At 42.5% G+C, this 1,056,955-nt stretch overlaps 10 protein-coding genes across 28 annotated transcripts; 8 read left to right on the top strand and 2 right to left on the bottom strand.

Annotated features, from left to right (window-relative positions):
• Positions 1-1,279: 1,279 nt before the first annotated feature.
• HACD4 (3-hydroxyacyl-CoA dehydratase 4) lies at positions 1,280-15,251 on the bottom strand. Its single transcript, XM_069964312.1, has 8 exons — positions 15,023-15,251; positions 13,678-13,775; positions 10,189-10,316; positions 8,396-8,508; positions 6,886-6,992; positions 4,964-5,089; positions 4,794-4,886; positions 1,280-2,135 (listed from the first exon to the last, which is right to left on the bottom strand). The coding sequence occupies exons 2-7, from the start codon at positions 13,772-13,774 to the stop codon at positions 4,804-4,806; spliced, it is 654 nt and encodes a 217-aa protein (XP_069820413.1). The 5' UTR covers position 13,775; positions 15,023-15,251; the 3' UTR covers positions 1,280-2,135; positions 4,794-4,803.
• A 73,969-nt stretch (positions 15,252-89,220) lies between these two features.
• On the top strand, positions 89,221-100,648 carry LOC138787151 (E3 ubiquitin-protein ligase TRIM32-like). The gene is made up of 3 exons (XM_069964311.1): positions 89,221-89,239; positions 93,406-93,945; positions 98,855-100,648. Exons 2-3 carry the CDS (start codon positions 93,412-93,414, stop codon positions 99,215-99,217), a joined length of 897 nt encoding a protein of 298 aa, XP_069820412.1. The 5' UTR covers positions 89,221-89,239; positions 93,406-93,411; the 3' UTR covers positions 99,218-100,648.
• Positions 100,649-118,489: 17,841 nt separating this feature from the next.
• On the top strand, positions 118,490-143,369 carry NIPSNAP3A (nipsnap homolog 3A). Of its 2 annotated transcripts, XM_069964310.1 has the most exons (7): positions 118,490-118,565; positions 118,650-118,783; positions 121,583-121,790; positions 132,824-132,982; positions 134,707-134,856; positions 140,157-140,243; positions 141,810-143,369. In XM_069964310.1, the coding sequence occupies exons 2-7, from the start codon at positions 118,700-118,702 to the stop codon at positions 141,884-141,886; spliced, it is 765 nt and encodes a 254-aa protein (XP_069820411.1). In that variant the 5' UTR covers positions 118,490-118,565; positions 118,650-118,699; the 3' UTR covers positions 141,887-143,369. The 2 variants fall into 2 exon arrangements, with proteins under 2 accessions (XP_069820411.1, XP_069820410.1); XM_069964309.1 differs by having other exon boundaries at positions 118,495-118,783.
• Positions 143,370-151,541: 8,172 nt separating this feature from the next.
• Positions 151,542-466,494, bottom strand: ABCA1 (ATP binding cassette subfamily A member 1). Of its 5 annotated transcripts, none has more exons than XM_069962027.1 (51): positions 237,586-237,821; positions 217,919-218,069; positions 213,393-213,486; positions 209,151-209,292; positions 208,087-208,199; positions 195,384-195,505; positions 194,694-194,885; positions 189,730-189,813; positions 187,612-187,867; positions 186,901-187,040; positions 185,962-186,078; positions 184,748-184,945; positions 183,789-183,994; positions 182,861-183,037; positions 182,207-182,429; positions 181,853-182,074; positions 180,596-180,800; positions 179,399-179,512; positions 179,130-179,301; positions 178,805-178,936; positions 176,758-176,897; positions 175,346-175,483; positions 174,946-175,166; positions 173,530-173,670; positions 173,085-173,157; positions 172,407-172,609; positions 171,907-171,955; positions 171,707-171,820; positions 171,404-171,552; positions 171,046-171,170; positions 169,821-169,919; positions 169,536-169,725; positions 168,642-168,736; positions 168,206-168,238; positions 167,354-167,459; positions 166,118-166,192; positions 165,464-165,633; positions 165,188-165,365; positions 164,965-165,080; positions 164,591-164,735; positions 164,359-164,482; positions 162,558-162,687; positions 162,226-162,346; positions 161,508-161,570; positions 161,191-161,297; positions 160,284-160,425; positions 158,741-158,875; positions 158,504-158,607; positions 157,317-157,409; positions 156,970-157,213; positions 151,542-154,867 (listed from the first exon to the last, which is right to left on the bottom strand). In XM_069962027.1, exons 2-51 carry the CDS (start codon positions 217,982-217,984, stop codon positions 154,727-154,729), a joined length of 6,939 nt encoding a protein of 2,312 aa, XP_069818128.1. In that variant the 5' UTR covers positions 217,985-218,069; positions 237,586-237,821; the 3' UTR covers positions 151,542-154,726. The 5 variants fall into 5 exon arrangements, with proteins under 5 accessions (XP_069818128.1, XP_069818126.1, XP_069818131.1 ...); XM_069962025.1 differs by having other exon boundaries at positions 172,407-172,619; positions 173,086-173,157; XM_069962030.1 differs by lacking the exons at positions 217,919-218,069; positions 237,586-237,821 and adding an exon at positions 466,480-466,494 and having other exon boundaries at positions 172,407-172,619; positions 173,086-173,157; positions 213,393-213,476.
• Positions 416,460-521,235, top strand: SLC44A1 (solute carrier family 44 member 1). The gene is made up of 16 exons (XM_069962031.1): positions 416,460-417,043; positions 434,207-434,296; positions 459,514-459,656; positions 461,392-461,528; positions 465,987-466,080; positions 474,761-474,930; positions 480,541-480,630; positions 490,361-490,500; positions 491,756-491,942; positions 492,614-492,779; positions 495,534-495,690; positions 498,858-498,941; positions 500,970-501,107; positions 510,080-510,316; positions 515,832-515,906; positions 519,745-521,235. Exons 1-16 carry the CDS (start codon positions 417,020-417,022, stop codon positions 519,766-519,768), a joined length of 1,956 nt encoding a protein of 651 aa, XP_069818132.1. The 5' UTR covers positions 416,460-417,019; the 3' UTR covers positions 519,769-521,235.
• A 27,752-nt stretch (positions 521,236-548,987) lies between these two features.
• Positions 548,988-615,724, top strand: FSD1L (fibronectin type III and SPRY domain containing 1 like). Of its 4 annotated transcripts, none has more exons than XM_069962021.1 (14): positions 548,988-549,113; positions 566,242-566,337; positions 575,855-575,986; positions 580,239-580,340; positions 583,951-583,973; positions 584,934-585,055; positions 586,492-586,701; positions 589,609-589,707; positions 592,573-592,702; positions 593,604-593,633; positions 604,823-604,923; positions 605,482-605,733; positions 606,016-606,104; positions 612,275-615,724. In XM_069962021.1, the coding sequence occupies exons 1-14, from the start codon at positions 549,099-549,101 to the stop codon at positions 612,395-612,397; spliced, it is 1,524 nt and encodes a 507-aa protein (XP_069818122.1). In that variant the 5' UTR covers positions 548,988-549,098; the 3' UTR covers positions 612,398-615,724. The 4 variants fall into 4 exon arrangements, with proteins under 4 accessions (XP_069818122.1, XP_069818123.1, XP_069818125.1 ...); XM_069962024.1 differs by lacking the exon at positions 548,988-549,113 and adding an exon at positions 558,737-558,864; XM_069962023.1 differs by lacking the exon at positions 548,988-549,113 and adding an exon at positions 564,514-564,598.
• A 7,109-nt stretch (positions 615,725-622,833) lies between these two features.
• FKTN (fukutin) lies at positions 622,834-645,294 on the top strand. 4 transcript variants are annotated; one of them, XM_069962018.1, is made up of 10 exons: positions 622,834-622,958; positions 624,449-624,603; positions 624,862-624,921; positions 627,235-627,438; positions 629,100-629,377; positions 632,616-632,748; positions 634,622-634,751; positions 635,875-636,008; positions 638,626-638,753; positions 643,832-645,294. In XM_069962018.1, the coding sequence occupies exons 2-10, from the start codon at positions 624,499-624,501 to the stop codon at positions 644,043-644,045; spliced, it is 1,386 nt and encodes a 461-aa protein (XP_069818119.1). In that variant the 5' UTR covers positions 622,834-622,958; positions 624,449-624,498; the 3' UTR covers positions 644,046-645,294. The 4 variants fall into 4 exon arrangements, with proteins under 4 accessions (XP_069818119.1, XP_069818118.1, XP_069818121.1 ...); XM_069962017.1 differs by having other exon boundaries at positions 624,424-624,603; XM_069962020.1 differs by having other exon boundaries at positions 624,424-624,603; positions 638,699-638,753; positions 643,832-644,003.
• A 15,640-nt stretch (positions 645,295-660,934) lies between these two features.
• TAL2 (TAL bHLH transcription factor 2) lies at positions 660,935-661,288 on the top strand. Its single transcript, XM_069963491.1, has one exon. The coding sequence runs from the start codon at positions 660,935-660,937 to the stop codon at positions 661,286-661,288; it is 354 nt and encodes a 117-aa protein (XP_069819592.1).
• A 56,772-nt stretch (positions 661,289-718,060) lies between these two features.
• LOC138787149 (uncharacterized) lies at positions 718,061-777,998 on the top strand. 7 transcript variants are annotated; one of them, XM_069964303.1, is made up of 7 exons: positions 718,061-718,147; positions 728,009-728,118; positions 750,870-750,948; positions 767,519-767,653; positions 769,460-769,664; positions 772,773-772,828; positions 776,258-777,998. In XM_069964303.1, the coding sequence occupies exon 7, from the start codon at positions 776,278-776,280 to the stop codon at positions 777,535-777,537; it is 1,260 nt and encodes a 419-aa protein (XP_069820404.1). In that variant the 5' UTR covers positions 718,061-718,147; positions 728,009-728,118; positions 750,870-750,948; positions 767,519-767,653; positions 769,460-769,664; positions 772,773-772,828; positions 776,258-776,277; the 3' UTR covers positions 777,538-777,998. The 7 variants fall into 7 exon arrangements, with proteins under 7 accessions (XP_069820404.1, XP_069820407.1, XP_069820403.1 ...); XM_069964306.1 differs by lacking the exon at positions 767,519-767,653 and having other exon boundaries at positions 769,463-769,664; XM_069964302.1 differs by lacking the exon at positions 767,519-767,653.
• Positions 777,999-790,763: 12,765 nt separating this feature from the next.
• TMEM38B (transmembrane protein 38B) lies at positions 790,764-815,675 on the top strand. Of its 2 annotated transcripts, none has more exons than XM_069964300.1 (6): positions 790,764-790,845; positions 801,268-801,424; positions 805,832-806,016; positions 808,992-809,079; positions 812,187-812,304; positions 814,533-815,675. In XM_069964300.1, exons 1-6 carry the CDS (start codon positions 790,818-790,820, stop codon positions 814,761-814,763), a joined length of 807 nt encoding a protein of 268 aa, XP_069820401.1. In that variant the 5' UTR covers positions 790,764-790,817; the 3' UTR covers positions 814,764-815,675. The 2 variants fall into 2 exon arrangements, with proteins under 2 accessions (XP_069820401.1, XP_069820400.1); XM_069964299.1 differs by lacking the exon at positions 790,764-790,845 and adding an exon at positions 791,329-791,506.
• Positions 815,676-1,056,955: the final 241,280 nt, after the last annotated feature.

Raw genomic sequence — 1,056,955 nt, 5'->3', positions numbered from 1 at the left:
AGCGAAGATTAGAAAAGTACTGTGTATCGTATAGCCAGTCCATTGTGTGTTTCATTAAGGCTGCTAAATTGTAAGCCCTCAGGTGAGGCAATTGTAATCCCCCATGAAATTTAGGTAAGACCAGCTTAGCATATGCTATTCTTAGGTGTTTCTTGTGCCATAAGAATTTGATAAAGGCAGATTGCAACTTCTGATGATCTACATGCTTCAACAAAAGAGGAATTGTCTGTAAGGGTTATAACAAACAAGCAAAGCTCACCATCAAGAGATGAGCCCTGCCCAAGAGACAGGGGAAGGTCCGACCATCGGGACAGCTTGGATGTAATCTTGGAATGCTCTGAAACTAGGAAGGTGTGGACATAGAGCATTGAACAAAGGCAGATACAGTAGCAAAAGAGAGAAAAAGCGAGTCAAGGAAGAGAAGAGGTAAAAGGAGGGAAAGAGAGAAAAACCAAAAAAGAGAGAGGGGGTATGGGGTCAGTTGGGAAAATGTGCGGGGCTGAATGTTCTAGCAGACTCCAGGGGGGCTACTCTGCATCTCAGTGACATGGCAGGGGGTCAGACTGAAGCAGGGACCTATACTAGTGAAAAGAGAGTTATTATTGTGTAGAGAAGAGGTCAAGCCTGCCATTCTCATAAGCTCATTTATTTTAGCAACTCACAAAGAGATTAGAAGTGGGACCGTACGTTTCCAGTAGAGAGTTATATATGCCCATGCCGCCATTACCAGAAAGCGGAGCTGAGCGTCTGTATTTCTTATTTGAGATCTCGCTGTGTTCAAGAAAGAAAAGAGCTGGAGTGAGCTCAACACTGAGATCAGTAACCTAATGTGTAACCTCCTTCACCTTATCCCAGAAGGTTTAGAGCACTGGGCAAGACCAGAAGATGTGCAGAAAGGAACCTTCTTCAGTCCCACACTTCCAGCAACGCGACTTAACCCCAGGCCATATCACATGTAACCTGACTGGCACCTGGTACCATCGAGACAAGATTTTGTATCCTGCCATCTGGAATCTTGAGCTCACCAAAGTTTTGTGCGCAAGTAAAATAATATCCGTCCTCTGGGACGGGGTCAGAGAGAGGTGGACATCTTCCTCCCACTTCAGCAAAAAAGGAGGAGGTCAGACGGAGACACAGAGTCAGAGTAGAGAACAGACAAAAAATGGAGTAGATGACCAACACCACCACACAATGCCCATGCTATGTTTATATCTGTATAAATTCCTTAATTTGAGACTTTCCAGCAAGATATAGCTTTATTGCAAATTATGTTGTACAATGTAAGGATGGCAGAAGTCTAGTCATACTATATTATCTCCGTAAAGGGACATTCCAATCAACAACATTTTTGTTGGTGGTGGGAAATGCAAAAAAAAAAAATAATTTAGCAAATTTTGAGTGTCGGTTTAGAGCAGCCTGTGCTCACCCTCTACGAAGGGAGCTCAGTAAAGGTATGCTGTACATGGCTAGCACCCATCTATAAATACCAGGAGGTTGTGCTGCATATGTTTTGCATGTGTCACCAAGGGGTTAAAAATAAAACGTAAAACTTTTATTTTATTTTAAATTTATAGTTGTTTACAACATGTAATTCTTTTCTGGCATTGATTATATACATATTCTTTATACATCATCTATATACATAACACCTGCCAAAGCATATCCACTTTTCAGCTTTAGGCTGCATTCACGCATCCACAATTGCGAACAGCACTTTGTGCCTCTATAGTGGTCTGCAATTCACAGACCAGTACATTCTACCAAAGTGATCTGTGCTGCAGTTTCGGATCCGCACTATGAAATGTTTTTTTTTTTTTGTTTTTTTTTTGCAGCACGGGTCACTGCCTATTCACCGATCTTAAAAATTGCGGATGTGTGAATAGGTACATAGAAACCTATAGGTTTTAGATTTCTCTGTAATTGCAGATTCACAATTATGGACACATTTTGCAGACGTGTGAATGAGGCCTTAAATTCAATATCGTTTGACCTTTTTGTTTTATTATACTGCCTGTTAAATGTGAAAAAATACCAGTTTATCTGAATTATATAAACAGATGAAACATTAGCTCTTCTCTGGTTTGAATTAGATTTTCAGTGATAACAGCATCAACACTTTTTGTCCAACTCCATTACTGCAAAATAAAAACAGTACAAATATTTTCACATTAACTTCCTTTTATGGTCCCCTGTTGACATCGGGGAGACCAGCTGATCATTTTAAGTGTTCAAAGAGAAAAACCACCACTAGTGCTCTCTGGGACCTTCTGTCTCCATTAAGAACACATAAACATTTAGCTTTGCTGAATGTTGACATATATGGGAAAATTGGGAGAGATTGTATTGTATGGTCTCTTTTAGGCTTTTTTCACATACTGTTTGAACATGCCATCAATGGTACATGGACATTAGTATTTCCCAATGTATATCTTCAAGAAAGGTTGCAATGATACTGAATTGGCATATGATACTGTATTGGCATACAGTGCCAAAAAAGGGAAGCTAATGTGTGTCCCTCTGCCAAAAAAGTCAATGCCAATATTATAAGTGAAACATGGTAGCTAGGGGTCCTAGCTGGCATAGAAACTTAATTTTCTGTTCTTGTGCAAAAATCTATCACTATGAATGAAAAAGGTATATCAGAAGATTCGTGGTTTAGAAATCTAAATAGTGAAGTAAAAGATATAATATAGGAAGTATTTGTTTGCAGTAATTGTTGTTGCCACAGTTAGGGGAAGAGTGGAATGGATATTGCCTTGTAAATCAAACAAAGAGTGTGTTTACATGCACTTAAAGGAGAAGTCACGTGAAAATGATAGAATCGCAGGCAGACTGGTACGGGAACATAACAAAGAAAGTATACTTACCCGCCCCTATAGCATCTCTCTCACTGCTCTCTTACAGCCACCAGGTGTAATTTTCTCCTGGTACGTCACAGCCCCAGCTGCTGCAACTGTATGGCCTCATGTGACTGCAGAGGTGCCCTGTCCCAATCACTGATTGGCTGAGCCGTCAATCAGTGAAGTATGTGATGTTGCAGGAGGCTGGCAGCTGTCGGATAGCATTACAGGGGCACAGGGATGGGTAAGTATACTTTTTTATGTTCCCGCACCCACCTGCCTGCCTGTATTTTTTTTATTTTTGTGGGACTTTTTGAATCCGCTGCAGATTGCATGCTGTCGTTTTTCTGCTGCTGCATGAAATCCTTAGAGGTATGTGGGAACAAACACATATAGGTTTTTTTTTCTCTTAAAATAAGAATGTTTTGAATTTATATTTTTTTATTAAACTAAACAATTAACCTTTTATCTTTAAATCATTAAAGAGGAATTTAGCCCAAACCTTAAATCGAACGTACCAGTTCACTTAGTGATTTTTTTTTTACCTCCACTTCCTGGTCGGTTCTAGTACGGAGATCCCAGTTTCTTCATGGGCACCCCGACACCCCCAGTGTACCAATATCTCCATTGTACCAGCCAGACTTCATTCTGATGAAGGCATATCATGGAGGGGATATTGTTACACTGGGGGACACAGGGCCCTCCCCCATTGTATGAAGCAGGCCAAAGTGCACATGAAGGAACTGGGCAACATTTTGGAAAATAGACTGCCCCACTGGGATCCCTGTGCCAGCGCCGACCAGGTAGTGGGGGGGATAAATTCACCAAGCGAACTGGTACATTCGCTTTAAAGGGAACCAGTCATGACACTTCATGCTGTCTGATCCAAGAGTTATTGGGGGAGTCCCCAGATTCTGCCCCCCCCCCCCTCACCACCAGCAGCCATAATTGATAGATCTTATACCAAAACAATTAGAGATCTATCAATTAAGGCTGGTGGAGTTGGGTGACTCATTGCTCAGGAAGCACAAAGGTGATGAGTGGAAAATTGGTCAAGCATTAGACAAATAAAGAGAGCAGTAGGTACCTGCTCTTTCTGTTTTGTTGCAGTAGCCATTTTTTAAAAACTGACATCAGCCATTGCAGCCGCATTTGTTTGTGTTCACTATTGATTTGGCTATTTTGGAATTCTTTTTAAAGCCAATGTACTGTCGGGTACATTGCTGCTTTCTTTCTTTTTTTTTTTTTTTGTTAACCATAATCATTTGCTGCGGGGATTCCCATGGCGCGGCCCTTTCTTGGAAATGCTATCTGGTTCTCGTCTTTTCCCGAGCACCGGCCCGCCCAGGAGCACTGGGGGCAGGCGCGCTGCCCCTCAATGTTACGAAACCCCTCTCATCTATGACACGGCTCCATTTGAATCAATGGAGCCACGTCACAGAGGTGAGATCGCTCACTGAGGAGCGGCAGGCCTGCCCCCAGTGATCCAGGGTTGGTTCGGTGATTGGAAAAAGACCAGCAATGAGTGCGGGAACCAGGCAGCATTTTAAAAAAAGGACCTGTCACGGGCATCCCAGCGCTGATCAATTAAGGTGAAAAGAGAACAGTGATGCACCTGATGCTTCATTCGCTTTAACACATTGATTCCTTAACACAAAGCTTGTCATCAGTTTGATAAGCCAATTCAGATGTGACAACCAATTTAGATGCACATCTTCAGTTACTAAATAAAACGAAGTTAAAAAAAAAAAAACATTGAGCAAAACTTTAGCTGCTGCTGCTATGTTACTAATTTACATTTCTTTTAGCAATTTTATATTTTGGGTATAAATATATTAAATATGAAATAATAAATGTCACACTTCCCTATTCATTATTTTATGAGGATTTGCTGAGTATGTCACCACTTGATCTGTGGAATGTATCTATACATTATTAATATTTGTTGCTTACCTGACTTCTGTCACTTCACTTTTAGTTTTAACTCTTGTTGCCTCAGATACAGTTTTCTTTTATGGTAAAGGTGGCTGCATGTGTACAAAACACCTAAGCAAGAACATGTTTGTTAGCCAAGTAGTAATGCAGAGGTTAACAGCATGCATTTTTTTCTAACAGAACCTTACCTGCAGGTAAAAGAACCAGATATGCTTTCAAAATATAAGGGAAGTGAATGGAAACTGCAAATGGCAATGTATAAGAAAATGTACCCAGGGCTTCAAAATAAGGCAGTGATGCATAGACTGTGTACACTGCAAATAGAAAATAGGAAGTAAAATGCAGTAGACATCACTTCATGTTTAGAATTGATCATAATTGTGCAGCTAGACAAAATAGTTACAAACAAAACAGCTCTGACTCTTAAAGAAATGGTTGCCACAGGACCTGTGGTACCTGGCAGCAAGATATTAGCAGCAGCTTCAGTAATTGTGAAGTATGATCTCCGTGGATCTCTAGATCATAGAACATCCCACAAATGCTTTACAACCCTAAAAGCAGCAAGCACTCAAATATATATATATATATATATATATATATATATATATATATATATAAAATATTTCCCATAGCAACCAATCACAATTCATGTGTTCTCATATCCGTCTGTCGGGTCTAACCCATAACAACTTGGCCTGTTAAAGTTGTTCAGATCTTTTGAAGACCCATTTTTCATGTTTCTAACATATTAACTTCAAGAAATGAGTAACTGCTTCTTAGTAATGTTAGTGGTTATTTCAACAAACTTTAAATAAATCAAAAGTACAGACAATTGTACAAAACTTTATAATATATCTTATCAGAGAAAAAATATTCTTTCTGCTCTTAAAGCTTTTCCCCTCCATGTGTATGGGTAAAATATATTATAGCACAAAAAGTAGAACTGACTGCCTGGCCTAAATGTGCTACATATTGCCATTAATGTTTTTTTTTTTTTGCAAAAAGAAAAAATGATGCAAAGTGTGGACATAATAAAGGTACCATGGGCATCAGTGTCACAAGCGCTAGTAACATACCAGCAGGGTAATATGGGGTAAAGGCTGTATTCGATGTCCCCACCCGATGAGCATTTTAGCATGTTGAATAACAGTAATCAGCCAACAAGTGAGTGTTTGCTCGCCCATCTGCTGATCACTGACCCTATTACATGGGGGACTCCTTTTGCAGATAATCTCTCTGTGTAATAGGACTTCAAAGGGGTTTTCCGGTGTTGAAACTTTTTATATATTGCTGCAAGTATATAAAAAATAAGGAGCTTATGCTTACCTTTCCGCGTTCCCCCAGTGTTCTCATCTCTGGGTATCAACTCATCTCAGGAGTGACACCCGCTCAGCAAGTCACTGACTGAGATGACCATGGTGGCCGGATTGTTCAGTGAGAAGTACAAAACAAGAAAAAGCGTATGCACTCAAAAGGTTGCACGTCAACACATGCATTATTGAAAAATTAGTTTCTATACACAAAATACTAACAGAAGCAGTAAAACGAGACAAACCCTAATTACTACCAGTCGTTAAAAGCACTAAAAATGTCACATGCTAATCCTACGTGCATCAAAGTTGGGATACCCCAAACAACCTGACCCTGGTCAACATCAAATGGAATCACATAGAATAAAGCAAAGAAAATAATGCAGTTTATAACGCAAATGAAATATTGAATAATGGACAAAGTTCACAATGTGTGGTGGATATCAGAGGGTCAGATGGGGACAGCACCACCCCGCGTGTTCTGCTGTCCTAACGACCTCCTCAGGAGTGTTCAGATGGGCCATCCGTAGAAAGCCTGACGTGGAGCCCCCTACTCCCGCATGGCATTATATGTCAATATCCTGCTGGGAACGGGGAAAGGCTTTGAATATTCGTGGCACTGTAATGAAGCAACCAGGCGGCTGTTTCATTAAAGTGCTGCGAATATTCAAAAAGTTTCCCCGCTGCCAGTAGCTTTTTGACATATGATGCGGTCATGGGGGGAGGGGGCACCTTAAAATGTACATGTAACTTTTTTTTTTTTTTTTTGGTACCCTGAAATCACTTAGTAGGTGGTTTACCTTCAGCTAGCAGAGACAAAGGGTGGACTGGAATCCATAATGAATAGTAAAGCCACGTTAGAGCTGGATATTCTATTCCTACTGCAGATAACAAAAGGTATGGGTATCTGAAAAGGAATAATAAGTCATGTACAACAAAATCATCTCTAAGTAAAGAATAAATGTCTGATAGATCCCGGTGGATATAGTGACCCATGTTTTGCATCAACAATAGCTAGCGATTGACAGGGTATAACATAATGTATTTTTGTTTTTTCTTATGTGAGGTGGGACCTTTTACAGCTGTAGTGAAGATGGTCCAAATTGTGCAGATATTGGGAATTATATTTAGAGTTCACACAGGATGGATTCCTTGTGGATTCTACTTGCAGATTTGTACAGGTAATAAAAGAACAAATTCAATGGTTATAAATTGATGGAGCGATAGATATCTTAGGTGAATAATGCCATGCTTATATGTACATGGGAAGTGGTAGTCTATTGGCATGTCATCAATTACTTTTGACTTCTTTCTGACATACAGGCTAAAGAGTGCTATAAAGCCCATTCACAGTGCAAGACTTGTGTTCCTTTGTGATATAAGTAGTAGTTAGCGTTGAGCGGAACTGTTAGGGTTCTGCAACTTTTTTCGAACCCAAGTGCTCAGCATTTGACTTGCAGCGGCCGGAGATGTTGGATGATGCGCAAGGGAGTCCTGGAGAACATGGATACAGCCATATGCTTAAAAACTTAACAAAACACCCCAACACAATGTTCAGTGTGATTTTCTTATTGGCTGGCAGTGTGGTCTAGGTTGTACAGCCATTAATGCATAAACTATATGTCCTTAGGACTTTGCAGGTAAATAGTTTTCACAACCATGCATCTATTCAAAATAAATAGAAAACTATCACCATGTTTTAAACCGCATCACAGCATTGCTAGAAATCAGAAACTATGGCCCAGATTTCTCAATCTGTGTGAAACAGCAAGCAAGCATGGCTCAGCTTTCATTTTACCAGAGCTGAAGATGAGCGACGATTGGTTACTATGTTTGTTTCACACAGATTGATAAAACTGTGTCTATTTCTTTTTACCTAGAATGTCTGGATAGAAAGTTGTTTGAATTTTATAATACTTTGACATGATCATGTGCAATTCTGGTAACATACCCTGTTTCCCCAAAAATAAGACATCCTCCGCAAATAAGGCATAGCAGAGGATTTACATGATAGCTTAAAATAAGGCATCCCCCTGAAAATAAGGCATCCCCCGAGTGTAAGACCCACGCCGCCACCAGGGTTATGTCTGGATATGCTGGTTTGTGATGACAACTACTGTACAGTATATAATAAATTATATTAAAAATTTTGTTCAACAGTAAGTGTGAATTCTTCTTCATGGAAAAGTAAGACTTCCCCTGAAAATAAGACATAGCGCATCTTTGGGAGCAAAAATTAATATAAGACACTGTCTTATTTTCGGGGAAACATGGTAAATGGTTAGTTTTCTGACTGGTAAATCTTATTACCTTATAACATCCCACAGATTCCAGAGGAAGAAGAGAAGGCACACTATACATTTACTCTGTACTTCTTCTTGGCTTGTGATCACCAGAAACAAGATGATTAGTCTTTCTGTCACCTGTAATAAAAAAAAATGGGAGTAAAATGTAAGGAGGCTGACCAGTGACACACAAATTCCATTTCCTACCATATGCTATCAGTTATGGCTATGTCCACACAGCGATTTTTTAAGTAAAATAACGGTCGCTAAATTGATTTAAAATAACGGCTGTTGTTTATAGATTTCAATTATCCTCACTAAAGTTTATGCAAACAATGTCCGTCAGTTCACATAATGTATTAACTAGCAGCTGTTTTTCCCAGTGGCCATCAAATTAATGTTCAGGACATTTATTTGCTTTATGTTGCAAACAACAACCGTTTTTTTGCATTTTTTTTTTACACAGGACGTCATTTCACCGTCATTTCAAGTCCGGCAACATAAAAAATAGAAAAGCAAACACTGTTTCTGTCCTTACCCTCACTCCATCTTCATGTGAATTTCCCGCCAATCATGGAGCTCCAGTTGGCACAATCTATTCTCTTTTCCTCTACGTCTTCTGCTTGTAGCGTCAGATGACTGGCAGCTTGCTCAGCCAATCGGAGCTGAGCAAGCTGTGACTCATCTGATAATGTAGCAGAGGAGGGCTGGCCAAACTAGTTAGGCCACTGTGAGAAGTCACCAACACAAGATGGCGCCGGTTGTGGTCTACAGGGAATCACGTAAGTATGCGTTTTGATACTTTCTGTCCCCCTTGTGCCCTATGCTCCCTCCCCCCCACTGTGCCCCACTTTACCTGTACTACTACACCCCTCATCTGTTCCTGTACTACTACTACTACACCCCTCATCTTTACCTGTACTATTACACCCCTTATCCACTATACCTCCACAAAACACTTGTCTCAAACATTAAAATAGTATCTGATGCAGCAAATAGAAAAATGTTGTTTATTTAGGAAAAAAAAAATCAAAATTTAAATCAAGAATCATCCCAAAATTTTTTATATTAAAGATTTTTATTTTTTGTCCATATTGCCCAGCCCTACTTGCTGAGTGTGGGGGGGGGGGGTATAGAGAAGGGTGACAGAAGGCTTATTTAAACACATTACAATGTTAAATAACATTGTGATGTTGTCCTTTAAGCAAATTCTATTTAACTCGAAAAAACATCCACACCCCAAAGGGTGTTAAGAAGCAGCAATCTCTAACCTGAACCTGAATAATGAACTGTTTATTCATAGCCAATGTATGCTAAATAGAGATGAGCGAACCGGGTTTGGGATCAAGTCGATTCGAGCCCGAACGTTCGGTATTTGATTAGCGGGGGCTGCTGAACTTGGATAAAGCTCTAAGGTTGTCTGGAAAACATGGATACAGCCAATGACTATATCCATGATTTCCACATAGCCTTAGGGCTTTATCCAACTTCAGCAGCCACCACTAATCAAATGCCTAAAGTTCGGGTTCGGATCGACTCGAGCATGCTCGAGGTTCGCTCATCTCTAATGCTAAACAGCCGTTATTTTAGACTTTGTTTTGAGTCTAAAATAACGGCCGTTAAAAAAACATTGTGTGAACATAGCCTACTAAAGCAAAAACACCTTTGTTATACAGTATCTGACTAGACAAACAAAAGTGCTTTGTACGTGAGGTTCAACAGGTTAAAATATTCAGAATTACAGCATATAAGCAGGCAAACACAAATGTATGAAACTGTTAAAAAATATGTGTTTGTGTGTGTAATTGCTTTGTATACCTGAGAACATTTTGGCAGAAATGATTGTTGCTCTACACCCATTGGAATATGTAGTAGCTCCAGGGCTGAAAGTAGCTGGCAGACTTGCATTACTAGGCCAATTGCGTAGAATGTATCTGCAAAAGAATCTGTTCAAAGTAGATTTTACACTTCATGCACAATAAAATATGCTGGAAAGAAGAAAAAGAAGTCACAATTAAATGCTATAGATGCAGAGACTCCTAATGTTATGTTAAACAACTAACTAATCAACCTAATATATTTAACTAATGGTAGTGTTATCTGTAACAGTACTGGCTTCAGCATGCTTTTCTATGCTTCACCACTGAGTAACTGGAAAATAGAAGAACCACAAAATGTGTATCGTCTCTGTCTCCTCCCTCTCTCCCAAGACAACACATATTCCTCTGCTATTACAAAAGGCTTGGCTGGATCTTGCCTCCAAGCTTTAGCCCCCCCCCCCCCCCCCCTTCAACTAGTGATGTCACCAGCTCTGACAAGCCCATCCAGCTAAAATCACCATCTCCCTGTTATATATACATGTATACCTTTATTGGGACATTTAGGGAAAATAAGGTATGTTTACAGCACACTGCTGTGTTCTGAGCATTTCCAAGGTAGAAAGCAGACAGGGAGCAAAATCAGTATGTGCTGCGACTAGGGATGGTCCGAACCTGGTTCAGGTCGGGTTCGTACGAACCCGAAACCTCGGAAATGATTCCCGCTGTAGGGTGGATACAGCGGGAGAACCGCCTGGAAAACTGGATGCCGAGCGTTCGGCAGATTCGGACCATCCCTAGCTGCGACTTCACCAATAGTCTGCGCTGAAAAGATATGTTCTTGTTGTTCCAGAACTGGGGCAGACAGGTGCTTTGGATCATTGTAATGGTAAAAATCCTTCTTCATCTTCCGCATTTTCATAGAGGCCTGAAGGTTTTGAACCAAAATTGACTGATATTTGGAACTGTTCATAATACTCTCCCCCTTCACTAAAGCCCCAGTTCCAGCTGCGAAAAAAAGGTCCCCAACCATAATGCTGCCCGCACCATGCTTCACTATGGGTATGGTGTACTTTTGGTGTTGTGCAGCTGTGCAGTGTTGGCTTTGCACCAAACATACCTTTTGGAATTATGGACAAAAAGTTGACCTTAGTTGCATCATATCATAACACTTTTTCCTACATGCCTTTGGCAGACGTGATGTAGTTTTTAGCAAAACATAGCCGGGTTTTACTGGGTTTTTTTTTTTCAGTTGTTTGTTTTTTAAGAAAAAGCATCCGTCTTGCCACCCTACCTCCACATCCCATTCTTATGAAGCATACGGGAGACTGTTGTCACATGCAGTAAACAACCTGCACTTGACAGAAATTCTTGCAGCTCCTATATTGTTGCTTTAGGCCTTTTGACAGCCTCCTGGATTAATTTTCTACTACTACTGCTATTTTCTACTCTTTTTCGTAAGTTTTTGAGAGACATTCAGCTCTTGGTCATTGTTGTGGCAATTTTTATCCACTTCTTGATGACCCTTCCCCTAAATGATACCTTACAATGAGACCTCTTTGATGCGTTCTAAGTTGTTTACAGCCATGACTTCCTGGGAAATGCAACTAAGAAATTGTCAGGTAGATTCTACTAGGACAGTTAAAATTATATGGGATAAATTAGAATTAGAGATGAGTGAATTTACAGTATAAACGGAGCAAATTGCTTTGTTAGCTCGGCAATCTGCCTCTCCACCCGGAAAAGTTGAATCCAGGACTGGATTAACCTTTTCCAGACACCCGGGGTGGAGCCGTACAGACTTTAAAAGCAGCAGGCTGATAAGCAAATTGCCGAGCTAATGAAGTGATTCATTTATTTTATACTGTAAATTCACTCATGTCTATTTATAATCACAGTAAATGATGGCAGCTACGAACTGACTAGTATTTAAAGTGATTAATTCTGAACACATCCCCAATTATATGAAGGAGTTTATACTTCTGCAACTATGTTATTTTAGTTGTGTTATTTTTATTTCCCCTCTAAATGATTTCAGTTTGTTTTTCAATGCAATTGTACTGTTTAGGGGTTACTTAGTAGGTGGAAATGAACTCATTCATGACAAATGACCCTGCAGCTGTGTCTGCCAAGAGGCATCACAAGCCTGTAGGAATGCACTTCCAGGGTTACAGAGTATATATCTCAAAGCTCAAAATCTTTTCCTGTATCCTATACTTCCCTAAATTAATAAAAGAAAAATAGAACCCCTTACAATCATTCGAGTTCACGCTGCATTTTTGCAGTCCATTTAATGTTTGTTTAATGGAAAAAAACAGACGCAAAAACGCATGCATTTCTGTGCATCCGTTTCAATCCATTTTTCCCTTTTTTTTTTAGCGTACACAAAAACGTGTACGTTAAAAGTAACCATTTAAAACAGATCTGTTAAATAGACAGCAAAAATACAGTGTGAATCCAGCCTTAAAGGGGTTATCCAGTTAGGTTAAATATATGTTGAATCATCCCCCCCTGCTGGAGACTAACAATTTATTACCTTATCTGTCTCCTTCTCTCAGTTTTGAGCTGTTGCTTTCTGCTGAAGACACAAAGATCCTCTCCGCTCTCAACCACCTCCTACCCCCTCCCTTCTGAGATGGCTCATGTAAATAACATCACTGGCTGGTTGTTTATACATTGTGTAAAGCCGGGAGAGTAATCTGAGGTCAAGGTACTTGTGATCTTACTGTGATTAACCCTTCCTGCTGTACAGAGAGTTGCTTACATCAGCTGTATCAGAAGAAAGGGGGTTAATAGCAGAGAAGAGGTTTGTGTCTTTCTCAGAAAGCAGCAGCTCAAAAATGAGGGAAGGGGCATATAAGGTAATGACATGTATGGAATGAATTGTTGGTCTCCAGGAGGAGGATGAAAAAACATGTTTTTTACCTAACCTAATAACATAACTCTTTAACTAAAAGATGTTGTTCAGCCTAAAGGTGTTCATGGCCCATCCACAGTACACAGTTCAATGGGAGTTGCTCTGTAATATTCCAGTGCCACCACTACAAAGTAAGGAGCCACAGCTTCCAGCTCCCGTACATTGTTTATTTGTGCCGAATAGTCCTGCCAACTATTAATGGCATATCATGTGTAGGCTAGAATACCTCTGGAACGCTAAGTAACTGTAGAATGAATTAGTGAATGACAAATATGTACATAAAATCCTGTGAGGTTATTTCTCATTTATTGATGTGCAGTATATTATGGAAGCAGCCATTCCACCTAGTGTTTGGTTTTATAGAGATCGCCCTAGGTCTTGCATTTTACACTGTTTTATCATTTTGCTTTGGTAGAAAGTAGAAACAAAATATACAGTCAGATCTCACCGATATGCCTTCATTTGGTAGAATAGCGTAATATCAGCTGTTATTATTCTACACAAAAAGATGTAAAACCATACAAGATATTCCAGGGCAGTGAGTCATGATATAATTAGAACTTTACTTTATACCTTTTCCAAAGAAAAGCAGCCTGGCTGTCATATTGGTGAAGATCCATGAATGGCCACAGAATTGTATAAGGTAATACACAGAGAGATAAGCCTTCATCCTGGAATTACAAAACCAGAAAACAACTGTTATGGTTTCATGATTTGGGTGTCAATGGCGAAAACAATTTTTCTTTTGTTGTTTTGTTCATTTCTATTGCTTGTTTTTTCCTTATTTGACTGTCTTACAATGGGATTTGACTGCGTGATTGTCTGATCACTCACATAATACACTGCAGTGCCAATCTACATTGCACTATATTATGTCTGTCAGTAATACACTAACAGGCATACAGTAGCTAATCAGAACTTGATCGGCTTCCATAGACAGGACACCGAAGGCCTCTGGTATCCATAGCTACCATCGGAACTCTGCGATCACTCTGCAAGAATCCTGATGGTTAATAGAGGGAGGTTTCTCCCTCTGCTATCCCTGTTAGATGCTGCGGTCTAACTGACTACAGAATCTATAGGGTTTACTGTCTGGATCAGAATGCGATTCCAGTCCCAAGAGTTGCGGTGGGTGTCCGGCTATGATTGACGGCCTCTGTGTCCGTTTCATCCATAGACGTGCAGGCACGTCCAAGTGTGCGAACAGGGGCTAGGCCATATGCAGGGTAAAGTGAAGCTACAGTAACAATTCTGAACCACCCTGGGAAACCTGGTTAGAGGTTCTCCAAAGACAACAGCAAGAGATGTCACCATTAGGCCCCTTACACACTTCAGTTTATTCTGTACACATTTGCGAACAGAATAAGGACCCATTCCTTTTTCATGGCCCCATACACACCCGTAGATGTTACAGTCCCATGTTGGGACTGTGATGCATGCCACAAAAAACAATGTGCAAGCTATTGGCTGCAGACAGCTCTATGGCTGTGTTGATTGGGCTTTAAAATACAGTAGAGATAGCTGTATGGGTTTTTCTCTGTAAAAAAAAAAAAAAAAAAGGGATGGGAATGACTGCCTACATGTAGCACTAATAGCTTTGTATGCATAGGTTGCAAAGGCAAAAATGATAACACTTGCAATATTCAATAATTTACTAATTGTTACAGTTTCCCATGTATATAAAGAGAATGCCTCTTCTAGGAAGAGATTGAGTGCATTGCTTTCCAGGCTTGCCAATGTGCCTGTGGGTAAAAACTGAAGCAGCAGCAGCTTTTTATTGTTTTCAAGATCCATTAATCTAGGCCACATTTGTTAGAAGCCTTCAACTCCTTTGATCACACTTATAAATGTGAAGCTTTAGCAATAATCCTTTTCAATCAGCATTTACAACAATAAAGAGACTGTTACACAGACCTACCTATCAGGAGGATGCCAAACCGTTCTTAGTGTTTTCCTGTGCAGAGGTGCCCTGTTCTCGGAGATCCCACTTCCAGGTTAAACCAAGTACAGATATGACTTCTTTATGAGTCTGTGCTTTACATCCTAGGAGTAGGCGCCCCCACCAACATTGCTTCCTAATGTAAAAGGATTTCAGAAATGTACACAGTGAAGAGTAACACACAAGTCTCTGCAAACTTACACTGTAATACCAGCGACTGGGAGGAGAAGGAGACGCCCATCAAGTATGCTGAGCTCCCTCTACTTCCCTCCTACTTTACTTTCCCTTTTTTTGTACTAGTAGTCAGATCTTATTGAGTTTACTGTTATGGAACACAGATCTATCTAACGGTTACTGTCTCTTCTTCTAAGAAGCAGCATTGGGCAGAAAATATACTTACCTCTAGTGTTGTAGGATGCAAGTATCTAGGAGTATGAGAAAGTGACACATTTTCATGGTGAATGCAGTGTCAGGTCTGATGCAACTCATTTCTGTTCTTTACATTATTTCATAACTAACATACAATTATTGCAATATTTTGTTCCAAAATGGCCATCATCATGTATTTTTTCTGTGGTGGTGTTCCAATTTTTTAAGAGCTAAAGTGTTTCACTATTTCCAGGGCTTTTGTTTTGTGGGATGCTGTTTTTTCTCATTTGTAACATTTCTGAGTCATTGATAAATTTTTTGTCATTTTGTTTTATTTTTATGTTTTATGCTATTTGTCACATGGTTCTTTATGCTGTGGGTTGTTAACAGGGATGAGCAAATTTACAGTAGGAATGAAGCAAATTGCTTCATTAGGATTGAACAGCAACTTGTCAGACTGTGGGCTTTGAAGTCTGTGCCGCTCCGCTCCAGGTGCCAGGAAAAGCTGGATCCAGGCTTGGGAAACTGGAAGAAGCCAGCTTTTCCTGGCACCTAGAGAGGAGCAACTCAAAGCGACTTCAAAGCCAGCAGTGTGACAAGCTGCCGGCCGATTCTAACAAAGCATTTCACTTTATTCCTACTGTTAACACGCTCATCCCTAGTTGTTCCACTTACAATATGTGTAACTTTCATTATCTTTTACTGCTTTTCCATGTGTCAAATAGTTTTTATAGAAAAAAAAAACATGTAGCAACTAATCTTTAAAGCAACCCACAATCTGTACCCACAATCTGCCCCCCCCCCCCCCCAAACCACTTGTACCTTCAGATAGCTGCTTTTTATCCAAGATCTGTCCTGGGGTCCGTTCGGCAGGTGATGCAGTTATTGTCCTAAAAAACAACTTTTTTTTTTGTATGTTTTGGTTTTTGTGTTGACCCACCTATTGTAGCCCCCGAATAGGGTGAATTGTATATTTATTATGTTGTTTGTCACCATGGCCGGTTAGGTTATAAATAAGGCAATAAGTTGGTTGAGAAGGATCAAAGGAAGTTGGACTCCTTTATTTATTTAAGCATTTGTGTAATGCATTCTGTACCTGTCTATGATTGTATGTCTTGGAAAATAAATAAAAATAATTATTAAAAAAACAAAAAAAAAACAAAAACAACTTTTAAACTTGCAGCCCCGGGCCCAACGGCCGGGGCTTACAATATCTGTGCCCTAACTTTGCACCACCCCTCCGTCCCTCCTCCCCATCCTCTTCATCATAGGAATGCCACTGGAACATTTTCTCCTGTCTGAACATTGCACAGGTGTCTTAACGATCCAGCCCATGTTCAGTACTCACACAGCTGAGGAATAGGAAACAATCTGCCTGGAGCATTCCAAATGATGAGGAGGGCAGGGAGGATGGACAGAGAGGTTGTGCCAGCCTAATGCATAGACATTCTAAGCCCCGGCTGTTGGACACGGGGCTGCAAGTTTAAAAGTTGTTTTTTTTGGACAATAACTGCATCACCTGCTGAACGGACCTCAGGACAGATCTTGTATTAAAAGCAGCTATCCAAAGGTACAAGCGGTTGGGGGGGGGGGGGGTGGTTCAGATTGTGGGTACAGAGTCGCTTTAACATAAATCAGCTGTTCAGAGTTTTGACGACAATTTAGCATTTTTTGTGCAGCCAAATGTTACATTAAAGTCTAAAACCAAGTATACAATTCACTACATATGGTTTGGTTTGTGGCATTTCTGTCATTATTTGAATGGCCATTTTTCTCAATATGTATTATGTTCTCGTTATAGTGTATTTTTCATTTTTTTCTTGTTTTGTTTTTGTTCTCATTGGGTCTGGGATATTTTTTGTGCCTATTTTGTATCTGGTATATATAAAAGTTATCCTTTGTTGAGGGGGAAACAAAATATAGTATAACTTGTTTTTAACCCCAGACAACCAAGGACGTACCTAAACGCCTTGGATGCCTGTTCCCAGACGACTCTGGGCGTACAGGTAAGTCCTGTGTTATGAAGCGCACTCCGGAGCTCCAGTCACTTATCGATCAGGACCCCCGCAATTCTGATCGTTGTGTTTGACCGTGGACTATGGGTAGGACTACAGATGTGCACCGCAAGCTGTCCACACATACATGGACCCCTCAAGGATTACGGTCCGAACCAACACATCTGTAACACGTATGGATGTGTGTATAAGCCATAAAATGAATGGGTTAGCATTTTGTCCACATTTGCAGGTCGCAAATATCAGATGTGTAAAAGGGGCCTATGGGGTAATTTATATGTGCCATGCATGCTGTGTCAGTACAATAGCGCAAAGATTTAAACTGTTTTGGAGCTCACAGCATCATAATGAAAAATGATGGCCGGAGTTCCGACGTCCGGTCCGTAGCACATACGGACCGTGCATGGAAAAAGTGAACGACCCAAGCTGTGTTTGTACATTTGCGTATTTGTTGCGTCTCTTAGTTTATGAAATGAGAAGCTAAACTGTCTTTCTAGGCTCTGTAATATAATCAGTATTATCAGGTGTGTCTGATTGTTCTAATGCTGAAAGACTGGTACTAAATCATGATTTGTCAGCTGGTGCTTATCAAGATTGATCTAAAAACTGCATGGTGAGATGAGCACAACTCAAGCATGATTGAGTCTGATTGTTCATCATTTGATTACCAGTGGCTGAAGAAATTGGATGCAGCCCTAAGACTGCCTGAAAAACACAGAATGGCCGCTGTTCTTAAAGTTAACCCTGGCCACTACTGCAGTACCGGCTGGATGAATATCACTTCTTTCAAATTGGAATGCGGGCGCATTCGGGTGTCCCCGCGTTCCAATTAACCATAGGAGAAGCACTTTACAGTCAATTTCGTGTGGCTGCTATTCAGTGAATATCAGCCACACAAAATTGACATGTCAGTTTTCAGTGCAGCCGCATAAAATCCCGGCCAGAGTGTATATGCTCCAGCCGGGATTCCATAGAACACAATGTAATTTCACAATTTCAATAAATAGCGCCCAGTGTTGCAAATTGCAACAACCGCTTTTCTTTTTTGGAAAAATAGTGTGTGAACAGGGCCATAGGCTGTATCATACAAGTATATTGAGTAATGGGGAAAGCCATCAAGAGCAGAGTGAGGATGGTCTTACACTGCCCAAACAAGTCTGTAGAAAGAGGAGGGGGTGGGGGGGATGCTTGAGCAGGGTTTCTGGCCATAGAAATGTCTGTAATGAGAGGTTAGACTGCTTAGTGCTGGTCTGGGAACTCCTGAAGGTTTGCTACAGTGAGGTAGGATTAGTTTAGTGTGTATATAACATATAGAAGGTTGGCATATACTAGTAATAGAACGGCCAGATGTAGTCTGCTCCATCTTGTACACACGCAGGACAGCTGATGATAAACACTAGAAAATAGGCAAAATGCCTTGAATTGTGTTTATATGTTTAAATTATTTTATTAACTGGTTAAAGGGAATATCTTTAAGTTTTTCTTTGAAAACTAACATGAAATATATTCTATTTATACAGATGACCAACCAAGACTTAGAAGTTTTCATCTATCAGGAAGGAATGTACAGGGTCTGATAAGAATTTAGAATATGCACAACCCAAGATAAGATGCATGTGAATTATTTCAGGAGTTTAAAATTACTTGGCTTAAAGGAATAGTACACTGTGTGCTTGCATTTTACTATAAACCATCAGAGATACATTCATACATACAGGGTTCACAGCATGCTTCAGCTTAGTGTTTTGGCTTTACTTTTGCTTGTTTTTGGGCTTCACAAACATAAGACATAAAAGAAAACACATAACTGGAAACATGGTGCTTGTAAATGTACCCTAAAACTTCAGCAATCTCTTAGTTCTCTATTATGTTGTACTGCTATACAACAAACTTTAGTGGAATAGAAAACAATGGTCAGCCTTGTTTTTTATATTGTTTTTGTTTTGAAGAATAAAAAAGTTCAGACATGCATGCTTTATAAATGGTATACATTGGCTTCAACAATTTGGGTCAGTTGGGCAAGCTTCAAGAAATCCATTATTAAAATGAGGCATATACATATTATTGGGGTTCCCTCATAAACCTATCTGTGAGTCACATGTGAATGTGTAATATGTGCTTGCCCAGCCATGGAATTGGCCGAGTTTGGTTCTAGGAATTGGCCGAGTGTTTTGGACCCAACGTAAAATCACTATTATATACTATTACTATCACTATTGTATATAATCACTATTATATCACTATTGTATATCTCTGCAACCACATACCTCCCATTACCACTTAGAAGAGTGGATCATTCCCAAGATGGTGAACCCACATTTTGGCATTTTGCATTCTGCAATTCGGAATACTTTATTGTAGTTCAGTGTGCAACAGCATTTTAGCATTTGTCACCTACAGACTGTCACCATAAAAAATCATTTTTGGTGTTTGGCAACTATTAGATGGGCACAATATGGACACTTTTTGCACCAGTATTATGGACATGATACCCAGACTTCTCATGATTTATCAGAACTAGCGTTATAGTGCTCTAACTCTATCACTATTTCGCCCATAATTAGAGATGAGCGGACCTGGAGCATGCCCGAGTTCATCCGAACCCGAACGTTCTCCATTTGATTAGCGGTGGCTGCTGAAGTTGGATAAAGCCCTAAGGCTATTTGGAAAGCATAGATATAGTCATTGGCTGTATCCATGTTTTCCAGGCAACCATAGAGCTTTATCCAACTTCAGCAGCCACCACTAATCAAATGCCGAACGATCGGGTTCGGATGAACTCGAGCATGCTCAAGGTTCGCTCATCTCTACCCATGATATGTCTGCCAGATAGCTGAACTGGAGACGAGAGTGGTGCTGTCTCTGAAGAAAGTGGCCCTGTTTTTTAGCGTTGGATAACTTTCCAAAAATTGCTAAATTTCAAAAAGCAATTGGGTTAATGCTTAGTATGATAACTGGAAGTAGGTGGGGATGGTTCAGTGGCAATCCTTTTCCTTTCTTTGGAGGCCTACAGGGTGTCTCTCTACACTAAGATAGCAGTTGTAAGTTTTACATTTTTATTGCCTATCTGTATACATTTAAAGATTTGTGCAAGAATACAATTGCCTAGTTACACAATATTACTTTGTGCATAGTCCTAATATCCAAAAAGTAAACCGATATGAAAGGGAATTTGTCATCAGCAATTCATGTCCCAAACTAGATAGCTGTTAGGTTAAGGAGACACTTGTTAACTTTCATATATCTGTCTGTACTGTTAAAAGTTTGGAATATGAATTAGAGCTGACAAATTCACTTTAAGAAACCAGGTGGAAAAAAATACTAAAATGTTCCTTCTTCCACAACCATGAAGAGAGTAAAATGCACAAGATTATCAAGTGTGCCTGTTTTTTTTTAATGTGCCCAGCTAAAATGCATGAAGTTTTACTTGTATATTGAATTGCCACTATTTTGCAGTATGCTTTTTGGATCTGGGGCTTATATTAGATCTGGGGCTTAGATATTGAAGAGAATCAGATCCAGATTAAATTTGGAAATAGATGTAGTACAGGGCTTCAGCTCAGTTATCAGAAGATTTTGACTGAACCGATAGTGAAGAGTGACGGTCCTGCAGGGGTGATGGAGCTGGTACTGCCTTGTCACTGGTGGTCCTGAGGACTTCTGCAGGGTGGGGCTATCTGCTCTTTGGCGCTTCCCTTTAAACTCTATCCCCTTGAGGTCTGCTGTAGAGGTTGTAGAAGAGCTGCACCTAGGTCTTTGGGTGGTAGTGGAGGTTGGTGTAGTGGATCTGGTAGTTTCCCTGGGGCAAACTCCCTGATACTGCTGTCTGGCTGGTGGTAAGATGGTTGATGTGGTGCAGATGAGAAAACAAACAACACCAAGATGAAGACGGGGGTGGTGCAACAGTAACTTTTACTAACAAAACAGTTCTCAAAGAATGTTATCTTACAATCCAGTTTCCTCACAGTTCTTGTTATATAACTGGTGTACTTACTGTAGATTGGTCTATGATGGGTTACTGTGTGTGAAATTGTTGTTTAAGGGTATGTTCACACTGAGCAAAAGAGGCGGAAATTCTGAGCAGAACCCGCAGACCATTTCTCTGTTCTCATCCCTTTTGGCTGTTGTTTTGGTCACTTTTGCATTTTGTCATTGTTCTCACCCATAGACGTAGTATGAAGCAGTGTCTACAACCCACACAAGTGGCTCAGGCAGTGCAGCTCATCCAGGATGGCACATCAATCCGAGCTGTGGCAAGAAGGTTTGCTGTGTCTGTCAGCTTAGTGTCCAGAACATGGAGCAGATACCAGGAGATACCACGCCAGTACACCAGGAGACATGGAGGAGGCTGTAGGAGGGCAACAACCCAGCAGCAGGACCGTTACCTCCTCCATTGTGCAAGGAGGAACAGGAGGAACACTGCGAGAGCCCTGTAATGTCCTTTTGTCTGCTTAAACTGTCAGAAACAGACTCCATAAGGGTGGAATAAGGGCCCGACTTCCACAAATTGGTGTGTTTACAGCCCAACACTGTGCAGGACGCTTGGCATTTACCAGAGAACACCAAGATTGGCAGATTCGACATTGGCGCCCTGTGCTGTTCACAGATGAAAGCAGGTTCACACTGAGTACATGTGACACAGTCTGGAGACACCGTGGAATGCGATCTGCTGTCCGCAACATCCTTTAGCATGACCGGTTTGGCAGTGGGTCAGTAATGGTGTAAGGTGGCCTTTCTTTTGAGGGCCGCACAGCCCTCCATGTGCTCGCCAGAGGTAGCCTGACTGCCATTAGGTACCGAGATGAGATCCTCAGACCCCTTGTGAGACCATATGCTGATGCGGTTGGCCCTGGGTTCCTCCTAATGCAGGACAATGCTAGACCTCATGTGGCTGGAGTCTGTTATGAGGCATTGAATCTACAGACTGTCCTGCCCGTTCCCCAGACCATGAATCTGATGGAGCGCATCTGGGACATCATGTCTTGCTTCATCCACCAACCTCACGTTACATCACAGACTGTCCAGCAGTTGGCGGATGCTTTAGTCCAGGTCTGGGAGGAAATCCCTCAGGAGACCATCCGCCACCTCATCAGGAGCATTCCCAGGCATTGTAGGGAGGTCACACAGGCACATAGAGGCCACACACAACCTCATTTTGATTTGTTTTAAGGACGTTACATCAAAGTTGGATCAGCCTGTAGTGTGTTTTTCCACTTTAATTTTGTGGGTAACTCCAAATCCAGGCCTCCATTAGTTAATAAATTTGATTTCCAGTGATGATTTTTGTGTGATATTGTTGTCAGCACTTTCAACTTTGTACAGAACAAAGTATTCAGTGAGAATATTTCATTCATTCAGATCTAGGATGTGTTGTTTGAGTGTTCCTTTTTTTGAGCAGTGTACATATATTAATAGATATTCGGAGGGCAGGAAAGATCCTACCTTTTCTGCTCTCTGGCACTCCACTTCCTCCATCTTCACATCCATGCAGGTATTCCTGCAGATGTGAGGGGTGGGAGCATATTGCGGGCGTTGCAGGCATTGTGTATGAGCGAAACTACGCCTGCACGCTATGTCCAATAGCTGCCCGATGTTGCCAATGTTACTGCGACATTGGGCAGCTTGGTAACCAAGAGCCTCATTATTCTTGTAAAGATTTTTTCCCTATTCGCCCTATGACAGCACCCCTGGAGAGCGTCCTTCCCCTTCCCAAAAGACAGGAAACAGCCGCCAAGGATGAAAGCTTTAAAAGGGGCAGGACCGACCCCAAACTCCAGTTCTGTTTCCTGTCTTCTAGGAAGAGGGAGAGTGAGACTGCAGTCTCACTCTCCCAGGAAGGATCGCCGAGGAATGAGAACTGAGGCGCCCGGTCCCTATGATTAGTCCTCAGGACAACGGGTTACCTGTGCCTGGCGTAACTCTTCTGGGGGAAGCCGCCGGCCAGTCTGGATTGTCCCGGTCCGTCGGGCCTCCTGTTCACCCTCACCTCTCGCGCGGATGTCAGCAGGGAGACGCGGTGAGTGCCGGTCTGTCCGGGCGTCCTTTCCTGGGCCTCCCAGAGTGGCAGCCGGGTGTCAGGTACGAGCGCTCCTATAGGAGCGCTTCCGGGGTCTGTCGTGCGTCCCGGCTGGCGTGTGACGTCACTTCCGCGGGACGTCTGACGACTTCCGGTGCGGCCTAGACGCGAACGGCGGCCTTTCCTGGAGGGGACAGGGAGGCGGCGGATCAGCCAGGTACGATCCCGAAACCTCCGGGCGGGCTCCGTTAGTGGGAGGGGTAGGCGAGGGGCCGTGCTCCGAACCTCCACCGGAAGTGGAGAGGGAGGGGGCAAAAAAGCTCCCTTTAAAAGGAACAGGAGGCCTAGACAGAGGTGTGTGCTCCTCGGACGGGACGCCAGCCAGTTCCAGGACCAGGCAGAGTGGAAGGTTTTCCCGTGTATACTGCCCCTTCTGCTGATTCTGCAGCATGGAAGAACCAGAGCACACTGAATCCCAAGAGACCGGGTCGGAGGTGACTGTGATGGTCGGGTGAGAGGGGTTGTACCCCAACATGGTTTATTCCCCCTATAATGGTTTTCATATGTATTTTAGGAAGGTTCCAAAAGACCTAAAGCTAAAAAAGAATGTGCCATGTGTAGGAAGAAATTACAATCATCCTATTCCAAGAACCTCTGTAATACATGCATTACTAAAGTCATGCAGGAAGAAGCTCCATCTTTCATGGCTACTGTTAAGTAAGAATGTATTTTTTAGGGGGTTCTTTTTCGGAGTTTTTTATTACCCCGAATGGTTTTTTTCTGACAAATTCTTAATTCCTGGCAGAACCCTCATTAAGAATGAGATCAGATCCTCCATTTCATCTGACAAGCCTTCTACCTCTACCTCTCAGCTAGAGGTTTCTGCACTATCTCCCTCTGTTCCTATGTCTCCTCAGGAGCCTATCCAGATTGAGGATGAGGAGGAGGGGGAATACAGGGAGTCTTCTGATTCTGAGGAGGATTCTGCTGGAAAAGCGTTGTTCCCTATCGACAGTGTGGACGCTTTAGTCAAGGCTGTTAGAAATACTATGAAAGTGGAGGAATTCAAGGAACAACATGGACAAAATGTTTGAGGGTCTGGCTCCTAGGAAAAAGAAAGTATTTCCATTACATAAGAATATTAAGGACTTAATCCAGAGAGAGTGGAATAAGCCAGACCGGAAGTTCTTTGTTCCCAGAACCCTCAAACGAAAGTATCCGTTTGATGAGATAGAAACGGAATATTGGGACAGGCCCCCTATGGTGGATCCAGCAGTAGCAAGAATTTGTAAAGGGGCCTTCCTTCCATTTGAGGATACTGAAGTGTTGAGAGACCCAATGGATAAAAAGGCTGATGGGTTTCTTAGAAAGAGTTGGGAGGCGACAGCGGCTTTATTTAAGCCTGTTGCAGCTACTACTTCGGTTGCTAGGTCAGTAAAGATGTGGTTAACTGACCTTGAGTCTAGTATTAAAGATGGTACTCCTAGAGATGAATTAATTAAGTCTCTCCCATCTCTTGCTAATGCCTTAGACTTTATGTCAGATGCATCTGATGACGCACTCAGACTTATAGCAAAATCCACGGCTTTCTCTAATTCAGCCCGTAGGGCTTTATGGATTAAGGACTGGAAAGGGGACATGGCCTCCAAATCACGCCTCTGTGCTATGCCATGTCAAGGTCAATTTCTCTTTGGCCCAGCCCTGGACACTGTCTTAGAGAAGGCATCTGACAGGAAGAAGGGGTTCCCTTCAGTTGGGCCTCCTCCGGCTAAACGGCCCTTTCGTGGCAAGGGTAGGGGGGGAGCCCAATCTTCCTCATCTAGGGGGAAAAACTGGAAAGCACAGGGGAAAAGCAAAAATTTTTTGTTTCCCAAAAATGCGACAAGTAAAAAAGATGACAAGCAATGACGCCAGGCCACCTGTGGGGGGACGCTTGACCCTATTTCACCCAGAATGGGAAAAGATAAGCAGCAGCAGATGGGTGTTAGATTCAATAAATGTTGGTCTAAAACTAAAGATGTCGTCTCTCCCAGGTGGTCGTTTTGTCATTACAGATCTCAACAGGGATCCTCAAAAACAGTCAGCTCTAGAATTAGAGATCCAGTCTCTTCTCCTAAAAAAGGTATTAGTCCCAGTCCCTCAGTCAGAGATAGGGAAGGGTTTCTACTCAACCCTATTTCTAGTAAAAAAACCCAATGGAACGTTCCGAACTATTATAAATCTGAAAGACCTAAATCAGCATTTATGCTACGAGAGGTTCAGGATGGAAACGATTCAATCGACCATCCTGAATCTCTCGAAGGACTGTTTTATGATGACACTGGACCTGAGAGATGCATATTATCATGTTCCAATTTTTCAGAGTCATCAGAAATACTTAAGAGTGGCAGTCCGAATCCAAAAGGAGATACGTCACTATCAGTTCCAGGCTCTCCCTTTCGGGCTTTGTCAGGCTCCCAGAGCCTTTACAAAGATTATTTCAGAGGTAATGGCCCACATAAGGGAGAGGGATGTGCTGATAGTCCCGTATCTGGACGATTTTTTGATCATAGGCCCTTCAGTAGAGATACTGACACAACAGGGACTACTGGTACAAGAAATTTTAGCCAAACTAGGTCTAGAAGTAAATCTAGAGAAATCTTGTCTAGTACCAAGTCAGATATGTTCCTTCCTAGGGATCAGCCTCAATTCAATAGTCCAGACGTCTTTTCTCCCCCCGCAGAAAGTCTCAAACCTAGTATCAAGGGTGATGGAATTAAAGAGAAGGGGCTCCTGCACCATCAGACAAGCAATGTCGGTTCTAGGGTTAATGACCTCAGCCATTCCAGGGGTTTGTTGGGCCCAATACCACTCCAGGAGGCTCCAGGCTCAGATTCTGGAGGTTTGGGACAAACACAGGTCTTCCCTGGAGATGCAGTTCTCCCTATCTCCACAGGTTTTGAGGTCGCTGGAGTGGTGGTTGGATCCCCAGAATCTATCCAGAGGTGTCCTCTGGGAAAAGGAGGAGATCTTCCAGATCACGACAGATGCCAGCCCAGGAGGGTGGGGAGCCCATGCGGAGGCCCTTCTGTTGCAGGGAAAATGGAATCCCAGGGAGGCAGAAGATCCACAAAATGTCAGGGAACTAAGAGCAGTGTTTTTTGCCCTGTTAGGCAGTTTAGGAAAGATAGAAGGGAAACATGTAAGAATACTGACGGACAACTCCACAGTAGTGGCTTACCTCAACCATCAGGGGGGGACGAGATCAGACAAGCTCATGAAAGTGTCTCACTTCATTTTCAGGTTGGTAGAACAGAAGATTCTTTCCCTATCGGCCCTCCACCTGAAGGGTTCAGAGAACGTGACCGCAGACTATCTGAGCAGAGTCTCTCTGAATCAGTCAGAATGGTGCCTCAGTCGGACAGTGTTCAGACAGATCACGGAATTATGGGGGAATCCAGTGATAGACCTGTTTGCCAACAGAGCCAATCGTCAAGTTCAGAGATTCTACTCTCTGAATCCAGTAGAGATGCCGTCAGGAGTGGACGCATTTGCTCAGGATTGGAGCAGAGATCTACTATATGCCTTTCCCCCCATACGTATGCTTCCCAGAATGCTAAGAAAGGTGAGGACAGACAGGGCCCTTATAATAGTCATTGCTCCCTTTTGGCCCAGAAGGGTATGGTTTTCCTGGCTGAGGAAACTCTCAATAGCCAGGCCATGGGTTCTTCCAGAGACCCAGGATCTCCTATTCCAGGGCCCAGTTCTGCATCCCACATCGCAGCATCTTCATCTGACGGCCTGGCTGTTGAGAGGCAACTAATGATGGATAGAGGTCTTTCCCCATCAGTTATTGATACACTCTTAGCTAGCAGAAAGAAAGTTACTTCACAGATCTACCTAAGGACGTGGAAAGTTTTTTGTAGGTTTATGGGATCTCCGATTAATGTCCTCAATCCACCTGACATAACCAAGATTCTAGAATTTCTACAAAAGGGTCTAGAATTAGGGCTAAGCACCAGTACCCTAAAGGTACAAATTTCAGCTTTAAGCGCTCTGTTTGACTTTCGTATTGCAGACCACCAATGGATAAAAAGATTTATAAAAGCATCAGACAGACTCAGACCCACAGTAAGATCAAACATCCCTCCATGGGATCTAAATATAGTGTTGTCGGCCCTGGCCCTCCCTCCTTTTGAACCTTTAGAGGAGCTTTCAGAGAAAAATCTATCCCTCAAACTTGCCTTTTTATTAGCTATAACTACGGCTAGGAGGGTAGGAGAGATTTCAGCCCTGTCTATTATCCATCCTTATATGACGGTACTAGAGGATAGAATCATTTTATCTCCTGATCCAGCTTTTTTACCCAAGGTGGTTACAGATTTCCACCGATCGCAGCAGGTAATTCTACCCTCCTTCTGTCCCGATCCAAAGAATGAGGGAGAACGTAGATTCCACAATTTGGATGTAAGACGTTGTCTCTTATTCTACCTGGAAAAAACTAAGGATTGGAGGAAATCTCAGAGGTTACTCCTTCTATTTCAGGGAAAGAATAGAGGTCAGGCTGCCTCCTCTAGATCGGTCGCTAGATGGATTAAGGAGGCCATTAGCTTAGCATACTCCTCGTCAGGATTAGCCCCTCCAAGGGCTTTTGGGGCTCATTCAACCAGGGCAATCTCGACATCTTGGGCAGAAAGAGCAGCAGCATCAATATCTCAGATCTGTAGAGCAGCCACCTGGAGCTCACCACACACCTTTTTTAAGCATTATAGACTGCAGCTTCCAGGGTCAGAAGACCTTTCCTTTGGGAGAAAGGTGCTTCAGGCTGTAGTCCCTCCCTAATAAGAAAGCCTATTCTAGTCTCCAGGGGTGCTGTCATAGGGCGAATAGGGAAAACGTAAATTACTCACCGGTAATTGTTTTTCTGTGAGCCCATGACAGCACCCCTCATAATACCCACCCAGAAAGAGAGATATATAATGTATTATAAATTGAAATCGTACAAATTGGAATGAGGGAATAAGAGTTATAAGAAGTAAGGAGAAATGAAGATAAAATTAAACCTTAGCTTCTTTTTTCATTTTTTTCATTTTTTTAGCCCAAACAAGGGCAGATGGAAAAAGATTTTTCTCCGTGGAGGGGAAAGTGTTTTCTCTGCTGGAGAGCAGAGCTCTGTTTTATTCTAGATTCCTGAAAACTTGTTGTGAACTGGAGTTTGGGGTCGGTCCTGCCCCTTTTAAAGCTTTCATCCTTGGCGGCTGTTTCCTGTCTTTTGGGAAGGGGAAGGACGCTCTCCAGGGGTGCTGTCATGGGCTCACAGAAAAACAATTACCGGTGAGTAATTTACGTTTTTTTTAAAGGGACTGTACCATCAGGCTTGGGCTGAAGCACTGGAGGCGGGGTGACCCACCCCCAGTGGGAGGAAACCTCCGCCCCTCTATGACACTGCTCCCTTAGAATCAATGGAGCGGTATCATAGAGGAACGGGGGTTTCCTCCCATTGGGGGTGGGTCAGCCCGCCTCCAGTGCTTCAGCCCAGGCCTGATGATACAGTCCTTTTAAAGTTGGGCTGCTTTTAATAATTGCAGTGGGTCTGTATCTTGCCATTGCAGTGAGCTGTTGCATTTTTCTGTGTTTTTGCAATTCCAGTCATAGCAACATGCTCCTGCCTAATGTAAATGGTGTTCTAAGAGAACTGCCCAAATTGTCTTTTTTTCTGTGTTCCAGATGGGGGAGTGGCTGCCTTTACTTGGTCGTGCACTCCACCCATCCCACCCAGGTGGTTATTATTTTTACCAGTATAAGATGGATCCTGCATGCCCAGAGCATACTTATTACTTGCCATAGAGAGGCTAAAGTACAGTGTAGGTCCATACAGGCATGAGGCCACCTTATCGTTGGTAGGGTGGTTTACACTATTTGCAAATGGTAACCAACAGCCTCATTATTCTTGTGAAGATTTTATTTTTGGCAGTTGGGGGGCTGCTTTTATTGATTTTCATATGTGTATTGGGTCTGTATCTTGCCATTGCAGTGAGCTGTCGCATTTGTCTGCGTTTTTGAGCTATTGATCACTGCCCTCCAAATGTTTCCACCCTCCTCTCTTCAGTGGAAGTATCAGCATGGACAGACAGGGGAATTGTAGTGGGACCATTCCTGCTCTCTGGATATACCCTGTAATAATCAAATCGCATTGAAAAAGCAGCACACCTTAAAGGGAAACTAATAGAGATGAGTGAACCTCGAGCACACTCGGGTCTGTCCGAACCCGAACACTCTGCAATCTATTACCAGTGGCTGAAGAAGTTGGAAGCAGTCCTGAAAAATATGGTTACAGCCTATTGCTGTATCCATGTTTTGCAGGCAGCCTTAGAGCTACATCCAACTTCTTCAACCACTGCTAATCAAATGCTGCACCCTCGCATTCACTCATCTCTAAAAACTACCACCATTTCTCATCAAATTAAACAGCTGAATAGTTGAAGTTATTGTGTATTCCATTATACCTTTATTATACCGTAGTGCTGAGTCCGGGCAGCCATAGTGGTGTTACAAAGGCACCACCCCCAGTGACCCAAGTGGCTAATTTGCATATTGAATAAAAGAGTGGAAATCGAGGCAGTTCTCATGGATTACTTAGTAACCCTATCTACTCAGTAACACATGTTTCCCTTTCACACTAATTTTAAAAACATATACAAATTTTATAAAGGACAAAAAAGAATGGTATGCTAGACTCTTTCATTCCACAAAGAACATTTACAGATGTAAACAAGGCAAAACATAGTCATAATAAGTATGAATTTTTGCACTACATTTTATTTTTGTCCTTTTAAATGTATATGCTTAACAGATAGCAAAACTGCCATGTGAATTAGAGTGGTCTTTTTAAAGCCACTCTGTACCCACAATCTGACCCCTCAAACCGCTTGTACCTTCGGATAGCTGGTTTTAATCCAAGATCTGTCCTGGGGTCCGTTTGGCAGGGGATGCAGTTATAGTCCTAAAAAACAACTTTTAAACTTGCAGCCCTGTGCCCAACGGGCGTGGCTTAGATTGTGTATGCATTAGGCTGGCACCCCCTCTCTGTCCCTCCTCCCTGCCCTCCTCATCTTTAGGAATGCTCCGGGCAGATTGCCTCCTATTCATCAGTTGTGTAACGACGGCACAGGGGCTGGATCGTTAAGCACCTGTGCAATGTTCAGACAGGAGTAAATGTTCCAGTGGCATTCCTAACGATAAAGAGGGTGGGAAGGAGGGACAGAGGGATGGTGCAAAGTTAGAGCACAGATACTCCCTTTGGGCACAAGGCTGCAAGTTTAAAAGTTGTTTTTTAGGACAATAACTGCATAACCTGTCGAACGGACCCCAGGACAGATCTTGGATTAAAAGCAGCTATCCGAAGGTACAAGCGGTTTGGGGGGGTCAGATTGTGGGTACAGAGTCGCTTTAAAAAATGCTTTCCAAGAAACAAGAAGTGCTGCCACAAATAGTAACTTATGTTAGATTAATATAATTACTATGTAACCGAAGCTGAGGGCTGGGGTATCGCTTACCTGCTCATCAAGAAACTAGAAGCACACCCCTCTGCACTCTAACCAACAGTCTCAACACTATATAGTACGACAATGCCCAGCATGTAGAATGATAGCTGCCGGACTGGAGACTATAAGTGAAGGAGTCCGAATAAGAAGAATCACTATAGATTATGCAACAACAGTCATTCCTGTTTTTCCATGTAGTGCTTGGATAGTCCCTCAAATCTTGTCTTTATATTGTACATGTGGCGCTCGACCAGTCACCTGCTAAGCTGTCCCTGGTGACACCACTTCTGTGGTGGTTGGTTGGTAGTGTAGTACAGCTTAGCCAGTAATGGAAAGGTTGTGATGCCAGTGCTCATTCAGCACACAGGTGTCATGGTATACCTGCTTTGTTGTTAGGGCTGGCTGTACTATTCCTCAATAAACAGTGACCTGCCGAGCTGTGATGGCTCCCTTGGGTTCTTAGTGGTCCAAAGTGGAGATATGACCCAAGGATGGTGTAGCCTGTGTAAACAGGTGCTGGTGCAATTATTACTGAGTCACAGTTGAATAAATAAACTCATCTTTACTGCCAAGTCTCTGGTGACTGATTCAGACTTTCTCTCACTGGATCTGTACTGAGCGTTACCAAAATGCTGAGGTAGAACAGTAGTGCTAGTTTGGTTGAGTAGAGTAGAGAGTCCAGAAGCGTAGAGAGGAGTGTGTCGGGAGAGTCTCAACCCAGTTTAATAGTGTGCTCTGCTGGAACTTTAGTAGAAGAGATACTTGAAGAAGAAATACTTGAAAGAAGAAGAATGCTTGGGGACGTGTTTTGACCTTTGTCGCTATAACCACCTTATGCCCTGCAGTGTCGGGGTACCTGTCCTACATGGGTGACAAAAGACTCAGTCCTGGTTACCTGAGTTGAGCAAAGTGTCTGAGTGTGTCCCAGTATCACCGATGCTGCGAGATAGAGTACGTAGGACTTTGGCTGCTTTGCTCTATCCAGATCAGTTTCTCTGCATAGCATACTGTCCTGCACTGTATAAAGATGTTCACTGCCTGGGTTGAGGTGTTCTTTGGCTCATCCTCCCTTTAGTGTTTAGCACTGCATCTTGAGTATAAGTGTTGTTTTAGGAAAGAAAGTCGGAGTGCTCCATATGTGTCCTAACTAGAGATGAGCGAAGCTGGTTCGGGTTTGAGTCGATCCAAACCCGAATGTTCGGTATTTGATTAGCGGGGGCTGCAGAACTTGGATAAAGCTCTAAGTTTGTCTGGAAAACATGGATACAGCCAATGACTATATCCATGTTTTCCACATAGCCTTAGGGCTTTATCCAAGTTCAGCAGCCACCGCTAATCAAATGCCGAAAGTTCGGGTTTGGATCGACTCGAGCATGCTCGAGGTTCACTCATCTCTAGTCCTAACCTAATAGGTGTCCTAACACCACAGCTGGTCTGTCCCAGACGGAGAACCTGGCAGAGTGAGGCTCCTGGCTAAGTTCAGCAGGGATGCCTGATCTGTGTGTCTTGCTCCACTGAGAATCAGAAAAGAACTACCTAAAAAGAACCTACACTTATGCAACAGCTCCTGTGAGTGGTGGTGAAGAGAGTGTACAGAAGAAAAGAGAATAGAGATAGGTAGAAAAAAGAACAGCATCTCTTATTGATGTACAGAATCAAAAAAAGGCAACAATAATTCTCGACTTACTACAGTTGTGCAACATACCTAAATATATATAATGACATCTTGTGGTAAAACCTGAGAATGCACCTTCATTACCACTTTGCTCTACAGTACAGGACTTTTACGACAGGTGTCCATACTAGAAACACCAGTGGTAGGATACCACATACATATGTTCATTGATCCACATGCACGTGGATGTGCAATGAACATATGCACAATATGAGGAGAAGATTTGAGGGACATCCACTATCCAAGCACTATATGGAAAAGCATAACAGAGAGGTGGTAATTATCTAAATAGAATGTATGTAAATTATATACATAAAAAGTAGAGAGTAAGTACATTTTTGAGTTCAACTCCTTACAGCCGGCGGGTTTAAACTCGGAGATTGAGCTGTTTGCGTTTTTATAGCCGTTTTCAGGAAATCAGTTAGGGAGCCGGTCTGTGGATAAAAGACTACACTTAGGGCCCTATTACACCAACAGATTATCTGACAGATTTTTTTAAGCCAAAGCCAGGAATCGATTTGAAAATAGGAGAAATCTCAGTCTTTCCTTTATTACATGTTCTCTGTTTACAGTGCATTCCTGGCTTTGGCTCAAAAAAATCTGTTAGATAATCTGTTGGTGTAATAGGGCCCTTACAGTACTGAAGCACCAGATTCTTGAGAATCTGAAACAAAAGGTATTCTGGTCCTCACAGGCATCCGTACACAATGTGATGTCACACAGAACCCCCGTTTTTGAAACAGTGGACTCTAGCTCCAAAATAGACCATGCCATAGGCTGGGCACGCTCCTTTGCATCCACTGTGTAGACTGCTTAATTGAGTGGAATTCTGGACTGTCTACTATACAGAAAACTACACCAGCTTTCCCCAATCTACAGTAATCTATCCTGGACAACGAAAACTCACCTGAATTCCAGTAATCAGTGGTTATTTTAATCTATGCTGGGCCTTGCAGTACTACAGCATTGTGATCAGTGTGTAGAGTGTGATAAAATTAGGCATAAGCTATAGTGATTGTTCATATCTGGACAACGACTCCTTCACTTATAGTCTCCATTCCAGCAGCTATCATTTTACATGCTGGTATTAAATAGTGTTGAGATTGTGCAGGATGTGCTTCAAATGAATTGTGCTTTTTTAAGGTTGCATTCCCGCGCTTATGAATACAGTCTTAATTACAGATGCTGTCCGGGCGCGGGGGGACTCCGGTACATGCATTCCACGTCCGTGATCCATCAGGATCACGGAACGTGGGAATGCAGCCTAAGATTGTTTTTAATTGCTCAAAGTGATCTGTTCTTAATGCTGTCCATTTATTTGTTATGCTACATCTATGTTGTACACGTGCTTATACATCCACCAGATGGCGCAGCAGTACACTAGATGCAGCCTTATGAGTAAGAATTGATTCCATAAACATTGTTTCTTTTAAAGCATTTTATAGAAAACAATAACCTTAATATATGTTTGTGTATATTTTTGTTTTACCACACACGCATCTGAAATTTTGCAGTTTTAAATCTGCTCATTAACCCCCATGATAACCAACTAAATTTTAGACCTTTACCACTACTAAGGCCAATTTTTCAAATCTACAAGGTGATGCTTAAGGACCTGTTACATGGAGCGATTATCATTTTAAAATTCGCCATAACTATCGGAAATGGTTGATTATGACAAAGATAAACACTCAAAGATTAAACGATGAAAGAAAAATTGTTAATCATTGTCTGCCTGACCCCCTTGTTTTGGGAGCAATAAGCCACAGTGAGAGTTCTCTTGCTGTGGCTTACTGTTCCCCTTCTCATAGTGAGCAGGAACACTTAGCTGTGCTGGACTTTCCTATGTATGGGGAGTACAGGGGCTGGTTGGGTGATCATGACAACAAGCGGGGAGAGGACTGATATAAATCTTTATTGGGGGAGGGGTTTGCCATGTTTTATAAGCCCCCTTATGGGAATTATATATTTAATCAAATAAACTGCATATACAGATCAATGGTATGCCATTGCATAGCATTGATCAGTATTTTTTCTGCAATCTGCACATAGAGTCTACCCTCACGCAGACTCTATCAGAAGATCTCTGATTCGAAAGGAAGGAGGTAAGTATTTTACTTCTCCTGTTACTGACTCCCGTAAAAGCTGCAATCGTTATAGATAAGGGGGAGGTGGGACTCGCTATGGTCACTAACTGGCTGAGATGGCACCTCACATCCTACGTCCCCAGACCAAGAAATGGCCGAGACTGGGGGACTAGAGCTGCAGGATAACGGCACCATCATGGAGCGGGGGAGGTGAGAGCGTGTTAATTTTTTTTATTCCCCCCCCAGCACTCTGCCAAAAATCACCCCAGTCCGGAGTTCTCATTTAATGACAGGCAGCTGCATGATCGCGGCTGCACTGTCCCAGAGCGGGTGCGGCTCCTGCTATATTTCTTATTTAAACCTGTGTTTCCTATATAGGGCCCTCTGGGTGAAGGGTATCTGCACTCTACCAATATTTTCTATTTATACCTGTGTTTCCTATTTCTGCCTGCACTTCTTATTTTATGCCACTAGATGTCACTGTATTGTATGTACTGTATGCACAGCTGAAGGACAATGTTCATGAACGGTTAACTAACCAACTGCTACTGTGGTATGAGGTGATATTCCCCTGACCAATCAATGAGCTGGGTACCTGAAGTCATCTCACCAATCCCTGTCCAGTGTTAGGGCCTTCCAGTTGTTTTATGCCCAGTCAGGGAGTAGTTTATTCACTGAGGGAGATCTAGTAAGTGGCAGTGAGGATTTCTGTGAGGGAGCTGCTGCTATGGCTCCCCTGTGCAAGACTCCAAACCAAGGATTTCTTTATTTCTTTTCAAGCAACCCCATCTTGGCCATGTCTGACTATAGACATACTGAGGAGACTGATGTGAACAGGGACTAAAGGGAACACCTCTACCTACTCTGGGTGGCTGCTCTTTATTATAGTGCTTGAAAAGCACTATATTGTAATCCGTATTCTTCTTCCGTTTCTTCTTCTTCAAACCATTTTTCTGCGCATAATACAGCCCGAACTGCTTTGCGCACAGACTCCATTCAAACTGCGTTTCTAAGCCCTCGGCCATGTGAGGTGTGCTATCTATTTTTCGTTTCGATCGGATTTGTCGTTTTTGAGAAATTTACGTTTAAAGACCCCTAATTTCCCATAGAAAATAATGGCCCATTGCAAATAATGGCCAAACTCTAACCGCTAACAGCCAATCACAGCACATATGCAAATAGCTGAAATATAGCAGCCAATAGGAACTCTAAGGTCTCGTCAGGCAATGTATCACAACATCCATAGTCACATGTCCACTATTAGCCAATAGAAGATGTAATATATGGAAGGTCCTTAACGATTTTGTCTCACTGACATGAGTTAGATTGTCATGGTAACTGAGCAATGATCTTTACCATTATAAGTAACCAGATCGCTCTTAAAGGGACCCAGGTCACCCTTAAAGGAACGCAAGTCGCTCTTAAAGGGATCCAAGTCGCTCTTAAAGGGACGGGAGCCATGTCGCTCTTAAAGGGACCCAAGTCGTTCTTAAAAGGAGCCAAGTCGCTTTTAAAGGGACGGGACCCAAGTCGCTCTTAAAGGGACGGGACCCAAGTCACTCTTAAAGGGTCCCATGTAGCTCTTAAAGGGATCCAAAATGCTCTTAAAGGGACGGGACCCAAGTTGCTCTTAAACGGACGGGACACATGTTGCTGTTAAAGGGACCCAAGTCACTCCAAAAGGTATGCGACCCATGTCGCTCTTAAAGTGACCCATGTCGCTAGAGCGACCTGGGTCCCTTTAAGAGCGACCCGGGTCCCTTTAAAAGCGACCTGGGTCCCTTTAAGAGTGACCCGGGTCCTTTTAAGAATGAAATATGTCCCTTCAAGAGCGAAATATGTCCCTTTAAGAGCAACCTGGGTCCCTTTAAGAGCAAAATGGGTCCCTTTAAGAGTGAAATTGGTCCCTTTAAGAGCGACCTGGGTCCCTTTAAGAGCGACCTGGGTCCCTTTAAGAGCGAAATAGGTCCCTTTAAGAGTGAAATTGGTCCCTTTAATAGCAACCTAGGTCCCTTTAAGAGCAACCTAGGTCCCTTTAAGAGCAACCTAGGTCCCTTTAAGAGCGATCTGGGTCCCTTTAAGAGTAATCTGGGTCCCTTTAAGAGTGAAATGGGTCCCTTTAATAGCAACCTGGGTCCATTTAAGAGCGATCTGGGTCCCTTTAAGAGCGACCTGGGTCCCTTTAACAGCGAAATGGGTCCCTTTAAGAGCGAAATGGGTCCCTTTAAGAGCAAAATATGTCCCTTTAACCCTTTGAGGACCAGGCCCAAAATGACCCAGTGGACCGCGCAAATTTTGATCTTAGTGTTTTCGTTTTTCCCTCCTCCCTTTCTAAGAGCTCTAGCACTTTCAGTTTTCTATCTACAGAGCCATGTAATGGCTTATTTGTTACAGGAATAGTTGTACTTTGTAATGGCGTCTTTCATTTTACCATAACATGTATGATGGAATTCCAAATATATTATTTATAAAGATATAAATAGGTGAAATCGTAAAAAAGAATGCAATATGGTAACGTTTGGGGGGTTCCTGTGTCTACATAATGCACTATATGGTAAAAGCGACATGATACTATTACTCTATAGGTCAGCCCGAACACAACCATATGCAGGTTACACAGATTCTCTAATGTTATATATTTTTTTTAAATGAAATCCTTTTTTTTGGCAATTAATTATAAATAAAATGGGCCTATTGTGACGCTTATAACAAATTATTTTTTTTTTTTCACCTACGGGGCTGTATGGGATGTCATTTTTTCCGCCATGATCTCTAGTTTTTATTAATACCATATTTGTGAAGATCGGACGTTTTGATCACTTTTTAATTTTTTTTTATATATAATGTAACATAAAATCGGTAATCCGCACACTTTTTTCCCTCTTTTCGTGTACGCCGTTCACCGTTCGCAATGACGCTTGTTATATTTTAATAGACTGGACAATTACGCACGCTACAGTATATTATGTGTTAATTTGTTTATTTATTTTTATATGTTTTATTTATATAATGGGAAAGGGGGTGATTTCAACTTTTATTGGGGGAGGGGTTTTGGGGTTGTGTGTTAGTGTTTTTAACTTTTTTTTTTTTACACATTTGAAGTCCCTTTGGGGGACTTCTACATACAGTACTTTGATTTCTACACTGATCATTGCTATGCCATAGGCATAGCATTGATCAGTGTTATCGGCGCTCTGCTCATTGAGTGTGCCTGTGCAGGGAGGCAGGTAAGAGACCTCCGGCGTTGCTTTTTAACCATCGGGACCCCCGCAGTTACACTGCGGTGGTCCCAATCGGTAAGTGACAGGGGACTCCCCCTGTCACTTACACTTAAACGCCGCGGTCGCGCCGCGATAGCGCCACGATGGCGGCGTTTAAGGAGTTAATGACACGCGGCAGCGCGATCGCTGCAGCGTGTCATTACCGGTGAGGTCCCGGCTGCTAATTGCAGCCGGCCCCCACCTGCTATGAAGCGCGCTCCGGAGAAACACCCGGAGAAACACCCAGGACGTATAGTTACGCCCTGGGTCGTCTGGGGACAGACTTCCATGGCGTAACTATACGCCCTGGGTCGTCTAAGGGTTAAGAGCGAAATATGTCCCTTTAAGAGCAAAATGGGTCTTTTTAGAGCGACCTGGGTCCCTTTAAGAGCGAAATGGGTCCCTTTAAGCGTGAAATTGGTCCCTTTAAGAGCGAAATATGTCCCTCTAAGAGCAAAATGGGTCCCTTTAAGAGCGACCTGGGGCCCTTTAAGAGCGAAATGGGTCCCTTTAAGAGCGAAATTGGTCCCTTTAAGAGCGGAATTGGTCCCTTTAAGAGCGAACTGGGTCCATTTAAGAGCGAATTGGGTCCCTTTAAGTGCGATCTGGGTCCCTTTAAGATCAACCTGGGTCCCTTTAAGAGCCACCTGGGTCCCTTTAAGAGCCACCTGGGTCCCTTTAAGAGCTACCTGGGTCCCTTTAAGAGCTACCTGGGTCCCTTTAAGAGCGAAATATGTCCCTTTAAGAGCAAAATGCGTCCCTTTAAGAGCAACCTGGGTCCCTTTAAGAGCAACCTGGGTCCCCTTAAGAGCGAAATAGGTCCCTTTAAGAGCAAAATGGGTCCCTTTAAGAGCGAAATGGGTCCCTTTAAGAGCGATCTGGATCCCTGTAAGAGTGAAATAGGTCCCTTTAAGAGCGACCTGGGTCCCTTTAAGAGCAAAATGGGTCCCTTTAAGAGCGAAATTGGTCCCTTTAAGAGCGGAATTGGTCCCTTTAAGTGCGATCTGGGTCCCTTTAAGATCAACCTGGGTCCCTTTAAGAGCCACCTGGGTCCCTTTAAGAGCTACCTGGGTCCCTTTAAGAGCTACCTGGGTCCCTTTAAGAGCGAAATATGTCCCTTTAAGAGCAAAATGGGTCCCTTTAAGAGCAACCTGGGTTCCCTTAAGAGCGAAATAGGTCCCTTTAAGAGCAAAATGGGTCCCTTTAAGAGCGAAATGGGTCCCTATAAGAGTGAAATGGGTCCCTTTAAGAGCGATCTGGATCCCTGTAAGAGTGAAATGGGTCCCTTTAAGAGCAAAATGGGTCCCTTTAAGTGCGACCTGGGTCCCTTTAAGAGTGACCTTGGTCCCTTTAAGAGCTACCTGGGTCCCTTTAAGAGCAAAATCGGTCCCTCTAAGATGGACCTGGGGCTCTTCAAGAGCTAAATATGTACCTTTAAGAGCAAAATGGGTCCCTTTAGGTGCGACCTGGGTCCCTTTAAGAGCGAAATGGGTCCTTTTAAGAGCGACCAGGGTCCCATTGAGAGCAACCTGGGTCTCTTTAAGAGCGAAATAGGTCCCTTTAAGAGCGACCTTGGTCCCTTTAAGAGCGAAATGGGTCCCTTTAAGAGCGATCTGGGTCTCTGTAAGAGTGAAATGGGTCCCTTTAAGAGCGATCTGGGTCCCTTTAAGAGCGAAATAGGTCCCTTTAAAAGGGAAATGGGTCCCTTTAAAAGCGACCTGGGTCTCTTTAAGAGCAAAATGGGTCCCTCTAGGAGCAACTTGGGGCCCTTTAAGAGCGACCTGGGTCCCTTTAAGAATGAAATTGGTCCCTTTAAGAGCGACCTGGGTCCCTTTAGGAGCGAAATGGGTCCCTTTAAGAATGAAATTGGTCCTTTTAAGAGCGATCTGGGTCCCATTAAGAGCGACCTGGGTCCCTTTTAACCCTTTAAGGACATGGCCCATTTTCGTTTTTACGTTTTCGGTTTTTCCTCCTTGTGTTTAAAAGGTCATAGCACTTGCATTTTTCCACCTAGAAACCCACATGACCCCTTATTTCTTGCGTCACTAATTGTACTTTGCAATTACAGGCTGAATTTTTGCATAAAGTACACTGCGAAACCAGAAAAAAATTCAAAGTGTGGTGAAATTGAAAAAAAAAACGCATTTCTTTTATTTGGGGGAAATGTGTTTTTACGCCATTCGCCCTGGGGTAAAACTGACTTGTTATGCATGTTCCTCAAGTTGTTACGATTAAAACGATATATAACATGTATAACTTATATTGTATCTGATGGCCTGTAAAAAATTCAAACCGTTGTTAACCAATATACGTTCCTTAAAATCGCTCCATTCCCAGGATCTTTCTATCGGTACCTTGATTGCCCATATACGTCTTTTTGATCGCTTTTTATTACATTTTTTCTGGATTTGATGCGACCAAAAATGCGCAATTTTGCACTTTGGGATTTTTTTGCGCTGACGCCGTTTACCGTACGAGATCAGGAATGTGATTAATTAATAGTTCGGGCGATTACGCACGCGGTGATACCAAACATGTTTATTTATTTATTTATTTGTTTACTTTTATTTAAAACCTGGGAAAAGGGGGGTGATTCAGACTTTTATTAGGGGAGGGGGCTTTTTACTATTAACAACACTTTATTTTTTTTTTTTTACACATATACTAGAAGCCCCCCTAGGGGACTTCTAGTATATACACTGTGATCTCTCATTGAGATCTCTGCAGCATAGATATGCTGCAGAGATCCATGAGATCGGCACTCGTTTGCTTTCGGCTGCTGCAGCCGAAAACGAACGAGTGCCGAGCCGAGGACGGCGCCATCTTGGACGCGTCCCCGGCCGGCATCAGTAACGGAGATCGCTCCTCCGGGACAAGGTCCCAGAGGAGCGATCTCCCCCACTAGACACCAGGGAAACGTTGCCTCCGGTAATCGGAGGCAGCTGTCAACTTTGACAGCTGCCTCCGATTAGCTAATTAGCGGGCACGGCGATCAGACCGTGTCCGCTAATAGCAGCGGTCCCGGGCTACTGGCGGCACCCAGGATCGCGGCACTTCAAAGCGGGGACGCCGCGCGGCCCCGCTTTGAAGTGCAAGTGCGGACATATGACGTACCGGTACGTCATATGTCCTTAAGAGGTTAAGAGCGACCTGGGTCCCTTTAAAAGCGAAATGGGTCCCTTTAAGAGCAAAATGGGTCTCTTTAAGAGCGACCTGGGTTCCGTTAAGAGCGAACTGGGTCCCTTTAAGAGCGAAGGGACCCATGTTGCTCTTAAAGTGACCCAGGTCGCTCCTAAAGGGACCCATGTCGCTCTTAAAGGGACGGGAGCCAAGTTGCTCTGGGATGGGACCCAAGTCGCTCTTAAAGGGACGGCACCCAGGTTTAAAGTTAAAAGGAAGTCACTGGTAAAGGGGCGCTCTTTTCAAGCACTATGTATTTCCCTGGAAATGCAAATCTAGCTCATCCTGATAACCAAGGCAGGATTACAAGTCAGTGGCTAGGTAATCGGATAAAGCCCAAAAGACTCCACTGCAATTGCTAGGTTTCCTTAGGGGTCCTCCCGACAGCTTCACCCACAAAGTTGGGGCCTACGTTCCTGTTTTATGTCACTATGGGGGAGATTTATCAAACTGTTGTAAAGTAGAATTGTCTTAGTTGCCCCTAGCAACCAATCAGATTCCACCTTTTATTTTTTAAAGAATCTTTGAGGAATGAAAGGTGGAATCTGATTGGTTGCTAGGGGCAACTAAGACAATTCTACTTTACACCAGTTTGATAAATCTCCCCCAATGTGCCCATAGACAGCAAAGAGGTGGAAGTTCAAACCCATGGAAGTAGGTACTCTTTCTCAAAGCCCACAGCTGAGCACCTTAGGGTCTAGGTAGAGCCCCCTTAAGTAGCCCTCAGTCCACTCCTCTCCTAAAGACGATAATCGTCCCATGGAATAGAGGGGAACGATCAGCCGACATTGTTTTACTACTGTGTACTGCGTTTAAAGAACTACAGGAAATTGGTTTCCTGTTCAAATTCGACCAAGACTCTGATTTTCTTCACACCTTCACCTTTACATGAAAGTGTGAAGTGTGTATTGATGGACGCATACCACTCCTGGCCACCATGACCAGTGCCTCAGGTACACCACCTAGCAACCCCTGGTCACCACATTCCTGTACCAGGACACAGGGCCGGCATCAGCACAGGGCTTAGCCGGGCAAGTGCCAGGGCCCACAGTGCTTCTAGGGGCCCAGAGAGGGAGAGGAACTTGGTGTTTCTATGCTTAGCCTACTCACTGTAGTACATGGAGAGCTGGCTGAACATCAGAAGACACAGGAGACAGAGCAGGACCTGCAGAGAAAAAAGGGTGAAGGACCTGATCACATGACCTGAAGGTCCTCAACCTTACAGTGTGGAGAGCACCCGACAAAGAGAAAAAGGGAGAAGACTGAGCTGTAATGCTGTGTCAGTCAGTATCAGTCCGTCGGTATCTGTGTCAATAATGTGTGTTTGTGTATGTTAGTGGTGTCTCAAGTGATTATGCATTGTGTGTGGATGATGGGTGCATAGTGGATGTATGAGGGGCCCGCTGAGGCTCTGTCGACCAGGGCCGTTTTAATACATTGGTGGGCCCGGTGCACAGCCCTCAAGAGTGGGCCCCCCCCTCCCTTTCGGTACATTGTATAATGTACTGAATTTGCCCCCACACTGTATCAAGAGCCCCAATACATACAGTAGTTACCTTATAACACTATTTCCACCATACAGTGATTACATATTACATAAAAACTGCACTAAACAAAACAGAAAGATATCACCAATGATACCATTACATAATACCGCTACATCATGACCCCTAACACTACAACCCTATAACAGAGTGCAGTTACATCCAGTGACTCACCGGGGGCGTCTTCTCCGATCAGAGTCTGTCACCTTTTCTTTTTCTCTCCATCCAGCCTGGGCCACCTTGAAGTCTTCTCCTGGCTGTGAATCTTCTCTCCAGAATCTTCCAGACAAATATTTTAGGCTCCAACACATACAGTAGTTAGGTCCCTTGTACCCCTATACAGTAGTTACACCCCTCTGTACCCCTACATAGTTACACCCCTCTGTGCCTCCATAGTTTTAAGGTGTCCCTGTAGTATATAGACCCTCATGTGCTCCTCCAGTTATATACAGCCCTCCTGTGCGCTCCCCCATTAGTATATAGCCCCCCTGTGCTCTCCCCCAATAGTATATAGCCCCCCTGTGCACTGTCCCCAGTAGTATATAGCCCCCCTGTGCTCTCCCACAATAGTATATAGCCCCCCTGTGCTCTCCCCCAATAGTATATAGCCCCCCGATGATCTCCCACAATAGTATATAGCCCCCCTATGCTCTCCCACAATAGTATATAGCCCCCTGTGCTCTCTCACAATAGTATATAGCCCCCCTGTGCTCTCCCACAATAGTATATAGCCCCCCTGTGCTCTGCCCCAATAGTATATAGCCCCCCTGTGCTCTCCCACAATAGTATATAGCCCCCCGTGCTCTCCCCCAATAGTATATAGCCCCCCTGTGCTCTCCCCCAATAGTATATAGCCCCCCTATGCTCTCCCCAATAGTATATAGCCCCCCTGTGCTCTCCCCCATAGTATATAGCTCCCCTGTGCTCCCCCATAGTATATAGCTCCCCTGTGCTCCCCCATAGTATATAGCCCCCTGTGCTCCCCCATAGTATATAGCCCCCCTAAGCTCCCCCATAGTATATAGCCCCCCCTGCTCCCCCATAGTATATAGCCCCCTGTGCTCCCCCATAGTATATAGCTCCCCTGTGCTCCCCCATAGTATATAGCCCCCTGTGCTCCCCCATAGTATGTAGCCCCCTGTGCTCCCCCATATTATATAGCTCCCCTGTGCTCCCCCATAGTATATAGCCCCCTGTGCTCCCCAATAGCATATAGCCCCCTGTGCTCCCCCATTGTATATAGCCCCCTGTGCTTCCCAATAGCATATAGCCCCCTGTGCTCTCCCCAATAGTATATAGCCCCCTGTGCTCCCCCATAGTATATAGCCCCCCTGTGCTCCCCCATAGTATATAGCCCCCCTGTGCTCCCCCATAGTATATAGCCCCCTGTGCTACCCCATTGTATATAGCCCCCTGTGCTCCCCAATAGCATATAGCCCCCTGTGCTCTCCCCAATAGTATATAGCCCCCTGTGCTCTCCCCAATAGTATATAGCCCCCCTTTGCTCCCCCATAGTATATAGCCCCCTGTGCTCCCCCATAGTATATAGCCCCCTGTGCTCCACCATAGTATATAGCTCCCTGTGCTCCCCCATAGTATATAGCTCCCCTGTGCTCCCCCATAGTATATAGCCCCCTGTGCTCCCCAATAGCATATACGCTCCCCCTCCCATATAACATTGAAAAAAAAAACACTTTTACTCACCTAGGTCCACGCGTTCCTCTCCTCTTCCCTCTTGTGGCCGCACTTCCTGCGGTCACAAGAGGCTGCATTCCCCTTACCCTCGCGCCGACGCTCCAGTGATGTCGGGCGCTAGAGGGAAAGTGCGGCCTCTTGTGACCGCAGGTGCGGCCACAAGAGTGACTGTCAGGGAGGGAGCCAATGGCTCTCTCTCTGTCAGTATCACTGCTGCTGAAGCGCTGAAGCGCCGCAGCAGCGGGCGGGGGCAGTGGCGGACGGGGGGGCCCTGCAGGGGGGGCCATGGAGGGGTAAGTAGATTACCCATCCATGGTGCTCCCCCCTGACAGGCTGGTGGCGGGAGCCCTGTGCAACCGCACTGGTCGCACATAGCAACAGCCGGCCTGCTCGGGGGAGCCCCTTTAACCAGTGGGCCCGGTGCACGTGCACCATGTGCCCTCTGGTTAAAGCGGCCCTGGCCGGCTCTGCCAGGACACCATACGGCTGCTTGTCATTATGCCTGACTCCAAGGACACTAAAGTGTGCAGGGCTGCACACAATAAATCCCATTCATAGTCAGGAACATATATACACGTTCTTACTGCACAAGGCGTTGGCAGTTGGAACGTATATATGCAAATTGTGAACGTGAAAAGGTTAATGAAAGTTATGTGCCATCCCTTAAAGAGGCAACTCATTGAGCAATGTTAACAGATATGGTTCCCTGAACATGACTTAAGGTATTGCTGAGTTCCTTCGTCTACCCTTAACTCCCACTACACCTACTTCACCCTTACTCCAACACAACCCCTCCCCCTTTAACCCATGAAACTGAGGACACCTCTTTTAACGTTGGAAAAATTGGCCATAACAGCCTATTTTTAAAATTCTTCCAAAAATTTACAAACAAATAATAAATAACAATAATAAATAACAATAACATTGCAGTTAACCCATCATGTCTAGGGAGGTCTGGCAGAGCACCCTGCAGCAGCACCAGTATTACTAGCTATCCCCCCAGCCGCACCGCGCCGACTCAGGGGCTGACAAATCTGTCACCTGGCACTGCACCACCTTCTCTCCACAATCCACCAAAACAAGCGGGGAGTATCATCCCTCTTATGGGTCCCTGTCAGAATTACCACATTGACGTGCCCTGCAAGACCTCCCTACCGCAGGTGTCATGACAAAGGAAAGAAACCAAAGCTCACACCTGAACACCAAAAGGCCTGCAATATGGTGGGCAGGCGGGCTGAACGGGTCCCGCAAGAACTGAAGCTCCACCTCTTCTTCCTCTTCTTATAACTCTGCATCTGTTGGTAAGTGACTCACCTAGCAACTCATGCACTTTTTCCCCTCAGCCCCTCCCCCCCTCCCAACTGGCTCACACTTAAAGAGTCACTGTCGTATTTTTTTTTTTTTTTTTTTGCAGAAATCAATAGTCCAGGCGATTTTAAGAAACTTTGTAATTGGGTTTATTAGCCAAATCTGCCATTATCTGCATGTAAAAAGCCTTTTCCCAGGTCCCCCCCTCCTTCCTCTTTTTCATCCACTCTGAAAAATCTGAAAATTGTGACTTGTTGCAGGAGACGTACCCTGTCTGTTCTAGGGAGAGGGGAGGGGGGAGGAGGAAGGAGGGAGTTAGCCGGCAGCAGAAAGCAGATAACCGAGGATTACAGGCACAGAGCTGGGTGACAGCTGTAATCCGAGCTCAGACAGGTCACTGGTGACTGTCACAGGAGATATCCCGTGAGGGATTTGTAGATTAACTCTTTGTTGTCCTGTTTTGGTCTTTTCTTTAGCTCTCTCCATAGGAGAACAATGAAGACAGGGGGGAGAGCTTCAAACTGCTTTTTCATGATAAAAATGCATTTTTCGGATAATAAACCCAATTACAAAGTTTCTTAAAATCGCCTGGACTATTGATTTCTGCAAAAAAAAAATTTCACGACAGTGACACTTTAACCTCTTACTGCCCCACTTAACCCCCTTAAACTACACTCCCAGCTAACCTAGTCATGCTGGGCCTCCGCTAAGTCTGCGCCCCCGCTCCGTGCCCTTCCTTTCTGACAATTTTTTTTTTTACGCTTTCAAAACAGCGGTGATTTGGGCTTTGTTCACATGTTTTTTTGCAGTCTGATGGAAAAAAATTAATGCAGTGCTATGCCATCCTGCAGTGTCAGTTTTTCATTGAATTACATCATAAAATAAATACCTGATGGAAATGCATCTGGGTTTTTTAAAGAAAACTTTAAAACATATACAAATACGTACTGTACGTCTCTGTACTTTAAAATTAAACATTCTATAACGGATACAATGACGCGTTTGTGGTCAGCTTCTGATATACTCCATTTTAACGGTTGTTTTGTCTACACCAGATGTTTTTGTTTCTTCTTTTTTTTGCGAGGCACATTGGGCTTTCTCATTATTTAAAATTGAAGCAGATGTCAATTAATTTTTTTAGGTTTTTTTAAGGGGAGAATGGTCAGAAATTGTAAAAAAGTTCAAGGTAATTTACCTGTGGATAACAATGCCAAATATGTTTACATTGTATAACATATGACTTTATCAAATGGTCATTAACAGAGGCTTTATTTTATCTCCATTAGTGCTGAGTGGTGAGGCTAAACTGTTCGGGTTCTGCAACATTCTCCGAACACAATCGCTCCTCATTTGACTCCCTGAGGCTGCAAAAGTTGGATGCAGTCCTAGGGAGTCCTGGAAAACATGGATACAGCCTTATGGCCCTATTCCACGGAACGATTATCGTTCGTTTTCGGACGATATCGACCGCTACGGACGATAATCGTTCCGTGGAATAGAGTGCAACGATCAGCCGACATCGTTCATGTCGGCTGATCGTTGCAGTCGCTTGTTTTTCAACATGTTGAAAAACAAGCGACTGATATAGCAGCGATCTGCTGCCGTCGCTCCGTTGAATAGGAGCATCGGCAGCAGACGCTGCTATATCCTATGGGCTGCCCGGACGATCAGCGATCCTCCGAGCAGCCCCCCCGCAGCTCCCCGCCGCCCCTCCCGCACTCACCCGCTCGCTGCAGCCGCGTTGAATAGCGGCGGCAGCGAGCGGCGAAAGAGGAGCAAACGAGCGCTAATAGCGCTCGTTTGCTCCTCTAAAACGACCCGTGGAATAGGGCCATTAGGCCATAGGCTGTATTTATATTTTCTCTGACTCCCTCCCAAGTCAACTTCTTCAGCCACTGGTATTCAAATGCTGAATGATTGGACGTGAGCATGCTGGAGTTGCGGTCATCCCTAATCACAACTTCTCTGCATGCCTCCAGCCCCACTCTTCACTCTTCCAAGGGATGTCATTACTGATGTCACAGGCTTTCCCAGAAACTCTGTGCTGGTGGGTTTTAGACAGGTTTGACAGAGAACTGACTGTTATCAGTACCCTCTCATAGAAAAAAAACAACGGTTCTGCATGTAGAAGTGCAGAAGAAGAGCAATCAAACAAAACCTGTAAATTCATAGCTCTGCAGCCTGTTTATTTACTGTAGTATAAAATAGAAAATAACATTAATTCAGTCTGTAATACATATTTGGTATCATTGTAACTGAAAATAAAAAACATGTGTTCCATTAGAATAAAGATAAAAAAAACCCAGGGCCAATAATGAGAAGGTACAAAGTGCAGATCAATTCAGTACTTCTTTTTTTTTTGTATGTATATCCATGTATATCCATTTCCCGCCACCCCCCTTAGCCAACCTTAGTTCCCCCCTTTTTTCCCCCTTTTCTCCCCCCACCTTCCCCCTTGCCCCATCCCTTTCCTTGAACCACCCTATCCCCAACCCATTCCCATCCCACCCATTAGGAGAGAGAGAGAGAGAGAGAGAGAGAGAGAGAGGAAAGTCGGATGGGAAAGTAAGAGAAAAAAACAAAACAAAAAAAAAACGCCATAAACGAGTTTTTAATTCCATCTTCCCCATCTTTTTTGGAATTTCTGTGCACCCTCCTTTTTACCCTGGAACCAGGCAGCTTCATGACTCTTAATATTACTCAGGAGGTTTAACCATTCATTTTTACCTGGAGCGTTAGGGGAGAACCATTTGTTCAAAATTTTAAGCCTTGCATAAAACAGGACCTTCAAGACCAGACTACTATGTTCCAATATACCCTCTAAGTCCCCAAGAATTGCAACCAAGATATTTCTGGGCACTGTACACGGTTTACGGTTTACGGTTACGGTTTATTTAATCAAATACATCATTCCAGAAGGTCTGAATCTTATTACATGTCCAGAGCAGGTGGATCACATCAGCCTTGTCTGCTCCACATCTGGGACATAGCGAAGACTCCCTCATGCCCATTTTATACAAATGCAGAGGAGAATGATAGCAAAGGTGGAAAATACGGAATCAATCAATACGGAGTCAATTTATGATTCTAGTTAAGTTATACCTTATTTATGTTATGCTGCGTATACACGAAACGATAATTGGCCCGATCATACGATTAACGATGTCGGAGTAACGATTTTTTTTTCATAACGGTCAGCGTTTAAACGGTACAGTACATCGTACCGAAATTAGTTTTGCGATCATTTTGCGATCGCTTAAGCCTATCTCACACATTGGTTAAATCGGCGAACGACTGTTTACACTGAACGATCTGTGAATTTTTTTGCGAACGACTATTTTAGAACATGTTGTAAGATCAAAATGAACGATTTCTCATTCGTCGTTTGATCGTTCGCAGCGTTTACACGTTCGATTATCGTTCGCATTCGATCGTTGTCGTGCGAATTCGCACAATAATCGTTCCGTTTAAACACAGCATTAAACAGAATATTTTCCCTGTGCGTCGTGTCAATGGGACCTATTAGGCTCTCCCATCTGGACCAGCATGTCCGAACCCTATCTGGGTAAACAATCCCGGAGAGTCTTTTATAAATAAATGAAATTAGTTTTTTTTTTTTTTTATTTCCATGTCTAGGAACGTTGTGAAAGAAGAAAGAGAATTGGAAAGGTGAAATTCCGTGCTGTCTATAGATTTAGACCTTGCGCGAGAAACCTGATTATATAAAAAAAAAGTGCTTATTTGTTAACCCATATGCATCACAGCGTTCCTAGAAAGGATACATTTTTCCGTCGTTAAACACCCGATTCACCCTCGTGATTCCCTGACTAGCCCAGGCTGCAGAATTACATATCTTAGCTAATTCAGGAAAATGGTGATTATTCCATAAAGGCGTACAGGGCAAACTGCCCACTATTCCACACCAGGACCTAACTGTCCACCATACCTTATCTAACAGTGTACATAGTGAAAACCCTCTAAAATTGCCATCTCTGAAAATCCCAGATTCTAATAATTCATACCAGTGAGTAAATGTAGATAAATTCAGTAAATACTTGTGAAGGAGCGCATCATCCCCTTTTATTATATTAGCAAAGTGTGTTGCGAGAAAATATAAACGTAAATTGGGAAGAGAAAACCCTCCCCTGTTTTTGGGTGCTGAAAAAACTGTGTACTTTAATCTTACCCTCTTCCGTCCCCAAATTAATCCACCTAACAGTGTTTAAATTTTCCTTAGCCATTTACTGCTTATCCAGATGGGAGAGGCCGCAAATAAGAAAAGGAGCTGAGGTAGGACAATCATCCTTACTACCAAGGCTCTATCCGCCATGGAGATAGGGAGAGACCTCCACACTAATATCCTCTTTCTAAGTTTGTTAGTAAAGGGAGTTAGATTAGTGTTCACGTACAGTTTGGGATCTTTTGTAACCTTAACCCCTAGATAATCAAGTTGGTCCGAGGTACCCAAGATCTTGAGATTACCTATTGGCGACAAAGTCTCTTCATCAAATGGGAGCAGACAAGATATTTCCCAGTTAATGGAGAGGCCAGAAACTGCGCCAAACTGCTCCAGGGATTCCATGATACCCGGGATCGCCTTCTCGGGCTGCCTGATGAACAACAGAATTTCATCCGCATAAAGCAGAATTTTTGTTGAGTCACCATTGAGCCCAAAACCAGCGAACCCCGGGTACCATCTGACCCAGGCCGCTAGAGGTTCCACATAAAGCGCAAATAATAGAGGGGATAAGGGGCACCCCTGGCGTGTCCCTCTGGTGAGCGCAAATGTCTCTGAGGGGAGACCGTTAAGGAACAGTCTAGCCACTGGAGAATTATAAAGTGTTTTAATCCACCCTAGGAAGTTCCCCTTCAGGCCCATATACTCCAGTGTATACCATAAGAAGTCCCACTCCATCCTGTCAAATGCTTTGGATGCATTGAGGGACAGGATGGAGTGGGACCCTGCGTCACTAAACTGTATACTGGCAAACAATCTTGAGATGTCATAAATAGACTTGCCAGGGATGAAGTCAGATTGCTCCTCGCCTATCAGTGATGTAACTACCTTCCCCAATTCTGATGCCAGGATCTTAGCAAATATCTTGGCATCAGTATTGAGAAGAGATATCGGTCAGTATGAGCCGATATCCAGGGGGTCCTTATCTTTTTTAAGGATCAGAGCTATATGGGCTTCCATCATGGATTGAGGAAGGGTGCCCCTTTTACAGGATTCTTGAAAAACTTCTAGCATTATAGGCAAAATAACTCCCGAGACTCTTTTATAAAATGCAAAGGGTAGCCCATCCGATCCCGGAGATAATGAACCGGAGAAAGAGCGTAGGGACTCCATCTCCAACAATGTTAACCTACTTAAAGGGGTAGTGCACCAAAAAATTTTTTCTTTCAAATCAACTGCTGCCATGAAGTGCCAGAGATTTGTAATTTACTTCTATTAAAAAATCTCAAGCCTTCCAGTACTTATTAGCTGCTGTACGCCCAACAGGAAGTGGTATTATTTCCAGTCTGGAGAGCAGGAGAGGTTTTCTATGGGGATTTTCTCCTTCTCTGGACAGTTCCTGACATGGACAGAGGAGGCAACAGAGAGCACTGTGTCAGACAGGAAAGAAAACACCACTTCCTGCTGGACACACAGCAGCTGATAAGTACTGGAAGGCTTGAGATTTTTTAATAGAAGTAAATTACAAATCTCTGGCACTTCATGGCAGCAGTTGATTTGGAAGAAATTTTTTTTGGGTGCACTACCCCTTTAAAGTAGGTAGTGTAATGTTAGAGAAAAAATTATGGAATCCACCCAAATCCACCGGACATTCCGAGGTGTACAAATTAGTAAAATAATTTACAAACTCCTTTTCTATCTCCTCCTTATCATGTAACGTCTGGCCTTTATGGTCCCGCAAAGCTGTAATACTGTATCTTCGCGCTCCTGTTGGTTTTTCAGTAGATTGATCAGAAATTTATTTGGTTTTCCTCCTGACAAAAACCTCTGTTGCCCAAGGAAAAGTAATTTATGCTGCGCCTTCTGCTTCATCCAATCCCCGTACTCATACTGCACTTTTTTTAAGTTAACTGCCACCTTCTGTGAGCCAACCTCTTCAAATTTCTCTAAAGAGTTAACAGTCTATGGGTGTAGTTGGCTCAGCACCACGAGGCTTACTGCTCCGCACGAGCCCCCACTCCAACTGCGTGTGGATGTCAAATCAAGAAATTCACCTGGGCTCAGTGATGCAGTGTTCAAAATCCTTGCTTTTTTAGTGATCCATAAAAGCAACGGAGACAATCAGTAGGCTCTCTCAGACTCACACCAACGGGTGTTGGTACCAATGTACCCTTAATCATGGCTAAGGTAAGGCCATGCAGGTGGGTATAAATAGGTGGCCCGATTCCACCCTGAAGCGTGATGGCGTCAGATCTTCACAAATGTACACACCCATTAACCCCTTAACGACTTAGGGTGTATCCAAAAAGTGAGAGGATATGATAGTCCTCTCACTACATCAGGACATCACAAAAACATATCTTTCCTCATGGTCAAACAATATGAAAATAGAGACTCTAATCTTATTGTGCAGTATAGTAAAATACACAGACTGGCGTTCAAAATAATGCAATAAGATAAATACAGAAAATTCTACCTATAAATATACCCAAATATGAAAAATCTACATCTAAATGTCCTCCAATAATGAATCAATAATTATCACAAAATCCTGATACAACCTAGTGTATAAAAAGTGCTGTAATATAAAGTGCTGTAAGTGCTTCAAACAAAAAGATAGTATAAATACACAAATAGAATAGAACACCAGAAAGGTAAGCACAAATCACAGAATAATATGTCTGATCACCCTATGACCATGGGACCCGATGTCCACCCGATGCGTGTCGTCACCGCAGTGACTTAATCAGGGATATTTAGATGTAGATTTTTCATATTTGGGTATATTTATAGGTAGAATTTTCTGTATTTATCTGATTGTATTATTTTAAACGCCAGTCTATGTATTTTACTATACTGCACAATAAGATAAGAGTCTCTATTTTCATATTGTTTGACCATGAGGAAAGATATGTTTTTGTGATGTCCTGATGTAGTGAGAGGACTATCATATCCTCTCACTCTCTGGATTGTCTATACACCTTCAGGCTGGGTTCACACTACGTATATTTCAGTCAGTATTGTGGTCCTCATATTGCAACCAAAACCAGGAGTGGATTAAAAACAGAAAGGCTCTGTTCACACAATGTTGAAATTGAGTGGATGGCCGCCATTTAATGGCAAATATTTGCTGTTATTTTAAAACAACGGCTGTTATATTGAAATAATGGCAGTTATTTACTGTTATATGGCGGCCATCCACTCAATTTCAACATTGTGTGAACAGATCCTTTCTGTGTTTTTAATCCACTCCTGGTTTTGGTTGCAATATGAGGACCAGGGCAGTTTTAATACATTGGTGGGCCCAGTGCACAGGCCTCAAGAGTGGGCCCCCCCAACCCAGCGTTATCAGAATCGGAGCTCCACACACAGTATAATCCCCTGAAAATGTCCCCACACTGTATTAAGAGCCCCAATACATATGGTAGTTACCTCATAAAGATATCACCAATAATACCATTATATAATACCGCCACACCATGACCACTATCACTACAGCCCTACATCCAGTTACATCCAGTCACTCACAGGGGGCGTCTTCTCTCATCAGAGTCTTTCACCTTTTCTTTCACTCCATCCAGCCTGGGCCACCTTGAAGTCTTCCCCGGCTGTGAATCTTCTCTCCAGAATCTCTGCCAGAGAACCAATTTAGGCTCCAACACATACAGTAGTAAGGTCCCCTGTACACCTATACAGTAGTTACCCCCCTATGTACCCCTATATAGAAGTTGCCCCCAGTACTATAGACCACTAGATGTTGCTCCCAATAGTATATATATCCCCTGTGCACCCCCCAGTAGTATATAGACCCGAATTGTGCTGCCCCCAGTAGTATATAGACCCCTTGTGTGCTGCCCCAGTAGTATATAGCCCCATCCGTGCTCCCCCAGTTATATATACCCCCCATGCATCCCCCAGTAGTATATATCCCCTGTGCTCCCCCAGTAGTATATACTCCCCCTGTGCACCCACAGTAGTATGTATATCCCCTGTGCTCCCCCAGTAGTATATAGTCCCCCTGTGCATTCCCCAGTAGTATATATACCCCCTGTGCACCCTCCAGTAGTATATATATCCCCTGTGCTCCCCCAGTAGTATATAGTCCCCCTGTGCATTCCCCAGGGGTATATATACCCCCCTGTGCACCCTCCAGTAGTATATATATCTCCTGTGCTCCCCCCAGTAGTATATGGTCCCCCTGTGCACCCCTAGTAGTATATATATCCCCTGTGCTCCCCCCAGTACGCTTTCCCAGTTCTATATAACCCCTGGGCACCCCCCCCATTTATATATATATATATATATATATATACCCTGTGCATCCCCCAGTTATATATATATATATATATATATATATATATATATATATATATATATACACTGTGCACCCCCGAGTAGTATATATCCGCCATGTGCGCTCCCTGTTATATATACCAGTTATATATACCCCCTGTGCGCCTCCCAGTTATATATACCCCCGTGCACCTCCTAGTTGTATATATATCCCCTGTGCGCCACAGTAGTGTATAGCCCCCTCTGCACTCCCCCAGTTATATATACCTCCCTGTGCGCCCCCCCAGTTATATATACCCCCTGTGCACCCCCCCAGTAGTATATAGCCCCCCTCTATGCTCCCTGTTATATATACCCCCTGTGCGGCCCCCAGTTATATATACCCACCTGTGCACCCCCCAGTAGTATATAGCCCCCCTCTGTGCTCCGTTATATATACCCCCCAGTTATATATACCCCTGTGCACTCCCTGTTATATATATAACCCCTGTGCGCTCCCCCAGTTATATATATCTCCATGTGCACTCCCCCCAGTTATATATACCCCACTGTGCACCCCCCAGTAGTATATAGCCCCCCTGTGCACTCCCCAAGTTATATATACCCCCTTTGCACCCCCAGTAGTATATAGCCCCCCTGTGCCCTCCCAGAGTTATATATACCCCCTGTGTGCCCCCCCCTGTGGCACCCCTAGTAGTATACACCCCCGCTGTGTGCTGCCCCCCCCCCGTTATATAGCCCCCCTTTGTGCTCGCCCCTCCCATACAGCAAATAAAAAAAAAAAACACTTTATACTCACCTGGGTCCGCGCGTTCCTCTTCTCATCACTTCATCCCTGTGGCCGCAGGCAGTGCTTAGCCTGCGGTCACAAGAGGCCGCTCTCCCCTCTCGCGGTGTCGGTGCTGAGTGACGTCACTCAGCGCCGATACCACTACGGAAGAGCGGCCTCTTGTGACCGCAGGCAAAGCACTGCCTGCGGCCACAGGGATGACCGACAGGGAGGGGGCCCATGGCTCCCGACCTGTCAGTGCCGCTGCTGCTGCCTGTACCTATGAGCGCTTGTTACGAGCGCTCATAGCTACAGTGCAGGGCGCAGCAGCAGGCGGTGGGGCCCTGCAGAGGGCGCCATGGATGGGTAACTTACCCATCCCGATGGCTCCCTCTTGGCAGACTGGTGACAGGAGCCCTGTGCGACCCCACTGGTCGCACAGAGCAAAAGTCGGCCCTGCGCAGGGTGGGCCCCTTTAACCAGTGGGCCCGGTGCACGTGCACCATGTGCCATCTGGATAAAGCGGCCCTGATGAGGACCACAATACTGACTGAAATATACATAGTGTGAACCCAGCCATATGGTTTTTTTAATTGTTTTAATCATGTTTGATATGGTGATTTCTTTGTTCTGTCGTTTCTCTTGGATTATGTATAAACAAAATTTGATTATATATTCTATTTGGAGGTGTTTAGCTTGTTTCTTTTGGTTTCACTCATTTGGGCACCAAGCTGCACCCCCATAAAACATTAAATTGTCAGGTGAGCTCCCTCTTTTTCTTTTGTGTTTCAATGAGGTGTCATTTTTTGCACCATGATGTTTACTTTCTATCGGTACCTTGATTGCACATATGAGACTTTTTGATCGCTTTTTATTGCAATTTTTCTGGATTTGATGCGACCAAAAATGCGCAATTTTGCACTTTGGGATTTTTTTGCACTTACGCCGTTTACTGTGCAAGATCAGGAGTGTGATAAACTAATAGTTCGGGCGATTACGCACGCAGCGATACCAAACATGTTTGTTTATTTATTAATTTATTTTGATTTAAAACATGGCAAAAAGGGGGGTGATTCAAACTTATATTAGGGGAGGTTTTTTTTACTAATATTAACACTTTTTTTTTTACTTTTACACATATACTAGAAGCCCCCCTAGGGGACTTCTAGTATATGCACTCTGATCTCTCATTGAGCTATGCTGTATATAGTAATACAGCATAGATCGATGAGATAGGCATTCGATTGCTTTCGGCTGCTGCAGCTGGAAGCAACTGAGTGCCTAGTCGGGATCAGTGCCATTATGGGGCTGACGGCGCGGACCGCAGGCCGCACCGAGACCGCTGCGGTTCAGAGCGGGGTCGCCGGGCGGCCCCCCTCTGAATTCTCCGAGGGGGCCACAGGGCGTAAATATACGCCCTGTGTCATTAAGGGGTTAATGGGTGTGTACATTTGTGAAGATCTGACACCATCACGCTTCAGGGCGGAGTCGGGCCACCTATTTATACCCACCTGCATGGCCTAACCTTAGCCATGATTAAGGGTACGTGACGTACCAGAAACGCGTTGGCGTGAGTCTGAGAGAGCCTACTGATTACCTCCGTTGCTTTTATGGTTCACTAAATAAAGCAAGAATTTTGAGCACTGCATCGCTGAGCCCAGGTGAATTTCTTGATTCTCAAGAGTTATGTCGCGTTTTCAATTCAGTTTCTCTAACTCTAAATTGTCTCCTCTTCACTGCTATTAATTTTATTAAAATTCCCCTGAAGAAAGCCTTTAAAGCATCCCAGACTACCAAGATACTTCTTTATTTTATTTTTACTGTACACAGCCTAATGTCACCTAAAGATCTGGTGCTACAGAGATTCTTTGGAATAATCTAACTCCACCCTTTTGCTGTTTTATCAGATAAGTCTCAGCACGCGACAGCTTTGTATCATCCTCAGTATACAGGTCAGACATGACTTTTGAGCTTAGCCTCTAAGTGTGTCCGGTAATGAGCTGATGGTAAATTATTAAATTTAGAGGCAGCTATATTATTCTCCTCCATGGGTGTTTTGCACATACAGATAATAGGCATAATAGGCAGTAAATTATAGCTATAAAATACATATCAGTACTAGTAGTCATAGTAGCTTCTATTTCATAGGACATGATAATTATCTGTCATATAAAGTATTTAGTATAATGATAATGTAAAGTTTAAGCACACAACAAAAACTAAACTTCGGTGCATTTAAAAAAAATGTATCACATAGTAAGGATAACCCATACACAATACCTAATTATAGTGCTTGAAAAAGCATTATATTGTAATCCATATTCTTCTTCCTCTTCTTCTTCTTCTAGTTATTCTTCCGCAATTAATACAACCCAAATCGCTTTGCACACAGACTCCGTTTGAACTGCGTTTCGAAGCCCTCGGTGGTGACAGGTGTGCTATCTATTTTTGGTTTTGAAATTTACATTTAAAGACCCCTAATTTCCCATAGGAAATAATAGCCACACTGTACAGCATTAACAGCCAATCACAGCACATATGCAAATAGCTGAAATATAGCAGCCAATGGAAAGATAGAAGATGGAAGGTGCTTGACGATTTTGTCTCACTGACATGAGAAAGATTTCATGGTAATTGAGTAATGTTCTTTACCATTATAAGTAGCAGAGGTCAGTCAGTAATGAAGCAGAGCTGATACCTGCATGCGTCAGCAGAGCTGAGTCGGTGTTGTAGCAGAGCTGATACCCGCATGACACAGCAAAGCTGATTCGGTGTTGTAGCAGAGATGATACCCGCATGACACAGCAGAGCTGAGTCAGTGACGTAGCAGAGGTAAGTCAAATTAGCTCTTAACTCTTAAGTGCCGGGGCACTCTCAAACTCACTAGGCCGGGCAACATTTGCTTATAAAGGGACAGTACCAAAGTTGCTCTTAAAAGGGCTGTACCAAAGTTGCTCTTAAATATATATATATAGGTATATACTGTATATATATTCATCAAGACTGGACACAGAGGGTACTGTCCCAATTTTTTTCCAGACAGCATACATGGTATTCTATAGGACTGTGACCATACAGGTTCTGTCATCACAACTCCCATCATACCTGGACAGTTAAAGCTTTGGCTGTCCAGGCATGATGGGAATTAAAGATTTGAAACAGCTGGAGAGCCAAGGTTTCCTTCCCCTGCCATAGCCATTGATAAGTGATGGTGTTTTAATTTTTTTTTAATATTATGTGTCTCGTGAAGTGCTGCAGTAAAGGATTTATTTGTTAAGTATCATTTCATTATGAGGTGCAGTCCATTTCTGCCATCTTAAGCAGTGTTTTTTTGCTATGCATTGGTGTGTGAGCTGTGCGAATTACTATTACTATTTCATTGGTGGTGCCAGGTCACTTACAATGAATATGGCCAAACTTCTTTTATCCTTGACATGTGACCAAAATAGTAGTGGCAAATGAAAATCAATGTTCATCCCTGTACATCTATAATACTTCAGTGTATGCAGCACTAGCAGTGTTTAGCAGTGACAAGGATAAGGCCATTGTACACATGAACATAAAATACCCAAGCAATTTAGGACACATTGCCAGGGATTCCCCAGCCACAGAACTCTAGACTTTCATATTGGAGATACAGGTACTCAGACACAAGTAGTCATATGAGTTTCAGCAACCAAGTCAGAACCAAAGGCCCTGACATAATTCCGTACCACTCACTAGCATATTGAACACTCTACTGCCTCCTGATTGTGATCCAAGGGCATGGTTGTATTGGTTGTACATTCCTATAAAGGCCAAACAGACATTCCAAGTGCGGCCTGGTTTGCTCAATAAGGTTGCAATCTGAAAAATTTGGAGACCATATTGCAATGCTCTGACCCGTGAGGGTCACTTCGCAGTGCAGGTGTTGTGAGCGGGCAGGAACCGGGTCAGCTGCAGGGTATAGGATTGTCACAGTATAGGGCCTGAGGATGGCACAGCTGAGGGACCGGTCTGCAGATACTGCGATAGAATTGCTACTGGGCATGCGATTCTTTGCTGTACCTAGTCAGGGCACCAGTAAACGGACACCAATGCCAGGGTCCAGTAACAGCGGTGGTTACACTTTTATTGTAACTGAGGTAACTGGTAGCAACAGTCTCGTCCGGATGCAACCGGGTATATAGCAGACTTGTAAAGACAGAGCTAAGGTGGTGCTGCATAGGCTGAGGTGAAACGTGCCGGATAATAGGAGTAGTAGTGAGCGAGGAATAGAGAAGCTGGGTGGATTTAGAGTACTTGCGGTATTAATCTTGACTTGATGAGGAGATGAATAACAGGAACGACACCCAGATGAGAAGATACTCCAGGCACTTGAGCAGACGGACAGCCAGGATCTGTTACAGCAGAGCACCGGGTCCACTCTTCTGAAGGTGAAGAGAGAGACACACACACGACCTCCTTGCTTGGGAGCAGGGGCCCAAACTCAACAGCAAGGGGAAGTCACATGGTACTCCTGGCCAAAGCTCGACGGCTATTGGAGGAACCATGGTTACAGGGCACGGTCACGTGATCCTCAGCCTTTGCATACCACTGCACAGAGTTAAACACATATACAATATACATGAACCTGAGAGTAATAGGGACTACATAGTCACAGTTGCAGTGCAAATAGTTTCCAGAACAGGCATGGCTGTAGCAGCAAAAGTAAACTGACAGTGAGAAACAGACAGCGAGTTTTTGGAACACTGCAATATCAATATCTTAAACTCTGCAACAATGTTAAAGTGATACTATCACCCCCTTTTTGCATTATGACTCCGTTTTCACACCTTATTTTGTATCATACTTCATGGTGCTTGTTTAAGTAAAAAGTGATCTTTTATCATCTGCAGATTGTGCTAAGTGGGCGGGGATTCATGGCAACAGCGCCACTTAGCCCCGCCCACAGCACCACAGTTGGACCCACCCCTCAGTGGCATCATTGGCACATAGGCCCCGCCCCCTCAACGATCATTGGTATGGGCTCACCTAGAGGGGGTGGGGCCTAGACCTTTAGGTCAGCCTATTCCAACAGTGGCGCTGTGGGTGGGGCTAAGTGGCGCTGTTGCTGTAAAGCCCCGCCCAGATAGCACAATTTGCAGATGATAAAAGATCACTTTTTACTTGAACAAGCAGCATGACGTATGATATAAAATAGGGTATTAAAACTGCAAAATTTACCTTTTACGGCTATGTTCACACTATGTATCTGTGCGGCTGTATTGCGGGCTGTAAATAATTGGCCGTATTTTTCCGGTTCATGCGTACGCTGGAAAGTATACCATATACGGCTGCACAGTGCACACTATGTATGAGCCTACGGCCCGATCGTAAACGGACCCGTAAAAAATTAACAAGACCATTGTTTGCGGCTTGAACTGTGCAGATTCACGGCCGTGGATTGACAGGCGGTCCGTACGGAGTACTTCAAAAATAGCTGGCAATAATGCTGAATGCCGATGCCTCTAATAGTTAATATATTAAATTAATAAAACACATTTTCATTGTAATAAAGTCCCTTTCGTTGTTCAATAATTAAATTCTAACGAATCCATCATTGTGCAATTACATATACTGTTAAAATAAATATATATATAAATAAATGTATATTTATATATATATATATATATATTTATTTTTTGACAGTATATTTAATTGCACAATGATGGATTCGTTAGAATTAAATTATTGAACAACGAAACTGATTTAATTACAACAAAAATGTGTTTTATTAATTAAATATTAATTAGTACAGGAAGCTCCATTAAGCCGTTAATTCATATTCCCGGTAATAGAGCATTCTGTACTAATCAACACTTTAATTAAAACATCAAATGTTTCTTCTAATTATGTTATCACAATAGCATTATTAGAAGAAACATTTTGAATTATATGTGCGCTCAGCGGATTGGCTGATCGGCTGAGCGCACATATAAAGAGTAAGTCCGCAGTACAGTGACTTCATTGTGCTGCGGACCAGCGAAGAGGACACATTGGGGTGAGTATACAGCTCTCCCCACTCCCTCCCCTGCACTGCACGCATCCCAGCAAGGAAGGGGGGTCACTTAACCCCTTCCTTGCTGGGATGGGTGCAGTCTGACATGAGTCTGGCCCCCAAGGGGTTAAGGGGGATGCAATACCCTAACCCTTAACCCCTTGGGGGCCAGACTGTAAGCAGCGATCTACATACTGTAAGGTGCACAACACCGCTCACAATGATGGGTGTTGTGCTCCTGTTTGTGTGTTTTTTGTGTGTTTCTCCCTTTTTGTTTTTCAGATATCGGTATCCTGTGGGTTCCGTCGGATTCGGTGGACTACGTCGATGACCAGCGGTTGTTTGGTGTTTTTTTTAATAAAATGGTCAATGAGGGGTGTGGGGGTGTTTTTATTTGAATAAAAAAATTTTTTCCACTTGTGTCTTGTCTTTATTTCTTTACTTTATAGACTTAGTAGTGGAAGCCGTCTAATAGACGGAATCCATTACTAAGTCGGGGCCTAGAGTTAGCCGGTATAAATTGGCTAACACTAACCCCCTATTATTACCCCAGTACCCAATGCCACCAGGGGTACTGGGAAGAGCCGGGTGCCATCAAAATTAGCGCTCCTGGACTGGGGCGGCAGCAGGCTGGTAAGATTTAGGCTGAGGAGGGCATAAACGAATGGCTCTTCCCACCCTGGTGTTACCAGGCTGCTGTCGCTTGGTTTATAACCCGGCTGGTTATAAAAATAGGGGGGACCCTATGCTTTATTTATTTATTTATTTTAAAAACAGCATAGGGTCCCCCCTATTTTTTTAACCAGCCGGGTTAAAAACCAAGCGACAGCAACCTGGTAACACCAGGGTGGGAAGAGCCATTGGTTTAGGCCCTCCCCAGCCTAAATCTTACCAGTCCAGGAGCGCCAATTTTGACGCTCTGGGACCACTGGCACCCAGCTCTTCCCAGTACCCCTGGTGGCATTGGGTACTGGGGTAATAATGGGGGGTTAGTGTTAGCCATTTTATACCGGCTAACACTAGGCCCCGACTTAGTAATGGATTCCGTCTATTAGACGGCTTCCACTACTAAGTCTATAGACTAAGTCTAAGTCTAGAAATTTTTTTTTTATTCAAATAAAAACACCCCCACACCGCTCATTGACCATTTTCTTAAAAAAAACACACCAAACAACTGCTGGTCATCGACGTAGTCTACCGAATCCGACGTAATCCACAGGATACCGATATCTGAAAAACAAAAAGGGAGAAACACACAAAAAACACACAAATAGGAGCACAACACCCATCATTGTGAGCGGTGTTGTGCACCTTACAGTATGCAGCATCTTTACAGATCGCTGCTTACAGTCTGGCCCCCAAGGGGTTAAGGGAGGATGCATTGCATCCCCCTTAACCCCTTGGGGGCCAGACTGATGTCAGACTGCACCCATCCCAGCAAGGAAGGGGTTAAGTGACCCCCCTTCCTTGCTGGGATGGGTGCAGTGCAGGGGAGGGGGTGGGGAGAGCTGTATACTCACCCCGATGTTGTCTCTTCGCTGGTCCGCAGCACAATGAAGTGACTGTACTGCGGACCCGCTAATTATATGTGCGCTCAGCCGATCAGCCAATCCGCTGAGCGAACATATAATTCAAAATGTTTCTTCTAATAATGCTATTGTGATAACATAATTAGAAGAAACATTTGATGTTTTAATTAAAGTAAAGTGTTGATTAGTACAGAATGCTCTATTTACCGGGAATATGAATTAACGGCTTAATGGAGCTTCCTGTACTAATTAATATTTAATTAATAAAACACATTTTTGTTGTAATAAAATCAGTTTTGTTGTTCAATAATTTAATTTATTGTGCCATCATTGTGCAATTAAATATACTGTCAAAAAATAAATATATATATAAATATACATTTATTTATACAATGGTGCCTTGGATTATGAGCATAATTCGTTCCGGGACCGTGCTTGTAATCCAAATTCACTCTTAAACCAAAGCAAATTTTCCCATAAGAAATCATAGAAATGCAGACAATTGGTTCCACACCCCAAAAATAGGGATTTTATAATCTGAACAACATGTAAAACTAATAAAACAAACATTCAGAAACAGCAGAATATGTGATATTATAAGTTACTGTACAGTAAAGGGATCAGCATGTGGAGTATAATGTATAGTAAGTGCAGAAACATGAAAAACAGCCGCAATTTGTAGATACAGGATGGAATTGCAGATCCCCATAATGCAGTAGCGTAGTACAACAGGCTAGAATAGAGAAGCAGGGCTGCTGTCAGAGGTCTGTGTGGTCACATGACAGCAATGGGAAAGGGGCTGTGTTCAGCATGGACCAATCAGGACTGACGGAGACTGCAGGGAGCATGAAGGAATGAGCAGGACATATGTATATAGCAGCGCTCTCTGTCCAGGGAGAGAGAGGTACCGCAATGAGGAGATTACCTCCACAGTCCTGTCCCCTGATGTAAGCCCCAGCCTGAAGTGGATTTGCTATGATTTGGAAGGTGAAGGAGACTTCCTGGGTCAGAGTACAGTGCTGTAGATCCCGCTATGCAGACCATGCCCCTCCCCACTCGCGCTCCCGACCAGTACAGGGGGCTCTTACACCAAAGCAATGCTCTTAAACCAAGTTACAATTTTAAAAACCTGTGAGCTCTTAAACCAAAACGCTCTTAAACCAAGTTACTCTTAAACCAAGGTACCACTGTATATATATTTATTTTAACAGTATATTTAATTGCAAAATGATGGATTTGTTTAAATTTAATTATTGAACAACGAAAGGAACTTTGTTACAAGGAAAATGTGTTTTATTAATTAAATATATTAACCATGAGAGGCATCGGCATCGGCATACTGCAGAGGATCGCAAACCCCGGTAATAGCAATTCATGTAAACTGTTTCCCTGCTTTCCCAGATGCATCCAGAGGTGTTTGCATCACTTTCTAAAGATTTTATTTGTTATTTTTAGTTGAACCAGGTTTCCAAGTAAATGACCGTATGTTTTCGGCCGCATGTCTATTTTTTTCCACGGCCGTAGTTTCAGCCGCACATTTCCAGCCGCGTAAAAAATACAGCCGCACAGATACATAGTGTGAACATAGCCTACACCTGTGTAGAGAAGTCAGAATGCAAAATAAGGGGGTGACAGTGTCCCTTTAAGGTAGTTGGTACGTGTCAAAGTAACATCCACATGAATGTCAGGATAAAAGGTTAGCTCCGCAGTTGGCTTATCAGCCTGCTGCTTTTTTACTCGGTGCTGCTCCCCCCTGGGTGGCGTCAGAACTAATTTTGCATACTTCTACACATATAGGTGTCAATCTCTGCGTACTGCTGCCCACTGATTAATTAGTCTTTAAGCTTGCCTATTTTTCTGACTTATCCAACATACAGATGTAGCCTGTGTTAACTTGATCACAATGACACATTTAAGGGTGCGTTTACACGGAGAGATTTATCTGACAGATTTTTGAAGCCAAAACCAGGAACAGACTATAAACAGAGAACAGATCATAAAGAAAAGACTGGGATTTCTTCTCTTCTCAAATCCATTCCTGGCTTTTGGCCTCCAAAATCTGTCAGATAAATCTGTCTGTGTAAACGCACCATAACTCGACACTCTAACTGACTTAACATGCCTCCCTGACACAATTGTTGCGTCAGGGATCATGTTAACCCTGGCTACATCTGTATCAACTCCAAGAACTGTTCATTTGTTGCCTAAAATATCCCACCTCCATTAGTAGGTGTCACAAGAGTGTCTGGAGATAGCACGTTATTTTTTTTAACCTGTATTCACGGTTTAAAATTTTTCAACATTTCTGATTTTGGCAAAATCATTGCAAAAATGATTTTTACTCTTACTGTGATTTGCAGCAAAATAGCTCAATTTGTACCACGATTTTGGCAAATTTGTGAAAAACCTGTTAGTGCTTTTAAGATTATTGTTACATGGCATACATGGATACAACTTACCTCCAGGAATCAACATGTCTAGGGTACATTATTCACGTGCCAAAACAAACGATCTTTGAATGGCACTATACAAAATGATCTACCCACCCTCTGTTTTTTGTGTTTGTATAAACCAGTTATACCAGTTGTCACTTAGAATAATTGTTTATTTTTCCTAGAAACAACTTCACCCACCCCTAGTATGCAAGGAAAATAAGCAAAGGTTATGCCCAGAATAAGTCCAGTTCGCTGCAGGCAAGTCTCTTACTACAGTGTCTAATTTTCCCAGATTAAACTGCAGACATGTATGTACATTTGTAAGGAAAATGAATGGCACACATGTATGACTTTGAAAGCTTAAATGCCTGATTTAATGTAATAATTTGCAGTGTCCCAGAACCCCTGTGCTACTGCTGGTTCTGTGTATGTATAGGCTGGCACTGAGGGAAGACATATATCGGGTATTCTGTGGATAAAGTTTTGTTGTACTGCATTTTGTCTCTAGGTGTATTTCTGTTTTGTTTTTTTCTCTCTTCTTTATTGCAAAGTACAGCTGAAGGGTAACGTATAAAGGGTTAATGGTTTACATGCTCAGGCACATTTTCTCCTGTCTGCCACCAGCTGAGTTGGCTTGTTGGCCTATCCCTGTCGAGTTTACTTCACAAAAGGGCCCACCCCTGTTGTTCAGCCTATCAGAGGCCAGTCTCCCTTTCTCTCCATGCACTCTCCACCAATAGTAAACCTTCCTAAAGCCTATAAGTACAGGTGGAGAGTGGGTCATGTGTTCTGTTCAGGGTGGTCTAGTCCAGTCTGGTCAGTGTAGACTAGGGATGGTCCGAACCCTCGGTAATGATTCCCGCTGTCTGCCCGCTCCGTGGTGCCGGCGGATCCAGCGGGAGGACCGCCTGGAAAACTGGGATACAGCCATAGCCATAGGCTGTATCCCAGTTTTCCAGGCATTACTCCCGCTGGATCCGCCTGCTCCACGGAGCTGGCAGACAGCGGGAATCTGCTGCCGAGCGTTCGGGTTCATACGAACCCGAACCTCGGCAGGTTCGGACCATCCCTAGTGTAGACAGAGAACACAACAGCTCACCTCTAAAGAGACTTTGCCAAACTTCTATTATAAGGGTAGGTTCACACTACAGAATCTGCGCGGATAAATTCTAGTGTATTCCGCCGCTACTACGCGCTCACTGCCGCATGCCTTTCTGCCGGCTCCATAAACACCATTCTATGGGCGGGCCGATTCCGCTATCCGCCGAAAGAATTGACATGTCAATTCTTTCGGCAGAATGTGGAATCTGCCTGTGCATATAATGGTGTCTATGGCACGGGCGGAGAGGCACGCTGCCGTGAGTGTGTACTAGCAACAGAATCCTCCAGAATTTATCAGTGCGGATTCCGTAGTGTGAACCCACCCTCAGTATTCCTGCTGGAAGCAGTGACCTTAGGGTTAAGAAGCTATTGCCAGCCAACACTCAAGCGACTGTATTTTTTCACCTTGTGTACAAGGGCTCTGTATACTTGTTCTAATGCACCTTTAGGAAAACTTCAAAGTTTCATCCTGTTTAAAGCGACTGTGTTCTGGCATGTAGCTGCCCCCAAACTGCTGGTACCATGTTGTAGAGGGCCTCACACAGTGTCTGGTTCGGAGGTGGGCCTTTCTCCCAATGTTGGTATTTTGAAGAAAAACTACTTTTATTGCTGCGGGGTGGGGAGTCAATCTCAAGTGGCCTACAGCACCTGTGCCCTAGGCCAGTGGCACCTCTCTCCCTGCCTCCATCCTAGGGCATGGCAGATTTGACTCCCCACCCCATCACGCCACAGCAATAAAACTTCTTTTTCTTCAAAATACTGCCACCAGGAGAAAGACTGACTCCTGAACCGGACACTGCATGAGGACCTCTACAACGCAGACCAGCGGTTTGGAGGTGGCTATATGCTGGTACAGAGTCGCTAATAGTTACCTAATAGAATATCTAGTATTTTTACATCTACAGCCAGTTCCAGGATTATGTGGTCCCCTGGGCAACAGAGCTATAGTGGGCCCCTTTGTAGTGCACCTAATACAGTGTCAGCATAATACAGTAAAACAGCAGAAAATATTGACAGTGAATGTGATTGCTGGGAATCTGCTGTAATAAAATCAGGTCCCATGCGGCTTTCAACCTTTGCATTAAAGTGACGAGCTCTCCTTAAGGAGAGTAACTACCCCTTTAACCTTTGCATTATAAAGGTTAAAATCAGTGGGGTAGTGCTGCAGATAGACTGGAAATGCTGGGGTATAAAATGTGCAGTGCAGTCATCTTGCACCGTGAATTTTAGTTGCAGCTGCTACTGTAGATTACAGCAGGTTAGTGGCTGGCAAATTGAGAATTTTAAGACCAATATTACCTATAATAGAGATGAGTGAACCTCGAGCATGCTCGAGTTGATGCGAACCTGAACTTTCGGCATTTGATTAGCGGTGGCTGCTGAAGTTGGATAAAGCCCTAAGGCTATGTGGAAATCATGGATATAGTCATTGGCTGTATCCATATTTTCCAGACAAGCTTAGAGCTTTATCCAAGTTCGGCAGCCCCAGCTAATCACATGCCGATCAATCGGGTTCGGATGGACTCGGACCCGAACCCGGTTCGCTCATCTCTACCTATAATACCAGTATACAAGGGATAAAAAAATACCATGATCACTGCCATTATCACCATACTGTTACTGAATAAAATCATATGCTAAGACCAATATTCCCCTATACAGTGATCATTTATTAGTAGATACCAGTTCTACAGAGGCTGTCTTTTTCTTTTCCATCCAGCCCAAATCACAACTCTTGTCTGCAGAATCTGCCAGTGAAACATTTTAGGTTCCATTCTCCAGTAGATATATTGTTTAGTGATGAGCGAATAGTGAAATATTCGAATATTCAATATTGGTACGAATATCTCCCAGAAATTCAAATGTTCGATCGAATATTAGATCCCATTAAAGTCTATGGGAACAAGTATTCGATTATTGAAAAACATCTATTCGACCACTTGGAGGTTCACCAAGTCCACAATGACACCTCAGGAAATGGGAAGGGGGATTTGAAGGCTTATCGAATATTCTGCGTACTATTCGATAATATTCGATACTATCGAATACCTTATTATTCGATCGAATATCTATTCGATCAAACAGTATTCGCTCATCACTAATATTGCTGAGTCTTTCTAAACTCTATGTAGTAATTAGGCCCCTCTCTGTAGCCATATAGTAGTTAAGTCTCTCTGTGCCCAACATTTAACAGTTAGGCCTCTCTGTGCCCAATATTTAGTAGTTAGGCCCCTCTGTGCATCATATAGTTGTTAGATGCCTTTGTTTCCCTGTATAGTGTTAGGCCTCTCTGTGCCTCGCAAGTAGTAGTTAGGTCCTCTCTGTAGGTAGTCTCCCTGGTGGGTAAGCATCCTCCTGTTAGTTGTTCCCCTGGTAGTTAAAGGGGTATTCCCCTAAAAATTATTTTTGCATTAATATGTTGCCCACCGGTAGCTTTCCATCTTTCCAATATCAATGTATTTTAAGGATTCTGCACAGTTTTGCTGTTATCCAGCTGCATTCACCCCCACGGATTGCAGAGAATCATCAGACCTCAGTCCACTCCGACACGCTCCCTGCTCCTGGCCCCGACCCTCCGTGTCGGCATCACGTGTCCTCAGTCCCAGCACAGTGAAGTGACTGAGAACACTGATGGGGTGGTTGCTGTTAGAGAGGGAGACAGTGATCAGCGCAGCTAACAGCAGCCACCCGGTCACCCCCAGCCCAGAGCTCACCCCCTGTGTCCAGAGCCTCCCGGTGCACCGTCCGCAGCACACAGCCCCGCCGCCCCACAACCAACCGCCCCCCGCCATCACCCGTAGCATCCCTCACTCACCTGCGGCACCCCCGCAAGCTCCGCCCCCCGCAATCTCGTCCCCCCCCGCAATTGCCCGCGGCAAGCTGCGCCCCCCCCCCCCCGCGATCGCCTGCGGCAATCTCCGCCCCCCGCGATCGCCCGCGACAAGCTCCGCCCCTCGCAATTGTCTGCGGCAAGCTCCGCCCCCTATCACCAGCGGCACCCAACCCCTCCACCGCACGATCACCAAGTGGCCCCCCCCTTTGTGAACAGCCATGGGGCACAACATTCACCCGCAGCACTCACCATCTCAGCTCTGCTACTCGGTCAGTGCCATCTTAGCTCTGCTACACCTTCCCCCCAACTCCACTCTGCTACACCGTCCCCCCAACTCATCTCTGCTACACTGTCCCCCCAACTCAGTTCTGCCACACCGTCCCCCCCAACTCATCTCTGCTACACCGTCCCCACCAACTCATCTCTGCTACACCGTCCCCCCAACTCAGCTCTGCCACACCGTCCCCCCCAACTCAGCTCTGCTACACCGTCCCCACCAACTCAGCTCTGCTACACTGTCCCCCCAACTCAGCTCTGCTACACAGCCCCCACCATCTCAGCTCTGCTTCACCGTCCCCCCCAACTCAGCTCTGCTACACAGTCATCCCCAATTCAGCTCTGCTACACCGTCATCCCCAACTCAGCACTGCTACACCGTCCCCCCAACTCAGCTCTGCTACACCGTCCCCACCAACTCAGCTCTGCTACACCGTCACCACCAACTCAGCTCTGCTACATTGTCCCCCCAACTCATCTCTGCTACATTGCTACAACTCATCTCTGCTCTATTACATTGAAAAACTGTTTTTCATGGTGTTTTAACAGTATTACTTTTAAATCTTTAGTGAAATACACACTACATAGAAAATGTTTTGGACTGCGATATTTTTTGGCTCAGAACAGATCCAAGACAAAGCGACACTGTGTACAGTATCTCATAAAAGAATGGTTTCCCATATTTCAGATGGTTGCCAATGTCTACAAGTAATCCAAAAATAATGCAAGATCAATTGGCACTCCAAATAAAGAAGTAAATAATCAATCCCTAGTTTATTCCCTTATATGTGAAAACTACGTTTTGGCTTAAAGGGGTTGGCAACTGTATAGTAAAATTGTTCAGTTTACAGTATTAGTAAGTGTACTCACAGCCCTTAGGGCCAGTTCAGACGGAGTAAAGCTGGCGCAATTCTGCAGCGGAGAGTTCCATGTGAATCCCACCAGCCTCCGTGTCATACATGCAGTCTATGGGAGGGCTTCTGCTTCCTCTCTCCGCGCAGAAGAATTGACATGTCTATTCTACCGAGCGGAGTTAGGAGGCGAGCCAGCCCTCCCATAGACTGCATGTATGACAAGGAGGCTGGTGGGATTCAGGGGTGAAATTCCGCCAGTTTAACTCTGTGTGAACTGGCCCTTGCTGACAGCAGCTACCTGTATACCGCATAGAGCTAAAATCAGACTCCCCTCCTCCAGGCTGTGTGTCCTGCTCTTGGGTTTTTGTAACCATAAAGGCAACATGGAATGACCATGCCCCACTTCCTAGTGTCCTCCATAGGCATAATTAGGCTCAGTGATTAACATTGTGGGCGGGGCATGGTCACAGGTCTCCATGTCAGCTATTTTATGGACAGACTCACCACAGAGCAGGACAGCAAAGCGTGGAGGAGAAGAATCTGATTTTAACTCTATGAGGTACACAGGGAGCTTCTGTCAGTGAGTGCACTTACTAATGCCATCTCTTACGAAGTCTGAACATAGCCTAATACTGTACACTGAACAGTTTCACTATTAAGTGGCCAACCCCTTTAACAAAGTCTTTAATAAAGTCTTGAAAAAGAAACAGGATTCGAAAAATGGCAGTAAAAATGCATGTACAAAAGGACACTATATAAAAAAGCCAAATAAAACACCTTAATGGTCTGTTCACACGTACAGACTCGCAGCTGAAATCTCGCTGTGAGTTTTGCAGGGAGATTAGCAACGAGTCAAGGTCCTGGCAGGTCCCAGTACTAAATACTCGCAGCAGTCAGCCACCCCCTTAACCCCTTCTGCTGCCGCTCGGCTCTCGCTCCGCTCTCTGTATACATTACCTCTCTCCTGCACGGGTCCCGGCGTCCTGCTCTCCCTCCCAGCCAATCAGTGGCTGTGGCTGGGCAACACACTAATTGGCTGGGCGGGAGAGCAGGACGCCGGGATCCCGTGCAGCAAGGAGAAGTAATGTATATACAAACAGCGGAGCGGGAGCCGGACGGGAGCAGAAGGGGTTAAGGGGGTGGCTGCATTACATACTCGCAGCGGTCTTTCAGACTTCTGAGAGTATGTAGTACTGGGACCTGCCAGGACCTTGACTCGCAGCTGATCTTGCTGCAAAACTCGCAGCGAGATTTCAGTTGCGAGTCTGTACGTGTGAACAGACCCTAAAAAAGAAACGTTAAATTTATAGGAACACTGTGGTTTTAAAATATGTTTTTTAATGCATTTTAAAAATACAAAAAGAAACTAATGCCTGTATGTGAAGGAGCCCTAAGCACTACATTGGCCACCTTTAACCATACTAACATCATGTCCAGTAAATTATACATGAAGGGACATTTATTAGGACCAGCATACTCATATGCTGGTTCTAAAACAAGCCCCGTCCTAATTCACCCGGCCGGATTTACTAAGAGGTGTACTAAGGGGCTTACACCTGGGCAGACCTGCATCTTTCCCGTGGTGTACGCCATCTGCACACATTAATAAATGTGTCCCATAGTATACTTGGTTGTATTAGTTTTGTTGCTACACCATTATAAGAATTGCTCTTATATAGGACCTGACCTATGTAGTAGTCTCCTGAATATGTCATTTCACAGAGGAAACTTTTTATGATTGACTCTTTGGGGGAGATTTATCAAACATGGTGCAAAGTGAAACTGGCTCAGTTGCCCCTAGCAACCAATCAGATTCCTTCCACCTTTCATTTTCAAAAGAGTCTGTGAGGAATGAAAGATGGAATCTGATTGGTTGCTAGGGGCAACTGAGCCAGTTTCACTTTACACCATGCTTGATAAATCTCCCCAGCACCACAGGTGGGGTATATGTGACAGTAATGGGTAGACTGTGTTCTGTTCAAAATATTTCTCACTTCCTCACCACGTCAAATTGATGCCACATATATAAATGAACCTTTGCCTTTTGGATGGCATACATGACCCTTATACTGTGCGTCAGCCAGTCAATATAAAGAAGCCTGAAACAAATATGACCTATGACTGTACATGTAAGTCTCCCTGCTTTCATCTCAGACAGGATTATAAATTATCTGTTGTGGTAAAATGGATCAAAAGACTTTTTATTTTTTTATTTTTGCACTTAAATATCAAACTATATATACATATGTACAAATGTTACAAAAATAATACATAGTACATCAAATACAGCTCTATCTGTCTTAATATAATACAATAAATTCAGTGCAGACTTAAAAAAAAAAACCCAAGAACAATTACATGCTCAACGTTTCAAAATATGATACATCATAATGAATGAACAAAAAAGACTAATTAGGAATTAATACTACATTCATTTAAAGTGTCCCTGTCGCTACAAAATACTTTGGACACAGCACTAGAATGAAGAGGAAGAAACACAAGGCTGAGTGCTTCTCTTCCTTCTTTCTGTGTGCCTGACAAGAGATGGTCCTACAGATTTTCTATGTAAGGGTGCGTGCACACTATGGAATTCTCGCATATAACCCGCGGTGCATTTCGTCGCTCCTACCCGCACGCGGCGGCGCGCATCTCCGCCCGTGCCTTAGACACTATTCTATGCACAGGGTGGATTCCGCATTCCGCCGTAAGAAGTGACATGTCAATTCTTTCGGCGGAATGCGGAATCTGCTCGTGCATAGAATAATGTCTATGGCACGGGCGGAGATGCGCGCCGCCGCGTGCGGATACAAGTGACGGAATACGCTGTGGGTTATATGCGGGAATTCCGTAGTGTGCATGCACCCTAAGTCCATCTTGGCGGTGCAGCCAAAGATTGCAGAGAATCCATTTAGTGCACAGTTTTCTTGGCTATATCTATTTCTGTGGGGGTCTCAGTACTATGACATGTGAAAAGTTTTTAAGTGAAGTGACCATGTATATTTAGAGGGAATCTGTCACAATGCAATTTAATCTGCAGACACCATGTTACAGAATTATAGAGCAGGAGTAGCTAAGCAGATTGATATTAGTGACAGACAAACTGTATAAAAATATTTTCTCACATAAACTGACAGTGAATAGGATAATTTAATCATCAAGTAAATGTAAAACGCAACATGTTATGGTATATAAGTAATACTGCTAGATTATATATAATCTATAAACACTAAGGCTATGTTCACACGGCGTATGAGACCGCCCGTTCCATGACCCCGCCGGGTCACGGAGCGGCCGGTCTCTGAAAAGATCATCCCTGTAGTGCCGGCCAGATGATCTTTCCAGCTGCAGGGTTCTGATGCGGGCGAATCAGTGCGCACCCGCATCAGAGCTTCCCATAGCACACAATGAAGCAAGTGGCCGGAGCCGCTCGCTTCATTGTGTGAACTGACAGGTCTTTTTATGTCCGCAATTCACTGAATTGCGGCCGCAGAAAACTGACTTGTCAGTTCTTTGCGGCGCCGCATGGGATCCTGGCCGGAGCATATACTAAGTGTATCCGTTCTGACTGGGATCCCATAGAAGATGGCAACAACGGCTGTACTTTTACGCTGTGTTAAAATAGCCTTAAGGCTATATTTACACATAGGGAGGCATTTATTAAGTCCGGCGTTTTTTACGCCGGACTTAAAAATGCCCCCGCAGCTCCGGCGGTACGGAGATTTATGTAGAGGCGGACTGCCTGTACATAAATCCTGTGCGCGCCGGTGCGCACCGCCGAAAACCTACGCCAGCTGAGTACTGGAGTAGGTTTTCGGCGTAGAATTGGGCGGAACGGATGATAAATCGCGCGGACTCTGAGTCCGCGCCCTCCGTTCCGCCCACTTCCCGCCTACTTTCTGCCCCCTTTCCGCCCCCTGGCGTACTCGGCGGAAAGTGCCGATTTGCGATTATTTTATTCGCAAATCGGCCATTTGAGTATAAAATAATACGCAAATCGGCACTTTCCGCCAAAAATCATCCGTCCGCCGGATGATACATGTGGCCCATAGTATTTCGGTCAGTCTTTTGGTCAGTATTTTTCAGCCAAAATCAGGAGTGGAACTGACAGGGCAAAATTATGATGGAAAGATTTGCACAGCTTCTGTGTTTTCAACCCACTCCTGTTTTTTGTTGAAAAAAGACTGACGGAAATACTATGTGTGAACATAGCCTAAGATATGAAATGTCCACGTATAAAATAATTCATATCTTCACTTCTCAATAGGCGAAGATGCAGATCTTGAGATTGGTAAATATAATAAATTTACCTTAATGAACCTTTTTTTCTGAGAAAAATTATGTGTCATCTTTGGTTAATGTATTCCACAAAATGAAGTCAAAATGAAGACCTTACAGATTAGCAAATCCAGAGGTCATATGCACAACATGTGGAAGGCGTACCTGTAAAAGCATGCCATATACACCTAAACTAGAATGATGTTGGGAACTTGGAAAACTGTAAGGCCATTCCCTGGGTATGTGGAGATGGTTCTTCTGGAACAAGTTCATTCATTCTTTTGATCTCTTCTGAGGAACAGATTGATTTTGATTAGTTTGTTCTTTCTTACTTTGCAATAATTTTTTTGCACTTAGTGGAGAAGAGGTAGGTGAAGATAAGGCATCACTGGATTGTGAAGATGGTTGACTATGCCTTTTATGTTGCTCATCTTTCCTATTACTAGATGATGCTACCACACTTGTTACAAGTGTGTGTTTATGTCTTTGCATTTTAGTGGAAAGATCAGGACTTTTTTGGCGTGTCCTTTGTGGTGATGATGATGTGGAAGATGGGACATCGCTTGATTGTGAAGATGGTAAAGAATGACGACTGGAATGAAAGGTTGTTGTTCTTGAAGTGTGATCTCCATTCCTTGGCAGTCTAGGAGATTTATTTGGACTGCTATGACGGTGCCGTGAAGGTGATGAAGAAGAGGATGATGATGGTGGTAAATCACTTGACTGTGAAGATGGTGAAGAGTGGAGGATTTTTTTCTTCTGTATTTCTTCCCTCCTTCCGCTAGATGAAACCGTTTGTATAGTTGTAGATTGTTCCTGAGTCCTTTCGGCTTTAGAGAAATGATCAGGCTTTTTTTTATGATGCCTTGTGGGTGATGATGAAGCATCAACTTTTCTATTTATCGGTGGAGAATTTGGGACCGCATTGTCTTTTCTAATTTTTCGCGCCCTGTCTGGTGATTGTGTCTTTTGAGCACGTGTGGGTGATACATCTGAAGATCTTGGATTTTTTGTGCGATGTTTAGGTGATGTCACGGCTTGTTTCTCATGCCTGGGGTTGTTATTTTGTGGTAACATATTCTTGCCAATCTTCAAAAGAGAAGTTGTTTGTGACTTTTCTTGAACAGATTCCAAAGCATGATCAGAGTTTGTGGCATTATCTTTCTGAACCTTCAACAGTTTTCTGTGACTTATAGGTGAAGCTGTTGGTGCAGAGTCCTTTTGTACTGGGTTGGCAGGTTTAGATGCATGGCTTTCAAGTTCTGCAGTCTTGCTGACAGCAATAGGTGATGCAGAGTTAGTGGGTATTACATTTCTCACCAGTTGTGAACTGTCCTGTTTTTCAGCAATTCGTTTTCTTGCATCGGCTGTGAGTTCAGTATTAGAGAGGTTTGATGACTCCTGTTTAATGTCTTTATCAGCTGGCTTTGCTCTTTGGTGGAGGTGGGTGTCTTTTGTATGAGACAGGTCATTTACACTGCTTGGCACCTCTTTTTGCTTATCCATAGCAGTGGCGTTTGATGTAGCGGTGGATTTAGATGCATTCCCCTTTTCAATAGGACTGTTGATGTGTTGAGAATTAGCTTTAAGGTTGGATTTCTTGAGAATAGGTTTCTTGTCTTGAGATTGGTCTTTCTTATTGGTTAGAGAAATAGAGCTGTCAGAAGAAGGGTAGTCTTCAAAAGGAACCTCTATGTGATGGGTCTTAAGTTTTACTTTTCTTTCCCTTTCTGGACTGGAAGATACATTATTATTATTATTTTCACTCTGGTTATGTTGAACACCCCAGGTCACCCCATGTGTCTTCGCAGCACCCTCACTAAATGTGTTCTGTTCTGGTTGAGAGTTTGGTTTTTCCTCCATTCCAGTAGCATTAATTAAATTGTCTCTTTTCTCCTCATTCATAGTTACATTGTCATTATTTGTCAGTTCCTGAAGTCTAATATTAGAGCTGTTACCTTCACCAATGCCACCATTATAGTCCCCTTCTGGCAAAACATCCAGAGCTGTAGATTGGATTGTAGAATTTCTGTCACGGTCTTGTGAGGATCCATGATTAGGAGGGTTATTATCATTTTTCTCCAGGGATTTATCCTTTGGTGTGGAAGGAATCTTTTCCGTTTTTCCTGCCCCATTATTGAATCCTGGTATTTGACCAGGTATTTCATTATGCATCGTATAAGCTGGTGTGGTATCAGCTGGCATTTGGCCACTCATGTGAGGATTAGTAAATGTTGTAGGAGGCATTCTGTTTGGCTTTCTGGAATATATTTTGAAGGATAGAGGCTGCATCCCAGGGTATTTTCTTTCTACCCATAAACATGACAGCACTAAAAAAAGTATTGCTCCAAAGTAAACAACTGCACCAACACCTAATATAGCCAGACCAACTGTCCCGAAAGGATTAAGATATCCTACCGTCAGCATGATTGCAGCCCCGATGAAAAGTAAACAGGTGATGATGCCAATAGACCAAAGAATAATAGGTGGCGGCTTCCTGCTTCTGACATATCTTCTTGCTGCTGGATAATTTCCTGGGGTCAGGCATGGTCCCTGCTGACCTCTCATGCTCAGTCAGTTGTTCTTCTGTGACAGCTCTCTCTGCACTGGTGTCTACATAGTGATTTCATGTGTCGTCTAATCACCAACAATAAAGCATTCTGCCCTTCCCACTATGTATGACTAACAGGAAAAACTGGCTCTTAGACCAGGCTTGTCTATTGCTTTGGGATTACTGTATTGCTTTCATGCTAACATAAACTGTAGTTATCCTGTTTAAAGTGTCCTATACTCATACAGGTATACCGGTGTTCTGTATACAATGGCAGCATAATAAGGGGTATTCTGAAAAATACTTTATTAAGAAAAAGGGTGTAAAAACAAGACAAAAAAACCCTGTTGGCAAACCCCCACCAGTTCCCTCCGTCAGCGGTCTTGTTATCCGTGATGGTGTCAAAAGGAGCCAGCTCGGCCAATCCTGACAACAGGGATCAGGATAGTTGAAATGGCACTGGTGGGGGATTAGATAAGTATGATTTTATAACTGTTTCTGATACAAATCTTAACAATAAAAATAAAAATACAGAACATCACTTTAAGGCTATGTTTACACAACAATTTTCAGCAACTGTTATTTAAAGGGAACCTGTCACCCCCCGTGCCGGGTGACAGGCTCCCGACCCCCCGTTAGAGCCCCCTATACTCACCTAATCCCGCCGGGTCCCGCTTCTGGAGGTGGTCGGGTGATGAAGATCTCAGCCGCTGCAGCCCGGCGCGCACGCTGAGAGATGAGTCCAACACCCATAGAGAATGACAGGCGAGTCCAGCGCTCCGTCATTCTCTATAAGCGTTGGACTCATCTCTCAGCACGCACGCCGGGCTGCAGCGGCTGAGATCTTCATCACCCGACCACCTCCAGAAGCGGGACCCGGCGGGATTAGGTGAGTATAGGGGGCTCTAACGGGGGGTCGGGAGCCTGTCACCCCGGCACGGGGGGTGACAGGTTCCCTTTAACCCTTTGAGGACCAAGCTCAAAATGACCCAGTGGACCGCGCAAATTTTCATTTTTGTGTTTTCGCCTTTTTCCTCCTCCCCTTCTAAGAGCTCTAGCACTTTCAGATTTCTATCTACAGAGCCATGTAAGGGCTTTTTTTTAACAGGAGTAGTTGTACTTTGTAATGGCGTCTTTCATTCTACCATAACATGTATGATGGAACCCCAAAAATATTATTTATGAAGATATAAATTGGGGAAATCATAAAAAAGAATGCAATATGGTAACTTTTGGGGGGTTCCTGTGTCTACGTAATGCACTATATGGTAAAAGCGACATGATACCATTACTCTATAGGTCAGTCCGAACACAACCATATGCAGGTTTACACAGATTTTATAATGTTATATATATTTTTTTTTATGAAATCCTTTTTTTGCAATTAATTTTTAATAAAATGGACCTATTGTGACAACTATAACGGTCTTAGTTTTTCACCTAAGGAGCTATGTGGGGTGTTATTTTTTTCCGCCATGATCTCTAGTTATTAATTAGTAATAATACCATACTATATTTGTGAAGATCAGATGTTTGATCCTGAACATTAATTTGATGGCTGCTGTTAACAATTGACATTGTTCTATGCACTGTGTGAACTGACGTTGTTTCTATAGACTTCAATAGACGGCCGTTATTTTACAGAAAAAGACAGTGTGTGAACATGGCCTAATACTAAAGTAATAATAATGCTCATGAGCTCATAATGCTCTATTATATGTCACAAGATGTTATCATTTTGCAACTTTTGTGCCCCCCCCCCAAATAGTAATAATGTTCAATGTTGGCTGTCTACAATAAAATAATATGCCCATCGCTGCCTCAACATAGCAATAATAATCCCATATGTGCCCACTACAAAGTGTAAATGTGCAACTTTGTGCCCTCTTTAAAGAAATATTGCCTTCTTTATGCTTCCTATAGAATAATAAAGGTTGACATTTTTATTGTGTTGGGCACAAAATTGGTTGTTATAATTTAGAGGCACAAAAGTGGTCTTAACCTTTAACCTATAACCTTTTTCCTCCCCCAAAACAGCAATAACAACCTGCTTTGTGTCCCACACAAACAAATACCCATCTATGCTCACTAAAAGGAAATAGTGTCCCCTTATATTAAATAGTACTTCTTACTAGTAATTAATACAGGAAATAATAAAGATTATGCTCATGTCACCCCACACCCATTAAGAGTGGATAGACTGAGATCTCTTCTAGTCTGAGCAGTCCGCAGTCCAGTACAGATGGCATGATGTGATGGACACCTAAAGGGATCTGGTCACTAGAGAAGGTCAGATGGCCTATGGCTCACTGCTCTACTATAGGTTTCAAATACTAAGGACGAGGATAGAGTTGGAAGTGGTTTCCCCCCCTAACACCAGCCCTGCACCTAATAAAGGAGAATGGTCATTCTGTAACATTACAGTAAATGTGGGTCAATGAAACATAGTGGACTTAATAGCTTGAAACCAATGATTCACTGTCATGCACATGAAGTGGCTGTAATTATAGAGTTCATCTATGTCACAAAGAAGTAGATACTGATAGAAGGAAAATAACTTGAATGTAGTAACATGTCAGGACTGATGAGTAACGACAAGCCTTGCCCTTATCACTCTGGATTTCCTTTCTGAATTCCCACAACACATTGCAAAAGTAAAGTTGATGAACAAGACAAACATACATATACACATGCCTTTGTGACTTGGTCACCTTATGCACCTGTACTGCTTTACACAAGAGAATATTCATGCACCATAAGGAATATGCAGTCATAATACCCAGTTCCTTATTTGCCCTTTAGTTTGCTGACAAATAGATTTGTATCTTTGAGTGTTGGTGCCAGAAATCAGCAAAAGTAAAGCCGCTCAAAGCACCACGAATCTTCTAAAATGTAGCTGTTTTTTCCAGGCATAAAAGATTGTAATGGGGATGAACTGTGTATACTCCCTTACAGGAACTGTATACTTTTTGAATACTGCAATAGCCTGTCACTTTTTGGGTGGGTTCACACGTAACGGATCACAGTGGATTTTACACTGCAAGTTCCACATCGAAATCCGCTGTGATTACCAATACTGAAATTTTGTATGGGTTTGCATACTGGCAGTGGAATTTTCATTCTGCTGCGAGTATGTAAAGCCCCATCCCTCATAGCCCCCCGCGGTCCAGTAAATACTTTACCAGTCCGCACTCCAGCCTGCTTCTGTGGCTCCCGGCTCCCTAACATCCTGCTCAGCCAATTAGTGGCTGCGAGGGACAGCGCACTGATTGGATGAGTGAAACGCCAGGGAGCCAGGAGGGACAGGGCTTTACATACTCGCAGCAGAATTTAAAATCCGCTGCCCATACAAAATGACAGGACACAGGATCGCAATGGATTTCGATGCAGAGCTTGCAGCGTGAAATCCGCTGCGATCTTGTACATGTGAAGCTAGCCTAAATAAACATTTTGCATCTGATGCTTTTCTGCTTGTTGACACTGTACTTGTATAAATGTGAATGTGTTTGGTGTATACACTGCATATATATTAAAGAGATTATCCGAATATATAAAATTGTGATATTTTGCTAGGGCCACTAATAAAAAATAATTTAAAAAAAGCTCCTAGTGTTATATCATCCTGTGCCCTGCTCATACTACTGAGATGGACTCATCTCCGCAGTATCGGCGCACTCAACCAATCACAGACTGATAGACGACAGAGCTGTGGCCAGTGATTGGCTGAGCAGGCTGTCACTGCTGAGACAAGTCCATATCAGAAATAGAAGGTAGTCAAACAAGCAAGGGACTGGATTATGTCACACTGGAAGATAATAGGGAGTATGCATTTTTTTTATTTTATAGTGGCCCAAGCAAAATATTAAACATTTTATATATCCGGATAACACTTTTAACTATGTTTTTGCAGGAACCACTGAATGGCCCCTGAGGAAAAATACACATGGCTGCTGGGCTCAGAAAGGAAGAAAAGAATGAATCAATCAATCAATCAATCAATCAGATATTCTTTTCTTTTAGGAACAAAATAAAGAAGCCATGTAGCTATGGAGTTTTCCTTTAATGTCTCCTACACAGTGACACTTAGAGATAAAACAGCAGACTTAAGCCCCTATTACACAGGGCGACTGGAGGAGCAAATAATCGCTTTCAGCACTCGTTTGCTCCTCGTTCCCCGCTCTCTGCTGCTGCTATTACACGTGGCGGCAGTGAAAGGGTAAGTGCAGGGGAGTCCGCGGGGAGCTGAGGGGGGGCTGCCTAGGTCATCTCTAGATTGTCCAGGGCAGCTCATAGAGGATATCGGCAGTCTGCTGCTGCTGCTCCTATTCCGCGGAGCAACGGCAGCGAATCGCTGCTATCACGGTCGTTTGTCTTTCAACATGTTGAAAGACAAACAACAGCAACAATCAGTCAACATTGTTCATGTCGGCTGCATGTTGCTATTATCGGGACAATTATTGGACGTAACGGCATATAACGGACGTTTACGGACGATAATCGTTCCGTGAAATAGGGCCCCTTACATGCATCAGGAAAATCTATCTGGATTTCTTATCAGGAAATATGGATAGATTTCCTGACCTATACGGTTCTTTTTATTGGGCATAAATACCCTTCAGGATTTTTCAGTGCTGGAAAATAGGTCCAGTTATTATCCAGTCCTAATTTTGTCCCATTCCGGCTGATAGAGCCCTATGGGAGCTTTCAAAATTCTAGATAGCTCAGAATCTGGTATTCTGAATGTGCTGCCTGCCAGACCAAGCCAGAGCCAGCACCCAAGTGCCACCAGGTTCTGCGCCTGGCCCTTTAATTGTACACGCTTTTAATCAAGAGCGCATACAGTTAAATGCAGCACTGTGTTTGATAGAGCAAGGAGCTAATGGCTCCCAGCCCTGTCAACCACTCCTTTGACTGGATAGCCACCAGAGGCCACTCTTTCTCTCCCAGCGCTGAAGCGTTCAAGTGACGTCACTCGTGTGCTTGCAGAGAAGGGAGGGAAGCCGGAGGAGGGCATCACTGCAGCTTGCAGCAAGAAAGTCAGTTTTATGGTCAGGAAATACTGATGGTTCCTGATCAGTATTTCCTGACTCTAAAAATGGCCACGGACATGTGCAGGAGGCCTTAGACTTTCCCCCTTTAACTTAGGGCAACATGTATGGCCTTGGTGCAGGGGTCCACAACTGACAGACCACGGTCCGAACCAGGACCGCGGAGGCCAGCTGTCTGGGCCCCGGCTGCAGCTCAGTATACCTGTATACTGAGCTGGGACGGTCCCTTTTACCGTGCAGGAGCACTGACAGAGAGGGAGCTCCTCCCCTGTCAGTCATTCCTCAGTCACAAGAGGACGCTCTCTGCCTCTGGTTTCGGCGCTCGAGTGACTCGAGTGCTGACGCCAGGACAAGGGGAGAGAGGCCTCTTGTGACCGCTGCAGTGCGGCCATAGGGGGGCTATATGGGAGGGGGAGAGCACACAGGGGGGCTATATACTACAGGGGGAGAGTGCACAGGGGGGCTATATACTAGTACTACAGGGGTAGAGTGCACAGGGGGCTATAGCCAGGAACAGACTATAAACAGAGATCAGGTCATAAAGGAAAGCCTGAGATTTCTCCTCTTTTAAGATCCATTCCTGGCTTTGGCTTCAAATCTTTGGCAGATAATCTGTCAGATAATCTTTCTGTGTAAATGGACCCTTACTACTGATGTTCAGCTCAGACCTTCACCTGACAAAAGTCCCCGGTAAGTGGACCTTCACTAAAATTTTTGAGTACCCGTGGCCTGGTGCATGCTAATGATGTATAAGGGCACATTGGTGTGCATGGCATATGCAAAGAGCCTAGAGCTGTGTTCTGTACTCTATAATAGCCGACTTTAACATGCTGTGTTAACATGGCTATGTTAATATGTGCTACAGCTATCCAATTCTAAAAGTATATAAAAGTATGTCAGCAGCACAAAATTCTGGTGAGGTGGGTGCCTGTTGCAGTTCCAACCACGAACTCTTTAATTATTGAAGTAAATTCAACGGCACTCCAGTATGTAGTGAAATCAAAAAATGTGATTTATTCCAGTGTGCAAATCGTACACAGCACAGCAATCATAGAGGCAACGTTTCTGTGGCCTCACGCCACCATTTTGGCTTGAAAATGGTGGCGTGAGGCCACAGAAACGTTGCCAAAATAATGTGTACTCTGTGTTTACCAAATAATGCTGACACAGAGTAGACACATTGTAAATGTGAATTATTATCTCATTTGTGTTGCGTGATTATCTTTGATACAAGCAGAAAATTTTAAGTCTGGAAAAATGCAGATGTTTTAAATTTTTTGATTACATTTTGGAGTTATTTTTACGAGAGTTAAAGTATTAACTACTAACATGAAGTACATTTTGTCATAAAACCATCTCAGAAGTTTAAAGGGGTATTCCAGGGAAAATTGATAAATTGGTAATGGAAAGGGTTAACCAAGGTTAACCCTTTCCTAATATACTTACCTGTCCTTTATTGCTCCCCCAAGGAGATCTGCGGTCCGGCCACGTGATCTTCCAGATTACGACTCGTGGATCCTCTTCTTCCGGTTCGGTGACGTCACCATACCCGGCCGGCGTGTGGCTCTCTGTCTTATTAGCGGCAGAGCACTGAACCCTGACTGGCTTGGTAGCGTGTAGCCAATCAGGGTTTAGTGTTCTGCCTCTCCACACACACCAGTTACATCTGCAGGGTCGGCGTCAGCACGTCATTGTGAGGGGTCCCTGCGGGGTGCCATCCGACATCACTCTGCAGGACACCCCTCCCCCCCCCGTGTCAGCGATGCCGACCTGAGTCCCAGGAGGGGAAGGGATACGGCGGGCGGCATCGCTGACACGGAGGGGGGGGGGGAGGTCCTGCAGAGTGATGTCGGATGTCACACAACAGCACCCTGCAGGGACCCCTCACAGTGACCGGCCCCCCTCCCTGAGTAATCATTGTGATCCCCCCGGCCCCCCTCCCTGAGTAATCATTGTGATCCCCCCGGCCCCCCTCCCTGTGTTATCATTGTGATCCCCCCGGCCCCCCTCCCTGTGTAATCATTCATATACACAGATCACTCACCCCCGGTGTAAGCAGGCTGCAGCGGCGCGGGACCCGATCTCGGCGCCTTTTTCAAGCAGCTATCCTGAGCTGACAGGCGCTGTGTGTGAGGCAGGAGAGATTTCTTCCTTGCTCTGTACACAGCGCCTGTCAGCTCAGGATAGCTGCTTGAAAAAGGCGCCGAGATCGGGTCCCGCGCCGCTGCAGCCTGCTTACACCGGGGGTGAGTGATCTGTGTATATGAATGATTACACAGGGAGGGGGGCCGGGGGGATCACAATGATAACACAGGGAGGGGGGCCGGGGGGATCACAATGATTACTCAGGGAGGGGGGCCGGGGGGATCACAATGATTACTCAGGGAGGGGGGCCGGTCACTGTGAGGGGTCCCTGCAGGGTGCTGTTGTGTGACATCCGACATCACTCTGCAGGACCTCCCCCCCCCCCTCCGTGTCAGCGATGCCGCCCGCCGTATCCCTTCCCCTCCTGGGACTCAGGTCGGCATCGCTGACACGGGGGGGGGAGGGGTGTCCTGCAGAGTGATGGCGGATGGCACCCCGCAGGGACCCCTCACAATGACGTGCTGACGCCGACCCTGCAGATGTAACTGGTGTGTGTGGAGAGGCAGAACACTAAACCCTGATTGGCTACACGCTACCAAGCCAGTCAGGGTTCAGTGCTCTGCCGCTAATAAGACAGAGAGCCACACGCCGGCCGGGTATGGTGACGTCACCGAACCGGAAGAAGAGGATCCACGAGTCGTAATCTGGAAGATCACGTGGCCGGACCGCAGATCTCCTTGGGGGAGCAATAAAGGACAGGTAAGTATATTAGGAAAGGGTTAACCTTGGTTAACCCTTTCCATTACCAATTTATCAATTTTCCCTGGAATACCCCTTTAAGTTTAAGTTATTAGCACATTAAATAAGTCAGGATTGAAAAATAGGCTTTGGTCCTTTATACCAAAAGTGGCTGTGAAATTAACAGGTTATATCGCCAAAATTGTACTCTACTAAACTTACAAATAAATTGCTTGCTAAGTCTATCCTCAAAGCACACCATCCATCACCAGTCTCAGCTATGTAAACTATTTCAAAGTATAGGGTGGGGCTGGGATAATAAATGTCAACTTCCTACACGTGCAGCTTTTTAACAAGGGAAAAGTCTGTAGGAATACGGAAGTTGACCTACTTCTGATGAATCACGCAGATTAATTGTAATCTCAGAATATAAAACAATGAGAAACATCTAGCTGAATACCAAATGTATCTTTAATCTGCCAACTAGTATCTGCTCGAAGATTTCTCACATTATAAGACAAGGGTTACACATTGATTCCTGGTCACGTGATGTCCTCACTCATACAACTGTGGGGTCATGGTCACTTGTGTGTTGTCACTTGTATGAGTGATAGAGTTGTGCAACCAAGAAGCATAATGGCAGTGGCAGTGTGACATGGTGGTTTCTGGTTGTATGACTGGAAATAACCATATTGCCCTTCCCGAATTACACACCCCATGGAATAAAACCAGCAGCATGGAATTTAAATCTACAATAAAAGTGATTGATTAATCATTCCAGTGAAGCTTTTAACTTTTATTTGAACTTCAGGTTAAAATGCAGACTTTACACCATTTCGCAGGCATGCATGCTCTTGATCACAAGCTGGCTGCTTTTAAAGGAGAAGTCCTGCGAAAATTTTCATTAAAGTATTGTATGGCCCCCCAAAAGTTATACAAATCACCAATATACACTTATTACAGGAAATGCTTATAAAGTGCTTTTTTCCCTGCACTTACTACTGCATCAAGGCTTCACTTCCTGGATAACATGGTGATGTCACGACCCGACTCCCAGAGCTGTGTGGGCTGTGGCTGCTGGAGAGGATGATGGCAGAGGGATGCTCAGTGTCCCTCCACTACCCTGTGTCCCTCAGTGTCCCTCTGCCATCATTCTATCTAGTTTCTCTAGTTTTTATTAAAAAAAATTTCTAGATCAGACTTTTTATTAACTTTTTTTATACATAAAATGTCATTTAAAAAAAGCAATCTCTGCATTTTTGTTACCGCTTTTTGTTCACACCGTTCACCGTGCAGGAATAATATTGTATTATTTTAATAGATCGAACTATTGTGCACGCTACGGTATATTATATGTTAATTAACTTTATTATTTTTATGTGTTTTATGTATAAAATGGGAAGGGGGGTGATTTTCACTTTTATTGGGGGAGGGACTTAGGGACATTTTTTAAAACTTGTATTGATTTTTCTTTACACTTCTTAAGTCCCCTTAGGGGACTTTTACATTAATACATTGGATTCCATATACTGATCACTGCTATACCATAGCATAGCAGGGATCAGTGTTGTCTGCGATCTTCTGATAGAGCTTGCCTGAAGAGTGACGACTGCACGGAGGAATGTAAGGGACCTCCGTCAGTCAGGCCATGTGATCGGGACCCCTGCAGACATGCTGCGGGGGTCCTGATCGGTAAGTGATAGGAGATGCTCCTGTCACTTAAACGCGGCGTTAAAGGGGTTAATGACAGATGGTTGCACGATTGCGGCGGCCCACCATTGAGGGTGAGGGCCTGGCTGCAGATAGCAGACGGTCCTCACTGACTATGGAGCGAGCTCAGGCATTTGATTAGCGATGGCTGCTGAAGTTGGATAAAGCCCTAAGGCTATGTGGAAAACATGGATATAGTCATTGGCTGTATCCATGTTTTCCAGACAACCTTAGAGCTTTATCCAAGTTCAGCAGCCCCCGCTAATTAAATGCCGAACGTTCGGGTTCGGATGGACTCGAACCCGAACCCGGTTCGCTCATCTCTAGTCCCATGTTTAAAAAAAAAAAAAACAGACTAAACACAGGAATTCCGACTAGTACAGAAAGTCACAACTCAATATGTCTGTCAGTCACATGACTGCCTTCTCTCTGTGAGCGCTCAGAAGGCCTGGGATACATAGGACTCAGAAAAAGAGTCAGAACACAGGAAGTGCTGTGTTTTCCATGATAACTAAAAAAAAAATGATGATGTATATTGCAAACTTGCTTTATATCACATCTACTGCTGATTTACATTTTGAAAGTTGTAATGATAGGTACACTTCTCTAACATTATAGCTGAGATCACCCATACATTTACACTGTAATGTTTGGTAGATAGATTGATAAAATGTAGACACTATGGCCCAGATTTACTAAAGATTAGCGTAGACAATCTTCATTTGTGCCAGATTTATCAGTATGGTGCAGGCTGTTTGATAAAAATTGCGCATCTGAAGACTGACTGTGTCATGAATATGCCTGTGCCAAACTCCGTGTGCCCCTTGGCTCGTGCTGCGCGCCTGAGATGGCGCTGATATTCAGTGTTTTTGTATGTTGGTGCAGTGTCCTGAACCTTGTCTGAACACTGCTCTATTTCCTTCTGTGTTTGTTCAGCCACACCCGCTTTGCCTGAGATACTCCTGGCCACTCCGGAGTTAACTCTGATGCTGGTTAGCTAGTCTGACAGACTGTTCTCCCTGCCAGTCAGGTTGCTCTTGCCCCAGGTGTTCTGAGGAGATTAGGGGTCTGGTCCAATCAGCTCCTGCACTGGACCTCTGGTCTCCTATATAGTGTCTGCCAGCCTGCCTCTCACTGCCAGATATTGAGCTTGTCTCTGCCTGGTTCTGGGTCTCTTGCTCTGTTTATTCTGACGCTTCTGCTTTGTATTTGTGACCATCCCTGCTAGCTGCCTGCCCTGACCATACTGCCTGTTTATTGACCTTGCTTCTTGGATTGTGATTTTGTACTTTTCTGCCCGATTGTTGTGACCTGGACTGTCGACTATTCTTTATTGTGTTTTCTCTGTCTCGTCTTTGTGTCCCACCAAGCCAGGACAGGGACCGCCTCCCAGTTGCTGTCCTAGGATTTAGCCTAGGGGGGCAAGTAGGTAGAGTCAGTGGGCGGGGCTGAGCTTAGGGTGCACTGTCTGTGTCCGCCATTTTGTCTCTCTTAGCGACTAGCCCTGACAGATTGCTTGAAGTTCACACCAGCTATTTGTTTGCTTTGCTTGTGTGCTAGATTTCTCTGTCAGATTTTGGCACAGTGTTGTGCCATAGTCTCTTTTTACCTACGTTGCATCTCTCTTTTCAGACCTGGCAAAAAAAATTCTGTAAAGAGTCTGAAATATATAATAAATGTGGAGAAATCTCCCCCATGCCACAGGATTCTGCTGCAGACACATTAGTAGATTTTATTTCTGGCAGCGTGGTGGTTCAGCGGTTAGCACTGTAGCCTTGCCGCATTCAAATCACACCATCTGCAAGGAGTTTTTACTCCTTGCAAACTCTGTAAAGTGCTGTGGAATCAGTTGGTGCTATAGAAATAAATAAAATATTTTAATAGGAAATTAATAGGAATTATGTAGAAACAGAATGTGTAATTTCAATGAACTCTCCTTATAGTCAGGTATCAAGAGTCATACATTAAATCTTTATAGTTTCTAGGAACTATCACCTGTCATTATTTATGTAAGGTCACAATGTCAGATGATCTCACTAGTAGAAACTCGATTACTGGAGGGAAGTGCCACCAGATACCTAGAGTAGCTTTTCAAAGAGGATCCATGTAAGTAGTGGCTACTTATCTACCTCTTATCTATCCAGACATGTGTAACCTCCTCTTTTACTTTAGTTAATGGACCAAATCAGCACTTGCCATATGCCACCCATTGTCATGGAGAATGATTTAAAGCCTTTGCTTGCTACAAAAAGTCTTGCCTCCTGCACATTGTACCTTGCTATGTTCTGAACCTAAATGATTTATTATGTATCTATGCTTTGTGTTACTTGAATGGAAGTGACATAATGCAGGCTTGTATATCACTACCATTGTTGGCAATTTTGCATATGATCAATCAAAACAGACTATAAAATAAATTTTTTAAACAGGCTCAAGTAACGTACTGGGTGTCCCTTTCCAAACAAAGTGCAATCCTTTTGAAAATGTGTGAGGGAGATCCTTATGAAAACACATTCCTATCCATCCTAAGGCCCCGTTCCCACTGAGCAAAGCTAGCGGAATTCCGCGACGGAATTGTCCGCCGCGGAATGCCGTTAGCCTCCCGCTCATAATGGGACTCTATGGGAGGCGCGCGCTGCTGCTCTATACGCGCTGAAGAATGAACATGTTCATTCTTCAGCGCGGACAGGGCAGGAGCGCGCGCCTCCCATAGAGTCCCATTATGAGCGGGAGGCTAACGGCATTCCGCGGCGGACAATTCCGTCGCGGAATTCCGCTAGCTTTGCTCAGTGGGAACGGGGCCTTAGGGATTTCTCCACCAGTCCACGGAGGTAAGTGTGTCTGAGGGCTATATAAATACTCGGGAGTGAGTTCTGTCTAGTGGACTGACCTATAAAATTTTTTAGTATGCTATCTATCATAGCATACTTCAAGTTGGCTCATCTCTACTTATGGACTAGTGATTTGAAAAAAAAATCTTGTATTTTGAGACATTACCAGTATTGTTGCTGTGGTAATTTGAATGTATATGGCAGTTTCCCAAAAGAGAGAAAGCTACCTATGTTGTTATGCAGTCCCCAAAAGTTAAAAAAAAAAAAAAAAAAAATTTAAAACAACATTACTAGAATTACCCAAAAGGAGGGGGAATGCCATAGCAGGGAGTATTCAGAGAGGTTGAAATAGTAATAAGTGGACCATATCCAACCCCTGGCATGGTGATACATCGCTGCCAAGTTATAAAGTTTAATATCAGCTTAAGGCTATGTTCACACAATGTAAAAATAAGTGCAAAATAATGGCTGTTCTTAATGTTCAAGTACATTAATTACTTGCACTTATTTTTACATTGCGTGAACGTAGCCTAAGGTAGACTAGACTAGAATACATCATAGACAAGTGTTAGGCTATGTTCACACTACGTAAAACTACGGGTGTTGTTGTTGATGACAACAACGGCCGTAGTTTTTGTGGGGTGGAACAATGCCTTAGTTTTAATGGGATCCCAGCCGGAGAGTACACACATCGTATACGCTCCAGCCAGGATCCCGTGCGGCCCTGCAAATAACTGACATGTCAGTTTTCTGCGGCCGCAATTCAATGAATTGCGGCCGTAGGAAACCCTGTCAGTTCACACTATGAAGCGAGCGGCTCCGGCCGCTTGTTTCATTGTGTGCAGGGGGAAGCTCTGATGTGGGTGCGCGCTGATGCGTCCGCATCAGAGCTCTGCGGCCGGACAGATCATCCGGCCGGTACTTAAGTACCGGCCGCGATGATCCGGGCAGAGACCGGCCGTTCCGTGACCTGGCCAGGGTCACGGAACGGCCGGATGTTCACATCGTGTGAACATAGCCTTACATCTGTGCGGTAAAGGACAAGCAGATTATTCTGCATTGGGTAAAGTAGTTGAAACATAAGCAGATATATTCTGCCGAGAAGAAAGGAAGGTTTAACCATTGGTTCAATTCTTGTTCCATATGTTTGATAAGAGAGAAATAATTAGGGTTATAAAGACAAGTTTTTATACTTGGGTTTATGATGTGGGAAGTTAAAATCATTGTAGGACGTGGTGGGTGTTTTAACGATAGGGACCCCCGCAGTCACACTGCGGGGGTCCCAATCGGTAAGTGACAGGGTTCCCCCCCCCTATCACTTACACTTAAACGCTGTGGCGCTGCAGCCTGTCATTACCGGTGAGGTGCCGGCTGCTCACTGCAGCCGGCCCCTACCTGCTATGAAGCGCGCTCCACTCTGGAGCACGCTTCATAGCTCAGGATGTACCAGTACGTCCTTGGTCATCTGGGCACAGACTTCCAGGATGTACCGGTACGTCCTAAGTCGTCTAGGGGTTAAAGGAGAAGTCCGGTGACAAAGAAAATATGTAGTATAGACACAGGGTGGGGGAAACAAAATAAAGAAAGAATACTTACCATTCCCTGTGTCCCACGCATCTGTGCTGCATCCCACTCCTAGACCTCTGATGGTATCCTCCATCTCTCCCTCCTGCAACATCACGACCCAGCTGCTGGATGCCCTGCTCAACCAGTAAGTGACAGGGCAGGACACCGTCTGAGTGGGCTATTTCCCACCCTTTCCCACAGATAGAAAATAACATCTAGCAGGTGTCCAGGAGCCTGTTGATGCAGCACTGCGGGGAGCACAGGGACTGGTAAGTATACTTTCTTTATTACCACATATATTGCCAGCTATCATCTATTGGACCAGCTGGGAAGCCAGCTTTGGTAACCTACCAGTGTGCAGGACATACAGGCCCAGTTAGGACATCTGTGGTCAAATGGACGCAGGATGCCATGCAGAACTTGTATGTCTTATGACTAACCATATCATGCATTCAGGCTAGAGGTGGCACAACAGGGTACTACAGCATCTTTTCAGTTCTACAGTTTTTCCCAATAAACGTATCCTTTTGCTCTAAGGCTTTGTGCACACATAGAATTTCCATCAGTCTTTTGGTCAGTCTTTTTTTTTTTTTTTTTTTTTTAACCAAAACCAGGAATGGATTGAAAACACAGGAGCTGTGCAAATTTTTCAATTATAAGGGTATGTGCACACTGAGGAATTCTCGAGGAATTGAAGCAGAAAGTTTTGAGGCAGAATTCAAGCAGAATTTAAGCCCCCCATTGACTTCTATAGGATTCCTCTAGCAGATCTACAGCAGAAAATTCTGCTCGGAAATTCTGCAGTGTGAACAACAGAGCAGAAAACCCATTGAACACAATGGGACTTTGCTCTGTACATATTTTACGGGAGGAATTTCAAGCTGAATTCCTCGCCTTTTCCTCAGTGTGCACATAGCCTAATTCTGCTCTGTCAGTTCCCATCCTGGCTTTGGTTGAAAAAATACTGGCCAAAACACTGGCAGAAATACTGTGTGACAACATAGCCTAACACTGTAAATACTTACAGTATTACATCAATGTTTTAGACTCAACAAGCACAAAGTGATCACAAAAGAAACTAATTCTCATTCATTAAAACCTTACTGAAAGCAACTGGCTAAATCCTATAGATATTTAATATCTTACAAAGACGTATAATCCAGAAATTAATAAGATCTTCTGTAACCTGTAATCCCACTAGTTGTAATATCCTTGAATAGAGGAAATAACCATGCAATAAAATGTGAAGACAATACTATATTGTATCCTTGCAGCATTTATAAAGCCGGCACATGGTAACAAGCCAACACCCCATCTGCCTGTGGTTTATTACTGTTTATTGAAACGTCACCCAGAAAGAGCAGCATTTTGTACAAATGATTCCATATTGACATTACTGTCAGTAAATACTACATTGTGAGTTTCCAAGGAACCACGACCTAAACATAACACAAGTTGACTCTGTCAGTGGGGAGTGTGAAATATACCTGAGCTGAATGAATTGGATATTCTGATGTACCAGCACTGTGCACAGCCCTTCTCTTAGGTATTGCTCCATGGTAACTGCCTAGCTATAAGACTGAGATACTGCAGGAGCCTGCTCAGTCACCACTGTTCTTCTAGCCTCTGTCTTTGGGGATGGTAACAGCAGAATAGGTAAGAAAGTAATTGTTTGTAGCAAAAAAATATTACAATGTTATAAAAATTCGTAGAAAATATGGTAAACATATAGTAAATTTCATTACATTGAAACATTCACAATGTACCTTAAGGCTATGTTTATTGTCATATTTAGGTTTTATTTTACTTTGTTTGAACATAGCCTAAGGCCTGTAATATTTGTTTAAGGTGACATGGCAGCAAAAAATAGAGGAAATCCTATGGGTTTTTGGCTTCTTTTTGTTCTTTTTGATTTTTGGTCCATGTCACATGATCTGACCATTTATACAAAGCTCTCAATAATTCTAGCATTATACTAGGCTTGATACTGATACATGTGAATTCTATATGCACTGCCTTATTATTGAGTATAAACTGTGAATTATCATGCAATTACTTCAGTATTTATTTCGAGACATTATGTTTTATTAAGTAGAACAAGCTGCTAACTATACGCACATGTAATGGATCCGCTGCAGATTACTCGCTGCAAATTTGCAGCAAAATCCACTGGTGATCCCTTGCCTGTTAGTTTCTATTAAAAGACATCAATTTCGGCGATTAGTTTTTTACACATCATGAGGTGCATATCACAGAGGAAGAAGTGCCCTGTCTCAATAAGAGGATGGATAAATGTATATTATCTCTTTATATTGTCTTTTATCTACTAATTTTTGCCTTCTTTTGTGTCCATTTATGCTTTCCCTAAGGAAGCTGAGCTTAAACCATGTTAGATTCTTACTATTTGCAGGAGCTGGATGAAGAAGAGGTATTGAATGTTTCTTATGCATGTGTGTTTCGATTTTTTTAATAGTCTGTTAGATCTGAATACATTACTCTTTTATTGACACCATATTCTTTATAAAGCATGCAAGAGAAGAATAAGCAACCTGAATTTACTCATTTCATGTTTATTTCAAGTAAATTGTTTTTTATTCTAGAAAGCCATGCACCAATTTAACAAGGATTGGAAGCTTTCAGGCATACAAAGGATTTACTACAATAGTCTTGTTGAGGAGCTAGGAAGTTACGGAACTGAGGATGGAAAATTTATTTGGCCAACCAGTTTGACAGTTACTTTAGATGGTGATCTTGCTATTAAAGACAGCGGCAATCATAAAATTCAGATCTTCTCGCTTGACGGTCAACACAAGCAAACATTTCCATATGGACCTGAAAGTAGCAACTGCCTTGGTGATATAGTTTGTACAGAAGAAGGTCTTCTGCTGGTGTCCAATGGATATAAGGGTATTAAAGTCTTTTCTAGAGAAGGAGAAATGATCCATCTCTTAAAATCCCCCAAGGCAGATTGGAAACATTCCTATGGGCTGGCTATAATAAACTCCAGCAGTATTGCGGTAACAGATTGGACTGATGGGGGTAAAGTACACATTGTCGGAGTGGATTGGAGAATGAATGCTGTTGTAAAAACCAATGTTGTGGATGGTCTTCAAAGACCAGAGTATATTGCAGTTACTAAGGTATGGTATCCCATCCTTATTAATGGTTCATTATTCATTTTAAAGTAATATTTTAGATTTACATAAATCAGACTTAGGGTGCATGCACACTACGGCATTCCCGCATATGACCTGCGGCGTATTCCGTCGCTCATACCCGCACGCGGCGGTGAGCATCTCCTCCTGTGCCATAGACACTATTCTATGCACGGGTGGTTTTCACATTCCGCCGAAAGAAGTGACATGTCAATTCCCGTGCATAGAGATGCGCGCCACCACGTGCGGGTAGGAGCGATGGAATCCGCCGCGGGTCATACGCGGGAATTCCGTAGTGTGCGCGCACCGTAAGGGTACATTCACACCTATCAGATCTGCAGCAGATTTAATCTAAATAACTAAACACAGCCGCAGCAGATTTGATGGTGCAGATTTGAGGATCTGCTGCGGATCCTGTACGTGTGAACGCACCCATAGGCTATGTTCACACAACGTATATTTTTAATTAATCACGCCTGTTGTTGCAAATGGCAACACCGTCCGTGATTAATCCAAAGAATATGTTGCATTGATTTTAATAGAATCCCGGCCAGAGTGTATACATATAGTTGAATAGCGGCTGCACAACACTGACAGTTCACACAATGTAAAGTGCAGCTCTGGCCGGACTTTGCATGGTGTGCAATTGTGAATTTGGATGTTGGCACACCCGATTGCGCCCACATGCCAAATCAACAGAAATGAAGTTCAACTAGCCAGTACTACAGTACCAGCCAGATGAACTTCACTGATACCAGCCGGTCTGGGACATGGCTGGGTCACAGAATGGCCTAAAAGTACAGAAAAATATTAAAGATAAGGAAAAGTGGAAAGACAGATCAATGAAAAGTAATAATACACTGTACTGCTTTCCATCAGTTGATGATCTTCAGTAACACCGGCTGTTCTGTGACCGGGCCAGTGTCTTACGTAATTGCCTCAGATAGCTGTTAGATCAAGGAGGTACTTTTAATATGTCCATCTGTGCTTCCAGACAGGGCCGTATTAACAGCTGCTGCTGCCCTAGACACTAAACTTGAAGATGCGCCACCACTGGATTGGTAGGTAATAGCGCAAGGCGTCACATTTAACACCGCCATACCGACCTGACCAATACCACCATACTGTGACTGGATAACACTACCATACTGTGACTGGATGATAATACCATCATAACAATCTCCCTCACTCTACTCTACAATCACGCCTGTGCTCACAGCGCCCCCCCCCCCCCCCCCCCCTGCGTAGAACTTTACACATTTACTAGCAAGTCTGAACAGGAGGTGGAAGACTACAAAAAACATAAGAAATAAAAAAAAGTTTTTCTTTCCCCTGCTCCCTGGTGCTGCCCCCGACACCGGACCACGAGTGCCTAGTGGTAAATATAGCCCTGCTTCTAGAACCTAGAAAAATATTTGTTAGTATAAAGAGTCAAACAGGCTTTCCTGAGCTCCTGAAGTGCAGCAATCTGTAACACCTGCATACTCCCCCCCCCCCCATACCTGAGAATACCATTAACCAGAGAATAAAGGCATTTCTCTATAGCCTGGAAGCACACATGGCTATATGACAGGTACCGTGTGTCTACTTGTCCTAACAGCTATCTAACAGGGTCAGCAGTTTGGAAGGTGAATTACAGCTGACAGATACCCTGTAATGTGTATGATACAGGGTGTGTGATAAAAGCCATATGTTTGTCAGGTCCTGTCCGAACTTGTTTGTTCAGCTTCTACTGAGCTTTGCTACTGATCAGAGAAAAACTAGGCATAGCCCTGCAAGGAACATTTGCTTCACTGACTTCCCTATAGCATTGTGATTTCTTACCTCCCTTGTGTATGAGCATGTCCATGTGTGCGCAGTATGTGCTCTTCCTTTCTCTTTTCTAGCTTGCTTTACAGAATAGGAAATATATGAGCATGGTATTTGCAGGCCTCTTTACAGCCCATACTGACCTAGGAAGTTAAGGCCCTATTACACGGGCCGATATTGCCCGTTACAGCCGATAACTGTCCCGTGTAATAGAACGCAACGATCAGCTGACATGAACGATGTTGGCTGATCGTTGCTGTTGACAACCTGCTGAAAGACAAACGACTGTCATAGCAGCGATCTGCTGCCGTCACTCCGTGGAATAGGAGCAGCAGCAGAAGACCGCCGCCATCCTCTATGGACTGCCCGGACCATCTAGCGATCACCCGGGCAGCCCCCCCCCCTGCAGCTCATTGTGGCCCCCCCTGTTCTCGCTGCTCATTTGCTCCACTAGTTGCCCCGTGTAATCAGGGCTTTAGAATAAACTCCTTTTATACTGGCCATAGTAAAAATTGCCATAAATAAAGATGAAGATCATTAATAAAAGATAAAATTATTATTTACCTTCTTCAATTGAGCTGCCATAAAACCTTACACCTTACAATGACAGAATACCACCATACAGTAAATGACCAATATCACTTATATCACCACCATAAGGAAACTGAATACCCTGATACAGTGACTAAAATCACTAAATAATACCAAACCACCATGATTAAATGATAGCATGAAGAAAATAATGAAGCAGGCCCTAATAATCACACTAAGCCCCCTAACCTGGGCATACCTTGTAAATATCCATTGATTTGCGTTTGCACTTCCTCTGCAATTCAACTGAACACATTTTATGCCATTGTTGTATATTTGAGATGTTTTGATGGAAAGTGCTTGATTTTCTAGTCACACATATGATCCATGGCACCTATCCTCGTATTTCCTGCATATCTTCTGCATGATCTTTCTTGGGTGTTGTCAAACTGATATGTTTAAAGCGTCTGCAGTTTCCTGTTGTTTTAACCAGTTCCTACATGATACGAAATAGGCTTGATACAACATGTTGTGTACCATCTGCTCTGGGTGGCATTTTATGCTGTCAGAGAAAAAAGTATAAGGCATAGATCATTCTTGGGATGGGCAAAACACTTGTGGGTATTGTGTTCTCCTACAGAATGAGACATGTTTCCCTAATGATAATGTACTTGATAATGTAATGATAATGTGCTTATGCTAGTTTTCAAACTGAAATTCCTAAAACAAGCAAGATACACATAATACTAATACTAAAAATAATACTGACCAGACTGCAGCCATAGAGGCGGTTTACATGGGCACTGACATTCTAGAAGAAATCCTGATGACCACGGAGGCCCAAAGGCCCACACCTAAAGACATCAATATTTCAAATAGCAAATGGTACTGTAGGCAAGAGGATATGTCATATATTTTCCAGTGGGACCCAGCAGCTTGCACTTACTCCCCTGGGCACAGGTTACCTGCTTTCTGAGGACACAGTTCACCGCTCAACACCTCAGCTCATTACAAATCATGTACCAAACACACAAAGACTGCAATTACATCAATGAATTAATAAAAAACAAAACACTTTTTTTTGTTTATGTATACCCATAGTAAGCATTTATTATATAACCATAGGTCCATAGGTTATACCATAAATCATTAAAGTGTTCATTAATAATTTGATCAAACCATATTGCCTCATGTACCACGTGTAGGTCTGCTGGCCCACATGAGTCCCTACACTACAAAACAGCACTGTGCCAGTCAGTGACCCTGCCAAGCAAGTGACAACAGGGGTGGGGGGCCACAGAATGGCTCTGCAACCCCACTGCCACAGGACCAAACCCCATGGCCCCCACCACACCCCGCAGGCGCGGCCGAAGAAGGCCGCCGCCAAGAGACACAAGTGTGAACAAGGTGTTACTAATCACCAATGCACCAGCAGGTAGAATGGGAGAAAGAGGAGGTACATACCATATGTGCACAGGTGCTTCCTGCTGATTGGGGTCACATGGTTTTTACAAGGGAGGAGTGCAAGTGTTTTTTCTTTTTCCTCTTGGTTTGTTGTTAGATTTAGAATACAGTCACTTATACTGTATCTATTTTACTGTATTTTGCTTTCTCTTTTAGGCTATGTTCACGCAACTAATTTTTTGTATTTATCACGGCTGTGATTAATAAAAAAAAAAACAATGCATAGAAGTCAGAGGGAATCCCGGCCGGTATGTATACACATAGTATACACTCTGGCCGGGATTCTAATCGGCCGCATAGAAAACTGACATGTCAGTTTTGTGTGACCAATAGTCATTGAATAGCGGCCGCACAAGCCTGACAGGTTACACAATGGAGAGTACGGCTCTACCCAAATTGGGATGCGGACGCACATGGATGCAACTCCATCCCAATTCAATAGAATTGAAGTTTATCCAGCGATACTGCAGTACTGACCGGGATAAACTTCGCTGACACCGGCCAGGTCACAGAACTGCCAGTGACTTAATTAGTGTGAACCTGGCCTTACTATGTAAGGGCCCGTTCACACTGTGTAATTCTGGCAGTATTTCAATCGAAGCCCACTCTGCTTAAAGTTCTGCCTGTCCTGTTCATTGAATTCAATTCTTTTTCGGTGGAGAGTGGAGGGCGCACAAGGCATCCTATTCAATAAAAAAGGACAGGCAGAACTTCAAGTGGAGTTCACAGCGCAGGTTCCTCTTAGAATTCCGCCAGAACTGGCCCTAATATTTCTGCTGATTAGCAGAATAGTGTAGTTTGCTGCACTTTGTAAGCCAATGGGATCAGTCATGTTCTCATGCAAAAAAAAGATATATCATGGCTCCTTTCAAAAACAGAAGTAATGAGGTGTGCTTAAACAGCTTTATATAAAAGTGTAAACTGCTAGTAAAGAAGCAATAACTATTCAGGATGAGCATAGGAATTCTTCAATAAGTCAATAGCCTTTTATTTATTTTATGTGGAAATGTTCTTTAACATGTCCTGCTAAGTCTGTAGATTATAATAGTTCTGATGCTGCAATAACTTGTACTTCTACTCTGTCTTGTAGGATGAAGACTTGCTGGTGACAGAAGGACAACTCTTCGGACAACACACAGGTTGTTGCCTCAAGATTATAGACAGTGAACATAAAATAAAAAAAACTATTGGACCGACGTATGGCAACCATTTCAATTTTCTAAATCCTTCTGGAGTTTGTGTGGATATAAACGGTAATTTTCTGGTGGCAGATAAAGGGAAGAACAATATCGCCATGTTTAATCCGGACTCATCTTTGGTTGCTCGAGTTGTGACACATGACCTGGAGGGTCCCTGTGGGATCACAGTAACAGAGAATGGTCTTCTAGTTGTTACAGATTGTTACCATCACAGTGTGAAAATGTACAGATATAAACAGGGGATAGCATTATAAATGTGCTGTGTTACTGCCACTGAAAATAGTAATCCTAGAAAGAAATAAAAACAGAAAAAGAAAAAAAGTATGTAGTGGAGTTGGCTGAGCAAAACCTACTCCTCCTAATACAGGGGTTCCTGAGAGGATATAATAGGGCTTGTTTTATTGAGAACACCTCAATAAGGCCCCATGACGTTATTTGTACACCACAGCACTAGGTGAGGGGTGGGAGAGAGCAGCTTCTTGTGGCCGCAGATATAATGCTGCCTCCGGTCACAAGAGTGGTTGATGATAGGCCAATGTCAAACACAGCACCACATTTAACTGTATGCACTCCTGATTAGGAGCGAATACAGTTACAGTCGCAGCACTTGGCAGTCGCAGAACCCAGCAGTACTTGCTGGCCCGAGCTGGCTAGCAGCACATCCGTAATCCTGGAAGTTTCTGAATGCGCATCTGGAGCTGTCCGAATTCTGGATGCCCCCATAGACTACTATGGAGCATTTATGCTGGAATTACAGCCCAAAATAGGACCAGTTTATGTTTCACAGGCTTATTTTCTGGGACAGACATAATTCAGGAAAAATCCCAAAGGATGTTTGTGCCCAATATAAGCCTATGGGTCAGAAAATTTATCCGGATTTCCTGATAAATTTTCCTGACGTGTGCATGAGGTCTAAAAAAATAAATATGGGTCTCTTCCTATTAGTTAACCATTTGTGGCACAGTGCTACTTCCCAACCAGCTCTGCACAAAGAGGTAGGGGCTTCCTAGTATTGAGCAAACCAACCAGATAAGCAAAGTAGAAAAAGGAAGCACTGTGTAATTTTAGCCGACTAATAACCGACTGACGCCTGAAAAGAAATCGTCCCTGTTTTAAATTTTGGGCTGACAGTCTGGCAAAAGATCTTTGGTTCAGGTGAAATCCTTTGTTCATGCATAATATTTTGGGAGCAGTTGTTCCCAGATTATTCTCCAATTGTTCCCAGAATGTTGCCAAAAAGATTGTTCGTCCTTTTCCTGGTGTCATTATTTATGTTTTCCCAGCTGCAGCTTTACCAATCAGTAAGGATGGCCCAGTGTTCTAAATGAGGAGATGGGAGGTAAGGTGCTGCCAGACTTCCCTGCCAGTGGCTTATTTCCCTGACAACAAAAGGAGCAGAGAGTTGAACTCTATAATGCCTTGTTTTCCCTTCATTAGTTAGGGAAGGGTCAGGAGACCTTTATATACATTAGAAAGTAGGTCCAGACGAGTTTTCTGCAGTGTGTATGGGTGTTTTAATGTAGGCACATCATTACATGTACATAGATCTACACAGCTAGATTGCATGTAGATTGCAAGCCCTCGTGGATAGGGTCCTCTGTTACTATGTACCAATCTATCTTTATCCATGAAGTTTTTCCTTTATTTTCTGCATGTGTAAACTCTGTATGTTAACCTTGATCATTTGTACAGCGCTTGAAGATTAAAGCAGCGATGTCCGCAGGAACTGGGCAGCGGTTCAAAAAAAAAAAAAAAAGGGCTGTGGCACCGGCTTCTCTGCATCGTCGCTGTTCTATCGATGTGCAACACTTAAAGTGAATGTACTGATGGTACATTCGCTTTAAGGGTGTTTCTAAAAATTTATGATAATAATAGTAATAAACCTGTTTTACTACAAGTCTCAGAGAAACAGCAGCCTGTAGGAGCCTGCTACTGAATCGAAAGTGGAATTTTTAAATTTCATGGCACATATCCATTTGGAGTGTATCTATACAAGATGGACTATTCTTATACTGTTCATATAAACCTTTGCATAAGTCATGGTCAAAGATCACCAGCTTTGTTGCAATTGTATGAATACTAAATGAATGCTATATTTTAAAAAAAAATCTCCCTGAGGATCTGAAAAATGAAGCTATTTATGTAGTTGTATACTCAGCAGCTGCAAACCCTCCTGCGGCATAGATCTTACCCTAAGTCACCTATCAACGGTGATGATACAATGCTTGATACAGTGATGATACAATGCTTGAAGTCAAAGCAGCTAAAGTCAGTAGCATAAACACATAAAACTAAAACTGGGATTTAGGCACAGACTCATGAGCAAGGGAACTTTTTTTTATCGAGTGAATTCACATCATAGGGAAGATCCTATCTGACATTATATTGTGTTTATATAGATGTACAAACCATTTAGCTGTGCAATTTCTGTGCCTTATTTGAATTGCATATAGTATAGTTTATCTTTAGCATATTATATACTCATAGCTAGCAGCAACAAAGTATTAAAAATACATATAGCTATTCTTTTTTTTTTTTCTTTCAGAAGGCCAATAAAAGACCATAAATGTGTGCTACCTTCCAGATGAGAACTAGAGGATTTCACATAAATCCAAACGCTATAAGGGGGATTTATTAAAGTGACTCTGTACCCACAATCTGACCCCCCCAAACAGCTTGTACCTTCTGATAGCTGCTTTTAATCCAAGAACTGTCCTGCGGTCTGTTCGGCAGGTGATGCAGTTATTGTCCTAAAAACAACTTTTAAACTTACAGCCCCGTGCCCTTTGGGAGTATCTGTGCCCTAACTTTGCACCACCCCTCCATCCCTCATCCCCACCCTCTTCATCATTAGGAATGCCACTGAAACCTTTTCTCCATGCTGAACATTTGCACAGGTGTTTAAACGATCCAGCCCATGTGCCAGGCTGACACACCTGGTGAATAGTAGGCAATCTGCCTGAAGCATTCCTAATGATGAGGAGGATGGGGAGGAGGGATGGAGAGGGTGTGCCAGCCTAATGCATACACAATCTAGGCCACTCCCGTAGGGCATGGGGCTGCCAGTTTAAAAGTTGTTTCTTAGGACAATAACTGCATCACCTGCAGAACGGAACACAGGACAGATCTTGGATTAAAAGCAGCTATCTGAAGGTACAAGCAGTTTGGGGGGGTCAGATTGTGGGTACAGAGTCGTTTTAAGATTGGTATCTTGTATGCTTTAGTAAATGAAATCTGTCAGGACTCTACCAGGTACAAGGCTGCAAACACGAGACGGAACGCGTGGGACTCATTGGACCCCGACATGGATCCCTTCACTTTGGTGATACTTATTTTGACTATTACGGCTGTTTGATCGTGTCGGCATTAACCTCTATGGGTATACTTTCCAGCTACCATTGATTATTCATTTATTATTATTTTTTAGTGTTATTATTTTGGTCATTACTGTTAGCACTGGACGATGGCAAGGGCAGTAAGACAGATACAGACAGTGAGCCCTGGCTGTCCTTGCCTATTTGCCTCAGACAACACTAGGCGGCTGCGGACAACCACGAAGGCGGTCCCTGCTCTGTAACAAGTGAAAACACAAAACAAGGACAGACAAACACAATGATCCTGGGTACAATATCGTCAGGCAAAGGAAGGGTCAAAAGTCAAGCAGAAAGGTCAAGGCAGGCAGCAGATAGGGAAGTCAAAGAACGAGCAAAAGAGTCAGGAGACCGCAAGAATACGCTTGCCCTAGCAGGAACACTAATAGCCAGCATAGTCTGCTGGGCTTACTCACTATTTAAGCAGGATCAGGAACTCAGTCCAGCAGCTGATTGGACCAGCCCCTGATCCTCAACACAGCTTACCTGCACAGCAGCAGGTTAACCCTGAAGCTGCCAAGGCATAACAAGAAAAAGAGATGGGGCTGAACAAACCTAAAATAGACCTGTGTTCAGACGGGGGTTCTGGAACTGCACAGAAACAGAAACTTTCTTCTTGGCCACACAGCCCGAACTGAGGAGCGCCAGTGCACAGTCCTGACAATTACTACTAGTGCTCTAACGGATCATTATACTATATGCATGTCGGGGTACCCGGCTTATCACACTCGGCCTCTTGTATGTGGTTTTGTATTTTTTTCCAATTCAAAAAGGTTTTTGTTATAGATTTTATAGAGGTAATACAAAGATAAAGAATCGAGAACAGAGGATACACCAATGTCATAAACAGTGTCCAGGTATATAGTCTCATCAAATAGAAGAGCAGAAACAATGTTAACATATGGGTTCCTGAAACTAAGAAGACAACCTCCAAAGCAACCCAAGGTATTAGCCAACGTGTCATCTATGAGGTGCAGTAATATACTTTTAGGCAGTGTGGATAAAGTCAACGGGCTCAACACAACGGTAAATAACATATGTGAACGGCAAACCTTAAGTCACTAATGGTAACAAAGGGGTTAAACATATCATGACAAAAGGAAAATAGGTGTAGCAAGAATAGAGAGAAAAGGGAAAGAAGGGCGTGTGACAAACATAAACTCACCTCCGGCAGGTGAGGCAAAAGGGAACGGTCCGAGTGCTCTGGAGACTCCATGAGGCCTTAAAGCCTTAAAGGGGGTCATGGTGCATCGTTAGTTTACCTGAGATGTGCCCGGGGGCAGCATAGGTCCTGATGTCAAGACCGGAGAGGTGACCAAACGGTATCTAGGGGAGGCTAGAAATTCTAGCCAGGGAAACCAAGATTTAGAGCATTTAGTGGAAGCCTGTGGAGTGGAGGCCAGCAATTCTTCCATATGGTAGGTATGAGAGACCTCTATGAACCATTGTTCTATGGATGATGAGTCTGGGGACCGCCAGTGTCGTGGGATTACTGTTTTGGCCGCCTGTAGTAGGTGACGCAGCAAGGATTTTTTAAATTTTTGTTGAGGTATGGGCAGTAGTGGATTATAATAGGGGCGTTTTGGGCAGCGGCCCGGGGCCCTGAGCTCCTGGGGGGCCCATGACCAGCCAAAAAGACTTATACTTTTAATGGTGTACTGTCTCCTGGCTACACTTCTGCCATGATTTGCAAAAAATCACAGTTTTTTTTATGGCAATTTTGCACAAATCAGGACATCATGACATTATCTATCCTGTACTATGAACACTTCCATAGTTACAGTGGTGTGGGGGGGGCCCAGGCTTGGTGAACAGCCCAGGGCCTATGGTAAAGTTAATCCGCCCCTGGGTATGGGGAACATAAAGAGAAGGGCAGCTTCTAGAGTTCTGGGGACGCAGAATCCCGTTATTTCCAGTATAAGCTGTAGCACTAGCTGCCAAAACGGTTGCAATCTGGGACAAGCCCACCAGATATGCGACATCGTATCTACATCGGTGTCACATCTCCAGCATTCCTCCGGAACCCCTGGGTACCATCTATGGAGTGCCTCAGGGACCCTATTAAGCCCATTGTTCTTCAGTGAATTTCATGTTCAGTTCCTGTTCTCACTTATCGCAATAAGGAGGAAGAGACTGGGACCTGGAGGCCAATAGTAGTCCATAGATGGTGGATATGGAGTGAGGGGGCAGGAAGGGGCCAAACAAAGCTACTCGAAGTCAGTGAGAGAGTGCTGCAGGTGTTTTCCTCTATGGACTGAAGAATAGAAATGGCAGAGTTTGAGGTAGGTAAAAGGGGCCCGGGGGACGGGTTCGTCCACAGGTACAATGTCAGATAGTGGTCGGAGGGCGGTGGCAGACAGTGTAGCACAGAAAGGAGGAGGTGGAGGCACAGGGCGGGAACTCTGGATGGTCTGTGACAGGGAGCAAAGGGCCTGTGCGGTCAACCAGGGAATCCTCGGCATCTGCATGATTGAGACTAGCTACCGTGTGACGGGTAGAGAATGACATGGAGGAGGTGTCTGAGAGGAAGGGAGTCTTGGTCCAGGGTATAGTCTTGAGGGCTTTAGAGGACAGATCTTGAGCAATGCGGACCCATATTTTGCTGTTCTCGTTATGGAACATGTCCAGGATCGGGGCATGGACACAGGAAAGGTAGTATAGTCTGCAATCGGGTAGCCCAGCTCCCCCTAGCAACTTGGGGCGGGTTAAGATCTTCCTATTAAGGCGGGGACGTCTCGATGCCCACACGAAGGTCCCAAAGCATCTCTGAACTTGCCGGAAATAGGAGGAGGGGATGGATATGGGAATGGTCTGGAGGAGATACAACAGATGGGGTAAAAGAGTCATCTTTATAATGCTGATCCGCCCAAACCAGGAGAATTCAGCGCAATCCCAGCTCTCCAAGTCCTTCTGAAACCTGGCCAATAGAGGGGTAAAGTTTGCAGAAAACAAGGAGGCTAGATCAGGGGGAATCCTAATTCCCAAATAGGTGATGCCTCGTGAGGACCAAGAAAATGGGAAAGAAGATTGCCAAGTGTGGACTGTCCGTGTGGGCAGGGAGACGTCAAGAGCCTTTGATTTTGACAAGTTAATCTTGAAGTTTGAGCATAAGCCGAACTCCGATAGGTGAGCCATCAGGTAGGGGAGAGAGATTTGGGGATTGGTAAGGTAAACGCAGAGCATTTATATTCCTTGCCCTTTATAGAAATGCCCTGTATGTCTAGATCCCTGTGGATTGCCGCTAATAAATGCTTCATAACGAGGACATATAAGAGGGGGGATAGGGGACAGCCCTGTCTGGTGCCATTTAAAATTGGGAAGGGGTCTGAGAGTGCACCGTTGATTTTCAAGTGTGCAGTAGGGGATGAATATAGGGCAAGAATTTTAGATGTGAATGTGGGGCCAAGTTCAACATGTCGTAGTGTCTGTGCCAGGAAGGGCCAAGAGATCCTATTGAAAGCCTCCTCGGCATCAAGTGAGAGGATCATAAGCGGTGTCTTGCGAGACCTGGCATGATGTATAATGTCCAGAGTCTTAATGGTATTGTCCCTGGCTTCCCTCCCCGGCACAAACCCCACCTGGTCAGGGTGTATAAGGGAGGGCAAAATGGTATTTAGTCTGTTGGCCAATAATTTGGAGTATAGTTTCAAATCAACATTTAAGAGGGAAATGGGCTTGTAGCTACCGCATTGTTGGGGGTCTTTTCCTGGCTTTGGTATGACTACAACATGGGCGGTGGTGGTGTGCCTCGGCAAGGGGGAGTCAGGGGCAACATTGTTGAAAGCAGAGAGCATGATAGGAAGAAGTGTTGAAAGCTCTTTGTAAAACTTAAAGCCATCGGGCCCAGGGCTCTTCCCTCCTGGTAGGTCCCCAATTGCCGAGGCCAACTCCACCGAAGAGAATGGTTCCTCCAGGGAAGCTAGAATGTCGTCGGGAGGGGGAGGGGAAGGGGGAAGGGGGAGGGCAGGGAAACCGAGGTCACAATACAGGGTATATGGGAATGAGCTATGCGGTATCTAAGTGCTCTGGCTAACATGCGGACGCTCTTGTTACCATACTCAAAGAATCTGCTCCTGCAGACCTGGAGTATACGACCCCAGGATAATTCCAGGAGATGCTTTACCTCCAGTCTGGCCAGTTGGAGGTCTCTCAACACTGAGATCAAGAGGGCCTGCTTGTGAGCCAGCTCAAGGCTAGTTACTTTCTGAAGTGCTACTGAAAGGAATTGGGCCTTCGCTCGCTTAAGCCGGGAACCGTGTTTGATTAGCACTCCCCGTAAAGTGCATTTCAATGCCTCCCATTTCAGGAAGGGGGCAGTGGAATCGTTGGCATGGTCCTGCACTAAGTCCGTAATTGATTGTTTTAGGTCGGCCATGCAAACCGTATCCTGTATCAGGGACTCATTAAGTCTCCAGCACCAGGTCGGTTTAGTGAGGTGAGGTAGACGAAGTGAGCAAAATTTGGGGGCGCGGTCTGACCATAGGATATTACCAATATGCGTGGAGACCAGCCATGGGAGTGCGTTGTGCTGCAACAGAATGTAGTCTATACGACTATAGGTGCTGTGCGGGGGGGGGGGGGGGGAATAGAAACTATAGTCACGGTCTGAAGGGTGGAGTAACCTCCAGGAGTCGCATAGTTGTAATTGAGAAAAGGATCGTTTCACCTTCTAAATGGAGGAGTAAGAGATACTCGAGTTGTCCAGAGTGGGGTCGAGAGTGAGATTAAAGTTCCCGCACAGCATCACAGTCCCCCTTAGATGTGGAAAGGATAGATCTATTAAGTGTGTGAGGAAGACAGCCTGATTATTATTCGGGCATAAGCATTGATAAGGGTGAACTCCTGCCCTTCAATAGAGAGACTCAGAATAATATATCGGGCTGAAGGGTCAATTATAGCATGCAAGACTTGATGGGGCAGGGATTTATGGATTGCAATAGCAACCTCTTTGGAACTGGAATCGGGGTTGTTAGCGAACATCCAAGTGGTGTAGTGCTTGTGCTTGATGTGGGGGGCATGACCAGTTTTGAAGTGGGTGTAGGTGGTGTAATACCTGGGCACGTTTCTCAGGGGTGTTCAGGCCTTTGGCATTGAAGGAGGCGATGTTGAGGTCTGCCATACGTCAAAAGAAATGTGGGGGGGAAGGAACGTCCAGAGCACTCAGAGTCTCAAAAGCCGAAGGAGGGAAGAGATCAGTCCTGTAAAGAGGAGAAAGAAAAAGGAAAGAACACGTGAGGCAACACAAAGGGAAAACTAACAAAACAAGCAGTGGTAAAGCAGCTGCAGCTATACCTAGAGGCAAGAACAAAGACACAGGGTGTATAGATAAAGAGAGAATCTAGACTAGCTCCCACCTACTGGGGGGGATCGCGGTAGGAAGGAAGTAACTAAACAACAGGTACTCCGGAGTCTGCTCCCAATGAAACATATAAAAGATAATAAAGTGCATAATGGATAGGCATGTAGAAGAGGGCTGTCAGAAAGGCCCAATTCCTAAATAGTAGAGCCTGGCAAGGGGGAAATAAAGGTTAACAGCAGATCCATGCAGTAAAAACTATACAGTATGAGATCTAAGGCATCGGACACAAAGCAGGTCAGTTCCCAGGTGGCGGAGGGTGACGTCCCTGCAGGTGAGTATGCTGGGAGGGCTCCGATCGACGGACGGTCCTTCTTCGGGATGACCTAGGGGACAGGCCGGTCTCTGCGGGTGAGGACCAGGTCGATCCTTGTTGGGGACTTTGGTCTGGGACGCTTCCCTGATAGGGGGATTAAAGTGGGCCATTCCGGCAGAGTCACATGGGGCAGATCCAGGTCCTGAAGAAATTCTGGCAAGTCATCAGGGGTGCGTAGAGTGAAGACCCAACCCTCGCCGCACCGTCAGGGCAAATTGAAATCCCCATCTATAGGGTATGTTGCGGTCCTGGAGCGCCAACAGCAGCGGGTTTAGGGCCGACCTTTGGGCCAGGGTGTGGTGGGACAGGTCAGAGAACAGGTAGATTTGTGTATTTTTGTAGAGCAATTGGCGTCTGCGCCTGGCTTTCTGCAGGATCTCCTCTTTGGTCGCATAAAAGTGTACCCTTCAGATCACGTCTCTAGGTCGTTGGTCATCAGAACTGGGGGGGCGGAGGGCCCTGTGGGCTCTGTCCAATTCGATGTGAGAACCAGGAGGTCTCTCTAAGATGTCATTGAAAAGGGAAGTCAACAACGCAAAAAGATCTCCAGGAGAAACACTTTCAGGAAGGCCGTGGATACGGAGGTTGTTCCTCCGGTTTCTGTTCTCCACGTCGTCAAGGTGTTGCTGTAAAGTGAACGACTGATCGGAGTGCTGTTTCACTTGGTTTTGGAGAGCCTGTAATGTAGTCTCAGAAGAATCTTGGGTCGACTCGACCCAGGTCAGTCTGTCAGACAATGAAGATATTTCAGAGCGCACAAGGGCAATCTCACGTTTGCACTCCGCTACTAGTTGCTTAGTTAAATCAGAAAAGTCCGCCTTGGTAGGTAGAGAAAGAGCCAGTTGTTGGAGGTCGGTGACTGTGACCAATTTTGCTTGAACAGACAGGGGCCCAGTATGGAATGGTGAATCAGTCAGCAAAGTCATATCATGAAGACCACCTGGCACTAGGGTAGGAGGGTGTGGTCGGAATATTGGTGGGGTGGGATCCAGGCTATTGTGGAGTGCGGAGCCGGAGGAAGATGGGGAAATGTCACGCTGTGGCAGAGGTGATGTAGTAGTCAAGCCTATTGTGGCATGAGTGGGCATGAGGTGGGGGGAACCCCAATCCCATGAGGAGCCCGTGGGCCAGTGCGGGGAGGTCTGGGCCCCTAGATATGGGAGGGAAGTAGGGGCTAGTTGTTGGGGGGGATTGTCAAGCCTCCTGTGGAGATGGCATGCAGGCAATAGAGGCCCTCCTGGGCTGCTGAGGAGGGGGCTCTGAGGGGGAAAGAGCTGCATTACTCACATCACCATGGAAGTCCAGAAGCTGGGCTGCTGCATGGCCAGAGGAGGATGAGCCGTCCATGCTGCGGGCTGGGGCTTGCTGGGAAGCTTTCCTGTGAGAGCCGGAGCCGGGGGCGCAGACCTCGGGATGCGGGCGGCCATCTTGGTTGTCACCTGGTGCCCTCTCCGCCAGCAGGTTCTGGGAGGGAGGCAGGGAGTCCCGCTATCCCCGTGTGACCCGCGGTGAGTAATGGGGACAGGGGGGAGAGATCCCAGGCGAGGTGCTGTAATGGCGGGGCCCCGCGGAAGCCGCGTTCGGCTTGGAGTCGCAGCGGGAGGGATGCGGCTGCGGGGTGCCCGTCGGGGAGCTGGCGGGCAGTGTGTGCTCTGAGTCCGGGGCTGAAGATGGAGCGGGTGGTGGGGGTAAGGCGGTCAGGCCTACCGCATCTTGCATGGGTGGGAATAGCGGCCTCCGGCATACCGCGGTCCTGGTGAGTTTGCTGGGATTGGGTAAAATAGTTTTCGATGTCCCCAGCAGGGGATGCAGGACTTTTCTTTTTAGCTGTTTTCTCCATTTGTAGCAGCTTTTCCAAGGCAGATGGGAGCAGATTGAGACCGGAGCTGAGGAGCGGTACGTCCTCACACTTCCATGGCTAGCCACGCCCCCGTGTTTTTGTATTTTTAAATGGTGTTATTATGTATGTAACCTAGTGATGAGCGAATATGCTCGACCGAGCTTGGTACTCGTTCGAGTATTAGGGTACTCGATGGTACTCGTTACTCAGACAAGCATCTCACGATACTCGAGAAAATCTCATCATCTGTTTGGGCCCTATTTTTCAGTCAATAAACATGCAGGAGACTCTTTGGTACATTCTGCAATCACGTGGGACCCATACATGTCGATAGCAGAGATTGGTTGGCCAGATCAGATGACTCAGCCATATAAAAAGCGCGGCCGGCAAGGCAAGGCTTACATGTATGCTGGAAGAGATTAGGGACAGAGTTGCTGCTGGTCAGGGAGAGCGTTAGGGAGGGAATTAGCATTCCAGTAGGCAGGGAATACTAGTGAAACAACCAAACAGCCCTTGTTAGGGCTTCAAATTGTTTTTAAATTGTATTACTACAGACTGCTGGCTGGGACTTGCAGTGCAGCTACCACGATTTCAGCAGCACACTGTGGTGATCGGCTGCTGGCAGAAAGGGGACATTAGGTGTTGCAAACAGACCCCTAAGAAGTGCTCAGTACTCTTTTATGATTTTGTGGCTGGTGGTGCTGGTGTAGTACATTGTATTGCTGTGATTTGTAGTACACCTGCATAGAACTTCACTGCTCATTGTAAGAGGGTGTCACAGAGTGTATAGGTGCAGCCACCAACAGATTGTATCCCACAGCCCCCCAAAAAACTAGTGGGACCACTAGTATATTTCCAGATTTCTGTCTTTCTTACTCAAGGCATATCGAAGCTCTATACTGTGCAGTGTCCATAAAATGGTGAACTCCAGGGGTAAGGGTCGATGGGTGTGGGCGTGGGGTTCCAAGCGATGCAGTGGGCAGAGACCGTGATTCTGGGCAGGGTGACACAGCAGCACCCGTTGAGGAGGGAGCAGTGGCACACCGCAGACTTACGGGGTCTCATGGTAGACCGATATTGAAACCACAGCAGTGTGAACAGGTGATAACGTGGATAATGTGTCCAGTAACTTATCCACCACCCAGTCTTCCACGCAGTCCACCCACGCTACCCAAGGGAGTGGAAACCTTGCTCCATCACCTCAGCCTCCCTCCCCACAGCCTGGCCCCTCCAGGGAAAGAAGGGATTCAGATGATCCACCACCACCATACTCCTAGGAACTCTTTTCTGGACCCTTTCCTGAGTCTGAGCACATTTATTACAAATTTATTACAAAATCATTACAAAGACTGCACAGTGTTTTGCTCATTCTGGAAAAATGAAGCTCAGTGATACACAACTCACACACACACACCGTATACGCAGCAGATATGCAGCTGATCTGCAGCAGATTTGATGCTGTGTTCAGTTATTTAGATCTAATCTGCTGCGTATTTGTTGCGTATTTGCTGCGTATCGCGTATACGGTGTGTGTGTTTATACCCTAAGGCTATGTTCACACTGCGTATCAATCACTGGTATGCCTTTGCTTTGTTGTGTAACAGACTCAATACGGTGAAGTCATATGGACTAAATGACTATATCTCCTATATGTGCTTTAAATATAAATGAACTAATATGTGAGGACCGATACTTACTGTTCAATATTTACTGATGGTCTATACTTCACAATAGCCAAAATGTTTGCAGAATGGAGATGGAGTCCAGAATGAGGCGTGACAAACAGGAGCGAAGAGAGTTACGTTGGAATGCATCTAAGTCACATGAGCACTACATCGGACCTTGAATGGAGCTGTCATTTGCTGTGAATGAAGGACTGGTCTTTCAATTAAGAAAAGGTGGTCTCACAGGACGTATATAACGGGGCATGCTGAGGAGAGGAGGAAACAAATGTTCCAGAGTTGTAAAACATGCCTAAAGGCCCCTGAAGATTTTTTGGCAAAAGAAACGTGTAGGGCCATAACGCAACGTGTGAACAGTCATCAGATCAACATTGTCAAAAGGAAAAGGGAAGTTAAAAAAAGTTTTTTCTGTTTGATTCATTTGCTGCTATTTATACGTTTACATTAACATGCCAGGATGAAAGAAGCAATAATGACATAGTATAAGACGGCGACAATCTGAGTGGTGGATGAAGGTGCATATTAAACTAAGTGCAATAAAAAAAGAGCAATAAATTGTTATGTGCAATAAATAATAATCCACACTGAAGATAAAAACGGACTATAACATAATCTATGAATTGCAAAAGGGACGAGTTTAGCAGATGATGGCTGCTAGTTAGGCGGTTTATACTTACCTTGTGTTTTTGTTTTTTGTTTTTGGTTATTGATTCTGCTTTTTAGTAGATATTCTATAAAATTATGTGTGCCACTAGAGGGAGCCCAATCACACAGGAAGATGGCTCAGCACAGAGCAGTATGCTTAAGGCGGTGAGAAGAAGGAGAAAGAAGAACACTGTGAGAGGGGCGGAGGAGCTGACATATGCCCGGACTGCAGTGGGACCCGCAGCATTGGGTAATGGGTACAACCGCGGAGCAGAAATAGAGCATATTTGTTTTTTTTACCTGATGTCAGATAACTCCTTTAACCCCTTGCTGCAATATGACGTTCCGGAAACATAATGTAAAGCAAGTAGTTCCTGCAATATGAAGTTCCTGGAACGTCATGCTGTCCCTGCCTCCCACCGCTGTTCCTAGCGGCGATCGGGCAGCCGCAGTTGGCTTCCTCACACTACCTCCTCCCGCTGCCACTGCTCAGAGAGGACATCCGCTCCCTCCGACCACCCTCCCCGCTCCCCAGAGCCGTGCAAGCGATTGCACCGCTCCGGGGGTTAACCATAGCAACCCAGATGCTGCCCAGTGCATCTAGGCTGCTTTGGTATATAAACAACAGGTAAAATAAATTAAATAAATAAATAAATATAAATGTATAAATATACACATTCCTCACCCCCCTTTATAAATGATCCCTTATAAATAAAATACACATACAGTGGTGCCTTGGATTACTAGCATAATTCGTTCCGGGGCTGTGCTTGTAATCCAAATCCACTCAAACTAAAACAAATTGTGTTTGTATAGTTGAGTGTAAGTGCAGGCACATTATAGCAGGAATGGAGAGGATGGAAAACACAAGGGCTGACAGAGACTGCAGGGAGCATGAAGGAATTAGCAGGGCGTATGTGGATACATAAATGCAGCCCTCTCTGACCGGGGCGAGAGGGGTTAAAGCTATGAAGGAATTACCTCCACAGTCCTGTCCCCTGATGCAAACCCCAGCCTGAAGTGGATCTGCCATGATTTGGAAGGGGAGAGAGACTTCCTGAGTTAGAGTACAGTACTGTAGACCACACTATGCAGACCATGCCCCTCCCCCACTCCCCCCTCTCTACCAGTACAGGGAGCTCTTAAACCAAAGCAATGCTCTTAATCCAAGTTACAATTTTGAAAAACTGTGAGCTCTTCTTGCAAAACGCTCTCAATCCAAATTACACTTAAACCAAGGTACCACTGTATTTGGTGTCACAGCATCCGTAATGACTCCATCTATTAACCCATTACATTTATTATCCCACCCGAATAACGCTGCAAAAAAAAATAACCAAAATCAAACATTTTTGTTAATATATATGAAAACGTCACATGTACCCAAAAGGTGTACCACTAAAAACGTCAGCTTATGCCACAAAAAAAGCCCTCACATAACATGCAAGACCCAAACAGTTTTTATAGTATAAATGTCATAAACTAACAAAAGCTATATAAAATGGATATCACTGTCCCGACCTGACCAATAAATATAACATGTCATATGTAACGTATAGTAAATGGCGTACAAAAAATGATGAAAAACAGCTGCTAAATTGTGTTTTTTATTCATACCAAAAATCTAATAAAAAAGATCAGGGTGTCACATGTCCCCCAAAATTGTACCAATGGAAACGTCAACTTGTCTTACACAAATATTTTGGCACCGCAAGGCCTCTGTGACATGGTATAATGGCTAAAAAATTTTTTAAAAAGGCCCCGAAATTTATCAGGCCTCTATTATGTCTGAGGACTGTGGCCTCTATTATTTTATGGGGAATTTCTAGATTGGAATAAGTACAATAAATATTGAGTTCCATTTCTCAGTTAGTATTTGCTGTGTTAGAGGAAAAAAATGGATTAAAATGGAATATCTGCCAAAAAAACTTGCTTAAATTTCTGCGAAATGCCTAAAGGGTTAATAAACTTAAAATGCTACTTTGAATACTTTGAGGGGTGCAGTTTTTACAGTGGAGAGATTTATGAGGGTAACTAACATGCAGGCCCCACAAATCAACTTCAGAGCTCAACTGGTCCCTAATAAAATCAGAATTTTAAATTTTCACGAAAATTTTAAAAATCGCTGCAAAATTTCGAAGTCCACTAACATCCTAAAAAGTAAAAGTAAAAGGAAGTCATGGAATGTCAAGGAATGACATCACCATAGGGCAGACATGTTGTAGATGATGCAGTATTAATAAGCTTATGTAGCATGACTATCTTTCTTAGGAAAAGAAATTTTGAATATGAAGAGACATACATTTTTCAAATTTTTTGCGCAAATGTTGCGTTTATTTAAAAAAACAAACTTCTGAGTGTTTTAACCAAAGTATACCACAAACAAAGAGGAATATATCACTAAAAAACAATCTCAGAATAACTGCGATAGTTAAAAGCATCGCAGAGTTATCACTACATAAAGAGAGACAGGTCAGATTTGAAAAATAGGCCCTGGGCATTAAGGCCAAAACAGGCTGCGGAAGCAAGGGGTTAATGCTGATGGATGGGGGATGATTATACAAAGCCAAATAGGTTCATATGCTACCCTTGACAAAGGGACAAAATAAGGTCCTTTAGTGTTGGGGTAAAACCTGTTGTGTGGCTTTATGTGCTACGATCTTTGTATAGCTATAAATGGATATTAAGGATTAAGGGAATTAAGATATTATCATTTATGACTAGTTTGCTTGTTATTCTATTGTTCTTTGATGAGATTAATTGATACTTTATCTGCACTCATACTATTCTAATATCCCATGTATGCTATATAACCCATATGCCTCCCCCATACACAAATATGGTGCATACTGTAATGTACCAATAATAGATGTATATAGCCGCATACACAGCAATACTGACTGGTTTTATCTCAGCAACACATTATCATGTAGTTTACTGGATGATTTTTTAATGATGTATTTATGTCATGTATGGATCATTTTTGTGTGTGTAAGCTCAACATGTTTTGATAATTGTGTTTGCTGTTGCTGTCCTTTGTTGGCTTATATATTGACTGTGTGTACAAACAGATTTCACACTCCACAGGACTTACAGTAAAACCTGAGCTTTATGTGATAATACAGCATTATAACACAATTGGATTACATTATGAACCAGGAATAATCCTGGCCCAACCCTCGTAAAGACTATTAACAATAAATTAACATTAGAATTACATTGTCTTTCTTTTACATTACAGTATCTTGCATCTTATAGTTATTGTCAGCCCATTGCCTAGGTTCCCAACCACCGCTCTCCCTTCTGACACACTCATATATGACACACTCAGGTGGCTGGGGTCCTCAGGAGCTGTGAGTATAGTTTCACGCCTCTCCACCGTCTCCCACTTAGCTTACACACATGTTCAGGATCTGGACTGTCCCTGGAGACATGTGTAAGTTTAGTGGCAGACACAGAGATGCCAAGCTGATTCAGCTCAGCACTGCTGCATCTCATCCTTGCAAGGAGCCCTGGGTCCTTCTGCCTTCTGCTGCCACAGTAACAAACCAGGAAAAAGCAGGGTCCCATTTAACATAAGAAAAATCACAGGGTCCCAAGAAAAAGTGGCCACACTCATGGCCTGCCCACTGCTTCTGCTCCTTCTTCTCCCCCCCCCCCACTTGCTATGAGGCCCCATGTGTCTGTATCTGTTTGATGTGGCAGTGGTTAGCTAGTTTCCTGGATTCAAATCCCACCAAAAACATCTGCAAGGAGTTTGTATGTTCTCCCAGTGTTTGTGTGGGTTTTCTCCTATACCCCAAAATATACAGATAGGTTATTTTAAATTGTGAACCCTAATGGGGACAGGAACCGATTTGAATGATGACAAGCTAGGTAAAGTGCTGCAGTATTAGTTCGCGCTATATAAATTAAGGAATTAAATGTATTAAATATAAAGAAAATTGGTCAGCATTTGGACCCAACTTGAGGTGCTGACAGTGTGATGTAGGTGGCAGGGCCCTATTGGTCATGCTATCTTTGTTTTAGCCATCAGTAAAGGTGTTTACATTCTGTCTTTACTTTCTTACAGTAAAGAAGAGTCAAAGAGGAGTTGTGGCTCAGCATTTGTACAGCGCTCTAGTTTAGTGCTGTGTTTTCAGAGTCAGCCTGTAGCCTCAACGTAAATTCAGTGTGTATGCATCGCTCCTTTAGATCAGCACGGCATGCACACATTTTACCTTACGGGCCGGGCTGGAATTATTATTGAAAGAGTGCTAGGAAGCAGAAATGAGGTGTGCCAGAGCGTTGTATGAACGCTGAGCCACAACTCTTCTTTGACTCTTCTTTACTATAAGAAAATAAAGATTGCACTGAATCTCCTCCACAGATGACTAAAACAAAGGTTGCATTATCACTAGGATACTGTTACCTACATTATACTGTCAGCACCTCACGTCGGGCCCAGGATTTAGTTTAATTCTTCATGCTACTGTACTGACACAGCTGCAGGGCTCACAGTATTATAATGAATCATGATGCCAGGCAGTGTTAGATCACAATGTGGACAGTTAGACCCAAACAGCCACCTGAACATCAGATCTTGTCTTGCAGCTACTCATCACTAGGGGTCCATTGGAGGATCCTAGTTAGGTGCAGCTGCAGGGCCTTCCCTGAGTTCAACTGAGAGCACTATTCAATTGTGCATGAGCCAAACACTGACAGCTGGCTGGGACCTACATAGGGTGCTATCTATAGGAGAACTTACACAGGGGACAATCTACTATAGGGGGGACTACACAGAGGGACATCTACTATATGGGGACTTAAACAGGGCACCATCTACTGTGGGAGAATCTACACAGGGGGCTATCTACTATAGGGGATGTGAGCAAGCTTATCGCTCTAGGCTCTCGCATCTGCGCAATGGAGGGGGGCTCAGGATGGGTGAACAGCCCGAGGCCTAGGGTACATTTACAGATGATACTGTAGAACATCTTCTGTGCACTGACTGTAATCACACAATGTGTGAATGTCCCCTAACAGTGTCAGGAGTTTAAAACGTGAATTGCAGCTGATAGATTCACTTTAAGGCTATGTTCACACACAGTATTTTTGCACTTTATTTTGGTCCTCATATTGCAAACAAAACCAGGAGTGGACTAAAAACACAGGAAGACTCTGTTAACACTGTTGAAATTTTATGACAAATAATGGCTGTTATTCCATAACAGCCGTTGTTTTAAAATAATGCCAATTATTTGCCATTAAATGATGTCCATCCACTAAATTTCAACATTGTCTGAACAGATCCTTTCTGTGTTTTCAATCCACTCCTGGTTTTGGTTGCAATATGAGGACCACAATACTGACTGAAATATACTGTGTGGGAACACGAAACGATTATTGGCCCGATTGTACGATTAACGATGTTGGAGTAACGATTTTTTTTTCATAACGATCAGCGTTTAGACGGTACGTTATATCGTACGGAAAATCGTTTTGCGATCGTTTTGCGATCGCATAAGCTTATCTCACACATTTGTTAAATCGGCAAACGACTGTTTACACGCAGCTATCTGCGAATTTTTTGTGAACGACGAATGACGATTTGAGAACATGTTGAAAGATCAAAATGAACGATTTCTTGTTTGTCGTTTGATCGTTCGCTGTGTCTACACGTACGATTATCGTTCGAATTCTATCGTTATCGCGCAAATTTGCACGATAATCGTTACATGTAAACGCACCTTAACCTAAATTAGCATGTTTTTGAAGCATAGGAGGAACCTCATATAAACATGAAGAAAATGTACAACCTCCTTGCAGTTATAGCTGTCATTCCTATCCTGATGATCAGTTGAGGAGTAGTCAATGGATGCATTTATTTCTCAGGAGCAGGGATAAAACTGAAATATGAAATATGAAAAGGTGTGCTGAGGGCATCTAGTGGAAACAGGTTGTCATTACAGCTTTAGGTCGCTTTAAAATGCTCGAAGCGTACAATTCTAAACCTTTTTTGCTTTTTGGAATTTGAAGGAAGCAATATGTTAAATTTTATACGCGTACAAATATGCAAAATGAAGGAATGAAAATAAATATCTATGAGATATATCGCAGATTAAACGCATTGTAAATAAATGATAACCTATTTACACTTCTTTAATATAGCTATATTTATGAGCTAGTTCTGATGTAACTAACATGTATTTTCAGCATGTCAATGAGCAGCACTGCTATTATAACGGTTTTCTGCTAGAGCTCAGTTTGGTATAGTCCATACTCCCTATATCTTGGCATGAATGGCACAGGCCAGGGGGTGTGTCTTGCCCAGGATACAGTTTCAGGAAGATCATGCAGGGCTGCACGGCTGCAGAGTTGGTGCTGTCGGTGACCTAGAGCCTTGTTACATAGTATATAGCACCACAGTGTCACTATTATTAACAGTCAGTGTGCCATCAGTAGCAGACGTGTCTTACACTTTTCTGTATCCTCAGGGAAATAAGAAATTGCTGGATAGAACCTGATCATTAAGGGTGCTGACAAGATGATGTGCACACTACGGGCCTTGCTCTTAAAGGGGAAACTACCTGTTGCATCTGCACGGAGTGACATAGGGAGAATTGTACAGGTGAGGTACTATGAATACACTTTACTGCATTGATCTTACTTATTAAAACCAGTGCAAGTCAAAACCAGCGGCGGCATCTGTAGCAGCCAATCAGATTCCAGCTCTTGGTATTTACTGTCTCTTTTGAGAATTAAACGGGTTTCCAGAATTAGAAAAAACATAGCCGCTTTCTTCCAGAAATGGTGCCACTCTTGTCCTCAGACTGTGTGTGGCATTGCAGCTCAGTTCCAGTTAAAGTGAGTGGAGCTGAGTTGTAATACCACACACAATCTGAGGACAGGTGTGGTGCTGTTTATGGAAGAAAGGGAAACTGCACCATGTTGATTTGCATTTATAAGGAAAAATTATGTAAGGCATCTTATTTGGATATTTTTCACAGTATTGTACAAGTCTTAATAGACTCTACATAGTGAGTAGTGAATTTGTACTGTTATTATTTAACTTTATTAACTGTAACACTGCTTCCTAGCTGTATATACAAAGCCAGGTCAGAGATCTGTGAAAACACAGTGCATAGGTTATGTCTATTCACATACTGTATGACTTGATGGGGTTATCCTGGAATAGAAAAAACATAGACGCTTTCTTCCAGAAAAAGCCCCACTCTTGTTCTCAGTTTTTGTGTGGAATTACAGCTCAGTTCTGTTGAAGTGATTTGAGGTATAGTGTTTTAGAAGAAAGCAGCTTTGCTTTTTTATATCTGGGTATATAAGTGCCACATGCTTAATACAGGCAATAAAATACAGCTGTATTATAGCCTTGTGAAAACCCAGATAATAAGAAGAAGGTAGCAGCAGTTATAAGGTAGCAGAGTTATGATTTTTTATTCCTGAGTGTACACTATACAAATGGCTTGCTGATGGTAAATTACCTAAATGTAACCTGCTAGTTGTTTCATGCTCTCCAAACCATGGGCAACATGAAAAAGGGGATGGTTTCTCAATGCAATAACCTGGGGTGTTTCCGAAAACCCATATTTTAAAGAAGAATAGTGTACAAACTCAAAAGTAGTGTTGAGCGTATGTCAAGATGTTTGGGTTCTGCAACTTAATTCAACCCGAACATTCAACATTTGATACCCCGCAGGTGCAAGAGTTGGATGTTCCCCTAGGGAGCCCTGAAAAACATGGATACAGTCATAGGCTATGTTCACACACTGTTAAAACAACAGCCACTGTTTAACGTGTTCCTCTGTTAAGCACTGACTTTAATGTTAAGAATGGCCGTTGTAAAAGAAATCAGTGTGTGAACTATTTCAGCAATAGTGGTGGGACAGGTCAATTATTTCCACTGCTGTATTAAACAACAGCCATTGTTTAATACACTGTGTGAACAATGGCCGATGTTTGCATTGATTTCAAAGCAGTCCATTTTTTATTGACAAGAACGGCCGTTGTTTTAATCGGCAACAGCGGCCATTCTTGTCATTGAAAATACATTGTGTGACCATAGCCATAGGGTGTAACCTTGTTTTCCTGGCAGCCTCAGGGCTGCATCCATCTTCTGCAACTGTGGGGAATCAATCGTCAAGCGTTAGGGTTCAGATAATGTTTCCAAACCTGAACATCTTGACAGATCTGCTCAATGCTACTCAAGAGGAGCTGATCTCTGTTGACTTCTCCTTGCCCTGCTGGGGTTGATTCACAGGTGAGGACCTCTAAGGGGCCCCCAGCTTTAGAACCTGCACTAACAATGGCTGACATGTCGTTTGGAATGTCAATGGAATACAAGGGTTGTCTGGGTCTTGCTCCCTCTCGATGGCTAACAGTTGTGTAGTAACATAATATGATCTGTGCCCTTTATTTATCTGCTGGGGGGTTCACTTCTAGGTTACCTTCATGGATCTGGGCCAGTGACTTCAGTGTTCTTCACCTTAGGTCAGGAACAGCTAGTTGTTTTATGAATTCAGTTGAAGCTTATCAGTGAGCATGACCTTTCCCTGCTGATCCTTAGAGACTGGAAGCCTCTCACTCTGCTCACAGTATTGGTGTCAGCAGTGGGCTGCACGCTTCTGTAATAACACCCAATATAATGTGTGTCCCAAGGCAAATTATAGAGAAGCAGAATATGGTTGGAGGACTGGAGATCTAGAAAATGCAATTCTTCAATGTTGTTACCAGAAAAGGGTTCTCAAAAGTAAAAGGAGCCATTCAAGAGAACCAGTTTCATACTGCCCAATCCATTGGCTGCATGAAACAGGGACATAATCTCTTATTGATGTATAGTTTACAATTAGAGGTGAGCGAATTTACAGTAGGAACAAAGCGATGCATGTTGTACTTATTTGCATTGCGCTCATCAGGCTGCAGGCTTTGAAGTCTGCTCCTCCCTGGGTGCTGGGAAAAGTTGGATCCAGTACTGGGAACTGGGAGAAATTTCCCAGGACTGGATCCAGCTGTTTCCCTATTTGCACATAAGGGGAGATCTCTCCAACAAGGCCAGCAGGTAGAAGCTGGAGCCCCATTTCCAGTTTGTCTTATGACTTTGGGTCAGCTGAAATGCCACAGTGTTTCATAGTGAATGATGCATTATTGCCATAAAGGAGTCTGCCCCTGTTCTATGCTGCCCGTGGTTCAGGCAGAACGTAACTAACGACAAATTTCCGCCAATGTTTGTTTTTCTACTATCTCTAAGAATGTGTCTGTCCTATTACTGTGTGAAAATGGGTTTAAACTATCAGGTTGGTACCAAAAACATCACTTTGGATGCTATTGACTATTCTGAATATTAGGCCAGTGTTGGCAATTGTCCTCAAGATTTTCTTAAGATCGGATTTACAAATAATATATTCTCCTTTAGGCAAAAGCTACATTTGCAACAGGCCCCCGCCAACATGACACTACTTTCTATGAATTCCGCACCTATGACATCAAGCCCTCAAAGATGAGTGAATTCATGCAGCTTGCAAAGGAGCATTTCCATCTGCGTACTGCACATTCGGAGTTGATTGGCTTCTGGACATATGAATTTGGTGGAATGAATAAGGTTTTCCACATATGGAAATATGGTATGATGCTAACTACTTTGGAAGAAATATAAAAGTTTTAGGATATTTGACAATTTGAGCCTGATATTTTTAATCTTCTAATGTCATTTGTGTTCAAAAACGCCAAAACTATTTTCCGCCAGTACAGATCAGCTTTCAGGTTTGGAAAGGTGAATAACTATGAAGCCTTTTCATATATATATATATATATATATATATATATATATATATATATATATATACCAATCAACCATTATCACTGTGGGAGCTGTAACTGTTTTTTGTTGTTTTTTTTCTTGAATGATTGTGATGATACTAATCGTTCTGTTGGAGCGGCCCCAGCTCATCGAGTGGTGTCCTGGCCAAGAAACCTCCTGTATGAGCCGACCCCTCCTAAAATTAATTGCCGACACATATTTTTTGGGATAAATGAAGCATTACTGTACAGAGCTCCAAACTGACCCTCAAAAATAAACTCTCTGGCTGAGATTTACCAGTCTGCCTGAAACCAAAACTGTCCAGTTTTGTACACAGCAACCAATCACAGCTCAGCTTTTTTTTTTTTTATTATAAAAGCTGAATTGTGATTGGTTGCTATGGGCAAAACCAGTCAGTTTTGGTTTGGCCGACTTATAAATCTGGGCCCATGTATTATGTAGCCAGAAACATGGTAGCTCAATTCACTGAAAGGGTTTTTGTGGGTTTTCTAAACCGGACAGCTCCATTAAAGCACCATTTCAGAAGATCCTTTAACAATGTATTATTCTAACCAACACTATATTAGCCTATGTGCAGCAGATGCCAAATTATGGAATCTGTCACAGGCAGCTCATTAATAGATACCTAGGGGAGCTCTATTTTCATTGTCTATTTTTAGAGCTTTTCAAGGCAGAGCTAAGGTTACATTTACACATCCATAGTGTGGACCACACTATGAATGTGCATCACTAGTTCTCCGTGCTTCTCAGAGCACTACACTGAAGATCTGTGATCCGTGCTGGAAATGCAGGTCTGCACTACAACCTGTGTTTTTTGGGGTTTTTTTTGCGACACAGATCTGCGACATATGAATATGTGGACGGGGCTATTGAAATGTATTGGTCCTATGTTCTGGCCCCTATTGTGGACATGTGAATAGGCCCTTATTGCTGACAACCACATGTCTGGAGGGAGCTCAGGAGGAGAAGACTGACATAATAGTCCGTATAGAGACAATTCACCATGAGAGCTTCTCTTAGGCTTCCTTAACTAAGTGGGCACCTGTTCTATACAGTAGGCATGTATAACAGTCTTCTATTGGAGGTATATTTTGGGAGACCTTCATTATTTGGATCTATAAAAAGAACCTTCATTTAAAAGACATAAGGAGTATAAATGGTGATAGTGTTAGCTGTTGTTCTGGACAGGGATAGCTCTTCTATTAAATCTGCCAGCATGGTGAGCTGAAAATATTTATGTGCAGCAAGCCAGGGTGTGGAAGAGAGTGAGTGGGTGTGAGGAGTGGATGATGGTGGTAGTAGTAGTAAGCCTGGGGGTGACTAGGCCTTTCTTGTTTGTAGTGCTGAGCTCACTGAGAGCTGCACAGTGAGAGTATTCTATTAGCTGCAGGATGGCTGGGCCTTGTGGTGCACCTCAGCCTTAATCGCGGACTTGTCACTGTCTCAGATGGGCACGAGGGCTTCCACAGGAACAGGTTACTCTCTGGCACTTCCATGTGCTCACTCTCCCTTCTGTGGGTTGCTGTAGATGTTTTAGGGGGGGTGGGGGCTGTTTGTAAGGTGGTTGGGTGTGTGGTCCTGTAATTCCCCTGGGGATAACCCCAAATACCACTGTCTGTCAATATGGCCCTTGGTGATGGTGTGGTGCAAGTAGATCACACAACAGGGAGACAAGGAGGGAGACGGTGTAACAATAACTCCTTCACTGAAGAACAGTCCAGTTGCATGCAGTTGTGGGGTGGACCACCGTGAGAATGTTGTACTAGTGGTTGTGATACAGCTCAGCCAGTGATGGTACTGTAGTATACCAGAGCATAATTCCTGCGGCTGGGCTGAGGATGGCACCTGTCCACAAGTGTTTTATTGAATATTCTAGGAGGTAATATGTTTTATATTAAATTGTTATGTGTATTTCTCTGTAGCAGTGTAACTGGCCGGCAGAGAATGGGTTACTTGCTTTACACTGCACACCACACAAAACAGCGACACCTACTGTCCTTAGTGGGAACTGCTTCAGCCAATGTTGTAAGCCTAGAAAGTCCTAGCAAGTGGGCGGAGTATGCAAATAGGCCCCCTATAAAAGGTTGTCAGTTGCAGTGTTTAGCTGAGACAAGTAACTAGCTGCTGAGGGAACAACATCACCTCAGGAGAGACCATCACCACAGAGCAAAGCTGCTGAGGGGAACAAGAAAGATTACTAACAGAGCAGCCTAAGAAAACAGGCGGAGGTGAGAGAAAAAGAGAGAGACCTTGAGAGACAGTTTGTCAGGTGCCCCCTCAGGAAAGGGCCAGCACACATACAGTCAGTGGGAATCCTAAAGCCAGACACCCAAGTGGAAAGACTTGACTGTAAAAGGGAGCAGAGTTAACGTAGGCCTCTGCACCCATCTTTCTGAATTTGGGGGGTAGGATTTACTAGAACCCCTGGATACCTCTGGGACCCAAAAGTTGTGGCCTTAGGCCCGGTCCAGTAACCAAAGCAGAAAGCTCCCTAGCTGACAGGAAGGGTAAACAGAAGCACCATTGGGGAAGAGGACCACAGGATCACAGTGTCCACCAGCGTCCCACACGTACTGACAGACCAGGATCTGAGGCAGATCGTCTCTCCACACACCACCAGACTCTCCATAAGCACAATAACCCAGTCAAAGCCGCCAATACTAACAGCTGTATGCCACCGGACTGTAAAACACCTGCAAGTCTATCAGTAAAGGAGTTACTGTTATACCGCCTCCCTCCTTGTCTCCCTGTTGTTCTGGTCCACCTGCACCACACCACCATCAAGGGCCACACTACCGGACAGCAGTATTTGGGGTTGTCCCCGGGGGAACTACAGGTCCACACCCAGGGGCGGGCTGGGCCGGGGGGCAGGGTGGCATCTGCCCCCCGGGCCGGTCTTCCCCAGTACATTAGAGGGCCGCACTGAGGCTGCTTACCGCCCCAGCGCTCTCCTCTCTGCCACACAAAGAAGCTGCGCTGCTGCAGGGCCGGTCTGTGATGCGATGGGCTGAAGCTGCTCCCTTCCCTAGTTAAGCCCCGCCTCCTAGTCCCATGTTCCTCCTGGTCCCGGGCTTCCTGCCGCTACTGAAGGGGGAGAGGACAGCAGGGCCGACAGTGCAGGCAGCACAGCTTATTATACACATTCAGTTACACTCATTGACTGTCGGCTGTGAGGTAACATAGGTGCCTAACGCTCCAGCTGCCCCCAGCAGGTCCTGTGTGTGTCCTCACAGCAGCTGCCTGTGCTGCCAGAGCGGAGATCAGCTGTCTGCAGATACAACTATTGTGCAGACTGCCCAGCTCCCTGTATGTGTGGTGAGGAGGAGGCTACAGGCTGCTAACCTCCAGCCACACAGCGTCCCCCAGCTACAGGATCCTGCTTCCTGCCCATCCCCCCCTGTCCTGCTCTGGGCGCAGCTGCTGTATATGTCAGGTACTTCGGGCTGTACATAGGAGGGAGGTCGGGACAGAGAAGGGGGGGGAGTCTGCTGAGCTGGGCTGAGAGAAGCAATCACATTAGCACTTGTCCCCCCAACCCCTTGTAGCTGCTGCTCTGTTCCCCCTATAGCTGCCCCCTCTCCCATAGGCTTAGCCCCTCTCCACCTGTACCTGCTATGTACCTCCTAAGGCTGAAGTGTGCCCCCCCCCACACACACACACACTACTGTGTTCTCCCCCATTCAGGCTGCTGTGCCCCCACACACTTCTGGCTGCTGTTCCCCATAGCATTAGGATTCCTAATTGTACTAGAAGACGTCCAGTTATACTGCACAAAAGTAAGTGTGACTGTATGTATGACTGAACTATGTATGTGTATTTGCAATGTATGGCCAGGTTCACACTATGCATTTTTTTTAGCCCAACTACGGCCATTGTTATAAAATATGGCTGTTGTCTTTACATAGAGTGAACCTGGCCTATGTGAATAATATCCACACACACACACACACACACTTATGGTTTTTTTTTCCTGCTCCTGATCATTGAAGGAGAAGAATGAAAAAAAAATGCAGATGCTGCAAAACTGCTCCCGATAGAATAATATACACCCATACAGAACCATACAGTGCAATATGCACCCATACAGAACAATACGCACTCATACAGAACCATACAGTGCAATATACACCCATACAGAACCATACAGTGCAATATACACCCATACAGAACCATACAGTGCAATATGCACCCATACAGAACCATACAGTGCAATATACACCCATACAGAACCATACAGTACAATACACACCCATACAGAGCAATATACACCCATACAGAGCAATATACACCCATACAGAACCATACAGTGCAATATGCACCCATACAGAACCATACAGTGCAATATGCACCCATACAGAACAATACGCACTCATACAGAACCATACAGTGCAATATACACTCATACAGAACAATATGCAATCATAAAGAACCATACGGAACAATGCACACCTATACGGAACAATATGTACTCAGAAATACATACATAATACATAATACAGAACCATACAGTACAATATACACCCAAACAGTGCAATATACACCCATACAGAACAATATGCATCCATACAGTACAATATACACCCATACAGTGCAATATACACCCATACAGAACAATATGCACCCATACAGAACCATACAAAACAATATGCACCCATACAGAACCATACAGTACAATATACACCCAAACAGAACCATACAGAACAATATACACCCATACAATGCAATATACACCCATACAGAACCATACAGAACAATATGCACCCATACAGAACCATACAGAACAATATGCATCCATACAGTGCAATATACACCCATACAGTACAATATACACCCATACAGAACCATATGCACCCATACAGAACCATACAGAACAATATACACCCATACAGAACAATATGCATCCATACAGTACAATATACACTCATACAGAACCATACCGAACAATATGCAGCCATACCGAACAATATGCAGCCATACAGAACCATACAGAACAATATGCACTCATGCAGAACTATAGGATATTAATTATTGATATTAATTAGGCACATCTGGTTTCTGGCATGGTGTCATTTGAACAAATAACAATAGTTCTGCATGCTGCACTATTTTGGGTATTTTGGACATGAACTGCCAAAGCCTCACTCCCCACTCATTCATTTTAACAAGATGTCCCCAAAGACTTTCAATATGTGACCGTCACAGTCATGTGGCACAGAGCTGAGGGAACATACGGAGCATGGACCTCTCCCAGTTTGTTCTGATTGGTTGCTGTCTGAACATTCACACTCTGACCAATACAATTTTTTAATATGTTTTTATGACATATGAAACATTTTTTTCTGGTGACATTGACCATTTAAATGAGAACTCCAGTGATAATATAATTTTAGACTTCCAGCAAAAGCGATAACAACTATAGTCAAAATACAGAAACCCCAGTTTCCCAGCATATTGTATTGTAGTCAGTATGATGGCGGTCACCCAGCTTTCCCAGCAACTTATACTCAGTATGATGGCGGTCACCCAGCTTTTCCACAATCTTATACTCAGTATACTGGAGGTCACCCAGCTTTCCAGCATCTTATACTCAGTATGATGTGGTCACCCAGCTTTCCAGCATCTTATACTCAGTATGATGTGGTCACCCAGCTTTCCAGCATCTTATACTCAGTATGATGTGGTCACCCAGCTTTCCAGCATCTTATACTCAGTATGATGTGGTCACCCAGCTTTCCCAGCATCTTATACTCAGTATGATGTGGTCACCCAGCTTTCCCAGTATCTTATACTCAGTATGATGGAGGTCACCCAGCTTTCTACGCATCTTATACTCAGTATTATGTGGTCACCCAGCTTTACCAGCATCTTGTCAGTATGATGGAGGTCACCCAGCTTTCCCAGTATCTTATACTCAGTATGATGTGGTCACCCAGCTTTCCCACCATCTTATACTCAGTATTATGGAGGTCACCCAGCTTTTCCACCATCTTATACTCAGTATTATGGAGGTCGTCCAGCTTTCCCACCATCTTATACTCAGTATGATGTGGTCACCCAGCTTTCCCACCATCTTATACTCAGTATGATGGAGGTCACCCAGCTTTCCCATCATCTTATACTCAAAATGATTGCGGTCACCCAGCTTTCCCAGCATCTTAGAATGATAGAGGTCACCCAGCTTTACCATCATCTTGTGCTCAGAATGATGGAGGTCACCCAACTTTCTACCTATCTTATACTCAGTATGATGTGGTCACCCGGCTTTCCCACCATCTTATACTCAGTATGATGGAGGTCGACCAGCTTTCCCAGCATATTGTGCTCAGAATGATGGAGGTCACCCAGCTTTCCCACCATCTTGTACTCAGTATAATATGGTCACCCAGCTTTCCCAGCATGTTATACTCTGTATGATGGAGGTTGTCCAACTTTCCCACCATCATATACTCAGTGGTTGATAGCCTCGGGGAGCTGGATAGTAGATCTATACTGTGCAGCTGAAAACCATATCATCACAACTGTGGTAATTGGTTCCCTATAAAGGAGCACTCCAGCCCTTACTACTCTCCTCACATCAGTGCAGGGACGGTCGATGGCACTCCGGGCCTGTACTTCAGCCAGCAGCGATGTTCCAACAGTTCGGGTAACGTCTCCAGCCCTTCTGGTAATTTGTGACCAGCGAATTCCTACTGCTCTGTGTGAAGGGGCCAGAAGTCACCTTGTCAATGTAAGTCTATGGGATGGTTCTGTGTCAGCGATGAGCCGCCCCATATACTTATACAGGAAGGAGATCTCCGACCCCTTCACAGCGAGCAGTAGGAATTCCTTGTTTACAAATGACTGGAAGGGTCGGATGTGTTATCCGAAGTGTCAGAGCATTGCCGCTGGAGGAAGTAGAGGTCCGGGTGGCATCTACCTTCCCTGCACTGATGTGGGGAGCGTAATAATAGGTAAGGGCCAGAGTGGTCCTTGAAGGATGGGCCGCTAGCCGGCTACTCATGGGCCACTGCTGTGTGCTTGCCCCCCAGGCTAAAATTTGCCAGCCAGCCCCTGTCCACACCATAGACAACCTTACGCACAGGTGCAGCCCCCCTACAGGAACCTCTGCAGTAGCCCACAGAAGAGAGAGAGAGAGAACTCGGGGAAGTACCAGAGAGTCCCCTGTACCTGTGGAAGCCTTCAAGCTCACCTGTGACCGTGACAAGATCAAGCCATCATGCAGGTACAGTACACTCTCACTCTGCAGCCCTCAGTGCATCCCCTCACTTAGGAGCTCAGCGCGACACTCAGGAGAGGCATAACCCCCTAACAGTCAAAGACTACTACCACCATCATCCTCTCCTCATTCCCCTCACTCTCTTCCACAAGCACCCTGGCTCGCTTCAGTATTGTTGTGGCGCCAGTGCTAGTTCAGCACACAGGTCGGGTGTTACATCCCCCTTTTATGTTATGGCTGGCTATATTGTTCCCCAATGGTCGGTGACCTGCCGGGTTGTGATGGTTCCCTTGGGCTCTTGTCACAGTGGTCCGAAGTGAGAAGATGACCCAGCCAGACTGTCGGTACCGCCAACCACAGAAAGGGGAAAATAACCCAAGGAGTGTGGAGCTGGTATGTGTAAGTGCTGGTGCAATGATCACCGAGTCCCAGTAGAATAAATAAAGTGGTTTTATTGATAGTCTCTGATAATACAAGATAACTTGGCAATAGATGACTTCTATAATACAGACTTGAGCTCACTGAATCTGTGCTGGGAGATACCTTAAGTGCTTAGGTAGAGTAGCAGTGTTTGTGGAGTTTAGCATTGAGGAGAGGAGTTTGTCGGGGGAGCCCCAACCCAGGGTAGTAGTGTGCTCTGTCGGAACTTGAGAGAAAAGTATTGAAGAGAAGAAGACTTGAGAAGAGAATACTTGTGCCTGTGTTTTACTAGACCACCTTCTGCCCTGCAGTGTTAGGGTACCCATCCTACGAGGGTGACACAAGCCCCAGACTATGACACCTGGGCGAAGCTAAGTGTCCGAGGGTGTCCCGGTTTCACCTGCGCTGCGAGATAGACTACGTAGACCTTGGTTATGGTTGCTTTGTTCTATCTGGGTCAGTTCCTCATTCCTAGGATACTGCCCTGCACTGTTAAGAGAGGCTCATGGCATGGGCTGGAGTGGTCTCTGACTTAACACTGCATAGTGTCTGTAGTTATAGCTTGGAAGTGAAAAGTCTCTGGGTTCTCCATACACGTGTGTCTGACTACTGACACAGCTGGTCTGTCCTGGACAGGTACCCTAGCAGAGCCAGCCCCTGGCTAAGTTCAGCAGGGATGCCTGTTCTGTGTGTGTTCTACTCCTCAGAGAATCAGAGGGAAACTAACACTATACTTCCTCTCCCCTGTACACCCTGTAGGAAGTGACTACTTCCTTCAGGGTTTGTAAGGGTCCCTGTGAGTGGTAGAGAAGAGAGTATGCAGAGAAAGGAGAACAGCGATAGGTAGAAAAAAAAGAAGCATGTCCACTGGTCCACAAAATCACATAACTAAACAGTAACCCTTTAGTGACTACAGCTGTGCAATACTTACATACAAAATTATACATAGAAAACTGACATCTGGTGGCGAAACTCATATACAGCCTCATGACCACCCTACTTTAAAGTACAAGGCCTTTGCGACAGGTGCCAGACTAGAAACAACCATGGTGGAACGCTGCAGTTGTTAAAACTGACAGCCTTGGGTTACTACGGCCTTGATGGGCTTAATGTGAAGGGTAGTGGTGTGTGGAGTGATGGTCTGCCTCAGACCTTGGTTTGTCACTATATTACTGGTGGGCACTATGTTCCTTTTTCCATAATGGTGCTTAAAGGGGTTATTCAGCGCTACAAAAACATGGCCACTTTTCCCCCTACTATTGTCTCCAGTTCTGGTGCGGTTTGCAATTAAGTTCCATTTACTTCAATGGAACTGAGTTTCAAAACCCCGAGTAACTAGAGACAAGAGAGGGGCTGTTTCTGGAAGAAAGTGGCCATTTGGAGAAAAGAGAGGGGGAAAAGTGCCATGTTTTTGTAGCGCTGGATAACCCTTTTAAGTCTTTCCCTCCCTGTCAGCTAGGGAGCTTTCTGCTTTATTATCTAGGCCGGGCCATAAGCCACTACTTTCGGTTCCTAGAAATATTCAAAGGTCCTTGGTCATCCTGCCCTTTGAATCCCAGAAAAATTGTTCAGAGGCCTAAGTTAGCTCTGTTACCCAATATACTCAAGTCCACTTGCTTAGAATTCCTTTCCTTAGGATTCCCACTAACACTCTCTCGTACTTCAAGCTTTTCAGTTTCAGGTTAAGTTTTTCCTTCTTCTCCTTTATCTTTTTCCCCTTCTTCAGCACCAGACAGGCTTGTCTGGCTGACCAGGCCTTGACACACAGAACCCAGGCTCACAGAACAGCCACTAGTTGCACTGAACACTGAACTGAACAGACAGAACACTACTTCCAGCAAGGGCTTTGTGTGGAGCATGCTCCACCTACCTTCTAGCAGGTTCTAGAACAAGCTGGAAACTTTTTACACTACCTAAACAGTTCCCACTTAAGACTGCAGGTGTCACTGTTGCCTGACAGTTTGTGTAGTGTGAGTATTGAAGCAACCTGACCTACTCTCTTCCTGCCAATTACACTGGAACAAAGAATACAAAGCATAGTTTTGCACAATAACATGTTACCTTATAAAACATAATATATCATTTTGAGACAGGTGCCATCCACAGGAAAGCTCTGGTATACTACTAATGCTTTCTATCCTGTTCAAAAAATGATCTTTGTTAATATACAGCCCCTGAGATGGCATTAGCAAGTGAGCCACACATCTTTTACTAGCTATGGTTAGGTTCACACCATGTTTTTGTTGTTCATTTAACGTATCTGTTCTATCGGAAAAAAAGTATGGTAAAAACTAACGCCGTCCATTAGGATACATTTTTTATTGACCTACATTAATTTAAAAAAAAAGGTTGAAGTGGATCAGTTTTTTCCTAATTTTTTTTGGTGTGAGCAAAAACATGTTTGACCTCGTTTTCTGTACATTAAAATCAAACATTTGTGTTTTTTTTTGTTTTTTTTTCTTTTTCGGAGGGAACCCATACGTGCATGGACTGGGGTTGGAATAGGGGGCGGGAGGGAATGTGGTGGGTTTATAGAGATTGTAATGCTTTGTATATTTCTACTTATATGGTTCATATGTCTTTTGAAATTGCAATAAAATAAATTATAAATTTAAAAAAAATCAAACATTCAAAAACTGATACAGTGAAATGGATACAAAAAACGCAGTATGAACCTAGCCTAATGGAAAAAAAACTTCCTCCAAGACCCTGTTCCATTAATTTTTTTTTTTTTGTTCTTTTATGATAAAATGATGTTAAGGACATTATATTAATGTCAATCCAGCAAAAGAAGGCTTGCTGTATGTTAGTAGTGTTTAAACAGAGACAAACAATGTGATGTGATCAGGCCCTTATTAGATTGATTTCTACCTTGTTGGATAACAGCACTTCAATTCAACAGAACTTCAACTGTAGACAGATCTTTTTTTCTGGCATTATAACAGAGACATAAGAGAAGAATGATTCTCTCCTACTTGTCAGCGCCCTATGCCTTCCTAACACCCTTGTTATTTTATATGTGTGTTTTATAGACCTAAGATGGGCAATATTTGATGGTGCGGTCCCTGCTGTTACAGTAAATCCAAGTGCTGGTTAATGTGTTTTCCTGTTATTTACAGTGTAATCTCATACATACCAATCAGGTTAATGGTGTGTTAATGCTTAATCTGGTATAGTAACTATCCTTCCTTCTTCCACAGACAGCTTTGCGCATAGAGTAGCTGTACGTGCCAAGCTAGCTCAAGACAAATTATGGCAGGAAAATTTCTTAGCTAAAGCACTGCCCATGATGGACAAACAAGACAATGAGATTGCTTACTTAGTACCATGGTGCAAACTTCAGAGACCTGAAAAAGAAGGTTAGTTTCATGCATTTTATACTTTCTGTTATCATCAGTTATAACATAAATCTTTTTTAATGCCCAAGTGCTAAATTATTAAAGGGGAACTCCAGATAAGAAAAACTTGTTTTCTATTAAAAGTACATTAAAAGTTATATAGATGTGTCTATATAACGTATTTCTGTATGTGTACAGTTCTGCCACACTGATAGCTGATAGAAATCCAGGAAGTGGAAAAAAATGGCCCCTGTGCCAATTCACATTGTCTCCTGCTCCTTCTGCTATCCCCCCTTAAGAGACAAATCTTACATGCCCCTGTCTCACATTGTGTGTGTTTGCTGGTGATGCAGACAGGGGGCAGGGTGTGATGTCACAGAAGGCTTGGCTGGATAACCCAATTCCCTGACTGATTCACCATCTCTGACCGGCCAGAAGCAGCTGCTGCACTAATTTTACTGATTGTGTGGGTGGGGGACTGAGATGATCAGCTGACAGAAAGCATTGCATTCTGGGAAATGCTAAACCAGAAAGGACAGAAACACAATCCAGAGCAAACCCCCCTCAAACAAATGGATTTTTGGTAGTTTAGAAACTGGGATAGACAGGTAAGTAATGCGTTATGCTTCTGCAGAAGTTTCATTTTTTTTTAACATCTACCTGGAGTTCCCCTTTTAAATCTGTTTGTTCCCTTCTGTGTGTAAGGAAATATTTAGCTGCCTTAAAATGGAATAAAATCTGGAATGCAAAGAGACTTGAGTGCTTCATTTCTATCCTGTCCAGTGAGTGATCCTATCATTGGGTGACATTGTTCACTGGACTCTTTATCACAGAACGATCAGGGAATTAAATCACCAAAGGTCCATATTATACTAAATTTTACCCCTTAAAGATATATATCTTTCTGCTCGGTCCTCCCTCCTCTATAACATCATGGCAATAGAGTAGATAGCATTGTCTTGGTGACAGGTTCCCTTTAAGGTACACAGTATACTGTATATGATTACATGTTAACAGAGACAGTGTTATCTTCACCTTCCAGAAGCCCCTTGTAGTCCATTTTCCCTATCTGTAAACATTCAGAAACCCCTACAGTCAGATAAAAATATATATATCTTCTTTAGGCTTTGTTTACATCTGCATAATGGATTCTCTTGGATAACTTGGATTCATGGACAACAGAAGGCATTATGCACTCTGAGATCTATCATAGGATGGGTACCACCAGCATGAAATCGACTATATTGACTTTTAACGGAATCTGATGTGTTCAGTCAAAGTTTCTGTTAGAAATGTGTTTGCTTGCAATGCTTTTCTTGACAGAATTTGCTTCTGCATCTGTAACGCAACAGGATTGGCTGTCAGTAGAGTTGAGCAAACTTTGAGCATGCTCGGCCATTATGAATGTTTCTGTGTATGAGGAGGATGGGAGAGAGAACTGTTTGGACAGTAGTTATTAAAAGTGTCTGGCCTCCACCTATCATAAGAATGGGATAAATAGGAAATCTGGCCTTTAAAGTGCCAGCCACACATGTGCAGTATGTGCTATTTATTTAGAGGATAGTTTGCTTCCATTCTCATAATCATCAGGGGTCCTACTGGTCAGACCAACCAGCATGTTATTACCTTTCCTATTTTCCGAGTTGGAAACGCCCATTTAACAATGGGTTCAATAGTGCAAAAAAATAAATGTGTACAATGTATGTAAAAGGATAAATTATATGGTTCTGCTTTCTTTATGCCAGGGGTCTATGAGATGGTATCCTTTAAGTTCAAGCCTGGAGGACCAGCAGTTTGGGGTGCATCATTTCAGGCTGCCATCTCTACTCATGTCAATACTGGCTACACAACTCTTGTTGGTGTTTTTAACACTGAATATGGATTACTTAATCAAGGTAACATACTGAAGATACTGTTAACAGTTGCCAGTTTTTATTTTTTTTTAATTGTTCATTTAAACTTTCTATAGACAGGTGACAGGTATTACATGGCACATGGAGGGCACAGCCCCTCACAAAGCATTAAACATAATCAGCAAATACAGTGGAACAGGTCTGAAAGCATACCTCCCAACCGTTCCGGATCCGGCGGGACAGTCCCGGTTTTGGGGTGATGTCCCACTGTCCCAGAACGGACCCCATGTGTCCCGCTGTCCCCCACCCCGGCCGGGCCCGGCGTTTGCTGCCGGGTGCAGACTGCGGTCCTTTTACTGTGAGTGCCATGGACAACTGGAAATATGATAAGTATAATGGGTGACATATACTTACCATATTTCCAGTTGTCCATGGTGTCTCTCCTCCTCTGGCCCTGTATACTCTGCTGGTTAGTTAGCCCCGCGGTGGGGCGCCGGGGGCGGGGCTTACCGAGTTATGTCCGGGACTGTTGGCAATTATGGAAGCCTGCACCAGCAGCTCTACGAGATTGAGTACTAAGAGGCATACTAAGGGGGTACTAAAGGGCATACTAAGGGGGTACTAGGGGGTACTAAAGGGCATTCTAAGAAGGTACTAAGGGGCATACTATGGGGTACTAAAGGGCATACTAAGAAGATACTATGGGGGTACTAAAGGGCATACTAAGAAGGTACTAAAGGGCATACTAAGGAGCACACTAAGTGGGTACTAAAAGGGTACTAAAGGGCATTCTAAGAAGGTACTAAGGGGGTACTAAGAGGATACTAAGGGGGTACTACGAGGGTACTAAGGGGGGTACTAAGGGGATACTAAGAGGCATACAACATAGGGGCATGCTATATACCATGTGGGGGCTAAAAAGGAGGGGTTATATTATGTGAAGGCTACAAAGAGGGCTATACTATGTGCTTTTGGGGGCTCCTGCACAGGAATGGGTTCTATACTATATAGGGGCTTCTACGGGGGAGGGCTATACTCTATGGGAACTGCTACACAGGGGGAGGAGAAAGATGGCAAGAAACACAAAACTGAAGCAGAGAAGACGTCCCATGTGAGTCGCTGAATACCTGCAATATAATTACCTATAAGGTCTGCAGAGCCTGTGTACAGGCTATATGGTCACTGCTGAACTGCTGAGGGAGAGTATTGCTCTGTGATTAGTGGATGTTATGTAGCAATGTTATAAGGGGGGGATAAGTCACTATGTGGTGAAGATCTGGTGATAATATTTATTTCTTATGAAATGGTAACAGGTGATACGGTTATGAGGGGCGTGGCTACGGGGGGGGGGGGGCGTCGCACATTGCCATGACACATTACCGTGACTGTCCCTCTTTCCTCCGTGCAAAAGTTGGGAGGTATGCTGAAAGTTCAAACATGAATAACATCCTTTATGACATAAACATTGGTGGTGATCTAGTGAAGCACTCATCTCAGACATACAAAAGAACCACACTTTTTACTTATATATAACAAATCTTTGTACACAAAAGGCATTTTGTACATTTACCATTTTCTTAATGTTCCAATATATCCCTTTCTGCAGCCACCCCATGGGTCAGAGGGGAAAAGAAAGAAAAAAATAAACATAAATAAATGCATGAATAAAGTAAAAAATAAATATATAAAATATATATATTTAAAACTCCATGAATATGTTGCCCCTGGTTAGAATTGAAACCAGGACCCAAGCAATACAAGACAGTAGTGCTAACCACTGTAGTCATTGTAATACTACACTTATGTCACTGCATTGTCCCCCATGTCACAACAGTGGCCTGCACTTCTGAATTAAGAGAGGAAATCACTGCTGATATGGTATTGGCCATGCTGACAGGTACACTTTAAGGGCCGTATTACACTGGGCGATTATCGTTCAAATTTTTTTTAGATAGTTCGGATTTAAATGATAATTGTTTCATGTAATAGGCAACGATTACGAGAATCGTTTGATAGAATCTGGACCTACAGTATTTTCATCGTTGATCATTCACAAATCGTTCGAACATCATTCAGTGTAACACGTTGTTCGTCGTTCCGTGGTCTATCAGCCTGGAAAGGACCAGCGCAAAAACAACCATAAGTAGCGATCATCGTCCTGTGTAATAGGGTGAACACTTAAATATCATTCGTCATAGCGGTTGTTTGAGATTATCGTTAATTGTTAATCGCAGAAGAATCGTCCAGTGTAATACCACCCTAAGTGTTAACAGTAGCATAACTTGAACATCCACAGCATTTCCTGTCCCTGCATAGAGAATACAGAAGAATCTAAATATGAAGATCCATCAGGCCTGGTCTTTGCCGGCTAGGAATAGGATTTATTAGAGTCCTACTTCATTCCGAAGTGTCCTCGAGTGCTAGTGCTCAGGTCCTCTTTAATGTTAAGCCTGAGCTAAGTGAATGGTTTTCAAATGATAATCCTGCTAATGAATGTAAATACTACTTTAATTCCGCAGGCATGGAGTATCCTATCAAATCTATCAGAGAGGTAATAAAAAATGTAAAACAGAGGGCACAGTCATTTCAGGATAAAATATTTGGGGGTCTTAGTGCAAAGAAAAAGAATGTCTTGCCCATGAATCTTAATCTGAAGGATTTGGTTTTAGATGATTGAGAACAAAAAAGGAAAGAAACTCTGTTCTTAAGGAGCTAAAAAATGAGTTATTGTTTGACACTTAAGATTGTAAACCATGGGATACTATCCCCATGATTTGCAAATGTGGTGAAACGTCCATCTTAGGACTCTTTCTGACTTCATGACCCAGGCTGCTGCCTCACTAAGGAGATATAGACTCACTAATCCCCCCATGCGCTGTTTACTTTTATAATCTGCTGCCCTTGGTTACGATTTGCCAGGCACCCACTTTCTTGGACCACTCACGCTCAGTTCAATAGCAGTCACATGATCTGTCTCATTAGTACTGGCAGTTGGCTTTCACTTCACATGCAGCAAGGGGGACTGTGGGAAAGTGTCTGCAGTGTTGCATGGCAGCAACAGGGTCACAAGAGGAAACCAAGATGGAACCAAAGGAACCTTAAAGAGGAAACCAAGAACCCTTTAAGGACTCTATCCCTTTACTGAATATGGCCACTGGGTCCCTGGCTAAATCCATCAGGGACAAGTCTGCAGTGCCCTCTAATTCTGTAAATAGGGCCTTATGGCTCAGGTTCTGTTCTGGGGACAATCAATCTAAAAGTAAGTTAGGTTCTATGCTAAGGGTAAATATGTTTTTGGTCTTGGGCTTGAAAAAATCCTTGAAAGTGCAGTGGATAAAAATGAAGGATTTCCAAAGAAAAAAATTTTTTAAGCCCCAGTCCTCTTGGTAAAATTTATAGCATAAGGGAAAGGGGAAATGTGCCCCTATAAAGGGGATAGAGGAAGGAATTCCCTTCTTAATGCATCTTCCAGCTCCTGCGGAGCCTCTAAACCAAGGGTGTCAAACTCAATTAGACAGTTGGCCGAAATAAAAAAAAATGACAACCTTGCTGGCCAACCTTGATACTTATTGAAGTGACTCTGTACCCACAAATTGACCCCCCCCCAAACCGCTTGTACCTTCGGATAGCTGCTTTTAATCCAAGATCTGTCGTGGGGTCCGTTTGCCAGGTGATGCAGTTATTATTCTAAAAAACTACTTCTAAACTGGCAGCCCCGTGCCCTACGGGAGTGGCCTAGATTGTGTATGCATTAGGCTAGCACAACCTCTCTGTCCCTCCTCCTCTCCCTCCTCATTATTAGGAATGCTCCCGGCACATGGGCTAGATCGTTAGGACACCTGTGCAAATGTTCAGCATAAAGATAATGTTCCAGTGACATTTCTAATGATAAAGAGGGTGGGGAGGAGGGACGGAGGGGTGGTGCAAAGTTAGGGCACAGATACTCCCGCAGGGCACGGGGCTGTAAGTTTAAAAGTTGTTTTTTAGGACAATAACTGCATCACCTGCCGAACTAACCCCAGGACAGATCTTGGATTAAAAGCAGCTATCTGAAGGCACAAGTGGTTTGGGGGGTCAGATTGTGGGTACAGAGTCGCTTTAAAGTGTGCATGTGACATTCTTGACACTGTCAGGGAAACATCCACATCACTGCTGCATGTACCGTTCCTGATGCACGTACTGGTGTCTGATGGGGATGGCTGGGTTGCGGCCTAGTATGCTGGCTCCTCTATGGCAGGAAGCATCCAGCATCATGGGCAGTATATACAAAGTGACATGGGTGACAGTGATGTGGACACTAGTGGCGGATTAACTATACCATGGGCTGCACTTTTACAGCACCACCAACCCACCTAAACAACCTTCCTACCCATAGAGCCCAAAATGGTAAAACTGCCTACCTCCTTCTGTAGACCAGGCATTATTAGCTCCCTTAATAGTACCCCCTAATACTACCCCCACATAGTAGTTACCCCATTATTTCCCACATGCAGTAGGTAATGCCATACTGGGGTCTGTAAGGTCTATACAATAAGGACAAACTGCAAACCACACCCACAGACCTCACCCACAATAATCCACACCCTCTCCCAATGAGGTCACTAGAGATGAGTGAATTTACAGTACAAACAAAGGGAATGGTTTCGTTAGCTCGGCAATCTGCTTCTCAACTGGCTGCACGGAGCGGCATGGACTTCAAAAGAAGCAGCAGATTGCTGAGCTAACAAAGTAATTTGCTTAGTTTGCACTGGAAATTCGCTCATCTCTAGAGGTCACCATACAGATTGAATAAACAACAATATCTCCGGGTATGGGTCATACAGATAGTGATGTCACAGTACAGGGTTGGGTTTAACAAAGTAAATTAACAATGCAGCAACAACAGCCACAGTGATGTCACAGTGCAAGAATGGTGCAGAGTCATCGTGCTCATAGGGCGTGACTTTACAGTCATAGGAAATTATATATTCATAAAGTGATGACACATTATTCAAATGATTCACACATGATGTCACAGTACGAGGATAAGGGAAGGGATCATCATAATACAATTATTTACAGATAATTATATTACAGATGTAAGACAGTGATTTTGAAGTAATGAAATAATAATGTTACAGTAGAGGAGGTAAGGGTCCTTTTACATGTAACAATCCTCAGCCATCTGTGGCCACAAATGAGCATCGATCAGCGAGATGTGCTGTGGAATGGTCACTATTGTTCGATCAATTCTGATTTATTTTTGAACTGTATTGTCGTATTTATTTTTTCTTTATAAATAATGGATAATTTATTTTGTTACTATACGATTCAACGAGTGTTTTTTTAATTTTTGTATCTAGTTCATGTGTTGTGGTGGAATGAGAGTCCGGACAGACGGGCTGCAGGAAGGCATTTGGCCCATGAAGATGCCAGGGTAGTGGCAGCAGGTAAACTAATGCTTTTTAGAGGATCTATGAACAGCAGTAATGTAGAGAAGGCTGTCTGTGACACTTGTATTGTTTATGAAATAATGACCAAGGGTGGTGGGCAGCAGGAGGTTCTGTCTCAGGGACCCCAAAGGGCCTACAAATGACAGCAGAGGGTGGAGGGCAGCAGGAGGAGTGATCTCAGGGACCCCACAGGGTTTATAAACCACAGCAGAGGGTGAAAAGCAGGAGTGATCTCAGGGACCCCACGGGGCTTATAAACCACAGCAGAGGGTGGTGGGCAACAGGAGGAGTGATCTCAGGGACCCCACAGGGCTTATAAACCACAGCAGAGGGTGAAAAGCAGGAGTGATCTCAGGGACCCCACAGGGCTTATAAACCACAGCAGAGGGTGAAAAGCAGGAGTGATCTCAGGGACCCCACAGGGCTTATAAACCACAGCAGAGGGTGGTGGGCAACAGGAGGAGTGATCTCAGGGACCCCACAGGGCTTATAAACCACAGCAGAGGGTGAAAAGCAGGAGTGATCTCAGGGACCCCACGGGGCTTATAAACCACAGCAGAGGGTGGTGGGCAACAGGAGGAGTGATCTCAGGGACCCCACAGGGCTTATAAACCACAGCAGAGGGTGAAAAGCAGGAGTGATCTCAGGTACCCCACGGGGCTTATAAACCACAGCAGAGGGTGGTGGGCAACAGGAGGAGTGATCTCAGGGACCCCACAGGGCTTATAAACCACAGCAGAGGGTGGTGGGTAGGATAAGTGCTCTCGCGGACCACACATAATACAAGGCCTTATCACACATGTATGGAATGATTACTTGTGCACAGGCCATCATCTTCTTTCAGAGTCATAAAACAGAAAAGTGGCTTTACCAAGAAATGACTAGTTATGGGCATGTGGTGGCACTGCTAAGTGAAGAACTAACCATGACAGAGCAAGCCATTCATTGATGCTCAAGTGTTCATGACACTTGCTGAGCCTTACAACGTTTGGGAGCCCCATGGTGAACTAATTTCATTTGAGGGGCAATTTCCCTCAAATGGGAAATATATATGCCCTGCCATCACTTAGTCTGTACTTGCAAACAGGTTGCCCATTGGACCCCAAAGAAGGATGACATACTGAGGTCAGAGGCTGTAATTGTGTTTGTAAGTTATTTATCAAGGGCTGGAAACGCCTATATCGTATATTTATTACTAACATGATCATTAAAGTGTCACTGTCGTTAATTTTTTTTTTTTTTGTAGAAATCAATAGTACATGCGATTTTAGGAAACGTTGTAATTGGGTTTATTAGCTTTTAGAATTAATCTGTTAGAATACTTCTTGTTGATAAAGAAAAAAAAAAAGGCAACTTTAGTACCTAAACTCCAGAGAAGCTGCCCTTGTCTAAACATACAAAGTGCAGAGCATACCATTGACCTAAAGCATCTGAGGAACTAGGCTTGGAGGATGTGGCCATGTATGAATCCTATTTATATACTGAACCCAGTTGTGATCAATATTATGCAGCTGCTGTTTGGCTCCGCACATGCTGACAAACTTATTCTGTCTTCTTTTTCAGTAAGAGAAAGTGTGAGATTTCTTGAATCACAGAGGAACATGCTTCTGATTCCAGCTTCCTTCTCCCCATTAAAGTAATACCTGCCAGTTCTCATGGACACATTGAAGCAGACTGCCATAACACACAATTACTCTTCACGTGGATACAGTTACAGGGGTACTCCTGGAAAAAATGTTTAAAAAAAAAATCATCTGGTGCCAGAAAGTAATATGGATTTGTAAACTACTTCTATTTAAAAATCTCAAGTCTTCCAGTACTTATCAGCTGCTGTGTGTCCTGCAGAAAGTGGTGTATTCTCTCCAGTCTCACACAGAGCTCTCTGCTGCCACCTTTGCCCCTGTCAGGAACTATACATTGTAGTAGTCAATTCCCATAGAAAACCTCAACCTCCCTGAAGGAACACTAGAGCTAGCCTCCTGCTTTGACAATGATGGTACGACCATAACCTAACCTACCATGTGTAGGAATATTGATGTGATATAATTAGGGAACTGTATGATTCTTTTTTTTTTTTCTCTTTTTCCCTTCTTTCTTTCCCTTTTTGGGTATTGTTTTATTGTTGTTTGTTTTATAGAGCCAGTTTGTCTTCTGGCTTTTAGTGTATGATTGTTAAAAACCTTTCTGGAAAAAGTCTCAATAAAATATTTGTCATAAAAAAAAAAACTCAGCAGAGAGCACAATGTCAGACTGGAAAGAATACACCACTTCCTGCAGAGCATACAGCAGTTAATAAGTAGTGATAGACTTGAGATTTTTAAATATTAGTAATTGAAGTAAATCTGTATACCTTTTGGACAGCACTGGATTTAAAACAGTTTCTCCAGAGCATACCCTTTAAATTTATTTTTAAGCTATGAATAAAAGAAATGTAATTGCTTTATAAATATTTAAAATACGCTTTTGTTGTGTTGAAATTTCTACAAGTAGTTAACTGTGCCACAGCACTTCTGCCTAAAAAAGATTAGGCAAATAGGAGGAGGGGGGGGGGGGAATTTATCCAGGCAAGTGTATCTGTAAACCAGTCTTGCCTAAATCCCTGCCCCCATGTCCTATGTACTCATATGCGCCGTGCTATAATCAATCACCCATGAAGCTCTGTCATTACAGTGCAGCACATATCTGTACAGTTCCTCCGCTCCCATCTTATCACAGATGCTGCCCGGGCAGTGGAGAAGTCCGCTATAGGCATTCCTCGTCCGTGTGAATGCAGCGTTTTATAGTCTGGGTTAATGTTCTATTGGTGACGTTTAGGGCGCCTCTTTCTCTAATGTGCTGTGTGTAAAATAATTTTAGTGAAGATAAATTTAAATGCAGTTTTACAAGTAAAGGCCTAAACAATAAAACACACATGGGTAGTTTTAGGGGGTGGAGCATTGTACTTTTAGCATGATCCCAAAGAATTTTGTGTTACTGGGTATGTTTCTGTATGGTACAACCAAGAAAAAAAGACAATAAGAACTTATTAACACTTAAATGATTTGTTCATTTTTGAAAAACTGTAATGGTGATTGGTCAGTAATAATAATGAAAAGTAATAATAAAATTATTGTGTATGGTCAATGGTGATGCCATAAAAGTAATGATTTTTGGCAGGGCTAATGAAAATATATATGGGGCAAAAATATTTATATTAGGCGTTGCTGTCTAGTACACACCGCTGGACAGGACCGCTGCCCCGCTCGCTGCTGCCATCTGAACTGTAACTATGAGCACTCGTAATGAGCGCTCACAGTTACATGAGGCAGCAGCACTGACCATTGGCTCCCTTCCTGTCAGTCACTCTTGTGGCTGCAGAAAGTGTTTTCCCTGCGGCCACAAGTGGCCGCTTTGTCCCTGTGGTGCCGTCGCTCCAGTGACATCACTGGAGCATCGGCGCCAGGACAAGGGGAGTGCGGCCTCTTGTGATCGCAGGGAAAACCCTTCCTGCGGCCACAAGAGTGAAGAGAAGAGGAGACGCCCGGACCCAGGTGAATATAAGTGTTTGTTTTATTGTGTTATATACTATATGGGAGGGGGAGCGCACATCGGGGGTCTATATAAATGGGGGGAGCACACAGGGGGGCTATATAACAGGTGGAGCACACAGGGGGGGCTATATATAACTGGGAGAGCACACAGGGGGGCTATAGACTACTGGGGCTTCACAGAGGGGTCTATATACTACTGGTGAGGCACACAGGTGGTCTATATACTGCTGGGGGCAGCCCACAGGCGGTCTATATATAACTGGGGGAGCAAACAGGGGTCTGTATACTACTGGGGCATCACACAAGGGGTCTATATAATACTGGTGGGGCACACAGGGGGTCTATATACTACTGGGGGAACCACACAGAGGGTTTATATACAACTGGAGGAGCACACAGGGGTCTATATCCAAGTGGGGGAGCACACAGGAGGTCTATATCCAAGTGGGGAAGCACACAGGGGGGCTAAATACCCCTGAGGGAGCACACAGAGGGGCTATATACTAGTGGGGGAGCACACAGGGGGTATATACAACTGGGGGCAGCACACAGGGGGTCTATATACAACTGTGGCAGCACACAGGAGGTCTATATACTTCTGGGGGAGCACACGGGGGGGGCTATATATAACTGGGGGAACACACAGGGGTCTATATACTACTGGGGGCAGCACACTAGGAGTATATATTACTGGCGGTAGTGCACAAGGGGTATATACTACTGGGGGCAGCACACAGTGGTCTATTGTTGTGGAGCGCGCGTTGAGGGGGGGGGCAGACATAACTTCGCCTGGGGCCCCAGAAATACCAAGACCGCCCCCTGTATTGTAGCTGACAAAATAAGAACAGTGGCTAATGTTGGGTATACACTATTTAGAAATGAGGGACATACTAGATTACATTGGGGAACACAGGCTCACATTGGTACCACTGTAACTGCCTATAGGTAATACAGTATTGGGCCATGTTCACACGTTGTATGACACTAGCCGCGTCAAGGAATGGCCGGTGTCAGAAAAGATCATCCTGGCAGCTACCGCAGTACCGGCCAGATGATCTTTACTGCCGCTGAATTCGGATGCGGGCGCATCCGAATTACCCACTGCACACAATGCACACTACATTGTGTGGCCGCATGCACCATTGCGTGAACTGACAGGGTTTTCTGTGGCCGCTTTTCATTGAATAGCGGCTGCAGAAAACTGACATGTCAGTTTCTTGCGGCGCCCTAGGGATCATGGCCGGATTTTATACTATGTGTATACACTCTGGCCGGGATTCCCTCAGGTGCAGCACTACGTAAGTACTGTAGAAATCACGGCTGCTGTAAAAACGGCCGTAATTACTACGGTACTTACGTAGTGTGAACATGGCCATGTGATAGACGCTTGTGTACATTTATGACAGTCACCTTCTGTTGGTTGCTGCACTGTTAAGCACAGCCTACTCATCAGACAATACACATAAATATATATAAAAATCATATCTGGTAATGAATGATCCACTAACGTTTAGTGGCCTTCACCAGAGTTTTATTTCTTATCGGTTTTTCTTTCACATGGAATCTTTCATTTACCATAGCTGTGTGTTCACACACTGGAGTAGCTGACACTCCTTCCCCTGCCGTGACATTTCGGGTGCCGGGGCTCTCTTAATCATGCGCCATGATTAAGGGAGCCCCGCCTCCCGAAAAGTTGCGGCAGGGAAAGGAGCGCCAGCTACTCCAGTGTGTGAACACACAGCTATGGTGAATGGAAGATTCCATGTGAAAGAAAAAATAAGAAATAAAACTCTTTGGTGAAGACAACTAAACGTGAGTGGATCATTCATTACTAGAGATGATCGGACATCGGGATTTTGAGAATGTTCAAATACAATCGAACCTGCAAAATCCCAATGTTCGATCATCTCTATTCATTACAAAAGCTCACATAAAATGTTGTTTGTTGGTATCAGTATCTCTTTGATGAAGAGTGAATGCACACTTAAACAACACCATATAATTCCAAGTGAATCCGACTTCCGTGAAATCAGACTGCCCACTTAGGGAGCCTTTACATAGAGAGATTTATCTGACAGATTTTTGAAGCCAAAGCCAGGAATTGACTATAAACAGAGAACAGGTCATAAAGGAAAGATTAAGATTCTTCTCTTTTCAAATTCATTCCTGGCTTTGGCTTCAGAAATCTATCAGATAAATCTCTGTGAGTAAAGGCACCCTTATGCTGTGTTTACACAGAGCGATAATTCACCCAATCGATCATTTAACGATTTTGAAGCAACGATTTGGTTTTTATAACGATCAGCCTTAAGACAAATAAATCGTTAGAAAATTTGTAAGAAAAATCGTTAGTGCGATCGTTTTTAAGATCATCTTCTTAAGCCCATCTTTCACAATAGGGTGAATATTTGAAAGACTGTTTACACAAAGCGATCTGCAAATTTTTAGCGAAAGATCAAAATGAACGATTTTTTGCTCGTCGCTTGATCATTTGCGGTGTTTATCGCTCAAATGCAATCGTTATTGCAAAAATTCGGATGATAATCGTTCCATATAAACGCAGTATTAGGAAGTAGGGATGGTCCAAATCTGCCAAGGTTCAGGTTCGTATGAACCCGAACGCTCGGCATCAGATTCCCGCTGTCTGCCCGCTCCCTGCAGCGGGTGGATACAGCGGGAGGACCACCTGGGAAACAGCCTATGGTTATGGCTGTATCTGTTTTCCAGGCGGTCCTCCCACTGTATCCACCCGCTGCACAGAGCAGGCAGACAGCGGGAATCATTTCCGGGGGTTCGGGTTCGTACGAGCCCGACCCGAACCAGGTTCGGACCATCCCTATTAGGAAGCAATACTGATTGACAATCTATTCCATTTGCACAATAGCATATGAAATTGACAACAGGTGGAAATTTCAGTACCTATGCTTTCTGGCTGATGTTTTGGTCACTTCTGAATGTTGGTGGTGCTTTCACACTCGTAGTAGCATGAGATGGACAAGTGGCACAGGTAGTGCAGCTCATCTGGAATGGCACATCAATGTGAGCTGTGGCAAGAAGGTTTGCTGTGTCAGCCTAGTGGCCAGAGGCGCTTTAAGGAGACAGGCCAGTACACCAGGGGACGCAGAGAAGACCAACAACCCAGCGGCAGGACCGCTCCACCTTTGTGCAAGGAGGAACAGGAGGAGCACTGCCAGAGCATGTGTCTGCACAAACAGTTCGAAACAGACTCCATTAGGATGGTATGAGGGCCGGATGTCCACAGATGGGGGCTGTGATGTTCAAAAAAAAAATTTTTTTTTTTTAAATCCTCCAATAGTTATTTCTCCAAATAAGAGGAAGAGATCAACCCCTACCATAGAATATGTACAACTGCTTAGACAGTAATTTCACAAATTAGTCACATTACCGATATGTCATCTTTATTCTGGCTTCATTTCATAAACATATTTTACTTTTTTAGGCTGGGTTCACACTACGTATATTTCAGTCAGTATTGTGGTCCTCATATTGCAACCAAAACCAGGAGTGGATTAAAAACACAAAGGATCTGTTCACACAATGTTGAAATTGAGTGGATGGCCGCCATTTAATGGCAAATATTTGCTGTTATTTTAAAACAACGGCTGTTGTATTGAAATAATGGCAGTTATTTACGGTTATATGGCGGCCATCCACTCAATTTCAACATTGTGTGGACAGATCCTTTCTGTGTTCTGTGCAATATGAGGACCACAATACTGACGGAAATATACGTAGTGTGAACCCAGCCTCAGGGTGTTACGGGGCTTAGAAATTTATCAGCAAATTACCACATAAGTGACATTTTGGAAACTAGACACCTTAAAGAATTAATCTAGGGGTATAATGAGCATTTTAACCCTACAGGGGCTGGTGGAAAGTATGCACCATTAGGCTGGCTTCACACTACATATATTTCAGGCAGTATTTGGTACTCATGTCTGGTTCTCATAGCAACCAAACCCAGAAGTGGATTGCAAAACACAGAAAGACTCTGTCCACACAATGTTGTAATTGAGTGGATGGCTGTAATTTAATGGCAAATTTTTGCTGTTATATTGAAATAATGGCAGTTATTTACCGTTATATGGTGGCCATCCACTCAATTTCAACAGTGTGTGAACATAGCCTTTCTGTGTTTTTAATCCACTCCTGGTTTTGGTTGCTATGAGGACCTGACATGAGGTTCAAATACTGCCTGAAATATACGTAGTGTGAACCCAGCCTTAAGCTGTAAAAAAAAAATGAAAAATTAAAATTTTCCAATAATATATATACGTTTAGATTAAAGTTTCTCATTTTCAAAAGGAACATAAGAGAAAAAGCACCACAAAATTTGTAACGCAGGTTTTCTTGAGTACTACGGTACCCCATATGTGGGCGTAAACCACTGTATGGGCACACAGCAGGGCTCAGAAGGAAGAGAGCACCAATTAGCTTTTCCATTGCAGATTTTGCTGAAGAAGTTTCCGAGCGCCAGGTGCATTTGCAGAGCCCCTGTAGTGTCAGCAGAGAGAAAAAACCCCATAAGTCACCCTATTTTGGAAAGTGCACCCCTCAAAGAATTCATTTTGGGGTGGGGTGAGCATTTTGACCCCACAGGGATTAGAGGAAAGTATTCAAAAGTAGACAGTAAAAATGAAAAACTCGAATTTTTCCAATAATATATTCCGTTAGTTTGAAATTTTTCAATTTCACAAGGAACAAAAGAAAAAAAGTACCCCAAAATTTGTAACGCAGGTTCTCCTGAGTAAAAAGGTACCTCATATGTGGGCATAAGCCACTGCATGGGCACACAGCAGGGCTCAGAAGGAAGGGAGCGCCAATTAGCATTTTCCGTGCAGACTTTCTGAGCGCCAGGTGCGTTTGCAGCGCCCCTGTAATGTCTACAGAATAGAACCCCCCCAAAAGTCACCCCATTTTGGAAAGTACACCCCTCAAAGAATTCATCTTGTGGTAGGATGAGCATTTTGGCCCCACAGGTATTAGAGGAAAGTATTGAAAATTGGCCAGTAAAAATGAAAAACTTGAATTTTTCCAATAATATGTTGGTTTAGTTTGAAATTTCAAAATTTCACAAGGAACAGGAGAAAAAATGTCCCCCAAAATCTGTAATGCAGGTTCTCCTGAGTACAACGGTACCCCATATGTGGGCATAAACCACTGTATGGGCACACAGCAGGGCTCAGAAGCGAAGGAGCGCCAATTTGCTGGAGCAAAATCACAGCTAGTAACAGTTATCAGAATAGCGCAGTTACTAAAATAAAATAAAAAAAATGAGATTACAGGTAATCTGGAGGTGGTTACGGACAGTCTGGGGTGGTTCCGGGTAATCTGGAGGTGGTTACAGGCAGTCTGAGGTGGTTCCGGGTAATCTGGAGGTGGTTTCCGGGTAATCTGGAGGTGGTTACGGGCAACCTGGGGTGGTTACGGGTAATCTGGGGTGGATACGGTCAACATGGGGTGGTCACAAGCAACCTGCTGTGGTTACGGCAACCTGGGGTGGTTAGAGGCAACCTGGGGTGGTTAGAGGCAACGTGGGGTGGTTACGAGTAATCTGGGGTGGATACGGTCAACATGGGGTGGTCACGGGCAACCTGGGGGGGGGGGTTAGAGGCAACCTGGGGTGGATACGGACAACCTGCTGTGGTTACGGACAATCTGGGGTGGTTACGGACAATCTGGGGTGGTTACGGACAATCTGGGGGGGTTACAGACAATCTGGGGTGGTTACAGACAATCTGGGGTGGTTACGGATAAACTGAAGTGTTTATAGGTAATCTGAGGTGGGTACCTGTAATCTGGCGTGGTTACGGCAATCTGGAGGGGGTCATTGGCAATTTGGGGTGGTTAGAGGCAAGGCGCGGTGGTCAGAGGCAAGGCGCGGTGGTCAGAGGCAAGGCGCGGTGGTCAGAGGCAACGTGCAGTGGTCAGAGGCAACCTACAGTAGTTGTGTGCAATCTGGGGGGTTACATGTAATCTGGCATGATTACGGGCAACCTGGGGTGGTTATGCGCAACCTGCGGTGGTTACGGGCAATCTAGAGGGGTTACAGACAATCTAGAATTGTTACAGATAGACTGAAGTGCCTATAGGTAATCTGGGGTGGGTACATGTAATTTGGTGTGGTTACAGGCAATCTGGGGTGATTACAGACAATCTGGAGGGGGTCACTGGCAACGTGCGGTGGTTACGGGCAATGTGCGGTTGTTACGTGTAATCTGGGGGGTTACGTGCAATCTGACATGATTACGGACAACCTGGGGTGGTTACGGGCAACCTGCGGTGGATACGGGCAACATGCGATTGTTACGGACAACCTGGGGTAGTTACGGGTAATCTGGAGGGTTAGGGGTAATTTGGGAGTAAACTGCAATTATTACTATAATAAAAAGTGTGTGTTTTATTTTTTTTGTATGCTTGTCACTTTTTTCACTTTTACACATTTATTTTTACTGTATTACTATGATTACTGTGATATTTTCTATCACAGTAATCATAGTTCAGTGACAGAGAACAAATTGGTCTCTGTCACTTAAAATTTTCAGAGTTGGCTGCTTCTGGAGCGCATGCACACTTCAGAAGCAGCCTGGACGTCTAGGAGGAAGGAGCTCCAGGATCAGGGGAGTATATGGAGTAGGGGAGGGTGACTGGGGGACGGGGGTTACGACTTGGGGGGTGGGGGCACAGTATCACTTTTTATCCCCTGTCACCAATCATTCATGGTGACAGGGAATAAAAAGTGCTGGGGAGCAAATGGTACAAGCGATCAGCGGTATATAGTATATACTGCTGATCGCTTGTACCGGGACCCTACAGGGGGGTTCCCGATCACTGCCCCATGCTCTCCGCTACCTCCGGTGGCGGAGAGCATGGGTGTTTCATTCATTTTACTGTTAGATCACTGTGAACAGACATTAGTCTGTTCACAGTGATGGCAGCGGCCATCTTGGATCTGATGGCCGCTGCGGGGAAGGGGGGGGGTTATTTACCGGGGCACTAGGGGGGCTGATTTTACTTATTTCATCTCCCCCCACCGTGGATTCACAGTGGGGGGAGATGAAATAAAGCGGCGGCACCGGCCCATTAATGACCGGTCACTAATGGTCACTAAGGGGTTAATGGGGGTCAGCTGCGGGATCACAGCTGATTCTCATTATCTCCGGTGCTTCACTCAGATGAGAGCGGGATCGCTATCTCTGCAGCGATCCCGCTCTCATCATAAAGCCCCGTCAGAGCAGGAACGTATATATACATTCCTACTGCACGGGGTATGTGCAATAGGAACGTATATATACAGACTGCTGATGTGAAGGGCTTAAAATCTACTAAGTCTACTTAACCCTTTCACGACCTGGGGTCATTAATGCATCAATGCCCAGGTTGTTTTTGGACATTAGCTTATGAGATCATAATGACTGCAGTATCTATAGGGTTAACTCTCAGCACCGAAGTGCAGCTCTGGTGCTGAGATTTGTGGCGGGTCCCCGGCTAGCCGGAACCCTCCGCAGATGACACAGGCGCAGCTTCTGCGCCTGTGTTATCCTCGATCGTAAATTAACGTTGCTGCAGCCTCAGGCATAGGCTGCAGCGATGTTAATTTACTGTGCAGCAGCGGAAGAGGGTTAATCTGAATGTAGCCTAAATAATTCACTTAACCACAAAAGTAAACACATTACTAAGGCCTCCCCCATATTAGATTGCAGGAGAAGCTGCAGAACGTGAACAAAAAGGCAAAACATACCACTTAGGTGTCACTTTATTTTTTATTTTATTTTACTTTATGTGACATAATACAAGGCAATTAACAAAGATCTAAGTGTATACCTTTTAATACTTAAACAGTTAACAATACAAATATTTCAGTCAATTTCAATGAAAGGATTTAACTTAGAAACTAATATATATTGTAAAACCTTTACTTATTTTTATTTTATTTTTTTTATTTTTTTTTGCAATGTTAATGGGTATTCCAGTGCAAAAACAGATCCCATTAAAAAACAGCTTAAAGTGCTTGGAATGAAGGACCAAAAACAATGAAACACAATGTATGTAAAACATCACATCACGTGGGAGAAATGTTTATGATCAGGAGCTACACTAATAAGCGTACACATGTAAAGCTCCCACACCACCCACCCAGAACAACTAACTTGGTGGCACATGATTTCTGGAGAACAAGGTAATTCACAAAATGAGCAAAATGAATGTCTATGACTTGTTACCCATTAAAAAAAAAGTTATTTTTATTTTAAGAAAAAGTTAAAGAAACTTACTCAGACTGTTAGACCGGAGTCCTATTCTTACCAGGAATTGGCTAAATATTCCACAAAATGCAAACCACAGGCACAGATGATGTAATACATATCCACTGTCGTATTGACATGAACACGTTTATGTGCAGAATATGTCGCAGTAATCTGGTACAGTGAATCAGTATGGTACAGATATCGCTAAGTTGGCACTATACCCATGACATAACACAAGCTGCAACTTCTTAGCCACTTATCACTTAATGTATTCTGACATTTTCTCCAATGTCAGTGCCATCTGGTAAGGCAGTGTTGAAAAAGAATAAAATATATCACACTTTGTGTAACACGAAAGGTCAAGGAATAAAGCTTCTTGCATAGACTGAGGTAAAAAAACACAAAAATTGCATTGATCAGTACGATAACCTTGTTCTAGCACTTTCAATGTATTTGGGAAGGATTATTAACAGTATACGTGCTACAACAAAACTGTGCGTGTACAAATTGTGTTTCATTGTCACGTTCTCATGTAGTTTTTTTTTTATTTATTATTATTATCAGCAATAAAAAAGCAGCTATCACTGTTGTAGGGATTTAGTGGCATTTCTCCTTAATTGCTGGGGCTTTAACTAATTCGACATCATGTCATTTAGCAATTGAAGGTCACCAGTGACCATTTGTTTCCTAAAACTATTCTACAAGAAGCATTGTAACTTTTTCTAAAGAGTTCTGGCTGTATAAACCCTTTTTTCAAAGATACTTCTTTTACTAATGCCCTTTGGGTAAGGGACCTGTAAACCATACATCCAGCACCCTCTACACAGGTCAGGTTTAGGTCACTCACTTTTAATCTATCATGGTTACTTATCTGAAGACTACTGGTGGACAGGACTTGAACTTGGGTGTAGTGAGGGCTATAATGGCAGTGCAGTGGGGAGACTTTCCATTAACTTCGTAGCTACGTGTTTTTGTTCTTTTTTATGATGTCTACAGCTCCTCTCATCCGCTGATTCTTCTAAGTGCAACAAGTGGCACCTGCCCACCCTGCACAGCTCTGTATACCCTGCTGTCCTGCACAGATGTAGCAGAGCTTTGGAGTTGAACTCTTTTAGACTGCATTGTTTGTACATTGTGATCCCTCACTGCATAGGTTACCTGCAGTCCTATGTAAAATCTCTAATAGCTCTTGGCTCTGTTCCATCTGTATTCCATAGCGTTGTTTTAAGATCTCTATTGCACTTTATTTTACCTGAAGAGAAGATGTTATGTGGCAGTGGAACAGGGTGACAATACAAAGATGTTGCAGGCTTGTTTTGGCAAGGTTTTATGTTTTGCTTTTCTCTGAAATAAAGTAAGTGGAAAACCTCTTGCATAAGGGTTAACGGACAGAGTACTATGGCTAACACAGAAAGTAATGAAAATATAAGTAAAGAAAAGGGGCATGCCAATATAAACAGTAGTATGCTTGTATAGAACATTTGACTTTTGAGATGTATTTGTATCTCTTCCATCTTATAACCACCTTCCCTCTAGCTATGTGTTGCTAGAAGGAAATACAACTGCACAGTGGCCCAACTAACTTGGCTTGTTACTATAATCAGAATGCACTGGAGTCCCATTATCCTGGAGTGCATTGGTTTAGTACATGAAAGAATATGAGACAAGACTTCAGGACTACAGAATTATCCAAAAACAAAAGGCTCTGCAGTCTGAGAAAAAAAAAGTAAGACAAAAAAGGAAAGCAAAATGATACTCGAGGTTCAAAAATATTACAAAAAAACCCTAAAGACAATATAAAATGCAAAACTAACACCACAGGACACATGTAACAATGCTACCAATAACAAATGTAAAGCTGGACAGTCTGCAGTAGAAACAGAAAGTAATATATTGTACTCTGCCTTGCATCCACACATGATACTTTGTGACCTATGATCCTCTTCTACTAATATAAAATTCCAACAGGACTTCTGGCACATGTATACATGCTGGATGCAATGGCTTTTCAGATTAGGATATTACACTGGCCTGGTTCGAACCGCCGCTTGTTTTTGTCTTCCTTATGGCTAATATTTGCACACTGCTAGGAGTCAATACAAATGGTAGGCTGTGCTTCAAGGCACATACAGAATGCACCCATGGCAGCTTACATGGTAACATCAAGATCACCTGAACCACTTAGAATATTACAAGGTATTAAAGCTAGTCCTTCTGGGCAAACCATGTTTGCATCTGCTGACACACATGTACAAGCCCTAACCATTAATAAATAGTTACTAGTCATGATTTGTCAGTGGTAAGATTGTTGCAATCCTGTAAAAGAATACAATAAAACAATACAAAATTTACATTGTACATAATCGCTATTGTTTCCAACCCACTTTCGAGAAGGATCCAGTGGGTCCAACACTACAGATTCACATTGTCATACTGTTGGCCTCTACGTTCAAGTCTTCTACTTGCGTACAGTACAACAAGGCAACACTAGAGGCACTGCCTCTGTTATGGAATTGTGTCTGTCATTGCATTGATTTGCATTGCATTGAGTGGTAGCTCTAGCTGTCCAGTATATGATGCCTCCCTGCTCTGGTCCTAGAGACCGGACTCTGGCATTTATGTCCCAACTGCTGCCAAGGGAGGCATTTCATACATATCCTCCAGATTTCTCCAGTTTGGCTTGTCACACGTAGCTTTCTTTTACCTTCTCATCCTCAAGGAAAGATGTAAGGGCGGACATATCTACTACAGTCTGGTTTTTGTGTAATGACAAGTCTTTCAAAAGATCATCGTCACTTTGGTCCTTGGCAAAGTTAACAAACACCTAGACAAGATGAAGAAATCTTTATGTTAAGTCAAGAACTATATGGACTTATGGAATTATCATTATGTATATAAATAAATGTATATACATAAATTAATATATGTATAAATAAATATATATATATATATATTTTTATTTTTTATTATTTTTTTTTCACCAGGGCTAAGAAATAACAAAATTCATCATAATAACCTAGTACTGGTCCAGCATCAGTGCTCCAGTACACCCGAGTACTTGTGTTTGCTTATGCTGATCATACTGTTACAGTATGTTTTCTCCATTGTTGCGGTGGTTTGCTGTTATCTACAGGACACATACATCCTCATCCAGGAAGTGTGTCAGATGCATTTCAATTAATCTGCCCTACACAAGTATCAGTCAGAAGGCAAAGTCATGTGACATCAAGTACCACCCATGGTAAAAAAATAAAATAAAATAAAAAGTTGAACTATCATACGAATAACGGAGCATAATTTTTTAATTTTTTTTTTTTAATACAGAATTTATATATGCTCATTCTACATGTTTTAAGCCTGATCACCATTGGTGTACTTTTAGCTTAAAGTGAATCAGGTACATTTGCTTTAAGTGTAGCATATCAATAGAATGGTGTCGGTGCGGAAAAGCCGGTGCCACGATCCTTTATTTGAACTGCGACCCGGTTCTCGCACCCAGTGCCGGTCTGTTAGCGGGCACCAGCCTGGGCTGAAGCACTAGAGACTGGTCGTCCCACCCCTTTGTGATGCAACTCCATTAGAATCAATGGAGCTGCATCACAGAGGGCAGGGGTTTCATCCCACTGAGGGCGGGCCGGCCACCTCCAGTGCTTCAGCCCAGGCCAGTGCCCGGTAATAGACCGGTGCTGTGCACGGGAACCAAGTCACGATTAAAAAAAAAAAAAAGATTGCTGTACCTGCGTCATTTTATTGATATGCTACAATGTACTACCAGGTACATTCGCTTTAAAGCATACCTAGCACTTGGAGACCGCAACACAATACTTGAAAAAAATCCTGCAGGTACACCTGTCATCTTCTGACGTAAGCGATGGATGAGATTGCATTATAATATACTAACAATGTTGTCTATGGTGCTTCCGGGAATTCCATCCATTCCATTAGATGAGAACAATGTACCTGCAGGATTTTCTCAACGTATGCTCCAAGTGATTTAACTGAAGAAAAAAAAAAAACACTCCTGGAATGTCTCCATGACTGAGTGCTTCTGCATTGTGGTACCTAAACTCACAAATTTTTAAATTTCTTAATTGTCTCTATAATATGACATTGCTCCCTTTCAGAAATATTTCTGTAATACTAAAATAACCTAAAGGGGTATTCTGTTTAAACATAACTTAATATGTTGCTGCCCATAATGAGACTAACAATTCATTCCATACCTATTATCTATTCAGTCTCCTTTCCCCAGTTCTCAGCTGCTGCTTTCTGCTGAAAACTCAAAAAGCCTTCTAAGACGGCTGATGTAAACAAGTCCCTGTCTGGCTTTATCTGCAACATTGTAGCTTCTTTGTAATGCTGGGAGGGTTAGTCACAGTGAGTTCATTAGCAACTTGACCTCAGAATAACCCTCACAGCATTACAAAGAGGTTACAATGTTGCAGACGCAGCCTGCCAGGGACTTGATTACATCAGCTATCTCAGAAGGGAGGGGAGAGGAGGGGGATACAGACAGAAAAGCTCACACACAGATTTTTTTTGAGATTTCAGCAGAAAGCAGAAGCTCAGAACTGGGAGAAGGAGAATAAATAGATAATAACAAGAATGGAAGAAATTATTATTCTCACGGTGGACAGTTACATATCAAAAGTTATGTTTGAGTGGAATACCCCTTTAAAGGCAATACTCCTGGATTTATTTTAATTGAATAATTAATATAGTCTAAATCAGGAAGAAAAAATAAGATCATGAGTAAACAACCTCTACAAGTCCACCATACAGGCCTTAATAGAGGAACAGAACCAAAACATTGTGAATGCAAGTCAGAGACCGATAACTTCAATCTGTTAAATTATGTCGCCATGGATAAACGGCAGTGTCTTGTTAATAATCAAAAGAAACATTATATATCTTGTAAGTACATACTTGGTCAAGAGTGGTCTGTGAGACTGAATAATCTTCAATGTGAAGTTTTTTCTTGTTCTTGGAAAGGATGCTGAAGATCCTGGCCAAGGAGGATTGTGAAGAGCGCAGCTGGTACTGCAGCATTCCTCTGTGTTTCTCTTTTAGTACACTTCCTGGGAAAGCGTGGCTGAAAAAGTCCTCAACCGGCTTTAAATCTGGGTCTGTCCCTGCTATCCTTACTATAATGGTATATCCATCACCAAACCTGTTGAGCAGAAGAAAACAATTACTATCCTGCCATGTGACATGCAAAAATCTAAGTGAAATAATGCAATGCAGTTAAGGCAGAGAAAAGAAAAATGAATTACTTATTCTTTAGATGCTGAACACTCCCCAGACATCTGAATCTGCCATTCACCATGATGGCCATTCTTGTGCAGAGAGCTTCACATTCTTCCATACTGTACAAGGAAGAATTAAAGAGAATGTACACTTTACACTGTTACTTACTAATACAACATATCAACACAAACTCTAACATTCCTTTTCATTCAAAATCTAACTGTTCCTTTTCTAGTTTCAGTGTTTCTGCGCTTGATTATTTTATTTAGAGCAGCTACATGGACACAGGAGATGTACGGTTTACATGGTGGGGGCGAGGGGAGCTGTGACCATTACCTATTGTAAGTGGTGGGTCCAATGTTATCCAATGCCTCAGCTCCAAGCTGGAGTAAGATAATGTACTTTCCTATGTGGGGCTACTGTGATGGGCGGTATGGAAGATGAGAGCAGAAGAGCGTCACTGGCAGAGAGGTTTACGTCAACTCACGTTATGCTCCTATTTAAATGTATGGTGTTTTCTCCCCTTAAGGGTAGCTTCACACGTACCGTATCGCAATGGATTTTCTGCTGCGGATCTGCAGATTTGACTAAATGAATGGACATAGCATCAAATCCGCACTGTAAAATATTCTGCGGATCCACAGCAGAAAATCCTTTTCGATACGGTACGTGTGGAGCTACCCAAAGGGTGCGTTCACACATACAGGATCTGCAGCAGATTTGATGGCGCAGATTTGAATCTGCAGCAGATTTGATGGCGCAGATTTGAATCTGCAGCAGATTTGATGGCCAAGAATTGATTTGCTTTGAATCTGCGGCATCAAATCTTCTGCAGATCCTGTACGTGTGAACGCACCCTAAAGGGGTATTCCCATCTCAACCAACATTGTTAAACATGTAGGACACAACAAGTTGAATATATTTGCACATAAAATAAAGTAGCATACGTTTTCTCCTTCTTTTGATATTGCTGCTCTTTTCATTTGTTGACAACTTATCTAGGCTTTACTAAAACCAGTGATTTGGTTGGTAAAAACATAGTTATATATATATAGGACGAAAACATCCAGCACAAGAAAAGTACTGTGTATATTTTCTGCTACCTTTCTTTTTAAAAAGAGAAAGGCTTGTTTTAGAAAATGTTCAGGACTCCAAGATGTAACACTTTCTGACAACACTTTAGTAAAAATGTATTTTTGGAAGCAGCTCTAACCTGTGTGAAGTTAGAACAACGGATCTTCCTTCTTTAATAACACTGAGGGCGCAGTTCCATAAGAAGCGCCTTGCTTTAGGATCCATTCCAGTGGTTGGTTCATCCTGTTATTTAGAAGATGAAATATTTCTGAAACTCCAGCATAAAACCATAAAAATATAGCAGCCATTGAGGAGGCAAGCGATACAAGAAGATATATAACAGATCAATTACAATAGTGATGTATGAGTAACTTACAAGAAATACTACTGGTGGTCCTCCTATTAAGGCAATAGCTGTAGACAATTTACGCCTGTTTCCTCCACTGTAGCCTCCTGCGCATCTGTCGGAGTATTTCACCAAGCCCAGTTTCCGCACAGCCCATTCAGCAACCTGACACAAAGACCAAAAACACTGTAAACCTTTCACTGCTGACAGTGGTGGGCACATTCATGACCACATAGTCATAATAATGATTAACCTAAATAAAAATACCCACAAATCAAACTTAAACTGGAGCTACTCCTCATCATACCCAGCAAAAGACTGCACGCTTTTTAATCCCATTTTATCATCATAAGTAAAATTATATAATTTCTAGTCTCACTTAACTGCAGTGAGGTAAGAAAGCAATGTTGCCAGGGATTTTCTGTAAAGGTGATAACATTTGCAGTGACAGCATGCCACCAGAGATTACAGATATTGTAAGGAATATGCAGCCAGGCAGCGGCTGCCAGTATCTTTTAGGAAGGTACTTGGGTTCTAACAGGTAATGGGCTGCAAGTGCAGAGGGTGAAAAACCTGCTAAAAACATGCAAATCTGGACTTCACATTTAGGTGATGTTCACATACTGTTTCTTTAGGCTAATTCTGAGCTTTAAAAAGGCTGATTATACAAGTAAAAAAAAAAATTCTAATTTCAAGATTCTAGTGTAATTTCAGTCCTTTTCAGCGCATTTTTTGACAGTTTATTTTTTGGCCATATTTTTATTGGGGATTTTTTTATGTGCTTAAATCTCCATAAAAGGCTCCAGAACATCCATAATTATAACGGACATTAAATGAAACGGTTTGTGCAAAAAGAGCCATGTTCCAATTAATTCAGGAGATTACAATGGGAAAAATACTGGGAGGTGTAGCTGTTGTGGCCCAGAAACTGTGTGTGGGTACATACAGCCAGGGGCGGATTAACTTCACCATAGGCCCTGGGCTGGTGACCAAGCCTGGGCCCCCCAACTCGACTGTAACTATGGCAACATTAGTGTGGTGTTCATAGTACAGGATAGATAATCTCATGATGCCCTGATTTGTGCAAAACTATAGTAAAAAAGCAATATACATTCAAGTATTACAGAAGCAGGAAACACTAGAAGGAAAGTAGAGGAATGCCAGAAGTAACCAGTATTAAAATATTTACTGCCAATTTTGTGGGTATCACAGTGTTATATACAGAGAGCTTAAAGTGACACTGTCACCCCCTTTGTGCATTCTGACATCTCTACACAGGTGTAAAGGGTAAATTTAGCATTTTTCATACCTTATTTCATATCATACGTCATGGTGCTTGTTCAAGTAAGCTAAGTGGCGCTAATGTAGCGAGGCCCCGCCCACTTAACACAATCTGCAGTTGATAAAAGATGAGTTTTTAACAAGCACCATGACGTATGATATAAAATAAGGTATAAAAACCGCTAAATTTACCCTTTACACCTGTGTAAAGAAGTCAGAATGCACAAAGGGGGTGACAGTGTCAATTTAAGTAAATACTTAAGTTTCAAACACAGAGCACAAGAAATCTTACCTTGCAAACTTCCTTTTCTGGCACCCCACGTAAAAGGGCATATAACTCCAGATGCTCCCGGCCTGTCAGCAGTTCGTTGATGGCATCAAACTGAGGACAGTATCCCATATTCTGATGGACTTCTTGAATTTTAGATAGAATACTGAAAAATAATACTTAATCATTACTTAAAGGTCTGCAATTATTGTGCCTTATAATCAAACCTAAAACTACAGAAATATTTCTTAAACATATTTTCAAGCTATGATATTACATAGAAAACACATATCACACAAAGTAACACTATTTGGGGCCAGTGCCTCTTTGTTACAGGGGTTGGCCACTTTATAGTAAAATTGCTCAGAACAGTATTAGTAAGTGCACTCGCTGTATATACTGACAGCAGCTCCCTGTGTACCTCAGAGCTAAAATCAGATTCCCCTCCTCCAGGCTGTATTTCCTGCTCTGTTTTGTTTCTGTTCATAAAATGGCCGACATGGGGGAGCATGTGACCATGCTTCACCCCTCAGTGTCCACCACTGAGCCTGTATATGTCTATGGAGGACACAGGGGGTGGGACATGGTCACATGCTGCTCAGTGTCAGCCATTTTATGGACAGAAACAAAACAGAGCAGGGCAGCCCAGCCTGGAGGAGGGGAGTCTGATTTTAGGTCTCCATGAGGTACACAGGGAGCTGCTGTCAGTATATACAGTGAGTAAAATTACTAATACTGTACACTGACCTGTTTTACTATAAAGTGGCCAACCCCTTTAAGGACATTGATGGGAAGGGGGGGGGGGGTCCTTAGGTGACCAAAGCTGATTGTTGTTATTATCTCACAAAATGCTATTGGTAGAAAGCTCTTGCCGTTAACCTATTACCACTGTGAATGACTAGTACACACAATGACTGTGTAACAAGCTCACCTGTGTCCCTTCAGAAAGGCTTCTCCAGCAGTCACATCAGTATCTCCAGTAAGCATCTTGAATGTGGTAGTTTTACCAGCACCATTAACCCCCAGAAGGCCAAAGCACTGCAAGAAACATAGTGTCTGATAAATTTAGTGCACATAATCCTGGTAGTATTAATGATAATGATATTTTAACATAGGTGTATGTTGTATGGATTGAAAAATTTAATATTAAAATAAAAGCAAGAAAAAAAAAGTGTTTAGTAGAAGCAGAATTGTAGAATGTATTGCAGCTACATAGGTGCATTAATCATTCATGGGGTTGTACACTACCTCTCCTGGGGGTATTCCCACACACAGTCTATCAACAGCTGGCTTTCTTTTCATTCTGTAGATCTGAAAACAAGGGCATTAATTAATTGAAAATATAAACCATGTTACAGTATATTAATTCTGTACTGTACAGTAGATACTAGATACACAAGGGGAAGAATTACTGTAAAAAGTTTGTCTGGACAAAACATTCTCTACAGATGGCTTCCCTGAAAGTTCCAGGTTTAGCGGTCACTCCTAGCAGCTCCCTGCTCTGGCCTACAAATGTAGGTCCCCAATAGGACATGTGGACAGGGATCATCCAACAGAACAATCCTTTTTGGTGCTGTATTTCCTTATGTAGCAATGATACTGCACAACACTACAATGAGTGACACTACTGCCTTTACAAACAAATCAAAATCAGAAACATTTCCTTGGCCATCATTCAAGGACAATACATATGGCTTAGTAAAGCAACCCTCTAAACTACAGATAAACAGGAACATATATTAGACTAGAATTATAGAATCTTACATTTTTAGCTGTAAATGCCAACTTGAACCCTTAGTGAAATATTTCAGAAATGTATGAAGCATGGCCTTGCTGCCTCCAAGACTTAAATTCATAGTAAGCTGTGAAGCAGGTGTGATGCTTGCCTGTGCCTGAGGAAAAATACTGACGACGAGTCAGCCAAAGGCAGCATCGCCATACTAAACAGGTGGGAGCATGTCCATACCTTTGTCAGTCCTTTGACTTCTAAGATGTCACTCCGACCCCCTTCATTCATTATCCGCTGCCGCTCCCTTGCCACGTCGTCATCCTCATCAATTACTGGAGGAAGCTTTGCAGTCACCGGCCTGGAGAGAAACAGACTCTTGTCATGTGATCAGACATTTGTATCAGCTTTTGAGCCACATTCACGAGTCTTTATTATAATGCAGGGAACGTATCTAGTTTCTAATGCCTCTTATTCCCTTTAGCATTTCCTGGAATAGTGTATGCACTAAAATCATATTTCACATTTATGATACAGGACTAAGTACAGAGTTTAGTAAAATTGTCACCTACCTTGGTTTAATAAAAAAGCGATACTGAATCAGCAAAGTTATAGCAAAGAACACCACTCCTTCTACAGCCATGGCAAAGAGATTTCTCCCTACCAAATCCCAGGACATCGGAGAGACAAAACGATTTTCTCCTGCAAAAATAGAATACATTCATAATACATATCCGGTGTTTGCACCTCATTATGGATGCAAGTCTAAGCTTGACTGTAGGGCTAGAGACCTAAAGCATCATATATCACTCTACCAGTTTTTATCTGTGGGTTGGGCAGGGACTTAGATCCATAATAGTATTGACATGAGAATGGAGCCTTAAGTATGACTTATTTGTTATTTTTTCTTTATGCCCAAAATAAATACCCTTCAACTCAATATCTATATACCTGCAGTAACAGATACATCTGCAGCCAAATGTATCAACTGATCGGTGGGGATGCTGGGAACTGAAGACCCAATTATCTGATATTGAAGACCTACCCTGAAGATCGACTGTCAATGTAAGGCTATGCTCACACTACATTTAGAGACCGGCCATTCCGTGACTTAAAGAGAACCAATCACGGAAGAAATTTAAATTTTTTTTATTTTCTAATTCAATGTAATTATTTATTTAATTACATTTGTAAATACTTTTATTTATTTTTTCGGCCGCGTTTTTGTTTTATTAACTTTTCAATTCACTGTCTCGCGCCGGCTCTTTTCAAAAGAGCCGGCTCGAGACAGGAAGCTCCCGTCATCCACAGCGGCAGCAAGGCCGGCCGCCGCCATCTTGATTACGTCATTTGCGTTCCAGTGGTGGAACGCAAGTAACGTAATCAAGATGGCGGCGGCCGGGCCGAACAAGAGGAACAGGTATAGTATAAGATACAGACTGCAACAGCAGTCTGTATCTTCATTTTGTCTATTTATGAAGATACAGACTGCCTTTGCAGTCTGTATCTTATACTTTACCTGATCCTCTTGTCCGTTGCAGTCTGATGCCGGGCGCCGCCATCTTGAATACGTCACTTGCGTTCCAGCGGTGGAACGCAAGCGACGTAATCAAGATGGCGGTGCCGGCCTTGCTGCAGCAAACAAGAGGAACAGGTAAAGTATAAGATACAGACTGCAAAGGCAGTCTGTATCTTCATAAATAGACTGCCTTTACAGTCTGTAGCTTATACTTTACCTGATGCTCTTGTTCGGTGCTGGAAGGCCGGGTGACGCCATCTTGAATACGTCACTTGCGTTCCAGCGGTGAAACGCAAAGTGACGTCATCAAGATGGCGGCGCCCGGCCTTCGTTCAGCTATCAAGAGAATTGGGTAAAGGGATAAGATACAGACTGCACAGGCAGTCTGTATCTTCATAGATAGACTTAGGGAGAGATTTCCTTTGATAATAGGGACAGTGATTTTTAGGTGATTGGTCCTCTTTAAGTACCAGCCGGATGATCTTCCTGGCCGCAGAGCTCTGATGCGGGCGCATCAGCGTGCGCCCGCATCAGAGCTTCCCATAGCACACAGTGAAGACGCTCGCTTCACTGTGTGAACTGACAGGGTTTCCTACGGCCACTATTCATTGAATTGTGGCCGCAGAAAACTGACATGTCAGTTATTTTCGGCCCCGCATGGGATCCCGGCAAGAGTGTATACGATGTGTATACGATCCGGCCGGGATCCCATTGAAAATAAGGCATTGTTCCACTCCGCATAAAGTACGGCCGTTGTTGCCGATGGCAACAACAGACGTACTTTTACGTAGTGTGAACATAGCCTAAAAGTCCAAGAAAACCCCTCTAAAGGCAGTATAAAAAGGACTACTCACCAAATCTTTCTAGAGCATCGGCCATGGCTTGATTCTTCACCATATCAATGAGTCCTCTTCCCAAGCAGAAATGAGGGAATATAAGCAGCACTGACTTTAAAATGTCGTTTATATTGTTCAGTTTCTACAAAGATAGAAGAGGTTTTATGTAATTGCCATATCAGCAGTCATATTATGATCCTATTTGTATTTAATCAAGTATATAATATACATGTATGAATGATATACTTACATTATTTGTAAAAAGTTCAAGCACAAAAGTGGCCACACTGCCATTGATCCCAATGAAAAGATTGACACTAGTTAACACCACATAGGCTGTGCTGGGGATCTTAAAAATGAAGGAAGCGGGGTACATCAGAGGAGTTATGGACCACCTATGAGATAAACAGATTATTAGTCATCTATTTAAAGACAATGACTGCCAGACTATATCATATGATAAATAATATATAGCTCATGCTGAAAAGAAAATGCTCCCCGAGTAGAAATGTTGGGATCTGTGCCTACATACAATATGGCTGTTAACATCTACATCACTGTAGTAACTAGAACAATCTACAAACACAAATTACTATTAAATGTACAAGAAATAAGATCTCTTACCCGTATAACAAAAGTAAAAGTGCCAACACTGGTAAATTGGAGGAAGATACATAGGAGTCCTGCTGGAAGCAGACGAATATTATAATGACCAACGTTGCTGGAACAATGTAGTTACACTGGAAGGATAAATAAGGTATAAAACAATTAGTTCTGAACTTGTATGCGGCACCAATGTCATATCCTTTGAAGAAAAGTGGAGGGCAAAAGTGACGTCTTTTCTTACCATATCCCAAACAAAGTTGGCCAGCCAGTAGATCACAGGCTTCACTCCACTAATACACTGCAAATGTTTGGCTTTGCTCACTCTTTCCTGGATGAGGAAAACTACAAAGCTGGCTGGCACAAATGACATGGCAAAAATAACACAGATGGATACCAAGACATCCACCGATGTTGTCATCCTGGAAATACAGAGAAGAGGAAATGTAAGTCATGTATCAATAAACATTAAAATTCTAAACTTTGTGTAATACTTAGGATTATCAAGGGTAAAACTTACAGTGCAACCTCGGATAGCTGTTCTTTGGTGAGGTTTAAAGGATGATTGAAAGCTGTGATCCCATATTTAGCAGGATCTTTTCCCTCAGGTAGTCTGGCGCGTAGAATGCCATTGTTCATCACATTTAGGAAAGCACCAACAGCATGCCAGCCTTTGTTATTAAACCATACCTGAAAACATAGTCCTGAACTGTAAGCACTGCAGCACACTCAGAACAGCACATGGTTAACATGCAGTAGAAGACAGTAGTTGTTCCCATCACTGGGGGCCGCCCAGGTAATGCCATACAAAGTCAGGGTCTGCTATAGGTTGGATAGTGCCCTATGCAGCAACTTCCATCTACAGTGTGCCACACAGTGCCCAAATAACACACTTGTCAGTGGCTTGTGCAAGTAACCATAATAATAAGTATCCACATGATACTGCTATAAAGTGTTCAAATAATATCAATATGATGCCAAATCCATAAACTAGGGAATGTTCCTGGATTTAGGTATCGAATTTTAGTGGTGCTACACTGTAGACAACTATACAGGTTTCCCATCACTAGGGCCAGCCATGCACAGATGAATAAGGTACATTACACAGAATTGTAAGGAGTATAATAAGTGAAGCGGGGTCCTAGCAGTTAACCTGTTAGAGATAAACATTTACCTTTACATTATCTTTTGCATCGAGCCCTTTCATAAATGTTCCAAAGCTGTCAAGAAAACGGTTAGCAGCCCCATTCTGGGAAAGAAAAACAAGACATGGCTATTGATAGATATGTTCAGTGAAAATGATGGGTGTGTTTGAATATTAATTTAGATACTCACATCATTAGGGTTATTGGGGTTATTATTAAACATTTAGAAGCTTCTCTTCTGTAGTCTTTGTTTTTATATGTAGTAAACATTGCAGTGGCCAGCTCCCTGTGAAATTCATCAGAGAACCTGCCAGTCTAGTTTAAAGTCCCCATACACTTTATACTATCGTCAGCCAAACCACTTGTGGCGGGACTGGCCGTCAGTATAAAGTGTATGGGGCTCTCCTGACACTCTGACAGATGATGATGGTGGAGATAGGGGTTGGGCGTGACGGAAAAGCACTACCCAGCTCCTTTGTTCTATGAGAGATAAGCCACCATGCTGAACGTTCCCGTGTATATGAAGAACAGGAGAGATAACTTTTTTTTTTTTTTTCCTCAACAGTATTCTAGATTGACCTTTCACCAAGTCAGAAATCTGCTTAGCCTGGAAGCTTCTTTGTGCACTATATATTCTGTGGGTGAAAAAAGAAGCTACATTTTTAATAAAGATCTATGGAAAAACTATTTTCGTACCATAATAAGTACAAAGGAAGAAGGGTAATAACCCTTACAAATATATCTTCATGTAACATGGCATTAAAATTGGAGCACCGCAGCTGTTGCTTCGCTCCCAGCCTTTTAATAATCATTAATATAATCTGAATTCAAAGGGAAACTCTGGGAGCACTCCAAATATCTTAAGCTTTTCCCTTTCTCTGTTAAAGACAATTCTCTCCATTCTATTGGTAGCATATTTGAATATCTGACATCTATACCATGTTTTAAGGTGATATTATAAATTACTGTTTTTCTACTTATGTTTTTGGTAAGACAGGCAATCCTTTGTTGCCTGTGAGCGACTTTCTTTTTGAATATGTAATGAATTTTCAATATGTATGTTCAAATATTACATAAGCCACTAATAAAATATCGTTTAAAAAAAATATATAATCTGAATTTCATTATGGATTACATTGCGTACAAATTCCAATGCACTGCTGGACTATGCTGTTAAACTACCTGAGCAGGCAAGATAAAAGTGGCGCAATACATACGCAAGGTTTGTTTGTTTTTTTTAATGGAAAATCTTTAGGATGAAGTACCTTTGCTAAGTCCAGTTGTTTCTTGATGTGTTTAATGGAAGCCAAAATTTCCTCACTTGGTGGTAAAGCTGGGGTGCTGCTTCCACCCAAGGAGAAACCACCATACCTAAGGAACAAAGCAATGAAAGTGTAAAAATTACAATTTAAGGAACCTCTTTAATGTTCTAATGGACCTAGTACTTAGCATAGACACCTTAAGGCTATGTTCACACAGCTTAAAAGTACGACCATTGTTGCCATCGGCAACAACGGCCGTACTTTGTACAGTGTGGAACACTGCCTATTCTCCTATGGTAGATGTATACACATCGTATATGCTCCGGCCGGGATCCCATGCGGCACTGCAAAGAACCGACATGTCAGTTTTCTGCGGCCGCAATTAAGTGAATTGCGGCCGCAGAAAGACCTGTCAGTTTAAACAATTAAGCGACCGGCTGCGGCCGCTTGCTTCACCAGCCGGGATGATCTTTGCAGAGACCAGCTGTTCCATGTCCCGGCCGGGTCACGGAACGGCCGGTCTCTTACAGCGTAAGAACATAGCCTAAATTTGAATTACCAGTGCAGAATGTTCCTGTGTATGGGAAGGTCAGGAGAGATAGACCAATAATAAAAGCATATCGCTACCATAAGACTTTGCTCACATTAGCATTACTGACACCACCAGATCACAATTACATAAAATGGGGTCCAATGGGTTCTGCTAAATTGTCATTTTTAGTGGAAAAAAAGAGCTTTGCGCAGAACTATGTTTATAAAAAATAATGGATGCTCCAAAACAGGCCCTGAGATGGGTGAGACAATTACAATCAAACAGAACAAGGGCACAAAGTATATGCAAGACCAATGACATACCTAAACTCGTTCACCCAGATCTTGTTCTTTAAGCTAAAGAACAGAAAAGCACATTACAAATGGTTTCATCCATATAACATATAGCAGAACAATGCAAATATTGTAACATAACTTTATTCATTGTAATTCATTCAAATCCATATGACCGGAATTAGAAGATTATTAAACCTTATTGTTATATATGACTTTCTATGACAGTCCAACAAGCAATATGTACAAAACAGAAAATGTAGACACTGTAAAACAATAACTATGCTACTCTTGTTTCTATTCTGAATCAAAGGCAGCTGAGTATTAGTTCTCTCTGCTTGTGGGTGGGTCCAGATTATCTCAGATTGCTGGGATGGATACATGTACAGTACTAGTAAAACATCTGGACTAGAGGGAATCTGATAAAAGGAAATTTTGCTGTAATTACAGTTACAATATGTCTTACCTTTTCCCAATAATCTGAGCATACGTCTTCACCAGATAATCTGATATGTTCCTTCCTGTCAGATTTTGTAGGATGTCGGTAGTATTTTGTATTTTCTATTTGGAAAAAGTGAAAAAAAAATTTGAATTATTACTGCATACCAGATACTATGGCACACATGGGCACAAACACACACCTTCTTCCTTTTAGAGACTGACATTCACTAGCAGCACGCACAGTTATATTCAGCATACATTTCATGACATTTCATTTATAACTTTCCGTACACTACTACAACTAGCAGAACGATAGCATGATCAAATGTATTGTCTGCCTAAGGATTGCTTCAGAACATTAATAATATATGCCTGCTCGCTGTGCCGAAATGTTCAGGGAATAGTCTGTGCGCTACATAATGTACTCCACAACAGGATATGATGTAATGCATTTCCAGCATATTATCTGTCTGCCTGGAACTTCCAGGGAACAGAAATACAAGAATATTTGCTTGCTTGTGCTCAATCCAGAGTAAACAGGAGCTTATGCAGGTCAAAGGCAGAACAACATTGCATGCAACTATATGCAATCCTTTTCTCTCAATATAAAGTACAAAAGCGGGATCCATATGCGGCGTATTGAAGTGGGTTCTCCTAAGGCTGGGCAGAGAATAGAGCCTAAATTATAATTGTATATGTTTATTAGGATGTAAAGTATCCATTTTAACATAGATTATAGAGTTAGAGTCCAGTCTGCTTCACATACATTTGAGTGTCCCACTGAATTTTATTTAATTGTAGCATTTAAAAGAAAGTATTACCTGAATTTGTTTTATTGATTTGAGCCAAATGCTTAAACATTCTTTTTTTTACTAATTTGTTTCTATTTTCTGATTGTAATTTATTTTATTTGAAGTACCTGAAAAGGTGGTAGGCCACCAGCCCCAGGGGGACATACTGGAAGCATCTTCTTTACATTTTCATTGCTGCACTCACAGGCAGGAGAAGGGTTTTCCATTGACCAATTACCATTAAGAAAAAGGTCTTCCACGGCCTGTGAGACAAACTGAGTTCTCCAGACTTCATCCTCTCCTGAGCAAGGAACACCCCTGTAAAATAAATTTCAGAACATAAGGTATTAAAGCCACAGCTTAATTCCAGTAAAACTAAAAGCAGCAAGTGAAATACAAAAGCTAATACTCACTTAATAGAATATCCATCCATGCATGCCGTTCCAAAGCCAGGCTTTACAATCAAAGCTTTTAAAAGAGCTTGAGTGTCAGAGTCTTCTGGGGCATCATTGCTATGAGAAACACATAGACAGTCAGTATGTCACAGGCACTTCAAGTACCAAGTTCAAGTTCCTGTAAGTCATTCATAAATATAATTACTAAATAAACATACAACATTTCTGTCTCCCAGGCTCATTGTCGACTAATTATATAACGCATACCAGAAATCAGAGCTTGAAAGAAATCAGATCCCTTGATAAGCTTAATAGTATATAATAAACATTACTCATGTAGAAGTGAAATAAACTAGAAATGTGAGGGTAGCAGGTGGTTATTTTTAGCAAAGCTTTTAGTGAACCAATTTTCTTTCATCTCAATTTCAAGTTACAAAGTTCCATTCAATAGACAATAATTATTTAATTCAATTATCTCAACTTCTTGATCCTATCTTGACATTGCCCACTATGCCAATCACTGGTCGCAGCAGTGACCTGCCTCAACTAGTGTTTGGCTGCGCAGGCATTTTAAGTCATTTACTGTGTGTCGATCAGGAAGTGCTGGTCACTGGAGACCTCCTGACTGATGGAATGATGGTGGTGCAGACATTGGCCTTTGGACTTTGGAAAAAAAAAAGCTGGACCTCTTTAATCTTAAAGGAGAAGTCTAGCAAAAAACTAAATTAAAATAGTTTATTGTCCCCCAAAAGCCATACAAATCACCAATATACACTTATTATGGGAAATGCACATAAAGTGCTTTTTTTCCCTGCACTTACTACTGCATCAAGGTTTCACTTCCTAGATAAAATGGTGATGTCACGACCCGACTCCCAGAGCTGTGCGGGCTGTGGCTGCTGGAGAGGATGATGGCAGGGGGATGCTCAGTGTTTCTCCAGTGCCCTGTGTCCCTCAGTGTCCCTCTGCCATCATCCTCTCCAGCAGCCACAGCCCGCACAGCTCTGGGAGTTGGGTCGTGACATCATGTTATCAAGAAGTGAAGCTTTGATGCAGTAGTAAGTGCAGGGAAAAAAGCACTTTATAAGCATTTCACGTAACAGGTGTATATTAGTGATTTGTATACCTTTTGGGGGGCAATACAATACTTTGATAAAAATTTTCGCCAGACTTCTCCTTATGTTTACATGTCATGAAGATCCAAAGAACGAGCAAACAAATATTCATATTAAAAGAGACCTACCTAAAAAAGGTATACTGTTCATCATACATCCAGGGCTGAAGCTCCAGGCTGGGGTATTTTCCAAATGGTGGCACAATAAGACTAAACATCAGTGCAATGAGTACAAAAACAGCTGGCAACACAATCTGGAGGTGGAAGGATACACAGTTACTTTACAGTAAATGGTGTGAAGCCTCACACTATACTTAAAAAATTCCAAACAAGCTTTAAATGTCTGCATGCTCATTTGTAGGCAAGCAGTGTGTTTTTTTCTAATGGTGTTCTAGAATTTATAGATACATTCCTAGTCAAAGACAAATTTATTTATGAAATTCCCCCCAGCAAACAGAATGGTCATCATTTTTCATTTCTAACTCACTTGTGCAAAGAAGCCCTTTCTACTGCGCTTGGCATAGAGTAACCTCTTCCACAGTAAGGCTGTAAACTGCTGTCTCATCAGACTCCAGCTTTTCATTTGGTAGGACCCTTTACCATCTACACCACTGAGAAAATCTGTCTCCCTTGATTCTACAAAGAGAAAAGCATAGTGTCACATATAAATGGAACGCACAGTAAAATATCATGTCCGTACAATTCTCTCACAGTCAACTCCATTAATCTGAAAGAGCCAAAAGTCATACTTTACTTAATAGAGCGTGAGTAAATATGTTTCTTTAAATACCTGGATCTAAATCAGAGTCATTGGTTTCTAAATTGTCATCTTCTGTGAAAGGTCGTAGGCAGCTCTGATGGTCTCCAAAAGCATATCTTTTCCTTCGAGCAGGTAGCGTTCCATCTAACATAAAAAAAAAAAAAAAACTATAAAGCAACCAAATATGATTAACTATACATCAAACAATTATACTGCAAATTGCTTATTACCTGATGTCTCTGCATCCACACCCGTGTCATTAGCAACCTTTAGGAATATCTGTAACAGACAAATCAGAAAAGAAAAAAAATCACAATTTGTTGTCCCTTAATACTGCCACATAATGCAAAAGTTATTTAAGTGTCACTGTGATTTAAAAAAAGAGAGGCGCAAGTTAAAAGTTTTGACCGGTCTAGGTCTGAGTGTTCAGAGCCTGGCCAATCATGAGAACGAGCTGGGAGAAGTCCGCACTCAGCATGGTTCTCTCCCATCTTGGATACCAAGGTTATGAGGCCGAATTTTACCACTGACACAGAGTGGGGAGTGGACCACGCGGCAGTGCAGTCCTCTCTTGGCTCATTCCCACAACCATCTGAACACTCGGACCCGGACCAATTAAAACTTTTCACGTCTCTCTGATATCTGCCAAAAGTTTTTTGAAAGTGACAATTTAAAGAAATGTAAATTAAAGGTATATTTTTTCCATGGAATACCCCTTTAACTATCTTACCTCTTCAAGAGTGGTATCTGAGATGCCATAACTGGAGATGCCAAGGTCAATTAAACGATCATCTATTTCATGAAAAAGCTCAACAAATGCTCCTTCTTTAGCAGCCTCATAAGGCAACACATAGGTAAGTTCATGTCCGATATCTTCTACAAATCGGGCTTCTGGCACATGTTTGTTGATAAGGTTGGAAATGGCAGAGACATCTGTGAGACCCATACAAGACAAGACGAGAAAGGCTTGTTGTAAGAATTTTATGTTTGGTTCATGTACATGTTACTAGATACTACACGGAGTACATGTTACCAGAGGTTGTATGTACCAAAATACATTTACATTCATGTTTATATGTATGGACAGGCACAGAAATCATTGACTAATGTCTAATGGCTAATGTCATCTAGTGCCAGGTTCTGGTAATTTTCCAAAGATGTGTTGTAAGTCCAAACATGTACATTTTGAAAATTATCATTCAGGCCAATAAAGCCAAGGGTGCCAGTGCTTATCCATGCACGTATAGAACAGCATCCCACTTTGACATTTATCCAATGTATATGTATGACAGAAAAAAAAAGTGATGTGAACAGTATTAATATTGTATAATATAGCAATTTTTTTGGTACTTTTCTATATAAAACCCATGGTTTATTTGGCTTATTTTGAAAAATCAATTCTTTTTACCTATTGTCAAAGTATCACTTTCATGGTCACTGCCCAGTCCAGCATCAGAACTGCTCTGAGACACACTATCTTCCTGCAAAATAAATACCAATATAAATGATAAACAGACATGCCACGAGTCTACTGGCTATTGTGAATAATGTCAAAGCAGCATAGACAAACAGTTTCCTTACAGAAGCAAACACAGTGGCTAAGGTTGTTGTATAGTAGAAGCAACGGGAGAATGTTAGTTTTCAGAGATGTGTACTGTGCAAAAACGTTAAAATCCAGCAGCATATCAATCAATAGCCACTATGTTAACAAGTGGTTGCCTTTTGATTCTGACCCTATCATCATCAGGTTCAGGGGCAACAGTGGCGGTGATTACAACATTGTTACATTTCTGATTGGATAGAATGGAGGGTTAGGTGTAGGATTAGAAAAGGAGCTATTTTATAATAATTACCCTATTCTTGGTTTCTCTCTTCCGATCCGGGGTATGTTTGCTATTTTTAATAATCACCGCTCCTGTGGTCCCCGCTCCTGTTGGCGTTGCCAGCATCGAGCTCCTATTCTGTTTGCAAGCAAGAGCTGATCTGCTGCTTTCCTGCCCATAAATGACGGGGTACCGTCATCCCAGAAGTTAAATGATGTAGGTCCTTTATGAGGCTTTACACTAACTAATGGTAAGGCTCCTTTCACGTCATGTTTGAGGTGTCTCAGACCATAGACTCCCAATCACCCAGCACCATTCAAAAAGTATAATTCTGACCTCCAGTCAGGGAGTTTATGTTGGGGTTTTTGTTTTTTTGCTGGATAGAGTAGCACAAACCTGTGTACTATTTTTTTTACATTAATGTCTATGTGCTACTAAGTTGCATCAGTAATAGCCACACAGCAGAAGTATACATTGGGGAGTCCCCCTACATATACACCTGCCAGACACTACAAAACAGCATTGTGAAAAGAGCCTAATTCCCAGGTATTTTAGGCATTAGTTCTTCTCTAAGAATGATGCATTAATAACGTATAACCTGGCCACATATGTACTGTTATATGCTTTAAAGTATACCTTTTAGGTCATAAAAAATATAGAATTGTTGTTATATGTCAAACACATTTGGCATTTAGTGGGTCAAATTGCATTAGAGAACAACTTGGGTGACATGAATGTGGTTATTAAAATTATATGCTTATCAATCTGAATTTTCTATATAAGAAGTTTATTAATAATGAACTCATTGCATATCCTAGTAATAATCCAACTTCTACATGTGGAAACCCCTTTAACGAAGCCAGACATTTTTCTAGTCTTTGGTTTAACAACCACTTGAACAGTACAGTGCATGAAAAAATTGTTCTAAAAACTCATAGAAAGGGAAAAAAAAAAAATCTTTGTACCATCAGCAGTTGATACCTTTTGGCTACATAAAAAAAGGAGATGAACTGAATGCTTTCAAAACTACCTAGGTCTCATCAATAGAAATGAGTGAACCTCGAGCATGCTCGAGTCCATCCGAACCAGATCACTCGGCATTTGATTTGCGGTGGCTGCTGAAGTTAGATAAAGCTGTAAGGTTGTCTGGAAAACATGGATACAGCCAATGACTATATCCATGTTTTCCACATAGCCTTGGGACTTTATCTAACTTCAGCAGCCTCCGCTAATCAAATGCCGAACGATCGGGTTCGGATGGACTCAAGCATGTTCGAGGTTCGCTCATCTCTACTCATCAACAAAAAAAAGACCTAGGTGGTCTTAAAGGCTTGCCATTTGATACCATCTTAGGTTTTAACTGAGAGCTCTCAATTTTTTTTATTATTATTCCTGGAAACAGATTTGCTAGTCTCCTTGAAGTAAATGTAAAAGAACTAAATGTACCTTTTTCAAGTAAGACATTGTACTGCTGCTGTTTCTGCAGGAGCTAAGAGAGGAGTCGGTGTCTCTCTTCACTAAGGTAAGGTAGTAGCCAGTCCCTAGTTGGTTCTTCAGAAAGAGAGAAGATCCTACACAGCACAGTTTGCCTTGTGAGATTATAGCAATTCGGTCTCCGAGGATGTCAGCCTCATCCATGTGATGTGTGGACAGGATAATTGTCCTTCCTGGATTAAAAACCAAACACAAGAAAAAAAAATCACCACAATTCCTACACATTACAACAAATACAAATTAGAAGTTTGACATTTTCCATCTAAGATGTTTGTTTGCAAAGAATAAATTACCATTCTTCTTAAAAGTTTTTAAGCTTACTAAAAAAACTCATAGCATATTTTATATTTACCTTGTCTATATTTAAGTAGCAGCTCCCAAATGCCTCTCCTTGAATATGGGTCAACCCCAGCTGTGGGCTCATCAAGAATGACAACCTTTGATCCGCCAACAAAAGCCAAGGCTACAGAAAGCTTTCTCTGCATACCACCTATAATGCAAAAGTCATACATTACCAGAGAGTATACAACAAAGTCCTGGAGTCTCGATGCTTCATTCAATAAATAATACAGATGCTGGTAACATTTAAGACAACAAGTCTTGGCCAATAATCCTTTTGTGTAATAGGTCATGTTTTATATCAGACGTGTCAAACTCAGGCCCTCCAGCTGTTTTTAAACTACAATTCCCATCAAGCCTGGACAGCCAAAGCTCACTATTGTTGTAGGGAGTTTAGGTCATGCTTCAAATGAACGGTCTCCCATATGGGCCACCCACTACTCCCCGCTTGATGTTAGCACGTGTAATAATACAGACAGCAAGTGGGGAACAAGGAGCAAGCGAGCGCTGCCCTGACAGATCGTTGCTCGCTTGCTCTGAAATATCAGCCAATGTAATACGGCCCTTAGAATTGAGGACCACCAATCACATTAATCCCTTTTTGATCCATTTACACAGTAGCTGAACAGTATTATGTACCTGTCACAGACTAACTGCTAGGTTAGGATCTAACTCAGATCCAGGCCATTTAACATCTTAGATGCCGTGATCAATCCTTTAACATCTAAAGCGTTTATAAGTATACCATGGGAATAAAGAAATAGGTAATACTTCAGAAGCTCATGTTCTCAAACTAATACATGGCAACAGAAAAGAAAAGAAACGTATAATGGCTTGAACTCCTCATGAATTAAAACCCAGTTCTAGAGATGAGCGAACCTGGAGCATGCTCGAGTCGATCCGAACCCGAACTTTCGGCATTTGATTAGCGGTGGCTGCTGAAGTTGGATAAAGCTCTAAGTCTATCTGGAAAACATGGATATAGTCATTGGCTGTATCCATGTTTTCCAGACAAACTTAGAGCTTTATCCAAGTTCAGCAGCCCCCGCTAATCAAATACCAAACGTTCTGGTTCGGACCGACTCGAACCTGAACCCGGTTCGCTCATCTCTACCCAGTTCTTTACTATAATGCATTCAAAGTACGACAACCAAGGAGTAGATGAATTAAAACAGGTTTCAGTAACAATTATTTGTTAAAGAAGCAAGCCCTCACTCGTGGTGCCATGTAAACATATTTCAACAATTCAACAACAACAAAAAAAACTCAGGTATAAAAAGGTACCCTTTTTTTTTATTTTTTTTTTAAATGAACACAGTTTTTGTTGGTCACAAGATGCCCCAACATTTTTCTAATAGACCCTATAATGAAGTCACTTCTTCAGTCATACAATTTTCATAGAAAATCTAGATAACTGTGCATTACCTGACAGCTGACTTGTCTTGGATTTTTTCTTATTGGGGAGGCCAACATCATTTATCATCTGTTCCATCTCTGCTTTTACCTTCTCCTCCGAAAGCCCTTTCAGTCGTGCATAAAACCAGATGTGTTCTTCTACAGTGAGCCTGGAGGGAAATCGTAGAGAGGCACAGATGAGGAAGCATATCTGCATGCCTCAGTAAAGCTCCACAGACAGTTTTGCACGGTAAAAAAAAATTAACTATACCCTTTGAATTTCAATTCACTAATGAAGAAACTATATTTCTACAAACTCTGGACAGTGTTTTATTTCCCATTTCTTTTATTAAACTAGCACATTGTAATTACTCATATTAAGCAGTCTGGATGTATTTGCATGAATGCTTGTTGAAAAGTAGTCTACAAGATTATTAAAGTTATTATGGGGATCCTCAACATTTATATGGAGAACATCCATATATTATGCAACATTATTAGGTCTCCTCACAGTAGTGTTATTTCAGGCTATGTTGCCTAAATGACTTTTTTAGGCCAAATAACATTTGATAATGATGGTAATAAATAATAATAATAACCGACAGCTGTCACAGTAAAACCACGGCCATTATTTTTAAAAACGGACACTATTTTGCATAAAAAGACGTTGTGGGAACACAGCCTAAGGGTATATCCAATGTACTGCGTTCATTGCCTCATATCTGACATGAGCCAGTATGCAAGAACTCTAAATAAACATATTATCAGAAACTGCAAAAGTTATAAACTAATATAGATAAACCTAGAGCTTTTTCCGCTGATTCATCACGTTCTGTACAAATTCACCTTAAAAGAGGCCAAGCAAGTGATCAGCTATGGAGACGTTAAAAAAAATGCAGGTATTTAATGCACATTTTTGTTTCAAGCTTTTCAGTCTCCATTAGACATGATTTAACAGGATGAGTAAGTATAAGCTGCATTCTTTAGATATCTATAATGGTAACTAAAATGCTTTATGACTGTTACAGTAAAGTTACAGTGTAGTATTAGTAAATGAGTAAAATAGAAAATTAAATATGGAAAAGTGTTGTGTGTGTATATATATATATATAGGATTTGAATTCAAACTTAAAATTGTATCACATATTTGTTTAAAGGGTACCTGTCACACCGGGTGCTTCCGGATTAGCGGTTTAATTCACTGCTAATATGGAAGTTTCTCCGAGCAAACATAGTTGTAATCCGTTGATAATGTGCACAACCCCAATTAGATCTAATGGGGTTGCGCACATTATCAACTGATTGCATCTCCATTACAGATGAGAGAACCTCGAGCATGCTCGAGTCCATCCGAACCCGATTGTTCAGCATTTGATTAGCGGTGGCTGCTGAAGTTGGATAAAGGCTAAGGCTATGTGGCAATCATGGATATAGTCACTGGCTGTATCCATGTTTTCCATCCAACTTCAGCAGCCACCGCTAATCAAATGCCGAACGATCAGGTTCGGATGAACTCGAGCATGTTCGAGGTTTGCTCATCTCTAGTCTCCATATGCATGGAGACCTGAACTTCCTGATTAGTGGATTTCACTGCTAATCCAGAAGCGCCCAACGTGACCGTTACAATCAAACAGACAACTTCACTAACATGCCATAGGATTACTGCAGGCATGTCCAAAGTCCGGCCGGAGGGCCATTTGCGGCCCACGTTCCGAACTTTTACGGCCCCCCCAGGTATCCAGCTTGCTATTATCTGCCTGTGTTATAAAGCATATAGCATGTAGCATGTAAAATGGTCGGCCCTCGCACATGTTCACTTCATCAAATTTGGCACTCTTCGAAAAAAGTTTGGACATGCCTGGATTACTGCATGAGAGAAGTAAAATAATACACTGACAATGGTGGTACCCGATACTGGTACTTGTAAGTTAAGATTTACAAGGTGAATGTGCAGTACCAGTGATAGAGTTCCTGTTTAGAAAAGATTTTACTTTGAAAACTTAACTTTTTCCAGGCTTATAGAAGGCTTAACAGATCCACATGGATTTATTGTGTTAATCTATTTGATCGTACTTACATGTCAAAAAGGACATTATGTTGAGGACAAACTCCCAAATTTTGTCTGATAGAGTTAAGCTCGGAGCGGATGTCTTTTCCCATGATGTAGGCAGTTCCAGAGGTTGGTGGGAACAAGCCTGTTAATATAGACCTTTAAGAAAGGAATACAAATTGTATTTTATCTGAGACTTATTGTATATGTATAGTACTAAAGGCAAAAACCATAACTACAGTATTTATATAACAAATAGTTGTTTATTTTAAGATATCTAGAAAATGGCCAACGGCAGGGATGTTTTTTAAAATCATGATATTTTTATAATAGGACATATAAAGTTTCTTACATAGTTGTTGTTTTTCCAGCTCCGTTATGTCCCAGAAATGAAGTGATCTGTCCTTCATAGAAGCTCAGTGACAAACCATCCACTGCCACCTTCTTACCATTTCGGTAAATTTTTACTAGATTCTGAATAGAGACTCCTAGCGGAAGATGGTTAGGTTCTGCCTCCATGCACACTAAAGGAAGAAGTACCAAATTAAAGAAGCCCTTTAAATGGAAGACATTATATTGTAGACTGTTAATTGGCTCAGAATCACAAAGTCAACCATTTACCTTCAGACGATTCCCTCTGTAAAGAACTGGGGTGATGTATTAGTCTTGGTTCCCTTCCACACCAATATGACTTTGTAAATGGAAAATACCAAGGCCTAGGAATTCCATACTGGCCTGAAATGTAGATAAATAATCACATTTTTTTTTTTTACGAATCCTTGAGTAAGTGAACTGCTCTTTACTGTTAATGGGTTTTCTGAGATCTTTACAAAAATGAGTATAGGCTGGAACAAACATAAAACACCTCTTTACTCAACCCTAAAGTCCTCACCTCTCCACTGATGCCCATGCCCCCCACTGAGCTTGGTGCAATGATGTCATGTACATTGTTTTAGTGACAGTAAAGCTCATGACTGGCCTCAGCAGTCTCTTCCTGCAGACTGCAGTAAACCTGGCAAAGGACAACTCAGTGGTAGCAATGCTGAAATGGCTGACAATTTAGGGGTGAGTAAAATTTATGTTTTCTTCTTTTTCAGGCTCTTTTTCAAGCATGTAAAGATTAGGGCTATGTTCACACAACGTCAAAAATAGAGAAAAGGTGGACAATTTTTATATAAAAAAAACAAAACGGCCTTTATTGCCGCGATTTATCTGACTGCAATGGCAATGCACTGAAGTCAATGGGAAGACGGACGTCCAATGCACACAATGTATTGAATAACAGACGTTTTTACCGTGGACGTCAAAATAATGAACATGATCATTATTTTCGGACGTCTTTTGCAAACAGCGGACTTTTTTTATTAGTTGTTTACACGGTTTTTCTTTTGTCACCATTCTTTCTCCGTTTTTACTATTAAAATAAATGGACTTTTCAATTAAGCCGCATCCAAAGGCCAATTAGTAATCCCAAACTAGAATAATGGATGAACAGCCATTATTGCATCATTGTTGTATTTTGCTTTTATTTCACTGTGTGTAAACGTAGCCTTAGAGTCAAGTATTCTCAAAGAGAGTGGTGACATTCCTGACTGGCTCAATTAATTCAAATCACTGGCTAAAATATAGAAAGTGCTGGAATAACAAATCCTATTGTATTATATATCAGTACCAACAACTGCAGAAAACAAGGCGTCATACAGCATTTGATCAACTATTTATTAAACCTCTAAGTTAATTTGCTGAATCTAACTATAGGAAATCTCTGTTCTTCTGGTGTATCTGGTTATAATGATTACGTTATGCAAAATAGATTACCTGGAAAAACAGCTTCGATATACCAAGTCATCACTCCATACAAAAGAGTATCAAATAGCATCATGAAGCCAGAGGTAGTAAGACTGTACCCATCTTCTTGTAGAGGGCTATCTAAGAGATTGCTCCACTGTACGCCAACTCCTTGCTCCTCAAAAAGTGCAAAAACTTCACAACCAAATCCAAATGCAACGGGTGACAAGAAGCTCTACAAGGAAAACATGGAGACAAGACTGTTTAAAATGGGATCAAAATTCTAAATCCTTGTCAGTTATCAATCGAAGATGGGTATTGCAATCTTATCTATTGTACTTAAACATGTAGGGCCTGTCAAGTTAGCATTTTGCAAATACACAATTAAGCAAACTTCCCTCCTCCTCCTCCTGATATGCCGCCCTTTCTCTCCCATTGTTGAAACCTCGTTGCCTAGTTCACCAACTGTATAGTGTAGATATATAGCAATATGGAGTATATACACTATATAATATATCTATATATGTATACCCTAGCTATATATACACACCAGCCAGACCATTGCTTTTAGAGGTCAGGGGTCAGTAACCTAGACAACAAGCTGTTAATGGGAGAGAAAGAAAGCAGAATATTAGGAGGAGGAGGCAATTTGCTAAATGAATGTATTTTTAAAAATGTTTAACTTGACGAGCCCTAAGAGACTAACTATATTACTTGAGATGGAAAATACCCCTTTAACACAAACAGTATACATGTAGCAAATGTACCTGAATTTTCCAAACATATGCTTATCAGGTATTTAAAATCGAGATTTTTATCGAGAAAAAGCGCCTGTCTATTAATAATGGCGGAAAAAAATAATGATCGTCATTTGCAGCCGTCATTATCAATAGACAACACCTTTTACTATTAAAGGGCGGCCCGTTGCAGTAGCGAGAACATGAATTTTTATTAAGAATTAGAGATGAGCGAACCTCGAGCATGCTCGAGTCAATCCGAACTTTCGGCATTTGATTAGCGGTGGCTGCTGAAGTTGGATAAAGCCCTAAGGCTATGTGGAAATCATAGATATAGTCATTGGCTGTATCCATGTTTTCCAGACAACCTTAGAGCTTTATCCAAGTTCAGCAGCCTCAGCTAATCAAATACCGAACGTTCGGGTTCAGATTGACTCGAACCCGAACACGGTTCGCTCATCTCTATTAAGAATCTTTTTTTTTTTTTTAGAGTGTAGAAAAATAAAACACTTTAGGTCTATAAAGAATTAGAAGAAAAAAATAAACTTACAGCAAATATCTTGAGACTGAAGCCCACATAGTCTTGCCAGGCAACACAAAGTACATAGGGTAGGTAAAGGGTAAAATAAATGATGCCGCCGCAGGCTGCTGCTAAATTGGCCCGAGAGAAAATGGTGCTTATCAGGAAACACTGGGAGATGGTCACCACTCCAAAGACAGATAAGAAGACAAATACCACACTTGGATCACTGTATGGCAAAAGGTTTCCAGTCTGAAAATGAGAAACAAAGGTTTAACATGGCAGATAACTCCGAAACAAGGTCATATTGCATAACTTCATAATTATGAGTAAATTAATGCACATGGGCGATATTAGGAGTAAAAAAAATTATATATGTTTTACCTTAAGAATCAACACTAGCAGACCAGCACTCATTAAAAGTGGGATGAGGCTGCTAATAAACCAACTCAACCACAGAATGCCATTGTCCAGTCCCATGATCCTCATGGTCTCTTTTAGACGAGCCTCTTTTTCATAGACAATTCCTTTAATGATTACAGCAACAGAATAGATCCAAGCTAGCGTCATAAACAAGGGCAGGGATCGACTCATGACACGTAGAAATCTGAATAAAAAAAAAAAAATATATGGTAGAATTGATGAGGCTAAGGTTAGTAGCACAGAGAAAACAGAACTCTGTATTGATCAACAAAATGTATAAAAACATTTAATAGAAACAATAAATGTGAAAGTAATTGTTTGCAAATGCCACAGACAATTTCAGACACATTCTGTTTCATTTAATATCCACCAGCCCCTGTGGGAAAGAACTAACACAATGCTGGTGCTTGCTTACGAACAAAAGGAAGGCTACAGCCCAATAGCAAACGCTATACCCCAGAAACACAACTTTTGCTATATAAAACTTCTGTGCAGTCTTTTAGTGAGCCTGTTACCATGTATTTATCTTATACTTTCAAATAAACGGTCTATAGATTGGTTTGCAGCACAATGTATTATTTTTTTATTATGCCAGGAAGATCTAGATATACTTACATGTCATCTACATAACAAGGATAGGGCATCTGCTGAACATATACTCCAGTCCTCTTCTCGGTGCCAGTCTGTATTCGAATAATTGCCTGTTCAACAACATCTTGTAGATAAGCAAATCCACCCCAGATATAGCGCATGTCTTCAAATGGATCAGCACGAGGACCAGGATCCCAGTAACTATACAGAAGTAAGTAGATGCAGGATTCAACTTGCAACTTAAATAAAACAGCATCCTATAGTACCCAAAGGAAATATTTAAGAAATAAAATGTGGGGTTCCATGTAATATATTGTATTCTTTTTTTTTTTTTTCTGCTCAGTACCCAGTGTAAGGAACAATTAGGTTCATGTCGCATTGAGAGCAACAGTGAGTACCCCATTGAAAGTCTATAGACTGAAAAGATGTCCACAAAACATGAACCTGAGCTTTCCCCACCTTCAGATGTTAGTGGTGGTCTTAGTACTAATTATTAGAATATACATGCCAAAAGTAATGCTTCATATACCTAGTGAACTAAATGTGTTAGAAAAAAAAATAAAAATAGATGAGGTGATCCAAAAAAACATAAGCAAGGAAATAGCACAAGTCAGTAAAATTTTTGGCTAGTTGTGTTGTGCCAGTGCATTAAACAATGAACTCTACGAGTCTGGGTTATTTCAAGTAACTGCCAGGGAAAATACCCTATGATATGGGGCCAGAGACAACAATCTACAAGTACAAGTGGCCGGCTTTAGTCTTTGAACACCCACGCTACTTTTTCTGAGCATAAAAAACAACAGCACAAATTCCTTTCAAGGTCAAAGTTGTTCTTTTGTATCTATTTGCTATAAACGTCCTTGTAAATGAAACAAAGAAAACACTGATAGGGTGAACTCTGGACTTGTAGATGGGGCGGTATACAAAAATAGAGATAGACAACACAACTCACCCGTCCTTAATCTTGTTGGTTCTCTCCACATTATCAATGTCCATTCGAATTTTATACTTTATGTGATGAGGTAATACAGTATCATCTTCTGGCAAGTCCACGAAGACTACTCCTGCCCAGAACTTTCTTTCATGTAGAAGCTCCATGGACTTATCAATCAGAATTTCTTCATTGTCCACTGGTTCTATCTTGTCCAGATTGACACACTGGAAATAAGTAAAGATATGTGTAGCAGTTCAGACAGTAAAGATTGTTTTCTTGACAGAGATCTCTCCCAGATAAACAAAAAAAACTTGGTGGGATGTTACACACTATTTTAACAAATGGTATGCTAAGCACATCTTTTTTCTATAGCAGTTTTACAATTCTATCTATAGTAACCACGTCTTAGCATTTGCTGCTTCACTTTTTTGTTTTAGATATTGCTCCTGTCCTCCCCATACACAGGAGAATTTGGGGTGGCCGAACATTCACGTGTTCTCTATGAGGAAGGTTTAGCTGAGCCCGACAGCTCTTGTGGTGGCTTATCTCTCTGAGAAAAAAAGGGTCAGGTAATAAAATCCTATCACGCTTTACCCCTTTCATCTGTCTAAAACTGGAAAACAGATTAACATATAACATAGTTCACAAGAAAACAAGTCAGTTTGTCCTCTGTGCGTACACAACGTTTTTTATAGCATTCTCTTCTTCTATTTTTCTGATGAAAACCAGTGACGTAGTGCATCTAAAAGATGTGAACACGGCCTAAAGGAGGCCAAGAGGAAATCATTTGTGCAACATAACTTGGTGTAGTTTTGGACTGAGATTGTGCAGCTAGTTTTACAATAAGGATAAAGAAATATACAGATGCTTTGTGTGGCTGATAAAGAACCTATTATTACTGAATTATAAACTAGGCGAAGAAAGATAAACCAACTGAACAACATTGACTCTATTTTCAGAAGGACTCTGCAACTCACCTCCATGAAGCGAGACATGGTCATCACGACACGGTCCGTCTCATTGAGCGCATCTCTCCAGGTATACAAGGGTTTACCCTCAGCCTGTTCTTCTTCTAATTCTTTAGCCAAGAACCTTGCAATGTCTTCTGATGTCCACCCTGTTGAATTTAGTTGGCGGTCCAGGAAATGTTTGCTGCCCTTATTGGTCAGCAGAGTCTGCAAAAGGATTGTTAAAATACATGCATTGATTAAACTTGAAAAAAAAACAGAACCAAGGATCTGCTTCATTTTTTGCAGACACATGAGACATATTCTAATTAAAATATACTCATTATAACGGAGTTTTGAAATTGGATTTACCGTACTACATACAAAAGAAGTTTGTAGTTTATCAATGTGGGAAACTAGCGGGGATGAAAATATAGGGAAGAGTGTATTACTTTATTCAGATTATGTACTGCTAAGATACAACTTCTCAAACGCTATATGGTAAAGAGAAAGACACAAACTGTACCATGCTGGGGTGTGTAAAGAGGGACTGCAGGTTGTTTTTCTCTAATTTGTTACCTATAAGGATGTGAACCAAACTCTTTATCATGCTACTTATTACAAATGCTTAACAATCAAGTCATCCAGAGGCTAAAATGTTCTGCCCAGGGTGGGGTTCTGTGTCACACAATGTGAGTACTATGCAGACATTGCCTGTGTTTGGAATGTGCTACATCACTTCAATATCATCTTGGTCACACGTGTTTATCACTTGCTCAACTACCATAGTGAGCAAGCAAATAAAACTACATGCGTGCTGGTCCTGAAGAATGCTGTTCCTAGATAATAGGGAACAGCTGTGAAAACTAAACCCATGGAGAAGGTTAAGAGAGCTTTCACATGAAGGCAATCCATCATGATGGGCAGTCCCCCTCTTGGAACTACCACTATGCGTTAGAATGGAGACGTTTTTCCGCTAATTTTCAGCTGTTTATTAGGCGATCAGCTGATTTTTTTTAATGTTGCATTTTGAAAAGCAAAGTTTCTGGTAACAAACCCTTTAAAGCACAGAGATGCGTCTCAATTTTTGTTAAGATGGATATCTTCAAAGGATCAATGGAAATGATTAGGTTTTTTTCTTTCCATAAAATATTAAAATGGCATTAGGGAAAACATATTTCTTAGATGAGGAAACTTCTATCACACTTCACAACCTGAGCATACATATTGCAGAATAAACTAACCCTAACAAGATCCATCTCTTTGCTGCCTTCCAGGAATGTTTTTATCTGTGGCCGAACTTCTTCCCACATTGCTCCAAGATCTCGAAACACTCCCAGCTCTTGGAAAGTTTTATTGACCTAAAAATTAAAGAAATGGTAAATATTGATAGCTTTGTAAAATGTATGAGCTTACAGAAAAAATTATCGATCTATTCTTTTGAATGGCCCTCTTCACACACCAGTAGGTGTAATGGGACCATGGTCACCAGGAAAGGGTCAGTGCATTATGGACGTCACATCCGTAGTGCTGTCCTTACCTGCAAGTCTATGGTTATGAACAGCCCTATGGACGTGTGAAAGTAGCCATATACACACACACACACACACACACACACACACACACACACAATTTTACATGTAGAAATGGATAAAATCACGTGTAACACAAATACACCATACATGAATGGTTATATTACTATGTCAATGTAGAGTTACAAATACACCATACATGAATGGTTATATTACTATGTCAATGTAGATGTAACACACCTTATAGGAAAAGTCCAGCCATCTCAAAAATCTCATAGGCAGCAGGGACGAACAGAAAATCAATCATTGCTTACCTCTAGCCGTGCCCGCTCAGGCGATTGATTGCACACTCAGCCAATCAGTGACTGCAGCGTTGCCCTGCCCCAGTGAGCGGGCAGTCTATCACTTGGTTCATACTGGAGGGGAGAGTTGGGAAAGTTTTCCATTCCCCCCCCCCCCCCTGCGGTATGAATAATTTTTTACATGGCCAAACTTTAACGAGGTATGATAAGCAAAGTAAGGGAATAAGGGAGCAAAAAACTAGTTGGCCGACATTGTAGTAAGCACATCATACACACAGTTCACAAATGGGGTACTTAGCCACCCATTGGATGAAATAAATTGACTTGGTTCTTTCAGTTTGATCCTTACCTCAGACATTAACATACGTGTGGCTGGTGTACTTGGCGTATACAGGATTTTTCCAACAAGTAAGGGCTTCAGTGCTCTCCAGATCATCCTGTACAGAGGGCTGGACTCCAGGGTCATCATCAATTCATTGCAATAAGGAGCTAATGGTACAGGCTTAGCATCAGTATTGTATAAACATCTGAACACCAATAATAATACAGATATTAAAAAGGCATATAAACCAAAACATTCTTTGTAAAGGTTTTCTAAAAATGTCAATTTACGTTATTCTTCAGTGTCTAGGGAAATGCTCACAACTGTTCCTACAAACAGCATAAGGGCATAGACAAAAATCACATAGAAAATTCCACACAAAATTCTGAGCAGAATCCGCTGGTTGGATTTTGGTGCCAATTTTGACGTGGCTTTCCAATGGCTTTCATCAAATGCCCAATAGATTTTAATGAGAACTCAAAGTCATGTCACTTTTTCCACAAATGCAATGCCCTTTTTGAAAACCCACCCCATGTTCCCCAATAAATTAAAAACCCAAAAACTCATGGGGTTTACCTTAGTGAGCTAGCCTAGTATGCTTACAGGTGTTTAAATAAAAACAGATGAGCTTTATTATAGTACACTTTATACAGAAAGTTTTTTCATGATTTCCTTTTCTCTCTTTATATACTCCAGTGCTATCCTCATACTGGCTACATAAGTGGAATGTACACATACTTGTAGAATTATCGTATGCAGCTGATGACTCTTCCTCCGTGCCATTCTCCCCTCCTTCATTTCCTCCAAAGAGTGCCTTATAGTTGTTATCCTCATACCAGTTTAAGGACTTGATCTTAAGACCCCCTCCCTCAGGATGACCACAAACAATTCGGGACACTGCTTGATACAAGGAGGTTGGTGAAGATGTAGAGTTCTCGCTGGTCAGGAACATAACCTCTTGCCTCATGTCTGACCAACTCTTCATACCAATAACCTGCGAATGTCAAAAAGAGCTTGCCATTAAGCCGTGTCCCAAAAACACAATCATAGTGAGATGAGTATAAATCAATGCTATAAATATAATTGCATTTTGGTGCCTCTGCATTTGTAATTCAGCATGTTCAACAGTGCAAAGCTTGTACATTACTATCAGTCACTGTTACACATAGTATTATTGTGTAGAGGGGAGAGTGGAAAAAGGATGGAATCATAAAAATGTATGTAAACTACGGGTACAACTGTATCAGACATTAGCAATTTTATTTCTTCCAGTAAGACAACAAAACACAAGTTGTGTGGGGGTCAGGTCAGAAAACACTTAGAAGAGGAGTATGACTCCAGACGCAAAGAGCACAGATTGTTCTGTACAATGGAAAGAAACGTCTGAAGTTCCCTCTAGAGCCTGAGAATGTCAGTGCCGCCCACACTAGGACAGCTGCCAACTATATTTTACTAAAGTTTCATTTAGCCACATCAGCAAGATGGGAACCGCATGCTCTGTTCATCATTTTTTATACTTCTTGCCCCAGACCTGGGGGCCGCCTAGTAAAGGGAGCAGCAGAAGAAGAATCACAGAAGACAAGTTTATACTGGTTTGTGGTTTAGGGCTGTTACCTAAGATGCTGTACATTACACATATATATGATTCACTGTTAAAATTGTAACAGAAAAAAATGGTTGGAATAGTAATCTTCATTCACATATATAAAGCCTAGCATTTATATGCCACAAAATCCAACCTGGCAGCCCTGTGTTTCTCATGCTGTGGATTCCTTTAATAGGTTTTCTTTTCATCCTTCCACTTGCTTTTTACTTCTATCTATGTAGTAAGTATTTGATCAGCTTTTTCTTTAATGTATTTTTTATTCATTTGTTGTGTTACGTTAGGTTATTGAAATAAATACTTAATATTAGAGTGTAAATGCTGTGGAAAAAGACTAAAAAACGTTATTCAATAAGAGCTAAATTGGTGATGGGGATAAACCACAGCTAAGAAATGTCCATCACTTATCATTGAAAGAAACATTAACGGGAATGCTCACTCATAAACACCATTTACTACACTGAGTTAAAAGGCACAATTCTGGCTGTCTGGAGACACCATTAGGGGGGAACCGAGGAACTTACTGCATTTGTACTTATTATGAACTCAATAAAACGTCTACCACTCATCTGGTTGTAGCTACAGGCAACAATTTTTTAAACTTTTTTTTATTTTTTATCAGTTAAATCTATGCAAGGAATGTAGTGCCTTATGTCAGAACGTCAGAGCTCCCAATACTATACAGAAAACGAAATCACAGAATGTTGTGCTGTGACTGACATTCACTTTAAAAAAAAGACACAACTCTGTTCTCCACATGATTATAAAAGTGCAATATAAAGCTTGGTGACTATTCCTCGTGTGTTAAATGTCCCAGAACTCTATGCTGACTTTCTTTGCAACAACAATCTTATCCAGTCAGAGAAAAGGAAAATCAATTCAGAGTAAAAGAAAAGCCATGATAAGCTAGCTTAATAGTTTTTAAGTGTTTGGTATTCCCATCTGGGACACTCATGGTATATGAAGAGGATATTCTATGAATATTCCATAGATGTGGAACCAGGAGCATTAGTGAGGCAACTGTGGGGGAATGGAGAAGTGTGTATAGTATATTATTTTTATACCACCCCCAGCTCTGGAGCTATTTTTTTCATCATTGCAACTCCATTTTACATTAAATTGGTAACAAGTAAAAAAAAAGAAAGAACTTTGTGTACCACAGGCCACAATAGTTGGTTTGGGCCTTTGGATAATGAATGCTACCACAGTCATGACATCTAACATCCCATACAAAATCAGTGCCCTATACTTACCTCTTTGGCAAGCTGTCCCATGCTGTGCAGCAGGTTTTCAGTAACCTCTCTCAGCAGCGGGAAAGACTTTGATGACATTTCTTTCTGTAATTACCAGAAGGAGAAAACACTGGTTACTTAAAAAACAGCCCATCATCTTCACCAAAATAAATGTCTACAATCACAAGCGATTATTATTCAGGAGAGCTTTTTTAGAAAACAAAGTAAGAAATGTATACCCACAAAGTCTTTTCCGCTATATACAATGAGGAAGATTTATCAAACTGGTGTAAAAGTAGAATTGTCTTAGTTGCCCCTAGCAACCAATCAGATTCTACCTTTTATTTTTTAAAGAAAGAGTGAAAAATGGAATCTGATTGGTTGCTAGGGGCAACTAAGACAATTCTATTTTACACTGGTTTGGTACATCTCCCCCAATATGTATAAAAATTTTATCTATGAAATACTATTTCCATCATGAAGATTTTTACCATAGTTTAAAGAGTTGATTTGACATCACCCATACATGTTAAGATCTACTTCTGTCTGATCACAAACGAGACTGCTTTTTTGCCTGCTTTCTCATAACTCCCTTAGGGCTTATTCCAACGTCCTGTATATTACGGATGCTAAGGATGGGGAGTGTTTTCCCACCCAGCATGATGTATCAATATCATCCAGGGGATGGGGAAACTGTTTGAATCTCTGTGGCACTGTAGTGACAGTCGTGCAGCTCATTACAGTGCTACAGAGATTCAAACAGTTTCCCAGCTCCTGGGATAATATTGATACATCACGCAGCTCCACTACAGGCCTTCCCTGTCCGTAGCATCCGTTAAATACGGGGCATGAAAATAAAGCCTAAAGCATGCATATTCAGACCGGCCAAGTGCACGTTTATTTCATTACAGTGATGAGGAAGATGATTAGTTGCTGCTAGAAACCACAGGTAGCACTTAACTTCTAGGGGAACAAAGGATTAGCACAATGACCTTTAACTCCATCCTTGTTTCCCTCAGCCAAGTAGAAGGGTACTATCGGCTCACCATGATTTGCATTTAAATGATGGCAGATCCCGAAATTGTTTGGTGTAGCTGACATTTATATAATATATAGACACTGCTAGGTCACCAAGGAGTGTACCAAAGTACTTTTGAGCTGTTTTTAGATTAAGATCAAAGTTACAGCAACATACAGTATATAGCTATGGGTAAATTGATGGTACATGGTGATAATGTTTTAAAGGGAACCTGTCACCCCCCGTGCCGGGGTGACAGGCTCCCGACCCCCCGTTAGAGCCCCCTATACTCACCTGATCCCGCCGGGTCCCGCTTCTGGAGGTGGTCGGGTGATGAAGATCTCAGCCGCTGCAGGCCGGCGTGCGCGCTGAGAGATAAGTCCAACACCCATAGAGAATGACAGGAGAGTCCAGCGATCCGTCATTCTCTATGAGCGTTGGACTCATCTCTCAGTGCGCGCGTCGGGCTGCAGCGGCTGAGATCTCCGTCACCCGACCACCTTCAGAAGCGGGACCCGGCGGGATCAGGTGAGTATAGGGGGCTCTAACGGGGGGTCGGGAGCCTGTCACCCCGGCACGGGGGGTGACAGGTTCCCTTTAAGTTTAAAAATTATTTTGGGCCGCATCCATATGCATCCTGAGCTGCATGCAACATCTGGCCACAGGTTGGATAACCCTGCTCTACACACACACTGCTTTTTCCCAACAATTTGTGTACCACGAATAAAAAACCGACACTCAAATTTGCAATTAGTGAGCAAAAGTGGCACAAACCCTCTATGTACTGCTTTTACACAACAAATAGTGTACCACAAAATAACTGGCACACTTAACTTGCGATGAAACAGATTTTAAACGGTCAGAATAGATGCAGAATGCTCTCTAAAGTGCTGCCTTAAAGGAGAAGTCCCACTAAACTAAAAAATGTCAGATACTAGCTGTAACTACACTTACCCGGATGAGCGATTGCCCGATCAGTCAGCCAATCAGAGACCCCCCCCCCCCCTCAATACCTGATATTTTCCAGTTTCATTAGACTTTCTTTTTAACTATAGATATTGAGCTTGTGTTGTCCTATCCCATTAATTTAGGGGATAGTTCTCTTCTTTTGTTCTCTGGATGGACCCTAACTTATCAGTTTCTTATCCTCTATCCTTAAGTATTTGTGAGTTGGGAGTACCGTTTTATTGCTGTAAAGGTCACACCAAATCACAAGCCAAGTGTGAAGCAAAGATTGCCTATTACGAGAACTGGCCTGTCTTGCCAGTTTTCATAAGAAGCATGACATTATTCAATAGCCATTACATCAGTTCAGGGAGAACAATGGCAGTCACTCACATTATTGACTAAAACAGAGCACAGCGACTTAATAGATTCTTGGAACTCCCCACACTGAACTCTGGGTAATGTGTAAAAGAATTCTACAGATCACAGTTCACACAAGTCAAAGCACACACTGTGACACAACCACAAGTTTACAACGTTTGCAAAGCAAATGGATGGTTCTGTGGGTCCTACCAAGGGTTTTCTTACACTGAATAGGAAGCTATGTACTTCTATCACTGGTCTAGTATTCCTTACATTCCAACCTCATTATATAGACTTTATATTATATCAAGGAGTGAAACTAGCAAGAAAAAAGTAAATCTATCAACAGTGAAAAGCCATATGGCTGTGAACTCTGGTTTAGGCCCCATAACTTTAGGTATTTAATAGATTTGTATATTATAAATTACCTTAAAAAGGTAATTCTATTCACAGTTGTGATGGGCAGGTGCTTTTTTTTCCAGAACACTTAAAGCATATAGCAGGTGTTAAGCAGACATCTGATCGTAGCCAGAACCAGAATCCTTGTGTCTTCTATTTGGATTAAAATGGGGTCATCTAAGAAAAATAAAAGAGATCACAATGCTGAAGCCAGATCTTAAAGAGCATGGCCTAGTCCTGGTGCACTTACTCTGGGCCATGCTGTTTGAGAGCTTGCTTTAGTGTTGTGATGTCTTTAAAAATGGTCATCTATGAAAAATAAAAGAAGACACAAGGCTTCTGGCTATGCAGCCTTCTGCGAGTTATGGGTCTACACGTTTGTAAGAAGTCTGCACCCTCCTACTGTTCTTATGATTACGTTTGTGGAGTTTAGAAGAACTATGGTATGTTGGTGCTATATATCCACTGTGATGCACAGTGTGGGACTTAATATTGTGAAGCAGACATCTGCTATGTGAGGATCACAACTGAGTTTAGCAGAGTAAATGCCCCTGCTTGACACATTCAGCCCTCAATTATCTCTGTAATAAGTGCGGCTTTATCTGAAACCTTTATTTACTACCAGGGTTTTTTATCCTACACTTACTTGGCTTGATTACCATGTAGATAAGGCTGCATAAACAATCACAGGATGGTTCATGAGGCCCTTTGTTGCCATTATTTAAAAAGTGATCAGCTAATGTACGAGCATTTTCTTGTTGGCCGTGTGATTGTTGAACCTATTACACAAGGCAGTACTAGTGTGATCAGCTGATAAGGCCCTTACAGTATCTTACTGTAGTCAGCAAGTCAGCAAAGAGGGCATGGATCTCTGCTACTGACACATGTCATTGGATTATGTTATATGGGTGCAAGGTTTTTTTTATACTTCTTGTCTGTTGCTCAGTGTCTGTACATTTGTATTACTCATTTCCAACTTACTGCAGGGTGTAAGAAAATTTGTGTCATACTATATAATCCAGTGTAACAGAAATGTACTTATAAATGTAAGCTGCTCAATAGAGCTGCAATGCTTTACATTTGTAGCCTATGCATCACTCCAACTATGGTTAAAAGGACATTTAAAATGCATTACAAATATGCACTGGAAGAAATACTGTTCAAAATGTGTCAGTTCTGTAAAGGTTAGACCCTCGTAAAGAAATTTTACCAGGCTAATTCCCAGAAATGCTTAATATTTCCTAAAGACCTCAGTATATCTCACTGGGACAATTTCCAGAGCAGGCATGTGGAAACAAAAGCTAGCCGCTAAGCTTCCAACCATTGAAATATGATGAAAATAATATAGTTAGTAGGTCAATGTGCTGCTGTCTGGTAATCCAATGGAAAGAGGCCACGTCACCAGGCACAGCTACGCTATGCAGCTGTCACTGGGGAGAAAACACAGTCACATGCTTCACAGTGGACGCCAGAATTGTATGAACAGGCAGAATTCACATGTTAATATATTCTCATCTGTTTTGTCCATGTCCCTTGAATGCTGTGCATTGTTCCGGTTTAACCTGAACAAGAAAGGCAGTAGTAACATAATAAACATAATGCTACAAGATCTGCCATCACAGGATGAGCTGCTGGGATCATTCCATGCACCTGGTGCCTGCATATCTGGGCCTGTCACTCCAGCTTATCTTACACTCGGATACCACATGTCCAGTGAAGGACATGAGCTCTGCATTTTTCTTATCAGGCTGCTAAGCATTGCTAAACTACATGACCTTAGAAACATGTTCACTTCTTTTCAGTGTCTCTCCACGCCACACAGTAACCTCTGACAGTCTAGAAAATATTGCTGGGAAGGGCTATTTATGGTATTAGTCACATTACCTTGCCTTTATCATGGTAATTCTACACATATTCACTTCAGAAACAATTATGCAATACGTGTTATGTACTATGTTGACATTAAAGGGGATGGCTGTCATATTGAACCAAATGGATGGCATAGAGGCATGGTCCAGTGCATGGAAACAATAGCTTTGATGGACTCAGGTTAACTACATATTACATGCTCACTTTTGAGAACCCACTGAAACAGAAAACAGCTGGGAGTTTCAGCTACATGCGGCACTACTAGATAGCCAAGAAAGTGGATAGGTTTGCCGAGTGCTATGATTTACTGCATACCATGCCATATTCTGCAATACATGATTGTGAAGAACTGTCAGGTTGAACATTCTTATATTGAGTTTAGTTAGCTTACAGTGATCGGCTTTAGAAGGTCAATGTTTGAACGGAACTGGTGCTCTAAAAGATTTAGCTTGTCTTCAGGAAGCGCACATATCACCGACTGACTGAGTTTTGCAACGTCTTCATTGTGAATGGTCACATATTCCTCCAATCTAGAGGTATTGCACAGATCTTTCAAGCGTATTTGAAATCCAGATATCAGGACCTGCAGTGACAAATACATGCATTAACAAGAACAGCGATTGATCAACAAAATATACTCCTATGATACTCTATATAGGCTTTATACGAGTACATGCTCTAATATCATGCATACATTCTCTAGCTTCAATAAGGTTTGCTACATGCTATTATGCCAGCTGGAGCAAAGATCCTAACTACAAGCAGTCACTCACAACTCATAGTGAGAAATTGATAGTCTGCAGCATGGTTCTGAGTTCTGGCAAAACTCTGCAAAGGTAGACCTGACAGTCAAATACTGCAAATACATATGAAATATCACATTCCCATCTCACAGCATAGCTAAACAGCATAGCATGGTTAAACTTGTTGACAGACTTGGACTAGACTAGGAGCCTAGTGTCTGCTCACCAAGACCTTGAATAAATTATTGTGTCTCTGCAATGGTCTCCATGAACCCTAGGCACCAAATACTAGATTGTAAGATGTACTGCTTACTATAATATGACTGACAGATTATTACCTGCTCCACTTTCAGGTCAGCATTCAGTATTTCCTCCACCACTATGGGAGGCATGCTTATATTCTGCTGTAGGAAGGTGGTGAATTTCTCATTATCCATCAAGCAGTCCCTAAGTTTCATACCTGTTAATACAAATGATGTTATGATATAAAACCCAATGTTACAACAGTATGGTAATAATTCTAGTGGAACTTATTCTAATGTAAAAGCTACTATTCCACAGACAGATAGTTAGTGCAAGAACTTGGTGAATTATTGGAGTAGGTTAAAGAGATAGTTCCACCTACAGTATATGAAATAAATGCCCCATAACAGTGCAACCCCTGCGACCCTCACCTGGGAAAATAGTGTACCACTATCTCTGTCAAAAGTCAATGAAATCAATGGAGAGGCGGCTGTGCTTGCGCTCTCCACTGACTTCTATGGGAGTTACAGAAAAAAGCAGGAGCATTCTCATTGTTTTATTTCTTAGATACAAACATTATCTTTCCTTCTATTAGTGCAGACGCCTTATGTAATGTATAGGTACATAAAAGGTCCTAATATTATATTTCTACACAATATTTCTACCATGTAGAGCAGGATAACCTCACTATTCAAACTGATAATGGAAAAAATTATGTCTTAAATAGTTTTAATACAAATAATAAGCTACATGCAACATAAGACATTAAAAGGAATGTTTAACATATTTTTAAAGAATTTAGGTGTCAATCCCCCCCAATTTTCCATTTTACTAACTATGTTTAAAAAAAAAACGCTGAAATCTTGTAGTAAGTAAAAGCCACAATAGGTAATGTTCACAGCTCAGCCTCCCCCCTTCCTTTGGAATGACCTCTTCAAAGGTTATGGAGTATTCCCAGTAACTGTTACCATTCATGTCTACAGGACAGCTTCTTTCTATTGTTTACAGGCTTACCATAAAGCAGCTCTTCAAATATTCCTACAACTCAGGCAAGATGGCTGCCCCCATAATAATAACATACAAAATACATTAAAAAAAAATAAAGTAAAAAATGACATAGCAAAAAAAAGGCTTTTCAATGACTTCATTAAAAAAGTGTTTTTGAAAACAGGTGAATAAATACTATCTCTTCACTGGAAAGAGAAGATAATACCTAGGTCAAGGTACATAGTTAATCTTGTCAATCAGATCATTATGTAGCCTATCTAGTATGTAAGATTGTGAATTTGTTGATAACGCGAGCAGATATATACTGGTCTTCCCTTCCCAGCCGTATGCGCTAGTTATGCCACTGATGTCATCTTGTACCTTAGAGGACAAACTTTGAGCCACCTCATGCACTGCAGCCTACACGTGACTGCAGCCTCTGTATGTGTGGATCAAAGTTTCAGAAAAGCACAGACATTGACAGTTTAGCCATCTAAAGCATACATACGTTCTGACACTGTTAGATAGCTATATGTAGGAATACTGGTGTATGTGAAGTTTCCATGCCAATGCTGTCCTTGATAGAAAATCAAGGGGGCATGTTGTCACAAGAACTACTCAGTAAATCAGCTCAGGTTTTGGGCCTGTATATTCATGCTATCAAATGTCAGTATGGAATTAAAAGGGTTTTCCAGGTTTCATTTATTGATGACCTATCAATAGATCAGTTCAGGTCCTTCTGAAGTAAATGAGAGCTGCAGTAAACCAGCATGACCACCACACAATGTACAGAGCCTCCTGCTTTCTGCTCTGTTCCTGGCACCCCAATCATCGAATATTAAGAAAACTAAAATATTCACACTGTCATTTTTTTTTAAAAGCTCTGCTGCAGTAACATGGCTCCAGCACTGCAACAATGAACAGAGCCGAGGCTTCTGGTCATTTATTGTGTATATGTGCTGGAGCCACAGCCCAACAGCTTATTGGAAAAGGTGCTTGATGCTGGCACCCCACCAGTCAGACACAATGACTTCAATGGGAGTGGGCAGTAATACATGCCATTTTGGATAGGAAAAATCACTACATATTACACACCAAAGCAGTGTTTTTAACTCCAGTGTAAACATACCCTGAAAGGGGTTATCCATTGCTCCAGTGTCCCCTGATGTCTCTAATGGCGACTACAGACAGCATGGGGCACCACCGACTGCATAGGAACACAGAGTTATGGTAACTAATATAGCAGCAACATGTTAAACCTTTTGGAATGCTGGATAACCCCTTTAAGCCATAACCTACTAGGTAATACAGATGTCACAAAATGAGCGTTCATTGTTGCCCAATGTTGTAGAGAAGAGTACCCTTTCTTATGAACACTATAATAAAGATTCCTAGAAGCAACATACTTGCCATTGAGATGACAATATTCTAAAGCTATATGACATGCCTGTCAGACTGGAAGCAAAGGCATTTTTTAATGCTATGTCTCTGACTAGATCTATCAAGCTTCAGTGTCAACAAGCCTGTGTGCCATTTTCATGAATAGCAGTTGACACGAATGACCTGGTTTTACCCTGTATGCAGATAAGCAAGTTACCACAGAGATTATATGCTAAAAACAAGGAGTTTACAAGGATTTGCTAACAAGATTAGCAATTTGACTTGCTTAGTGTGGCAAGTATGAGGCATGTAACACCCAAGTATCATTGCTCAATTGTTTAGGAAAACAAAAAAAAACTAAAATTATATATATATTTCTGAACCACTGTTGGGCTATGTTCCCACAATGTAGAAATGGGGACAAATAACAGCCGTTATTACTGATCATCATCATTAATAACAGCTGTTATTTTGCAACAACGGCCATTATTTGCCCTTATTTTTACATTGTGGAACATAAGCTCAGGCTGCTACTAAGAAACATATTTGCAATCCTTATGAATATTTACTTTTAATAGGATTGATCTAGGACATGTGCACATTGTAATGTGTACACAGTGATGATTTCTTATCCATACAACACCCCAGTCTAACACCTAACACAAACCCTTTAACTGGCAATATTCTAAAGTGACCTTCGTATGGACACTCCATTGTCAGTGAGAATAATCTGCAGGGAGTCTCTTATGGCAGATTTCTCCTACGGCTTTACCTGTTATTTTTAGCTTTGACAATGTAAGGACATTGACAATATACTTGAACAAGCCTGAGGGCCAATAACACTGCCACTGCTGCTTACAATATACCAGTTCATTTCCCTCTATACTGGAAGAAGAAAACAGCTATTTTTACACAGTACTCCGTATGTCCATCCCTCCCTTTGGCACTAGAGAAATGTCTTACATAATCCCCTTGTTGTAGAAGCACACAGGCAGGGTCTCATAGTGAAAGAGAACATATGCGCCCATCAGGGTGAACAGTTATAACATGAGTGGCAGGGAAAGTAAATGAATACACAGCTTCTGGCTTATAGCCAGTTTGGCCATGTACCAGGGCTGCCACACACATCTATAAAACACAGGAATATTATTTTCTTGCTGGGTGAGATCATGGGTTACTAGCAGTTACTGCTCACTCAGCATATAAATCATATCAATGCTAAATGGGAACTATTACACAGGGGGGGCAAAAAAGGGGATTGTGAGAAGATATATGTAATGAAAGATGAAACAAAGGATGACAAGAAATGCATTTATTTCCTAGGGTGGTGCAGTTCAAGGACTGCGGCTGTGGGAGAAGAGTGATGGCATTGCTGACAGACATTCTAACGCTGGAATCACAAAGCAGTTTTTTGGAAAAAATTCCACTAGAGTTTGAGCCAATACCAGAAGTGGATTCAGCAAGAAGAAGTATTAGTCCTTCCATTCTATTTCTCATTCCTTTTGAATCCACTTCTGGCTTTGGCTCAAAAACTGCAGTGGCACTTTTAAAAATTACGTTAGCTTCCCTTTGACATACTGTGAAGCTACGCTGGCCCAGAACGTTTGATGAATGCGTCATATTTTATTAAGGGGTATTAAAACCAAAGCATGGCATATAGGAACAGTACTCCAAATGTCCTACACGTTTTGGGTTATATACTCTAGCACAGCATGCAATGACTAAGGGTGCATAACACCTAACGTACAAGACATTTGAAGTACTGTTCCTGTATGCCATGTTTGGATTTTGTGTTTACAGTGTAGTTATTTTCTTTATCTTTAAATTTATTATTTTAGTTAACCTTACATTTCTGCAGTACTTCTTATTAAGCTTGTGGGGACATTTCAATGAATGCAATAAGTGAGAAGTCGCAAACTTTGTTCTTAAACTATTACTTGACTCGTAAGTTTTTAGGCCTAGGAGGCAAGGGAACCCAAGGGATTTTTATATCCTAGGAGCCTCCTGCATAGTTCTATTTATAAAACCTAACCACCACTAGAGCAAGCACTGGAGGTTACTGCACACTAGGATTGAGTTCAGTGTATGAAATTATGAAGTAAACTCCTACACTACCCCCACCGGCAGCCAAAACAAAGAGAATGTATATGGGGCTAGGGAATTCTCAGGCTTTTGGAAACAATTTCATTTTCCAAGTAATACCCTCAATTTTAAAATTTGCAACAAAAAGAAAATCTTCTACATTTTTTGAGATAGGAGCCAAAAGATATTGATGCAATTTCTTTCAACTTCTAGCCCTGTAATGTAATTACCCGTCAATATAAGAAATCCAAAACAAGAGGCTATCTTTACCTATTCATTGAGTAATGGATGGGATGCATGTAGATAATTATGATATACAAAGAAAATATTTACTGTGATAGTGATAATGTTTTTCCAATAGATAAATGTGTCTGTGGAATGGATTCAGTGTTGGACGCCACCTGTCATACAATGTTGCAGGGAGCTGTACTACAGACCTTGTACTCTTTTCTATGTAACAGAAAACCAGTCCATGTTTGCTGTGCTAGTCAGATTCTTCTTTAACTCATCAGAAAGGTCATCACAGGAGACTAGGTGGTGCAGACTAAATAACTGACCTGTCATATATACACCCTACTGCAAACATGGTGTTAAAGGAGAAGTCCCACAAAAATAAACAAATGACAGACAGGCAGTGGGGTGCGGGAACATCCCCATGCCACCCTAGCGCTGATCTTACCAATCTCTGAAAGCCGTTAGATGTAATTTTCTTGGTACGACACAGCCCAGCTACTGCAACGTCATGGCCCTGCTGATTGATTGTCTGCTCAGACAGTCAGTGACTCCAGCGATGTCATGCCCCAGTCACCGATTGGCTGAGCGGGCGATCCATCAATCGGGTATGTGATGCAGCAGCAAAAGCTGCAAGAGGCCAGCAGTAAGGCAGCGCTGTGGGGACACAGGGATGGATAAGTATACTTTCTTTATTATTTTCCCGCTTCCCTTTTCTGTCTGTGATTTTTTATTTTTGTAAGAATTCTACTTTACCTTAAATGCTGCTTTTGACCCACAACTAAAATACATCCAATAAGAACGACAGGCAACTTCTTGGCTACACCCAAGATCAATCTATTTCCTTTTACTACGAGGGCATTGATATTTCCACTGTTCTCTAAAAGAGATTGGAAAGATTACACAACAAAACAAAAATAAGCTATGTTGACTTTCTCAGTATAGAAGACATACAAGCTAAATAGACTTTGATAATAGCTAGGTTTTAGTTTTTTAAATGCCTCTAATAGTGCTCCATCATCTAGACTCATATATATATATATATATATATATATATATATATATATATATATACACACACCAGCAACAGTGATAGCGAGTCACAAAGATGCAGCCAAACTAATGTACTCATATTGAGTTTCCATCAACCTAGAATTTGTTTTTCAGTGACAATGTTGTATGGTATATATTGAGCAAATATCGGACAATCTACACAACATCATGTGTTCTTGGTGTTGGCTGGTACGTCATATTCAAATGTCAGACTTTTCTAATGTCTATGGGCAGTCGTTAAGGTAAGAGATGAGTGTTTAAAATGTATTCCTATGCAACACCTATAGCATATACAGTACTGTGCAAAGCTTTAAAGGCAGGTGTGGGAAAACACTGCAAAGTTAGAATGCTTTTAAAAAGGATGTTTAGGAGTTTAGGTTTATCAATTACCAAAAAGCAAGATAAATGAACAAAGGAGAAATCTTTCAAGATTTCAAGCGCTGTTTAGTCTTTTTTGAGAACGCACAAAGAAACAGGAAACTTTGAGAACCATAGATGCAGTAGTCCACCAAAGAAACAGTGCAGCAGATGAAATATATGAAAGAAGATATCCGGCAATGCCATTGTTATGGATGCACATAAAGAGTGCTGTCATATTGACTGTCTGTTCCAAATTACAAGTTTATAGTGCGCACTGAGAATCAAACACCCTGACACAGTGATGGTTAAGGTGGACCTCCTTTATTCAAAGATGGCAGCCAGTTTATATACCCTGGGGGCATGTATACTTCTACTAAGTCTCGTGTCAGTACTTCATTGGCTGAGGTACAAGAGGAGTTAGTTGAGTAGCACTAGTGTTTACTTATGTAAGCTGTAAGGAATGTAAATTTCTCTACTTGTTTAGAAGGTTAGCACCATATTGTAATGGCTGCACTAAATATACAAAATATCACATCCCTAACACCATCAGCTCAGAACCGAGAGAAACTAGGGGGAAGAACTGAGGCCAAAGGGCCATATGTTTGACATAAAATGGCCAGGTGACTTATGTATGAAAACATAGGAACTGGAGAGCAGAATAATGGCAGCAGGTGTTCTGGACTAATGAATCAGAATTTTAAATATGGCCGCCGGTCAGTGCAGTAACAGCTGTTGGTACATTATTCTGGTTTGGGGTAACTAATTGCCCTTTGGGTCTGTTTTTAATTCAAAAGTCTATTGAATTTAATAGTACAAACAGGGAAAAGTCGGTGAAAAAAGAAAAAATTGTGTAAACAACTAAAGAAATAACGTTCACTGTTTGTTATAGACATCTGAAAATAACTGACATGATCATTATTTTGAAGACCATGCAGACAACATCCGTCATTTTATACACTGTGTACATTGGACGTCCGTCATTTCATTGACTTCGATACATTGCATTGAAGTTAATTAAATCGAGTGAGAAACGGATGTCATTTTAAATAGAAAAGGCAGACGCTTTTTCTCTTTTTTTTTGACGTTGTGTGAACATAGCCTAAAGAAGAACAAGGAGTCCTGGAAGTAATGATATGGCCCCAATACAGCCCTGATCTCAACATCAGTGACAGTGCCTACATCCATGGAAGATATGTGACTAGTCCCCCAAGATGTCTAGAACAAGTTCCCTGCCAAGTTTTCTTTATAAATTGTGCAGAAGTATACCTAGAAGAACTGACCCTGTTTGGAAGGCAAAGGGCGATCACACCAAATATGTGATTTAGATTTCTCATCTGTTCATTTACTTTGCATTTTGTGAATTGATATAAAAAACGCTTAACAGTTCTATTTATAAAACCCTTATTACTGTCCAGCAATTTCTCCATACCGGCCTAAAATGTTTGCACAGTCCTTTTTATCACAAATATAACCCTCATTACCCTTTGGTAACATATAGTATGGGCTGAAACAACTCCCAGTTAATTCATTTGTAAAAAATAATAGTCTTTTTTTTTTAAAGGAGATTTAACTGGACCACAGGTAGACCAGGGATAAGGAAACAAGGTAACATGAGAATTATAGACTTGCAGCTGTGAATATACCTTAAGGTCTTAAATCCACAAATTCACACATTTACTAGAAAGCTACATTTCATTACTTTGACGCTATAACCAAGAAATCCAGGCTTTGAAGCTGGGAGGCAAACCAGCCTCAGTACCACCTTTGGCTTCAAGGGAGATCTCAAATGTTAAAAAGAAAGTAGAGATAAACCACATATTCACCCAAAATCAAACTGTGTGGTCTCACAAACCACTGCTCACTTTCATGGAATCTTTATCATCCTTTTTGCCTCACTACCATGGATAGCTTCAAGATAGAATAGAATATAGCAGTGTACTGTGAAAATGAATGACCTCAGACAACTATTTGTTCCAGAAAAACCCAAGTTATATGTGTGAAAGGAGAATGTTGAGCAATACTATTCAACTCAGCCCCAAGCCTGACCATGAAAAAAACATTAGGTAAACATCCAAAAATGTGAAGCCGAAATGTAGAATGGAGGAAAGAGGAACATGCTGATCGTGTTCAGTCCTAACTAAATAAGTCACAGGTCTCATTTCTGCTGTGTCTGTCATTTGTCTTATCTTGTCTTTGTCATCAGTTCCACATCTGACACTATGTACAGGAAAAGAATACTTTTTATCTGATTGGAATTATCTATCCATTGAGGATTCTTGAACCCTGTAAAAGTTTCTTGTAAGGTTGGCAATCGAGACCTCATTTATGGAGTTAACAAAACCTCCACTGGATTTCTATGAAATATACTGTAGATATTGTGTCCCTTCACCACAGCAGTTCAGCTAGTTTAGGTACTTGGAGAACTGGATCGCTTCATAAGTGTTGGATCTGCAGTATATAAAAAGTATACACTTTGTAACCACACAGGTTATAGGCAACCAAATAGCTTGCTTAAATGTGTATTTTAAGATACTAAAATGTCAATCATTTAGGCTAGGTTCACACTGTACTCAAAAATAAAAAGGTCTTTCTATTGAGTGTCAAACAACAACTGTTGTTGCATTGAAAATTACCTTAAAAGCAATACATTAGAATCAATAGAGCCATGCCACAGAGGGGAGAGGGTTCCATCTGGATGGGTGGCTGGGCTGCCCACAGTGCTCCAAGGTGGGCTGCTGCTCAGGAAAAGACTGACGCAGAGTGCAGGAACGGGCAGCGTCCAAAAAAAAAAAAAAAAAAAAAAAGGACTGCGCTACCAGCATCCCCGCGCTAGCACCAATCAACTAAGGTGGGAAAAAAAGCAGCGATGTACCGGATGGTACATTTGCTTTGAAATTAGGTCTTTCATATGGAGGAAGTACATCATTTATTAACTAGGTTGCCAATGTAGTCTTGTTAAGACCATGGTGTTTTTTGTGGCTGGTCTCTGACCTGGCGTTTTTGTAAAGGCCCTCATAACACCCTAAGGCTATGTTAAAAACACAGAAGCGACACACATCTTTCCATTATAATTTTGTATTGTCAGTATCACTCCTGATTTTGGTTGAAAAAAATACTGACCAAAAGACTGATGTAAATACTATGTATGAACATGGCCTAAAAGTGTATTTATAAGTTTTCTAAACCAAAATTCTACTTTAATCTGATGTAGCAATTACACAACAGTTACCTCTGGTCTAAAGAAAATACATTTCCTAATACCATACCCAAAGCAGAAGAGAAACTGATCTCATGCTGCTGAATCATCATGTGATAGATGAATTTAGAGTAAGCAAGCTGATTCTAAGAAAATATTAGGAAAGTTGCTGTGTATTTTTTCCTCACTCGTGTATAGTATATCTCACTAGTTATAACACGGCTATCTGAATGGGTAGCTGTATATAGTATGTTCACTATTCTCACTATGGACACTTACAATTAATTTATTATAACTGTATTATATTCATTTTAATATGTTATTTCTCTTGTATAACATGTAAGCTTATCAACTAATTTTATACAATATTCTGCAACTTATCCCCAAACCTAAATGGACTTGTAGGGGTTCTTATTTTAAAACGATATACAAATGCAATTGTTAGGCAATAGCCCTTTGCCCTGTACTGATTGTACATTGCACTATATGCACATTTCAGTAAACTGTTTATCAATGACTGATAAAAGGAAGACATTCCGCTAGGCTGACCTTAAAGGGAACCATTCACCCCGTGGCCCCCGGCAGAAACTGACATACAGTGACATAAAGGTCAATATACTTACCACATCGCTCCCGGTCCCGTCGTTAACACGGAGAAATCGACGATTCTTCTTCTCGCGCCCATTATGGTAATGAGCGCCGCCGGGTCCGAAATCCAGCCTTCTCCCCGCCTCCGACACTTGATTGACGCCAGGTCCTCTTCCTCCTCGTCTTCTTTCTTCTCGCCGGATCCCGCGCAGGCGCCGTGACAGTCGTTTTCGGCTCATGCGCAGTTCACAATTGAAGCCGCTCCGCAGCTTCACTGTTTACTGCGCGTGCGCCGATTGGCTCGAACACGTATCCTGTTTACCGCGCAGGCGCAGAAGAGGTGACGAGACCATCGCAGCGGCGCCTGCGCGGGAATTCGGCAGAAGACTGAAGACGTCAATCAAGTTCCAGGAGGCGTGGATGGGCGGCGACGAGAAGAGGACCTCATGAATAAGTTGGACTCGTCCGTCGTTTCCTATGGACGTTGGACTCATCTCAGCTCATTACCATAATGGGCGGGAGAAGAAGAATCGGCGATTTCTCCGTGTCAACAACGGGATCCGGGACGGGACCGGGAGCGATGTGGTAAGTATATTGACCTTTATGTCACTGTATGTCAGTTTCTGCCGGGGGCCACGGGGTGAATGGTTCCCTTTAAGCCACAAACTACTACTCAGCAGTGTTGGTAGAAACCAATGAGATGAAGGTTCTACTACTAACAGATACATGTAGGATACACAGCTAGTAAAGTATTTAATAGTTTCTTCTTTCCTTATATGAAACAACAAAAACATTACATTTTTTAAAGTAGCCATTTACCTAAAGTGGTATGCACATCTGATTCAGTTTTTTTTGTTCTACTTTAAAAAAGAAATGTCAATGTTAATACAGCTGCTCCCTTTACTGGTGAGAGTGCCCTGACAAAACTGATGGCAAGGAGCAGTAACTATTTCATTGACAGCCAAAACAAGGTGGCACCATTGTATGTATGCCTAGGGAATGGATCAACAACCACATAACGAAAGTTAATCTAACCAGACTATTCACTTGGGGTAAAGATAGCTGAAAATGGTTTTACAAGACTTTACATTAATGTTGACTGACCAAACAATTGCGGCAGGACTGGCTGATCATCTAATGTGTAAAGTGGTGTCTCAACTTTTAACCGGTGGTAGATGTCTCAGGAAAAAAGGATCAGGCTGTTGGATTTCCACATGCTCCATCCTTTTGTTTCCAGGTTATAGAAGCCACTATCTGAGGTGTCTGGCAGCAGCTTGATCCCATCGCTGGAGGGGTCAGGTCGGCCTCCTGAAGATGACGTCGTTTGACCCAAGATGGCGGCCAGGGTCAACAGTATTCTGGTGAGTATACTGCACCACACTTCCGGGGGTGGGGGGACACGGGAAAGGGGGCCATTGACTTACATAACACACATTACAAAGTTGTATTACTCTGTAATGTGGGTTATTTAGTGAATAATTTTTAAACGCCGCACTACCCCTTTAATGTCTTTCCTAAAAAAACAGTTATGTATACGTGGGAAATGGGCTACTGATCTATGGGTTTATTTTCCTATATTAATGTTCTCACTATAGGAATGTGCCATCATTTAAGAGCAAAAGGTGACCATCTTTTTATAATGATGGCCATGATTAAAGGACAACTCCCGCGGGACCCCAAAAAAAAAAAAAACACAGACACACACAGACACCATACTCACCATCTCTCCGGTGACGATCGCCACTCGATTCGCCCGCCGTCCGCCTCTCCGTCGCCGCCTTCCGCCATCCAGCGATGTCTCCAACTTCCGGGTCCAGGGGATGGAAAAGGCTGCCAGTGCGCTTGCGCACCGGCAGCCTTTTCATTGGCTGGAGCGCATCACATGGCTTCCAGCAAGCTCAGCCAATCAGGGCTGAGCAAGCTGGAAGCCATGTGATGCGCTCCAGCCAATGAAAAGGCTGCTGGTGCGCATGTGCACCAGCAGCCTTTTCATCCCCATTCACTTTGCATGAAGACGCCGAGGAGGAAGAAGACCCGGACCGCCCCTCGGCTCTGACGTCGTCGTCACCAGATGCCGCCCCGGAGAAGAGGACCGTGACGATCGTAATAGGTAATGTATACATTCCTTAACTTCCGGGGTGGGGGGTCGGGGGTCCGAAAGTGGGGGAAGGGGGCCAGGCCGGGTATTTAACCACATTACAAAGTTATATAACTTTGTAATGTGTGTTAAATGAGCAAAAAAAAATTTTTGTGGGAGTTGTCCTTTAATGAATGTTTGTGGCCATCATTATCAATAGATGGCTGTCATTTTGCTCTAAAATCCCATTGTGGGAACATAACCTAAAAGTCGAGGATCAACACCGTAGTATTACAGATTGAACTTGATGGATCCGCACTTGAATATACAGTAATGCATTTCTTTTTAGAATTACCATTTTTTTTTAGCTATGTACTCAGCCCATTACTTTTAGTAATCTTTTTAGGTTTTCAGGATCCCCATCTACTCATCCTTCTACTAACAATTGTTTTACCATCACTGCAGATCATAGAATAGATATGTCTCAGCAACTCATTCACATGTTTAGTAGTTTTTCAGGGAGTATATTATGTCTGTAATCCACAAAATAAAAATAAAAAAGAGAAGAATTGTCCGTAGTACATCCGCAATCTTTGCAAAAATAGGGAAGATGATGAGGTGATCTGCATTGTTGATTCCATATACTTCTATTGGCCAACTAGGACATGTGCAGAACAGATTGTGGATCCAGAAATTGTGTATAGCCAAATAGAAATAAATCAGGCATAAATTTGTCCATAACTGCAGATCCGAAATTATGGACAAATTTACAGAACACGTGAATAAGTACACAAGGAATCTTTTGCATATCTCATAAGAGTCATACATTTAAATGATAACTTACCTGTACCCCGAAATCTATGCAGACTTGCCAGAAACTTATGCAAATCCTTCCCACTTGTGTCTTTTTGACTGTATAGCAACAACTTCCTTGCATCAGAAAACAACCGGGAAACTCTAAAATTATGCAAAAAGCAATACTTAGAAATATATACCTCATAATTTTGTATTGCACTATGATACATCTTAAAGGGGTACTCCAGCGGGGGGGGCACTTTTTTGCTGGGACCGGGGAGGAGGTAGCCGGGGGAAAAGATGTCCACTCACCTCCCCGGTTCCAGTGGCGGGTCCCGCATCACGGCACTCCGGTGCCCGGTTTCCGGGGAGGTGAGTGGACGTCTTTTCCCTCAGCCACCTCCTCCCCGGTCCCAGCAAAAAAGTGCCCCCCCCCCCGCTGGAGTACCCCTTTAACTGTTTAACTTTGTTGCCTAAATGTACTTTCAGCAGGACTGGCATCCTTTGTAGGAGTGGCAGGGAGCAGAGCAGCATTGAAAAACAGTTGAGCTTTATGAGCGGTGCACTGATCAAACAAAGCGCTTTGCTTCGTTTAGAAGAGCGATTCGCTCATCTCTACAAAGCACAGTATACACCCTTCAAATTTTAGTTTTGGAAGATATATGGTGGATGTGTCAAGGAAATTAATTAAAAGGGTTGTCTGGTGTATACATTTTTTTTTTTAAAGCCTCAGGCAGTAAAAAAATAAACAGCTTCTACTCTCCTGCCCTGATCCCCTGCTGCTTACTGCTTCCCTCTTCAACATGCTAGAAATGCTGCTCAGCCAATTATTGGCCAGAGCAGTGATTCTCCTCAGCCTGTTATTGGTTGAGCAGGTATTTCCTACAGCAGCAAGGAATTCTTGAGCATCAGTGGTGTGGGATAAGGGAAGGTGGTATAAATTTTTATGCACCAAATAATCCCTTCAAAACAATAGGTGAATACTTGCCCTTTCTTAATGTCACATAAACTTACAATAAAGCAATACAATATAAGTACAAACCGGCTCAATTTAGGACATAAGGTAGCAAGGTAACAATAATATAATGAAATACAGCAAGTACATTCACTTACATTGACCTATTGAAATTTCCAACAACTCCTGGTGACTCTCCTGGTGTTGGGTATCGAAAACATGGGTTATTAGCATTGCAAATAATTCCTTGTACCCATGGCAATGTTCCCGCAGATGGCATAGCTTTGTTTGGAAAATGGCCTGTTGAAGAACAAAACAATTAAAAAAAAACATCAACTTTGTACACAAAGATTCTAGTTAGGAAAATAATTGAATAACCCCTCCAGAGAGCAGGTGTACAGGAGAAACGGCAAGCTACAGCACTCAATGGTAACACAGCTAGAAGGGCCAACATCTCACTACAATGACGTCTGCTGTTAGGGTGTCACAAGATGAAAATGTCTGCACATAAGAAAGAGTTCTAAAAAGGTTGTGCATTAGCTAATATTACAAGACAGTAAATCAAACTTCCAAAATGAAATTATCCTACTTAATTCTCTCGATGCTATGCATGTCAACTTCTAAGAAGTAAGTAAAATGATATTTATTTTGCAGATTGCTGAAAACTAACTATGCACAGTGAGATAAATTCTATGGGAGATGCAACTATGGCACTAAGCAAGCATTTTCCAAGAACACGTCTTCATTGCTATGAATAAACGGTACGAAATGTCAGTGATCACATAATAATCCATTGGATACTATATGCATACTTTGTTATTGTTATCAATTTAAGCCCCCACGCACCCAAATGTTTTAGAGCTCCATACAAAACCAAATTTCCATGTGGTATGGAGTTCAAATGACTTGTGGTCCTGCTGTGTGCATTAAGTATCATGTGTCAGGGCCTATTACATGGAATATCGGTCATTATCTTGCTGAGATCAGAAGGAGTAAATGATCATAGTAATGATTGTAACTAACAACTATCGTTCTGTCTGTTATGGTGAACAATTTCAGGTCATTCTCAAAAGGTCTAGTTTGCAAGCGTTCATTATTAATTGTTATAAATTGCTTCATTGCTTCTCTATGGAGAAAAATCATTGAATTAATTCTACTGACTAATCTTATGTGTATGGATACCATAAGAACACTAAAGCTTACTTGTCATTTCAGAAAAAGCTGTCATGTGTCCTAGGAGCAACGCTCCTAACCATTATATAACTTGCATATAGCTTTTTTTAACCAGATTTCTGCTCTGCAAGCTTATTTTTTCAGTTGGACCTGAGCTAGAGGATGGAACATAACCTCTATGGCGGTTCCCATATGCTGGACACACAGAAGTTGGGATCCTGCTCTCCTGTCTCTCTATACTTTAAGAAGCACCAGCAGCATGGATGGCATTAAAGAGTAGTTGTAACGCCTGGAGTAGTGGATCCACTGGACCGTCACCAGCGATGGCACTAACCTCACCAGGGAGCGGAGTCTAAGGGGCCGCTGGTATTCACCAGAGCCCGCCGCAAGGTGGGATGGACTTGCTGCGGCAGGCGACCCCCAGGTCGCTACCCCTGGCTTGGTTGCTAGTGACGGTGGGCGAGGCGTGGCAGGAGCAGTAGGCAGGAGATGGTACTGGCAGAGGCCTGTAGGCGTAACCGCAGGAGTCAGGCTGAACACAGGAGCAATGGTGTGACAGGGGAGCAGGAACCAGGAACAAGGACTAGGGACCAGGTAGCGGATAGGAATCAGGAACAACAGGGAGCTGGGCCAAACGCTATGGGAAGCATGTAGAGGCTCCAACACCTGTAGTGGGGCAGGGTTGGAATTTATAGGGAGTGATTGTGTGCAACACCAATTAGGGGCGGACTGGCCCTTTAAATCTGAGACAGCCGGCGCGCGCGCGCCCTAGGAGGCGGGGACGCGCGCGCCGGCCGGCACAGACGGAGACAGGAGCGGAGGAGAGGTGAGGCGCCCCCAGGGGCCGAACTAGCAGCAGCGTCGGGTCCCTGCACAAGGACCCCGGCGGCTGCATGGGGCAGGAGGAGGTCGCGGCGGTGGCCCGGAACACGGGACGCCGCCGCGGCCGTGACAGTAGTCATGAGCAGTCTAAGCTGTAAATCAAGCCTTAGAGGCTCTCATACTTAAAGCAAGTCCTATATTCGCTTGTACTATTAAACTATGCAAAGTTTGTTGAAACTAAAGGGACTAATTAAAGTTGACAAAAATGGACAACAACAGATACAGCCCATAGAAATGCTAGCAACATTGGGAAGAATAGAAAGTTGTGAACAAGTTGTCGTCAAACCAGCTACTAGTTAAGATGCAATAGGTGTACTTTATTGCATGGGCTGTTAGCATAAACCATGCTGATAGACCTTGAGCAAGATTTTTTTTTTCCTTTACAAACAGCAGATACGTACTGATTACACAGGTCAGAGTGACTAAAAAACTGATAAAGCCCACATCTGAACAAACAGAGTAAACTCAAATAAAATTAAGCAATTTTGTGATCTAGTAAAGCAGTACTCTTTGCCCTGCTTGCATTGACCTGTCCTAACATAAGAAGCACACTCCATGAAAGCTCTTTTTGGTGAATGTTGGACCTATCCGTATTTTCAGGAACCAAAAGTGCAATAATTCATAGACTGAGTAAATAATTAGCATGTATCTCTGTAATAACTGATCATCTGTTAGCACCATAAAATTAATTATTATTATTACTATTGCTGGTGTTACTATTATTGTTATTACTATTATACCACTGATAAATCTGGGGTATACTATGACCATTATATCTTCCTATGGCTCTATACTTCTATAACTATTGTGACACTGCTCTACGGTATGTAGCATACTAGGACCACAGGCCGCAATAAATAAATAAAAAGTATAGTTTATTACGCAGATTTATCAATCTGTCCAAAACAAATAAATGTGCCAGACAGATAGCAACCAATAACAGCCCATTGTGAGAAAGGAAAGTAGAGCTGTGATTGGTTGCTGCCTGTCCAAGACGAAAATCAGGCACATATTGGTCTCAGACAGATGAATAAGTCTGGCTTTGCGTTTAAAAGGCAAAATGGCCGAAAATGATGGGGATAGAACAGATCTGATCATTGAGCCTTGAACGTGGCACGCTGGAGGTGGTAATACAAGATAAAGGCTCTTTCACTGTGTCACTGTTACAGAGAGAAGTGCTTTTTGGTTCTCTTTTCATGTTTACTGTCCTAAACCCCTTTGTCCTGTGACAGAGTCAACAGGAAATACCAATCTGTGTACAGTGTAAAGATGGCAAAAAAAGGTTACAGTCCAAAGAAAGAACTTTGCAAGATTTGTACTCCTTTATAGGACTGACATAATGCATTAAAAAGTCTCAGATTTAAAAAAAAATAATACTTATTTATGGAAAAGCCTGCATTGCCAACAGCATAAAATCATGTAGTGATACCGCTCTAAAAACTTGTTTTGTCGGGCTGGGGCTGTTGTCCTTTTCCACTAGCATTTAAAATTTGTTACCTTATCCCCAGGCTTCCTTACTTCAAAGCAATCCTGAACTAATGTGAACAAAGCCTAAGGGTAGATGTGGCAGAACATATGGAACCCCCAAGAATTACCGGAACAGACTAGAGGACAGGTAAAATCAGACATTATTGTTTGCATGCCACTTTTTGGGGGCCAAAAAAACAACATATACTATTACACACTATTTAGAGCGGAACCCTACTTGCACAAAAAGGGCTTGAAAATATAAGTGAATCTAAAACTGATGTAGAAGAACTGAAACTACGGAGGCTTTATATCACTACTTTAGTTAATATGTTTGATGCTAATAGGTAGATATTTGATCACAGACAGATAGGAAGAATAAGAATAAGTCTTAAAGTAAACCCTTCATATAGAAATATGAAATTGAATTTGCAGTCATGTCATAGAGCAGGACAAAACTTTGACGATATATATATATATATATATATATATATATATATATATATATATATATATATATAGTTTAGGAGAAAAATATTTAGTATAACCTATAATATTTTCATTTTAATTCCTGCTCAATCTGGAGATAGGAGTCCAGTGGGTGGTCCCATTTACTGATTGGCAGCTACTTCTGTATGCAGTCTTATACAAGAAAGCTGTCAATGAGACCACCCACTGGTGAACTAGAGTTTAAATAAGAATTGCAATTTATAATATCAGTCTGTTCATCTCTTCCTGCTTTATAATATGCTACTCAGATTGGACAACATGTTAAGTCAGATGCGTTCTTTTAAACTTCTAGTATGCAAAATTCCATGTATGTCCAAGTCTTGTACGATTCCAGAGATGCAAAGTATTTGCTTTGTCTTAATACTTACATTCATGTTGTTCATAAGGTGGATAAGAAAGTCGTACAGAGATTAGAATGAAGAAGATGAAGAGAGGCCAAGCTATTTCCACCAGAAGCTGCAACTGTACAAAAAAAAACAAAAAACGTGCACATTAACTTTGTATTACATACATGACTTGAGGTAATCCCAGCTATAATATGCACTGGGTAGGAACATGTTAAACTACATTGTAAAAGAGTTACATAAAGCATTAAGTACAGAGGGGCCTCACTTTAATTCAATTCCAAGAACTGCATCCCGTCAACTGTGTGAAGGTTAACTGAGATGGTCTGATCTCTCTGGGGAACCTTTTCAGGAAAAATAAAAGCACTCTGCATATGCAGGGCTCCTGCCAATTTCATTTCAGTCCTTTTCTTGTGCTCTGCATTAACTCCACTATAGTCTCCTAGAAACCGAGTTGGGCCCATAAAGTATGTCTTACACAGGATAGCTCAGAAGTAAGGGATTGTCCAGGAAGTACACACAAATGGTAGGTGGGCTCCTAAATACATGTTAATAAACCTGGTTGTATAACCAAGTTCTTTTTATTTAGTCTACATTTCTACCTTTACAGTTTCTCTTTACCTGTTCCTTCAGCTCCCTGAATCCAGATAAAAGTTGGTATATCCTGAAAAGAATTTACAATTCTACAAAAGTACTGTAATGTTGCCAAGAATGGAAGAATTATATATCTTTTTCATTCTTCTTTACACAGGACAAACATTCGGAATAGTTCACCCTGGCCTTCTATCCCATTCAACAAAATGTCATATGAACAACCTGGCATAAATCAGTGCCATGGCAAGTGAAGATAAAAGGAGTTGTGGGTATTGTAGTTCAATGACATTTGTAGATAATAAAAATAATTCGTTTTTTTTCATAATACCTAATATAATTTTCTACATATGACCATAACATATCCAATTAAAGGGGTTTTCCCAGGACTTAATTAACTGATGATCTAGAGCATGTGATCAGTGGGGTGCCCCCTCAATCAGATGAGCTAATGCTGGGTTTACACGGAGCGATAATTCGCCTGATCGTACAATTAACGATTTCGAAGTAACTATTTTTTTTTAGAACGATCAGCGTTTAGACAGAACGATATATCGTATGGAAAAATTGTTTTGTGATCGTTATGCGATCGCTTAAGCCTATCTTGCACATAGGTTAAATCGGTAAACGACTGTTTACACGGACAATCTGCGATTTTTTTGCGAGCAACCAACGACACTTTGAGAACATGTTCAAAGATCAAAATGATCGATTTCTCGCTCGTCGCTTGATCGTTCGCTGCGTTTGCAAATTCGCAAGATAATCGTTCCGTGTAAACGCAGCATTAGCTGCAGTAACTAAGCACGTCCACTACAAAATGTTTGAAGCCATTTGTTTCTGGCTCGGTTCGCCGTGTGTTGCAGGCATTGAGGTTCTAGCAAACAATAGTCATCAGGAGTGCCGGAGCTCAAAATCCCAAAAATTGAATAGGTCATCAACACAAAAATCCTTAAAAAACCCTTTAAGGGCTAGTGCACAGTGAGTAATTTAAAGATACATTTCAAGCTCAAAATCAATGTGAATTCCACCTGGAATAAGTCTCCTTTTGAGTTCAATGGGGTTGTCTTGACTCTCAGAATAATTTCTGCATGAAACTTTCTGACGAAGATCTGAGTTATTTTTGTCATGTCAATTCCTGAGGCAGAATCGGCTAGCAGGAATTCACAGAAGTCAATGGGAGTTTGTGCTTCCATTCCAAAATCCCCTTTTTTCCACATCAATCCTGCTTAATTTCTGCATGAAGCAGAATAAATCTTAATCAACATCAATGGTTTAAAGGTTATTCTAGCACAATATGGATACTATAGAACACAATGTGACTCACTTGCATTGTTGGACCTATCTGTTATCTGCTGTGAACTTTGAGCACTATTAAAAAATAAACACTCAGTCTATTGATTTATACTAGAAATTCCTTAATACAAAAATCTGAAGGCTATCTAAGGAGTAATACCAAGTAACACTATGATCACATCTGCGCCGGAGGCTCTGTTTGGAGCCTCAAATCGCAGAACTGGCCAAAAAAATGTACAAAGAACCCCCAGAAAAAAACGCAGCGTGCAGTCAAATGACAGACACTATGCTGGAAACATGATGGACCCCACTAAAATCCATGGGATCTACCTCATTTACATCTATCCCCCCCATTCTGCTTTCAGATGGAGAAGATGAATGAAAAAAAAATATAAAGCCCTAAAGATTGGTAATGTTTTCTTCCTTTGCCTTCTCTTGCTTTCATCTCTTGCATATAACATGTTAATGGCCTGTATGTATATAAATAGGTTCATGTTTTGATACCAGAAAATAGCAGAGTTGGGTTTATTCTTGTTACCAGAAATAAGCAAATGTACAGTAAGTTTTGGTTTCAAAAGTCCTGAATGCTCGGCATTTCACTCCTAGTTTACTTCCAGCCATCGGGAATCAAATGCGGAGTGTTCAGGGTTTTTTGCAAACCTTAACCTACTGTAAATTCGCTCATATTATTATTATTATTATTATTATTATTATTATTCAGAGGATGGTGCACTGGATCATTTAAAGGCCATATTACACAATCCAAGCAGCACAATCAGTGTTGGACTGGCCCATCAGAGGACTGGAGGATCCTCCGGTGGGCCCCCAGCTTAAGAACCTGCAGTAACACTGATTGACATGTTGTTTCTCACCGGTTCTTCATTGGTGGGCCCCCAGGATCATTTCCTCTAATGGGCCCCTGATACCCCTGTCCGAGACAGTGCACAATAAACCAGCAGCGGCCTCCAAGTAGTGCCGAGAGGGCTGCATGAACAATCCCTGGATCAGTTGTGTGGTCCTATGCTACAATCAGTCAGCTGCACATCCCCTATTACATGGAGAGATATGCAGCTAAGAGCTAATCATTTTTTGACAGGTGAAAATAATAGATGATCTGATTGCTGGCCCTATTCCACAGAGTGACAATGGCCTGTTCAGTCAATTTAATAGGGCTCTTACATGCATCATTAAATCACTATTGTATATTGAAAATTTCATATTCCCCTGCTGACTACAAGTAAACTGATAACGTAGACCACATATACCTGACCTAATCGCTGTGTGTGAATATAGCCTAAAAACAACTGCATTATAGACTGCAATAACAAATACAATATTGCTTACTTGGACAGTCATGTGGTGACCTCTGACCCGCTATATCCTTGTTATATAGTCAACAATGATAAAAAGGCAAAGGAAGGCTGGAGACTTTGGCTGCTGATGTGTCCTATCTCTACATACTATATTGATACCAAATATAAAGAGATCAGTTGTTTAAACTACTAATTGTGCAAAGCCATACTTCATTTACTAGTATTTAGCCTTATTTCTATCTAATCTTGGAAGCAGATGGCATATTGACCAAATCAGACATGTCTTAATGACACCAAATCCTTCTATGCTGATATTACATGTGCTTGACACACACAAACACATGGGCATATATCCATGATATGATTAAATTTACACGGGCATCAGTATTATTTCATTATTGCATCCCTAATTCTGTCCAGTAAATGCTGATGGCCATCTTCTAGGAAGGAAGATAAATTACACATGGATGCAAAAAAAAAAAAAAAAAATACACATGCAGTTCATATTTTATACCTCCCTCTCTAAGCTTCTATGGGTGTATTCCATCAGCAAAAAAAAAAAAAAATCAACATAGCCTTTTAAAAATGCATGAATACTTTACACAAGCATGTTTTGCTTCCATACTACACCTGTATTTTACAAACCATAATATAGGGGATAATGTTAATCTATGGGGCTATTGACATGGTTTGTAAAAAAAAAACAAGTATAATATGGATGCAAAGCATGCTTAGGTAGGTGAAGTATATTTCACTTTGGCTATAAGGCCAGTAAAAGAGAAGGGGTGAGCATCTAAATGTTAAAGAAATAAACAAGTGTTGCCATAATAATATAATGGTTATACCCAAGGAGACCAAGTCTGAAATCCTTTCACGGTTCCAGAATTCCATGTAGTATAAACTGACAGTTCCATTGGGTTTTTAGACATACATAAATTGACTATGCACGGTAAGAGTATGCTTGGGCTTGGTTGTAGGTATAGAGCTATGTGAATGGCTATTTCACATAGCTAGGGGGACTACATCTCTAAGCACACTATGCTTCTGCCAGTAGTAGCATTACTGTTCCAGGCATAGTTGGAAAATTACTAAGCACTATAGAGTCAGCGGTTCATATCATAACTGGAGATTCAACCATTTGCAGATGTGCAAGTCCACTGACAGATCTATGGAAAGGCTATGAAGTTATGGGAATGACAAACATAAGGACACAATACATCAATTCCATTTCTAGCACGAGTTATATCTGTTTCTGTTGGCATAGATGACACGTAAATGAGAGATGCACGGTAATCAGACAGGAAACCTGGAAAAGTTAGCTTCAAGTGAAATAAGAGAAGGTATAAAACTTACAGTTTGCCTCCGCCGGTAGGTGAAGTTCTTCCAGAGGAGCAGTCCTAGCTGTGTACAGTAAGACATCTTCTCCCTGAGAGTCCACACTGCCTCACCTCTGCAGCTCGGGCAGAAGTTCTCGCAGTAGCAGAGACTTTAGGTTGCTCATTAACTGGAAGAGAAAAGGAAATGATTGTAAGCTTCCTGAGGTAAGCAAGGCTCTAATCTGTGTGCAGGACAGATACGTGACAGTGACAGCAGCCAATGTAGACAATGCCCTCAACAGCTTGATAACCACCAGAAACTGCTCAGCTTGTGAGTGGGGAATGATGGTATCTCTCGCTTCACCGAGGGCTCTTCTCAGGTAAACAAGGGACATATTGTTGGCTGGATACAGGTCGATCACTGGTGCTCAGATAAATGGCACCTTGGCAGGCACAGATTCTAATTGGGACACACATCATCACGTGCCATCAATAAAAAAAGCTCTAGTGAACCCCTTTAAAGGAAACTTGAGGTGGACCACAGTGAAGTGCAAGGTGCATATGCTTTCTTATTATTTTACACTGTAGCAAGGTATCACTAATTTTTCTTTTTTCTTTTTTTTTTTAAAGAGTACAGTACCCGACATGCCAAATATTTGATCATCATATTCACAACGCAACCAATCAGGAGAATGATCTGGGAGAAGCCCACACACCACACAGTGTCTCCCGGCTCTATGTTCTCAACCTAAATTTATGCAGTCAGAAAATGACACCGAGCCAGGAGTAGGCGCCCATTCCCCATTCTCCTGTAGCAGTCTGAACACTCAGACCAAAACCAGTCAACGAAAACAGTTTTTTTTAATGAAAAAAAAAAAAAAAGTATCTTTATCCTTTTTTTTTAAAGGTTCAGACTTTATCTATAAGGTCATGTTCACACAGTTCTTAGTCCCATATTTTTACCCACAAAAAACAGCTGTTTTATTGTAGCTGCCTTTTGCTCTAAAAATTACCCCCTCCCCCTTTTTTTCCCAAAAATAACTGCCTGTAAATATTACAATGTGCATTTAATTTAAAGGAATTATGCATGATTAGTAAGTCATTATGGTAAATGCTTTCCTCTAAAAACAGCAGCACACCTGTATAGTATTACAACTCGGATCCATTTGCTTCAATGGAAATGAGCTGCAACACCTCACACAAACTGAGAACAAGAGTGGCACTGTATCTAGAACTATTTTTTTCATTCCTGTATAAAGAACGAAAAAATGATTGATCTTTTGCCTGTCTTTCGAAGTGTAAAATGGGCAAATGATATTTTTTTAAAAAATTTTTTAAGAAAATGAAGTCTGAACGTAGCCTGAAGTTGCTCCATGAAAAAAGTGCAAGTAATAAACTGCTGTTATAGGAGATCTTAATAGGTGTCTCATGTCTTCCTTCCTGCTGTTTTAGTCTGTAAGTATGCTACACATTTTTCACATTTCTAAAATATCATATATGGCCCAACATGGTATCGGCATGGTGAAACTTGAAAAGGTCACAACACTTTAACCCAATCAGACAACCTGCTGTATAGCCCTATTAAAATGCATATATAATAAACACAGCGTCCATGCTACACAAAACATGTAGTTAGGTATTAGATAAAGAGACTTATGTAGCTTTTTCATACAAGCTGTAAATAGCTTATTTAAATGCAGTAAAGTGTACAAGAGGTGGTCATACGTTTTTCACCCAATGTAGATACTAACAACCCACCGTGAATAATTTCATCTGAATCTAATGTATTGTAATGAATCTGTGAGTTCATTATGCAGCTTGTAAAAAATAAGCAGATTTCATTTCTGCCATTTCGCCACCATCTGCTCTCAAGAACAATTAAAGGGACCTTTGTTCAGATCAAACTAACCCTAAGCTTTAGACAAGCAGCACACAGCACTCTTGTAGACTTGGTAGAGCTGCACAAACACTGAGTGCTTCCAACCATCTGCACATACCTTACCTATGTTCTATTGTTATGATTGTTAAACATGAGAAGGTTCATATTTCATTCAAGACAGTGATCAAACCATTACTGCTGATTTAGGTCTGCTCTGTAAGTCACACTGTGCAGGTAGCCTATCCACATTGTTCAGGACAGGAATGGCACTTTAACGAAAATGAGAGAGTGCAATAAGTGGTCAAATCGTATTATCAAACAAAAGCGCTGAGTGAGAGGCGTTGTGCGTCACCATCGTACATTTTCACTGCTGCCCATTGGCCAAATTCATCCAGTAATTTATCACACCGAGACAGTGAAATAGGATAACATGCTATTCTTGGCCCTGAGATGCTATTGGCAAATTGAACAAACCTAAAAAAAGAAATTTTCCCATATTCCATCAATACTCTGAAGGAGTCATCTGACACTGGAGAAGCTTTTGTTCTTACGTGTATTCTTTATTTTCCATTGACCTTATTATTAAAACACACAGATCAGATAGAAAATATAAAAATGTACAGAGCATCTAGTACTCTGAAAAGACACTCAGGTCAAGTACGATTTCCATGGTGTAGAGAGTCCTATTTGGGCCAAAAATGCATTCCATTTTATCATATAATGTATTACAGCATAGCAGAACCTTTATCTGGACAGAAGCCATACCATCTCAGGCACTATTCCTTGGCATACTGTATGTATGATACACATAACTAGGTCCTTCTTTACATGGGGGAAATATTCTATATTCAATATTTTTTATACATCCTTGCCAAGGCAGAGAAGCTTATTGACAACCCCTTGACACACACTGCTAGTCCATAGAGGTCTTTTACAGTATAGATGAAAAGGATGTACAGTACTTCATAGGGTTAAACCCCAAATATCTGGAAAAACACCAAAGGGAAACTAAAGCCAGGACTAATCCCACTGTTGTCAATGGGGTTGTTCCTGACATCCAGTCTGTCAGCTGTAACAGGTCTTCATGTCAGGAGGAAATATTGTGAAAGGGCTGAAAGGCAGTGGGTGCATTTCTGAATCAATTGCGTATCAATTTTGGTCAGCAGTGGAATAAAAAAAAAAAAAACATCCTGATATACCAGATATATGTGGACCCAACCTTACAATAGTAAACCAGGAGGACAAGACGGACGGTACACGTACCACTGGAGAGAGAGGCAATGAGATTCTTGTTTGACTCTGTAAACATTGGTATGCTGGTTTGACCAACAGCTGAAGTGGAAACATTATGGATTCCAAAGTAAAATTAGTAACTTTTTGCTTTTTTATTTTATCACCCAATAGCTGAGAAGGATGAAAATGTCATTATAATTATGTTGTACTAGTGCCAACAATTCCAGAACTAAAGCCTCAGCTCAATAACTACAGTAGTGACAATTCCCTGTCCATTCATGGGTAGTCCAGTAATGGAGTATCCGCAGAAAAGCTTCAGTGCTGAAGGAAGTATACTCAGCCCTTGGAATATGGGGCGACACAGAGAATGCTTAACCGGAGACACAGAAGTTACCAATAACAGGATTACCAATGGCTTCTGTCAGTCACGTGTAAGATGGTATATCTAGAACACTCCTCACAAGCCTTTCTATTAATGTAACGCATTCTTTTGCAAGTCCCCTTAGGTGATGTACTGTACAGACATGCTTTTTCTATAGAAAAGGTATATGATGGTAAACGATATAGACTGCATAACTCCTTGGTGAATTAATATATCAGGGGTGAGCGAGTTAACGCCGAACAAAGAAAGTCAGAGAGAGTTTTGTTCAATGGGAGCCCTCTTCTGTAGTAAGCGCAAACTACCACCAGCAAAGCTACGTACTTATAGATACCACACAAACACATATATTACACACAAACACACACAGCCCAGAAACAACACGTACCCATCACAATCGTATCTCTACCATACTTTCCATACACAACACATTGCCTTTGCATTTTCCTCACACTGGATAAGTTTAGCATGTTATTGGACCTTAACCTTTTCAATTACCGATTTTTTGGAATAATCTGAAAGTTAGAATGTTGCCAGACATATTTTAGCATGTTACCATAGTAACTGTGAGGATATATGATATGGATTTTTGTGTTGTTTTTTTTTGCAGTGGGTGACAGGACTTATTTTATAGCCTACTGCACAGGAGCCTAAAAGAAGCCCTAACCAGCCTGCTAGGAGAAAGAACTATACTTGTATGGAGGATATGACCTGTACAAAAACAAATTAAACTGTCACCAAATGATTCCAGGTACCATATCCACATCCTAGAAAAGTTCCCTTCACTATCACTAGAATTTAGGACAGTAGCATGATCCTCTTCCTAAACCTATAGTTCCTAGCAAGGAAAGTCTATGTCTACCATGCCACCCCCTACTTAGGGCCCTATTCCACCGGACGATTATAGTTCAGATTATCGTTAAATCTAAACGATAATCGTTCGGTTGAAATGTAGTTAACGATCGAACGAGAAATCGTTGATAGCTTTATAAGACCTGGACCTATTTTTATCGTTGCTCGTTCGCAAAACGTTCGCAAATCTTTCGCATTGAATAAGACATCGTTCGGTCGTTTGCAATAGATACGAACGCAATAGCGAATAAATAGCGAAGAAAAACGATTGCAATTACGATCATAAGTAACGATTATTGTTCCATGGAAATGAGTGAACGTTTTCAGGTCTTTCGCAATAGCGCTCGTTTGAGATTGTTAATTGTCTCTGCATCGAGTGGCTACTTTGTATGGATGTTAACCTCCACCTGCTATTAGTCTGTCAGGAAAGCATACTGGGCACCTTATACTTCCATGCTAGAATCCCTTCCATTTTATACTTTCTTTACCTTTTCTAAATATCCCAAATCCTGCAAAGCTGAAAGGTCAGAGTAGATGTTATTCATCAGATGCTCAGTCATCATTCACATTTACTGTAATCCTCAGGAGTAAACAACAAGCCGGCATTTCTCAGATTAATATCCCATGTCTCATCTCATAGGTTTAGTCATTTTGTCTTGACCATCACCCACATGACAACATTCAGTATTGTGCAGCCCTTTTTCATCATCTGACTTGCTCACCGGGTATTTCAGGTAAGAGCAGTATTAACAAGGATTGGATCACAATATATATTTAAGTCATGACTGCTGCAAGAAACATCTGGACACGGAATGTCAAGGAATGCTAACTGTATTCTGTTAAAGAGTGATTTGTTTCAGCCAGTCATTATATTGTCATTTACTCTATACCGTATACTAGCACTGTACAGGCAATCCAATGAATTGCTCTATTACTAAACATATAGGGGACATTATAAGGGGGGAAATCATGGCAGAAATGTACAGCTGCTCAGGAGTACAGCAGGCGCATGTTCATGTTATGAACTCGTACACTAGTAAGCTACACTAGTACTAAAACTGGTAGGCCTCACTCACATGTCTGTAGTGCAGCCCGTAATGGAGGACTGCACTATGAATGTGCATCAGTAGTACTCCGCAATTCAAAGATCATTACATTGAAGATATCAATGCTTTTTATTGTAGCGCGGATCACAGCCCCGTACACACAATGTGTACGGACATGTGAACAGGGTGATTGAAATCCATTGGTCTTATGTTCTGTCCTGGGTCCCAATTGTGGACAGAACAACTGACGTGTGAGTAGGGCCTTAAGCTATATTCACACATTCTGTAGTTTTGTCCGTAATTTCAGATACGCAATTATGGACAATTTTAGGGCCCACTGATTTCAATTGGACAATTCATATTGTCTGTATATTTATGCACCTGCAATCTGCAGAAAATACTGACAAGCTCTAGTATGGACCGTAATTGTGGCACACATCGTCCTATAGAAGTCTTTACATATAAAACATCTGTTAGGTCTTCTCATTGGTAAAGAATATGGACCATTTTAATCCATTACCACTTATTTATTACCTTCACCTTTTTTGCTGATCCACTAAAAAGAAAAACTATTACAAATGCTTTACTCATTAATTTTTTTGCGGCTTGCAGACGAAGACCGCAGACATCATATATGGGCCTGAAAAACTGCTGAATATATGTTCCCACACAGTATTTTTGCTCAGCATTTTTGCACCTAAATCAGGAGTGGATTGAAAACACAGAAAGGCTATGTTCACACACTGTTGAAATTGAGTGGATGGCCGTCATTTAATGGCAAATAATTGCAGTTACTTGAAAACAATGGCTGTTTTGAAATAATGAGTACTATGACCAGCCACTGAACGACTATAGGGCAAAGGACTCATCTTCTCTTTTGTTTCTTGTCAAAGAAAAAAAAACTAAAAACTCCATCCCTGTAATATGCTTCTCTGGGTTTCATTTTTTTAAGAATACTATTACATTACCTAAACATATAAAACAATACACTTCAACTAAAAAAAAAAAAAAAAAAAAAAGAAATACACCTAACTACAATAGAAGAGATGACAAAAATGGACAACCTTTCGTATTTAGCTTAATTCTGTACAAGATGATATCGCCTAGAGGACTTTTTACTAACATTATAGAAATGTTTCTATTAGTTTGCTTCATTGCCATAAACAAAATTCCTATTACGCTAGCAAGTCTGTATCTTCGTGGTACAGCTTGTCTGGCAGAGTGCATGGGTGTGAAAGGTTGTCTGCGGTAAACAGTATATGGGAAAAAGGCTCCAGCTCAAGAATGTAAAGTTGGTAACATGAATCAGGTGTCATAAATAGATACATTCTGTGAATGCCTAATATACACATTCCCTGCCAGACATATTACCTAACAAAAGTCTACAGACGTGTAAAACGTTGTGGCATAAAGCAGTCTTCTGGCATCTTCAACCCTCTGTCTAATGTTCACGGGCCCGGACAGTTACTCACTCCTCTATCTACACTGCAGAAACGGAGGGGGGTGTTAAAAATTATCATTATTAATTTATTTATAGAGCGCCCTTAATTCCAGAGCGCTATACAAGAGGTGGGGGGTAACAGACAGGAAAAATACAAGTTTAAAAACACATTACATGAAGGCAAATGGCAGACTGGCACATGGCGGAAGAGGACCCTGGCTGCGAGGACTTACAATCTATAAGATGTGTCTAACACATTGTGGGTGTGTTCACACATACCGCATTTGCAGTGAATTTCACACTGCGAGTTTTACATTGAAATCCACTACTATGCCCAGTACAAATACAGTCTATGGCCCTAATTATCTGCTGCGGGAATTCAGGGGGCTATTTGTACCAAGCATACAAGCGGATTTCACTGCAAAACTCGCAATGTGAACACCCCTCTACTTAGCCTGGGTTCACATCAGCATTTCATGAAAGGATCTGTCTATATTAAATGATTAGTTTGCTACTAACTAGGAGCAAACTGATTGCAAAATTATATATATATTTTTTTTTTACTTTTTTTTTTTTTTTAATGGATCGTTTGCATTTTGGCTTAAAAAAAACTAACAAAACTGACTTTGTACATCCTTTCGCTTCAGTCATCATCCATTTGCATATCAGTTTATTTTCCTTTCTGTTTTTTTTTCTTCTGCACATGCTTAGTGGGGAAAAAAAAAACTAATGATGATGATGGATAACTTGCAAACGGACATGAACAGAAATACCTTTTGTTTAGATCTGTCATCAAGGACAATAATGAAGTAAAAAAAAAAAAAAAAAGTTCACTTCTCATTTGAGATCCATTTCTGGACAGCCATAAAAATGGTGCATGAACAAATTTCATGTTGGTCCAAAAAAAAAACCCCAAATCATTGATGGATTTGAATAAAACAGAAGACAACCCTTGATTGGTAATTTTCTTCAATTTACATTAATCTGGGTACAGATACAGTGTTCTGAGCTAGTAATGCTTCTGCACTTAGTTATCTGATCATGCAATACACTGATGTATACACTCCTTTTTGCTGATTATATTACTATCAAGTCTTTAACATGTGCAGTAAAACTGCACAGAATGTTATTTCATGCGCCGACATAAATTGTAAATCGCTATTGCACAGCGTATCCTGGACGCTTTCTGTGACTTGTGGTTCCTCCACCTATTTTAACTGATTTTATACATCATGATACGTAAAAAAAAGTAATTTCAGCTTTAAGTAAAACTTTGTATTTTTCAATGCTATAATCTTTGTAGAATATCCATTGCTTATACTGAGTAATAACCCAAACATTCCAATCCTGATCCCAATCTATTTTGCTCTTTGTGCCTTTTGGGGCGTTCTATGTCACTAAGCAGTTATATTTATAATAAAATCTGATCTCACATAAAACCTTGGGTAGATGTAGCTGTTCTACAAGATACAAATATTACTGAATTCATGAATGGGCCAAATTGCTGAAAATTTTTCTTTTCATGATTTGTCTCACATTGTCGCAGTGGTAGAGTGATCATTTATGTTATCGGCAAACATCTCTATGTCACACAGAAAAATCAATGGCAGACCACTCTCACACATGATACACTCACTGTTCTATTTTGAATTCCTTTCCGAGCAGCAATCATCCTGCTGATCAATAGCACAGTATACTTAGCCTTTTCTGTGGCCTTGGTCTATATTCTGCATATATATTAACATACATACGGTACACATAGTAAAATGAAGCAAATATATAAAGATGAAGTGAAATATTAATGAAAAAAATATGTCATGACAATGGCCAAATCAATGGATGGGATATGTTAGGCTGCAAGTAAACCATCAATTCTTGACCTTGGAAGCAGGAAAAACAGACAAATATAAGCATCTAAGTGGCTTTGATGGAGGCCAAATTATGATTAGACAACTGGGTCTCAGCTACTCCAAAATGGCAGGTCTTAAAGGGTGTTCCCAGTGTGTGGTGTTAGTTACCACACAAAAAGCATTGGTGCTTGTTGCCTTGGGACTGCGCAGCCATGGACTGATCAGAACTTAGTGGTCATTTGGACTATGCGGTCTGGACTATGGAGCAATAGAAGGCGGCTGGTCTGATAAATGTGTTTTTCTTTTACATTATGTGGATAGCTGAGTGCATATGCCTCACTGAACCAGGGAAGAGATGACACCAAGATTACATTTTGGATAGAAGGCGATATGGTAGAGGCAGCATAATTTTATCGGCAATGTTCTGCTGTGTAACCTTGGGGCCAGACATTTATGTGGTTGTTACTCCAACATGTACCACCTATCTGAACATCGCTGCAGAGCAAGTATACCTCTTCATGGCATCAATGTTTCCTAAAAGCAGTGGTCTCCTTCAGTAGCATAATGTGCCCTGCCAGACTGAAAAAAAATGTTGGGAATGGTTTGTGGAAGTTGTTAAGGTGTTGCCTTAGGTATCAAATTTCTCAATCCGGGATCCGTTTAGGCTAGGTTCACACTACGTTTTGAAAATGGATGCATTTGTGTGCATCAGTTTTGATCCGTTTTTCCATTGACTTTCATTGTAAAAAAAAATGGATCAAAAAGGATCCCTTTTTTTTAACGGACGCAAAAGTAGTGTCAGCTACGTTTTTGCGTCCGTCAAAAAAAACGGATCCGTTTTGATCCGGGTTTTTTTACAATGGAAGTCAATGGAAAAACGGATCAAAACTGATGCACACAAATGCATCCGTTTTTTGCAAAAACGCAGTGTGAACCCAGCCTGACTAACCAAGTCCAATACACAGAGACTCCACTCTGCAACTTACAGGGCTTGCTGCTTCGGGTCTTTGTGCCAGATACCATAAAACTGCTACAGAGGTCTAATGTAGTCCATACCTTGATGCACGAGAGCTATTTTGGCAGCAAAACGGGACTCACACACTATTAGGCAGGTGGTTTGAATGTTATGGCTGGTGTATAGTCTTATTTGTACAACCTTGAATAATTCATTATGCAGGCAACTGCTTGCTGTGTCTTCTTCCAAATTTTTGTATGTTGACTAAAAAAGAAAATCATGGGGTAAGTCACTAAGCATGTACGAGCTGCAACAAAAACTCATGCTCACGATGTTCCGATATTCAGTTTGGCCAGGGGGTGGGGTGAACAAAATAAAGAACGCATATTTACTGTACCCAGTGCCTGTGCTGCGCCGTGTCCCACTCCAGGGCACCGTCAGCATTTTCATGCTCTCAGCTCTTTAACGTTAGATAAGTCTCAGTGCTGCACCTGTCTATATTGTGTGTTTGATGATGAATACACAGCTGTGCATGTGACCTTTGCTTTGCTGAATATCTAAGCAGCACAATAACCACCAATACTGCTGACCACCTGTCATGGAAGGCCATATCTGACCACCTTACTAAACACAAAGCAGTTCAACCGTATCCAACAAGCTACTAAAGCTTTAATAGATATAAGCCCTCCCCATCCCTCTACTAACATTTTGGCCAAACATGCAGTTCTTTGGGGGTAAAAATGAGTAAGGGAGAATTTAACAAAGAGGTAATCATGGGTTTCTGTTTTAAAAAGTTGCACATTTTCGTGCAATCTTTGCTCAAAATTTTGGTCTGGGACTTGGGTACTGGTCTGCCAAGTGAAAAACGTGTGCCGCAGCATGAAATCTTATACAGTATTTATGGCAAATTTCATTTATTGTGCGTGACTTTATATATCTGGCCACATCTACACAAGCGCTGATAAGTCTTATTTGAATGTTTGCAGTTTAACTTTGCACAAATTTATCACATGGTGCTCAAGGCTTTGTATATTATGTATACAGTCATATTGTTCTCAGAATTGACCGAACAATAAGCTATAAGCTAGCAAGAATAAAAAATGAACAATAATCTTCTTCACTGGAGATTCAAACAGTTAATAGGCACTACTACTAGGACACAAATGTCTTCTTCCTCCCAGACGTCTCTTTTTTAGCAGCCAGTCGTAGGACCAGTGTTTCATACCTAAATTTTAACAAACTGTTGGAACATGTCTAGTGTGGTCTCTGGCCAGGCAGTACAGCATAGAATAGTAAAGGTATTGTGCTACATCCAACTATTGGCCACTGACTATGAACAATTAATATTGGTAAGGCTCCTATGTATTTATAGCACTTTCTTACAGTGTTGTTGGTGTTATGTAATAAAAGTATATAAGAAGACGTAATGTTTCCTTGGTGGTCTCACTCCCAAGCTTTTTCATGTCTGTGACTGTCAATCACTAGCCAATAAATGTCCAATAAATGTCTGACACAGCAAGGGGTGAATGCCATTTGCTTGTGTATCTAACTGTAAAAGCAATAGAAATAATAGCTAAGTGGAGGGTAGCAATTGTTAATCTAAGCCCCTCTCCCCAAAATGTTATTATATATTTTATATGTAGCTGACCTAATCCCACTGATACAATGTTATATAGTAAAAACAAAGATAGACTTACACAGCATGGTACTACTAGTGAGAATTCTTTTCTGTCTGCATCCCAAGGACAAAGAATATATATTACACTACTAGAGATAAATATTCCCCTCAAGCACATGTAGTTGACATATTACATATGAGGCATTTATCTAGAGATCACATTTTCCACAGTGGATGCTACCTATTGGTTTATAAGTAAATCATTGTCATTGATACTAAGCAGTATCTCATATTAGGCCACGTCATCAGCCCCAGCACTGGACGCAATAGGCTTGTATACACATATTTAGAGTATAAACTATCTTTGCAGTTCAAGACTTAAAAATGTAACTACGACTATAACAATGTGATATGAGTATGGCATAACTAATACAAAGATATGACTTAATGCTAACAATACTGGCACGCGGACAGCTTTATTCATTTGTATCCAGTAGAGTATACATAGAAGTAATAACTGGGCCCTCATGGACCTCACTGGGGAGGAAGCAGCCATCCCCTAGGGAGCAGCACACTGACGGCTTACAACGTTCCAGTACACACAGGCTAAATGGGCTAGAACAGGACAGAAAAGCATTATTCATCACTCTGCTCTGTACCGATGAGGGGCATTAACCCCAAAACAGCTGTCTGCAGATGGGTATTCTTTCTTTTTTAAGATATTTTTGGCTTGGCATCTATCCGTAGTAAATGTTCTAAAATTCCTGGTGAGAGGGAAGCACTGACTTGAAGGGAAAGTCACCTTTTCAAGTTGGTATGACAGAGAAATGATCTCTAGTTTTTATTAGTACCATAGTTGTGTAGATCAGACGTTATATATTAAATACATAAAAAAAAAGCAATTCTGGCGCTTTTATCCCTCTTTTTGTTTGAACTGTTCACCTTACAAGGACAATATTGTCATATTTGCACGCATGCTTTGATATATAATATGTTTAATTTTTTTTACACGTTTTATTTGTGTAATGGGTAAGAGGGGGATTTTAAACTTGTATTGGGGGAGAAGCTTTGAGATATTTTCAAAAACATTTTTACCGTTTACATTTTTTTAAGTGTCCCTGGGGGACTATTACATTTATTTATTAACTTCGTAATACTGGTCAATGCTATACCATAGCATAACACTAAATAGTGTTATCTGCGATCTTCTCATAGAGCTTGTCTGTAGCAGGCTCTATGAGAAGATCGCTCAATGGACCGCGCAGAGGTGAGCAGAACTCCTCCAGCGGTCAGGCTAAATGATTGGGACCTCCACAGGCACGCTGGGGGGTCCCGATGGGTACGTGACAGAAGCTTCTGCTGCCACACTTAGGTTAATGACAGGCTGCAGGGCGATCACTGCAGCCTGTCATTAAGGGTGAGGGCCTGGCAGCTGATAGCTGAGCGCACTTCATAGCTCCATAGGTAGTAAGAACGTACCGGAACATCCAGGGTCGTCTAGTGACAGGCGACCATGGTATACCGTTACGTCCCGAGTCATCTAGGGGTTATTCTTCCTCTGAGGCTCCATGAAAGATCTCACCTCTTGGGGTAAGGGTGATTCTGGAAAAGAATCGGCCCAGAACTACACAGGAGGACCTGGTCAATGACCTGAAGAGGGCTGGGACCACATTATCAAGATTACCATTAGAAGCACGCTACAGCATCATGGATTGAAATCTTGCAGGGCACCCCTGCGTACTCCAACACATGTCCATGCACGTCTGAAGTTCACCAATGACTAGAGATGTATCGTAAGATTTTGGCCAACAACCTTCTTCCCTAAGCAAGAGCATTATAGATGGTTTGTAGCTGGGTCATCCAGCATGACAATGACCCGAAACACATGACATTTCAAGGTTTTGGAGTGGCCTAGAAAATCTTTGGAGAAAGCCGAAACTCAATGTTTTCCAGCGACAGCTCCTAAACCTGAAAGATCTGGAGAAGATCTGTATGGAGGGGTAGAGTAAAATCCCTGCTGCAGTGTGTGCAAACTTGGTCAAGAACTATCGGAAATGTCTGACCTTTGTAACTGCAAACAAAGGTTTCTGAACCAAATAGTAAGCTGTGTTTTTTTATTGTATCACATACTTATTTAAGTACGATTTTCTGGAAATTTTTTAAAGATTCTGTCTCTCACAGTTGAAGGTTAACTATGATATAAATTACAGACCTCTTCATTCGTTGTAGGTGGGCAAACTTGCTAAATCGTCAGCATATCAAATACTTATTTTCCACACTGTATAGGAAGCTTCTGACCTATTGACATGGCAGACAAGGTTATTTTCTTGTTATGTTGTTCATAGCTTTGTGTAGGCTTCCCATAACATAGGACACAAGTACTGCTGGAGGCATCCTGCTGTGCTTGTTCACGTGTACCTACATAGGGTGCATGCTAGCCTACAGCGCGACTGTACCGCTGAAGGCATCCTGTGCTTGTTCATGTGTACCTACATAGGGCGCATTCTGACATACAGCTTAACTGTACTGCTGAGTCGCAGAGAGGGAAATACAAAATAAAAATCACTCTTGATGACCAATATACTGTAAAGGACTACTAATTTCTGTGTCTATCCCATGACCATTCAAATTTTTACATTGGAAAAGTATTTCAATCACTTGTAATTGTGAGTCTTTAAACACAATAGACTGAGTTTTGGCACAAGCTCCCTTACTCCTGGCAGGCAATCTCTGTGTGATGTCATAGGGTCTAAGAAAAGATACTGTAGCGAGCCTCTAATTGAGACAGGACAAGGCAGGGACAGATTATAGGGAGGCCACCCAGGTTGGATGCCATAGGGCCTCCCGTACCTAGGGGGAAGCAGAGAGCCTCCACTAATATCAACCCAGGTGTCAGGGGCATTACTATAACACGGCATGTCAATTCTTTAAACAGAGAGGTGCGGAGAGCAGAGGTGCGCAAGCCCTCCCATAGACAGACTGACACTGAGGCAGGCGGGATTCCGTGGCGGAGAGTTCCGCCGCTTTTACACTGTGTAAACTGGCCCTAAGGTGGCACTATTACTTTGTTAGGAAACTAAAGGGCGCCACCACTGAGTGAGGTCACTATTACTGCATGGGCCTAACTGCGGCACTATTACTGTGTGCTGCACAAAGAAGACACTTAAGGCCCTAACAGTGTGAGGGAACTAAAGGCCCTTTTACATGGAATGATTATCGGCCGTATTTGACAGAGATCGGCTGATAATCGTCCCGTGTAATAGAAAGCAACGATCAACTGACATGAACGATGTTGGCTGATCGTTGCAGTCGTTTGTCTTTCAACATGTTGAACGATCTGATGCTATCGCTCCGCGGAATAGGAGAGGCGGCAGGAGACATCACTATTCCCTATGGGCTGCCCGGACGATCCAGCAATAACCCGGGCAGCCCCCCCGCACCTCCTCGCGGCCGCCTCCGGACTCACCTGCTCGCTGCCGCCATGTGTGATAGCAGTGGCAGCAAGCAGGGAACGAGGAGCTGACAGCGCCAGGGTGCATTCTGACATACAGCTTAACTGTACTGCTGAGCCGCTGTGTGTAATAGGGGCTTAAGGCTGTGGGCGTTAAAGGGAGCAGCAGGATGGGAAGTTTGTGTAGCAGGTAGAAAGACGCTGATAAAGTGGAGAGTGGAGAGACTACTGGGCAGCAAACTGTGCAGAACAGAGTCTTGTTCAGGAGATGTTATCATGACATTCTTGGTCAGACAAATGATGGAAAGTGAATGACTCTGGTCAGAGGCACTATCATCCATGAGTCACTATACGTAGTCAATGTGCATTATGCATATAACTGCATCTGAAAAATGTGCTATTCGCTTTTGCAGACCAGCTGTATAGAATTTGTGGTATATTGGTATGGTATCATATTTGGTTACATTGGTCTTTGCATAGCGATGTAGTATATGTTATACAAAAAGAAGTAGTTACCAGTTTCAGTAGGGATATTCCACCATTTTACATTGTATACAGCTTAGCACATGTACTAGTCTCTACATGCAGTTCTCCAGAAGTTTGCAAAACTTCAATTTCCAACATGGGAACTTAAAAGTTATAATTCTTTATGGGCATAATGACTTAACATAGGGATCCTATTTCACCCTGCCCGGACCCATCTTACTAGTCACAAGGGCCATGTTATTCACACCTAAAACAAGAATTTGGCTCTATACTGCCACCTGTTACCCACAGGTAATAGTGCAGCCAGTTAATTTGGTATCTCTGAAATGTCTAACTTGATCATGGGAAAGACACGCAAAGATACCGACCTCTTTCCCATTCTAGCTTCCAATATAACTGTATTCCTAAACACACAAAATAAAACAAAATGGCAGCATGTTAGAGGCCTTGTAGAGGAAATGAAAGCGCTGAGAAATCAAGCTGGAATGGGAACCTGTATTATACTCCTTCTGAAAAGCATCTCAAGAACACAAGAAAAAACTGATCAATACATATGAAACGTCTGGGTGACCTGTCAAACGTTTTTCTATAGCAGTAAAGTTTGTGTATACAAAGATACCTTACAACATGTTTTCTATTACAACGATAGAATTACCATGAGTAACATACAGAGACATGTGCTTAGCAAACTGCCATGATGAATCACATGCCTCTATTTTTATATGCAAAAAACACACACAATGTTGTTTGTACAGGAGTGACGCACACATGTTCGGCAAACGTAAGACTTCTGTAAGCATCACTTAAGTACTATCAGGTCTATTCCCACCATTGTATAGAAACTGGTAAGCCCATGAAGGAAAGCGACCCCAGATAATGGCTGAAAAGCTGTAATAAATCATAGAAATATCCAGCATTCCAGCAACCTGCAGGGCTTCCTCTTGTTCTGGAAAACATCCTCTTTTCTTGTTATTAAGCAGACAAAGAGCTTCATGTTGTTTGCAGGCCCTGTAGTTCAATGCTGAGCCTTCCACTGGCCTTTACTTAGCCATCCTGACCCCCTTATTTAGCCATCCTGACCCCCTTATTTAGCCATCCTGACTCCCCCTTTACTTAGCCATTCTGACTCCCCCTTTACTTAGCCATCCTGACTCCCCCCTTTACTTAGCCATCCTGACTCCCCCCTTTACTTAGCCATCCTGACTCCCCCCTTTACTTAGCCATCCTGACTCCCCCCTTTACTTAGCCATCCTGACTCCCCCTTTACTTAGCCATCCTGACTCCCCCCTTTACTTAGCCATCCTGACTCCCCCCTTTACTTAGCCATCCTGACCCCCTCCCTTTACTTAGCCATCCTGACTCCCCCTTTACTTAGCCATCCTGACTCCCCCTTTACTTAGCCATCCTGACCCCCCTTTATTTAGCCATCCTGACCCCCCTTTATTTAGCCATCCTGACCCCCCTTTATTTAGCCATCCTGACCCCCCTTTATTTAGCCATCCTGACTCCCCCTTGTCTGCTTACCCCATGAAGAGAACTATATAAACACACAATATATGTACAGGCTGGAGATGGAGAAAAGACTGGAGAGCCAATAACACCAGTAAGGAGACTATTACATTATAATGGACCAATAAGAACTTTTATATGCAGTGGAAGCTATGGAAAGCTAGCCAAAAAGCATTAGTAAAAGATTTCTAGGTGCTCTGACTACCTGGCTCCTGGGATTTGTTTAGTCTATTATTTAGCATATTACTAATGTACATGAGCCCAGATTTATTATCCCTGCCCATGGTTGCTAGGGTCAGTATAGACCAGACTCTATTTTACACCCTTTAATAAATCTGGACCTTAGATTTGGGGCTGTAACTAGGACTATTTTATAGTTCAAGTTTATATTAGTATCAGATGGTGAACAGGTTAAACACTGAAAATTGTCCTGTGGGACACAATGCTATGGTGTTTAGGCCGATGCATTGCGAATGTCTGTCAAACACAATAACATACATATAACATAGTATATTAGTCTGGTAGGTCACGGACTGAGGTGGCAGCAGAGAGCAGACTGGAAAGAATACACGACTTCCTGCAGGGCATACAGCAGCTGTTAGGTACTGGAAGACTGGAAATTTTTATGTAAAAGTAAATAACAATTCTGTATAACTTTCTGACATCAGCTAAAAGATTTTTTTTTCACTTGGGAACCCCTTTAGGGTCCAGCGATATTAGTGTGTATGAAGCTGTGTGGTATACATCATGCCAACACACTGTGATAGATAAGAGATGTTGCAATTTTGTTGCCTAAGATCTTCTCCCTGATAGGTACAATACACACCTATCTGCTCCTGCCTAGAACAGATCACACACTGAGATTACATCATGCTGTCTAGAAAAGGAGAAACCCATACAAATCAATTTTTCTTTACTTATGATACAGTAGTATTGGGGGGGGGGGGGGGGGATCTTCAAATAACAAGATCTGGGATCCACTATGCATATGGACTGTATTACTAGAACAATGAAGAGTCTCCCATCAAGCAAGGTGATAAATAAGGAGAGGACAGGCACATCTATCTAGGGTTTGTCTAGTATATTCCGCCTGGCTGTTCCACATCTTTCCTGTGCACTTTATCTCAGCTATGACTACACAGAAGAGGTTACTGGCGGTCATTCCTCTCCACAGCTCCAACGCCTGGCTATAATGGTGAGCAGCCCAGATGGCAGATCTGTGATCACACCTAACACAGGAGATCAGATAGAACAGCACAAATCTCAGGATACAAGACCATTCTGGACCTAGTACCACTAAACATGACACTAACATGAATATCCATAGAGAAATGAGCAGACGCAGTGATGTGTATACACACCTACACTACACAAGTGCTTGTTTTGTACATTCCAGGCAGATGCAGCACAACAGGCTGCTCTATAGTACACTCATCCTGGTAGGACAATCGCTATAGGAATACATAAGGCTACAATACATGGAAACAGAAGTTAGTTGTGGGGTCCCATCAAGGGCAACATCTGTATGGGGTCTGTATGTTCTCCATTGTTCCCTCTGGCTACAGCCCACACTACACAAACATCGTGTAAAGTCAGGATGGGGGGGGGGTCTGCTAAGAGATTGGGATCACAATGATGTCACCTAATCGATTACTGATCACTAGAAATGATCATCATAACAGAAGAGACACAGTCCTCCTCCTCCAGATCCATGACATCCAGGGCTGAGAGTCCAAGGCAAACAGCACAAGGCTGCAAGTAAACAAAGAGCACTATAGGAAAACACAGCCAGACTGTGTACATACACAATGCCTCTCCTCTGAGATATATATATATACATACATATATGAGCACTATAGGAAAACACAGCCAGACTGTGTACATACACAATGCCTCTCCTCTGAGATATATATATATACATACATATATGAGCACTATAGGAAAACACAGCCAGACTGTGTACATACACAATGACTCTCCTCTGAGATAAATATATACACATACATATATATGAGCACTATAGGAAAACAACAGCCAGACTGTGTACATACACAATGCCTCTCCTCTTAGATATATATATATACATACATATATGAGCACTATAGGAAAACACAGCCAGACTGTGTACATACACAATGCCTCTCCTCTGAGATATATATATATACATACATATATGAGCACTATAGGAAAACACACAGCCAGACTGTGTACATACACAATGACTCTCCTCTGAGATATATATATACACATACATATATATATGAGCACTATAGGAAAACACACAGCCAGACTGTGTACATACTGTACACAATGCCTCTATTCTGAGATATATATATATATATATATACACATATATGAGCACTATAGGAAAACACAGCCAGACTGTGTACATACACAATGCCTCTCCTCTGAGATATATATATATATATATATATACATACATATATGAGCACTATAGGAAAACACACAGCCAGACTGTGTACATACTGTACACAATGCCTCTATTCTGAGATATATATATATATATATATATATATATATATATATATATATATATATATACACATACATACATACATACATATATGAGCACTATAGGAAAACACACAGCCAGACTGTGTACATACTGTACACAATGCCTCTATTCTGAGATATATATATATATATATATATATATATATATATATATATATATATATATATATATATACACATACATACATACATACATATATGAGCACTATAGGAAAACAACAGCCAGACTGTACATACACAATGCCTCTCCTCTGAGAGATATATATATATATATACACACACAAGCTCCAGGTATAGGCGATCTGACCTTGCTGATGACCCTCATCCATTACAATAACAATAACACACAAGGTGATTCTCACTGTCTATCAGAAATTACTAACAAATAAGTCAGCAAAGGGTTAACAGCCAAGTTGTCACAATAACCCTGTAAGTAGCCCGGTCAGAATAGCTGAGGCATTGTCCTTTACCTTGTCTCCAGTCCTGGTGGCCGTCAGCTGGAAGCCCCTCACTCAGCTGGAAGCCCCTCACTCAGCTGGAAGCCCCTCACTCAGCAGCAGCCCCTCATAGATGGGACTAGTGTAGACTCCAGCCCGGACAGAACAGATGTGCTGCTTCCCCTGGCTGCACTGGCTGGATATGTCCTGTCAGCATCCCCTGCCGACACACTATCTCCCCCTCTCTGTCTTAGAGAGAAAAGAAAAAAAAAGCAGCAGCAATGTAAGGTTTATATGGAGGAGTTCCTTTTATAGCCGGAGCGGCGCAGTACAGCGGGGTTACTAGCGGTCAGGGAGCTGCGCTCTGTTTATGTGGCTGGCCCGTCCTCCCAGCAGCACGTGGACTCAGGCCCCGCCCCTTAAGAGGGCGACACAGCCGGCACGGGGCTCTGCCTGTCTCCTCCTGTGTGTGAGGACGGTAACCTGACGGGGTCCGGGTCACGGACATGTCTTGTGTCATAGACTTCCAGTATGGCGGCCACCGCTGTACTATGCCAGAGAAGAGGACGCGTCACTCCGTGTAGCAGCTTTACCATTCAGGGCTCTGGGAAAGCTGAGTGACAACTAATAGGACTGTGCTTGAAGTACACTGATACATTCTTCACTTCAATATCCTATCTATATCATAGGACACCTGAGAGCAGAGGCCATGTATTCTGCCTGGTGACCCCCATTGTGTGGCCACCATTACCTCTCCCCTGTGCTTGTTAGTTTTCATACATAAATACCCATATAGAGGATCTGCCACTACAGTAGATTGTCCATTCAGGGTTCTTGGAAAGTAGAATTAGTCTGATGAGTGAGGACGCATAGGACTGTACTTTGGACCCACATTGATACCTTCTTTATTTCTATATCTATAGCATAACTATTAGAGATGAGCGAACCTGGAGCATGCTGGAGTCCATCCGAACCCGAGCGTTCGGCATTTGATTAGCGGTGGCTGCTGAAGTTGGATAAAGCCCTAAGCCTATGTGGAAATCATGGATATAGTCATTGGCTGTATACATGTTTTCCAGACAACCTTAGAGCTTTATCCAAGTTCAGCAGCCCCAGCTAATCAAATACTGAACGTTCGGGTTCGGATCGACTCGAACCCGAACCCGGTTTACTCATCTCTAATAACTATAGAAGATGAAACCTGAAAGCTACGGCCTCACACATTTCCTATACTTCTAGATGGGAATTGTGGCACATTGCAGACACTGGTGATGTATGCGGTCAGCTTTACCATTCACACGTCCAGGGCCGGACTGGGACTGAAAATAAGCCCTGGCATTTCAGAGCATATAGGCCCACTCGACGTGTGGTGATAAGTTATGAGAGGATGTTGTGAGTGCAGCATGGCTACATGTTGTATCATCACAGCCATGACTGGAATTACAGATAATAACACAGTAAATGGGGTCCGAAGCTTCTGTCTCTGTACTGTGTAGCTGAGCTGCAGTTACAGGTCGTCACCACTACACAGTGTACAGAGACAGAAGCTTCCGGCCCCGGTCACCGTGCTGAGTTTAACACCACCACCGCATACTGACTAATACCACTGCATACTAATGTCACCACATACCGACTAATACCACCACATACCGACTAATACCACCACATACTGACTAAAACCACCGCATACTGACTAAAACCACCGCATTCTGACTAATACCACCGCATTCTGACTAATACCACCACATACTGACTAATGTCACCACATTTTGACTACTACCACCACATACTGACTACTACCACCACATACTGACTAATACCACCGCATGCTGACTACTACCACCACATAATGACTAATACCACCACATACTGACTACCACCGTATTCTGACTAATACCACCACATACTGACTTATAACACCGCATACTGACTAATACCACCGCATACTGACAAATACCCCTCATACTGACTGATACCACCGCATACTGACTGATACCACCGCATGCTGACTAATACCACCGCATGCTGACTAATACCACCACATGCTGACTAATGTCATCACTGCTACTGAATAAAATCCACTTTAAAAAGACCAATATCACCTTATACAGTTATATAGAGGTAGACCCAGCTCCCATACATTACAGTGCAGTTACATCAGGTGACTCACAGGGGACGTCTTCTCTGATCGGAGTTCTTCCCTTTTCATTTTCTTCTTCTGTCCTGGGCCGTTATGAGAACTTCGACGAGGATAGGACGCCACAACCCTGGCAGCCGCGCATCATACGGGGGCCTGACGGAGCAATGTGGGGCCGGTCCAGTCTTCCTCATGGCCCGGTGACTCCTTTTCCCTACGGCAGTCACCGGGTCAGTTGGAACCCGGAGGCCATCGGCCCTTCTGGCATTTGCCAGAAGTGCCCTATGGCCAGTCCAGCCCTGCACACGTCTATAGAAGTTGGTTGATAACCCATTACTTTGTAGTGATACAAGTGATACATCCCCAGTAACCCTATGGTGTGTAGGAAAGGACTAGTACTATTGTGTCAGCGACCAGATTTGCTGCTTAGGAAAGCTCGGTGGCCACGGCGGTCTTACAGGCTGGAGAGAAGAGCACGACACAAGGATCGGGTGTACTCTCTTTCCTTAGAATTGTGGCCAGTGAGTGCAGCCAGGCAGGCAGCAGCAACAACTGTTGCTGAGAGAGATAAAGTAATGGTGGTCATACTGGGGCCCCAAGGTGATCATGCCATGTCCCAATAGTCCAGCGGTGCATAGCTATAGTAACCGCAATGTCGCCACTTGGGGACCCCCATCCTAGAGATTGCTACACAACTATTAGTTGATCTCCCGCATTCATACATAGAGTTAGAGAATAAATGCTGTTCATGAACAAACCCTTCCAAATCTACACATTGTGGAGAGCAGACAGATAGTTTACACAGCCTCAGGAATGAAGGGCTTTAAATTGCATTTGGGGGTGTGGCCTATTTTAAGGCATATGGCATGTGTCTGCAAACATTTGGAGCTGGCTGTAGTTTTTGGCTCAGTTGTCCAGAAAAAAATTGTAGTAGGTTGGCAGCTAGTTTGTTAAGCATGGAGAGCACTTTTAGTGCACTTTTTACTTATTAAGACAATGGTGAGCATGGCATGACTAGTGAATGACTGGCTGTCACGGCCACCTGCAGGACTAGTGAGTAGTGTTGTCTTCCTCTCGTAGCACGCTTCCTTCCACCTCGTAGCACGCTTCCTGGAGCTGGTGTCTATAAGATTGCTCCGCTCATGGATATAGCCCAATTTAGTGCATAATTTCAGGATAAATAACAAAATAGAAGAAAGCTCCCTGACTGTCCATGAATTCATGGAAGGTTGGCAAACATGAGCTCTGGTAAACAGATGACGTCTTCTCTTTGGCTGCTTCTGAATAATGCATATTGCAGGGCTGGCCTAATGATTTTACTGTGACACATAAAACATTTTCTTCAGTAAAACAGGTTAGAAAGCACATAATATACACAATATAACTACGCTGGCTTATGGCAGGACAAAATGTTGTGTGCCAGAAAATGTTCCCTCTAAAGGCCCTGTTACACCAAACGTATATCGGCCTTACTTCAGGCTGCTCAGGCCAATAATCGATGTCGGCTGATCGTGGTCTTCCAACATGTTGAAAAATCCAGATTTGTGCAGATCTGTCTGCTGGGCATAGCTCTGTGTAATAGCAGAGGCAGCAGACTGCCACTGACTTCAATGGTTCCCTTCCGCTGCTTCCTACTCAATGTCTGTACAGTGCGACATGTGGGGAACAGAGCTCATAAATTGGTGCTCGCTTCCCCCGAATTATCGGGCCTTGTAATTTGACCTTTAGCCTTAGTGGTTAGTGAGTGGGCAGTTAGGGACCAGTGTACTGTTGCGCTGCCACATTATATGCTACAATTAGCTAGAGTAGTTGTTGTGTTTATAGTAACATCCCTGGAGCAGAGTTTATTGTCTGGATCACTGGTGGTCTATAGCAGCAAGAGGGTGCACGTACAGTGTCCCAGAGCAGGTGTCCACTGTTATCCTAGCAGCATGTATAGGTCGTACTGTGTTTTATGGGCTCTGGGGCTAAAGACCATAGAATGCTGCTCCCACCACCAGACGTCACTGTCTGTTATTGGATTGTCTGCACGGCTGAAGGTGCACTACAGTAAGGGTTAACTGATTTCCTCTATAAGTTGTATGAGTTATACCACTGTACATGTGCACTACACTTTATCCAATCCCTAAGCTAGCTACCTCAGGAGCTATTGCCCTATCACAGAGGGTTATTCCATCCTTCTACCCATCAAATTCCCCCTGAAAGCCTAAGGTTATATTTAGTGGAGTGAGGACTGAGTTGGGGAGTGCAGTTCTAGTTTAAAGTCAGTACTGAGTGTGTATGCGACAACACTACAGAGAACCTGCTGAGATACTTTCCTTGTCTCTCGCATAAGTTTTTCCTCATGTTGCTTCTTCCTTACGCTAAAAAATGATGCGAGATAAGATATGCATAGTATGGGTCTCCTTATAACGTCGATGATAGTATAGAAGCCTATTCTTCTGATCATTCTATCTAATACCTAAAACTCTAATCCCAAATCCAGAAGTCCTTCCCCCCTCCCACCCATCCCTCTCTTCTCCACTCGTCCACACCCTTGGCTGTTCATGAAGAACGATCTGGTAGCTGCAATTTCCCTAGTGACCCTTTAAGGGCTTCCTTGTTGTACCATTCTGTGTATTGTGTCTTGTCAGGACTAAAATGATATTCAATAAACTTTCTCCATTTGTGAAATAACTTTTCCGTCTCCTTTATCTTGTGCCGTTCAGTTTCTATAAGGTCTAAGTGTAATATATGATTCATGGTGTCCGTGATTTCAGACAACAAAGGGACAGAGGGTTTTAGCCAGTGTCTATCCATTTTTTAACCACTAATTAAAGAGTATGGACTATCTGTATAGGAGTTTTGTTGATTTCTAGACCTGCTTTGTCAGTAGAGATAGCCTGTAAAATAGCCGTCTCTGGTGAAAAGGGCAGTGTCAAGCCCCAAACTCTTTTGGCATATCCATAAACCACCTCCCATACTTTCGTGATTTCAGGGCATGACCAAAGACCATGGAGTAAGTTTGCCTTCTCTAATCGGCACGATGGGCATGCTCTTAAATAGTGTGCAGGAGCGTCCGTGTATGAGCGTCCCTGTATGGTAAGCTTTGGCGAGAAGTCTAACCCTGGAAAGACAAAAGTCTTTTATTTGCGCAAATGCTAGAAAATGTTGGGATCCTAGCCCAAATTTTGAAGATATGACTTCCCACCTCTCAAATTGTCCCGTATCCTTTTGTAGTAAGTCCCCCAATATTAGTATTCCCTTTTGTCTCCATTGGAGAAACAGTTTGTTTCGACCATGCTGAGGCAATAAGTGATTTTCCCAAAGTGGCATGAATTTAGATAGACTATAAGGCAACTCATAAAGTCCCCTCACACCTTTCCACGTTTGGATAGTATCCCTCAATAGAACACTGAATTTTACATGGGCGGCTAATTCAGAGTATTTATTGTGTAGAAGTGCTCCAAGATTGTGGCCCTTCACCAGAGCTTTTTCTAGAGGTTAAGTTAGAGAAATGGCAAGTGTCATAAAGCCAATCCGTGGCATGTCTCAGGAGAGCTGCTAAATTATAACCCCTTAGAAGAGGCAGTTGTAGTCCACCCTGAAATTTGGGTAGGGACAATTTTGTATAAGCAATCCTGGGACGTTTTTTTCCTTCAAAGAAATTGTATAAAGGCAGATTGTAACCTTAATAAAAGGGGCATCGTTTGTAGCGGGTATAATAGACGAGCGAAGCTCACCATATTCAAGAAATTAGCTCTTCCCGAAGAGAAAGAGGCAAATCAGACTAACAAGTTAATTCTGATATTATTTTAGTAATCAGTGGGCCATAATTCAGGGTATATAGCTGCAAGGTAGTTTTACCTATTTTAATTCCCAGGTACGTGATTACTTTCTTTTCTACTTGTACTGTGGGATTAAAATTGTCAGGGGTATTGCCTAAAAGAAGTTGGCTTTTTGAGGCATTTATCCTGTAACCCGTATAGTAGCTAATTTCAGTCAGGAGTGAGAGAACCCCTTCCAAGTGATCCTGTGGGGATTGTAAGTATAATAAAGGATCATCCGCAAAACAAGATACCTTAACTTCCTTGTTTCCCACTCGGATGCCTCTAAAAATGTTGGAGGTTATGAGGTACAGGTATCTCACTACTGGCTCGAGTGCTAAATCAAAAAGCAATGGCGACAAAGGGCATCCTTGTCTGGTTCCCTTGTATAGAGGAAAGGAGCCCGACAAATGTCCCAAGAGATGCACTCTCATTTGTAGGTTACTATTAATAGCTGACATGCCCGTAATGCCCATTTTGGATAATACCATGCCAAGCCATTGCCAGTTGACATTGTCAAAGGCTTTTTCTGCGTCCAGTGTTAGCAGTGCCGAGGATCCCCCCCTTCTCTATTTCTTTATAACTTCTGAGACTAAAGCACCGTGAACAAAGGGCTCCGGACTTAATCCTATCCATGCTGGGCTGTTGTCTTTTTCTTCTTCTTCTCTAACTCTAAAAGCAAAGCCCAAGTAACCAAGGTACAGTAAGAGTCAGTAGTTTAGCTAAGTGAATAAGCTGAGTCTCTACTGCAAACACGCTAGGTCCTAAGGGGTCCCCCCCCCCCCCGACAGCTAGCTCTATCTACACAGTGGGGCCTACATCACTTGATCTGTGTCACAGGGCTCCTCTTGCTCCTCTTCTCCCCGAGTCCCGCATGCTGCAGCTTCAGAGCGGCCTATCTTAGCTGACAGGCCGCTCAGCCAATCACAGGCCAGGACCGCCGCGGCCAGTGATTGGCTGAGCGGCCTGTCAGTTCAGCCAGGTCACTCTGAAGCTGCAGCACCCGGGACCCGGGGATAAGCGGACAGCAAGAGGAGCCCTGGACCCAGGATAGCAAGGGCTGCAAGGACATCAGTAACGATGTCCATGCAGCCCTTGTTAAACGATTATCAGGCTGTGTAATATGCTCTAGCTCGTGTGTAATAGGCCCAGATCAGTGCTCGTTTACTGTTATTTTCGGGCCCCCATCGGCCCGTGTAATAGTACCCTATCTCTTTTACAACAACCCCAGCTGAGCGCAAAAGTATGCCTGAATAGCATCTCTTGCGCTAAGTAGTCCTCTCTATGCATCAACATGCCTAGTTTGTAGGCTTACAACGGGGAAATACAAAGGAGTAGAAAGCTACAAATTACAGATCTGGAATCAGCATCCTTTATCCTACTTAAAGATTATTTTAGTTTAGGGTTTTGAGGAGGGTGGGTTAGAGGTTAAAGGAGTCCCTTTAACTCTTTAAGTGCCCGGAGTCTGTCTTCAATAGCCAACAGCTCACACAACTCCTTGCAACTATAACAGTAGCTTCAGCCCGAACCTTCATGTGGTCTCTGTGGTGACATCACTCTGGCACTCATCTCTGCAGAGCTATGCTCAATATTCATTAGGAGTCAGCAGGCAGATGGGGCAGATTGGTGCACTGGGGGTGAAAGTGCACTCTGCTCATCTTCCTCACCTTCTCCCAGATTGAGTCACAGACAGGGCGCGGCTTACTTTTGTCCTGTTAAAATTTTGTGCATGCACTGTACTTCTAGGTTGCAGCATATGCATTAAGAGCCAGTGAGGCTTCTGCCGAAGCTTTCCAATTGTCTACACAGGAGCCAGATCCAAAAGCACTTAAGCATTTGAGATTTCAACAGGGTTTGTTACTGGAAGCTGAGCCCTCTCAGTCACTGAAACCAGGAGAGGGTGGGAAAGGACAGCAGCAGGGATTCTAGCCTAGGGCATTTCAGAGGCTGAAACATGCCTCTTTGACACTTTATTTTACACAAAAGAGCACTTTCTACCTGTTTGGCCCAAGGGACATCTATAAAAAAAACTATGGCCTTTACTATGCCTGATGTGCCAGGTTTCACATACATCAAAAAATTTGGAACATTGACTGTATGAAACATTTATTATGAAGTTTGCACCAGAAAAAAATTGGAAATTGCCCAACACTTGATTCTTATTTTCACACGCCAGAAGGGGTGTGGCTAAGGATGGTATATATTAAAGCCACATTTACAAAGCCCACTAAAGACCTTTTTTTTAATTAAAAGTGTGAACTACATGCAACTATACAGCATATGTAAAAAGCACCAAAAGTAATCTAGACACTGAGATTGGTGCCCATTCTTTGCGGCAAAACGGTTGTGAAGTCAGATAGGTTGCATTGATGTACAACAATCTTTAAGTCATGAAAGCAATCTATCCTCAAGTGCTCAGGGACTAGACCAAAATTTATCTCAAAACACATAAGGAGTTTGGGAACTGGTGGTTGCTGTGACTTTATAGTAATAATCATGTTCCAGCAGTAATTAGAGTATAAATACTATAATATTGTACAATAAAACCATGTTCTGGTATTAACCAGGGCACATTATTATAATGTCAGGGAAATATGTTGTGGTTTAATGTCATGGGTGCATGCATTATAAATCATAATTATAATAGATGTAGTAAATTATACTCTTTTAGAATAGGTACTGTATTATTTTATGGTGTATGTAAACATTCTTCATTAGGAATCACACTAAATGAGTGTGCAGTATATTCACATTTTATTTTTTCTTCTTTCAATCCCAGTGTGAAAGATTTGGGTTTTGGAGGAATGGTATCAGGCTGCTGACTGACTGTTACTATGGGATAATTTTCCAATCATTGGAAAGGTAAAGGTAGTAGAACGTACTTCCACTCCCTCTAAGGGCTCAAACTTCCCGGCTTTGTGACCCAATGGCTAGTAATGGAAATGGATTTGCATATATCACTGCTGTCAGTTTCCTGTTACCTATTAAATGGAATCCAATGCAGCCGAAGAGAAGCCGACTGTCAACCATTTTCAGAGGAGACGTGGGAGTCCTGGAGAGGTCCAAGAGAGGGGCAGGCACAAACAGTGTCACAAGCCTGTGACACTAGAATTAAAGATTTTTTTTTTGTACAAACATGCCGGATCAGACACCCAAGATAAAGGAACCTACTGTAAATTATGGTCTCATAATGTTAACCCCCTCCCGCCGCTGCACTGTAAATTTTAGTCGCTGCAGCCTATGCCTGGTGCTGCAGCGACGTGAATTTACTGCAGAGGATGGCACAGGCATAGGAGCTGCGCCTGCGACATTCGCGGCGGGTCCCGGCTATCACCACCGCAACTCTCAGCACCAGAGCCGCGCTCCGCAGAGACAATTCTTCCTCTACTGAGGGAGAATTCTCTCTCCGGTGTCCATCAGGGTCTGCAAACTGATCGCAGAGCCCCGATGGTAGCCATAGAAAGCCTCCGGCTTCCGGTTTCTATCTATGGAGGCCGGGCATTGAGGCTTCAATGATCCCAGGTCGTGAATGGGTTAAACTGGAAACTGGCAGCACTGACATATTCATAACCATGCTGTCAGTTTCCTTTAAAAGAATTTGGGAGACCACTGCTAATACAGTAAAATGTAATTTAACAGCAAGCTCAGGGGATCATTGAGTATATTTCTGGCTTACACAGTTAGGCCCCTTTGACACACTTGCATATTCTGTCACAACAGATTGCTGACCTGTTGATTTCTATGACCCCATACACACATCAAATCAATTGGTCTGTGCAAATGTGAATGGTAACAGATACACACCTGTGTAGTTGTGGATCGGCAGTTGGAAAGGGGCCTCAAAAATCTATGCTAGCACTGATCTGGAGTAGATTTTTACTACAATTTAGGCCTGTGCAAAGGAGTAGAGGAGAATAGGGCTTGTGCACAGAACTCAAAGACACAAAAGAACGTCTTCACAACAACCAGAACTTCCGCTGGCAGCTGTGCCTATACACAGGTTAAAAGAATGAATGGTGACAGGTATGCTTTCAGCAAATAATCAATAAATGAAAGTGAAGTATACCTCCTAGCTGCTGAGCAGGTTAGCCAAGTAGAATTACTATGTAAATGTGTTTGTAAATGCTCCTATATACTTTCCATATCTATATAAAGAAAACAGGTTGTTGACAATGAATATATATTTAATTGTTACTAATGTCCCAGAATCCAGAGCACAGTATATAATGCCAGGTCAAGATAACCCGGCTACATTGTTTTGCTTTCCATTGTGAAACAGGATGTGAGTCACATGATGTGAATAAAAAACACTTATGTCTGGTAATGGTGTAACTAGGGACAAATCCATAGACCAACAAGTTTGTTTGGCCATGTAGAATAGGTAAGTTTGCCATTTTCCTTGACGGGCTTTAATATTACACTACATTTTATGTGATTTTCTGTTTATTACATCCACAAAAACAGTCACATAAAAAATTAAAGGGGTTTTCCAACACTACAAAACATGGCCACTTTCTTCTACAGACAGCACCACTCTTGTCTCTAGCTCAGATGTGGTTTGCGATTAAGCTCTATTTACTTCAATGAAACCAAGTTACAAAACCTGCACCCAAACTGGAGACAAGAGTGGGGCTGTCTCTGGAAGAAAGTGGCCATGTTTTTGTAGCACTGGATAACCCCTTTAAGCTCTATGCATCTGTATATAATGCTTGGCCACTTTAGGTTTTACAACCCAGGGGTTAAAAGGGGTTTTCTAGAGCCAATACCAGTCCTGGTTTCCCTACCAATCAGCTTTTTCCTTGTGTATGCAGATGCTGCACTTTGGCAAACAGCTGATCGATGGGAATGGCGTATTTCATTAAAGGGGTACTCCAGCGGGGGGGGGGCACTTTTTTGCTCGGACCGGGGAGGAGGTGGCTGAGGGAAAAGACGTCCACTCACCTCCCTGGTTCCAGCGGCGGGTCCCGCATCGCTGCGCTCCGGTGCTGGTTCCCGGCCGCTTCCGGGTGTCTGGCGCGGGCCAGAGACATGACATCTCAGGTTTCTTGAAACGGATCCCGCCACCTTCACTCAGTGGCTGAGCGGACCTGAGACGTCACGTCTCGGGCCCGCGTCAGACACCCGGAAGCGGCCGATGCGGGACCCGCCGCTGGAACCGGGGAGGTGGGTGGACGTCTTTACCCTCGGCCACCTCCTCCCCGGTCCCAGCAAAAAAGTGCCCCCCCCGCTGGAGTACCCCTTTAATGGCCCTACCTAAGGGCCCTATTACATGGAGCCATAATCTGCAAAATCAGGCCAATTCAGCAGATCATTGCTCCTTGTAATAAAGACAATGATCAGCAGATGACAGCGATTATCGGTTGATCATGTCTTTAGGTCCAGACAGGTGATAGGGAAGCCCGGCTGACGACTGATGATTGTGCCCTTGCTGCACCATGGTCGAGACGTGTAAGAGGCTCAGTAAATGAGCGTGGTTCTAGCAGGTTGGTACTCATTTACATTATTAATCGAGCCATGTAATACAGACCTAGGAATAGCTGGTTATACATTTTAGATAGTTGTTGGATGAGATAATCTTCCTATACACAGCCACTCTCAGCTCAGCCAAGTGTGTGTATTCTTAATAGGCGCAGGGCAGAAAGCCATTGTCAGACACCCTTGGTGGTGGCTTATCATTTAATCACGTCTAGCTGTTCTCTCTCCCAGGATCTGCCATTGGAAGAGAGTCGAGGTCCCATACAGCTTTAGACTCAGATGTGTTTCTGGAATGTGTGAAAACAAATAAGTCAGTAATATACAAGACAACGTGCATACTGTCTAACAACAAAGCAAACAAATTGAGTGAGCCTCATTTCACAGAGAAGCGTCGCCCTGTTTTCCCACTACAAACCTAACAGGATTGACAAGTACAGCTTTGTACTGTTGGGGGGGGGCTTAGCTTTTTCTTTTCCTATCTTAATTTCCATTGCACAAAACTCTTATCATATATTGACCTTTGCAGACATAACTACACAACCAAAAAGGCTGCTGACCTGTACAGCATTAAACTGCACATTGATTTTGTTGAGTGGGATTGTGGCCCTTTCAGTATGGCTGAGCTCCAGGTCATCGCGCACACAGCCCGGTCTCAAATGACCTGTAACCGTTGGGCAGAGACTGCTTACAAAGCAGAAGCAAAACATAGCTCACATGACAAAAGGACATGACGGCCGCAGCTAGAGCAGGAAGTGTATTCAGCCAATATTTGTCTACACGTCTCAGCATATACAAGACCATACATGCATATCACATTCAGTATTCATAAGAGTCTAAGTGCTGCGTCCATTCAGAGTTGATTTAAAGGGGTTCTCTGGTTTCCACGATATATGTTTATTTCACTGAGAACCAACATTGTTGAACCTGCTCCCCCAAAAATGAGTTGAGATCTCATGGGTGGCTATGGTAGGTAAGGGCTTCCTTTAAGTGGTAACTCAAAGGAGCATTGTAAAACTAGTGGAACAGTTGGCAAGAAGGTGTGTGACTTTACACTACGTGTGGGATGTATGGTTCGCATAATCTTATACTGAGTCCTATAATCCCTTGTTGAAGCAGATATATCTCTTGTTAGTGGGGATACTATCATCCCTGCTTCTATAACATTTGTAAACCCGATGATTTCTTACCTACAGTATATTCTGACAGTGCCTATCTTGTTTTTTGTTAGTCAAACATACGGACGTATATTTGTGGGGGAGCTGAGCACCAATAGCATCCCTGTATCCGGAAAGGCTTCCTAGCTGTTAGCAGGGATGCTAACAAGAAATGACTGTTCTAATCTCCTTGCTGCCACTACTTGTTGTTTCTGAGTCAACATGAATATTAGGGTCACTGGAGCTAAATGAAGAGAACTAATGCAGTCATGACCTGACCTATACATATAACCTGATTCAATGCTTGCAGTGCTCACCTCTGATACATATGTACATTATGCAATCGTATCTAACAAAATCACAACTAAAATATAGTGTCTCTTTCAGGATCATCAGTATGTATGGAGAAAACTAGGGTATTACTACATGTTGTTACAGAGGGTTCACTAGATTGGTTATGCATTGTTTTACCTTTTATAATCTAGAAGATTAGAAAATGATTGGTGTTAAACTAATATGTGGAGAAATTACAATGTGGACTGCGGACACTGTTAGATAGTTGTTAGATCGAGGAGACACATAGTACCCTTCATGTATCCAGCTGGGCTTCCTGAACAAAGAAAAATGATTTTATTCTATTGTACAAAAAGGCGAAGAAGCTTTTCTGAGCCACTGATCTGCAGCACGCTGTAACATCTCCTTACTCCCCCTCCTATACCCGAGCCTGAGACTAAGGGGCCTATTCCACGGAGCGATAATCTGCCAAATCGGCCCGATTCGGACCATTATCGCTGCATGGAATAAATACAACGATTTCGTTGTCATCGGCTGATCGTTGATATAGGTTTGAACCTATACTTGTTGGGCGCCAACCGCACATTGATACGTGTAATAGCGGTGCGCGGCCGGCGAATGATGATTTACATTACCTATCCAGGCTGCAGGGCTCCTCTTGAAGTCTTCTCACCGGGTCCTGCGCGCTTCATCTTCAAAGTGGCCTGTCTGAGCTGACAGGCCCTTCAGCCAATCACTGGCCGGGACCGTCGCGGCCAGTGATTGGCTGAGCGGCCTGTCAGCTGAGACAGGCCACTTTGAAGATGAAGCGTGCGGGACCTGAGGAGAAGAAGACTTCAAGAGGAGCCCCCATCGCCCCGTGTAATTACACCCTAAGCTTTCAGGTGTCAGGCAGGGAGGAGGAGCGAGAGAGAGGAGGCGCTATAAATTTCAGCACAGAAGGAGCTTGGGAAAGCCTCTCTGACTACTTTTACCAGAGAATAAAAGCATTTTTCTACATTCTGGAAACACAGCTAAATATATAAAAGGAACTATGTGTCTCCTTTTCCTAACAGCTATCTAACAGTGTCAGCAGTTTGGAAGGTGAATTAAAGCTGATAGATTAACTTTTATCATATGCCTGCAAGTTTTACAAGGATACAAGGTAATGAAGTTATCCCCTTACTATATATTTTACAATGATTAATAATTCCTTTAATGCCACAGCTGTTCTATATTTGGGACCATCTTTATACTGTCTCTTTACACCCTACCTCAGTACCTCCTGAGAAAGATCTGGGCAAAATGACCATTGGGTTGTTAGATGGAGGTCTTTGCATTTCAAAACTTAATTGTGCTCTGTGTCCATAACTGTTATGGCCATAAACCTTTAATAACTGACAGCTGAATGATTGTTTGGCCGTCAGTTATCTCTTCCATCTTCTTCCCGCCCTCTTCATACAAAGAAACATGCAGCACAACCATTCCTGTGTCCATTCTGGCTATGTCTTATCTCTCTGAGAACCAGACAGTGATTTCCCATCTTGCCTTATCCTTATCTCCTCTGACATCATCTGCCAGTGGACGATCGGGAAAACCGCATTTACCTTACACTGGTGGCCGAACCTGCTGCAAGCGGGGATAAGGCCAGCGGAGGAGTAAAGTGTATGGAGGGTAAAGTGTAAAGTGTATTAGTCCCTTCAGTGCCTTAGGCTGTGTTCACACTATGTAAGCTACATATTAATCACGGCCGTTGTTGTCGATTTGCAACAACGGCTGTGATTACTACGTAGCTTGCATAGTGCTGCTTTCAATGGTATACACTCTGGCCAGGATCGCTAGCGGCGCAGCGAGAAACTGACATGTCAGTTTTCTGTGGCCTCTATGTATTGAATAGCCGCCACAGAAAACCCTGTCGGTGTACATACACAATGGAGGGTGCAGCTCCGGCCTCATGCTCCATTGTGAGCAGTGGGGAATTTGGATGCAGAATTCAGCGGCACCCGAATTCAGCAGCACTAAAGATTATTACTGCAGTACCGGCCGGGTCACGGAACGGCCAGTGTCATACAAAGTGTGAACATGGCCTTATATTGTAGGGTTGGTATTTCCTTACTGAAGGTCCATTTGTACCACACAATTTAATTATTTGACCTTGCTGATGGTTTTAAAATATGTACACTTATTTATTTTGATATATGTGTGGTACTGCAGCTAATACATGTTCTTATTTTCTTTTATACATAGGCATACAACCTGCGGTACACTGTTAGGTATCCACACTGCAAGTTCCACCTTAGCCTGTTAATGGAGGACCTCCAACATCTACTGATGTTCAACATAGAAATGTTTTTAGATGTGTGTTGGATGGTTATTGAGTAATGAAAAAATAGTTTTGTGTTGTGCATTCTGTAATTCTGTACTATAAGAGATTTCTATGTGGGTGTATACTATTATTAGAGTATTGCACTTTTGCTTTTTCCACTTTATGTTTAAAAGGCCATAGCGCTTGCATTTTTCCATCGAGAGACCCATATGAGCCCTTATTTTTTGCGAAACCAATTGTACTTTGCAATGACAGGCTTTATTTTTCCATAAAATATGCTTCTAAACCGGAAAAAAGTAATTTGTGCTGTCAAATTGAAAAAAAAAGGAATTTGTTTGGATTTCGGGGAGTTTTGCATTGACGTCGTTCGCCCTATGCTAAAACTGACTTGCCATGCATGTTCCTCAAGTCGTTACAATTACAGCGATATGTAACATGTATAACTTTTCTTTTATCTGATGGCTTTAAAAAAATTCAAACCATTGTTAACAAATATATGTTCCTTAAAATCGCTCCATTCCCAGGCTTATAGCACTTTTATCCTTTGGTCTATGGGGCTGTGTGAGGTGTCATTTTTTGCACCATGATGTGATCTTTCTATCGGTACCTTGATTGCGCATATACGACTTTTTGATCGCTTTTTATTACATTTTTCTGGATTTGATGCGACCAAAAATGCGCAATTTTGCATTTTGGAATTTTTTTGCGCTGACGCTGTTTACCGTGCGCGATCAGGAATGTGATTAATTAATAGCTTGGGCGATTACACACGCGGCGATACCAAACATGTTTATTTATTTGTTTATTTATTAATTTATATTTATAAAATAGGAAAAGGGGGGCGATTTTTTTACTGTAACTAATAGTCCCCCTGGGGGATTTGTATATACACAGCATTGATCTTTCATAGAGATCAATGCTGTGTATATACACAGCAAAGATCCATTAGATCGGTGATAGATTGCTGTGGCCTGCTGCAGGCCACAGCAATCTATTGCCGAACCAGGATCAGCGTCATTGCGATGCTGAGGCCCCGCATGGGCAGAAGAACGGATCTGACCCACTAGACACCAGGGATGTGAAGTGAAAAGCACTTCAATGCAGCTGTCATGTTTGACAGCTGTATCGACGTGCTTAATAAGCCGGCGCGGCAACGGGACCCGCGCCGGCTAATAGAGGCACTGCCCGGCTGCAGATTGCAGCCGGGAGCGGTGCCATTCAGAGCGGGGTCCCGGCGGGACCCCTCTCTGAACTCCCCCAGCGTCACCATGACGTACCAGGTACGTCATGGGTCGCTAAGGGGTTAATTTGCTGTGCAATTTTTGGTGCTACAGTAATCTTAAGGCTATGTTCACACTGCGTAAAATAACGGCCTTATTTTCAACGGCCGTTATTTTGAGGCCAAAATGTTTAATTTTGATTCCTAGCATGATTATAAGCAGGATGAAACAGGTCATTTACTTTAAATACTGCGCCCAGCCCGAGAAACCACTCAGAATTTTTTTTACATCAAAATCAAGTTTAATTCGGCAGATATAAGTTTTACGTTCACGGCCACATTGAAATCCACGGCCGTTGTTGCAGTATTACCGGCCGGAAATAATTGACATGTTCATTTTTCACGGGGCCGAAGGCTGTATTCCACGGCCCGACTCTGAGGAGCAAACGAGCGATTTGCTCCTCATTCCCTGCTGCTGTATAAGTCGTTTGTCTTTCAACATGTTGAAAGATAAACAACTTCAATGATCAGCCAACATGAACGATGTCGGCTGATCATTGCCTCCTATTCCACGGTACGATTATTGGCCGTAACGCGGAATAGGGCCTTTAGGGTGTTATTTTATTTTAATATGAGTTTTCAAATAAACATGAGGCATTTATTTGAGATATTCCTCTTTGAAGTCAATGGGGGATAGAGAACAAGCATTTTTATACCCACATGGAGCTCTGAGCGGTGCTGTGATGGTTTGTGGTATTTTAACCAGCAGTATTACTCCATCTTTGGGATCTGCAGATGCAACTTGGGTCCCTAGCAGCCAAGTCTGGCAGATGTTGTGGAAGGCTCAGGTGAAGTCACAGGGTAGACTTAGACTCTGATACCCATAGAGGAATGGAGTATGGGCAGCTAGTTGAGGTAATCTGGGTGTCATACAGCATTATGTCGGCACACCATTTTCATTTATAGATGCTTATGAACAAATAGAAATTCAATTCGATTTTAGGCCCCGTTCACACAGAGCAAGAGGGGCGGAATTCCGCGGCGTACATGCTGTTAGCCTCTGTGTCATAATGACACTCTATGGGAGGCGCTGGTGCCGCATCGCTCAGCGTCTCGCAGCGCTGAAGAATGAACATGTTTATTCTTCAGCACTGAGAGATGCAACGCGCGGCCTCCCAAAGGTGTCATTATGACACGGAGGCTAATAGCATGTAATTCCGCCCCTCTTGCTCTGTGTGAACGTGGCCTTACAGAATCATATTTCTCAGTTTTATTTTTACTGATAAGGTTTAGATCAAATATTTAAGCTAAAAGATTATTTAAATTTTCTTCCACATATACAATGATAAAAATGTTCAAAGGGTCCCAAAATAGATAAAATAAACTAACAGTAACTTGTGTTGCTGATCCCACCCCGTTTCCTTGTCCAGGCACTGGTCGGCACCTCAGTCCTTCTTTTGGAGTGGATTTTATGTGACACACTAGAGCCAGTGGCCTCAGCAGTGCTGTGCTATACTCCTGGCATTATGGCTCCCATCGTGGCATGTGACTGCTGAGTATGGCATGTGATTGGCTGCAGCGGTCATATGCCATCCACTCTAACAGGAAGGCTGGGTGCTGAAGGGAAACGTAAGAAGGGATCAGTGCGGGATCTCATTGGTGTTTATTTGTTATAGGTAGGGATGATCCGAACCTGCCGAGGTTCGGGTTCGTATGAACCCGAACGCTCGGCAGCAGATTCCCGCTGTCTGCCCGCTCCGTGAAGCGGGCAGATCCAGCGGGAGTAACGCCCTGAAAACTGGGATACAGCCTATGGCTATGGCTGTATCCCAGTTTTCCAGGCGGTCCTCCCGCTGTATCCACCCTCTCCACGGAGCGGGCAGACAGCGGGAATCATTACCGAGGGTTCGGGCTCGTACGAACCCAAACCGAACTCGGTTCGGACCATCCCTAGTTATAGGTAAGTTATAGAATACAAAAAAAAAAAAAAATCGGAATGTGTCTAGCTTTCCAATTTTTTGTTAGTAAACTTTGTTCCGCACTCTGCATTACATAGAATAATATTGTTCTTTTAGAACAGGGATAGGGAACCTTCGGCCCTCTTGCTGTTGCAAAACTACATTTCCTCTCATGCCTAGACAGTCGAAGCTTAAGCTTTGGCTGTCTAGGCATGATGGGAATTGTAGTCTTGCAACAGCTGGAGGTCCGAAGGTTTCCCATCCCTGTTTTAGAACATCAAGATCACCTCTGAAAAGCCGCATAAAGTTAAACACCACTGACCAGTGTAGTAATTTATCATTAGGCCATGTTCTTACAGTGTTCAAACAACAACCCTTTCAAGTGAATGGCCGTTGTTTAACGCTAACTATGGCCAAAAATAATCATGTTTCTTTAATTTCATCCGCAAGTAGTGTTATGCAGTGGCTGTTCATGTGGAATGGCCATTGTTTTTACACTGTGGGAACATAGCCTTAGGCCATATTCACACAACGTATATTTTCGTAAAAGTACGGCCGATGTTGCCGATTGCAACAATGGCCGTGATTAATACGAAAATATATGTTATCTTTCCATCTGCTATTGACATCTCCATCTCTGTCTGTGGTGCGACCATAACCCCTACACAGCAAGCCCGCTGCCTTGGGATTATATTTGACTCTGATCTCTCTTTCACTCCTCATATTAAATCTCTTTCACGTTCCTGTAATCTGCATCTAAAAAACATCTCTAAAATCCGTCCCTTCCTTCCTGTCGAATCTGCTAAAACTCTCATTGTCGCTCTGATCCATTCCCGTCTTGACTTCTGCAATTCCTTACTAATCGTCCTTCCTTCCTCTAAACTCTCCTCTCTCCAGTCCATTCTCAATGCAGCGGCCAGGCTCGTCTCCCTGTCCAGCCACTATACAGATGCCTCCCCCCTGTGCCAGTCATTACATTGGCTCCCTATTAAACACAGGATTCAATATAAACTCCTCCTGCTCACCCACAAGGCTCTCCACAGTGCTGCACCTCCCTATATCTCCTCCTCTCATCTCTGTTTACCGTCCTACCCGTGCCTTACGCTCCTCTAATGACTTAAGACTAACATCCACCTTAATCCGCACCTCTCACTTCCGTCTCCAGGACTTCACCCGAGCTGCACCAGTTCTATGGAATGCATTACCTAAGACTGTCAGACTCACCTTCAATACACAAAGTTTCAAACGTGCCCTCAAAACTCATCTATTCAAGCAGGCTTACCAAGTTCCCTAATTTTGACTGCTACCCCCCCCCCCCCCCCACACACACACACACCTACCTACCTCCACCACGCACACATACATACATACATACATACATACATACATACATGCACACACACACCAAGCATTTAAGCACTTAGACCTGTGCATGCAGGCATTGGCTGGTGACAGGTTCACCCACCCTTACCTGCACTGCCTTATTTATAATGATGGCTGGACCATAAGAACAATAAAGCACTTTGCCCCTCTGCCATTTTGTCTCGCACGCCCTCCTGATAGTGTGTAAGCTCATGCATGCGAGCAGGGACCTCACTCCTCATGTATGGATAATTACATGTTTCTCTCTGTAATGTCTATTTTTTGTCTATGTATGTACCCCCAGAATTGTAAAGTGCTGCGGAATCTGTTTGCGCTATATAAATAAAAATTATTATTATTATTATTATTATCTATGGAATCCCAGCCGGAGCCTATACTATGTTCCGGGATCTCTAGCGGCGCCGCAAACAACTGACATGTCAGTTTTCTGCGGCCGCTATTCAATGAATAAAAACCCTGATAGTGCACACTATGGAGCGAGTGGCTACATGCAATCAGGTAAAGTATATGCTCGCTCCAGTGCCCGCCCGCAGCCCCGGCCGTCTGATCACCCCCCCGCAGCCCCGGCCGTCTAATCACCCCCCCGCAGCCCCGATCGCCCGCAGCCCCGGCCGTCTGATCACCCCCCCCGCAGCCCCGATTGCCCACCCGCAGCCCCGGCCGTCTGATCACCCCCCCCCCCCCCCGCAGCCCCGATCGCCCGTCCGTAGCCCCAGTCGTCTGATCACCCCCTTGAAGCACCGATCTGCGGGGGAGCGATAGGGGCTGTGGGGGGGTTTGATCAGATGGCTGGGGCTGCGGGTGGGCGATCGGGGCTGCGGGGGGGAAGGATCAGACGGCCGGGGCTGCGGGCGGGCACTGGAGCGAGCATATACTTTACCTGATCCCGGCTCCGGCTTGCTGAAGACTCCAGGAACCGCCGAAGCAAGCCGGAGCCGGGATCAGGTAAAGTATATGCTCCGGCGGACGGGAGGTTAACGGGGCGGGCTGGGGACAAACTCGCAGCAGGGATGTACATCCCTGCTGCGATTTTGTCTAACATTGAAAGTATAGGGCCGGGATCTGCAGCGAGTCTCGCTGCAAATACGCAGCAAGGAGACTCGCTGCAGACCCGCCAAGTGTGTTTGTAACCTTAAAAAAAATACCAAAAAACATATTTGACTTTTAATTAAGCTACAAAGCAAAAAAAAATACCCTCCACCAATCTATTGCGTCAATGCTTCTATATAACTTATTTTAGCCTATTGTTACATTGCAAATACATACTGTATACCAGAAAATTGTAAGGAAAGGAATTATTCTCAGTGCTCTCCTGATCTTTCACAGCTAACTGCCATGCTGCAGTGTGTGATTTATTATTGTATACATGCAAGCCACGTCACTGAATTGCCCCTTTAAGAATAATCATCTGCAGCATGGCATGGGGAGGAGTCAAGGCATTTGCTTCTGGGAAATGAAGTTCTTTAACCAAAGCCTTCCATTCTTTTATAACACATTAGAACTACAAGTACCAGATCTTGGATCATTGTATTTGCCTTATACAACCAGTATATAGTATTACAGCTGTCAGCTTTTCAGGAGCAGACTGTGATAGTGTGTGTGTGTGCGTGTGTGTGTGTGTGTGTGTGTGTGTGTGCGTGTGTGTGTGTGTGCGTGTGCGCTTATGTGTGTGTGTAAATGAAAAGCAGACACTGTGACTGCAAAGCCTCAAGTATGATCAATATAAGCAGCACCATACAGTTCATCAACAGCAGTTCTTTCTCCTCCTGTTGTCTCAAGATGTAAGATAAGACAGAATATAATTCAGCATCACTATTTCATACTTTGAATTTGTACTTAATTCTCATTTTTCTATATTTTTCTTTTATATATTTTTCTATCATTATCATATTGCCCTATGAAAGAGTTTTATAGGCTAAAGGTCCTCCTTGTACATATTTCTTTTGCTCTCTCCCAATCCCCCTGTACATATGAAGGATCAAATTATTAAAATGTATTATGAGTGGTCAGAGTGTGTGTGTGTGTGTGTGTGTATTTGGGGGGGGAATAAACCGCTGCCAGACTCCTCTGATGGTGGCTTATCTCTGCAAGAACATAATGGTAGGGCAGTTGAAAGCCAACATGCCCAAGCCTTCTCTCCTCCGACATAATTTGTGAGGAGTCTTAATCTACCCTGTTGCTGAAAATTTTGCAACTTCACTTGTTCTACATTTTTTAAGGGATCTCATGAAAAAAGTTCAGCATGCAAACTGCTATCATTCCTTCCTGATCATTCTTTGGACTAATGAAAGAATCTGCACGTGAATAGAATGGAGTCTGTCACACTGGCGGAGACGCGACACGCCCACCGCAATCCGTGAGCGGGCACGAGCTGAAAATTCTGCAACGGACGTTCCATCAAAATTACTCAGTGTGCACATACCCTTAGAGTGAACACACCCTCTACCACTAACCCAACAGTCCTACCTAATATAGTGTATATCTGATAAACCCTGTTTGAAGGCTTATCCTCTGAAGCTTCTTCCAAACAAATTCTTCTGCTGTCACAAGGTTCTGTTACTATTTAAAAGAAATAGGAGTCTGTTATTGTGCTACAGTCTTAGGTGCTAAGATCTTTGAACTTGAGGCTACTGGGTGCTAATGGGTGAGAAATCATTAATTCATGACAGACAGAATTACAGACACTCCAATTATAGAGTATATCTACACACATACTACAACACTATCTGTTTTCAGACTGTGTGTTACAGTTTTTGGACCATATCTGCATCAATTTACCACCAAATCCTTATCATGGTTTTATGTAACTAGGAAAATTACCCGGCCTTGCATGGGTTTATTTCATTTACTGTAACTGTCTGTTCATTGTGTGCGGTTAAAAACTTTGTTACTGATATAAAGTCTACATATTTAGTAAAGTAAACCTTCTGCAAAATACAAAGAAAAATATTCTAAGGGATATCCCTACAAATATAGATTTCCCTGTAGGTTTCAGTGGTACAGTGATGCCTTGGATTACGAGCATAATTCGTTCCGGGACTGTGCTTGTAATCCAAATCCACTCTTAAACCAAAGCAAATTTTCCCATAAGAAATCATTCAAATGCAAACAATTGGTTCCACACCCCAAAAATAATGATTTATTATTCTGAATAACATGTAAAACAAATGAAACAAACATTCAGAAACAGCAGAATATGTGATATTATAAATTATTGTACAGTAATGGAGAGGATGGGAAACACAAGGGCTGACAGAGACTGCAGGGAGCATAAAGGAATGAGCAGGGCAGATGTGGGCACAGTATAGCAGCACTCACTGTCCGGGGAGAGAGGGGTTACAGCTATGGAGAGGTTACTTCCAGAGTCCTGTCCCCTGATGCAAGCCCCAGCCTGAAGTTAATCTGCTTTGATTTGGAAGGTGAGGGAGACTTCCTGGGTCAGAGTACAGGGCTGTAGACCCCGCTATGCAGACCATGTCCCTCCCCCACTTGCGCTCCCACCCAGTACAGGGAGCTCTTAAACCAAAGCAATGCTCTTAAACCAAGTCACAATTTTGAAAAACTGTGAGCTCTTAAACCAAAACGCTCTTAAACCAAGGTACCACTGTATATACATATATATATATATATATATATATATATATATATATATATATATATATATATATTCATACCCCCCCCCCCCCCTCCTAGACTAAATAGGGATGTGGCAGAAAATGTATAATGAAAAGGATCTTATGTCCCAAACAAACAGCTCTACAGTCGGCCCTCAAAATAGGACTCATTGCCACTAAAAATATGTGACTGCTGCCTGTGAGACAGGCCCTATACCTCTGATAATGGCACTACAGCCTATGAGACATACCCTGTAGCTCTAATAATGAGACTGAAGCCAGTGTGACAGACCCTACACCTCCAAAAAGGTGACGGCAGCCTGTAACAAAGACCCTATACATCTAGGGAGAAAGGATATGCAAATCTCACACCTCTTGGGCAAAGAGATGTCCCTTTAAGTGAAGTCTCACTCTATCAAGGAGCCTTATAACATTCACTGGGAATTGTATGCCAAGCCAAACAATCTCTTTAAAAGGAAAGACTTCCTATCTGCAGACAGCTGTTTCAGGGTAGTTGCCCCTCTTCAGTGCAGAGCAGGGTGTTGGCTGGCTAGTGAGAGGCCTATAGAAGCATAGAAGCTTGTCGTCAAAAAAAGACCACTTAGTCCATGTTGTCTGCCCTTTTAGTATTTCCCTTCTTATTATCTTAGGATAGATACATGTTTGTCCCAGGCATGTTTAAATTATCTTATTGTAGATTTACCAACCACATCTGTGGTAATTTACCACTGCGAGTAGTAGTTACACGTTATATGCCGCTGTCAAGGCCTCCGATCGGTTCAGTGCTGACATAGTCTACACAACAGTACAGTAAAAAAAAGTTTGCACTAAAACATATAAAAATAAATCCCCCCAGCCCTCCCCAATAATAAAAATGCATTACATATCCTGTATATATCCGACATGGAGAGAGATTAGCGGCTGCACATCACACCCATGGCTGATACTAATGCTGCTAAGCCTATTTTAAAAAAACAACTTCAGGATGTTGGAATATGAATTGATCAAGCCATATCGCCCCGTGTACCAACGTGCAGGTCTCCTGGTTCACACGGGTCCCTACGCTAACTCCACACTGTCGGTCAGCGACCGCCACCCCCGTAAAGCATGCACATGCAGGGAAGGGAGGCCAAGGAATGGCCCTGCAACCCCCATGTAGCAGGACCAAACCCAAAATGCCCCCCGAAAGTCCCAGCCAGCACCACCGGTGGGGAAGGCTGCCCCCAAACAACACAAGTATGGATATGGTATTACACTCACCAAAACTGCTGCAGACAGAATGGGAAAAACATGGAGGTACTGTCATGTGAGCACAGGTATATGCTCTGCTGACTTAGGTCACACGGGTCTTTTAAAGGGGAGTGCCAGCTGCCCAGAAAGGGGAGAGAAATGCAAAATCCGACATGGAGAGAGAGGAGCGGCTGCACATCACACCTATGGCTGATACTAATGCTGCTAAGGCTATTTTAAAAAAACAACTTCAGGATGTTGGAATATGAATTGATCAAGCCATATCACCCTGACACGCCCCTGACCGACACGGTGTGGAGTTAGCGTAGGGACCCGTGTGAACCAGGAGACCTGCACGTTGTTACACGGGGCGATATGGCTTGATCAATTCATATTCCAACATCCTGAAGTTGGTTGTTTAAAATAGGCTTAGCAGCATTAGTGTCAGCCATGGGTGTGATGTGCAGCCGCTCCTCTCTCTCCATGTCGGATTTTGCATTTCTCTCCTCTTTCTGGGCAGCTGGCACTCCCCTTTAGAAGACCCATGTGACCTAAGTCAGCAGAGCATATGCCTGTGCTCACATGGCAGTGCCTCCATGTTTTTCCCATTCTGTCTGCAGCAGTTTTGGTGAGTGTAATACCATATCCATACTTGTGTTGTTTTGGGGCAGCCTTCCCCGCCGGTGGTGCTGGCTGGGACTTTGGGGGGGCACCTTGGGTTTGGTCCTGTGACATGGGGGTTGCAGGGCCATTCCATGGCCTCCCTTCCCTGCATGTGCACGCTTTGCGGGGGTGGCGGTCGCTGACAGACACGGTGTAAAGTTAGCGTAGGGACCCGTGTGAACCAGGAGACCTGCACGTTGGTACACAGGGTGATATGGCTTGATCAATTCATATTCCAACATCCTGAAGTTGGTTGTTTAAAATAGGCTTAGCAGCATTAGTGTCAGCCATGGGTGTGATGTGCAGCCGCTCCTCTCTCTCCATGTCGGATTTTGCATTTCTCTCCTCTTTCTGGGCAGCTGGCACTCCCCTTTAGAAGACCCATGTGACCTAAGTCAGCAGAGCATATGCCTGTGCTCACATGGCAGTGCCTCCATGTTTTTCCCATTCTGTCTGCAGCAGTTTTGGTGAGTGTAATACCATATCCATACTTGTGTTGTTTTGGGGCAGCCTTCCCCGCCGGTGGTGCTGGCTGGGACTTTGGGGGGGCACCTTGGGTTTGGTCCTGTGACATGGGGGTTGCAGGGCCATTCCATGGCCTCCCTTCCCTGCATGTGCACGCTTTGCGGGGGTGGCGGTTGCTGACAGACACGGTGTAAAGTTAGCGTAGGGACCCGTGTGAACCAGGAGACCTGCACGTTGGTACACAGGGCGATATGGCTTGATCAATTCATATTCCAACATCCTGAAGTTGGTTGTTTAAAATAGGCTTAGCAGCATTAGTGTCAGCCATGGGTGTGATGTGCAGCCGCTCCTCTCTCTCCATGTCGGATTTTGCATTTCTCTCCCCTTTCTGGGCAGCTGGCACTCCCCTTTAGAAGACCCATGTGACCTAAGTCAGCAGAGCATATGCCTGTGCTCATATGGCGGTGCCTCCATGTTTTTCCCATTCTGTCTGCAGCAGTTTTGGTGAGTGTAATACCATATCCATACTTGTGTTGTTTGGGGGCAGCCTTCTCTGCCGGTGGTGCTGGCTGGGACTTTGGGGGGCACTTTGGGTTTGGTCCTGTGACATGGGGGTTGCAGGGCCATTCCATGGCCTCCCTTCCCTGCATGTGCACGCTTTGCAGGGGTGGCGGTCACTGATCGACACGGTGTGGAGTTTGCATAGGGACCCGTGTGAACCAGGAGACCTGCACGTTGGTACACGAAGCAATATGGCTTGATCAATTCATATTCCAACATCCTGAAGTTGTTTTTTTAAAATAGGCTTAGCAGCATTAGTGTCAGCCATGTGTGTGATGTGCAGCCACTCCTCTCTCTATGTCGGATTTTGCATTCCCTGTATATAATATAGAACACAGGAAACCATTAAAACAGAGGAAGCATATGAACCACCCCAAAATTTTGCCTGACACAGCATGGGAGTGAGAACACAGGGAACAATTAAAACAGAGGTAGCATATGAACCACCCAAGAACTTAGTCTGACACAGCATGGTGGTGAGAACACAGGGAACCATTAAAACAGAGGTAGCATATGAACCACCCTAACATTTAGTCTGACACAGCATGGCAGTGAGTACACAGGGAACCATTAAACAGAGGTAGCATATGAAGCACCCAAAAATTTAGCCTGACACAGCATGGCAGTGGTAGATGAAGTGTCGGATCCTCGGGGTAGGCGGGGACCACAGGAGCCAGAAGTAAAACAATGAATTTTAATGGTCTCATAAACAACGCGTTTCGAGGCATAAATTGCCCCTTTGTCAAGTAGGAGAGACATGTCTCTCCTCCCCCCTACTCTGTCTAGACTGGGGACGGTTGACATAGTTTTGCTGGGGTGCCATGAAACTGTCAAAGGCCTTGGAGAGTGTTCCTCTGCCCCTTGTCAAGCTGTCTGCTCCACCCCTCCTCTCCCCCGCTTTTTGGCCTACAGAACTTCATCCTCTGGCGCTAGTGGTGTCAGATGGAAAGTAAATTTTTAGCTTCTGCACCAGGGCCTGTTGATATTGATTCACTCTCACACTGCGTTCCTCGGCAGGAATAAGAGTGGAAAAGTTCTGCTTGTACTGAGGGTTCAGGAGGGTAAACACCCAGTAATCTGTGTTGTCAAAAAAAATTTTAACCCGAGGGTCACGGGGAAGACAGCCTAAGATAAAGTCAGCTATTTTCGCTAGGGTCCCAACACAAAAGAATTCCCTCTCTTCAATAGTCTGACTCTCAATTTCCTCCTCCTCCACCAATTCCTCCTCTTCAGGCCATAAACGCTCAACAGCTAAGGATTGAGCATGGGCACCCTCTTCAGTCGCGGCAGCAGTCTGCTCCTCTTCTTCCTATTCCTCCTCCTCTACTTCGTGCTGAGAAACAGACGTGAGGGTGGGCTGGCTATCTAGCGGCGGATGTTCTTCCCCCGTCTTCTGAGACTAAGGCAAAGTCTCAGACTTCAGTCTGAGCAGGGAGGTTTGAAGCAGACACAGCAGCGGGATGGTGAGGCTGATAATGGCGGCATCGTCGCTAATCATCTGTGTTGACTTCTCAATGGGGCCCAGTACCTGACAGATAGCAGACATCCACGTCCACTCCTCATTTTAGATTTGAGGAAGCTGACTGACCTGACTACCGCTTCTTGCCGAGGTTGACATCTGGCATTCCACAATAGCTCTCCGTTACTGGTAAACCCTGGCTACCATGTGGGAGGTGGAATTCCACCACATAGGCACGTCGCACAGCAGTCGGTGATCTGGAAGTTGCAAGCCACTTTGCATTGCCCTAAGGGTGGCAGCATCTGTGGATGACTCGCGGAAATGCGCACAAGTGCGATGCGCCTTGGTGTTCAAGTCAGCCAAATTTGGGTAGGTTTTAATTAACTGCTGCACCACTAGGTTGAACACGTTGGCCAGGCATGGCACATGTATGAGGCTGCCGAGTTGCAGAACCGCCACCAGGTTCTGCCCATTGTCAGATATAACCATGCCTGGTTTGAGGTTCCGCGGCGCGAACCAAAGATCAGTCTGTGCCGTGATGCCCTGCAACAGCTCCTGGGCGGTGTGCCTCTTGTCACCTAAGCTCAGCAATTTCAACACAGTCTGTTGGCGCTTAACCACCGCTGTGCTAATGCACCTAGCGCTAACAAATGGAGGTGCATGCTCATGGAGGGTAATAGAGAGGAGGAGGAAGAAGAGGAGAAGGAGAAAGAGGTATACAAATCATGAGAGACCGTGACCGAGATAGGTCCCGCAATCCTTGGTGTGGGCAGCACATGAGCGGAACCAGGGTCACTCTCTGTCCCAGCCTCCACCAAATTAACCCAATTTGCAGTCAGGGAGATACAGTGTCCCTGCCCGTCAGCACTTGCCTACCTAGTAGTAAGCACAACCATGTAAAGCTTTTAGCTGTACAAACATTAATACATACATTTTCCCTAGGGCCAGGAATGCAGAGGAAAAAGGTTGTCTTCTTCTTCCTCAGCATCTTCACCCCTATGAAACACAATACCAGGTTTGATTCTTCAAACCAAAAGGACGCTGGTTGACCTCAGGGAGATCAACCAAAACACCGCAGAGACACCATCACGTGTCTCAACGTCAGTGTATTCTAGAACATTGCCCCCTGGGAAATCGAATATGCAAAAGAACACTGCAGAGACACCATCACATGTCTCGACGTCAGTGAACTAGCCAGACCTTCCCTCCGGGAAGGAACAACCAAGCCAAAGCGTTCTCCAGTCAAGGAAACCACCTCAGCAAGGTATCCATCCACAGACAGCTGTTTCGGGGTTTTTGCCCCTCATCAGTGTGGAGTAGGTTTCTGGCTAGTGGGAGCAATGACTAGTAAGTGCATGCAAAAGGACGCTGGTTGACCTCAGGGAGATCAACCAAAACACCGCAGAGACACCATCACGTGTCTCAACGTCAGTGTATTCTAGAACATTGCCCCCTGTCTGTGGATGGATACCTTGCTGAGGTGGTTTCCTTGACTGGAGAACGCTTTGGCTTGGTTGTTCCTTCCCGGAGGGAAGGTCTGGCTAGTTCACTGACGTCGAGACATGTGATGGTGTCTCTGCAGTGTTCTTTTGCATGATTCTTCAAACCTGCTGTTAGTTTTCCTTCGAATGCTTACAGAATTCCTGTAGAAATGACTATTTATAGATAACACAACTGTATAGCAGGCTCACTCAACAGACCAAAGTGATGCCTTACCAGACAGGAGCAGGACCTGCATTTGCTATTTTGAGATGGCTATGATTTGTTTTGCCAGGAATTCAATGTCACATGACATTAGCCTGTCTATAGGTATCTTTTCTGGAACAAAAATGTCATTTTATTAACTAAGAGCCATGAAGTAGTGGCCTGTCTACTTTGTTCGCAACCAGAGTGTAGGTGTCATCTTTCATTTATATCATAAAAATGAAAGTCTGTCTGTCTATCTGTCCTTTATAGTCTTCCAAACGCCTGAACCGTTTGACTCCAGATTTGGCACACAGATACATTGGGTGCCCGGGAAAGTTAGAGTGAAGGTCCCGTCCTTGCCAGATGTACAGGAGGGGAGGGGGAGGGGGAAGACCGCCCCTTAGAAATGAATGGGAGACTCTCCACACTGCACACACAGGTGATATAATTAGTTCTGCAGCTCTGCCCAGCAGAAATGGCAGTTGGAAGCCTCAGCAACCAATAGGATTACTACTTTCATTTTCAAAGGGAACTTGAATCTGATTGGTTGCTAGGGCCAACTGCCTCACAACAGATCCACAGTAATAAATACAGTTACAGTGCACAGTGTATATACAGTGTATACAATAAGGGGCTTACCTGCCGGGTGGTGGTGTTGGGGAATGTATACAGTAAGGGGGTGTAAGGGAATGTATACAGAGCATGTAGGCTAACTGCGGGGGGGAAGGGGGGAGTGCATACAGCATGGGGGCTACCTGAAGGGGGGAGTGTATACAGTATGGTGGCTACCTGAAGGGGGGAGTGTGTACAGTATGCTGGCTATCGGCAAGGGGGAAGTGTATACAGTATGGGGGATATCTGCAGGGGGGAGTGTATACAATATGGGGGCTACCTGCAGGGGGGGAGTGTATACAGTATGGGGGCAAGCTGCGGGGGTGAAATGTATACAGTATGGGGGCAACCTGCGGGGTTGAAATGTATACAGTATGGGGGCAACCTGCTAGAAGGGGGGGAGTGTATACAGTATTGGGGCTACCTGCAAGGAGGGAGTGTATACAGTATGGCGGCTATTGGCAAGGCTGGCAGTGTATACAGTATGGGAAATACCTGCAGGGTGGAGTGTATACAGTATATGGGCTACCTGCAGGGGGGAGTGTATACAGTATGGCGGTAACCTGCGGGGGTGAAATGTATACAGTATGGCAGCTACCTGCAGGGGTGGATTGTTTACATTATGGGGGCAACCTGCAAGAAGGGGGGACTGTATACAGTATGGGGGCTACCTGCAAGGGGGGGAGTGTATACAGTATGGGGGTTACCTGCGGGGTGGAATGTATACAGTATAGGGACTACGTGCAAGAGGGGGTGTATAGAGTATGGGGGCTACCTGCAAGTGGGGGGAATATATAGAGTATGGTGGCTACCTGCAAGGGGGGGGAGTGTATACAGTATGGGGGTTACCTGCGGGGGTGGAGTGTATACAGTATAGGGACTACGTGCAGGGGGGGTGTATACAGTATGGGGGCTACCTGTGGGGGGAGTGTATACAGTATGGGGGCAACCTGCAAGAAGGGGGGAGTGTATTGAGTATGGGGGCTACTTGCGGGGGGTGGAGTGTATACAGTATTGGGACTACCTGCAAGGGGGGGTTCATAGAGTATGGGGGCTACCTGCAAGTGGGGGGAGTGTATAGAGTATGGGGGCTACCTGCGGGGGGAGTGTATACAGTATGGGGACTACCTGCTGGTAGGGAGTGTGTACAGTATAGGAGTACCTGCAAGGGGGGAGTGTATACAGTATGAGGGCTACCTGCAAGGGAGAGTGTATACAGTATGGGGGCTACCTGCAGAGAGGGAGTGTATAGAGTATAAGAGTACCTGCAAAGGGGGGTAATGTATACAGTGCAGGGGCTACCTGCAGAAGGGAGTGTATACAGTATTAGAAACTTTGAAACCTCTTCTGTGTTGTCCTCACCAAGGATTAAAGGTAGTGCCTAAGAGGGCCAGATTATGATGATGCAGGATTGTGTATGCACTTATTATTATAAGCTGCAGTTTTTCTGCACACACACCTTACTTATGGTCTGCAGGCGGGGGGCATTTCAGGTTTCGCCTCAGGCAGCAGAAGGCCTAGAATTGCCCCTGCTATATACTACAGGTTTACAGGACCCCCAAACTATACACTACAGTTATACAGGAACTCCACCAACTCTATACTACAGGTACACAGGACCCCCAAACTATACTCTACAGGTATACAGGACCATTACCAACTATATACTACAGGTATACACTGTCAATGTTGTATATAACCAGGCTCAGCATAACACTACCAATGTTGTACATAACCAGGCTGTATATAACCAGGTTCAGTATAACATTGTTAATGATAAATACCAGGCTGTATACTGTATAACACTGCCAATGTTGTATATAACCAGGCTTAGTGTAACACTGCCAATGTTGCATATAACCAGGCTGTATATTACACTGCCAATGTTACATATAACCAGGCTGTATATAACACTGCCAATGTTGCATATAATGAGGCTGTATATAACACTGAAAATGTTGTATATAACCAGGCTCTGTATAAAGTCTGATCACATGACATCTCAGTTTGGCTATTAGGTATTTAAGATGTTTAAAGTTTTTAGTTCATTTCTAATGTGCATTAGCTACAATTTACATAAAGAGTGCAGAACTGTCTGGGTATATAGTGTATAAAGGGTTATATAGGGCTCCTGGTGATTTCCCCTTAAAAAAAAAACAAAAAAACAAGGGCATAGACTTGCCTCCAGGGTGACCTTGGAACAAATGTAATTAACACACTGGTACTTTATACCCGGGCAGCGCCGGGTACATTTTCTAGTACCTCATAAAAAGGGTCTCTGTTTGCTTTGGACAGCAGAATGTCTGTTAGCTTAGGTGTGAGATGCCTTACCTTTGTAACAATACTTGTAGAAAATACATTTCTTGAAAATGAGTTTTGAATAAAATGGAGAATATGTAATGGTAAAAGCACTGTAACTTATGTTGGCTAAGTACTAAGCACACATTCTATTTTAACACTGTCAGACTGGTTTAGGTTTACCCCTTAAGGACTGTGCCTGAAATGGCCTTATAGACCGAGGCAAATTTTTTTTTAATATGACCTGTGTCACTTCATTCATTAATAACTTGGGAGTGCTTTTACATATCCGGCTGATTCTGAGATTGTTTTCTTGTTACATATTGTACTTTACATTTCTGGAAAATTGAAGTCGATACTTATAACGAATCTTTATCTTTCATAATTATAAACCTATTACCAGAGAAATGCACCCCAATATTTATTGCCCCGTTTCTGCAGTTTTCCCATATGTGGCCCTAATGTGCTATTTGATGCAGCCACAAGCCTCAGATATAAAGGAGCGCCTAGTGAATTTCAACGCCTCCGTTTTATTTGGTTGTTTTTGACTGTACCACTTCAGGTTGGCAGAGGCTTTGCGGTGCCAAAATATATATAAAAAAAAAAAAAACCTAAAGGGACACCATTTAGAAAACTACACCCCTCAAGGAATGTAACAAGGGGTGCAGTGAGCATTTGGACCCCACAGGTGTTTCACAGATTTTAAAAACAATGTTTTTTCACAGTATACTAATGTCGATTGGTGCTGTCTCGGACAGCACCAATCGCCATTGATTTCGGGTCACCGATGACCCGGAAAGCTGTTCTTCACTGTATTTGGCTGATCTGAATTGATCAGCCAATTACAGCGATCGTTGGCACGGGGGTGTAAATCACCCCCCATGCCGACAAGCTATGATAACCTGCTATACATTATAGCAGCCATCATTACAAATGTACGCCCGTTTGCGTTAAGGCCCAACCTGCGGGGGCGTACGTATACACCCGTGGTCGTTAAGGGGTTAAACACCTTTAGGTTTCAAGTTCACACTATGTCCGATATTTGCCAATGACGGCCATCTATAATGATCATGATCATTATAGCTGACTGTCATTAGCAAATATTAAACTATCCATCTTTTTGAGGGCAGACGGCAGTAAACTTCAGGTAGAGTTTAAAAAAAATTGAACCTTCTGCAGAATCATATAGCATTGCTTACCTGTCTATCCCAGTTTTGAAACTACCAAAAATCCATTTGCTTTGTTTGTTTGTTTTTTTGTTCTGTATTGTGTTTCTGTTATTCCTGGTTGAGCAGTCGTACACAGTACTACAGGTTCCAGAATGCAATACTTTCCCTCAGCTGTTCATCACAGTCCCCCACCCTGCCTATTCCCTGCCCAAATCTGTTGCAGAACTTCAACGCTGTGTTCACACGTTGCAGTTTCATTGTGTTACTGAATTATTTGCAGTACTTTATCATTTCATTGTGGTCCTACCCACACAACACACTGTATTTCCTGTAACGCTGATATGGGAATAACGTAAAGAACTTTTTAAATTTAATTTTACATTTTTTTCTTTTCATCCCAATGCACATATTATGATCAAGCATCTTTTATTTTTGAATTTGAGCCCCTACAATAAGGACTTTATCCGATATTATCTTACATGGGATATACTGTTTATGCCTCTTTTTTTGTGCAGGTGGGATTGACAGTGCCGGCTCTGATGCTCTGGGCCGTTTAGCATCATTTATTTGTGTTACCGCATAATTTTTGTGAAGACGCTGCAGTACTGCAATGACACTCCAACAAGTGTGAACACAGCCCTAGGTTCACTGCAGAGTTGCAACAGGTGCTGCAGTGAAGTTGCAGCACCTGTTTCTGGCCGGTCAGAGATGGTGAATCACTCAGGGGATTGGGGGATCCAGCAAAGCCTCCTGTGACATCACACCCTGCCCCTGTCTGTCATCAGCTTGTGCTCAGCAAACACACACAATATGAGACAAAGGCATGTAATCGGTACAGGGAGCTCTTAAACCAAGCAATGCTCTTACACCAAGTTACAATTTTGAAAAACTGTGAGCTCTTCTTGCAAAACGCTCTTAATCCAAATTACTCTTAAACCAAGGTACCACTATATATAGGTTTTTCATACCGCCATAAGAGATGGAGGCTTGAAATGTGATGTGAATAGAGCCTTGCTTTTGTTTTCAGATGATCTCATAAATATCAGACTTTTCTTGACATTTTCAGGAAACACTAACTTCTGTCTGAAGTTAAAGCAGGAAATTAAAAATACTTCTTGTTTCTCATCCCAAAAATTGGTGGGGCTCTTAAAGGAAAATTATCAGCAGGTAGTAGAATCTTTTCCATGCTATTAGGAGTTTAATCGCTATGCTAATTAGGAGTTTTTGGTGCACTGGAGGTGGGACTAATAACCCCAGGGCACTCATCCACCCCAGCCGGCCGCGCCGATAATATTCATAAGAAGTAATGGGCCGGTATCAGTAGTAGGTGCTAGGAAGACACACCTCAGCCTTCGCCACTCACCTTTATCTGTGTATTCACACGAATTGCTAATATAGTCAATAGTCATCCATATAGCCATCCAGAGAAAAACATGTAGTACCAAACTAAGACAAAGTAGCACACCACTTGTCCATTGGCCTTCTAGAGATCAGTGAGGGAGTCACATAGCTCTGACCAAGCCAATCGGACATTAGGGCATATTTTAGAACTTTGTATCTAAAGTTTGGTGCAATTGCACAAGAAACCATTGTATATGACTTCTACCACAATTACTATACATTTTTTAAACTTTTGTTAACATTTTTTTGACTGGTATGAAAAAGGTAAGAAAGGGGCTTGATAGTGGGTGTGCCAAAAATTGCACCAAATTCTGGTGCACATTTAAGCCAACTTAGGTTGTGTTCCCACAGTGCATTCCCAGCATGAGACCAAAATTATGCCACCATTCGGTTACCAATAGCTGCTTGATTTTGCCAATAATCCTGGCAACATTGGCTATTGGTAAAGAGATGGCGGTGTGGTTTTCGGTCGCATTTAGAATCGCAAATGTGGGAACACTGCCTAATAATTCATCTAAACTTAAACTAAAACCTAAAACCCCTTGATGATTTAGGCTTGAGAATAATATAACATTGGATAGATGCTGAAAAACTATTTCGATTTTGTGCAATTCATGAAATCATCTATGTAAATATGTGATTACCTTAACCTGTGTACACTCAAAGGCTATACATACAAGTATCCTTCTTTTACAACCATTGGTATTAGGTGAATGTCAGCACACTGAAAGGCAGGAAGGGCAGGCAAACATTAGATAACAATAGCTAAGCATTTCTGTCTCATCACATGTCCAGGACGCATGTGACTTCTTGTGGAGCAAAAGAAAAAAAAAGGTCAGATATTGTCTATAGCCAAATAAGTAATTCACCTTAGGATTACTGGATTATCATCACCTTACATGCTAAAATGAAAGTGTCTAGATTCAAAGTGGCAATGCAATGAATGACTTTTTAGCTTGATATACATGGCCTGATATAGAAATATATTAATGCTTTAGTATATGTCCAGCTGCTAGAAGGAATGTCCATGGCATTGAACATTTTGAACACTGGCACACATTGTCCTCACTGGCTTAACCTGTTTGGTGCTGAATTGGACATAAGGCATATGTGGGGATATAGAGTAAAAAGAGGCTGCATAGAGGTTTGGGCTTGCACCTGAATAAACCTTACTAGATCTTTCTGTCTGTGCAGGGCTCAGTGACATCCTAGTTCTTTGCACTAGAGTAACCTCAGAGAGGAGGGGCAAGTCTTTGCATAAAACAATGATTTTGTTCCTACTCCTACAGAACTTGATGACTAACTTGGCTGCAGTGTTTGACTAATGTAGGCATTTGTAAAACTGGTTGGATTTAGGATTACTTAATAACAAAAACCGTACTGGGTTATCCTAAACCTTGATTCTTTTCCATATTTCTCCATATGTATACGAGTCTGTTCACATAGGTCTATGTCAGAGATCTGTTTATTTTAAACATACACCCATCTAGTTTGCCCTTTTAGTATTTCCCTTCCTATTACCTTAGGATAGATACAGTGAAGGAGATTTATCAAACATTGTGTAAAGTGAAACTGGCTCAGTTTCCCCTAAGAACCCATTAGATTCCACCTTTAATTTTCCAAAGAGTCTGTAAGGAATGAAAGGTGGAATCTAATGGGTTCTTAAGGGCAACTGAGCCAGTTTCACTTTACGCCATGTTTAATAAATCTTCCCCAGTAAATCTCCCCCAATAAAAGTGTAAATCACCCCCCCTTCCCATATGATACATTAAACACATAAAAAGTAATAAAGTTAATTAACATATTATATACCGTAGTGTGTGTAATCGCCCGATCTATTAAAATAAAACAATACAATTTCTGAACGATGAACAGCGTGAACAAAAAGCGGTAAAAAACCGCAGAGATTGCTTTTTTTAAATGACATTTTATGAATAAAAAAAAATAATAAAAAGCGATCAATATGTTTGATCTAGAAAAAAAATTTACTAATAAAAACTAGAGATCATGACGCAAAAAATGACAACCCATATGACCCCGTAGGTGAAAAAATAAAAGCGCTTTAGGAGTTACAATAGGGCCATTTTAAATATGCCTATTTGCAAAAAAAAAAGGTTTTACTGCTAATAAAAATGGTAAAATGATAGAAAACCAAGTAAACATGCATATCACTCTGTTCAGACTGACCTATAGAATAAAGGAAAAATGCCAGTTTTACCATAAAATGCATTACGTAAACATGGAACCCCTCAAAATTTGCTGAATCGCATTCTTTGACCCGAATTCACACCATAAATGATATTTTGGGGGTTCCGTCATTCATTTTTGTGGCTGATTGAAAGATGCCATTACAAACTTACATGGCCCTGTAGGTGGAAAAATGAAAGAGTTATGGGTCTTAGAGAGCGAGGAGGAAAAAACTAAAATGTAAAAGTGACAATTGGCCCGGTCCTTAAGGCCATTTCAGGCCCGGTCCTTAAGGGGTTAAATTCTGTTATTGTAAATTTACCTACCACATCTGCTGGAAGGTTTTTCCAAGCATCTACTACTCTTTCAGTAAAGTAATATTTTCTCATGTAACTTCTGATCTTTCCCCCAACTAACCTCTCACTGTGTCCTCTTGTTCTTAAGTTCAGTATTTTTTCTGAAAACACTTCCCTCCTGAACCTTATTTAGTTTAACATATTTAATTATTTCAATCAAATCACACCCCCTTTCCCTTCTTTCCTCCAGACTATACAGATTAAGATGCTTAAAGCGACTCTGTACCCACAATCTGACCCCCCCAAACCACTTGTACCTTCGGATAGCTGCTTTTAATCCAAGATCTGTCCTGGGGTCCGCTCGGCAGGTGATGCAGTTATTGTCTTAAAAAACAACTTTTAAACTTGCAGCCTTGTGCCAAACTGGCGTGGCTTGTAGTATCTGTGCCCTAACTTTGCACCACCCCTCTGTCTCTCCTCCCCACCCTCCTCATCATTAGGAATGCCACTGGCAAGATTTTTCCTATTCGTCTTAAGTGCAAACTGCACAGGTGCCTTAACGATCCAGCCCATGTGCAGTATTCACACAGCTGATGAATAGGAGAATACCTGCCTGGAGCATTCCTTATGATGAAGAGGGTGGGGAGAAGGGACAGAGAGGTTGTGCCAGCCTAATGCATATTCACTCTAGGCCACACCAGTTTGGCACAGGGCTGCAAGTTTGAAAGTTGTTTTTTTAGGACAATAACTGCATCACCTGCAGAACAGACCCCTGGACAGATCTTGGATTAAAAGCAGCTATCCAAAGGTACAAGTGGTTCGGGGGATCAGATTGTGGGTACAGAGTCACTTTAAGTGTTTCCTGATATGTTTTATGCCTGACACCTTTTACCCATTCTATTTTATCAATATCCTTTTGTAGGTGAGGTCTCTAGAACTGAATACAGTATTCCAGATGTGATCTCACCAGAGCTCTATACAGCGGGATCATAATCTCCCTTTTCCCTACTGGTTATACCTCTAGCTATACAGCCCAGCATAAAACTAACTTTCCCCACCGCCTGGTTGTACTGGTGCATCATTTTAAGGCCATCAGAAATCACTACCCCTAAATCCTTCTCCTCTGAAGTCTTTGCCAACACAGAACTGCCAATATGACACCCGGATAGAGGATTCCTCCTCCCCAAGTGCATTATTTTACATTTGAAAACATTGCTCTTCAGTTTCCATTGTTTGGACCACTTATCTAGCAAAGCTAAATTATTCCATATTAATGACACCTCCAGAAATATCAACTCTATTGCACACTTTTGTGTCATCAGCAAACAGACAAACTTTACCTACCAATCCTTCTCCTATGTCACTTACAAACATACTAAAAATAATAGGACGCAGAACAGGCCCTTAGAGCCACCACTTGTAACCAGTCTCTGCTCGGAATATATACCATTAACCACAACCCTCTGATATCTATCCTTCAGCCAACCACAAATCCTCTCACTTAAAGGGGTAGTGCGGCACAAAAAAATTATTCACAGAATAACACACATTACAAAGTTATACAACTTTGTAATGTATGTTATGTCTGTGAATCGCCCCCTTCCCGTGTCCCACCACCCCCGCCCGTGTACCCGTAAGTGTGTGGTGCATTATATGCATCGCGGCTGAGCACAGTTGTGAGGCGGTGGAGGGGGGACGGCGGCAAGGATTCGGCCGTCTGTCTGAAGATGACGTTTGGCACAAAATGGCGGACGGCCCTCGACACGGATCAGGTAATGTATAATGCACCACACACTTCCGGGTACACTGGCGGGGGTGGTGGGACACGGGAAGGGGGCAATTCACAGACATAACATACATTACAAAGTTGTATAACTTTGTAATGTGTGTTATTCTGTGAATAATTTTTTAGCGCCACACTACCCCTTTAAGTCTAATTTTCTCAAATTTTCTATCAGCTCTTTATGGGGAACTGCATCTAAAGCTCTGTTGAAGTCCAGATAGGCAATATCCATGGCTCCACCTTCATCCAGCACTGATGGGACATAATCAAAGAACACACAACAGACAAATCCCCAAAAATGTAAGAATTGTAAATAAAATAAAATAAAAATCTCACTCTATAGTAGGTGATTTATTCACCCATACCTGCTGATCATGCATCTTAATGATGGGATCTGTTATAGGATTAAAGGAAAAGTCCGGCCAAAAGTATTTTTTAATATGTTATTACATAAGGAAAGTTAGACAAATTCCTAATATACACTTATTATGGGAAATGCAAATATACTGCTTTTTTTCCTCAATTTAGTAGATCATGCAGACTTCAATTTTTCTAAAAAAAATGTGACGTCACGAACCGAACCAGAGCAGGGCTGGGTGTAATTTCTATGAAACTACCAGCAGGCGGCACAGTATATGGAGAATTTACATTGTAATTGGGTTGCAGTTATCCATAGCAGCTTGTGCACTCACTGGGTGGCAGAAAAAGGCTCCCCTGCACCAGTCCAACCTGCATCGGCTCCCCTAGCCCCCCAAAGGATCCCCCACACCCGTCCATCACACTGGCCACCCTCCCCTAGCCCTCCCGCACCCATCCATGCTGCTGGCCACCCTCCCCTAGCCCCATCCATGCTGCTGGCCGCCCTCCCCTAGCCACATCCATGATGCTGGCCAAACCCGACCATGTCACCGGCCGCCCCCCCGCACCCGACCATGTCACCGGCCGCCACCCCCGCACCCGTCCATGCCTCCGGCCTCCCTCCCCGCTGCAATCACTCACCCCGCTGCCTGGTCCTATGTCCAGCGTCTCTCTCCCGCAGCAGTGAATGGTTATGTGCGGCTGAAGACCGACAGCGGGGACAACAGTATAGCAGCGCTATCCCCGCTGCACACAGGAATGTAAATTCTCCATATACTGCGCCCCCTGCTGGTAGCTTCATAGGAATTACACCCAGCCCTGCTCTGGTTTCGGTTCGTGACGTCACATTTTTTTTAGAGAAATTGAAGTCTGCATGATCTACTAAATTGAGGAAAAAATCAGTATATGTGCATTTCCCATAATAAGTGTATATTAGGAATTTGTCTAACTTTCCTTATGTAATAACATATTAAAAAATACTTTTGGCCGGACTTGTCCTTTAAGAAATGCATAAGCATTGTATTGTATTGTGACCTCTTGAAATGCAAATAATCTTTGATTACTTCTGTAAGGCCAGATTCACATATTTCATTTCTGTGTTTGTATTACAACTGTGACTACTAAGTCCTATGATGCTGTCAGTTTGGATCATCAGACTTGCAGTTGGGCCATACTGGGCCAACTGTAATATGAAAATAGGAATCTGCCCATTTTACCTCTTAGGATGTTTTTAATTAAATTTGAAATATGTGAATTTCTTTTTGTTTAACCAAAGTAAGCAGTGAATTAAAAAGTATTGGAAAATATAAGAGAAGGATGTATACTTAAAAAGTATGGATCCACTCCTGGGTTTGGCTTAAAAACCTGTAGTGATGTTTTTTGCAAAATGTTACTTGTTATTTTTCATGCTGTCTTCTTGGCAAAAAGCTGTGGCCAGATGTGCACTGAAAGTCGGCGGTGAAGTAGTAAAACACACAACATACAATTCCTTTCTGCTTGTGGAATTTTTCTTCAGCCTTGGTACATTTTGTGGGTCTGCAGTTTTCCAATCTCTATAAAACATGAAAAGCAGGAGAAAAAAGTCCATGTTAATTATATGTATAAACAATTATAATTTTCTATTAATAGCATTTTTTACATGACAAGAAATAAAAAAAAAACAAACAAAAAAAAAAACTATAACTGAAGGAAGAGATGACAGAATACTGTTGTATGTCTTCATATAAATTTGGGAGCACATAAAGGTACAATGTGAGTCCATAGAAGGCCACTGATTTGAGGTACACTTTTGTGCTTACCATTGAACATTGAATATAAGAGTAAATATTTATTTTTTACTTAAAAGGGGTTGCCCCACCATTAGAGCTTGGATAGGGAACAAGTGCATGATTGCTGTGGGGTCCAACTGTAGACCTTCCCCCACAATCTTGAGAATGGGGTCCTGTATCCTCCTGATGAATAAAGCAGTTGCCACTTCTATTCCTTTGTCTATAGAAACTTCTAGAGATCACTGCGGATAGGTACAGGGTCGCTTCTTCCATGAGGGCACTTGAAGTTGGACCTAAGGCAGCTCTGATAAAAGGGGAGTGGCAGGGCAGGTGGCAGCACCCCTTGAACCACGGCCTACCTGGCCACCAGATGCTGCGCCTCGCTGTTTAGCCATATCTATATATGTATACAAAGGACTACCTACATTGAGGATATTATTTACTTACCTTAGGTACCTACATGGTGACTAACTACCAGGGGAAACTAACTATTGGGGGGCAGTGAGTTAGGTTGCTACATGGGGGACATTATCTACTGGGGGCCTACCTGCACAGAAAGGCTTAACTACTATAGGGGAGCACAGGGGGGCCTTAATACTATATGTGCTGGAGTATGGAATCTAAATTGTGCATCTGGCAGACTCTGAAAAAGTAAACAACTCTCATCAGAGAAAACGTCAACAGGATAGAGCCCCCCATACTTACCCCCTCCTGCCAGTCCGGCTCCTGATGAGAAATCGCCCGCTCATCTGTGCACCCAATATGCAAATTAGAAGAGATGAGTCTGATATCCATAGGAAATCACTGCTCCGGTGATGGTCATATTGAACAGCCAAAGAATGCGGTCTTTGTATCAGTGAACAGTAATACCTTGAAAACTGTGCTTTGTAACATAACCAATAGCTAGAATTAGTACCCTTCATTTAGCCTATTTTCATTATTCATTAAGAAACACAAATAAAGAATATTGCTTGGAGTTTGTTTCTTCATATAGAGAGTTTTCAGGCATTGTAGGTTTTCTCAATGTTCTTACTTCTTCAGGGCAAAACTAACATCTCATATTAAAAATATAGAAAAGTTGAGTAGGGCAAATGCTCAGAGAAGTAGAGTTTTGCCTTTTACCTTTGCACATGTAACAAGGGATTTTCAAAAACATTTGACCACAATGATTCATTGACACGTGCAGTTAGTATGTACAGAGGGCAAATGCTGATGAAAGAAGGTTTTTTAAGGTAAATATAAATGGACACTCTATCTTTATCTTATGCCAATATTCATTAAGTTACACTGCAATATAACTCACGCATATGCCCATATTAGAGCTCCGTACAACTCTGCATCACTGCATCATTGTATGCCTCTAATTTCTGCAACTTTTTATGCCATTTGGTACATATTTTAAAACTTTTTCCAAGACTTTTTGTCCACTTTTTTGAGCTGTAAGCACTTATTTTTACAGCTATAAAATGACAACTATAAAATTAGCAGAGAATTAGGGTGCCTTCACACACACTGGATCCGCAGCAGATTTGAAGGTGCAGATTTAATGCTGTGTTCAGTTATTTAGATCTAATCTGCTGCGGATCAGCTGCGGATTTGTTGCAATACGGTGTGTGTGAAGCTACCCTTATAGACTTATTGAGTGGTAAAACAACATTTTACAATTTAAAAAAAAAGGCCCAAAGTGTGCCATGTTTCATCAGATCACTATATGTTAAAGAGTATTCCGGTATCAGAAAATATTGTATGTAAATAACACCAAAACATAAAAATTTCTAATAAAGTGTTATTACTAACAGTCCTTCAGTATGCTTCATCCTTACCAAGAGATAGGAAATAGAAAAACTACAAAATGTGTATTGTCTCCAGCTTTCTGGCTCCTCCCTCTTTCCCATATCTTTCTGTATCTGCAGCATATTTATCTTCTTACCTGATGTCAGCATACACCTTTATGGTAGCTTCACACTTCCAGATCCGAAGCGGATTTCACTATGCAAGTTTGCAGCGAAATCCGCTGGGGATCTTGTACTGTAAAGCTGAATGGGTCCCATACACGCAGCAGATCCGCTGTGTGTATGGGACCCGGCTCCTTTAAACACCCCCCCCCCCCCCAGCCGGCCGCCCACCTGCCAGCAGCTCCGGCCCCAAGCATACATTACCTGCTCGGCGCCGCGGCTGTGTGTGAGGCTCCCAGCTTCCCTCTCTCCTCATCAGCCAATCAGGCAGCACTGAGGACAGAGGGAATCCGGGAGCGCCACACACAGCCGCGGGGCCGAGCAGGTAATGTATGCTCGGGACGGCGAGGGGGGTTAAAGGGGCCGGGCCCTATACACGCAGCGGATCTGCTGCATATATGGGACCCATTCAGCTTCACAGTACAGGATCCACAGCGGAATTCGCTGCAAACTTGCAGCGTGATATCCGCTGCGCATCCGGTACATGTGAAGCTACCCTAAGGGTCCTATTCCACGGGCCGAGCAGGGCCCGATCAACAAGCTCGTTTACTGGGCCTACTGGGCCCGACAATCGTTAGCGAGGGCTGCAGGGACATCGTTACCAATGTTCTTGCAGCCCTTTTTTTTATACATTACCTGTCCAGGCGCAGGTCTTCTCCTTCTCCCGGTCCCGCACGGCAGCATCAGCTTCGGAGCGGCCTGACTGGCTGAGCGTTCTGTCTGTTCAATCACTGGCCACGGCTGTCCTGGCCAGTGATTGGCTGAGCGCTCTGTCAGCTTAGACAGGCCGCTCTGAAGCTAATGCTGCTGCGCGGGACCGGGAGAAGGAGAAGACCTGTGCCTGGACAGGTAATGTATGATGTTTGTGAAATAGTCGGTCACCCTCCGCACCCGCTATTCCACGTAGCGATGCGCATGTGGCGACAGATGATTTTGGGTTTGAACCTAAATAAACGATAAGCCGATGACACCATCATCGGCTGATCGTTCTCTCTATTCCACGGAGCGATAATCGGCCGAATCGGCCCCTAAGGCTATGTTCCCACACAATAGGAATAGGCTCCTAAGGCTATGTTCCCCCACAATTTTGCTCAGTATTTTAGTCAGTATTTCTCCAAAACCAGGAATGGATTGAAAACACTAAAAGGCTATGTTCACACACTGTTAAAATGTAGCGAATGGTCGCCATTTCTTGGTAAATAATTGCCGTTATTATTTTCTCGCACCCCCCTGCCTGCCTGATGTTTTTTAATCATAATAAAAAAAACACCTGCCTAATATTGTCTAGGCTTTTTTTACATCAAGCCCTCTAAGCCACCAGGCATTGACCTCACAAGACCTCTTAAGGTGGCCTGTGGTACCTGGACATTAGCAGTAGATCCTTTATGGGGTTAATTGGGAGCAGAAAAGGTATAATCTTTTCTTGTTTCCCGTCCCTCCACTTGTGCAGTAATATTGTCCTGGAAGCGCAACTTCCAAAGTGATGGTGGCGGTGGGGGGGGGGGGGGGGGGGCAGGTACTGTAGTGCGATCATCGCATGTGACCATCACATGTAAAAAAAATCTACCCTTACACTTGCCTATTTTCTTTTTGCTCCGAACATGTACCATCAGGTACATTCGTTTTAAATATTACCCATATATAGAACAGCACAGGAAAGCCGATGCCGCAGCCTGCCCCCAGTGAGAGGAAACCCCTTGCCCCTCAATGACGCGGCTAGCTGATTTGCTTTAAGAACTGAAGGGGAGATTTATTAAACATGGTGCAATGTGAAACTGTCTCAGTTGCCCCTAGCAATCAATCAGATTCCACCTTTCATTCCTCACAGACTCTTCGGAAAATGAAAGGTGGAATCTGATTGGTTGAATCTGATAGGGGCAACTGAGCCAGTTTCTTTTTACACCAGTTTGATAAATCTCCCCCTGAGTGTTTACCAGCTGCTTAATATACATCCCACCCATATACAGTTGCCACTGCAATGGCAATGGATAATCGAGTGTATTTACTTTAGCTGTCTTTATTGTGATTGTGGTGAAAGTCCCAGTTGTCAGGGGAGAGAGATAGACATAGAGATAGAAGTTTTTCAGTCCCCCAGCTGTAAATCGTGGCTAAGTAGGACTCCCATATTCATTTGTAAAGAGAGAAGGGGGGGGGCTTATAAAGTATCAGCTAATGCATACATTGGTATATAAAGATGTAAGTTATTTTACTTGTCTTTTTTACAGCCACAGCCAAGGAAATGAAGTATTCTTTCATATTACATATTTTCCTTTTGCTTGGAATCACTATACTGCTATTACATGAGAAGCAAGTAAGTTGAGCAAGCAATGGGTTGTACAGTATTCAGCACTAACAGACATCATTCAGTCAGAAAACATCAAAAGTAATTATTTAGTGCTGTCACCTATTTATCGCTATGGCCAGTCTGGGGATGAAGCCCAGAGTGTGTTCAGTTACACAGAGCATCCTACACATCTTATGGCAGCTTGCACTAAAATGCACAGAGCTGATGGACTGTTTTCATGCATTTGCATAGCACAATAATCTCTTGAGACTCTATTGTAATGTCACCTTTATCGTTCACTCTCTTTAGAACTAATGTAAAGCAATGGGAAAATGAGAAGTGCACAGGCGCAGTACAGCAGCCTGGGAGTGAACGCTAGTAACCTCTCGATCAGCTGGAGAAGTAGGTGAAAGGTAACTTGATGTCAGCAGCAGCTGTGAGCTCAGGCAGAACAGGCTGTTACACAAGTCTCTGGCTGCAGCACAACGCTACATTCTGGAGACCAATGCATCTCTTTGTTCAAGCTCAAGGGGTTTAGGCTCGATGAACTTCTGTCTGCTTTTGCCTCTTTGTTTCACGAACAAACACATTGGATGTCTAAAATTCTGCTCTATTTAGAGTGCTTCAGCCTGGGACGGTGCCCAATAACAGACACGAGCCGTGCGCGGGAACCAGGCCATGGTTCAAAAAAAGGACCGTGGCACCAGCTCCCCTCCGCCGCCACTGATATTAGAAGAAAAAAAAGGCACAGAGCCTCTTCTGGTAGTAGGCCAAAGAAGGTATTACAGCTACAAGGCTTAATGGGTTCTGCTCACCTGAGTGGGTTGCGTCAAGCCACAACCACCGATATGCACATGTAGTCACAAACAAGAGAGCCACAACAGTGAGGCCAATACCGCAACACCAGGTCCCGGGAAAATCACAGAATATGAATGGAAAAAAGTATACCTCTGCGCAGGCTGTCAGTGTGATTAGATTTATTGGTCAACAGGACATCTCAGGTCACTAAGCCAATCACAGGCCATGGCAGTCCCAGATCAGGAAGCTGCAGAGCACAGGAGAGAAGACCGGGAGCGGGGAGAGGTAAGGTATCAGGTGTTTGGGCAAGGGCTGCATTGCTAATGATGTCCATACGGCCCTTACTGCCCAATTATCAGGCCATAGGTCCAGTAGCAGATTGGCGCTCATTTACTAAAATGATCGGGCTTGTGTAATAGGACCCTGAGTCTACAGACCTGAGCTGAAAGATTATAGATTACTAGGAAGCTGTCAGTTTGAATAACAAGTTCTCTGGTCGGGAGAGGACTATACTACTACTGATGGCTCAGGCTCAGCTATTGCAGAAGTGGAGTGAAATGGACCCATGACTTTTGTATGGCCATGATTTAAAAACATTTATAAAAATTAAAAAAAACTGCAGGCAGACCTTGACATAAAAAAGTGCCATCATTTTCATTAATTAACCCTCTCCCGCCGCTGCACAGTAAATTAACGTCGCTGCAGCCTATGCCTGGTGCTGCAGCGATGTTAACTGCATCTGATTTAACTGCAACTGATTTACTGCATCAATGATCCCAGGTCATGAAAGGGTTAATCTGGCCTTCAACTTTTGCTACTTTGGTGAAACCAAATATTCCTACATGTAATAACCTGGCGTGTGTGTCTTTTGTCATCTGCTAACAAGGACAAGCAAATTCTGATGAGTAAGGGTTAAGCAGGGAAGTAAGGCAGCCAGAGAATGAAAACAGTGTGGTACAGGCTTGCCTCTGCATACTGTTAGACTGCCCATTTTTTTCTTCTGCCTGAATGCATAGTGATACCCTAGTTCCTTGACCGAAAGTAACCTCAGCAAGAGAGGAAGGAAGAGAATGTGAACGGAACTGAAAATTACACATTAATGTTAAACCAGACTCAACTGCTCAACAGTGTATGTGGAAATATTAACATCTATACATGGTTTAACTATTTCAACACCAGTGTATATATATGTGTGTGTGTGTGTATATATTCTAATTTCCAGTCTATGCAGCATGTAATCAGTAAACTGGGTTTATTTCTGCTTTATGCTGTGCAGAGAAAGTCCATGTAGATAGGTTGCTCTGTTGCCTTGGTTCCTGTCTGCTATACATTTTTAATGTTTCCTGGGAGAATAATTGCATAGATTAGTAAGTGTAATTCCTAAGTATTTATTCATAAGCTATTTTGTTGTTTGGGACAAAAATATGAATTTAAGCAGTAAAATTAATACATTTCCTTAAAATAAACTTGGCATAAGAATATGAAATGCGGCCCTAGTAGCTGTCATCAGTGGTAGCGTCTATGTTGTTTATATTTCATTGAGAGAGGAGGTAAGCAAACATTTAGCAAGGCTTTGGTTGAGTTGTGTGCTATTTTTACATTAGTCTTGTTCCAAACAGAAAAAGGAAAGATAGGTACACCTCATAAACACCTGCTTATTTTGTGACATTTTCTATTTTTCTAAACCTTAGGCGACCCTGGACGTACCCGTACGTCCAGGGCAGCCTCCAAGCTTTCAGAGCGGGGCCGTGCGGCGGCCGCGCTCTGAACCGCCGCGGTCCCGGGTGCCGCTCGTAGCCCGGGACCGCGGCTATTAGCGGGCACGGTCCGATCTGCATCCGATTACTGGATGCAGCCGTTGCCTGGTGTCTAGTGGGGAGGATCGCTCCTCTGGGACGTTGTCCCGGAGGAGCGATCCACACATCTTACCCCGTCCGGGGTCAGCGCCGTAATGGCGCTGATCCCGGATCGGCACTGCAGCCGGAAGCAATCGAAGTGCCTATCTCATCGATCTATGCTGCATATCTATGCAGCATAGGGCTATGTTCACACTGCGTATGAGTCCGGCCGTAGTATGAACCGCAAATATACACACGTAGTTTTGAGGTTGATGCGTTCGCTTGAAAGTATACGATATACGCCCGCACAGTGCACACTACGTATGAGCTTACGGCCGGATCGTATGCGGCCCCGTAAAAAATGAACAAGACCATTGTTTGAGGACAGAAATGTTCCAACTCACGGCCGTGGATTGCCATGCGGTCCCGTACGGAGTAGTTATTTCAGCCAAATTGAACTTGATTTTTAGATCCAAAAGGTTCTGTGTGTTTTATTGGACTGGGCGAAGATTTCCAAGTAAATGACCTGTTTCAGATCGCTTCGAAACAAGCTAGGGAAGCATAACTCTACTATGGGCGTAAGTTCGCGGTTCGCCCTTATGTTCGCAATTTTTCCCACGCCCGTAGTTTCAGCCGCACATGTACGGCGGCGTACGAAATGCAGCCCGACTCATACGCAGTGTGAACATAGCCTAGATCTGTATGAGAGATCAGTGTACTTATACTAGAAGTCCTCCAGGGGGGCTTCCAGTATAAGTGTAAAAGTAAAAATAAAAGTGTTGTTTTTAATTTTAAAAAAAAGCCCCCTCCCCTAATAAAAGTCTGAATCACCCCCCTTTTCCCATGTTATAAATAAAAATAAATAAATAAACACGTTTGCTATCGCCGCGTGCGTAATCGCCCCAACTCGCACGGTAAATGGCGTAAGCGCAAAAAAATCCCAAAGTGCAAAATTGCACATTTTTGTTCACATCAAATCCAAAAAAATTGTAATAGAAAGCGATTAAAAAGTCGCATATGCGCATTTAAGGTACCGATAGAAAGAACACATCATGGCGCAAAAAATGACACCTCACACAGCCCCATGGACCAAAGGATAAAAGTGCTATAAGCCTGGGAATAGAACGATTTTAAGGAACAAATATTTGTTAACAATGGTTTGAATTTTTTACAGGCCATCAGATACAATAAAAGTTATTAATGTTACATATCGTTGTAATCATAACGACTCGAGGAACATATATAACAAGTCAGTTTTACCTTAGGGCAAACAGCGTAAAAACGAAAAAAAAAAAAAAATAAAAGAAATGCGTTTTTTTTTCTATTTCACCACACTTTGAATTTTTTCTGGTTTCGCAGTGTACTTTATGAAAAGATTCAGCCTGTCATTGCAAAGGACAATTGGTGGCGCAAAAAATAAGGGTTCATGTGGGTTTCTAGGTGAAAAAATGCAAGTGCTATGGCCTTTTAAGCACAAGGAGGGAAAAACGAAAACTCAAAAATTGAAATTAGCCCGGTCCTCTAAGGGTTAAAGTACTTGAAGATGGGTCAGCTTAAAAGTGAAGCACAACCTCTATAAAGAGCTATTTTTAGAGGCGTAAAACACTAATTGCTTCTTTGCTCAAAATAGTTGACCCTCTCTAGTCCAGGCAGTGGGCTAAAGTAAGATGATACTCATCTCAAAAAGTTATATAACTTGGGGTACTGCCAGAGCTGAACGTTAGCTTACATGACTTAGATAATTACAATAATATGAAAGAGTACTCGGCTCCTTTTGGGGGCAGTTTATTATTGCATATGTTCCAAAAGGCCTCCTGCGCATGGCCATATTGGTTTTTACAGTCTGCAAAACCATGGATCCCATGGGGAATGGACAGCCCAGAGTGTCATCCTTACACCATCCACAATCATACACCATACAATACACAGTCATGTGCATTGGCCCATAGAATACAATGGGTGTAATACTAACAGTATGTCATATTACAGTCATGTTCAAGAGGCTGTTTTTTTCCCCAGTTATTACTGTGTTAATGTAAGACACAAAGTTAGGCTGGTTTCACATATTTGGACCTATGTTATAATTGACCTTATTTTATTGGCTTGACCACATGTCTAATGCTCTGAACTAATATAAAGACCCATCAACCAAAATACCAAATGTATACACATTGTAAAATCTACCTGCTTCAGGGACCTTCCTTAGTTGATAGATATTATTTTACTAAATTTGCATGCGAATAGACATGTTTTTGAAAGTCTTTACTTAAGTAAAGCCTGATAAATTATATTTCTATAATTATATATGGTGTATGCATGTAGTCACCAAATCCTGTCTATAAGATAAATTTCTTTCAATGTATATGTCTAGTAGGTCTTTGGTTTTTGTTTTCAGAGCATTTACAATCACATCTTTGTGGACCAGCTAGATTTTGACAATGATTTGCTACTAATGTTTTATTATTATATAGATAAAAATTCACAGGCAAGAGTCAGAGAAAAATGTATGTACAGGATGTATAGAATTTATTTGTAATTCATTTTTTCTGATGTACATGTGATGTTAACTGAAATTGTGCCTAATAAAATTTTGTTAAAAAAAACAACAAATGTAGTTCATAAAACATATTCAAACTTTAATGGGCAAAAATATTTGACGTGTCCATAGAACCAGGAGAAAGTAAGCCAGTTCTTGTACCTCTATGGAGACTGTCTTTTGCAGTGAGACAGTATCACAGTGGAGAAGTGTGCCCAGTAAAGTGCATCTCCCAGCTATATCTAATGGTGGGCATCTGAACACCTAGACCCTGAATGATCAAAACTTTTGACATGTCACATGGCTCTGTTGATGCTAAACCATATTATAGGTACATCCACACAGACTGTTAGTAGTATGACAGCTGTGTTAAAACCATTAAAAATTTTCAAGCTGACATCCTGTTGAAAATAAAATGAGCAGAATGAGATTTATAATTCCTTTAGGCTACACACACACGGGAAAATAAAAAGCAGAATAGAAAAATAGGTATAGAACATTGCCGTATTTTGAATCTAATAAGGTCTATGTAAAAATTTATGTGTGCACAGACAGCTGTTTTTATGGACTTAATATCACATTATTAGATTCAGATTAAAGTTATACCTATTGGGGGAGATTTATCAAAGGGTGTAAAATTTAGACTGGTGCAAACTGCCCACAGCAACCAATCACATCTCCTCTTTCCTTTCACCAGAGCTGGAAGCTGAGCTGTGATTGGTTGCTGTGGGCAGTTTGCACCAGTCTAAATTTTACACCCTTTGATAAATCTCCCCCATTGTGTACAAAAATAGCCTAAGTGCCCTATTACACTAAGACTACAATTAGACGAAGAAACAATCATCAGCCTATTGTTCTCTTTTAACATGTTTACAAATCATTGGCTGTCACACGCACATTGCTACATGTAATAGTGATACGCGGTCAATGATTGCCTGAGCCCATGTCGGACTGGGGTATCTGGGGCCCACCAGAGGAAATGATCCTGGGGGCCAACAAATTAAGAACCAGTGAGAAACGACATGTCAGTCAGTGTTAGTGCAGATTCTAAAGCTGGGGGTCCACCGGAGGATCCTCTGGTCCTCTGGTGGGCCAGTCCGACACTGGGCTGAGCAGCCTGTCACTTCAGAGACAGGATCAGAAGTCCCTGAGGCAGCTGCAGTGTCCGGGGAACACAGGAACTAGGCTGGAAGACACCAAAGGAGCCTGTACAGGTGAGTATAATCCTTATTTTGTTTTACATCTGTTATTATTATTTTTTGCAAAAGTGTAATTTTATTATTATCTTTTATTATTTTTACATCAAAGCAAGGGCTGCACGATAACAGACTGTGTATGGGCTCAGTAAGCGACCACTGATCCAGTAGATCGTCAGTCTCAGGCCGTGTAATACGCCACTAGATGTTAAAACATGTAAAAAGCCTCAAAACATCCCAGAACTCAAAAAAACAAAAAAAAAACAAAAAAAAACAGCGGGACCCCTACCCTAGGAGCTGTACATTAAGAAGTGAGGCATGCACTGTATGTGATGTTGAATAGACACTGTCGTTTCAGCAAACTTTGAAAACCAATTTTTTTTTTATATTTTATAGGACAAACATGCTTCCTTCAAATATTTTCAAGTAAGCCCCCCCCCCATCAGGAGGAAAGATTTTAAGTAGTTGGTGGGGGTCCAACCACTGTGACCATGCATACACTATGGGACTGCACAAGATATCCAGGAGCTGAATTCCATCTTTGTCAGACCTCTAGAGTTTGAATAGAGTGATGGAGCTGCAGTGTGCATACATGTCCACTGCTGCACTCAGACAGGGGTACTTTTTCATGTCAATGGTGGGATTCCAGCATTGTTTCTTCCACCAGTTGCATAGTAGCTATTATGTGGATAAGTGATAAGTTGTAGTCTTTAGATAACCCCATAAGCCATACGTTAGTATTTACTTGAGCTATCTTCGTTATCTAATATTAGAGGTAGTCTGATGATCTGGAACATTTCAGTGTAGGTAATGCCAACTGTGGTTAGGTACAATTGTGTGAATAGTAGTGGTCTACGTTACTTTACACATTTAGGATGGCTAGCCTCAGCCAAGGCAAAGTAGATGCAAAATTTGAGTAGCGTAATGTGGACTGTTTATAGATGTTCTCATTTCAACTTCCATTCACTTATCTGAAACTCCTTACAAAGCACTCCTATGGAGTTAGGTTTTCAGGGTGTGGGTTACAGTTTACAGACTTGCATTTATGTCAGCAGTTTGCAGAACCTTAAGCTTCTAAACATATTGCAAGAAGATACTTTTTACTCATGACACTTCCACCGCAACACTACTGCAATGAAACAGATGGACTGTGCTTTGCAATTTACAATAAACTGAAATGTGGTACCACATGGCTCTCTCAAAAATGGTGCATACTATGTATTAATTCACTTTCCAAATCCTTATCTTGGTTTACAATACATAGACCAATAAAAGATAAGCATACTAGACAAATGGTATAAAGCTGTTGCAGCTTTAGTTTAACCCTTTCTCCCATTCTGGCCCTTAACCATTTTCCCGTCACACATTCTGGGCCTTAATGCCTAAGTCTTTTTTTTTTAGTTTTTCCATGGTCGCCTCTCAAGTGGTATAGCTTCTATATTTTCTCATCACCGTAGCCATATGAGGGCTTATTTTTTTGCAGGACAATTTGTACTTTTGGCACTGTGCATGATAAAGATTAAAATAATGTTATTGTTCATGTTGCAACTGATGTGGCGATACTTAATATGTGTATTTTTTTTACGTTTTCTGTAGAAAAAGGGAGAAGAAAGGGATTTTTTTTATTTTATTGGGGAATGGAGGTGATTTTTTTTTCTATTACTTTTTAATTTATGTACTTTTTTTTTTTTACTTGCCCCACAGGAGGACTTTTACAGTAATTAGCAGATCACTACTATAATAGACTGCACTAGCCATTCAGTGCAGTGGCAATGTACCTGGCCATGCTGCAGACACAGCCTGGTACTGAGGCATCCATAGTAGCCCGGGGGGCCTGGGACCATGGAGAGCCATCTGGATTGTAGATTGCGTCATCCAGATGCAGATAGGTAAGTATACTTCAGCTAACGCTGTACATGTTGTGGTCACAATTTGACCGGGGCATGTAAAGTGTTAAACTACCAGGAACTTTCCTGGTAAATACAGCTGCATGGTATACTTGCAGCACCTTTTTCTAGGTCTGCTGTGAGAAGGCATATCGGCAGCCATTAAATGATTAACTTTTTAGTTTTAATTTTAGTATTAGACTAACCTTGTATATAATTGAAAAGTTACAAAATACCACACACATCCTACTAATAAGCTCTCAAAGGTTACATTTCAGTGGTAGTGTACCGCTTGGTGACAGATTACTGAATGTTATGCTGCGTTTACACGGAGCCATAATTCGCCCAATCGATCGTTTAACGATTTTAAAGCAACAATTTGGTTTTTATAGCGATCAGCGTTATTGCGATCATTTTTAAGATCGCTTAAGCCCATCTTTTACATTGGGTGAATTTTTGAAAGACTGTTTACAGGAAGCGATCTGCGAATTTTTAGTGAACGACAAACAACGATTTGAGAACATGTTGAAAGATCTAAATTAACAATTTCTCACTTGTCGCTTGATCGTTTGCTGTGTTTACATGGAACAATTATCGATCAAATGGGATTGTTATAGTGAAAATTCGAATGATAATCGTTCCGTGTAAACGCAGCACTAGACATGCCTCTACAATGCACTCAAAAACTTTTTGCCTAGTGGACAGACTTTGAGAGAGGGTGTAGGGTCTCTGAACTGTAAGTAGCGGGATAGTCATTTCAACAATCTACCTGCCGTCAAGGCCATTCTGACCAAGCTGTTAAAAGGTGTTGTGAGTAGTGGTTACTTACAGTACCTTTTGGAAACCTGCGCTGCTACGGACTGGAACCATATCGTTTTTTAAGTCAAGGCTCTGTTTGGAAGTTGTTGATGGTCAGGTTAGAATATGGAGACCTCCTGCCCTTTACCAGCTGCCGGTGTGATGATCTGGAAAGCCATCGCACTGGACATACTATAAGACCCCTTTTAGTTACACAAGGGATATTAACAGTTCAACAATATGAGCAAGACATTCTACTGCAACATGTGTTGCTGCCTAATAGCAGGGATTCCAACAGACATTGTTTAGCAGCATAATGCTTACCCACAAAAAGCAAGGGTTGTGCCATGGAAAACAAACATGTGAACAGTCCACAGCTCCAAAATAAAAAGTTCAAGCTTTATTCACATCTTTTAAAATGTGTGAGTTTAGCCCCTTTAGCCATGGTAAAGGGGCTAGACCCTGAAATGCATCAGGATGATTTTATTCCTGTTTGTCAATTTTAAGAAGATGTGAATAAAGCTTGAACATTTTATTTTGTCACTGTGGACTGTTCACGTTTGATTTGAATTGTCCAGAGAACAACCTAAGATTACTTCTTGCTTCTCACCTGGGGAACCAGCAGCTACATTGGGACAATATTCAAATGGTGAACTAACACTCTGTCTGTTTGTGCCATGCAACCTGTATGCCCCCTATGCGCAACCATATTTTATGTTGTTTCCAGGTCAGAGGTAACCCACTGTTCAGTTTTACCCAATAAAGTTTCCCCTCTAAGGCTATGTTCACACTACGTAAAAGTACAGCCGTTGTTGCCAATGGAAACAACGGCCGTACTTTTAACGCGGTGGAACATATGGGGCAGCAAATAACTGATATGTCAGTTTTCTGCGGCCGGAATTCACAGAAAGCCCTGTCTGTTCACACAGTGAAGCAAGCGGCTCCGGACGCTCGCTTCACTGTGCGCTATGGGAAGCTCTGATGCGGGCGCACGCTGATGCTTACTTAAGTACCGGCCGCGATGATCCAGGCACAGACCGGCCGTTCTGTGACCTGGCCGGGGTCACGGAACAGCCGGTCTGATACGTAGTGTGAACATAGCCTAATATTGTAACAGTTTACATATATCATCATTACATTCACACATAAAGTTTTATCCATGTCCAGTATTTCCTTATTTTTTATCAATTAGTGTAATAACTACTTTAAATACTGTAAATATTAGGACATCATATAAATCAGTGCTCCTCAGATTGTGAGGTGGAAAGTAGAGATGAGAGAACTGAATTCAGCGATTCGTTAACAAATTCGCTAAACATGGCAGCTGTGATGGCGGACACACATGTTTAGTTACTAAGGATGGTCCGAACCTGCCGAACGCTCGGCATCAGATTCCCGCTGTGTGGCCGCTCCGTGCAGCGGGTGGATACAGCAGGAGGACCGCCTGGAAAACTGGGATACAGCCTATGGCTATGGCTGTATCCCAGTTTTCCAGGCGGTCTTCCCGCTGTATCCACCCTCTCCACGGAGCGGGCAGACAGAGGGAATCATTGCAGAGAGTTTGTACGAACGCGAACCTCGGCAGGTTCGGACCATCCCTATTAGTTACAGTACTGTTGCTTGGCAGGAGTAAGGGATAATCCATAAGTCCTTGCAGACGTCCAATCACCTGCAAGCCCCACTGCGATGTCAGCACCTCCCTCTCTAGAGTACAGTAAGAGTACAGTAAGAACCCTTCAGATGATTGCTTGCTCCAGCACTGACTACTGACATGGAGATGGAACTTTGAAGGATCCATCCTACAATACTAGCCTGGCTAGAATTCACCTGACCAATGGGTCTTTCTGGGAGCTGCAACCTTTATCCAAGCCTGTTAGGATCTCCACTACCACAACCCCATGTTCCACCACTTCCACTACCCTTGACTGCTACCTCTCCCACTGCTACTGGCCAAACCCTGAAAAGGGCCAGACTTCTTAAGATGCCCCAACATCCTTGTAGAGGATATTTTTTATGAATAAAAATTAAATAAATTGAAATTACATTGACACTTATATTGGTGCCACTTAAACTAACAGGGAATACAAAGGGTGCCACACAAGGGGAGGTAAAAGGGTACTTGAAGAGTGATTGAAACGTGTTAAATGGTTTATTAAACAGTTAATAGATACTGTGGTACTCGGCCAGTAGTTGAGCTAACCGTGACTAGCCAGTTCTGTGGTGTACGGCTAGGGATGTTAGTTGTCGTAACGCCAGAGTTAGTCCAGCACACAGGTGAGATATTGGTACGTGTTTTGTATATGGCCGGTTGTTTCCCCAAATGGTCGGTAGCCGGCTGGGTTGTTGCAGGTCCTTGGGCTCTTGTCACAGCAGTAATGAGTGGCAACTGTCTCACCCGGACTATCAGTACTGCCACCCACAGAAAGGGGAAAAATAACACCAGGTGTACGGTTTGTGTGTATGGGTTCTGGTGTGTACAGAATATGACAGAGTCCCAGTGATGTAAAAAAAAAATAGAACAACTTTACTGTCAAGTTCTTCAGCAATACAATACACTTTTGTAGAATAGATAAATCTTTAACACAGACTCTTAAGGCCCTATTCCACGAAACGATTATCGGCCGTTAATGCCAATATCGTCCGTTAAGGCCGATAATCGTCCCGTGGAATTAACAGCAACGATCAGCCGACATCGTTTATGTTGACTGATCGTTGCAGTCGTTTGTTTTTCAACATGTTGAAAAACAAACGACTGATACAGCAACGATCTGCTGCTGTCGCTCCGTGGAATAGGTGCTGCTGTATCCTATGGGCTGCCCAGACGATCAGCGATCCCCGGGCAGTCCCCCCGCAGCTACCCGCGACCCCCCCCCCCCAGACTCACCCGCTCGCTGCAGCCGCGTGGAATAGCAGCAGCAGCGAGCGTGGAACAAGGAGCAAACAAGCGCTAATAACGCTTGTTCGCTCCTGTCAGTCGGCCCGTGTAATAGGGCCATTAGGGGAAGATTTATCAAAGGGTGTTTTACACCCTTTGATAAATCTCTCCCTTAGTGCTTAAACTCATTGGGAGGCATTTATTAAGTCCGGCGTTTTTTACGCCGGACGTAAAAATGCCCCCGCAGCTCCGGTGCTACGGAGATTTATGTAGAGGCGGACTGCCTCTACATAAATCCCGTGTGCGCAGTTGCGCACCGCCGAAAACCTACGCCAGCTGAGGACTGGAGTAGGTTTTCGGCGTACATTTTGGCGGAACGGATGATAAATCGCGCGGACTCTGAGTCCGCGCCCTCCGTTCCGCCTACTTTCCGCCCCTTTTCCGCCCCCTTTCCGCCCCCTGGCGTACTCGGCGGAAAGTGCCGATTTGCAAATATTTTATTCGCAAATCGGCCATTTGCGTATAAAAAAATACGTAAATCGGCACTTTCCGCCGAAAATCATCCGTTCACCGGATGATACATGTGGCCCATTGTGCTTAAGGAGGTGCTTGAGAAGTAGAACAGACGAGAGGTAGTTGTAGCGGTGCTTGGAGAGTTGAATAGAGGAGTGGAGTTTGTCAGAGGAGCCCCAATACAATGTAGCTGTGTACTTTGCCTGAACTTGAAGAGATACTTTATAGTGAGAAGTTTACTTATAGTTGTGTTTAGACTGTGTCTGACCACCTTTCATCCTACAGTGTCTAGCTTACCCATCCTGTCAGGGTACTACAAGCCCCAACCGTGGTTATCTGGGCATAGCTAAGTGTCCGGGGGTGTCCCAGTTACCTGCACTGTGAGATAGGAAACGTAGACCTTCTTTACGGTAGCTTTGTCCTATGCAGGCTAGTTCCTCTTGTACTCAGGAAACTGCCCTGCTCTGTCTAGACATGTTCTCGGCGTGGGTTAGGGTGTTCTTTGATTCCTCTCCCTTTAAAAGTGTTTAGCGCTACATAGTAGATATAGTAGAAGAACAGATAGAACTTGTTGTCTCCAGCTGCATCTGTACACTTGAGATGTCTAGACTAGACTGCACTAAACTGACTTGTCTCTGTCAGAGGTCCTGGCAGCAGCCAGGCCCTGGTTTAGCTACTGCAGGAACAACTATTTTTGCGTCTACCCTCTCTGAGAATCTGGTAAGAACTAACTGTGCACTTCATTCACCATGTAACTCCTCCTACAGGAGCCTAAAGTGAGCAGATACAGATAGCAAGGCTGAATTACTGGTATATTGGCACTAATATCTGACTGGGACTATATCATGGGAATTGTATAGAATTAACATTTAATAGCACTATTATAACTGAAACATGTTTCTGTTAGGTCAAAAGATGGCATCATGTTAGTGTTCCACACAAAAACAGTGGACAAGGAAAAATGGACCACATAAGTTGCATGCTTATCAAACAGAGGACAAGGAAAAAGGGACCACATAAGTTGCATGCTTATTTCATGCCAAATGTATCATGCATTTTAGATAACGTTTGCTCCTTCACAAAGTGTTTTAAAAAGTGGCTAGGCAAAGTAAGAAAATGTGCCAAACTTAATGCAGTGTGCCCTTTTTGGTGCAACATTTTGGTGTAAAATACTTGCTAAAATAGGGTTAGCAATCACTTTTTATAGCTAACATGCACAAGCCTGGAGGACAGGATTAGCTGCACATCGCACCCATGGTTGATACAAAAGCTTGTTCAGCTACATTAAAACATCAACATCAGAAGTTAGTATATAATTTGATCAAACCATATTGCCTCATGTACCACGTGAAGGTCTTCTAAATACACGAGTCCCTACGCTAAACAACAATGTGCCGGTCAGTGAACGCCAACCCCGCAATGCAAGTGACAACAGGAGAGGGGGGGCCATAGAATGGCCCTGCAACCCCACTGTCACAGGACCAAACCTCATGGGGCCCCCCCAAACCCTGCAGGCACTGCCGGCACCCTGCAGGCACATGCAGGTTAGAAGACCTGCACGTGGTACATGAGGCAATATTGTTTGATCAAATTATATACTAACTTCTGATCTTGGTTTTTAATGTAGCTGATAGGCTTTCGTATCAACCATGGGTGCGATGTGCAGCCATTTCTGTCCTCCAGTGCATTTTTTGTATTCTGTCCCCTTTCTTTGTGGCTAGCACTCCTCCCTTGTAAGACCCATGTGATCCAAATTAGCAGGAAACACCTGTGTACATATAGTAAGTACCTCCTCTTTTTCCTATTCTACCTGCTGGTGCAATAGTGAGTAGTAACACCTTGTTCACACTTGTGTTGCTTGGCGGCCGCCTTCTCCGCTGGCGGCGCCTTCGGGGTTTGGGGAGTTTGGTCCTGTGACACTGGGGTTGCAGGGCCATTCTGTGGTCCCCCTTCCCTGCTTGCGCACACTTTGCGGGGTTGGCGTTCGCTGACCGGCACAGTGCCGTTTAGCGTAGGGACTGTATCAGGGACCTGAACATGGTACATGAGGCAATATGGTTTGATCAAATTATATTCTAACTTCTGATGTTGGTTTTTAATGTAGCTGAACAGGCTTTTGTATCAACCATGGGTCCTATGTGCAGCACTTTCTGTCCTCCAGGCTTGTGCACTTTTTATAGCTAAGCCGGCCCACAGATACGGAGGTAACGTATCCTTCGCTTCGGAGAAGTGGGGGAAGAGAGCAGGAAAATAAGGAGGGCTCAGTTCAGGGGATTTTACACTTCTAGAGGGGGTGAGTCAGCACCAAAACAAAGGAAATGACACAATAAAGAAAATACATATATATGGCAAACAGAGAAGCTATTAGAAAGGGGAGTTAGATAAGATTAGGAATTTCATGGCCAGAATACCCCTTTAATAAATTTGCTCCTACATCTTTCTTATTGCTCACCCAAGTTTGACAAATATAATTTATTAAAACATATTATTTTCATTAACAAGATGTTATCTCCTTCCAGTTTTAATTCTCCAAGGAATGGGCAGTCAGTGACAATTGCCCCTTCTTTTATACTGAAAGATAAATTAGAAGATAAATATGCAGCATTACATCTTTCTACCATTTGCAAGAGACAGTGCTAGTTTTCCATAGACACATGGAGATCTTAATATATCATCAGCTTTTTGCAGCCTCTGATACTAAGCAATGATTCCAACACACGCTACAGTATATGATATCAAACATATCAAAACCCCTTAAGGGCAGGGCCACTTTTTTATCCTTGCCTTCCAAGAGCCACAACATTTTTTTGGCTATCAACATAGCCCATTTGAGGCTTTTTTTTGTAAGGTAAGTTATTTTTTAAATACTACAAAATATTTTGCAAATAACATTATGTGAAAAAAAATATATATTGGTGGTGTGAAATGGAAAATGAAAATGTGTAATTCCCCCATTTACTTATTTACAACATTTACTTATTATTTATTTTAGGAGCTGTACATGTAATTTCTAAGCAGGAAAATGATGTTACCTTCATTTTGATGGTCATTATAGTTATATGAAATGTACATGATTTTTATGTTTTACTATGTTAAAAGAATAAAACTGTAAAAGAACTAATTAGTTTGCATCCCTATACTCTCATTCTTAACTTTTTCTACAGAGCTATTGCAGCCCCTAAAGTATCTAAGGGGTAAACTGGCTGGTCAAACTGCATTGTTGGCAGGTGTCAGGTTTTAGGGGAGGAATCTTCCAAACCCAATAGATCTTGGAGGCAGCCAATGGCGTTTCCAGCACTGGGTAAGATTTGGAACCACCTTGGGTGCAAAACAACTGCAGGGTGTAGGGGGCACTAGGGTCACTTTTGCCATCAAGCTAGTTGCCAGAGGACATCTGGTAACTAACTAGTAGCAGAAACTGGCTACTGGGAACACTACCTACAGCGGCCACCTGGCTTCTGGGGATACTAATAGTCCAACACAATCCAGCACTCTTAATAGAAATCCCACAAGCTGAACTCCACCATGTTCAGATTCAACAAATCAATCATTAACATTCAGTGTAAGGCTATGTTCACACATTGTATAGAGACCGGACGTTTTGTGACCCGGCCGGGTCACGGAATGGCCGGTCTCTGCCCGGATCATCCCGGCCGGTACTTAAGATGATCTTTAGGCCACAGGACTCTGATGCGGGTGTATGAGCGCGCACCCGCATCAGAACCTCCCCTAGCACACAGCAAAGCGAGCGGCCGGAGCCGCTCGCTTCACTGTGTGAATTGACAGGGTTTCCTATGGCCGCAATTCATTGAATTCAATTCATTGTTTACCCGGACAAAGTACGGCCGTTGTTGCAGATGGCAACAACGGCCGTACTTTTACGTAGTCTGAACATAGCCTTAAAGTGAAAATAACACATACAATATGTGGTAACCCAGGGCCGCCAGGTGGAATTACCTAGGGATAGTTGTGGTACCTTTGCGGCACTTGTCACAGAGCCTGAGTGATATCTGCCCACCCTAGGTCCTAAACACACGCCTGGTAAGGTTGTAGGTAGTTCCTGTAGTTTGTGGTACTTTTCTGCAACTGTTCCTAAAGCGACTCTGTACCCACAATCTGAACCCCCCCCAAACCACTTGTACCATCAAAAACCTGCTTTTAATCCAAGATCTGTCCTGCGGTCCGTTCGGCAGGTGATGCAGTTATTGTTCTAAAATAATACTTTTAAACTTGCAGCCCGTCCCAAACAGTAGTATCTGTGCCCTATTTTTGCACCACCCTTCCGTCCCTCCTCCCCACCCTCTTCATCATTAGAAATGCCACTGAAACATTTTCTCCTTGCTGAACATTGCACAGGCCCTTAACAATCCAGCCTATGTGCCTGGTTTACACAGGTGGGAAATAGGAGGCAATCTGCCTGGAGCATTCCTAATGATGAAGAGGGTGGGGAGGAGGGACAGAGAGGTTGTGCAAAGTTAGGGTACAGATACTCCCGTTTGGCACAGGCCTCAAGTTCAAAAGTATTTTTTTAGGACAATAACTGCATCATCTGCCAAACGGACCACAGGACAGATCTTGGATTAAAAGCAGCTATCTGAAGGTACAAGTGGTTTGGGGGGGTCAAATTGTGGGTACAGAGTCGCTTTAAAGTAACAGTACAGTTCAATAGTTTTACACAAGTTAAGAGTAAGTGGTTTGCACTTGAGTTTCATTGTCAGCAATAGCAGTGCAGATCTCTAAAGCTCTAAGGTTGTTTGGAAAACATGGATACAGCCAATGACTATATCCATGTTTTCCACATAGCCTTAGGGCTTTATCCAACTTCAGCAGCCACTGCTAATCAAATGCCGAAAGTTCAAGTTCGGATGGACTCGAGCATGCTTGAGATTTACTCATCTCTAGTGACGTTCTAATGGCCTCCCAGATTTAAAAAAAACTTCTATTAAATACTATGGTGAGATAGATATGCCACGATCCATTCGCACATCTAAAAGTTAAACAAATAAACAAATACTATTTAGTAACAATTAGATAATGGCCACAGTATAAAGTGATACATGCAATGTGTGACAGTGTATAAGTGTGACAAATTATTAGTGTAAAATAGTCCATCAAATAAGGAACTAATACACAGTATCTGGGATAAAGTCAGGTGCATTCTGGTGGCCCCGGACATGGTTTACATAAAGGCTCCCAAAGAGAAATCAATATTTAAGCCATTCGGGTGGAACAAATCTAATTTCGCTATCCATTGAGCCTCCCTTCTTTTTAGCATGTTCTGCCGCTCCTCCCCCTTACGTGGAGGTGATATATGGTCAACTATACAGAATTTCATCTGTTATACTGAATGTCTACACTCTTTGAAGTGACATGAGACAGGTAGTTCGCATTTTTCAGTCCATATGGAGGATTAGTGATTATTTAATCCCACTCTACATTCTGTAGTTGTCTCCCCAACATAGATTAACCTTTAGACGACCCTGGACGTACAGTTACGTCATGAGTGTATGTCACCAGACGAGCATGGATGTAATTTTACGCCCTTGGTCACCAAGGAGCTATGAAGAGCGTTCCAGAGCGGAGCGCGCTTTATAGCAGGTGGGGGCCGGCTGCAGTTAGCAGCCGGGCCCTCACTGTTAAGGTCATTAACCCCTCGAATACAGCAATTGCGGCATTTAAGTGTAAATGACAGGAGCAGCTCCTGTCTCTTACCGATCTGTACCTAGTCCTGATCAGTTTCACAGACCACCGGAGGTCTCTTACCTTCCTCTGTGCAGTCCGATCGGCACTCTGCTGATTGAGTCTGCCACAGGCAGGTTCAATCAGCAGAGCGCCCATAACACTGATCAATACTATGCCTATTGCATAGCAATGATCAGTGTATGCAATCTGATGATTGCATGTAAAAGTCCCCCAGTAAAAAAAAAAAGTAAATGTTTTTAAAAATACCCCAAAGCCCTTCTCGCAATAAAAGTTAAAATCACCCCAACACATTTTATAAATAAAACATATCAAAATCATTAAATAAATATCGTCATCGCGAACGGCGTAAACAAAAAGAGGGAAAAAAGTGTCAGGACTGCGGATTCTTTGTTACATTATATATATATAAAAAAAGCTAATAAAAAGTGATCAAAATGTCCAAGCTACACAAATATGGTATTAATAAAAACTAGAGATCATGGTGCAAAAAATGACCCCCATACAGCCCCATAGGTGAGAAACTAAAACAGTTATAAGCGTCACAATTAGGCCGTTTTATTAATAATTATTGGGGGGGGGGAAATTTCATTGAAAAAATGTAACGTTAGAAAATCTGTGTGGAACTGCATATGGTTGTCTTCTGACTGACCTATAGAATAATGGTATCATGTCGCTTTTACCATATAGTGCATTATGTAGACACAGGAACCCTCCAAAAGTTACCATATTGCATTCTTTTTTCCAATTTCACCAATTTATATTTTCATAAATAATATTTTGGGGGATACATCATACATGTTATGGTAGAATGAAAGACTCCATTATAAAGTTTACCTATTCCTGAAAAAAACAAGCCCTTACATGGCCCTGTAGATAGAAAAATGAAAGTGCTTGAACTCTTAGAAGGGGAGGAGGAAAAAACGCAAAACTGAAAATTGTTGTGGTCATTTGAGCCATTTTGGGCTTGGTCCTTAAAGGGTTAAAGGACAAGGACATTGCAACAGTTATAGATTGTACTCAGATTTGCATGTTAGGTGATATTTTAGTCTATACTGCTTTTGAGTGACAGGTGAAACCATCCCCTTTTAGCATCAAAGCACAGTTATCACAATTCATACAGGGATAGCTGCCTGATTTCAAAGTAGATGACAAGTCCAATTTGGCACGCACACAATCAGCATGAGCAAGTCTGTCACGCAGGCTAGGGGCTCCTCAGTAGGAAAAAAAGAGGAGGGGACTTCAACAATAGTACATTCGGATAGAAACGTGATAACACATTCCAGTGTTTCCTAATAATGGCTGCAATTGTAGGGCTCTGTTGACTATATACAGATACAAAAGGTATTTTTTCTCGCTCACATTTTTTTTTTACTATCCTGTTTACACTCCAATTTCTATATTTTAACCCTATTGGTGAATGTATTCCCCGTCCCCTCTAACCATTTTTTCATACAGTATCGAGTCATCAACTACGCATGTACTGAGTAATAGTTGGCTATGTTGGAGGGATTGTACCATTTTCCGTTGTGGTACCGTTCAGCAAATAGAAGTTACTCATATGTCACCATATACTTGTAACGCCTGGAGTAGTGGATCCACTGGACCGTCACCAGCGATGGCACTAACCTCACCAGGGAGCGGAGTCTAAGGGGCCGCTGGTTTTCACCAGAGCCCGCCGCAAGGCGGGATGGACTTGCTGCGGCAGGCGACCCCCAGGTCGCTACCCCTGGCTTGGTTGCTGGTGATGGCAGGCGAGGCGTGGCAGGAGCAGTAGGCAGGAGATGGTAGTGGCAGAGGTCTGTAGTCGTGACCGCAGGAGACAGGCTGAAGACAGGAGCAATAGAGTAACGGGGAAGCAGGAACCAGGAACAAGGACTAGGGACCAGGTAGCGGGCAGGAATCAGGAACAAGGACTGGGGACCAGGTAGCGGACAGGAATCAGGAGCAAGGACTGGGGACCAGGTAGCGGACAGGAATCAGGAACAACAGGGAGCTGGGCCAAACGCTATGGGAAGCATGTAGAGGCTCCACCACAAGGGACAGGGCATGCTGGGATTTATAGGGGAGTGATTGGTGCAACTAACCAATTAGGGACGCACTGCCCCTTTAAATCTGAGACAGCCGGCGCGCGCGCGCCCTAGGAGGCGGGGACGCGCGCGCCGGCCGGCACAGCGACGGACAGGAGCGTGGAGAGGTAAGGCGCCCCCCGGGGCCGAAGTGACAGCAGCGCCGGGTCCCTGCCTACGGACACCGGCTGCTGCATGGGGCAGTGGGGAGTCGCGGCGGCGGCCCGGAGCACGGGCCGCCCCCGCGGCCGTAACAGTACCCCCCCCCTTTGGCCTCCCCCTCTTTCTGGCCTGTAGGAACCTCTTGATGAGGTCTTGGTCCAGGATGTTAGCCTCGGGTTCCCAGGACCTCTCCTCAGGACCAAATCCTTTCCAGTCCACTAGGAAGGATCGTCTCCCTCTGACAGTTTTCATAGCCAGAATGTCTTTGACAATGTAAACGTCATCAGAGACGGCTTGTGGAGCAGAGAGCGAAGCCTTATCGGAGAACCGGTTGAGGACCACTGGCTTTAAGAGGGAGACATGGAAGGCGTTTGGAATCCGCATCGTAGGGGGTAGGCGGAGTTTGTAGGTGACAGGGTTGAGGCGTTTTAGCACCGAGAAAGGACCGAGGAATCGAGGACCCAACTTGTAGCTGGGAATCTTGAGTCGGACATATTTGGCCGAGAGCCAGACTTTGTCACCAGGGAGAAAATTCATGGCGGGTCTTCTTCTCTTATCCGCCTGGTCCTTCATGTGGACAGATGCCTTGAGCAGAGATTGTCGAGTCTGTTCCCAGATTGACTGCAGGTCAGATAACAACTCCTCCACGGCTGGGACCTCAGAGGATGGAGAGAGAGGCAGAGGAGGACGAGGGTGACGTCCATAGACCACATAGAAGGGTGACTTGCCTGTGGAGCTTGAGTCCAGATGATTGTAGGAAAACTCTGCCCAAGGAAGCAGACTGGACCAGTTGTTCTGGCGAGCGGAGACGAAATGTCGAAGATAATTGCCAAGGACCTGATTGACCCTCTCCACTTGCCCATTGGTCTGGGGATGATAGGCCGAAGAGAAGTCCAGCTTCACTTGGAGTTGAGAGCAGAGAGCACGCCAGAATCTGGAGACAAATTGTGAGCCTCGGTCAGAGACTATATGAAGAGGAAGACCATGGAGGCGGAAGATATGCTGAAAGAACAGCTGGGCCAGGCGAGGGGCTGATGGTAATCCAGGAAGAGCCACGAAGTGGGACATCTTGGAGAAGCGGTCCGTGACAACCCAGATGACTGTGTTACCCGCAGATGGAGGTAAGTCTGTGACAAAGTCCATGCCTATATGGCACCAGGGGCGGTCTGGGACTGGCAAGGGCTGAAGTAGGCCGGCAGGTCTTTGATGAGAGGACTTGTTTCTGGCACAGATGGTACAGGACGCCACAAAGTCTTTGACATCCAGGAGTAGGCTAGGCCACCAGTAGTGGCGGGAGATCAGTTGCCCGGTCTTTAGAACTCCCGGATGCCCGGCCACCATAGAGGAATGACCCCATTTCAAGATGCGTTTACGGAGTGCGGGGCGCACATAAGTCTTACCGGGAGGCAACTGCTGCAGAGTAGAAGTGGCAACTGGTACTAGGCGATCAGGAGGTATTATATGTCGAGGAGATTCCTCTTGCCCCATAACATCGGATGCTCGGGATAACGCATCGGCCTTGATATTCCTCTCGGCTGGACGGAAATGAATGGTGAAGTTGAACCGAGAGAAGAAGAGGGACCACCTGGCCTGCCGGGGATTGAGGCGTTGAGCCGATTGGAGGTAGAGGAGGTTCTTGTGGTCCGTGTATATGTTAACGGGATGTTTAGCCCCCTCTAGGAGATGACGCCACTCCTCCAGTGCCAGCTTAATAGCCAGGAGTTCCCGATCTCCTATCGTATAGTTCCTCTCGGCAGGGGAAAAAGTCTTAGAAAAGAACCCGCAGGTTCTGGTCTTGCCTGATGTGTCCCTTTGCGAGAGGACTGCTCCGGCGCCCACAGAGGAAGCATCAACTTCAAGAGAAAACGGCTTGGAGATATCCGGGCGAACTAGAGCAGGAGCGGAGGCAAAGGCAGACTTTAGGCTATTGAAGGCATGTTCGGCCTCGGGAGGCCAGCGTCTAGGATCAGCCTTCTTCTTTGTGAGAGCCACTATGGGTGCAACCAGGGTAGAGAAGTGAGGGATGAATTGCCGATAGTAGTTGGCAAATCCAAGGAATCGTTGGATAGCTCTAAGTCCCTCAGGACGAGGCCACTGGAGAACAGCTGAGAGCTTGGCAGGATCCATCTGTAGGCCCTGGTCGGAGACAATGTATCCAAGAAACGGCAGGCTGCGCTGATGGAAAACGCACTTCTCCAGCTTGGCATACAAACGGTTGGCCAGTAGTCTCCGTAGAACCTGTCGTACATGGGACACGTGGGTCTGCTGGTCGTGGGAGAAGACCAGGATGTCGTCAAGATAGACTATGACGCAGACATAGAGGAGATCGCGGAATAAATCATTCACGAATTCCTGGAAGACCGCTGGGGCGTTGCATAGGCCGAATGGCATGACCAGATATTCGTAGTGCCCATCTCTGGTGTTGAAAGCGGTCTTCCATTCGTCTCCTTCACGAATACGGATCAGGTTATACGCTCCCCTGAGATCCAACTTGGAGAAGATCCTAGCTCCACGGAGACGGTCGAATAGTTCTGGGATTAGCGGAAGAGGATAGCGGTTCTTGACAGTCACCTTATTTAAGCCCCGGTAGTCTATGCATGGGCGGAGGGAACCGTCCTTCTTCTGCACAAAGAAAAATCCAGCGCCAGCGGGAGACGTGGATTTACGGATGAAGCCCTTCTGTAAGTTCTCCCGGATGTAGGAGGACATGGCTTCCGTCTCGGGCACAGAGAGAGGGTATACTCGACCTCGTGGGGGAGAAGTTCCAGGAAGAAGGTCTATAGGGCAATCATAGGACCGATGAGGTGGTAGAGAGTCTGCCTCCTTGGCCGAGAAGACATCCATAAAGTCTTGGTATTCGTGCGGTAGACCAGACAAAGGCTTGGCATTAGCAGGTGACCTCGTAGAGCACTTGGGTTGAGGAGGTCTCAGACACCTATTTGGACAGTCCTGGCCCCAGCTGAGAACCTCCCCAGTTCTCCAGTCCAGCTTAGGGGTATGTAATTGCAGCCAAGGAAGACCCAGCAAGATGGCGGAAGAGGAATGGCGCAAGACGTAGAAGGAGAACCTCTCCTGATGTAAGGCGCCCACCTGGAGGACTAGGGGTTCAGTCTGGCAGTGCACAGCTTCGGTAAGAATCTCGCCCGTGATCGAAGAGATAGACCGGGGTTGGGCTAGCTGTATCACGGGTAGCCGCCATCTTTGGACCAACGAAGCAGAAATGAAACTGCCAGCAGCGCCAGAGTCGATGAGGGCAGTAGTCTGGAGAACTTGCCCTGAGGGTGTCTGGATGGAGACTGGCATAGTCAATCTTGGAGAGGTGGCATTCACACCTAGGGAGACCTCTCCCACTGGACCTAGGTGCGAGCGTTTCCCGGACGCTGAGGACGTTGGGGACATCTCTGCCGAAAGTGATCAGCGCCACCGCAGTATAGGCAGAGATTCAGCTCTAGTCGACGGGCCCTTTCTTCAGTCGTCAAGCGAGCTCGATCCACCTGCATAGGAACTTCTGAAGACGACTGGGGCATAGGAGCAACGGGATTTTGGAATACCGGTGCCAACCGAGGATGGCGACGGGGCAGGCTCAGACGCCGTTCTTGTCGGACCTCCTCCTCTCTCTCGGAAAACCTGGTGTCGACTCTGGTAGCCAGTAGAATGAGTTCGTTCAAGGAGGTAGGAAGGTCTCGGGCGGCGAGCACATCTTTCACTCGAGTAGAAAGGCCCTTCTTGAAGGTGGCTAATAGGGCGGCCTCGTTCCAGTCCAATTCAGCTGCCAGGGTGCGGAACTGGATGGCATAGTCACCAACAGAGGAGCTCCCTTGAGAGAGGTTGAGGAGAGCTGTCTCAGCTGAAGTAGCACGGGCAGGTTCCTCAAAGACGGAGCAAAACTCGGCCAGGAAGGTTCGGAGATTGGCAGCAACAGGGTCATCTCGGTCCCACAGCGGCGTGGCCCAGGCCAGAGCTCTACCCTCCAATAGGCTAATGATGAAAGCCACTTTAGAGCGCTCGGTGGGAAACTGACTACTTAAAAGTTCAATATGCATGGTGCACTGAGCCAGGAATCCCCTGCACAACTTGGGATCGCCTCCATATTTAGTCGGGAGGGCCAGTCGAAGTCTCGAGGTGGCTGCTGGTGGTGGTGAGCGCTGGGCTGTAGCATGCTGCTGTAGGGCGGCAGTCAATTGCTGGATTTGCTGCGACTGTTGCTGGATTTGTTGAGCCTGTTGCGCGACCACTCTGGCGACGTCACAGAGATCAGGCACCTCGCCGGGATCCATGGTTGGAGCCTACTGTAACGCCTGGAGTAGTGGATCCACTGGACCGTCACCAGCGATGGCACTAACCTCACCAGGGAGCGGAGTCTAAGGGGCCGCTGGTTTTCACCAGAGCCCGCCGCAAGGCGGGATGGACTTGCTGCGGCAGGCGACCCCCAGGTCGCTACCCCTGGCTTGGTTGCTGGTGATGGCAGGCGAGGCGTGGCAGGAGCAGTAGGCAGGAGATGGTAGTGGCAGAGGTCTGTAGTCGTGACCGCAGGAGACAGGCTGAAGACAGGAGCAATAGAGTAACGGGGAAGCAGGAACCAGGAACAAGGACTAGGGACCAGGTAGCGGGCAGGAATCAGGAACAAGGACTGGGGACCAGGTAGCGGACAGGAATCAGGAACAAGGACTGGGGACCAGGTAGCGGACAGGAATCAGGAACAACAGGGAGCTGGGCCAAACGCTATGGGAAGCATGTAGAGGCTCCACCACAAGGGACAGGGCATGCTGGGATTTATAGGGGAGTGATTGGTGCAACTAACCAATTAGGGACGCACTGCCCCTTTAAATCAGAGACAGCCGGCGCGCGCGCGCCCTAGGAGGCGGGGACGCGCGCGCCGGCCGGCACAGCGACGGACAGGAGCGTGGAGAGGTAAGGCGCCCCCCGGGGCCGAAGTGACAGCAGCGCCGGGTCCCTGCCTACGGACACCGGCTGCTGCATGGGGCAGTGGGGAGTCGCGGCGGCGGCCCGGAGCACGGGACGCCGCCGCGGCCGTAACAATACTGTTGTTTGTACACACAGCAGGGCTTAGAAGAGGGCTTAGAAAAATACATATTTGCAGTGCACCCCATTCCCAACTATAACTATATTTGCACCAATCAGACCACTGCTTTTATAGCAGAGTGGTGGTCGGTAAGTTAGGCCCTCAAGAATAATATGCTCCGGTGGACCAGATACACGTATGGCCAGCAGATACTACAGATAAGATGTAATTGAACGGAAATAATTGTACCACAGAGATTAAGCACTTCCTGTATTATCCTCTTAATGACCTTAATGCCTTTTTTACAGCGATCATTAAAGCGACTCTGTACCCACAATCTGTCCCCCCCCCCCCAAACCACTTGTACCTTCGGATAGCTGCTTTTAATCTAATGTGTCTAACGGCCGGGGCTTACATTTGTATATGCATTAGGCTGGCACCACCTCTCCGTCCTTCCTCCCCACCCTCCTCATCATTTGGAATGATCCAGGAACATTTACTGCTGTTTGAGCTTTGCACAGGTGTATTAACGATCCAGCCCATGTTCATTATACACACAGGTTGGGAATAAGAAGCAATCTGCCTTGAGCATTCCTAATGATGAGGAGGGTGGGGAGGAAGAACAGAGAGGGTGTGCCAGCCTAATGCATATACAAATGTAAGCCCCGACCGTTAGACACAGCGCTGCCGGAATAAAAGTTGTTTTTATGACAATAACTGCATCACCTGCCGAACGGACCCCAGGACAGATCTTGGATTGAAAGCAGCTATCTAAAGGTACAAGTGGTTTGGAGGGGACAGATTGTGGGTACAGAGTCACTTTTAGGGTCCTTATTCTAGGTCGCCACCTTTTCATGGTGGGCTTAGAATAAGGAATTGTGGGTCCCCCATGCAAGGATAGATGGAGCTCAGTATGACAGCCAGGCCCCCGCTGTATTTATCAGGAACGTACAAAATAAATAAAAATACATATATTAGGTATCGCTGTGTCTGTTATGACCTGAAAAATAACATTTTATTATTCATCTTGCACAGTAAATGTGCTGAAAAAGATGAAAAAACACTATGTTTCCACCATTTTCTTAATTTGCCCCCCCCCCCCCCCCCATAAATAATGACTTGGTCATTAAATAATGACTTGGTCATTAAGGCTCAGAATACAAGGGGTTAAAGAGGATAATAACAATGAAACAATAATAATAATAATAAATTATTATTGTTATTATTATTATTATTATTATTATTATTATTATTATTATTTATACAGCGCACTTTACAAGTCTAAAAAAAATCTGGAAAAAAAAAAGGATTCCCAAGTAATTTAGTTCCTGTATTTCTTAATGCATTTGACTGTTCAAAGCTGCAGTAAATTACGTACATCTATAATCATCATGACCAACATGATACAACATAATCAGATTAAAAAAAGACTATGAACATTTTTAATATGGAAGAGAAAATTAAAGTCACAATGTTTGCACACTTTTAAGCGTTTTGTTAAAGTAGGTGTGATATACTTACTTTTCTAGATTGTATTTGCATTTAAATTTAGCAAAGTATTGCCGTTTTGAAGAGCAGATGAATGCAGATATAACTCTGTAAAGTTCATCCAAAAATAAACCAGATGAGGTACAGTACAACTTTTATTTTTACTACTGCATATAACAATTTGGCAATGTTCATATTGGGAAAAGGAAGCAGTCTCTTATTGACAACCGCATACAGACAGTGGCCATGTTTTTCTAAACCTGTATAACCCCTTTAACAAACTACATTACACAGAGTATGCACAATGGCCTGTCTGTTCTATAATATTCTGCTTTAGCCAATCTAAAGTTTATCAGCTAGGTTTATTATAAGTTAACGTCTCCAGTCAGGAACCTACTATCTTGTTCTTTTAAAACAAAGTGCATGCACACAAGCAAAAAAGAAAGGTCAAACGCATGAATCTGTTTGCAGAGACTGCAGAACTTGATATATTACCTAGTTAAGTATTTCAGTATTATCTGCTTACAGTCAATATAATGTCCTCATCTGGAGTTTGTCAAGTGTCAGCGCAGGGTTGCTGTGCATTTTGGTTGTAATAACCTGTCCAACCTGGCCATGTGTAAAGCTGGCTATAAGCAATGTTTCCATTATAACGAAAAAAGTATTGCCTCACACACTCGACTCTGACATCCATAACATAAATAACTCTACTACAGACAGGGGAGTTAAGACATCCCCCTTAAGTGGCATTATTCACAAACCTCAAATGCAGGATATCTTTTTAGCTAGTGGACAAAATGGGCATCTGTGGTGTCCCATCACGGGTGTTGCTATTGAATAAACCCTTCATAAAAGCCTGTACTTATTGTTAGTCAGTGGTGATGAAGGTAGTGATAAAGTTTCACCACTAGATGTTGTTGTATTTGGTATGTGTACTCAGATGCTGCACAGCTGAAGTATGTAAAGGGTTATTGTATTATTTGTGTATCATACAGATCTGTGAACCTATGGGAATCGTTCTTCTGTCCTATCTTCTCTCTCTACTTCTTCTACCGAACTCTTCACCCACTCACAGCGCACTTTAGATACACTGGGGAAGGAAGTCACATGGTTAGAGAAAGTGCATAGGTCTTTCGAGCTAGACATTGTCGAGGAAGGACGCAAGCTAGACAGCTCTCTACAGTGGTCCCCGCTGGCCCTGTCCCTCTGCCAGGTCCCCCTACTCTCAAAGTTCAGTCTTAGTCAGAACCCCATATGGGTAGGAAGCAAGACAGGACACAGCTAACAGTTTATTACTCAGTAAAGCTACACAACACTATGCAGTGATAAAAACCTCACATGTCGGAGACAACCTCAACCCACACCGTGGACTAGGAAAGTCACAGAGCAGGGCAGTATCCACAGACAGCAGTAAGCTAGGAACTCATCCGGATAGAGCAAAGTTGCTAAGGCCTATGAACTCTATTTCGCAGTGCGGTTGTCAGCAGGGAACCCTTAGCATTCCGCTCATCCCAGGTAACAAGGTCTGGGACCTTGTGTCACCCTCATAGGACGGTTCAGCTGACACTGGTGGGCAATAGGTGGTGTAAAGACCCAAAGGTCAATATACGGGAACAAGTATTCTCTTCTTATTCTTCTAAGTAATCTTTTTACCTTATCCTCCAACATCCCAGCATAGCACAGTACTACTTGAGTTATGACTCTCATGACATCCTCCTCTCTTCTACTCAGATTCTTTGTATCTCTCAACACGCTACTCAGTCAGCATGACTGTACCCTCTACTACATTCCTATTACAGATCTGGTTGTTGTATTGTCAAGTATTCGTCTACAAGTATTGTGAAGTGTAATATCAAGTGCTTTCTCAAGAGAAACCTATACTGTCAAAGCAAAGCTGTATAACTTGCTGCACATAAGTACCTTTCAAGTAAAAATGTATTTTATGCTAAAGAGACTTTCTGCCACTGGGTGGCAGTTCCGATAGTCCGGGAAAGACTTTGGGCTTTTAGTAGGTCCCTGACTGCCATGCCACCCACTCAGCACCCTCTGATTGCATTGCTGGGGGAAAGAGAGGGTGATTTGGTGAATAAAGTCTACTGACTTAGATGCCACAGTTGCACATAGCATTTAAGTACTTAAAGCGACTCTGTACACACAATCTGACCCCCCCCCCCCCCCCCCCCCAAAAAAAAAAAACTACGTGTACCTTCGGATAGCTGATTTTAATCCAAGATCTGACCTGGGGTCCTTTTGGCAGGTGATGTAGTTATTGTCCTAAAAAACAACTTTTAGACTTGCAGCCCCATGCCCAATGGGCGTGGCTTAGAATATCTGTGCCCTAACTTTGCACCACCCCTCCATCCCTCCTCCCCACCCTCCTCATCATTAGGAATGCCGCTGGAACATTTTCTCTTGGCTGAACATTGCACAGGTGTCTTAACGATCCAGCCCTTGTGCCAGGCTGACACAGGTGGGGAATAGAAGACAATCTGCCTTGAGCATTCCTAATGATGAAGAGGGTGGGGAGGAGGGACAGAGAGGGTGTGCCAGCCTAATGCATACACAATCTAAGCCACGCCCATTGGGCACAGGGCTACAAGTTTAAAAGTTGTTTTTAAGGATAATAACTGCATCACCTGCCGAATGGGCCACAGGACAGATCTTGGATTAAAAGCTATCCGAAGGTACAAGTGGTTTGGGGGGGTCAGATTGTGGGTACAGAGTCGCTTTAAAGGGGTACTTCAGAGAATTTGTTTTTAATTAAGCGGTGCCAGAAAGGTCTATAGATTCATAAATCACCTCTATAAAAAAAATTAAAAAAAAGTCAACTCAACTCAAACTCAAACTCAAGTCATCCAGTAGTTAACAACTGCTGCATGCCCTGCAGGTGTCTTCTTCTCAGTCTAATATGGTGCTCCCTGTTGTCTTTGTCAAGAACTGTTCTAAGCAGCAGAAAATCCCCATAAAAACCTCTTCTGGTCTAGACAATTCCTGACATGGACAGAGGTGGCAGCAGAGAGTGTTGTGTCAGACTGCAAAGAATACACCACTTGCCGCTTCCTCCTTCCTGCTTCCTACTTGAAAGTTTATGTTGTTTAAGTAGAAGTTATTTACAAATCTGTATTTTTTTCCTCTGGAGTGCCCTTTTAAGCATCTGTGATAATTATTATTTCCAATCCTGCCAATGCTAGCGGGTAAATGAAGTAGGCTCAGCTCTTACTATCTGCTGGACAAATAGTCATACAAAAAGTCAGAATGGAATTAATATTTAGCTACTTTGACTTTTAGTTGAAATGTACATTTAAGACATATGAAAGTAATTTGTACAGAGTAACAGTATTAGCAGTGACCTTGTCTTTATCTGGCCTTTCCATCTATTTGATGATGGGCTGTACGTGATGAAGAACAGTGGGAAGAATGGGCTTGGAATGCAAGAGAAACATTTTACCCATTAGTTGCTTGCAAAAGAAATGTCTGTTAGAAAGATTTTGGTAAGCGAAACCCGAGACAGGGCGTTCAAAATAACATCTTGAGTTCCGAGTCATTATTATGTGTTGTTAATGTACCTCGTAAAGTTGTACTCAAGTCTAAAATTTAAAAAATTTCACCCCCATCTTCTTACCTATGGCTAGCTTCACATTTGTGCCACTGCAGTACATAGACAGCTGAAAATAACAGCAGTGCTGATCCCTTACATGCTGAATACCAGCACGTAAGTTCTGGTGGGTTTCCATCATGGTGTCCAGCATTTAACTGCATGCTGCACTATTTGTCAAAATCTGTATTTCAAGCTCCCTAAAGAAGTTATCCAGGATTAGAAAAACATTGCTGCTTTCGTCCAGAAACAATACCACTCTTGTCATCAGGTTGTGTGGGGTATTGCAGCTCAGTTCCATTGATGTGAATAGAGGCGAGTTATAATACCACAAATACCCTGAGGACAGGGTTGGTGCTGCTGTTTTTGGAAGAAAGCAGCCATGTTTTTCTTTAACCCTGGATAAGCCCATGAGGCTAGTTTCCCACTATGGGATTAAAGCGGAGGAAGGCAAATAATGATCATCCAGGCCTGACTGCAGGTCTAAAGATCCAACTTGAATGCATCATAAGGATCTCCATTACATTAACATAACAGTTATACGTGTTGCAGATGTCTTGAATGCTAATTCAATATTTCATTACTCATTTTCCGATGCCATAAACAATTTTAGTGCAAAAGATTTCCATGGTCTAAAAATGTAGTTTGTGTGTTACTATTGAGTGATGAAACATTGCAGTTATCTAGACTACAATAAAAATAAAATGTCAAGCAACTCTGGTAACCTCATGCTTTTTGCCCCAGTTGTGAAATAGGAATCACAAGGAACTGACACATTACTGTATTGTAATTTCTTTTTGAGTACAGAAAAGCTTTTGCAATGATTTGTCATATGTATGATCACATCCTGTAAAGTTTGCCTTGGTATGGCGGAAACACAGAACAAGGAGGAATCCTTTGACAAACTGTAACAGATGTTCTATTATGCTACCATAGTACAGAAATCATAACCACATTGGCTACTGGGCCTCCCTTACTGACAGTGCTAGAGTGTTCCTCCAAACTGCTTAGACATAAAGCACTCCTCCTTGATAGTACCTCAATGATATGTCTATCCAGAGAGTGCTCCTATTCACAGTATTCCAGCCAGAGTCCTCCATTCAGGCAATGCCTAGGCAGTTCTCAAATAACAACCAACACCGCACTTAAAGGGAATCCGTCAGCTCCCGGGCACTACCTAAAGTGCTGACAGTGTGCTGTAGCTGGCAGCCCCCAGTAAGCATGGTGCCTTTTTGGTAATTTTCCGTGCAGCTAATTATGTACAATCTTATGTCTCCTACTGTCACAGAGCTGTTGTTCGTGCCACACTTGTCATGCATCCTACTCCCTCTTCATGAATAATCAATGGTGCCCGGCCTCCTGCTCGCTCAGCTGTTAGATTGCAGATCAATCCTCTGTAGGCAGGTTATGTCTGAAAGAATCTATCATCTGTAATGTGTTGGAGCTGTGGTCTAGGGGTAACTCACCTGTCTAGAGACCTGACAGCAGTTCATTCTCTGGTTTGAATCCCCTGATGGAAATAGATGTCTTTTTTTCCCCTCATTATTGTTTCATTTTTAAGGCTATGTTCACACACACAGTATTTTTGCTCAGTATTTTGCAACCAAAACCAGTAGTTGATTGAAAACACTGAAAGGCTATGTTCACACACTGTTGAAATTGAGTGGATGGCTGTCATTTAACGGCAAAAAATTACTGTTCTTTTTAAAACAACGTCCAATATTTGCCGTTAAATGACGGCCATCTGCTCAATTTCAACAGTGTGAGAACATAGCCTTTCTGTGCTCTCAATCCACTCCTGATTTTGGTTGCAAAATACTGAGCAAAAATACTGTGTGTGAACATAGCCTTAAAAATGATACAATAATGAGAAAAAAAGACATCTATTTAATTTCCATCAGGGGATTCAAACCAGAGAATAAAAAAAAGTTACCCCTAGACAACAGCTCCAACACATTAGGGGGGAGAGATTCTTTCAGAGAAAACCTGCCTACAGAGGAATGATCTGCAATCTGACAGCTGAGCGAGCAGGAGGCCGGGCAGCATTGATTATTTATGAAGAGGGAGGAGAATGCATGACAAGTGTGGCACGAACAACAGCTCTGTGACAGTAGGAGACATAAGATTGTACATAATTCACTGCACGAAAAATTACCAAAAAGGCACCATGCTCACTGGGGGACTGGCAGCTACAGCACACTGTTAACACCTTAGGTAGTGCCCGGGAGCTGACGGATTCCCTTTACGTAGGGATTCTATGCCACACTATCCAGACTCCACTTGATCTGTAATATCCACAATTATATCACGAAAGAAGTGTGGCTACAACCAATGGTTATAACATCATACAGTGTGAGCCCTCTCTGCAACGTGCGGTCCCCGGTTGCTATGTGCAGTTGGGGACCGCATGTATGAGCCGGCTGACAGCTGCATTTAAATAGTAATTGTGCCCCTGTCCTGGGTGTGTAGTAGGGGGATCTCCCCCCACGACACGATCGTGGAGGGGAGATCCCTTCTACTGAGTCGGCAGAGGCTCAGCGTCAGAATAACGCTGATCTCGGCTCGGCAATCAGTCTATCTGGTCTGCTGCAGACCAGATTAACCCCTTAAGGACAGAGCCTGAAATGTCCTTAAAGTGACTGTACCACCAGGCCCAAGCTGAAGCACTTAAGGCGGGCCGACCCACCCTTAGTGGGAGGAAACCCTAGCCCCTCTATGATAGCATTCCATTGATTCTAATGGAGCCACGTCATGGAGGGGCTGGAGTTTCTTCCCACTAAGGGTGGGTTGGCCCTCCTCCAGTGCTTCAGCCTGGGCCTGGTGGTACAGTCACTTTAAGGACAGAGACAAATTTTATGAATATGACCTGTGTCACTTTATTCATTAATAACTTGGGAATGCTTTTACCTATCCGGCTGATTCTGAGATTGTTTTCTCGTGACATATGGTACTTCACATTTCTCATAAATTAGAGTCGATACTTATAACAAATCTTTATGAAAAACCCAAAATAACGTGAAAAATTGTGAAAAAATGCATTTTTCCAACTTTGAAACTTTTCTGCTTATACAGAAAATGGTTATGCCACTGAAATTATATATTAAATAGCATTAGCAACATGTCTACTTTATGTTGGTGGCATTTATTAAACTAGCTTTCATTTTTTTTTAGACAATAGGAAGCTTAAAACATTAGCAGCAATTTTCCAAAATTTCAGTAAAATTTCAAAATCAGAAAAGTGTATTTGAGGGGACTGTATGTTAGAAAGCCCCACAAAGCACCCCATTTCAGAAACTGCACTCCCCTAACTCTGCAAAAACACATACAGAAAGTTTTTTTTAACCCTTTAGGAGAGTCACAGAAATAAAAGCTAATTGTGTAAGAAATTTGAAAATTTTAATTTTCTGTGCAGAGATTTTATTGTCATCCAGAAATGCACCCAAATATTGATTACCCCGTTTCTGCAGTTTATAGAAATACCCCATATGTGGCCCTATTGCGCTATTTGACGCAAGCACAAGCCTCAGATATAAAGGAGCACTTAGTGAATTTCAACGCCTCTGTTATATTTGGTCATTTTTGACTGTACCACTTCAGGTTGGCAGAGGCTCTGGGGTGCCAAAACCTAAAAACACCCCTAAAGGGACACCATTTAGAAAACTACACCCCTCAAGGAATGGAACAAGGGGTGCTGTGGGCATTTGGACCCCACAGGTGCTTCACAGATTTTCAGAACAATGTGGCGTAAAAAGGAAAAATTCAATTTTTTACACTAAAACGTTGTTCTAGCCTTCATTTTTCATTTTTACAAGGTGATAAAAGAAAAAAAAACAAAAAATGTGTAGCGCAGTTTCTCCCGAGTATGGAAATACCCCACTTGTGGACATAAAGTGCCAAGCGGGCGCAGGACGAGCCTCCAAAGGGACCAATTGACCTTTGGAAGCTGTATTTCACTGGAATGGATTTCAAGGGCCATGTCGCATTTACAGAGCCCTCGTGCTGCCAAAACGCAGGACACCCCCCACAAGTGACCACATTCTGGAAACTACACCCCTCAAGGAATCTAACAAGGGGTGCAATGAGGATATGGACCCCACTGGTGATGGGCACAAATGTCGAACAATGTGACGTCAAAGGGAAAATTTTCATTTTTTTACTTTCACGGCACAATTGTGCCCTTAATAAAGGGGTCCATATACTCACTGTACCCCTTGTTAGATTCCTTGAGGGGTGTAGTTTCCATAATGGGGTCATTTGTGGGGGGGTTCAACTGTCTTGGCAACACAGGGGCCTTTAAAATGCAACAAGGCCCTCGAAATCCATTCCAGCCAAATCCAGCCTCCAAAAGCCAAATGGCACTCCTTCCCTTTGGAGGCTTACCCTGCACCCGCCTGGCACTTTATTTCCACATGTGGGGTGTTTCCGTACTCAGGGGAAATTTCTCTACACATTTTGTGTTTTTTTAATCTTTTAACCCCTTGTGAAAATGAAAAAATCAAGACAAGATCAATGATTTAGTGTAAACATTAAACATTTTTAACACTAAATGTTGGTCTAGCCTTGATTTTTTCTATTTCCACAAGGGGTTAAAAAATAAAATGAAAGCAAAACGTGTAGGGTAATTTCCCCTGAGTACGAAAATACCCCACATGTGGACATAATGTGCCATATGTGCACAGGGCAAGCCACCAAAGGGACAGAGCGCCATTTAGAGGCTGGAATGGAGGATGGAGGCCATGTCGCATTTAGAAAGCTCCTGTGCTGCCAGGACAGTGGGAACCCCCCACAAGTGACCCCCATTCTGAAAACTACACCCCTCAAGGAATCTAACAAGGGGTGCAGTGAGCATATGGACCCCACTGGTGACTGGTACATATGTAGAACATGTGGTGGGAAAATAAAAAATGCCATTTTTTTTTTTCATTTTCAAAAAATTAAAAAAAAAAAATAAAAAAAAAACTTTTTTTTTTTAACCTAAAGCAACTGATCAGTGAATGATATTCACTGATCAGCTGCTAGGGGGCAGTAGAGCGAAGCTGCCGAAGACTGCCAAAGATAGGGGCGACGGAAAAGCCCAAAGAGCCTGAAATTGCCGACGGGACCTGTCCGAAAACGACCGAACCCGGATGTGAACCAAAGAGGACGCGCGGACTGCGGATCTTCACTCCGGACGCCCAGATCAGGTGAGTATAGTGCACCTACACTATACACACCTGTTCTGCACCCCTCAGCTACCTAGCTGAGGGGTGCAGAACCCGGGTACACCGTTTTTTACCGCTTTGATCGCTGTGATGGGGTGGCATCGGCGCCATCTTTTCCCCGGACACTAATGGCGATTGGTGCTGTCTCGGACAGCACCAATCGCCATTGCTTTAATGGTCACTGGGTCACCGATAACCCGGAAAGCTGTATTCAGCTGCTATCGGCTGATCTGAATTGATCAGCCTATAGCAGCGATCGTCGGCATGGGTGGGGGGGGGGTTTAATCACCCCCCGTGCCGACGAGCAGAGATGGCCTGCTATACATTATAGCAGGCCATCTTCCCCGCACGCTGCGGGGGCGGACACTTATGCCCGATGTTGTTAAGGGGTTAATAGAGCACTGATCTGATGGATCAGTGTCCTATTATATACACAGCATTGATCTCAATGGGAGGGGGACTTCTAATTGCTGTATGTAAAAAAAATTAAAATAAAGTTTTTTTACTTAAAAAAAAAAATCCCCCCCTACCCCAATAAAAGTTTAAATCACCCCCTTTTCTCATTGTCCAAAACGGGACAACAAAAGTTAATTTACAGCTATATCACTGGGCTATCTCCTCTGAGGTCAGCACTTGACCTCTCTGACCTCTGAATACCGGCTTTTACACAGCTCCCACTGTGCAATCCTTTGTTCTCTGCTGGTGATTAATCTCCCTCCCCCCCCCCTCCATAGGTTACGGAACGGGCGGATTTTCACGTAGTGTGAACATAGCCTTAAGGGTTAAACGAACATAAAGCCGATATGAGAAAGTTTAGTGAAGGAAGCAAAGAAAGAAAAAGTTTGATGAGACGTCGGTAGCACAGCATTTTCTAGAAAGCAGACATAACATTTGTGATTTAAAGTAGCAGGTGATAGAACAGTTAGAGGAGTGTACAGAAAGAGAGGAGAATCGCAAGCGGTTACAGTGCAAAGAGACTTTTTGGATTACGAAGCTGGTCATGCTAAGTCCTAATGGACTTAATGAGGTGTGCAGCTTTAGGCTGGGTTCACACTATGTATATTTCAGGCTGTATTTGGTCCTCATGTCAGGTCCTCATAGCAACCAAAACCAGGAGTGGATTGAAAACCCAGAAAGGATCTGTTCACACAATGTTGAAATTGAGTGGATGGCCGCCATATAACGGTAAATAACTTCCATTATTTCAATATAACAGCCGTTGTTTTAAAATAACAGCAAATATTTGCCATTAAATGACGGCCATCCACTCAATTACAACATTATGTGAACAGATCCTTTCTGTGTTTTCAATCCACTCCTTGTTTTGGTTGCTATACAGCCTCAAACATACAGCCTCAAATATACGTAGTGTGAACCCAGCCTTAAAGTGCTTCGGTAAATAGCCTATGCGTGTTTTGAGCGTATGATATATGAATGGAAGTAATAAGTATTGTATTCACTGGCTGTTATTCCCTTCCTTTTACTGATCATGCGTCTTGGTCAATTTAATATGTTAAAAATGTAATGTTTAATAATAATTTGAATCTGAAAGTTACCTGGCTCACTATGGGTGAATAGTTTCATGATGTTGGACATGAAGTTCCTATCCCTCATGTTCTCACACATGAAAAAGGACGTTGTGGCGGGAGGTTGGAGTGTTCGGAGCATGGTTTGATCACATGTCAGCCTGTTAGCATTGTGATACAAAATACCTAGGCAGGGAATGCAAAATTCATTCCATATGAAAACAATGTCTAGATACAGACATTTTACCATCATACACAATGCTATATTACAGAATGAGTACGCCCTCCCCTATATCTAGTGTCCCACAAAGTATTCCCTCATGTGTCCTTCACAGACAGTGCCCACACAGAGCCACAGGTAGTGTCCCCATACACAGTTCCATAGGCAGATAATGTAGTGTCCCAGTGCAGATGTGCCATTAGGTTTCTTTGTCATCTGTCAAAAGGTAACTCTGTCAGGTATTACACTGGAATGATGGGTGTTATGTTGCACCATCACCACTTGGTGTCTCACTCTCCCCTGTTCTATGCACAGCTGAAGGAGGTAAATACTTACTGTGTGTTCTTTATTGTGTTGTGAAGCCCAATCAGGTGCCTCACACACTCTCCTCCTATCACACTCTTCCCTTCCTTCCCTTCGAGCACTTTCCCCACCAATAGGAGTTTTGACCTGGTCACCCGTATATAAGGGAGTTAGTTCCTGGTGGGCGGGTCACTTCCAGTCAGTTGTTGGAGAGAGACTAAAGTTTTTTTGAAATTTGTTAAAGAAAATTACTATGCAGGGCTAAACCCAAAGATGGGGTAATGGTCACCTGGCTTCAACCTGGCCTACACCAGGCATTCTAAGGATTAGTCTGTGATGGAGCAAATAGCATAGGCTGAAGTACTCCATTGGATCTTGCTCGGCCTACTCGGGTAGTCTTGAGAGGTTAGCTTACTACCAAACCTGACTCTCTGTGGATTTCTTTTGCAAAAGGTGGTCTTCTTCTTCTTCTTCTCTTCCCTTCTTCACCTACACAAAGTCACTACAAGTCATCCGGGCAGAGTACTGTACTACTAAGGCAAGGTCCCCAAGACAGCCCCTAAAGTCAAGTAACACTTACCCTTCTACTACTTCCTTCTATTCCACATTGTGTGAAGTTTAACTGGCTCAGTTGCCCCTATCAACCAGATTCCACCTTTCATTCCTCACAGACTCTTTGGAGAATGAAAAGTGGAATCTGATTGGTTGCTAGGGGCTTTATACCATGTTTGATAAAACTTCCCCATTGTCTTTTGTGATTATTTTTCGCACACTTTCACCTTGCAACTGTTTACTACTGTATTGCACTGAAGACCTCAAGTAAAAGTTTAATCCTTTTCATAGTGCCAGTGTGTCCAGGGGTAGATATCACCGCTCCTGGCCATTGTAACAAGTGCCCAACTAGAACACCAGAAAACCCACTGCTGTGGGACCCTGAGCCATGGCAATAATGGCAACGCCAATTGTGCTTGCCTCAGGTTACTTTTCTGTGCCATAGCAAACCCCCAAAAATAGAGCAGCACCATATTAGCTGTGACAAACGTCCACAGTGTATAATAATCACAGACCATTTTCTCTATTGGAATAAATCAAATATACCTATTTCCATGTAAGGGTAAAGCACTATAGACATTTATAATGCTCCCAGTATGCCCTAGCCAGTTTTACCCATCATCATCACTAATCTCCGCGGTATTCCACTGTCTGTTCGCACGCACGGCCGCGCGCCTTTCCGCGGGCTCCATAGACAGCATTCTATTGGCCGGTGTATTCCGCTATCCGCCGAAAGAAGTGACATGTCACTTCTTTCGGCGGATAGCAGAATACGCCGGCCCATAGAATGGTGTCTGTGGAGCTGGTGGAAAGGCGCGCGGCCGTGCGCGCGGACAGCCGACAGAATTCCGCGTACTTTATCCGCGAGAATTCCGTAGTGTGAACCCACCCTTAGGCAGAACACACAATGATATCAGAGACTCACAGTTGACATCTTATCTATAATCTTTCCTTTTCTTTTTCATCTAGTCCACACAGTCATGACTCCCAACTACATAACTCTTCCGCCTCCAGATATGATTGGTTTCTCACTTTGTCAGCAGATTCCCCTCCACTAAATGAAGAGAATAATGAATACAATACTTCCACACACTGTACCATCTGAACATAATAGTGCCAAACACCATACCATGTAAATTTAACCCTGCCACACATTGTGCCCACTGAATACAACCCCGCCAGACACAGGCTTTTAGTAGTAAAAATACATCACCATTATCTGGCACAAGGGCACAGATTATGTGATTGTGGATAAACATAGATGTTACTTTATAACCAAGGGCATACAGACCATGTAATTGTTATGGGACTGATATAACGACACAATTGGCTATACAGTCATGTCCCTAATCTATCCTAAAATGATAGAGTGTTGTGACATGAAATAGCAAAGGGACTGTTTATAACACTGTCATTTATCACAGAAGAGAATCATTTTACAAAATATGGTAAATGATAAATGTACTGCACTGCAGCTATATTTAGATTTAGCAGACTCATATTGTGCATTTGCACAGGAAAGGTGGCTGGTACATTTTTAATATAAACCAAGAACCATGTTTAAAAACATCTCGGTAACAATCTAGGTAAGAGCTCAGCCACACTAGTGTTTTTCTTTGTTTCTAACGGATCCGTCTATATTAATTAAACGGATAAGCATAAACTGATCAGCAGACTGATGCAAACTGATTGCAAAATGTTCATCTTTTTTAATGGTCCGTTTGTATTTTGGCTTATAAAAACTGACTTTTGTCGATCAGTTTGCATCCGTTTGCATCAGTCAGCATCCGTTTTTCTATCCGTTTATTTTTCTTCTTTAGTTTCTTGCTGCTTCTGCGCATGCTCAGTGCAAAAACGGATGAAAAAAACGGATGTGAACGGAAATACCTTCCGTTTTAGATCCGGCCTCATTGACTACAATGTAAAAAAAAAACGGAAGTGCACTTTCCGTTCGTAATCCGTTTTTTTAAGCGGAAAGAAAAATACTGCAAAAACAATTTTTTCTTCCGTTCAAAAAAACGGATCTTGAACGGATTGCATGCAAACGGAGCACAATTAGGGCAAACGGAGCACACTAAAATAGCATGGGAATCTATGGGGATTTTACCGGATCCGACAGTTTCCGTTTTGCTTACTCTAAAACGGAAAAGGTAGACGGAATGGTGCCGGATGGTCAAACGCTAATGTGAACGTAGCCTAACACAACTTCTTGGTTTTAGTATTTGTAAGTGTTTGTGTCTTTTTTTTACTTTGTGATCCACAAATTTGCTGATAAATATTTAATTTTTAAGTTTAAATTTTATCCTGTGGATTACGTCGGATTCCGTGGACTACGTCGATGACCAGCGGTTGTTTTTTTGTTTTTTTTTTATAAAATGGTCAGTGAGGGGTGTGGGGGTGTTTTTATTTGAATAAAAAAATTTTTTAACTTGTGTCTTGTCTTTATTTCTTTACTTTATAGACTTAGTAGTGGAAGCCGTCTAATAGACGGAATCCATTACTAAGTCGGGGCCTAGTGTTAGCCGGTATAAAATGGCTAACACTAACCCCCCATTATTACCCCAGTACCCAATGCCACCAGGGGTACTGTGAAGAGGCGGGTGCCAGTGGTCCCGGAGCGTCAAAATTGGCGCTCCTGGACCGGGCGGCAGCAGGCTGGTAAGATTTAGGCTGGGGAGGGCCTAAACCAATGGCTCTTCCCACCCTGGTGTTACCAGGCTGCTGTCGTTTGGTTTTTAACCCAGCTGGTTAAAAAATAGGGGGGACCCTATGCGTTGTTTTTTTTAAATAAATAAATAATTATTGATGATTAGTACAGAATGCTCTATTGCCGGCAATATGAATTAACGGCTTACTGGAGCTTCCTGTACTAATTAATATTTAATTAATAAAACACATTTTCGTTGAAATAAAATCAGTTTCGTTGTTCAATAATTTAATTTAAACGAATCCATTATTGTGCAATTAAATATACTGTCAAAAAATAAATATATATAAATATACATTTATTTATATATATATATTTATTTTAACAGTATATTTAATTGCACAATGATGGATTCGTTAGAATTAAATTATTGAACAACGAAAGGGACTTTATTACAAAGAAAATGTGTTTTATTAATTTAATATATTAACTATTAGAGGCATCGGCATTCGGCATCATTGCCGGCTATTTTTGAAGTACTCCGTACTAACTGCCTGTCAATCCACGGCCGCATTTCCAGCCGCAAACAATGGTCTTGTTCATTTTTTATGGGTCCGTTTACGATCGGGCCGTAGATTCATACATAGTGTGCACTGTGCAGCCGTATATTGTATACTTTCCAGCGTACGCATGAACCGGAAAAATCCGGCCGATGATTTACCGCCCGCAATACAGCCGCACAGATACAGAGTGTGAACCTAGTCTAAATTGGCACTGTTTAGTGGTGGTTTCTACATGTCTGCAATAAGGGCTAAATAAAAAGCAGAGGCAGAGAAATTGCCTATGTTGAGCCACACAGCAGGGAGTCGGAATCCAGTGTTATTTTCTCACTGCTAACGGTGTCAGATTACTGTATTTGCTGGGAAAACCGCTTATGGTAAGCATAGCCCTAGATCCTCAGTACCCATTGAAGTCCAAGATAGTATACATTAGGCACTTGACAAATGGGTGAGTCCCAAAATTTCATAAAGTATGTGCCCTCACACGTCATCTTCCTCCTGTAGAATAACTTTGCAGCCGATCTGACTTCTAGGATTGTGAATGGTGGAATTGTCATTTGTATGGAGGGAGTGTATATTGTCAGCTTTTCCTTGAAACTTGCAACTTCCTTTCAACTAGACATGTCAATAAAGAACATAAAGGATTATTCAGCTCACCACACCCGCAGCAGTTCACCTGCCCAGTGCACGGCAGTGCAAGCTTCACCAACAAACGATAGGATAAGAGCCGGCAATCCTGGGATACGTCCAAAATTCGGTCTTTATTAAATCTTTATATGGAAAATAACAAACTCAGCGACAGAAGCTGACGCATTTCGGTCTCTCGACCTTACTCATAGCTCAGCTACTTTCAATGTATGTTGAAAGTAAACAGGCTAATCCTGCGTATACACGGAACGATTATCGTGTGAATTTGCACGATAACGATCGAATTCGAACAATAATCGTACGTGTAAACACAGCGAACGATCAGACGATGAACGAGAATTCGTTTATTTTGATCTTACAACATGTTCTAAAATCGTCGTTCGCAAAAAATTCGCATATCGTTCCGTGTAAGCAGTCGTTCACTGATTTTTCCTATGTGCGAGATAGGCTTAAGCGATCGCAAAACGAATTTTCCATACGATATACCGTACCGTGTAAACGCTGATCATTATGAAAAAAAAATTGTTAATCGTATGTTCGGGCCAATTATCGTTTTGTGTAAACACAGCATTAGTATATATTGTTACTAGGCCAATTGGCATCACATTAATGGTCAGTGAGTGTAGGGGGGGGGGGGGGAGTTCTATCACCTATCCACATGATGAGGATAACAAGCTGGTCCGTTTGGGGCAAACCATTGGATCCACCATCGATCCCAAAAACAGGGGTTCTCCTGCGAAAATCTTTTTCTTTCCAATCAACTGGTTTCAGAAATTATATAGATTTGTAATTTACTTCTTTTTAAAAATGTCAAGTGTTCTCGTACTCATCAGCTGCTGTCTGTCCTGTAGGAAATTTTTTTTTTTCAGTCGGACACAGTGCTCTCTGCTGACATCTCTGTCTGCGACAGGAACTGTTCCGAGCAGTAACAAATTCCCATAGAAAACCTCTCCTGTTCTGGACAGAGAGCACTGTGTCAGACTGAAAAGAAAACAACATTTCCTGTAGGACATAAATTTTGAGCAAAAAAAGAAAATTTATTGTAGCAGTTGAAAAGTGCGCAAGCACAAACATTATTGCACAAATTATACATACCCCCTTAGACTCTTACTCCAGCGCCATCCTAAACTTTATGCAAACTCCCCATCTGTATTGCTTTACACAGTAGCAGTGCCCACCTTATGTCCCATGTAGTATTTAGGCCTAATTTTGGCCTTCATATAACAGAGAGTCTCCCTCCGTGCTTTCCTAGTAAAAAGGCCACCATCTGTGCCCTCATGTCGTAGTTAATGCACCTATATGCCCATATAGAATTTAGGCCCTCTCTGTGCCACCCTATAGTAAGTAGGTCCCTCTATGCCGTCATATAATAGTTAGGCCCCTGTCGTGTCTGCGCCTGTTCAGAGCTCCGCTCCTGGTAGACAGAATATAGACTGCGCCTATAGTCATGTTTTGTGTTAGAATTTAATGTTTTATTTGCATTTGCCTCAACTCTGTCTGAACACTGTTCTACTCCATCTGCTCTGCTGATTGATTTATCTGCCACACCTATCTCTTCCCTGATGAAGTTTCCTTTGGCCACTTCACAGTTAACCTCTGTTTTACCGGAGTGTTTGATATCTCGTCTTTCCATTTTCTCTTGCTTGGTTCTGAATCTCTGGTTCAATCACATGCTGGACCGGACCTCTGACCTCCTATATATGCTTCTTTAGCCTGCTTACCCTTTGCCAGCTATTGGTCTACATTTGTGAAGCATGCTAACGTACCTTGTGTTCTTCTCTATGTATTCTTTTTTTGTTTCTCTGACTTTTGTTTGCTGTACCTTGACCTTGCTTCTTGGATTCTGATTTTGTACTGCGTTGCTTGTTTGGTTTCGACCTCAGCCTGTTTGACCATCCTTGTGTTTGTTTGCCTTGTCTTTTTTTCACATTGTCGCAGATAAGGGACCGTCTGCGTGGCTCTCTGTAGTTAGTTGGGATTGTTTAAGGTAAGTAGGCAGGAGCAGAGGGTGGGGACAAGTCCAGGGTTCATTGTCTGTGTCCACCCTGTCCTATCCCTTGCCGAACTCTACTTGTGCTTGTGACAGACCCTCTGTATTACCATATAGTAAACCCCTCGTGCAGCCCCCTCACCTCAATACAAGCTACCCATCTGTATTGCTCCACACAATAACAGAGCCCATCATGTGCCCCCATGCAATATTTAGGCATAATTTGAACCCTCATATAATAGAGGGGGCACCTCTGTGCTCTCATTGTAGAAATAGACAGCGCTCCATAGCGAGGATCAATCAGTACAGCGTGGTAACACAGGTAACTCTCACCTTAGGGACAGAAGCACAACTCTCGTTATAGTGTGCAAAACAAAAGCAGGTCAGAGGGCAGTTAAACATAGAAAACAACGTCCAATAAAAAGTTATATAATTTTTTAGTTACAGTATACCCGTGATGTGGTGGAAGAAGCTATTTCTGTGCTCATTGTAGAAAGGCCACAATCTGTGTCCTCATATTGTAGCTAAGCCCTAAGTGTTCCCATATAGAAGTTGGCCCTCTCTGTGCCCACTTATAGTAGATAGGCCCACCATCTCTCCACCTAATAGTTAGGCCCCATTGTGCCCCATATAGTAGCTAGGCGCCCTGTGTGGCAAAAAAAAAATATTAGGCCCCCTCTTTTAGCCATATAGTTTTGAGGCCTCTATGAGCAGGTTAGTCTCCAGTAGGCAGTATCCCCCAGGTATTTATTCCCCTCCACCATAGATAACATTCCCAGTAGATATGCATCCATACTTACTTAGCTCTTGTGCAGTCCACCAGCATCTCCTTTTCCTCCCTGCTCTGCAAGCAGCAATCAAGTGGTGTCACTCAAGCGCTGGGGGAGAAAACAAGCTCTTGTGAATGCAGGCATAATGCTGCCTGCGGCCACAGTGGTGCCTGGCAGTTTTGGGAGCCAATGGCTCTTTGCTCTGTCAGAGCAATGCATTGAACTGTAAATGCTCTTTACACTCTTACAACTCGGAGCCCACCAGCCCACCAGTCTGAGCTTGAATAGGAACAATTGTCATGGGATGTTGTTAGTATCTGACCTTGTATTGTTATTATTGTTTGTTTGTTTTTTTTTGCATAGTGGCATTTTGTATAGTATACAGTACATGACTTTTGTTGATATGATATTTCATGATACTGGGGGCATCACTTTTAATTTTGTTCTTGGCCACACATATTCTAAAACTGGCTCTGTTTGTACCCAAACTATATGTTTGTGCCTATGCAGCCACAGGCACTCATGAGGTAAATCCAATAAAGTGTAGTGGTTGCAGAGCCCTGTAGTGACGTCTCTTATGGTGCGTTTCCACAGACAGATTTATCTGACAGATCTTTGAAGCCAAAACCAGGAACAGACTATAAACAGGGATCAGGTCATAAAGGAAAGACTGAGATTTCTCCTCTTTTCAAATCCATTCCTGACTTTGGCTTCAAAAATCTGTCAGATAAATCTCTCTGTGTAAACGCACCATTAGAGAGCTGTCTCTTAGCTGTCTGTCTCTCTGCCCCTGTAACCTGATCCCTAAGCTAGCTACAAGAAAATACAAATATGATTTTTTTTAGCGTGAGTTCTGATATGATATATTTTAATTATTCAATTATTTTGTACCTTGTCATGTAAATTCTAGGCCTGCAAAGTAGTCATGGCTGGCGGGACAGCCCCTCTGTGATGCTGCAGGCTTTTATGCTAAGAAGGGGCATGATTACACAGGATGTTTCCCGCCAGCCGTGACTACTTAGCAGGCAGACGACTGCTACATACGGCGCAGGAGATTTACAAAGTACTTTTTCTGGCCATATGAGTAACGTTGATAGCGATTACTTATATGGTTGGAAACAGTGCTGTGGGCTATATTGCACTGTTTAGCTGCAGGCACATGATTTTCTAGTAAGGGGTTCACTTTAAGTTTAATATCAATGATCTTCACATTTTTATTATGTTGTTTACCACTTTCACATGACAAATTATGGGTGTGGGCTAAAATTATCACCTAGTTTGTAGTCAGGCTAAAATGGGTGTGATTTAAAAAAAAAAAAAAGGTTTTTACTTTGCTAAAATTGAGCATGACAGATTGGGTTTAGATTAAGGAAATTAGAAATTTTGAACAAGGTTCCTTTTTCCATCCCTAGCAACACCTATGCAAACTTCCTTTATGCTGTTGTGTTTCCAGGCAGGAGACAAGGATTTCCCCCACAGATACACAGCGACACCCTAGATGTTTTGCTCTTTCCAAATAGCAATGTTGTGGCTGAGGAAGAATGCAGCAAAGACTAATTTTATTACAGAAGACTAATGAAGACATGCAAGCAAAACAAGTATGTAAATCACACAGTTCACACTATCTCCCTCTTTTTCTATAGCTGATAATGAAACCATTCAATGCGGAGTCTGCATACAGCCGCTTGTCTCCCAGCTTCCGGCATGGAATCACCTTTCACCTAGTTTCTCTGCTAGTGAGGTTACCACAGTGCATTTCATCAATAACTTGTAGTCCATGGAGCTGCATTTCTACATAGCTGAGTGACAGCCCTGTTTACCAGCAAATATAGCTTTTCACTTAGTATTCTATTTTTCCTATTTTTACTTAGAAAAACATGGCTTTACATTAAATACTCAAATCTACAGCATCTATCATTTTCACATCAAAGGGAACAGGATATTTACATACAGCATATTCATTTCATCTTAAATTATTATTTAAATTTTTTCCAGCCCTATTTTTTATTGTTTATTCAATGATATTTTAAATTGCAAATTTAACCCCTTTGCGTCCCATGACATACCTCGTACATCATGGTGGCACGAGGGGAGTTCAGAGAGGGGTCCAGCCGGGACTCCATTCTGAAAGGCGCCTCTCTATTAGCCAACGTGGGTCCCGTTGCTGCACCGGCTAATTGATGCAATCACGGGGGGGGGGGGGGAGATACGTTCTTTTGCCGGCCCCGGGGCTCATCGACACAATGACACTGACCCTGGCTCGGTAATACATTACATTGCAAGCGACAACAGGGGAGGGGGAGCCCCAGAATAGCCCTGCAACCCCAATGTCACAGGACCAAACTCACAGGGCCCCGCTGGCGGAGAAGGTGGCCGCCAATAACACAAGTGTGAGCAAGGAGTTACTACTCATCATTGCACCCAGTGGTAGAATGGGAGAAAGAGGAGGCACTAATGTGTGCACAGGTGCTTATTGTTTCGCAGGAACATAATACATAAAGTACCTGCCCCAGTCACTGACTGAATAAGTGGGCAATCCATCAGTGAGGCAATGACGTTGCAGATGAATGAACTGTGTCATGACATATCCAGATGCCGGCTGAAAATGATAGCGAGACCCAGGAGTGGCGCTACATGGCCAAGGGGATGGGTAAGTATACTTTGTTTATTATGTTCACGCACCCCTCTGCATTCTTGTCATTTTTTAGTTTCATTGAACTTCTGTTTTAAAGGGAATGTATTACAAGAAATGACCTGCTGTCCTATTGTTTAACCCCTTAAGGACAGAGCCAATTTCGATTTTTGTGTTTTCGCTTTTTCCTCCTTGTGCTTAAAAGGCCATAGCACTTGCATTTTTCCACCTAGAAACCCACATGAGCCCTTATTTTTTGCGTCACTAATTGTACTTTGCAATGACAGGCTGAATTTTTGCATAAAGTACACTGCGAAACCAGAAAGAAAATTCAAAGTGTGGTGAAATTGAAAAAAAAAACGCATTTTGTTTATTTGGGGGAAATGTGTTTTTACGCCATTCGCCCTGGGGTAAAACTGACTTGTTATATATGTTCCTCAAGTCGTTACGATTAAAACGATATATAACATGTATAACTTATATTGTATCTGATGGCCTGTAAAAAATTTAAACCATTGTCAACAAATATACGTCACTTAAAACAGCTCCATTCCCAGGCTTATAACGCTTTTATCCTTTGGTCTATGGGGCTGTGTGAGGTGTGATTTTTTGCGCCATGATGTGTTCTTTCTATCGGTACCTTGATTGCGCATATACGACTTTTTGATTGCTTTTTATTACAATTTTTCTGGATTTGATGCGACCAAAAATGCGCAATTTTGCACTTTGGGATTTTTTTGCGCTGACGCCATTTACCATGCGAGATCAGGAATGTGATTAATTAATAGTTCGGGCGATTACGCACGCGGCGATAGCAAACATGTTTATTTATTTATTTATTTATTTACTTTTATTTATAACCTGGGAAAAAGGGGGGTGATTCAGACTTTTATTAGGGGAGGGGGCTTTTTACTAATAATGACACATTTTTTTTACTTTTACACTTATACTAGAAGCCCCCTGGGGGACTTCTAGTATAAGTGCTTTGATCTCTCATTGAGATCTCTGCAGCATAGATATGCTGCAGAGATCCATGAGATCGGCACTCGTTTGCTTTCGGCTGCTGCAGCCGGAAACAAACGAGTGCCGAGTCGGGGACGGCGCCATCTTGGAGCGGTCCCCGGCCGGCATCAGTAACGGAGATCGCTCCTCCGGGATAACATTCCGGAGGAGCGATCTCCTCCACTAGACACCAGGGAAGTGCTGTGTCCGGTAATCGGATGCAGCTGTCATGTTTGACAGCTGCATCTGATTACTGTATTAGCGGGCACGGCGATCGGACCGTGCCCGCTAATACCAGCGGTCCCGGGCTACAAGTGGCACCCAGAACCGCCGCGGTTCAAAGCGCGGCCCCGCTCTGAACTCCCTTACCGGCATCAGGGCGTAAATTTACGCCCGATGTCGTTAAGGGGTTAAATTAAGTTTTTATGTTAAATAGTTTTTAATAATTTTTGGTGTTTTTTTCCCTAATTTTCCATTTTACTATCTACAGTATATTAAGCAATAATCCTGAAATCTTGTAGTTCTCACCACTAGATTTAAAACTGAGCTAAGACTTTCTGTTCTGTTGGTGGTAATAAAGAGGCTGCTGAAAAGTGATCTGTACAGCATTACAATGAAAGGTGACAACAATAGATAGATAACCTAAAACAATAGCAGCTCCCTGTGGAATGACCTCCCTAACGGTCACAAAGTACGATAAGTAATGTATTACATTAATCTCAAAGGGACGGGTCCTGTTTATTGTTGTCTATGTCCATGAGGCTTGCTGTAAAGCATGTCACTAATTGCTGTTATAAACAGCTCAGGCAAACTGGCAGACAACAATGCTAAAAGCAGATAACAATGTTAAAAAAATAAAATCAAGTAAAAAAATACAGTTGGAAAATAGAAAACGATTAGAAAAAAGAACATATTTCCTAAGCAGCATCAGGGTTGAGCTTCTGTGGGCACTTTGGGGGGAATGTATCATCTGCACAATTTTTTTTTTTATAACATAGTACTTTTTATGGGCTGTGCTAAATTTTAGGGTTGTGCAAAAATTATCATTATTCACAAGTGCCTTGATAATGCTTTCTAATGCTTGTTTTTTTCCACAAGTTTTGTTCAAAACAACTAGGCTAAAAACTATGCTAGAGTAACAGTGGAGTGCTACGCAATTTTTTTTAACTTAAAAATAAAAAATACACATAAGAAGGGTAGCTTATCTGAAACTACACGCCATCTTGGTACAAATACTGAGAAATGGCAAGTGTGGCGTAAATTACAGAAATCTAGCAATCTAATTTACTTTGATAAAATGTTGAACAAAAAAAATACACTGTTATTCATTGGAATAAGGCCATGCGGAATATTGCTTGTGCAGCACTGGTACCTCTTGGGGATAGAACAAGATCCTGTATATATTATATAGTGCAGCGGCATTATGTGATAGCGACACCCTTCATGAGCTTTGCTTACAGTAGTTAGAGCATTGTGTATTGGGGTTTTCCTTGCATTCGTATGATCCTAAGGTTGATGTAACTTTTTAACAATATTTATTAATAAACAATATATTTTTAAGGGAACGTTATGCCAATGTGTCCTCTTTGGCTTATGATGGTCTAGTGTGGAAATAAAAGCTATGGCAGCAATGTGAGGATTATGTTCACCGCTTGAAAAATCTGTAGCAGCCCAAATGGCCCACTACTGAAAATAGTCTGTATGAAATATCAGGATAACAGAGGTACTGCATTGACTTCTATGAGTGCCATATTATTGCTCAGTGAAGCTCAGAAGTTGTACCAAGCCATAATATTCTCTTGTGTATGAGGCTTTATAGTGGTGAATTTGTTGAAAGTTAAAAAAGTTTAAAAAAAAGTCTATATCACCCTTTGACATAATTTTGAGAGGTTTTATATTTATAAACAATTGAAAAGTAGGTGAGAGGTGAAGCTGCTCTTTCACTGGGTACATGAATGTGGTTTTAGCCATAAATCCTACATTGTTAGAACAGATGTCTCATCCTTTGGTCTTCAGTTTGAAAACAACATAAAAGAACAAGCAGTTATCCCACTCACCAAAACCTCAATTATTGCAGTGTTGAATTGTTACTCTCTACTTTTTTTGCAGTAACATATCTTACAGCACTCCACAATTAAAACGGCTCTGCATCCCCTTTATTCTCTTAAGTGGTGGAGGTTTCATAGTAGTCGACCTGGCAATATGCCAGATGGAAAACCCCTTTAGGTAATGTTTACACAGTCATTTTACCGCTATATTTTTGGACAGACGTAATTTTTATGTGAAAATACGACTGTATTTTCACCTCAAAATGATGGCCATCCAGAAATATGAGCGTAGACATAATTGAATGTATCACCTAGTGTTTTTTTTTTGTTTTTTTTGTAAAATATATCTGTACAGAACGGGAAGCATCAGGTGGTCAAAATGGAAACTGAGAATTATTCTATAAATGTCATATTTTATGAATAGTAAGATGAATAAATGAATAATAATTGAAAAACATCACCAAAAGTCTTAAAATATATATGTTTAACCCCTTTAAGAATAGAAAAGTTTAGTTTTTTTTCACTTTTAGTTTTTTCCCCCTCAAGTTCTAAAAGTCACAGAGCCATATTATTGGTACCAACAATTGGGATAGATAGGATTTTTTAAACATTTTTAATGACATATTATGGGATGTAATGTCACTAATGGTGGCCATATTAGGGGGAGTGACTACTATGTGGGACACTATTGCATTATTGGGAGGATTAACTAGTATATGGGGCAGTATTGGGATGGATTAGTTGCTATATGGGACACTATTGGGAGACTAATATATTGGGGCTAACTACTATAAGGGGCACTATTGGGGAATTAACTACTATGTGAGACACTATCATAGGATTACCTACTGCACTGGGGAAATAGTGGGGTAACTAATCTGTGGAGGCACGATTATGGGGTGATGGAGCAGTATTAAAGGGTACTAATAAAGGAAATAATACTGCATGGGCATTATTACTAGAGATGAGCGAACCTGCCGGATTTCTGGTTCGTACGAACCAGAAATCTTGGCATCTGACTCCCGCTGTCTGCCGGCTCCGTGCAGCAGGTGGATACAGAGTAAGGAACGCCTAGAAAACTGGGATACAGCCTATGCCATAGGCTGTATCCCAGTTTTCTAGGCGTTCCTTACGCTGTATCCACCCGCTGCACGGAGCCGGCAGACAGCGGGAGTCAGATGCCGAGATTTCTGGTTCGTACAAACCAGAAATCCGTCAGGTTCGCTCATCTCTAATTATTACCATCTGGGACACTATAGATAGAAAGCTTATATATAAGTGAGTAGGAGGTATGAGGTATCATGAGGGTCTGGGCCACGTAGGGAAGATGACGGAAAAGGAAGACTACGATCATAGAAGACATTATCTGAGGGTCACGGGATGTAGTAAGTGTGCTGTAATATGCTCACTGGAGAGAGGTAAAAATGGTCTGCATATATAGGGTTTTGTAAACAGTATAAGGTCATGTTCAGACCTTGTAAGAGACCGGCCGTTCCGTGACCCGGCCAGGTCATGGAACAGCCAGTCTCAGAAAAGATCATCCCGGCCAATACTGCAGTAGCGGCTGGATGATTTTTAGCACTGCTATGTTCTGATGCTGGTGCATCCGTGCTCGCTCCATAGTGTGCACTGACAGGGTTTTCTGCAGCCGCTATTCAATGAATAATGGCTTTAGAAAATGGACGTGTATACACGTTCAGGGATTTGGATAACCATACAAATGGACATGTTTATGATTGGCAATATACAATTGATTCTTCACAGGATATGAGATGGAGAGGCAAAGGACGTCGTGGACCACGTGGACGCAATTTTAAACAACGAAGGGACAATTTTGGCTTCACTTCAGGTGATTCTGATTCCACCGATGATACACCTCAAAGCTCTCATGTGTCCGATACGGGGCCTTTTTTAGACAAAGGACCTCCCGCTGGCCGAGGAAGAGGACACGCCGCGGGGGGCGGAAACATTGGAAGGGACGCAAAAGACAACAGAGTGACCACACGGAAGTTACAGAAACGCAATCAGGACTGACGAGTAACCAAGAGTTGGTGGTAAATATCTCTTCTTTGATACTTTCCGACGAACAAATTAATGTGTTGGCAAAGGGACTCTCATTTTGTCCAACTACTAATGTAGACTGGTTTAGATTGGATCTCGACCTCCATAGTTTTTTTAGAAAACTTAAATTGAAAGTGTTTTTTTCTGAGCACACTAACCCTAATTTCAACAAGGAATCAAATACTGACATGTTTTGTTTAAAAGATTATGGTTTATCTGTTGCCAGTACATTTCAACCGCCTGTACACAATTCTTGTGTTGATGCATATATACAGATTGTACAGAGGGAAATTGAGGCCTTGAGAAGGTCTGAACAGAAGGGCAATATACAGCATAACTTGACAAGGGAGGAAAGGGCCATCTTGGATGATTTAGCCAAGACTCCATCTATCACTGTAAAGCCTGCCGATAAAGGCGGGGCTTTAGTAGTGATGGATACAGCGGCATATAAAAATGAGATCTATAGACAGGTGTACGATGAGGATGTATATGTCAAATTATCTAATAATCCTACGGTTGTTTTTCAGAAGGAGCTGGTAGGTTTGGTGTCTCGAGCCAAAGAGGCGGGACTGATAGATGAGAAATTAGCTGATTTTCTTATCATAGACTATCCCATTGTTCCTGTGATATATACACTTCCGAAAATTCATAAATGCCTTACCTCCCCCCCGGGACGCCCCATAGTGTCGGGCCGAGGTTCCATTTTTGCTAACACTTCGATCTTTTTGGATCGTGTGTTACGCCCCTTTGCTGTGGGAGCCCGATCCTATGTAAAGGACACTTCTGATTTCCTTACAAAAATATCTGGTGTTACACTGACTGATACATGTATACTTGCGTCTTTTGACGTAGTTTCACTGTACACTTCAATTTCTCATGACAGGGGTCTGGATGCGGTAAAGAAGAAATTGGCCAGCTCAGACGTGTCTCCTGAACGAGCCGACCTCCTCCTGACGCTGCTGGAATTCATCCTGCGTAAGAATTATTTTGCGTTTGGTGATGAGTTTTTTTTTTGCAGCGCCGGTACTCGAGGAGGAGGTTGTTTATACATCTACGTGCTGGAGACACGTCTTGAGCTGGCTGACGTATATAGATGATGTTTTTTTGATTTGGGACGGGACTGTCCCTGAACTGGAATTGTTTTTGGGAGAATTGAATGAGGCACATGAGGACCTTAAGTTTACTATGGTTTGGTCGAATAAACAGATACAGTTTCTAGATACGTGCATCATTATTAAGGATGGGAAGCTGGAGTTGGATTTATATGTTAAACCAACAGATCGGAATAATATCTTACACTACCAAAGTAACCACCTGAGAAAAATGGTTGACTCGCTGCCTTGGAGTCAGTTGTTGCGAGTACGACGAGTAGTAGCTGATGAGTCAGTTGCTGATCATAGATTGGAGGAGATGTGTAATAAATTTGTGGCACGTAGTTATCCAATGGAATTGGTAGAGATACATCGGGAAAGAGTGAAAAATGTTGATAGGGATACCTTATCTCATAGACAAACACGTACATGTGCACAACGTATACCCTTTGTTTCCACCTATGGTCCTTTGAGTGGACGCATTGGTAATGTATTGAGAAGTAACTGGAGTATTTTGAGTAAGGGTTGTCCTAAGGTATTGGAATTTGCTAACCCTCCTATCATGTCATATAAGCGTACTAAGAACATTAAGGATTTGATTGTACGATCCGACATTGGTGTGTCTAGGGGCTCGAGACAGACCACATTGAGTGTTGCAAAGATGGGCTGTTTTCCCTGCCTAAGCTGTTCTTGTTGTAACAATCTATTAAAAGGAGATACATTTGTTCATCCGCATACCAGTGAGCAGATAAAGATAAAACAGAGGTTTACTTGCAGATCGAGTTTTGTTGTATATATGATTGTCTGCCCTTGTGGTCTATGTTACATCGGTGAGACTACACAAGAGATTAGACATAGAATTCAACAGCATAAAAGTACAATTAGGACACAACAAACCGAGTTGCCGATTCCGAAACATTTCTGTGGAGTGGGTCATACAGTGAGCCAGCTAAGATACAGGGTGATAGACTGTGTACCACCGCTAGTCAGGGGTGGGAATAGGGAACTGAAACTGAAGAAGTTGGAACTAAGGTGGTTCTTTGTGCTCGACACATTGAGCCCTAAGGGACTCAATCTCGAGTACAAGGTCCTTCCAGGTATGTGATAGCTCCTGTCTGTATTTTTACGATGTACATATGCCTACTATGTTTTTAAATTGTTTAGAGTATTTTATGATGGTTGTCTAATTGTTTGTTTATTTGTTTTTTCAGACACCTGGATCACTTGCACCCAGCCCTCCATTGGTTGGATTTAATACTTTTGCAGGATCTGAATTTTTGTCCAGTAAAGGCTGGCATGATGAGATTTTGGTATGGTAGATACATTGATTTTTCAATGGGTCTCTTCAAGAATTTTGTGTTTTTGTTTTTTGTGTTTTTTTATATTGGGGCAACCACAGGTTTTTGATTTTTTTTTCTTTTTCTACATCTGTTGCTGTTTTCACCTCCAATGGAAGTCCCACAAGCCCTTTGCGTGATGTTGAAGCGACATGACATCTACAAGTAATATCAGAGTAGGCACAACTAGCACCTGTTCACACTGATTTGTGTTATACCGCTTGCTTTATATCGCTTGCCGTAAAGAAGGTCTGGAGTGGATCCTGCAGGCTGAGCTCTACTTAGCGGGTTGTTTCGTATCTGCAGCGATGTGAGGTCCGGATGGGACACTAGCGACTGCATTCTGTCACAAAATCTGGAGTGGACTGACGGGGATGCTACATGGAGCTAGTAATGAGCAATTCTTGTGCTACTACCATAATGCCGCATGCGATAATGGCTATACGGTACCCGAATGGCCTCCGATTATGGATTGAGGATCCTGTAATGAATACTCTTTGGGACATAAGGACGATCCAGATGACTGACGTGTTTGTGAAGTCAAAACAGCACTGTGGGTTGCCGATGATAAAGTGATAATGAAGATTCAAGTTTTGTTTATATGAACTTTGTTTTTTGCAAATTGTTTTTTTTATTTTTCATTTTTTTATCATCATGCCTGCACGTACTGTGTATAGAAGAGCGTCATGGTAGTCATGGCAGCGGTCAGCTGACCGCTGTGATGTCACCTTTCGCTCGGTGATTGGTCTGATCCCTGATGCGCAGTATCATCGGCAGGACGCCGATGCTCGCGTGGTATGGTTGTACCGTGGAGTCGGCTGGATGCAAGTCCTGGGAATGTCTGTCATTTTAATATGTAAGTTCACTTTACACTGTTGGTGGTGTTGAGGGTTAATAAAAATAATGAGTTTCATGTTGTAACCTGTTAGCTCGACATGTGATTGGCTATATGTTGTATATATACTTTGTTCATCTGTATATTGTATCAGCTTGAGAAAGACCCCATAGGTCGAAACGTTGCTGCTATGTTACTGCCATGATGGAATAAAGCACTTTATTTTTTTGCACTTTACAACGCCTGGATGCTGTTACCTTTTGTGTATTTTTACGTGTATACACTCTGGCCGGGATTCCCTCAGCTTGCAGCACAAAAATCACGGCCGTTGCAACGGCTGTAATTACCGCAGAACTTACATTGTGTGAACATACCCAGTCACTAGGTGGTGGTAATACAGTATGTTGTCATTGTGAGGCGGTATTATTTGCTCCCTGTATAGTGTTGATTTTGGTAATACAGTGGTGCCTTGGATTACAAGCATAATTGGTTCTGGGACGGCGCTTGTAATCCAAATCCACTCTTAAACCAAAGCAAATTTTCCCATAAGAAATCACTGAAATGCAGACAATTGGTTCCACACCCCAAAAATAATGATTTATTATTCTGAATAACATTGTAGATACAGGATGGAACTGGAGATCCCCCAATGCAGTAGCGTAGCACCACAGGCTAGAATAGAGAGAATAGAGAGAATAGAGCAGGGCTGCTGTCAGAGATCCGTGTGGTCACATGACAGCAATGGAGAAGGGGGGTGTGTTCAGCATGGACCAATCAGGACTGACAGAGACTGCAGGGAGCATGAAGGAATGAGCAGGACAGATGTGGGCACAGTATAGCAGTACTATATGTCCGGGGAGAGAGGGGTTACAGCGATGAAGAGATTACCTCCACGCTCCTGTCCCCTGATGCAACCCCCAGCCTGAAGTGGATCTCCTATGATTTGGAAGGTGAGGGAGACTTCCTGGGTCAGAGTACAGTGCTGTAGACCCCGCTATGCAGACCATGTCCCTCCTCCACTCACCCTCCCACCTAGTACAGGGAGCTCTTAAACCAAAGCAATGCTCTTAAACCAAGTCACAATTTTGAAAAACTGTGAGCTCTTAAACCAAGTTACTCTTAAACCAAGGTACCACTGTATTGCCTATAGTTTACTTTAGTAATAGTATAGTGGTAACATGCATTTATTATGTGGTGGTAATACCTAGTCATAAAGTGCTGGCATCGTTTGACCTTCATATAGAGGTGGTCTCGGTGTACTGGATATGGCCATTAACAGTATGACGGTACTATGTATGGAATAATACATGTTTCCAGTATATTGATATTTAGTAACAGCCTGGCTATAAGGGTATACAGTAGTCTATTTTGCCAGTACTGTTATACACTGGGATTTTCTGCATGATAGCCTGTTTCAGAAAATCTTAAAGGGATGGGCCAGGGAAAATCTTTTTCTTTCAAATCAACTGGTGTCAAAAAGTTATATAGATTTGTAATTTATTTTTGTTAAAAAAATCTCCAGTCTTCCCATACTTATTAGCTGCTGTATTTCATGCAAGAAATGTTTTATTTTCAGTCTGACACAGTGCTCTCTGCTGACATCTCTGGCTGAGACAGGAACTGTCCAGAGCAGGAGAGGTTTTCTATGGGGATTTGCTGCTGCTCTGGACAGTTCCTGTCTCGGCCACAGATGTCAGCAGAGAGCACTGTGTCAGACTGAAGGTAAAACAACATTTCCTGCAGGACATACAGTGGCTGATAAGTATGGGAAGACTTGAGAATTTTTTTTAGAAAAGTAAATTACAAATCTATATAACTTTATGACAAACGTTGATTTGAAAGAAAAAGATTTTTGCTGGACAACCCCTTTAAGCATGCCTCCCCCTGTGTGGACTATAGATATGGCATGTATGGGGGAGGGGGTTAAGTTTTTTGAACAGCCTGTGGTCCATGATACAGTTAATCCACCACTGCCTGTGAGGTCAAACACCAGCTTTTGTACGTCTACTTCATTTTAAAGCCAAGAGTCATTGAGGAAGGAGGTAACTGCATGTCCATTTTGGCGATGCATTCCAGCTCAGGAGCGTACGGTTATGTCCTCGGATGAAACAGGCATGTCGGATGGTCCAGACTGTCAGTAATAGCCAGGCTACCTCTGCAACTGCTGACTCCTGAGCCAAGCTTGGATTGCAGCAGTTAACCCTATAGATGCTGCAATCAGTGCGATAGCAGCATCTATATGGCAGAACAGAGGGAGAATTCTTTCTTTGTTCACCATTGGGCTGTGCTAAGCAATGACAACCAGAGGCCTCCCTAAGGCCTCCAGTTACATAGCTACGGAAGCTGATCAGGCTTAGCCCTAAGGCGAAGAATCACTAGGTTTAGAATGGCTAGAATGAGTTATAGCATCACATAGCTATAAACACAAAGTGAGACAGGTCAGATTTTTTAAAAATGCGCTCTGGTCCTTAAGGCACTTTCTGGACCAGTCCTGAAGGGGTTAAATATTCTTCTACTTTTTACAGTGAATCCACTTGAAAAGGTTCAATTTTATTACCATATTTTGATGGCACTCTGGCTTTAAGCTGTAACATGCCAAGAATTTGGTGCATATATTTTGCTTTTATTCAGTATTCTCTATTGTCTAAATGTCACTACAACAATGGTATTCCTTTTACTGATTGCACATTAGGGACGCAAGGGAAATATTAGATCTTCTCTAGACCCGCCAGCATGTCCAGACATGACTACATTCCTTAGCTAGGCTGCCTGCGATTGTTAAATTATGAGTTTCCTTCTGTACAAAATGGAAGATGTAATGTATTATCAATGCTTTGTGTTTTTTCCATTGAACCTGCCTATTGATAAACGTATTTCCATTGCTTGTCTTCACCTCAGTTATGCAGTGCAGTAATTTGTGTGTAATACGATGCCTGGGCAAAATATTTTTCACTCAGAAGAAATTTAGCGCAATTTTTTTAATGCAATCTATAAACAATTATGTGATGTTTTGGTCTAAGATAGCCCCACAAATACTGACCAAAATACTGAGCAAAAATATTGTGTGTTAACATAGCTTTGATTGTCTACTCATTGTTTACACTAGCATTTTTGGCGCAACATAGGCCACACCCCTTTCTCACATAACCATTTTTGTACAAGTTGTTAAAGTGTCTAAAAGGGACAGAAAAGCATAATGCATAATAAATGTGGAGAAAAGTCCCCTGCACCACTTTTTCAGCCATAGATGTAGAAGAATATCTATTGTAAAAGTCAAGGACCAAATGGGGAAACATAATAGAGACATCCTAGGGGAGAAAAAAGTACAATAACCTATTCAATTGCATAGTGGGATGTTAGTGGGAGGTTAGTAACCTCAGCTGAGAACGCCCCCATCCGGGGCGCCCAGCAGTGAGGTCCTGGCCACACTGATTGTTATTAGGGATGCCGTCGGCCGTCCTGTGTCTTCTGGGTCACATACCAGAGACGCCATCTGGGGACATGGTTTATGTATATAATGGACACCAGCTACATATGTCGTCAAAGAACATATCCTAATCACTAATGGGGCCAGCTAAGGACTGAATCGGTATGTTCATGCAGAGGAAGGTATTCACATACCTGAACACCTAACAGCTGGCATCAAAAGACAACTGTTCACTGGCAACCAATGTTGACAACTACCATCGGACACCCATATTTCCTGATGAACCCTCCCCAAAGACAGTAGGGGAGGGGGAAACGTGTTGGAAATAAGGGTGCAGACTATCTTATGCCTTAATTTAGCTAATGCTAAGAGATGACACCGTCTTAAGCAACATGAGATGACACAGTTCAGACAAAATAAAAACAAAACATAGCTTGTATCTCTTTCTACGTGCTATCCATCGCTGTGGACAGTATTGTAAAGTACACTATTGGAAATAAGCAGTGGCGTAGCTACCATAGAGGCAGGGTAGGCAGTCGCTATGGGGCCCATGCAGGGGGGGGGCCTGGGGGAGAAGGTAAGAGTGTGTGTCCTTCTGCTTAACCCCTTATGTACTGCAGTGTTTAAGTGACCCAATGTTTACTTACATGCTGCAACCCAAAAAAGGGTTAACAAACAGAAGACAGAGATCTCTGCTTCACTGCACTGATAACCTCTGACCTCTGTTCTCTAGCTGCAATTAAGTTGGAAAGGGAAATGTGCAGAGCTCCGTGCAGAGGTCAGGGCTTATCAGTGCAATAGCACCAAAGCAGATATATGTGCAGTGCTTTGTGTTGTGTGTAGGGGAGGGGGGGCCCCTTAAAAATATTTGCTATGGGGCCCCGTGAATCCTAGCTACGCCCCTGGCAATAAGTGTTATTATCAGTTTCTACTGTTATTGTAATTTGTGAATTAGTCCTATCTAATTGTCTAGACTAGGGACAGCCACCTGCCTGTTGGATCTGGGGACTCATCCTAGTGAGGCAGGGCATAATAGGGCACACTGTGTGCCCACACTCAATAAATTTGTATATAAATCTTACTCATGTAATAAATGCTTCAGTACACCAATGATTGTTATACCGTGGTTATTTCTACCTATGTTTTTCTGATGTTTAAACTATGCACATTACTTGTGATATATCCCTCAGGATCACATGGACCACATTAACGACAACAATATCAGTAAGATAGACAGCCTAGATAGAGGGACATTTAGGAGTGCAGGGATAGGTTCCAGAGTGGGGCTGCTCTTATAAGGGTGATACTCCGCCTAGGCTAGGAGTAGATGGGACATATAACAGGGCCACTATAGGCTCCACACATTGCATTACCTCGTGTGCAATCTCCCTTTCTGTACTACTACTTACTACTCCTGCTTCCCATTTCTTACCGAGACCCCAATCTTCCTCAGGGACCACCCTTAGTCCCAGGTATACCTACCTTATCCCACATCACTAGAGATCTGATTCTTGGGAGTTTATACTAGAAATATCTCATGGCTGTGTGTATTTGTCTTTAGGTTTTGTCTGCAGCAATTTTGTAATATACCTATACAAGTTACGTTTTAGTTCCCTTTTGGCAGTGTCACATGTGCAGAGATCCAGGATCAGGTTATGCAGCTGCGTGTGTGCTTGTAAGGATGGGGCTACTTAATTAGAATTTAGTTTAGGTAACCCTAACCTTACATGCCACCAGATTTTTGAACAGTTTTAAAAACCATGTATTATTTTCTATATACTTCACAATCAATTGTGACTTTGTGTTGGTCTATTACATAGAATCCAAATAAAATTTTGTGAGAGCAATGTGAAAAATTGTGGAAAAGTTTAGGGGGTAGAAATATTTGTCAAGGCACTGTATCTAGACTCTTCCACTATTAGTTCTCAGCTTACCCTGCATGGGTTTGCAGTAAGCCACTATCCCCTAGTGGTCATTGCTAACAGCCAGAACTTTTACTATTCAGTTGTGGATATAGAGCTCTAGATTAGAAGTGACCATTCAAAGACGGGCTTCAAAAATGGTGGAGGGTGCCAGGCATAAAACATATGAGGAAAGACTTAAGGATTCAAATCTATATAGTCTGGACGAAAGAAGAGAAAGGGGGGACATAATTGAAACCTTTAAAAAGGTTAAAGGACTAAATGAGGTTCAGGAGGATTTTTTTTTTTTTTTTTAACTGAACTCAAGAACAAGAGGACACAGGGAGAGGTTAGTTGGGGGAAAAGATCAGAAGCAACATGAGAAAATATTACTTTACTGAAAGAATAGTAGATGCTTTGAACAAACTTCTACTAGATGTGGTAGAAAAATCTACAATAACAGAATGTAAATCTGCCTGGGATAAACATACATCTATCCTAAGATAATAAGAAGGGAAATACTAAAATGGCAGACTACATGGACCAAGTGATCTTTTTCTGTCGACAATCTTCTATGTTTCTATATGTTTCTAAATGAGCAAGGGGGGGGCAAATTTACTAAGCATTGTAGGTTTGTCAAATTGTCACAATTTCATGTCAGCACTGTTGCACAATAGTAAAAATACTAAAAAAATAATCATTTATATAGAATGGTGCATGCGATCCGCATGTTACACAGATGCCCATACACTTTATACTAAAGTATAAGGTGGCCTCCAGACTCTCCACCATTCCTTCTGTATAAAACTGGTATCCTCCAGCTTGATTCATTCCCTTTTATGAACCATGTGGCTCTGATATGTTTTCTCTGTGGAGATATTGAAATGGGCAGACCTGAACAGACCTGTCTCATTTGATCTTCATTCCAGTAAAATAAACTACAATACCCATGATCCCTGACAAGTTCCTTGTGGCCCTGTTTGTGCACTTCAGTGAGATCAGTTACAGAAGGAGACTAGGTTTCTCAAGAAAAGTGACATGCAATGTCAACCTGTAGTACACATGCTCCTCATTTTTCCTTTTGATTGACGTCTAAATTCCTGCAACTACACTGTTCATCAACAGCATGTGTTGGGATTTAGGGAGGGCATATACCACTCCGAGCCCTGTGACAAGTGCCGCAGTGGTACCGCAACACCTGCTCTTGCAAATATCAGCTAGCATCCCCTGGGTCACCACACCGCTTGGCATGGTGTTACAACAGTAATTCTTCCTGATGATGCAGAAAAGATGTTGCTGGACCATTTCATTGAGGGCTTAGATTCCCTTGAGAAACCTCCACCGTGTTGTAGTTCAAAACCCTAGTATCTTCTTTGACCAAATTAAGACTGCCATTTACTGTGTTGGGAATGGATTCATAGGGAAAAAAATTGGTCAGCTCTCCTAGGAAACTGATTCATCCCATGAGGATGAGGCCACAAATCTTGGCCCCCAAGTCCTGATGGGAGCGGCTTTCCCTGGTCTTACCCCTAGTGCCCCCAGCTCTTGTTGACCCTCCGTAGAAGGGGCTGGAATTTAGTTAGGACTTAAGGCCCTATTCCACGGAATGGTTATCGGCCGCTACGGACGATAATCATCCCGTGGAATAGTGTGCAACGTTCAGCCGACATCGTTCATGTCGGCTGATCGTTGCAGTCGCTTGTTTTTCAACATGTTGAAAACCAAGCGACTGATATAGCAGCGATCTTCTGCAGTCGCTCCGTTGAATAGGAGCGTCAGCAGCAGACCGCTGCTATATCCTATGTGCTGCCCGGACGATCAGCGATCACCCGGGCAGCCCCCCCGCAGCTCCCCGCCGCCCCTCCCACACTCACCCGCTCGCTGCTGCTGCATTGAATAGTGGTGGCAGCGAGCGGGGAACGAGGAGCAAATGAGCGCTGACAGCGCTCGTTTGCTCCTCTATGACGACCCGTGGAATAGGGCCATTAAGTATGGTTACAAAGACTCGTAGAGAACTAGCTATGTAGGTAACCCCCCCCCCCCAGTTAAGGAACTGTCTCATTGTAGGGCCCCATCACCTGAGCCGCACTAAAGACATCCTAGTCCCAGACAACCCCCTCCAAGGAGAGATCACCAAACTGCCATGTCCAAAGAGGTCGTCTAGGTCGGAATCCAAATTCTTATTGCCCTGATCTGTAAGACTCAACGGCATTCCTTTTGATGCACTAGTGGGCACTGGGTCACAAGTAACCACAATTGACAGGCGAGCCTGTTTTGATTAAGCTGAAAGTGATTGTAATAAGTTAAAACGTACCTGTAGTTATAACTTTTAAAATCTAAATCAGCAGTAAATATAATTAAAAAAAGAAAAGCTTGCAATTTATAATCCTTTTTTTTTTTAGTTATTATCATGGAAAACACAGCACTTCCTGTGTGCTGCCTTCAGGAGACTGGACCTGGATACAAGTAATAATAGCTTTGTTTTACAGCATGATAACAAAATAAATGTAAATTGCAAACCTGCTTTATATCACATCTACTGTTGATTTAGATTTTGAAAGTTACAATGACAGGTACACTTTAAATTTGTTTGCAGGTAATGGTGAGCCTATCACACAACTGGGTTACTAGGAACACACTATACAATTTTTCAGAGACAAAGGGTTGCTGTAACTGAGACATATTGTAGCACAGATTCTGATGTTGTCTTAGGCATCAATATAGGTGACCATCAAGGAGCGCCATCGCCCTCTGGTCCTAGCCATGTACCATTCTGACAAGAAGCTGATCCAGAAGATAAAAGATGCAGATGTCATTCGTAAAAGCCAAAGTCCTTCGGATGCACCTATTGTCCTTGTGTAGAAAGAGGTTGGGACTATTAATTTCTATATCGATTACAGGACGCTTAACCCCTTAACGACCGCGGGCGTATATTTACGTCCTGCAGTCGCTAAGGGTGTTCAGAGCGGGGCCACATGGCGACCACGTTCTGAACCGCCGCGGCCCAGGACCGCGGCTATTAGCAGGCACGGTCCAATCGCAGTGCCCGCTAATAAGGTAATCAGATGCAGCTGTCAAAGATGACAGCTGCATCCGATTACCTGATGCAGCCGTTCCCTGCTGTCTAGTGGCGGAGATCGCCCCCCGCGATGTTGTCCCAGAGGAGCAATCCCGGTGTCTGCTGCCGGCCGGGGTCTGCGCCGTAATGGTGCTGATCCCGGCTCAACATTCGGTTGCTTCCGGCGGCAGCAGCTGGAAGCAATCGAGTGCCTATCTTATCAATCTATGCTGTATATCCTATACAGCAAAGATCTCAATGAGAGATTAGTGTGCTTATACTAAAAGTACCCCAGGGGGGCTTCTATTGTTTTTATTAATAAAAAGCCCCCTCCCCTAATAAAAGTTTGAATCACCCCCCCTTTTCCCATGTTATAAATAAAAATAAATAAATAAATAAATAAATAAACAAACAAACATGTTTGGTATCGCCGTGTGCGTAATCGCCCAAACTATTAACTTATCACATTCCTGATCTCGCACGGTAAACGGCATAAGCAAAACAAAATCCCAAAGTGCAAAATTGCGCATTTTCGGTCGCATCAAATCCAGAAAAATTGTAATTAAAAGCGATCAAAAAGTCGCATATGCGCAATCAAGGTACCAATAGAAAGAACACATCATGGCACAAAAAATTACACCTAACACAGCCCCATAAACCAAAGGATAAAATGCGCTATAAGCATGGGACGGAGCAATTTTAAGGAACATATTTTTGTTAACAATGGTTTGAATTCTTTACAAGCCATCACATATATATGTTATACATGTTACATATCGTTTTAATTGTAACAACTTGATGGACATATATAAAAAGTCAGTTTTACCCCAGGGCGAATGGTGTAAAAACAAATACCCCCCAAATAAACAAAATGCTTTTTTTTTTTCTATTTCACCACACATTGAATTTTTTTCTGGTTTCGCAGTGTACTTTATGAAAAAATTCAGCCTGTCATTGCAAAGTACAATTAGTGGCGCAAAAAATAAGGGCTCATGTTGGTTTCTAGGTGAAAAATTGCAAGTGCTATGGCCTTTTAAGCACAAGGAGGAAAAAACGAAAACGCAAAAAACGAAATCGGCCCGGTCCTTAAGGAGTTAACAGCATAACCCATAAATATGCATATTCACTCCCACGCACAGAAGAATCTCTCACTGCATTGGGCTCAGCTTCCAACTTTTCTACCCTTCACCTGACCAGCGGATACTGGCAAGTTTCTGCAACGCAGATGGAAAGATGTCTGGGTCATGTCAACTTCAAGAGTGCCCTCCTGTACTTTGACTATGTGATTTTGTACCAATGTGAATTCCGATGCACTGTCCTGGTTTCCAGCAGGCAAAAGGCCTCCTTGTGAGGATATCTGGGAAAAGGTTGAGAGTCCGCCCTTCTACAAGTGCTCCCAAAAGAGCCAGGTCTCGGTTCTAGAGGCTAAAGAACCTCAAAAGTCTCACCTTTTGCAGGACCTGTCCAGGTGGAAAGCTCTTAGGCCCCGTTCACACTATGGAAAGGCTCCGAGATTCCGGGTGGAACTTCTCTGCGCCGAATCCTGCCTTCTTTCAGTTACAATGGGAGGGCGTGCGTGCCTCCACTCTCCGTGCCTCTCTGCTCAAAGAATTGTCGTGTTGGCGCCGATTCTGTAGTGTGAACGGGGCCTTAAAGACAAGAGCCGTGTTGACCTCCAAGAATACATCCTGACTGGAAAGATCCCTATCAGACTGTGCAAAGCGTACCAGATATGGAACTCCACCACTTATAGCGTGAGCAGAAGAGACTCTTCCTTCAGAGAGGGCTGTTCCTCAAAAACACCCTGGACCCTGTCTCCAGCAAGAGACAGCACCAAATCCTCATCCCAAGGCATGACACAAAATTCATCTTGGATGCGTATCATGACTAGTCTTCACACTCCAGTGTTTACAAAACAGAAGCTACTATCAGAAGGCGCTTCTACAGCACTGGAATGAGAGGTGGTATAGAGAACAGATGTACCAGCTCTCAAGGGTGCAACCTAGCCAAGTCTGGTAAGAAGGATGCAAGAGCACCACTTCATCCTATCTGCACTTACAAGCATAGCAAGATTGTGGCCTTAGATAACAAAGTGTGCTCCTATTCCCTCTGGTTACACATATGGCCTCACCATGGTGGTGTAATATTAGGACTAAATAGTAACTATTTAAGGTATATCAGTCTCCATTTTGTGTGTCAGGTATAGGGTAAACAAACCAAAAATAAAGTGCCCTAAAGGTAGGTAATCTGGATGGTTCAAATACCAAAACAAATTTATAAGGGCCAAAAGCCCACATCACATCCACTAAGAAAAACGTAACTTTTTATAACTTTCAAATAGAAATAATAAGTATAAAGTTGTGCTCATTAAAATCACAGAGCTTCCATAACCTTCTACAGTGAATCAACCTATATCTGTATAGTCATAGTAGCTGCAGACTACTGACTACCTCGTAGTATATTACTATCTAACTGGGCTATGAAAGCAATGAATTTAAAATCAACCGCACAGCCCCTCAACTAGTTTCACCCACACATGGGCTTCATCAGGAGGAGGGCGTATGTGAGGGCGGCGCCCACTAAAGGGCCTTATTTATAGTACTCCCCATTGACATCATCAAGAAGCGACGTATCTATTCAATATAAACACTGCTATAGGACCTTTGTAATCATGTGGTCATCAATAGCCTATCAACTAATGCCATGTCAGACGCCGTGTGTCCATTTCCTATACAAGTAGTCACGCCCCTCTGGCGCTCACATGACGTCCTAACCTATACCCCCAATTATATGGACATCATTGAGCTGGATGTATCTAGGGATGCCATATGTCAGTTTAATTAGGACATAATGTCGGAATCGCACATTTATCTATATATTTGGTATATACTTTATTGTTTCGTATAATATAATATGTATGCTTCTAAAATAAAATATATAGACCTTCCTCTAATAGTACGTGTTACCTATATGTACCTACCTTGGATAGAGGGACCTGAGTGTTACTTACCTGGCACTCTACATATGTTATTAGTACTGTATATTTAGATTATTTTGTAATCACTGTTTTTACATTATTTATTAGTTATTAGTACTGTATATCTATATTTATTAGTACTGTATATTTACTGTTATTAGTACTGTTATAGTACTGTATATTTTGATTATTTTGTAATCACTGTTTTTACATTATTTATTTGGATTATGGCACCTCTAATCTGTATAGATTGATATGTGAATTTTTAATAGTGGGTTTGTGTATATATAGTTAATATAATTAATATAATTTATAAATTATTTATAATAAATGGTTATTTATTTATATGAATGATCTACACTTTATTGTATGGGGTTGTAGTACATTTAGTAGTTTGATTTATTACAGATATTTGAAATATATTGAAGCTAAGAAGACTGGGTTGTCTAGGTTACATGTAAACAAGTTTCTAGAGTGTTAGAAGGGAGCACGTCACATTTTGGGGGGCGGTCTTAGATGATGTATGCGATCATGTGATCGGATGAGGTACTGGTGATGATGTAGGTATCACATGATCGGATGTGTGCGATCACATAACCGCATTATGGCTGACTGTGATGATGCTGTTGGTCAGGTGACCTAGTCATGTGACCCGAGTCTTTAGTGGACCCGGAAGTGATGTGGACTAGGTTAGGACGTCATGTGAGCGCCAGAGGGGCGTGACTACTTGTATAGGAAATGGACACACGGCGTCTGACATGGCATTAGTTGATAGGCTATTGATGACCACATGATTACAAAGGTCCTATAGCAGTGTTTATATTGAATAGATACGTCGCTTCTTGATGATGTCAATGGGGAGTACTATAAATAAGGCCCTTTAGTGGGCGCTGCCCTCACATAAGCCCTCCTCCTGATGAAGCCCATGTGTGGGTGAAACTAGTTGAGGGGCTGTGCAGTTGATTTTAAATTCATTGCTTTCATAGCCCAGTTAGATAGTAATATACTACGAGGTAGTCAGTAGTCTGCAGCTACTATGACTATACAGATATAGGTTGATTCACTGTAGAAGGTTATGGAAGCTCTGTGATTTTAATGAGCACAACTTTATACTTATTATTTCTATTTGAAAGTTATTAAAAGGTATAGGGTAGTCTCAGTTTTACATCTTTAACCCCTTAGCGACCAATGACGTACCTGGTACCTGGTGCGATCGTGTGGGGGAGATCCGTTCTTCTGCACCTGCCGGGCCTCAGCGTCGCAATGACACTGATCCCGGCTCGGCAATAGATTGCTGTGGCCTGCAGCAGGCCACAGCAATCTATGACCGATTTAATGGATCTTTGCTGTGTATATACACAGCATTGATCTCTATGAGAGATCAGTGCTGTGTATATACAAGTCCCCCAGGGGGGCTTCTAGTTAATGTAAAAATAAAAGTAAAAATGTTTTTTATTAATAAAAAATCCCCTCCCCTAATAAAAGTCCAAATCACCCCCCTTTTCTCATTTTATAAATATAAATAAATAAACAAATAAATAAACATGTTTGCTATCGCCGCGCGCGTAATCGCCTGAACTATTAATTAATCACATTCCTGATCTCGCACGGTAAATGGCGTCAGCACCAAAAAATCCCAGTGCAAAATTGCGCATTTTTGACCGCATCAAATCCAGGAAAAAATTAATAAAAAGTCGCATATGCGCAATCAAGGTACCGATAGAATGACACCTCACACAGCCCCATAGACCAAAGGATAAAAGCGCTATAAGCCTGGGATTGGAGCGATTTTAAGGAACGTATATTTGTTAACAATGGTTTGAATTTTTTACAGGCCATCACATAATATAAAAGTTATATGTTATACATCGTTTTAATTGTAACAACTTGAGGAACATGCATAACATATCAGTTTTACCCCAGGGTGAACGGCGTAAAAACAAATACCCTCCAAATAAAAGAAATTTTTTTTAATTTCACCATTTCTGGTTTCACAGTGTACTTTATGCCTGACATTGCAAAGTAAAATTAGTGACGTAAAAAATAAGGGCTCATGTGGGTTTCTAGGTGGAAAAATGCATGTGCTATGGCCTTTTAAACATAAAGTGGAAAAAGCAAAAGCTCAAAAATGAAAATTGGCATTGACCTTAAGGGGTTAAAAGTCCCTCACTAATGGATGACCTGGATGACCTTATACATGAAGCTTACAATAGTATAACTGTATAACAGAACGTTTAAATAGCCTCCCTGATTCAATAGAACATACTATAGGGCAATGTATTATCTAAACTAGATTTGCATTTCCAGGGAAATACATAGTGCTTGAAAAGAGCGCCCCTTTACCAGTGACTTCCATTTAACTTTAATCCTGGGTACCGTCCCTTTAAGAGCGACTTGGTTCCCATCCCTTTAAGAGCAACTTGGCTCCCGTCCCTTTAAGAGCGACATGGGTCCCTTTAGGAGCGACCTGGGTCACTTTAAGAGCGACGTGGGTCCCTTCGCTCTTGAAGGGACCCAGGTCACTCTTAACGGAACCCAGGTCGCTCTTAAAGGGACCCAGGTCGCTCTTAAAGGTATCCAGGTCGCTCTTAAAGGGACCCAGGTCTCTCTTAATGGAACCCATTTCGCTCTTAAAGGGACCCAGATCACTCTAAAAGGGACCAATTTCACTCTAAAAGGGCCCCAGGTCGCTCTTAAAGGGCCCCCGTTGCACTTAAAGGGACCCAAATGGCTTTTAAAGGGACCCAGGTCGCTCTTAAAGGGACCCATTTCGCTCTTAAAGGGACCCATTTCGCTCTTAAAGGGACCCAGATCGCTCTTAAAGGGACCAATTTTACGCTTAAAGGGACCCATTTCACTCTTAAAGGGACCCATTTCACTCTTAAAGGGACCCATTTTGCTCTTAAAGGGACATATTTCGCTCTTAAAGGGACCCAGATCGCTCTTAAAGGGACCAATTTCACTCTTAAAGGGACCAATTTCCCTCTTAAAGGGACCAATTTCGCTCTTATAGCGACCCAGGTCGCTCTTAAAGGCACCCAGGTCGCTCTTAAAGAGACCCTGGTCGCTCTTAAAAGGACCCATTTTGCTCTTAAAGCGACATATTTCGCTCTTAAAGGGACCCAGGTTGCTCTTAAAGGAACATATTTCGCTCTTAAAGGGACATATTTCGCTCTTAAAGGGACATATTTCGCTCTTAAAGGGACATATTTTGCTCTTAAAGGGACCCAGGTCGCTCTTAAAGGGACCAATTTCCCTCTTAAAGGGACCAATTTCACGCTTAAAGGGACCAATTTCGCTCTTAAAGGGACCCAGGTCGCTCTTAAAGGGACCCATTTTGCTCTTAAAGGGACCCATTTTGCTCTTAAAGGGACCCAGATTGCTCTTAAAGGGACCCAGGTCGCTCTTAAAGGGACCCAGGTCACTCTTAAAGAGACCCAGGTCGCTCTTAAAGGGACCCAGGTCGCTCTTAAAGGGACTAATTTCACTCTTAAAGGGACCAATTTCACCCTTAAAGGGACCAATTTCGCTCTTAAAGGGACCCAGGTCGCTCTTAAAGGGACCCATTTTGCTCTTAAAGGGACATATTTTGCTCTTAAAGGGACATATTTCGCTCTTAAAGGGACATATTTTGCTCTTAAAGGGACCCAGGTCGCTCTTAAAGGGACCCATTTCGCTCTTAAAGGGACCCATTTCGCTCTTAAAGGGACCCATTTCGCGCTTAAAGGGACCCATTTCACTCTTAAAGGGACCCAGGTCGCTCTTAAAAGGGACATATTTCACTCTTAAAGGGACATATTTTGCTCTTATAGGGACATATTTCGCTCTTAAAGGGACATATTTCGCTCTTAAAGGGACCCAGGTCGCTCTTAAAGGGACATATTTCGCTCTTAAAGGGACATATTTAGCTCTTAAAGGGACCCAGGTCGCTCTTAAAGGAACATATTTTGCTCTTAAAGGGACCCAGGTTGCTCTTAAAGGGACCAATTTCGCTCTTAAAGGGACCTTGGTCGCTCTTGAAGGGACATATTTCGCTCTTAAAAGGACCCAGGTCGATCTTAAAAGGGACCCGGGCCGCTCGTAAAGGGACCTTGGTCGCTCTTGAAGGGACATATTTCGCTCTTAAAAGGACCCAGGTCGCTCTTAAAAGGGACCCGGGCCGCTCTTAAAGGGACCCAGGTCGCTCTAGCGACATGGGTCTCTTTAAGAGCGACATGGGTCCCATACCTTTTGGAGTGTCCCGTCCGTTTAAGAGCAACTTGGGTCCCGTCCCTTTAAGAGCGACTTGGATCCCTTTAAGAGCTACATGGGACCCTTTAAGAGCGACTTGGGTCCCGCCACTTTAAGAGCGACTTGGGTACCTTTAAGAACGACTTGGGTCCCTTTAAGAGCGACATGGCTCCCGTCCCTTTAAGAGCAACTTGGGTCCCTTTAAGAGCGACATGGCTCCCGTCCCTTTAAGAGAGACTTGGGTCCCTTTAAGAGCGACTTGCGGTCCTTTAAGGGTGACCTGGGTCCCTTTAAGAGCGATCTGAGTACTTATAATGGTAAAGATCATTGCTCGGTTACCATAACAATCTTACTCATGTCGGGGAGACAAAATCGTTAAGGACCTTCCATATATTACATCTTCTATTGGCCAATAGTGGACATGTGACTGTGGATGGTGTGATACATTGCATGACGAGACCTTAGAGTTCCTATTGGCTGCTATATTTCAGCTATTTGCATATGTGCTATGATTGGCTGTCAGCGGTTAGAGTGTGGCCATTATTTGCAATGGGCCATTATTTTCTATGGGAAATTTGGGGTCGTTTAACGTAAATTTCTTAAAAACGACAAATCCGATCGAAACGAAAAATAGATAGCACACCACACACCGCCGAGGGCTTCGAAACGCAGTTTGAACGGAGTGTGTGCGCAAAGCGGTTTCGGGCTGTATTACGAGAAGAAAGAAGAAAGAAGAAAGAAGAAAGAAGAAAGAAGAAAGAAGAAGAAGAAGAGAGAAGATTCAAGCAAGCAAACAAGACTAAGATCTGTGTATGCTCAACTTAATACAATATTGGTTGTAGTTACCCCTAGACGACCCATGATGTACCGGTACTGCATAGGCGCCTGTTCCCAAATGACCCATCCCTAACGGTACGACATTAGGTACACCATTACAGAGGGCTAGCTCAGGAGCTGAGCTCGCTTTATAGAGGATGAGGACTGGCTGCTATTGCCGGTGGTATACTGCTTACCTCTGTGCAGTTGGATCGCTAATCTCCTCATAGATCATAGATAACACTGATCAGTGCCATGCAATGGCATAGCTTTTACCAGTGTATGCAATCTAATGATTGCATGTAATAGTTCCCTACGTTTTTTCCTCTCCGTTTTGAAAAGAAAAAATGACGTCGGTCATTTTGCTGTCTGGCTGCCCAGCTGTTGGTACATTATTCTAGTTTAGGTGGACTAATTCGCCTTTGGGTGTGTCAGTCCATTTATTTCAATATTAACCCCTTAAGGTCAAAGCCTATTTTCGTTTTTGCGCTTTTGCTTATTCCATTTTAAGTTTAAAAGTCCATAGCGCTTGCATTTTTTCACCTAGAGACGTATATGAGCGCTTATTTTTTGGGAAACCAATTGTACTTTGCAATGACAGGCATTATTTTTCCATAACATATGCTGCGAAACCGGAAAAAAATCATTTGCGCTGTCAAATTGAAAAAAAAACGAATTTGTTTTGATTTCGGGGAGTTTTGCATTTACGCCGTCCGTCCTATGGTAAAACTGACTTGTTATATAGGTTCCTCAAGTCGTTAGGATTACAATGATATATAACATGTATAACTTATATTGTATCGGATGGCCTGTAAAAAATTCAAACCATTGTTAACAAATATACGTTCCTTAAAATCGCTCCATTCCCAGGCTTATAGCGCTTTTATCCTTTGGTCTATGGGGCTGTGTGAGGTGTCAGTTTTTGCGCCATGATGTGATCTTTCTATCGGTACCTTGATTGCGCATATACGACTTTTTGATCGTTTTTTATTAAATTTTTTCTGGATTTGATGCGACCAAAAATGCGCAATTTTGCACTTTGGAATTTTTTTGCGCTGACGCCGTTTACCGTGCGAGATCAGGAATGTGATTAATTAATAGTTCGGGCGATTACGCGCGCGGCGATACTAAATATGTTTATTTATTTATTTATTAATTTATATTTATAAAATGGGAAAAGGGGGGTGATTTGGACTTTTATTAGGGGAGGGGATTTTTTATTAATAAAAACACTTTTTTAAGGCCCCATTCACACGTCCGTGTCAGTTTTTACTGTCAGGAAATCCTGATCAGGAGACCTCAAAAGTCATCAGGAAAGTATCAGGATTTCCTGACAGTAATCCGTTTTTACCATCAGGAAATCATCAGGAAAAACCTTCAGGATTTCCTGATGTGTAAAAAAAAAGTGTTTCCAACAGGGGCATGATGAGAGTTGTACTTCTGCAACCTAGATGGCCACAGGCTGCAGAAGTACAACTCCCATCATGACCTGTCAACCGGGACATGGTGAGAGTTGTACTTCTGCAACCTGGATGGCCACAGGCTGCAGAAGTACAACTCCCATCATGGCCTGTTAGCAGGACATGGTGGGAGTTTTAGTATTGGGGGGGAAGAGGGCTGTGTATCTCACCTGTCGGCGGCGGAAGAACAGCGGCAGCAGCTGGTGGGAGTCCCGGGCGGGCGGGTGCAACCTGCTGCGGACTCGGGGTGATGCGATGCGGCGCGGTCATCGGCGGGGTGATGCGATGCGGCGGCGGGGTCATCGGGCGGCAGCGGCGGGGTGATGCGATACGGCGGCAGGGTGATGCGATACGGCGGCGCGGTCATCGGGCGGCGGGGTGATGCGATGCGGCGGGGTCATCGGCAGGGTGATGCGATGCGGGGTCAGCGGGCGACGGGGTGATGAGATGCGGCGCGGCGGGGTCATCGGCAGGGTGATGCGATGCGGGGTCAGCGGGCGGCGGGGTGATGCGATGCGGCGCGGCGGGGTCATCAGCGGGGTGATGCGATGCGGCGGCGGGGTCAGCGGGCGGCGGCGTGATGCGATACGGCGCGGGGTCATCGGGCGGCGGCGGCGGGGTGATGCGATGCGGCGCTGCGGGGCCACCGGGCAGCGGCAGCTGATGTCCGGGTGCAGGGATCCCTTGGGTGGTGGCGGCGCGGCGTTCGGGCAGCGGGGGTGCCGGCAGGCTGTCAATCATCCGGAATCCGGATTCCGGCGCCCCCATAGCCTTCTATGGGGGCGTCCGGGACGGAATTCCGGACAAAAATAGGACATGTCCTATTTTTTCCGGATATATTTTCCGGAACAGACACCCTTTCGGAAAAATCCGGAAGGGTGTCCGTGACCAATTAAAGTCTATGGGTCCGGAAATCCGTCCGGATTTCCTGATAGGAAATCCGGATGGTTTTTCCGGACGTGTGAAGGGGGCCTTACTTTTTTTTTTACTGTAACTAGAAGCCCCCCTGGGGGACTTGTATATAGACAGCACTGATCTCTCATAGAGATCAATGCTGTGTATATACACAGCAAAGATCGATTAGATCGGTCATAGATTACTATGGCCTGCTGCAGGCCATAGCAATCTATTGCCGAGCCGGGATCAGCGTCATTCCGACGCTGAGGCCCGGCACGGGCAGAAGAACGGATCTCCCCCCCGCGATCGCATCGCGGGGGGAGATCCGTCCCACTAGACACCAGGGACGTGAGGTCTGAAGCCTCTAAGTGCAGCTGTCAGGTTTGACAGCTGCACTTAGAGGCTTAATTAGCCGGCGCGGCAACGGGACCCGCGCCGGCTAATAGAGGCACTGCCCGGCTGCACGTGTCAGCCGGGATCAGCGCCGTTCAGAGCGGGGTCCCGGCGGGACCCCGCTCTGAACACCCCGAGCGGCACCATGACGTATCAGATACGTCATGGGTCGCTAAGGGGTTAAAAAGTGTCAAAGGACTGTGAAAAAAAACTGTGCACGGAAAAACTAAAGAATAACATCCATTGTTTGCAGAAAAGACGTCATTATTGTGACTAGAGATGAGCGAACCGGGTTCGGGTTCGAGTCCATCCGAACCCAACCATTCGGCATTTGAATTGTGGCGGCTGCTGAACTTGGATAAAATTCTAAGGTTGTCTGCAAAACATGGATACAGCCAATGACTATATCCATGTTTTCCACATAGCCTTAGGGCTTTATCCAACTTCAGCAGCCACCGCTTATCAATTGCCGTACGATCAGGTTCGGATGGACTCGAGCATGCTCGAGGTTCGCTAATCTCCAATTGTTACGTCTGCGCATACAACGTCCGTTATTTTATACACTGCGTACATTGGACGGCGGTCACTCCATTGACTTCAATACATTACACTGAAATCAGTTAAAACATGTCAATGACAGACGTCTTTTAAATAGAAAAAGTGGACGCCTTTTCTGGTTTTTTAAACGTAGTGTAAACATGGCCAAAAGGTGTAAAAAAAAAAATAATGTTTTTAAAAATATGCCATATCCCCTTCCCCAAAAACTGGTTAAATTGTCCCCCTTTCCCTGTATACAAAAAAGTAAAAATAATTAAATAAATAAACAAACATATATGTTGTTGCATGCACAACTGTCCAATCTATTAAAATATAACAATATTATTTCTGTACGGTGAATAGCGTCAACGAAAAGAGAGGGAAAAAAACGACAGGACTGCAGATATTTTTGTTACATTATATATAAAAAAAATTAATACAAGGTTTCACAACCAGCACAGAAGCGGATTCTTTACTGTAAGAGCAGTGAGACTATGGAACTCTCTGCCACATGATGTTGTCATGGCTGATTCATTAAAGCGAATGTACATTGGTACAGGGGTAAAATGCTTTTGTGTCTTTAACATGAATACACCAGCGCAGGCATGGGGATGACGATGCTCGGTCCTTTTTTGAACTGTGGCCCAGTTCCTGTGCATGGCGGCGATCTGTTAACGAACACCCGCCTGGCCTCAAGCACTGGAGAATCAATTGGAATTAATGGAGCTGCGTCATATAAGGGAGGGGGGCAGCCAGTGCATCAGGCCGGCCGCGGTTCAAAAAAGGACCACGGCACTGGCATCCCTGTGCTTGGCACTGTTATATTCATGTTAAAAACCTGGTACATTCGCTTTAAAAAAAAGTTCAAGGGAGGCTTTACTATCATATTACAAGTTATGGGCACTAGATTTCATGTGATAGGACATCTACCCAGAGATTAATCTGATTTTGGAGTCGGGAAGGAATTTTTCTCCATGTGATGGGAAAATTGGCATCTACTTCATAAAGGTTTTTGCCTTCCTCTGGATCAACACAGTAGGGTTTCTGTAGGTTGGACTTAATGGACTCTTGTCTTTTTTCAACCTTATTAACTATGTTACAAAGTGATAAAAATGTTCCATCTACACAAATTTGTACCAATAAAAACTAGAGAAAAGGGCCAATATAAAGTACACTTGTTCCTGAATAAAAAAATAAAAAAAGGCCTTACATGGCAATGTAGATAGAAAAATAAAAGTGCTATAGCTCTCAGAAGGCAAAACTAAAATGCAAAAATAAATATTGGTTGGGTCATTTCGGCCTGTGCTTCTCAAACTTTTTCTACTGTAGCCTCACCCAACAGACCAAGGCAATGCCTGGGCCTCACCAGACTGACCAAGAGGATGCCTGGGCCTCACTATCTGTGATGAAAGTCCCTTTAAAAGCTGAAAATAATGCTAGGACTACCTTTCATCCATCTCCTAAGCTCTATATACTAATAACGCAAGTACAAAATAAATTAATAATGTTGCTAAAATCGAGATTTCTGCAAACAGCAAAAGGACTGTGCAGATCAGTTACTTTGTGAAAACTGGCTCCTCAGCTGGGCCTCACCAACAACTAGGGGGCGCCCCACTGGTGAGGCCCGCCTCACAGTTTGAGAGGCACTGATTTAGGCCATTTTGGGCTAAATGGATAAAGAGATTATCCAGCATTTACATTTTTCCATATATTGCTGCCCCGTTGGTAAACATAATAAACATGTTAAGCTTGCCTGTATCCCTGTAACTGCAGCTCCACTACTTCCAAGATGCACAATATACAACTGGATTTGGAGGACAGAACTACAAACCACAGCAAAACAGCTTGTATGAGCCTAGAGGATTTGGGAGAAGTTTTTGCCACTATCTTTCCTCTGATATATCATCTAGAAGAACCCTTTGCCATCTAACCAAAGCGTTAGGCTGGGTGTTTTTGCTGTCCATATTTTTCATCCATTTTATGCAAAAAAAAGATGAAAAAAATGGATAAAGAAAACTGATGTATTTGTGTGCATGCGTTTGTCCACTGACTTCCATTATATAAAAAATATCAAAATGTACCAACCAAGTATTCGTGTACACTAAAAATAGGATGGGTTTTGATCCGGTTTTTTTTTTATAAATGAAGTCAATGGAAAAACGGATCAAAACCAATACACACAAATACATCTGTCTTTTTCACACTTTTTTTTGTTGTTGCATGAAATGGATGGAAAAACGATGTGAACCCAGCCTTGGAACAGCGGTATTTGACCTATATCTTTATCTGCACTTTGTGCAATACAGAAAATCTAGGAGCGCAGACAGGTTACATTTTATTACATTTGTCTGTTGGTATTTAGAAATCTTGTGATAAAGAAACAATAGAGAGGTTGTAGCTCACCTTATTTTCATAGTAGTTGATAGATGACAAGCAATATGTATCTCTGCTGCTGTGGAAAAGTATTTGTGTTTTCTGTTTGTAAACCAGTCAGATAAACAATAACCTGATAGTATATGGTGACTTCAAAGGATTGTATATCTTATCCTGAAAAATAATGTGTCTGTGTTTTCTCCACAGGTTCTTGGAGGAGTATTGCTATACATATAGTAAGTGTTTAAAGCCTCTATTACTGCCATCACTCTGTGGAATATGAGCGACGGCTAGCAGACTGTTGTTATCATTGAAAAATCTTTCAACATGTTGAAAGACAAGGATCAGCCACCATCGTGCATGTCAGCTGATCATTGCCTTTTAACAGAAACTATAACACCAAGTGATTATGGGCCGTAAAGGCCAATAATCGGCCGAATATGGACAATAATTGCTTGATGTAAAAGGCCCTTTACCTGTATTTTAATGGGTGCATTTAAATTGGTAAATGTAATTTGGGGTACAGAAAAAGAAAAATCCATGTGGTATGGGTTGTACCTTATTTAGGCTATGATCACACACCATAGTTTTTATGAAGAAAACGTCCATTCTTTTCATAATTCAATGATTTGATTTGAAGTCAATGCAAACAACAACCACTGTTTCACACAATCTATTTAACAATGAACATTGTTTTTCTATGGCTGTCGAAATAATGTTCTTATCATTTATTTCTGTCTGTTGTCCATAGACTTCAATGTTTTGAGTGTCAAATAGCGGAAGTTGTTTATATGTAGTGGGAACATAGCCTAAACTTTTAAATGATGTTTTAGTGATAAATAGTAATGAATAATGAGGCGTTACATTGAATAAATTTATTCTGAATGTTAAAGAGTGTTTACAAACAAATCAAATGGTCAAAGATCAGATTGATGAATTGGTGAATTGTGATTATATTATTGGTTGACAACTTGGATAATTGCAAGTACGTATAGATAACTATTACTGGGAAACTGCTTGCATTGAATATATCTATGTGTATGCAATACAGGATGAGGTAATTGCTGTACATGGGATACTTACTGAGTGGAGAACAGTGGAAGCAAAGCACACAAGCCAACCCGTTGACACACAGATTTTGCGGCGGGGAGCTACGCCACCAAATTCCACCTGTTTTACTCAGTGTGAATATATCCTTAGGGTACTATTACACGGAACGATAATCGGACGAATTGGCCCGATTTGGCTGATTATCGCTCCGTGTAATAAATGCAACGATCAGCCGATGACAACGATCATCGGCTGATCGTTGATATAGGTTAGACCCTATTTTCGTCGGGCACCGACCACGCACCGCTGCGTGTAATAGTGGTGCGTGGCCGGCGACTAACAATATACATTACCCATCCACGTTCCAGGGCTGCTCCTGTCCCGGCCTGTGATTGGCTGAGCGGCCTATCAGCTGACAGGCCTCTGTGAAGCTAGAGCGCGCGCGGGACCCCGGGAGAAGCGGACGGCAAAAGCAGCTCTGGAACGTGGATGGGTAATGTATGCCAGTTTAGCAAGGGCTGCAAGGACATCGGTAACAATGTCCTTGCAGCTCTTGTCAAACGATTATCGGGCCGTGTAATAGGCCCAGTAAACGAGCAACGATCTAGCAGATCGCTGCTCGTTTACAGGTATTGTCGGACCCTGCTCGGCCCGTGTAATACCACCCTAAGTGTACGTGGCACACAAAACACAGACAAGATAGACACACACAATAACGGAGGGTTAAAAAGCCAAGGTCAAAACTAGAATCCAGCAGAGGTACCAAACAGTATAGTCATGTCACAAAAGCCAGATAATCAGGGAAGCCAGGTACAGAAAGCCAGCGTCAGATAAAGCCAATGAAAACAAAGGAAATAATCGCAGGGGAGGTGAGCAAGTTAGATAACAAGACTCAATAGCCAGCGAGGGGTTAACACACTGGAGATGTTAAACAGGAGGTCAGGTCAAGAACATGATTGGCTCATCCCCCTGATCTCCAACCACAGACACCTGGCAACATTGCACACTGACTGCCAGGGAGACCTGCCCCTCACAGACCAAGGCAAAACAAAGTTAACTGTGAAGTGACCAGAAAGAACTAAACAGGGAGATACAGGTGTGTTCGAGGAATCAGGGGTTAACATTTTCATATAAGGAAGCATATAAGGCGAAACATGACAATCTGCTTAAAAATCAGGGTTCGTCTTATACGCTGGAAAATACTGTAGTTTCTGCTCACAGAGCTGTATTACCATATCTGCCGTTCCAAGTTGTTGTTTTGTTTTGTTTATTAATAATACATTTGTATTGCATTTCTAAATTATACAAATAACACTAGAAAGTATGTAAAGATGTAAACAACCAATAAACCTAAAGGGAAAAAAATCTAAAAATTAGGGATCAACGGGGGTGGGGGTAACATAATAAAGAATTTTTACTTATTCGTCCCTTGCCCCCACAGTGCAGCATCACCAGCTCAGCCAGTAAGTGACTGCATGACTGATTGGCTAAACAGGCACTGCACAGCCGGGAAGTGATGTTGCAGGAGGCTGGCGGGGGTCTTGGAGTGGTGACGCTGTGGGGGTATGGGGCAGGTATGTATAGATTCTTTATTATGTTCCCCTACCCCCTGTTGTGGGGGTATGGGGCAGGTAAGTATAGATTCTTTATTATGTTCCCCCACCCCCTGTTGTGGGGGTATGGGGCAGGTAAGTATAGATTCTTTATTATGTTCCCCCACCCCCTGTTGTGGGGGTATGGGGCAGGTAAGTATAGATTCTTTATTATGTTCCCCCACCTCCTGATTTTGCCTTTAAAATAACAATAATAACAATATTAATTCATTACAAGTACGGAGAGGTCACTTAAATTATTTTGATAATTGAGGTCCATAAATTCCAGTGTTTCGTCTTGCTATGACTTTAGAGGGTCTTGGAAGAAAGCATAGGTTCATTATAACATCGACACATCTAATAATAGGCCAATAGTATCTCATCCCTGGGGGGGCTGACAACCACCTGATTAACTGTTTCACAGAGCCACTGTGCCTGAATGTATACAGTGACCAGAGCCTGAAGCCCTCCCCTGGTGGCTCAAATAGGGTAGTGTAAAAGGGCTCTTACAGTGAGCTACCATAAACTTAGGGGAATATTATTTTATGCAGAAGTTACAAATACATTTATTTTCTAACCCCTTCCTGAGTGCCCCACCTAAATTAATGTGACAGGCAAGATAAGGGGAATATGGATCAGGTTCAAAAAGGCCATGCAGTGGGTGTCTACTGCTATCTGCAGCAGTCACCCACCACTAAATGACTGACATGAGCAATCCCATTGATGCCAGTCACTGAACCAAAATGCTGTTGGGTGTGGCATTTAGGTGGTTACATGAGGGGTGCCTACCCTGTAAGACCTCCAATCGGGTTAACATGGCAGGGGTTATCAGGATAGAGAATAAATAAATCATAGCAGTGCCACTCTTGTTTTCAGTTTGTCTGTGGTAATGCAGCTCACTACCAATAACATGAATAATACCAAAATGTAATGCCACATAACCTGGAGGACAGATGTAGCAATGTTTTTGGAAGCGGCTGTTTGTTAATTCCTAAATGATAATACTGATGAAACTTGCAGATATATTTTACCTTGTACGCACTTTTCTATATAGTAACTGTGATTATATCCTGGTGTGAGTAGACTACAGAATACACCAATACAGTTTTCATCTACAGTGTTTCACCAAAATTCTTGTTCCCACCATCTAATATTTCATGAAGCAGATGTTTCCCTAATTTTTGGCTTAGACCCTTGACACCACAAATTTGTGCTGAGTCCATGAGACATTGCATAATTTGGGAGGAAAAACATATTTATTCACCTCATCACGTACAGTAAATTCTAAGACATTACAAGCTGCAACAAATAGTTTATATTATGTATTCTTATGTCCAACAATATTGTCTGTAACAAATGATAACGAGTATAAAGAAGAGATTCAGTTTTGTAAAAGGCCAAGTAAATTACTGAGACTGGATAAGCCATAGACTGGTCGGAATCATTCTTAGCCAGTACAGACTTTTTATATACTGTACTTCTGTACGAGTTAATAATATTGTTTCCTCACCAAATTATATGTCATTATAAAAAAAACAGTGTCATGCATAATATAGTTCTTTTCTCACTTTACTCCCTTCCTGAATCTGCAAGGACTTTTCTACAGTCACTATAGTCGGTTTCCTAGAAGCCAAGAAAATTTATATATATATATATATATATATATATATATATATATATATATATATATATATATATACACACACACACACACACACACACACACACACTACCGTTCAAAAGTTTGGGGTCACCCAAACAATGGTGTTTTCCATGAAAAGTGACACTTATTCACCATTATACGTTAAGAAATGAATAGAAAATAGAGTCAAGACATTGACAAGGTTAGAAATAATGATTTGTATTTGAAATAACATTGTTTTTACATCAAACTTTGCTTTCGGCAAAGAATCCTCCTTTTGCAGCAATTACAGCATTGCACACCTTTGGCATTCTAGCTATTAATCTGTTGAGGTAAGCTGGAGAAATTGCCCCCCTCGCTTCTAGAAGCAGCTCCCACAAGTTGGATTGGTTGGATGGGCACTTCTGGCGTACCATACGGTCAAGCTGCTCCCACAACAGCTCAATGGGGTTCAGATCTGGTGACTGCGCTGGCCACTCCATTACCGATAGAATACCAGCTGCCGGCTTCTGCTGTAAATAGTTCTTGCACAATTTGGAGGTGTGTTTAGGGTCATTGTCCTGTTGTAGGATGAAATTGGCTCCAATCAAGCGCTGTCCACTGGGTATGGCATGGCGTTGCAAAATTGAGTGATAGCCTTCCTTATTCAGAATCCCTTTTACACTGTACAAATCTCCCACCTTACCAGCACCAAAGCAACCCCAGACCATCACATTACCTCCACCATGCTTAACAGATGGCGTCAGGCATTCTTCCAGCATCTTTTCATTTGTTCTGCGTCTCACAAACGTTCTCCTTTGTGATCCAAACACCTCAAACTTGGATTCATCCGTCCACAACACTTTTTCCAGTCTTCCTCTGTCCAATGTCTGTGTTATTTTGCCCATCTTAATCTTTTTCTTTTATTGGCCAGTCTCAAAATTTTTCTTTGCCACTCTGCCCTGAAGCCCAAAATCCCGCAGCCGCCTCTTCACTGTAGATGTTGACACTGGTGTTTTGCGGGTACTATTTAATGAAGATGCCAGTTGGGGACCTGTGAGGCGTCTGTTTCTCAAACTGGAGACTCTAATGTGCTTATCTTCTTGCTTAGTTGTGCAACGTGGCCTGCAACTTCTTTTTCTACTCTGATTAGAGCCTGTTTGTGCTGTCCTCTGAAGGGAGTAGTACACACAGTTGTATGAAATCTTCAATTTCTTAGAAATTTCTCGCATGGAATAGCCTTCATTTCTAATAACAAGAATACACTGTCGAGTTTCAGATGAAAGTTTTCTGGCCATTTTGAGCGTTTAATTGACCCCACAAATGTGATGCTCCAGAAACACAATCTGCTCAAAGGAAGGTCAGTTTTGTAGCTTCTGTAATGAGCTAGACTGTTTTCAGATGTGTGAACATAATTGCACAAGGGTTTTCTAATCATCAATTAGCTTTCTGAGCCAATGAGCAAACACATTGTACCATTAGAACACTGGAGTGATAGTTGCTGGAAATGGGCCTCTATACACCTAAGTAGATATTGCACCAAAAATCAGACATTTGCAGCTAGAATAGTCATTTACCACATTAGCAATGTATAGAGTGTATTTCTTTAAAGTTAGGACTAGTTTAAAGTTATCTTAATTGAAAAGTACAGTGCTTTTCCTTCAAAAATAAGGACATTTCAATGTGACCCCAAACTTTTGAACGGTAGTGTATGTGTGTGTGTGTGTATGTATATATATATGTATATATTCATTTTGTGCACATAACATTGATACAATCATTAGGAATAATGGATTATTTTTAAATAACCCAGTAGTGCCATATAGTTTGATGTGGTTTCTGGGTATATTGTTTTCATAAAACATAGTGATAACGACTGTTGTGTTTTCTGATCACCAATGTTTACATGCTTGTGACTGTGATTTTTCATTCAGTTCACACCAGGGGTGTAGCTAGGGGTTTAACCTAGGGGGAGCGAGTGAGTCTCAGTGGGCCCCCAACTGATTATGTTACCCATAGGGACCCTCAGTAGATGACAATGCTTTCAGAATAATAAAGGGTATTTTCTATCACATTATTCTTAGTGACCAGGGACTGAGAACAGTGGAAAAGACTCTCTACATTTCACATATATAACCATGTAAAAATTTAAGGGGTTATCCAGCATTGCAAAAACATAGCTGCCTTTTTCCAGAAACAGCGCCACTATCCTCCAAAGCTTGGATGTGGTAGTGCAACTCAGTTGCACTAAAAGAGATTGGAACCAAGTTTTAATACCCCAAACAACATAGAGGAAGCTATGGTGTTGTTTCTGTTTTCTAATTAGCCATCCATCCATTCTTCTATCTCCTTATCTCATATCTATCTGTCTAATATCTATTGGGCAGCATGAGGACTACACCTTAGCTGATGGTCAATGACCAAATTAGCAACCAATAGTCCCATGCAGTTCAAGGCAACTATACTGAATAACCTATATACAAAACAGCCAAACTACTGCAACATAACTAAATGGAATAATTACATTACTAATTCATAGAAACAATGCATGACATTACATGAAAAATGTAGGAGAAATCAGCCCCGATAATCGTGATGTACAGGGTATATGAGAGCGGCCAATTTATGCCTCCAGGTATTATTTAGACCCAATTTTAGCCCCCATATAGTTCACAGGGACCCTCTATTCTCTCATATAGTAAAAAGGCCACCATCTATACCCTAACATAGTAGAATACCCCCCTTGTTGCTCCATATAGAAGATAGACCCTCCCTGTGCACCCCCATATAGTAGTGAGGTAGTTCAGCTCCTCTATGGATCCACATAGTAGTAAGTGCCCTCTGTGCCCTCATATAGAAGTTAGACTCCCCTCTGTGCATCTATCTAGTATTTAGACCTCTCTTTGCAGGCAATTCCCCCCCCCCTCCCCCAAAAAAAGAAAATAAATAAAAGGTCGTATTCTCCGCGTAGGCATCCCCTCCAGCACCATCTCATGTAGGTAATTTCCCCGGTATGTATTCCCCATGAAGCCACCCCCTTCCCCAGTAGTAATCTCCCTGGTATTCCTCCTGGTGGTTAGACACCACCACCACTGTGAGTAGACTGTATCTCCAAATTAGGTACCCCCTTTTCAGTTAGCCAGCACATTCTGTACCCAAACTCCCATAGATAACATCCTTGCCAGGAGTTAGCCCCACCCACTCACATAGGTCTCCTCCTGTTTAACTAAGGGGGGGGAGCCATACTTGTGAGCATACAAATGACATCACTCATGTCCCACAGCTCTAAGGGAGGGAACGGCCTCTTGTGGCCGCAAAAGTGATTGGCAGGGTGGAGAACCAATGCTCTCCTTACCTTGTCAACAGGGGCGTAGCTAGGATTCATGGGGCCCCATAGCAAAAAGTTGTATGGGGCCCGCCCTCCCCAACACACAACACAAAATACTGCATATATACTTGATTGCAGCAGCCAGAGAACAGAGGTCAGGGGTTATCAAAGGAGTGAAGCAGAGATCTCCTTGTACTCTGCATTTTAACCCTTTTTTATGTTGCATCATGTTAGTGAACACTGGGTCACTTACACACTGCAGTACATAAGGAGTTAAGCAGAAAGACGCGGCTCTTATCTTCCCTTTGCATTCCCGGGCCCCTCTCCTGCATAGGCCCCATAGCACCTGCCTACCCTGCCTCTATGGTAGCTACGCCACTGCTTGTCAATCACCGTGCTGCATTCAACTGTATATTCTCCTCGCACACAAGCACATACAGCTACATGGTCAGACACAACATTCGGTAGCCGTGTGGGCCCTCAGAAGCACTGGTTGCTGGCCAGGGGCCATCTACAGTCAATACACATTTGTTAAGTTTGCAATAGCTTTTGCGGACAGCATTAACTGGCAAAATCTTCAGTGGGCCCCCTGCCTGTGTAAGCCCAGGAGGGGCCGCCCCCTCTGCCCCCACCAAATTACGCTACTTGTTCACACAAAGGCATGAAAGGGTGTTGTTCATATTTCCACAAATGTACTATTTCTAAAAAGCAAACTCATTGCAGAATTGTGATGGTACTCTGGTGCCCTCTCTGGTGACTGACTGGTACTTCAGATTTTACTTTTTCATGTATACTGTACATGGGTGATCGATCATTGTTCATAATAAGAAAAAAAATGTCTGTTAATGTTTTTGTATGTCCCCAAACCTTTAATCATATTATGATAGTAGAGAAATACTAACAATTGCTTAAAAGTTTAGGCAACAGCTCATTAGTTCATTTAGAAAAATTATTGTACCTTGCAAAAGCTTTTTATCATCTGGTTTATCATCTACACTAGATCTAGGGTTGTTAGATGTTAACATTTCTTCTCTGAATCTGACATTATAATCTAAGCCTATGTATTATAGAATTGTTTATATTGAAAAAAAAAATCCCTAATTTATCTCTAATACCAGAGAGGCTTTGTCAGGACCGTGCCTGTACGTCCGAGAAGGCACTTATTTTCTTGGTTGTGTATTCATTTTGCAGTGTTTATAGCCCTGTCTGAACACTGGCTTGTTATAGCCTGGGTTGTTCAGGCCTACCCGCTCAGCTTATGCTCTGGCAATCATGGAGTTAAAGTTTACCTGTCATCATAACTTTATATAAATTTAGATTTACATAAATCTAAATCAACCGTAGATGTAAAATAAAGCAAGTTTGCAATTTACATTCATCAGTTTTTTTGTTGTTATCATGCTGTAAAACAAAGTTGAACTTACCGGAAATCCAGGTACAGTTTCTTGAATGCAGATTTTAATATTTGTGCTGGAATTCTGGCCAGTGCAGAGTCACAGCTCAAAATGTCCTTCAATCACATTACTGCAGTCTTTCTGTGAGCGCTCAGATGACCTGGGATCAGGGCCGGCTCCAGGTTTTTGTGGGCCCTTGGGCGAGAGAGCCTCAGCGGGCCCCTTTGTATAGCACACCTCGGGGCACACCTACCAAATAAAGTTTGACAAAATATCGAAAAAAAAACGTAATTCAGTAACTCACAGGTGACGTCTTCTTTGATCTGAGGCGATCGCTGTCCGTTTCCTCTCCATCTGGCCCAGACCTCCATGATGATTTCTTCCAGCTACAATTCATCTCTTCGGGACCTGTCAGACAAACATGTTAGGCTCCGCACATTTCCAGCAACTTCCTTCCCTTTTTCCCACCCATAGGCTCCTATACAGTAGTAACTCCACTGTTTGGTGTCATGTGCAGTAAAGTAAGGAGGTTTGTGGGTCCCGTGCTGTGCTCCCCATATAGTAATAATGCCCTCTGTCCCCATAGTAATGCCCCCTGCTTTGTCCCCATAGTAATGCCCCCTGCTCTGCCCCATAGAAATGCCCCCTGATCTCCCTCAGCACAAGAAAATAAAAAAATAAAATCATACTCACTAATCCGGGGGACGGGTCCTCTTCTCCCTTGTGTGCGCCTTGTGGATCCACCAGCAGGCGTGATGACGTCATTGCTCTGTGCCTGTTGGTGAGATCGGATCCATGCTAGAATGGACTAGAATGGAGGTGCTAGAAGGAGGTCGTCCCCCTGGAGTCTGTATTCTAGCTTCTTCACCATAGAGCAGGCTAGAATGGAGTTACAATAAGAGACATGAGGTATACCAGGGGGAACTACAACTCCCAGCATGTCCAGACTGCAGGGGTGATTCTAGCCTCTCTGCTGCCCGAGGCGAACTATAGAATGACGCCCCCCCCCCCGTCAATCCGCCCACATTATAATCCACTACTGCCCCCCCCCCCCCCCCCCCACTGCTGTCCCCAATAAACATAATGTTTGGTCCCTTGCTGCACAGAGGATGTCAGGAGAGGAGGAGGCTGACTTTATAGGAGAGGTCCCAGCAGCACAGAGGATGTCAGGAGATGAGGGTGCTAATCCTATAGGAGAGGTCCCAGCAGCACAGAGGATGTCAGGAGAGGAGGGTGCTAATCCTATAGGAGAAGTCCCAGCAGCACAGAGGATGTCAGGAGAGGAGGGTGCTGATCTTTTAGGAGATGGTCCCCCTCTTCCCCCCTTATAGATGGTCCCCCTCTTCCCCCCTTATAGATGGTCCCCCTCTTCCCCCCCTTATAGATGGTCTCCTCTCCCTTATAGATGGTCCCCCTCTCCCCCCCTTATAGATGGTCCCCCTCTCCCCCCTCCCTTATAGATGGTCCCCCTCTTTCCCCCCCCTTATAGATGGTCCCCCTCTTCCCCCCTTATAGATGGTCCCCCTCTTCCCCCCCCCCTTATAGTTGGTCCCCCTCTTCCCTCTCTCCCCCCCTTATAGATGGTCCCCCTCTCCCCCCCCCTTATAGATGGTCCCCCTCTTTCCCCCCCCTTATAGATGGTCCCCCTCTTCCCTCTCTCCCCCTCCCTTATAGATGGTCCCCTTTCCCTTATAGATGGTCCCCCTCCCCCCCTTATACATGGTCCCCCTCTCCCCCCTGCCTTATAGATGCCCCCTTATAGATGGTCCCCCTCTTTCCCTCTCCCTTATAGATGGTCCCCCTCTCCCCCTTATACATGGTCCCCCTCTTCCCCCCCCTTATAGACGGTCCCCCTCCCGCCCCTCCCTTATAGATGGTCCCCCAATTATAGATGGTCCCCCTCTTTCCCCCCTCCCTTATAGATGGCCCCCCCCTTATAGATGGTCCCCCTCTTTCCCCCCTCCCTTATAGATGGCCCCCCCCTATAGATGGTCCCCCTCTTCCCTCTCCCCCTCCCTTATAGATGGTCCCCCCCCCTTATAGATCGTCCCCCTCTTTCCCCCCTCCCTTATAGATCGCCCCCCTCTTTCCCCCCTCCCTTATAGATGGCCCCCTTCCCCCCCCCTACCTTATAGATGGTCCCCCTCTCCCCCCCCCCCCCCCCCTGCACAGCAGATAAAACAAAAACAAAAAACAGCACACAACTCACCTGCCCTCCGTTCCCCCGTCGAGCCTCTCTGGTCTGGTCCCGGCTGATGTGCGGCTGCCCGGGGTGTCCCGTCCTGTCCCCGGCAGCGCGCGCATCACAGAGCTCCCCGTGCGCCTGTGCCTGTGACTTCCGGCGCACGGGGAGCTCTCTGATGCGCGCGCTGCCGGGGACAGGACGGGACACCCCGGGCAGCCGCACATCAGCCGGGGGACTAAGGCTGCATTCCCACGTTCCGTGATCCTGACGGATCACGGACGTGGAATGCATGTACTGGAGCCCCCCCGCCCCCGGGAAGTATCTGTAATGAGATGCTGTGAGCGGGGGAGACTGTATTCATAAGCGCGGCGCTGTAGTATCAGCACCGCGCGGCTGATTTAGTACAGCGCGGCGCTTATGAATACAGTCTCCCCCGCTCACAGCATCTCATTACAGATACTGCCCGGGGGCGGGGGGGCTCCAGTACATGGTACAGTCAGGGCCGTTTTAATACATTGGTGGGCCCAGTGCACAGCCCTCAAGAGTGGGCCCCCCCTTACCTTTCTGCACATTGTATAATGTACTGAATTTGCCCCCACACTGTATCAAGAGCCCCAATACATACAGTAGTTACCTTATAACACTATTTCCACCATTCAGTGATTACATATTACATAAAAACTGCACTAAACAAAACAGAAAGATATCACCATTGATACCATTACATAATACCGCCATACCATGACCCCTATCAGTACAAGCCTATAACAGAGTGAAGTTACATCCAGTGACTCACCGGAGGCGTCTTCTCCGATCAGAGTCTGTCACCTTTTCTTTTTCTCTCCATCCAGCGTGGGCCACCTTGAAGTCTTCTCCTGGCTGTGAATCTTCTCTCCAGAATCTGCCAGACAAATATTTTAGGCTCCAACACATACAGTAGTTAGGTCCCTTGTACCCCTATACAGTAGTTACACCCCTCTGTACTCCTACATAGTTACACCCCTCTATGCCTCCATAGTTTTAAGGTGTCCCTGTAGTATATAGACCCTCATGTGCTCCTCCAGTTATATACAGCCCTCCTGTGCGCTCCCCCATTAGTATATAGCCCCCCTGTGCACTCTCCCCAGTAGTATATAGCCCCCTGTGCTCACCCACAATAGTATATAGCCCCCCTGTGCTCTCCCCCAATAGTATATAGCCCCCCTATGCTCTCCCACAATAGTATATAGCCCCCCTGTGCTCTCCCACAATAGTATATAGCCCCCCTGTGCTCTCCCACAATAGTATATAGCCCCCTGTGCTCTCCCCCAATAGTATATAGCCCCCCTGTGCTCTCCCACAATAGTATATAGCCCCCCTGTGCTCTCCCCCAATAGTATATAGCCCCCCTGTGCTCCCCCTCAATAGTATATAGCCCCCCTGTGCTCTCCATAATATATAGCCCCCTGTGCTCTCCCCCATAGTATATAGACCCCTGTGCTCCCCAATAGTATATAGCTCCCCTGTGCTCCCCAATAGTATATAGCCCCTGTGCTCCCCAATAGTATATAGCTAACCTGTGCTCCCCAATAGTATATAACCCCCTGTGCTCCCCCATAGTATATAGCCCCCTGTGCTCCCCCATAGTATATAGCCCCCTGTGCTCCCCAGTAGTATATAGCCCCCTGTGCTCCCCATAGTATATAGCTCCCCTGTGCTCCCCCATAGTATATAGCTCCCCTGTGCTCCCCCATAGTATATAGCCCCCTGTGCTCCCCCAAAGTATATAGCTCCCCTGTGCTCCCCCATAGTATATAGCTCCCCTGTGCTCCCCAATAGTATATAGCCCCCTGTGCTTCCCAATAGTATATAGCTCCCCTGTGCTCCCCAATAGTATATAGCTCCCCTGTGCTCCCCCATAGTGTATAGCCCCCTGTGCTCCCCCATAGTATATAGCTCCCCTGTGCTCCCCCATAGTATATAGCCCCCTGTGCTCCCCCATAGTATATAGCCCCCTGTGCTCCCCAATAGTATATAGCCCCCGTTCTCCCCCATAGTGTATAGCCCCCTGTGCTCCCCCATAGTATATAGCTCCCCTGTGCTCCCCCATAGTATATAGCCCCCTGTGCTCCCCCATAGTATATAGCCCCCTGTGCTCCCCAATAGTATATAGCCCCCGTTCTCCCCCATAGTATATAGCCCCCCTGTGCTCCCCAATAGTATATAGCCCCCGTTCTCCCCCATAGTATATAGCCCCCCTGTGCTCCCCAATAGTATATAGCCCCCGTTCTCCCCCATAGTATATAGCCCCCTGTTCTCCCCCATAGTATATAGCCCCCTGTGCTCCCCAATAGTATATAGCCCCCGTTCTCCCCCATAGTATATAGCCCCCTGTGCTCCCCAATAGTATATAGCCCCCGTTCTCCCCCATAGTATATAGTCCCCCTGTGCTCCCCAATAGTATATAGCCCCCGTTCTCCCCCATAGTATATAGCCCCCCTGTGCTCCCCAATAGTATATAGCCCCCGTTCTCCCCCATAGTATATAGCCCCCTGTTCTCCCCCATAGTATATAGCCCCCTGTGCTCCCCAATAGTATATAGCTCCCCCTCCCATATAACATTGAAAAAAACAAACACTTTTACTCACCTGGGTCCACGCGTTCCTCTTCTCTTCCCTCCTGTGGCCGCACTTCCTGCAGTCACAAGAGGCTGCACTCCCCTTACCCTCGCGCCGACGCTTCAGTGACGTCGGCCGCTAGAGGGAGAGTGCGGCCTCTTGTGACCGCAGGAAGTGCGGCCACAAGAGTGACTGACAGGGAGGGAGCCAATGGCTCTCTCTCTGTCAGTGTCGCTGCTGCTGCAGCGCTGAAGCGCCGCAGCAGCAGCGGACGGGGGCAGCGGCGGACGGGGGGGCCCTGCAGGGGGCGCCATGGAGGGGTAAGTAGATTACCCATCCATGGCGCTCCCCCATGACAGGCTGGTGGCCGGAGCCCTGTGCGACCGCACTGGTCGCACATAGCAACGGCCGGCCTGCTCGGGGGGGCCCCTTTAACCAGTGGGCCCGGTGCACGTGCACCATGTGCCCTCTGGTTAAAGCGGCCCTGGGTACAGTCAGTGGCGGATTATAATGTGGGCGGCCGCCCGAACCGCTCATATTATAATCTGCCACTGAATGCCGTCCCCATGAAGATAGCTGGTGGCGCCGCCTGAGGCAGACGATTCAGGTCGCCTCATCATTGCGGCGCCCCTGCCAGACTGTTATTATGGGATATAAGAGGACATTACAGGAGGAGAGATAATAGGACTACAACTCCCAGCGTGTCCAGCCTGTTATTATGGGATATCAAAGGACATTACAGGAGGAGATTTAAGAGGAGTACTACAACTCCCAGCATGGACAGCCTGTTATTATGGGAGATCAGAGGCCATTACAGGAGGAGATATGAGGAGAACTACAACTCCCAGCATGGACAGCCTGTTATTATGGGAGATCAGAGGCCATTACAGAAGGAGATATAAGAGAAGGACTAAAACTCACAGCATACAGAGGGAAGGTATTAGTGAGCCCCGCCTCCTCATGTCACATGACAATGATCACAGGTCCTTCATCCATATACAGCCTCTCCCGTTCTCAGCCCCGCCCCCTTATGACGTCACCACAGGTCCTTCCCTAGTGCAGCAAACACTGCAGGTCCTTCCCCAGCCCCTCCAGCCCTCCCCCGGACTTGGTGTCGGCAGCACCCGCTCCCCCGGGGGTCGGTCATGCGGCGGGCGTCTGTCTCACTGCTTGGGCAAGTGTCGGGGGCCCCTTGGGCGGCCGTGGGCCCCGGCACTTGCCCGAGTATGCCAGGTGCTGACGCTGGCCCTGCCTGGGATACATAGGACTTCCTGTTTTCTGACTCTTTGAAAGTCAGAAAACAGGAAGTGTCATGTTTTACATGATAACAAAAAAAAAAATGTATATTGCAAACTTGCTTTATATCACATCTACTAGTGATTTAGATTTTGAAAGTAATAATGACAGGTACACTTTAAGGCCATGTTCACACTACGTATATTTCAGTCAGTATTGTGGTCCTCATATTGCAACCAAAACCAGGAGTGGATTGAAAACACAGAAAGGATCTGTTCACACAATGTTGAAATTAAGTGGATGGCCGCCATTTAATGGCAAATATTTGCTGTTATTTTAAAACAACGGCTGTTATATTGAAATAATGGCAGTTATTTACTGTTATTTGGCGGCCATCCACTCAATTTCAACATTGTGTGGACAGAGCCTTTGTGTTTTTAATCCACTCCTGGTTTTGGTTGCAATATGAGGACCACAATACTGACTGAAATATACGTAGTGTGAACCCAGCCTAACACTGCTGCTATTACCTGGGGTTCATTGGGAGGTGATCCTGCCATTCAGCTCCAGGCTGCTCATGTCGTGTCCCAGTACAAGGGTCACTAACTTGTTTACCGCCCATAAGAAAGTGACTCTGTCAGGTGTCACACCAAGAGCTGTGAGCTGTGATTTTCCTCTCCAACCACTAGGTGTCTCACTCTCCCCTACACACAGCTGCAGTAAAAACTTTGAATGTCCACCGCTCACATAAAACTAAATTTTATTATAGTCTTCTTAAAACATAATAACAAAATATAAAATCACATTTTATATATATATATATATATATATATATATATATATATATATATATATATATATTGTAGGGATCTTCCCGGGGGATGGTGTGTTTGGACACAATTCACAGCAGACTTGGACTTGTAAAATAAAAGCTTGGCGTTTATTTGCAGCATAAACAGTCCAGCAAACATAAATACAGCAACACAGTGCTTTTAAGAACAAAACAAACAAAAAGGTCTTGCCCGTCTGGGCGCTTACTAACAGGTCTTCTTTGCCTATCTGACACTAGATAACACAGCGTCTTTCACCTGGATCTCGCAGGGTGAATGTAAGCTCCAGCAGCGGATGTATTCACAGATCCCACCATACACACAGGCTGATCACTCCTGGCTGAGAGCAAACATTAGCACCTCTGCAGGGCTTTTACCTTGTCAGGCTGATTAGGGTCAGAACTCACCTGACCTGGATCGGGGGGAGGGAATGGCAAGTCCCACTACCAAAACCTACCTGCCATTCCATGTAAATCCAGGCCCGGCAATAATAAATAGTCGCTCAGCAGCATAACACTGCTGAGCACAGATCCCTCCTGGACTCACCATCTCATGCTATGTAGTAACCTAGGTGAGATGTACACCCCCTCGAGCACTTCTCCCGTGACATGTCTACAATATATATATATATATATATATATATATATATATATATATATATGAGAGAGAGAGAGAGAGAGAGTGAGAAATACAAAAGAAAAGAGGGAGCTTACCTAAAAATTTTATATTTATGGGGGTGCAGCTTGGTGCCCAAGTAAGTCAAACCAAACCAAAAAGAAGCAAGCTAAACACCATGATAGCACACACCTCCAAAGTAGAGTAAGTAATCAATTTTTATTTATACATAATTAAAAAAAAAAAAAAAAAAAAAGAAAGCAAAAAGAAGCACCATAACAAACAATTAAAAACAATTAAAAAACCATATAGGTGTATAGACAATCCAGAGAGTGAGAGGATATGATAGTCCTCTCACTATATCAGGGCATCACCAAAAACATATCTTTGCTCATGGTCCAAAAAGGTACATATATAATAAATATAAGAAGACTATCTTATTGTGCAGTATAGTAAAATGCACAGACTGGCGTTCAAAGTAATACAATCAAACGAATACCAAAAAAAAACTAAATATAAATATACACAAATATCAAAATTTTACCTCTAAATATATTTTTTTAGAGTAAGTAATTGTCTGGATTGTCTATACACCTATATGTTTTTTTAATTGTTTTTAATTATGTTTGTTATGGTGCTTCTTTTTGCTATGTTTTTTTTTGTTTTGTTTTTTAATTATGTCTAAATAAAAATTGATTACTTACTCTACTTTGGAGGTGTGTGCTATCATGGTGTTTAGCTTGCTTCTTTTTGGTTTAGAGAGAGAGAGAGTTATCATGTTTTAATTTTGTTATTTTACGTGAGCGGTGGACATCCAAAGTTTTTCCTGATTGCATCCTTCACCTGAGGGCTCCAGGTGCATCGTACTACCTGCTCTACTCATGGGATCCAACACTAAAGTATTCTTCTCTTCTTCCTGTCACATGATCCTATATAGGATAGGGGTTTCCGGTTCTGTTCAGTTGAGTTGGAGTCTAGGTTCTGACCTAGTTGAGTTCTGTTCAGTGTGGCGTCCAAAACCACTAGTATGTAGTGCTGAGCTTCAGAAGTGGGGTAACCGTGGGTTGGGACACCCTTGTCTATGCCATGGATCTTCTTAAAACGTCAGGACAGTCACGCCTTAGAACAAAGGAAGAGGGACTGATCCCCAGTTAGATAAAGCTGCCAAGTGCTGATGCATCTTACTGACAACAGAGACAGAGACCTAGGACTCGTACAGCCCTACCTAGGCGGTCTCTGAGCTGGTGGGGCAGAAGGTGGTCATATATGCAAAGCCTATATATCCGTGAGTACGAGGAGTTCTTCTTTCAAATATCTACACTACAATCCTGGCAGAGTACTGCACTAATTAGACAAGGGCCCCTGCACAGCCCCTACACTACCCTGGCTACACCAAGTCTTTCTCGATTTCTTCTCCTCTACCTAAAGGCTACCTCAAAAGTTATATTGTTTTTCTGCACTGAGAGCAGTTTTTCCCTACTGTATACCTTTTATATTGCACTGAAGTATTTAAAAGTAAAATATCAACTGCTGGTTGCTAGACTCTGTCACTTTCTTTGTGGCACACCTGCACCCTCACACCTCACTACCGTTCTACTAAAGGACCTTTGCACTTGTGTCGAGGGGTGGGTACTGCTGCTCTTGGCCACTGCAACAAAACCAACCCAAAACACCAGAAGCCCACCAGCAGCCACAACACCAGTGTGCAGCATCCCCAGCCACGGCACTCGTGTATTACTGTAAATCAGAGAGGCTGGTCCAATGAAGCCTTGTGCTGGGCCTCTGGTTCACTATATAGTGTGTGCCAGCCCTCACTAGGTTGCCGGGTATTAAGCTAGTCTGCTAGTCTCTTGCCTGCTCTCTATAGCTCACTATTACCTTTTTTTCTCTGACCTTGCTTTGTTACTTGACCTTCCGTGCTTGCTGCGCGCCCTGACTTTGCTAGACCTTGACCTTGCTACTTTGATCATGTCAGGATAAATAGCTGTTGGCTGAACGAGTACTTGGTCCATAGCTTTCTAAGATGTGTAGTCACTTTTAGTTGGAGATTATATACATAAATTCACCAAGAAGCATAATATAGGGTAGTGTGACAAGTTATGACCCAGTTATCCTGTGACATAACTAGAATAACATTTCAGAAAGCAGGACATAAAGAAGTCCAATGTGCAATATTGTATATTTTCTCTGTTATCTGGAGGAATAAATCTCCTTCTCCCTGTAGACATAAAACTGGGTCATTTACCTCCCCTTGTCTGTGTTAACTAAACTAGAAAAATTCAAACATTTCTGCCATAATGACAATGGATTATTTCTGCTATAAAAGATTGTGTATTTATACCATATATTAAAGGGGTATTCCAAGTCTGAACACTTATCTGCACATCCAGTCGCTGTCTATGGAGCTGCTGGAGACAGCCGGTTGCAATGCTCCATTACCTTTGGCAGCTTCATAGACAATAAACAACTATTCAGGGTGCCATACTCAACACATCCTCTATCCCGAGCATTCTTTGGATGGCTGTTGGTTATATGGGCACCCTATAGATGCTTATATTTTAAACAGCCACTGTCTCATCAAAGTGACCCTCATACAAAAGGTGGAAACAAGGTAGACTTTAACTGCTCACCCGTGGACCCTGCCTCAAGACTGGTTACTTGTCTACTGGACTCTTTATGGCCTGGTTCTTTTGTCCTGCCTTGTCCATTGGATACCGTGCCTGGAATTTGTAGTCCTACTGGTCCTGGTTTCTGGCCTTTCTTGACCATGTTCCTGCCTTGTCACAAGGGCCGAACTGGGACTAAAATTAAGGTCTATCATTAGAGAGCACAAAATGTCAGATCGCTACCTGGATTATGTTAAACATGTTAAATTTTTTTTACAATTTTTTTGGGCTCCTGTTCCCGTAAAGAGGATGTACCATCATGTGTCACTTTAATCTGACCCAGGGATAGAACAGTGCCGTCAAGGGCAAGCTAGTGCCACGGTCCATTTTTTTTAACCACGGCCCGATTCCCGTGTATGGCGCGGTTCTATCCACATGTACGTGGCCGGGGCTAAAGCACAGGAGGCGGGCCGGCCTGCCCCCAATGGGAGGGAATTCCCTCCCCTCTATGACGCGTCATATAGGGGCTAAAAACGATCCTGCGGCCTACAGTATATTATGCTAATGTAAAAGTGACAGCGCATATCTTCCTGTGTAAACAGGGTTATTTGTGGCCGATAACCATGAAGGGAACCTGACAGCACAGATATGCATACATCTGTCAGTTTCCAGATCACAAGCAGTACATACTTACTAGCCATGCTGCTTGTAATCAGGCATCTGGCTCTCCAGTCCTCTGGCCGCTGCTGTAATTCACATACAGCTGGTGGCGAGAGGACTGGAGACCTGGAGGCCGGATCACAAGGAGCCTGGCCCCTTGATTTGCCAATCTGTTATGTGGCAGCTGACAAATCATGAAATGTAAAAGGACCCTTACGATGCTGCTTAGATGTTAATGTAAATTGAGTGCTGTACAGCTTCAAGATAATAACCATGTTGCTGAGTTTCTCATGGTATATACATAGGTGATGAATATTGGGCATGTCTTTAAGAAATTCCACTAAAAGGGGTACTCTGAAGACAAAAAATGTTTTAAATGAACTGATGTCATAAAGTTATACAAATCAAATTACGTCTATTCAAAAATCTCAAGACTTCCGTAGGAAGTGGTGTGTTCTTTCCAGTCTGACACAGTGCTCTTTGCTGCGACCTCTGTCTGTGGCAGAAACTGTGCAAAGCAGGAGAGGTTTTCTATGGGGATTTGCTACTGCTCTGGACAGTTCCTGACTAGAGATGATCGAACATCCGAAAATCTTAGGTTCTATCGAACCTGGTCCGTCGGGAAGGAGGAGACAGCCCGGGTACCGTCTGGAATTCCGGGATTCAGTCTATTAAATAGAAACATAGAAGATTGTCGGCAGAAAAAGACCACTGGGTCCATCTAGTCTGCCCTTTTAGTATTTTCTTTCTTATTATCTTAGGATAGATGTATGTTTATCCCAGGCGTGTTTAAATTCTGTTATTGTAGATTTACCAACCACCTCTGCTGGAAGTTTGTTCCAGGTATCTACTACTCTTTCAGTAAAATAATATTTTCTCACATTGCTTCTGATCTTTCCCCCAACTTCTCTTCTGAAGTCTTTTTCAACACAGTACTGCTGATGTGGTACTCGGATAGAGGATTCCTCCTCCCCAAGTGCATTATTTTACATTTGGAAATGTTGTACTTCAATTTCCACTGTTTGGACCACTTATCTAGCAAAGCTAAATCATTTTCCATATTACTGACACCTCCAGGAATATCGACCCTATTGCACACTTTTATGTCGTCAGCTAAATAGGCTAAATCCTGGAATTCCAGGCAGTACTCGGGCTGTCTCCTCCTTCCCCACAGACCGTGTAGGAAGGTTCAACAAGGTTCGAGTTCCATAAAACCTAAGATTTTCCGATGTTCGATATCTCTATTCCTGACACGGACAGAGGTGGCAGCAGCGAGTGCTGTGTCAGACTGGAAAGAATACACCACTTCCTGTAGGGCATATGTGGTGTTCGTGGCGTAGCTGGTGGGATAGTACGCTGCCCCGCCAGTGTACGGTGGCAGACAGCCGATCACTAGTTAGATGGAACAGTGTGACTCCACAGGTGTAGTGGTTGGCCGAGGTACAGCCCTGGCCATTGATGGTTTGTCGTGATGCCAGTGCCGGTTCGGCACACAGGTATGCTGGCACACCTGCTTTTAGTTTAGGTGGGCTAGCTACGCCTTGTCCCCTGTGAACAGTGACCTGCCGGGCTGTTTGGGAGTCCCTTGGGCAATTATCACGGTGGTCCAGAATGGAGTAGTGAACCACCCGGACTATTGGCACTGCCACCCACAGAAAGGGGAGATGACCCAAGGAAAGCGTGATTGCTGTGTCGGTGCTTGGTGAAGAGCCACAGAGTCCCAGTAGCATAAATATAATCTTTTTTACTTTGAAGATACTTGATACAGGTAGCAGATAATACAGCTTTGCCTTGTTACAAGATTTTATACTTGATAGACCAGATCTGCACTGAGAGTTGAAGAGGAGATACAGCCTAGCTGGCTGGGTTGCGTGCTGCGAGGTAGAAAGTTCAGAAGAATAGAGAGGAGGATGTTGAGAGTCCCAACCCAAGTAGTACTGTGCTCTGCCGGAACTTCAGAGGTAGAATAAGTAGAATACTTGAAAGTAGAGAGAATACTTGTGCCCGTGGTTTGACTCTTTGGTCTTTGCACCACCTATTGCCCACCTGTGTTCAGCGACCCATCCTAGAGGGTGACACAAGCCCCAGACCTTGTTACCTGGGAAGAGTGGTATGCTGAGGGTTCCCTGCTTACACCCGCGCTGCGAGATAGAGTGCCTAGGCTTCTAGCTGCTTTGTTCTATCTGGATCAGTTCCTTTACTTCCTATGGATACTGTTCCTTCTGGTTCTCGATGTGGGTTGAGATGGTCCCTGACTTGTCCTCTCTAGTAGCGACTTAACACTGCATAGTGTTTGGTAGTGTTGCTTGAGGGGAAACTGTGTCCAGGTCTAGCATGTGCATGTGCTCTGCGCAAAATCTGGACCACAACTAACTTGACTGGGGGATCTGGCAGGAGCCAGGGCCCAACTTGCCTGCTGTAGGGAGTGTCCTAGCTTTCATTATTCCTTTACAGAATCCAAAGTAAGAAGACCCCACACTTCCTCTACCCATGTGATTAACTCTTTGGTGTACAGATCCATGTGATACATAAGAAAAACCCTTTAGCTTCTACAGCTGTGCAATATCTAGACCACGAACACGGTCTGCGGAGGCCAGCTGTCTGGACCCCTGCTTCTGGCTGCGCGCTGCACAGTAACTATTAGTGTTCGTAAGGAGCACTCATAGATACCATAGAGCTACACTGGCAGAGAGGGAGCCATTGGACTCCTCCCTGTCAGTCACTCTTGTGGCCGCAGAGGTCACAAGAGGCCGCTTTCTGCCCCTGGATTCCAGGACAAGGGGAGAGTGGCCTCTTGTGACTGCTGCAGTGCAGGTGAGTATAAGCGTTTGTTTTTTTAGGCTATATGGGAGGCGAAGAGCATACAGGGGGGCTATATGGGAGGGGGAGAGCGCACATGGTGATCTATTTGGGAGAGGGAGAGCGCACAGGGGGGCTATATGTGAGGGGGAGAGCGCACAGTGGGGGGTATATGGAGGGGGAGAGCGCACAGGGCGGCTATACGGAAGGGGGAGAGTGCACGGGGGGGTTATATGAAAGGGGGAGAGCACACTGGGGGTCTATATACTACTGGGGGAGAGTGCACAGGGGGGCAATATACTACTGGGGGGAGTGCACTGGGGGCTATATACTACTGGGGGAGCAACAGGGGTCTATATACTACTGAGGGAGAGTGCATAGGGGGGCTATATACTACTGGGGGATATATACTACAGGGAAGTTATATACTACTGGGGGAACAACAGGGGGGTTATATACTACTGGGGGCAGTCACCCCATTTGTACCTGATTTGAAAGGGCCAGTGAGAGAGAAAAAATGGCAGTTTTCCCAATAATAAGCATCAATTCTTTATGTAAATAGTTTAACAATGTTTGTTTGTGAAAAGTAACAAAACAGGTTTCCTACTGATGTTCAGCTCGGACCTTCTCCTGACAAAAGACTCCAGTAAGTGGACCTTTACTAAAAGTTGTTGAGTACCCCTGATCTAGACATACATACCTGCAATAACGACATCTAGTGGTAAAACTTTGGTACTGCTACATTACCACTTACACACGAGTACAGACTTTTGCAAAGAGTGTAACCAATAGCAACACCCGTGGTGGGACACCACACATACCTTAGCTGATAAGTACTGGAAGACTTGAGATTTTTATTAAGAAGTAATTTACAAATCTGTATAACTTTCTGACACCAGTTGATTTAAAAGCTCCACTGTACCCCTTTAATATTACATTTTATTATATTAAAATATAAGGAATAGCGCATTCTCTACAAATTATATACCCCTTAACAGGACAACTGCCGAAGGACATTGTCACTTCAGCAGTCCATTTCACCCTCAGTTGCATGGTAGTGTTACATGGTTATTGTGTGGTTTCTGGCTGATGGAGGGAATGCCAAGCAGAGGCCCCACCTTCATGACATCCATATACCATAATAGGGCAAATAGACAGGAACTGTCCTGGTGGAAGCACCAATTCAACATCTATTTCAACTACACTTACCGGCCACTTTATTAGGTGCGCCATGCTAGTAACGGGTTGGACCCTCTTTTGCCTTCAGAACTGCCTCAATTCTTCATGGCATAGATTTAACAAGGTGCTGGAAGCATTCCTCAGAGATTTTTCTCCATATTGACATGATGGCATCACACAGTTGCCGCAGATTTGTCGGCTGCACATCCATGATGCGAATCTCCCGTTCCACCACATCCCAAAGATGCTCTATTGGATTGAGATCTGGTGACTGTGGAGGCCATTTGAGTACAGTGAACTCATTGTCATGTTCAAGCAGAAATCGAGACTCATCAGACCAGGCAACGTTTTTCCAATCTTCTACTGTCCAATTTCAATGAGCTTGTGCAAATTGTAGCCTCAGTTTCCTGTTCTTAGCTGAAAGGAGTGGCACCCGGTGTGGTCTTCTGCTGCTGTAGCCCATCTGCCTCAAAGTTCGACGTACTGTGCGTTCAGAGATGCTCTTCTGCCTACCTTGGTTGTAACGGTTGGCTATTTGAGTCACTGTTGCCTTTCTATCAGCTCGAACCAGTCTGCCTATTCTCCTCTGACCTCTAGCATGAACAAGGCCTTTCCGTCCACAGAACTGCCGCTCACTGGATGTTTTTTCTTTTTCGGACTATTCTCTGTAAACCCTAGAGATGGTTGTGCGTGAAAATCCCAGTAGATCAGCAGTTTCTGAAATACTCAGACCAGCCCTTCTGGCACCAACAACCATGCCACGTTCAAAGGCACTCAAATCACCTTTCTTCCCCATACTGATGCTCGGTTTGAACTGCAGGAGATTGTCTTGACCATGTCTACATGCCTAAATGCACTGAGTTGCCGCCATGTGATTGGCTGATTAGAAATTAAGTGGTAACGTGCAGTTGGACAGGTGTACCTAATAAAGTGGCCGGTTAGTGTATATAGAACTTTGCCTATATCCCATTAGGCTCATGAACAAAACAAAGTGTATATACCCTGTTTCTCCAAAAATAAGCCCTACCCTATAAATAAGCCCTAGCTTGGTTTTGCAGGGTTTTTGGAATAGGCTTAAATTAAAAGCAATACTCCAAAAATATTGGACGCTGTCTTAATTTCAGAGGAACGCGGTAATACCGGCCGGACGGGCCGGATGATCTTTTGGCCGCAGTGTGCTAATGCGGGCGCATCAGCGCGCGTCCGCATCAGAACTCCCCATAGCACACAATGAAGCGAGCGGCCGGAGCCGCTTGCTTCATTGTGTGTACTGACAAGGTTTCCTTTGGCCGCAATTCACTGAATTACGGCCGCAGAAAACTGACATGTCAGTTCTTTGCGGAGCTGCATGGGATCCCGGCCGGAGCGTATACGATATGTAAACGCTTCGGCCAGGATCCCATAGAAATGTAGGCAATGTTCCACACTGCATAAAGTACGGCCGTTGTTGCCGATGGCAACAACGGCCGTACTTTTACGTAGTGTGACCATAGCCTAGGGCTGGGTTCACACTACGTATATTGCAGTCAGTATTGTGGTCCTCATATTGCAACCAAAACCAGGAGTGGATTAAAAACACAGAAAGGCTCTGTTCACATTTAATGGCAAATATTTGCTGTTATTTTAAAACAACGGCTGTTATATTGAAATAATGGCAGTTATTTACTGTTATATGGCAGCCATCCACTCAATTTCAACATTGTGTGGACAGAGCCTTTCTGTGTTTTTAATCCACTCCTGGTTTTGGTTGCAATATGAGGACCACAATACTGACTGAAATATACGTAGTGTGAACCCAGCCTTAAAGTGACTGTACCACCAGGCCCAGGCAGAAGCACTGGAGGCGGGCCGACCCACCCTTAGTGGGAGGAAACCCCAGTCCCTCTATGATAGGGTTCCATTGATTCTAATGGAGTCACGTCATGAAGGGGCTGGAGTTTTTTCCCACTAAGGGTAGGTGGGCGGCCTCAAGTGCTTCAGCCTGGGCCTGGTGGTACAGTAACTTTAAGCTGGAAAAGAAAAAGATGCATTTAAGTGGGATTTTCCAGGCATTGTGTACTGATGAACTATCGACAGGGTAGCTCATTAATACCAGATTGGCAGGTGACGGTATGTGGCACCCACGCCCCTCCCATTTGAAGCCACACTACACAGTGAACGGAATATAACAGCTCAGCTCCTATTCACTTGAACAGGACCAGAGCTGCAGTTACACATCACCACCGCTACACAATGAACAAACACAAACTCTGCTCTCTGTGTAGTGTAACACCAGACAGCTAAATGGCTGGGGTGTCATCACCTACCAAACGGTTACTAAGGAGCTATCCTGTGAATACCCCTTCAATAGTAACTAGAGAACAATATTACACATTATGGTTAAAAGGCCAATATGCCTTTTAACAAGCCCATTAATTGGCCTTTATCTAGCACACCATTAGAATGGTCATTAAAATAAAATGAAATCCACTGTAATTACAAATGCTAGATTCCTATGTATAAACACATGTACCTCTACATTAATCTTACAGAGGATAAAATCTGTCTACCACTAGATGGCAACAGGACAGCATTGTTAAAGGCACTAAAAGGACAATTTGTCTCTGGCAATGCTGGTATCATTGTCATGCATATTACCCAATGTATACCCACTGTTCCTAAAGAAGTAACCTTACCTATCTAGAGATTAGGCCAGCAAGAGATATTCCTCTGAGGCACAACATATTTGATATCAGGAGGATTTACTGACATATACCTCCAACAGAAAGCCATAAGGTATGCCACAGTGTGTGTAAATATATATATATATATATATATATATATATATATATATATATATATAGTGACAATCTGGGGGTTACACACTCACTGGGATCGCCATCTCCTGGGTCTGAGACGGTTGGCAGATCACAAATTGCAGTCCAGTCAGTGCTGTATGCTTTATACTGACCTTCAGCTTTATTTGTCCGTTCAAAACATAAGACAACAGCAATGTTTTGCAAATAAAACAAAACCTAGGCTGTCTAGCCACTGACTAACACATTACAGCTTCCCTAGCTGACTTTCTGAGCCTACTGCTCAACTTTACCAGGTGCACTGGTCTCACCAAGACTTCTTGTCTGCAGCTCCCACAGGCCTAGCACTGCCTGTGTTCTCCCACCCTGGGAGTCTCGGGAGTCTCTAATAGAGCTCCACCAGGTGGTTTCAGAGCCTCATTAGCTCTAAGGCTGGAGTGGAGTATACGGACCAGGAGCTCCATCTGAACTCCAATTCCCACTCCAGAGGCATAGAACTGCCTCTTACAGTCCCACCATGCCACAATATATATTTCCCTGACGTTCCACAGCGGCACAATAACGGGGTTTATTGCCCCTGTGTACTGGGCAGGACAAAAAGGAATATTTAATAGTACAGCCAATTAAATGAAAAGGCTCCTCCCCTCCGGGGTATAAAGACAACCCTCACCCAGTGCACCATGCGTTTTTATTTTTGTCCTGGTGTAAGGGCAGGTCTGGATCTCCCCTCCTCCCACCCTAAAATGTCTTTTTCTATACCTTTTCCTCTCTTCATTCAGGTCCTGCTGAAGTCTCCTCAGGCCGGAGATTACTTGTAGTCAGGTCTGTCCCTGCCGGTGTGAGATACAGGAGGCCGCGGCAGGGTGGAGCGCCGCTTGTGTTCCACTTCGTTCGGCCGGGCCGGAGGTGACGTGGTTCGCGTCATTTCCGGTGACTGGCGCATGCGCCGTTTGCAGGCGATGACGTGGTCCGCGTCGCAGCGTTCCGGACCGGAGTTGGGCCCTGTGGGCCCAGAGCGGGCTGCAGCTGGTTTCCTGCAGGTATCCAGGTTTTTTGTCTTTTCCTTACTCCCTATTTAGGCGCGCTAATCCAGAGGCTGCTGTCTGTCCACTCGTGGCTGACAGCGGTGTGCATAGTTGCAAGACTCTGCTACTTTTGTTGCCATATTACCTTACTTACTGCATTGGAGATCTTCAGGTGGGTCTGCTGTCTCAGGGTCTCTTGGCAGCTGTAAGGAGGTCTAGACTTATATATCCTCCTATTTTAGTATGTCCTCCAGGGAATCCTCAGGGAGGAAATCCTCGGCTAAAAGACACCATCTACAATGCAGAGAGGGCGGTATGTACCTCCACTGCACTGCACTTAGACTCTGGAGCTGCATAAATTCTAAGGATTTTATTTTTATTTCAGAGACTCCTCTACCTGATGACAGTGATTATACCACCTGTCTCTCCTGTCGTCCAAGAATTCAAGCCAAGAATGAGCCCAACATCCAGGATGTAGTGATCTGGGTCAAGGATCTTATGCAGTAAGCCTACAGGAATGAGGTTTGAAATTTTATATTATTTTACTAGAGACTTATAAAGATGTCTCTTAGGTCTTCTATGAAGGATATGTGTAATTCCCTTAAGGAAGAGATGGCTACTATCGTCCCTAAGAAAAGACCCAGGAGAGCTCATACTTCTCCTTCTGTATCTATGTAGGATTATACTGTGCTGGATGAAGTTTACTCTTCACCTTCCCATAAGGAGGAGGAACAAAAGGAGGAAAAAATTATCTTCAGTCCAGAGAAGATTGCTAAACTGCTTAAAGCTATACAAACTGATAATCCTGAGGACTATTCTGATACTCCTGGTTCTTCTAAGGGCTCTAAGGGTTTTAATATTGATGTATTTCTCTCTGATCTTATTAAGAAGGAGTGGGAGAAGCTTGATAAAGCTCCGCCCATAAGTAAAAGGTTCTGGTCTTTGTTTCCCTTAAATGAGGAGCAGTCCAGGTCCTGGGTGTCTCCTCCTAAGGTAGACAGAGCTATATCCAAGCTTTCTAAAAATATTTTAGTACCCTCTGAGGATGGGTCTAGCCTTAAGGACCCCATGGACCGTAGGATTGAAGACACTGTTAAAAGATCATACACTACTGCTGCTGGTCAGACTGCCATCGGAGTAGCAAATCATGAGGTTACAAAAACATTAAAGAAATGGTTGTCTAAAGTCCAGGATGATATAGATTCTGGGATAAATAGAGATACTATTTTAGCCTCGTTCAAAAACAAAACTTTAGCGGTAGACAATTTGTTTGATTCAGCCTTTCATCTGACCAGACTTGGGGCCAGAGCTATGGCTCTATCTTCTGCATCCCGTAGGGCTCTTTGGATACGTCCTTGGTCTGGGGATAACCCCTCTAAGTACAATGTTTGTAACTTGGAATATTCACCTGGTAAGCTGTTCGGTGCGGAACTAGATACTCTCATGGAGGAGTTATCCGATAAAAAGGGTAAATCTTTACCCAGTACACGGTCTTCCTTTCGTAGGAGACAAGCTCATTTCCCTCAAAGGAGCAGGCAGTATTGCTACAGGGGCAGAGGATATGGAAACTATAGGAGAGGTGGCCAGTCCAAGGGAGCCAAGTCCCCTAATAGAAAGAAGGAGTTCTGACGCCATCCTAGAGGTAGGGCGTCGTTAAACGCATTTTCTCCCAGCTTGGGAAAAATTTGTGTCAGATCTATGGGTCATTAATATAATAAGGAGAGGCTATGTTCTACCTCTTCACCCCCTGCCTCCAGAACGTTTTCTTGTTTCTTCCCGTCTTTCTCCCACAAAGCAGGTCATCTTGGAGGAATCCATCCTCGACTTAATCAGGATCAAGGCATTAGAGACTGTTCCCCTCGAAGAAAGAGGTTCGGGAGTCTATTCTCCGTTTTTTCTGGTACCAAAACCGTCGGGGAAATGGAGATTAATAATAGACTTAAGATACCTAAACAGATTCATCCCGAAGAACAAGTTCAGGATGGAGATTATAAGATCAGTGAAGGCTCTTCTGAACAAAGGAGACTACATGGCATCGTTGGACCTCAAGGATGCTTACCTGCATATTCCAATCTACAGACAGCACAGAAGATTCCTCAGAGTAGCAATTTATATCAAAGGTCAGTTACATCACCTTCAATTCAAGGTTCTGCCATTCGGGATTACCTCTGCCCCCTTTGTTTTTACGAAGGTAGTAGCCGCTGTTGTTGCAACACTCAGACTACAAGGGATAAATGTCATCCCTTACTTAGACGATTGGCTTCTCCTTGCTGGATCAAGCGAACGTCTTCACCAGAACGTGTCAGACACATTGACTCTCCTTTCCACATTAGGATGGATTGTCAATTGGGACAAGTCAGACTTAACTCCCTCATTGACAAAGAAATTTCTGGGATTTCTCATAAATTCAGAGACTATGAAAATTTTTCTCACTCCAGAGAGGAAACACAGAATTCAAGAAGGGTGCCATTTTCTGAGACTTCCTCGACAGGTATCTCTCAGGACTCTAATGAGGTTTCTGGGTCTTCTCTCCTCAGCAGCGGAAGCAGTCCCCTGGGACTTATGGCACATGAGAGTTCTTCAGACGGAGGTCCTTCAAGTTTGGAACAGGAACCCTTCAGATTTGGACAGGAAGATCAGCTTATCCCTAAGGTCAAGAGCTTCTCTTCAATGGTGGTCCCAGGTAAAAGATGGTTACAGCATAGAGGAACCCATTTGGGAGGTTCTAACAACAGACGCCTCAGGCTCAGGCTGGGGAGCACACCTCAGAGACCTAAACATTCAGGGAACATGGTCATCCTTAGAAAGAACCCTCTCTTCCAACGAAAGGGAACTAAGGGATATTCACAGAGCCCTGCTACATTTTTCACCACAACTTCAGGGGTTAGCGGTGAAGATAAAGACGGACAACATGGCGTCCGTCTTTTACATAAACAAGCAGGGAGGCACCCGATCGAAACCTTTTGTGGCGGAGAAGAACATACCTTGCATCATGGCGGTACACATCAGGGGAACTCACAACGCGTTAGCCGATCGCTTGAGCCGGCAGATGGCCATTCCAGGGGAATGGTCATTAAACACGTCCATCTTCAGTCAGATTACCAGAAGATGGGGGCAACCAGAAATAGATCTGATGGCGAAATGAGTAAACACGAAAGTTCCAAGATTTTGTTTCCTTTACCAGGCGGACTGCCCAGAAGCCATGGATGCGATGTCAATACGGTGGAACTTCAACCTAGCTTATATTTTTCCGCCCACTGCCATGATTCCCAGAGTCCTGAAGAAGATCAGGCAGGACCAGGTCTCAGTGATTGCGGTCATACCCTTTTGGCCGAAGAGGTCGTGGTTTTCCCAGCTCATAACCATGAGCAAGGGACAGTTTTAGAAATTACCGACAATACACAACCTAGTGTCTCAGGGCACCCACTTGTGTCAGGATCTAGAGTATCTCCACCTAACAGCTTGGAGATTGAACAGGCCATATTGAGAGAGAAAGGTTTTTCCAATAGGGTGGTGAATACACTGTCTCATATGAGAAACGATGCTACCAACAGATCTTATTCTAGAATCAGAAGAGTGTTCCAGACCTGGTGCTCTTACAGACAGAAGGAACATACTGATCCCTCTATTCCGGACATACTGGAATTTCTACAGGATGGATTTGATAAAGGACTCGCACCCAGCACTCTTAAAGAGGACCTGTCACCCCCCGTGCCGGGGTGACAGGCTCCCGACCCCGTTAGATCCCCCTATACTCACGTGATCCCGCCGGGTCCCGCTTCCTGAGCCGGTCGGGTCACGGAGATATCAGCGCCCGAAGCCCAGCGCGCGCGCTGACAGAAGAGTCCGATGCCCATAGAGAATGACGGAGCATCGGACTCCCCATTCATTCTCTATTGGCGTCTGACTCTGCTGTCAGCACGCGCGCCGGGCTTCGGGCGCTGATATCTCCGTGACCCGACCGGCTCAGGCGGCTCAAGGGCTGTTTTGCGTCTAAGTCCTAGAATCGCTAGACCAGTATGTCCTTGGGATCTATCTTTGGTTCTTAAGGTTTTGGCCCTCCAGCCTTTCGAGCCGATAGCAGAAATTTCTCTCAAGCTTCTAACTTTGAAGACGGTCCTCCTTCTAGCCATAACATCAGCTAAAAGAATAGGAGAACTCCAGGCTCTGTCTTCTTCTGAGCCTTATACCACGTTCTTGGCAGATAGGGTACTTTTATGGTACTTACCTATGTTTGCTCCCAAGGTACCTTCCTTTTCTAACCTTAACCAGTTAATTTCTATTCCTGTTCTTTCACAAGAAGCTATTGCTGAAGACCAGACTTTGGAGAAGCTGGACATAGTAAGAAGCTTAGAAGAATAAAGGACAGAAGGCTTCTAAGCCTACAATATCCAGATGGATCACGGAGTGCATAAATATGTGCTACTCACTCAGCAATCTGGAACCTCCAGAATTTACAAAGGCACACTCCACTCGTTCGGTGGCCTCTTCTTGGGCCGAAAAGGCATTAATACCGCTGGATCAGATTTGCCTGTCGGCATCTTGGTCTTCTCCTAAAACTTTCTTTAAGTACTATAGAATCAGTTCTTTGTCTGCTCCAGTGTTTTCCTCTTCGGTCTTACAATCTGCTGTACAAGGGACCCTCCCATAATGGGTTGTACGTGCTAAATCCCCGTTAGTCCCATCAGCGGCACAAGCTTCCCTTCCATATGTACTGTATAGATCTATCTTGTTTTTTGATTGTTCTGTTAATTGGTCTTTATAATAAACGCATGGTGCACTGGGTGAGGGTTGTCTTTATACCCCGGAGGGGAGGAGCCTTTTCATTTGATTGGCTGTACTATTAAATAATCCTTTTTATCCTGCCCAGTACACAGGGGCAATAAACCGCGTTATTGAGCCACTGATGGGACTTAGGGAAAACACATTAACATGCAGAATGTTAACATATATCTCAATAAACACAACATTTTTGTACTTGCAGGCAGCCTCAGATATTATTTTAACCCCTTCAGGACCGGGGCAAATTTTTGTTTTTGCGCTTTCATTTTTTCTTCCTTGCATTTAAAAGGCTGTAGCACTTTTTTCCACCTGGGCTGTGTGAGATGTCATTTTTTGCGCCATGATATGTACTTTCCATCGGCAATTTGATTGCATATATGAGACTTTTTGATCACTTTTTATTACAACTTTTCTGCATTTGATGTGACAAAAAATGCGCAATTTTGCACTTTGGCAGGTTTTTGCGCTTACACCGTTTACCGTGCGAGATCAGGAATGTGATAATTTTATGGTTCAGGCAATTATGCACGCGGCAATACCAAATATGTTTATTTTTTTTTTTTATTTATAAATGGGAAAAGGGGGGATTTGAATTTTTATTAGGGGAGAGGGTTTCCTATTATTGAAAAAACTTAATTTTTTATACAGTTATATAAAGTCACCTGGGGCGATTAGACCGTGTCCGCTAACTGCTGTACTCCCGGGCTATTAATAGCAGCTGGGATGTCGGGGTCGCCCCCAACCCAGAACGTACAGTTACCTCCTGGGTCGTGAAGGGGGTTAATGGCGTTTGAGGCTGCAACAGTATTGCAAACAGTAGCAGTTCCCTGCAAGCAGTTATGCTCAATATGTGCCTTCAGATAGAAGCCAGGCCACTGTGTGCTCCCATATTGTAGACAAGCCCACTATGTGTTCCTCCACATGATGCCCGCAGTGCTCCAAACTGGCTACAAAGTACACGAAAAGGGCACAGAGGATGATTGTAACAAACTTACATACATCCTAAACGCCCCATGCGTTATAGGGACATATTAGCAGGTTAGATGATTAGTTTTCCTTGAACAAGTTAACTGGCTGATAGTTTACCAAGATGGGTGCTCTGCTAACAGCTGAGCCGGCCTTCTCCACCCCTTAATCGCCAGACAATCTTAACCTTATTTCCCCATCGCCAATGACAGTACCATTTGATGTCATAGAGGAGAGGGCAATGTAAAATTATACTCACTGGTAGTCACCGGTAAATGTAATTGCACCAGGAATGAGCGAATTTACAGTAATAATGAAGCGAAGCGCTTTGTTATCATTGCAATCAGCCTGCTGCCTTTTAACTCACTGCTGCTCCATACTGCCCCTCCATGAGTGCATGGAAAAGCTGGATCCAGTCCTGGGAAACTGGGAGAAGTTTACTGTAAACGTGCTAATCTCTAAATTGCAGTATTGTTAAGGCAGTATAAAATATATATGTATATACATAGTGTAAAAATAGTGTATATATATATATATTATCGTTCATTATATGTTCTCAAATGTTGTGTGCCTAGTATACCTTGGCACATCCTAATACCATGCATTCACGATTTTAAAGAAAAAAGAAAAAAAGGAACACCTGCCTCCTCCCTTTCAGCCAGCCATTCCTTGCCTTTCCCCCATCACCTATGACAATATCACTATTTAATGTCATAGAAGAGGTTAAAAAATATAATTACAGTCACTGTGAACAATTAAGTGACTGTGGGAGAGATTTATCACACTTGTGTAAAGTTGAACTGGCTCAGTTGCCCCTAGTAACCAGATTCCACCTTTCATTCCTCACAGATTCTAGGGGCAACTAAAACAATTCTACTTTACACCAGTTTGATAAATCTCCCCATGTATGTTTATTTTAGTTTTAGATTAACCCCTTCCCGCATGAGGGCGTAACTGTACATCCTCATGCGGGTGGGGGAGTTCAGAGGGGGGCCACACGGCTACCCCGCTCTGAACTGCCGCGATCCCGGGTGCTATCTGCAGCCCGGGACTGCGGCAATTACCGCAATTACCGCTAATTAACCTTTTAAATGCAGAGCCAATTTTCGTTTTTGCATTTTTACCTCCTTGCGTTTAAAAGGCCATAGCACTTGCATTTTTTTTTACCTAGAAACCCACATGAGCCCTTATTTTTTGCGTCTCTAATTGTACTTTGCAATGGCAGACTTAATTTTTGCATAAAATATGCTGCAAAACCAGAAAAAAATTATATGTATTAATAATATACGCAATTCTTTTTCTTTTTTTTTTCTTTTTTTTACGCTGTTCATCCTATGGAAAAACTGACATGTTATATATGTTCCTCAAGTCGGTACAAATTAAATGATATGCCACTTGCTTACCTTTTTATTATTCGATTGCTTTTAAAAAAATAAAACCTTCAACAAAAAAAAAAACGTTCCTTAAAATCGCTCTATTCCCATGCTTATAACAGTTTTATCCTTTGGTCTATGGAGCTGTGTGAGGTGTCACTTTTTGTGCCATGATGTGTTCTTTCTATCAACACCTTAATTGCAGGCTCGGACTGGCCTACAGGGGAACAGGGGAATCCCCCGGTGGGCCCTACCCCTTGGTGGGCCCCTGGCAGGAGGTGGGCCTCCCTGTCTGACTCTTTCTACCAGAGAATAAAAACAATTTCTATGCTATAGAAGCACAGGCAGATATATGTAAGGTACCATGTGTCTTCTTGACCTAACAGCATCTAACAGTGTCAGCAGTTTGAAACGCAAATTACAGCTGAAAGAAGTCTCGTAACAAATGATAGTCAGGCAGTGGAGTGTGGGAAGATAATAAAAAAACTATACTCACCAGTCCCTGTGCCCCTGGATCGCGCTCTCTCCCACAGCTGCTGGAAGTTTTTCAGTCATTTTCGAACAGATTCTGTGTATGTCACGGCCCTGATGGATTGCCTGCTCAGCCAGTCAATAACTGCAGCGGTGTCCATCCCCAGTCAGTGATTGGCTGAGCGGGCACATTAAGGAAGAGCTTCAGGGGCACAGGGATGGGTAAGTATACTTTCTTTATTATGTTCCTGCACCCCCCTGCCTACCTGAAATTTGTTAGTTTCATGGGACTTCTCCTTTCAAGAAACTTACAGTATTTGGCACCCTATACTGTTCGCATAGACTCACTGAAGAGTTACTAGTAGTGAGCCAGCATCGCTGGTCACATACACAGCTCTGTCCAAGGTCGCTATAGTAATGTGAAAGGTTTGGTGCTTATTATATCTGGTGTAAGGTATAGTGGGCCCCAAGAATCAAATTCCCAGGTGGGCCCAAGGTGGTGCTCCCCCTAAAATCCATAGGATAGGGGATGTCAAGCTAATTAAAAAATCTTTCAAATCAACTGGTGTCACAAAGTTATATAGATTTTTTATTTATTTCTACTAAAAACCTTCAAGCCTTCCAGTACTTATCAGCTGCTGTATGTCCTGCAGGAAGTGGTGTATTCTTTCCAGTCTGACACATTGCTCTCTGCTTCCACCTTTGTCCATGCCAGGAACTTACTTTGGACAGTTACTTACTTTGGCAGCAGATATTAATGTGTCAGACTGGAAAGAATAACCACTTCCTGCTGAACATACAGCAGCTGATAAGTACTGGAAGACTGGAGATTTTTTTTTGATAGAAGTAAAGTACAAATTAAAGAAGTAAAGTGAAATAATTTTTTTGCTGGAGTACCCCTTTAATACTGTGGACTATTTTACTTTTAAACAACTTGACAGCCCCTTTTGTACAGTCAGTACAGTTTCTCCATTGATCAACTAATCGGGTGATCACCGATTTCCTATGACAGCCTGGGAAATGTAGTAATACTCTTTGGCTGCCCTTTCCACATACAACGAAATCAGATTGTCAGCTGTCTCATTCATGTTAACAAATCCGCCGTATATAACTGTATACTAGTGGATTCTAAACTGTGTATAGAGATGTCTGTGAACCACAAGTGTCCCTCCAAAAGGTTGGGAGATATGGAGGAAGGGCTAACTGCAAAGCATTATGTGAAAGCTTGATGTCCTGTGTTTTCAGTCATCATCATCATCATCATCATCATCAGCATAAGATTTTACAGCAATGGAGCAGCTTTATCAACCTGCCAGAGACAAAACACAATCTGATTAGCCTATAGCAACCAATCACAGCTCACCTTTCATATATTAACAAGCTCTTATAAAATTGAAGCTGAGCTTTGATTGGTTGCTATGGGCAGATTAAACTGTCTAAATTGTGCATGGCAACCAATGACAGTTCAGCTTTTATTTTACCAGAGTAATTTGAGAAACGAAAGCTGAGCTGTGATTGGTTGCTATGGGCCACATCAACCCATATTATTTAGTGTTCTTAGTGTGGCCTAACCATAAGCTGTTTTCTTGGTCACAAGTGTGTTTAGTGACCTCTGCAGTAAAGCACATCGCCAGTCATTAATGGGTTAATGCTTCAGATGTGTTTACCTGCAGTAACCATGGCAACCATGCACTATGATGACAAGCGCTTATGTCATAAAGAAGGTTCCATAAAGCCATGCACCGCACCCTGATCAGTGCCATCTTGGATGCGCCAGAGGACCTTGAGCTTGACTAATTTACTGCCCCCGACCCTTGATGAAATTTGGAGGTTCTAGCAGGGGACCTGGATCTGTGAAGGAGAAGAGATACAGCCGCCTAGCCATCAATAAGGTGACAGATATTGCAGCCTCATCTCTCTCACATCCAGTTTATTATACTTATAGTATGTTATTACCCTCTAAGCCCAGGGGAGGGGCAGCTCTCCAGCCATGGCTTCCTCGAGGTTTCCCCCACAGGGGTTTTTTCCTCGCCTGAGTGCTGGAGGGTGACTCTTCGTGAGTCGGGGGTCTGCCATTTTCAGTGTCATGTAATTTTAAATAAAATTGGCACCCTTTGACACCTGATTACAATGTGTTGTGTCTTTATTTTGCGTTCTTTGGTTTAACTTGGGGGAGTTGGGGGTCCATCACACATTGCAGAGTCGTAAAGATGGACATCTGCCTGCTACACAGATCTATCACCTGCACTATGCGCAAAAGTTGTATAGAGCGGTGGCTGGTGGAACTCCTGCTTGTATGTACATATCCCTGGATTAAAGGAACACTCAAATCTTGAAAAAAAAACATGTATCACAAGGCTTATACCTACATCTACAAGGCTTGGCAAAAGGTTTTATCAAGTGACAGGGTCACACCAATCATAGCAACACGGACACCACCATAAATATACATCATATATACATAACCCAGTGGCTTTTGTGTGTGTGGGCAGGATCAGGGTCAAGGCAGAGTATTGTGCCCCCACACCCATACATGCAGGTGTGGGCTAGGTAGCTGCCCCCCCCTGCAAAATCCACAGGATAGGGGATATCAAGCTGATTGGTTGGAGTCCCAGTGGTTATGAGAATGTGGGAAACATATCCCACTCAAATAAACAGTAAGGACAGTGCTCCATTAATTCTCTATAGGTCTTGCTATCCTTAACTTGTGAATAACTAGGAGAGGGCCATGTTCTCATGTACTATATGGCTGGACTCAGACTAGGCGTTTTTCAGAAATATGGCATATGGCATTTTTGGGGTTCAAAAACACAGAGACCAGATGTTAGTCAGTGGGGAAAATCGAAACACACCACCCATAGGACATTTTTCTGCTATGGTGTTTTTTTTGTGTGTTTTGCCACAAGCTTCTATAGGGGGGAATATTGTCATGTCTATATGGAAATTAGTGTTTTTTCCCCAGTTTTTCAACATAAAACCTGGAATCAGATGATAAAGAATCACATGATTTGTACCGAAAAAGCCCCACAGGGGATAAAATGAGAACTAAACTTTACACTAAAATGAGAACATGGCAGAAAAAGTGCCAGAAAAAACACCAAAAAGCAGGAAGAACAGTCTTAATCTTGGTTCACGTTTGTAGTGAATTTAGTAGAATTGGTACTTTTTTTTTTCTTTCAAATCAACTGGTGTATAAAGATTTGCACTTAACGCTTATTTTTTTTTTCTAAAAAAAAAAAACAGTACTTATCAGCTGCTGTATGTCCTGCAGGAAGTGGTGTATTCTCTCCAGTCTGACTCAGTGTTCTCTGCTGCCACCTCTGTTAATGACACAAACTGTCCAGAGTAGAAGAGGTTTTTTATGGGGATTTGCTACTGCCCTGGAGAGTTCCTGTCATGGACAGAGGTGGCAGCAGAGACTGTGCACTATGTGAGCCTGGAAAGAACACAGCACTTCCTGCAGGACAGTGGAAGACAGTGGACAGTGGAAGTACTGGAAGACTTTTAAATAGAAGTAATTTACAAATCTATATAACTTTCAGACACAAGTTGGTTTGAGAAGAAAAAAGTTTTTGCCAGAGTACCTCTTTAAATTAAATAAAAAAGCCAATTAGCTTGACAGTGGAAACTTAAATTAGACAGTGTAAAAATGCACCATATTAAGGTCTCGTTCACACCACGTTTTTATTCTTTTTGCTTCATGACCTCCATACCTTCCCATATAGTTATGATGGAGGCCACTTTATACCATCTGTTCTACATAGACTCCCAAAATCCATACTGAAATACCTCCCATTCTTGCTTTTTTTTTAAATCACCCCCCTTTTCCTATTTTATGAATACAAATAAATAAGTAAACATATTTGGTATCGCCGCTTGCATATTCTCCCAAACTATTAAATGATCACATTCCTGATCATGCACAGTAAACAGCGTAAGTGCAAAAAAATACGAGGGCATGGGTACAGGTAAGTATACTTTCGTTATTATGTTCTTGCCTGCCTGAGATCTGTCAGTTTAAAAGGGAACTCCGGATAAGAAAAACTTGTTTTCTATTAAAAATACATTAAAAGTTAAATATATGTGTCTATACAATGTATTACTGTATCTGTATGGTTCTGCCACACTGGTAGCTGATAGAAATCCAGGAAGTGAAAAAAATGGCCCCTGTGCCAATCCACATTGTCTCCTGCTCCTTCTGCTCTCCCCCCTTAGGAGACAAATCTTCCATGCCTCTGTCTCACATTGTGTGTGTTTGCTGAGATCAGGCTGATGATGCAGACAGGGGGCAGGGTGTGATCTCCTAGGAGGCTTGGCTGGATCCCCCAATCCCCTGAGTGATTCACCATCTCTGACCAGCCAGAAGCAGGTGTTGCACTGATTTCTCTAATTGTGCAGAAGTGTGCAGTGAAATTAGGGCTGTGTTCACACATGTTGGAGTGTCATTGCAGTACTGCATCGTATTCACAAAAATGATGCAGTGACACATGTAAATGATGTTAAACGGCAGAGAGGATCAGAGCCTTACTGTGGGGCTCAACTTCAAAGATAAAAGATGCTTGATCATATTGATCATAATATGTGCATGAAAGTGAAAAGAAAAAAAAAATTCAAAAAGTTCTTTACTTTATTCCAATATCAGCGTTACAGGTAGAGAATACAGCGTGCTGTGTGGTGTTACAGGTAGAGAATACAGCGTGCTGTGTGGAGTAACAGGTAGAGAATACAGTGTGCTGTGTGGTGTTACAGGTAGAGAATACAGCGTACTGTGTGGTGTTACAGGTAGAGAATACAGCGTGCTGTGTGGAGTAACAGGTAGAGAATACAGTGTGCTGTGGTGGTGTTACAGGTAGAGAATACAGCGTGCTGTGTGGTGTTACAGGTAGAGAATACAGCATGCTGTGTGGTGTTACAGGTAGAGAATACAGCGTACTGTGTGGTGTTACAGGTAGAGAATACAGCGTGCTGTGTGGTGTTACAGGTAGAGAATACAGCGTGCAGTGTGGTGTTACAGGTAGAGAATACAGTGTGCTGTGTGGTGTTACAGGTAGAGAATACAGTGTGCTGTGTGGTGTTATAGGTAGAGAATACAGTGTGCTGTGTGGTGTTACAGGTAGAGAATACAGAGTGCTGTGTGGTGTTACAGGTAGAGAATACAGCGTGCTGTGTGGTGTTACAGGTAGAGAATACAGCTTGCTGTGTGGTGTTACAGGTAGAGAATACAGTGTGCTGTGTGGTGTTATAGGTAGAGAATACAGCGTGCAGTGTGGTGTTACAGGTAGAGAATACAGCATGCTGTGTGGTGTTACAGGTAGAGAATACAGCGTGCTGTGTGGTGTTACAGGTAGAGAATACAGTGTGCTGTGTGGTGTTACAGGTAGAGAATACAGCGTGCTGTGTGGTGTTACAGGTAGAGAATACAGCTTGCTGTGTGGTGTTACAGGTAGAGAGTACAGTGTGCTGTGTGGTGTTATAGGTAGAGAATACAGCGTGCAGTGTGGTGTTACAGGTAGAGAATACAGCATGCTGTGCGGTGTTACAGGTAGAGAATACAGCGTGCTGTGTGGTGTTACAGGTAGAGAATACAGAGTGCTGTGTGGCGTTACAGGTAGAGAATTATTTATTTTTAATTATAAAATGGGAAAAGGGGGGTGATTCAGACTTTTATTAGGGGGGGGGGGGTTATTAATAAAAACACTTTTTCTTTACACTTATACAGTAATTAGAAGTCCCACTGGGGGACATCTAATACAACTACACTGATCTTCCATAGAGATCAGTGTACTTGTATTACAAAGCACCGATCCATGAGATGAGTACTCTATTGCTTTGGCCTGCTGCAGACCATTGCAATAGAATACCAAACCGGGATCAGTTTCATTCTGATGCATCGCAGGGGGGATCCCGCCACTAGACACCAGGAATGGGCTTCATTTAATGCATCTAACCGTCTTAATTAGCCGCGGTCCCGTGCTGCAGATAGCAGTCGGGATCGCGGCAGTTTAGAGCGGGGTCGCGGTGCGGCCCCCCTCTGAACTCCTCTTGCGGACGTATGCCGTACCCGTACGGCATATGTCCTTAAGAGGTTAAACATCGACACACTACGCTAGGTAGCTGAGGGGTCCGGAGCAGGTATTTGTACATTACTCACCTGTCCCGGGGTCCTGATCGGCGTCTTCCGGGTTCCCGGCGTCCTCTTCATCTTGTCGGGACTTCGGCTTCTTCCGTGAGTCCCGATCGGCTTTTTCCGGCTCCAGCGTCGTCTATTTTCGTATTTTTCCGGCTCCAGCGTCGTCTATTTTCGTATTTTTCCGGCTCCAGCGTCGTCTATTTTCGGATCTTGCGCTCTGCTGCCCCCTAGCGGCTGATAAGTGTAATACACGTATCAGCCACTACAGGGATGTTCAGAATGTAGTAAAAAAAAAATTTTTTTTCCCAATTTTTTTTTTTCCTATTTTCCGCATCCTATCGCCGCTGAGTGTTGATCAGCATCGCACGAAAGTGCGCTGCTAATCAGCAACTCCTCCTTTTTGGCGTAGGGTGGTTTTTTTTTATATTCTACTGCCACGGTCTGCTGATAAGTGCCGAACATAAGTGCGGCATTCATCAGCAACACCATTTTTGGCGTAGGTTTTTTTTGTATACTTACTGTAAAAAACACGTAAAAAAACACTACATTACACCACACTACATTGAATAAAGTTTTACACTACACCACTACATACCCCATATACCAATCCCCATATAAAGATGGCCCCCAGGGTGTTTTCGGTATCGGACGCATACATTATTATTGCCTCCGACACCGAAACAGCCAGTGAGGATGAATGGGGGGTCCTTTGTTCCTCCATTCATCCTCATCCTCCTCATCATCCAGTGACGTGTCTGGGAGTAGCGTAGCGTACGCTGCCCCCCAGACACGTCTTTTCCGCCAGTACCGTCCCAATAAGAGATGACGGTATGGCGTGAAATTCTACAAACTCTGTGAGAGTACCTCAGGGTACACTTACAGATTTAGGGTACGTGCACACTGCGAAATGGCGAAGGATAACCCTTCGTGCATTCCGCAGCTGGCACCCGCCGGCGGACTGATGCAGGGGCGCGTCTCCGCCCGTGTCATAGACTCTATCCTATGCATGGGCGGATTCCATCATCCGTCATTCCATCAACACGTTGGACGCAGAGCGGAATCCGCCCGTGCATAGAATGGAGTCTACGACACGGACGGAGACGTGCGCCTGCATCACTCCGCCGGCGGGTGCCAACTGCGGAATGCACAAAGGGTTATCCTTCGCGATTCCGCAGTGTGCACGTACCCTTAGAGTGTATGAAGGAAGGGACACTCAAATCCAGCCCCCAGATGCCCCCTCCCCCCCATCCTCGGAGTTAGTGGGGACATCGTCCGGGAACTGATCTTCCCACTGCTGGATAAAGGTCACCACCTGGACGGGGATAACTTTTATACCAGCACCCCCTCTTCCGGTCCCTCGCTGCCCGAGCTACTGTAGCTTGCGGCACGATCCGAACATATCAGAAGTAGTAATAGCGCCCTAATATTTAGCAGCCATGGAGCGGACCCAGCGCTTCTGGATATGAGGGACCCCATATTGCACCAGGACAACATTTTCCAGGTGACGTCCCCCACACTGGAGAAAGGGAGACCCCAGAAGAAGTGCAGAGTGTGGGGTAACAGGGGGATCAGGAAGGACAACATTTTCCAGTGTGACACCTGTCCTGATCACCCCGGCCTCTGTATACTGGATCGCTCCAAGGCGCACCACACGTCACTGGGGTTCTACATTATCTAAATTCTTTCCCTTATTCCTATTTCAGGGGTCACGTTGATCCAGGGATTATTCTGATCGCCAATATGGAGTCGGGAAGGAATTTTTCCCCTGTGATGAGGCTACTGTCGTCTGCCTCACGAGGGGTTTTTGCCTTCCCCTGGATCAACACAGGTTGAGTTTGATGGACACCTGTCATTTTCAACCTTATAAACTAATAATTGGCCTAATACCCCCAAATAAATTAGAATTGTCCCTTTTCCCCAGCTAAATAGGTATGGCCGCCATTCCCATTAGATGATGCCATGATGCAATTACAAAGCCTCTGTGCGGCCAGGACAGTAGAAACCCCCCACAAGTGACCCCATTCTGGAAACTACACCCCATAAGGAATCTAACAAGCGGGGCAGCGGGTATATGGCCCCCTGGTGACGGCCACATTTGGGACGTGAAAATGAAAAAAATGGTATTTTTTATTTTCACGGCACATGTTCTACACATGTGCCCATCACTAGTGGGGTCCATATGCTCACTGCACCCCTTGTTAGATTCCTTATGGGGTGTAGTTTCCAGAATTGGGTCACTTGTCGGGGGTTTCTACTGTTCTGGCAGCACAGGAGCTTTGTAATTGCGACATGGCCTCCATCCCCCATTCCAGCCTCTAAATGGCGCTCTGTCCTTTTGGTGACTTGCCCTGTGCCCATATGGCAAATTATGTCCACATGTGGGGTATTTTCGTACTCAGGGGAAACTACCCTACACGTTTTGTGTTCATTTTCTTTTTTAACCCCTTGTGGAAATGGAAAAAAATCAAGGCTAGACCAACATTTAGTGTAATTTTTTTTTTAATTTTTACTCTAAATCATTGATCTTGTCTTGATTTTTTCATTTTCACAAGGGGTTAAAAGATAAAAAAAAAAACACAATGTGTAGAGCAATTTCCCCTGAGTACGGAAATACCCCACATGTGGACATAAAGCGCCATGCGGGTGCAGGGTAAGCCTTCAAAGGGAAGGAGCGCCATTTGGTTTTTGAAGGCTGGATTTGGATGGAATGGATTTCGAGGGGCCATGTTGCATTCAAAAGGCCCCTGTGTTGCCAAGACAGTTAAACCCCCCACAAGTGACCCTATTATGGAAACTACACCCCTCAAGGAATGTAACAAGGGGTGTAGTCAGCATATGGACCCCACTGGTGACGGGCACAAATGTGGAACAATGTGGCGTGAAAATGAAATATTAAATTTTTTACACTATAATGTTGGTCTAGCCTTGAATTTATCATTTTCACAAGGGGTTAAAAGAGAAAAAAAAACACAAAATGTGTAGAGCAATTTCCCCCGAGTCCGTAAATACCCCACATCTGGACATAAAGCGCCATGTGGGTGCAGGGCAAGCCTCCGAAGGGAAGGAGCGCCATTTGGATTTGGCTAGAATGGATGATGAACGCCATGTCGCATTTACAGAGCCCTTGTGCTGCCAAAACACTGTAAACCCCCCACAAGTGACCCCATTCTGGAAACTACACCCCTCAAGGAATCTAACAAGGGGTGCAGTGAGGATATGGACCCCTGGATGACGGGCACATTTGTGCCATGAAAGTGAAAAAATGAAAATTTTCACTTTTACGTCACATTTTTCCACATTTGTGCCCGTCACCAGTGGGGTCCATATGCTCACTGCACCCCTTGTTAGATTCCTTGAGGGGTGTAGTTTCCAGAATGGGGTCACTTGTGGGGTGTTTCCAGTGTCTTGGCAGCACGAGGGCTCTGTAAATGCGACATGGCCCTTGAAATCCATTCCAGTGAAATCCAGCTTCCAAAAGCCAATTGGCGCTCCTTCCCTTTGGAGGCTCGTCCTGCGCCCCCTTGGCACTTTATGTCCACATGTGGGGTATTTCCGTACTCGGGAGAAACTGCGCTACATGTTTTGTGTTTTTTTTTTCCTTTTATCCCTTTGTGAAAATGAAAAATTGAAGGCTAGAACAACATTTTAGTGTAAAAAATACTTTAGTCTTTTTTCAAGCCATATTGTTTGGAAAATCTGTGAAGCACCTGTGGGGTCCAGATGCTCACCGCACCCCTTGTTACATTCCTTGAGGGGTGTAGTTTTCTAAATGGTGTCCCTTTAGGGGTGTTTTTTAGGTTTTGGCACCCCAGAGCCTCTGCCAACCTGAAGTGGTACAGTCAAAAATGACCAAAAATAACGGAGCCATTGAAATTCACTAGGCGCTCCCTTATATCTGAGGCTTGTGGTTGCGTCAAATAGCGCAATAGGGCCACATATGGGGTATTTCTATAAACTGCAGAAACGGGGCAATCAATATTGGGGTGCATTTCTCTGGTAATAGGTTTATAATTATGAAAAATATTGGATTACAATAAAATCTCTGCACAGAAAATTAAAATTTTCAAATTTCTTACACACTTAGCTTTTATTTCTGTGACTCCCCTAAAGGGTTAAAAAACTTTCTGGATGTGCTTTTGCAGAGTTTAGGGGGTGCAGTTTCTGAAATGGGGTGCTTCCTGAGGCTTTCTAACACACAGTCCCCTCAAATACACTTTAAACCTGAACAGTTCCCTAAAAATATCTGATTTTGAAATTTTACTGAAAATTTGGAAATTTGCTGCTAATGTTTTAAGCTTCCTATTGTCTAAAAATAATGAAATATAGTTTAATAAATGCCGCCAACATAAAGTAGACATGTTGCTAATGCTATTTAATATATAATTTATGTGGTATAACCATTTTCTGTATAAGCAGAAAAGTTTTAAAGTTGGAAAAATGCATTTTTTCACAATTTTTCACGCTATTTTGAGTTTTTTCATAAAGATTCGTTATAAGTATCGACTCCAATTTACAAGAAATGTGAAGTACAATATGTCACGAGAAAACAATCTCAGAATCAGCCGGATAGGTAAAAGCATCCCGAAGTTATTAATGAATAAAGTGACACTGGTCAAATTCATAAAATTTGCTCCGGTCCTTAAGGCCATTTCAGGCCCGGTCCTTAAGGGGTTAAACATGGTCTTAAGTGCAAGTTGAAATCTTTGATCTTGATATGGCCCATCTAATGGTGCGTTTACACAGAGAGACTTATCTGACAGATTTTGGAAGCCAAAGCGAGGAATAAATCTCAGTCTTACCTTTATGACCTGTTCTCTGCTTATAGTCTGTTCCTGGCTTTGGCTTCAAAGATCTGTCAGATAAATTTCTCTGTGTCTATGTACCATAAACCACCAGGATGTTTTCCCACTGAAATGGATTTGAAGGTTTGAATGGTGATGCTTACATCAGTTTTCAAAATAACAGATTTTGATTTTATTTTTAGGTTGTTTGATTTGTTGTAATTGATACTTATATCAGTGCATAATATATAGCAAACAGTATGATTTCACGCAACATCTACCATGGTGCTTGCATTTATCATTATTGGACAGGCTGCATTCATATAATATAATACTTATAAATAACTACCTGCCTACCCCATATGTCCGCTTCACATTCTGAACCATAGTATCATGTGATATGACGATTTCTGATGTGTTAAACCATGATTGGATGTTCCTTGTTTTTAACTTGTATGTGCGTATGTGTAATTTAGAGTAGACCATGATTAGGTGCACCTACCTGTGCGAAACAATTTGGTCCGTCTCATACCAACATGTACTTATAACTTTTTTATGATAGGAAATTAAGCTTTTGTTTTTTAGCGATTATGGTATGCTGTAATTGTCATTGTTACAAGGGAGTGGTATATACTGTATCTATCACTGTTATAGGGGAGTGGTATAAACTATATCACTGTCATAGGAGAGTGGTCTATTCTGTAGCTGTCAATATTATAGGGGAGTGGTCTATACTGTAGCTGTCCCTGTCATAGGGGAGTGGTATATACCGTAACTGTCTCTGTTATAGAGGAATGGTCTATACTCTTGCTAATCATTGTCATAGGGGAGTGGTATATACTGTATCTATAATAATCTTTTATAAGGAAGTGGTATATACTGTTGTTGTCACTGTTATAGGTAGTAGTACATACTATAACTATCACTGTTATAGGGGCAGTCAAATGCTGATAGCACATCTCTTCCAACTAGAATGAATGACTTTACCTCCCCTAATTCAATATTGAGAGCCATGGCAAAGAGTGGCTCCGCTCAGGAGGACTCATCATTAATAGGTGCCAAACTGCTAAAAATTGGATTTTATTTTTTTTTAGAATTATCGGGGGAGCTGTAACTAGTAAGACAGTTACAGCACTTTAATGAAACCGTTTCTTTAAAAAAGAATTTTTAACTGTAGTCACATAAATCTGTGTTCCTTGAGTCCAGCCCTCAAGAACCCCCGGTACATGCCATTTTAGGGGTACTTAAAGGAACAGGGATAAGAAAAGTATTTGAAAACCTCTAAGTAAAATAACATTTGCTGGAGAAAAACAGGAACAGCATGCTGTTTATTGGTCCTGCTTCATTTTACTATTGCTAAGCTGTAAGATTCTTTGGATTTCATCAGTAAGAATAAATGGGATCATGTTCACAGTTTTATTACAGCAATCTGTAACTACACTCTGCTTCTATGCACATATTCACATTGTGATACAAATCATTTGCATACACCTTGGGGGAGATTTATCAAAGGGTGTAAAATTTAGACTGGTGCAAACTGCCCACAGCAACCAATCACAGCTCAGCTTTCCTTTCAGCACTGCCTAAAGCTGAGCTGTGATTGGTTGCTGTGGGCAGTTTGCACCAGTCTAAATTTTACACCCTTTGATAAATCTCCCCCTTAAGTTTTTGTGCAAATTTGTCTAACATTTCAGTGTTGTGGCTGCATTTAGCTTTATCAAAGATAAGAGAACCTGGTAGAGATAGCCACAACATGCGATCAGCCAACGCACAGCATAATCCTTCATTAAACTGGAACCTGGGGCGTTTTATGTTTGGGAACGGATATAAACTGCACAGGCGGAGGCCTAGACTTCCATCATTAAAGAGAAGCATATATATATGGTTTAGTCCTCTTTTCCATAAATGAATTCATTTCTGCTTTTCATTATTGAATACTGTCAGATGCTACTCTTTGAGTTGCTGAAGACGTCTAATGAGTTCAAGTCAAGCAAACTGCAGTAATAGGATATGTTACAACTAATGGGAAAATTATGCAATTCAGGCAAAACGCATAACAGCCTCATTACATGAGTACTTTATATAGTACTTTTTCTCATTTATGCCTCACACCTAAAGGAGCACTCACAGAATAGACTGGTCAGAGCCCCACCGATCATTGAATGGGCCACGAAAACAGTGCGACTGATTGCTTCTCTCCCCATCTAACTGGAGGAGACGGGCTCCATAGAGAGTGTAAGGGGCCCATCTCCTGCACAATACTCAGCGAGTCAGGAATAGGAGAGGTCAGCTGTACACTTCCCCCATCTACACCTAGAGATTGGTGGGGGTCTAAACACCTTAGGCCGACCATGACAGGGACACTTTTATTTCATATAGTTGATCTACATCAATCGCCATTTGTGGCAGTATATGTAAATGTCAGTCATAAATAAATTTACATTTATAAAACGTATGTACATGTTGCAGAATTAATACTCTCCTACCAGATTTTCAAACTACCAATCATTAGGCTTTAAAGTGTAACTATCGCTCCTTGCTGAATCCAGTCTGTTTGGGCGTGCGTCGAGGATGGAATTCATCCGTCAGTGTCGTTGACTGCACTGTTAGTGTAAAAAGTCAATGGAAGGATTTTAACAGCATATCCTGCAAATATTTGCTGATATTTTAAAACAACGGCTGTTATATTGAAATAATGGCAGTTATTTACTGTTATATGGCGGCCATCCACTCAATGTCAACATTGTGTGAACAGATCCTTTCTGTGTTTTTAATCCACTCCTGGTTTTGGTTGCAATATGAGGACCACAATACTGACTGAAATATACGTAGTGTGAACCCAGCCTAATAGAGCAGGGGACAAACTGTACAACCATACCTTTATTTAGATGGGTCTGCTGCACTACTATTGATAAATGTTGCCTCTTCTGAATATGTAAATGAAGTGGTTTGGTGCCCTGGGGGCTGTCCTGTAGATTTCAGTGCACTGCTCCGCCCAGGCTACGCTTCCTTAGGCTGGGTTCACACTGCGTTTTTGCAATCCATTTTTGCAATCAGTTTTTGCAAAAAACGGATGAAAAACAGATTGCAAAAAACGGATGCTCTTGTGTGCATCCGTTTTTCCATTGACTTCCATTATAAAAAAAAACGGATCCGTTTTTTTTTGGCGGACACAAAAACGTCGCTGACACTATTTTTTTGTCTGTTAAAAAAAAAGATCCGTTAAACGTATGCTGAAAACGCAGTGTGAACCCAGCCTTATAAATGTTCATAATGGCATTTTGTGGTGAGCAGTGGTGAGAGTGACATCACTGTACAGGGCTGTTATGAATATTCATAAGTAGCTGCAGGATTCTGTGGAAGGGCAGATTGGTGCACTGAGGCCTTCAGGACCGCCCCCAGTGCTCCAGACTGCCTCATTTAAATATTCAGAAAACATTTATCATTAATGGTGGACCTTCTAAATAAAGGTATGTTTTTTTAAAAGGTTATAACTTTACTTTTAGCTATACCATATCAAAAATACTGTAGTTTTCCACTTAAACTTGAAGTCTCTCTTATTTTCCCTGCAACACTTGTTGGTATCAATAATTTATAATGTGTATGCATTGCTTTGGCTTTACAAGTCCCCCATGCAGACGACATTTTTCTAAAAAGACAGCGAATTAATAACCCATCTTATGAATGCATGCTTTATTCTACTAGGAATTTAATGCTACACATAGCTGTTTTAGTACATATTTCAGTTTCTTACTATGAGAATGTTGATAAAACTTGCTCGCCTGCTGGCTTAATGTTCTAGTTGCCCACAGTGCCAAGCCATCTGATGCTGAATAAAATCTGCATTTACAAAGTAATCATTTAAGTCATCTGGCTGGTGCAGAATGTGTGATAAACATGTCATGCTCTACAATTTATGGAGCTCGCATCGAATGGGGTATTTTAGAAGTAGATTTGAATGGAACAGCTGAAGAGTCAGATGATGGAAGGATGTATTAGAATATGTTAATTAATGCTGCAAGAGCGCAGCTCTGGAGGCATACAAAGGAGGATTATGAAAAGCAATCTAAAAAAGTCATACATTGTTTTAAAAGGGACTCTGTTCTTATGTTCTTTCCTACACAATGGGAAGGCAGGGCTAAGACTTAGGTTTTACAGCACTCATAGGGTTTGCAATATCAAAAACAGCAAGCCATAGAATAAAGGAAATTGTAGATATTTCATATTTTTCATATAGTAGTATAGTTATTGTATGGCTCAGACACACTCCAACATGTCCTTTTTTTCTTAAACCCTATTTAAGAGACATGACAGCCTTACTGTTTTGCATATTCTACAGCCATCCAAAGGTTCCCATAGCTCTATATTACAATACAGACGCCTTATGAACAAGCAGGATTACCCGCGAAACAGCTGTTGTCAAGCTGCGGCTCTCTGAAGCATATTTTCTCTTCTGTATCTGCAAACTGCATTTTTATGGATTCCCAATAATGTTCAGATCCTAACAGGGCTGGTGAGTGCTGCAATTTTCTATCTATTAACTGTTGTTTAGCACATGGCTGAACCAGAGGATATTGGCAGGATTGGCTATTCAACTAATGTATATGAAGAAGTCCTGATTCTCTCCTAATGGCAGATATTGGGGGGAAGAAGTATCAGACATGCTGGATTTCACAATGCCCAATCCTTTGTTCTCAAGAAAATAAGTTGCCACCAGAGACGCCTGAGGATTTAGCTGAATGCTTTCTGAGGTGTATGGCCACTTTAGGGTGCTCCTACACCCAGCACTTGCGGCTGCAGCCATCACTTGTGATCCTTATAATGGCTGTGTGGTACCTGTACTACCCAACAATTTTTACAATCACAAGAACTAGCTGCGTATGTCGGCATTGTGTGTAACTGCATATGACAAAAAAAATCTGCATTTGACTATGTGAATTTCCGTAGTGTGCACATTCCCTTATTCAGACAGCAGTCTGGATTCTAGAGAGATGATGACTATGTTGCAGACATAAACTACATCCTTTCAGAGATGTTTCATAGGGCAACCTTCAAGAGCTATAAAGGCTGCAGAAGACATTAATGTGTTGTCATGGTTCACTGACAATTTAATGGTGAAATGACTTATATATGGTAATTTCTTGCTAGTCTCAGTCTTCACACTTAGCCCCTGAATGAAGAAAAGAACTTACTGCAGCAACATACCCAGATCACAGACCCTTTATAGTAATGGATTGGTGGCAGTAGAGCTCAAAAAGTAGTAGAAAGGAGACAGGAGCATAGTCGTGAACAAAGCCAAGGGTCAGGGCAAGGAATCAGTCAGGAACATGGACAGAGTCAGGAACATAGACCAAAGCCGGATGAAAAAAAAATAAACAACAGGTACCAATAAACCAGTAAAGGGTGAGGCAGAAGTGTTCTCCAAAACAAACAACAGGTGGGGTTATACTAGCATTATTTCTCGAATATCTGCTAAAATGAGAATAAAATAAGTTTAAACAATGTTTATTATTTGGGGCTGGATTTAAAGGGATACTCCAAAGATTTTTTAATCAACTTGATTTAGAAAGTTAAAAAGATTAGTAAATTACTACTATAAAATAAACTCAAGTCTACCAGTACTTATCAACTGCTGTGTGTCCTGCAGGAAGTACTGTATTCTTCCCAGTCTGACACAGTGCTCTCTGCTGCCACCTCTGTCCTGTCAGATTTTTTGTGGGGATTTGTTACTGCTCTGGCCAGTTCCAGACACAGACAGAGGTGGCAACAGAGAGCAGATTGGAAGAATACGCCACTTCCTAAAGAAGTAATTAACACATCTGTATAACTTTTTGGTACCAGTTGATATGTTTTTTCTTTCCCTCCAGAGTACCCCTTTACCATTTAACCATATAAACAGTATTCTTTGTGGTACAACCCCTTTAAGTAACTTTAGAGGCGTCATCAGTATATTCAGGTGGCACACTGATTCTAATAGTTTTCTGCAGAGTTCTTCTCCTGATACTAGTTGGCAGCCTATTTTATTTACCCAGCAGCTTAAAGTTCAGGGTTCGGACAACTGTGAAAGAGCAAAATAAGGTGTTATTAATGGCCCAGAAGTTCTCTGGATAGCCCTGCATTAGTTTGTATAGAGGATGCCTGAACACACACTGCCATTAGTTGCCCGTTTACAGAGCCAAGTTTAGTTTTCCGTTATTAAAGACAGGAAACACAACCACCTCTCTACTTCTGTGCTATGCTAATGCCTCACTGCCAATTAGAACACAACTGGAGTCCGAAATTCCCAACTTATTTTGAACAATGTATATCTGGGTTTGTTATCTAAAGGAGAAAAGACTGCGCCATTAAAAATGCATAGGTTGCAGAGGTGACTCTGCCGTTATAATAGACCTTTCAGAAAATCTCACTAGTGGTCCAAACAAAAACTGTTTAGGTATGGATGAAAGAAGAACGTCAACACACAAAGGAAAAAGCAATTTCACCAACTAATGTTTACTTTATAGACGCAGCTTTATATTGTTTATTGGCTTCTTTGTCCCTTGCATAGTAACAAAACAACCCATCTGTCCCTTTAGCAGATATAAAGTGTCTCTTGTCCCTTGGGTCTATATTAACCTGTGTTTTATAGGAAAGGATTGTCTCCTGAGACACGCTGCCGGAGTTAAGATGTTTTAGTATTTCAAACAGAAACCTACATGCACATGTGAATAAGCTCTTGTCCTTTCCATCATAGTAGAAGCACTTTTTTGGTGACACAATGGAGTACTTAGCCGATTATTACACAAGAAAAGAGAGGGCATAGAAACATCTGTACACGGATCCAAGGTAAAAGAAATGAGACAATTACATTAAAAGCCAGTGAAACCTATGTTGCTATAGTCGCCTATGTTTCATTCTTATGATGACAGCAATAATAACTTATTCTTGGCACATGTTGGAAGCGAAAAAAATAATTTAGTCCAGACCTGAATCAATATTGACACTGGACGTGAGTGGAAGTTAAACATATTTCTCAAAGCGGTGGCATCTCTTCACAGTTCAGCCGCCCAAGTGAAAACTGCTAATCTTTCCTGAGAAGAAATGTATGTAGAAAGGAGAATTTCATTAAAAAATAAAAAATAAATAGCTAATATTAGCATATAATCACTATAAAAGTCCCCTTTGTGTGGTAAGAAATAGGTTTTTAAAAAAAGTACATAAAAATCCCACATCCTTAAGGCTATGTTCACACAACGTGAACACCTGGCCGTTCCGTGACCCCGGCCAGGTCACGGAACAGCCGGTCTCAGCCCGGATCATTCCGGCCGGTATATAAGTACTGCCCGGGTGATCTTTCCGGCCGCGGAGCTCTGATACGGGCGCGCACTGATGCTTCCCATAGCACACAGTGAAGCAGGCGGCCGGAGCCGCTTGCTTCACTGTGTGAACTGACAGGGCTTTTTGCAGCCGGAATTCAGTGAATGTGTCATGACAGTTATTTGCGGCCCCGTATGGGATCCCGCCTGGAGCGTATACGATGCGCCAGGATCCCATTAAAAATGTTCCACCCCCCAAAACTACGGCCGTAGTGCTGCGGCAAGAACTACGGCCGTAGTTTTACGTAGTGTGAACATAGCCTAAAGGTGTATTCTGCCAGTGGCGTATAATTTTTCATTTATTTTTTTCAAACCCCCCTGGTTTTAATCTCTGGCCCCCTGAGCACTTTCATACCTGTCCGGCTCTCCTCAGTGCCTCCATACCTCCTTCTGATGTTTTTGTCTAGCTAGGACTATGGCACCGGCCAGGAAACTACATCCTACCTCCTGCGCTGGTGCAAGGGCACAGAGCACTGGACAGATGGAGGGAGAGGACAGCCAAGGTATCGCACAGATGGAGGAAGAGGTGAGATGGGGATGCGGACAACTGGGGGAGCACACGGATAGGGGAGAGGTGAGCCAGGGGAGCGCACAGCTGTGGAGAGCTGGGACCCCAGAGACGGAGGACAGGACAGCTGGGGGGGGGGGGCAATGAAACATTAAGGCCCCAGGATTGTGGAAAAGCACTCTGGTCTCTGCCCCCCCTTCCACCAGAGATGTGGATCATCTGTCTTCCTTCGCTGCAGTGGTATCCTGGCCCACTGACCAATCCAGAGCAGCGGGTTAGCAGTAGTAACCCAGCCCACTGCTTAGACACATGATCCCCTTCTCTGATGGTAGGGGGTAGGGCGAAGGAGCAATACGGAGTGGACTCCATTTAGCTGATTTTCTGTGCCTAGAGGGGGCAAGTCCACATAAAATGCATAAAAACAGTACAGAACTCATATTTACATCATATTACAAATATTTAAAGTTATGAGCCGGCCATTTATTAATGTAATAATAATTTTGGATGGAATACCCCTTTAATTATATGAACAATAAAATTATTTATTATTTACTGTAACCCCTTCCCTCCGAGGCCAATTTTGGTTTTGAATTAATTCTTGCATAAAATATGCTGCAAAACCAGAACAAAATTAAATGCTCAGTGAAATAAAAAAAAATGCAATATTTTTTATTAGGGGTGTTTACGCCATTTGCCCTATAGTAAAACTGACTTGTTAAGTTAGTACGATTACAATAGACAACTAGCATAACTTTTATTAGATGGCTTCTAAAAAATTAAAACCTTAAAAAAAAAAGTTCTGTATAATCGCTCTATTCCCATCCTTATAGCGCTTTTATCCTTTGGTCTATGGGGCTGTATGAGGTGTCATTTTTTGCGCCATGATCTGTACTGTCTATCAGTACCTTATTTGCCTATATGTGACTTTTTGATCACTTTTTGTCACAATTTTTCTGGATTTGATGTGACCAAAAATGCACAATTTTTCACTTTGGATTTTTTTTGGCGCTTACACCGTTTACTGTACGAGATCAGAAATGTGATAATTTAATAGATGGGGCAATTACGCAGGCGGCAATACCAAATATGTTTCTCTTTTTATTTTTATTTATAAAATGGGAAAGGGGTGATTTTAATAGCTGCATTTAACTGTCCTAATTAGCAATCGGCCCCACCAGGTAATATGGGGATTTGCTACTGCTAAATTATAAATCTCTGGCACTTTCTGTCACCAGGCAAAAGAACTGTCTTGTCTATGTAAAACCCAATCAACATCAGTCACTTTTCCAAAGACTATAGTAATGCTATGGTGCAAATTCCCAATAAAACCAATAGACCATGTATTCTACACAGATTCCCTTGTGGACTATGCTGTATAAGAGAGTGGTGACGTTTCGTCCACAAACCCTGTCAGCCAATGGCTGCTCACCGGAGCCGACTACAGGTCATGTGCCGGACCCCAGTAGTGATGCCAATACACTCAGAGCCCGCTCGCTCCCATTAGACTTCAGAGCAGCAATCATCTGCAGCTTCCCGCCAGCAGCGGCCACTCCACCACCCTGTACGGCCAAGGCTGTCACCGGCAGGCCGCCCCCTGACTGAGAAGGCAGAAGCAAATCACATGACCAGCTTGCAGCACGTGACTCTTACGTCAGCACTCCCACCAGGAGCAACTCCATTCTAGACACAACCGTTCTAGACGCGACCGTGCCGGGCAGAGAGGAGCGGAGGAGGAGAGCGCCCAGCGGCCCCTTCTTCCTGCCTGTACCCTGGCTTCTCGTGTGCCCCCCGGCAGCATGCCAGCCTGTGACAGGCGCAGCCGATGGGACTCGTCTTCCCCCTAGAAGCCGGCAGCGTTGTGGTCAGACAGCGGCTGCCCGTGTGCACTGCGGTTCTCGTCACTCCTCCGCTGCCGCTGCTGCTGCTGCGTCTCTTTCACTTTTGAGTGTTTCCTGTTTTTCCTGTGTGTCTCATCCCCCTCCCCCACCATTCCTTCATCCCACACCCTGCCAGCAGCCCCTGCAGCCCTAGACGAGTCCTCCCTGCCTCCACCACCCCTGGGAATCCCCGGAGAGCGGGAGCCGCGGCCACTGCTGCACCATGGGATGCTGCGGGAGTACTCAGGTGAGTGCCGCCCCTCACCCCTCAGGAGGGCTGCCCCTCACCCCTGGCTCATGCCCCTCACCCCCGTCTCATGCCCTGCAGGGGGGGACTGCCCCTCACCCCCGGCTCATGCCCTGCAGGGGGGCTGCCCCTCACCCCTGGTTCATGCCCCTCACCCCTGGCTCATGCCCTGCAGGGGGGGACTGCCCCTGACCCCCGTCTCATGCCCTGCAGGAGGGGGCTGCACCAGGCCACAGTGTCACCCACAGGGATTCCCCAGCCCGGGAGAGCTGCTGGCCTGGAGCAGTCCCCATGCTGTACACTGGTCCCAGTTGCTGGGGCTGATCTCTCCCATAGATGTCCATGTGCAGCAGCTGATGGACTGCGCCCCATAGATGTGCCTAATATACTGGACAGGTGTGGGGCATGCTCTGTACCCAGTGTAGTCCCCTCCAGGTGTTCTGTATACTATGTCCTGTGTGCACAGGATCCTAATCCAGGCTGTTACATGATGTATGCTGTGATCTATATACCTGTGTATGTCCCCATTGTGATGGCTGTTATACCATAGGGTGTATGTTATTTTATATATATATATATATATATATATATATATATATATATATATATACCAATGTATGTCCCCATTGTGATGTCTGTTATACCATAGGGGGATGTTGTAACTATACCCACTGTATTCTTCCTCCAGGTGTTCTGTATAATATGGCCTGTGTGCACAGAATCCTAATCCAGGCTATTACATGATATCTGCTATGGTCTATACCATTGTGATGGCTGTTATACCATAGGGTGTTTGTTATGATCTATACAGTCTTCATTCAGACATCAATGCTGTGTCGTCCCCATTATAATATAACTATATCCACCTTAGTCCGCACCCAGATGACCTGTTATGCTCTATACCCTACACCTACATGGTCCTGATCCAGACCTCTGTGTTATGCATTATATCCGCCATAAACCCCATCCAGACATGTGATATATTACGCTCTCTATCAGCCACAGTTCTTATCCAGATTATACATGTTATGCTCTGCAGCCACCATAGTTCTCGTCCTACCATCTATGTTATAGCTCTCCGTGAGACCTGTCTTTATAGAGCAGCAGGAGAATTCCCCCCCCCCCCCCCCCCCCCCCACGACAACACTGACTGATTTAGTCCCATGCTTGTCTTCTTGTGAAGCTACAGTATGACTGTCTGAGTGAGGACCTATATTAAGGACAGATGCCGTTGCTCTCTGCCTCCATGGAGGGCACCTGAGGATGTAACTTCCATGTGAATTAGGATCAGAAGATTGTGGTCAGAAAAAGCCCCCCTTATATTACCTGTACTATTATCCTAGGTAGATATTTATCCCAGGCACGTTTACATTGAGTTACTGTAGATTCCCCTACCACATTTGCTGGACAGTTATACATTATACTCAGTAACGGGTGGTGGAAGCTTAATATGCCATATTTATGATGTTTATGCAGCCTTTTAGCATAATATTTTAACCCATTAGGCACAAGGTTATACAGTGAACGTGTGCCATGTTCTTTTAGAAAAGAAAACTGGAATGGCCCCATGCTTACATATAATATGAATGTGAACTTCACCATAGCTGGTACATTTGGCACCGCTCCCAGTTTTCGCTACCATTTGCACTACATCCTCTTTGGGAATACACTTGCCCCCCTTTGCGTAGGCTGATGACAGTCTACAGATCTGTGTGCTGACTGTAGTTCAGTCTCTGCCATCATCACGTTTCCTGATGTACTGTTAGATGCCAGTGTCTGTACCCTTTACATGCCAGGCTGTGCAGCATTGTAACCCATGCCCTGCAGCCTTTCATCAATGTGCAATTAAGGTTTGAACAACTGCAAGGACAATGTATTTGCCCTGTAATGCTTTACCCCCTGTGTGGCTGTCCTTTTCCTGACAGTGCTTTTATATAGAGATCTGCTACACACAGTGGTGGCTGAGATGCCAGGCTGCGTTCTGCCATGCCTAGATCTTGTATTGGCAACATATAGGTTGATCTTGATTTTCCTCTTGTGTGTTCCTGGGCTCTTATATGTGACAGGATCAGCTGATGTGTTCCGAGTTGAGGTCACCCCTTCGAAATCCAGGTCAGGTAGGATTTATTGTAAGCCTGCTGAGCATTCCCATCCTGTACTGCCAGGCTGAATACCATGACACATGCCTTCTCCTGTGGGAGTCTTCCTGCTGCCCTGGTTATTTGGAGCTCTTAGGTAGAGTGACTGTCATGGGGAGAAGCAGAACATCCATCATGTCTCGCCTGTCACCATGACTGATAGAGACCCCTCTGCAAAGTGAAAACACCACTTCAGCATCGAGCTGCGATCACCATTGTTTTTCTCTCCCGGGGGGATGCTATCCTGTTTTTAGTTGTTGCACTAAATATGTTATGGTGATTAACAGTGTAATGATGGTGGCACTGTGCACCCTCAACAATATTTTCATCATGTATTAAACTCTTTTAGATATCTCATCTGTTTGCACTAGCATTATAATAAAGCCATGGCTAGTATGAAGAGTATTCTGATAGATCCTGACCAACCCCCATTCACTCATAATGAATGTCAGTTTTCTACAGAGACTGAGAGGGTGGAATCTTGTAACTGCACTTACAAAGAGTGATAAATCTGTGACCTAGAACTACTAGACTAGTTCTTCTCAAACAGTCTGGTGGGGTGCGAGGCAGGGCTATGGAGTCAGGAAGCCGCAGGTCCAAATCCTTAATTTTATCAGGTACCGACTCAGACTCCAGCTCCTTCATAAATGGCCAGTCAGACACCAGGGGACTTATTTATCATGCACAAGCCTGGAGGACAGAAATGGCTGCACATCGCACTCATGGTTGATACAAAAGCCTATCAGCTACATTAAAAGCCAACATCAGAAGTTAGTATATAATTTGATTAGGGATGGTTCGATATAGCCATAGGCTGTATCCCAGTTTTCCAGGCAGTCCTCCGGCTGTATCCACCCTCTCCACGGAGGTGGAAGACAGCGGGAATCATTGCCGAGAGTTCAGGTTCGTACGAACCCGAACCTCGGCAGGTTCGGACCATTCCTAAATTTGATCAAACCATATTGCCTCATGTACCACGTGCAGGTCTCTGATACACATGAGTCCCTAACTAAACAACACTGTGCTGGTCAGTGGACGCCAACCCCGCAAAGCGTGCACAATCCGGGAAAGGGGGTCACGGAATAGCCCTGCAACCCCACTGTCACAGGACCAAACCCCAAAGGGCCCCCCCAAAACCCTGCAGCGGAGGAAGCGGCCACCAAGCAACACAAGTGTGAGTTATTTATCACACTGGTGTAAAGTAGAACTGACTTAGCAGCTTCTTTCTAATGTCCTACATGATCCTGGAGCGACTTCTGTGTAATGTACTAGATGATGGGGTGACTTCTGAGTGAGTAAGGCAAAGATATAAAAGGGATTCTCTTCTTTGTGTGTGTGCTGTAGATGCAGCCAGTCTTTAGCCACCTTGTTCTGAACAACTCAAAACTAGACTGGATGGAGCAGGTGGTCTTTTTCTACTGACAATCTTCCATATTTTTTAAATAATTATCATAGTCCCAGATTTATCAGTTCTCTGTCAGCATCCACTCTGCTCAATCATTGTGGCCCCACAGGAACTACCCGCTCAGACAGACAGACTGAAGCTCTGTCCCTCCTCACTCACTGAGTGGGCATTTCTGAGCAGGGCGGCGGGGGACAATGAGCCGGCTAAATAGGTCTTCTTTATTATGATCCCACCATCCCCTGTTCACCCTGGATTTTCCACTGTTGCCTAGAGTAATTTCTGCTTCTCTCTCTCTCTATCTCTCAGACACACACAGCCTACTTCAGCCTTAGGCTATGTTCACACGTAACAAAAGTGCATGCTGATTCTTCAGCACGGAGAGAGAAGGCTTGCGAGCCTCCCATAGACATTATGATGGAAGCTGGCGGCATTCCGCGGCAGAGAATTACGCCACTTCTGCTACGTGTGCACGTTGCCTTAGAGCACAAACACACACACAGCCTGCTGCAGCCATAGCGCACACACAGCCTGCTGCAGTCATAGCACACACACAGCCTGCTGCAGCCATAGCACACACACAGCCTGCTGCAGCCATAGCGCACACACAGCCTGCTGCAGTCATAGCACACACACAGCCTGCTGCAGCCATAGCACACACACAGCCTGCTGCAGTCATAGCACACACACAGCCTGCTGCAGCCATAGCACACTGAAGAAAAACACCACATTGAGGACAAAGGTTACTGCTGCACTACTTATGGCTTCTCCTCCTCCTTCCCTATATTACACAGGATATCTCCATATTACACTGCTGCTCTTATACAATCATCCAGCATCCAGGAAAAAAAGTCACATATCTCCCCCCCACACACAATGGATTATTCCAGCTCAGAAACAAACTTCCAAATAGTGACCCCCAACTTTTCCCTGACCCCCCTTGTCTAATAGGGACAGAGCTTTATTACTGATATAGGGAGGAAATGTTTCACTCTCTGTAACTAAATGTATGTGAGAGAGTGTTTTTCTGGCTTTATTCAATAAGGGTCTTAGATTAGATTGATAGAGCATAAAATATATTGATTAGGAACATTTATAGTATTCATATGAAATCCCAGTTATAAAATTTTGAGAGATTTTTTCTAAAGCTAGAGTAAGTACATTTTTTTCTGACTCCAGCCAAAATTAGGATGCCCCCCCCCCCCCTGCGACGCGTTCATGGAGGGGCGATCTCTGCTTCTGACCTGGGCCGGGGTCTGCGCCATAATGGCAGCCGAAAGCAATAGAGAGCCTATCTCATTGATCTATGCAGTATTACTATACTGCATAGATCTCAATAAAAGATCAGTGTGCTTATACTAGAAGTCCCCCAGGGGGAATAACTCTAACCTCAGGGGGGAATAACTCTAACCCCAGGGGGGAATAACCTTAACCCCAGGAGGGCTTCTAGTATAAGTGTAAAAAAAAAAGTGCTATTATTAATTAAAAAAAATCCTCCCCTAATAAAAGTTTGAATCACCCCTCTTTTCCCATGTTATATATAAAAATAAATAAATAAATTTTCACAGTTTTATATCGCAGGGTGCGTAATCGCCCAAAATATTAATTTATCACATTCCTGATCATGGTAAACGGCGTAAGCACAAAACAATCCCAAAGTGCAAAATTGCGCATTTTTGCTCGCATCAAATCCAGAAAAATTGCAATACAGTGATCAAAAAGTCGCATATGCGCAATCAAGCCCCATAGACCAAAGGATAAAAGCGCTATAAGGGTAGCTTCACACGTACCGACTCGTAGCGTTAATAACGCTCCGAGTCGGCTAGGTCCTGGCAGATCACTTTCACTACATACAGCGGTCTGAACGACCGCTGCATGTATGTAATTCTGCCGGCCACTTAACCCCTTCAGCTGCCGCCTGGCTCCCGCTCTGTATACATTACCTGTCCTCGCTGCACGGGGTCCCGGTGGACTGCTCTCCCGCCCGGCCAATCAGTGTCTGCGGCAGGGCAACATACTGATTGGCCGGGCGGGAGAGCAGTACGCCGGGACCCCGCACAGCGAGGACAGGTAATACAGAGCGGGAACCGGGGGCGGCAACAGAAGGGGTTAAGCTGTGTGTATGTAGTGAAAGTGATCTGCCAGGACCTAGCCGACTCACATCGTTATTGACGATGTGAGTCAGTACGTGTGAAGCTACCCTGAGCCTGGGAATAGATAGAAAGATCACATCATGGTGCAAAAAATGACACCTCACACAGCCCCATAGACCAAAGGATAAAAGCACTATAAACCTGGGAATAGAGCGATTTTAAGGAACATATATTTGTTAACAATGGTTTGAAATTTTTTAAAGCCATCAAATAAAATAAAAGTTATACATGTTACATATCGTTGTAATTGTAACAACTTGAGGAACATATATAACAAGACAGTTTTACCCCTGGGGCGAATGGCGTAAAAAAAAAAATGTTTGTGTTTTTTTCAATTTCACCACATGTTGAATTTTTTTTCTGGTTTCACAGTGTACTTTATGCATAAATTCAGTCTGTCACTGCAAAGTACAATTAGTGGCGCAAAAAATAAGGGCTCATGTGGGTTTCTAGGTGAAAAAATGCCGAGTGCTACACTACAAGGTATTCCCGTACATCATTATACACATCTTGTTATATGAATTTGCATAGTTGAAGCTGACTTAGTGGAGTGCGGTGTTGGTTATTGTTTAGTAAAGAGTCCCTTTAAACACAGTAGGGCAGTGTCAGGCTGCATCATATAGGGTATGCTACAGCATTTGTGCAGGAAAGAGTCAGACAATGTGATGAGGGGAGGTGTATAACTCTACAGCTAATAACTGTATGGACTCCGTGAGTATTCCGTAGTGTGCACATACCCTTAACTGTCAATCTGGTGCTTTGTGTCAGGAAAACATAACAGACTGCTATAAGAGGGAGTTTTGTGTATTTGCCGCAATCTGTGCAAAAAAAAAAAAAAGCACAGGTCCTAGTGCAAACCTAATTTTGCGGCACGGATTGCTATCTTTAATGTAGTGCTCTGTGAAGCACGGAGGAATCCTGATGCACAATCCATAGGTCACAGATACACAATCACAGGCTGCACTACGGAGGTGTGAGTAGTCACTAAAACACTGTGGTCAAATGGCAGTACAGATTTTATCAAAGTACTACTTTTTTATTTTTATTTGTATCTATGACCATTTTATTGGAATAAACACTTTTGCATTTACTGGATGAGTGCCGCAGCGTCTCTTCACCTCCTCGTAAGAAGCAACTAGTTAAAGATTTAGTTTTTTTTATATGTATTTCTCCATAATTATTTTCAGTGAATCTTAAAAGTGCTTGCAAAAAAACACTAGTTAGAACTGCTTTCTCTTACCTCCTAAGTAAGGAACAGATGGTGACTGAATTTCTTGTTCATGCACTATATACTGTATATCATAGTCCCTGCTGCATACTGAATCAGAATCATGTTTGATCTGTGTTTAATATTTAATATAGATAATAGAGAACGTACTGATCACTACGAGGGAAGCTGGAGATATGAGCCGTTTCTGTCACTTGTGTTTCTTATGGGTGTTGTCCTGTTACAGTATCAGCTTTTTTTCTCCATTAAAATAAGTATATTTAAAAGGGTGGAGAACTGGTGCATAGGAAGTTTTTTTTTACAATTTTCTCACAATCATAAGCCCTTCACATTTCTGACTAAAGTCACTCTCAGATTGGATGATTTCTGTCTCATGTAGAAGGTGCTGCAATGAACAGGTTAGGTTCTATGACTGTTCATATCCCAGCAACTTCATGCGGCTATTGGAGAGCAAATAGGCATCTGATTTTGATTGTTTAAAAAGTACTACAAATGTGGAAACACAGCATAGAAATTTAGGCCTGTCCTACTTGGCAATAAAGTAATGTGACAGCCAGTATAGTTTCCTATACCATCCAAAGGCAAATGGAAACTTTCCTTACCAGAAGCCCTCAGTGTATTGATTATGGATTCATGAATCAGAATACTTTGCAATGGCAGGCTGAATTTTTGCATAAAGTACACTGCGAAACCAGGAAAAATTCAATGTGTGGTAAAATTGAACAAAAAAACGCATTTCTTTTATTTGGGGGGTATTTGTTTTTACGCCATTCGCCCTAGGGTAAAACTGACTTGTTATACATGTTCCTCAAGTCGTTACGATTACAACGATATATAACATGTATTACTTTTCTTTTATCTGATGGCTTGTAAAAAATTCTAACCATTGTTAATAAATATGTTTTTTAACCCCTTAAGGTCAAAGCCAATTTTTGTTTTTGCGCTTTTGCTTTTTCCATTTTATGTTTAAAAGGCCATAGGGCTTGCATGTTTTCGCCTAGAGACTTATATGAGCGCTTATTTTTTGCTAAACCAATTGTACTTTGCAATGACAGGCATTATTTTTGCATAAAATATGCTGCGAAACCGGAAAAAAATCATTTGCGCTGTCAAATTGAAAAAAAAAACAAATTTGTTTTGATTTCGGGGAGTTTTGCATTTACGCCGTGTGTCCTATGGTAAAACTGACTTGTTATGCATGTTCCTCAAGTTGTTACGATTACAATGATATGTAACATGTATAACTTTTATTGTATCTGATGGCTTTTAAAAAATTCAAACCATTGTTAACAAATATATGTTCCTTAAAATCGCTCTATTCCCATACTTATAACGCTTTTATCCTTTGGTCTATGGGGCTGTGTCAGGTGTCATTTTTTGCACCATGATGTGTTCTTTCTATCGGTACCTTGATTGCGCATATACAACTTTTTGATCACTTTTTATTACATTTTTTCTGGATTTGCACTATTTATTGGCGCTGACACCGTTTACCGTGCGAGATCAGGAATGTCATAATTTAATAGTTTGGGCGATTACGTGCGCGGCGATACCAATATGTCTATTTATTTGTTTATTTATTAATTTATATTTATAAAATGGGAAAAGGGGGGTGATTTGGACTTTTATTAGGGAAGGGGATTTTTTATTAATAAAAACACTTTTTTACTTTTTTTTTTACATAAACTTGAAGTCCCCCTGGGGGACTTGTATATACACAGCACTGATCTCTCATAGAGATCAACTCTGTGTATATATATATATATATATACACAGCAAATATCGATTACATCGGTCATAGATTGCTTTGGCCTGCTGCAGGCCAGTGCAATCTATTGCCAAGTCGGGAACAGCGTCATTGCGACGCTGAGGCCCGACATGGGCAGAAGAACGGATCTGGAGATCCGTCCCACTAGACACCAGGGATGTGAAGTGTAAAGCACTTCAATGCAGCTGTCAGGTTTGACAGCTGCATTGAAATGCTTAATTAGCCGGTGCGGCAACGGGACCCGCGCCGGCTAATAGAGGCACTGCCCTGCTGCAGATTGCAGCCGGGAGCAGTGCCGTTCAGAGCGGGGTCCCGGCGGCACCATGACGTACCAGGTACGTCATGGGTCGCTAAGGGGTTAAAATCGCACCATTCCCATACTTATAAAGCTTTTATCCTTTGGTCTATGGGGCTGTGTGAGGTGTCATTTTTTGCACCATGATGTTTACTTTCTATCGGTACCTTGATTGAGCATATACGACTTTTTGATCGCTTTTTATTACATTTTTTCTGGATTTCATGCGACCAAAAATGTGCAATTTTGCACTGTGATTTTTTGGCACTTACGCCATTTACCGTGCAAGATCAGGAATGTGATTAATTAATAGTTCGGGCGATTATGCACGCGGCGATACCAAACATGTTTATTTATTTATTTACTTTTATTTAAAACATGGGAAAAGGGGGGTGATTCAAACTGTTATTAGGGGAGGGGGCTTTTTTTTTAACCGCCACTAGACACCAGGGAAGAGCTGCAGAAGGTAATCGGATGCAGCTGTCAAATTTGACAACTTTGGCTATTAGCAGGCACGGTCCGATAGCTGTGCTCGCTAATAGCCGCGGTCCTGGGCTACACGCGGCACCCGAGATCACGGCGGTTCAGAGCGGGGTCGCCACGCACAGCCCCGCTCTGAACGCCTCTTGCGGACGCATGAGGTACGGGTACGTCATGCGTCCTTAAGAGGTTAAAAGGAGGCTGGTGCTTGGCATCATTGTTTCTCTTCTGTTAACCATGGTTATCTCTAAAGAAACACGTGCAGTCATCATTGCACTGTACAAAAATGGCCTAACAGGGAAGAGTATCGCAGCTAGAAAGATTGCACCTCAGTCAACAATCTATCGCATCATCAAGAACTTCAAGGAGAAAAGTTCATTTGTTGCCAAAAAAGCTCTAGGGCATCCAAGAAAGACCAGCAAGCACCATGGCCGTCTCCTAAAAGTGTTTCAGCTGCGGGATCAGGCTACCAGCAGTGCAGATCTTGCTCAGGAATGGCAGCAGGCAGGTGTGATTGCATCTGCATGCACTGTGAGGCGGAGACTCTTGGAGCAAGGCCTGGTCTCAAGGAGGGTAGCAAAGAAGCCACTTCTTTCCAGAAAAAACATCAGGGACAGACTGATATTCTGCAAAAGGTACAGGGAGTGGACTGCTGAGGACTGGGGTAAAGTCATTTTCTCTGATGAATCCCCTTTCCGATTGTTTGGGACATCTGGAAAACAGCTGGAGAAGAAGAGGTGAGCGCTACCACCAGTCTTGTCTCATGCCAACTGTAAAGCATCCTGAAACCATTCATGTGTGGGGTTGCTTCTCAGCCAAGGGAATCGGCTCTCTCACAGTCTTGCCTAAAAACACAGCCATGAATAAAGAATAATACCAGAATGTCCTTCAAGAGCAACTTCTCTTAACCGTCCTAGAGCAGTTTGGCGATCAACAATGCCTTTTCCAGCATGATGGAGCACCTTGCCATAAAGCAAAGGTGATAACTAAATGGCTCAGCAGGGCTCCAGACTAAAAAATTTACCTAGGAGCCATTGGCTCCTAACCTGAAAAATTTAGGCGCCAAATAGAATATTTGGTCGCCAACATTTTAAAACATGTAAAATTAATGTTATGTTAAATGGGACTTACTGTGTGCAGAGGCCACGGCAGCATCCTCCTTTAGATTCTCTCTTTTCTTAGTTTGAAAACGTTCAACATGGAAACTTGCAACTTGACAACCATATACAGTCTGACTCAGTACTTCAGCTTCACTTGGCTAGCCTTTTAATGAGGCTTACTCTTCTGAACTTGAACTTAAAAGCTTGCAACTTGACAACAATATACAGTCCACTAGAATGTGTGAGGTGGTCTACAAGTCAGGTTCTGAGTCAGTGTATATACATACAGACACTGAGGGAAGTGGTACTGTGCAGTGTATATACATACAGACACTGAGGGAAGTGGTACTGTGCATTCTATACATACTGACACTGAGGGAAGTGGTACTGTGCAGTCTATACATACTGACACTGAGGGAAATGGTACTGTGCAGTGTATATACACACACACACATTGAGGGAAGTGGTACTGTGCAGTCTATACATACTGACACTGAGGGAAGTGGTACTGTGCAGTCTATACATACCCCCCCCCCCCGCACCCCACCTGCACTGACTACCGCACCTGGCCGCCATCACAACAGACACTACCAATCAGCCGCCCAGGCCGCGGTCCCCCCACACAGATTAGTGGCCGGCCGCCACCCCTGCCGTCCCTCCGGTTGTACTCACACACACTATCCACAAATTGGTGCCGCTGGGGTGCACTTGAAGAACCGCCGGGTGAGGAGAGGTGGGAGAGAGGCGCTGGAGGAGCGTGGCGCCTCTGCGTCCGTCCGTCCAATGAATGACGGACGTGTTGGATGACGTCACTGGAGAAGCGTGTCCCCGCACACGTCATCCAGCACGTCCGTCATTCATTGGACGGACGGCCGCAGAGGCGCCACGTGCTTCGGTGCAGCGTACGGAAGTCCTTAAAGAGACAGCCGCCGCCGGGGCCAGTCGCAAATGGCTCCCAGATTAATAAATCTGGGCGCCATTTGCAAGATATCAGTCGCATTGGCGACCATTTTGGTCGCCATCTGGAGCCCTGCTCAGGGAACAAAACATAGAGATTTTGGGTCCATGGCCTGGAAACTCCCCAGATCTTAATCCCATTGAGAACTTGTGGTCAATCATCAAGAGACGGGTGGACAAACGAAAACCAACAAATTGTGACAAAATGCAAGCATTGATTGTGCAAGAATGGACTGCTATCAGTCAGGATTTGGTCCAGAAGTTGATTGAGAGCATGCCAGGGAGATTTGCAGAGGTCCTGAAGAAGAAGGGTCAACACTGCAAATATAGACTTGCTGCATTAACTCATTCTGTCAATATAAGCTTTTGTTACTCATAATATGATTGCAATTATATTTCTGTATGACAAAACATCTGACAAACACACATAAAAACCAGAGGGCAGCAGATCATGTGAAAATATAATATTTGTGTCATTCTCAAAACTTTTGGCCATGACTGTATAAAAGCAGGGCTTTTATAGCACAAATGAATTTGTTCAAAGAGCCAGCAGTTGTCTTAGAGCAGGCAGCGTAACACTATTACTGCTCCTGGATGGAGCTCATCAGTCTGGCCCAGGGAGGCTCCCTGGCTCATGGCAGGTCATTATTTTCACAGTGGTTTAACATTTACAAGAGTACTGTGATTTTATTGAGGTTTACCTTCCTTATTGGTTTCCGCTGTCTAAAGAAAATAAATGCTTTGGCACAGTTTCTTGTTATATCACTTTATTTGTTTTACCTGCAAAGCCTTATGTTTTAAATGTAGAACATATTCAGTCAGTTATATAGCTGACTCATGTAGCAGATAGCTACACTAAAAGATGTACAATAATTAAGTTGTCAGTACATTTTGTGATCATTTGTAATGATCACCCATTCTGGTAGTATGTGCTACTGAAAGTATAACTTTTCAGGATACCATGTACACGTACACACAGAACTAGAGTAACCCTATTTTAGCTGTTAAAGGGGTTATCCAGCATTTAAACGATTTTTTTGCTACCTCTGATGTTACGATGTGGCCTCTCTGGTGTCCCCTGCTGACTGCAGCTACTTCTGAGCTGAGTTTGTCTCGGGAGTGACAGCCTGCTCAGCGAATCATTGCCTGAGATGGGACTGCACCGTGGCCAGTGATTGACTGAGTAGGCTATCACCCCCGAGACAAGTGCGCCTTGGAAGTAGGGGAGCTGCAGTCAGCAGGGGACACAGGGGGAGCATAGAGGGATAAGCCTAAACCTTTTAAAGCGACTCTGTACCCACAATCTGACCTTCCCAAACCACTTTTACCTTCGGATAGCTGCTTTTAATCCAAGATCTGTCCTGGGGTCCGTTCGGCAGGTGATGCAGTTATTGTGCTAAAAATCAACTTTTAAACTTGCAGCCCTGTGCCCAACGGGAGTATCTCTGCCCTAACTTTGCACCACCCCTCCTCCCCTCCCTCTCCATCATTAGGAATGCCACTGAAACATTTTCTCCTGTCTGAACATTGCACAGGTGTCTTAACGATCCAGCCCATGTTCAGTATTCACACAGCTGATGAATAGGAGACAATCTGCCTGGAGCATTTCTAATGATGAGGAGGGCGGGTAGGAGAGACAGAGAGGGTGTGCCAGCCTAATGCACACACAATCTAGGCCACGGCCGTTGGGCACAGGGCTGCAAGTTTAAAAGTTGTTTTTTAGGACAATAACTGCATCACCTGCCAAACAGACACCAGGATTGTGGGTACAGAGTCGCTTTAAACACTGGATAACACCTTAAATTGTATTTGACATTTTACTTGGTTACTGCTTTGCAGGTTCTATCTCTTTCCCTGAGCTCGGCTTAAAGAGGATGTACCATCAGGTACACTCTCTTTAAAATTATGTATGAATTGAACAGCGCCGACACGGGGAAGCTGGTGCCGTGGCCCACTTCCTGCATACAACGCCGTTCTATTCATGGTTACCGGGCCAGGTTGAAGCACTGGAGGTGGGCCGGCCTGCCCCCAGTCGGAGGAAACCCCCGCCTCTCCATGACACAGCTCCATTAGAATAAGTGAAGTCGGGTCATAGAGGGGCTTCCCCGTGCCTGCGCGTTTGATTCATGTGTAATTTTAAAGACAGTGTACCTTATGGTACATCTTCTTTAAAAGTGGATGGAGATTTGCTTTCTGTGAAAGCTCTCTTACACTACATACACACAAAAGAGAGAGGATCCTGCTCTACAACCCCTGTGTTGCAAACACAGAAGTAGCAGAAGTCTGGAAGACATTATAGAGCAGTACTTCAGATTGTTTGTAGCCCTCTCTTCCTGCCTAATCCATCAATCCCTCCCCTCTTTACAGACTTTCACAGTGTAACCTGATTTCTCTATTAAGTTTAAACCAATTCTCACATAATGGTTCAGCTGCCCCCAAAATGTATAGTTTCATAAGTCACTTTGCATAGTTATTCTGCTGGGAAGATCACATTACAATGAATAGGAGCTTGCGAAAACATCTAAATCAGCATCTTAACTCAGCATCAGAACATGGAGAAATCTGTTAAAGCTGGTGGGTAAGGATCATATTGCATGGCCCAATGAGTAATGTAAGCGAAGGCTGGTCATTAGTGATGTGCGTGCAGCCCTTGCTTTCACATAGAAAATAATAATGTTTATACTTACCTATGGTCCCCTGGTGCCTTTTGCCTGCGTTTCCTGCGCAGCCGCCTCTGACATGTCTGGCACCATCTCTTCAGTGACTGGTCACTCAGCAAATCACTGGTCGAGACGGGACAGCCTCATGTCCAATGATTGACTGAGTGGCCTGTCAGTACAGATACGTGTCCAGAAATGTCAAAGGCGGCTTCTGGGAGCAGGCAACGCAGGGTAAAGGCTGCAGGCCACCAGAGGGACCCTGGACATAACCTTTATTATTTTCCTAACTGTGTCATCAGCCATCGGCCGTGCATAGCTATTATACCAAGCTAGGCACGGCCAGTGGTTGAGGATTTTTCAACATGTTGAAAGACAATGATCAGCCGATGATCAGCTCTTTGGCTTATCGTTGTCTTCATTACACAGAGCGAAAATCTGCTGAATCAGCCTGATTCGGAAAATTATTGTTCTGTTTAATAGGACCCTAAGGGAGAAGATGACACGGCCCATCCCAATGACTTTGTGCTTCAGCCAGCATAAAAATTTCAACATACGATGATAGGACATCAAGACTAAAAACTGCTGTTGCATTTTATTCACCCTTTAACAACAAATTGTGATATGGCATATTTTTTTAGAAGTTGTTGAAAACCTCCAGATTCTTCTATCACACTTACACTGATCTTCTAAGAATATGTTCTCAGAGGCATTAAAAGCCGTCGTAGAAGAATTCATTCTAGAACTATTCTAACAGAAATAGAACCTTTTATAGCCCATATTTATCAAAGGGTGTAAAATATGAACCGGTGGAAACTGCCGACAGCAACCCATCACAGCTTAGCTTTCCGGTTTGGTAGAATGAAAGCTGAGCTGTGATTGGTTGCTGCAGGCAGTTTACACTATTTTCTATTTTAAACCCATCAATCTGAGCCTATACGTCATTGGGATCCGTCAGTCACTGCTTGCATGCATAAGACAACATATCTGACATGGTGACATGACTTCTGTCAATTGTACCACTCGAAATATTGACTACTTGGTACATACATTGTATTAAGAATAATCTCATTGTAGTGTCATGAAAACTGCTTTTCTTTTTTAATGATCTTCTGATTCAACATGAAAAAAGGAATTCCACATCAAAAGCAATTCCCTTATGCCTGCAGCCAAGCTGATAAATCTCAATGATACAAGGCCACCATAATGATGGCACAGTGTAGCCTGTCAGGCTTGGGATGGATGAGTGCTGTAGATACACAATTATTAGAAGGGTGACCAGCCTTGTGTAGGTTTAGAAACCTGTACAATATTTTATTCAAGAACTAGTGATAGGGGGCAGGCATTTATTTGATATATATACAGACGGCTATAAATTGTTTGTGAATAGCCTTATTTTCAGCTTGCAGAACATTACGCAGGAGGGGGGGGGGTCATGTCTAATTTTGTTCTAATAAAAGTTGCAGATTTATCAAAAGTGTTCACCTTACAGGTATAGTATTGTTATAACCTAATAGATCAGACAATTTGCAACACTACCATGTATAATATATTTATTTTTACGTGTTTTATTTGTAAAAGAGGATTTAACCCTTTGAGGACCAGGCCCAAAATGACCCAGGGGACCGCGCAAATTTTGATCTTAGTGTTTTCGTTTTTCCCTCCTCCCCTTCTAGGAGCTCTAGCACTTTCAGTTTTCTATCTACAGGCCATGTAAGGTCTTGTTTTTTACAGGAATAGTTGTACTGTGTAATGGCGTCATTCATTTTACCATAACATGTATGATGGAATTCCAAAATTATTATTTATGAAGATATAAATAGGTGAAATCGTAAAAAAGAATGCAATATGGTAACGTTTGGGGAGTTCCTGTGTCTACGTAATGCACTATATGGTAAAAACGACATGATACTATTATTCTATAGGTCAGCCCGAACACAACCATATGCAGGTTACACAGATTCTCTAATGTTATATATTTTTTTTTAATGAAATCCTTTTTTTTTGGCAATTAATTATAAATAAAATGGGCCTATTGTGACGCTTATAACAGTTTTATTTTTTCACCTACGCGGCTGTATGGGGTGTCATTTTTTCCGCCATGCTCTCTAGTTTTTATTATTACCATATTTGTGAAGATCGGACGTTTTGATCACTTTTTATTAATTTTTTATATATATATATATATATATATATATAATGTAACATAAAATCGGTAATCCGCACACTTTTTTCCCTCTTTTCGTGTACGCCGTTCACCGTTCGCAATGACGCTTGTTATATTTTTATAGATTGGGCAATTACGCACGCTACGGTATATTATATGTTTATTTGTTTATTTTTATATGTTTTATTTATATAATGGGAAAGGGGCGTGATTTCAACTTTTATTGGGGGAGGGGCTTTGGGGTAGTGTGTTAGTGTTTTTACCTTTTTTTTTTTACACATTTGAAGTCCCTTTGGGGGACTTTTACATACAGTACTTGGCTTTCTACACTGATGAATGCTATGCCATAGGCATAGCATTGATCAGGGTTATCGGCGATCTGCTCATTGAGCCTGCTGTGCAGGCTTAGTGCAGCAGATCGCTGATCGGACCGCACGGAGGCAGGTGAGAGACCTCCGGCGGTCTGTTTTACCGATCAGGACCCCCACAGTCACACTGCGGGGGTCCCGATCGGTAAGTGACAGGGGACTCCCCGTGTCACTTACACTTAAAGGGGTTAATGACACGCGGCAGCGCGATCGCTGCAGCGTGTCATTACCGGTGAGGTCCCGGCTGCTAATTGCTGAAAGGTCTATTTAGACAAATGAGACAGTCACAGGAGCAGCTGCGTGTCTGTAAACAATAGAAATGTGGACTAGACAGCCCCACTCAGCAGGCCAGATGTAATAGTACATGTTAATGTCTATTTTCTCCTTTTGTGTGTTTGCAATGATTTTACAAAACAGTAATGTTGTGTTTTTTGTGTTTTTTGCTCTCAGAACTCTAAGCGGGACTGGAGGCCGTTGGAGGAGCACAGTTGTACCGATATTCCTTGGCTGCTGCTGTTCATCTTGTTCTGTGTTGGAATGGTGAGTAGCTCAGGGCTGTCTTCTTTATCTCATCACCTGGATAAATTCTTTATTGTTGTGACTTACACCATTAAGCTATATTCACACAGCGTAAGTTCGGTACTAATCACGGCCGTTGTTGTAACAGCCGTGATTAGTACCGAACTTACGTTGTGCTGAAGGCTGAGGGAATCACGGCCGGTGAGTATGCACATAGTATACACTCCGGCCGGGATCCCTAGCGGCGCCCCTATCAGAACTCAGCAGCGCTAAAGATCATCCGGCCTGGATGATCTTTTCTGAGACTTGCCGTTCCGTGTCCCGTGACCAAGGTGTGAACATAGCCTTAACCCCTTCAGGACCAGGCTAATTTTAGTTTTTGCGTTTTCATTTTTTTTCCTCCTTGTGTTTAAAAGGCCATAGCAGTTGCATTTTCACACCTACAGACCCACATGAGCCCTTATTTTTTGCGTCACTAATTGTACTTTGCAATGACAGGCTGAATTTTTGCATAAAATATGCTGCGAAACCAGAAAAAAATTATATGTGCGGTAATATTGAAAAAAAAACACAATTATTTTTCTTTGAGGGGGGCTTCGTTTTTACGCCGTGTGCCCTATGGAAAAACTGACTTGTTATATAGGTTCCTCAAGTCGTTAGGATTACAATGATATTTAACATGTATAACTTTTATTGTATCTGATGGCCTGTAAAAAATTTAAACCATTGTTAACAAATATATGTTCCTTAAAATCGCTCTATTCCCATACTTATAGCGCTTTTATCCTTTGGTCAATGGGGCTGTGTGAGGTGTCATTTTTTGCGCCATGATGTGTTCTTTCTATCGATACCTTGATTGTGCATATGCGACTTTTTGATCGCTTTTTATTACATTGTTTCTGTATTTGATGCAACCAAAAATGCGCAATTTTGCACTTTAGGATTTTTTACGCTTGCGCTGTTTACTGTACAAGATCTGGAATGTGATAAATTAATTTTTTGGGCGATAACGCACGCGGCGATACCAAACATGTTTGTTTATTTATTTTTATTTGTAACATGGAAAAAGGGGGGTGATTCTGACTTTTATTAGGGGAGGGGGCTTTTTATTAATAATGACACTTTTTTTTTTCTTTTACACTTATACTAGAAGCCCTCCTTGGGGACTTCTAGTATAAGCACACTAATCTCTGATTCAGATCTATGCTGCATAGATATGCAGCATAGATCGATGATATCGGCACTCGATTGCTTCCGGCTGCTGCAGCCAGAAGCAACCGAATGCCGAGCTGTGATCAGCGCCATTACGGCGCAAACCCTGGCCGGCACTAGTCACGGAGATCGCTCCTCCGAGACAACGTCTCAGGGGAGCGATCTCCCCACTAGACACCAGGGATAAGCTGCTCTGAAGTCTTCAGATGCAGCTGTCAACTTGACAGCTGCATCTGAAGACTTTATTAGCGGGCACGGCGACCGGACCTAACAGCCGTGGCCCCGGGCTACATGCGGCACCCGGGACCGCGGCGGTTCAGAGCGGGGTCGCCGCGCGGCCCAGCTCTGAACGCCCCCACCCGTTCAAGGACGTACAGTTACACCCTCGTGCGGAAAGGGGTTAAAATGTTACAGTTGTGCTCAAAAGTTTACATACCTCGGCAGAATTTTTGCTCTCTTGTCCTTTTTTCAGAGAATATGATTGATAACACAAACTTTTTTCCACTCATGGTTAGTGGTTGGGTGAAGCCATTTATTGTCAGACTACTGTGTTTTCTATTTTTTTAATCACAATGACAACTAAAAACATCCAAATGACCCTGATAAAAAGTTTACATACCCCAGTTCTTAATACCATGTATTCCCCCGTCTAACATCAATGACAGACAATGAAGTCTTTTGTGGTAGTTGTGGATGAGGCTCTTTATTTTCTCAGATGGTAAAGCTGCCCCTTCTTCTTGGCAAAATGCCTCCAGTTCCCCTGTCTACCTGGTTATATAATGTGGGGCAGTTGGGAAAGGATTAAAAGGGTTACCAGGCTGACAAGAAGGTGGCCACTTTCTTCCAGAAAACAGCACAACTCTTGTCCTCTGTTTGCGTGTGGTTTTGCAGCTCATTTGTTTTTAAATGAATTGGCTGAAATGTAATACCACACACAATCTGTGGACAGTGGTGCTAATCCTGGATAATATCTTTAATATGAAACTTGGAAAGGCCCTTTAAAATGTAGCTGGCACAAGTTCTGTGAAACACATGCAATATGAGGACTTAAAGGGGTTATCAGGGTTTAGAAAAACATGGCCTCTTAGTTCCTGAAAAGGCACCACTCTTGTGTTTAGTTTGCAACTCAGTTCCATTGAGGTGAATAGAGCCTAAAGGGGTTATTTAGGATTATAAAAAACACAGCTACTTTAATGGTAGTGAACTGCAAAACCACACCCAAATGGAGGACAAGAGTGATTTGGTTTCTGAAAGGATGTTTTTCTAAGCTTGGATAACCCCTTTCATAAAAGTGTGATGGTTTTCAGTTTCTGCTCTATGGTAAATTCAGCATCGTGTAGCAGGTTAGCTGTGTCTGAACCCATGTATGTCTGTGTCAAATGGTGACCTCAGTTTACTTGTAGTAGCAGCTAGCACAGACTCAATGCATGCTTTTTTCCTACATTGCTAAGTAAGCCCATCCGCCTGCCCATGCTATGTGTATGTCCCTGTATTTGTAGTGATGATGAAGGTATAATTACCATGCCAATTACTGCAGGGCGGCATGCAGCGCATTCACATTCTGCTTCTGTTTGCTGCTCAGAAGACAAATAATTAGCCTCCTCTGTGATATTCCTTTCATTTACAAGTTGGCATGTTAACGTGTTTTGACAACAACAAAAACTCATCTAGGATGGCTGCAACCCCGTTTTGTGCAAGCTAAAAAATAAGTCTATGGCTGATTTACAAGATAGTTTTACATATCTACTCAGCAAATAACCTTTTGCCATTGTTGAATGTTCTTAGAAGATTACTATAATGGTTTGCGGTCAAGTTGGTGTAGAGTAGGTAGTCCTACAGAAATGTGACCAACTACTATTAATAAATATAATCTATCACACAAACATATTAAGAAGCCAACATAGCAACAAATTCTAGGTTATAACAACCACAGGATGTAAAGAAGAACGAGGAAAAATTTTAGTCCATCTAGCTCTAAGACTTAATGGGGCAGCATTAGACACTTAAAGCGACTTTGTACCCACAATTTGACCCCCCCCCCCCCCCAACCCGCTTGTATCTTCAGATAGCTGCTTTTAATCCAAGATCTGTCCTGGGGTCAGTTTGGCAGGTGATGCAGTTATTGTGCTAAAAACAATCCAGGCCACTCCTATAGGGCACGAGGCAGCCTGTTTCAAAGTTGTTTTTTAGAAATATAATTGCATCACCTGCCGAACGGACCGCAGGACAGATCTTGGATTAAAAGCAGCTATCCGAAGGTACAAGTGGTTTGGGGGGGTCAGATTGAGGGTACAGAGTCGCTTTAAAGGGAACCTGTGACTCCGGCTGCCAGGGTGAAGCCCGCCCAATCCCCCGGTGGAACCCCTTATACTTACCCCTTCCTCGAAATCCCGGTCCCAGACCCTGTCCCATTGCCGAGAAATCCCAGTCTGAAGCCATAGGCGCGCTCAACAGAGATGAGTCCGACGCCCATAGAGAATGGAGCAGTCATTCCCTATAGGCGTCGGACTAATCTCTGGTAAATGCGTGCACGGCTTCCGACAGGGATTTCCCGGCAACGGGATGGGGACCAGGACTTCGAGGAAGGGGTAAGTATAAGGGGCTCCACTGGGCGGTCAGGCGGGCTTTATCCCAGCAGCCGGGGTCACAGGTCTCCTTTCAAGGGGTATTCCAGTGAATAGAAAAATAATTTTTAACTTTTTTATAAAGGGTTTATCCAGCGCTACAAAAACATGGCCACTTTCTTCCAGAGACAGCATGACTCTTGTGTCCAGTTCAGGTGTGGTTTGCAATTAAGCTACATTCATGTCAATTGAAATGAGTTACAAAACCCCGAGCAAACTGGAGACAAGAGTGGGGCTGTTTCTGGAGGAAAGTGGCCTTTTTTGTGTAGCACTGGATAACTCCTTTAGTGTAGCTATTATCTTTTGCTGGCGGCAAAATCCTGCCATTGCACTCCCTGTTCAGGTGCACACTGAATTGGAATTCTTCCAGCAGCGCTGCTGTATAAAATGCATTCAATGGCCTTGCCAGAAGAGTTCCGTCTCCAGCGCGCGCCTGAACCAAAGAAGCCTGCACATGCAGAATGGCCCTTGCCAGTAGTACACACCCACTTCATGTTTGTCTGCCTGCACACTGGCATTCCAGTTAAGTTAAAGGAACAAACCTGTGTTTATGGTGAGTTGTTGCTGTGTCTTCTCTTAATTTCTGTAAACTGTCTCCTATTCCTTGTTGCTGTACATGGTAATCTACCCTGTCCCCTTTTGCCGAGTCTCCACTGTGCTCCATTACTGTACCTTTAGTCGTCACTGTTACTGTAGCTTCGTCCCTTTTCCTTGTTGCTATACGTGCTCTTTGCTCCTGTAAGTGTAACTGGGAACATACTCCTGATCCTGTATTTCCTGATCATGAGCCGTCACATACCCACTCGGCCAGCCAGTCAGTGACTGAAGCGGTACACCTCTGTAGTCACAGAGGAAGTGGGGAGTGTCTGTCGGATGGTGACAAAACAGGTATGTAGGAGACCAGAACCTGACAGTGAGTACTGGCACTGTGGTTGCAGGGCCACAGGAGTATTGCTACAAATGCTCCTGCGGCTGATAATTGACCTGTATAAAAGTGACAACGATCAGCTGAGGAACAGGCAAATGTGGCCTATAACTATAAAAGGAGACTGACAGCACAGATATGTATATATCTGTGCTGTCAGTTTCCAGATCACATGCAGTGTATACTTACCATTCATGCTGCTTGTGATCTGGCATCTCTCTCCAGTCCTGCTGTTTCTTCAGGCAGCCGCCTCCTCCAGAATAATTGACAGCCAGAGGAGGCAGGGCCTGAAGATACAGCCTGTGGCCAGAGAACTGAGCTATATATACATATCTGTGCTGTCAGTTACATAGTTAATACGGTTGAAAAAAGACACATGTCCATCAAGTTCAACCAAGTTTCCAGGGCTGCATGAATGATATAGGGATCGTTTGTGCAGCCCAGCAGTTTGAATTGTTGTGCCTTGTCAAGGTACTGCAACCAAGCGCTGATCTCGCTAATTGACTCTTGTTTGCAGCCCCTGTGGCCGAAAAATCTTTTAGTTTAATAGGACCTCAAGGAGTTGATTCTTCTTGACTGTCGAAGTAAATCTTTCTGGGTATACAAGATGTTTTTTACTTTCATTACAGAATGTTTTTTTTTCTTATGTTTTTGATTTTTCTTTTTCATAATCATTTTCTAAAAAAAGTAAATTAAATAGAAAAAGATGAGCGGACACAACTGGAAAAAGCCTTGTTCTAATAGATTGCTGTTTGGCTGCGTATGTTTGAGTTTTAATGGATGTGATCTGGGAAAGAGCTGTGTGCCTTGTGTATTTTCTATTGCTAGAAGACAGGGTTTAGCAACACATTCCCAGTAAACACAGTTGGCCTTCATTTGAAGACAAGATCAGCAAGTCATTGATGTCGCTTAGCATCTGTAAGGCTGGTTGTTCCTGATAAGTTTCAACAGCAAAAAAAGCTTTCTCCCTGCCGTTTCCATATAACCCTAAAGGTTAATGAGGGAAATCACATTTTAAGGATTTCAGAATCCTTGTTTATTTCCTTGAGACATTTGCCTGTGTGTGATATGCAGTAGTATCTCTGCATCCCAGAATCAATACATATGACAAGCATAAGAATGCTGCTAAAATTTATATTTGCTCCATGCATTCCCGTCTAGTTCTTGAAATAACCATGCCCATTTTAGATTGATGATTTTATAAGCACTAGCAGATTGCAATATTTCCCACTGCTGACACCTCACTGATCAGTTGCTATTGTGGGGGACACTTACAATGTTAATTTAGACTCCCCATAATCCAGGTGTCTTAAAGGGGTTATCCAGCGCTACAAAAACATGGCCACTTTCCCCCTACTGTTGTCTCCAGTTTGGGTGGGGTTTTGAAACTCAGTTCCATTGAAGTAAATGGAGCTTAATTGCAAACCGCACCTGAACTGGGGACAACAGTAGGGGGAAAAGTGGCCATGTTTTTGTAGCGCTGGATAACCTCTTTAATGCAGATCAGCCAAATATGTGTGGGTTTACAAACATAAGACTTGTATGTATTCTCATTTCTAAAAATATCTTATAAAAGAAAACATGTTTAAAGGGAACCAATCAACCCAATCGGGCTGACATGGTTCCCTGAACCGCTGTATACAGCTCCTGCAGCAGCCGCGGCACGGGGAGTCCTACAGCAGATTACCCATAACAACCAATCAGAATGCTTCTTTCATTTTTAACCCCTTAACGACCGCGGGCGTACATTTACGCCCCCGAATTCGATGCCTTAACGCAAATGGACGTAAATGTACGCCCGCGGTTTCCCCGATCGCTGTGTGTACACACACACGTTACACACGCAGTGATTGGGGAAGATGGCCTGCTATAATGTATAGCAGGCCCTCTTAGCTTGTCGGCACCCATCCCCCCCCCCCCCACCCGTGCTGACGATCGCTGCTATTGGGTGATCAATTCAGATGGGGGTCGGTGCTATCCGAGGACTTCATTCCGCAGCTGGCACCTGCCGGCGGACTGATGCAGGTGCGCGTCTCCGCTCGTGTCAAACTCCATTCTATGCACGGGCGGATTCTGTCGTCCCTCCAAAGAATGAACAAGTTCATTCTTGGGACAGAGGGAGGAATCCGCCCGTGCATAGAATGGAGTCTGACACGAGCGGAAACGCGCACCTGCCTCAGTCCGCCGGCAGGTGCCAGCTGCGGAATGCACAAAGGGTTATCCTTCGCCATTCCGCATTGTGCACGTACCTTACAGTGTATGAGGGAAGGGACAGCCGAATCCAGCCCCCAGATGCCCCCCCATCCTCCGAGTTAGTGGGAACTGATCTTCCCACTGCTGGATAAAGGTTACCACCCGTACGGGGATAACTTTTATACCAGCACCCCCTCTTCCGGTCCCTCGCTGCCCGAGCTACTGTAGTCTGCGGCACGATCTGAAAATATCAGAAGCAGTAATAGAGCCCTAATATTTAGCAGCCATGGAGCGGACCCAGCGCTTCTGGATATGAAGGACCCCGTATCGCACCAGGGCAACATTTTCCAGGTGACGTCCCCCACACTTGAAAACAGTAGACCCCAGAAGAAGTGCAGAGTGTGGCGTAACAGGGGGATCAGGAAGGACGCCATTTTCCAGTGTGACACCTGTCCTGATCACCCCGGCCTCTGCATACTGGATCGCTTCAAGGCGTACAAAACGTCATCGGAGTTCTACATTATCTAAATTCTGTCCCTTATTCCTATTTCAGGGGTCACGTTGATCCGGGGATTATTCTGATTGCCATTATGGAGTCGGGAAGGAATTTTTCCCCTGTGATGAGGCTACTGTCGTCTGACTTATGAGGATTTTTTGCCTTCCTCTGGATCAACACAGGTTGAGTTTGATGGACACCTGTCATTTTCAACCTTATAAACTAATAATTGGCCTAATACCCCCAAATAAATTAGAATTGTCCCTTTTCCCCAGCTAAGTAGGTATGGCCACCGTTCCCATTAGAGAATGCCATGATGCAATTACAAAGCCTCTGTGCGGCCAGGACAGTAGAAACCCCCCACAAGTGACCCCATTCTGGAAACTACACCCCATAAGGAATCTAACAAGGGGGGCAGTGGGGATATGGCCCCCTGGTGACGGGCATTTGTGCTGTGAAAATGGAAAAAAAAGGGTATTTTTAATTTTCACAGCACATGTTCTACATATGTGCCCGTCACCAGTGGGGTCCATATGCTCACTGCACCCCTTGTTAGATTCCTTATGGGGTGTACTTTCCAGAATGGGGTCACTTGTGGGGGGTTTCTATTGTCCTGGCAGCACAGGAGCTTTGTAATTGCGACATGGCCTCCATCCTCCATTCCAGCCTCTAAATGGCGCTCTGTCCCTTTGGTGGCTTGCCCTGTGCCCATATGGCACATTATGTCCACATGTGGGGAATTTTCGTACTCAGGGGAAATTACTCTACACGTTTTGCATTAATTTTCTTTTTAACCCCTTGTGGAAATTGAAAAAAATCAAGACTAGACCAACATTTAGTGTAAACATTTTTTCATTTTTAAACTAAATCATTGATCTTGCCTTGATTTTTTTTTTCATTTTCACAAGGGGTTAAAAGATAAAAAAACCAACGACAAAATGTATAGAGCAATTTCCCCTGAGTACATAAATACCACACATGTGGACATAAAGCGCCATGTGAGTGCAGGGTAAGCCTTCAAAGGGACATAGCGCCATTTGGCTTTTGGAGGCTGGATTTGGCTGGAATAGATTTCGAGGGCCATGTTGCATTTAAAAGGCCTCTGTGTTGCCAAGACAGTTGAACCCCCCACAAGTGACCCCATTATGGAAACTACACCCCTCAGGCAATGTAACAAGGGGTTTAGTGAGCATATAGACCCCACTGGTGACGGGCACAAATGTGGAACAATGTGGCGTGAAAATAAAATAATAAATTTGTTACACTATAATGTTGGTTTAGCCTTGAATTTTTCACAAGGGGTTAAAAGAGAAAAAAACACACAATGTGTAGAGCAATTTCCCCCGAGTCCGTAAATACCCCACATGTGGACATAAAGCGCCATGTGGGTGCAGGGCAAGCCTCCGAAGGGAAGGAGCGCCATTTGGATTTTGGAGGCTGGATTTGGCTAGAATGGATGATGAATGCCATGTCGCATTTACAGAGCCCTCGTGCTGCCAAAACACTGGAAACCCCCCACAAGTGACCCCATTCTGGAAACTACACCCCTCAAGGAATCTAACAAGGGGTGCAGTGAGGATATGGACCCCTTGATGACGGGCACATTTGTGCCGTGAAAGTGAAAAAATGCACCCCTTGTTAGATTCCTTGAGGGGTGTAGTTTCCAGAATGGGGTCACTTGTGGGGGGTTTCCAGTGTCTTGGCAGCACGAGGGCTCTGTAAATGCGACATGGCCCTTAAAATCCATTCCAGTGAAATTCAGTTTCCAAAAGCCAATTGGCGCTCCTTCCCTTTGGAGGCTCGTCCTGCGCCCGCTTGGCACTTTATGTCCACATGTGGGGTATTTCTGTACTCAGAAGAAACTGCGCTACACGTTTTGTGTTTTTTTTCTTTTTTATCCCTTTAAGAAAATGAAAAATTGAAGGCTAGAACAACGTTTGGCGTGAAAAAAGAAAAATGTATTTTTTACACTAACATTGTTCTGAAAATCTGTGAAGCACCTGTGGGGTCCAAATGCTCACTATACCCCTTGTTACATTCCTCAAGGGGTGTAGTTTTCTAAATGGTGTCCCCTTAGGGGTGCTTTTTATGTTTTGGCACCCCAGAGCCTCTGCCAACATGAAGTGGTACAGTCAGAAATGACCAAATATAACGGAGGCGTTGAAATTCACTAGGCGCTCCTTTATATCTGAGGCTTGTGGTTGCGTCAAATAGCGCAATAGGGCCACATTTGGGGTATTTCTATAAACTGCAGAAACGGAGCAATCAATATTGGAGTGCATTTCTCTGGTAATAAGTTTATAATTATGAAAAATATTGGGTTACAATAAAATCTCTGCACAGAAAATTAAAATTTTCAAATTTCTTACACACTTAGCTTTTATTTCTGTGACTCCCCTAAAGGGTTAAAAAACTGGATGTGCTTTTGCAGAGTTTAGGGGGTGCAGTTTCTGAAATGGGGTGCTTTGTAGGGCTTTCTAACATACAGGTACCTCAAATACACTTTGAGGCTAGGTTCACACTCTGTATCTGTGCGGCTGTATTGCGGGCGGTAAATCATCGGCCGGATTTTTCCGGTTCGTGCGTACGCTGGAAAGTATACGATATACGGCTGCACAGTGCACACTATGTATGAATCTACGGCCCGATCGTAAACGGACCCGTAAAAAATGAACAAGACCATTGTAATTGCACAATGATGGATTCGTTAGAATTAAATTATTGAACAATGAAACTGATTTTATTACATCAAAAATGTGTTTTATTAATTAAATATTAATTAGTACAGGAAGCTCCAGTAAGCCGTTAATTCATATCGCCGGCAATAGAGCATTCTGTACTGATCATCACTTTAATTTAATTAAAACATCAAATGTTTCTTCTAATTATGTTATCACAATAGCATTATTAGAAGAAACATTTAGAATTATATGTGCGCTCAGCTGATTGGCTGATCGGCTGAGCGCATGTATAATTAGCGAGTCCGCAGCACAGTGACTTCATTGTGCTGTGGACCAGCGAAGAGGACACATCGGGGTGAGTATAGAGCTCTCCCCACCCCCTCCCCAGCACTGCACCCCTCCCAGCAAGGAAGGGGGGTCACTTAACCCCTTCCTTGCTGGGATGGGTGCAGTCTGACATCAGTGGCCCCCAAGGGGTTAAGGGGGATACAATACATCCTCCCTTAACCCCTTGGGGGCCAGACTGTAAGCACCCATTTGTAAAGATGCTGCATACTGTAAGGAGCACAACACCGCTCACCATGATGGGTGTTGTGCTCCTGTTTGTGTGTTTTTTGTGTGTTTCTCCCTTTTTGTTTTTCAGATATCGGTATCCTGTGGATTACGTCGGATTCCGTGGACTACGTCGATGACCAGCGGTTGTTTGTTGTTGTTTTTTAATAAAATGGTCAATGAGGGGTGTGGGGGTGTTTTTATTTGAATAAAAACATTTTTTAACTTGTGTCTTGTCTTTATTTCTTTACTTTATAGACTTAGTAGTGGAAGCCGTCTAATAGACCGAATCCATTACTACGTCGGGGCCTAGTGTTAGCCGGTATAAAATGGCTAACACTAACCCCCCATTATTACCCCAGTACCCAATGCCACCAGGGGTACTGGGAAGAGCCGGGTGCCAGTGGTCCCGGAGCGTCAAAATTGCGCTCCTGGACCCGGCGGCAGCAGGCTGGTAAGATTTAGGCTGGGGAGGGCCTAAACCAATGTCTCTTCCCACCCTGGTGTTACCAGGCTGCTGTTGCTTGGTTTTTAACCCGGCTGGTTATAAAAATAGGGGGGACCCTATGCGGGTTTTTTTTTATTTTTTTATTTAAAAAAAAAAACGCATAGGGTCCCCCCTATTTTTATAACCAGCCGGGTTAAAAACCAAACAACAGCAGCCTGGTAACACCAGGGTGGGAAGAGCCATTGGTTTAGGCCCTCCCCAGCCTAAATCTTACCAGCCTGCTGCCGCCCGGTCCAGGAGCGCCAATTTTGATGCTCCGGGACCACTGGCACCCGGCTCTTCCCAGTACCCCTGGTGGCATTGGGTACTGGGGTAATAATGGGGGGTTAGTGTTAACCATTTTATACCGGCTAACACTAGGCCCCGACTTAGTAATGGATTCTGTCTATTAGACGGCTTCCACTACTAAGTCTATAAAGTAAAGAAATAAAGACAAGACACAAGTTAAAAAAATTTTTTATTCAAATAAAAACACCCCCACACCCCTCATTGACCATTTTATAAAAAAACAACAACAAACAACCGCTGGTCATCGACGTAGTCCACGGAATCCGACGTAATCCCCAGGATACCGATATCTGAAAAACAAAAAGGGAGAAACACACAAAAAACACACAAACAGGAGCACAACACCCATCATTGTGAGCGGTGTTGTGCTCCTTACAGTATGCAGCATCTTTACAGATCGCTGCTTACAGTCTGGCCCCCAAGGGGTTAAGGGAGGATGTTTTGCATCCCCCTTAACCCCTTGGGGGCCAGACTGATGTCAGACTGCACCCATCCCAGCAAGGAAGGGGTTAAGTGACCCCCCTTCCTTGCTGGGAGGGTGCAGTGCTGGGGAGGGGGTGGGGAGAGCTCTATACTCACCCCGATGTGTCCTCTTCGCTGGTCCGCAGCACAATGAAGTCACTGTGCTGCGGACCCGCTAATTATATGTGCGCTCAGCCGATCAGCCAATCAGCTGAGCGCACATATAATTCTAAATGTTTCTTCTAATAATGCTATTGTGATAACATAATTAGAAGAAACATTTGATGTTTTAATTAAAGTAAAGTGATGATTAGTACAGAATGCTCTCTTACCGGCAATATGAATTAACGGCTTACTGGAGCTTCCTGTACTAATTAATATTTAATTAATAAAACACATTTTCGTTGAAATAAAATCAGTTGTGCAAAATGATGGATTCGTTTAAATGTAATTATTGAATAATGAAAGGGACTTTATTACAACGAAAATGTGCTTTATTAATTCAATATATTAACCATGAGAGGCATCGGCATACTGCAGAGGATCGCAAACCCCGGTAATAGCAATTCATGTAAACCGTTTCCCTGCTTTCCCAGATGCATCCAGAGGTGTTTGCATCACTTTCTTAAGATTTTATTTGTTGTTTTTAGTTGAACCAGATTTCCAAGTAAATGACCGTATGTTTTCAGCCGCATGTCTATTTTTTCCCACGGCCGTAGTTTCAGCCGCACATTTACAGCCGCATAAAAAATACAGCCGCACACATATATAGTGTGAACATAGCCTGAACCTGAACAGGTCCCTAAAAAAATCTGATTTACTTAAAATTTGGAAATTTGCTGCTAATGTTTTAAGCTTCCTATTGTCTAAAAAAAAATGAAAGATAGTTTAATAAATGCCGCCAACATAAAATAGACATGTTGCTTATGCTATTTAATATATAATTTATGTGGCATAACCATTTTCTGTATAAGCAGAAAAGTTTCAAAGGTGGAAAAATGCAATTTTTCAAAAATTTTCACGTTATTTTGGATTTTTTCATAAAGATTCATTATAAGTATCGACTCCAATTTACCAGAAATGAAAAGTACAATATATCTCGCGAAAACATTCTCAGAATCAGCCGGATAGGTAAAAGCATGCCGAAGTTATTAATGACTAAAGTGACACAGGTCATATTCATAAAATTTGCCTCGGCCCTTAAAGAGAACCAATCACCTAAAATTAACTGTCCCTATAATAAAAGTTTCTCTCTCCCTAAGTCTATTCCTGAAGATACAGACTGCATTTACAGTCTGTATCTTATACTGTACCCAATCCTGTATAGTAGTAAAAGTATTGCTGGGCGCCGCCATCTTGATGACGTCACTTGCGTTCCAGCGGTGCGTTCCAGCAGTGGAACGCAACTGACGTCATGAAGATGGCGGTGCCCGGGAATACTGCACCGCTATACAGGATTAGGTAAAGTATAAGATACAGACTGCAAAGGCAGTCTGTATCTCCATAAGGTCTACTTATAAAGATACAGACTGCCTGTGCAGTCTGTATCTTATACTTTACCTAATCCTATGTAGCAGTGTAGTGAGCCGGGCGCCATCTTGATGACTGGAACGCACCGCTGGAACGCAAATGACGTCATCAAGATGGTGCCCGGCATTACTGCACCGCTACAAAGGAGTAGGTAAAGTATAAGATACAGACTGCAAAGGCAGTCTGTATCTTTATAAGTAGACCTTATGGAGATACAGACTGCCTTTGCAGTCTGTATCTTATACTTTACCTACTCCTATGTAGCGGTGCAGTAATGCCGGGCGCCATCTTGATGACGTCATTTGCGTTCCAGCGGTGCGTTCCAGTCATCAAGATGGCGCCCGGCTTACTACACTGCTACATAGGATTAGGTAAAGTATAAGATACAGACTGCAAATGCAGTCTGTATCTTCATGAGAAAACTAATAGGTTTAATTAGGACAGATATACACAGCGATCTCGCGCTGTATAGCGCGAGATCGCTGTGTATTTACAGAGCGGCGGGCAAAGGCTCATGGGAGCTCTTCCTGCCCCTCTGCATGCCGGGAGCTTCCTGTCACGCGCCGGCTCTTTTGAAAAGAGCCGGCGCGTGACAGTGAAGAGAGACATGAATAAATTAAAAACACGGACAGAAAATTCCTTAATTCTATTTACAAATATTAATAAAAAAGTAATTTAAATAGAATTAAGGAATAAAAAAAAAAAAAAATCTTCTGTGATTGGTTCTCTTTAAGGCCATTTTAGGCCGGGTTTTTAGGCACCCTTCTGGCCTGCCTCTCCCAATGAATAGTGATGCTCATCACTGCAGAGCAATGAATGAATTTTTGTTAGGAGAGGTGGTGCAGATCCATTCACTGAGACCTGCCCCCAGTGCACCGCATGGTCTTATTTGCAGATGGAATCAAGTTTTACCAAAAAGCAGCACAGAGGATCAATACAAGATAATTTCCTTTTATCCTGTGTGCAATGGGAACACAAGTCAGTGCACATTCAGCAACTGAATTGATTTTCTCTAGCTTTGAAAATACACACCATGAGTCATATTCTGCACTGAAAGTTTCTGCAGTATAAAGATGTGATTTGGTAAAAAAAAAAAAAAAACACCTACTATCCTTGTACTGTACTGAGCCGGGAATTCTCATCTGCTGCTTTTGTATGCAGAACTCACAGTGAATTCATGATTGCTAGAGGAACAGCTGAATTGCAGCTGAAATCCACAATGACACCAAGAAGAAGAATCCTTTATTATTAGTAAGTCCCCCATTATTTGAGGTAATCATTGCTAACCCTGTGATGCGGTGTTTAACTTTTATTCACTAAATAACACACATAACAAAGTTATACAACTTTGTAATGTGTGTTATTTAAGTGAATGGCCCCCTTTCCCGTGTTCCCCCCACTCCGGAAGTGTTGGTGCATTATACTTACGTGTTGGCTGTCGACTCCGGCCGCCATCTTGTGTCAACGACGTCATCTTCGGGAGGCCGGCTTAACCGCTCCAGCCGTCCCTCATGCCGGCCCTCCTCTGCCACGTTATCAGCTGCTCAGCCGCAATTTGCTGAGCATAAGGGGCGGCTGGAGCGGTTCGGCCGGCCTCCCAAAGATTACGTTGACACAAGATGGGGGCCGGGGTCGACAGCGAACACGTAAGTATAATGCACCAACACTTTCGGGGTGGGGGGAACACGTGGAAGGGGGCCATTCACTTAAATAACACACATTACAAAGTTGTATATACTTTGTAATGTGTGTTGTTTAGTGAGTAAAAGTTAAACGCCGCACTACCCCTTTAAATAGCAGACCTTCAGCTACATATTTGGTCTTAGTAGGACCTATTTATCTGCATGTTTTGTGGTATGCCAGACTTCAGGTTCTGCTAAATGAAATGATATAGGCATTTAGACTGAAATACCACTTTTCATAGAGTTGAGATGTGCCGCAGATCAATAACAAATTAACATACTTGAAAGCAGCACAGCTCTTTCTTTTAGTGCAATGCCATCAGAATATTAAACGTCATCAGAGGACACTTCAAAGTGTTAAGGTATAAAACTGCAAACTTTCAGAAGCCGTGGGACCAGACAATACGCAGGCACGGCAGCTTGGAAACTTTTTTTATCAGTAGTTGTAAAGGTATTCAAGGACGGCTTTAGGTCCATTCTTAAGCAGAATTGGAAATTTCCTTAACCCTTAGACGACCCAGGGCGTATAGTTACGCCATGGAAGTCTGTCCCCAGACGACCTAGGGCGTAACTGTACGCCCTGGGTGTTTCTCCCGCTATGAAGCGTGCTCCGGAGCGGAGCGCGCTTCATAGCAGGTGGGGGCCGGCTGCAATCAGCAGCCGGGACCTCACAGTAATGACACGCTGCAGCGATCGCGCTGCCGCGTGTCATTAACTCCTTAAACGCCGCGATCGCGGCGCGACCGCGGCGTTTCAGTGTAAGTGACAGGGGGAGTCCCCTGTCACTTACCGATCGGGACCCCCGCAGTGTGACTGCGGGGGTCCCGATCGGTAAAACGGGCCGCCGGAGGTCTCTCACCTGCCTCCGTGCGGTCCGATCGGCGATCTGCTGCACTAAGCCTGCACAGACAGGCTCAATGAGCAGATCGCCGATAACACTGATCAATGCTGTGCCTATGGCATAGCATTCATCAGTGTAAAAATCCAAGTAGTGTATGTAAAAGTCCCCCAAAGGGACTTCAAATGTGTAAAAAAAAAAAAGTTAAAAACACTAACACACTACCCCAAAACCCCTCCCCCAATAAAAGTTGAAATCACCCCCCTTTCCCATTATATAAATAAAACATATAAAAATAAATAAATAGATAAACATATAATATACCGTAGCGTGCGTAATTGTCCGATCTATTAAAATATAACAAGCGTCATTGCGAACGGTAAACGGCGTACACGAAAAGAGGGAAAAAAGTGCGCGGATTACCGATTTTATGTTACATTATATATATAAAAAAATTAATAAAAAGTGATCAAAACGTCCGATCTTCACAAATATGGTATTAATAAAAACTAGAGATCATGGCGGAAAAAATGACACCCCATACAGCCCCGTAGGTGAAAAAATAAAACCGTTATAAGCGTCACAATAGGCCCATTTTATTTATAATTAATTGCCAAAAAAAAGGATTTCATTTAAAAAAAAATATATAACATTAGAGAATCTGCGTAAACCTGCATATGGTTGTGTTCGTACTGACCTATAGAGTAATGGTATCATGTCGCTTTTACCATATAGTGCATTACGTAGACACAGGAACCCCCCAAACGTTACCATATTGCATTCTTTTTTGCGATTTCACCAATTTATATCTTCAAAAATAATATATTTGGAATTCTCTCATACATGTTATGGTAAAATGAATGACGCCATTACAAAGTACAACTATTCCTGTAACAAACAAGCACTTACATGGCCTGTAGATAAAAAACTGAAAGTGCTGGAGCTCTTAGAAGGGGAGGAGGGAAAAACGGAAACACTAAGATCAAAATGTGCGCGGTCCACTGGGTCATTTTGGGCCTGGTCCTCAAAGGGTTAAAGGGGTTATCCAGGATTTAAAAATTTATAGTCTATATATCTTCCACAACAGCATCACACCTGTCCTCAGGTTGTGTATACTATTACATCTGGTCTTCGTTCACTTTAATGTAATTGAGCTGCAGTACCACACACAAACTGAGGAAAAGAGTGGTGCTGTTTCTAGAAGAAAGAAACAGTTTTTCTAATCCTGGATAACCCCCTTTAAAGGGGTCTTACACACACACACACACACACATACACACATATATATATATATATATATATATATATTATATATATACTTGCCCTTCTTGCTCTCTTGCCACCACTGGTACACTGGTATTTCTGAGCTCTGGTTTCTGCTGTGTTTTGTGCATTTGGATTCGGGAGGCCCACTCAGCCAATCAGTGGGTGAGGCAGTCTTTTTTTAAATGGTGACAGGGTAAATTAGGGCTTGTTGTGGTTGAGGCACTAAAAGTCCCCTCTATGGTGCACAGCTATTTCACAGTCTCTCAATTTCAGGGTGTAGGAGCAGAGCTGAATAGGGAGGTTACTTTTAGTATCTGGAAAAGGATTTCCTTTCTTTTTATTTGTCTGGCCAATTATTACTGCTCCTGCTCCTTACTGCTATGCTATAACACAGCGCTGGTGAAGGTGCACTGGACCCTACAAGCTGGGACTGTGTTGGGGAATGATTTACAGTACACCACCATGTATGACATGGTGGAAGAAGGGGTTAATGATGCACAGGGTTTTCAAGGTGCTATGTCATCAGAAATAAAAAAGGAAACTACAGCACATTAAGGAAGGGGTTACAATCACTAAGCACAGACCTGCTGCTGCTAATAACCTAAAGGAAGTTATATTCAGGAGGCAGCACTGTGTACATACAGTGGTATGAACATAAGGCACAGATGCTAATAAGTTTATGGGATGTGAGGGAAGTCTCACATAGGTTATCACATGAAAGGACATTGTTTGTAATGAAACTGAGCAATTAATGTCATGCTACAGTTATTGGTTTGAAAATTGTTTTTTAAGAAGTGATCTGTTAAGAATCTATTTCCAGCATTCTGTGAAAACAGTGCATGACGACCAGGTAGAGATATTTTACTCTCTTCTACATCTCTGCATTCAAGCAACGAACAGTAACTACTTGGTGGTCCAGTGGGGGATATTTCTAAAACCTTGGGCAGAGAAACAGTGGAGCAGTTGGCCATAGCAACCAATCAGATTTTCGCTTTCGTTTTTAAAAATGCCTTTGAAAAATGAAAACTTTACTTAGATTGGTTGATATGGGCAACTGCTCCACTGGTTCTTCTCCACATAATGACATAATGTATAATAACTGTTGTCCCAAAAGAAAAGATACACTTTACAAATTGGCGCACTTACCACCAGATAATAAAAATATATGTAAATTTTTATAATCTTTGAAGAAAGAAGGATGCATCGGGCACTTCACCAAATACGTGCTGTATCTTTATTTTAGTGTTGCTTCAATACATGGTTAAAAGGCATGCAGCAGGGAGGACGCCATACACCCTTAGCAGACAGCTGTTTCGCGTTTCCACGCTTCGTCAGTCACTGACGAAGCGTGTAAACGCGAAACAGCTGTCTGCTGAGGGTGTATGGCGTCCTCCCTGCTGCATGCCTTTTAACCATGTATTGAAGCAACACTAAAATAAAGATACAGCACGTATTTGGTGAAGTGCCCGGTGCATCCTTCTTTCTTCAAAGATTATAGCTCCGCATTACTGCAATTCGCACGAGTGATCACCACCTAGCTGTGAATCTAATCCACCTGTGTAACTCCTATCCTCGCTTGCTTGAACTATACCACATGGAGGTGGTAGTGCTGGTTCTGTTTCTCTACTAGACATTGTTAATTTTTAAAAATACATAAGAAAAATCCAAAGCCCCACAAAAACTCTTTAAAAACAATTAAAAAAAACCACACACCATCATCAATCTGTGAGGCCAAACAAGGTTACCCCCCCCCCCCCCCCCCCCCGTAAATTCATAAGTTAGCAAATATAATATCCAATGAAACTGGTCGTGATACAAACACAGATCACAAAAATCAGTAGTGCACAAAGAGAACAATAACACTTATGAATCCATAATTTTGAAGTGCTATAGTATGGCAGTGAAAACATTAACTTGTGCAAAAACAATATCCCTGTAAAATGCCGATAAAATAGCGCAGAATCAAGGCTAGATACAGTTAATAAGTGAGTAAAGGTTACTCTTGGACCATGGGAAGGAAAGACCCAGTTCAGACCCAACGTGTGCCGTCAGCAGTTTGTTTAATAACTCACCAATTCCATTTGGAGTATAGTTCTGCTGACATTACTCTCAGCTCACACAGTTGGATGGGACCCCTGCATCCAGACACTGCAGGTTTAGGTAGTGGTCGGCAGTAGAGATAGACGTGCAGAAATAGTCTAGAGGCAGCTACAAAGGATGGGGGAGTGACACTGGAGTTTCTTCTTTATTAACAGTATATGATAACTATTAATAATACATTTTGGTACACTATTTCAATAATGCAGGAAAACTGATAACGGATAGCACTGAATCTGTTGCCTGGCAGGCTGTAGGGACTTCCTGTATAGGAGGGACTTTAGGCCTACAGCGTAAACAACTAAGCTTTGAAGGTAAAAGGTTTTGCAATGCTGCTGCACAAGAGGCTCTTTTCTGCTAGGAGAATGGAATACCTTTCTGCTCTAAACAGTAATACAGTGGAGAAATTCAGCCTCATCTGGGACCCCTGAGACACCTCTACCTGACCCCCCCCCCCCCCCATCATATGTCCTGTTACCGTCTATGTTTTATGTTGTTTCTATGTTATATTGCAGACCCCTTTGTTTTATTCTGGGTTTTTTCTTTCTTAGCTTTGTTTTTGATAAAAGTTTCATAGAATATATTTGTAACTCTTGACGACTGCACTAGTTTCTGCCATAAGGAGCTGAACATGTTTTGCTTTTGAACCTGGTTATGCCTTCCACTTACTGCATAATGTCTGTTGTCTTACATAAATGGAAAACTTTCTTAAATAAACAGTTTATTAAAAAAAAAAATGGATTTCACCATCCATGCTATGCCGGGTGAGCTATAAAGAAGAAGCAGCCGCACATTCAACAGCATGCTCAAGCACAGCGTGTGTGTGCATATATATGAGGGTCAGTGGCGGATTAAATGTACCCTGGGCCCCGGGCTGTCCACCCAACCTGTCCCCCCCCCCCCCTGGTCAATCCGCCCACATTATACTCCGCTACTGCCCCCGCCCCCCCCACGCTGTCCCCAATAAACACTGCCTGCCTCCCCTCCCTGCTGACCCCAATAAACATAAGATTTGGTCCCTAGCTGCTCCCAGTAAGCATTGTCCACCCCACCTCCACTGCCCCTAATAAACATACTGCCACCTGGTTTCAGAAGAGGAGGGAGCTGATCTTATAGGGGAGGTCGCAGGGTCACAGCAGCACAGAGGATGTCAGGAGTGGAGGGTGCTGATCTTATAGGGGAGGTCATAGCAGCACAGAGGAAGTCAGGAGAGGAGGGTGCTAATCCTATAGGAGAGGTTCCAGCAGCACAGAGGATGTCAGGAGAGGAGGGTGCTGATCTATAGGAGAGGTCCGAGCAGCACAGAGGATGTCAGGAGAGGAGGGTGCTGATCTAATAGGGGAGGGTCACAGCAGCACAGAGGATGTCAGGAGAGGAGGGGGCTGATCTTTTAGGGGAGGTCACAGTGTCCCAGCAGCACAGAGGATGTCAGGAGAGGAGGGCGCTGATCTTATAGGGGAGGTCACAGCAGCACAGAGGATGTGAGGAGAGGAGGCTGCTAATCCTATAGGAGATGGTCCCCCTCTTCCCCCCTTATAGATGGTCACCCTCTTCCCTCTTTATAGATGCTCTTCCTCTTCCCCCCTTATAGATGGTACCCCTCTTCCCCCCCCTTTATAGATGGTACCCCTCTTCCTCCCCCTTATAGATGGTCCCCCTCTTCCCCCCCCTTATACCCTTATTGATGGTCCCCCTCTTATAGATGGTCCCCCTCTCCCCCTCCTCTTATCGATGGTCCCCCTCTTTCCCCCCCCCCCCTCTTATAGATGGTTCCCCCCTCTTTCCCCCCCTCTTATAGATGGTCCCCCCTCTTTTCCCCCCCTCTTATAGATGGTCCCCCCTCTCCCCCCCCCCCCTCCATGCAGGCAGATTTAAAAAAAAAACAAAAAAAAACCCTCACCTTACAACCCGTTCCCCCGTCGATCCTCTCCTGTCCTGCAGGCTCCGTCTGTCCCCCGGCTGTTGCGCAGCTGCTGGAGGTGTCCCGTCCTATCCCCCGGCAGCGCACGCATCACAGAGCTCCCCGTGCGCCGGAAGTCACAGCCACAAGCGCACGGGAAGCTCTCTGATGCGCGCGCTGCCGGGGGATAGGACGGGACACCTCCGGCAGCTGCGCAACAGCCGGGGGACAGTAGGAGCAAGTTAGCAAGTTTGACAGCTACCAAGTCAAACAATCCATAGATAAGTAATATCACTAACAACTGCTATCACTAGACAACTGCTTATATCACAGTACAATATAGATAAAAACATATTTTTAATGAATAGCTGGTTTGCTGACAAGTTCAGCCTATAACCCTACTGTGTTCATCCAGGAAAAGGCAAAGAAAACATGAGGCAGATGCCAATTGCCCCATAGCCGGGACAAAAAATTATCCCTTCTCCAAATATGACAATCAAGGTAGATCAATGTCCTGTCACAAGAAATCTAGTACCCATAACTTTAAATAATAAAAAATACCTTTATAATAAAATATATGGTACAGTGATGTAAGCTTTATTACTAAAAACAGCACATGTGTACTCCTTTACTCTATCTATATGTCTGACTTTACCTCCTTTGCTTTGTGACACCACCCCTTTAAGGTACCAGGTAGATTACCTGCAGGGCTACACACAGGGGTGGATCTGCTTAGTGGAGAAGTGGGTCAGCAAGAATGTCCTCTGTTTCTGGAAGAACTACTTGGCATGCATCCATTTATTTATTTATACATGTATTGCGATCCGCCTCCAGTCTGTCAGCCGCCAGGAATAATTTCATATCCGCTACCGCCCCCAGCACAGTTGGTACAGAGGGGTTTAGCTATCCATGAAGTAAGACATGTTTAGCTATCAGCAAGATAACATATACCAAAGCGGGCACGCACTTATTTCAGACCAGAGGCTTCCGCCACAGAGACATCAGTAGACTGGAAGATCAGTTGGAGGGGCTTCATATGGAGCTTAATCTTCCAGTGATCCACCACATAAGGGTATGTGCACACCATAGAACTTGGGCACGTGGCCACGAGCAGGGGACAAGCTGCGGAATCTGTGGCCGGTGATCCACCCGGGTCCCATAGTGTGCACATACCCTAAGACTGCACCTCTTGTCAGAAACAGTGAATACGAGGACAGGACCCCATGCCTTGCCAAAAGTCTGTGTCTGGAACATGACACTTAGGACAATACAATTTCCTTTCTGGTAACAAAAGAGAGCTGTAAATTAAAATCTGTCATCTTCTTTGTACCTCTAGCACTCTAGATTTGCCTTATTCTAGGTTCAAAGTAATAAGGCAGCAGCCTAGAATGACCACAATGAAAAGGCATATTGGTAGTCATTAAGAAGTTAATGTATCTGTTAAATTGAAAGGCTTAAGGCCTGTCAGCTCAGCACTTGCTTCCCCCTCCTTCCCTGCTTGCTGCCTGTGCTATTACATGCGCAGACAGCGACCAGAGAGGAGCGCGAGGCACCACCACAAGGATCCTTTGATCTTTTGTACTGCTCATTGAAGTCAGTGGCAGTCTGATGCTGCCGCTCCTATTACACAGAGCAACGCACAGCAGACCATAGCTGCACACATTGTGATCTTTCAGCACGTTGAAAGACCACAATCAGCCAACATCATGCATCATGTAGGGTCATCGTTGCGTTTCAGCATGCGCCATTACACATAGTTTCTTAGAATTCACCTTGATGTCTCTAGTTAGTACTAGAGGCACACTGATTGTACATTTCAGCCGGGATGCCATAGACACTTGTGGAGTGGGTAAACATCCTTTTTGATTATTATTGACCACTTTGACACTGTTCATTGTAATATATGATATTGGGGAACACTGTATTGTTGATAGGAGGATCGGACTTGGTATTACCAACATACATATGGTTTACAATGTGAAGATACCTCACTGTATGAGATATGTGATACACTTTGTATTGATACTTGAGAGAGGCTACTGTGTATAGCCGAAACTTTGCAGGGGTGTGAATAAAGCCACATATTTTTTGCACTTTCATGTGCTGTCTCCTTCTTCTATTTTTGGATCATCCGACGTAGAGCCCAGTCTGGGGAGACATGCACTATCCTAACTTGTATAACTGTGCTGTTATATTATATACAGATTTATTTGAGCACTAGAGCCACAGGCTGTGTTTTCCAGGCAGTCCTAGGGCTACAATCACCTTCTCCAGCCATCGTGAGTCAAATGCAGAGTGTTAAGAATTTATCGTACTCAAACTTACTGTAGTTTTGCTCATCTTTAGTTAGCACTGCTGCCTTGCAGCGCTAAGGGGCTTGGGGTCAAGTCCTGCCAGGTCAACATCTTCACATACATTTATAATAGGTCAGTAGGAGCATATGACTGTATGTAAATATCATAAGCTGTTAAAGTAATATTACTAAATTTAGTCAAGTTTGCCAATCCTAAGGAGCTAAAAAATATAAATGTAAAAAACAATTCTATTATTCATATCTGGACCCTAGCAGTTGCCAAAAACTTCCAATTATTTCAATAATTTTAAAGATGTTTTTTTATTTAAACAAAAGATGTCAAACAACATACCCAACTAGTAGCAAGAATCGTAACTATTTAACTTTGGAGTATAAGGATGGGTTTACACTGTGTTTATACAGGGTTTTTTTTTTTTTTTTCATCCGTTTAAGCAAAAACAGATGGAAAAAACTGATGTATTTCTGTGCATCCATTTTGATCAGTTTTTCCATTGACTTTCATTATAAAAATGGAGTAAAATGCATTCTTTTTTTTAGTGTACACAAAAACGTGGTCAACCACAATTTTATGTACACTATAAAAAATGTGTTTTGATCCTCTTTTTTTATTTTAAATAATGGATGTCAGTGGAATTGATCAAAACAGATGCATCTGTTTGTGCTGCAGGAGGTGTACAGTGGTATTGGAGTGCTGGCCATTATTTATTTATTTTTGTGTTATATGTGGGGTGTGTGGTATCTCCTTTTGGCTTGTACTCCACTCATCTCCAGTTATATAGGTTTTGTATTACAGTGATTTTCAACCAGTGTGCCGCGGCACACTAGTGTGCCACGACACATGATCGGGTGTGCCGCGGGGAAAGTTCCCCAAACTATGGTGCCCCTGCAAAGTTTGGTGGAGAGAAGCAGGGGGGAGAGAAGTATGGTGGAGAGAAGCACAGGAGAGAAGCATGGGGGAGAGAAGCACAGGAGAAAAGCATGGGGGAGAGCAGCACAGGAGAGAAGCAGGGGGGAGAAGTATGATGGAGAGAAGCATAGGAGAGAAGTAGGGGGGAGAAGTATGGTCGAGAGAAGCATGGGGGAGAAGAAAACAGGCCCAGGTTTCACACTGAGTGAGTATAAATACATTTAGAATCTATATTATTAACTATATTTATAATATGTACTGTTTTAGTGTCATTTTGTGCCATTTTGGTTGATGGTGTGCCCTGGGATTTTTTAAGTTTAAAAAGTGTGCCGCGGCTCAAAAAAGGTTGAAAATCACTGTTGTATTAGCCAAAGGGAGGCCATTGTTAGTGTATAACCATGTCTCTGAGGTTCACCTTAACGTGATGAGAAGGTACAAATGATTGATAATATGGTTTGATAAGAGCTACATTTTTTTTCAAAAAAGTTAAAGCAGTTTTTCTATTTCATATATCTATCTTGTGTATTTGATAAGTCCTAGCACTTGCAGGTTGTTGAATTTGTCTAAATTTTAGCTACAGCAGTGTGCACCTGCATAGTGTGAACAGTGGTATTGAAGTGCTTGCTGTTTTTTGTTTTTCGTCCCATTGATGGTAATAGAAGTTGTGCAAACAGCACAAGTTTCTTGTTGCTAAATATATGTGTTTTTTTTTTTTTTACTTTAATCATGATGATGATGTAATCTATTTTATTCTTTAACATAGGGCTTTATCTGTGGATTTTCCATTGCCACTGGAGCTGCCTCCCGGTTAGTTTATGGTTATGACAGCTATGGAAACATTTGTGGGATGAAAAACGCTAAGGTCGAAGGCTTTGAAAATAGTGGTCTTGACCACACCAACCGCAAGTAAGTACAATTATGGTTTATGCCTGCAAACAGGCAGAAATGTATACCTACTCTGGATTTCAGTGCAAGTCTGCATGGACTGGGCTTTACTTAAGGGTAGTGTATAAGTACTCCAGTCTAACTATATATACGTATACTGTGTGTTGTCAACAATGGGATGAACAGAAGAAGTAGGCAAGTTTGCTATGTAGTTGCAAAAATATTTAACTAGTAGAGCCCTATATGTTTTAATTATGTTTGATTGATACAGGATGATAGGGGTGAAGGAGGGGACTAGATGTCTGGCTGAGTACACTACATAAGCTCAGAGTTACATTCTCTGTCACAGCTGTCTCTGTCTTTTGCGTTGAAACTACAGTCCAGCAGGGCTAAGCAAATGTACCTGCTGTCGTCGGCCAAGAGAGACACTGTTTCACAAGACCTATGAGAACAGGCACATTCCAACTGTTCCATTAAATAAAAGTTTTCACTCCGTAGTCAGAGGCCAATGGTTGGCTGAGCTGTCAGTTTCTGCTCAAATAAAATGTTACAGGAGCCAGGAAGAAGAGGACTATATCAGGGACTGGGTGATGTAAAAGCATCAGAGATTGGGATCAGGGCTGCTGAGTATAAATATTTATATTGCCTCTGGAAGCAATATAACCCCCTGCCTGGAAAACTCCTTTAAAAAAAAAAAACTTTAATACAGTTCATTCTGTTTTTAGTGTGAGCTGGCTCATGATCTACTTATATAGTATACCCCTAACCTACGTAACTAAGTGCAAAGACATTTTACCAGTATAAAATACAAGAGTTAAAGCTTACCCGTACAAAAGAATTTTATAAACCTGCATTTTTTATTTTTATTTTCTGTTACGTTAAGGAAAATCTGTCACCTCCTGATCACCTACCGAGCTGGTGGCATTGTAGGATAGATATAAATGAAAGGATTAAGAACTAACCTTTGTTTCCTGTGTCTGTGTTTTTATTTTAATTGAAAATTACTTTATTTAGGCCTTGGGTAGTGTCAAGGAGGCTAGGCCTGTTGTCTATGGGCACCTAGCACTGGGCTGCATGCACAGTGCACATTGCTGATTAGGTGAGGGAAAAGGTATAAAGCACATTGAGGCATAGCAGTGCTAGGGCCCAGGGAACAATAGGCCCAGCCTCTTTGACACCATTAATTGCCTGAATAAGGCCTTTTTTGTAAAGAAAATAAAAACAGACCCTAGAAACAAAAGTATGTTTGGAATTATTTTATTGATTCTGTCCCGCAGTGCCATCAGCTTGGTAGATGGTCAGGGGGAGACAGATTCTCTTTTACCCTTCAGAAAGGTGGCTATGTTATTTTAGTGCTCTTACTGTGTTTATTGAGAGTCCCCTCCCCCATGGTGCATAGCTGTTCCACATTCTTTTTTGTGGTCAGAACCAGTGCTTTTCCAGCTGTACTCACCCATAGACTGCCTCCTTTCCTTTATTGCTCCAGCCATCCACAGGCCAGCACGTTTCTGCTATGATATAGTGCTAGAGAAAGTACACGGTTTAGATAGCACAGGCTGGCCCTGGGGGTAAGATACTATACATAAAAAGGTGGTAAATAAAATAAAAGGGGAAAAAGTACAATAAGTAAAACTAAAATGATTGTGATACTAGTACGGAGGGACAGAAGACCCTACCCATAAGGGCTTGCAGTCTACTAGAGAGACTATACCCTATATAAATGTAACATGCCTTCTATCTCTCATGTTACCATTAGGTACGTTTTCTTCCTGGACCCTTGCAATTTGAATATAGTAGAGAGAAAAATAAAGTCCATGGCTTTATGTGTTTCTGAGTGTCCCCAACAGGAGCTGAAATCACTAAGCGATGTAAAGAACTTTGCTGAAACAAATGGTAAGTGTGAATATTAAAACATTGGTTTTAACAAGTGCTCCCTAAAAAAATTGACGTACTCTGTGGGGTAAGGACAGGTTTACATTTATTCAGCGATCCACTGGCATTTACCAGCTCTTCAAATTGATTCCATTCATTTGAATGGGACAGTTCAAAGCACCCAGCGATTTAATCCTGCTGCTGGACAGCCCATACAGCAGAATGCAGCATCCTACCGTACGACCTGATAGTGAATGAGAAAAAAATGCATAGGACAACTGGTGACGACTGATGCGTTTTTGTGGTCAAATAGCCAGTGATCTTAAAAAGGATGAAGATGTTAAACATCTGGTGGTCTACAATACTTCGATTTATGTCACAGCAGCCATCTAAGGTCCTCGTTCCTCTTAGTATGTGCCACTACTGATGTCTCCCCCCAGCGCTTATTCAGTGATTTCTGACACCACTGTGTCCGTTTCTGGGTATGTGATTACAGGGTTTGCTGTATAGTTTTATTTCTTAAAGGGGTAGTGCGGCGGTAAACAATTATTCACAGAATAACACACATTACAAAGTTATACAACTTTGTAATGTATGTTATGTCTGTGAATGGCCCCCTTCCCTGTGTCCCCCCACCCCCACCCGTGTACCCGGAAGTGTGGTGCGCTATACATACCTGTCACGTGCCGACTCGTCTCCGATCTTCAGTCAGCGATATCGTCTTCGGCCGAATCCCTCCGTCCGTCCTGAGTGCCGCCCGCCCTCTGCCGCGTCATCGGCTGTGCTCAGCCAATAGCCAATCAGCCAATAACTGTGCTCAGCCAATCGCGGCTGAGCAGCCGATGACACGGCCGCGTCATCAGCTGCCCAGTCGCGATTGGCTGAGCCAAACTGTGCTCAGCCAATCGCGGCTGAGCATCTGATGACGCTGAAGAGGGCGGCCGGCCGGCACTCAGGATGCTCTGAGGGATTCGGCCCGGCCGTCCGAAGACGACATTGCTGACTGAAGATCGGAGACGAGTCGGCACGTGACAGGTATGTATAGCGCACCACACTTCCGGGTACACGGGAACACTTCCGGGTACACGGGGGGGTGGGACACAGGGAAGGGGGCCATTCACAGACATAACATACATTACAAAGTTGTATAACTTTGTAATGTGCGTTATTCTGTGAATAATTGTTTACCGCCGCACTACCCCTTTAACAAACTTCTGCCTCCTTCACTCTCATGTAAGCTAGTAATGCAGAAAGATAGTTTGAAGAAAAAAGATTATTATAAAAGATTAAAAAAAAAACGTCTAGCATTGTCTTGGATGAGGAGGAACCCAGGGCTGAGATCTCATCTCGGTACCTAATGGCAGTCAGGATACCTCTGGCGAGCACATGAAGGGCTGTGCGACCCTCCAAAGAAATGCCACCCTACACCATTACTGACCCACTGCCAAACCGGTCATGCTGAAGGATTTTGCAGGCAGCAGTTGCTCTTCATGGCGTCTCCAGACTCTGTCACGTCTGTCACATCTGTCACATGTGCTCAGTGTGAACCTGCTTTCATCAGTGAAGAGTAGAGGGCGCCAGTGGCAAATTTTCCAATCCTGGTGTTTTCCTGCAAATGCCAAGCGTCCTGCACGGTGTTGGGCTGTAAGCACAACCCCCATCTGTGGACATCGGGCCCTCATACCATCCTCATGGAGTCGGTTTCTAACTGTTTGTGCAGACACATATGTTAGTGGCAGTGTTCCTGTTCCTCCTTGCACAAAGGCGGAGGTAGCGGTCCTGCTGCTGGGTTGTTGCCCTCCTACCGCATCCTCTACGTCTTTTGGTGTACAGGCCTATCTCCTGGTAGTGACTTCAGCCTCTGGACACTACACTGACAGGCACAGCAATTCTTCTTGCCACAGCTCGCATTGATGTGCCATCCTGGATGAGCTTCACTACCTGAACCATTTGTGTGGGTTGTAGAGTCCGTCTCATGCTACCATGAGTGTGAAAGCACCACCAACATTCAAAAGGGATCAAAACATATTCCAGAAAGCATAGGTCTGTGGTCTGTGGTCTCCACCTGCAGAACAACTCCTTTATTGAGTGTGTCTTACTAATTGCATGTGAAATTGATTGTCAATCAGTGTTGCTTCCTAATAGGACAGTTTGATTTCACAGAAGTTCCGGGACTGTGCTTGTAATCTAAATCCATTCTTAAACCAAAGCAAACTTTCCCATAAGAAATCATTGAAATGTAGACAATTGGTTCCACACCCAAAAATGTTTTTTTTTTATTTTATTCTATTCTGTATAACATGTAAAACAAATGAAACAAACATTTAGAAACAACTGAAAGTGTCATATTATTTTTTTGGCGCATCAAATCAAGAAAAATTGTAATAAAAAGCGATCAAAAAGTCTCCTATGCGCAATCAAGGTACCGGTAGAAAGAACAAATATCCCCTAAATAAACAAAATGCAGTTTTTGGTTTTTTTCAATTTCACCACACATTTATTTTTTTTCTGGTTTCGCAAGTGTACTTTATAAAAAAAAAATCAGCCTGTCATTGCAAAGTACAATTAGTGGCGCAAAAAATAAGGGCTCATGTGGGTTTCTAGGTGAAAAATTGCAAGTGCTATGGCCTTTTAAGCACAAGGAGGAAAAAACGAAAACGCAAAAAACGAAATTGGCAGGGTCCTCTAAGGGGTTAAACTAAGTCACAATTTTGAAAAACTGTGTGCTTTTCTTGCAAAGAACTCTCAATCCAAGTTACTTTTTAAATGAGGTACCATTTATTTTTTATGGTACACATCAGATTTTCCCAAATTTGATGAGGACACAGCCTCTTAAAGCGTAACCGTCATTTCAGGGTCATTTTTTGGAAAACATTAAATATCAACAGTACAAGCGATTTTAAGAAACTCTAATAGGTTTTATGTACTAAAAGAGTTTCCTTCTGTAGAGAAAAAGCAATCCCCCAGCCTCCCCCCTCACATCAAATGAAGCAGGATTTCTGTCTCCATTATGTGGCTATGGAGAGGGGAGGGGCTGTTAGGAGTGACTGAGCACGGAGCAGTCCTGCACAGCACAACACCCTGCAATCTTCTCTCAGTAAGTTCATAGATAAGCACTGACCTTTCTGACACCTGAATTTAGCGTTTTAGCTGCCCAGAGAGTCTACAAACAGCTGACCTTCATGTCACCTCTTCCTGCTCCCTCATCTCCCTCGGCCCCTCCCCCCTTCATAGGCTTAAAATGGAGAGAGCAGAGCCCGTCTTCACTGGCTTCTCTGTAATGAAGACGGATTTGCCTGATAATGCACAGATAAGAAGTCAGGGGGGAGGCTGGGAAATTGCTTCTTGAGTACAGAAGGAGGCTTTTTTGGCTGATAAAACCTATTACAGAGTTTCTTAAAAACGCTTATACTACTGATTTCTGCAATAAAAAAAAACATGACAGTTACGCTTTAAGGCTGGGTTCACACTATGTATATTTGAGGCTGTATTTGTGAGGCTGTATAGCAACCAAAACCAGGAGTGGATTGAAAACACAGAAAGGATCTGTTCACATAATGTTGTAATTGAGTGGATGGCCGTCATTTAATGGCAAATTTTTGCTGTTATTTTAAAACAACGGTTGTTATATTGAAATAATGGCAGTTATTTACCGTTATATGACGGCCATCCACTCAATTTCAACATTGTGTGAACAGAGCCTTTCTGTGTTTTCAATCCACTCCTGGTTTTGGTTGCTATGAGGACCTGACTTGAGGACCAAATACTGCCTGAAGTATACAGTGTGTGAACCCAGCCTAAAGCTTGAAGCACAGTAGATTGGACAATAAGAATATTTATTTTTGTATCTGCAGAATTGACAACTACAAGGAAATGATAGCTTTGTGCAGTCGCACACACAAGATGGTCTAGAGGTCAACTGTTCTCCTGAGGGTTTTCTATATCTTGAAGACAAGATTTACATTTATTGCTGCAATAAAAAGATTTATGTATTAATCTCTAACCAGGGGATAATAAAAGAGAGCTTTCTGCATTTAACGTGTCTATAAAATATCTTGTTGGATCCTTTTGTGGCCTTAAATGAAGTCCAGTCAATGAGGAGAAAAAGAAGTCAAATAGAAAATCGAGGATGTTATCGTGTTAAAGGGGGTTTTAAATTAAAATTCTGCATACTTATTATTTTCTTGTTTTAAAATGAAAAAGCTGAGTTTTTTTTTATTATGCAGTGACTAGGCTTGTATACTGTGAATATAAAACCTCTGCGTAACAGAGCCGCAGCTTTAAAAAAATCCTTCTAGTGTACCACCTTCTGTATCTAGACCCTTTCTGAGTCCGGTCGCTGGTCCAGTGGCTGTAGTGACTTCATTTAATGCATTACCATGGACCATGGAGTCATGGGATGCTGGGTGCCAAACTACTTAACGTTCAGTGCTGTTCATCAATTTTATTTACAACATGTTTTTATTTTTTCCCCAACAGGGTCCCATTTATGTGATTATGCACTAACCCCTAGCCAGTATACTACAGATAACAGACGAAACTCCTTATGCCCAAAGCTTCCAGTGCCACCAAGGTAAGTAATGGGAAGTATCTCTTCCAAATTACAGTCCAAGGTACTTGTTTGGCAGTGATTCATGCAGACACCTCCACAGGCAATTGTCAGTCTCAGAATTGAACACAGTACTTAGCTATTTTTTTTCTTGTAATCGGTCTTTGAAAATTTGTCATAGCCCACACCAGCCAAAATAAAGTTGATATTTAAAAGAATTTAGTACCAAGTTTATTAAAGGGACACACCTCTTAATAAATTTGCCACATTTTAACCTATCCAGTAGAAAACAAACCTTATACATGCTTAAATTTGCACAAAAGTGTGCAGCACTCCACATTTTCTACCGAATAAATATGGCTAACATTACATTTCCATAGAGACATTGCCCACTCTTATTGTAATTTTTCAAATTTAACGAGAAAAGCTGCAAAGTTTGCCGCTAAGATGTTGCACATTACTTTTTGCGGTATTAATTTAGCGGTGAAGTTTACACCAAATAATGTGTCTCCAGACTATGGGAATATTTTTGTTGTAATATCATAGATGCAGAATATGAAATCAATGCACCTATAGCATACTTTTGTGGCATTATCTAATACGTGGCCAATTGCCATATATATGTAAACACATATATTGTCATCTGATCCCTTGCAAACCTCTGGTTGTATAGGTGAAGAACAGCTGATTCACAATCTGTAATTGTTACCTTTGTGTTTACTTGCATTCCCATGCAGTAGAAGTGCAAGCTCATGTGCAGCATGCTGATGAAGCTGCTAAGAGCACTGCTGTGTTATGTTTTTGAGTCTCATAATCCATTAGCATGCAGAACACGGACAGCTTGCAGGCCACCAACTGGGAAATGCAAGCGAGTACAAAGATAAACATTCAGGAAAAAAGAGAGAAGATGGAGGGATCTCAATGATAGTGGGTACTATATGGTTAAAATGTGCGGCAAGTAAAACATTTAATCTGAGTAGTAACAAAAATAAAATCAAATAAAATTAAATAAGTAGTAAAACAATCTGTTAAAACTCATTCAACTAATATTATGCTCTATAAGTAATAATAATAAGTCATTTAGATGAGCCTAACAGTTCTGAAAAATGAAACAGTAGTAATCTGTTTTGTTTGCGTATCAGTTCAGACCACAGTAGCTGGTTGAGGTTCTTGTAACAGCGCTTGGCTGTGTGGTAAACTGTGTCTGTAGTACAACAAAAACTGATAGCGATTACTTATCTGCTGGGTAGCATCTAGCGGGTCTGCTATAGATAATACTCACTACTATGCACTGCCCGTCCCAAGCCTATCCAGCTCGCTCGCCTGCGTAGTAGTGAGTATTATCTATAGCCGACGCCTGGACGCTACCCAGCAGATCGGTAAGCTGGCTATCAGTTTTTGTTGGACTACGGACACAGTTTACCACACAGGCCAAGCATTGTTACAAGCACCTCAACCTGCTGCTGTGGTCTGAACTGAAACTCAAACAAGACCCATTACTACTGTTTCATTTTTCAGAATTTTTACACTCCTCTTAATGACTTTTCATTTAACTGCTTATGTTGCTCCTATTATTACTTGTTGTTTTACTACTTATTTAATTTGTTTAATTTTATTTTTGTTACTACTGATTTTACTTGCAACACATTTTAACCATATAGTATTCACTATCATTGAGCTCTCTCCATCTTCTCTCTTTTTTCCTGCTAGCTTCTCCCTAGTGTGCTTAGGTGCACACATTGGAGGTTGACTCTGCTCGTGAGCAGCCACATAGGTGGGACATTTTTCTTCGTTTTATGCCACAAAGATAAACATTACAGATGCTGGATCTTCTAGCTGAACCAGCCATCCCAGTAGGTCTGGGGAATTTCCATGGTGATGGAATCACTTTAAGGGTGCCTTCACACACACCGGATCTGAAGCAGATTTTACGCTGCAAAATCCACTGCAGATCCAGTGCCCGTTCATCCTAATAAGAATACATACTCGCAGCGGGATTTACATCGCTGCGTGTATGTAAGTTAACCCCCCACCTGCCGAAGCATACATCCCCTCCTCCCCACTCTGGCTTGGGGGGGTTCTCGGCAGGACATCCCGCTCAGCCGATCAGTGGCTGTGGCGGGGCAGCACACTGATTGGCTGAGCGGTTCGGCAACCCCGAAGCAAACCGGGTCGGGGAGAAGGTGATGTATGCTCCGGCCAGTGGGGCCGCTGCGAGTATGTGTTCTCTGTTCACACAACAGAATTAACGCATGGAATGTTCCTTCCCGGATCCGCTTTGCGCTTAAAGGGGTTGTACACCCAAAAAAAAAATCTTTCAAATCAACTGCTGCCATAAAGTGCCAGAGATTTGTAATTTACTTCTATTAAAAAATCTCAAGCCTTCCAGTACTTATCAGCTGCTGTCTGCCCAACAGGAAGTTGTATTATTTCCAGTCTGAAGAGCAGGAGAGGTTTTCTATGGGGATTTGCTGCTGCTCTGGACAGTTCCTGACTAGTACCAGGATTTCGGTACCAGGTACCAGGATTTCCTGGTATCGACTTTATTTTGAGCTGCCTAATAGCGCAGCTTAAAATAAAGTACAGTGCAGAGAACACGGCCGGCGGCTAGCTGAGTGCTGGCGGTGTTCTCTGTGTGCCGCCCCCTCCTCAGCCTGCGCACCCTCTGCTCACAGCCGCGCGAACTTCAAATAGCCGACACTCAGCGGTGGCTAGTGCCGGCTAGTTTACTGAGTGCATACCGCTGTCACAACTGACAGCGGCATATGACAACTCCTGAGCAGCTCCAGGGGTGAGAAGCGTACGGAGAGGGTTAACTTGGACTGAGGAGGAGGCACGGACAGAAGGTGAGAGAGACAGCAGCTGCACGGGGGAGGGCAGACACACAGGAAGCGCTGCAGGAGAGGCGGCCCTCCCGGAACAACAGCAAGTGATAGATGTGGTGCCGAACACTTAATCACCAGCACTGAGGCACCCTCCGCTGACCCTGCCTGAGTAGAAGGGCTGTCACCCTGGGAATGCTTGTCTTATCCGGGGAGAAAGGTGAGCGCTGTGCTTGCTGAACATTTAGAATGACTGCAGCTGTACAGTCTGTGCAGTCTGCGGTACCGCTCTCCACACGCTACAGGGGTGGCCTGGGTGGCCTGCTCTCTGTGTTATTGACAGACTGAGACACCCCTGGTGGGCATACACCTTCCTCATAGCTCCTCCACCTGTCCTTGTTGCAGGGCAGCATTATAATAATGACAGGGCCTTATTGGAGCCCCCTACACACTGGAAGCTGCCATAGTGATTTATATGGAGCCCCTTACACACTGGGGGCTGCCATAGTGTATGATCAGCATCCCCCAACACACTGGGGGCTGCCATAATATGTGGTCAGCAGTCCTCTATAAACTGGTGGCTGCCATGGTGTACTTAAGAAACTGCTAGTGTGCATCTATCCCCCTCCAGGAGCCATTGCAGTGGCCATTCATGTCCCCCTGGGGGCCCACTGATACAGTGGCAGTAGATCTGGTCCAGGACTTGGGGTGAAGGGTTGGGGGTCTGCTGCACAACTGCAACTCCCAGCATACCTCCTTGTGCACAACTCCCAGCAGGTATGTTGGGATTTGTTGTGCACAATGAGGTATGCTGGGAGTATGCTGGGAGCTGCATCCCAGCATCATAGCCGCAGTTTGGTCGGGGGGGGGGGGGGGAGAAATGTCATTACATTTGTATTTTTTTTAGCATTTTTTTTTCCCAAACTTTATTAAGTATCGAACTGGTATCGAGTATTGAAATAAAAAATCTGGTATTGGTATCGAACTCAAAATTCTGGTATCGTGACATCCCTATTCCTGACATGGACAGAGGAGGCAACAGAGAGCACTGTGTCAGACAGGAAAGAAAACACCACTTCTTGCAGGATTTTTTAATAGAAGTGAATTAGAAATCTCTGGCACTTTATGGCACCAGTTGATTTGAAAGAAAAAAAATTGGTGAACAACCCCTTTAAAGAATTCCGCCAGAGAAATCCCATAGAAGTCATTGCGGCTTTGAATTTCTACTCGACTTGAATTTGAATTTCTTCCGCGCCTATTCCTCTAGAGCTGAAGAGGAAATTTCAAGCAGAAAACCTTCCCATTCCTCATGAACAGTTAACATACCCTAAATGTATGTGAGAAAGTGCTTTTCTGTTTTTTTTTTATAAATAAGGTTCATAGATTCATAGAACATAAAATATATAGATGAGTTAAATTTTATAAAATTCATATGAAAATTCAATAACAACATTTTGAGCTAGATTTGGTACATTTTTTCCGATTCCAATCAAAAATAGCTTTGACTCCAACTCCACAGCCCTGTTTTAGACAGACATAAAATTAGTTCATGTACAATGGAACATAAACAAAAAGTGCACATCCATGTTTTTCTTTTACATTATAGTCAATTGGATGGATTTAAATGGAAACTATTTCCATTCTCGTTTATTTATAAGTTATCATTTTTTTCGCTGAGCATAAGCAGAAGAAGTGGGAAACCAGAAAGGTAGATGAGATGAGCGAACCTGGAGCATGCTCGAGTCGATCCGAACCCGAACTTTCGGCATTTGATTAGCGGTGGCTGCTGAAGTTGGATAAAGCCCTAAGGCTTTGTGGAAAACATGGATATAGTCATTGGCTGTATCCATGTTTTCCAGACAACCTTAGAGCTTTATCCAAGTTCAGCAGCCCCCGCTAATCAAATACCGAATGTTCGGGTTCAGATCGACCCGAACCCGGTTCGCTCATCTCTAAATATAAACTGATACACACATGGAGGCCGACTGAAGCAAACTGATGTACAAAAGTCAGTGAGACGAATGCAGATGTGAACCCAGCCTTAATTGATGGCTCTTGGAAAGCAGAAATCATGTCTCTCAATTGTCTGCTGGATTAGTGTAAAACTCAACAACATTGGAGTTGTTTATAGTCGGTTCCTAGCTTTGGCTTCAATAATCTGTCCGATAAATCAGGTCTCTGTATAGGTGCCCTGTAGCTTGAAAAAATAATTTATTTTCTCCAATAAAATAGGTTTTCATCCTCTAGCCATTTTGGCAAAACCTTTTAATATGAGACGGTGAGACCATAATAAAATAGGTCAACAGACAAATGTAACCCCAGCTGTCTTCAAGCACAAAATGAAATGAGAAACTGCACACAGCACTCAGCCAATGGTGTATGCCATTTAAGCTTTGGATGACTGAACTGATTTTTGATGCTGGTATCACGGGGGAGAAACAGAGCAGTATTCTACTAATGTTCATCTATACAACTATATTTCCTTTGCACATTAGTTCCTTTTTGGTTGTATTTAAATTATATAGGGCATAATGCAGTAACAATAGTCTTTGACAGCCTGAAGCCTTTCACCTGTTACTGGACTTAAATTCCCATTGTACCAGTTATCAGTATGTACTCTATGAAGTTTTTTAAGGGGTTTTCCCATTAGTATACGTGGTGGCAAAGTACTTGGTTATGACATATCTTATTTGTGAAGGGCCCAGTCCAGGGACTTGCAACCTCCAATCACAACTCAGCTTTCATTTTACTAAAATTGGTTGCTGCAGTTTATCTCTCCATATTACACATTTTGATAAATCCTGTAATTGGTTTTTAAATTCTATACAGTGCAAAAAAAATATGTGAACCACAGGTGTGGCCCATTTTGCTTTCTGTCTAGCTGCTTTTCTTTATTTCTTTTTTTCCCCCCAGATAGTTACTACTGCAGCTAGTACTCTTCTATATATTTTGTCTGTGAACCTATATTTCCCTTACTGTACTTTATGCTGATTGCTGTGGCATGTATGGTAGTTGCTTTGTTACAAAAAGAAAAGAAAATTGTTAAACGGAACCTGTCACCCTAGCACATGGGGCAAAACCCACCCGACCTCCCGATAGAGCCCCCAATATTTACCTCTTTCTGCCCTCCTACTGCTCCAGTGATTTCCTAAGGACATCAGACTCATCTCTTCTCATTTGCATATTGAGTGCACAGAAGAGCAGGCGGCAATTTCTCTGTGGCGGGTCCGGCAGGAGGGGGTAAGTATCGGGGGTCCGGTGGGTTCTGCCCCGGGTGCCAGGGTGACAGGTTCACTTTAAAGTTGAACTCCATGGAAAGGCTAGGGAGCAGGGTGGGGCACAGCAGCTCAAAGTGTGGACAATGGGGAGAGCATGCAAGGAGGACAGCTTACAATGGCTGTAGATAGTAGGGAAGCCACACGGGAAGTTTGCAGAGCAGAATCACATGAGCTTTGTTCATTTGTATATAGAGAAGGCAAAGTGGCCACAGCGAAGTCTTGTCTCTTTGTTGACAGGACACACGTGGGAAGAATCTGAGAGAGAAGCTGGCTGCAAACTTTATCAGGGAGGTCTGAAAATGAATAGCAAAATGAAGGTTGTAGACTCACTCATTTTTAACTCAAGACAAAGCCTAACATACAATATGTAGTCATTTTTTTCTATGTTAAAGCTATGTTCACACCGTCCAATTTATTTAAACATTTCGATGGTGTGTAACCATAGCCTTTAAAGGGGTGTCCCAATCCAAGCCAGGGGGCATTTAAAAAAAATTATTATTATTATTGTCCTTCTTTAATGATTTTTTGATAGCAATCGCAGATTTGAGGTTTTGGGTTGAACTCGGCTTTCATTATTCAGCAAATCCTGTTTTTGTTTTATACGGTATGTGAAATCTTACATTATTGTGTACATTTTGGCAATTAGTAAAGAATATGCATGACATTGTATATTCAGTCACGCTGTGCAATCTGGAGTTTTGTCACAGACAAATAAAACCTATCTATACATGCAGATGGTAGTTTACTATAGTTATGCTAGGCATACAGCTATACAGTGCCCCATACACTGAATTATTCATGATTTTGGCATATGTAGAAGCCATATTTTCCTTGCTAGTCTTAAGCAGCTTTTCTATACAATGTAAGGTAAGTCTGGAACACTGTAGGAAAACCTAAACAACATATTTACATGTATATTCTGTATTTACTCCTTATTATACATACTTGTGTAAATGCTGTTACCTATTTTACTTTTCAGAAATGTAGCTCAATACGTTGTAAGTGGAAAGGAATGGTTTTCTATTGCAGTAATGTAAATATTGCTTACGTTACTGCTTGCCCTGACATTACCATGGTAGCATCAGACTGTGGTCTCATTCACTTGGCACTAAAAGAAAAAATCCTTTTAAAGGGGTAGTTCAGCAAAAAGGTTTTTCTTTCAAATCAACTGGTTCCAGAGATTTGTAATTTACTTCATTTAAAAAATCTCTTTAAGGGTGCCTTCACACATACCATATCGCTGCGTATTTATTGCACGAAACTCGCATGACACTCACACAAAAGTAGCTGCGTTTTTTGTGGTGTTAAACTCTCCTGTGAAAATCAAAACTCGCACCTAAAAATCGCACCAAACACGCAGCGAGAATACACATACATTGACTTTATAGCAATCAGTATCACTGTGGATTTATGTGCGAGAAACTCGCAGCAATAAATACGCAGCGATATGGTACGCGTGAAGGCACCCTAAAAGTTTTTCAGTACTTATCACAGCTGTTTTATGTCCTGCAGGAAGTACTGTATTCTTTCCAGTCTGACACAGTGCTCTCTGCTGACACCTCTGTCCATGTCAGAAACTGTTGAGGGCAGTAGCAAATCCCCATAGAAAACCTTTCCTGTTCTCCAGATTGGAAAGAATCCAACTTCCTGTAGGGCATACAGCAGCTGATAAGTACTGGAAGACTTGACATTTTTAATAGGAGTAAATTACAAATCTCCGACACTTATTCTTACACCGGTTGATTTGAAAAGTTTAAAGTGAATGTACCATCAGGCCTGGGCTGAAGCACTGGAGGCAGGACAACCCACCCACAGTGGGAGGAAACCCCCACCCCTCTATGACGCGGATTTATTAGAATCAATGGAGCCATGTCATAGAGGGGTGGGCATTTCCTCCCACTGTGGGTGGTTTGGCCTGCCTCCAGTGCTTCAGCCCGGGCCAGATGGTACATTCACTTTAAGCATGAGTTTAGGATGGGTTCCCTTGTTTCTTCTTGCCCAGTATTCACATGGACACATGAATGAAGCACCTCTGCATGGATATCCTGTATCCTATATCCTTTAATGTGGTTATTTATAAGACTAAAGGATGGCAGGATTAGCCTGTTGATGCTACCATACTAATCCCAGAGTCAGCAGTAAGGTGAATAGCATTCATAGTACAAATGTAAAATAACTTTAATTAATAATAACTGAAAGTCTATTGCGCTAGATTTTCGAAAACTACTTTACCACTTAAAGGTATAATACAAGAAAAAAATATTTTATGCATGTAAATACTGGCAAGCAAGTCTCATTTATCATGAGTATTTTTATTTCTACCGCTCATGCCACTTCTTATTGGTTCACATTAATTACTTTATATTGTGCTCCTCCTCTTTCTGGCAGACTGTCTTTGCTTTCACATTCATTGGTTTCCATTGACAGAATTTCCAGCCATCACCCGCCACATCTCTCTCCCGCCCCCCCCCCCCCCAACTCAAAAAAATCAACACTTCCATTCACCTTTCCATTTCTATGTTGATGTGACATTTTTTTCATTTTATATTTCGGTAGGAGTAATTTTTTTTTCTATTTTGTTTTTTTTTCTCCTTGTGTCACCAGTGCACCTATTCCATTCTTCCATCGCTGTGCTCCTGTGAACATTTCCTGCTATGCCAAGTTTGCAGAGGCCCTGATCACTTTTGTCAGTGACAATAGTGTCCTACACAGGCTGATTAGTGGAGTAATGACCAGCAAAGAAATTATTATTGGACTTTGCTTTTTGTCACTAGGTAATGGTTTTTCTAATTTTTAGACTTGATGTATAGCATTGTTTTAGGTGACATTTTCACAGCTTTACTTCGTGAGCTATACTAAAGAAGGTTTTATGGTAATATGAAAAATGTTTTGGCAATAATGCTTACAAATCACTGCATGATCATAGTGGGTCTCCAATAGTAATGCTTTGCTTTAGCAAATTAGGTCTATTTTCAGTCTATTCTATTTGAATAAGAAAATAAGGAATATAAGAAACTAAAGTAATGCACCTCTCCCTGTGCCTCTCCAGCGCTGGATCACCACTCTGGGATCTCCAGCAGAGTTGACGTCACAACCTTGTTGATGGGCAGACATCTCAGTCAGTCAGTCACTGGGCTGAGACACCGCTCCGGTCACTGATTGTCTGAGTGGGCTATCCATCAGCCGAGACGGGCATTTTCCCCCGAGCCGTGATGTCATCACAACCCTGGAAAAAATGCCTTTCATTTGGGGTACCAGCACTGTCAGACAGAGCATTGCATGCATCGGGGGAGGTAAGCAATTCTTTATTTTTATGTTCTCCCCTGCCGCCTATCACATTGTGAAAATGGCCGGAATTCTCCTTTAATTATTATTTTTTAGTTATCATGTTGTAAAACAAAGCTATACTTACTTATCCCCAGGCACAGTCCCTTGAAGGCAGCTTTTTAGTCTTGTGCTGGTTAAAAAAAAAAAAAAACTAAATGCAGGAAGTCCCGTCCAGTACAGAGTGTCACGGCTCAATGTGTCTGTCAATCAAGTGACTGCCTTCTTTGTGAGCACAGATGACCGGGGCTTCCTGTATTTAGACTAAAAGGCTGCATTCAGGAGACTGGACCTGGATTTCTGGTAAGTATAACTTTGTTTTACAGCATAACAATAAAATAATGTAAATTGCAAACTTGCTTTATATCACATCTGTTTTAGATTCTGAAGGTTATAACGACAGTGAGACTTTAAATTATATGCCCACTTTTTGTTCGGTTTCTATGTTTGAGAACCACAGTAATAACACATAACAGCAACTTGTGAATTGTATTAATCACAATGCAATTGTTTTGGAAATATGTCTTTCATAAACTTAATCTCTGCAGGGGTTATAATAAAACTCCTGCATAACAGTCTTTCTCTGCTAGCCATACTACCTTTAAGTAACTCATAGGTATGTTACTGCCTAAACAGAATGTAAATGTGTACCCCATGTTTCTGCAATAAAAAATTAACCTATGTAGATAATTCATTGCCGTTTTCCAATTGACTTCAGCTTGCTTGTTAATGGCTGCATGGTTTTGCAGCAAAACAGCAATTTACGCTTGGCCATTAACAAGCAAACTGATGTTAGTTGAAGTTAAAGGCTGTGGGCACCTTTTTGTTATAGTTTGTGTGTGTTGATTTGTTTTCTGAATGCAAAATGAAGTAACTTTCCAAAAAGTCTTCATTACAAATTTCCTACCATTTATCTGTTGTTCAGAGAAAGATTAAAGGGAACCTGGCATTTGGGGCAGAACCCACCCTATCCCTGGATCCAGCCTTTCTGCCAGTCCCCCTCACGATGCTAGTCCCAGCACAGGGAAATTGCTGCCCACTCGTCTGCATGCTCAATATGAGCCTGATGTCCATAGGAAATCACTGGAGCAAGCAGTGTTTTAATATGGACATTGGACTGATCTATTCTCATTTGCATATTAAGCATGCAGACGAGCGGGCAGCAATTTCTCCGCACTGGGAGCAGCATCTAACGCCTCACGTCTTCCAGTACTTATCATCAGCTGTATGTCCTGCAGGATGTGGTTTATTCTTTCCAATCTGAGGCAGTGCTCTCTGCTGTGTGGTTATGTTCCCACTGCAGAATGTGCCGCCATTTAGCAGGTAAAGGCGACAGTCTGTTAATGATCTTGATCATTGTTTGTGGTCTTCATTATCAATAGACTGCCACCCTGTTAAATGATGGAAGGTTCCCATAGTGGGAACATAGCCTGTAGATATACAGATAGCTGGGACAAAAAAACTACAATTCTCACCATGCCTGGACAGCTAAAGCTTTAGGTTTGTCCAGGCATGATACGAATTGTAGTTTTGTAACAGCTGGAGGGCCTGTGTTTGACACCTATGTTGTAGTCCATCCATATTTCTGAGCTGCCCTTCTTCATCCGCGGATCCGCAGCAGATTTCATTTAAATAACTGAACACAGCATCAAATCTGCACCATCGAATCTGCTGCGGATCTGCTATGGATCCTGTAGGTGTGAACGCACCCTAAGGCTATGTTCCCACTATAAGAGACTGGCCGTTTCGTGACCCCGGCCGGGCCACGGAACGGCCGGTCTCTGGCCGGATCATCTCGGCCGGTACCTAAGTACCGGCCAGATGATCTTTCCAGCCGCAGAGCTCTGATGCGGGCGCATCAGCGCGCGCCCGCATCAGAGCTTCCCATAGCCCACAGTGAGCTGGAGCCGCTTGCTTCACTGTGTGAACTCAGTTTTTTCCGGCGGCGTATGGGATCCCGGCCGGAGCGCATATGATGTGTGTACGCTCCTGCCGGGATCCCATTACAAATTAGGCTATGTTCAACTGCTCAAAACTACGGCTGTAGTTCTGCGGCGAGAACTACGGCCGTAGTTTTACGTAGTGTGAACATAGCCTAAGGGTGCGTTCTCACCTACAGGATCCGCAGCAGATCCGCAGCAGATTTCATGGTGCAGATTTGATGCTGTGTCCAGTCAATTAATTGAAATCTGCTGCGGATCCGGTAAGTGTGAACGTACCCTATGTTTTTTTTTTTATTATTCTCTGAATTAGAATAGGATTTGTGCAAATAACTTGGCCAGAATGGGACATATCTACATCAGCACAATCTTCTGGTATCAGCAGCCACTGGAACCCTTAAGGGTGCGTTCACCACCTACAGGATCCACAGCAGATCTGCAGCAGATCCGCAACAGATTTGATGGTGCAGATTTGATGCTGTGTTCAGTTATTTAAATGAAATCCGCTGTGGATCCGCAGCAGAAAATACGCTGCGGATCCGGTAAGTGTGAACGTACCCATAGAGCACTCACCGTGTTGATTTCTTTATTCTTGTCTATTTCACATTGACACAAACGCTGTGTAGTTGGCGGGGGCGCCTCGTGCAAGACGATCTAATGAGTGACAGCTGTTTCACACAACTCCTGTGCTTCTACTGACTATTCTAATTCATAGGGCTCATGCACAGAACTTCATGATTATGTAGAATGCAGAAATAAAGAATGTTGTTTAATATAAAAGCTGCGAATACAGTATATGTTTACCAAAGGTTCCTGAAAGATGAATTGATTTTAACTGATGCTAACTCATCTTCTACATTTCTCAAGTTGTAGGCTGAAAACATTTTACCATACACTGGCATTTATTTTCATGTTTGTATACTCCCAGCATTGAGCATCTCAGATTATTCACAGGCAAGGCTGGGAGGTAAAATCAATACACTAGTTGGCAGGAGGTAGTAATGCTTCATGCAAGAGAGAGGCCACCTATAATACTCTGCTGACACACTGTCATCCGTAATACTGATAAGCATCCGCTTGCCGTACCACACATCACTAGATCAACCTAGCCAAGCATGTCTGTGCAATTTACAGCAAAATAGCGTTGCTGATGGTCTGAGATTTCACAGAGACAACATCTGCAATGATATAACCATTGTCAGCATTAGTCTATGTAAACAGTTTTACTTTAGATTAGTGCCACATATCTATCAGGACTTTGTGCTATATGTAAATATATTTGCTTCAATAAGAGGCTATAATAAGAAAGTATGTACTTTTTATATTACATGTAATATGAATAAGTAATACTGTATTCTCCATTACCTTAAAGGGGTATTCTGCACAGAATTACCTTTTAATATTTTGCTGCCCAGGCCCAGAACATTACAGTCAGTCTATTCTTACCTATCTGCGCTCCTCCCGGTGTTGTCCTACTTCATATTCAGTCTCTGATTGAACAATCCTGCCTCCACTTTCGAGACAAACTCGTCTGGCGGTGAAAGCACACTCAGCCAATCACTGGCTGCGATACATTTCCATCATAGCCACTGATTGGTTGAGCTGGCTGTCACTGCCAGACAAGTCTGTTATATAGTTATAATATATGGCTAGCAAGAACCTAAAGGGGTTATCCAGCGTCAGAAAAACATGGCCACTTTCAACCAGAGACAGCACTTCCCTTGTCTCCAGTTCAGGCATGGTTTGTAGTTAGGCTCTATTCACTTTAATGGAACTGCGCTGCAAAACCCACACCCAAACCGGTGACAAGAGTGGTGTTGTCTCTGGAAGAAAGAGGCCATGTTTTTCTAATGCTGCATAACCCCCTTAAAGCAGACCTGTGAGCAGTAAAACTGGTGTAAATAAGCCAATGGCTAGAGATTATGATCATCCCATACATAGTTATCATTAGCAAGTATAACTTTATCATTAGAAAGTATACCTTTTTTATGTATTTAATGTAATATATACAGAGGTTTACCCAGAATCATAACTAGTCCCATCTAAGCATTGGGCTTATTTACACCCCAGGTCCACTTTAACTTGTGGAGAGACCACGTAGGCTCAAGTAATTGATGGAACTGCATCGAGAGGGAAAACTGGTCAGAATAATATAGTAGTCAAATATAGATGAACAAAGATTACACTGGGAAAAGGTTCTGTACAGCACTCACACCTGTTTTGGCAAATAGTATACAATGTCCAAGAACACATACATGAATTTGATAGCTCTTACATTCTGTAGACCTGTGGTTGTCAAGGTCAGACTTTACCATTGTGATCTTTTCAGGTGTATCTATGACATACTAGTACATCAATGTGATGTGATTACCACTACACTTCCAAAAGAGGACTACAAAAACTTAAGGGACATTATATTATCCACATCAGCTATACTGTACTAGGTTGTAATGGCAAACAGACTACTACTTAAATATACTTCAACTTTTGGAAATAAAATTTAATGAACTGAAGTTGTAGAATAAACTTAAAGGGGAATTGCAGGTAGAGGTTAAAAAAATGATACTTCTGCAGAGGCATAACGCATTACTTTTGTGAAACTACCAAAAATTCTATTTGTTTGGGGGGGGGGGGGGGGGTTGCTCTGTTTTGTGTTTCTGTTCCTTCTGGTTTGGCATTTCCCAAAATGCAATGCTTTCCCTCATGGGATCATCACAGCCCCCACTCATTACAATCAGTAAAATTAATGCAGCAGCTGCTTCTGGTCTGTTAGAGATGGTGAATCAGTCAGGGGATTGGGTTATTCAGCCAAGCCTCCTGTGAGATCACGCCCTGCCCCCTGTCTGTCTCATCAGCAAACACACACAATGTGAGACAGAGGCATGGAAGATTTGTCTCCTAGGGGGGGATAGCAGCGGGAGCAGGAGACAATGTGAATTGGCACAGGGGCCATTTTTTTTTACTTCCTGGATTTCTATCAGCTACCAGTGTGGCAGAACTGTACACATACAGAAATACGTTGTATAGACACACCTATATAACTTTTAATGTACTTTTAATAGAAAACAAGTTTTTCTTATCCGGAGTTCCCCTTTAATGCAGTCTCCATTTTCTTTGCAGTGCTTTCAATGATTATGATGGTTGTCATCAGGTACATCTCTAGAGTACTAGTGTGGATTTTAACCATCTTGGTCACGCTGGGATCACTCGGTAAGTTTTACTGTTCTGATTCTTTTACAGGATGTCACTGAACATGTGCAGAGCTAAAATAAGAGCAAGTTCTTACTGGACAGCTTAACGGCATGTCAAACAGAATTTGTGTTGTATGGTGTAAATAAGGTATTTATTTATTTGTGTTTTTTTTTTTTTTTAACCCTTAGACGACCCAGGGCGTATAGTTACGCCATGGAAGTCTGTCCCCAGACGACCTAGGGCGTAACTGTACGCCCTGGGTGTTTCTCCGGCTATGAAGCACGCTCCGGAGCGGAGCGCGCTTCATAGCAGGTGGGGGCCGGTTGCAATCAGCAGCCGGGACCTCACCGGTAATGGCACGCTGCAGCGATCGCGCTGCCGCGTGTCATTAACTCCTTAAACGACGCGATCGCGGCGTTTAAGTGTAAGTGACAGGGGGAGTCCCATGTCACTTACCGATCGGGACCCCCGCAGTGTGACTGCGGGGGTCCCGATCGGTAAAACGGACTGCCGGAGGTCTCTCACCTGCCTCCGTGCGGTCCGTTCGGCGCTCTGCTACACTGAGCCTGCACAGGCAGGCTCAATGAGCAGATCGCCGATGACACTGATCAATGCTATGCCTATGGCATAGCAATGATCAGTGTAAAAATCAAACTAGTGTATGTAAAAGTCCCCAAAGGGACTTCAAATGTGTAAAAAAAAAAAAAAAAGTTAAAAACACTAACACACTACCCCAAAACCCCTTCCCCAATAAAAGTTGAAATCACCCCCCTTTCCCATTATATAAATAAAACATATAATATACCGTAGCGTGCGTAATTGTCCAATCTATTAAAATATAACAAGTGTCATTGCGAACGGAAAACGGCGTACACGAAAAGAGGGAAAAAAGTGCGAGGATTACCGATTTTATGTTACATTATATATAAAAAATTTTTTATAAAAAGTGATCAAAACATCCGATCTTTACAAATATGGTATTAATAAAAACTAGAGATCATGGCGGAAAAAATGACACCCCATACAGCCCCGTAGGGGAAAAAATAAAACCGTTATAAGCGTCACAATAGGCCCATTTTATTTATAATTAATTGCCAAAAAAAAGAATTTCATTTAAAAAAAATATATAACATTAGAGAATCTGTGTAAACCTGCATATGGTTGTGTTCGGGCTGACCTATAGAATAATTGTATAATGTCGCTTTTACCATATAGTGCATTACGTAGACACAGGAACCCCCCAAACGTTACCATATTGCATTTTACGATTTCACCAATTTATATTTCATAAATAATATATTTGGAATTCCATCATACATGTTATTGTTAAATTGAAAGACGCCATTACACAGTACCACTATTCCTGTAAAAAACAAGCACTTACTTGGCCTTGTAGATAGAAAACTGAAAGTGCTAGAGCTCTTAGAAGGGGGGGAGGGAAAAACGAAAACACTAAGATCAAAATTTGCGCGGTCCACTGGGTCATTTTGGGCCTGGTCCTCAAAGGGTTAAAGAGTCACTGTCGTATTTTTTTTTTTTTGCAGAAATCAATAGTCCAGGCGATTTTAAGAAACTTTGTAATTGGGTTTATTAGCCAAATCTGCCATTATCTGCATGTAAAAAGCCTTTTCCCAGGTCCCCCCCTCCTTCCTCTTTTTCATCCACTCTGAAAAATCTGAAAATTGTGACTTGTTGCAGGAGACGTACCCTGTCTGTTCTAGGGAGAGGGGAGGGGGGAGGAGGAAGGAGGGAGTTAGCCGGCAGCAGAAAGCAGATAACAGAGGATTACAGGCACGGATCTGGGTGACAGCTGTAATCTGAGCTCAGACAGGTCACTGGTGACTGTCACAGGAGATATCCCGTGAGGGATTTGTAGATTAACTCTTTGTTGTCCTGTTTTGGTCTTTTCTTTAGCTCTCTCCATAGGAGAACAATGAAGACAGGGGGGAGAGCTTCAAACTGCTTTTTCATGATAAAAATGCATTTTTCGGATAATAAACCCAATTACAAAGTTTCTTAAAATCGCCTGGACTATTGATTTCTGCAAAAAAAAAATTCACGACAGTGACACTTTAAGGGAATGCTAATATGTCCCTATAGCACACATGATGCTGAGAATGAAGGTAATTTTCTTACCTTTATCCCCGGCACCATTATCAGGATATTAGTAGTTTATTTCACATGCTAATGAGCCAGGCCACCACTCCTAAAGGCCCTATTCCACGGGTCATTTAGAGGAGCAATATCGTTCGTATTCGGCCGATATCGACCGCTACGAACGATATTCGTCCCGTGGAATAGAGTGCAACGATCAGCCGACATCGTTCATGTCGGTTGATCGTTGCAGTCGCTTGTTTTTCAACATGTTGAAAAACAAGCGACTGATATAGCAGCGATCTGCTGCCGTCGCTCCGTTGAATAGGAGCATCGGCAGCAGGCGCTGCTGTATCCTATGGGCTGCCCGGACAATCAGCGATCCCCCGGGCAGCCCCCCCGCAGCTCCCCGCCGCCCCCTCCCGCACTCACCCGCTCGCTGCAGACGCGTTGAATAGCGGCGGCAGCGAGCGGGGAACGAGGAGCAAACGAGCGCTAATAGCGCTCGTTTGCTCCTTCAAACGACTCGTGGAATAGGGGCATTACGACTATAGTGGAGCGGCAGACCGATGCACTGAGGGAGGTAACCTCACCCCAGTGCACCAGAATGCCTCATTAGCAAATGAAATAAACTACTTTTATTCCTAAAATGGGGCTGAGGCGGATAGTAAGAAAATTACCTTCCTCCTCTGCGCTCTGTGCACTAAAAGGACATATCAGCAGGTTAAAGGACAAGTGCCATGAAAAACTTTTTTCCAGTAATTGAAGCACATTACAAAGTTATATAACTCTGTAATATGCTTCAATCACCTATCTGCCTCCCTTCCCTGTCTTTTTCCCCCTCCACCCCCCACCAGGAAGTGTCCTGACTCACACAGACCTGATTACTGCCGTCACCGTCACCTGGCAGCTCCTTCTTGTGAGGATGAGTCATCAGCAGGAGGGCTGCTCTAGGTCCTGTTACTCCAGCCTCCCCCTCCTTGTCAGGTGACTCTGCTTGCTCAGCTTATCTTCTCTAGTGACATGACTCCTTCACTGAGTCCACGGCAGCAGGAGAGAGGGTATGAGGGGAGGGGGAGCTGCCTATGTGCCGGAGTCAGTCTGAGGGAAGATAAGCAATTGAGATGTGACAAGTGATGGCTTGCAGTTGTTCAGCCAATCGGAGGTGAGCAAGCCTGTCACCTGACAAGGCAGGGGAGGGGGGAGGCTAGTGTAACAGGAGAAGGAGCTGAGAGAAGAGCTTGGTGACGGTGACGACAGTAATCAGGTCTGTGTGAGTCAGGACACTTCCTGGTGGGGGGTGGAGGGGGGAAAAGACAGGGAAGGGAGGCAGATAGGTGATTGAAGCAAATTACAGAGTTATATAACTTTGTAATGTGCTTCAATTACTGGGAAAAAGTTTTTCATGGCACTTGTCCTTTAAGGCTCTGTTGTCCAGGCAATCCTCATGTAAACCCGAACTTTTAGCAAGTTTGCTCGTCTTTACTGGTTACTATTTTCAAAAATTTGCGAGCTTTACCATACAATCACTTTTTTTTTTTTTTTTTTAAAGGTGTTAATGGTCCGCTGCAGTGTATATTGGATATTGTTTCACCTGACAGGCATAGATGCTACTAAAGCATCCTGATGTACTGCCTTACAGTAGTCTTTTTTGGTTTCTTTTCTTAAAAAGGGGAAAGGACCCAAGTAACAAATGAATTCTAATTAAAGGGGTATTTGATGCTTTGACTGTGGCAACTTTTATCATTACTTCCATACTTCCAACACCTCTTAGTGGCTTAAGACTAGATTTCCTGCAGACTACTGGGAGTGATTATCTAGTGTTACAAAAGACCTATGAATCAAAATGGATGTTGTTTTGAATTAAAAGACTGCACAATGTGCTGCTCAGTCAGGAGTGAGAGAGAGAATTATACTGGACAGGTGAGAAATGATAAAAGCTTTGGGAGGGAAGAAAATAGATAATATGCTTCAAAGTTAGTAAATAAAATTTGGAGCCTTAAAAAAGGGAAGAATGCAGAATGGTATTCATTGAGGAGTGCATCTACAACCCTTGCATCTCTTTAAGTTTATGTGTGGTTTGTCAGTGCTGTAACAAATGGATCTGGATAAGTTGGAGTCTTGAGCAGAGAAGTGGGAAGGGAAAATGTCAAGATCATTAACTAAATAGGAAACCAATCGGTGGCAAAGTTTGTTAGTTTTTAGGGCCCATTTACACAGAAAGATTATCTGACAGAATTATCAGCCAAAGATTTGAAGCCAGAGCCAGACACATATTATAAACAGATCAGGTCATAAAGGAAAGCCTGAGATCTTTTCAAATCCATTCCTGGCTTTGGCTTCAAATCTTTGGCAGATATGTCAGATAATCTTCCTGTGTAAATGGACCCTTATGGTGCGTTTACACAGAGAGATTTATCTGACAGATTTTGGAAGCCAAACCCAGGAACAGACTATAAACAGAGAACAGGTCATATAGAAAAGACTGAGATTTTTCCTCTTTTCAAATCCAGTGCTGGCTTTAGCTTCCAAAATCTGTCAGATAAGTCTCTCTGTGTAAACGCACCATTTAGTTACACTAAAGTTAATTGAAGCAGCTGCTATCAGGCAGGTACTGCCAGGGCAAATAGGGCCATAGGGTGCATCAAAAAGGGCATAGATGCATGTGGCAAAATGTAGTGTTTAGGGTATTTAGTTTAGAAAAAATACAGCTGAGGGATTTCCTATAAGAATAATTTATTTAAACCAAATTACTGAAAATTTGCTGCACAAATGACTTCTAAAATTTTACTTTTAATTATACTCTATAATCTTAGTAGTATATAGCCCCCCTGTGCGCTCTCCCCCAGTAGTATATAGCCCAGCTGTGCGCTCTACCCCAGTAGTATATAGCCCCGCTGTGCGCTCTCCCCCAGTAGTATATAGCCCCCCCGTGAGCTCCCCCAGTAGTATATAGCCGCCTGTGCGCTCTCCCCCAGTAGTATATAGCCCTGCTGTGCGCTCTCCCCCAGTAGTATATAGCCCCGCTGTGTGCTCTCCCCCAGTAGTATATCGCCCTGCTGTGCGCTCTCCCCCAGTAGTATATAGCCCCGCTGTGCACTCTCCCCCAGTAGTATATAGCCCCCTGTGCGCTCTCCCCCAGTAGTATATAGCCCCCCTGTGCACTCTCCCCCAGTAGTATATAGTCCCCCTGTGCGCTTTCCCCCTATAGTATATAGCCCCCTGTGCACTGTCCCCCCTAGCCCGCCAGTGTGCTCTCCCCTGTAGTATATAGCTCCCCAGTGTACTATCCCCTGTAGTATATAGCCCCCTGTGCGCTCTCCCCCTCCCATATACCCCCCCCCCCCCCCCCCCCGTGCTCTCCCCCCTCCCATACAGCATGTAACATAAAGAAAACAAACACTTATACTCACCTGGGTCCGGCGTCTCCTTCTCTTCCCTCTTGTGGCTGCACTGCAGTGGTAACAAGAGGCCACCCTCCAGTTGTCCTGACGCCGGCGCAGTTATGTCACTTGAGCGCTGACACCAGAAGGGGAGTGCGGCCTCTTGTGACCGCTGCGGCCACAAGAGTGACTGACAGGGAGGGAGCCAAAGGCTCCCTCTGTCAGTGCTGTTGCACAGTAACCGCAGCCGGGTCCGGACAGCTGGCCTCCGAGGTTCGAACCGCGGTCCGCCAGTTGCGGACCCCTGGTATGGGTTATTAAAACAATCAATAATACAGATGAATGTACTTATTACTCACAATTTGATGTCTTCAGTGTAAGTTATATCCACCTGAAAAACCAGAGGTTATAAAGAAATAAGCCCATAATGAATAATCACTTTACATCAAAAAGGCAGGACACTTGATTCACGGGAGGAAATATATCCTACATGCTTTCCCTAGTAGTCGCTCTTCCAATACACAAGACCTAAGACAAAAAACAATTGTTAGAGAGTAACAGCGTGTTTTAATACATAATCACACTACTCGATTTGACGCTCAAGAAAAAAAAAACAGGGGTGACCTGATAACTATGTATCAATGTCAAAGCTCAATATAAAGGTCTGGATAGGCTGAACTAGATTTGTTTATATCTTTTTTTCTGTATTGTAAACTGTTCTCTTATTGTTGTTGTACTATGTCCTATGTAAGGGCGGGTTCACACTACAAAATTCTCGCGGACAATGTCCGCGGAATTCCGTCAGCTGTCCGCCCGCACATCTGGGCGCCTTTCCGCCGGCCCCATAGACACCATTCTATGGGCCGGCGTATTCCGCTATACGCTGAAAGAAGTGTCATGTCACTTCTTTTAGCGGATCGCGGAAAACGCCGGCCCATAGAATGGTGTCTATGGAGCCGGCGGAAAAGCGCGTGCCCGTGCGGGCGGACAGCTGACGGAATTCCGCGGACATTGTCCGCGAGAATTCCGTAGTGTGAACCCGCCCTAAGGGTTCAGTTTATATTGAAGATCGCTGTATGTTTACCAATTTCTAGACCTCTTTTTTCAGTATGGCAACAGTACAGGCACTGCTTATTTTATTACCATTAAATTGGTATGTTGCAATAAGGGTATGCGTGTCAAAGGGTAATAACTCATGTAATATTAACAATCTAAAGCATTTTATGAATGTTGTTCGCATGCTAGTAAAAATATGTTGTCTGTTCTTCAAACTTTTTTGCCCTCTAATAATAAGCACCAGTGTTTAAATTATCGATAGTTTAGTTTGAGTGTGGGTCAGTACAAATGTGCAATGTTTCTGATATGGAAAGTTTTACAAGTGGAACAATTGGTTCACATATGGTAGCATGGAAGACAATGTTGTTTTTGTATAGCACTTTCCTGACAAGAGCTCTGTTGTTTTAGTTGTTGTTCTTTTTTGGGTTGTTAAATTGCCAAAGAAAAAGATAAAAAGTACAGTACAAGGTTTTTTTTTATGATGCAACCACTTGTTGAAACATCTAGGGGGAGATTTATCAAACATGGTGTAAAGTTAAACTGGCCCAGTTGCCCCTAGCAACCAATCAGATTCCACCTTTCATTTTACAAAGAGTCTGTGAGGAATGAAAGGTGTAATATGATTGGTTGCCAGGGGCAACTGAGCCAGTTTCGCTTTACTCCATGTTTGATAAATCTCCCTACTAGTCTCTACAGAGGTAGTCTCCATGTTACAGTGCTAATAATATTACCAAAAGTAAAACACTACAGTCTACTGCAATGGAACATTCTACTGGAAATGGATATTGATGAGTCATATAACTGCTTTTTGGGTTCACAAAGAAATTGAAGAGAATATAAGACTTAAAAAAAAATCAAACCTAAGTAAAAAGACTGGGAGCATACACTATAATCTGTGCAGAACTGCACAAACCAGGGATTTTTAAAGAAAGGCTAACCAATAGGAACTCTAGTCTATACAATCCAGGCTGCCATTCATGATAGCTGATCCAGTACAATGGGTTGCTACCTCAAACAATTATTAGCCAGAGGGCAGCAGAATAGCAGGAACACTTTTGCAATAATAATTATAGCTATTAAATAACTTTTTTCCTAACCATATCACCTTCTTGCAGTTTTAAGCTATGTTCACACAATGTAAATGAACTGGAAAACTATGGCCATAGTTTTCAGCATGCATTTATTTACATTGGTTTTAATAGAACGACGGCCATTGTTGTGCTCACTAGGTAGCACACAACAGCCGTCGTTCTACGGCACTGTACATATAAATGCCATGTCAATTATTTGCGGCCACTGTTTAGAAACAACATCTGCAAGTAATTGACAGTTCACACACTGTGTGGCTGTCATGCCGTCCATAGAAGTCAACGGTTATTTGGCTTTCAGACACACCCATAGGGCCAGCAGTTTACAATGGGCTTTAAATAATGTTCCTTCAGCCGATAAGGCAGTATCGGACGGAGGAACGGGTTAAACAGTGGCCGCTGTTTGACACTTTAAACACAGTCTGTGTCAAACAACAGCTGCTGTTTAACAGCGTCTGAACATAGTCTTATTTTATCTATTTTCACACGCAGAGGAGCAGTTTGCACTTCTTGCTTATCAAATGTAATAGTAAATTAGCCCATTCTGGAATGGCTTTGTTGTCCAGTCTGCTCTATGATCTGACTACAGCTTGCTTTATCACCACCAAAAGGTCTCCATATATTATTAAGAGGATCCAACTTATCAGTCTGAATGAAATTCTGATCTGTGGGGGTCAATCTGCAGGGTACAGGGTTGCCCAATTGGCAGGAGTGCCTGGTAACTTTCTATATCCAGCATTTCAAAATTCTATTAGATGTTTTCATATTTACAAAATTCCTTAGTATTGTGGTCTACAAAAATTATTGTTTGTGGCTTTTCTGCAATTTTTTAAAAAGGCTGTTTTTAAAACACCTTGTGAAACCTGAATACGTATCTACTATATGTAAAAAAATATGTAAAACTGCTGTAGTAAGAGCCTGGTTGGGTAGCCATACCCTTATATCGGCAATTTAGGCTGCGTTTACATACACAGATTTATCTGACAGATTTTTTTATGCCAAAGACGGAAATGGATATGAAAAGAGGAGACATCTCAGTCTTCCCTTTATGACCTGTTCGTTGTTTATAGTCTGTTTCTGGCTTTGGCTTCAAAAATCTGTCAGTTAAATCTGTGTGTAAATGCAGCCTAACTGGGTTCACACTATGTATATTTGAGGCTGTATTTGTGAGGCTGTATAGCAACCAAAACCAGGAGTGGATTGAAAACACAGAAAGGCTATGTTCACATAATGTTGTAATTGAGTGGATGGCCGTCATTTAATGGCAAATTTTTGCTGTTATTTTAAAACAACGGCTGTTATATTGAAATAATGGCAGTTATTTACCGTTATATGGCGGCCATCCACTCAATTTCAACATTGTGTGAACAGAGCCTTTCTGGGTTTTCAATCCACTCCTGGTTTTGGTTGCTATGAGGACCTGACATGAGGACCAAATACAGCCTGAAATATACATAGTGTGAACCCAGCCTAAGGGTGGGTTCACACTACAGAATTCTCACTGATAAAGTCTGCGGAATTCCGCCGGCTGTATGCGCTCACGGACGCGCGCCTTTCCGCCGGCTCCATGGACACCATTCTATGGGCCGGCCGATAACGCATTCCGCCGAAAAAAATTGATATGTCAGTTCTTTCGGCGGAATGCAGAATCAGCCGACCCATAGAATACAGCTGGCGGAATTCCGCAGAGTTTATCCGCAAAAATTCCTCAATGTGAACCCACCCTTACTCAGATGTTCTCTTAATGGTTAACGAAGAATTACATTCATTGTACTTAGAATGGGATAAAAAAAAAAATACCTGTACTCCACTCCCTCTGATCCTCAACTGATGGCAGTCCTCAGTTCCCACCTTCACCACACACAGGAAATGCCTGATGAGCCATCCACTGGTCAGATGACTGGCAGAGTCCCCCTTTTCTGTCTGACCAAAGACAACAAGGAAATGCTGAGACGGTGAGAACTGCACTGTTTGGGGGATCAGCAGGAGATATGGACAAAAAAAAAAATTCCCACCATGAATAAGATTAAAATATTTCTAAACCAACTTTTATTCTGTATTTAGGCCCAGTTATTGACAAGCTATGTATTTAATTTCTTTTTGTCTTGTCTTAACTCTATCCAACAGGAGGAACTGGTGTTCTCTGGTGGATGTATGCAGAACACCGGAAATCTCTCAGTGAAGATCTCCCACCAGATCAGCTTCAGGTTTCCAAAGACAACCAACAAGCCTTGCTCATATATGCCATTGCTGCAACAGTCTTCACAGTAAGCCTTCAACTTTGTGTTTTTGACTGTGTATGAAACTGGGTCATTCCTTTCTCACTTCTCTGCGTTGTTATTATTAGCAGCACAATGGCAGCTTACAGGTGACTGGTGAATGTGAAAATACGCAAAGTCTGTGAAGGCATTTCTTCATCTACTTTTTACTTTAGTGTATTATAACAGCCTTCTGCACTGTAGGTACTTTAGTGGACTTCATTTGATGTACTTACAAATTTGCATTGAGTGGGTAACTTCATGATTCAGAATTATTGAATGAATGTCCTGTGCTCTGACAGCCTGATTCACTTATAGGCGACACACAGTATTTAAATATGGGGAAGAGTATAAGCAGACTTGAATTACTTCCAGGCTTTTATTTTCTTACAATAACCCTAAATATTTTACCCAAATAAAGTTGCTGTGCTGTAACAGTGATTGTTACAATACAGCGATTATAACACTACTTGTACTAACATTGAAGAAGGTAGGTGTGTGAACAGGTAAAAAAAGGGGTGGAAATAATGAGCATGTTTATTATTTTAATGTCTGTGCTTAATTACAGCATACTCTGTGTGCATTCCCAGTCATTTTCCCATTGACTTTAATGGCACACATTATTGAATTGTAAATATGGCAGTGTTTGTTTTTTTACTTTGTGTGAACATAGCAATAAAAGTGAGAATCATATATAATTTCTGCAGACAATAACCTTTTACAGTCCTGGTCTTGATGTTTTATGAATATTGCTATAGACCTTCTTCATTTGAACCTCTAGTTCGTGATGCTTCTGATCAGGTTCTATTCACCTTCCACAGACCTTTTCTTGCCCTTGAAGTTTATAGGCAATGTGGGTGCTGCCAGAAGGAGGGTGAGATGAGGAGAGGTGCCATCTCTGCCATCCTTGATGAAAACATTATTGTTTAATGATTTCCAGCTGTGCTAGGATTGAGGTTAACTTTAACAAGAACATAAATTCTTCATTGGGCTCGGTTTATTTAGTTTTTGTTGTTGTTTTTTTTAACCTTCAAACACCTAACAGCAAATAATAGGAAGGCTTGTGTAAGCCTGCCTCCTATCCTTCACCTCTGACTCCCTATTCATTTTATTGTATTGTGTGTCTTATTTCATGGGGGCAATAAATAGTGTGTTGCCCAGATTACGGTTAAGAATACCATCTACGTTCTTAACTTTCCCAGTCAAGTTTTAGTACCTGTATTTTATATGACTTTTATTTATTATTTTTTTTGGCCTATTGCAGGTAATCCTGTTGCTCATCATGTTGATCATGAGGAAACGCGTTGGCCTAACCATTGCCCTATTTAATGTGGCTGGAAAGGTTTTCATCCATTTACCACTGTTAGTCTTCCAACCCTTCTGGACTTTCTTTGCTCTTCTCCTTTTCTGGGTCTACTGGGTCATGATCTTGCTTTTTCTGGGAACTGCAGGTAAGGCCTGAAATCCCAGTTCAAGTTTGTTAGCTGTTTATGATTGCAAAATACATTATTGCTTAATGTTTCTTTGATTTGAGACAAATGTGCTAAATTTTCCATTACCTTGCACATGGGAGAGCTGGAATCTGTATGGAGTCAGATGTAGGCACACTCTTTCTGTATAGGGCTCCATATAGTTATTTTTAGTGTTGAGTGAACCTGTCAAAATGTTTAGGCTCGGCATTTGATTCAGGTGGCTGCAGAAGATAGATGCCGCCCTAGGGCTGCCAGGAAAACATAGATACAGACTGTGTGTGTCTGAAGCCGAGGGAAATTAAACGCTGAGTGTTTGGGTTCGGATAACGTTGTGCCGAACATTTTGAAAGGTTCACTCAACACTAGTTAAGCACACACTAACATGCACAGGTACAATATGACATTTTAGATTTATTTGTATACTGTATGTATTAATATGTATGAGACTGTTATCTAAGTGTAAAGCTGCCTATACAGGTATCTATGGTGCTTGCACAGGTGTTAATATGACCTCTGGTAACATCAATGCAATTATCTCAACAATAGCACAGTAAATTCATAATATTTCATCGTTTATATGTCTGGTTACTGTAAAGTTAATGTGTTTTTATAGTCCATGTTATTGACCATGTAATGAAACTTCTCTTCAGGTGATCCATTCACTAATGAACAAGGATTTGTTGAGTTCAAGATCAATGGTCCTTTGCAATACATGTGGTGGTATCATTTAGTTGGGCTCATATGGATAAGTGAATTCATTTTAGCCTGCCAACAGATGACAATTGCAGGAGCGGTAGTCACCTATTATTTTACAAGGTAATATGTTTATAGACTATGTGCGTAAATGAGCATGGAGAAAGGGGTTATAGTAATCCTTTAAAGGGAATCTTTCAGCTCCTGGCCCTACCACTGGTGCTGACAGTGTCCTGAAGCTGGCAGTCCCCTAGAGAGCATGTTACCTTTTGGTAATTTGTCTGTGGAGTGGATTATGCACAATCTCAAGTCTTCTACTGTAAAGAAGAGTCTATGATGAGTTGTGGCTCAGTGTGTGTGCTTCACTCTAGCTATCCTCACCACTGCTTTCTCCTCCCTCTTCTCCATGAATAATCAATGCCATATATCTGCAGATATGCCAGATATACAGTGGTACCTTGGTTTAAGAGTAACTTGGTTTAAGAGCGTTTTGGTTTAAAAGCTCACAGTTTTTCAAAATTGTGACTTGGTTTAAGAGCATTGCTTTGGTTTAAGAGCTCCCTGTACTGGGTGGGAGCGCAAGTGGGGGAGGGACATGGTCTGCATAGCGGGGTCTACAGCCCTGTATTCTGACCCAGGAAGCCTCCCTCACCTTCCATATCATAGCAGATCAACTTCAGGCTGGGGCTTGCATCAGGGGACAGGACTCTGGAGGTAACCTCTCCATAGCTGTAACCCCGCTCTCCCCGGACAGTGAGTGCTGCTATACTGTGCCCACATCTGCCCTGCTCATTCCGTCATGCTCCCTGCAGTCTCGTCAGTCCTTGTGTGCCCCATCCTCTCCATTACTGTACAATAATTTATAATATCATATATTCTGCTGTTTCTGAATGTTTGTTTCATTTGTTTTACATGTTATTCAGAATAATAAATAATTATTTTTGGGGTGTGGAACCAATTGTTTGCATTTAAATGATTTCTTATGGGAAAATTTGCTTTGGTTTAAGAGTGGATTTGGATTACAAGCACGGTCCCGGAACAAATTATGCTTGTAATCCAAGGCACCACTGTAGTTAAATCTCCTAGCCTTTGTTGGACTTGTGGTCTAGGCATAAATCATCTGTCTAACAACCAGCAACAGTTTTTTTTCTTTGGTTCGAATGCCCTGATGAAAATAAAATATACTTTTTTTTCTCATAATTGTTAAAAAAAATAGAGAATTCTTTGCACTTTTAAATATGATACAATAATGAGAAAAAAGAAATAACTATATTTCATCATTTTTAAAAGTGCAAAGAATTCCCAATCAGGTCCTAATTATTTTTTTTAATACAATTAAAGCGACTCTGTACCCACAATCTGACCTCCCCAAACCACTTGTACCTTCAGATAGCTGCTTTTAATCCAAGATTTGTCCTGTGGTCCGTTCGGCAGGTGATGCAGTTATTGTCCTAAAAAACAACTGTTAAACTGGCAGCCCCAAGCCCTTTGGCTGAATTAGGCTAGCACAACATCTCCGTCCCTCCTCCCCACCCTCTTCACCATTTTTCATTATCCTCTGCAGTGAAAACTACACAGCTGCTTAACAATCCAGCCCATGTGCTGTCCACTCACAGCTGATGAATAGGAGGCAATCTGCCTGGGGCATTCCTAATGATGAGGAGGGACAGAGAGGTTGTGCCAGCCTAATGCATACACAATATAAGCTAAGGCCAAAGGGCACGGGGCTTCCAGTTTAAACGTTGTTTTTTATGACATAAAATGACATTTATGACATCTTTTTGACAGATCTTGGTTTAAAAGCAGCTATCCGAAGGTACAAGTGGTTTGGGGGGGTCAGATTGGTGGGTACAGAGTCACTTTAAAGAGGAGATCAGGGGGTTCGAACCAAAGAAAACAAACTGGTCTCTAGACAGGTGATTTACCCATAGACCACAGCTCCAACACAGGCTAGGATATGCAACTCATTGCAGACCAGTCCTCTGTTGGCAGATACTGGCTGACAGCTGAGCGAGATGACCAGGCAGCATTGATTATTCATGAAAAGGGAGGAGAAAACAGTGGTTAGGTGTGCTAGTGGTTGGCACAAACACTGAGCCAAAACTCCTTTTTTGACTCTTTATTACAGTAGGAAACCTGAGATTGTGCATAATCCAGTGCACGAACCAATTACCGTTACCAAAAGGTACCATGATCACTAGGAGACTGCCAACTACAGCACACTGTCTCAGCATCTCTGGTAGGGCCCAGGTGCTGACAGATTTCCTTTTAAAGTGAATGTACCAGCAGGTACATCGCTTTAAGATTTTAACATCAATATATTAAACTGCTGCCCGGTTTCCGGGCACGGCGCTGGTCACCATCCCGGCCTGTGATGGAGCTGCATCACAGAGGGGAGGGTTTCTCCTCCCACCGGGGGTGGGCCGGCCTGCCTCCAGTGCTTCACGCCAGGCCGGTGACAGGGAATAGACCGGCGCCATGCGTCTATTGATGTTAAAATCTTAACGTGATGTAACTGCTGGTACATTTGCTTTAAGTAAAGAAGGAAATGTATGTAACTGTGTTTCCTACAGTAATCGAAGGGGGGGGGGGGGGGGGTTATTGGAAAAGCATTGTTTCCCCGCCCAGCATGATGTTGATACAAATGTTTGAATTTCCCCAGCACTGTAGTAACAGAGTCACGGAGATTCAAACTGTTTTCCCGCTGCCGGCATAATGTTGATACGTCATGCCGGGCGGGGAAACAATCAGTCATTCAGAACGTCATCTGCAGGAAATAAGGGCATGTGAGCATGGTTTCTTTATTTTTTTTAATACTTCAATAACCTGTGGCACATGTGGGATATGTAATTTTATAAACTTGTAATCTGTCTGCAGAAACAAGCGGGACCTACCATTTACGCCTATTCTGGCTTCAGTAAATAGACTGATTCGTTACCATCTGGGAACAGTAGCCAAAGGAGCCTTTATTATAACTCTTGTGAAAATCCCACGCATGATCCTCATGTACATTCATAGCCAACTCAAGGGAAAGGTAAAGATTAGAGCTGGTGTATTTATCTTTGCTTTTCAAGGGAGGCCTGGATGCTTTTCTTGAACAACATAATATTACAAGTTATGGGCATTAGATTTCCGGTGATACGTTGATCCAGGGATTATTCTGATTGCCATTGGAGTCAGGAAGGAATTTTCTCCCTTTGATGGGGCAATTGTCATCTGCCTCATAGGGGTTTTTGCCTTCCCCTGGATTAACACAGTAGGGTTTCTTTAGCTTCAACCTTAACTATGTTACTGTGTTACAACTGTGTTTATTGCATTTTGTCAACATTGCTTTAACTGTCTGCATAGAAGTTGTTATATTTTACAGTTGAAGTGGTTAATATTAGCATTAACAACATGTATACCATGCATTTTAACAAAAGTTAAAGGGGAACTATCAGCAGGTTAGATAAATCCAACCTGCTGATAGTCCCCTATTGCACATGGGGCACTGAGGAGGAAAGTATGTCTCTTACCTTTCTCCTTGGCGCCGTTCCCATGCTAATAGCAGTGTTATCCTCGGTCCGGAGCACTTTTAGGAGCACTGCCTTGCCCACAGAGCGCCAATCTGGCCCACAACAAAATATGGGTTCATGCCTCCCTGTGTCCTAGAATCTATCTCTAAAAAGTACGGTGCTTTTATACAAACAAGAGGAGACAAATTATAATTCAAATTTACAACCTTTAAATTCTGAACATTCTCTGCCTTTAAAGGGAACCTGTCACTGAGGACGCAGGCACAGAGCCCACCCGACCCCCCGGTGCAGCCCCCAGATACTTTCCGACGGGTCCTGATCCTGGAGCCGGTCCCGGGACGAAGATATCAGTGCCCCGAAGCCGTGCGCTCCAGTCATTCTCTATGGGCGTCGGACCTATCTTAGCAGTGCACGCACGGCTTTGGGCGCTGATATCTTCGTCCCGGGACCGGCTCCAGGAAAGGGACTCGTCGGAAAGGGTAAGTATCCGGGGGCTGCACTGGGGATTGGGCAGGCTCTGTGCCCGTGTCCTCGGTGACAGGTTGCCTTTAAGACTCTGTTATATAGACCAACTATATGTCAAATTAGTCATATATTGACCTTTCTAATAGGTAGAGTGATCTGGCAACATACAAAAAAAAGTCTGCATGTTAAATGATCGCTCAATTCTGACATATCAAAATAATTGGCTGACAGCTGCCTATCTATCCATGTATTGAAGCAATGGTTTGTGCAGCCCTGGCCCGCATGATCATTAAAGCGTACCTGCTATAATGTACGCTGACTTGACTGGCGTAAAATTCATTCTGCCGCCAAGGCCCATTTTGATCCAGTAGGTCTCAGATTGCACTTGGTCTCAGTCCTGACACCTACTGCAATGACTAGTTATAAGTGGGTGAAAAGCTTAACTCCCTGGCTAGCTGCAAGGTTTGACTCATTTGCTCCATGAGTGAGGTGGCTGAATGGGAAGTGTAGTGCTGTAACGTGTACTTTGCCTGTGTATAACTAGCAATTGCAGTGCATCTGAGGACTAAGGTAGCATTCACATGTTCCGTGTTCTGCACGGAAAACGGACGTAGAATGCATGTAACGGACTCCCCCTCCGGCTGGGCAGCATGTGTAATTGGATGCTGGGAGCGGGGGATCTGTACAGATATGCGTCGTGCTGTAATGGTGCAGCTGTGCGGCGCTGTCATTACAGCCCAGCACATAGGCATACAGTTCCCCCGCTCCCAGCATCTAATTACAGATGCTGCCTGGGCGGAGGGGGAGTCCGTTACATGCATTCCATGTCCGTGTTACATGCAGAATACATGCATGTGGGATAGGGGGTTATTAGGAGAGATCCTCTAAATGTATATTGGATAGAGGATTATTAGGTGAGAGCCTCCAAATGTATGGCTAGTGTTATGGTGTGTTTAAACTGACAGATTTTTGAAGCAAAAGCCAGGAATGGATTTGAAAAGAGGAGGAATCTCAGTATTTCCTTTATAACCTGTTCCTGGCTTTGGCTTCAAAAATCTGTCAGATAATCTGTCTGTGTAAACCCACCCTAAGTGCTTGGTCCAGATTTATGGAGCTGCCTACCAACCAGGTCATTAGGCAAACATGTGACTGGTTAGTAAGGAGAAGTCCAGCGAATTTTCTACATTTCCCCAATATACACTTATTACGGGAAATGCACATAAAGTGCTTTTCCCCTGCACTTATTACTGCATCAAAGCTTCACTTCCTGGATAAGATGGTGATGTCATGACCCGAATCCCAGAGCTGTGCGGGCTGTGGCTGCTGGAGAGTATGATGGCAGAGGGATGCTCAGTGTCCCTCCAGTGCCCTGTGTCCCATAGTGTTCCCCTGCCATCATCCTCTCCAGCAGCCACAGCCCGCACAGCTCTGGGAGTCGGGTCGTGACATCACCATTTTATCCAGGAAGTGAAGCCTTAATGCAGGGAAAAAAGCACTTTATGTGCATTTCCTATAATAAGTGTATATTGGTGATTTGTATAGCTTTTGGGGGGGCAATACAATACTTTCATAAAAATTTTCGCCAGACTTCTCCTTTAATTATTACATAGTTCATTGTCATTTTATTTAACCCACCATACAGTCACTGCTTTCAACTATGGCCACCCACAATGGTAATTCCTAGCCCCTCTAAGTTCAGGTATTTTATTTTGTCCCTAGCTACCTCATAGCTACCTCATATTGTGCTTGTGGAGATCTTTGGTTATTTGAATATATTTTCCTAAAATGCTTCCTACTCCAGCTAGCAGCCTTTACAAGAAGAACCCATATCCCTTAAGAGTTTGTGTCCCCTCAAGAAAAAAAAACTTTTCTGTTACAAGTTCTTTTCTGTCTCAATTTATTTTCCCTAATGTAAGCTTCTCTTTCATAAAAAGCTAGGTGATATACTGTGCAGCATGTTACCAGTCAAAGTGACAAAACAAGCTGGCACTCTGACAACGGGATGAAAAATTAATTTGTCAAAAGTGTAATGTCTAGGGATTTTTTCCATAACCCATTGTAACGTTTTTTTCTTCACTTATTTATAGAGAAAAAGACCACATAAGGGCACCCAGTATGACTGTATCTCAGTGCTCCAAAACTGCAGTTGCAGCTCTGATCTGTAACCTCTTTGCACACACATGATTGTATCAGTAACAACATACATATCTTTTTGTTTTAGGAGAATGCATGTGCTCGCTGTATGTTGAAATCCTGTATCTGCTGCCTCTGGTGTCTAGAAAAGTGCCTCACATATTTAAATCAGGTGAGAACTGTGTCACACCTGACACCTAATAATATACTTTCTTATTTGCAACATATGTCTTGTTTCAAAAACTGATAATAGCTTATAGTTTCAATACCATTAAAGGGTTTGTCCAGGCTTAGAAAAACATGTCCGCTTTCTTCCAGAAACAGCACCTCTCCTGTCCTCAGTTTTGTAGTTTTGTAGTTTTGCAGCTCAGTTCCATTGACATAAATGGGGATGAATTGTAAGACCACAACCTGAGGACAGGGGTGGTGCTGTTTTTGCAAGAAAGAAAACCACTTTGGGGGAGATTTATTAACCCTTTGAGGACCAGGCCCAAAATGACCCAGTGGACCGCGCAAATTTTGATCTTAGTGCTTTCGTTTTTCCCTCCTCCCCTTCTAAGAGCTCTAGCACTCTCAGTTTTCTATCTACAAGCCATGTAAGTGCTTGTTTTTTACAGGAATAGTTGTACTTTGTAATGGCGTCATTCATTTTACCATAACATGTATGATGGAATTCCAAATATATTATTTATGAAGATATAAATAGGTGAAATCGTAAATAAGAATGCAATATGGTAACGTTTGGGGGGTTCCTGTGTCTACGTAATGCACTATATGGTAACAGCGACATGACACTATTATTCTATAGGTCAGTCCGAACACAACCACATGCAGGTTACACAGATTCTCTAATGTTATATATGAATTTTTTTTATGAAATCCTTTTTTTTGGCAATTAAATATTAATAAAATGGGCCTATTGTGACGCTTATAACGGTTTTATTTTTTCACCTACGGGGCTGTATGGGGTGTCATTTTTTCCGCCATGATCTCTAGTTTTTATTAATACCATATTTGTGAAGATCGGACGTTTTGATCACTTTTTATTGATTTTTTTAAATATATAATGTAACATAAAATCGGTAATCTGCGCACTTTTTCCCCTCTTTTCGTGTACGCCGTTTACTGGTCGCAATGACGCTTGTTATATTTAATAGATCGGATAATTACGCACGCTACGGTATATTATATGTTTATCTATTTATTCATTTTTATATGTTTTATTTATATAATGGGAAAGGGGGGTGATTTAGACTTTTATTGGGGGAGGGGTTTTGGGGTAGTGTGTTAGTGTTTTGAACTTTTTTTTTTTTTTTACACTTTTGAAGTCCCTTTGGGGGACTTCTACATACAGTACTTTGATTTCTACACTGATGAATGCTATGCCATAGGCATAGCATTGATCAGTGTTATCGGCGATCTGCTCATTGAGCCTGCCTGTGCAGGCTCAGTGTAGCAGATCGCCGATCGGACCGCACGGAGGCAGGTAAGAGACCTCCGGCAGTCCGTTTCAACGATCGGGACCCCCGCAGTCACACTGCGGGGGTCCCGATCGGTAAGTGACAGGGGACTCCCCCTGTCACTTACACTTAAACGCCGCGATCGTTTAAGGGGTTAATGACACGCGGCAGCGCGATCGCTGCAGCGTGTCATTACCGGTGAGGTCCCGGCTGCTGGTTGCAGCCGGCCCCCACCTGCTATGAAGCGCGCTCCGATCCGGAGCACGCTTCATAGCGGGAAAAACACCCAGGACTTAAGGTTACGTCATGGGTCGTCTGGGGACAGACTTCCATGACGTAACCCTACGTCCAGGGTTGTCTAGGGGTTAAAGGGTGTAAAATTTAGACTGGTGCAAACTGGCCACAGCAACCAATCACAGCTCCTCTTTCTCACCAGAGCTGGAAGCTGAGCTGTGATTGGTTGCTGTGGGCAGTTTGCACCAGTCTAAATTTTACACCCTTTGAAAAATCTCCCCCTTTGTGTCTGTTAATCTAGTACCTTTAGTGCTGTTTTATTGATGGATTATTTAATGAATAAAAAGAAGTTTGCTGTATATCAAGGCTAAGAACACACAGGTCCTCCTGGAAAGCAGTGTAGTGGATATAAAGAACCTTTCATATGTTCATTTTTCCAGATGATTACAGATTCTGTGTTGTCACTTTTATGAATGAACATTTGTGTGAACCTTCTTCTTTGTTAGAATGCATATACAGCTACTGCTATCAACAGCACAAATTTCTGCACTTCTGCAAAAGATGCCCTTGTAATTCTTGTGGAAAATGCTCTGAGGGTCGCTGCCATCAACACAGTGGGAGATTTTGTACTTTTCCTTGGAAAGGTATGCCCAGTAACTGCATGACTTTTTATCTATTTACATTATGAAATATATATATTTCTACTATTTACATGTGTGTTATGCTGTGCATGTGTACACCTACTATATATAGTGTTGATTTGATTTAGGTTTAAAGTAAATCTTAATCTTTCTTACATACTGTACATTGTGTATAAACCTATTCAAAGATGCAGATGCTAAGGGCCCTTCTACACTTCCTGTTGGGAGGCAGCAGACAAGGACCGATCAGCAGCTGATAACAATACTTAATTTAATCAGCCAACAAAAAAGCATTTGCTCGTTTTTCAGCTGATTCACTGGGTGTATTATACTTACGTCATTAGGTCTTTTAATAATTTACAGAACAATTTCCTAATGATCACATATATCCTGTAGGTTGATGCCAGGGAAAAGAGCCTCTTATTACTTTCTCTCTCGCAATTTTCTTTACCCATGCCATCCCCATAAAGGCTGGGGTAACTGTAGTTAGAAGCATGTAGAATGATGCCACAGCACAAATGTGTAGTCCAACTTGCTTTATTCCATGTAAATGGTCACAGATACAGATCAAATGCGAGCATCATTACGCACTAAAAGTGCATCATCACGGCATATCAACATATGCCATGATGCGCTTGTAGCATGAAACAATCATTGCATTTGTATCTGTGACCATATACATGGATAAAGCAAGTTAGACTACACGTTGGGGCCATGGCATCATTCTCCAGCCTTCTTTTTCGCATTGTGTATAATCTCCACACAGAGCAACACAGTCCAGGTGATTATTTGTTTGGAGCCTCCATATAGTTCCCTGTATATGGCCAGATTGTTCCAAGGACTCTTTTATGTTTTATTGTTGGTAATTGTAGTTAGACTAGAGGTGGGGATCAATATACCAACAAATATTGCATTAAAATTATTATAATATCCATAAACAGTATGATCAAAATTCTCCTACCTATCCTCAGCAACTTTTCAGTCTGTATGTTGTACAATACCAAACTGTTTTTTATCAGTATTGTTCCCTGCTGGGTGTTTTTTTTTTTTTTTCCCAAGCCTAGTGTTTTTATTTATTTATTTTTTAATATATAAAAACATCAGCTGGAGTATGGTACTGTATACTGTTATATATAAAATACAATGTTATGTAGAAATGCATGGGTGCTTCATAGTATACCTTATATATGGTATAATTTAAAAGGGTGTTCCGTTTTAGGCTACATTCACACTTTAATTACAGATCTGTTTTTTGCAGACATTATGGATGTTAACTCTGTAGCATCTGCAAATTACAGGCGATCCCATAGACTACAATTGGTGTGTCTGCCGCAGTTATGGTCTGCACTAAAGAATGTCATTTTTTACGGCATAGAGCTGTAAAATTACGGACGTGTGAATAAGACTCAGATTCGCAGTTATGGAGACTGCCGTTTTTGAGCAAAAGCCAGGAGTGGATCCGACAAGTAGGAGACATATAAGTACTTCCTTTATTTTAGTCATGGCCAAAAGTTTTGAGAATGATACAAATATAAATTTTTAATTTTTTGCGCCATGATGTGTTCTTTCTATCGGTACCTTGATTGCGCATATGCGACTTTTTGATCGCTTTTTATTACAATTTTTCTGGATTTGATGTGACCAAAAATGTGCAATTTTGCACTTTGGGATTTTTTTTCGCTTACGCCATTTACTGTGCGAGATCAGGAATGTGATTAATTAATAGTTTGGGCGATTACACACGCGGCGATACCAAACATGTTTATTTATTATTTTTTTTTTATTTATAACATGGGAAAAGGGGGGTGATTCTGACTTTTATTAGGGGAGGGGGCTTTTTATTTATAACAACACTTTTATTTTTTTCTTTTAAACTTATACTAGAAGCCCCCATGGGGGTCTTCTAGTATAAGTACACTGTCCTCTCATACAGGTCTATGCTGCATAGATATGCAGCATAGATCGATGAGATAGGTACATCGATTGTTTCCGGCTGCTGCAGCCAGAAGCAATCGAGTGCCGAGCCGCGATCAGCGCCATTACAGCGCTGACCCCCAGAGGTAACAGATGTGTGGATCGCTCCACCCCACTAGACACCAGAGAACCGCTGCATCAAGTAATCGGATGCAGCTGTCAACTTTGACAGCTGCATCCGCTTACTTAATTAGCGGGCACGGTGATCATGGGCTATGAGCGGCACCCAGGACTGTGGCGGTTCAGAGCGCGGCCACCCTCTGAACACATGGAGGCGGCCCTGGATGTACAGGTACGTCCAGGGTCGCCTAAGGGTTAAAAGGAGGCTGGTGCTTGGCATCATTGTTTCTCTTCTATTAACCATGGTTATCTCTAAAGAAACACGTGCAGTCATCATTGCACTGCACAAAAATGGCCTAACAGGGAAGAGTATAGCAGCTAGAAAGATTGCACTTTAGTCAACAATCTATCGCATCATCAAGAACTTCAAGGAGAGAGGTTCCATTGTTGCCAAAAAGGCTCCAGGGCGCCCAAGAAAGACCAGCAAGCGCCAGGACCGTCTCTTAAAAGTATTTCAGCTGAGGGATCGGGCAGTGCAGAGCTTGCTCAGGAATGGCAGCTGGCAGGTGTGAGTGCATCTGCACACACTGTGAGGCGGAGACTCTTGGAGCAAGGCCTGGTCTCAAGGAGGGCAGCAAAGAAGCCACTTCACTCCAGAAAAAAACATCAGGGACAGACTGATATTCTGCAAAAGGTACAGGGAGTGGACTGCTGAGGACTGGGGTAAAGTCATTTTCTCTGATGAATCCCCTTTCTGATTTTTTTTGGACATCTGGAAAACAGCTTATTCGGAGAAGACGAGGTGAGAGCTACCACCAGTTTTGTTTCATGCCAACTGTAAAGCATCCTGAAACCATTCATGTGTGGAGTTGCTTCTCAGCCAAGGCAATCGGCTCTCTCACAGTCTTGCCTAAAAACACAGCCATAAATAAAGAATGGTACCAGAATGTCCTCCAAGAGCAACTTCTCCCAACCGTCCTAGAGCAGTTTGGCATTCAACAATGCCTTTTCCAGCACCTTGCCATAAAGGAAAGGTGATAACTAAATGGCTCAAGGAACAAAACATAGAGATTTTGGGTCCATGGCCTGGAAACTCCCCAGATCTTAATCCCATTGAGAACTTGTGGTCAATTATCAAGAGACGGGTGGACAAACAAAAACCAACAAATTCTGACAAAATGCAAGCATTGATTGTGCAAGAATTGACTGCTATCAGTCAGGATTTGGTCCAGAAGCTAATTGAGAGCATGCCAGGGAGAATTGCAGAGGTCCTGAAGAAGAATGGTCCACACTGCAAATATTGACTTGCTGCATTAACTCATTTTAAGTGTCAATATAAGCTTTTGTTACTCATAATATGATTGCAATTTTATTTCTGTATGTGATAAAAACATCTGACAAACACACATAAAAACCAGAGGGCAGCAGATCATGTGAAAATATAATATTTGTTTCATTCTCAAAACTTTTGGCCATGACTGTACACATTACTTTGAATCCACTTGTGATTTTGGCTCAAAAACTGCCATGTGTGAAACCAGCATTAGAACCACTTATCCCCTATACACAGGATAAGTGTAACATCAAAGGAGGTCCGGTCCCATGTGATCGTAAAAACCTTGTTATGAATGGAGCGTGTGTTGCACATGCACCCTACTGCGGTTTTTATTTTCCACAAAGCTGCCTGAGATAGCAGAGTACAACACTCATCTACCTTTGACAGCTCCCATTAAAAACAATGAATCGACTTGTAGCTCCCTTTATAACAGACTGGGCTTTAGGAACACTGCGTTCCAGCAGTTGGACCCCCACAACGTATCAGTGTAGGCAAGTGATCATGTTACCTAAAACACAACGTGCTATGTCTGGACTGGCTGTCAGTCTGAAGAAAAATCTATTTTCTCATTGAGCACATAATTAAAGACACAAATGTCACTTCCAGCTGTGAACGTCTGAAATCTCCATCAAAGCTTCCTGCTGCACAGTGATGCCATTAGCAGTAGCGCGTATCTATGAGGACAGATAATTCCATACACTTATCCTGAGTGTGAGGAATGACCTCTAGATGAGTTCACCCATCCTTCAAACTGATGGCAGCGTTTGTCATTTGTCTCCAGGCACTTGATGCTGCATCGTTCTATTTGTCATAAAGTGCCTGTCTGAAAGAACTGGGCCTGTAATTTGTGGGATCGTGCAGTCTTTTTAACCTGAAATGCTAGCAGCTTGTTCTGTTGTGCAGTGGCACATCGTAATGTACATCAATTAGATGGGTAAAAGATTACACGCTTACGCATATAAATAATCTCTGTTTAACAGGGGAAAAAAAAGTCTTTTTAAAGACAAATACTAAAAATTCATTTTTTTTTCCTGATTTTGTAATTTTTTATGTACATTACTATGCGGACGACCGTATTGCTTTAGCGCAACATCTAGAGAGATGCTTTATAGCAGCCCCCCATAGACTTGTATGAAAGTGTTTTGTAGGCAAGCTCTTTGGCCTGTACAGGGGTCAGTGTGTAGGGAAGTGGGTGATCTTGGAGCATCACCTATTGTGAATGGCCTGATCTTGTCTTATCTATATGCGGGTGTTTGTTAACTATCATTAAAATTATGCTTGGGATAATAGTAAGATCACTGCTGAAAAATTTTCTCTGTATTTTTTTCGAATGATACATGCACACGTACATAATCCATGGTGGATTTTACGGTGTCAGGTTGCGTTCACTCTACGTATATTTCAGTCAGTATATTTCAGTCAGTATTGCAACCAAAACCAGGAGTGGATTAAAAACACAGAAAGGATCTGTTCACACAATGTTGAAATTGAGTGGATGGCCGCCATATAACAGTAAATAACTGCCATTATTTCAATATAACAGCCGTTGTTTTAAAATAACAGCAAATATTTGCCATTAAATGGCGGCCATCCACTCAATTTCAACATTGTGTGAACAGATCCTTTCTGTGTTTTTAATCCACTCCTGGTTTTGGTTGCAATATGAGGACCACAATACTGACTGAAATATACGTAGTGTGAACCCAGCCTTAGGGTGTTTACACAGACAGATTTTCCAGTGCAATTATTGAAGCCATAGCCAGGAACAGTCTATAAACAGGGAACAGATCATAAAGGAAAGACTGAGATTTCTCCTTTTCAAATCCATTCCTGGCTTTGTTTTTACCAAATACTTAAAAAAAAACTGTATGTGTGAACCCACCATTACCCAGTGATATCATTAGGTCTGCAGCAAATCTGGTCGCTGATGGAATTGCTTCTATTAGCCACAATGCCACACACAGCATATTGTTTAGAAGAGGCTCCTGTATATTTGTACATTTTTAGTTTTAGGATGTTCATTAATTACAACAAAAACAATAAATTTCACAGCTTAAAGGAGAAGTCCGGCGAAAATTATTTTTTTATATGTTATTACTTATGGAAAGTTATACAATTTTCTAATGTACATTAATTATGGGAAATGCTCATATACTGCTATTTCCCTTAATTTAGTGTATCAGGAAGTGTTAGAATTATCTCTGAAGCAGTGACGTCACGACCAACGGTGTAATTCCTATGGAGTGTCCAGCAGGGGGCGCTCTATATATAGAAGTCAATGAGTACCATTGACTTCTATATATAGTGCGCCCCTGCTGGACACTCCATAGGAATTACAGTGTATGTAATGTAATGTAATGTAATGCACTGTACTGTTGTGACTTTATGAATACATTTATGGAATACTTTGGGGAGCAAGTGTCCTTGCTCCCCAAAGTATCCCATAAATGTATTCAATGAATACATTTGCAGGGCACCGAGCAGGGAGGGAGAGAGGTGCCATCTACCTCCCCCCCCCTTGCTCGGTGCTGGGAACATATACAAAGCACTACTCCCCCATTATCTGCAGATAATGGGGGAGTAGTACCTGTGCTATCCCTATCACCGCCCGCGCCGCCGCCGCCGGCGCCGCTCACACGGGCTGCTATTCATGCCCCCCGCCGCTCTCCCTCCTCCTCCTCCCGGCATCAAACTTACGATCGCGCCGCTGATTCCCCGCCGCCCGCGCCGCTCCTAACTACCCGCCCGCCCCGTTCCTGGCCGCCGCTCTCTGCTCATGCCGGCCGCGTCAGCCCACCCCCACCCCGGCCGGGAGCACGGCGCTTCCTGGTGTCCCCGGCCGGGGTGGGGGCGGGCTGACGCGGCCGGCATGAGCAGAGAGCGGCGGCCAGGAACGGGGCTAGCGAGCGAGCGGGCGGGTAGTTAGGAGCGGCGCGGGCGGCGGGGAAAGAGCGGCGCGATCGTAAGTTTGATGCCGGGAGGAGGAGGAGGGAGAGCGGCGGGGGGCATGAATAGCAGCCCGTGTGAGCGGCGCCGGCGGCGGCGGCGCGGGCGGTGATAGGGATAGCACAGGTACTACTCCCCCATTATCTGCAGATAATGGGGGAGTAGTGCTTTGTATATGTTCCCAGCACCGAGCAAGGGGGGGGGAGGTAGATGGCACCTCTCTCCCTCCCTGCTCGGTGCCCTGCAAATGTATTCATTGAATACATTTATGGGATACTTTGGGGAGCAAGGACACTTGCTCCCCAAAGTATTCCATAAATGTATTCATAAAGTCACAACAGTACAGTGCATTACATTACATTACATTACATACACTGTAATTCCTATGGAGTGTCCAGCAGGGGCGCACTATATATAGAAGTCAATGGTACTCATTGACTTCTATATATAGAGCGCCCCCTGCTGGACACTCCATAGGAATTACACCGTTGGTCGTGACGTCACTGCTTCAGAGATAATTCTAACACTTCCTGATACACTAAATTAAGGGAAATAGCAGTATATGAGCATTTCCCATAATTAATGTACATTAGAAAATTGTATAACTTTCCATAAGTAATAACATATAAAAAAATAATTTTCGCCGGACTTCTCCTTTAATAAATGGATCAAAAATGAATGGGTAATGTAATTCCAGTCACAGCCATGTAACATCTAAGTGCCACAATCAGTGCTGACCACAGACATCTAATGATTAGACAGGGGAAGGAACTCTGTCAGCCCATCGCCCAAACATTTACCCCTTGCCGGTGACACTTAAAGCTTTTTCCTAGTAACAACTGTCTTCTTATGTTAGAAAATATACAAGACAAAAGTGCTCTCACTTACAACTGTGTAAAATCCTTAAATATCAAAATAGCAAATACAGACAGCTCAATGTCCCAGAAGTGGATTTTAGTCCTGTGATGCTAAAATTATATAGTCATTTAACCTTCATGGAAATAGTGTAACCCCGCCACCTCCTTGCTGCAGGAGACAGATTCTATAGAAAGTCTACAGATGCCAGTCTGGAGACAGCGGGGTGAACAAGCACTTAGCTGGGAACAGTGGGGGTCTCCGCACCTATTGGCCGACCGATCAGAACTTTGACGTGTCAGAACATTTTTAAAATTCTTTTTATGCACTTTATAAGGATGCACCAAGCACACTACCAGACTACTAGTAAAATAGGAAAAATTCTGCACACTTTGGCACATCCAGCAATAGCTATGCCTGATCAATAGACTCGGGTGCATCTCCTGAAAAGGCCTTGTGACAAAAGCTGCTTCTGTGATACACAATGTTGTCGTCTTCCAAGAATGAAACCTAAGAAAGGCATTTTAGGTTGTTTTTCTTTCCATGGTGTATGAATCACAAATGATCAGTAAAGCAGTCTGCCATGAACTGACACCGACATTAGTCAACTGGTCCACTGTTCCATTCTTAAGGAGCCAGCTGATAAATGCTGTAGCCTCAGTAGTAAATCAATGTTGCATTGGCCAAGTGTGTATTTCCGTATCCCTTGTGATCCTAAGTGTTCACTTTCAGGACACCGCCGCCGTGACATACACTAATTGAAGCAAATCTGTCATTTGTAGCTGCTGATTCCGTATTTGTGCCCTTTGCCGATGACTTAAAATAAGTCTTTATGTATTGCAAAGGTCACTAAAACACCATCTGAGTGGCAATATTATATGCTAAATAAAGTATTGTTTATATATTTTTTAAATTCCTTTGCCTTTAGTTTTAAATGTAGTTATGAGGTGAAACATTTGTGGCACAAAACATTGCTAATATTACTCATCATGATTTTTGTTCGGTCTCCTGGTGTAACCATGGTTGCATTGTCCTTGTTCTCAATGACCACTATCAAAGATTTGTTCTTACAACTACTAGAGATGAGTGAACTTAGTTAAAGGGGTGCCCCAGCGTGGGGGCACTTTTTTGGGGGGATTGGGGAGGAGGTGGCTGAAATAAAAGAAGTCCACTTACCTCCCCGGTTCCAGCGGCGGGTCCCGCATCACTGCGCTTCGGTGCCCGGTTCCCGGCCACTTCCGGGTGTCTGACGGGATCCGTTTGAAGTCCGCTCGGATCCCGCCTCCTTCACTGAGTGGCTGAGCGGCCCTGAGACGTAGCGTCTCGGGCGGCGTCAGACACCCGAAAGCGGCCGGGGACCGGAGCGCCGAGATGCGGGACCCGCCGCTGAAACCGGGGAGGTAAGTGGACATCTTTTATTTCAGCCACCTCCTCCCCGGTCCCCCCAAAAAAGTGCCCCCACGCTGGAGCACCCCTTTAATACGGACTCAAACTCTCAGCATTTGAAGTTGAAGTTGGATGCAGCCCTGGGTACAGCCATGGTTTTTATATTTGCATGGACTTCCACCACAGATGGTGAGGCCCCAGCATGCTCTTAGTCAGTCTGGTGAAGCCCAGGTATCACTTTGGTCTGTTGGCTGAGGCTTCAGTAGAAAGCGTGAGAAGCTCTGGTTCACCCAATAAATACTTTGCATTAATGAGTCAATGAAAGACTAAATTATGATTTTGAATATAAAATATACTTGCCATGTGGATTATCTAGCTACTGATGTTTCTCCTTTTTTTTTCTCTTTTCTTGCTGTAGATTTTAATTATGTGTGCCACTGGCCTGGCAGGCATCATGCTGCTCAACTACCAGAGAGACTACACAGTATGGGTATTGCCACTCATTATTGTCTGCCTATTTGCCTTTCTGGTTGCACACTGCTTCCTCTCCATCTTTGAGATGGTTGTAGACGTCCTCTTCTTGTGTTTTGCTATTGACACAAAATATAATGACGGGAGCCCGGGGAAAGAATTCTTCATGGACAAGGTTCTGATGGTAAGTGTCTTATTCTGTGCAGCACAAGTGGCAATGCATGGATGATTTCAAGGGCTGTCTGATCATTACGGCCTTATTATTATGGCCTTGGCTGCTGCCAAGTTATCTATACAATGATACCACAAGTTACAATGGCCTCAGGGTACACTTTTTACAATTTACAATGGTCTTTCCTGAACCACTGCTTGACATACAATGCTACTGACATTTCCAATCTGCAGTGAATGGCAGGATTATCAAGCTCATCAGAATGGGCTTTTTACTTGTAAACGCCTGTATAACTGCAGAATATGCACTGATTGTTTAGTAACTCTTTTCTACAGTATTATGCAGTAATGTTCTCCTCTTTACCTGTGTGCCAGGATGACCTTTTTTCTGGACACTAGGTGAGGGTGGCATCTATTTTATATATGGTACACATCAGCCCCGATTTCTCAAGCTGGCTGAAACTCATACTGTTTGGTTTTTCCCAAAGCCAGCAATCACAGCTCAGATTTCATATTACCAGAGTTCATTAAAAGGGTTGTGTCACGAAGAAAACTAGGCCTGCACTGATGTATTATGTTAAATGAAACATATTGCTGCTCTGTTTTGGTAACTTGTTGCCCTTGGTTACAGCCTGCCACACATCTACTAGTTTGGGTCACTCATGCTTAGTTCACCTGTAGTCCCATGATCTGTCCCATAAGTACTGGCCGTTGGTTTTCACTTCACATGCAAGCAATGGGGATTGTGGGAAAGTGTCTGCACTACAGGGTCGCAGGACAAATAGAAAACCAGGAAGTGATCAGACGCATAGGGGAGAAAAATGTTAGTGATGTAAGCTTCTTTAGTAGAAACAGGATATTTGTTCTCCTTTACATATGTGGTGCACATCTGATTTTACCTTTGCTTCATGGCACAGCATTTTTAGGAGGCAAACCTGAGCTGGGATTGGTTGCTGTGGAAAAAACTGTGTGAGTTTCAGTCAGCTTGCTAAATCAGGGCCTATGTGTACTGCGGTGTCATTGTGGGCGGGGCTAAGTTGCACCGCAGATGTAAAGTCCTGCCCAGGTGGCCACCAACGATAAAAAGCACTTTTTACTGGACCAAGCACTAAGAAATATATAATAAAGTAAGGTATGAAAACTGCAGAATCTAGGCTTTACAGCTAAGGGCCTCATACAGAAAGGGAGCGACAGTATCACTTTAAAACTGTCATGACAAGAAATCTAGCTTACTAATATAGGGTAATGACTAATAGTACTTCAGCGTACTTTTCTGTGCTTCACCACTGACAGGAAAAGGAAAATCAAGCGACCACTAAATGTGTACTGTCCCCAGCTCCTCCCTCTCTCCTGTGATAACACATCACCCTCTGATGTCACAGGAGGCTTGGCTGGATCTTGTCTGTGAGCTCTAGCCTTCTCCAGCCTACATCACCATCTCTATAAGCAGACAGGAAGTGAAAGAGGCAGGTGGTGCTACCTCACAGATTGTACAATAGTCTGCCAGGGGGGGAGAACTGTGAGGAATAGCTGATGGAAGCAGTGCCTGTTGGGTCTTGTAGTACTGAGCAGTTGTTCAACCAGAAAATGTATTTACTAGAGATGAGCGCAACTCGAGTACTTGAGTCCGATTGTTTAGCATTTGATTACTGGTGGCTGGAGAAGGAGGATTCAGTCCTAGGCAGTCCTGAAAAATATGAATATAGTCTTAGGCTATACCCATGTTTTGCCAGCATGTGGTTGCGGTCATCTCCAGTAACCCCAAAACATGGATTTTGGTACTTTGAGAAATGGGGCAGACAGGTAAGCAAAGCAGCATGTTTAGTTTTAATCTGATTTCTGCATACCCTGTGTATGTGTATGTGTGTGTGTATATATATATATGTATGTATGTATATATATATATATATATATATATAATTTGTTTTTGCGGGATCACTTTATATGACGTCTATTATAGCAGACTAGGGTCCAGTCCTTAGTAGCAACCTAAGATTTTGATTGGGGAAGGGGGAATCAGAGATTTAAAAAAACTGGCACTTTTAGTCTATGTTCACACTATGTATGTGTGCGGCTGTATTTTTTATGCGGCTGGAAATGTGCGGCTGAAACTACGGCCATGGGAAAAAATAGACATGCGGCTGAAAACATACGGTCATTTACTTGGAAATCTGGTTCAACTAAAAATAACAAATAAAATCTTTAGAAAGTGATGCAAACACCTCTGGAATGCATCTGGAAAAGCAGGGAAACAGTTTACATGAATCGCTATTACCAGGGTTTGCGATCCTCTGCAGTAATGCCGATGCCTCTCATGGTTAATATATTTAATTAATAAAACACATTTTCGTTGTAATAAAGTCCCTTTCGTTGTTCAATAATTAAATTTAAACGAATCCATCATTTTGCAATTAAATATACTGTTAAAATAAATATATATATATAAATAAATGTATATTTATATATATATTTATTTTTTGACAGTATATTTAATTGCACAATGATGGATTCGTTTAAATTAAATTATTGAACAACAAAACTGATTTTATTACAACGAAAATGTGTTTTATTAATTAAATATTAATTAGTACAGGAAGCTCCATTAAGCCGTTAATTCATATTGCCGGCAATAGAGCATTCTGTACTAATCATCACTTTACTTTAATGAAAACATCAAATGTTTCTTCTAATTATGTTATCACAACAGCATTATTAGAAGAAACATTTTGAATTATATGTGCGCTCAGCTGATTGGCTGATCGGCTGAGCGCACATATAAAGAGCCGGTCCGCAGTACAGTGACTTCATTGTGCTGCGGACCAGCGAAGAGGACACATCGGGGTGAGTATAGAGCTCTCCCCACCCCCTCCCCAGCACTGCTCCCCTCCCAGCAAGGAAGGGGGGTCACTTAACCCCTTCCTTGCTGGGATGGGTGCAGTCTGACATCAGTCTGGCCCCCAAGGGGTTAAGGGAGGATGTATTACATCCCCCTTAACCCCTTGGGGGCCAGACTGTAAGCAGCGATCTGTAAAGATGCTGCATACTGTAAGGAGCACAACACCGCTCACAATGATGGGTGTTGTGCTCCTGTTTGTGTGTTTCTCCCTTTTTGTTTTTCAGATATCGGTATCCTGTGGATTACGTCGGACTCGGTGGACTACGTCGATGACCAGCGGTTGTTTGGTGTTTTTTTTTTTTTTAATAAAATGGTCAATGAGGGGTGTGGGGGTGTTTTTATTTGAATCAAAAAAATTTTCACTTGTGTCTTGTCTTTATTTCTTTACTTTAAAGACTTAGTAGTGGAAGCCGTCTAATAGACAGAATCCATTACTAAGTCGGGGCCTAGTGTTAGCCGGTATAAAATGGCTAACACTAACCCCCCCATTATTACCTCAGTACCCAATGCCACCAGGGGTACTGGGAAGAGCCGGGTGCCAGTGGTCCGGAAGTGTCAAAATTGGCGCTCCTGGACTGGAGAGGCATCAGGCTGGTAAGATTTAGGCTGGGGAGGGCCTAAACCAATGGCTCTTCCCACCCTGGTGTTACCAGGCTGCTGTCGCTTGGTTTTTAACCCGGCTAGTTATAAAAACAGGGGGGACCCTATGCGGGGTTTTTTTTACATAAATAATTTTAAAAAAACGCATTGGGTCCCCCCTATTTTTATAACCAGCCGGGTTAAAAACCAAACGACAGCAGCCTGGTAACACCAGGGTGGGAAGAGCCATTGTTTTAGGCCCTCCCCAGCCTAAATCTTACCAGCCTGCTGCCGCCCCAGTCCAGGAGCGCCAATTTTGACGCTCCGGGACCACTGGCACCCGGCTCTTCCCAGTACCCCTGGTGGCATTGGGTACTGGGGTAATAATGAGGGGTTGGTGTTAGCCATTTTATACCGGCTAACACTAGGCCCCGACTTAGTAGTGGAAGCGTCTAATAGACGGAATCCATTACTAAGTCTATAAAGTAAAGAAATAAAGACAAGACACAAGTGAAAAATTTTTTTTATTCAAATAAAAACACCCCCACACCCCTTAATGACCATTTAATTAAAAAAAAACACCAAACATCCGCTGGTCATTGACGTAGTCCACCAAATCCGACGTAATCCACAGGATACCGATATTTGAAAAACAAAAAGGGAGAAACACAAAAAAACACACAAACAGGAGCACAACACCCATCATTGTGAGCGGTGTTGTGCTCCTTACAGTATGCAGCATCTTTACAGATCGCTGCTTACAGTCTGGCTACCAAGGGGTTAAGGGAGGATGTATTGCATCCCCCTTAACCCCTTGGGGGCCAAACTGATGTCAGACTGCACCCATCCCAGCAAGGAAGGGGTTAAGTGACCCCCCTTCCTTACTGGGATGGGTGCAGTGCTGGGGAGGGGGTGGGGGGTGGGGCTGAGCGCACATATAATTCTAAATGTTTCTTCTAATAATGCTATTGTGATAACATAATTAGAAGAAACATTTGATGTTTTAATTAAAGTAAAGTGATGATTAGTACAGAATGCTCTATTACCGGCAATATGAATTAACGGCTTAATGGAGCTTCCTGTACTAATTAATATTTAATTAATAAAACACATTTTCGTTGTAATAAAATCAGTTTCGTTGTTCAATAATTTAATTCTAACGAATCCATCATTGTGCAATTAAATATACTGTCAATAAATAAATATATATAAATATACATTTATATATATATTTATTTTTACAGTATATTTAATTGCACAATGATGGATTCGTTAGAATTAAATTATTGAACAACGAAAGGGACTTTATTACAAAGAAAATGTGTTTTATTAATTTAATATATTAAGTATTAGAGGCATCGGCATTCGGCATTAATGCCGGCTATTTTTGAAGTACTCCGTACGGACCGCCTGTCAATCCACGGCCGTGAATTTGCACAGTTCCAGCCGCAAACAATGGTCTTGTTAATTTTTTATGGGTCCGTTTACGATCGGGCCGTAGGCTCATACATAGTGTGCACTGTGCAGCCGTATATCGTATACTTTCCAGCGTACGCATGAACCGGAAAAATCCGGCCGATGATTTACCGCCCGCAATACAGCCGCACAGATACATAGTGTGAACCTAGCCTTAAAGGGGTTGTAATTTACTTCTATTTAAAAGCTGCTCCTTTCCTGCAGGAAGTTCCATATTCTTTCCAGTCTGACAGTGTTTTGGTGCTGCCACCTATGTCTGTAACAGGAACTGTCTAGAGCAGTAGCAAATTCCCATAACAAAAAACTCCTGCTCTCCAGACTGGAAACAATACACCACTTCCTGCAGAACATACAGCAGCTGATAAGTACTGGAAGAATGGAGGTTTTTTTTTTTTGTGAACTACCCCTTTAAATATATTTAAAAAATATTAAAATGCAGATGTTAGACAAGATTTTTTGTGCTTGTGTTAATGGTTATTATCTTTTATATGTTATTAAGCACTGCATTCTCAGCTCCACCTTGCCTTTCATAGTATTTTTTGGTGCTGTATTGGTAACATGCATTATGTCATTACAGGAATTTGTGGAAACCAGTAGAAGAGCAATGAAAGATCCTGGTGGTGGAGCAGAGGGCAGGGAGCTAAAACCGATGGTAGGTGCAGGCAAGGAGATGACCATGCTTCAAGAATTTCACTTTTACTTCCTGCCCCTATCTCTCTTCACTGACTGGGCTTGCTCTGGGGACTTTTTTGTTGTCTGTGTCACACAAGATGTTCTTCTTTTCTTGCTTATCTGCCTGCCCATTAGCTGGCTAGCAGAGTTATTGTCGCAGCTAAGACCATCACCTGTAAAGGCAAGCTGAAATAAATTGTCCTGACCTCTTTCTTTTGGGAGAACCTCTACGCTATTAGCGTATAACCTCTTGTAGAGGTAACATTTCCATTATGTTAGTGGGCATAGCCATATCTATGAAACACTGTAGGACGTATTTGTCCAGATGTTTCTTGAGATTTACATATGCATTGAAAATTCTTTGGCCAGAGAATAGGAAGATAAAAATGGAATACTGGTTACTATGCTGGTCATTGATAGTATACTGTCCCAATGAGTTGGGACAGTATACTATCTTAAGGTGCCCATACACATGATTGGGTGATCCATCCTGCTTTAGTGGGAAAAGCTCATTAGTTTACATGTATGGAGATGTCCCAACTCTCCCTTGATGGGCAGATAAAGGTTTTAAATAAAGTTGGCATGTTAGATTTTAACATACCTGAACATTTGTTCCTGTGAGGGAAGATTGGCAATGGCTTATTCCCTTGACCACACAGAAGATACATGCCCGCTTAGCAGAGAATGCCTGTGTGAGGGGAGTTGGGAGGGATAGTCATGACACACTTGTATAGTATACCACATACTGTTTTAGTATGTCTGGAAATTGTAAACCTGCTTTCAGCTTGTCATGCCTTTCATGCAAACTGGCTTGTTTGTGTTTGTTTTTTTTATATACACAATGCGAAGCTCTATTAAATAGTGTGTCCCCAATCCATGCACATCAGCACATGGATAGGAGAACTGTGTTTCTAGTCACCTGTAAGGCTCTGTTTACACTAAAGCTTCCAACTTCATTATCCTGAGAAATGTACCCTGCTGCATTATTCCTCCTCGTAAAAAAAAGGAACCTGAATAAAGATGATTAACAAAAAGCAAATGACAGCATCCATTATTGTCTGTTGTAACCCAATTGAAATAAAAAGAGTTAAGTCAAACATTAGTATGACCAGAGCCTAAACATCAGTGATGCGCTTCCATATAGGCTAGGTTCACACAATGTAAAAATCACGCCCTTTCATAACAATGGACGTAATCGTGCAAATAACGGCTGTTGATTGTGCAGTGACGTCCATTGTTATGAAAGACGGATGACATTTTTATATAGTGTGAATCTAGCCATACTGTGTGAATGTCAAACAAAAGAATTAGTGTCTGTATACCATTCGTCAGCATTTGTGGAATGTGAATGTGTTACAACAAGAACCTCTCAAAATGGAAGGGAAAGGATTCTGTTTAGTAGGGTCTGTTTTGTGTTGTAACCATCAATGTCTTTCTAGTGTCATAATAGATGTAGTATCCTGCATTAATTTTCATACTTTTCTTAACAAGTCTCACTCTAATTCTAATACACTATCAAATATTGGCTTCAATGGGAAAATCCACTCATGTATTGGCTTGTTTTCCCTGAACCATTGCAGAATATGTCTACAAAGGAACAGCTACTCTCCACTTTTTTTCAAAGAGTTGATGGGAAGTTCCTTTTAGAAGTGCATGAACGAATATTGTAGTCTATTGGAAAATGTAGAAAGTTATTTTCATAACAGCGAGGGCTGGACACAGCAGGAGGGGATAGTGGAAGGAAGAGAACATTGTAATTCTTCTGAACTGGAAAAGTGCTGGAACAATTTTTATACCAGCATGTTCATCTTTCTTCTGAAGGCTATGAAATCCAATATCAGAAATCTTACAAGTACAAGTGATTCTAATTTATGTATTACCATTACATGTAGTTATTTTAGCAGTGACATTTTCTATCATTGTCCCTTATAGTATGCCCGCACCAAGATTCTCTAAATCAGTCCAGAGAATGTATCTTTCTTGAAATTCCCAAAAATAGGTGTTTCAAAAATCCTCTCTTTAATATCCTCTCTATCTGTCCATGAGACGCTGCTCTGACTAAAGGGATAATATTTTGAAGGATAAAACAATGGATAGCTTATCTGACACCCGGCTCCCCTGCCAATCAGCTGTTCAGCGCCTGCACTACCGTGTTCTCTGTGTACTGCAGCCTCGACTTCTATTCATTTGTAGGAGCTGAGGCTGCAGTAACCCAGCATTGCCGCCACAAAGACAGAACAAACTGCTTCCAGCTTCATTCGCATTATGTGGGATTTGAACAGCTGATCGGCAGGGGGGCTAGTTGTTGACAATCAACTATTGATAGTCTATTGTGTGGTTATACTATCAGTTCTTTTATCCTAGACAACCCCTTTGGTCATAGAGCTGTTTTCCTTTAAGTTTTTACCGATCTGTAGTATTCTTGCCTTTATAAAATAGTCTACAACTAAGTTGTGCGTGCTCTTAAACAATATAACTGTGTATCTTAACGCAGAAGTCCGGTGAAAATTTTTATTAAAGTATTGTATTGCCCCTAAAAAGTTATACAAATCACCAATATACACTTATTATGGGAAATGCAAATAAAGTGCTTATTTCTCTGCACTTATTACTGCATCAAGGCTTCACTTTCTGGATAAAATGGTGATGTCACGACCCGACTTCCAGAGCTGTGCGGGCTGTGGCTGCTGGAGAGGAGGGACACACTGCACAGGGCACTGGAGGGACACAGAGCATCCCCCTGCCATCATCCTCTCCAGCAGCCACAGCCCACACAGCTCTGGGAGTCAGGTCATGACATCAAGTGAAGCCTTGATGCAGTGCAGGGAAAAAGCACTTTATAAGCATTTCCTGTAATAACTATATATTCATAATTTGTATAACTTTTGAACTTTTGGGGAACAATACAATACTTTAATAAAAATTTTCGCCGGACTTCTCCTTTAATAGGGCACTTTGGGCCTTTGGTACACAAAAATGCTGCTCATAAAAAAAGAGAGAATCACAAAGTATTTTTCGACAATTTTTGCACATGGATTCTAATGCAGACTTGCCATAAAATCTGCTTCCCATTGATGTCAATAGAAATCCATACTGTGTGGACTTTTTTTAAAAGTTGATTTAAATTCCACATAACAGAAAAAAAGAAGTGACATGTCTCTGGTTGACACAAGATTAGTTTTGGGTAGTCATGTGGATTAGCCCCATCCACACTCTGTGCTTAGTCCCGTTCATTTGACTATAGCATCTTCTTTACCATCCTACAATCTGTAGTACCCTAAAATCCTTCTCTATCACCAGAAAAAAAACATATTCAGTACTATAATATAGAAATCATAGCTGCACCCTCTCTCCTTTCTCTTTTTGTCTGATACTGCATGCTATGAGTGAGCAGAAAGGAAGCGACATCTTATTGGTAAGAGCACGCAGCTCTGACATCACACATTAACATTCTAATAACGGCTTTTGGTATGCTTTTGACTGGGGGTTGTAGTGTCTAGTAGCTTTGATAACCTTCAAAGGTACATCAATGAATTCTCCAAGTATCCAAGAATAAACCGAAGAGACTATTTTCATCTTTTTTGGCCAAGATGCAATTTGTCTATTTAGTACATAGATATTGGCAACTACGGTAGTTGAGAACAATTCCGGTTCATCTACTTCTGGCTGGAATCCACATGTGATGTATATAACAGTTTCATACTTTCTCAGTACTTATTCCACTCGCAATACACTGCTTTCATCTGCCCATTGTTGTGTGTTATTATTTCCATGCTGAATTCCATCTGAGATCATCCTTATATGACTTTGTTTTCTAGGCTTCGGGAACAAGTTCAGCTTGAATCTAGCCCAGCAATATCGGACCCATTGACATTCCAAAATAAACACAAGCAGCCAAAATAGAAGCAGGGTTAATAATTCTCCTGTTTACTTATATAATTTGCTCTATGTATCCTATGAGTTGCTGCCAGCAGCATTGTCACATTTTTTGTGTTAGTTGTGCGGTGTGTGAAAAGGGTCAAGGTACAAAACTTGAATGGAAAAGTTATTTCTGAGTGGAAGTAGGTATTTTCCCTCTTTTGAGTCAGGTTTGATGCTTTAATACACAAGAGGCAATCTTTACACTGTCACCTGTGCTTCTGTGTTCATTATTACAGTGTCAATGTAATACAGGAATTATAGGGTTCTTCTTATTTGTTTTTTTATATAATCATTTTAAAATATTGTGACACTTTTTGGAAATGATGAGGGAATACATGCAGATATATATTTTTCATGTTTTTTTGTCGCTTTGACTATTTCTTTCCCTTGCCCTGACATTTCTGTACACTCTTGCAATTTGCACTAAATGTAACCTTAATCTTAATAACCATGGTACAGGTTGACATATACTGGAGGTCTATTAAAGTGTAGATTCTGCAGACTGAGAGGTTAGGAGCTTTGCAGCAAGAAATATACTCTGCTTGTTTCTTCTATGTACAAAAAGGCAAAGATTTATTCCAAGGTCTCATATTCCAAAAGTGAGTTGCCTGCTGTTTTGCTGTTTACTTCCTGCTCTTACAATTACTGTAAATGTTATTGTTTGTATTGACTTCATTCTAGTACTGCTATTCACAGCAGAGCTCAGGTTATTTCATTGCGGTTGTCACCTTACCAGACAACTGGTTTGCTGGTGAGTGTCTATGCAGAAACATTTATGCCATCACAAGAGGTGTCCGACAACTGGCGTACATTGTTTTGTGGCATTTGTAAAATGTTCTCTCTCCAGAAGAATTAACAGCAACTTTATAATATGGCGTCATCAAGAGGATACATTCTCACACTGAACAGGGCTCATTTAGCAATACTTCTTGGTGGCAGTTCTCTCTACTGTAAAGATCAAATTGAAGACTATATTGCCAATCTCTCTGATGGCATTTTTTTTTTGTTATTGGTCAATGGCCTGTTTCTTTTGAGTGGTCTATAAAAGCTTTAAAAGAAATGGCCTTTAATTGTTTCTATATTTATAATGTTGGAGAAGTCTGTATGTCTTATTTTTGCTGAATTTCTGTTCTCTCAAAGGGGAAGTATCTTTATCCACTGTTGACAATGGGGGACACACTCCCCCCCCCTCTTTCCTTTGAAGCAAGAAAAAAAAATCAATAGCCCAAGCAGAGTGATGTTTTTTTTCTGTTCAGGATACTTCATCTTTGACAGTGGCAATTATTTGGGGAAATATACATTTGCATATGTCTTTTCTTTAAGATGTCTTGTTTTTAATGACTTTTGTAGGAAAACAAAAAAAAATAAATAAAAAATCTTTAACTGTCTTCATTTATTTTTCTGCAGCTAAAAATGTAATTTCACTTACTCAGAATTCTTTGTGTTTTTGGGGCTCATGAATGATGTTAATATTTACAGGGGTCTGGCTACATGATGCATTGAAGCAGACAAAATATATACATGAAGCCTATTTGAGCAGACCTGCCAAATTTGCACATGAACATGGTCTTTTTGGGGACAGGACCTCTCAAAGAAAAAAGTTTACAAAATACTGGTTAAAGTGTCTCCTGAAGTCAGCAAGCATGTTGAGCATACACATAATCACAAATAACGGAAAATAAAAAAAAATTGTTTATAATGTGTCAGTTTACTGATTCCCTAAAATGCTAAACCCTTACGTTCCTTGTGCCCAGCATTGATCCTCATCTGATTTATAGTCTCCAGCAAGGCTTTGTATCTAACTAATTACTGGTTTCCAACCTGCTGATGCATAATGCTGTTCTACACTGGATGAGGAACCAGGGGGCCTCAGTGCTATTCACTGATGATGGTTGATATTGAAGACATCAAGGAGAAAGCCGGGGCCATTTATTTTATTTTTTTATAGCACAACAATTCTTATCACTGATAACTAAGTTTTACTCCTAAACCAAGCTGTGGCACCAGACAAATGTCCAGGAGGCAGTCCTCTCAGCTCCCCCTAATGTGACTTTGATACAAGGGACTGCGTTCTGGACACTTCCCTGGTGTCCTAGTTGTGTGTTGTTTTTTTTTAAGGTTTTATTTAAACATTGCGGTTTATCATAAACAACAAACATAAAACACACCAAGACACTCAAGAGCCCCCAAAATCAGGTAGATCAAATGAGGTATAAGGCAGCGCAACTGGCAGATCAGTCCGAGAAATCCAAGGCAGTCTAGGGAAATTGTTAGGGCATGACAAAAACGTTGCTCCCCTCCTTCACAGGACAGACCATGGGAAGCAAATTAGATCTAGGGTGAAGTAGGCGTCTCTGGTACCGCTATCCACTGAGACCACACCTTTTCAAACTTCTTAGGACAGTTTCTCTTGAACATTCTCCAAACTGCGGCCCTCCAGCTGTTGCGAAACCACAACTGCCATCATGCCCAGACAGCTAAAGCTTTAAATTTGGCTTTATTTTAATTTATTTGTATAGCGCCAACAGAGCATTTTTTTTATACACAATACAGAGGTTACATTTATACATTAGAGAATAAAATAGGTAAAATAAATACAGATACAAAGGGAGTGAGGGACCTGCTCACAAGAGCTTACAGACTAGGAGGACACGACAGGCAACAAGTGCTTTATTTGCCAATGATCCAGCCATTGTACATAGAATCATAAAGTGCCTAAAGGTGATTGGGTGAGCCAGTCACATGACATTGAGTACAGATAGAAAGTACATGGCACCAAAGGAGATATAGAGTACAAAGTGAAGGGATAGCTGAAGGAGAGACACGTTTAGGGAATGTTATAAGTGTGTCTGAAGAGATGAGTCTTCAGGGCACGCTTGAAACTGAGTGTTGGGTATGAGTCTGAGCTCTTTGGATAAAGCATTCCAGAGAACTGATGCAGCACGGGAGAAGTCGAGTGAGAGGTCCTGATTATGGAAGATGTTAGTGTAAGATCATCAGCAGAAAGTAGAGCATGAGAAGGATGGTAGGTGGAGAAGAGGGAGGAAATGTATAGAGGGGCAGAATTTTGGAGAGCTTTATGGATGAAGGTGAGTTAGAAAGATTAAAGGGGTAGTGTGGCAGTAAACAATTATTCACTAACACACATTACAAATTTATACAACTTTATAATGTATGTTATGTTAGTGAATGGCCCCCTTCCCCGTGTTCCCCCCCCACCCACGCTAGACCCAGAAGTGTAGTGCTCTATACTCACCTGATTCGTGTCAACCCCTATCCGCCATCTTGTGACAATGATGTCATCTTTGGGAGGCCGGCCGAACCGCTCCGACCATCCCTCGTGGCGGCCCCCCTCTGCCACGTCTTCAGCTGCTCAGCCGCGATTGGCTGAGCATAACTGTGCTCAGCCAATTGCGGCTGAGCAGCTGATGACACGGCAGAGGGGGGGGCGGCGGTTAAAGTGGTTCGGCCGGCCTCCGGAAGATGACATCATTGTTACAAGATGGCGGACGGGGGTCGACACGAATCAAGTGAGTATAGTACACTTCCGGGTCTAGGTTTGAGAAATAGAGAGGTCATAATGTTAAAAAGAGCAGATAGACAGTCACTAGTATTTTGTAGGAATGCAAGGTAGATGTCACGGGAAGAAGTAGATCATCAGCGTAGATGTGGTAGTTAAAGGGGAACTTCACATAAGGAAAAAATTGTTTTCTATTTAAAGTACATTAAAAGTTATATAGATGTGTCTGTACGGTTCTGCCACACTGGTAGCTAATAGAAATCCAGGAAGTGAAGAATAATGGCCTCTGTGCCAATTCACAGTGTCTCCTGCTCCCACCCTAGGAGACAAATCTTCCATGCCTCTGTCACATTGTGTGTGTTTGCTGAGCACAGGCTGATGATGCAGACAGGGGGCAGAGCGTGATGTCACAGGATACAGAACAAAACCCCCCCAAAACAAATGGATTTTTGGTAGTTTCAAAACTGGGATAGATAGGTAAGTGATGCTATATGCTTCTGGAGAAGTTTAATTTTTTTAACCTCTACCTGGAGTTTCCCTTTAAGGCCAAACCTGTTGATGGTCTGTCTGATGGGAGCTGTATAGAGGGAGAAGAGGAGGGGACCCAGGACCGATCCCTGGGGAACCCCAACAGTAAGAGGTAAAGGAGAAGAAGTAGAGCTAGAGAAGGATACACTGAAAGAGCAGTCTTGAGGCTAAGAGAATGACACTGCTGAATGACAAACACTGCTGAGAGATCCAAGACTATCAGCAAGGAGCAGTCCTTGCTGTCTGGTGTCCTTAGACAGCTCTTTGGTCTTGGCCATTGTGGAGAGGTTGGAGTGTGGTTGATTAAAAGCTTCTTAAAGCAACTCTGTACCCACAATCTGCAAGCAGGAAGAGGGTTAAACGGCTGATTCAGATGTAGTAAGTATCTTCAACTTCACTTTAGAAGATTCACTAACTTTCCTTCCACTTTGGGAGAAAAAAAGTGCATTTGATAAAGCAGAAAATACGGTATTTAGTTTTTTGGCACCAAATTGTCAGCGATGCAAAGGGAAAAGTGGGTGTATCAAGAGGAGAAGGCAAGTTTGCTAAATGGATGTTTGTATAGAAAATCCCACCAAGGGCAACATGTGTATTACGGTTGTATGTTCTCTCTGTCTGTATGTTTCCTCCCACACCCGAAACATACAGATAGGTGACTAGATTGTGAAGGACCAAAATGGACAAACTATGTAAAGTGCTGCGAGAATAACCAGTATAACTATATGAGAAGAGATACCGAATATCTTTTTAAATGGCTAATAAGCATTCATCTATAGTCTGCTAATTCAGTGCTTTTCAAGTCCAGTCCTCAAGTTCCCCCAACAGACTATGCTTTGAGGACTTTCTTAGTACTTAGGACTTTCACATGTGATGTAATTATAGTCGGGGATTACCACAAGTGTCCTTTGTATGGGATATCCTCCAATCATGACCTGCTGAGGGTATTTAAGGAATGTGGTTGAGAAACATTGCTCTAGTTTACCAGATTGTAACATTCTATTACTGATACGGTTTGCATACAAAGTACAGTATTACTTATACAATGGCTGCTGACTTGTATAATCTGCAATCTTGAGCGCTCTCTAGTGCACAAAAGATAGAATGCAATTACTAGAGCTACAAGCAGTGTAGCCTGAGCCTTATACTTATCCTAAGCAATTATATAAACTCAAGTAATAATTTAGTTATTTTAAATAGAAAAAGTTTTTCCTATATGGTTACATTATTAACATAATTAAATTCTATATGTATCTACTAGATTTACATTTTATGTGCCGTTATATATGTTTTTCCTTGAATATTTGCCATGTTACAGCTCTGTTACAGCAATAAATTCAGCACCAAAAGCAGGATCAGATTGACTCACCATTTAAAATGATAGTTTTAAGCTACTTAAATAAGTATTTATTGAATGCTTCTAAAATTGCTAAAATATTTTCAGATTATTTTATGCAAAGCTCTGAAAACAACTCCTCCACATCAGCTGTAGCTGTTAAAGGTGTACTTGTGCGATTTAAATTAAATTTTTTGCTGTGCTTCCATACAAGATGTTATATGATATTATGATATCATATTATAATATTTATATAATATAATAATATGCTATTCTTACCTCACCATACTCGCCCGGTGTCCACCTGCGGTGTACTTGTGTCCCCGCTGAAGGGTTCCACCGCCACCTTGGAGACAAGCTTGTCTTGGCAATGACAGCTGGTTCAGCCAAAAGTTTACTTAAATAGAATAATAGCTGAGCAGGGTGCTGCTGCTGAGACGAGTCCGAAGTGGCAGCGGTATCGTTTAACGTGGGACCTGGTGACCCATGAGAGAACATAATGATGGAGCATGGTGAGATAAAGATAGCTGGTTTATTATGTTGTATGGAAGGGCAGAAATATATCAAAAGTTTACCCAGATGCCCTATGACAGCACGCCGGGAGAGGTCCTCCCACTGGAGGACAGGAATCCTGAGAAGATAAAAGCTTTACACACCTCTTCCCACCTCAGTTTAGGTTTCCTGCCCTGTGGATAGGAGGTCTCTGAAGTGCCACATCCTGGGATAAAGATCATTCCTCTCCATTAGGTTGCAAAAATTTGTCTCCAGACTAGTGATGTCACGATACCAGAATTTTGAGTTCGATACCAATACCAACTTTTTTTTTTCAATGCTCGATACCAATTCGATACTTAATAAATTATATTTTTTTTAAAAAAACACAAGAGTAGAGATCCCCCCCGACTGTCAGGTCTGTACGAACCATATTACTTTATAAATAAAGTTTCCATTATTTAAAATAAATGTTCTTAAAAAAATAGCCCTATTCTGATTCTTAACATGGCTGTGGGGCAATCTGTAGTTTTATTTAGTAGCACGTTTTTATGTGGTACTGAATTTGGTGGTTTCTCCGCTTGCACCATTTACCGTGCGTCATCAGGAAGGTGATAATCTTATAATATGCACAATAACACTTCAGATATCAGGGGGGATGATGGGAACTGTAGTCATGTGATACACTTCAGCTATCAGGGGGATGATGGGAACTGTAGTTATGTAATACACTTCAGCTATCAGGGGGGATGATGGGAACTGTAGTCATGTAATACACTTCAGCTATCGGGGATGATGGGAACTGTAGTCATGTAACACACACTTCAGCTATCAGGGGGATGATGGGAACTGTAGTCATGTAATACACTTCAGCTATCAGGGGGGGATGATGGGAACTGTAGTCATGTAATACACTTCAGCTATCGGGGATGATGGGAACTGTAGTCATGTAACACACACTTCAGCTATCAGGGGGGATGATGGGAACTGTAGTCATGCAACACACACTTCAGCTATCAGGGGGGGATGATGGGAACTGTAGTTATGTAACACACACTTCAGCTATCAGGGGGATGATGGGAACTGTAGTCATGTAACACACACTTCAGCTATCAGGGGGATGATGGGAACTGTAGTCATGTAACACACACTTCAGCTATCAGGGGAGATGATGGGAACTGTAGTCATGTAATACACTTCAGCTATCAGGGGGATGATGGGAACTGTAGTTATGTAACACACTTCAGCTATCAGGGGGATGATGGGAACTGTAGTCATGTAACACACACTTCAGCTATCAGAGGGGATGATGGGAACTGTAGTCATGTAACACACACTTCAGCTATCAGAGGGGATGATGGGAACTGTAGTCAAGTAACACACACTTCAGCTATCAGAGGGGTTGATGGGAACTGTAGTCATGTAACACACACTTCAGCTATCAGGGGGATGATGGGAATTGTAGTTATGTAACACACACTTCAGCTATCAGAGGGGATGATGGGAACTGTAGTCATGTAACACACACTTCAGCTATCAGAGGGGTTGATGGGAACTGTATTCATGTAACACACACTTCAGCTATCAGGGGGGATGATGGGAACTGTAGTCATAGCAGAGTTGAGTGAGGGAGCCGCAAGTTAGAACTTAGCAGCGGGGGGAGGGGGGCATGGCCGCAAGTTAGCAGCGGGGGGAGGGGGGCATGGCCGCAAGTTAGCAGCGGGGGGAGGGGGGCATGGCCGCAAGTTAGCAGCGGGGGGAGGGGGGCATGGCCGCAAGTGACGGGGGAGCCGGGGTAGGGAGCCGCTGCATGACAGATAGCAGAGTTGAGTGAGTGAGGACCGGGCCGCGCGAGTGAGTGGGGACGGAGCAGCGGGTGACAGGGGAGGAAGCCGACAGCTGAGGAGAAGTGTTGGCAGAGGCAGACTGACTCGGAGTCGGCACGCAGGGTGATTATTGCCATACCTGTTCTGCACATGCCACGGGGAAGCCCTGTCAGCACTGTAACCGGAGGCTAAAATGGCCGAACAACACTGCCAGGGACATTATAACAAGGCTGAGGCGGGAGAAACATCCAATCGACTACGGGAGGCTGGCCAAAGGAGGGGAAGTTAACGAATCAGGTAAATTTTAGAAGCTGGGGGCGGCAAACAACAGCAAATGACAGCAGGGGGAGGGCAAGGGCTCGTCATCTTGCCGCCGGCCATGTTTTCCAGATTATCCTCTGTTAAACTGCGCAGATGTTGCACAGTTTAAAAATAAAGTATCGATACCAGGGAATCCTGGTATCGAACCGGTTTTTGCCCTGAAATATCGATAGTAGAATCAATATTTCGGTGCATCGTGCATCCCTACTCCAGACAGCAGCCCAGAATCTGGTGCGGGCTGCGGAGGGTACAGGGTTTCTCGTGCAGTCTTCCGGCAACTTTCCCTGCTGCAGCAGCCTGTCCCGCCAGGTTTAAAGGGGGGAGGGTCCGGAGGGCTGTAGATGTATGTTCCTGGGCAGCGTGGTGTGTGTGCACAATGCCACGTGCTATGCTGATGTTACACACAGGGCGGTGTTGCAAATGACATGATGCAGAGCTTGGTGTAAACCCGCCCAATACAAAAGGCATGGGCACTTTGTGTCTCAAAGCGGCCAGGAGAGCCAGGACTCCCACCAGCCAGCCTCACCATTGACTAGTGCAAGCATCCTCCAGTTTGCCAGCATGTCAGAGTCTGCAGACAAAAAAGAGAAAGGACACCATGAAAGATCATCCAGGACCTCATAATGAGTGTGCAGATTGCAAGGCCCTGGTAGATGACAATTATTCTAGATCCCTGTGCCCTTCCTCCGTGGATAAGTTGATCACTCAGAAAAGCCTCCAATAGGAATTTTTTTATTTTTATTTAAACAACAGGAGTCTTTCCAAAACAAAAAACTGTATAGGAAGCCCTTTCATGCCCCACTCCCCCCCCCCCCAGGAAAACTGCAAGTTTAAAGCCCCAGGAAACAACAGAGGCTTCCTTTTCAACTCCAAAGACCATACATCCAAGCCTTCCTAGCAAGGATGGGATCCCATTGGGGGTGCATCTGTCTCTTTTTCCTAGGCCTAGAGGGACATTTCCTCCAAACCTTGGGTTCTCAATTACATCTCAGAAGCATGGAATTGAGAAGCATTCCCAGAGACAGATTTCTTCCCACCAGGATCATTTCAGACAAGACAAAATGTGTTGGCTTTGGTACCCCCTTTCCCAGCATCATCAGGGTTTCTATTCTCCCCTGTTCTTATTAAAAAAAAAAAAGCCTTATAGCTCTTTCAGGGTAATAATATCAATGGGTTAAACAAGAACCTAGCATACAACAAATTTTGCATGGATACCTTAAAGTCTTCTGTTTCCAGACTGTGTCATGGTGTCAACAAACCTGGAAGACACATATTACCATGTACCCTTACATCAATCATATCAGGAATTTCTAGGAGTAGAAGTTTATCTATCACAAGTGGGTGAATCTACAGTACACAGCTCTCCCCTTTTGTTCCTATCAGGGACCCAGAGCCTTTATGAAAATCAGAGCAGGATATTCTCTTTATTCCCAACTTCCTTCTAGTGGCAGACTAAGCTCCCTGCCTAGAGCTTCATCTCTAGCTGGTGGCTAATATCAAGAAACTAGGATGAAACATAAATGTAAAAAAATCAAATATGGTGCCTTCTGCATTTTTCTGGGGACCCTGTTAGATTCTACCCTTTAATTATCTCTTCTTCCTCTGCAGAATTGGTCATACAGAGAGGGCAAGAGTTGTTTCTGACTCACAGCCTGACTCTGAGAAAGGCCTATGTCTGTTTACATCATGCATCACCGCAGTCCTATGGGCCCAGTTCAGATAGAGGGATCTCCAGTGGTACATAGTTATATAGAGGTCAGACATAGTGATATGTGCAGCTGTGTCCCGCCTCACTCACTGATTGGCTGAGCAGGCATTTCAGAATGGGGCCGTGACATCACAGGTTTGGGATCCCCACAGGGGCATCCAGCATCAAGGAAGAGAATAGCACATACACATACATACACACAAACACACACACACAGCCTGCTGCAGCCATAGCACATAGCCATAGCATTGCTGCACTTGTTTAGAGTTCTAAGTGCAGCAAGTGATAGATCAATGACATTGAACTTCTGTCCCTTTACACTAAAGCAATATCAGGTTTCGTAAAGAATGTACTCACAGCACATAGCAGAGGCGGGCAGCATGGGTGACAGCAGTGTTATAACTCTGCAGCTGATTAGTATATGTATAATATATATATATAGAGAGAGAGAGAGAGAGAGAGAGAGAAATTGAGCTGGTGGGGAGGGGTCTTAAAGCTGCTAGGAGGGGACAAATGGGTGATGATGTAGTTACGCGTATATAAATTCATACATCATGTATGTAAGATAAACACTGATTCCAGTGACAATAGTTGTTTAAGAACAATTTATTGCTACTTACTCTCCATTTAAAGTGAAACTATGAGCAGTTTAGACGGATCTAACCTGCTGAAATCTCCCTTTTGTGCACAGGGGGCTGAGGATCTAAGTAAGTCTCTTACCTTTATCCTTTGCACCATTTCCATGCATTAAGTAGTTTTATCCACAGGCTAATCGAGCACTTTGGAGCATTGGGAATGGGACTATGCCCCCAGAGCGCTGTTCTAACCTGCCCCCAGCCAGCCAGCTCTGTTGATATTCATTAGGAGTGGTGGTCCAGTCAGGGGTGGATTGGTGCTCTGGGGGTTGTAGTCCTGCCCCCAGTGCTCCAAAGCGCTCGATTAGCACTCAATACACAGAAACAGTGCAGAGGATTTAGGCCTTCATCCTCAGCACCCCATACACAAAAGGGAGATATCCTCTTTAAAGGTTCATCTTTAAGGCCAGGAAAACACTGACTTTTGGTAGTGCTGCAGGATTGAGTTTAAGGCTGTATCCACACGTTCAGTGTTTCTCTTGGTCCGTGAATATGTCCGATAGCTACCTTCTTAATCTGTGCAAAACCATCCGTGTTTACATCCGTTTTGCATCCATGTCCATGTTTTTCATAGATCTGTTTAACCCTTTGAGGACCAGGCCCAAAATGACCCAGTGGACCGCGCAAATTTTGATCTTAGTGTTTTCGTTTTTTCCCTCCTCCCCTTCTAAGAGCTCTAGCACTCTCAGTTTTCTATCTACAGGCCATGTAAGTGCTTGTTTTTTACAGGAATAGTTGTACTTTGTAATGGCGTCATTCATTTTACCATAACATGTATGATGGAATCCCAAATATATTATTTATGAAGATATAAATAGGTGAAATCGTAAAAAAAGAATGCAATATGGTAACGTTTGGGGGGTTCCTGTGTCTACGTAATACACTATATGGTAACAGCGACATGATACTATTATTCTATAGGTCAGCCCGATCACAACCATTAGCAGGTTTACACAGATTCTCTAATGTTATATATGTATTTTTTTTATGAAATCCTTTTTTTTTGGCAATTAAATATTAATAAAATGGGCCTATTGTGACGCTTATAACGGTTTTATTTTTTCACCTACGGGGCTGTATGGGGTGTCATTTTTTTCCGCCATGATCTCTAGTTTTTATTAATACCATATTTGTGAAGATCGGACGTTTTGATCACTTTTTATTGATTTTTTTAAATATATAATGTAACATAAAATCGGTAATCTGCGCACTTTTCCCCCTCTTTTCGTGTACGCCGTTCACCGATCACAATGACGCTTGTTATATTTTAATATAACAATTACGCACGCTACGGTATATTATATGTTTATCTATTTATTTTTATATGTTTTATTTATATAATAGGATGGGGGGTTATTTCAACTTTTATTGGGGGAGGGGTTTTGGGGTAGTGTAATAGTGTTTTGAACTTCTTTTTTTTTTTACACATTTGAAGTCCCTTTGGGGACTTTTACATACACTAGTTTGATTTCTACACTGATGATTGCTATGCCATAGGCATAGCATTGATCAGTGTCATCGGCGATCTGATGTTTTCAAATTACATTGATTATATTACATCTGTGTTTTTCAAGGATGAACAGGGATGTCTCCTCCGTGTACATCTGTAACAAACACGGATCTCCTTGATTTCTATGGGGAATCTGTACCGTGCTTCCGTTCCGAGTTATGACATGTCCGTGAAAACACTGAACATGTGAATAGCCCAGTACAAAGCAGTGCGCTATAAATTTGTCCGTGCACACAGACAACTTTAGAAAACGTGTGAATGCAGCCTAATTATTGAGCTACAGCTGAATTCCAAAGCACTTGAGTTGTGTGCAATCTTGTGGACTGAGGCTGTCACTCACAGTGTGTAGCATTGGCCAAATATGGTCCAGATTTGCCAATCTGTGTCTGGTTTTGTCTGCATAAAATGTGTCTGATTTATGTCTTGCTAAATCTGGGCCAATGTTTCAGACCAACTTCTAAAATAGAATGGAACAAGATCCCTGTAAAACTCAGGAATAGTGTTTTGAATGTTCCAAGTAAAGCAAGTTTTTTGCTTTGTTTTTCCTGATGGTATTACCATACTACAAACCAACAATACATAGTTACATAGTTACAAAGTTAATATGGTTAAAAAAGACACATGTCCATCAAGTTCAACCAAGGAGGGGATGGATACAGGGAAGGGGGAGGGGTGATAGGTTCTATACATATGCATTTATATTATTTTGCTCTAAGAACTTGTCTAGCCCTGTTTTGAAGCCCTCTACTGTTGTTGCTGTGACCAGATCCTGTGGTAGACTGTTCCACAGATACACAGATAATGGCCCATTGCAAATAATGGCCACACTCTAACCGCTAACAGCCAATCACAGCACATATGCAAATAGCTGAAATATAGCAGCCAATAGGAATTCTAAGGTCTTGTCAGTCAATGTATCACGCCATCCACAGTCACATGTCCACTATTGGCCAATAGAAGATGTAATATATTGAAGGTCCTTAACGATTTTGTCTCACTGACATGAGTAAGATTGTCATGGCAACCGAGCAATGATCTTTACCATTTTAAGTACCCAGATGGCTCTTAAAGGGACCCAGGTCGCCCTTAAAGGAACGCAAGTCGCTCTTAAAGGTACCCAATTAGCTCTTAAAGGGACGGGAACCATGTCGCTCTTAAAGGGACCCAAGTCGTTCTTAAAGGGAGCCAAGTCGCTCTTAAAGGGGCGGGACCCAAGTCGCTCTTAAACCATAGCTGCACCAGGACGTTACTGAAAGTCCTCGTGCCGCTATGGGAGTTCAGAGGGGGGTCGCGCGGCGACCCCCCTCTGAACTGCCGCGATCCCGGGTGCCGCATGTAGCCCGGGATCGCGGCTATTAGCGGGCACGGTCCGATCGCCGTGCCCGCTAATTAAGTACTTAGAAGCAGCTGTCAAAGTTGACAGCTGCTTCTAAATACTTGCTAATCTCCATACCTGGTGGTCTAGTGGGGGGATCGCCCCCCTGCGGCGCGATTGCGGGGGGGCGATCCCCGCATCCATCCCGGGCCGGGGTCTGCTCCGTAATGGCGCTGATCCCGGCTCGGCATTCTATTGCTTTTGGCTGCAGCAGCCAAAAGTAATAGAACACCGATCTCATGGATTCATGCAGTATAACTATACTGCATGGATCTCTATGAGAGATCAGAGTGCATATACTAGATGTCCCCCAGGCGGGCTTCTAGTATATGTGTAAAGTAAAAGACAAATGTATTTTTAATAACACAAAATCCCCTCCCCTAATAAAAGTCTGAATCACCCCCCTTTCCCCATTTTATAAATAAAAATAAATAAACAAACATGTTTGCTATCGCCGCATGCGTAATCGCCCGAACTATTAATTAATCACATTCCTGATCTCACACGGTAAATGGCGTCAGCACAAAAAAATCCCAAAGTGCAAAATTGCGCATTTTTGGTCGCATCAAATCCAGAATAATTGTAATAAAAAGCGATCAAAAAGTCGTATATGCGCAATCAAGGTACCGATAGAAAGATCACATCATGGCGCAAAAAATGACACCTAACACAGACCCATAGACCAAAGGATAAAAGCGCTATAAGTCTGGGAATGGAGCGATTTTAAGGAACATATATTTTCTTTAAAAGGTTTTAATTTTTTACAAGCCATCAAATCAAATAAAAGTTATACATGTTACATATCGTTGCAATCGTAAGAACTTAAGGAACATATATAACGAGTCAGTTTTACCCCAGGGCGAACGGAGTAAAAACAAACCCCCCCCCCAAATAAAAAAAAAACTTTTTTTTTTTCAATTTCACCACACATATAATTTTCTTCGGGTTTCCCGGCACATATTAGGCAAAAATTACATCTGCCATAGCAAAGTACAATTAGTTGCGCAAAAAATAAGGGCTCATTTGGGTCTCTAGGTGGAAAAATGCAGGCGCTATGGCCTTATATACACGAGGAGGGAAAAACGAAAACGCAAAAATGAAAACTGGCTGTGTCCCCTAAGGGTTAAAGGGACGGGACCCAAGTTGCTATTAAAGGGACGGGACCCAAGTTGCTATTAAAGGGACGGGACCCAAGTCGCTCTTAAAGGGTCCCATGTAGCTCTTAAAGGGATCCAAAACGCTCTTAAAGGGACGGGACCCAAGTTGCTCTTAAACGGACGGGATGCATGTTGCTCTTAAAGGTATGGGACCCATGCATGTTACTCGAAAAGGTATGGGACCCATGTTGCTCTTAAAGAGACCCATGTCGCTAGAGCGACCTGGGTCCCTTTAAGAGCGACCTGGGTCCCTTTAAGAGCGAAATGGGTCCCTTTAAGCGTGAAATTGGTCCCTTTAAGAGCGACCTAGGTCCCTTTAAGAGCGATCTGGGTCCCTTTAAGAGCGAAATGGGTGCCTTTAAAAGTGAAATGGGTCCCTTTAAGAGCGACCTGGGTCCCTTTAAGAGCGAAATGGGTCCCTTTAAGAGCAAAATATGTCCCTTTAAGAGCAAAATGGGTCCTTTTAAGAGCGACCTGGGTCTCTTTAAGAGCTAAATGGGTCCCTTTAAGAGCAAAATTGGTCCCTTTAAAAGCGACCTGGGTCCCTTTAAGAGCGACCTGGGTCCCTTTAAGAGCAAAATTGGTCCCTTTAAGAGCGGAATTGGTCCCTTTTAGAGCGACCTGAGTCCCTTTAAGAGAGACCTGGGTCCCTTTAAGAGCGACCTGGGTCCCTTTAAGAGCGAAATATGTCCCTTTAAGAGCTAAATATGTCCCTTTAAGAGCAAAATGGGTCCTTTTAAGAGCGACCTGGGTCCCTTTAAGAGCGAAATGGGTCCCTTTAAGCGTGAAATTGGTCCCTTTAAGAGTGAAATTGGTCCCTTTTAAGAGTGAAATTGGTCCCTTTAAGAGCGAAATATGTCCCTCTAAGAGCAAAATGGGTCCCTTTAAGAGTGAAATTGGTCCCTTTAAGAGCAAAATGGGTCCCTTTAACCCCTTAAAGACAGAGCCAATTTCAATTTTTGCTTTTCGTTTTTTCCTCCTTGTGCTTAAAAGGCCATAGCACTTGCATTTTTCCACCTAGAGACCCATATGAGCCCTTATTTTTTCCGTCACTAATTGTACTTTGCAATGACAGGCTGAATTTTTGCATAAAGTATACTACGAAACCAGAAAAAAATTCAAAGTATGGTGAAATTGAAAAAAAAAATCGCCCTAGGGTAAAACTGACTTGTTATATATGTTCCTCAAGTCGTTACGATTACTATGATATATAACATGTATAACTTTTATTTTATCTGATGGCCTGTAAAAAATGTAAACCATTGTCAACAAATATACGTCACTTAAAATCGCTCCATTCCCAGGCTTATAGCGCTTTTATCCTTTGGCCTATGGGGCTGTGTGTGGTGTCATTTTTTGCGCCATGATGTGTTCTTTCTATCGGTACCTTGATTGCGCATATACGACTTTTTGATCGCTTTTTATTACAATTTTTCTGGATTTGATGCGACCAAAAATGCGCAATTTTGCACTTTGGGATTTTTTGGCGCTGACGCCGTTTACCGGGCGAGATCAGGAATGTGATAAATTAATAGTTCGGGCGATTACGCACGCGGCAATAGCAAACATGTTTATTTATTTATTTATTTACTTTTATTTATAACATGGGAAAAGGGGGGTGATTCTGACTTTTATTAGGGGAGGGGTTTTTTTTTTAATAATGACACTTTTTTTTTTACTTTTACACTTATACTAGAAGCCCCCCTGGAGTTAGGGTTATTCCCCCTGGGGTTAGGGTTATTCCCCCCTGGGGTTAGGGTTATTCCCCCCTGGGGTTAGGGTTATTCCCCCTGGGGTTAGGGTTATTCCCCCCTGGGGTTAGAGTTATTCTTCCTGGGGTTAGGGTTATTCCCCCAGGGGACTTCTAGTATAAGTGCTTTGATCTCTCATAGAGATCTCTGCAGCATAGATATGCTGCAGAGATCCATGAGATAGGCACTTGTTTACTTCCGGCTGCTGCAGCCAGAAGTAAACGAGTGCCAAGCCGGGGACGGCGCCATCTTGGAGCGGTCCCCGGCCGGCTTCAGAAACGGAGATCGCTCCTCCGGGACAACGTCCCGGAGGAGCGATCTCCTCCACTAGACACCAGGGATAAACTGCGTCCGGTAATCGGACGCAGCTGTCATGTTTGACAGCTGCATCTGATTACTGTATTAGCGGGCACGGCGATCGGACCGTGCCCGCTAATACCGGCGGTCCCGGGCTACAAGCGGCCCCGCTCTGAACTCCCTTAACGGCAATAGGGCGTAAATATACGCCCTTTGTCTTAAGGGGTTAAGAGTAACCTGGGTCCCTTTAACAGTGACCTGGGTCCCTTTAAGAGCAAAATTGGTCCCTTTAGGAGCGGAATTGGTCCCTTTTAGAGCGACCTGGGTCCCTTTAAGAGTGACCTAGGTCCCTTTAAGAGCGATCTGGGTCCCTTTTACAGCGAACTGGGTCCCTTTAAGAGCAAAATGGGTCCCTTTAAGAGCGACCTGGGTCCCTTTAAGAGCGACCTGGGTCCCTTTAAGATCGAAATATGTCCCTTTAAAAGCGACCTGGGTCCCTTTAAGAGCGACCTGGGTCCCTTTAAGAGCGACCTGGGTCCCTTTAAGATCGAAATATGTCCCTTTAAAAGCAAAATGGGTCCCTTTAAGAGCGTAATGGGTCCCTTTAAGAGCAAAATTGGTCCCTGTAAGAGCGAAATTGGTCCCTTTTAGAGCGGTAAAGGTGCGCTCTTTTCAAGCACTATGTATTTCCCTGGAAATGCAAATCTAGTTCTTTTAATTTCTCCTCATAACTAAGATGCTCCATGCCCCTTATTAGTTTAGTTGCCCGTCTTTGTACCCTCTCCAGCTCTAGAACATCCTTTTTATGAATTGGGTTCCAAAACTGGACGGCATACTCCAGATGGGGCCGCACCAAAGCTTTATAAAGCGGTAATATTATATCCCTGTCCCGTGAGTCCATGGCTGTTTTAATGCATGACAATATCCTGCTGGTCTTAGAAGCAGCTGACTGACATTGTGTGCTGTTCTGTAGTCTATTATCTACAAGTACACCCAGATCCTTCTCCATCCGTGACTCTCCCAGAGTAACTCCCCCCAGGACATATGATGCATGCGGGTTATTAGTACCCAGGTGCATAACTTTACATTTATCCACATTGAACCTCATTTGCCAAGTGGACGCCCAAACACTCAGTGTGTCTAAGTCATCCTGTAACATCTGCACATCCTCCATAGACTGTACTGTACTACAAAGCTTGGTGTCATCTGCAAAGATAGAAACATTGCTGTTAATTCCATTCTCAAAGTTAACGTTCTGCAGACTGGCAATGATCTCTTCCGTTTCCTCGCCTTATGGTGTGATAATATCTTATTAAATGCCTGTAGTGTAAATCTCTTGACAAATAAAATAATTATTTTTTCCCTTTGTCTTTCATGATACCGTTCATGTGCTATAATGTGCTATAAATATGAGCTATACATAGAACAGTCATCTGTGATGCTCTTGGAGAAAACCCACATGACCTGCTACATGATACTTTAGCACATGATAATGTAACATTGCTTTAACCATGTTGCTATGTAACTCTTCGAAAACGTAAGAGAGTGCCAAAAGGGTTGTCTTAGTGTAAGCCTTTATAAATAGTATGTAAATGCTCATATATTTGGCACAATGGCAAGTTTGAACCTAAGTGTACAGTTCTGCAGCCAACATGTTGGTTTTTAACAAATACAATTTCTTTCAATACAATTTTCTATGCTGCCAGACTCTTTTATACGTACCATTGCAATTGTCACTTTATCTGTTGCTGTAGCTGTACTGCTTTCCTGGTGGCCCTCTCTTATAATAGGAGCGTAATAATTTATTGTCCGCAGAAAAAGTCCAACTGTAGATTCCAAGTTTGTTCTGAGCACCTTCCAGTAAAGTAATATTTTCTCATGTTGCTCTTGATCTTTCCTCCGGCTAACCCCAGATTGCGTCCCCTTGTTCTTGAATTTTGTTTCTTATTAAAAACACTTCCCTCCTGAACCTTATTTATTCCTTTAACATATTTAAAGGTTTTGATCTTGTCTCCCTTTTGTAGCGTGCCTCTGAATTTATTCTGTTGTATCAAAACCTTTATGTAGGTGAGGTCTCCAGATCTGGACATGCATTTGATTAGCTGTCCCTACTGCCTGGCAGCACTGATAATTCACTTAAAGTGTACTTGTCGTTATAACTTTCAAAATCTAAATCAACAGTAGATGTGATATAAAGCAAGTTTGCTATTTACATTTATTATTTTTGTTGTTGTTATCATGCTGTAAAACAAAGCTGCGCTTACCAGAAATCCAGGTCCAGTCTCCAGAAGGCAGATTTTCTGACTTGTGCTGGTTGGAAAAGAAAAACAGACTAAACACAGGAAGAGTCAGAAAACATGAAGTGTCATGTTCTTCATGATAACTAAAAAATAAATAATGAATGTAAATTGCAAATTTACTGTTGATTAAGATCTTGAAAGTTATAACAACAGTGAAACTAAGCTGTCAGAAATCACTACCCCTAAATCCTTCTCTTCTGAAGTCTTTGCTAACACATAACTTGTCCAACTGTTTAATACTTAGAGTATTCTTTCTCCCCAAGTGCATCATTTTGCATTTGGAAACCTTTGCAGTTTCCATTATTTTGACCACTTATCCAGGAAAGCTAAACCATTTCCCATATTACTGACACCTCCAGGAATATCAACCCTATTGCACACTTTTGTTTCATAAGCAAACAGACAAACCTACCAAACCTTCTCCTATGTCACTTACAAACATATTAAAAAGAACAATACCAAGAACAGACCCTTGTGGCCACCACTAACCAACAACAAATCCACTGAACTATCCAGGGATTAAATGGCTCATCTGGTTAAGTAAAATATATGTTAAGTCATCACTCCTCCTGGAAACTAATTATTCATTTCATACATCTCATTACCTTTTAATCTCCTTCCTCCAATTCTGAGCTGCTGCTTTCTGCTATTTCTGCACTGTTATTGCACCTTTTAATGCAGGGATGAATAATCACAATATGGTCTCAAGTAACTTGACCTTAGATTAACCTCCTGGTTTCACGGAATGTAGAAACGGCCGTTCGGACACTGTTTACATGAGCCGTTTTGGAAGGGAGGGGGATGGGGGGGGGTTGAGAGCAGAGACAAGGAGAACAGCTTATACACAGTTTTCTATGTCTTTATCACAAAGCAGCAGGGTCTAAAAAGGTAATGACAAGTATGGAATGAATTGTCAGGCCCCCTCCACACATCTGGGGCCATTTCTACAGTCAGGAAACACTGATCAGGACGTTTCTCAGGAGGCTTCAGGAAACTATCAGTGATTTCTGGTTGTAAAAATGGAGAAGTAAAAAAAAAAAAATCATGCTCACCTGCTGCAGGTTGCAGCGATGTCCTCCTCTGGTTCCTCCTCCGGTGTTCTGGCACTGCATGCGCAGGAGTGTATCGCGATAATAGCTATTTCTTTCTCTTTGTGCAGTATCCAAATTATATTAAATAATAGTATGAGCACTCATACAGATTCACACAGACACCAGAGGCACTTGGTATCAATGCAAAAGGTTCTCTCTTCTCTACAACTAACATACATACACATATACTAAATATGACATACAGGACAAAAGTGGTTACATCATTTGTTAATACTGGCATAATTGGCTATTCGACTAGTTGGCAGTGTCTTATGCTAATGAGGCCCGCAGTTATCTGACATTTAAAGGGGTTGTTCACTTTAGGCTACTAATCCCCCTACCACAAGTCCACTATATATATATATATATATATATATATATATATATATATACACACACACACACACAGGGGCTGTCTGGCAAACTTTAGCCTAGGGGGCAAGCACACAGCAGTGGCCCATGAGTAGCGGACAATCGTCAGGGTGTAATGCCAGAAGGTTCTGCTGCAGTATTAGAGCATAGAGGTTGGATGTTATCACCTCCGTCCAGCAGAGGGAGTCAGTTCCCAGCTAGGAGTAACAGAGGTAACTGGGGAAGAAAAAGCCAGAGACTCAGGAAGTGTGACCCACCCAGTTCCTGTAGAGAGAGAAGATTCCAGTGCTGGAGGTCAAGGGCAGTGACCTGTGCCAGAGCTAAAGAGAGGTGTGACAAGGTGATCCACAGAAAGCAGGACAGCTCAGCCAGGTCCATAAGAGCTACAGCAGACAGAGCAGTGTGCAGCAGTGAAGGAAGAGAGCAACACAGCCCAGTGCTAGCAAGTGGAGTGCAGAGCACCTGGGACAAAGAGACACTGACACAGGAGTGTCCAGCCAGCCTCATCACTGCAGCAAGGAGGAAGGTACTGCTCAGGGGAGACAGAGCTGGTGCTGCAGGGGAGCCCATTGTTACCAGCAGAGTCAGGAAGTGGGGCCCCCTGAGAGACTGTATATAGTTGTGCTACACCACATAGACTGAAGTGATATCCTCCCTGCTACTTACCTAGCTTTATAAAGAGACAGTGTTCCTGTTCAGTAAGAATCTACCTGTTATACAAGTTAAAGAATTGGTTGTACTGCTGAATTATCTACAGTAAAGTTATCCCAACATTACTCAGCTGTCAGAGTGAGTTTGTCGCCATCCACCTGCACCCCTTACACGTGGCGTAGTCGGCAGGATGGAAATGGATATGGCAACAGAAGGCGCAACATCATCTGTTAGCGGCATGCAGCCCATGATTCCAGTGGGGGCGCTACTGGGTCATCTGCCTAAGTTTAATGGATCCAGTGTGTTACTAGAGGACTGGAGGGAGCCGCACGCCTGTGTAATATTGCCCCACATCTGAGAGCAGAGCTAGCCTTGAACACATTAGAAGGGGAAGCCAGAAAAACAGTATTGCTACAGCCAGCAAGGCTGAGACAGACGTTTGAACAGATCTCAAGCATCCTTGAAGATGTGTATGGGGATACAACATCTGAAGCTATGCTGAGGAAGAAATTCTTCACCAGATATCAGGGGGAAGATGAGTCATTGCCCCAGTATGCAAATGGCTTGCAAGAGCTTATGGCCACATTACAAAGAAAAGAAGGACGGGGAGCCACCTCCTTTACTAATGCGGCAGTAGTGTTGCGTGATCAGTTTCTTCTCGGCCTGAGGAGCCAGCCTTTAAGGAGAACCCTACGTGAGAGATTCAAGCTAGAGCCACACTCAACCTTACATGAGGTGCTTAAGGAAGCTATTACTCTGGAAAAGGAGGAAAAAGGTACTATTGTCACAATAGCCCAGCAAGCAGAGGTGCTGCCAGTCAAAGAGAAAAGTATGGAGGCACGTGTCTCATCATTGGAAGAAGTGATTAGAGAACTCAAGGAGGCACTGACTATAACAGTGGAAAAGGGCTGCACCTCAGACTCATTACCGAGGGGAGTCCTGTCCTGCATCCAGACAGTCCTACAGAGAGGCTCAACCTGCAAGAAGATGCTGGACATGTAATCAGGAGGGGCACCTAGCCAGAAACTGCCCCAACCGTGGCTTTGTCAGCAACAGGAGAGATTTAAACTAGTTCCACCTGCGATTGAGGGGCGTATCGCAGGAGGAAGTACAGATTTGTGCCCCCTTCTGGAAGCTATGGACTTAGTAGGAGAAAGTCCAGTCGTTAGAGCCAAGTTTAATGGAATAGAACTGTCCTGTCTACTAGACACGGGGTCACAAGTGACGACAATGGCCAGGAAAGTCTTTGAGACTTACTTTCCCTCCTCCTTGCACCAGGGAAGTACAGAATGGGTAAATCTTAAAGCTGCCAATAGTCTGCCTATTCCAATAGTTGGAGTCATGCAAGTTGACATTGAGCTTTGGGGCCGATTTATGAAGAAGAAAGGAGTGGTGGTGGTACAGAGTGCAATGGACCCAGAAGTCCCTGTGATATTGGGAATGAATGTGTTAAAAGAATTAGATGGTCTGATGGCTCAAGAGCTGGGTCCCAAGTATTGGAAGAATGTCCCAAACCTGAAACCTCCACAAGTGGCCCTCCAGAGATCGCTGAAACAGTGCCGGATGCAGGCAACCCTGTCCTGCCTTGTAGGAAAAGTGGGATGTGTGAGAGTACCCTGTTCAACTTCTTTGGAAGTGCCAGCAGGCCATGAAGTAGTAGTACCCCTACCAGTGGGCACCAGCCACCAATTGCTAGGAGCTACAGTGATGGTAGAGCCTGTGCTACAGAAAGAAGGGGTAGCAGTGGGACGAACCTTGTGCACAGTCCAGAGTGGCCAAGTCCTGATGAGAATAATACAGGAGCCTAGCTGGCACATCAAGTCAACTGATATGGCCACCACCACCCTGACATTGTGCCAAGTAAGAACTGAAGCTGTCAGGACTACAGGAGGGCAGCTCTTGAACGAAGTACATTTGGAAGGTGCAGAGATGACTCCCGAGGAGAGGGAGCAGTTAGTCAGGGTCCTGGGATCTCACCCAAATGCTTTTTCCCGGCACGAAGCAGACTTTGGGAAGACACAGACGCTTGAACATGAAATTCCAACTGGAGATGCTCGACCAGTACGGGAACGGTACCGACAAATACCCCCAGCACTGTATCAGGAGGTCAAGGCCCTGCTGAAACATATGCAGGAAAGTCACATCATTCAGCCTAGCAGGAGCCCCTGGCCCTCACCAATTGTGCTGGTAAAGAAAAAGGATGGGACCCTGCGATTCTGTGTTGACTACAGGCGCCTCAATGCATGTACAGTCCGGGATGCCTACCCATTACCTCGAATTGAGGAATCCTTGGCAGCGCTAGGCCGTGCCAAATTCTTCTCTACCCTTGACCTGGCAAGTGGGTACTGGCAAGTGCCAATGGCAGAAAAAGACAGAGAGAAGACTGCCTTTGTTACACCTATGGGACTGTATGAGTTCCTCCGCATGCCTTTTGGACTGAACAATGCACCAGCTATATTCCAGAGGCTAATGGAACTGTGCTTGGGTGATCTGAATTTTGAATGCCTGCTGATCTACCTAGATGACATAATCATCTTTTCATCAAGTTTTGCGGAACATTTGGAGCGGTTAGACGTGGTCCTCGGCCGCCTAGAGGAGCATGGGCTGAAGTTAAAACCCACTAAGTGCCACTTGTTCCAGAAGAGCATTGAGTATCTAGGTCATGTGGTAACAAGGCAAGGAGTCCAGCCCACAGACTCAAAGATTCAGGCCGTTAAACAGTGGCCCACACCCAGCAACAGCAGTGAGCTTCGGGCCTTCCTGGGGCTGGTTGGATATTACCGGCGATTCATCAAGGAGTTTGCCCAGGTAGCAGCGCCTCTGTATGCGCTCCTCCAGGGGTGCTTGCCTGGAGATACAAAAGGAAAGCCATTCGTCTGGGCTGAGGAGGCCGAACTGGCCTTTAGGGAGCTGAAGAAATTGTTGACCAGTGCCCCTATCCTGGCCTATGCTGATTTCACAAAGCCATTTGTGCTGCAAACTGATGGAAGCCTGAGGGGACTTGGAGCTGTACTGACCCAAGAGCAAGATGGTCAAGAACGAGTAATAGCATATGCCAGCAGAACTCTGCGGGAGAGTGAGAAGAACCCCGACAACTACAGCTCCTTCAAACTTGAGCTCCTGGCAGTGGTGTGGGCGGTGACAGAAAAGTTTGCGGACATCTTGACAGGAGTCGAGTTTGTGTTGATGACTGACAATAACCCACTGGTTCACCTGAATAATGCCAAGCTGGGTGCCTTGGAGCAGCGGTGGGCAGCTCGACTTAGTAAATTTAACTTCAAGACACAATACAGGCCGGGGCGGAGTAATGCTAATGCAGATGCCTTGTCTCGTAACCCGTTGGAGAATCCCAGTGGCCCCACAGACGAAGAGCGTGAAGAGGTCGAGACCCCCAATTTCATGAAAGTGCCTAAACCACTGAAGAGTGCTCCGGTTCAGGGGGTGGAGCAGGCTGTCGAGATCACTGCGGGAAGGTCCATGAAGGAGTGGCAGGACTGCCAACAGCAAGACCCACAAATTGCCAGAGTAAGAGAATGGCTCCTTACTGATCACCAGTCAATGTACAGGGAGTGTGAGACCTTGACATCATTTGGAAAGAAGTTGTGGCTGCAGAGGGGCCGTCTGACCTTCCACGAGGGAGTCCTATGCAGAAGAGTACAACTCCCCACAGAGATTGGTCCCACCTGGCAAGTAGTAATACCAGATAGTGAGGTAAGGAACGTAGCTGAGTGGATGCATGAAAGGAAAGGGCATTTTGGACCTGCCAAGACTTGGGCATGGCTACAGAGATTCTTCTATCATCCTAACTCACAAAAGGTGGCCCAGGACATTTGCAGAAGCTGCCGAAACTGCAACCTAGCAAGAGCTGGGGATCAGCAGGCCCCAATTGGTGTTATACAGACAAGCTACCCACTACAACTTGTGATGATGGACTATCTTACAGTAGGAGAGTCCCCGAGAGGATACAAGTATTTGCTGGTCATGGTGGACCACTTTACGAAGTTTGCTGTAGCGGTCCCCACCCGGGACCAAACTGCTGAATCAGCAGCACAGTGCCTGTGGAAAAATTTCATTCTGCCTTATGGCTGTCCTACACAACTGCACTCTGACCAAGGGGCTTGCTTTGAAGGAAGAGTGATAGAGGAGCTCTGTCGGTTGTACCAGATTCGGAAGACACGCACAACACCTTACCATCCACAGGGAAATGGCGCATGTGAGCGCCTGAACAGAACCCTTCTACAGCTCTTGAGGACACTGGAGGAACAGAAAAAGGAGAGATGGTCAGACTACATTGCAGAGTTAGTGTGGGTGTACAACAACACTTTACACTCAGCCACCGGTTATTCACCCTTCTTGTTGATGTTTGGGAGAAATGGGAGATGCCCTCTGACCATGATGATGCCTGACAGTGGAGAAGGTGAAGGGTGGACCCCTGAGACTTGGATGGGAGACCATCGGAAGAAGGTACAAGAAATGTACGACCTGGTCGCCCAGCGCCTTGGCCCCCGCACATTACCAGCAAACAAGAAATTGAAGGAGTTGCCGTTACAGGTGGGAGATCGGGTAATGGTACGCAATCGCACAGCCAGAAGGGCTGGAAAGCTGCAGTGGCTGTGGGAAGTCACGCCATATGAGGTGATCCGGCAACCCAACCCAACCATACCAGTGTATGAGGTAAGACCGGAGGGTGCAACTGGACCGATGCGCATAGTGCATCGAAATATGCTTAGACCATGCACTTTTCTGAGAAGAGTTCCTGAACCCCAGCAAGAGAGTATCAACATGCCCACGGTACCCTCTGGGGAAGAGGAATGGTGGGTTCCACCCCAACCAGATCCAACCCCCTTGGAAAGAAGGGAAGATATGCAGCAAGAGGAGAACAACGCTCCCTCTGTGGAGCCTTCAGTTGAGCTAAGACATTCTGGACGTGCTAACTTTGGAAGGATGCCTGCACGTTATGAGGACTATGTCTTGGGTATGCAGGTTGCCGGGACGGCTAACCTCAAACGAGGGGGGGAAGGTGTAATGCCAGAAGGTTCTGCTGCAGTATTAGAGCATAGAGGTTGGATGTTATCATCTCCGTCCAGCAGAGGGAGTCAGTTCCCAGCTAGGAGTAACAGAGGTAACTGGGGAAGGAAAAGCCAGAGACTCAGGAAGTGTGACCCACCCAGTTCCTGTAGAGAGAGAAGATTCCAGTGCTGGAGGTCAAGGGCAGTGACCTGTGCCAGAGCTAAAGAGAGGTGTGACAAGGTGATCCACAGAAAGCAGGACAGCTCAGCCAGGTCCATAAGAGCTACAGCAGACAGAGCAGTGTGCAGCAGTGAAGGAAGAGAGCAACACAGCCCAGTGCTAGCAAGTGGAGTGCAGAGCACCTGGGACAAAGAGACACTGACACAGGAGTGTCCAGCCAGCCTCATCACTGCAGCAAGGAGGAAGGTACTGCTCAGGGGAGACAGAGCTGGTGCTGCAGGGGAGCCCATTGTTACCAGCAGAGTCAGGAAGTGGGGCCCCCTGAGAGACTGTATATAGTTGTGCTACACCACATAGACTGAAGTGATATCCTCCCTGCTACTTACCTAGCTTTATAAAGAGACAGTGTTCCTGTTCAGTAAGAATCTACCTGTTATACAAGTTAAAGAATTGGTTGTATCTGCTGAATTATCTACAGTAAAGTTATCCCAACATTATTTAGCTGTCAGAGTGAGTTTGTCGCCATCCACCTGCACCCCTTACAAGGGCACATATGCTTTAAGGAGAACTGTTGCAGAACCTAAACATCCCAAGCGGGTGAGGGGAACATAATAAAGAATCCATACTTACCTGTCCCTGTGACCCCCGCAGAGCTGCATCTCTGCTCACAGACCAGCCTCCTACAGCTCCTGGTCCTGTAACGTCACGTACTGGGGCGAGTGGGTACCTGCCGCTGGGACATGACAATGCAGGAATGTGAGGAACAGGATAACAGCAGCTGTGAGAGAGCTGGTGACCTTGTGCTGCAGGGGCACAGGAATGGGTAAGTAAGTAAGTAAGATTCTTTTTTATGTTCCCCCCACCCCTGCTGCCCTAGTACTTTTTATATAAGGCCAGAGTTTAGTCTGCTCTGAATTGGATTGTACCTGGTATGGACATGAACAACATACTATTACTGACCAAACCCTGTATACTAATATAACCAATAATACTAGTATACAAAGGACAAATAATACCCCCACACCATGACCACATACTATAATCACACAGTAACTACATTATAAATGGTTACTTAAAGGGGTAGTGCGGCGCTTAACAATTATTCACTAAATAGTGAATGGCCCCCTTCCCCGTGTTCCCACCCACGCTAGACCCGGAAGAGTAGTGCTCTATACTCCCCTGATTCGTGTCGACCCCCATCCGCGATCTATTGCGATTCTATTGCCGCTATGGATCCCTGCCGGAGTGTATACTATGTGTATACTTTCCGGCCGGGATTCCTCTGAAGGCAACACAACGTACATGCTGTAGAAATCATGTCTGTTGTTACAAAGGCCAATATTACTATAGAACTTTGGGTGTGAACATAGCCTTAAACACTAAGTTTTACTTATCTCTTCTTACCTTACATCACATTACATGCACCCAGGACACATATACACATCCCATGCACCCAGGACACATATACACATCCCATGCACCCAGGAACACAGCACTTACTGTAATTGCAGGGTAGCTCTGTGGGGGGAGGGGGGAGAAGGAATATGGTACAGCTCTCTGGTCCTCTCCTCACAGTCGGACTCTGGGCCTCTCCTCCTCTTCTGTCCCGACATCAGAGAACAGGAAGCAGCCAGAGGAGGTAGTGAGGGTGTGGGGAGGGTCTCGGGCAGTGAGGAGGAAGCCCTGTCTGTGTCTCTTCTGCCCTGGTATAGAGGCAGTGAGCAAACACACAGACATTAAGCTGCCGGGCCCCTTACACTTGTACCAGCAATACTGCCCTGAGTGTAGCGGCCGCTACTTCCGGGGAGCCTTAAAGTGGCAGAGTGGCGTAATTAACATCCAGCCTCTGCGGCTCTTTAGTGTACTGGGGGGGACCGGCCCAAGGGGCAAATGCCACCCTTCCATCCAGCCCAGCCCGCCCCTGTATATATATATCTCTTGATTACCATAGGGTACTATAAGCCATACCTGAGTTAGGTATACTGTACATATAGATATATTTCAGACTATAACTTTCACACAAGTGATGTCACTCATGTTCTGTAATGCTGGGGGGAAGGGGAGGTTGCGGCTCTTAAAGCACAGCCCTAGGTGCCACTCACCAATAAAGCAAGTTGATTATCCTGCCCTTGTCTCCTGTGGGACACAGAGGGAACGTGGGCAGGTAAGTACACCTTTATTACTTCACACCTTTAAAGCTAGGGCTGCACGGACATCACTAATGATATATATGCAGCCCTTGTATCAAGCTGTATAATAGGTTTTTTTTTTAGTTAGGCTAGGTTCACACTGCGTTTTCAGCATCCGTTTAACGCATCCGTTTTTTGCAAAAAAACGCATGAAAAACGGATTGCAAAAAACGGATTCATTTGTGTGCATCCGTTTTTCCATTGACTTCCATTATAAAAAAAAACGGATCCGTTTTTTTTGACGGACCAAAACGGACAAAAAAAACGTTGCTGACCCAATTTTTCTGGACGTTAAAAAAAACGGATCCGTTAAACGGATGCTGAAAACGCAGTGTGAACCTAGCCTTATCATGAAAAACATGGCAAATCTTCCTTCAGGAGACTGGACCTGGATTTCTGGTAAGTATAGCTGTGTTTTACAGCATAACAACAACAAAAATGGATGTATATTGCAAACTTGCTTTATATCACATGTACTGTTCATTTAGATTTTAAAAGTTCAAATGGAAGTGACTTTTCTCGCTATGTTCCCACAGCGTCATTTTAGGCAAAAAATTGGCCCTTGTTTCATAATGATGACCTTTAATAATGACCATTATTCACAGCTGCCATTATAAAATAACCAAAAAAGATGTTGTAGGAACACAGCCGACCATTTCTTATAGGTTGGCATATATGCTGAAGGGAAGCTGTCAGGTAACAATGGAGATCTAACAAATCAATGGAAATTTGCCCTTAAACAGTATGGCTTCCGTCGTTTACAAGGAGTGTGTGTTGGGGAGTGTCTGCTACCCGTCTCTCTGTACTCGATGGTGCCGCCAGGAGACGCTCTGTCTCGGTCCTCCGCGCCGTCTCGCTGGTCCTCCTCTCTCGCTGGTCCTGCAGCGGCTGGAGTGAGGAGGAGGAGTGGGTGGAGCTGCGGCTGCTCGCTTCTACACACCAGTCGGTTCTTTATCCACTTCACGCATCATCTTGTACAAAGCCTGGAGGAGCCCGGGCCCGGCAATGGACACCCAGAAAGTAAGTGACACCCTGTCCGTAATGGTGGCCGTGCACACAGCGGCGCTCCCCGGGCACCTTATAGGTCACTGCGGCCAGGCGCTTAGACATCTAGCTGCAGCCGCCGTCTGCTCATTCATTGCTGCAGATAGGTGTGAGACGGGAGGTCGGGTGCGCTGCTCTGCAGAACAATAGCTGCGATCTGCTGCATAGGTGGGAGATGGGATGCTGCCACATCATGGGCGGGGATCGGTCTGTAGCATCATGTCTGATCTCCCAGGTCAGGTGCTTCTCCCTCCCAGTGTTCTGCACAGTGCCCCCTGTAGTGTTGGCATCAATCATAGTGCCCCCTGTAGTGTTGGCATCAATCATAGTGCCCCCTGTAGGGTTGGCATCAATCCCAGTGCCCCCTGTAGTGTTGGCATCAATCATAGTGCCCCCTGTAGTGTTGGCATCAATCATAGTGCCCCCTGTAGTGGTGGAATCAATCATAGTGCCCCCTGTAGTGGTGGCATCAATCATAGTGCCCACTGTAGTGGTGGCATCAATCATAGTGCCCCCTGTAGGGTTGGCATCAATCATAGTGCCCCTGTAGTGGTGGCATCAATCCCAGTGCCCCCTGTAGTGGTGGAATCAATCATAGTGCCCCCTGTAGTGGTGGCATCAATCATAGTGCCCCCTGAAGTGGTGGCATCATAGTGCCCCCTGTAGTGGTGGCATCAATCATAGTGCCCCTTATTGTGGTGGCATCAATCCCAGTGCCCCCTGTAATGGTGGCATCAATCCCAGTGCCCCCTGTAGTGGTGGCATACAATCCCAGTGCCCCCTGTAGTGGTGGCATCAATCCCAGTGCCCCCTGTAGTGGTGGCATCAATCATAGTGCCCCCTGAAGTGGTGGCATCAATCATAGTGCCCCCTGTAGTGGTGGCATCAATCATAGTGCCCCCTGTAGTGGTGGCATCAATCCCAGTGCCCCCTGTAGTGGTGGCATCAATCCCAGTGCCCCCTGTAGTGGTGGCATCAATCCCAGTGCCCCCTATAGTGGTGGCATCAATCATAGTGCCCCCTGTAGTGGTGGCATCACTCACCCCCAGCTCCTGATGCCCCTACCAGTGCCCCCCATCACCCAGCAGCTCAGCATCAATGGATGAGTTAGCATGTATTGTCTGGCTTGGGTGTGGGGTGGGTGAGGGTGTGATGGTGCTGCATCTGCGGCCTGCTCCTCATCCTGTCTCATTGTGCAGCAAGGAGCAGGTGGAATTGTCCCTCCGCTTCAATAATTTAACAAGAGCGCCCTGCATGTCTATGGCCAACCTGTATCTAGTGTGTCCTGGCAGAGAAGGCAGTGGGATGGGTAGCAGAGGAGGCAGTAGGGTGGGTGGCAGAGGAGGCAGTGGGGTGGGTGGCAGAGGAGGCAGTGGGGTGGGTGGCAGAGGAGGCAGTGGGGTGGGTAGCAGAGGAGGCAGTGGGGTGGGTGGCAGAGAAGGCAGTGGGATTGGTAGCAGAGGAGGCAGTGGGGTGGGTAGCAGAGGAGGCAGTGGGGTGGGTGGCAGAGGAGGCAGTGGGGTGGGTGGCAGAGGAGGCAGTGGGGTGGGTGCACTTGTTGCAGGCAGTTGTTATGGCTGTGTATTATAGGATATACAGTATTGCAGAAGGCGGCTCTGATAATGTTGCAGATATGGAGACGTGCACTTATAACACTTTTTGGAGTTTTGTCCATCAAAATGGGAAATGCACGGGTGTGGCAGAGGATGGATTAGAAATAATCACTGTGTGGTGGGGTCATGGATTAGGCTGTACACATGGACCAGAGGTCACAGGCTGCTCTGTGATGTTAGTATAAAGCAGGGGATGAACAATCCTCTAGTTTTCAATTACAGAAAGTCAAGATTGATGCTACTGTAGTGCGAGTGCTACAGGATGGCAGGGGGCTTCAGGAACGGCCGTCTTGGCTATGTCACATTTGGACTTTTATCCTGACCCATGAGAAATGTTGGCAGTGTGCCACAGATCTTACTCCGATATTTGAAAAATAGTGGCTGCAGCCAGGTAGTACAAGGATGTCCGTTCATTCATATGCACATATGTAGCCGCTCACAGCTTCCTAGTGGTAAGGGCCGTCCACAGGGATTTTAGCAGCTGGACCCCATAGCTACCAGCCCCTGCTTCTGTATTCCAATGGCTCTTACAGAACGACAGCTGACTACGAAGGTTTGCAGTCACTTTTTAGTATGAAACAACTTGGATACATGAGACTTATAATGTTTCTGCAGTGTGAGGGTTGTCAGGGGTTGTCACTCAGTGTAACATTGTTACAGTTGGAGATATATAGCAGAGCATAATAGTCAGCGAATATAGACACTCTGTAGAAAAATGAAAGTCAACTTAAGAGCAAGTCCTCTAAACAAGTCCTGTCTGCGGGTGCTGTTGGAGGGTGCTGTGTGCGGGTGCTGTCTCTGTGGGGGCTGTGTGCGGGTGCTGTGTGTGTGCGGGAGCTGTTCGAGGGTGCTGTGTGTGCGGGTGCTGTGTGTGCGGGTGCTGTGTGTGCGGGTGCTGTGTGTGCGGGTGCTGTGTGTGCGGGTGCTGTGTGTGCGGGTGCTGTGTGTGCGGGTGCTGTGTGTGCGGGTGCTGTGTGTGCGGGTGCTGTCTGTGCGGGTGCTGTCTGTGCGGGTGCTGTCTGTGCGGGTGCTGTCTGTGCGGGTGCTGTCTGTGCGGGTGCTGTCTGTGCGGGTGCTGTCTGTGCGGATGCTGTCTGTGCGGATGCTGTCTGTGCGGATGCTGTCTGTGCGGATGCTGTCTGTGCGGATGCTGTCTGTGCGGATGCTGTCTGTGCGGGTGCTGTCTGTGCGGGTGCTGTCTGTGCGGGTGCTGTCTGTGCGGGTGCTTTCTGTGTGGGGGCTGTGTGCGGGTGCTGTCTCTGCGGGTGCTGTCTGTGCGGGTGCTGTGTGAGGGTGCTGGCTGCCTCCAGGTGACAATACAGAACTATTTTCCGTATATGCTCTCTCCTCTATAAGCGGTTTAGGAGAGCCAAGCAGGGTCACATGACACAGTTTCCTGCAGCCTTGGTTCCATAGCAACAGAAAGTGTCCTGTTTCTAGGTGGTGAGACATGTGGCTGGCTGCTCCTATCTTATGAATTGGGGGTCTTTAAAGGGGGAATGTGATGGGCTGTTATAGAGTCCCAATCTGAAGGGGTGCCTTGCCATAATATAATATAATACAGCCATGTCACAGATCTCTTGGCTGTATTGGCTGTACATGAAGATGTTGTGTCACAGGAACATAGTAAGCATCGGCAATGATGGAAAACACTTCCTCTCACACATGCTCATAATAGCTGAAGCAGAATAGGGTTTCATTTGCTATATATATCCATACAGTAGGATATATCACTCTATGCCGGATTAGTCCTGGACTATCACATTTTGCAGGATTGTAACATGTTCATAAGTAACAACCACCTTTTTTTTTTTAGCCAGAAATATGTCGGAGCTGTTGTCACCTCTCCTCCCTGGTTTACGCTAGTTTGCTTTACTTTCAAGGCAGAGACGGAGAAGAGAGGTGAAATAACCCAAACTGCATAAAGAACGTGTTACATGATGAATATTGGGGCTAGGGCTCCTGCAGGACATACGGTCACCCACAACTATCAGGCTGGGATCTACACTTACTTTGGTCACTTTGGTCAATATTTTTAGCCACAGCCAAAAGCTGAACCGACACAAAAGAAAACTATAAAGGAAGGATGGGCACCTTTTTCTGTGTTTTGGACTCACCCCTGGTTTTGGATTAACCCCTTAGGGACAACAAATAGGAAGCGTCACTTTATGCATCAATAACTTTGGAATGCTTTTAGCAATCGTAATTCCAAAATTGTTTTTTCGTGATATATTCTACTTTATGTAGGTAGTAAATTTTTTTGTTTTTTTGTAAAAAAAAAAAAAAAAGAAAAACAATTAGTAATGTTACATAAATTATTTATAAATTCAGATCTATAACATGTCTACTTTATATTAAAGCGACTCTGTACCCACAATTTGCCCCCTCCCCCCCCAACCGCTTGTACCCTCAGATAGCTGCTTTTAATCCAAGATCAATAACTGCATCACCTGCCGAACAGACCCCAGGACAGATTTTGAAGTAAAAGCAGCTATCCGAAGGTACAAGTGGTTTGGGGGTTGGGGTGGGGTCAGATTGTGGGTACAGAGTCACTTTAACACTATTTGGTGAACATGCCTTTACTTTTTAGGATGTTAGAGGCTGTAAATGTTTAGTAGCAATTTTCAAATTTTTCATGAAAATTTTAAACTCAAGAAATTCTTTAGGCACCAGTTCAGTTTGGGAGTATATTTTAAATTGACACTCATACAGTTTTTTAACCCTTTGGGCATTTCACAGGAATAACTGCAAAGTAAGAGTGAAAAGTTTAAATAAGCATTTTCTTTGCAGAGATTCCAATGTAATCCTATGTATTTTTTACCACACCAATTACTGTTACCAATCCACCCATGCCGGCAATTGCTGATGCTGGACCCCCTTTGGGGTGGCAGTTACACTAAACTCTCAGCTATCCCAGTCACTATTTGTGTTAACCGTGAGCATTTGAAGCAGGTCAGTATATATACATCCTGGTGCTAAAACTAACCTCCTACAAGGACGTACTGTAAATGACTGGTGCAGCTAGGGGTTAAATACTGATCACAAAACAGAATACTACTAATACCAATAATTCTTGAAATTGTTGAAGTGATGGAACCACACCTTTATTCACAAAATAACACACATTACAAAGCTATACAACTTTGTAATGTATGTTATGTATTTGAATGGCCCCCTTCCCCGTGTTCCCCGACCCCTGCCCATGGACCCGGAAGTGTAGTGCAGTATACATACCTGATTCATGTCGACCCCCATCCGCATTTCTTCTGACAGTGATGTAATCTTCGGGAGGCCGTCCCTCATGCAGGCCTCCCTCTGCATCATAACTGTGCTCAGCCGCAATTGGCTGGGCACAGTTATGCTCAGCCAATCGCGGCAGAGGGGGGCCGGCATGAGGGACAGCAGGAGCAGGTCGGCCGGCCTCCCGAAGATTACATCACTGTCAGAAGAAATGCGGACAGGGGTCGACACGAATCAGGTATGTATAGTGCATCACACTTCTGGGTCCACGGGCAGGGGTCGGGGAACACGGGGAAGGGGGCCATTCACATACATAACATACATTACAAAGTTGTATAGCTTTGTAATGTGTGTTATTTTGGGAATAATTTCTTAGCACCGCACTACCCCTTTAAGGGGTTAAAGAGAGATCACACAGATTGTGCTTTAAAGGGGTTATCTAGCGCTACAAAAACATGGCCACTTTTCCCCCTCTCTTGTCTCCAGTTCAGGTGCGGTTTGCTGTTAAGCTTCATTTACTTAAATGGAACTGAGTTTCAAACCCCACCCAATCTGGAGACAAGAGAGGGGGTAAAGTGGCCATGTTTTTGTAGCGCTGGATAACCCCTTTCATGTCTCCCATTGATAGCACTAGGAGTGCTTTTTAGGTGAACTGTGCAGTTTTTGATAAAGAAATTGACATGGTGTCTGCAACAAAAACCACATACCCTAAGTCATTAAAAGGGGAAAAAAATTCATATTGTCTAACCGTGACTGAGTTCCATGAGCCACTGTATGGGGGAGGGGGGAGAATTTTCAGACCTGACACTTCAAATGTGGTCTGGTGAATTCCCAGGATCCCAGTATTTCCAGACTTCTCCATTATGGATATCACTGCCCACAGTAAAAGCTTCTTGTTCACTTTCAACCCTCTGCTATTGATTTAGTCATTACTTTCTAATGTAACAGGACAATCTGCAACTAGACCTTCCATCTTCTTTTAATAGTTAAGTTGTCTCTTCTTTAACTGCAACCAATGTCATTTGCCATAACAGTGCACATATGTGTTATTCGTCTCAATTTCACCTTGAAGACACTCTGAAAAGGATGTTCTGGCATACACCATGTGAATGGGGTTCTGTGGATACATTTAGAGTGAACAGAGTTTAGTTTAAAAACTTTTCAACCTTCATTGTGGGACCCTCAAGTTTGGCTTATTTGGACAAATAAAGTACTGGGCAAAAGTTTTAAGCAGGTTTGACAAAATGGTGCGAAGTAAGATGCCTACTATCGAGAGACGTCTGTTTGGCTCCAAACTTGCAGCCAATTTTATTAAGAACTATTGTCAACTTAAATGGGCACTGTCAACAACAAAAAAAAAATACAGTGATGCCTTGGATTACGAGCATAATTTGTTCCGGGACTGTGCTTGTAATCCAAATCCACTCTTAAACCAAAGCAAATTTTCCCATAAGAAATCATAGAAATGCAGACAATTGGTCCCACACCCCAAAATAATGATTTATTATTCTGAATAACATGTAAAACAGATGAAACAAACATTCAGAAACAGCAGAATATGTGATATTATAAATTACTGTACATTAATGGAGAGAATGGGAAACACAAGGGTTGACAGAGGCTGCAGGGAGCATGAAGGAATGAGCACAGCAGATGTGGGCACATACATGCAGCACCCTCTGTCCGGGGAGAGAGGGGTTACAGCTATGGAGAGATTACCTCCACAGTCCTGTCCCCTGATGCAGGCCCCAGCCTGAAGTGGATCTGCTATGATGTGAAAGGTGAGGGAGACGTCCTGGGTCAGAGCACAGGGCTTTAGGCCCCGCTATGCAGACCATGTCCCTCCCCCACTCACGCTCCCACACAGTACAGGGAGCTCTTAAACAAAAGCAATGCTCTTAAACCAAGTCACAATTTTGAAAAACTGTGAGCTCTTAAACCAAAACGCTCTTAAACCAAGTTACTCTTAAACCAAGGTACCACTGTACACTATTGAGAAATAATGTATTGGCCGGAGTCGAAGACTTGACTAATCAGGAGAACGAGGGAAGTCAGCGCTTAGCATGTTCTTTTCTGGCACTAAAATGGGTGAATAATATATGAGGCCGTCTGGCTCACATATACACAGAGCGGGAACAGAGGTAGTTCTTGTCTTGTCCGATTCCTTTTTCCTGATCGGTCAAGGACTGCACAAGACCAAACTTTTCACGTCTTTGTGTCGTGTCAAAAGTTTTTTTGATGACAAGTATGCCTTTAAGGGGTTGTCCAAGATAAACTGATAATTAGCGATCCTGCTGGGGCTGCGGCAGACATGACAGTGATGTATACTTACCTGCCCTACTCCGCTACAGCTGCCAGTTCCCGGACCGCCTGCTTATTGTTTTACACCAACATCCAATGATGTGCCGATCCCACTGAAAATGGTCGCTCAGCATAGATTCTATACGGTCTATGCTAAATGTCTATTTCTGGTGGGAGCAGCACATATTCAGATGTTGCTGAAATGAAGAGAAGGCGGCCTGTGAACAGGCAGCGGTGTTGGAGCAGGACAGGTAAGTATACATCACTGTCATGTCCCCTGAATCCCCAGCAGGATCGCTAATTATTAACCTCTTTCAAGATGAACAAGGAGTCCTGGAAGTGATGACTGCCCCGATCTTACATCATCAAGTCAGCCTGAGATAACATGAAGAGAGAAGGATGTGAGCAGGTCAATACCTATAGAAGATATGTGGTCAGTGCTCTAAGATGTTTGGAATAACCTCACTGTCTAGTTCAAAAGTGCGGATTTGCTGCAATTGGTCTGCAGTAGATGGGCGAGAAACTTATTTTACATGACGACAGGTACCCTCTAACTTTTCCAATTTTAAAGGGGAACTATCAGCAGGTTTGTGCACACCTATCCGCTTGCAGCTCTGTACCTGATGACTTGCGCCGCTGTGCTTCTTGTCTCTATCGGCCCGTTGTTTTTATTCTGTTGGGTTAAGATCAAATGTGCTCGGTAGGAGCACAGGGGGTGTTTCTTGGCACCACAGAACACTACGCCCCCCCCACCGCCACCTCTTTCAGTGACGCCTTCTCTATGTATATTTACATATTAATAATCCGGACGGTCTTTGACATGCTTCCTGACCAGCCTGATTATGTATACATGAATATGCATAGGGGACCATTCGCTGAAGGAGAGGGTAGGGGCACTCTGCGGGGCCCAGAAACGCCCCCAGTGCTCCTAACAAGCACAGTTGCATATTTGATCTTAATCCAACTGAGCAAAAACGCTGAGGCCGACAAAGGCAAGAAGCAGAGTGTCGCGATGGTCAGGTACAGAGCTGCAGGGGCATATCAGCTGGTTTGTTCCCCTTTAACCCATTCTCACTTTGCAGTATTTTTTTAACAACTGTCTAAAACTTTTGCACAGTAGCTTGAGAAAGTTTTGTAGAAGAGGATCTATAATTTAGGATAAATGCTTGCTGTGCACTCTCCACTCACTCTCTTCTCTTGGTTCCCACCGCCTACATGGGCAGATCTGTCACTGGAAGCTTGGCTGGTCCGCAGCGTCTAGCATGCACTGTCCTTTTTTTTTAGTGTGTGGTTCAGACTATATTAGCTGCAGTATATAGAAGACATCACAGTGTGCTAAGTAGGTTCTTATTTCCTGTATTCTCTCAATTCTCAATGTACACTATGATAGAAGGAGGTGGGAGAGCCTGTACAGCAGAGATGTATATAGAAAACTCTAGAACTGAATAGATCTCACAAGCCAAGTAGCCCTGGCCTATGATATTCATTTCTCCATCCCTGGGTACAGGAAACCTGTAAGAAAGACTGGAAGGTTCTTTGTAGGATTCACACTGAAATGCTGCAGCATTTTATAGGAGTAGTCGTAAACCATGGCAGGAAAAAGGTCCTGAGTCCCCAGTGGCCTCTCCCCTACCCACCAGTCCTAATTGGTAGATCTCTTCCTGTTTGTGCATAGGGAGAGATCTGTCAGTCAAGGCTGTCAGGGTGGGGAGAAGCATCTGGCAAATGCTGACTTGTAGTGAATTATGCTGCGTTTACACGTAACGATTATTGTGCAAATTTGCGCGATAACGGTCGAATTCGAACGATAATCGTACGTGTAAACGCAGCGAACGATTGAACGACGCACGATAAATCGTACATTTTGATCTTTCATCAGGTCATCAAATCGTCGTTCATCGTACGCAAAAAATTCGCAAATCGTTCCGTGTGAACAGTCGTTCGCCGATTTAACCAATGTGTGAGATAGGCTTAAACGATCGCAAAACGATCGCAGTGCGAATTTTCGTACGATATATCGTACCATCTAAACGCTGATCGTTATAAAAAAAAATCGTAAATCCGACATTGCTATTCGTACGATCGGGCCAATAATCGTTACGTGTAAACGCAGCATTATACATCGTAATAAAGTAAAGTAGGCAGCATGAAAGGGATGCTAGGGTTTCTTTATGTAGGTTAGTAACAGGTGCAATTTGGTCAGTATAGTTAAGCAGTGTGTCACAAGCCACATTGGAGTCACTGGGGGAGATTTATCACACATGGTGTAAAGTGAAACTGGCTCAGTTGTCCCTAGCAACCAATCAGATTCCACCTTTCATTTTCTAAAGAGTCTGTGAGGAATGAAAAGTGGAGCCAGTTTCACTTTACACCATGTTTGATAAATCTCCCCCATTGTGCGTGAAGTGATTGTGCGCCCCTCGCCATTGAGGTTGATAGAAGGTACAGAAACAGGAATACCCCATAAAGAAAATAGGTAGCCATCCAAGGCTGTGCCTGTTGAATTGTTGGCAGATTATTTGTTGCTATGTCATGATGTGTGCTAGTGCGGAGTTGTGAAGGAGCCTGAGCAGGTTGGTGTTCATTCTTGCCAATAACTTTTGTTAGCCATCACTGTAGCTATGTTTTCCAGGCATTTTCCAGGCGGTCCTCGAGCTGTATCCACCCTCTTCACTGAGCCGCCAGACTGCGGGATTCAAACGCTGATCAGTTTTGCTTACTACAAAGATAAACGAAGCCGCATTTCTACTTTTAAAGTGGTAGTGCGGCGTTTCAAAATTATTCACTAACACACATTACAAAGTTATACAACTTTGTAATGTATGTTATGTTAGTGAATGGCCCCCTTCCCCGTGTCTCCCCCCTCCCCCCCCCCCCCCCACGCTAGACCCGGAAGTGTGATGCACTATACTCACCTGATTCGTGTCGACCCTCCGTCCGCCATCTTGGGACAATGATGTCATCTTCAGGAGTCCGGCCGAACCGCTCCATCCGTGTCTCATGCCAGCCCCCCTCTGCCGCGTCATCAGCTGCTCAGCCGCGATTGGCTGAGTACAGTTATGCTCAGCCAATCGCGGCTGAGCAGCTAATGACGCGGCATTGGGGGGCCGGCATGAGGGACGGATGGAGCGGTTCGTACGGCCTCCCGAAGATGACATCATTCTCTCAAGATGGCGGACGGAGGGTCGACACGAATCAGGTGAGTATAGTGCATCACACTTCCGGGTCTAGTGTGGGGGGGGGAGGGAGACACGGGGAAGAGGGCCATTCACTGACATAACATACATTACAAAGTTGTATAACTTTGTAATGTGTGTTATTTAGTGAATAATTTTGAAACGCCGCACTACCCCTTTAACCAAGAATGAACCGATTTTCAGACTCCCTGAAATAGCTTTAGGGGTGTTTCCTTTAGGGTGGTATTACACGGAACGATTATCGTTCGAAAAATCGTTAAATCGTTTGGATTTGAGCGATAATCATTTTGTGTAATAGCAGGCAACGATTAAACGACCAACGAGAAATCGTTGATCGTTTAATAGGATCCGGATCTATTTTTATCGTTTGATCGTTTGCTCATCATTCGCACATCGTTCGGTGGAATAAAAATTCACAGCTGAAACGTACGCAATAGCGACGACTAAACGACCGCAATAACGATCATCGTTTTGTGTACTTGGGCGAACGATTTCGGGTCGTTTGCCTTAGCGGTCGTTTAAGATCATTTATCGTTAATCGTTAGTCGTTGGAAAATTGCTTGGTGTAATAGTACCGTCAAGAAATGTCATGTCTACATAATGTTATCTGAAGAGCCAGTTGGCTAATAACATAAGAAATTGTACTAGATTTGCCAAATTGACCAGATTAGTCATTGTGACTGGCGATGTCAGGGAGGCTTGGAGTAATTCAATTAACATGCTCATCTGCCACCAGGAACAAATCCATTATAATCTCGCATTCATTAGTTAGGGGCTCTTAAGAGATGAAAAGTATGGAGTAGGTATCGTCTGTGCTTTACTTTTCTCTAGTACTTCCAGTGACCAGAGGATCAGTCACACTGACAGTAATGGCATCTCTGATATACAAAACTTTATAAACTGAATGTAAGTCTTTAGAACAGGTGACGTGTTCTCCATGTAATATGTGATAAGCATACGATAGAGTGTACCAACACCTACCTCACATTGTGTCTCTTGCCTTCCTCCAATGGCTCTAGTCTGTCAAGATTGGGACTCCACAAAATTGTGTCCTCTGGTATCTGGCACAATGACAATAACTGGCAGATACACTGCAACTATAAAGTGCCAATTAATGGTATGATTCTGGATAAAATTACTTCTTCTAACCATACATTTATGTAACATACTACAGATATGCCAAAATCAACAGTCTGCCTCCCCTAACTAAAGTTTAAATTACTCTGCAAAACAGCTGAGTTCTAAAGCCCCTTTTACACAGGCCGACGAGAGGGAGCAATCAAGCGCCGCCCTGTCAGGTCAGTGCTCACTTGCTCCATGTTCTCTGCTTGCTGCTGGCGCTATTACACGTGTCGGCAGCGAGCAGATGAGATCAGCTAACTAAAGGATAAGATTACATGTGGCTGATACAAGTCTACGACCAGGGGAGGGACTGGGAAGGGGAGTAATTGGAGAGGGACTGAAAAGATTGATGTATCACTTACATTGTTCTTTGCAGCTGATCCAGAGATATCATCCTGAATAACATTGATAATAAGTAGTCCTCTGTATTATGTACAGGAGCCCAATAGTCCTCATTATTCATGAGAAGCAGTAAACTCCACCCACCAGCTGCTGATTGGCAGTTATCTATCCATGCTGTGCATAGGCAGTCACCTGTCAATCAGCAGCTGGTGGGTGGGGGAGGGGTACGGCATAAATCCTATTTTCCTGCATATTAGGAGAACAGTTGAACAGATTGATGTAAGTACTACACCGATCTTTTCCGCCTTTCTGTCACTAATTTATGCTGCCCCCATTTAAAACTAGTGACAGATTCCCGTTAAAGGGGCATTTTGAGTTGTCAAAAAATGTGCTAAGCCTGCGGGAAAACCTAAAAAACATATACTGTACGTTTCTCCCTCATTCCTGCTGACGATGCCGTTGTCCTGGAATTTTCCCTGTTGCACAGTGCTTGCTGTGTTTGGGGTCGGCATCTGCACCGCCCGGTCAGCCGATCAGTGACTAACATGGGTCATCGTAGATCGGGACCGTAACAGGGAGATCGGCAGCAAGAGCAAGGGAGGTAAGTATATGTTTTTTTTATAATGTCCAGAAATAGTGCAGCTCCTCTATGTGCAGAAGACCCTCATTTATAGAGCCATTTAAGTACAAGTCAAGAACAGCAGCCAACATTTACATTATGGTGCAAGGAGTATGTATTATTACTAGCTTGCATACACTGCTATTTAATTTTTTCATATTTCTTTCATATTTCTTTCACTTCATACCATAGCATTCACTTGATATCATAGCCTACTACACTAAAGGGTTTGTTCACACTCTGTAAGAGACTGGCCGTTCTGTGACCCCAGCCGGGTTACGAAACGGCCGGTCTCTGCACAGATCATCCCGGCCGGTACTGCAGTACCGGACGGATGATCTTTATGGCCGTAGTGTTCTGATGCGGGCGCATCAGCGTGCATCCGCATCAGAACAATCCACAGCACACAATGAAGCAAGCAGCCGGAGCCGCTCGCTTCATTGTGTGAACTGACAGAGCTTTCTGCGGCCGCAATTCATTGAATTGCAGCCGCAGAAAACTGACATGTCAGTTATTTGCGGGTCTGCATGGGATCCAGGCCAGGGCTTATACGATGTGTATATGCTCCGGCCGGGATCCCAAAGCAGATAGGGCAGTGTTCACAGGCGCATAAAGTACGGCCGTACTTTTACGTAGTGTGAACATAGCCTAAAGCTGTGCGGCTGTATCACTACAGTCCTGTGAAGATTTAAACACTTTCCGCTTTCCTGGCATCATATTGATATATATATTGCCGGTAGATGCCGAGTCTACTGTGCAGCTTCACTCTTTGTAGGGTCTGTGGATTACTGACTGTGAGAATAAGGCCTAAGTAGATGAGACCCAGTCTCTCTTTAAAAGGGTTACCCAGCGTTAGAAAAACATGGCCACTTTCTTCCAGAGACAGCACCATTCTTGTGTCCAGTTCAGGTGTGGTTTTACTCTCCAAAACCCCACCCAAACTGGAGACAAGAGTGGTGCTGTTCCTGAAAGAAAGTAGGCATCTTTTTCTAACGCTGGATAACTCCTTTAACTATGTGCCAAGAAGCCATCCATTTTACCTGACTGGTAGACAGAGTAACTCAGATATACACATGCAGTCTATAATTATTTTCACTGCCACTATATAATAATAGAAAACTAAATTGACACAGTGAACTCATACCATAAAAATATAGGCGTGATAGCCCGAGTATACATACTCTTACTAACATTATATAAGCATGATTATGAATTTACTATGCATGTGTCACCTATGGGATAGAACTGACCTGACAGCAGTAGAAGCCATGTCACATTGACGGATAGACTTCTGTGCACTTTATTGGACTCGTCTGCTTGGTTATTTATAGATGCCCTGCTCAAGCGTCGACCAAGCAAAGTGGTTTATTTCTGATGCAGAGAAACCAGAAACTAGCCTGCAGTGTTCTGTGCATTTACTTATCCTAGAGAGCAAGAGGATTATGGATGGAATCTATGGATGGAATTAGCAAGCAAGGTCAAGTGCACAAACCCACCTACCGCTACCTATTCTGTTGGTGCTCCCTGTGTACTGCAAAGTAGTCTTGTAGTTGTTACCATTTACTTCTGCCTATTGATATGTTTAGATAAGATGTAACAAAGTCGCAAAACCTCACACAAGGGTACACATGTGGTCCGCTGCTATATTAGCTGAAGAGCAATCCATCAATAGTTTTAATAAATGAAGCTGCCCCTCTGATGTTCTCATCTACAATGATAATTAATCTCCAATTATTCTAAACCACAAGGACATTTGTCTGGATGGGAACACTCAGATAGGAAGAAAAAAACCTATAAAACGTGACTGGCCCAAGAGCTAAGAGTGAGAGGCTTGTGGTTTAAAGTGTACCTGTCATTTAATTTTTTTTTATTTTTTTTGCAGAAATCAATAGTACAGGCAATTTTAAGAAGCTTTGTAATTGGGTTTATTAGCCGAAAAATGCATTTTTATCATGAGAAAGCAGTCTGAACCTCTCCCACCTGTCTTCATTGTTCTGTATGGAGAGGGGAGGGGTGGAGGGAGATGAGGCACCAAAACAAGACAACAAAGAGCTAATTTACAGCAACATCACTGCGCTATCTTCTCTTAAGTCAGCACTGACCTCTCTGACCTCTGAATACCGGCTGTCACAAAGCTCCCGCTGTGTAATCCTTTGTTTTCTATGTTCTTGCCTAATAAACCTAATTACAAAGTTTCTTAAAATCGCCTGTACTATTGATTTCTGCAACAACAAAAAAAATACGACAGTGACACTTTAAGTATATAGAAATAAATATGGATTCCCCCTGCATTGATTTCAAACAATTTGTGTTCTTACAGATCTATTTAAGTAGTTATGTCTACTATTGCCCACCCCTAAGTATTGCCCACCCCTAAGTATGCACATAAAGACCCCCAATAACAAGACTGATACTAGTAGATTGCACAAAGTACCCCTGCAGAAGAAACTAAGATATCAAACCACTCTGATAATCCTGGTGCAGTGCTTCCTGGATCGGACACCACACATATCTTTTAAGGGGTACTCTGTACAATTTTTTGTATAGGTTTATGGTTTTTGTTGTACAAGCACAGATACTTTCTAGGTCATTCATATAGTTTACATTGGTTATTGGCACTATACTGTTTACACCAGTTGCTATCACCTAGGGTATTATCATGCATGTTATTTGTTGGTATCCTGGTATAATAGTAATAGTTTTGACTTGATTTTCAGGTTCTGTGTTATTAGGTACTTGATCATGTTTTTTTTGTTGTTGTTTCTTTTGTATTTGACAAATAGCAGCTCCCTGGAGGATTACAACTTTGGTCCTTGATTTCTGATGCTCAATATTAGCTTTTAACCATGTTGATGTATCTGTAGAATTAGTTTTTGCTTATATCTTGTACTAAAGTAACTGATCTCCTCATGCGGGGTGCACTCTATTAGTGCCTTTCTTGTCTCTTCTGTTATTTAGATGTTTACTGGATGAGCTCAATCAATAAAAGGCATGGACGATACAACTTTTTGTGTGTTATAAGTTTAGGTAGATTATGTTGGTCTATATTGATGGCTTCGATAACAATATGAGCACATTTTATTAGTAAACAGTTCAGAAACCTAAGTAATTCCAATAGGTTCACTTACTCTTTCTTGCAAGGAATCCAGTGCAGCTAACAAACACTAGTAGGATATCAGTAAGTGTACTATTACACGGGACGATTATCGTGTGAAAAATCGTTAAATCGTTTGAATTTAAACGATAATCGTTCTGTGTAATTGCAGGCAACGATCGAAAAATCGTTCGTATGTCGTCGATCGTTAATCTAGATCTGAACCTAAAATTATCGTTAATCGTTCGCTAATCGTTCGCTGTAATTCCACGTTTGTTCCCTCAAGTTCTGCGATTTTTCACTAATCGTTCAGTGTAATAGCACATTGTTCATTGTTTTTCTGGGATCAGAAGGAATAAACGATCATAGTAACGATCATAGTAATGATCATAACTAACGATTATTGTTCTGTGTAATATGGTGAACAATTTCAGGCTAACGATAAAATCTCATTTGCGATCGTTTATCGTTAGTCGTTAATGGTTTAAAATCGCTCAGTGTAATAGGAGTGTATAGTTTCAGGGTCTTCTTAAAGTGACACTGTCCCCCCTTTTTGGATTCTGACTTCTCTACACAGGTGAAAACATAAATTTAGCAGTTGTCACCCCTCATTTAATACCATACGTCATGGTGCTTGTTCCTGTAAAAATTGACATTTATCATCAGAGGATTGTGCTACCGGGGGGGAAGGGATTGATTTAGGGGGGGGGGGGGCCTTGACAGCCACAGCGCCGCTTAGCCTCGCCCACACTGCCACAGTAGCCCCAACACCACCATCTGCTATGACGTTGCAGATGGGGGGGGGGAGCTAAGGGGTGGGACGTTTACATAGTTGTTGTGGTTGGGGCTAAGTGGCACTTTGGTCAAAAAGCCCTGCCCAGGTAGCAAAATCCCCAGGTAATGAAAGATGACTTTTTACTGGAACAAGCACCGTGACGTATGATATAAAATAAGGTATGAAAACTGCAAAATGTACCCTTCACACCTGTGTAGCGAAGTCAGAATGCAAAAGGGGGTGACAGTGTCACTTTAACTGAGAATAAAGACTCCTGTGTTCTTTTTTTGACTTCTTTTTTAAGTGTGTTGATGTAGTTTGCTTAAGATCACATATTACTGCCATCGAAGACAAACCTTTCCTTGTAAAAACATTGGCTTTATGGGCAGGTACAGGCTAATAAATAGAACCATCATGCATTTCATGGAACTGTTGTCATCTTTCTCCTGCCTATAACTAGTTATATACTGGTAGATGCATACTTCAGTATTGCTAATAGGTGAGTCCTCCGTTGACCTGGAGCCTCTCGGTAAGGGCTCTCGTGGCACCAGCTCTGTTTATAGATTAAACTGCCCCAGGAGGGATTATTACTTATATGACAGAATAATAAGATTTGCTCTGTAATCTGTGATTTCACGCTATCCGCAGACTCTCATACTATTACATCCCTCATAGTGTTGACAGAAGGTGCTATCCATAATTTTATGCTCTCTCTTCTCTTGCATGGGGATATTGTGAGCAGAATTGATTGAGATTATATAATTTCTAATATCTTCTACTTCACATCTGTTTTGTCTGTAGGAAGCTTTGCAGAGGATCATCACAACACTTGCTAATAAAAATGATGAAATTCAGAATTTTATTGACACGTTAAATCTTGTACTGAAAGGTGTGCAGGTAAGTGTTCATTCAAGGAATTCCAATAATATGTCATAACATGGCAAAGGAGTGAACGGATCATAGGTGGCTTTAAAGCGCACCTGCCGTGAGAAGGTTGATTTTAAGTGGAGTCAATAAAAGGCTAACAAAAAGTTTACTATGAGTGCCCGCCTTATAGTCTGCTGGACGGGCATACAGAGAATGTTACAGGCAGGGTAAAAGTAAGCCACATCTGTCAGTGATCCTGTTGTAATAGTTTTGCTAGGAGTGCCCACTGTACTGGTATACTGTGCCTACCATCTAGATGAATAGAATGGTAGGCTGGTGCAGTTAGAAGTGGGTCAGTGACAGACACAGCATCATTCTAGTTAGCACGGGAGGATTTATTCAGAGATGCTGATTGGGAATGAACGAGGGAATGTACAACCCCTCAAACATTTTACATAATATACCAGACATGGGTGATCAGTACAAACAGCAACCTGTATTCTAGTCAGCATACTAGTCAATCTATTTAAGTCTATTTCTGGTGACTTACAGGTTCTGGGTTCTAGTAGATTCCCACAATTGTTTCCTCTTTCATTTTCTTGCCTGCTTGCCTTCCTTGCATCACTTTGGAGGAGCCATATTGAATATTATCTTCATCTATAGGAGCTTTGCATTGTTTTCTATTTGTCTAAAAAGGCATCAGGCAATTATATGTATGGGAGTCACTAATGGACAGACAAAGTCCATTGCACAATCAGCCATCTGGCACTATTAAACAAGGGGAGAGCTGGATGCCTTTTGCTATATGTTAATGTTGTATTCTGTAGTTTCCAAAGTAATAATCACGCAGGGTCGGCATCTGTAAAAATAGAGTAAAATAGTTTTCCGTAAGCTCAGAAATGCCCTCCAGCTGGTCATAAGATTTTTTTTTAAACTCCTTTTATTGAAGGATAAAGAACAGACACAAGCATTACATATGTTATATCGTCACATGTACATAACAGCTCATCAGAGCAGAAAGAAGTAAACTTGCATCCAAGAAATAATACAACATAAGACAGAATTGGCTGTACAGAAAGTAGAAGATAGTACAATGTAGCAAACATTACACAGGTTACATTATAACTGAAAGGAACATCCGCATATAGACATTACACCAAATCATATTAGTCCCCTCCTTGAGGGGAAGGGAGATTGTGTTCTCCAATCCGTATAAATCTACTAGGCTGAAATGCCGTCAGAGGTGAGTCACACCACCAGCCCCATACCTTGCGAAACTTTCCCGGGCAACCTCTGTGCTTGTATACAATAAACTCATACGATAGTGTGGAATTGACTAGTTTTTTCCATTTACCCACTGAAGGGGGTCTGACGTCCATCCATCCCATCGCAATTGTCTTTCGAGCCATGAATAGAGATTCTCTAAGGAAGATTCTACAGTGATGAGGCCACTCCTCCTCGTCCAGTAAGCCTAACAAACATATTTTGGGGGTACACGGTACCGGGATTCCTATCATCTGAGATAACTGGACTGTTATTTCCTGCCAAAAAGATCCAACATCTGGACAAGTCCAGATCATATGCCAAAAGTCGGATCTCGGGCAGTGGCATCTATGACATTCCTCTGAGGGGTATCTACCCATTCTATGCATTCTAACAGGGGTGAGGTAACTTTGGTGGATGATAAACAACTGTGTCAATTTATTGTTAACGGCAGGGGAAACATATAGATGAGAGGATAGGACGTCAGACCACTCGTCCTCAGACAGCTCTCCTAAGGAAGAGCGCCACCTGTCTTCCACTGGTAAAGGATTATTCTCTATTCGGTACTGTATGAGGAATGAGTATAGTGCAGAGATCAGGCCACCAGGGCCCTGAGATCTAAACACACCGATAAGAGGATAATCTGAGAAGGGTAGAGAGGGTCGCGGGAATTGGGTGTTGAAAGCGTGCCGAAGTTGTAAGTATCTGTACATGGATCCCCGTGGTAAGTCAAACTTGTCTTGCAATTGTTGGAATGAGCAGAAGACTTGGCCCCGACACACATCCCCCACTGTACAGACCCCATGTCGTATCCAGAAGCGGGGTTCCAGGTGTTCAGAAAAATGTGGCAAATTAGGGTGATACCATAGGGGCGTCTCTATCATCACTCCCTGATAATGCAATAATTTTTTGACTGCGCCCCATACTTGTGATGCTAATTTGTGTAACGGTAAAAGCCGGGACTGTTTCAAATAGCCACCCTCCAAGACCGGCCATAAATGTTGGAGGTCCAGGAAGTGAGCCAAATGATGTTCCCTATTAGGTAAAATCTTTGCCTCCACCCACCTCTCGAGATACCTCAACTGTCCCGCCAGATAGTACAAGTAAATGTCTGGTAGAGACATGCCACCATACGCCTTGGGCCTCTGAAGTGTCAGTAAGCTCAGTTTGGACCTAGATGCCCCCCACACAAAGGATGGAAATAAAGAGTGCAAGTTTCTGAAAAAGGACATGGGAACCGGGGCTGAAGCATGTTCCAGTATATACAGGCATTTAGGCAATATCACCATTTTAATGAGATTAATACGTCCAGGAACTGCTAGGGGGAGAGTCGACCAGATCCTAAACTTGGATTTTATGTATTCCAATAGGGGATAAACATTTGCCTTGGCATCTAGAGAATATTGTCTACAAATTATGATGCCCAAATATTTAAATTGGGCCACCACTGGCAGTCCTTGAGCATTAGCCATCCAACCATCGGGACACAGTGGCATAAAAACGGATTTGGACCAATTAATGTAAAGGCCAGAATATCTACCAAACAGGTTAATAAGGGATATCGCTATTGGGAGAGTAGTTTGCGGAGAGGACATAAATAGAATAGTGTCATCGGCATATAGCCCTACTCTATCCTCTCTATCACCTATTATAATGCCTTTATATAGGGGAGCTCTCCGTATCCTCAATGCCATGGGCTCAATGGCCAGGGCAAACAATAGGGGTGACAATGGGCATCCCTGCCTGGTCCCTCGAGATAATGGAAAGTAATGGGAATACACGCCGTTCACCATGAGCCTAGCTTTTGGGGCCTGGTATAATAAGGATACCCACTTAAGAAAATTAGGACCAAACCCAAACCTCTGCAAGACTTCCAGTAGATAACACCATTCCACAGAGTCAAATGCCTTGGCCGCGTCTAACGAGGCCATGGCCCAATTCTCGCCTTTCGCACCCCCCACCTGGACAAGAGACTGCACTCTACGGATATTATCCGAAGTAGAACGGCCCGGAATGAATCCCGCCTGGTCGCTGTGGATAATCTCAGTAATATAGTTGTTAAGTCTTTTAGCCAACATTTTCGTGAGGATTTTATAATCTAAATTAAGTAAAGAGATGGGTCTATATGAACTACAATCTAGGGGATCCTTGTCAGGCTTCAATAATACAATGATAGTGGCCTCGTTCATAGAGTCTGGGAGTCTATTCTCATCAAAGGCATATTGAAGCATGCTGAGCATGAGGGGGGGAAATTGATCTACATAGCGATTAAAGACCTCAATCGGGATTCCATCCGGGCCGGGAGCTTTACCTGTCTTAATATCTGAAATAGCTTCCAATAGCTCCTCGGAGGTAAACACAGCCTCCAAGCTCTCTCTACTATCTGCGGACAGGGTGGGAAAAGAAATACCATCCAGATAGTCATTTAGTTCGGACTTGGTGTAGTCCACTTTGGTTGTGTACAGGTCCACATAGAAGTCCGTAAAACAAGCTGCTATATCATGATCCGAAGCGTGAATCACGCCCTGGGAGTCCCTAACTTTAAGTATAGCAGGGGAGGCCGAATTTTGGTGAATCAGATGTGCAAGCATTTTACTCGATTGGTTCCCCAGTTCAAAAAACGTTTGTTTAGTAAAGAATAATTTCCTGCTCGCTTTTTCTTTAATGTGAAGTAGATATTTGCGACCTGCCACCAACCAATCCTGCTTATGTGAGTCGCTAGGATCCCGTATAAATTGCTGCTCTAAATGTGTACATTGTGCTGCTAGTTCTATCTCCTCCCGGGCGGACTCCCGCTTCAGATATGAAATCGTGGACTGCACACAACCACGCAAGTAAGCCTTAAACGTTTCCCATAGTACATTCTTATTTTCATGAGCATCGTTAGAAAGAACAAACTGAGCTAGCTGGTCAGGGATTCTGTCATGAGAACCTATCAGAGAGAGCCAAAAGGGGTGTATCCTATGGTTTCTGGCCTTATAGGCTCCAGCGGTCCGAACATGCAACAGCATTGCCGAATGATCTGAGATCCCCCTCTGTGAATAGAATACTCTAGAAACGGCAGATGCCGTAGAAGGGGTACCCAATGCATGGTCTATCCTAGATAAGGAGTGTCTACCAGCTGCATGACACGAATAGTCCCTCCCATTGGGATGATAATGCCTATAAATATCTACCCACCCAAGTTCAGCTAACAAGGATCCCAATTGTGAACCAGATTGTGAGCTTGTTGATTGTCCCCCACAGTGTTTATCTAGGAGAGGGTTAATCATCATGTTAAGGTCCCCTATACATAGCACTCTCGCTTGCGGGTATGTAGCCGCAAACACCGCAGCTTGATGCAATACCTGTAAGGAGGCGTGTGGGGGGTTGTAGATACCCAAAATTACATAGGGGTTACTATCAATGTAAGCAAAAACAAATATAAACCTCCCTTCTTTATCCCTCCGGACATTAATAGGATCCCATTTGAGAGATTTATTGACTAGTAACGATACCCCTCTGGAGAAGGAAGTATGACAGGCATGTTCAGACCACTGGACCCACTGTCTCCTCAATCTATGAGATGTGTCAGGCGTGAGGTGTGTCTCCTGTAAGCACAAAATATGGGGGTTAAAGCGTCTAATATGTGAAAACACCATAACACGTTTCCTTGGCGTGCCCAAACCTCTGACATTCCACGACATTACAGTAATAGACGCCATATCTTACCTTGAGATAAATAATGCATAGCAAAGGTGTCCCCCATAAGGAAACAGCTCACATAGTAGGTACATTGTGTAATGAGATGCGACATGTGTAATATAATAAACAAACAGAGAACTGTACTAGCCCAGTGCTTAATGATCATATCACCAAACCGTGGTGACAAAACAAATTGAAACCAAACCAACTGTGGAATAAACAGAGAATAAAACGTCTCCGTTGCACTAAAGTTCGTGACAAGTGTCATACGGGGGAAGAACCCCGCTGCATATTAGAATACACGTAGTCACGCTTTACACTAAGAAAGGGTATATGATGAAAAGAAAAGCAAAAACTCCCCCCGGATGGGGACCGTAGCAGTAGCCAAAAGAACATATGTCTGCCTACTTCTACGTATGCAGAGCAGGAGGACCTGCATAGGACCCGAGCCCCAGTTATAACAACTAAGTAAGTGTATACCGAATCATAGTGGTAGAGGGATGCACTGTCAACTAACAATAATAATAATGAACACATAGCAAAGAACATGAAATATAGAACAATGCTGCCCTCTAGTGGAGATGTACAGGTGTTGTTAGTACATAACGAGACAGTTACACTTAGGGGGAACAAACATGGCATAACACGCATAAGAAACAGAAGAGAGAGATGTAACAGAAACCACCTCCAGAGCATTATAAAGTAGCTGAGATCCCCCTATCAACCTTTACGGCCATCATTACAGTAGTACTATGTTGTATATGAATCCCGTCGCCTAGGAAAGTAACACAAAGGGAACCCGAGCAAAGTAGTTATAACAACTAAATAAGCATATACTGAATCAAAATGGTAAAGGGATGAACTATGACATGAGAATAATAACCCGCATACAACAGAGAGCGTACAAGATAGAGCAATACTGCCCTCTAAGAGTGGGTCACAAGTAGTGCTGGTGTATAAAAAGACATCCACACTTCAGGATGAACAAACTGGGACCGACACATACCATAGATAGAAGGGGAGGCTGTGATTAAGACCACTTATAGGGCATTGTATGATGGCCGAGATTCCACTATAAACCTTCAACGCCAGCATCACAGTGGTAATATGCTGTATAGGAGTCTCAGCACTCAGGGATGCAGCACTAGAGGTGTACAGTGAAAGTAGTTATAACAACTAAATAGGCACATACTGAATCAAAGAGGTAGAGGAATGTACCATTACATGAGAATAATAACCAGCATATAGCATAGGGTATGTGATATGGAGCAATGCTGCCCTCTAGCGGCAGGTTACAAATACTGTGGGTACACAACCAGACAGCCACACTCAGGTTGAACAAACAGGGGTCCACACTCACAAGAGACAGAAGGGAAACCGTGACAACTACCACCTTTAGAGTAGGATAGGTGAGCTAAGATCCCACTATAAGCCTTTAAGGCCATCAGCACATTGGCAATATGCAGTATAGTAATCCCATCGCCCATAGGGGCGACATTAGAGGTATACGGTTAAGGAATTAGGGGTCAATCAGTCATTTTCCCATAAATGCGAAATAAACAGAAGCCCATCACAATTCTTCTTAGAACAGACCATGTCGTCAGCGTGTCCGTGGGCAGCTACTTGTAAGGAAACTTGAACAATCCACCATATTAAGTAGCATAACATGTGTACAACCAGATATCAGCCGATATTCATCTACAGGAACGTCCATGTTCTCAGGGACGGTTAGGTGAGCGTCTATTCTGGCGGTATAACCATTCCTCCGCCTCTTGTGGAGTCCCAAAGAATACCGCTCTCTCACCATCTACCACCCTTAAGCGAGCAGGATATGCCATAGAGTAGGGAATATTCTTCTCACGAAGTTTACGTTTCACCACCGTATACGTTGCCCGTTTTTTCTGTAGCTCCGCTGAGAAGTCAGGGAAGATGGAAACATGAGCACCATTATATGTAATTTCTGCCAACCGCCTGGCATGGCGTAGTACCAAATCTCGGTCTGTGCTATTTAGGAGACGGGCCAAGAAAGGTCTAGGAGGCGCTCCAGGCTGCGGAGGCCTAGCAGGCACCCTGTGCGCCCGTTCAATGGCGAACGCAGATGAGAAAGTCACCTCAGGCAATAATGATGTCAGCCACTGTGTGGTAAAGGCGATCGGATCTTGCCCTTCAGCCCTCTCCGGCAGGCCTATAATCCGCAGGTTATTGCGCCTTAGCCGGTTCTCAAGGTCGTCAGCTTTCTGGCGCCAACCCTCTGCTTGGTGTTCCAGGGCCGCTACTGCTGCAGGGATCGGTTCCATCCTGTCCTCTAACCCGGACACCCGATCCTCCACATGTCTGACTCTCTCCCTGAGTGCCTGCATGTCCTGCCTCAGAAGCCCCACATCTATTTTTACCTCTTCTATCTTCCCTGTGAGGGAAGTAGTGCTGGCTGCAATAGCCTCCAGTACTGAGGCAAGTTGCGCCGATACCTCCTTCAATGTAGGTTCCGGCTGATCTTCCCCGTCAGAGACGAAGGGGTCCGGTGCGCCGCGCTCCGAGCGCTGTGACTGAGAGGAGCCGGCGCCATCTTGGACCTCATGGCGGGCAAACTCCGCCAGCCGCTCCGCCGCTGCTTGCCGCGCTCTGGTGGGACTCATGTCGGGGGTAAGTGATGCCACCGGTCTGCCACCCAAGTTTTGCGGTGTAAAGCGTGCTCAGGATAATTGCAGGAGGATGTAGACAGCGGGATCCTCACGGAGCAGCTCCTACATGCGTCTGCTCTCCTTGCTGTCCAGCGCTGGTCATAAGATTTAGTAAAGATGGGAAGGGAGAGAGCAAAATCCCCTAATGCTATTCTACCTTGGGGGGACTCAAAACAACTGGAACACCAACTATAGTTAGCACCTTATTAGTAATTGAGGGGTACATCTTCATTTTGCATATTATACAGGTGAAATACATCAAGCAATAGACAAATACATATCACAAACAACACCTTTGTCAATTTTGTTCCACTCTTTGACTAATACAGATGCTAATTCACTGACTGTCTGAGCTCTCAGACCCAGACCAATCAAAACTTTTGACATGTCTCTATGACATGTCAATTTTTTTTTATAATGATCAGGAGAAGGCGCATTCTCTCAGACCTGGACTGATCAAAACTTTTGACATGTCAAAAAATGTTTATAACGACAGGTACACTTTAAGAATAACCCACAGAGACTCTCTAATATTCTGGTATCTGTGCTGGCCAGGGTAGATGCTTAAAGTGACACTGTCACCTCCTTTTTGCATTCTAACATCTTTACACAGGTGTAAAGGGTAAATTTAGCGGTTTTCATACCTTATTTTATATCATACGTCATGGTGCTTGTTCAAGTAAAAAGTCATCTTTTATCAACTGCAGATTGTGTTAAGTGGACGGAGCCTCGCGGCATTAGCGCCACTTAGCCCCGCCCACAACACCACAGTTGGCCCCACCCCCTCACTGACCATTGGAACAGGCTGGCCGAAAGGTCTAGACCCCTCCCCCTTTATGTCGACCAACCAATGAGCATCAAGGGGGCACCAACGGTGCCGTTGTGGATGGGGCTAAGTGGAATTAATGCCGCGAGGCCACGCCCACTTAATACAATCTGCAGTTGATAAAAGGACACTTTGTACTTGAACGAGCACCATGACGTATGATATGAAATAAGGTATGAAAAAACGCTAAATTTACCCTTTACACCTGTGTAGAGATGTCAGAATGCACAAAGGGGGTGACAGTGTGACTTTAAGTTAATTTTCACACCAAGATCCAATGTGCTGAGTAGTGTTATTAGCAGCCTTGTCATCCTGGAACATTGTACCACCATAGTCTGGACCATGGGAAGACGTTGGTCACTTAAGATATCCAGATACTTCTGACTGTTACTTAACTTTTGAGGATGACTGGCGGGCCCCAGGAGTGTTATAATATTGCACTCCAAACCATACAGAGACCATTGCCATGTGGGAAGGATTGGACTCATCAGACTATATCATGTTTCATGTCTCTAGTTTCCGTGTTTTGTGGTCTTTGCACTACTAACACACGTTTGGCAATTACAGCTCTGTCATGTGCAGTGCAGTGTATGTCTGGCAATTTTCACTGATTCTGGTGTTCTTTATAGTTCTTTAATTGGCTATAGTTCAGTGTAGGGCTCCTTTGTCCCTTATGCTAAGCTTTGACTCTCGACCACAGCTACTTCTGTTTGGAGATGTTTTTCTGGTCTTTGCATATGGAGATGTGATCAAGAAAACAGTAGACCTCGACAAATTTGGGTCAGACATGCCCCTACCAGTCGTGCACAAACAAACATTCACTATCGAAACCCTGTCTGGTCTGACATACCAAACCCTTAAAAATAACAACTGATTTTTAGAGCAGAATAAGTAATGAAGTTTATCAGTAACAATATGAGCTATGTGCCTGAAAAAGAAAGGGCATTACCAATGATTGAATCTCTGTCAGGAAAAGTTCATCGTTACTATGTGAAAATATGTTCTAGTTTTCCTGTCTATCCCTTGTAAAGTCCTTAGATAAAGAAATCTATAAAGGGTCAACTGGTAATAGCTGTTTGTTTATTTTTTTAAGACAAACTCTACCAAGGTGCTATCGGACTTGGATGAAGAGTTTGATAGCCTTTACTCTGTGCTGGATGAGATGAAGGAGAGCATGACTAACAGTATCAAGCAAGAACAGGCCCACAAAACACAGGAGTTACAGGTAAGTGTACTTTGTTACTTTTATGTTAGTTATAAATAACTATGCTAATAATTAACAACCTTTAAAGGCAACAAAGCTTTGTATGCACATTGACAGTTTCTATACGTATTGTTCACATTTGAAGTGTCACTGCCATTCTAACTTTCGAGGTCGGTTCAGACGTTGTAACTGTGCGGCTGTATTTTTTATGCGGCTGTAAATGTGCGGATGAAACTCCGGCCGTGGGAAAAAATAGACATGCGGCTCAAAACATACGGTCATTTACTTGGAAATCTGGTTCAACTAAAAATAACAAATAAAATGTTAAGAAAGTGATGCAAACACCTCTGGATGCATCTGGGAAAGCAGGGAACACAGTTTACATGAATTGCTATTACCGGGGTTTGCGATCCTCTGCACTATAGCCGATGTCTCTCATGGTTAATATATTGAATTAATAAAACACATTTTCTTTCTAATAAAGTCCCTTTTATTGTTCAATAATTAAATGTAAACGATTCCATCATTTTGCAATTAAATATACTGTTAAAATAAATATATATATAAATAAATGTATATTTATATATATATATATTAATTTTTTGACAGTATATTTATTTGCACAATGATGGATTCGTTAGAATTAAATTATTGAACAAAGAAACTGTATTTATTTCAACGAAAATGTGTTTTGTTAATTAAATATTAATTAGTACAGTAAGCTCCATAAGCCGTTAATTCATATTCCCGGCAATAGAGCATTCTGTACTAATCATCACTTTACTTTAATTAAAACATCAAATGTTTCTTCTAATTATGTTATGACAATAGCATTATTAGAAGAAACATTTAGAATTATATGTGCGCTCAGCTGATTGGCTGAGCGGCTGAGCGCACATATAATGAGCCGGTCCGCAGTGCAGTGACTTCATTGTGCTGCGGACCAGCGAAGAGACAACATCGGGGTGAGTATAGAGCTCTCCCCACCCCCTCCCCAGCACTGCACCCCTCCCAGCAAGGAAGGGGGGTCACTTAACCCCTTCCTTGCTGGGATGGGTGCAGTCTGACATCAGTCTGGCCCCCAGGGGGTTAAGGGGGATGCAATACATCCTCCCTTAACCCCTTGGGGGTCAGACTGTAAGCAGCGATCTGTAAAGATGCTGCATACTGTAAGGAGCACAACACCGCTCACAATGATGGGTGTTGTGCTCCTGTTTGTGTTTTTTTTTTGTGTTTCTCCCTTTTTGTTTTTCAGATATCGGTATCCTGGGGATTACGTCGGATTCCATGGACTACGTCGATGACCAGCGGTTGTTGTTTTAATTTTTTAATAAAATGGTCAACGAGGGGTGTGGGGGTGTTTTTATTTGAATAAAAAATTTTTTTAACTTGTGTGTTGTCTTTATTTCTTTACTTTATAGACTTAGTAGTGGAAGCCGTCTAATAGACGGAATCCATTACTAAGTTGGGGCCTAGTGTTAGCCGGTATAAAATGGCTAACACTAACCCCCTATTATTACCCCAGTACCCAATGCCACCAGGGGTACTGGGAAGAGCCGGGTGCCAGTGGTCCCGGAGCGTCAAAATTGGCGCTCCTGGATCGGGCGGCAGCAGGCTGGTAAGATTTAGGCTGGGGAGGGCCTAAACCAATGGCTCTTCCCACCCTGGTGTTACCAGGCTGCTGTTGTTTGGTTTTTAACCCGGCTGGTTATAAAAAATAGGGGGGACCCTATGCGGGTTTTTTTAAATAAATAAATAATTAAAAAAAAACGCATAGGGTCCCCCCTATTTTTATAACCAGCCGGGTTAAAAACCAAACAACAGCAGCCTGGTAACACCAGGGTGGGAAGAGCCATTGGTTTAGGCCCTCCCCAGCCTAAATCTTACCAGCCTGCTGCCGCCCGGTCCAGGAGCGCCAATTTTGACGCTCCGGGACCACTGGCACCCGGCTCTTCCCAGTACCCCTGGTGGCATTGGGTACTGGGGTAATAATAGGGGGTTAGTGTTAGCCATTTTATACCGGCTAACACTAGGCCCCAACTTAGTAATGGATTCCGTCTATTAGACGGCTTCCACTACTAAGTCTATAAAGTAAAGAAATAAAGACAACACACAAGTTAAAAAAAAATTTAAAAAAAATTAAAACAACAACCGCTGGTCATCGACGTAGTCCATGGAATCCGACGTAATCCCCAGGATACCGATATCTGAAAAACAAAAAGGGAGAAACACACAAAAAAAACACAAACAGGAGCACAACACCCATCATTGTGAGCGGTGTTGTGCTCCTTACAGTATGCAGCATCTTTACAGATCGCTGCTTACAGTCTGACCCCCAAGGGGTTAAGGGAGGATGTATTGCATCCCCCTTAACCCCCTGGGGGCCAGACTGATGTCAGACTGCACCCATCCCAGCAAGGAAGGGGTTAAGTGACCCCCCTTCCTTGCTGGGAGGGGTGCAGTGCTGGGGAGGGGGTGGGGAGAGCTCTATACTCACCCCGATGTGTCCTCTTCACTGGTCCGCAGCACAATGAAGTCACTGTACTGCGGACCGGCTCATTATATGTGCGCTCAGCCGAACAGCCAATCAGCTGAGCGCACATATAATTCTAAATGTTTCTTCTAATAATGCTATTGTCATAACATAATTAGAAGAAACATTTGATGTTTTAATTAAAGTAAAGTGATGATTAGTACAGAATGCTCTATTGCCGGGAATATGAATTAACGGCTTATGGAGCTTCCTGTACTAATTAATATTTAATTAACAAAACACATTTTCGTTGAAATAAATACAGTTTCTTTGTTCAATAATTTAATTCTAACGAATCCATCATTGTGCAATTAAATATACTGTCAAAAAATTAATATATATATAAATATACATTTATTCATATATCTATTTATTTTAACAGTATATTTAATTGCAAAATGATGGATTCGTTAGAAATAAATTATTGAACAACGAAAGTGTCTTGATTACAAAGAAAATGTGTTTTAGTAATTTAATATATTAACTATTAGAGGCATCGGCATTCGGCATCATTGCCGGCTATTTTTGAAGTACTCCGTACGGACCGCCTGTCAATCCTCGGCCGCATGTCCAGCCGCAAACAATAGTCTTGTTCATTTTTTACGGGTCCGTTTACGATAGGGCCGTAGATTCAGACATAGTGTGCACTGTGCAGCCGCATATCCTATACTTCCAAGCATACACACGAACCACCAAAAATACCGCCGCACAATTACAGCCACAAATACAGCCGCACAGTTACAACGTCTGAACCGAGCCTCAAACTGTAAACAGTACATGTGATATAAAGCAAATTTGTAATTTATATTGTTTTTTTCTATCATGTGTTTAAACAGAGCTATACTTACTTGTAGCCAGGTCCAGTCTCCTAAAGGCAGCTTTTTAGTCTTGTGCTTGTTGAAAAAAAGTGACCAAACGGAGAGAGTCCCTGTCATCCGCACGCTCACAGAGAAGGCAGTCATGTGATTGATAGACACATTGAGTCGTGACTCTCTGTACTGGCCGGGACTTCCTGTGTTTGGTCTTTTTTTTTCAACCAGCACAAGACTAAAAAGCTGCCATCAGGAGGACCTTAATTTCTGGTAAGTACAGCTTTGTTCTAAAGCATGATAACAAAAAAAATGGATGTATATATGCTTTATATCACATCTACTGTTGATTTAGATTTTGAAAGTTATAACAACAGTGACTTTTTCACTATGTGAAAATATTTATGTATGTGGTGGGAAAGCTTTTCTTGAACATACCCATAGGGCTTCATGCAGCAATTTCTTGTCATATGCTAGTGTGCATCAGTGTACCATTTTTACTTTGCTGGTTAATACAGAGGAACACAGTAGAAAACCTATACTGATACTCTTACAATAGGGGTCAAAGGGCAACATATCCCACCATTTGCTTGTACAGTTTATTCTGCAGCCCTCCATCGGAGGTGTATGTCAGGGAATATTTCTGAAGTATACCCTCGATAAATAGAAAAAATATAGGTGTTTTGAGCCTTAGGCTTACACATAACCATAATTGTTACAGTTTTTAACATAAATGCATAAAAGAAATATGTGTTAAAACTATGGATGATCAAATGTTTATCAACTATATAAATCAATGTTTTTATTGGGGATAACAGTAAATGTTTTCGAACATTACCACACACATGGTTAGTGTCTTGTCTCTTCCATCATGTAATGTCGTTTAGAGCTTACACTTCCAATGCGCTCTCATATCTCCATTCTCTTCCAGAATCAGCTGTCCCAATGTACAAATGCCCTGGAGAGCGCAGAAGAGCTATTAGAATTTGCTTCACGGAGTATGGACATAAAGGAGCCCGAGGAGTTCACCAAGGTACAGAATTGTGACTTTGAAGAGAAACCTTAAAGACATGTTTCTTCATACACTCTTTAAACATACACTTACATGATGCTACCCAGAGGAGCATGAAAAGCCCCCTATAGCAGTACCTCTAGGTGCACTATACCTAATGGAATTCATTTACTGCTGATACTGATATTTGGATGTTTCCAGGTGTAAACTAATTCAATCTAATTTATTATTTTATTGCAAATATTCATTTTTAAAGGAAACTGTGCCAGTATTGGCATGTTAGAGAAGTGGCATCTAGTTGATACCTAGTGAAATCTAAGCATGCTGAACCCACAAAGTGACCCTTTGAAATGGCCAGAAAAGAATAAGCCGCAGGAGGATGGCTTCAGGAAATTGACTCTTCTTAGCTCAGCTGGGAGAGCTGGCAAAGAGTGGGGGCATATATGGTAAATTGTCAGCCTACTGGCAGCACTTTAGGACATTGTCTAGGAAATGCCTTTGCTTACAACACTATAGGGACATCTTGCAGATATTCTGGCTTTTAGATTTGACTAATCCACAATGTCACATTGAACAGTGATATAATGCTAGATTTTTCCTTGTAGCACACTGTAATTTTGTTAAAGAGGTTTTCCCACCCAGCATGTTCACCTCTCTGGCCTGCATTTATTGAGATGAGAATACCCCTTTAATATTTAAATGAGTATCACAGAAGCAGGGGGCGTTACCCAGCACAGCAAGAGCCCAGGCAAGTCCAGCTCATTTCCTCTTGTTCACTTCCTCTGTGCCCACTTGTATGTGACTACCTTATTTGATTGACAACCACTAGATAGAGGACACGGGTTGTCAAGGAAAATTGAGGTAAAAAAAGGATGCTAAGAAACAAGGGCTTATTTACACCCCTGATTTCCCTCTGTGCAGTGGACTGTATATAGCAGATCACTGACTAATAGAGGGAACATTCTCTCCAGCTCTGCTTACTCTAATAATGCAGCGCCTGCACTATTCTTGAGTGCAGTGTACTGCTGTGGAGGATGCACAGTGATGTGTATAGTCACATGCCCACCAATCAGGGGCAGAGCTCTATCATTAGAGTGAACAGAGCTGCAGAGAAAGCTTCCTTTATTGGTTTTTGCTGCTACATACACTGCAGTGCTTTGAAAAAATATCATGTTAAGGCTACATGTTCCCACTTTGAGAACATATGGGGGGAGCGCTCATTAAATAGATGGCCGCTAATAAAGAACATGATCTTTATTAGTGTCCGTCTATTTTAAGGGGTTATCCAGCGCTACAGAAACATGGGCAATTTCTTCCCGAGACATCATGTCTCCAGTTCAGGTGTGGTTTGCAGTTAGGCTCCATTCATTTTAATGGAACTAAGTTTCAAAACCTTCACCCAAACTGGAGACAAGAGTGGTGCTGTCTCTGGAGGAAAGTGTCCATGTTTTTTTAGTGCTGGATGATGTGTTCAGGAAGTAGGAACATACCCTAAAGGTGGTCAACCGCTTTTAAAGATATTGACATTTGACAAATATGCAGTACTGTGAGAAAAAAAACAAACATTTTTCATAGTTTTGTAATAGAAACTTTATTTAGGATCACAGACAAGTGCAAGCAAGTTCTAATTTCAATCTACCCGCTCTGAAACAAAAGTAGCTGTTTTAAATCCTACAGACGGACACTAAAGTGTACAATAAATAGCTTAGTAGGCAGCATTGGGAAGCAGTGGAGCATAGGGATGACATCACAGATCAAACACAAGGACAAGAGACGTGAGAAGAATTCTTTACAATGCTTGTCACAGTTACTCACAGTCATTAGAAATAGGGAAATATAAAGAAATGCTGTGATACAATACTTCTTTCTTACCATTGATAGAAAACAGTCTGGAAACAAAAAAGAAAAGGGAAAGAATCACCTTTAAACAACAATTAACAAAATTGTATAGTTCAAATTTATTTTTTAAAAAATTATACTTTACTCTCTTGCATTTACTTTAAGTTATATTCCTCCTCATCTAATGTTAAAATGCTAATGTGTTTTCTGTGACCAGAAGGTAATGCTTTATGAGCCTTAAGAAGACAAGGCATAAATCATAGCCTAATGGGCAGGCGGGGGTGGGGCACTGTCAGGCGTTAATCATGGCCTGCCTTACATACACTTCTTAGGAAATCTGGTGGAGAACATGAGGACTGGGCCTTGATAAATTCCCCTTTGTGCACAATTTTTTGACTGTGCTGGTGCAGGGAATGATAAATTCCCCCCCATAGACTGTCAAAGAATATGCTCTGTATAAGCAAGGGACTGGAAAGGCAACCTTGTTTTAAAGGGAAACTGATATGCATATATCCGTTGCTGCCAGGGTCCAGTAGCCTATCACATTTAGTTCTAGTGCTGCTCTGTGATCCAGCCTGTTGGTAAGAAAAAAATATTTTTTTTTCAACCTGACAGTGTCACAGAATCAGGTCTATGAGAGTCTTTGCTCGCCTCACTCTTTGGCCACTGCTATGTCTTCAGGCCACCACCTCTCCTCCAGAATGATTGACAGCTTACATATCTTCGGCTGTGTTGGATTTCAACGTGAGACGGCTGTCAGTCATTCTGGAGGCGACAGGGTCAGCCTGAAGACATAGACCCACCTCTTTGACACTGTCATCAGGAAATAAAGATAATGCTTTACAAAGAGGCCAGATCACAGAGCAGCGCTAAAGGTGCCTATGCAATGCTCATGTCATAGGCAACTGGAAACTGGCAGCACTGATTTTTGCATACTCGTGCTGTCATATTCCATTTAAGTGAAGTGCTTCACTTGATTCTGTACATTTAAACAGTGAAATATTGTTGAGGCTATGTTCACACTACGTACAATTTCATTAAACAACGGCTGTAGTTGCAGTTTTGCAACCACGACCTTTATTTAATGAAAATGCCGATTACATTTATTGTAATGGAAGAATGGCCAGAGTGTATACACTTCGGACGGGATTCCTTGCGGCCAAAGAAAAAATGTTATGTCAGTTTCTTGCGGCCGCTATTCATTGAATAGTGGCCACACAACACTGACAGTACATGCAATGTAGAGTGCGGCTCCAGCCACACTTTACATTGTTGGCTATGGGTAATTGGGATGTGGGAACACAAGAATGTGCCTGCATCCCAATTCTAAAGAAATTAAGTTCATTCTGCCAGAACTGTAGTACTGGCCGGGATGAACTTCATTCACACCGGCCGTTCTGTGACATGGCCAGGTCACAAAATGGCCGGTGTCATACTGTGTATGAACCCAGCCTGAGAGTAGACTGTCAGCAGAGACTTCCTCAGTGTGTACATTCAGCTTTATTCCACAATTATATTTTTCTCAAGAGGAAAAACAAACAAACACATCAGTTGTAATGTTCTCTTCTCTGTCATCCTTTGATCCCTGATGATTAATCTCTTCTAACAACTTGTTTAACATGTCTGTTTCTTGTCTTTCTAAATAGCTGGCTTACATAATGACCACTTATATGTGCACAGGGTTTGGGTTTGAGGGATCTTTTTTTTACTCTAAAATCCTGCATGGAGTTTGCTGCCCCCTTCACTTGCATGGATACACTAACTTTGCTTTCTCTCTCCTTCCTGCACCAAGGCTGCCAGACAGATCAAGGATAGGTACTGTACCATTATCCTCTTTTTTCCTACTTTTTATAATTTGTGTTTATTTTGTATATTGAAATTTGTAATATTTTGTGTAAAAGCTTGTCACAACTATAACAGAGCAGCCACCACGCCCCTTTAGCATTACTCCGAGAGATCGGAGCAGCAGCATATGTACTGAACTACTGCTCCACCATTCAGTCGCTATCAGACTTCTGAAGATAGCGTAGCGCTGTACTCAGATATTTTTGAAGTCCCATTGTGAGTAAATGAGAAATGAAGAAGGACAAAAAAAAAGGCACAGGCGCCTCGTGTGATCTGCAAAAAGCTGGTGGTACCTCTGCAACGAGATACTCCCAATAGAGGGGCCCGTGTGAGAACAAAATGAAAATAAAAATGTAAAGAAAAACCACAGAAAATGGTACAGTTATCAGCACTGTCACTGCCAAAAAATCCAATTTGTCAGGGGGATAGGAGTAAAAGGATGCTTGTTTATTCAGTTGCACAACGTTAACATGTTTCGGGAGAGAATCCTCCCTTCCTCAGAACCAGAGTGCATAATGAGGTACTAGTAGTAGTAGTAGTAGTGGTAGTGACTCATGTTCTCTGCGGATAGGTGATTAGTGTTTTTACCTTGAGATAACCCCTTTAAAGAGGACCTGTGGACAGTTCAGAATATTCAATTTGTTTTATATCACTTTGTAGACTCGGGTGTACTTTAGCTGTGTTTTTACTTGTTATACCTACTGTTTCTGAGTATTTTGTTGATTATATGTACTTTTCACCAAATAGTAAGATGAATGGGAACTGCATAGCTAAATAGGGTGTGAATGCCAGTCTCAGGGGTGAGGGTAATGGCTTCATTCATCCAAATTTTGGTTTGGATGAACTTAAATTTACCAATTTACAATGTACCACTACTGTTCCCAAAGTAACTTATATTTGTCTCCTCCTCCAAACTCCTCAACACTATAGGGTCACAATGGCTGCTGCTTTTCGTCTCTCATTGAAACCAAAGCTCAGTGACAACATGACACATTTGATGGTGGATTTTTCCCAGGAAAGGCAAATGCTCCAGTCTCTAAAATTCTTGCCAGGTAAATTAATTTATTTCTGAAAATAGTGACTAGGCATATTTATATGTTAAAGAAAGGGAGGGCAGTATATACAATTGTGCACTTCAGCAAAGCCATGCATTTTATTGCCTCAAAACTAGTCAGCAAGTAACTACATTCACACCACTTTCTGCATGTATAAGTTTATATAACAGGAGTCAGTATTGCAGATGACTACACAAATGAGTCTCGCTAAGTTAATGTATTCATGTGGGAATTCTGGTGTCAGAAAGTTATATATATTTGTAATTTACTTCTATTTAAAAATATCAAGTCTTCCCTTACTTATCAGCTGCTGTTTGTCCTGCAGGAAGTGGTGTATTCTTATCAGTCTGACACAGTGCTCTCTGCTGCCATCCCTGTCCGAGACAGGAACTGTCCAGAGCAGTAGCAGATTCCTATAAAAAAAACCTCTTCTGCTCTGGACAGTTCCCGTCTCGGACAGAGGTGGCAGCAGAGAGCACTGTGTAAGACTGAAAAGAATACACTAATTCCTGCAGGACATACAGCAGCTGATAAGTATGGGACGACTGGTAAATTTTTAAATAGAAGTAAATTACAAATCTATATAACTTTATGAAACCAGTTTAATTGAAAGAAAACGATTTTCGCTGGATAACCCCTTTAGTCACTTGCTGACTACATTGAGGCCATTAAAGTGCATGGGCTCATGAATGTGCCACTGTGTTTGTGTCCCTTTTCACTAACTTTAGTATCATAAACATCATTGCTTGATGATGTCCAGTAATTGTCCTTTAGCTTTAATAGTTCTCACACTCCTGGTTGTTCCACATAAATGACCCCATAATATGAGAAATATTGTATGCCAATTGCCAGTTGAAGAATAAGTACATGTAATACATCATGCCTGTTTTTTGTTCATCACTTTAATTGGTATTACGGTTTCCCAACCATACATTAACACAGCCAGTTGGCTGCCGTTAAATAATTCAGTATGTTGTTGTTTTTTGTGGATCTGATGATCTCATTGCTCTTGTTCTCCCAGTGAACTATGCTAATTCTGTTACATGTGTACTGGCTTAGTCCTTCTCTGCCCTTTTACGTCCATCACAGATTAAATCATCAGAAACCTCATTAAAGCATAATCTTTCCAAATGAAATACAGTATTGTTATTGAGACAAGGTTATATTTTGCAGCAGGTCCGTGTGGTCTATTTTATGTTTTTGCGCTTATACTAGCAATAGCTGTCTGCTTGTAGTGGTCCCCTTAGTGTGGTACGAAGCAACTTCATGACAACCAGAGAGAGCCCACTGATGTCACTTTTCCAAGCTGGTCTTTTAATGATGAAGCAGTGATATTGCCAGACAACATCCTGTAAATGGGAACAAGCTGACCAGTATTGATCTTGGGGACAAATAACTTTTAATGACAGAAGTTTCCTTCTTTTTTTCTCCAGTGCCTAAAGCACCAGAAATAGATTCAGCAGATTGTTTAGTAGCTGATAATTGTGTCACGGTAGTATGGAGAATGCCTGAAGAGGACAATAAAATCGACCACTATGTTCTGGAGTATAGGAAAACAAACTATGATGGACTGCCAAGGGTGAAAGATGAGCGGTGTTGGGAGATGGCTGATAATATAAAGGGAACAGAGCACACACTTTCTGGTAAGTTTAACAAATATACCACTTTGGGCCATACATAAGGAGTGCCTGTCATTTTTACAAGCTTCAGGCTTATCATAGTGACTCGTTGAAAGTTTATTTGGTTGAGGTTAAAGAGGTTATATAGCGCTATACAAACATGGCCACTTTCTTCCAGAGACAGCAACACTGTTGTCTCCAGTTTGGGTGTAGGTTTTGTTACTCAGTTCCATTGAAGTAAATAGAGTTTCATTGAAAACCACACCTGAACTGGAGACAAGAGTGGTGCTGTCTGGAAGAAAGCGGCCATGTTTTTGTAGCACTGGATAACCCCTTTAACCTCTTAAGGACATATGATGTACCGGTACGTCATATGTCCGCACTTGCACTTCAAAGCGGGGCCGCACGGCGGCCCCGCTTTGAAGTGCCGCGATCCCGGGTGCCGCGAGTAGCCCGGGACCGCTGCTATTAGCGGGCACGGTCTGATCGCCGTGCCCGCTAATTAGCTAATCGGAGGCAGCTGTCAAAGTTGACAGCTGCCTCCGATTACCGGAGGCAACGTTTCCCTGGTGTCTAGTGGGGGAGATCGCTCCTCCGGGACCTTGTCCCGGAGGAGCGATCTCCGTTACTGATGCCGGCCGGGGACGCGTCCAAGATGGCGCCGTCCTCGGCTCGGCACTCGTTCGTTTTCGGCTGCAGCAGCCGAAAGCAAACGAGTGCCGATCTCATGGATCTCTGCAGCATATCTATGCTGCAGAGATCTCACTGAGAGATCCAAGTGTATATACTAGAAGTCCCCCAGGGGGGCTTCTAGTATATGTGTAAAAAAAATAAATAAAGTGTTGTTAATAGTAAAAAGCCCCCTCCCCTAATAAAAGTCTGAATCACCCCCCTTTTCCCAGGTTTTAAATAAAAGTAAACAAATAAATAAATAAATAAACATGTTTGGTATCGCCGCGTGCGTAATTGCCCGAACTATTAATTAATCACATTCCTGATCTCGTACGGTAAACGGCGTCAGCGCAAAAAAATCCCAAAGGGCAAAATTGCGCATTTTTGGTCGCATCAAATCCAGAAAAAATGTAATAAAAAGCGATCAAAAAGACGTATATGGGCAATCAAGGTACCGATAGAAAGATCACATCATGGCGCAAAAAATGACACCTCGCACAGCCCCATAGACCAAAGGATAAAAGCGCTATAAGCCTGGGAATGGAGCGATTTTAAGGAACGTATATTGGTTAACAACGGTTTGAATTTTTTACAGGCCATCAGATACAATATAAGTTATACATGTTCTATATCGTTTTAATCGTAACGACTTGAGGAACATGCATAACAAGTCAGTTTTACCCCAGGGCGAATGGCGTAAAAACACATTTCCCCCAAATAAAAGAAATGCGTTTTTTTTTTTTCAATTTCACCACACTTTGAATTTTTTTCTGGTTTCGCAGTGTACTTTATGCAAAAATTCAGCCTGTAATTGCAAAGTACAATTAGTGACGCAAAAAATAAGGGCTCATGTGGGTTTCTTGGTGGAAAAATGCAAGTGCTATGGCCTTTTAAACACAAGGAGGAAAAACCGAAAACGTAAAAACGAAAATGGGCCATGTCCTTAAAGGGTTAAAGGGGTTATCGAGCGCTACAAAAACATGGCCACTTTTCCCCCTATTGTTGTCTCCAGTTCAGGTGCGGTTTGCAATTAAGCTCAATTTACTTCAATGGAACTGAGTTTCAAAACCCCACCCAAACTGGAGACAACAGTAGGGGGAAAGTGGCCATGTTTTTGTAGCGCTGGATAACCCCTTTAAGGTGCTGAAACCTTACTGACAGCTACGGTAAAAAAAAAGGAGTGGATGCACTAAGCTGGGCAGTGTCCCTTTTTCCATAGAAAGTTGAGTATATGGTGTGCAGATCTGTAGAAGGTACTCTTAAAAGCACATTGTTGGCATTAGGTTGCCTATAAAATGAAAGCCTCTGTGGCTATACATGTAGTAGCTACCAACTCTGAAGCCACACTCCTCAATATATTTACAAACATCTCTTGTGGCAAATCGATCGAGTATTATACAGTTGTTGTGGTACTGTTAGTCTGTCAGTTTGGTTAGGGTGTTCTTTTTAGAATTTGTAATCATCAGACCCACGGTTTGGCTGGGACTTGTGGTCATAACCCAGATGTAAAAATGGGTCACATTACTCTAGTGTGAACTTGGCCTAAGCGTGTGTGCTCAATTTACCTTTAGCCAGTGTTAGGAAACACTGAGAGGTGCAAGGGAAGCTAGCTTTGCATAAAAGTCCAGGGTTTTTCATGTACAAAAATTACAGAAATAGCAGTACATTTTTTTTACACTTATTTCTCAAGCACAGAGCACGTCTTACCATGGATTCAACATGCATACCTTTAGTATCTGTTGAGTCATTTAACTCTTGTTAAAGGGGTTATCCAGCGTTACAAAAACATGGCCTCTTTTCCCCCTCGCTTGTCTCCAGTTCAGGTGTGGTTTGCAGTTAAGCTCCATTTACTTCAATGGAAACTGGTTTCAAATCCCACCCAAACTTGAGACAAGAGTGGTGCAAAAGTGGCCTTTTTTTGTAGCGCTGGATAACCCCTTTAAAGGGAACCTGTCACTAGTTTCATTCTTCACACACCATTTAACACCGACAGGCTCCCTTATCAGAATGATGTGTGATACAGCTGTGCAAATTCAGAGAAATTATATCCAAGGCTGGTGGATTGCCTGGATTACTCTGAGACGCATTCCCAGCTGAGATTACAACTATGATTACCATAAATTGGCACTACCATTCAGAGGGAGTAATATATCATTTCCTTTCAGCTAGTCATTTCCTAGCATGCTTATAATTACTACTTTCATAAATGTAATTCCAGTTTGCTTTTTATGGGATTCATTCTCTTTATCATACTCACAGGTTTGAAGTTCGACTCAAAGTTTATGAACTTCCGAGTACGTGCATGTAACAAAGCTGTGGCAGGGGAATACTCCGATCCAGTCACACTGGAAACCAAAGGTAACAAATAATGTAGCCTGAAGTGTTTTCTAAATGGCTCACTGTACGGTTTTGCAGAAATTGGAAATTTATCTGACTTTGTAAAAATGTATTCCCCAGATCCAACCATCAAACATGTTCTCATGACAGTGTTTTGGATACGTGGCCATTAGAACCTGTTTGGTCTTACAACTTTGGGTCCAACTTTCATAAAAAAAAAATTCAGAAGAAAAAAACCTTAGTAGAGTCTGAGCACTGTTACCAGGCTTCAGTAATGTGATCCTCTTGTATATGTATCTGTGACATCTCAGTAACTCTTTGCCCCTTAAGACACTAATCCAGAAGATCCCCACAAATTGTAGCCACTGACGCAGCTTCCAAATAATTATCTAATTACCTTTTTTATGACTTAGGAATAATTTAGGAAGTTACAAAGTAGATTTATAATGGTTTGTATGTGCAATGCATTTGGAAAGTGCTCAGACCTTTGCACTTTTTTTGCAGTTTGTTATGTTGCAGCTTTGTACTAAAATAAAAAAAAATTGTTGAAGTCTTCCCCCATTATTCAGGACTCAATACCCCATAATGACAAAGTGAAAACAGAAATCTATGGCTGCTATCTGCTAATTTATTAAAGGAAAAAAACAAAAATATCGCAATGCCATAAGTGTTCAGACGCTTTACTCAGTACTTAGTTAAAGTACCTTTGGCAGGGGTTACAGCGCCCAGTTTTCCCGGGTGTGATGCCACAAGGTTTGCACACCTGGATTTGGGGATGTTCTATCATTCTTGTCTGCTGATAAGCTCTATCAGTTTGGATGGGGAACATCGGTGGACAGTGCTGTCCAAAAATTTTTGGTTTCAAGTCAGGGTTCTAGCTAGGGCACACAGAGACATTCACAAAGTTGTCCCTAAGCTACTCCTGTGTTGTCCTGGATGTGTGCTTTGTGTCATTGTATTGTTGGATGGTCAACCGTCTGCCTAGTCTGAGGTCCACAGCATTATGGCTCAGGTTTTCATTAAGGATATCTCTCTATCTCTGTACCATATTTAGTTTCCCCTCAACACTGACCAGTCTCCCTATCCCAACTGCTTAAAAAGATGCCCATAGCTTCCACCACCATGCTCTATGTTTCTCATGTTTCTCACAGTCGGTGGGTCTCTTTCTGACAACTCTGCCATAAATCCAGATTAGTAGAGAGCTGCAGTGATAGTTGCCTTTTGGAAGTTTCTCCAATCTGTACACATCTGATTGCTTAGTTTAGTGAGACAGGCACCTTTCTAAAAGTCCTGGTTGTTTCAGGCTTCTTCCATTATGTAGGCCACTGAGCTCCTGGGAACTTTCAGTGCTTTTTTTTGCTTTTCTTCAGATCTGTGCCTCCATACAGCCTTGTCTTTGAGCTCTACAGGCAGCTCTTTCCCCCTCATGACTTGGTTTTTGCTCTGCTATGAATTGTCAGCTGTGAGACCTTATATAAACAGGGGTATATTATTCCAAGGTCAACTGAATTTACTACAGGTGATTCCAGTCAAGGTGTATAAGCATCTCAAAGATGATAAAAGCTACATTTCACGGGTGGTAGCAGAGGGTTGTATACTTAATATCTATGCAAATTTTAGTTTTCAGTCAATTTGTACAAATTCCTAAAATGTTTTCACTTTATCTTTATGGGGTTTCGAGTGCAGGACGATGGGGAAAACTTTACTTTTTTTAGCGCAAGGCTTCATCATGAAAAAAATGAAAGCATCTGAAGACTTTCTGAATGTATAGTATTTCTTTATCTTCTTTATGAAGTCTTTATATTAGAAAGATTTCTAAAATAAGCTGAGCCAGCCCTTCTGTGATCTTGGAGTCAAGGTTTTTTTTCCTGGTAGAAACTAATTCACCCTGAGGAATTATTTCTAAACTATGGTAATAAGGCCGAGGTAAGGAGCCGAAGACATGTCAACTTTTCTCAAGCTTTTATGCCAGAGAGTCAGTTCACATTAGTAGGAGCTGGGCTGTAGCTGGAACTGACTGCTGGTGAGCACTGTAAAGCCTGAGAGAAAAGACCTGAGTTGCTTTTCTGTTCATCCATTTGAGACATTAATGATTTTTAACCCTTTTATGATGGTGTGTTCCAGAGGTGGATTATTTTTTTAATTTTTTTTTGTAGGACCCAGATTATGCAATATCAAGAAATAATTTGCTAGTGTTAAGGTTTAAAATAATTAAAGGAGTGTCATTGTAGGCTCTGTTAATATATGTGTTACAGGCTTTTTTGTCAGGGTGTCAAGTATTTTTTGGTGGCAGGAATAGCATAGACTACAACACTAGACCTGCTGTCAAAAATTCACAATAATCCTGACTGAGGGTAGATTCACACATAACGAATTCACAGTGGATTCCATGCTGCAATTTTTGCAGTACAATCCGCTGCGATACTCTGTACCATTATAGTCAATGGCCCTGCATTCTCACAGCAGATTTTCATTCTGCTGCAAGAATGTAGTGACAGCCATGTAGTGACAGCAGGGCACGGATTGGCTGACTGGGCTGTCAGTAAGCAGAGACCCAGGCACTCAATCAGGAGCACAACAAGGGAGCGCAGGCAGGTAAGTATGGGCTGTTTATTATTTTTCCCGGTACAGCAGCTAGTTTGTTAAACATGACTGTCACTACATTCGCGCTGCAGAATGAAAATCCACGGCAAGAATGCACGGCCTGTAGACTATAATGGTACTTTAATTGTGAAACTCGTACGAAATACACTGCAAACTCATCATGTGTGAATCTACCCTGAATATACAGTCAGAAGCTAATAGTGTATGATGCTTATTTCTGTACTGTCTAAAAGACCTGTATGTAAAAATAGCCGTACACTGAGTGCGTTTCTTGTACTTCAGCACTGACCTTTGGCCTGGACAACACATCGTCTCATCTTAACTTGAAGGTCGAAGACTCTTATGTAGAATGGGATCCAATGGCTGGGAAAAGTCAAGAAAGTAAAGTGAAAGGAAAAGAGAACAAAGGCAGGTAAGCAAAAGTTGGGTTTGATTGGATCACCGCCTACTTTGATTCTGTGTAAGGGTAATAACACACAGGACGGATCCACACGGATGCGAATTCGCAGCGAAATCCGCTGCGGATCCCTGCCCTGTAATGTCTATGGGAAGCCATACTCGCAGTGGGATGGACTTCCCGCTGTATGTTAGTAGGCCGCCCTATTTACCCCCCACTGGACGGAGCATATACTTTACCTGCTCTGCGATCCGGTTTGCTTCGGGGGTCCCCTGGTTGACGTCCCGCTCAGCCAATCAGTGTGCTGCTCTGGCGAAAATTTTTATTTAAGTATTGTGTTGCCCCCCTCCCCCCCCCCAAATCACCAATACACACTTATTACGGGAGATGCTTAAAAAGGGCTTTTTTTCCCTGCGCTTACTTCTGCATCAAGGCTTCACTTCCTGGATAAAATGGTGATGTCACGACCCAACTCCCAGAGCTGTGCAGGCTGTGACTGCTGGAGAGGATGATGGCAGAGGGGCACTGAGGGACACAGGACACTGAGCATACCCCTGCCATCATCCTCTCCAGCAGCCACAGCCTGCACAGCTCTGGAAGTCGGGTCGTGACATCACCATTTTATCCGGGAAGTGAAGCCTTGATGCAGTATTAAGTGCAGGGATAAAGCACTTTATAAGCATTTCCTGTAATAAGTGTATATTGGTGATTTGCATAACTTTTTTTTTTTTTTTTGGGGGGGGGGGGTCAATACAATACTTTAATAAAAGTATTTAACAGTAATTAAGACCAATAAACATGGATATATAATTTTGCTGTAATGCAGACTGATATATCTCCATTCAAGTCATCAATCTGCTTATGTACTCTGCAAACCAAATAACTCACCATTGTGCTTGTTTCTGTTGTCTGACAGTGGCCATATTACCTTGAAGAACAATCCCAGGTGAAGATAATGTAGATATGACTAGCCCTAGGACCTTTCTTCTGGCTTGCCTGGAATCTCTAGCATAAAACTGTTTTTAACACTAGTTTCCTATTAATACTCCATGCAAACAATCTAGCCAGCCTTTCCTTAGATCACAGAAAGTAGTTTTCTTTGGTTTAATAAACTAAATAATGATTTTACATAGGCTGCAGACAGATTTGCAGCACATAATCTGCATCCTAATGTAAAGCGTAAATTCACAGACAGCAAATTAATTGTGAGGAATTGAAGCATTAAGTATCTTAGAAAGTTTCAGAACTTTCTACTATGCAGTGATTTAAAGGGGTTGTTTTTCATTTTTCTAATAACTACTGAGAGGGTTGAATAATAATGAAAAAAATCATACTCTTCTTACCGATCCCTCATTGCTTCTGTTGCATTGCTGTCTGGTTCTCCTGCCCTAAAGGTGCAAGTTTTTTTTTAATGAGTTTACAAGGCCACAGATATCTACTGCCTTAAAGCCTGGTCTTATTACGAGCTTACTTGCAGCTGGTTATAAGTATATAAGCCTTGCACATTGTTTTGCGAAGTTAAAAAAGGTGCTTTCTTTTATCTCTGGTAGGCTGCTGGATTTTTGTTGCTGGAAATTTAACTTTTTTTTTTCTTTATACATTCATCATTTATGGGCAAATACTTAGCGTCATAGGTTACAATAACCAAGCATTTTATAGCGGCAGTCATAAGCAGTAACATAAACTATATAAATATATTGCCCATAAATGACCATTTCTTATACAAGGTATGTCCCTTGGAGTCTCTGCATTTACCTCCTAGTTCAGTGAAGCAGGACTCCCCCAAGGGGGGCTCGCCATAAAAATGTATTGCAAACCTTTGTGTTAAGTTTGGTTTCTTAGCTTGGCTTGTATCTTTATTTCTTTTTCATGCTTTCCTATGCTACCTTTTCATTTGGTAAGTAAATCCTGCCTAAACATTATGTTCTATTTCTCTTTTCAAACGTTTATTTGCATTTGGGATACAACAGCTGAATTTGGCCTGTTGAATGGCTTTTTATTATTTTGCTTTTTGCCTGTTGCTGCACTTTGAAGGTTATGTGAAAAGTGTTGTTGACTAAAAGTAACATACTAAACATTAAAATGATATAATTGCATATAAATAGTAAAAGGGGGGAAACATGTAGATTTGTTAAATTTCGGTCTAATGGCCATACACATTGATATTATGTGGTGGTCAAATCAAGAAGATTGCCAGATGCCCTCATTATTACACACAGGATTGGACTTTTTCTGATCCTTCTTATGGATTTCCAACCTAACCTTGCTATAGCTGACATTTCCTGTGTTTGACTGACTTTAGATTTTAAAAAAAAATCTAGCATATACATATACAGTGATCCCTCAACTTACAATAGCCTCAAGATACAATATTTTCAACATACAATGGTACTTTCTGGACATCGTAAATTGAGACCAGACTCAACATACAATGTTAGAGAGAGTTAGGCGGCAAATAAAGGCCCTATTCCACGGGCCGACAGTGAGGAGCAAACAAGCGATATTAGCGCTAGTTTGCTCCTCGTTCCCCGCTCGCTGCCGGCGCTATTCCACGGGTGAGTCGGGGGGGCTGCCTGGGTGATCGCTGACCATAGGGGATACCGGCGGTCTGTTGCCGCCGCTCCTATTCCTCTGAACAACGGCAGCAGATCACTGGTATCTTGGTCGTTTGTCTTTTAACATGTTTGAAAGACAAACTACGCAACGATCAGCCGACATGAACGATGTCAGCTGATCCTTGCCTTTTATTCCACGGGACGATTATCAGCCGATTAGCGTTCTGTGGAATAGGGCCTTAAGGCAGAGGTGAATAAGAAGATGACAGACCAATAAAAGTGGTACTTTTTTACTGGTAACCCCCCAGTATTACTGAAGTGCATGCAGTGATTGGCTGTCTAGTATCTCCTCTCTACAGTATAGTGTGATACTACATGTCCTGTACTGCTGTGTGTGTCTCGTGGCTCCTCTCTACAGTATAGTGTGATACTACATGTCCTGTACTGCTGTGTGTCTGGTATATCCTCTCTATAGTACAGTGTGATACTACATGTCCTGTACTGCTGTGTGTGTCTAGTATCTCCTCTCTACAGTACAGTGTGATACTACATGTCCTGTACTGCTGTGTGTGTCTAGTATCTCCTCTCATCAGTATAGTGTGATACTACATGCTGTGTACTGCTGTGTGTGTCTAGTATCTCCTCTCTTCAGTATAATGTGATACTACATGTCCTGTACTGCTGTGTGTGTCTAGTATCTCCTCTCTTTAGTATAATGTGATACTACATGTCCTGTACTGCTGTGTGTGTCTAGTATCTCCTCTCCAGTACAGTGTTATACTACATGTTCTGTACTGCTGTGTGTGTCTAGTTCTCCTCTCTTCAGTATAGTGTGATATTACATGCCCTGTACTGCTGTGTGTTTCTAGTATCTCCTCTACAGTACAGTGTGATACTACATGTCCTCTACTGCTGTGTGTGTGTGTCTAGTATCTCCTCTCTACAGTATAGTGTGATACTACATGTCCTGTATTGCTGTGTGTGTCTAGTATCTCCTCTCTCCAGTACAGTGTTATACTACATATCCTGTACTGCAGTGGGTGTCTACTATCTCCTCTCTTCAGTGTAGTGTGAAACTACATGTCCTGTACTGCTGTGTATGTCTAGTATCTCCTCTACAGTACAGTGTGACACTACATGCCCTGTACTGCTGCGTGTCTAGTATCTCCTCTCTCCAGTACAGTGTTAAACTACATGTCCTGTACTGCAGTGTGTGTCTAGTATCTTCTCTCTACAGTACAGTGTGACACTACATGTCCTGTACTGCTGTGTGTCTAGTACCACCACTACAGTACAGTGTGACACTCAGGGCCGGATTAAGGTTGGTGGAGGCCCTGGGCAAAAATTTTGATGGGGGCCCCCCCCATTTTTTTTCCCAAATATATCCCATACAATGATCTATACAGGTGGCTACTTACTGTAGCAGACTTAGCACCTACCCCTCCTCACTCCTGGCTGTGTGGCTCAGCATCCTCCTCTGTTCTGCATATGATGGTCACTACAGGCTGGAGTCCAGAGGAAGATGCCAGGCCCTAGAGACAGGACGGGGAGGGGTGTTTTCCCACCCGGGGTGTATTCCCACTTTGTGTTTATGTTAATAATGCAATGCGAGAACACAGCCCTTCAGTACTTTCTATGCTCTCTTGCCCCCTGTGTCAGCCACCACAGCAGCAGATGGAGATGTGAATCGCTGAAGGAAGCTGGACTTGCAAGTCTAAGTCCCATCTGCAGTTCCCAACCATGTACACTACCTGAAGTAGTAAGGAGCAACCAGAAAGTACTTAAAGGCTGTGTAGAATATATAGCAAATATGGTACATGTGAACGTACCCTAAGGATTAAAATACACAGCTGTGTGCAGCCCATGATATGGCATATATAGCCTGTGTGCAGCATATGACATACATAGGATATACACCATATGCTGCACACAGGCTATATACCATACACTGCTCTCAGGCTATATATCATATGCTGCACCAAGAGTATATACCATATGCTGCACACAGACTATATACAGTATATACCATATGCTGCACACAGACTATATACAGTATATACCATATGCTGCACACAGGCTATATACAGTATATACCATATGCTGCACCAAGAGTATATACAGTATATACCATATGCTGCACACAGACTATATACAGTATATACTATATGCTGCACACAGACTATATACAGTATATACCATATGCTGCACACAGAATATATACAGTACATACCATATGCTGCACACAGACTATATACAGTATATACCATATGCTGCACACAGACTATATACAGTACATACTATATGCTGCACACAGACTATATACAGTATATACCATATGCTGCACACAGACTATATACAGTATATACTATATGCTGCACACAGACTATATACAGTATATACCATATGCTGCACACAGAATATATACAGTACATACCATATGCTGCACACAGACTATATACAGTATATACCATATGCTGCACACAGACTATATACAGTACATACTATATGCTGCACACAGACTATATACAGTATATACCATATGCTGCACACAGACTACAGAATTATTATCTCATGCAGTTTTGCCACAATTTCAGCTGATACAGTAAAACTCTGCTATTAAAAAGCAGCGTGTGTATTATGGCAAAGAGCAATATTTCCCTTTTCACTTCAGGGTTCCCTACCAAATAGTTTTCTACAAAAAAACTAAGAAAAAACATGTAATTCAGTGACTCACAGGTGACGTCTTCTTTAATCTCAGGTGTCACTTTCCTTTTCCTCTCCATCTGGCCTGGACCTCCAGGATGATTTCTTGCAGCTACAATTCTTCTCCTTACAACCTGCAAGACAAACATCTCAGGCTCCGCACATTTCCTTCAATTTCCTTCCCTTTTTTCTTAATGAGTGTGTGGGTTGTCCCCTGTAATAATGTCCCCTGTGCCCACATATAGTAATATTATCTCCTGTTGTGCCTCCGTATAGTAATAAAGTCCTCATGTTGTGCCCACTTATAGTAATATTGCCCCCTGCTGTGCCATCATATAGTAATAATGTCCAGCCCTGCTGTGCCCCCTGCTGTAATGTGCCCCCATAGTATATACCCCCTGCTCTAATGTGCCTGTATAGTATATGGCCCATGCTGATATGTGTCCCCATACATAGTATATACCCCTGTTCTGATATGTGTCTCCATACATAGTATATACCCCCTGCTCTGATATGTGCCCCCATAGTATATGCCCCCTGCTGTAATGTCCCCTTACATAGTATATGCCCCCTGCTCTGATATGTGTCCCCATACATAGTATATACCCCATGCTGTAATGTCCTCCTTAGTATATACCACCTGCTCTGATATGTGACCCCATACATAGTATATACCCCTGCTCTGATATGTGACCCCATACATAGAACAGTATATGCCCCCTGCTGTAATGTCCCCATACATAGTATATACCCCCTGCTCTGATATGTGTCCCCATACATAGTATATACCCCTGCTGTAATGTCCCCCATAGTATATACCACCTGCTGTAATGTCCCCCATAGTATATACCCCTGCTGTAATGTCCTCCATAGTATATACCCCTGCTGTAATGTCCCCCATAGTATATATACCCCTGCTGTAATGTCCTCCATAGTATATACACCTGCTGTAATGTCCTCCATAATATATATACACCTGCTGTAATGTCCTCCATAGTATATATACCACCTGCTGTAATGTCCCCCATAGTATATATACCACCTGCTGTAATGTCCTCCATAGTATATATACCACCTGCTGTAATGTCCTCCATAGTATATATACCACCTGCTGTAATGTCCCCCATAGTATATATACCCCTGCTGTAATGTCCCCCCCCCTTCCCATCGGCACTGACAGGTTACCTGCATGGTGTATACTGGGTGCTGGGTGCTGGAGGTCGGCACTCCAGCACCCAGTACTACTGAGCGGCACCCCCCGACTGGCAGTAGTACTAGGTACTGGGGTGCCGCTTTGCTTGATGCCCGCTCTTCTCATCAAACAGACGTGATGGAGGAAGGAAGGAGGCCGGGGACTTAATTTGGGGACCGCTTCTGTCCAGTGTCGGACTGGGGCACCTGGGGCCCACCAGTATAGAACCAGTAAAATGCAACATGCTGACCCGCTCCTTTCCTGGATTCATCTGTATCTGTGACAGATCCCTTGTAAATAACATTTTCAGTCGAACTAAAACTCAGGGTATGCTGGGAGTTGTAGTCTCTGAATAAATCACTGTGTGCAGAGTGTCCTGGTGGCTGCAGTCTGTGGGTGACTACCATCAGCCCTGAAGGTCCAGCAATAAATCTGTCTACAGTTATGAGAGGATTGTACTGCTGTACTACAACTCCCAGCATATCCTGAGGGCTGCAGACTGTTCTGGGAGTTGTAGTGCCTGCAGCTGTTGTAGTTGGGTCCTGGAGGCGTTGTGGGAGATCAGAATACATAGATCTGTGGGGGCTCAGTGTATGGAAGTGACCCCAGAACATCACTAATAGGGGACAGAACAAAAACATCTCCCCCTATCCCCTATTAGTGATGTTCTGGGGTCACTTCCCAACACTGAGCCCCCACAGATCTATGTATTCTTATATGCCACAAAGCATCCAGTTTATGATGCACCTAGGACCCAACTACAGCAGCTGCAGGCACTACAACTCCCAGCATTTACTGACAGTCTGCAGCCCTCAGCATACGCTGGGAGTTGTAGTGCCTGCAGCTCTTGTACTTGGGTCCTAGTTTAAAAATTTGCGCTAGTGTACTGTAGTGACCCTGGGGCTGTGTCAGTACACTACCGCAAACGATACACTGACCCATTAAGACCCCAATGGTGCACAGGCTCTCCACACTATAGAAGTGATAATAGTGCAGTTACTAATGACTCACAGGTGACGTCTTCTCCGATTGCCGTCGCTCACACTTCGCTTTCTTCTCCATCTGGAGCAGCCATCATGAAGACTTCACCGACCACAACTCATCTGCAGGCGGGCAGCTGGGGGTGACTGGGGAAGGGAGGCAGCTGGGGGTGACTGGGGAAGGGAGGCAGCTGGGGGGGGGAGAAGATGGGAGGGCAGCTGGAGGGAATGGGGAAGGGAGGCAGCTGGGGGTGACTGGGGAAGGGAGGCAGCTGGAGGGAATGGGGAAGGGAGGCAGCTGGAGGGAATGGGGAAGGGAGGCAGCTGGGGGTGACTGGGGAAGGGAGGCAGCTGGGGCGACAGGGGGACTGGGGAAGGGAGGCAGCTGGAGGGAATGGGGAAGGGAGGCAGGGATAGCAGCGGGGGCGACTGGGGGAGGGGGGAACCTGGGGAACAGGGGGAGCAGCTGGGGCGACCGGGGGAGGGGGAGAACCTGGGGAACAGGGGGAGCAGCTGGGGTGACAGGGGGAGAAGATGGGAGGGCAGCTGGGGTGGCAGGGGGAGAAGATGGGAGGGCAGCTGGGGTGGCAGGGGGAGGGGGAGAAGATGGGAGGGCAGCTGGGGTGGCAGGGGGAGAAGATGGGAGGGCAGCTGGGGTGGCAGGGGGAGGGGGAGAAGATGGGAGGGCAGCTGGGGTGGCAGGGGGAGAAGCTGGGTGGCAGGGAGAGCAGCTGGGGCGACTGGGGGAGGGGGAGAACCTGGGGAACAGGGGGAGCAGCTGGGGCAACAGGGGGAGAAGATGGGAGGGCAGCTGGGGTGGCAGGGGGAGAAGATGGGAGGGCAGCTGGGGTTGCAGGGGGAGATGATGGGGGGCGGCTGGGGTTGCAGGGGGAGAAGATGGGGGGCAGCTGGGGTTGCAGGGGGAGAAGATGGGAGGGCGGCTGGCGTTGCAGGGGGAGATGATGGGGGGCGGCTGGGGTTGCAGGGGGAGAAGATGGGGGGCAGCTGGGGTTGCAGGGGGAGAAGATGGGGGGCAGCTGGGGTTGCAGGGGGAGAAGATGGGAGGGCAGCTGGGGTTGCAGGGGGAGAAGATGGGAGGGCGGCTGGCGTTGCAGGGGGAGATGATGGGGGGCGGCTGGGGTTGCAGGGGGAGAAGATGGGGGGCAGCTGGGGTTGCAGGGGGAGAAGATGGGGGGCAGCTGGGGTTGCAGGGGGAGAAGATGGGGGCGGCTGGCATTGCAGGGGGAGATGATGGGGGGTGGCTGGGGTTGCAGGGGGAGATGATGGGGGGCGGCTGGGGTTGCAGGGGGAGAAGATGGGGGGCAGCTGGGGTTGCAGGGGGAGAAGATGGGGGGCAGCTGGGGTTGCAGGGGGAGAAGATGGGAGGGCGGCTGGGGTTGCAGGGGGAGATGATGGGGGGCGGCTGGCATTGCAGGGGGAGATGATGGGGGGCGGCTGGGGTTGCAGGGGGAGAAGATGGGAGGGCGGCTGGCGTTGCAGGGGGAGATGATGGGGGGCGGCTGGGGTTGCAGGGGGAGAAGATGGGGGGCAGCTGGGGTTGCAGGGGGAGAAGATGGGAGGGCGGCTGGCGTTGCAGGGGGAGATGATGGGGGGCGGCTGGGGTTGCAGGGGGAGAAGATGGGGGGCAGCTGGGGTTGCAGGGGGAGAAGATGGGAGGGCAGCTGGCATTGCAGGGGGAGATGATGGGGGGCGGCTGGGGTTGCAGGGGGAGAAGATGGGAGGCGGCTGGCATTGCAGGGGGAGATGATGGGGGGCGGCTGGGGTTGCAGGGGGAGAAGATGGGGGGCAGCTGGGGTTGCAGGGGGAGAAGATGGGAGGGCGGCTGGGGTTGCAGGGGGAGAAGATGGGAGGGCGGCTGGGGTTGCAGGGGGAGAAGATGGGAGGGCGGCTGGGGTTGCAGGGGGAGAAGATGGGAGGGCGGCTGGGGTTGCAGGGGGAGAAGATGGGTGGGGGGCTGGGGTTGCAGGGGCAGAAGATCGGGGGGCTGGGGGAGAAGATCGGGGTAAGCTGGGGTGGCAGGGGGAGAGGATGGGTGGGGGCAGCTGAGGTGACAGGCAGGGAGGGAAGAGGGAGCGGTCGGGGGGCTGAGGGATCAGCTGGGTGGCAGGGGGACCAGCCGGGGGTCCGGGGGATTAGCCAGCTGGCAGGGGGACCAGCCGGGGGATCAGCAGGGCGGCAGGTACAGAGGCAGGCTGGAAAGTCTCCCCCATGCAGGGCCGGCATGAGCATCCGGTACAGACAGGCCGGAAGCTCACAGTGCAGCCCCGCGATGCCCGAACTTCTTGCCTGCTCAGCAGCGTGCGTGTGACGTCATCACGCCACTGCCAAACAGAGGTTCGGGCATCGCGGGGCCGCACTGCGAGCTTCCGGCCTGTCTGTACCGGAAGCTCATGCCTGCATGGGGGAGACCTTTCCAGCCTGATCCCCCGGCCGACCCATCACTCCCCTGAGCCCCCCCCAAACCGCCCGGGCGCGGACGTTAGCGCTCGGGCGGCGGAGGGGTTTAACAAAAAAAAAAAAATAGCTCCGGAACTCCCCAGCTGGTGGGGGCCCCCTAGTGGTGGAGGCCCATGGGCACGTGCCCCTTGTGCCCCCCCTTTAATCCGGCCATGGTGACACTACACGTCCTGTACTGCTGTGTGTCTAGTACCACCACTACAGTACAGTGTGACACTACATGTCCTGTACTGCTGTGTGTCTAGTATTACCTCTACAGTACAGTGTGACACTAAATGTCCTGTACTTCTCTTTACCTGTGTCAGGATGACCTGCACCTTTGGACACCAGTTAAGGTTTTTTTTTAAAATTTTTCTGGGACCCTGTGTGATCTGTACAAGACCCTGAAAATGCCCCAGTCCTTTACATAGAAAGTAATTTACAGCTTCTCATAGTTTTTTCTGGTTGTTGTATGTAAGAACTTGCCTTAACCATATTATTTTCCTTTAAATCTTTATTTTTTCTCATTTTGGGATGACATTTTAGGGGCTTCAGAACCAATTACTGGTTTTGGTCTCAACTTACAATGGTCTCAACATACAATGGTCATTCCAGGACCAATTAATATTGTATGTTGAGGGACTACTGTATACTAAAACTCTTAAAGAATAATGTAACCCAGTCTAAACCATGGTTATTATGAAATATGGGTACCTAATAGATGCTTTGTATCTTCAAAGGTCAGCACCCAACTATAAAGTTTTCTTTGCTCTATAAAGTTCAACAAATGACTGATAGCAGATCAAAACAAGTACTTAAAGGGGAAGTCCAGGAAAAATAATTTTAAGATAGTAATTTTCATAACTTTTGTTGGGCAATAACATAATAGACACTTATTATGGGAAATGCACCTATAGTGCATTTTCCCTGCACTTACTACAGCATGGTGTGTGCAGGTCTCTGTAAAGTTGGTGATGTCACGTTACATAAACTTCCAACTCCTGCTGCTTCAGTCTGTCCCACTGCTGCCGCAGGAGTCATCAGTTTACACCTGAGACCTGAACACACCATGCTGTAGAAAGTGCAGAGAGAATGCACTATAGGTGCATTTCCCATAATAAGTGTCTGATAGTAATTTTCATAACTTTTGTTGGGCAATAACATATCTTAAAATTATTTTGCCTGGACTTCTCCATTGAAGTGATACTGTCACCCCTTTTCTGTATGAGGACTTCTCTACACAGCTGTATGGCCTAAATTCTTCAGTTCTCATACCTTAATTTATAAGAGATTTCTTGGTGCTTGGTCCAGTGAAAAAAGCTTTTTATGATTCGTGGTTTGTGCCAGCTGGGCAGGGCTTTATGTCCGCAGCGCCACTTGGCCCTGCCTTAGGTTTCACTCCATCAGTGACATAATCAGCATTTAGGCCCCTGAGTGGCCATTGAAATGGGGATTTAGAGTCTCTTGTAGCTCTTTCTGATTGTTGTATGTAAGGACTTGCTGTATCTATATTAGTTAGTTGCTTATTTTCCTTTAAATTTAAATTTTTTCTAATTTTGGGAAATTTAGAACCAGTTACCAGTTTTCCATAGAGTTTTGGTTTCAACATACTATGGTTGTCCTGGAACCAATTAATATTGTATGTTCAGGGACCACTGTACTTACAAAATGAGTCAGTAATGTTCCCAAACCAGAGATTGTTGCAGCCAAGGAAAGGATTGTTCAGTTTATAATCACTTTTATGACAACACCCTCCCCAGATGTGCCTCACTAGCAACTAGGGGGCACCTCTCAGTTTGAGAAGCATTGTAATGGAACATATTTAAAATAATATTATTACTCTACCAAATAATGCTCAATAAATGAGCAATACTAAATGCTATATGATAGATAAAAGACATAAAAATCTGGCACTGACTGCCATAAACAATCAAATGAGGTTTATTCCATCACACAGCACAGCATGGACACCATCTGGTAGTAGTTTTAGACGGTTCCATGACTCTATATTGACAGCCGTCAAAAGTCTAAAGTGCATGGGTACCTTCAGATTCCACAATAAGACAATAATAATCAAGTGGATAGTTCAGATAGGGATCAAAATAAGTAGTTTCTGATCTTCACTTGCAGCTTACATAACAGTAATGAAGTCTGTCCTCCTTTAATATATCTATGTTTTTAAAATGGCTGGTGACAAATGGGAGTAGAATTCCTCATAAATCATATTTGTTCTGTTTCCTACTTATAGAAGTGCAACTCCATCACCGAAGAGGACATCTGTCACTTCTAGGCCATCAATGGGGAGGGGCAGCAGAGATCGATTTACAGGAGAATCTTATACAGTGTTGGGTATGTTTACTGCAGGGTTAAATGTATTGCTGTTTATGGAATTGGGAATAGCCTTTACTGATGAAGTAATTGTTATTACGCAGTATGCCTCATTCACACGTCCACAAAATGCGTAATGGCGGATCCGTGCCTTAGTGTTTGTTCATCCGTACAGTATATTATTTGCTTCTACTACTAACACCTAAAGCAGTTTTCCAAGCAGGGTTCCTTAGAACAGCAGCAGAAGACCTTAAGGCTATGGTCCCACTCCAGGATCATAGCTTGGAAAGGCTTTCGTCTCGTAATATTGATGGGCACAAATAATCACCATTATTTGCGGCGTCAGTGATATGAGACAGCCGCCTTTCCATGCTGTGATCCCATAGTGGGAACATAGCCTAACAGTGGGATACAGTAACATCAACCAGTCATATCTAAAAGGGGTATTCCAGCGAATAGTTTTTGCCTTCGGGGATTCTTGCACATCAATTTGATCAGGTTTTTTTTAGCAACGAATTGTGCCAAAAACTTCAACCATTGAAGTGATAAACTAATCCAGCAAAATTTGTTATCACACAGGTGACACAGCCATCGAAAGTGGACAACATTACTGGGAGGTGAAAGCTCAAAAGGACTGCAAATCATACAGTGTGGGTGTTTCATATAGAACAATTGGCAAGTTTGACCAGCTAGGAAAGACAAATACAAGCTGGTGCTTACATGTGAACAACTGGCTACAAGCAACATTTGCTGCAAAGCATAACAACAAAGCTAAAGGCCTGGAAGTAGCAGTCCCTGATAGAATAGGTGTATACTGTGACTTTGATGGAGGTAATCTTTCATTGAACTGACTTTATTGCAGTCTTTTTCTTATTAGATATGTCTGAATAATAGTTTATTAGGCAATATAGTACAGATAAATATTTAAAAGATATAATACCCATTTGCCTTTGCCATTAGTATATTATATCACATCTTCAAAAAGGCATACAAATATTGTATCAGAAACGATTCCAATTTTTTATTCTATTGTTACATTTGTAAAAGTGATTATACTATCAAACTTGATTTTATGTATGCGTTTATTTACCTTTTAGTTTTTGTATTTTTCAGGTCAGCTCTCATTTTACAACGCAGATACAAAGCAGTTACTGTATAGTTTTAAAACAAAGTTTACACAACCGGTTGTCCCTGGATTTATGGTTAGTAATAAAACTCCTCCCTCTTACTCACTTACTGTTGGTAATAAATTGACCACTCTCTGCTGACTGACAGGCATGACTTGTTTCTGTAACTTCTGAACTATTTTTTAGCATATAAGGGACAGGCTGGTGAGAGCAGCATGTCAGTCACTACTCTATAGCATCACACAGTGAATGCAGCATAATGAAGGTTATAGGTTCCCATGTTGTTTGTTATAAATCGCATGTATGGATAAATGTGCTGTTATCTGATTTAGATTGCAGCAACATCTGCATGCTTGTGACTTTTTGCCATTTTATGCCTGCCACACTAAGGGCCCTATTACACCAACAGATTATCTGACAGATTTTTTTTTAGCCAAAGCCAGGAATGGACTATAAACAGAGAACGGGTAATAAAGGAAAGAGTGAGATTTCTCCTCTTTTCAAATCCATTCCTGGCTTTGGCTTAAAAAAATCTGTCAGATAATCTGTTGGTGTAATAGGATCCTAGGGGTCCATTTAGACAAATAGATTGGACTGGATCCAGCTTTTCCAGGCACTCGGAGCCGAGTGGCACTGAGTTCAAAGGCAGCCGGCTGATAAGCCAACTGCTGAGCTAGCAAAGCACTTTGCTTTGTTAGTATTGCAAATTCGCTCATCTCTAAGCGGAAGCTAGTGTGCATTTGAAAACAAAGGGGGAGATTTATCAAACTGGTGTAAAGTAGAACTGGCTTAGTTGCCCCTAGCAACCAATTAAATTCCACTTTACGTTCCTCACAGATTCTTTAGAAAATGAAAGGTGGAATCTGGTTGCTAGGGGCAACTAAAACAATTCTACTTTACACCATGTTTGATAAATCTCCCCCACAGTGTGCGGGACAGCTGCCTCCAGGCCTGATTCATTGAGAGGTATACACCTTTAAACATAGGAGCAGGGGCATGCCTTAAGGTTCATGGGTCCCAATGCAAATGCTTGGCTTGGGCCCTCCCCCGATCTACGGTCTTATAGATTAGCTGTCTCCAGTATATACACAAGTATATAGATTCATTTTGTTCATGGTGAGGTAGGCTGCTGCAAGAAGTGAGGCTCAGGTTGAATCAGTAGGAAGCTAAGTGCGGGCCCCTCTGGACTTATGTATCTGTGGGGGCCTGGAGTGGTAATGCTAACCTTTATCCCTGGCTATAATCACTAAAACCAGTCAACCCTAAAGAGAAGTCAGAGGGATGTCCACTCGAAAAGTACCATAGTCTAGTTGTAGGACATGTAACTCACAGATTTTCAAATGCATCCAGGTGTGGGCTCTGGTTTATCCATTCTAAACTACTTCTGGCAAAGCAATTTGTTAGTTGATGTGGATGGGTGGTTGCTGTGCTGAAGGTTTGGTGCCAGAATTTACTAATATTTCAAACTGTTCATAATTCCTTCCACCTTGGCTAAAGCCACAATTCCAGCAAAGCAGACCTAAAGCATAATGCTGGCTCCCCCATGCTTCACTGTGGCTATGGTGTACTTTGGTGTTGTGCAGTGTTGGCTTTGCTCCAAACATACCAAACAAACATACGGTACGGGTTCATACGAACCCGTACTCTCGGTAATGATTCCCACTGTCTGTCCGCTCCGTGGAGAGGGTGGATACAGCGGGAGGACCGCCTGGAAAACTGGGATACAGCCATAGCCATAGGCTGTATCCCAGTTTTCCAGGCGGTCCTCCCGCTGTATCCACCCGCTCCACAGAGCGGGCAGACTGGAATCTGATGCCGAGCGTTCGGGTTCATACAAACCCGAACCTTCTGCAGTTTCAGACCATCCCTACATCCTACCTCACAGCCGAGACATATGAACAATATGGGAGATTGTTGTTACTTGCAGTATTCAACCAGTACTTCACAGATATTACTGCACCTCCCTTTGTGTTGCTGTATGTCTTTTGATAGCCCTCCAGACTAATTGTCTTCATGTCTTTTCATATTTTTTTGAGGGGAACCCAGTTTATAGTAATGTTATTGTTATAAATTTTATCTGCTTCATGATGTCTTCACTGTTTCATAGTATATCTAATGTTTTTAAAAATATGTTCTATCCTTCTCCTGACTGATGCCTTTAAACAATGATGTTGTTCTGGACTATGGCTGCTGTTATGGAGACACCTGTGTTGGCTAAAATACCATAGCAGTATTTAGAGCAGGGGTAGGCAATTAATTTTTTCCATGGGGCCACATGAGAATTGGAATTGGTTTTACAGGGCCTCTTTATGTGCCACTGTTATGATATTTTCACACTAAGTAAATTTGGCAGAATTCCACAGCAGACCTCTTCTCCACAGAATCCCGCCTGCCTCAGTGTGCCATAGCTTGTCTATTAGAGGGTTCGCGCGCCACCGTTCCAGCCGCTCTACCCCTGCTCTACAAGCTATGGCACACCGAGGAAGGCGGGATTCCACCACATTTACTCAGTGTTAACATACCCTTAATGTTGAATTTTTTTCTAAATGATTGCATACAGCTAAGATGGTGCCGGAATGGAAACTACATCTCCTGTTGTGCAGAGTAACGCCATCATTGGTGCATACAGGCACAAACAGCATATTGCCGGCAGTTTGACTCAGAAACACCTCCCCCTTTCTGGTGACGGTACTATACTGCTGCTGACACTGAGTGCTTATCCTTTTGGAAAATATCTCACAGGTCGTTCAGAACTAATTAAAGGGCCAAATCCCCCCGAGCTGTACAGTGCCCAGGTATAATTTAGAGAAATGCTTTATAGCAAACCTCATGGACTGTAGGCAGGGGCGTAGCTAGGGGTTCAGCCTAGGGGGGGCGAGTGAAGCTGAGTGGGCCCCCAACCAACGTTACCCATAGGGAACCTCAGCAGGTGACAAGGATTTTTTTGAATAATAAAGGGTATATTCTTCTACATTTTTTATAGTGAATAAGGATAAAGAGCAGTGTAAGAGGCTTCTACATCTGGAATATAGAGCCACAAAAAAAGTAAAAGTGCTTAAGATTAGAAAAATATAGCTGCCTTCTTCCACAGACAGCATCACTCTTGTCCTCAGTTTGATTCTCCTGGTGGCTGCAACCTGTGGGTGACAACCATCAGCCCTGAAGTTCCAGCAATACATCTGTCTACAGCGGCAGGTATCGGAGGATAGTACTACTGTACTACAACTCCCAGCATACCCTGAGGGCTGCAGACTGTCAACCTGGAGCCCCCCTTCCTCGACCAAGTGCATGCTACTGGTATATATATATATGGTATTACCAATAATACCAGTATACAAGGGGGAAATATTATCGCCACAACCACTACCATCACCCCCATATTGTTACTAAATCCTCTATACTAAATCCAATAAAACACAGTACCAGATTACAAGTAACAAATAACACCACTACTTACTGACTAACACCACCACATACTGACTAATACCACCAGATACTGACTAATACCAGCACATACTGACTAACCCCACCGCTGCTACTGAATAATCCACTGTACACAGACCAATATCACCTCTTCCAGTCATTTAGCGGTAGCCATAGCTCTACACAGGTTCTATACACCATATACATTACAGTGCAGATATATTTAGTGACTCACAGGGGATGTCTTCTCTGAACAGAGTGCTTCCCTTTTCATCTTCTTCTCCATCTGTCCTGGGCCATTATGAGGACTTCTCCGAGCCACGAATCCACAGAATCTGCCAGACAGACATATTAGGCTCCACACTCTGTCATCATCCTCATCTCTCTACACACTGCACATCTGTATTGGCCGCTTTACACCCTTGTTTAGTGGGTAGGCTGACTCTTATAGATGGCTCCCCCCTGTATTGCCCCCTTATAGATGTCCCCCCCCCCTGTATTCCCCCTTATAGATGGCTCCCCCTGTATCCCCCCCAGATAGATGGCTCCCCTCCCCTGTATTCCCCCTTATAGATGGCTCCCCTCCCCTGTATTCCCCCTTATAGATGGCTCCCCCTGTATTCCCCCCTTATAGATGGCTCCCCTCCCCTGTATTCCCCCTTATAGATGGCTCCCCCCCTGTATCCCCCCCTTATAGATGGCTTCCCTCCCCTGTATTCCTTCCTTATAGATGGCTCCCCTCCCCTGTATTCCCCCCTTATAGATGGCTTCCCTCCTCTGTATTCTCCCCTTGTAGATGGCTCCCCCCCTGTATCCCCCCCTTATAGATGGCTCCCCTCCCCTGTATTCCCCCTTTATAGATGGCTCCCCTCCCCTGTATTCCCCCCTTATAGATGGCTCCCCCCCTGTATCCCCCCTAATAGATGGCTCCCCTCCCCTGTATGCCCCCCTTATAGATGGCTCCCCCTGTATCCCGCCTGTATTCCCCCCCTTATAGATGGCTCCCCCCCTGTATCCCCCCCTTATAGATGGCTTCCCTCCCCTGTATTCCCAGCTTATAGATGGCTCCCCTCCCCTGTATTCCCCCTTATAGATGGCTCCCCTCTCCTGTATTCCCCCTTATAGATGGCTCCCCCCCTGTATCCCCCCTTATAGATGGCTTCCCTCCCCTGTATCCCTCCCTTATAGATGGCTCCCCTCCCCTGTATTCCCCCCTTATAGATGGCTTCCCTCCCCTGTATTCCCCCCTTATAGATGGCTCCCCCCCCTGTATCCCCCCTTATAGATGGCTCCCCCCTGTATCCCCCCCAATAGATGGCTCCCCTCCCCTGTATTCCCCCCTTATAGATGGCTTCCCCCCCCTGTATTCCCCCCCTTATAGATGGCTTCCCTCCCCTGTATTCCCCCCTTTATAGATGGCTCCCCTCCCCTGTATTCCCCCTTATAGATGGCTCCCCCCCTGTATCCCCCCCTTATAGATGGCTCCCCTCCCCTGTATCCCCCCTTATAGATGGCTCCCCTCCCCTGTATTCCCCCTTATAGATATCTCCCCCCCTGTATCCCCCCCTTATAGATGGCTCCCCTCCCCTTTATTCCCCCTTATAGATGGCTCCCCCCCTGTATCCCCTCCTTATAGATGGCTCCCCTTCCCTGTATTCCCCCTTATAGATGGCTCCCCCCCCCCTGTATCCCCCCCTTATAGATGGCTCCCCTCCCCTGTATTCCCCCCTTATATTTGCCCCCTGCACAGCAGATTAAAAACAAACAAACACACAACTCACCTAACAAGCGCTCCCCCGTCGCTGCTGTCCTCTCTTCTTCTGCCCCCAGCTGATGTGTCGCTCCCTGGGGGATTCCCGGACAGCGCACACATCCGGAAGCTGAGTGTGCGGCCGGGGCGGGACTTCCGGTACAGGAAGTCCCAGCGACGCGCACTAAGGTTCCTGATACGTGCGCTCCCTGGGAATCCCCCAGGGAGCGACGCATCAGACAGGGGCAAGATTGCCTCTTGCAGCCGCAAGCAAGACCGTGCTTGCGGTCGCAAGAGAGGCATAAAGGAGGGGGTGGGCGCTGCAGTTCGGGGGCATGCGCCGATGCGGAGCGCAGCCTCTTGTGGCTGGAGGCATAACGCTGCCTCCGGCCACAAGAATGATTGACACAGCCGGGAGTCAATGGCTCCTGATGCTGTGTCAATCACATCCTGGCCCAGTCGGAACTGTATGCGCTCGGCCACTACTGACGTGTTAATGCTGTCTGCAAAAGCATTAACTGTCTGAGACCTCAGTGGGCCTCTGTCTGAGTGGGCCCGAGAGCGACCGCCCCCCTTGCCCCCACCAAATTTCGCTACTGACTGTAGGCAACAATAAATAGAACCGGTTCTATTCAGATGAATGAGAAAAGCTTGTGCACATGCTTAGTGACCGTTATAGAGGTTATTATATAGTGGGGGTGCAGAGTTGTGAGGAACAGCTATTGTGTGTGCCTCTGTTATCTATATACTGATGTCACCTATTACTGTACTTCTGTCTGTGTTGATAGAGGGTACTGCTGGGAAATTATCAGTACAGAACAGGAAGTCTCAGCTTAGTTTTAGGCCTAGTGGCCATATATATACTGACTACTGGTTAACACAAGTTTCAGTGTGATTGGCTAATTATGTACAAAACCGAATCCCCAATTATAGGAGGGTGTTCGCATTTATGCAAAAACATTATTTTAGTTCTGTTATTTTCCCGTCTTGTCTGAATGAGTTGCATAAAACAGTAATCCTATTAAATCCTAAGGAACACTGAAATTAATTTGCTGTGATTCTTTTCTTCCAGGTGTGGTGTGGTGGTATCACAGTGTGCACAGGACTACAGGTTCCAAGCGCTGTCAGAACACTTCAGAAGACTGAAAACGGAATGAGCGGTTCATCCAGCAGCTTGACCAGCATTCCTCAATAACATAACACTTTGAGATTGTAGAATGGAAAGTTTGCTCTGGTCTGAATGGAATGCTAGTTATCTCTTATTTAATTTAGTAACATCATGGTTGCTCATCACCAAAAGCAGAAGCAAACTGACCATTGTGGGGTTATCTGCCCGCTGCCGCCCTGAAGCTTGCAGTGTCCTTGGTGCCTGACTATGCTGCTCAGATCCCATGTTAGAATCTGATTTAACAAATGACTGAGTTACTAGGGACTAGGCTAACAGAAAATAGGCCATCCTTGTAGGGTGCTGATTGTTATCATGGATGCAGCCTGTGCAACTTACCTTAGGCGTATTCAATGACTTGATTTTCAAATTTCCACTTGTACCCACTTCTGTACTTTGCAGGTGGGATTCAGTGTTCTGTAGAACAAATGTCATTTTAAAAAGACTGTCTCCATTTTAATTTGTTATAGATATGCTGACATGATTGCTGACATGAAGCGCTTCTGCTCTGCATTCAGGTCCTCACATGAGGAAACAAAGCGGATTCATAGAAATTAATACTTGATTTCTAGAAAAAAATATCCATATTGATTGAACTAGAAAAAAATATCCATATTGATTGATTTTAAAAGACAAAGTACATAGCAGTTTGGTTGCAGGAATCATTCCTTATAGGACCAAAGTGTGCTGAATAAGATTTAGAAAAAGCATTTTTTGTCTTTGTTAAAAGTCCATCACATCGGACATGCTTCTAATGGCAACGCCAGAGAGTCCACTCTCTTATTATTCATAGTCACCTTAACCACTTGTTCACTGTCCATAGATTATAAACATCCTGGTGGTCTCCTTGGGCATGTAAAAATGTGCCTGGTCAGGAAGAGTGTTTGGTAATTGTTTTTATGTGACAGAATCAATAATCGTCTTATTTATAGTGAGTCCCATTAAAAGTTTAAGGTAAAATAATGTCTTTCTCTGAATAAGGGCCCTTTTACAGGACCTGATGGCATGCCGCAAATTAGTCCCGGTCAGGAAACATTTGCAGAGCCTTCACAAGGATCGGGGAATAACAAATAGCTGGATTGTTTGTATGGCCATATAAATGCATTGTTATTGGCCACACATCCTGTTTAGAAAGGTAGATGTGCGGCCGATAAGGATAATTTACATGGCCAATCTAAAACTTCAGTTAGCCAAAGAGCGAACATTTGCTGATCGTTGGCCCTTTTACACAGGCCGCTTATCGGGTAACGTTCCTAGGATAATCATCCTGTGTAAAAGAACCTCAAGTCTTTCTTGATGGGACATGTAGACTTGTTCAGTGACATTCCACAGTGGGTCAGCAATGAATGTGAGGTCATATGGTGGGCCGCTCCGATGTCAGCAAGTAGATTTTGTTTTCTAAGGAAGCTGGATAGGGAACCTCTAATTAATCAATTCTGACATCCACTTTGATACACAAGTGAAATTCAGGGGGATCATAAAATGTACCCCTTTGATCCCCTCAGAATGTACATTCTGTTAGCTACTGAACTCCTTTCTGTTTGAAGATACTTGAATTAGTGGAACTCTTTGCTCCCTCTCTGCCGATGTCAGAGTTACTAGATGCAGGAATATGTAGCAATATAGATAAAATCACTGAAATATCTTACTACAACAGGCAATTAAGCTTTGTTAATGTCAGTACTAAGCCAAGCAGGCTGCTGGAGGGGGAGAGACCGCAGGAGTGTGCTAACTTGTAATGTGACCAGCTGTTTTGTGGATACATTGACCAGTCATACAGACCTACAGCTACACTATATCTGTAACATGTCAGGTAACAACTTTGCTATTAAATTAATGGTAAGGAGGGGTTTGCAGACCAACAGCTTTCTTAGTAAATGTACACTTTAAATAACTGGTCCGAAAAAAAAACAAAAGAGAAAAAAAGCATTTTGTTTCGAGAGGTTTATTAAAGAACATCTCCTGATGTAAGGGTCTATTTACACAGAAAGATTATCTGACAGATTATCTGCCAAAGATTTGAAGCCAAAGCCAGAAACAGACTATAAAACAAAGATCAGGTCATAAAGGAAAGACTGAGATTTCTCCTCTTTTTAAATTCAATCCTGGCTTTGGCTTCAAATTTTTGGCAGATAATCTTTCTGTGTAATGGTGCGTTTACACGGAACAATTATCATTTGAATTTTCGCGATAACGATCACATTTGAGCGATAATTGGCTTGTGTAAACACAGCGAACGATCAAGCTACGAGCGAGATTTTGATCTTTCAAAATGTCGTTGGTCGTTTGCTAAAAATTCGCAGATTGCTTTGTGTAAACAGTCTTTCACCGATTCACCATATGTATGAGATAGGCTTAAGCGATTTTTAAAACGAATGCAATAACCCTAAACATTAGTAATAATGACATAATTGGAACATAATGTAGTAAGTGTGATTGTAGCTACAAAACGGCCTTCTGCAGTCAGTGCTGAGCATAGGGCTATGTAATTGCTTGGCTCATATACCCTATTCACCTGTAGACCCCAACCGCATGGCAGATTGAACACCAGGCACCACATGGGGGGGCGGGGGGCAATTGAAACTTCTTGTGATTGGCACTTTGACCACTATGTAGTTGTACAGTAGTTCAGCTTTGATAGAACAGTGTTCAGATGCTCTAGCCTGAAGGCGACTTGTCTTTGTGACAGATTCCCTTAAGGCTGGGTTCACACTGCGTTTTTGCAATCCGTTTTTTGCAAAAAACGGATGCATTTGTGTGCATCCGTTTTGATCCGTTTTTCCATTGACTTCCATTGTAAAAAAAACGGATCAGTTTTTTTTAACGGACACAAAAGTAGTGTCAGCTGTGTTTTTGTGTCTGTCAAAAAAAATGGATCCGTTTTGATCCGTTTTTTTTTTACAATGGAAGTCAATGGAAAAACGGATCAAAACGGATGCACACAAATGCATCCGTTTTTTTAATCGGATTGCAAAAACGCAGTGTGGACCCAGCCTTACAGACCAGAAGGTGTTCTTCAAGGGACAAGAAATAAATTGTGTTTTAGCAACATGAGATGCATTAAGTTGAAGTAATGTTTTACAGTTTCATACCATAATCACGTTTTCTAACCGAGCGGAAGGAACTCTGCCATACTCCTTGTAACAATGATTTTATAAAATCTCAGCTTCCGAGATTCAGGCTTCAGTTACTGTATATACATTGTGTCCACTGTGTACGTATGTATCTCCTATGACATGTATACAAGTATGCAAACTGTAAATCCTTCCCAGCTTACTCTGGTAATTCCAAAGCGAAGACATGTGCTGTAAATACACAAATAATACAGGTATCAATGTACATTTTTCTTCCTCTTAATCCCTGTGTCTATCTTGCTTCATTTATTCATTGTGACATATTATTATTTCCTTTCATTTTAATTTACTTGTTTTATATAGAATTAGCAAAGATAATTCACAGGACGCTGATTCCATCCACAAAGTCAGGGGAACTCTGGTTATTGTCACTTTATGTTATGCACACATCTCCATGTACAACCACAATAAACTCAGAAAGTCAGAGAAAAGATCACAGGACACCAGTGTATTCGAAAACTGCAAGACTATTTTTTTTTTTTTATCATTTACCAGTCTAATGTATTCCACTCAATAATAATACTGTAACCCCGACCAATCACTGAAGCAAACAGGAAGAAACAGACTCCAGAGATCTTTCTGCTCGCTTTAGCGATCTGTGGGGGTCTCAACACCCAAAGCCCATCTAATGTCATTTGAAATGTCAGTGACACTTAGGGTAGCTTCACACGTACCGACTCGCAGCGTTAATAAGGTTCGAGTCGGCTAGGTCCTGGCAGATCACTTTCACTGCATACACACAGCGGTCTGAACGACCGCTGCGTGTATGTAATTCTGCCGGCCGCTTAACCCCTTCAGCTGCCGCCCGGCTCCCGCTCTGTATACATTACCTGTCCTCGCTGCACGAGGTCCCGGCATACTGCATTCCCGCCCGGCCAATCAGTGTGTTGCCCTGCCACAGCCACTGACATATAGCTACTAGAGATGAGCGAATACTATTCGATCAAACAGCTATTTGATCAAATAGAACGCTATTCGAGGTATTCGACTGCGGTCGAATATTCGGGGGTAGGGACAGGCACAAGGAGTAGGCTGGACTTTAAAAAAGCCTCTAACTCTGATTGGCTGGCTAAACCATGTGACCTCCTGAATAAAAGAATAGTGATTTGAGATTCATGTCCCATATGCATTCCAGAGGTGTTGGCATCATTTCCTGAGGTTTCATTGGGCACTTGATGACCTGCTAGTGGTCGAATCTTGATTTCTAAGTCCCAAGGATTTTTCTCCCATAGACTATAATGGGATTCGATATTCGATCGAATATCGGGAGCTATTTGAATCTAATCGAATATTTTACTATTCGCTCATCTCTTATAGCTACCCATACACAGCTCTGCTACATACATAATTGCAGTCAAGTCCCTAGTACAAGTAAAGGTCCTCTGTTCAAAAGTGCTCAGATGAAGGTCAGAGACATATGACTGATCACATGAGGGACATCATGGAAGGTCCTGCAGGACTTTATTCTTCCGTTCTAAGTTAAGTTTGAACATAGGCCTTTTACTTTAGGGAAGCTGGATGCAATATGCACATCACATCCAGCTTCCTTTCCTATCCAGAACTGGTCACACACATCAGGATCGATCAGCAGGAGGGAGAGGACTGTGCAGCATTGAATGGCTGCATGGTTCTCTCGGTAGTAGGGTACAGTGCTGAAACAGTAATCACTTGGGAAATTGCCAGGTTAGGCCACCCTAACTGCAGAGTATAAAAGTAGGCACTTTTTAGCAAGAGGTTTTCTTGTAAAAAATTGCATCTTATAGTCCAAAACATAAAGTACCTTTTATAATGTTTCTATCTTCTAGTGATGTTTAACTACCCAGGTTTAGTTAACAATAGCATTACCATACCATACAGTTTTTACCACCAATAACTGGCAGAGTGTTTACTGTTCTTTAGTAAATTCAGTATGAGGCTAAAGGAGGACCTTATCAAGAATGTACACCAGTTTTCTGACATACACAGACTACAGTTATAAAATTTGCAACTTTTTACCATTGATAAACAGACAAGAGTAGACGGTTGGTGCACATACGGACTGGTCCAAATACTGTCCACTACCACTGTGGTATCATAGTCAGAGATTTATATGCCATGTCTGATCATCTCTCACCATTGGAGAAATGTATGATAGTGTACACTGAAAGTCTACTACTATCTTTAGTGTCCATCAAAGAGACCATTACCACTACATACAGCACTGAGCGTCAGATAACCGAGTCTGCTAAAGCCAGGAGATTTTGTATAGCATTTGTATAAACTTAAAAAAAAAAAAAAAAAAAAAAATTACTTGATGTTTAAGAATGTTTTTACAGTGTTTCTTAAATTGTGAACTAGAAATTACATGACAATTTTTGACTGTAAGCGTTTTCATGCTCTTGACCATGGGTCTCCAAACTGCGGCCCTCCAGCTGTTGTAAAACTATATTTTCCATCATGCCTGGACAGCCAAATCCAAAGCTTTAGCTGTCCAGGCATGATGGGAGTTGTGGTTTCGCAACAGCTGGAGGGCCGCAGTTTGGAGACCCATGCTCTTGAGAGTTATTGTACAGGCATTAGGAAGCTGTGCCTGTTGTCTTCATTAGTGGGAAAAAGTGACATATACATTTGAGTCACATTAGCTAATATCCAGAGTAACCACTGTGTGCAGCACAGACAGCAGCTAGATGGTCTGGAAGTAATGCTATACGGTCCTGGTAGGCAGTCACAAATATCTGGAGCCATGCTGTCTGCAGTGCATCCTACAACAGCTGGACGGTGTGTGAAGAAGGATCCATAGAACAAGGTGGTCCTTCAAATGCCCTATTGGGTTGAAGTGTGAAGAGTTAGGGGACTTGAAAGTCTTGGTAATACTCTTCCAACCAATGTTGGACATAGGTGTCATGTCACATTGTCTTGCTGGAAGATGCCATCTGCCCCAAGGTAGACATTCAGTATGTATGGGTGTATGTGATCTGCGAGGATGGATTTGTATCCAAATTGGTTAAGTGTGCCTTCCACATGGATGAGTGAGCCCAAAGAATGCCATTAAAACATTGCCCAGAAGATGCTGCTGCCATCCCCAGCTTGTATTTCCAGTAATGGCTTCAGGGTGCTGATGTTTCTCACCTCACATACCCACTGCCATGTTTGATCAGCAGAGAATCTGTCAGCTGCAAAGAGACTTTCACAAGCTCTTGGAAGTAGAGCGAGCTGTATCGCCTCCATGCTCCCCCTCGTATTTCTATCTCTGCTTGATTAAAAGTCAGGGATCAGCTTCCAGCTGACTGACAAGCAAGCGGAATAAGCAATGGGTGAAGGAACAATGAGGAGTTTGACACTTTGAAATGGAGAATACAAATTGATTGTTTACAAATTGTTCGAACATCGTTCAATGTAATAACGCGTTGTTAGGTCGTTCCCTGATCTATCAGCCAGGAAAGGACAAGCACAAGAACGACCGTAAGTAACGATCATCTGTGTAATAGGGTGAACCATTAAGATCGTTCGTCATAACGGTCAGTTGAGATTGTTTGTTAATTGCTGAAAAATCGCTACGTGTAATAGTACCCTAAGTCGTTTGTCTTTCAACATGTTGAAAGACCAACGATCAGCCAACATTGTTCATGTTGGCTGATTGTTGTCTTCTATTACACGAGACCCGTAACGGCCGATATCAGCCGAATACGGCCAATAATGGTATTATGTAATCTATAATAAGGCCTTAACAGCTATCTAGTTTTGAAATTGAATTGCAGCTGACATTGTTATGAATTACACCAACATTATTGAGGTGAAATCCATTCTGCGGCTGGAAGATTGGGTGTCCATGGATACAATCATGCTGGGTCAGTTCTGTACATGAGCCATATTGGGATCAGAATTAAATTGAATTTCCAGCCACACAAGATTTGACAGGTTAGTGTTTTTCATGAGAGGTACACTTAAAAGTGATTCTGTCGCCCCCTTTCTATATGAGTTCTCAGCAACATCCATAAGCCTATATTCTGTATTCATATCTTACTGTATAAAGGATTTCTTGGTGCTCTCTCTGGTCAAAAATGCATGTTATAGTTAGTGGACATTGCCATTAGGGCAGGGTTTCACTGCAGTCTTGCCCCATCTCCCTGTCTACATCGCCACCGTAGTCCACACCCGGGACGTTATTGGAACAGGCTAACTGGAGACCTAGACTCTGCTCCCTCTTTGACATCAAGGAAGGGGCAGGGACTGGGTTCAGTTCCAGATCAGCCCTTTTAGAGGACGTCACGAACCACTATGTCATGAAACAAGATGGAAAGGGGAGTTATAATATCACTTTACAGGGGTATTCAAAATGGCTCCATCCGGTAAACTACATTTCCCAGGATGCATTGCACCTCAAAGCCAATGGACAAGTATATGCCTCATCTTGTATCTGCCCATTCACTGGCTCGATCTTCTTCTGTTTTACTTTAAAACAAAATATCAATTTATCTGTTATCCACAGCCACTCTTATGGTATGGCAGAGTGGGTTATTGTGAGTTCTTTGAAATTCCAAGTGTGTGTGGGGGGGGTGCCTTGGGTTTAAGCATATCCTCTATATCCGTGATGGCGAACCTATGACACGCGTTTCAGCACTGACACGCGACCGCATACAGAAAAGTATGCGGACGCATGCAAACTCCAGGACAGCCCGCCGGCCTTACAGTGCGGCCTGACCCCACCTAATCCCTGCCACGCGTATCGCTACCGCGCTCCAGCCTCCAGCTCCGTCTTCCTCCTGCCTCCAGCGTAGTCTCCTGGTGCCACAGCCCGCATCCTGGACAGCAGCAGAATTGTAAGTGTGTGTGGGGAGGGATTTGGGTCAGGTGGGGAATTGTGTGTGTGTGTGTGAATGGATGGGGCCAGGTGGGGTATTGTGTGTGTGTGTAGGGAGGGATGGGGTCAGGTGGGGTAGTGTATGTGGGTAAGGAGGTAAGGTGGGGTAATGTGTGTGGGGATGGGGGTCAGGTGGGTTTGTGTATGGAGAGGGAAGGGGGTCAGGTGGGTTTGTTTATGGGGAGGGATGGGGGTCAGGTAGGGAAGGGATGGGGCTCAGGTAGGTTAGTCTATGGGGACGCATGAGGGTCAGGTAGGGTAGTGTATGGGGAGGGATGAGGGTCAGGTAGGGTACTGTATGGGGAGGGATGGGGTCAGGTGGGGTAGTGTATGGGGGGTGAGGTAGGATAGTGTATGGGGAGGGATGGGAGTCATGTGGGGTAGTGTATGGGGAGGGATGGGAGTCATGTGGGGTAGTGTATAGGGAGGGATGGGGGTCAGGTAGAGTAGTGTATAGGGAGGGATGGGGTCAGGTGTGTTTGTGGTTTTTAGTTTACTTCACACAATATTTTTTGGTTTATTAAGTACAGTTATATATTACAATTTCATATTTTGTTATTTAAACTATTAATAGTGCAAAATTATGTTTTTTTTTCTGAAGTGACTGAGTTATACTCGTTTTTTTGCCGAATGCTGACACACCAAGCTCAAAAGGTTGTCCATCACTGCTCTATATAGACTGCTTCATGAAGTTAAAGGGCATGAACTATCGCATAGGTTTTTTTACATGAACATGGATGCCTGTGGCATGGTGCTTTTTTTGAACCAACACCTGGTTCCTTCGTCCGTCTATTCCCGAGCACTGGCCCAGAATGAACCACTGGGGGTGGGCCCAATATGATGACCCCCCCCCCAGTGATGTGGCTCCATTGATTCTAATAGAGTTGCATCACAGAGGGGAGAGGGTTTTGTCACACTGGGGGCTAGCGGGCTCACCCCCCAGTGCTTCATGCTGGGCTGGTGCTCAATAATAGACTGGCGACGTGCACGGGAACCAGGCGATGGTTCAAAAAAGGTTTGCACCAGTGTGGGAAAGTGTTGGTGTGTTTTCCACTACCTTCAGAATGTATTCCAAACGCATAGGTGAAAAACTTTGGTTGACATTTTTTTTTTTTTTTTTCTTTTTTTTTAAATATGACATTGATCAAGATAATGATTTGCAGACCTAATTTCCATAGTATCTCCTAGAAGTAAACTCTTTTGCATATCTTTCCTTTCAATAAAGATCACCCCCTTCAGCATGAACAGATAAAAGGGTTCACTTCATGACAATAAATGTAAGTATTTTGATAAGTGTTGAGTGGATCATTGTCATCATGTGTCCTTTCTCCAGTGCTAGGCTTTTCCAGGGTCTATGCCAGTCCCTGCAGTGTCCTCTGTGGCTGCTGGCCCAGAAGGATCTTATTCCTGCTACCAGTAGCCCTAGAAGACAAAAATGATATTATGCCATGAGCCGTCACTTAGATAAATTTGCCCAGATTTATCTGACAAAAACTAAACACATTTTTAGACAGATGGCAACCAATCGTAGCTCAGCTTTCCTTTCTTGAAACGGCCTGTGACTGGCTGCTATCTGTCGTGTATCCAATTTATCTCCGAGACAGATTGTTAGGGTACTATTCCTCTGTGAAAAAAACTTAAGTACCCAACAGTCCTTTTTAGGGTTAACATATATATATATATATATATATATATATATATTTATTTATTTTTCATTAATCTTTTTGTTTGTCTCTGCTGTGTGCCAGTATTCACACATGGACGAATAATAAGATATGCTAATGCTACGCACCTCGTTATTGCTCCGCTGTTACGTATTTTGCTCTTTGTACCTGATAATCTGTACGCATGTGCGTAGACTGAAATGTACGCTTCTACTGTACGTTCCTTATTTGTTCATGAAGGTTCGGCAAACACAAACCGATCAGGATAATTTTTTTAATGTTTGTCTTAGGGATCCGATCCGATGTTCGGTTATCACTAGTGCACATTGCTATAAGCTCTGAATACCAGGTGGTGCCGTACTATGTTATAAAAGCTCAGCTCTTCATTGGATCAGCTTTAAACAGCACATATACACAGCTTGATACACATCTGTCCAGCATGCAGCACAGTCATGTTATAGAAATAATATATATAATATAATAATAATAGAACCTCCATTGACTCCTTAGGGGCTGACGTCTCCTGTGATGGCATAAAACAGTGGGAATAATCGTGTAATAGGAATAAAGCCTTGTTTTACTTCACACATAATACACACAGGACTGTGAGGCGTGTATATCACATGCACACAAGCAGCTCTGATGTATGCAGATTACACACACAGCTCTGCTCTGCTACATTCCCTCCACATGCATCCCCTGCACAAAGCATCACTGCTCCCTCTGCTCACACTCACAGAGCCGGCCCCCCCCCCCCCCCCATGTGACTGATCACATGCTCCCCCCCCCCATGTGACTGATCACATGCTCATGACATCATCACAGGTCCTTTTGCTCACTCACTAGGATGCAGCCTCTCTAGCAGAAATGTAACAGTGAAGGTGAAGGCAGAACTGCATTGTGTTTATCTTTACACCTCTCTGCTTTACGGCAGTGGCCTTAAAGACGCACAGGTAAAATGCCACCATATACTATTATTGCTCTATTACCGGATGTGGTTCTATAGATTGATATAGGTTTTAAGTATATCCACGAACACATTAAATTATAGAGATCCCCTTTAAGCAGTTCCCCACTATACCTCTTTAAGTCGGCCCCTCTAGTCACTATAGTGCTTAGTTCTTCATGTGCTATGCTAGAAGAGATGCCATGGTGTAGGTTACAGTCTGTCTAGATCAGTTTATTGCTATACCAGATTGGAGACGCTCTAAGTAGCATTTGTCTCTTGTTATATGAGTGTTGAGCGCACCTGTCAAACTGGGTTCGGCAACATTTTACGAACACGGACACTCGGCATTCGATTCCCCGCGGCTGCAGAGGTTTGATGCCGCACCAGAGAGTCCTGGTTTTCCTGGCAGTCCGTACATAGTTATGCTCAGCCAATTGCGGCTGAGCAGCTGAAGACTGCAGAGGGAGGACGGCTGGAGCAGTCGACAACGAATACGTAAGTATATTGCACTTCCGAGGTGGGGGGAACACGGGAAGGGGGACATTCACTTGAATGACACACATTACAAAGTTGTATAACTTTGTAATGTGTGTTATTTAGTGAATAAAAGTTGAACGCCGCACTACCCCTTTAAAGCATGCGTGCAGCGTTTCTGACACTGTCCGAGCACCACCACGTACGCATAAAGTGCTACAACCCACTGTGCACAGAGGCTTACCGCCCTCACCACATATATACACTTTCCAATAGATTGTACATTATGAATGTGCCAACAGAAAACATTGGCGGGCCAGCTGTGTGGCGTTCACTGATGTCTTCAAAAAACATTTGGCCCGCAGGCCAGAGTTTGACATGGCCATGGCTATGTTTACACATATAGGATCTGCAGCAGATTTGCTAAAACTTCTGTAAGGGCATGGGCTAGTCCAGGGTGTACCAGACTCAGCTGGAGGTAAACCACTATGCTATATCTCTGCATTTTTTGGTGTTTCTTGATTATGCCGCTTTATTTTAAGATAGCAAGGCCTTTGGTGTTTTGTGATTATCTATATCTCAGCACTGCTTTCCATCTAAAGACCTACTACGTCATTCTTTTAGGCTATGTTCAGTCATAGGATTTCCATCAGTCTTATTTTAACCAAAACCAGGAGTCTGAAAACACAGAGGCTGTGCAAATCTTTCCATTATAGTTTTTCCCTGTCAGTTCCACCCCTGGTTATGGTTAAAAAAATACTGACCTAAAGACTGATGGAAATACCATGTGTGAAAATAGCCTTAATCTGTCATTTTATCAAGTTTGCAAATAATAAAAGATCATTGGATTTTAGTAGTGCTGTTCCTTTGAACACTTTTTGGTATGTGACAACACCCATAGGGGACAGTCTTTAGTTTACATTTGTGGCCTCTGCTATATGGATAGAATGTATCTATTGGATCACTGTAATAGTCCTGTTGTAACATCTGGACAGTTTTTTTGCATGTAACCTAATGAAGATGACCACAGTTGATATGAATTGCCACCACACATCAGCGAGTCCGGGATAATGCAACGAGTCAACAAAAACGTGGTCCTGGCTGTGCTGACAGCTGCAAGTACCTTGTTTCTTCTGTTTCAGCTGTATTACTACCGATACTACATATCTGCAAAGGTAATATTTACTACATCATATACAATACCATGGCCTAGTGTAGATTGGGGCGTACAAGATGTTACAATCTATTCCTATGTACCATGGATCTTAATGAAAAAAAAAATATGTAGGAATGGGAATTTCTGTTAGGGTTCTTGTACACATGCTGCTTGGTGTGAGTCTTGGATATGCTCCACTGCATGTGAATGTATATGCTGGTCATGGCCAATCTGTATTGTTCCATTAATGTCTGTGTGTACTGTTTGTTCTGTTTAGAATGGCCCTGCTTTCTCAAAGTTGAATGGAGGTTTATCGTCACAAGACAGTACACATTGGGTAAGTACATTTCATAGTTCACTGAAGGTTCTTGTCACGTTCTCACATGTTCTTTGTAGCTCTGCATTTTTTAATCTATGTTTTCATGCTTTCATGTAGATTTATTAAATGTTCCATTCGTTTTTGAAGGGAGGATTCTTAATGCAATTTAAATCTTTTTAGGGGGCAGTAATAGACCCTCTTACCAGATACAAGAAACTTAATTTGTGTGAAAAAAAAAAAAAGTGGATCATGGCTTAGTATTGCTTTATGAACCATTGATTTATTTTAGAAAGATCTTGTCCATGTAATACAAGGATGGCAGGGGTTTGCCCGAACAGGAGTCCTAATAAGTCACAGGGATTGTCTTCATGAGTTAACCTCTTTAGGCTATGTTCCCACGCAGTATTTTTGCACAGTATTTTGCAATGAAAACCAGGTGTGGATTGAAAACACATAAGGGGCCCTATTACACGGGATGATTATCGTTCAAAAAATCATTAGGTCGTTCAGATTTGCGAGAAATCATTGGTCGTTTGATAGAATTTGGACCTAATTTTTTCGTTGAACATTTGCAAATTGTTCGCATGGAATAAGACGTTGTTCGGTCGTTCGCAGTAGCGACGAACAAAATAGCAACAAAAGACAACCGCAAGAACGATAATAAGTAACGATCATCGTTCCGTGTAATTGGGTGAACAATTTCAGGTCGTTCGCCATAGCGGTCATTTGACATTGTTTATTGTTGATCGTTAAAAAATCGCTTTGTGTAAAAGTACTCAAAGGCTATGTTCACACGCCGTCATCATTGTCATCCACATCATTGCTATGTGGATAGCCGTCATCATTGTTTTGAATTGACGTCTGTTATTTGCCATTAAATGACGGTCATCCACTCCATTTCAACAGTGTGTGAACATAGCCTTTTCAATCCACTCCTGGTTTTGGTTCATGCCATGATGCAGCAAATTTTCAATGGCATGTTGTGTACTAAAAATCAATTTAAAGTTTGTAGCATCACGGTCTGTAACATGGCAAGTGTCAAGCAGGGAGCCTTGAGCTGTTGCTGACGGGACCAAGGGTGCTTTTACACCGGCTTGTTATTGGTAATGATAATTCCTAGGAACTCTCATTTACCTCATGATAGGCCAGTGAAAAAAAACAGCTGATCTATAGTAAAAATGCAATAATTTGAATCCAAGCTATAAATGTGGGGTCACAGGTATGCATCAGAGATCTCCACTGGGAATTATCTTCAGAAGAGTTGTTAAGCTGAAGATTAGGCTCAAACTGAATTTAGAATGCGTAGGGTATGTTCACACTGACAAGTTCGGCTGAGCTCCGCCGCTGAATCCCACCTGCCTGGGATTCTGCCGTCAAACAGTGTCTCTAAAGGAGGGCTCTTGTGTCTCCGCTCTGCGCTGTCATGTCAATTTTTTGAGCGGAAAGCGGAGGAAGCGGAGGTATGTGAGCCCTCCCATAAAGACACCGTTTGACACGGAGACAGGCGGGATTCCTTCTGCTGTAGGATTCCACCAATTTGCTCAGTGTGAACATACCTGAAGGGTTCATTTATATGGCCCAATTTAGCGCTGATCAGCAAGATAGCCGTTCTACTGCAGTGCTTAGTTGGTTGATCTCTAGCACTTTTACCCAGGCTGATTGTCATCTAATTGATTGTCACCTGTTTCTAGAAACTCATTAGCAATAATTAGCCATGTAAAGGAGACTTAAAGTGTACCTGTCATCATAAGAAACGTTTGACATGTCACAAGTTTTGATCGGTCCAGGTCTGAGTGTTTAGGCCCAGACCAATCGGGAGAAAGAGCTAGGAGAAGACTGCTCATTATCCCGACTGAAATTTATTTTTGACGTATCTCTCTGACATGTCAAAAGTTTTTTATGATGACAGTGACACTTTAAAGGAGAAGTGTGGCGGGGAGGAAAAATCATTTCGAGCAGGGGGTGCAGGGAACATAATAAAGAAATTATGCTTACTGGACCTCATGCCGGATGCACCGCCAGATGTCATCTTCCTGCTTTGGGGTACGTCACAGCTTGACTAAAACGTTGCAAAAGGGTGTCCCGCCTCAGTCCCCCCTGCTCCTTTAAAGATGAGTATCTGGCAGAAGCATTTGTAGCATTCACAAACATCTGATGAAGTAAATGCAGTAATAGTGATTATGGCAGGTAGGTAAACCATGGTGATTTATTGTGTACAAAACACCCTATCACGGGCACTGCATCTACTAATACAGTGAGTTAAGAAGAAAGTAACATGTTTGAAGCTAATAATGTTAAAATGTGTCTTCATTCTTCTTTTCTTGCAAACAGCGAGTGGTTAAGACTTTTACAAATCTGGTTTCCAAACACAATGTACCAGTTTTTCTAGTGGATTCTCAGATTTTAGGACTTCTTAGCAAGGACCTAGAACAGCTGAGGAGCTCGCCAGACAGCTTGCCACCTGGATGTCAGTACTTGTGCAAGCAGAGAGACATCACCACTTTTGGACTGCTGGACAAGCTGTGGGAACATAAGGTAAATGCAGAATACATTGTAATGAAATTATTGCCTCCTTTATGGTTTCAGTATGTTTCCTAATCTAAAAAGTCAATAGTAATAGAGAATAGTAATCGAGAAACATACAGCAGTTTCTTTGTAAATACATTACAATAATTGTCATACCCTCGACCTGTGTCCAACAACCAGCAGAACTGTGAAGGCAACTCTGGATTGTAGTGCAGGCCGTAATTCAAGATCAGTACAAGATAATAATGCATTATACTAGTAGGCAAAATAAAGGCAGTCATAAACAGGCCAGGCAAATAGTATATGACCCTATTGGGGGAGAAATAGGCTTTCCACTGCATTCAAAATACATTCCAAACATATGTGTGGAAAAACCTTAAGGGGTATTCCCATTTCAACTAACATAGTTAAACATGTAGGGGTCATCAAGGTTAAAATTTTACATATTTTACATATTTTGTATATACATTCATTTAGCAAGTCTCCTCCTGATATGCCCTCTCTTTCACTGCCATTGTGGACAGCTCATTGTCTCTCCAAAATCAGTGGTCTGGCTGGTGTATATATTGCTATAGTATACATATTTATATATGCTATACAGTGTATATACAATATCTTTATACATCAACATTATAGTTATAGATATAGAGTAGTGGTCGGTTACCTAGAAAACTTGCTGTTAAGAATGGGAGGGAAAGAGTGGGTATATCATATTACTTTGTAATACTTTTCCAAATTATATGTTTCTATATCACAGAGCTCAGCATATTTGACTCTGTGACCAGCTTCACATATGTCCTGCAATCTGGCACCATCCATGATAGGAAGGAATGAGGACATCGGATGCCACAAGAAAAATCTGTTGCATCCAGTGTCCCATCAGTTGCTCCATAGGATGAGAGGACTTTCCCTAATGTTTGAAAATAACAGTGAGTGTTGGATGTTGTTTAGAATGTGGTGCAATGTGTCCTATATCTGGATCTTGATCTGCAGTGTCTTATATGTTTTATACATAAAGAACCATATTGAGGCTAGTTTACCATTTTAAAAACGAATACTTTATTATAAAATAACAACATACAAAAAAGACTTGCAATAATAGAAAAGACCAGCAGATGGCAGTGTACACGCAAACAGATCAATTGGTAACAACTCTTATTCTTATCACATCTAGGGTGGTGCTATATGTTCTTAGAACTCCCTATATACAGGCTAGTGTGAGTAATACCACCGTCGTCCACACTGGGACTAATAGTACCGGCTAACTAACCATAAAGCAGATTGACATCATATAATCCTAGACACTCACCCATTTCTTGTTTGCTATATATCTGCCACCGAATACCCCTCAACGACGTTTCGCGTTGGTTTTGCTTCCTCAGGAGGGTGTGTCTTATATGTTCATGGTCTTATGTTAAAGGAGAGGTCCAGCCAATTTTAAAATCTGGCACCTGGCCAGGTCGGTCCCGCCGCTGACCACAGGCATGGGGAGAGGTAAGTTCCTTCTCCTGATCGAATTCCCCCGTCTGTTGCCAGTTTTTAAAATTGTCTGGACTTCTTCTTTAAACATGAATATTAAACAACCAGTTTTACTCAGTTTCTTAGTTATATTATTTGTTAGTTGAATTGTTTTGCAAAGCTTGATGGCAGCTTATTATTCTTTAACATAGGGCAACGTTTTTCGGGCTGCAGAGAAATTGGGATTTCAGTGGCAGAAATACGATGGAAGAGATCCACGACTGGAAGGGATGGATGATCTCTCAGGCACAGAAATACCTCTTCATTACATATTCAAGATGGCAGCTCACACTATACATTTAGTAGTTTTTTATGAAAGGAGTGGCAACTACCTCTGGCACGGCCCGTTACGATTAAAGAGAAATATGGACAGAAAGTTTGCACCTTTCCGAAAGCTTCAGTTTGGCCGATATGCTGGGGCCTATAGTAGGTAAGGATATAGGTTTTTGGTCAATAAAGAGGTTATGATGAATCCTTTAAAAAAGCTTTAATAATATCTGGACAATCTATGCCCTCTCCAGAATATAAGGCATAACTAAGAGAACGCTAAGGGGAGGTTGGGGGGCAGCAGTTGTCTCTGTTCGTCAACTCCATAGAGAATAAATGAAGCATCTGGGTGCATGCACAGCACACAGCTCCTTTCAGCTAAGATTTCAGGGCCGCCGAATTTGAGACTGTGGAGGGCCCAATCGGTCAGACCCCCTGTGATCTTGTGATCACTTAGTTATACCCTATCCTGTTGATAGGGCATAACTTGTGTAGATGGAAATACCCCTTTAGGGTACGTTCACACTTACCGGATCCGCAGCTGATTTTCATTTCATTTAAATAACTGAACACAGCATCAAATCTGCTGCGGATCCTGTAGGTGTGAACGCACCCTTAGGGTGCCTTCACACGTACTGACTCGCAGCTTATTTTCCCCATAAAATCCGCATGGTACAAATAAACGCACCTAACCTGTGGGAATACATTGCCATTGAGTTACATAGTAATCGTTATCGCAGCGGATTTCATAGGAATAAACCTGCAGCGTGAAATAAGCTGCGAGTCGGTACGTGTAAAGGCACCCTTAAATATAAAACCCACCACGAGCAGGATCTGCATAAAGTCTGTTCTCACAGTGTTTAAGTTTCCTCCAGTAATTTGGTTTCTTCCCACAATCCGAAGCATGCTGTTAAGTCAGTTTGGAATTTAATTTTTTTACTCGCGCTCTATTAACCCCTTGAGGACAGAGCCCAAAATGGCCTTAAGGACCGCGCCAATTTATGTTTTATTGTTTTCGTTTTTTCCTCCTCGCCTTCTAAAAACTCTTTTATTTTTCCATCTACAGGGCCATGTGAGGGCTTGTTTTTTTTTAGGATCAGGTGTACTTTGTAATGGCATCTTTCAATCTGCCATAAAATAAATGATGGAACCCCCAAAGTATCATTTATGGGGTGAATTTGGGAAAATAATGCAATGACGCAAAGTTTGGGGGGGTTCCGTGTTTACATAATGCACTTTACGGTAAAACAGACATTTTATCTTTATTCTGTAGGTCAGTCTGAATACAGCAATATGCATGTTTACATAGCTTCTCTATAGTTTTACTATTGTTATTAACAGTAAACCTTTTTTTTTGCAAATAGGTGTACTTAAAATGGCCCTATTGTAACTCCTATAGCGCTTTTTTTTTCACCTATGGGGCTGTATGAGGTATCATTTTTTTGCGCCATGATCTCTAGTTTTATTAGTACCATATTTGTTTAGATCTGATGTATTGATAACTTTTTGATTTTTATTATATATATATATATATATATATATATATAAAATATAATAAAAAATCTGCGATCCTGGCATTTTTTACCGCTTTTTGTTCACGCCGTTCACCGTGCAGTAAAATATTGTTTTATTTTAATAGATTGGACGATTACGCACGTTACGGTATATTATATGTTTATTTTATTACTTTTATGTGTTTTATTTATAAATGGGAAGGGTGGGTGATTTAGACTTTCATTGGGGGAGGGGCTTTGGGGCATTTTTAAAAACATTTATTTATTTTATTATACATTTTAAGTCCCCCTAGGGGACTTTTACATGGTCACATTAGATCTTCTCATAGAGCCTGACTGTAGCAAATCAGAAGATCAGACTGCATGGAGGTAAGGATTAGACCTCCGGCAGTCAGACAGTGCGATCAGGACCCCTGCAGACATGCTGCGGGGGTCCCGATCGGTAAGTGACAGGAGATGCTCCTGTCACTTACACTTAAACGCCGCAATCGTTTAAGAGGTTATTGGCAGGCGGCTGCCCGCCATTGAGGGTGAGGGCCCGGCTGCTGATAGCAGCCGCTACTCATCCGCTATGAAGCGAGCTCAGCTCCTGAGCTTGCTACATAGCGCAGCCCTCCGGCAGGGCATACATTTATACCCTCCTGCGGTAAGGCCCAGGCAGCTGGGAAGAAAATGTACCCCCTTGGTCATTAAGGGGTTAAATTCTACAACATGTAATAGAAAAAAGAAGGGAGAAAACGTGCCATGGCTATGCATTTTGAACATTCTTTATCAAGCCAATTCGTACTAGTATCTGCATGGTATGTATGTTACATTCCGAAATCCACCAACTGTGACAAATGTGTTGCCAATAGAGTAATATGAAAAATAACAAGATCAAATAACAAATAAGCAGAGCTAAAGTTTACATAAACATAAATGCTATATTACTCCAGGTTTTTTTTATCAGTAGTAATTAGGGGCCTCAAATCTCCCATTTAGGTAATTTGGTACTCAAGTTTCCATATACAAAATCCAATATACATGTACTTCCCTTGCAGACTTTTCATTTTGGCTTTTTACACCGGTTGCCTCTATTACTGTCCGAATGACTTTCCCACTGGGTATTACTCAATGCACGTCTCCGATGTGTTCCTTCCTAAAATGTCTAACAGTGGCTGAAAAGAATTTGCAGGGCGCCATGAGGTGAAAACTTGGAGACAGGTGAAATTGTAGCTTTCTGTATACGCTCACCTTGAGATGTTGTACACCTATATGCACTGTCAGTGGAGATGGAGGAGCCGGAGCCCCTGGGAGTAGATGTTGTTAGATTGATCCAGGGCCACTGGGTTCTAACACAGGAATTTTAGATGTGGAGGTGTCCAAGCGCCATCGTACGGTGAAGGTCGGAAAATTCCGACCTTCACCGTACCATGGCTATTGGACACCTCCACATCTAAAATTCCTAAAATGTCTGGACGCACCTGACAAAGTAAGTAATAGTTCCGTCTGGTGTGTCACAAAGATCTCAGGGAGGGCAGATCGCTGTATACGACCAGGATATATACTTTGCAGATACTAGTAAAAATTGGCATCATAAACAATGTGTATGTTTGAAACGCGTCATCATGGCACATTTTCTCTCTTCTTGCTTTTAACACAACATGTAGTTTTTGATAGAGTGTAAATAAAAAAATATATATATTTTTTTAAATAATTAGTTGGATCATTTTGCTGGTTCTATATTGCATCATATTGGATTATCTATTCATTGACGGCCATGAGGCCTACTGTGCAGCAGGTTCCATGTGGAGATCTCACTGTGTAACACAACGTAGATTGTGCCTGGGGGAAAACTAAGGATTGTTTGCTATGTTTCCTAACACCCTCTTCCCCCTTTTTGTTTAGCGCTGATCTGGTTCAGATTACAGTAGATGGATTAAAGGTGAAAATCCCACGAGACCCCTTATCGTTTTTATCCGAGGTTTCGCATTCAAAGTTTTTAGAGTGTCGCTACAAAGAGGCGCGGTCATATTTTAAGGTTGGTTTTGTTTATGTCGTACAGTAAAGTAGCTCCTCTAGTCTTTCTGATTGAGTTCTCCATTCCTTGATAAGTATATACATGTAAAGAATAAGTAGCATTATGTTTAGGTTTGTGCTTGGTCCTTACATCAGGGGTTTCTTTGATGTCACATTTAATTGCAAAAAGAATGCAACATTCTATTCTTGTCATCAAAATGAAAGCCTCAAAGAAACTCATTATAAGCTAATGGAGTCTCTTTGGCGCTGTCTGTATCTGCTGAACAGCAGATTTAGCACAGCATCATGGTTTTTCTTATACTTGGAAGCCATAGTGCAAATGTGAAATACAAAAACCAGAATGGATCAGCCCCTCCATATACAGTAGTATGAAAAAAAATGCACAGGTGCACACTACCATAACTGCAATGCCAGTGCAAATGTACAAAAAACACAGCAGCACAATGCAAACTCTAAGACATGTGACTTGCACTTCTGGTTTATTATGTTTAAACTTGAGGCTCTTAGCATATGTTTTTATTGAGTTGTGTGTTCCCAGTAATGCAGGTGTGAACAGAGACAAAGGTGATCTATGTACATCTTTGTAGAAATACATCTTGCTTTTATATATTTATCTTTAATTTCAGCAGATTCTGTAAGGTAAAGGGGTTTGTTTACTTACAAAGGGATTTATGGCCTGAATAACATAGTATTCTTCTAAAATGGGAAATGATGAGATGCTGTCTGTCATTCACCTGCTCATCAGTGTAGACAGGAGTGTTATTACTGGTGCCAAGAGTAGCTGACCAAAAGTACAGCCTTAAGGCCTGCACACATGAACATAATCCGGGCCTGTGTGCAGTGCCACACCATGGCTCTCTCTGAGGGGCCCTGAAGCTCAAATGGGAGCAGAAAAGAGCAGAATCAGTTTCTGCGGCAAAAAACATGTGGCTATTTGCCGTGTGCAGAGGCCTTTACGCCATGCAAATGTCTTTTTCACCTAGCAGTATATTCATTCCAAGTCGTTGCACTGGAACTGTATAGTAGCACCTTCTTTGTCAGTCTAGATCAGTGATCCTCATTTGTGAGACGCCCCCTAGTTGTTGGGGAGGCAGGTTTCAGAGAACTGACAAAACTGCACAGTTCTTTTCTCTGGCTGCAGCCGGTTTAGGAATTTTAGTTACTCATTTTCTTCTTCTTTTAATGTTCTACAGTGTAGAAAGCAATTAAAAGCAAAGTTGTGTGAACTGTAAGATTATTACATGAACCATATACCATGAACCATTAAAGGGGTTGGCCACTTTATAGTAAAATAGGTCTGTACAAAGTATTAGTAGTGTGCTTAATGTATATACTGACAGCAGCTCCCTGTGTACCTCATAGAGCTAAAATCAGACTGCCCTTCACCAGGCTGGGCTGCCCTGCCTGTTTCAGTCCACAAAATGGCTGAGATGGAGGAGCATGTGACCAGGTCCTGTCCACTGTGTCCTCCATAGACATATACATGCTCAGTGGTGGACACTGGGGGGCGGGGCCTGGTCACATGCTCCTCCATGTAAGTAATCTTATGGAGCAAAACACCACAGAGCAGGGCAGCCCAGCCTGGAGGAGGGGAGGCTGATATTAGCTCTATGAGGTACACAGGGAGCTGCTGTCAGTATATACAGTGAGTACACTTACTAATACTGTACACTGAGCAGTTTTACTATAAAGTGGCCAACCCCTTTAAGCAGACAGGGAGAGAAGCGCTCAGCTAGTTGAGGTCTGAGCACCCAGACCCTGACCAATCAAAGTATTTGACACATCTCAGTGACATGTCCAAAGTTTTTAAAAAATCATAGTAACACTTAAAGTTTCTTTATTTATTGTCTATTCAATGTTATGTTTTCCTCTAGCTGTATCCTGATGACATATCATTGGAAGGGATTGATTTTAGAAAGAAAGCCAAAGCGCTCTTACACCTGGCAGCTTCAACTTTGGGCTCACTTGGTGTGAGTTTCTGGATCAGCAGTGGAACATGTTTAGGTAATTTAATATCTTCTAGTGGTACTACTTACAATGAAACATTAAAGGGAAACTAACAGTGAGATGCATCTAACCTGCTGCTGTGTCCCAATAGTGAACGAGGTGATGAGGATGACGAGAGATTCCTTACTTTGATCCTCAGCGCCTTCCTTGTTAATTTTGTAGTTTAATCCATATTCTAATGAGGCGGTTTGGTGCACTGGGGTGGGACTACTCCCCTGACTGCATGTATCCACCCTGGCCGGCCTGTCCTTAATGAATATTCATCTGGTGCTCTGCAGTGATGAACATTGGAGTGATTTCACTGCAGAGCGCCACCTTAATATTTATTAGAAAAAGAGAGCCGGGTGGATCGGTGCATGTAGGATGGTAGTCCTCTCCCCAGTGCACCAAACTGCCTCATTAGCATATGGATTAGACTACAAACTTAAAGGGGAAGTCCAGGCAAAATAATTTTAAGATATGTTATTGCCCAACAAAAGTTCTGAAAATTACTAATAGACACTTATTTTGGGAAACACACCTACAGTGCATTTTCCCGGCACTTACTACAGCATGGTGTGTTCAGGTTTCTGTAAAGTTGATGATGTCACGTCACGTCACATAAACTGCCAACTCCTGCTGCTCCAGTCTGTCCCACCGCTGCAGCAGGTGTCGGCAATTTATGTGACGTGACATCACCAACTTTACAGAGACCTGAACACGCCATGCTGTAGTAAGTGCCTGGAACGTGCACTATTGGTGTATTTCCCATAATAAGTGTCTATCAGTAATTTTCATAACTTTTGTTGGGCAATAACATATATTAAAATTATTTTGTCCTGACTTCTCCTTTTAATGAGGAAGTTGCGGATCAAGGTAAGGAAACATTAAAAAAATGCTGCAGACTCAGTTGGGGATTATTATTATAACTTGCTGTTCGTTTCCCTTTAAAATTGAAATATCCTTTATTAGCAAAGAATATACTACGAATAGCTAGGGAAGCTATATTTTTATTGTTACTATTTCTGCCACTGTTTATCTACTGTTTTAGCCTCTTTTTTTCACTTATTGCTTATTATTACTTTTTGCTGACACATTAATAAAACTTCAGATAGCATGTGATTTATATTTTGCTTTTTAGGTTGGTATCGCCAGTGTAACATTATTCCTTATAGTAAAGATGTGGATATAGGGATCTTCATACAGAACTACAAGCCTGATCTAGTGCCAGCATTTCAGAAGGCTGGACTCCCACTGAAGCACAAATTTGGCAAGGTTAGTGTCCTGTTTTTGCCAGCAGTTTTATTTTTTCTCTTCGGAATGGCTTTATTTATAGACCTTTTCTTTTATAGATTACTGTAGCTTTTTCTTAGCTAAAAAAGAGCTTGTCATTTTTTAAAGAAAAGGCAGGAGGGCAGAAGTCCAAACAGCAGTAACTGAGCTGATTAGAAAAGCCTTTATCCAGAAATTTAAGGGGGTATTCCTAGCTCATGATTTACCTGTGTACCATGCTGTCAGCACTGCTTTAATGACTGATTTGTGGGTGGGACACTTTATTTTGACTAACAGATCAGGCAAGCAGCAATCTGTGAGTGTCACTGCTTTGCTTACCTAAACATCTGCGCTATTGATGCTATGCAAAATGCGATGCACAACCAGAACAAGGTGTTCCTGCTTGTGAGAGCCACACATGGGGAGTATGCTATTTGAGTACCACAGGCTTAGCTAGATCTAATAAAAGGTTGAACATGTAAGGAGCATCACGTTGGGCCTGGTGCTTGATAAGAAATAACAAAATTGCATAGCCGGCAATAATAGAAATACATAATGCAGCAAAACCAACAATAATTCATATATATATATATATATATAAATATATATATATATATATATATATAGTGCAGCATAGCTTCAATAATACAAAAACAAAGCCTCTCTGCGAGTGTTCAGTGATCAGTAAGTTGTAGTTAAAATACATCCGCTGCCATAGACTAGCCAACAGAAAGAAGAAGGCTGGTATACAGTAACTATATGGCATCACTTAGTTATCATAGCATTCAGTGCTGGTTGGCTGATTTATGAATGGAGCAGGTAATTGCTCAAGTGTACAGTGCATGGGCAAGACAATTCTAAAAATTGAAAGAGGTAGCATAGGGAATTAAGGTGTCACTGTCATTATAACTTTCAAAATCCAAATCAACAGTAGATGTGATATAAAGCAAGTTTGCAATTTACATTATTTTTTTAAATAATAAAAACACAGGAAGTCCTGTGTTTCTCAGGTAATCTGCACAGAAAAGGCAGTCATTTGATTGACAGGCACATTGAGCTGTGACTCTCTACTTCCTGGGACTTCATGTGTTTAGTCTCTTTTATTCAAACAGCACAAGACTAAAAATCTGCTTTCTGGAGACTGGACCGTGATTTCTGGTAAGTTCAGCTTTGTTTTACAGCATGATAACAACAAAAAAAAATAATGAATGTAAATTGCAAACTTGCTTTATATCACATCTACTGTTGATTTAGATTTGGAAAGTTATAGAGACAGTGACACTTTAACCTGTCCATGCCTGCTGGCTTTCTACATCAAGCTCTGCATTACAGAACTGGAAACCAAACTCTTCAAGTATTTCATATATGTCTGCAAGTGACACATCTAGATCTCCTTGCCACAGGCTAACAAAAACATGTCAAGCTGCTAATATAAAAATATTCACCAACGATTGCATAGAGTCCCTAATAAATAATGGCAAACGTTCCACATTTTTAACCAGCAAACTACTTATGCAGTCTAAGTAGAAGAGCTACAGGTCAGCTATCCACAAATGATATCTTCCAACACTCGCCACTAGATGGCAGTGCCATTTAACAGTTGTGTTGACAGTCTGTGTGCAGACCATTCCTCTGTGTATATCAGATCAGCATTATACACTGTGTTCAGTTTTGCAGAAAAAAATAGATTGTCTTTTTACATAGTAACAAGCTGGAAAAAAAGATGTCAGCATATAAACTGCAGTCATTTTATTTTCAGATGCAAAAATCAAGCCTGATTGCAGCAGGTATTCTGTCACTAGTGGAGATTTTATTTTATTGAGGAAATTTAAGAAGAGGATTTAACAAATTTTTAAAAAATACCTCTGAAAAAATGAGCGCTGTATTTCCCATGGGATATTTAGACATAATGAGGGAGATTTATCAAACATGGTGTAAAGTGAAACTGGCTCAGTTGCCCCTAGCAACCAATCATATTCCACCTTTCATTCCTCACAGACTCTTTGGAAAATGAAAGGTGGAATCTGATTGGTTGCTAGGGGCAACTGAGCCAGTTTCACTTTACACCATGTTTGATAAATCTCTCCCAATATTAACATTTGCAGACAGTATTGGAAGCAAAAGAAAGCCTAATGAGCAGAAAGTCAAGGAAAGGATAACTGTAAAGTTCCTCACGCAGAGAAATGAAACATGTATTTCCCCCCTCAGCTAATATAAATTTAGATTTGCGCTCCATTTTTTCATCCGTTTTATGAAGAAAAAAAAGTGATAAAAAAAAACATGGTCAAACATCCTTTTTTTTAGCATAAAATGGTTTTTAAAAAAAGGATTGTAAAAACGCAGTGTGAACCCAGCCTCATTTAGCAAACTTGCCTCCTCCTCCTGATATGTTTGCGCCCATTGCTGACAGCTCATTGTCTAGGTTACCGACCACAGCTGATTGTTCCTTCAAGCAGAGATTTTGAAGATGTTTAAAATGTAAAACAAAGTATATTAGAAAAGTGTTATTCATATTCAATCACTTCAAATACTTATTCATTTTTGCTAACATAAAATCTGTTCTGGATTGTTTAGGAATTATTGTTATTTTCTGTCTTGTCCAACATGCTTTCATTTTTAGGTAGAAGATAGCTTGGAACTCTCTTTTTTAGGAAGAGATGATGTGAAACTTGACATTTTTTTCTTCTATGAAGAAGAGGACTATATGTGGAATGGGGGCACTCAAGCCAAAAGCGGCAAAAAATATAAGTATGTACGCATTCTTTTATGACTGTGACTTTATTACTGTCTTAGGCTTATTTCACTGCATTGCACATTTACTGTATGCATCAGGGATGGTGTATAAGGTGAATATCCGTAGAGCCACATTATCTGACAGAGGCAAAAAGAGTTCAATTTTGGCCTCTGTTAACCCTTAGAGGACCGGGCTAATTTAAATTTTTGCGTTTTTGTTTTTCCCTCCTTGTGCTTAAAAGGCCATAGCACTTGCATTTTTCCACCTAGAAACCCACATGAGCCCTTATTTTTTGCGCCACTAATTGTACTTTGCAATGACAGGCTGAATTTTTTCATAAAGTACACTGTGAAACCAGAAAAAAATTCAAAGTGTGGTGAAATTGAAAAAAAAATAGATATGCAGCATAGATTGATGAGATAGGCACATCGATTGCTTCCGGCTGCTGCAGCCAGAAGCAAACGAGTGCCGAGCCGGGGTCAGCGCCATTACGGCGCTGACCCTGGACGGGGTAAGATGTGTGGATCGCTCCTCCAAGACAACGTCCCAGAGGGGCGATCCTGCCCACTAGACACCAGGGATGAGGCTGCATCAAGTAATCGGATGCAGCTGTCAACTTTGACAGCTGCATCTGATTACTGTATTAGCGGGCACGGCGATCGGACCTTGTCTGCTAAGGTCTGAGCGGCACCCGGGACCACGGTGGTTCAGAGCGCGGCTGCCGCGCGGCCCCGCTCTGAGCCCATGTAGGCGCCCCTGGACGTACGGGTACGTCCAGGGTCGCCATCGCCTAGGGGTTAAAGGAGTCCGTCAATTTTTAAAATGTGTCAGTTGGCAGGGGCAGGTGGAACATAATAAACAATCACTACTTACCTATCCCCATGCCTTTGCGGTGCTGGCTTGCCACTTTGGGACCCCCCACCAGGCTCTTGATCTTCTTTGGCTGGAACATCACAACCCAGTTGATGGACTGCCCGCTCAGCCAATCAGTGACAAGTCAGTGATTAGCTGACAATCCATCAGCTGGTTATATACAAACACTCCAGCGGATTGTGTATCTCAAACTATTTAATGCTAGTTCCATTGATATCTCCATCCTACCAGTAACCACAGAGATCCTATACTTATACATAGCTACAAAAAACAGATCAACATCCATATAAAATGTAACAAATTTATTTATGATAACACAATAAACATCCATAACAACAAGAGGCAATTCAAAAACATGGAGGCAGCAAGGTGGCTCAGTGGTTAGCACTGTAGCCTTGCTAGGTTCAAATTCCACCAAGGACAACATCTGCAAAGAGTTTGTACGTTCTCCCTGTGTTTGCGTGGGTTTCCTCCAGGTACTCTGGTTTCCTCCCACACCCAAAACATACAGATGAATTTAGATTGTGAGCCCTAATGGGGACAGGGAGCAATATTTGTCAATTTGGCAAATGTAAAATGCTGCGGAATCTGTGTGCGCTATACAACTAAAAGCATTATTATTAAAAAAGCAAAACAAAACATGAAGTACAGCCAACTGCAGAGTTCGGGCATAAATATATTCCTCTTAGGGCAACAATAGCATTTAAAATAACATGGCAGTACTAAAATATCAATATCAACGTGGGGACAGCCTATACATATACACCATAACACGAGGCCCATCCAAACACTGCATATGTTTAACAAAGTGCAGCGAGAATAGCCTTAAGCCCACATAACCACACAGTACACTGGCCAAGCTATACACTGTTCCATTTAAAATAACCCATTGCCCATGCCAGAAATACAAGTCATGACTTAGCTTACATATGCGAAACACGCATTAAGGAGATAGTCAGACTGTTTGGAGAAGGGTAATCTAACTCATGACTTGTATTTTGGGCATGTGCAATAGGTCATTTTAAGTGCAACAGTGTATAGCCTGGCCAGTGTAGTGTGTAGTTATGTGAGCTTATTGCTAGTCTCGCTGTGCTTTGTGAAAGAGAACCTATTATCCAAATAACAGGTGTCCAACTCAGGCCCTCAATTATTACAAGACTGCAATTCCCATCATGCCTGCTCAACCAAAGCTAAAGCTATAGCTGTCCAGGCATGATGGCAATTGTAGATTTGCAACAGCTGGAGGGCCTGAGTTTGACACCCATGCTTGAAGGGTCACTGTTGTTCTAACTTTCAAAATTTAAATCAACAGTAGATGTGATATAAAGTGTGTTTGCAATTTACATTCATTATTATTTTTTTTTAGTTATCATGGAGAACTCGGCGCTTCCTGTTTTCTGACAGTTTTTTTCTCAAAAAACATGAAACAGTCAGTAAACAGGAAGTCCTGTGTATCCCAGGCCATCTGAGCGCTCACAGAGAGAAGGCAGTCATGTGATTGATGGACACAATGAGCCGTGACTCTCTGTACTGACCGGAATTCCTGTGTTTAGTCTCTTTTTTTCAACCAGCACAAGTCAGAAAATCTGCCTTCAGGAGACTGGACCTGGATTTCTGGTAAGTTCAGCTTTGTTTTACAGCATAACAACAACAAAAATAATGAATTTAAATTGCAAACTTGCTTTATATCACATCTACTGTTGATTTAGATTTTGAAAGTTATAACAACAGGTACACTTTAACTGTCACTATTATAACCTTCCGTACTGGTGCTGTCACCAAAATGGCGGCACCCGACCCTACAGCAGTGGGGCGGAAGATTAGGTGCAGTATTAGATACAGACTGCAAAGGCAGTCTGTATCATTAGGGATTCATATACAAAATTGCCCGACTCATATTTAATTCATATATAAAATTGCCCGACTTCTCCTTTAAGGTGGTATATATTTGCTGTTCAAAATACTGCTAATGGATTTACTAATAAGTATCTGTCGGGAAGTCCCCTGAAGTATATACCTCCAACAGACACTACAAGATACAGTATAAAATAAGCCTAATGCATGCTGAAGGGCAATAAACCCTTCTTGTACTTTTACCTTAATTTTAATTAGCACCATTTTTACCTGATGTGCTTTAAAATACTTATAAACTCAACATTGACATTAGGCTTTTCCCTATGATCCAAATTATGAAATACAAGGTCACATGTATTGTATGTACACTGAACAATGTAAGGGGTGCATTTAAATTTAAACTCTTCTCTTATTTAACTTCCTGCGTCAGCCTCTCACAGTGGACACACACAAAGAGGGTCCTCTGGTTACACACAAAGAGGGTCACACTCTTGACCTTATTTTAACCTGCCTCTGTTCTTTCATCTCTTCTCTTCACTTTAACTGCCCCCCCCCCAACTTTCCAAAACCTAGCCCACCCTCGTACGAACCTTAAACCTACTGACATTTACAAAATATTTTGTGCCAAATTTTCCTCACAGTCAGCTTGCACTCACTTCTGCTAAACAAGATGACTTCACTACCATTATTTCTCATCTGTCTTGTGGCTGATACCTCGCAAATTAGCGTGTTTTCGTGGTCTCCCTACCGCAAATGGACGTACAGTTATATTTATAGGATGACATGGGCACAGAAGAAAAGAGAGTGCTTATCTCATCTGCGTTGCTAGCCGGCTGTAACACATTGCTGGCCTCCTGCTGCAACTTTTAGGACTAGAGCTGCGCTCCACTCCTGACGGTTAACCCTTTAGATGCAGAGTTCAGTGTCAAACCTCTGATTCAAAGTGAGACAGTAGGAAAAAAAAGTATATGAAAAATTAAGCAAAAAAAACAAAGCAGTATACATATTTGGTATCACCATGCCAAGCAATAAAATTGATGTAACTGGTACAGTGAACGCCCTCAAAAATGACTGTTTTTTTTTTTTGGGTAATCTCGCCTCCCTGTAAATGTGATTAAAATGTCCTCCTACATAGTAAAAAAAATAAAGACAAGTGACAGCTCTCAAAATATGGCAATGTACAAATAGTTCTTATTGCATAAAAGTAGGTAGCCAAAAAAAGCACATAAGCTGGGTATAGCTTTGGTAGTGAAGGCATGATGGGAGTTGTAGTTTTGCAACAGCTGGAGAGCCAAGTATCCCTACCCCTGCCCTAGATTGTCATTTATAGTGCTAAAACTTGTAAGAAAATTAAAAAGAAATAACAGTGGCAGAATTGGTGTTTTTTTTTTTCTTTTCTTTTTAATCTATATCACCTTCCAAAAGACGAAATAAAAAGTAATCAAAAAGAACAATGAAGCATTTTGCCCCTCTGCCATTTTGTCTCACACCCCCTCCTAGTAGTCTGTAAGCTCATGCATGCAAGTAGGGCCCTCACTGCTCATGTATGGATAATTATATGTATATCTCTGTAATGTCTGTAATTTTTTTCTATGTATGTACCCCCAGAATTGTAAAGTGCTGCGGAATCTGTTGGCGCTATGTAAATAAAAAATATAATAATAATAATAATGTCACAAAAACTGATGAGATGATCAAACATTATGTAAAAGACACACATGTGAATTATGACATTTTTTATGCTTTCCATGCTTTCCATTTTTTTCTGCTGCCTTCCTGAAACTTTCTAGATCATTTCTCATTCAGTAGCTTATACATAATTCCTGAATATTTACAGACAGGAAATCACCCTTGACAATAGCAATTGTCACAATTCATTTACACCTATTTTCTCTTGGACCACAGGGCATAAGGTAAGGTCATAGGGAATCTCCTTTTTGTAGTGCTACAGAACCGGACACTTATGTGTGAGTAGATCAGCACTGCTGTTTTGAAATCTGTTTTGCATCCTGTCGCCAAGGATGGCCACCTATAGGATGCTCAGTGTACCTAGGTTTCCAGGATTTCAGCACATTCACATGTGGCAGATTACTACATATCTTGACAAAACAATTTATATTATTATTATTATTATTATTATTATTATTATTATTATTATTATTATTTCATAATTATTTAATTAATTTAGGACTATTAATTGCAAGATTGTTATCACAGCCTATTCACATGCATCATCTGGTTTGTCTGTGGATAGAAACAGACTCAAAGGGAGTTTTCTGAGATTGCAAGAATAATGATGGCCTATTCTCATTGTAACAGAAGAAATATTCAATATTTATTTTTTATTATAATTTTTTTTTTTTAGATACCTGTTTCCAAAATTTACCCTTTGCTGGACAGAATTTTTGGAGCTTAAAGTCCAAGTTCCATGTGAAACTGTAGATTATATAGAAGCAAATTATGGAAAGAACTGGGATGTACCTGTTAAAGTCTGGGATTGGAAGAACTCCCCCTCCAATGTTCAGCCCAATGGAGTGTGGCCTGTGGATGAGTGGGATGAAGTCATTCAATTATTTTAATTGAAATGTGAAAATGTAAAATTTGGATTTACACTGAAACATAATTGTGTTATAATAGAGGAGTCCCATGAGTGGTGTGGCATGGAGTGACTGATGCTGAAGTAATTTAAGACCAAAGTGCAGAATGGTTTGTGCTTTGCAATGGCATCTAACTTGATAATATTAGTTACTGTTTTTCTAGTTAAAACTACTGATGGCTCCCATAGCTCAGAACAGTGTAGAAAAGATGCAGCTCACAGTAATAAAACCACTATATTGTGATTGGCAAGCCACTACTACTTACATGTTAACATTTACCTTTATCCTCAGTATACATGGCGATTTCTGGATTATGAACCATTCTAAATGATCAGATGTTTACAGTAGGGAGTATTTCCTTTATTAATTAGAGAGGCTTATGATCATATAACTCCTCAGTCTACCACTTTGATCTGGAAAATAGGACAGCATTATAGAACATAATCAGAATTGCCAGAATTTTGGAAGCTAGAATAAAGGAATTATAGAGTATGATGCAGCCCTGTATGTTTATGAGGACTGAAGAAATCTACTAAAAAGTATTACAACAAGCAGAATCATGCCTTTTCAGACTCCGTTAGACTAAGAAGAAGTAGATCTATCCATAATATTATACACAGTAGAATTCCTTTATTCTGGCATCTGGAAAGTATGATAATTTAGTACGTGCTTCCAATACAGAATTGAATACAAAATTGCAGTAGCTCAGACTGAGCGGAGAGAATATGCACTCTTTCAACCATTTTATATTTCCACAGTGTAGTCAAAGTAAAGAATTTTACATACTGTATGTACTGTGTTTGTCTTCTTACACTGCATTTGTACAACTTCTGTTCATTATCAATAAAGGTTAAACTGTGTAATAAAAAAAAATTAAAGGGGTATTCCAGTATACAAAAGTTGACTTCTTTTGACAGTATGTGGTACAAAGTAAACATTCTCAGTAAATAGTAATTAAGGGTCCTTTTACACAGGTTGGCTATTGGTACTTCTGCTGGCATATAAATTATAGTTATTGGATTCCTATCTCTCTAAACAGTGACTGTGTGGCCGATAATAGTGTATTTAATGGCCACATCAAGCCTTTTAAAGGCTGTGCATAAGAGTGCTGATCGACACTCATTGCAGCCTCAAATTGGACTTTGTTAAAGGGTCCTAAGTAGAGATGAGCGAACCTCGAGCATGCTCAAGTCGATCCGAACCCGAACTTTCGGCAATTGATTAGCGGTGGCTGCTGAAGTTAGATAAAGCCCTAAGGCTATGTGGAGAACATGGATATAGTCATTGGCTGTATCCATGTTTTCCAGACAACCTTAGAGCTTTATCCAAGTTCTGCAGCCCCCGCTAATCAAGTACCGAACGTTCGCTCATCTCTAGTCCTAAGTCCTTTCAGTAGTTTCCCGCATAATCACTCACCACCTATTGCTGGTTGCAACACTAGCAGTTATAGAAGGGGGAGCTGTTTGTCTGGATAAGAACTAGGAACTGAGAGGGTCAGTATTGAGGGAGCACAATCCAAGCTGCACACTAGGGTGGAGGCCTGGCCCTCTTTTAATGAAGACCTCACAGCTCCACTTTAATGTCTTAAAAATGCTCATGTTGCCCTGATTTGTTTCTGTGGGCAAAAAAACAAAACAGTTTTTCTTTTACACAGTTTTGATGAATAAGACCCTGATCAGCAGCCACAGATAGACAAGCTTGAAGTAGATGGCAGCAATGCATGATGGGAACTGTAGTCTGCTACCCTTAAAGGGGTAGTCCACCCAAAAAATTTTTCTTTCAAATCAACTGGTGCCATAAAGTGCCAGAGATTTGTAATTCACTTCTATTAAAAAATCTTAAGTCTTCCAGTACTTATCAGCTGCTGTGTGTCCAGCAGGAAGTGGTGTTTTCTTTCCTGTCTGACCCAGTGCTCTCTGTTGCCTCCTGTGTCCATGTCAGGAACTGTCCAAAGCAGGAGCAAATCCCCATAGAAAACCTCTCCTGCTCTCCAGACTGGAAATAATACAACTTCCTGTTGGGCGTACAGCAGCTGATAAGTACTGAAAGGCTTGAGATTTTTTAATAGAAGTAAATTACAAATCTCTGGCACTTCATGGTAGCAGTTGATTTGAAAGAAAAAAATTTTTGGTGGACTACCCCTTTAAGGGTTGCTGCTAAAGCCACGTCCACTCTTGCTGCCTTGTAAAGAGACACAAGGTACAATATGTGACAAAAAAAAGTTAATGATATATATTTAGGCCATGTTCCCACTGTGTAAGTTTTGTTACAACGGCCGTGATTACTACGGAACTTACGTAGTGGTACCTTCTAAGGAATGCCGGCCATAGTGTATACACTCTGTCCAGGATTCCTAGGGGCGCTACAAGAAACTGGCATGTCCCTTTTCTGCAGCCGGGTCATGGAACGACCGGTGTCATACAAAGTGGGAACATAGCCTTAGGATGTAGGTTTAGTGCTACATTGCTAACTCCACAATTCCCCTTGATTGGCACTGCAGGACCAGAATGAATCTGTGCCGCAGGACACCAGTCATTATTGGTAAGTATATATGCCAGCCTGATGCCAGGGGACAAATAAAAAAATAATGTGGAATGTTTCTTTTCTCTCTTAGGTGATGCAGCTTTGATTGTCTATTGTCCTTTGATTGGTATCTTATCCCAACACTCCAGTCCTAAAATTATTACTTTTTTGTTTACTGTAAATTCCTTTTTATTATTTGCTGTCAGTGAAAAAACACAATCTGGTTTACATTTAGAGGCAACAAATCTTTCTGGACCTAGTCCTGCTCTTGGCTGAGGAGCAGATACAACTGAACTGATATATAGTATATTAGAGAGTTGTAGAACTTTTCATTTATACAGATAAACAGTATTAGCATAAAATGAGAAAACTAAGAAGATGAATGAAAGAATATTTTGTGATTTCAGCGTGTGTATTTGCTCTATATTGTACTGTATCTGCCACATTGCTGAATGATAAGGGACTACCACATTATTAAAAGTATCTACCTGTGTCTGAAATGTTCTTAGTTGATATATTTATTGGCACTGCCCTTTCTGTCATATGTTCATAGGCTACTCCTTTCTCAAATACTTTGCCATGTCATATATCTGTATATAAATAAATGCTTAACCTTTGCCATGAAAATATTCCAAGTAACAAAAAGTAAGAAGTCATAGTTTCCTCTTTTATTCAATACATCACAAGAGCAATATAGTCATTAGTTTCCTCTATAATTCAATACATAAATACCAAAGCAATATAGTTAGATCCTATAAACCAATGCTGCTAAATAATCGGTTCTAACTTAAAATAAAACTGTAATGTACCAATCTTCATCATCATCATCATCATTATCATCATCATCCAGCAAGGGAACTATAACAGCCTTAGTACAGGACCCAATCTTGAAGTACAAGATTGAGGTTCTTATATATCATGATTATATAAACAGCTTATCCAAAATAACATAACCACACACCTCAAAGAGAGGCCTGGTCACATGAAACCCCTGTGTCACCAGGGCCTGGAAGTAAGCTGAGAGACCTGCAGGTCTGTAGCTGCCCCTGCTTTACCCTAGATCTAGGCAAAGTTATCTCTTTATCCATAGACAATTCATCATCCTCTGATGCCACAGGAGGCCCGGCTGGATCTTGTCTCTGTCATATTAACAGATACATGTTGGGACATGTCTTTGTTGGGACATTTAGGAAGTGTGAGGTGGGACTACAACATGCTGCCTTGTGCTGAATCATGAGCAGGTGCTCAGTGGTGCTGTAGGAGGAGAGCAGGGAGGGTGGGAGGACTATGATGGAGAGCTGAGGGAAAGCAATGCATTCTTAAATGTTTAGTAATGAGGAACTGCTTCACAAGAACATACAAAGCTCAGCCTCTAAAAAAAAATAATAAATAAAAATGTTTTTTACCTAATGTCAGTACCCCTGCCAGAAATCCTTCAGCTAAAGTGGAAAAGTAGAAATGAAGGATAAAGATGAGTAATGTGCGTATAGATAAAATACAAGCACGTCAGCATAACTGTAAAACGGTAACAGTTACAACTAGTGTTGGGCAGGCTGCTCGGATGCAGCTTGAATAACGGACAGCCAAATGATCGCTCCTGACAAAACTATCTTTTTTAATCCACCTCTTGTGCAGCTCAAGAACAGTACGAGTTTATTGTGCACATCTGCAGACAAAGAGATCAACACATTTTCAGCATTACAAAATCCAGGAAGTGTATAAGTGTAATCTACAATAAAGAAAACTACCCAAACTAGTTAGAATATTCTGTAAATATTTTGAATATCTTACACATTCCTAATCTTTTTTGTTTTTATACTGCAATTTATCATGTAGAAAGCGATGGCCCGCTACTGTCATGCACTTGAACATGAAAACATAGCAAATATCTCTAAAATCTATTCCATCAGTCAGAATAGCAACAATTGCAATGTGGTCTTTATTTTTATTGAAATGTGAACTCGTGCCCTGTAATCACAGGACAATACACTGACCTTTCGGGCATAAGTCACACCAATAAATCCCTAATTGTCTGGACTATGCAGCACAAGGGACATGGCAGGTGTATTTTTACTAGTGTCCATTAAATGCATAGCAACTGGACTTCTGGATATTGCTTTGACCTTTGTCCTGATTAAATGCTAAAAAAGAATGAAAGCATAGACATAATCACTGGTTAATCCTGGTCCTGGCAGAGGCAAAAAGTTATATATTTTCACTGTGTGATCAATGTTATTCCAGGAGAGCTACAAACATCTATGGTAGCTAATAACTGCAGGGCTTATACATGCATTGTCAGTCATTTTACAGATGAGTAAGCAAAGTACTGCTCCATGAACACATATCTAAGATATCTGATGTCATTTTCCTGCTCCAACAATTGTGTATGTGGAGGGGTATGAGGCAAGACCCTCAGTGATTGGCATTCTTTGGACCGTGATGAAGGCAGTAGTACTTTTAGTATTTAGCAGGGAATACAGAGGCCTGCAGTAATCTTTGAGGGGTTGACCACCTTTAGCAGTTCATGTAAATACTGTGACAAAATGGAGTGACTTCCTGTGATATCACCGGCCCCAGGTATTCTGTGGCAGACAAGGAAAGGCGGTCTGGGAAGTGGGCTTGGAAAACAGAAGGGAAGGGAGCCAGGTTGTCACCAATACACACACTGTTTATTGGAATTGGGGCCTTCTTTTGATGCCCAATCTCACACCTCACACTGTGGCCCAAATGTATCAATCAAGGCCCTATTCCACGGAACGATTATCGGCCGTTATCAGCCGCTACGGACGATAATCGTGTCCAATTTACGTCTGGGTCTGTGTATACATGAAGTGTCCCCCAGCTTTGTATCTGATCAGCCAGCTTCTACCTACACAGGGGTAATGCACATCTCTGCTCCTTACATATACAGTATGGCCTCTATTAAGGAAAAATAGTGTGTTATATATTTTCAGCTAAATTGATGGGCATATTGAAACCCGAGGAATTGCATTATAAGTCAATGTGGTCCATTTGGCGTCTGTCATGATGAATCTAGCATTACCATCACATTCAGCAATCTGAAACAGATAACTGAAAATGAATACACAGACATGAAGCTAGCCTTAACCTGTCCATGGTTCCAAAAAGACGCCAAGAAAAATGTCAAAATTGGCGCATAACATTTTTTGGCTCAAAAACGCTGTGGCCAGAAAACAAATATGTAAGACAATGTAAGCAATAGCATGGAAACTAGAACCATGTACAGTTCCTTTATACACTATGGGAGGCATTTATTAAGTCCGGCTTTTATTACGCCGGACGTAAAAATGCCCCCGCAGCTCCGGCGCTACGGAGATTTATGTAGAGGCGGACTGCCTCTACATAAATCCCGTGTGCGCCGTTGCGCACCGCCGAAAACCTACGCCAGCTGAGGACTGGAGTAGGTTTTCGGCGTACATTTTGGCGGAACGGATGGTAAATCGCGCGGACTCTGAGTCCGCGCCCTCCGTTCCGCCCACTCTCCGCCCCTTTTCCGCCCCCTTTCCGCCCACTGGCGTACTCGGCGGAAAGTGCCGATTTGCGAATATTTTATTCGCAAATCGTCCATTTGCGTAAAAAAAAATACGCAAATCGGCACTTTCCGCCGAAAATCATCCGTTCGCCGGATGATACATGTGGCCCTATATCTGTTGGTTCTCAGGCTTGTACTGACTACACAGTAACAGAGCTCAGTATAAGGACTCTCTTTAGCTATTCCTTGTACAGCTATTGTATTTAGAAAATATTGTAGAATTATTAAATCTATGGGTGGCCATAACAGGCTTTCCACTAAATAGTATTTGGAAAATGGAAGCTAGGGTGCGTAAAATTAATATTGACTTTCCATATAAAAACATTTCCATAATCGTGTTTTTGAAGTTACAGATTGGGCCGGCAATGATTATTTCTCAAACATGCGTGCAGAAATCAGCAGAGCATTATTCATGAGGAAATTCACCAAGACCAGGGAGGTGCGAGGATGAAATTGAGTGATAGTGTTAAGCCCTTTGACTGTATTTTATTTAACACAGGTTCTTAACAAATAATCTTCCAGTGAAGGGAAGCAGTCTTATCAGACACATGCAGCCAGCTTCAAATCCTTATCTCCACTGAACAGTTTGCTGTAGTGATTTTTTTTCCAGGGGAAAGCAGACTCAAAAGCTACATGTAAATAAATGTTGCATCCCCATCCTTTCCTTCTGCTCTCCTCAAACAAAGAGCACGCTGAAGACTATAAGCAGGGAGAATCGCTTCCAAGCCATAGTTAATATATGTATGACATGACGAGTGTGTAGATTGGGCTTTCTGCAAAAAAAAACACATACAATTTATTTATAGTGAAATGTATTTTCTTTGGAATACATGAAGAATGGAAAACTGAGACAGGCTTGATCGGCCATTACAACCATTTGTGAGTCTGAAAGGGCAAACATTTGCTTTGGCTTGATCATACTCCCTTGGAAATGTGTTTCCTGGGCCACTGGCAACCTACTTTGCTGAACTGTCGCCTGCAAGATTTATAGTGTGAAAGTAACTGCTGGTTGTGAAAGCTATTCTTCTTGTTGCAAGTAGGAAGAAGAGAGGTGGCTAAACCGTTCTTATTATGGGAATGCAGCGGAAATATGTCTTTTTATACACTCTGCAGGGTTAACATGATTTGCATTTTGTCTTACTAGGAACAAATAGGCAAATGGGTGTTTACATGAGGCCATTAACCCCTCACTTATTTACAGCTCACCCATTTTGAACCTTAAAGGGGTATTCCGAATTAAAACATCCCCTATTCACAGGATAGGAGATAAATGTCAGATCACAGGGGTCTTACTCCACGAGACCTCCAGAATGGAGTCTGAGTCTTTGTTTTGGATGGAGCAGAGTACTTTCACTCCATTCTTTGTCTAGGTTGCGTAATTCACTGCAATATTTCTATATTGCATCATATTAGCAGGCAGGGTCAATGAATGGTAGACAAACTAAACACAGCAATCACTGTGCTCAGGGAGATCAGCAAAAAAAAGTATCTACATGTCTAACAGATTTTGCCACATAATAGACAGGTATATACTTCACAAATCCAAATTCTGCCGTGTTTGAATGTAGCCTAAAGACTTAAATAGGCCTGATATAAATATACCCCTGATTATAAATTCACCCCAATGAGGCTTAAATTTTGTAATTGTATTCTGCACTGCACGTTACATGACGGAAATATTTGCTTGAGTATATTTTAGAATGGGAAAAACTTTATTCAGACTTTGGTGGACTCTCTTAGCATGGTAATGCACACCATGTCAACCTAGAATCATCAAGAAAACAAGTTCACTTTCACCAGCCTGAAGGGGACCTAAAGCTACAAGTTCATCAAGTATACAAAATACAATGACCTACTGTACAGCCAGTATGACTGTATTATCATGGTACTGTTCTAGCATGGTACAGTGCTCTGCTTCATGTTTTCAACTTTATTGTAGATCTATAACATTTATTTTTTGCTAACCAGCTATGTCATGTTACATTGCATGGTATGTACAAAAGATCGACAACCTCAAAACTCAACACAATTTATTAACAATATACGCATAATGACAACAAAGCTTCATGATTTTTAGTTAACTAATAGAAGGGGATCACCAACACTGCATCACTGCAGCCTAATGAATTTGGTAATGTTTCAGTTGCCTCATGCAGCCATTTTTGACGCAGGGTTTTAATAAACTAATATTTCTTTTCTTTTTCTTCCCCCCCCCCACTTATTATGAAAGTACGATACACAAAAGATAGCCTATATAAATGCTCAGCTACTGCTGCCAATATAAACTTGAATATTTTTATATATAAAATATACAAACAATCATCTGTTTTTGGACTAGAGATGGAGGAAAAACGTAGACAAGTTAGCCTTTTCAGAAAGCGATGACCTTACGTGATACAGCTAACTGGCCCAGCTTTTATTTTCAGGCCTGCTTGAGACTAATCCAGACAGATCAATTACTCGCTATGTACACATGAAACATGGTGTCCCAGGACTCCTCCCATGGATCCGCACTGGGGAGATCCCAGAAGAGTTTCAGGCATTGGTCCTGCAGGTGCAGTTTCACCACAGGGCTGTGAGAGCAATGAATAGTAAAGGTTTGCAGCTCGAGCACATTAAGCCTGTTTAGCGACCACTAAATAATCCCCATTTAATCAGATTATGTAAATTCCTACTTCAGCACCCTCACCTCCTCTCCCTCACAACCTCCCCCACTTATTGAACGAAGGAAAAAGCATAACAAATCCTGCTAAGAGGCCATGTGTAAAGCGAAACATAACACTTAACAAACAGGAGCACTCATTTACTAGATGAGGCAAAATAAGAAATTGTCTTCATTTAGTAAGAAAGGTGAGACTAGTACTGTAGGCGAGTGGCATGTGCAGCTATGCAGTTTAATGTCACTAAGTGCTAACCCAAGAAGGAAGAGTCCCCAATCTAGAAAGAATCTTGGGAAGGCAGGTGTCGGTAATGTATGAGAAACAAATGTAAAGCCAGTGGCTGGGACCTTCTTAGTGTATTGTAAGCTAGTCATAAAAACATACAGATTTTAGATGCATTTGCTCAGCTGTACACAAATCTACATTACTAAACATTTTAAGGGCGCTGTCACATGAGATGGAAAGGCTACAGATTCTCTGCAGGTAAATTTGCATTTTCAAATCCACACAAAATCATGCAGACTTGTTAAGAAAGCTAATAGGGAGGAATTATCATGCTCTGTACACCAGAAAGCTTGCAAATACCTGGGCATATCCGATGTGTTTGCACCTTTCATACATACACACCTGCTGTTATGTGCCTGTAGTCATGGCTGGCCTTAGCTATCTGCAACCATTGTGGTTGCACAGGCTGCCAGCTGCCACATTGCTTTAGGGGGCGACAATGGGCTGGACGAATGATAGAGCTTCTTACCCATCCATGCTGTCATTGGCAGGGTCAGCATTCGGTGAAAGTTCGGTGAAGTTCCAGGGCCCTTCTGGTGGGGACCGCTCGGCCACTGGTTGCTGCGCCTAGAACTTTAACTGAAAGATCTTGTAATGAGCTCTTACAGTTAAAGGAGGTACATTGACATAGTTAAGAAGCCACTGGCTCTCTGCACTGCCAGCACTGTTATGCCTGCAGTCATAAGAGGGCGTTATCTCACCCTTAGGTCTAGCGTTCAAATGATGTGACATGAGCACTGGTTACAGAGTGGAGGGTAAAGAAGATGCCAGCACACTGTGCCAGCTGATTATATTTTTATATGTACAGAGAGGGACGCCTAAATGGGGAGCATTACCAACATGGGTCATGCTACTTACTGATGGGGGCTTCCTACCATGATTAACTTACTGGGAGGGGGACTACCTATGTGGGGTTGCCATTTACTGAGGTGATGCCTACATGGGAGATACTACCCACTGGGTGGTAAACTATATGGGGGATAATTGCTACTGGGTTCTACATACTATATGGATGCATAGGGGGCCTAACCACCATGTGGGGCACAGAGGGGGCCTAAGTACTGTATGGCCGTACAGAGGATGCCTAACTATTGTATGGGGCCTCAGATGAGACATAATAACTCTATGGGGGCACAGAGTGGACCACTATATTGGCGCATAGAAGGGCCCAACTACCATATGGATGTATAGATGGGCTTTGCTACTATATGGGGGTACAAGGGAGCATAATTACTATATAGATGCACAGAGGAGATTTTACTAAAAAAAAAAAAAGAATCCCGGCGGCCGCGGTCCCCATCAACCCCGTACACGTCTTCATCTTCTTCTGAACTTCCGGGGTCCCATGGGGGGGAGAGGCAGAACGGCTCCAGGCAGATGACTGACACACATTACAAAGTTATATAACTTTTTAATGTGTGTTAGTTAAGGTAAAAAAAAACAAAACGCTGGCGTTGTCCTTTAAATATGCGGGGGCACAGAGAGGGCCTACATGGTGCATTGGGGCTTAATACTATATGGGTGCACAGATGAAGTCTATTATTGTAAGGAGCAAGAAACCTAAAATGTTTTTCTGGCAGATTCAGCAAAGAAGAGTTGTGGGCAATGCAAGATGGAAAAGGAAAAGAAAAGTGAAAGACTGATCAGTGAGGATGTCACCTGTGAGTCACTAGACATAAGTGCGCGTCCATTGTTTGTACAGTCTGCAGAACCTGTGTCCAGCTGGTATCAATATATGTTTGCTGTATATGGCGATAGTTGTTTTAGCATAGTATAGGATTTTATCCACTAACAGTATGGTGGCAATGGCAGTGGTAAAAATTAGTGATGAGCGAATACTGTTTGATCGAATAGTGAGATATTCGAATATTCGATATTCGTACGAATATCCCGCGAATATTCGATAAATATTCGATAAGCATTCAAATCCCCCAGCTTCCGGTTTCACCCTCCAAATGGTCAAATAGATGTTTTTCACTAATCGAATACTTGTTCCCATAGACTTTAATGGGATCGAATATTCAATCGAATATTCGAACATTCGCGGGATATTCGTACGAATATCGAATATTCGAATATCTCACTATTCGCTCATCACTAGTAATAATGAAGCAGAATATTTGTCACTTGTATACTGGTATTATTGGTGACACTGGTCTTGGTATACTAGATTTACCAGCAACTCACCGGATCTAATCTACAGTAGCAGTGTAGTGCTGTAACCAACCAAAACCCACATGTCATATAGAATGCCAGCTATTTTTGCATATTTCATCCACTGCTTTTACTCTTTGCAATGCAAAGCTGCAGGAGACCTGATGCAATTACAGCAGGTGCCCACCGATCACACTAGGTGTCTGTAGTTTCTGCTTTTTACTACTGCATGAGTTGCTCTTCAGCCATGGCTCCCTCAAGGTATCCTCCACAGGGGTTTTTTCCTCACCTGAGTGCTGGAGGATGACTTTGTATGTTGGGGGTCTGAAGTTTTTTTTTTTAATAATTTAAATAAAATTGTGACCATTTGACACCTGATTACAATGTGTCTTGTTAAGTTGGGCATTTATCGCATATTGCCAGTCTGTCTTGCTGTATATGGAGTCATTTATTCCAATATAATTAAGAATGAAGCAGTATGAGAAAGGTGGTGGTGGTGGGGCTCAATTCCATCCATGAAGTCTAAGGCCGGTCCGGCCTGTAGGCATTCTGGTGCGGATTCTAAAGATATAAGTATAAGATCTTCGGTGGGGGAAGGAGACATAACTTTATGCAGACATACATATGCATGAGTGGGTGGCGTAGAAGCTGGCAGGCTATCTCACTGAGGAGCTGGGAATGCCAATGGACCAAGGACACCATTTAAATACTATTTTTTTTTTATAAACTACAATGAAACAGTGCAAATGATCGGTAAGAAAAAGATATCTGTAGAATCTTCACCGGAAAGCCTACAGGTACATAACAGCAGCTTCGTATGTATGAACCTTTTGTTAGTTCCTTTTAACACCTTCTGTAAAAGTAAGAGTGGATCCCAGCAGATTAACTATAATTTATGCCATACACTTGTGTAAAATGTATCTGAAATCTACAGCAGATCATTTTTTGCTGATAGATCTTTGCCATCTAGCTTCTGCAGCCATCCCTAGAGTCTGTAACAATACAAATAAACTCAGACCCCAGACCACAGATATACCTACAATACAATGCTCTGTAAGGATCCTAGGGTGACATTCAGGAATCCTACATATGTGGTTGATTCTCTCCTTGAGGCCTAATCCAATCTTTTATCAGATTCACTATCTGGTGATGTACTGTAGGATATAGCAACTTTTAGGACTGTGCTAAATTTGGTATTAAGGACCAGAGCCTATCATTCAAATCTGACCTGTTTCACTTTAACTTATCCTTAACTTGTTCTTTTCATGAAATATTTTACTTAGGTTAATGGTAGATTTTGGTCAATATCCGTAACATTTTCAGTTTTTTATTCTAACTTTGAATTTTCTTTGGTCACCATGTGGGTTCTATTATGCAATACCAAATATTTGTACTTTTTTTTATTATACATTTATTATTTGCATTGGGGACACAGGGATTTTGTGATAATTATTAATTATTTTTTTTTTTTTACTTTTATATGTTATTTTACTCTCTCACTAGGGAACTGTGTGACGATCTGATCTGATACATAATACAGTGCAGTGCCTGCATTGCAATATATTATCCCTATCAGATTACTGTATTCTTCATAGCTGATCAGATTGTGCCTAGAGCAGAACCTTATCAGCTTCCGTAGTTATGACACTGGAATCCTCCAGTTATTGTAGCTACCATCTGGACTCTGCAATCGCTTTGCAGAGCCCTGATTGTGAACAGAGGGAGAATTTTTCCTCAGTTCACCCCTTAGATGCTGCAGTTGCACTGACCCCAGCATCTATAGGGTTAACTGACGGGATATGAACGGGTTGTGTCCCGGGTCCCGACAGTGGTGGCGGGTGCCTTTCTTTGACAGCCTCTTTTCATTCAAGGATGTGACAGCTCAAACATATGTGGGAACGGGGGTTTAAAATGGAGGTGCCGACACAGCCTTATCTGGGAAGGGATTACTAGCTTAGTTTTAAGACGTGTTCTAATGCCAACAAGGTCTTAGGTAATCCTGCTCCCCATGTCATCATCTTTAACACACAGACTGTCCCCCAACATTCTCTCTTCCCCGCAGCTGAGGTTCAGAACCAAACGGTTGTCAGCTTCAAATCCCAATAAGGCAAGAAGTATAGTCCAGGAACAAAGCAGAGTGAGAACAAAAGACTCAATATGGAAAAAGAACGGCTGTATGCAGTAACCTACAGGAACTGATACCTAAGTCAGGCTCAGGAAGCCCCTGCATGTTAAAAAAGGCTGCTAGCATTAAAAAATAATATCTGGCTGATGTAAAAACCTAACATCCTGGCCAGCAACACATCATCATATGATGGTTGCCATGGCAACACTGCACACCCACGGGGAAAAAACAAGCACCCACCCAGCTCCATTAAGCAAAAAAAAATATATCACAGCTCTTGGATTGTAGCGACACAATCAGACACACAGTGAATTACATATGTATTTTTTTAAACCATCTAAATTTTTATTACATTTTGCATAAACTGTACAAAACAAGCAAAGAACATATCTACCCTCATATTCAATATATTAAGCATATTCAAATGTATATAGTGGGCCAAAAGTACAGCCCCACAAGATTCTCATCTGAATAGCCATTAAGGTTTGAATGGTATATATTTAAAACATATTTATTTATATATTTTTTTCAATATCCCACCCCCAAAAATGTTTCTTCTAAAACTTCAGTAAGTTATATAAACACCAGAATAACTTGTCCCACAAAAAGCGAGCCCTTAAAAGCTATAGCTCATAAAATACAATAATTGAAAAAAAATGGTGAAAAGGTTTCAGTAATAAGGCCTGAATTGGCTTGGTCACTAAGTGGTTAATCAAGCTAGGATGGGTTCACACTACGGAATTCTCATGGATAAACTCAGCGGAATTCCGTCGGCTGTCTGCGAGCACGGTCGCGCGCCTTTCCGCCGGCTCCATAGACACCATTCTATGGGCCGGCGTATTCCGCTATCCGCCGAAAGAAGTGACATGTCAGTAGTCACTAGGTTGCCATGAGATGCATTGGGTAATCAAGTGCAGCTTAGAATCAGAACCAGGTGGTCAGGGAGAAATTACAAATCCATAGGGTGAGACAGATTCAGAAGTCCAGGTCAAAGGTGAATTGGATAGTGACAGCTCTATGGGAGCGTAAAAGAAGCAGAATCCAGCTTTATATAGTAAATAATAAGCATATATACTTACCAGTCCACACTCCCTGATGTCCTCCTGCCTCTTCCCAGCTAACCGGAGCCACAGCTGAAACTTCTACAACCATCTCTTAAGTGACAGGTGGGTCAGCCAATCATTGACCGAGAGGGTAGAGCGCCACGGACAGTGATTGGTTGAGAGACCTGTCCCTTCAGAGACGGTTGTAGAAGCTTCAGCATTGGATTTCACTCAGCTAGGAAGAGACAGGAGGACACCAGGGAGCGTGGGCAGGTAAGTATATACAGTATATACAGTATGTTTATTATTTACTGTATACTTTTACTGGCTGCTGACTTACTATAAAAGACTGCGTAACCCCTATTACAAACAACAAACACACATGATTTGTCAACACGTTGAAAGACAACAATAAGGCAATATTTTCTTTATTTCATAGGGGATATCTGCCCGAATGGGTCTTATTGGGCAGATAATTGCCCTGTGTAATAGGGCCTTAACTGTAATGCACAGTAGTTGTATGAGGAGAATGGGGGTCCCCAGACCTGCCTGGTGAGGCAGCCTTTGCCACCATACCCAGGAGGAGAATGAATGACGTTAACTGAGCATGTCCCTGTCCCTCTATTTTTATCTCTTTTTTAATGTAATTACATAAACAGTTTAATACTACACTACAACCGTTGGTTCAATTATGACTAGAGTGTTATAATATTAATAATAATTCCCTCATTTATATAGCGCCAACTTATTCTGCAGAGCTGTAGGGAAATAAATCTCTTAAATTGGTCCCTAACCCCAATGGGGCTCACATTCTAAATCTGCAAGGAGTTTATATATTGGTAGTAACCAATCTGAAAACAACAGCAGAAATTGCTACCACTTATAGGAACAAGTCACGCCTTTCAACCAAGCTGTGGTATATTTTGTTACCTTAGAAATACATATTTTTTGTAGCTATTATTATGTCTTTTGAGTTATTGGGTCACAAGAATATACATTAATAAACCTGAAATGGTCATGTATTACGAAAATGTAATCTTTAGAGTATACAGTCTTACAAATATAAACACAATCTACTATATAACATCTGTATTTTATATTTGGATCATATTAACGACAGGCTCAAGTTAAGGCAGCTTATAAATAGATTATCTTTTAGTATGCTGCTCACAAAGAGGGGCTTTTAATTTCAGTATGGACCTACAAGGACAAACAGTATACAGTACCTGTGCAGCTTAGAATAATATAAGGGAGGGACTAGTACAAACCACTGATCTCCCAGGAGGAGAGAAAAATATGCAAGCATCTCCGGGACCAGCAGTGACACGCGTCGGACAAAGGGGCAGGCTTCTTATAAATGAGGCTGAGGGCTCCACATTCAGTGCTTGACACTATTCACATGTTGACAGGGCTGCCTAGATACAACTGCTTATTCTGTATGAGAAGATTCATGATGTTTAACTTGTTTCTCTAAACATAAGAACAAGAGCTTATCATATTTTCAAGACTTTTAAGGTGAGTGTTGTTTATTGTACATGAAGGCATTTGATTACATTTTTTATATATTTTATGTTCATGTCTTCATATACTTTTTATTGCTATATACAGACACTGTAACTTTATGTATTTCCAGTAGCATTGCAATATTCAGCTAAGTGTGATCTCTCTTATATTTAAATAAAATATATTTACTAGCTTTTATGATAAAACATTACACCGTTATAAGTTAAATTATAGGAAGGTGATGTTATTTAAAATCAATATGACTTGAAAATAATTTTTTCTTGTTTTCATTGTCTGAAATTTGATCCATGAAATCATTTCATATGACACCATATAGTTAAAGGTATATGTAAGGTATGATAATGAAGAATTCACCTGTTGTGGATAAATATTTACTCGTGCTGTCTTTTGTTTAAAAAAACCTGGTGCTGAGATGCTTAGGGAAGATGACTTAGGAAAGATTTTCTTATCAGGGGTAAACAAATATTTTTCTGATATTATTTGTGGCTGTAGGTTATCCTGCGATTGATACAGAACATAGAGAACACAGTATGAAATATACATTGATATGGGTTGTTTCCTATAAATGTAGCACATACTGGTTAATGTTTAACATTCCAGTTTATTATTTATTATCAGTTTTAAGAGAAAACAATAGCATACTTCTGTACAATACTATATACTTCTTCCCCCTGCCAGAATGTGTTTGTAAACCATATACAATAAAATCTATTAGAAAGGTTAAATGAGTTGACAACTGTTAAGAGATTTTCTTTTTATAATTCTCTATTTCATTTAGGAAAAATTAAAAATAAGCAAACTCCATTTTTAGCATTTTATACCCTTTTTACTCACCTGACATCTGCAGAGAAGATAATAACTGAATGTATGTGGAAGCAATATTTAATCTGTAGTATGATGCAAGCGAGCACTAAGGTCTTCACTTGTGTCTTATTAATCTTTTCTTTTTATGGATTTATTTACAATTAATTTTATTAATTTGTTGTAGAAAACTCTCTGGAAAAATGACCCGCAAGATCTTCACCAACACAAGAGAACGGTGGAGGCAGCAGAATGTCAATAGTGCTTTTGCTGAGCTCAGGAAACTCATTCCTACTCACCCACCTGATAAGAAATTAAGCAAAAATGAAACTCTAAGACTGGCTATGAAATATATCAATTTCCTTATCAATATACTTGGAGACCAGGCTATAACAAAAGGTGGAGCAGCGTCTCAAACAACAATTTTGGGCATCTTTGAACCTGAGCCACAATTATCAAATATACAAGAGTGGAGTATGATGGACCACTGCAGTGACTCTTCTCCAGGAACAAGCAGTGATACACAGGACTGCTGGTCATTGGTCCACTCTCCATAGGACCACTTAACTGGGCGACAGTTATCTGCAAATAATATTTGTGTTTCTAAGTGTCTACCTTCTGTATTTATGGAGTAATTCAATAATTATTTTGCTATTTTCAGAAATGATAGATTGCATTGGGAGGCCATAGAAAAATACTGGGCTACCGTTGTAGTTTAAGGCGGACGTGAATGATGTAGAATAAACGTGCCATAATATGCAGCTTGAGAAAACTGAGGGACGCCGCTATCAGCAATATGTATTATGGGAAATGTATATACTGAAAATACACTGCTGTATGTCATATCTAAGATTGTACTGTACAACCATTTTACTCAAACCTGGAGTAAAGCTCTGGAATAGAATGAGCTCTGTCTGTATAACCATGTTATACAAGTTACAAACTTAATGATGTATTTCATATAATACCATCACCAGGATTAGTAATATAGATTACCACAATGAGAAAAACACATTCTAAATTGCATTATATACAATGTATGCTGCACAATGTATATTTTTCATATCATAAAAGCTTTGTCCAATAAGGATATAGAACAGCCACAGGGAAAGGAGATACAATCTGGTGACTGTATTCAATTAGCAATGTAATTGGTGTAAACACTTTGGATAACATATCCCAACAGATATACTCAATAGATGATTGTTCATTTGGTTTTTATCTTGCTTCATAAATAATTTAGTCACATGTAACTGATTTTTATGGTGCTCATAATATTATTTTCATTTTTTTAACACAAGCCTTGATTTTTTCTTTTTTTTTTTTACAGCTTAGACGTAAAAGTAAAAAAAAAATACATAATTTTATTGGACCTCTATATTACCAAATATTGTTAAAGATATTTGACTCCAATTTTTTTTTTGTTAATATTAAAAACATATACTTATTCAGAGGCATGTAGGAAATTCTTGTCTTTGACTTGACACCCTTGATGAGAAACTGCTTTATGATTTGGTCTTTAATGAAGTCAAAAAGAATCCCTCATGAAATAGGATCAGAAGTCCTCCATTTATTTGGTTAGTTTCAGTGTGGACTTTGGAATTTTAATCATAATTACCATTGATGAGTTAATATTTCTAAGAAAATAGAAGTAGAGAATTGAGATCACATGGAATAAATTAGCTCTAACAATAAACACCTATATAGTGATCATTATCACTTACAGATCTTTGCTGTTAACTTTTTAATTTTATTTATTTTTGTGTTCATTCTATGAGGAATTTTGCTTATGTGGGATTGATCACATAAAATCGCTAGACTTTCTTGTAGCTGCATCTGCCAAAGACTTTTTTCAATTGTCGACATTTGTGAAATTAATATTTTGTATTTGTTTAACATATGCCAATAAATTATTGAATACTTTTTTCAATTTGGATTTTAACTTTAGTTTTTTAATGTTTTCTAATAATATGGAAAATTAGACGAGCTAAACAGGGGAGAAAAACAGTGGGGCATATTTGGTGGTACACTTTGGCAATGTATGGCAATTGTATTGTAGGAATACTTGATCTCAATATTTCTTGTTGTTATAATTGGCAGCATGAATACATCCATCCGGGATGATCCTCGCTATCTGCTTTCACCCTTTTTTTTTTTTTTTTTAATAGATGGGGCATCATTCAGACTATTAGTTATAAATCCTAGTCTTTAAAGATTCAGATATTTGGGGCCTTAAGCACACATAATTATTTTACTTGACCATTTTACATAACTTTAATTGTTTTTTTTTTCACATTTTTTTGTTTTTAGTGTTAACTGAGACTTATGAAATATTATTTTTTTGTGAGAGTTAAAGATTTTATTGTTACCATTGTGGGGGTCATAAAACTTACCAATTAACTTTCATTTCCTTGTGAAGCTGAATAAACAAAAATGACTATTCCCTTTTTTAAATTTAATTCATTATTTCATACACTGTGCAGGATTATTACCATGTTAATTTAATAGTAATAAATAAACCAATACATACAGTTTGCTCAAAAATTTACATACCCCGGCAGAAATTTTTTCTTTTTTTTTCTTTTTATCACAGTGATCATGAATGATAACACAAAATCTTTTTTTCCACTCATGGTTAGTGGTTGGGTAAAGCTATGTCAAACTATTGTGTTTTCTCTTTTAAAATCATATTGACAACAGAAAAACATCCAAATGACCCTGATCAAAAGTTTACATACCCCAGTTCTTAATATCGTGTATTGACCCCTGTAACATCAATGACAGCTTTTGTGGCAGTTGAGGCTCTTTATTTTCTCAGATGGTAAAGATGCCCATACTTTTTGGCAAAAGCCTCCAGTTCCTGTACTTTCTTGCATGAACTACATTTTTGAGATTTCCCCAGAGTGGCTCAATGAAATTCAGGTCAAGAGACTGAGATGGCCACTCCAAAACCTTCACTTTGTTCTGCAGTAGCCAATGACAGGTCAGTCATAACAAGCCAAAACAACCAAATTCTTCATACTTGTTTCCATAATAAAAAACATATATATATATATATATATATATATATATACATATAAAAAAAAAAAGTATACATTTAATAAATTGGCACATTAAGTAAAAAAAACAGCTATTCATTTACTTTGTGCACAGAGGTACATTTTTCCAATAGATTTTAATGTTGCATATTAATCGATATTGAAAACTGACATGTTTTTTCTTAATTTACAGCCATAATTTGCCTTTATTTTATTGTGTGTGAACCAGGCCTAAGACTGCATTCACACGTTTAGTGTTTTTCCTGGTCCGTGAAAGTGGTCTGCTAGCTACCTCCGTGATCTGTGCAAAACCATCCATGTTGTCATCTGTTTTGTCATCTGTTTTGCATCCGTGTCCGCAGGGCTGTATTAACAGCTGCTGCTGCACTAGGCACTAAACCTGAAGACGCCCCATCTACATGCACCTATTGGCGATACCAGACCTGACCAATACCACCATACCCCCCACCCCCCTGGAAAAGACACCAGATTTACTGGCAAGTCTGAATGGGAGGAGGGAAACTAATTTCTGTCCCCCTGCAAGGTGCTGCCCTAGGCACCGGACCACGGGTGCCTAGTGGTAAATACAGCCCTGCGTGTCCGTGTTTTTCACGGATCTGTTTCAAGCATTTTAAATTACATTGATTACATCACATCCGTGTTTTTCACAGATGAACACGGATGTCACATCCTGGTACATCCATGAAAAACATGGATTTCATTGATTTCTATGGGGAATCGGTTCCGTGCTTCCGTTCTGAATTATGACATATCCTATTTTTAAACGGAACACATTGGAGATCCGTGAAAACACTGAAGATGTGAATAGCCCAATACAAACCAAAGGGCTATAAATTTGTCCTTGTGCACGGATCCAAGCGCACAGACAACTTCAGGGAACGTGTGAATGCAGCCTAACACCGACAGGCAGCCTTTTACCTCACAAACATGGCAGGAATTGGAGACCTTTTTTAGGCCCTTGGCTGCCATGACAACCCATTACCTTCTTGAAGTGATGCCACAGTGACACTGATGTGGTGATAGAGAGATCCCCATGAGGCTATATTCTCCCAACATCTTTTTAGGCAAAATAATGTCCGTTGTTTTTATAATAACGACTGTTACTTGATAATAATAGCTGCAAATAATGTCCATGAACATTATTTGAGGCAGTTTCTTGTTAAAGGACAGCTACCCTGTTGCGTAAACATAGCCTCACTCTGTCTTTTCAGTAATATGCCACTGTTAATATTGACCACAGCATCTAAAAGGTTCAATAGCCATAATGAAAGTTATCTCCAATCTAAACCATTGCAGCAGAGCGTAAGCTGTATGTTAGACTGCAGATAGCACAGACACAACTCCTGTACCCTAACATCCCAGTACCGTATAATTACAGTGTTTGCTGTTAACTAAACAGCACCAGCGTTGTAAATGTACAACAGATGCCAGCATGGGGTTAAGAAACCACACCAGGTAATGTTCTGAGGATATCAGAACGATTTGTGGCCTTGTGCAGCCGCAAACAAGCACTGATCTCTGTTTGCAGTGCCTTTACACAGCACAATTAATCGAGCAGCGGGCCACATGAATGTTCACTGTATCATTCATGCAGCCACCTTTAGGCTTGGTCCACACTATGTAAAACACCGCCCGTTGTGTGATCTGACCGGGTCACAGAACAGCACCGCACGCTCCATTGTGTGAACTAACTTCAATGAATAGCGGTCGCAGAAAACTGACATCAGCTTTTTGTGCGGCCGGATAGAATCCCGGCCGGAGCGTATATTATGTAAAACATACCTTGTGTGAACATAGCCTATGAAGCCTCTGGATAGGCCATCAGTATTAGATTGACAGGGCTCTGACTCCCAGCACCCCTGCAAGTGTTGCACCTAACACTGCTACTAATAGTATGAAGATGCAAGGATGTGGATCCCCTTTAAATAGGTTATTTGGGTACCAGGCTCAGATACATTTTAAAAAATATGTAAAGTAGTAAACATTTGAGTGAGAGTGTTAATGTAATATAATTCTGGGTGCATTCAGTCTGCTCATACTAGTTTAATAGGATACGGCACAGATACAAGGACAGTGTGCTTGTGTTTGTTTTTGAGTCTAAAGCTCTTCAATTATTGCAAGTAACTAGAAAATTCTCTACATACATTTATTAAATTTGCTCTATATAGAGTGCAGAGGAAGACACCTGAAAACCGAGAACCACCATCTCTGGCCTACAAATGTAACCTGGAATAGTGCTAGACATAATGATAAAGAGAAAGGCCTTATAGAATCACCCACAAGGCCATGCAGTTGATAGGTAAGACCTAATATATCTGGTTGGGTAACATTTTTAAAACAATATTATTGTAACTGAGATAAGATTGTGTCCTGTGTCTCACTACTTTTAGTTGTTTTAAAAACAATTCTTCCAGGAAATGTCATGATGTATCCTCCATGACCTGCTAGATTCAGTTTATACACTAAGTAACTTACAGAGAGGTGTAAAATGAGATTAATATACAACACAACAACAGTTTAAGAGCAAACATTTAGAGCAAAGCATACACCTAAGTCTTAACCAAGGTCCTGGCAACAAATATAAATCTACAGATATATGAGGCTGCAAACATGGATTTATAAAAAAAAAATATTCATTAGAATTTACTATTGTCACTTGGTGTTGCGTGATTAAAGCCCAAGGAGAGAATGGACAGCTTAACTACTGACTTAGGGAGTAAAAGGTCAGCTATAAGTCTCCAGTATGGGCATAACAATGTAGTAGGGATCTAAATACAAGCAATGATACCAGGAAATTTTAGCAGATGCCATGTGACCCCTCTGGATGTTGTATTATCAGTTGATAAAACTTGGATGGTAAGCTTAGCACATTTATCATTGTGAACTCCTCATTTGATATGCTTAAGCGGGGTAGACTTTAAAGGGAGCTGTTGTAACTTGGTGAGGTCTCAAAAGGGTTATCCAGCAATACAAAAACATGGCCACTTTTCCCCCTACTGTTGTCTCCAGTTCAGGTACGGTTTGCAATTAAGCTCCATTTACTTCAATGAAACTGAGTTTCAAAACCCCACCCAAACTGGAGAAAAGAGTAGGGGGAAAGTGGCCATGTTTTGTAGTGCTGGATAACCCCTTTAAGATCTACTTGGTACCCAGTTGTGACAGGTCCATAAGGGAGTCTGGTATGATATATATTAGAGGCATTGTTAGGAACATTTTTACAGGATAGATTTTTCTTTTGTATTAAAATAAAAGCTACCAAACATACAGGAGAGCACAGTTGTGCTAAAAAATACAAAACTGCATTCAGTCACTAAGTGCCAGACTGCCCCAAAAGTAATAATGCCCCCAATCAGTAGCGGATTATTATTGGTCCGCTTCGGGTGGTAGCCCAGGACCCTGAGCTCCTGGGGGGCCCATTGCCACCCAAAAAGACTTTTAAGTGGTGTACTGTCTCCTGACTACAGTTCTGCCATGATTTGCAAAAAACTGCACCTTTTTTTTTACCGTGATTTTGCACAAAGCAGGGCAAAACTGCAGTCAAGAGACTATTCAGTAACATTAGAGAACATAAGAGTACATAGTGTACATAAAGAGTACATACTGAAGGACCTTAACATGTGACCCAGGTCGAGACATGTTAAATGGCTAAATGGCCCTGACACATTATGACTCGGGTCCCTGCTAAGACCAGGAAGCGCTGGGGGACTAGGAACCGGTGCAGAGGACTGTAGACCCCAGCATTGGAGCCCGGAAGGTAGGTGCATGTTGTTATGTTCAGCCACCTCCTCCCCAGCTATTTTGACCTTCGACTTCTCCTTTAAAGCTGAATTGAAGCTGCATTTGGACTTTGGTGAATACTCCCAATATTTAGATCTAATGTGAAACACTATAATTTTTTTCTTAATATAAATTATTATTTTTGTGCCCATGTTTAATATCTATTTCTATTTTTTTATGGGCTTGTGCCAGCTCTTTTCAACAGAGATGGCACAAGCCCATAACTTTCCAGCATGCAGAGCGTCAGGATGGGCTCCCATGATTCATTGCTTAGTAATACACAGCGATCTCGCACTGGATAGTGTGAGATCACTGTGCACTGACAGAGCCCCGCAGCTCTATCAGTGCACAGTGATCTCACGCTATCCAGTGCAAGATCGCTGTGTATTACTAAGCGTCACTTTTAGAAAAAAATTGCCCCTTAGTGCTTGAAGCAACTCTGTAGCCACAATCTGACCCCCCCCAAACCACTTGTACCTTCGGATAGCTGCTTTTAACCCAAGATCTGTCCTGGGGTCCGTTCGGCAGGTGATGCAGTTATTGTCCTAAAAATCAACTTTTAAACTTTCAGCCCCGTGCCAAATGGGAGTATCTGTGCCCTAACCTTGCACCACCCCTTCGTCCCTCCTCCCCACCCTCTTCATCATTAGGAATGCCACTGAAACATTTTCTCCAGAGATGAGCGAACCTCGAGCATGCTCAAGTCCATCCAAACCCGATCGTTCGGCATTTGATTAGCGGTGGCTGCTGAAGTTGGATAAAGCCCTAAGGCTATGTGGAAAATATGCATATAGTCATTGGCTGTATCCATGGTTTTCCAGACAACCTTAGAGCTTTATCCAACTTCAGCAGCCACTGCTAATCAAATGCCGAACGATCGGGTTCGGATGGACTTGAGCATGCTCGATGTTTGCTCATCTCTAATTTTCTCCTGTCTGAACATTGCACAGGTGCCTTAACGATCTAGCCCATGTTCAGTATTCACAGAGCTGATGAATAGGAGACAATCTGCCTGGAGCATTCCTAATGATGAAGAGGGCGGGGAGGAGGGACAGAGAGGTTGTGCCAGCCTAATACATACACAATCTAGGCCACGCCCACTGGGCACGGGCTGCAGGTTTAAAAGTTGTTTTTTAGGACAATAACTGCATCACCTGCCAAACAGACCCCAGGACAGAGCGTGGATTAAAAGCAGCTATCCAAAGGTACAAGAGGTTTTGGGGGGGGGGGGGTTGTCAGATTGTGGGTTAAGAGTCGCTTTAAACTCACTGCTGGAATGCAGTGATGTCACCAAGATGGTGGCACCCAACATTACAGCATTGAGACAGAGAATTAGGTGAAGTATTAGATACAGATGGCACAGGCAGTCTGTATCTTTATTATTACACTAATGGACAAATACATTTAAAATTACATGATAGGTTGTCTTTAATGATTAAAATAGGCGTTAACTAAGATGAAATACAAATTCTGTTTGATTTCAGCCAGAACAATCTTATGGCAGGACTCTACTTTTTCTAACATAGGTTTTAAATCAGATATAGAGGACAACAGCAAAAGGTTATTCGCTACCTGGACCAGGTTGTCAGTGACCTGTTACAAATGTGATTTCCAGTAGTGAGGGGTAGTTCAAGATGGAAGTTAGTAAATTGCTGTGTTCACATTAAAGCAAATGTACCACTAGTACATCACTGTTTTTTTTTACATCAACAGACCGGGACCGGTACGGGGATGCTGGTGCTGCAATCCTTTTTTTGAACCGCTATCCGGTTTCCACTGAGGCATGAAGCACTGAAGGCAGGCTGCCGGACCCCAGTGTGACGATCTTCCCTCCCTTCGGTGATGCAGCTCCACTGATTATAATGGAGCTGTGCCTCAGAGATGAGGGGTTTTTGTCACACTGGGGGCTGGCGGACCTGCCTTCAGTGCTTCATGCCTGGCCGGTGCTCAGTAACAGACCGACGCTGTGCCTGGAAAGCAGGCAGCGGTTTAAAAATAGAACCACGGCACTGCTTTCCCCACGCCAGTGCTAGTCTGTTTACATTATTGCCTACATGTAAACCACAACAGTTATTTAGACTTTGGAAAAAAAAGTCACAAGTTTCATGAATGGTTTCTTACATTACAGCTATAGGCAGAAGTAAATCCAATGCAATAAATAAATAAATAAAAAAAAGGTCTGTATTCACACCTGTGTTACAGGCTCAGTTGGGTGCCTCCATTACCCATTTAGTCAAAACTACTATTTTATCTGGTAAATGCGTGAAGCTATGCTAGAAGTCTGACAAGCTCATTAAAAGGGATCCTTCAGGTGTAGAAATAAATGAACCTCAAGCATCCTCGAGTTTGTCCAAACATGAGCGTGAGGCATTTGATTACCAGTGACTAAAAAAGCTGGATGCAGCCCTAGGGAGTCCTGTAAAACATGGATACAGCCATAAGCCATAAGGTAAAAATAAGGACAAATAACGTCCGTTGTTGACAGTCATTATTAATGATCATTAATAACGGCCATTGTTTTACAACAATCGCCATTATTTGCCCTTATTTTTACATTGTGGGAACATAGCTTATGGGTAGCTTCACACACACCGTATTGCAGCGGATTTTATGCTGCGTATCCACAGCAGATTTTATCTAAATAACTGAACACAGCATAAATAACTGAACACAGAAAAGATCATCCTGGCCGGTACTGCAGGATGATCTTTCGGGCCGCAGAGTTCTGATGCATGCGCATCCGTCCGCGCCTGTATCAGAACTCCCCACAGCACACTATGGAGCTTGTGGCTGCTGCTGCTCGCTCCACAGTGTGCACTGACATGGGTTTCTGTGGCCGCTATTCAATGAATACCGGCCGCAGAAAACTGACATGTCAGTTTTTTGCGGGGTCGTGAGGGATCCCGGCCGGAGTGTATTTTATGTGTATACGCTCCGGCCGGGATCCCATAGAAAATAAGGCAGCATGTCCTTTCGTACAAAGTACAGCCATTGTTGCCAATTGCAACAACAGCTGTACTTTTACAAAAAGATATGCTGTGAGAACATAAATTATACCACTGATTCCACCTGGATAGTTGTCAAGAGAACATAGTGCTGTGAGAACATAGCCTAGGCTGGGTTCACACTACGTATATTTCAGTCAGTATTGTGGTCCTCATATTGCAACCAAAACCAGGAGTGGATTAAAAACACAGAAAGGCTCTGTTCACACAATGATGAAATTGAGTGGATGGCCGCCATATAACAGTAAATAATGGCCATTATTTCAATATAACAGCCGTTGTTTTAAAATAACAGCAAATATTTGCCATTAAATGGCGGCCATCCACTCAATTTCACCATTGTGTGAACAGAGCCTTTCTGTGTTTTTAATCCATTCCTGGTTTTGGTTGCAATACTGACTGAAATATACGTAGTGTGAACCCAGCCCATAAGGCTGTATCCATGTTTTACAGGACTCCCTAGGGCTGGATGATCTTTCGGGCCTCAGAGTTCTTTTGCGGGCGCATCCAACCACGCTCGCATCAGAACTCCCCACAGCACACTATGGAGCTTGCGGCTGCAGCCTCTCGCTCCACAGTGTGCACTGACATGGGTGCACACTATCAAATGTGACATGTCAGTTCTTTGCAGCGCAGCGAAGGGATCCAGCCCGGAGCGTATACTATGTGTATACGGTCTGGCAGGGATCCCATAGAAAATAAGGCAACGTGTCCTTTCGTACAAAGTATAGCCGTTGTTGCCGATTGCAACAATGGCTGTACATTTACGAAAAGATACGCTGTGGGAACATAGCCTATGGCTGTATCCATGTTTTACAGGACTCCCTAGAGCTGCGTCCAGCCTATTCAGCCACCAGAGTTCAAATGCTATAAGCTCTGGTTCAGACTAACCCAAACATGCTTGAGGTTCGCTCATCTTTAGTCAGGTGCCTGACATGTCTGACACGTAAGGCTAGGTTCACATCACGGTTTTGCTATCTGTTTAATGTATCCGTTCTATGAAAAAAAAAAAAAAAACCCGAATGGTAAAAACGGATGCTGTTGTATGCCATCTATTTTGATCCATTTTCCATTGACTTACATTTAAAAAAAGACGGATCAAAGCAGATCCATTTTGCACGTGGTTGACCATGTTTTTCTGTATGTTTTCCAAAAAGGATACAGTTAGACGGAATGCCTAACAGATATGGGTGATGTTTTCCATTTTTTGTTGTTCTGCTCCTGTGATAAAAATTCAATGCAGGTGTAAACCTAACCTTGCATAAAGAAATGTGGTTCATTTTGTGCAAATATGATGGCATAAATTATCATAAACATCCACCCCCTTCCTATTCAGTTTTCACCATCAAGTACATGTAACCAAGTCATTATGGCATCATTATTGATGGTCTGTAAATTGCATTTCCTACACCAACGTTTACAGCCATAGAGGAAACCACTGGGATTGAACCCATGATTTGCTAAGAATGAATTTGTGCTTTATCAGTGAACTGCAGATTCTCGGACTCTCTTATCAGCAAAGAGCAGATTACTTGCCTGATCTGCTCTCCAAGCTGAGTACAAATCAAAAGATGGGAGGCTTTTATTTAGCACATTGTGAATAAACCGCTCAATCTCCAGCCAGATAAATCAATTAATGGGATGCAGAGCTGTTTTCATTTTCCTTACATTTTCTTTATGTTTATGCAACCACCCTTTACATTTCTCTGTAGATTGAGGTTGTAATGGCAACTATGAGTCTCTAGAAGAGGACTTTACGATTTTGCAGGTGCAGACTTTCAATACAATGTAGCAGGCCAATCCATCTCATTCCTCCTCCCTTCTTTCCTTGCCTTAGTATCCTTCCCCTTGTGTGGGACACTTTGTTTCCACCAACCTTTTCTTCCCAATGTACAACACTGCTGCTAATCTGATTATGCTAATTTTTACTTCATAAATCTAGACACGGGGCCCTTTGCAAAAGGAAAGAGGAGAGCGTGGCTCAAGGGGCTGTATGGAGGGAGGAGGAAGGGGGGCAAAACAATAAGTTCAAGTTGGCTAAGAAAACATCTTCAGTGTTCGTGAACACAGCACTTACTGAGAAGCCTGCACAGCTCTTGACTATCTGAAGTGTTAAAAACAGTTCCGAACATGATACAGGATAGGAGGTGCACTACAATACAAGACCACTGTATGTAGTCATTGTCCTCATCACAACACCTTCCTGTCATTAGAAACTGCTCTTTTAGGTATATTTATAAAAAAAACAAACATGAAGATCATCTTCAACTACTACATCTGAAAAGCACAGAATTAAAGGGGGTTAGTTAGAAATAAAAATTGCCTATATGCTTATGTTACTGCATGCTAGGTGTATTTAAAAATGGTCATAGGATCTGCTTCCTGCTTGTGTCAGGCTGGCTGTGTCAATCCCCTGATGTCAAGACGCTTTCCCCCAAACTCCTATGTGCAACGCTGCATGCACCAATGTGACGCCAAAGTCCCCACAGTGCCCTTTTACGTCTACATACCATCAGCACATTTATAAGGAAAGAAAACTGTGAGACATGGAAGTGTTGGTTTAGTGCATGCACATAGCCAACACAGAGAAACAGAACACATGTGACCAACAAACTGGATTGCAACTAGAATATTCCATCAGATTGCACAGATGGAAGAGTAGTAAGTACATAAAGTTCACATAGTACCATTCCAAAAATGTTGTTAATATATTTTTTTTATTTTTACAAATAAAAAATTTAATCCTGCATTATTTCTCTCCTTAATTAATGGGGAACCCCTTCAAACACAAATATAACGATATATAAAGTGGAATGAACATTCTCAAGCAAGGTAAAGCCTCAGGGCCAGATGGTCTGTTGGTCAAATATTACAAATTCCTCCACCTTCTCACTCCTCATTTTATTAGCATACTGTATATACTAATATTCTCCAAGGCAAACTTGACAACTTTTTCTCACATTAATCCTGGTAAATATTCTACTCAGCCCTCCGGCTACCATTCCATTTCTTTTATGAATTTAGTTTCTGAGATTAGGTTCACATTAAGGCGTCATTCACATGTCCTGTAATCTACGGATCGGTATTTCCGTACTTGAGTTAGTGCATATTGATGTCTATTGGGCTATTCACACGATCATAAGACAAACAGATCGCTGATCTCAGGGACACCAGCCAAAAGATAACACTGTCGGCTGCTAGTTAAAGCGCTCAATGCAGTGAAATCCTAGGTTCATTGCTCCCTGGGAAACACGAATATGCCAAAGAAGAGCCCAATGAAGCCTCATCTAAGAAACACAGGACTAGCCAGATATCCCTCCAGGAAGGACCCAGACAAAGGGGTTGCTCCTGTAAGGAAACCACCAAAACCACCATATTAAGTGGCCCTATACGTTAATGTAATGACAAGGAAAAACTCTTTTTTCTAACTCCACGAGCGGAGAGTGGACCTGCTGCAGTGTGGTCCTCTTCCTGCTCCTTACTCCGATCAGTACAGTTCTGAACACCCAGACCCGGACCAATCAAAACTTTTGACATGCCCTACCACAGGGGTAGGGAAACTTGGCTCTTTAGCTGTTGGAAAACACCAACTCCCATCACGCTTTAGCTTTGGCTGTCCAGGCATGATGTGAGTTGTAATTTTGCAACAGCTGGAGAGCCAAGGTTCCCTACTCCTGCTCTATGACATGTCAAAAGTTTTTTGTAAGAACAGTGACACTTTAAATGTTATTGTGCTAATGTATTCTAACTCTGTTGTTATCATAAAATATTCCCTCTGACTTTATAGAAAGTCTTCTGAATGCCGAAAATTTGGAGTAGGAGAGGCTGATATTGTATATTTAGTGTGGGTCCTAATGTCAAAAATTATTGGAAGGAGGATAAAGATATTGTAACCAAAATCCTTCAAACCCCCAATTCCATGTAACCTGCCAGTTTGTCTATTAGGCCTTCTAGATATCTGTGGTATACATCAGATTTTCACACAAAATCTTAAAGTAGACACAGAGAGAACCAAATCAAGTAGGAAATATTAGACTTGCTCATTCATTTATTGAGGAAAACGATACAAAATCACATATCTGTGTCTGGCAAAAGTATGTAAACAGGTCAGGTGTTTTCAATCAATAGTTGGATGATATTCAGGTGTAATTGGGTGTTCTGTTTTATTTATGGAACAAGGATCTATAAAAGTCAGATATTCACAATATGTATGGGTAGCATGGCAAGGACAAAGGACTTCTGAGGACCCTAGAAGAGTTGTTGATGCTCATTAGACTGGAAAATGTTATAGAACCATCTCTAAAGAGCTTGGCCTCCACCCATCCAGCCAGAGGGACTGTGTACAATGGAAGAAATGCAACACCCTTATTATCCTTTCCAAAAAATTCAACAAGGATTATGCCAAGAGCAAGGTGTAGAATAGTTAGTAAGTTCACAAAGTAACTCAAGTTTACCACTAGCCATATACAGGCCTTTCTCAGTTTAGCTAATGTCAATGTTCAAGAGTCCAACATTGGGAGTACACTATACAACAATGGTCAGCATTGCAGGATTACAAAGAAAATTCCTCTGCTTGCCAAAAAGAACACTGCTGCCCATCTGCAGTTTACTGAGCCCATGTATCTAATCCTCTGGGCATCAGTTTATCTATACCCATGAACTTCTCGACTGGTGTAAATAAGCTGTTCCTAATTTGGTCTTAAGTTGTTAATTGAGAGGCTGGGTCACACAAACAATCCCATATATCATTCATGTGGCCATTGATATGGCCACTGATATGCATATCAGGCTTGGGGGGCTGTACAGTTTTTTTGCTATGGGGCCCCATGAATTCTAGCTATGCCCCTGCCACATCTGTGCTGTCAGTTTCCCTTTACTATCAGCCACACACCCCTGTTTACACCGGGAGATATGTGGCAGATAGCTATACATTTTAAAGCAGACACAAAGGGTGTGATCAGCCAAGGATCTTTCATTGATTGTGGTCACTATTACGTGGGCTGATTATCGGCCGAAGGAGCATTTCTAGCAACGTGTAAAAGGCCTGGCACCCTCCGACTCGGACTCTTTTGAAAGGGTGCAGGTGAGACAGTTAAGAAAAAAACAGAAAGATAAGAAAGTGAAATTGGTTAAATTAAAAAGATATTTAGAGAAATAGTTACAACTATTTGAATAAAGTATTAACCACCACCCCCCATCATAAATTAAATAAGAAGTGTTATGTTTGGAGAAAAACACTCCATTCCACCATTAAAACCTAATACCATCTGTGAGACACAGTGGGGGCAGGGCCGTTTTAATACATTGGTGGGCCCAGTGCACAGCCCTCAAGAGTGCCCCCCCCCCAACCCAGCGTTATCAGAATCGGAGCTCCACACACAGTATAATGCCCTGAATGCCCCCACACTGTATTAGGAGCCCCAATACATACAGTAGTTACCTTATAACCTTATAAAGATATCACCAATGATACCATTACATAATACCACCACACCATGACCACTATCACTACAGACCCTATAACAGTTACATCCATTTACTCACAGGGGGCGTCTTCTCTGATCAGAGTCTTTCACCTTTTCTTTCACTCCTTCCAGCCTGGGCCACCTTTAAGTCTTCCCCCGGCTGTGAATCTTCTCTTCAGAATCTGCCAGAGAAACATTTTAGGCTCCAACACATACAGTAGTAAGGTCCCCTGTACCCCTATACAGTAGTCACCCCCCTCTGTACCCCGAAACAGTAGTCACCCCCCTCTGTGCCGCTATATAGTAGTTACACCCCTCTGTGCCCCTATATAGTAGTTACACCCCTCTGTGCTCCTATATAGTAGTTACACCCCTCTGTGCTCCTATATAGTAGTTACACCCCTCTGTACCTCTATATAGTAGTTACCCCCCTAAGTACCCCTATATAGTAGTTACCCCCTTCTGTGCCCCTATTTAGTAGTTACACCCCTCTGTGCTCCCATTTAATAATTAGGTATGCTCTGTGCCCCAATATAATAGTAAGGTCCCTATATAGTATAGGCCCCTCTGTGCAGCCCTAATGTTAGTATAGACCCGTGTGCTGCCCCCAGTAGTATAGAAAGCTGTGTGCTGCCCCCAGTAGTATAGAAAGCTTTGTGCTTCCCCCAGTAGTATATAGAGCTGTGTGCTGCCCCCAGTAGTATATAGAGCTGTGTGCTACCCCAGTAGTATATAGACCCCATTGTACTGCCCCCAGTAGTATATAGACCACTAGGTGCTGCCCCCAGTAGTATATAGACCCCTTGTGTGCTGCCCCTAGTACTATAGACCACTAGGTGCTGCCTCCATTAGTATATAGCCCCCTCTGTGCATCCCCCAGTAGTATATAGACCCCTTATGCACTGCCCCCAGTAGTATATAGACCACTAGGTGCTGCCCCCAATAGTATATAGACCCCTTGTGTGCTGCCCCTAGTACTATAGACCACTAGGTGCTGCTCCCATTAGTATATAGCCCCCTCTGTGCTCCCCCAGTTATATATACCCGCCACTGTGCATCCCCCAGTAGTATATATACCCCCCCGTGCTCCGCCAAGTAGTATATAGTCCCCTTGTGCACCCCACAGTAGTATATATATCCCCTGTGCTCCCCCAAGTAGTATATAGTCCCCCTGTGCACCCCACAGTAGTATATATCCCCTGTGCTCCCCCAAGTAGTATATAGTCCCCCTGTGCACCCCACAGTAGTATTAATATCCCCTGTGCGCCCCTATATAGCCCCCTGTGTGCTCCCTGACTTATATATACCCCCTGTGCACCCCCCTTTTATATAATCCCCCTGTGCACCCCTGTTATATATATCCCCTGTGTGGCCCCAGTTATATATATATACCCCCTGTGTGCCCCCCCAGTTATATATATACCCCCTGTGTGCCCCCAGTTTTATATATATATATATATATATATATATATATACCCCCTGTGTGCTCCCCAAGTTATATATACCCCCTTGTACAAAATCCCCCTGTGCACCCCCAGTTATATATATATATATTCCCTGTGTGCCCCCAGTTATATATATATATATATATATATATATATATATATATATATACACACACCCCCTGTGTGCCATCCAAGTTATATATACCCCCTTTATATAATCCACCTGTGCACCCCCCAGTTATATATATACTCCCCCTGTGTGCCCCCAGTTATATATATATACACCCCCTGTGTACCCCCAGATATATATATACCCCCTGTGTGCCTCCAGATATACATATATCCCCTGTGTGCCCCCAGATATACATATACCCCCTGTGTGCCCCCAGATATATATATATACCCCCTGTGTGCCCCCAGTTATATATATACCCCCTGTGTGCCCCCAGATATATATACCCCCCTGTGCACCCCCTTTTATATAATCCCCCGTCACTGTGCGCTCCCCCAGTTTAAATATACCTCCTGTGTGGCCCCCCAATTATATATACCCCCTGTGCACCCCATCTCTCCCCCCCAGTAGTATATAGGCCCCCCTGTGTGCTGCCCCCTGTTATATAGCCCCCCCCTTTGTGCTCCCCCCTCCCATATAGCAAGTAACAAAAAAAAACAAACACTTAATACTCACCTGGGTCCGCGCGTTCCTCTTCACCTCACCTCACTCTTATGGCCGCAGGCAGTGCTTTACCTGCTGTCACAAGAGGCCGCTCTCGCCTCTCGCGTTGTCGGCGCTGAGTGACGTCACTCAGCGCCGATACCACTGCGGGAAAGCGGCCTCTTGTGACCGCAGGCAAAGCACTGCCTGTGGTCACAAGGATGACTGACAGGGAGGGAGCCAATAGCTCCCGAACTGTCAGTGCCGCTGCTGCTGCCTGCACCTATGAGCGCTCGTTTGCGCCGCAGGGGGGGGCCCTGCAGGGGGCGCCATGGATGGGTAACCTTACCCATTCCGATGGCGCCCTCCTGGCAGGCTGGTGGCCGGAGCCCTGTGCGACCGCAATGGTCGCACAGAGCAAAGGCCGGCCTGCTCAGGGTGGGCCCCTTTAACCAGTGGGCCCGGTGCACGTGCACCATGTGCCCTCTGGTTAAAGCGGCCCTGAGTGGGGGTACTATCATGGTTTGGACCTGTTTTGTTGCATCTGGGCTAGGATGGCTTGGCTTACAATGATGCAACAATGAATTCTGAATTATAACAGCAGATTCTAATGGAAAATGCCAGGACATCTGTCCATGAGTTGAATCTCAAGAGAACCTGGATCATCCAGCAAGACAACAACCCTAAACACACAAGCTGTAAAGTTTTGGAATGGCCAAGGAAAAGCTCTAACCTTAATCCAACAGAAATGTTGTGACAGGACCAGTGACTACTAGTCTTGCCTGCAGTATTAGGACCGTGGCTATTTTGCTGCCCAGCTATCCCATGTTGTGTTGGTAGTCTATAAACAGGTAAACCACCACAGCCTCTATGTCTTTTTCTCCGATCCTCATTCTAACCTCTTTTATTTTCTATACACATTCCAGATCAGGTGCAGTGAACAATATTCTGACAGGGGTCTTCTGTGTCCAAGTCGTCCCTCCGACATAATAGCTGTGATTTATTAATATAGGCTAATCAACACTAAATTTCTGATGGATTTAGTTCTTCTAGGTATCCACTAGGTGGAGCCAATACTATACAACCTGAATTCTTTCCCTGACAACTAGAGACTATTATTTCTTCTCGTCCTGGTCTGAGTAGTGGACTACAGCACTAACACCCTGATATACTGGGATTGCTAATGTTCCCCACTTCTACACTTCCATAACTTAATACCCTTTCTGAACCTTGCCCCTTGTGCCATTCCATGTAGTCTTGTCGCATAAACCTCTGACTCTCAAGTAACTCTGAAACTCACCCAACATCAAAGAGATGAAATGAAACAAGACTGTGCCAGACCAAAATACATCAGCTTGTACTTTACCACAGTTTTATCAGCCTTCCCTAGAGGAAACTCACTCTGCAACAATGTCCTCCTCCCCCATGTCACTGCTACCCAGGCCACCAAACAGCGCCTCACCAAATTTTGCTTCCATGCAACCCATACATTTCGTTCTCTTTAGAAAATGTATCAGGGAGCTGTTCTTGGTGGATGCTTGGGTAAACCAGTGGTGTAGCTTGGGGGTTTAGAGTATGGGGGCAGTTGCCACAGGTGATAAAATTCTTAGGGGCCTGGACTCAGCGCCGGAGTGAGGAAAGGTAAGTTAGATGTTTATTATTTTTCTTATTTGGTAAAGACTAGGGGAATTTTGGGGGGTTACCTACAATACTAGGGGCATCCTGGAGGGGGGAAGAAGGGGTGTGTGCAATACTCTGCCTTGCCTTGGGTGCTGCCAGCACACATTACACTATTGGGGCAAACCTGCTGCTAAAATCATAAATCTTTGGCTGTACTTGAGTGAAGCAGTCAACGTTGTGTATGCGCACTGCTGCTCCATTAATTATGACAAAGATAGCGGAATATAGCGCTCGGCTACCTTGAGCCATCCCTTAGCGTGTGAATGAAGCTACAGTCCAGTACGCATGTTGTAGCTCCATTCCCAAAGGGGAACTCAGGACCTCCATTTTTATGACTGGACACGGTCACAGTGGTTGGACTCCAATCACATCATCATAAACTGTCATAAACTACAATAGTGGGATGACTATACAATTTACTGGTACCATTTTGGGAAACTTTTTTGAGCAGATTTTATTAGATTCTTATTTTTTTATGGCGTTCAGTATGGGGTATAAGTGACATGTTCTATTTATTCTGCAGGTAATTACAATGGCACCCAATTTATATATTTATGTTTCACAACCTTGCATAATAAAATCAATAAAAAAGGTTTTTTGTTTTTTTTGCATTACTATATTTTGAACACTATAACATTGTTATAATCTGGATGATGGAGTTGTGTCAGGGCTTGTTTTTGTGAGATTTACAGGCTTCCATACATGGCAGGTATGGAGGCCATGATATGTGATCATGGGGTTGCTGATGCCCCCCCTCCCCCCCATCAACTGTGTGGCTGTGTTTGATGTCAGGTCCTGTTCAGGTAGGCCCTGCTTCTGAGCCCACACAATTACCAGAACATACCAGTACATCCTGGAGCATAAAAAGTATCACTGCTAAGACACACTTATCCGAGACGCATCCTGAAGCAGGAAAGGGTTAAAGCAAGATTACAACAATAAAGCAATGTTCCCACAATGTCTTTTTTTATGTGAAATTTCTTTTGATGAAGACGGACATCTTTAATGATCGTGACTGGATCAAACTTAAATGATGAAACTGATATGCATTGTTTTCAAGAATGGAGAACAGTTAATCACATAGTAACCCCTTCAGGGTCGGACTATTTTTCTTTGCGCTTTTGTTTTTTCCTTCTCGTGTTTAATAGGCCATAGCGCTTAGATTTTTTCACCTAGAGACCCACATGAACCCTTATTTTTTGCGCCACTAATTGTACTTTGCAATGGCAGACTTAATATTTGCATAAAGTACACTGCATAACCAGAAAAAAATTTAATGTGTGATGAAATTGAAAAAAAAAAAGCATTTTTTAAATTTGGGAAGTATTTGTATTTACACTGTTTGTCCTAGGGTAAAACTGACTTGTTTTGCATGTTCCTCAAGTTGCTACGATTACAACGATATGTAACACGTATAACTTTTACTTTATTTGATGGCTTATAAAAAATTAAAATCCTTTTTAATAAATTAATGTTCCTTTAAAATCGCTCTATTCCCAGGCTTATAACGCTTTTATCCTTTGGTCTATGGGGCTGTATGAGGTGTCATTTTTTGCACCATGATCTGTACTTTCTATTGGTACCTTGGTTGCGCATATACGACTTTTTGATCTCTTTTTATTAAAATTTTTCTGGATTTGATGTGAACAAAAGTGCGCAATTTTGCACCGTAGAATTTTTTGCGCTTGCGCCATTTACCGTACGAGTTTGTGCATTTACCGAGTGTGTTCACACAGTCTGCGGTTATGATAATAATAAAACTTAAAGCAAAGAGAGGCCAGATGGATACTAGAAACAAATGCACAAGGGGCTGCTGGCCTCAATGATGGTATTGACCTCAGCATCTTTCTGTAACATATAGAATAGTTCACTGTCACACATACTACCTACTCACCTGCATCACTGAAGAGCTGGATTTAAGCACTGGTGTATATGAGGGGTGAAGTCTGGAGCAGCTCAGTGTTGAGCCAAACAGTTGTCACTCAGCGTGTGTTGGGGATTTGGCAGGTGATGGGGATTTGGCAGGGTGGATGAGCTTCCGCACACACAGCCTGTATCTCACAGGCCGGAAGCTCACAGCTGCAGCGAACTTCTCTCCTGCTCAGCAGTGGTGCGATGACGTCACATGTGCCTCCAATCAGGAGAGAAGTTTGGGCACCGCGGGGCTGCAGCTGTGAGCTTTCGGCCTGTGTGATACAGGCTGCCTGAGCCAAAGCTCAACCCTGCCCCAAAACTGCACTGGGGGGGCCTCCCCCTGCCTTCCGATCTCTCCCTCTTATTCCCCCTGCCCCCACTGGCTGCTCCCCCTGCACCCCCAGCTTCGCCCCTGCCCCCAAGCTGCTTCCCTCGCCCCCAGTTGCTCCCCCTGCCCCCCAGCTTCTCCCCCTGGCACCCCAGGTGCTCCCCCTTCCCCTTCCTCCCCAGCTGCTCCCCTGTTACCCATCATTTCCCTCTGCCACTCCAGCAGTTCTCCCTTCCCCCCCCATTGTCTCCCCCGGTCACCCCAGCTGCTCCCCTTGTCACCCATCTTCTCCCCCTGCCACCACAGCTGCTGCCCTTGTCACCCCAGCTGCTCCCCTGCCCCCATCTTCTCCCTCTGCCACCCCATCTTCTCCCCTGCCCCCATCCTTTCCCCCTGCCCCCAGCTGCTCCCTCTGCCCCACAGCTACTCCCCCTGCCTGTCACCCCAGCTTCTCCCCCTGCCCCAGCTTCTCCCCCTGCCCCCCCAGCTTCTCTTCCTGCCACCCCAGCTGCTCCCCCTGTCCCTGTCACCCCAGCTGCTCCCCTTGTCCCCCCAGCTGCACCCCCTGTCCCTCCAGCTGCCCCCCTTTCCCCCAGCTGCTCCCCCTGTCCCCCCAACTGCACCCCTTGTCACCCCAGCTGCTCCCCCTGTCCCTGTCATCCCAGCTGCGCCCCCTGTCACCCCAGCTGCTCCTCCTGCCACCCCCAGCTGCCTCCCTTCCCCAGCCACCCCCAGCTGCCCCTCTGCAAATGAGTTGTGGTCGGAGAAGTCTACATGATGGCTGCGCCAGGTGGAGAAGAAATCAAAAAGTGAGCGACGGCAATCGAAGAAGATGTCACCTGTGAGTCTTTAGTAACTGCACTATAATCACTTATATAGTGTGCAGAGCCTGTGTACCATTGGGGTCTAAATGTGTCAGTGTATTGTTTGCGGTAGTGTACTGACACCACAGGCGCCTCAGCATGCATAGGGCAACATGAACTCTAAATACAGGCCTGACCATAAGTAACAGTTCCTCGGGACTGGGATATTGCAGAGCCCTTGGACTGAGAAGTGCCGACCCCTGTGTTTACTTTGTGAACTGTACTACAATATATTGTATCATTTTAATAAAGTAAAATAAAGAATAAGAATTTTAGGGATGGGGCTCTTTTTGCCCTTAAAGAGGATGTTCCACCAGTTACATCCTCTTTAAGCTGAACCCATGGATCGAACGGCGCCGTCACGGGGAAGCCTATGCCGCGGTTCCTGTGCACGGCGCCATTCTATGCACCGGAATCGGCTGGTGCTCAAGCACTGGAGGCGGGTCGGGCCGCCCCCAGTGGGAGGGAATTCCCTCCCCTGTATGACGCAGCTCCATTCATTCTAAGGTGCCATGTCATACAGGGGAGGAAATTTCCTCCCACTGGGGGCAGCCCGGCCCGCCTCCAGTGCTTGAGTACCGGCCGGTTCCGGTGCATAGAACGGCGCTGTGCATGGGAACTGGGCCGCCATATAGTGATAAGCATAACAAATTCCAATACACGCCAAGCATGTAACTATAACATGTTACATGTTATAAACAACAGAGAAAAAAAAGTAAAAAAAAAGTATAAAGGAGAAGGAATAAGAGATGGACACAAGAAAGGTATGTTGGGGAGGGGGAAAGGGACACATTAATATTTTGCTCTGGAGGGTTGCCAATGACACCCAGACAACAAAGTGTCTCCAGACAGCCCATGTTTTGTAGTGCTGATCATACTTCCTGTGGTCCGTGGCCATCCTCCCATCCATATGCTGAAGAAGAAGCATCTCAGACTCTGAATCCTTCAGTGCAGGTACAGTGGTGCGTTTCCAATGGCGTGGGATAATCACACAGGCAGGAAAAGATGTAATAAGTTTTTTTTTTTTTAAGTTGAGATAGAGCCAGGGACCACCGACAAGAGACCAACCTGAGGAGACAGGGAAATCTGAGTCCCTGTAAGAGAGATGTACAATTTTCAAATTAAACATTTTTATATAACATTTTTAAGCAATAGAGGGCATTGCTACCCTACATAGTATGAAAAGGGGTTTGGGGAAATAAATTTGGCTCTATATGAATTTGTCTCTTTAACAAAAATAGGCCATCATTTACTAATGGGCCTATTCCACGGCCTAATGATCATTGAGCGAGGGCTGCAAGGACATCGTTACCGATGTCATTGCAGCCCTTGCAGCATCATACATTACCTGTCCAGGCTTCTTCTCCGCGCTGTCTTCATCCCCGGGTCCCGCGCGCTCTATCTTCAGAATGGCCGGTCAGCTGACAGGCCACACTCAGCCAATCACAGGCCGTGGCGGTCCCGGCCTGTGATTGGCTGAGCGCTCCGTCAGCTGACCGGCCATTCTGAAGATAGAGCGCGGGACCCGGGGATGAAGACAGCGCGGAGAAGAAGACCTGACAGGTAATGTATGATGCTGCTTGACAAATCGTCGGTCGCCCGCTGCGCACCGCTATTCAACCGTAGCGATGCGCGGTGGGGGAATGATGATTTTAGGTCTGGCCCTAAATTAACGATCAGATGTGCAAAAGAAGAGCCCGTGGAGCCTCATCGAAGAGTCTCAAAACACAGGACTATCCAGATATCCCTCCAGGAAGGACCCAGCCAAGGGGCAGCTCCTGTTAGGAAACCACCAAAACCACCATATTAAGTGGCCCTATAAGTCAATGTAAAGACAAGGGATTAAACAAGGCTAGGTAACCATCCACATACAGCTGTTTCGGGGTGTTGCCCCTCATCAGTGTGGAGCAGGATTCTGGCTAGGTGGGAGCAATGCCTAGTAGAGCCATAAGAGAAACAGATCACTGATCTCAGGGAGACCAGCCAAATGACAACACTGCCGGCCGCTAGTGAAAGCGCTCAATGCAGTGAAGTCCTAGGTGCATTGCCCCGGCTGATCGTTCTCTCTATTTCACCGAATGATAATCGGACGAATCTGGCCAAATGGGGCAGAAATGTGGAATAGGGCCCTAACAGCTGGAAAATTGGAGTAGTAGTGATACCATTGAGTTATGTTCTTATAGTTTCCTAGTCTAAACTTTTACTGTCTACATATTGGGCAGGATTCGTAAATCTGCACACACTAGCCTGTCACTTTCTCTATCCTGGTAAAAACCAGTTTGTGCCGTTCTGTGGAGGAAGCAGGTATACACCTTTGTAAGAAATCTTTATATCTAAGAACAATGGATTGACATTACTTTTAAAGAAATATTTTTCCTGTGGCCTTTCTAAGATCAAAATTAACTCCATTAAGTCCATTTTCCATGTCTTTGCAACTGCTTTGCAAATCATAACTACATACCTTTTTTTTTACTTTGTATTTTACAAAACATATCAATAGCCTAATATCTGAATTGTACATGTGACCCATTGCCAGGGCAATTTATGGTGCCCAGATAGGAAAGTTGTACATTTTTACTAACTACTAAGTGTTCAAAACATTATAAGCTGCCCAAAAAAATACATCACTGACTAAAGTATCACTGACCTCAAGGTATACAAGTCCTAAATTGTAACACTGGTACCTTGCATTATTTATACAGCTTGTGTTACACCATGGTACAAAAATAAAAAATATATATTTTGTTTACCAACAGTGTGTTGGCTGTAGTTTTGAATAAACCAATGGCAAGTTACTAAGAAAAATATTAATACAGTAACTACTACTGAGTAGGACAGGAGAAAGATACCCTACTTGTACACATAATACACTGATAGGACATTTCATGGTGCCCAGAAGTAAGATTGACCCTTTTTAGTTGTCAAATGGGGTACAATAAAGCTTTATTGTAGGACAATAAAGTATTTTTTCTTTACTTTTAAGTTTTTACAATATTTAAAATAAATTACATAAAGAGAGTAAAAAATTTATTGTCACACTGAAGCTATATTTTTTCTAGGGAATTGCAATTTTAAAAGCGTTTCATAGAGTCATATATTTTAAAACAGTCTCCAATACACAGTGGTGGCAGAGAGGGGCAGCCAGGGCAAAAAATATCTTGTTTCTCACTTAAAACCTTGTTTTGAACAGACACCGCACCTTTTGCCAGATGTCTTTATTTTTGTGTTGGGGGAATAGCTACAATAAAGCGCCTTTCAATCAATCTGCTTACATCCACTGACTAAAGTGGCAACATGAGATGTGTAGTGGGGCACAATAATTTCTTAATGATTATTTCCTGGTATGAAATAAATGTATTAGTTCCCCAGTTACTTTTTCTACAAGACTTGGGTTGTACATTGTTATCTGTATGAGATAGATGGCTTTATACTATACATAGGCTTTGTGCATTACAGTGCATTGTCATTGGGTTTAAGTTCTTGGTCAGATAAGTCAACACATTTGCTGTAATATACAAAACAGGTTTGTATTTTTCAGTAGTTGACCCCCTTTCTGCTACCGGCACTGTGGTTTCTGTGTGATAGGTACTTACCATAAGCACATCTTTTAGTCCCTGTAGTCCAATGGCAGAAAGTTGCCACTCATATTGTCCCTTTTGGAATTTCTTGACCATAACTGATTGTGGAAAACCTTTGCGATGTTTCCTGAATGTGACACCTGTATTTGACACCTGTTTTATGTCATTTCTGACCTTTCATTGAAAAACTGATAAGAATGCAACCTTTCTTTAAATTTAACAAGTGACTTGTCAATTGATACATTTTCAGGCTAGGTTCACACTACGTATCTTTCTGGCCGTAGTGCGAACCGCGAATATACGCACGTAGTTTTGAGGTTGATGCGTTTGCTTGAAAGTATACGATATACGCCCGCACAATGCACACTACGTATGAACTTACGATCGGATCGTATACGCTGCCGTGAAAAATGAACAAGACCATTGTTTGAGGACTGAAATGTTCCAACTCACGGACGTGGATTTCCATGCGGTCCCGTACGGAGTACTTATTTCAGCCAAATTGAACTTGATTTTTCGATCCAAAAGGTTCTGTGTGTTTTATTGGGCTGAGCGAAGATTTCCAAGTAAATGACCTGCCTCAGATCGCTAATGACCTGCCTCAGATCGCTTCGAAACAAGCTAGGGAAGCATAACTGTACTATGGGCGTATGTTCACGGTTCGTACGCATCCGGCCGCATGTCGATTTTTCCCATGGCTGTAATTTCAGCCGCACATGTACGGCGGCGTACGAAATGCGGCCGGAATCGTACGTAGTGTGAACATAGCCTTATAGGGTATTAAGACTTTCAGGCAGACAATATAGAAGTGGCCTAATTTTATACAGCCATGCGTAATCAGGAGAATAACTTAGAGAAATGACTGTAGTCACTGAAATGGAAAAATTTAAGATAATTTCATATCGATATCTGGACATAACAGATTAAAACCATGGGTTGCTATGGAAGGAGCTTGCTTCCCAATAATACCATATTGTAGTATTTATTTATTTATTTATGTATGTATCTTTTACAATACCCATTAAAAGTGTTAACCCCAGAATTTTTTTTCAATTCTTTCACATTTGTGGGTGCCCACAGTCAAGGCCTGGCATAATATGACAAGGGGTTTGGGGAAATAATTTGGCTCCATATAAATTTGTCTCCTTAACAGAAATCCCAACTAGTCCATAATCTACTAACAGTTGGAAAAATTGTAGTAGGTCAAATTCTGTTAAATTCTTATTAACACTAGGGACCACATTAAAGAGGACCAATCACCTAAAAATCACTATCCCTATTATCAAAGGAAATCTCTCCCTAAGTCTATCTATGAAGATACAGACTGCCTGTGCAGTCTGTATCTTATCCCTTTACCCAATTCTCTTGCTTGCTGAACGAAGGCCGGGCGCCGCCATCTTGATGACGTCACTTTGCGTTTCACCGCTGGAACGCAAGTGACGTATTCAAGATGGCGTCGCCCGGCCTTCCAGCACCGAACAAGAGGATCAGGTAAAGTATAAGCTACAGACTGTAAAGGCAGTCTATTTATGAAGATACAGACTGCCTTTGCAGTCTGTATCTTATACTTTACCTGTTCCTCTTGTTTTCTGCAGCAAGGCCGGCGCCGCCATCTTGATTACGTCGCTTGCGTTCCACCGCTGGAACGCAAGTGACGTAATCAAGATGGCGGCGCCCGGCCTTCCAGCACCGAACAAGAGGATCAGGTAAAGTATAAGCTACAGACTGTAAAGGCAGTCTATTTATGAAGATTCAGACTGCCTTTGCAGTCTGTATCGTATACTTTACCTGTTCCTCTTGTTTGCTGCAGCAAGGCCGGCGCCGCCATCTTGATTACGTCGCTTGCGTTCCACCGCTGGAACGCAAGTGACGTATTCAAGATGGCGGCGCCCGGCCTTCCAGCACCGAACAAGAGGATCAGGTAAAGTATAAGCTACAGACTGTAAAGGCAGTCTATTTATGAAGATACAGACTGCCTTTGCAGTCTGTATCGTATACTTTACCTGTTCCTCTTGTTTGCTGCAGCAAGGCCGGCGCCGCCATCTTGATTACGTTGCTTGCGTTCCACCGCTGGAACGCAAGTGACGTATTCAAGATGGCGCCGCCCGGCATCAGACTGCAACGGACAAGAGGATCAGGTAAAGTATAAGATACAGACTGCAAAGGCAGTCTGTATCTTCATAAATGGACAAAATGAAGATACAGACTGCTGTTGCAGTCTGTATCTTATACTATACCTGTTCCTCTTGTTCGGCCCGGCCGCCGCCATCTTGATTACGCTACTTGCGTTCCACCACTGGAACGCAAATGACGTAATCAAGATGGCGGCGGCCGGCATTGCTGCCGCTGTGGATGACGGGAGCTTCCTGTCTCGAGCCGGCTCTTTTGAAAAGAGCCGGCGCGAGACAGTGAATTAAAAAGTGAATAAAACAAAAACGCGGCCGAAAAAATAAATAAAAGTATTTACAAATGTTAATTAAATAAATAATTACATTGAATTAGAAAATAAAAATTTTTTAAATTTCTTCCGTGATTGGTTCTCTTTAAGGGGAAGTTGAACCATCCCTTCTCCTGGAGACAATCTGTTCCATACTTGTACTTACCTCTTCGGTCTCCTTCCTCCAGTTCTGAGCCTGCTGTGTAAGCTGTTCACTCTGTCTCCCCAGAGGTGTAGCTAGGCTCTCCTGCACCCGGGGCAAAGATTCAATTTGGTGCCCCCCCCTTGTGTGCGCACTTAGCACAGGGGAGCCCATGTTGTCCCTTACTGCTGGTATATAACACACACATATATATATATATATATATATATATATATATATATATATATATATATATTTATTATTTTTTTATTTTTGTGAAATTATATTATAAAGTAATATAATTTCAAAAATGCAAGCAATGTGTTCGCAAAAAAAAACAAAAAACAACAGCCTTCTCTGGAGTAACCCTTTAACCTCTGGTCCATATAGCAGCTATGGGTAATACAGCTATTGTTACACCCATACATATGTGTTAATTGTTTTGTTTTTTTACATTATGTTATTAGGATAGGGATAGCTTACATGCCAAGCAGGGTTTATGCAGGTCGGGGAGGTCAGTCAATCTAAGCAGGCGGATGGGCAAGGGGGTCCAGGAACAAGAGAAGGAGATTGCAGACAGGCTGTACAGCAGCGGGAACTGAACTGGTGTGACTTCATAACCTCCTCACGTCAGGTCATGCACCACTACTAGCTGGGTCCTAGGAAAGGACTGAAGTCGCTGAAGGGTGGAGCCAGATTGCTCTGAGCACAACTTTCATAACATTTTTTTAAAAAGGTAAAGGAGCTCCAACTTTGCATATTTAGATTTTGTTGGTACTGCATTTGTAGACTCCTCTTTGCAGCAGAAACCACTAGAAGTGACCCCTAAACTCTGTGTGTGTGTGTGTGTGTGTGGGGGGGGGGGGGGGGGGGGGGGGATGTACAGGAAGTGATGTCATCTGCCCTCACAGCCTGCCTAGTATGGGCAGGACTACTATATGGAGTAGTACAGAGGCTTACATATTCTACAGACTACATAGCACTCTGTGCAACACCATATAGTAATTTGCTTGGGTTAACTCCTGCCTAAATGCAGCAGGGCTCCCCAACTCTGCATCTAAATTATAATCTATATAGACTATCATTTAGAAGCAGGTTATTATCTGCAGCTGGAGAGCCCTTCCACAGTTGTGCAGGGGTTAACCCAAGCTGCTGGCACCCATACTTTGGGTGGGAGAGAGGAACAAGCTATATACAGTATACAGCATGAGATCAGTGATAACCAGTAACACACTATATACAGTATACACCGTTAGATCAGTGATAACTGGTAACACACTATATACAGTATAAACCATGAGATCAGTGATAATCGGTAACAGGGCCGGATTAAAGGGAGGGCACAAGGGGCACGTTCCCCCGGGGCCCCCACCACACAGGGGCCCCCACCAGCCCGAACCCGGAAGCAAAGTTCCGGGTTCAGGCTGGTGTATATCAGGGTTGGCGTCAGCACCCGGCTTACTCGGGCCCCCAGGGGCGGATGCTGCCGACCCTGAGTCTGAGGGGGCCCTCTCTCCCTCCCTAGAATGGAGTTGTTAGAAGGAGGTGTAAAGGACCTGCCGTGTATGCAGGGTCGCGTCTAAATCCAAGTGAATCTACGTACCCTGTCCATTCCCTCACTTGGAAATAGCTTACTCACTGTGAGTGTGCTAAATCCAAGTGAATCTACGTACCTGGTACATTAAATCACTTGGAAATAGCTTACTCACTGTCAGTGTGCTAAATCCAAGTGAATCTACGTACCTGGTACATTAAATCACTGGGAAATAGCTTACTCACTGTGAGGATGCTAAATCCAAGTGAATCTACGTACCTGGTACATTAAATCACTGGGAAATAGCCTATTCAGTGTGAGTGTGCTAAATCCAAGTGAATCTACGTACCTGGTACATTAAATCACTGGGAAATAGCTAATTCACTCTGAGAATGCTAAATCCAAGTGGATCTACGTACCTGGTACTTCTGCTCTCTTGGAAAGTGGATCTGTGTACCTGGTACATTTAATCACTTGGATATAGCTTATTCAGTGTGAGAATGCTAAATCCAAGTGGATCTACGTACCTGGTACTTCTGCTCTCTTGGAAAGTGGATCTATGTACCTGGTACATTTAAGCACTTGGATTTAGCATCCTCACACTGAATAAGCTATATCCAAGTGATTAAATGTACCAGGTACGTAGATCCACGTTATAAAAGAGCAGAAGTACCAGGTACGTAGATTCACTTTGAAATAGCTTATTCACTCTGAGAATGCTAAATCCAAGTGGATCTATGTACCTGGTACTTCTGCTCTCTTGGAAAGTGGATCTATGTACCGGGTACTTCTGCTCTCTTGGAAAGTGGGTCTATGTACCGGGTACATAGATCCACTTGGATTTAGCATCCTCACACTGAGTAAGCTATTTCCAAGTGAATGTCTAAATTAGAGTCTCTTTAATGTATATATTGGTTTTCATTTACTTCAGGCAGATAAAGACAGTGGAACATGAAAACTTATATTTGCAAAAAGTGTGAATTTATTTACAGTGATAGAACGGTACACAATAGTATCGTACTGTACCAGTATAAAGTCCAGCAAATGACCAGATAGCATGCAGGGACCAAATGTGGAGAGCCAGCGGTCCAATAGCTTATCACATCAACATCATCTAAGTTTCCTTGTACGGTAAGAATGACTGTGTGTATAGCAATGGTGTTACCGTGATTCAGTAGTTCTCACTGGTCAAAGTTACCGGTCAGCGGACTAGTCTCCTGCGTCCAACGCGTTTCCTGCATAAGCATTCATCAGGGACAAAGCTAGGAGCTGTGTGGAGAATGGTGTCTGCATGGCTCTGATGGCGGCCATGTACTAAGGTCAATGATACAGGTTTATATAGCCTGAGCACGGCGCGCGATCCGCCTATCCTATGTGTCAGCTGGTCCGAGAAGCCCGGTCACGTGACGGTGACGTATGCTGGCTCCCGGTCATGTGCCTCTGACGTATGATGCAGGGGGCGGGCGGCCGGTCTCGCAATAATACAACTGGGATCGTGGGGAATCTACGCCCCGTTCCCGGCTAAAGGTATGGCAAAGTGAAGTAAATGGCATTAGCATAAGTGAATATGGTGTATTCATAACAGCAAGTGCTGGGTGCGCAGTAGTAGTAAATATATAGTGATGTTAAACATGACAGTGATCAGGAAGCGATCACGGAGACATAGCTGGGGGTAACAGATGCATAGCAACAAGGAGGCAACTACGTGACAGACATGTAGCAGATAGGTAGCAACATACTGATACATAGGTATCTGTAGCAGATGCATAGCAAATAGGTAGCAGTTGCGTAACAGACACATAGCAGATAGGTAGCAACATAGTAATCCATAGGTATTTGTACAGCCAGGCAGGCACATACACAAAGAGTGTATACCCGTGGATCTAACCACGTATCCCCTGAGCAGTGTAGAGCCTGTGTATGATATGTGCATACATCCGTGGGGCGCATAGCCCCTGCCATGGTCAGTTCTTGCCACTTAGTATAGTCCGTGTGCCCAACTATGTATCAGCATACGCTTGCGCATACAGTTATATAGTGTTCATCTTGTGGTCCTGGTTCACATGCGCTAAATGAAGCTGCTATATTGGATATAGTCATTCAGTCCATGCGGTTTGAGAGATCTCATTTTAAATGTCCACTCAGCTTCTTTGCGTAAAATCAGGTTTTCCCAGTCACCGCCTCTCACATTAGTTTTGATGACATCAAGGACCTGAAATGAGATATGTCTAGGGTCACAATTATGCACATCTCTGCAATGCAAACCTATCGGGGTATCCCTCCCATGAGTCACGTCGCCTACATGTTCTCTCATCCTCTCTCTTAGGGGTCTGATGGTCTTCCCCACATAATTCAGGGGGCATGAGCATGTAAGTACGTACACTACACCTCTCGTAGAGCAATTCGTGAACTCTCTGATAGGGTACTGGATGCCCGTGGCTGTACTGACTACTGTTTTGCTTTGGTTAACAAACCTGCACATAGAGCAGTGCCCGCATCTAAATGTACCCGGTGTCTGTCTATCTAGCCATGTGCCTGGCTTTTGTATTGGTGGTAGGTAGCTCGCAGTCAGTCTGTCCTTTAGGTTAGAGCCCTTCCTATATGTGATCTGGGGTTTCGATGAGATCATTGTAACTACATCTGGGTCCCTTTGCAGGATATGCCAATATTTGGTGATGATGTCTCGCACTTCATTGGCCTGGGCATCAAAGGTCCCAATAATCCTGCTGGGATTGTCATTGTTTATGTCATTCTTGGGGGTCAGAAGTGCCTGTCTGTCAGTCGTAAGTGCCCTATTATATGCTTGTCGTAGAGCTTTATTAGGGTATCCTCTGCTTTGTAGTTTCAGTCGGAGTTCGTGGGCCTGATCCCTAAAGTCTGTCAGAGTGCTACAGTTCCGCCTTACTCTGAGATACTGCCCCGTTGGTATGCCCCTTTTGAGGGGAGTAGGGTGGCAGCTATCCCACATTAGCAGTGTGTTAGTGGCTGTGGCTTTTCTGTAGACTTTGGTCGCTAGGGTACCTTCCTGATCTTTCCAAATTTTAAGATCAAGGAATGTGATCTCTTGTTTATCTGCCACATATGTGAAGTGGAGTCCAAGGTCATTGGTATTCAGAGTGCCCACGAATTCCCTGAAGAGGTCCATCGACGACGTCCATAGAATAAGGACGTCGTCGATGTACCTCAACCAGAGAGGTATGTTGGCCGTGAACCGAGATAGGGTGTCATTAAAGACAATTTGGTCCTCCCACCACCCGAGGTACAAATTAGCATATGTGGGGGCACATGGGCTCCCCATAGCAGTACCCCGGCGCTGGTGGAAGGACCGCCCCTCAAAGAGGAAGAAGTTAGAGGTCAGAGTAAGTTCCAGTAGCTGAAGGAGGAAAGCATTGTGAAGTTCGTACTGTCTCCCCCGTGTGCCTAGAAGGGTTTGACAGCCAGGAGTCCCTTATCGTGGGGTATAGATGAATATAATGCCTCGACGTCAAGACTAATGAGGAATGTTTCTCTGTCAGGTGTAATGCCATCTATCCTTCTCAGAACGTCCATCGTGTCTCGGACATAGGAGGGTAAGCTCACAACAAATGGTCGTAATATCTGATCTATGTACATACTGGCGTTTTGAGTGATATTGTCAATCCCAGACACAATGGGACGTCCTTTTAGTGGGTGTGTGCCTTTATGGATTTTGGGTGTACAGTAGAAGACAGATGTACGTGGGTGTTTTGGGTCCATGAAGTCAAGTTCGTTAGTGCTAATCAGTTTTTGTCGGTGTGCGTCGGTGAGTATCTTATGTAGTTGTTCCTGATATTTACGTTTGGGGTCAGTGGTGAGGGGGGTGTAGCAATTTGTGTCATTCAGTATGTCAGTACACATTTTAACATACGTATCCTTGTTCATGACTACAATGTTCCCCCCCTTGTCAGAGGGTTTAATGATAATGGATTTGTCTTTTTCCAGTGACTGTAAGGCAAGTGATTCTGCGTAGGTAATATTATGTTCTGTGCTTTTTCTATCCCCTAGCACCCTCAGTTCCTCTGTGACAGACTCGATAAAGAGGTCTATCCGTGTGTAGTCACCCATTGGAGGTGGCCTCCTACTTTTGGGTTTCAGGTAAGTAAATGGTCCTTCCCCCTCCATCCTGTCCCCTTCTCTCACTAGATCCTGCATGTCCTGAAGTAGCCTATAGTCCCTTTCCTCTATTCCCATGTCTGCACACTGTCTTCTGCTCGTTTGGAGAAAATACTTTCTCCATTTAAGTTTCCTACCAAAGAGATTAATATCCTTGGTCCAGTTAAACGCATTAAATCTAACTGTGGGTATGTATGACAGCCCTTTTCTTAGGATACTCATCTCATTGATGGATAACATTCTTGAGGACAGATTGATGACCTGCATGTCGTCTGTTATTCGTCTTGTCTGTCTAGCCGGTTCCTGAGGGGGTATTGTTGCACTGTTTTGCCTAAAAAATGATTCTGATTGCCAGTCGTTCTTCCCTGGGTTCCTCTGCCTCTTCCCCTGGTGTATCCTCTATTCACGTTTTTGCCTCTCTGGTATGTAGTTGCCGGTCTCTCGGTATCAGAGGCTTCGTATTCAGATGAAGAAATATCGGTATCTGGGTTTTTCTTGCTCTGCTGTTGCTGTATACTCTCATATACCCGTTTGTCTTTGAAGTCCTGCACGTCACGTTTGAACTGGTTGTGCTTCCTTTCCTTAATATGCGCAGTAAATCTGGTGATGGCGTCTTCCAATAATTTTTCTTTTTTTGCATAGGAGGGGTCCTGTTTAAATTGGTTGGTCTGTTCGATAGCTTCGTTAAGCTGTACTGTTAGTGTTTCAGACAGGACTTTTTCTTCTTCAAGAAGAATGTGCATCAGTCGCAAAGAGCCAGCAGTCGCCTCTTTCTCCCACCTCTCCTTAACTTTGGCGGTCCGTAGCCTTGAGGCAGGTACTAGTGGGTTCCTTAGTCCTCTTGGTACAATATTTTGTTTAATATAGTTTTCCAGACTCTGGATCTCCCAGTAGGAGCGTATATGTTCCTTATAGCATTTGGTGACTGTTTTAAATGCTGCTTTGCACGATGTTGTATTAGTGCTAAAGGAGACTTCTTTTTCAGAGAACACCTCATTCACATCAGCCTGCCATTTAGTTGTATCCACTTTGCCAGTTAATAGCCCAGCCATGCCTTCCACAAAGGCGTATTAGACAGTCTAAATTAGAGTCTCTTTAATGTATATATTGGTTTTCATTTACTTCAGGCAGATAAAGACAGTGGAACATGAAAACTTATATTTGCAAAAAGTGTGAATTTATTTACAGTGATAGAACGGTACACAATAGTATCGTACTGTACCAGTATAAAGTCCAGCAAATGACCAGATAGCATGCAGGGACCAAATGTGGAGAGCCAGCGGTCCAATAGCTTATCACATCAACATCATCTAAGTTTCCTTGTACGGTAAGAATGACTGTGTGTATAGCAATGGTGTTACCGTGATTCAGTAGTTCTCACTGGTCAAAGTTACCGGTCAGCGGACTAGTCTCCTGCGTCCAACGCGTTTCCTGCATAAGCATTCATCAGGGACAAAGCTAGGAGCTGTGTGGAGAATGGTGTCTGCATGGCTCTGATGGCGGCCATGTACTAAGGTCAATGATACAGGTTTATATAGCCTGAGCACGGCGCGCGATCCGCCTATCCTATGTGTCAGCTGGTCCGAGAAGCCCGGTCACGTGACGGTGACGTATGCTGGCTCCCGGTCATGTGCCTCTGACGTATGATGCAGGGGGCGGGCGGCCGGTCTCGCAATAATACAACTGGGATCGTGGGGAATCTACGCCCCGTTCCCGGCTAAAAGTATGGCAAAGTGAAGTAAATGGCATTAGCATAAGTGAATATGGTGTATTCATAACAGCAAGTGCTGGGTGCGCAGTAGTAGTAAATATATAGTGATGTTAAACATGACAGTGATCAGGAAGCGATCACGGAGACATAGCTGGGGGTAACAGATGCATAGCAACAAGGAGGCAACTACGTGACAGACATGTAGCAGATAGGTAGCAACATACTGATACATAGGTATCTGTAGCAGATGCATAGCAAATATATTTCCAAGTGAATCTACGTACCTGGTACTTCTGCTCTCTTGGAAATAGCTGACTCAGTCTAAAAGTGCTAAATCCAAGTGAATCTACGTACCTGGTCCATCTATTTACACTGAATAAGCTCTTTCCAAGTGAGGGGATGGACAGGGTACGTAGATTCACCAGGTACGTAGATCAACATGGAAATAGTTTATTCAGTGTGAGGATGCTAAATTCAAGTAATTAAATGTACCGGGTACATAGATCCACAGTATAAAAGAGCTGTCGGTAGACCATCAGGACCAGGGGTTTTCCCCAAAGACATACCTCTCAAGGTCTGCAGCAACTCTTCCGTTTTAATAGGGCGATCTAACCAACTTTTCTGATCTTCCAATAATCTTGGCATCTCCAGGGAGACAAAGTACTCATCCAAGTCTACTTCATTCTGCCATTTGGATCTATACACTCCCTCATAAAATTTAGCAAATACTTCCAATATTCCATCAGGGTCTCTCACTATCATCCCTTCTTGATTTTTAATCTCTGTTACTAGCCTCTTTGGATCTTTCCCTTTTATAAGGCTAGTCAATAGCTTACCCGGTTTCCCACCCTGGGAGTACGGATACATCCCCCTAAATCTGAGTTGATTAAAGACTTTTTCTCGTAAATAACACTTAAGATCTTCCGTGGCCCCTAGCCATTTATTTTTAGCTTCTACAGTTTCAGTATCAATATAATCTTTTTCGGATCTCACTACCTCCTTCCTGAGACATTCCTCCTGCTCCTTAAACTTCTTTCTCGCTCCACTCACCTTCCCTATCAAGAGCCCTCTCAAATAGGCCTTTGAGGTATCCCACACTATGTAATCTTCTACGGAACCAACATTATCATTATAAAATTTTTCCAGTTCTTCTCCAACTAAAGACATGTTAATCAGGTTCAACCAGTGTAGGTTACATCTAAATGACCGAGTCCGCCAGCTTCCCTTAGCCCCGGTATCAATATCCATCCTCACTAGAACATGATCCGATACACTTTGTGATTCATAGCAAATATCCTTAATCAATAACAGAGCGTTATCGTTTGCTAAGATCAAGTCAATTCTGGAACATGGAATTCTGGAACATGTATACATCCTTTCCTCGGGGTATAGGTAACGCCAGGCATCTGTCCACCCAAACTCTTCCATTAATTTTGATAGGGGTGATCTAGAACCATGAGACACTGCCCTCCCATCAACTCTTTTACGATCTAATAACTCATCCGAAACAGAATTAAAGTCTCCCATCAGATAGATCGGCCAGCCATTATATCCTAAAGAAAACTTATAAAACTTGAGACAGACCTCTGTGAAAAATGGAGGAGGTATATATACAAAGGCAAGGACCATTGAAATTAACTCCAGCGAGCACAGTATAAAAGAGCAGATATACCGGTGTAATGACTGAGCCTGTACAGAAACCTATAGCGGTGTAATGACTGGGCCTGTACAGCACCTTATAGGGGTGTAATGACTGGACCTGTACAGCACCCTATAGCGGGTGTAATGACTGGGCCTGTACAGCACCTTATAGCGGGTGTAATGACTGGGCCTGTACAGCACCTTATAGCGGGTGTAATCACTGGGCCTGTACAGCACCTTATAGCGGGTGTAATGACTGGGCCTGTACAGCACCTTATAGCGGGTGTAATGACTGGGCCAATACAGCACTTTATAGCGGTGTAATGACTGAACCTGTACAGCACCCTATAGCGGGTGTAATGACTGGGCCTGTACAGCACCTTATAGCGGGTGTAATGACTGGGCCTGTACAGCACCTTATAGCGGGTGTAATGACTGGGCCTGTACAGCACCTTATAGCGGGTGTAATGACTGGGCCTGTACAGCACCTTATAGTGGTGTAATGACTGGGCCAATACAGCACCTTATAGCGGTGTAATGATTGAACCTGTACAGCACCCTATAGCGGGTGTAATGACTGGGCCTGTACAGCACCTTATAGCGGGTGTAATGACTGGGCCTGTACAGCACCTTATAGCGGGTGTAATGACTGGGCCTGTACAGCACCTTATAGCGGGTGTAATGACTGGGCCTGTACAGCACCTTATAGCAGGTGTAATGACTGGGCCTGTACAGCACCTTATAGCGGGTGTAATGACTGGGCCTGTACAGCACCCTATAGTGGGTGTAATGACTGGGTCTGTACAGCACCCTATAGTGAGTGTAATGACTAGGCCTGTACAGCACCTTATAGTGGGTGTAATGACTGGGCCTGTACAGCACCCTATAGCGGGTGTAATGACTGGGCCTGTACAGCACCCTATAGCGGGTATAGTGACTGGGCCTGTACAGCATCCTATAGCGGGTGTAATGACTGGGCCCATGTGTAAGGATTGGTATAGATGTTATTTTGGGCATGTTATCTGATCCATGTCTTATAATGTTCCTTGCATTTACCAAAGTTCATCCATTCTATGTTTTTTCAGCTACTACTATGCTGTAGTTAGGTGGCTGCTGCTTATTGTTTTAACTGGCTGCTTATGGAAATGGGGGGACCCTGCACACCTTTTTTTTTTTTAATTAAAATGAAAAGTTTAGGGTCCCCCTCCCATTTCCATGACCAGCCAGGTTACAAAAAAAAAAAAGAAAAAGCAGCAGCCTGTTGTACCAGGGTGGGAATGTGCATCTATTTTGGCCCTCCCCAGCCTAATAACACCATCCTGCCACCAGCCAGTCCAAGGAGCACCTTTTCTTATTCTGTGGGACTGCTGGCACCCAGTTCTTCACAGTACCAGGTACGGGGGATGGCTTTCACTACTAAGCCTGTAAAGTAGGACCAAAAAAATAAAATCTTTATTTTTAAATTTTTTGGGGAAAATTCTCGCTTTTTAGATGAGGGGCAGGGGTGTAACTAGGAGTCATGAAAATCAGTTAAAAAAAAAAAATCGATCATCAAATTTTGGGTTAATTTGATTTATCACCCAGCCCTACTGTAAAGTAAACACAAAAAGACAAGACACAAGTGAAAATATGTTTTATTCAATCCCGGTCCGAAGCCAGCGCGCGCGCTGTGGAGAGGGGTCTGGCGTCCATAGAGAATGAATGGAGCCGGACTCATCTCTGCTGCGCGCGCACGGCTCTATTCATTCTCTATGGACGCCGGACCCATCTCCACAGCGCGCGCTGGCTTCTGACCGGGATATCTCCATCCCGGAACCGACTCTGGCAGCAGGACTCAGCGACATGAGGTAACTATAAGGGGATCTAGTTGGGGGTCAGGAGCCTGTCACCCCGGCGCGGGGGGGTGACAGGTCTCCTTTAATGAGCCATAGACTCTGTCAGCTATGGATTCCCAGATCAGATCCCCCCCTCCCCCCCCCATAACAATCTGACTGACCTGTAATAATGTAGTAATGTCCACTATCCCCCCCCCCCATCCCCGTAGTGAGTAATTATGTCCCCGTCCTAGGGTTGGACGATTAATTAAATTGTTAGATTAATTACTACTGCTGCTGCTACTACCCCCAATACTAGTCTACTACTCCCCCCAAATACTAGTCTACTACTCCCCCCAATACTAGTCTACTACTCCCCCCAATACTAGTCTACTACTCCCCCCAATACTGCTCTACTACTCCCCCCAATACTAGTCTACTACTCCCCCCAATACTAGTCTACTACTCCCCCCAATACTGCTCTACTACTCCCCCCAATACTGCTCTACTACTCCCCCCAATACTAGTCTTCTACTCCCCCAATACTGCTCTACTACTACTCCCCCGAATACTGCTCTACTACACCCCCCAATACTAGTCTACTACTCCCCCCAAATAGTAGTCTACTACTCCCCCCAATACTAGTCTACTACTCCCCCCAATACTAGTCTACTACTCCCCCCAATACTAGTCTACTACTCCCCCCAATACTGCTCTACTACTCCCTATACTACTGTATTACTACTCCCCATACTGCTTCACTACTACTCCCCATACTACTGTACTACTACTCCCCCCAATACTGCTCTACTACTCCCCCCAATACTAGTCTACTACTCCCCTCAATACTAATCTACTACTCCCCCAATACTGCTCTACTACTCCCCCCAATACTGCTCTACTACTCCCCCCAATACTGCTCTACTATTCCCCCCCCCAATACTAGGCTACTACTCCCCCCAATACTGCTCTACTACTCCCCCCAATACTAGTCTACTACTCCCCCCAATACTGCTCTACTACTCCTCCCAATACTACTCCCCCCAATACTAGTCTACTACTCCCCCCAATACTAGTCTACTACTCCCCCCAATACTGCTGTACTACTCCCCCCAATACTAGTCTACTACTCCCCATACTACTGTACTACTACTCCCCCCAATACTGCTCTACTACTCCCCCCAATACTAGTCTACTACTCCCCCCAATACTAGTCTACTACTCCCCCCAATACTAGTCTACTACTCCCCCCAATACTACTCTACTACTACCCCCAATACTACTCCCCCAATACTACTCTACTACTCCCCCCAATACTAGTCTACTACTCCCCCAATACTGCTCTACTACTCCCCCCAATATTACTCTACTACCTCCCCCAATACTAGTCTACTGCTCCCACTACTCCCCTTAATACTAGGCTACTGCTCCCACTATTCCCCCCTAATACTAGTCTACTGCTCCCCCCAATACTAGTCTACTACTCCCCCCAATACTGCTCTACTACTCCCCCCAATACTAGTCTACTACTCCCCCCCAATACTAGTCTACTACTCCCCCCAATACTAGGCTACTACTCCCCCCAATACTAGTCTACTACTCCCCCCAATACTAGGCTACTACTCCCCCCAATACTAGTCTACTGCTTGCACTGCCATTGCTGCTACTATTACTACCTCCCACTCCTGATATTACAACTACTTCACCCCTTATCTTCTAGTCTAGTTATCTACAAGTCCCCTTGGAGCCATATACCACCCCCCCTTGGAGCCATGTATCCCCGTCATATTGTTTATTTGCCCCCTCTGTATCCCCAGTTTTACTTCCCCCCCTCCGTGCCCCCAATCAGTTTTAGTCCCCCCCCATGCCCCAAATAAGTTTAAGGCCCTCCTCTGTGCCCCCAATCAGATTTATGCCCTCCTCTGTGCCAGATATATTTTATTGGCCCCTCTGTGTCCCCAATTAGTTGTTCTAGAAAAAAACTTCAACTCACCTGTCACCTGCTTCCTGGCAGCGTTCTGGTGGCAGCGCACTCTCCTCTCCCGGCACCTCCTTCATCCTCTGCGCATCTCCTCTCCCAGAACCTCCTTCATCCTCTGCGCGTCTCCTCTCCCGGAACCTCCTTCATCCTCTGCGCGTCTCCTCTCCCGGAACCTCCTTCATCCTCTGCGCGTCTCCTCTCCCGGCACCTCCTTCATCCTCTGCGCGTCTCCTCTCCCGGCACCTCCTTCCTCCTCTGCGCGTCTCCTCTCCCGACACCTCCTTCATCCTCTGCACACTCTCCTCATTCTCCTTCCATCTTTCGGTGCAGGCAGTGTTGGACAAGGACACGGCCTGCGCCGAAAGATAACAGGAGAATGAGGAGAGCGCATCAGCTGATTCAGAAGAACTGGAGAGTGATAGGAGGTGGTGAGGGGGCATCCGGGCCTAGGCGACCGCTGTGGCCCCTATAGCTACGCCACTGGCTCTCACAGATGGTGACTGCAGCACATCCCAGAATGCTCCCACAGGCCCCCGTCTGCCCTGCAGACCATCACTCCTACAGGCCCCCATCGGCCCTGTAGACCATTACTCCTACAGGCCCCCATCTGCCCTGCAGACCATCACTCCTGCAGGCCCCCATCTGCCCTGCAGACCATCATTCCTGCAGGCCCCCATCTGCCCTGCAGACCAACACTCCTGCAGGCCCCCATCTGCCCTGCAGACCATCACTCCTGCAGGCCCCCATCTGCCCTGCAGACCAACACTCCTGCAGGCCCCCATCTGCCCTGCAGACCATCACTCCTACAGGCCCCCATCTGCCCTGCAGACCTTCACTCCTACAGGCCCCCATCTGCCCTGCAGGCCATCACTCCTACAGGCCCCCATCTGCCCTGCAGACCATCACTCCTACAGGCCCCCATCTGCCCTGCAGACCATCGCTCCTACAGGCCCCTGACCCACATCTGCCCTGCAGATCATCACTCCTACAGACCCCTGCTGCAGACCATCGCATTACACATTACTACAGACCCACTGACCCTGCAAAACTTTATAAAAAATGTCCCCCAGAGAGCAGCTTACCAATTCCAATGTCCAGAAACTCCTCACACGGCCATTACTGTCATCTTCTACCTCACAGAAAGCCCGGGACACAGACAGACCCTGCAGCAGAACAGTCCTGACTGACCATGACCGGCTGCTTCCTCACTACTGTTAGGAAAGGCCGGGAAAACCTAAGCTCCTCCCACACAAGTCACATGACCGTTATGTCATCAAGGGTACATAGATTCACTTGGAAATAGCATCTACCGTGTCTGCAGCAGAGCGATGGGGAAGGACCTGTGGTGACGTCATAAGGGGTGGGGCTGAGAACGGGAGGATGCTTGTGGATGAAAGACCTGTGATCATTGTCATGTGACTTGAGGGGACGGGGCTCACTTATACCTCCCCACTGTATGCTGGGAGTTGTAGTCCTCTTATATCTCCTCCTGTAATGTCCTCTGATCTCCCATAATAATAGGCTGGCCATGCTGGGAGTTGCAGTCCTCTTAAACCTCCTCCTGTAATGTCCTCTGATCTCCCATAATAACAGGCTGGCCATGCTGGGAGTTGTATTTCCCCTCGGTATACCTTATGTAATGCCTCCTGATTGTAATAATGTCTGGCAACTCCTTCTAGCAACTCCATTGCTCTAAGGTGAAGAAGCTAGAATACAGACTCCAGGGGGAGGACCTCCTTCTAGCAACTTCCTTCTAGTTTCATCCCTGCGTGGATCCGATCTCACCAGCAGACGCAGAGTGATGACGTCATCACGCCTGCTGGTGGATCCACAAGGCGCACACAAGGGGGAAGAGGACCCGTCCCCCGTCCGAATTAGTGAGTATGATTTTTTATTTTTTTATTTTCTTGTGTTGAGAGAGAGCAGGGGGCATTTCTATGGGGGCAGAGCAGGGGGCATCTATGGGGCATTACTATGGGGCAGGGGACATTACTATGAGGGCAGAGCAGGGGGCATCTACTATGGGGCAGGGGACATTACTATGGAGGCATGGGACATTACTATGGAGGCATGGGACATTACCATGGGGGCAGGGGACATTACTATGGGGCAGAGCAGGGGACATTACTATGGGGCAGAGCAGGTGACATTACTATAGGGGCTGAGCAGGGGGCATTTCTATGGGGCAGAGCAGGGGGCATCTATGGGGCAGGGGACATTACTATGAGGGCAGAGCAGGGGGCATCTACTATGGGGCAGGGGACATTACTATGGGGCAGAGCAGGTGACATTACTATTTGGGCAGAGCAGGGGACATTTCTATGGGGGCAGAGCAGGGGACATTTCTATGGGGGAGAGCAGGGGACATTACTATGGGGGCAGAGAAGGGGCATTACTATGGGGACATGGCAGGGGGCATTACAATGGGGACAGAGGGCATTATTACTATATGAAGGGCACAGCATAGGGACATTATTACTATATGGGGGGCACAGCACGGCACCCACCAACCTCCTTACTTTACTGCACATGACACCAAACAGCGGAGTTACTACTGTATGAAAGCCTATGGGTGGGAAAAAGGGAAGGAAGTTGCTGGAAATGTGCGGAGTCTAATAAGATGTTTGTCTGACAGGTTCTGAAGAGATGAATTGTAGCTTGAAGAAATCATCATGGAGGTCTGGGCAAGATGGAAAGGAAATGGAGAGAGATCGCCTCAGATCACCTGTGAGTTACTGAATTACATTTTTTTTCCCGGTATTTTGTCAAGTGCTGGGTTCTCACATTGCGTTATTAACACTATGTGAGAACACACCCTAATAGTCAGCCCTCCCTGCTCCTACAGCCAGGAGCGAGGAGGGGTCTGTGCTAAGTCGCCTACAGTAAGCTGCCATATGTATAGATCGCGGTATAGTTTAATTTTTTTTTTTTTTGGGGGGGCCAACAAAATTGTCGCCCGGGGCCTCCACCAACCTTAATCCGGCCCTGCATAGACTCCAAGGGCTAATGGTGCGTTTACACAGAAAGATTTATCTGACAGATTTTGGAAGCCAAAGCCAGGAATGGATTTGAAAAAAAGAGAAATCTCAATCTTTCCTTTATGACTTGTTCCCTGTTTATAGTCTGTTCCTGGCTTTGGCTTCAATCTGACAGATAAATCTTTCTGTGTAAATGCACCATTAGCTGGGGGTGGGTTGGGGTGTGTGAGGAAGCTGAAGAGGCCTTACAGACATATATACACACACATACATACACACAAGCACAGACAAACATTCAGGCACATATACACATACATACAGACACTCATACATACAATGTATATACTGCTTACACAGACACACTATATATACTGTTTACACAGGCACACACGGTATATACTGCTTACACAGGCTCACGGCGTATACATACCTCCCAACTTTTGCAAAGAGCAAAGAGGGACATGTGTGCTGCGGTCCCCATAGCCACGCCCCCATATCGGCCCTCCATAGCCACGCCCCCATATCGACCCTCCATAGCCACGCCCCCCATATCGACCCTCCATAGCAGGCCCGTATCTGCCATGAGGCGAGGTGAAGTGTTCGCCTCAGGCGGCAGATAACACAGCCCTTGAGGGGGGCGGCATCAGCGTCCTGTGTCCTTATCATTACAACTAGTTACGGCTCAGTGCCCAGCCGTGTTTCCTGTCAGTTGCCTCATGAATTTTCACTGCGGTTATAATTAACCTGGCCACCGCAAGCCCGGATATACACAAAGCGCCCGATGGTACAACACACTATTGAATGTTTTAACTTAAGGACACATAACATACCCTAGGGCAAAAAATATTTAAAATATAACCTTTATTTAATTAATCTAAAAACTCATCACGTAAAAACACACTCAGTGCTCCAAAAACAAAACGTGTTAGTGAACCCCCGCACTTAGAGATGGATAGCAAGATAGTCTATATGGGGAGGATTGTGCAAAAATTCTACGTGTAAATGGTCAGGGGAGGGAAGAAGTGCTCTCTCACAGCTACGGTAAGATATATATACTCGCCCTGCCTTTTGGGGTGACCCACCTCCTTAATAGGGTGGCCCCAACCACGATGTCGGTCCCTCCCTTACCACTAAGTGCAGGGAAAAAAATAATAAACAGGTGACAAAAAAACACGTGATAAAAACGGGACTCACAACAAGCCCCCCCAGCACCCTATATACAGTAATCTATATACAGCTAGTTCCGACGCGTTTCTCCTGTCAGATTCATACAGGTTCATCAGGGAAACAATTTTTTTACAAGAGTTATAGACATTTCATCCATTAGGTATTAAAATGCTGAAAAATGAAGATGAATAATAATAAAATGATTCATGCCACACCTGATCTATACAGTGCTAAGTCACCAATGCACGAAATCCTTCAATGTTAAGTAGGCTCTGTGTACTATACTAGTACTCAAGAAAGAAATGTCTCATGTGCTCAATTATAGCTAAGCACACTGCATTGATATGTACAGTGAGACCACACATATAATAAACAACCTATGCATCCAGCATTCAAGAAGTCGCGGCATCCGCCATTCAGACTAATAATTCACTTAGGGTCAAAACATAGTGTACTTAGCTCTAGATACTGACAGTAAAATAAATGACCGTCATCCCATCAGTTGTAGTAGAAAAAATGTCCTGGATACGTTGGTGTAGCCTGCTAGTGAGTCAACCGCCATGCTATATATACCTGTGTAGATCTTGCTAAAGCATGATTGCCGGCGTGCGGTTCAAAAAGGCTTGAATGCCTCCCCTTCCGGCCGGTGGAACGCACATCGGGATTTCCGGTGTGTGGAACGCAGTTGCGCTCCACCATGCGGATGCACCTGTGGTGCGATGTGGTATGCAGGTATGTGGAACGCAGTATGCGCTCCACTAGCAAGCTTGAATACCTCCCCCTCTAGTCGGTGGGACATGTCCCCGAGTTTCCGGTGTGTGGAACGCAAACTGCGCTCCACCACACGGAAGAACCTAAAGTAACATATACCATTGACTGTGTGGAACGCAATGTGCGCTCCACCACCAGGGAGACGGACATAATTGGATTCACTCATTGATAGATATATGATGATAGTGTATACAATATACAAATCATGTTACCAAGCGCAATAGGACCACTAGCTGTAGGAATAACAAGAGCAGAGATAATGCGATGTAGATGTAACAAATACACTGGAGAATACTTAACATGACATAAGACACCTTAAAAACAGGTGGGCATAAAGAAATGGAAAAGGATAAGTTTGATGATTATGACAGCTCTAGGGATATGCTACAATTTGTGACAACTTTAGAACCAAACGGCAGAAAAAGAACCATTCAAGAAGCCAAATATAAACCCAGATAAATGACTTAAAATAGAACCATATTTACAAAAAGCTCGTAAATGAAATGGACTCATTTAGGCCCAGAGGTGTCACTGACTTTAAGCGGTATATCCACTGAGTTTCTTTTTGTAAAAGTCTCTTATCAATGTCTCCTCCCCTCGGGGATTGGCGAACAACCTCTATGGCCTGGAATTGCGTAAGGATTTGTACTATGGACATTGCACATATGTACTGCCACTGGTTTATCACGTTTATTTGCTATATCTCCTATGTGTTCCAGGATACGGCGGCGAAACTCTCTTTTGGTCTTGCCAACATAAGTAAGATTACAAGGGCAAGTTGCCATATAGATAACACCAGTGGTTTTGCAATTTGCGAACTCTCTGTTAAAGAAGATCTTGTTACTGTTGGGGCTAGAAAAATCTTTTGACACCCAGATATATTTGCAAGCCTTGCAGGTTCCACATTTATATGTCCCTGGTGTAACTGACCTCTGCAACCAGTTGTTAGTAGGTTTTGGGGGGACATAGTGACTATGCATGAGGTGATCCCTTAAATTCCTCCCTCTTCTAAAGGTGATCTGTGGTTTCTTGTCTATCAGCTTGGATATTACCGGGTCTGAAGTGAGTATCGGCCAAAAATTATTTATAATGTGACGAATCTCTTAGGCTCCGACATCAAATGTACCAATTATACGAGTACCTATATCCTGTGAATCTGAGGTTTTCGGGACCAATAGTGTGTTTCTGTCCCTGGTTAATGCATCTTGGTAAGCCTGTCTGAGTATGGGTTTAGGAAAACCCCTCTCCTCAAACCTTGCTTTAAGAACCCGTGCCTCCTCTTTGAAATAGGTATCGGTAGAGCAGTTCCTTTTAGCCCTCAGGTACTGGCCCTTGGGAATTCCTTTCCTAAGGGCTAGAGGGTGATGACTTTCCCATCTAAGTAACGTGTTACCTGCTGTGGGCTTCCTGTAAATTTTTGTTTGAATATGCCCATCCTCGGACTTCTCCAAAGTGACATCTAAGAAACACAGCTCTTTTTCTTGTATCTCATATGTGAATCTCAGTCCAAATTCATTCTGATTGAGTTGTTCCATGAATGCCACAAATTGTGTCTTCGATCCCGACCACAGCACTGCCACGTCATCGATGAAACGACCCCAATATAATATATACTGATGATACTCCTGAAGGGGTTCTTCAAACACCACTGTCTCCTCCCACCAGCCCAGGAACAAATTGGCATACGTGGGCGCCACCGGGGCGCCCATAGCCGTGCCCCTGAGCTGGTGGTAGAAACGTGAGCAGAAGACAAAATAATTGCGTGACAGTACAAATTCTAGCAAAGTCAAGATAAATTCATTATGGGGGAAATGATGTATACTTCTACCCCTCAGATAATGTCTGACTGCAGAAAGGCCTAAATGATGAGGTATCGAACTATATAGAGCCTCTACATCGATTGAACACAATAGATGGTCCTTCTCCAACACGATATCCTGTACTTTCAAGAGTAAGTCGGTTGTGTCCCTTAAGTATGATGGCAAAGCAAGTACGAAGCAGCGGAGTACCTTATCCAAATAGATACTCACATTCTGTGTGAGGTTATCCACTCCCGACACGATGGGTCTACATTTCAATGGGTTTAGTCCTTTATGGATCTTCGGTAACCCATAGAACGTTGCCACCTGTGGGTTCAGTGGGTACATAAAGGAAAATTCATTGTCATCAATCAGACCTGTCCTTTGGCCTTCTTCCAAGATAGTTCTGAGTTGTTTTTGAAATATGAGGGTGGGGTCTGTTATTAAAATGGCATACCCCAGAGGATCACTAAGAATATTGTTACACATGTTGACATAGTCCCCATGGTCCATCACGACGATATTGCCCCCTTTATCCGCTGATTTGATTACAAGAGCCTTGTTCTCTCGCAGAGAGACCAAGGCCTTGCGCTCGGGATAGGTAAGATTATAATCATGTATGGGGGTCTTGAGATTATCTATAGCATCACATACTACCTTTACAAACGTATCAATAGCGTCGTGATCGCCTAAAGGGGCCAAACGTGTACTCTTCATTTTACAATCGGTGAAAGGACCCTTACCAGGTTCTCTTTCATTTTCCTCAAGTAGTGTAGTTAAGATATTAATCCCCTGTAGTTCCTGAGGGGTAACTTCTTCGCCAAAACCTTCATTGTCAGGGATTAAACGCTGTCCCTTTAAATAAAAGAACTTTTCCCATTTTAGGGTGCGGGCAAATAGGTTAATATCCTTTATCCAGCCAAAAGCATCCAGTTGGTTTGTTGGTATAAAGGACAGACCCTTTTGCAAGAGTGAGACTTCTGCCGATGTTAACTTATAATTAGAGAGATTGATGTTCTGGTTATTCATTGATTTTACCCCTCTCTGTTCCCCTCCAAACCCCTCTCTAAAAAAGAGGAAGAAGAGGATGAGGTAGATGAAGAGGAGGTGGATGTATGAGAGGTCCCTGAAGCTGAGCCTCTCTGCTCTTTATTGTATCCCCCTCTCTGCGTCCCCCAGGGACGTCCTCCTCTGTTTGTTCGTGATCTCCCCCGTGACCCTGGCTGATATTGATTTTGAAATTGCTGCCATCCTCCTCTACCCCGATTTCTAGTTGAGTAGGGGGATCTATTTCTTGGAACCCTAGGGTTACGGGGATTATGAAAATAACGGGGATTCTGTGAATGTTCAGTATCAGATACTTCTCCTTCTGAGGAGGATATTTCTGTATCTGTCCCTCTGTAGTTGTCTCTATGAGTACTTACAAATGAGTATGCCCTTTTCTCCTTAAATTCTGTGAGATACTTTTTAAATTGTCTGTGTTTGCGCTCTTTAAGCGTAGCCGTGAATTTATCAATCTTACTTTTAATCTCCTGCTCTTTCCTCTCAAAGTCGGGATCCTGTTTGAATCCTAGGGCCACACTGATGGTTTCTTTTAGTGCTTGTGTAGTGCGTGTAAGAATCTTTCTTTCTTCGTTTAGCAGAAGGTTCATAAAGCGCACCGAAGTTGCCTCTTGTTCCCACAATGTTAGTAATTCCTGTGACCTCGATCTTTCTGCTGGTATGACCCCGATTCTAAGACCCTTTGGGACTATCCGGTGGGAGATGTAGTTTTCAATAGACTTCACTTCCCACCAGGATTTTACATTGTCTCTATACTTGCCCTCCAATTCCTTAAAGGTAGTTTGTATGGTTACTGCCCCTTTATTTATAGATATAAAATCTTGTTCAGAAAAGACTTCTCTTGCCTCATTAGTCCAACTCGTCACATCAATGTCAGTAGTCAAAAAACCTGCCATAATATAATATCATATAAATACACACCAACAAGGCTGTTTGTCAGCCTCACTCAAAGGAATTTACCAATTTTCACTGCGGTTATAATTAACCTGGCCACCGCAAGCCCGGATATACACAAAGCGCCCGATGGTACAACACACTATTGAATGTTTTAACTTAAGGACACATAACATACCCTAGGGCAAAAAATATTTAAAATATAACCTTTATTTAATTAATCTAAAAACTCATCACGTAAAAACACACTCAGTGCTCCAAAAACAAAACGTGTTAGTGAACCCCCGCACTTAGAGATGGATAGCAAGATAGTCTATATGGGGAGGATTGTGCAAAAATTCTACGTGTAAATGGTCAGGGGAGGGAAGAAGTGCTCTCTCACAGCTACGGTAAGATATATATACTCGCCCTGCCTTTTGGGGTGACCCACCTCCTTAATAGGGTGGCCCCAACCACGATGTCGGTCCCTCCCTTACCACTAAGTGCAGGGAAAAAAATAATAAACAGGTGACAAAAAAACACGTGATAAAAACGGGACTCACAACAAGCCCCCCCAGCACCCTATATACAGTAATCTATATACAGCTAGTTTCGACGCGTTTCTCCTGTCAGATTCATACAGGTTCATCAGGGAAACAATTTTTTTTACAAGAGTTATAGACATTTCATCCATTAGGTATTAAAATGCTGAAAAATGAAGATGAATAATAATAAAATGATTCATGCCACACCTGATCTATACAGTGCTAAGTCACCAATGCACGAAATCCTTCAATGTTAAGTAGGCTCTGTGTACTATACTAGTACTCAAGAAAGAAATGTCTCATGTGCTCAATTATAGCTAAGCACACTGCATTGATATGTACAGTGAGACCACACATATAATAAACAACCTATGCATCCAGCATTCAAGAAGTCGCGGCATCCGCCATTCAGACTAATAATTCACTTAGGGTCAAAACATAGTGTACTTAGCTCTAGATACTGACAGTAAAATAAATGACCGTCATCCCATCAGTTGTAGTAGAAAAAATGTCCTGGATACGTTGGTGTAGCCTGCTAGTGAGTCAACCGCCATGCTATATATACCTGTGTAGATCTTGCTAAAGCATGATTGCCGGCGTGCGGTTCAAAAAGGCTTGAATGCCTCCCCTTCCGGCCAGTGGAACGCACATCGGGATTTCCGGTGTGTGGAACGCAGTTGCGCTCCACCATGCGGATGCACCTGTGGTGCGATGTGGTATGCAGGTATGTGGAACGCAGTATGCGCTCCACTAGCAAGCTTGAATACCTCCCCCTCTAGTCGGTGGGACATGTCCCCGAGTTTCCGGTGTGTGGAACGCAAACTGCGCTCCACCACACGGAAGAACCTAAAGTAACATATACCATTGACTGTGTGGAACGCAATGTGCGCTCCACCACCAGGGAGACGGACATAATTGGATTCACTCATTGATAGATATATGATGATAGTGTATACAATATACAAATCATGTTACCAAGCGCAATAGGACCACTAGCTGTAGGAATAACAAGAGCAGAGATAATGCGATGTAGATGTAACAAATACACTGGAGAATACTTAAAGAGAACCAATCACGGCCGAAAATCAAAATTTTTTTTTTCCTTATTGGATGTATATTGTAACTTTAAGAATATTTGTAAATATAATCAATAATTTTTATTGCCGCGTTTTCTAATTACAGACGTTTTACTTTCCTGCCTCGCGCCGGCTCTTTTCAAAAGAGCCGGCTCGAGACAGGAAGCTCCCGTCATGCATAGAGGCAGCAGGGCTGGGCGCCGCCATCTTGATTACGTCACTTGCGTTCCACCGCTGGAACGCAAGTACTGTAATCAAGATGGCGGCGCCATCGGCGCCATTGTCCATATCGCCCGGGGGGGGGGGGGGGGGGGGGGCTTTGTCAGTTCTCGCCTCAGGCAGCAGAAAAGCTAGAATCGGCCCTGCTCCATAGCCACTTCCCTACAGTCACCACATGCTGCTGACTGAATAGTGCCCGATATAGTATCCAAACCCCACAAAAATTCCCGATATAGTATCCAATCCCCCCAATAGTGCCCGATATAGTATCCAAACCCCACAAAAATTCCCGATATAGTATCCAATCCCCCCAATAGTGCCCACATAGTATCCAATCCCCCTATATAGTGCCACACATAGTATCCAATCCCCCATATAGTGCCCCACATAGAAGCCAATGCCCCATATAGTACCCCACATAGTAGCCAATCCCCATATAGTGCCCCACATAGTAGCCAATCCCCTCATATAGTGCCCCACATAGTAGCCGATGCCCCCATTTAGTGCCCCACATAGTAGCCAATGCCCCCATATAGTGCCCTACATAGTAGCCAATGCCCCATATAGTGCCCCACATAGTATCCAATCCCCATATAGTGCCCCACATAGTAGCCAATGCCCATATAGTGCCCCACATAGTAGCCAATCCCCCCATATAGTACCCACATAGTAGCCAATGCCCCCATATAGTGCCCCACATAGTATCCAATCCCCCCATATAGTGCCCCACATAGTAGCCAATGCCCCCATATAGTGCCCCACATAGTAGCCAATCCCCATATAGTGCCCCACATAGTATCCAATGCCCACATATAGTGCCCCACATAGTATCCAATCCTCCATATAGTGCCCCACATAGTAGCCAATCCCCATATAGTGCCCCACATAGTAGCCAATCCCCCATATACTGCCCACATAGTAGCCAATCCCCCATATAGCGCCCCACATAGTAGCCAATCCCCCCATTATATGTGGCCCGACCAGAAAAACAATAAACCAGTAACTCACCTGTCCGCCGGTCCCAGCAGCTCCTCTCCCGACAGAGCGCGCACTCCCGTCATCCTCCGGGGCAGGCAGCGGGGTATACAGACACTGACTGTGCCAAAAGTGATTCATGATGGAGGCTGCAGGACACTTCCGGTACAGTCAGTGTCTGTATACCCCGCTGCCCGCCCCGGAGGATGACAGGAGTGTGCGCTCTGCCGGGAGAGGAGCTGCTGGGACTGGCGGACAGGTGAGTTACTGGTTTATTGTTTTTTTGGTCGGGGCACATATAACGGTATATACTGTTTACACAGGCACACACGGTATGTACTGCTTACACAGACACACACAGTATATACTGCTTACACAGGCACACACGGTGTATGCTGCTTACTCAGGCTCACGGTGTGTATACTGCATACATTAGCACACACAGTATATACTGCTTACACAGGCACACACGGTATATACTGCTTACACAGGCACACACTGTATATACTGCTTACACAGGCACACACGGTATATACTGCTTACACAGGCACACACTGTATATACTGCTTACACAGGCACACACGGTATATACTGCTTACACAGGCACACACTGTATATACTGCTTACACTGGCACACACGGTATATACTGCTTACACAGACACACACGGGATATACTGCTTACACAGACACACACGGTGTATAATGCTGACATGCTGGGAGTAGTAGTTCTACACAGGCTGCCAGGGCATGCTGGGAGTAGTAGTTCTACACAGGCTGCCAGGGCATACTGGGAGTAGTAGTTCTACACAGGCTGCCAGGGCATGCTGGGAGTAGTAGTAGTTATACACCGGCTGTCAGGGCATGCTGGGAGTAGTAGTAGTTATACACAGGCTGTCAGGGCATGCTGGGAGGAGTAGTAATTATACACAAGTTGTCAGGGCATGCTGGGAGTAGTAGTAGTTATACACAGGCTGTCAGGGCATGCTGGGAGTAGTAGTAGTTATACACAGGTTGTCAGGGCATGCTGGGAGTAGTAGTAGTAGTTATACACAGGTTGTCAGGGCCTGCTAGTAGTAGTAGTAGTTATACACTGGTTGTCAGGGCATGCTGGGAGTAGTAGTAGTTATACACCGGCTGTCAGGGCATGCTGGGAGTAGTAGTAGTTATACACAGGCTGTCAGGGCATGCTGGAAGTAGTAGTAGTTATACACAGGTTGTCAGGGCATGCTGGGAGTAGTAGTAGTAGTTATACACAGGTTGTCAGGGCCTGCTAGAAGTAGTAGTAGTTATACACCGGTTGTCAGGGCATGCTGGGAGTAGTAGTAGTTATACACCGGCTGTCATGGCATGCTGGGAGTAGTAGTAGTTATACTACTCTCTCTCTCTCGTGATTACAGAAGGATCACAGAAGATGCCGGCGGGGGGGGCTGCTTTTCAAAGCTCCGGTCAGCTGCACAGTAAAGTGACAGGGAAGCACTGATAACAGCCCTGATTAACGCTGCTGCAGCCTAACGCATAGGCTGCAGTGACACTAATTAAAAATATACAGCAATCTCGCGATAGTTCCCAGCTTTGCAAAGGACGCTGGGAACTTCCGGTTGGCAGTCTCGAGCCGGCTCTTTTGAAAAGAGCCGGCACCAGACATTGAAACACAGTGAAATCTATAAATAAAGTAATTAAAGTTATTAACAAAAATAAAAATAAAGTAAAAACAAATTTAATAAAGTATTAAACCCAAACACTCACCCCCCATTATTGGTTCTCTTTAAGTACAGACAAAAAACAAAAGGTGCAACGTGTATACTCCTCCCAGCGTACTTAAGCCACAACTTGCAGTGTGAACAGAGTCTTAGATGTATGGCCAATTTTTCCTTTTTTTCTGTTGAATGTGGGGGGTGTGGCTACCTCCTGTTGGCTTGCACTCCACCCATGTCCCAAGGCTGCTATAAAAGAGATCATTTGGCTCCTATCTGCCCAGTTGTAAGCTTATTAAAGCCCAGGAGAGGCCATTGCTAGTGTGAAAATGCTAGAGTAGGGACCATGTCTCGAGGACGCCTTAATGTGGCGACATGGTACACTCTGTTTGATCAAATAGTTTGCTAAGATCCTCACTTTTCTTAAAATTTTTTTTTATATTTTAATATTTTATTATATTATTTTATATTATAATCTACAGAATAAATGTTTGCCGTGTGTACGCTGGGAGGAGTATATACGGTAAGCCCTTACACCTGTGGGTTGCTGTTGCACCTTTTGTCTGAACTTAAGCCACAAGCAGCGTGCAACTTGCAGTGTGAACAGAGTCTTAGATGTGCTGCCAAAATTCTACTTTAAACATATAAACATATAAAAAAAGTATTTTGTAAAAATGATTATCACAATCACAAATTGCGACAGCGCCTCTTAAACTTTTTCTGTATTCAAAATAAATATGCATTATACAGATTAAAAAGATTAGAACAAGTACAGTAATAAGAAACATGTATTACTGGCATAGCAGGTAGAGCTTGCAGGTATTGGCCGATCAAAACATTGATAACATGCAAAGAATAAAACGAGAATAAGGGGTAAGAAAAGAGAAGAGTGGGATGTGTGTGTGTGTGTGTGTGTGTGTGGGGGGGGGTTGCATAGTAGATGGGTAATAAAGTTTATTCATTTGTTTGATCATCAGCGCTTGTGAGATATGCATGGTTTCTTGTTTGACCACAAAAAAAGTGTATAAAAAAACCTGCTGCCATGCTTAGAAGTTAGATCTGTGTAAGCCTATAGGTACTAATTGGATCGGGGAAGGGGGGGGGGTATAAATGTTTCGAGTAGAGCTTTCCAGGTTATAAATTGGGAAAAGCAGGAGTGTACCTGTTGCCATCTGAATGGGGATTGTTGGCGTATTGTGGGAATATGGACAGAGTATGATCAAGCAGACTCTTTAATAATTGCATGTAATAGTCCCCTAGAGGGACTTAAAAAGTATAAAAAAAAAATTTTTTTTATGTTTTTAAAAATATATAACCCCCGTTAATAAAAACCCAAAACATCACTCTTTTCCTATTTTACATATAGAAAAATAAAAAGTAAGCATATCAGATATCGCATAATTTTCTGATCTATTTAATATAATGTTATTTATTGTGTATCGTGAACAGCCTAAGCGGGGGAAAAAAACACCCACATTGCAGATTTTTTGTAAGACCAAAAGGCGGGGCTTTCTATGGGAATTCCCATAGAAAACCTCTCCTGCTCTGGACAGTTCCTGTCTAGGCCAGAAATGTCAGCAGAGAGCACTGTGCCAGACTGAAAATAAAACTACATTTCCTGCAGGATATATAGTAGCTAATAAGCATGTGAAGACTTGAGATTTTTAGATAGAAGTAATTAGAAGTAAATTACAAATCTATATAACTTTCTGACACCAGTTGATTTGAAAGAAAAAGATTTTTGCTGGACAACCCCTTTAAATAATACCACAATTTTGTTATTGAATAAACCACTGTATATAGACCAACATTACAACGCAGTTACATCCAGTGACTCACAGGTGACATCTTCTCCGTTCTTACTCTTTCTTTTTTTTCTCTATCCAGCCCAGACCTTTATGATGATTTCTCCCAACCATGACTTCTCTCCACAGGATCTGTTGAATAGATATTTTAGGTTCTGCCTTTTTTCCAACACCATCTTCACCTTTTCCCCCCACAGTGTCCTAAATATAATAAAGCCACTCTTACTAGGCAGGTGTCCCTAATAAGTAGATCATGGTCCCTTATTGAGTAATGAGTTGTACATTGGAAAGTGTAGAGCTACCCCCTAGTAGGTAAAGCTACTGACCAGTAGTTATAGTTACCACCTAGAGCTGCCCCCAGTAGCTATAGTTACCCTCCAGTAGATAGATTTGTGTCCCCGGTACGTATAGTTGACCCTAGTAGCTAGAGCTGCCCCCAGTAGGTATAGTTGTCCCTAGTAGCTAGAGCTGCCCCCAGTAGCTAGAGCTAGAGCGGCAGCAGTAGGTGTAGGCCGTTCCTGTAGAGCTACCCCCATGAATTGTTCAGTTGCCCCAGTATTGCTGCACCTAGCCAGTTTTGCTGCCCTCTTGTAGCCAGGGTTCTCCAGTAAATAGCTGCCCCCCTCCCTTATATATACAAATATCCCCATAGATTAACATCTCTGCTTCATCTCAGTACTGCATGCCAGAGTACCCAATTAGTGTTGATCGAACTGTTCGAGAAAAGTTAGGTTCGAGTCGAACATCCCGATTTTCTCAAACTTGAACCAAGGTTGATTAGGGAGTGCACCAATATTAAGTGGGGCACAGAGTGGATGCCACTAAGAGGGCACCATTATTGAATAGGGGACACTATCACTATGTTGAGGGGCAAAGGAGTGGGGGGCTATTACTATGATAGAATCCAAAGGGGACACTAGTACTGTACAAGGCACTAAGATTGGGGGGGGGGGGGGGAGACAGCACATCTATATCGGGCACTAATACCAAGTGACACAATAAGGAGGCAGTAAACTCTGTCAGAGAAAGCTTCACCTAGATGAAAGATTTTTGAAAGCAGGTAAAAACCAGCAATGACTTATCTGGTATAGAGTTTCTGGATTTCCAGACTGACAAATCAGATAGACATTTAAGGTGAACTTCCTGGAACACAACAGGCGTTCTGCATTGCATTTTCACCTTTAAAGGTAATGAACTGCTGCTATAAAGATCCTGGCGTGATGCTTACTGTTGTATTTCAATCCTTCTGCTTCTTGCTCTCTTTGAATTACATTCTTTTACTGAGCGATCTGTAAGTATTTTATAACTTATTTTATGGATATTTTTGCATAATTTTGCCTACATTTTCCCCTCTATTTTGCCATGAATTGCCCTATTGTTGTAAAATATTGTATGTTTTCTAGAGAAAAAGAAATCTCTATTTGACTGCATTTGAGCACCACGCTGCTAAATAAAGGGAAAATCACAAGGAAAAAAACACTTGTGAACATGGCCTTACTAGGGTATTAAGTTTTTTGTTGATTTAGCTGAAATATTCGCATATTGTGATACTATGTGGCTTAAAGGAAACTTGTAGGAAACTGGACTGGAAAATAATTTGTAGTAAAGTAGCAGTATAATAGTATAGTAGTGGTATAGTAATTGTCGAGTCTTCCACAACACACATGCTTCAGTTGCTCCTCTAGTTTGATACAGCTAAAAAGCTTGTTTAATCTGTATACAGGTTTTAATTTCCTGATATGGTTGGAAAATATGCATATATTTACTGATCAAGAAGTGTGCATTAGGCAGATTTTTAAGGAAAATCAGTTGTCCATCACACCTAAAATACAGTCTTTTTTTTTTTGGGTGTGTGTGTGTGTGTGTGTGTGGGGGGGGGGGGGTTTGGCTGTTTGTATTTCTGGCTCAGGTTTTATTGTACCAATAGTAAAAGTAGCGTTTTAGGCTCCTATTTTCAATGTATCTCTAAAGTATATTGGAGTTTTTTTGGAGCTGGGATTTAGGCACAATGAAGTGATCTGTATTATCATTTGGGTATCTAAATTTACTCATCACCCTTATTTACTGACCATCCTTTTTATATAGCACTACACTTATATAAAACATAATAAAAACTTATATTTACTCACGATATTACAGCAGTATGCTCCTGCATAGTCTCCAATCAATGACTGAGACTGGTTAGGGTCGCTTCTGTTAACACTCCGGGTGGGGGATATGGGTGAAAACCTAGAGGGTACTTAGAGTCCACATCTACTGCCTTGTTACACATTGTTTGTGTTACATATTATTTACAATACAAAAAAATATATATTTTTTCTGATCTCAAAAAATCATTTAAAGGGGTAGTGCTGCGGTAAAGAATTATTGACAGAATAACACACATTACAAAGTTATACAACTTTGTAATGTATGTTATGTCTGTGAATGGCCCCCTTCCCAGTGTCCCACCACCCCCACCCGTGTACCCGGAAGTGTGGTGCGCTATACATACCTGTCACGTGCCGACTCGTCTCCGATCTTCAGTCTGCGATGTCGTCTTCGGGCGGCCGGGCCGAATCACTCTTCAGCGTCATCGGCTGCTCAGCCGCGATTGGCTGAGCCAAACTGTGCTCAGCCAATCATGGCTGAGCATCTGATGACGCTGAAGAGGGCGGCCGGCACTCAGGACGGTCGGAGGGATTCGGCCCGGCCGTCCGAAGACAACATCGCAGACTTAAGATCGGAGACGAGTGGGCGCGTGACAGTTATGTATAGCGCACCACACTTCCGGGTACACGGGTGGGGGGAGGGAAACACGGGGAAGGGGGCCATTCACAGACATAACATACATCACAAAGTTGTATAACTTTGTAATGTGTGTTATTCTGTCAATAATTCTTTACCGCCGCACTACCCCTTTAATTTCCATAATGACTACATTTGCTGGTACAATAGAAATAATCGTACTCAAGATTTTCTGCTTAGGGTAAAGAATGAATAAAATAAATGAGAAGGTTTTTATTTGTGCAACAGACAAGATGTGATAAGGTTTCTTCTATTTATATTCACTGTAAAATCTGTAATATCGGGATTGTTATATCAACACCAAAACTACTTAGGCATTGAACCTGCACAGCAACACCAGGAAGAAATTGTTCTGTAACATAAAATAGATTTTATTTTTTTGTTTCTGTGGAAAAGTTTACTCTTTCCTTGCAAGACTTTAAAGCGACTCTGTACTCACAATCTGACCCCCCAAACCATTTGTACCTTCAAATAGCTGCTTTTAATCCAAGATCTGTCCTGGGGTCCGTTCGGCAGGTGATGCAGCTATTGTCATAAAAAACTATTTTTAAACTTGCAGCCCAGTGCCAAGGCTTAGAGTATCTGTGCCCTAACTTTGCACCACTCCTCTGTCCCTCCTCCATACCCTCCTCATCATTAGGAATGCCACTGGAACATTTTCTCCTGCCTGAACATTTCACAGGTGCCTTAACAATCCAGCCCATGTGCCGGGCTGACACAGCTGATGAATAGGAGACAATCTACCTGGAGCATTCCTAATTATGAGGAGGACAGGGAAGAGGGACAGAGAGATTGTGCCAGCCTAAAGCATACACAATCTAGACCACGCCCGTTGGGCATGGGGCTGCCAGTTTAAAAGTTGTTTTAAGACTTTAAGACAATAACTGCATCACCTGCCGAACGGACCCCAGGACAGATCTTGGATTAAAAGCAGCTATCCAAAGACACAAGTGGTTTGGGAGGGTCAGATTGTGGGTACAGAGTTGCATTAAATATTCACTGTCATACCCACGAATGCCTTATATGGATCACCAAAGACCCAGGTAGGGGGATTTTCCTCACCTTGTCACACTAGCTATACTATGGATATATTATTGATTAGAAAATGCTGTAGTCAGGTGGCACAAATTTTTCCACAATTTTTTCATATGGGCTCTCATGATCTAGGGTGCAAATTCCATGTGATGTATTTTACAGTTATCATAATGATTATACAATTTCTCTTTACTATAAGAATTGTTACATCATTAGACATTAGCTCAGGTCAGACAGATTTGCCTACTGGGGTGTTTTAGGTATTTACTTTGTCGTGCATTTTCTAAATATTGTGCTATTGTGATATGATTTTCTTTTGGCATAGAGTGGACAGCCGTGACTATCCTGTTCTCTTTCCTTCTTCCCTCTTTCTAAATTATCTTTAAACCCAATAACAATATCACTAATATACAGAATGTCAATGTGTGTCTTTATTCTATTTTAATTTCATTAATATTTACAGTATGCTTGCTACCATTTGTACACTAACAATTGTTCTACGTGATGCATTATAGTTGATTATAGGTGATTCTCAGTGTAGGGGACTGCATCATCAGAGAGGGGACGCCCCTTAATCTTTCCTGAGTCATCAAAAGTTCGTATTTGGGGGTTACTAGCAGTAACGCTGTCCGCAATTACTTATATGTCTAGAAACAGTAGTACAGGCTATATTACGCTATATTCACAGGTTCATGGATATTTTTATGGTAATTGGTTTCCTTTAACCCCTTAACGACATCGGGCGTAAATTTACGCCCTGGCGCCATGGTACTTAGCGCATCAGGGCGTAAATTTACGCCCGATGTTTCCCCGATCGCTGCGTGTTCACACACAGCGGTCGGGGAAGATGGCCTGCTATAAATCATAGCAGGCCATCATAGCTTCTCGGCACGGGGGGTGGTTAACACCCCCCGTGCTTACGATCGCTGCTATAGGCTGATCAATTCAGATCAGCCAATAGCGGCGATCGGAACCTTTCCGGGTCATCAGTGACCCGATGACCCGGAAAAAAATGGCGGTCGGTGCTGTCCGAGGACGGCACCGACCGCCATTACTGTAAAAAGTAATGTTGATCGCCGTGCCACCGGCCCGATCGCCGTGAACGGCCGGCCGGCCGTTCACGGCGATCGGGCCGGTGGCACGGCGATCAGAGTCCCACAATATAGTAAATACCTGCCCTGGACCCCTCAGCTAGGTAGCCGAGGGGTCCAGAGCAGGTATTTGTACATTACTCACCTGTCCCGGGCTCCTGATCGGCGGCTTCCGGGTTCGCGGCGTCCTCCGTCATTCCGTTCGGTCTTCGGGTCTTTCCGGCGGTCCTCGTCGTCTTCTTTCGGCTATTTTCGGCTCCAGCCTCGTCATTTTCCGGATTTTGCGCTCTGCTGCCCCCTAGCGGCTGATAAGTGTAATACACTTATCAGCAGCTACAGGGATATTCAGAATATAAAATTTTTTTTTTTTTTTTCCCAAATTTTTTTTTTTCTATTTTCCGCACCCTATCGCCGCTGAGTGTTGATCAGCATCGCACGAAAGTGCGCTGCTAATCAGCAACTCCTCCTTTTTGGCGTAGGGTGTTTTTTTTCTATATTCTACTGCCACGGTCTGCTTATAAGTGCCGCACATAAGTGCGGCATTTATCCGCACCTCCTTTGTTGGCGTAGATTTTTTTTATACTTACTGTAAAAAAAACACGTAAAAAACACTACATTACACCACACTACATTGAATAAAGTTTGACACTACACCACTACATACCCCATATACTAGTCCCCATATAAAGATGGCCCCCAGGGTGTTTTCGGCGTCAGAGGAATACGTTATTGCCTCCGACACCAAAACAGCCAGTGAGGATGAATGGGGGGGATCCTTCTTTCCTCCATTCATCCTCATCATCCAGTGACGTGTCTGGGGGTAGCGTAGCGTACGCTGCCCCCCAGACACGTCTTTTCCGCCAGTACCGTCCCAATAAGAGATGACGGTATGGTGTGAAATTCTACAAACTCTGTGAGAGTACCTCTGGGTTCACTTACAGATTTAGGGTACATGCACACTGCGGAATGGCGAAGGATAACCCTTTGTGCATTCCGCAGCTGGCACCCGCTGGCGGACTGATGCAGGGGCGCGTCTCCGCCCGTGTCATAGACTCCATGTTATGCACGGGCGGATTCCGTCGTCCATCCAAAGAATGAACACGTTGGACGGAGAGCGGAATCCGCCCGTGCATAGAATGGAGTCTATGACACGTGTGGAGACGTGCGCCTGCATCAGTCCGCCGGTGGGTGCCAGCTGTGGAATGCACGAAGGGTTATCTGTCGCGATTCCGCAGTGTGCACGTACCCTTAGAGTGTATGTAGGAAGGAACACCCGAATCCAGCCCCAGATGCCCCCTCCCCCCCATCCTCGGAACAAGTGGGAAGATCGTCCGGGAACTGATCTTCCCACTGCTGGATAAAGGTCACCACCTGTACGGGGATAACTTTTATACCAGCACCCCCTCTTCCGGTCCCTCGCTGCCCTGTAGCTTGCGGCACGATCCGAACATATCAGAAGTAGTAATAGAGCCCTAATATTTAGCAGCCATGGAGCGGACCCAGCGCTTCTGGATATGAGGGACCCCGTATCGCACCAGGACAACATTCTCCAGGTGACGTCCCCCACACTGGAGAACGGGAGACCCCAGAAGAAGTGCAGAGTGTGGCGTAACAGGGGGATCAGGAAGGACAACATTTTCCAGTGTGACACCTGTCCTGATCCCCCCGGCCTCTGCATACAGGATCGCTCCAAGGCGCACCACACGTTATTGGGGTTCTACATTATCTAAATTCTGTCCCTTATTCCTATTTCAGGGGTCACGTTGGTCCAGGGTTATTCTGATCGCCATTATGGAGTCAGGAAGGAATTTTTCCCCTGTGATGAGGCTACTGTCGTCTGCCTCACGAGGGGTTTTTGCCTTCCTCTGGATCAACACAGGTTGAGTTTGATGGACACCTGTCATTTCCAACCTTATAAACTAATAATTGCCCTAATACCCCCAAATAAATTAGAATTGTCCCTTTTTCCCAGCTAAATAGGTATGGTCGCCATTCCCATTAGAGGATGCCATGATGCAATTACAAAGCCTCTGTGCGGCCAGGACAGTAGAAACCCCCCACAAGTGACCCCATTCTGGAAACTACACCCCATAAGGAATCTAACAAGGGGGGCAGCGGGGATATGGCCCCCTGGTGACGGCCACATTTGGGACGTGAAAATGAAAAAAATGGTATTTTTTATTTTCTCGGCACATGTTCTACGTAAGTGCCTGTCACCAGTGGGGTCCATATGCTCACTGCACCCCTTGTTAGATTCCTTATGGGGTGTAGTTTCCAGAATGGGGTCACTTGTCGGGGGTTTCTACTGACCTGGCAGCACAGGAGCTTTGTAATTGCGACATGGCCTCCATCCTCCATTCCAGCCTCTAAATGGCGCTCTATCCCTTTGGTGGCTTGCCCTGTGCCCATATGGCACATTATGCCCACATATGGGGTATTTTCGTAATCAGGGGAAACTACCCTACACGTTTTGTGTTAATTTTCTTTTTTAACCCCTTGTGGAAATGGAAAAAATCAAGGCTAGACCAACATTTAGTGTAATTTTTGTAAAATTTTTACTCTAAATCATTAATCTTGTCATGATTTTTTCATTTTCACAAGGGGCTAAAAGATAAAAAAAAAACACTAAATGTGTAGAGCAATTTCCCCTGAGTACGAAAATACCCCACATGTGGACATAAAGCGCCATGCGGGTGCAGGGTAAGCCTCCGAAGGGAAGGAGCGCCATTTCGTTTTTGAAGGCTGGATTTGGATGGAATGGATTTTAAGGGGCCATGTTGCATTCAAAAGGCCTCTGTGTTGCCAAGACAGTTGAACCCCCCCACAAGTGACCCCATTATGGAAACTACACCCCTCAAGGAATGTAACAAGGGGTGTAGTGAGCATATGGACCCCACTGGTGACGGGCACAAATGTGGAACAATGTGGCGTGAAAATGAAATATTACATTTTTTACACTATAATGTTGGTTTAGCCTTGAATTTATCATTTTCACAAGGGGTTAAAAGAGAAAAAAACACACAATTTGTGTAGAGCAATTTCCCCCGAGTCCGTAAATACCCCACATGTGGACATAAAGCGCCATGTGGGCGCAGGGCAAGCCTCCAAAGGGAAGGAGCGCCATTTGGATTTTGGAGGTTGGATTTGGCTAGAATGGATGATGAACGCCATGTCGCATTTACAGAGCCCTCGTGCTGCCAAAACACTGGAAACCCCCCACAAGTGACCCCATTCTGGAAACTGCACCCCTCAAGGAATCTAACAAGGGGTGCAGTGAGGATATGGACCCCTTGATGACGGGCACATTTGTGCCATGAAAGTGAAAAAATGAAATTTTTTACTTTTACGTCACATTGTTCCACATTTGTGCCCGTCACCAGTGGGGTCCATATGCTCACTGTGCCCCTTGTTAGATTCCTTGAGGGGTGTAGTTTCCAGAATGGGGTCACTTGTGGGGGGTTTCCAGTGTCTTGGCAGCACGAGGGCTCTGTAAATGCGACATGGCCCTTGAAATCCTTTCCAGTGAAATTCAGCTTCCAAAAGCCAATTGGCGCTCCTTCCCTTTGGAGGCTCGTCCTGCGCCCCCTTGGCACTTTATCGCCACATGTGGGGTATTTCCGTACTCGGGAGAAACTGCGCTACACATTTTGTGTCTTTTTTTTCCTCTTATCCCTTTAAGAAAATGAAAAATTGAAGGCTAGAACAACGTTTTAGTGTAAAAAATACATTTTTCTTTTTTCACGCCATATTGTTCGGAAAATCTGTGAAGCACCTGTGGGGTCCAAATGCTCACCGCACCCCTTGTTACATTCCTTAAGGGGTGTAGTTTTCTAAATGGTGTCCCTTTAGGGGTGTTTTTTAGGTTTTGGCACCCCAGAGCCTCTGCCAACCTGAAGTGGTACAGTCAGAAATGACCAAATATAACGGAGGCGTTGAAATTCACTAGGCGCTCCCTTATATCTGAGGCTTGTGGTTGCGTCAAATAGCGCAATAGGCCCACATATGGGGTATTTCTATAAACTGCAGAAACGGGGCAATAATTATTGGGGTGCATTTCTCTGGTAATAGGTTTATAATTATGAAAAATATTGGATTACAATAAAATCTCTGCACAGAAAATTAAAATTTTCAAATTTCTTACACACTTAGCTTTTATTTCTGTGACTCCCCTAAAGGGTTAAAACACTTTATGGATATGCTTTTGCAGAGTGTGGGGGGTGCAGTTTCTGAAATGGGGTGCTTTGTGGGGCTTTCTAACATACAGGCCCCTCAAATACACTTTAAACCTGAACAGGTCCCTAAAAATATCTGATTTTGAAATTTTACTGAAAATTTGGAAATTTGCTGCTAATGTTTTAAGCTTCCTATTGTCTAAAAAAAATTAAAGATCGTTTAATAAATGCCGCCAACATAAAGTAGACATGTTGCTAATGCTATTTAATATATAATTTATGTGGTATAACCACTTTCTGTATACGCAAAGAAGTTTCAAAGTTGGAAAAATGCAGTTTTTCACATTTTTTCACATTATTTGGGTTTTTTTCATAAAGATTTGTTATGATTATCGACTCCAATTTACCAGAAATGTAAAGTACAATATGTCACGAGAAAACAATCTCAGAATCAGCCGGATAGGTAAAAGCATCCCGAAGTTATTAATGAATAAAGTGACACTGGTCATATTCATAAAATTTGTCTCTGTCATTAAGGCCATTTCAGGCTCTGTCCTTAAGGGGTTAAAGGCAGAGTAATATATATGCAGGACAGATGAGAGGGTTTTGGTGCCAAAGTATAGAGAAAGAAGTAGCCGTATCGGGCTTTAGGACCATGTGGGGTCCCGGCTTGGATAGGGCGCAGATGTTCAGTGAACCACAGATTAGGGCGGTTATCTCATGAAGAGAGTATTTATTAAAAGTCACGACGCGTTTTGGCCACCAAGTCTGGGGTGGCCTTTTTCAAGTTATACAGGACATGCTGGGGAACAGGGGTTTAAATAGTGTGGAGCATTGTGTAAACAACGCATCACTTCCGGAGCGACAATCATGGATACAGTTGATGACACAGGTATATATACAGATAACATCAAAAATCAGTGGGGAAGTATGTAAAAGAACGCTCATATATAAGTCAGGGTATGTAAAAACTTACATTGCTGCGGAGTTCCGAGGGTCAGCGTCCGAATCCGGCATGATCACGTGAGCGGCCGGGCGTCCCTACGTCATTACGAACGTGCGTGCCGGCATCACGTAGTTCCGGGGTTCTTAGGACGTGGCGAACGGGAACTGCGTAATACACATTAAAGAATAGCATGGTAACGTAAATAGAGTAAGGATCGGAACTAGGTCTCTGAGACACACAAAGAGACATGCAAAAATAAAAAAGACAAGTAAATGTAAAGGATGATTATATATATCCAATCGATCAATTAAATAGAAAACTAGATGATTATTTTTAGAAAATATATAAAGAAAATTAATTTTTAGAAAATATAAAATATAAATAGAGTGTGTGCGTGCCAGACGCCATCTAGTGGTGGAAGAGTAATTAGCAGGATGAATAGATAAATAAATAAATAAATGGGGAATAGTTATGAAGAGTAATAAAAGGATGATGATGGATATATGAGAAATTTTGTAAATCTCTCAATATATATAGAAATATGTGTATAAAAATGTATGTATAAAAAATGTGTGGGGGCTGGTCAGGAGTATAATTGAGTCAGTATTGTATGAGTGCATGTAAAGCTCAATCTGTTAATTCTATGCATTCATTGAGGCCATTAGGTATCAGGGATTGGATACGATAAATCCAAAAGGACTCACGTTTGCAAAGAGACGCCCAGCGGTCAGAATTATTAGAAGAAATTTGTTCGATGGGAAATATTTTTATATTAGAGAAATTGCTATTGTGATGTTCTGTAAGATGTTTGGATACGCTTTGTTTTAAAAAGCCTTTAGCGGTATTGTAGCGGTGGCCATTGATCCTTTTGTGTAAGGGTTGTTTTGTACGTCCAATGTATTGTAGGCCGCAAACGCATGAGAGTAAATAGATCACATAAGTACTCGAACAGTCAAGTCTTTGTTTGATGGGATATGATATTCCCGTAACGTTAGAGCGAAATGTTTTTTCACCGCTAGCTATGTTTTGACAGCATAGGCATAGGGATTTTTCGCATTTGAAGATGCCCTTTTCATTTTTATTATAATAATTTTTATTTTTATTTTTATTTTCTTCTATAGATGGCGTTGGGCGTAATCTACTAGGGGCAATGATGTTGCGAACTGTCTGACCTCTGCGATAGATCAGCTTGGGCCTTTTTAGGATTGTGTCTCGGAGATAAGTGTCAGAGGTAAGTATATGCCAATGTTTTTTTAAAATATTTTGGATTGTTTGATGATCATCGTTAAAAGTGGTGATGAAATTGGGCGCTCTATTATCTAGATGGCCAGCTGTTTTTTTCTCCTTCCCCTCTAGTAGTATATCCTGTTTATGTTTTAAATTTCTTTGGTAGGCATCAGTAATAAGTTTTTTTGGGTATCCTTTCTCTGAGAATCTATTTTGTAAAATTTTACTTTGGATTTTAAAATCAGAATCAGTAGTGCAATTTTTTCGAATACGAAGAAATTGGCTATAAGGGATGTTTTTTAGCCATTTGCGGTGGTGTCGGCTATCGAAGTTTAAAAAGCTATTAGAATCAACAGATTTAAAATGAGTCTGAGTGGTTATTTTCTGGTTATGATGACTAATAACTAGATCTAAAAATACAATACTGTCCTTGTTAAAACATGGTGTAAAATTAAGACCCCAGTTGTTAAAATTAAGGTGAGAAATAAAATTATTCGCTGAAGTCTGGTCACCCTTCCATATAAAGAATAGATCATCTATGTATCTTTTATAAAATATAATGTGATCTAAGGCCCAAGGGGAGCCTGCGATAAATAGGGACTCGAACCGCCCCATAAAGAGATTAGCGTAACTGGGTGCGGCCCGAGTCCCCATCGCAGTCCCCCTTGTCTGCCGGTAAAAAATATCTTGAAAAGTAAAAACATTGTGATTAAGAATAAAATCCATGCCTGAAACTAAAAAGTCGATCTGTGGTTTTTTGTATAATCCACACTCCTCAAGTGTTAAATTCATAGCCTCTAGTCCCTTTTCATGTGTTATGTTAGAGTATAGTGCGGAAACATCGAGGGTTAAAAATGAAAAATCGCTTTCCCAGGGTATGTATAGAGAACACTGAGACAGGTGATACCATAATTGGTGGTTACTCTTCTCCACTCTGACAGGATAGACGCTCTTAGATATTACAACAGTCTTTGAACTCATGAACCCACGAGGGTTGACAGGCCTTTCACCAGTCCTCGGCAATCAGTACCGATGGTGCTCACTATCTGACAGTCTAGGTCTCAGAAGTAAGCCTTCCAAGATGTGTGTGTGCGCACCTGTGTGTGTATGTGGTCTAAGTTGGGATAATCATGTGCAGCCCAAACTATGCCTGAACACGATGTTAACCCCTTTAACAGTAAGACAATATGGCACATATTGGGGTACCTCCAACTTATACTTGTTTTAACTGTATTCATCTCTAGTGTTGATCGAACTGTTCTAGAAAAGTTAAGTTCGAACATCAAACATCTCGATTTTCTCAAACTTGAACCGAACTGATCATTTTACTGTTCGTTCGAGTTAGCGTTCAGGTTAGTGTTCGAGCACCTTTTTTGCCAGCCAATCAGTGCAGAGCAGAAATGTCATTGCTGAGGTGTAGGGGTCTCATGTAGGGGTCTCATTGGCTGCTAAAATCACATGACCATGTCACATAAAAGTCACTGGGCCGCGCTCTGTGTGCCATTTTCCCCTCATTCAGGGTGCTGTGTGAATGGCAATCGCAGTGTAGTTTCGTCTGCCTGCACACTGCCATTTCCATTAATCACTGTGCTGCGTTCTGGGCGCCATTGTCTCCTCACTAACTCACTCACTCACTGTGCTGTACAGACGGCTATCACAGTGTATCATCTGACTGCATGCAGCCATTTCGAGTAGTCCCCATGCAGCTTTCTGGACGCCATTGTCTCCTCACTCACTCACAAACTCACTGTGCTGTACAGACGGCTATCACAATGTATCATCTGACTGCATGCAACCATTTCGAGTAGTCCCCATGCAGCTTTCTGGACGCCATTGTCTCCTCATTCACTTTTCTGTACAGACAGCTATCTCACAGATAGGCAGTGAGATTAGTGATATTACAGAAATAGGCAGTGATATTACAGATAGGCATTGAGATTAGAGAGATTAATGGTGTGTTCATCATAGTTACACTAGCATATTTGCAACAAGCATTTTTCTGTCCGTAGACACCATTGCAGCCACAGCAATAATTAAAATTATATAATAATAATAATAATAATATATCATAATTATATAATTATCTTTGGGATTGCAGGCTGAATATGGGATTTGCCAATTTATACATAGTGCCTAAAAGTGTATTTCGGCCTGCTCACATCTGTAATACATTAACTAAACGTACATTTTATTTGTGTACCTGCATTTCTTGAGTTATTACAGTTCTATTTCTATAAGCTGCAAAAGGTCCCCTGTGAGGAAAAATACGAAATAGTACGCATCTGTTATATAGTGATTAAACGTACATCTCGATTGTGTACGTTCATTTCTTGAGTTATTACAGTTCTATTCCTATAAGGTGCAAAAGGTCCCGTGAGGAAAAATATGAAATAGTACACATCTCTTATATAGTGATTGAACGTACATCTTGTTTGTGTACGAGCATTTCTTCACTGATTACAGCAGTATTCCTAGAAACTGACATACGTTCTTTGTCAGTGATGAAAAAAATACGGAATACTTCACATCTGTTATACCCAGTAATTAATCATACATCTGAATTGTGTACAAGGATTTATTGAGAGTGGGTAGATCTGTTCATTTTTTTTAAATTTTTTTATCTTCCATCTAAGATTTTAAATCTATCTTGTGAACATGGTGAGAACCAGAGGTGGTAGGCGAGCAGTATCAGGTGTAGAAAGGGGAGATAGGGGTAGTGCACAAGGCACTGCTTCCAGTGCTCCGGCCAACATACAAGCAAGAACATCATTAGTAGCAGGACAGTCAGGCCTGTCCTCTTTTGCTAGGTTTCCTCTGTGCCTTATTAATAAACAGCGTCGTCAATCTGTTCCTCTGGTTATCGGACCCTGAATCAAGCGCTTTGACCTCCTCTTCCTCTCAGTGACAGCCACAAATGTCATCATCATTGTCAGTCCAACTGGAAGCAAACATGGGTAGAATGTCGCTACCGAATATACAGGCCACTAAAAATAATCCACATTCTGAAGAGCTCTTTGACCAAACATCGCAGTTGGGGTCATAAGGCGGTTCAAAATATCAAGAGGCCAAAGAGGATGATTAAAGGCCCTATTCCACCAACAGATCTGATGACAGATTATCTGCCAAAGATTTGAAGCCAAACCCAGGAACAGACTATAATCAGAGAACAGGTCATAAAGGAAAGACAGAGATTTCTCCTCTTTTCAAATCCACTCCTGGGTTTGGCTTCCAATCTTTGGCAGATAATCTGTTGTCAGATCTGTTGGTGGAATAGGGCCTTTAGTCTGCTCTGACGCCCAATTGCTGATGCCCTCAGAGGAGAATCAGGAAGCTGGTCTGTCGTCAGAGATACAGAGCGGTCATCAATTCCTGAAAGTGCCTGTGGCTTCTAGCCCGCAGTTTGAGGATGTAGACTGTCAGATAAAGGTAGTCACCTGTCATGACGATGATGATGATGACATCCTGGATCCAACGTGGTCTTTGGAGCGAAAGCTGCTGAGGGCATCATCAGTGGAGGATTAGGAGGATGATGTAGTTACAGTGCGGGTTCCACCTAAGAAAGGGAGAGGGCGGTCGCACAAGTCCGCTGATATTACTGTGGCAGCCGTGGTCAGTGATGGCAGCGGGGAGACCAGTAGTAGGTTTTCGCCGTCTAAGAGGTCCCAAACCTGTGAAGTCTAAGCCTTTTTTGATCAAGCCTCTTATACTCCGACTGTGGTGATATGTTGTATTTGCCAGCAACGCGTCAGTAGAGGAAAAAATTAAAAGTGTTTAAGTACCACGAGCATGAACAGGCACATGCAGGGAAAAGCATGAATTGCTGTGGAATAGTTGCTCGGAGAAAAAAGGCCACACAGGTCCTGGGCTTCCAACTACCATCACATCTACTGCCGCCACCTCTTCCCCCACTTCCAAAATAAAGTCGCCCTCTTCTGCCGATGTGCTGGTGCAACATGATCAAGCACTATCTCCAAACAAAGATCGGCTCCCCACCACCACCAACACGGCTGACACCTTCTCCTAACACCAGTGCGACCTGCACGCCGTCCGGCAGCCAGCCTTCTGTGTACCAGGTGTGGCAGCATAAGAAATGCTTTCATCCCAACCATCCCAAAGCCAAAAAGCTAAATATCGCCATTACCAGGCTGTTGGCTTTGAAATTGTTGCCTTTTCGCCTGGTGGACACAGATGGCTTCCGCCACGTTCTGGCCCTGGCATGTCCCCAGTATCAGATACCTAGCATGCATTTCTTTGCAAGAAAAGCTGTCCCTGCACTGGCAAAGCACGTTGCAGAAAATATCTCAAGCACCTTAGCTGCATCTGTGTCCACCAAGGTCCATCTCCCAACAGACACAAGGATCAGTAAGCACGGTCAAGGTCGTTATATATCCTTGACTGCTCACTGGGTGACTTTGGTGGCTGACACTGCCTCTGGTGCCTCTGGGTCTCCATGGACAGTCTCCAAAACTGCTGGGAGGGTGCACAGCCAGGATCCCCAACCTCGACAGGTAGCATCACGTGCTAAGAGAAACCAGGCCGTTCTGAAATTAATTTGTCTCGGAGACCGTCAACACACAGGTCAAGAGCTGTGGAGGGCTCTGCACACTCAGGCCAACCACTGGCTGGGTGCTAACAACCTGACACAAGGTAAGGTAGTGTGCGACAATGGGAGCAATCTCCTTGCTACCCTTAAGATCGGCAGACTTACGCACATGCCTTGTCTGGCACACGTCATGAACCTGGTTGGCCAGAAATTCCTTAAGTGCTACCCTGGTGTTGACGGTCTCCTGAAGAAGGCTCCAGGTCTTAGCTCCCACTTCCGATGTTCGCAACCCTGCTTCGGCACGACTAGCATCATTGCAACGGGATCTGGAACTCCCTGTCAACCGTCTCTGTGATCTGTGATGTGGAAACACTCTGGAATTCCACGCTCCACATGCTCCATCGGTTGTGGCAGCAGCGTAATACCATTATGCAGTACGAAATGCCGCATGGCCTGACTAGCATTGATGCGGACCTCGGGGTGTTCACTCATAGAGAGTGGAGACAGGTGAAAGATCTGTGCGCCATCCTTGTCAGCTTTGAAGAGGCCACCAAAACGGTCAGTCGAGACGATGCCCTTATCAGCATCACTGTTCTGGTGATATTTTTACTGGAACAAGCGTTAGGCACTCTGCGACAGCAGGTCTCAGCAGTGATGGAGGAGGATGAGGAGGAGGCAGACATGGAACCTTACTCACCGGAGAATGTAGATGACCCAACTGTTACACAGTTGCATAGGTCTCCTTTAGGCACTGGTTCTAGGTCAAGGGTGGGTGCAGGCCAGCAGTAAAGCTGCCACGGTAGAGCGCATGAGGCTAGCCAGGCCTCTGGTGATGGTTAGAAGGAAGAAGTGGACAGTAGTGGATTACAATAGGGTGTTTTAGGCGGCAGCCCGGGGCCCATGACCACCCAAAAAGACTTAAACTTTTAGTGGTGTACTGTCTCCTGGCTATAGTTCCGCCATGATTTGCAAAAAATCACTGTTTTTCTATGGCAATTTTGTACAAATCAGGACATCATGACATTATCTGTCCTATACTATGAACGTCAGGCTATTGCTGCCATAGGTACAGTGGGGTGGGGGGGCCCAGGCTTGGTGAACAGCCCGGGGCCTATGGTAAAGTTAATCTGCCCCTGGAAGTGGAGGAGGATGAGGAGGCAGGGGTGGACACCACTGGTACTGATTCTCCTTCACTGGTAAGAGGTTGGTACAGATTACAGGGGGAGGAGAAGGAGGAGGAGGAGGAAGAGGAGGCTTGGTAGATCCCGGTAGCATCTCACACATAAGTGCTTGGATGCTACATTACTTCCAACATGATCCACGCATCAAGGCTATAAAAATCAACAGCGATTACTGGGTGGCAACCCTCCTTGATGAACGTTACCAGACCAAAGTGAGCAATTTCCTTCCACCCACAGAAATTGATAGTAGAATGTAGGATTTTGAGACAGTGCTCATTGACCAACTCGAGAAATCTTTTGGGTCTTCACATTCTAATGTCACAGCAGAACAGCGTTAGCAACTCGACAGTAGAATCACAACTAGCCACCACCGCAGCAGTAGCATCAGCAGCAAAAGGCAGTGTGGCAGAACCTTACTGGGTGACATTTGGCAATCAATTTTTGCCACCTTACCAATGCCAGCAAGGCATGGCAGCATTATGACACACAGAGACCGCCTTAAGACCATGGTCAATGACTATGTGCGGATCAACATCAATGTTTTTGGACTTGGTCTTGACCAATTCAACTTCTGGGTGTCCAAACTGGATGAATGGCCTGAGCTTGCTCCACACGTCATAGAAGTGTTATCTTGCCCTGCAGCCAGTGTTATCTCGGAAGGCACATTCAGCACAGCTGGCAGGGTGATAACTGACAAAAAATGTATCTGTCTATCCACTGACAATGTGGATCATTTGACATTTATAAAAATGAATCAAGCGTGGATCTCTGACCATTTTGTTGCCCCGGTTGCCGATGTCACTGACTAGAAAACTGTTTCATGTCTTCTTGGAAATGTGAAATACACATTTCCACTACACTACATCTCACATCTGTAGTTCCTATGCCTGCTGCTTCTGAAAAATTGGATTTTACTGCTGCCCACAGCTAGCGTTCCAAGTGTTACAGCTGAATGTATTTTGGAAAAATACACCTGTATGAGCTTGATGCGCACTGCATACACCTCTTACTCCTCATCCTCTTTGTAGGCCTGCAAATGGTATTTTTTAAATGCCTCCATCTCTCCTGCCATGTTCTGGTACCTAATTCAGTTGAACCGCAACCTCCGTCTTTCCCGCTGGGCTTTTCTTGCTGCCACCAATGGTGCCAATTTTTCATGAGTGGGTAAAAAGCCCATTTATGTCAGTCTCCACTGCAGAATATTTTTTAAAAATGAATCTGAACATCTGTTAGATTAATCAATCTTTGGTACAGAGGAGTTAGTGGTTACATTTTTCAAGAGTGGGCAAAAAGCCCATTTTTCTCTGTCTGCATTGCGAAATATTTTTTTAAAATTAATTTGAACATCTGTTAGATTAATCAGTATTTGATACAGAGGAGTTGGTGGTCAAATTTTTCCAGAGTGGCTAAAAAGCCCATTTTGGTCAGTTTATATTGCTGAATAATTTTTTGAAGTATCAATCTCAACATCTGTTAGATGAGTCAATCTTTGATACAGAGGAGTTGGTGGTCAAATTTTTCATGAGAGGCTAAAAAGTCCATTTTGGTCACTTTATATTGCTGAATAATTTTTGGAAAAATCAATCTCAACATCTGTTAGATGTATCGATGTTTCGTACAGAGGAGTTCCCAAGTATTTTTCTCCCATAGACTATAATAGGATTCGATATTTGTACGATTTTATTACCCTACTTTATACAAATGATCAAATATTTAACTATTCACCCATCTCTTTTGATTCTTAAAGCCAAATTTCAGGCTATAAGTTGTTCCATGTTTCCAGTTTACTCTTCTGGATGATAATTACAGTTTCTCCTACTACATATAGGTGTCAAAATTAACCCGAACACCATTGACTTTAATGGGGTTCGAGTTCGACTGTTTGTGGTTTGACTTGAACTCGAACATTTTACTGTTCGCTCATCACTATTCATTTTCACCTTAGTTGTTTTTTTTTTTACTAATTACACTACATTTAGATCAAAACAATTATAATGATAACTTAAATATTTTTCCAGACCATCAACATTAAAGAGAACCTGTAGTCACCCCCCCCCCCAAACACACTAAAACTGAGATGTTACTATTATTAAATAGTACATGGTGTCTTGATTAAACACCTTTTTACAGTTTCTTAATAGGCCCTTCTTTTCCAGAGATACAGTATGTGGGTTTATATTTTCTCTGTTACTAGTCAGTCAGGTGTGAAGTTAAAAAAGGGGGTAAATATCAGGTGATCGGTGTAATTACACAGTCAGGGGGTATGTATTATGCTGCGTTTACACGAAGCAATAATTCTCCCAATCGATCGTTTATCAATTTCGAAGCAACAATTTGGTTTTTATAACGATCAGCATTCAGACGAAGAAAAATAGTTATTGCGATTGTTTTTAAGATTGCTTAAGCCCATCTTTTACATAGGATGAATCGGTGAAAGACTGTTTGCAAGAAGCGATCTGCGAATTTTTAGCAAACGACAAACGAAAATTTGAGAACGTGTTAAAAGATCAAAATGAACGATTTCTCGCTCGTTTCTTGATCGTTCTCTGTGTTTACACCGAACGATTATCGCTCAAATGCGATCGGTATTGCAAAAATTCGAACAATAATCGCTCCGCCGCAGAACTACGGCCGTAGTTTTGAGGGGTGGAACCTAGCCTTATTTTCAATGGGATCCCGGCCGGAGCATACACACATCGTATGCGCTCCGGCCGGGATACCATGCGGCGCCGGAAAAAACTGACATGTCAGTTTTCTGCGGACGGAATTCAGTGAATTCCGGCCTCAGAAAGACCTGTCAATTCACACAGTGAAGCCGCTTGCTTCACTGTGTGCTATGGGAAGCTCTGATGCGGGGCGTGCTGATGCGCCTGCATCAGAGCTCCACGGCCGGAAAGATCACCAGACCGGTACTTAAGTACCGGCCGGGATGATCCGAGCTGAGACAGGCCATTCCATGACACGGGGTCACGGAACGGCCGGGTGTTCACGTTGTGTGAACAAAGATAATTCGCCAAATTGATCGATTAACGATTTTGAAGCAACAATTTTATTTTTCTAACGATCATTATTTAGACTGAGAAAAATCACTAGAAGATTTGTAAGAAAAATCGTTATTACGATAGTTTTTAAGATCGTTTAAGCCCATCTTTCACATAGGGTGAATCTTTAAAAGACTGTTTACACGAAGCGATCTGCGAATATTTAGCTAATGATGGACGACAATTTGAGAACATGTTGAAAGATCAAAATGAACGATTTTTCGCTCATCGCCTTATCGTTTGCTGTGTTTACACGGAACGATTATCGCTCAAATGCGATCGTTATAGCGAAAATTCGAACGATAATCATTCCGTGTAAACAATTATATAATATGTATAGGTAAGGTATACTAACCATATGGTAGCTAGGTAATCCCACGCTCTTGTATATGTTAAACCAATGACGGAGGGAATGAGCTAAAAAATTACTTTTATTGGTATGCAATAAAACAGTAGATCGTATTTACAGGGCAATAAACAGAAATAAAATGATATATATATGCTGATAGCACTATGTGATATTTACAATGTGCATAAAGCACTACTACTCCTCTTAAGGAAAATCATTGACAATGCAACAAAGTCAGTCGTAGAAACTGAGTAGGCAGTAACAAAGTCCCCAGTAGTCCTCAGCCGAGGAAAGGGTGAATATGCCAATAAACAGGATCCACTACTTAGTAAAAACGCTATTGTCCAAGTAGAGTCTGGTGCAGGTCACAACCTGTTAAGGGAAAGGCAATCCCAATATGTCACAGTGTGTCCTGTCACCGTCAGTACCGTCACCTTTGTCCTACGCGTTTCTGTCACTCTGGTCGGTGACGTCATCAGGGGTCAGGAGGTGCATGAAAGGAGGTACAGGTGTAAACAGAGTTATGGTCATCAGATCCGTACATATATTATCGCCGTGATAGGGTACAATATAGGCATTTAAATGACAGTCAGAGCCAATTATTAGTTCTAGCAATGATAAAATGCTCAGAAAAAGGCTTCTGTAAGATGAGGATGAGGAGATGATGGAAGCGTGTTACTCACTGTGTCCATACGTCTGGACCCATAAGCAGTATGTCCTGGAGCGACAGTGGCCGGTTTTTGGACCTTAATGTGGTGTAAATACAGTATATCTAGTCAGTGAATGCCCGTACATGTGAGACATATAAGGGCACTGTGATAAGATTAAATACTTACAATTCTGCTGGGTCAAGAGAGTGACAGTGAGTGGTACTGTGTTCCCAGTATAGCAGAATTGTAAGTATTTAATCTTATCACAGTGCCCTTATATGTCTCACATGTACGGGCATTCACTGACTAGATATACTGTATTTACACCACATTAAGGTCCAAAAACTGGCCATTGTCGCTCCAGGACACACTGCTTATGGGTCCAGACGTATGGACACAGTGAGTAACACGCTTCCATCATCTCCTCATCCTCATCTTACAGAAGCCTTTTTCTGAGCATTTTATCATTGCTAGAACTAATAATTGGCTCTGACTGTCATTTAGGTGCCTATATTGTACCCTATCACGGCGATAATATATGTACGGATCTGATGACCATAACTCTGTTTACACCTGTACCTCCTTTCATGCACCTCCTGACCCCTGATGACGTCACCGACCAGAGTGACAGAAACGCGTAGGACAAAGGTGACGGTACTGACGGTGACAGGACACACTGTGACATATTGGGATTGCCTTTCCCTTAACAGGCTGTGACCTGCACCAGACTCTACTTGGACAATAGCGTTTTTACTAAGTAGTGGATCCTGTTTATTGGCATATTCACCCTTTCCTCGGCTGAGGACTACTGGGGACTTTGTTACTGCCTACTCAGTTTTTACGACTGACTTTGTTGCATTGTCAATGATTTTCCTTAGGAGGAGTAATAGTGCTTTATGCACATTGTAAATATCACATAGTGCTATCAGCATATATATCATTTTATCTCTGTTTATTGCACTGTAAATACGATCTACTGTTTAATTGCATACCAATAAAAGTTATTTTTTAGCTCATTCCCTCCGTCATTGGTTTAACATTCCGTGTAAACCCAGCATTAGGCATACACACCCCTCAATGTAAAACATTTACACCTGCTGACTATGCCCATCACCTGATCACCTTCAATTTCATTATTAAAATTAAGATCTCTATGTCGTTTTATCTATAAAAAGGTTTCAATGCAATAAGTATTTTGGTAATAAGATAAAATAAGGGCAGAAAAAAGTTTAAAATGCTACTGCCTGTGACATCATGTTCAAATGTGTCAGTGGCATACACAGAAGAGAGGGGTCCCATAGTTAACCCCATCAGGACAGTGCGAATTTTCTTTTTGCGCTTTAATTTTCTCTTCCTCGCGTTTAAAAGGCCGTAGCACTTCCTTTTTTTCACCTATAGGCCCACACCAACTGTTATTTTTTGTGCCACTAATTGTACTTTGCAATGACAGACTTAATTTTTCGATAAAATATTCAGCGAAAGCGGGAAAAAATATTTGCGCAGTGAAATTGAAAATAAAACACTTTTTTTTTTGGGGGGGGGGGGAGGGGGGGTTGGGTTGTGTTTACACTTTTTGCCCTATGGTAAAAATGACATGCTATCTATGTTCCTCAAGTCAGTACGATTACAACGATATGTAACTTGTGTAACTTTTATTTTATTTGATGGCTTTTAAAAAAATTACCTTTTTGAAATTCTAAATCCTCCTTAAAATTGCTCTATGACAATGCTTATAACGCTTTTATCCTTTGGTCTATAGGGCTGGTTGACATGATCTGTACTTTCTATCGGTACCTTGATTGCATATATGCGACTTTTTGATCGCTTTTTATTAGAATTTGATGGGTCCAAAAATGCGCAATTTTGCACTTTGGCAGATTTTTGCGCGTACGCCATTTACCGAGCAAGTTTAGGAATGTGATAATTTAATAGTAGGCAATTACACATGCGGCGATACCAAATATGTTTATTTATTTATTTTTATTTATAAAATGGGAAAAGGGGGGTGATTTAAATTTTTTATTAGGGGAGGGGATTTTTTATTAAGGGGAAAAAAAATATTTATTTATTTTTTTACACAGTAATTACAAGTCCCCTGGGGGACTTCTATATACACAGGATTGATTTCCTATTGAGATTAATGCTGCCCCGCTCTGAACACCCCTACCTGAACGAGGACGTACAGTTACAGTACGTCTTTGGTCGGAAAGGGGTTAAAGGGGTATTCCTATCAATTAACATAGTTCCACTTGTAGATGTGTAGAATGGGGCATGGGGAGCTGCAGGGAGTCTGCTTCTATTACACTATCATAATATTTTTCTTTTAACGTGTTGAAAGACAAGGATTAGCCAACACACACAATGTGCCTTTTACCAGGAGCTATTACACAAAGGGATTATGGGCTGCAACAGCCGATGATCGGCCACATACGGCTGATAATCACTTGATGTAATAGGGCCTTAGGACTGTGGGATAGTATCTCACTGTATTTATTTTTGCTGGCTGACCAGAAGTAAGGACACATTTTCCAATACCAAGGATAAAGTTAACGCCATAATTGGTCATAATACAAAGTTATTGATGCCACAAGGGGAATGGTTTAAATATAAAAAAGGCAAAGCCAGAACTGCTCTTTTTATGCATTGGAAAAAACAAAACAAAACATGATATAAAGCAAAATGCTAGCTAAGATTATGGCGCAGAAAATGAGCCTTTACACAGCCATATAAAAGTAAAAAATAAAAATAATATAAGTATACTGTATATAAATATAAATTATATAAGTCAAAATAAAGCCAATTTTAAAGGGGTTTCTGTGCAAAAGGAAATTTTTCTGTACTGCTTCTCTGTGCATTAGAACAAGAAAAGAGGGTTTACTCACCTCTCCCGCTCCTCTGCTGCTCCTGCTGTCATATCTCCTAGTCTTGGCTTTGCTCTCATTTTGCTAGCTTCTGATTATATCCTGCTGTCTGCTCTGTCAATCCCAGATCTGGAACATCATTGGAAGCTGCCAGAATGGGAGTGTAGCTGGAATCGGGAGATCTCTCAGTGGGAACGCGGAAGGTAAGTATGAGCTCTTTTATAGAATAAAGATAAGCTGTCAGTTTTACCATTTACCAAATTGACGGCATAAAATCGAAAGCCCCAAAAATTGCTAAATAGTTTTTTTGTTTAATTTCACAACGTAAATATTTTTAAAGTTATGCTGCAGATTATATAGTAAAATAAAAGGTTATTAGAGAGTAAAATCTGTCCTGCAAAAACAAGCCTACATATGGCTCTGTAGATGCAAAAATGAAAGACACAACTGTGAAGAGGATGTCACATCCTTACATTTACTTATGTTTGTGTACAATTACCGCTTAAAACAAACTGTCACTACTGATCACTACTGCCTTATGATCACATAGTGGCAGTGTGCGTGCAGTTGAGCATGTGACTCAACCTCTGCCTCATCTGCACCGGCAGACTAGATGGACCCAGTGGTCTTTTTCTGTCGACAATGTTCTATGTTTCTATATTAACGATTTATCTGTGCTTGCGCACTAGGGTGACTAAGTTTTTGTCCTGTAAGCTTAATATGACCTACTGTTAATATGGTCTACTGTTGTCTCCTTTCACTGTAATCCTCTCTGTGATGATAAGGAAAACACTGCTAAAAAAGTATCTATACAGAACTGGAAGTTTCAGTATAATTTTAGCTTTAGATGTCACAATGAAAACTGCAGGATTTCAGGATTATTTTATAATATAGATAGAAGAGCGGAAAATTTGAAAAAATAAAAAAATCTACATAAAAAATTCTTAAACTATGCTCAACATAAAAACCTGATTTATGGTGCATTCACACGTACAGGATATGCAACAGATCTGCAGCAGATTTGATGGCGCAGATTTGATTCTGCAGCAGATCCGCAGCAGATCTGCAGCAGATCCACAGCGGATTTCATGGTCCAGATTTGATGCTGTGTTCAGCTATTTAGATCAAATCTGCTGCGGATCTGCTTCAAATCCGCTGCGGATCCGCAGCAGAAAATCCGCTGCGATACGGTGTTTGTGAAGCTACCCTTAAACAATAAGCAATCTGATAACTAGTGATGAGCGAACATGTTCGTAAATGTTCGTATGTTTGTATGAACATGATTAGTGATGAGCGAGCATGCTCATCCGAGCTTGGTACTCTTTCTAGTATTAGGGTACTTGATAGTACTTGTTACTCGGACGAGCATCTCGTGATACTCGAGACAATGGCATCTTCCTCTTTCTGCATGTTTGGCAGCTTTTTCTCAGCCAATCATCATGCAGGAGAGTCTTTGGGAGCTCGTAGCATCACGTTGGAACCCTACATGTCGATAAAAGCGATTGGCTGGCCAGATCAGATCACCTGGGAATATAAGAATCTGGGCCAGCTGTGCTCGCGTCAGACGCAGGCTGGAAGAGATTAGGCAGAGAGCTGCTGTCTGTCAGGGAGAATGTTAGGGAGGGAATTAGCATTCCTGTAGGCAGGGATACTAGAGAAAGAACCCAACAGCCCTTGTAAGGGCTTAAAATCTTTTTTTTTTCCGAATAACTGCAGACTGCTGGCTGGGACCTGCAGTGCAGCTACCAAGATTTTAGCGGCACACTGTGGGGATCGACTGCTGGCAGAAAGGGGACAGCAGGTGGTGCATACAGACCCCAAAGAAGTAGTCATTACTATTATTTTTTTTGTGGCTGGTGCTGCTGCTGTTGTACATTGTATTGCTGTGATTTGTAGTACATCCGCATAGAACCTCACTGCTCATTGTCCTGTGTAAGAGGGTGGCATACAGCATATAGCAGTACTTACCCACAGACTATATGACCACCTCCAAAAACTAGTGTGACCAGTATCTTTTGTCATCTGCAGCCAGTCTGCAGGGTTGCTTTATTTTTTTGTGCAGCCAAATCCAACCTCACTGCTCATTGTCCTGTGTAACAGGTGGCATACATCATATAGCACCACTTACACACAGACTCTATATGCCTACCTCCAAAAGTAGTCTGAGTAATATATTTTCTTGGCTTGCTGTGATCTGTAGTGCAGCTAACTAAGTCTTGACTGTGCAGTGTCCATAAAATGGTGAACTCCGGGGGTAAGGGTCGAGGACAAGGGCATGTGCATGAGGTTCCAACCAATGCAGTGGGCAGAGGACATGGTTCTGGGCAGGGTGACACAGCACCTGTTGAGGAGGGAGCAGTGGCACACCACAGACAATCACTCCCTAGCTTCTTCTTGCAACTTATGGGATCTTAGGGTACAGCGCTATTAAAACTGCAGCAGTGTGAACAGGTGATTAAGTGGATAGCGGATGTGTCCAGTAACCTATCCACCACCCAGTCTAAAACGCAGTCCACCCATGCTAGCCAAGGGAGTGGAACACTTGCTCCAGCAGCTCAGCCTCCTTCCCCACAGCCTGGCCCCTCCAGGGAAAGGAGGGATTCAGATCCACCGCCATGCTCCCAGGAACTCTTTTCTGGACCCTTCCCTGAGTCTGAGCAACCGAAGCAGTTGATCTGTCCCAATGCCCAAACTATGCAGCTCACGCAGTTAGTGGATGATGAGAGTAGGGACTTGCAAGCAGGGTTTGATGAGGTGTCTGATGATGACGATGAGACCCGGTTGTCAGACAGTGAGGTTGTTGTCATGGATGTAAGTCAAAGTGGGGAGCAGAGTCAGGAATTGGAGGAAGAGCTGGTTGATGAGGATGAGGTGACCGACCCGAGCTGGGTTTAAAAGCCTAGTGAAGACAGTGCTTCTAAAGGGGGAGGCAAATTCAGCCACAGGACCGGTTGGAAGAGGAAGAGGGGTGGGCAGAGGGAGAAGCAGGGCCAGAGCAAGTAGATCAACAACTGTTTCATGGAGTCAAACTCCCGCGGCCAGGCCTAGATGTTCGCAAGTCTGGAGGTTCTTCAAAGAAACTGCGCATGACCGACGGACTGTAGTGTGCAACCTGTGCCACTCCAGGATAAGCAGGGGAGCCACCACTACCAGCCTAACCACTACCAGCATGCGTAGGCATACGAGTGCTAAACACCCCACTCAGTGGAACCAAGGCCGTTCACTTACTGCAAGTCACACCCCTACTCCTTCCCCTGTGTCACGTGCTGACTCTGTCAGTCCCCCCCACCCAGGCCCCAGACACGAGCGCCTCCCGCACTACACCCACCCCTTCACCTCCACTATGCTCCACACCCTCCAGCAGGGTGTCCAATCACAGCGTTCAACTGTCCCTATGACAGACATTTGAACGGAAGCGCAAATACACTGCCACTCACCCACATGCACAAGCCCTAAATGTGCACATAGGTAAACTGCTAAGCCTGGAGATGCAGCTCTATCGGCTGGTAGAGACAGAGGCTTTTAGGAACCTTATGGCGGTGGCTCTCCTTTGATACTCTGTCGCCAACCGCCACTACTTTTCACGGTGTGCCATCCCAGCCCTACACCAGCACGTGTCAGATATCATCCGTGCCCTGTTCAATGTCGTCAGTGACAAGGTCCACCTAACCATGGACATGTGGACAAGTTCTGGCGGGCAGGGACACTATATCTCCTTGACGGCACATTGGGTTAACTTGGTGGAGGCTGGGACAGAGTCTGGCCCTGGTTCCGCTCATGTGCTGCCCACACTGAGGATTGCGGGGCCTACCTCGGTCGCGGTCTCTCATGATGTGTATACCTCTTCCTCCAAAACCTCTTTCTCTTCCTCCTCTTCTTCCTCCTCCTCTCAATTACACTCTATGAGCATGTCTCCTCCATTTGGTAGCGCTAGGTGAATTAGCACTGCGGTGGGTAAGCGCTAACAGGCGGTGTTGAAATTGCTAAGCTTAGGCGACAAGAGGCACACCTCCCAGGAGCTGTTGCAGGGCATCACGGCGCAGACCGATCTTTGGCTCGCGCCGTGGAACCTCAAACCAGGCACAGTTATGTGTGACAACGGGCGGAACCTGGTGGCGGCTCTGCAACTCGGCAGCCTCACACATGTGCCATGCCTGGCCAACGTGTTCAACCTAGTGGTGCAGTGGTTCCCTAAAACCTACCCCAACAGATGCTGCCACCCTTAGGGCAGTGCAAAGGCGCTTGCAACTGCCAGCTCACCGACTACTGTGCCATGTGCCCATGCGGTGGAATTCCACCTTCCACATGGTAGCCAGGGTTTACCAGCAATTCAGAGCCATTGTGGAATGCCAGATGTCAACCTCGGCAAGAAGCGGTAGTCAGGTCAGAAAGCGTCCTTAAATCTACAATGGGGAGTGGACGTGGATGTCTGCTATCTGTCAGGTACTAGGCCCCTTTGAGGAATCAACACAGATGGTCAGTGGCGATGCCGCGATTATCAGCCTCACCATCCCGCTGCTGTGTCTGCTTCAAACCTCCCTGCTTAGCCTGAAGTCTGAGACTTTGCCTTTGTCTCAGGAGACGGGGGAAGAACATCCGCCACTTGATAGCCAGACCACCCTCACGTCTGTTTCTCAGCACGAAGTAAAGGAGGAGGAAGAGGAGCAGACTGCCCCGACTAAAGAGGATACCCATGCTCAATCCTTAGCTGTTGAGCGTGTATGGCCTGAAGAGGAGGAATTGGTGGAGGAGGAGGTAATTGAGAGTCAGCCTATTAAGGAGAGGGAATTTTTGCGTGTTGGGACCCTGGGGCACATGGCTGACTTTATGTTAGGCTGTCTCTCCCGTGACCCTCTGGTTAAAATTCTTTTTGACAACACAGATTACTGGCTGTTCACCCTGCTGGACCCTCGGTGCAAGCAGAACTTTTCCACTCTTATTCCTGCCGAGGAACGCAGTATGAGAGTGAATCAATATCAACAGGCCCTGGTGCAGAAGCTGATAACTTACTTCCCATCTGACACCACTAGTGCCAGAGGACGTAGTTCTGTAGGCCAAAAAGAGGAGAAGAGGAGGGGTGGAGCAGGCAGCTTGTCAAGGGGCAGGGGAGCACTCTCCAAGGCCTTTGACAATTTCATGGCCCCCCAGCAAGACTATGTCACCCGTCTCCAGTCTAGACAGAGTCGGGGGGAGGCCTTCAGAAAGATGGTGAGGGAGTACCTTACTGACCATACCATCGTCCTTCACGATCACTCTGCTATATACAACTACTGTGTTGCAAAGCTGTATACGTAGCCCGAACTGTCATTTTACGCTTTGGAGGTACTGGGCTGCCCTGCCACTAGCGTGTTGTCAGAGCGGATCTTCAGTGCAGCTTGTGGCATCATCACTGATAAGCGTACCTGCCTTTCAACTGACAGCGCTGACAGGCTAACGTTTATAAAAAATGAACAAAGCCTGGATTTCACCTGAATTCAACTGTCCACCCGGGGAAAACAGCTCAACATGAGGATTCTTCGTATATCCTCTTCTCCTTCTCTTCCTCCTCCTCCTTCAATTCTCAGCCATTAGCCAATTCTTCTTCTGCCATGCTGTTTCTGGCATCATTTTTGGGAGGCTCACCTGCTATCACTTCTACCTTGGTCACTCTGTCATCACTGCCATGCTGTGTCTGGTCTGGCATAATTTTTGGGAGCTTCATCTGCTACCGCTTCTACCTTGGTCACTCTGTCATCACTGCCATGCTGTGTGTGGTCTGGCATAATTTTTGGGAGGCTCACCTGCTACCGCTTCTACCTTGGTCACTCTGTCATCACCGCCATGCTGTGTCTGGTCTGGCCTAATTTTAGGCAGGCTTACCTGCTACCGCTTCTACCTTGGTCACTCTGTCATCACCCCATGCTCTGTCTGGTCCGGTATAATTTTTCTGAGGCTCACCTGCTACCGCTTCTACCTTGGCCACTCTGTCATCACCGCCATGCTGTGTCTGGTCTGGCATAATTTTTAGGAGTCTCACCTGCTACCGCTTCTACCTTGGTCACTCTGTGATTACCTCCATGCTGTGTCTGGTGTGGCATAATTTTTGGGAGGCTCACCTGCTACCGCTTCTACCTTGGTCACTCTGTCATCACTGCCATGCTGTGTCTGGCATAATTTTTGGGAGGCTCATCTGCTACCGCTTCTTCCTTGGTCACTCTGTCATCACTGCCATGCTGTGTTTTTTTACACTTATACTAGAAGCCCCCTGGGGGACTTCTAGTATAGCCACATTGATCTCTCCTTGAGATCTATGCAGTATATTAATACTGCATAGATCGATGAAAGCCGAAAGCAATAGAGTGCCGAGCCGGGATCAGCACCATTATGGAGCAGACCTCGGCTGGTGACGGATGCAAGGATCGCCCCTCTGCCATCGTGTCACGGGGGGGTGATCCGTCCACTAGACCACCAGGGAAGGGCTGCAACAAGTATTCAGATGCAGCTGTCAACTTTGTACCGCTTTGAACAGCTTGTACCTTCGGATAGCTGCTTTTAATTCAAGATCTGTCCTGGGGTCCGTTCGGCAGGTGATGCAGTTATTGTTCTAAAAACAACTTTTAATCCTGCAGCGCTGTGTCTAATGGCCGGGGCTTACATTTGTATATGCATTATGCTGGCACAACCTCTGTGTCCCTCCTCTCCGCCCTCCTCATCATTAGGAATGCTCCAGGCAGATTGCTTCCTATTCCCCACCTGTGTGTATCCTTTATCATTCCTAGTGATGAGGAGGGTGGGGAGGAAGGACAGAGAGGTGGTGCCAGCCTAATGCATATACAAATGTAAGCCCCGGCCGTTAGACACAGCGCTGCAGGATTAAAAGTTGTTTTTAGGAGAATAACAGCATCACCTGCCGAGCTGACCCCAGGACAAGTCTTGGATTAAAAGCAGGTATCCGAAGGTACAAGTGGTTTAGGGGGGTCAGATTGTGGGTACAGAGTCGCTTTAATGGTTCCCGGTGATCTCACTGCCAGGCTGTTGCCCAGAATTTGGCGTAATGGTGCAATTAGGCAGCCTCAGAGGCATCCATGCATGCTGCCCCTGCTGTTTACTTTCCATTTCCGTGGTGTTTCCATCATTTTCTGAGGTTGACAGGTTTTCACACAACCTTCCCTGGGCCGAGCTTGGGTCCCCTGCAAAAATTCTCGAGTTTCCCATGGACTTCAATGGGGTTCGTTACTCGAAACAAGCACCCGAGTATCAGGAAATATTCGTCTCGAGTAGCGAACACCCGAGCATTTTAGTACTCGCTCATCACTAAACATGATGCTAATTGTTCGTGTTTGCCGATCAAGAACAATTTGTTCAATGATAGGAATGGTTATACCGATCATTTTCGAACATATAAACATTTATCTTGCGATGTACGCAACTGCCTAAGTTTCCTCCCACCAATTTGAAAGAGCCAATGAATGTGGGGGGAAGGAAGGGCACATCAGATAATGTAGTAGCCATGTTCACTACTGGCTTTTCTGTGATTGGCTGTACGATTAGCGTCATTACCTAAGTTACGTACAGTACATGCTATTAAAATGCAACGCTGAGGCAAATTTTCTAACATTCTTTTCTGATTCTTGTTCCGTCCAGTAGGGAGGGTCAGCAAGCAGGGAGAGCATCTGAATTTAGTTAGGCAGCAATATTCACATTGGTAGTTAGTCAGTGTAGGGAGGGAGAGCTGACCGAGTAGGGCTTAGAATGTTGTGAAATTGTCAGTGTAGGGAGGGTGACAGAATCCAGCATGTTAGCACTATAATGATAAATTTCTTAACCCTGTAGTGACCAGGCGTCCATCATAATCACTCCTGTCCATTATCTTCACAATGTATTTAAGTTCTCTGAGGCCAAAGGGGGAGGCTCGCTGGGAAATCTTGCCTTGCTGAGCTGACTGTACACTGCGGCCTAGCATTCCTTATGCATATTGCATGATACATGTATGCACGTCTTTGCGTATATATGAACAAGTGCTTAAAAGATACGCTAATGCTACACACCTCGTAATTGGTCCGTTAAGGCACCTGTGCAGTTTTCACTGCAGAGGAATAGGAAAAATCCTGCCAGTGGCGTTCCTAATGATGAAGATGGGGGGGAGGAGGGATGTAGGGGTGATGAAAAGTTAGGGCACAGACACTATAGGCCACGGCAGTTTGACATAGGGCTGCCAGTTTAAAAGTTGTTTTTTAGGACAATAACTGCATCACCTGCCGGACAGACCCAAGAACAGATCTTGGAGTAAAAGCAGCTATCTGAAGTGGTTTGGGGGGGACAGATTGTGGGTACAGAGTCGCTTTAACCTGTGCAGTACTTTTACACTGGCCTCTTTTCCTGTCATAAATTAAGTGGGTTTAAGGAACCACTGCCCTTTTAGTTTTGTCATAAAGTAACCTGATTGCAGTAAAACTTGTCTTCTAATGTAACCTCCAATGCATCGGGGATAGGAAGAAAGCCCACTCCTCGGGTGGACCCTGTTGGACTGACATAATAATCCCTACATGTTGTGCCTCATTTGCAGGGGCGGCGATGAAAAAATCCTTATGGAAGGCCAAAAAGGCCTTTCTAAGCACTAAAATATGGGAGTTGATCAGGAGGTTCCAGGGGAATAGCATGATAGGTTGAAATGGTACAAGATTGTGAAATCTCCTGTTATTAGTGCCGCCATGACATCCATGAGAACATCAGGGTCAGCAGCATACGGTATGGTCTGTCCCTGTCTACTTAGACGATCTACCCTAGACCCCCAGTTTGCCTGTCTGTTAATGTTACTGTCAAGATTCTTGGCCTTGTAGTTGTAAAGCATTGGCACTTTCCTGTTTTATTATTTCTGAAGAAAACAACTTACTGTGTAAGCTCCCAGTAACATGGTGTCACGTCCGTATGGGAACAGTTGGTTGCGTACTGAATTCTGCCCACCTCCCCACCTGGTCATACCCTCTGGTTAGCCATCACCAAAAAGTCACAGATTCGCATGTTTAATAAATTCCCCCTTGGTGTGTGGAAGTGTAAAAGTCACAAATTATTTGTGAAAATCAATATTTCTGCAAAAATTGCAACAAATGTACACACAAAATGCCTAAGGCTAGGTTCACACTTTATTTTTGCTATACATTTAGTAGAAATATTTTTGTGCATGTTTAACATATACATTTTTGTTATTAAAACATATGCACTAAATAAAAGTATAGGATTCATATTGCAACATTTTATGCAACCACAAAACAACAGGAAAAAATACAGCAATGCTAATTTATTTATTTTTTGGTGGATTTATGAATGTAATCTGCAGCATACGTTTTTTGATGAGGAGATGTATGTGTATGTTAAACTAGCACAAAAAAGGTGTGAACTTAGAATAGGTTTAGGGTGCCGTCACACATCCTTGCCAATACGTTTTTTCCATGCATTCGCATTTTTTCTAGTGTTTTTTACTTTATGCTTGAATGATCTTTTTTGTGGTTTAGGCCTTTTTGTGTGCCAAACTTTTTTTTCCCTGTGTCATACGCACAGCAACTGTGTTTTAGAAATTGGGACAATCCCATTGAGGTCTTTGTTAGAAAAAACGCTACAGTTTTCTAAGAAAAAAGCCACACCCTCAGCATAAAAAAAGCCATGTGTGTAAGGCAGATCACAAACTTCCATCGATCTCCAGCTAACATTTGGCCTGGTGTTTTAGTAAAACAAAACAAAACGGAAGAAAAAAAAACCATGGCCTTTTTATCGGCGTTTTCCCAAGATTTTAAGGCACTGTGAAGCCAGCCTTACATTGTTTTTTTGCTGTCCATTTAATGTAAACGTAAAAAAAACAGATGGTTCACTGCATGTTTTGTTTACATTGACCTACATTACAGAAAAAAATTCAATTTTTTTTTTTTTTTTTAATTTTTGATGTACACAAAGACATGGTTGATCACATAAATTAATTAAATATACTGAAACGGATGGAAAAATGCAGTGTGAACCTAGCCGAAATGCAATGATAAATTTCCCTCTCTGTGCACACATTCAGGTGGCCATTATTGTGTATTTTGCTGTAGTATTTTCACCTGTGTTGGCCTCAGTTTGGTTTTAAGTGAATTTGTTGCCTCATTGTATTTCTACAGGAGTGTTTGCCATCTCAGAAGACGTATAACTTTGCTTCCCTCTACTAGGAGTGTATAGTACATTGCTAACAAATTTCAGGTATGCATTGCTAGCAGGTGTAAAACATGTACTTTTATGGTGGTAAATTTCGGTGTACACACACAGCAATTATATATGAAATTCCAAAATTTTGTGACGGAATGCAAAAATTTGTATTCTTCAAAATGTGAAGTGCTCTTATTGTAAGATGGTCATATTCCACAAGTTAAAATTAAAATATGTTTACTTTAGGCTGGTTTTACACATACCCATTACTTTGAATGCACTTCTGATTTTGGCTCAGAAACTGCAATTGCAGTTTTAAAAAAAAATGGTTAACATAAAGGAAGCACGTATATGCCATCTACCTCCCTAATCCACTCCTGGCTTTGGCTCAAAAACTACAGTGCGCATTTTCATCAATGCAGCAGCGAGAAGATTTAGGATGGCTTCACACACAGCTTTGGTGTGGTGTTTTTCTGGTCTCCAAAAAATGCCCGGAAAGCAGATTATATTTTGCCTTTTTTCTCTGGTGTTTTTGACTTGGAGTATGTGCACACTGCTTAAAAGAGACAAAAACTCTGTTGCTTGCGCCCGCACATCTCCGTCCGTGTCATAGACTCCATTCTATGCACGGGCGGATTCCTTTCTCCGTCCAAAGAATGAACTTAATCATTCTGTGGACGGAGGAAGGAATCCCCCGTGCATAGAATGGAGTCTATGACATGGACGGAGACGCGCGCCCGCCGCTGTCCGCGAGCGTCGGATTACGCAATGGAATTTCTGCCTCTTTTAAGCAGTGTGCACATACCCTTTGTGTGAATTCTCCCCTACTCCTCTGTCTAAGGTGTTTTTAAGGTTCCTTAACACTACCCCCATCCCCGATTGATTTACACCTGAAAACTGAGTCCAGCTGAATGATGTGTTAGGGTAGCTTCACACGTACCGACTCGCAGCGTTAATAACACTGCGAGTCGGCTAGGTCCTGGCAGATCACTTTCACTACATACACACAGCGGTCTGAACGACCGCTGCGTGTATGTTATTCTGCCGGCCGCTTAACCCCTTCTGTTGCTGCCCCCGGCTTCCGCTCTGTATACATTACCTGTCCTCGCTGCATGAGGTCCCGGCGTATTACTCTCCCGGCAAATTAGTGTGTTGCCCTGCCGCAGCCACTGATTGGCCGGGCGGGAGAGCAGTACGCCAGGACCCCGCGCAGCAAAGACAGGTAATGTATACAGAGCGGGAGCCGGGCGGCAGCTGAAGGGGTTAAGCGGCCGGCAGAATTACATACACGCAGCGGTCGTGCAGACTGCTGTGTGTATGCAGTGAAAGTGATCTGCCAGGACCTAGCCGACTCGCAGCGTTATTAATGCTGCAAGTCGGTACGTGTGAAGCTACCCTTAGGGTGCGTTCACACATTCAGGATCTGCAGCAGATTTAAAACTGCATTCAGTTATTTAGTCAAATCTGTTGCGTATCTACACAATCAAATCTGCTGCGGATCCTGAACCCTTAGGCTGCATTCCCACGTTCCGTGGAATGCATGTAGCGGAGTCCCCCCGCGCCCGGACAGCATCTGTAATTAGATGCTGGGAGCGGGGGAGACTGTATTCATAAGCGCCACGCTGTAATGAATCAGCCGCGCGGTGCTGTTACTACAGCGCAGCGCTTATGAATACAGTCTCCCCTGCTCGTAGCATCTAATTACAGATGCTGTCCGGGCGCGGGGGAACTCCGGTACATGCATTCCACGTCCGTAATCCGTCAGGATCACGGAACGTGGGAATGCAGCCTTAGGGTGTGTTTACACTGAGCAAATACGGCGGAATCCTACCGTGAGTGAATAAGAGGACCCATGTTCCTCCCCTACCACCACTCTTCCCTCAAAGAAGTGACATGTCACTTCTTTGAGCGGAGAGAGGCGGCTGCGGAGGAGCGTGTGCTCTCCCATTGAGTTGATATGACACACTGAGGCAGGCGTAATTTAACCGTGGAATTACGCCTACCTTTTAGAGTTTACTGCACTTCAGGAGCTCAGGAAAGGCTCTGGCTGTACTATAGAATAAATGTATATTTCCACGTTTTGGAAGCACAGATGGATATATAAAAGGTACCATGTGTCAGCAATTGGAACTTGAGTTGTAGCTGAGACTAAGGGGTCTTTTACACAGATTTATCTGAGATTTTGGAAGTCAAAGCCAGGAACAGACTATAAGCAGAGAACAGGTCATAAAGATTACTCCTCTTTTCAAATCCATTCCTGGCTTTGGCTTCAAAAATCTGTCAGATAAATCTCTCTATGTAAGCACACTTTTTTTTTCTTTTTATTAGTACCCTATTGGTGTGCATGGGTCTTATTAGATAGCGTTTTATGATGTTTCTGATCTGTGCAACAAAAGAATCTCATTTTGACTTTTCAATTGCTATTCGGCAAATTCATCTTTGTTCTATGTACAGTATATAGTACATTCCTTACAAAATGGCATACTTGCTCTAAAATAGTGCAGTCACTATAGGGGACATTTCTTAAACTGGTGTAAAGTAGAATTGGCTCAGTTACAGTGCTGGCCAAAAGTATTGGCACCCCTGCAATTCTGTCAAATAATACTTAATTTCTTCCAGAAAATTATTGCTATCACAAATGCTTTGGTAATATCTGCATTTATTTTGCAATGAAAAAACACAAAAGAGAATGGGGGGAAAAAAAAAGTCAAATCATTGAAAATTTTACCCAAGACTCCAAAAATGGGCTGAACAAAAGTATTGGCACCCTCAGTCTAATACTTGGTAGAAAAACCGCTTCCAGTAACCATTAATAAGTTTCCAGTAACCATTAATAAGTTTCTTACAATACTCTGCTGGAATTTTAGACCATTCTTCTTTGGCAAATTGCTCCAGGTCCCTGAGATTTGAAGGGTGCCTTCTCCAAACTGCCAATTTAAGATCTCTCCACAGGTGTTCTATGGGATTCAGGTCTGGACTCTTTAGAAGTCTCCAGTACTTTCTCTCAAACCATTTTCTAGTGCTTTTTGAAGTGTGTTTTGGGTCATTGTCCTGGAAGACCCATGACCTCTGAGGGAGACCCAACTTTCTTACACTGGGCCCTACATTATGCTGCTAAATTTGTTGGTAGTCTTCAGACTTCAGAATGCAATGCACACGGTCAAACAATCCAGTGCCAGATGCAGCAAAGCAACCCCAAAACATCAGGGAACCTCCACCATGTTTGACTGCAGGGACCATGTTCTTTTCTTCATAGGCCTCTTTTTTTTTTTTTTTTTTTTTTCTTCTTCCCGTAAACGCTATGTTGATGCCTTTTCCCAAAAAGCTCTGCTTTTGTCTCCTCTAACCAGAGAACATTCTTCCAAAAAGTTTTTGGCTTTCTCAGGTAAGTTTTGGCAAACTCCAGCCTGGCTTTTTTTATGTCTCTGGGTCAGAAGTGGGGTCTTCCTGGGTATCCTACCATAGAGTCCCTTTTCATTCAGACGCTGACTGATAGTACGGGTTGACACTGTTGTACCCTCGGACTGCAGGGCAGCTAGAACTTGTTTGGATGTCAGTCAATGTTCTTTAGCCACCATCCGCACAATCTTTCGTTGAAATCTCGTTAAATTTTTCCATCCACATCTACAGTCATGGCCAAAAGTTTTGAGAATGCTACACATATTAATTTTTACAAAGTCTATTGCTTCAGTTTTTAAAATGGCAATTTACATATACGCCAGAATGTTATAAAGAGTGATCACCTTAACAGCAATTACTTGCAAAGTCAATATTTGCCTAGAAAAGGAACTTTATCCCACAAAAACACATTTCAACATCATTGCAGCCCTGCCATAAAAGGACCAGCTAACATTATTTCAGTGATTTATCCATTAATACAGGTGTGGGTGTTAATGAGGACAGGGCTGGAGATCAATCTGTCATGATTAATTAAGAATGACACCACTGGAGAGAGAGAGGTTCCATTGTTGCCAAAAGGCTCCAGGGCACCCAGGAAAGACCAGCAAGCACCAGGACCATCTCGTAAAAGTGTTTCAGCTGCAGGATTGGGCTACCAGCAGTGCAGATCTTGCTCAGGAACGGCAGAAGGCAGGTGTGAGTGCATCTGCACACACTGTGAGGCGCAGACTCTTGGAGCAAGGCCTGGTCTGAAGGAGGGCAGCAAAGAAGGCACTTCTCTCCAGAAAAAACATCAGGGACAGACTGATATTTTGCAAAAGGTACAGGGAGTGGACTGCTGAGGACTGGGGTAGAGTCATTTTCTCTGATGAATCCTCTTTCCGATTGTTTGGGACATCTGGAAAACAGCTTATTTGGAGAAGACGAGGTGAGCGTTACCACCAGTCTTTCTCATGTCAACTGTAAAGTATCCTGAAACCATTCATGTGTGGGGTTGCTTCTCAGCCAAAGGAGTCGGTTCTCTCACAGTCTTGCTAAAAACACAGCCATGAATAAAGAATGGTACCACAATGTCCTCCAAGAGCAACTTCTCCCAACCGTCCAAGAGCAGTTTGGCGATCAACAATGCCTTTTCCAGCATGATGGAGCACCTTGCCATAAAGCAAAGGTAATAATTAAATGGCTCAGGGAACAAAACATAGAGATTTTGGGTCCATGGCCTGGAAACTCACCAGATCTTAATCCCATTGAGAACTTGTGGTCAATCATCAAGAGACGGGTGGACAACCAAAAACCAACAAATTCTGACAAAATCCAAGCATTGATTATGCAAGAATGGACTGCTATCAGTCAGGATTTGGTCCAGAAGTTGATTGAGAGCATGCCAGGGAGAATTGCATAGGCCCTGAAGAAGAAGGGTCCACACTGCAAATATTGACTTGCTGCATTAACTCATTCTAACTGTCAATATAAGTTTTTGTTACTCATAGTATAATATGATTGCAATTATATTTCTATATGTGATAAAAACATCTGACAAACACACATAAAAACCAGAGGGCAGCAGATCATGTGAGAATATAATATTTGTGTCATTCTCCAAACTTTTGGCCATGACTGTAGGGAGGTTAGCTACAGTGCCATGAGCTTTAACCCCTTAGTGCTGCTGCTAGTTTGGTCCTTAAAGCGACTCTGTACCCACAATCTGACCCCCCCCCCCAAACAGCTTGTACCTTCAGATAGCTGCTTTTAATCCAAGATCTGTCCTGGGGTCCATTCGGCAGGTGATGCAGTTATTGTCATAAAAATCAACTTTCAAACTGGCAGCCCTGTGCCCTTTGGACGTGGCTTAGTTTGTATATGCATTAGGCTACGACAACCTCTCCGTCCCTCCTCCCCACCCTGTTCACCATTTTTCCTATTCCTCTGCAGTGAAAACTACACAGGTGCCTTAATGATCCAGCCCATGTGCCGTCCTCACACAGCTGATGAATAGGAGGCAATCTGCCTGAAGCATTCCTAATGATGAGGAGGGCGGGGAGGAGGGACAGAGAGGTTGTGCCAGCCTAATGCATACACAATGTAAGCCATGGCCAAAGGGCACGGGGCTGCCAGTTTAAAAGTTGTTTTTATGACATTAACTGCATCACCTGCCAAATGGACCCCAGGACAGATCTTGGATTAAAAGCCGGTATCTGAAGGTAAAAATGAGATTGCGGCAACCTGCGGTGGTTACGGGCAACCTGCGGTGGTTACGGACAATCTAGGGTAGTTACGGACAACCTGCGGTGGTTACGGACAATCTGGGCTGGTTACTGATAAAATGAATTGCTTATAGGTACACTGGGGTGGGTACATGTAATTTGGCATGGTTATGGGCAATCTGGGGTGATTGTGGACAATCTGGAGGGGGTCACTAGCAATTTGCAGTGGTTACGGGCAACATACAATAGTTACAGGCAACGTGCGGTGGTTACGTGCAATCTGGGGGCTTACGTGTAATCTGGCATGATTATGGGAAAAGTGCAGTCATTACGGGTAATCTGGGGGGGGCTACAGACAATCTGGGGGGGGGGGTTATGGATGATCTGGGGTGGTTACAGATACAGATAAACTGAAGTGTTTATAGGTAAGCTGGGGTGGGTATGTGTAATTTAGGGTGATTACGGGCAACCTGGAGGGGATCACTGGCAATTTGGAGTGGCTACGGGCAACGTGCGGTGGTTACGGGTAATCTGGGAGTAAACCGCAATTATTACTATAATAAAAAGTGTGTGTTTTATTTTATTTGTATGTTTTTCTCTTTTTGTACACTTACACTTTTTTTTTTTTACTATATTACTATGATCACTGTAATATTTCTTGGGGGGGGGGGGCACAGTATCACTTTTTATCCCCTGTCACCAATGATTTATGGTGACAGGGGATAAAAAGTGCATCCCTGCACTGGGTACAAGCAATCAGCGGTATATAGTATATACCGCCGATCGCTTATACAGGGGCCACACACTGCCCCATGCTCTCTGCCACCAAAGAATGGGGCTTTGATTATTTTTACTTTTCCATCACTAAACATAGTCTGTTCACAGTGATGGCAGCGGCCATCTTGGAAGTGATGGCCGCCCGGGGAGGGTTAGTGAATCCCTACTAGATGGGTTGTTCAGCAGGGTGGGAGGACATATTTTTCTTCTCCCCTTGCCATGGATTCACGGTGAGGGGAGATGAAAGTCAGCAGCGGCACCGGTAATGCCGGCGGGGGCCAGCTCAGACAGGCCCCACACACTGCACCAAACCCTCAGCTACCTCCGGTAGCTGGGGGGATGGGGTAGGGGCCTCACCAGAACCGCTGCCTTATTCTCTGCCATTGCCATAAAAAGCTGATGGCAGCAGAATATGGCCCCTTAGTGACCGCCGTAAAAAGCCGTATCAGCGGTCACCAAGGGGTTAAACTTCTTGAGGACACTGCGCACGGTAGACCCAATACCATTCAGGTCTTTGGAGATGGACTTGTAGCCTTGAGCTTCCCTTATGTCCAATTGGCCTCACAATAGATGGGGTGTCTCCACCCCGTGTGAGACCCGCAGGACGAGAGGAAATTTTAATAAAATAAAAGACTCCACCCCTTCTGCCTATAACTATGGTGCAACCCCCTCTACCTGCAGTTCTTTATTCGTCCTTGCAGGACCGCAGTGAGAGGAGGTCAGGGGATTAGGTCTCCTGACCCTCATTTCGTTACGAATCGAGCAGACATCCAGGTGCATATTCCTTAGGTCGGCGTTACATAGCAGGAAGTGGAGAGGCTTCTGGGTAAGTTATGTTTACAAGTGGGCTCTGCTGGAGCCGCGTTTTTGTCCCCACTTCATGCGCGCCGCCATTTTGTTGTAGCCGCGGCCAGATCTTACGTCTTCAGCTGTGTCTGGGCAGACCGCATTTAGCCGGCGCTTAATGGTGACGTACTTCCGGTTGTCCGAGTACGCTTTTTCTGAGGCTGTGACTGCCGGGCGGCATTTTCCCTAGCGATATCGTCAGCAGTGGTGCTTGCTTCTAGAGGTATGAATTTATCTCCTATTTGGTACCAGGGCTACTTGGTTAGAAATTTTCTTTGATGGAGCATTTTTTATATATACATAGATGTCTTCTAGAGAAGACTCAGGAGGCCCTTCTAGAAAGACTTCTGCCAAAAGAAAGCATTTGGCCTGCATTGCCTGTGGTAAGTCCTGTTTCATATGACACACTCCCTGGGTTGCATGATATTGAATTATATCATTTTATAGATAATCTCCTTCCAGATGGTTGGGAATATCTGAAATGTCATATATGTAGACAAGCTCCACCCCAGGAGGAGGCTACTCCTATAATACTCACAGATAAAGAAGAACCTACAGTACAGGATGTAGTTATCTGGGCTAAAAATTATATGGACCAGTCTGTTTCAGGTCTAAACAAATCCATTATTGACTTAAAGGAGTCTCTACACAGAGAGTAAGTCTTTATAAGTGCATCTCAGATGTATGGTATTTGATTGGTCTTGTGTTTATATCGGTGTATATATTTTTTCTAGTAAGAGACCAAGGAGAAGTCATTCCCCTAGGAGAATAACCCCATCTGATAGACGGGGAGACCGTGATTATAGAGGTACAGAGGAAGTTTTTACCTCCTCCTCCTCCTCCTCTGATAATGATGATGAACCAGACCCTGGCAGATGCTATCTTCCTACCGAAAAATTTAGCAAATTAACTAGGGCAGTAAGGAATCAAAACCACCCTTATGAAGATGGAGAAAGACCTGGTACCTCTAAAAGATTTGAGGTAGACGAGTCCATTCTCAACATGATGAAGGTTGAATGGTTGAAGCCTGAAAAAGCCCCTGTGCTTAGTCGCAGGTTCAAGACCCTTTATTCCCTGGTGGAGGATAGATCCAAAGATTGGAGACCTCCACCTAAAGTTGATGAGGCGGTTGCTAAACTCTCCAGGAGAACTCTGGTACCCTCGGATGACGGGTCCAGTCTAAAGGACCCTATGGATAGACGTATGGAGGTCTCTTTAAAGAGAACCTATTCTGCAGCTTCAGCACAAGCGGCGGTCGCAATTTCTTCTGTCGAGGTTAGCCTCGCACTAAGAAAATGGCTGATGGGCTTGCAGGAGGATATAGAGACTGGAGTTAGCAGAGACAAATTGCTTTCCCGTTTTAAGCATATTATTTTTGGGGATAGACTTTCTAGCCGATGCTTCTCATCAACAGGTTCGTCTAGCGACCCGATCTATATCCCTGGCGACTGCCAGTCGCAGAGCACTCTGGTTAAGACCGTGGTGTGGGGATACCAATTCTAAGTATTTTTTGTAACCTGGAATATATCCCAGGCCATCTCTTCGATGAGGAGTTAGACAAACTTATGCTGGACCTCTCTGATAAAAAGGGGAAATCTTTACCAATTACTCAGAGGCCCTTTTGGAGATCCTTTCGGAGAGAGAACACCCCGGAGAACCCGACAATTTCGTTACTCCTCTAGAGGAAGAGGATCATATGCAGCAAGAAGAGGGGGCAACAGACAGCCCAAAGCTCCCCCTAAAAAGCCAGATTTCTGACTATCTAGATGTGCCTGTGGGGGGCCGCCTGACCCTTTTTGCGGATACCTGGGACTCCGAAGTCAGGGATCCCTGGGTAAAAAATATAGTGCGGGAGGGTTACTTCCTCACTCTGGACCCTTATCCTCCAGACAGATTTTTGTTTTCCAGACCCCCCAGGAACGATATTTTGGAGTCAGAGGTTCAGACTCTAATCTCAAAGGGGGCCTTAGAAGAAGTTCCCCTGCAAGAAAGGGGAAAGGGAGTTTACTTCCCTGTTTTTCTTGTACCAAAGCCATCCGCAAAGTGGAGGCTCATTATAGACTTAAGATACCTCAACCAGCTCATAATAAAAAGAAAGTTTCGGATGGATACTATCCGTTCTGTGCAGTTTGTTCTTTCAAGACACGATTTCCTTGCAGCTCTAGATCTTCAGGATGCCTACTTCCACATCCCTATATGGCCACCACACAGAAGACTTCTAAGGATTGCAGTCTTGATGGACGGTTGTGTGCATCATCTACAATTCAAAGTCCTCCCAATCGGGATCAGCACAGTGCCATTTGTATTCACCAAAGTGGTTGCGTCAGTAGTAGACGAATTAAGACTCCAGGGAATCCGAGTGGTTCCGTATCTGGACGATTGGCTGATCATTGCTGCCTCAGAGGACCTTCTCCACACACACGTGAAAATCATTCTACATTTTCTTCACCGTCTCGGATGGATTGTCAACACAGACAAGTCAGATCTCATTCCTTCCACTCGCAAACCCTTCTTAGGGTTCCTCATAGATACGGATCACATGCAACTATATCTTTCCCCTCAAAGGAAGCTCAGAATCAAGTTAGGATGCCAATTTCTCTCCAGACCCAGGCAGGTTCCGATCAGAACAGTGATGAAATTTCTGGATCTTCTTTCATCTTCAGCCGATGCAGTCCAGTGGGCACTTTGGCACATGCGCACTCTCCAGCTAGAGATGCTCCAGGCTTGGGACAGGTCACTATGTTCCATAGGATCATCTTGATGTCTATCACCCAACAGCAGAAGATCCCTGTGCTGGTGGAACGAACTCAAAGATAGGAAAAGTCTAGAAGAACCAGAGTGGATCCATCTCGCCACAGATGCCTCGGGGATAGGCTGGGGAGCACATATGGCAGATCTCCAGGTTTCGGGCGTATGGACGGTCGAGGAATCCCATCTTTCGTCCAACACTCGAGAACTCAGGGCAATAGCCTACGCCCTCAATCATTTTTCCACTTTACTCCTACAGAAATCAGTGAGAATTCATACAGACAACATAGCGTGTGTGTGGTACATTAACAAACAGGGAGGTACCAGATCCCTATCCCTTCTGCAGGAAGTGGAGAGGATCTTTCTCTGGGCAGAGGGGAGGATAACGCGATTATCCGCAACCCATATCAGGGGAGACCTGAACACCCTGGCAGATCGCCTAAGCCGCGGTTTGACTGTACCAGGAGAATGGTGTCTGAATGACGCAATATTCCAGAAGCTAATTCAGAAATGGGGTCTTCCCCAGATAGACTTGATGGCGACGCGAAACAACACGAAACTCAGTCAGTTCTTTTCCCTTTACAGGATGGACAGTCCAACTGCAGTAGACGCCATGACAGTTCCCTGGAATTTCAGCCTGGCTTACATCTTTCCGCCTGTCTCTATGATACCGCGAGTATTGATGAAGATCAGGCAGGACCAAGCTTCAGTCATAGCCATAATACCATTTTGGCCAAAGAGGGCCTGGTTCCCACTGCTCATAGCAATGAGCCAAGGGATATATTGGAAGCTGCCGCTGTGGCCAAACCTGATAACCCAGGGATCACATTGCTGCCAGAACCTGAAAGCGTTCAACTTGACAGCATGGAGGTTGACAGGCCCCTACTAGGAACCTCAGAACTCTCGCAGAGAGTTTTGCAAACTCTTTCTCACTCGAGAAGTGAGGAGACTAATAAGTCATACTCAAGAATCCAGAGGATTTTCTGTAATTGGGCATCTTCTAAGAACATTGACCCTCATGCTCCTTCCATACCTCAGGTTTTAGATTTTCTACAGGACGGCTTCGATAAAGGCCTTAGGCCGAGTACTCTTAGAGTACAGATCGCAGCCCTCTCAGTCTTCCTCGGGAAAAAGTTACTGCAGTTTCAACAGGTGAAGGATTTTTCTAAAGCCATCGACAGATTAAGACCTCCCTTAGTCAGACCAGTCTCTCCGTGGGATTTATCGTTGGTTCTTAGAAAGTTATGCTCCTATCCCTTTGAACCATTGGAGGAGGTTGACATCAAGTTTGCAACCCTTAAGATTTCCTTTCTTTTGGCTATAGTCACAGCCAAGAGGGTTGGGAAGCTTCAAGCACTTGGCTCTCTGGAACCGTATCTAACTTACCTGCCGGATAGAGTTCTTCTAAGATTCCTCCCACAATTCAGACCCAAGGTTCCTTCTTTTTCAAACTTGAACCAGCCCATCGTCATTCCAGCCCTCCAACCGACCCCTACGGATTCAGAAGATCACTCTTCCCTAGACGTACCACAATGTCTGAAGATATACCTATCCAGGACCAAAGATTTCAGAAAGGATGAAAACCTCTTGGTTCTCTTTCATGGACGGTTAAGGGGTAGAAAGGCTTCAAAACCATCCATCTCCAGATGGATTTGCGACTGTATTCGCACATGTTATACTTTGTCTGAAGTGCAAGTTCCTGTTTTCCTTCAAGCTAATTCCACCAGAGCGGTGTCAACAACATGGGCAGAAAAATGCGCTGTTCCAATTGAGAACATTTGCTAATCCGCTACCTGGTCCACGCCTGGGACATTTATTAAGCACTATCGTTTACACTCCCTCCTTTCTGATAGGACGGCCTTTGCCAGTTCTGTCCTTACTGCTGTAGCGTCTGAAGGCCCTCCCGGTGGGGGTACTACTCGCTAAATCCCCATCTATTGTGAGGCCAATTGGACGTAAGGGAAGTTAACATTTGTTATGTTAATGTGTTTTCCCTGAGTCCTATTGGCATCACAAGAGTCCCCCCATTATTATTATTATTATTATTATTATTAGTATTATTATTATTATTAGTATTATTAGTATTGTACTTGTCATTGAACTGCAGGTAGAGGGGGTTGCACCATAGTTATAGGCAGAAGGGGTGGAGTCTTTTATTTTATAAAAATTTCCTCTCGTCCTGCGGGTCTCACAGGGGCGGAGACACCCCATCTATTGTGATGCCAATAGGACTCAGGAAAAACACATTAACATAACAAATGTTAACTTACTCATGCTTCCTCATAATTTGGATCCTCAAGTCCTCAGACAGTTCTTTGGTCTTCTTTCTTTTCTCCATGCTCAATGTGGTGGTACACACAAGGACACAGGACAGGAGTTGAGTCAACTTTAATCCATTTCAACTGGCTGCAAGTGTGATTTAGTTATTGCCACCACCTGTTATGTGCCACAGGTAAGTAACAGCGGCTGGTAATTACACAAATTAGAGAAGCATCACATGATTTTTCTAAGGGTGCCAATACTTTTGTCCACCCCCTTTTTATGTTTGGTGTGGAATTATATCCAATTTGGCTTTATGACAATTCTATATTGTGGTTTTTCCATTGAAGACAAATTAAACAAAAAGATTAATACCAAAGCATTTGTGATTGCAAACATTTTCTGGAAGAAATTAAGTATTATCTGACAAAATTGCAGGGGTGCCAATACTTTTGGCCAGCACTGTACCCCTAGCAACCACTCAGATTCCCCCTTTCATTTTCCAAAGAAATTGTGAAGAATAAAAGGTGGAATCTGATTGGTTGCTAGGGCAACTGAGCCAGTTTAACTTTACACCCCTTTGATAAATCTCCTCCTATATATCTTATCAAAAAGTAAACAACAAAAATAGTTAGAGGACCTTCTGCAGTATATAAAGGCCCTATTACACAGGACAACTATCTGTCCAATCTGGCAAATGGTGCCTAGTGTAGGGTCAGCTGACAGCAAATAACACTCTGGTGACAAAATATCTGCTTATGTAATAGATGTGTGACTGACTGCTGATTATTTCTAGGACCACATGAATATAAAGCCATGTAATAGGCTCTAAATGAGCACTAGTCTAATGCTACTTTTACACAGATCGATAATTCGCCCGATCGTACAATTAACGATGTCGACATAACGATGTGTTTTTCATAACGATCAGCGTTTAGACGGTACGATATATCCTACGGAAAATTTGTTTTGCGATCGCTTAAGCCCATCTCAGACATAGGGTAAGTCGGTGAAAAACTGTTTACATGAAATGATCTGCTAATTTTTTGCGAACGATCAACGACAATTTGAGAAGTTGTTGAAAGATCAAAATGAACGATTTCTCGCTCGTCGCTTGATTGTTCGCAGCGTTTACACGTACGATTATCGATCGTATTTATTTACAGCGCGGCTCAGGCCGACTCATTGCAAGAAAGGCTCCTGCGGCAAATAATCGGCACGTATCAGTGTCCATTTACACAGAAAGATTATCTGCCAAAGATTTGAAGCCAAAGCCAGGAACAGACTATAAACAGTGATCAGGTCATAAAGGAAAGCCTGAGATTTTTTCTCTTTTCAAATCCATTTCTGGCTTTGGCTTCAAATCTTTGGCAGATAATCTGTCAGATAATCTTTCTGTGTAAATGATAGTGATCATGTCTTTAGGGTCCGTTTACACACACAGATTAAGCCAAAGCCAGGAATGGAATAAGTAGATGCCTCATGGATAAAGCAAGTCCTTTTCTACAATAGTCAGAAAAAGCTACTGGAAATGTTAAATTACTTTCTATGTAAAAGAAAAATAAAGTGGAGCTGCCCTCATTTGGTTCCCAAAGGAGTAACTCCTTTTGGCCAGGGCTGGTGGGTGTGGGGGGTGACACAAACTGGGCCCCTCATCCCTAAGGGGGCCCCCAGGAGCTTCGATGGTGTCTGTAGGTCAGGGGCTGGAGTGTGTGAGTAGATGCCTGCAGGAGAGAGACCTACATGGCAGCTGCTTGCTGAGGACCACAGACTGTATGACACGCTCTATTGCTTTGCCTATCTGATCTATGCTACCAAGCAGGCCCATATTTGGAGTCCATGCTGCCCTAGGCACTTTGCATGCTCAGGCGCGGCACTGGCAGGTTACATGCATGATATATACCCTGGCACTTGGGTGCCACTCAGTAGTGGATTATAATAGGGGCGTTTCGGGTGGCAGCCCGGGGCCCTGAGTTGCTGGGGGGCCCAGGCTTGGTGAACAGCGCACAGGGGGGACTATACACTACTGGGGGAGCAACAGGGGGGCTATATACTACCAGGGCCTATGGTAAAGTTAATCCGCCCTTGGTGCCACTCTGCTTGATGCCAGCTGTTCTCATCAAACAGACGTGATGGAGGAAGGAAGGAGGCCGGGGACTTCTTAGTTTGGGGACCGCTTCTGTCCAGTGTCAGACTGGGGTACTTGAGGCCCTCCAGAGGAAATGATCCTTGGGGCCCACCAATATAGAACCAGTGAGACACGACACGCTGACCCCGCTCCTTTCCTGGATTCATCTTTATCTGTGACAAATCCCTTGTGAACAACATTCACTCGAACTAAGACTCTCAGAATACCCTCTATTTATAAAGCTCTCAGGGTATGCTGGGAGTTGTAGTTTCTGAGTGGATTTAATAAATCACTGTGTGCCGAGTCTCTTGGTGGCTGCAATCTGTGGGAGACAACCATCGGCCCTGAAGGTCCAGCAATAGCAAGGTTCAACTATTTATATACAGAATTGCTGCTTATTAGTGGGAAAACTGGCATTTTTTTCTCTCTCACCAGCCCTTTGATATTAGGTACAAAGGGGGTGACTGCCCTGGTAGTATATAGCCCCCCTGTTGCTCCCCCAGTAGTGTATAGTCCCCCCTGTGCGCTCTCCCTCTGTAGTATATAGCCCCCTGTGAGCTCCCCCCAGTAGTATATAGCCTCCCCGTGCGCTCTCCCCCTGTAGAATATAGCCCCCTGTGAGCTCCCCCCAGTAGTATATAGCCCCCCTGTGCGCTCTCCCCCTGTAGTATATGGCCCCCTGTGCACTGTCCCCCAGTAGTATATAGCCCCCTGTGAGCTCCCCCTGTAGTATATAGCCCCCTGTGAGCTCCCCCTGTAGTATATAGCCCCCCTGTGAGCTCCCCCCTGTATTATATAGCCCCCTGTGAGCTCCCCCTGTAGTATATAGCCCCCTGTGAGCTCCCCCTGTAGTATATAGCCCCCCCGTGCGCTGTCCCCCTGTAGTATATAGCCCCCTGTGAGCTCCCCCCAGTAGTATATAGCGCCCCTGTGCTCTCCCCCCAGTAGTATATAGCCCCCTGTGAGGTCCCCCCCAGTAGTATATAGCCCCCCTTGTGCTTTCCCCCTGTAGTATATAGCCCCCTGTGAGGTCCCCCTGTAGTATATAACCCCCTGTGCGCTCCCCCCAGTAGTATATAGCCCCCTGTGAGGTCCCCCCTGTAGTATATAGCCCCCTGTGCGCTCTCCCCAGTAGTATATAGCCCCCTCAGTAGTATATAGCCCCCTGTGAAGTCCCCCCTGTAGTATATAGCCCCCTGTGCGCTCCCCCCAGTAGTATATAGCCCCCTCAGTAGTATATAGCCCCCTGTGAGGTCCCCCCTGTAGTATATAGTCCACCTGTGCGCTCTCCCCTTGTAGATGCCCCCCAGACAGAAAAAATAAATAAAAACAAAAACAAAAACAAAAACAAAAAATAACAAAAACAACTCACCTAGCACCTCGTTCCCCGCTGCGACTGTCTTCTTCTCTTCCCGTCGGTCCGGCCCCCGGCTGATACGCGCTCTGTAGGGATGTCCCGGGGATTCCCCAGCAGAGCGCGCATCAGTGACCTCAGCGTACGCCGCCGGCCTGCACTTCCGGGAAGGACAGGCCGGCAGCGTACACTGAGGTCTGTGGTGCGCGCTCTGCTGGGGAATCCCCGGGACATCCCCAGAGAGCGCGTATCAGCCGGGGGCCGGACCGACACTGCCCCCAGCCCCACAGGCGTACTGCAATCTAAGGACAGTACGCCTATGGGGCGGGAGGCAGAGCGGTGGGGAGCGGGACGGACCGGATCCGGGGCGGTTAGGAGGTCTAACCAGGGGTCCGGACAGCTGGCCTCCGCGGTCCGGGTTCGGACCGCGGTCCGCCAGTTGAGGACCCCTGCCCTAGGAGAAAAAATGCAAGAAATACTGGTTTAGGGTATTGATATGAAAAAGTTGTATAAAATTATCAGGGATACTCAAACATTGTGCAGATTATGTATATATAGATATGTCGTAAGGAGAAGCAGATGTAACCCATAATAAGGGAAATATGGGATTAAATGGTAATATGTGTATGTGATTCTTCTTATAGTGGGTAGTTAATATAATACCTAGATTTGGCAGTGTTTGTGTATCCCAGGTATGGTGTTGGATGTGTCAGGTAGTTGTGATGGATTCACAATGAGCTGATTGCGATCACCCACCAGACCAGCTCCTTTGTGTACCTGCCCAGGAACATATATCATGATTGTCGGTATTAGCTTGGGGACAGCCCTAAATACCAGAATGGTGGATGTCATATCCAGACTTCTCTTATTGGACATACACACATTTCTAAAGAAACGCAATCATTATAGGATATGACCAGTCAGGACCAGCCACACTATAGTGAAAGGTGTATAAGAAGTGGGCCAAGAGAGATGATGATATACATCAGGGAACCATCAAGAGGAAGAACCACACAGTTGTGTAGACAGAAGGACTGCTGGCCGGTATATATGATCATATTCTTATAACTATTGTGCACGTGTTTATGTATGTATATTGCTGCTAGTTTAGTGTATTGTTGGGGACTTTTAATGCATGCTTGGAGTAGGAAACTTATAAGGAGGCATAGACTTATGTACCGTGCCATGTAAAACATTTGAGTGACATAATTAAAGTTGATTGGAGCTCAGTTCTGAATCCCTATTATCCAGATATAGTTGTGGATATCCATGTGCATCAGCAAATTAATACAAACATCTATAAACTCAGGTAACCGTGCACACTACGGAATCTGCGTGGATAACTTAATGCGGATCTTGAATCTCCGACTGTCCCAAAGACTCCATTCTATGCTTAGGCAGATTCGGCTCTCCGCCAAAAGAATTGATGTGGGAAGTTATCTGTGCAGATTTGTAATGTGCACATACTCTAACAGAGTAATAAAGGGAAACAGAGGATAGGAGGGCGGCTGATTGTGGGGGATATAATTGATGGAGCTGTCAACCAAGTGTTTACTAAGTAGCTATAGTAATTCACTGGGACCAGTAAAAACACTGTCCATATTATTTACTCACTGGGCACTGTAAATTATAAACTCCTATTGAGTTATACCAATATACTGGGATCAATAAATTGAGCGTGCGCTTTACATAATCAGTGGTCACACTCCTACTGTGTTCTAAAAATTCATTTTCATTAATAATGGGTCACTCTACATCTACAATAAAATAAAATAAAAAAACAATTGAAATCAAAAAGAAATTGGCACATATATTGGTGCCACTTAAACTAAATGGGGATACAAAGGTTGAAAGAGTACTTGAAGGGGGATTTGAATGTGTTAAATGGTTTATTAGAAAGTTTATATATTTTAATGCCACCATGGTTCACTGCTGTCCATGGCTGAAATTGAATGATTGAGTCGCTGACTTTTTTTTAGTTGTGATTTTCCAATTTGACATGTTTACAAGGACACGTGTTAACAAATCATTCTGTAATAGTCCCAGTATTGTAGCTACTATAGTTTTGGCTGTTTTAGTGAAATTTGTTAGAATTCGATTTACGAATCTTAACAAGTTTGACCAAAAATTTGTGAACCTCGCGAAACAAAATTTTTGGCTGCTTCACTCACCTCTAATTACTATATGGGGGGTCATAGAAGGGGACCTTATTAGTATATGGGGGATCCCACATACACATACCTACTCCCTTCATGGCGCATGACACTAAACAGTGAAACAACTATGGTATGGGACCCTATAGGTTGGAAAAAGGCAAGGAAGTTGAAGGTAAAGTGTGGTGTAAAATGTTTATCTGGCAGGTTGTGAAGAGTGGAATTATAGCTGGAAGAAATTATCATGGAGGCCTGGGTCGGATGGAAATGAAAAGGGAAAGTGACCCCTCAGATCAAAGAAGATGTCACCTGAATGTCGTTTTTTCGGTTTCTGTGATATGCTGTTATTATATGCCCCAACCCCCCCCCCCCCCCATGTTACTGGCATGTAACGCCCTCAATCTGTCTTGTTCCTGTCCCTTCTCCGCTACCCTAGACATTAGTGGTAGGTAAAGAAAAACTCATGGTTACTTTATGGGAAGCATATTGGTCTTTGGATTGTGGACTGCTATAGTGGTATTACTGAGTTATTGTTGAGAGATAAGTCATGACGCAGTGAATTTATCTGTTCTGAGGGATTTGTTCAGTAACAATACGGAGATGATAGCTAGTTAATCACTGTATGGCAGTAAAATTTGTGCTTTTTACGTACCCTGGCAGAATTTTTGCTTTCTTGTTGACCTGTCATTGGCTACAGCAGAACAAAGTGAAGGTTCTCGAGCGGCCATCTCAGTTTCCTGACCTCAATATCATTGAGCCACTCCTGGAAGATCTCAAATGCGAAGTTCGTGCAGGACATCCCAGGAGCTGGAGGCTTTACCATCTAAGAAAATGAAGAGCCTTGTCCACAACTACCACAAAAGACTTCAAGCTGTCATTGATGTTAGAGGGGGCAATACACGGTAAAAGAACTGGGGAATGTAAACTTTTCATCAGGGTCATTTGTATGTTTTTGGTTGTCATTATGATTTAAAAAGAGAAAACACAGTAGTTTGACAATAAATTGCTTCACCCAACCACTAACCATGAGTGGTAAAAAGTGTTTGTGTTATCATTCATATTCTCTGATAAAACAGACAAAAAGCAACTGTATGTCATTGGTTTAGTGGCTGAGGAGGCTATGGCATGCCGTTTCTGAATTAACAGAGTGTTACTGTTTTGCTGGTGCAATATTTCAGGGGTCCCACTTACAGTACAAGACCTGTAGTATCAAATTGTACTGTAGAGAGGCGCTACTAGACAGCCAATCAGCACATGCACTTAAAGAGAACCAATCATGGCCAAAATTAAAAAATGTTTTTTTTGCTAATTAGCTGTAAATTAAAATTTTATTAATATTTGCAAATACACTTAATTATTTTTATAGCTGTGTTTTTGAGATATACACACTTTAGTTTCCTGTCTTGCGCCGGCTCTTTTCAAAAGAGCCGGTGCGAGACAGGAAGCTCCCGTCATGCAGAGCGGCAGCAATGCCGGTGGCGCCCGGCAGCGGACAAGAGGATTGGGTAAAGTATAAGATACAGATTGCAAAGGCAGTCTGTATCTTCATAAATAGACAAAATGAAGATACAGACTGCCTTTGCAGTCTGTATCTTATACTTTACCTCATCCTCTTGTTCGGTACAGCAAGGCCGGCCTCCGCCATCTCGAATACGTCACTTGCGTTCCAGCAAATGCAAATGCAGTCTGTATCTTCATAAATAGACTTCATAAAGATAGACTGCATTTGCAGTCTGTATCTTATACTTTACCTACTCCTTCGTAGCGGTGCAGTAATGCCGGCCGCCGCCATCTTGATGACGTCACGCTGGAACGCACGTGCGTTCCAGCGTGACGTCATCAAGATGGCAGCGCCCCGGCATTACTACACCGAAGAAGAGGATTAGGAAAAGAAAGACTTAGGGAGAGAGGACCTTTAATAATAGGGACAGTGATTTTTAGGTGATAGGTTCTCTTTAAGTAATACTGGGTTTTTACCAGTAAAATGGCCACTTTTATTGGTTTATCTAGTTATTTATGTGTCATATATTCACACTGTTAGTTGAATCTGGTCTCAAATTATGGTGGTCCAGAAAGGAACATTTGGTTGTTGAAAATATTGTACACTTGAGGGACCACTGTAATCTGTTCCTGGCTTTGGCTTCAAAAATCTGTCAGATGTGTGTAATAATGGACCCTTACAGCAGACTTCAAAATTTATCATTATTAACCACACATCTCCCTGTGTAACCAGGGCATGTGAGGCCAATAACCATCAAGACTGTACTGATATGCTATTAGCACTACATCCTTATATAGTGTGCTGCTGCAGTGATCTGGCATCCTGTTCTCTGGCTCACCTGCCCAGCTGCTGCATCTTCAGACTGCTGCCTCCTGACAGCCAGAGTAGGCAGGGCATGAAGACACAGAAGTGAGACAGGACAGCCAGAGAACTGGATCCTGGATCACAGCAGCAGCGCACTAGGTAAGTATGTACTGCTGTGTCATCTGGATACTAATATACAACCTGAGGACAGGTGTGGTGCTATTTTTAAAAACTGGCTATAGTTTTCTCATCCTGGATAACCCCTTTCTAAGATGGGAGATATCACACGTTTGCTAATAATGCTGAATGTAATAGACTATACACAAGCCTCAGTCTCAATACATTCTTATTTGAAACGTTTGCATTTTTGTTTTACTTTTTGATTGAACAAGCTGCCTTTTAGACAAAATGCAATAAGCTTACCCCTTAAGGACCTATGGTCATAAGCTTTTTCTGTGGGGTATAAGGTCTACGTAATCTATATCAGCTATACAAGCATATAGACTTTAAATAACCAATGAATTACTCCTAATGAGTTTCTATTCTGTTGCACAGAAAGACATTACAGGAACATATGCGTATATAAAAGGAAAGATTATGAGCTCACCCTGTGTCTTTAAGTGCCAAGCACCATCCAACCTGATGCTCGGAGAATAAAGTCGCGCCAACTCCCCATATATGTGGCAGTGCACATCACATGTATGATATGCCATGATTAAGGAAGTTTATCTGAAACACGTTGGCGTTACCTTTGTACTGTTGTACAGATTTTAAATGCTGAAATAAAGGAATAGATTTTATTTAACTGGAGCTGGAGACCATCTTCTCGAATTCCTTTACAGGAACATATTTAACTCTATCCTGTTTATCAGTCTAGCCGGACCATGCGCATTTGGGGCCAGTATTATCTTGGCCTCTAGTAGTGTTTTATTATCCCTGTCACTAAACAGTCTAATGCTCTTAAGGCCCAAGACATTTGTCACCGTTGTGCTTCTCTCTTATATGCTGAATCAACCGAGGCACACCTTTCCCAGTTCAGACTGACCTTATGTTTTTACTGAATCTTTTATTTACCGGATGTATAGTTTTTTTAAAAAAAAGCACCACTGGAGGAAAAACCTCCACCAAAAGCAACTACCACACTTATGGTTACCTTGTGGTGCGGTTTTCCCTAGACAATTGAGCTGGAGCTATATCTTTTTATTCGCTTCTCACTAGTTGATCTTTGAAGTTCTTGCAGCTTCTGAAGGAAATAACTGGTTTATCTTTAAGAGAAAGGAGAAAAGGGGCGCCTTCTAGTGCAATAATACGTGTAAAGCAAAGGGAGCAAGGATAAGGTGAACGTGTACGCTCACCTGTATGAGTTGTGCAAACAATAGGCACAACTCTATTAATCGCTGAAATAGCCCTGCTGCCAGCTCCGGGTCATACACGGCCAAACCGAGGAATGAGGCAATTAGGAAACACAGAAAAACCAGCAGAGGCCATCTGGGACAGGAATACCCTGGCTCACATGAAGGGTATCCCTGTCCCAGATGGCCTCTGCTGGGTTTTTCTGTGTTTCCTGGTTTATCTTTAAGGCATTCTTTTAGAATGGGGTCCACTTTTATCAGATCCTAAATTTTTATGTTTTGCTTTGTGTATCACTTCCGCCATTAGACTAAATTTAAATGAAAAAGCAAAAATACTTTGTTTTTTGTTTCAGGGCCCTACTGCATGCTGACTCCAATTCTTTCCTTGGATAGCTTCTCAAGTCTTTTAGTATGTTGTTCTGCTTGTTCTTTATACATTTCCTCACTATCATTTAATTCTTCTGAGTTGGAGATATTGGCTATAGGGGAACAACTTTTTTGGTATCATGTGGAGGGTAACTTAGTGCAAGAAGGCGTTTGACGCGGTGGGTTTGAGGTAGCTTGTAGTGCTTATCCTTCCCTCTTCCGGGGTGACGAGTACATCAAGGAATTCTATCTGGCGTTTGTCAGTCTTGTAGGTAAATTTCATGTTCATGTTATTAGAATTTAAATATAACACAAATTCCTGAAATGCTTCCGTTTTACTATTCCATATGATAAAAGACGTAATTGACGTAGCGAAAATACCGGCATATAGAACTAGCATGGGGGTTCAACGATGAAGATCATATCTTTTTCTAGAGCTGTAAGATATAGATTAGTGAAGGTACGATCGTTGGGCATACCCATCACTGTACCTTTGTGCTGTAGGTATCAGATAAATAGGAGAGAATCACACACAAAGGGGGAGATTTATCAAAGGGTGTAAAATTTAGACTAGTGCAAACTGCCGACAGCAACCAATCACAGCTCAGCTTTCCTTTCAGCACTGCCTAAAGCTGAGCTGTGATTGGTTGCTGTGGGCAGTTTGCACTAGTCTAAATTTTACACCCTTTGATAAATCTCCCCCAAAGTCTACAAAGTTGGCAGTTTAGCTATTTTTTTTTTGGGGGGGGGGGGAATTTTGGAATAGACGTCGTATTGTGGATACAGTTCATGCAGTATTTTAGTGCAGAGACTCTCTACATCAATTGTACAGAGTCCAGATGACATTCAACAGCCTCCACAAGATAATTGTTAGTATACTTTAACAGTGAAGGTACCTTTTAGTATTTTGATAAAGGTTCAGTTATCGAATTGATGGCTGACACCATTGGTCGTCCTGGTGGTGGGACCACTCCTTTATGTATCCTTTATGATACCATGTGGGATTTTTTTTGGATAGAGTGCTGATGTATCTGTGTATAGACTAGTGTGGACTGAACATGGTCAGCTAGTAACCGTTAGGTTAATTTTCTTAGTATGAGTTTTGTCTAAAACTCAAAAACATGGATAACAGTAGATTACTCCAATAAAATTAACTGGGACAATGACTGTCCATGAATGGATATGTCGGTATCCCATTTTACTTACATATCTGTGCCAGAGAAAGATGCAAATGTAATGGGAATGACCCCTCCTAGCCACCCAAAAAAAAACAAATGGCTTTTGGGGACCTGTAAGGAATATGGGCCTTGTGGTATATTTGATGAATACAGGGTATTTTATTGATGGGAATAAATAATGGAAAGATGTGTATGGCTGCATGTCTGAACTCCATGATCTTAATGTATTCACTTATAAGTGAAAATATGGCATCCTTATTGACCTTTTGCATATTGAGGGGGAAGGGCACAGGTTGATCAAGACATTTTCTTGAATTAGAAGTGAGGCAGCATGTCAAGGCTAGAGAAGTGCCCAGCAGAGATCCCAAAATTTAACCCCCCCCCCCCCAACTACACTCATTACTTCTGGCATCCAAACCTACTACTCACGGTGAGAGGAGAGCAGTCAGTTGTCAGTATAGATTTTATGGTATGCGGCTGTGTCAGTACGATTTTATAAACATTTGGGCTGCGTTCACACTATATATATTTCAGTCAGTATTGTGGTCCTCATATTGCAACCAAAACCAGGAGTGGATTGAAAACACAGAAAGGATCTGTTCACACAATGTTGAAATTGAGTGGATGGCCGCCATATAACAGTAAATAACTGCCATTATTTCAATATAACAGCCGTTGTTTTAAAATAACAGCAAATATTTGCCATTAAATGGCGGCCATCCACTCAATTTCAACATTGTGTGGACAGAGCCTTTCTGTGTTTTCAATCCACTCCTGGTTTTGGTTGCAATATGAGGACCACAATACTGACTGAAATATACGTAGTGTGAACCCAGCCTAAAACTGTCAGAGCTCCGAGGTCTGTTCCCAAGAATATTGCCCGTGCACAAATAGCATTTTGCTGATGTGTGAATGTCCCATACTCCTCTACATAGAGAAAATTTCTGTCTATGGGGTGAACGGGAGAGAACTGTTATTGAAGATTTGACACATTAAGATGCAGATCTGACTTACTTTGTATGTGCCGCCCACTGGTGTCTAGTGGGTTGGATTCCCCCACCACCATGAGATCAATTCCAATTGCACTAACGCTGATCCCGGCTTGGCAATCCATAGCTCTGGGCTGCAGCAGCCCAGAGCAATACATCACTGATCTCATGGGTCACTGCTGTACATATACACAGCATTGATCTCTATGAGAGAGGGGGACTTCTAGTTAATGTAAAAAAAATACATCTTTAGTAAATTCCCTCCCCTAATTAAAGTTCAGTTTACCCCCTTTTCCCATCAATAGATAGACATTTGGTATCGCCTTGTGTGTAATCACCCAGACTATTAAATTAGAAGGGCCATTTTTTCCCCCTCCCCAGCCTTATACTAGCCTGCTACCACCCAGTCCAGGAGTGCCAAATTTGACGCTCCAAGACTTCTGGTACCCTGCTCTTGCTCTTGCTAATGAGTTATATTGGGGGGGATTAGTGTTAGCCATTTTATTTTATTAGATGTATACTGATTCTTTTTTGTTGCATTTTTTTTTTTTTTACTTAAGAAGCCATATTGGATCAAGGACAAGTTTTTTTTTTCAATGCGAAGGTGGTCATGTAGCATATTGAGGAAGACAAGAATTGTTTCAGAAATGAATTGCAAAGCTAAAAAGAATTTGGAATATTTTGTCTTTCAAAAGTTATCAACACAGAACGTTGCTTTGTGTTCAGCTTCATCTCTGTTTTCAGCACCATAGACTACACTACAAGCAATGTTCCTGGTGGTTATATTTTTGAATCACGAGAGATTGCAAATCACATTGTTGCAATCAATTTCTGACTGACTCATTTGACAAATTTTTGAAGACCAAGCCAGGAATGGATTTCAAAAGAGGAGAAATGTCTTACCTTTATGACCTGTTCGCTTTTGCTTCATAAATCAGTCTGTCTATATACACCATAAAAAAAATTCTGCTAGTCTTTCATATGCTACATGACCATCTCAATTAGAGTGCCCTTGATCCATATAGCGGCTTTCAAGATGGTAGCCATGTTTTGGAGATAGCCTTAAGGTACATATCCTATTACTTGCTGGGATATTCCAATATGTAATTTTCCCTTTTGGGTTTAGACCCAGAAATCTACCCTCTTTTTAGATGTGCTTTTTAGTTTTATTTGGAGAGCCGATTATGACAATTCAGAAAATTCTATCTTGATTCTAATTTGTTTCTGAAATCCAATGTTTGTCATGCTTATGGTTATAGTTTATTGTTTTAATTTACTTTCTTAAATATTGTGTTTTCTTTTTAGCCTGTCCTTGTGGTTGAGAGATGTCCTGCATAACAAAATACCTGTTCATCGCATTCAATGTTTTTGGATTCATTTTTATCTTCCTATTACACAAACAACGACCAAAAGATCTTAAAGTAAACTTTTATCCCAACGTTGTAACCGGCCCCTTCATTGCATTAGAGGATAACAAGACCTTCATAATCTCTACCCATTATGATCCCAGAGAAACCAACTTGGTGCGAACGCTTGCTATAGTTCATAAAACAGTAAATGACCTTTACTGCTTGTTTCATTGTAAGCAAAATGTCTTTTCAAATATTAAAGCCAAAATTGATATTGTTAGGGATAACTTTGGATTCCCTTACGAGACAGCAAACATCCTGTGTAAAAGCCCACCTGAATGTGATCGTGTCTACATGTCTGTCCATACAAACAGCTCAAATGACAAAGAACAAATTCCAGTGTTTAAGATTACAAAAGAGCCTATAAAATCATTTTCTGCCAATTTTACAGTTTGTATCTCTGCCTTATATGGGCAGTATAATAATGTTTTACAGGTGATTCAGGCAATTGAAATGTATAAATTACTAGGAGCCTCCAGAGTCACCATCTATAACAACAGCTGCCATGAAAACGTGGACAAGGTTTTGAGACATTACATTCAAGAAGGTGTTGTAGATGTAATACCCTGGCCAATCGACAAGTTTCTGAGGACTTCCAAAAAATGGAAATATGATGAAGGCCTTGAGAGTGACATTGGCTACTATGGACAAGTTGCATCTTTAAATGACTGCATATATAGAAACATGTATAAAAGTAAGTTTGTTCTGCTAAATGACATTGATGAGATTATTCTTCCAGTAAGGCACTGGGACTGGTCATCTCTAATGAAGAGTCTTCAAAAGCAATATCCTAAAACAAGTGTCTTCCGTTTTGAAAATCATGCCTTTCCAACAACAGTCAATGCACCTGGATTCAACCATTGGAATCACATTCCAGGGATAAATCTACTTCAACATCCCTATAGAGAACCTAGTGATCACATGTCCATCAAGCCACGGAAAATGATTATAAATCCACGAAAAGTCATTCAAACATTAATCCATACAGTATTAAAGGCTGAGGGACAGATTACTGAGGTTTCAAGTAAAGATGCTATTCTATTTCACTGTAAGAGAAAAAGAAACAAGAAGATTCCAGACAAGGACCTGATCAAGGATAACATAATCTTAAGATACAATGTGTCTTTAATTCTCGAAGTTGATAAAGTTGTACAGAAACTCTTCCCAAAGCACTAGCTGAGAATTTGTACAGACTTTATACATGCAGATTAACAAAGCTTCTTTATATATCAGAAAAGGACAGAAAAGGTTTTTGTTCTTTTTCTTTTCATTTTTCTTTTCCTTCAGTTGCAACTGCCTGTTATAAAGGAAAATGTATTAAGTTCAATGGTCCTTCATAGTAGAAGGTTAACACAATTTCATTACCACTCCCACAGTGAAGGCCACTGATGAGCAGAGAATCTAGGAATAAAGCAGTTGCATTTCTGGGCTACGGTATTAATGATCATGAATAACAGTCATTGTTTAGCCCTTATATTCACATTGTGTGAATATAGGATTAAGCGGTTGCATCTGCTATATGTTATAGCATACAATATGCATAAACTAAAAAACACCTTGTTTTGTTTTCTTGTCCATGCCGGCATGAAATTGTAATTGTTTTGAAAATACCATGAAGATGTTGGTACTTTCCTGTATGATCACTACAGTAAAAAAAAAAAAAAAAAAAAAAGTTGGTCTGCGTCTTTGTTTAACTGAGTCACTCTTGCTGTTGTGTTTCCAATATTGCATCTCTACTAGAGATGAGCAAACCTCGAGCATGCTCGAGTCCATCTGAACCCGAACTTTCGGCATTTGATTAGTGGTGGCTGCTGAAGTTGGATAAAGCCCTAAGGCTATGTGGAAAACATGGATATAGTCATTGGCTGTATCCATGTTTTCCAGACAACCTTAGAGCTTTATCCAAGTTCAGCAGCCACCGCTAATCAAATACCGAACGTTCGGGTTCGGATTGACTCGACCCGGTTTGCTCATCTCTAATCTCTACCTTATTCAGAATAGCTGGGTTAAGCAGCTGTACCAGATGCAGGTACATAAACTACAAGTGAAACATAAAATAGCCATAAGGTCTTCACACACATGGTACTTATGTTGGCCAAAGCTATATCAGGTTTACTTGTTGGTATAATGTTTATGGGGGTCTCCTGAGGTTTTGCAGATGTCAGTAGAGAGAGGGGTTGGGCATGATGGAATCCTTTTTGTATTGCCACGTGTGGAATTTTATTAACTATTTAAATATAATGCTCTTGATCCTGCACGGTTAATGTAATCAAATAAAAACACTAGAAAGGGTTAATATATGGTTATTTAACCCCTTAGTGACCGCCGATACGGCTTTTTACTGCGGTCACTAAGGGTCCTTATTCTGCTGCCATCAGCTTTTTACGGCGATGGCAGAGAATAAGATAGCGGGGCCGGGACGGCCCCCACCCCATCCCCCCCAGCTACCGGAGGTAGCTCAGGGGTTGGGGCACTGTGTGGGGTCCGTCCCGCCCCCCCCCCCCCCCCCATACCGACGATCGCCGCTATCAACGTTATAGCAGCGGCCATCGGTAAAGGGGAATACCGGTGCCGCCGCCGCCTTTCATCTCCCCCCGCCGTGAATCTACGGTGGGGGGAGATGAAATAAGTGGCCCCCAGACCTCAGATCAGTAGGGCGATCACTAACCCTCTTCCCCCGGATGCCATCATTTTCAAGATGGCCGCCGCCATCGCTGTGAACAGACTAATGTCTGTTTACAGCGATGGAAAAGTTAAAATGAATGAAAGGCCCATGCTCTCCGCCACCGGAGGTAGTGGAGAGCATGGGGCAGTGATCGGGGACCCCCCTGTGGGGTCCCGGTACAAGCGATCAGCAGTATATACTATATACCGCTGATCGCTTGTGCCACGTGCATCCCGGCACTTTTTATCCCCGTCACCATAAATGATTGGTGACAGGGGATAAAAAGTGATGTGTCCTGTCCCCCAAGTCGCCCCCCACCCCCCCAGTCACCCCCAGTCACCCCCCCTTCCCCATATAAGTTACCTGATCCTGGAGCTCCTTCCTCCTCGGCGTCCTGGCTGGTTATGAAGTGCGCATGCGCTCCACAACCAGCCAACTCTGAAAATTTTAAGTGACAGAGACCAATTTGGTCTCTGTCACGGAACTATGATTACTGTGATAGGAAATATCACAGTAATCATAGTAATACAGTGAAAATGAATGTATAGAGTACAAAAAGTGACAAACATACAAAAAAATAAAACACACACTTTTTATTATAGTAATAATTGCAGTTTACTCCCAAATTACCCCTAACCCCCCCCGATTACCCGTAACCACCGCACGTTGCCCGTAACCACCACACATTGCCCGTAACCACTGCACGTTGCCCGTAACCACCCCAAATTGCCAGTGACCCCCTCCAGATTGCCCGTAACCACCCCAAATTACATGTACCCACTCCAGATTACCTATAAGCACTTCAGTTTATCAGTAACAATCCCAGATTGTCTGTAACCCTTCCAGGTTGCACATACCCCTCCCAGGTTGCCCGTAATCACGCCAGATTACATGTAACCCCCCAGATTGCACGTAACCACTGCACGTTGCCTCTGACCACGCCACGATGCCTCTGACCACTGCACGTCACCTCTGACCATGCCACGTCGCCTCTGACCACGTCACGTTGCCTCTGACCATCCCAAATTGCCAATGACCCCCTCCAGATTGTGGTGCCCATGCCAGATTACAGGTACCCACCCCAGATTGCCTATAAGAACTTCAGTTTATCCGTAACCACCCCACATTGCCCGTAACCACCCCACGTTGCCCATAACCACCCCAGATTGTCTGTAAGCACTGCAGGTTGCTCGTTACCACCCCACGTTGCACATAACCACCCCAGATTGTCTGTAAGCACTGCAGGTTGCCCGTAACCAGCCCACGTTGCCCGTAACCACCCCACATTGCCTGTAATCACCCCAGGTTGCCGTAACCACAGCAGGTTGCCCGTGACCACCCCATGTTGTCCGTAACCACCCCACATTGCCCGTAACCACCCCACGTTGCCCGTAACCACCCTAGATTGTCTGTAAGCACTGCAGGTTGCCCGTAACCACCCCACGTTGCCCGTAACCACCCCACATTGCCTGTAATCACCCCAGGTTGCCGTAACCACAGCAGGTTGCCCGTGACCACCCCATGTTGTCCGTAACCACCCCAGATTACCTGTAACCACCTCAGGTTGCCCATAAACACCCCAGACTGTCTGTAACCACCCCACATTACCTGTAATCTCATTTTTTTATTTTTTTATTTTAGTAACTGCGCTATTCTAATAACCATTACTAGCTGCGGTTTTGCTCCAGGAAATTGGCACTCCTTCCCTTTTGAGCCCTGCTGTGTGCCCATACAGTGGTTTATGTCCACATATGAGGTACCGTTTTACTCAGAAGAACCTGCATTACAGATTAAGGGGTACGTTTTCTCTCCTGTTCCTCGTCAAATTGAGACATTTCAAACTAAACCAACATATTATTGGAAAAATTCGAGTTTTTCATTTTTACTGGCCAATTTTGAACACATTCCTCTAATACCTGTGGGGTAAAAATGGTCACCACACCCCAAGATGAATTCTTTGAGGGGTGCACTTTCCAAAATGGGGTGACTTTTGGGGGGAATCTATTCTGCTGACACTACAGGGGCTCTGCAAACACACCTGGCGCTCAGAAACTTCTTCAGAAAAATCTGTACTGAAAATGCTAATTGGCGCTCCTTTCCTTCTGAACCCAGCTGTGTGCCCATGCAGTGGTTTATGCCCACATATGGGGTACCGTTCTACTCAGGAGAACCTGCGTTATATATATTGGGGTGATATTTCTCTCCTGTTCCTCGTGAAATTGAGAAATTTCAAACTAAAAGAACATATATTATTGGAAAAATTCGAGTTTTTCATTTTTACTGTCTACTTTTGAATACTTTCCTGTAATACCTGTGGGGTCAAAATGGTCACCACACACCAAGATGAATTCTTTGAGGGGTGCACTTTCCAAAATGGGGTGACTTATGGGTTTTTTCTCTCTGCTGACACTACAGGGGCACTGCAAATGCACCTGGCGCTCAGAAACTTCTTCAGCAAAATCTGCATTGGAAAAGCTAATTGGCGCTCCCTTCCTTCTGAGCCCGGCTGTGTACCCATACAGTGGTTTACGCCCACATGTGGGGTACCGTTGTACTCAAGAGAACCTGCGTTAAAAATTTTGGAGTGCTTTTTCTCTCATGTTCCTTTTGAAAATGAGAAACTTTAATCTAAATGTATATATTATTTTTTTTTTACTGCCTAATTGTGAATACTTTCCTCCAGCCCCTGTAGGGTTAAAATGCTCATTATACCCCTAGATTAATTATTTAAGGTGTGTAGTTTCCAAAATGGGGTCACTTATGGGGGTTTTCAGGATACTAGACTTCTAAATCCATTTAAAAAAAGAACTGGTCCCTAAAAAAATCAGTTTTGGAAACTTTCACGAAAATGTGATAATTTGCTGATAAATTTCTAAGCCCCATAACACCCTAAAAAAGTAAAATATGTTTACCAATTTATGCCAGAATAAAGAAGACATATTGGTAATGTGACTTAGTAACTAATTTATGTGCTACGACGTTCTTTTTTTTAGAAGCAGAGAATTTCAGAAGTTCATAAAATGCTATTTTTTTTAATTTTTCATGATATTTTGATGTTTTTCAAAAAAACCCCACAAAGTAGTGACCAAATTTTGTTACTAACATAAAGTGCCATATGTGACGAAAAAACAATCTCAGAATCGTTAGCATACGTTAAAGCATCACTGAGCTATAAGAGCATAAAGTGAGACAGGTCAGATTATGAAAAATTAGCCTGGTCATTAAGGCCCAAACTAGCTGCAGCACGAAGGGGTTAAAGACACTATTTGTTTTTAATTTTGTTTTAAACCTTGTAAAACAAATACAAATGAGGTATCATTGTAATGACCCTTACCTAAGGAATATGTATAAAGCATTGATTTTACCACATGGTGAACAGTGTAAACTCCCCCAAACTTTTTTCCTTTTTGCAGCATCAACTACACCTTACATCTTAATGTTAACAACAAGCCCTGATATGGCTAAGTAGATGGAAAAAATAGAAAATGGAACGAGTTATGGCTCTAAGCATGTGAGGAGGAAAATATAAAAATGCAACAATGAAGACTTTTCTGGTCCTAAATGGGTTAATACTGCCTGAATCCCAAGCAATCAGGGCTGTCAACCGCGGTAACTTCCCACCCCAAAAGCCTTGATTTGATAGTTTTCCCTGTTTTGGTGTAGGGAGAGTGCTATCAATCAAGGCTGGTAAAAGCCATTAGGATTGCCCTAATGTTTGGTGATTCAGGCAGCATAAAAATGACCATCCAGCTTGAGAGAGGCCGCCTTTGATTTGGCAGGCCGAAACGCGTTGCTGTGAAGTATCTTTTATTGGCAAATAACCTGCGGATCACAGATGTTTACTTCGGCCAAATACCGATGACCTCCCTATATGATTGAATCTGAGTACCTGCACCCGACTATTTACTGGGAGTTATCCAGGTCCAGTGACCCCAAGTGGTCCACTCCAATATGATTTATCAAATGCAACAATTTAAATTTGTAGCAAAATGTTTGTGCAACTGGCTAAATTTGTGCACAAGCTTAGGCCACATTCACACGTTCAGTGACTTTTAAGGACTGTGATTTTGGTTCAATAGCTAAATCCCTGATTTGTGACTGCATCCGTTTTTTCATCCGTGTATGTTTTTTCACTGATATGAATCACATCACCCCATGTATTCCACGTTCAGGTGTAACAGAGCGGAATGTCAGATGTAGCAGAGCCGGATGTGTCACCTCTGATCCCCCCAGATGTAGTAAAGGTAAATATGTCACGTCGTAAACCCCTCATCCCCATCTGTGTAATCAGTGAAAATTACGGATCCCATAGAGTTCCATTGGGGGATCCATTCTGCGATTTCGCTCACATATGACATATCCTATTTTTTTGCAGCAAGAATAGTGGAAGGGATTGTGGCACGGATAATCTGAAAAGACTCATAGGGTCCTCATGGGTCCTGAAATTTCGCAACCACGGACAATTTCAATGTGATTGCAGCCTTCTGCGCAGACCACAATTTCAAACCTGCTTTTAGTAAGCCTTTTACAGTGGTTGTATTGATTCAACTATTTATGAAGAATATGTACCGTTTTGATAAATTTGGCGCAGGTACATACGACCATGAAAACAGTGTGAAAAATAATTTCAAATACACATACCATAATTCCCTCCGTAGTATATGTAGGACACATTTATATTCATTCCTCTGCTGCCACACAGTGGAAAGTAGGGTTCATTGCAATCATCTGCAGAAATAAACAATTTGCTGCCTTTTTTCATATAATCTTTTTATGCCCTTTTAATGAAGCTAAAATATTAATAAATCCACACATACAAAAAAATAAATATTTATGAGGCATCTTTACTTTTTAATTACTTTTTAATTATTGTAGAATTCATAAAATTTAAACACAAATTTCCTATTGTGTTTCAATTTATTGCTATAATCTACTCACAAGTTAGGGATATGGCTTGTGTGAACTTTTTATGAAAGTAGACAGTTAAGTAGATGCGGTAATGGTTATTTCTATATCTCAAACTATTTATTGAAACAGAAGAAAACAATGGTGGGATTACCCCAACAAAAATGTCGCTGTTGCAATAACTTGTCATGTGTCCTTGAGCATCGATACCAGATTGACAATGATGTCTCACGCTTTTCACAAGTTGACTCATTGTCGGCTAAGGCATGGCATCCCACTCTTCCTGAAGGCCGGCCTTTAGGTAATTGAGGTTCTGGGGTACAGAGTTACGGGTCTTTGCATGGCGATAGTTCATCCCATAGGTTTTCGAGGAGGAGTGCAAAGAGGGAATCCGGTGTGGTAAGCATGGGCTGTCAATTCTTTTTACTGGCAATGACAGCTAATTAGTTATACAAGGCGGTCACTACATTCTCACAGCGGAATGAAAATCCGAGAATGCGGGCCCACAGGCTATAATGACACCAAGTATTGCAGCAGACTTCACTGAAAGATTTGGAGCCTGAAAACCGATGCGAACGTGCACCATTAGGATCCATTCACACATACTGTGGTAAATTTCATGTTAGAATACTGATTTCTATTAAAGTCCTATGGAGTGTAAGGCTATGTTCACACTATGTAAAAAAAACACGGCCTTATTTCATAACAACAGCCGTGTTTGCGCAAATATGGCCGTTGTTATAAAATACTGCCGTGTTTTTTTGCGTAGTGTGAACCCAGACTAAAGCTGCGGGACAGCATCGGGAACTCCTGGTATCATGTATTTTTGTGATGCCGGGAGTTCCAAACCTGTTGAAATGATTCCACCCTAACCGTTTTAATATACTTCTGGGCCCAGTGCAAAGACCTCAAGAGTAGGCCCCCCCTCTAAGGTAAATGTTTGACAGCGGGGGTCACACAACGCCCCATAAATGTATTGTACCTGCGAGCCGTCTTCTCCCGCCAAAATCCTAAAACTTTTATCATTCTGGTTCCAGGAAAGCTGGGTGACCACCAATATGGTCACCATTGTGACTCATCAAACTATGATGATACTTCCCCATCAGGATTATCAAGACATAGGTGATACTGGGTGTAACCCAGCTTTTCCAGGTGCGGATACGGAGAAAGCTAAATGTTAACATTAAAAGGATTATCCAGAGTTAGAAAAACATGGCTGATTTCTTCCAGAACTGAGTTACAGAACCCTATGCAAACTGTAGACAAGAGTGGTGCTGTTTCTCGAAGAAAGCGGCTATGTTTTTCTAATGCTGGATAATCCCTTTAATCCTACCCCCTTAGGCTGCATTTACACATTCCGTGTTCCGCACGGAACACGGGTGAGGAATGCCTGTAATGGACTCTCCCCCCGCCCGGGTAGCATCTGTAATTAGATGCTGGGAGCGGGGGAACTGTACAGATATGCGCCACGCTGTAATGAATCAGCTGTGCAGTGCTGTCATTACAGCACATATCTGTACAGAATCCCAGAATCTTATCACAGGGGGGAGGGAGAAGTCCGTTACAGGCATTCCACCTCAGGGAAGCCTCAGGGGAAGCTTAAAGGGGTAGTGCGGCACTAAAAAATTATTCACAGAATAACACACATTACAAAGTTATACAACTTTGTAATGTATGTTATGTCTGTGAATAGCCCCCTTCCCCGTGTCCCACCACCCCCACCCGTGTACCCGGAAGTGTGGTGCAGTATACATACCTGATCCGTGTCGAGGGCCGTCTGCCATTTTGTGCCAAACGTCATCTTCGCTGCGTCACAACTGTGCTCAGCCGTGATTGGCTGAGCACAGTTACGCTCAGCCAATCGCGGCTGAGCATCGGACGACACTGCAGAGGGCGTTCGGAACAGACGGAGCTGTTCGCCGGCCGGCCGAAGAAGACGTCACTGAATGAAGATCGGAGACGGGTGTCGGCACGTGACAGGTGAGTATAGCGCACCACACTTCCGGGTACACGGGTGGGGGTGGTGAGACAAGGGGAAGGGGGCCATTCACAGACATAACATGCATTACAAAGTTGTATAACTTTGTAATGTGTGTTATTCTGTGAATAATTCTTTACCGCCGCACTATCCCTTTAAATATTACAGTTCAGCATCCTCCATAAACACACCAGGAAAAGCTGGGTTACACCCAGTATCACCTGGGTGGCGGGCTGCTTAGAATGAATCATACTAAGCAGATCTGTCATCTGAGTAGCTGAGGGCTGTAGTGATAGTCTTCCAACTTTCTTAAGAGTCCTGATGGGTAACTCTGCCAAGGTAGCCCTAAATGGTAATGCTGCCAAATGAATGCACCCCTACCCTACTGCCACCACCACACACCCCAATTACAATAATAGTTACATTACTCACATATGTGCAGAACATGGTGTTAAGAGAATTCCCTGCTTGCAAGGGGCGGAGGAGGGACAGGAGAGTGCCGTCACTGCAGTCGGCCATGTGCATGCATCAAGATGTGCCAGCTGTGTGATGTCCTTGTAATGTCGGCGGCAAAAAAACTTTTGAGGAGATATAGGAGGGTCCTTTCAATGTCACCTGAAGCAGTGGGCCTGGTACAAATGCACCATATGCCTTATGGTAAAAGCGGCCCTGCAGACAGCTACATACAGTTCTAAAAAACATATTTTACAACACCGTTTGGACCCTCCACACATGGTTGCCATCAGGGGCGTAGCTAATGTCTCCTGGGCTCTGGTGCAAGAGGCCAACTTGGGCCCCCCCTTCCTCGACCAAGCGATGTTATTTGTGTGTGTGTGTGTATATATATATATATATATATATATATATATATATATATATGATTCCCGCTGTCTGCCCGCTCCGTGCAGCGGGTGGATCCAGCGGGAGGACCGCCTGGAAAACTGGGATACAGCCATAGCCATAGGCTGTATCCCAGTTTTCCAGGCGGTCCTCCCGCTGTATCCACCCGCTCCACGGAGAGGGCAGACAGGGGGAATCTGATGCCGAGCGTTCGGGTTCATATGAACCCGAACCTCGGAGGGTTTGGACCATGCCTAATATATATATATATATATATATATATATATATATCAAGACTGATATTACCAATAATACCAGTATATAGGAAATATTATCACCATACATATTACCGCCATACTGTCACTAACCAAACCCTGAATACTGAGACCAATATTGCCAATAATACCAGTACACAAGGGGGGAATATAACCACCACACCATAACCACTACTATCATCACCATATTGTTACTGACCAAATCCAGTATACTAAATCCAATAAAACACAGTACCAGATTACAAGTAACAAATAACACCACCACATACTGACTAACACCATCGCTGCTACTGACTAATGTCACTGCTGCTACTAAATAATCCACTGTACACAGATCACTATAACCTCATCCTGTCATATAGAGATGGACGCAGCTCCACACAGGTTCTCTACTCCATATACATCACAGTGCAGATATGTTTAGTCACTCACAGGGGACATCTTCTCTGATCGGAGTTCTTCCCTTTTCATCTTCTCCATCTGCCCTGGGCCGTCATGAAAACTTCTCCGAGCCACGAATCCACAGAATCTGCCAGACAGACATATTAGACTCCTCACTCCGGCACCATCCTCATCTCTATACTAACTGCACATCTGTATTGGCCCCTTTACACCCTCATTTAGTGGGTAGGCTGACTCTATATGACCCCCTTATAGTATATGCTCCCCTCTGTGTGGTCCACTATGGTACATGCCCTATTGCATACACCCCCCGTGTAGTCCCCCTTATAGATGCCCTCCTGTGTTGTCACCCAGATAGATGGCCCACCATGTTATCCCCCTTATAGATGGCCCCCCATCTTATCTCCCTTATAGATGCCCCCCATGTTATCCCCCTTATAGATGGCCCCCCATGTATCCCCTTTATAGATGGGTCCCCCTGTATTCCCCTTATAGATGGTCCCCATGTATCCTCCTAATAGATGGTCCCCCATGCATCCCCCTTATAGATGGTCCCCCATGTATTCCCCTTATAGATGGTCCCCCATGTATCCCCCTTATAGATGGTCTCTCCCCCCTGTATCCCCCTTATAGATGGTCAACCCCATGTATACCCCTTATAGATGGTCCCCCCCTTTATCCCCCTTATAGATGGTCCCCCCTGTATCCCCCTTATAGATGGTCCCCCCTGTATCCCCCTTATAGATGGTCCCCCCTGTATCCCCCTTATAGATGGTTCCCCCCCGTATCCCCCTTATAGATGGTCCCCCCTGTATCCCCCTTATAGATGGTCCCCCCCCATGTATCCCCCTTATAGATGGTCTCTCCCCCCTGTATCGCCCTTATAGATGGACCCCCCCTGTATCCCCCTTATAGATGCCCCCCCCATGTATCCCCCATGGTCCCCCTTGTCTGTGAAAAAAAACAAAAAACAACACAACTCACCTGATAACACGCTGCCCCGCTGTGTCTCTTTCCTCCTGCAGTCCAGTCTGGCTGTCATCTGATGCGCGGCTCCCGTCTCTGCCCGCACCCGTCCCTGGCAGCACATACATCAGTGATCTCTGTGCACGCCGGGGATGTTACTTCCGGCACGGGGCGCTTATTATCGACGCACCCTGCACCGGAAGTACTTCCCCCGCGCGCACAGAGATTACTGATGTATGTGCTGCCAAGGAGGGGAGCGGGCAGAGACGGGAGCCACGCGTCAGCCGGGGGCCCGTCCCAGCCTCTCTCTTGCGATCACAAGCAAAACTGCTTGCGGTCACAAGGGGGAATAGGAGGGGGCCCCCCTTGGTAGCGGCCCGGTCGCGGCGGCGACCACTGTGACCGCGGTCGCTACGCCACTGGTTGCCATGATTTTGAAATAAATGTCCTAGCAAGCCTTGCCCCCTGTGCTGACTGAGATATTGACTTATTACTGCTAGACTGCACAGGGCCTGAGGAGAAGAGAGGGGCTATATAGAGGGTGGGATATTACCAGCAGGTACAGAGCCGTGGGGACGTTTAAGGGGCATGTAAATGCAGCTGTCAGTTCTGACAGTGGTGTTTAAATGGTTAATTAGTCAGGTGCAGTGATTGGCCTGCCCCTGCTAATGGCTGTGCCCCGGGCTGCTGATATCAGCCAGGAGCTGTGCGGTTCAGAGTGGGGTCAATGCGTGACCTCTCTCTGAACTCCCCTAAGGACGCCATAATGCACGGGTACGTCATGGGTCTTTAGGGTTTAAAGGACAACTCTGGCGAAAGTGTTTTATCCGATAATTAAAACACATTAATTGTCCCCCCCCCCCCTTCCCTATCTCTTCTTTTTCTCTAATACTCGACTTGAATCAGAATTAGCCTCACCTCGGAGACTCTTCACATTATTACATACTAAAGTCAGAGACCCACCAGAATAAATCAAGTCCAGTATGACACTCACTGACACTACCGCAGCATGGAAAGCTGCCACAGAATTGAATCTGAGTGGCGGAGTAGAGGGGTCAACTCGGTGGGAAGTTTCTTGAACAGTGAAGAAGGCACATTGTTATCAGGGGAGCAGTTCAAGGAAAAGCATAATTTACCAACTGGTCACTTTCTATAGTAGACTAGTGTCTTACTCTGCAAAAGTAAGGAGGGATGGAAAGTTTTATGCTCTAAGGGCCAGTTCACACTGAGTAAATACGGTATAATTCCGCGGCGGAGCCCTCCGCCGTGCTCAGTGTGCTGCTTTGAGTGAATGGGAGATCGCGCGCTCGTCCGCTTCCTCTCCTCTCCGCTCAAAGAACTAACATGTTAGCTCTTCGAGCGGAGAGTGGCGGCAGCGGACAAGCATGCGCCCTCTCATTCACTCAAAGCAGGACACTGAGCACGGCGGAGGGCTTCGCCGCGGAATTATACCGTATTTACTCAGTGTGAACTGGCCCTAATAGGTACTCCTGTTAGTGCACATTCACTGGCAGGAATCTACTGGTCCCTTAAAAACAATATCTGTCATCGCTGACCCAGACTGTGCTTGGATAAAGGGAGACTCCACTGGGAGAGGAGGAACTTCCAGCGACATTGTTGGCAGGGATACAGTATGTCAGAGTTTCCATCAGCAACCAAGTATGAAGGGAAATGTTATTGAAGCTTCTTCCTAAGGCAATTTTAGCCTTCCAGTTTTCCTACAGGGAAGCCCTAGCACACTATCTACCTGCATGCCCAAAGTGTACCATGTTGCGCTTTGGAAACACTGCCACAGAGCCTCAAAAACACCATGGGAGGAGATTTATCAAACTGGTATAAAGTAGGATTGTCTTAGTTGCCCCTAGCAACCAATCAGATTCCACTTTTAATTTTTCAAAGAATCTGTGAGGAATGAAAGGTGGAATCTGATTGATTGCTAGGAGAAACCAAGACAATTCTACTTTATACCAGTTTGATAAATCTCCCCCTATGTGTGTAAGGCAGATCATAAACTCCCATTGACTTCCAGCTTAAAGGGGTAGTGATTATTCACTAAATGACACACATTACAAAGTTATACAACTTTGTAATGTATGTTATGTTAGTGAATGGCCCCCTTCCCCGTGTTTCCCCCCCTCCCACGCTAGACCCGGAAGTGTAGTGCTCTATACTGATTCGTGTCGACCCCCGTCCGCCATCTTGTGACAATGATGTCATCTTCGGGAGGCTGGCCGGACCGTACTAGCCCTCCTTCATGCTGCCTCCCCCTCTGCAGCATCATCAGCTGCTCAGCCGCGATTGGCTGAGCACAGTTATGCTTAGCCAATCACGGCTGAGCAGCTGATGATGCGGCAGAGGGGGGCCGGCACGAGGGACGGATGGAGTGGTTCGTACGGCCTCCCGAAGATGACATCATTGTCCCAAGATGGCAGACAGGGGTCGACACGAATCAGGTGAGTATAGAGCACTACACTTCTGGGTCTGGGGTGGGTGGGCGGGCGGGTGGGGAACACGGGTAAGGGGGCCATGCACTAACATAACATACATTACAAAGTTGTATAACTTTGTAATGTGTGTCATTTAGTGTATAATTGCCTACCGCTGCACTACCCCTTTAAAGCTGTCAGGCAGGTGTGATATCAGAAAGATATCAGGAAAAAAAGCCATGTCCAGTGTGTTTTTGTGGCTTCCCCTTCCCATATGGGTTGGAAATAAAATGCCTACAAGCAGCACATACAAGACTCTTCATTGGAAATCTTTAATTCACATGACCCATACCAAGACATAACCCTTATATTTCTTTTTAACTCATGTTTGTCCTAGAAATCCTGGATGATAAATCGCTGTGTGTGACCCTGCTGTGTTATGTTACAAGCTCTGGCATCTTAGGAGCCAGGCTCCTCCCACCCACGTGACTGATCACATGACCTGCTGTCAGGTCCTTCAGCTCAAACTGTATGAAGGCTCGGCAGTGAGGCTGGAAGTGAGAGCAGCAGGCTGTCAGCATGGAGCTGATCACCGAGGCGTCTGTGCACTTCTCCCGCTTCTCTATGTTCCCCTACTTTGATGGGGCCCATTACCTGGTGTCAGTGCTGTCAGCCCGGGAGCAGGCAGGTGAGTGCAGGCAGCTGGGGCTGCTGTAATGCACTGTACAGGTGTAGTGTATGGCTGCTGTAATGCACTGTACAGGTGTAGTGTATGGCTGCTGTAATGTACTGTACAGGTGTAGTGTATGGCTGCTGTAATGTACTGTACAGGTGTAGTGTCTGGCAGGGGGTGGATGGCTGCTGTAATGTACTGTACAGGTGCAGTGTCTGGCAGGGGGTGGATGGCTGCTGTAATGTACTGTACAGGTGTAGTGTCTGGCAGGGGGTGGATGGCTGCTGTAATGTACTGTACAGGTGTAGTGTCTGGCAGGGGGTGGATGGCTGCTGTAATGTACTGTACAGGTGTAGTGTCTGGCAGGGGCTGTATGGCTGCTGTAATGTACTGTACAGGTGTAGTGTCTGGCAGGGGGTGGATGGCTGCTGTAATGCACTGTACAGGTGTAGTGTCTGGCAGGGGCTGTATGGCTGCTGTAATGTACTGTACAGGTGTAGTGTCTGGCAGGGGGTGGATGGCTGCTGTAATGCACTGTACAGGTGTAGTGTCTGGCAGGGGCTGTATGGCTGCTGTAATGTACTGTACAGGTGTAGTGTCTGGCAGGGGCTGTATGGCTGCTGTAATGTACTGTACAGGTGTAGTGTCTGGCAAGGGCTGTATGGCTGCTGTAATGTACTGTACAGGTGTAGTGTCTGGCAGGGGGTGGACGGCTGCTGTAATCCACTGTACAGGTGTAGTGTCTGGCAAGGGGTGGATGGCTGCTGTAATGTACTGTACAGGTGCAGTGTCTGGCAGGGGGTGGATGGCTGCTGTAATGTACTGTACAGGTGCAGTGTCTGGCAGGGGGTGGATGGCTGCTGTAATGTACTGTACAGGTGTAGTGTCTGGCAGGGGGTGGACGGCTGCTGTAATCCACTGTACAGGTGTAGTGTCTGGCAAGGGGTGGATGGCTGCTGTAATGTACTGTACAGGTGCAGTGTCTGGCAGGGGGTGGATGGCTGCTGTAATGTACTGTACAGGTGCAGTGTCTGGCAGGGGGTGGATGGCTGCTGTAATGTACTGTACAGGTGTAGTGTCTGGCAGGGGTTGGATGGCTGCTGTAATGTACTGTACAGGTGTAGTGTCTGGCAGGGGGTGGATGGCTGCTGTAATGTACTGTACAGGTGTAGTGTCTGGCAGGGGGTGGAGGGCTGCTGTAATGTACTGTACAGGTGTAGTGTCTGGCAGGGGGTGGATGGCTGCTGTAATGTACTGTACAGGTGTAGTGTCTGGCAGGGGGTGGATGGCTGCTGTAATGTACTGTACAGGTGTAGTGTCTGGCAGGGGGTGGATGGCTGCTGTAATGTACTGTACAGGTGTAGTGTCTGGCAGGGGGTGGATGGCTGCTGTAATGTACTGTACAGGTGTAGTGTCTGGCAGGGGGTGGATGGCTGCTGTAATGTACTGTACAGGTGTAGTGTCTGGCAGGGGGTGGACGGCTGCTGTAATCCACTGTACAGGTGTAGTGTCTGGCAAGGGGTGGATGGCTGCTGTAATGTACTGTACAGGTGCAGTGTCTGGCAGGGGGTGGATGGCTGCTGTAATGTACTGTACAGGTGCAGTGTCTGGCAGGGGGTGGATGGCTGCTGTAATGTACTGTACAGGTGTAGTGTCTGGCAGGGGGTGGATGGCTGCTGTAATGTACTGTACAGGTGTAGTGTCTGGCAGGGGTTGGATGGCTGCTGTAATGTACTGTACAGGTGTAGTGTCTGGCAGGGGGTGGATGGCTGCTGTAATGTACTGTACAGGTGTAGTGTCTGGCAGGGGGTGGATGGCTGCTGTAATGTACTGTACAGGTGTAGTGTCTGGCAGGGGGTGGATGGCTGCTCTAATGTACTGTACAGGTGTAGTGTCTGGCAGGGGGTGGATGGCTGCTGTAATGTACTGTACAGGTGTAGTGTCTGGCAGGGGGTGGATGGCTGCTGTAATGTACTGTACAGGTGTAGTGTCTGGCAGGGGGTGGATGGCTGCTGTAATGTACTGTACAGGTGTAGTGTCTGGCAGGGGGTGGATGGCTGCTGTAATGTACTGTACAGGTGTAGTGTCTGGCAGGGGGTGGATGGCTGCTGTAATGTACTGTACGGGTACAAACACACACACCGTATACGCAGCAGATCTGCAGGTGCAGATTTGATGCTGTGTTCAGTTATTCAGATCTAATCTGCTTGCGTATCGCAGCAGTAAATATGCTGCGTATACGGTGTGTGTGTTTGTACCCTACAGGTGTAGTGTCTGGCAGGGGTGTATGGCTGCTCTAATGTACTGTACAGGTGTAGTTTCTGGCAGGGGGTGGATGGCTGCTGTAATGTACTGTACAGGTGTAGTGTCTGGCAGGGGGTGGATGGCTGCTGTAGTGCACAATAAACATTAGAAAGCAAGCACTTTTGTAAACGACCTGAAATCGTCCACCATAATACCCGATAGTCGTTAGTTCAGATTATTGGTATAATCTAGTATATGAATGATTGTATTACGGAATGAACACTGTGTACATACAGCGAAAGATTTCCAAAGATAATTTTCTGGTTGGCTCAAAAGTTGTGATCAAAGAAATACAGAGAGTTTTTGTTAGTCGTTTGATCGTTACCCGCGGGAAGATTATCGCTTAAATTCAAGAATATAATGATTTTTCACACTATAATCTTTCCATGTAATAGAGCCCTAATACCAAAATAGCACTTTAGTAATAGTGAAAGACATATATTCCTTTTCTTTAACCCCTTGCTAGCTTTAAAGTGACTCTGCACCCACAATCTAACCCCCCCCCCCCCCCAAAACCATCAGCCGCTTTTATTCCAAGATCTGTCCTGGGGTCCGTCCAGCAGGTGATGCAGTTATTGTCCTAACAAACAACTTTTAAACTTGCAGCCCTGTGTCAAATTGGCGTGGCTTAGAGGACCCATGTCCTAGGATTGCAACTCATCTCTGTCCTCCTCCCCACCCTCCTCTTTATTACGAATGCTCTTGGAACAATTTTTCCTATTCATCACCTGTGTGAACACTGCAAATGTCCTGGATGGTTAAGGCACCTGTGCAGTGTTCAGACAGGTGATGAATAGGAAAAATGCTGCCCTGGGGCATTACCAATGATGAGGAGCGCCGGAGGCAATCCTAAGACATGGGTACTGTAGGCCAGGCCAAAGTATCTTCACATAATATGTGACTGGTAACAGGTGTCAAACATTTGATGACAGGACCACACGATGTGACGATAGGGCGTCCCCGGCCTCATACCAAACAGGGTATTTGGGGTATACGAGACATTTCTTTTTACACCATATTCTTTGGCTTTTTGGTGGACCAGTATCTGTGTATCATGGAAACGCATTCCTATGTACACAGCAAACACGGAGCATGTATCAGTGTATACATAACAGCGGGATGGCTTGTGGTTTTGTTGTAGGTAATAATATTTGTAAGAGCAGAACAGAAATCATAGAAACTCTCAGCGACTTCTCCGCACTGTACCTCCAGTTTCACACAAGTAGTTTAGCATTGCATAGTAAGAACCATTGCTACCAGGGAATCATAGCTCTGTGCAAATCTCACTACAGTGTGCCTGACCTGGATAGAGCCCAGGGATTTACAGCGATCCCTGAGCTGTCATTATACCAGAAGACATGAGTGAGAACCTGGGTATATGTAGCATGTGGCTACCACAGCTGTACTCATCATGGAGGGATCATGAGCCTCTCCATATTACCTCTTCCTCTTTATACTTGACAAACAGGTTGTGGACAGTTTTGGAATGTGCATAAGTATTTTTTGCTTTTCAGGTTTCTAAGTGAACATCTGTTTTTTTATGTTGAAATGTGTTAATGTGTTTTTACTGTAGTTTTCTAAAATTGGGGGGGGGGGGGGGGGGGGATGCACATCATGTACACTGCAGGGAGGGGCACATTTGAGTTGGTTAAAATAACAGTATGGGGGACATTTATCTCTTCTTGTGCCGTTGCCCATAGCAACCAATCAGATTACGGCTTATGGATTTCTAAAAGGGCCTAGGAGAAATTAATGCTGGAATCTGGTTACTATGGGCAACTGCGCCACCTTTCTTCCATGCATGATTTTGATAAATCTCCCCCTTTAAGGCTATGTTTACACGTCGTGAGAGACCAGCCGTTCCGTGAACCCGGCCAGGTCACGGAACGACCGGTCTCTGCACAGATCATCCCGGCCGGTACTGTAATACTGGACAGATGATCTTTATGGCTGCAGTGTTCTGATGCGCGCCCGCATCAGAACTCCCCATAGGACACAGTGAAGCAAGTGGCCGGAGCCACTCGCTTCATTGTGTGAACCGACAGGGTTTCCTAGAACATGTCAGTTCTTTGCAGCACCGCACCGGATCTTGGTCGGAGCGTATACTATGTGTATACGCTCCGGCCAGGATCCCATAGAGCAATGGGCTATGTTCCCCTCCGCACAAAGTACGGCCGTTGTTGCCGATGGCAACAACGGCCGTACTTTTACGTAGTGTGAACATAGCCTAAGTCTGGATATAGTTCGTACATTGTCACTAGTAGGCTATGTTCAGGCTATTCAGTGGGCCCGACATCTGTATGCCATATGCTGGCGTATCTCAGGGATGTAGTGCACCCTTAGGCCATGTTCCCACTGTGTGTAACACCGGCAGTTCTGTGACCCGGCCGGTGTTACTGAAGATCGCTCCGGCCGGGATTCCATTCATTCAAATACAATGCAAACAGTAACAACGGCCGCGATTTATGCTAAACATACGTTGTGTGAACATGGCCTTAAAGTGTGAGCCTAGCTTAGATATCATAATACAGTACATGTGGCTTATTTTGAGAAACCGTTTTGCTTAGTCACCTGTTCAGCAATATGTAGCACGCAGCATCATGTTTCATTTCAATGCTAGAATTTAACCTCTGGCTTTCCAAAATGAAGTGGTTCCATGCGGTCTGCATAAATAACTTCTGTGTGAATATGATTCCCCTAACACTGTAGCCTGACAGAAATAGATGTGTGGACTAAATAGATGTGTGTAAACTGAATACAGCATCAAATCTGCACCACAAAATCTGCTGCGGATCCTGCATATGTGAATGCACCCTAAAAGTAAGTATAAGGCTATGTTCACACTGTCTACATGAGGGCCCTTTTTTTTATTGGGTGGGTGTCATATAACAGCCTTTATTTTACAACAATGGCCGTTATTTGCTAGTAAATAATAGCTGTCCAAAAAATGGCTGTCATTTGGATAGTGTGTGAACATAGCCTAAAACATGAATAACCAGTTTAGGCTATTCTTTTTGGCATTACAGTGCTCCTTCATCAGATGTAAAATGTCCAAAAAAGGCCCAGGTGGGTGACATCATCATCATCATCATCATCATCATCATCATCATCATCATCAAATAACAGGGGTCATATAAATGTTAACAAACCTACAGTAGGGACAGAATTATACAAGTGTACAACAGTATATAACTTTTAATCTCCTAGCAGGTCAGTAAGGCTAGATTCACATCAGCGTTTGACCATCCGGCACCATTCCATCTATCTTTTCTGTTTTTAAGTAAGCAAAACGGAAACTGGCAGATCCATTATAATCCCTGTAGGTTTCAATGATATGTTATTGTGCTCCGTTTGACCAAATAGTGCTCCGTTTGCATGCAGTCTGTTCAAGTTCTGTTTTTCTGAATGGACGAAAAAATAGTGTTTTCAGTATTTTTCTTTCTGTTTCAAAAAATGTTCCTTTTTTTTTTTTTTTTTTTTACATTGTAGTCAATGAGGACAGATCTAAACGGAATGTATTTCCGTTCACATCCGTTTGCAAGTAAACAGTTTTCATCATTTTTTTTTCACTGAGCATGCGCAGAAGAAGCAAGAAACCAAAGAAAAAAAATAAACTGATAGAAAAACGGATGCTGACTGATGCAAACTGATGGACAAAAGTCAGTTTTTTTTTTTAAGCCAAAATACAAACGGACCATTAAAAAAAGATGAACATTTTGCAATCAGTTTGCATCAGTCTGCTCGTCCGTTTATGCTCATCCGTTAAATTAATACGGATGGATCCGTTAGTAAAAAAGAAAAACTCTAGTGTGGCCGAGACCTAAGAAGAAAATACCATTATTGCAGCATTCAGCAGGAGACGGTGAACAGCTCTCTTCTGCTTGTTTGTCTGTGCACAGCTTGAAAGTTCACAAGATAAAACAATAGCCAAAGTTTTGACTGACCTAAGTATATCCCATGATCAGCAGAGGGGCCAGTCAGTCAGATCACAGATCTTACTTGGAAGATCCTTGGGAAATATTATCAGTCACTTCATTCATGTTCCTATTACGTTTTCCATTTCTTGATTTATCGGCCTATTCCCTACTAACTGTAATGACCGTGATGTGCTGTCAGTTTACCATCAAAGTGCAAGTCAGGCATGATAACGGCTTCACACTAGTTCTTCTCACATATTGCTCTTTAAAGGGGTTGTCCAGCGAAAATGTTTTTTTCTTTCAAATCAACTGGTTTCAGAAAGTTATATAGATTTGTAATTTTACTTTTATTTAAAAATCTCAAAAATTTTCCATACTAATCAGCTGCTATATGTCCTGTAGGAAATGTTGTTTTCTTTTCCGTCCGAGACAGTGCTCTGCTGCCACCTCTGTCTGACAGGAACTGTCCAGTGTCGTCAAACTGACAAGAAAATATTTCCTGCAGGACATACAGCAGCTGATAAGTATGGGAAGACTGAATATTTTTAAATAGAAGTAAATTACAAATCCATATAACTTTCTGAAACCAGTTGATTTGAAAGAAAAATATTTTGGCTGGATAACCCCTTTAACATTTCCAATGTTTCTATTGATTTTATTGAGCTTTGTGATAACAGGGGCTATGGACCTGCTTTAGTTATTTTTCTGCAGGGTTCTTGTGGACAGAATATGTCTTTCTTTGCCTGCTGCTCACAATTACAGAAATATTCACATTTAGAATTTTCTTCTCATTGCATATATTCTTTAAAATGTGTCACATGCACCCTCTTTAACCCCTTAAGGACGGGGCCCATTTTCGTTTTTGCGTTTTCGGTTTTCCGCCTTGTGTTTAAAAGGCCATAGCACTTGCATTTTTCCACCTAGAAACCCATATGAGCCCTTATTTTTTGCGTCACTAATTGTACTTTGCAAGGACAGGCTGAATTTTTGCATTTGGTACACTACGAAACCAGAAAAAAATTCAAAGTGTGGTGAAATTGAAAAAAAAAGGCATTTCTTTTATTTGGGGGAACTGTGTTTTTACATCATTCGCCCTGGGGTAAAACTGACTTGTTATGCACGTTCCTCAAGTCGTTTACGATTAAAACGATACATAACATGTATAACTTATATTGTATCTGATGGCCTATAAAAAATTCAAACCATTGTTAACAAATGTACGTTCCTTAAAATCACTCCATTCCCAGGCTTATAACGCTTTTTTTCTTGGGTCTATGGGGCTGTGTCAGGTGTCATTTTTTTGCGCCATGATGTGTTCTTTCTATCGGTACCTTGATTGGGCATATAAGACTTTTTTTGATCGCTTTTTATTACATTTTTTCTGGATTTGATGCGACCAAAAATGCACAATTTTGCACATTGGGATTTTTTTGCGCTGACGCCGTTTACCGTGCGAGATCAGGAATGTGATTAATAGTTCGGGCAATTACACACGCGGCGATACCAAACATGGTTTGTTTGTTTATTTATTTGTTTACTTTTATTTAAAACCTGGGAAAAGGGGGGTGATTCTGACTTTTATTAGGGGAGGGGGCTTTTTACTATAAACAACACTTTTTTTTTTTTTTTTACACATATACTAGAAGCCCCCCTAGGGGACTTCTAGTATATATACTTTGATCTCTCATTGAGATCTTTGCTGTATAGATATACAGCAAAGATCAATGAGATAGGCTGCTGCAGCCGGAAACAAACGAGTGCCGAGCCGGGGACGGCGCCATCTTGGATGAGTCCCCGGCCGGCATCAGTGATGGAGATCGCTTCTCCGGGACAACGTCCCGGAGGAGCGATCTCCCCCACTAGACCCCAGGGAAATGTTGCCTCCGGTAATCGGAGACAGCTGTCAACTTTGACAGCTGCCTCCGATTAGCTTATTAGCGGGCACGGCGATCAGACCGTGCCCGCTAATAGCGGCGGTCCCGAGCTACATGCGGCATCCCGGGACCGCGGCGCTTCAAAGGTGCTAATGAGGACATATGAGGTATGGGTACGTCATATGTCCTTAAGAGGTTAAAGGAGTACTCCAGCGGGGGGGGGGGGGCACTTTTTCGCTGGGACCTTCACTCACCTCCCCGGTTCTAGCGGCGGGTCTCGCATCGCGGCGCTCCGGTGCCTGGTTCCCGGCCACTTCCGGGTGTCTGACCCGAGACGTGACATCTCAGGTCCGCTCAGCGGGGCCCGCATCAGACACCCGGAAGCACCGGGCACTGGAGCGCCGCGATGCGGGACCCGCCGCTGCAACCGGGGAGGTGAGTGGACGTCTTTTCCCTCGGCCACCTCCTCCCCGGTCCCAGCAAAAAATTCCCCCCCCCCCCCGCTGGAGTACCCCTTTAAGAACACATAAGGTTGCTGCTGCATAGTATTACATTCCTTGGCCATAGAATTCATTAACTGTGAAGTAAAACTGTCAAGGAAAAATGTTTGCATAGAAAGGTTGTAAGATTTGTACCTCTTTTCTTCTAAAAATAATCTATGATGGGATAAACAGGTGTCCGTATTCATATCGCCAGAATTCCACACTCATAAGTTTGTATCCTGTCACTATTAATTCTTACAGTGATTAATAGAGATGTGATCTGTGTTCTAAACTGGATACACGAGTCATACGCCACCTATTTGGATGCACCACATCCATCTGTGCAAAATTTTACTGAAAAGTCAGCGTTCAGCTCTCCTGGGGAGCAAGGCTACCCCCGATACACAGCAACTTTATTCTGATAGAGCCGCTGTGTGTATGGAGCTGGAGACCTCTTTGCCTTGTACACTTTAAAAGCATCTGTGTGTGGCGGGAGCCAGCGGCATAAGGAGCCTCCAGCTCTTCTACACCTGCACTCTGCGCTACCAGTGTGCGATGGAGGCAGCGTGATAGGTAATCACACTAGCCGCCAGACCTTACTAGAGGATGACAGAGCAGCATCTGCTGAGGACAGCGCAGAAGCCAGGCAGGTGAGTATGAAATACTTTACAGTGGGCACAGTGCATTTTACCACATTAAGGGGTGGATGCAGTACACCATACCTTGTTGGGGGGGGAGAACAATGCATTGTAGATATATCAGTATATGAAGTATATATTAGGAAGGTGCTGTTTAGGCAGTTCCCTTATATACTGCAAGTAATCTAAAACTGCATGCTCAAGCCAAGTCTACTAAACCCTGAGGTTCTTTCTGTGCATAATCGGTGTAAAATCTATTTCACACAAGTATAATACATGCACATTTCTGTACCTATATTACAGCTGCAAACCTGCCCCGACTGCAGGGATGGTCACCTGAACTAACAGCATCATGAAGGCCTTTAGGCTGGAGTCATTTAGTCAGTATTTTATGTTCAAGCATGGGGTGGGTCAACTCTGCGGATCTTTTCATTAGTTTTATAGTGTCAATGTCAGTACTGCAGTTGTTTTTTTTTTTTTTTTTTTTTTTTTTTTTTATACAGATTGTTCTGTACCATTTATAATACTAGTTGGTATTTTCTTCTTTTGTTGTGATTGCAGGAGCTGTTGATGTGGCATCTCGGAGCCCCTTTGCCTCCTGGTTCAGTGCAATGCTGTGCTGCTTTGGTGGTGGCATATTATCCTCTATAATGCTGGCTGAGCCTCCAGCCGCAATCCTTTTAAATAGTACCAACATCATTTATGCAACAGCCGTTTGGTAAGTGCCATCACTTTCCTCAGTGATCCGTGACAATAAAGGGGTTATCCTGCCTAAAGCTTGTTGTCTGTCCTCAGAACAGCCATTGATATTACCATGGCTGCAAGTTTTATTTATGCTTGTGCATACTGTACTCTGCATGGTACTACTGCCTTCAAGTGAACAGGGGACAACACTGTAGTACCTTACACCACTGCTACTATTACAGCATTTTCAAGCATGAACTGTAATGGCCTCTTCAATCAGTTAATTTGGATGTAAATAATGGGGCTTACGTAAAGGAACTATTTTTTGCTAGAGATGGCCTCTGATTCTACCAGAAAAAAACAGAAAACACTTCCCAACCTATAGAAGCAGCTGTTTCTATAGCAGACTCTAAAGGCAGAAAATATATAAAAAAAAGACAAGAACAATGTGCAAAGGTGTTTTGGTTTGCAAGCGTGTGTGTGATTTATCTACTATGCTTAAAAAAGTGCCACAGGAAAAAAAAAAAAAAATAGTGTTGAGCGAGCATGCTTGTCCGAGCTTGGTACTCGTTCGAGTATTAAGGTACTCGAAGGTGCTCGATGCTCGGACAAGCATCTCGCGATACTCGAGAAAAGGGCATCATCCTTTTCCTGCAAGTTTGGGTCCAATTCCTCAGCCAATCAACAATCAACCATACATGTTGATAGCAGCGATTGGTTGGTCAGATCAGATGACCCTGGCATATAAGTATCTGGGGCCGGCGGTGCTCGCCTCACATGCATGCTGGAAGAGAATAGGGACAGAGCCGCTGCTTGTTAGGGAGGGAATTAGCGTTCCTGTAGGCAGGGATACTATAGAAAGAACCCAGCAGCCCTTGTAAGGGTTTAAATTTTTATTTTGTTTGGATTACTCCAGACTGTTGGCTGTGACTTGCAGTGCAGCTACCACAATCTTAGCTGCACACTGTGGTGATCGACTGCTGCCAGAAACAGTGTTAGGAAGGAAATTAGCGTTCCTGTAGGCAGGGATACTAGACAAAGAACCCAACAGCCCTTGTAAGGGCTTAATATGTTTGTTTTGTTTGGAGTACTCCAGGCTACTGGCTGGGACTTGCAGTGCAGCTACCACGATCTTAGCAGCACACTGTGGTGATCGACTGCTGGCAGAAAGGGCACAGCAGGTGGTGCATACAGACCCCAAAGAAGTCCTCAGTACTATTATTTTTTATTTTTTTTTGTGGCTGGTGCTGCTGCTGTTGTACATTGTATTGCTGTGATTTGTAGTACAGCTGCTTAGAACCTCACTGCTCATTGTCCTGTTTAAGAGGTGGTATAGACCATAAAGCACCACTTACACACAGACTACACGACAGCCTCCAAAAACTAGTCTGACCATTATCTGTTGTCATCTGCAGCCAGTCTACAGGGTTGCTTTCTTTTTTAGTGCGGCCATATCCAACCTCACTGCTCATTGTCCTGTGTAACAGGTGGCATACACCATAAAGCACCACTTACACACAGATCGCATGTGCCTTGCCCATCTTGGTCTGGGTCAGCACTATTGTTTTGAGGTTGACCACCAGGCTGTTGCCCAGAATTTGGCGTTATGGTGCGTTTAGGCAGCCTCAGAGGCATCCATGCATGCTGCCCCTGCTGTTTCCTGTCTATTTCCGTGGCGTTTCCGTAATTTTCTGAGGTTGACAGGTTTTCACGCAACCTTCCCTGGGCCGAGCTTGGGTCCCTTGCAAAAATGCTCGAGTTTCTCATTGACTTAAATGGGGTTCGTTACTCGAAACGAGCACTCTAGTATCGGGAGACATTTGTCTCGAGTAACGAGCACCCGAGCATTTTAGTACTCGCTTATCACTAATAAATAAATAATAATAAAAAAAAAAAATAGAATTATCGTTTATCTGATAAATATATAATCATTTCTGCAAAAGACTTCTGACTTCTTGCCTATAGTGTAATTGCAATATGATCGTCACCTTGAGCTAGTGAAGACCTGTCAGAACTCCCTTTATGTTCTTAAGTATTCAGGCTTGTCTTCAGCTATCTGTGTGTTGCTAATCTCTCCTTTAGACGCTTGCATGGGTATGATTTGGTTTTAAACTTAGAATGATAAGTATTTTTATAATGAAGTAAAGCAACTATTGATAAAAAAATGTGATCCCCCTCTATTTGCTGAATGTCCATTCTTCACACCTAGACACTCAGTATGTTTACGAAAATTATGACAGCTGTTCTTTGCCTATTTGTCAGACAACTTACAAACATTCATTTGCATTCTCTGCCATCTGCTGGCCAATTCTTGGTATAGCAGGCTGCATAATATTGATGTTTAGTCCATGTAAGCTTTTGCAAATATTCACTAACTTGGTAGATACCCAATATTTTTGATAAATATAATAGTGTAATTTTTTTTTTTTTTAAAGCTCTTATCAGTCTAATTTAATTTCTTTATTTTGGACACGCTCCTTACAGTCAGTTTTCGTACATGGCCAATTACCATTTCAGGTTATTTTTATAGAGGACAAGTACCAACTGCATGTAAATATCTTTAATAATTTTATCTATGTACAGGTCACCAAGACAACAGTGCTAACCACTTCCCAACATGGTAGCATTATGACAGCAAACCCTCTACCAAAAGGCCCAAATACCATCCTCCTATGTGTTTATAATCTGCAGTCTTGGATTCCTCTTTATACACGTGTTCTGTGTTTCACAGACGTGCCATCCGTGGATACAGTGCTTCACGTATTCAGCTTCGTATTTGTAGATGAAGCCGTGTGTGTATAAGGCCTTAAAAGGGTTGCCAATTTTATAGTAAGATTGTTCAGTGTACAGTATTAGTATGTGTACTCACAGCCCTTACTGACAGCAGCTCCCTGTGTGCCTGCAGCGCTAATATCAGGCTCCCCTCCAGACTGTGCCACCCTGGCCTGTATGATTCTGGCCACATGACTTGCAAATACTAGATGATTAGTTGGGTTTTGTGAACATATACAATAAGCTAAATAGGAATGTGAGATTTTTAGTTGAATCTGTTCTCACCAACATACAGCAGTTATATGTGGACCATATTTTGTGTGGCTTTAATTAGACTGGTGTATCTGTATGCTGGTCATGTGCCTCCAATACCCTTGGCGAATCTCATGCAGCCTTGTGGCAGTCTTGCAAGTGCTTGCAGGTATGAATCATGTTAAATGCGAGGATTTCTCATCCCCTTACCTGTCGTACATTGACAAAAAGTTGGAATTTTTGTGAAAACCAGCTGCCAGCTACAAGGATGATAAAACTAAATGTGAGCAGCCTGGGCATAATCTTTAAAATACATACGACTCATGCTAAGACTAAGGCCCCATTCACACGTCCGTGTCAGTTTTTACTGTCAGGAAATCCTGATCAGGAGGCCTTAAATGTCATCAGAAAAGTATCAGGATTTTCTGACGGTTTCCTGAAGGTAAAAACGGATTACTGTCAGGAAAAACCTTCAGGATTTCCTGATGAGAAGAAAAATAGGACATGTATTTCTGCAAACTGGATGGTCACAGCTTGCAGAATTACAACTCCCATCATCACACGGGGGTGCCGCGAGTGGCCGCGGGGGTACCTGCAGACAAGGATGCGGACGAAGAGGCAGCAGGAGGCTGGGGCAGAGGCGGAAAGTGAGTGGAACTCCGGACGCTTTCCTGATGTGCATCAGGAATGCGTCCGGGGCCCGGGTGCTCCCATAGACTCCTATGGGGGCGTCCGGGCCGGATTTCCGGACGAAAATAGGCCCGGTTCTAAAAAATCCGGTCCTATTTTCCGGAACGGGCACCCTTCCGGAAAATTCCGGAAGGGTGTACGTGTCCAATGAAAGTCTATGATAGGAAATCCGGGTGGTTTTTCCGGACGTGTGAAGGGGGCCTAATACTGCCATGTACTTACAGGTTGGTTTGGAGGTATGCCTATATTTTATTGTAGCTATTATCAAATGGTGGCTTCAGTTTACAGTTGGTGAATCCCATAGCACTTTTTATATGTCTTTTCATGTACAGGCTCTTGAAGAAATCCACACAGCATAATGAATCGGTTATATTGGGGTTAATCCAAGTGTGGCAGAAATCCAACTTGTCCAACTAGTTGCCACCATGGCAAAGTATCGTTCACAACTACATTAAAGGCTCCATTTCAATTTTCTCTCTATGGAAAAAAATGTTTCAGGTGGTACATGACAGACGCCATAATAATTTAGTAGGGTCAGTCTTGCACAGATGTGAATGTAGCCTTAGGCATGAATATAATTTCATACAACACAGCCTACACTAGGTTAGAGTTCTTTCCTTTTGTATAGAACACCAGTTAAGCAATGCATGTTTGGCTCTTTTATGTTTTTATGGTTCTTGTGTAGTTTTATGACTTTTTTTTTTTTTTTTTTGCTTTTATCATTCAGGTACATGGTTTACTACTTTCCTTTAGATCTGTTCTACAGATGCTTTTGTTTCCTACCTCTACGTATTATTGCTGCAGCAATGAAGGAAGTAACCAGAACTTGGAAGATTGTGGCTGGAGTCACGCAAGCCAATAGTCGCTTTAAGGATGCTTTGCTAGTCATGATTGCCAATGGCTGGGCAAAAGGTGATTCATTTCACAAGGCATGTTTTATATATGTTTTGTTTAGAGACAAGCCAGAAACATATTGACAAACAAGAACAGTGGACTTTGCTGTGGACATCCAGCATGGCCTGACAGACTGCACCTGAAGAAAATCACTTGCTTTAATTGCTTTAGTAGAGTTTGTGGGGCACATTTATCAATGTGTGCTTTTTTTTTTTTTTTTTTTTTTTTTTTTTAATAGGCATGTCTAATTTTAATTTTCCCTGGATTTATTAAGAGAGAAGCACGCATCTTTATAAATCTAGCGTAGTGGAGGGTGCTGTGCAGTAGGTGAAAAAGTTTGTCATCTTGGAGCTGGCATAGGTTTTTGCCCTATTTGGTACATTTGCACTCAATTTCGTGCCCCCTCCCTGCCCATATGGCACACAAGGCACAAACTTGAACAAAAGTGCACCATTTTTTATGGGCGGTTCTTATTCAAGTTTGGGCTAGATGCAGACTTTGATAAACGTGCCCCAATTTATTCTTTTTAATAAGGACTGGGGTGTTCCTCATAAGTACCTGTCTTTTTCTGGGTTTATTAAAAAAAAAAATTCTTGACATATGCCATATAAAAATACAATATATTTTTCTACTTTTGCATAGAACAGCAAGAAATTCAGGCTTGGCTATTAAAATCCTTAATCGTGTTCTGAGGATGACTCTCTGGGATCCAGTAGGTGGAACCAGAAAGCAAGCTCCTCCTCCTTACAGTACAGGCTTAAACGGGTGTTCCCAGTGGATATACCATAAACGTCTGGTAGATGGGAGTCCCACCTTTGGTACTTGCATCTATCCTGAGATTGAGGATCCCTCTGCCTCCTTAAGAGGTCCTACCAGTTTTTCTTTCTTTTTCTGTTTTTCTTTTTCTTTTGGGTAGCACATTTTTCTTTTTTTTCTCTTTTGTTTGTGCTCTCTTACACTCATAGAATACACGCAAAGAAAACAGAGTTGCAGGTCACTAAACAATGAGTTTGATAAGCTGAGCACAGTCCACCCAGCACTGAATTATTTAAGAGGGCTGCCCCCTATTGCAAGAGATAGAAAGAAGTTACTCATTGTTTACTGAACTTCAACTCTGTGTGACAGATGAAATCACGTGAGAACCTTCGTTCTCCTTCTATTTGAATGAGGGACAAAATAAAAAAAATATACTTACAAAAGAACAAAATGTTAAAAAATAGTTCATTCAAGGGCAACGCCAGTGATTTTTTTTTTTCCCTTTCAAATCAGCAGGTATCAGAAAGTGTCAGAAATTTGTAATTTACTTCTATTAAAAAATCTCAAGTCTTCCAGTACCTATCAGCTGCTGAATGTCCTATATATCTATATCTATATATCTATATCTATATATCTACAGCAGCTGATAAGTACTGGAAAACTTGATATTTTTTGATATACGTAAATCACAAGTTTCTGACACCAGTTGATTTGAAATTTTTTTTTTTTCGCTGGAGTTGTCCTTTTAAGTCATCTCTTTCATAATACAGTGGTACCTCTGTTCTCCAACCTAATTGTTTCCGGAAGGAAGTTTGAGAACCGAGCAGTTTGAGAACCGAGCAGTGTCTTCTCATAGGAAATAATGTAAATTACCTACAGAACCGATATATTACATTGAAAAGTGCCCAGTTTAATCCCTACAGTACAGAACAGAACAGCACTATACTGTACAGGACATTATACACAAGAAACATTCAACAAAACCAGCAATTATTGTACAGTAGTCACCAACTCCTCACTCATCCTTTACTGAATAGTCCCCCCCCCCCCCATCCCAGCACTGTAACAGATGGGAGATGGTGCACTGCCTGTACTACTACTGTACTGTATATGCACTCAGCGGTCTTATACAGTACAGTACTGTATGTGAAGCCTCACCAGTGCTAAACTTACCACATACACCCCACCGTGCACACTTGCAAAAACGTTCAGATACCGAGTACTTCAAGACTGGGTGCCCAAAAAGTGTTTGAGAACCAAAGCAAACTTTTCTTGAAAATACTGTTTTGAGTTCCAAGCAGTTTGAGAACTGAGGTACCACTGTATATCTTTATAGAAGATGGAGCTTCATGTTTCTAAAATTGAGCATCTAATCAAATTTTGTCTTTAGAAGACACTTAGCACTTCATGTTGTGGTGTTACTGTGTTCAGTGTGTAGAGTTGAGCTCTTAACTATTCTTTTATGCTTTAGAGCAGACAGAATTTTACCATGAACGTGTACAGTATAGTATGTATCTTCACAGGGGCTTTGGAACCCTTAATCAGAACAATTGAGCTCAGTCTAATATAAATAAATTGTCCCATCCACCGTTGCAGAGCTAAACGATTGACATAAATGGGAGCTGCACTGCAGTAACCTGGTGCCACCACTGCATACAATGTACAGAGCCAAGAATTCCAGCCCCAGTACATTTTAGTTAGCACTCTGTTGGTCAGCTGGTTGGTGAGGATGCTGGATATGAGAACAAGAGATGAGAGATGATGAATCTACAGTATTAATGAAGTCCTTGGCTACACTGGCCAATGGCTTGTCAATCGATTGCCTTGAGTCAGCTGCCTTGTGTCAGGAACTGTCCAGAGCAGTAATAAATCTCCTTAGTAAACCTTTCCTGCTCTGGACAGTTCCTGACACGTACAGAGGTGGCAGAAGAGAGCACTGTGACAGACTGCATTGGGAAAGAATACAACACTTTTTGCAGGACATACAGCAGCTATGTACTGGATGAGCTTTTAAATAGTTGACTTTAGAAATTTGTAAAACTTTCTGGCACCAGTTGACCTTAAAAACTATTTTTTATTCAGGATAATTTTTATGATGTGGTCCTGAAGACAACCAAATTGAATATTCTAAACTGCTTACTCTTTTTATTATCTAATCAAAAGATAAATATATACTAAAATAAGTCTTATTCTATAATTTGTTTTTGAGCTTGCTTACTGATCTGTCTTGTCTCCAGCTGCTGGAGGTGGCCTGATCTCCAACTTTGAACAACTTGTGAGAGGTGTCTGGCGACCTGAAAGCAATGAGCTTCTGAAGATGTCCTAGTATGTTACTTCCTGTTTTCACTCTCCTGAAAATCTAAAACCACTGTAAATGTGTTCAGGACAGAATAATAGTGTAACATTTCTTTAGTCCTTGCCTAATGCTTTAAATATCAAAATAGTGACCTTGGAGTTGACCAATTTGTAGGATATTGTGATTAAAAATAAAGATTAGTGTACAGAATACAATCAAACTGTTTCCTCTGATTGTAGTAGTAGTAAAAATTCCCTAAATCTATTACAAGATCTTGATCCCAACATTACATTTCCATGACACACAAACCACCTTCATTGTCTTCTTGATATTGTTATCTGTCCATAAAAGACATAAGAACTAATGGTTAATTCTCTTAACTGTTAGGGCTTATTCACACGTCCTGTAAATTACGGGCCCTGTGGACGAGGATGGACTATAATGGACTGTTTCCCCACCCGGCATGATGTGTCAATATCGTGCCGGGAGCGGGGAAACTCTTTGAATCTCTGTGGCACTGTAGTGACATGGCCGTAATTCATGGGATGTGTGAATAAGCACAAAGAGAATATGTTCATAAACTGCTAAAATTTAGTGGATGGCTGCTAAAAAATTACTTATAATTACAGTGGTTGTTTTGAAATGACTGAATTACCATTAAATGACGGCCATCCACTATTTTTCAACAGTGTGTGAACATAGCCTTCCCGTGTTGTCACTCCACTCCTGGTTTTGGTTTGCAAAATACTGAGCAAAAATATTGTGATTGAACATAGCCTTATAGCGAACCCATCACTAGGTGAAAGTAATGAAACTAGGAGGCTCACTAAATGTCTGCTGCCTCCTGGACTTCACTGATGCCTTTATCCTGTTCCTAGTCCACCCTCCAAACCTCCCCCCCTCCTCTTTTTAAATTGGGTCCCCGCACCTAATATGCAAAAGATCAAGATGCAATCACTGACTAGGGGCTATCACAACCTGCGACCAATGAGCATCACAAGCTGGTTTCCAGACTGCACTCAGCAACACTGTACAGTCAGAAAACCTGCTTGTGACAGTGATTGGTCAGAGTCACAGTTTGTGTGTAGTGAAGTCGGAGGCTATATACAACCTCCTGCTATCGGGAGTTAAATGGCAGGCATCTGGGTTTGGATAAATGTTGCTGAATCTGAACTTTCTGCAAGTTTGCTCAACACTCGTGTGTTAACTTGCAGTGAATTCCTGGTGTTCACAACCCGATGGCTAGGCAGCAATTCATTTAATCTCTGGAATGGGGCAGAGTGTGTGGCTAGGATCATAATAGTTAGACTTCTGGTTTTCTTACTTTCACCTAGTGACAGGTCATCTTTAAAGGGGTTGTCCAGCGAAAATCTTTTTCTTTGAAATCATCTCTGGCCGAGACAGGGACTCTCTTGAGAAGAAAAGGCTTTCTATGGTAATCCCAATAGAAAACCTCTTCTGCTCTGAACAGTTCCTGTCTCAGCCAGAGATGTCAGCAGAGAGCACTGTGTCACACTGAAAATAAAGTAACATTTCCTGCATGACATACAGCAGCTAATAAGTATGGGAAGACACAAGGGCAAAACAAAGAAGTAAATACTCAGCCCTTAGCCCTTATTACACGAGGTGATCAGCTGGAGGAAGTGAGCGCTGACCAGATGCTCTTTGTTACCCGTTTGCTGCCAGCGCTTTTACATGTGCTGACAGCTAACGGGTAAGTCGGGGGAGGGTTACGTGGGGAGCTGCGGGAGGGCTCCCCAGCTTATCTTTAGATTGGGGGGCCCATAGGAGGTAGTGGTGGTCTGCTGCCGCTGCTCCTATTACACTGAACGACAGCAGCAGACTGTCGTGCATGTCGGCTGATCCTTGCCTTTTATTACAGAAAGTGATTATTGGCCGATAATCGCTTTGTGTAATAGGGCCTTAAGGCTGCATTCACACGTTCCGGGAAGTTGTCCGTGCGCACGGACAATTTTACAGCCCATTGCTTTCTATGGGGCTATTCAGATGTACCGTGATTTCACGGATCCGTGATCCGTTCCGTCAGAAAATACGACATGTCATTACTCGGAACGGATGCACGGAAAGGATTCCCCATAGAAATCAATGAGATCAGTGTTTTTCACGGATGTACACGGATGTGACATCCGTGTTCATCCGTGAAAAACACGGATGTGATGTAATTAATGTCATTTAAAATGCTGTAAGACAGATCCGTGAAAAAAACGGACACTGATACAAAACGGATGCAAAACGGACTGTTTTGCACGGATCACGGAGGTAGCTGCCGGACCACAATCACGGATCGGGAAAATCACTGAACGTGTGAATGCAGCCTTAGACTTAGTAACAGTTTTAAGCCTAATATCCTAAATCTTTATCTATTTTTTCCTTCTGGCATTTATAGATTTAATTTCACCTTAGTGGGCCGTTTCTTTTGTTGGTCTTTGGCCTATGGCCTATAAACTGTGGCGCTATTTCTTTGTGAGATCCAGTATCAGTAGTTTTTCCTGCTTGTTTTTGGATTCCAAGTATTAAGTCTTTTATCATTTTCTTCTACTTAATGTGAAAAATAATACGTTATATATTTCCTTTTCATTTGTTGAGGTATGTTTCCTAATGCCAGAATGCAGAGATCGTTGTGTGTGATGCATTTGCTATGTAGTAAAGAAAAGTTTGCCAGGAGTTGTATATATCCTCCTCCTCCTCCTCTCTTTTGCTGTACTCAGGGGAGCGTTAATGCAGAAGTCCAGGCTGGGTGACCTTTGCTGGTGGGGATGTAAGTAGTAACATGCTCTCACATCCCACTCTCCAGCACTGGTGCCGGTATCCTGCAGTTCCGGTCCTGGACGCTTCTGGAAGTAACGAACCAGGCCCACTCAACCAGTCGGCGGCCGTAACGTGGCCTCACCTCAGACCCAGAAGCATCCGAGATCGGGGAACTGGAGCTGCGGGATAACTGCACTAGCACTGGAGCGGGGGACGTAACAGCACTCTGCCAAAAATCACCCCAGCCTGGACTTCTCCTTTAAGTTTACAGCCACTATAAACATAAAATGTAGAAATATATCTGGTTTTATAATTTGTATGTTAATCTATAATGTTCTTTCTTTTTTCTTTTCATCTTTATTCACAGCCCTGTAAAAATTAGTTTGCTTGGATCAGTTTTATTCACACTGCAACATATTGAGCTACTGCCTATTGAAAGACACCACCTCATGTTTATTTATACCATGTTTCTTATTATAACAAAGGTAAGTTTATACCGTGTATATTAAAATCTCCTGATCTTGGGACTCACGTTTTCATGTGAAAATTTCAGAAATCTGGAAATGTATTTACTCTACTACATATTGTTGCAAGGGAAATGAGGATTGCTATTAGACCACTATTAATGCCATGAATGAAAAAGAAAAAGAGAACCCTTTCACTACTGCAACATCTCATGTTCATACATTTGAGACGTCTGCCAACATACCACTTTTAGAGTTCTGGTTTTATGCCAGAAGCTTGGATACAGGCTTTACCTTCAAAGGGAATCTCCAGTAACTCGTAGCTGTCAGTATCAACCTACTGAGGATCGTGATCTGCATCAGTTCTAAAGTGGCTTCTTGGTTACTAAGAATAAGACATTTCCTCAGTGCCCAAAGTTTTCATGTTAATGCAACTTAACATCTTTGTTTTATGTAAGTGGAATTGTAATGGATTTTAGGCATTGGTGTTATTTTGTATACTTTTGTTTCACATTTAACATTAAACTCCCTGTTACCGAATAATTTGGGTTTTTGTGGATAGGATACCCGATACAGATTTTTTTTTTGTATACATGTAATGTATTTGTTTCTAATTTAGATTTTAGGCAAAACTTTAATTATTGCGTGTTTTGCAGTGTTAATGCTTTAATATTTTGAACCTTGATTTTTGAAATTTTAACGTGTCAGCATATATCTGAATGCTGGTACGTTATTGTGCCATTATGACACAGCCTGCAACTAGGGCAAAACTTTGTGTGCCGAAGGCTGTCTGGGGTTTTTCATTCCAGCCCTGTACTTGGTCCTATAACATGCTCTTTGACACTATGTAAAGCAGTCTTGGACTAGACTTTAAAGGGGTTGGCCACTCTATAGTAAAAGTATTCAATATACAGTATTAGTACGTATACTCGCTGACAGCAGCTCCCTGTGTACCTCATAGAGCTAAAATAACACTCCCCTCCTCCTGGCTGTGCTGCCCTGCTCTGTGCTGAGTCTGTCTATAAGATGGCTGACATGGAGGAGCATGTTACCATACCCTACCCCCAGTGTCTACCACTGAGCCTGTATGTGCCTGTGGAGGACACTGGGGGAGGGGCAAGGTCACATTCTCCTCCATGTCCGCCATGTAATGGACAAAATCACCATAGAGCAGTGCAGCACAGCCTGGAGGAGGGGAGTGTTATTTTAGCTCTATGAGGTAATACTAATACTGTACACTGACCTAAGTGGCCAACCCTTTAAAAGAGCTTTCGGAGCCCTGACCACCCAGTGACAAGGTGGCAAGGCACTGCAAGGTTTGTTATTGCTTTATATAGCTGATTATATTTGAACTTGACTCTTGAGCTTTATAAAGAGAAAAAAAAAAGAAGTTGTCAGACAGTAGTGTACTAGGTAGGCATGCCCAGCCACTTTGCCATTCAAACAGGAGACGCAGGACCTCTATATGTGTAATTTGTGGTTTGGGTCCTAATGGTATGGCAATCAGACACTTCTCCATGCCGTTATTGGTGGGAAAACGCTTTAAAGAGTCACTGTCGTATTTTTTTTTTTGCAGAAATCAATAGTCCAGGCGATTTTAAGAAACTTTGTAATTGGGTTTATTAGCCAAATCTGCCATTATCTGCATGTAAAAAGCCTTTTCCCAGGTCCCCCCCTCCTTCCTCTTTTTCATCCACTCTGAAAAATCTGAAAATTGTGACTTGTTGCAGGAGACGTACCCTGTCTGCTCTAGGGAGAGGGGAGGGGGGAGGAGGAAGGAGGGAGTTAGCCGGCAGCAGAAAGCAGATAACAGAGGATTACAGGCACGGAGCTGGGTGACAGCTGTAATCCGAGCTCAGACTGGTCACTGGTGACTGTCCAAGAAGATAACGGGTGAGGGATTTGTAGATTAACTCTTTGTTGTCCTGTTTTGGTCTTTTCTTTAGCTCTCTCCATAGGAGAACAATGAAGACAGGGGGGAGAGCTTCAAACAGCTTTTTCATGATAAAAATGCATTTTTCTGATAATAAACCCAATTACAAAGTTTCTTAAAATCGCCTGGACTATTGATTTCTGCAAAAACTATTGATTTCTGCAAAAAAAAATTTCACGACAGTGACACTTTAAGTTAGAATTGAAAGTAGGTATTGAAAACCAGGCAATCCATTAAAGAAGAATTACTTACAAATAATAATTCAAATTCAGAATGCTCTATGGTTTGCTTAACATACCATGTGTTGTATTTTTAGGTAAGAATGATGCTGATAGGTTCCGCAATCTCTCCATTCCAACCAGCAGAAGAAATACTTGGTCGCTTGTTGTTTGGGTTGAAACAAGCGCCTAAAATTAAAGATAAGGATACAGCAAAAGATAAAGATGAGTCCAAGGATAAAGAGAATCCTTCCAAAGAGGAAGCTGGAGCAAGCAGTTCAGAACCCAGTGAATCTACAAGGAAGAGGAACACTAAAAAGAGTGAATGAACCTATGATATTACAGGTTTACTGCCACAGTTAAACATGAACTATGACTTTTCTTTGAAATAGTCAGTGTGATAAAGTCAATACAGGGTTATAAATCTAATATACAATGCAGTTCTACTGTATTTTTCTGATGTTACTTGAACTGTCTGCATTAACACATTGCTGTACTGTTATATAAATTTGAATGTCGCACAGACCTCAGAAATTTACATCAGTCGGGATTTCAGTGCTGGAACCCTCTCTTATTGTTAGATCCCTGTCTCTTTCCACTGCAGGAAACATGCTTCATAATAAGTCTAGAGAGGCTGTATTGTGCTATGCCAGACAGAGCCCTGAGCTGAGGAGTGAAGTGCGCTGCTGTGCACTTCACTTAGCTATATCTACAGATATGAGGGGTTTTAGTGCTGAGACCTCAACAGATCTAAAACTTTTGACAGGTCTGTGTAACTTCAAAGGTTTATTTAAAGATGTACTCCAGCAAAAAAAAAAAAAAAATTAAATCAGCTGGTGCCAGAAATCTGTAATTTATTCCTAAGTCTTCCAGTAATTATCAGCTGCTGTATGTCCTGCAGGAAGTGGTGTATTATTTACAGTCTGGGGAGCAGGAAAGGTTTTCTATGGGGATTTTCTACTGCTCTGGACAGTTCCTGTCACAGGCAGAGGTGGCAGCAGAAAGCATTGTCAGACTGGAAAGAATATACCACCTCATGCAGGACCTACAGCAGCTGATAAGTACTGGAAGACTGGAGATTTTTTTTAAAAGCAGTAAATTGCATATCTCTGGCACTTTCTGACACCAGTTGATTTGAAAAACAAAAATGGCTGGAGTACCCCTTTGAATTACTGTAATGCTTTAAAGCAACCCTGTACCCACGATCTGCCCCCCCCCCCCTCAAACCGCTTGTAACTTTGAATAGCTGTTTTTAATCCAAGATCTGTCCTGGCGTCCGTTTGACAGGTGATGTAGTTATTGTCCTAAAAAACAACTTTTTAACTTGCATCCCTGTGTCAAATTGGCGTGGCCTAGAGTTTCTGTGCCCTAGGCTTGCACTGCCCCTCCGTCCTCCTCCCCACCCTCTTCACCTTCAGGAATGCTTCAGACAGCATTTCTCCTATTCATCACTTGTCAGAAAACTGCACAGGTGCCTTAATGATCCAACACATGTGCAGTGTTCACACGGGTGATGAATAGGAGAAATCCTGCCTGGGGTCATTCCTAATGGGGAAGAGGGTGGGGAGGAGGAGGGAGGAGCGGTGCAAGCCTAGGGCATAGACACTGTAGGCCACGCCAATTTGACACAGGGCTACAAGTTTAAAAGTTGTTTTTTAGGACATTAACTGCATCACCTGCCGAACGGACCCCAGGACAGGTCTTAGATTAAAAACAGCTATTCAAAGGTACAAGTGGTTTGGGGGCGTCAGATTGTGGGTACAGAGTCGCTTTAAGTTCACTTTTAGTTTGAATTGATAGAACTTAGCTATGCTGGTCATTTAGGCCTTTGTATGTGAACATACCAACTTATTTGTACTGATAACACCTTCAGCTTATGTAGCCTATGAATTAAAAGGACAAATCCAGTGAACCAGCTAAAATTGGCCTAAACCTGGTTCGGTTCGGGCTCGTACGAACCCAAACTCTCGGAAATGATTCCCGCTGTCTGCCCGCTCCGTGGAGAGGGTGGATACAGCGGGAGGACCGCCTAGAAAACTGGAATACAGCCATAGCCATAGGCTGTATCCCAGTTTTCCAGGCGGTCCTCCTGCTGTATCCACCCGCTGCACTGAGCGGGTAGACAGCGGGAATCTGATGCCGAGAGTTCAGGTTCATACGAACCCGAACCTCGGCAGGTTCGGACCATCCCTAGAACCAGCATTTACTCAACGGTCACAGTCACCACTAAAATGCTGCTTATCAAAGCCTAGATATTTTAAATGGGTATTCCAGGGGGGGGGGAATCATATCAACTGGTACCAGAAAGTTAACTTCCTTTAAGGCCCTACAGCAGCTAACAGTTGATTTTAAAAATAGTATTTTTTCCCCCTTCTGGAGTACCAATTTAAAGGACCACTCCTCTTTAATTGCTCTCCTTTTATTAGCTACCTGAAGTAGTCATTAAGAAAACCAGCCTGATTTTAGTTGCTAGTGACTCATCCCCTAATAGCAGACTAGTTCTGCAAGGTCAGTGTGTCAAATATTGGGCTTCATATGTAAAAGGGGTAGGAAAAAAAATCAGTGGTGACAAACCTTTCTCCCCTATCAATTCTACAAGTTAAAGTAGCTCTAATTCCATAGATCTTTGCTTCCTAAACCCATGTGACTGTAGTAGTTGGCAGTTAGAGTATTTGGGGTACATTCACATATATTTGCCTGCAGTTTGCTAAATTCTTGTTTTGTGCTCTTAATGTATCCTTAGGCTGTATTCACACATGGCAGATTTGTCACAGAAACTCAACATCTAGGCGACAATTTATCAAACTGTGCAAATTGGTAAAATAAAAGGCAAGACGTGATTGGGTTCTGTGGGTAGTTTACACTGGTCTCTGCTTTACACAGTCTTATAAAACTGGGCCCTAGTGTATACATCTGAATGTGCTTGTGTTTTGTGAAATCCTCATTCAGATTAATAGAAAAGGTGCTGAAATGTATTTGCAATAGTTTTGTGTCCCTTAAAGTGACTCTGTACCCACAATCCCCCCCCCCCCAAACTGCTTGTACCGTCAGATAGCTGCTTTTAATCCAAGATCTGTCCTGGGTCTGTTCAGCAGGTGATGCAGTTGTTGTCCTAAAAAACAGCTTCTAAACTTATAGCCCTTGTCAAGTTGGCTTGACCTACAGTGTTCTACAGTGCCCTAGGCCTGCAATGCCTCTCTCTTTCCTCCCCGCCCTCTTCATCATTTGGAATTTCTCTTATTCATCACTTGTCTGAACACTGCACATGTGCCTAAATGATCCACCACATGTGCAGTGTTCAGACAAGAGATGATTAGGAGAACTCCTGCCCAGGGACATTCCTAATGAAGATGGCGGGGAGGAAGGACGGAGAGGCGTCACAGGCCTAGGGCACAGACACTCTAGGCCAGGCCAGTTTTACACAGGACTGCAAGTTTAAAAGTAGTTTTTTAGGACAATAACTGTGGTACAAGTGGTTTGGAGGAATAGATTATGGGTAGAGATGAGCGAACCGGGTTCGGGTTTGAGTCCATCCGAACCCGAACGTTTGGCATTTGATTAGCGGGGGCTGCTGAACTTGGATAAACCTCTAAGGTTGTCTGGAAAATATGGATACAGCCAATGACTATATCCATGATTTCCACATAGCCTTAGGGCTTTATCCAAGTTCAGCAGCCACCGCTAATCAAATGCCGAACGATCGGGTTCGGATGGACTCGAGCATGCTCAAGGTTCGCTCATCTCTAATTATCGGTACAGAGTCGCTTTTATATACAGTTAGTATGGTTGAAAAAAAATATACCTTAGTTCAATAGCAGAACCACTACCTTCCTTTTTTTCTTTCTTTTATTACAGCTTTGATTACTTGCTGTGGTGTAGGGTTTATACATCTAGTTAGTATGGTATTTGGTCACTTTCACAAGCAATAATTTTTCTATGTAATTATATGGAAAATAGAGAATAAATGGTTTTTCCTCTAAATAATTTATAAAAATAGATGCATTTTATAAATATTTATCTGTGATGTTATTTAACACTTGATTTTTATTGAAACAATACAGATTTAGTTTTCTATTGTGTGAAGATACTGGTTTATTCTCCATGTTGTGAGTTGTTTGCACTGTTGAATTTTCCTACTGTGACATTTCTAAAGTTCTCACTAAAATGTTATTGTTAAAAATGTAATTTCACCAGAATAAAAATTATACTTTTCACAATTTATATGGTGATAAAATGTGATACCGTTTGACTTACTGTAGCATTTATGGTTCAGTATATGTTTATTCATTTGAACAATAATATTACAAACCAGACAGACTAAGTAAGGAACCTAAATGGGCACGAATAACTTTCAAAATCTAATTTAACAGGGCATGTGAAATAAAGCATGTTTGTGATTTTTATATTTTTTTTTTCCAGTTATGTTTTAAAACAAAGCTATATGTAACTAAAAATCTAGGTCCAGTCTCCAGAAGGCATCTTTTTGGTCTTGTACTGGTTGAAAAAAAGTCTAAACGCAGGAAGTCCCGGTCATTCGCACGCTTACAGAGAAGGCAGTCATTTAATTGATGGACACATTGAGCCGCGACACTCTGTACTGGCCAGGACTCCCTGCCTTTTTTTTTTTTTTTTTAACTGGCAAAAGACTAAAAAGCTGCCTTTAGGAGACTGGAGCTGGATACACATAAGTATGACTTTGCTTTAAACTGTGATAACTAAAAGAAAAAATATGTAAATTGCAAACTTGCTTTATTTCACATCCCCTGTTGATTTAGATTTTGAAAGTTACAACACTTAAAAGATAGAGGATGTAGCCTTTAAGACAGGAATTGGTAGTGATTAGGGAAGAATTATGATATGTTGGTGGATGAAATTTCCCAAATGGGGATATTGTAGTTATAGGGGACTTCAACATGCCTGATGTTTATTGATTTACCCCTTTTGTATTTACATGCCAAAGCAAGAATGTAATAGGGGCCCTTACAGGGGCATCTTTAAAACAGATTGGGAAGTGACCAGCGAGAGGAGGGTAACTAGGTTACTAATGTGGATCAGCTGTCTGGGCAGGACAGAAGAAATTAGGTTCCAGTGACCATCACTGTCTATTTTTTTGACATACAAACTGTGTGCAATCCTATATTTAAACCAAAGTATTGGATTTTTGGAAAGACAAATGTCAAGGAAATGGAGTATTAAAAAGGTGCGCAATTCTGCAGTTTTATCCCACAAAGTGGTCAGTATTTAAAGTGAATGTACCAGGTCGTAATGCCATTTTTCCCCCATTACTTTGTCAGTGCAATGATCCTGATGATGTAATCCATTTTTTTCAAAACGCCACTCTGCATCATTTTCTTCTCGTGCATTGACCTGCTCTATGCACTGGAGTCGGACTCAGAGCCTCCAGTGTAATAATATCCCCTAACCTCGGTGACGCATTTCCATTAGAGTCAAGCCTGGCCACATCACCAAAGGGAGGGGATACTGTTAGATTGAGGGTGCTGGGCCCGCCTACATTGCATGGAGCGGGATGGTGCACAAGAAGAAACCAGCTACGAGCATGAGAACCTGGTTTTGAAAAATAATCTTGTTTTGAAAAATGGGCCATGCCACTGGGATCACCAACTTGGCACTGACAGGGTAATGGGAAAAAATTTGGTCAAAGGATAGAGAATCTATTATAGTTTACAAGAGATATAAGAGCTATAAAGGAAGAAAAAAATCTGCCTTTAAAAGACTGGATATGTAGAGAAGTAGAAAAATGACTCTGTACAATCTGTCCACCGCAAAATGCTTGTACCTTTTGGATAGCTGCTTTTAATCCAAGATCTGTCCTGGGATCCGTTCAGCTTGCACCGTCCCTTCGTCCCTCCTCCCCGTCCTCTTCATCATTAGGAATGCCCCATGGCAGGATTTTTCCTATTCATCACTTGTCTGAACACTGCACGTGTACCTTAATAATCCAGCACATGTGCACTGCTTAGACAAGTGATGAATAGGAAAAATCCTGCCCAGGGGTATTCCTAATGATGATGAAGAGGAGGGGGGGGGCATCGCAATCCTAGGGCATAGACACCCTAGGCCTTGCCAATTTGACACAGGGCTGCTAGTTTCAAAGTTGTTTTTAGGACAATAACAGCATCACCTGCCGAACAGATCCCAGGACAGATCTTGGATTAAAAGCAGCTATCCGAAGGTACAAGCAGTTTGGGGGTGGGGTGGTGGGGTTGGCAGATTGTGGGTACAGAGTCGCTTTAAGATAACTCCTTTCAGAAACCTTCATCTGACCTTCCTGGCCAGCAGCCTCTCTTTAGATCACTGTATCCCTAACTTGGGAGAGATATATAAAGCCCAAGTAACTGCAAGGTGAGACCTATTTATTCAAGTGGACCTGGAACAAACATTACCATAGAACTGATAAGGCTGTTTTCAGAAGGAGGCTTTCATAATCATAGTGTTGGACATACTGTAGCATTGCCACCAGTTTTAAGGGTTCAGCTACAGTGTTCTGAGTTTGATACTTCAGAGGAACTTGCCTGTTTGAAGTGGAGTAAGGGTCCGTTTACACACACAGATTATCTGCCAGATTTCTGCAGCCAAAACCAGGAATGGATTTAAAAAAAAGAGAAATCTCAGTCTTTCCTTTATGACCTGTTCCCTGTTTATAGTGCATTCCTGGCTTTGGCTGGAATGTCAGATATCTGTCAGATAATCTGTGTGTGTAAACAAACCCTAATGCTGCGTTTACACGGAACGATTAACGTTTGAATTTTCGCAATAACTATTGAATTTGAGCGATAATAGTTCCGTGTAAGCACAGTAAACGATCAAGCGATGAGCGAAAAATCGTTCATTTTGATCTTTCAACATGTTCTTAAATCGTCGTTCATCATTCGCTAAAAATTCGCACATCGCTTCGTGTAAACAGTCTTTCAAAGATTCACCCTATGTAAAAGATGGGCTTAAGCGATCTTAAAAACGATCGCATTAATGATTTTTCTTACGATTTTTCTAACGATTTATTAGTCTAAATGCTGATCGTTATTAAAAACAAATCGTTGCTTTAAAATTGTTAAACGATCGATTGGGCGAATTATCCGTGTAAACGTAGCATTAGGCAGGATAATTGATCAACTAAAAACCAACAACTTACTGGACCCAAACCAGCTTGGTTTTACTGAGGGCAGACTAAGGCTATGTTCACACTCACTATTTCACTAAATTTTTGGGAAGTATTATCTCAACCAAAACCAGGAGTGGGTTGAAGACACCGAAACTGTGCAGATCTTTCCTTTATAATTTTTCTCTGTCAATTCCACTTTTACTTTGGCTACAAATACTGAATTAAAGGGGTTGTCCAGGCTCAGAAAAAGCCTGATATTGAAATAAAAGGGGCACAAAGATGGGCTAAAAAAAAAATAAAAAAACGGTGGACAGTTTGAAACATAAAACACATACATGTATATTAAAGGGGAACTCCGGATAAGAAAAACTTGTTTTCTATTAAAAGTACATTAAAAGTTTATAGATGTGTCTATACAATGTATTACTGTATGTGTACAGTTCTGCCACACTGATAGCTGATATAAATCCAGAAAGTGAAAAAAATGGCCCCTGTGCCAATTCACATTGTTGCCTGCTCCTGTTGCTATCCCTCCCTAGGAGACAAATCTTACATGCCCCTGTCTCACATTGTGTGTGTTTGCTGATGATGCAGACAGGGGGCAGGGTGTGATGTCACAGGAGGCTTGGCTGGATAATCCAATCCCCTGAGTTATTCACCATCTCTGTCCGGCCAAAAGCAGCTGCAGCACTAATTTTACTGATTGTAATGGGTGGGGCCTGTGATGATCACATGAGGGAAAACATTGCATTCTGGGAAATGCCAAACCAGGAATAACAGAAACACAAAACAGAGCAAAACCCCCCCAAACAAATGGATTTTTGGTAGTTTCAAAACGGGGACAGGTAAGTAATGCGTTATGCTTCTGCAGAAGTTTCATTTTTTTTTTAGCCTCTACCTGGAGTTCCTTTTTAACCCCTAGGCGACTGCCTCCATGAGCTCAGAGCGGGGCAGCGCGGCAGCCGCGCTCTGAACCGCCGCGGTCCCGGGTGCCGCTCGTAGCCCGGGACGGCGGCTATTAGCGGGCACGGTCCAATCGCCATGCCCGCTAATAAAGTAATCGGATGCAGCTGTCAACTTTGATTACTTGATGCAGCCGTTCCCTGGTGTCTAGTGGGGTGGATCGCTCCTCCGGGACGTTGTCCCGGAGGAGCGATCCACACATCTTACCCTGTCCGGGGTCTGCGCCGTAATGGCGCTGATCCCGCCTCGGCACTCTATTGCTTCCGGCTGCAGCAGCATATCTATGCAGCATAGATTTGTATGAGAGATCAGAGTGCTTATACTAGAAGTCCCCCAGGGGGCGTCTAGTATAAGTGTAAAAGTAAAAATAAAAGTGTTGTTATTAATTAATCACATTCCTGATCTCGCACGGTAAACGGCGTAAACGCAAAAAAAAAACAAAGTGCAAAATTGTGCATTTTTGGTCGCATCAAATCCAGAAAAATTGTAATGAAAAGCGATTAAAAAGTCGCATATGCACAATCAAGGTACCGATAGAAAGAACACATCATGGCGCAAAAAATGACTCCAAACACAGCCCCATAGACCAAAGGATAAAAGCGCTATAAGCCTGAGAATAGAGCGATTTTAAGGAACATATATTTGTTCATATCAATAGATTTAAATAAAACTATCGCCCAAAGATATATAACGTTAAATGTAGTGCTATCACTAGTTTTACTGCCTTCAGTGGCCTCAGGATATTGAAAATGGAAGAACTACACAATGTGGTATTTTCTAAAGCGCCCAGTCTTCCAGTCTTCTCCTGGTCTCCCAAGACAATGCATCATCCTCTGATATCACAGGAGGTATAGCCACATCTTGTCTCTATGTCACCATCTCTGAGCAGCCCTTACAGCCTTGATCATCACCTACCAGTCAAACACACATATCTTTAATGATGCCATGTGCTGAATGATGCTAAAAAAAGAACAGACACAGAATAAATCCAGCAGGTGCTGTAACCTCACTGATTAATGATTGTTTACAACCCTCCAATGTGGCTGAATTAAAACAATTCTGTGAAGAGTTGACTAAGATTTCCCTGAATATGATAATAAGATGCATGTGGATTGTTGGCATGCAAATCTGCAGTATACCCATTGTGAAAAAGTAGCCAAGGCAATGTTGCAGCAGGATTGTTTTATCAATTTCAAAGGGGAACATCATAGTATGGCACTATAACTATTATGATCTTTATACCATTGCATATGTTTCAGGCATTTCCAAGTCAACCCTATCATTTCATTAAGTTGTTTATTTCCAGTAATATAAAAGATATTCACCCATTTAAACACCTTTCTTAAATTATTTCCTTACACTTATGCATTTTGTATCACTATATTTTTTTATGGAAGAGCCTTATTTTAAGACTGTTTCCTTATTTTCTTTAACAGCTAATAGATCATTTTTTGTTTTTTTTTTTATTTAAAAAAACCATTGAGGCATGTGAAGCTATTACCTATAAAGCACTGCTCACAGTACAGATCTCACGTCAAAAGACTTTATGCACTATTGAAATTCCTCATTTAAATTTTTTATTCCTAAAATGGCTACAGCATCAAACATTGATCATATAATATAGCTCTGTACTTCTAATAACCTCAGGTCACCTGATCATTCTACAAAGCATGTTTTGAGCAATAAATATAAGGCTGTATCAGGTACTAGAGGACCCATAATAAAAGATGTAATCAGTAAACCCCCTCTAGTGGTGGTCATAGGCCACAAGACTATTTATAAACCGAGGAATATTGTACAACCCGATATTACCTGCAGTATCCGCTGTAGCTGAATAGGAAAAAGCATCTACAGTATGAAAGCAAAGTGAGTGTAAGAGCTGGAAAATGTGTTTTCATACAAAGTGTGTTTTGTCTTAAAGGGGAATGCCAGTTAAGAAACTTTAACCCTTTCATACCCACCTATATTTTAAACTTGTTTGTCATAGGTTTCTATTACAAGAATTAGACTGTTTGCCTGCAGCACATCCTAACTCCCTGAAGCTGCAGAAAATCCTTACTTTCTGGTCCACTCTCCTTGTCTCCACTCCTTTGTTCTTCCCTTCTCTTCTGAGACAGAGGTCACATGATCTGTCTCCTCTGTTGCCAAGCAAGCTGTAACGCCTTATCTGTAACACCACCCAACACTAACAGCAGAAACTGATCACCTGGCCAAGGGTGGGGAAACTTGATTCCCTTGGCTGAGAAGCAACCCCACACATGAATGGTTTTAAGGATGCTTTACAGTTGGCATGAGACAGGTATGGTGGTAGGGCTCACCTCGTCTTCTCCGAATACGCTGTTTTCCAGATGTCCCAAACAATCGGAAAGGGGATTCATCAGAGAAAATGACTTTACCCCAGTCCTCAGCAGTCCATTCCATGTATCTTTTGCAGAATATCAGTCTGTCCCTGATGTTTTATCTGGATAGAAGTGGCTTCTTTGCTGCCCTCCTTGAGACCAGGCCTTGCTCCAAGAGTCTCCGTCTCACAGTGCGTGCAGATGCACTCACACCTGCCTGCTGCCATTCCTGAGCAAGCTCTGCACTGCTGGTAGCCCGATCCTGCAGCTGAAACACTTTTAAGAGACGGTCCTGGTGCTTGCTGGTCTTTCTTGGGTGCCCTGGAGCCTTTGTGGCAACAAAGGAAACTCTCTCCTTGAAGTTCTTGATGATGCTATAGATTGTTGACTGAGGTGCAATCTTTCTAGCTGCGATACTCTTCCCTGTTAGGCGATTTTTGTGCAGTGCAATGATGACTGCATGTGTTTCTTTAGAGATAACCAGGGTTAACAGAAGAGAAACAATGATGCCAAGCACCAGTCTCCTTTTAAAGTGTCCAGTGGTTTCATTCTTACTTAATCGAGACAGAATTATTTACAGCCCTGTCCTCATCAACACCCACACAGCTGGTCCTTTTAAGGCAGGGCTGCAATGATGTTGAAAAGTGTTCATTTTCTAGGCAAATATTGACTTTGCAAGTAATTGCTGTTAAGCTGATCACTATTTATAACATTCTGGAGTATATGCAAATTGCCATTTTAAAAACTGAAGCAGTAGACTTTGTAAAAATTAATATTTGTATCATTCTCAAAATTTTTGGCGGTGACTGTAATCACTTGAATGGTCTGCAGAGTCTGTGTTACTCTATGGGATAATATTAGTCGGTGTATTGGGTGTTTTGTTCAGTAAAAGTATAGAGATAATATTCAGGGGTGCCATCTGCCTTATCTGCTTAGGGCATTAAAATACCTTGTCACAGTCTTAGTGTACATGTGTGCCTGGTTGCCCTTGTTTTACATATAACTGATCATATCAATAGATTACTTGACTAGACTAGTGAGGACCAGGCTGTAATGGAACATTGACACCAATTGCAAAGTTAGAGGTACAGTTAGTGGAAGTTCCTCAAGAGTGTGGTAAGGCCTATGGGAACCCTTTAAGCCTGCCTGACCCTGATCAGCTGTTGCACTGCAAGGCCCAGCCATTCCACAGGTTTTATCCCCTGGTGGTATTCCCTCTGCATTGTGCACTGATTTGTGACAGAAGGTCCTTAAAAATTACTTTAGGGATTTAAACCATAAGCTTTAACAATGAAATATTTTCTGAAAAACTACCTTTACACCAGAGAGGCAGTGAGAGATTAGGGAGATTGCTGGTGTAGGAAGATGGGGTTTGGGTTCTTGGAAAACGGGGTATCCTTCTGTTAGTTGCAGGTTCTATGGCAGGGATGAGGAACTTGCAGCTCCTCGGCTGTTGCAAAACTACAATTCCCATAATGCCTGGACAACCAAAGCTAGCATAGTGGAATAAGTTCATTTAAGTCACAATGCCCCTTTAATTAGACTCATAGATGCTTATGACAGAAACATTAGGGGAGATTTATCAAACATGGTATGAAGTGAAACCTAGCAACTAGATTCCACCTTTTATTTGAGAGTCTGTGAGGAATGAAATGTGGAATTTCATCGGTTGCTAGGGGCAACTGAGCCAGTTTCCCTTTACACCATTTTTGATAAATCTCGCCCATAGTTTTTCTTTTTATTAGAAAAAGTGATCTGTAACCTTTTTATGACAGCACTTGGAACCCCTACAGCTCCATAGAACGAAAAAAGTAGTGCACCACAGTAATTTTCATCGACATGTCCGTCAAGTCAACTGATACCAGAACCAGATTGATACAAAGTAAAACCTAGCCTATTTTTTTTATCAATGGTGTATAGGAAGCTCTTCTTTTCTCTTAAAGGGAGATTCTGCAGTAACTGAGGTGTATATAAAGGAATAATGTATACCATACTGTAAATTGAAAAGGATATAAGCCATTATCTTGGAGCTGTGTTATCCTACTGTATATGCTTTCAGCCAGTTGCTTTCGTATGGCCACAGACCTTAATGACTTCTAATACTGATCACACACAGTAAGGCTTGCAATATCCTATATGTTTAGAAAATAACCAATGCTTAATGCTATAGCCAATTGTGAAATCTAAGTATAGTGGAGGAAGATGCGTTAATATTGTATAAGACCATTAGATGTGTGATTGGTAGGACTTTTAAGTGTTCAAATGCAATATCTTATCCTACCTCACTAGTAATTTAGTGTTAATAGAAAGGTAAATTGAACCATCTTCCTGGAAAAAAAAAAAAGTAATGTTTTCCTTTTTTTTCTACGTTACTTATTTACAGTTTGGAATGAGTTTTATTGTGTTAGTACTTTGAAAATGCAAAGAGATGGAACCTATGCATTGTAAGCAGATCTGTGTATCACTGCCTTATCCGGAAATAGTCAATTGTGAACAGAAATTGTCATATTGTTATTTCTGGATGTCCTACATTTCAAAAAAATGATTACATTGTAAGTGACAGCTCTGCAGCCTTGTGGTGTATAGGTTTATAATTCTAATGCAAAATCTGGTCATACATATGTTATTTGTATATTATCAGGTTTTAGAATCTTCCAGTTCTGTCTCCTTTATTCCTAGTCTTTAGATTTTTCTGTACAAAAACATTTGATAGATTTAGTTTCACTTAAAATGTTTTGTTACATGCAGATATGTATTATTTTTTTTCCAAAAGATGCATGAGGATGTACTACACATTGGAAGAAATTAAGATAAAAATGACTTTTTTTGTTAATATTTTCCTTTTTATGAATAGAAGTATGTATATTTGTGTATATTTGTTTATAATGGCACACCTGTATTAAACATCTCCATTCTATTTTTTTTTAGTAAGTTTATACATTATGGAATCAGGTTTGCAGAGGTATATATTAATTGATTTGATTATTTTTTATTTCTATGAATTACACGTTATAACGGCCAACAATCATAGACCTGCTTTCAACGCCATTCACTGTGCGGGAACAATAAGGTTTTAATAGATCGGACAATTCCGCACAATACAATATGTAATATGTTTTTTGTTTTTTTTTATATTTGTATTTTTACAATGGGCAAGGGGGTATTTTAAACTTTTATTGGGATGGGGTTTATAAGAGTTTTTTAATAATTTTAAAAACTTTTTTATTACACTTTTTATCACTGTTAAATATGCAATCAATAGATTGCATGTACTGATCTATGCTATGCCATAGCATAGCATAGATCGATGTTATCGGCGATCTATGTGTAGAGCCTGCCTGAGAGCAGACTCTATACATGGAACGCCGATCTGACAGGATGGAGGTAAGTGGCTTATCCCCACCTGTCGGCACAAGCAATCAGGACCCCCGGAGCATGGCTGCGGGGTCCCGATCACTCAGTGACAGATGCTTGTTCTGTCACTGAGTACCTTATGTTTAAGGGGTTAATGAGACGCAGCTGTGGGATCGCTGCTCCCTCTCATTACCTCCAGCCCCGGACACACTGATGTGAAGGCTCTCACTGCAGTGGTCCCTCACATATCGGAAGACCCATCAGTGCAGGAACGTGTATATATATATATATATATATATATATATATATACATTCCTACTGCACCGCGTATGTGCAGTAGGAAAATATATATACGTGTTACTGACAGGAAGGGGATAAGGACCCTCTAGGTTTTCACCCTTTACCTTGTTCTTGGATGCAGAAACTGGACTGTTGCTGAAAGAGGCTACTTCCCAAGCATGGTTCTGGTGGGGATATTGGCTAGCCCAGTTGTGGCAGTACAGTGCATGCCAAGAAGTCATAGTCAGCAGTCCAGGTCAAACACAGGAAAGTCTGTATTGCGCTTAGGGATCAGGGAGAAATGGAATGAAGAACAGGCAAAATGGGCAAGATAGGAGGCCCAGGTTCTCAGTTTGTCAGAAGAGAGACTGCATAAAGTAGTAGAGATCAGGCAAGGATGGAATCAAGAAGTCAGCATACCTTCAATATGGAACCACAAAAATGCTCAGGCATTACATAGGTGTTGCTAAGCTGGGATTGGAAGGGGATAGATTTTGGTATGCACATGCTCTTTATGTCCCTGAGTGGGAAGCATACAGTATGTGGCCACTGTAGGCCAAATTAGGTAAAGCAGCAGCAAGATGGTGAAGTCGACCAGGTGCACCAAGCAAGGCACGCAGCCAGACCCAGAGGTGCAGGCACAAAGTAATTCGACAGAAGCCAACAGATGGTGTAACAGATAAAACCTCTAAAAAGTTATACTCAGACTACGCAGACTACACAGGATGACATTAACTATTTTAATAGTGATAGCTTATCTAAGGTCAGGTCTCAGAGGAATACAAAACTCTCCCATGTACATCCATAAGTGAGTTTAACTGACTTTGATCTAATGTGTCTGCCAATTTCCAGGTCAGAATAAAGCTGAAGAGCAATGGCAATTTCTGGTGTAGTATGATCAGTCAGAAAAGATCTTGCTGAGTAGCAAGCAAGAATTCTGAATCCACTCACCTTACAGGGTTGTGCAGAGACATAGGCACAACACTACTGACCACTTGAACAAAGGGGAGGTCTATGACGGTTGCAAAGGTCCACCAACAGTATGCCCAAATGGTGTATGAATGCAATGGAAGAGCCAACCTTAACTAGGTCTGCAGCACTACCCTAACTAGAATCTCTAATGATCCAAATTTAAAGGTGATAACTGTCTACAAATTCTCCTGGATGTTTCTGCAGCATTTGTCTACCACCCTCCCCTTGCTTTACACTTCTCTTATGACTTATGGCTAATTCGCTATAATCCAAACCCCTACGCTTGTCTTCGGGACTTTAACTGGGCTGCACCCATTCTCTGGAGTGCATTACCTCAGAAAACTAATGTCTAACACCCAAAGCTTCAAACATGCTCTCAAAACTCATCTTTTCAAGCAAGCTTGTCTGGTTCGTTAATTTGGTCACTCTTAAAAGAAAAAGAGTCTAAACGGAGAAAGTCCCATGTTTCCCAGTTCATCTGAGAGCTCACAGAGAGAAGGCAGTCATTTTATTGATGGACACATTGAGCCGTGACACTCTGTACTGGCCGGACTTCCTGCGTTTGGTCTCTTTTTTTTCCAACAACACAAGACTAAAAAGCTACTTTCAGGAGACTAGACCTGGAATTCAGTAAAGCTTAATGCATGATAACTAAAAAGAAAATGCTGAATGTAAATTACAAACTTGCTTTATATCACATCTACTGTTGATTTAGATTTTGAAAGTTATAACAACAGGTACACTTTAAAGTAAAGACTTATCAGTTCTTCCCTAAATATGCACTAATATAGTTACAGTCACATTGCCTGAATACCAAATACCAAAATATCATATGAACAAGGTGACCTGATCTGGTTTAACTGTATTAATTTATACTCTTTTCAAACACATGAGAAATGAAGAACCTTCTAAGGCACTAAATAAATGAATTTTCCTTGTCCAATATGAGGACATAAAGTAGGAATACTTCTAAGAGGCAGCTGGACAGTAGTGATAGTGGCAGGTGTATGCCGGGCAGTGGAAAAAATAGGGTGGGTTCACACTGAGAAATCCACGCTGAGAAGGTCCCACAGTTCCTGTTGCTCATCCCCACTGGTGGCCGTGTGCATCTCTGCCTGTGCCCTAGACTCCATTCTATGCCCAGGCGCATTCTGCTGTCTGCCGAAAGAATTGACATGTCAATTTTTCAGTGGACGGGGGAACTCGCCCAACCATAGTCTATGGAACGGTCAGAGATGCGCGCAGGTGTGAGCTGGGATGAGCGACAAAAACTGTGGGAACTTCTCAGTGCGCATTTATCAGTGTGAACCCATCTTTATGCTGTATTCACACCAGTGTTGTTCTGCTCTGTCATTAGAACAGAAAGACAGAAACAATAGTGTCTGGCAACCTGTTTCACACTGAACAGCAGTGCTGCCTGACAGACTCTATTGACATGGGGTCTTTTGCTAGACAATACGCAGTGAAACCTTGGATTACAAGTAACTTGGTTTGAGTGTGTTTTGTAAGATAAGCTAACAATGTAAAAAAATTGAACCTTAATAAATGAGCACCCATGTGTCCCCATCCTAATACTGTATACTGTACTAGGTAGAAAGCCCTCTCATTTTAACCCATTACTACCTGATTAACTCTGCCAATCCCTCTGACCCCTTATTAACTCCTTCACTAATAGCTGCTCCAGGCAGATGGCACTAGTACCAGCACCAGCAGGTTAGCAGCCACTTGGATAGTTGTGTGTGGAGGGAGAGTTAATGGATTAACCTCTTTTTACTGATAGTGTTCTTATCTACCTCTTTTTGGGGGTTGTGAAACAAATACTCTGTGTTTCAGTTATTTATTATGGGAAATGTTGCTTTGATATATGAGTGTTTTGGATTACAAGCTTGTTCCCAGAATGAATTATGTTCCTAATTAAAGATTTCACTGTAATAGCTGAGAATAATGCATTAGTAGATCACATATTTTGGATGGAACACACAAAGGAGGCACCAAATAGAACCTCCAAGTCTGTTTACCCTTTTGCTTTAAAAACACATATTTAGCCAAAACACCATAGGCCCCCTAGGCCCTGTGGACTCTGAAATCTTACTCTTGTGCTAAATGACACTAAGTGACACCAACTCAGTATCTTAGAATTTTAAAATATACAATTATTACAGATAGAGAAGAGAAAAATATACATTAAGGGTTTACAATTGTTTTTGTAAAGTTAAAATTTTCCTACAAAGTTTCATTAATGAGCTCACGTTACAATTACTTTTTCATGAGTGCAGACAGTCCTTGCAGATGACCTTGACATATTTAAACTAGTCATGTGGAAATAAGTTTGTAAGTCATTAACTAGAGAAAAATTCAACAGACAGGCATTCCCAAAAGAAACACACTGGGAGTATATACGCCAAACAATACAAAAAAGTCTGTGATGTTTTCTTTCCTGATCTTCAGCTCTATATTAAAATTTGAATGGAGAAAATAATTACATTATTTAAACATATTGTTTTGTAGAAACAGCACAGGCTTCCTATTCCAGCTAGCAGGTAAATGGAAAAGAATTCAAGAACATTAAAGCATTCAGTTAATTTTAACCTCACAACTGAATAGCCAGAGATCATGAATTATACTCAGTTTATATGTAAATTACATTTTAGCCATCAATATAAAAATCCAGGAAAAACATTAATAATGAGGAAACATTCAAAATGCTCGCTTTCTTCACCATCTTCCTTCATTTTCATCTTATTCTAGGAAATCATGTTTAAATTGTGTCCTTATATTGATGGCCTATTTATTGCAGCCCTTTAAATTATTTTTACCTTTGGCTGAAAATTAGCTCATGAAAAGCTCTGAAGAAGCATTGTGCCTGACCTGAAAGGGGCGTATGGGAAGAGCTTTGGACCTTTTATTCAGTTTAACTTTCTTAAGGTTAAACACTATACAGTACTGTGAAGGATAAAGTTCATTATGGTACTAGGTTAGGAAAATATTTACCAAAGGGTGCACTGTTCCACTGACTACAGAAAAGTTCATCAACAAACAAAAATTTTCATTGCAAATACCCAGCAGGGCCTTTCTTCATAGAAAGTTTATGTTCACACAACATAAAAAAAAGCGAAAAGGCACCTGCTTTTTCTATTTAAAAAGATGTCAGTTTTTGCCGCAATTTAATTGACTTCAATGCAATGCATTGCATAACAATCATGTCAATTATTTTTGGACGTCTTTTGCAAACAGCAGTCATTTTGTAGTTGTTCAAATAGTTTTTCTGTTTTCACTGTCCTTTTACCATTTTTACTATTAAATTCAATGGACTTTTCAAGTAAAGACACACTCAAAGGCCAATTAGTCCACCTAAATTAGAATAATGTACCAACAGCCGTCATTGTACTGACAGGTGGCCAGACAGCTAAATGACATTTGTCATTTTAACCTCAAAATGACAGACATCATTTTAAATGGAGAAGGCAAAAACGTTGTGTGCACATAGCCAAACATTACAATAAATGGGTAAAAAAAAAAAAACTATATATCCACTGAAAAATTATTATAGATAGGGTGTACTAAAACTAACATGTTATCTTTGGGTCAGTGCAATTCCAGTTATACCCCATTGTCTAGTTTTTAAATGTTTTTAATTCTTTAACTGTTTTTAATTTTTTTCCAGATACACTGTGGGGATTAGTAATGTCATAATTTAATAGTTTGAACATATTTAATTTACTTGTATTTCATGGTGTGTTAAGAGGTTAACCCCTCCCGGCGCCCCAATGTTAATTAACGTTGCTGCAGCCTATGCCCGAGGCTGCAGAAACATTAATTATCGCTCTAGGATGACACAGGCGTAGAAACTGCGCCTGTGTCATCCCCGGCAGGTCCCAGCTATCAGATAGCCGGGGACCCATCGCAACTCTCAGCAATGGAGCCTTGCTCCGGTGCTAAGAGTTAACCCTATAGATACTGCGGTCAGCACGACTGCAGCATCTATAGGGCTCCGGAGAGAGAATTCTCCCTCTACAGAGGGAGAATTCTCTCTATGGTGTCCAGCGGGGCTCTGCGAACTGATCGCAGAACCCCGATAGTAGCCATGGCAGAGCCTGAGGCTTCCAGTTTCCTGGCTACGGAAGCCGGCGGGGGTCGGGAGGGAAGGCTGGGCGCTTGGGGCACACGCCCGTGAGCTCTGCCCCCTCCCCTCTCTCCCCTGCCGCTGATACAAGATAGTAACAGCGTCAGGGGGCAGAGGAGAGGTGGCAGACATACAGACATTAGCTTATCAGATCATTATGATGTCCAATCACGACCTGGGCATTGAAGCATCAATGACCCCAGGTTGTGAAAGAGTTAAAGGGATTGAGACTAAGGGTTACCATCCCTATTTCTGTATTGGTGGGGACTGAGTTGCCATCACAGTATGTTACAACTACAACCATAAAAGATGCATTAACACATAAAGGGAATAAAATATATATATATATATATATATTTTTTTTTTTTTTTTTTTTTTTACAGTACTGTCTAAGTATTTTGTAAAAAGTGCAAACTTGGGAACATGGAACATTTCAGAACAAAAAGTATTATCTGCCCCCAAATTAATGCAGATTTGGTTTAACAGGTAGAGTTTTCATATTTTAATACTCCTGCCTGTTAGCTAGTTATCCATTTTCCTCTGAATAGAAGATAACTTTTAATATTGAAATAACCCTTTTAAACAACAAGTCTTTTGCGATAATGTCCTTTTTGGATAGAATAGGTTTCATTATCTTTAGTGCAAACCGAATTCACTATTCAACAGTAAAAACAAATGGTGGGAATGTATTGGTGAGGTTCTTGGCATACATTCCATAACTAAGGACCACAATGACCTCAAACACATTGGAGTCAATACCCTTTTGGTAGGTGTGGACTGTGTAACCATTCACAGTAAAGAAGCCTGGTTTTACTACATGCATTAGAAATTCTTGTATCTTATATTCGTTGTGCCCCCTGCACCTCTGTTCACAGAACTTGAAGGAACAAGGATGGTGAGGTGCATTGTAAAGCCACTGCATTGGACACAAACAGAATTTTACTTCCCCTAAAACACTGCATTGGTTAGTTTATGGACAATTGCTAGGAACTGTGATAAAAAATAAGTTTGATAACCCAGAACAATGACTCACTGGTCATGCCTGCTGGGCTTTGTGTACTTGGTTGCAACGGTGATGTGCCTGTATACACACGTCCCGTTGCAGGCAATTACAGAAGTACTTGGCATAAGAACAGGACCGGCTCCAGGTTTTTGCGGGCCCTTGGGGACAAAGCCTCAGCAGGCCCCTCATCTATCCTCTATGCGCCCATCATCCACACACCTATGACACTCAGACACAGTCTGACTAACACAGGTAGGTGATTGGCTGCAGTAGTCGTGTTTATATGGGCATAATTGCTGCAGCCAAGTAAAAAAGCCTGGCGGGAGAACCAGAGTGGTGACACCGGAAAAATGGGTATTAAACTGGTTTGTAATTTTATTAATTAGATTATAGCAATTATTATTTGATTGCAAGTCCTAGCAATGGGAAAAGCTTATTCCCATATCTGACATCGATGTCACATCTCATCTCACACCATAACAGTTTGAAAGACTCTGGGTTCAGCAACATGAGCTACCCTCATGCGTTATGGAAGAGCGCAGCTCACCACTGTGCTATGCTGTTTCTGAAACTTCTATTTACTTCTATGAGAGTTACAGAAACAGTATAGAACAGACCTGGGAGCTATTTTGTAATCCAGGCTATCTACAGTGGGGAAAATAGATATTTGATACACTGCTGATTTTTCAAGTTTTCCCACCTACAAAGAATGTAGGGGTCTGCATTTTAAAATTTTTTATTATAGGTACATTTCATCTGTAAAAGACAGAATCTTTATAAAAAAAATATTTTAAATTATTTAGCATTTTATTGCATGGAATAATTATTTGATACAACAAAAATCACAGCCTAATATTTGGTACAGAAACGTTTGTTTGCAATTACAGAGGTCAGGCGTTTTCTGTAGTTCTTGACCAACTTTGCACACACGGCAGCAGGGATCTTTCAGGTTTTGGGGCTGTTGCTGGGCAACATTAAGCTCCCTCCAAAGATTTTCTATTGGGTCCAGGTCTGGAGACTGGCTAGGCCACTCCAGTGCCTTGAAATACTTTTAACAGGGCCACTTCTTAGTTGCCTTGGCTGTGTGTTTTGGGTCACTGTCATGCTGAAACTCAGCCATAAACCATTTTCAATGCTTTTACTGAGGGAAAGAGGTTGCTGGGCAAATTCCTGTATATGTATAAAACCTGTATATGTCTGGGCTGTGAACTGACCTTTTTCAGAATCATCTGAGGTAAGATCTTGCATGGAGCCCCAGACCAAGGAAGATTGAGAGTCATCTTGTCTTTCTTCCATTTTCTAATTGTCCTATTGTCATGTAGGCCATCCCAGCTTTGTGCAAGTGTGCAATTTTGTATTAGCTCTTTGGTCTTGGCCATGTTGGAGAGGTTGATGTGTGCTTTATTTAGTGTTTGGACAGGGGTTTTATATACAGGTAACGAGTTCAAACAGGCAATTAATCCAGGTTATGGGTGCAGAGTAGGAGGGCTTCCTAAAGCAACAGACTAAAAAAAAAATCTTGGAGCCTGCATAGATTTTAGCCAGTTTTTTTGGGGCTAATCTGAGTGCTAAAAATGCCAAATACCCTCCTTGCCCTCTCTCCGTCCATGTAGTGTACAAGGAGCAAACATGGAAAAAAAAAGTGCACGTTTTTTGTGCACAGGGGTCCTTGTGCAAAAATATGCACTTTTTTGCAAGTTTGCACTGAACTAAGTCTTTATGTGCCCCACTGTCTCTCAAAGTTTTAGGCTGGGTTCACACTACGTATATTTCAGTCAGTATTGTGGTCCTCATATTGCAACCAAAACCAGGAGTGGATTAAAAACACCGAAAGGATCTGTCCATACAATGTTGAAACTGAGTGGATGGCCGCCATATAACAGTAAATAACTGCCATTATTTCAATACAACAGCCGTTGTTTTAAAATAACAGCAAATATTTGCCATTAAATGGCGGCCATCCACTCAATTTCAACATTGTGTGAACAGATCCTTTCTGTGTTTTCAATCCACTCCTGGTTTTGGTTGCAATATGAGGACCACAATACTGACTGAAATATACGTAGTGTGAACCCAGCCTCAGCGTACCTACGATAAAAATTACAGTCCTCTTCATTCTTGTAGGTGGGAAAACAATGCAATGCAAAATCAGCAGTGTATTAAATACTGATTTTCCCAACTGTATGTCCACTACAACCTAGCAGGATAGAGGGACCCAGTCTATAGATAGGTAAAGGCTCTGCATATGTAAGATATGCCATACTTGTCTGAGATGTGGAAATCCCTCTAAAGCCAGTCATTGGCTGAGCGGGATCTTTATTTCATAGACAAGAGTGGCAGCCAGCTCAGCCAATCACTGGCTGCAGTGCTTTCTCTTCAGTCATTGATTGTCTGAGTGGGCTGTCACTCCTGAGATGAGAGTAAAAGCCCGCTGAAGGCTGTTGCGGGGCACATCGGAGACCGGAGAAGGAGGACATCGGGAGCGTGGACAGGTACAGTAAGTATAGAAGAACCTGATGAACTTGCTGACCCACACTAAAACAGCTAAATGCCTGCAATTGTTTAGCTGTTTTAGTGCAGTTTGTTTAAAGTTTGGTTTGGACGAACCTGAACTTAGCCTCAAAGTTAGGTGAACCTGCAAAACTCAACGTTAGAAAAGTTTGCTCATCTTTAATCATTACCAATGTAGCCAATTTCTTGCAGGAACATACAAACACAAGCTTTAGCATTAGATAAAATCACATCAATGTAGAGTTTTCTTGTAAATACATTACATATTTAAGCTCCTTCTTATAATTATTTCCTAGAAACAATAGAGAATAACCACCACTGAAAGTATAAAGATCTTGCACATTGCTTTTTTGACATTTGCCTTCTTTGACCTTTATACAAGAATTTAGCCTGCAGCATGTTGTTTCTCTATCATGATGTTACATCTCACTTAACATCACTATAACACGATCCATTTCACTGTAAACTATTGTACACAGTGGATCTTAAACTATTCTACATAGTCACAAATTCATAAATGACTTTCCGACTGGAAATTGTGCCTGCACCATGAAAATATATGGAAGGTTAAGCTTACTCTGGAGGAGAAAGTATACATCTGTATTTTCAGATTCACACAAAAAACGAGCACCAGAGGGCAATACTCCTTCACTGTGGAATTTGTAGGTGTGTCTGTGACCAAGAGAAAATGTTGCAGACCTGGCTAGACAATGATGAAGCATTTGTCTATAGAGTTTTTGCCATCGTCTCTGTGAAATGATTTTTTGAGAACTCCTCCAGACAATTCTCATCATGTCTATGTCTCTGCTAAATGAAATTGAGGTGAAATTCAGCTACACTTCTGTTCTCTGTGTTATATCTTCACGCGTCCCCTGGAAAACAATAAAATGAGTTAATTTCCCTGCACTTCTACCTCTGCATTACAATGCAGACACTGTTACATTGTCTGAATGATCTTCCAGAGGTGGAATGAAATGGCTTATTGTTTAAGAAATGGCTAATGCGTGGATTACGTTGTGTTTTGTTGCACATTAGCATTCATAGCACTGATAAGCTACAAGGATGTGTTTGTTTCTATTCAAGCCCCTGTCCTTATGCCTATTCTATGCCACTAGATCATATAAAGCAGGATGTTCACAGAAGATAATCATAACTGAACAAGTCTAAATCTGCTATTCAGTATTAGTCCCTAGAAGAGCCGGCCAAGATGTCCATTAGAATGACCTTGACTCACTTATGTATATACTGGAGTATAGGAAAAAAGTCATGTAATTCAATAAAGGAACGAGTTATGTACATTAAACCTGAAGACCTTACTGGAAGTCTTTGGGGTTATATCCAGTTAGGTAAAATAAAGGTAAGCCTAAAAAATAATTGACTGTATTATATGCCTACATATTTAGAAATATAATATCAGGTCTCACATTTAAGAGTCCAATGTCTATTGTTTTTTTTTTACTTGTATCTGTTACGGAGATTCCTTTTCATACTGTTTTGCAGGAACACAAAAGATTATTGTTTAAGGTTATCTGGGGATATTACAATATGAAATAATGACGGGGTTCTAAAAATGGTTATTATATCGATCATTACGGTTTACAGTTCCTACAAGAACAGCATTAAACGCACATTCATATTGTAAATGCAATAAGGTACTTAGAGGAGCTGTCAACACTCCTTTAAATTTGAGAAGATCTGCTGATTTCTTAACGTCATGGTAGCTTGTTGCCATGGCAGTAACGTTCGAGCAGCTTATTGCTGTAACATCTTATAAAGCCTCTTGATAGCAAGATCGAGTCTTGATTAGAGACAAGAAGCAGCATGTCTTCAGTGCTGTTTGAGGTTTACCTCAAGATTCTGTTTTTTAAAACCTATGGCTAAGCACACCACAGCCATGGAACAAAAAGGACTGTCCCTGGGTCCTTGAGACAATGTCTTCCTACAGTTTATTGACCTCCGTTTTTAGAATGCTAGCTAAATACTTTTGGAATTTACCTTAACTAACAGGAAGTTATAATAGCTGATGATAATAATAGCAGCTCTCATGTGACATCATCAAGGCACGTGCTATATTATAATAGAAACATAGAAGATTGTCGGAAGAAAAAGACCACTGGGTCCATCTAGTCTGCCCTTTTAGTATTTCTTTTCTTATTATCTTAGGATAGATGTATGTTTATCCCAGGCGTGTTTAAATTCTGTTATTGTAGATTTACCAACCACCTCTGCTGTAAGTTTGTTCTAGGTATCTACTACTCTTTCATTAAAATATTTTCTCACATTGCTTCTGATCTTTTCCCCAACTAACCTCTCACTGTGTCCTCTTGTTCTTGAGCTCAGTTTTTTACTAAAAACACTTCCCTCCTGAACCTTATTTAATCCTTTAACATAGTTAAAGGTTTCAATCATGTCCCCCCTTTCCCTTCTTTCCTCCAGACTATACAGATTCAAATCCCTAAGTCTTTCCTGATATGGTTTATGCCTCACACCCTCCACCATTTTTGTAGCCTGTCTTTGGACCCGTTCTATTTTATCAATGTCCTTTTTTAGATGAGGTTGTCTAGGGGTTGTCTAGGATTAGGGGGGGGAAAGGTCAGCTTTTCTTTCCAGAAACAGCAGTATACTTTCTTGTGGGTAGTCTCCGGTATTGCAGTAAATATCTGTTATAAAGCAGACAGAGAAGTTTTGATGAAAAGTTAGACCACTTTAATATTTTTTTTATATGGCTTTGTTCACATTACATCCAAAAAGTCCGCTTTTTGAGTTTAAAAAAAGACGTCCGTTATTGCCAACGCAGATGTCAGGAGCACATCTCCACGCCGCTCACCCATTGTAAAACGCTCACACATACACAGACTTGTGCCTTGCTAGAGCTATTTGGGGATTCATGTCCACTCGTATAATCCTATCGGGTGGGACATCATCCCAAAGGTCGCCACCGTAAGGGCACAGTAAGTACAGTTTTGCGGCATAACTCATTCCATGTCACATTATCTGTCGGCGCAATTAAATATGCCTATGATTTTTTGTGTGACATGTCCTATTGACCTATATACATGTCGACCTTGACCCCACGGCCCCTGATGACACTTGCGAGACACTTTTGATGGGTTATATGGTCTTATACTCTCCTGGTCCAGACTGACTATAGCGATTTTGGTAGGAGCAATATTTACCCAAGTGCATTGACACTGGTTTATAGCCGAGATGCTGTCAGGATTTCCTGTGAAGTGTTTGAATTGTGGAACTGAGATCTGTGGATATTTGACAGATGTTTTCTAGACACTATAATACAGTCTGACGTGTTGCTCTTTATTTGGCTTTGCTACATTTGGAGATTTATTCATTGTTAATATTTATTTGCTTGTATGAAAGATACTTTTTAATGCATATCCAATAAACTTGTATATTTATTACTATTAGCGCATTCCTCTTTATCTGATATTAGTATTTACGCGAGGATCAGTATACTTACCTTGGTGGGTGTACCTATGATTACACTACAATAACCATCATTTTAAGTGACTTTAATAAAATGCATTGAAGTCTTTTTCGCACATTCTATTGAATGATGGACATCTTTTAAGGTGGGCGTCATTCAATACACTTTGCGAATTTTATTAAAGTCACTTAAAAATGATGCAATAATGTACGTCTTTTTCCTTTTTTGGCTATTGTGGGAACATTGTCTATGGCTATGTTTACACAACATTAAAAATAGAGAAAAGGCGTCCGCTTTTGCAATTTAAAATAACGTCTGTTATTGCCGCGATTTAACTGACTGCAATGGCAATGCATTGAAGTTAATGGAAAGACAGAAGCCAAAGCACACATTGTATTGAATAATGGACCTTATCACCGCAGATGTTAAAATAATGATCATGACATTTTTTTTCGGAGATCTTTTGCAAACAGCAGACTTTTTTTTATTAGTTGTTCACACACAGTTTTTCTTCTTTCACCGTTCTTTCTCTGTTTTTACTAATAAAATTTAATTCAATTCAATAAATTCAATGGACTTTTCAATTAAGACACAGCCAAAGGCCAATTAGTAACCCAAACTAGAATGATGTACCAGCAGCTGTCATTGCACTAAGGGGAGGCCAGACAGCTAAATGACATCCGTTATTTTAGACTCAAAATGACGGACATCATTTTAAACGGAGCAGAATAAGCGTTGTGTGAACATAACCTATATCTGTATTACATAATGCTATTTTACAAATCTCTAATAATAAGAAGTTCTTAACGGAGAGAAAATATGAGAAAAAACATGCAATTTATGGTAGAGCATTGGCCACTATTAGAGCTATTTCTGTGGTCAATGTGTTTGCTATGAAAAAATAAAATGTGTTCTACAGAGACGTTTTTGGTCTTTCCTGTTTTCTTGAGCATGTATAGTGTTTTTTTTTTCTTCAGGAAACCTGCAATGCAGTGCAAGGAGAGATTTAAATATTTCCAGAGTGACTGTAGTCATCATTTGCATTCCACTGACTCAATGAAAGCAGAAACATCTAAGCAGAAATACAGAAGATAAAAGAGAAACCATTAATCCAAGGAAGATTACTGGCACAGTATCTTGATCCTGCATTTTCCCTTAAATGAGACAAAGATCTTAGTGTTTGCATCCCTCCGGCTCAGACTTGGAAAATAAAGCAATATAGTCTTATAGGAGTGGAAGATTTTAAAGACACATAGTATTGACTGGACATGTAAACTCAATATATCTTCATGGCAGGATACAAGGTTTATAGTCCTGGATAAAATAAATAAAAAAATACAAATGGATCATACAATAAAAAATGAAACCATCAATGCCCTTTGATTTAAATATTATTTAGAGGGCAATATTGTGAATGTTTTCCTGTATTGAACTATGGGGTCGTGGAGGTTTATCCAAAACACACAGTGGGCAGTCCTTTCTTTTTGGTAAGAAATTATTAATAATCTCTATGAATTATAATACGCTCAATGTTTTACTGATTTATTAGACTGCTTGTTTAATCATATAGATGATTGTCGACAGAAGAAGACCACTGGGTCCATCTAGTCTGCCCTTTTAGTATTTCCCAGATATATGTTTGTCCCAGTCGTGTTTAAATTCTGTTATTGTGAATTTACCAACTACATCTGCTGGAAGTTTGTTCCGAGCATTTACAACTCTTTCAGTAAAGTAATATTTTCAAATGTTGCTTCTGATCTTTCCCCCAATTAACCTCTCCCTGTGTCCTCTTGTTATTGAGTTTAAATCATGTCCCCCCTTTTACTTTTTTCCTCCAGACTATACACCTAACTTAACTTAACTAGCAAAGCTAAATCATTTTACATATTACTGACACCTCCAGGAATCTAAACCCTATTGTACACTCAGGGTCGGCCTTAGGGGTGTGCGAGCAGTGTGGCCACACAGGGCGCTGTGCACTCCTGGCAGGAAGGGGGCGCCACCTGCATCCCCCTGAGGCCATATATCTGTCCCCTGCCTCAGCACAGCAGCCGAGAAAGCTCTTCTCCACGGACATGTGACTGCAGCCTGGCCCCCATCCCCCGCCCCCCACAGTGTCTCCCAGCTCACAGAGGCCCATAACCCCGCCCCCTCCCCCGACGGAGACACCAGCAGTGTGATCCTCCGCTCTACCTGCTTCTCCTCATGGGCAGAGACATCCTCCACTACTACTGCAGTGAGACTGTGAGTATATCTATCTCTGTCTGTGTGTGTTAGTGCTCTGTGTGGTAGGACAACAACTCCCAGCATACTCCTATGTGGCTCTGTGTGGTAGGACAACAACTCCCAGCATACTCCTATGTGGCTCTGTGTGGTAGGACAACAACTCCCAGCATACTCCTGTGTGGTAGGACAACAACTCCCAGCATACTCCTATGTGGCTCTGTGTGGTAGGACAACAACTCCCAGCATACTCCTGCGTGGCTCTGTGTGGTAGGACAACAACTCCCAGCATACTCCTGTGTGGCTCTGTGTGGTAGGACAACAACTCCCAGCATACTCCTATGTGGCTCTGTGTGGTGGGACAACAACTCCCAGCATACTCCTGTGTGGTAGGACAACAACTCCCAGCATACTCCTTTGTGGCTCTGTGTGGTAGGACAACAACTCCCAGCATACTCCTGTGCGGTAGGACAACAACTCCCAGCATACTCCTATGTGGCTCTGTGTGGTAGGACAACAACTCCCAGCATACTCCTGTGTGGCTCTGTGTGGTGGGACAACAACTCCCAGCATACTCCTGTGTGGCTCTGTGTGGTAGGACAACAACTCCCAGCATACTCCTATGTGGCTCTGTGTGGTGGGACAACAACTCCCAGCATACTCCTGTGTGGTAGGACAACAACTCCCAGCATACTCCTTTGTGGCTCTGTGTGGTAGGACAACAACTCCCAGCATACTCCTGTGCGGTAGGACAACAACTCCCAGCATACTCCTATGTTGCTCTGTGTGGTAGGACAACAACTCCCAGCATACTCCTGTGTGGCTCTGTGTGGTGGGACAACAACTCCCAGCATACTCCTGTGTGGCTCTGTGTGGTAGGACAACAACTCCCAGCATGCTCCTGTGTGGCTCTGTGTGGTAGGACAACTCCCAGCATGCTCCTGTGTGGCTCTGTGTGGTAGGACAACAACTCCCAGCATGCTCCTGTGTGGCTCTGTGTGGTAGGACAACAACTCCCAGCATGCTCCTGTGTGGCTCTGTGTGGTGGGACAACAACTCCCAGCATGCTCCTGTGTGGCTCTGTGTGGTAGGACAACAACTCCCAGCATACTCCTGTGTGGCTCTGTGTGGTGGGACAACAACTCCCAGCATACTCCTGTGTTGCTCTGTGTGGTGGGACAACAACTCCCAGCATACTCCTATGTGGCTCTGTGTGGTGGGACAACAACTCCCAGCATACTCCTGTGTAGCTCTGTGTGGTAGGACATCTCCCAGCATGCCCCTGTGTGGTAGGACAACAACTCCCAGCATGCTCCTGTGTGGCTCTGTGTGGTAGGACAACAACTCCCAGCATGCTCCTGTGTGGCTCTGTGTGGTAGGACAACAACTCCCAGCATGCTCCTGTGTGGCTCTGTGTGGTAGGACAACAACTCCCTGCATGCTCCTGTGTGACTTTGTGTGGTAGGACAACAACTCCCAGCATACTCCTGTGTGACTCTGTGTGGTAGGACAACAACTCCCAGCATGCTCTTGTGTGGCTCTGTGTGGTAGGACAACAACAACTCCCAGTGGTGGGTATGTGTAGTGTGTATCTGTATATGTGACTGTATGTGTGTCTGTGTTTGCAGGATATATATACTGTGTGTCTGTGTAAGCAGTATATACACTGTGGGAGAGATTCATCAAACATGGTGTAAAGTGAAACTGGCTCAGTTGCCCCTAGCAACCAAAGAGTCTGTGAGGAATGAAAGGTGGAATCTGATTGGTTGCTAGGGGCGACTGAGCCAGTTTCACTTTACACCATGTTTGATGAACCTCCCCCGTGTGTCTGTATGTGTATATGTGACTGTATCTGTCTGTGTAAGCAGTATATACAGTCTGTGTCTCCAAGAGATAGGCTTGGGATGGGCTACAATCAGCCGGGGGGGCGCCAAAAGAATATTCTGAACAGGGCGCCATCTACCCTAAGGCCGGCCCTGTGTACACTATTGTGTCATCAGCAAACAGACAAACTTTACCTACGAAACCTTCTCCTATGTCACTTACATACATATTAAAAAGAATAGGATCCAATTTTCACTAACTTCTCTATCAGCTCTTTATGGGGAACTGTATCAAAGGCTTTGAAAGGGGATATCCACGGCGCCACCTTCATCCAGCACTTTTGTGACATAATCAAAGAAATCAATGAGATTAGTCAGACATGATCTCCCCGCAGTAAAGCCATGCTGGTTTGGATTTATTAAATTGTTGAATCTTAGGTGATCCATTATCTTGTTTTTTAGAAGAGTTTCCATCACTTTTACTACTAAAGATGTTAAGCTTACTGGCCTGTAGTTACTGGGCTCTTCTCTACTACTCTTCTTGTGGATGGGTATAACATTGGCCATTCTCCAATCATCAGGAACATCTCCTGTTAGGAGGCATTGGTTATACAGATCTGTTGGGGGACAGCAATCACAGATCCGAGTTCTTTAAGAACCCTAGGGTGGACACCATCTGGACCCATCGCCTTATTCAAACAGGCATGTTCCTCTGCAACTTCAGCCTCTGAAAACACTGGAGCCAAACCCATGCAACTGGAGTCAAGGCTGTGTCCAGCCATCCTGTGATTGTGAAGGCCTCCTTCTGGAAACACTGAGCAGAAGTAGCTATTCAAATAGTCAGCGACCTATCACTACCTAAAGACCTAAGCTAAGAATTATTTGTACCAAGAAAGTTATAAATTACTAGGAGATTGTTATACAGGTCATATTAAACCTCAGACATTTAGTTTGGTTTGCCTTTTGTTGTCGAAATGTATGTTATCACCATATCTCGATACAAACAGATTATTTTATTACATGTATAATTTACTATATCAGCCGTCCAACGGTTCAGAAGTTTTCATATACCTGTGCTTTTAAATTGGCTAAAGCTTCATGAAACAATGTCATGGGTTTAGGAGCTTCTGATCGGCTCATTGACATAATGTGAGGTAAATGGATATGTACCTGTGGTATTTTTTAAGACTTATTAGTCTCTCTGCTTGACACCATGGAAGAATCAAAGAAATCAGCTTAGACAACAGAAAACGTTATGTGGATCTCCACTATTCTGATACTTGGGAGCAACTCTGCATGCAACTATGATACGATTCAGAAAAGAGATGAATGTACTTTGGTAAGAAAAATACAAATGAACAATACTACACAACTTTGTGAAGATGTTGGAGGAAGCAGGTACAACAAAATCTACATAATCAGCAAAACGTGTTTTATCTACGTGACATGAAAGTTCGCTCATCGAAGAATGAGTCACTGCTCTAAAAGCACCATACAAAGATAGGTTATAGTCTGCAACTTTTTGACCAGCTCAACCAACTTTATTTTTCATTCCAATGAATGCCATTTTACATCATAAACATTTCGTCAATATATGAGAATAATCTTGGTGGATTCAGATGTTTTACCACAAGCTCATTTGCATATGTGGGAGAACAATAGCTTCTGATGAGAGCATCAAAGTTGTTAACAATAGGGGAGTTTTTTAACCTGTATACTGCAAGCACATTTAAACAATTCTGTTGTGGGCTGTTTTTAGAGGGTTTTAAACAAGATATTCACTGTGTGGTAAAATTAATATTTTATTCCCTGGAGCAGTACAAAAACAGTGAAACCAATTTACAGTATATAGTTTTTCGTTTAAAGATGTACTGTCACTACAGTTAACTTTTTCTAAATCAATCTAGCCCTGTTAAAGAAAACTTCTTTTCAATATAGATGTATAAAAAATGTTCTTAGTTTGCTCTAGAAAAAAAACCTTTAAAACTTACCACTAGGTGCCTAAATCTTATTTGAGTCTTCTTTCTGCTTGAAAATGTGTCAAAACATACATGACAAAGCAGCAAAAATGTGGGCGTGCTTAGTTATGTGGGCAGGCTTGGAGACATGGACAGAGGATAGAGAGTGAGGGCGGGACTTCCCTTCTGCAGTGTAAGGGAGTGTGTCATACCAGTAAAGTAAATGCCCATTCCATTTCTGAGAATTGCTGGAGAGACTGCTAGGGAAAGGAGGCTATTACTGCAGAAAAGGAAATGCAGGAAAGCCTGTATTTAAAAAAAAATTAATTTATTATTATTATTTAGTGACTCTTTAGCACTCTTTAGGATTTACTTGGTTGGCACAACAAAAACACTTTTTGTTAAAAAAAAATGGCGTTGCCATATTCCAAAAAGCTGTAACTTTACAAGTCAACAAAGGTATTTGTAATGTTGAGCTTAAAAAATACAATAACAGCTATGTTCACACATCTTTAACAGCGTCCGTTGCACAGCACCGTAGACTGTCAAACAGCCAGCCAGCTGGGCTGCACTCAGCCCCTTCCTGCAGCCAATACCTCTGTATTGGCTGCAGTAACGTTCTTTTTTCACAATTGATTTGTGGGCACCACTGTGTGTGCCCGCAAATCAATTAGCCATTCACTTCGATGCAATGTCTGGCTGCCACTGCACATTGCATTGTGTGAACAGCTGATGTTTCCGGACGCTGTTTAGTGAACAGCGTCAAGAAATAATTGACAGGCACAAACAGCAATTAGAATATGGAGGTGTGAACACAGCGGGCAGCATTGCATTTACATCAATGCAATGCCACCCCTGCAGTAAAGAACGGAGCCATTGCAATCAGCGTCCGTTCTTTACTAAAAAAACTATGTGTAAACCTAGCCTATGAAAGTACTTTCCATTTTAATCTTCTGGCGACCAAGGTAATTTGGGACTCAAACAGTTGCCCAAACAGTTTTCTTTCATTTTTCTCATGATGGCATTATGAACTTTTTTTTTAACTTCCTTACCTTTTTTTTGTCAATATAGCTATTTGTTTTTTCAACTGATTACATTTATTTCTTTTGTGTGTCTGTGTGTGTGCAGAGAGGGGGGTAATTTGATTATTGTATTTTTTCCCCTAAATTATAAATATTAACTATTTATCACGATAAAAGGAACATCTTCAAGGCCCAAAGTCCTTCAATGACTGATGTAAAAAATTTGTATTGCCTGTCAGGGGTTGGGTGGCAGGGGTTAAGACTAGGGATGAGCGGACCGAACCGTAACAAACCAGATTTGTTGCAAAGTTCGCTTTGGCACCGAACCAAACTTTGAGAAAGTTCTTTACGAATATGGTAAAAATAACAACTGCGACGCAAAATTGTACTTTTTTCACAGAATAGACCAGGATACAAGGGATTATTTCTCCTATAATCCCTTGTATCCTGTTTTTCTGTGAATATCAAGATGTGTGACGTCACCACAGCCAGAAACCGGCTGAGGAAGTGTCTGATTGAGACAGGAAACAGCTGTCCCGGAAAGTGCGCGCTCCAGCACCCCCTGTCCCGTCCCTCCCCCCCCAGGCTATGCATCGCTTATGAGAAAATAAAGACTGTCATAGGTGGTGAGTGCACCGTCTTTTTCTACTATTTTTTATTCAACACAGTACTATTACGGCTGCTGGTTCCACTGTCAAATGTCTGTTTTCCACCCTACTGGGTCCAAGGAACTTTGTGTCCTATGTCACATGTAATCACTGACACCTTGGCTAATTTTTTTTCCACTATTTTTGCACTTTGATTTTTTTCCCCTTTTTTCATTGTAATAGCAACTGCAACTAAACATAACTATACCCTATCAGAATCCCACTATTGTAGCTGCAATTATTCAGCCGTTATTGCAAGGTTCGTTTTAGGTTTGGTTCGTACGAATCCAAACTTCACAAAAGTTCGCCGGATCGAACCGAACCAAACTTTTTCAAAGTTCGCTCATCCCTAGTTAAGACCTTGATATGTAGTGCAGCTAAATCCAACTAGCCTCAGCATGGCAAACTAAACTGATAAATCTATTATAGTTAATCCATTGGTCACGCTAATAAAAAAAAACACTTTGGTATTACATCGTTTAGTAATAAATAATATCATCTCTTCATTTTGTAGCTGATGATTGGAATGACCATAGACATTATGTGAACAGATAATATTCACATCTATTTTATTCATTCAGACAATGCCTGGCACTAGACAGATGTTTTATACATTGATGTTTCTCAAATGGTCTCATTTAGGGGCTCCTTTGAGTTTAAGCCTCAGGTTACCTCTTCAGCACAGCTTTCAGTCTGCAGTTCTAATTTAGCACAATACATATACTTATAAAACATATGAATCCATAGTATATTATTAGAATTTCAGCATAACTACATTACAAAACTGGTGGACAATGGCTGCTGGCCTTCATCGGCTCTGCAGTCTTGTCTCATCCCAATAACAAAGCCTATTTCTTTCAATTAAGCCTCCTCCTATAGCAGCATTACAATTTTGATAGCTTTCTGGAGACAGATCGTTGTCTGTATGACCTTATCTTTCTGTACCTTGAATTCAGCTATGAATTAAATTGCAGGAAATGATTCACTTTCCAATCATTCTGTTTAAGCTGGCAGAAATCAGAGGCCTCCTGTGAACTACAACAATGTACATTGTTATTCATGTGGGACAGGTAAAGATCAGGCATGCTTAGCAGATTGTACCATTCCTACAAAACTATTCCTGCTTTTCATTAAATGATGGCTTCTTATCTCAGACTGTTCCTATTGTTTTCATTACCACTCTAATGTTTTGTTCATGATTTGTTTTGTTGCCTGTTTATGCAGATTTAGTGAGAAGGAACAAGTGAATCACTTAATTGTAAAAGAAAGGAAATATAAAAAAAAAAAAATAGCATGTGACACGTGTATGCAAAAATATGTTAACTAGGAGCATGTTGTTCTACTTCTGTTCTTTTAATCTTATGAAAGGCAGGGCAGAATATGTTTCTGCCATAATTTCACAGCTAAAAGCCAGAGTGGCTTTCATGTTGCTCGAGCCATTCAGGTTCTCCTTACATAACTGTAAAGCCTAAAGGCATGAAGAATAATGGAGCCCTGTGTGAAGCTCTTATTTATGGGTTGTTCTGGGACATTGTTAATTGAACTTTCCTGCTTGTATTAATTATCAATCAATTTCTTTGCATATCTACTATTCAAGCTACCACCCAATTCTTGAGTCCACTGTAGACATTTATACAAAGTAACATAAAAGAACAGCATAAAATATAAGTTATTTCATTCTACGCTTTTTTTCTGCTAAATTACCTTCCTAAATTCCTAAATTAATCCCAAATATTGGATTTTTTAACACTATCAGCAGAACTAATAAACTAACATCAATATATATGTTTCCCTGAAAATAAGACAGTGTCTTATATAAATTTTTGCTCCCAAAGATGCGCTAGGCCTTATCTTCAGAAGATGTCTTATTTTTCCATGAAGAAGAATTCACATTTAGGGTACAAACCCACACACCGTATACACACCAGATACGCAACAAATACGCAGCAAATACGCAGCAGATTTGTTGGTACAGATTTGATGCTGTGTTCAGTTATTTAGATATAATCTGCTGCGTTTTTGCTGCGTATTTGCTGCGTGTTTGCTGCGTATTTGCTGCGTATCGCAGCAGTAAATACGCTGCTTATACGGTGTGTGGGTTTATACCCTAACTGTTGAAGTAAAAAAACTAACATTGGGGGCCATGGACCAGCGCTATGCATGCTGTGTCAGTTGTGAGGGATCACACTTTGTGTGACACGAGGGTTCTGTGCGAGTCCTTGGGGTGGTGGTGGTGGTGGGGGTAGCGGTTGGTGGTTTTACTTTCGGGGGTTCATTAAGAGCACTGTGGCTGCAGAGATAATCATTAACAAACAAATATAACTCATACTCATACTCATAGCTTTTTTTTTTTTATGATGGCATGTCGCCCTAACTAGAAGACTCTAGAAGTGAGATAACTCATTCCATTGCCATTTGGAATGTTGTATCTTTAGTGGAACCATTTTGGAATACAAAAGTGATTAACTTTATTTCTATTTGTTTGGGGATAGAATACACAAAACAGCTATCTAACCATTTTATTTTTGCAATTTAACATGTCGAAAAATAAACATTAGAATGACGCAAATTCTACTGGTTGTTATTAATATATCGCGACAACATATGTATTTCTTTTTATGGAGATTTTTTTTAAACAAAAGTATGTTTTATTTCTCTTCTTTAAAGTTAATTTAATAAATTTTACTTTTTTGGACCCACTAGCAAACTTGAAGCAGTGATCAATTGATCGCTATAATCCTTTGAAACATATGACATTTCAAAACATTACTGCCTGTCATTGTTATCATTGTATGGTTTAAAAAACACGTCATTCAGGTTCAACCAGGGTAGCGGAGAAGATGTGCTTGTAGAATGGGTAATGTTATGGTATGGGTAATGTTAGTACACGAATTCTATACTTCTAAGTAGGTATTGCGCTAATGTTCTTGTTTTTTTAAGCCCACAAGCATTTCTTCTTTAGGTTGTCTTTTCAAAGGGTTTTACATAGAAAATCTCTTAGCTTGATAAATTACTCTCTTATTTTGATCTTTCTTTATAAGTAACCCCTTGGCACACCATGGCATAACTATACACCATCATGTGCAGTGTCTAGTGTACACCATGCTGTACAGGTACATTACGGTGATTTCATGGGTTCAGAAACAGAGTGGATAGAATAGCTTTCTGGAGCTGCCTGTTAATTATAGCCATGCTCCCGATGCAGCTGACTAGACTGGCAGTACCGATGATGGCATCTATATGATTGACAGGGGAAGGGGTTATAATTGGCGCTTTAGTAACCAGAGGCAAAATCATGGCCCCTGGATCTGCCAGCTATGACCTTGGTTTCACATGCTAACATGGAACAGACAGTGTACAGTATATAGTAGTAAAGATGTACAGCTGTGTACTATACTTGTGATAAGGCAATTCCAGGGCCAAGTCCTCTGAATGAAGGGAAAAAAAACTGAGAATAGCTAATTTTGGTAATCTTACAACCAAAAAAGTAAAAAAAATAAAATATTAAAAGGTCACATGAATCGAACATCTGGTACCAGTAAAAAGTAAAGCTCATCCTGTAAACACAAGGATAAACCATAAAAACTATATAGATTGGGTACTAAAAATGGTGTTCATTCCCTTCTGAGCCCTTCTGTGTGTCTGAATGAAAAAGGGGATTTTTTCCCCATACTTCTTTTGGCCAGCAATGGAAACTATAGACCCTATTCCACCAACAGATCTGACGACAGATTATCTGCCAAAGATTTGAAGCCAAACCCAAGAGTGGATTTGAAAAGAGGAGAAATCCAGTCTTTCCTTTATGACCAGATCTCTGTTTATAGTCCGTTCCTGGGTTTGGCTTTAAATCATTGACAGATAATCTGTCGTCAGATCTGTTGGTGGAATAGGGCCTATTTTTCCCAATTTCCTTCCTCTTGACCTTGGAAAAAGAAAACTGGTTGAATCTTGTTTTTATGGTTTACTTTAAAAAAATAAAATGTATTGTTTAACCCTTTGAAGACCAAGCCCAAAATGACCCAGTGGACCGCTCAAATTTTTATTTTTGTGTTTATGTTTTTTCCTCCTTCTAAGAGCTCTAGCACTTTCATTTTTCTATCTACAGGGCCATGTGGGGGCTTGTTTTTTACAGGAGCAGTTGTACTTTGTACCATAACATGTATAATGGAACCCCAAAAATATTATTTATGATGATATACATTAGTGTAATCGTAAAAATAGAATGCAATATAGTATTTTTTGGGGGGGTTCACCTATGGGCTTTATGGGGTGTTATTTTTTGTGCCATGTTCTCTAGTTTTTATGATACCATATTTGTGTAGATCGGACGTTTTGATCACTTTTTAAGACCAGCCAAACGACAACACTGCCGTCTGCTAGTGAAAGCGCTCAATGCAGTGAAGTCCTAGGTGCATTGCCCCCTGGGAAACATGAATATGGAAAAGAGGAGGCCATGGAGCCTCATTGAAGAGTCTCAAAACACAGGACTAGCTAGATATCCTTCCATGGGCTCCTCTTTTGCTTTTTCAATATGTTATAAGTATACATTGGACATAAAATACTACTGTTTATACAGATTCATACCCAGAACCCAACCCAGAAGAAAAGTATTCTTCTCTCAGGATATGAAAATTTAGAACATAATAGGGGCTTTCTGTTGGAAGGACTTGGACAGTATTATCCCCTTAATATTAGCCTGGCCTTTGCTCACTAAGTGGAGAACTGTGGTTGGTAACCTATGCAATGAGCTGTCAACTACAGGGGAACAGAAGAGGGCCAAAAAGCAAAAGTAAGAAACTTTATGATACAACTGTGGGTAGGGTAGCCTGAGAAGAGTCAGGGAAAGACACAGACAGTGAGCCCTAATCTGGTTCCACCAGCTGAACCTCCCTACTTGCTTTGACAGTCCTAGGTGACTGCAGCCAACCAAGGGTCCCTACTTGCAGTAAGGTGAAAAAGTGAAGCATGGACAAGACAAACTTACTTATAAAGGGTAGACAAACCAAGTTGTTACGCCAGGGTCAAACCAACTGGGCAGCAAAGTACAAAAGCAGAATTCAAGAGAATCGTCAGAGATTGTTACATACCCACTTGGGGATTGTAGGTCTACCAGCGGGCATCCAGCAAGTACTGACTATACAAAAGGGACCATTGGTGCTGCTGAACCTTCTCTTGTTTATTATACTTTATAGGAGGTCAGGGATCCTGTCCAAGAGGTGATTGGACCAGCTCCCTTATCCTCCAGCAGAACATATGTGGCAGAACATATTGACTGGCAGGAACACCTGACACTTAACATATCTTAAAAGCAGAACAGCTGCTGCCATGCCGAGCCCCCGGCTAGTGTTGCAGGCCTGGTATTTGTAATGTCACCTCCTGAAACAGTTCCCTCCTTATATAGACATGTAACATATTTAAAGAGGATGTCCCACCCGGTACATCCTCTTTAATCTGAACCCACAGATCGATCGGCACCAGCTTCCCCATGCCGTTGCCGATCGATCCGTGGGTTCAGGTTAAAGAGGATGTACCGGGTGGTACATCCTCTTTAAAGGTTTTGATCATGTAAGGGTGGCCACATTATAAGACCACCCTGCTTCCTAATATGTGATCTAGAGCTGTGTATGACTGTTCACACTAAGTAAAAATAAAAAAAAGGGAAAAGTCATCAGCCTTTTCTTTTTAAAACAACGTCTAGTATTATAGCGTTTTAATTGATGTGAATGGAAAGACATCCGCCCAATGCACATAGTGTATTACTTAATGGATGTTGTTTGCATGGACGTCAAAATAATGACTGTGACAATTATTTGCTGATGTCTTTTGCAAACAATAGACATTATTTTTTTTAGTTGTCCACACACATTTTTCTTTTTTGAGTGTCATTTCATGGTCTTTTACTATTAGGCTATGTTCAGACACTGTACAAACAACATCCATTTTTTAACACTACCTGCGGCTGGAATTATTGATCAGGATAATTTATTCCGGTCGTAAGTAGCGCTAAAAAACGGCCATTCACGGCTGAACGGCAGTTTGTATAGCCTTAAATTCAATGGACTTTTCAATTAAAGACACACCCAGGGGGCATTCAGTCCACCTGAACCAGAATAATGTTCCACTGGCCATCAATGCACTGGCAGACGCTGAAACATGCTAAACCATGGATGTTTTTCGATTTTTAAAACAATGGGCGTTGTTTTAATGTAAACATAGCCTACATGTTGGTAGATATGTTGGTGTACTGGACTGTCATGAAGTGTGTTAAAAAATACAGTACTTAATACATTCACACGTAGGCAATGTTCACACATTTTTTTCAGCTCTGTTTAAAGTTACTTCTGTCATTTTGAGTCTAAAATAACAAAAAATGGCTGTTGGTACATTATTCTAGTTTGGATTACTAATTGGACTTTGGGTGCGGCTTAATTGAAAAGTCAATTGAATGTAAAAATGGAGAAAAAACTGTGACAAAAGAAAAGCTGTGTGTAAACTACTAAAAAAAATGTCCACTATTTGCAAAAGACATCCGAAAATAATTGTCATGATCTTTATTTTAACGTCCGCACTGATAACGGTTATTATTCAATACTTTGTGTGCATTGGGCATCCTTCTTTCCATTGACTGCATTGCAGTCAGCTAAATCGCGGCAAAAACGATTTGCTAAAGCTGCCGCCAGTGGATATGTTGCAGGAAATTTGCTATGGATTTTGCTTCCCAATAACTTCAATGGGTCACCCCTGCAGCAAGTCTGCAAATCCAGTAGTGGTGGGTTTTCTGTGGACCAATTGAAGCCAATGTGTAGGAAAACTTGCAGCAGATTTCTTGCAGCAAATCTTCTATGTGAAATTGGTTGTACTATTAGGTACTGTAAGGCTTGTACTGTAAGTTTCTGGCCAATGTTTAGTTGAAAATATTTCATTCTCTGCAATATGCCTTTACTACACTTGGTACTAGTGGTATCTAAGAAGACATTTTGTAGGCACCATTACATTTCTCTACAGATTATCAATCAAATTATCAATCCAATGAGTAAAAATGGTGGCGGGAAGAAAACATTTCTAGCATAGAGGTAAAAGGGCATGCATACATCAGTCAAAGTGAACTAGGGCTGAGATAGACTTAAAGTGTACCTGTCACAACGTTCCTACTGTAGCTCCAGATTAGTATACAGTTGTATCTAGCTCTGATAGATGAGATTATATGCTGACCAAGTTCTGTGCATGAGCCCTATTTTTATCAATCAGGATCAGGATCTGGAAGCTTTGTGACTAGTACCCTTTAAAAAGTTATATGGGTTTGGACCAAATGACATCAGAAACTGTAGCAATCTGAGCATTCATATTTTACTCCAGACTCAGCCATATGGACACTTGGCTTACACAAAACTATTGAATTGTGCAAGAACAGATGGCAGATCTTCAGAAGGTTTCAAATCAACTGAAATTAGTCTGAAATCTCAGACTGTTTCAGATTATTGTAACATGATTTCCAGCCACAAAATATTTGGAATGATAACAATTCTTTCTCTGTAGTAATAATTGCATCTTTATAAATGTATATAAACATATTCAGGGGTGCTGATAAAATAACTACATGAACAGCGAATACCACATTAGATAGTAAATGAGATTTGGTGAAATTAGAGAAGTATTTTAAATATAAAAAGAATACATAGAACATTTAGACTGTGAGTTAGTTATAAATTCCAGTATTATGTTTTGTAGCTTATCCTACATAAATGGGAAATATAGGTGCTCTTGGGACTTTTGATTTTTGATAAAATCATATTTTGTGCCATATATTTGTCTGTCCTCCTCAAAATAACAACTGTACACTTATGATGTATATTATTATTATGATTATTATTTGTGGCTTTCATTAACTACAGACAGCCATCCATCCAGAAAGACACCCTCAAAATCCCATTCATACAGGAATCCAACAGTTATTGTCATTATTGCCATTGGAGTGAGAAGATTTTTTTGAACTGTGCTAAGTATGTTTTTTTTGTGAAATAATCTGAAATAGGATCAGCTTACAAAACAATGGAGAGGTCTCTGTGAAGAAGTCAAATGTGGGGGATGAGATGGAGCAAAGGGGAATATTATAAAGAATTCACAGGTGAGACAGAGCCGGCGCCACTACGCTGACAGTAGACCCCTCTAGGGCGAAGGAGAGTAAGACAGCCACATATCGAGGTACTCCCACTAAGCAAGCCAGGCGATCCAATCTCAGTAAAAGATAAAGAATGGGGCACTCACTAAGGGCCCCATTACACAGGACGATTATCGTGCGAAAAATTGTTATATCGTTCAAATTTAAAAGATAATTGTTTTGTGTAATAACATGCAACAATCGAAAAATTGTTCGTATGTCAGTGATCGTTGATTTAGATCTGAACCTAAAATTATTGTTAATCATTCAGTGTAATTCCACATTCGTTCGCTTAAGTTCAGCATTTTTTCAGTATTTGTTCAGTGTAATTGCACATTGTTCATTGTTTTGCTGGGATCAGAAAGAGTAAACGGTCATAGTAACGATTGCAATAACGATCGTATCTAACCACCATCTTTCTGTGTAATATGGTGAATGATTTTAGGTTAACGATAAACAATCTCGTTTGCAATCGTTTATCGTTAATCGTTAAAAGTCGACCCGTGTAATAGGCCCCTAAGTCTTCTGACTTGATTCACTTTATTCCAAACATCCAAGGGAAGGGAGGAAATGTGGACTAGCGGGCGCGCACTCCCGAAACAGCTGTTTCATGCCCACTGACCCTTCTTCCTGCCGGGGAGTCCCTTGGATGTTTGGAATAAAGTGAATCAAGCCAGAAGACAGGGTGAGTGCCACATTCTTTATATTTTACTGAAACAGAATATTTATATTCCCCCATAAAATGACTGCACAGAAAATTTCACTTGGTGTTACCATTCACCTTTTCAAAGGGTTTTATCACTACACAGCTGAAACTATCCAGTAGTGACAGTGTAATGGTACTTTTACACGGTGCGATAATTCGCACGATTAACGATTTTGAATGAACAATGTTTTTTTTATAATGATGAGCATTTAGATGGAACGATACATCGTACGGAAAATTCGCTATGCGATCATTTTGCGATCGCTTAAACCTATCTCACACATAGGGGAAATCGTTGAAAGAATGTTTACACTGAACGATCTGCAAAATTTTTGCAAAAAATCAACGATGATTTAAGAACATGTTGAAAGATCAAAATGAACTATTTCTCACTCGTCGTTTGATCGTTTGCAGCGTTTACACGTACGATTATCGTTCGAATTCGACCGTTATCGTGCAAAAACGAACGATAATCGCCCCGTGTAAAAGGACCATAAGAGTATGTAGGGACACCATTTTGACAAGGGGAATGGTAATGCCTAATTATGAATTTATGCATACAGTTCTAAAAGGAAAAAAGGCTGAGAGGAATGCCAGGGTCTAAGAGAATGTTCTCCAGAATTTTTATATTATAGAGATTGCAAGTAAAAGTACTAAGGACAATCACGTCTTATGTAAAGGATTAGTAAATTTTTGCATATTTGCATTAGCCTTGACTTTTGACTTCAGGATGTAGCCTGTCTCACCAGGGCTCCAAAATGTAGCAAATGGAGCCAGGATTATGTTACTCACTGCCCTTTTATATAAAGGCAGCACTATATCAAACACTTTTAAGCGCTGGATGAGGTTATGTTCACACAACGTTCTTTTTAAGTAAAGAATGGACGCTGATTGCAATTGCCTCAGCGTCCCTTCTTTACTGCAGGGGCGGCATTGCATTGAAGTCAATGCAATACCGCCCGCTGTGTTCTAACATCGTTATTCTAACGCCAGATCTTTAGAAAAGGCGTTAGAATAATGTGCCTGTCAATTATTTCCGGACGCTGTTCACTAAACAGCGTCCGTAAACATCAGCTGTTCACACAACGCAATGTACAGTGCGGCCGCACATTATATTGGAGTGAATGGCTAATTGATTTAAGGGCAAAGCCGCTGGTGCCCGGAAATCAATTGTGAAAAAAGAACGTGTATCGGCTGCAGGAACGGGCTGAGTGCGGCCCGACGGCCGGCTTTTTAACAGCGTCCGTTGCTATGCAACGGATGCTGTTAAACGTTGTGTAAACCTAGCCATACCTAGCCTAGCCATTTAAAGAATTTTTGCAGTTTGATGCCCACTTTTCATTTGCTTCTTTTTCTGTAATTTATACACATACTTTGAATGCACTTTTAAATGTGTAATCATTATCTGGCATAACAAACAGAACAATGAAAGTGAGCCATTATTTTCCATTAGCAAGGTGCTTACTTGTTTTGCCTTTTTTTTCTAAACATGTTTAGTGACTACAGCCAAGAAGTTCTATTTTTTTCCTTTAATGAACAACAGCAGTTGAGTTTAAAATGAGTTGAGTTGTTTGAAATACAGTGCTTCAAATGCTTGTGGGCAGGTCACTGTTAAGGTTTGCTTCACAGATCTAGGCCTGAATTTAATAGTTTCTATTAACATCTATTGACATTTCAGAAAGGGGAGGTAAGAAATGAAAGTAAGAAACTTTTAGATATTTTTATGTAAATCTCCAGGTTTGTGAAAGCCAGACATCTTTGTTTTTAGATTCCCACTGGCTGGTGGTTGAGTCCAAGCCTATGTTCACATAGTATATTTTAATACTCATTCTACAAGCAAAATGTGTTTAAAATTTAAAAGTTATTTCACTGTTTTTTTTTTTGTTTTGTTTACTAGGCTGTATTTTTGGGTCATTTTCTGGAACATAAGTGGTTCAAAACAAGTCCTTTGCACCTCACTTTTTGGTTGTCATAATTTTGGCCATAAATTTAAAGTACATATGAACTGCCATCTTCTCTTTACTTCAATTATATAAGGTGTGAAACAGATGTTTTATGTCTTTAAATACATACATAAAATTGTACAGTATGTAATACAATTCTACTGGCATCTCTTTTTCAGGCTCCCATTTTATTTTCTACAATGGAACTGGATTAGGGTTCCTTCACTTTTTTTTTTTTTTTTAGCAATACAGACTGTTAAAAAGCCATGCGGTTTGAATATTTTTATAGATTTTCTTTTTACAAGTGTTTTTGGTAGTGTTTTTATGCCAGAAAATGTTGTGCATACAGTATGTTGTGTTTTTAGGAAGAAAAGAAAAAGCGCCTTAACTAAAAAGCTACAAGTATAAATAAAATGCTGTGTAAGTATGTCAGTCCAGACTTTGTGAGACTAAAGATCAACAATGCTTTCTTATCAAAGCTGATCAATCCACTTAATATCTAACACATGTTAGGTCTTATTACTTGGGGTGGTCTCGGTGGAGCCATTTTGGCAATTAACATAAGGAAGTAATAAAATAATGTCCTTTAATTACAGCATGTATCTACCATATACGTGTTTAGCCATCTGTCTCTGGTAGCCACTATTTTCAAGGACCAAGCTTTCAATATTTTAGCAATTATTCAATTACAAAATCAGCTGACATTCTATTATTACCATAGCTAAATACATTACCATAAGGTATTATGGCATTTCTTTTTAATGTGGCATCAAAACCCATTTTTGCAGTTAATTGTTCCCAAGAGACAAGAGAATCTGAAAATGTTTTATGTTGGATAAAGGTCATCATCAATTTTAATTCCAGCTGTAACTCTTTTATCTGTTGCCGACATAGTATATGTTTACACTTTTTACTGTTTCAATAAAAATTATACACTTAGTAACAGGCGCACATTGTAATCTTTCACCAGAAATGGAGCGTGCTAACTGTACAAAACTAATTAAAGAACTAGAATGTCAAACACTTTTTACATTTTACTTTTTAAGATTTTTTTTTTTACTAATTAAACAGTAGCTTAGAGAATAGGACTAATGCCTAGGTGTATACTCCCAATGGATGCCCTACTTCTGTTCTCTTAACACTAACTAATATAGTAGCATGTATACTGATCACAAATACTCTGTAGAAATTTAGAAACCAAAGTTTACATTCCTATGATCCTAGCATATTTTACATGGTAAAATGTCCACTGCAGTATAGAATAACCTGCAAAACAGAAAAAGAAGACTTTTCGGCAGCTAAAGATTTGGCTCAAAATATTGGTTTCTTAAAAAGGTACTTCCAGTTTAAAATCCACACCACTGCTCTTATCATATGTTCACACATTCAGGTTTTTAGTTGTAATTGTTGAATACAAAGCCAGGTATGCATCTGAATGAGGAAGGGTCTCAGTCTCTCCGTTAATTTTTGTCCTCGATTTATGATTTGTTTCTGGCTTTGCATAATATATATGTACGATAACTACCTGAACGTATACACCCACCTTTTGGCTATGTTCCCACTATGTAAAAATGACAGCCATCTATGAGTAATGATGGAAGCAAATAATGTTCATGAATATTATTTGTGGCTTTCATTAACTAAAGATGGCCATTCAGAAAGACGTCCTCAAAATCCCATTGTGGGAACATAGCCTTAGAGTCAGTAAATCAATGTTAACCACTTGTGGCGGTCTCTAGTTTCCTTGTAGCACAATGTCATAATGTATGAGCTGAGATTTCTCAAGTTATGAGGGACACTTTTATAAAATAATCTGGTGGAAGTGCCCCTTTAAAAAAATGTTGTATCCAGTGATATATAAAACATTGCTTTCTTTCTTTCTCCTTCATTTAATGTAAAATTCTGCTACTATCTAATTAGTAACAATTTCCAAGTGCCTTACCACTTAAATAACACTGTAAACTTTCTCAATTAGATTTTGATAATACTCATCCTTTGTTCTACTTGGGCAGACATGTCTTTAAAACCAATATTTGACAACAACCTCTGGGTTCGAGAAATCCATACATAGAACTCCACTTATCAAGCGTAGCATGCGCAGCACAATGTTCAGATAAAATAATCTGCATAGTCACAAGATGAAGCTTAATGTGAACTATGATATTTGTTTTGTGGTTGTGTAATTAGGTCTTCCCACATATTCACACTCAAGCTAGATTAAGTGCTTATAATATAATTACATTCTGTATGGCTTTTCTTTATTGAGAAAGCATCTCATCTTTGTCCTCATGAAGCTGAAAAGGAGGTGTAAAAGGAGAATGATTGCTAGACAGCTCGAAAGAGATTGCATCTCAGATGTTCTGGAAAAAAAACCCTGCAAATCCCTCAGACCTGACAGATTCCGTTACCATGAGAACTGCAGATATTTCCATTGTGATGGGTTGCTCCAGCAGCCATCTGTTACACCCATTTGATTAGGAAGTACACTTCAGCCAGAACGTTTTTTTCCATAACACCTCTGTCCAAAGTCATGCATAAGAAGAAATGTTTCATTTTATTCTTATATGCTAAACTCTGTGCTTTAACATCATAACGAGAGGCAGGAAACGCTCATTGAAATGCTGAGAGAAGGGTCACTGAGTCATCAAGTCTGGAGGAGGAAAAAGAGCTTTCTAAAGAGCTCTTGTTCATGGAGGAAGATTGTCCTATAGCATACATACAATATGAGTTCCTCCAGACATCTCCAGCTTAAATGGAGGCATTAAATATAATTTGGAGACTTTTGTAACTAGATGACTCGAGACTGACAAGTTAGATAACTTTTTAGTGATAAGCGAATAGTGAGATATTCGAATATTCGATATTCGTATGAATATCCCGCGAATATTCGATCGAATATTCGATCCCATTAAAGTTTATGGGAACAAGTAACCGATTAGTGAAAAACATCTATTTGACCATTTGGAGGGTGAAACCGGAAGCTGGGGGATTTGAACGCTTATCGAATATTCGAGGGATATTCGTACGAACATCGAATATTCGAATATCTCACTATTCGATCGAATATCTATTCGATCGAACAGTATTCGCTCATCACTATAACTTATCTATCTTTTATTATCTATTTATCAAATCTGTGTTAAAATTAAAATATGTAGAAATATGAACACACACAAATATACATTTATATGCAGAATTACACTCTGAATTCCTTCAAGTGATTGGTCTTTTGTATCTTTTTCTAGTGCATCATGCCAGCCATGTTTGTCACAAGTCAAAATTGGATGGATTAAGGTATGGGTATGTCACAAACCACATACTAGGATCAAGGCAACCAGTAGAGGAACCCATACTTTTCGAAGCCTACTACTTCCTTCATAATATGATTTACCTCCAAAATATGTTGCATTAGTCACATTTAGGCTATGTTAACAAACGGTAATTTGCTCAGTATTTTCGTCAGTATTTTTTCTACCAATAATCTATATAACAAGACAGCCTTCTTTCACCGCTATGGTCCTGAAGTGGGAACATAGCCTAAGAATGTTCTTTTGACAATTTAAGACTGAGTTTAAGACTGCGACTGAATGCTCCTGAGTTTACTGATAACATAGGATTAGGACTATATGCAATCCCTTTCAAGCTCAAGTGACAGCAACATGTAAGCACAATTAAATTTTTTTAACTGCTTTTTTTTTTTAAAGTCCAAAAGTTATTTAATTTTTTTTGGAAACAAAGGCTGTTTAATTAAGTTTAATAATTATTTATATAACAATGACTAATTAACATAGTTAATTAGTTAACCTATGTAAAAGAAAACTGGAGTGCCCAGAGAAAACCCACATAAACATGCACACAAGAGAACATACAAACTCCAAACAGATGTTTAGATTAAAAGCATTACTGTCATTATAACTTTCACAAAAGTAGATGTGAAATAAAGCAAGTTTGCAATTTACATTCATTATTATTATTTTTTTTTTAGTTATCATGGAAAACACGGTACTTCCTGTGTTCTAACTCTTTTTTTCCCAGAGTCTAAACACAGGATGTCCCAGGGATTTTGTCCCACTCCTCCATACAGATCTTCTTTAAATCTTTTAGGTTTCAGGGCAACATTGAGTTTCCGCTCCCTCCAAAGATTTTCCATTGGGTTCAGGTCTGCAGACTGGCTAGGTCACTCAAAGACCTTAAAAATGCTTCTTACTGAGCAGCTAATTAGTTGCCCTCGGGTCATTGTCATGCTGGAAGACCCAGCCACAAACCATCTGTAATGCTCTTACTGAGGGAAGGAAGTTGTTGGTCAAAATCTAACAATACATATTGTTATGTCCCCTTTGCAAAAAGGCACCCAAAAGACTGTGTTCTTGGGGTTGAAGTCATCTTTTTTCTTCACTCCTAATACAAACATAAAGTTCTATTTTGGTCTCATCTGACCATGACCCTTTCCCATGCCTTCTCTGGATCATCCAGATGGTTATTGGTGAACTTAAAACAGATCTGGACATGTGCTGGTGTGATCAGTGGAACTTGCATGCCCTGCAGGATTTCAATAAATGACGGCATAAAGTGTTACTAACAGCAATCTTTCCGTGTAAAGGAGAACATGATTGAGGACACTCACTGTACTTTGAAAACTTTACAATTGTTGAATGATTTTGAAGTGTTCAGTATCCTCCCGCTCCTGCATGATTTTAGGTTTGCACTACGGTGAATAAAAAAGTTGCACAGGGAGGTGAGTGCCCTCTATCATTTTCTTATTTGCCTGGACTTTTGCCAAAGCATGAGACTGCCTTTGTGTGGGTGAGCACCATTCAGCAATGCTACTATATTCACTCTCGCCTTGCTGTATTGTTACTAAGCCTAATGGGGAGTGCTGGCTACTATATCTATTTAAAGTAACTGTAATCTTAATTACAGTTGATTGAGTTTGCGAACAGGTGTTTTTTATACTGTACAGGTAACAAGTTCAACCGGGTGCAATTAAATGGGTTATCCATTATTAGAAAAACATGGCCCCTTTTTTCCAGAGACAACACGACTTTTGTCTCCAGGTCAAGTGCGGTTTACAATTAAAGTGACACTGTCACCCCCTTTTTGTATTATGACTTCTCTACTCAGATGTAAAAGGTAAATTTAGCAGTTGTCATACCTTTTTTTTTATATCATACATCATGGTGCTTGTTCCAGTAAAAAATGATCTTTTATGATCTGCGGATTGTGCTATGTGGGCGGGGCTTTATGGACAAAGTGCCACTTGTGACGTCATTGCAGCATAGGCCCCGCCCCCTCAACAGCCATTGGTATGGGCCAACCTAGAGGCGGTCGGGGCCTATGCACTGATGACATCATGGGGCGGGCCCAACGGTGGCATTGTGGGTGGGGCTAAGTGACACTTTGCCCCTGAAGCCCCGCCCAGATAGCCCAGTGTCACTTTAAGCTCTATTCACTTCAATTGAACTGAGTTGAAAAACCCCATCCACATTGGAGACAAGAGCGGTGCTGTCTCTGAAAGAAAGTGACCATGTTTTTCTAATGCTGGATAACCTTTAATACAGGTAACGAGTGCAAAGTTAAAGAACAACAGGTGTGTGAGAGCCAGATTTCTTGCAGGTTGGTAGGTGATCAAATTCTCATTTCCTGCAATAAAACTAGTAATTGTTTAAAAATCATACAATGTGATTTTCTGGATTTTATTTGATAGATTCTTTAGAGTCTTATAGTTTATAGAGTCTTTTACATTTAAAATGTACCTAGGATAAAACTTACACACCTTTCTATTTGTTGGTGGGAAAACTTGCAAATTTGGCAGTGTATTAAATACTTACTTTCCACACTGTATGCAAAACAATTAATGATGTCCTGGACTTAATGTATGCATCAGCAGGCAGTGGCAAACTACAGGCATTAAGATATAAACTTCAATAAAATATGTAAAACAGTTGTATCACAGATTGAAGTCTAATGGCAGTGTAAAAATGCTTGACAAAGAAGAACAGGAAAAGCATTTAAAATGCCACTTGGACACAGACCAATGTATAACAGCACTGTATAGACACCTATTTAATGCTATTTTATAGCACTATGCACTATGATTGATAGCACTCGCAATTGATAGCACAGACAAAACAATGTGTTCACGGTACTATCAGCAATATGATTCTAATTGTCACTTAAACACAGTCATATACTGAATGTAGGCAACCATGCACTGTATAAAGTATAAAAGTCACTTAACCCCTAGACGACTTAGGACGTACCGGTACCAAGGAGGTACCGGTACGTCCTGAGCTATGAAGCAGGTGGGGGCACGAGGTAAAAATGTGCTCGGATTACCAATTTTATGTTACATTATATATAAAAAAATTAATAAAAAGTGATCAAAACGTCCGATCTTCACAAATATGGTATTAATAAAAACTAGAGATCATGACGGAAAAAATAGCACCCCCATAGGTGTAAAAATAAAAGCGCCCATTTTATTAATAATTAATTGCCAAAAAAAAGATTTCATGAAAAAAAAAATATAACATTAGAAAATCTGTGTAAACCTGCATATGGTTGTGTTCGGACTGACATATAGAATAATGGTATCATGTCGCTTTTACTGTATAGTGCATTACGTAGACACAGGAACCCCCCAAAAGTTACCATATTGCATTCTTTTTTACGATTTCACCTATTTATATCTTCATAAATAATATATTTGGGATTCCATCATACATGTTATGGTAAAATGAATGATGCCATTACACAGTACAACTATTCCTGTAACAAACAAGCACTTACATGACCTTGTAGATAGAAAACTGAAAGTGCTAGAGCTCTTAGAAGGGGAGGAGGAAAAAACGAAAGCGCAAAGAACAAAATTTGCGCGGTCCACTGGGTCATTTAGGGCCTGGTCCTCAAAGGGTTAAATACATACACTCTCTTCTCTATGTGAGCTTTATCAAGCTCTTTTATAGCACATAAAGTAGTGCAATCTATGTGATGCAGATAGACAGCCCTTATACTTACATAGACGTATTTTTCTCACAGACCATAACGTACAGTTTCCTTTTATTTCAATGTTTTCAGTAGTATGTATGGCTTTCCATTACCCAAGTTGAAGGCATATCACACTAGCCCCTTAATAAATTTTCTTTTTTTTTTGCGGTGCAGGCCATGAATTGCTCACGAAAATCCACACCAGCTCCGAGCTGACATAGATTTCTACTATGATTTATGCCAGGTGAGTTTATGACTGGTGTATGCATTGTGACAAGTTGTTAACTTAGTCAGATGTCTGGTCTGGAACTTGGGGTGCTCATGTTGTTTACCTGATGACATTTTTAGGCTGCAATCTTTAGTCTTTACCCATCTGAAGTGTGAAGAGTATCCCAGCCAGTAATTGCTGCTTAACAGCTCTGTAAACAACCACCACTTCCTCTCTCTGGGGAGAAGGGTTATTTTGACTGGGAAAAGAGACTTATTGCAAAGATTGTGAAGGCTGCTCTTAAGGGTAATGATGACATTGATTTAATGGTTCATCTTTACACAAATGCCTTGTCCCCAAAATATGTCAATTTAGTAAAAGGGGAATTTCCAAAACTCAGTCTGGAGCTGGGCTATTGGTAGGGTAAATGCAGTTGTTCGTATGGTAGATGCAGATGTTGGTAATAACAATTTAAAAAAGGATGGTTATGATCTATATAACGTAGACAATTGCTTGCAGCTTAGGTAACAAGATATATGTTTTAAAGGGGTACTCCGGTGGGGAAAAAAATCTGTTAGATTACAGATGTAGCCAGGGTTAACATGATCCCTGACTCAACAATTGTGTCAGGGAGCTATGCTTAGTCAATTAGAGTGTCGCGTCATTGTGATCAAGTTAACCCTGGCTACATCTGTATCTGGTTTCAGAAAGTTTTATAGATTTTTAATTTACTTCTATTTAAAAATCTCAAGTCTTCATATACTTATCAGCTGTTGTATGTCCTGCAGGAAGTGGTGTGTTCTGTCCAGTCTGACACAGTGCTCTCTGCTGTCCAGAGCAGGAGAGGTTTTCTGTGGGGATTTGCTACTGCTCTGGATAGTTCATGTCTTGGACGGAGATGGCAGCAGAAAGCACTGTGTTAGACTGGAAAGAATACACCCCTTCCTTCAGGACATACAGCAGCTGATTATTACTAGAACACTGGAAATTTTTTGAATTAATTTACAAATCAATATAACTTTCTGAAACCAGTTGATTTAAAAAAAAGGGCTGGAGTATCCCTTTAAAAGTCATGACATCTAGAGATAGGGCCAGTTAATATGTCAATTCTTCGAGTGGAGAGCAGAGGTGCGCGAGCCCTCCCATAAAATCTCCGTTTGACACTGAGACAGGCAGGATTCTGTGGTGGAGAGCTCCGGTGGGGAACTCAGTCGAATTTAGTGTGAAGTGGCCCATAATGTGGATCTGGTTGGATGATGAGATTCAAGGACCATGATGACTGGGAAATAGCCATACCAAGATATACTTTGTACAGGAAAGATAGAAAAGAAATGGTGAGAGGTAGTGTCCACTTACCTGGTAGAAATGTGCCAGTACTAGGCACCACTCTATTGTGCGCTTTGGGTCAGCTCGCAGGGGGTCCACAAAGGATAGACCCAAGTGTAGTAGATCAGAAGCCTGGAAAAGCCGAGTCAGATCAAGCCAGCAAGCAAAGTTTCCCCGGAGATTTACAAGTGCAGGTGTATGAAAAGAGGTATTCAGATGTCCCGTCTATGAGAACAGATGGGACATCTGAATACCTTTTCCCATACACCTGCGCTTGTGAATCTCCGGGGAAACTTTGCTTGCTGGCTTGATCTGACCCAGCTTTTCCAGGCTTCTGATATAAGCCTCCAGGGCACACTGAACATTAATATAATATGTTTGTGGAGATGGAACATGGTGTTTCCTGTGATGCCTGCAATGCGTGCAAACTTTTAAGGACTACAATAAAGCTGGTATTAACTGGTAGGTGGTGTGTGTGCTGGACAACTTTCTACAGTATCAACTTCAATACAATGTTATTAGGAAAAAAAATTTTTTAAATTTTATTTTAATTTATTTATGATGAATATCAGGAGCATACAGAGAAAGAGTAGTATATCACTGAAATATGTTGATATTAATACCCAGATTTATTACAGTAGAAATAAGGGAGAGGAAATGACATGCTTTGAAATGGTGAGGCAAGTGATTCATCTTAGTTAGTCACAACATTAAAGTAAATTGTGATGGAATGAGAATGGAAGCTATCTATTTTCTGTCTGGAAATCAAGCCAATTGAGCATTTCATGTAACAGAAAATTAAATACAGGGTTTCCCAGCTTCATTTCCCTACTACCCACACATAAGATAATGCACATAAGATAAGAGAATGCAAGAAATAACAAGCACTTAGCACTCTAGCGCTAATACCGGTTTACTGCAGCTTCGGTCCCTAGGTCCCAGCTGCTGCCTGGTTATAGAGGGGACCTAGAAAGTGACATTCAGACGAACAAAACGGAATGTAGCAGGGTCTCACCTTGGCAGCTAACTGGCTGAGTGGGCCTGAAATGTTCCGTCTCAGGTCCCCTCTCAAACCAAGAAACCGCCAGGAAATGGGACCTGAGCTGTGGTATAAGGGCATCAGCACTGGAGCCAGGGAGGTAAGTGCAGGTTATTTCTTTCATCCTCCCCCTCCCTGCCACTTTGGCAAAAATGATAACACAAAAACTTCTTTCCCACTCATGGTTAGTGGTTGGGTAAAGCTATTTATTGTCAAACAACTGTGTTTTCTTTTTTTACATCATAATGACAGCCAAAAAACATCCAAATAACTGATCAAAAGTTTACATACCCCAGTTCCTTAATACCGTGTATTGCTCCCTCCGTCACTGACAGCTCGAAGTCTTTTGTGGTAGTTGTGGCTGAGGCTCTTTATTTTATGGTAAGGCTGCCCATTCTTCTTTGCAAAAAGCCGCCAGTTCCTGTAAATTCCTGAGCTGTCTTACATGAACTGTATTCTTGAGATCTCCCCAGAGTGGCTCGATGATATTGAGGTCAGAAGACTCAAATGGCCATTCCACAACCTTCACTTTGTTTTGCTGTAGCCAATAACAGGTCCACTTGGCCTTGTGTTTTAGATCATTTTCATGCTGGAACATCCAAGAATGGCCCATGTGCATCTTCTGAGCTGAAGAGTGCAAATTTGCCTCCAGTATTTGCTGATAACGTGCTGCATTCATCTTTCCTTCAACTTTGACCAAATTTCCTTTGTGGCTCACACATCCCTAAAACATCAGCGATCCAATCTCATGCTTTACAATAGGAATGGTGTTCTTTTCATCATAGGCCTTGTTGACACCTCTCCAAATGTAATGTTTAAGGTTGTGGCTAAAAAGTTCGATTTTGGTCTTATCACTCCAAGTGACCTTGTTCCAGACGTTTTCAGGCTTTTCTTTTTGCTGTTTGGCATATTGTAGGCAACATACTTTGTGGCATTTGCGCAGTAATGGCATTCTTCTTGTGACTCGACCATGCAGCCCATTTTTCTTCAAATGCCTCCTTATTATGCATTCTTGAAACAGCCACACCACTATTTTTCAGAGAGTCCTGTATTTCAGCTGATGTTATTTGTGGGTTTTTCTTTGCATCCTGAACAATTTTCTTGGCAGATGTGGCCGAAATTTTTGTTGGTCTACCTGACTGTGGCTTGATTTTTACAGAGCCCATGATTTTCCATTTGTCAATCACAGTTTAACCCCTTAAGGTCAAAGCCAATTTTCGTTTTTGCACTTTTGCTTTTTCCATTTTATGTTGAAAAGTGCATAGTGCTTGCATTTTTTCACCTAGAGACTTATTTGAGCGCTTATTTTTTGTGAAACAAATTGTACTTTGTAATGACAGGCATTATTTTTCCATAAAATATGCTGCGAAACCGGAAAAAAATCATTTGCGCTGTCAAATTGAAAAATAAAACGAATTTGTTTTGATTTCGGGGAGTTTTGCATTTACGCCGTTCGCCCTATGGTAGAACTGACTTGTTATGCATGTTCCTCAAGTAGTTACGATGACAATGATGTATAACTTTTCTTTTATCTGATGGCTTGTAAAAAATTCAAACCATTGTTAACAAATATATGTTCCTTAAAATCGCTCCATTCCCAGGCTTATAACGCTTTTAACCTTTGGCCTATGGGGCTGTGTCAGGTGTTATTTTTTGCGCCATGATGTGATCTTTCTATCGGTACCTTGATTGCGCATATACGACTTTTTGATCACTTTTTATTACATTTTTTCTGGATTTGATTCGACCAAAAATGCGCAATTTTGCACTTTGGAATTTTTTTGCGCTGACGCCGTTTACCGTGCGAGATCAGGAATGTGATTAATTAATGGTTCGGGCGATTACGTGCGCGGCGATACCAAATATGTTTATTTATTTGTTTATTTAACCCCTTAACCCCTCGGTAAGCACACACGGCGGCCGCGCTCTGAACCGCGGCGGTCCTGGGTGCCGCTTGTAGCCCGGGACCGCAGGTATTAGCGGGCACGGTCCGATCGCCGTGCCCGCTAATACAGTAATCGGATGCAGCTGTCAAAGTTGACAGCTGCATCCGATTACCGGAGGCAGCGTCATCCCTGGTGTCTAGTGGGGAGATCGCTCCTCCGGGATGTTATCCCGGAGGAGCGATCTCCGTAACTGAAGCCGGCCGGGGACCGCTCCAAGATGGCGCCGTCCCCGGCTCGGCACTCGTTTACTTCCGGCTGCAGCAGCCGGAAGTAAACGAGTGCCTATCTCATGGATCTCTGCAGCATATCTATGCTGCAGAGATCTCAATGAGAGATCAGAGCACTTATACTAGAAGTCCCCCAGGGGGACTTCTAGTATAAGTGTTAAAGTAAAAAAAAAAGTGTTGTTAATAGTAAAAAGCCCCCTCCCCTAATAAAAGTCTGAATCACCCCCCTTTTCCGAGGTTATTAATAAAAGTAAATAAATAAATAAACAAACATGTTTGGTATCACCGCGTGCGTAATCGCCCAAACTATTAATTAATCACATTCCTAATCTCGTACGGTAAACTGCGTAAGCGCTAAAAAATCCCAAAGTGCAAAATTGCGCATTTTTGGTCGCATCAATTCCAGAAAAATGTTAATAAAAAGCGATCAAAAAGTCGTATATGCACAATCAAGGTACCAATAGAAAGAACACATCATGGCGCAAAAAATGACACATGACACAGCCCCATAGACCAAAGGATAAAAGCGCTATAAGCCTGGGAATGGAGCGATTTTAAGGAACATATATTTGTAAACAATGGTTTTAATTTTTTACAGGCCATCAGATACAAGAAACGTTATACATGTTATATATTGTTGTAATCGTAACGACTTGTGGAACATATATAACAAGTCAGTTTTACCCCAGGGCGAACGGTGTAAAAACACACATCCACTAAAAACACAAAATGTGGGGTTTTTTTCAATTTCACCACACATTGAATTTTTTCCTGCTTTTGCCGTGTACTTTATGCAAAAATTCAGCCTGTCATTGCAAAGTACAATTAGTGGCGCAAAAAATAAGGGCTCATGTGGGTTTCTAGGTGAAAAAATGCAACTGCTATGGCCTTTTATGCACAAGGAGGAAAAAACAAAATTGCAAAAATAAAAATTGCCCCGGTCCTTAAAGGGTTAATAATTTATATTTATAAAATGGGAAAACTAGAAGCCCCCCTGGGGGACTTGTATATAAACAGCACTGATCTCTCATAGAGATCAATGCTGTGTATATACACAGCAAAGATCCATCAGATCGGTCATAGATTGCTATGGGCATAGGAATGGATCTCCCCCCGTGATCGCATCGCAGGGGGAGATCCGTGCCACTAGACACCAGGGATGTTGTGCATAAAGCACTTCAATGCAGCTGCATTGAAGTGCTTAATTAGCCGGTGCGGCAACGGGACCCGCGTCGGCTAATAGAGGCACTGGCCGGCTGCAGGTTGCAGCCGGGATCGGTGCCGATCCGAGCTGGGTCCCGGCGGGACCCCACTCTGAACACCTCCCGTGGCACCATGACGTACCAGGTATGTCATGGGTCGCTAAGGGGTTAAACACTGCTGACTGGCATTATCAATTCCTTGGATATCAGAACAAAGTGAAGGTTCTGGAGTGGCCTTCTCAGTCTCTTGACTTCAATATTACTGAGCCAGTCTGGAGAAATCTACAGCAAGACAGGCCAGAAATTTACAGGAACTGGAAGCTTTTTTTCCAAGAAGGATGGGCAGCTTTACCTTCTTTGAAAATAAAGAGCCTCATCCACAAACACCACAAAAGACTTCAAGCTGTCATTGATGTTAGAGTGAGCAACTGGGGTATATAAACTTTTATCAGGGATGATTTGGATGTTTTTGGTTGTCATTATGATTTAAAAAGAGAAAACACAGTAGTTTGACAATAAATGGTTTCACCCAACCACTATGAGTGGGAAAAAAGTTTTTGTGGTATCAGTCTTATTCTCTGAAAAAAAAGCAAAAATTCTGCTGAGGTATGTAAACTTTTTTCTTTTTTAATGTGCATTTCTTTACTTTTTTACATGATTGTTCTTTTTTCTCTAACGTGGACCTGCACTGTGTGGTACTACTGATTTATTTAGTTTTTGGTGATGCCTGCTCACACTAAAAAATTGTAAGCTACAAAAAGCATGGCTGATACCAAACCGTTGTAGCAGTGCCTGGTAAACAATAACAATAACTTAATAAACTAACTTATGTGTCAGTTATGTTTACACCTTACTTCACCATTACATACAGGTTTCTTATATGTCACCTTCTGACAATTTGTTAAAAATTCCATGTAGTTATTTTTTACACAATGGGGGGGAATTTATAAATGGTTTTTTTTTAAGCTTTGTTGCAAAATTTTCATAATGGCATATTTGCTCAAAACTAGGTTACTTTTCCTGTTTTTTGGATTTTGCAAATATATATGTCACAGAAAGATGCAGGAGGGACACGGACAGTGTACCCTAAGCTCAGCCCCGCCCACTGTCCCTGCCTATTTGCCGCAATATGCCCTAAAATGACAGCGGGCAACTGGGCAAAGGTCCCTGGCCTGGATACATGAAACAAAAGACAAGACAAGAAGAACAAACACAACTATATTTGCATTTCCAGGGAAATACATAGTGCTTAAAAAGAGCACCCTTTGAGCAGTGACTTCCCTTTAAGAGAAACTTTAACCCTTGATACCCTCCCTTTAAGAGCGACTTTAGTACAGTCCCTTTAAGAGTAACTTTGGTACAGTCCCTTTAAGAGCAACTTTGGTAAAGTCTCTTTAAAAGCAACTTTGGTACAGTCCCTTAAAGAGCAACTTTGGTGCCAACCCTTTGAGTGACCTATATACTGTCCCTTTAAGAGCAGCTTAAGTATTGTCCCTTTAAAAGAGACTTAGGTACCATCCTTTGAAGACTAGCTTAAGTACTGACCCTTTAAGAGCAACTTGTGTACCGTCCCTTTAAGAGAGTCTTGGGTACCGTCCCTTTAAGAGTGACTTGGGTACTGTACCATTAAGAGCGACTTGGGTACCGTCCCTTTAAGAGCGACTTGGGTAACGTTCCTTTAAGAGTCACTTGGGTCCGTCCCTTTAGGAGTGACATGGGTCCCGTCCCTTTAAGAGCGACTTGCTTACCGTCCCTTTAAGAGCGACTTGGGTACCGTCCCTTTAAGAGCGACTTGGGTAACATTCCTTTAAGAGCGAATTGAATACTGTCCCTTCAAGAGCTACTTATGTAATGCCCCTTTAAGAGTGACTTGGGTACCGTCCCTTTAAGAGCGACTTGAGTACCGTCCCTATAAGAGCGGCTTGGGTACCATCCCTTTAAGAGAGACTTATGTAATCCCCTTTAAGAGCGATTCAGGTACCATCCCTTTAAGAGCGACTTGGGTACCATCCCTTTAAGAGTGACTTGGGTACCGTCCCTTTAAGAGTGGCTTGGGTACCATCCCTTTAAGAGAGACTTATGTAATCCCCTTTAAGAGCGACTTATGTAATGCCCTTTTAAGATCGACTTGGGTACCGTCCCTTTAAGAGTGACTTGGTTACCGCCCCTTTAGGAGCGACTTGGGTACCGTCCCTTTAAGAGAGGGTTGGGTACCGTCCCTTTAAGAGTGGCTTGGGTACTGTCTTATTAAGAGCGACTTATGTAATGCCTCTTTTAAAGAGACTTATGTAATGCCCCTTTAAGAGCGACTTGGGTACTGTCCCTTTAAGAGCTACTTGGGTTCTATCCCTTTAAGAGCGACTTGGATACCGTCCCTTTTAAAACGACTTTGGTACCATCCCATTAAGAGCGGCTTGGGTACCGTCCCTTTAAGAGCGACTTAGGTACTGTTCCCTCTGCTTTGCTAATTTGCTGACTGACCTCTGCTACTACATCACCGACTGACCTCTCCTACTTATAATGGTAAAGATCATTGCTCGGTTACCATGACAATCTTACTCATGTCAGTGAGACAAAATCGTTAAGGACCTTCTATATCTTCTATTGGCCAATAGTGGACATGTGACTGTGTGAATGTTCTGATACATTGACTGACAAGACCTTAGAAATTCTATTGGCTGCTATATTTCATCTATTTGCATATGTGATGTGATTGGCTGTTAGCGTTTACAGTGTGGCCATCACCGTTGACATAATTGATGACATCATTGATGACATCATCGAATAGTGATGACATCACTGATGAAATCATCAATGATATATTCGATGACATCATCAATGACATCTTCGATGACATCACTGACGACAATCATTGACAAGAATGATAACTTTATCGACAACATCATCGTTGACATTATTGATGACATCATTAAACACCGGTGACATCATAGAATAATGATGACAGCATTGATGACATTATTGATGACATCATTGATGACATCATTGATAACATCATCATTGACATCAGTGATGACAATCATTGACAACAATGATAACTTTTTTGCCAAAATCATCGTTGACATCCCAGGTGACATCGCCGATGACGTAATCGATTACATCATTGAATAGTGATGACATCAATCAATGACATCATCAATTATATCACTGATGACAATCATTGACAACAATGACAACATCATCATTGACATCACTTATGACATCACTGATTACATAATCGATGACATCATTGAATAGTGATGACATCATCAATGACATCATCAAAGACATCACTGATGACAATGATTGACAACAATGATAACTTTATTGACAACATCAGAGTTGACATAATTGATTACATCATCGATGACATCGATTAGTGATGACATCACTGATGACATCATCAGTGACATCATCAAAGACATCAATGACTTCATCAATGACATCACTGATGACAATCATTGACAACAATGATAACTTTATCGACAATATCATAGTTGACATCACTGATGACATCATTGATTTCATCATCGATGACATCATAGAATAGTGATGACATCATCGATGACATTATAAATGACATCTTCGCTGACATTATTGATGACATCAATAATATCACTGATGACAATCATTGACAACAATGATAACTTTATCGACAACACCATCATTGACATCATTGATTACATCAATGACATCATCAAATAGTAATGACATCTTCAATGACATCATCAATGTCATCACCGATGACAATCATTGACAACAATGATAACTTTATCGACAACATCATCGTTGACATCACTGATGACATCATCTATGACATAGAGTAGTGAAGACATAATCAATTACATCATCAATGGAATCTTCGATTACATCATTGATGACAACATCAATGACATCATCAATGACATCACTGACGACAATCATTCACAAGTGATAACTTTATCGACAACATCATCGTTGACATCACTGATGACATCATTGATTACATCATCGTTGACATCGAATAGTGATTATATCATCAAGGACATCAATGACATCACTGATGACAATCTTTGACAAGAATGATAACTTTATCGACAACATAATCGCTGACATCACTGATGGCATCATTGATTTAATCATCAATGACATCATAGAATAGTGATGACATCATCGATGACATCATAAATGACATCTTCGATGACATTATCGATGACATCAATGATATCACTGATGACAATCATTGACAACAATGTTAACTTTATCGACAACACCATCATTGACATCAATGACATCATCAAATAGTAATGACATCTTCGATGACATCATCAATGACATCCCTGATGACAACCATTGACAACAATGATAACTTTATCAACAACTTCATCGTTGACATCACTGATGACATCATCTATGACATCATAGAGTAGTGAAGACATAAGCGATGACATCAACAATGGGATCTTCGATGACATCACTGATTACATAATCGATTACATCATCGAATAGTGATGACTAAATCGATGACATCATCAATAACATCATCAAAGATATCACTGATGACAATGAGTGACAACAATGATAACTTTATCGACAACATCATCGTTGACAGCACTGATGACATCATTGATTACATCATCATTGATATCATCGAATAGTGATTACATCATCAAGGACATCATCAATGACATCACTGATGACAATCTTTGACAACAATGATAACTTTATCGACAACATCATTGTTGACATCACTGATGACATCACTGATTACATAATCAATGACATCATCGAATAGTGATGACATCATCAAAGACACCATCAATGATATCATCAAAGACATCACTGATGACAATGATTGACAACAATGATAACTTTATCGACAACATCACCTTTGACATCATTGATTACATCATAGATGACATCATTGAATAGTGATGATATCATCAATGACATCATACATGACATCTTCAATGACATCATCGATGACATCACTGATGACAATCATTGACAACAATGATAACTGCATCGACAACATCAGCATTAACATCACTGATGACATCATTGATTACATAATCAATAACATCATCAAATATTGAGGACATCATCGATTACATCATCAATGACATCTTCAATGACATCATGAATGACATCATCAATGACATCACTGATCACAATCATTGACAACGATCATAACTTTATCGACAACATTGTTGTTGACATCTCTGATGATATCACTGATTACATCATCAATGACATCACTGATGACAATCATTGACAACAATGATAACTTTATCAAAAACATCATCGTTGACATCCCTGATGACATCACCGATGACATCATCGATGACATCATCGAATAGTGATCACATCATCAATGACATCATCAATGACATCACTGATGACAATCATTGACAACAATGATAACTTTAATAACAACATCATTGTTTACATCACTAATAACATCACTGATTACATAATCGATGACATCATCAATTACATCACTGATGAAAATGATTGATAACAATTATACATTTTTCTACAACATCATCGTTGCCATCACTGATGTAATCATCGAATAGTAATGACTACCTCGATAACATTATCAATAACATCATCAAAGATATCACTGATGACAATGAGTGACAACAATGATAACTTTATCGACAACATCATCGTTGACATCACTGATGTCATCATTGATTTTTTTTTATTTTATTTAGTAAATTTTTATTCCAACATTACATGGGACAATCAAGTATCGAAAGTGTTCCCATTCATATATAAAAAAAAGGCGAACCAAAAAATAGGAAACCGAGATACAAAATCAAATATCCCATTACAATACCCCATTGTCTATATACCCCTCCCCCCCAACCCCTAAATATACATATAAATTTGTGATTCTACATACCTATACATCCCCCCCCAAAAAAAGGAATATAACCCCAACCCCAACCCCCCTCCCCCACCCCCAACCTCCGGCCTAACTCCCCCCCCCCCCACCCCCCTACATTCTCAAAATCACCAGGTTTCCCTCTCTTACACTTAACGGCTATCTGGTCTCTCTATTATACCTTTCATATATACCTGCCAGGACCCTTCATTCATTTATATTCAGGGCTTCTGGAGCCATCCATTTCTTAGCGATCAACAGGCGGGCATAAAAAGTTTGTCTTATGATCTCATCTCTCACCCCCCTACCCAGATCCCTCAATGGATCTACTCCCAAAAGAGCCACCTGAAGCGAAGGCGACACTGAGCGCTGAGCAAGAGATGAGATCATTTCAAAGACCTCCTCCCAAAGGTCTCCGAGTTTGGGACATTCCCAGAACATATGTAGAAGATCTGCCGACCCCGCCCCACATCTGGGACATGAATCCGTATCCCTCCTGTTGATACGATAGAGAAACTTCGGGGTATGATACGTCCTATGTAATAAATTTAACTGAACCATGCGGTGTCCCCAGTTCTTAGATACCCGCTTAAAATTCCTCCACACTATTCCCCAAATGTCTTCACCCAGCTCTCCCAGCTCTCTGTCCCAGGCAGAGACCCCTCTTCGGGGAACCGCCACCAACTCCAAAATATTCCCATATATTACGGAAACCACCCTCTTATTAATCCTTTCTTCCAGCAAAGATTTTATAATGCCGCCGGGGTTAAAGAGATGAGAAGATCTACCCTCACAGTTCCATGCGTGCTTAAGCCGTATATACTCCCACCAAATCTTACTATCCAGGCAAAACTCCAACCTTAATGCGGACCACTCTTTCATTCTACCCCCCACTAGGACGTCCTCCAACTTAGAAATCCCTGCCGAGAACATGCCTGGGAGGACTCCCAACTTATATACTTCCCCAAAATTGAGATTATACCAAAGTGGGGTTATCCCTAGATGCCCAGCAACCCTCGCCATCTCCTTCAGTCTTTTCCATACTCTGAATATCTTGTAGACTATAGGCGCTGGTTGAGGCTCCCAGGACCTCCACCCTCCAAGAACTGGAAAAAACTAATGTATTCCATCCTTGCTCTTTCTAACAAAAATTGGAAGTACGGGATCTTCCTCCATTCCACAATAAGACCCACTTGAGCAGCGATGAAATAACCCCTTACATCAGGAATCCCGAGACCACCCCTATGTAGGGGCTGTACGAGATTAGAAATCTTAATTCTTATCCTCCTCCCCCCCCATAAATCAAGGAATTAAATATCGAGATAATCCTCCTATAGGTTCCCTCATCAACCCACACGGGGGACGCACCCCATATATAAAGGATAATAGGAAGACAGATAGTTTTAATCAACGCTATTTTATCCATCCTAGATATGGGGAGCTTATTCCAAATTTCCGCCTTTTTTTCCAGAACCCGAACCATCATTGATTACATCATCGTTGATATCATCTAATAGTGAATACATCATCGAGGACATCAATGACATCACTGATGACAATCTTTGACAACAATGATAACTTTATCGACAACATCATCTTTGACATCACTGATGGCATCATTGATTTCATCATCGATGATATCATAGAATAGTAATGACATCATCGATGACATCATAAATGACATCTTCGATGACATTATCGATGACATCAATGATATCACTGATGACAATCATTGACAACAATGATAACTTTATCGACAACACCATCATTGACATCACTGATTACATCATCAATGACATTATCAAATAGTAATGACATCTTCGATGACATCATCAATGACATCACTGATGACAACCATTGACAACAATGATAACTTTATCGACAACATCATTGTTGACATCACTGATGACATCACTGATTACATCATGTATGACATCATAGAGTAGTGAAGACATAATCGATGACATCATCAATGGAATCTTCAATGACATCATTGATGACAACATCAATGACATCATCAATGACATCACTGCCGACAATCATTGACAACACTGATAACTTTATCGACAACATCATCATTGACATCCCTAATGACATCACCAATGACATAATCGATGTCATCGAATAGTGATAACATTATTGATGACATCATCGATGACATCATGAATGACATCACTGATGACAATCATTGACAACAATTATAACTTTACAACATCATCGTTGCCATCACTGATGACATCACTGATTACATAATCAATGACATCATCGAATAGTGATGACTACATCGATGATATCATCAAAGACATCACTGATGAAAATGATTGACAACAATGATACCTTTATCGACAACATCATCGTTGACATCACTGATGACATCATCGAATAGTGATTACATCATCAATGACATCACTGATGACTATCATTGAAAACAATGATAACTTTATACCTTGATACCTTTATATCCTTGATACCCTCCCTTTAAGAGCAACTTTGGTACAGTCCCTTTAAGAGCAACTTTGGTACAGTCCCTTAAGGAGCGACTTTGGTGACAACGCTTTGAGTGACCTATATACTGTCCCTTTAGGAGCAGCGTAAGTATTGCCCCTTTACGTCCTCGCGCGGGTGGGGGCGTTCAGAGTGGGGCTCTGAACCGCTGCGGTCCCGGGTGGCGCATGTAGCCCACTAATGCCCACTAATTAAAGGGGTAGTACGGCGGTAAAAAATTATTCACAGAATAACACACATTACAAAGTTATACAACTTTAGGCTGGGTTCACACTACGTATATTTCAGTCAGTATATTTCAGTCAGTATTGCAACCAAAACCAGGAGTGGATTAAAAACTCAGAAAGGATCTGTCCACACAATGTTGAAATTGAGTGGATGGCCGCCATATAACAGTAAATAACTGCCATTATTTCAATACAACAGCCGTTGTTCTAAAATAACAGCAAATATTTGCCATTAAATGGCAGCCATCCACTCAATTTCACCATTGTGTGAACAGATCCTTTCTGTGTTTTTAATCCACTCCTGGTTTTGGTTGCAATACCGACTGAAATATACTGACTGAAATATACGTAGTGTGAACCAAGCCTTGTAATGTATGTTATGTCTGTGAATGGCCCCCTTCCCCGTGTCCCACCACCCCCACCCGTGTACCCGGAAGTGTAGTGCATTATACATACCTGATCCGTGCCGACATGCGTCCGCCATCTTGTGCCAAACGTCATCTTCGGCCGGCCGGCCCGAACACCTCCGATCTTCCCGAGTGCCGGCCGCATCATCAGCTGCTCAGCCGCGATTGGCTGAGCATAACTGTGCTCGGCCAATCACGGCTCAGCGGCTGATGATGCGGGGGAAGGGGGCCATTCACAGACATAACATACATTACAAAGTTGTATAACTTTGTAATGTGTGTTATTCTGTGAATAATTTTTTACCGCCGCACAAAGTTGACAGCTGCATCTCAAGACTTCAGAGCAGCTCTTCCTCTAGTTGTCACGGAGGAGCGATCGTCGTGACTGGTGCCGGCCGGGGTCTGCGCCGTAATGTCGCTGTTCCCGCCTCGGCATTCGGTCGCTTCCGGTTGCAGCAGCCGGAAGCAACCGAGTGCCTATCTCATCGATCTATGCTGCATATCTATGCAGCATAGATCTGTATGAGAGATCAGAGGCCTTATACTAGAAGTCCCCCAGGGGGGCTTCTAGTATAAGTGTAAAAGTTAAAAATAAAGTGTCATTATTAATAAAAAGCTCCCTCCCCTAATAAAAGTCAGAATCACCCCCCTTTTCCCATTTTATAAATAAAAAGAAATAAATAAACATGTTTGGTATCGCCGCCTGCGTAATCGCCCAAAATATTAATTAATCACATTCCTGATCACGCACGGTAAACAGCGTAAGCGCAAAAAAATCCCAAAGTGCAAAATTGTGCATTTTTGGTCACATCAAATCCAGAAAAATTGTAATAAAAAGCGATCAAAAAGTCGCATATGCGCAATCAAGGTACCGATAGAAAGAAAACATCATGGCCCAAAAAATGACACCTCAAACAGCCCCATAGACCAAAGGATAAAAGCGCTATAAGCATGGGAATAGAGCGAATTTAAGGAACATATATTTGTTAACAATGGTTTGAATTTTTTACAAGCCATCAGATACAATAAAAGTTATACATGTTACATATCGTTGTAATCATATCGAGTAATCATATTGAGAAATATATATAACATGTCAGTTTTTCCATAGGACACAAAAACGAAGCCCCCCCCCCTCAAAGAAAAATATATATTTTTTTTTTTTCAATTTCACTGCGCATATAATTTTTTTCTGGTTTCCCAGCATATTCTATGCAAAAATTCAGCCTGTCATTGCAAAGTACAATTAGTGACTCAAAAAATAAGGGCTCATGTGGGTCTGTAGGTGTAAAAATGCAATGAAAACGAAAACGCAAAAATGAAAATTAGCCTGGTCCTGAAGGGGTTAAAAGAGACTCAGGTACCATCCTTTGAAGACCAGCTTAAGTACTGACCCTGTAATTGCGACTTGGGTACCGTCCCTTCAAGAGCGACTTGGGTACTGTCCCTTTAAGAGCTACTTGGGTACAGTCCCTTTAACCCTGTACCTGTACGTCCAGGGCCGCCTACGGGCGTTCAGAGCGGGGCCATGGCCATGGCTTAGAGTATCTGTGCCCTAACTTTGCACCACCCCTCCTTTCCTACTACCCACCCTCTTCATCATTAGGCAGTATTCTTCCCATGCCTTAATAATCCAGCCCATGTTCAGTATTCACACAGCTGATGAATAGGAGACAATCTGCCTGGTGTATTCCTAATGATGAGGCGGGCAGGGAGGAGGGACAGAGAGGTTGTGCCAGCCTAATGCATAGTCACTCTAGGTCACGGCCGTTTGGCACAGGGCTGCAAGTTTAAAAGTTGATTTTTTACGACAATAACTGCATCACCTGCCGAATGGACCCCATTGTGGGTACAGAGTCGCTTTAAATGGAAACCAAGAACCCGGTCCAGAAGGCAATTGGAGGGAACAGCTGTCAATCACTGAGGAAAAAAACAGGTTAACCATTACTGACCAGAGGAAACTTAGCAAAACAAACACGGGTGGGTCAGGGAAACAATTATCAGACCAGAAGGCATAAGACAGAGTTCAGACTGGGCACAGACAAAGGCAAACAAAAGACAGAATAAGTGAAAGATTATGGCCAAAAACGCAGTCTCGGTCGTACCTTATGCACCGAGGACTGCGCCAAAGTTCCATCATGTGCATTCATAACAATATATTTAGTTCTAGACTCAGTGGTAAGTTTGCCTGGTTGTCCAGTTGTCTATCTGCTACCTGCTACACTGTAATTCATAGTAGTAATTCTGGAACTTGGGTTGAGTTTGGTGACTTTTTGATGTTGAAAAGTGTGTTCTTGATGTACATGTGCAGCTAATAATTAATTAACTTAATTTAATATTTTAATAATAAAATGAAAATGTTTTAATTTTATTACCTTCACAGCGTGTTATTATTCTGATTTTTATTGACAGGGTCTATAAACAATAAAAACATTCAACAAAGAGAAATTTTTCAAGTAAAAAAAAGAAAAATGAAAAACAACCTTACCAATAGAAAGGGTTTCCATCAGTAACACTTGATCTTTCTGTCAGCCTAATTATTTGTGCAGCTATAGCTGCCTTCATCCATCTTCCAGATTTTTTCAGTATAAATAGTTTTTCATAAATAACAATACATTTAAAGGCTCCCATGTAATATACATATTTAGATTATGATTCAACTGCTGGGGGAGATCATTTTGCTGAAAGCAGCCTTCTAATTACCGTCACCATCCACAAGAAGCATCCTTACACTGATATATGTTTTATGAGAATTGACTGCGTTTGTGACAGACAGCAGATGTTAACACATTCAATATGAGGAAATAAATAGTGCTTAAGCTATTAAAAATGGGTTTTGGCGTTGCGGTATTCTTTGTTGAAACATTTACAAGAAAGCGGCTTACCTCTGAGGATGGAATCTGTGCTATATTTTTTCTGTAAAGGTTAAGTCATTAACGGCATGAACGCAAAGGAAAGTCATAGTAAATTTTCTTCTTGCAACATGCTAGTAAATGTATTTTTTGTTTGCACTGTCTTAAAAAGGAAATCTATGAATAGCAAAAAACATCAACAGTCATTATTAGCCAAAGAGAAAATGTTACATACTCTACATTCTAACACAGTGGTTTTAGACAATGGAAAGCTTGATATTTAAAAAAAATGTGATGTTCACACACAATAAAATGAAAGCAAAGTATGACAGTAAAATAGGTGTAAAACAAAGATGTATTTTCTACTCTATTTAATCTAATAAAATCTTATTAAAGTCTATGGGAAAAACACATCTGTGCACAAATGTTAAAAAAAAAAAAAAAAATTAAACTGCGTGTACATACTTCCATTTTCCCATGGACTTTAATGTAGCACATTACTAGATTACAAAGGCACTGTCATTAAAAAAAACAACTGCATATATAACAGGCATTAATATGTAACATTTTTGTAATTCATGTCGTGAAAAAGAAAAAATAAATCTGTGTGTAATTGAAAGTAATAACAGTGGCCAATAGATGCTGCTTTTTCTTCTCCTTTGCCTGTTGTCAATGCATGTTTGTCTACGACAACTGCAGGGCTTAGACAAAATACAGGAAGTGTGGGCAGGACATTCAGAGCTAGGGCTCCACTGTGTAGCTGTGGCGATGCAAAACTGCAGCTTAGTTTCCATTCCAGGCGCCTTTCACTGTGTAGTACTGGGGCTGAATTGCTAACACCTGGCACCAGTGGCGTAGCTACCATAGAGGCAGGGTAGGCAGCTGCTATGGTGACCATGCAGTAGGGGGGCCTGGGAGGAGGTAAGAGCCATCCTGTGTCCTTCTGCTTAACCCCTTATGTAGTGCTGTGTGTAAGTGACCCAACCTTTACTTACATGCTACAGCACAAAAAAGGGTTAACAAGCAGAAGACAAGGAAATCTCTGCTTCACTGATCTGATAACACCTGACCTCTGTTTGAATGTCTGCCGCCATTAAGTAGGAAAATGTGCAGAGGTCAGGGGTTGTCAGTGCACCAGCAGTAAAGCAGATATCTCCTATCTTCTGAACTTTGGGTCACTTACACACTGCAGTAAATAAGGGGTTTAGAAAAAGGTAGCCTGCTCCTGCACCTATGTATTTAACCATAAGGGCTCCTAGTGGTCCCTTATAGTTAAATACAGTGGACTGACAGAGCAATTAGCCTTTGGCTCTCTGCTCTGCCAGTCACTCTTGTGGCTGCAGGCAGGATTCTGCCTCTGGCCAGAAGAGATTTTATTTTTTGGCCGATCACCAAGCTCCTTATGGATGAATTCTTTCACTCTAAAAAGCAGCTCAATTCTGTCATTACAAGGGGTGGGGATGGGAAATAAAGGGGAAGAGGTTCACATTTTTGGTGCAAATTATGCCAGAACATTTTTGCAAGTTAAAAAAAAACCTGAAAATTACATAAGGCATGTCTTATGTAATTTTCAGTTTTTTTTTTTATGTTGTAGCTGATTATCTTTAATTTTGAGCCCTCCTCCCTCCTGAGGTATTTTTCCTATGTCTTATTTCTCCCTTTCCTGTCTACATAGCACAGTAAATTGTATGTGCTTTAGGACAGCTGAAATGAATAGGAATCAATTGACAGAGCAAAGTCATCAGATGTTACAGTCACCAGGAAGTGATAGAGTACAGTCTTTGCTCTACATACTATTTAGGGGTAGGGGATTTTTTTTACAAATGTGTACAGAATCCATCTGCTAATGATAAAAAGATGACTATTGTAGTTCTATTAAGGTTTATTCAGTAAAGCTGACAAATGAGCATCAGGAAGCAATAAGTGTCAGCCATTTTTTATTGCTGTAGTGGCTATTTTTAGGTGGGTATTTAAAAAAATAAATGAAATAAAAATAACACAATTTAAAAAATATATAGTTCCAATAAGAACTTTATCCAACTTAAGCAGCCACCGCTAATCAAATGCCGAACGATCAGGTTCGGATGGACTCGAGAATGCTTGAGGTTCGCTCATCTCTAAAAATGAGTCAATAATGTTGATAGCCTCCCAAGCAACTAGGGGGCACCTCAGTGGTGAACCTCACCTCACAGTTTCAGAAGTACTGGTCTAGATTACTCTAGACTGATTGGATCAAACAGGATTTCACCTCTCAGAGTCAAAGGACATACCACCTTCCATAGCTTTTTTAGTGTATGCCTATGGGCAGTGTAAAGTACATAGGACTTATTTGCTTGCAGTCTACAATAAGAATATAGAGAGATTAATAACATAAACATAAAGTACATAACACAGAATACATATTAAAGTACACATATTTAGTCATAACCTGAAAAGACCTCCTTTACCAATATGTTGACCATGTTTTGAGTTTCCAAACTACATTGTAAAAGGCTTTAAATGTTTTCAAGCTACTTTGTTTGACTTTCTTATTCTTAATTGTTTAAGTTTGCTTCACATTATTGGCCGCTGATTAAAAACTTATAGCACTTAGTCACGAAGAAAACCTTTTTTCTTTTTTTTTGCCTTCTGTTATAAATAGTCGTATAGCCAACTCGGTACTAGTATTTTAATTGGTGGTTGCCTGTACTTTATTTAACAAAAGATGTAATCAGGACCGGTGGCTTTATTGTGCATGAGCTCTACCTTTCTCAAGGAAAAACCACCTGTGCTTTAATCTTTCTCGTGCGCCGTTGTGCGACATCAGCAGAATGGAACCTATTATTTAGAAATCCTTTACTCAGCTTGGGTCATGTTTTTAACGGCAAATACATTGTTCTATAACTAACACAAGCTGAAGATTTGAATTGAGCTTTGATTCTGTAGTTGATTTTTCTAAGCAAGTCTTTATGGCCTTCTCTAAAGTGAAAGCATGTTTCTAAGGCAACGTTTTTAAATGCTTTCTTTATGTCTCAGAGAACCAGCAAATTCTTTGAGTTTACCTGCAAACAGTTTGTTTCTTTTCTTTCTGGTGACAAATCGATGACTGTTTTCCATAATATAGCTAGCCTCTGCATTGTAAAGACAGAATTCTATAAAATGTCTAGTAAGGTATTTGATGACCTATAATGCCAATTTAACAAAGAAACAAAAGCAACCATATTATGAATGACAATGCACACTCGTATGTAGAAATTAGAAAAAAAATACATAAACTTTATTACCTGTGCTACAGTTAAAAACACTTAAAAAGTGACCATATGATAAATGGACCACTACCATACACCAGGTAAACAATGATACGAAGAGTAGAGGATGGGAAACACAAGGGCAGACAGAGACTGCAGGGAGCAGGAAGGAATGAGCAGGGCAGATGTGGACACATACATGCAGCACTCTCAGCTATGAAGAGATTACCTCCACAGTCCTGTCCCCTGATGCAAGCCCCAGCCTGAAGTGGATCTGCTATGATTTGGAAGGTGAGGGAGACTTCCATGGTCAGAGTACAGGACTGTAGACCCCGCTATGCAGACCATGCCCCCCCCCCCTTACTCACGCTCCCACCCAGTACAGGGAGCTCTTAAACCAAAGCAATGCTCTTAAACCAAGTCACAATTTTGAAAAACTGTGAGCATAAACCAATACGCTCTAAAACCAAGGTACCAATGTACATGCATGCGCACTAAAGTACATACAGATAAGTGTAGAGGTCAGTAAATTGTGAACACCACACTGCAGATACATTTGTACGGATGCTAGCATACCCTCGTTACCTAATAGTGTGCAAAATATTAGAAAATAAGTGAATTTAGATTATAGTCTGGCGGCGGCACCATGCGCATGTTCATGAAATTGGACCAATTGTATTAATGCAGAAGATCAGATATTAAACAATATAAAACAAAATAGTATAAAAGTCATTATAAATAAAATTAAATATAAGATACTGAAGAAGTGTATATAATCTCATTGTGTATAGAAGCAACAAATTGTGAAACAATAGGTGTGAAATAAAAAAATATATATATTTTTTTATTTAAGTCCAACAGTGTGTAAAAACAAACCTCAATGCCAATAATGCCAATTTATCATGCATCTAATTTATTAGTATTATTGGTAATTTTGGTCAGTTCTGTACACACCACTTCGCTATGTCAACACAATGTCTTTTGAGCTCCGTTTAAAATGACATCCGTTATTTTGAGTCTAAAATGACGGACGTTATTTAGCAGCCTGGCCTCCTGATGCAATGACTGGAGTTTGTACATTATTTTAGTTTGGGATTACTAATTGGCCTTGGGGTGTTTCTTGAATGAAAAGTGCATTGAATTTAATAGTAAAAACGGAGAAAGAACAGTGACAAACGAAAAATAAAAAACGCCCCCTATTTGCAAAAGACGTCTAAAATAATGATCATGTGCATTATTTTGACATCCTCGGTAAAAATGTCCATTATCCAATACATTGTGTGCATTGAATGTCCGTCTTCCCTTTGACTTTAATGCATTGCCATTGCTGTCAGTTAAATTGCGGCAAAAACAGACAATATTTTAAAAAGCAAAATCGTCCGCCTTTTCTATATCTTTGACGTTGTGTGAACATAGCCTTATGTTTTAATGAGATACACAATATAAAATCTAAATTTTAAATCAGCCTCCAATATTTTTTTGATGTGGGGGAGATTAGATTACTAAAAGGAAGGAAGAAAACATTACCCAAGACCCTGCAAGGCAACAGTTCTACTACTGAACCACCATCCTTACATATACAATCATTATAGTTAGAGATGAGAGAAGCAGCCGGAAATTCATTTAGCAAGCCTGTAAATTTTAGGTCAAATTCGTATTCGCAAATCGAATCTTAACGAATTTCAATAAAACAACCAAATTATAGTAGCTGCAATACTGGGCAAAAGGACAAATTTGTTAACGCATGTTCTTGTAAAAATTTGAAAATCACAATTTAAAAAAACAGTCAATCATCAAATTTAATAAAACCCAAATTGTATAACCCAGTAGGAGTGTGGTGTGAGCACTGATTATGTAAGGCGCACACTCAGTTAAGTAAACCCCCCCCCCCCGCACGGGAACCGACGCCGCTGACACCACAAAACCCCTCACACACACACACTGGCTGCATGCGCCCTACTTCTACACTAAAGATCGGACTTGGCACCTCCTCTATGCCCTGCTCAGCAGCCAGTTTGAGGGGTTTCGTAGTGTCAGCGGCGTCAGCTCCCCTGCGGGGAGGGGGGTTGTCAGGCGCATATGGATGCGCTGGTCGGCGAATGCGGTGGAGGTGTCCGGTGGGGTGTCAGGTGCAGGGGGGGAGGTTGTCAGCACATATGGATGCGCTGGTTGGCAGACGCCTTGCGGGGGGGGGGGGGGGGGGTTTAGGAACAGGGGGGGTTTCAGGCATATGGATCGCAGGTGCATCTTGCAGAAGTACAACTCCCATCATGCCCTCATAGATGAAGTTTTCAGGGCATGAAAATCTTGTAACTCGGGAACAGTGGCAGCTAGAAAGATGGGAGACAGCTCAAAATACTCAGAGGGACTTATTCAGCAATAACAGTTAGGTTTGGGAGCATTTCATTTTTTACCTCTTGAGTGGAATACCCCTTTAAGGAAATCTACAGACAGATTTGCCTAAACCAAATCTAATAATTCGGCTGTCTATTCATTTAGTCTTGAAAAAGTTGTTCCTTTTTTCACATGTTCAGATTCCTGAAATTTGGAAAAAGACTCTGGATCAGGTTTCTCAGGGAAATCAAAACACCTGGAAAGCAGTTTTATTTATGATTTTTCTTTGGAATACTTTTTTTCTTTAAGGAGAAACTAATAGACTGTAACCTGCTGTTAAGTTGCCATATGGCACAGTAAGCCAAAAAAGTTACTTTTCTTACCTTTATCCTCAGCACCATTTTAGTGAAATCTTCTGTTTTATTAATGTTAATCTAGCATTTTGATGCACTGGAGGTGGTTCTACAGCTTTTGATGCATTGGTCCATCAAGCAGCCCGCCCCTCCTCATAAATAATCATCTGATGCCTACAGTGACGTCACTGTAGAGTGCCACCTCAATATTCATGAAGACAGGCAGGCAGATCTTTGCTCTGATGACTGTAGTACCACTGTTAGTGCACCAAGCTGCCTAATTTACAAATTAATAAAATGGAGGATTCTGCTGTTACTATCCCTTTAAATTTGTAGCAAGACCTACAAACCTATTATGGTATGTAAGGGGATGTAGGGGAAGGGAGAAATATATTATACATGCAATATTAGTCACCCCTTCCCTCAGCTAGCATACAGGATGATAAAGGAGGCTGAGAGACACAAGACCTTACCACTAGCTTGTCGAGAAACAAATTATACAGTGATTTCCATGATTGGCTTTATTGATGACCAAATGGCCAGTACACCAAGATTTTACAGACTATGTATAGACCAGTGTGTACAAAAGTATTATCAAAAGTTCATTGGACCCACATTTTTATGGCTTGTGACTAACTATTGCACTTCATCAGCTGTGTCAATTGTGCAATACCCAGTATGTAGACTTAACAGTGCCCTAATATGATAACTAGTTCCCCATACTGGTACTCACCCCGTTTGCTGGCAAGTAAGTTGTGTATCCAGTATCCTCCACTCCACACCCCAATGTGCTTTGCTTCCACTTTTTCCATCGCTCCAGTGATTTTTTTTTTTATGACAGCTCTCTATGCAATAGTCCTTTTTCTAATATGCATCCATTTTGAATTTAAAGTAAAGTCTGAATGCCTGTTCTTCCCACTTCTCGCCACATACGGCTATACTTTACAAGACTACCAGTGTGTGTCCATGGCTCCTGTCACTGTGTAATGTTCATGGTGCTGCGTCTTTCACCAAATTCAAAAGGGACGTATATTAGAAAAAGTATTGACAAAACTGACACCCACGACTGGCAACCTATTTTTAATACCTATTAAAAAGTTAGGTATCATACAGAATCTTTCTCAATTTGGTGAAAAGAAATGGCTTCATTAGTTTGACAGCATTTAGATACACGGCCGATAACTGGTAGCAGAAAATAAGGCATTCAATTGAGTTAATATTCACAAACAAAGTTCTCTGTAGAAATACTGTAAACTTTATTTTACCTTATATTTTTTTTGCTTGTTTTAGTTATTGAAAATGTAATTCTTACATTACCTTCTGCCTTTCATTTAAACATTATGAATGTTAGACTAAAATGCATATCGCAATCCTTCTTGTCAGTCCTTGTCTGTGTCCTCCTTTTGCTTTTCCACTGAGTGTTCTTCAGCTCATAGACGCAAACATTTCAAAGAGCGGAGTAGGTATGACAAGATGAAAGGAAGAGATGTCCTCTGACAAACAACTAGACAACCAGTTAGAAAAGATGCATTTTCATTCCATGTTTTTACTTAGCCTAGAAAAAGTTTGTTGTGCAGAAAACTCACTTCAGTTTTGTCAGTCTTCAATTCAGTTACTTACAAGTATGAAAAATAATTTGGTATTGGAGCGTATTCATAAAAAATGAAATTATAATATTCATGTTGACTATGAAACTCATATCAGCTCTGATGTTTTCAAAGAATTTCTCTGAAAGACATTTGATGAATTGTACATATGATGAAATGAAAATTATCATTTAGTTCCTTTTCAAGGGATACTGGCAAAATATGCACATTTTGTTATGCCTAGTATAAGACTTAAGGGGGGCGGTTCAGTCCTAACACTAAGCATAACACAGAGTATCAGTTTTAGCTGTAGTCTTCCTTTAGTGGCCCAAAGTCCTGCTACTTAAACCAGCGCCAATGCACATTACGACCAGTTCAAATTGCGGACTGAATACCAATTGAATGATTGAACACAGATTGAACACAGATTGCAGTTTTTTTCTAGCAACATCCCCCCCCCCCCTCTTTTAAAGCCACAAATTTTTGTGGATCCACAAATATAGATGACATACAGATGCCATATGGATGCATCGTGGAAGCAGAAAGCAGATCCTTGGTTTTGCAGATTGCAGGCACAATACAATAGTGTGAAGGAGGCCTAACATCTCAAGGGAACTTCTATGCTAATATAAATATATTATTCTTTGCTACAACTTTAGGCCATGTTCACACAACGTATGTTTTGTATAAATTACTGCTGTTGTTGCAATTTGCAACAAAGGCCTTCATTTATACAAAACATATGTTGTATTTGTATGAATGGAATCCCGGCCGGAGCGTATACACATAGTATACGCTCCAGCCAGGATTCTAACCGGCCGCACGAAAAACTGGCATGTCAGTTTTGTGTGGCTGCTATTAATTGAATAGTGACCACATAGAACATGTCAGTTCACACAATTCAGAAATGAAGATCATCCGGCCAGTACTGCTGTACCGCCCAGTATGATCTTCAGTAACACCGGCCGGGTCACAGAATTCCCAGTGTTTTAAATTGTTTAAACATGGCCTTTCACGGGATTACTGTATGCAGAGGGGTGCTTGATAATTTTTATGTATCCTGTAGATGAGCATAACTGTACAACTGATTTGCTAGTTCGTTCCGACAAACAGACATACAGTTACTTTCAGGGTAAAATAATTATTTGCTACTGTATATTGGGTATACCAAAGAAGTTTGAGGCTAGGTTCACACACAGTGAGATAACAGCTTAATTTGAAGTGAAAATAGAACAATCTGTGAACAGGTAGAATATAGATACAGATAGATAAAACATATTTGGAGGGTCATAATCAATTACAGCTGTTATTCTATATGGTGTGTGCACTGCTGGGCAATTTCCAATTGACTTCAAAGAAGTGCATAATTATATTGAAAATATAGCCCCTTTTTTACTTTAATATTACAGCCTTATTTCACATTTATTTTCTGGTGTGTGAACATAGTCTAGAAGTGACCAGCAGGACACACTCTAAAGTAGGACTGAAAAAATAAGCAAAGTTTAATTAAAGTGACACTGTCACCTCCTTTGTGCATTCTGACATCTCTACACAGATGTAAAGGGTAAATTTAGCGGTTTTCATACCTTATTTTATATCATACGTCATGGTGCTTGTTCAAGTAAAAAGTAATCTTTTATCAACTGCAGATTGTGTTAAGTGGGCGGGGCCTCGCGGCACTAGCGCCACTTAGCCATGCCCACAGCACCACAGTTGGCCCCGCCCCCTCGCTGGCCATTAGAACAGGCTGGCCGAAAGGTCTAGACCCCACCCCCTTTACGTCGGCCAACCAACTGTGCCGTTGTGGGCGGGGTTAAGTGGTGCTAATGCCCACTTAATACAATCTGCAGTTGATAAAAGGACACTTTTTACTTGAACAAACACCATGACGTATGATATGAAATGAGGTATGAAAAACGCTTAATTTACCCTTTACACCTGTGTAGAGATGTCAGAATGCACAAAGGAGGTGACAGTGTCACTTTAAGTTAAAATTATTTAAAAACAAAAGTAGGAAATTTATCAAAGGGTGTAAAATATAGACTGGTGTAAACTGCCCACAGCAACCAATCACAGCTCAGCTTTTAGCTCTGGTAAAATGAAAGCTGGGCTGTGATTGGTTGCTGTGGATAGTTTACCCTAATGTATATTTTACATCATTTGATACAAAGCTTTTATAGTAAAAAAAAAAATATATATATATATAAGATTTTACAAATACTCAGAAATCACAAATATATGGTGTCATTGCTATTCTGATAACCTAATGACTCATATAATAAGGACAACATGCCATTTAAACCACATAGTAGATGACAATAAAATAGCATCCCCCCCCAAACAATAGTAAATTAGTTAAATGATATTATATATTTTTTATATCCTAAAATGATGCTATTAAATGCAATAGAATACACAATTTAGCTATGTTTACAGTCTTTTGGTCAGTCAGTCAGTGAACATAGCCTTCCTGCAGAAAACGAGCCCTTATAGAGCTATACTGATGGTAAAATCTAAAACTTATAATGCAGCAATGTAAAAACAAAAGATTCATGTGCTTCTCAGGGAGGGGACGCCTTTCTCTTCTACACTAACACCTGTGAAGGGACTATTTTATGTAGGCCTACAAAAAGATGGCTCTCAAGAGTCCTATGCCTATCTTCCGAGCTTAGCTCACTCTATTCGGGCCACTTCTAAAATGTATGTACTGCGTGAATGGATTTGACCTACTCCGCCTACCTCTGCTCAAGCTATAACAAAACTGCAAAATCTTTTGTTGAGCAAAAGTTGGCTCTTAGGACAAAGAGAAACTCACTGGCCCTCTTTTCCATAAATGGGAACCCTTCACTTAAGCACTTAAAGTATAAAACCCTTCCGGTGTCTATTATGTCTAGGGCGTCTCTCCACTGGGCTTTCCTAAACAATGCCTCGCACACAACTAGGAGATGCTATTGCCTACCTTAGGGGTGCAAGGTGGAACCCCCAAATGATCCCATACTGATTCTTCTCAAGTGCAGCCATAATGGAAACAGCTTTTTTCCTCTTTTGTTTTGTTTTCACTTATTTTCATTGGATATCTCCACGTTGAGGACATCTGTTCTGAAAAACATAGTATAGATTGTACCTAACTGTTACTGCCGATTTAACTGCAGGGTAACAACCGCAGCTAAGCCACATGTTTATGTCTGTATGGTGTGGCATAATATCAACATCCAGACTTTTACTGCGCCACTTACATGAACGGACCACCTAGCGAGACTTTTGGACCTATTTGCTGCTGGACATTGAGGGACTCAACACCTAGTTTATTTCTTTTTGGGACTGCCCTCTGATTTTGATTTTGATCAGTTGTAACTCTTAGCATCAGGTATGGCAAGGGCAGTCAGATAGATATAGACAGACAGTGAGCCCTAGCTGAACCTGCCCACTGTCCCTGCCTACTTGCCTTGGTCAGCCCTAGGCAGCAGTGGAAAACCTTTAAGGCGGTCCCTGCACTGTGTAAGTGGAACACAGAACACAGACAGACAAACAAACACAATAAAGCGTGGTGAACAGTCCAGGTCGGTAATGGCAGGCAACAAAGGTACAAAAACGGAGGCAGTCGGATAGTAAAGGAACAAGCAATACAGTCAAGGCAGGCGGCGAAACTGGAAATTCAGGAAACAAGCAAAGGGTCATAAAACTAGAGTACTACAGGTCATAGCAAGCTAGCCTAGCAAAGAACACTAATAGCCAGCACTGTCTGCTGGGCTTACACACTATTTATGGAGGATGAGGAACTCAGTCCAGCAGCTGATTGGAACAGCTCCTGATCCTCCACACAACTCACCTGCACAGCAGCAGGTTAACCCTCAAGCTGCCAAGGCATAACAAGCAAGATGGGTGGGGCTGAACAAACCTAAAATAAGTTCGGAACTGCACCAACTTAGCGCCTTCTCGGCCGCACAACCCGAACCAAGGAGCGACAGAGCACAGTCCTGACAGTAACATTGTAATTACCCTACTCATACGAAATGCGACTGTATTTTGCTAAAATATTGTTTAAAGGGACAGTAGAGAATACAACACTGATTCTATATCTGCTATTTTTATTTAATCTTTCTATGTTCTTGCATTACTTTGCTTTAAGATCACAAATAAAGGAGTCTAAGTAGTCCTCTCTATTATATTTTATTAGCTAAGTAGTTCTCTCTATGCATCAACATGCCCAGTTTGTAGGCTTACAACAGGGAAATACAAAGGAGTAGAAAGCTACAAATTACAGATTTTGAATCAGCATCCTTTATCCTACTTAAAGATTATTTTAGTTTAGGATTTTGAGGATGGTGGGTTGGAGGTGACAGAGTCCCTTTATATAAATTAAAAGATTTATGGGGTCCTTATAGCTAAAACAAGGCTTGGTCATTAGGGGTTAAGACAGAATGACAATTTTTCTAGGTAATTACTTTATGTTTTGGATGTAATTTTATTTCTATTGAACTATTATCTACAGGTTTCTATAATTACATTTTTTACAGCACACATAATTGAATATTTATGTTATCTTTTATAGCAAATATAGTTGAAGCTAATGATATATCCTTTTATTGTAACACATCATTATCTCGCTAATAATATATTGCAAGTAAAAGAAATGGAACTTTTTTGAGCTTTAAAGCAAATCAATTGCTAGGGTTTAACAACAATGTTACTCTTTGATGCTATGTGGATGTTTAAGCTTGAAACATGACTATGCCCATTGCAGAAAAAGCTGTAAAAAATAGAAAGTGCTGTGGAAAATATTTGCTTCCTTCAATCTCCTTCAATGAACTTCAAATGCATTTTTTGCCTCTTAACTATGTGGCAGTTTTAAGATGTGTTTGTTAATCTCAGGTATGTTTAAATTTTCCATCTACTTCTTCTGGCAGTTTGCTCAAAGCCTCTACTACTTTTTTAGTAAAAAAAAGAAAATATTTATTAAAATAAGATTAAGTTTATAATGGAGAACAGCTCTCTTATCAGAGACAGAGAATGACCAGGACCTGTGTACAATGACTTGTCTGTGTTTATTGTGTTACCACACTGCTTCATCTCTGCTTTCAGATACCTATAGCATTCTGCTAACCTTGTCAGAGCCTACACAGCAAAGCTTAAAGGTGAGTTACAGAAAACATAACATGTCAAGAATTCATGTCTGAATATGGATTCATGGTTAGCTGAAGGATAGATATCAGTGGGTTGTTGTAAATGGTGTGTATTCTGAGCGAGACTGGCTACAAGTGGGCAGATAAGTGTTGCCAGAGGAACCAGACAACCTCAAAAGCTTTTAAACTTCTAGGATTATCCTGGAAAAGAGCCAGGAGTTTCATATAATAGTCTAGCCATCTACGATCCTGTGTGAAATCTAAAGTTCTTTTCTTCCAGGTCTTTGCAATTGCTTGGTGACTAGGAAAATAAAATTAATCAATTTTTTTTTTTAATACCATCTATAAAAAGATTAAGTAAGGCTTATCAGGGGTTATAGGTCAATGAAAAACCTATAACTGAGTTGATCAGAGAGTAAATCAGGAACAAAAACACAACAAGGTAGTGCTATCAAATATGTCAACATTGCTTAAACCTTGCAATCTCTCTGAAGCAGTCCAATAAGTAACCGGGAAACAGCATAGGCATTGGTATGGTCAACATATACCACTGTAACATAACTTTTTTTCTGTTTCAAGCATGAGTTCAGGGCACTCTAAGCAGTGGAGTTCAAAGTTTTGCCCATTTGGCATCATGCAGCTTAGGAACACAGCTGTCCTCCTATTTTGTGGAGTATGACAAGGAAGGGATTATCTTTGGGCAAAAAAAACAAGTGTAGAGAATGATAATATTATTGGGGTCATTAGAACTGCAAAAGCATCTATTATCATTTTTTAGAAAAAGGTTTTAATTTGCAAATACTTGAAAAGTCTCTAGACAGTAGGTCAAGGCCGATCAGCCATCCTGGAGGGCAGGGAAAGAAGTCACACCATCAATGGAAAGAAAAGGAAACACCATAGTGAGGACTGCCAGAAAACGAAGGCAAAGGGGAAGTCTTTAATCGGTTGGAATAAGGGAGAATGAAATAGGAGGCAAAGATGAGGCGATAAGAGACCAGCAGAGTATGTTACATTATTCTATAGGTATAGGGAATGTTTAATGATAGGATTAGTTGGCCTAGAGGAATTTAGTGTTCAAAGTAACACTCTTGATCTTAAATTAAAATTAGTTGGCTAAATTTAAATATGAAAAATTACCAAAATAGATTAAATGAAAGGTAAGTTTTTTTTTAACAGCATTGCACAATAAGGCTCAGTTTTTTTTAGTTTTTTGAGCCTCATTTTGGTGATAATTTCACCAAAACCAGTAGTGGATTTCCATTTTTTTTTCTGTGTGTAGGTTTTATGCCTAGTTAAAAAAAAATAGACCTAAATGGGGGCCAAAATACTGTGTGTAAGTGGCCTAAAAGTGTGAGTGAAATAAACTAAAATATAAACCTTTTCTAAGCTACAAAATGTCAAGTACATAACGATTTTAGTGTTTGAAATAAACTACCACTTTGTGCCTAATGCAAAGTCATTATTTTGTCATTTGTACACAAGTTACATTTTGGAGGAGTCATTGAAAAACCCATTACATACACAAACCAATAGGATCTAATAGATTTGTTTCCATACTTGCTGGTCAGAATGGGTTTTGAATTTTGAGAACTTGCAAACACAGCAGAAAAAAATATCAAGGTATATTAGAATTGTAGTATATACAGATATTTTTATATTCTAATATAAATATAATTTTTATTATTTTATATATTCTCACTTGCTTGGTAAAAGATTTTTTTGAAAGATGAGTTTAAATTAAATTGAAATGATTAGCTTGTACAAGATTGTATTTTGAGCTATGAGACTGACATCCGTGTGGGATAAAGTCAATTAAATTATTTCCAAAGCAATATTGATATCATAGTTGCTAATACAAAATCTAACAAATGCTACATAGTAATCACATCAACAATCATGAGTATATTTATAAAGTAAATTAAAATGTTAATAAAAATATTTCATTAGCATGGTAAGGATATTGTATGGTGACAAAGAGACTAACAAATGTAGTGCCTACAGAATAGGAATTAGGAACAAATGATTAAGTGGAAAGGTTTTCTTGCATGTTTACATAGTTTGAGCCAAAATTGATGTCACAAAGTTTGTCACAAAATTCCACAGATTGCTAGAAGGCATTTGTTGGATATGGTCTCTGCAGATATGGAGTTACAGCTGTCACTAGCAAATATGTTGTTATTTCTGAGGGGAAGGTGAAATAGGTTACATCTGTAAACAGTTTCACTTCTACAGTCATACAGTCATCTTGATATAATGGCTCTGTGCCAAACAAGCAAGATAATGCAATACAGTAACTGCATTGGGTGAAAATAGAATTAATGGTCTCTTTGCAGATATTTAGTAAGATGTAAAATAAATTAAAACCATGTGTAATAAGTAAAAAAAATGAAGCTATATTTGGGCATATATGGTGATGTTTGGCTATAGGGAGATTATCAGAAGTTAAATTATGGAGCCACATAACAAAACTTGTAATGCAGATTTATTCTGCCAAGAAAATCTTCAACAGGTAATGCAGAAAATGAAAATGGTTGGATTGTGCTCACCCTAGCCATTTGTGTGTGTTCTTTTTCTTATCTAATCTGTAATTTTTCCTGGAAGTGGCCCCAACATGCATTCACTACGCCTAGTAGTTATGTCCCATTTTATTTTATTTTATTTTATTGTATCCTTGACGAATGGGCAGGTTTTAGTTGGTTAACCCCTTAAAGTAGAAGTCCGGTCAAAAGTATTTTTTAATATGTTATTACTTATGGAAAGTTAGACAAATTTCTAAGTACATTAAGGCTATGTTCACACTACGTAAAAGTACGGCCGTTGTTGCCGTACTTTTGGCACGGTGGAACAATGCCTTACGGGGCCGCAAATAACTGACGTGTCAGTTTTCTGCTGCCGGAATTCAGTGAATTCCGGCCGCAGAAAGGCCTGTCAGTTCACACAGTGAAGCGAGCGGCTCCGGCCGCTTGCTTCACTGTGTGCTATGGGAAGCTCTGAAGTGTCCTTGCTCCCCAAAGTATCCCATAAATGTATTCAATGAATACATTTGGAGGGCACCGAGCAGGGAGGGAGAGAGGTGCCTGTGCATCTACCTCCCCCCTCCCTCCCTGCTCTCTGCTGGGCACATATACACAGTATGAGCAGATAATGGGGGATTAGCACCTGTGCTATCCCCATCACATCGACGCTGCCGCCGTCCCCCGCGCCGCTCGTCACACAAGGGCCGCTCCTCACACTATCCTGCTGCTGACTCCCTGCCATCAGCCGCCGCTCTCTGCTCCTACATACCGGCTCCCGGTCCGCACTGCATACCTGCCGCGTCAGCCCTACCCCACACCTCAGGGAGGCAGGGGACACCAGGAAGCACCGGGAGCGCCGTGCTCCCTGTGGGGTGGGGGAGGGCTGACGCGGCCGGCATGCAGTGCGGACCGGGAGCCGGTACATAGGAGCAGAGAGCGGCGGCCAGCTGCAGGGAGTCAGCGGCGGGATAGTGTGAGGAGCGGCCCTTGGGTGACGTACAGGGCCATGTGGGGGCTTGTTTTTTTCAGGAGCAGGTGTACTTTGTTTTTTTGTGCCATAATCTCCAATTTTTATTAGTAATTTTTTTTTTCTAGATCAGACGTTTTGATTGCTTTTTATAACATTTTTTATACATGAAATGTAATAAAAAAAAAGCAATATCTGCGTGTTTTTTTTACCACTTTTTGTTCACACCGTTCACTGTGCGGGAATAATAATGTTTTATTTTATTAGATCGGACAATTACGCATGCTACGGTATATTATATGTTAATTAACCTTATTATTTTTATGTGTTTTTTGTATAAAATGGGAAGGGGGGTGATTTTCACTTTTATTGGGGGAGGGGCTTTGGGACATTTTTTAAAACTTTTAACTTTTTAAGTCCCCTTAAGGGACTTTTACATCAACACATTAGATTTCATACACTGATCACTGCTATCCCATAGCATAGCAGGGGTCAGTGTTATCTGTGATCCTCTGATAGAGCCTGCCTGTGGCCTGTGGCAGAGTCTATCAGAAGATCAGACTACACAGAGGTAAGGAGTATATCTCCGGCAGTCAGGCCATATGATCGGGACCCCCGCAGTCACACTGCGGGGGTCCCGATCGGTAAGTGACAGGAGATGCTCCTGTCACTTACACTTAAATGGCAGATGGTTAATGGCAGGCGGCCGCGCGATCGCGGTGGTACGCCATTGAGGGTGAGGGCCTCACTGCAGATAGCAGCCGGTCCTCACCAGCTATAGAGCAAGCTCAGCTTCTGAGCCCGCTCCATAGTCCAGGACCCTGGCAGGGTGTACATTTACGTCCTCCTGCACCAAGGTCCAAGCAGTGGGGGAGTAAATGTACGCCCATGGTCGTACATAAAGGTACGGTGTTAAAGGTAGATGCCTTATGCAGGATGAAAGAGTTAGTGAGCTGAGGGAACAGATCCTATGAACATTTGAAGAAAAAAAAAAAACACACAATAATATACACTTTAGGGTACAGGCTTATTTGGCAACAACTAATGTTTCCGTAATTATAGGTTGAAACTGTACCATGTAACTTTTTGGCTGGGTTAACACACAGTATATTTCAGGCAGTATTTGGTCCTCATAGCAACCAAAACAGGGAGTGGATTGAAAACACAGAAAGGCTCTGTTAATGCAATGTTGTAATTAAGTGGATGGCCGTCATTTAATGGCAAATATTTGTGGCAAATATTTGCTGTTGTATTGAAATAATGGCAGTTATTTACCGTTATATGATGGCCATCCACTCAATTTCAACATTGTGTGAACAGAGCCTTTCTGTGTTTTTAATCCACCCCTGGTTTTGGTTGCTATGAGGACCTGACATGAGGACCAAATACTGCCTGAAATATACTGTGTGTGAACCCAGCCTTACACTGTACACTGTACTATATGAACTTTACTCTGAACTATATGAACTTTACACTGTACCATATGAAATTTAAATGCATAGTAGCTTGCTGTGATTTTTTTTTTTCTCTCCTGTTCACCTCAATGGTATGCACTATACTCGTACTCTATTTCTTGAATTCTGGTGTACCCTTTGTTTTCTGGTTCCTGCTGCAATAACACCTACAGTATGGCCACTAAGGTGTACATGTGGCCACATTCTCTGAATTTAAAATGAAACTTGTCTCTACCTGCTGAAGCCAATTGCCAATCCATCTGCAGCTATTTAAACTACCGTATTTCCATGAAAATAAGAGTGTGTTATGTTAATTTTTAGTTCTTACTTTCAGGTGTCTTATTTTTCCATGAAGAAGAATTCACATGCAGCAGCGATGGGCCTCTTGATGCCTTGCCTTCACATTTACAAGTTACGGCCACAGAAGGGAACATTGAGGTTTGCGGCAGGTGATTGTCTTCATGTCCTGCATGCAGTTGCTCTGCAACTGACGGTGAAGGTAGGGTTTAATAGAATCACAGCTGCATGCCCTGGTGTTTGGCTGGCAGGCTGCCAAACAAAAACTTTTGCTAGGTCTTACTTTTGGGGGAGGCCTTATATTTAGCCATTCAGCAAAACCTCTACTAGGTCTTATTTTTAGAGGATGTCTTACTTTAGGGGAAACAGTGTAGCTCAGCCTGTGCTTCTCGCCTTGAGCATTGTTGCAATTGTGCAAGCAAAGGTGTCTGTCTGCTATTCTGTGATTCTCCATGCATCCTGACCCTTGTCTGTTCAGATTATGCCTCCTCCCCGTCCTCTCTCTGTACCGTTTGCCTCTCCTCTTGTTGACTAGGATTGTCTGACCTACCTCTGTAGCTGCCTGCCCTAATTCTTCACCTGTCACCAGTATGATTCTTGTCTCATCCCTGATACTGTGTTGACTCTCAAGCTCACAACCCAGCTTGTTGACCATGTATACTCGGGCTGTTACCTGGTGCCTTGCACTGACTGGTTTTCGGAGCCAGCTGCTGACCACACGTACCACACGTACGTATATCCCGCGAATATTCGAATATTCGATCGAATATTCGATCCCATTAAAGTCTATGGGAACAAGTATTTGATTAGTGAAAAACATCTATTTGGCCATTTGGAGGGTGAAACCGGAAGCTGGTGAACCTGAACGCTTATCGAATATTTATCGAATATTCGCGGGATATTCGTACGAATATCGAATATTCAAATATCTCACTATTCGATCGAATATCTATTCGATCGAACAGTATTCGCTCATCACTACAAACCGGTTGAAAAGCACAGCGTGTCCACGGTGGTTGTCCATTACAGTACAAATGTAATACAGAGGAAATATATTAAATTTGTTTACAAAATATAAACTGACACTATTTTATTTACATTTTATTTATAATTTTCTGTATTTTATTAATAAGTTTGTACATTTTTTTCTGTGCTTTATGAGTAAGCTATTATGTTTCAACTAGTGCTTTGAACTACAAACAGCAGCTCTAGATATTTTCTCTGGAAATTGTAGTTAAAAATATTGTAGTTAAAAACAACTTAACTTCTATGGGGGAACGTTGTGGTCATGCCCTGTGATGTGACATAAAGCATGTTGGATTTGCCTCCAGATTTTAAGAAGCATTAACTTTCATTGTAATTCTTCCTACTGATGAGAACAAGATTTGTCAGTTTGTTGTAAGTCTCCTTTTTTTAGTGAAAAACTTGCAAGGTTTCAGTTTTTTTTTTAAATAAAATATAGTACCTATCCAAATTGGGTCACTGTTCACAGTGGGGTACCAAAGTTAAGGTTAGCCGGTCTGGGCCTACCAATCAGAACAGCTAGATCCAGCCTTTGTCTTCTAGTCTGTATTCCTGGTTTCCTCATCCCTTTGCTTGTTTCTTGTCAGTCTATGTCTTTTGGTTCTGTGCCTCGCTTAGTCCTCAGTTTACCTTGCTTAGTCCTTAGTTTATCCTGCTTCTATCTCTGGCTTTTGTTTTTCCATTTACCTTGTTGCATCTCTGGCTTTCGTCCTCCATTTGTTTGGTCCACTGTTCCTTGCTGCCTTCTTGGTCCTGTCCTTCTGTGTGTTGTTTGTGACTTTGCCTTGCCTACTGTCATTGTACCTTGTTTGCCTTTTCTGCCTTGTTTTGTGTTTGCACTTACTGCAGCGTAGGGAACGCCGCACAGTTGCGGACGGTCGTTTAGGACCTGCACTGCAAGTAGGTCGGGACAGCGTGGGGGTTGTCAGCCATAGGGCCCATTTGTCCTGTGTCTTTGTTCCCTGGGGCCCTGACATATAGAAGTTGAAATGCATGCAGAATACTGTCTACAACTTAAAGGGGTTATCCAGTGATACAAAAACATGGCCATTTTCTTTCAGAGACAACACAATTCTTGTCTCTAGTTCAGGTCCGGTTTGCAATTAAGCTCTATTCACTTCAATGGAACTGAGCAGCAAAACCCAGCCCAAGCTGGAGACAAGAGTGGGGCTGTCTCTGGAAGAAAGTGGCCATGTTTTTGTAGCACTGGATAACCCCTTTCATTCTCCTACCGTGCCAGGCAAATGTACAGTATAGAATGCTGTGATGCAATTGTGGTGGGTGCTCTTTGACCCAGCCTAGAGAATGTACAGTATTTTGAATGAAAATGAATGTTTAGAACAGTTCCTGCTCCTGTATGTATTTTCCATAGTGTAGAGAAGAGTGCCACCAATATGGTGGCTTTATCTGTACATAACATACTACTCATACTGCAAAAATTAAGGTCCCAATCAACCACATTGACCTAAAAAAAAATAAAAAAAATTAAGAATGCAAAAATAGAAAAATGGCAAAACTTATGTGGTTCTGAAGACTAAAGTAGTTCAATCCTAAGGGCCTGGATCAGTTGTTTCATTTGGAATATTTTTTCGAACATACTTTTGATAAACAACAGGGAAGTTTAAATAAGGACATCAATAGAGTAGAAAATTGTACGTCGGCATCAAAAAATTGTCAGTCATTATCAAGTCTGCCTTTGGACTAGAGCGTTCACAAGAATCTTAAATCTTCAAAGATGTGATGTTATAAGCCCCTTTGGAGAGATGAGTTGTAGATGTTTTATCTACTCTAATTCCAGGTATTATTTTCCTGAGTGTGAATACAATCTTCTGTAAACACTAGTCATTTTTTAAAAATATTTTTGTATAGTTGCTGGAGCAATAACTGTTATAGTATTTTAGCAAGACAGAAATAAGTCATCAATCATAATTGTAGTGATGTGTTCTCAGGCATTGATTCTGGTAATTTCTGGCTGCTAAGTTTTCAGATAACAGAAAAGAAAATATAGATTACAGAAAAAAATCCATCTGTAGGAAATAAATTATATGTATCTTGCTTTTTTTCCCAGTGTATAGCTGCATTGACTGTTTTTGACACAGACAAGTCCATGGTTTAAACAAGTAAAGTTAACCAGTTGCACAAAGGACTGCACACATAAGAGGTACATGTGTCGCCTTGAGTTAAAGGGGCTAACTGCTGGATGGGCCAGCAACATTAGCTTTGAGGGGTCTGACTCCCAACACCTCAGCTGTCAGAAGGTGACAACATTCGCAACATATTCCCGTCATGTATTCCCAATGTTTTTTACCCCACTACTATCAATAGTACATTAAAGAGTGCATTGAGTCATGCTTATCTAAGATTGAGATGGAACATAGGCCAATGACTTATACAGGCTGATAACCTCTTATATGAATGATCTCATTATATTTTGGTGCATGCAGTGGTTTCTACCACTTTTACTATTTTAACCCATTCCTGCCAAAGTGATTTTTAGGAACAGGGTTTACATTTTCTTAAACATAGCTAGTAAAATATAACAAAAGGGTTTAAAAAAATTGCTAGGGATATACTTAAACTCTCCAATGCAAAACAAAACTGTTAAAAAATATATTCTGTGTGGTGTACTTTTTTTCTTTTCTTTAAATAAGTCTTCTGGCAATGGAACCCTACTGTATGCATATGCAGTGTGATATATGCCAACCTTGCCAACAAAGGTATACAACTGTGAAATCCTCCTCATATATTCCTCTGAAGATGACACTGCCATGACAAGGCTCCCTCAAACACTTGATACCAATAATCCTGCCACAACACAGCAGATTCTCTCAGTTCCAGCTTGCCAGGAACTCTTCTAGCAGCTCAGCAACAAGCAGTGGTATAATCAGATTCTCCTCCTCCAGGCTTTGCTGTCCTGCTCTGTGGTAAGTCTGTCCATAAGATGGCTGACATGAAGGAGCATGTGACCATGTGCCGCCCCCAGTGTCCTCCATAGGCATATAAAGGCTCAGTGGTGGACACTGGGAGGGGGAGCATGGTCAAAAGCTCCTCCATGTCAACCATCTTATGGACAGACTCACCACAGAGCAGGGCAGCAGAGCCTAGAGGAGGGAAGTCTGATTTTTAGCTCTATAAGGTACACAGGGAGCTGCTGTCAGTATATACAGTGAGTAAAGTTACTGATACTGTATACTGAACTATTTTACTATAAAGTGGCCAACCCCTTTAAGTAGAGCCTGATGGTGTCATCACAATGGCTCCTGCAGCTTCATTAACATTAGAAAAAAAAATTGAGAACAGCCTGGGCAAGCACGCTGAACAGGTGTGACCTTATGTAGGTTATGACTAGCTTTGCACTATTAGGCTATGTTCACACAATGTTTTTTCAGCTCCGTTTAAAATGACGTCATTTTGAGTCTAAAATAACGGACGTTATTTAGCAGCCTGGCCTTCCCTTAGTGCAATGACTGGTGTTTGTACATTATTCTAGTTTGGACTTACTAATTGCTCTTTGGGTGTGGCTTAATTGAAAAGTCGTTGAATTTAATAGTAAAAACTGAGAAAGAACGGTGGAAAAAAAAAAACTGCGCCTGAACAACTAATAAAAAACGTCCAATGTTTGCAAAAGACATCTGAAAATAATGATCATGTTCATTATTTTGACTTCCGCAGTAAAAACTTCCGTTATTCAATGCCTTGTGTGCATTAGACGTCCGCCTTCCCATTGACCTCAATGCATTGCCATTGCAGTTAGAAAAATTGCGGCAAAAACAGACTTTTTTTAAATATCAAAATCGGATGCCTTTTCTCTATTTTTGATATTGTGTGAACATAGCCATAGTGTGTGGATTGGTTTAGTGGATATATGTATTAGAAGATGATTGCCAAGATTAGTAACCAGTGAGTGAGAATGCTTTATAGGTGACATATGTCCACTATATTCCTTTACAGCAGGATGAATTGCAGGTTTCCATGTCAAGGCTGGGTCCTGTTGACTTATAGTTTTAATATTTGCTATATGTGAATAAGGCCTAATAGTCCAGTAATATACCTCTGATGGAGCCTAACTAAATATGGTGCTTAGATGGATTCAAAAATATTTAAAATATCTTAAAAATCTTAGAAATTAAAATCACTGTAACCCAATGGTAAAAACGTATTGTAAATGTATGAACATGAGTTGCATGGAAGATCTTAATTACTTTCTAGATTGACGACAAAAGCCCCCTCCCCAGAGTCCTAAATAGTATACACATATAAGCAGAGTAAAATTAAGACTGCCTTAGCTGCTGCTCAAAGGAATATATCTCCCAGACAAGTAAACTGATTATGATGATGCCAACAACACTAGCGGTGACCTGACAGCTGCATGTCTGACCAGGAAGCCCTTCTCTGTTCCTAGTATAACCACTGCTCCATGTGGATGAAGCACCAACAGAAGGTTGCCAATTCAGCCAATTTACTGTATGATTGTGTAAATGTTTATACAGAACAGTTGATACAGCCTGTGTCCAAATGCATTTTTTTCCAAATATTATTTTAAATATTAATATGTTTTTTTTTTATTGCCTTAATATTTCACAGTAATGTTCTGAAATTCTCACCACTCACAATGGTTCCACTGAGGCTAACAATGGGACTAAATGGCCTGGATCTGAGGTAACTCCAATTCCAGCTGTTACAGATTAATGTTGACTGAATTTTACAGCTGCTACCTGTTGTAGGAAGGGGTTAATAATACCTGAAAACATTTATACTGCAAGAATCATTTGAAGATATGCATTCTATAGTGTATTTATAGTGTATACATGATGTTGTTGTAAATATACTTATTAGCCGAGAAATACAGAGAAGGGTTGAAGGTTTGGATTGTAACATGACATTTATGTGAAGAACAAAGATGATTTTTTTTTTCCCTACGTGGCAGGAGCTGTGGAATGTGAACCTCCTCTGGAATGCAAAGAAAGCGAGTCTTTGTTCCTTCTGCTCTTCTAAGCCACAAGGTAGACGGTAAATGTTGAGAATGCTACTGAATTTTAATTCTTAGTAATAACATGAAAATACAGTGGAATGGCTTTGCATATAATCATGTAGTCATGTTATATGTGTATAAAACTACTTTTATTCAACCATGTCCTAAGTGCAGTGTTTTCAAATGTTATTACAAAAATTGATAGGTTGCAAAGTTTTGATCATGTGATGTGAAATTTTAATAACCCGTCCCAAAATGCCCTAAATGACTGGGACAATTTTCACTTTTGCATTTTCCTCCTCGCCTTCTATGAGCTATAACGCTGTTATTTCTCTATCTACAGGGCCATGTAAGGGCTTGATATTTCAGTAACAAGTTTATTTGGCACTTTTCAATGCACCAAAAAATCTATGATAGAACCCAAAAATATTATTTATGGGGTAAAATTGAAAAAAAAAACAGCAATTTTTTTTTTATTTTTTGGGGGTTCCTGTGTCTACTTAACGCACAATACAATAAAATTGACATGATATCTTTATTCTATACGTCATTTCCAACACAATAGCAATCTTTAAGTAACTTTTCTAATGTTTTACTTTTTACTTTGCACTAAAACTTTTTTTTTGCAAATAATTATGATTAAAATGGCCCTATTTTTTCACCTATGAGCCTTTATGGGATGTCATTTTTTGCACCATGATGTCTTGTTTTTATTAATATCATATTTGTGTAGATCGGACATTTTCATCACTTATTATCATTTTTTTTATTTAATGTAACAAAAAAATCTGCAGACCTGGCATTCCCCCCCCCCTTTTTTTTACACCATTCACCATGCAGGAACAATATTGTTACATTTTAATAGATTGGACAATTTTGCATGCTACCATATAAAATATGTTTATTTCATTATTTTTTACATTTTATTTGTGTAATGGTAAAGGGGGTGATTTTAACTTTTATTAGGGGAGGGGCTATGTCATGTTTCTAGCCCCCCCCCTTTTTAAGTCTCCCTAAGGGACTATTACATGCAATGACTAGATTGCATGCACTGGTCAATGGTGTCAGCAATCTTCACATGCCTGTTGCAGACTGTATGTGAAGATTGCTGAGCTGACTTCATGGATGTGAACAGTATACCTCCATGAGTCAGGGAAAACAATTGGGGCCCCGATCAGTAATAGAGATGAGCGAACCGGTTCGTCAGGGTATGAGATCTGGTTCGGATTTTCCCAAAAATCTGAGTACGATCGGATTCGGATTTTTTGAAATTCGCTCTGATTTATTTATTTTTTCTTGCTTTCTAAAATGGCAGCCACCATTCTAGAAAGCAGGAAGTGTTCCGGGTGGGAAAAGCGCTTTCCCATGATGCCCGGAACACATCCAATCAGCAGGGATCTTGTACTAGCCCACCCCCTGTGTGATGTCGGTATTGCTTTAAAAGGATCGGTCACATAACTGCACCACGCAGTGTGTAGAGGGAGAGAGAGACTACTGAGAAGATATTGTGGGAAAGGAAAGGAAAGATTAGGAAAGCAGAGAGAGAAACATCTAGTGATTGAGAGAGAAATATAGAGAGGGCGAAAGATACATAGATTAGGCATAGGACAGCAAAGGTTGCATAGAACCAAAACGTGCAATACAGATATACAAGTCCTATACTTCTGATAGTGTGTATATCACCTCCGTCTTATCCTGAGAGACTAAAATACCTGGTGCAGGTGTAAGCATTACATCTTTAAAAAAGTGCTATATATATATATATATATATATATATATATATATATATATACACATATATATATATATATACACTCACCGGCCACTTTATTAGGTACACCATGCTAGTAACGGGTTGGACCCCCTTTTGCCTTCAGAACTGCCTCAATTCTTCGTAGCATAGATTCAACAAGGTGCGGGAAGCATTCCTCAGAGATTTTGGTCCATATTGACATGATGGCATCACACAGTTGCCGCAGATTTGTCGGCTGCACATCCATGATGCCAATCTCCCGTTCCACCACATCCCAAAGATGCTCTATTGGATTGAGATCTGGTGACTGTGGAGGCCATTTGAGTACAGTGAACTCATTGTCATGTTCAAGCAGAAATCGAGACTCATCAGACCAGGCAACGTTTTTCCAATCTTCTACTGTCCAATTTCAATGAGCTTGTGCAAATTGTAGCCTCAGTTTCCTGTTCTTAGCTGAAAGGAGTGGCACCCGGTGTGGTCTTCTGCTGCTGTAGCCCATCTGCCTTAAAGTTCGACGTACTGTGCATTCAGAGATGCTCTTCTGCCTACCTTGGTTGTAACGGTTGGCTATTTGAGTCACTGTTGGCTTTCTATCAGCTGGAACCAGTCTGCCCATTCTCCTCTGACCTCTGGCATCAACAAGGCATTTCCGCCCACAGAACTGCCACTCACTGGATGTTTTTTCTTTTTCGGACCATTTTTTGTAAACCCTAGAGATGGTTGTGCGTGAAAATCCCAGTAGATAAGCAGTTTCTGAAATACTCATACCAGCCCTTCTGGCACCAACAACCATGCCACGTTCAAAGGCACTCAAATCACCTTTCTTCCCCATACTGATGCTCAGTTTGAACTGCAGGAGATTGTCTTGACCATGTCTACATGCCTAAATGCACTGAGTTGCCACCATGTGATTGGCTGATTAGAAATTAAGTGGTAACGTGCAGTTGGACAGGTGTACCTATATATACCCAATATATATGCCCAATTTCTATACTTGGGCTCTTCTGATTGAAAACGTGTATATCACATCCGTCTTATCCTGAGAGACAAAAATACCTGGTTCAGTGTATAGCATTATATCTTTAAAAAAGTGCTATATATATATATATATATATATATATATATATATATATATATACAATTTGTATACAGTTTGTGTACAAGTCCTATATATTACAGAAAATACTGTTCTCATCTACCAAGTGTAGAAATCAGAATTTGAATATAAAGTCATGGCACAGCGGCAGCAGGAAACCTCACAAAGCGTTTCAGGCCGAGGGCAGGGCAGAGAGTCTGGCTCAAGAGGCAGAAGAGGAAGTAGTGCAGGAAGAGGGTCCAGTGGCAGGCCTGAGCTTCCTTTGTCACACCAGGGTCGTGTCCACACATCTAATTCCACAGTCCTGGAGTGCCTGGCTCACACTTCAACGTCCACAAGGATGAGTAGTGAGACAGCCAGCCAGGTACCTGTGGGTACCTCGGACACGAACCTGATTGGCACGGGCACGCAGCAATTCCCCCACTTTTGACCCGCAGACTGCAAGGGAACTGTTGGCGTCTATGAGCAGTCAACTGCTCTTTGATGACGATGAGCACGTGGGGGATGGGACCGGGGACAATCAAGTGCAGGGCATAGCTGTGTCGGAGGCGATATCAGAGCAGGCCCATGTTAGGCCTGGCAGGAGAGCAGTAGGCAGTAGACGAGAAAGGGCTGGGCAGGAGCCTGATGAGGATGATAGCATCATTCTGGAAAAGATCTGCTACATCGGATGTTACATGGGATCCACGGCAGGATTTTGCTTATTTGACCTGCCACAACTAAAAAGCAGACAGGCAGCAGTAGTTAACTAACAAGTCGGAAGCGTAGCGGAGACAAGCAGATGACCACTGGGGAACCCTCCTCCACTGCAGGTTCTAGTATCGTCAGCGCCCACCCATCCTTGCAGCCTGTTGGTACTAGACTCTACACCTTGCCTGTGTGGCAGTTTTTAAAAAACTGCCTGGAGGATACCTATGTGGTCATCTGTCGCCTGTGCGACAGGCGCATTAAAATAGGCAAGAGTTGCCATCCTGGCACCAGCGCCATGGCTGCCCATATGAAGCACCACCACCTTTCCGCCTGGGAGAAATGGGGTGATAGTGGGTCACAGCAGGCCCAGGTAGACCCGCGGTCAACAGCAGCAGGAAGCAGCAGTAGTCACGGGGGCCTTTCACAGAGTCAGACCTCCTCTGTGGAAGGCAGTGTGGCTTTACTCCCTTCTTCGGCTGGTGGCCCCTGTGTTGCTAGCAGTAGGCAGTCTGGCATCATGGAGTCCCTATATCGGAGGCAGACATATGCACCCAGCAATCCCGCAGCAGTCAACCTGTACACCCACCTGGCCAAGTTGCTGGTGCTCCAGGCTCTGAACCGTGAACTGATGTCGTGTGCGGAGCCATGGTGGTAGTCGACACTACTTTTCCAACACAGCTATCCCGGCCATGTACAGCTATGTTCGCAAAAAGGTTGCAGACTCGCTGAGCCATTCAGTGAGCAGACATGTACATTTTACCACAGACATCTGGAGCTGTAATTACGGACAAGGGCAGTATATGTCCATTACTGCTCAGTGGGTAAATGTAATATGGCCGGCGGACGCCCAGCAACTTGGCCAGGGAAGGGCAACACCGCTGTCACAGCAGGGTTCCTGTGTCAAGGTCCTCCTCCACCTCCTCCAGTAGGTCCAAAACCTCCTCAACCGCCAATGTTTCTCCCTTGTACCACTTGGGTGTAGCACGGAGGTGTCACGCTGTGCTGCATCTAGCCTGCCTGGGTAAAAGGAGATACACAGGGGGAAGAGCTGCACCGCCTGCTCATGACGGAAATCCTCTCGTGGCTGACTCCACGCCATCTTAAAGTTGGGACCGTGGTGCGTGACAATGGGAGCAACATTCTTTCCGTGCTGCGTCGAGGAGGTATGAGGCACGCCCCGTGTATGGCACATGTTGTAAACCTAATAGTTACACACTTTCTAAAGTCTACATCCCATTTACAGACTGTGCTGTCAATGGCTCGAAAGCTGTGTAACCATTTCAGCCATTCAAGTCGCTCTCACAAAATCCTCCTCGACCTGCAGCCGAGGAATGGTCTTCCCAACCATCGTCTCATTTGTGATGTAGCCAAGCGGTGGAACTCCACCCTCCACATGCTGGACCGGCTCTATGAGCAGAGGAAGGCCTTGACTGATTTCCTCTTGATGCAGGCAGACATGGCGACTCCCCTGTGTAACCTGGAGCTCGGGCAGTGGCAGCTTATGCGTGACACTTGCCGCTTGCTACGACCCTTTGAGGAGGCCACCTTGCTGGTCAGTGGGCAAGACACAGGACTGAGCGTCATCATATAGATGCTTCATGTACTGGAGCTGATGCTCATGCGACTCAGTGGCGAGGGGGAACAGGTCTGGCGGAGGAGGAGGAAGAGGAAGTTGAAAAGGAGGAGGACCTGAACGCACAGGAACTCTTAGGGGAGACGGGTGGAGGAGAAGGAGCCTTCCTGACAGACCAGAGGGGGGTCAGAGGAGGATATGCAGGGCTATGAGGAGGATGAGGAGGATGGATGCAGTACCCATTGGCAGTATGCTGTGGAGACGGAGGTGGGGACTCCTTCCCACTCCCTGGTGGAAATGGCTAAGCGCATGTTGATTTGCTTTCGGGCTGACCCACGCTTGTAAAGGATTCATCAATGGGACAACTTTTGGCTGGCCACACTACTTGACCCATGGTATTGCAACAAGCCGTGTGAATTCATTCACCCTTCCCAACGGGAGGAAAAAATTAATTATTATAGAGAGGAGCTGGGTGCACAGTTAGTGGCAGCCTTTGAAACACGGCGCTCTCATTCACGCTATTCCCACCAGGGCCACACCAGCAGCGCTGCCTCCTCCACATCCTACTCTAGTACCTTGGGTGGCATGAGCATCGGCACCAGTCTGAGCCTGATGTCCATGATGCACGCTTTCATGCAGCCACAGGCTGGGGTAACAGGAGCACCGGCACAGCAGCAGGACATGGCGGCACACCTCGAACAGCAAGTCCAGGTGTTTTTGGACTCTACGTTGCCATCTAACGTGCCGGAACCCCTGGACTACTGGGTGGGAAAATTAGATGTCTGGTCACAACTCGCTGAATTTGCTTTGGACATACTCTCCTGTCCGGCCAGCAGTGTGTCATCCGAGCGAGTTTTCAGCGCAGCAGGTCATATTGTCAGTCGCAGGAGAACCAGATTATCCTGTGATAGTGTGGAACATCTGACTTTCATCAAAATGAACGCCACATGGATAGATAAGGACTTTGTGACACCTGCTCCTGATACCACAGAGTAGGATTTGGTCATGTTGTCACCAAGATGTAGGACCTTTTCTGCTTCTATTATGGCCTATATGTTAACTAGACCTTACTGGTCATTCCAACATTCCTGCTGCTGCAGCTGGTGCCCTACCTCTTGTCTGTCCATGGACCTCCTTATTCTGCTTCCACTGCTCATGTCATTACAACTGCTACTCCTGCCCTGGTCTCCATGTTGACTACTGCCGCTCCTGCCCTGGCCTCCATGTTGGCTACTGTTGCTCCTGTATTTGCTTCCATGTTGACTACTGCTGCGCCTACCCTGGCCTCCATGTTGGCTACTGCTGGGCCTTCACTGGCCTCCATGCTGACTACTGTTGCTCTTATACTGGCCTCCATGTTGACTTCTGTTGCTCCTGTACTGGCCTCCATGTTGGCTATTGTTGCGCCTGCCTGGCCTCCATGTTGACTACTGTTGCTCCTGCCTGGCCTCCATGTTGACTACTGTTGCTCCTGCCTGGCCTCCATGTTGACTACTGTTGCTCCTGCCTGGCCTCCATGTTGACTACTGTTGCTCCTGCCTGGCCTCCATGTTGACTACTGTTGCTCCTGCCTTGCCTCCATGTTGACTACTGTTACTCCTGTCTGGCCTCAATGTTGACTACTGTTGCTCCTGCCTTGCCTCCATGTTGACTACTGTTGCTCCTGTCTGGCCTCAATGTTGACTACTGCTGCTCTTGTACTGGCCTCAAATGACTATTGCTGGACCTCTACTGGCCTCCAATGATTACTGCTGCTTCTTCACTGCATTTGTGACCTTTTTCCTACATAAACCCTGTAATGGTGAATATTGAAGTCTAAAAAAAATAGACTTTGAGATATTGAAAAGATAATGATGTTACTGACATGTAGCCCTAAATTTAACCAAATACACTACCCCCCGTATCATATAGATGCTTTAAACTTAAACTTTAAAAGAAATCCAAAATCCGGTCCGACCGAACATTTAAAAAAAAAAATCCGGAAGTCCGATCGGAGCGAACTTTGGAAAACTTCGCTCATCTCTACTTCTGATCAAAAGGAGGACTGCAAAAGAAAGTAGAGGCAGCGGAAGTTGTCTTTATCTGGATATGGGATATGGGATAAAGCAACTAAAAACTGCTAGGAGGCTTTAGAGAGAAAGGCCCAAAATATGTTGTTCTTCCAGGATCAATCTAGTTATTTGCAGGGACGTAAACCAAGGAGATTACTGACCTCCATGATTAAAGTAAAAAAAGATCAGAAGGCAATACTAATACAGGAATAAAAAGGATGAACTAGTAAAAAATCTGGAGGAAATTAGGAAGGTATTTGCAAGTTTCTATAAAGATCTCTTTAGTTCTCAATTAGTGCTGGGGCAAGGAGAATTGAGAGAGTATTTAGTTACATGAAAATTCCCAAGACTGACTTAGGGTACAATGGAGGGGTTAGCGGCAGAAAAAAGGAAGGTACTAAAGGAGGCTTCAAGACCGAAGGTTCTAGGCCCAGATAGGTTGCCCTTCAAAATATACCAGGAGATTGGGGAGGAAGGCTTACAGCTTCTATGTATGAGACATCTATTACATTATTGATAAAGCCTGGAAAAGATAACTGTGAACCAGACTCATATAGGTCAATATCCCTGTTAAATTTTTATTCCAGAGCTAATTGTTAATGATCAATGTGGATTTATGTCTAATAAATCCACCTTAAGAAAACATACAGAGATTATTTTTAAATTTGCAGGGAGAGTGGACCACTCCATCCTGTTCTTGGATGTAGTCAATGCATTTGACAGGGTGGAGTGGTCTTTCCTGTGGGAAATACTACAGGAAAATAAGTTTGGCCTAGGCTTTACCAGTTGGTTAAAGATATTGTATAAGGAACACAGAGCAGCAGGTCTTGATCAATTGAGAGTTGTCAGAAAGCTTTACACTAAGTAGGGGAGCGAGAGAAGGTTGTCCCCCCTCCCCCCTTATCTTCCCTCATCTCCCCGAAGATTTTGGGGTTTGGATAATTAGGGGAAGGGGCAAAGTCTCGCTCAACACTGATGACATTTTATTGTTTTTGCGTGATATAAAATCCTTTCTAGGGAGGTTATAAAATTAATAGAAGAGTTTGGATAAGTGCCAGGGCTAAAGGTAAACTGGATTTATTTTAAAATATCTGGGAACTTCTAGGGTATTTAAATACATTATTAGTTTGACCCATAGGGTCTGGGAGAAAGATACGGTACAGGTACGGTACAGATTAGGGGAATACTGTACTTTACCCTAACTTTTAATAATCTAAATTTGGAGGAATTTATAAAAGTACAAAGGGTAGAAAGGTGTGGGGAAGATATGGACTAAGATTAGCATCACAATTCTTTCAAAGAGGGACTTTTAACAGTCTGCTGCCGCTGCTGTTATAACATGGAGCGATGGCAGCAGGTCGCTGCTATCGTGATTATTTATTTTTCAACATGTTAAGCGTCTTGTGTATTAGAAGAAAACGATCAGCCAACATGCATGATGTCAGCTGATCATTTTCTTCTATTACACAAGACGCCTTTCGTCCAATCCGATATTGGCCAGATACGCCCGATAATCGATTTCGGATGCAAGTGTGATGAATTATAGTTTGTTATTGGGGAAAAAGGTAACCCATGAAGGTGAAAAGTAATGAATTAGGCGCAATAAATAAACAACAATGGATGTAAATGTGGAAAACAGGTAAAATGGTAACCCATAATAATGCATACATTTTTTAATATGTATTATCTATATTATACCCGAAATCCCTATTCAAGTTTAGGGGCAGAGGAAGTATAGCATGTTCTAAATACAATATTTCTGATTGCCTCATGGCAACAATGTTAATAGCTAGAAGGTGGATGTTGAAAGATGCAATAACTTTAATAGAATTTTACAGTGGTAAAAGATCATAAATTATGAATATGGAATGTGTGCAAAAGCTAATTCTATTAAGAGATTCTTTTCAATTTGGGATATAGGAATGAATAGCATGTCAGTAGAGGAAATAAGTGGACTGATCTTGTGTTAAAGTTTAAAGTTTTTTTTTTCCTACATGTTTTCTTCTTTAATTTTTTTGTTCTATTTTTATTTCCCTTATTCTTTGTTTCAATTCTTTCTGGGATAGAAGGGAGGGGCAAGGTTTTTTGTTGTCGTAAAGGCTAAGGGCTCTCCACATGACAAAGGAATAAGGTAGAAAAGGTAAGAAATGCACAGTGATGTTAAAGGAGTAGTGCGGCACTGACTAGCACCACATGACAAAGTAATAACTGTGTCATGTGGTGCTATTACCTTTCTTGCTGGCATCCATGGTGTCTGGGTCATTCTACCCCTCGCAGGAAGTCCATTAGTCTAAATCTTTTTTAATTGCACCTACACATTGGCACGGTGGCCATCTTGTGTCAATGTGCCATGCAGTGAGGATATGGGGGCTGATTGAGCTTCTGTCCTGTTAAGCCTGTTGAGCCAACCTATAAAAATAACCAGACCCGATTTTCTTCTAAATCTTTTCTGAATTTGTCTTTTTCTTTCCCTCTCAGGCCTATTACTATGACTTGACATAGCGGAAGGGACGCTATGGCACAGGGGACGCCCAACCCAGTGCTTCCTCCTTCGTTAGGTAGGATGCAATAGGGATACAGTCCTGGATCGATTTCGCCCATCAACACCCTACCTTGTACCAAGTTAGGCTGGGTTCACACTACGTATATTTGAGGCCGTATATTTTAGGCCTCATAGCAACCAAAACCAGGAGTGGATTGAAAACACAGAAAGGATCTGTTCACACAATGTTGAAACTGAGTGGATGGCCGTCATATAACGGTAAATACTGCCATTATTTCAATATAACAGCCGTTGTTTTAAAATAACAGCAAATATTTGCCATTAAATGGCGGCCATCCACTCAATTACAACATTATGTGAACAGAGCCTTTCTGTGTTTTCAATCCACTCCTGGTTTTGGTTGCTATGAGGATCTGACTTGAGGACCAAATACAGCCTCAAATATACGTAGTGTGAACATAGCCTTAAGGTGGATAATACACTGTAAAAGATACTCACTAATAAATTCCCTTTTTCACTACATTTGAATGTGCCGACCACATTTGTCATTTTTTCTCTAGGTTTTCCCCTGTTAAGCTAGCCCTCAGATCTGCCCCTGTCTGTGACATGGTTGTCGGTAGTCACACGATTTTCTTCTACCGGAGCAAGCTGCAGATCATGTGACTGCTGTCACCATGTGGTATGCATAACACTGCCTGGTCCCGACTGATAAGTGACTGGAGCTGCTCTTGCCACTTACACGTAAACATGGCGTTTAATGGGTTAATGATTGGCTGCAGCTTGTCATTATCAGTGAGGGCCTGAATTAGTTTCATAGCAGTACATGCAGTCTGGACATATCAATACGCCCAGGGTTGTCTGGTGACGTCTGGTATTTCCTAGGTCGTCTCGGGGTTAATTTACTATTTACCCAACTTTTGGTTCTTCTGAACACTTACACAATTTCCAAATACCTGTTTTATTTTTCTCCAGATTTCCTTCTTAGAGAGAAATGTACCAGACAAATTTGTAGCAATACTACAGTTGTATCATGGATCACCTTATGATACCTTAGCCTGTGTATAGTGGAGAACAAGTGGCAGCAGGCAGTTAGAGCAGGGAGAGAAATACAGAGAGATAGGGACAGAGAGAAGAGAAATACAGAGAGATAGGGACAGAGAGGAGAGAAATACAGAGAGATAGGGACAGAGAGGAGAGGAGAGAAATACAGAGAGATAGGGACAGAGAGGAGAGAAATACAGAGAGATAGGGACAGAGAGGAGAGAAATACAGAGAGATAGGGACAGAGAGGAGAGAAATACAGAGAGATAGGGACAGAGAGGAGAGGAGAGAAATACAGAGAGATAGGGACAGAGAGGAGAGAAATACAGAGAGATAGGGACAGAGAGGAGAGGAAAGAAATACAGAGAGATAGGGACAGAGAGGAGAGGAGAGAAATACAGAGAGATAGAGACAGAAAGGAGAGGAGAGAAATATAGAGAGATAGGGACAGAGAGGAGAGAAATACAGAAAGATAGGGACAGAGAGGAGAGGAGAGAAATACAGAGAGATAGGGACAGAGAGGAGAGAAATACAGAGAGATAGGGACAGAGAGGAGAGAAATACAGAGAGATAGGGACAGAGAGGAGAGAAATACAGAGAGATAGGGACAGAGAGGAGAGAAATACAGAGAGATAGGGACAGAGAGGAGAGAAATACAGAGAGATAGGGACAGAGAGGAGAGAAATACAGAGAGATAGGGACAGAGAGGAGAGAAATACAGAGAGATAGGGACAGAGAGGAGAGGAGAGAAATACAGAGAGATAGGGACAGAGAGGAGAGAAATACAGAGAGATAGGGACAGAGAGGAGAGGAGAGAAATACAGAGAGATAGGGACAGAGAGGAGAGAAATACAGAGAGATAGGGACAGAGAGGAGAGAAATACAGAGAGATAGGGACAGAGAGGAGAGGAGAGAAATACAGAGAGATAGGGACAGAGAGGAGAGAAATACAGAGAGATAGGGACAGAGAGGAGAGAAGTACAGAGATATAGGGACAGAAAGGAGAGAAGAGGAGAGAAATACAGAGAGATAGGGACAGAGAGTAGAGGAGAGGAGGGAGGAAGGTTTGTTGGTGATTTTCTGTGGGAGCAGTGAAGCCATTGTCCAGTATACAAAGTATACCAGGTCGCTGGGTGTGCATTATAGGAAGTCACTGGGTGCTGGGTGTGCATTATAGGAAGTCACAGTAAACACAATGTCCATCTTAATAACTCACTAGGTGCTCCTCTACTGTCCTGGGAGATAATAGATATCGCGCTGCTGATCCACCAACGTCCACTACTGTACATGGCGGAAATTGAATGATTGACAGGCTGGTTGACATTTTAAAAAAATTTACATTTTCCAATTTTTAACATGGTACTCTGTAATAGTCCCACTAGCTAGTAGAGTTTGCCTGTTGAAACTTCGTTTCATTTTTCGTTTGTATAGGATTTGCGAATATTCACAAATTTGTGAACTCCACGAAACAAATTTCTGAGTGATTCTCTCATCCCTACTGTTAATAAATTCTATTTTTAATGCATCAAATAAAGAAATCCTGGAGCAATCAATGATTTGTTTCTATGGCCTTTATGGCAGCACAATATATAGCTAAATACTTTTGAACACAGTTTAGATACTTTGGCATGCTTTTTATATGTCACTTCAAAAATAAATGATTAAACAACTTGTATGTCTGGGCTTCTGTATTCTGTGTTCAGGCAAAATATATAATAAACAATATTCCGCTTGGTGCAAGGTAACACTTACTTGAAACTGTATAGAAAAGATCACAATTTTGTGTGCTTCAAAGAAAAAATCATTTCTGAATATGCTCATAGAGAAAAGAATCTGTATTTTCAAACTGAGCGGTGGAGTTATAAAGCTTTAATGTTTTCCAATTCAATTTCCTGTTATGGTTTTTGCTGTATTGGCAATTTCATGGTTATTGCAATACCTCACTTTCAAAACTATTGAAGTCTTTCATTCATGGAAGTAATTTCTGTAGAAAGCAGCAACAAGTTATGTCCTGGACTTCCTACAATGATTTAAAGAAACACTAAACCTAGAAATGATAGTAAACATTTGTCTATTTATCAGTCTAAAATGGCTACTGCAAGCTCCTAGAAGACAGTCTTGTAGAAATTTCCATATAACAGAAATCTTTCATACTTCTTTTTTTTATTGGATGGTATGAAAAAGTAGGAAAGAGTACCGTTCTTTAAATATATCTTATGACGTGTCACTGCTAAGACCCACTGTGGTCAGGAGATAAAGCCAGGGAATGAACACAGCAGCAGTGCTATCCACTACCCTGCCACGCACTAAGGCTATGTTCACACAACGTCAAAAAAAGAGAAAAGGCGTCTGCTTTTTCTATTTAACCCCTAGGCGACCCTGGACGTACCTGGACGTCAAGGGCCGCCCACAGGTGTTCAGAGTGGGGCCACGTGGCGACCCCACTCTGAACCGCCGCGGTCCTAGGTGCCGCATGTAGCCCGGGACCGCGGCTATTAGCAGGCATGGTCCGATCGCCGTGCCCGCTAATTAGATAATCGGATGCAGCTGTCAAAGATGACAACTGCATCCGATTACCTGATGCGGCCGTTCCCTGGTGTCTAGTGGCGGAGATCGCCACTCCAGGACGTTGTCCCGGAGGTGAGATCCCCGTGTCTTAACCTGGTCGGGGTCTGCGACGTAAAGGCGCTGATCCCGGCATGGCATTCGGTTGCTTCCGGCTACAGCAGATACTATATACAGCATAGATCAATGAGAGATCAGTGTGCTTACACTGGAAGTCCCCCAGCGGGGCTTCTAGTAGAAGTGTAAAAGAAAAAAAAGTGTCATTAATAATAAAAAGCCCCCTCCCCTAATAAAAGTTTGACCCCCTTTTCCCATGTTATAAATAAATAAATAAACATGTTTAGTATCTCCGTGTGCGTAATCGCCCAAACTATTAATCACTTTCCTGATTTCGCACGGTAAACGGCGCAAGCGCAAAAAAATCCCATGATGCAAAATTGTGCATTATTGGTCACATCAAATCCAGAAAAATTGTAATAAAAAGCGATCAAAAAGATGCATATGCGCAATCAAGGTACCGATAGAAAGAACACATCTTGGCGCAAAAAATGACACCATAAGCCTGGGAATGGAGCGATTTTAAGGAACATATATTTGTTAACAATGGTTTTAATTTTTTACAAGCCATCAGATACAATAAAAGTTATACATGTTACATACCATTGTAATCGTAACAACTTGAGAAACATATATAACAAATCAGTTTTACCCCAGGGCAAACGTGTAAAGAAAAATACAAAAATACCCTCCAAGTAAAAGAAATGCATTTTGTTTTTCAATTTCACTACACATTGAATTTTTTTTCTGGTTTTGCAGTGTACTTTATGAAAAAATTCAGCCTGTCATTGCAAAGTACAATTAGTGATGCAAAAAATAAGGGCTCATGTGGGTTTCTAGGTGAAAAAATGCAAGTGCTATGGCCTTTTAAGCACAAGGAGGAAAAAAAGAAAATGCTAAAATTGAAATTGGCCCGGTCCTGTAAGGGTTAAAAATATGTCTGTTATTGCCGTGATTTAATTAACTGCAATGAAATCCATTAAAGTCAATGGATTGACGGACGTTTAATACACACATTGGGGCAGATTTATCAAACTGGTGTGAAGTAGAATTGTCTTAGTTGCCCCTAGCAACTAGAGATCAGCGAACTTTTCAAAAGTTCAGTCCGACCGGACTTCCGGATTTTTTCAGAAAGTTTGGTCCAAACAAATTTCGGATTTCTTCGGATTTGATAGTTTAAAGCATCTATATGATGTGGGGGTAGTGTATTTGGTTGAATTTAGGGCTCTACATGTCAGTAACATCATTATCTTTTCGATATCTCAAAGTCAATTTTTTTTTCCGACTTCAATATTCACCATTACAGGGTCTATGCAGGAAATTCACTAGAAATGAGCGAATAGTATTCGATCTAAATTAACTTTACTAAAACAGCTAAACAATTGTTTAGCTATTTTAATAAAGTTTATGCTCCCTGGGAAAGCAGGGAAGCAGGATTATACAGGGCACGGTATTACCGGGGTTAGCGATCCCCGGCAATTATGCCGAACCCTCTAATGGTTAATATTTAATTAATAAAACAAATTTTCGTTCTAATAAAGCTATTTTTGTTGTTCAATAGCTTAATTAAAACGAATCAATACTTTTGCAATTAAATATACTGTTAATAAAAAAAATAAAAAAAATGTGTATATATATATATATATATTTATTTATTTACAGTATATTTAATTGCTAAATAATTGATTTGTTTTAATTAAGCTATTGAACAACGAACATAGCTTTATTAAAATAAAAATGTGTTTTATTAATTAAATATTAAGTATTACAGAAATCGGTCCGAGACGGTCTGCAGCACAGTGACTTCATTGTGCCGGGACTGGCAAAGAGACAACATCAAGACATAATAAAAAAAAAAACGCATAGTGTCCCCCCTATTTTAATAACCAGCCGGGTTAAAAACCAAACGACAGCAGCCTAGTAACATCAGGGTGGTAAGAGACATTGGTTTAGGCCCTCCCCAGCCTAAATATTACCAGCCTGCTGCTGCCCGGTCCAGGAGCGCCAATTTTGACGCTCCGGGACCACTGCCGTCCAGCTCTTCCCAGTACCCCTGGTGGCATTGGGTACTGGGGTAATAATGGGGGGGGGGGGGGGGGGGTAGTGTTAGCCATTTTATACCAGCTAACACTAGGCCCTGACTTAGTAATGGATTCCGTCTATTAGACAGCTTCCACTACTAAGTCTATAAAGTAAAGAAATAAAGATACGACACAAGTGAAAAATATTTTTTATTCAAATAAAAACACCACCACACCCCTCATTGACCATTTTATTAAAAAAAGATCCAAACAGCCGCTGTTCATCGACGTAGTCCATTGAATCTGACGTAATCCACAGGATACCGATATCTGAAAAACAAAATGGGAGAAACACACAAAAAATACACAAACAGGAGCACAACACCCATCATTGTGAGCGGTGTTGTGCACCTTACAGTATGCAGCAACTTTACAGATCGCTGCTTACAGTCTGGCACCCAAGGGGTTAAGGGAGGATGCATTGCACCCCCCTTAACCTTTTGGGTGCCATACTGAACAATCTGGCCTCCAGGGGGTTAAGTAAGGGTCCCCACTTAACCCCCTGGGGGCCAGACTGATGTCAGACTGCACCCATCCCAGCAAGGAAGGGGTTAAGTGACCCCCCTTACTTGCTGGGATGGGTGCAGTGCAGGGGAGGGGGTGGGGAGAGCTGTATACTCACCCTCCGTTGTCTTGATGTTGTCTCTTCGCCGGTCCCGGCACAATGAAGTCACTGTGCTGCGGACCGGCTCTTTATATGTCTGCTCAGCCAATCAGCTGAGCGGACATATAAATCAAAATGTTTCTTCTAATGTTGCTATTGTGATAGCATATTTAGAAGAAACATTGGCTGTTGTAATTAAAGTATTAATAATTAAGTGTTACATCGAACTCTATTGTCGGCTATTATTAAATGCCAGCAATAGAGCTAATTTCTGTAATACTTAATATTTAATTAATAAAACACATTTTCGTTCTAATAAAGCTATGTTCGTTGTTCAATAGCTTAATCAAAACAAATCAATTATTTTGCAATTAAATATACTGTAAATAAATAAAAATATATATGCGTTTATTTATTTATTTTTTATTAACAGTATATTTAATTGCAAAAGTATTGATTCGTTTTAATTAAACTATTGAACAACGAAAATAGCTTTATTAGAACGAAAATGTGTTTTATTAATTAAATATTAAACATTAGAGGGTTCTGCATAATTGCCGGGAATCGCTAACACTGGTAATACAGTCCCCTGTATAATACTGCTTCCCTACTTTCCCAGGGAGCATAAACTTTATTAAAACAGCTAAACAATTGTTTAGCTGTTTTACTCAAGTTAATTTAGATCAAATACTATATAGTCAACATGGATGCCAATTAAGAAAAAATAAAAAATCGGAGCGGACTTCCAAAAATCCGAACCGGATCCCATACCGGCCGAAACGGTTCGCTCATCTCTACTAGCAACCAATCAGATTCCACCTTTCATTTTTCAAAGAATCAGTGAGGAATGAAAGGTGGAATCTGATTGGTTACTAGGGGCATCTAAGACAATTCTACTTTACACCCGTTTGATAAATCTGGCCCAATGTGTAAAATAACAAACATTATCGGCCGTGTCACAGAACAGCTGGTATCAGTGAAGATCATCCCAGCCAGTACTGCAGATGAACTTAATTTGTGCTGAATTTGGATGCCGGTGCATCCAAGTGTGCCTGCATCCCATTTGATTATAGCACACAATGGAAAGTGTGGCTGGAGCCGAACTCTCCATTATGTGACTTGTCAGGCTTGTGCGGTTGCTATTCAATGAATAGCAGCCGCAATAAACTGACATGTCTGTTTTTCGATCAGCCGCTAGACAACCTGGCCAGAGTGTATACGTAAATTTTCTATTAATCACGGCCGTTGTTGCAAATCGGCAACAACGGCTGTGATTAATAGAAAATGTACGTTGTGTGAACATAGCCTAAGGGTGCGTTCAAGTGTACTGCATTCACAATGGATTTCATGCTGCAAGATACTCAGTACAACTATAATCTATAGCCATGCTTTCTCGCAGTGGATTTTCATTTCACTGTGAGAATGTAGTGACAGCCATATTCAACTAATTAGCTGCCGTGCCTGTAAATACAATAAATGGCAAATTGGCAAATTGCTACCTGCTTGCACTCCAGCTTCAGTCTCCTGGTCCCGACTCACTGATGGCCCGCTCAATCAATCGCAGCCATATCCATTCTAGGTGCATGTGTTAAACCCTTCCATGGACCCTTATATAGCTGATGGAAGTCAAATATGTGTTATTTTGGCCTCCATTCAGAATTCATACGGCAAGCTCTGCTGGATGGAATAGCTCAGACTTTCTCCCGACATGTACGCGGAAAGACACTGTTAAAACAGTGAGAAAGGTCCCTTAAAGGGAACCATTAACCCCGTGGCCCCCGTTAGAAACAGACATACAGTGACATAAAGGTCAATATACTTACCACATCGCTCCCGGTCCCGTCCCGGATCTCGTTGTTGACACGGAGAAATCGCCGATTCTTCTTCTTGCGCCCATTATGGTAATGAGCGCCGCCGGCCCGAAGTCCAGCCTTCTCCCCGCCTCCGACACTTGATTGACGCCGGGTCTTCTTCCTCCTCGTCTTCTTTCTTCTCGCCGGATCCCGCGCAGGCGCCGTGACGGTCGTTTTCGGTGCATGCGCAGTTCACAATTGAAGCCGCTCTGCAGCTCCACTGTTTACTGCGCGTGCGCCGATTGGCTCGAACACGCATCCTGTTTACCGCGCAGGCGCAGAAGAGGTGACGAGACCATCGCAGCGGCGCCTGCGCGGGAATTCGGCAGAAGACTGAAGACTGAAGACGTCAATCAAGTTCCAGGAGGCGTGGATGGGCGGCGACGAGAAGAGGACCTCATGAATAAGTTGGACTCGTCCGTCGTTTCCTATGGACGTTGGACTCATCTCAGCTCATTACCATAATGGGCGGGAGAAGAAGAATCAGCGATTTCTCCGTGTCAACAACGAGATCCGGGACGGGACCGGGAGCGATATGGTAAGTATATTGACCTTTATGTCACTGTATGTCTGTTTCTAATGGGGGCCACGGGGTGAATGGTTCCCTTTAACTGAAAGATCACCAGCTCGAGACAATACCCTAGCCAAGCCCCTTTCTCCCAATGCATTCTTGTAGTTTAAAGCATGTCAACTTTTTACTTTTTTTTTTACAGATGGAACGATTTGACATAAAAATGTATTTATTTATTTATTTTGCAAATACTATATTTTACTTATTTTGTATTTTGTATTGTTAGTTTGAGCCTATATTGTAAACCAGCAAGCTCAATTCTCCCAAAATGATTGTCTGGTTTAATGTCTGCACAGAGATTTATCTACTGACTTGCATTTCTATTCAGAGCTAAATTGTGAATACAGCTCTAACTTGCAGAATTGTGAATACAGCTCTAGAGTAGTCTCTAGGTTCTAAATCAGGATTATTACCAGATTATTTATTTTCTTTCAAATTATATTATTATATAAACAAAACTGGTGTTAAATCACCATTGAAGTTTGGGAGAAGGGAAGTTTAAACCGAAACTATCAGCAGGTGATGAGTATCTAACCTCCTGATATCTCTCTATAGCACACAGGGTGCTGAGGATGAAGGTAAGTTTCTTACCTTCATCCTCGACACAATTGCCATGAAATTAAGAAAATATTCCCTATGCTAATAATTTGTTTTGCTGCATTGGGGATTGGACTGCCAACCATCCCCATGACTAATTAGCATAGAGACTAAACTAATATCCCAGAAACAATGCTGAGGATGAAGGTAAGAAAGTTCATCCTCACCGCTTTGTGCGCTATAGGGAGATATCACCAGGTTAGATACTGTACATCCCTTTAAATTATTCCCTATATTAAAGTAAAGAAAGTGGCATACATATTTAAGCATGTAGGCTTGTTTGTTGCATATTTTGTGAACCTGAAACAATTCCACTATGAGGATAGTATATGTGTTCTTTTACTACTAGAATAGATAATAACACACTGTACTTACACCAATGATTTCCTGGCAACTGATACTTTAGTATACTTTATACTTTATTGTATATAATTATCTTATTTAGCATGCATATCACATTGTGTGCATCTCAGCTATAGCTATATCTGCTATATTCTTTGTAATTTGTAGCACTTAAGACTTTGAAACCAAGTGTGAAGATTATTCATTTCATGACAGTAAAAGTTCTACTGAATTTACCTACATCTTGTTGTTGCCTATTATAAAGTAAGTCCATTTTGCATTTGCTGTATGTGTCTCATCAGTGGTAAATTATACTATATTTATACAGCTGGGCTTTCAACTGGGTTCCTTAAGAAACCTGACAATAATATTGTTGAAAAACATAGCCATATATTTAACAATAAGGGAATACCATTTTAAGCATAAAAATATGCAACGGGGCGACCCGCTGGGCTAGGACCCGGGTTGCCACTATGCCAGATGTTATGGAGGTCACGGTTATGGCTCGAGGGATGAAGCGGCTAGACCACGGGATCCTAACCTCGCGGGCCCCGGCAATTCTTTGTTGCCCTTAGTCAAGGCACCAATAACTAGACCAATGCCAGGGTTCAGAAACAACGGGAGTTGTGCGTTTATTGTAACAGCAAACGCTAGTAACGACAGTCTCTGGATGCAACCAGGAATAGGCAGAGTCAAATACAACTGAGGAGATGGGTGGTGCTGCAATAGGCCGTAATATAGTAGTGACACTGTAGTTAGGAAGATCTTTACGGAGGATGGGAGTAGTAGTTTCCTTGAGAATGATGCTGGGTATAGTGATAATGAGGGAGATACTTGCTGTTAGCGATGAGACGAGTATGGAGACTGAAGAGATGTACCCAGATCTTAAGGATGAGCGAGAATCTTGAGAATAAACCAGGTCCGGACTGGACCGGAATATGTTTTGAAGATAACGGACTGAAGAATACTGAGCAGCGGCCTTCTCCCTGAGGAGCAGCAAGGTAACACACCCTTCCCTCTCGAAGGTAGAGGGAGGACTCCCTGACCCCAGCCAAAAGCTTGACGGCTGCTATGGCAGCTGGGGAAGTCACGTGATACTAGGCCGTTTGCATCACCACACCTTGTGACCAACATATGAAAATCAATATACATAGCAGAATAGGGATAATACAATACGTAATACCAGACTTGAACACTGGGGGGCAACATAACACAACCCTTTGCAGTGGCCACTAACCTTTCCAGCACTATACTAAATAGGATATATGTAAAGAGAAAAACCTTTTGTGCTGGGACACTGCAAATACATATAGAATATATTAGTTTCATCTGCAGAACAGAACCTTGTCATTAGTTTAGTTGTAATAAATAAATATATATATGAAATGGCCCTTACCGATGATTTTTGGACTTAACACAATGGGGGAGATTTATCAAACATGGTGTAAAGTAGAATTGTCTTAGTTGCCCCTAGCAACCAATCAGATTCCACCTTTCATTCCTCACAGGTTCTTTGAAAAATGAAAGGTGAAATCTGATTGGTTGCTAGGGGCAACTAAGGCAATTCTACTTTACAACAGTTTGATAAATCTCCCCCAATGAGTTTATTACACTGCTTTTACTGTTAGGTAGTGTCTGCATGCAGCAATGTGGCAAGAGTCTTTTGTGGGTTGTTGTATAATTGAAACTTTCTGATGAACTGAACTTTCTGATGTACACAAGCACCTGTACAGACCAGTTGAAGTTAGTGGACAACGCATGAAAACACTGGAAGCTGTTTGTAGCGATGCCACTGGCACTGAACTTTACCTAAACAGAGGAATCACCATATAACAACAAGGACACCACGTTAAGATCTTCTGGAAAGTTAAATTGCTGACAGGTACAATGAGTCTCTTTGACAAACAGCTAACACTGTCAGACATTTTTAATGTGAATTACAGCTGACTGATCGTCCATGGCAGCTATTTAAGCATTTAAATGCCGCTGTGAGAACTGACAGCAGCATTTAAATTATGTTAAAATGGCTTCTGCAGTGGTCCAGTGGGGGAAATGGCTTCGAGCGATGTGACCCTCTGACACTATCCCAGTTTGGCGATTGCTACAGGCTGCCTTTAGCAGCCTGTAGCAATCATGTAATGGTAACATTGATCAATGAAGTACATTGAGCTACTGCATTGATCTCTATGAGTAATTATAGTATTGCTCATAAAATTTCCCTAGAGGGACTACAAAAATATGTAAAAGAAAACATTTTATATTTATTTTACTTTAAATTACCCCACTTTTCTTGGTATTGCCACTTACAAAATTGTCTAATCGAACTACTAAATTACCACATTCTTACTCTTGCAGGGTAACTTGTGTAAGTGCAGAACTACTAATTTTTATGTTACCTTACATCCAGAAAAAAAAAAGGCAATTAAGAAGTCACATATACCTAGGTGAAGTAGAGATACAGAAAACTGATTATGGCACATAAATATTTATTAATTTAATGATTAATAATTTCAAAAAAGTTTTAATTCTTTAAAAGTAGAAAAGTAAAATTTGTAAAATAAATTGGTTATCATTATAATCGTACTCACTTGAAAAACATATACAAAATCTCAGTTTTACAACATGGTGAACCGAGGGTAAAGACAAAACCCCTCCAAAATTTAAAAAATAGCTTTGTTTTTCAATTTCAGCCTGAGGCTGCGTTCACACTACGTATATTTCATTCAGTATATTTCAGTCAGTATTGCAACTAAAACCAGGAGTGGATTAAAAACACAGAAAGGATCTGTTTACACAATGTTGAAATTGAGTGGATGGCTGCCATTTAATGGCAAATATTTGCTGTTATTTTAGAAAAACGGCTGTTATATTGAAATAAATGGCAGTTATTTACTGTTATATGGCGGCCATCCACTCAATTTCATCATTGTGTGAACAGATCCTTTCTGTGTTTTTAATCCACTCCTGGTTTTGGTTGCAATACTGACTGAAATATACTGACTGAAATATACGTAGTGTGAACGCAGCCTAAAGCATAGGCGCAGCACACAACAGAAGAGTGTCACTCCCTGCGCTGTAACCCTTTCTGTGCGGTAGAGTGTAAGTAATTAGGCTCTGTATCACTTACATGCTGCAGCACAGAGAAAATTAACAGCAGGAATATTCATACTTTATTGGCTCCTGCTGTAATGATCTTGGAACAGAGGTAAGGGGTCATCAGAGGACAGGAGGAAAAAAAATCAGCATTTTTTGAAAAAAATCAAATCGTCATTGAGCAGCCCTACATTAGATATACACAAAAAGGGTGGAGAGAAGGCTCGCAAGCCTCCCGTAGACTGTCATTATGACAGGGAGGCTGGCGGCATTCCGCGGGTGAGAATTCCCATGCAGAATTCTGCCACTTTTGCTATGTGTGTATGGAGCCTACGGCATCACATTTCTAAATGTTACTGGCTATGAGCCATTGCTCTGTTCTTGGTAACTTTTCTGGTAATTATGTGTTGTGTCTGCTCCTTTCTCCTCTTGCCATGCCATACTTTCACCTGCTGGTTCCTGGAATACAGTTACTCAAGTGGGGGACTGTGTATGAGGACTATCCTGTGGATCATGATTTACAGTCATGAACCAAAGACCCTACCTTTTTGGGTGGTTAAAGGGAAACTTTTAGCATGTTTGTCCATATGAATCTGCTTTTATCTCTTTGTAGCCGCCTAGCTTCTCATTCTGGTGTTCTTTTTTTTCATGGTGGCCCTATTTTAGAGTTATTAGTTTCTACATAAATATGCAAATTAGTAACTTTGGTTCACTGGGGTGTTACTCTTTCTTTCAGTGCACCATTCTGCCCATCCATTCGTTCTCATGCCATCCGGGAAACACAAACTGGATGGTGCAGATGCTACCAGGATATTTCAGCAGCTTTGTACCTGCTTACAGTTTCCCTTTAAAGGGGTACTCCAACTGAAAGCTTTTCCCCAATAATTTAAACACATTACAACATTATATAACTTTGTAATATGCTTCAATCACCTATCTGCCCCCCTTTACTATCTTTTCCACCCTCAACCCCCCACCAGGAAGTGAAGTAAACTCATTCTTACCTAATGACCGTTTACTCCAGGAAGCCATTTTGTGACAATGACATCACAAGAGGGAGGTGGGTCTAAGCCCTTTTAAGCCAGCCTCCCGTTGTCAGATGACTCAGGTTGCTTAGCTCTGATTGGCTGAGCAAGCTATAAGTCATCTTACAGTTTTACAGAGTCAGTTAGACATCACAGGAGACAAAGTGCATCATGGCAAAGCCCAAATCAGGAAGTAAAGAAAAAATGAAGCCACAAACTGGAGGTTCAGGGACCTGCAAACAGTGGGAAATTCAAACGGAGACAGACTCAGGAGGAATGGTAAATGTAAAAACTATGTTTGATTGATTTTTTTTTTTTTTAATCAGCGCCGGAGTTGCCCTTTAACAGTGAGAAAAATAGCTCTATTTACCTTTGCACCCTTATTTATCCTACTGAAAACCAAACATGCAGATTAAAAGAACTTTAATGCCTGACCCACAGGACACTTGACCTTTTTTATGTTTAACTACTATCAGCCATCAGATCATTAGTACACAATTGGATGTTTTTTTAAAGTGTTACTCTGGCCCAGGGGTATTTTTCAGTTATGGCCGAAGATGGGGTGGTTATGGACGGCGGAGGTCACTTACCTACCCCATTCCAGCACCGGGTCCCGGATCGCGCTGCCCGCTGTGAGCTGCCGCATGAGATGTGACGTCTCAAGGCAGCTCAGCCATTCTGCGGCCATAGCAAAGACCCGCCTCGGCCGCTGAATGGCTGAGCTGCCTTGAGACGTCACGTCTCATGCGGCAGCTCACACCAGGACGCGGCCGCGGGACGGGTGTACTGGGCGCTGCGATATGGGACCCAGTGCTGGAATGGGGTAGGTAAATGACCTCCGCCGTCCATAACCACCCCATCCCCGCCCATAACTGAAAAATACCCCCAGGCCGGAGCACCCGTTTAAGGAAATGAGTGCTGTGTTTGGACTGTTACAGTCTAATTTTTAAAGATTATGTTCATCGGTCCCAGATTATTTACAATTTCTCTTGTTCCTGAGGTGTTATACCCCTGCTCTTTGGCAACCATTCCCATTTACAGCTGATATGTGTGAGAAAACAGTTTCAGCTCACTTAGTAGTGCAACTATGCTGTCATTTTGGAGAAAGGTCAGACTTGAAGTTCACAGCACATTTTTCAGAGCACATTTAAATGTCTTTGAGTTTATTTCTAGTACAAAGATCATCTTGCTAGATGGCCTCTGTCGAGGGGAATGTTTGATTTTTGAAGCTTTAATGGAAAGACAAGGTTTGTGAGCTTTTAGTTTAATTCATTCTAATATGCTTCTTCTTGTCATGAACTTCTATATGAAACAAGTATTTCTTGGAACAAAGGGGTCTTACTATCCTGAAAAACCTCTTGGGTAATCACTCAAAGAATTCCTTCTCGTAAGAAAGAAGCATCTCTTGTACTAGAGATCTTGAAGAATCAATCCCTAAGACATTATCTAAATTCAAAGGCAACTTGGCAGTTTGCCAGTGACTACAATGGTTCATTGTTTGTATGGTCACATTTCCTATGCTGCTAGGGCTGAAAAAAATCTTCTTTTGTAAATGCTTATCCAATAAAAATAGCAATAGATACTTTTTTCAACCTTTGCTTTGTTAATTAAGAACTATAAGCCAATATTAATAAAATACCACAATAACTTATTTAACGTTTATACCTTTTAATGTTATTATAAAATAGAGAGTTGTATATAGGATTTTTCTTACTGGAAGGACTTTGTTTCTTGTAGCTGATTTAAACACAAGAGCCAGTTGTTTATTGCTAGGTGAAGTAACAAGAAATTGATGTCTGTATGAATTCTCAACAGTGATCAAAGTCTGATATGTACTAAGATGTCATCATCTGGGGACTGTAATGAAAGCAGATTGCATCAGACTGTTTCCTAGCAGAAGATGAAACTTTTTTCTTCTTAAGCAAACTGATTTTCCTTGTCATCTCTACACTAAATTGCAGAAGACAGGAAATGAAAAAGATTATTAACCCCTTGGTTCTGCACTATATGTATCCACCATGCCCTTAGGTTGCTTTTTTGTTCCGTAAATAAGCATACCATCATACTTATCTCATCTTACATGAGAACCATAGATACACAAAGTCAGACATAGATATCTCTGGTACTGATTGTTTAATCTCTTAGATGCCTCAGTCAGTAGTGATTGTGGCATCTGAGCAGTTATGTAGAGAGAAGGGTTTTTCTCCCTCAGGACATTCACACTTTTTAACATGATTTTGGTGCAGATGGGCTGAAACATAAGCTGTGAGCCCAATTAACGCCTCCAGGTCTGCCATCCTAACACACCTATTAAACCCTGCCAGACTACTACAGTATATTATTCCAAGTGCCCTAATGGAACCAGAAAAAAATTCAATAAAACATTCAATATTTTTAAGTTATGGCTTTAAGAGTGCAATTATATCAAATCCAAAAAAAGCTGTGTCCTTAAAGGGGTTATTTGGCACCAGGGCAACAACATTATGGGTAAGATATGGTTACATTGTTATATATGGATTGATGAATAATTACATAGCTGAGCACTGGCTGCGATAAACTAGAACAGCAATTTGAAGTACTGTATGTTTTTTGTCATTTGTGCTGATCTGCATTACCAGAGGCAATATTATGGCAATGGATATAGTCTGGGTCCTTGAATAGGTTTACATAATTTATTCTTGATATAGTATAGATATATGTTTGCCCATCATGGACACAGCATGGACAAAGTTTGTGATTTTTTTTATTTAGGTTGCCATATGTTGTTTGTCCTGAAGTGTTGTACGGTGGACATCCTTATTTTTCATGAAATGTGTTCAATTCTGATTTTTTTTATTTTATTTATAAAGTACTGATATTTTAAAAGAAAATTATGTTTTTTTCTATAATTAAGTGAATAGGTATATAGGACGTGATGCAGGATTATTGATGTAAATGAGGTATACTATTGTGTCATATAGTTTGTACTTTAATTAGGCTGGGTTCACACACAGTATATTTGAGGCTGTATTTGTGAGGCTGTATAGCAACCAAAACCAGGAGTGGATTGAAAACACAGAAAGGCTCTGTTCACATAATGTTGTAATTGAGTGGATGGCCATCATTTAATGGCAAATATTTGCTGTTATTTTAAAACAACGGCTGTGGTATTGAAATAATGGCCGTTATTTACTGTTATATGGCGGCCATCCACTCAATTTCAACATTGTGTGAACAGATCCTTTCTGTGTTTTCAATCCACTCCTGGTTTTGGTTGCTATGAGGACCTGACATGAGGACCAAATACAGCCTCAAATATACATAGTGTGAACCCAGCCTAAAACTTATTGGTGTCATCAACTATAGTATGTTTTGTATGGTATTATGTATGGCTCCTGGGACACTAATGTTAGCAGAGCAGCTCACATTGAAGCAGCCCTCCTCACATTATAAGCATGTTTACTCTAGAAATGTTTATATCCTTATTGTACAGTGCACCAGCAGTAGCAATGTATATAGTCATATAGTCATATGGCTGACGTAAAGGGGTTAATATCTACCATCTTGGGTGTTAATGCATGCAACAAAGCCTTTCCAAGAGCTGAACTTAGGCTAGATGGATAATTGTGCAATGTTGTGTGTTTCTTTGTTTTTTATATTGATATCATGGTTGCACACTGATGGTTGACAGTTGACAGTATAAGGTGAATGGGGGCCTCCCAACTCTTCACCTACAGATGATGTTGGTACAGAGAAGGGTCAGTCATGATGGCTGATTCACTGCCCAACCCTTTTCATCTTGGAGAGATAAGCCAGCACTAATGCTGTCTGGCTGTGACCTAACTCTGCCCTCCCTGGGAGGTATAACTATTGGCCAAACACCAAAAATGCCAAATTCAATATAAAAAAACAAGTAATTTATTGTTTTGTTTTCTTTGCCCGAAAGTGTTGTGAGACAACTAATTGAGTAAAGTTTCATTTATTCCCCCCCCCCCATTATATGAGAAGCCTTCCAGTAGTAACATATTTACAGAAGCTATTAAAGGAAGAGAAAATCTGAAGACAAAATAAAAAAAAACTATAGGAAAAAGAGAAAAATAAATATAAAGTGAATGTTAATGGATTTATTAGCTAGTGGGGTGCCAAAGTAGCTGATAGATTTGGCCGAAGTAATAATAATAATAATAATAATAATAATAATAATAATAATAATACTGATACCCTGAATTTGGCATTACTGGTTTCACAACTAGAACTAAAAAAACCTAGGTTGACAGTTTTGCAGAGTATTGAACCAATGTTGGAACAACAAGCCAAGCAATATCAGTAAAGTCTGTTAATTACATAGTGAAAACAGTAAATCACCAAAGACAGCACAGACATCTGGAATCTATCACAGACACTGGAAAATAAAGTTCTAATAAGTAAAGTAGCCTTAGAGGAAATAAATAATTGGGATGTTGACTTTGAGAGTAAAACAGAAGTAGAAAGTACAAATTTGGTGAAAAATCTATTAAAGATTGGTATCATCTTTTTTCACAGCTTGCCATTAAAAAATTTTATGTAGAAAACTCTAGTTTAGTGTTCATCCTGTAACAGACTTCCTGTTTCTGCTAAACACTGTAGCAAATTCTATTTCCTTTTCACTATGTGGAAAGCTTCTATGGGCATAGTAGGTGGGGTTATAGTCAAGAAGGTGTAGTGAAAAGGGCATAGTGTTGGCTGAATTCCCAACTACAATGTACAAAAAGGAATAGAAAGTCCTTTACAGGATGTACTCTCAGAAGTTTAGGCATGAAAGACCACAGAAAGGTAATACAATAGCCTTTTTCCCCAATATATTTTAATTTATAGGTTTAAAAAAGTTTGTCTGCAAATATCTTTATGTTTTTGTTTTTTGTTACAAACAATAGCACCATCACATATTACACAACACAAAACAGAAGAGATGTAACAGAATCTAATTCTTTATTTAAAATTACATTGATTTCATTGTAGGTGCTTATATTGTGAGGAAGTATGTATAATATGCCTATGATGTGTTTGCCTGATGTATGTGAAGAATGTAAGGAATGTATGAAAGACAGCCGTCTTTGCACTGACGGGCAGCCAAACAGCAAAATGATGGACATGATTTTAAACTTAAACTGATGTAATTTTTTCTTTTAAAAAATGAAGACAAAAAAACTTAGTGTGAGCATAGCGGTTTTCTAATCAATGTCACAACATGGACAGTTCTATTAAAAAACAAGCCAATGACTAATTAACAAACTCTGTAAACAAAACTACTAAATACATTGGGTTTAAACCCCCTTCCGGTAGTGGACAGCCTCTTAATTCCACAAGTGTGGTCCTTGGTTTGGCATCCAATTATAAAGAATTGTTTGGTTTATTAATAAAATTGGAATAAAGGTCTTGATTTATGTTATTGCCCAACGATAGTTACCCATTATTAAAGGGAATCTGTCAGCTTCTGGGCCCTACCTGAGGTGCTGACAGTGTACTATAGCTGACAGTCCCCTAGTGAGCATGGTGACTTTTGGTAATTTTCCGTGCAGCGGATTATGTATAATCTCAGGTCTCCTGCTGTACTAAAGTGTCAAAGAGGAGTTGTTTGTGCTGCACTCTGGCTGCCTCACCACTCCTTCCTCCTCCCTCATCTTCATGAATAATCAATGCCGCCCAGCCTCATGCTCGCTCAGCTGTCAGCCAGTGTCTCTGATTGCTGATCATGTAGAAATATGTAGAAGACGGCACTTCCGTGGCGGTGGTGCTCATTGTGAGAAAAATGTTCAGATATTAGGAAGAGCCCGGCACTCACCAAGTAGATTATGCTTCTTTATTGTAGTGTAGCAAACATATGGTACAAGGACGCGTTTCGGCCAAGCATGGCCTTCATCAGCTTAGGGGTGTACAATGCAGTGAGGTCACCAACAGGTATATATACATAACAAAAAAACGCCAAAGTATATGGGCGGGACCAACGTGATGACGTCACAAAGTGGGCGGGGCCAAACGTGGTGACGTCACAAAATGGGCGTGGCCAATGTAAAAACACCAGGAAGTAAACAAAATGGGGAAAACATCAATGGGAATGGGAGGGGAGTAACATAGTAAACAATGGGACATGTGTCACATGATAATGAAGAGTATACACTGCAAGGAAGTACATATAAACATAAACAAACATGTTGCTAGAGACGGCAAATAATAATATCTTAAAGCAGGTCAAGGGGGAGTGGTACAGAGCGGGCCAGTTGCTCTGATCGCAAAGTAAAGTTCATGAGGGAGAGCCGTGTTACAGCGCTGCTGTCAGTGAACGGAGTGTGGGCATGGGTGCGCGGATCGGGCTGCTTGTGACAGTCAGCTGCTCGGCGAAAACAGGAGATGCGGGACATCCAGATGCAACAGAGGAGTGTGGATATGCCAATGTCGGGCTCAGTCTTATGCTAAGCAGAGTCCTGGTACCGCGATGGAGCTGGTAGTCACCATGAAGAGTTCATAAATGTTCCGAGGGCTACGATCTGCTTTAGGATGTGGAGTAGGATGGGGGACAAGTGTGGCGGACACATAGGAGGCGGTGCGTCCACCTCAAGGCTATAAGTAGAGCACATATAGATACATAGTAGGCGTAACATATAGTAAACAGCAGTATATACAATATGTACAATATATACAAGAGTTACAATAATATACGAATAGGCATAACATGTTTTATACAGGCCATATGTAGGGCAGATAAAGATACTAGATAGCTAGAGGATCACAGCAGCTACAATAGTAAGATAGGCAAGGGGTCGTACCTGGTACATCATCAGCTGAAAATCATAATAGGGTCGAGGGAGTCTCAAGATGCTTGGAGTGCCTGTAAGGCAGAAAGGAAGCAGTCAGGTATATGAGAGTAAGTTAGGAGATGATGCTAGATAGCTCGTATTTCCTGTTCACCCCCCTGGGAGTGAGAGTTTGCAGAGTGTGTATCCAATATGCTTCTCGTTTTTGAAGCAGTTTTTTGAGGTTGCCACCCCTTTTGGGTACTCTAACTTGTTCCAGTACCTGGTATTTCAGTTGAGCTATAGAGTGGCCCCTTTCTTTGAAATGATGTGGTAGTGGGAGCAGTAGATTCTCACATCTGATGGTGGACTTGTGCTTGCTAATGCGGTCACGGACCATCTGCATGGTCTCCCCAATATACAATAGGCCGCATGGGCATTTAATACAGTATACCACATTCTTGGTGGTGCAAGTGTGATAGCCCTTAATTTTGAATGCCTGACCTGTGTGGGGATGGCGTACCTCACTACCCTTGAGAACATTGCTACACTGTGCACAGTGGAGACAAGGGAATGTGCCCTGTCTCCTGGTAGCTAGGACCCTTTGTCCATGTGTCACAGTGGAAGTGGGGCACTCTGCTCTGACCAAGTTGTTATACAAACTAGGTGCTTTTTTGTTACATATGAGGGGGTGTGTGGAAAACTCTGTAATATTGGGGTAAGACTCTTGCAATATGTTCCAATGTTTGCGGACGATATTGTCAACCCGGGGCGTGAGTGGGTGGTATTTTCTGACAAAGGGTATGCGCTTAGTGGTGTCATTGGTGTCTCTAGGTCTGCTGATCCCATCTCTGGCCTCTCTGAGTATGTGTCTGGGGTAACCCCTTTCCAGAAACTTGTTTTCCATCTCCTCCAGTCTCGTGTTCCTAGTGTCCGGGTCTGCCACGATGCGTCTGACCCGTTGGAATTGCGACTTGGGGATAGATCTTTTAACACTCAGAGGATGTGCACTGTCAAAATGCAAAAGGCTATTTCTGTCGGTTGCCTTTCTAAACAGGTCAGTGGTCAGTCTACCCATATCCTTCTTACTCACTCTAGTGTCAAGGTAGTCTACTGACTCGAGACTGCAATGCATAGTGAATTTGAGTTCAGGCCACACAGAGTTTATGGCTGAAAGAAATGCATCGAGAGACTCCCTCGGACCGTCCCATACACAGAACACATCATCAATAAAACGTTTCCAGGTCTTGGCATATTTACAGAAATCATTGTTAGTGTATACAAAGTTGCTCTCAAAGAAGGCCATGTATGCATTTGCATATGGGGGTGCCACGTTAGCTCCCATGGCCGAGCCGCAGCACTGGAGATAGTATTTATTCTCAAACATGAAATAATTCTCGAATAATACAGTTTTGAGGAGGTCAAGGAAGAAGTCCTGCTGAGTCGCTGGGTAGTTACTGGAGGACAAAATCCATTCAGTTGCTTGTATGCCTTTGTAATGGTCGATGGAAGTGTAGAGGCTAACAACATCTATCGTGACTAGCCATGTGTTGTCACTGATGGTGGTGATGTTAGAAAGTACTTCTAGAAATTGTGATGTGTCCAGAAGGAATGAGGGGGTCTTTCTGACTAGTGGTGTAAGCACCTTTTCTAGGCAAATGGAGAGTGGGCTAAGTACAGAATCAATGGAGGCTACTATAGGCCTGCCTGGGGGGTTGGAAAGAGTTTTATGTACCTTGGGTAAGATGTAGATTACGGGTGTGACTGGGGAGTCTTTTGTGAGGAAGTTGACCATTTTGGTGTCTATCGTGCCCTTTTCACTGTGAGTGGTGAGGATCTGCTGAATCTTGTTCTGAATGTTGGAAATGTTACGTTGGCCACGCCCATTTTGTGACGTCATCACGTTTGGCCCCGCCCACTTTGTGACGTCATCACATTGGCCCCGCCCATATACTTTGGCGGTTTTTTGTTATGTATATATACCTGTTGGTGACCTCACTGCATTGTACACCCCTAAGCTGATGAAGGCCATGCTTGGTCGAAACGCGTCCTTGTACCATATGTTTGCTACACTACAATAAAGAAGCATAATCTACTTGGTGAGTGCCGGGCTCTTCCTAATATCTGATTGCTGATCAGTCCTCAGCCGAAATCTGTTGGAGCTGTGGTCTAGGGGTAACTCACCTGTCAGGAGACCTGCCAGCAGTTCATTCTCTGGTTCAAATCCCTTGATAAAAATGAAATAGATGGCTTTATTTTTTTTTCTCATTATTGAATAATTTTTAAGGCTATGTTCACACACAGTATTTTTGCTCAGTATTTTGCAACCAAAACCAGGAGTGGTTTGAAAACATAGAAAGGCTACAGAAACACTTGAAATTGAGCATATGGCTGTAATTTACTAGCAAATATCGGCCGTTGTTTTAACTATTTTCCATTAAGTGGCTGCCATTCACTCAATTTCAACAGTGTTTGAACACAGCCTTTCCTTTTTTCAATCCACTCCTGGTTTTGGTTGAAAAATACTGACAAAAATAAATCCAAAAAAAGAGAAAAAGAGCTAGCACCAATGTATATGTGGATCATACAGAGACTCATGGGCTCGGAAAGTCTTTTTGAGGGCGATTTGGCTTACGGAAATCAGCTCGGAGGTGCACAAGGCTAATCACAGTCGTTCCAATAATAAAAAACAAAGAAGAAGCGCTTGCACTCACCGATACTGCTGCAACTCAGTCCGTTTATTTAAAAAATCCCATCAGCTTGTGTGGGGAATGGAGGTGAGTGCAGGTGTGTCCTAGGCAACAGACTGTTTCATGTACACAATGTATGCTTTTTCCGGCCATTGCTTAATAGTGACAAAAATACGGTGTGTGAACATGGCCCTAACAATAATAATACAATTGAGAAAAAAAACAAAGGCCTCTATTTCATGTCCATCAAGAGATTTGAAGCAGAGACCAAACTGCTGGCAGGTCACTAGACAGGTAAGTTACCCCTAGACCACAGCTACTACACATTTGGGGTCAGAAATAGAGATGAACGAACAGTGCTAATGTTCTGGTTCGTACGAACTCGAACCATTGGTATTTGAATCCCACAAATATGGGAAGACTGGAACGGGAATGGGAAGACTGCGGGAGTCAAATACCGATGGTTCAAGTTCGTATGAACCAGAACATTAGCACTGTTCGATCATCTCTAGTCAGAAATTCAACTATATCTGAATGTTTCTTTCAGACATAAACTGCCTACAGAGGACTGATCTGCAATCAGGGACACTGGCTGAAAGCTGAGCGATCAGAAGGCCGAGCGGCATTGATTATTCATGAAGAAGAGGGAGGAGGAATGAGTTGTGAGGTGTGCCCTAGTGTGGCACAAACAACTCCTCTTTGACATTTCATTACAGCAGGAGACCTGAGATTTTACATAATCCACTGCACAGAAAATCACCAAAAAGCACAATGCTCACTATGTGACTGCCAGCTACAGACCACTGTCACCACCTTAGGTAGGCCCGGGAGCTGACAGATTCCCTTTAAGCCAGTAAAGTAAGTAAAGTGTGCCTCTGATACTGTGTATTTAGCTGTTGTAGGTACACTATGTTTGTATTCATAATTAATAGATCTGCCATTGCCATGATAAGACAAACCTCACTGCACTCCGGTTTCAAAAAGATCTACAGATATTATTAATGCTCCTGCCCTATGAAACTCACTTTAACCTTACCTTAGAGCAAATCTCAGGAAATGCTATTTATACATGTTCTATAACAGGCTTAAAGACATTACAGACAGAAAAGCTGATAACTGAGTAACTGCTTGCTGGAAGCTAGACACTCATTTGACATTGATGCCAGGGTACCTGCTATATTAACATTTGTTTTTAAAAATAAAATAAAATGAAGCAACACTTTTATACAATAAAAAAAGAATCAAGCACTGAGCAACACCCATTAAACTGTTCTCAGAACATGTCAGCAGTCATTTATCCCTGAATGCTGGTCTGGTTGTGATTCTCAACTAATGCGCACCTTGAGTATGCTCAGGTTAGGGGATAACATCAGATCGTAGGAGGTCCAACTGCTTGGACCTCCTGCCATCTTGACAATGGCTCTCCTAATATCAGTTAGAAGGGGACAGAGCTTGTTGAGAATACAGTGCAGGATAAATATATCTCTTTTGTTTGGGTAGGACTTCAATTTGTCACAGCTAAGCTCAACATAACATTTCAGTCTGCACAACACTATTATCTTTCAGAGTGATCCTGGATTTATTGTTTTGGATTTGGATTTTAGGATGACCCTGCTTTTATTGTTTATTATTTAGAAAACATAAAAATCTTGAAAGTTTAACCCCTTAGCGACCCATGACGTATCTGATACGTCATGGTGCCGCGGGGGGTGTTCAGAGCGGGGTCCCACCGGGACCCCGCTCTGAACGATGCTGATCCCGGCTGACACGTGCAGCCGGGCAGTGCCTCTGTTAGCCGGCGCGGGTCCCGTTGCCGCGCCGGCTAATTAAGCACTTCAATGCATCTGTCAAACCTGACAGCTGCATTGAAGTGCTTTATGCACACTATCCCTGGTGTCTAGTGGGTCGGATCTCCCCCCCGCGATGCGATCGCGGGGGGGAGATCCGTTCTTCTGCCCGTGCCGGGCCTCAGCGTCGGAATGACGCTGATCCCGGCTCGGCAATAGATTGCTATGGCCTGCAGCAGGCCATAGCAATCTATGACCGATCTCATGGATCTTTGCTGTGTATATACACAGCATTGATCTCTATGAGAGATCAGTGCTATGTATATACAAGCCCCCCAGGGGGGCTTCTAGTCCATGTGAAAAAAAAAGTAAAAAAGTGTTTTTATTAATAAAAAATCCCCTCCCCTAATAAAAGTCCAAATCACCCCCCTTTTCCCATTTTATAAATATAAATTAATAAATAAACAAATAAATAAACATATTTAGTATCGCCGCACACGTAATCGCCCGAACTATTAATTAATCACATTCCTGATCTCGCACGGTAAACGGCGTCAGCGCAAAAAAATTCCAAAGTGCAAAATTGTGCATTTTTGGTCGCATCAAATCCAGAAAAAATGTAATAAAAAGTGATCAAAAAGTCATATATGCGCAATCAAGGTACCGATAGAAAGAACGCATCATGGCACAAAAAATGACACCTCACACAGCCCCATAGACCAAAGGATAAAAGCGCTATAAGCCTGGGAATGGAGCGATTTTAAGGAACGTATATTTGTTAACAACGGTTTGAATTTTTTACAGGCCATCAGATACAATATAAGTTATACATGTTATATATCATAGTAATCGTAACGACTTGAGGAACATGCATAACAAGTCAGTTTTACCATGGGACGAACGGCGTAAATGCAAAACTCCCCGAAATCAAAACAAATTAGTTTTTTTTTTTATTTGACAGCGCAAATGATTTTTTTCCGGTTTCGCAGCATATATTATGGAAAAATAATGCCTGTCATTACAAAGTACAATTGGTTTCACAAAAAATAAGCGCTCATATACGTCTCTAGGTGAAAAAATGCAAGCGCTGTTGACTTTTAAACTTAAAATGGAATAAGCAAAAGCGCAAAAACGAAAATTGGCTTTGACCTTAAGGGGTTAAGGAATGGAAAGTGACCCTTTTTTATTTAACCCCTTCACGTCCATAATAGATATATACATTCCTACTGCACATGCCCCGTGCAGTGGGAACGTATTCATGTTCCTAGACTAAAGGGGCTTTAACCCCTTGACTTTTTAGCCTGTTTTGGCCTTAATGCCCGGGGGCCTATTTTTCAAATCTGACCTGTATCTCTTTATGTAGTGATAACTCTGTAATGTTTTTAACTAACGCGGTTCTTCTAAGACTGTTTTTTTTTTCGTGACATATTCCTCTTTATGTTAGTGGTATACTTTGGTTGATACACTCAGTAGTTTCTTGTAAAAAAAAAAAAAGTTATTTAAAAAATTATTACTGCAACATCTACAACATGTCTGCTTTATGGTGATGTCATTTGGTGAACGTCCTTTTACTTGTTAGGATGTTAGAGGACTTCGAAATTTTGCAACGATTTTTCAAATTTTCATAAACATTTTGATTCAGATTTTATTAGTGACCAGTTGAGTTCTGAATTGGATTTGTGGAGCGTGTATGTTAGTTACCCCCATAAATGCCTTCACTGTAAGAATGCACCCCTCAAAGTATTCAAAGTAACATTTCATAAGTTTATTAACTCTTTAGATGTTTCGCAGAAATTTAAGCAAGTTGGAGGGGAAATTTAAAATGTTAATTTTTTTTGGCAGATATTCTATTTTAATTAATTTTTTCCTCTAACACAGCAAATACTAACTGAGAAATACCACTCACTATTGATTCCCCTTATTTCAATGTTTCTAGAAATCCCCCATATGTGGCCGTAGTGCGTCACCTGACTCAACCAAAGGCCGCAGACATGACAGAGACCTGGTGAATTTTGGGGCTTTTTTTTAATTTCAGTCTTTTTTTTAGCCATTATACTATGTCACGAAATATTTGTGTAAGACAAGTTGACGTTTCCTTCGGTACCATTCAGGGGGACATGTGACACCCTAATAATTTTTTATTACATTTTTTATGAGGTGGTATGAATAAAAAACACAATTTAGCAGCTGTTTTTCACCATTTTTTTTGTATGCCGTTTACTATACGTTACATATGACATGTTGTCATTATTCGTCAGGTCGGTACGATTACAGTGATTTAAATTTTATATAGCTTTTGTTATAGTTTATGGCATTTATACTATAAAAACTGTCTGTGTCTTGCATATTGTAAGCAGTAATATTTTTATTTTTTCGCCAATGGAATTATGTAAGGGCTTTTTTTTTGTGACATAAGCTGACGTTTTTAGTGGTGCACCTTTTGGGTACATGTGATGTTTTAAAAGCTTTTATCTATATTTTTTAGGGGGTGGGATTAACAAAAAATTGTCATTTTGATTAGTTTTTTATTAATTCTTTTTGCTGCCTTAATCGGGCGGGATAGTTAATGTAACAGGTTAATAGACGGGGTCATTACGGAAGTGGCGATACCAAATATGTGTATTTTATTTATAGGGGATCATTTATAAAGGGGGATGGGGAATGGGTATATTTATTTATTTATATTTATTTATTTAATTTGTAAATTTATTAATTTATTTTATTTATTTATTTGTGTATTTATTTATTTATTTATGTATTTGTGTGTGTGCGCTTTAACTTTTGCAGGCCCATCTATAATACATTACAGCACATGATCAGTGCTGTAATGTATTATAGAATGAATGAGCTGTCAGAACAGCTCATTCATACAATCAGGTCCCTGCCTCAGTGCAGGGGCCTGATCGTCTTATATCATAGCAGCCGAGATGCATTAAGTACCATCTGGGTTGCTATGCTAAGGGGGAAGGGGTGTCGGAAGGAGCGGATCTCCCTCCGGCTGCCCCATAGACACTGCGGCCACCTGGACCGCGGTGCCTATAGGGTTAACTGCCCGGGCAGGAGCAGCAGGAGGAGGCTGTGTGAATGTCATTTTGCGGCAAGGGATTAAATGTGCGCTAGACCGCTTCAATGTGTGCGGTCCCGTACCCAGGATTGCTGATTTTTTTAAATTATATATTAGAAAGAAAAAAAAAACTGTTACATTTTTCTTTTTACCAATATGATATCAATAAAAACTAGAGATCATGGCACAAGGACAACATTGCTCGGTATCCGAACAAAATCAGGGGGATAACTGTCAGCTGAACTGATGTTCAGCTGACAGTAAGAGGTGTTCGGGAACACTGAGAGGCAGTGGCTATTTAAACTTGCCGCCGTGCTCCTGCTCCTCTCAGCTGCAGGGGACACCCTGTAAAGAACCGGGGAGGTCGCCTGCTCCTGCCTCTAACTGTGAGGAACGCTCCTGCCTCGCACTGCTCCCTGTCCCCTCTGACCTGCTCTCCGCATCCCCCCGCCGGCCCGGAGCGCTTCCTGTATGCTTCTTCAGCACGCCGTACGTCTGTACTGTTGCATCCTCGGCCCCGCTCATCAGCTCTTTAGCTGCTTGCTCCCGCTGCTCTCTGCCGCCTCTGCAGACTCTCCTTCACCCTTCAGAGACAGCGGGGAGCAGCGGGAGCAAGCGGCTAAGGAGCTGATGAGCGGGGCTGCGGGCGCAACAGTACAGACGTACGGCGTGCAGAAGAAGCATACAGGAAGCGCTCCGGGCCGGCGGGGGGATGCGGAGAGCAGGTCAGAGGGGACAGGGAGCAGTGCGAGGCAGGAGCATTCCCCGCAGTGAGAGGCAGGAGCGGGCGGCTATTAAAACTTGCAGCCAAGCTCCTGCTCTTCTAAGCTGCCGGGGACACCCTGTAAAGTGGGGAATCCTATCATAATGATGGGATTCCCTGCTTCTTTACAGAGTGTCCCCCGCAGCTGAGAGGAGCAGGAGCACGGCGGCAAGTTTAAATAACCGCCCGTTCCTGCCTCTCACTGCGGGGAACGTGGAGAGTTTTTACGCTGTTTGGGTCGGGTACTCTGCACCTGGCCCACGGAGTGTAAGAACCAATTAATCAGTTTAACATTGTTCCCTATGGGAACTGACTGCTCGGTTCTGGAACAGCCTTCCAGAACCAATTATGTTCGAGAACCGAGGTACCACTGTATTACTGAAATGCATGCACTGGTTGGCTGTCTAATAGTGATTCTCCAGAGTATAGTGTGATACTACATGTCCTGTGCTGCTCTTTACCTGGCCCAGTTTTCCATACAATATGTTGGTCTCAATATACAATGGTTTTAATATACAATGGTCATCTTGAAACCAATTAATATCATATGTTGAGGGACCACTGTATACTATTAAAGGTATGGAATGTCCAAATGCATACATAGACATGTGTACATGTTAGTTTTTACTGCCTCTCTATAACACTTAAGCGATTCCCCCACTCATTCATTTGCTAACAATGCTATTTGTTTGACCTTTGTTGAACTGTTTGACCCCAAATTTGGCAAGCAGTTACAATGGGTTCCCGGGAAGGTTAGAGCAAAGGTCCGGTCCTTGCCAGATGTACAGGAGGGAAGGGGGGTGAGGGAAGACCACCCCATAGAAACTAATGGGAGAATCTCCACACTGCACACACAGGTGACATAATGAGAGCTGCATATCTCCCCAGCAGTGCACAGGAGAGGGGATTATCCTCAGCCAGAGCTACAGTAAAGAGACATATATGTGCATATCTGGAGAATCACAATCACAGATATGAGAGCCAGGCCTGGTGGGAGCTCACAAGGAGAGGGTTGGGGGAAAACACACCCATAAAAATAAATGGTTGAATGTTCTGGTGATCAGATTTTACCTCACAAAGATTATGTCAGTATTTGACCACACACCTCTCCTTTCACACGCACACATGCACACACAGGGCCGTATTTACCACTAGGTACCCGTGGTCCAGTGCCTAGGGCTGCACCTTGCAGGGGGGCAGCACCAGGGAGCAGGGAGAGAGAGAAAACTAATTTTTTTTGTTTTTATTTTTTTTAGTTTCCCTCCTCCCGTTCAGACTTGCCAGTAAATCTGGTGTCTTTTCCAGGGGGGTGGGGGGTATGGTGGTATTGGTCAGGCCTGGTATCGCCAATAGGTGCGTGAAGATGGGGCGTCTTCAGGTTTAGTGCCTAGGGCAGCAGCAGCTGTTAATACAGCCCTGTGCACACACATTATTGGTAGTTGGAAAGGTATACTGAAACCTTAGCAACCATTATCATTACTACTTTCATTTTCAAAGGGAACTGGAATCTGATTGGTTGCTAGGGGTGACTGCCTCAAAACAAACCCATATAAATGATAATAATAATGTTCTGGACATCAGATTTTACCTCACAAAGATCATGTCAATGTCGGACCACAACCTCTCGAAGCCTTAGAAATAGAGATGAGCGAACCTGTCGAGGTTCGGATTCGTATAAACCTGAACTCTCAGCTTCTGATTCCCGCTGTCTGCCCGCTCCGTGGAGAGGGTGGATACAGCCTTAGGACCGCCTGGAAAACTGGGATACAGCTATAGCCATAGGCTGTATCCCAGTTTTCTAGGCGGTCCTCGGGCTGGATGCACCCTCTCCACAGAGCTGGCAGACAGCGGGAATAAGACGCAGAGAGTTCAGGTTCATACGAACCCGAGCCTCTGCAGGTTCGCTCATCTCTACTTAGGAACCAATATGATTACTACTTACATTTTTAAAGGGAGCTGATATCTGGTTGCTAGGGGTGGCTAGTTGGGTCTTCTGCTCTTTGGGTACTTACTACAGTTTTCATTGATAATGGAGAAGGGTGGTAACCTGCAGCTAATCTTACTGACTTCAGTTGCATCTTTTGGACCCACAAGTTAACCCCTTAAGGACCCATGCTGTACGGGTACGTCATGGAATCCTGTCAATTAAGGACCCGTGCCATACCCATATGTCATGGAGTACACCGGTGCTTTGAAGTGAGCTCAGGAGCTGAGCTCACTTCAAAGCACATGGGGACCAGCTGCTATATGCCACCAGGTCCTCACTGTTAATGACTGGCCTCCGCAATCGCATCGCGGCCCGCCATTACCCCTGCAGTACCGCGAGTGCAGCACTTAAAGCGACACTGTACCCACAATCTCACCCCCGCAAACCACTTGTACCTTCTGATAGCTGCTTTTAATCCAAGATCTGTCCTGCGGTCCGTTTGGCAGGTGATGCAGTTATTGTTGTTAAACTTGCAGCCCCATGCTCAATTGGAGTATCTGTGCCCCAACTTTGCACCACCCCTCCGTCCCTCCTCCCCACCCTCTTCATCATTAGGAATGCCACTGGAACATTTTATCCTGTCTGAACATTGCACAGGTGCCTTAACAATCCAGCCCATGTTCAGTATTCACACAGCTGAGGAATAGGAGACAATCTGCCTGGAGCATTCCTAATGATGAGGAGGGCAGGGAGGAGGGACAGAGAGGGTGTGCCATCCTAATGCATACACAATCGAAGTCCCGGCCGACGGGCACGGGGCTGCCAGTTTAAAAGTTTTTTTTAGGACAAAAGCTGCATCACCTGCCGAACTGACCCGAGGACAGATCTTGGATTAAAAGCAGCTATCCAAAGGTACAAGCGGTTTGGGGGGGGGGGGGTCAGATTGTGGGTACAGAATCGCTTTAACACAGTGACCGGAGCTGCAGCTCTTGTCACTGTCCGATGGGGACCCCGCAGTATGATGCGGGGGTTACGTTCGTTCTATCTGACTGCTGGAGGTCCCTTACCTTCTTCCCGGCAGGCTCTATGCAATGATCGCCGATTACACTGATCAATGCTATGCTATGGCATAGCAATAATCAGTGTAAGAAATCCAATGTAAAAATGTTAAAGTCCCCTAAGGGGACATAAGAAGTGTAAAAAAAAAAAATAAATAAAAAAAAAAAATAGCCCCTCCCCCAATAAGTTTAAATCACCCCCTTTCCCATTTTATAAATAAAACACATAAAAATAAATTAATAAACACATTATATATCGTAGTGTGTGTAATCATCCGATCTATTTAAATAAATCAATATTGTTCCCGCACGATGAACAGCGTAAACAAAAAGTGGTTAAAAACGCCAGAATTTATTATTTTTATTTCATTTTATTTAAAATAAAATAAATAAAAATTTATCAATTATGTCTCATCTACACAAATATGGTATTAATAAAAACTAGACATCCTGGCGCAAAACATGACACCCCATATAGCCCTGTGCATGAAAAAATAGAAAAGCTATAAGAGTCAAAAAAGAGCCATTATAATCACACCAATTTGCAAAAAAAGGTTTTACTGCTAATAAAAATAGTAAAACATTAGAAAAGCTATGTGAAATGCATATCGCTGTGTTCAGACTGACCTATAGAATAAAGATAAAATTTCAGTTTTACCATAAAGTGCATTACGTAAACAGGGAACCCCCCCACAATTTGCAGAATTGTATTTTTTGCCCGCAATTTCACCCCATAAATGATATTTTGGGGGTTCCATCATACATGGTATGGTAGATTAAAAGATGCCTTTACAAAGTACACCTGTTCCTGAAAAAAACAAGCCCTTACATGGCCTAGTAGCTGGAAAAATAATATATATATATATATATATATATATATAGCTCTTAGAAGACGAGGAGGAAAAAACAAAAATGCTAAATGTAAAATTGTCCCCATCCTTAAGGCTTAAGGCATTTGGGCTCTGTCCTTAAGGGGTTAAACCAGGAAGCAGCACCAAGGAGCAGAGGAAAAGAAACAACTTTTTTTGTTTTTGCTTTTATTTTTTTTAGGGGGGTGGAGTGGTGTATGGTGAAATTGTTCAGGTCTGCTTTGGCGGTGTTATCCTGTCACAGTATGGCGATATTGGTCAGGTCTGGCACAGCGGTGTTATCCAGTGACAGTATGGCGGTGTTGTTCAGGTCTGGTGTGGCTGTGTTAAATGTGACGCCTGGAGCTATTACCTACCAATCAACCCTCCTGTAGTGAGAATGCAGACGGCTCTAATAATTGATTCAATGTGGAAATTTGTTTATGTTTTAAGCAGTTAAAAACCATGAAAATTCAGACAATGTTTCTACATGTAGAGAAGTGTGTGTGTCCGAAACCACAAGAAAAACAGATCGTTGATCTCAGGGAGACCAGGGAAACGACAACACTGCCAGCTGCTAGTGAAAGCGCTCAAAGCAGTGAAGTCCTAGGTGCATTACCCCCTGGGAAACATGAATATGCAAAAGACAAGCCCGTGGAGCCTCATCAAAGAGTCTCGAAACACAGGACTAGCCAGATATCCCTCCGGGAAGGACCAAGCCAAGGGGTGGCTCCTGTAAGTGCTTTCACTAGCAGCCAGCAGTGTTGTCGTTTGGCTGGTCTCCCTGAGATCAGTGATCTGTTACTCTTGTGGCTCTACTAGGCATTGCTTCCACCTAGCCAGAATCCTACTCCACACTGATGAGGGGCAACACCCTGAAACAGCTGTATGTGGATGGTTACCTGGCCTTGGTTTTTCCCTTGTAATTAAATTGACTTATAGGGCCACTTAATACGGTGCTTTTGGTGGTTTCCTTACAGGAGCCACCCCTTGGCTGGGTCCTTCCCAGAGGTATCTTTTGCATATTCATGTGTCCGAAACCACACTCCCCAAGATGGGGCATCTTTACACTGAGTGCCTAGGGCAGCAGCAGCTGTTAACACGGCTCTGTTTGTATGTGAGATTTTAATTTTACATTTGTAAAGTGTATTGTACTTGACACCACTACATCTTCAGCGTCTAACATTAACTTCAATTTGGCAAAATCTCTCCAGATAAAACTCATATGTTCAGCAGAAAATCTTGCATGGCCATTAGGAAAACTGTATCACCAGCTGCAGAGACTCCTCAGTAAACGCAGGCATGACTGCAAACTAATCAAATGCACCATGCTACTGTTAGGGCTGCTGAAACACCTCAGGAAACTCAGGCCAGGCAGCAAGCTGATCAGATGCATCATGTTGCTTCTAAGGCTGCTGAAACACCTCAGCAAATTCAGGCCTGTTGGAAAGTAAATACTATACAGATTAAACTCCTCAACAAACTCTGGCCCGACTGCTAACTAATCAGATGCAACATGCTGCTGGTCGAGCTGCTGAATCTCCTCAGCCAGCACAGGCCCAAAAACAAACAACATCTTGCAGCTTAGCATGCTAATGAGTAGGCTTTCATTCTGCTTTTGCTTATGAGCCAAACAAAGCCTATGGCCAACAGAGATTGATTGTGTTTCGAAAAATTAAAGTTTTTAATAAATGTTTAGCACAAGTTCAAAGTAGTCATCAAAGCGTTAAAGATAAAACCAAAGCAACTAAGCAGCCTCTCTTAAAATAAAAATAAAACCAAGAAAACTAGTACTCTGTTCAATCTTCCTCTGATCCAATGCATATGCTCCAGTAATATCTTGACTTTGTTTAAAGGCTAGCAATGATGACATGCCACACTGACATGTGACCACTGCAAGAAATTACAGGCCTCAGTGGTCAAAGGCCATACTTACTGATGTCACCACCCAGCAGTGGTGACTGTGAAGGCCACTCATTGGCTGCAATGGTCACATGTTGGTATGCTATCACTGACAGCCTGTAAATAAATAATAGTGGGTGATCTGCATAAATGGGGGAGTTGAAGAAACAATCAATGGTTTTCATTTTGTTTTAGGTTCATTTTCTGGTTTGTTTGTTTGTTTTTTTAACTCACTGACTTCTTTAATCTAACTGTAATATCATTCTATGGCTATGTTCACACAACGTTTTTTCAGCTCCGTTAAAAATTACATCCGTTATTTAAGTCTAAAATAACGAACGTCATTTAGATGTCTGGCCTCCCCTTAGTGCAATGACGGCTGTTGGTACATTATTCTAGTTTTGGGTTACTAATTGACCTTTGGGTGTGGCTTAATTGAAAAGTCCATTAAATTTAAAAACTGAGAAAAAGAGTGGAAAAGGAAAAACTGTGTCTGAACAACTAATAAAAAAAGTCAGCTGTTTGCAAAAGACGTCCGAAATGAACTGTCATGATCATTATTTTGACATCCGCGGCGATTTGTTATTCAATACACTGTGTGCCTTAGACGTCCCTCTTTCCTTTGACTTTAGAGCATTGCACTGCAGTCAGTTAAATCATGGCAATAACGGATGTTTCGCCTTTTCTCTATTTTTGACGTTGTGTGAACATAGCCTATATGTTATCTGTTAGGATGAATAGTAAAACAAAGTATTTCAAATATTGTACATTATCACTTTTACTTCCATTTTATATAAAACATTTTATAGTAAAATGTGCAAAATGTAACCTGGATTCAATTGAATGCTGTTATTTACAGAGTGTGTCATTATTCTGTGATGTATATTTTCCATTGTTTCGTGAAAGGCTCACTGAAAGACAATCTAACTTTCTAGCAATTGAAACTACTTTGTATGAATATGCAAAGAAAGATATTCAATGTCTGTGTTCTGTAGACTTGTTTGTTGCATTGTAGCCCCAAGGGATTGCTTTCTCTCTACATTTATATTCTGCCTCATTTATGAATGTCTATTTGTTATAAGATTATTTTTCAGCACAACTTTTCAGTGATACTCTTGAGGGAGTGGAGAAAAATACAAAAACAATAAAAATATTTTTTGTGTGTGTGTTAAAGCAATGGATGCTTCCTAAACCACATCTAAAAAAAATTCATTATGCTATTTAGTTGATATATATCTATATCTATCTATACAACTGTTTAACTGATTGAACAGTGCCACTCTCATTCTTTGCCAGGCACAACCTTGGACATTTTTTATTGTCTTCACCTGGTATTGCAGCACAGTCTCATTCACTTGGCATAGCCAGTACACAATTTATGGATAAATAAGGAAGGGGCACTGATAAGCACCCCATAGCATGAATACGAGGGTCCCAGTCACTTTTCCAGACACTTTCCCCTCTTGCAGACTCTATAGGATGATTGCTAATAATATTGCCCAATGCTATGCAATGGCAAATCATTGATCAGTATATGCAAACTAATGATCACATATATAAGTCCCTCCCCCAATAAAAGTTTAAATGACCCCCATTTCCTATTATCCAAATAAAAATTGGCCGATCTAGTAAAATATAACAATATTGATCTCGCACGGTGAACAGAGAAAACAAAAATCACTAGGATTGCTGATTTTCTTAAATAATATATTAGAAAAAAATTAATAAAAAGCAATCAAATTTATTTTATAGCAATATGATACAAAAAAACCCCACTACTGATCATGGTGCAAAAATGACACACCAACCAGCTCTGTAGGTGGAATCATAGAAGCATTATGGCTCTTAGAAGGGGAGGAGGAACACTGCTTCTGTGTCACCTAGACATACATGCATCAAGACTTTTGGTCAAGAAGAAGTTAAGGATAGGCCATCAATATCAAAATAGAAAGTTAAAAATACCTGTCATATTTTTAGACTGCCTAGTTTAATTTACGCCAACTATTAGTTGACCGTAATTGTACCAGAATCTAGAGTTACGATGCTGCATTTTAATTCATGCTCCTTTTGCCTAATTCATGCAACCTTGTTGGTCAGGAGAAGAACAGTTTTTAATTTTTATAATAAATATGTAGCATAGCATGTATGTTTTTGGTGCAAATTGTCGTAAAGTGTTGATGCTATTTTAATAGTAAAACTATGTCAATAACTAAATAGCAGAAAAAAAATATGTGATTAAATGTGTGACCACCTCTGTAGCTTACAACTACTGTCTGTAGCGGATTTTGGAGATCACTATGCTGGTCATTTAGCCCCCTAGATGCTGTAGTCATTAGCAACTGCCGCATGTTGGGAGTTAGATGACAGGTACCAGTCCCGTCTGGACTCTGACAAACAAAATCTCACAAACAACAACATTACTTACATTATCCTGGTTAATAAAAGAAGTAAGACAAAAAAATAAAAATAAATACCCAATGTCCAAAACATAGAATAAAAAGTGACCAAAAGTCTACCCATCTAATATAAGATGGTACCAATAATGAGTACAGCTCTCTGTGCAATAAACAAGCCTCACATTGTTCTGTAGATAAAAATTTAAAAATATTATAAGGGTAAGAACATGATGATGCAAAACCTTTTTTTCTGTACTAGTATTGTTGTAATTGCATTGATCTCTCAAAATAATATTAACATATGTTTTTTATTTTCCAGAAATTTCCTTTTTTTTCCAAACTTTTTGTGGTAAAATAAGGGGTTGTATTAAATTGTACAACTTATCCCTACCCTTGTACAGCTCTATGGATTGAAATATTAAAATGTTATGGAGGAAGAAAATGCAAGAGAATAAACAAAAAAAATATCTTGTGGGTAGTGGCTGTAGAGAAAACATTTCTGCAAAACATTTGTCATACATTTCAGTAGGTTATGTGTAGCATTGCAGCTCAGCCTCATTACCTTCCAATCTGATCGCTACTTCGGCTCAGGTAGGGCATTTTTTCAATTGAGGGTAGATTGTGTTATCCCCTGTTGGTCTCTTATCCTACTTTGGATCAATAGAGGGAAAACAAAGTTATAAAGTAATCTTTAACTCTCTTCCTTATTCACAGGACATCTGACTTTTTTCTCTACCTTACTATGTAACCTTAGTGCCATCACACTCCTTTCCTCTTGCACCGTGGCACTCATCCTAGATCAGACCGCATCCTGGCACACTTATGTTCTACACCGTCCTTGTATATGCCGTAATAAGGAACCAGAGCGGAACTTAACAACAATATATGCCATAATAAGGAACCGTAGTGGAACTTAACAACAATAGTAGGTATAGCTCAAGCACATGAGTAGTTGTATTCCATGGAAAGATCAGTCAGCAATTTCACTTACCGATGGCAACTCATAACTGGCAAATTATTTTTAAAATCTCTTTGTTTAACCCCTTTGTGTCACAGCCAATTTTCATATTTGCACTTTCGTTTTTCCTCCTTGTGTTTTAAAGCCAAAACACTTTCATTTTTTCAGCTATAGATTTATATGAGCTGTTATTTTTTGGTAAACAAATTGTACTTTGTAATGACAAATGGGATGGTGGTGGGGGGTGTTTGTCTTTAGCTGTTTAACCTGTGGTAAACCTAACATGTTATCTATAATCCACTAATCAGTATGATAGTATGATTAAGGGCCATGTGGGGGGGTTAGCTCAGTCACAGGTATCACCGACACAGCAGAGTTAAAATCACTGTTTTTTTTTTTCACCAAGTCCAAGCAGTAACAAAATAGCTTTTCTTCAGCAGGTGCAAATAACATAAAGATAGCCTTGCTTCAGGCACAAAGGGTTAAATGAAAACAGGATTTCTCACCAGAACAGTCTTTTTAGGCTACAGCAGATTCTCCAGCTTCTCTGCCTGGAACCAACACAGCAGAACCTCCAAACAAGCTCCAGCCTTGGAGTTACACACCACACACAGCTCACCTAGTCTCCTGGTTGTTATAGGCCAGGGAAAACCCGGGATGGATACGTGGGAGCAGTCATCCCACCCAACTCTGAGACTGCTCCAGTAAAAGCCGGCCCGGAACAACTGCTTGCAAGCAGGTATACTAAATTTGAAAAAACCTGTCAGTAACCTATGGTTACTGACCAATTCTATCCGGCCTACTCCACCGAGGCCTTGAACCACGGTGACACGTATCTGTCATCGACCACCATACCTTGTGCCTTGTCACAAACCCCCCCCCCCCTCTGCCCAAAGCCATGGGGCTGGGCACTTTCAACCAGCAGGCTGTGTACCCTTGACAGGGCATCTGCATTACCATGCAATTTACCTGGTCTATGTTCCACATTGAAACAATAATCTTGTAATACCAGAAACCAGCGTGTTATCCTGGCATTATTCCCCTTTTTCATTCTCATCCATTTCAGTGGCGCATGGTCAGAAACCAACTTAAACCTTCTGCCCAGTAGGTAATACTTAAGGGAATCCAATGCCCACTTAATGGCCAGGCACTCCTTTTCCACAATGGAGTAATTTTTTTTGGCTGGGGAAAGTTTATGGCTGAGATACATAACTGGGTGCTCTTCTCCATTTATGTCCTGGGACATTACTGCACCCAGGCCTACATCGGATGCATCCGTCTGGACCACAAATTCCTTAGAGAAATCGGGTGCTACCAAGACAGGTTGCTTGCATAAGGCAAGTTTTAGTTCATTAAAGGCTCTCTTAGCCTCCGGTGACCATTTAACCATAACTGACTGGGTCCCTTTTGTTAGTTCAATTAATGGGGCTGCTATTGCGGCAAAGTCTGGGACAAACCATCTGTAGTAGCCTACGATACCCAAGAATGCCCTTACTTGTTTTTTTGTTAGTGGGCGGGGCCAATTCTGTATGGCTTCGACCTTGTTAATCTGAGGTTTAATTAAGCCTCTACCCACAATGTACCCCAGATATTTGGCCTCTTCCATCCCAACCGCAGATTTCTTGGGGTTGATGGTAAATCCAGCTCTTCTTAGGGCATCTAAGACTGCCTGCAGTTTTTCTAGATGACTTCCCCAGTCACGGCTAAATATCACAATGTCATCTAGGTATGCAGCGGCATACTTCTTGTGAGGGATCAGTATGCTATCCATCGCCCTTTGAAATGTGGCAGGAGCTTCCTGCAACCCAAAAGGCATTCTGGTGTATTGGTAGCATCCCTCCGAGGTGGAAAAGGCAGTCTTTTCCTTGGCCTCCTTAGACAGGGGGATTTGCCAATACCCTTTTGTGAGGTCCAAGGTGGTAATATAACGGGCGGGACCTAGCCTTTCAATGAGTTCATCCACCCGTGGCATCGGGTATGCATCCACACTGGAGACCTCATTAAGCTTTCTATAGTCGTTGCAGAAGCGCCACTCCCCACTTGGTTTTGGCACTAAGACTATTGGGCTTGACCACCCACTCTTAGACTCTTCTATAACACCCAACTTTAGCATTCGTTCTACCTCTTAGGAAACCACTTGTCTACGGGCCTCAGGTATTCTATAAGGTTTCAGGTTTACCCTAATATGAGGGTCTGTGACAATCTCATGCTCAGTCACGGAGGTGAGACCAGGTAGCTCGGAGAACAGATCCTTATTCTGTTCTAAGAGTTCCCTACATTGCTGTTTCTGAGATGGTGAAAGGGTGTCTGCAATAGTGACATCTTGGAAACCCACCTCTGGCTGAGTAAGGAAACAAAGTGTGTCTATAGAATCCATATCTTTCCAGGGTTTGAGGAGGTTTACATGATATACCTGGATGGGCTTCCTTTTACCTGGCTGGTGTATTTTGTAATTAACCTCATTTACTTTTTCAAGGACTTCAAACGATCCCTGCCGCAAGGAATTTACTTTCCACTGTGGGTACCAGTACAAGTACCCGATCCCCAGGGTGAAACTGTCTAATCCTGGCCGTTCTGTTATATACCCTACTTTGGGCTTCTTGAGCATGGAGAAGATGGGCCTTAACTATTGGCATAACATTTGCTATTCTTTCTTGCATGTGTGCAACATGCTCTATTATGCTTTTATATGGCGTTGCCTCGCTTTCCCAGGTCTCTTTAGCTACATCCAGTAACCCTCGAGGGTGTCATCCGTACAAGAGTTCAAAGGGTGAAAACCCTGTGGAGGCTTGAGGGACTTCCCTTATAGAGAATAATAGATAGGGTATCAGACAGTCCCAATCTCGCCCATCTTTCTCTACAGCCTTTCTTAACATAGCCTTCAGGGTCTTATTGAAACGCTCTACTAACCCATCAGTCTGCGGATGGTATACTGATGTTCGTAGTTGCTTTATATTCAGGACTTTACATAATTCTTTCATAACCCGTGACATGAAGGGTGTTCCCTGATCGGTCAAGATCTCTTTAGGCAGCCCTGTCCTGGAAAAAATATGGACCAATTCTCGTGCAATACATTTTGATGAGGCATTTCTTCAGGGTACGGCTTCTGGGTACCGTGTAGCATAGTCCAGGATAACCAAAATGTATTGGTGGCCTCTAACAGATTTGACTAGCGGGCCTACAATGTCCATGGCTATGCGCTCAAATGGTGTTTCTATGATGGGCAGGGGTACTAATGGGCTACGGAAATGAGAGACCGGAGTGGTTATTTGGCAGGTTGGACATGACTGGCAAAAATTTGCTATCTCCCTGTACAGGCCCGCTCCTGCCATGAGGCAGACTGAGGCTTCAGCCTCAGGCGGCAGCTCCTGTGTTCCTGCAGGGGGCGGCACAATCTTCTCTGCCACTGTCATTTTAGTGAAGTTTAACTTCACTAAAATGACAGCAGTCCCGACCCCTATCAGTGCTGAGTGCCTGGCCGCCCCCTGCCGCCCTCCCCAGGAACTGCCGGGCTACGTCTCTCTGATGTGTGACGTCACCCGGCAGTCTTCCTGAGGATTGGGTAGGAGCCTGCACAGCCGGCCACAGCGGCTCCACATGCTGATCCCTCCTCCTCCCCAGTACTAGTGAGTATAACAACGAGGGAAAGGGGGGAGGCTGGTGGCTGAGGGTCGTGATTGTTTGTAAGGGGGAAGGGGGAGGGTCTGGAGGGGGGGGTCCCGACAATTGGGGGTGGGGGAGCAGGTCTCAGACCCAGGAGGGAGCCATGTGCCAGGTCTGTAGCTCTGGGATTACAACTGTGTGGTGCTCTGTGTGGATGTGTGAGCTACAGGCAGTGCGGTGTGCTTATAGGAGAGTGTGCACACTGAAGAAAGCACATAATCCGTCTTTGTGACAACAGACTGATAACAGCAGCAAACACAAGATTCGGCTCCTCCAGCAAGTTGTATCCTGTCAGTGTGTGCTCCTCCTCCTCCTGCCTGTGCTGGACTCCAGCCCCTTCATTACTATAGTGTACAGACTGGGGCATAGTGCTGGAGGTGGTAGTATATAGCAGCACATGTGATATATACTGTATATGTACACTAGGGCATAGTGCTGGAGGTGGTGGTATATACTGTATATGTACACTGGGGCATAGTGCTGGAGGTGGTGGTATATACTGTATATGTACTCTGGGGCATAGTGCTGGAGGTGGTGGTATATAGCAGCACATGTGATATATACTGTATATGTACACTGGGGCATAGTGCTGGAGGTGGTGGTATATAGCAGCACATGTGATATATACTGTATATGTACAGACTGGGGCATAGTGCTGGAGGTGGTGGTATATACTGTATATGTACACTGGGGCATAGTGCTGGAGGTGGTGGTATATAGCAGCACATGTGATATATACTGTATATGTACAGACTGGGGCATAGTGCTGGAGGTGGTGGTATATACTGTATATGTACACTGGGGCATAGTGCTGGAGGTGGTGGTATATAGCAGCACATGTGATATATACTGTATATGTACAGACTGGGGCATAGTGCTGGAGGTGGTGGTATATACTGTATATGTACACTGGGGCATAGTGCTGGAGGTGGTGGTATATAGCAGCACATGTGATATATACTGTATATGTACTCTGGGGCATAGTGCTGGAGGTGGTGGTATATAGCAGCACATGTGATATATACTGTGTATGTACAGACTGGGGCATAGTGCTGGAGGTGGTGGTATATAGCAGCACATGTGATATATACTGTATATGTACTCTGGGGCATAGTGCTGGAGGTGGTGGTATATAGCAGCACATGTGATATATACTGTATATGTACAGACTGGGGCATAGTGTACATGTATATCCACTTGTGCTGCTATATATCACCTGAGAAGCTGAGGTGTGTATGATGAGGTCCTGCAGCAGCTGAGGTGTGTATGATGAGGTTCTGCAGCAGCTGAGGTGTGTATGATGAGATGAGGTTCTGCAGCAGCTGAGGTGTAGTATGAGGTCCTGCAGCAGCTGAGGTGTGTATGATGAGGTCCTGCAGCAGCTGAGGTGTGTATGATGAGGTTCTGCAGCAGCTGAGGTGTGTATGATGAGGTTCTGCAGCAGCTGAGGTGTAGTATGAGGTCCTGCAGCAGATTGGGTGTAGTATGATGTTCTGCAGCAGCTGAGGTATATAATGATGTTCTGCCGCAGATGGGGTGTATGATGAGGTTCTGCAGACCATCATAATACACAATGTGAAAATAATTAATTTACCAATAGTACACAATTGATGAATTGATGGGGGGGGTCGCCATTTATTTTTTTTGCCTCAGGCAGCAGAAAAGCTAGAAACGGCCCTGTCCCTGTAACATCCTGGCCAATAAAATCTTTGCAAAATACGCTCCTGGGTATTATCTACACCCAAGTGACCTCCCAACACATAGGAGTGGGCCATGTCCAACACCATCCGTCTATATGGGCCTGGTACCAGTAGTTGCTCTACCACCTCATCCCTTACTTTATGTACACTATACAGCAGGTCATTATTCATAGCAAAATAAGGAAACCTTTGGTCTGCACCTGGTTCTTGGGGAACACCATTTATCACAGTGACATTTCCCATGGCACTCTTTAACGTCAGATCCCTGAGCTGAGCGGTCCCAAAATTTTCTCGGGACATTGCTAGATCAGGGATATTAGTTTCAGAGGACGATTCCTCATCCTCAGTCCCCACTAACACAGTCAGAGGAAATTCACGTGTGACCCCATCATACACATCAACAGTTTTATTATTAATGATTGCTTTAGAGTCTATGGCCTTACCCCACGAGTCCCAAAACAACGGAAAGTCTCTTCCCACGATTATGGGGTACATTAGACCTTTGACAATACCCACAGTATGGAACATGGTGGTCTGCTTCACAGATATGGTGACCTGGGCAACTGGATAGTCTTTAGTGTCCCCATGGATACACTGTACTCCCACCCGCTTCCCAGGGACAAGCACATGTGGGAGTGTGGCCCTTAGTAGGGTCACCAAACTCCCTGAGTCCAAAAGGCCAAACACTGCAACCCCATTTACCGTTACCTGACAGACCTGGGGACCCTCTTTGGGGTGAGGTACGGCACTATAGGCAGGACAGGCGAACCAAGAACCACGGCGGCCTACGTTGCAGTCCATCGGTTCTGAAGACAGAGGGCAGTGTGCTGCAATATGCCCCTGGCCCTGACACCTCCAGCAAATTATGGGGCGAGGCTGCCTCCCTGGGACAGGTTGGGGATCTACCGTGTCTCGGATACGCCACTCTGCAGAGGTTTTTTTTGAGGGGTCTGGACCACTTTGGGAACGCATGGAAGATGACTTTCCCCCACCTTGTCTCTCATAGGACACCTCCACTGCCTGGTATCTTTCCACCAGGCTCACCAGGTCATCTGCACACTGGGGGTCTCCCTGGGCAGCCCAGCATTGTATGGTCCTTGGCAGAGTTTGGATGAACCGGTCCATGACAACTCTTTCCACCATCTGTGCTGGGGTACAGGACTCTAGCTGCAGCCATTTTTGTACAAGATGAAACAAGTCAAACATTTGTGACCTGGGTGGCTTATCTTTATTATATGCCCAGTGTTGCACCCGTTGGGCTCGGACAGCCAGGTTCACAACCAGGCGGGCCAGGATCTCCGCTTTTAGTTTGCTGTAGTCTTTGGCCTCTGGTAGTGGTTAATCAAAATAGGCCTTCTGAGGCTCCCCGGTCAGGTAAGGCGCAAGAACTTCCGCCCATTGCTCTGGCGGTAATCTTTCCCTCTCTGCCACTCTTTCAAATATGGTCAAAAAGGCCTCAACATCGTCCTCAGGTGTCATCTTTTGTAGGGCCTTCCTGACCGATTTCTGGGTTCTGGCAATGTCCTCTTTCCCAGAAGGAGCTGCCTCCTCTTTCCTCTGGGATGTCTCGGTCAGTGCGGCAAGCTGACGGAGCAGGAGTTTATTGGTCTCCTGTTGGGCCTGCATGGCCTCCATGTGGGCTCTCTGCTGCTGGGCGCTGGTTTGCTGCTGCTGCTGCTGATTAGCCTGCACCAACTGTTTTATCAGCTCCTCCATGCTGGGAGATCCTGATTGCACTCCTGCCACTGCTTTAACCCAGGACATGCAAAGTCTTTATAAACTCTCTGTGACTCTTCTGGGAGCACAATATGCCCGCATCCAAACACCACTTGTGGGGGGGGGTTAGCTCAGTCACAGTTATCACAGACACAGCAGAGTTAAAATCACTGGGTTTTTATTTCACCAAGTCCAAGCAGTAATAAAATAGCTTTTCTTCAGCAGGTGTAAATAACATAAAGATAGCCTTGCTTCAGGCACAAAGGGTTAAATGAAAACAGGATTTCTCACCAGAACAGTCTTTTTAGGCTACAGCAGATTCTCCAGCTTCTCTGCCTGGAACCAACACAGCAGAACCTCCAAACAAGCTCCAGCCTTGGAGTTACACACCACATACAGCTCACCTCATTTCCTGACTGTTATAGTTCCAGGGAAAACCCGGGATGGATACGTGGGAGCAGTCATCCCACCCAACTCTGAGACTGCTCCAGTAAAAGCCAGCCCGGAACAACTGCTTGCAAGCAGGTATACTAAATTTGAAAAAACCTGTCAGTAACCTATGGTTACTGACCAATTCTATCCGGCCTACTCCACCGAGGCCTTGAACCACGGTGACACGTATCTGTCATCGACCACCATACCTTGTGCCTTGTCACAGCCAGTTCACACGTACGTGCAAGTTTTGCAGCGAGATCAGCTACGAGTCAAGGTCCTGGCAGGTCCCAGTAGTACATACTCGCAGAGGTCTGAAAGATCGCTGTGAGTATGTAATGCAGCCGCCCCCTTTACCCCTTCTGCTCCCGCTCGGCTCCCGCTCTGCTGTCTGTATATACATTACCTCTATCCTGCACGGGTCCCGGCGTCCTGCTTTCCTGCCCAGCCACACTGATTGGCTGGGTGGGAGAGCAGGATGCCAGGATCCCGTGCAGCAAGGAGAGGTAATGTATATACAGACAGCGGAGCGGGAGCTGAGCAGGAGCAAAAGGGGTTAAGGGGGCGGCTGCATTAGATACTGCATCAGTCTTTCAGACCGCTACGAATATGCAGTACTGGGACCTGCCAGGACCTTGACTCATAGCTGATCTCGCTGCAAAACTCTCAGCAAGATTTCAGCTGTGAGTCTGTACATGTAAACTGGCCCTAAAATGTAAATAGCTTTTATTTTAACTGCTTTTTAAAATAAATAAATAAATAAATAAATAAATAAATACATGTATTTAAAGTTGCTCTAATATACTTCCAGATGAGTGAAAAGCTAATTTTTCAGAAAACTTTGTGAACTTTGCGAATTGAACTTAACTAATCTACACATACTGTACATGTCTGCACTCCCCCAATGTCCTCTTGCGTGATTTCTGTCATGTGTTTAGGCAATCACTGACTGAGGGACAGCACCACGGCTAGTGCTTGGCTGAGCAGCCTGTCACTCTCTGAACACAAGAATGACAGCCCGCTCAGCCAATCATTGGCTGTGGCACTGTCCAATCTCAGTTCAGGGAAGAAAAAGAGCGCTGCACCTCACACCTATGGCTGACACTAGTGCCTATCGGCTGCATAAAAAACATCAGAACTTTGTACGGCTGAAACTACGGGCGTGGGAAAAGTAGACATGCGTCCGGATGCGTACGAACCGCGAACATACGCCCGTAGTACAGTTATGCTTCCCTAGCTTGTTTCATAGCGATCTGAAACAGGTCATTTACTTGGAAATGACAGAAATGACAGAAACTTTTGGATCGAAAAATCAAGTTCACAGAAATGACAGAAATGACAGAAACTTTTGGATCGAAAAATCAAGTTCAATTTGTCTGAAATAAGTACTTCGTACGGGACCACATGGAAATCCATGGCCGTGAGTTTCAACATTTCCGTCCTCAAAAAATGGTCTTGTTTATTTTTCACGGCGTCGTATACGATCCGGCCGTAAGCTCATACGTAGTGTGCATTGTGCGGGCGTATATCGTATATACTTTCAAGCTAACGCATCAACCTCAAAACTACGTGCGTATATTCGCGGTTCACACTATGGACGGAAACATTTGCAGTGTGAACATAGCCTAATAGGCTGGGTTCACACTACGTATATTTCAGTCAGTATATTTTAATCAGTATTGCAACCAAAACCAGGAGTGGATTAAAAACACAGAAAGGATCTGTTCACACAATGTTGAAATTGAGTGGATGGCCGCCATTTAATGGCAAATATTTGCTGTTATTTTAAAACAACGGCTGTTATATTGAAATAATGGCAGTTATTTACTGTTATATGGCGGCCATCCACTCAATTTCAACATTGTGTGAACAGATCCTTTCTGTGTTTTTAATCCACTCCTGGTTTTGGTTGCAATATGAGGACCACAATACTGACTGAAATATACGTAGTGTGAACGCAGCAATAAAACATAGCTAGGCGTAATTTAAAAGTGTACACAAGGCCATGCATAGGGGAGGCTTCATGGAATTGATTAGAATTGTTCTGCCATCTTGGTGCTAGTTTATGATAAACCCAACTCCATCCTAGGAAAAAATTCATACTTGTTCACACCTTCTTTATGTAGGTTATAGAGGTGGCATCAGCCTGGTCCTTGGTACCACTTATTTTTGCTAATTTCATGTTGTCTGTAGAAGAAGAGCCTTATGTAGATGGATGTCGACCATGGTAAAACAAAGAAATGTCCCTAGAAATGACCCTAATCGTCCTCAGGCCAATTTTTTTTGTCATAAACTGATTAAGAGCATAGCCCCAATTTAAACAATATCTATAGATTTAAACAATATATATTCCATATTCTTTTTTATGTTTTGTGTGACAGATGAAATACTAATAAAAAATGTTGAATACATTTATGAAAATCACACCATTTCAAGAGCAGCCATCATCAAAAGCCATCTGCAACTAGATGAAACATTTTAAATGATGATGCTTCAAGATACATTATTCTGCTACCTGAATAATCTTTTCAATCATACTTTTTTTTTCTCTATAACTATACTATTTATTGCAAAATGACCTTCAATTTATTTGTACTTTATGTTACATAAAAAAGATGCCTCTGAAAATTTTGCTCTACAGTACACAGTTAAGGGAAATAGCTTAAAGGGAACCTGTCACAATGAAAATATAATCTGTAGATAACATGCAATAGAGCAGGAACAACTAAGCAGATTCATATATTGTTTTTAGGGAAAAATCCCAGGATAAAACTACATATTCTGGGCTAAGGAGTTAAGTGGGTGGTTCTATTCAGTGATTGACAGCTTTTTGTCTGTGAGTATGCATATACAGAGAGTTCTTGTGTTGTCTTATGATTAACATATGTTAATGTATTTTTATCTCTTATCTATGTTGATATTTCAACCCCATCATCACTTTTAAGAACACCAACATGATGTCTCAATGTTTTTATTTGTTTATTTAAAGTATCTCTCACTGTACTCCTTGTCTCTTCATTATTTCCACGGGTACTGTCAATCGCACACAGTTTTGTATTTTATATTACAGTAATTTTGCAATCTTTTAACACCTTCATGTCAGCCGTACGGCTATATATGTTCCTGCTGCACATACCCCGAACGTTTCTGGCTGTAAAGGGGTTTAAATGATTGCAGGACCATTGTATTGCAATCGGCCCTGCACACATTACAGTCCCCAGACCCGGGAATGACAGGCAGCTGTGGTCCTGCAGCTGCCTCTCATTAACCCCCTTAAATGCCGTGATGCATAGCGATTGCTGACTTTAAGGTAGTCAGTGACAGGACAAGAACCTGTCTTTGACTGATTGGGACCCCTGCAGCATTGCACTATGGTAATGTCTATTTGTGTGATCTGTTGTATGTTGCACAGAGGTTTTACACAAGACTTCAAGACTTGGTGACGAAAAAGTGTTTAAGTTCTGAAGCAAACTTTCCTTAAAAATATTGTTTGAGAACCAAATTATTCAAGTTCGGAGCAGTTTGAGAACTGAGATACCGCTGTACTTATATTATTAGTGCATCAGGCAATATCACAGGTGTTCTTTGTATGGTATATCCTCAAAACATGACCTGTTTGTGGGCCATGAGGACTAAAATTAAGAAGAACTGATTTAAAGTGTACCTGTTATGAAAAAAAAAACCCTGCAAATATATATTTAAAAGTGTTATCCAGCGCTACAAAAACATGGCCACTTTCTTCCAGCTTGGGCGGGTTTTTGCTGCTCAGTTCCATTGAAGTAAATGGAGCTTAACTGCAAACCGCACCTGAACTGGGGACAAGAGACGTGTTGTCTCTGAAAGTAATTGGGCATGTTTTTGTAGCACTGGATAACCCCTTTAATGCTTGCCTTATGCATGTTGTTGGTTATGTATGCTGTTCTGCATTTCACTTTGGGCAGGTGGTTGAGCCTTTCTTTTATAAATGACATTTGCCTTAGATCAGTTAGTTTACTCAGCCGCAGCAGTTCACACGGTCATGTACACGGGCGTGCATGGCTGCTGGCCAATCAGCATTCATCTTCACTGGGCCAGTCTGTGCAGAACAGAGGGACACCTGAAATCACTTCCTGCATTTGGTCTCTTTTTTGCTTTTACTAAAGACCAAATGGCGTGTTGGAGCGTGTTGGAGCCTCAACTGCTGTTTTCCAGTAACTGGCATATTATGGCATGAGGAATTCACTAGTTCAATGCTAATAGTAAAGAATATTCCTTCTTTTTTTTTGCTGTTGGGCCCATTACAGCCTGGGTAGTTAGACATGCCTCTGTTTCAGTTCAGCCAAGCCTCAGAAGCCACCATTTTAACCTGCACCATCTACATATGTCACTCTTACAGTACAGTTATCATGGTCCAATAGCATCAAGTAAGTGAAAAGGGATGGTCCAAACCTGCCGAGGTTCGGGTTTATACGAACCCGAGCTCTCGGCAATGATTCCCGCTGTCTTCCACCTCCGTGGAGAGGGTGGATACAGCGGGAGGACCACCTGGAAAACCGGGATACAGCCATTACATAAAAAGTCATTGTTTTTAATAAAGTGTGGTTTAATGCTGTAATGTACTGTAAATATTTTTTCTCAGGCTAAGATTTGCATTTACTATATTTATGAGCTAATATAACTTTATATAATCAGGAACCTTATATTTCTAGAGAGACATGCATCTTGTTTTTAGGGGAAATGTTTGACCACATCCTGATATATTGATAGTTTCACAGATTATGTATTTCCTGTATCTCAAACAGTTCTATGTGTATTGCAGAGTATATTTACGTAGAAAAAATATGTTTTTCGTAATGTACTGTAGTGTTTTTTAGAATTAACATTTTTCAAACAGTAATACCACCCATAATAAAACTAGTTTGTATGTTTCTATACTGCAAAACAGACTACAGTGGCTGCCACATTGCTACTATAACAGAGACAGCCATATTGCATTCATAAGAAAGACAGCATAAGATCCCATATAATAATGGTTCTATGGCTACTGTCTCTAAAGTAGGGATGGGCTGCATCTGAATAGGGAGGGTGAAGCTGTCCTCCAGTAGATAGAGAGAAGGGGCTAAGTTATGGAAATGGGGGTGGAGCGGGGGGGGGGGGGGGGGACGGACAGAACAGTCACTAGTTATAAGAGGAAAGGAGATATTGATAAATATATCAAAAGGGAACTCCGGATAGGGAAAACCTTCTTTCTATTAAAGGAGAAGTCAGGCAAAATTTTTTATTTAAGTATTGTATTGCCGCCCAAAAGTTATACTAATCACCAATATACACTTATTACGGGAAAGGCTTATAAAGTGCTTTTTTGCCTGCACTTACTACTCCATCAAGGCTTCATTTCCTGGATAAAATGGTGATGTCCCGACCCGACTCCTAGAGCTGTGCGGGCTGTGGCTGCTGGAGAGGATGATGGCAGGGGGATGCTCAGTGTCCCTCCAGTGCCCTGTGTCCCTCAGTGTCCCCCTGCCATCATCCTCTCCAGCAGCCACAGCCCGCACAGCTCTGGGAGTCGGGTCGTGACATCACCATTTTATCCAGGAAGTGAAGCCTTGATGGAGTAGTAAGTGCAGGCAAAAAAGCACTTTATAAGCATTTCCCGTAATAAGTGTATATTGGGGATTTGTATAACCTTTGGGGGGCAAAACAATACTTTAATAAGAATTTTCACCGGACTTCTCCTTTAAAAGTACATTAAAAGTTATATAGATGTGCTATACAATGTATTACCATATTTGAACAGTTCTGCCACACTGTTAGCTGATAGAAATCCAGGAAGTGAAGAAAAATGGTCTTTGTGCCAATCCACTTTGTCTCCTGCTCCCACTCCTCTCCCCCCTCAGAAGACAGAGATTACATGCCTCTTTCTCACATTGATTTTGCTGAGCGCAGGCTGATGATGCAGACTTGACAGGGGCAGGGCGTGATGTCACAGGAGGCTTGGCTGGATCTTGTCTCCCACCCCTCGAGTGATTCACCATCTCTGACCAACCCCTCTAGTCTACGTCTGAGCAAATAAGGAGTAAAAGAAGCAGCTGCTGCAACTTGAAAAGTCTGCAGTGAAATAAAGGAGGAGACAGGACATCCAAAAAGAAGTTGGTGGTTTAATATCACACCATATATCAGCCTTTCTCAAGCTGTGATACAACACAGCACTAAAATCCCAGTATATATGTGTGTAGAGATCAATAAAGGTAATTGAAAGTGATTACGAACAGTGTCAAACAATTATAATGTAAACAATTCAAAAATGAATTTTAGTAAGTAAAAACACACAGTGAGTAGGAGAGCTGAATCGCAGATGCAGCTCATAGATCAATTTGTGGATATAATGAACACTGCAAATGTGTATAAAAGATGAGGATCAACAATGACATAATACAGATGTAACGCATAAAGTAATCAGCAAGGTAAACATACGTACAGAGGATCAGGTGCAGGGAATCAGCGGCCTGTTGTCCCACGTAACGTCACACCAATGGGTTGAGCAATCCATGGACCTGTGCATGCGCACCCGGCGTGACCCACAGCAGGAAGAGCTGGCGAACAACATGTTGCAATACTCGCAACGGAGTTAGACTTTGATGCAAAAGGGGCCACCATTGTATTTCCCTATTTATGTTCCTATACTCACAACTGACTGGGACTTAAAGGGATATGTATCAAGATGGTTTGGTGATCTCCCCACTGGGAGGTATCCCTTGGCAACAGGTTTTCCTTCCCTGGAGGGATATCTGGCTATTCCTGTGTTTTGAGACTCGCAACTGAGGCTCCACGGACCCTTTCTTTGCACATTTCGGTAATGTGGTAAAAGGTTGGTCTATGAAATGAAGATGCTGGGATATATGTAAATGAGTAAGTAACTGGCTGAGCTATAGGACACAGAGGGTGGTCATTGATGGAACATACTCACATTGGGTCACAGGTACCGCAGGGCTTAGTATTGGGTCCACTTCTTTTTAATATGTTTATTAATGACCTTCTAGAGGGGCTACAGTGTAGAATCTCCATTTTTGCAGATGATTCTAAACTGGGAAAAGTAATCACCACAGAAGAGGATAATATAAAATTACAGAGGGATTTGGAAAAGCTGAAGGCTGTGTCATGATCGGGCCTGAAAAGGTATCATTGCCACACTCTGTGGCAAAGATTCGACCTGTGCGCCAAAGACTGCGCTTTTGGCATTAGGTCCGTGCCTGGTTTTCTTATGTTCTTTGCTTAGGTCTTTTGTTATCCGGTCCATGTTTTCTTAGTTCTCCCTGCTCTTTCCTTGTTGTGGTCTGTTCACTAATTGTGTCTGCTGTGTTGTGATTGACAGGTCTCCTCACCTCTGGCTTTTTGTGATTTCTTGTGTGTTTCTCCTGCTCAGCCTATCAGCTTGGATTCCGGGACTTCTGCTCCCTTATAAGCTTCTCCCTCCCTTCAATCTAGGCTCTTGATAGCTTTGTTCAGCTAGTCTGTACTGCTAGATCCAGCCTTTGCTATTCTGCCTGTTTTCTTGGTTCCTTATCCCCCTTGCCTGATTCTCTCCAGTGTTTGTCTTTTGGTTTTGTTTTGTTTGCTGTTCCCAGTTCTTCTTATAGCTCTGGCTTTGGCTCCACTGTTCCCTTGTATCTCTGGCTTTGGCGCCACCATTACCTTGTTGCGTCTCTGGCTTTCATCCTCCGTTCGTTTGGTCTGCCTTCTTGGTCCTGTCCTTCTGTGTGTTTTTGTGGCTTTGCCTAGTCTGCTGTCATTGTACCTTGTTTGTCTGTACTGTGTCTAGTCTGTGTTTTCACTTATTTGAGCGCAGGGACCGCCGCCCAGTTGCTCGCCACCATCTTAGGACGGATTGTGCCAAGTAGGTAGGGACAGCGTGGAGGGTGTTAGCTATAGAGCCCACTTGTCCTGTGAGTCTTTGTTCCCAGGGGCGCTGACAGACTGTGGCAGATAAATGGCAAATTAAGTTTAATTTAGATTAAGGTAAGGTTATACACTTGGGCCATATAAATAATAAGTACAATATGTGCTAAAAATAAAAGTTGGTTTATTAGTCATGGGGAAAGTATTGTCAAGGAGGCATTTTCATCATTGTAAGCCAAGTGGGCTAAGTAAAAGAAGAAATAGAGGATTATTGGGAGGGTTTACTCTACCCAGGATAAATTAGTGCCAAATGGAGGAGCTGGAAAAGCCGAAAAATCATATTGGAAGAGCTATCTAGGGCACTGGATACTGCAAAGGGGGGCTCAGCTACAGGGACGAATTGGGTCCCCTTTGATGTATACAAGGAACATAGAGAAGTTCTTCTGTCTGTACTGTTGCAAGTTTTAAACCATGCATGTCATGAAAAGTATCTGCTAGACTCATTGAGAAAGACTGCGATCATCTAAATCCCAAAGCCAGAAAAAGAAAGTTTAGAGATTGAATTGTACAGGCCCATATCTCACATAAATGCAGATGCAATACCTTAGCAAACAGGGTAGGCATGATAGGTGAGATGGTCTATTAAGATCAGTCAGGGTTTATTTCCAGACGTGTGGCCAATCATAATATAGGGAGACTCTGCTACTAGAGATGAGCAAAGCAGTATAAGCAGTTTTGCAAATATTAGGTCAGATTTTCTCTGACAGGGGACCTCAAATCGTCTCCAGGTTTTTGCGTGCCTTCTGTTCCCAGCTCCAGGTCAAGTTGGATTTTTCCAACCATCCGGAAACCAAACATGTCGAGAGGGGTAACCAGGCTTTGGGAAATTTTATCTGCCATTTTGTCTCTTCTCGCCAGGAGAACTTGTCAAGTCTGCTTCCCTGGGCTGACTACTCATAACTATTTAGACTCCAGTTTCATGGGCAAGTCACTGTTCTTTGTGGTCTACAGGCGACACCCTCTACCTCCGCTATCTCTGCCAACACCCTCCGAGGCACAGCCCTGTCTGTGTGGACCCCAGAACCCATGTGCAGGGGATTGGGGTCACCATCTCTTCAGCCCTCTTGGGCACCTCACCAGCCCTGGCTAGCAACTACCACAGATGGCATAGGCAAGGGGGGAAATCAAACTGCACCCACTACTAACTGTCATTATGTGTGTGTGTGTGTGTGTGTGAGAGAGAGAGATGTGGTCAGACATGTCCTCTTTAAATTTTCATCTGGCACTTCCATCTGCCCTTAATTTCACACTTAGGGGTGTGGGTCTCATGGGAGTTTGAGTACCTTTTGGTGAGCAAAATAGACTTGGAGGCCGTTAAGGTGAGCCCTCCAAAAATTGATTTTGACAAGTTAGAGCTAAGACCAGAAAAATTTAAGTTTGACAAGTTAGAGTTGAGACAGCCAAAAAATTGAGTTTTACAGATTAAAGTTGAGACAAAAAAAAATTTGTTTGGATGATGCCAAGGTGAGCACTATAGACATTACTTTTTAGGCCATTGTGGTGAGCCGAAAAAAACCCCCCATTATTTTTAGGCCCTTGTGGTGAGCCCAACAAACATTATTTTTTAGGCTCTTGAGCTGAGCCCAAAAAACAAATTTTTAGGCCCTTCAGCTGAGCCCAGAAAACATTATTTTTAGGCCCTTGAGTTGAGCCCAACAAACATTATCTTTTGGGCCCTTGTGGTGAGTCCAAAAAAGATTTAAATTAATGTTTGTGGGGCTCACCTGAAGGGGCTAAAAAATAATGTTTGCTGGGCTCAGATAAAGGGCCGAAAAATTTATGTTTTTTGGGCTCAGCTCTAGGGCCTAAAACATTATCTTTTAGACCCTTGAGCTGAGCCCAAAAACATTATTTTTAGGCCCTTGAACTGAGCCCAACAAACATTATTTTTAGGTCCTCTAGGTGAGCCCAAAAAACATTAATTGTTAGGCCCTTGAGCTGAGCCCCAAAAACATTATCTTTAAGGCCCTTGTGGTGGGCCCAACAAAGATTATATTTTAGGTCCCTGAGCTGAACCCAAAAACAGCCCTTGAACTGAGCCCAGCAAACATTATTTTTAGTCCCTTCAGGTGAGCCCCACAAACATTAATTTTTAGGCCCTTGAGCTGAGCCCAACAAACACTATCTTTAAGGCCCTTGTGGTGGGCCCAATGAATATTTTTTAGGCCCCTGAGCTGAGCCCAAAAACATTATCTTTTAGGCCCTTGAGCTGCGCCCAAAAACATTATTTTTAGGCCCTTGAACTGAGCCCAACAAACATTATTTGTAGGCCCTGTAGCTGAGCACTTCATGTTTTGCTGCTTTCCACTGCTGCAGAAGCAAATTCTGGATCAATCCAATGGCTGTTCATTTTAATAAGCCTCAGTCTGTCAATACTGTCAATTGACAGGCAACTGCGCTTATCGGTGATAATACGCCTGGCTGCGCTGAATGCCCTCTCTGAGAGTACGCTGACGGCAGGGCAGGACAGGCCAGCACCTCAAAGGCACAGAGTGACAGTTCAAGCTACGTGTCCAGTTTGGAGACCCAATAAGTGTATGGCGCATAGGGATCGAGGAGGACAGAGTAATAGTAAGCCAGGTACTCCCACAACATCCAACTTTTCTTTTCCCTCCTGCTCACAACAGGCCTTGCAGTGATGGAAGTTTCCTGAGGGGGTGCCATGAAAGCATCCCATGCCTTGGAGAGTGTTCCCCTGCTGGCTCTGGCCGCCTTTTGTTTTGTTTTTTAAAAGCCCTCTACCCCTTCTTGCTGCTTTTTGTGGTGCTGCGCAGGCCTCCACATCTCCACTGCTTTCACTGCTGGACATCGCTCTGGTTTGCTTCGGGGGCTCTTGGCGCTTAGCCAATCAATGCGCTGCAGTGGGACAGTGAACTTATTGGCTGAGCACCAGGAGACGCTCGTAGCCCCCGAAGAAAGCTGGAGTGGGACCTGGTAAAGTATGTACCCGGGACACGGGGGGTTAAGGGCGCTGACTTTGACATACCTGCAGCGGGATGTTATTTACACAATCTTGCACATACCACTTCCATCTCTCCAGGTATAGATGAGAGGGGGCCATATTTAATGGCAGCACAGTTCTATTTGGGCACTAGGGAGCAATGTATCACAGTCGCTCCCTTTGGAACACAATTCTACACGGCTATGTTTTTAATGTTTTTGTGAGTTGGTGTATGATTATTTTACTGAGATTAAATGCACACTCTAGAAGTATTGGCATTACATTTTGGTGTGCCTGCCTGCTAGTTAGGTGAACAGCACTGTTAATGTGTCTATGTTAATACTCATTTTAGAACTGTACATACGGGCATTATTAATTGATTGGAAGATGTAAGCATAGAAAAAGTTATAAAACCAGTGAGGGGATCACAGACGTAAACTAGTTATCCTACTGGATGTTTGTGTTAGTGTCCAGGATTCCAATGGGTCTAAATTTACATCAGGATCTCATCCTATCCTTTAGAAACAGTGGATTGAGTCATGTGGGGGTTATTTAGCATGGTGGAATTAGTCATGTAGTAGCCATGTATAATATAAATCTTCTTAGCAGGCTCATGTTCTTCACATGTACAATATAGTGATGTGCCTATTGGTTATATCTAAAACTATAGTTACATAATTTCTATTAGGCTCCTCATATATTAAACGAAAATATATTGGTAAACCATTTTGGTTGTCATACATTTTGTATATAGTGTTTTGGTGTCTTTTCTTGTATGTAGATTCTCCAGGTTTTTATTGTGTCTCAAAAGAGTCATATGAACCTACCTTACACAGTTTAAAACAAGTTTAACTTGTTATTATATGTTTTTAACATGACTAAGGGCCTTCGGGCCTGAGGACTATGGAGTTTGAACTTTTATACAATAAAGATGTCCAGATTGGAATAAACCTCATTGATTCAGATTGGACTACACCTATATCTTCTGTTTAGTGTTGGGATGCTGGTGTAGAGGCTCTCCACATCCACAGACACCAAAATTCAGTGTTCAGACCAACGTGTGTTTTATAGTGCTTTAAATATATCATAAGTATCTTTGCAGTATGACGGACAGCTAACTAGAAGAGGTCTCAGGAGGCAATCAAGGTATTGTGACAGTTCTACTATCAGCAGCAGGTTTGGTGCTGGCTCTTTATTTGTTCTCTGTGTTAGGTTATACAATCCCATCAGTATGTTTTGGAGAGTAGGAGAAAACAAGGTACCATAGGGAGAACATACAAACTGCATGAGATATTTAAAGTGAATGTACCACTAGGTGTGGTGTTTTACATGAATAGACCGGCGCCGACGCGGGGATGTAAAAAAACACATAGCATTGTGCCTAGTGGTACATTCACTTTAAATTCAGGATTCCAGGATTGCCAGAAAACAGTGCTTACCAATGAACTGCCATGCTACCCAGTTAGCATTGTACCATATGCTTCATACTGCATTACTGTCTAGACCACTGACTGCTGTAGAATGTTTCCTAACCAGCTTTATTTTTTACCAGATACACAAATATATAAAATGTCCCAGGATTCCAAGTTAATGCTTTGTAATGGTTAAATGATTCCAGAGTGTTTATAATGTTTATAGTAATGGAGGTTTATTTAATGAATAATGTGACCATTTATTTAGTTTCCATTTTGGTGTGGCACGAATAGTAAATCTTGTTTATAGAAATACCTTTATAATGTGAAGTTTAATGGGGGGAGGCATAAGCTGCTAAACCAATTTGTCCTACCAATGCCTAACAATATCTATTATGTAATGCTATCAGGTATTAAAAATGATATTAATGAATGGTAATGAAAGAATGCACCCAGGTAATGAATTTACCGTTTTATCTGAAGTGAAGATAATTAGAAACTTTACAAAGCGATAAAGAAATGCATTAATCAAGCAGAAGTGGATACATGAGTAATCGTATGATTGGACTGTAAGTATTATTTAGAATCCTTCTTTCTTTCATACCCTTTGATATCATGTAAAAAAGTTTAGCTTAAATTTTCTTTTTCTAGCTTTGGTTCTAAGATGTCTTCAAATTTAACTCTTGCATTGTTTTTTTTCCCCAAAAGCCTTGAGTATATGTTCTGACTTACAGAAGTCAGGCAATGTAGAACAACCTTGTGAAACCCTCAAATTTATTTCTACAAGTTTTTTCATACATTTCTTAATTAAGTTGAGCCTCCCTTCTTTTAATAAATTTAGAGATTTAGAGTTTTTCACAGGTTTCCTTTAATTTTTCAAAAGTTAAAAACAAAGTTAGTCTTAATGGATTTCATCAATTGCCTTGAGTTATGCATAAACATTCAGTAAAAGGTGTAAGATAACCAGGAGATTGCTGAAAAATTCAATAGCTAGAGTAATTACAAAGGTCAAAGTGAACTTGTCAGGTGATATGCAAAGTGACCCTACTCCAGAAAGAAGAGGCTTTTTAAATGAGCTAACCATTAACTTGCAGAGATGCTACAATACCTCCAATAGATGACACCAGAGTGCAAGCTCTTTTAGAGGGGAATGGGTCTACTTTTCATATAGTTTTCCCAGTGGAGCATTGCATTGCCTACTCATTTTGATGCTCCCCTTAGGAAGAAACCCTACTCCGCCAGTTTCTGAAATCAATTCTTTTGTATCTAAGAGCAACCTCTCTATGCTGTCAGTGAATCATAAATGTCCAAAGGCCTAAAAGTTTTAGGCCTACTCAAACGTTAGCACAGCTAGTTTGTTATGTGTCAGCGTAGACAACCCTTTATAAAGCTAAACACAGGACTAACACAATTGTCTTAATCCTGGAATATGAAGATTTATGTTAATTTTGCAGTGAACAAAAGTCCAACATATAACCTTGCAAGATGCAAATCATAAGTACAATTGTTCTAAAATTGCTTAGAAATGTAGGATGTTGTCCCATTTTCAGTGATCAAATGTGTAGATGAATTGGCATGAGTGTAAGCATTTCTTATTTAACATCTGTCCCTCGGAAATAACTCTAGGTAAGAGGAAACTAGATAGTTTGCAGACTTCCTGACTTTGTCTATGTAGTGGAAATGAAGTTAGGTTTCCAAGACCATAGACTTTCTTTAGTATCTGTTTCTTCTTTTCCTGTGACAATGTTGAGTTCTGTTTTAATTTACTGAATATATATATATATATATATATATATATATATATATATATATATATTTTGCATACAGGAAATGTATTTTTGATCATTGATATGAAAGGACTGCCGTATTTTAACCTTAAAATTACAGCCATATTTTTTTATTTTATTTTACGGTGTTTAAACATAGCTTTAAACTCCATGATGATCATTTAAATCTTCATAAAATATTTCCTCATAAAGGAAGCAAAACTCAAAATTAAAAAAATGATTTTCAAAGAAAGATCGAAATGAAAACAGAGAAAAAGAAAATGTTGGTAGCAAACTAAAAAGAAAAAGAAAACTAAAATAAATCACTCAACCCAAAGAGCTCTTGCACAACACAGTTGTGTGTAAAATTGTGATAACATTTTTACAACAATGGGATGGCTGAACAAGCATAGGCTATGTTCACACAATGTCAAAAATTGAGAAAAGGCAGACGATTTTGATATTTAAAAAAAGTCTATTACCGCAATTTAACTGACTTTAATGGCAATGCATTGAAGTAAATGGAAAGACGGACATCCAATGCATACAATGTATTTAATAATGGCTGTTTTTACCTCAGACGGCAAAATAATGATCATCATAATTAACATGATCATTATTTTCGGACGTCTTTTGCAAACAGCGGATGTTTTTTATTAGTTGTTCACACACGGTTTTCCTTTTGTCACCATTCTGCCTCCATATTTACTATTAAATCCAATGGACTTTTCACAGCCACAGCCAAAGGCCAATTAGTAAACCCAAACTAGAGTTATGTACCAACAGCCACCAGGCTACCAAATGACCGCCGTTATTTTAGAGTCAAAATAATGGACGTCATTGTATATGGAGCTGAAAAAACGTTGTGTGAACATAGCCATAAGCAGGAACCATTCTATAAAGAATGAAAAAGGAAGATCTGAAAAAACATAGTTCACATCTGAAAAATGGCCAACATTTGGGGATATACATTGGCATACAAGCAGAAAGGCACACTACTCTATACAATGGTGGTGTAACAATGCAGAATCCATTGATTTAAATGAACAGAAGGTAGTCACTAATAGACCATGTTTAGTCCATTGACCACCACAGATCTGGCATAGGTTTTCATTGGTATACTACTCCGCTGGTATGCTAATGTATATTTCAAATGTAGGCTACTTTTCAGATGTGAACTTATGCTTAAACTCATATACTTATCCTTTTCTTAACATATAGGAAACAGATTGAGGCCTAAGATCTACATGTACCAATATAGTTTATGTGATTGACGGTACGAGGTGTAAAAGTTATGTGTAGGATTCAATAGTAACTTAAAATAGGAGCATTAGAACACCTAATTGGTAAAACAGATTTAAGGATGATTTTAATCTACAACAAAACATTTAATGCAGTGTTAGGCTATGTTCACACAACGTCCAAAATCATGTTTTCTATTTAAAAAGACATCCGTTCACTGAAGTCAATGCAATGACTGACATCCAATGCACACAGTGTATAAAATAATGGACGTTTTCTGCGCGCACGTCAAAATAATGATCATGTCAATTATTTTCGGATGTCTTTTGCAATCAGCAGACGTTATTTTTTAAATTTTTTTGTCACACACAGTTTTTCTTTTTTCACCATCCTTTCACCGTTTTTACTATTACATTTAGTGGACTTTTCAATTAAAGACACACCCAAAGGGCAATTAGTAACCCCAATCTAGAATACGGTACCAACAGCCGTCATTGCACAGTTAAACAGCTAAGCAACGTCTGCCATTTTAAACGGCACTGAAAAAATGTGTGAACATAGCCTTGTGATAGCTACATATCTTTAGAATATGAATTATAAAAATTATCACAGGGTCTGTGTGATGTGGAGACAGTATAGACTTCTTCAAAGGGAGGCTTTTTAATGTTCAATAAGTTCAGCATGTGCTTTTTTGTCCTTTGTTTCTTGGTTTTTAACCCTTTGAATGCTATGATGTGTCATAATATGGTCCTACAGATGTGGTCAATAGTACTGGCAACCTTAAACATTAAGTACACCATGTATAATATCTCTTAAAATAAAGTGTTTAATGAAACTACTTGGATATAAATATAAATTTATTTATTTCATTTAGAAAACTACAATCAAAGACACAAATAAAATTTTAACTTGGCAGAAAAATAAATAAATAAAACATGATTATCAGCCCCTGTGTTCAGCTTAGTACAAGTCTATCTCCAAAGAACTTTTCTTCATCAATATATATTATGAGCAACATTCTAATAGGACACTGGCCATATTACATAACGGTGGTCATGGAAAAGTTGTCAGTCACTATTTGGTAGTTTGTTTCTGAGCTGGAAGAGTCCATTGTGTGGGGGGAGGTCTGTGCTGTTCTCTTCCTGGATGCTGGATGACTGTATATGAACAGCAGTGTAATGTGAAGATATCCTGTGTAATATAGAAGAGGAGGAGAAGACATAAGTAGTGTAGCAGTAACCTCTGTCCTCAATGTGGTGTTTTCTCTCTGGGAGAAGATTGTGTGTTTTTCTTCAGTGTTCTATGGCTGCAGCTGTGTGTGTGTGTGTGTGTGTGCGTGCTATGGCTGCAGTAGGCTGTGTGTGTGCTATGACTGCAGCAGGCTGTGTGTATGCTATGGCTGCAGCAGGCTGTGTGTGTGTGTGTGCTATGGCTGCAGCAGGCTGTGTGTATGTGTGCTATGGCCGCAGCAAGCCGAGTGTGTGTGTGTGTGTGGTGTGCGCTGTGGCTGCAACAAGCTCTGTGTGTGTGTGTGTGTGCTATGGCTGCAGCAGGCTGTGTGTGTGTGTGTGTGCTATAGCTGCAGCAGGCTGTGTGGGTGTGTGTATGCTATGGCTGCAGCAGGCTGTGTGTGTGTGTGTGTGTGTGCTATTGCGTGCCCCCACAGTGACCTTCTTTATCACTGTGTGACCTCTATATCACTATGTGTGACCCCTCTACATATCACTATGTGTGACCCCTCTCTATATTACTATGTGTGACGTCCTGTATATCACTATGGCTGACCTCGATATTACAGGTATCTGGCATTGTTAGCAGTGTTTCTTTAAGTATGGTGAATATTTAGTTAGAAACATAGAAGACTGTCAGCAGGAAAAGACCACCTGCTCCATCTAATCTAGTTGTGAGTAGTTCAGGACTCGGAGGCTGGAGACTGGCTGAATCCACTGCACACACAGGAAAATCTGCTCTATATACAGTATTCCTTTATTCACTCAGAATCATGTAGGACATTAGGGAGAAGCTGCTGAGCCAGTGGGATAAATAACTCCCCTGGTATATGACCGGCCATTTATGAAGGAGCAGGAGTCAGAGTTGGAGTCGGGAGTCGGAGTCGGTCCTGATAAAATTCAGGAGTCGGAGCTGCGGCTTACCGACTCCACAGCCCTGTTCCCAGCATCAACAGTTCAAAATGTTATCAAGAAGTTTTGCCACTGAAATAGACAATAATCCTTCAGGACAAAGCTGAAAAAGTTGGTGTGGAATGTAGCATAGAAACCATGTACAACATCTACAGGATGGTGACACCTGGGGTGATGGTTCTACTCTGTATAATATATCACACACTGAATAAAACAGGACTGTATGGGTTAATTTCTAGGCTAGGGGGACACCACTGCTTAACCCTGCTGTTCTGTCAAAAATGACCGAATTTTAAATTTGATATTTTTTAAAATATATTTATTATGCGGCTCTGAAACTTGTGGTTCATTGAGTTTTCCTCATTTGAGGGGTTCTTACTAATAGCAGTTTTTATTTATTTATTTTTTGTTTACTTTTTGCTCCACGTCTTTTTTTACACTTGTACCGTTCGGTCAAAAATGACCGATAGCCTTTTATACTAATCCCCAACCAATTTTTGAAAAAAATAAAGCAGTTATAATCTCATTTTGGTCTAAATAGTTCATCTACTACTATTTATCAGTTTATCTAGGTCCTTTTGGTTCATGCAGAGTTACACATACATACATTTTATATAATGCTGGTGAAAATGTGACTGCAGATGAACAACTGGTGTCATTAAGAGGTAGGTGAGCATTCAGATATTATATTCCAAGTAAGTCTGCAAACTATGGCATCAAAATATGGAAAAGTTCATACACTGTAAATGCTCAGGTATACATAGGGAAAAAACCTGGAGATGAAAAAAATCAAGGAATGCGAGTAGTTTTGGATTTGACACATGGGCTCAAAGGACGAAATGTTACAAGTGACATTTTTTTCACATCATACCAACTGGGGCAGATGTTGCTGAAAAGAAAATGACCATGCTGGGTACTGTTAGAAAAAAATAGGCCAGAACTGCTGCAAGGGATCCTTAGTAAGAGAGACGTTTATAGTGTATATTTTACAACAGTAGTTTCTTACATTCCCAAAAAACACAAATGTGTTATTCTGATGTGCACAATGCACCATGATAATGCAATCAGTAACCGAGACGACAGAAAGCCAGACATGATTTTACATTACAATACCACAAAATGGGTAGTTGAAAGAGATGAGCGAACCGGGTTCAGGTTCGAGTCGATCCGAACCCGAACATTCGGTATTTGATTAGCTGGGGCTGCAGAACTTGGATAAAGCTCTAAGGTTGTCTGGAAAACATGGATACAGCCAATGACTATATCCATGTTTTCCACATAGCCTTAGGACTTTATCCAACTTCAGCAGCCACCGCTAATCAAATACTGAACGTTCGGGTTCGGATCAACTCGAGCATTCTCAAGGTTCTCTCATCTCTAGTAGTTGATACTCTAGATCAACTCATAGGCACTTACACCTGTAAACGCAAAACTAATAGGTGGCCAATGGTTGTTTTTTTATATAAAATTCTTGATGTGTTGGCGTACAATGCATTCGAGTTATGGCGTTAAATAGACCCAATTTTTTTTTTGCAATATGTATGAATAATGCAATAAGGCCATGTAACACAAAAAAAATAAAAATTAAGTTTTTGATTTTATTTTTTATTTGTTAAGGAACAACCATGTTCACACACAGTATAAGGTTATGTTCACACTACGTATATATCCGGCCGCATATTTTTCACAGCGGGCATATACGTGTAAAACTCCGGCCAGGATTTACGCAAGTTGCGGCCGGCTACGTACGGTCCGCGAACTTACGCCCATAATGTATGTATGCTTCCCGAGCGGCGTACGTAGCAATCTGACAGCGGTATTTTACTTGGATATCTTCGGCTAGCCCCGGACACCCCACAGAACCTTTTGGATCGGCAAATCAAAGTGTAAAAAAGAAGAAATCACCACTCCATACGGGACCGCATGTTACGCTACGGGCGTAAGTTACAGCATTTCCATCCCGAAACAATGGTCTGGTTCATTTTTTACGGCGCCGCATACGATCCGGGCGTAAGTTCTTACGTTTAGTGAACTGTGCAGCCGTAGATCCTATACTTTCCATTGTACGTAAACTACGTAAATCTCCGGACGCTTATTCACGGAGCGCGCTACGGCCGGAAACTTATGTAGTGTGAACATAGCTTAATAATGCAAAAGAAATTTAAATAAAACACTTAAAAATCCAGACTTTAATAGGCCCGGTCAAAAATGACCGGTACATTATATGTGTATAGTAGAACAGAACAGCAGGCTTAAAGAAAGGCATAAAAAAAGAGCAAGGGACAGTCATTAACTAAAATCCTTCTGGGAAAATGTGTTTGAGACTAATAAAATCCAACTAACTCAATGCATCCAGTGTTATGTTTTTAGACAATAAAATAAAGGTTTAGAAAAAAAAAAAGATTCCCCCCCCCACCCCATGTATGTTGTAGGACTGCTTTGGAGGCCGAGAACATAAGCATTATCAGAGCATCAGAACCACATGTGTTTCTAAGTGTAAGAAAACTAGTTCTAAGTCAAGCAAAATGAGTCCAGCAGAAGGACAATGGTCGCATACACAAAAATATGCAAAAATACTTAAGAAGGAAATACAATGGACTTTAAACTTTGATGAGTTTTGATCTTATCCTAATAAAAGTTTTTGGAGAACTGCTTTTTGATAACGGAACATGGCAAATATTGCAGTGGAATACTGGAAGAAACTAGCAGAAGACTGGTACAAAACGCTCAAAGACGGTTCTCTTTTGGAGGATTCATTTGGAGGCTATTAGGGTCAAAGGTTGTGCAACTAAGTTCTAGGAACTCTAACAGATCTAAAGTAGAATCTATACTGGAACTGTTGGAATTGGAGGTGGGAGTACTGGGCACAAATAGGGAAAATGGAGAATGTAATTATAAATATCAATTACTATGGAAGGCAGTATTGAAAAATGTAAAATACTGTATATGTACTTATACTGTATATAATACCAAATGTAAATACATTTTTTACATTTAGTGGTATGTTTAATAATTAGGTTTCTGTAGGTTTTCTTTCAGGTTTCCTGCAAACATGTAAAAATTATAGTATAATGTAATTTGGTTTATTTGTCAGCAAGCCAGCCATGATATCAGTTGTAGTAAGAGCATTTACAGTAATTCTACTTCTAAGCTGGGATCACTCAGCATAAACACACAAAGGAATTCTGGAAATTTCACAGCTCAGCAGATGGATGGCTGTCCTTGGTAAGCAGAAAGGGAGAAGTGTCTTAAGTTTCACTAGTTTAAAAGCTTGTAAGGTTGGCCATTCTACAGTACAGATCATTGCTTATAATTATTTATTTCTTTGATAGAGGTTCTAGGATGCTTGTAAACTGCAATGCATCCCTGAACTGAATGTATATAAATTGCAATATACACTACTCACAAAAATTTAGTAGCATTCTGCTAGCAGGTGAAATGTATGGGAAACGTAAAATAAAGTTCATGCTACTGTGATATTATGCCATGAAATTATAGCATTTAAGTAGAAGTATGCAATAGTGATTTCCTAATCTCAAACAAAAAAATATTAATGTCTTAATAACTTGTCATGTGCTCTTGAGCATCATTTACAGCTTGATAGTGACATCTCATGCTGTTCACAAGTCGACTTTCTTAAATTCAAGTCAATTTTTCTTAAATTACACCCCTCAGGTCATTGAGGTTCTGGGGTACAAAGTTATGAGCCTCTACATGGTGACTCAGCTGTAGGATTAAGGGCTGGAGAAAGTACAGGCCACTCCATTTGAGGCCCCCAGTCTCCAGAAGCTATTCCCTAATGATGCGACCTTGTTGAGCTGGGGCATTGTCAGCCATGAAGATAAAAATAGATCTGTATTGTTTATGCAGCGGCACAATGACTGCCTTAATAAGGTTACTGAAGTAGTATGGGCTTGTCACTGTACCATTCACAAAGTGTAGGGCAGTTCTATATTGACTAGTAATACCTACTCACACTGTAAGACCACCACTACCAAAGGCAACAAGTACTGATGCACAGTACCCTCCTTAACGTCTCCAACATTGTTGGCTATTATTTCCACTCAGTGTGAATCAACCTTTATCAGTGAACAACATTGGGGCCCACTGGTCTCAAATGCAGTGTGGAAGGAGGTTAACGTAAAGGGCTTATCCCAAAACTACATCTTACCGCCCATCCACATAATAGGTGATAAGTTATCGGTGAGGGTTCAACTACTGGAAACTCAACAATTTTACAGAGTTGACTAGGACAAGACAAAGGAAAACCCTATCATGCTGCTTCTGTGAGTAAAATGGATGAACCTATAAAATCACTGATACGGGCTGTTTAGTACTAATGAAGTACTATCATTAGGACACAGTGAGAACAAATGGAAATAAATAGTCTTCATTAGAGATAACCCACTATTCAGTTTCTACTAGAGATGATCGAACTTATCAAAAGTCCGGTTCGGCAGATTCACCGAACTTTGAAACTGTTTTTCTAGCACTCTATGCAACTGTTTAATTCCCTAAAATAATATAAATTATATAATTTTAGGTGATTGAGAAGCTGCATAGAGTTAATTTTCTGTATGCCAGCTTGGCATAGACATGATTCCGGTGTATGCCAATTGCTTTCTCCCCTGCCAACTTCTTTTGTGTATATTTACTTTTCACGGTATGTTTTCACTCCAGTGATGCTGTTTTTAGTTTCCAACAGCAAGACTGAAATGAAAACATGCTGTGATATACTGTATGTCTATATACACACAAGAAGCTGGTAGGGGACACTGGAGACCCATAGGAGGACACATGGGAAGTGCGGACAGGTAAGCATAGGCTCCTTTTTGTTTTTAATTTTGTATTAAATTGTGCAACCACAATCTTTACTAATTTGTTATGACCTTTGCGTAAGATTTGGTTCTATCACTAACGAAGTTTTTAGCAAAGTTCGTAAGGAATCTTGGTTAATAAAGTTTGGTTCGCTCATGTCTAGCTACAAAAAGAAGTCTGTCAAAGTCCTAAAGACTTTCTTTTCTCTCAGTGATAGAAATATAAATGGTGGGGTAGAGGGTTTACAGACCAGGTAATATAGTAAACAGCCAGAGAAATCCTGGAGGTAGGCTTACAGGCTGGAAAGAAGGATGGAAAGTGAGCAGATACAAAACAGTCTGCAGGGGAGAATGATATAAACATAGAACTCAGAAAATAGAACTCATACAACAGAGTCTGGAGAAGCAAAGTAAGCAACATTTTAAATCGGTCTGAAAAAAAAAATGTTTTTGCACCATAGTAAGTAGTTCACAAGCAATGGTAAAAAAAAATGTTTTTAGGGTGCCTTTACACATACAGCATCAGGCTGGGTTCACACTACGTATATTTCAATCAGTCCTCATATTGCAACCAAAAACAGGAGTGGATTAAAAACACAGAAAGGCTCTGTTCATACAATGTTGAAATTGAGTGGATGGCCGCCATATAACAGTAAATAACGGCCATTATTTCAATACAACAGCCGTTGTTTTAAAATACCAGCAAATATTTGCCATTAAATGGCGGCCATCCACTCAATTTCAACATTGTGTGAACAGAGCCTTTCTGTGTATTCAATCCACTCCTGGTTTTGGTTGCAATATAAGGACCACAATACTGACTGAAATATATGTAGTGTGAACCATAGTGAAATCTGCTGCGATACTCTGTAGTGTCATTTCCAATGTTGCTACATTCTCGCAGCAGATTTTAATTCCGCTGCGAGAATATAGCCGCTGCCCATTTAACCCACCTCGCCAACACTCCTATCTGCTTTTCCGACTCCCCTTTCCCCGGCGTCCTGCTCAGTCAGTGTGCTGTCCCACCGAAGCAACTGATTGGCTGAACGGGACATCAGCGAGCCAGAGAAGCAGACGAAAGCACGGATAGGTAATACTGCAATACTGTACTGTATGTCTGAAGGCACCCTTAAAATATAATAAAATATTTCATAAGACCTTTCTTTCTTCATTAATGAAAGAATAAATTGGTCTAAACTCTACTGCTATTTTATAATAAAAAAAATTACTACATTGTTTTTGTTACATTACATGTATTATTAGGTGGTGAACTATTGCTATGTAGTAATACATATTTACATGTACATGTATCACATATTCACCAAGTGACACAATTGCATTACATTCTTATATGTCTCTTGGTCATTTTTACTTTGACTGTAAATCATCTAAGTGTTAATCTGTCAAAATAAAATAAAAAAAACAAGGTTTTGTTAATTAAAAAGAAATTATTGCTAAGTAGCAAGCATAAGGGCAGTGTTTTACCAACTGGCACTATTATTCTTTTCTGCATTCTTATTATTAAACCCTATAAAAAACCTGTTAAAGGAACACATTGGACTACAACAGTAGATTTATGGATATCATTTTATTAGAATGTCTTTACCATCTGCAGGCTCTCTAATTATCATTACATAAATAAAAACACCATGGCAGAATAGGATCCTAGAACATTGTAAGTCACTTTTTATTGTCGGCTGCAGGTGCTGAACATTTTTGTCTAGATGTGAGAAAGGAATTCTTTATTTCAGTGAGACAGCACACTAAAGCCTCACAGAAGAAAAGACAAGATCCAAACATCCAGCATGAAATATTTATGGATACAGGAAAATTGAATAGCAGGGGAGGAAAGAAATAAAGCAAGGATGGGAAAGGGTCTTAATGTGTATGCTCATCTCTGTGAATACAATTTGAGACATTAGTTCACCTTCATAGAAAATTGATTAACAGTAACTACATTTTATTATCTGATCTTCATTCACATATCTTCTATTATCTTCTTATTTCCTCTTCATTCACATAGCATATTCTGCTGGTAGTTATTACAAACAATCACAATCTTAACCACATCCCTAAAAGGTTAAAAATGTAGCATGTTCTATTAGATCTTGTATTATGGAGGAACTTTAAGTCTTAAAAAGAGTGCCTATGGCTGTATAGATGAACCCAGATAAGTGGCATGTAGAAAAAGCATGCACTTATAGGGCAGTAGAGTTTAAAGTGAAGCCTTATTAGCTAGTGATTTTTAGATAATTGTATGGTGCTCCTTCTTCCCGGTCCGTGGGGAAGGAGGAGACAGCCCGGGTACCGCCTGGAATTCCGGGATACAGCCTATTACCTAGGCTGAATCCTGGAATTCCAGGCGGTACCCGGGCTGTCTCCTACTTCCCCATGGACCGGGAAGGCATCAGGAATCAAATGCGGAAAGTTTGACAAGGTTTGAGTTCAGTAGAACCTAAGATTTTCCGATGTTTGATCATCTCTAGAGTCCATGAGCTTCGCCTTGATGGCCAACAAGGGGTAAGTTAGAAACATCACAATAAGGGGGTCACTAAATTTCTTTTATGGTTGCTTTGAGGAAAATTCTCCTTGGCAAGAAGAAGCCAGTTCAACACACTCATAAGCTACGGCCCCAGTTGTCAAATGCTCAACTGGCAATAAATCTGATGATCGGGCTGTACAAGGAATTGTTATAATTTGGCGGACACATCCGTGAGAAAGCCTTGCTGTGTGTAGCCAAGTAAAAAGCATTGCCATGAGAGGCAAAACACGTAGCCCCAGAATGTCCTGCACACATCATCAAGCTGGTAGTGTCTCGTCTACCACTACTATGGGTGACTATGTATAGGAGAGGGACAGCACTCTGTGTGGCTGTGGTGCAAAAGGTAGTATAGTAATATAGAGAGAGATCCTGAATGGTATCTCTGCAGTATTTTTGCATTGTTGTTTTCCCAGGGGGCAATGTTCCTAGATTCACTGACGTTGAGAAATACATGATGGTGTCTCTGCAGTGTTTTGTTTGATTTCCCTGAGGTCAACCATCATTCCTTCGACTCCATAGCAAAGGCAGGATTGAAATACTCATCACAAGGTCTCCATATTTAAACCTGACTGTCATTGGATCCCTAGCAAACCCTGAATTCAACAGTAAGCCCTAGTGCAAGGCCTACTTAGTTGCTAATTTGTCCCTTGGTGGTAGTGACAACTGGTCGGCGTTTGCTTCCTACACCAAAGTGCACACAAAGCAAGACAAACACTGAAAAATGGTCATCCAGAAAAGGGTCATAAAACCAGGCGGGCCAATACAGTACAAAAACAGCAAAGAAACGGAAGGTCAGAAAAGCAATAGGTCAGAAAAATCCAAATGAGCAATCCAGGCAAATTCAAAACAGACCTATAGCAAACATTGAGCATCGGGCCAGTGGTATTCTTATGGGATGACAGCGTCCAGGTCCAGTCAACAAAGTCAACAAGAGAAACAGCAAAAGATGAAAAACATTTAAAAGACATCATTCATGCAACACCCTAAAATACAGGGTGTTCACCCCACTGATCAGGGATCAAATGTATCCACCATGTGAGACGGTTTCATTGGTTCAGCTATGAAATAATAAAAATAATACAATAGTTCAGCCAAACATGAAAGGTGAAAAGAGGATACAGTATAACCTGTAATCTGGGGATTAGAGTGCCCCCCCCCCCACCCCCAGGTTCCCCAGATTATAGGTTATTCTGTACCCTATTTACCTTTTTTGTTTTGCTGAACTATTGTATTATTTTTATTATTTCATAGCTATACTAGTAAACACGACTCACATGGTGTATGCATTTGATCACTGATCAGTGAGGTGAACACCCCATATTTTAGGGTGCTGCATTATTGATGTTTTTTAAGTATAAATGTTTTTAATCTTTTGTAAGCCTTTTTTCAATAAAATGTATACTACTTTTGCAATAGTAATGTTTTGTAAGCTGTTTTTTCATAAGATTTATACTACTTTTGCAATATTTGGCATGGTCTTTATGCATATGTACTTCTTTCTTTGTTTCTTGTGTACAGTTTATCCATAGCACCCTTCTTTTCATTAATATTATTATTGATGTCCGCCTTTCTATAGCAGAGATACCTACTTGAATGGGATGCATGCTCCTGTGTTCCTGATGTGACCAAAAAGTTATACAGGCTTATGTCATGCAGGGGGTAAGGACAGTATTACATGGCCCGATTTTGAGGATCAAGCAAACGCCAAACCGACAGATCAGCACTCACTTTCTTCTCATTCCCTGCTCGCTGCTTGTGCTATTGCATGCAGAAGGAGCCCAGGGAAGTGGGGGGCCATTGAAAACAGAAGCAGTCTCCTGCCACCGCTCCTGTTGCTGATGGCGAAGTACAGCAGACCATCGCTATCATGATTGTCTTTATAGGTCATGTGCATGTGCATTGTGCATGTCGGCTGACTGTTGCCTTTTAACATGACCTTTTACACCAAACAAATATTATTGGCTGGAATGGCCAGTAATCAGCCAAGTACGCCCTAATCGTCATCAAGGATGTGCAGAGTGCAAAGAAGAATACACAGCAGAACAACACAGACTAAGGCTGGGTTCACACTACGTATATTTCAGTCAGTATTGTGGTCCTCATATTGCAACCAAAACCAGGAGTGGATTAAAAACACGTTGAAATTGAGTGGATGGCCGCCATTTAATGGCAAATATTTGCTGTTATTTTAAAACAACGGCTGTTATATTGAAGTAATGGCAGTTATTTACTGTTATATGGCGGCCATCCACTCAATTTCAACATTGTATGGACAGCGCCTTTCTGTGTTTTTTATGTTTTTATGTGTTTTAGCAGCAATAAGAACTAATATATTCCTAGTTATTATAAAACACTGCTAAAATGGTTTGTCCAGGCAAGAAACATATATATATAGCCAGAGAAGGGGGTGAAAATAATAAGCACTCCTTTCTCTGCTCTCACACTGCCGCTGATACTTCTCCATTCTGTCCCTGCTGTTCACCTCTTCCAGGTTCTGGGATTATGACAATGAAGGCCAATCCAACCAGTCAGTGGCTACGGTGGTGTCCCGCTACAGTTGCTGATTGGCTGAGAGGACCTGCAATGTCACAAGCCTGGAGCCCAGAAGCAGCTGCACAATGGAGGATTGATGGGGTGGCACAGGAGACAGGGAGGTGAATGTACATTAAAATTTTCAATTACTCCCTGCCTGGGTGTATAACAAAAAGCACCTCTCTAGAGGCACAGCCCGTTTAATACAATTACTAGCTTTTTTGAGGATGTCAACTTTCCAGCCATGGAACGTATAGCATTGTACCTTTCTGGAGATAATTTTTTTTTAAATTACAATTTAGGTTTGAGCTTGGCCCACATGTCTGATCCATGTAAAATAAGAATGAGTATGACTGTCCGTGAAAACACATACAAAAAAAACTGTAAATACATTTAATGCAGAAATATTTTGTAGCCATTTAGATCACTGAGCATGGCAGCAAACTTTTCCATTTTTTTCTTTCCTTTACATATCCATCTACTATTGCTTTTCTCCACTTTATACTTCATCCTTTTTTTTTTTAATTTTGACATCAGTAAATTGTATAATTTTGTTTAGGTTTTCTAAATTCCTAAGAAATTAATTTCAGGATGTCAGTATCTACAAAGCATAATGGTCTGGAAATCATTCTACCATCTTATACAAGCTATAAAATTTTAGACATATCATTTTTCTTCTGCTTATATATTCCATGTAACACTGTTCTGCCTTGTAGCTTGAAGCTTCATGTACATTCTGTTTTATTTGTCTTTTTGCATTTGCCCAGTCATCTGATTGAATTCTGGAATGCTGAATCTAAGAGGAGCTTTTTAAAGTAAAAAAAAAAGAAAAGAAAAAAAGATCCAATGCGGCAAAGAAAACTCATCTGTCTGTGGCAGTTTGTGACTGGATAAGAGAAAAAAGTGCCCTAGAAGCTACTCATTAGGAATTCACTGGGAGCTCTCTAACAAGGCTGGCAGAAGCTGAAATTGAAGTGGTCTCTGACCTAATTTTCTTCTGCATGAAACATCTGCATGAAGGCATTCTTTGATGTATTCCACTTGGCTCTGTCTACAGTGTTGTATCACATGTTTTTCAAGACTGCTTCAGTTTGTAAAAGATATTTCCCAGTTAGCAGAAGGCAATATGATGTTGTTCTGCTGCTAATCATTTGGTACTGCTTGTGTTATAAAAAAAAATAGTCAAAGTCGGTTTACACTTATTTTATATTATGTGTCTGTGTGAGGCTGATTCCGTAGTTAGGGAACTGTAAACATAATATACATTTGGACTAGATGTTTGGTTTGTGAACTACACAGCACAGATGCAAATTGAAGTAAGTTGTCTGAAAGGTTCCTTTACATTGTGTATGGATGGATAAATAGCTCCTTCAAGGCCCTATTACATGGAACGATCATCGGCCTGTGTAATATAACACAACGATCAGCCGACTCACCCGCTCACTGCCAACATGTGTAACAGCAATGGCAACTAGCAGGGAATGGGTGCTCATTTGCTCCTCACAGTTGCCCCGTGTAATAGGGGCTTTAGTAAGTCATTAATCATTAGATCTAATCTTGCTCTCACAAGTGCAATTTCATATATTGTCCCAACCAGGGTCGCATCTGCCATGAGGGGAAGTGAAGACAGCAGATAACATAGCCCTTAAGGGGGCAGTACCGGCCACCCGTGCACAGTGAGTGTCCATGCATACATTAACCCTTTAAGGACATGGCCCATTTTCGTTTTTACGTTTTCGGTTTTTCCTCCTTGTGTTTAAAAGGTCATAGCACTTGCATTTTTCCACCTAGAAACCCACATGACCCCTTATTTCTTGCGTCACTAATTGTACTTTGCAATTACAGGCTGAATTTTTGCATAAAGTACACTGCGAAACCAGAAAAAAATTCAAAGTGTGGTGAAATTGAAAAAAAAAACGCATTTCTTTTATTTGGGGGAAATGTGTTTTTACGCCGTTCGTCCCATGGTAAAACTGACTTGTTATGCATGTTCCTCAAGTCGTTACGATTAAAACGATATATAACATGTATAACTTATATTGTATCTGATGGCCTGTAAAAAATTCAAACCGTTGTTAACCAATATACGTTCCTTAAAATCGCTCCATTCCCAGGCTTATAGTGCTTTTATCCTTTGGTCTATGGGGCTGTGTGAGGTGTCATTTTTTGCGCCATGATGTGATCTTTCTATCGGTACCTTGATTGCGCATATACGACTTTTTGATCGCTTTTTATTACATTTTTTCTGGATTTGATGCGACCAAAAATGCGCAATTTTGCACTTTGGGATTTTTTTGCGCTGACGCCGTTTACCGTACGAGATCAGGAATGTGATTAATTAATAGTTCGGGCGATTACGCACGCGGCGATACCAAACATGTTTATTTATTTATTTATTTGTTTACTTTTATTTAAAACCTGGGAAAAGGGGGGTGATTCAGACTTTTATTAGGGGAGGGGGATTTTTACTATTAAAACACGTTTTTTTTTTTTTTTACACATATACTAGAAGCCCCCCTGGGGGACTTCTAGTATATACACTTTGATCTCTCATAGAGATCTCTGCAGCATAGATATGCTGCAGAGATCCATGAGATCGGCACTCGTTTGCTTTCGGCTGCTGCAGCCGGAAACAAACGAGTGCCGAGCCGAGGACGGCGCCATCTTGGACGCGTCCCCGGCCGGCATTAGTAACGGAGATCGCTCCTCCGGGACAAGGTCCCGGAGGAGCGATCTCCCCCACTAGACACCAGGGAAACGTTGCCTCCGGTAATCGGAGGCAGCTGTCAACTTTGACAGCTGCCTCCGATTAGCTAATTAGCGGGCACGGCGATCGGACCGTGCCCGCTAATAGCGGCGGTCCCGGGCTACACGCGGCACCCGGGATCGCGGCACATCAAAGCGGGGCCGCCGCGCGGCCCCGCTTTGAAGTGCTAATGAGGACATAGGACGTACCGGTACGTCCTATGTCCTTAAGAGGTTAAATACATGACTGCTCACTCACTACAAGAGCAAAGAGATCAGCAATAGACTGATGTTTTTGCTTCTGTACGCATATTCCGCTGGGCGCAGAAGCAGGAACTCAAGTGTAATAGCGGACTCCCTTCTCCTGTTCTGTATAGGTGCCCCGCTGCCAGCTGTGTATATGTCCTGGTCAGGCTGCTCCATGAGATCAGTGAGCAGCCTGTACCAGGAAGCATCCAGGGGAACACAGCAATTTGGAAGTCATTGATGAGGTGTGTAGTTTTTTTTTTTTTTTTTTTACTTTGCCGAAGAAATGTCCATCCAGGAGATGGAGGACACAGGAGGGAGGATCATGAGGAGAAGGGGATTATAAAGGGATCATGAGGAGATGGGGGACACAGGAGGGTGGATTATGAGAAGATGGGGGACATAGGAGGGAGGATTATGAGAAGTTGGGTGATTATAAAGGGATTATGAGGAGATGGAGGGAATTATGAGGGAATATAAAGGGAATATGAGGAGATTATGATGAAATGAGGAACACAGGAGGGGGATTATAAGGGAATTGGGACATGGGGGTGTTATGAGTAGATGGGGGACACAGGAATGGGGATTAGGAGGACACAGAAGAGGGGATATGACTACATGGAGGCACAAGATGGTGGATTGTGACTGCATATTGACACAGGAGGGGGGATTAAACCTCGGTTTAAGAGTAACTTGGATTGAGAGCGTTTTTCAGGAAGAGTTTTCAGTTTTACACTCCCTGTACTGAATAGGAGGGGGGAGTGGTGGAGGGGCATGGTCTGCATAGCATAGTCTACAGCACCGTACTCTGACCCAGGAAGTCTCTCTCACCATCCAAATCATGGCAGAGGCACTTCAGGCTGGGGCTTGCATTAGGGGACAGGACTGTGGAGGTAATCTCTTCATAGCGGCAACCCCTCTCTCCCTGGACAGAGAGTGCTGCATTTACATATACCCTGCTTGTTCCTTCATGCTCCCCATCCTGTCCATTCCTGCTATACTATGCCTGAACTTACAACTTCAACTATACACACTGCTGCTATAATGTGCCTGTACTCACACTCAGCTATACACACTGCTGCTATAATGTGCCTGCACATACACTCAGCCATTCACACTGCTGTATATAGAGTTTCTGTCAGTGTCCTCCTGCCCAGCTCTGTGATTCTCACTTCCTGATTGGTCCATGTTGAACACACACCCCTTCCTCATTGTTGTCATGTGACCACACAGACCTCTGACAGCAGTCCTGCTTCTCTACTCTAGCCTGTTGTACTACGCTACAGCATTATAGGGATCTGCAGTTCCACCCTGTATCCACAAACTACTGATGTTTTTTGAGGTTTATGCACATAGTATACATTATACTCCACATGCTGCTTGCTATACTGTACAGTAACTTATAATATGACATATTCACCTGTTTCTAAATGTTTCATTTCTTTTACATGTTATTCAGAATAAAAAAATACATTATTTTGGCGGTGTGGAACCAGTTGGGGGATTATAAAATTGTGGAGGTGCAAAAGAGATCTTAAGTGTCAGGGCAAAAGGGAGATGTTCACAAGCTGGAGCAAGAAAATGGGCTAATTACTTTATAAGTAAATAAGGGGAACTATTCATATTAAGGCTATGTTCACACAATGTAAAACTACAGCCGTAGTTTTGCGGTGTGGAACATAGTCTTATTGTCAATCGGATTCCGGCCGGAGCATACACATATCATATACGCTCCAGCCGGGATCCTGTGCGGTGCAGGAAAAAACTGACAGGTCAGTTTTCTGCGGCCGGAATTCAGTGAATTCCGTCCGCAGAAAGACCTGTCAGTTCACACAGTGAAGCGTGCGGCTCCGCCCGCTTGCTTCACTGTGGGCTATGGGAAGCTCTGATGCGGGCACACGCTGATGCACCAGCATCAGAGCTCTGCGGCCGGACGGATCATCCGGACGGTACTTAAGTACCGGCCGAGATGATCCGGCCAGAGACCGGCCGTTCCGGAACGGCCAGGGTCAGGGAACGGCCGGTCTCATACAGAGTGTGAACATAGCCTTAGGCACTATGGATGAGGTATAGGGGTGAGGAGGGTGCTGGAGAAGTGTGGAGCCTAAAATGTTTGATAGATGCTGCAGAGACAAGATATGGCTAACAGATGTCTTCATGATGGCGCAGAGCAAATAGAGAAGAAAAGAGAAAGCGAATAACTGTGATGAGAGAAGACGTCACCCGTAAATTACTAGATGTAACTGCACCCTGATCGGTATACTGTCACTATATAGGGGTAATGATGGACTCTCTACAGTGTTTTTTATTCAGCAGCAGTACTGGTGGTATTGTTTAGTCATTAAGAATGGGAAGAAGTATTTAAAGGGCTATTTCAATATGCCCCCTGAGACATCCGGACATCCTATCCTTGTAAGAGGAGCTGGTGAGGTGGAAACAGCTGCTGCTAGGATGTTGGTTTTCAGGTGCTGTCAGACTCAGACCTTTAAGCGTGTCAACCAGGGCTTGACATTGGTGCTGGGAATATTCTTCCAACTCCACCAACTTGGTACGTGGTAACTCCTTCTCTTTCCCTACGGAGGAACTGTCCACAGCATTCCCATAGAAAACCTCTCCTGCTCTGGACAATTCCTGTCTCGGACAGAGATGTCAGCAGAGAGCACTGTGTCAAACTGAAAAGAAAACATTTCCTGCAGGACATACAGCAGCCGATGAGTTTGGGAAGACTTGAGATTTTAATTAAAATTTTACAGCTCAAAGTTTAATTAAAATTTCAAAATCTATATCATTTTCTGAAACCAGTTGATTTGAAAGAATTTTTTTTCCACTGGACAACCCCTTATAATTCATGTTTGTTAAAGCACAATATATAATTGTGTAGTCTTGAACCTTACATGTTTTGCAACCGATTGATCAAGAAATTCAGAAGTTCAATACTTTCAAACCTCGGAATAAAGTGGAAATGTTTTATCGGTCCCTTCTGTGAGAAGCTTGCCAGAACAGTTTAATGTTTCAAGAACAGTGGGCTGACTGAGCAAATGAAACATCTTGATATAACCTGTACAAGCAAGGTGAGTTGATGATGCATAAACTAAATGAAGAAGGAAATGTTTCTTGATAGAAGATTTTCTGGTCGTGTTCTTTGAGAGTCAACCAAGGGGCAGTGATTTGAAAAAAGCTGAATGAGGATAATTAAAATGGTAAGATGACACATATGATTTTATGCAGCCTTGGCTGTGACATTAATTACACTCCAGTCATTGTATAAAAATTACTTTTAATTCTGCAGGTTACAATATACATTTTTTTGTCTATTTAAGTTTCTAGGGTTTTTAAAGCCCTTAAAGGGTTGTTCTTATCTCAGCTAACATAGCTATATTTGTACAACTTGTCAAGCGAAAGATGTCAAGTGTGGGCAGGAGGCCTTTTATTTGGTAACAATGGGGAGGAGGTGGATGATGACAATGACTTCCACTTACCTCCCTGGCTCTAGCACTGGGGCACGCATCATGCTTCTCCAGCCATTCATGTCTCGGACGGGATTTGAAATGCTGTGTTGACAGGCCTGCTGAATGACTGAGGGTGCCTTCAATGTCTTATCTCAAGTCCAGTCTGAGATGTGAGTTTCCAGAGAACTTGAGAGTGGAGCAGCATGATGCGGGCCCCAGCATGGAGCTGGTTAGATAAGTGGATGTCATTGTCTTTAGCCACTCCTTCCCTGTCAATACTGAAAAAAGGCCTGCCGCCCAGAGTACCCCTTCAAATACATTCATTTAGCAAACATGCCACCTTTTCTTGATATGCTGGTCTTACCCTTCCACTGTTGACAGCTCATTGTCTAGGTTACAGACCACTACTTTGCTCTAAAACAGTGGTCTAGTTAGTGTACATAGAGCTATAACATATCTGTATAGAGATATAGGTGGACATTAATGAAGGCTGCGGGCCAGGTGTACGCCAGGGAAAAGGCACAGATTCGCCCCTTCTCCCTGGTGTACACCAGGAGTATCCCCAGCTTGGCCAATGGGCAGGGAGGAAGTGTAGATTTCTGTGCCCACCACATGGCAGGCACAGGTTGGGGGGGGCAATTGGAGTTGGGGCTTTATTTATACGCCAGTCCTTATAAATGTCCCCCATAGTGTATATATCATGTATAGTAAATAAAAATACTTTAGGTACTGTACATATATACACCAGCCAACCCACTGTTTTTAGAACAGAGAGGTGCTTGGTAACCAAAACAAGAAGCTGTAAACAATGGGAGGAAAGGAGTTGCTAAATTAACCCCTTCACGACCAAGGACGTAACTTTACATCCTTGGTCGGAAAGGGGAGTTCAGAGTGGGGCTGTGCGGTGACCCTGCTCTGAACAGCCGCGATCCTACTACTAATAGTCCAGAACCGTGGCTAGTAGCGGGCGCGGTCCGATCGCCATTCTCACTAATGAGCCATTTAGATGCCGCTGTCCGTGGAGGGGGCGGATACAGCGGGAGGTCGCTTGGAAAACTGGGATACAGCCTATGGCTATGGCTCTATCCCAGTTTTCCAGGCGGTCCTCCCGCTGGATCCGCCCGCTCCACAGAGCGGGCAGACAGCGAGATTCATTACCGAGGGTTCGGGTTCGTACGAACCCGAACCGAACTCGGTTTGGACCATCCCTAATAAAAATAAACATATTTAGTATCGTCGTGTGCATAATCGCCCAAACTATTAATTTAGCATATTCCTGATCTCGCATGGTAAATGGTGTAAGCGCAAAAATCCGCTAAAGTGCAAAATTGCACATTTTTTGTCTCATCAAATCCAGAAAAATTGTAATAAAAAGTGATCAAAAAGTCGCATATATACGCATTCAAGGTACCGAAAAAAATCCCAAATTAAAAAAAATTGCATTTTATTTTCAATTTCACTGCGCAAATATTTTTTTTTCTGGTTTCGCAGCATATTTTATGGAAAATCAAGTCTGTCATTGCAAAGTACAATTAGTGGCGCAAAAATAGGGGTTTGTGTGGGTTTGTAGGTGAAAAAAAGGAAGTGCTACGGCCTTTTAAACGCAAGGAGGAAAAAATGAAAGCGCAAAAAAGAAAATTCACACGGTCCAAAAGGGGTTAATTTATTTGCAAAAAAATTTAACTTCATGAGTCCTACAACATTAATTACATTATTTGACATAAGAAAACCCATGTAAGGATGCATAATTTACAGTGGGGAAGATCCGATACACTGGCTGTGCCGGGGCTCAGCATCGGAATGACGCTGATTCCGGCTCGGCAATCCATCTATCTGGTCTGCTGCAGACCACAATAATAAAGCACTGATCCATCAGATCATATTATATGCACAGCATTTATTTTAATGGTAAATCAGTGCTGTGTATATGGAAGTCCCCCAGTGGGCTTCTAACTATTGTATGTGAAAAAAAAGTGTTTTTATTAACAAAAAAAAAAATCCCCTCCCTTAATAAAAGTCTGAATCACCCCCCTTTTCCCATTTTACAAATAAAAATAAATAACTAAACAAATTAACATACACATTTGGTATTGTAGCGTGAATAATCGCCCGAACTATTAAATTATCACATTTCTGATCACACTCGGAAATCACATCCAGAAAAATTGTGATTAAAAGTGATCAAAAAGTTGCATATATGCAAGTAAGGTACTGATAGAAAGTGCACATCATGGCGCAAAAAATGACATCTCACACAGTCCCATAGACCAAAGGATAAAAGCGTTATAAGGATGGTATTAGAGCAATTTTAAGGAACATTAAATTTTTTTGAAAGGTTTTAATTTTTTAAAGCCATTAAATAAAATAAAAGTTATGCAAGTTGCATATCCTTGTAATCATATTGACTTGAGGGACATAGATAACGTGCCAGTTTTACCATAGGGCGCATGGTGTAAACTCAAAACTACCCCAAATAAAAAATAATGTGTTTTATTTTCAATTTCACAGCACAATTTTTTTCAGGTTTTGCAACATATTTTATGCAACAATTAAGTCTGCTATTGCAAAGTACAATTAAAGCCACAAAAAATATGGGCTCATGTGGGTCTCTAGGTGAAAAAATGCAAGTGCTGTGGCCTTTTAAACACGAGAAGGAAAAAAAGAAAATGCAAAAAGGGAAATTGGCCCAGGAGGGAAGGGGTTAATACCCTTTTTTATTTTCAACTTGTGTTTTGTTTTCTTACCTATACTGTAGGTGATTTAGTAGTGAAGCCTGTACAATAGACAATGTGCATTACTAAGCTAGGGCTCCCAAGTTACTGTACACATTGTTGGCTACCTGCCAACTGCTTACTGCAATGGGGTTTTCTAGGCATAAGCATAAAGTATTTGGTGCTTCAAAAATCTGCTTCTGCCTTGGAAACCCTGTGGCAGTAAGCAGTTGGCAGCAAGCAAACATTGCGTACAGCAGCTTTGCCTTGCCATATTGGGGCTGGGGGAATTCTAGAATAGTGTGCATAGTGCCTGGCCCTGGGAAAGTACTCACAGTAAGATAGGGATGGAATTAGGCATTCCAGCTTACTTACTCTACTGTAGTTTCTCTAGTCCCCTATTCTAATAGTGCCGGGCACCATGGAAACTAAGCGAAAAGGCAAAAGTTTCTATTCCATGCAAAATGTATATGTTAATAGCATAATGCATTTTGTGTGTAATGTAACGTGTTGATCCCTTAATTTTGGTGAAGATTACATCTGTACTAGTGAAGACTATCCACTCCAAGAATAGAAGTATAATTTACATAGTAACATAGTAGAGTTACAAAAAAAGACACATGTCCATCAAGTGCAAGCAAGAAGGGGATGAAGGGAAAGGGATGGATGGATACATTTTTATATTCCTACATACGCATTTATGTTATTTTGTTCTTAGAACTTGTCTTTGCCTGTTTTGAAGCCCTCCACAGTCCTTTCTGTGACCCTGAGCTGACTGTTCCACAGATACACTGTTCTCAGAGCAAAAAAAAAAAAAAAAAAGACTTATCGCTTCTGAAAATTGAATTCATTTTTCTATAACTTCTATAACTAGTCTTTAAGCATCTGTCAGCTTTCTATAGGAGTTGAAGTAATAAGATCTGCAAGGCAACTGGTTTCTATGGAAAACAAAGGAGGCTTAATATTTTATGTTATAGAAGTGATACTGTTTTACAAAGTTGTCTAGATTGGACATCTCCCATTAAAGATGATCCAATCCTTAAAAAAGCATTAATTCCGTTATTGTTAGGGAAATTGTACAATTTTATAATTGGCATGCAATAAAATAAAGTTTCTCACATGTTTTTCTTATACCAGTGCAGAAATAATTAGAAAAAATGGTATGGGCCAAAAAAGCCAAAGCAATGCACCCATAGAATAACTAAAAAAGAGCTGAACTAGCAGCAACATGCCTGACAGTGTCTAAGCAGAAGTGGCTATTATATTGTTCTCCTTTTCTCCTCTACCTGTGTTCAACAGTTAACATCAGATACATTTAGCCATGTTACTGTAAATCACCTAGACACAGCCATGTTATACATCACATTGGGAAAGGCAGCCATGTTTTAAATAGCCTAGAGACAATCAACTGTTTTATCAGCTATACTTACATCACTGTTCTCCTGCGCAATCACTGCATATTAGCTGCTGTCACAATGGAATTTGCTGTCGGACTGGCTTTTGCTATCTCCTTCAGTGCTATTTGCGGTGAATGGAGAGGTGGCCATGCAGGCATACTACCTCTTTAGTCACAGATCAATGTTCATTTTCTTGACCGTTCATATATTTACAATCTATCCTATTAGTAAAAATGCCCTTTGTTCAACATATAATGGTTTCAACAATGTTGATCTCCACACCACTTAATAATATATATATATATATATATATATATATATATATATATATCAAATAATACATTTGGTGCTGTCAATTTAGCAAGTTTTCCAACTTACAAAGAATGGGAAGGTTTTATTGTCGTAGGTACATTTTGACTGTATTTATAAAAAAAAAAAAAAAGAATTCTGTCTCTGACAAACTTGTTTATTTTTTTTAAGAAGCCCGCCTTCTCTGCACTCTACATTAATCATACATTACCTGTATTTAGAGATGAGCAAACCGGGTTCGGGTTCGAGTCCATCCGAACCCGAACGATCGGCATTTGATTAGGGGGGCTGCTGAACTTGGATAAAGCTCTAAGGTTGTCTGGAAAACATGGATACAGCCAATGACTATATCCATGTTTTCCACATAGCCTTAGGGCTTTATCCAACGTCATCAGCCACCGCTGATCAAATGCCGAAAGTTTGGGTTCGGATGGACTCGAGCATGCTCGAGGTTCGCTCATCTCTACCTGTATTAGTTTAACTTCTTTGATTTTGTTACCTCTTTAAAAAACAACTGTCCACACACTCAATCAATCACACTCCAACCACTCTGCAATGGCCAAGACTAGGGATGAGTGAACTTTTGAAAAGTTTGGTTTGGTTCGGTTCGATCCGGGGAACTTTCGTGAAGTTCAAATTCGTACTAACCGAACCTAAAACGAACCTTGCTATAACGGCTGAATAATTGCAGCTACAATAGTGGGAGTCTGATAGGGTATAGTTTCGTTTAGTTGCAGTTGCTATTACAATGAAAAAGTGGAAAAATCAAAGTGCAAAAATAGTGAAAAAAAATTAGCTAAGATGTAAGTGATTACACGGGACATAGGACACAAAGTTCCTTGGAACCAGCAGCAGTAATAGTACTGTATTGGACCCAGTATGGTTAGAAGAGACTGTTGGAGGAGGTGGCACCACTTGATTGCACCCAGGCCAGTATGGTTGAGAAAAGACTATTTGAGGAGGAGGAGGAGGAGGCAGTACCTGATTGCACCCAGGCCAGTATGGTTGAGAACAGACAATTGACGGAGGAAGAGGATGTTCCGCCTTGGAGTCGTGGCCTGGGAATCCTCGCTGATGATACTGTTCAGCGCACTTTCCAGAACATGGACGAGTGGGATGATGTCGTTGATCCCATAGTCATGTCTGCTCACAAACAAAGTCGGGTCCGCAAATTGGCAGGAAATGTTTGAAGAAACCTGTGCATTATGAGGTTTATCACATGTGCTATACAAGGTGTATGACTCAGTTCTCCCTGCTGCACTGCAGAGACAATGTTCCTCCCATTGAGGGCTAAGACACTTCCCACCATTAGTTGACATGGGGTCAGCCATTCATATATCTCCTCCCTGATGGTCCGGAGGAGCTCCTGCCCACTGTGGCTCCGTTCTCCCAGGCTCACCAAATGGAGGACAGCCTGAGAGCGTCAGGCCTGACATCGTTGGGAAGACACCGGGGCAGGTTGGACTGCAGTCAAAGTGGATGGTTGCAAGGTGGTGGAGGCAGAACTTGTGCAGAACTCACCGGGGAGGTGACAGTGGCAAGAATGGGCCAACTTCCTAATGGTCTTCTGGGAGGATGTTGACACAATGTGCAGTAACAAACATGTACTGCCCTTGCCCACAATTAAAGGAACAGACATCAGCATTCGGGTTCACGGTCTTGGACACCAAGAATCCCAATCAGTCGCCAACATTTTTCTACACAACTGTGCAGTGATGGGACCGCTGATGGGACTTTTTTTTTTTGGGCTGCGACAGTGATGGGACTTTTTTCTTTTTTTTTTACTTTTTTGTTAAACGGGGTTCTCCTGTTTTATTTTTAGAAGCTTTAATAAAGTAGATCAGCTTGAACACTGAATTTGCTTCGATAAAACTTGGTTGATACTCACAGACAGCTTTTACATTACATTTTTGATTAGGCAGCACCCAGCTATATCTGAGGAGACTAACTTAAGGTCTCACCCTAACAGGGGTGACGTCACACATCTTGATATTCACAGAAAACCAGAATACAAGGGATTATAGGAGTGATAATCTCTTGTATCCTTGTCTATTCTGTGATGTTATTTGTTATTGTTATTTTAACCAGATTCGTTACGAACTTTCTCAAAGTTCGGTTGGGTGATGAACCAAAGTTTTTTGCAAAGTTCGTAACGAATCTGGTTCGTTACTGTTAGGTTTGCTCATCCCTAGCCAAGACCAAAAAACTGTACACTAGGGACAAAATTGAAGACCTGCATAAGGATGGGATGGGCTACAGGACAATAGGCAAGCAGCTTGGTGAAAGACCACTGTTGGTGCAATTATTAAAAAAAGGAAGAAACACCCTGGTATTTCCCTATTTATGTTCCAATATTCGCAGACGAGTGGGACTTAAGGGGCTACGTATCAGGGTGGTTTGGTGATCTCCCCACTGGGAAGCACCACCTTGGAAATAGGCTTCCCTCCCCTGGAGGGATATCTGGCTATTCCCGTGTTTTCAGACTCGTAACTGAGACTCCACAGACCCTTCTTTTGCATATTTAAATATATAGGGGGCAATGCATCAGTGGAGACTCTTCAGTGAGCACTAACGATATACATTACCCATCCATGTTCCAGGGCTGCTCTTGCCGTCAGCTTCTCCCGGGGTCCCGTGCACGCTCTAGCTTCACAGAGGCCTGTCAGCTGATAGGCCGCTCAGCCAATCACAGGCCGCGGCGGTCCCGGCCTGTGATTGACTGAGCGGCCTACCAGCTGACAGGCCGCTGTGAAGCTAGAGCGCGCACGGGACCCAGGGAGAAGTGGACGGCAGGAGCAGCCCTGGAATGTGGATGTGTAATGTATGCCAGTTTAGCAAGGGCTGCAAGGACATCGGTAACGATGTCCTTGCAGCTCTTGTCAAATGATTATCGGGCCGTGTAATAGGCCCAGTAAACGAGCAACGATCTAGCACATCGCTGCTCGTTTACAGGTATTATCTGGCCCTGCTCGGCCCGTGTAATACCACCCTTAGACTTTGACGTAAAAGGGGCCTCCCTGGTATTTCCCTATTTATGTTCCAATACTCACAACTGAGTGGGACTTAAGGGGCTATGTATCAGGGTGGTTTGGTGATCTCCCCACTGGGAGGCACCCCCTTGGCAATAGGCTTCCCTCCCCTGGAGGGATATCTATCTATTCCCGTGTTTTGAGACTGGTGACTGAGACTCCACTGACCCTTTGTTTGCATATTTAAATTTATAGGGGGGCAATGCATCAGTGAAGACTCTTCAGTGAGTACTCCATTTGTTTTGTTTTTTGTCTTTGGTCTCCCTAAGCTCAGCGATTGCTGTGTTTTGTAGGACAATAGGCAAGCAGCTTGGTGAAAGACCACAACTGTTGGTGCAATTATTAAAAAAAGGAAGAAACACAAAATGACTATCAGTCTTCTTTGGTCTGGGGCTCCATGCAAGATTTTGCCTTGTGGTGCAAGGATGATTTTAAAAAAAGCCTAGAACTACATGTGAGGACCTGAAGAGAGTTGGGACCACAGTCTCAAAGATTATAGTTAGTAACACACTACGCTGTCATGGATTAAAATCTTGCAGGGCACACAAGGTTCCGTTGCACATGCCCGCACATGTCCAAGCCCGTTTGAAGTTCGACAATATCCATCTGGATCAGCGCTTCTCAAACTTTCTACTGAAGCCTCACCCAACAAACAAAATGATGCCTTGGCCTTACCAGACTGACCAAGAGGATGCCGAGGCTTTACATTCTATGGTGAAAATCCATGCAAATATAAAAACTATTGCTCAGTCTACCCTCCATTTGTCTCCTAATCTCTGTATAACATTAAATAAGTACAACATAAGTCAATAATGTTCCTAAAGCAGAGATTGTTGGAGTCAAGGAAAGGACTGCGCAGCTTATATTGTTTTTGTTAGAGCTGTCTCCCTAGCTGGGCCTCACCAAAAACTAGGGGAGCGCCTCACTGGTGAGGTCCGCGTCACAGTTTGAGAAGCACTGATCTGGATGATCCAGAGGAGACATGGGAGAAAGTAATGTAGTCAGATAATAGAACAGAAATAGAACAGCCGGGGCAACTAAGCAGTGGCTCCGTTGTAAGAATTTCAAAGTCCTGGAGCAGCTTAGCCAGTCTGTAGACCAGAACCCAATAGAAACTGTTTGGATTGAGATGACATTCAAAGTTGCTCAGCAAATTGAAAGATCTGGAGAAGATCTGCATGGAGGAGTAGGGCAAAATCATTGTGTCTCTGTTACTGCAAAGGTTTCTGTACCAAATATTCTAAGTTCTGTTTTTCTAGGGTATTAAATACTTATTTCTTGCAATAAAATGCTAAATAATTATTTAAAAATCATAATAATTTTCTGATAACTATAATGTTTCTCTTAGTTAAAGTGCATTTACAATACAAAATGTAGACCTCTACGTTCTTTGTAGGTAGGAAAACTTTCAAAATCTACATCAAATACTTATTTTCCACTGTTTTTACATATCCATACTGTATATCTTTCTTGCTGGATTCCTTCTTGCTTTGGCTCAAAATAGTGCATCAAAACTTGGAGTGGTTTTTTTTCTAATAAAAAGGCTAAGAGAAATCAACATTATTTGGGAGTTTTATTTCTGTACATTTTGTATCCCATCAAAATGTCATGTACATATTCTCTAAAGGACATATTAGAGAAAGAGTCTTACAGGATGTCTAAATCAGTAATTAAATCAATTCTACATTTTTAGTCCTTTCATCCATCTTAAGCATTGATAACCGAAATGATTGGAACTTTTGATTGCTGTTAAGAATTTAAAGTGTACTTGTTGTTATAACTTTGAAAACCTAAATCAACAGTAGATGTGATATGAAGCAAGTTTGCTATTTACATTGATTATTTATTTTTCAGTTATCATGGAAAACACAGCATTTCCTGTTTTCTCAAGAAGCAGGAAACAGTCAGAAAAAAGGAAGTCCTGTGTATCCCAGGCCATCTGAGTGTTCACCGAGAGAAGGCATTGATGGACACATGGAGCCATGACTCTCTGTACTGGCTGGAATTACTGTGTTTAGTCTGTTTTTTCAACCAGCACAAGTCAAAAAATCTGCCTTCAGAAGACTGGACCTGGATTTCTGGTAAGTATAGCTTTGTATTACAGCATGGTAACAACAAAAAAAGTAATGAATGTTTATTGCAAACTTGCTTTATATCACATCTACTGTTGATTTAGATTGTGAAAGTTATAACAACAGTGACACTTTAAAGAAAACCGATAATGTTAAAATAAGCCAACTATGTATGATATAATACTTTTATATGACAATTGGGCATGTAAATAGCCTAGAATGTAGACACGGAAGGAGAAAGGAGTTGACAGTTTCATGTTGTATGTAATATTTGTTTAAATTGCTAAAAACTATGCTGAGATGTTCCCAATTGGCTGTTCTGGACGCATTTAGAATGTGTGTCAGGAGTTTTACTGACATGCATGCTAAACAGGGCAAAAATGTAATTTATAGCATAATGCGGTATTATTTATTGTAAACATTTTAGCTATTTATTGGAAAGTTTTAAAAGTAAAACCAAATTAAACTGTTGTATCAACTGTGTTTTATGGCAGAGTGCTTATAAGTAAACATAAGTACAGCATGTATTACTGGAATATCATTATGAACTAGATTTGCATTTCCAGGGAAATACATAATGCTTGAAAAGAGCACCCCTTTAACAGTGACTTCCATTTATGAGAAACGTTAACCCTTGATACTTGGGTACGGTCCCTTTAAGAGTGACTTGGGTACGGTCCCTTTAAGAGCGACTTGGGTACGGTTCCTTTAAGAACGACTTGGGTACCGTCCCTTTAAGAGTGACTTGGAGACCGTCCATTTAAGAGCAACTTGGGTACCGTCCCTTTAAGAGCGACTTGGGTACCATCCCTTTAAGAGCTACTTGGGTACCGTCCCTTTAAGAGTGACTTGGGTACTGTCCCCTCTGCTTTGCTACTTTACTGACTGACCTTTGCTAAGTCATGCGGGTATCGGCTCTACTACATCACTGACTGACCTCTGCTACTTATAATGGTAAAGATCATTGCTCGGTTACCATGAAAATCTTACTCATGTCAGTGAGACAAAATTGTTAAGGACCTTCCATCTTCTACATCCTCTATTGGCCAATAGTGGACATGTGACTGTGTGGATGTTATAAGCCATCGACTGACAAGACCTTCGAATTTCTATTGGCTGCTATATTTCAGCTATTTGCATATGTGCTGTGATTGGCTGTTAGCGTGTACAGTGTGGCCATTATGTGCAAAAATAGATAGCACACCTGTCACTGCCTAGGGCTTTAAAGCGCAGTTTGAAAGGAGTCTGTGTACAAAGCGATTCGGGCTGTATTAATCGCAGAACAATGGCTGGAAGAAGAAGAAGAGGATGAATACGGATTACCAAATACCGCTTTTTCAAGCACTATAATGACATCATTAATAGTATAATCGTAGACATCATTGACGACATCACTGATAATCATTGACAACAACGATAACTTTATCGACAACATCACCGTTGACATCACTGATGACATAATCGATGACATCATCGATGACATCACGGATGACAATGATTAAAAACAATGATAACTTTGTCGACAACATCATCGATGACATCATCAATGACATCTTCAATGCCACCATCGATGACATTTTCAATGATATCACTGATGACATCATCGATGACATCACTGATTACATCATAAATTACATCCTCAATAATGTCACTGATGACAATGATTGTCAACAATGATAACTTTATTGAAAAAATCATTGTTGACATCATCGAATAGTGATGACATTATCGATGACATTATGGATGACATCTCCAATTACATCATCGATGACATCATCAATGACATCACTGATGACATCATCAATGACATCACTGATGACATCATCAATTACATCACTGATGATAATGATTGACAACAATGATAATGTTATCGACAACATCATCGATGACATCATCTAATAGTGATGACATCATTGATGACATCATCAAAGACATCACTGATGACATCGCTGATGACAATCATTGACAATGATAACTTTATCGACAACATCATCGCTGAGATTACTGATGATCATCAAAGAGTAACTTTGGTACAGTCCCTTTCAGAGCAACTTTGGTACAGTCCCTTTAAGAGCAACTTTGGTACAGTCCCTTTAAGAGCGACTTGGGTACTGTCCCCTCTGCTTTGCTACTTTTCTGACTGACCTCTGCTACGTCATGCGGGTATTGGCTCTTCTACATCACTGAGTGACCTCTGCTACTTATAATGGTAAAGATCATTGCTTGGTTACCATGATATCTTACTCATGTCAGTGAGACAAAATTGTTAAGGACCTTCCATCTTCTACATCTTCTATTGGCCAATAGTGGACATGTGACTGTGTGGATGCTGTGAGGCATTGACTGACAAGACCTTAGAATCTCTATTGGCTGCTATATTTCATCTATTTGCATATGTGCTGTGATTGGCTGTTAGCGGATACAGTGTGGCCATTATTTCCAATGGGCCAATATTTTCTATGGGAAAGAAGATTTTCTAGGGGTCTTTAAACGTAAATTTGTTTAAAACGACAAATCCGATCGAATTATGGAAAAATAGATAGCACACCTGTCACCGCCGAGGGCTTCTAAGTACAGTTTGAACTGAGTCTGTGAGCAAAGCGGTTCTGGCTGTAATAATCGCAGAAGAATGGCTGGATGAAGAAGAAGAATACAGATTACAATATAGTGCTTTTTCAAGCATTTTAATTAGTAAAACATAGATCTATAATATGGCTGTGTTTATGAGCCCACATTTATATTTTAAAGTCACATAGGTTGCATGTTGTATTGTGTTGTGCTACTAGTTATATCACACTGTGGGGACTGGGATTCGCTTGCCTATGAACCAGGTGTACCTATAAATCCATAATTTTCCAGATTTGCTTTTGGGTAAAATCAGGTGAAATGATTGGATAATTTCTAATGCTGACCTTATACAATTTTACCTTAATGAACAGACACAAGATCAAGCTCATAAGCTTGGGGAGATATATCAAACTGGTGCAAAGTAGAATTGGCTTAGTTGCCCCTAAAAAACTGATAAGATTCCACCTTTTATTTTCCAAGGAATCTGTGAAGAATGAAAAGTGTAATTTGAATGGTTGCTAGGGGCAACTGAGCCAGTTCTACTTTATACCCCTTTGATAAATGGCCCCAATGTCTGTACAGTGTGACTGGTTCCATGTCAAGAGCAGTAGGCACATACTACTCTATGATGCCTTACTTCGAAGCTAATACAATGTGAGGATATATATATATATATATATATATATATATTAGTGGAAGGTAGATACAGTATGTGCCAAGCAGGTTATTGTGCTCTGTGTGGACGTTTCAGGGAGTTCAGGGTTGCCAGTCAGTACATCCCAAACTTTCCACATACCTGAATTGCAGGAGAGCTACAATGTATGTGCCACAGAGGTCCTGGGACTCTGTGGGGGAAAGACAGCAGATCGTGGTCAGTAACAATAGGTTACTGACATTTGCTATTTAGTATAGCTGCTGTGCGGCTAAAATGGGCTGTCTTTCTTGGAACGGCTGTGACGTGGGTGGGAGGCCGTTCCCACGTTCCGGTCCAGGCTTTACTGGGTTTTTTAAAAGCCTCTGACTTGGTACCTCATGTGTGGAGAGACAACCTGCTGAGAGTGTTTGGGAGTCAGTTGATCCACAGTGAATCTGGCAGACAGGAGCTGGAGAGGGAAGCCCTGCAACAGAGCTGCTACAGACTTGCTGGTCTGAATGAGGACATAACTACACTGTGGTGTGTATATTCTTTCTGCTAATGTGCCTGAAAGGCAACCGCTTTGTGTTTGATGATAGAAAGAACCTCTGTATGCCTCTGTATGAAATTAGAAGAAGCATACAAAAGTTTGGTAGGGCACCTCTTTAAAGTTTCCATAGAGGTTAGACGGCTAAGATTTATTATGTGTTGTATATTATGAGCACCATTTGCTGTAAAAGAAAAAAACTGACTTTTGGTGTGCCAACTGTGTCAAACTCATGAGATGGTGATCCCAAAGATTCCAAGACTGTTACACCACTTATACAGCAGTAACATGTAAAAGGATATAGTGTTATCTACAGCAGTGCTTCTCAAACTGTGAGGCGGGCCTCACCAGTGGGGCGCCCCCTAGTAGTTGGTGAGGCCCAGCTGGGGAGCCAGTTTTCACAAAAGTAACTATGTTCTGCACAGTCCTTTTGCTGTTTGCAGAAATCTCCATTTTAGCAACATTATTAATTTATTTTGTACTTACTTTATTAGTATATAGAGCTTGGGAGATGGGTAAAAGCTAGCCCTAGCATGATTTTCAGGTTTTAAATGGACTTTCACCACAGATAGAGAGGCTCAGGCACCCTCTTGGTCATTCTGTTGAGGCCCAGGCATTGCCTTGGTCTGTTGGGTGAGGCCCCATTAGAAAAAGTTTGAGAAGCACTGGTCTACAGTGATTCTGGCATGTAATCTCTTAGTAATAGCTTGAATTGGAGATATACTGATTATTTAAAATTCAGACTATTATTACTTCACATATCTATATAACGAAAAAAAAAAATGTCCATCGGTCTGTCTGTCTGTCCTCTATCGACTTCCGAACACCTGAACCAAATTTGACACACAGATATATTGGGTGCGTGGGAAGGTTAGAGCGACGGTCCGGTCCTTGCCAAATGTACATGAGAGGATGGGGGTGGGGAAAACCCATAGAAATGAATGGGAGAATCTCCACACTCCACACACTGGTGACATAATTAGAGCTGCAGCATGTCTCCCCAAGAAGAATGTAATCACTTCTTTCATTTTCAAAGGGAGCTGGAATCCTTTTGCTAGTTGCTAGGGACGGCAACCAGGGAATCTGGTTGCTAGGGACGGCTGCCTCAAAACAGACCCATAAAAATAAATGGTAGAATGGAGGTACAGCTGCAGAGGAAATAATAAATGGATTAACTGTTTATGATTGATTGTGTATTTTGGCCTCTCACAGTGTGTTCTACAAGCTATCTAAGAGCCAGTACTTGTCAAGGATGTACCCCACACAACAACATTCCCTCACACAAGCTAATGTAAGTGAACAAGTAAGTTTCAGTTTCAGTTATTTGTTACCAGCTACTAGACTAGTCAGGCTCCAGAGAGTGATTTATCTAGTGATAACTTAAGGAGTTCCAGAGCTCGCCATGTCTGGCTAGAATACCTTTAGGGGAATGAAACTTATCCACCCAAAGGGCTATCAGAGAAGAAAAGAAGGAGGAATTTCTGAGAAGAAGATAAGGCGGGTCAAGACAGCAGTTAGGCTGTAATCACACATCCCGTAAAACTGCCCGTGGTTGTGGATCCGCGACTATGGATAATTTTAAGAGAAAATCAAATGAGTTCACTCATTTACATAAGGGTTGTCCAGATAACTAGCTCACCCAGGTTTGGGGCCTGAATCCATGATTGTGGGTCACTCTGTTCCTACAAGATAGCCAAGGCAGACGGTCATTCCTGTGGAAGCAGGAAGCAGTCCCTCTTGTTGAGATAATGGATAAGTCCCATCCCTTGAGTAACCACCCTATACAAAGCCTATTCACTGTACACTTAACAGCGTTAAGCCGTACCTTAACTAAACTACCTATTCAAGCCCATTACAGATCAACCTTGTAAAAAGGGATATTGGGCAGCAAGCTACTTATCTACTGTACTGTACATCCTATTGTGCAAGAATCGCATAAGTTATACTGTTTACAAAGTTCCATCATTAAAAGCTTTAACTATTTAAGAACCAGAGTGTGTCTTCTATACTGCACAATGTACAACGTCCAGCTGCAGCAAATACAATTCCTAGCAGCTGCCAAACCAGTGTATCCAGGGAGGTACCACTGGTCCCACTCCTGGCCCCATGACAATTACTGTCATGTTCTCAACATCCTGTGCTCACGTTTTCAAGGGGGTGAACCAGGACTTTGCAAGATATAGAAGTGTTTTTGTAAATCACAAAACTTTATTCAGCAGCACTGTCAGAATTTTGTTTCAGTACAGTGATTTATTTCAGCTGCCCCACAAGTTCTTATCCACCCCAGGAGGGGTTAACTCCAGTTACCTGCACAGCACAGGAAAAGTTTGTGTCATTTTTGGCATATAGTCAGCTTCATCACAAATTCAAGTGTGCCAGCAATCACAAAAAAACAAACAAACATGCACTGGTTTTTAAACAAGCAATTACCACTGTGTACCATCAGTTTACCTGTAGCCATGCATGTTATCATAATTTTGACATTGCATTTGCCTTTAAAAGTACTTAGTTATACAGGACTTTTAGGATTAGACAATTTTAGGGCTATTGGTGAAATTTGATGTGAACTTATCTGGTCCAAACTGAACTTTTTACCAAAGTTTTTCGAACTGGGCAAAAAATAACAACCCAGAAATCCTCACTATTTAGTAGTTTTCCCACCCTGATACTACTAGGCTGTTTTAGCTTGGTTTTTAACCTGGCTGATTATAGAAAGGGGGGGGGATCCTATGAATTTTTTTAAAATAAATAAAAAAAATGCATAAGATCTCCCCCCTTTCCATAACCAGCCAGGTTAAAAACCAAACAACAGCAGCCTAGTAGTACCAGGGTGGGAAGGGGCATCTATTTTGGCCCTCCCCAGCTTAATAATACCAGCCTACTGCCAGGAGCACCAATTTTGATGCTCCTGGACTACTGGCACCCGGCTCTTCCCAGTACCCCTGGTAATAATGAGGGGGTTAGTGTTAGCCATTTTATTTATTTTATACCGGCTAACACTAAGTCCCGACTTAGTAATAGATTCTGTCTATCAGACAGCTTCCATTACTTAGCCTGTAAAGTAATGAAAGAGAACACAACATACCGAGAATTTTTTTTTATTTAAATAAAAACACCCCCACCCCTCATTGACCATTTTATCGTACATTAAAATCAGCTGGTCACTGACGTCTAAACGAATCCAACGTAATCCTCTGCATACTGGTATCTGAAAAACAGAGAGAAAAAAACACAAGCAAAAACAAACAGCAAGTAAGGGGTTAAGTCCCTGGGAGCCAGACTGTAACTCCCATGCCCATGCTGGAGGTCACCCAGCTTTCCCAGCATCCTGTAAGGTTAACCCTTACAGGATCCTGGAAAAGTTGGGTGACCTCCAGCATGGGTATGGGATTTACAGTCTGGCTCCCAGGGACTTAAAGTGACACTGTCACCCCCTTTTTGCATTTTGACTGCTCTCCACAGGTGTAAAGGGTAAATGTTACAGCTTTCATTACTTATTTTATATCACACTTCATGGTGCTTGTTCTGGTAAAAAGTCAATTTTATCACCTGTGGATTGGTAAATGTGGGCGAGGCCTCGGAGGCTATGTGCCCTCCATCACTCCGCCCCTAGCACCACTTAGCCCCACCCCCATCCGTGACATCATTGCTGCATAGGCCCCACCCCCTCAGCGGCCATTGGTGTGGGACAATCTAGGGGGTGGGGCCTAGAGCTTTATTCTGGCCCTTCCAATGGTTGCTTAGGAGGGGGCGGATGACGTCACGGATGGGGCGGGGCCAAGTGGCGCTAGGGGCGGAGCGATGTTTTACATAGGGCATGAAGCTCTGCCCACATATACCAATCCACAGGTGATGAAAACGACATTTTACCAGAACAAGCACCATGAGGTGTGATATAAAATAAGTAAAGAAAGCTGTAACATTTACCATTTATACCTGTGGAGAGCAGTCAAAATGCAAAAAGGGGGTGACAGTGTCACTTTAAGCCCCTGGGAGTCAGACTGTTCTGGCACTGCAGCTGCACCAGCAAGGAAGGGGGTTAAGTTCCTCCTTCCTTGCTGGGGCAGATGCAGTGCGCTCTCCATGGGGGGAGGGCTGATGGGGTCATAGCTGAAGTTACCTGCTGTTTTGTCCACAGTTGGTAGCAGTCCTGGTGTGTCCCGATAAGCCCCGCCCCGCAATGGAAAGCCCCACCCCAGTGTATGTCGGGGAAAAGTCCCAAAATTTTGAGCAGCTATGCGGCCTAAATTGTTAATAGTTCTCCCCCTATGTGTTTCAAAGGGGGAAGAAATATATTTGAACGTATATATATTTAGCATTACACATAAATTTGGGTTACCACCAAGAATTTAAAATGGACCTCAAAGTTGGTGGCCTTCTAGTACTGAAATGACATCCCTGTTTTATAATATCCTATAAGGTGTCATTGTTCTATGAATTTTTTATTACTTTGATCTGATTTGATCTTTGCACTGATTATAGTCAAAATTATACATAGTTGTGAACAATGTGTGACTAGCTTGCATTTTCTGCTACCTATTACTATCCCATAATCTATTTTTGATCAAGAACAGACAGATTTGTCTAGAGGTCTTAGAATCGAAGGCGTAGCTAAAGGCTCATAAAGGCTCATAAAGGCTTAAAATTTCAGATGCAGAGGAGGAATACAGTTATATACTATGCCACTGTGCTAAAATATTTATACCCTAATATTTATTTCCTAATGATGTGCCACCATGCTTAAATGAACTGTGCCACTAGTGTACTAGGTTATTGTCCCCTCAAATGTACTGCGCCCTCTGATGTACCAATACCCCCTCTAATATACTGTACCACTGTCCTTTAATGTAATGTGCCAATACCTCCTTTGTTGTTCTGTGCCACTGGCCCCTCTAATGTACTGTACCACTGTCCTCTAATGTACTGTGCAAATACCCCACTAGTGTACTGTGGCACTTTCCCCTCTAATGTACTGTACCACTGTCCCCTCTAATGTACTGTACCACTGTCCCTTCTAATGTACTGTATTTACTTTATGTACTGTACTACTGCCCCGAGTGGCAGGACAGGGAGCAGAGAGCAGGCTGAAGGCTTGTTCTCAGACCCAGCTGTCATTTTCACAGCCCATCTGGGAGAGCTGCAGAGTGACAACATGTGGTGTGGTGAGGAGGTCGTTGGGCCTCCCTAGTGTACAGGCGAGGTGACAATTGCAACAGTTTTGACCCCTATTGTTATGCCACTGTTCAGAATATATATCCTCACAATCTGTCACAATTTCACAATCTGCTACATATTTTTGTTTTTCATATTTATATTCTTCTTCATCTGAGCAATTGCAACTGTAGTGTCCCGGTACGGGTGGTGCACTAAGTTTCATTTCACCCGGGTAAAGTAGCTTTGTCAGGTATCGCACAAAGGGGATGACGGTGCTTATTTGTATTTCCCCACAAGGTGTCACATTGTTTTTGTGTATGTACTTGTCTGAGCAAAGCTGAAGGTTGGTTTACTGTGTTATCCAATCACAGGTGCAGGTACCTCAGACTGTTTTAACCTATTACACTTCTCCCCTCTCCTGTCCCCACCAATCAGGCTCATTCCCAGTTTCCTCTATAAAAGGGCGGTTTATTCCTAGTGGGAGGTCTTCAGTTAGTCTTTTTCAGGAGAGGTGTGGAGGGAATAGGACAACCAAGTTAGAGATTCTTCTAATGCAAGCAACTTCTTTTACTATAAAGTGGAACTGATTCCCAGTAAGACAAAAAGCAAGCCAGCTGAAGTATCTTACTGACTTATGCACGGCTCTCCTGGGAAGCCTCGGAAGGTCTGTTATACCCAGTTGTAAAGGCCTGGGGCTCTTACTACCTCACAACACAGTCTCAAATATTGTTTAGGCAGGAACACTTCTCTCTCTACTACAACATCCCGGCAGAGTACACTACTACCTGGACAAGGCCCCCAAAATAGCTCCTATATCTGTACTTTTACTTCTCTTCTCTGTCACCTACACCTGCTAAGTTTACCACGGTCATTTTGTATTGCACTGAAGTTCTTCCAAGTAAAAGTCATTGGGAGGGATTTACGAAGACTGGCGTACAAGTACGCCGGTCTCATATTAAGCCCCGCCCCCTTTACCCCGGCAGGATACACTAAGAGGTGGATGCCTCTTAGTGAATACGGCCCGGCGCCCGAATCTGCGCCCGTCGTACCAAATCTACACCTGCTTCCAGCAGTTGTAGATTTGCGTCATGATTTGAGCCTGCAAGCAGTTGAAAATCATAATAAATAAGACCTCGTCACGCCCCGTCGCGCCCCCCCCCCTAGCCCTGTCAGCCCGCCCATCTGGCAATCGAGGCGTACAGATGGCGTACGCCAGGGAGAAGGGGCAAATCTGCACCTTCTCTCTGGCGTACACCTCTGGCGTACACCTCTGGCATAAATGTCCCCCATTGTGTTTAAGTGCTGGACTCTCCTTTTTTTGTGTAACTGCATCTGCACTAACACCTTACTTTTGGGCTACCATTGGGCTACATTTGGGCTTTTCAAGCGCAGTGCCCATTTGTCCAGGGGTGGGGTCCAACACCATTCCTGGCCACTGTGGCAAGTGCCCAAGTGTACCAAAGCCCACCTTGCTATACCAACACCTTAAAGCATTCCGGGCCATGGCACAACTCCTGATGAAGTAAAGTGGATGACAAGATTTGGTATGAAAAATTGTAGTAGATGCTGTATGCATGTAATTACTTTGAATCGATTACACTACTTTTAAAGGCATATGTGAATTTCAATGAAAAAGGATTTCTATTAAGATAGCCCACAAAACCTGCTATGACTGCCATAACAGATGTCAAACAATCATCATGTCTTTTATGTAACAGCTATACCAAGCAAAAATAGCTAGAACTGGGAGAAATGAGCCTGCATGGATGTACAGAACACACTGAAAGACCTACTGTATATCCTTTCAAATGTGACTGCTGTGTTACTGAATTATACCAATTTGGATATTACATGGATTTTAACAGTAGTTAATAATGGTTATGCATTTTAAGCACTGTATAGTGCTGGCATATTTATTCATTTTGAGGGTGTTTACTGATCACTGAAATCACTGATTGTTGTGACTCTTCGGCTGTGATCGGCTTTATGCAGATGCAATAGCAAAGCCAAAGAGTGTCTCATTTATGCAACACTCAGTAATAGGGTCCTTTTTGTGTTTTCATGCAATAGTTTGGCATACCCCCTTTGTGTCCCCTTTTAACAATATACTTAAACCCACGTTTGAGTACTAGATAGATAGATATCACAGTCTCTCAACAATACACTCCAAACACAATATATGGCGACAGGTGCCAGGTACTTTACTGCTTTCAATGAGGTGCAGAGCACAAAAAAAAAACCTGTGACACTTTTTTTGGGGTTCAACTATGCCTACACAGGTGTATTTACAATATCTCAACATCTACTTGAGCCTGTTGACAGGTGCTAGGTGTTTTACTGCTTTCAATGAGGCGCAGAGGGCAATCAACTACTGCGACAATTACTAACTAGGACAAAATAGTCCAACACAAGTCTATGCAAGATACTGCGTGACTGCCTGTCTGTGTCACTATCTGATATGCTTACAGTCTATGCACTCTTAATGAAGGAAGCAGCTATATGCTGTCTGTGCTGTGTAGTAGCCCTGATAAGGGCTTTTATGGTCTCTCCTGCCTACAATCTTCTGAAATCCTCACTGTCCCTACTCCAAAATCTATCCACTCAACCACCTGCAACACGTACACTGAAGGAGGAAGTAGATACACTGCAGCCTATCGTTCACTGTGAGTAGCAGCTGCTTACCTTTTTGTAAGAATAAGCTGATGTGCTGGTAGCCGGTTGATTTGCTGATTATCCGCAGATAAATGCTGTACTGTATATAATTGTAGCCTTTAAAAGGGCTTTTGGGGTCTTGCCTGCCTACAAGATGGCATCTGATGACGAGCGGGAAAAGCCAAGTTCTTATACTCTGGAGGTCACATGAGTAAGCCAGCCAATGAATGTAGACCCTGTTCTCACAATGACAGTGTGCTCCTAGGCCCCCCCCTATTAGTTATTGGCTAGAAAAAGCCACCAGGCAAGGTGGGAGGAGAAATTTTTTTTTACTGCGTTTTTGGTCAGATGCTCGATCGAAATTAGTATTTTGTATAGTGTAGTATTCAATCGAATAGCTACTTTATTGAGTATTACTCGCTCATCTCTAGTCCTATGCACTATATTTAGGCCCCCTTTGTGCCCATGGTTGATTTTTTTAAATTATCCCCTAGATGACCCTGGGCGTACCCATACGTCCTGGGCCTCCACGGGGTGTTCAGAGCGGGGCCAAAGTGCAATATTGCAATAGTGCAAAGTGCAAATCCAGAAAAATTGTGATAAAAAGCGATCAAAAAGTTGCATATGTGCAATCAAGGTACCGATAGAAAGAACACATCATGCCGCAAAAAATGACACCTCACACAGCCCCATAGACCAAAGGATAAAAGCGCTATAAGCCTGGGAATGGAGCGATTTTAAGGAACATATATTTATTAACAATGGTTTGAATTTTTTAAAAGCCATCAAATCAGGGAAAAGTTATACATGTTGCATATCGTTGTAATCGTTGTATCGTTGTATAGTTTTACCCCAGGTAAAAACTAAAAAAACTTTTAAATAAAAAAATAATAATTTTGCTTGTTTTTTTCAATTTCACCATACATTTAATTTTTTTCTGCTTTTGCAGTGTACTTTATGAACAAATTCAGCCTGACATTGCAAAGTACAATTAGTGGTGCAAAAAATAAGGGCTCATTTAGGTTTCTAGGTGAAGTGTTATGGACTTTTAAGCACAAGGAGGAAATAACGATAACGAAAACATCCATATAATGTACACTGTTAAGCAAAAGTTTGGTTTTTGTGAAAGTAATTTGAGCTGGGCACATCAGGAAAGGGTCTGTCCACCAGTGACCATCATTCAATGAATTTTAATTATTTTCTATACATTGTAGCTAGAATTTCTTTACCCTATAACTGTAGCACTGCATATATTTTCCCTCATTTTTACATTTACCTTAATATCAAGCATTCAAGGGCATTTATAATAGCATAGTGTAGCTTTAGTGAAAAAAAAGAGTTCATAAAAAATGTGTAAGATGATAGAAATATATTGTTCTCAAAAGGAAAAATATAATTACAGATTTCTACATGCTAGACCTTTAATGGAATTTAAATTGTTAGTTTACAGGGGAAAACAAACATAAATTGCTCTACACAAAAAAGGTTTCTGTTGATCCTAAGTCTGTTTAAATAGCTCAACTATGACTATTGTAAGGTTAGAGCTCATATCATAAAATATTAAAGGAACATGAAAGAAAAACAGAGATATGAAATGATCAATAAATAACATATGCTGTTCCCTAAATGTCAGTACTGCAGGCAATCTACACAGTACTACAATAGTAAAAGCGAAGAAAAAACATTTCACCATGGCATATGGAGAGTTAAACTGGCGATAACGATCGAATTCGAACGATAATCGTACGTGTAAACGCGGCGAACGATCGATAAATCGTTCATTTTTGTTCTTTTAACATGTTCTTATATTGTCGTTCGTCGTTCGCAAAAAAATCGCCGATTGTTCCGTGTAAACAGTCGTTCACTGATTTTAACTATGTGTGATAGGCTTAGTGTGATAGGCTTAAGCGATCGCAAAACGATCGCAAAACTAATTTTCTGTACGATATATCGTTCCATCTAAACGCTGATTGTTATTAAAAAAAAATCGTTACTTTGAAATTGTTAATCGTACGATCGGGCCAATAATCGCCTCGTGTTAACGTAGCATAAGGGTGCGTTTACACAGAAAGATTTATCTGACAGATTTTGGACGCCAAAGCCAGGAATATATTTAAAAAGAGGATAGATCCCAGTCTTTCCTTTATGACCTGATTATAGTCTGCTCCTGCTTTTGGCTTCAAAGATCTGTCCGATAAATCTGTCAGTGTAAATGCACCATAAGGCCCATTAGCACAAAGGGTGTGAATAAAAGGTCACATTTTTTTCACCAAAGTGTTGATTCTGTTGCTATTTTTTGGATAAGGCCCATTACTGACCATTGTAAAAACACATATGGCTGGTCACTAAGGGGATTAATAGCCCCTTTATGTTAAAGTCTAAGAAAACCCTTTAAAAATGCTTTACTTCTCCATATTCTGCCCCCTAAAAAACTGTCCTTTTTATTAGAGAAAATATAATCCAGCAGTTTAAGTGGTGTTAACCAGGTGCTTCTGTTTGTTCCTCTGTTTCACCCTGATAAACAAAAGAACATGTGAATTTTTTACTGCTGGATTATATTTTTTCGATGTGCTGACTCTGTTCTGGGTTTTTCTGTCCAAAATTTGGAGGAGAAGAGCAGTTGAGCTAACTGACAAGGCTTTTATCAGTTCTAAAATGGGATAGATGAGACTAGAGGGTCTGGGACGACAACAGACAGGTGCAGCCCTAAAACTGATACCTGCCCCAGCTGGCCCTGCCTACTTGCCTCAACAGCCCTAAATGGCAGCTGATAACTGGGCGGCGTTCCCTAACCTGATCCAATTGGGAACAAAAAACAGAGACAAGACGTACACACAACAAGAGGATAGTCAAAGGTCCGAAACGCTAACAGCTGGTCAATTTAAGTACAAAGTTGACATTTAAAGAATAGCCGGGGTACAAGCCAAAAGTCGGGTAATCAGAAGTACAAATCAGATTAAATCGCTATGTCAAGAAACACTAGATAACTAGGCTCTATCGCAGGCAAGGAATGGGAAACAGGGGAAGGTACTTATGGAACCTGGAGTCCCAGCCCGAGGTGTGATTGGGGCTGAGGCTTCAGGCCCTGCCCAGATACCGACAGCTGACTGGTGTGTCAGCTGTTAGTCAACAATCAGTAAACACACAACACCTTATGCTGATCGGCCAGGGGAGTGAAACCCTGCCCACAGCTACAAAAAGGCAGAGCAGAGTAGATAAAAACATAAGCAGTCTGGCTGCTATGGATGCTGTCATCACGCCCCTAGCAATCAGCCTGAGTGGTTGTTATGTATACTTTGGCCACACGCATGGGTAATGCCAGGAGCCGAATGCACGGCCTAACAACATGCCTCAAGTCACCTGTTCCTGTAAATATGATTCTGAATCCTGAACTGATTCCTGTATCCTGAACTGTTTCCAAGCCTTTTCCAAGTAGCCTGGTTCAGACGGGCCTGTTCCTGAATTCTGTTTCTGTGTTGCCCTCTGAAATACATGATTTGAGTCCAAATTTCATAGCTCGATGTCTGGACTCTTCTCCTCCAAGTATCTATAAGTGTCTATAAGCTTTGTGTCTACAGTCATGGCCAAAAGTTTTGAGAATGACACAAATATTATATTTTCACATGATCTGCAGCCCTCTGGTTTTTATGTGTGTTTGTCAGATGTTTTTATCACATACAGAAATATAATTGCAATTAGAGATGAGCAAACCTCGAGCATGCTCGGGTCGATCCGAACCCGAATTTTTGGTATTTAATTAGCGGTGGCTGCTGAACTTGGATAAAGCCCTAAGGCTATGTGGAAATCATGGATATAGTCATTGGCTGTATCCACGTTGTCCAGACAACCTTAGAGGTTTATCCAAGTTCAGCAGCCCCAGCTAATCAAATACCGAACGTTCGGGTTCGGATCGACTCGAACCCGAACTCGGTTTGCTCATCTCTAATTGCAAATCTGTCAATAACAAAAGCTTATATTGACAGTTAGAATGAGTTAATACAGCAAGTCAATATTTGCAGTGTTGACCCTTCTTCTTCAGGACTTCTGCAATTCTCCCTGGCATGCTCTCAATCAACTTCTGGACCAAATCCTGACTGATAGCAGTCCATTCTTGCACAATCAATGCTTGCATTTTGTCAGAATTTGTTGGTTTTTGTTTTTCCATCCGTCTCTTAATGATTGACCACAAGTTCTCAATAGGAGATATTGATATAAGATATGGGGAGTTTCAAGGCCATGGACCCAAAATCTCTTTTTTGTTCCCTGAGCCATTTAGTTATCACCTTTGCTTTATGGCAAGGTGCTCCATCATGCTGGAAAAGGCATTGTTGATCGCCAAACTGCTCTTGGACGGTTGGGAGAAGTTGCTCTTGGAGGACATTCTGGTACCATTCTTTATTCATGGCTGTATTTTTAGGCAAGACTGTGAGAGAGCTGATTCCCTTGGCTGAGAAGCAACCCCACACATGAATGGTTTCAGGATGCTTTACAGTTGGCATGAGACAAGACTGGTGGTAGCGCTCACCTCGTCTTCTCCGAATAAGCTGTTTTCCAGATGTCCCAAACAATCGGAAAGGGGATTCATCAGAGAAAATTACTTTACCCCAGTCCTCAGCAGTCCACTCCCTGTACCTTTTGCAGAATATCAGAGAAGTGGCTTCTTTGCTGCCCTCCTTGAGACCAGGCCTTGCTCCAAGAGTCTCCACCTCACAGTGCGTGCAGATGCACTCACACCTGCCAGCTGCCACTCCTGATCAAGCTCTGCACTGCTGGTAGGCCGATCCCGCAGCTGAAACACTTTTAAGAGACGGTCCTGGCGCTTGCTGGTCTTTCTTGGATTCCCTGGAGCCTTTTTGGCAACAATGGAACCTCTCTCATTGAAGTTCTTGATGATGCGATAGATGTTGACTGAGGTACAATCTTTCTAGCTGTGATACTCTTCCCTGTTAGGCCATTTTCGTGCAGTGCAATGATGACTGCACGTGTTTCTTTAAAGATAACCATGGTTAACAGAAGAGAAACAATAATTCCAAGCACCAGTCTCCTTTTAAAGTGTCCAGTGGTGTTATTCTTACTTAATCATGACAGATTTATCTCCAGCCCTGTCCTCATCAACACCCACCCCTGTGTTAATGGAGCAATCACTGAAACGATGTTAGCTGGTCCTTTTAAGGCAGGGCTGCAATGATGTTGAAATGTGTTTTGGGGGATAAAGTTCATTTGCTAGGCAAATATTGACATTGCAAGTAATTGCTGTTAAGCTGATCACTCTTTATAACATTCTGGAGTATATGCAAATTGCCATTTTAAAAACTGAAGCAGTAGACTTTGTATTAATATTTGTATCATTTTCAAAACTTTTGGCCATGACTGTACATTCCTGACCTCATCTTCTCTGTAACTACACCCACAACTATTGTCTATATTTGCCAGTTTTGTAATCCATGTTCTGTCTATAGTCATGGTGTTCCTATTATTTCTGCTCTATAATCTTTTAATAGTCTTTCTGGGGCACAGCTGGTATCTGAGTTCCTGCTGTTCTAGTGCCACCTAAAGTGTCCAAGTTCCCACTAAACCAATGCAACCTTTGGTGTCTAAGTATCCACTGGGAGAGGGCTACCTCTGATGTCCAAGAATTTTGATTGTGCCAGTGCCATCTCTGGTGTTATATAGAAAAAACAACAGGTTGCTAGACGGCACTGTTGCTTGAAAAAGATCTCAAGGAGAGATCGAAACGTCGCTTATTAATGGGTGAATAAACACCACTTTTTTTCACTTATACCGGAGTGCCGCCTCTTTCGACTACTTGGAAATCTGGTGTTATATAGGTACTCATCGATAGTTCACAGGTGTCATGCATTGTAGCTAGATAAACATCAGTGGTGCTAACTTTCATGAAAAGTCTTTCAAGTTCAACAATCGGTTACAGAGTAGAGAGAACGTTGCACTCACCAATGTTTTCTTCAAACAGGCTTTAATTCTTCATTTTAAAAAATGATAGAAAACATACAAAATGCAGACATAATATGAGCAGATGCCAAGGCAGAGTAGTGACAGACTGTTTTGCGCACTCGGTGCTTCCACGGACAACCCCTTTTTCACATCATCATGTTAAACTAAATAGCAAGCGGAACAGTGACGTGCTTCACACGTGATATATACAGTAATTAGACACATTATGTACAATTAAAAAAAGCGATACCACACAATAACAAAAAATATACAAAAAATTACAATAGAAAGCTACAATCTATCCTTTCATTTTCAAGTCCCCCAGGACCCTTTGCTTCTGTTTGGATTATCCATGATGTCTCTGCTTTCTGTTATCACATGGCTTCCCAGATCCATAATGTAATCTTTAAATATTGGTGTCTCTTGGAAGGAGATACATCTTAAGGTGAGGGGGAGGAATGTAGCCATTTGTAACCTTTAGATGAAGTGCCAATCTGAAAGATGTATTAGTTTGCAGTAGGTTCACAAAAGCGATACGTGGCTATTAAATGACCCAAAAGGCATGACTGAAAGGGTGAATAACAAGAGAGGGCAAGAAAGACATTGAACATTGCTGAAAGCAGAGACATCATGGATAATCCAGACAAAAGCAGAGGGTCCTGGGGGCCTTAATGAAAAGAAAAATCATAGATTTCTATTGTAACTTTTTGTATATTTATTGTTATTGTGTGGTATTGCTGTTTTTAACTGTACATAATATGTGTCTATTTATGTATCATGTGTTTCGCTCGCTATTTAGTTTAGCGTGATAATGTGGAAAAGGTATGGTCCGTGGAAGCACCGAGTGTGCAAAACAGTCTGTCACTACTTTGTCTTGGCGTCTGCTCACATTATGTATGTGCTTTGTCCATTTTCTGTCATTTTTTGATAAGAAGAATTAAAGCCTGTTTGAAGACAACATCAGTGAGTGCATTTTTTCTACTCTATTATGAATTGTTGGACTTTAAAAAAATAAAATGTGACTGACATTGCTCACTTCCTCTGTGTCTTCACCTTTTGTGCTTGTGAATCCCATGTCAGTAAACCTTTAAAATCATAGAACAGTTACAATAATTTAACAGTGTCAGTTTCAAAATGAAATAATTTTCGTAATTTTTTTTAACTTTTAAAATTGAATAGCTACTGCATCAAGACACTTTCATACAGGGTGCAGAGAAACCTTCTGCTTGCAGGCCTTGGTGCCTGAGGGTTACAAAGGCTCTTTCTGGCATTTAGATACCAGTGTTATAAACAGCAAGTTATACAGTAGGTAGCAGGTGGCCCAGCTGGCAGTTTTGGCCAGTCCTACCAATATTTGTTCCTCTCTCCCTTTCTGGGCATATGGCTCCTGTTCTGTAGCTTCTCCTCAGGCTTTTGCTGACACACACCAAAACTATGTTTCTGCCTGTGATAAGTAAACGGTGCCTGTAGTTCCTTGGTTTACACTGCAGGAGGACAAGTTAAAATTCTGAATAGTACAGTCAGCTACAGAGATGCTGACCCCAATGATAAGAATAATTTATTAAGGCTTTTTCTGGGACATTGTACACAACAGTATGATTAAAACTTTCCAGAAGTGCATTTCACTGTGAATAAGTTTTAACAAGCAATGCTATTCAGGCCTGCTAAGAAGGATGGTGAAGGTTCCATTTACTGTGGAATGATGAAGCCTGCATTCACATGTTCAGTGCTTTTCCTGGTCCGTGATTGTGGTTTGCTAGCTACCTCTGTGATCCATGCAAAACTGTTTGTATTGTCATCTGTTTTGCGGGGTACATGTTTTTCACGGATCTGTTTAAAGCATTTTAAATTACATTGCTTGCATCACAATCATGTTTTTCACAGATGAACACGGATGTCACATTCATGTACATCCGAGAAAGACACGAATCTTTATTCCTATGGGCAATCTGTTCCATGCTTCTGTTCCGAGTTATGACTTGCCCTATTTTTAAATGGAATGGATTGGAGATCCGTGAAAACACAGAACATGTGAATAGCCCAATACAAAACAACGGCTATAAATTTTTTTCGAGATCCATGTACACGGACAACTTCACAGAACGTGTAAATGCAGCCTAAGTTGGACTGCCTGTAATTTATTTTTTCCTGCATGTATATTCTGCATGTTACTTGAAGACAGAAGTGCTGGGATTTAGCTTCACCTTGGTGTAGCTCATGCTAGTGGCTTATCTCCAGAACTTGCAGTCAGATTATATCATGGACCAAATCCCCAAAAAATTGAAATCAATGTGGACCCAAATTTTTGGGCCCAAAAGAATACAGTCTGGCCCCCAGGATGTTAAGTGGAGATGCATAGCATTCCCATTTGAGGAAGAGGTTCAGTGAATTAACTCTGAATGGGTGGAGGAAAACATTTTTGTGCACATTGGATGATTGAAAAATTGGGGTTATTGGGTCATTAACCAGCAAATAATCCACTGTTCTCTGGTCCAGTACCTGCACTACCTTACCCTCTTCCAATTATTTTTACATCCATTGTCAAAAAGTAGGGGTGGGGCAGCGGTACAACATTCATGTATTCATTTTGGCGTAGAGGGTAGCGTCAAGAACTACCACCACCTCCCTTTATCAGCATTTTTAATGGTTATGTCCTGAATACCTTTCAAATTTCGGAAGGCTAAATATTCATCCCTAGTAAAGTTATATCTTATACAGTGGTACCTTGGTTTAAGAGTAACTTGGTTTAAGGCTATGTTCACACTACGTAAAACTACGGCCGTAGTTCTCGACGCAGAACTACGGCCGTAGTTTTGCGGGGTGGGACATAGCCTTGTGTGCAATTGGATCCCGGCCGGAGCGTACACACATCGTATTTGCTCCGGCTGGGATCTGTGCAGCGCCGGAAAAAACTGACAGGTCAGTTTTCTGCGGCCGGAATTCAGTGAATTCCGGCCGCAGAAAAACCTGTCAATTCACACAGTGAAGCAAGCAGCTCCGGCCGCTTGCTTCACTGTGGGCTATAGTAAGCTCTGATGCCGGCGCGCGCGGAAAGGTCATCCGGCCGGTAGTTAAGTACCGGCTGAGATGATCCGGCCAGAGACCAGCCGTTCCGTGACCCGGCCGGGGTCACGGAAAGGCCGGTCTCATATGTAGTGTGAACATAGCCTAAGAGCGTTTTGGTTTAAGAGCTCACAGTGCAAGAGCATTGCTTTGGTTTAAGAGCTCCCTGTGCTGAATAAAAACGCGCAAGTGGAGGAGGGACATGGTCTGTATATCAGGGTCTACAGCACTGTACTCTGACCCAGGAAGTCTCCCTCCCCTTCCAAATCATAGGAGATGCACTTCAGGCTGGGGCTTACATCAGGGGACAGGACTGTGGAGGAAATCTCTTCATAGCTGTAACCCCTCTCTCCCCGGACAGAGAGTGCTGCATTTATGTGCCCACATCTGCCCTGCTCATTCCTTCATGCTTCCCGCAGTCTCTGTCAGCCCTTGTGTTTCCCATCCTCTCCATTACTGTACAGTAACTTATAATATCACATATTTTGCTGTTTCTGAATGTTTGTTTCATCTGTTTTACATGTTATTCAGAATAATAAATCATTATTTATGGGGTGTGGAACAAATTGTCTGCATTTCTATAATTTCTTATGGGAATATTTGCTTTGGTTTAAGAGTGGATTCGGATTACAAGCATGGCCCCGGAACAAATTATGTTCGTAAACCAAGGCACCACTGTATATTCCTTCCATACTTTACGATCCAATGTTGTCAAATCTCTTTCTACCTGTTGTTGGAGTCCACCAAGGGCCTAGCATCGAGAGGCCACTGGATAAAAACTAGGATTACTGGCGTGAAAAAATAGCAACCTCTCATCACAGTATTCCATGATAGATATGGCACATGATGCAGTGTGTGTTTTAGTACCAATTAATTTGTGTATAACACATGTGTATGTATTTGTGAACCAATCAATACTTTGCATGTATGTATCTAAGAATCACTTTTTGACAAAGGCAATAGCATCCACCTAAATGTTGCATATTGATGGTGGACTGAATAAATATCAATGGATGCTACTCAGACCCACTGTCTTTGCTGTGGCCTTGTGTGCATTGCTGATCTTTTTTGGAGCTGAGGTGCCCTGTGCTGGCTCTTTGCTTTTCTACATTGGATGTCATCACTAAAGTCATCATTCACATTCAAAACATATAGGGGAAGATTTATCAAACATGATGTAAAGTTAAACAGGCTCAGTTGCCCCTAGCAACCAATCAGATTCCACCTTTCATTTTCCAAAGAGTCTGTGAGGAATGAAAAGTGGAATCTGATTGGTTGCTAGGGGCAACTGAGCCAGTTTCACTTTACACCATGTTTGATAAATCTCCCCCATAGTCTAGCACTGTATCATATAAAACAAGCTTCTTTATTTGATTTCAATATTGTAATTCAACATCCAGTGTACTAAGGAAACTAATAAATGTTAATTGGCATTTTCTCTGTACACTGGATGCTGATTTTAATGTTAAAGCCAAATAGAGACACTTATTTTAGAAGACTCAGCTCTGGACCATATGCTTCATTGTACGGATTACAAAAGATGATTTGTATAATTTAAACTAACTAAAAGAATTGATAATCTAAATCATACAAATATAAGAACACAAGTTTAAGAATACTAAATCAACTGTTTTGTGTAAAACAAAAATGAACTATGTATGTTTGTCTGCTAAATGTTCTTATTAATAAAAGATAAAAAAAAGTAATGAGTTTCATTTACCTTAAATAACTTTGCTTCCTGTGTGGTTTTGTAACATCTTAGTCACATTTATATTTTCTAGAATATAGTTGAAGAGTTGAGATTTCAATGATGATTATATTTTTCTGTTCTTTATTACTGTATTTACATGAAAGGAAGTGAAAGAAGAAGCGAGACTAATGCTCTGATCCTTTATAGCTTTTTTTTTCACAGCTTGCTTAGTGTATGAAAAAGGCAAACGCCAAACACATTATTAGACACTGGACAGCTATATATCTGTCTATCTGTTACAAACTTTTTTGAAAGTTCACATTCCTCAGAACAACATAAACCCAGATTTAAAATGTCTACATTGAAGTTATCTTGTAGTAAACTATACTATAATTTTATTGTAAGACTGCTTAACCCCTAGACAACCCATGCTGTAAGGGTACACCTGTCACCAGATGACCCATGACGTACCCGTACGTTATTAGGTGCCTAGAACTCTATAAAGCAAGCTTCTTTTTCCAAGAGGGGTGGGGCTTGTAGAGGCAATGAGATCCAGAGAAAAGTAGAAGATCTACCAAAGTAGAAGGAACAATAAAGGAAGGATGAGTTGTGAAGATCAGCCAGATTGTATATAAATGACATAGCATAACATAGACATTTGGGTTAGTCCGAAGGGCTCCTTTTTCTAATGCATCCACTCAACAATTCTTCTAACCTCATCAGTAGGTAACACTACTTTCCAAGTAGGTTTGACTTCTGTAGAGAGTTGGGCTCTTCGGGAAAGGACTCTTTTCTCGTATAGTCAACTGGTCTTTCTGCTGCCACAGCCTTTGACCCTCAGGTCTCAAGGCTTCTCGCTCTTCCCGCACCAGTTAGTAATTGTCCTGCAGCCATTCCTTCATCCTGGTAATCTGATGGTCCCAAAATTAGTGTTCCTGACACTCTTCACTGGACCCATCCACTGGAGCAGTCATTGCAGGAGCAACTTTCTGCACTGAGATTGCCGCCATAAAATCTAGAGCCTTATGTTACTCCCGGTCATTATCAGTGCGCTCCCATTGCTCTTCTATAGGGTTCTGAGACAGACAGCATTAGCATTCTTTTGACCTGGCCGGCACTTTGATTTAAATGTGAGACAAGATGAGCCATCCATCGCTGTTCCAAGCCCCTAACTTGGCCCTTTGGTGTGACAAACAATGTGTTTTCCCTATCTTTTTCTGTGACTGGCACCTGCCAGCATTCACTGGCCATATTGAGAGTGGATAAGTAGTGGGCTTGTCCTAATGCTGTCAAGGAATCTTCAATTCGGAGAAGCGGGTAGACATCATGTACCATACAGGCATTCAGATGTTTATAATCAACACAGAATGTTATGGCCCCATCCTTCTTTTTGAGATGCCCATCGACTTTTACTGGGCTATACCACTTTACTTGCATCTTCTTAAGAAATATTCTAACCTCCTGGCACAATGCTGGGGGAATATTTTGATGTCAGACGTACCCTGTCTAATTGGAATTGTATATTCCAATGTCTTTGTAGTCCCTAAATCAGCCTCATTACAGGAGAAAGTGTTTGTGTATGCTCCTGCCACTTAGCTAACTGTTTCTGCTCTCTCTAAAACATTTCTATCTAGGCGGACAGTATTTTCTCTAACAGCTGTTTGCAAGAAATTGGCTATGCACTCTCTTCTTTGTGGCACAGGATAAGCAAAGGCATATCAGCATCAGTAGGTTCGACACACCCGTGTTGCTCCTAAACGCATCATGCACCTTCTCATTTGGATAAATGCTAGCAATCAGCTCTCTTGGAGAAAGAGTCACATCAAAATTATTAAGGTTCATACATCTTATCAGAACCTGCCCCCCTTGAACTGTACACAGGGTTCCACCTACTGCCACACCCTCTCTTTGCGGCACTGGTTCAAGCATAACCTTAGCTCTTTCTAATTGGTAATTAGTGCCTACTGGAGGGGCATTGTTGCCTCATGACCACCTTGCACTACTAAGGATACTGCTGTGGGAACCTTCATAAAGCCCACACTCATTGTAAGCCAAAAAAGCGTGGCCTGTACTCTACACTATTTAAATGTCCTTTGCAGAGCTACCTGTGGGGGTTTCTGGTTTGGGCCCCCCTTCCAGTAATGAGTCCCAATTCTTGGGCCATCAGTCCATCCAGTTCCCACAACACATTTATGCCCCGGATCACAGGCACATCAGGGTTCATAACATCTTCCACCTCCACCACCCGCTTGTTTTTCATGGAACATGTCCAAATCTCAATGTCCTCACACATATTGCTTGATAAAGGCCTTCTTAATATAGAGATTAAAAAAAAACACAACTTAAGTTGCAGTCAGCACCTCCATGCTATTTAGATTAGTCCCACCGTCTTTGAATTAGCATGAAAAGACTCCTTAGGACTCCAAGGGGTAAGTATTATAAATGGATAAACTCCACAATGCTCTTCAGCTTTTCATAAAATCCAAAACTTTAATTCTTATTCATCATAAAATAGCCTAAAATATGTGGAGTTTATCCATTTATAATATAGAGATTGGCCGAAACGTGTTGCAAATAAACTCACCACTCTGTGAAGATAGCGTGATATCTGATACATATTATACGTGGACGCTGAATACCACTACAATCATCACAACTGCACTGGTCCTTAGAGGGAAACCTTGGTCCTGGTCCTGCTCGGATCACAACTACTACATGTCTTCACACATGTCGTATAGGAAGGTTATTGGTGCCTCTTAGCCTTAACCAATTAGCATTCCCCTGACAAGCAGTAGTTGAGAAATTGGTTTTAAAGGTAGGCCGGGTGATAGTGGTAACTTGCAATCCAGTGTCCCTTAAACTAGCTCAACCCCATTTAACATAGCTTTGGTTACAACTAGGTCAATTGCTTCCACCTTGGGGCACTCTTTGGTTTCCCCTGCAATTTGCCCCTCAGTCACATGTGTCACTAGTTTAAATCCTTTTGGTTCACTGTGGAACCTCAGTGTGGCCAATCTCTGGCTCAGTGACCTTCCTGGCGGCATGTCCAGCACCTCTGCTCTGTAGACTGAGATCTCCAGCCAAACGGTTGGCTCATTTCTCAAAGTGGTTCCTAATTATGGGCTTTTGTGACTGGCAGTTTCTCTTACAGGTTAGGTGCTACCAGTATCCTTTTCATTGCTTCTTCTAGGTAAGTCATCTTTGTCTCTATATTACTGTCTTTACTAGGATCAGTCTCTACCTATGAGGCCACTGTTACAATTATTGTCAAATCTTCCAGGATAATTTTCTGTAGCACAGCCATCAGCTCCTGCAGGGCAATTACATATTGCGCCAGAGTCTCACCTTCTTTCTGAAGCTGGGCAAAATACTTCTGTTTCAAAAGACACATCGCCATATACATCCTCTAACAAACTGTCAGTCTGTTCAAAGGCCTGTCTGCATCTAGCATCTAGCAGTAGCATAACAGTTTTTCTTCCAGCATACATGAAGCTAGTTCTGTCTTTAGGTGCTGGGCTATATTACATAGCGTTACTGCACCCACCAGTCTCTCCTTCCAATCTTCCAGCAATATATTTACGCTGTTAAACGTTGGGAGGTGGTTAAGCAAGAACCCCACTGGAACAACATGTGGCGCCTCACTCTGTCAAGTGGCCACTCTTTCTGTTGCTGATTCTGTGTCCATCTTGATGACTATTGCCACTAATGTGATGGACGCATGCAGCAATAAAGACAGATACTGGCTTTTGAAGCATGTCATTTTACTAATACTGTATGAACCAAAAAATTCAATCTTTACATCAATAAGGTAGGTACTTCTGTTGGTTATTAACCCTGTATTTGGTCACACGCCTTTGCAAAGGGAGTCTCCAGCTTCTTCACATGCTGTCTCCCAGGGCTACAGAAAGCACCAGGTCCCACACAATGACTACTTGGGGCAGTAACCTGTTTCTCTTCAGATGAACCATACACTCCTCTGTACTGAGCTACACTTAGTCTGTTCTTCAAAGAGTGGCCCCCACCTAGTGGTTGTGCTCCATGCACAATTGTAGCAGTACAGCGGGCCAATTGGTTTCAGAAAGTTATATAGATTTGTAATTTACTTTTGTTTAAAAAGTCTTACGATACTTATCAGCTGCTGTATGTTCTGCAGGAAATGTTAGTTTCTTTTAAGTCTGCTCTCTGTTGACAGGAACTGTCCAGAGCAGTACCAAATTCCCATAGAAAACCTCTACTGCTCTGGACAAAAATAAATTACAAATCTACATAACTTTCTGAAACCAGTTGATAAAAACCAGAGTACCCCTTTAAGGCAGCTTGTTTTATGCTTGTGGTTGATAAAAAAGAGAAGGGAAAGACGAATTCTAGATTAAGGCTGGGTTGACACTACTTATATTTCAGTCAGTATTGTGGTCCTCATATTGCAACCAAAACCAGGAGTGGATTGAAAACACAGAAAGGATCTGTCCACACAATGATGAAATTTAGTGGATGGCAAATATTTGCTGTTATTTTAAAACAACGGCTGTTATATTGAAATAATGGCAGTTATTTACTGTTATATGGCAGCCATCCACTCAATTTCAACATTGTGTGAACAGATCCTTTCTGTGTTTTCAATCCACTCCTGGTTTTGGTTGCAATATGAGGACCACAATACTGACTGAAATATACGTAGTGTGAACCCAGCCTTAAAGTAAGTATAGCTTTGTTTTCAGCATGATAACAAAAAAAAAAATAACTAAATAAATATCAATAATGCTTTATTTCACAGCCTCTGTTGATTTAGATTTTGAATAATATAACCAAAGGTACCTTTTTATTCATGGCCACAGCAGGAAGGTTGTGACTGTAAACGATTCTGGGGTATAGACAATTAATATATAACCCCTGTGAAGACCACTTAGGTAAAGATATCAGCGACAATAGATGTGGGAAGTATTCAAGGGTGAGAGATAGTATCAGGGAATGGTGATAATGGGGGGAGCTAGAGGGTTGAGGGATGGGCTGATAATGGGTACAATAGAGGAAGGATGAATGTATATAGGGTCGGGAAAGTACATAGAACTGATGGGCTCCTTATATAGGGGTCCAGGGTTTGGAGTACTTCCTGGATGGAACTGGGAAATGATTATGGACTTAAATTTGCTACCTCTCGGAGGGAAATACAACTGTCAGTCTCACCTATTTGATCATACTAGGGGGGTGAAAAGAGGTCTCGGTGGTAATAGGAAGATATGTTAATCAAGTGATCAACACACTTATAAAAATAAAAATATTAATAAGAGTGTATGTGTGACTGACAGCTCCTGGCATTTCCCCCCTCCCCCCTTGTCATTATATTTAGATATTCAATATATGGGTAATATTTGTCTCCTTTCCATCTATTAGACAATTGTCCTCTCAGAATTAGTTCGTAGCATTAAATAGAGTGAGAAGGGAAAGAAGTTGACAGAGTAGAGATTTATATATTCAAATTCACATACATAGAGAATAATGGATGGAGACGGGAATATTCCCAAATGGCCAAGGGAAGAATGGGGAAGGGAGAGGAGTGAGAAGGGAAGAAGGGGAGACATAGTGGGAGCAAATAATGAAATGGAAAACAATACTATATTGATATCAAGATATAACTTTATTGTGTACTGTATAAGGCTATGTTCACATGGCGTAAGAGACCGGCCGTTCCGTGACCCGGCCGTTCCGTGATCCCATAGAGCGTATACTATGTGTATACGCTCCGGCCGGGATCCCATAGAAGGCTAGGCAGCGTAGCTTTTCGTAAAAAGTATGGCCGTAGTTGCTGATTGCAACAATGGACGTACTTTTACGAAAAGTTACATTGTGTGAACATAGCCTAACAACTAAAATTTACATATCTGTTTAGTTGCTGATCTTTTTAATGGTTGCGTAAAAAAAAAATAAAGAGATAAATACAAGGGAAAAAAATCACAAAAAAGATATCAGAGATGTGTATATTTGTCCTGGATGGGCGCATAGACTTGCAAAATGTGTCCTTCCTGGTCATACAACACAGAGCTTGGAAAGACTTCACTGATCATGGAGTTCTCCTGTCAAACCTCAACCAATTTAAAAGTTTGACATGTCACATGATACATTTCAAAAGTTTTTGTTTTAATAACAAGTTTGCTTTAAATTTTCACAAAGCTATTAGTACATTAAAAAATTGTCTTGGTCCTTAATGCCAAAAGTGTCTGTGAAGTTACGGGGTTAAGAAGCACCAATCTAGATTCTTGGGCAAGCGCACCATTCATCATTTCATTGTGAGCGCACGTGACAGGACTTCTGACACTGACTGTCTCTAACACACTGCCTGTGCCAAAAGACAGAAGAAAGGAGAACACAAGAGCAGCATTTACAGTGAAGACAGTGTGAGATGAGTTTTTTTTTTCCATTGGGTCTGACATTTAGGCGATTACTATAGAAGGCTGCACAGGGGGGCCATATACTGTCTAAAATATGCACACAGAGGGGCATCGACTATATGGGGGCTGCATAGAGGGGCACCACTGCAAGTAACCGGCCGGGGCTCAGCGTCAGAATGACGCTGATCCTGGCTCGGCAATCCATTTAGATTATAATAGAGCACCGATCTGATGGATCATTGCTCTATTATATACACAGCATTGATCTCAATGGGAGATCAGTGCTGTGTATATAGAAGTCCCCCTGAGGGCTTCTAATTACTGTATGTCAAAAAAGAGTAAAGTGTTTTTATTAATAAATAACCCCCTCCCCTAATAAAAGTCCAAATCACCCCCCTTTTCCAATTTACAAATAAAAATAAATAAACATGTTTGGTATCGCCACGTGCGTAATCGCCCGAAATATTAATTTATTTCTTTCCTGATCTCGCACGGTAAACTGAGAAAGCGCCCAAAAAATTCCAAAGTGCAAAATTGCGCATTTTAATCGCATCAAATCCAGAAAAATTGTAATAAAAAACGATCAAAAAGTCACATATGCCCAATCAAGGTATCAATATAAAGTACAGATCATGGCGCAAAAAATGTCCCCTCACACAGCCCCATAGACCAAAGGATAAAAGCACTATAAGCATGGTAATAGAGCGATTTTAAGTGATGTTTATTTTATGTTAAAGGTTTTCTTTTTTTACGAGCCATCAATTAATATAAAAGTTATACAAGTTGCATATCGTTTTAATCATACTGACTTAAGGAACATATATAACTTGTCAGTTTATCCATAGGACACATGGCGTAGAAACAAAGCCCCCCCCCCCCCCCCCCAACAGAAAGAATTGCGTTTTCTCTTAAATTTTACAGCGTTTATATTTTTTTTTCTGGTTTCACAGCATATGTTATGCAAAAATTCCGCCAGTCATTGCAAAGTACAACTAGTGACGCAAAAAATAAGGGCTCATGTGGGTCCGTAGGTGTAAAAATGCGACTGCTATGGCCTTATATACACAAGGAAGAAAAAACGAAAATACAAAAACGAAAATTAGCCCGGTCTTTAAGGGGTTAAATGACTACTTGCAAACAGCCTAGTGCAGATACCACAGGACACCTTCAGAATTCTTGTAGAGCCCATGCCTCAACAAGTCAGAGCTGTTTTGGGGTCACAAGTGAAATGTACACAAATTGTGTCAGGTAAGGGTAAAGAATCAGCCCTTGGAATAAGGTAAGAGAAATGCCCATAAATCCACATATACTGCCCCCTCTTTCCCTGCCTTTTGGAGTCCCCAGCCCTGACAACCATGCCCCAACCATAGTGCCGGTACCTCCTTAGTTATTAACTGCAAGGACAAAATAACAAACACCATAGAAGACCAGACAACAACAAAAATGGTTGTGCTAGTGATTGTGCTCTAACATGGGCTGTTTAGTCTGTGATTTGATTTAATCTTGTCCATGTGTCTCTTCACTGGACATTTATGGGTATTTTTATAGAGTAGCCGTCATCTAGTGTTCTACCTACCGTAACTTTTTTTTTCTCATTGGTTTATAGTCTTTGGGATGCACACGACTCACATGGGGCAAACATTTTGCTTAATGTCCTGTCAGTAAGACCAATGGAAAACAATACAGAATGACTTAAACTACACAGGAAATGGGCAAACTGGTTAATACTGGGGGTTTATTGCACTTTTAGGTAAGGAAATTGGAGCTAGTTACAGTATATTGGAACAGTTGCAAACATGTAACCAATGTGTTTGTTCTCTGTATTTTTCTTACATTGACTTTATATCCAAAAAGTGCAACACCAAGAGATCTGCATAATTCCATTTTAAGCAGGCTTAGCAAAAAACTAAAAATAGAGAGATTGAGAGTTCTCATATCAGGACAATATTTAAGATATGTACAGATGAAAGTATTTACAAATATTAAAAAAAAGAGTCATGTGAGGGTACATGTTCTTACAAAAAGCCCTAACTGGAGTCTATAACATAAGTTATAAACATATTTCTAAACATCAGGATGGAGATACAATATCTCCACAAAATTACATTGGAGTCAAGATCCCTAAAAATTGCTGTACATTGTTTAACAATGAGCCTTTCTATAATCTGGCTAACCTTTTCAAACTACCCTACCCCCATCATGTATCTTGTCTATGTTTAGTGGATATATCTCAAAAGTGAGAGAGTTAATGCAAGAGATGAGAAGCAGATTACGACCACATGACTGAGAGGATTATTTGCTTGACCTAGATTCACTACCAATGTTCTGTAGATGTTAAAGAACTCTTTAGCAGAAGAGATAATGGTGTAATTCACCTCTCCCTCTGCTAGTCCCTTATCTTAAAAATAATATGAAATTTATTTGAAGGTCTCATATGTTATGGATATATTGACGGCATCTACAAATCTCAAAAGATGTGAGCAAATTCAAAAGAAAATATAATTTCTCAAATAGTAATTTAAAATTTATGATTCTGGTTTAAGTTGCAAATAAAAGCTGGATAGTTATGTGAATTACAGCTATTCCTTTCTATTTATATAAAGCAACAAAAACATATTAATGATATTCATTAAAGGTAGGATATGAGACGACAGGGTGAAAAAAGATAAATTATTCAAAATGATACTGAAAACAGATATGATGAGGAAGAAATGAGATATGTGCAGGGACAGTGGATAGACCAAGAATGTAACAGATGGCTCCTTGAAATAGATGGAGGAAGTGAAGAGGTTATTACTGCCAAGATATTGAGTGAGCAAGAAAGAATGAAAACAAGATGGAAAAATGGGATGAAGACTAGGCGCAACAAAATGGTGCTTGGGCTAGTAAGAATGAGATGTAGTAGAAAATGGTCATGGTAGGGTGGTGACAAAACATATAGATAAGCACAATAAGAAAAATGATGACTAGAACAAAGTTATTACAGGTGTAGCTTCTAAATTAAAGGCTTGTTTACACATGTCAATGTGTATATTACATTGAGCAGCGGTGTGAAAAATCATTCAAGGCCTCTAATAGTAAGGAAGTTCCTGTCTAATGGCATTTGCCCACCAAGTTGTGCGTTGGGCAGGCATATGTATTGGCACTACACCAATCAATACTGCCAACAATAGTGATGTTTTTTATGTACAATTGAAATTAACAATCATTCATAGCTTCATTTTTGATAGCTTAAATTATTGTATTTGGTATGTGGGGTAATTATTATTGTGAGATAAGGATATTTTAACAATAATTACCCAATGCAACGGGGACTCAACACAGATCACTATGTGGTATATGGCCCATATTGAGTGAAAGCTATAAAATTAAATTACCAAGATCCTCAGTGAAACTGTCTAGTAGAGCATTTTCACTGCTGTTTGACAGACTTAAACGTAGTAGCACTACAGTAGCTAGGAGCAGAAATCTACAATGATACACATACTTTTATTCATTTATATAGGGCAATATTTTAAGATAATCTTACCATCATCCAATAAATACTAAGGGGGATATTTGTCAAACTAATTGCCCCTGTTTTTAGTCTAACATATCTAGTTTGCCCTCAAAATAAATCTAAAATGAATTTATGAAGCTTTTTTTAGACAAGACTATCCAAATTAGATGCGACTTTTTGAATTAGATTTTTTGTTGTTAATTAGATCGAAATTCTTTTTTAGCTAAATTTATTAACTGCACAATTTTTTAAAAAGTCGCATATATTGGGGCATCGTTATGTCTGCTCTGAACCAGGTGAATTTATTAGACTAATTAAAAGATCATTATTTTTAAAGGGGTAGGCTACTTTATAGTAAAATTTCTCAGTGTACAGTATTAGTTAGTGTACTCACTGTATATACTGACAACAGCTTCCTGTGTACCTCATAGAGCTAATATCAGACTCCCCTCCTCCAGGCTGTGCTGCCCTGCTCTGTGGTGTTTTGGTCCATAAGATTGCTTACATGGAGGAGCATGTGACCATGCCCCGCCCCCCAGTGTCCACCACTGAGCCTGTATGTGTCTATGGAGGACTCAGTGGACAGGGCCTGGTCACATGCTCCTCCATGTCTGCCATTTTATGGACTGAAACAAAACAGAGCAGGGCAGCCCAGCATGGTGAAGAGGAGTGTGATTTTAGCTCTATGAGGTACAGAGGGAGCTGCTATCGGTATATACAGTGAGTACACTTACTAATACTTTGTACTGACCTATTTTACTATAAAGTGGCCAACCCCTTTAAGACACATTTACTATGCTATTAGACAATTTACATAAATTTGTCTAAACACATTAGATTGGAAATTATGCCAAAATCGTGTTTTTAGATTTGTTAGTAAATATCCCCCTAAGTATTTATTTAGTGTTGACTAGAGATGAGCGAACCTCAAGCATGCTCGAGTCCATCCGAACCCGAACTTTCGACATTTGATTAGCGGTGGATGCTGAAGTTGGATAAAGCCCTAAGGCTATGTGAAAAACATGGATATAGTCATTGGCTGTATCCATGTTTTCCAGACAACCTTAGAGCTTTATCCAACTTCAGCAGCCACCGCTAATCAAATGCCGAACGATCGGGTTCGGATGGACTCGAACGCGAACCCGGTTCGCTCATCTCTAGTGTTGACATCTTTTTAATGTTTTTATTTTATCCTAGCATGTTTGTAGACCCATAGTCTGATGCAGTACACAAAGCAAAGAGCTGTAGGTACACTGGGGCAGGTTTACAAAAATACCATAATTCTGCTAAAATTTATACCACAAAATAGACCTACGTGAGTTTTAGACAGTTTTCATACACTTTCATACACTCACCTAACAAGTTTAGCAGACTGGCTTAGGCTTAGCTAACAAGGCTTAGCAGACTTTTAGTGTGGTTTTAATACAAAGGGAATATGACTGGGCACCAAACTTTGCACAGAAATACTGGGGTAACATTTCTGAGTAAGGAAAGACAACTGATATTTGGTTTAAACTTAGACTAGACAGTTTGAAGATGCACCAGATTTATCAAACAGCAGTAGTAACTGTGATAAGTCTGCCACAAAAGTTACACTGTCTAATGTAATTTTTCACCGTTAAACTGTTCAGAAGACAGAAAAATATCTTATGTTATAACAATTGGCTTAAAACGTATAAAACCTTAGAGTCACTGTTATTGGGTTTTTTTGTTTGTTTTTTTGCAGAAATCAATAGTCCAGGCGATTTTAAGAAACTTTGTAATTGGATTTATTAGGCAAATATGCCATTAACTGCATTTAAAAAGCCTTTTCCCAGGTCCCCCCCTCCTCTCCTTTCTGTCATCCACTGCTCAGAATCAGGAAATCTCTATCAGACGGGTCCTGTCTGTGCTAGGGGAAGGGGGAGGAGAGACAAGTGAGATTAGTCAGCAACAGAGAGAAGAGAACAAAGGATTTCACAACAGGGAGCCCGCTGAAAGCTCTATTCAGAGGTCAGAGAGGTCAGAGGTGACATCAGAGGAGAGAACCTGGTGATGTAGCTTTAAATTAACTCTTTGTTGTCCTGTTTTGGAGGCATCTCAAAACATGTCTCGAAACATGGGACTAGCCAGATATGCCACCAAGTAAAAACCTAGAAGAGGAGTGGCTCCTGTAAGTACTCAGGAGACCTCTAATTTGTTTATGAGTATTCCAGTCAGGTATCCCAATCATTGAATTAACCCTTTGAGCATTGAGTTACCCTTACCTCCATGTATCTCTATAAGGTCCACCTCGAAAGGAGCCTGAAACTTTCTATAAAGGAAGCTGAGATCCATGCTTCTTGCTCACATTTGATCTTTTTGTTTGACTACTTAATAACTATAATGTGCAGTGCTATTAATAAAAGGTCTTTGAATATCTACTAAATATCTAGTTCAACTGTTCTGGGTACTGTTTTTGTAGCAGCTGAATTGAAGCTGAAAGAAGCTGGCTGGTATCTTCTAATAACATATATATTTGCACAAGGTTAATTATCAGCTGACATCCTACCCTTATATGAGTTTTGGAATCCAGCTAAATAACACTGCATAGGATTAGGGTCAACTGCTATTGTTAGGACAGCAATGGAATAAATTATTTGCACAGCAATTGCAGAAAAAAACTACCACTACCAACTACCATTTTAACATGATCCTTAATTCTTCTGAAGAAAAATCTTATAACACACAGAGTTATTATACTTGTAGTTACCAGTACGGGAAAATAGTTCATAAAAACCATTGGTAGGTAAATAGAAATTTTATAGAAATTCCATTTTTTTTAATCAAAGTAAAATGTGCCACTTCCAGAAGAAAGTGTTTTCATCTAGGCACAAACAGAAAACATAGTCTAAACAATAATTAAAATCTCTCTGTTTTGATTTGGTAATTAATACATTTTCCGTTGAAAGCACTGGGGTTGGATTCTTTTCTGTTCATATTCCCAAAATGCTCCATCAGGCTTGCACTTATTATGAGTTATGGTGCGTTATATTGGCAATTCTTTGCTGTCTTTGTTCTATGCATGCTTTTTCTGACAGCAAAAAAGCAAATATTCTATTCATTTGCAACTGGGGAAAAGCACTAATTGTATAGTTGTATATGTGCTACATTTGCTACTAAGAAAAGAAATATGGAAATCAGTTCAAATTGTTCTATTACCACTTTTATTCAAAGAACCAGTTTATAGTCTGGGCCTACTGTGAAGCAGCAGGGCAGCAAGCTTCAGTGATGTTGGCATGTGTACTTGAAGTCAGAAAAAGACAATCCCAGATAACAAAAACATCTGCTAAAATTATGATCTTGCTACTTGGTTGCAGTGCTCAGGAGCTAGAATTAGACTAGGTATTGTTTTTCACATATTGAATATAGTACAAAATCCTAAAGTTACTGTCCAGCTTTGAACACCTGTTTAGTTTTTTGTACAAATATATATAAAAGATTATGATGCACAATGTCTTTGATGTTTTTATAAAACATAGCTTCAAGTCATCTGTACAGATTTACATTTAAATCATGCAATGTTGGCTGCCTGTAGCTACCATTAGATACCAAAATGGTTCTGTTGCTCATGGCAACCAGTCAAAGCTCAGCTTTATTATATTAACAAGCTTTAGTAAATTGAAAGGTGACTCCTGATTAGTTGCTGTGTGCAAGAAAGACTATACTGTGGTGACCGGTGAGGATCGGGAACTTCTGGATGGTGGTCTCCCTGCACGGTCAGCTGGTACGATGGTGTGGTGCTGAGTGGGTCTAGGGTAACTTGGGCAATTGTCACAGTAGCCTGGAGTGGGATAGGACCCACCCTGGAGGGTTTGAAGCCTCACGGACACATATAAGAAATTAACCTAAGTTTGCAGGTGTGTGTGGGTGCAGGTGCACAAGGAATAGGCCAGAGCCCAAAGCTTTAAAAGAATAGAATAGCTTCAGTAGCAATACACTCCAGTGCAATAAAACAAGAATAAAATCTTGCAAGTGACTCATGTGCTCGTAGTTGAGGTAGAGATTAAGTATTTTGAAGAAGAAAGAGTTTTGCATTAGAGAAAGTAGAGGAGAAGGGTTGCCAGAGGAGCCTTGTCCAATGCAGAAGTTTAGGGTGTATAGAAGAGATATAGAGAATACTCATACTCACGGATGAACTCTAGTATGACCAACTTTTGCCCCCTAGTTGTGGGCCACCTGTCCTAAGTGGGTAGAATGAGCCCCAGGCCTTGTTATTGGGGCTAAGACGACTTCCAAGACTTCCCGGTCGTCTGGCACTGTGGAGTAAAATATGTATACTTTCCATACCTTTGTTCCACTGGGGTCAGTTCCTATAACTCCTGAGGTAACTGCCCTGCACTTTTAGAGAGGTTCCTGGTGTGGATAAGATGTTCCCTATGCAGCTTCCCTCCCCCTGTAGATCTTTAGCACTGCATGGAGAGACATGTGACACACAATAGTTAACCCTTGGTATACTTTAGCTGTGCATAGAACAAGCTAAGAAACCCAGCAGTGACACAATAAGTGGATACCTCATCCCACTTCTGTTAACATGAGGGATTTACCTTTTTCAGGTGCAATAAAGGTTTAGGTGCCCGCACAATACTACTATTGGACAGCTTGATGTATCTTCACCAATCTTTACATGATATATTAAAGTTCTAATTTGAAGTTAAAGATGAGTAAACAAAGGGCAGCAAGAAAGGGGGGGGGGGGGGTATCATCCACCTGCCAATCATTATGAATGTACATGTTAATGATAGAGACCTTTACATGTAAACTGGGCAACTCAGCTCAGCACATTGTGCAATTCTGTCACAGAGCAATATTGATGGTTTTTATCCAACATATATGTTCTTCACCAGTTGTGGGTATTGTTCTGATAGAAATATACCAGCTCCTTGCAAATTACTTTTCAAGCCATCGATCATTGGTTTCAAACCTACACCCTATTCAAAGTTGAGTCATATGTCATTAACAGACAGTGATCCTGAGGTTAGCGCTGCGTCTTTCATCTAAAGTAAGAAATGAGACTTCTTTATTCTTTGTTCTCTTAGAAGGTTATTTACCTGGCTTTCAGAATATCTGAGCTTTTCCTGTACCATGACATTTTTCAAGTTAATGTATTTTCATTCATGCAGTGTATCCTTTTGGATAACTTTACAGACATGGGCAGTTGTATACTATCACTATACAAGTACTAGTACAACCAATTATAGTGATATTCACAGACCATATAGTGATCATGTACACTACAGTAACAGGTCTACAAAGGTGATCTACTGAGTATCATTATGCTTTAGACTACAGTATAAAAGCATGCACTGACCAGTTACAAGCAGATTAAATAACAATAATAGAGGGTCTATCTGATCTCCTGCCATGTCAGCTTTAGTAAATACTTCTATAACTCATGAAATATTTCATAATAATAAAATTAAAGTGTCACTGTCGTGAAATTTTTTTAGTACAGGTTAGTACAAATGTTAAGAAACTTTGTAATTGGGTTTATTAGCCAAAAAATTTTTTTATCATGAAAAGGCAGTTTGAAGCTCTCCCCCCTGCCTTCATTGTTCTCCTTTGGAGAGAGCTAGATAAAACACCAAAACAGGACAACAAAGAGTTAATCTACAAATACCTCACCCTTTATCTCCTCTGACAGTCAGCACTGACCTCTCTGACCTCTGAATACAGTGTTCTCCCAGCTCCATGCCTGTAATTCTTTGTTCTCTGCTTTCTGCTGTCGACTAACTCCCTCCTCCCTCCTCCCCCCTCCCCTCTCCCTAGAACTGACTGGGTATGTCTGATGCAACAAGTCACAATTTCCTGATTTTTTGCAGTGAATGGAAAAGAGGAGGGAGGGGGGGACCTGGGAAAAGGCTTTTTACATGCAGATAATGGCATATTTGCCTAATAAACCCAATTACAAAGTCGCCTGAACTATTGATTTCTGCAAAAAAAAAATATATATATGACAGTGACTCTTTAAATATAGTAAAAGTGTTCTACTTTGTAAAGTTTGTTGTTCAGGGAAAGCAGTGACCCATGGTTTTTTTTTTACTTTTTTAATTATGTTTTTGCATATCAAACATACAGTACAAAACAGACACATCAAGTCCATAAATATGGGCTACAATAAAGTAATGCATGGTATCAGCAAAATACTTTAACAAAAGTTTCAGTTAAACCAAGTAAATAACAGTTAATTGCAGATAAACTTATTAACTTAAAGTATTTGGACATTATCCAGGAGGATCATTGCTTATACAAACGTGGAGCAACAAAAGCGTTAGGAGAAAGAGTAGTTTCATTATAGCATTGTTGGTTTACTCTGCAAATCTTCATGGATGGATGGAGGAGTAGGGGATTTCCATTTCTGGGCTATAGCAAGTTTAGCCGCTAATAGAATATGATGAACCAATTTTTAATTATTATTTTTAAGTTATACTGATTAAATAATTTTTGGGCATCTAACTTTAGTGCTACTGGTTATTTTGTCTCCGAAAGTCTCCATGTAGGCCTGGTCTTGGTCTTACATATTCAGGAAGAAAAACAGAGGAACAACACAAAACATAGTTCCAAGTTCTAACTAAAGATGCTCCAAAAATGTGATCTCATAAGCAATACACTAGTTTACTATAACCATGGCATGTCAGGGAAGGGTGACAGCTCCTTTATAATCCAATGACTAATAGATAACCTTTTCTTTGATCAGAGTTTCTCTATTTCCCTTATCTTTGCCATCTAGCTCAACCCACCATGATGGCCTCTCCCGACCACTACAGATTATGCTGTCAGCACATTTTTGGCCCCTCACTTATGAAGTCATCCCCATCCTCTATAGCAACAAAAGTCACACCACAGCCACTAAATACTGTATCTAAATAAATTCATACACCAGACCATTAATAACCATCCCCCCTTAAATAGGTGCATGCCCCAGACTGTAAAAAAATACAGATTCCTGAACTCTAAATAAATTCACACGCCAGATGCCTAAACAAATTTATACGTCAGGTTGTTTGAATAAATTCATATCCTTGACTGCTAAATAAATTTATACTCCAGAACCTTAAAAAAATTCAGTCCCTAGACCTCTAAATATCTAAATAAAATCATGCACCAGACCATTAAATAAATTCAAAAACTTCATGTTTTCCATCAAAATATTGGTGTGGATGTAATGTGATGTATGAAGATATTATCATTCCGGTATCTCCTTCTATGTGGTGTTGTAGTTTTGTTTTCTGTGATGGAAAGGAAGATGTGGCCTTAAAGTCTAAAAATAAAGAGAAGAAAACAGACAGGGGCGCCTCCTGGCATAATATCTCAGGGTAAATGCTATTCTCAGGTGAAATAGAATGCACTCACCTATGGGAGTTGTGCAAATCAGGCACAACTCTACTGAAGGCAGACAGGGAACAATACCGCAGCTCCGTGCTGAGGCGCGCCAAACAAGGTGGGGCGATAGACAGCTTCTTTGTTGTGGATCTCTCAGGATACACTGGACCAAAATTATTCCAGCAGGATGTCGGGCACGTTTGGTACAGTGGTGTCCTGTCTGCTGTAAGTGACAGGTGGTGTCAGCGTTTGTGTTTAGGTGTGTGGACTGGTTTTGGGTGGTTTTGTGTGTGTGACTCATTTTGACCCTATTGCGACAAATGCTCAAAAGTAAGTACAGAAACAGAGTGCCTCTATACATTCTGTGCCTCTATATATTCAGAGCCAGGTTGTGCCCACCATAGCTGCTGATAACTCCTCTTCACTAGGCCCTCAGGGATTTAGATATTAGGCCTTTCTCTGTCATGGACCACTAGGGATAAAAAAAACAACAGGAATGAAATATAACCCCCTCACTAAAATAGACCAGCAATAATGTAGATATTGAACCCTTCACTGTCCTGGATCACCAGTGATAGTAGCTTAGACACTTTAAACCTATCTATATACTGTATCACACTGTTTACCTGGATGCTATGTGGCCTGTCAGCTATAAGGTGAATTATATGAACTTTATATGGCCAGAAAACTCAAACTTGACAATTTACCCTAAATATTGAAGGGCATTACAAGCAGAAGACAAAAAAAAATTTTAAATTCACTTATACTTTACTTAAACCAATTCCTTTCCTGGGATGTTTGTAAATGTTTTTCCTATTGGAAGGAGGTCTTCTGTGCATTATAACAAGGACCACTTTCTGCATTACACTTTCGTAGATGATTTATTATGCTGAAAATAATTCAGTCCTTTAATAAATAATGACATTTGCTCCAGGGACTTATTCTGTTGCGATCAGAGGCTCAGACTATTCAAATCAGTTAATACATGAATTTTGTAGGGGAAAGAAGAAAAAAACCTTGAGCTGTAACAAATGTTTTGCTGACTGTTGGCAATATGGTCTTGTGAAACTTAGACACAGAGATAGTGGACTCAGGAAACATGTTCATGCTGAATCATGAGCAGATCAAGGTCCACTAATTCCTCTTGTTGTCAGAGATAGTCAAAAACAAGTCTCATGCTACCAGTGTACCTTACATTTTGATACTTACTTTTCTATACTAAGCTAAAATCTAGAATACTGTAATAGCTAGTGATGAGCGAATAGTGAGATATTCGAATATTCGATATTCGTATGAATATCCCGCGAATATTCGAATATTCAATCCTATTAAAGTCTATGGGAACAAGTATTCGATTAGTGAAAAACATCTATTTGACCATTTGGAGGGTGAAACCGGAAGCTGGGGGATTTGAATGCTTATCGAATATTCGCGGGATATTCGTACGAATATCCTAATATCTCACTGTTCGATCGAATATCTATTCGAACGAACAGTATTCGCTCATCACTAGTAATAGCATAACAAATTGCTAATGCATTACTGGACTCCATGCCAAATAGTTTTATGTTTCTATTTCATGCGTTTTTGAATATTTAGCAATATGTATTTCTAACTATTAAGAAAAAAGGTAATGTGAACTTATTTCACTACAAGCAAATTATATTTATTATAAACTATTTTTATTACTCAAAAAGGGTCACTGTTTGTCCAGCACAAACTAAATGTCAATGTTACAATGTACAAATTTCTAACACAGAAGACGAAACCAAACTTAAATGGATTTTCATGCTGAATCATGAGCAGATCAAGGTCCACTAATTCCTCTTGTTGTCAGAGATAGTCAAAAACAAGTCTCATGCTACCAATGTACCTTACAATTTGATACTTACGAAATCCCCAATACGTACGGGACCGCATGTTACGCTACGGGCGTAAGTTACGGCATTTTCGTCCTCAAACAATGGTCTGGTTCATTTTTTGCGGCGCCGCGTACGATCCGGGCGTGAGTTCGTACGTAGTGTGAACTGTGCAGCCGTACATCGTATACTTTCCATTGTACGCAAACTAGGTAAATCTCCGGCCGCTTATTCATGGAACGCCCTACATCCGGAGACTTACGTAGTGTGAACATAGCCTTAAGACGGAAATTAAGACTGCACCTTTGGGGCTATAGAGTTGGCTGGAGAGTCTTTTAAAGTAAGTACACCAGAAAGAAAGTTAGACTAATAGAGACAACAGAGTAGACTTTAAGGACTGAGCCCAAAATGGCCTTAAGGACAATTTTTAATTTAGCATTTTCGTTTTTTCCTCCCTGTCTTCTAAAAGCTACAACTCTTTTCTTTTTCCAGCTACTAGGCCATGTAAGGGCTTGTTTTTTTCAGGAACAGGTGTACTTCTTAAAAGTGCCTTTTTTTCTACAATACCATGTATGATGGAACCCCCAAAATATCATTTATGGGGTGAAATTGGGGAAAAAAAAATACATTTCTGCAAATTGTGTGTGTGTGTGTGTGTGTGTGTGTGTGTGTGTGTGTGGGAGGGGGGGGGCCCTGTTTATGTAATGCACTTTACAGTAAAACTGACATTTTATCTTCATTCTTTTTTTAATCAATAGTTTATTTTACATTTTTAAATATAAAAATAAACACATAACATATTCAGCAGCAATAGCCTCAATCACAAATATATCAAGAACATATTAAGGTCAGAAAGATGTATGAAAATTCAGCAGACAAAATAGGAAGGTAAGTACGACTTCTGTCTGGAATAGAATTATTATTAGAGAGCAAGCTCAAGGAATTAATCGCCTATAACAACATAAATGACCAACAATACTTAAGAACAAATATGAAAAAAAAGCAATAAACATCATAACCACGGATATATGAGAGAAAGAAAGAGAAATAAAATAAAATAAAATAAATGAAAAAATGGGGTGAGGAAAGGACAGACAAGACAAGGACCAACAAAGACAACGAAAGGGAAAATGAATTGTCGGTGGAGATCAGAAAGGGGAAAAAGCAGTCAACATTACAATATAGCCTATACAGTGTGTGACAGGTCATAATAAGAGTCCCAATCCGCCAAGATTTTCCGAAAGGCCTCTTATCTATGTTCTTGTTGAGCGGTTAGAAATTCTAACCTCTTGAATCCGATTGATTAGTTCTATTGCCGTATAAATGATCCTTTGTTTCCAGTATTTTGCTATGAGACATTTAGCCGCCGTTAGCATATGGAGAAGCAGCCTGGCTGTACGCCTACGCATACCTTTTGGAGGTACATTGAGGAGGAAATGCAGGGGATCTAATGGAATAGTCCTTCAGAGTATTGTGGCCAGGAGGCCTTGGAGACCCTCCAAATAGGGTTTCAAGATGGGATAGTCCCAAAAGATAAGAAAGTTGAGTGTTGGGATAAATTATATGGAGGAATTCTGTGTGTTACCAAAAAAAACCAGGATCTTGTATTGGTTTTCCTTATAAGAAACACAAGAGGAAGATTTGGAATCCTGTGGCCAAATGATTTCCCACAACTTCCTCGGGATCGGTCTCTGGAAATAAGTCTGGCATTTTTCAAATACGCATATAGCACATCGGTACCCTCAGGGGGAGAGTTAAGAAGAGAGTAGGTAGAGTAGATTAATCCGTTTGTCATAGGGCAGCTTTTGCACAGCCTTTCAAAGGTTGTAGGTTTGGGAAAGGGCCTATGGCCAGTGATTTCAGAGGCCACATAGGAAATGCATTTTATCTTTATTCCATAGGTCAGCCTGAGTACAGCAATATGCATTTTATATAGCTTTTCTGATGTTTTACAATTTTTATTAGCAGTAAAACCTTTTTTATTGCAAATAGGTGTGATTACGATGGTCCTTTTTTTTTTTTCTTTTTTTTTTTTTTTACTCTTATAGCGTTTCTATCTTTTCACATACTGGGGTGTATGGGGTGTGATTTTTTGCGCCATGATGTCTAGTTTTTATTAAAAGTATATTTGTGTAGATGAGACATAATTGATCAATTTTTATTCATTTGATTTTAAATAAAATGTAATAAAATAATCCTGGCGTTTTTTAACCTCTTTTTGTTTACGCCGTTCACCGTGCGGGACTCTGCCGCTGCCTGGGCAGACTCTATACAATGATCGCCAGCAGTCAGATAGAACAATCGGAACCCTCGCAGTCACACTGCAGGGGTCCCAATCGGTCAGTGACAGGAGCACATATATAGCTCCTGAGCTCACTTCAAAGCACCAGCAGACTTCATGACATATGACAGGATTCCATGACGTACCCATCCGGAATGGGTCCTTAAGTGGTTAAAGTGTCACTGTCATTTTAACTTTTAAAATATAAATCAACAGTGGATGTGATATAAAGCAAGTTTGCAATATACATTAATTATTTTTGTTGCTGTTATCATGCTGTAAAACAAAGCTATACTTACCAGAAATCCAGGTACAGTCTCTTGAACGCAGCTTTTTGTGGTGGTTAAAAAAAAAGACTCAAAGTGTCAATGAATCACTTGACTGCCTTCTCTGTAGGCGCTCCGATGGCCTGAAAAACAGGGGACTTCAAGGAAGTGCTGTGTTTTCCATGATAACAAAATAAATAAATGAAATAATGAACATAAATTATAAACGTGCTTTATTTCACATCTACAGTTGATTTAGGTTTTAAGCGTTATAACGACAGGTAGACTTTGAAGCAGAATGAAAGCATAAAAGAGCCCACAAAAGTAGTCAAATAACTTTATTTCCTAATATAGGTTCATCTCATAGACAGATGAAAATACGTTTGGTTTATGGAAAACCTTGTTAAGATTAAGTTCTTTCTCATTAGCATCACTTGTTCCCATATTCATCACTTGTGCAATGAATAGGAGAAATCCTGCCCAGGAGTGTACCTAATGATGAGGAAGGAGAGGAGGAAGAAAGGAGAGGTGTTGCAGGCCTAGGGCACAGACACTCTAGGTAACATCACCTTGACTCGGCTGCTGCAGATGAAATTATAATTTTTTATCCTAACCAAGGCACTAGGTGCATTTTAAAAGACATGACCAGTAAGGACTTACTCTCATGAACCAGATGGGGTGGGTGGGTTGGTGCATACAGTATTGCTTTAAGAATGCTTAAAATAACCAGCTTAATGTCATATAAACCATGAACAAAAATAAAGTGCAATTGGTTGAATTTCACCAAATAGCCTTAAACACTAATAGATTAATTATTTCTGGAATAAGAATAATGTATAATGCAATCTCCTGAATAATGAAATCACCTTGATCTTCTATGCTCACTTGATGATTTCTTCCACTATATGTGTCGGTGTCAATTGCATACTAAAAGTTCAATAAAATGTTTAGTTTAATTAAGTTTAAAATATGAATAATGTGTCCTAATTAGGGATGAACGAACTTTTGAAAAGTTCGGTTCGGTTTGATCCTGCGAACTTTCGTGAATTTCGGATCGGTCCGAACCGAACCGAAAACGAACCTTGCTCTAACGGCTGAATAATTGCAGCTACAATAGTGGGAGTGTGATAGGGTATAGTTCCCTTTAGTTGCAGTTGATATTACAATGAAAAAAAGTGGGGAAAAAAATTTCCAAAAATAATGAGAAAAAAAAAAAAAAATAATAATAATAATAGGAATAAAATTAATAAAATATAGTGAATCAAAGTACCAAAATAGTGAAAAAAAATATTGGAAAAAAAGTTTACAAGGAGGATGCGGCAGCACTTGATTGCACCCAGGCCAATATTGTTGAGAAGAGACAAGTCGAGAACCAGGAGGAGGCAGCAGTAGATTGCTCGCCTCTCAGTCCAGTATTGTTGAGAAGAGACAAGTTGAGCAGCAGGAGGAGGCAGCAGTTGATTGATTCCAGTCCAGTATTATTGAGGAGAGGCTACTTGAGGAGGAGGCAGCAGTTGATCGATTCCAGGCCAGTATTATGGAGGAGAGGCTACTTGAGGAAGATGAGGCAGCAGTTGATTGATTCCAGGCCAGTATTATGGAGGAGAGGCTAATTGAGGAGGAGGAGGCAGCAGTTGATTGAGTCCAGGCCAGTCTTATCGAGGAGAGGCTACTTGAGGAGGATGAGGCAGCAGTTGATTGATTCCACACCAGTATTATTGAGGAGAGGCTACTTGAGGAGGATGAGGCAGCAGTTGATCGATTCCAGGCCAGTATTATGGAGGAGAGGCTACTTGAGGAAGATGAGGCAGCAGTTGATTGATTCCAGGCCAGTATTATGGAGGAGAGGCTAATTAAGGAGGAGGAGGCAGCAGTTGTTTGATTCCAGGCCAGTATTATCGAGGAGAGGCTACATGAGGAGGAGGCAGCAGTTGATCGATTCCAGGCCAGTATTATTAAAAACAGACTACTTCAGGAGCAGGAGGCAGCAGTTGATCGATTCCAGGCCAGGATTATCAAGGAGAGGCTACTTGTTGAGGAACAGGCAGCAGTTGATTGATTCCAGGCCAGTATTATCGATGAGAGGCTACTTTAGGAGGATGAGGCAGCAGTTGATCGATTACCGGCCAGTATAATTAAAAAGAGACTACTAGAAGAGCAGGAGGAGGTAGCAGTTGATTGATTCCAGGCCAGTATTATCGAGGAGAGGCTACTTGAGGAGGAGGCAGCAGCAGTTTATCTATTCCAGGCCAGGATTATGGAGGAGAGGCTAATTGAGGACGAGGAGGCAGCAGTTGATCTATTCCAGCCCAGTATAATTAAAAAAAGACTACTTGAGCAGCTGGAGGAGGCAGCAGTTGATCAATTCCCCTCTCAGGACCAAGGCTTGGAGACAAGTGACTCTGCCTGGTAGGTTGTCTTCTACCCCTCCCTCTTGTGCCTTGCTTCCTTGCAGCAGTGGGATGTTGCTGCTTCGGTAGCACCTCACTTTCCTCCCCTGATGACACTGAGGATAATGGTGCTTGGGGGCGCCACGTCCGATCGGCGACATCATCATCACCACCACTGCTACTGTCCTCCAGTGGCTGGGACAGGATCTCAGGTGTGCCACTGGATGCCCCTCCCTGGCTTACAGCCACCACCTCCTCTGCAGTCTCTGCACGTTCCACCTGCTGCCTTTGGTGGACTACCTCATCCTCCTCCTCATCATCACTAAAAAGTGGTAAAGAATCCAAAGGCAGATCAAGATTTGCCAACAGATCCCTGACAGAAGGTGCCCCAGAGGTGGGTGGCATAGTAATAACAGGGGACGGGGCAGAGGACTGTCGCTGACCCTCCCATGTAAGGGTAGTGTCGGATGATCCAGCCGCCCTCGTTTGGGAGCTTTGGGCGGTGGAAGTGGACCGCCTGCCGTTGCAGTCCTTGCCTGGGAAGTGCTGGAAGTAGGACGCTTGGACATAGTTCTTTGGTTGGTGTAAATTTTGAAAAAGAAATAATCTATTGGGCAGAAGGCACAAATTTTCAGTGACTATTGCTTTGTGGGTTGGAGGCACCCAGCAAAGCAGAAATTTACAGGTTATCCCAAAAAAACATTTTTTTTTTTTTTTAACTTTTTTGGTTGCGGGTGGCTAGAGGGGTTTGACGGCAACCAGCAGAGCACAAACGGACAGCTTTTGTGGGGCGCTGACTTCGCCTCAAATAGAACAGCTGATCACAAAATAAAAAAACAAACAAACAAACTTTTTTTTTTTACGTTTTTTTTTTTACTTTTTTGGTTGCGGGTGGCTAGATTGGTTTGACGGCAACCAGCAGAGCACAAACGGACAGCTTTTGTGAGGCGCTGACTTAGCGTCACCTAGAACAGCTGATAACAAGCAAACCAATTTTTTTTTTTTTTTTTTTAAGGTTTTTTTTAAACTTTTTTGGTTGCGGGCAGGCAATCAGCAGAGCACAAACGGACAGCTTTTGTGAGGCGCTGACTTAGCGTCACCTACAACAGCTGATCACAAACAAACGTCTAGCGTCTCCTCTCTGTCACGGAACAGTAGCTGGTTCAATGCTACGTGTCCTGACTCCTGAGTGACTCTTCTCACTTTTCTCTCCCTATTTCTTTTTTTTATCTCCCTATCTCTCCCTAGATATCACGATTTTTGAGTTAGATGGCTATCTCTCCCTCTCTCTACCTAACTCAGCCTCTCCCTCTATCTCTCCCTCTCTCTCCCTAGATTTCTCAGCCTCTTTCACTATGTATGAGCTTATCAAGCTTTCCCTGTATCTTGCGATTTTTTTTTTTATCTTCCTCTCTCCGGCTTCTTTCACAAACAATATATACTCCTTCTCTATCTCTCCCTGTACTTATCCAGTTGTTTTGATATGTAATCTATGTGTTTTCCCTCTCTGCCTAATGTACACCTCCTCTCTCTCTGCAGTCTAGACACACAATGAGAAAGAGCATGGACGCTCAGGCACTTCCTGTTCCTGGAATGACGTCACACACCTTGATACTTACATAATAACAGGATACAAAGGATTATAGAAGTAATAATCCCTTATAGCCTGTTCTATTCTCTGATTAAAGTACAGTTTTGCGACGCTGTTGCGATTTTAACAAACTTTGTCACAAACTTTTTGAAAGTTCGGTTCGGTACCGAATCTGGTTTGTAACATTCGGTTCGCTCATCCCTAGTCCTAATGTTCAGTCTCCAACCTGATGTGCACATAGAACCAATTTTTTTACTGGTTTTCAACTGTGTAATTAGGTAAAATGTTATTCATTAGCAAGATCTTCCATGTTCACTAATATGGATTGTTGGGTTAGAGCAAATTGCTAGATGCTGTGACTTCAAACTTTATATAAAGATGCAAAAAAAAATTATAGAACAAGGTCAGCTCACCGCGCGAATATGTCCCAACACTAACGGCAACCCTATTGGTAAGGAGCAGGTGACAAGAAATGGGCCGTTCACCCAGGTAATCATGATTATGGGGCTTGTCCCCGAAACGCGTAGACGTGCTCTTTATAACATGGTTGTTGTTTTTTGATATGCTTTGGAATAAAGATTTTTGGACATTTTAACTCCTTCACGTTTTTTTGGAGCTGTGATTTCCTTCTACTTTTATATTAATCCCTTCGTGCTGCAGCTAGTTTGGGCCTTAATGACCAGGCTAATTTTTCAAAATCTGACCTGTCTCACTTTATGCTCTTATAGCTCAGTGATGCTTTAACTTATGCTAGCGATTATGAGATTATTTTTTCGTCACATATGGCACTTTATGTTAGTGGCAAAATTTGGTCACTACTTTGTGTGTTTTTTGTGAAAAACATCAAAATATCATGAAAAAGTTAAAAAATTTGCATTTTATGAACTTTGAAATTCTCTGCTTCTAAAAAAAGAAAGTCGTAGCACATAAATTAGTTACTAAGTCACATTAACAATATGTCTTCATTATTCTGGCATAATTTGGTAAACATATTTTACTTTTTTAGGCTGTTATGGGGCTTAGAAATTTATCAGCAAATTATCAAATTTTCGTGAAAGTTTCCAAAACTGATTTTTTTAGGGACCAGTTCTTTTTTTAAATGGATTTAGAAGTCTGGTATCCTGAAAACCCCCATAAGTGACCCCATTTTGGAAACTAGACACCTTAAAGAATTAATCTAGGGGTATAATGAGCATTTTAACCCTACAGGGGCTGGAGGAAAGTATTCACAATTAGGCAGTAAAAAAATGGAAAATTAACATTTTCCAATAATATATACGTTTAGATTAAAGTTTCTCATTTTCAAAAGGAACATGAGAGAAAAAGCACCCCAAAATTTGTAACGCAGGTTCTCTTGAGTACAACGGTACCCCATATGTGGGCGTAAACCACTGTATGGGCACACAGCGGGGCTCAGAAGGAAGGGAGCGCCAATTAGCTTTTCCAATGCAGATTTTGCTGAAGAAGTTTCTGAGCGCCAGGTGCGTTTGCAGAGCCCCTGTAGTGTCAGCAGAGAGAAAACCCCCCATAAGTCACCGCATTTTGGAAAGTGCACCCCACAAAGAATTCATCTTGGTGTGTGGTGACCATTTTTACCCCACAGGTATTACAGGAAAGTATTCAAAAGAAGACAGTAAAAATGAAAAACTCGAATTCTTCCAATAATATGTTTGTTTAGTTTGAAATTTCTCAATTTCACGAGGAACAAGAGAAAAAAAGTACCCCAAAATTTGTATCGCAGGTTCTCTTGAGTACAACGGTACCCCATATGTGGCCGTAAACCACTGTATGGGCACACAGCGGGGCTCAGAAGGAAGGGAGCGCCAATTAGCTTTTCCAATGCAGATTTTGCTGAAGAAGTTTCTGAGCGCCAGGTGTGTTTGCAGTGCCCCTGTAGTGTCAGCAGAGAGAAAAAAAAACCATAAGTCACCCCATTTTGGAAAGTGCACCCCTCAAAGAATTCATCTTGGTGTGAGATGAGCATTTTGACTCCACAGGTATTACAGGAAAGTATTCAAAAGAAGACAGTAAAAATGAAAAACTCGAATTCTTCCAATAATATGTTAGTTTAGTTTGAAATTTCTCAATTTCACGAGGAACAAGAGAAAAAAGTTACCCCAAAATTTGTAACGCAGGTTCTCCTGAGTACAATGGTACCCCATATGTGGGCGTAAACCACTGTATGGGTACACAGGAGGGCTCAGAAGGGAAGGTGCGCCAATTAGCTTTTTCAATGCAGATTTTGCTGAAGAAGTTTCTGAGCGCCAGGTCCGTTTGCAGCGCCCCTGTAGTGTCCGCAGAGTAAAATTTCCCAATAAGTCACTCCATTTTGGAAAGTACACCCCTCAAAGAATTCATTTTGGGGTATGGTGAGCATTTTGACCCCACAGGTATTAGAGGAAAGTATTCAAAATTAGACAGTAAAAATGAAAAACTCGAATTTTTACAATAATATGTTGGTTTAGTTTGAAATTTCTCAATTTCACGAGGAACAGGAGAGAAATGTCACCCCAATATAAGTAACGCAGGTTCTCCTGAGTAGAACGGTACCCCATATGTGGGCATAAACCACTGTATGGGCACACAGCCAGGCTCAGAAGGGAAGGAGCGCCAATTAGCATTTTCAGTGCAGATTTTTCTGAAGAAGTTTCTGAGTGCCAGGTGCGTTTGCAGAGCCCCTGTAGTGTCAGCAGAATAGATTCACCCCAAAAGTCACCCCATTTTGGAAAGTGCACCCCTCATAGAATTCATCTTGGGGTGTGGTGAGCATTTTGACCCCACAGGTATTAGAGGAAAGTATTCAAAATTGGCCAGTAAAAATGAAAAACTCGAATTTTTCCAATAATATGTTGGTTTAGCAGGGCTCAGAAGGGAAGGAGTGCCAATTTACTGGAGCAAAACCGCAGCTAGTAATTGTTATTAGAATAGCGCAGTTACTAAAATAAAATAAAAAAAATGAGATTACAGGTAATGTGGGGTGG

The sequence above is a fragment of the Dendropsophus ebraccatus genome, chromosome 3, assembly GCF_027789765.1.
Source record: "Dendropsophus ebraccatus isolate aDenEbr1 chromosome 3, aDenEbr1.pat, whole genome shotgun sequence".
NCBI lineage: Eukaryota > Metazoa > Chordata > Amphibia > Anura > Hylidae > Dendropsophus > Dendropsophus ebraccatus.
The sequence above is the reverse complement of the archived record's forward strand: the minus strand, read 5'-3'. Positions and strand labels throughout refer to the sequence as shown.

What these genes read in the sequence shown, in the direction of transcription:
- HACD4 (XM_069964312.1), bottom strand. Translation starts at nt 13,774, where the DNA reads ATGAAGGCTTATCTCTCTGTGTATTACCTTATACAATTCTGTGGCCAT. An exon ending in TTTGTCTCTGCTAGCTGAAG is followed by an intron (nt 5,090 to 6,885) that starts GTAAACCACCTA and finishes TTCTATTTGCAG; the next exon opens with TGTACACAGTCTATGCATCA. An exon ending in TCTGGTTCTTTTACCTGCAG is followed by an intron (nt 4,887 to 4,963) that starts GTAAGGTTCTGT and finishes GTTCTTGCTTAG; the next exon opens with GTGTTTTGTACACATGCAGC.
- LOC138787151 (XM_069964311.1), top strand. Translation starts at nt 93,412, where the DNA reads ATGCACCAATTTAACAAGGATTGGAAGCTTTCAGGCATACAAAGGATT. An exon ending in AGTATATTGCAGTTACTAAG is followed by an intron (nt 93,946 to 98,854) that starts GTATGGTATCCC and finishes TCTGTCTTGTAG; the next exon opens with GATGAAGACTTGCTGGTGAC.
- NIPSNAP3A (XM_069964310.1), top strand. Translation starts at nt 118,700, where the DNA reads ATGATGTGCACACTACGGGCCTTGCTCTTAAAGGGGAAACTACCTGTT. An exon ending in ATATGGATTACTTAATCAAG is followed by an intron (nt 134,857 to 140,156) that starts GTAACATACTGA and finishes TTTTGTATCTAG; the next exon opens with TTCATGTGTTGTGGTGGAAT. An exon ending in TGCCAGGGTAGTGGCAGCAG is followed by an intron (nt 140,244 to 141,809) that starts GTAAACTAATGC and finishes CTTCTTTTTCAG; the next exon opens with TAAGAGAAAGTGTGAGATTT.
- ABCA1 (XM_069962025.1), bottom strand. Translation starts at nt 217,984, where the DNA reads ATGTCTTACTGTACACAGCTAGGACTGCTCCTCTGGAAGAACTTCACC. An exon ending in ATCTGGGTGAACGAGTTTAG is followed by an intron (nt 167,460 to 168,205) that starts GTATGTCATTGG and finishes TTTGTTCCTTAG; the next exon opens with GTATGGTGGTTTCTCCTTGG. An exon ending in CTTTTACTTTTGTTATACGG is followed by an intron (nt 164,736 to 164,964) that starts GTAAGAGATCTT and finishes TTTATCTCATAG; the next exon opens with GTGGTCCATAACTCCTCTGA.
- SLC44A1 (XM_069962031.1), top strand. Translation starts at nt 417,020, where the DNA reads ATGGGATGCTGCGGGAGTACTCAG. An exon ending in TCTTGTTCTGTGTTGGAATG is followed by an intron (nt 434,297 to 459,513) that starts GTGAGTAGCTCA and finishes TCTTTAACATAG; the next exon opens with GGCTTTATCTGTGGATTTTC. An exon ending in AAGCTTCCAGTGCCACCAAG is followed by an intron (nt 466,081 to 474,760) that starts GTAAGTAATGGG and finishes TTGTGTCACCAG; the next exon opens with TGCACCTATTCCATTCTTCC.
- FSD1L (XM_069962021.1), top strand. An exon ending in GGAAAAGAGAACAAAGGCAG is followed by an intron (nt 592,703 to 593,603) that starts GTAAGCAAAAGT and finishes GTTGTCTGACAG; the next exon opens with TGGCCATATTACCTTGAAGA. An exon ending in AGAATCTTATACAGTGTTGG is followed by an intron (nt 604,924 to 605,481) that starts GTATGTTTACTG and finishes GTTATCACACAG; the next exon opens with GTGACACAGCCATCGAAAGT.
- FKTN (XM_069962018.1), top strand. Translation starts at nt 624,499, where the DNA reads ATGCAACGAGTCAACAAAAACGTGGTCCTGGCTGTGCTGACAGCTGCA. An exon ending in GATACTACATATCTGCAAAG is followed by an intron (nt 624,604 to 624,861) that starts GTAATATTTACT and finishes TGTTCTGTTTAG; the next exon opens with AATGGCCCTGCTTTCTCAAA. An exon ending in TATGCTGGGGCCTATAGTAG is followed by an intron (nt 629,378 to 632,615) that starts GTAAGGATATAG and finishes CTTTTTGTTTAG; the next exon opens with CGCTGATCTGGTTCAGATTA.
- TAL2 (XM_069963491.1), top strand. Translation starts at nt 660,935, where the DNA reads ATGACCCGCAAGATCTTCACCAACACAAGAGAACGGTGGAGGCAGCAG.
- LOC138787149 (XM_069964308.1), top strand. Translation starts at nt 776,278, where the DNA reads ATGTCCTGCATAACAAAATACCTGTTCATCGCATTCAATGTTTTTGGA.
- TMEM38B (XM_069964299.1), top strand. Translation starts at nt 791,398, where the DNA reads ATGGAGCTGATCACCGAGGCGTCTGTGCACTTCTCCCGCTTCTCTATG. An exon ending in GTCAGCCCGGGAGCAGGCAG is followed by an intron (nt 791,507 to 801,267) that starts GTGAGTGCAGGC and finishes TTGTGATTGCAG; the next exon opens with GAGCTGTTGATGTGGCATCT. An exon ending in TGCCAATGGCTGGGCAAAAG is followed by an intron (nt 806,017 to 808,991) that starts GTGATTCATTTC and finishes TCTTGTCTCCAG; the next exon opens with CTGCTGGAGGTGGCCTGATC.